Consider the following 1,153,433-nt stretch of genomic DNA (forward strand, 5'->3'; position numbering starts at 1 on the left):
CAATCTGAAACCAAAAATGTTTGGAACTATAGAAAAGTTTGAAAAAAACTGTTTCACGAAAAAAAAGAATTTTTGTACCACTTTTTTGACTGTTTCCAATTTTTTAATAAAAGTAAAAATTTAAAAATTGAAGTTGAAGCTATGGCTAGACATAAACAAGTCTGTAAAAAAAAACTCTCTAAAAATTTCAGGTAAATCGGTTTAGTAGGACCTGAGAAATCGTGGGTATCATTGTGAAAAAGACAGGTTCGTGAAAAACGCCTTTAAAGCCGGGTTAGCAAAACTCTTATGTATGGTATATCTCCGAAAAGTATTTGATTTTCGAAAAATCCTCTTGCAAACGTAGTCTTGAATAGTTAAACTTTGAAAATATAAATACAAGTCTTTTTATTTCTATACTAGAATACCCCCTTAACTTTGAGAATGGTGTCAAGATTTCTAGTATTAACCTTTTTCATGGGGCTATAGAGTATAATAGTTTTGTTCACCTAACGTTTGTTTGCATCACATAAAACTAAGCGAGATAGATATAAGATTTTGTATATATAAATGATCAGTATGATGAGACGAGTTGAAATCCGGATGTCTGTCTGTCCGTCCGTTCGTCTGTTTTTTTTATCATCTTTTAGATGAAATCACATATCTCGGGGCCTGTCGACCAAATTCAACAATGTTCCCATGTTACAGTGCGAAAATGGAGGAAATCAGATCAAAGCCACGCCTACTTCCCATATAACGTAATTTTAAATTCCATCTGATTCTTTCACAATCCAGTATACAAATAAGGCACCATTTAATAGAATATATCGAAGTAAACATTCGCACGAATACTCCCTCTAAAGTCTGCCACCTTATGACGAAAAATTGTCCAAATTGAACCCAAACTATTCAAGCTCATAGGAAGCGAATATGTGGACCCAGTGCCTATAGTTGACTTTTTACTAAAAATATCGGTCAATGTGTGAGATATATAATTGAAATTCGGAGAGAATGCTTTTCTGATGATAGTATGTGTGAGTGTCAAAAATGTGTTGAATCGGGTCAATATTTCCCTTCACATCTAGCCCATATACCCAGTATAAAGATTTTCGAACTTTTGGGTAACTTTATACCGCATATATCAGCCAATATGTGAGTTATCTCAATAAATATGAGGGAACGTATTTTCCTGATAACAGTGTCTCTTTGTGGTTAAAATAAATCAAATCAGGTGAAAACTTGCTCAACCCCTCATATAACTAATCACAGAGCTTTCAAACATCCGGTTGATTTTACACCACATACCGTAAATGAAGACTTTAGTAACAATGGATACAGATAAAATTAAGTAGTAATTTTTCCTGGACATGTGGTGGACAGATGCTAAAAATTAATAAAGTGGGCGCAGTATTTCCTTTCGATCCCATATACTTATTATAATGATTTCCTGTTGACTTTATACCATATTATCTTGTACGAAAATTAATAAAATCAATGAATATATAGTGATTCTCGATATTTTATTTCGTGATGGAGGCTTCATTTAATATATATGTTTTGCGTTTTAGACGATTGTTTGATGTGCAATTCACAGTAATAATGTTCCAGTTGTGATCAAAATTGACCCGGACTGTTCATTCAAACAGCGCGCGCAAACCGATTGAATAAAAATATTTTTCTAGAACCTAGAAATTTTTTCTAAAAACATAAAGTTCGTGTGAAGCTTGATCTCCATATCTTTTTAAGTTGTTGACGACAATGGAAATCATGGAAAACTTGCCTCTGAAAGATAGCAGAGGAGCTCAATATCTCTTATAGATCAACTCAGAACATGTTGTTTAATGTTTTGGATATGAACCGTGTCAGTGCTAGACTCATACCAAAAGACATGTATCTGTTGTACAAATGACGTCGATTAAAGGTCGCACAAGAGATGCTTGACAACATACAATTCATTTTTTTAAGTTGATAACTTTTAATTGGCCAGCTCCTACACTTATCAAAAAATTTTTTGTACAAAAAAAATTTTAACTCGAAATTTACTTTAAAAGTGAGTTCGCCGAGCCGCCTCTAGATGTTAAAAAAAATTTGTTTTTTTTTCCAAAAATTTTCTTTTTTTCACTCCACACTAATGTGTCGCACGGTGCCATATCAGGTGAATACGGAGAGTGGTTGATTGTTAAAATGTGATTTTTGGTCAAATAATCGGCCACAAGCGTCGATCGATGAGACGGCGCATTATCGTGCAACAAACGCCAACTTCCATCTTCGCGATATTTGGGCCGAACACGTCGAATACGGCGCACCAAACGCTTCAAAACTCCAAGGTAGAATACCGCATTAACGTTTTGGCCGGGTGGAACAAATTCTTTGTGAACAATACCCTTGAAATCATAAAAACAAATCAACATTGTCTTCACTTTTGACTTCTCCAGGCGCGATTTTTTAGGTTTCGGCTCATTTCTCATTTATGTCCTCACGACCACTTTGAAAACGTTGAAACCACTCGTGCACTCTGCTGCGGGGTAGGCAATCATCGCCATAAACTTGTTTCATCAATTGAAACGTTTCGGTAAAAGTTTTACAAATTTTAAAACAAAATTTAATGTTGGCTCTTTATTCGAAGCTCATTTTCGCACCGATGACAAAAACATACTGACACTTAAAACGCAATAACTTCACTTCCAATAGATGAAACGTCATGAAATTTTTACTGGAAGTCGATAAAGGATATCAGATTCTAACGCACTAGTCAACAAATAGATGACGCTACTAGCGTTTACTTTGTTACTTTTTACTGTTTACTTTGGAACGCACCTTGTATATATACATTCATACATATTCGGAAGGAATTGACTCCTCTAGCACTCCTCAAAAATGGCAAATGTTCAAGAGAGTACGCAATTAATACAAAAGTAGATCTAACGGTACTTTTCTAGTTAAAAAAGATAGTGATGACATTGAAATTTCTCGGGTAGCTAAATAATATTATTACAAATTAATATATTGAAAAAAATAAATTTTGAACATTTCCGAGTTGTGACTCTTTGTAGCTAGTGTGCGACATACAAATATGTATGCACATTGATTGTATAACATTTACTTCAAAATGTTTGTATATTTATATTAATTTTTATATTCAAACAATTAAATGTAAAGCAAACGCGCTAAACCATCAAAACAGATTTACGCTTAAGAACAGCCAATGGTTTATGATGCCACAAGGAGCAAGACTGATTACACTTTTGCAACATTAAAATGCAGACGATATGTAAATCGAATAAGTAGGCTTCCTTTGTTGCACCCAGCCACATATATATAACATATATATATATATTTACCTACATGTGAGCTCATATATCAATTGCTTTTGACGGCGACGGCGTAAACCCGTTTACGACTTTTTAAGTTGAATTTGTGTGAAGCTGGAGCCTGCAGGCGGCCCAGGGCACTGACGCTCCTTTCGCTCAACGGCAATCTGCATAGGCAGCGTAAGTGTAATTGAAAAGAAAGCCTGTATGTGTATGCATATGTGTACTTGCGTACAACAAAAGAGTATTAAAGAAAGAAAAGAAAGGCCATTAAATTGTAAGAAGTCACAATTTTTACGACATTGTTTTGGGAATTGACGGAAATCGACGTGCCTGTATTGTCTTCATGCTAAATTGTCGGCTGAAGCGGTTGCTCAATTGTGCTTACACATGCACGCACACACTTACTCACTAATGTGCATATGTGTGTGCTTGTACGTTTTAATGCGAAGGATGTGGAGATATGCATATGAGCCTGCGAAGATACTAAAGTCAAATTATTGTTTTATGTTAGGCTCATGTTTTATTTTACTTTACTTCGCTAACATATTTTTGTTTACATACATACAAATGTACAAAAAAAATATATATTTACATGCCACAAGTAGCGCTACTGATATGCACAGTTAACTTTTAAAAAATTATTGATTTTTGTTTTCTCTTTTTTCGGCTCGCTCATGAAATGTAGAAGTCGTAAAAATTCAATGCCTACATATTGCCGTCGCCAAAGTTGTAAACAGCACACAGAAGATTATTCTTTATCTTGGCCTCTTCAATTATCGTATTTTAAGTGGTGATTGTTGGCAGTTAAAGTCAATATTGTTGAAAAAGTAAGCAATTCTCATTAAAACAAAAATAAAAACAAAACAAAAATTATTTATATTGATAAACTGGAATTGATAAACAAGTAAGGAAGCACTAAATTCGTGCGGAACTAAAAATCGAATAATCTCGCAAATTGAAAGAATACAAAAAGCTATTAGGCCATATTTGTTATAAAGAAAGAGGCAGCAAAAAACAATGTAGGTGAACCGATTTGTAATGGAATCAGTCAGGTAATGAGTGGCTTAGAGAACCCTATTATTTAAGAGGTAATTTTGTAATGTCACTCTCTTGGAGACCCTCGTCTTTATGGGCGAATAACTGGGATAGTCAATTTTAAGGAACTTCTCTTGACGCGAATTTTTCACCAACAAAATTATTCGCCATAAACAGGTACTGTTAATAATCAATTAATCACAAACTATAAGGTGGATGCATAAGAACATTCCAACCAAGCTCCGGGAGCTTTTGGCGAATCACTATCGATATACATATATGTACATATATACCGCTCCTAGGCTATTGTCTTCTTCGGGCAGTCTAATCGTTGGCAATAGAGGTCCAAATTAAGTGTTTACCGTAGGGAAGCAACTCATGGCAAACAATTCTCTGCCAATTCACCCAAATATATAGCAGAACCTTTCTGACCGTCAATTCTGCCTCGGCCAGTGTTTGCGCCGACTCGCCGCGATTCGACTACAACGTTTTCACTTGACGTTATGGTAAATGACTCACTTTTCATCACCAGTAACCATTCGCTTCAGAAATGCGATTTTGCAGCGATTCGAACATCAAACTCCCGTCAAGGAACTTTTTTCCGTGAGGTCGTGTGGCGCCATGTATATTTTTTTTTTGTACCCAGCCTTATTTAAATGGCTCCAAACGGCCTTTTGGGCAATGTTTAGTTCCCAAGCAGTCAAAACAGTGCTTAGATGACGACGACATCAAAATCGAAACGGAATTGACTAAACCAGATTTGGGCACACAAGCCGCCTTGCCTGCGAAACTATCGAAAAAAACTGTAGAATAGGAGGTATTTTCTCTTTGCTGGTGTCCATCTTTGACCCGTGATCAGACCTTACTGAGTCCAGCAATTACAAAAGAGTGAGAGTATTTTTTAAGTTGACATCTGTTTCTAACTCTCTGAAACAAATTTTTTTCTACATTTGTGAAGCAATGTGACCAAATTTTATGTGCTCGGTTGTTTTTATCTTAAAGACTTGTACTTAGAACACGAAAGCCGCTTTATTAAACACCTAAAAGATATATTAATTTATTATACCTTTAAAGTTATTAAAAAAATCTTAAGGTTTGAGCTTTTTCAGAAAACCAATTGATGATTTATTTCAAAAATGATTTAAAATCCTAACGGTTGTTTGTATCACCTAAAAATAATTGAGTTAGATATGGGGTTATGTATATATAAATGACCAGGCTGACGAGACGAGTTAAAATCCGAGTGACCGTTTGTCTGTCCGTCCGTCTGTGTAAGCGATAACTTAAATAAAATTTAAAATATCTTTATGAAACTTTTTACACGTGTTCCTAGGCAAAAAAATTGAAACGAAATGATGATTGTAGATGGGCGTAATCGGGGTATGTCATCTCGAATCTAAAATTGTCAAAATCGGACAATAAATTTGTGAGATATATTATTGAAATTCGGGGAATATATTTCTTTGATTTCTTGTGTCAAAAATAGGTTGAATTGGGTTAATACTGACTCAGCCCCATATACCTAATATAACGATTTACGAAGTTCCAGTTGACTTTATATATGTGGTATAAATCTATATCGGCTAATGTGGGAGTTAATTTAATGAAATTGAGTGAAGGTCTTTTTATAATAACAGTGTATCTTTGTTCCTAAAATGGATAAAATCGGGCGAAAGCTTGCCTTAGCCCCATTTAACTGATATTCATTCATATAACTGATATTCACAATTTTGAGGCTTTGACTTTACTCCATACATATTTTTATATTTATATATAGTATCATATCTATAAAATTGCTTGAAAATAAGTTCTCAAGTATACCTGAACAATGTCAAAAATTAATGCAATCAACCCATCAATCCAATCTCTCGCCCCCATATTCTCTATATAATATTGTTTTTTAAATTTCCACCTGGCTAAAACCGCTTGGGTTAGTCAAAATGTGTAATATTTTAATGAAATTAAGTGGGCACGTTATTTTGAAAATTATAAAATTATATTAATGGTTTGGCACTCAAAATAAATGAAGTTGGTCTTAGTCTAAACCTCATATCCTTAGTATGTCGAATTTCGATCCTCTGGTTGACGTTTTTCACATCAACTCAACATATTAAATTTAGCCTCTTCTTTTGACAACACCATCCATAAATGAGATTGTAAAGCCACAAAAAAGAAAGCCACTAAAAAGATGATGTAACAAGCTCAGATTTAACCAAAAAATCAAAAAGACAGACTAAAATTGATTTTTGTAATTTATTTAAATAATAAAACTAAAATAAAAGAAATAGTAGTAAAAAAAATATTTTGAATTTATTTTAAAAACATACATAACATTACTTTATATACATGCATACATATAGATGCATATTTGTACTCATGTGGATCATAAATTTTATATTATTATTACACATATTCAATAAATACATGTATGTATGTGCATATATAAGTACGTGAATCTCCACCAAACAAGATGGTCAGCGTAGCCAACAAAACACGATCAGGCTCCACCTCCAATTGTTTTCCACAAGCAGAACAATTCGATGCAATACACACACACACACACACACATGTATGCAAGAGCAATTTTCGTACAAGCGTACACACCGAAATTTGTGAGTGTGCAAGCGCATAAATATTCATTCGATCACTTTCACTCAACCAGAAACTTCCCATACGAAACACATAAGAATGAATTTACGAATGGCTGCAAACGATCACTTGCCAACCGAACGCAGCATAAAATTCTTGTGTGGCGCAACATCGGTGTGGCCAGGCAGACGGTCGGTCAGCCAATCGCAGCGTAACAAATTCGAATGCCTTTTCAGAGAAGAGAACATACTCCGTGCAGTTTGTATGTATGTGTATGTGCGGGTGATATGTAATGTTCTTATGTATGTATGCGTACATATAATATGTATACGTGAATATTATTGTTTATGTACTACTTATTTCATATAAATATATATAGCATTTATGAATATATTATATTTATAAAATATACGTTTATGGATGCACCGCAAGAAAAAATGTATTATTGAAGCATCCGTTAGGCATACATACATATTGAGATAATGCACTTATTTTGAGAATATATTATACTCGTGTGGTAATTTTTAAAATAATATCTTTAAACGCTTAAGGAAGCAGCTGGCTGAATATATACGTTGTTCTTTTTTGGAAGTATACTTTTACTGGTTTCAGTAATGTTTTTCGACACAAGAAATTGCCATTTTATCCTTAAACCTTTAGGAATCATAAAGTTTTCCTTTTCATTTTCTAGTAACTGAAAAAAAGTTAGCAATTCAAAGCCAGTTCTATAGTTATTCAAAAACTATGAATTTTATTATGAGGTTGATTTAATTAATATGAAGACAATTTTATTTATTAAAACATTCCAGGTCTCTCTTGCCCAAAACTTTTCAAAATGAAAAAAGATTGTAATCTGTCAATCATCAGTTATGTAAGCTAAATTAATTTTGTATGAACTCAACAAAAATTAATTGGCTTACTTTTATTCTACCCAGGTAATTGAACTCTTGTTCATACTGATCTTATGCTATATAATATATATATATATAATACATAATACCCTTCAAAAATACAAACGTTACTTACAAGAACTTGATTCCGATTGTTCAATTTGTAAGACAGCTATATGATCTGATCTCAACAATTTCTTCGGAGAATACATTGTTGCCTTAAATAATAGTCCGTGACAAATTTTGTGAAGATACCCCCTCAAATGAAAGAGTTTTCCATACTAGCACTTGATTCCGATCGTTCAGTTTGTATGGCAGCTATATGCTATAGTGGTCCGATATCGGGCGTTCCGACAAGTGAGCAACTTCTTGAACGCTTAAAAACTGAGGGACTAGTTCGTATATACACAGACAGACGGACAGACAACTCAGCTCATAAGGCTAATCATTTATATATATAGTTTATAGGATCTCCGACGTTCCCTTCTGAGTGTTACAAACTTCGCGGCAGGCCTGTGCTGGGTATAAAAATGTCAAAAAAATTCAACATTTATCTCGTTGGAAAGCTGAGAAAACATCGTAAGACTTTTCTTCGTATACGCAAATGTTTAAAGGTACTTTTTTCAAAAGTTCAAATTTTGAAATTTCTTTACTTCAAAATTTTTCATATTGAGTCCAAATAAAAAAATAAGTGTACAATATTTTGCCTCAAAGAACACAAAAAAAAATATTTTTATGAAAAAAATTTTTGAATGCAAATTTACGATGGATTGACCCATATATGTTATTTCCTCTTTTGATATTATTTATTAATTTATTTTATTTGTTAGCATTTCAATGAAAAATTGATAGAACTCAACAAGGAAATTTTGTATTTTTCTATGTCAATTTTGAACGTTATTAAGTTGAATTTTTTTAATTAAATTCTTTATTTCAAGTATATAAAATAATATTCAACTTCAACGAGAGAGCATAAGAGGTTGCTTAGGCGCCGAAATGTATGCTACAGTATATATAAAGGAGTTATTATTAAATGCTGTTACTGTTTTTAAATGTTTATTTAGCCATATTTTATCTAATTTTTTCTTCGTTTTATCTTTTAAGGGAATAGGGTTAATTCGTGTCGAAAAAGACACATTTTCGTTAATTATTTTTTATTTTATGAAACAGTTAAAATCTATTTATTAAAACGAATATACATTATAGTATGGCATTTAAAGAATATTGTGTAAAATCTTATGGAGAAATATAAACAAATACGGCAATGGCAGCAATTTTTCGAAAGTATCTCGGAAGAGTTTCGGCGCTCCTCATAACTCGGTGCTGGATTATCCGAAATCGAAAAATCAACATTCATTCGTTAGATAATAGTTTTTCTCAGGTTCTCACCTCTCTCAGATGCTCACCTAGAGCATTTTTTTAAATTTCAATTTTCCATTTTTTTTTTGGAATACTTTGAAGGAAAAGCGCGATTTTTTGCGAAAAAATCGGTTAGTTATTGTATAATAAAAATTATTAACTAGTTTGAAAATAATTCTCATTACCTCGTAAATTATATACAGAAATAGTGTTCAAATTTTCAAAACAATTGGTGCAGTAGTTTTGAAGTTATGAGAAGCACAGACTATGAAACCGTGAGTTGTGGGGAAAGCGCTTTAAAGTTTTTAAATGAGATGTAAAACATTCATAAGACTTTATACCTATGTATCTGTCTTATCTATAATCATAATCAAATCAAATTTAAAATTTGCTTGGATTGACTTGCAAATTAAGCACAATATACTAGAGATGTTATATTTTTAAAATATGGTTAACTGAAAGTAATATTCTCAAATGGGTATACCGACTTGTTAATATTATATGAACTATAGTAATGGCATAATGTCCATTTAAATAACTATTATTCTAATAATATACCGGTTAGGTATTCCTTGCTTCTTAAATGTATTCAAAAATGTGTAGTGTCATAAAATATTGGTCCGATATCGACGGTTCTGACAAAGAAGCAACTTCTTGGAGAGAAAAGTACGTCAGCCAAACTTAAGAACAAATTAATATCAAGAAACTCCACTTTCCACTGGCCCCCAAGGTCACCTGACCTGACTGACATATACAAGTATATATTATATTTTTGAGCAAATTTTTAAAAAGTTTGTCGACGAATTATAAGTTTATTTAACAAAATAAATAAAATATTTACCATATTTTGTAACCTTAAAAAGTAAAAATAGTTACTTAATATTTAATTTTGCTATATAACTTGTTATAACCCCCTGAAGTGAGAAAAGTTGTCTACTTTTCGGGGCATCACCATTCAATATTTGGTCTAAGTCGCTATTGACAGTTATTATTTCGAAGTCGAGGCAACTTTAAACACTTGAAATTCAGCCCACCAGATTGACTATCAATATATTGCTTACTATTCTTTCATATACTACAAGATTATTGTTTATTATTTATATTGTATTTTTTTTTTCAAGGCAACTGTATATAACATATATTTTATTATAAACTTGGCTAAAGAAGACATATACAAGAATGGCCAACTGATTTCGATGCGGAAATATCTGCTCAGATCGAAACTGTAATGTCTCTGCAAAAACAAAGAAATTCGTTAAATTCTTAAATATATGTATATGTCCAAACGAAGAGAGCATAAAGAAATAATTTCAGTTTCTCGAGGCTTCGCACAAGGTTTAAACAATTTATGATTACAAGACTTACTACAACATTTCAATACTTATATTCATTTATGTATATACATTCTAAAAATATTCTTTAAGTATTTCCGACGAGATCACCGCGGTTTATTTCAATAATATGTACCGTTTTAACAGCGCAATCACCGCAGTATTTTTCAAAATATTTATACTCAAACGGATTTATTTATTTAAGAATATATTCAGCGCATTTAAATAAATTGGACGGTTGACCGCGTTGCTTTTGTTGTATTACGTATATAACGATGAGGGCAGCGGTGAGGTACAGCAACGGTGGTAAATGTAACTTTTAATCTCTATGTGTCGAAAAGGAATGCAAAAGCAGATGTTATTCATGAGCGTGGCAGAAATATATGCATATGTATATACAAGCGTGTGTATATACATTATGATATATATATTTAAATATTTCCAATACAAAAAATTTGTGTGGCTAAGTCAAGCTACTCATGTATTCGATTATCTATATATGTATGTGTTAGTAGTGAACGCTGTCGTAAAAACATGCAGTCATGTATATATTTATATATATATATATATATATGTGTGTATTAATATATGTATTTGTATATATTTGCATCTGCTGTATGACGGCCATTAGCTTTTAGCTATTTTGCAATTTGTTTAATATTTTATTTATTTAGAATTGGATTAAAAACGGCTTGTGCTACTCTTGGTATATAGGGGGGCTAAATACCACCACCGCCAAATGGTTCGCTTATACAAGTACGATTCTTGGCAGTTGTAGCCGGTTTTTCGGCATCTTAAATATAATAATTTGTTTAAAATATATTTTTGTACACATCATAAAATTTAGAATGTTTTTGTTTCGATAACACAATGGTAATGTTGCGTTAAATTTTACTTTCTGTTAGAAAATTTATTTATTTTTTAAATCATAAATTTAAATATATTTAAAATAAAATAAAAAATTGTGGTCAAACACTGCTATATTGACGTCTTCATGATGAAATCGGTAGTGCTGGCAGAGTGAATCGTTATTTTTGTGGTTATTCTTTAATTCGTATGTGCTCACAAAAAGCCAAGAACAGTTGGATGGAAGGGTAGCAAAAATATTTGAGTACTCTATTTGACAGTTTATTATACTAAATTAGAGTTTTTCACATTTTGTGGAACTATATAAAATTTGAAATCCACCTCGTGGTAGGTATGTGGTAGGGGGGATGCCTGGCGATTGCACTTATCTCTTTAGAAGGCCCATTGTAAAACTGCCGGAAATAAAATTCCCTCAAACAAACTTATGCTCTCTGCACCACCCTGTGCTCTTGACGAATTCATCAATTCGAAAAGTTTTGTTTTTGCAACTTCCGAGACATCGTGAAGAAAAGCTCAAACGGTAGTTGCGATTCTTCGCACAGAAGATATTATACTGTCTCTTCTTCTTCTATCTCTTATGGCTAGTTCATCTGCTTCATAGTTACCTGGAATATTATTCTGTACTGCAAGTTATTCCAGATTTATCGTGAAATAGAATGTTAGATCCACTAATACATAGATCAAGATATTATTTCACTCTCTTCGATGAAACCCTAAGAGACTTTAGTAAAGCAGAGTCGCTGGGCTATCTGTGAATATAAATATATTTCTTGTCGTGAGCATCCCCTTTGTCAGAGCAAAAAAGCTTTCTTGAATTGCTGTGATCTCAGCTTGGAAGACACTGCAGTGATCGAAAATGCGATTCTTTAATCTAATTTTGTATAAAAGACACCACTTCGCACTCAATTACCCAGTTTGGACCCGCCTATATCTCTGTGTCCTTGTCCCCCTCACCCTTATCCCACTCGACTCAAGAGAAAAGAACAATATCTTGTCGTAACAATACTTCCTAAGAGTCAAAGATTTTTATGGAAGTGAAGGACTTCTATTAGCTTCTGCACTCATAAGACAGTGTTTTTAGCCCCCAAAAGAATATATAAAATGCTGTAAAAGTGGCGATCTATTTCTCATCCATAGTCTTCTTTTTCACTCTGTGTCACAGCTATCTCGCATATCTTCCATCGCCGGTCTACTAATGTGAGAATATGAACTTTTGTCCCGTTATTCTCGGTGACAGCCATTTTCGGGGTAACTGAATGTGGCTCGTCATACGAACCCATTGGAACTCGCTGAGCGGTCATCGTCAAAAGAGAAAAGTCACCTCATCCAAGCGCTCTTTGATTTCACAGCATGTTTTCCCATCCATACTTTTTAAAGTTGCCGTTATTTTTACGAACATTTTCAGATTATTCAGTTCTAATCTAATTACGATGTTTTTTATAACTAAAACTTAATTAAAATTTTGTCAAGTCAAGTTAAGTATAAGAGAAGTTAAGTATCTTTATTGCCTCTTCATTGCTACAAACCAAAAAAGAGACACATAATCGGCAGACAAAACGCTCATTTATATTTAATGCGAAATAATTTTGAAATAAAATTGGTCTTGGGTAAGATTGAGAAGCCTTGTTAGTCAATCATACTAGTCCCGTGCTAAGACCCGCTATTTAACAAATCATAAATCCATGCATTAATTTCAAAATATTTGTATCTTAGTAAACATTATGGCTGTAGAAAGATGTCTGTGTTTTAAACACACGTGCGCTCTCAAGAGGCGATCATTGTTGTCGAGAGTAAAAGTTAAGTTGCCACATGCTCCTGTAAATTTAATGAGTTTTTTATGTAATTGAAAAACAGTGCACACAACAGTGGCGCACTTTGATGCGGTGTGCAGCGTTGCAACTGCAGAACTCCGAAGACTTTGCTGCTGCCTCAATGTCTGGCGCGATCAAAGCCCGTGGCGTTCACACCAAAGAAAGGGAATTCCAAATGTGCGTGTGCTTAAGCAGTAAAAAATTTGAAAAAAGCCTAATTATTATTAAATTTGTTTACGGATACAATTTTATACTTTCAAAATATTTACGATCATGAGCTACCACCAACGAGTGCGGCCATTGAGTATAAAAGCGCTGCGCGTGGCGGGCGGTACACTAAGTACTAGGGGTGTCAATACTTTCTAACATTGATATACCCTCTCTTTCAATATCTTTTTCAACTTTAAGAGAAACAATATAAATTTATTTGGAAAATCGAAAAATATTGCTCACCCTAATGAGTAGAGTGCGAAGCCTTCTGGCATAGAACCACCTGCATATACACATTTATTCCCAACACACACTTACGCACACACACACACACACACATATGTGTAGTCACTTCTTGAGAATATTTAATCACTGCTGCACTTGATTGCACAAGCCGCATGTGCCCGCGGTAATGATTAATTGGAAATTACAATTATAAACAAACAAATGATAAAATCGTCTAGCTGCTATATGGAAAACTTTGATGATAGTCTTTTGTTTACTATTTCGTTTCAACTCAAAGAAGTCTTAAAATATAGAATAAACTCTTATTAACTTGGCGCGTTCGTTTAATATTACAAGTACAACTATTGGATGCTTTATGGCCAAATTTGCAGAATTTCACGGAACTGATGGGCGTTTTCACAATATATATTTACAAATAATTCTACTATTTTTATGGGCATGAAACCTTGCCGACAGTAAATAGCGTAAGCGAAGAACATCGAATAGATCTCGATGCATTGTTCTAATATTCTTTTCGGTTAATTTGGCAAGTCATAAACATAAGAGCTGGTAGGTGCATTTCGACACATGGAAACTGAGTACATGAAGGGTTCCAAGTAGGAACATTCAGAAATTCACCGCTACTTCGATTGCATCCCTCGCAATCTGGATGCTCACGAAACCTTCTGCTGGTGTTTGCTTCTCTGCGCACATACCTGTGAGGGATAGGTGGACGAAGCGAAGTCGCTGGAAAAGAATATATGTAAGTGAGCTATTCTATGGATGTATCGAAGGTTAGCGGGAAATTGGAAGTGGGAGTTTTGTGTCGGGAGCTGTCCATCGAATTTAACTTCCGTCTACCAGAGCACTACATTGACTTTCAAGCGAAGGTGGCTGCCAACAAGGTAACAGTAAATAAACTGCTCCGAGGTACAGCTTCCTTTAAAAATGTATACACTTACGCCGACGACTGGGCGGCGATACTGGCTCTGGGCTCGCTGACAATGAGCTTAAGATTAATCAAGTAGTGTCACCTCTTTATCAAAAGTATCAGTCCACTTCTTTATCCGACAATGTAATCAAATTGTGAACAAGATGGTGCGCCGTTGTCTCCTTGAACTTTAACGATGCATCTATGAACCTATCGTGAGCATGTCAAGCGCTGGTCAACAATCAGAACTTATGCGACTGCGAGAGCCTTCGGGCGCAGAGTGGAAAATTTGAGATCTAACCTGAACTACTTACTCTTAGCAAAGTTCATCTCGTCGCAATTGTAAGTGTTCTGACAGAGCACTTCTCACACACTGTTGGGCTGAATCGAGGCATATCCTCCTCTTTTGACCAGCATTTACCAGACTGAGATTGAAATATTTCAGCAGACACACACCTTCGCCGAGGGTGGCCTTGTGAAGTGGCTGTGGCTATTAGCCGACTTAATAAATTTGTGGTAAGCTCAAACCGCTTCGTCGATTCATGATGATCTGGTGATTCATGTTCAGAAGCTTTCGGTATCACATAGGACTGGCGTTCACAGCTGTCCAAGTGGGATTTTGCGCTATCTTTGGTGTGGAGATTAACGTGATCTGACCTAACTAAACAAACAGAATTGTATGATTCGGAGTGTGAAAAGCTACGATTTGCTTTTGAACCCAATAACATCAAGACCTTTTAAGTACATTTGCCTGCAAATATAAGTAGCCAACTTTCATCGATATCGATTTCAATATATTGTTTCGTTAATAAATATATATTATAAGTTCAAGTATTTCTTTTGGTCTAGGATTTGTGTTTCATAGATTTTCCATGGATTTTCTAATCCCTCAATTCTATTTTGCTTCTAATCCCAATTTAACGAATACTCCGACAAATTTGGATATTTTAACCAAAATATTTCCAATCAACACTCTTAAAACCATCCACAAATTATAATTATATGTGTTCAATAATATTTCATTCAGTGCTTTTTCACCATTTATCTGAACAAGAGAAAAGCGAACTTGTGATACTAATGTTCTGAAGTGTTGTTAGAGATTGGCAAAGTTAACAAACGACTTGTATAAATCAAATGGTATCAATCGAATATAGATTGGTAAATCGAAGAAACTTACTGGTATAGTGAAAGTCCAACAAACAACTGGTATAAATCATAGAGTATCAAAAAAAACTATAAAATAAAAAAATGAACGTAGATTGACAAATCAAACAAAAAACTGGTATTACTCAAATACAAGTGGTATAATTCAACAATAATCACGCGGTTGTAGATTGGCAAGTCGAACAGCTGGTATAAATAAAATAAAATTAAATAAATAAACATGAACTTACAAATCGAACAAAAAACTGGCATAAAACCAAATATAATCAAACGACCATAGAAAGTACTGAGATAATTCAAATAGAATAAACGAACACGAATTTACGAATAGAAAAAAAACTGGTACAAATAAAATAAAACTGGTATAATTCAACACGTGTACGTTTATTTGGAAATCTTACAACTGGCATCAATCTATTAGAATCAAAAGACTATTGACCGGCACATCAATCAAACAGCTGGTATAAATCAAATAGAGTAAGCGAACTATAATTTACAAATCGAACAAAAAAAACAGGTGTAAATAAAAGGTAGTCAAACGAACATAAACTGCAATAAGTCAAATAGAATCAAACGAACATAGTTTGGAAAATCGGACAAACAACTGGTATAAATGAAATATAAGCAAACGACCAAAGAAAGTACAACTGGTATAACTCAAATAAAACAAGTGAACATTTATTGAAAAATCTAACAAAAACTGGTATAAATCAAATGTAATCCAACTAACATAGTAAGGAGAATCGAACAAACAACTGGTATAAATCAATATCAAATCAAACAAATTGATATAACCGAGTAGAGACGTAATAACAAGCGATATAATTATATCAGTTTAATATTATATGAATTTAGCTGCATAACAGTGTTGGTGTTTTCATTTTCTAAATGTTTACAAGGTCGCGGAGCTCAAACGTAATGAGAAGAATTCAAAAATTTGGTAATTTGTTAATATATTAACTAGATATATAATCTCACTGATAACAAACAGTTTTTAAATACAGTTAAAAGAGTCATAAAACAGTTGTTTATTTTTGTTATTTTATTGCGTTTATTTTTGAAAATAATCTAATACATTCAAAGGAACTTCAATCAAGTACCAAAAGGCATATGGTATTTCAACCTTCAAACCAAATAACCAGCTTTCCCTTTAAACACAAATATATTGTATAATACTTACATATACATAGTTATATATGTGTATGTGCATTGGTACTTCATTTTGCAGAGCACGCACACACACATACAAACATGTTGCCTGCAGAGCATAGCGGCAGAATGTGCGATTTTTACGATCCATACCACAGCAGGCGCTGCAATATAATTTCCTTTCATGTCTGATTTTGCTTTTTCTGCTGCCTACCAACTACAGTCGAGCGTTCCAAATATGCATACATGTATGCAGGTCTGTGTATGCGTGTATGTATGAGCGTTGCTGCGGCTGTGGATATGTGCCAGCATAACATAGTTTAGATAATTTCGAGTACTTTGCGGCCTATTGACGTAATTTTACGACAACATTAACTCGATCATCAAAATTCGAACTATAACCATATGCAAATGCAATGCTCAACACGCATGCACCTACATATGCATATGTAGGTATAAGTGTAAGTGCTTGCATTTGTAGGTTTGTGTGTGTGTGTGGGTGTGTGTGTGAAAGTGTTTCGGCATTTGGTGTTAATGGGCGTGTTGTTGATGTGATGTGGTCGAGTTAGACGTGTGCTGCGTTAATCCAGCGCACAGCTTGCACTTATTATATATATATAATCTTATATTTATGTATGTAAATGCATGTATATAAATGTGTGTGTGTGTGTGTGTGAGTTTTTTGTTGACGAGTGCCTGCAACAGTCGTTTGTAGGTCGCTTATTTATTTAGCAAACAAATCAATTGTAGCTTTAGCAGCCAACAACACAATACAAACTGCACAAAATGCACGAAGAATTTATGAACTGTTTCAAAAAAGATATATATATCTTTATATACATGCATACATGCATATACAATAACAACAGCTAAGATAGCAAACAGAGCGAGCAGTCAGCAACACAAAAAGTAAAGATATGATCACTCATACGTTACTGCTGCCACACAGCAGCCCCCATACACACACAAACGCATATACACACACACATATGTAAATATGCATATTTATATATATACATATATATGTGTATGTGTGTATGCAAATGCGCTCCCACACTCTCTAATTTGATAGGAGGCAAGCCTTCGCCTAAGAACCTTCGCCGCTATGCTTGTGAGGATCGCCCGCCAGCCAGTCACCCAGCCAGCCATTGTTTTTCCAAGAGATACGACCTCTACGTACACAACTACATGCGTAAACAAATTCATTCGTATATGCATATAAGCAAGTGCTGAGATAAATGAGGGAAGTACTTTTCATTTTCCAACTCCTCCACGATCGCGCCTGCAGAGTTAGGCCGCTTAGCCGCCAGTCTGTAGTAGATCATCGCCCATTCGTGGTGTACTAATTTTCCTGCGCCTCTCAATAGAATTTATAATTTTTCTTAACGTGCAAGCGTCGCACTTACGTTTCGTATGCTCAACGTGGCGCAACGCGTCGGTATTTTCGGATTTTAGGCGTTCTGTTTTTTTTTTTTTTTGACGAATGATCGTTAAGGCACTCGTTATTACTTGTCAAGTGAAACAGTTTTTAGAAAAGTTACTAAGTGAAAGTGCTTATACACACATACTTATATAAATATATTGCTCGATTATATACCTTTATGATGCTACCTTCACCGTATTACCCGGCCTCCAGCGCACTGAATGAGCTGCAATTGGCGCGCGGCGAGTTTGTTTGTGCGAATAATCCGTCGGTTGCCGCTTTGTTGTCGGAGAATAATGTTGCTGCCGCCGCTTACTATTATCAGCAATTGAATCCTTTTCTGCGCATTAATCCGAATTTCTGGTCAATGCCGTTATCTTTCCTGCAGAGCTCACATCGGCCGGAAAAGCCACCGTTCTCCTATATTGCCTTGATCGCGATGGCTATTAGCAGCGCTCCGAATCAACGACTCACACTGAGTGGCATCTACAAATTCATCATGGAAAAGTAATTTGAAGAAAGTGCACATTTTAATTTAAAAAGTGTGTGTGTGTGTGTGTGTGTGTGTGTACTAACTGAAACTGAAGAGTCCAAGTGAAATTCAACTTTGCAGACTAAAGCTCGATAGTAGGTTATATAACATACAAGATGTTTCACACTTCACAAAAAAAATATTTTATTTAGAGTTTGCTTATATTACCTTCGCAAATATATCTGAATATAAGTCTGTTATAGTACATAAAACTTGGATTCATAATAAGTCGAATACCTCTCCGATCTATTATCCCTTTCTTTAAGATTGCATATCTTAATTCATTCTACATTAGAGTCTATTATAATATTCGAGAAACGAATGAACTGCTACAATCAGCTCAAGAAGCTGCTTATCAAAAGCTTGTCAGCTCTATCTTGCCTGTGGAGAGAAAAACGTTCGAGATCGATTTCAATAACTAACACTCACTCGCTTAAGCATTTCGTTTATCTACTCGTATATGGTGGCTATATTTATGTTAGTCAAAGCTTATAGAGTGCAGTATCGAACCAACAACTGGTATAAACCAAATAAACTTATTGCGAATTCCAAGAAAAAATTAATAAATTTATCAGTTTTTTTTTTAGATTCGAATAACTCAGTAAGTCTGTCAAACCATCAGCATTATTAGGTTTATTTGTACATTTGTTTTATAATGTGAATATGTTACTGTAAACCCAAACCCTCCCTATATACAATAATCTCAATGATATGAGAGAGTATCTTTAGAGTGTACCAGATCAAGTAAGTGTCTGAAAATATTCGTCAAAAGACCGTCGGCACGAACTAATTTACAACTATGTATTTCTCTTTGTTTTGGATGAACAGAACTGATCTTGCTTAAGCGGCTATCGGCTCTAGATATTTGTCTCTTTTCCTCTCTGAATGTTTAAACTTTTTCGATAAGCTTCTTCCCATATTTTTGACTAACAACTGAGCTTAGATATAAAATTGTCGGGCTCGAGGTAAAACCAGAACTGAAAATAGCTTGTATATGTTTCTTGACAAGTTAAGAAATCTCTACAGAGTGCTCTTCCATCGGGTTGTGCCCTTATTTCAAGCTGATGCTATGTATTTCAAAGCAGTGGTATAAACTACAAACTTTCCTCTCTAAGGATTGTTTAACATATGCCTTATCCGGAATCGTTACTAGGAAATATTTATCAAATCGTACTGCGATCCATTTATGCCATCCAGGCATAACATAAATTGGAAAGCGATTCTTACTTACTTTAAGGTAGTTTTATTTTGTCCAGTAGAAATGGTTTCTTATCACTCTATTGCATTTGTTACTACCGATCTCAAAGAGTATAGCCCACTGCTATCTGCACATAACTGCAAACTTTCTATAACCATTTTCGGTCTGCTTTTACTGAAAGCTGGATAAGTGTCGTAATAGCTTTTGTATTATCGCTTAGTTTATCTGTTCATCATAACTTTTCTTAATATTGCTAAGGTTGAAAAGATTTTTTCAAGGTCCTAAAAAATACAGTTCGTCTCACCTTTATTCGATCAATATATAATATCTAACTAAGAGATTTTGAATGAACCCATCACCATTTATTGACCCCTTCAAGAAAACCTTATCTCTGTAATATCTCTCTTTAGAGCAATATAACCTGAGTCACTGGGTTTTTAAGTACTTAGAAAGCGACATTTTGAAGAAAAATGTATAAGAAATGTCCATATATTCCGTTGCTTAATGGATTTCTCTAACTTGTTGCCTATAATCTTCGAAAAGCAGTAAATCCTTTAACATCCCTAATGTAAATCCCTTTTATCCAGAATTGATTTTTCGCAAGATTTTTTAATATCACTATCAGCCTACTCTAATTTTAGTCTTTCCAAAAATGTTGAGATATTCAGATCTTTTTTTGTAATAATTTTTCTGAATTCTTCGGTGTATACTTCCATTGTAACTGAAGTTGTTTGTTCAATAGTTTTACAAGTTTCATACTAATTAAGTTTCTCCAGTCATTCCTAGAATATTGAAGTAGCTTTTTCATGTTAGATATGTGATCTCCTTTTCTTCTTCTTCGGATATATGCTTGATTGGTCGGCTTCACAATAGCGCTTCATTCTTTGTTTCGAAAATTATCATTACATAAGATGTCGCTGTCTAACTCTGACCTCTAGTTTGGTAGAATAATTTCATTCTAATGAGAGTCATATGCGGTGTGACCTATTTGTTTTGATTCGCTTGCTATATATTGTACATAGTCTATATTTCTAATTGAGAAGTTTTTACTTAAAACCGCAAGAACTATTATTACTTTTATGACGTAAGCGTATATGTAAGCTAAAAATGAGACGAGTTTTATAGAAGAGTAAGAAATTTTACTTTCTAATTGCTTACTGGGTCCATGTCCTTACCATGTCGGAAAAAGTGATTCAAAGTTGGATTTCTAAGTAGACATATTTTCTACCTTTATGCTCGTTGCAACAGAAACGAAACTGAAGGACGCCTTATATTAATGATTTGTGACCCAATCAATATATAAATTCACAATATTGAACTTGCCTGCTAATGAAATACTATACTGCTACTAACAAAGTTAATTCCAAATATAAATTTGATTAAGCGAAAGTTTCAAACCAAATACTCAAAATAAACAATTATTAATCTATCAATCGAAATACCTCACTCCTCTTATCAGATTCCCATATTATCGGGAAAACAAACAAGGATGGCAAAACTCCATACGACACAACCTCTCTCTGAACGATTGTTTCGTGAAGGTGCCACGTGATAAAAACACAATTGACGATAATGACAACTCCGGCAAAGGAAGTTATTGGATGCTGGACGCGTCGGCCAATGATATGTTCGAGCAAGGCAACTATCGGCGTCGACGCACGCGACGACAAAGGCATTGCATTAGAAATTCCAGCGGTTCAGAGGATAACTACCAAGTGAGTTGAGTTTGCATTTAATATAAATACTGAATATTAACTAACTGACCTCAACAGCTGGAAAAGCATCAAGTTTTCGAAAGCACTGTAGACGATCCTTCCGCTGCAACACAAAGTGACCTTAACACATTCTGCAACAAACACACGCCACCAATGGGCTTAAATTACTCCGATCGCATTACCGAGCTGCACCGACAGTATTTGGCTTCGATTGCGCCATTCAACATACTCTTTCGAAATGAACCGCCAACACAGCCGAACATCGCCACCAGCACCGCCGGCACAACAAAGCATCTCAGCACAAATCGCGAACTGGCCTTACCACATGTGGGCACAATAGTGCCGCTATTGAGCACAAATCCAGACGGTAGCCAGAATTCATTTCGTGACATGGACAGCTTCGATCTCTCCGGTGGTGCCTACTCCAACAGCAACAGCTCGGTGGATAGCACACGGCAAGCAAACACCTTTTCACCCAGCGCCTTTACACCCATCACACCAGCTCGTAGTACGCAGCCTCTACCACCGCTGACACAGCCTCAGCTGCAGTCGCAACCAAAGGCACTTACATCCGCTTTTACCATCGAGAATATTATTAAGAAAGACTGAAGGGAGGACAAGTTGACGGCACCAAATACGCGGTATACTCACTAATTTACTTAAATATGTATTTAGTATATATGTACCTAGAATAGTCAAGATCATAACTACCACGAGATTATGTGATATCATATCAATAAAATAGAATCAATAAAGTTAAATAAATATATAAAATTACATGCACATATACATATAGGTAACTTAGTGGACTCCCATAAATATGAGCACGGTCCGATAGCTGCTGAGCCAAAAAAGAAAAACGCTAATTTTGAAAAATTGCGATATATTTCCAACTTTTTTAACACATCTAAAAAATACGTATTCTAAAGCTTTACAAAGTATGTCTTGGTGGCGGCGATAACCTACTCATTTTACTCAAATTTATGTCCGGCGAAGTGTGATCCAATACCTTGCCATGGTGGAAGAAATTTTTGTTATTAGCCCTAGAGAGAAGCCGTTTGACCGGCGCAAAAAATTTATTATACATAGTAGTACTCTGTGACCGACTTGTCTATCTAAGGGTAGTTCATGTATTGGGTTGGCAAATAAGTAATTGCGGATTTAAAAATCAAAGACAATTTTTTCATAGATCACACCTTGTGAATCCCATAATACGACAGTCATTAACTCACGAGTCAACAGGACAGTCTTCGCATTCTTCGGAGCACTTTTGCTAGGTGAAGTGCACTGTTTCGACTATTTTTTTAATTTCTGGTATATACCAGTAGATCCATGTTTCCACAACAGTCACGAAACATAGGGAAAACTGCTTCGGATTGCACTTAAACTGCGTCAAACACTCATGTGAAGTGATTTCATAGTTTCGCTTGTTGTCCGCAGTCCAACATTTTATGCTGAATATAACCTATACGGTATTTTGTGATACGTACTGTCTCGGGTACGCCGCGCACATTCAATCGGTAGTAAAATCAATTTTTGAAGTACGCCACCGAAGGAGAAGTGTAACCATATTCAGCGGGTAAGCCCGCGCTTTAATTTCAATACGTAATTTAAATTCCAGAAGCAAGTGTCGATTCACCGATCGAGTTTGCTTATTTTTTTTCCATTTTTCTACAATCCGCGACACAAGCGGTCAAAGCCAAAGGATTCGTTTGAAATTTTTCCGCTTGCGATTGTTGAGTCCTCAGGTGGTGCAGCTTAGTACTAATCGGACCATCCTCGCGTTATTTACAGCACAGATTACTACTCTGAAGAGTGCGTTGCTGAGTTGACAGTCTTCGAGCGAATATAAATTCAGATTTTTTTTCAGCTTCGTTGACATGACTGCCGGAAGTGTCGTTATGTTTGCCTAAGTAGGCGATCTTACTTTGGGTTGGACGATTTCTTATTCTTCTTGCGCTACACTGTCCTTATCGAATTCCACCATCTTTGCCTCTACGGTAGTTGGCGCAGATAGTAAGATCATACTTCTTGCCGATTGGGCATGGATTTCTTTGGAATATATATTCCATGCATACATTTTTCGTGTGTGTTGGGTATATTGGAGTCAAGTCTGAATAAGTAGAAGTTAAATCTGCTGGTATATAAGTATCTTGTAGGTATCTGGAGGCAACTGGAGCTCTTCCATCTGCAATGAGGAGTCCTCTTGATATCTCTGGGGGACGATTTAGTTTCAAATGGTGGACTTCGAAAGCAGAGTTCAGAGTTCCTTTACAGGGAGTATAAAATAAAAATAATAAGAGGTTCTTCGTTCTACCGGTTATAGCTTTTTTGTATTTACCCCAGCTGCTGCCGGCCAGCAATTTGATGATTTCGTTGAGGCTCTATACTTCAATTACAATCGCAGTTGTGTGCGTCACGAAGCAGCGCAGTCTCTCAAATGTACAGCCCATTATACCATATTGTCAATGACTGTCGGAATTAGGGAATCATAGATAAAGTTATTAAGATGCAGCCTTATTAGTCCGTGACTCCTTGAGGAACATATACTTCGTTACTTACACCAATAATATAGTATATAGCAGATCGCGTATAGCGATCACGATCACGATCAGGCGATCTCATCTTATGAGATTAAATTCAAAGCGGCTGAACAGCCTGTCAGTTTGCAACCGAGTTCACCATATCTGGGTTCTGGAAAGAAAAAATGTAGCAAGTAATGAAATGACTGGCGAATTCGCTCACTCCGTAGCGTATTCTAGGACGGTGGAACCGAAACCTGTTTTCGTGTTGGTCCTCACACCATAAAGGAGCTGCTCCGAAAATGGAAGAAATTGGCAGAGATAGATACTGGGAGCTAACTACAGGCCTGCGCCAAGCAAAGCTGTTACTGCAAGGTTATAACCTCGCAAGCTTTAAACAAATTATAAAAGGACAAATTTCTGGAGCATCTTTTTCTAGATGGCTTAGCGATCTGTGTACATCCTGGACCCTTGTAGCCATATATTCGAGTAGGGAGCACAATACCTCAATGGCGCCTAGTAAGATCCAGAAACTTATCAGAGTGCTGGGGTTTTGTGGATTCTTGTAAAGGAGGGGAGGGTACAACAGACTGCAGGTTGCAGTGCAAAACTCCATTTAATTCTATTCGATTATATTGTACACCAAAAATGTAGCAGTAATGGAACTGTCTAAGTTAAGAAGAAGAAGAAATAGAAGAATCTATATTCCTATTGAAGTTGAAAAGAAAATTTATGATTTATTTAACAAATAATCAACTTCAGAAGATCAAGAGACTGAATTCAATTCACACAACTGCTAGCCAAAGCATCGGACCAAAGACTGTTGTTTCGGCGATGTAAACGGTGCCGTAGGGAAGCCTACTCGTCTAACATATTTATGGTCCGACTCCGTGGGAACAGCACGTTGCCTAGACCTCTCGTTAGATGTTTTTGATGACAATTAACATGCGCCAGCCAAGCAGAGTCTGGACAACTGTCACAACAACAATAAGAACCTGCGTTGCTCGGGAAACACGAATAATACATGGCCTATAGATTTGCGCTTAAGATTTACGTGCGGATGTGGTTAGCCTCCTACTTTCCAGTCGTCGCACAAGTATATATTCAATAAGAATTTTTCTGGGAAGCCTACGCACTAACTCGTAGGCGAAGCCCCGATTTGTCGTCTGAAACTCAAATTTCCACTGACTCATAGCAGACTTCGATCGATTAATGAAAATAACGGCTACAACCGAAAGGCTTTAGTGTGATCGATGTGAGGATAGGACTATAGCGCTGAATTTAAATCTTTGAAAAAACGCATGGTTTTCATTCAGTTCGCTTAACCAAGCACGTAGGTTATTGTCTGTGCGTTTAATAGAGGAATCTTTCTCTTAATACGATTACATAACTTCTCTAAATTATTACAATAAAAAGAAATTTTTCACTTTCATTCAGTATTTTATTTTTTGTAACAATTAAAATACTCCCTACAATTTGACTGTCATGAGAACGAGACTTTTCGTACCATATTGTGTAGTAAATTACAGAATTACAAATTATTAATGTTTTATTCAACTTTGTAAAATACAAACTCAATTCACAAAATCGAATTTTTGGATTTATTCAGGCTTCTTTACATTTTTAGCTGGGACAGCCTTTTGCGATGCAAGCACGGCAGACGCACGGCGGAGAGCAGCCTGAAAATAAAAATAGAACAATTTAGAAGATGGCCACATGTATACCTTGTAGCAATTTTAATTGATTTTTATTATCAGATTGGTTTCTCAACATAATAATTCTGCGATCTTGGTGAGTAGCAAAAAAACAAAGTCTCATCATGATAAAATATCTTACTTTACTACAATATGTGTACCTACCTGTGTCAAGTCCTTGCGGTATTTAGCACCGGTCAAAAGGTTCCTCAGTTTTTTCAATGACCTTCTGGGACCTGACTTGAATGAAACGCGTACTGTGTTCTTAGCGGGGCGTTGAGCATATTTGCCCTTCTTCAAAACGACCGAGAATCCTTTCTTGTCGGCAGCTGGTACAACACCAACGGTTTTTTTGTGTACCAAACCGCTGTAGCGGAAAGAGCTCACATTGGTCAAATTGTTGGCCTCCTAATAGGAAAATAAAATTTTAGTGAAATTTCAAACATATAGAAGCTTTGATATAACAAACGATATCAGTTTGGTTATATTCCTATCATTTGGTATTCAAATATCATTGTGAATTAAAATAACATCACTAATTATTTGATATAGCTAAACTAAATAAATGGTAGTACCAATTAGTTACTTACAGTGCTGAAAGGTTTCTTCACATCACGCTTCTTCAAGAGGAAGGAGTTGTTGTTGCGGATGATCAACCAGTTAAGATGAGGCGATGTGGTGGCCATCTCGAGTCTAAAAGCACAAATATTAACTAAATTAATTGTTGAACTACTAAATGACGATGTCAAATAGGAATAATTAGTTTGATGTCAGTCTTGGGTGATGAATAATAGTCTTCAAGAACTCTTCTGTTAATTCGATCATCATGGAAATCATTTATAACACCAGTTGACACGGGAACCCAACCCACATTGTGCGTCAAACACGTGTGAATATATATATTCTAAAAGCCAATTACCAATGATTAGGAAGTTGTTGTCCATATTGCACCACACAGGAATATCCACCATAGGTTTTTAAACTTTTTTTTTTGCAACATCTTCCACGTGCCAACTGATGTACTCGCCGAAACTTTATAAATGCTCACCTTTTTCTGTTGACAACGATGACGAAAAGAACCAGGAAACGCCATATCTGAAATGAAGTTAGTAGCCGTTGGTGGTTTGTCAAATAGGCATTTAGGAAATGTTAGGAAAGCGCTGAATAAATGTACACTGCTTAACAGGGTGATACATGCTAAAAATAAATTCATTACTAAAAATTATGAAAATGCATCCGTAAAACACTAATTTATAATATTAGATATTTTTGCCTATCGACTCAACAGAATAATTTTGCCTATTTTAAAGAGAAACATTAAAGAAATTGTTTATATTTTCTCATTGTTATTTACTTATCATCATATTAGCAGAGAGTGGTAACGAGTTCAATAACATTTTGTGATTTAGTTGTTCCACTCCAATCGGAAAAAAACCTGTATTAAAATTTTATCTCTATTCAAAGTTGGAAAGAAATTATATATTTGTTTAATAATTATTGTCATGGATAATTGCTACTGTCTTGATTTCTATTCTTATTATTATTTGTAATAAATTAAACTACATATACTGATGTTATCGATAACAATATCGACATTTCACCATCTCAATAACTTACGCGGGCATCCAGTAAATATTTACTTTTAATTAAAAAAAAAGTTAAAATAATGGGCATCCAGTAAATATTTACTTTTAATTAAAAAAAAAGTTAAAATAATTTGAATATTTTTAAACGTTGGAAGAACATGTCTACTTGTAAAATTAAAGAAATTAGTGGCGACTTATTCAGCGCGAATGAGAAATATTCCATGGCGCATTGTGTAGCTGCCGATATGAGACTTGGCAAAGGTATTGCCGTAAAATTTAGGTGAGTAGCAGTTATTTTAATAACATATAAGTGATTGAAAAGCTTTATAATTATATTGCAAATTTTTTAGAAACAAATTCGGTCAAATACCTAAGCTAAAACAACAAAATGTCAAGCCTGGCGGCGTAGCAATTTTGCAGGATAAGTCGCGCTTCATTTATTATTTGGTGACCAAAGAGAGTAGTTGGGGTAAACCTACTTATCAAACACTACACGATTCACTACAGGCAATGAAAACACATATGGTAAGTAATATAAAGAAATAGTTTTATATAAAAATTATAAATATAAATTATGCAGGACTAGCTATTTTTTAAGAGCATACTTAGTTTGATTTAAATTTCATGTAATTTACCATAAACACGAAACCTTCTTGTAGTTATAACTGCATATGTTTCTAAATAGCTTTTGTTGTTATTTACAGTATGGCTTGTTTCTATTATTAATTCATTTATATTCTCGGCAGCTCAAAAATGACGTTTGTAAATTGGCTATACCACGCATTGGCTGTGGTCTAGATGGTCTGGTTTGGCAAAAAGTTAAAGATTTATTGCAAGAAGTCTTCAAGAATACGCCAATTGAAATAATTGTTTATAATTATGTGCCGTAAAGTGTTAAGTGTTCTGTAGTATCTTGTAAATGTACAAAAATTAATATAACTTATTTATTAAATAAAATATTACGATTTTTTCTTATACACCGGAGTAATGTGTATCTTCGAGGAATTCGTTAATCTCGGCATTTGCAATTTTTAAGTTAGAAATGTATCCCTTTACAAGTTTTGTTTTTTGCTTTTTATTACTTACCGCATTCTATTTTACTGTGCCGATATCAAAATGCTTTTACTATTATGCTTTTTTTTATTTATTTTATAACAATTATCAAGTCTAATCTCGCATAAATACACCTTTCTTTAATGCTCAGCATTAAGTGATATTTTTTATTTATTTTAACAAAATAACATACTTTGCTTAAAAATATTACTTCGGCACAAAATTGTACACAACAATTTCTAGTTCTTCATCGCCGAACACCTTACACAATTCAGCGCTCACTTTGTCCCATTCAAGCCCATCGATGCCGCAGCCAATGCGCGGTATAGCCAACTTTTGCACCTTATTTTTGCGCTGTTGGGTTATAAAGAGAAATAAAAAAAATGTGTTTTATTCAGTGTAATACAATTAACTCTCTCAATTGCTTACCATATGCTCACGCATGGCCACAAGCGATGCACGCAAGCTATCATATGTGGGACTGCCCCAACTTTGTGGCTTGGTTACCAGATAGTAAATGTAACGTTCTTTATCTTGCAACACTGCAACGCCGCCGGATTGTACGCCCTGTGCCAGTAACTTATCCACTTGTCCATAGATTTGTTTGAACTTCACCGCAATGCCGGCGCCCATGGCAAAGTCAGCGCCCACGCAATGCGCCAGCGAGTGTGTTTCGGGTGCGCCGAAAAGGTCACCCTCGACCTCAATCAGTTTGAATTTCGAATCTGCAGACATGTTTTGGCGTAGTTGTTGTGCGTTCGTGGTGTGAAATGGTGCTTGGTTAGTTGTTGCGGTTTGCGCTGGAATTTGTGTAAACGAGATAATGAGTTGCATAAATGTTTGCAGATTTTGTGCTAAACGCAAATTAATTATAATAGAAAAAAAACTTTTTCTTGGAATGCTTTTAGTTATCAAAGAATTTTATTTATTTTTTTGAACAACAGTGTAGTTAGCAAAAATGTTATATTACACTTTTTGTTAAAAATTAGATTTCGTGTGTGTATGTGTGCGTGCGTTTGGCGTCGTTTGTTTACATTTGGAATTGTGTAAATTTTATTGTCATAATTTGAGATAATCATGTGTTCTCAATTTAAAGACATTTTGTATATTTAAAAACTAAAAATAATCGCTTTGCGTAAAAATTTCGATTGTTGAGAGGTTATGTTCAGTTTTTATACAGTGTAACTGTTGTAAAAATAATATAAATTTGGTTTAAAGTTCTTAAAAAGACAAAAAAAAAATTTAAATAATATGTTACAAATTTTAAAAATTATTTAAAAAAAAACTTTAAGTAAAATTTCAAAATTTTTAAATATTTTTTTTTTAATATAAGTCTTAATTTAGAAAATATGAAAATATAAAATAAATGTGTAATGAATGCACTTCTTGCTTAAAAATATACATTTTTTTTATGAATATTTATTGTTTAATCACACTCTGAATGATATTTTAATGCCAACATAAATAACAAAATTTCCTTTCTCATAATTTCTTTTCAACACAAATACACAGATTAAACTTTACTCTGCTGCAACGATATTTTTCTTTCATCAAAAACAAAAAAAAAAAAACAGTTACAAAATTTGTCTTTCTGGAACACCGCTTTCAGTGTAAATAATTAACTTAAAATTAAGGTTATAAATATGTGGTGTATGAGTACGAGTAATATATTAATAAATTAACTGTGTGTGTGTGTGGTTGTAAAAAAATTTCACATTTCACATTTTAACTCAAAATATTCGCCTGCTTTAACTCTCCAAATTCATTCAAGGGAAGTCTCGTGAAAGCGACATGCGATTAACCATGGACTCCAAAGTGCGCGAGCGTGAGCGTGAATCACGTGAGCGTCTACGCACTACCTCGGGTGGATCAAAGACATATGCTATGATTTCTACGGCATTGTTACAAAACACAAATTCCACAATGTTCTTAACGCGCAGCCAACTCAGGCGATCGATGTCGCCACCGAATCTGTGTATGGCCAGCTTGGTCACATTGTTTTGCTCCTATTTTGCAACAAAAAAAAAAAGAATTGCAAATTAGTAATATCAAAAAAAATCAAATATTTTCAAATTATTTTTGTTGCGCTTAAACTTTACCACATGCTCGCGCATTGCCATTAGCGCGTAGTAAAGCGCCGGGTAGGTACACTTCTCATGACTACGCTCCTTGGTTATTAAATTGTAGATATAGCGATTGTTATCCTTCAACACCGCCACATTGCCAACATGTTTATTTTGTTTTTGTAACTCATTGATCTGTCCAAATTTGCATTTGAAGTGTAAGCCTATGCCGCTGGACATAGCGAAATCGGCGCTTGTCGAGTGCACCAGCGAGAAGTCCTGCGGCGCGCTGAATATATTGCCTTTCACTTCGACAATTTGACATTTTGGCGGTATTGTCTTGTGTGTTTAGAAATAAATAATTATTTAATATGAAATTTCAGCAGTGTCAACAGCTTCCTAACTTACCACCGTTTGATTGTAGCTGCAGATCAGTATTTCCACATTGGTCTCTCTGGCGAATACAGTACGTATTAACTGCTTGACACGCTGCCACTCCAAACCGTCGGTGCCACAGCAAATGCGCGGCATGGCGATTTTTGTGATCTCGTGTATGCGCTTTAGGAAAAAATCGGTGGTTCAAGTTCAAAAGCTTAGAATTTTTTTTCTATGAAATTTGATATATATGATCTTATCTTGTCAAAAAAAAGTTTTCCATACGTGGACTTGATTGGGATCGGTCAGTTTGTATGGATTCAGCTCGTCACGCTGATCATTTATATATACCTATATCATACTCGAATCTGCGGGTCTGGAGTCAAATTTATATCTATACAAGAGCTCGGCAACCATCCCTACAACTATTTGGGGCATCTTTTATGTCCCTTATGTGTATAAGGTAGCGTAATAAAACTACCCCAGATTTCATTAAGTTTTAATTTAGTCATTGTAAGCTTTGTCAGCACTCACATTTTTTTAATAAGTTTCAGAGTCTTTAGTTAAAAAAAAAAAGTTTTGTCGAGAGATTTTTCAATACAAGTTCTATAGATTTCATGGCTTATCTTTGAAATTATGATGATTTAAATTTATATTGTATATATCGGGGCTTCAGTCATCGTAAGCGAATCTATAACAACAACCACCCTATCATATTTCCTTTCCCACTCTCTCTCTCTCTCTCTCTCTCTCTCTCGTTCAATGACTACAACAATAGTATAGTATCTATACATATACATCGTCAAATATTTAGATGTAGCTTCGAATCGAGCAATAGGACTTTAAGGCACTGGGAGATGATAACTCTTTGAATTATTATATTTTCAAAATACACCCTTTCAAAATCCTTGAGATGTTTTTCGCAGTTTTCTATGTTTAAAAATTCGATTGAAGATTGAAGTACCGTATTCTGCTAGTTTTAGTAAAACTGCTACAATGCGAAATATAGATTTTTATATTTACAACATTTTTTTAGCTCAAATTTGCTGATAATTCCTTCGAAATACATAACAAAAAATCTAGCTCTTTTAATTACAAATTATGTGTCTCGCAATCGCTAACCCCTTATCACTTAACCGCAAATATTTAATTTTTGCTTTTGTTTTTGTTATTAAGTCAAAATTAGAAATGTGTTTTCGAAATCACAAATTACCATATGTTCGCGCATACAAATCAACGCCGCATGCAATGTGTTGTACGTTGTGGTCTCGTAGACATTTTCCTTCGTCACCAGAAAGTATATGAAACGCGATTGGTGCTCCATAACGGCGACATTGCCCACGGTTATCGGCTGCTTGCTAAGCTCTTCGAAGTTACCGAAAATGACGGCAAATTGCCAGGCGAGCGTGCCCTTCATCGTATTTAGATCGGCGGAGACGGCATGCGCCAGCGCATATGACTCGGGCGCGTACAGCAGATTCGTTTTCATTTCGGTTAATTTGAATTGATGCATTTTTGCGCTTATTTCTTATTGACTCTTTATTCGATATCACAATTGCTATTTCGTCACAATAAATAATTATTGAATGACAATTATTATTTTTTTATGTTGTGAAAAAATATATAATTGTATGAATGAAGTAGCAATCAGTTGCCGCGGGCATAAATCATATCGTTAAATGTGGAAGAAAAAGCAAACAAAATTAACGTAATTAAATGAATCAATGAAAGAATACGCATAAATACTTTGGAAAGTTCGTGAGAATGAAAAAATATATAAATTTGTATTGCCTAGACAGTGACCTAAAAGACGGTAATTGATAGTGAAAAAATGTAAGCAATACGAATAACACAACTACTTTCTTTTGAGTATAAAATATTATTTGTCATAATTTTAAAACTTTAGACACTGAATTTCACGAAGAGTTGTATTAAATCTTATCGAAGTCTAATTATCATTTACCTAGCATCAAAGAATCATTAGAAATATCTATAAAAATCTTAGATCGGTAGACGTTTCCGCCGCGAAACCTTTACAGGCCGTCATACTTCTTTCGGTACCTTATCTTTTCTAAAAACATACCTTGTTCAGAGTATCACTTACGAAACCTGACTAAACACGATACTGTTCTAGAGGGATGCCAATCTTATTTATTTGGATTTTCTTTAATTTTTTGACGTTTGCTTTTGACGTTTATATAATATTTTATACAAGTAATAAATATAATAATTTTCTCGAAAGCACCCCTTGAGGTACTTTATTTTATAGGTTATACTGAATGAGAACTTCTACTATGCTAAATAGTTTTTATATACTTATCTATAAAAATATTAATTATCTGAGGTTATCTGCCCTGTGTTCCACCTCTTAGGCCCTCTGGAATAAAAATATCCCTAACGCTGATTTTTTTAATGTTAGGTCTTCGGAAAGCTTCGCTAGCCGAAATCTTCGATAGCCTAATCTGAATTGTTGAAGTTTTTATCTATCATTTATACAGAATACACTGTTCTAACGACCGTTGAGGCTCGAAAAATTGTCTTCATGTACGATTTTCCTAGAACTTTTTACCTGCCTGTTTAAATATCCCACGAACTAAGCTAAGAAATTTAAATTCCCTTAAGCTATTGGATATTGGATCTTCCCAAGAAGAACTAACTGTGACCATATTCTTTGCACAGTAGTACTAGCAAAACTATCCTTTTAAATCTATGAATTATTATTGAGTCTCTATGTCGAAACTGCTTTGGATTTCATGGTGCTCCGAAAGTATCAAATTTGATCTGAAAACTGTTCAAAAATATCTTGAGGACTGCTTTTTAACAGCTTATTTTTTATTTGCAGAGCCTGTCTAGGATAAAACTACTACGCTTTATAAATATTTGCTTGTCAGGGTAGTCAAATTAATATCAACTCAGTATTGGTCGATCAAAAAAGTAGGGCAGGAAGTGAAGAACCATCAAGAAGACCTTTAGTTATAATTTAAGTTCAGTTCAATTTTATAAACGAAAATTAGCACTGTTTCTTTGGTAGATGATGTAAATGAGGACCCGAATTGTTCTCAAAATGAAAATTTTAAAATGTTCGTAGCTGTGGCTAACTGTTAAAGGGGCTTAAATAGACATTTCTAAAAGTAGGGCTCTTAGTATTTACTGAAAAACTGGTATTCTATTTATTTTACAGTAATTTAAACTTCATATTTCAAGCTATTACTTAAAATAAAAAACAAAGACTAATACTCTTCAGTTGTAAGGTCATAAGATTTCGAATTGCTTGAAATTTCGACAGCAAAGGGTTAAAATATGTATAATGGTTCTTCATCCAAGTACTTCTTGGGTTCAGTGAGGATCTCAACATCTCTTATTATTCATTTTGGTTAATGTTTTGGGTATGAAGTGTGTCAATGCTAGACTCGTATTCGTAAGATTTGATCCTTTTGCAAAAACGACTACGAGTAGACGTTGAAAATAACTAGTAAAAGTCGGTCAAAAATCAAAGTAATGCTCATCGCTTTCTTTGATTACCGTGGTGTGGTCCGGCATATCACTTGTTCTACAGAGTCAAACGGCGAAGTATCGACCGGATTTTGGGCAGAAAGTTCATGTGCGAGTATTTTTAACCACGATAATGCGCCATCGCATTATATATTATTGTGACTGTCCTTTTAGCCAAACACAAACCGATAGTCATCTCTCAGCCACCGTATGCGTCAGATACGGTTTCCTGTGACTTTTTCTGTTTTCGAAACTGAAAAATTCGCTTTTTCAAAGACATTCGCTAAAGCCACTAAAGACCATCCAGTAAGAGGCTTATAACAAGTATATGGTAAGTTGAATTAAGATATGCTAGTATTAGTTTAGGAGCCGATATAAAAGTTTCGTTTTAAAATACTTGAAAATAAAATTTTTTGTTTTGTCAGTCCGGGTCAAATTTGATCACATATGTGTGAAAGATTATTAACCGAATTTGTTTTTCATAATAATATTTTTTCCAAATAAAAATAATCACATGTAATCTTTCTAGTCACTGCATAAGTATATAATTTATATATTTTTCCGCTAATAATAAATTATACGTTTGTAATTTTCTACTTACATACGTTTCCACTGAACGCCACAGAGCTTGTTTGGAACTCTTTAATTTATTATTTTTATTTTTATTTTTTTGAAATTTAATTATTTGTAGTATTGCAATGGCTCCGGACACTCTGAAAATGTTTCATAAAATAACACCAGTGACACTTTAATTGTTTTATTATTATTATTAAATATATGGTTGGTTGAACAGTTGATTATTTGGTTGGTTGGTTAATTGGTGCTTTTCCGGCTGCTACGCTTGCGTTATCTGTTGTTATTCTTGGTGATGTTGCTGTTGCTACTACCGTGCTAGTTGATTTAGTACTGACAACACCGAAATACCAATGGAAATGACAAACTACAAGTAAATACCAGCAACAAATACATACATACAAACATACATATACATAAATAGTACAGTATACTTTTACCAACGAGAAACGACCATCGCACCGAATGCATGACTAGAATACACACTTGAGACACTCATCAGTGTCACACACATATATAATATATATATATATATATGCATATATCTATAAGTACATATATACGAGTATGTTTGTATATATAATATATCAGTGGCCCAATGAGTTGGATGACGAAGCCGGCCGGCTGGTCGTCAGACTTGGGCGCCACCATTGGTGCCGCTGCAGGTGCGGAAGTAAGAGGAAATGCATGTATACTGTATGTACATACATACACATATTTACAGTTGGTTGCGTACTGTGTTTTTGTATTTTTTGGAGGCCTCTTCAATTCAACAATCTCCATAATTGAGCTTGAAGCTTTCCATTTGTGTTGATCTGCTTTGCTTTAAAAAGGCTTGAAAATATGCAGTCAATGTCATTAAAGAAAAACATTTGTAAGAAAGATTTGAAGAATCTACAAAGTAGAAGTATACATAAGACCACTTACATACATATACATATATATCCACTTTTGTGAATGGAGGTAATTACTTCTCAAGCATATTAATCACTTTAAATTGTTTAGCCGCTCAACATTTAACCGTTATATTGATGTGTGTTGCCTGAGTGCGTGTTTATTTGGTGTTTATGGGTTCTAAGAGATAATTGATTACATAAACCTACATTTTGGTATTGCAAACTTAACCAAGGTAGTTATCATGTGGTGAGTAAGGTAATTAATACATCGTATGAGTTTTGTTAAGTGTATTTTTTCGTCTGTTTCGTATACAAAAAGTTTGTAAATTACTTTCAAATCATCTAATTGTATTTATGCATCCATACAATAATTTGGCAGACTTTCTTTTTGTATAGATTGTTTAAATTCTTCGAGTACACAGCGGTTTTTCGAAGTTATTAATCATCTTCGAACGGCTATTAGTTTTTTGTGAGAAGCTTTGCAGACCTCGAGCAATTGGTATTTCTTATTGAAAAATTATATAATGTAGATCTAGTTTTTATTTATAGACATGAAAATACATATTTGTATAAGAAACAGAAATAATATAATATATAAACAAAAAAGATATTAATTTATAGAATGTACATATATTTGAGTATATTCTCAGTAATTGAATTGAATACAAGTTGAACCGGAAAATAGATTTGGAGATATGAGCGTATTTGTAAGAATCTACAATATTAACATAGGGCAATCGGCTCTCAAAACTTTAAGCGTGTTTTACTCGACTTGGAATTCTTCTTTTTAGATATTTTTTTTTTTTGTAAGGTAGTTATCGAAGTAATAAGATTTTTGATAATAATTTAATGTTTTGCAGCAACTCTGAAGTGTAAGTATTTCACGGAAAACAAATTGTTTTTGTGAAGCCGCCATTTTGTCAAAAATCAAAATTTTTACCAGTCCATTGATCATTACTTGCATTCATCCACTTTTATTATTATTATTTTTTTGTTTTTGGATTTTAGCTCATTTTAAGCAGAAAAATCTTTCTCAACGTCAGACAACTTTTTTTTGTAGATCGCCCAGTGGATCGGCTACGGGATCACGGGAATTCCAAATTTTTGAAAATAAATCACCGATTATTCGAGTACATTAAATTTTGAAAATGTACATTATTTTTTTTTTTTTTTATAAAATAAAAGGCCTCTTAAAAAAATTCTTAAAGAAAAACGTTTTTTTCTAACTTGTAAGTGTATATGACCCTTTAAACTTACTTCTTATGTAAATGTAAGTTAAAATAAAATTTCCATAATCGAAAATATTATAATATAAATATTTAACCTTTATTTTTTTTTATAATTTATGCATTCATACTATTTAAGTGGTGCTGGAGTGATAGTCAAAGGATATAGTTTGTCACTTAAGTCTTTTGTTTTGACTGTTTATCGGCCCCTGCCTTTTTCCTTAGCGCCGCAATGTAGGCACAATTTAATTATGCATTACTTTTGTGCTACCACAACCATATTTTGATAATTTTTTATTGTTTAAATATAGGCAGAATGCTTAAAGCTAAATCAGCTACAAGTTAGTGGATTTATAATGAAGAAAATGTTATTCAGTTATTTATAACTCGCTTTGTTACCTTTTTTTTTTTTTCAAAACCCTTCGCTTGTATTCTGTAAACATCAATATCTTGTAATAAAAACTATAATCGCCGGTGGAGGGATGAAGTTCGATTCGAACTCTAAATCCATATGATGTGTGAATTGATAAATTAAAAATATTGTGCATTTAAGTGAGCTTTCTGTATTATTATATGTTTTAGTAAAGTTCTATACTTAATAAAACGACTACCTACTTTTCTAATCTATATACGTATGTACTTACATTAATTGTCTCGGCCTAGACCACCTCTTTTCATACACACACACTACTTTTTACCAACAAAGACAGATAAGATTAAACAATAAGTATATAACTATCTACTCACCCTATTAATCATCATTGTAATGTATTTAACTGTCTTCTTTGACGAAACTAAATTTTTCCGTTGTTAGAAATTTTTATTTGATTCTAAAAATGCGTTCAGTAGGTACTTATACGGTAAATTCTAGCAATGATTATTATGGTCATTCATGTTTTGTTTTTATTTTTTTACTTTTACGGGTTTTGATTTCTGAAATAGTTTACCCAAAGGCATACAAGCATACATACATGTATGAGCATAACGAGTGTGTGCTCAATGAGAAGATGTCGCTTGAACAGTTTGATTTGTTTGTTGTTTACAAACACTCACACGAATCAATACGCATTGATTCGTTGCGTCGTATTTGAAATTTTATTCTTAGGCTGATGATCTAAGTTACCGTTAAAGACTAGCTAATTAATAGACGAATTGAGACGGCAAAGCAAGCAGCCAGCAACCAAACCAAAACAACCGGATTCCACTTCAATTTATAATCACCTAAAACTTCTTGTTTTCTTTTATATATTGCATTTATTCTTTTTATTTAGCTTTTTTGCTCAACACTGTATTTCTTTACTTGCAAATTAACTTGTTAATCACGCTTTTTAAGTTAGATAAAATAAAAAGTGCGGAAGACTTGAAACGTTCTAGCATCTGCCGCGATTCTAATATTCAATTGGATTCAACAAGTGTCGCTTAACTTGTCTTGCTCCACTCGCTAACTAACATAATAAGGTGCTGCACCAACAGCCGCGATGATTAGTCAATAGACAGTGGCTGCTCTCTTGAATTTTCCTACCTATGTGGATTGTATTCTAGTTGCAATTCACAATGGTGTTGCCATATTAATTAATCAGTCAATTGTTATAAAAAATTAGAACAAAAACCATAACAACAATAATAATATTAACAGCCTTAAGCAATTTTTAACTCACATTTTTTTATAAAAATTTAATCATTAATCCATCTAATAGTGTTTCTTGTTGACAAACTTAACGCCAGAGTTGCCATCATGGCGTTTTAGGTACTTGATTTAGTGCCGCAGAAATAAAAAAATCGTAAAGTTTCTTTTCTATTATCTATCTTTACTATTTAAAGGGTAATATCCACATGAAATTCGAAAATTCGACATTTTTTGATATACATATACATATCTAATGTCCGGCAAATCGTTTCGTAAATGTGAGCGTACTTAATTAGACTATAATTTTTAAACTTGTAATCGGCTCCCAAAACTTTAAACGCTTTTTTCACGCAATGGCTGGACCGATCAACTTGAAATTTTCACACGACCTTCTTAGATATTTTTATCAGGTAATGATCGAAGTAATAAGATTTCTGATAATAATTTTGATCTTAAAGCTACTCTGAAATGCAGTTCATTTTACAAAAAAACTGCTTTTTCGGGAAGCCGCCAATTTGTCAATAATCAAAATTTTGACCAGGCTTTCGATAGATACCTGTTATACTTTATTGTAATACTACATTTTTTGGTTTTTGGTTTGCGATAATTTGAAGTGGAAAAAATTTTCTCACCATGAGACACATTTTTTCGGAGATCAAAATGAATCCCCGATTATTAAAGTACATTCTGTACACTTTATTTATTTATTTAAAAAATGCCTCTTCAAAAAAAAAAATCATGTCTCAAAGCATTGAATATTTTTAAAAGCAAATTTTCAACTGCTTATACCTTCTGGGAGAAGTACAAAACGAAAGAAAATTGTCCTCTAATCAATTTTAATATTCCATACAATACAATTTAAATATTTATCTTCTGCTATTAATTGGTGTTAATGTAACGACTAAAGTGGTATTAATATATAAATTATATTAAGTACTACGGGTTTTAGAAAAAATATTTTAATTAATTATTAGTCAATTGCTAGAAGGGATAAATTTTGTTGGATTGAATTATATGGTGCATTATATCTTCAATTAAATACAAACAGTTATAAAAAATATATAAGGTGATTTTTGTGCAAAATTTAGGCATGTTTTATAATTTGCGGCTGACAGCCCCATCCCTGCTCATCACTCTATTGTGAATGTGTGAAGAGAATTTGATGCTCAAAACAATGATACATAATCACGAACAAGTTTACGCATAAGGCGATAACACGAAAATAGCGCCAAAACAAAAAATGAATATAGTAAATTTTATTATTGCCTCGCTTTTGCAGCACCAATAACATAGGTTTTTTGTGTGTGACTTTGTGGTTTGTAGGGCTTTATGCGCACAGCTGTTAGTTGGAAAATGTTGCAAAATGTCAATTACATTGCATAAGAACAAAAGTAACGGAAGAGAGGCAAAGGCGGAAGCGCCCCCATTAGACAACTTCTACAACTAAATACTTATGCTTGTATGGGCACAAAGAACCAGTTCAAGTGGGGTGGGCTAAAGCAGGCTTTATTATTTATTAGCGTGGGGTTAGATAATAGTTAATGCGTAGAAATGCATTTCAATGCTCTAAAAGGGTTCTGGATACTTACGCAAAATTTGTAGTTTTTGTGGATGTTGGCGCTTGATTGATGTTGCTGAATTTGCAGACAGATGTGTTACTGCGCTTAACTGTCGCTTATTAAAAGTTTTGCAAACAATTGAATATTTATTTAATAAAGCCAAATGACACCTTTCAAACATTTACTTTTAATGATTGCACAATTATCTATTATTAAACGCCAAAATTCCTTAATTGCACTTGTCAGTGAATTTGTCGGTAGCTGGAGTTCCTGTGTCGCCCACTTACACACGAAAGCACGAAGGTGAACCGCAAACGTAAAGAACAAAAACTCAGACCCGCTAATTCGTGTTTTTATTTATATTAAATATTTATTTTCACGATTCCGCGCCGAGCAGCTCTTTCGATACGTTTCGCAGTCAATTGCGGATTAACACGGTTGTAATTAAGAATTTACTACCGAGCTAATAGAGCGGAAAGTAAATTAGAGTAATGCCGCGCGTTATGTTTTTTATGGTATCAGAATTTTATATTATTTTACATTGAACATAAATATGTTTGTGTGTATGTTCGTGAGAAATTCGCCGTAAAATGAGAGCTGACTGCTGAGCAAATGACGTCTATGTTGTTTCTTATCGCAAAGTTACTTTGCGAACAAGCATGTGCGCCAAAGCTGTACAGTGGTGGCAATTAGTTATAGCTTTGATGTGTAGGCACTGTAGAGTGGGCATAAAATTTAATATTTTATTAAGAAGTTTTGACAAAATTTATATAAAAATATAATGAGAACTAATTTATTTAACGAATATCATATAAAACACTTTAAGGTTAGGGAAAAAATTACAATTTCTACTAAAACATTCAAAATACTCCATAAAACAATCACTGCTACACTATATACTTTATTTTTTAGTTTTGCACACCTGTAAATTTCGGCTTGAAAACCGTAGATTTTTTTTATTATCTTCTCGACAAAAACTTTTGTACTGCCAAAAACAGTTAGTTAGTGCCCATCGTAAGTGGCTGATCCTGTGCTTGTACATAAAGTTCACTCCAGAAAAATTCAAGATTATTGACGAATAATTTTTTTTTTTTTGTAGGAGTGGATGCTAAATGTCTCATATTACATCTGAATATATCTAATAAAATAAAGCTTACAAGAAAACCCGTCAGCTTTTGAAAATTAGTAGACATTTTTATTTGATGAGGTCTAGAAGTGCAGTCTGTTGTCTTGTTACCGTTACATATTTCAATTAGAGGTCCTTAAATGGTTCGGATAATAATATCAATCAATATGAATTCATCCCTATAGATAGTTTTTCGTTTCAAAATAGTTTGTCTAGTAAAATGTATTAAATGCATAAATTTTGTAAAATTGGTGAAGAGATTTCACATTTTCCCATTGAAGAGTGTTGTATTAGTGGGTTCTAAAACAGGGGTGGGTTCTAAAGCGAAAGCACGAAATATATATAAAACCTCGATTAAGGGTTTTAATTACTTCTTATAAAATTACGACCTCTTTTTAAAGGGATTACTTTATTAATCAGCGATTAATTTTGAAAACATTTGGATCCACTTGATGCCGTAACCGAATTCTTCCTGGAGCTCCGAAAAAAAGTGTCTGGCGATGAGGAAAATTTTTCGGTTTAAATCCAAAAACCAAAAAAAAAATATATCAATAGATGAATATAGATAATGAGCGAAGGTCTAGTTAAAATTTTGATTTTTGTTAAAATGGCGGATTTCCAGAAAAGGTCGTTTTTTGTGAAAAAAATTACATAAAGACACTCTGTGCTTTAAAAATCGAATATGTTATCAGAAATCTTAATCCTTTTATTATTGCCAGACAAATATATCTAAGAAGGTCGTGTGAAAATTTCAAGTCCAGCCGTTTTCGAGAGAATTTTCCTACGACTCTGAAAAAAGCGTTTCGTGAAAAATGAGTTTAAAGCTTTGCGAGCCGGTTACACTTACAAACATCATATCTCTCATATCTTCTAAACTATTTCAATCAAATTTTCTCAAATGTATGTACATTCGATATATTATGCAAAACAAATTATTTATTTTTTTAATGCATATATATAACTTTCTATTATTTTAATTTTCTAAGCCTACACAATAGCTATAACCTAAACAAGCCTTTTTAAGTATTGGAAGATTAACTGGTCCACATGAATTCCCAAACCGCAATATATACTTGAAAGCTAAAAATACTAAGTATTGATTAAATTCCATATACACATTTCCGTGCATACTACATATGTACTACCCACAGTAACTACATAAATAATTTAAAAATGCATTTTAAATTTGCTTTGCACTCCATCAACCAGCGCAGATATTCACAATAGCTAAAGAGACTGCGAATTCTCTCGAGTTCTTTCTAGTGACCAAACGTAATATTTTCAGTGACTTATACTAGAGAACGTTCTTCTAAGTTCTCTGCTTATACTACAAATGAAAATTGTAACAAATACGTAAGATAAATAAACAAATAGTACTTCGTAAGCGCTTAAGCGAGCAATTTTTCAAGAAAGAGACTATAGGGAATGAGAAAATGTATTTTAGTTTCGCATGTTCCCGAAACGTTTCGGCGGTGCCAATGTTCTCAGCGATGGTTACATGGTTGGCTGTGCGGTCATACAATATATACATACATGTTACTTGAATAATTTTTAGCATTAGACACGGCAATCATCAGTGGGCAACAAGAGCTGGACGCGGGCACTATACTGGGTAGAGTGTGGTTGGAGCATTTTGTTTTTTACTAGCTGCTAACTTTACGACTCTTTGCGTGTCAGAGAAAATTGAAGATATTTTTTTAACAAAGTGAGTTTTAAAGTGCAAAAAAAAATAATATTGCCTCTAAAGAACTATTGAACTAAATATACAGACGTTTTTGCGAAGAACGTACTTAAAGTGGAAAGTTAAATGTGTGAAAAATAATTTAAATTTCTATCTTTTATAAGAAATACATATGTGTTTAACAAAAATTGTAATTAATAATATATTACTACTTAATAATAAATATAAACTCATACAAGTGTGCTTGGAAATATTAAAGAAAAATGAATCATAATAAATTATTTTATTTAATTTATGTCTCTCTTTTTCTCACTTCTTGCTGAACGTCATCAATTAACAATTATTCTACGACTAACTAGAGAAAAAACAACAAATTCGCCACATAATCATCACAGCTGATTAGTCTCTCAGCAAAATAAAGTGCTAATTTTTGATAACAAATAGCTGCTGTATCTGATTTTGTTTTTGATTTGTCTGAGCAGATTTTGGTACCAAAAGCAAAATGACATCTTTGACTTTCCTCAGCCTACCGACCCGCACGATCAATAATGCACAGTGGCATTGTTCATCATCTGTACTTATCAAATATTTACGTGGAAATGTACAAGACAAGACATCTAATCACCCGTCCAAAGTTGTTTTTACCAGAAACTTCAATAGCTTAACTGCCGGCAGTAAAATGCCTCGTGAAAAGCAATATCAGATTACATCCGTGGCTGGGACCGCGAAAAATGCTTATAACGGTGAGTAGATTATTGAAATTTTGTCTATTCTCTGAGTGCCTTATTATGAATCTGTAAATTTGTAAGATAAATAAAAAGTTTTCAACTCCAATCTAATTAAAAAATCGCTTCAAAAATGTGGTTTAATGTTTCTAATTTTGTGACGGGTAAAAATAATTAAAACCGCGAACATTTATTTAGAACTGATTGCGGTCTTCAAAAAAATATTTTTTCTGAGAACAGCTTGTTTGCTTTGCTTTATTCTTACAGTATTTTAAGAAAATTACTCACAGAATTTAAAAGAAAAGTGATTAATTTAAACCGACCTCGGTTCTTGCTATTATGGTGATATAAAATATTCAATATAAATATGTTCGTAATCTCACATTTTGGAATTCGCAAGCACTGTACTTTTATTTATTTACTATTATGGTCAGAAGTATTTCTTCTTTTATCATATGTTAGATAAATTATTATAGTTTATCATTTCTTTTAGGTTTCTTAGTTCTTTCCATAACCTTACGCATCATTAAGCTAAACAAACATTGCCTACAATTAGGAGTAAATAATTAATGATAAAGTAAAACACCTTATTTTCTTAGTCACATACTTAAAACGAGTGATAGTTCATTATCGTTGTACGAGGTCTAGAGAATATTTTAAGTAAAAAGTTTCACTGTATGAAAAAAAGTATTTATGTAAATTTGTACGCATACAATTAAAATTTTCGCTAAATCTATTACATAACGAACACAAGATCACGAGTATATATTATTGTATAAACAACAACATTGAAATCAGAAGGAAGAAAAATAATATTAAAAATTCACGGTTCACACACTTTATTCGCGATATTATCGATGCTTAACCATGCATGAAATTTAAGTGTTGCAGATTATCGCGGCATTGGTCCGTCTGTTCCACTGACTGTATGCATATGCGCGAACTAGTCTTTCAGTTTTTCAGATATCGATTTGAAATTTTGCACACGTTCTCTTCTCCCCAAGAAGCTGCTCATTTGTCGAAAGCAATATCGGACCACTATAGTATATGCAGAGTTGTCATACAAACTAACCAAATCAAGTTCTTGTATCAAAAATGTTTGTATATCACAAATTATCTTTACCTAATTTGGTAGAGATTTTTGCCTAAGCTAATGCTACAATCTTCGAACGTATTGTTCAGATCGGACCACTGTAGCATATAGCTGTCATACAAACTGATCGATCAACATCAATTCTTCGCACGGAAAATTTATTTTATTTGACAAGATATCTTCATGAAATTTGGCATGAATTATTGTACAAGAAAACGCTAAAATCTGCGCGCAAATTATTCAGATCAAAGCACTATAGCATATAGCTGCCATACAAACTGACCAATTAATATTAAGATAAAAATATTTTTATAACCTTTTATACTGTGAGAAATTCGCTTGTGAAGGGTATTATAGCTTCGGTGCCGCCGAAGTTAACGTTTTTCTTCTTCATAATGCAATACATTCTCAATATTTACTTAAACACAACCATGTGCATTGAGTGTTGATTTACAAAGCCTTTAAAAAATCAATTTTAAGAAAGTTTTGACTTCCGTTAATTTTTTTTTCAATTTTGAACATTATATAAGTTTTCTCATACAAAATATTAAGCTAAAAAATATCGTGGCATTGGATTCAATTCGATCTTTACTAAATTCCTTGGTGTGCTTTATTCGATTATAACAACTAGTATAAGTTCAACCTCAAAAGAAGTAGTCGAGGGCCAGTCTCTCGTTGCGACGCCGCAAAATGTTTCACTACACGTTTCCGACAACTTGTTTCAAATGCAAAATACTATATCTATTATTTGGCACAAGCTATTGTTTTCCATATTCATTTTTTCCATTTTGTAAGTATATTTGTATGCTGATCGTCGCAACAGTTAATTCTGATTCTGAATTCCTTTCTGTGACACTTCGGAATACGTATACATCTTGTACATACATATGTGTATTCTTTAATGAAAAAAAATCGTGTGTCATGGAAGGGCTCGTGTGTCATGGAAGGGCTCGTGCGCTGCTAATTCTCAAGTTCAAGGCTTACATTTAATCAAATTGTAAATATCAATCACACTACGTTTACCTTTTACGTTTGTATGTGCGTTACCACGTTTGTAATTTGTCTTAATTGCTTCAGTGATAAAGTGTTATCAGTTGTTTACAATGAATGAGCACCTTATCCGTAGTTAAAAGTTTCTTAGTAACAATAAATGATTGCTATTTGCTATAAAAAGATATGAATGATAGGAAATTTTAACCTGGTTTCGCGGTTACTTGAACACGGCAATTTATTTTGTTGAAAAATCTTGCGATTTTTTCCTTTAGAAATTATGGTTGCTTTATTTTAAATTCCTTTATTAATTTTTATAAAAATATTTATAAATTAAATTGTTTATTAAGTTCCATTAAATTGCCATTAATACAAAATCAATAAAAACTATACAATTAGCCTATCAAAAATACAAATGCAGTATACATACATACATACATACATGTATGCCTGATGAAGCTGATAAAATTCAATTTATAAATAAAATTAGCATTATCTAAAAATTCGCAAGGCACACACATACATATTCGTACGTACATATACTGTGGTGTCTGGGAGAAAACAAACATTTAATTTTATAAAGGTATGTATATTTGTATTCAACTCATGTTTTAAAAACCTGATAACACACAACGGTTCAAAGTAATAGGTGCACTTGAATGGAATTTATATACAAACAAGTAAGGAAGCACTAAGTTCGGGTGTAACCGATAATTTTGTACTCTTGCAATTTTCAAAGATAAAAGTCGGCGGCATACCTTTAGGTATTGGCAAAATTTTGTGTACATACTTAAGTATATTAAAAAATACTTTGCGAATGAATTCAATATTCTAACTCTACGAAATTAATAATATATAATATAATTAACCCTAATGAGTTATACATATGTGAAATAAACTCAACCAAGCTTGCAAAATTTAATAAAGTGTTGGGTATATAAGAAAAACAACAACTAGAGGAAATCATTATCATTAGGGATATGAAGTTTAGAACAATTTCATGCATATTCAGCGCTTAACCACATTATTTTTAGGAAAACTTGTCTTAATTCTTCTTTCATTAAAATATTACACCTATTGACCGACATAAAGGATTTAAAGTCAGTTGGAAAATCGGAAATCACTATATCGGGTATATGGGAGCTAGGAGATACTTTCACCCGATTTGATTAAATTTATGCACAAGGACACACTGTTATTAAAGCGAGACGCTCTCTGAATTCCATTAAGATTACTCACATATTGATCTATATACATATGTGGTATAAACTCGACTGGAAATTCGAAAATTTTTATATTGGGTATATGGGGGCTTGGGAAAATATTGACCTGATTTTACCCAGTTTTTCACCACAGGCAAACTTTTATTACGAAGAGATGTTCTCCCAATTTGAATAATCTCACAGATTAGTCAATATTTTTGGCAAAAAGTCAATCATAGACGCTGTGGTCCACATATTCGCTATCTAGCAGCTTGGAAAGTTATGGTTCGATTTCAACAATTTTTAGACGTGTATTTGCATACCATAAAGCTACTAAGCTGTTCATTTGTTAGTACTGCCGGTATTGGATCGCTATAGCATATAGCTGTCATACAAACAGAACCATCAAAATCAAGTTCTTGTATGGAAAACTTTTATATGGGACAAGATATCTTCACGAAATTTGGCGTAGATTATTGTCCAAGGTAATGCTACAATCTCAGAACATATTATTCAGATCGAACCGCTATAGCATATAGCTGCCATATAAACTGACCGATTAAAATCAAGGCCGTCTATGGAATTTTTTTATTTGACGAGATATATCCATTAAATTTAGAACGAAATTTTTTTTCAAGTCAACGGTACAATTTCGAAACAAATTGTTAAGATCGGATGACAAACGGAGCTATTAAAATCAAGTATATATATATATAAATATAAGGAAACCTTTTATTTGTAAGGGTGCAACTGAAGTTAACGTTTTTTCTGTTCTCTTTTGTTTGTTTTAACCTGGCATGTCCTGTAGAAATATGGTAGTTTCAAAAAATTTATATAAAATACAAGATTATATTTGTAAAAAATAATTTCACATTTTTAGGTACATAATGTCTACAAGTGCAAATTTTTAAAGATATATAAAACTTAGTATTTCAAAATATATTTTTGTATGTACAATACAAAAGTTTACTTTTAGCGAGAGTGTGCCAGCAAGTTTTTTGGCGTCTTAAAAAATATATGTTTCAAATATAAATTTTCTATTAATATCTGTATTTACTTCCATAAGGTTTTTTAGAATTTTCATAGAACATAATAAGTGTATCCATCATCTTGAACCATTGTGTAGTAGAAAATTGTATGTGTGTATATACACAACAGATCTAAATAAGTATCGTACACATGCCGCCCATTTGTGGTGCTGTCAAGCAGATTTCTGCTCTTGTTGACTTTGTTGTTATTTTTTCGCATACCACGACCCTTAATTTTTTTAAGCAAAGCCTGATAACAAAATTTTATAAGCTTCCAACGTAAAATGACCAATATAAAAACAAAGCACAAACAAACACACATATACATGCAAACCAATACTTTTTTCATGTACAATAGATCAAAGACACTAAGCTGCGCAGTCCGCGCCGTCGTTAAGCTCGACAAACGCGCGTTCGTTTTGCGCTACACTCATTTATTTGCGAGGTTTTAACGAAAATATCTGCCACCCAATCCAACGGATTTCATTCGTACGTGGACAATCGAACGCGATCGTCGTATCCGTTTATTTGGCTCGATTTTTGTGCAACAAAATTAAAGAAATTTTGAACTTTTCGGCATAAAAGTATTCGTATTTTTGTTTTAGATAACCGTCGCATTTCCCACCGAAAAATGTCGAGTGTTCAGCAACCCAAATTGGTGGCGGTCGCCGAGTCCAAGCGCTTCATGACCGACTGCTTTCTGGCCGTCAACGTGCCAAAGGATCATGCTGAGGCCATGGCCGATCTGCTGGTTGGTGCTGATTACCGCGGTCACTTCAGCCACGGCATGAATCGGCTCGAAATGTATATTAACGATTTGGCGATAAACTCGACCGATGGTGGTGCCATACCCGAAATCCTTAAGGAAACTCCCTCCACTGCATGGGTGGATGGCCGCAATGGTTTGGGCGTAGTTGTGGGTAATTTCTGCATGGATTTGGCTATTAAAAAAGCGAAAGCGGTTGGTGTCGGTTGGGTATGTGCCAAGGGCTCAAATCACTACGGCATCGCCTCATGGTATGTGCTGCGTGCACTAAAAGAGGGTTTAATGGGCATAACCACGACGAACACATCACCACTAATGGCGCCGACACGTTCAAAAGAGGCTGCTTTAGGCACGAATCCAATATCATTTGGTGCACCCGCTAAGGATGATAAATTCCTATTGGACATGGCTACCACTGCCGTCGCCGTGGGTAAGATCGAAATCCAACGTCGCAAAGGTGACCCGTTGCCCGATGGCTGGGCGCAAGATCCAACAGGCAATCAAACAAATGATGCTGAACTGGCTTTTAGCACGGGCTGTTTAATGCCACTCGGTGGCCCGGAAATCTCCTCCGGTTACAAGGGTTATGGTCTAGGCGCTATGGTGGATATACTCTCTGGTGTCTCAGCGGGCGCCAACTACTCGACGAAAGTGCGTAAGTGGACGCATGCGGGCGCAAATACAGCCGCCGATTTGGGTCAAGTGTTCATTGCTGTGGATCCCAGTTGCTTCGCGCCTGGTTTTGAAGATCGTATGACGGACTTTAACGGCCGTCTGCGTGGCTGCGAACCGGTGAGTAGGAAATTATGTGTAAATGTAATTAATGTATATATAACAAAAACTGTTTAGTACTTTCTGAAAAAGTTTTATTAGAATAATAAAAAATATTTTTTTGAAGAAAATTATTAATTTTAAACATAATATTTTTTTTTGAGATTGAAGAATTTTTCTATAAACTTTATATGAAAGAATACAAATAAAATCGTTTTAAAAAAAAATAAGATATTAAACATTTTTTGAATTCATTGAATATAGTTTTTAATTATTAAAAATTTCTGTATAACTTTTTTAAAATATGTTTTGTACAACTTTTTTATATTAAAAAAGTTTAAAAATTTTGCGCTAATAATAAAATTGAAACTAAAACTTTGTTTAAAGTTAAATATTTTATCTAAAATAAATATAAAACTTTTTTTTATAAAATGTATATATTTTTATATATATATAATTTATGTTGTCTTGGAAAAAATAAAATCTTATATTTCCGAAGATAAAAATAAATACATAATTTTTTTTTACAATTAAAACAATTTTTTTACATAACCCTAAATTAATCACGAAATGTATGGTATATAATATAACTTTTAGTTTTTTTCATCAAAAAAAGGTTCTCCTGATATATTTGAAATAATTTAACATAAGAAATTTTAGGAAAAAAGTTCAAACAAAAATTTTATAAAAATAATTAATTTTTTTGACAAAAATTAAAATATTTACTTAAAATTTAAAAAACGAACATGCATTAATATTCTTAATAATCAAATGGAAACTAAAAAAGTTTATTTAAAATTGAAATATTGTTGATAGTAAAAATTTAAAAATATATTTTGTACATATATATACATATATACGTTTAAAAAATAAAGTATTATATTTTCCAAGAAAAAATTAACCACATAAAAAAATCGAATACAATTAAAATATTATTTTTTACATAAAGTTAAATTAAATTTTAAAAAATTTTATCATGAAATTTTTATTTTTTCAATAAATGTGTAAAACATTATTAAAAATATTTTTAACAAAATAATTTAAAAAAATACAAAAAAAAATAATTAGAAAAATAAAATAAAAAAATAATTAATTTTTATTAAAGAAGTTACAATTAATAATTTTACCTAAAATTAAAATGTCGGAAATATAAATTAATTTCCTTCCTTACAGACCGACCCCTCCAAGCCCGTCTTGGTCGCTGGTGACAAAGAGGACTTGAATATGAAAGCGGTGGACAAAGCTGGCGGCATCCAGTATTTAGAAAATCAACTAAAGACTTGTGCGGCTTTAGCCGAACGCTTAAATATTAAACCGTTAAGCTTTAATTAAGTAGCAAAAGACAAACATACATATATATTTTAAAGCTTAACAGTGGTTGCATTTAATATATGTATATGTAATTGCATTTGCTGTAGAATTTAAGCCGGTTTTACTGGCTACAAATATGTACCGTTGTGTACATATGTCAGTGCTAACATATCCATGATGTGCCTATTGATTATAAAATTTAAGCTGTAAATTAGTTTTTTTTTTTTTGTTATGGCATTTGAAGCGCATTTCACTTTTACTGTTTTAATACATATATAATAATTTATGAAAAACAAACAAGCTTTTTGATTGAACATTTAAGATATGGCGTGGCTGCGGCTAAAGCTTTTAATTAAAGTCAGCTTTTTATATGCATGATATGTACATATATATTAGGGTGGAACAAATAAAAATCATTTAATCAAAAAAAATTAAATTTAATTTAATATAATTAAAATTAAAAAAAAAAACTAATTATTTCAAAACACATTTCAGTTTTTTAAAAAAAAGCAAATTTTAGTTTCAGAAAAATTGTTTGCTGAGTAAAAAAAAATTGATTATTTTATTTTTGCTTTACAATCTGGTTTGTCCACTAAAACATTTTTCTTTTTTTCATGTACTAGGGTGGTTAAAAACCGATTCTTTTTCTTTTTTTGACTTTACAACCTGGTTTCTCCACTAAAAATGTTTCAGATTGTAATGTCAAAAAATAAAAATCGTTTCTTTTTACCCACCCTAGTACGTATAAATATACGGATGTGTATGTACTTATTTTTCATCAACAAACAACACAGTTTGGGACCATGCTATATTTAGTCTCGAATTTCAGTTTAATACACTCAAGTGCTCGCGATTTGTTTGATAACAAAAGTAATGCCAATATTTGTTTTTGGATCTGCAAATCTCTTTTCGCATGCCGTATTTGCTGATTGTTAGTTAATACTCGTAATAAGTGTTCTTAAAATTGTTGACAACTTTGAAAACTGTCGGTAAGGTAGAATAATGCTGAACTGATAAGTAGTTAAGTGTGTATGTATGTTTATTTTCCTTCGTTAAAGATGCGAACAAATAATGTAGACAGGTTTATGCTTTTATATGTTTATGGAGGTGGGGTCTAATACATAAGTAAATACAAGTACGGGTAGGTGTGTTCGATTGCAAGCAAGATTAGTTTAATTTTTAGTTGCTTTGTGACCCTATAATGCAGCTTCTACTGATTTGAAAAGCGCATCAGTAGGAGAGTAAACAAATATATATTTAATATATACATATATGTACACATATGTTTATATACATATATTAGGGTGGGTAAAATACACGAAAGTTTTTTTCCTTTGGTAATCTGAAAAATTGGTTGATAGGTACCTCTTACAAGCCGAAAGTCTCTCCAAATATGAGCTCATAATTGTCACGGGAAGGTGCTCCGTCTTAAAGTTTTCTGTTTTTTCTTATTAACAGATAAAACTACTTGAAAAATTATTTCGTTTCATAGATTTTGTAGGAAATTGAATGCTCTACAAAAAAGTCTCTTACGATTTTAATTGATATTAACCGTTATAGTTTAATTATTTGAAAGCAAAATAGTTTTAGATCAATTATTAATCCGAAAACTTGTAGTTTTGCAGCAAAATCTCTAAATAATATATACTTGTAATTTAAAAAATATGTTAAACCAATTCTAAATTTAAGTTACTAAACTCTAAGGCAATAATACCATCTGATCAAATTTGACAGCTTGAAGAAGTCGTAGTCAACATTAGAACTTATGATATTTGGATAACAACGAGGTAAGCAGCTCTAAGAACTATCACCAGTTGCTTTATTAAAGCATGTAATATTAATATATAATAATATATATACCTGAATTAAATCATAAGCAAGTCGTTAGTTTGGTTTAGTTTTTACTGCTCTATTGGGTTAATTGTAAGAGTCTTTAGTACTTATTATTTTTTTTTTTTACAGTAAACATGTTTAACGTTGAACCCTTTACCGTTTTATATTTTCTACGTCCAAAGAAATGTTCAGAACCCCGAGTTCATTGTTTTAAGATACCGAAATTTCGGAACTCACGTAGAGTTCTGTGATTAATACAAGTATAATCGTCGAAATTTGGACTAATGAAAAAGTAAAACGGTACTGCTCCCTAAGTTCTTGATATCTATTTTTTATCAAGAATGTGTTCATGTGTCGGAATTGCCGATATCGGTGCACTATAGTATATAGTTGGCATACAAACTGAGCGAACAAAATCAAGTTCTTGTATGGAAAACTTTTTCATTTGACCAGATATCTTCTCGATATTTGGTATAGACTATTGTTCAAGGCAAGGCTACAATCTCCAAACATATTATTTTAATATGTATATAATATTTGTAATAAACTAAAGGTTTTTTCTTTTTTTTTTTTTTAATTTTTTTTCTTTTTTTTGAGCTTGTGTATATTATTTGATGCATTTGGAAATATGATAATAACAGATCATAGATTTAGATCTGCAATGTAATATACATTCATTCAGTATATTACATGCAGGTATATATGCATGTGTTAAATATTTTAAGCTTTAAGCAATAAAACACAAATGCATATGTACATTGTCAGGGTATCTTAATCATCTAAGAAAGTGCGACTAATTTAACTTAGTGTTTTGCTAGTAAATTAAAATATTTACTTAATGAGTTATACAAGTAGCTAAGCGCATAAATGCAAACAGTGTTTCAGAAAAAAAAGCAAACGATAAATAAACACTGTAACGGTATGCATGCTTAGCCGAAAAATAAAACTTAGCGCTGACTTCGCCACGCATGACGTCATCTCAAGTGTCCAGATCATTGTGGGCGAACTCACATGACCATTAAGCGATTACTTACAAATAAAATAATTCTAAAATACTTAAATGAATAAATGCCATAAGCGATTGCGAGATGACTGTCTTGTTGTTTTATTGTATATGTAGCTATGCGCTTGTGTTCTTAAATAAATACAAAATGGCATACAGTGAAAACAATTAGGTTTAATAAGAATATCGTGCATACAAGTATAAAAATACAGATAAACATGTATCATAATGTGGGCAAAAAAAAAACTTTTAACTTTTTTCCTTAGATACTGTGAAAATATCGTCTCAAATATTAAAAAATAAAATAAGTAAAAAATTCGGCTAAAGTTTCAGCACTTAATATTGATAATATTTTTGATATTCCATATACATACATATGCACATACTTAACATTTATATCACAGCACTATTTTCTTAATTTGTTTGGAGGTTTAATACTTTGAACAAGTTACCATATATTCTTGTAGGGAATTTAACGACATACGAAAAAATTCCAAATGATTTTTTGCCAAGTCGACCCGTTCAAAAGTTATTTTTGGTCAAAATCCAACCCTATATCATAAAGCATAATTTTTACTATTTTTTCTATTATAACATAAAATAATGCCTCAAAATAATAAAACCGTAATTTCGAACGATATTTTTACGTTATCTAAGAAAAAAAAATCTAAAAAAAAAATTTTTTTTTGCGCACCCTAATATGTATATCATGTATGTGTATGTATTTATAACTATATATGAAGAAGTACACATATCTGCACATACTATATTAAATATGGCATACAATATTCAAATGTGTGTGTGTATGTTTGCTGATAAACATTGTCTAATGTAATTTAAGCTCATCACGTCTGGCAATCATTAGTTGAATATTGGACATATGTATGTATGTAGATGCATACATACGAATATATATTCATCACAACCTTTCTACTGCAACTAACAAACAAATAGCGCGAACATCCCACTTCAACAATGTACATATGTAACTACATTTATTTGAACCCTCCGAAGTCAGTTGTCCAGACTACATTAAATTATTTTTTATTATTTCCCGTGCCTTATCAAATACTTGCCACACTAGCAGCAGCGCATATAAATATTTTTTTTTTGTACTTATTAATTTTTTTACGCGCCAAATTCATTTTATACGCGCTGAACTTTCAAGCAACCGGTGCCAGTCAGCTCGCCGTAACTGAGGAGAGCGGATCAAAACAAAACAAAGGAAAATCACATTTTCATACATACACATGAAATTGTATTGAAAATTATTCGTCATTTGTTTTTATACGCGCATTCGCATTTACAATGACGCTGCACCACCACCAGCAACCCACCAACGGCGCATCTACCGTTTCAGCAACCCACATGCCCGGCCCTCAACCACTGGCATTTGCGGCATGGCGCACAACGCGCATCCCATCAGCTATTCGAAAATGTGCGAGTTCGAAAGTTCGAAGAACGCCAGCTCCAAGCAATCAAACGAAATGTGAGCTGTGCGTATACAACAGATGCCGGACACTGCGTTTACCCCAAAAGCATCAAAAGCGCACCGAATTCGTACAGAAGTCAGTACGTGACCGCAACTCAAAGTGTAAAGTAGTGGAAAAGTTTAGAACGCAGCGCGAATACAGCTTCACGTGAACTGAGTGTTTATCACACATATACACACATACATATGTTTATATACATGTACGTGGGTTTGTGTTGGTGTGTGACTTTACAACCCCCAGAATGCGCATCACACCACTTTCTCTAGCTCCATTTAGTATACACAGGCTACAAAAACGGGCGACTTGGGACTTGCGCTGCCGACAAGGACATCAATTCGCAAGAAAATAAACTGTAAATAAACTGTGAAGCCAGCAAGACAAGTGCAAAAGTGCTAGTAGTGTATGAAATAAAGCTTGAAAAGTTTAATTAATTTAAAATTCACTGAAAATGGCAGATGCTAAAGCACAATATCAGAAATTGCCGCCCGGCTGGGATTGTAAATACGACCAAGCAACAGGAAATTGGTATGTGCTATTGTTATTTTTGTTCCTTTTTGTTAACTATCGTAGTTGTAAGTGGAAACTATTTCAAAATGGGCGTGTGAAAGGCAAAGGAAACGTACTGTAGACAGCTTTTGCTGCTCGGCAGACAAGTCAGGAATTCCGCTGCAGATTTTAAGGAAGTGTGTAGAGTTATACAAAATGGCTGCCATAAACATTTTGAGGGGCAGGAAACATGTTTTCGAATTAAAATCTTGCCTAGCATACTTTTAGGGTGAATAGATAAGGTGAAGCTCACAAAAGTTAATGTGAATGAGAAAATAATAAAAAAATGTATAATAAAAAAAATGAAATAAGGTAAAATGTAAAAAAATATGCAATAAAAAACAAGTAATAAATAATAATAATTAAAGATAAACAAAATAATAATAATAAAAAAGAAATAAATAAATAAGAATTAAAATAAGCAAAATAATAATAATAACAAAAAAGAAATAAATAAATAAAAGTTAAGTAAAAAAAAAATTAAATAGAAAAAGTTAAATAAAAAATACAAAAAAATTATAATAATAAGTAGGTTATAATATCTACCTATTTATTATTCTAATTTTTCAACACCAAGCAAATAGACTAAGGTGTAATTAAAGCACTTTGTAGCCCTAAAAAATGGGTCGACAGCGACTTGAAGAGCTACTTGTTCGCCTACTTAGCATTTTATGCGAATATTGTAAATCACATACATATATACATAGACATTAAATATGTGCACAACAATACATTCTAACATAAAAACATGCTTACATACATACATACATATATATACACATATGTATATCTTCATATATAATATTTAACGCCGCCTGTGCAGCTATTTAGAATGCGAAATCCCCAGTTATGCAAATAAAATATGTTTGCATATCAAGGATATCAAGGATATGCAAATCCTTTGAATTTGCAAATAAAAGCAGCAATGTAGAAAAATGCAAAAAAGTCACGCGCACTAATTAAGCTTGTGGGTATATGGTTGAGGCATTCAAGTACGCATATTTGTCTGTAGAAATGTTGTTGGTGATGCTACAACTGTCATTTGCTTTAATGTCGTAGAATCTGAAATGTTTTGGATAAAAATGTATGTGTGTGCATAATTGTAACTTGTTCTAAATCATGCAGTATCTGCTGGGTTTGCTTTAATTTACATACATCCAGGTGGTAAAATATCAAATACATTAAAAAAATGAAAAATTAATAAATGAAAATTAAAATAAAATAAAAGTGATGTATAAAAATATTTAATTAATACTATCAATATTTTAAACCATTTTAATATGAAAAAATAAATACAAAAAATAATACAAAATTTAATACAAAATTTGTATAAAATTGTTTAAAAAAAAGTCTAACAATACATGGTCGCAATTATTTAAAATTATGCAACAAATTTTATAAAAATAATTTCTTATAGCAACTATATGCTTAACTAAATCTCTAGAGTCTACCTTCCCTTGGGCAATAATTTGTGCCAAATTTTGTAAAGATGTCTTGTTAGCTAAAAATGTTTTCTATACAACAACTTGATTTCGATCGTTCTGTTTGTATGGCAGCTATATGCTATAGTGGTCCGATATCAGCGGTTCAGTCGAATAATCAGCTCTTTAGGGGAAATGGACGTGTACAAAATTACAAATCGATATCTTCACAAATATAGAGATGGACAAACAGACGAGTATGGCTAAATCGACTCAGATCGTCATGCTGATCATTTATATATAATATATAATTTACAGAGTCTTCGTCGTATCGTTTGGGTGTTACAAACTTCGTGGCAAACTTAATATACCCTGTTTAGGGTATACAAATGCTTACTAAAGAATGCAGACGGAATACTGAGTTTTGAGGTCTGTCATTTGTGTCTAGATATATGCTTAGGTGACATACCAATGAGCCCAGCGCGCTATCTCTGAAAATGTCTAAAACTATTCCAAAGGAAAATGTGCTTCCAAGGAGAAAGTGCATATAGTTATATATATATATATATATATAGATCTGGTTCCGTTTTCATTAACTAGATTCAACTATGCCGCGAACGTTTCATACTGTCAACAAGCAAACAGAACAATCTAAATTTCAGTCGGGAGTTATTGGTAAAATTTACTCAAAGCTTCATTCAGTATACATTAGGGTGGAGCGAATTTTTTTTTTTGCTTAGCCTGAGGGTAAAATCTGTAGATTATAAAAACAGGACATCTAGAGATGCAATCAGTTTTAAAGTAAATTTAGATTTTAAATATTTTTTGGACAAGAAAAAATTATTTTTGGTTTAAACTCGTTATATTTATATAAAAATTACCGAATGTGACGGTTTTTGATTCAAATATTATTTTAACGCTTAAGGAGATATGTTGTCGTTTAAGACTTTTTTTAAAACTCCTATAATGATCACAAAATTTTTTTTATGTTGATAACTTCTAATTGGCCAGAAAGAGGATTCTCCACAGCTTCTTGAACACTTATCAATATTTTTTTACGAAATAAAAATTTTAACTTTAAAACTGAGTACGCCGTCTCTAGATGTTAAAAAAATTGTATAAGCTTGCATGATAATTCTTTAATTTACATATATTTTTTTGGTAAAAAATTCTTGCAACAAAATTATAAAAAAATTCTCAAAATTAAGAAATAAAAGTGAACATTATGCGACTCAACAAATTTTAAAGGTAAAATATTATATAAACTGAAGCTTGTAAACGTGCAGGAATTTCGCTATCTTAAAGTAAAGCAGTCATACAAGTTAATACATATGAGTATGCTACACATATATACATATGTATATCCAGTGATACTTATGCTTGCATGTGTGTGTGTGTTATCCCTAAACCAGTTTAGCTTCAAAAAGAAAACATGAAGATTTTCAAGTGACTTCTGCTGTCATTGCTCCGTTCGCAACCCTCAACATATTTTTTTTTTCGCTAAAAGTCCACACTTCATAGCTAAGTGCTGTGTTTATCACGTGTCATAATTTAAAATATAATACAAATAAATAAATGAATGCAATTAAATGTTTATGTATGCGCATATATCGTAAGAAAATTGTGCCAGAAAGGTCCTTAACTTTGGGCGAATACAAACAAAAATGACAACCGGTGAAATTGCTGTTTAACTCAAGGACTTTGACTTTTCGTTTGCTGAAGCACATACACAAATATCTGGATACATATATGTTTGAAAAAGCATATACATACATATATATATGTATGTAGAGTGTGAGTGAAGGCTGGCGCATGTAAACAGAGTCACGTAAATCTGTACCAAAAACACCATATAAATTATTGTTTTTGTTGTAAAGCTGCAATGATTGCCAAGTGCTTTGGTTAGCTGAATTTCTAAAGCAGTCATATTTCTACAGTATATTATTTTTATATGTCTATATAGGATTTAATTGTACTCTTAGTGGTTGCTTGTCATGTTAAAAGCATCTCAAAAGAAATGTATCTATATTTAAAATTAAAACAAATTAATGCTTTACTACTCATTATCCGAGCTTGCAACCTCTTACTTATAACTCAATTGCCCTTAACACGGCAACACTCTTACTAAAATTGTGTCTGCTGCACAATCCGGCAGCCCTTATATAATATAACAGCTGGTTAACAAAACTTCGCCACAACGCCGAGAGGGCTGGACCGATCAACTTGATATACAATATTAGTCAGTAATGAGAGAAGGAATAAAATTTTCTAAAAATTACGATTTATTAAGCAACTCTGAAGTGTAAATTTTTTTATAAAAATCTATTTTATTTGGGGGAAGCCGCCATTTGGTCAAAAATTACGTGTTCGAGCAATCTTTCGATTTTATTTACGCTTGGCAACCCTGCTTATTGCACATTTTAGAGTCTGCACATGCATACATTTGCAAACCGCAAAGTTGCACATAGACTCACACACACTTGCGCAAAATACTTTTCCAAGGCAATGCAATGTCCTTGTTCTTTACCGTGAATCGCTCCGCCATCATACACCCACACACACACACATACACATGCATACAAAACACCATGAATGCAGCTTATTGAAAGCCTTCAACTTTCGATGTGTGCAGAATCGAAAAAGGGCAGCAAGTAACAACTACACAGCAGTTCGAGGACATTTCCATGGCCGAATGTGGAAGGACGCATAATAGGCTTGCTGTAATTTACGTAATTGCGCGTAGTTTAAGTTATAGTTATTTGCCAGCGCATACATTTTTATATATATTTACTTAGTGGCACATTTATTTATGATTGCCTTTTCTCTTTTGCGCTTTACAGTTACTACATAAACTATTTCACAAAAGCAATGCAGTTGGAGGACCCGCGCGGCCGCTATAAACAGTTGCAGAACGAACGCTGCTCCACCGAATCCATAGCGATGCAGGTAAGTTGCCACAGTTTTTGAGATATTGAACTGAAATTTTGTACATTTCCTTTTCGCCCCAAGAAGTTGGGGTTGGTCATTTTTGAAATCGCCGATATAGGTTCATTATAGCATATAGCTGCCATACAAACTGACCTATCAAAAACAAGTTGTTATATGGAAAACTTTTTTAATTGTCAAGATATTTTCATGAAATTTGACACAGACTATTATCCAAGACAGGGCTACATTATCCGCGCATATTGTTCAGATCGGATCACTACAGCGTATAGCTGTCATACAAATTAACCGATCAAAATTTAGTACTTGTATGTAACATTTTCTTATTTGAGAATATATGCTCTAGTATATAGCTGTCATACAAACTGACCGATCAAAATCAAAATAAAAATATTTTTATACGCTTTTATGCCATAAAAAACGCCCCCGTGAAGGGTATTATAGCTTCATTGCAGCTGAAGTTGACGTTTTTTCTTGTTTTTTTTTTATATACTTGTATATAGATGTATAGTATGTATGTATATATAGATATATATTATTTAATACATTCATCTAATTTTCTTCACTCTTATACACCCTGTTTCGTGCATTTGTTTGTGCAGCCAATAAACGGCTCACCCTATCACGTGTATCCAAGCAACAATTTGCAGGCAGTACGTGCCTTTCACGCCGGTCCTTGCACCAACACAAGTTTGCATAACATGTCATCCAGTCCGTTGTTGTCCTCTCGCGGAAATTTGGTGAGTTTTGGACAAAGCTTTTCACTTTTTTTAAAATATTTTAATAAAATTTTATTTTATAAACTTTACACATTATAGGAATTATCACCGCTGCGTATGCAACGCTCCTCACTGACACAGACGCCACGCTTGGGTAATATGTCCCGACGTTCGACCATACAGGAGACTTCCTTCACAAATCCTATTGACACGGATTTGGTGGTAAATAAAATACAAAATATGTTTCCCACCGCCAGCGAGGATCACATTCGTTTGCTGCTTAAAAAGTGAGTGCGCTGTTACACACCCCGCACTTTTTTTGAAAGAAAGAACAATGTCGAAATTTTTTCACTTACTAATCACACGAATCTTTCGCTTTTACACGCTTACCTCGTCGCTTGAAAAACTCAAAATGTGCTGTTGTTGTCCACCGCATACAAAACTAATTTACATTACACACACACACACATGCACAATACATGAACATCCACTAACAACTGTTACTAACCTCCAATTGTGTTGTTGTTGTATCACATTCGTACTTACATACATTCACACATAATATTCACCTACAAACACACATACGCACACGCATGTACAACATTAACGCATATGCGCCCAGGTATTACAATCGCGAGGCCGTCGTCATTAGCGCCTTACAAGTGGAGAAACATCCGGTCACCATGCCTGGTCCCTATGTCACGCCGCCGGCCCAACGTCATCTCTATCATAGCAACACCGTCTTTAATTTGACACCACCGACGCGCCGCCTGGATAAGGGCATAACGGCACGCGGCCTCAATGGCAGTGTTGCAGTTGGCAGCAGCTCACGCACAGCCAGTCCTCTGCCGGGCGGCCGTTTTGGTAGTGTCACAAGCGTGCATGGTGGCGTTGGCGGCGGTGGCGGTGGCTATATGGCTGCAGCAGCTGCCGCGGCCATGCCGTTTCATCAGGGTTCGCCGCGTTTTGAACAATGGCGCAGTTCACCGAAGCCGCACTCGTCGCCGAAGATGAAATTGAGGTCCGCTAGAGTACTAAGAACTGCAATTTATGTATTTGCTTTTGTTGTAATATTCTGTTTGTAGTTTTTTTTTTGTTTATTTTGCGGGCTCCTACGAATAATTGATTTGTTGTTAGTGTAATTTTAATCTTAAGTCATTTATAATTCATTTTACATTTTCAGTGATTTTTTACGGTGTTGGTAATTTTTCCAAATATTATTATTAAGCAGCTTTTCTTTTTACTCCACTTTTCTATATACAACTTAAGTACTACTTTTATATTATTTTATGTTATACTTTTATTTATTTTTAATTCCTAATTTGATTTTAAGTTGTACAGTACGTATGCGTAACATTCATATTTTTTTAATTTATAGAAAAATAAATCGATTTTTATCGATAAAAATTTTAAAGGAAAAAAGTGCTTATCACTTTAAATCTACATTTTAAAAGAAAATTAGAATAGTTTCCTGAATAATTTATATACCATATGATCAAATATGACCCGGACTGACAAAAAAACTACATTTTCTCGTATTTTCAAAAAAGTCTTAATTATCGCCTTCAAAATAGCCTCCTGAACCATATTTCATAATTTTTTGGCATATCGTAGAAAATTAAAAGCAATATTTTCAAAATATTAACATTATTAATAACAACTTTAAATTGGTAGAAATCAATGCGCCTAAATGTAGGCAATATATTTGAAATGTGTTGATGCTATATAATATGAAAAAGTAAATGAAATTTAAGAAATCGTTTAGTAATGAATAATTTTAGAAAATAAAACGGAAAAATTTATTTTAAAATAATTTGTTTCAAAATTCATGCTAATTCGTACTAATCATATAGATAGATCACACAAAGATCATATTTCAACTTAAATTTTAGACGACATTTGAAAATAAACAGCTAAAATCATTATTAGGCATTATTTTTATTTCAATTTAATTTTATTAGCATAAAGAGATAAAGATCTGTATAGAAACATGTAGAAACTATTTTTTTTTCGAAAATGTTTTGTTATGTAAATTGTGTACACAAAAAAAAACTAGGAACTAATTTTTTAGTTTTTTAATAAAATGAGATACATTTTATACATAAAACAATTAAACATTATTTAAAATAAAAATAAAAAATTAAAGTTATTTTTAATACATTTTGTACAGAAAAAAACTAAATTTTTTTTTGTTTTTTTCCATAATTATTATTATTATATAATATTATGTAATTTTTGGATCTTTATTAAATATTAAATTGAATGAATTTCTTTTGCTTTACTATTGCTTTTGTTTTCTAAATGTTTTGAAAGCTAGTTTTAACTATTACTAAAAAAATGTTAGCAACTATATTTAATAATAATTTTTATACAATCCCGCAGATATTTGAAAACGATTTTCCCCAAAGCAGATGAAATGGTACTGCTAGACATACTTGCCAGCTCGGACAATAATGTACAAACAGCTTCCGAGAAACTTATTTCGATGGGCTATACAAAACGCGATTTTATACCACCAAAAATATCACATCGCTCTGATCACGAAGCCGCCCACGCAGCCGCAGCAGCCAAACGGGCTGCCGATGAGGCGATTAAACCGTTGCAACCAAAAGTTTATACAGCGGAGGAGAAAGCAACAAGTACGGATTTTAAAATATTTATATCTTTTTTAAATTAAATTTTCTATAATAATTTATTTGCTTCATTGCAGTACAAGCGCATATGAAGGAGAAGTTTCCGCAGTTAGCTGAACGCATTATACTCATGGCACTGGAATCGGTCAACTATGCTGAGGATCGTGCTATGCAAATTCTTTATATTGTGCAAGAAGAGGATGAGCTGCATGCCAAGAAGAATGCCGCTGCTGCCACCGATGCAGCAATGCAATCGGTGAGTGGACTTGATGCCGAAGTTATTTTGGGTGCAGCAGCAGACGGTATGCATGCCACAGTTGGTGGCACCGGCGCTGATGATAGGTGAGTTTAGTTGTAATTACAAATTGTTTGGTGATTTTTGTTTTTGACTTCATTTTTGTATTGGACAAATTTCGGAGTGCGAAAAAGTGTTAACCCTTGTGAACTCTCATGTTTCACCAATTACCTCCTGGTGTATGTTTTGTTGCTAAAAATGTTTTCTAAATATATAATTGGATTTTTTTGTAATTAATTGTAAATCCTTTAAAAATTATCTATCAACCATATAATAGATTCGAAAATGTTCAAATTTATTATAGACGCCAAAATCGTATTTATTTGCTGGTCTATTCTTTCATGATGATGCTATGAGGCTATCTATTTCTCAAAATTGCATTACTATTCGCTCATATCTACTTACAAATGTTATGTACAATTAATTATAATACATATGTACATATATGAATAACAATAATTTTGAGCATTCAATTGAAATCATCAAATGTTTGTAATTTTGGAAAGTGAAAAAATTTCGATTCAACCAAAAATTATATCAATTCGGTGTCGAAAAACGTATGTAATACCACAAAAAAGTTGAAGTTTGACAACACCTAAGCCAATGTTTTTAAGGTTTGAGTTGTTATCAATATTACCGAATTTCAAAATTTCAACCAAAATACAGTTGAAATATGTAATAGGGGCTTAAATGAAAACTTATACGCTTACAAGTGAGTAACCCTGCTTTTTCACATGATTTTTTCACTTTCCAAAATATCTTAACCGTAAAGAATGTGTCATTCTACTTGATCTACTACGCTTTTTCGCTTTCTTATTTCTTTTTTTTTCAATCAATATGCATTTAATTTGTGCTAATAACCCCCAAAAATCATTTTTCCCTCCTAACACTTTAAACGAACTAAGCAGTATCATCACTGTTGTTGTCAAAACACCGTTAAATAGCTACAACGATGACATCAAAAGCTGTCAAAATGCTTCAGCGATACATATCCCATTTTCGGCCACACCATTTACATCAACATCAACATCAACATCATTACCATCAGCATCATTACCATCACCATCATCATCATCGCTTCCACAATCTTCAGCAAAAAACAGCGCTTTCAAATATTACACAAAAATCAACGCCACCCGAAATACTGGTACCAAAAAGGTAGCATTTCCCTCCATAAACCTAACCACACCCTCTGCAACTACTACACAGACTATACTTTCTAATTCACCCACTTCCATTGAACGCAACGAAAAGGAATCAAAAGCGGCAATTGTAATAGCAGCTAGTGATGTCGTTGACTCCTTACCCAACTCATCAAAAATCATTAATCCATCAGTTACGACCACATCAATCTCTGTATCACCGTCCAAAGCTCTGAAAGAACTTCATATATCATCCGAATTGCCATCCACATCGTCAGCAGCATCAACTTCTAATCTAGTATCCAATGAGTATCAGAAAATTACTACAAAAAGCATACTGGCGCGTTGCAATACTTATGCCTCTGGCATCCAGGGATATCTGCATGGCACGAATTACAATAAAGCTTCAGTCACAGTCTCTGCTGCTGCCAAAACTTCGGTTTCTATTTTGGACAAATTGAAATTGACTCGTTTGCGCGAAAAGACCGAAACACTAAAGTACGCTGAACTTTAACTGTGAAATGCTTGTTGGAAATTTTACTTTTTCCTAATTTTTTTTAAAATATTTTTCTTGCTCTTAAGGATGCTATTTTTTTACTTTTAGTTATTTGTAAAAATAGTTTTTTATTTTTCTTTGCATCGTGGACTTGGTAAAGTGTTGTTTCTCAGTAGTTCCATTAAATTATTAGGATCTTGTATTAAATATATTAATTTCAATTTTATGAATGAACTAGAACTCGAAGCTCGAAATTTTTAGAAACTAAGAATAATTTAGTATATAGCGTGAAAAATCAAGTATTTGCAAATTTTCCTTATACATTTTTCAAATTTTTTTTAGTTCTATGAGTGGATTAACAAATTTGTGTAGAAAACTATATTTTTTTTTTTGGTTATTTCCGAGTCTTTAATATTTAGCTTTGCACCAATTCCTGAAAAGTTGTAGGAAACAAATGTTTTTCAATTTTTTTGTGTAAACATCTGCATATATAACTTGTTGGCATGCTTTTTTCAATCCTTCAGACTCCACTCATCTACTTGTTTAGCATTTAATCGTATTTCTATGTATGTGTATTTGTGTTTCATTATTTTTCCTTCAATATTTATATAAATTTTAGTCTCATATCACATTTCTAATTCCCACCACTATCAAAAATAGCGCCACACAGCAAGATTCCACAGATGGCGAGGGAACTTATAAGCAGCGCCAAGATTTTAAGTCTATCATAGGCCGTATAACCACAAGTGGACACAGCGCACATTTGGCTAAAGGCGCTGATGAGAGTTTGTTGCTGTACGTCAAATTTTAATGTTCTTTACTTTATTCAAATAATAATGCGTTCCTTCATCATTTAGCGCCGACTATGTGACCTGGAATGGCGCCAATCCAGATATGCCACAAGGGAATAATCAAAAACAATTGGCACAGGGTCCAGATGCCGGTAAATTAAGTGAGCGCAGCTATACACCCATCGGACGCAATCCGGAACTTTGCAAAGGTGCCCAAAAGGGTTTAGCTAAAGGTAGCATTTATGCTCTACTCGCTGCAGCTGGCAATACGAAAACGACAAACATTAAATGTAATTAAAAAAATGTGTGCAAAAATTATATACATATGTATATGTATACACCATTCTAATATTATATTTTAAATCTACTGTGTTTTGAGTGTGATTGCGTGCCAAATGTATATTTTTACTTCAATAGATATTTTGAACTTTTTTGTGTAGTAAAACGTGCATTTGCACATATTCGTCCACTTACTTAGTAATTTCAATGTCTTATGTGTTTTCCAATACATGTAATTCCAATTTCGAAAATCTCTACAATAATAATATTTTCGTAAGAATATACTTAAAATATATTAAATATTCTAATAAAAATGCAAATAATTGATATTAGCAACACATGTGCACACAGATATGTACGTAGCTTAAATATTGTGCGTTGAATATGTAATCAGTGTTGTATTGTAAGTATATCAAGACTTGTAGCTCTTGAAACAATTAGCGAGTACTTATACAGAACATAATTCAAAAAACATATATTTTTTCGAATAAAGCTGTATTTTTAATAAAGAGCTGAACTGTTTTAATGTTTTACTTCTTTTTAATCCGTGTAAATTCCGGTAACGTACAACCGGCTGTTCTTTTACTTGCTACCATATGAGTAGTGCTGAATATTTTGGCAAGAATTTCAACCTTTACTCTACCTACTTCATCACATTCACTTAAAGCTGCTTCCATGTCAATAACATCATTTATAAAACAGTAATATTTATGATTTTACGATTAAGTCTATTTGTGTCAATTAATTTTAGTTCATTGTCTCAATCAAAATTGTTAACAAACCATAGATGTTTTAATTTAGCAATAAGTATTAAAAATAACTAAATATGTACAGGGTAAAAATTAGTAGCATGTCTTAAACCTCGTCCTCGTTTAGCAACATATTCGGTATGCCGTCGGTTATTGGAAAAACACGACCCGTTTCAGGGCATTCCAGCTGTCCTTCAAGCACATCAATCTCCAACAACAAGTGATGCAGTTTCTTCAATAACTCTTCGTTTTCAGCGATATTTGTTGGTAGTTCAGCAGGAATGTCTTCAGCCAGCCCAGTCTACAATGAAATAAATATTCATAGGTTTAAAAAGTTTTTTTTTTTACAAAAACAAATGAATACCACTTCAGCGGCCAAACGAATACCTATCCAGTCAAGTCTAGGCAGTAAACGCTCTATAAATGTTGGATTGAATTCTGCTTCAACAACGTCCTGTTTAGCTATCTGTAAGTACATAAAATCTATATTGGTCGCAAATTGTTGCAAACTTCTTTCCAAAGTGGCAGCAAGTGTTACGAATCCGGTGGATTAAAAACACATGCGACACTTGTTTTACTTACAGTTAATTTTAGCGGAAATCCAACTTTTACACCTTTTATGGCTTTAGATGTCAAAAAGTTATAAGTGCTGAGCCTCATCTTTATATATTATTTCCAATTTACTAATAAAACTACTGAAAATATGAATTACACCTTTTTACCACGTTCTTAAACAAATGTACATACAATACTGCCGGATCTTTCAAAATTATCTTTTCAGTGCATAAAATAGAATGCTCAATAAACATAGCTCAGCAATTTGTCTTAAAGCCTTTTTTGCAACAACAATTTATACCTATACTGTCTACTACTTTTTTATATTTTAGTTAATTTATTTCATATATTTCATTGGTAAACACATTTCTTTGTTTAATTGTAGTATTTTTAATTCACATTTTTCTTTTTTTAAACGTTTTTTAAGAAACATTTCTACAACACTTTTTTTAGCGAGTATCTAAACCATTTCTGACATCACAGCTCCCATTGGAATTTGACAGTTCATTGCTAAATAAATTCTTCAAGTTCTTTTGCAAACCAATCTGTTGAATTAATTTAGAAATTATTTTTTAAAGTGTTATTTAGTGGGATTTTGTGCAGTTTTTTTGTTAATGTGCTACTGAATTTTGTGCACATATTAAAATTAGTTAATTTGTCTTGAATAAATCAAAAATATGGAGGATATATTTCATTGGTGCCGTGAGGGAAACTCAATACAAGTACGCCTTTGGCTTGAAGATACAGGCAATGATATGAATTTAGGGTAAGAAAACAATTAATTAAATTGTATAATTGCCTCCACGATGACTTTATGCTCCAACGCTTTTTGGCAAACAATCAACACAAGTGAGTGTATAAACTGCAGAGTGACGTCATGTTGAATACTTGATTGCTTTGAAAAATTGTGTAAACATTTGCATATACCAATTGGCCCCACTACATAAATAAGAGCAACAACAAATACTCCAAAGGCAAATCTCGTTCGAAATGAAAACATATGTGTATATGTATGCACGTTGTGCATATGATTCAAAATATATGTATGAATATATGTTTCTACAAAAAAATCAGACATATTTAGTCAATAGCTACTGTGGATATGGGTGTATGGTACACTGTGAAGCATGATTTGTGCAGATCGTTTTAGAACTTGACGGACCGAATGCATGCGCTTGTGATTGAAGTTATTAATATATTTTTTAATTTAATGTTGATAATCATAACTGACATTTAAATTTTTTTTTTCCATAGTGATGATCATGGCTTCAGCCCCCTGCATTGGTGTGCTAAAGAAGGCCATACAAAATTGGTGGAAACCTTGATACAACGTGGCGCACGCGTTAATGCCACCAACATGGGCGATGATATTCCCCTACATCTTGCCGCTGCACATGGACATCGCGACATTGTGCAATTAGTGAGTTGAAAAAAGATTTTATCTACCAAGATAATCATATCAATTACTTTCTCTTCGCTATAGTTGATTCGTGAGCGCTCCGATGTCAATGCTGTAAATGAACACGGCAATACGCCGCTGCATTATGCCTGCTTCTGGGGTTACGATATGATCTGTGAAGATCTAGTCAATGTTGGTGCGCTCGTTTCAATTGCCAACAAAGATAACGATACGCCATTAGATAAGGCCAAAGCAGGTTTATCAAAGCGTCTGCAGGATTTGGCTGAGCGAAATGGTCATGACATTAAGAAAATAAGCTTTAAAGAACAAAGTTGGTTGGGCACCAAAACACGTTCACGCGATGCTACACTCTCACGCTTTAAGGGTATTAATTTGGGTGAATTGGATTTGCATACAAAAATCGCCAGTACGCCGTCGGGTGAGACATGGCGTGGCCGTTGGCAGAAGAACGATGTTATAGCAAAAGTGGGTTGGAGCAAATAAAGTCTGAAACAATTGGATTGACAACTATTTTTTTTTTTTGATTTTGCAGATTTTAGCGGTGCGCCAATGCACAGCGCGCATATCGCGTGATTTCAACGAGGAGTTCCCAAAGCTGCGCATTTTCTCACATCCAAATATATTGCCTATCATTGGCGCATGTAATCAACCACCAAATCTAATTACAATTAGTCAGGTAAGTGCAGTAGTTTTGCGTTTTTTTTTTTTTTTTTTTTTTTTTTGTATAATTTTTGAAATGCCTGCTTCCTCATATATCATATCATTTATTATACATGCTGTGTTTTTTCTGATTAATACTTATCTGTTTTAATTTGGAATCATCTAACCAGTCTACTCCTAACCCACTTATATTTATCTCCTATCTGCCGCAATAAACAATAATTTTGCTTATTTATCGTCGATTTTATCATTTTACTTTATGGGGTTATATCCACTTGCAAGTCAGAAACAATTTTTTTTTTTTTTTGAGAATTAGTTTTCAAGAGGAATTTTATTTAATAAAGGAACAAGAAAAATGTCGGCGATTTGTTTTGAAAAATTCTGAATTGCCTTGATCGCGTAGCCAAGCTCTAGGGGGACCTCCGAAAAATACGTCTGGCGCGTAGCAAGATTTTTCTGTCTAAAATTATGTCAAATTAAATCAATACCGATTTTGTAGTACCCTTCAAAAATAAAAAAATTGCCTTAACCCTTATGTTGGTACCGGGTACCCACTGCGGTGTATTTGTGTGAATAACTTAAAACAAATTCAATATTTCATTTTAAGCTCTCAAATCGTCGTTTTTTAACTTAAAAGAAAGCTATTTGTGAGTTCATTTTTAAAATTTTTTTTTTATTCTACGTTGTTAATTTTTTTAAAATTTTCACTGACTATTAATATTTAAAAAAAAAAAATTTTAGAAATTTTAGAAATTTTTTTTTTTTAATAAAATAAACAAAATAATAATAATACTCAGATCGTGGGTGCCCCAGCGCCCGGTTGCTAAAAGACGTCGGTAAAGTTGGTTATTAACATAAGGGTTAAAAACTTTGTGCCAAACATAATATAATATACCTGGGTCCAGGGTTAAAAATCGACTTTTTGACATACACAAGTGGATATAACCTCAATTCAAAAACTCAAAATCCCTTGCAACCCTGCTGCCCGTTTAAAAATGCAACTTATGCCGTAAACCTTATATAGTACATTTATCTCATTCAAATTATCTTCAAAAATACTTAAATAGTTTATGACACGTGGTTCACTCTTTAATTTGCTGCACCGTGCTACTGGTATTGTCGTGGATACGGCGCAAGCAGTGCGTTGCGCCTTGGACATAGCACGCGGTATGGCGTATCTGCACTCGCTAGAACGCATCATACCAACCTATAACTTGAACAGTCATCACGTGATGGTGAGTATATATTATAATTACACCAACTCAATATATGCAATATACAATATCATGCCAGATCGATGACGATTTGACCGCACGCATCAATATGGGCGATGCGAAATTCTCCTTCCAAGAGAAGGGTCGCATTTACCAGCCGGCCTGGATGTCACCGGAGGCGCTGCAACGCAAACCGGGCGATCGGAATTGGGAGGCGTGCGACATGTGGAGCTTCGCCATAATCTTGTGGGAGCTGACAACGCGTGAAGTGCCGTTTACCGAATGGTCACCCATGGAGTGTGGCATGAAGATTGCCTTGGAGGGTTTGCGCGTGAAAATACCGCCGGGCACGTCGGCGCACATGTCGAAACTCATCACGATCTGCATGAATGAGGATGCCGGCAAGCGACCGAAATTCGATATGGTCATACCGATTTTAGATAAGATGAAACGCTAAAGTGCTTGAGAGAGAAAAATGAATATTATCACAGCTGCCTTTGTATGAATTTGCGCAAAGCGTTTCTAGCACATTTTCACTTCAAAATAAAACAAAAATATAAATCTGTGTTGTATTTAAGCCAAGCACAACGAAAATGCCAACTAATTGAATAAATACAAAATTACCATTTGCTGCATGCGGCTCAAGTGTTTGCCTATTACATAACACCGCTGCATGTGGTTGCCTTCGCCAAAACACAAAAGTGCCTAAAATCGTTGGAATTTTCAATTAACGCATAAAATTTAACTCAACCTAAACGCATATTATAAAAAATAATTGCACAAAGTATATTTAGTAATTTATAACAATTTTTTATTTCATAATTTATATATATACATATATACAAAGTATTTATAAATCAGCGTTGACCGCACGTAAATGTTGCATGTTGTGTAATTAAGTCAATTTCTCTTTGTGGCAACTGTGTCACGTCAAATTCTGCAACTACAACAACTATAACTACTATTCACCAAATGACGCATAATAATTAATTTATTTAATATATTTATATGTATTTGTTTACTAAACTCTGCTATTCTAAGAAGCGAATTTAACTTTTAGCTGTTTAACGGTGCTCTAACTGTATTTATAATGCCACCACAGTTGTATTTCGTTAATTTTAACTACTTTCAACGCCCACTGATTTATGTTTGTATTGTTTTTGTACTCATCTCGATAATAAAAATAAATTTTTTGTTATTGCTGTTATATTTTTTTTGATATTTTTATAAATTTTATACTCGTATAGTATATTTTAAATAATATGTAATAGCCAAAATAACAAATAAAATAATTTAATGTAGTATTTTTTTAAATAAAATTTAATCAGAAGTGTTTTTTCAATGACCATCAGTCAAGATAGTGTGTCATCCGCACATTTTCAAAAGTTGAAAAAAAATCTCATTGCATCTCCTTCAACATGGTTCCATAGTAATTTATAGACCAAAGAAAGAAAAGCAAAAAAGTTAACGTTTCTGCACTGAAGCTATAATACGCTGCACAAGTGCATTTCTTATAGCAAAAAAAGGTAGTGCCACGACAGTAGGATTTGCCTACACGGAACCGACCTTGATTTTAATCTGGTCAATGGTTTACATGTATAGTATTCAAGTATACTATATATATATATGTACTTTCTAGGTCCTCGGGCAAACCTAATATTCTCAATACAATGAATATTTCGTTATGGTCGTACTATTCTCGAGAAAAACACACAAAATATTACCAATAAAATACCCTAAACAGTTCCCAATATTTTTACAAGTGACAGTTTTTTTTATAGCGATTCCCTTTCATAGATATTAATTTACTTTACTGCGAGCTGCGTGATTTCAACCAAAAGGTCGTTCAAATTGCCAACGAGAAGTCATAATTCTCCGTATGCATTGCTTCTCAGGGGAATAATTTGTTGATACAGTTATAACTTGGCCCAGCGGGGGTAAATTATGGGTTGTCAATGTGCTGTTTTAGCGGCAGGACATTCTCAAAATAATTTTTGTTGAATACTAAATAGATGTAAAGTTTTGACCAAATAAAAATCAAGATCGGTTCCGGTTACATCGGATGTACTCGTATAGAAAATCGGAATTGGTTTCAATTAGGGAAACATACGTAATTTTTTAAAATAAAATATCTGTATTCTTACTCACAACTTTTGTCCACTAACTGAGCTTGACTAATCCCCGAAGAAGTTCCGTAGGCTGGTTGTACGCTTGACTTACCGAATGTATGTCGATGAATGCAGCATAATGATGTTATTTTTGTTGGTATTTATTGTGCCAAACCGGGTTAGAAATGACAGTCCTTGGCCGGATAAAATTCGGATCAACTCCGATAATCAAAGCTCAATTTGGCTGTGGATCTCATAACAAATTAAAATCTATTGCTCAAAACCTTTTTGTATACTCTCTGCTCTAACATCTTTCCCCTGTAGTCCAGGCCCATCGTTTTAGCTAGTTCCCTGATATCTAGTTTACTATATACCATACAAGTGGTCGCAGTGGTAGAATATCGGTCAAACCGGTTAGTTCAAGTTTTATATTAAGCTTGTTGCTTTAATGAAAGGGTCGGGTATGTTATGGACATCTCTAAAAAAACTACACCCCAGTTACATCTTTTTCATGCTCTATCGATTTTAGCTCGTACAGTGGCATCTGTTGTTTTTGTAGCGACAGAGCATATTCCTTAATTAATTTTTGGTATCGCTGCCAAGTTTGCAGACGTTGAAAGAATAAAGTTCCAAGTCCCTTCCGACCGTCAAGGAAGCAGTTCGGTGTAAACTCTTCTTCCGTGATTTAGATGGCACCGGTTTCTTTGGATTATACATCATGATACAGCAAACATATTCTTCATCATTGTCTTTGGATTCTCTGCGGGTTTGGTACTTAATCCTGACTACAAAGTTCTACAATACTCAATTTCTAGTTTCTTAACCATCGTCCTGCCTTTGGCTACCAGTTTTCAATGCCTGATCGGCAGCTCTCGCTCGTTGCTTCTCCGAAGGGCTTAGGTATATATATATAAGGGCTTAGGTATAGTATATATATATATATATATATTTATATATTGGCTTCTGGCCCACACTTCATCGGGCGGACTGGGCGGAACAGAATTAACACCAAGTTTGTCTACCACTTTTTGAAACGTGCATTGAGATTTTGACTGTGAGAATCTCTCAACAATTTTTGAAAAAGTTTTATTTCTAACTTCAATTTGAATTCCTACATCTTATCCAAAGCTTTTATAATATTTTTGTGGTATGCGTTGTCATATATTTTGACATTCCTAAATGCCATTGTACTAAAAACATTATTCACCGGATATAGGCAATGCCCGAGCATAACACTAACAAAAACCGCTGAAAATACTTTGCCGGTCACGTGCTTTCCTAACGGCATTGCCACCGAGCTACTCCACATTTTTGGTTTGTCTGCAAATCTCTGCAGAAATGCATTTCAGATGATTTACAGTCAAAACTTTACTTATGTACTTGTATATGAGAGAGCGCTGACTGTGCAGTAGCGGAAAATGAGCTTCCAAAAGCTCTCACACGCGAAACGCGAGCCCTAGCGCTCAGCTGTTGTTGCCGGAAGTGCAGACCATATTCGGTTAGAATGTGTATGCGATGAGTGTGAAAGACGCTGCAATGAGCACAACGGCCCTGACCTACTTAACATCAGCGCTGGCAGCAACAACAAACACAAGCCAATAATTTGAAAAGAAAGAGCTATTGGGAGCAGATTCACTTTTTATCGCAGCCACTACGGTTCCGTCTTGTACTCGTATCCTTAAAAGTGTGAGCGCCCAGCAAATTTGACTGTGGTAGTGTGTATTTGTGTGTATGTGTTGTTAGCTTTTCTAACTGCTTGCCTAAAGCTTATAAAAGGCTCATAATGAATGAATCAGTAAGGCAAAATCTGGGAATGCGACTGTTGACATTTGAGGAAAATGGCTTACGGTAAATGGAAGTCAACGCCATGAATCGCTTACTACACAGAACAAAAGAAATAAATATTTTAAATTGTGGTGATAATGAATGCCTCTAAAATTATTTAACAAGGACAATAAACCCCACGGTATTCATCAGCCATTCCAAGGTAGCATGCCATCAGATCAAATTTGACCCGGATTGACAAAATAAAATCTTCATTTTGACGTACTTTAATACAAATCTTTATTATCACCTTCAAAATAAGCTCCCCCCGTAGTATTAGACTAGCATGCCAAGGCTTGATCCAGTTTTCCATACACTTGTTTTAAGCCACGGCTGGGTTGGTCTTCAGCGCCTTCAGCGAATTTTGGTTTCGACTAATTTTTGAAGCGAATGGTGTTTGATTTTTGAATAGTATCCCTACAGGCCCTCAGCTAAGTTGTCAAGCATCTCTTTTGCGACCGTTACTCGTTATTGCAAAAGATTCGGATCTTTTGGTACGAGTCTAGCATTGACACACTTCATACCCAAAACATTAACCAAAATTGTCACATGGAGCTCAAAATTCGCACGAATATAAAAAAAGGAAAATTTACAAAAATGTTTACTATCGATTCGGTTTTCGCACGCTGTTTTTATGATAGACCAGTCCGGGCCAAATTTGATTATATGGTATTACTGCTAGAAATGTAAACAATTATTCTTTTATAAAAGTTCTAAAAATCTTTAGTCTATATCAAGAGTGAGTTTTAAATTGTATATCTCTGCCACTTTTATGACAACTCTAGAGTATTAAAATTTCCTTGGGTCTTGTAAAAATATTCGAATTATTTGCTAGCAATGAAAGAATATATTAGAGAGTAAAGAATCGAACACACATTGTTCAAAAAGATTGGCCGCTGCTTGTATACAACTTTAATGACATATCCTAATACTCTTTTGTGTCGAAGGGCTAACTGGCTAACTTTGTTTGCTTCACATGTAAATTTTCTTTAAGAGAACAGCAGCCAAAAATAGAGAGCAGAGAAACAGCGAATCGATGACGATTATTATCGATAGAAGTATGAATTGTGGTCTTTCCAGTTAGAAAATAATTATCCTTCTTTTCATCGCTTCGATTTGATGTAGAGACTGTGACCGTCAAACTATAATTTTTTTCCTCAACATAACCTATTCAATATGGCGAATCTCAAGCCTTTGGCTTTCGCTTCAGAGATTATACCTTCGGACAATCTAATTCTCTCTCGATTTTATATATTTTTTGGTTTACTAACAGGAAATAGATAATATTGATAAATGTGAGTTCCCAACTCACATTAGTTTACCATTTTCTCACTCAAATGAGGTTTTCAATTTGGGCTAAATCATGTCATTCAACCAGCTGACAACATTCTCTAGTTTACATATTTGTCTAAAATTTTTAAAAAGCCACTAAGTTCATGCACTTGAATCCTCATCTACCGCAAAAAAACTTCAATTTCGGTCATTCAATAACATTCCATTGAACTTATGGTTAATTTTGTCAAAATATTATGTTTTAGATATAATAAAGTTTTTTTTATAAAAATAACATCCTCTGTTCGCAGAAAAACAAGAAAATAACCTGACATTTTTCTGACAATTTTCTATTCTACTTAAGTTCACTTAAGTTCTACTTAAGTTTTCACATTACAATTTCTCCCTCGTGCCCAACTTGGCGTATGAGTGATCTCTAGAACATACAAAAACCTTTCACAAAAGTTACTCATACGCACCGCACAGAATTCTGAAAACCAATACAAAATGAAAATAAACATACTAGCTGAATGTTTTATTGATAATTGGATTAGTTATTACTTTTAATCAACTTTTAATCAATTTCCTGGTGAATCGATGTTATTTATTTTGCAAAAGCTAAAACATTACCAGGCAAATACTTAAATTCATAAAGTTAGTACCTAACAATTACTACTTTTTTATAAACAACACTCTCTCACGCCTATGTTTCTCTCTAATATAATGCACTTACTCGCAACAGCACTCGCTCTTTTGTTTTTATATTCGCCGCTCTGTTTATGTTTTTCAACGGTAGTTCGGCGTTCTTTGTCCTGCTAACGGTGCATTGCTCGCTGGCAGCATTTACTGTTCTTGTTGTTGTTATTATTATTGTGCAGCGCGCACATGTGACCGCTGTTATCCTTTTTGTTGCTATAACCAACAACTTCGGCTATATTTGAAAGCTAACGAGGCGTACATTTGCAACTGCTGATGGACTAACGGTGCATATTGCGGCCGAAACGTGCCTGTCGCCGTTACTCGCTGACTCTTCGATACGGTAGCTTGAAGTTTAATGGTTCACTTTTCGAGTGCGCTACACTGCAGTGACGGGGCGGTGAAGGGCAAGAGCGAGTATGTGCGAGAGAAAGGCACACACAGAGAGAGAGAGAGAGAGAGAGAGAGCGAGCGAGCGAGCGGGCGTGTGTGCTGAGGCGCACGAAGGTACGGGCAGTGGCTATTCCAGTTTTAGTTGGCGACACATCCGCATTGTGGTCAATAAAACACACACCGTTTTTGTTGTTATTTTTTTTTAGCTTTAACGCTGCTGTTGGTCACGCTGCCGAAGCTGAGGGCTTTCAAGATGAATTTCACTGCATTTTTTCGCATGTTTGGAATATAGCGGTTGTGAAGTTTCTAACGCGTGGTGGTGAGCAAGCCGCATCAACCAAAGCGGATTAAAGTCGTTTGTTAAGCGGTGAATGTCGAAAGTGTGCGAAATGAATTTGTAGTGAATATTAGTGCAACTACTATAACGGCAATAATAATTTACAATTGTGTTTGTGCGAAGAATATTTATTGATTTGTGCAACAAAAGCAATTATTTCGAATATTAAGTACCGCATATGCAAATAAATTGCATTAAAAATTGACAACAACAACAGCAACAAACCACTGCAAATATCTGCATAAATCCAAAAGCTGCAATTTATCCTTTAAAAACAACAACAAATACACTATTTGACATTATTAGCGCTGAGTAGTGAGACAGGCTGCCAGGCAGGCGGGCATAGGCTGCACAAGCCAAACAACACCAACACCATCACCACCAACCACCGCCGGTAGGCTCTTCGCGCATTCGGCACGACAGCCTCGTTGCCTGTGTGCCGGAATGCCTGCTCGAATGCAGAAAAAGCTCTGGCGGCATGCAGCCAAGTAACTAAAAACAAAACGGCGACTAAAAGCCGATCAGCTAAGCAACCGACCGACCGGGTTTTCACAAGCCCAACACACACACACTCACACACACACACATATATACATTCACGTGCTACTAGCGACACAAGTACGTACCGTTACACTCGCAAACAAATGCAGCGCTTTGCAGTGGCTGACTGTAGATGCATATTCGTTAGTGCCGCAAAGCGTTTGTGGGCGGGGAGCAAACGGTCGATTTGGTGGAAAATCCATTAGAAAGCAATCGAAATCAAAATATACAAGTGAAAATAGTGCCGAAAAGTGCTTTAAAAAACTTAAGAAAATCCTGCAAATGAAGTTAAGTTAATTGATTAAAGAGATTATTAAGTATATTGATTAAAATTATTTAAAAAAAAAAAAAAAAATTTTATCATATTTGAAAATATATGCAAGTGTAAATACTGAAGTTTGAACACAACTAAATTGCAGTGCTAGCAAAAGTGCATTTTAAAGCCGTTAATTAAAAGTGTAAATAAAAGCAAAAACTTCGTAAGAAATATTTGTACTTTGTGAAAACGTAAAGCAATAAAACATTTAATAAAATTTATTTCATTTTAATATAACAGTGTGTCGAGATATACTTAGCCACTGTAACACCAAAATAATATATGGTAAATGGACTCAATGCTTAAACAAACTACAAAGATAACAAAAATTGTGTGAAGGAAAAATATTTATAAGATACAAGTAATATAATTACATACAAACGCATATGAAAAAAATATACTTAACTCAAAACATTAAAAAACATAAATATCGACTTTCCAAAAATCACCAAAAATAATATTTAAATCCGCAAAGTTATTCTTTTTCAATAAAATCTCGCTCCGTGCACCCGGCAACAGCTTAAATGTATTTTAGTGTCTTTCAATATCTAGGCCAGCCCCATCGAGGGCCGGCGACACATGGAGTTTCCAACCAAATCTAGTTTAAGCGTCACTGACACTAACAGGTATGTTTAAACGCTTTTGTAGAATTTTATATTATCTTTTATATAAAACAAAACAGTGAAATACCTAGCTAACCTATTTGTATACCCTGAACAGTGTTAATGAAGTTTGCCACGGAATTGGTAACACACAGAAAGAAACGTCGAAGACCCTATCAAGCATATATACAAATAAATAATCAGCGTGACGAGCTGAGTCGATTTAGTCACGTTCGTTTGTCTATACCGTCTGTATATACTCGAGCTTGTCCCTAAGTTAATGAGTTATGAGTCTGAAAAATTTGCAAACGGTTTTCATTTTATTTCATTTGTCCGAACCGCCGCTATCGGACCACTATATTATATAGCTGCCATACAAATTGTTAGTTAGTCAGCTTATATGGCCGCTACCAACTCCTACTATTCAAAACTTCTTTTAGTTTACAAGATATCTTCCCAAAATTTGGCATAGATTATTGTTCAAAGCCGCGCTACAATCCCCGACCAAAATATTCAGTCCGGATCAATATAGCATATAGCTGCAATACAAACTGTTCGATCAAGATAAAGTTCTATTTATACATTTCTATGCTATGAGAAATGCAACTGTGAAGAGTATTATGGCTTCGGTGCAGCCGAAGTTAACGTTTTTTTATTTAGTAGGGTGTTAAAATATAAGTTAATTCAAATACTATAGTATGAGAAACTGAAGAGGTTCTTTGAAAAATACTAAATATTGCAAATTTGAACAATCGCAGCCAACATCACACGAAATGCTGGACTTGGTGTGCACTAAGTGGAGCGAAAAAATCAATTTTTTTTTTGCTTAGCCTGAGGGTAAAATCTGTAGATTATAAAAAAATAAAATCTTTGGACAAAAACAACATTTTTTTAACATCTACAAGCAGTTTTAAAGTAAATTTTGACAAAAAAAATATATTTTTGGTTTAAACTCTTTATATATTTATTTAAAAATTGTGACGGTTTTTGACTCAACCTTTATTTTAACGCTTAAGGAAAGCATGTTGCCATTTAAAACTTTTTTTAAAACTTCAATAGTGACTACAAAAAAAGTTTTTCAAGTTGATAACTTTAAATTGGCCTGAAAGAGGACTATCCACAGCTTCCAGAACAAATTTTAACTCGAAACTTTACTTTAAAAGAGAGCCTCTAGATGTTTTAAAAAAAAATGTTTTTTCGTCCAAAAATTTACTTTTTTTATACCCTACAGATTTTACCCTCAGACTAAGCAAAAAAAAATTTTTTTTCGCTCCACCCTGGTATGGACAGTCTAATACAAATACTGATAAGGAATTGCCGTTAGATCAGTTGATTTCTTATTATTCTTAAAATCTAGCACTAGAAATATTAAATTTTAATGAAGTATGTTTTCACTTCCGAATAACACTAGTGTTGGCAATACCCTTCGTTAAATCACATTCTATCTACTTGTATTAAGTTTAACCGTTTTCAAAGTATCTTACGTGCTTAGTGCACCGAAATAAAAACAAAAATTAATCTATTCTTCTATGAAATGTTCAAAACTGCACATTGTACTCATTGTCGTGCTTCATTTAATTGTCCTCGGAAATTATCTAATTTATATATGAATCAAAGTATTGTAGATTATTTCGTACTACAGAATCTACCTTAATACAATTTTGTTTAAAAGTCTCATATCTCATAGCCCATAATGGTGCTTCGATTATGCTTCCTAAACAAATCATACTGTTAATGAAAACATTTTCAAGTTTACTCCAGCATTAATTACCAGTTACTAACCAGAAAAGTTTCATATTATACTTCAACAAATACTGCATATCCTCTATACTGCCTCGGAATTTTTAGTGGCATGTAGAACTACGGACACAAAGGGGGTCTTCCTGATTTTGGCCTTGTTACTAAATGGGTGTAAGTCGAGTTTTTATTTAACCAATTAGATGGATGCCCATCTAAAATTCTACTTGATATATTGATCGTATAGAAAGTGTTAAAATTCTTAAAGGCAGAGAAAATTGCAAAACACAAGGAAAACTCAGAAAAGAACGGTGACTAAAATGATAAAAGGTTCCATAAGAAAAACTGTCGGCATTTATATGATTGAAAAAGTGAGAGGAATAAAAGGTTAAAGATATATAAAAATATGTAAGGATAGCCTAAGAAGGCTATAAATACAAATAGAGACAAAGAGGGAGATATACCAACCAAAATTTCGCAAAGTTTGCCAAATTTTCAATATCTGCTGGAATTGGTGTGTTTTCATTATATTATATTGGAGATGTAATGAATGTTTGAATAACGACATGTCTAAGTGTAAGTATGTTCTGAGCTAGACTTTATTTCAATTTCCTTATACAACGTTTTCGAATTATGTTCGAAATCGTTTTCGAAAGAGCAAGATATTGTAGAATGATATCAGTCGAAGATATGAGCTAGAGGCCTGTACAGGCAATTCTGGCATCGTATGAATATAAGTATTCTTTGTTTGAGATCAGCGATTATGAGTCTTTTGTCATCACGGTAAGCGCATAACGTTAAACATATTACTAAATAAAAAGCCTCAGCAAATAAATATATTATATTAATTTTTGCAAATTTTTTTAAACCATGAAGTCATATATGTTATAACAATTTTCAATATATTTAGTCGGTTACGAAATTCTCCATTACAAATATTCTCAGCATGGCATTTTTAACGGCATATTTATGCACTTGCATATCTGAATAAATATATACATAAATTTGTTTGCTCCTTTCTTCTCTTGCGACAACACTTCTGTGTCATTCTATTGCCTCGGGATGCTGCTGTGCGGTTTTAAGTCTACGAAACTAGGCCGGCTGCATACGTTTGTGCCAGCGCTAGAAAAAAACCCATAAAGCACACAATTTATGACTCTTCTTCATTTGTTTGTGTATACTAATGTGCTTATAGCATATATTTTGAATTGATTTTACTGAGATTTATGGGCAAAAGCTTTTGTTGTGTTGGACTGCATTTTTCGCAGTTTATCGCGAGAATCGCAAAAGTGAATTTCAGCGTCGAATTGTGCCGAGTAAATGGTGTGACACATAGCGGTATTCAATGCATACATATGTATATAATATTATATATTTCTATGCAAGCGCCAGTTTAATTTACGGGGTGTAAAATTGATTTTTAAAATAATTTTTATTTGCCTCTGGTACATTTTGGCAAGCTGTTTTTGATCACAACTGATTATTCTTATTCTCTTGGCTCGGCGATTAAGCCATTATTTCTTTGTTGTATTACAAAGCTCTTTGGGTCATTAAGTTTATATTATTGTATTGACTCTGTACATGTCCTCTAAAGCTTAACTATGTATCTATGTCAAACAATTTGAGTGGAACTTAATTGATTTTTGAAGTAGTTGAATATTAGATCCTCATTGTTTTTTCCTGGACCGTTACAGTAACGTACTTTCCAGCGGTTTTTTCTCTATGAAATATAGTCTTCTGCTTACAAAACAATCACTTAGAGCACTCATGCTTAATTACCATCTGATCAAATTTGACCCGGACTGGCCTATTGAAACTGCGCGCACAAATCGTATTTCTACGGAAAATTGTTGCAGAAATGTTTTGGTGAGTCAACATTATCATGAAGAGCATAAGTGGCTCAAAGCAATCAGTGAAGGTCGTAAAGTCATCGAAAACTTGCCTCATGCGAGTCGTCCATCTACCTCTGTTAATGACGATATATCGAAAAAGATGAAGAAACAGACAGAAAGATAACGGAGGATCTTAACAACCCTTATATATGGACTCAACACATTTTAGTTAATGTTTTGGGTATGACTCGTACTACATTACCTGAATCTTTTGCAAATATGACGTCGAGTAGAGGTCACAAAAGAGATGCTTGACTGAGGAATCCAAATTCATTAGAAGCATCGTTGATGGGTTTATGAGTATGACCTTGAAATTTTTTAAAAATTGCGTTCCAAAAATGAGCCAAAACCGAAAAATACCAAAATTTGATGAAGGCACTGAAGGATATCGCAGACGAGACTTATGACAAGTGTATGAAAAGTTGGATCAAGCTTTGGCACGTACTGGCTCAAGAGCCTATTTTGAAGGAATAAAGAGTTATACTAAAATACGTTAGATAAGGTTCGGTTAAGAGATCGATTGCAACAGAGATCTCAGGGAGCTTAGAACGTCGGTCCGTTGTGTTACCTAAAACTCCTATATAATAGATCATAACACAGTTACAAATCGACAAATCCCATTGAGTCTATTACAAATTTGCTGAGACGGCTAATGTCAGTTTCGGCTATGTCTCCTGGTTCGTCGAAGGTAAGACTGCCGAGATGCTTCATCCTCAGTCTTTCAAAGACTGGACAATGGATTGGTTGTTTCCACCTCACACTCCTCCATACAAGTTTAACAACTAGCGTCAGACAAGATTTTTAGCCTTACCGCATGAATGCATATTCGACATTGTCCAGTAAGAACACCTACTATTGCGACAAGATGAACTTTGCTAAGGGCAAGTAGTTCAGAAGATACCCTGCGTTCTACTCTAGGCCATAATGATCTTGCAGTCACACAGTAGCGGGTCGTCGACAAAAAAAAAACATGAAAATTAAGCTTTTTGTCAGTCCATATCATTTGTGATCAGATGGTAGACTGTGGTGTCGCCACCTCCAGCCCCGCTAACTTTGAGCTTTGCTCTCTGTCCAAAAATTTACCTGTGAAATCAACAATAAAATTAACCAGTTGAATTTAATACAAGAAAGCTATTAATGGACACCAATATTGTTGACTTATGCGAGTTGTTTATTCGATTCGTCACTCTGCATGTGCTTGCGAATGTTGATTTCAGAAGAATAATATGGCGTATGATATATATATGACATAATTAAAAGAAATTAAACCTTTGCTGTGTACCTGTTACTCTGTACACATCGAAGAAGCACCCATGCCATTTTTCGTTATGCTTTTTTATTATAATATTTGCACAATATTTTTACCACCATTTACAGTTACTTCCCTACCACATAGTTCAAATACAATAATGAAAATGAATAAGATTTTAAAATATTATAAAAACTCACGAGTCAGATGGCTGTATTGTATACACGGCAAAGTTTCGTTGCTGACCTAATTAAGTGGGCGGCAGGGTTGCATTGTGTTGCAGTTGCGACTTGTGCCAGATTTCAATTAAAGTGCCACATCCTGCTGTTAAATGCCAGTCACATCTACATACAAACAGCAATGTAAGACTGCCAACGAACGGTAGTAAGCACCGTTATTTGATTATACATTTAATATGTTAGTTGTTTTATTTGCACTTTTGCACATTTTTAAGCCTCTCCATTATTTTAAGTTTCGTTATTTCTGTAGCATGCACTTAGTGCCCACATGCACCGGCGGCATGCTGTAGCCAGTTTTATTTTTGGTTGAAGTGGCAACGTTCTTTATGGCATTATGCCACTTTTAGTTGATGCAATTTACCGTTGTTTTGTTCAGCAAACTTTTTCACTATGTGGGTGCATGCGAGGCGAGCGAATGCGAGAGCATCTGAAGCGCTTAGTTTTTAACTATATACATATAAAATTCATATATATATTATATATATTATTTAGATGAATGTATGTTGAATGACAGTAGCTTCACATATATATAAGCATTTATTTATGTACATTGGTGTGTTGTTCTGTCACATTAGCGACTGTCAAGTGCCAGTGGCGAAATTTTCGAGCAAAATATCAAGCCAAGCTTATAGCTTTTTACGATGTTAACACACTAATGTGCACAACAACACATGCCATACATACATATTATGTTATCAATATAGTATAAGCTCTGATGAAATATTTATTCTGCAATCTTGAGATCTAAGTTAGAAGCTGCTTAAATTGAAAACAGAAAGTAGCGAAACACATTTTCAGTTGCAGCAAGCTGTGATTAAAACTTTAGATTCAAAAGTGAGGTTCTAAGTTAGGTTCAGTGTCCTATTATTAAGTGCCTGAGTATCTGAGTACGTGCTTCGATTGTATATGTATGTCGATTATATTTCGTGATTTTAGGTCATAGGCAATATTAGTGAGCTACTTGGTGGCGACTTAGGCGTTCCTAATATTATAAATTCAATTAAGAATAATTACGCGATATAAAAATTCATACTCTTGCAACTTGCAAGAAACAAAGCCGGCTAAATTTTGCGCTAAAGCATCAATATAGTTTTATAATTTTTACGGAAAGTTGTTCACTTAATTTCTTAAAAATATCATATTTTGACCAACCTAAACGGTTTAAAGTCAGCTGGAAAATTGCAAATCTCTATATAGGGTATATTAGGGGCAGAGAAAGGTGAGAGCTTGTTGCATTAACCTATAAGAAGACTCGAGAACATATTTTCAAGCAATTTTATATATAAATAATATTCACTGACCGACATATTCGGCATAAAACTTGTTAGAAAAAGAAAATCATTATATTTTATGTAGTATATAGGAGTTGGGGGTAGTATCGACCCGATTTTATTCGATTTAGCCAAAACCACATACTACTTACATGCCACATACTAATAAAATGCTCACTGGATTTCAATAAGATACCTTACATGCCATCACCAATATATAAGGAGTAAAGTTAACCGGTTGTTTGAAATTTCTAATATTAATTTTAGGGGGGCTAGGGTAATTTTTCATCCGATTTTATCCACTTTAGACACACAGATCCACCGTTATGGGAAAAACACGTCCCCACAATTTTATTAAGATAACTCACATATTGGCCAATATATGCGGTATAAAGTCATACGGAAGCTCCAAAATCTTTCTATTAGCTGTATGGGGGCTAATAGAAGTATTGACCCGATTCAATCCATTTTAGACTTCCAGACATGGTATTATCAGAAGAAGATTCTCTCCGAATTCCAATTATATACATACATGTATCTCCTACAATGAACGATAATTTCGGTAAAAAAAGTCAACTATGGACTTCGGTATATGGGGGCTTGAACAGTTATGACCCAATTTTGTCAATTTTTAAACTTGAGATGGCTCTCTTTTCGCGAAGATTTTTTTGCAATATATTCATTAGTGCTGTATTTGTATACTGGAAAGTCAAATTAGCCCTTACTTGTTCATTTTTGCTTTTTACAAAATATGGTGCAAACTTTTTTCGTTTTATTTTTGTTATTTGGTCTTCCGTTTCTAATGGTTTCATACTACTTTTATTTTTTTCACTTTTTATCATTTTCCAAACTGCAGTACGATCTAATTTTTGTTTTAAGATACATATTACATAATTTTGGGAACTAAAACTTTAACACAACTGGGTTGCAACCCACATACTTAGCTTATTATTCATTATCCAATTACTCAACGAACAGACCTTTCAATTAGTTTAATTATTATCCAGACTACTCACCCAATAAATGCTTAATTTACACAGCGAACGCAAAAGCTGACTTATTACAGTTATTTATATTTGTCTGTTAAATCTGGTTTAAACTGAAAAAGCAAACGAAAATATCAAATTCACAAATTATAAAGATTTTGATTAAGGAACGAAGTATCTTATTTTGCTAGTAGAACAAGCGCTGTCATGGAAAAAATCCACGGCGTGGGAAGAAAAAGAAAATATGCCGCACAAAGCAGCAACAAAAATGTGGCACAGCTGCTGCAGCTTCACTTGCACACATATATGGCACATAAATATATATATATATATGTATGTATATATGAAAATGTTTTGCAAGTATGTGTGCGCTTGTAGTTTTAAGCCATTTTGAGACTTCCGGTTGAAATAGTTGACGCACGGTGTTGCTTTATTTTAGCCTGGCACGTGCCAAATGCACACAGCCATTTAAATATGAAAATCGATTTTCTGCGCCAACTTTCGACATAGCCTCCTTCTTTGCCTCTTGTCATTATCCGCTTGTCGTTGCCGTTGTTGCTGCTGCTGCTGCATTTGACAGCATTTTAACCGCCTGTTGGCACACATAAGACCTATGCGTTAACGGCACATGTATGTATGTGTATGGGCTTTTAAGATGGCGGACACACTCATCTCTACTCGCTCACACACGTACACACGCACACACACACACGCACACACTGTCATATGCAGATATGTACTTGCATAGGCCCTCTTGAACCCTTTGTTCTCACACCAATTCTCGTTTCATACTCGTACTTTGTGCTTTTGCTGTTGTTGTCGTCGGTATACTTTAGCTGTGTGGATACTCATTGCTGTCGTTAGCCACTTGACATGAGCATCCTTGTTGAAAATATTTTGTTGTCATAATATTTTCGCAATGCAAGCAAATATGTGTGCGTGTGTACGAATATGCGAAAATGCGACGACGGATGAGGAAAAGGAGGCGCATAAGTTTGTTCTTGGAAAAGTGAAACTGGGTGAAAGAGCTCATTTCGATGATGGTGAAAGGCTAGCTACCTATATGCTATAGTCGTATAATCCGCACAATATGCTCCGAGATTGTAGCCTTTGCTTGGGCAATAATCTTTGCCAAATTTCGTAAGATAATTTCTCAAATAAACAAAAAATTTCCTTCAGCCCTTCGGAGGAGATTGCAGGTCGTGCTACTTGTGATATGTATTTCAAGAATGTCCGCTCAGAAAAAAATATTGTAACTAAAAATGTATTATTTCTTCTAATTCCTTCAGAATTGCGCTCGCCAGTAGCACAACGTCGGTGTCGTACTTCAATTTCCAATTAAAGCAAGAAATTGATGAAAATTCAACAACAGCATCCTGCAGTAATTCAACTATAAGCAGTACAACAACAACAGTTGGCAACACCTTAATAAGCGCCACAGCTGAGCATAGCGGTCGTGGTGGCAGTGTATACAATACAAGTAATAGTAGCAACAACGGTAACGGTAACTTCGAAGGCATTGGCATTGTGCCAGTGGCAGCATCACCAACACTGACACCACCCACACCGATTAGTCCCCGAGAATCCCAAAGTCCTGACGGTCATACATCAGTTAGTTCGACCGGCTCCAGTGATACTATTTCAGGTAAGTCAAATTATTGCTTTTTATCGCTTCGTTTATTTATTACTTATACACCCGCAACATGTTTCACAGAGTATAAGAGTTTTGTGCATCTAACGGTTATTTGTAACACGTAAAACTAATCGAGATAGATATAGAGCCATACATATATATATAAATTGTATATATAAATGATCAGGATGGCGAGATGAGTTGAATTCCGAATAAGAAAAACTATTTTGTCAAAATTCAAAAACTCATATCTTCGAAACGATAAAAAACAGCCCTCTGAAAATTTCAGAATTTCTTGAGATATGTTGGAGGTATATTATAAAAAATTTTGAACACGAAATTTTACCACCATGGCTATTTTTTACGAGTTTGAAAAAATCAAAATTTTTTAATTTTGATAATTTTCAAAACTTTTTTAAAAAAAAAAATTTTTTTATACCTTTAAGAGTCCTCTGACAGCAGCGGTCTTTGTTTAATACAGTGGTTTCTGAAATATAAAATAAATAAACGCATAAAACCGGAAAAACAGGGAAATTTTTAATTTTGCATCGCTCTTAGGAAATTTTTTTTTAAATTTTTTTCTTTGGCAGAACTTTGTTTTATCATAAGACAAAACTTTCCACGAAAATTCAATCGAATCGGTGAGAGTCGCGTCCAACTATTTGTCGATTTGACAATGAATGCCTCTCATGTAAAATTGATCGAAATCGGAATATACCTCTTCAAGTCCCCGGATACTGAATATGAGGACGACAATGCCTATGGCTTACTTTATACCCAAAATATCGATCAATTTATAAGTTATTTTTATGAAATTAAGTGACCATCTTTTCCTATTAATGCTCAGGCCTGTTTTTTAGAATAGATAAAATCGGTTCAGTACTTTTTCTAGCCCCCATAGACCAAATATAAAAATTTCAAAGTCCCGGTTGGCTTTCTACCGTAAATATTAGTTAATATGTAAAATATTTGAGCAAAAAATGTTTCATAAATTATACCAGCCTCCCATTTACTATATATAACGATTTTCGTTACTCAAATTGACTTTTTGCTGAATATATGGTCTACATGTGAATTATCATAAGAAATTTGTGTGAAATTATTTTCGTGAGATATTTTTGATTTTTGCTAAAATTAGATGAAATAGACATTCCCCTAGCAGCAATTTCTCAATAGAGACCTTCCGGTTGAAGATGACAACGTTCAGAAAGTCCGTATTTTATTAGCATTAATTGTACGAAACATAATATAGTTCGCCCACATTTTAAGAAAGAGTCCATATGAGGTCCATGAAAGGGTTTATGAAAGAGTCATATGCTAACCCCAATATCCGTCTTTCTAGTTGGTTGTAAGTGATATATTCAACCTGACATATGGTGGTATTTTCATGTATTGTATTATAACAACATGCGCGAGCATGTAATATTCGGCTGCAACCGAACTTATCCCTACCTTGAATGAGTTTTTCATGCTGTCATGTGCAACATTCGCAATTCTTTTACTAACAAGTGCGATTAACATGACAGCGACAACAAACTTGCCCCGCTGGTGGTAAACATAAGTAATTTATTAAATTTTCATTACAACAACTGTCGTTACAAATAATGCCTGAAATAATGAACGAAAAAAAGATTGGGTTAAAATATACAACAGCAAGTTGACGTGCAAAATGCAAAGCTTATGTTGCAAGTCACTAGTGTTGTTCGCTGCCAACGAGTAAGCTGGCAGCAGTGGCAACCAATGCCAACAACAACTGCAACAGCATGTGTTTGTGCTAATATAATGCAAAAGAAATTAGTGTTGTTGTATTGTTTTTGTTTTTAACACTGTGCGCCATTTGACCGCCGCCACCGACAGTCTGTCGGTTATCTTAAGCGCATGTCCAAAATGTCACATAAACATGTTACATAATGTGATGGCAGCCTGCAACAAGAAGCTGTATATTTCCTTGTTGTTGTAAGTAGCACGTATCTAGTTGCATGCCTCCTCGGCGATGTTGTTACAATTCCCCTTTGGCAACGAAGTAGCACTTTTATTTATGGCTTTTGTGTCAACATTTTACTTCAGTTTGTTATTTTTGTTGTAGTTTCTAAATTTTCTCCAATAAAATGTAGTTCTTCTCTAAATGTAGTAGCTTTTGTCTGGCACAGTGGGTCAATAGTGGTGGAAATTGCCGAAATTTCATTATAAACAGCATGAATCTGTTTGCAAATTAATCTTTATTGTTGTTGTATACAGCATCATGTTTTATACACGCTCAGTGTCTCTGAACTTTATCGCTATAAATCAACTTTTACAAAACTATGCAAAAAATTATAACTGCGGGGGGGATCATAAAGAAAAGATCATGTGCAGGCAAAGCAATGGAACCGATTATAACATTCATAATGAAAATATGAAAGAACCGATGAGCATTTGTGGTCTGCGCTTTAGTATAATCTAGGAAACTTTGGCGTATGTTAGTTTGGTTAAAATAAAATATGGCCATTCTTAATGATGTGGATCGCACTTCGCTGGCGACAGACTTTTATGAAGCCAGAATTCTGTATTTAGATCTCATGTATTGACAAAGTGCCTTAGATCCAACACAAATCCGCCTAGACGTTTTATTTTTATAACCGTTAGCTTACCGATGTCTAAACGTATGCGAACCAAGGAACTTTAGCCTTGCTCTCGCAAAGCACTATAGTTCAAAATATAATGCTGATATATTTCTACCTTATCGTCTTCCAAGCGGTTTCTATAACTGGCATCCAATTAGTATCCCTACAACTTTAGGCCTATAGGGCCTTACGACTAAAACACAAGAAAATAGTGAAAATCCAACTCGTTTTACTGATACGTAGGTTTAAGTACCTTTTTTTTCCCAGGTCGACAGCAAGTTTCGCCATTGGATTTAACCGATTTCTGCTGGTTAAAATGCAGTTTGAGGCCAATAAGAGATGTCTTAACGAAATATATAGAATCTTCTTTTACGGAACTGTGGTGCAACTTAAATTTCCACCATTCAACCTTAATCACTTAACCAGTATACGATTTGAACAAATTCGACCCGCACTGATGCATATAAACTGCACACGCAAACCAAGTCAATAAAAATTTTTTCTTGATATGGGCCACTTAAAACCATTCAGTGAAATCGTGAAGTCGCCGCAAAACTGCCTCATGCGAGTATTCCAACTACCTCTGTAAACGACAGTATCGATCGATTGAAAATGTAAAACAAAACAATGTTTGAAAATTGCCGTGTTGGCATCGGAGAGATATCAGATGATCTCAACATCTCTTATGGTTCGTATCAACACATTTTGCTTAATGTTTTGGGTATGAATCGTGTCAATGCTAGACTCGTACCAAAAGACCTGAATCTTTTGCAAAAACGACATTGAGTAGAGGTCGCAAAAGAGATGCTTAACGACGGAGCTGAGCGTGCCATTCATCAAACCTTAGTTTATGAATATGACGTCGAAACTGTTGAGCAATCTAACGAATAGTATACCAAAAATTAGCCGAAACAACAAAAGTCTCTGAAGGCCATCCCAGCTGAGTCTTATAACAAGTGTATAGATAATTGGTGTATAAAAAATTGGTAAAATCGTTATCTTCTCTTTTTTTACGATAGCGAACGATGAGCAATCCAGGCACATAGGTTGCCTATGATCAGTCCATTATATTATTAATATGGTCTTTTGCTATATTTAGAGATATCATGTTTCCCAGAAATCTTTTATAAAACATTATTTTTGGGCTGGTAATCAAACCGCACCTAAATATAATATTCAGTCACGTCCTCGGAATCTGACCTTGGAGGAATCCTAAAAATTTAGGTTCTTTTGCAACGACTACTCCTATTATGACTAGGGTTCGGTGAGAGAAAATACCTTCTCGTTATTAGAAAACTCAGAATCAACCAAAATATCTTGTATTACCTATTTCCACCATAAATCTCAATCTAGACCTTCAAAGTACCCAACACCTAAATATTTTCGCAAGAAGCGAACTTTAATTGTGAAAATCGCTGTATCTATTGAAAGAGCCGCCAGTATAAACATATGTATAACGGAACTAATAGAAAAAACGCAAAGAATCACAGCACTCTAATGAAAATAGTTGGAGAGCAAAAATGCTTAAACCGAATACGAAGAGGATCATGACCCAGGAAAAGTCGTGAATTTTTATTGAGGTGGCTGACATTCAAAGCTTTTGCTGCTGCAACGTAAATAGGCGTGTGCTGCCAGCCGACGCATGTTGCAAGTAACAATGTTGAAGGTGGCCGCACAAAAAGCGCATGTTTGTAGGTATGTGCACGTATGCTGCCACACTGTTGGCGGTTGCAAATGTGACAGCAACATTTTGTGATTTTAATAGCCACGCAGTGATTTAAAGAATTCGCGCTGGTATTTCGCTAACTTGCCACTTTGTGCGAGACGAATGGCAACACAGAAGACAAAAACAAAAAGCGCTCACGTAGAATAGAAAATTGTGTGGTGCTTGCATATGTAGGTATGTGTGTAGAAGGGAAAATTATATAGTACGAGCTTTAGTCTGGCATATAAAATGTGCCATGAAGTACGCGGTGCAACAATGTGCATAGTGGCATGTTGCAGGAAGTGTGGCAAGATTCAATTAACAATGGCTAGTTGTAAAGTTCTGGCAAAATGATTGATTTGTAGCTATGTTGATGGACATCTATGTACATTTTTAGTTGTAATGAAAAATAACAACCAAGATTAATAAGAAATAGTAAATTATATATATATATATATATTAATATGTGTGTGATTATGTTTATATGATTCTATTTCTTCGCCGAGTCGTATGCGAATTCATAATATGCCATAACAGGATTGGCGCCCATCAACAGTCTCATAAATCATGAGTTGTCCAATGCTGTACGTGCAACATTTGTTGCATATGTTGCAACATTTCAAATGCAACGTTCATTCCCAGGCACACTGGGCTGTAAAATGCGAATAATTGATGCGAGTAAACTATGAAGAACTTGTTTGCATGATTTATATATAATTGTTATTTTAAGTCTTGTGCAAAAAATTAATTTTATTTTCCCTTTGTAATTGGTAAGAATTAAACTAAAGGGGGTTTATTAAATTTGCCACAAAGTTTGTAATACCCAGAAAGAAACGTCGGAGACCCTGTAAAGTATATACATATGTATGTATATAAATGATCAGCGTAACGAGGTGTCTTAGTAGGATCTTAGTAGCATGTTTGCATCGTTTAGTGAATTTTTTTTTTTTAATTCCTTAGAAAACTTATCATAGAAAGTATATAATACTACACCAACATAAAATATTGATTTTGATTGAAAATTAGGTTCTTTTTCCGATATTAAGTCCAAAAAGGTGAAAAATAAATGTTTTAAATCAAAAAAATTACATTGAGACATAAAAGGGTTAGTTTACTTTTGTAGTCTTAATTATACCCTGAACATTAAGTTTGCCACGATGTTTGTAACACCCAGAAGGAAACGTCGGAGACCATATAAAGTATATATATATATGATCACCGTGATGAGCTGAGTTGATTTAGCCATGTCCGTCTGTCTGTCCGTCCGTCCGTCTGTCCGTCTGTCCGTCAGTATATACGCGAACTAGTCCCTCAGTTTTTGAGATATCGATCTGAAATTTTTAACAACTCTTTTTCTTGCCAAGAAGCTGCTCATTTGTCGGAACGGCCGATATCGGACCACTATAGCATATAGCTGCCATACAAACTGAACAATCGGAATCAAGTGTTTGTATGGAAAACTCTTCATTTGATGAGGTATCTTCATGAAATTTGGCGTGTATTATTATTTAAAGCATTAATCTAATCTCCGAAGAAATTGTATAGATCGGATGACTATAGCATATAGCTGCCATACAAATTGAACATTCGGAATCAAGTTCTTGTAAGGGGCCTTTGTATTTGTGAAGGGTATTATAGCTTCGGCGCAACCGAAGTTAACGTTTTTTCTTGTTGTTTATTTTCTTTAGTACCCATTGCCTATGCAAACTAGATCTCTTATCCTGTGTAGAGTATTGTTAGAATCGCTAAAAATATCTTCACTTCACTTTTTAAAATTTTAGTTTTATTTTATATGTATGAGTTTCAGTAGCAACCCTAGCAACTTTTTATGTTTTAGCTGAGTAATCCTTAATATTAGATATAAATAGGTACCTTTCGCCAAGTTTCATCTTCAGTTTCCACCATTTTTGTTATTTTAAAATCATACGTCATCTTTTTTTTTAAATTATGTGGCAAAATTTTTCGACGATAAATTCTTAGAACCTCAGTTAATTTAGAACACTTATGTTTTTTCTGAATTTCCGTTTCATTTTTATCACACATTTTAATTAATACTTAAAAATATAGTGGCACCCCTGCATAAAATTATGTTAAAATAAAGTTGTTTATACGAAAATTTCTTATGAAAAAACAATACTGCTTTGTTTATATACTTTTTTTAAATGCCTTCATCAATATGTTATATAAAATTTAGCTGGCAACCCTATTATTTATCATTTAAATTGCTTTTATGCAAAAGAGCTTTTAATTTTATACTAAAAATAAATAGAAATTTAATTTCAATAAAAATAAGGTAGCAGGTCTGATCAAAACGTTGCTTTAAAAGATTTTTAAAAAATATATTTGAAATTTTTTTAAATCAAAACTTTAAAAAGACTTGTATTTTTAGAGTATAATTTTTTAATTCTTTAATTACCATTTTCTTGCTTCCTCATTTTACTTTTTTATTTTTTATTTTTTGTTGTGCTTACAGCTGGCTTGTTTTCATTTCAACGCTCATTTTTACAACTATCTTTTATTATCAGATTAGCACGTTGTAAATAAGCGCAAAGGAAAAACATTCGCCCACCAACAAACACACACACACATACATTGTGCTTACATACGCACGAGCATAAATATTCTCGCAAGCAAAAAGCAAGTTTTTACTATAAAATAGACACATACAAGTACATACATAGCAACGCACGAGAATGTTTATTATTTTTGCTATTGCTGTCGCTGTTGTTGTTGTTCTTGTCATTGCGCTCTTGCCCATGACGTTGCTAGCACAAGTCATTGAACTTTAGATTGCAAATTCTAGCGGTAGCTATCGCACTAATATCAATGCAAACAAACCAATCAAAAGTCAAAACGAAAAGTGAGGTGCGGGAGCGGCAGCAATTGGCTTGCTTACTCTACACACTCCACAGTACTGATATTTGTAATTGTAAATTCGTGTTTGTGTGTAGCAGTTGTGGCAGCAACAGCAAGAACAGCTGCTTGTGCCAACAACACAAACTACTTACATTTCAAAGTGAAGGCGACAATCCCACTTTCTTATCGCCAAATGCGTCCATTTCTTAGATTACTTAGCGCGGACATAAGAAAGTTTAAACGGGAATTTTTTTATAAATCGGTCCAATTTGGTGAAAAATATTTTAATAACTCAATTCATTCGGTGAAAAACATCGATCCTCTGAAAATGCAACAAAAATATGTGAGTGTGATCGTGAGAGTGAGAACCAAGGACGGTTAAACATAAAAAAAAGTTTCCGCAGCAACATAATGTTTCCGAAAAGATATAATGTGATCTGGTACCAAAAATGTGTAGAATCGCACCCTTTCTCTGTCTCGGCTTTATAAACGAAGTGTGAGGATCTCCGTCATTGCGATTTCTTTTACATACAAGTCGGATTTGCCTCATTAAAGTTAGTGTTACAGAAATGTGAAAATCCATACACTATCTTCTTCCAGCTTCGTTGAATATTCTAATTTTTATTAGACCGTTTCTGACTTTAAGGTCGATATTTCGGATATTAAGTAAGATAAGGCGTATAAACTATAATAAAAATAAGTACAAGGTTCTTTGGGTTTAGCCTTTTTAAAAGTTTTAAGCTGTTTTGAAAAACTCCATAAATTGAAAAAAAAATCTACCTAGTTTTCATCTATAAACTTAAATTAAAATATAAAAGCTTTATCAAAGCTCTAATGCTTCAAAAGTTCTTCATTGATATAAGAAGAAGACTGTTCATGATAACAGTGTGAATTGTAAAACATCATACCAGAAAGTAAATTAAAAACAATGTAAAAATTGGTTTGACAAATATACTGCTACTTAGAGACTCCTATGTATAAATTTCCAAACTTTTAATGAATTCTTTATTTCAGACTTTCTATCTGGATCATAGGATGTAATGATGTTAATTTATCATCCTAAATGTAGGCAACTGTTATCAGCCAATGTCGAATGTGCCCATTTTTTAATTCGCTATTACTACAAAAGTTTACGAGCAAGTTAAAATAAAAATTAGAATTTGAATATAAATAAAGAAAGGAGTAAGAAAAAAATTGAAAAACTCAATTTCCATAATTACATTACAAAAAAAAAATTGCATTTATAAGCTGGCTATATTTATAAGTACATAACTTAGAGGTGATGATGTTAATCTACAGAGAGCGTAAATTACACCCAGGCTTAAAGCTTTTTTTTTAAACTCAAATAAAGTTTTTTTTGTTCTTTTGTTGAAACTATTTAGATAAAATAAGGGTAACAATTATTAAAACATTGTATGTGGTGTCTTACAGTTATAGGTTTGAAACTTCTCATATCCGGCATCTGGCTTGAACAAGCTTCTGACGTTTTTCGTTAGAGATTTAACACACTTCTAGTAGTTTTAAACACAACCTTAGCATGGTTATTATCCGCTTTTCACCAAATGTTGCTAGAAAAAACTTTTGTCACTAAGTTTTTGTTATAAACCTTTAATAGTTTGTGGGGTATATTATATATATTAAATATACTAAAGAACGGAAATCATATATGCAAATATTACTTAGTTATTATTATTTATAATTTATATTATAATCTTACGTTTAGCGTCATTTTTGGGCTTTCACACCACCTGATCTTTCCAAAGTACCAATGATTTATCAATATGCTTACATTTTTATTCAAGCGATAAACATGGGCAGATAGACCTGATGGACCTACAGATAGACATCCGGCGTTCACTTCGGTTACGCCAAAGTTATAATACCATTCAAAAATAAAATAGTTTCCGTTGATTGTGATCATACATTTAGTATGGAGATTCTAACATTGCCTTAGAAAATAATACATGTCAAATATGGGAAAAATATCTCGACAAATAAAAAAGTTTTCGATACAAGGGCTGGTCAGTTGTATGGCAGCTATATTTTACTTATTTCAGCCACATAGATACACTGTTATTAGGAAAATATGTTTCTTCATTTTTATGGAGATAACTCACATATTGGCTGATATATGCGGTATAAAGTCGCCCGGAAGTTCGAAAATCTTTATATTAGGTATGTATGTGGGACCAGTTTGTTAAGTTGACGATTTATATAATATATAAGCTTCGTATGAAAATTATACTTATATTCCTCCTTCTTTATTTTTTAGATATTTTCTTTATAATAGTTACTTCACTATTGCGACGAAACCGTATAAATTATTTAATTATTATATAAATAACAACTGCACCCAGTGCGGAAAGTGCATGAGCATAAATATTACATAATCGCCGTGACTTGATCAATTGCCGCTGAGTAAGCGAGCCCCTTTGCATTGCGGTGCGCGTGTGTGAGTGTCAACATACGGCACATATATACGTACACACATGCAGAAGTGTGCCTTTGCAATATTTTATATTTATATGCATATATTTACTTTCGCCACGCATTGTAATCAATCTGGTGACAAGCAGTAAAATGGTTGGCAACGCCACCAGCACAGCTATACGCAATTCCACTTTCGTTGCAAGCTTTGCTAGCGCTTTGCATGTGTGTGCGAGCGTGTGGGTGTGCGCATGGCATGATCTATGCAACTTTTAACCTCTTCGTTACTGCAAAAATAGGTAGCAACATATTTACATGCAAACATTCACATACATACAAGTATATACATATATGTATGCAAGTATATATTTTTGTATATGAGCAGTGCGGCCGTGGCCCAAACAGGCCACAGAATTCCAGCAACACGTTGAATGCGCCGCAGCGTAAGCAACTTGTGTGTCGCCAACATGGAAATGTTGCTCGGGTGGATCGCAATGAAAACAACAAAACGAACTAGCTGACATATATACATACATAGCTACAAATATGTACATATATGTATGTATGCATAGGCTCCCAATAGTTTTCCTATGCGCCTATTGCACTCACCACTACACAAATACATATTAGCACACACACATACACGCGCTTGCCTGCAAGTACAAGAAGTAAACAGCAAAAGTCAGCGACCAGCCGACACTCGCTTACGATTACACAATCGCTCTGCCACAACCTTAGCTGTTGTTTTCTTTAATGGTTGTTGTTGGCATTATTATTGCTGTTGTTGCCGCTATGTATAGTTGTTTTGTACGTGCAATTTGCTTCCTGGTTCGTGTCGCAGTCAATACTGGATTGTTACGTTATGCGACGGCAGCAGCAGCGACAGCGACTGCGACAGCAACAACAATGCCAACAATAGTTACTCTCGCTAAAAGTGCTCACGGCACTCTATGCAACAACAATATGCGCAGCGCTGAGAATGTCACTGGTAGGCAGTCACTGTTGATCAGCTAGTCAATGTTGTTACTACTTTTGCGCTTCTAGTTGTTGCTGTAGCTTCTTTCGCTTTCGCGTTGGGCTAGTCGTAGTCTTTGCCTATTTTTTGTTTTTGCTATTTTCGCAGTGATTTTGCGATTACTTGCTTTTCCTTACTTTCCATCGCGGACTGTGCGCTGACTGCGCGCGCGCTTCTCACCAGTGTTGCATGCAGCATTTCATTTATCCACTGCATGCGCTTTCTTGTTGCATGCGCTTTTCCTTAGTTGCAGCTAGGTTTATGTGTGTGTGTTTGCTTTTGAACATTGACTTTCGAGTGATTTTCTTTGCCTTGCCATTTGTTTTTGTTATTTTTATTCTTGTTGCAAGCGATCACAAGAGAAAACTAATTTTCCATAGTGTGCGCACTCTCACCGTTGGGTTGTGGTTGTTGCCTCTAGCGATCGCATCTATTGGCGCTTGTGTAGGAAATTGCCTTTGAAAGTAGTGTAGTTTTTTCTAATGCTCATTGTTGTTGTTTTTGTCTTTTGCCTAACTCTTTTTACCTTTTTCACTGTCTCTCTTAGGCTTTATGCTCCTTAATTCCAATATACAAATAGTTTATATATGTATGTATGTTAGGTATGCGCACATACAGTGGTGCCTCATGTGGCATTTGTTTACACTGTCTTTTTTGCACTGCCAATTTCCTCATTCCATCAATTGCTTTCGCCATTGGCATAAGGAAATCTTTTTGGCACCCAAGCCATCTAGACTCCCTTCCCAAATAGCTCTACGAAAAGTTTAAGGTGAAAATTATAGTTAAAAAAAAGAATTTCTCTCTCATTTGTAGATCATCGAATATTTGGGGTATAAATAATATATAATAGTGCATGTACAGTCTACTGAAACGTGTGGCTACCATACCGCCACCTATGCGTTTAAAATACCTAGCGTGTAAACATCGATCTACTAAAATTTTAAATCGATATCTCAAATAGTTTTTGAGTAACAGCCTTCTAAAGTGTAGCCGCTCAGTTCAATCCGCTTCATGAATTTATCTTTAAACACGTTTCTCTTAAAACTACATTTTTCAAATATGCTTGAGTGATGACTCGGAAACAAATGATCCTATCACTGTTAACTTTTTCGTTTTTTTAAATTTGCCAAAAACCGCCATTTTTTAAAGCTGTCACCGTAGGTGTGCCCCTTAACAGCGTCTATCTATCGAAGTAAGGTTAGAATGAGAATAGGTTAATACATCAACAAAGGTGTGTCAAAATCTTCCCCGTGACCTCATTAGTCGGATCTGCGTAACCTACATACCCTTCATACGTATTTGGTTACCGCTTTTAAATTTATTGAATGTTTTTGGGTGTTGAGAGAAAAATTACCACAAGTCGAGAGAGTTTGGTATTATAGTTAAAGTATATACCATCCTTAGCAAGTAATTTAATAAACTCTATTTATGTCTAAACCAAAATCTTGCCAAATTATAGCTGAAGCTCATTGAAGAAACTTTATTGTCATTAAAAGTTTTTCAATCATATAAATGTAGAGCCATTAAGAACAGAACAGTTAAGATTAGTTTTAGGAATAATTTAGAGATTTATAACTATAGTGCAAAATTTAAATTAGCAATAGGGTTTGAAAGAAAATCCATAATGTTCTCTTACTAAGGAAAATTTTTATAAACAAGAACTCGAAACCCGAGAGTAAAACCTTGTCTTGTAAGAAATGTAGACAACTTTGCTGAGTCTTAAAACAAAAGATCACTGAACCTACGACCGAATCTTCAGAAATTAAAGATAGATGGGATAATATTAGGTCTATTAAAAATAAATTCATAATTTTCCCAATAAAACACTTTAGTATTTTCTATCTCGCGTTGTAGAGATAATACGCCTTTTATACAGTATTTATTCCATAAAGCTGAAAACGTAAGACAGGTGGCTGAAAATGTGAATAGTGCTTATGGTCCTGATACCCTAACAGCCAATTATATAGGCCAATTGTCGAAAATATCGGTAAAGTATGACTCATGAAACATATGTTTATCTGCATATCGCTCCTGAACCACAACCAAATCAACGTCAAGTGAAAACAGTCTTGGTCAAATGGAGGCCTCGACGGGATTGACGGCCAGGAAGCTTTTTCTGTCTGTGCGGTCAAAGCTACTCAAGTAGTGCATGACCACATAAGTAATAGCACCAAGCTCAACAGCCATGCGGCTGCGATATCTTTCTATCCCAGAGTGAGGTCCTCTGAACTACTTACCTTTAGCAAAGTCAAACTCGCGCAGTTGTAGGTATGTCCAGTCAGAACACTTTTTAAAAGGTTAACACGCAGTGCGGATACATATTTTGTCAGGCGTTTTGTAACAAAGCGTTATGGGGGAGGGAGAGATGGAATTATCATGTCACTTTCTACTCTATTAGCCAGCTTTTTCCCTGAAAGTGAAATATCTCGTTAGAGATACCTTCGGCGGACCTAGCGAAGTGGCTGGTATTGATATTAGCCACCTTAACAAATTTGTGATTGGCTCAAAAGGCTTCGTCGATCTATGAGAATTTGGTGATAAATTTTTTGGCAGTTTTTGGTTTTCACAAAGGACCAACGTTCACAGCTGTCCAATTGAGACTCATCGCTACCTTTAGACCCTACGACGTAACCTAACTTACCTTAACTTTCATAAATAAAACCATCAGTTTAATGCAAAAAATAATTGATTTCGTTTTAATATAAGAGTACATACCTTATATTATGATATTGCTCGCTAAAATTGGATTCGAAACAATGAAACACTAAGCGGTATTCACGAACTTAACGCACTTATCTAAGAAACATTTGAAATGTAAAATATAATTATGTAGTGTAAGAATTTTGATAAACGATATCTAACTTATTTCCATTTTTTAGTAAAACAAATATCTATCGGACCCGTTTTAAATAAAATCTTAAATCCTTTCAAAAAAACATTGAGCAGTCATTCTCAAAAGAGAGTACATTATTTTATATATGGTCGCATTGCATATCTTACTTTATGTGTTCTTAGCTTCTAATGGAGTTCGTATCTAATTTCCATCTAACGCGCCAGACAGCTGTTCCTTTTCTTCGCCGCCGCCCACTTCAATGGGGACCCTGTCGGGTATTGATCCCAGCAAAAATGCGCTCTCATCACAACAACTGTGCGCATGTTTTTGCAATTGCCGCCACTGCACATACATATATGTACATGTATGTATGTATGTATTTATATACGTATGTGCGCTTGTGTGTGTGCTGATAAGTGAACGTTGGCGCTCAATTGTTGTCCGACTGCATTCATTGCATCCAGAAAATGAAATTATCCGCTAATCGCAAAATACTTCCTGCTTCGTTGAATTTTCTTCTGCTGCTTTGTCGATCCCCACACTCTTCTTCGGCTGTGGCTTCTTCGTCTTGTTCTTCAATTTAGTTGCTGTGTAAGTTTTTCCTTTTAAAGAGCCATTTCAATTGGCAGCGGGTTTTAATGCACTTTCTTCCATGTAAGTATGTAGGTGTTTGTGTGTGTGCTGTGAGCAGAGAGCAACAAAAGCGATAGAGTATAAGAAAAAGCTAACAATAACAACAAAAACCAAATAGTTACAACATCAAATTGCAAGTAAAAGCAGTTGTAAGTGAAGTCGAAGATCCGCGAGTTGTTGTTGCAGCGAGTAGAAGAAGCAGCAGTAGACGCCGGAGGAACGGCAGCAAATGATCTGTCTGCCGCCTCGCCAGCCCACTCATGCCGTAACGGTTCTCTGCTTGCGATTGTGTGAGCGCGTGTAAGTAAGTGAAAATAGCTGACTGAACGCGTGCGTGTGTGTGTGCGTGGAATTGATCTTGAGTCTTGAAGTTGTTGCCTTGTCTATTTTGCTATTTGTTTTCCCCGTTCGTTTTTGTTGTTTTTTTTGTTGCTTTGCATTTGCAATGCGCGTTGTTTTTGCTATTTTTCTCTTGATTTTTGTTTGTGTTGTTTGTTTTTTTTGTGAAATAGAAATTGAAAATAGCAGTCGGCGCACAAGTCAAGAACAGCAATAGCGAGTAGCAATAACAACAAAAACAGCAACAGCAATCGCCGAAGAAAAACAGGAAAAGTCCCAATTGAGAGTTGCTTGACTCTTTGCTGATTTTTCTTTTAGCTGCAGAAGTTGCGGAAGAGCGGAGAGAGGGCAGGGAAGCTTCTCTAGAAGGGACTTGCTCTTACCGCGTGCACACCGCCACTTGCCGCCTCCGCAACATTGCATAAAATTTACTTTACAGCCGACTGAGTATCGTACTACTAATAGATTAGATAGATAGAGAAGAACAACAACTAAGACAGCACAAATTACAACAACAACCAGGAACTGCTGCACAGCAATGTGCTGTCTTAGACAGCCGGAGTGGAGTAGCGCTGTGTCCATAAGCAAAGTTGCTTGCAGAGATCCGATGGCGACAACAACAACAGCAATAACATGAACGACTACGAGACGATTGCGCGGCATTGCCAGGGCTGAGTGGTCGCTAGAACCATAGCGGCAGCAGCAGCAGCAGCAGCGACGCCGACAACAATAACAAAAGCAAACAACATAGTGACAGTAGTGCAGTGGCGGCAACAACAGCAGCGGCAAGCCAATAACAAAACCAACAACAACAACGTAGAAATCGCTGTTGCAACGGCGTTGCATGGCATTTCTGTGCGTGTGCATGTATGTATGTACGATCGGTTGTCAGTGTGTGTATGTATTGTGTGTTTGCATGAGTGATTTGTTGTTGCTGTTGTTGCTGCCGTTTCTGGTGTGGTTAGTTCTTCGCCAGTTCGCGCCCATTCGCTTGCACCAACTCGGGAGTTCGGGAGCAAGCAGGGAATCGAATTCTTGTTCTTATTCTTCTATACCCGAAGGTTCTACGGTTTGGTTTGGATTTCGTTTGCGCATTTGGAGCGCTTCGACGCTAACGCTTAGCTCGCTAGCACGCTAATTCTCGCAGGCTTGTCCACTAGTATATCTATCGACTTTTACGCGCTTACGGTTCGCTTCCGTATATTCGTTCGTCGGCCGTTTGTACGAACGTTGCGTGGCTGGACTTTTTCTTCCTCCAATACATTTAATGGCGGCGCGCGCGCATGGATGCGCTTAACTTCCAAATCTAAATCTAAACTTTAATTCAAGACTAGAGTTTTCGCTTCGCCAGCTAAGCAAAGTGCGCACAAACAAATAAACTGAACTGAACTGCGTGACACGACCTGTGTCTTTCGCTGCGATTTTTGAAAGTTGCAACCGTGTGTTTTTAGTTTCGCGTTCGCAACGCGTTGTGCGTGTGAATAATTAAACTCAATATTCTTAACAATTTCAAATTGATTTTGCGAAATATTTTCAAGCTCAAATTAGGAAGTGAAAGCTTATAGTGAAGGAAGTGCTAATTTTGTGAATTAAATTTGTAGTGGAAATATATCTAAAAACTCTGATCTTTTGTTTTGTTATTTTCAAAGCTTAGAGTCAAGTGGAAGGATACACAAGGATAAATAAAAAATGAATATTCAAACATTTTTACGAATTCATATCATTCAGGAAGTGTATACAAGTTTTTATGCTACCCATTTAAGACCCCGAAACCCTTATTACATTTGACAATTAAGACTACATTTAGGGGCTTTAGAGCGATATTTGGAATTATTTTCATAATGCAAAACTTGTATAGAAACCACTTTTTTATGAATGTGTTTTACACATGTACATATGTAAATAAAATTTCAAGTAATTATTTTTTATTTAAATGATAACACAAATTGATTTTTATTCCAATAAACGAGAAATGCTAACGTAAAGCTAATTTGATAACATATTTTTTTCCAGTTCGAAGGTTCAAACTCACTTCTTTGCATTTTTTCCGAGCGATGTAAAAAGGGTCTAACGCGATAGCGAATTATCTTTTAGTCAAATTTTTTAGGACAGTTTTAACCTTAAATTCGGCTCCATCAAAGCTAAAATACCGCAGGTGCATTTCTTATAACATAAAAGGGTTTAAAAAGACCTTTTTTTTATTTTGATCGGCCAGTTTGTATGACATCTATTTGTTACAGTGGTCCGATCTGAACAATATGTTCTATAAGAATTATCTTGGTCAATATGTGCTCAGAAAATAACGCGCTTTTTAACATGTAAAATTTCCCGGGATCGGAGAGTCCAACTATCAACGGATCCAACTATTATGTTGATATACATATCCCTGAAGTACGGTACAATTTTCAGCTTTATTTATTGCTTAATTTGTCTGTAGCAGCCGCTAAGGTTGGACTGGTGTTTTGAACTTGGCGATTCTCGTTTTTGAAAATCTCATAATTCGTTGGTTGTTCGGTAATTGGCGAAAAACAATATTGTAACGATGCCACATTCACCAGACATAGCTCCGTGTGACTTTTTCATAATTCCAGAAATAAATTAATCCTTAAAGTGCCGTCGTTTTACAGGATATATTAAAATCGCTGGAAGAAATCGAGTTTGAGAATTGCTTTGACGACTGGAAGAAGCGCTGGCATCAGTGCATAATATCGAATGTTCACTATTTAGAAGGCGACACCATCAATGTAGACCAATGAGTACAATTTTTTTCAAAACACGAAAATTTCCGTTGTTTTTTGTATATACCTTGTAGCAGCCATATGCTATAGTGGTCCGAAAAGAACATGTGCCAAATTTCAGATCGATATCTCTGAGGAACTGAGGAAAACTGAAGAACTAGTTCACTTATACTATACATCCGGACATGACTAAATCGACACAGCTTGTCAGGCAGTTCATTCAAACATATACATATACACTTAATAGGGTTATCAATTTTTTTTCTGAGTTTTACAAACTTCGTGGCGAACTACAAATATCAGGTTCAATGTTAAAAAAAAGTTTTGTTGTAATTAATGTACGATAATCGGTGTTGAAATTAAAGGAAACCTTAATTCGGATAGTACTGAAATTGAGGATTACTAATCAGAAATTTTAGCTAACCTTTTATGAGTAGCTCCGAAATAAGCATTCTACTATTCTGTTTTTTTTTTTTTGATTGACTCTATTGTAGCGTCAATTATAACGCTTCAGTTGCTTCTTCCTTTCGCTAGTTTCACAAACACTTCTCTAGTGTGGTCAGACGATATCGCAATTTAGTTGCTAGGCAATTAATATATTACGGAAAGAAGAGTTTTGTAATATCCTGAGAGATGAACAACTGTCACGATCTCTACGCTGGTGAGTGGTAAGCCAGAAACAGCACTACTTTCAGGAAAATTCGGTGTCTAGCCATAATATAAAGTTTGCTTGAGATCAGACTGAAGTAATAAGCCACCATATAAAATTAAACAAATGTTTGATAAAACTCTCTAAATTTGGAAAAGTTCAGAACACTTATTAAAGATTAGAAAAAGTAATCAAATGACTCTCAGGTCTTTCACGTTTTAATCTCCTTTGGCAGCCACTTATGTATCAAATTTAATCGAATTCCAATTAATGTCAATTTTTATTTAACTTAAATTGCAATGGCATATATCTTTCACAGATATCGCCAGATGGTTTTGCCTGTATTTCGTCAGAAGTATTCCATATAAAAGTAATAAAACTAGAGATAACACTGCGTTTGCATTATCCGCCTTAATGGAAAAAAAATTGCATACGTCGTGAAGTTGTTCGGCTTAATAATATTTAAAAAATGGTTTACTGGTAACTCATTTCGAGCTCAAAAGCGTTTATTCATAATTTTTAAATAGTTTTGACTAGACTCAACTGACTGATCGTGCTTTATTCTTTGAGTGTCGGATTCCGATATTTTTGAAACATGCTTTTGATTTAATTTTTTGCAAACTGATCTAAGCTAACAACAGCCAGATAGCCCATGGCCTTTCTATTGGAGGACAAACTTAATTCTTTGAACGTTAAAGTTAAATATTATATTATCACTTTGAGTTAATAAGTAGTCATATTTTTAAATATACTTCTGAATATGAAAATGGAGTGTTTAAGCAAACAGAATGACAAAAGAATCCTATCGAAGGTGCTGTATCTATTAGTTAAACAATAATTTCTTACAACCACTTAATATCCATAGTCAAAGATAAGTTGTAAATTAGACTGAAATCTTTTTATATATTTTTTTTTTATTAAAAACATCAGAAAATAACAATTTAATCCCTTCGTCCCCACCTGAATCACAGTTCCGAGCAATCCGTAAGTATATGTATACGCCATTTCGCGAATTCTCAAGTACTCGGCCAATCCTTGTTGTATCCACAGCCACAGATCAGCTCAATGAACAGAATATTAATATGATAAAGAATAAACTTCCTAATTAATATAATAATAAAAAAAACATAAGTGAGTTAAAAACTACTAACATAAAAAAAAATAACTGCAAATAAAAAAAAAATACTGCGAATAAATTTATGTTTCGTTAATACTTTCGTGAATAATTACATTTGTTTGTGCGCGCTTCGTGAACGAACTCGAACCGAACGTAATCTTAGTCCATGCGTCAGCATCCATTGACAATCGTTTCCTAAGTGCAAGCCTAGTGACTACTAAAAAAAAAAAAGAGAAAAACATTGTCCGCTCTAAGGAAAATTTAATTACATCGCTACGTTCGCTTATCCACACAATGTTGACGATGGAGGATGACAACAGCGAAACATGGATGTATTCAAAATAGATTTGGAGCAGTCGCATATCCATTCGAGTCTCGTTGAAAGCCACAACAGCACGAATAACAGTAGCCAAACACACAATCTATATACGCCCGGCGGCATAGCCGGTGGCGCCGACAATCGCGAACCGCAACACACCACCCACCAACATCACCTCAACCACAACCATAACCTACACCAAATCGAACACCGTCAACAGCTGCAGCACCAACAGCAACAACTTTTCAATAGCATAAATGCGAATGACGACTGCGACGACGAAGATGATCCCTTGCCCGAAGTGAGTTTTGACGCCAATTCCGATTTCAATTTGCACTTCTTCGACACGCCCGACGATTCGTCGACGCAAGGCGCCTTCAGTGACGCTGGCTCGCTTGAATCCGATGCTTATGCCACCAGTTCACCACCCACACCGCCAACACAAATACATGCGCTAAGAGGTGTAGAGACCCTAAGCGAGGAGTCCACAACGGTAACAGCCTCAGCGGCAGCAACAGCACAATTACACATTGCCGATACGATAAATTCTCACTGCAATACAAATGCGGAAGTTAGCGAATCGCTGAAATTGTTGACAGATGATTGCACGTCCTTTTATCATCAGCAACAATCAGCGGCCCCACTAAATGGCGGCACTCCATCTTTAGGTATACCGTCTAATTGCGTCGCTTATTTGGGCTCGACGAACAATAACACTACAACAACATCGCAATCCATCAACGGCGGCGGTATCGTTTGCAATACTGGCAATTTATCAGCCGCGTCGACACCCGCCTCGTCCATTTCATCGTCGTCCATAGCTTCGACATCGCCTATAACAGCGAGTAACGGCAGTGTAGCAGCCGTTACAGCCGCACATATCATTGCGCTCGGCAATGGTGGAGGTACATTGTACTCCAACAGCGGTCTCCATTCATTCTGTCAATCGCATTCATCGTCCTCATCCGGCTGCTCTTCAAATTCTTCGGCCGGCAGCAGTTGTAGCCACAACGGCAACACCAACGGTAGTGGACACCACATTGGACGTAATAACGGAGCCACCATATCATCGTTGGTTGCTGAGCATTGTCTTGGGGAGCGCCATCATTCAGCAGCAACAGCAACAGCAGCGTCAGCGTCAGCAACAATCAACCCAGCGAACGCGTGCGCCGCAATCACCAACTCTACATTGGCTAATGTAAAACACTCGCATGGTATGTCCTAGAAATGTTTTGTTGATACAGGGTGTCTCTTTAGTAGAAAATTAAGTAAAATTCTAAGTTGACAACTCATCAAAATCATTTTTTTATAAAAATTAACAACTCATCAGAAATGTTCTCAAAATTTGTTAAAAACTAGAGTGTCGATTTCGCAAGTAGCTTTTGTTTGGTGTTTATATCGTAATACCTATTATCAATAATTAATAGTTGGCAACTCTGCTCAAAACCTTTTAACTTTTAACCTTGCCATATTTTAGAATTTTATCAACTTTATTCCCTACTCAAAATATTTTTCACTATAAGCTTCCGTGGAGTTCTTCAGTTTGACATCCATATTGGAAAAAAACTTTTGTCTTATAAACTTTTTTGACCTTTTTAAAACTGGGAACTCTCCTCAAAATGTCTTGAATTGTAAAATTTGCAAACACTCTTTAATTTAATTGTCATCTTATAGCGTTTCCATATCTCATTTATTTTTTTATTTAAAAATTTTAAACTGGTGCCAACTCTTATGACACATTTTAGTAAGAGAAATATGTTTTATTGAACTATGTTTCTGAACATAAGTACATACAAAAATGTTGTTACTACCCTACTCAGCTTGTTGTTTTAACGTTTTTATCTTATGAAGTTTGTTTATTTTAAGCAGTTGGCAACTCTTTTAAAAATGACTTGAAAACTCTTTTTGATGATTTATAGTTTGATGATTAATTTGAAATTATTATTTTCTATTATTAATTTTATTCGAAAAAAGTCAGCCTCTTCCGTTGGATACTTACTCATTTTGTGCGGCTCTTTATTTCAAAGCCTTTTGACCTATCAATTTCAAACAGGTGGCAACTCTCATCCAAAATATTTTTAAATAAAGGTTTTGTAATTCTCTTATGTTTGATAGCCATTTTAAGCTCTACCTTTTCTACCTAAAAACAAGATGGCAACCCTCTGCAAAAATATTTTCAACTGTAAGTAGTTTTGTAAGCCTCTTCTGTTTAATACTTATTTTGTAGCTATTACTTATTTTACAGTTTTTTTACCTATAAATTTGAAACAGGTGGCAACAGGTGCTGTTTAATCCTAATTGTTTTAAATCAGACGAGTTTTACAACGAACAATAAAAAAATATTTAAATCGGTTCATTTCAGAAACTCATTTTTTGAAGAGTACTTTCCACTTTTAAAGCAGCATATTTGTAACTAGTCTATAGACTACACTTTGTTAACAGTAATCAAATGGTTTACTGACAACAATTATGCAAAATACAAAGCGTCGTTTGATTTCTCCATATGCCGTAACGTTCTGCTCGTGTGCTTCAGCCAATTTCCAATCAATTTAATCGTATTTAACAACCTTTTTACAAGTAATCGATTGTTGGCGCTTTCTTCTCTTATGTCAATCTTTAATTTGATTTTAAATAATATTGCACACATACGAACATTATGTATGTATGTATGTATATGCTTGTTGGATTTTGCTAAAGCTTTATTTGGCTTACCAATTGCATAACCAGGAAATCACACTTCAATTCCCATAAAAACAGTTCATTCATACAACTACAAACTACACACAGCACACAGTAGCGTATCAAAAAGAAGGTCGTCTAAAAAAATTTGAAAATATTTCTTGCTCCTTCGAAAGCAAAGAATTATTTAGTAAAAGTAGTTATGAAACTAGTGCTAGGTGTATGGTTGTTTAAATGCATTTTAGGGATCAAGAAATAATCAAATAAATTTTATTGAAGTTTTCACGAGAGGGAATCTCGAGAAATATGTATGTAAAGTTTATCTCCTCTTAAAAAGCGGCGTAGTTATGTTATAACCAATTTCGTTCCCCACCATAAATATATTTATTGTCTGACTGAAGTTATATTTTAAATATGTATTGTATATAAAGGAAAACAATATTTTGGCGATACTTGCCAGTGTTGAATTTTTACTAAAAGTCATATTTAGGTATATAAAACGGGTAGGTTACCAATTTAGTACATGAAACATTTCATAGTTTATTACTGTACTGAAAAAAACTATATATTGGTCAGTATAGGTGCAGAGCATGAGTTAAAAAAGTATAGTCAATATTTGCAAGTATAGAAGATCACCAAACATGATAAAGGATTGGAGGCTTTTGACTTCCAGCACTTATTTAGTGCAAGAAACTTTTCTTAACATTCTAAGCAACAAGATGCTATTTAAATTGCTATACATTTATATTTAAGAATATAAGCATTTAAGAATATAAATGATTAAAGCTATGAGATTATGCTTCCTCGAATAAAAAAAGCCTTAAAATTTTACTCTTAAACTCAAACTTTATGAAAGTGCCGTTTTACACAAATTATAACCTTTTCTATCTTCTTTGCACGCCATACGCTTTTCAAGAGGTTTAAATCAAGACTCATTCTAGGTCAGGTCGACAGACTGAAAATCATAGGAGACATTAAGTATTGAATTTTTTCGGACAACGAAAATTAAGTGTTATACCACCGATCTATTATTGCGATTTTTCAACTTTTCTAATTAATTGTAGTACGAGTTTGCTTCAAAATAGGACTTAGTCTCAACGATTACCTCTTATTTGAGATCTTGGGAAAAGTCATGGGGGCCAGACCAGGAGAATACAATAAACCGATTTTAAGCGAAAACCGCATACTATTTTGTCAACGTTTTTATTGGGTTTTCTTGATGAAACACAATTTAAGAGTGGCTATAGATGGTTTTTTCCCGCATAAACATAATCAAAAAAAATATATGTTCTGAATTTAATTAAGATTTCTACCATATTGACCCATATATGCGGTATAAAGTAAACAGGGGTTCGAAAATATTTGTGTTACGTATATAGAGACTAAGGGAAGTGTTGGCCTGCTTTTACCCTTCTTTGGCATAAGTTATAGTGCCATTTCGAAGCTGCGATTTTTTGGACCTATGACCTACCTTGAGGGTACTATTTGTGCAAAGCTTTATTCTGATAACTTTATTGATGTTTGAGTTGTATACTGTAAAGTGAGAGAATCAGACGGAATTCTAAAGTATGTTATATGGGAATTAGGCGTGGTTGTCATCCGATCATTGCAGTGTCTAATAGGAATGTTTGGGTAACCTTACACATCAAATTTGGTTGAAATTGGTCGAGTGATTCCTGAGATATAATAGTTCACCTAAAGGTGGGCGGTGCCACGCCTCCTGTCCAATTTTCACACCAAATCCCAAAAAGTCTTTCTCTACCATCCGGATTGTGAAATTTAATGTTTGTGGCACATTTATTTCGTGAGTTATAGTACTTTTAGTAGTTTTTAACATAACCGTTATATGTGGAGTGGGTGTGGTTATTATCCGATTTTACCTCATTTCACAGAGTTTGAAGAGGTGATAAAATTACTTCTTCGCAGCAAGTTAGGTTTATAAATCTTAAGCGGTTTGGAAGATATGAACATGAAACCATTTTAGACGAATTTTTAGCCCACAGGTGTCCCCAGCTATTGCGATTTCTTGAACCAGTCTCGATTGATTTTAGGTGATACAAACAGCCGTTAGGTGAACAAAACTATTATACTCTGACGCAACGTGTTGCAAGAGTATAAAAAATCACCATCCCTAATACATTAGACACCACTGTATGTTCACTACTTGCAATATTTACAATATCTGCACATTTCTTGCTCCACCCATCGCCCGTTCGCTACGAAATTTAGTCAGGGCAATGACGCCGCGCAATTTATTAGCATTTCAATTTGCGGAAGCTCCAACAGACATTGGAAAAGTGTGGAAAGTGAAATATGGAAAACCAAAGAAAATTACCACGAAATTACTGACAAAGTGCAATGGACAATAACGAATCTGCAATCCTCGGCAAATCGCTTAACGAAATCGACTGAAAGCAAATGGGCGTTTAATTTGAGCATTTTTTGCTAATCAATTGCACTGACAGTGCGACAGCCGCGTAAACACTTCCGCTTCCTTTTGCGGAAAACTTATGAATCGCACCAACACACAAACATACGCATACATATGCACATGTATACGAGTATATAGATGGGTTGGTGCACATGGGCACAGCGTGCAACTTGTTGGCCGTCATGTAGCGTGCTGTGGCAGCAGCAGTTGTTGCACATTTGCAACAATTATACGCATGCATGCTGCAACAGTCGGTGTTGCTTATTTGTTGTTGGTGTCGTATTTCTATTGCTGCTTTTCATTTAGCGTTTGACGTTTAGTTGCTGTTGCAAGCATCAAACAGCGATCCACTAATGAACCCATGTTGAACGACAAACATAATCAGCAGGCAGCATGTTGCATGCTAACTCCTTGAGTCACAAATTAATTTATTTTCATTATACACAGATATACCTATATGGATGTATGTGTGTGATTTTTCTTCTTCTGTTGCTGTTGTGCTGTCGTCACATTTTATGCTTCCTTAAATATTATGTTACTTTTGTTACCTTCCGTGACTTATGTGTGTGCTGCCCAATAGGAATTATAAGAAGCTCTTCGTAAAATGAAGATATTTATAACAAAAATTGTTAATTCGAACTAGATTAAAAATTTTGATAAATTGAATACTTTCACTGATTATTGATCTATAAAGAATTTATTTATACATAATTTCATTTATTTTAAAATCAAATTCTTTGAATTTACTATTTTCAGTAAGAGTCAACTCATTATTTTAATCACATACTGTCGTTAATTCAATAATTTGCTGACAGAAAATTAAATTTTCAACTTATTGCTAATGAAAATTAGTAGTCGAGCGAGGTTGTATTATTACTTCCTCAAATCAGCTTGCTTCTATTAGCAGGTAATCAAATTTGACTAGGACTGGTTCATTTAAACTGCGCCCTCAACAACCGAAATTTTTTTTTCCTAGATTAGACAACTCTTTCTTAGGTTTGTGTGAAGTTTAATTTTCATATGTCAAATAGTGTGTTTTTGGCAGCTGTTTGTTTACGACGCGAAAAGTTTGTCTGGCGATTTTTACCATGAAAAAAAATTTCAACAACGATTTTGCTTGAAATTTTGAATTTCTAAAGGAATCATGGCCACGGAATCGTTGAAAATGTTGCAGAACTGTTTTGAGGGTCTACTTTATCACAAACACATGTGGTTGAGTTTCAGAAGTTATTCAGTGAAGGTCGTGAAGTCATCGAAAACTTGCCTCCAGAGTGTCGTTCATTCACCCCTATTAATGACGTTAACATCAAAAAAGCTAAGGAAACAGTGCTTGAAAAGGATCGTATTGGCATCAAAGAGTTAACAGTGGATATCAACCTCTCTTATAGATCGGCTCAACACATTTTGGTTAGTATTTTGGGTATGAAGCGTATCAGACTTGTAACAAAGACCTAAATCTGTTGCAAAAACGACATTGAGTGGAGGTCGCAAAAGTGATGCTTGACCACGTAACTGAAGATCCTACATTGATCAAACGCATCATTACTAGTGACGAGACGTGAGTTGATAAATATAAAGTTGGAATTGTCCATCAGCTTAGCGATTGACGCTCCAAAAATGAGCCGATACAGACAACCAAAATTCACTGCGCCACTGAAGGCCCAGCCGATGGTTTTAAGAAGTGCATGGAAAATTGAATTAATCGTTGTCAAGCTTGTAACTGCTGGTAAACAATGTAGTCAGCAATGTAGAAGACTAATAAGATATTACTCCTTAGATCTTTCCTTTCGATTAAATTGAGCTCACCTTCATTTTTTTTAAATATTTTTTATCGTATAATTTTTTTTGTCAGATAATTTAGTTATTGTAATTTTTATAATAAGACATATTCTAAATAAAACTGAACATTATACAAAAAATAATAATTAATCGTATACTAACATTAACGTCATCTTAAAAACACTATCTTTCGATGAAAACCATGCTTCATGAAAACAATTTCCGTTTCATATTGAAATTATTGTATGGTAATTGGTCCGCCTATAAACTTAGGTATGTATAGAATGTTTTTCAAATAAAAAAGATCTACTGATTGATATAGGTATATCCACTAATTTCTTGGGAGTTTCGATTTTACAATAGTTCAAAGAAACATTGCTGAAATGGTGACCAGATCATATAAATTTCGTTGTTGGGTAATATTTTACAATTTTTAGATGCTAACTTCTATCTTTTTAATAATCTATCATCGCCTTTAATTTCTGTCCATCTATTTTAATATAGTTACCTCATAGTGTTAATTTTCTTCCACATTAGCTAAGCTAGTTCTATGAACATTTACACTTAAGTAGATAGATAGTATGGGCGTATGTTAGAATGACTATTTGTTAGTAATATCAGTCTCGGTACTGGTGGGTCCAGCAAATTCATCAGCCTTTTAGTTATTGAGCACTTTGCATTTATCAATTAACGGGCTTTCAAGCAATCTTTATAACGAAAAGTATGTTATTTTAATTAGATAAGGCCACCACTTACTAATGATATCCAAAAATCTAATAACTTATTGACTTTTTAACATACTATATAAAATCTAATATCGGTATTTATGCATTATTTTAACAATTTAGCCGATTTATCGTTGATTACTGATAAAATTTCGTCACACATTGGAAATTTTTTTTCAAGACAGCTCAGTTTTAAAATCCGTTTCATCTAATTTCTTCTGAAATAAATGCTTAGAATTCAATTTAACTGAGATATTTGATTACCAAAAATAAGTAGCTTCTCCAATTTTTCCATAAAAAAGTATGTTTGCAAATTTTATTATAAATTTCTGAAAAAAAAATTCCTACAGGGTTAGCAATTCATGCACTTACTTGCTACCCGCCAACGCTCAGTGGTCTCATTTATTGTGTTGCATGTTGAAAATCGTTTAACAACTGCTCGGCTGCAACAGTTAATTGTAATTTGTATATGTGGAAACTGTTAATTACTCTAAATACGCTGCACGTCAACAATTTGTTAGTGTTTTTGTGGCTACAGCGTAAAGTTCCGTTTTCCTTTGCTTGGTTCGAAATGTTGGTCGCAATAATTTCTTTTGGCGCCTAAAATTTAACACATTTGATGTTACTGCATAGAGGAGTTAAATTTGTAAAAAATTATAGACTTTTTATAAATGTTTAAGTTGAAAAAAAAACAAAAAAATTTTGTTATCATGACGTTATCGGATCACGCAGCCGTTTATAGAAGTTTTGTGGTTTGACAGTTTATTGCTTTGGATATTTAGCAATCTTAAATCACGTAAAACTGAAAATATCAAAAATATTTACAAGAAATTAAAACATTTTTGAATTTAAAATTCAATATTTTTTGATTCAATCGAATGTTATGATAAATAGTTGAAGAACAAGAAGTGTCCATAAAACCGACAGAAAAGCGAAATATGCAATCGTGGAAGAGATCAATTATGATCTTAGAACCGAAGAAAGAAACTTGATATATCATAAAAACTTATTCATCTTGACTCTCTAAAATTAAGAAATAATTCGTGGTTGTACGGTTCTTAGGAATAAGTCGATAGTTCAGAAGTAAAGTTCTTCAGAGTGCGATTCAATACATGCAACGTGACTCCTTAAAGAATGGTGCTTTGACTAGATTATACATTCAGACACTCAGCTCTGAAAGACCTAAGTCAATATTACAGATCAATTCTTTAGGTCCTTCATTTCATATATTCCCATATGTTGCTCTCCATCTATCCGATTGTTTGTATATACGCGAACTAGACCCTCAGTTTTTAAGATATATATATCTGATATTTTGCACAAGAAGCTGCACAGTATGAGGAATTATCGATATCGGACCGGTATAAGATATAGCTGAAATACAAACTGATCGACCAAAATCAAGATTTAGATCTTTTTATATATACCCTTTTATATTATAAGAAATACACTTGTGAGGGGTATTATAGCTTAGATGCAACCGAAGTTCACTTTTTATACTCTCGCAACCTGTTGCTACAGAGTATAATAGTTTTGTTCACCTAACGGTTGTTTGTATCACCTAAAGCTAATCGAGTTAGATATAGGGTTATATATATATAAATGATCAGGATGAAGAGACGAGTTGAAATCCGGGTGACTGTCTGTCCGTCCGTCCGTCCGTCCGTCCGTCCGTCCGTGCAAGCTCTAACTTGAGTAGAAATTGAGATATCTTTATGAAACTTGGTAGACATGTTTCTTGGTACCATGAGACGGTTGGTATTGCAGATGGGCGTAATCGGACCACTGCCACGCCCACAAAACGCCATTAATCAAAAACAAATAAATTGCCATAACTAAGCTCCGCAATACGGTACAAGACTGTTATTTGGTACACAGGATCACATTAGAGAGGGGCATCTGCATTTAAATTTTTTTTAAAAAGTGGGCGTGGTCCCGCCTCTAATAGGTTTAATGTACATATCTCCTAAACCGCTAATGCTATAATAACAAAATTCACTGGAAGCAAATGTTTTTAGCACTTCTATTGACGGTGTGAAAATAGTTGAAATCGGGTGGCAACTCCGCCCACTCCCCATATAACGGTACTGTTAAAAACTACTAAAAGCGCGATAAATCAAGCACTAAACACGCCAGAGATATTAAATTTTATCTCTGAGATCGTATAAGATGACTTTATAGGAACCGCGTTCAAAATTAGTCAGTGGGCGTGGCACAGCCCACTTTTAGGTGAAAACCCATATCTTGAGATCTGCTCAACCGATTTCAACCAAATTCGGTGCATAACGTTCTTTTCATGTTTCTATGTCATAGTGCGAAAATGGGCGAAATCGGACTACAACCACGCTTACTTCCCATGTAACACCATTTTCAATTCCATCTGATTCTTTCACTTTCCACTATGCATATCAAGCAACAATGATTATATCGAGGTAAAACTTTGCGTGAATAATACGTTTAAAGTGTGCCACCTTGTGACCAAAAATTGTCTAAATCGAACCAAAACTGTTCAAGCCCCTAAGTACTAAATATGTGGACCCCAGTGCCTATAGTTGACCTTCTACCGAAAATATCAGCCAATCCACAAATAAATCTCAAACGAGTATACCATTTGACTTTGCGAGAGTATAAAATGTTCGGTTACATCCGAACTTAGCCCTTACTTGTTTTCATTTGTTATTTTTTAAATTTTTTGATATTTTTGTAAATGGTATACAGGGCGAAGAAGTTCTATACCGGTATATGAGTATATCCAGATATCTCACAATTTTCTAACTTTCTGTATCTAGCTCTAGCTGTCTTTGCACATTTCCAATTACAAATGAAAGGCAATAATTATACATGCAACACAGTCATATGGCCTGTTGATACTTGACGGTTATTCGAGTACTCACTTCACTTCCTAGTGTGTGCAGCGGCGAAGGCGCAGCTGACGGCTGATGCGTTGCCAACCAACGTCACTGTGTGTTTGCCAGCAACCATTGATATTGTTGGTTTTGTTGTTTTTTGTACTTCGACAGCAACGACTACGACAACGGTTTCTAATGTTTCCATTATGTAGATTAAGCAGAGCAACGTGGCTGCCACAAAAAAGGGCTGCGCCTAACCGCCGCCACAAAGCCACGCTAACGGAGGTGATGGTGTGTGTGTGTATGTGTATATAGTGGCAAAGGCATTGCATTCAAGTGGTGCTGTGTGGCTGCAGCACGTACCACATATATGTATGTATGTATGCATAGTTTGTGGCATGAACTGCGTTCGGTTGAATTGGTGGACGTCGACGATGCATTCGTCGAGATAAGCAACAATGAAAAGGAAATGCAACTGCAACAATTGCTTGCAACATGAATGTAGCTACTTGCCACATACTTAGCATTGTGTGGCAGCACTTTGGTATGCTGTTATTGCTCGCTTTACTGCCTGTCAGCCGACGTTAGCACACATAATCATACATACATATGTACATGTGGCGGGTTGTAGGTGTGGCTTTTCTACTGTTCCTTCATTTGCTTGCAACCCACTCGACATTCACCACAGTTCATTTGCCTCTTGCCACACGAGTTGCAGTTATTTTGCTGCACATAAGTTTCGCTTTTCGCTATCCTTATGGTATTCGCTATGCTGCTGCTGCATGGTGTTGTTGTTGTTGTTGCTTGGCGGCGTACATATGTATTTACAGCTGTTGTTGTTTTTGTTGGGGCGCAGCCGAAGTGTGTCTTTCATTTGAAATTCAAATTTTTCGGCAGTTACTCGTGCCCACCACTGCCATTTTGATTGTTGTTAGTGTGGCATTAGACGGAAGTCGCCGTGGGCCGAACACGAGAGCAGCATTGATTTAGGCAGCGTACAGTGGTTCGTTTGCACTGAAAATTTGCACAAATATGGAAAATGAGAATAATGTGGTAGCAAAGAATAATGTTTGTATAAATTATTTTCGAATATATTTTAGATATTTTATCCCTACAATCCCAATTTTTTCAAGATGTATATTATGTATAACGCACTGGTCAGCATGACTTTAGATTCACAGTGTTGGTGAGCATAACAGAAACACTTATTTTATTTAAAATTTTCGTTTTTTTTTCTTGAAATCATGGCTATGAAATCGTTGAAAATAATGCAAAAGAGGTTTCGGGATTTTTTTTTTTATCATTAACACGAGTATCACCTCTGTTAATGATGGTAACAGCGAATAAGTTAAAGAAGCAATGCTTGAAAGTCGTCGTTTTGGGGATAGAAGAGATAGCAGAGTATCTCATTTTGGTTAATGTTTTGGGTATGAAGCGTGAATCTTTTGTAAAAACGACGAATAGAGCTCGCAAATTAAGACACTACAATCATCAAACATATCATTACTGGTCACGAGACATGGCTTGATGAATTTGATGTCGAAACTTTCCTACAAGCTGGAGAATGGCGCTCCAAAAATGAGCCGAAACCGAAAAACCAAAATTCGCTGAAGGCACCGAAGGACATCCTAGCCGAGGCTTATAACAAGTGTATGGAAATTTGATTTCAGAAGGAGGCTAAGTTGAAGACGATAATAAAACTAATTTTTATTCTACAAAAATTCTGTCACCCTCCAATGTGATCCTTAACCACCGTGCAATGTTAGTAATATTTGAAAGGGCAGCAGACCGTTAACTTTTTCATTATTTTATTTTTATTTTTTTTAAGCCGTTCCTCCGGGGCAGTTGTGAGTTTTTGGTTACTCGATCAGCACGATGTCCATTTCCATAGCCGAAAAGTGATTTTGGTTTATTGTTTTTTCTATTTTTACTTTTGCCTTTTTTTTGTGTGGGTGAGTGTTTTTTCTCTGGTGATTTTGAAAGCAACTTTTTTCCCTTTCACAAACCTGTCTACAGTTACCAGTGTTGCCTTTTACTTCTATTACATTTTTACCTTTTGTGTGGAAGTGCATAAATATGTACGTGTGCCTATGTGAATTTCGTTGCGAAATTTTGTGATTTGCGATTTTCCACTTTCCGAGTTCAATGGACGATTGTGTACAACTCACTTGGGGCATGCCACATGCATGCCGTTCGGCATATGCAATACTTGAACATGGCATGCGTGGGAGTAAAAGTTACGTGTTCCGCGTATGAGATTGCTAGGTACTAATGTGTGATGGACTGTATGACGAATTGAAAATATTATGCAAAGGGAAATCCAGAGACGTGTCTTTTGACAACAACTCGTACAAATTCAAATACAGGAAGTTATGATTATTATTATAATAGTAAGCATATGTAAGTACTAAGAAAATATAATAAACTATTCTATTATAAAATGAACAATTTATTCGGAGATTATAGCGTTGCTTTGGCAAATAATCTGTGCCAAATTTTCTGTGTACTTATATATTGTCAAATAAAAAGGTTTTCCGTTCAAGAACTTGATTTTGATATGCCACGTAGATTATTTACGTCTCGGACTTTTTCTTCTAGGTGTTCAGGGTATAATTACAAAATATAATTAGAATAAAATTTAAAAATTTCTCGCTATAGTTTTTTTTTCTCAAAATTTTTCATTCCATTTGGAAGTCTTGAATGAAACTATTTTGTATGAAATTTCAATATTTCTATGAAAATAGAAAGTAAGGAAACAATTTCTCAAACTTTTCGAAATCCAAAAATTAGTCAGTATGAAGTTGAAGTAACAAATGATTACTGAGTGGTTTGATTGATTTCCGCGAGCTTCGTTTAAGTGCATGTGTAGGCCGCCTAATCAGATTATATCACCTTTAAAAATATACCTTCTCTCGCTGCATACTTATGTGTCTTACAATCTCAGATCAGATATGTATAATCAAGCAAAGAATCATTGTATTTCATTAGAGATCACTTTTGCTGGGAATGCAATCGAGTACAACAACAATAAACAGCTATGCAAAAGCACTACTACGTAACCCAGCTCAACGGTCATTCAATCGATTTCGTGTTAACGAAGCTGTCTCACTTACATACTTACACACATTTGTGCTACTATAAAAATTTTCCCAGGCTCAATTACGAGCTGGAAAAATTGCACAGAATTACAGTTGTATGAGCATTAACAAACATATTATATATGCCTACTGGTCATGGATCCATATTTTCATACATATAACAGGAGAGTTCATCATACCCTGTAGGCAGGGTTGCAAATAATGCATTAAAAAAGTTATTTAAATAACAATTAAATAAAAATGTTTTTTTCTTTTTTGTAATCCCCAATATGGAAGTAAAACAAAAAAAAAATATAGTCCCGCATACCGGACTGAAAAATAAAAAATAAAAATTTTAATCTCTCAAGCATATAATTAAAAAAAAGGATTTGTTTTAGAATTAACATTTTTTTTGCGTTCATTGAAATCAAAAAATAATATCTTCAATTTTTAATCCCAATCATCTTGGACTAAAAAATTAAAATTTAATTTTTAATCACAACATTGGGATTAAAAATTAGAAACTTAATTAAAAATTATTAATAAAAACTTAATTTTTATTTAAGAAATTCGCAAATCCTGCCCGTAGAACATATCACCAATTATTGATACACTAAACCATGGATAATGGTGAATCGAACAAAGAACTGGTATAATTTAAATAGACTATATAATAGAAAAATTTTTTGACAAAAGAGCAATTTCGATCAGGCGAATAGACGGGAAACGGCTTTTAGGGCTAATTTTTAATCGATCAGCGATAAAGTATTTTTGTCCAAGTACGGACTCTTAAGATTTCCTCATGATGTTTCCCTCAAAGCTCTGAAGAGTGTTCGAGAGGCAGTTGGCTTAAATATTTTTTTTCTTCAACACAACAGAAAATGGTTGAAATGAAACAAAAAACACAAATCGAACTCGCTTGACCAAATTTCATGCAAAAATTCAGTTTTGCTCGAAATATTTTTGACAGCCCCGAGGATGTTTATAAGTTTTTACAATAATCAGTCAATCAGTAGAAATGCAATTAAAATTTATTTCGAAGTTTGCAATGTAATCGGCATGATTGGACTTTGCTTACGACTTTTCATTGTAATAAGAGCATTCACAAGGACAAACGGAGCAGCATAACCGGATTGAAATAATTTATGAATATTCGGTAACATTCTCCGTAAGCGGTTTCAAAACGTTAATCTCAAAAGAAGAATCCATATAATTAAATACTATATAGCCTTTTTCAGAGGTTTGCTATAAATACCATTCGTATACCTTCATAGTTTTCAGAATGCCTGTTGAAGAAGTGTAATTTATACTAGTTCCACACTAGGGGAAAGCAATACCGAACTGAATTATTGCTATTAGTTTAGATTTGAGCGCTCTAAATTTGCCAGTGAGCTTCATGAAAATTGAAGATAAATTAGTTATTGAGTAGTTCCTGAGTATTTACACAAAATATATCAAAATTAAATCAGTACAGAGCTAGTGCTTTTGGTTTTCCCTAAAGGGTATTGTATATACTTGCATTTGCGAAAGAATCTGCGCCTGATACGAATTTTCTTTTTTCCGTGGTCCGTGGTTTACCTTAAACAGTTAATTTGCCACTTAAGTGGGATTTACTACAGCTGCAACAGCAATAATGCTGAAAAGTACCCCAAGGAAAAGTTTGATGGGCAAAGCTGATATGCTACTTTGTGGCACGAATTAAGTAGCAGCCAAGGCGGAATGCACGCGTACACGTGGCTGTGGACGGCTTATGAAATAAAGAGTAAAGAAATATCGTTGCAAGAAAATCAGTAAATATACGCCAATATATATACCCGTGGGTTTTCTTTTAACTGTTATTTTCATATTGCTTATTGTATCCAGATATCTTTCGTTTATGTGAGTTGATTATAATTTGAATGATTTTAGAAGGTGCTTAAGGTTTATTAGATCGATTGGGTTACACAAAATATGAGATTATATCTCTATCTGCTTGGAATGGAAACAGGAAGGTCGCCAAAAGATAATAAAGAAATCAAAATATCTAAAAGAACACACGAGATATCAATTTTGTCTTCAGTGCTGGATATTGGTGTTGGTTTCATAAAGTCTACGGAGGCTAAGGAAGATTTATTTCAAAACTGCCTCTATAAAATGGCAAAATACCCACTTAAATACATAAACTTAGTACACATATGAGTAAAATAAAAGTCACGTTTCGTATCTTTGAGCTGTCATTAGTCAGCTGTCATGACGACAATTACCATCCATTGCGCAGTTCGCATACAACAATAAAAACAATGTAAAATTAACAGCAAGAAAAACAATTGAAAGAAAGCAACATCTACGTGAATTATTGCTCATCAATATCAATTACAAGCGAGAGCGCACGCGCTGCGGATGTAAAGCAAACGCATAAGACGAAAGATGAAACTATTGCGGAAGGAAAATAGAAAGTGAAAATTAATGGTAGAAAATAAATCACGTTCATGTGTTAGCACATTGCTAACGGATATGCAGTAATACATAGGCGAATAAGTGCTTCGCAACTTTCCCCTGCATCCGACAGTGCGTATGAGTAACATTTGCTACAGCTACTTCCGTGTGTCCACGGAAACATCTGTATCTATGTAAGTACATATATGTAGGTATATACATATTTACAAGAAGATTAATTAGGTTTTACACACAAATCTCATCAGTGTATTGAAAACGGAAAAAATACTTGGAATGTGCAGCGTTGAATTAGTTGATTGAAACTATGAAATTACGTTTCAGGTATACATATAACGGCATTAATACTCAACTATGGTATAGATGTAAAATTGTAATAAATCAACAATTTGAGCTTTTTTTTACGTATTTTTAATAGAACTGATTTCAATGATATATAATATTTATAATATTATCACGAGATAATAATTTTAGTTCATCTGACTTATCTTGGGTTTCGGTATTGTAATTAATGAAAGTTGAGGTTATTAGCAGACTAACGAGGCTAGGGTGAGACTACATAATTTTTAACTTTAACTGCACTAAATTAGTTATTGAATTGAAATAAATTAAGAGAACATGCTCGAATTACAGTTCCAAACCCCAGAAAAGTTAAAATTTCCAATTTATAGTAGCGAATAATGCCGATATGTTCACGTTTAGCTGATCTCTAATGAATTGTATTTAACTATGTTTTACTTACAAAATAGCTCGAAATCTCCCTCTTATTATTTCGAAAGCACAAAGGACTGGGGTTAGGGTTGTAAACAACCTTTCCTTCTCATTTTTTCTTTCATCCTTCCTTGTTTTCAGTTCTTTAAGGTGCGGTTAGGTTAATCTGGTAGGTTAATGAGACACGCATATACCAGTTTCGATCCTTAGCAAAGCCAGATGGAGTGCCGTTACGTGCATCCATGCTTGACACGAGTTTCAGTATGTTCTGAGGACTCTCTATCGATACCTCTTCCAGTGTCTCATACCGTAGGGTCACCTAATTCTTGAAACGTCCGTACAGTTCCTTCTGTCAAGAGTGAGCAGGAACTTTGTTTATTTCTGTTCTACCGCTTGGCATATGACTTTTACAGTTTTGCATCCCGCTCTACCATTTCACCGCGTTTTGACCTTCCTTGCCATGCTCCTTTCAATATCAATATCGTCCTAAAGTTTTTTAATTTTTTTAGTAATTCAAAACTGAAAAATTTCTGAAATATCTTTAAAGCATTCGAGTTAGACTTCGCAAGTTAGAAATATAAAACGGGATAATTTTTGGACCATTCGGGATTTTTTCTCGATTATTTTGGAATTATTTCAAAACTGTTTTAGAACCATTTCGCGATCTTTTCAAACTTGTTTTCAGGACTATGATGTCAGCTTATTGAGATGTTGTCAGGACTACTGTGGGCTTAAATGGTTCTATTTGGGTTTGTTTTGGAAATGCTTCAAGAAAATTTTTGAATCATTTGAAGCTATCGCCAAATGGAACGATTTCTGGATGTTTTAGGGATCATTATCGTATACAATTTGCGTATTATTGTAATATTATGTTAGTAGACCTTTGTGGTTCTGCCTAAAGTAAATTATATACTACATACATTAGGGACATTAATTCCGATATTTTAGAAGATTTTGAAAGTACAAAATGTAAACCATATTTTGTATATCCTTAATTCATATATGAATGAAGTAGAATAAATGAAACTTTTCAGGTTTTTCTCTATTAATATTACTATTTTCGAGAAATGGTATATCTTTTTCAAGATATGTTTAAATTTAACCTTTCTCAAATATATGTTGGATCTTCTTCTTATGCTTTTTACTGACTGAATATTACTGACTCTGGAAGCGAGATATGAATGTTTCTAGCTAAAAATAAGAAAAAAAAAATAGCAAACCGTTTGGCGAAGGACCTTCCCATTACAATGAAGAGCTCATACTTGGAGAGCCTTTCTTAGACGTGTCTATCAACCAATTTTTCACAGTACGAAGCGAAAAAAAACATTATTTTTTTTTGAGCCACCCTACTTATTATATATGCATGTATATATTACTATAAGCAAAAATGTTATAATTTTAAAGATCATAAGTAAAAACAGTGATTTTCGATTTGTTTTTTTAATCTACAATTGCAACATTAAACACTCGTGTGCACTCCAATTACAGATCAGCAATTTGCCATAGCGGACTCCAATTCCAACAGCGTTACGAAATCATTTGTGCCGTGCAAAGTTTGTGGCGACAAAGCGTCCGGCTACCATTATGGTGTAACCTCGTGCGAGGGTTGTAAGGTGAGATACACACACAAACACCCACACAAACAATTGAAAACGGAAAACACCAAAAACAAAACCTAATGGATTTTTCTATTTTTTATTTTAAATTAATTTCCATTTACTATTCATTTTGCAGGGTTTCTTTCGTCGCAGCATACAAAAACAAATTGAATATCGTTGCCTGCGTGATGGTAAATGTCTGGTGATACGTTTGAATCGAAATCGTTGCCAATATTGTCGCTTCAAGAAATGCCTCTCGGCGGGCATGAGTCGAGACTGTAAGTAAAACCAAATCGAAAAAAAAAACAATTTTAAAATAATACATTTTCAATTGTATATTTGTCCATTTTGTCTGCCATAATATTAAGTTTATATGTGTATTGCCCCGCTGCCCCTCACTACCTTGTGCAGTGGCTTGCGCAGGCGCCGCGAGCGATCACATTTTTCATTTATATATCTTCGATACTCAAATAACCGTGCCGCGCCACGCTCGCCCGCTGTCTGCCACCCGGTTCTGCCAACATGACCCGTTGTCACTTGGTCCATCTGTCCGTTCACTTTTCCGCCGTTCGTTCGCTTGGTCGCTTGCCTGTTTGTTTGACTGGCGCGCTCCAAAGAGTCAAATGGAGTCAAACAACTGTCACAAGGTGACAAAAGTGCATGACGGCGTCGTTGTTGGCGGAAAATTACCTATTGGAAAATCGTGCCAATGCACAGACATATCAACGAGTAACGAGTGTTAAAAAAAGATACAAAAAACAAAGAAATATCAAATAAGAAATCCATTAAAATGTCACAAGCTCTTATTTACAGTTGACTATTTCAATTGTAACAACAAAACCAAAAACATTTATTTATAAATCCTTTCATGTCGTAAATTAAAGTTTCAGTTTGTACCATTTTGTCTTAGCTTTGTAAATGATAACATTATTTGACGAAATTTCTGACATATCTCATATATCTTCGTGTCATTGTGGTGTATTATCGTACATAACCTCACTTTAATTGAAGGAAATTCAAACATTGTTAAGTGCTGAACACATTTTCTATATTTTGTACACCCACTATAGCGTGCTGCTACACGTCTGCAATTTGATAATAGATGTGCTGTGAAAAATGTTGGAGAAAAAAATTATGAGAATTTTGTCCTCAAAAATGCAAGCGGAAAACAGAACAAATTTGCCCAGTTTGAAGATTTAAGTCAGTGTAGAAGCCTTTAAAAGTGGACTAGAAGTTTGTCGGAAATCGAGATAGACCATTTTTAACCCTTAAAACTTCAGCTTAACTCCTCCTCTTCCCGACTTCATTTTATCTTCTAATGGGTTTCATCCTACTATGATTTTTTTGGTTTCAAAAACTATCAAACCTACTACCTAGTCTAATTTTAAATATGAAACGAGAAATTGTTTCATAAATTCATACAATTTTTGTTAAAATTTTTCGATTATTTTTTGACATTTTTTTTTTTGTACAAATTTACTTTTCTATGGCATTTCGCCGATCCTTTACATTAACTCGATTCTGTTAAGATTTTTTTTAATATTAAAATTAGATTTCTTTAATATCTTAATTAAATTAAAATGCAGTAATTATGCATAAATTATGGTGAGATTAATTAAATCGAAAGAAGCGGTCTAATGGGTGGTATCTTTTTAGTCTTCCACGTTGTTGACTATTGTCCAGCAGTTGGATCGCAGGGTTGTTATCATGGGTCTCCAATCGAAAGAGATAACGCCTACTTAATTCCTTTATAGTTTCCTTCACAGTGGGCACGCTTAGGTCTGAATGGAGGATGTCGCTTCCCACATAAAATGGTGCACCCGCTATATTTCAAAAAACTTTATTTTGAAAGGCTTGAATCACTTTAAAATGTGGTTCAGTTGAGTTGCCCCAGATTTGGTCCCCATACGATCAGATCGGTCTAAGTATTGCCTTATATATGTGTAGCTTGTTCTTTAGTATGAGACAGGAGCTTGACCTAAGGAGCCAATACAACTGTGCAAACCTTAATCAGAACTGGGTTCTCTTGATTTTCATGTGGTCTCTCCATATTTGCCTCTTTGCGCTTGGGCTTGTAGGTATATACCACTTGTTTAGACTTTTCGTTATTGATGCCAGTATTCTATGTGGTGAGTCACGTTTCCAGATGCCAATTGCGGTTGCAGCTTTCTGGAGACGAAAGGAGAGTCGCCACTCGACGCCAGCAGTGCTGTGTCACATCCAGGTACATTGCTGTAATTGTGGAGTCGAAGTTGATCACTCAAATTTGTGAACATTTTTCATCATCCTGACGCATGCTTCTGTGTCATTGAATTTTCAGTTTAACGTCATTGATTTTGACATAATGCAAACCACATATTGTTCTGAAAAATTACCGTCTTATGTTCGGGTATTAATGTGGTCCGTATATTCTATAGCAGTCGTTTAATAAATCTAAAATTATTGTTTTTTTTTTGTTGTGTGGAAATTTATAAAGACTAACCAGGCGTGTTCTCGATTTTAACCATAACTTAATTTTCACTCATTGGACAGAAATAAAAATTGTAGACTAGATTCTTTTACGAATTCATTTTACCCATTTTGCCCATTTTTTCAATACTAGTTTCTCAAAGGGGCCATTAATAAATAACCAAACCAAATAGTTGCTTTAATAATTGTTTGTAATAGATCTAGATTACTATTTAGAGCTAAAAATATTACTATATGTATACTTTTAGGCGATTTTGCACTATATGACTATATATCAATTTTCCCATTATGATCAGTGCAATCTTTTGTATTCAATAATATCTTACAAAATAAGTTTAAGTTAAAAATTTTATAAATTCGTAATAATTATAAAATTATGAGATCTTATTTTTTCTGAGATGCATTTTTATCTTATAAATACACTTTCAAATGTAAATAAATTAAGTGTATTTTTATGCTTTTCGTCCTTCTGGGTGTAATTACCTAATAAGTTCAAACGCGTTGATGTTGTCAGACCATTTAAATATTACTGCACTTAATAGTTGTAAAATTTATTTTTTACTTATTTAATTAACTTGGTGCATATACATATACATAAAAATAGACTTAATACGATATCAAGGTAGTTATCATAATATAGTAGGTGTGCAAGGATATAACAGCAAATTACTGTTAGTTTGTGGGTAAGAAATTCCTAAATATATATATACTTTAGGGTGTGTTGGTGTTTGTATGAGAATTCGCGGAAATAATGATCAAAAATTCAACACAAAAACATTATAATTATCGTCGAGGTCAAAGGATAGTTCAATTTTCACGGAGTCCTATAAAAGGACTAGACATAGTAGGTTTAGTATAACGAACTGCATTAATGTTGTATTAAATTTATATGTATGTATTAAATATGCGCTGCTTTGTTCTTGCTGCCATGTCGAAAGTAACTTCAAAATGCCACGCTCATAGAAACATTCGTCCCTAAGGGCAAAAAAAAAATGGGATAGTCGATTCTTAAAAGCTTCTCTTGAAGCGAATTTTTTACTAGTAGAATTTTATTCGCTAGGGACTATAGACCCTTATTGCCAGGTCCGGACTATAAGGTGGATGCACATGAGCCTCCCAAACCCATGACTTCAAACTGTTACTGTATCCATTACAAATTTACGCTAACCGGATGCCAGTACAATATCGATTTTATTAAAACCATAAAATTACAGTCGATAATTTACATTCATAGTTCCCAGCCACCCTTATGTTAAGATGTATGGTATGTTTTACAATTTGCATTTGCTTCCATATTCATGTGTCCTACAAATCCATTTACATATATACACATGTTGTAAGTTTACCAACATGTTTGAGCATTGCATAAGACCGACCAGGAAGGATGTCGCAAGCTGCATATATAAAGATAACAGCAAAATGACAAAGGAAAGTGTGGAATGCGAAGCAAAACGCGGCCAAAAGCTGCAGAGGCGGCATTAAGGCGAGTGAAGAAATCAAAAACTGAAACGTGCAACATGTGGGTGTGCTACTTATGTATGAACATAGGTACATACATTCACATAGTCACTTGCAACTTTTTGTTGATATTGTTGCATGAATTCGCAGACGCGCAATGAGAGCATCGAAGCAATCAAATGAGCACCGAACCAATAAAAAAAAAAAGAAATAAATTATTCAGCTGGAAGAAAAAACGAAGAGGCAGAAAATGGAAAACTATTTCCGTTGATGTTTACAGGGTGGTTGCCTTATGAGAAACCTTGTTTTCTTTTATTAGTAACTAAGGAATTTTAAAAGCATTTAGAAAAGTTTTGAATGTCTTTAAATATGCCAGGAGCCTTGAATAGTCTTATAGATCTTTCGAGATTTTAAAGCATTGGTTCCTTATACTCGATAGCGGGAAAATCTTTTGTAAGATTCGAATGATTCCGATTCTATTCCAATATATATCAAAAGTGCAATTAATGGTATATTTATTTTACTGTTCTAGTCGAAAAGCCTACCCATAATTGCGAAATTTGGTGCTGCCTCGTCTCGAAACATAAGGAAGGTAAGACGTACCTTACAGATAATATTACGATGGACCTGACACTCAACTATTATTTTGATTGCATCTTCGCTATGAAGCTTCACAGACTCCAATATTTATCACCAAAAAAGAGTATTGCAAAATTAAAAAAACAAAATCGGGATCCCGAAATCGTGACCTTAAAATCCCGAAATACAGAATGGATAAACATATGGCACAGAAAAATACTCGATTAAAATTTCAAAAGCTTATGCTGTACGATTTCGGGATCTCGAAATTGTAAGTTTAAAAACCCGAAATTTCGGCATTGACAAAGATATGCAGTTTAAAAAAACTACTCGAATAACATTTAAAAAATAAATTCAAATTAAACACTCACCCTGTACGTTTGCGAGATCTCGAAGTCGTAAATTTAAAATCCCGAAATTTCGGGATTGATAAAAAGATGGGATTTAAAAAACTTATTTGAATATTATTTGAAAAATCACTTTCATTTAAAACACGCTCCCTGTATGCCAAGCACGTGTAATTGTTGGTGCGTGCTGCAGTGGGATCATACATCTACGCCTGCGGATGATAGTGCCGTTTGTGCAACAAATATCTTTATATGCCTCGTGAGGTATGAAACAAATTGCCACATATATAATACTTTTTTGCCGTCTTATTCTGCATACATTTCAATCAATTTGCAACACAAGTACAACAAAAACACAAGCTTACAAAAAATTGTGCACATAAAACAACAACATAAGTGGTGGCATGCAACATAATGCTGCATGCGCTTAGCTAACCGACTTCGAATTGTTTCGTGCAAGGCACAAACACACATATGTACGTGTATATGTATGTATGTACATATGTATATATCAAGCTATATATGCTGTCATACATTTGTACAAAGAGTCAACATTAACCCATTGCTGCACCTTTTCGTAACCTCACGTTAAAGCCATTGGCCTGGCTATTTGGATAAACTTCCTAGACTTTATCGTATTGGCGTTGTTCGTGTTATTCGTGTTGCTCGTGCTGCGAATGTTGCTGTTGCTGTAGAAGCTTTTCCATTTTCGTCTTACCTTTCAGTTGGCGTCTTACTGTTTTTGTAGTTGTTTTTTCTTTTTTTCTTCGTTAAGGTGTAGGCTCTGTAGCAAGCAACTGCAGGGAAACGGTTCATGAACCCCAAAAAATAAAAAGCAACAAAACAAAAGACAACAAAAATTGTCCGTTGCACGTACCTCGCAAACTTGTGTGGGCGGATGGTGCCACTCAAGCGTATAGCTGTCGAAGATAAAGTGATTAACCGAAGTTAACGAACTAAAAGTTGCATTAACTGCAAAGGTAGTAAAGTACAAAGAAATAAATTACCTTCAGTTGATGGTTTTACTAAATTGGTCCGTTGCCGTGGCACTCGTCTTAACAAAGAAGACTTTCTTAATGTTGCATTATAATGAGCTCGAAGAAAATGTCGAAATTTTCTAAAGCGATTTCGAGTATTTTTCTAATTAGGTGGTAGAGGATTTGTTAGACTTGTTGTTCCTTCGATGGTTGGATTCTCGTTAGTTTTGTATATTTCTAATTAAAAAGTGGACCACAAATATTAATTTTTAAATTACCATTATCAATTTTTTCTACTCCACATTAAACCTTGATTTCATATTATATGTTAATTACTAATTAGTTCAAGTCCCTAATAGGATAACTGCAAACGGCTTACAACATTTTCAGAGAACATCAAAGCAGGAATAAAATGCTACAAACATATTAGTGAATATGACTGGAATGTTATTTGAGAATCTGTAGAAACCCTGAAAAGGCTAGATAAAAACTTTTCGTCTACGAACTTTAAAATTCTTCTTCTTTTATTAACCAAGGAAAGATCTCCCATCACTGAAGTTGCAATAACACGAAGGAACTGAATGATGAAAGATGTTTAGTCAAGCATCTCGTAAAGATGTACCATAAGAAACAATATCAAAGAACCTGAGCATTAAAACTTATAGAAAGAGTAACCTTAAAAAAGGATTTCTTTTAAGACGCCACCAAAGATACAGAAGTTGAGGAAACACCTTTTGAGCTAACGAGTCTGCTTTAAAAATCATTTATCTGACGCTTTACAGCATACATTTTATGTATATAATAGTGGACCGAGTTATTAAAACTAAAAAAGAGGTAAAACCTGAAAAAAAACAATGCCCTTCAAATCTGCGATGTAAGAAAATTCTATGAAAGTGCTAATTGCATTATTGTGTGAGCCTAGAAGAAATTACATGTAGGATTTAGTAGTACATAATTCAAGCAAAGAGGTATCTGAGAAAATAACATACAGTAGCTATTAAAAGTTAGTTTCCAGCAAACGTGCTATAACTATTTAGAAAGGCTGACAATATATGTAGTATAATATATGTACATAAATAAATTGAATAATTAGTGATGATATGTCAAGGTTACTGTATTACCATTATTAATGCCTCACCCACAAATACATATACACTTCGATCATTAAAAACTTTTTAAACAAAAATGCTAACAAACACAAAACATTACGATAAATACCAAACGCTGATCCACGTCAAGCTGAGAGAAAAGTGAGCAGTCGCCACAGTGTCTGGTGAGTCTTGTACGTGCAAAAAGTAACTGTATACAAAATAAAAGTAAAAAATTAAAATACAACTTTTGCAATAAATTACGTGTGTTTAATTTTTTTTTTTCATATTATTATTTGTAGACTACTATTTAAAATATGTCTTCTCATTTGCCTTTGCTGTGCACTCAACCGCAGCCGAGTCAGCGAGTCCGAGCAGCGTTGTCATGCGCAAACGCAGCGCATTCATGTTTTCAAAGCTTGAAAACATTTGCCGCTGTTCATTCAGAAGTCGCCTGTTAAAACGCACAAATACTGCGTCACACTCTACGTCGCCTCGAGGCGCACTTAGACCCTCAACAGCGGTTGTTGACCAACCGACGATTAAATAGTTGCGAGTCATCCATGGTTTATCGAATTTAAAAATTCCTATGATTTGAACCCCCCAAGTGTTGTTTAGTTTTTCTGTTCTGCTTTTGTTTTTTCTACTTTGTTCATTGTTTTGAGCGGTACGGTGGTTGCCATTGTGCTGCGATTGGTGTGTGTCTTGCACTTCCACTCGCGCGTAGACAATTTAATTTGACATGACCCAGTTAGGCGGCTCAGCGGTTTGTCCAACTTGCTCGCTCACTCGCAGGCTCACTTATTATTTTGTCATTGTTGTTTAATTTTGACGTGACTGTAATTGTTTTTCATGTCATTTTCGTTTTTGTTTTTCTTGTAATATATTATTGTTGTTTGTATGTTTGGTTTTTGAACCAAGTTTGTTCTTCGCTTTTAATTGTGTTTTAAATGGTGTAAAGTTTAGCCAAATTTGTTGCAGATTTTTGCGCAATTACATTTGCTGCATGTTTATTAGAGTTGGCCGCGATATCTTGCATAAAGTACCATATATGTGCTTGAAATATTATATTGAGGTTGGTTTCACGAAATAGATTATTTACATTGAATTCATAAGTTTATTCAGCATTACTTTTATATATTAAAGATTTATAGAATCGAATAGACTTTTTTTTTGGATTTAGTCATTTAGTGAAAATCCATGAATTTTCCGCACACAAATTCGGTCGTTTACGACGAATTCATTATTCACGTAGATGCTTAAAAACGGCCAAATAATACTCCTTATTGACCCTGTCGAACGAATTCATGCTGAACTCCACAACCTTAATCAAAGGAAACGATGAGCATCATCTTGATTTTTGACAGACTTTGAAGTTTCAGCTTCAGCTTATTTTTGGAACGACATTCGCTAGATTTTTGGACAATTTCAATGTTATAGTCATAAACCTACATCTTGTCAGTAGTAAGAATATGTTCGTTGAATGTAGCGTCCTCAGCTAGTCAAGAATCTCATTTGCCACCTGTACTCGATTTTGTAAAATATTCAGGTCTCTTGGTACGAGTCTAGCCTTGATACGCTTCATACCCAAAACACTAACCAAACTATGTTGAGTCGATTCATAAGAGATGTTTAGATCCTCTGTCATCTCTCTAATCCCATCACGACAATTTGCTTGTACTGTTCCTTTAACTTTTTTATAAACAGGATGAATCAATCTAGAAAAATATTTTTTATCAATCGGGCGCAGAATAAATAGACCAGTCCGAGTCAAATTTGATCAGATGATATATATGACATTAAATATGATTACGAGTATATTCATGTTATTTCTTTATTTTTATGACATTTTTACTATTCTCACCTAATAGAGTTCATTTCTGAAAAGTTTTCGCTTTATTCTTTAGAGCACCTCTATTGTTATTATCTCCTATAGTAAGTACTCATTCTATTGATGGTTTTTCGTTGTCATGTGTATTGTCGATATTGACAAAAGCAGTGGTTAGTGCATAGTTCTCTAGAGTATTCTGTCTTGGTTAGTTAATTTTGATTCATCATATAATTTGATTTATGTCAGTATTTCATATTTCACTAACTTCTTTCGCAAGACACTTTTTTTCATCCGGAATCATATATCATTAAAGAGAATTAATAAATTTGACTTAATATATTTTCATTCGGTAATTATCTTCTGGTCTTTACAATTAATACATAGAAGTAATACTGAAAGAAAATTTTTTTGAATTATTCAAAAAATACCCGCTACAATGCACATCGCTTTAACTGATCAATATTGTGATTAATTTTTTTTTTGGTTATCACAATATATCCAAATATCCGAAACTAAAGTATTTATTGAAAAAATATCTATAATTTTGGCTTTTAGTTCGATGTTTTTGATCCTCTCAAAATAAAATATAATATAAAGTAGTATACTTCGGTTTGTACTTTGAAAATAGACCAGGTATATCTTGACGTCAACTTTTTCGCTAGATTGGCAGTACTAAAACACATTTTATTTATTTCGCAAGTCCTCTCATCACTGAAATACTAATTTCAATATTTAAAATGTCTTTCCTTTTCAAAAAATAGTTATTCTAATAAAAATGCTTTCTTAATAAACTTTTCCTTCTTTCTTCTGAAATGTTGCAAAGTAAAAACACTCGATCACTACATCTCAGTTGAGTAGATAATGCAATTTATGTGATTAAGAAACAATGTATATTTGCTATATATATTTCTGACATTTTTCACAAATAATTTCTAGAATGTGGGATATTGGTATGTTTCACGCTTTTTCTTATTTCAGTCTAAATTTTTACGAAATCTTTCTTAACTCTACAATTGTTTTATGTATTTTCAGCTGTATTAGTTATTCTAGAAAGCCAATTTCAAGAATCTAAAACGTTTCCTCAAAACGATTCACCTTAATAAATGCAAAAATGTGTATAGAGTTCCTTCCGGATATCCATTTATTTATATGATAAGTGTGTCAGCAAAATGCTAATCAATTGCTACATGCATTGAGTCTTGTATTTTATTAAGGACGGTATATAAATTCCAAAACCCCACTGAATAACTATAAGTTTTAGGCGATGCTGAGAGACGAACTCGAAAAAATATGTTGAACACTAGAAAATGTCTCGAAACAATGAACTGCATCTAAGCAGAAATCAATTTAATATAGAAGTATATGTATATATACCATATAGGATCAAACTGAACTAGGTAGCTTTATTATTTAGTATTTAGTTTTCTTTTATTGTATCCTTAAACCTTTCAATAATTTATCTAGAAAAATTTATTTCACATTTAATATTTTTTCATGTAGCTACGACTTAGCTCATTAAGACTTTATTCAAGAGCGTTTATGAAATCTCATAGAGAGTCTACTTTTTTCTGTCAAAATATTAAATAACTAAGCAGTTTTCGAACGACCGCTTAATCTGCTATTTCTGTTTTATTTTAGTCTGGTGTCGAACCCAAGAGCTCCAACCCATCTATTATTATTCCACATATAATAGCCTACTTCCATAATCTTCGTCCTCGTCTCACAACAATAACTTTAAATGGACTAAGTGGGTCACATGTGGCATCCTTCGCAAAATGTATGCAGATATTGTATATGTGTTCCAATATTGGTCACACAATGTTCATAGCTGACAGATGTGTAGTGGTTGTGCCAGTGCTCTATTTTAGTGCTGAAAGAACGCTTGCATGTTGATGAAGTAAATGGATCGACAAACTTGTTTGCCATTCCGTTGAAATCTTTTTTTAACGGGTCACAACGAATTTCGCATTTGTTGCGCACACATACGCACATTCATACATGTGTTTAGATTGGTGTACGAATACTTATGTCATTGATGTGCTGCGGCATACACTTACACTTACACACTCGCGGCTTATTGGCTATATCATTAAGATATTCACTTCACACAGCCTGTGGCGTTGCTTTACTCCCATTCCGAGGTAGCATTGTGGGAACTATTTTCTTTGACGCTCTTTAAGGCTGTTGCTTTTATTTTATTGTTGCTTATTACACATTTTTTATCTTGTTTTGTTTTTGGAGTTACGATTTTTGCTACATTCTGTTTAATTCTTTTTATAATTGTTTCGATTTATTGTTCTCTAGATTGATTTTATAAATTAACAAAAGCTGGACAGGGACAGCAATCACGTAGAATAATACTAAAATTTATGTGAGATGGCATTGTTATAATAATTTTATGAACCAAATTTTGTTAAAATTGATCAAGTGATTCCGAAGATATATGTTTTCACCTAAATGTGATAACGCTTCCTTTAAAAGTTTCTTGTGTCATCCCGGATGTAAAATTTAAGGGGTTAGGGGTAGTCAGGGTTAGGGGGGCACGAAAAAATGAGAATTTTCAGTAATTTTTTTTTGTTATTAAGTCTTGTTACTTTAGTTTTGAGAAAAACGCATTTAAAGTTTCACACTAGAGCTCCCGGGCGCTCTTTGTTATTTGTCGAATAACTCAAAGAGTAATTATTGGATCAACTTGAAATTTTCATAGAATATTTTCAAGATATTACACTTAACGAAAATGCAAAAAACTTGATTTTTTGAAATTTGATTATTTGAAAATTCTGACTACCCCTAACCCCTTAATGTCTCTGACGCATTTAGTTATTGATCTAACCCACTTTTAGTATTTTTTAACAAAAACGTTATATAGAGAGTGAGCGGGGTTATCATTCGATTTCATCCATTTTCACTTAGTCGAAGGAAGTCTCAAAAATATTTATTCTGTGCAAATTTGTGTTATATAGCTTGAATGACTTAGTAGCAATATACATTTAACTTATTAGGAGGCGGGGCCACGCTCACTTTTGAAAAAAATTTTAACTTTAGATGCCATTTCAAGACACTTTTTGATATCGGCGGTGTTTTCTTAAATCAAGAATCGGTACTTCTACTTTTTTTAAGGTTATGTCTAACTAGAAAAACATCTGGATTTAATTTTAGTTGCGCCCCCACATAGCAGCAAAACAAATTTTAAGTCAAGCATCTATATTCACACACACATATATCTATACCTTTAACTATAACTGTAATTTTTAACATATATTACACAAATACGAAAAATCTCTGTTGCCACAAATTATGCACAAAATGTTAAAATTTCCTTTCACTTACCTCTACCGCCTTCGCTCCAATTTGTTTTGCGCTACGTGATTCAATTTGCCAAAGTGCCTTTGTGTGAGTGTGGTGCCGCCTTAAAATCCCATTTAAATAATTAAACCAAAACTTTGTTGGCGGTATTATTTTCGACGCCAGCTAAGTTGATTTTAATGCCTCAAATTGCCAGTTAGATTTTCAAATTGCTGTTGTTGTTGACACATTGACACACTTTTTCAGTTAATATTTGGTTGTAACATGTAAGCGAGAAAAGAAAGGAAAATTTAGTAAACAAGTGGAATTAACACAAAAAATAAACTTAAAAAAACAAGAAAAATTTACTGGCATACACATGACATTTGTACAAGCAAATCAAGAAGTGTTACGAAATCAACTTAGTAGAACTACGTTCTGAAATAATTGACTTCATTTGGGGCTATTAGCCGACATAACTTCCCACAGAACGTCAAAGTGACAAAGCTGAACACGGTGTAATAATTAAATTTGTAATAAGTTCAAGATTAGCAAAATTTTGCTCGCCTATGTCTAGAAATCTCCTGGTTTTTGAAGTTCTCTAAACAAGATAACATAATGTTAAGGAAATCAATTGTAAAATTTTACATCATAAATATTGAGTGATCCAACGGTCAAGGAAAAGAAAAATACTACAAATCATCATCAAGAAAAATACTATTAATCTAACGAAATCGCCAGTTTTTGTCGTCGCTTTACGAATGTGGAATATACCAATTAGCTAATACCAGAAGAAAACGTTAGGGAATGTCTTTCAAACCTGCACATGAAAAGATGCACCATCTTTGAGCAGGCAGATTAGGAAGCTAATACTTGAGATGAATATAAAATCCAAAATCATTTTTGCTTCGGAACGTAGACCACTTAAAGCATATTCAGATTATTATTTATAGTTTGTAAAATTTGGGGGAAACATTAAAATCGAACCACCCGAGCGTCCACGTATTCCGAACATATTCGATATATATGCGGAAAAGAGCTATTTTTTAAATAACAATTATCAAAACTCTCTGTCCAATTTAAATACCACTAATAGAAATCAACACCTACTACCATAAGTAGAAGCAAAGGTACGTCAAAATTCAATATTGACCGAAAGAAGGTCCGAACCAATCTACTAAAATTTAAATAAACATCGCAGGATTTTTTGTCTTAAAGTCAAGGGATGTAGCGCTCAAATCACCACCATTTATTGTACTAAAATGACAACAATACTCGTACGTGATGGAACATTTTTGAACTCAAATTCGTAATCAGGACACCTCAAATACTCCTACAGACCTCTTAGCATATCAGTCGAAAATTTTTTCTACAAATTTGTTCAGTAGTGTTATTATACAATATGTTTGAGTACTTTTCGTCGATGACTCTAACTTATTCAGTTGATATCCAAAATGACTTAAGAAGCTTTATAAATTAAGCAGATGAACATGACTCTTCACAAATCGTATGGATCGATTCAACCCATTTTGATCGATAGTTTGAGTTTATAATACCTGGTCCTTATATACCGAAAGACCTTGATATTTTTTTAAGCTAAAAAAACATCGTATGGAACTTGGAAAGTAATGGAGGCCAAAAGTTTATTTTCAAGTACTTTCCAAAACGCAATATCCGCTCCAAAGGTACGTCATGAGACTGTTCAAGATATAAAAATAAATTCGCTATAAAAATTGTGTATGATCTATCCTGGCTGACTTCACAATATTAATGGTTGAAGAGGATTAAGATTTCTGAAAATGTGTGTTTTTTTCACAGTTCGAGAGCACTTGGCTGAGCTGTAGGATTATCACTGTTATGTTGAAATTGAGTATTTCACAAACATATAACTGTAAATATAGCTCTCGACTCTATCAGTAACTAAGTTTTGCTTTAAATCGACATACATTTACAAAAGAATATTTGGGTACCAAAAAAATATACATAAATTATCGAAATCACAATAAAATCGAGATCAAAAATGAAACCAAAAACTCATTTTTTTCTGTAACAATAATTTGATTGCGTTACAACGCAAGCTCAAAGGAATTCTCTTGGCAATATTTGAAAATCGAGATCGTGTAAGAAAACACGAACGCCAGTCAACAAAGCCATACGCACACACACATGCGCACTTACGCCTGGCCAATACGAAATGCGTGTGAACAGATTGTGAAAATGATGCATTCGCAATGTTTTTGGTGCTGCTGCTGCAGCTGGTGGTGTTGGTGTTGCCGTTAAACACACAAACACACGCAACAGATCTGTTGGCATGAATGTAAAGCAAATGAACGGCAGAAATCAGAGCTATATTACTGCAAATATACATATGTACAGCAAGTAAAACGGCGGTGCAGGTGAAATATGAATGCAAACTCATACACCTATATATGTATAAGCATATGTATGTGCACATTACTTACATAAGTATGAAATTGTAAGATTGCACGCGTTGTTGCAGCTGTGTTGATGTGTTGCTGCCGCAGCTGCTGTGTGACCTAAATACCTCAAAACAAGCAGAAGCCGCAGAATGAGGCGAACGCAAACCGAAACTTCAGCATCGGCGTCAGCGTCGAGCGGCAACTGCAACTACAACTACAATAGCAACAACACGAACAACAAGCAAAACAAATGCGCTGCAAGCACGTTGATATCGCCGTATGCATGAGTGTGTGTGTGTGTAACATCGTACACATATGTGTTTGTGTGTATGCGCTTATTGGCCAAGTTGCGGCTATTGCCATTACTACTGCAGCTGTTGTTGTTGTTGCTGTTCTTGCAATGTTGGCAATGCGCTTTGCTGCGTCGCCGCTCGTCACAACGTGGTGCAACAACCGAATTCAATGTAAAAAAAGCTGCCGCCGCTGACGCTGCGCAACATTTGATTTCATTACTGTTGATGGCTATTTTTATGCCCAACGCACAAGTGCACAAGTGTAGTCAAGTTTTGCAGATTTTTTTAGTATTACACATGGATTTGGCGAACTTTCCAAAAGAACAAATAACACGATATAATTGGTTTCAAAGATTAACTGAAGTCCGACCTCTTTACGCTCGATCTTTCCTTCTTCTTCTCAACAAACTCTAACTACATTTATAACATTAAAAACCTTTTTAAAAAAAAATCATCAGGCGTTCATTCGGAGATAGTAACTCAAATTTAATTTTGCTATAAATTTATTATTATTATTTTAGTCGAATTAAATTTATTTGTTGCAGAGAAAGTATCTTTTATGAAGATCTATATTTTGATTTTAGTCGTGCAATTTGTATGACAGCTATATGCGATAATAGTCCGATATCGGCGGCTCCGACAAAGCAGCATCTTCTTGGGGCGAAATGTACATGTGCAAAATTTCAGATCAATATCTCAAAAACTAAGGGACGAGTTTGCGGCTAAATCTCAAAAGCTTGTCATGCTGATCATTTATGTATACGAGTATATAAACGTAATAGGCTTTCTAACACTTCATTCTGGGTGCTACAAACTTCATGACAAATTTAATATACTATGTTCCGAGTATACTTATAATAATGTAGGTCCACTAAAGAGTGATCGGTTAAGATATTTAATTGATCCAAAGCAGCTTGACCCACTCTCATCTAGCTAGCATATAAAGTCGAATATCTAATTACTATTCCAAAGAAACTGCATTCGTATATGCGCTTACTAGCAGAAAAGGTACATAATTAGGTTGCTTATTTAAAAATATACTAAATTTCCTTTTATACGAGCGAATCTTAGACGTAGTTTCTTGCAATATCTCTCTGCCTTCCATAAAAAATTCTACACAAAGTTCTATTTTTCTATGATTTTCTTTATCTGTATATAATTTCAGGGGTGAATAGGTTAAATATTTTCTTCTTTCTATGCAAACTTTGTTTTAATAACGTCTTTCCTAAAAAAAATATTCATACTTATTTCTGGCCCAAATTTAAGGTGATAGTGCAAAGCTTCGTGTAGACGTCTTTCTAAATAATGTTAACTGTTTCTTTCTGCATTACCAATAAACATAAAAATGATGCTGCTAATTTTATAAAAATAATTGACAATAATTTTTCGGACTTCTAACAGTTTTGGAAATATAAGTTAAAATTTGGTTCTCATGGAGCTTAAATTACCACTGACACCAAATCACAAAAAAAGAGTGAACAAATCTTTTCATTTGAAGCAAAGGTTATTCTACTATTTTGTAATAGAACTTTTAGATAATGCTACTGTGAACCTGCAGTTAAGAGGCATACCTACATAGTATGACAGCCTAAAACAAGGCGATTTTTGGAAATTAAAAAAACTACTGTACTTATTATTTTAAAATTATATTTATAAATGTTTTAAGAATACACAGTAGAATTTTTGAAGAAAAAAATGTTAAAAAATCGAGGTACACGCGATCTCCAAGTGCTGCAGTGATTCCGGGGTTCTCCGTGGCTGAAAGCTATGTTAATAAAAATTATCGTCTGCAAGATACTGTGGACCTGCAAAAATTCAATTTTGGTCAGATCCGTTGGATAATCTCCGAGTACCATCGTCGCCCGATTTGAAAAAGAGTTTTACGGGTCGAAGCTGGTTGAAACAAACCTTTTGCAGTACTGCAGGTTGGACAAGGAAATAGTTTTTCCACTATTCTATCGATTGTATAATTGTTTTGGAGCCATAAAATACAATTTGTTTTTGAAAATCCACGAATGGCCTTTAATTGTTATATTAAATTTAAGGCGTTTTATTAAGTCTAATTTTACTACAATAATTTAAATGGAATCGTTATTAGTGGTACAAATAATAGCTTTCAGTGCACTTCAGCTGGTTCTTCAACTAGTTCTTGAACCAGTTTCCAGTTGACCGCTTACATCAAACACTTGACTCAAAATTTCAACACTTTCCAACAGGGTGTCAAAATTGCATGCCCCCGCTCTTAGTTCTCGCTTAGACACAGTCACATTTGCCTACATATATACATACATACGTACAGACGTCGTCTACGATATTTATACACCTAAGCATTCATTGTGAAGTTTGCCTAGAATAATTGATGAAGTGTTGCTGCCATCATTGTGTTTACCAGCCAGCCACGCATGTGTGCGTTTGCATGTATTTAGTGCTTCTTCTGTGCTGTCATAAGTATTTTGCAATTTTTTGTTGTTGTTGCTGTGCTTGTGTTGCCATTGCATTGGTATTTGCACGCAATTGCAAGTCCATTGGCTTCCATGAACCGGACGACGGTCATTGCACCAACGCATTTCCAAATCGCTTATGGTCGTGCGTTAACTATTCTCCTCAATCGTGCTTGTCGCCGACGTCGCCGTTAACTATGTAAATTGTTGTTGTTTGACTAGCAGTGCTTAGACATGCATATGCAAATATTATAAATATACTATGGTATGTGTAGTGCGAATATATGCACTCGTATTTTTGATGCCGAGAAAAGGTGTTGGTGGTGAGGATGCTCGAGCAGGTGAATTTAGAATAAATTAATTTTCAAATTATTTACTTATGTAAAATTTTACATATTTGTTTCCATTGATTAATCCTTATTAATTTTAGGGTGTGGAAAATATATCTCTCTATCGGAAATCAGTGAATTGGATAGTATGGGAGGATATTTAAATTGCTCAAATTCCAAAAAATTAATTAAATGTTTATTTTATTTTTGACAGCAACAGTTTTTTTAGAGGCTTGATGAACAAGAATGCGTTAGTCTATTAGTTTGGTTAGATTTTTACCCTAGGTCAGAGGTGATCTATACCGTTTTTTAATTAATTTAAAATTGTAAAGGAAAAGGTAAAAAATGTTCTGTAAAAAATACTGATGGATTTAATGGAAACCGAAAAAAAAATTTTATGAATTTTTTTTTTCAAAATTATAATATTAGGTGATCTCATTACATTTGTCGTCATTAGGAACATAGTTGTGATTCTCTAGGTTGTAATTGGAACTCACGATCCACGAAGCGCAAAATAAACATTCATATAATGTGCTTCCGAATATACAAGTATGGTTGAGAAGTGTAATAGATGAGTAATGATAATAAAGTAATTCATCGAATAATCAAAAAGAAAGTTATTAAGGGGTTAGGGGTAGTCAGAATTTTCAAAAATTTATATTTTCGTTAAGTGTAATATCTTGCTCGCGCACAAATTACAAGTAAAATTTAGTAGGCTGTCATCATCTTTTGGCGCTAGAGCCCTTTATGAGCTTTGGCATGCATTTGTGTACCAAGCTTTTTCATGGTTTCCTTCAATTCTTGTATCCATCTTGATCTTAGCCTTCCCCTTGCCTTAGTGTTAATTGCTTTTACTCCAATAATTTTCTTCTGCGCACTCTTAGTGTCTATTTTTATTACATGGCCTCGTCATATTATAAATATCTTAAAAACCAGTGTGAGCTGTCTCTGTCCGTCCGTTTGTCTGTATATACGCGAACTAGTCTCTCAGTTTTTGAAAAATTGAAATTTTTTAAAATTAGTTTGGAAATTTTACACACATCCACTTCCCCCGAAGTAGCTAGTAGTTTGTCGGAACCACTAATATCGGAGCAAGTGTATAGCTGTCATACAGACTAATCATTCAAAATCAAGTCCTTGTATGCAAAACTTTTTTACGAGTATTGGATAAGATATTCTCACGAAATTTGGCATGGATTATTGTCCAAGGCAGCGGTACAATTTCTTAACAACTTATACAGATCGGTTCACTATATCATATAGCAGACATACAAATGAACCGATCAAAATCAAGATAAAGAGCTGTATATAGGGTTTAATGCTATAACAAATGCATTTCTGAAGGCTGTTGTAGCTTCGATGCAGCCGAAGTTAACAATTTTTCTTGTTTTTTCCAGACAATTTAATATTTGCATATACATACATACATACGTTGCAGCATAGTACAGTATGAGATCTATTACTAAATTCTATTTGTTGTTTATTTTCTTTTCCACTTGATTCACAAAGCTTTTTGCCACCGTGACTGGCATCATGCCACAATCACCACATTACGCATGCATTGAATTATTGCAACAGAGAAGAGCATTGCATACAACGGCGCTGATTTTCATTTGTCTTGTATTGTCATTGTTGCAGTTGCAGCTGTTGTTGCTGCGGCTTTTTGTTTTCTGCTGCTCATTTTACACACTTTGATTGACATCACTGACTTAGCATAGAATCTACGCATTAAAATACAATGCAAACAATTGGTTGCATATTCCTCACAATATTATTATTACTGTACATATGTAGTTGTTAATGTAGCGGCATTGCGCATCGCTATGCGATGTTGCAATATACTCGTTATCTTGCTTCGGTATATGTGTATGTGTGTGTGTGTGTTTGTGCGCGACGTCCTCACTGCCTAATTAGCACGCATCACATCGCATTACCGACGCAGCGTTGCTAAAATTCACACCAATCAAAGCGATAACTGCAGCGGCAACAACAGCAGCAACAACAACAACAACACTTGCAGCGACGGCAGTAAGCAATTGCCTATTGACGATGTGCAATTTGCTAGCGTTACGAATGAGTGTTCGCCTCATTGAGGTGTTGTTGTTTCGCGCCATATTGTTGTTGCTAATTTTGTTTTATTATTCTTGTTGTTGTTATTTTGTTTTTTGCTATTTGGTGGCAATAGTAACAACGACCGCTTCGCTGGGTTCATTGCTATGCAAAGAATAGCAGCAGCATGAAAAATCGCAGAATGTTGCAAGTGCGAAGCGGCAGCGGCAACGGCGACGTCGCTGGTGGCGACACCGGCTTATGCATATGGATGACGCGCCTCCTGCTTTGGCGTCAAGCTGTGAATAAGCGTTTTCACTGTTGTTGGTAATTTTGTATAATTCTCACAGCTTTATTTACGCGTATGTGTTTGTATGCATTTCTGAGTAGCTGTGTTTGTGCGTGTAATTTGCACTTTTATGCATCAATTGCAACATTTTCGTTCGAAATGCGTCATCGTCAGCCCAAAAATACAATGCGAGCACCGCGGCGCCCCTCTTGCCCTTACGCGCGCTTGAGCTGTAGTCACACATGCACATACATACATACAGTTACCTATATACATATGTATATGCATAATTTACTTAAATATATATATGATATATATATAAATATACTTAATTGTATTATTCAATATTAATTCACGCTCAGCTGTTTACCTTTTAGCTTCCCTTCAACAACAACTACAACAACAATATACAGCAACAACAACCATACACAACCAACTTGTAACTTTCAAAGTTCACAATAATTATTATTTTATTTTTATGACTGTGTGGCTTTTTATCTGTCTGATGGCAATGGCCGCCTTATTGTTTGCCGAAATTGTTTTCGGTCGAAAATAATTTTGCCTGCAAAAAAGTCCAAAAATTGCATTGCTGCGGACCTTGAAATTGCGTTGCGCCATCGACACCAAAAACCGCGTGTACCAAAATCAACAATCTCTGCGTGCCCTTGCACCGCCACCGCCGTCAACATCGCCTACATTGCAATCGTTGCCGCTCAGCTCGCTGCGCTCTTCGTGCGCGCTTTGATCGGCCACGCACTCAACGTGTCATTGCTCCCGTGTCGAGCGAGTGCGAATTGATTCCATAAATGTTGCAATTGCTTTGCCGAAGAATTGCCTTTGTTGACGACGCGCCGGTGATGACGACGATGGAGAAGGTGGCGGCGGCGACCGCGACGGCGCAACGGTTGCCAGTCTTAGCAATCAGTCACGGCTGATGATGGCAACGAAGACTGCGACGAATGACTCATTAAACTTAAGGCGGCAGTTATATATGACGAGTATTATGTTGTTGTTAGTATGGTTTTTTTTCGCTAACTCTTCAAATACAATAAAGTGCGGATGCCAAGTCATGAGAGGCGTTTGAAAACGTTTTCATTTGGATAGCACTTCCGCTCTCTTCGTAACGCTAATGCTGCAAGTTTATATTGGACTTAGTACATATCGAATTGCAATTATAATTAAATTTTCAATGTAAGGCAAGTTTGAGATCAGAAAATGTTTCGGGATTGATTCAATCGGAAAAAATGGCATAAATTCTTTTTTTAAAATTGAATATATGGACTTGAGTATATGTTTGCGAAATCTGAAAATGGTTGTGTCTAGAACACTTAGAGAAATTCAGATTTGAAATAAGAGTAATTAGGCCCCCGAATTTATTCGGTTTTTTGTGAAGTAAGGAAAATAAATTATGTAGAAGTTTTAGTAAATTTTGATATTTCGATATTCAAAAACACGATTTCGGGATCCCGAAAAGTTTCGGATCTTAGTTATACAACATAAATCAACAATATAAATTCGAATATATGTACATAAACACATACAAGTACATGTATACATAGCCACACGACTGAGTTCTTAAGTTTACCGTTTAATACGGATAGGTGAAGAATTGAGACAAAAGATTACTTGGGAAATATGGAAAACTTTCAGTCAACTCCGATTTTTGGGATTGAATATTAACATTTCGAGATCCCGAAATTTTTCGGGACTCACAGTTGTGCAATTGAAATTATTTATCATCTGGAACTTTCTTTGAATTCCGGTTTTTCGTGATTGAAGTGAGATCATTACGGAATCCCGAAAATCTTCAAGATTTACTCAGCTGTCCAAAAATGTTACCTCTTATAAAATTATAGTTAAACGACTGAAGTATTAAGTTCATTGTAGTATCTAAAAAAATTAAGTGATTTATATTCTCAAACTCTTAAGATCTACTTACGATACAGTATCTACAATTTTCGAAAACTATACAAATCCTATATAAAGTTATCATTGAACCCCGGAGTTTCAGAACTGAATTAAGTCAACTTCGGTATCCAGACAATTTTCGGAACTTTTAAAATAGAAATAGATAATAATAAATTTATAGTATGAATCGTTCGATTAAATTAATGCGATTATCGACAATAAATTGCATAATATAATTATTTCACCAAAAAATTTCTTGAAAATATCAAATACCATATGATGTTTTTTTATGCATGTATGTACCTAACCCAGGAGGACTGAACTAAGACTGAAATTTTGTGGATGTCGTTCCCTCTTCTTATTTTTCTGTGTAGTAATAGTTTCTTCTAATAAAATTTTGGAATGAATGTTTAAACTAAGTTCTGTAATTTCACGATCCTCTCGGTCGTGCCTTGCTGCTTACGGAGTATTGTAACGCTACTCATTGCTGTCGGTTTTTGATGTAATGCGCTTCGGAAATAAGTTTTCGCTTTTACCATTAGATGAAGCTATTGCGTCCCACTTTATTCGTCGGTAATGTTGGAGTTTATAGATCAGTAATGTAGATTTGCTCATTTATGTTATAGCATTTTCCACGATCCCACGATCTCACGTACTTGTGCTTTAGAACTCAACTCAAGAACTGACTTTATATATCTCTTTTTCCTCAGAACCTAAAATTCGACTTTGATAGAATGTAGAAGTTCTCTAAGCTCTGAATTTGGGCATGACATGTCTGGACCGCAATTCGAGTTCATACTATTTTCGGAACGGAATTATCAATATAAAAAAGGCTTTAAGCCATCGCCTAATTAAGTTCAGAAAAACCAAAAGATTATAACATTTTTCGGTTCTGCTTCTGTAGCACCATTTTGAAAATCTGTTTTTGTATTCTGTTCTAATTACTTCTTACTGGCTTTCACTGCGAAACAGTTTAGTTAAAAAGTGGAAGAATACTTTAAGTGCTGAATAACTTTACTATACGTTTTAGGCAACATTTTGATATCAGACAGACAATCGGTGAATTGGCATTGTTCGTTGAGAGCCCACATGTCATATGTGTAAGGGATAGAGGTTCACAGTGTTTCAACTTTCAGAAAGTGAACTAAAGGGATCACTAGAACTAATTCTACACTTGAGTAGTTTTCGAAACCAAGGATGCAAATCAACCATTCACCTACACAAAACTGTATTTCAACCCACGAACTGCCGAAATGTTGTTACGTAATCACTTGCATCATGTAAGCAAGAAAAACTTCATGCATAGTCACAAACAATCGCATCGAAGTAATTCCCCTAATGCAACTTAATATGGCAATCAAATAAAATCTTAATAGGGAATAGGGAAATCGTCAGCATTTGCTAGAAAGACGCATCGTATGAAAAAATAACTTCGCTCAAGACGCTGGTGGCAACTGTTCTTGTACAAGTAGTTGCTGGTTTATCAATTCTACAGCATTATTGTTGCAATTGCCGTTACCGCGGCTACCAGTGCTTTCATACTCGCACATATCATCATATGTCTGTCTGTATGGTTACTGAAGCAACTGGTGGATAAATAAAAAAGAAGACCGATACTTGTTAGTGTTGTTGTTGTTGTTGAGAAGTAACCGCAAAAGAAAAGCGAACTTCACCAAGAATGTTGTTATCACTTTACGTTGCCGTTGTTGTTGTTGTTGTTACTTGAATTGTGTTGGGTGATCTTGTTTTTATTGCCATCACTGCAATTGACTGAGGTTTGCTTCACTCGATGCTCCAACTGTTTTTCATACGCCATAATTGCAACGCTGCTGCAGCAACCCGAGTTCATTGCACTCTACTTCTCCATAGTGAGTGCGTCGCTGTTGATAGCAGCAGACCAAGCAGAATTTGCAGTCCATATCAAAGCAACAGTCAGTCAACAGTCAACTAGCGGCAACAGAATAAAGTAACTGTAACTGAGAAAAACAAAAACAACAAAACTCATTGACTTTTGCAGACATTTGCGCTCGAGAAGAAGAAAATAGAAAATAAAAGAGGAAAAAGAGTTTCGAAACGGACAAAGAAAAAACGGTAAATTGTAATGATTTGCCATGAGGGAGAGTGAGAGAGAGCGTACACGAAAGGGATAGAACGTTGGAGTGGAGAAAGGCACATTCTAGAGCTAATGAAAGGCGGAAGGCAATTAAGTATTACAGGAGGTAAAGTCAAATGCCAAGGGAGATGATTAGAAAGATATGTGTATGTATGTATGGCTGTATGTCTATGTGTGTGTGTGTGTTTGTGTAGATAGTAATGGAATGTGGAAAAAGCAAAGCGAAAAATGGCATGGCTTTACCTTAAAAAACGGCTCAGCGTTGGTTTAGCTACGCGGGTATGTAGGAAGTACATTCCTAGGTAAAGATATAAGTACATACATATCTATAAATAGCTAGGTATGAGTCTCCAATACATGAAAGTGCAGAAGAAGAGTGTTGCAGTTACAGTTAACGTTGTTTGCTTCGCTCTTATTCTCAAAGCGTCTTCTATCGAGTAGTGAAAGTTTTTGTTGCAACATGATTTATTCTAAGCATCATGAGAATGCAATCATCATAAGCTTTTGCTTAATCCGAGAATATGGGTTTTTAATGTTAATTGAAACAAATTGGAATAATGTCTCACTTTGGAAGTTTAATTTAAAAATATATTATGGTTTTTGTGAATAAATTATCGCTAAAAGAGCAATTCCTAATTAATTTCCACATTAGTAGAACCCTCTACGGTTACTTGAGCTGTCGCAAGATCTTTTTGATCTAAAATAAATCGCTAGAGGTCTAGTGAGCTTTTCGGTATCAGCATTTTACCAGTTGTAGGAGTTCTAAATAATTATTGTTCTGCTAAGAAAACTGTTTGGTAAGGGACGTGGTATAAACTTCTCAATACTTCCTTCTCGCCATTGAAAGATTAAGGTTAAAATACCTCGGATCTCACACCCTCAGAAATAGGTCGCGGTAATATAAATGAAACTTCTAAGCAGACTTTTGATGGTCCTAATTTTATGCCTTTTCTTGCGTCTTTCGAAAGATCTGTATACAACAATCCAAGGGTGATCCCCATCTTGAAAATCAACCATAAAACACAATCTAAGCAAACTTATGATGACATTCTTTAATCTTTATGATACATTCTTGCAAGAAAACGTCGTGTTCGTTAAATATAGGGAGCTAACTAGTAGTCAGAAATTGTATTAATCAATTAAAAGTCTGACTTTTGGGTTCACAGTATCCTAACTATGGTAATTGGTGCCATATTTCTCTTTGGTCGTCTTTGTTTTGTTGTGTCTTGTTGTTCTTTCTGTTGGGGTTTTTGTTGCTGTTTAGAACCAGGTTCGGACACGAATCAGAAAGTCACCTCAACTGAACTATTTATGGTGACATGCACTGAACGAATTAGAAGACCTGCCAGTGTTTTCACGATTTGGAGATGAGTATGAGCCATTTCGGTGAGATGTCACTCTTACCTACTAAGAAGACAAAATGCCAGCCCTTTGTCAAACTAACCCCTTGGTGGTTTTCAGTATACCATAATGAAAAACAATAATCTTACTAGCCTCGATTCTGATTTGCGTTTGCCAAGGGTTTTCGTCGACGTCTATGCACTTTAAGTGCTGTTCGTATTGATTCTTTCGCTTTGCTATCTCTTTCTTGTGATACGTTGTCCCTCAATGCAACCCTAATTTGGGTTGTCGATGCCTATTTAGAGGCGGCATCTCTTCGCTTCTTCGCCGGATGTTCATTGGCCGTATGAGGCCTTTTGAGCCAAGCCATCTTCTTCTGAAGCTCATGGCCGGGAGCTGCAAATTACTGACCTAATTTGCATAGGTAAGCTGTGACCCCTATGCCCCGGTAGGAGCCTGAGTTTAAATCTAAGACCTAATTACCTGTTAGTATCTATTTTGATGGAAGTAGGCTCATTTTGCATATGGTATGGCATACGTTATAGTCCCAAGTCTTCTACTACTTCTTCATACGTTCCTGTTTTATTTTTCGAAGAAATAACGTAGTTAAGACTTATTGTATCTAATTTTAGGGCTCTAAAGCATGTTCTAAGTCCATTTAATGAATTAATTAATTTGGAGCTCAAAATTATAAAAAGCTTTTTGTTCATTCGGAGCTTCAAATTAAACTTACTTGTGTAAGTGTGAAATATTTTTAATTGAAAAAAGGACTTCACGAGTATACTTTTACTCCTTATCGCAATATGCCGATGTAACTTTCGATATTGCTATTATTGTTATTTTAATTACGATCTCTTCATTGTAAAAGTGCCAAAAACTACTTAAAGAGCCAACTCCCAATTAAACCCAAACTTCTACATGTGTGGTCTGAAATGAAAATAATTGACTTCGATTATAACATCAGTTCCCTCCAACCGCTGCTTCTTGCCCAATTTCTTTAATTTACCGATAAATTCTTGCCACTTCGACAAGTGTTGGCAATTGCCCAAAGTTGGTTTAAGCAATGACTATTGCACAGTTAAAAGAAAAGGCAATTTCCGCTTGTTGTCTTGTTGTTGCTGTTAGTTTTTTCTTACCACAAACGCCATGCAACATTAAAAAGTGGCAGCGCTGTTGATTGTGGCAACGTTGCATGTAATCCCGGAAGATGCTTTTCAACGCTTGGCAGCGTTGCTTTTTCCTGCACAGCATGTAATAGTTAGTATACATTTGTTGTTGTTGTTGTTGTAACCATTTACTTTCATAACTACTGCGGCTGGCTGGTTGGTTGGTTTTCTGGCTTTCTATGACTTGCGGCGACGCAGCGCTGTATTTAATTTTCATTTCATTGTGGCAGCAAAGTTTTCCTACTTCTTCTTCCTCTGCTGCCGCTGCTGTTGTTGCTTCCTCCTCGTCTGTTTTTTTTTCGCTTCGCTTACTGGCCATTAGCCGCTGCTGTGGCATATAAAAAGCGAAATTTTCAGCTTGCTATATTAGCAGTAAGTTGCATGTTGGCAACAAGTTGTGGCAGCTGTTTCGCTGGCATGGTTGAGTGTCTTCGCTTTTGCATTTTTGTGGCAGCAACCGCAGGCACATATGTATGTGTGGTGATGTGTTATACTGCGACGACTGCACTGGTGCTTAGTGATTTCGGCAAATGCTTCCCGGTTACGTGTCGCGGTTGTGCCACGCACATTACCAAGTGAAAGGTATATATAATAAATGTATATTAAGTACCATATATGCAAACTTTCTCATATTTCCATGCAAAAAATTACGCCATTTTTTATTTTTTCCTGGTAATGGACGCAACAAAAAAAATTATAAAATACATATTTTTACCTTCCAAAAACTTTTAGAAATTATGGGATATGAGAAATCTAATTATACCCTTCAATAGGTTTACTAGATTGGCCACGATGTTTGTAAAATCCCAAAGGTAAGGTTGGAGTTCCTATAAAATATATATTCAAATGATCAGCATGACGAGCTTAGTCGATTAAGTCATGTCCAGCCCGTCTGTCTGTATATACGCGAACTAGCCCCTCAATCTTTAAAATATCGATGTGGGATTATGAGCACATCCTTTCTTCTCCTAGAAGTTGATCATTATGATATGAGTCGAGTTTTTAAGAAACAAAGTCACGAAGGACCAATGCAACGTGACATGGTGTATTACCGTAATTTGGCATCAATCGAGACCAGAAGCGTTTGAGACACAAAACACATTTTTGAAAATACCTTAGGCTGAGCCAAGTGATATTCTAATGCTCTCAACTAAGTCTCTAATTATCAATCGATGGTTTTTGAGCACCAAATCTTTGATTGACGTGGCCCTCGTCAGTAGAGTTTGATGGTCATATAGATCTCAGTTTGTCTTTAATGCGTTTTCATTGTGTACGCACAAGAATATTTGTTACGGAAATAAAATTTGATACAATTTCTTTGCTCAACCAAATTATAGTAGGATGAAACCCATTGAAAACGAATGATAAAGTAACGAAAATGAAATTAAAAATAATTTACGCGCTATTTGAGGTCGAGAAGAGGAAGAAGCGTGGTTAAATTTTTAAGGGTTAAAAATGATTTAGATCGATTTTCGCCAAACCTGCGAGTCCTATAGAAAAAAATTTTAGTTAATAAAATTATATACAATATATTTTGTATTTACACATTTTTCACATAATCGCAAAACTTATGTAAAAGTTTTTATTTTTGTCTAGTACAAAAAATAATTCAAATTTCATGAAATCTGCTGGAAGCTTACCTTCTTATATCCCAAACACACTATTTTTTCTGTTTAAGATATAAAGGAGGAAATTTTATTTCGACTGGTAATTTTTGCAGAAAATGCACAAAAGAATTCTACTAAACAGCTGCTAAGAAATCAACTTTGAATCATTTTAGTTCACTGCGTTTTTTAATACAGTTTCAAGCTCCTTTTCACATCATGCGCGATGCCTAGTCTATCGAAAATTTTCGTAATAAAACAATCTATATAAAAACGAGAAAAAGCGATCATACCGCTAACGGTTTCACCATATTTTTGAAATCAATTGGCTGCTCTTTTGCAGCTGAGAATCGGATATCGGTATTAAGGGGTTACATGGGGTTCGTCGGGTAAAAAATGCATATTTTCAATAATATTTTTTTCTATATAAAAATTATAAATTATTTATTTAATACAAACTTTTTTCTGTCTTAAAGATAACCCATTTTAAGAATAATTTCCGTGATTTCCGTGAAAAATGCGTTCAAAGTTTTAAGTGGCTATATACATATGTAGCTGACCTCGAGCGCGCAACTTTTCAAAACTGTATCTCAAAACTATTACTGGTATCAACTTGAGAATTTAGGACAATAATCTAGAGATGTTATATAATTTAAAATAAAAATATAAAAAAATTTAGTTTTTTGAAACCGTGAAACCCATGTAACCCCAAATAATCCTTCGCTGTTTGGGGAAAGACGTTCCGGTTAAGATTCATTATTAAATGGCTTTTTAATTTGGATCTATTGGGAAGGAACTGTACACATACAACAGCGAATACCGATTGATTGATATGTCCACTGGTTTATGGTGTCTATGGATTTACTTTCACCAATCGCCCCAAAGTAGTTTTTCAAAATATTAATTCACAGAAAATTAGACTACATCTTCTGTTTTTTGCTAAGCGCCTTTTAAGAACAGGAGTTTTGTAAGTGAAATTCAATGACTTTGAGGAGCACACCTAATGTGACAGCCCAGATAAGACAACTTTTCCGAATAAAAAAAATACTGTATCAATTCTTTTAAATTTTTTAAGGGTATATATAATATATAAATATTTGGAAAATACACAGCAAAAATTTCGAAGAAAAAAATTAAATATTTTTCTCTGTCGGCGCTAAAACAAAGCTAACCCTCTTGGAAATAATAGAGATAAAAAATAACCTTAAATTTGTAAGATGATGTACCTTTTTAGGTGTTCGAGTGGCAAGAGAGGCTCGTTTGTTAGAATAAAATATCTCTTAGAGGGCTTCTGAGAGTATCAGAATATAAAAGATAAGGAAATTTGATACTTCATTTAAAATATTTTCAGTTCCGAAAAATTTAGAATACACACGGAACCAACTCAAATCGAAACTTTATTTATTTCATTTATGTTGGTCTTATAATCTGACATATATTTAATATTCTGCCTTGGCAGCGCAATTTAACTGAGCAGCTCAGGCGCAATAAACTTTTAAAGAGGCTAATGCTAACATTCACTTCGATAACCAATGGCTTTTCGCTTTGTATTTAACACTTTCCCACTGATAGATGGTATTAATAAAACTAAGAGTCCAAACAAATCACCATCACTGAAGTGTAAAATGTCAAAGACACCATTGGGATGTCGCGAATGGTGTTTTGACGCACTGCAGGCGGCCGCTGCAGCAGCAGCAGCAGCAACAACAATAACAGTAGCAATAGCTACAGGGACAAATTGCCGACTTGACAGAGTTGATGCTTCCTTAAGTAGGCCGCACATCCAACGAGCGCACAGCCGTACAACATAGAAACCGAACGCAGACACACACCACTTTTACTTGAGCGCGTTGGCTCACTTCCTGTTACTTTTTACGCTTTGTTTATCCACCTTCTTGATATTTTTTTTTTCGCAGCCACTTGGTGGCTCAGCGCGTTGCTAATTTATGTGCCGCGTTAACGACGGCCTGCTGCCACCGCTACTTACAAACAAATTTCGCCGAGCGCGCAGCCGAAGTTCACTTCACTTCACTTCGCTTTTCTTCACTTCCTTTAAGCGTTCAACCGTTCACACTTAATTGCGCGATTTGCAACGCAACCGCAACGCTTGCCACAAACCGCGTCCGATTAATGAACGATGATGCTAATGATGATAGTAATGATGATTACGATGATGAGGCGTTGATGTTGGTGTTTTTGTTGCTGTTGTTTTTGTTGCTATTGCAGTTCTGGTTGTGTTTGCCGCAGTGCCACTTTTGCCAGAGACATTCGCTGCTACTCACCCAAACCTATATGCGTGTTTGTGTGTGTGTGTGTATGAGAGTGGCCAGCCATAATTGACTGCCTGACAGACAGGCGGCCAACACTGGCACCGCCGCGGGCAGCAAATCAGCCAAGTTGCAGCTAAGTTATTGCTAAGCGGGTGAATTTTCAACCATCCGGGTGTTGAAAACAGATTTGTTGCACCCAACGGCAGCAATGTGCCACAACGCAACGGGACGTGTTTGTAAATGTGTGTCTACCATATATGTAAATATGTATCTGTGTACATCTGTCTATATGTATGTATGCATGTGTTTATTCATATTTGTTGTAAATGCCAGCACTTCGTCACGCTTTTTGGGGGCAATACTCGTTGCATTTGATTGAAAGTGATACGCACAGATACCCTCACAAACACATACCCACACACACGCGCATTTGCCAATTCATTTATATCAAATATTTGCACATCAACGCTTAATGTATAATTTGATTTTGCGTTGAAAGCGAGCTGTGACAGCGCGGAAGCGGCACTTGAGACACGCCAATTATGTTTGCTTACTTGTCAGTTGTTGTTGTCATGTTGTTGTTGGGTTTTTCATAAATACCGATAATTGGTATGTTAAACTGATGATTTCAGAACCACTTGTGCATTTCATCCCTTTGCTAGTAATCTCATCAGTTAGGTTATCAGTCTTTGCAAGATCTTGCTGTTACTTCTGAAAGCGTTCTTAATTGATACTTTGACTGACAAAAAAAAACAGATTTTCACTTATTTTAATACAAATCTATGCTATTGTCATGTTGTTGTTGTGTTTTTACCGATAATTGGTCTGTTAAACTGATGATTTCAGAACCACTTGGGCATTTCATCCCTTTGCTAGTAATCTCATCAGTTAGGTTATCAGTCTTTGCAAGATCTTGCTGTTACTTCTGAAAGCGTTCTTAATTGGTACTTTGACTGACAAAAAAAAACAGATTTTCACTTATTTTAATACAAATCTATGCTAATCTAGGCTATTCGCTGGATTGTTGGACAGTTCCTCGGAGTCATATTTAAACAGCCACGTCTCGTCACCAATAATGATTCGTTTGATAAATGTAAAGCCGCCGCCTACGTTGTCAAGCCTCTCCTTTGCGACCTCTGCTCCACGTGAGTTTTGTAAAAGATTCAAATCTTTTGATACGAGTCTAGCATTGGCACGCTTTAAACCCAAAAACTTTAACCTAAATTGTTGAGTCGTTCCATAAGAAATGCTCACATCTTTTGCTAGCTATCTGTCCAAGTCAAAATAAAGATTTTCTTATGCCTTTTTATGTTATAAGAAATGCTCCCGTAAAGAGTAAAGGTAGCTGCGGTGTAACCCAACAGTTAGAGGTTTTTTCTTATTTTTAATATTATTGACAAAAAAATTATCGATAAATTTCATAATTTGATAAAAATATACCTTATCCCTATCAAATGCAAAAGTCATCGCCAGTTTAAGTGTCACTCCTTCAGTAATTATTGTAAATTATGTTTTTCATATCATAACAGTAAAAGGTATTTTAACCTCAGCTGATTTTCATATTCATTGTGCACAAGCGCCAGTGTCATTGCACTGCATTGCCAACCAGGAAGCGTAGTGTAAACGAGCATAAATGACATCCTTATAACAAATTCAAACACTTTCCACTAACACACACGTACAATATTTGTTTATTTTAACAACAACAACAAATCAAGCGCGAATAAGCAAAGCGAAACGAAAAGAGTCGAAGGTGAAAAATCACACAACTGGAATCAGCGATTTGCAAGGAAATGAAAATATGCCGCACCGCGCAGAAATACGATTAAATGAAATGATTTCCTCATTGTGCATTTAAAAGCTTTGCGATTTTATGCAGACATACTTATAAAAATATGTAAGAGAGGAATTGGAAAAATAAACAAAAGTTAAAGTAAAATGAGTATCAGTCGATATATAAATTTAATATGTATGTATATTTATATGCTTATGTTGCAACAATACCCCCCTGTTGCACAAGTGAAAATACACACAGTTTACTTTAGTTACAAAATTCTATATGGTATATATATATATATATGTATAGGTATATGTGTAGTCACAAAAAGCAAATTACATATATACATACATATATACACATGTTTATATATTTATATCTCCAAAATAATATTGCCGTAAACTAGGCGGATCATATTGCGCTTGCCCCGAGCAAACTTTCAAACTAATCTATTTATAGACATACATACATATGTATATACAACTCCTAAAGTGGATGCACAAAATTTTAAAGCCTGTATGTCTGTATATACATACATATATGTATATATGGTATATACTATAGCCAAATGCACCTTCGCGCAATTGTGCAATTGTGTGCGTGTTCGTATTGAATTGTGTCACTTTGGAGTTATTCCACACTAACTGGGTGGCCATTTGCCAATTTCTACTCCATTCGCCTTATGCACTCTCTTTCTCTCTGTCACTCCAACTACCCAGCTCACTTCAATTTACAACCAAAATATAAAATTTGCAAAGCTAACCAAACAACAACGCAAACAAAACCGACAACAACTACAACCGCAACAATGACATATAAATTAAACTAAATAAATAGAAACTCCAAAAATCTGTGATACATAAAAACAACAACAACTATTACTACAACATTAATAAAAACCAATGAAAATGCAACTACTGCTGATGGGCGCAAGCCACGGTGCACTGTAGGTCGATTTACAAAAACACTTGAGAATTTTAAATGGAATAAAAAGTGAAAGAGTTAATGAGAAAGAGGGGAGAGCCGCTCTAAGACGGCCCTAGCATGCTCTAAAAACCAAAGAATAAACGGATAATTCATTGAATACGTAAAATTAATAAAATAAAATATTTGATATCTATTAAAGAGTTTTTTTGTTGAAAAAGAATATTTCATATAACAGTTAACGAGTGTCTAGAAGCAAGTTGTGCTAAATTAACCTCTAAAGTTGAGTATATAATTTTTTAAATCCATTATTATTGTGGCATCCACAGTTTAGAATAGGTAATAATCCTGAGTCTATTTTTTTCATTTTCTGAGAAAACTGAGAAAACTTACCTCAGTAATATAGATATTTTTTATACCGTCAGAAACAACATATTTCAACGAAGAAAAAATCCTATGACTTTTCAAAAACAAAATGAGATATTCTGACATCAATTTTTTTATTCTTTATTAGAGTTCTTTCCGATATAAAGTCGAAATATGTGGAGAAATATATATAAATACAGCTTGTTTGAGACATAACGTTTAGTTAGCATCAAATTTCTTGAAAAAAAATTGTGTTACAGATAAAAATAAAAACCCAAAAATTTAGTTATTTGAATTTTTCACTTATCTTTGAGGATATGTTAAAAAGGTGTAAATACAAAAGTTGTAAATATTGTTACAAGTATAACCTACAAGTTTTCTATTTAACTTTTTTCAGTGGGACTCGTAGTTTCAACAGAAATCGAATAACTCGTTTTTAACCCTTAAGCATTCAACCGAGCGCCTGCCCATCCTCTTCCTGCCTTTGGATCGCCCGTAAATTATTTTTCCTTTCTTTTTGATATTTTATCTTCCCTTTCCAAAGAATTTCAATAGGATGATTTTTATTATTATTATGAAGTTTTTTCACTTTGCACTATTTTCAAAGACTTCAGCACTGGGCAATAAAGTTAACAAACTGGAATTTTCTTTGCTAGAAAAATGTTATTGCTTTTATATGTAACTATTATAGAAACTAATGGGAAGATCTGAGGAATAAAGATCATGTATCCAACCATGCCTTCGTTTAAAAGAGGGCTATATTTGTTATCCCAATTTGACGCAAATTTCTCAAAGCGTCATTAAAGCGTAGTCTTTAATTAAATAACTAAAATTGTGCATTGAATGTGTGGCAAAAACTATAGTGAACTGGTCTCTCATTTTATTTTTTCTTTGATATTAATTCAAGTTGCAACGTGGTGACCGATAGGTAAACAAATTGTTTTCTTTTATTGAATGAATGAGAAGTTAATGTTGTTTAAAATAGTTTATTTTCTTGCAATACATGTAGGTTATTCAGAAATTTTTATCATTGAAATGATATAATAGATTTATGGTAACTGAAATAAGAAACATTAGTTTGAGACTTCTCTAAATTACTGGAAAATACCGTGTCAGTGGTGGTCCCATATTTTGTTGTGGATTCTTGTGAATCATTATTCATTTTCAAATTAAATTTTCCGAAAGAAAAGAAACCGCTTTATTTTATCAACGAAGCTGATAATAAAATCGCCAGCCAAGTTAAGTGAAAATTTATTACCATTGATAATACGATTGAAATACCAAATTTCAGTTGTATTGTTCAATTCAAACGAGATACTCTTCCAAAAGGTGGGGTAGCTATTTACCAAAAAAATAATAATGTTACTAATATTATGACTCCGAATATTGAATAATTTATATTTTATTAATTAAATTTTTATTAAATTCCATATTTTTATTTGCCATTTAAAAAATTGTTTCTTAAATATTATTATTTTTGGATCACCCTGCTCTTTAATTGCTTGAGATATGCGGAAATTCGCCTAAAAGTATGCAAACATTTTGCGTGTTAGGTTTATTTCCGTTACAGAATTATTTGATTAAGTCCCGGCGCTCAAAGCCCGCGATAGAAGCTATGCAATAGCTTAAAAAAACTGAATATTTGGTATCGAAACCAATATCTAATCCATGAATGCCACAATTGCTTAGAAAGGTTTTAAAATTCTTGAGGAAAACTAAGAAGGAATAGAAACTTAGCGAAAAATAAAGTTAAAATTGTTTTAAAAAATCAGTTATCCTTCAGGGACTAATAAACGTGTCTCTTCATTTTGTCAGAATACAAAAGATCAAGATGAACCAAAGAAGATCGTCTTTACATCTATGAAAGCTATGAGCGGCAATCGGTTCAATTTTTAGTGGCTTAAATTGTGATTCAATACATAATACTCTTTCAAAAGTTGCGAATTTTGAAAAAATATGTTCTCAAACTTACCCCACGGTGCGTTATGTGCCTATGCATGGCTGGGCCCTGCTCTCCAAATACATACATACATATGTAAGAATGTGTGCCAATGTATGCGTGCGCATTGTACACAAAACTTGTAACTACGCTTCTCCGCGACTGCAACGAAATGTTGCAGCAACATACGACCGGTATTAACTCACGTTTGCTCATCATCGCTGCTGGTGTGGCCATTCCGTCGTCTAAATTGCCCGGTACGCACTCGTTTGTTGCATGCAACTCGGCGTTGCAACGCCAACTACACAGCTCGTCACAATCGGCTTTTAGCTCGCACGATGTGCCACATGCATTTCCAATATACACCCATACACACACAACGTATACCTTGTCGTGCATTCGAAGCTGCCTCCTGCTGTGTTCCTCCTCTTTCTAAACATTTCATTTGATTTTGTTTTTGTTCGCTCTCTGTCTTACCTGCTCATTCGCGTATAACAACAAATGTGCGGTCGTTGTATAGGTGAGTGCAGGCCGCTTATCACGCTCTCTTTACACGGCTACAACGACTTAGCCTCTCTGTTTTTGTTCGTTTTCCTGCTTTCCATTGCAATCGCCTCATACGATTGCTGGCAACAACACCGCTGTATGCGTGCCTAATTGGAGCAATGCGCTGATGTGAGTCTGTGTGTGTGTGTGTGTCGTTGCGTGTTGCGCTCTCCTCTAAAGTGTGTATCAGAAATGCATTCGTTGCAACAATTTTTGTATCTACAACTGTCGTTCTTTTTACCTTTTTTGTCCACATTTCGATTCCGTCGAGATTGTTCCGCTTTCGTTTCGTTTCTAGTTGTAAACATTGCGCTCTCGGCTGAGTAATCGTTAACGTCGCTGACGCTGCTCGTTTATTTTTGCTCTTTGCCGTGTTCTCTGTTGTTGCTGCGTTTTGGGGCCGCCACACCGGCCTTATGCGACCGCTTGATTTCGCTGCTTGCTGCTGCTCTATGCTTGCATACTTGCTGCCCTCTTGGCTCATGTTTGTTGTTATGCATTAATATCAGTGTATATATATATGTGTGTGTGTGTGTGTGTGTTTGGGTACATTCAACGGGTCCATCCACCTCGTTGACTCGTTTTAACTCGCTGCCTGATTTCTTATGGCTTTTTGGTGTATCTGTGTCGTGCGTCCGTCCGCTGCTAGGTTTGGCTGTCTGTCTGCTTGCCTGCCTCTCCAAGTGACCGAACAACCAATCGACTGTCCGACCGACCAACCGTCGGCTCGAGCGTCGACTCTGACTCTCGTGCTTTCGTTCTTTTTGGCTGGCCGTCTGTCGGTTTTTCAACTTTGTATCTGCATAACTCTGTCGGCATTCGCAGTTATCTTTCGATGCTCAAACTGAACGGAACATCGGAACGGTAGTCTTTGCTCGTACAATTCGTAAGCGCTGAAATCAAGTTGAGCAAAATATTTTGTTGTAAGGTGCAAATTCAAATAAGAAAAGTATCACAAATTGATGCGTGTAGTAAGTACTGTTTTCGGATCGCGAGTCAGTGTATCGTTTCGTAGTTTTTGGTTTTCTACAAATATCTTCTTCCAAAATGTGTATACAGGCAGGCATTTTTCTGAAATTTATGCTGTAAATTTACAACTTTTCTACAACAACACTAACGAAATTCGAAAAAATCTACGCTGAAAACTAAAAAAAAAAACAAAAACGGTGTACACCCACATACATACACAAATACCTACCAAGTTTGCAACCATTCGAATGGACGGTACAACAAATAGTGATTTTATACAAGTATATGAATTAAAGTGAATTAAACCGATATCCAATTACATTTTAACCTAAAGAAAAATATTTATTTTAATTGTGAGGAAAGGAATGATTTTATAAAATACAATAAATTAAAGAAAATATAGTAAATTTTCACTGCCAACTGTTTAATACAGTAACTGAAAAATTAAAGTGTTCAAATATGCAAATTTTAAAACTACTTTTACATTAGTTCGTACTCAAGTAGCTAATTGAAAAGAAATTCTATCGAAATTGTAACTAAATGTGTATAAAAAAAAATTTAACTAAAAGACATGCAACAGTAATAATTTAGAAAAAATTTAATATTTAAATATATTTAAAGTTTAAAAGTTATTTAAAACGGTGAAAGTTACAAAAATATTAATAATATATTTAACAAAATTAATAATATAAAATTAAAATTTTCCAGCGAAATATATGGAAAAATAAATAGTTATATATAAATACCATATACATAACTATTAAAATAAATACATACGTACATATACATATATGTGTGTTGAAAAATTTTATTGTGTCTACAACTTTCAAAACAGTGTTGAAATAACTACTTTACACCTTTTATCAGTGTTTTTGGCATATATAATACTACTACTATACTAATACGATATACTAATAAGTATATATAAATAAGTAGTTATTTGTGCAATTAAATTTAATAAAAAAACAGTTATTTAAAAAAACTGTCAAACAAATCGAACAACCCGCTGATTTTCTTTTATTATATGCATAGTAAGCTACAAAAACCACAAACCAAATACCAAGCGCAATATTTACAAATCAAAAGCAGTTTGAACTTCATTTAAGGTGAGCATATCATAAATAGTTTCAGTTTTTTATTGCAAATAATCTGTGTCAAAGAAATAAAGTAGCTGAAGATGACTTAAGAAAGCAAACAAATGCAAGAAGTTAGAGGTATATGTACATGCATATATACATAAATATGTATGTGTGTGTATCTACTATTAACCTACAAGTACTTGATGCACATTGTTTCTATATGTGTACAGATGTACAGATCCGCTGAACAGAAATCTTTTTGAAAATATAGTAATAATAATAATTTTAGTAATAAAAAAATTATTTAAAAAAATTGTTGATAATAACAATATAATAACAAGAAAATAAAATAAAGTATGAAAAAATTAACTTAATTAAATTAATTAAAAAAAAATAAAAATTATTACAAAAAAAAATTATATTTACTAAAAAATTTATAAATCGACATAATTTTTTGAAAAACCATTTAAAATTATTACTAAAAACAAAAATATTGATAATAATAGTAATAAAATAATATTGATAGTATTTATAAAATAATTCATTAAAAATAATATGAAGTAAGAAAATAATTAAATACAAAAATAAAAAATTAAATTTTTTACAGCTTATATTATATATATATATATATATATATGTATATTGTAAATAAATAAATTTAAAAGTCGAGGCAATTTTTTGAAAAATCAATATAAATTAAACGAAAAATATTAATTAAAACAAAAATATTGGTGACAGTAATAGTTAAATGTTATTGCAATAATAACAAAATAATTCATCAAAAATATAAAATAAATATGATAAAATATAATTAAAAAATTAAAAAATTAAATCAATAGTTATCAAAAAAATAACAGCCTTAAAATAAATAAACAAATTTGTTATTCGAGGCAATTTTTTAAAAAATTAAGATAAATTAAACGAAACAAATTAATTCAACAAAAAAATATGAATAATTATAATAATACCATGATATTGATAGCAGTAATAACATAATTCATAAAAAAAAATATTCGAAATAATTATCAAAAAATAAACTAAAAAAAAGTTAAATAAAAAAAAATAAAAATGTTAAAAATAATGTTTAGCATTTTTAAAATAAAAAAATAAGTTTCAAAACCAAGGTAACTTTATGATAGATAAATATAAACCGAACAAAGAAAAAATAATAATTAAAAACACAAAATTAAAAAAATATTTATAATAAAATTAATAAATTTGTATTAATATTAATAATAAAAAAATTCACCAAAAATTATATGAAATAAATATGAAAAAATAAACGAAAAAATAATTAAATAAAAACATTTATAATAATTATCAGTAAAAAGTATTCTAATAGCTTCAAAAGAAATAAAAAAAAAAAAATTTAGGCAACTTTTTTTAAATAAATATTGTAGTAATTAAATAAAGTATAATAGTAGTAATAGCAAAAACAACACAAGGTTAATGATAAGCTATAAATACATAGAATTAACAACTACTATCTGATCAAATATGACCCGGACTAGTTCATTTGGTATATACATATATATAACTCACACAATTCCTCAAATAACCAATTAGAATTAGAATAGAGAATATGTATATATAAAGCCTAAAATAACATTTAAATTTGAAAATATAATAACAATTTAATAGTAAAATATGTTAAATAAACAAAATATTAAAAAAACGTTTTAAAATATGAAAACATAAAATAATTCAGTTTTAAATTTATTAAAAAATGTTTAAACATTTAAATAAGATAAGATAAGAAAAACTATAAAAAAAATCTAAAAATAATATTTGGCGATTTAATATTTATTTATTTTAAATATTTGTATGCGATTAATAACTGAAAAAGGGCAATTACTTTGCTCGTGATTAGAACTGATCTAAAATAATCTATTTAATTATTTGGCTTATAGACTACTGTCTCATTAAATAATTTAGCTACTTTCCAATTTTGACACAGATTTTTCAATATAAAGCTGCTTACAGCTTAATAGAGCCAATTAAAAATTGTATATTTGATATTATTGGTAATCATTTTAAATTAATATAACTTTTTTTTATTAACATTTTTTATAATACTTTTTTATGACTAAATTACAAACTAATATTGAATTATTGATAACTATTGCTATGACTTTTACGAAAATTTGCACTTAGAATACAAATTTGTTGAAAGAGAAATAAGTACATATGATTGAAAATTATTTTTTAAGCTTTTAATTTAAGACGACCATAAAAAAGTATATAGTAATAAATTTAAAGCTTAATAAATATTTTTTTTTAAATATTTTTTTTTTAATTTTCATTTAAAATTTTTTCAAAATATATATAAAAAATTGTATATGAAATTTGGCCAATTAATGATCATTCCATAGATCTATGCTCGATTGAAATCGAGGTGCGGTTTCTAATTAAATTATCATGTAATTTAGCCCAGTTTTCCTGAATATTATTGGTTCTATTTCGTTGTACGTAGCTGTATAATTTATATATGTATATATATTGTTAAAGATACCTTATTGTGAAGAATATATGAAGTAAAATAAGTAATAAAATTTATAATAATTTAAATGCATTAAAATTTGTCCTACAAATGTGCTCTCAGTTTCGTTCTCAGTAATTTGCTGACTTAACTGAAGGTTATTTAACTGTCAAGGGTGTTAATTGTTTTAAATAACATAAATTCATACAAACACGTCATACACAGATGTATGTACATAGAAAGGTAGTTCAATTAACTAAATAACGGTCGTAAAATGCACTTAGAGCATGTCAAACAGTAGTAAAATTTTTCACTTTTTTATCTTGAGTTAAAAATATACATATTTGAAAATCTTAAAGTTCTGAATTACAATTAACATTTTTAATTTTTGGTTCCAAAATGTTGGTTTTAAGAATAAAATGTTTAATCTTTAAGAAATGTTGGGATTAAAAATAAAAAATTTTAATTTTTAAAAAAATTTGGAATTAAAAATTGAAAATTTTAATTTTTGAAAATTTTTTCCGCATTTGGGATTGAAATGTTGTTTTTATTTTTCAATTCGGTATTTGAGATTACAAAATTAAAAATTGAAATCAAGAATATTATTATATATGTTAAGCCAATTATTTTTTTATGCTTTATTTTAAATTGTTTCAATTATTCTATATAATAAATGACATTTTGAAACAAACCTTATTTATATAAATAGCCACACCTATATTTTTTTTTAATTTTTTCCCCATGATTTATATATTAAATTAAATCTTACAAGTTACTATTTTGAAAAAATCATATTTCGAATCAAACTTTAATATTTATTATTATTATTTTTTAATTTGTTTAGGTGCAAAACTTTTTTTAATGATATTTTTTTTTAATTTTTTCCGATGTTTCGCATAAGGAAATCTTACAAGTTATTTAATAAAGAAAAAAAAAAGAACTGAACCCTTTTTTTTTGGTTGTCTTATACAAATATTCTTCAACACTTATATTTGTAGCTGCATATTTTAGGATTTAACCTTTTTTTTAATATTTTGGAATTATTTTGTTACTCATATAATATTTAGAGATAAACTTTAATACTTAAAATATTTTTTTTTTATTACAATGGCAACAAACTTGTTGTTTTAAAACTTTTTTCCGATGATTCATGATCATATTAAATAAAATATTTCAAGTAACTATTTACAAAAAAAAAAAAAATGAACACTCTTTTTTAGGTTGTGTCACAAAAATGTTCTTCAAAAATTAATTTAAAGCTAAAGTAGCTGTTAACTGTTATATTATATCTTTAGCCGTTCAAATAACATTTGGAGTCCAAAATCTCACACAATCGCAGAATTCAGATAGCGTTTAGATAGTTAACATACATACATACATGCACATTTTCGTACTAAACATACCAACATATATGAATTTAGCAATAATACCTTTTCTTTCTGATCAGTAGTAAAAACTCATTGTTTGTATTTCCCTGTTATTTTGAAAGAAAGGCGGAAAGAGAGAAAGAAAGAAAGGTTTTATGCCTCATTTCTCTAGTTTATAGTATATGTGTTAACCTAAAAATGTCTGACTTGCGACGCTTGCTGCTTTAACTACCGCTTGTGGGCTTACATGCACACACAAATACATACATACATACACATACATGCTTAATACAAACGCCACAAAGTGTCGATAATTTCCTTACCGAATTCCGCATTCGAAATTCTTTCAAAAAATCCATTCACTTTCTTCCGCTTTCTGCACCGCTGCGCTGCTTCTACTGCTCTGCTACTGCCTCTGCTTCTTCCTCATGTTCTTCTTCTTCTTCTTGTTTGCTGCCAAGCATGCTTCTTGGCCTTTTGTTCACAAACTTTTTGATAGCCATAAATATAGCCAAAACAAAAACGGCGAACATTAACCTGCACAGCACCAACAACACAAGCAACAATAGCAACAACAACGCATTGAGAAAAAGCCACACACACACTCACACTGGCAGCGCAAACTTTTTGTTGACAGCTGACAATGATTTGCCATTGTTGGTTCGGGCGAAGTTTGAAGGCCAGCGCGCGGGGCGCATATGTAAGAGTTCAGCGCTTGTTGGCAAGTGTGCGTGTTAGTGTGGCAGTGTGTGCGTGGCAGTGAAGCCAGTTTGCTCAGTGCGCTTATTTGCATTTTCGCTTCCGACTCGCAAGTCAAGTTGACCGCTGAACCACATAGTGTTTTGACTTCTAAATGCTGCTGCTACTATTGCTGTTGTTGTTGTTGTTTCTAGTGCTGCCTGGTCGGTGTTTATTGTTTTTACTAGCGCGTTTTGCTTGTTTATGTGCGCTGCATGTGGAATCGTCAACGGCTTGGCAGCAACATTAACCAACCAACAGCAATAGCAACAACAACTATCACTACAAAAACAAAAGCAAGCAGCAAGCTCTTAACAGGTTCATTGCACTCGGCGTTGGCGCAGCAGCAACGCAGCGGTTGGGCGAACAGCTTCAATTCACTCCAATTCTTTGGCTTCCCCCCCACCGCTTGTTGCTCCATCACTTTGACGCGCTTTCTTGTGTGCTGTGTGCACTCCGCTCGGTTCTTTCTTTTTTCTTTCTCAGCAAAAGCTGTGCGCGCTGCACCTCTTTCTTTTCAGACGCTGCTGCATGGCCCTCACACTTCTTAGCTACCCCCTCCCTCCACACTCACACACACATTTTGGCATTCTTATTAATATGTTTCGTGTTAATGTTTGTTGTTGCTGCTGTTGTAGTCTTTTACCGATTGTGCGAACTTCTTTGACTTCTGGTGCAACTTCTTCTTCGCCTTCCACTGTTTGTTGTTGTTGTTCTTCGTTAACATTATTTTGTTGAACTGCTTTCGGTTGCCTGCCTTCCTGCCGAATTATTTGATGTGCTTTGGTGCCAAGCCGGTTGGCGGCTCGCCATTTGCTGCGCTGGGCAAAACAAGTAGAGCCGTCCAAAAATGTTCCAAAGGCATAAGGAACTTAAATGCAACAACATAAGCACACGCGAAGAAAGAGCTAAAAAGCAAACTGCAACAAGCCAACAAACGAACGCAGCACAGGTATGCATACATCTCGATATTTGTATATATGTGTCCATGTGTGTGTGTGTGTTTGTATGCAGTAAGAAGTCTTCGCACTTTCGCACTCCATCACTGCAAGTGTTGTTGCAGTTGTTGCAGGAAGATGTTGTTCGTTCGTTCGTGCAGTGGTCGTTAACCGGTTTGCAGGCCGAAAACGTCTTCATTATCGACATTTTACTCGCTCAGTTACCATCGCAAACCAGGCGACCAGACGGCCAGCACTTGTAGACGCGCTCCTGTGTAGTGTTTCCTCGCTGCAATTCTTGCGAAAACTGCAGTGCATATACATATGTGGTTGTATCATCATAGCGCCCTGTAGAGATTGATTGCTTGCAAAAAAATTTTATTAACAAATACTAGATTCGTCTGAATTTATGGCATATTAGTGGGTATACACTACCTAATTTAACACTCGTTCATAATTTAGACTAAATTATGTTTAATGCAGGTAATTTAACTAAATGTCTTCAAAACGTGTTATACCAATTTTTTGAACAATTTTTCACGTTCAAAAATCGTATTGAAAATCTAGTATACCTACACTTATTTATAGTAGTTGAAATCACGTTTTTTATTTAGAAAATATGAAAAAATGCTTTGAAATCAAAATTTTTTGGAGAAAGATGCTGTATGAACTAACTTTTTATACTGCTTAAAATAATTAAATTAAGTTATTATACACACAGTAATTAAATTATATAAGAAAAAATTAACCCACTCAGTTTTACTTGCCAGTCAGAAAAAATTGCATTTTAATATTTTTTTTTTTTTTTTTGAAGAACCATTTAATTTAATAAATAAACAAAAATAAAGCAACCAAACAGAATTTAATGTAATTTTATACAGTATAATCAGCAATTCATTTCAAAAATTTTGTATTCCCATAATATCAGAAGGACCTTTTAAAAAAGGTGTCTGGCGGTGAGGAAAATTAGAAGATCGTTACCTTAAAAATACGAAAAATAGCTTAGAAAGAAAAATTGTTAAGGGGAGAACGCTGAGTATGTTAATTTTTTCCACTCTTCACATAATTTTGTATAACCGTAGCAACTGGACCTTACAAAATTCACATATATGTTGTACAGTTTGTTAAGGTTGTCGTCAAGTCTATGAAGTTGTTCGTTTGATTTAGATGAGCAAGTAAGTTATGTTTCTGGAAAATGGTTCTCGAATTACATGTTTTTGAAACCACAATAAAATTACACATATTGGAAAGGTTTTATTGTGATATTTGTGTACTAAAAATAGTATTCATAAACTGTTGAAATTAAGTATAATATAAAAAAAAAAATTCCTTGTGATGAACTCTCATAATTTATGTAACGCCATTTATGTAAAATCAAGTAATTTACCTAGAGTGTGTACTATGCTTAAGGTGTGTGTTTAAAATTGCTATAAATGCAAATATTCATTTTTTTAGTAGCTAGTAGGCTGTACACTCTAGCTAGACACAATCTATTTTAAATAATTTATTTATATTATAATATATATTTTATATAATATTATATAACTATCTCAAGAGGACCGTGATGTAGATAGATCTTTACATATTCTTGTCAAAGGTTTATGACTTTTTCTAAAAATATTTAATTGTTTTATTGTAAATATTTTGTTGGTTGCCTTAGCTTTTAATAATCCAGGTCATCATTACAGATGAAGTTTACATTATATCTCCTTAGTATTTTGTGAGATACTAAGCTCATTTTTGGCAAACCAGAGCAGTTTGTCAGAGAATTTGTGATAGGCTTACAGAAATGCGATTTTAGTAACTAATTTTAATATTTTTCGAGTAACATCTGATCTCCCACAACGCCGAAAAAAAAGAACCTTTACTGCTGCAGTGATTCCACTTCTAAGTCTTTTTTATGCCTTTTGTTTGGCTGTCAGCTTAATTTTCGGAAATAAAGACTACACTTGAAAATTTAACTTCACTTTCTTTCGCTTCCAAAAGAATTTCGGCTGAAATGGAAAACTTTATATGTATATATATTGAAATTATATAACAACTGTATTGATACAAATATTGCTATTTTTTAAACAGTATTTTTAAACAAAGTGTAATAATCTCTTTAATCTTTTTTTGAACAAATATTCTTCTGCTAACCTTCTCAAGCACTTCTGGGGCTTAAATTAATGCAAAAGTTACTTAATAGTGGAAACATTTGCGTCACTTTTGGTAGTGGAAAGTTGTTCTGATAAAAGTTTACGCCGAAACTTTATTTTTAATGATTTACTAATTTTAACCAAAGAACAAGAACAACAAATAAAAAGTAGTTTTTAATAAATATTCGCCCTGCTGGGTAGATCTACCTTCCAATATAAATACTTTTCAATTTGCGTACACATAAACGAGTCAACAAACACACGAGCACATACGAGTGCATGGCTGGTGTGTTATGTCAGTACCCTTGCTTGCATCCAGTACCTGTTTATAGCTGTTATAGCACTTCCACATACAGACACACAAACATGCGAAGCTACTCATATACTGCATGCTTGTACGCTTGTGTTTTCGTCTGTATATGCATTTCCTGCATAATCTTTTGTAAAAGAAAGCACTGAAAAAATTACGACAAAAAACCACAGCAGCAGCAACAACAACACGGACAGTGATTGCAACGAGGAAAGCATTCGCCGCCGCAACCATCACCAGTTTTGCAAGTAATTGCACTCAAGCGGAAGGGTTATATTGGGGCAACAGAGTCGACACTAACACCAATAACAACAACAGCAACAACAATGCCAACAAAAGTGACTGCAAAAGCGACAAAAACACACCAACTAAATAGCAGACAGACAGACGGACGGACGGACAGACAGGAGCAATGCACTGCTACTGTTGACTTTGCGCCGAGCAAGCGAAGCAACGCAAGAGGCAGGAAACTTTGGGCAGGAAGGGAGCTCAGACCATACACCGTATGGTATATAAGAACGTGTCTGTAACCTGAAACTTACATAAATGCGGTCTGAAGCACTTGTAGTATGTGTGTGTGTGTGTGTGTGGACATAAAAATCGTGTAGTATTATTTAAAGGACGTGTTAAAATGTAAAAACAACAGCAAACATTTAAATACATTTAACATTTAACTTACAGCACACCTTTAACGATCATTGGCTTCCGCGGTGAGCAAACAAGATCAATTAGTCACCTTCATTTTTTTTTTTGTTTTTTTTTTTTTTTGCTTTTTGACGCACGGAAGTTCATATCACTTATAATTAGCATTTTTCGGTTAATGAAGTTGCATTTTAATTTCAGCGAGTTGCTTTAACTTGTAAAAGCTTATGCCATGAGCAGGCAATAAGTAATGAGTTATTTTAAAATTAAAACAAAATATATATTGGTGAAACCGGTTCGAGTAATCTGTTACGATTTTTGATCTTAATTTCATTTGTGCCTTGAAAAGGATTTTTATCTTAAATTAAATCGTTTATGAGAATTTTTCAAATTGACGACCTCTTTTCGGGCATCGAACCACCTTCGACTTTAGACATTGATAAAGTCAAACATTTACAATTAAGAAGCTGCCCATACCTCAAAACTTGAGTTATTTCAAATTGTAAAAAAAGAGAAAAACTTTAATTTAGGCCCCACTAAAGCTACATACCCGTCACATGTGCATTTCTTACAGCATAAAAGGTTGTAAAGAGATCTTTATTTTGATGTTGATAGTTCAGTTTATATGGCAGCTAGTCCGTTCTGAAAAATAAATTCAAGAACTTACTTTTGATCGTACATTTTGTATGGCAGCTATATTGCTTCGTGGTCCGATATCGGTGGTTCCGACAAATGTGTAGCTTACTGGAGAAAAAAGGACGTAAACTTTTAGATCTATAGCTTAAAACCAGTCTAGTTTGCTTATATACAGAAAAACGACTTGTGTCGAAAGGGAGTTCTAGAATTCATGGCGAAAATACACATATTTCAGTTGGTCTAATTTAAAAAATTTAAACCAAAAATCTTTAATCGCGTCTGACAAGAATAAATTTGCTAACGAAGAGTAAAAAGGCGATGATGTCGAAAAAACTCATTTTGAAACTGTTTTAATATTGTTTAACTCTACTTGATCTCTCTACTTAACTCTACTCTATATTCGAAATTCTTTACTGAATTTTTCTTTAATATTAAAAGTAATAATAATAGGGAATATATAAGCAAAACTTTTTTTTTCTTTTCTCAAATTCTTGAAAAACTAACTAACTTCAAAATTAACTTTTTAAAAAGAGAAAGTTTTGAATGAAAGTAAATTTCACTTTTCTAGATTTTGGCAATATCTTAGATGCAAATATAACTTATAACTTTCCCATCCAGTCAACATAATCTCAATATAATAAATTTACTGAATTGCTCTTAAAGAGCTGAGTTCGTTTTGCAGTTCTTGTTCAATCCTTGATAGAAATTTAATCACAAAATAATTTCTGCAGACAAACATAACCTAAAACCAGCATTTTTGGTCAATGCTGTCAACAAATCTAAACTCAATTATATTTTTTCGAATAAACTCTATAATCTGAAGTGTATTTAATTGTAAAATTCTCTATTTAGTCACAAAATTCCAATAATTAAGTTTTATTAAATTGGTTCTTCAATTACTCTAAACTATTTTTCAATACTGAGCCTGAGAATAGAGAGAATAAACATAACCCCAACATAGACGTATGACGGTACACGTAACCTCAATTAATTTGTATTCGAAAATTTAAAAAATATTAAAATATATTCGAAGAAATTTTATGGTTTTAATAATTTAAAGAGTGGCAATTTTAAACTTAACCTTAATTTAATTTTCTCGAAACGTACTCGTAATTCTTATATATTGGTTTCTATAAAAAAAAAAAAAAATTTCTTAGAGATTTTGCGGACTGGTTTATATACTTTTATACAATCTTGTGTGTTCCTTGACTTTGTTTGCTTAAGAATTCCTGAACCTAAGTTACGCAAGTTTATCACGAATCAAACATACCAACTGACCGATCAAAATCAATTCCTTGTATCTAAAACAATTTAATTGCCAATGCATCTTCAACAGATTTGGCATCGGTCGTTATCCGTTATCAGCATTACAAACTCCGAAAAAAAATTTCAGATCGAACTGCTATAGCATATAGCTGCCGTTTAAAATAACCGCTCAAAATGAAGATAACGATCTTTTTATACTATTTTATGCTATGAGAAATGCGCCTGTGTAGGGTATTATAGCTGCGATGCTGCCGAACAGATCATTTTTTGTTGTTTTATATATTCTTCAGGGTTTCCAAGTAAATTTTTTTATGTAAATACTTATGTACATATACCATATGTATGTCTGTATATTTTTTATCTATTAGTATAGTTCCAAATAAGCCTAATATAATATTATGTCAAAGCACTAAGATTGTGGAAAAATCTGTTTTTATAAATTTCACTTTTGTCCTTATTTCCAACTGACCTCCAACATGCTCATCGCTCCCCTCTGTTTTCGAATGAGTGATCGATGTGTGTTCATATCTAATTTCAAATACCCTTCGCACAAGAATGAATTTCGCCACCTACCATGTCAATTGGAAAACTCAACCTTGCCGCCCCAAATACCGCTGTCTGTCTACGTGCAAAAAGCTCCGTGTAGGCTTGGTCGCATACACGATCTCATTTTTTTATTAATTTTTGTTCTATTCCTTTTTCATTTGTTCATTGTATTTGTATGTATGTGCATACATACATAAGTACATTTTTGGTTTATTGTATATTTTTGTGTTGACTTAAGTAATTCAATGTTTGCTAATTTTCGGTAGTGCTTGACTTTTGCGCCGCCATGCCCGCTAACAACGCCCCTAACCACTCGCATTCGGCACGCAATCGCTGGCAAACATTATGCGCCGCACAACCATACAAACATACACATACATATGTGCTTATGTATGTGCGAGTACATATTTTCGGTATTTTGTTTATTTTCTGCGTTTGCTTGTGCCTTCTGTTTCGTTTTTTGTATTTTTTTTTGTTTTTTCGTTTTATTACATATTTGGTGCGGCGGCACAAGGACAAATGTTGCTTATGCTAATGAACTCTCATCCTGCCAAACTGTAGCCTATATGTTTCTTGTTTTTGTTGTTTCTCTTAAATATTGTTCTTGCCTGCTACTGTTGCTAACTGTGTGTGTTTGTTCTACTCGTGCAAACAATATTTGTAATCTTCTCTTTTCTTATGCGCTTCACATTTTCTTTTGTTTCTCGCCTTGGTTTGCAAAGGCAAAAGGAAAGAAGAATATATTAAGTTGGTATGGAAAGTGAAAACTTTTAGCAAAACTTGCAAAAGTTTTATTTATTTATTTACGCCTCACTTTGGTGTGTTTGCTCCTCTGCATACTGATGCGAGAACACCAACGTTGCAACTGCGGACATACAAGGGCAAGTGGGTTAGCAAATATTTGTACAGTGAAGCGCTGGTTTTTTTTGGAACTAAGTTGGAAATGTTTTGTTGTTTTTGTGTGTGTGTGTTTGTTTAATGAGAAGAAAGGAGATAATGATATAAAATTTGGAGAATTTAGCCAAAATTTAGCTTTCTGCTATGCTAATTAGAGTTGCCTAATATTTTGAAAATTAAGCCAAAGAATATTTCTCTCATACCTGTGCAATAAAAATTGTCTTAAAACTTTTTCGTAAAGACGTCAATATGGTTTGTAGCAAATTCTAAAAACTTCCAGAAACCAAGTTTTTAACTGTTAACTTTTCATAATCACCTTTGTCTCCTCGTCATTTGAGTTTATATATTTGTCTAACATGTTATCCGTGGTTTCTATCGCCAAGCGTTCTCCGCACTTTTTAAAGTTAGACTTACTGCCTATTCCTCTGTTGAATGCTCCGATCTACAAGATGTAGTGTTTAAGTGTATGAGCCGACAATTAAAAACGTAGTTAGAATGTATGTAGCGTTGCCTGAAGCTACATATGACTTTTGGTTTAGAATGGGCTTCAATCTACAGTCACATTTCCATTAATCGATAGTATTGTCTATGTAAACTCATAACCATACTGTTCTGTGTATACTTAGGAAACGCTATATTGGCGATCAATTGCAATATATCTGATTTTCAAAAGCCCCTGAGGCTTTTAGGTCGGAACGAGTTACAATCTAACATTTTTGGATTGTATTTTAAACAAAATTGGAGACTCTCGTAAGTACTTGATTTTTTCACAAGGTATCGAGCAAAGTGTCGCTAAGAGAAGTCGATATAAAAATAAAGAGCATTGTTGTGATTTTCGATATTACAAAACATTCACTGTAAAAAAATGTATTGGAGACTCTCAACGGTGATTTATTAAAATGAAATATCCTAAGCTCGCCATATCATACCACTTCTACCAAATTCCATGCCATTTCCCTTCATTTTTTCCATTGTTAAGAAATTCCTGCGATTTTTCTACAAATTTCCATTGCCTTTTTGCCACAATTCCTATTGAGCACGCACAAAAAAAATAAAATAAAATAAAAAGTATAAATAGCGCTTCGCTTATTTATATTTATTTTATTCATTTCCTTAATACACCTTAACCCCCCTCGCCGCCAGCATACACAGGGCTCTAAACCTCGCTGCCATTGTGTGACGGACGTTCAAATCGATTTGTGCTTTATTCGTATTTATCAAACTTGCGAAGCTGTTAACATTTTAACAATACAGAAAAGGGTAAAATGAAAAATGGAAATAAAAATGAGGTAAAAAAAGAGGTTAGAAATGGCCCACCGAAAGCCGTGCAGTTCAAGGTCGCCAATGGACGCACACGCACCGCGCGCTGCAGCCTACATATAAATGAGGTGGCTGGGAAAGAAAAATCGGAAAAATACAACAAAAACAACCGAAAAATCACATAAATAAATAAATAAGTAGACAACAAAAGCCAAAAGGCCACAAAAGTAGCAAACACAACACGGGCGCACAGGCTGTGTCTGTGTTTGTGCGCGCAGTGTGATTGCACAAGCCGCATGGTGCCGTTCACCATGCGCGGCCGCGTGCGCTTGCTTGCATGCAGATAGGCGCTTAAGCTTGCAATTTGTTATGGGAATACAGACATACATACATATATATTTATATGCGCGCCGCATACATACACACACACACATCTGTTTCGTAAATACAGTTACCTATGCGCAGTGGCGAAATTTTGTGCAGACTACAACAACAACAGCGAACAGCAAATATTTTGTAATCAAAAATAAATGGTTTCCAATTTGCATTCTCCAGCTGCTGTTGGGGACTTCGAGAAGGCGCTCATATATATATATATATATATATATTATATATATTTATGTATATACTCCATATTAAACCTCATCTTTACAATTCTCTTTTTCAAAAGAGTGTATTCTAAACATCGCTCCACCATACAAAAGCAACATAATCGCTACAAATATTTGGATATGCTAAATACCGGAGCGCGCTGTGACAGCACCAAATCAGCAAACGGTGTGCGCGTATCAGAAAGCAACGCGACAAAAGTGAAGCTTCAACGCAGAGACATGCACAATTAAAACGTAAAATAGCAATAACAAAAACCTATCATAGAACTGACTAAGCAAGCAACACACACACCCACAAACAAACTACTTACCACAAAGTAGTGTAGTCATTATGCCGCGACAGGGAGAAGAAAACGTGAAATAAAAAAAAAAATTTGAAAAAAGTAATGAAATCGAATAAAACGCAGCCAACCTCGGCGCGGCGTCAAACAAAATAGCGAAATAGTACCGCTAAAATTAATAAAAGTAACAGCAACAAAAACGGTATTTGTAGTAAAACGGCCAATAAACTGTGCGCGCTGAGTTCAAGGCCTAGCAAATGGCAAAAGCAACCGAAAACAGACGTAAAGGCAACAACAACAAACACACGCAATGAAACAACAATGGTGGAATTGGGTAAACGTATAATAAAAGCACGCGCTCAACGCGAAATACGACGCGCGGCAACGCACAAAACAGCGAGCAAAATAAATATAAAACAAAAAAATTATAATACTAGCACAGAAAAAAAGTGATTATGATTATAAAAAGGCAGAGAAAACCGAATAGCAGAAAAAACGCTAAACGCAATATGGCATAACGCACACGCTCGTGAAATTAAAAAGCATACAAAGACATAAAATGAAATCATTTGCGCGCTATGCGACGCAGCGCGGCTCAGCGCGCCTTAGGTTGCGTAGATAGAGCGCGGCCGATGCCACGAACCACCTTGAACGCGCTGCCAGCGCTATCAACGCGCTAGCAGCAGTGACAAAGAAGCGCTCAAATTGTTTAATGAACGCGCCGCTCTGGGGTGTGGATATGCGCGCACACACACATACACAAACATGCATTGAAATGAGCCAAGTCGTCGCTGTCGCTACGCAGCCGAGGCATTGATTACACGCGCCGCTACAATAGAATGTGTGCAGAGCTAGCGTGCACATATACACATACATATAGATTTCTAGTGTTTGTGTATATGTATGTGCGTGCGTACACAAATGTGTTTGTCGATAAAATAGATACCTGCTACTGCTGGAAGGTGTATCTACGCACGCATATTTTCCTCTTGGCGCTTAATATTGTGCGGAAATACCTATTTGGGTGTTTGTGTGCATATTTGATCAAATTGCGGAAAAGAGATAAGATATTGTTCACTTAGCAAAAGATTTAGTGTCGTACGCGAGTTGTGTGTGAAGTATGCATGTGTTTGTGTGCGTTTTTATACATAAGCGCATAAAAAGGTCATTGCTGTCGAGGTTGAAAGGTCAAAGCACCTTTAATGTGGAGAAATGGTTACGAGTGCAGTTAATTTTATTCGTTTCTGTGTGTGTGTGCGTCGATTTATCTTAACTGTGTATATAAAATATTTAGGAATTTTCGGCAGTGAAGGTTTGAGTGTAAATTTCGAAGGTGATAGATAATGGCTAAATCGAATTAGTTGCTAATGGCTATTGATTTGAATTATAGCATTGTATAGAATACGTACCATATAGGTATGTATGAAATTAATATTTTCGACTAAAAAAGTCTACATTTTATATTTTATATATTAAAAGTTTAAGTAATTCGTTTAATTTTGTTATATTTCAAAATTTCGAACCAAATAAGGGTTTTAAGCGTAAATAGAAAGATATTAATTTATCTACTCCCGTTCCATTTTGCATTATATTTGGTTTAATTTATTGAATGAAAAATATATTATATATTTCCTTTTAACATTGTAATTAAATGTCTCAACACCAGATTTTACTGCAAGTTCCATTCTCTCAATATTCGACAGTTGTTATTTTACTTTGAGATCCGTTCTCTTCGCTGGATAACAGTGTATGGAAAACTATTTCGCTTGGTCCATGGTAGTTTTATTAAGTGAATGTTAGATATATTATTTTATCCCGAAATTCATTGGTTGACACCTATCATATCTCGCCCGCATACTTAGAGATTAATTAAGCTCAGAGCAACATACATATATATATATAATATATACGTCGAAATATTTCTAAAATTATTTTTTCTACTGTTTAATTTTTTTTTAGAAAAAATTTGAAAATTTATTACAAATCTAATATCGTCCGAATGGGTAGGAAATCAAAAATTTCTGAAAACCTAAATTGTAAATTTCGATGTTGAGAACAACGTTTTTACTATGATTTTTCAAAATTTAAACACTTTCTCTCGAACATTTTTTTATGTAGAGGAACTGACTGAAGTCCTATTACAACCAAAGTAAATTGTTTATCATTTCGAGATAATGTTATATAAATACAGATACCAAATCTCAGCAAAACCGAACCAATTGTCTAATTGTGACTATGTTTGGGTTTTCATACAACACCAAATCGTATCAATCTAATTATACCATATTTGGTCGAACTTTATGTAAATGGAAAAGCGTCAATATACAACGGTAAAGGCAGTCTAAAAAAAAATTTAAAAGTCATCCCAATCTAGTTAGTATATGATACAGTCTTCAAAAATTACAAAAATATGATAATCATCGTATAAAAATTTTATATTTCGATTATATCATCATCTTGTGTATTCCTTTTATAAAGAACACAAACTCATGCTCTTATCTTTTTAAAGGCTGTAAAACATACATATTTACATACGCAAATTAAATTCCATATATTCTTTTCAAACAAATATAAGCACAAATAAGAGCGCTTCAGTAGCTGTTGCTTTGACTCATGGGTTGCTTTGACTCAATTCCAATTACATTTTATACAATCGACAGATCTTCAATATTTACAACAATTCTTTTGATTCCGACTTATGCCTTTCAACATAAAAAATTTACACATGCATCCCACAACAAAAAAAAATAAATAAAGAAAATTAACCATCTCGTAACTCCCAACTGCAACCGCGTAAATGTGCCACATTTTATGCCGTTACAGCAAGATACTAATATATGAGCATCCACTGGCAACATTTTCACACACGCGCACCGGACTCACCCATTCATGGCGGTGCCAATGGCTCCACAAAGTAAATCTCGAAAATAGGTCGCTGCTGCTTATTGCCAGTATTTGGAGTGGGGATATGGGAGGCTCTTCAAGAATGTGAAAATGTGTGTGGATTTTCATAAAAGTTTCATAGCTTTATGTAAATGGAGGAGGAAAATACTTTTGTGTCGTTTAGACATACATACAAGTATATGCATGTGTAAATAATTTAGTATGTGTGTATGTATAAGTGTATATACATATGTATATGTGTTTATGTAAGTGTTAACACACATTACTTTGTAATTTGTGGGTGTACATACATGTCTTCGTTTTGGGTCGACCTAAGACAAAAATACAACAATCCCCATTGTTGTTGCTACCCAAGCACTACTAAACGTCATTTTCGGTGTTAGTATCAGAACAGCCAACAACAAGAACATAGCCATAAAGTTACAGCTCGCACACACGTATACACAAACACACTGAAAGTGATCCGAAATTGACCCCGAAAACGAACAAACAGATAAATGAAATAAATAAGCGACCGGCAAACACCAAAAAACACATAAGCAACAAAAATAACAGCAACAAATGGTTGTAAAAGAAAAGCGTATGAAAAATACAAAAACAAAAAGCCAACAAGTTGACCTCATTGTTGAGCAGAAGATACAAATAAAATAAAAATAAATGTGCTGACATGCGTAACTGCTGTGTATATGTGATGTGTGTGTGTGTATGCTATACAACTTGCATGTGTGTGTGTGTGTATTATACAACTTAAATATGTGTTTACTTGTGCGACTTGGCATTTTATCCCATGAACATGGGTCTTTGCAGCATACACTTTAGCCTCAATGTCGATCCCAGCGCTAGCCACGGCCTCAGCTTCAGCTTCATCATCATCAATTCCACCATCTTCATCACGCTTGCACCATCATGCCTGCCTTGGCAGCTACGCTTTACGCGCTAAGTGCTTATTCAACCTTGATGCAACGACAACGGTGTTGGCTTCGAGCTGAGCTGGTTCATGAAGTGAAAAATTGGCCATCATGATTGCTGTTGTTTGTGGCGAAACACAGCTGCTTGCCCAAATTGCCTTGGACTCGAAAGATCCCTGCTTTTTGCACGTAACTAATATGTTTGTGCCTGCGTGTGTGTGCATTAAGCCCATTTTACGCGTTTGTGTCCCTACAACAATCGTGCGTCGTCCATTCGTCCGTCCGCCTGTCAGCCAACTGTCGTTCAATGCGACACATCTCTCATTTATGTAAGTCATCGCTTTTATGCGTGTGTCGCCAACTTCGCTGCTTCGTTCAGTCGGTTTATTTTGTCCATTTTGCCGTTTGTCTTTTCGTATATCGGTTGATTTTCTTTTTCATTATTACCAAATTGACCTACTTTTCTGCACCTTTATTGACACACACACTGACATACATTCGTATGAGCTCCATTCATTCACATGCCTGTCGTCTTATAAAGTTCAGCCACTTCCTTGCCCGCTATCTGCAAATAAATCGTCCAAACTCCCGCCCACCCTCGCACCGCTCATTCCCCGACACTTTGTCATTTCGTGTCTGCGTCGCAGCTGGTTTTTCTTTGCTTCTTGTCATGTCGTTTTTTTAAGGCGAAAATTCACTGTTGCATTGTTGTGTGGCAACACCAGTCTCTGCGCCACTTTCAGCTTGAATTTCAGCTGCTGCCATAGATTATTTTCGTTCTGACAGTTCTGTGCTCAGTGTGTCACTACGTTGTTGAAATCGTGCGTAAGGAGGCCAACGACATTAGCATCTCCATCGCACCATCGACATTATCTCAAAACTTGAAGTTGTAGGCAAGAAATAGCAACCATTTTTTTTTTAGAATTTAAAGGAGTTCTCATTCAATAACCCAATTGTTTGCTCTCAATAGAGCGTTGTGGTAGCCTGATTCCTGTATGTTTCATTGAGCACCCATTTGTTACGCATCGACTAAGCTGTATATATTATTTGAGTTAGTCACAGCAGCACTTCTTTCATCAAACTTAACCTATATTTTATCACTATTTAATCGAATGTAATATATAAATTTTGTATTTTAAATTAAGGGATATTTCGATATTCATACATTTGTCAATGTAAATAACTCAATTTTCCAATATATTATTAATATATGATAGAAATTTAACTCGTAAATTCAAGCTACATTGATTTTTTGAATATTTTTAAAATCAGAATTCGATACGAATATTAAGACTATTATTTTAAATTATTATTATTGACTGTCGGTATTTCAACTATTGCTGAGTAGAGTTTATTATATCAAGTTTGAAGCATTCTATCCGTTTTTCAGCTGGAATTCGCAGCCTGAGCTGTGAACTCAAAATATCAAAGTAAACAATTTTATAAAAAAATTTAAAAATTTTGATACTTAATATTGATTAACCATAAAGCAATTTTTTTTAAATCAGTTCTAAACGAAAATTTTTATAATTGCACATAGGGTTGCCATCTTACAAAACTATAATTCCGAATTTCTATGTTTAATTAATAATTTTAAATTTTTTTTATTTAAAAGTGCAATTAAAATAAATAATTATATATATTAAAAGTACCGAAACAAACAAAAATAGCGTTGCCACCTTTTGAAATTGTTGCCTTTAGAAATTTAAAATCTGTTATTTAAACTACTTTCGTACATTTTGGTGCAGAAAAATTGAGTTTGATATAACTTAGAACTAATAATTCAACTTATTTTTAGGGTTGCCACCTATACCATTTTATTTAAGCAACTATCGTATTTGCAGATTGTGTGAAGCAGTAAGCCAGTTGGGGAATATTATTTATTATAAGTGCTAACTTTTCCTTCTAAACCCCCCTTCTAAACACTGAAAAACTGAATTATTCTTTTGAAGAAAGTTGCCACTAACTTCTTGTTGTAATTAATTTCGCGAGTTGTATGCATTATGGGTGTTAAATGAAAGATTTAGAAAATTGCGTCAATCAAGAAAAAGTCAATTAAGTTTTTGCAACGCATGATTGAGTATAACACAAAACTATCACTCACCTTACATTTTCTAAATCATTACTGAAAGCTAAAGCGCATTATCTGCGAACAGACATACAAACATGGGCACACTTTTGAAAGCGTCAACAGCGACAACATCTCAACAATGTCAGCGCGGAGACGCACCTTTCAACAGTTTTTAATTTAATTTTAATGGTATACGAAAATAAAAACAGCAACACCAAAAAAGCACTACAACAAAAACTAATATCTAGAGCATTATTGTGCTCGGTATTTATTGTGCAACCAAATGATGTTGCGGCTTCCGTGCGCGTACATATGCATAAATATGTATTTGGTGTATTGGCCGGCTTAGTACGGTTAATTCAATTCGGTTCTGTTCTGTTTAACGCGTTGAATTGCCGATTGCCACACAATGAACGAGATGAAAACACCACACAGCGAACTAGCCAAACAATGTAACAAACTAAAAGCTCAAAGCAATTACAACCATAATTGCAACAACAACAAAGAAGAACACAACGTTAACATCGGCTGTACCGAAGTTATAATACCCTTCACAGGTGCATTTCTTAAAACAAAAAAGTGGTAAAAAGATTTGCATCTTGATTTGGATCGGTCAGTTTGTATGGCAGCCATATGCTATAATGGTCCGATATCGGCGGTCTCGAAAAAATTAGTAGCGTTTTGAGGGAAAAAAGACATGATCAAAATTTCAGATCAATATCTCAAAAACTGAGAGACTAGTTAGCGTATATACAGGCGGACAAACGCACATGGCTAAATCAACTCAGCTCGTGACGTTGATCTTCTATATATGTATATACACTTTATAGTGTCTCCGACTTTGCCTACTGTGTATTACAAACTTCATGGCAAACTTAAAATACGCCATTCATGGTATAAAAAACGACAATGTGTAGCAAAGAGTGCCAGAGACGCCAAGTAGTTGAGATAGCGCCGCCAGACGTCAACATTGAGTTCATCAGCAGCTGAAGCAATGCCATAATTCGCATTATTGTTGTTGATAACTTGCGGTTTACAGCGGTTACACCTTGTGCTCTATAAATGCAAACACACGCACACATACACACACACACCGATGCATTAACTTAGTTTCGAGGCATTTATATAGTTGCGAGTAATCTGCAGCAGCTTCATGGCACACAAAGTGGCGCAGACGATTTGGCCAAGCTTTGACGGCTGCGGCGGCTATGTTTGTATGTATATGTATGTGTGTGTGTGCGTATTTTCCAAACAGCAATCGCATTTGCCGTTGTTGCCGTTCACTTCATGTTCTAGAAAATCCAAAGCAGCAGCACAAAATACAAAATATACCTACATAGTACATACACACACATACAACTTGTATGTATGTGTGTTTGTGTGCGCGCTTCGCATTGAAGTTTCGTTAAGAAAAACCGCCAGAGCATTATGAATACCCACAAATAATGACTGAAAAACATAGAAATAAGAACGTTCGCTCACTTGCGCCCAACCAAGCGTGCAATCTTACGCGCTGCTTGCTGACAGCTAGCGGCTAGCTACTGCGAGTAACGCGACGTTGGGGCGCGAGACATTGCCGTTGCGCTGGGAGGTTGATTCTTGACACAGTTACAAAATGCCAAGCGAGTAGCCGCACAGTCACCATGGCAATCGGGCGCACCACACAAACACACATACTCACCTACTTATATATATATAAACACACCGCCGCGTACTTGCAGGCTGGCTGCGCCGCCAAGTACATATGCGCTTATGGAGCGTGGAACTTTGGAAAATTATACGCGTGCAGTCGTGTGGAAAATCTCTCTGGCATTGTGCCGTGATTGACTGCTCTCGCTCTGTTGTTATGATGTTACTTTTTTCTTTACTGATTTTTGTTGTTCTTGATTTTTGCGCAATTTTTCGCTTGTGTATTGAAATTGTTTTGTTTTTTTTTGGTTTTTTTTTTACTGTTTAATTTACTAAATTCCAAAAATTAAGAGGGCGTAAATTTGATTTTGCTTCAACGATCGAAGTTGTAAACAAACGGTTTTCTAAACACATAAAAAAACTTTCAAAAATTAAGAGTCAATTGTGATTTGTTTGTATGATATCTTGGTCGTACTTGTAAAGCATATGTATGTATGGGTTTTTTGCTTAAAAAAGCAACAACCTAAGCTATACCCTTGTGACGTGCATTTCTTTTGGCATAAAAGGGTAAAAAAGATATTCTTTGCCAGCTTTAAGCTTTGGTCTATATAGGTCGGATCTAAACAATATATTCGGAGATTGTAGAGTTACTTTAGATAATGATTCGTGCCAATTCTTGAAATAAAAACATTTTCCATATAAAACATTTATTTAGATCGGTCAGTTTGCATGGCATTTGAACAGCTATATCCCATATTGTTCCGATATTTGTTTTGTTCGATTCCAACAAAAGAGCAGCTTCTTGGGGGGAAAAGCACGTGTACAAAATCACAAAATGTTAACTCAAAAACTGAGGGACCTGTCTCGTCACGCTGATCATTTATATAAATACTTTATAGCGTCTCCGACGTTTCCTTATGGGTGTATAAGCACATTATCAGTAGTTAATAACGGTTTGACTTCGAAAAGGTTCTTATGCTATTTTTACGAACAGGAAGAAACTTTGAACAATCAACAATCTTAAAATGAAAACATTGAACAGCATTTTATCAAAATTAGTTGGAAATCTAGGAAAATGCTTTTCATGGAAAAAATACCGCTGGAACAAAGCTGTTATATTAAATATCTGTTCAAGGTATTTCCTATAGTGAATGGTAGAATTGTTAATCTCTTAAATAACTTATCGTAGAACAGAATATTTAACCTTTAGTTGAAACATACGCTAAGGCTGTTCGTAAGATTTTCGGATCAAATCCGGAATTTTTTACGGTTTGATAATCAACAAGAATATGTTAGAAACATTATCTGTTGTACAAATTAGTTATTTCGCATAAACTAATTCATTGGCATACGGCATACGATTTCAACCTTTCCTTCAAAAATTTGTGGCTGGAGTTTAAAATTATTCAAAGCATCTTCTCTTACTTATCAAAGAAAATCAAGTCTCGTTAGCTGGGTTTCTATTAGCGGTTGCATAAGCCTCCCACATCCTCATCACTGTTAGTAATTTGTCACCAAGTAATGCTATTCGCAAAAAATCAGTCAAACCTTAATATTTCTGTTACTGTACTAACTACTACAGTCTCTCTATTTATGTTTGTACGACCATTACGTTCAATGATCCATCCTTCAAATAAAAAAGCTAGAAAATTTGTCCCTATCAACTTCTACACAGACAACGCTATTGTTTCCAGTAGCAGTTTTGGAGACATGTGACCTTCAGAGCTCTATATTGAAATAAAGAAATTATTAACTCTTTGAAAGCGCAACGAAATATCCATCTCTCTCTTTTGTTCATATTAACATAGATGAATTCTTCTTCGATGGCTAAACCAAAAATTTAATTTTAATTGGATTTAATGAAAGCAAGCATTCACAATAAAGGAAATATTCTACAGCTTACGAGTATTTTATTATAAGCCTATATGTTGAAAATATTTGTAACTACAAGTTGCCTTCAGGCTGCTGTTGAATTTACATGAGAAGAGTTTTTATGACCAATATACAATAACCGCTTGGAACGGCATGCCGTTATTAGAGTAAATTCTTTCTATAATGCTCAATTTAATTGCTAGAGAAACTCGACCTCATGGCTCGACGATTAACAATCACGAACTCAACCCATTCCCTTCTTTAACATCGTGCTTACCATTAGAAGTTGCTAACATTTGCATACCCAAATTCCATCTATTACTTGAGTTTAGTTAGTTTAATATGTATATAATATGTGTAGTATGTACACAAAGGTGAGCCAAAGGAGCAACGCTAATATCGATTTTTTGGGTTGAAACGAAGAGAAAACCAGACAAACGCTTAACTTCGGTTGCACCGAATCTTTAATAACTTTCACAAATAATAAAGTTTCTACACAAAAACTTAAGACAGGTCAGTTTGTATAGCAACTATATTTGCTATAGTTGTTTGATGTAGACAATTTGTTCGGAGATTGTACCGTTGCTTTGAGCAATTATGCTAGCCAAATTTCGTGCAGATATCTTGTCGAATAATAATGTTTTCCATACAAGGACTTGATTTTGAGCGCTTAGTCTTTATAGAAGCTATATGATAGAGTAGTCCGATCTCAACAATTTCTTCTTAAACTAGAGCGTAGCCTTGGAAAATAATTCGTGCCAAATTATATCTTGTTCAATAATAAAGTTTTCTATACAAGGACTTTTTTGGTTCAGATCGTTCAGTTTGTATGACAGCTTTAACCTATACTAGTCCAATATCGGCAATTTCAACAAATGAGTAACTGCTTGGGATAAAAAGTCAATCTCAAAAACTGAGTGACTAGTTTTTTTTTTTTTTTTGGCTCACCCTAATATGCATATGAATATTTATTTGTACATTTGTATCCAATTAGCAATTCCTTTCCGTCCACAACTATAAAATTGCATGCTTCCGGCTTACAACTTTACAACACACAAAATATCCACCAACAAACACGTACACATTTACGCTTTTACTCTGACATGCGCACAGCCACTCACGCCAAAGTCATGCTGTGAACTTGAATTTCAAATTTGCACGCAGAGAGAAGGTGAATTGCCTTAATTAAAAGCGCTGCGATTGAGAAGCCAGAACCACAAGAATACAAGACTACAAGCATAAAAAGGGAGGGGGAGTGACGACAACAACTTCAAGGGAAAAACGCCACGACATTTTGATGATGCCATAAATTTGCCCTTTTATTAGCAGCATGCGCATGCGTACATTTGTATGCATGTGTGTTTGTGTGTGCAGGCCTATGCAGATATGTTATTTCCCTTTTTATTGGAATTTTATTGCGCAATTGCGTTTGCTATGTTTGTTAGCTTGCTTGTTGGTTGCAATTGTGCTTTCTGCGAAATAAATTTGCCTACGTTAAATGGCAAAGAAGTTCAATTGCAATGAACTAGCGAATTAACAACAACACAAGTAAGCAAGGCAATTTGCAAATGCAGGAATTTATGTGTGTATGTGCATGTTTGAGTATGTGTGTATGCACGAGGGCAGTTAAAGAAGGCTCAGACTATCTTATTCGTTCCCACAACAGTCGGATCAACATAAGTAAAGTGAACTTTGCACTTATAACCGACAATGGACTGTCGACTCGGCGGCTTTCTTGAAAACTATTTGATGTACATTTTTCACGATTATTACAGCAACTACTCAGACTTTTCAAAATACATTTTTTTGTTGACGAAAAAGTTTTGTCCTATAACATAGTCCAGGAGATAATTGAGTGCTTGCTACTAACATACTTAGCGGTTCGTGAGCTTGAGGCTTTGGTCCATCCCAGAACTTCAAATAAAAGAATTCTTGGTAACGGACTCCTTTACGTAACTATCCACCGACGCATAAAAAAACCTACTTGGGCCCAGATGAGGCCTAGCTGTCTGCTAAGTTGAGGCTTCAAAAGTCTTGGAGTTCTAGCATGCGTATTTGACTAGAAAGACTACTAGACTATATCGATCCAATTTTAATAGAACAATTTAAAAGCTTTGAAAAAGCACAACACAGTTTTTTTCGTGGACAATGCTTTTTAGAACTTTTATCTCTCATCTGAAGGCACTCTCCCTCTCAAAAGCAGGCACTGAAAGAGTAAAAGCCTGTAAGGCCATGTATGACGTTGCACTTCAATTCTCATGCGTTTCTTCCGTATAGATGCCATCTTAACCGAAATCTTGTTTATCAGATCTTCAATTTACCATAAAACCACATTATATAAATTAGAAAGCATGCGAACGCTTAATCCAATTTTCTGTACTCTTAATTTTTATTGCTTTTGGCTCATTTTTGGAGCGCCATTTGCTAAATTGTTGGACAACTTCGAGGTCTCATTAACGAATCAATGTCTCATCAGCAGTAATAAGGGGTTTGATGAATCTAGGGTCCTACTCGACTTCGAGTCTAGCATGGACACTCATCATACCCAAAACATTAACCAAAATTTGAGATGTTGAGAGCCTCTGCTATCTCTCTGATGCCAATAAATTTACAGGCACTTTTTCTTTATCGTCACTAACAGAGGTCGACGGAAGACTCGCATGAGAGAAGTTTTGTGTGACTGCTTTCTGTCACTCAAATACTTGTGTTCGTAATAAAGCAGACTCCCCAAAACATTTCTGCAACATGTTCAACGGTTTCATAGCCGTGATTCTATTGGAAACACAAAATGTCAAGCAAACTCTTTGTTCAATTTTTTTTCGCGTCGTAAACAAACAGCTCCCAAAAACATAGTAAGAAAGGGTTTTTATCGATTCGGATTGAGTGCACAGTTTGTATGGACCCGTCCGAGTCAAATTTGATCAGAAGCTATGTATGTTAAAATAGCTAATATTTTCGAGACAACTTTTACAACGCATAATTTTGCAACTCACTTACTTCTTCGATTGCCCTTGTATTTATGTTTGGTTACACTTTTCTACACATTAGGAGGTGGCAGTGCGGTGAAAGAGAAGAACTTCTTGTCTTTGTTGTGCATTTAGGTCTATACCCTTATAACTTTATATACAGTACATGAATATATGCTAAATAGATATATATGTATTTATGTGTACATATATATATTTGCAAAATGTTTGTAGCATGTAGTTCTTTGGCTGTGTTGGTAGGCTCTACTAGCACCAATCTCAAAGATACTCCAATGAAGTGCACTTTCGACTGATGCGCGCCCGCCTCTCGACGCTCAACAAGCCTGACTGGTTCTCGCTTTGTTGCTTGTGCAATTGCCATTTTTAACAACCAGTTGCAATTGCAATTGCATTTGCTGATATTGTTGTTGCAACACAGCTATTATTGCACTTAATTCAAACTCCTCAATCGCAATTCCAATGCGAGCAACAGCAACAACAAAAAAATTAAACAACAACATTGCAACATGCAGACAACAACAAGTACAGCATAAAAATAAAAACAACATGGCAACATAAAAACAACAACATTAAAGCAAAAACAACAACAACACAAAAACAACAACATTGCAACATGAAAACAAAAACAACAACATAGAAACAGTCATAAAGTTAAGAATTGCTTGGCACAAACCATTAAATGCAGACATCGCATTGAATGCCATTTGACTACAACAAAAGCAACAAATACTAGAACCGATGTTGAAGAAGTCTATTGCTGAAACTCGCTGGTAAGGTAGACGACAGAGCAAGAGTTGAGCGTACGGACGGATGCAACATCAATACACACACACACATATGTATATATAGATATTTACTTGCATGCCGACCATTTTGCTGAGCGTTTCAAATGAATGCCCACTAAAGACGCAAGCGAACGCGACGCGACGTCTCGTTATATATGCAACCAAGAAAAACAAACAAAGCAGACATCACAAAAAAAAAAACTACCGCACAAACGCACTTGCAACACAAGCACAATGCCTCCGTATATTTGCATGTGCATTCATGCAACATGTAGCAAAATGAAACGATAAAAAATAGGCATAAATAATGTAATGAAAGTGAACTGTGCAGATTGTCGTGCGAGCGTTGCGAAGCCTCCAGTGGTCTAATGGTCCCTTCGCTAAAGCTCACCGGCGATTTGGGTAGGCAGTAACAACAGCTACAGCAACACTAACAACAAGTGTGGCAGTTGGGTGCAGTCTAAGTGCAAGTGCCAATACATATGCGGACAACAACGACAACGGCAACAACAACAAGAACTACAATAATAATAATAAAACAGACAGCAATAACAACATTAGCTTAGAAGTCAGACAACGGCAATCAGTAGAACAAAAAGCAGCGACAACAGCAAAAATATGTTTGTGCGTATGTGCATATACATGTATTTATGTACCTATGTACATATTATGTATGGATATATTGTGAAAGCAGGCGCTTCTAAAGGGAGGGGCTTTTCTCAGCTAAGAATTTATATATTATAATTTTTTTTTAATTTGTTGTTGTAATTAATTTATATTTATCATATCAAAATTTGGTCCGCCAGTGGTTCGATCTAAAGCATATATTCGGAAATTAGAGCGTTGCCCTGGACAATAGTCTATGCCAAATTCCCTCAAGCTGTCTTGTCAAATAAAACTGTTTTCGATATCAAGTCTTGATTTTTTTCGGGCAATTTGTATGCCAAATGTATGCTATAGTGATCCGATATCACTGGACCTGTATCTGACTAAATAGGTTGAGCTTGTCACGCTGATCATTTATAGTTAGACTTCATATGGTCTCCAAGATTTCTTTCTGGGTGTTAAAACTTCATGCCAAAGCTAACACTTTAGCTTTGTTGCAACAATTAACTATTGCCAGAATAGGTGTGTGTCTTCGCTAAACTACAAACATATAACATAATATGTCAAACAAACATATAACACTGCGCCTGATTGTAGGCAACGTTTATTAAATATTTGGAGACACAACAAAAATGCTTCAATGTGTGATTAAGTTAAAGAACACTAAGTTTTTGTTTCTTGAAATCTTAAGCTGGTTTAGAAATTCCAAGGCGAAAACTTGCTTTAGAAATAATAAAGTATTATGCTCTGTGATATCTAAAATGGCTTACTGCCCTAGCCTTTCAGCCAAATTTTAGACTTCCCTACTGCAAGACACATCGTTTACAATGAAAAAAAGTCTATTAGAAAGCAGTTTTCTGCTTGACATTATAACTTTAATTATGAAAACTTCTCTCTTTAAAATCTAATAAAAACTTTTATGAGTTAAACGTTTGCTGGTAGTACGGTGTAATATAATTCTGACAATATCTGAATACTTATTACTTTTATTCTAGCAGGAAACTCTTGAAATAAGTTTAAATCAATAGAAAGACTTCACCATACCTTCCTTCCTGCAGTACTCGAAATAAGGTTTCGAAGAAATTGAGCGTTCAGTCAAGAGAATCAACTTAACTCTCACTTTATTAAGAGAAGAGAGAAGAGAGAGATCATGTTCGTTCTACTTCAACTAGCAATTTTCGTCAATTTTATTCTTATTCTATTGAAAATAACACAATATTTTGAAACAAAATTGAAAAATTTGAACAACCAACCCTCTATTTCTTTATTAAACCCTCTAACATTTTCCTTGCTATAGTAACTTCATTCACCTCGTGGTACTTCAGCCTCTAAAACACTGTGTCTCCCCTAAGTGTTGCCCGTGCACTACTACATACACCTGCACATCTTCCCTAACTACGAGCCCAAATGACTGCACGTGTGAGTCGGCTCAGTGCTCATTGACTCGCAACGAATTGCATACGAACGCATTGTAAATAGAAATGCATGGATACACACATGTACTCATGCATGTATGTATGAGTGTGTGTGTGTATTTGTATTTTAAGTAGCGTTGCGTCTCGTTGGATATCTTTAAAATTAAAAGGATTGAACGCTGAAGTGTGGAGCTGGCTGGCTGGTTACGCAGTGCATTGACACTTATGTGCGTCGCCGTTGGCCCGTCCGTCCGTCGACTGTCTGTGCCCTTCCACTAAACAACGCGACACGTTGTCGTTGACTACTGCAATCAACGCAGCACGTGTGCGTACTTCGACAACGATTATTTGCGTGTGCAAGTGTATGTGTGCGTGTCTGCCCTGCAAGTGCATTTGCGAGTGTATACGCATTTGTATGTGAGTGTGTATGTGTGCATATACATACATATATGTGTCTGCTTTTACTTTTGCTGTCACTTTTCGCCTTGTTGCTTTCAGCGCAAGTCAAAACAACAACAACGATATTGTACTTAGATCGACTGCAATTCGTGTTGGAAGTAGTTGGTTTCATTTGCTGGAATGAAGGGCGCCGTGACATGAAATTATGTTTTAGGGTGCTATTAAGTATGGAAGGCCTGACCCTAACTTTCTTAGTTTGACTCCACCAAACTCTTTCTTAAAGGAAGAGGAGAGCTAAATAAATGTAATGACGCTGCGGAAATCGTTAAAGCCGGGTGTTCGAATTAGCTGCGGAATGCTATTGGATGTCCTTGAGTCATAGGGATCAGAGTATTAATATACGACAGAGAAATAAATTCAGAAAGATTTTACTTAAATTAAAGGGTTACATAAAGCGAGTAGACCTTCACTTCGAGTCAGCTGGTAAATATATTTATCCCTTGTCTATATAACAGCGGTAGACCTAAAACTTGTTTGATTTCAGAACTCGCTGATTGAGATAAGGAGCACAATGTTTCCTTTTTTATACTTTTAGGTTAGTATACTGTATAGATAATCTTGAAAAGATTTGAAATTAGATTATTTAGAATAGATTTTGCACAGGGTTAATGTTATAAATCTAATATTAAATGTATTTGAATTTTATAGTTTGACGCAAAATCTTTGTAGCCGAGATCAACTTATGTTTTTTTTTTCTTAATGCCTAGATGGAATATAGAGCCTCAAGAAACGAATTTTAACCTGATTTATTTATCGCTAGAAATTTAATTTCTCTCCACAAATGACCGCTCCTCTTCACTTCTGTATCGACTTCCCGCCTCCATCAACTTGAGCTTGTGTGTTTTCTGAAGGAAAAGCCGAAGAAAAATATAACCAGTTTTTTAACATTATTCTCATTCCACATTGAATTTATTCTTGTAACTCTAACGGTAATTGAAATTTAGAAGCCAAATATGCTTGATGGTTTAATAACTTGTTCCAGTGATCTCTGCAGAAGCCCTAAGTAGCGCGAATTTTATCCAGTTATAGATGTAATGTAATGAAGCTTAAATCATAACTTGACGATAACCATTATTTGGACGGAACCGGCTTTCTTACTATTTATGTATTTCTTTAATTCCCGAGGTTGTGCGCAGGTTTTTTTACGTAAAACTAAAGTACTTTCCATCAATGCAATTCTTCAAAGTCATTGATCTTCAAAAATCGAAGAAATTTCAAGCTTGAAATTAGCATCTGAGAGACACTTCGTGAGTTCTGAAATGTCTACAGAATAGCAGGAAATTTCAGAGGAACTTGTAGATATCCTAGTCAAAATCAGCTGAAAGAAGGCACCAAAAGATAATACCAATCCCGAATCCTCTTTAATCCTCCACACAAATAAAGTATTCAAACTGTATGTATGTATATATGTACATACCCCTAGAATTGCTCGGCTCTTAAATATAAGTAAAGATAAAAACTTTCAATGACCGCTCAGCTCGCATAGGAAGCTATTCATTGGGCGTCAGAATTATTAAAATATATGTGATGATTGTCAGCATATGCACATAACGTAGCTCAAAGCATTTGCATACATACATACATATATGAATAAATTGAAGTGAAGAACTTAGGTTCACATACTCGTATTTGACCTTTAAATAAAAATAAGCTAAAGGGCTGACACTGGGATAGAGTGCCAGTCGACTACGTGCGTATAGCTCAGATGCATACATTACCAACTCTATGTATGGGGTTTGAACTCGAGCCATAACGCTCAACCCATAAGGCAGCTTGTTACTAAAAGTAATCAGTGAACTTATATATAATGTATGTATATATGTAACTGCACTTGAACTCACAGGAAGCTGATCCCTTCGGGAAGTACCTTATACACTAGTGCTGCAAATGGCAAAGCAATCATCGAACGAGGTCTCTTGGTATGCGCACGCTTCAAAGTCACAGCCGTTGGAGCAGAGCAAGATGGTCGCCGAAGTCTGAACATACCGATCGACAGCTCTTCACTCCTGCAGCAAGCCAACTCCTCACTTCATTCCATAACGTGAATGCCGCTCGCTCGGTCATTCACAGCGATCCCTAATGGCAGCGTCGCACAGCTTGTTGCGACTTCTTACATGCCGCTTGCCACATACCGCCAACGCTCTGCGGCTCCATGTGTGTTGCAGATTGCAGAAGCGAATGAACTTTTTATGCTGTTTAATGCGCTATAACTGAAAAATCACGGAATGCAGCCGCAGAACGGCGACAGCAACAACAAGAACAGTAATAATTGAAGTACAACCACATACATGAAGGAAGTACCGCAGATCAGAAAGCAACCACGCGGCAATGCAGCAAAGTGTAGTGCAAAAGAGCTGAAAGAAAGCAAGAACTGCAGGCAAAATTAACTACAACGAACAACAACCAACAAATGAGGCAAGCAAAGGTGCAGCAATGCGAAAACCGATTGCTGGCAATATTCTAATGCCATAAAAGTGAATTCGACGAGCAGCTGTAGAATTCTTCGCGTTGTACTTTCATTTGCTTCCATATTCTGCAAATTTGCTGTTCGCTGCCACTGTTGTTGCTGCTGCTGTTACTGCTGCGGTTACTTAGCGTTTGCACCGAGAGTGAATCGAGTTTATTGGACTTTGAGTGTGCAGGTTTCAATGATGCATTCAAGCACATCAAAGCGTTAAGTGTGCCTTTGCGTGTTCTTGATTATTTTATACATATAAATATATGTGTGTGTCTATAAGTATATATTTAGAAGCCGACTGCTTAATGGTTTTATTTAGCACCTGCAGAGAGTTGTTAACTAGTCTGCAACTACTCCGTAAGTAGTTCAAAAGTAGTCAACTTCAGTCGTGTTGATTCGCTTTCACTTGGCTTCCGGTTGAGTTGCATTTCAGTGAAAACACTTTCATGCAGAGAAAAATATAATGGCAAAGGCCATAACCGTAACTAGAGTCAGTCGTAACCAGAGTTCTGGCATTTCTGGCTATTCTGGCATTTTTCCTCGAAACTGTTTGTAGAATGACTTTACTGCTACTATAATAGAGTTATTTTGTCCAGGAAGGTTCAGAGAAATATCTGAGCGAACCGAATAGAATAGCATTCCTTCGTTCAAGAAATGCCAGAAAAGTATCTGAGCTCACTTTCCCAGTTAGGTGCATACAGTACGAAGCGTCATTATTGACATGACTGCAAGTGACGTGACTATTTAGTCATTTCCTCCTAAAAATAATTAACAAAACCGGAGCCTGAAGTTATTAGTGGTGAATTTTTGGAGCAAAAAATCTGTAATAAATTGTTGCAAAACACAGGACCGCACTGAAAACTACAGGTCCGAGAGAAATTGTCCCTGATCTGCCCCCTATCTCCAAACTGGCTTCTGCACTGCTAAGTTTCTTCAGTACTTCATCAAACTTCGTTATAGGTTTCGACCATCGGTTGTAACCAGTCGATGGTCTCTTTATTATTTGTCTCTTGTGAAGTGTTTTACTTCATCCTAAGTAAACTTTGCAGCTCTAATTAACTCACCATAGATATTTATTTGGGTTTATGCGTTTTAACATTTGACCCGGAATTGTCTAAATGCATCAACTCCGTGTGCATGTGACCACGAATTATTCCGATTACTAGACTTAAAGACGACTGGCGATGGCTGTATTAATTGTCTTGCGCTCATTTCAAAGCATGCAACGCTCAGTAACGCTATTAAATTGTACTTTCATTCCTCTAGTTGTTGTTGTAAGTAGCTAACTGTTTAATGGGGGCAACAACAGCAGCATGTTGTAAATATGTATCATAATGTTGATGATGGCAATGACAGCTTAGTATAGTTTGACAAACAACGGGGGCAGACAAGAGCAATAGCCACAACAGCAACAGCAAGTGCATTGTCGCAAGAAAAACCCAAGGGAGTGCATATTGCTTGAGACAACAACAACAACAACAATAACGTACGTCAACTGTCAACGTTCATTTGCAGTTCAACGCCATTTACGAAAGCCGCTGAGTGACGAGAAATCGCTCTATGTGGAGATAAGCGCATCACGCTGAGTGTTGTCATATTGTTGCTAACCCCCTTCCCACAGTCTACGTTCTTTGAAGAGCTTACCGTATATAATATAATATAGTATAGACTTAACAACGGTCACTTACCATACTTATGTAGCCGTTTCGAATCATAGCTTGTTTTGCCCACAACTCTGACGTGCGCACTCATCAATCGCAACTTGCTTTCATAAAGTTCTCAGCATCGTTCGGCATAGTGGGTCAATACGATCGGACGCACATACTCACATATAATGACTTACTACATTTCTCTTTATCTACTGTTCTGTGTAAGTCCTACCCCGCGCCGCCATCACTTTGCTGCTTTGAGTCACTTTATAACGCGAACGAGTTTATTTATTCACCCAGCGCCCAACGGCCAGCAGTTCAGTGGCACGATCGCTGCTGTGAGATCGTGCGTTCAAAGCAACGCGTTCGTCTATAATATCGCTACAGTCGCAGTCGCTGTCGTTGTGGTTGCGGCGTTGTCATCGTCATCGTCGGCGCGCTGTTGTTGTCTACTTTATTGCGGTCATTGATCGTCGTGTAGTTTAGTGCGTTGATGACGACAGACGTACAAAAACACAAAAAACAAGAACACAGAATCTACAAAAATCACAAAAGCCTCGCTGTGAAAACAAGTCGCAATCACAACTTGAGTTTTCAGCTCTCGCGCTCATTCAATTAAATTAGCATTCGCGCGAGCGTTTCACCGCTGTTTGCGAATTTTTTGGATTTACATATTTTTTAAACTTTTTTTTTCAATTTTTATACCCTGAACATAGTAAATTAAAATGGCTCGAAGATTGTTACACCCAGGACGAAGTGTCGGAGACCTTATGAAATATATATGTACAATATATACCATAAATTATCAGCGTGATGAGCTGAGTCCAGTCAACTATATCCATTTGTCCGTCTGTATAAACGTGAAGTAGTCTCCCAGTTTTTGATATAGCGATTTAAAATTTTACACACGTACTTTTCTCCCCAATAAGCTGCCCATTTGTTGGAACTGCCTTCTAGCTGCCACACAAACTGTACGATCAAGGGTAAAGTCTTGTATGGAAACCTTTCTTATTAGTTAAGATATCTTAACGAAATTTAACATAGATTATTATCCAAGACATCGCTAGATTCCTCGAACATATTATTCATATCAGACCACTATCTAGCATATAGCTGTCATATAAACTGACCGTTCAAACTCAAGTCTTTGTAAGGGAATCTCTTTTATTTATCAAGCTGCTTTCATGAAATTTGATATAGATTATTACTTAAAGTAGCGCTACAATCTCTGAAAAAATTGTTCAAATTGAACTGCTATAGCATATAGCTGCCATACAACTGAACGATCGAACTGAAGTCGTTGTATGGAAGACTTCTTCATTTGTCAAGGTATCTTCACGAAATGTGGCATAGATTATTATCCAAGGCTCCGATCTTCGAACATATTGTTCAGATCAGCTCACTATGTATATATATAAATATATATGTGTCTACCATTTAAACTGAAGGATCAAGATCTTTTTATACACTTTTATGCTATAAAAAGTGGACCTGTGAAGGGCAACGAAGTTTACGTTTTTTCTTGTTTCTATCTGTTTTTCCAACTTTTTTTATTTGTAATTTTTTTTAAATAACCCCAACTCCCACAATGAACGTTAGTGGATTAGCCAAAAATCACCAAAATGTTTTGTAAAACTTTTAATTTGCCTGCGTTTATTCATATATTGATATATATAAATATGTACATACAATTACCTACATATCTAGCTATTAGTATAAAATTTGGCAATACTCTGGCGATAATTGTCTACAGCAAACTGTATGTGGGTCGAGTGTGCCTGTGCCACTCTAAACATGCCTCATAGCAGCGCTATCATCGCTTGTCCAACTAATGCAAAAGCTAATCGCTGACCTCAACAGCCCATGATCGCCGCTAATGCTCTGTTAGCCCCAGTCAATTGAGTTTATTAATGGGTGTGTGCACCTAAATACCTTCAACTGCCGCTATTTTTTGAATATTCGGCACAAGATGCTTGTATGCATGTACTTAGTATGTGAGCGCCGCGGTTAAATACACACATATGCTCTTGTAGTATTGTATATACATATGTATGTATGTACTTTGAGATCTCACAGTGTGATCACGTTCTACTTTTCAAAATACACACATTCACATTTGTTTGTTTTTTTGAAGATTATCAGTTTCATATTTTTGTGTTTGCTATTAATTAGAGTTTCACATAATATATATTTGTGCATATGGCTCTAATGTTGCTTCTTCTATGCACACGCGTTCGCCAGTCTTTTGTGTGCTAGTTAGCTTAACTTAACTTAAAAATATTCTCAAACACACATACGTACAAGTATGTAAGTGCACACATTGTGTGAAAAACAGCTCGCAGCACAAGTGGGCGCCAGAAGGCGCTTGTGGCCTAGTAATACCTTTCGCTAATTAAATTTATTGCTAATTTAAATGGCGTATCTTAATATTGTTTTTTACTTATTATTTTTAATCTTTTTTGTTTTTTGGTTGTTCGATGCTATTTGTAGAAAAATGCAGAGATAGCTAACAGCAAATGAGTGATATACAATATATATGTTAATAGCCGCAAGAAACAATTAGTAAAGAAAGACACACATACAGAAATACAGTGTATAAAAAGATACGTCCAGTTTTATATATCACCTGATCATCAAATCCTTATTATCACCTACAAAATAGGCTTATTTTGGATCATTACAAGCATGCCAACGCTTAATCCAATTTTTCATACAGTTGTAATATGCCTCGGCTGAGCTGGCCTTCTGCGAATTTTCGTTGTTCCGGTTTCAGCACATTTTTAGGGCGCCATTCGCTAGATTCCTGGACAGTTTCGGCATCATATTCATAATCTCATAAGGTTCAGGTTTTTTGGTACGAGTCCAGCAAATCCTTCGATGTTGTCGTCATTAACTGAGATGGATGGACGACTCGCATGAGGTAAGCTTTCAATGTCTTTCACTTGCTGCCTTGTGCTAAAACAGGTCTCAAACATATTCAACGATTCCGTGGAAACACGAAATTTCTTTGTTTAATTTTAGTTTCCGCCAGTTTATTAATCGCCAAACAAACAGAGACCTAACAAACTGTTTAAGCTATTTGCTTCAAATCCACATCCAACCTCTTCTTCTCTAAGTAACTTGTCTTCATCGTCGAGGCCCGTTGAGCTCCATTTTCATTAAGTTCCAATTATACTACTAGGTCAAAAGATCATTAGAGAAAATATAACATTTTTCGAAGTATTGGAAACTAAATACAAAATATAAACTAAAACAAAAGTTCGAGAAAGTGAGTACCAAACTCCCAATCCTCTTACAAATTGATATATTTTTCTCGTTTCTTCATCAGAATTGATAAATAATGATTATTAGTTGTAATGATTACTAAAAATATACACTGTATTTTTAACTGTAACTATTCACATATATCAATCGGCAATTAACATAAAAAAACCATTTAAGTAAATAATGTAAGGTTTGATTACTTTCAAATATTTTGATTATTTTTATTGTGAGCATTAAAAATCTTCACGCGTCTTCTGTGTGACAATTCTCGACTCTTTTGCTAATTAGTACGAGTATATCTTTTTTCACTTCTTTATTAGAACTGATAAATAATGATTATTAGTTGTAATGATTACCGAAAGAATTACTTTTTTTAATGTCTGAACTCATTATTTTTAATTATCAATCACCAATTACCATAAAAGTTATTGTAATGAGATAAACAAAGATTTGATTACTTTAAAATATTTTAACTACTTTTTATTTTGAGCGTTAAAATTATCTTCTTTCAGCTTTTATGTGACATTCAGACCATGTAATTACTATGTTTCTTAACATTAAAAGGATGCTAAAATTAATATTATTAGAAAAAATTAAAAGTAGTTGAAAAAGCATTACATAGTAATTAAATTATTTTTAAATAATTTTCGCTAATAGTAACATTTGTCTTTAAATGATATATGGCCTAAAATATTTAGCATCATAAATAAGAAATATTTTTATTATGAAGCCATAAACAGAAATTAGGAAGCTGCTAGGAAGCTACCAGGCCCACATTCAAAAGTATTAAGTTTCACATCGACAATGGCATATAACGAACAGACGAGTAACAATGAACTTTGTTGATTTCATTTTATGTCAAAAGCAAAGCAGTTGTCATTGACCTTCTTTGTGTGAAATAAAGAGAAAAGAAAGCAGTTATAAAGCATAAAAGTAAACAAACCGTGTTTAAGGAAAAATAAAACAGAACCTTTTATTGATAAATATAACTTTTATGTTCTTTTTATGGTTAATATATAGTGTTGTGGACTTTAAATAATCATACTTGTTGCAGATACAGATGCAGTCTTGTTATAAATTACAGCACTCTGGTAATATTTATTAGAATTTTCAGTCACTCGTTCAAATCTTTTTGCTGACTGAGTTAATATCTAGCTTAATATAGACAAATACACTTATAATAGATTCCCACTAATTCAAGTGTGACTAAGAACTTGGTCATTGTTGTTGTAAATTCATAAAACATACTTGAAATATCGAAGAGTCGGCTTACGTCAAAGCAGAGCGATAAATCCTATATTGAAGTTCGCTTCAAGAGAAGCTTGTGAAATCGGCTTTCTTACTAGACCTTATATTTGTACACCATTCGTTGACGAAAAAATGTTTACTTCCTACATAAATCATATGTTAGAAAAAAGTTGTGTTGCCACTTTTCTCCACAACACTGTATGCGTACTTGTAGCTTTTATTGCAACATTTTGGCTCACTCTTTCATGGCTCTTACTTGTGCTTCGTTTTATTTGCTAACATTGTTGCTGTTGTTGTTGTTTTTGTTGCTGCTGCTGTCTCATTTCTTTGTGCTACCAGTGTCAATGCCTTGAGATATTTTATAGCATTTCGTTTTATTTTAATTTTTTTTTTTTGTTTTATCTTTTTCTTTTATCTTTTTGTTTGGCTTTCCATACTTTATAGGCTTAATTCAGCTTAAAATAAAAAACCGCACCAAAAACGACAATCGCGGCAATGCTAATTTTTAAGACAAACTGATAGCAATATGTTTTGTTATCTTTGTTGTTGTTTTCTTTTTGTTTTTGCAAATTTATTTTACTTCGTAATTCTTCCAAAGTAGGTATTTTTGCTTCCTTTTGCCATAACATTTTTTTTTTGTATATTCATTGTGTGTTTTTTGTTTTGTTTTTGTTGTTCTGTGTTGGCTTCTGCCAAATTTAGCCACTTGAAAATGCACATAACAAAGTGCGAATATACAAAATAAGCATCAACATCTCGACTGCAAGAAGGCAGAAGACAACAACAACGAAAGACGAGACCGATAAAGTAATAAAAATGCAATAAATGAGGCGAAGCAAAACGTAAAAAAAGTGAAATAAATAAACAATAATAAAAAGAGCACACGCAACGTAAATCAAACCTGTGTGCGCGAGTGTATGTGAGTGTTAAGGTGCGGACGGTGCCAAAATTACATTTCATTCACATTTCATTGGAACAATAAAAAATTATAAAAAACAACAAAAATTAAGTCAAAAAGGCATAAAGAACGTGCCAGCACGCCAAAAAGGAAGTAGAGGAAGCAGCAAAAAAAAAATAGCGAACATTGCGAGAAGACAACGTATGAGAAAAGTGCAAAAAATCGTAAAAAATATTCACTGTTAAGACACACATTTATACACACAAATAAATCAGCAGCGCGGGCTTCTGCTCTCGTCTGAATAACTTATAAAAGCGCTGCGCAGCACCCTCACCTGTGCATCAAGTTCACCAAGGGCAGCAGTAACAGCAACATCAACATCACAACAACAACGAGAAATAAACGTCAGTGAATTTATTCAACAATTTCCAACATATACACATACATACAAACATATGCAAATCAGCAATTTGTCTACTTGCAAAGGTATTCTCTTCATACACACACACATACATACCTATTGTAAAATACAAACTGTATCCGAAGTAACTCACTTTACTTCCAACTTTATAGTGAAATTTTTTGGATTCCGTTGCTTTGACAGCAGCTCGTGCGCGCGTGTGTATAGCTCTTTGTCTAACCTGCTCCATTCCATTTGTGTATTAGTGTACTGTTAGTAGTACTGAGTAGCCTACTTTTTGGGTGTTAGATTCGCTTTGTGTGTTTGCAATAATATACCGTTAAAGTGGATACCCAAAGCAGTTTGTATTATGTGGATTATCCATCGTCCATGTTGCTCTCGACGAAGCCAAGCAACGCCGCCTCAGCTGCTGCGTCCACAGTCGCCGCTGTTGCCGCCATGCAGTGTGACATACCGAATAGTTTGCTCTGCGATAGCATAACGCTCGGTGAAAAATGTAAGCGAACTTTTATCATTTTTTGTTTTTTATTCTAAAAATTTTTCAATTACATTTTTTCTCTTTTAAGCATAAATATTTAAAATGAATGTAATTTTTCGGTCAAAAATTTAACTTATGAAGATGTATATAAATTTAATTAACATACTTTTTTTTCTTAAATTTAAGATGCTTTTTTAATTTTGCCGAATTTTTTTTTTAGATATTTCTATAAATTTTGCTTCTGTAGAAATAACTAAAATTTCCATAAAATTATTTTTGATAATTAAATATATTTTATATAATCGCAGTAAATTTTAATAAAAACCATGAATTTTGTATCAAAATTTTATTCCATAAATCTTATACCTAAAGTTTTGGAAATTGTCGGCTGAAAGCCTAAAACTAGCTTTATCAATACATCACTTTTTTCGAATATCGAAATCACATAGTCTGATATCAGATTTAGTCGCAAGTGAAAAAGTAATTTCTCTGTTTTTTCTGAGTTAGCCTCCAAAAACGAAATATTTCCATTCGAACTTCGAAATTGAGCATCTTGAAAACATCACTATTTTAGTGAGACAGTTAATAAAATAGTAAAAAATGGCATCATCCACGTTTTTCTCATCTTTGAATAGTGAATCGAACAAGTTTTTCAAAGTCAAAGTCGGATCTTCAAAAAAATAACTCTTCTCTATAAACTGAAACTAATGCAGCATTTAACTTTCAAGGGAAAACTATCTACTTTCTTTCTCCATAAACATGTTCTTAAACCTCTAGATTCATATATAAACCTATATCGCGTTTTAAAAATGTTTCCTATCTAATCCATAGTCAGTATCCAGATAATTACATAATATTCAAATTTCTTATACTTCAGCAAACTGAATTCACATTCGTCAATTAATTCATATACTGCAAGTTTTCGAATAGCTAACGACGATTTTGCTTATAAAAGACATATACTGCAAAGATTTCTTCACCTACCGAAAATGGCCGCCATTGAGAAATTAAATATGAAAGTTGTTGTTTATATTGTATATTATATCACAAAGTTCCCACTGATTTTCCAAGGGAACATTTTTTGAGAGGCATTTAGAGCAGTAATGCCTGGTAGCTTGAGGTTACGTTGCTGACGTATGTGTTGCTAATTCATTAGATTATTTTTTGTTTTGAATGATGGTATATGATACAAAATTCTTCGAATAATCTTGTACTGAAAAAGATTCTCTTCAACATATTACCTAAAAACGATATCATATACCCTGATGGTATATTAAGTTTGCCGCGAAGTTTGTAACACACCGATGGAAACATCGGAGACCCTATAAAATATATATACAAATGTATATAAATGATCAGCATGTTGAACTGAGTCGATTTAGCCATACCCAATCCATTCATGCCAAAAATCTTTGAAACAAGAGTTAAGTATATTATCGGCCGTTGAGAAGAGATTTGGAAATTTCAAATTACACTAATGAGAATGATTTCACCTTATGTCCTTACAAGTATATACTTCTAACTAAAATGAGCTAACCTCAAATATTCGATTACTTTTGTCATTCCTCCTCACGAGCAATTTCTTCATTAAACACAGTTTATCGACATATATAATATATATATATTAAACACGAATGTGCACATACATATATATGCAAATGAAGCAGACTCACTGTTCAATTAAGCAAGATATTTCACAATTTTTTGTTATATTGGCCACAAGTCAATGGCCGCTCCAATGTGTAATTGTGTCATGTCATGGCGAAGTGTGTACCATATGATTAAAATAACATTTAAATTACATACAAGTTTGCACATTTAGCAAAACGTTGCGCTTTGATTACACTCAACTCAATTCAACTCAACTCAACTCGACTCAGTGCCATTTACACATGACACACTTGCCACACCTGATAGCCACAAAATTATGCAATTGCCCCGCATCAAGTGAAACACAACACAACTACAACTACACAAACATGCGAAATTGCCGATGCTGCAATTCAAAAAAAAATAAATAAAAATGCGAAAATATAAAAACATATGTACATATATACATACATACATGCATATAAAAGTATGTACTATTATGAATGTGTGTGCGTAGTTTTAGCACAAGCATATAGAAATACCTGCTTGGGGGCGCGCGAGCGCTTAAAGTTATTAAACGCCCCTCGGTGATTTCCAAACTTAACAGAAGTACCGATAACAAATACAAAAAAAAAATCGAAAAAATACACTAAGTATGCCATGGAGGGTGAGCGACGTTCTCTTGCGCTCATATGTCGCTGTTATTGCTGGCCTGTGCCATGGCGGCGCGCACAAGTGGCAGCAGCAACACTTAATTATGGTATGGCATTACAACGATTTACGCTGTGAAAACTGTGCCAAGCTGAAATTACACTAACAAAAAAAAACGCTCATAAAAAATGAAAATAAACTAAGCTAACCTCATTTCCAGTATGAGTCGTCAGGCATATACATATGTTTCTAAACAATATTTGTATGGATGTGCACTTCGGTACACATATGTATGTATGTATGTATTTATACAATATGTATTATTACAAGTATGTATATTCATATGTAAATAGTATGCATGCGGGTGCGCTTATTCTCAAGCACCCAAGTCTGTTCAGGAAATATTTTACCTAAAGTCAGTGTGCCAAAAGTTCATATTTTGTATGATAAAAGGTTAGAATGTGGAACGTAATTTTTATCTAATTCAATATAAATATATGTATTTGTTATTGCCTGGAGCCTTAAGTAGTATTTGGAACGAAATACATCTATATCTGTTACTAAAGTAAAGAAATATCTAGATCTAGATTACCGATTTTTTTGAACTTCCAAATAAAAATTTTGGAACTATTTTATCACATCAATATGATTTTCTTTTACTACGAAAACTTTCGCTGTACCTTTGTGATTTCATAAAAAATACTGTTATATTCAGTTGCTTCCTAACGTACAATAAATTTATGTATACGTATAATCTTAAATAAGTTTTTTTCTTCATTAAGGGGAAAGTTTTTCGTATAGATCGAAACATTGAGGCTATGAAATCGAGTTCATCATAGTCATTTGTGATAATTTCTTCATCGTAATGGAAAACTATTATTTCTTCTATTACCATCTGGCTTGCGAATTACCTAATTTAAAAATTTTTGAATTAAAACTTGAAAATCTAAAAATTAGATTGAAAAAGTTTAAAAAAGAAATTTGAATTTTTAATTCAAATTATTGGGTCGCATACCCCATAACTGAAATATGTCAAAACTGGAAAACAACTATTCAAGCTACCAGATATCGAATATGTAACCGCAGTGCCGCTGACTAACTTTTTACAAAAATTATCGGCCAATCGCTTAGATATGCTATTGAAATTCGGAGGGAATTTTCCTGATAAAAGTAGGCATGTATGTCAGAAATGGGTTGAATGAGGTCAATAATTCCCTTAGCCCCAATATAGCTAATATAAAGAATGTGAATATAATGATTACGGTGTACAATACACCTTATATATTGATCAATGCGTGTGGTATCTTAATGATATAAGTATTATACGAATTTCCAACAGTTGGTACTGTATATATCGTTTATCGGTTAATATGTAAAATATTGAAAAAATATGTGAAATCGGTCGTCAAATTACCCCAACCCCATATACCAAATATATTTATATACATATTTTTGTTATTCTAAGTAGCAGACTGTATACCCGATATATCGTTACACCCGAACTTAGGCCCTGCTTACTGTTATACCCTGAACAGGGTATATTAAGTTTACCATGACGCTTGTAACGCCCAGAAGGAAACGTCGGAGGCCCACTTTTTTGCTCTTCATTCAATGCTTTATAAAAAGTGTTACAGTGATCGGATTTAGTTAAAATATGCGCCGTTTTGTTCGATGATCTGTTTCCATCTAGACGGCAACTTCATAATACCTTCCTCGTAGAAGCCCCCCTCCTTATTTGCGAAGAATTCGGACAGCCACTTTTCACAAGCCTCTTTTGAGTTCAACTTCACACCACCAAGGGCATTCGCCATGGACAGGAACAGGTGGTAATCACTTGGCGCTATGTCCGGGCTCTATGGTGGATGCGATAAAACCTCCCATCCGGGCTCCCGTAGCTTCTGACGAGTCATCAACGAAGTGTGTGGTTTGGCGTTGTCCTGGTGGCACTACACCCTTCCTGTTGGGCAATTCTGGACTCTTCTGGTCGATCGCCTGCTTCAAGCGGTCCAGTTGTTCGCAGTAGATGGTAGAATTAAGCGTCTGGCCATATGGGAGCAGCTCATAGTGGATGATTCCCTTCCAATCCCACCAAACACACAGCAAAACCTTCTTGGCCGTCAATCCCGGCTTGGCCACTGTTTGGGACAATTCACCGGCCTTCGACCACGACCGTTTTCGCTTGATATTGTCGTATGTGATCCATTTTTCGTCGCCAGTCACCATCCGCTTCAAGAATGGGACGAGTTCGTTCCGTTTCAGCAGCATATCGCAGGCGTTGATTCGGTCCAGAAGGTTTTTTTGCGCCAAACTATGCGGCACCCAAACATCAAACTTTTTTTTGTATCCAGCCTTCTGCAGATGGTTCAAAATGGTTTGGTGACTAACTCCCATCTCCTAGGCGATGTCACGAGACGAGCTAGTCCCTCAGTTTTAAAGCTATCGATCTGAAATTTGCACCTGTCCTTTCCTCCCTAAAAAGCTACTCATTCGCCGAAACTTTTTTATTTGACTTAACGAAATTTAGCATGAGTTATTTACTAAGACAACAATGTAATTTCCGAAAAAATTGTTCAGATCGAATCACTATAGCATATAGATGCATTACAACTTGAACGATTAGAGTCAGGTTCTTATAATGAATATTGTATTTGTGAAGGGTATTACAGTTCTGGTGCTACCAAAGTTAACGTTTTTACTTGCTTTTATCTTAATTTTCGTCATAAATGCGAAATTAAAATTTTTTTTTATTTTTCAATGCGGTATTTGGAATCAAAAATTTACTTTTGCAATAACTCAGCTAATCTAGATCCAAGTTAACAGATCCTTTTTACTAGGATCGTAATTAAAATTTCTGTAACAAGGACTTACTTGACTTATGTGTATATGAAAAAACTCAAGACTGGCCTGCGAAGATACCTGAAGAACGGTGAAACCTCAAAATACTATTAGACCTTTAATCTATGTAAAGATATTAGTTTCCCCGTATCTTAAAGCATAAAATAGCATAGGTCTTATTACAAATATTAAAATATTGTAGAATGTTAAAAAATACCCAAAAGGTGAAAGTTATTCTTAGCAATAAATTTTAAAATATGTTCAAATTATTTTGCAAACAATGACGACTCACCCTACTGACCCTATATGCATGCTTGTGCCAATGCCTCTGTCAACACACACCGGCACTCATAACAGCAAAAAGTATGTAATGTAAAAAAATAAAAAATTAGCAGCCATAAAATATTTCAGAGCGACCGAAACAAGTGAGCAGCATAAAAATGGGACACCAAAACCAACAACAACTACAACACAAACAGAAACAAGTGCTCATAACTCAACGCTGTGCTTGTGAGCGTGCAACAAAAGCATCTAAGACCACAGAAAACAACAACTTCTTAAAACGGCAGTTTTGTGTTAGCTTTTAATCCATCAACAACAAATTTACAATAACACAATTTACTTACCAACCAGTGAACGAACAAAGCAAAATAAACTGTGGTGGGCAGTTCAAGTAATTCCAAAAAGGCAACTAAACACATAAAAAAGTAATTTAAGCAATTTAGTATCATGAAGAAGGAGAAAAAAACAAAAAATTAAAACACAAAAAAACAATGTTGTAAACTATCACAAAATAAAGGGAGCAGATCCCAAAGACGACCACATCAACAGCAATGACCGCATCGACGCTTACAGCAGCTCACAAACTCAGCGCTGCTTTCGCGCTCTTAACGCTGACGCGCGTCCAGCACATATTCAAATTGAGGTCATTCATCCCGCTTGGTTAACTGACATAAGTGAATTACGAGACACCCAGTCACCGCGCGCACAACGCACCTCCCTCTCGCCACCTAACGCGCTGTCAACTCAATAACGGCAAATGATAACCCTCCTGTGGTTGCTGCTTGCAGCGGCCGCGCCACCTGAAGTGGGTTATGATTTGATACGGCTTGGGATAGCACGCGCGCTCACCGCCTTAAGTACGCAAATGAGTGCTTTTGTATGTGTGAATATGTGCGCGCTTATATGTATGAATGGATGCTCATAAGCGCATGTGTATGTATGAATGTGTGCCCTGGTATGCGCGTCCCTTTCCACCTGCATAGTTGTCCGCTGGCCGCTCTACTTAGCTAACTGTGCTTTGCTTTAGCTTCTATGAATGGCGGTGCTAGCGCGGCGTTTGTACCGCGGTGCGCTCCACTTGCAACAGCAACAACAACTCAGCAGCATAAGCAGCTAACGATTTTGAGTTTCATATGTGTGTGTGTGTGTGCTTATTTAAATATGTTTTTTCTTGCTAGTTGCTGTCTATTTAGACAAGTCAGCGACTCCATTAGCAGTAACTTTGGCTACTGCTGTTTGTTAGTGTTGTTGCTGAAGCAAGTTTTAGTCAGTGTTCTCCATATGAACCATTCACCGTTGCCCCAAATCTGCAGCTCAAAAGTGGCATACCCACGCACACATACTGGCATACACATAAAGATATATCAAACAAACCGTTTTCGATAATATCCATTCTATTCTAATCTGACGGTATATACGTGTATTTACATACCCATATATATTTCTATCTGATATGTTTACTTTTATGTGTGTATGTGTGTATGTGTCGCGTATGGATTTCAGCGTTTCGTATCTAGGCTAGATGACAACAGCTCAAATGAATAAAATTACCATAACTATAAATAACTATGTATATACAAATATACGCATGCTATATTTATTAGTTCACAAAGTAAATGCGCCGCACTTTGGTGACGTTGATGTCACCGCTCGCACTAAGTAGGTGGTGTTGGTGACACACACCGCATTTAATAAATGTGCTGCTGTGCTTGATCCCATTGTCACTCAATTCTCTGTTGGAAAAAAGAAGTTAAGCATTTTTGAACAAAACTATATTATTTTTTTATTTTTGTATGTTTGAATTAGCTTTTAAATTGAGGTTAGTTTGCAATACATTTTTTTTTTGTTGATATTTCTATATGTTGCTCAAAAATGGTGTTATATTAGTGGGTGAGAACAGAACAATTAAAACGGTAAATTTGGTACGAAAATGGTGGCGAATTCCATTTTTTTCTTTTGTCAAAATATTATTTATTCGTACTTAGAGAGACCTGTGATTTGGTTTCTTTCTATTTGATTCATTATAATATTTTTTCGCCTTTCCTGTTCTTCCCTTTTGGGTCATTGTTTTCCAATAAAACTGTTAATGAAGGGATTTGAGCATATATTTATGTTAATAATTTCATTGAAAACTGTACTGACAGAAAGCTGTGTAGCATGAGTGTTTGGGTAATTTATTAATTTGACGCCATAATATACTAATAAGTTCTGTTACAAGTTCAGGTCGTTATAATAATGCAACAACAACGGCACAAGCCCTCAAACGGTTCGGCCATTGATCAATAGCAGTACGTACAGTTTCTATTGATATTGAACCTCCAGATTTTCGAGTGGTCAAGGCCATGTCATGTTGTCTAACTCTGACCACAACATGTAGTCCAAGCTCAGCCCACTTCAATCACTGCTGGGTGGTTTTTGCCTTGAGTGTCGCTGAGCCGCTAAAACATCCTACTGGTACACTTTTGCTCAAGTTTTTACCCTTTTTTCACAGGGTTCTCTTTCTCCACGTTGAACCCTTGGAATAACATTTCTTTCCTATATTTTGTCCTTTTACACATTAAAAACTTCTTCAAGAGTGAAAAAGCCACTTGCATCTGTTGAGTGTAATTTGCTTCAAGCACCTTGTCTGTTGTCGGAAGATAGTCAGTTGACCCACGGTAGGTTTTCATGTGGAGATCATCTCGAATAAATCTATAAGTCTGATAAATATATACATTCCGCTTGACATAATTTTTAAAAAATGAGTTTTAATAAACTTGATAACTGCCCTAATTACCCTTGAATTTAGCTAGAGTAGAGGCTGTCCGTGATGACATGGCGTATACGCAACATTCAATATTTGTCAAGCAATGAAATCTACCGTACTTTAATGGACATTATGTAAATAATAAGGCAATAATTGTATAAATTCTGGGCATGAAAAAAGTCCATTTGAAGGATTGTGTAAATACACATAAATAACTTTGAAACCTATATAGGTATATATGTTTGTGTGCTTAAGGATCATTAATCAAGAAAAAGCATGGCAAGAGCAATATAAATACATGAGTGTGTTCCACCTCCGCAATTTGACCTAATTTACCCATATTGTTTACTCTTTTGCTTATTATCTAACTAACGGTTGTTTTGATTTACCCAACACAATCACAAATCAGCCTTCCGCATTGATCAAAAGCCAAAAAGATAAAAAATTAAAATAAATAATAATAAAAAAGCAATCAGAACCCACTCAAAGGCAGACAAAGAAAAACAAGCAAATAAATTGCAATTTGTGTGCAAATTTGTCTATGTCCAATAATTTGCAAATGGAACAAAAGCCATTTGCTTGCGGTCAAAGAGAGAAAGAGAAAGATGTGGGGACATAGAGTGAGTCGGGGTGTGGAAGAACATTTGTGCGCCAATATGTGGGCTGAATGATGAACGAAGCGTTTTCGTTTAGGTCGATGGATGCATAAATATTATGAAAACTGAAGGAGAAAATGCAAAATATAAAAGGCGAATAAAAATCAGAACAAATCAATGCAAAAGGTAATCAAGCTATCTAGCTAGGCAAATGCACAAATACACACACACACACATACATTCATACAAATGTGTACACATTTAAAAAGGAGGTCACAAAGCTTTGGAGAGACAAAATCGCAAATAAATAAACAAATTGCGAGTTTGTTGTGACATCGATTGGGCGATTGTGAGCAAAATTTATATGAAAAAATATAATGCCAAAAAAGCAAATGACAACCACAAAAAATGGCAATTGAAACGCACGAAGAATATGCAAATTTTGAACCGACCTACTCCCAAAAAATGCGCACAAGCATGTCTGATTTGTGATGATGATGCTGATTTTTGTGGCTGCGTCGAAAGATAAAGTCATGTTTAGATATGTATGTAAATATGCGCACATTCACTTATATGTCATTTAGTATAGGTAAATGCATACCTTTCTGATTGCTATGGATTTGAAGAGCTAATGCTCACTTGTATAGTATTAGATCTGCAAAAAATTAATGTTCGATCTCAAAAACTTAATACTCTTACTCCAAAGATGAATATAGCTTTTTTGAAATTTTCAAAATTTATTGCTTTAGTAAAAAAAAAAAAAATTAAAATTAAAAAAAAAATTGTATTTATATTTTTCAAAATTCATTGCTTTAGTAAAATAAAAAAAATTAAAATTTAAAAAAAATATTCAGCAGATTTACCTTAAAATTGTATTCCTTATATAATAATTCTAGAAGCTAAGCTAGAAGAAAAAATGTTCCGTCTACATTTGGAACTTTTTGATTTTTGCCAAAAAATTTAGACACTTAAACTGAGTCTTTTTTCGAAATCAAGAAAGTCTATGACAAATCCAGTTTAAAAATACATTTCGCGATATTTTTTGATCTACAACAGCTTCTACTTCCGGATTAATCCATGAATAGAAAAGTTCACGACAAATTTAATTAAAATATAATTTTTTGATCTTCCACCTTCGCCCTCAAACACTCTCAAGCATCAATTTATGAGCCAGTTGATTTTTCGAAATTTATTGAAAAAGGTCCAAGAACCTCGAATAACTTATTTTTTCAAAGCATGTTTTTCTCGAAAGCATTATCTTCCAAAATCATTGGAACTTCATAGTGCGAAAACAATCAATACTTTTTTTAATTTGAATTTTATTTTGATTGTTTATTATTGGGCTAGAAAAGTGCTAGGACGCTTATTCTCTATTCCAAGTAAATAGTTTTTATGACCTGAACAGAGTTTATTAAAGCTGCCACGAAGTTTGCAAGATCCAGAAACAAACGTTGAAGACCCTATAAAGCATATGTATATTATATATAAATGATCAGCATGACGAGCTGAGTCGATTAAGCCATATTCCTCCGTCCGTCCGCCTACACATACGCGGAGTAGTCCTTCAATCTTTGAGATATCTATCTGAAATTTAGCACATATCCTTTTCTCTTCAAAGAGCCGATATCGGATCATTATAGCATAAAACTACTGATAATATAATATATGGATGTAGATCAAATTTTTGTATAGAAAACTTTTTTATTTGACAAGATATATCCACTAAATTTGACATAGCTTATTATCTATAATCGTTAAATAAATATTTCAGAGCGGACCACTATAGCATATATCTACCATACAAAAAACGCACCTGTGCAGAGTGATATAGCTATTATAGTAGTTAACGGTTTTTCTTGTTTTTTTTTATTATTTTTCATCTTTAACCTTAAGTCTTTCTCCACAAGATATATCTGTAACCCACATTTTTAACTTATTTACATAGTATGTATGACATGTGTAATAGACTCTCACAATTCGAATGAAAAATAAGTATTAAACGCCAAAAAGTATGCCTCTGGGACTGACATGTGGGAGTGCTAAGCAAACGAGATAACAAAATCCATTCACACAACGTTTCCTGTTATTAGCAAGTGGCACAATATACTCAGATATTTACTTACAAATTCTTCATATACATATATCTACATTTATTTACAAACATACACGCACTATCTATATACCAGTCTAAGTCCACATCTCTGCACCAACCTAGTATTGGTATGTGGCCTACTTAATTACAGCTCTTCACCCGACGCTTTATAATGGTCTACATGTCTACATATATCAAAGTATATCAATCTAAATTAGAATATAAAAGAATTTAGCGCAATTCACCAATCCAAAAGCACAAAAACACAAAAATAATTTAACGGAATTTCAAATGCTAAAGTTAATTGCTAAAAAATAAATAAACTTATAAAATACTCGTAATGTAAACACAAAATCACAATCAATGTGGAAAATTCAAAGAAAACAAGCGCCTAGTTTTTTGCTTTAACATAAAAGCAATAAATATTTATTTCATAAATAACGGTTTAAACGCACCAGTTTGCCACTGAAGTTTCCGCATTTCGAAGCTGTTTACATTTCACGCAATTGCTGCGAGCATTCCTATACGCAGAGCAGCGCCAGCAAAGCAACCAAAGCAATCAAAAGCAAAAACAAATCCCAATCAAAAGCCAAAGCAACAAAAAAATCCAAACCGAAAAGCGGTCAATAAACTTCAATTGGCGATTATTTAAATTCGAAGAACGAAAAACAACAAAATACCTGTTAATCTAAGTATGTTTTGATTTGTTGTTGTTGTTAACATCAATATGGGCAGGTGTGCGCCGCTGGCCGGCTTTGCTGCTGCAAATATACACACATACACCTGAGTGTGTGTGTGTGTATGTGTGTGTAGCCCCATAACTTTGGCGCCTGTGTTTAAATTGCAATGTTGCCAAAAACAAATCAAGCAAAACCGTAAGCAACAACAAAAACGCAACCCATTCACTGCACCTCTTGTATATAAGTAGTTGGTATACAAAAAGTGAAAAAAATCCTAAATAAAATTTAAAAATAGAAAGAATAAATTAAACTAAATATTTTCAATCAAAGTGGCACACAGTTTTCATTTTTAGCTGTTCCAGATACCACAGAGCAAGTGGCGAGCAGCAATTTAAAAAAATAGAACTAAAAAAAAAAACGAAATACATATTATTTATACACACACACATATATGAACATGAAAAAATTATAAAAATTTTTAAATGCAAGATTTTTTTAGTGTTTTTTTTTTATATATTTTATGACAAAAGAAATTATATTATTTTAGTTTAATAAAATTTTAATTTTGTTGAGAGAAAAGCTTTCAGTTATTTATTAAATTTTTTTTATGCAAATAGCGCACATAAAAATAATATAAACAAGTAAGGAAGGGCTAAGTTCGGATGTAACCGAACATTTTATACTCTCGCAAAGTCAAATAGTATACTCGTTTGAGATTTCTTTGTGGATTGGCTGATATTTTCGGTAGAAGGTCAACTATAGGCACTGGGGTCCACATATTTAGTACTTAGGGGCTTAAACAGTTTTGGTTCGATTTAGACAATTTTTGGCCACAAGGTGGCATACTTTAATCGCATTATTCACGCAAAGTTTTATCCCGATACAGTCATTGTTGCCTGATTTGCATAGTGGAAAGTGAAATAATCAGATGGAATTTAAAATGGTGTTATATGGAAAGTAGGCGTGGTTGTAGTCCGATTTCGCCCATTTTTGCACTGTGACATAGAAACATGAAAAGAACGTTATGCACCGAATTTGGTTGAAATCGGTTAAGCAGATCTCAAGATATGGGTTTTCACCTAAAAGTGGGCTGTGCCACGCCCACTGTCTAATTTTGAACGCGGTTCCTATAAAGTCATCTCATACCATCCCAGAGATAAAATTTAATGACTCTGGCGTGTTTAGTGCTTGATTTATCGCGCTTTTAGTAGTTTTTAACAGTACCGTTATATGGGGAGTGGGCGGAGTTGCCACTAGAAGTGCTAAAAATATTTGCTTCCAGTGAATTTTGTTATTATAGCATTAGCGGTTTAGGAGATATGCACATTAAACCTATTAGAGGCGGGACCACGCCCACTTTTTTAAAAAAAATTTTAACTGCAGATGCCCCTCCCTAATGTGATCCTGTGTACCAAATAACAGTCTTGTATCTTTTGCGGAGCTTAGTTATGGCAAGTTATTTGTTTTTGATTAATGGCGTTTTGTGGGCGTGGCAGTGGTCCGATTACGCCCATCTGCAATACCAACCGTCTCACGGTACCATGAAACATGTCTACCAAGTTTCATAAAGATATCTCAATTTTTACTCAAGTTAGAGCTTGCACGGACGGACGGACAGACGGACAGACGGACGGACGGACAGACAGTCACCCGGATTTCAACTCGTCTCTTCATCCTGATCATTTATATATACATAACCCTATATCTAACTCGATTAGTTTTAGGTGATACAAACAACCGTTAGGTGAACAAAACTATTATACTCTGTAGCAACAGGTTGCGAGAGTATAAAAAGGTATTAATAAAAATGATTCATTCAAAAAAAATAATTTTGAAATTACTATTAAAAAAATAATAATAAATGGAACTTTTAATTCTTTTTTAATTTTAAAATTATGATAATTTTTTTAAAACTACTCTTAATTAAAGCATTTTTTTGTTTACAAATTTTTTTCTTAATTGGATTTATAAATATTACAAAAAATAAATAGTTGATTTGAAAAAATTTATTTAAAATTTAAACAGTAAAATCAAAGAAAGAAAGAAATTAAATAGTTCTTATAAAAATATTAATTTTTCCAAAGAATTTGTAATTTTTAAAATGTTTATAGTAAATTGTGTCCAATCCTTAGAAATTATTTTAATTCACAAAATTTTTACTTCAATTTTATTTTTAGAAGTAATTAAGTAAAGTTATACTGATAGTGTAATTTTAGTACAAATTTTTCTTTTAGCACTTTTTAAATATTTTTGATAAGCGCATCACGAGAATTTCAGTTTCCTTATCAATAACCGTTCGAATTACGAGATTAATTTTACCGAAAAAAAACTTATAACTGTTGAAAAAAAATTTAAAAATATTAAAAAATTTATATTACAAAAAAAATAAATTATTAAAAAAATAAACAATTAAAAAACTTAAATTATTTAACAAAATTAAAAAAATATATATATTTAAATTATTACCAAAATTATTAAATTTTTAATAACAAATTTAAAATATTATCAAAAAATTTCTAGTTCAAAACACATGTTTATAAACAAATGCGTTGTAATTTTTTCAGAAAAAAAATTTATTATTCAATTAATTATTAATCCTAATTAAATTTATTTTTAATTTAATTAAAATTTAAATTGAATCAAGATTAATGCACACAATAAAATTGTTTTAAAAATTATATTATTTTCAAATGAAATAGAATTTATAAATGTTTTTATTAATCAATATTTAGCGCGAAAATTTAAACAAAATTTGCTTTTTGAGGGTTAATCTGATAAATTAATTTTTATGAAGATTTCGTTTATTTTTTACTTCTTTGTTGAAGTTATTTACATCTGTTATAAGACTAATCTACAAAAAAAATAATAATAATAATATTTAATATATAACATTATTTAAATCCATAGTAATAATATATAAATTTCTTAATTATTCAAACTAAAACTAAAAATAGTATTTAATTCCACCGAAAACCATAATATTTTCGTACACTTACTCAATTCAGTCAGTCATGTGATCAGAATAAATAAGTTATTTTTCCATTAAAGCCGCACAACAGTAATAAAATAAATATAGTGCCAAAAAACCTTAAAAACAAACCAATCAGCAATTAGTGGTAAACAAACATATTTCCCATGAAAGCAACAACAAGTACCACATTATAACAACACTTTATCTACTTTAGTGATAGAATTATTTAAATATTTTTTTCCAAATGGTGGCTAGTTCAAAACAAAACTACGTATAAGGTAACGCCGAGGAAAAGAGGAGGAAAGCAGGAAATCTATGCGTGAACAAACAACAGAAGCAATTTCTACGCAAAATAAAATTAGCGATAACAAAAAAGAAAGACAAAACTACCATAACATATAGTATATAAAGAAACAAACAAAATATTTAACGCAGTGCTATCACGCATTGCCAGCTTTTGAACACTTTCTCCGGCCGGCCAGTGACACACGCCTTCTCTGCCATTTAGCAGACAAACAAACAAAACATTGAAAGCATGCGAAACTACTAACCTGACACCAGTCTGTATAAGTGCATATGTGCTAAAGTATAATAAATTTATTTAAATCGAGGCCGTATGCAGGTACAAGAGTAAGCAAAGTGTGCCTACTATGAATAATAAATACAAAAAAAAACATTACAATTTCTAAAAAATGTTGCAAAAATTTTTATAGACATTAAATTCATTAAGTAATTAAAAAAATCAATATTGGAAATTTAAAAAATTTATATGGCAACCCTATTCAAAAAATATAAAGGAGTCTTTCGAATTACTCTCACTAAGTTAGGTAATTTAAAATAATTAGGAAATGAAAGTTTTCGCATTCCTAATATTGAAAAATTCCATAAAAGTGTCAACCCTGTTTGGAAAAAATTTTAAAGTCTTTCGAACTATTTTCACTAGATTAGATAATGAAATTGTTTGGCATTACTAATAACGTATATATGTTGTTCATATTTAATGTTTTTGGTTACGTAGTAGGCAAAAAAAAATAAATGTTAAGTTGTAGTTGAATATAGGTATACCTACATACTATGTGTATATGTTTAAATACTTTCAAATATATTCTATAAATTTAGTAAGTTTTGAAAATACCTATATACCTAGTATATCTAATCTGCCGCCTAAAAAATTTTCCATTTCTATAAACTTAAGTTTTGAGAGTAGCTGTGGTAACCCTAAAGTCTTTAAAATGTCCAAAATATTTTCAAAAATGCACAAAATATTTTTCATTTATTTTACTTTGAACGTGATTGGCAACAACTTCTTATATTTTTATGAAAAAAAAAATTTTTGTGTAGTTATTTTAAAAAAATAACACACTGTACTTACTAAAAACTAAAAAAATGAAATCTAGTAACTTGTAACAATCACCGTGAGCTAGCAACGAGCTACGAACGACCTCAAACGAGGTTAACGCTGTGTACCTCATGCCTTTTCGCCAAAAAGTAGGATACAACAATAAAGTTCATAAATTCATATGTATGTATTTATAATGTGATTTAATTATAAGCAGGTACAATTGCACGAAAGTTGTGTAGTGAAATAATGTACTTAGGTACGAACATACATATGTACAAGTATATACTTTTGTATTTTCATATTTAAATGAAGCATCCAAAATTGAAAATTTAAAATTGACATTTCATAGAGACTGAACAAACATGTGTGTTTTCCAAAGCAAAAATTTATATATATGTATTAAAGCATACATAAATATAAATTTTTACAACAGCCAAGACGCTACTTCAAAGTGCCTACACATTTATCATCATCACATAACACATATACATTTTTACATCTATATTTACATATGTACTTATATATATCTCATATTTCATGCATCACATCTGGTCGACCTATATTTTTCTGAGATTGCTGCCAATTATTCGAAAAAGTGTGGCTTGAGTGCAAAGGTACAAAACGTGTAAAGTTTACTTATGGAAAAGTCATACCTAACGGTATGCCTGCGTAATTGGCCAGCATATGAAGGCTTCTTTAGGTCACAAAGCTAGCTACGAAGTAAAAGCTAAGTGTTATGCGAACTAAATTTAAGATTGCTGATGTACTATTTTTCAAACCGAATCAACAGTAGAGTGAGTGAGGCGTATGAGTGATTTTTTTAGCGAAAAGCAACACAAGCTAATACATATATGTTAAGGGGTAATAAAAAACCGGCGTAAAAAAAATTTTAAACAACATGAACACAAATCGCCCTGGCGCAGGGAACGGTATAATAACGGTTGTTCAATAATTTAAATAAAATAAATATTCTCAAAGTTCGTTAAATGACACAATTTCTACTATTAACGATGTCACACTCAATTTTTAATAGGCTAGTGCAGAAGCCTTTGAAAATAGTAAAAAGTAAACGAATTCATAGCGGGTTGAAAAGCATTGGAAAAATAGTAAAATAGGAAAAAAAAAAGAAAAAATTGTTTAGGGACGAGCTGAGGTTAGAAATAGGAAGCGAAGGGGTGGTTGAAAATTTTAAAGGTTAAAAACGGTTTATTTCGGTTTACCGCAAAACTACGAGTCCTATAAAAAAAAGTTACATGGCAAAGACAATAAAAAAATGTATAACTTTTGTGTTAACACATTTTTCACATAACCTTATAAACAATTCAAATAAAATTGTTTCACTAAATTTGGTGCAAACTTACCTTCTTATGTCGCAACTGAGCTGTTTTTTTTTATTTTTTGTTTTTATAAAATATTTATTTTTTTTTACCGTATTTGGACCTATCGAAAAAAAATCTTAATTCCAAACAAAAATTCCCAGGTTAAAATATTAGATTTTTTTTAAAAAGGCAATGGGCTTTATGTTCGCTGAAATCTCTTCGTTCTGATGATAAAAAAAATATATTACACGTCAAATTTGCTCAAAAATGCAATAAAAATAATTTATTTTGCCAATTTTTACCAAGAATGGTGATATTAAAACCATCAAATTAGTATAAAAATATTTTTTTTTTCTGGTTGGGAGAAATACTTTTTATCGAAAAGTATAGAAAATACTTCTCCAAAACAGCTATCCAAACTGAATTTTAATTAGAAAACAGCATACCGTCATCCAAAATGCAAAACAGTGTATCATCAATATATAAGAAATAAATTTTTTATTGATTACGATTCACTGCATCCTATTCGATATACATATATACAAAATTTTAAGCATCTGCTATTAGACATAACCAAGTTATAACCATAATTCCAATTGCGTCTCAATATGAGTAGTTTCTATTTTGCCTTTCGTTTTTTCTCTCTCCTGTAAACGTATGAAAAGTGATGTTACCCTATTTTGTATTTTAGGTGAAAATAGAAAAAAAAAATATTCTACAAGTATATACATAACGTAACATCTTTTTACTCGAACAAAGTTCCTTAATTTTTACCACAAATTGAACAAAAAATTATGAAATGTAGGTGAAAGCCATTTATAACGCACCCTTCCCTTTTAGCATGTCAAAGAGCATTGAGTACAAACAATTACAACAACATTTAGCTGTTACATCGAGCATTTTACAATTAAATTTGATTTCTTTTGTGGTTTTGTGTGTTGCATGTCAAATGCTTTGTTGCTGTCGGCTGCCTGCCACTTGATATTTGTGGCACAACGCTTTGCACTAAACTGCTGCAATTTTAATTTCAATTTCAATTTGGTTTTCGATCATTTTTTTTTCTTCGTCTTCGCAGCTATTCACTTAGTTTATGAATGCATAATGACGCATTCATCATACGCTAACACTTGCCACTGCTCGCATACATACACACAAGCACACAGCGGTGCAAGCGCACGCCAACAAATGATACATACATACATCAGATGCATAAACTCAAAAGTGTAACCACCTACAAGAAATTACGAAATGGCATATACATATGTACACATATACACATATATACAAATACACATACATTTATTCAAATACAAATATATACTTATATCTGCTGTGATGGAAATTTAATTGAATTCATTTCATATCTCATACAAATGCACACTAATGCGCTAGGAGCAACCCCACGCCAAGCGCGCATATAAAAATACACACACACACACATACATCCATGCAAATAGGTGACTGCATTCCTAGCAGCTATTCACAAACACACAACGCGCACAGCAAAGCACTGTCATGCCATTTGTTTGTAAACAAAAACAAACCGCACACAGAGCGCATGCACTGGTGTATCGGTGTATGTGTGTGTGTGTGTGTGCAACTTTGATAAATTTAATGGACTCCAGCCAAGCGGGGCGATTTGGAAAATGTATGTCAGCTGCAATGCCAACGACTGAGTCAACAACATCAGCAGTCAGCTACAACAAAACCAGCAACAACAACAACAGCAACTGAGAAACAATAATCTGTTATAGCAACGACCGGTGTATCTGTCAACGGCGCTGCACATTTCACACCAACATACACTAATAGCTTCACACAAACACACACATGCACATAAAGGCAAACCTGAAGACTTGGTGGCGGCCGCTACGCGCCATCGTTGGTTGACCCATATTTTTGCGCGCTGCTCGCTTTGTTAGCATAATTTAATTGTAATCGCATTTGGTGGGAGTGAAATATAGTTTATGGGAGATGCCAACAAACTCGGCAAACAAACTATATAACAAGAGAAAATAACAACAACAACAAAAACTACAACAAGAGTAACTAGTTATAATGGCATATTAGCGCACATGCACACAAAAACACATCTACAAATGGCCATATATGTATGTATGTTTGTGTATATGCATGTATTTATGTTTGTATGTGTGGAAGCGTATAGTATATGAGTTTGCCTTTTGCCAGCAAATTTGCATTTAACATTTCCACATTGTGGCGAATTGCTAGTTGATGTTCCTTCGTATTTATTATTATTATTTTTTTGCATTTTCGTTATTTTTGTTGCTTTTGTCGTTGACGTGCAAATGTAGGTTATCAGATGTGAAAGACTTCGTAATTGAATTACCGTGAAATGGCATAAATAATTTGTGTAAATATACTTTATTTATGCATTTGTGCTAACAATCACTTTACGCTTGTCCATACCTACAAATGTATGCATATTAGGTGTTTAGGACAATTATTGCACTTTTGTAAATTCAAATTTATTTAGAACAGTTTTGCAAATTAAGTATTTTAACAAAAAGTACTCGAATTATTTTTTAAATTGTATAATAGAGAGACTAATGACTTCCAATTCCTACATATGAGTAGGTTAAACCTATCTTCATTCTCTCAAAAAAAACATAATAATGGAAATTAGCTTAGGTTCTGCAGTTGATAGGCGAGTTTAGGGTCATTCACTAAAAGTTTGTTTGAAATATGTAACCATTTTTAGTTATGAATATAATTTTGTTGCAAATCTGTAGTTCACTTAGATTTTATTTATCTCTATTTATTACTCTATTAATTTACTTTAATTTCTTCTTTCTTTGTTTTTTGTTAATCTCTGGCTATGCTTAAATTTTTTTTTTCTTAATCACTTTCTTATGTATATTTAATTAATATTATTCTTCCTTTCTGTTTTTGTACCAGTCTACCTTTCCTCGTTTTATATCGTTCCACTTTTTTCAAATCTATTCGCTTTCATCTATATGTTTCATAGCCTGTTTTTTTTCCTTCTCTCTTCTAGATTTTACTTCTTTTACCTTCATGTTTAACATTTTCCGTCTATTACATCTATTTTCCTTTTATATATATTATTTCGTTTTTTTTTTTCTTCCTGTCCACCTATTCCCATTATTTCTACTATTCAATAAATTTCGATCAAGCTTCATCTCTCCTGCATGGCTTGTTTTCCGTCCTCTCTCACGTTTTCTTTTCACTTCATATATAGTTCTCGTTTCTTCCCTTTTTTTTTGTATCTTATCTCATTTTCCTGTCTTTATCTTGCTTTTTATTTCCTTTCTTCCCTCCTCCTTTTCTTTCATTTAAAAAATTAAAATTTTTAAATTTAACCTTCCCCATTCCATTTATTTTAATCTAGCTTATCCTATCCTCTCCTCTCCTCAATTAAGTTTTGTTAAAATCTAAACTTCATAGTCCTGTATAATTCACTCGTTATTTTACCTTGGCATTTTTAGACTCTTAAAAGAATATGTTTCATAAATATTGTTATCCCTGAGCATGTTATTTACTAAAGTATATTTCTACATACTTGTACATCCATCCATACTTGCTGTTAAAACCAAGCTTTTTAACGACTTCACCTTCAACGGGTATTTTAACCGCGCTTGGACCGCTACTAGAACAAAAAACAAAGGGATGCATAAACTGTTGTAAGAATATTAGAAAACGAAAGATAAAAGTACAAATATAACAAAAATATAAAATTTGTTACAACCTGCACATTGTATACATATACCTATGTACGAGTATGTATGTGCTAAAATTTATTCCAAGTTTGTATTGGATTTTGTACTTTGCAATGCAAACCTTCAACTTTGCGGATTCGCTTTATCCTTCAAATGGTCGGATGTTATGTTATTATATTGTTGAAAAATATATACTTATATTGCAGTGGGTACAATAGGCTAGTAAAATATAGTGGCACAGCAACACCCAGTAGAAAATTTTAAATACGGATAATGAGGAAAGGAATATGATGGCTATACATATGACTAAGTAACCTCGTATGTATCTATAACTAATTTAATTAAGATGAAATAAAAAAATAAAGTTAAAAAGTGAAATTTCATTTTATTTCGAATTAAGAACCTTTACGATAAATTTACGATCAAAAGGTATAAAAAATACGTAAACGTAATTCGTTAAAATACGATCAGCTATGGAATTACTTAAAGAGTCTTTAACTAAATATTTTGAAATGTCATCATAAACCCAAAAATAAATTTTTATTCTATAGCTAAACAAAGTAGCAATTATTTAATTGTTTTTCGGACTATAAATGAAGTAATTAATCAACTAACTTCAGACCGAGTTTTTACTGAGCTGAAACGATTTGGTACTCTTGCCTTTTTTTTGCTTTTAGATATTATATTAGCCTCCTCGAACAGATTTCTAACAAGTCAATTAGGTGAGTCAAGTATGATGTTAATTGGCTCAATTATCTTAGTATTAAGACGTTAATTGACTATCCTATTTCGTATTCAAATTATCGTAAACAATGAATTACTCACAGTTGTTTAAATTTTAAATTAACTTTACTCTCGGAGTAAGTAATTATTACAAAATAGTTTTAAACAATAATTTTCTGGTTACTAAACTTTTCTGGCAGGGTTTATATAAATATAATATATATGAATGAATGGTATATATATTTGTATTCTATATGCCATAATAGTTGCACTTTAACTCGTGTTCAGGTGCAAACTTTGCTTTTTTTATAATATATACGTGAATGTATGGTTGAAAGTACAGAAATAACTCACGTTAGAAAGAGTCACAATAGAAATTTTTGTTTTTCACTGCATTTAACTTAAGCTTAAACACACAACTTAAATTACAAGCTGACAAACATATATGGTATAAGCCCGCTCGCTTTGTTTAGACGTTGACTATTTGACTAAGCAAAAAATCTATAAATGCTCAAAGGTCCACACATCGGACCTTTTAACACATATTTATACATCTATACACAAATATATGTACATATATGGGTGCGTATGCACCTAAATGGACTCGCAGCACCGGCCACATTCACCTTGCCTTGACAGCACCGTCAAGGAGGCGATTTCGCGAATGATTGACAAACTGCAAAGGGCATACAAATTATGTAAAACCTAAGAGAGAATGCAATAAGCAAAGTTGCAAAAATGCGCAAGCAATGTATATAGTATGTGAATACAAGCACTTGTATACGTACACATAAATACACACGTATATTTTCACTTGCACAATAGATGGGCGCGCTTTTATGCCTAGATTTGTAAATTTATGTGTAATGTTATGTAGGTAAATGTGTGCGTTAAAGCGTAAAAATGTGCGTGCCCTACTGGAAAATTCACTCAGTGAAAAATATGGCTGTTTCAAGATGGGTTCTTTGATATTATTATTGTATTTCTTGTTTTCACTAATCAAGAAAATAGTTCAAATTTATTTGAAAATATTTGTTGAATTTTCTGTCCCTCTGCTACATGTTCTCTTTAGGTGAACTGAGTGTAGGAAAAACTTAACACTCGTAGTACAGAATTAAGCTCAGTTGTACCACTCATTGCGTGACTCATAAACAGCCTTGAAACTATGTGCATGGCAACTCTCTTTAGTAGAAGATGCTTGATCCTGTTTTTTTCATGATCTTGGCGCAAATCAAGACTTTCAGCCATTTAGATCAAGATGAAATAAGCTATCTTAATTTTTACATTCAGAACATCATTCAACTAAATGCATCATCACTTTTTCACACACTTAATGTGAATATTGTTATTCGACTCTCGAACCGTCAATGTACCAATATACCAGATATATGTTAGCTTAATGGTAATTAGCCCTTACACCAGTGTCCTTTTAGATATTTTTATATTCCACCATCAAATCTATCATTTATATGTTTTATATTTTTATATATTTTATATCCCGAACAAGATTTATAAAGCTTTCATAGCAATCAGAAAAAGATGTCGGTAAGCATATAAAATATATATAATATAAACCCATGTCCGTCTGTCTGTATATATACGCAAAAAAATTCAACAGTGTTCGAGATATCTGAAATTTTGCGCACGTCGTTTTCTCCCCAAGAAGCTGCTCTGTTGTCGGAACCGCAAATATCGGACCACTATAGCATATAGCTGTCATACAAACTGATCGTTGAAAATCAAGCCCTTGCATGGAAAACTTTTTTATGCGACAAGATATCTTCACAAAACTTAGCATAGACATAATTACTGAAGTGAGGATCGACTACCAGCTGGGACTCTACACTTTTAAATATAGCGGTCAAGCCGCTTCACAAGTCTAAGAAGATAACTAGTATTGAATCACGGCCTAACTAATTGGATAAGTTTTTCCCTAAAGGGAACCAAACACGGGTTCAAACTACACATTTAACCAGCTCTGTACACAGTTCAATAGTGTTGCATTTGCGTAGGCAGAACCCGCTAATGGCGAGCAAATTTACAAGTGACTTGACGGCATGTGCAAAAAACATATATGTAAATACATTATAGTATATATGTACATATGTAGGTATATATATGTTAGAGTACAAATGCAAACTATGTTCATTTATAAGTGAATAAAGTGCACCTTTGTAGTTTATAAATATGTATGTGTGTCGTTGTGTGCGCATGTGTTTGTTTTGCTTTTCAACGCACGCCTTACAAAGCTGTTGTGTTGTAACCACAATGAAGGCCTCCCGCATCGGTCGTTCAACTACCCGCACATGAAATTCCATTTGTGAGCGCCAAAGGCTAAGCGGACGCTTGCACCATTCGTCTTCAATGCTTTAGCATATACTTACATACATATATGTGTAGGTATGAGCATAATATAAACATTAGCATAAATTCCATATCGTATTGCCACAAAAGTTGATTGATTTTTAAAGAAGATTTCATAGCTCATGCATCTACAGAACCGGAGCGTGCCATATAGGCGTAATATATGACAAACTATTTACTTCAGGAAATTGCTATTAATATACATTCTTATACTCTCTTAACGATTGCTAATGGGTTCACTAAAGAATCGGTTGGAAATGTTGCGAATTAATAAAAATCGAATCGTCCAATGAATTCATGATCATTGGAGATGTCGATTTTCGAAGATGAACCTGCTCGAAAACAGCAAAATTCTAGAGCTCAGATATTATATTGAGCCTCAATTGTAAATTCTTGAAAAAAAAGTTTTCAAACGGTAGTCTTTATTATTTCTTGCTGTACATTATTACCCTAAACAAGGCTACAATCTCCAAACATGTTGTTCGGATCGGACCATTATAGCATATAGCTGTCATACGCACTAAACGATCATCATTATCTTTTTATACCCTTTTGTGCTAAAAGAAATACACCTGTGAAGGGTAGTATTGCTTCGGTGCAGCTAAAACTAACGTTTTTTCTTGGATCTTAACATTCATTTCTTCTATGATACCATTAGGTATTATTTCTTTAATACCTTTTGTTTTGTTCTGCATTCAAATTACTTAGGTATATTGAGTTCCAATAGTGGCTCGTAAAATCATAAAACATAATACATAATACAAACAAAATGCAGATGTTTATGGATCTAGGGAAATTAATAGCACTTGCAAATTTTTAAAATCTTATTAAACTTCAAGTTTCATCGCTGTCAGCAACATAACCTAACTTTATCAGCCTGGCATGTTGTACTTGATGTCAGAGCTTAAGCAACACGAGCGACCGAGAAACATCACACCCAATTAAGATTTTTTTTTTTTAACGAAAACAACAAATTAAACAAAAACAAGAAAAGCCATTAACTTCGGCTGCACCGAAACTATAATACCCTTCACAAATTAAAAAGCTTCCATATAAGATCAGTCAGTTAGGCAGCTAAATGTTATAGTGATCTGATCTAAACAGTTTGTTCGAAGATTACAATGTTGTTCTGTTGTGTGTTGCATGCCAAATTTCGTGAAGAAAAACAGTTTATGCAGAAGTTCTTTGGAGACTGCACCATTGTATTAGACAATATTATACGCGCAATTTCTTGAAGATATCTCGTCAAATGAAAAAGCTTTCTCTCCGATTTCGGTCGTTCCGACAAATGAGTAGCTTTTTGGTAAAAAAAAAGGGGCGGATAAAAAATGTCTTTTAGTTTCGCATATCAGTCAGACGCACGGACAGATGGACAGACAGACGGACATGGCTAAATCGACTTATATGGTCACGTTGATCATTTATTTATATATATGTACTTTATAGGGTCTCCGACGTTTCCTTTTGTTGTTACAAACATCGTGGCAAACTTAATATACCCTGTTCAGGGTATAAACACATGCCAGACATACTATCGCTCTAGCACTAATTATTGCCTTGACTCGAATTATTCTTCCACAACATTAAAGCTTAGCGAAGGTCAGATCAACAGCTGGATGGTCGGTCGGTTGGTTAGTTGGATGACTAGTTGATTTGCTAATTGAACTAAATAAATTAATTATCACATAATCGCCAGAATGAATGAATAAGCTAAAAGCTCCATTACGCTTGCACGCCAATACACGCACACACACATACCTAATTCCTATGAACACACATACATACATAAGAGTGAGTGTACTTTAATTTGCGAAATTCGCAAACAATATTAAATAATATGTTATATTGCATGCTAAGGACAACAACAAAGCGCAAATTAACAACCAAAAATAATTGAACCGAAAAATTTGCGAAAATAAACACAGGCGAAACAACAACAAGAAGCACAAACATATATTATATTTTCGCAAATTTGTAGAACATAAATAATTAATAGCAAATTAAGGTGTAAGTGTATGTGGCATATATTTATGTGTAGCACAGTTTGACATACATATAAACTATTTAACATACACATTTTCATATATTTACATTTCATACAAGTACAATATATTATGATGTGTATGTGTAAATATATATTTGCTTGCCCTTTGCCTGCTAAGCCGCTGCATATTCGCTTAAATAAAAATCCGAGCACAAAAATGTTCAAATGTTTAAATGTGTGTGTTTGTGTACTTACTAGTCGCAGTCCACGCCGCCGTCGTCGTGGCAAAAGTATGTCAAAACCATTGCCATTAATTAATGATTTTCTGTGCTAATTTGTAAATGCGACATGGCTCAAATATGAAATAACATAGAAAAAGTAAACTTAGTACAAAAATACTGAAAAGTAAACATGTGAAAAAATAATAATAAATATAAATAAATGATCAGAAAATGAAAAAATTGGCACATGTCGAATATGGCCACCCGTAAGTACACACATACACAAACAAACCTTCTCATATGCACTTTGGCAAGTGACGTCCCAAGGAAAAAATAAAACAAATATATATAGAAGAAACAAATAAATAAAAGAAAAAATATTAATATGTGATAATTTTGAAAATTTCATTATTGCACGCATAGATATGCGACCGTAAATATTTTCAATATAAAATTAAAGAATTAAAAAAAAGTAATTAAAAACAAGAAACGAAATAAAGCGTTTACTTCGATTGCACCAAAGGTAAATACTCTTCTCAAATAAAATTTTTTAATTATTTTGATAGCTTGTTAGATCGTTGCCTTGAACAATAATCCATACCAAATTTCGTCAAGATATTTTGTCAAATAAAAATGTTATCCATACAAGAGCTTGATTTTGATGGGTTTGTTTATATGACAGCTATATGCTATAGTGGTCCGATCTGAAAAATTTATGCAGAAATTGTAGCATTGCTTTGAGCAATAATCAGTGCCAAATTTGGTCGAGATATCTTGTTAAATAAAAAAGTTATCCATACCAGAACTCAATGCCAAAGCGGACTGATTTGAACAATTTATTCAAAGCGTTGTCTTGAACAATAATTTTTGCCCAATTTGCTGAAGTTATCTGGTCATATAAAGAAGTTTACCGCACAAGAACTTGTGTTGGTATAGTGGTCCGAAATCGGCGATTCCAACAAATGAGCAGCTTCTTCGGAAAAAAAGAACGTCTGTATTATTTGAAATCGCCGAGATCGAGTATTCAATAACAATTTTCGAACTTGATGAGCACAATATCAATCATGACATTTTGCTGAAAGCATGACCATATTTATCATTTTCGCTCCAAAAATTCGAATTAACCATCTTTATTTTTTTCCATTGTTTGAAATGAGTTGCAGTAGCAAATAAAAAAGTAGCTAATAATGAGATAAATGCATATCAAACTATCACACTCCTTAGAAGCATGAGATTCTCAATATTTATGTGAGGTTTTATTTTTTATTTAAAATTTCAAAATAAGTTTTATCCCAATATATTTGATATTGCAACTCTAGTAGACAGTATTTCCCTGCTGCAGCTGAGATGTAGCCACAGAATTCTTAAATTTTATATAAAAATTATAAACAGTAGACTACTACTACCATTTTCCTAGTTGAACCTACTTTTTTTTACACAACTGTATATAATAAAGTCACATTAGTTAAAATTACTTAATTAACTTTAGTAAAATGCGGTTATCTGCCGCACTTAAATTATTGTATCCACAAATGAGTGACAGTTAGAAGCATAGAAATTATTCCACTGATTAACTCATCCGGAAATTAGTACTTGTCATCAATCAGCGTTTTCGGGGCGGGCAAAGTATACTCGTATTGTGGTGTTAAACTGTTGCTGCCTATTTTGATGCCATTTAGGTTGTTGTTTTCGTTGTCATGCTTTCACTGTCAGCTTCTATTTCTCTTCTTCTGTTTCTGACGGCCAACTCTCACTCTCTTATCAAATAGGTTAATGCCTCGAAATGTCGCTGACCATGTAATTGAGAATAAAATAGAGATGCTTTTGATATTTGCTAAAGCCTAAGCACTTTTATGGTTGGGTCAATGTATGTGTATATTATTTTCGTTTAGATTTCGTCCAATCAGCGCTGCGCTGTCTCGTAAATTTTCAATAGAATTGCTTTCCAATTTAAAACAGTAAGTTTAAGGGCCTCAATGTACCTACCATACCTCACTTTTATGCTTGACATATCAATCACAAAGATTTTTATTGCTCATTACTTTCGCTTGCTTAAGCAGCAGACATAAATTGCTTAAGAAATACAAAATGTAATTATGTTTGGGAAATAATGAGCACGCAGTAAAATCTGGAAATGTAAAGAATGTAAATTTTTAAAAATATATTTTCCTCTTTTTTTGAGTAATATAATTTCCCGCTGAACTGAAGATGACTAGGGAACACCATCAATCCGAAAATTTTATTTCGAGCCACATTTTAATGTTGATAAAAAAAGGTTTCGAGATCCCCAAAATTGTATACTAAGTTCCCGACATTTGGGCTTTGAGAATTTTTACATTTGAATCTCTTAATGAGCTAATTAGGTGTAATTTTTAATGCTGCCTATAAAACTTGATCAGGATAACGATATTTCGGCAATGGGAAAGTAGACTTTGACCATAGAGCGGGGGCAAACAGTAAAATTCTTTAAATTCTCACATTAACGCTTATTACATCTGCTGGTGCACACGCTCACAATGAAATTTCATATTTCGATTTCGGTTTTCACCTTTGATTGTCAGATGTTGTAATAATTTAGACAGAAAACTATTCCAGTCCCGAAATAAAGTTTTCGGGATCCCGAAATTTCGTGATAATAACTTATGTAACTTGTATATATGGTGCTTATTTTTAAATATTATAACATGTAGATAAAAAAATTTGAAATCCCGTGCATTTTTAAGATAACTTTTTTTAAAGTATAGCAGAACCAAATCTGAATGCATTACATACTTATACTATAAACTAGAAACTAGTTTAATGTAGTTTACACCTTGTTTTTTTTTTTGGTGATTGAAAAATGTTGTAAAAATTTTGAATAAACTAGTTTAAAGTAGTTTTTGCTTAGTGACTATTAAAACTATTTTCATTTGGAGCCAAACTTTACCAAAAATACAAGCCAGAACTCTTTACTGAGAAACTTAGTTTATTAGTTATTCGGAAGGGAATAGGTAATTTTTAGACTTTTATGCTGCCAACGCCGTTGACCTAATTCTTAAATACGAGTTGTGGATACATACATATCTATGCCATATATTGAATAACTTTACCAGCGCAGCATATCTTTTGACTAGAAAAAAATATGGACTTGCATATACATACGTTTATTACATTTGTGCAATCCTACCACAAGTCTCCCTTTATCCTAAGGCATTTTTGCTGTTCTAAGCTTAAGTTGTAAAATATATATCAAACTAAAAAAAAATTAAAATGCAAAAATCTCTGAACTATGGCACTCCACCCAAAAGTGTGCCACTTGCACTCGTAAATTTTCCAACAGTTATTTGGCATAGTGCTGTGCAACGGTAATTTGCAGTTATATTCAATATGTACGCCCAAAATGTTTAACAAGTAGATATCCCCAAGTGCCAAATCAATTTTCTATTCGACATGGCGGTGGAAGTGTGTAAAAGCAAAAAAGTTCAAAAACTAAAAACTTGAAAATAGGAAAAAAATTTTAAAAAAATATTAACTTTTGGCTTGGCACATTTCCATTTCGATTGCAATATAGGTCGATGATTGTAATGGTTTTTGTCGAGCGCAGCAAAGTTGAAGTAGCCGAAAACTTTTGCTACAATCAGGCTAAAATGGAACTGCAAAAGAAATCATATACATGGATATGTGTGTATGTATAGATGTCTGTGTATTGGTTAAGCCCTTTTTCGCTAGAAGTGTGTTATTTGCTAGCAGTTAAGTGGCACTGGGGGCGTGCGGCGCGCAGCTAAGATGGAAATCAAGGAAAACATTTCGTTTGGAAAATGAAAAGAAATCGCAGAAAAGAGGTCAGCTTTAACCTAACTTTCGGCAGAGTTATTTGTTTTTGCTAGGGGGAAACAATTTTGCGTTTCTAACCCCGCTGTGAAGTTTGTCAATCAGATTAATCTTACTTTTAGTGCAAATAATGACTTTCGATATTTGTAGACTGAAGGAAATTTGTTTCTTTAAGGCTTTAATGTCGGGTGTGTTTGAGATTAGAGAATTTGTTTAATAAATATTGCTACTGAAGAAATTGCGATTTGTATAAATTATTCCAGAAAAAAAATTATGCATGACTATCACGAAGAAGCTTCTCAAAATACAGACAATAAACCCGTTTACCTGTCAATCATCCAAGATATGTATACATAAATATTTATATACATATGTAAATATTCATAAATTTTCACGACTTTATAGAAAAGCTCTTATTTACAATAAGTGAGGTCTCTCTCACAACCACCAAATTGTATTGAATGGCATAGTAACGTAGATAAAGACTTTCAGTACTCTATGTTTTTCGGGATCCCGAAATTTCGGGACTGACCAAAACTATTTCCATTCTTAATACACTGCTAGAAACTATCTTAAAGTAGTTTCTGCTTCGTGTATTTCTCGGGATCCCGAAATGTCGGGATTGATAAAATGTCTCAACTTCATATACACTTTTGCAAACTAGTTTAAGATAGCTTTTACTCAGTGTTTTTTCGGGATCCCGAATGAAGTTTGACAACATTCATATCTATATCAAATTGAATGCACTTCTAGACACTACTTTCAAGTCTCTTTTGCTTAGTAACTATTCAATTTTTTCAATTGAAACCAAACTTTACCAAATATACAAATCAGAAGATTTCATTGAAAAACCTAAATGTTATATTTCAGTCTGTAGGAGGTTTAGATTTACATAATTCGATTTCAATTTAATGAAGCGGATATTCCATTCAGTCCTCTCTTTGCTCACATTAGACCTGATTTTTGTACTTGCAATCTACAATACTTCGTCATTTATGGTACATGTAGGTAACTCGGGGACCGCTTCAGTGAAGGCAAAAGAAGACGTCATAAATTTGTATAACGTTCCAACTCTAAACCTATATTGTTCTGATGATAAGTCAAAATCAATATAAAATTTCAATCTGATAAAAGTTGATATTTCTATGCTGTCTTCTTCTATATGCTAAAAAATCGCTTCAAATATAAAATACATATACCCTAGAGTGTATTATTCGTTTTATTTGTAATGCCTTCCCCACTTTTACAATTATCGTCTCTATTACTTTTCCGTTTCCTTCGTAAATATTTAGCAAAATTTTAACAAACTCCGTTTTTGCTTTCTTAGCTTCAAAACGAAAACCCTCAGCAGAGTGGTTAATAAAGTAGAAATAGTGGTGTACGAAATAAAACAAAACAAATAAAATGAAATGGTCATACAATCAATTGGGAACACTAGGTCAATGTCCATAGGCGGTTGATAACGACAAGCCGTCACGAAATATATGCTGCCGCCGCCATACGAATAGTCGCCTCGCTTGGAACTAAACTGGTCATTCGAGTATGCCGGCATACCCAGTCCGCTTGTCATTTAATTATTGTGAATGTTCCACTTTTACAACGTCAGCGTATTCACCATAAAATACCATTTAGGGCAATAAATGATTTTTGTACAATATCTTGCATGCGTTTGGTCTCCTCGAATAGTGTTGATTGAGCGCAATGGAGAAGTAGTGGCTGCTGTACTCGAAAGCAACAGGATTTATCAGTAATTGTTGTTGTTTTAAACTTTTACAAATATTGTAAATGTAGACCATCAGTAATTAGTGGAAAGTGAAGCAATGAGACAACTATATGAGTACGAAACTCCACCTTAGAATCCTGGACGCAATTAAATCGAAAATTCTTTCGAATTTTCAACGACTGTAGAAAGATATATAGTCACTTGAAGCATTAAAGAGCTCCGGATTTCGGAAACTTTAATTTTAATGATTAAAGGCCACTAAAATGATAAAAGGCCACTAAAATCGTTTGTTCGAAGGCCTTTCTTTTTTGCATGAAGTGCATAAAAAATTAAGTTATTTGATTTTGTTTGAATAAATCCAAGATTTTTTTTCATAAAAAATAATAATACGAGGGTGCTCTAATACGTCGTCATGCATCGTTTTTGCGACTTCTGATCGACATCGTTTTTGCCAAAGATTCAGGTCTTTTGGAACGAGTCTAACATTGACACGCTTCATACCCTAAACATTAACCAAAATGTGCTAAATCGTTTTATAACAGATATAGAGATCCTCTGATATCTCCCTCATCCCACACAACGATGTTCAAGCACTGTTTCTCTAACTTTTTCGATGTTATCGTCATTAAAAGAGGTGTATCGCATGAGGCAAGTTTTCGATAACTTCATGATCCCGCGTCATAAACAAACAGCTGTTAAACACGCACTAATTGACATAATAAGATATTCACACTTCACACAAACATAGTAAAGATTGTACCAATCTGGGAAAAGTTTTTTTTTATCGATTCGAATTTCCAATATTCTTAAGTGAAAAGTCCTACTCCATCTTTTGGCGACTACAAAGTAGACATTTTCATTTACGAACAAAAATACTTCCCACATGATCTCCAGCCGATTTGCAAAACACACGCACTCACAGCAACAATCGAAAGCGGAAAATCTTTGCAAAATAGCGGAAGTAAGTTTTGAGCACAGCTGTTTGTGAAACGCTCGGAACATTTTAATCATTTTTTTTTCGCACTCATTTATACATGCAAATAGACACGTACATACCATGAGCAGCATATGTAAGCAACTCACTTCCGAAAAATTGCAACTTTTCATGCCAACAGATATGGCTATAGTAGAGTTTTTGTTGTTGCCACTTATTTTATTTATGCATTCACAGCCACTATCGCTGCGCCGCTGTGCTCAATATTTATTCCACATAATTTATTTTTTGTTGTTGTTGATGTTTTTGCTTTTCTTTTATCATTTTTGTGCCGGCATTTGGTGAAAAGTGTAACGCCACTGCCGGCAACAACAGCTTAACTACTCACTTGGCTCGCTCTCGCCAACTTGCCACCAACACATTCCTCTGCACCGCTACAAACTTACGAATATGTTCCAGCAACAATTTTTCTTTCGCCTACTTTACGCTCTTGCATTGTTTGTTATTTGTTGTTGTTGTTGTTGGTCGTTCGTTGTGCTTGCCGGTCGGTGGCGATAGTTTCGCTGCATTGTAAAGTTGCTGGAAAACATGTTGCTACCACATAGCTGTATACAAATATATATATGAAGAAAATTAGTGTTCACTATGAGCACGTATTGTCGTGTGTTGACGTGTGTGTGTGCGATAGTGTCAGTGTCTGAATTTGGTGTTGGCCCACAAACGCGCCATGTAATGGGCACAAGTGAAAGAGATGCTGCGCGACGGCGTCAATGCGTTGCGTGCTAACTTTTTGCAAACAATTGCACTGATGTGCACTGGTGTATGTGGGCGTGAGTGTGTTGCAGTTGCAAGTTGTTTATCTTTGGCGGGTCGTAGCTGCTGCATATATAGTATGTGTATATGTGATAGTATTATGTGTAACTTTGTACCAGTTCTAGTTTTTACTTTAGCTCAGCTTTTGCTTACTTTTTCTTTTATTTTTCGCTTACCATAATATTTTTGTAGTCGGTCAGTGGTCACTTTCTGTCACGGATGTGGCATGAATTTTAAGTGATTCATGATGCGTTGTGTTTGTAGAGTTGTTATGTTTAAAGAAAATATTTGAGTGGAGAATATTGAATTCTAGTACATATATTTATATACATATGGTACATACATACATATATAGCTAATCTTTCACTTCTTTAGGTGAATAATGTCAATTTTTATTTTATTTGTTAACGTGGCTCTTTTTCTAATAATAGACCTATAAAAGGCTATGAAAATGATAAAAAAAAAATTCAAGAAATTCAAAGCAAGTTGAAACTCATTGGAAACGGATGAGAAAATAACAATAATTTAAAAAAATAACCAATATTAAATTCAAAGTAAAAAATACAGTGTATTTTTGAGATAAGAAGGAAAGTGTACACCAAATTTGGTAAAAAAAAAAAAATTTTTTGTTCAAGAAAAATGTAAAAACCCAAAAACTGGGTTATTTTAATTTTTCGCATACATTTTAAGGTTATGTGAAAAGTGTGTTAACACAAAAGTTGTAGCTCTTTTCATTACCGACAATTTTGCCACATAACTTTTTTCTATAGAACTCGTAGTTTTGCTGTAAATGGAGATAAACAGCTTTAGCTTATAAAAAACAGTTATTAACTCTTCACAATTCAACCACGGTACTCCCCTTCTACTTCCTGACCTCATATCAGCCGTAAATTATTTTATCTTTAATTTTTGTTATTTTATTTTATCTTTCGTTGCTAATGGGTTTCAACCACTATGAATTTTTTTGTTTTCAAAATTATATACAATATATAAGAAGACCTGGATTAAACTTTTTCGAGGAAAACTTGTGTGGATTATTTCAAACCTCCTTTAAACTTAAAATTTAATTTATACACAGATTTGCAAAAGCAAATTTTAAAATGGGAAACAGCTGGCAATTAAGGGTTTGAAATGCTTCAAATCCGGGCTCAAATAATACATTAAAAAATAATTGAATTAACATTTGATTTTTTTTTTTTTTTGTAGTCCCAAAAATATTAATTAAAACTAATTTTTGTATTTAAAATCCAAAATACCGAATTGAAAAATAAAAAATTCCGTATTTAAGAACTAAAAAAAAATGTTAAATTTGGGACATATAATTAAAAATTAAAAAAAAAATTATTTCGATTTTTCAATTAAAAATGACATTTTCAATATTTAATCTCAACAATTTTTAAAAAATTAAAATTTGAAAAACTACTATATAATTCTAAATTTTCTCTATTGAAAACTTCGCTACCTTGTTCCAATAAAATATTTATTCGAAATTTTTGAAATATTGAATTTTAGTCAGCTTGTGTTCCATTTATAAAAGTTTTAGCATTCTGTGTAAAAAAGATTATGGCGTCTGGTACCGATGAAATTTCTGAAGGTCTTGTCTTAAATTGTCTTGATTTGTCTTAATAATTGTAATACTGCATTTTTGCCTGCTTTATGTAGCCGAATTTCGTTGCTCAAGTTTGATATAAGTTTTGATATAAATAATGTAATATGATAAATTTTATTTGATTTATTAAAATAATTTTCGATCCATTACTCTCCCCAAGAAGCTGCTCATTTGTCAGAATCGTGGATATCTGACTGCTATAGCTATAGCTGTCAAACAAACAGATAGATCAAAATCAAGATAAAGAACTTCAAAACTCTTTTATTCTACAAGAAATGTACCTTATACTTGATTTTTTCCGTTCAGGCAATATCCAGAATTACAAAAAATTTTTAATCTACCTACGAATTTCAGCCAATTCAACATGCGTTTCTAAATTTTAGATAAATTTTAATAAATTTTGAGGCATTTACTTGCAAAACACACGCTAGTTTTTATTTATAGGCCGCTCTGAGGACCCTTCTCTGCATTTTACGTTGATAAATTCGGCCAATGCACAATTTACGTGCGCATACCGTGAAGTTGCAAATTTGTGGCATGCAACGCTACGCAATGCAACGACATGCCATGCCTGCAACAATGTTTGTATGCAGCACATAAATTTCAATGCATAACAACAAAAGCAATAACAAACAAAAAAGTGGCAACTCATGCATGTCATTGCAAGTGAGTAAGACGGCGAATAAAATGAGTATGATGCAAAATAGAAAAATAAGAATAAAGATGTGCAAATAAATAACAAACAAAAAACAAAATTAATTATAAAAACACAAGTGTGTCTACAAATTGCTGTAGACTAAATATTAGCGCGTTTCTAAAGCGCTGCAAAAGCGAAAAATTCGTGCGAAACAAAGTCCTTCGGCGCATTGCAATGCGATGCGATCGGGCTAATGAACCCATCATTCACTCTTCATTTTCGTGTTTGCAACTCAAAGTCGCCGCACAGAGTACATACACACACACATAGACATATACATACATATGTTATGGTATAGGTATCTCAGATGGCCGCACATATCCGACCACTTAATAGCCAATGACTGACAATCTGTTGCTGCCGCCGCCGCCACCGCCGGCGCTGCTGTTGCTGTTGCGTAGTGCGCTGTTGGCGGCTGCAAATGATCCACCGGCTGGCTGGCTGGCTGGCCGACTCGCTGCCTCGCTGGCTGTTCTTATCATCCCAGTGTGGTCTGCTATGTTTTTGTGCTAGAAAGCGGATAGCTGCTAGAGCCAAGCAAAAAGCTGTTGACGTGCATGAGTGCCTCTAACCGCATGCTGATAGCCGCACACGCACATGCTCGCATACATGCACTGGGAATTAGTGGCGCGCTAGTACGCAAAAAATATCGCCAGTTTTTATCTTTTTAATGTTTTACTAGCTGCAATTTTTTTTCAATCTTACTCTTACTATATTTTGTACAAGTTCTTCTTGTTGTTATTGTTATTGTTGTCGTTGGATTTGTCTTTATTAGTGCTGTCAGCATGCCAAATGGCACAGCAGCGAGGAATTGACAGCTTAGCAAATGTGACACTTAATCATTTTGTCAACACAAGGTGGGCGAAAGGGGAGACAGAAAACGGTTGGTGGGTGGGATATTCTTGCAGAAAACATGTGCGAAAAGTATATATTTTAAACTTTAAGGGGTCATCCCATGTGACAGCCTGTTTTTTAGGATTTTTTTTTCTACGAACCAACAAATATAGTCTTTGGTTAAGCTGTTTTCGAGACATAATGGAGAAAAGTTTGAAAAGCATAGTTTTGAAAAAAACACGTTTAATGTTCCAATTCTGCTTAAAACCGCTCCGAACAGCTCTTACTTTTAACTGCTGTATCTTTAAAACGAAACGACTTCGAATTTTTAAAAGCCACTTTATTACCGTACTCTCGACATGTTAAGATAGCAATTTATGAAATAAAAACAAAAATCGATTTTTTGAACCCATCACATGAGATGACCCCCTTAAATATTGCAAAAAAATTTACCATGTATTTAGTTATTTTTTATTTATGTATACCATATGCATGTATTGCGAGAGCACTTTGGTACTTAAAATAATTTAAATATTAATAATAGAAAACACTTTAAATAGTTCATTCTAGCTAATAAGTCATACAATTTTTGGAACGAAAACTCTTAAATGGCTTAACATAAACAATAATACAGTATGTATCTTAGAGTTATTGTTTTGGGATTCGTAAATGTGTTTATTACAATTTTGTTATATTAAAAAAAAAAACGCGAAAATTTAAAAAGTGCCCAGTTTCCGATGTCTAAGAATCTTTGTAAGACAACTGAAGAATACATACATCGCAAATAATCGTTAATGTTTCTTTTTCTTATTGAGTTTACGTTACCTAAAGGGAGCATGCCATTTTCAGGACCGTAAAACACTAAAAGTTAACTGGTGGTAACCCTGCAACAAAATACTAGTTTTGGGTTCAATACTTATACATTCGCGGTTTACATTTTAGTAGTTAAGCCTAAATCTCGACATAACCCAATGTAATGGTTTGTTGTCTTCAGCTTTTCATGAGGTATAGGTCTATCTCGAATTATCCAAATGACGTCACGTTAACTGTGAAGCTTTTTGGCGTTTGAAAGATCTCTCTCATCTCTTGTTGGTTTCTTTCCTGTTTTTTCTTCTGAGTAAGTTTAAAAAATTTACTAAATTAGGCGGCTGTCTGAAAAAGCTATAACTTATTTTATATCTAATAATATATAACGATTGCATTGTATAACGAAAGCTATAAGATCTATCGAACTTTTAGCGGCTTCATGTAAAATCGTATAGTAATTAGGACAATTGTGAGAGCAAATTCCACACCTCCTTTTGCTCCTCCTGTACAACCAAAATGGTACCAAAACAAAACTCCTCCAAAGTTACCAAATTTCTTAGATACCAACTACAAAAATTTAAAAAAATATATATTATTCGTCCTGTAACTGAGCCAAAACTGTATACTCATAAATAAATTGAGTATTTGCTAAGCAACCCAAAGAATCCGTATTTATAACACCAACTCTGTTCTCATGTATGGTAGAGTACAATATATGTATGTATGTATATACTAATACAGTAATTATTCAAAAGAAACTTTTACATACTAAGATGTAGGTATGTATATATGTTTAAAAATAGAATATAAATACGCATATACTTCTCAGAACCATTATTTGGAACTCTATGTGAAAAAAATGCATTATTACATAACAATCACTAAGCCATTAATATTTAAAATATTTTTGTAAAAGAAAAGGAAACCAATTATTTGCTGCTTGCCAAGCGTGTAAATGAGTTGACAGCAATAAAATAGCGTATTTCGCACAAATTGGCATGCGGCCTGGCGCACACTTTTACTTTCGAAAACGGAAGGCAGCCAAATAGTTTTGCATTTAAGTAGGAAATTTGGTTAAAATTACTTTAAAATAATTTGGGGAAAATAAAAATATATAACTTTTTTAATTTTTTTTATTATTTTTTAAACATTTTTTTTTAATTTTTTTACATATAAAAAAATTTTTTTTTGTTTAAGTTTTTAAATTAATTTTAAATTTTTAAAATGCCAGTTTTACTTTCGGAAACGGAAGGCAGCCAAAAAGCCATATGTGTACTTTGGCATTTTAGTAGGGAATTTAGCTAAAATTACTTTTGAAAAGAAAAATGTGGAATAAAACAAATATTTTACTTTTTTAATTCCTTTTATAAAATTTTTTTATAATTATTACATTTTTTTTCATTTTTCTTAGATATATTTTTGATAATTTGTTTTTAAATTTTGCAATTGTTTATAATATTATTATATATATTTTTGTTATATTGGTTTTTTAGAAATGTTTTTGTAATTTTTTTTTTGCAACATCTTTTTTACCTCTTTTTCAATATTTTATTAAAATTTTTAGCGAGCACACTTTTACTTTCGAAAACGGAAGACAGCCAAATAGCCTGGCTTTTAAGTAAAGAATTTGACTAAAATTACGTTTGAAAACAAACAAATATGAAAAAACAAATATTTTAGCTTTTTTTACTTTATTTTAAAATTTCAACATTTTTTTAATTTTTTATGACTTTAGTTTTAAATTAAATATAATATAAATATTTTTTTTATAAATTTTTTTTATTTATTATTTGCTTTATAATACTGTTTCTACTTGTTATTTATAATAACTTTTCTTATTTTTTTAAATAATTTTATTAGTTAAATTTTTTTTTTTAATTTTTCTCAATGTCTTTTCATAATTTTTTAGTTTATGTTTTTATTTATTTTTTATTGTGTTTTTTATGCATGGTACGTTTATGCCAAACAATAAAACCACAAATCCTTTGTAATTTCAGTAATTGAAAGCAATTTTTAATGTCAAGTGAAAAAATTAAAAACAAAAAATACTTCAAATATTATCATAAATTTAAATAAATTGCGTAAGCAATTAGTTTTTTTCCACTAAATGAATGAAATTTGAGCGCACTACAAATAATTCCATAATTGATTACTCATACGCCCCGACACCCATTTCAGGCGGCGCGCTTTGATAGCAAATCGATAAAAACACGCGCTCGCTAAGAGACAGTCATTAATGAGCATAAAATTTTATGTTATAAATAAATGCGGTTAATAGCGCAAAACACTCAACTAAGCACACCCACACACAGGCTATGTACATATGTAGATGTATGCTGACATAAATAAATGCACTAGCTTAGAATACAACAAAACAAACTATTCGTGTGTATGTTTATATACATATTTATATGTGTGTATGTATATGTATATGTGTGTATGTATGTGTAGACTTGCCACCCAATTGCTTGCTCAAGCTTTTGCTCGCTGGCATATTAACAAAGTGTATTGAACTACGAGAAATTTAATTGTTAACAAATAAAAGTGTCGTTGACAACCCACAAAAACATGAAAGCAACAGGCTGAAACACAGAAGAAACAACAAGCAGCAAACAACAAAAGAGCGCTACTACCAAGGCGCAACTAAGTGCCACTAGATATTTATACAAGTAGTTTAGATGTACAAATCTACATACATACAGACATATGAGCAATAGAAAAAAAATAAAAACAAAGCATAAAAAACAATATTTGACAGTAAAAATCCAATCCAAATCCAATTGACGCGCACAAAGAGCAATTTTTGTCCGATGTATCATCATCTTCCAAAAGTCTTCAAAAGTCTCAAACGCTTGTTTTGTTGCTGTAGCTACACATGCTTACACATATAGCATAAGAAAGCGCTGAATGAATGCTCTTGCCTCATGAAATCTTTAAGTGTTATAACAGCTACTATAAATCTTTACTTACATTTATATAAATATTATAGATATATATATGAGCATAAACATACATATATGTATATATGTAAATAAAAATTTATCGTACAATGTGGCATGTTGACGGCATAAATTTCCCGCGCGCGTAATTCGTTAAATTAGCATTTATGTTGAGCCTTTAAGCTTTTTTGATATATTTCTTTGAGTAGGTGTAGGTTAAACGCACACATATACATATGAACATAAAATGTTGCTAATATTAATAAAAATAATACGTGTAGAAATGGTGGATATTAAAAAATCGCCACAAAAATCGTTGGCAATAATTTATTGTTTTGTCAAAAATTAGTAATCTCATGCGTAAGCCAATACAGGAGCGTGTGTGTGTGTGTTCTGGTATTCAAATTAATTTTTTTTATTAGTTTAGACCTCTTTTGTTCCCATTTCGGACACCCTACAGTTAGTTTTACTCAATTTCGGCTGTTAAGAAAATTTTCAAAAAAAAACTATGCTTCGGTAATCGGCTTTTTCGGTGCGTGAAGGGTATAAAAAGATCTTAATCTTGATTTTGATCGGTATATTTATGTGGCAGCTATAGGCTATATTGCTCTAACCTAAACAATATTTTCGGACATTGTATCATATCTTTGTATAATAATCAATGACAAATTTAATGAAGATATCTTGGCCAATAAAAAAGTTTTCCATACTAGGACTGGAGTTTGTATGGCAACTATATGTAATAGTAGTTCGATATCGGTGGTTCCGACAAATGAGCAGCTTCTTGAAAAGAAAAGGACGTTTGGGAAATTACAGATCGATATCTCGAAATCTGAGGGACTAATTCGCGTATATAAAGACGGAAAGACGAATATGGCTAAATGTACTCAGCTTGTTACACTGATCATTTATATAATATATTTATAGGTTATCCGACGGTTCCTTCTGGGTGTTACAAATTTTGTGGCAAACTTAATATACCCTGATCAGGGTATAAAAAGAGTCTGAAAGGATTGTTATGCTTATTTCTTGCTTAAAGATAAAAATATTAACGTTCCCGATTGTGAATGGTTTTACAGTTTTCGAAACAATTGGGCTGTTTTTTGTAATTTGAATCGTCGAATCGGCACTAAATTCGGCATATGAAATTGGGCCGTGTAACTGTTTCGCTGTTCTCTTAGGCGATGTACCTAGATCACATCTTGTAAATCTCAGATAACGGTATCCATTACCTCTCTAATCGATAGGGCAGTATTCGGCTTCTTCGGGACAGGATCGGCGGGTGAAGTCCACTGTTGGGACTGTTCATTGGTCTCTGGTATGTACCAGTGTATTCGTGCTTCGTCAACTATCACGAAACGACACAGAAACCGACAGAACCGACTGCGCTTAAACAGCGTTAAACTATACAGGCGGTTGCGGCTGTTGTTCCGAGTCAGCAAACACGACAACCATCTTGCCGAAAACTTTCTCAAGACCAATATATCTCCATCCATCATGTTTTTGGAGATTTCTACTGCCTCAGCAATCTCGCGCATCTTTAGTCCGCGATCTGTCAATACATGCTCATGGATTTTTGTCACATTATCTGAAGTGGTACCACCGCTAATCCCGACAGTCGACAAGGGCTGTCAACGCGGCAGCATTCCTCTAAATTACTTCAGGGATGTTCTCCGTCGCTACAACAACAACAGCAATTTTCGAGTTGGGTATAACCGTATGGCATAGCTGTAATTGACGAATGCAATAAGTTCCAAATAATAACAGTCATTGCTAATTATTTCACATTTCTGTTTTAGTAATAATTCTACACTTCAAGGTTGGCTAATCTGGAGTAAACCGCTAATAAAGAAACGAATGTAATTATAATGCGAAAACCATGCACTTTAAAATCAAAAAAAAACTATTTATGAATTCATTCAAGCAAATCACCGGCATCTAGAAAAGAGAACAAGGTTAATTTTAATTTAAAAATCACAAAAAGTCGAGAATTCTCTGAGATTTCGTTGTGCGTCTTCGCATTGTAGTTACATACCGAAATTGAAATATAATTTATTTTAAGCGAATGCCAAAATACGAAAATCTTGATGGCAGAAAATATATTACATCTGATGATCAACTATTTTAGGCAGAAAGTATAAAACTGACACTATTTTTAACTTAAAGAGCTATGTACTTTAGGCAGTACTGCGATTCTGAACTTAAGTTCCATTTTTTTTATCTGATCGTGCAATTGGAATGCAATTTACTGTTACATGTAGAGAAAATATACTACCCTTCTAAGAAATTTTAGCTTTAAATGTTTACCATCAGTTTTCCAATATTTAACTGAGTTGTACTAAAAATCGTTATGTACCATATACATCATATACATCTACATAGTTCACGATTTGAATCCAAAAACTAATTTTCTATTTTCTGTATTTTTTTTCTTTCCTTCCAGCTGTTCGTTATGGTCGCGTACCGAAACGTTCACGTGAGCTGAATGGCACACCTTCGTCCACGGATGATCCGAACGTCATTGTGCGTGTGAATACACCGAATACACCGCAAACGCCACAAATGTGTTCAGTCGCCTCGTCACCCTCCGAATTGGGCTGTACGGGCCAAAGTAGTGTCGCCAACACAGCCAACACACCGGGACCGGGCGGTGTTGGTGGTATGGGTGTGGGCGTTAATATGAGCGTCAGCGTAGGTGCCGGCGGTGCTGGCGGCATGATGGGACAATGCGGCAATGTTAGCGTTGGCGTCGGCGTCGGCGGTATGAGTGTGGTCGGTAACGGTGGCAGTGGTGGTGGTGGTGGCGGTGGCGGTAATGTTGGCATTACCAGCGTCGATAATAACGGTTGCGGTGTTGTCGATATGCAAGGCCCTACCGCCGAACTGACCGTTTACGATGTGATTATGTGCGTCTCACAGGCGCATCGCATGCACTGCTCATACACGGAGGAGCAGACACGCGAATTGATGCGGCGACCGGTGTCGGTGCCGCAGAATGGAGTAAGTACATGCTATGTAGGTAAACGTTCTTGTTGTGCTATATACATATACCGTTATGCAAATTCCATGTCCGCTAAATTGATTTAATTTTACATAAACCACCACTAAATTCACACTTCCAGTGACGCATACAAATCACTCATCATCACACGCGGTTATCATGTAGTTCAAGCATTGACCCATAAAAGCTGCCTAACAGTCATTAAACCAGCATAATCATAAACCAATTTTAATGTGTGTACCTTCCCCCATTCCCTTTTGACCCATTTTCCCTCAATTATGCACAAACTGTTCTACACTCACGTCAGTCCACTAATTACTTATTGTATTTGCTTTTGTTTCTAGATTGCCACTTCAGTATCGGAAACAATGGAATTTCAGAAAATTTGGCTGTGGCAACAGTATGCGGGGCGCGTCACGCCCGGCGTGCAACGTATCGTCGAATTTGCGAAGCGTGTACCGGGCTTTTGTGATTTCACACAAGACGATCAGCTGATACTCATCAAATTGGGCTTCTTCGAGGTGTGGCTCAGCCATGTGGCACGTATGATCAATGATGCAACATTGACATTCGACGATGGCACTTATCTGACACGACAACAACTGGAAATTCTCTATGATGTAAGTCAACTCGCATATTGCGAATAGTTTGTCAGCTACTTTTTTCAGAGGGCGTGGCATAATAATTGTAAACAACAAAAATGAACTCAATAATTTTTGATAGGGCCTCAAATAATTATAGGTACATATGAATGTAGTAGGCTAGGCGTAAATTTCAAATTACTTACTTTCATGGGTCTCTAGTTAAGACAGTGACCGATATCTCCCTGGGACCGATATCTCCTTGAAATCTTGTATAAACGAATCTTAACTATGCTCCGCAGCAAAGCATTCAAACAGGTTCCGATGCCGTTGGATCCGATTCAATTTCTTTATCCAGTCAAGTGCTTTTTCGACGCAGAACCCAAATACGACCAAGTTAGACTGCCTCACTTACTGACGAATTTTATGTTTGGGATAGGAATTGTGCTTCGTGCTCCATGAGGTTTTAATCGCCTATACGAAATTCCTCGCGCTTAATAAATATAGGTAGCTCAACTAACGGTTGTGCCGGAAAAATATTCTTCTGACCATATCATATTAGTATCAAAGTGCCAACACCTTTAAATATTTTTAATGTTAAATTTTTATAACCATATCCGTAGTGTTCTCCTTTAGATCGGAACTTCGCAGTATCCTTCGAAACTGTGAACTCCAACAGTAAAAATGTCTTCTGCTAAAGATACCGAACATACAGAGGCTTTTAGTCTGCCATTCCTACGACTGTCGGGTCTACGTAACCGGAATGTACCCGGATTTTTATTCAGCCAAGGGCTGCCAACTCGGCAACATTCTTCAAATTTATTTCAAGAATATTTTCTGTCGCTACGCCAACAACAACAAGGCTTATAGTCTTCAAAATAACTAATACAAAAGGAGTTCGGAAATGCGGAGCATCAGCGTAATTAGGTTTTTTAAACAACAACTTTCTAAAGCTTCGGTCGGAGTGCTCGTTTAATTAAAATTCGAAGTTCTCGCATTATTTGGAATTTTGAAAATCTTTGAATCGTATTCTATTTAACCCTTATTTATTTTATATATAATTATAATAGTTTATGTTTTCATTACTTTATTTAAATTACAAAAACAAAATCGAATTTAATGCAAAAAATTTGTATTATCTTCCAGAACGACTTCGTCATCTCACTAGTGAATTTCGCCAACACCCTCAACAGTTACGGTTTAAGTGATACTGAAATCGGTCTCTTCTCCGCCATGGTATTGCTCGCCTCCGATCGTTCCGGCCTCGCTGAACCGAAAATGATTTCACGATCACGCGAACGCGTCGCCGAAGCACTGCGTGTACAACTTGTCCGCTCACGTGCCGGTTCCACACAAGCGCTACAACTGATGCCAGCACTCGAGGCTAAAATACCCGAATTACGTTCGTTGGGCGCCAAGCATTTCTCACATTTAGACTGGTTACGAATGAATTGGACCAAACTGCGATTGCCACCACTCTTTGCAGAGATATTCGATATACCCAAGACAGAGGATGATCTGTGAAGGACGGACGAATAGACTGTGACGCAAGTTAATCCAAAAGGAAAAGTTAAAACATAAATACGAAGCGTAATAAGGATAAACGTTATGAAAGTGAAATTGCCGCAAAAGACGAAAATACATACACAGGAAAGTGAAGGGGGGGAAAGAGAGAAGAAAGGAAGAGCAGAGTAGAGTAGAGAGGGCTGTGGAGCTATGGGGGAACGCTTGACCAAACACACAGTTTGCAAAAAGAGATTTATGTATGTGAAAATAAGAAGTGAAAACAACAACAACAACAACAAATAACAATATGATTACTATACGTTTTCTAAACCTAGCGTGAATAGTTTTTAAGCAACAGAAACATATTTACATATTTAATTTATATGATGGAAGTAAAAATTATTATTTAAAATAATAATAATAATAATACAAATTGTTTATATAATTTTAAAAAGTAATCGTAGCACGATTAGCTTATAGATTTTCCTGCTACTTATTAAAAAAAAAGCATAAAATAAAAAAATAAAAAATAAAATGTTTTGTTGTTTTATAAAAAATAGTTTAGCAGAAACTCTTTCATAATTTGTGTTTTATGAAAAATAGTTACCAGTTTTAGCTATACATGCATACATTTATATACATAAATAATTATAATAGTAAAGTGAAGAAAAATACATTATTTACAAGCTTACTTACATACATACATACAAACATCACGTGATCATGCCACAGACAAATGTAACATTGCAATATCAGCAAGAAAAATTAAAAACAACCTTAAATATTTAAAATTTAAATGAAAAACTGCAAGCATTTAAGGTCAAGAAGGCATTAAAAATAATAATGAATATTAGAAACATAACCACATGTGTAGTAAAACGCATCAATTCAAAAATGCAACACTGACATAAAAAACATAACTAAATAGTGGAAATTTAGCCGTGAACAAATAAAACAAGTATTCATACATACTCGTACATATGTATATTCGAAAAACACATTAAAATTACTAAATACGAAAAACCTAAAAATTAAAAAAAAATGCGCTAAATAAATTTGAAGCAACGTATTTATTTTATTTAAAAATACATTACAGTGAGAGAAATAAATTTATCGATCGATTATCGATTTTATACGTTATGCAGTATCTTTGTTTTAAAGTTGTTAGATAACAAAAAAAATTTTACTTTGTAATTTGCTATAGAATCTATGTAAAAAGTATTTAAATTTTTTTTTGCAACTAAAAAAAATATTATTTTTAATGATACACTTGCCTAGCAGTTCATTAAAATCGTCGCATACGGCCGTAAATTAAAGAACAAAACAACCACTATAAATCTCAATTGTTAAAACTGTTACACTTAAAACATACATACATATGTATATGATATAAGTAAATTACATACATACATCTACGGTACATAGCATTAGCGAATATATTAGCAAACTTAGCGCCCATCTCAACTCGTAACATAAAAAAAAAACTAAATATTGAAAAGTAAAAAAACAAAACACTTCTCGATCAAAAAATTTAATAAAATAAATAAATAAAAAACAAATGTAAATAAGTGCACGAATAATTAACGTAGTAGAAATAAATTACATTATGCCACAACACGAATTCCTACGCATACGCTCCGCTCATAAAACTAAACCTCAAATGCTAACAAGATTATATGGACCACTATTAAAACATTAGCAGTAGCAATAACAAATGCACATATTTTATATCCTTCCAGCCATTTGAGTTTTAAATTTCAAAATAGCATTTTAAATAACACTAAATAAAATTTTATTATGTACACTCAAAGTCATATATATAAATAAACGAGTATATATGTATAATCCAATAGAATCTCTTGACAAATCATACACTAAGTATCAGCGTTTGCCTTCATTATTCACAAACTCGTAAAAAATATTTATTTCATTGCGTCTCATTAAAAATGTTGTAAAATTTTGTAGACTTAAATGTATTTTCATTGAACACTTTGTAATGAACCTAAGGTTTCACCTCAACCACAACATAATTTTCACTGTTTTTTTTTTGTTGCATATATCACTTATATGCATATGTACATTTGTTTTTAAGTTCTCCCTTTCGACATCTTCCAAATCATGAATGCGTTGACTTTCATAACTGACCTAGCCTTAATAATAATGTATATAATGTTTAAATCTAAACAATGTGTGTTAATCAGCACATAAACATATTTCACTCATTAAATATACATACATACGTGCATACATGTATACTTACTATAAATATATATGATCATTTTATAAATCAGCAATATGCATAAATATAATATGTACATCTGCAGTAAATATATTCATATATCATATATCATTTTCGTCCTTCTCATTTAAATGATTTAAACTATAAGTGCCCTGTAGTTTTTGTTTGGTTATTTTTTGTTTTATATAAATATTTAAGCATAATTTTAATGAATTCTATATTAAGGCCTGAGTATATGTATATGTAAGTGGCAATCACAGCAACAACACTGCGCATTAATTATTATTTTGTTTGTATTAAATATTTTTTTATACATTATATGAAAAAAATGAGAAATACAACAAACTACATTAATTCTATGTTTTACTTTTGCAATTTTAAATAGTTAAAAGTAAATGCAAGCAAACGACTACAAAACATTATTAGTTATGTAGATATAAATTTTTTTCTAAATAAAACTTAAACTTTTATTACACAAAACCATCACTTTATTTTTTGTTTTATTTTTAATATTTAATGTTGTAATAAGTTTGTTGCAACATCATTTCATTTGAATTGGAACTTTTATATCACTTGACAGGTGCATATATTTAAAGTTTATATTAAAGATTGTCTGCTCGATAATAAGAATAACTTAAGCGCAAGAAAATGGGTTAGCTATTTTTATTGACTCTTTATTGAATAATATATTCTATGATGCTAACAAAGAATTAGTTCACTGCAAGCTACCCGTGGTCATTGTGGCATTTAAATATTCGCCAGTGCCCCTTCGAACCAAAGGCAGCAGAGCATGTTAAATAGCTTTTTGTTTTTTTACAATATACAATGAAATTGAAATTTAAAATTTTCCAATAAATAATAAAAATGAGAGATGTACAATTGCCTTTGCAATATTTAAATTTAACTTAACTGTCACAAAAGATATTGGAAAACGCTGTGTATGAACTATTGTCAGCTTCGCGTTGCCAAAATGTTGCAAAAATTATGCATCTGTTAACACAGACAATTTTTCTTGACAAACGGAACTTCATGTTTTTCAGTCATCATTTCACAACTAATACTATTTGTATTAATTCTACAATGCAATATTATAAGTAAATAAAAGCCAATTTAACTTAGTTTTCGTATCACCGCATTTCCCAGCAAGAACACAGTGGGATGTAAACAAGAAATTACCATAAGCAATTAGTTGGCAAAGCCAAGTGCAACCGTGTAGGAAGCCGTTAGTTTTCAGTAATGTACATAGCAGAGTGAAAGAATTTGCAATATATTCAGAAAAAATGTTATACAAATTTAACAAAATTCATTAGTGCAAATTGTTATAAGAAGTGTATAATCGCTGTTATTACAAAAACACATCGTTTAATGCAAAATATTGTTGTTCTAGTGTGCTCTATTTTGTATGTACGATGCACGCTTCCTAAATTTCCCACCATAGCGCGGAATAACCTAAAATGTGTAAAAATGTGTATCACATGAATCATAATATAGTAAAAAGTGCATAAAATACGTGCAAATTGATATGCAAAGTAATTTTAGTACAATGTACTATAACCGCAAGTTTTACGTGATAAATCCTTGGCGGAAAAGGTATTGAGCGAATCCGCTGCAAAATATAAATATTAGATTTCCGGTTGTGTGCCGTGGTGTTTATTAAAATCTTTTTCAGATACGTACACGCAACATGTACAATACAAAACTTGATCATCTACACAGAAAAATATAAACGGTTGAAGTTGAAGTAAGTAATTTTCTGCCTATAAATTATAATTTAATATTCATTTGAGCTAAATATTATTGAAATGCATGCATTTCATATCTGCGAGACGATGATCTAGAACTTTTTAAACATTTCCATTGATTTACACACGACAAACACATTCTAAACAACAAATTATGCAACTGAAATTAGTACACTTCCATTCCTTATCACACCCTTAATAATCTTGTTTTCCATAGTTACTTCAGTCACAAAGATTAAAAAGATTTTCCTCTTTAAGCATCTCTAAGACCTCGTATATTAAGCGAACCCACATAGGTCTATAGACTAGCTGCAAGTTTTGTAAGATAATCGAATTTAAACTGTATAAAAATCCATTATATATAACCTAATCACTTGGTAGTTAATAACTTTCTGCCTTTCATTTTGCCTTTATTCAGAGTAAATCATAAAGTACAATTTGCATATATGTGTATGTGTTTAAATCGTAAATTTTTAGATAAAACCTTTGTATTAGTAATATAAAAAATTAAGTAACAGACTAAGTAGTTTTGTATAAGAATTTATTTCTAAATTTTTAAAATTGTCGCGATTACAAATACTTTAATATAAAATTAACTTAAATTAAAATTTAGGTCAGACACATATAATATGACAACAGGGAGCGTACCTAGGTATATATGTATGAGCCATATAGCTTTTAAGTATATTTTAATGTAGTAAAGCATAAATTGACTTGCTTAGTCTAAGAAGGCTGGTGTAATAAATATTATTTTTCTATCCATTTTATTTTAGTTTTGTGCGCTAAACATATAATACAATATAAATCAGTGCATATAATATGGACTTTAAAACTATTTATGTGAATCGTTATGTATATGTACTTACTTTCACGTACACTTACATTTTTAGTGCAATCGCATGCTTCCTGTAAATATATTTTTTTTATGTGGGATCTCAAATGAATGAAAAGGATTTGTGTATGTAAGTGTTTTTTTTTTGTGATTTTAAATAAAAGAAAACCAACTCAATTCCCAGTGATTAAATCGGTAAAACGTAATAAAAGCATTTTGTTTATCATGTTTGAATGCCATAATAGTTCATCATCACTCAGATCATAATTTTCAAATATAATAAAACCAAAATTACTTAAAATAAATTTACATTTATACAGTGATGACAATGAATGATCACGAACAGTATACTATGTAGTGGCGCAACTATAATTATACTAAAAACAACAACATATAAGAGTGTCAAATTTTTCAATTTTTTATGAAAATTCCATTAAAATGTGTGAAAACGGTACATTAATATAGAATTTAAGATAAAATCTAGTTATAGAGGATGTGTTCTAGATCTACAATATATACAGAATGTGTATTAGATATGAAAATATCGACATATATACAGTTTGGCAGTAGATTTATACATATACACACGGTTATCATAACATAATCGGTTTTATGGTGTAACTTAAAAACTCATAAAATATGCATATATCTATATATAATATGTATATATAAAATAATATATATAAATGGATGTATTTATAGTCATACATTTAAAATTATATAGCACAAATCACTTAATGCGTTTCCTTAATTATTTAAGTGTGTATACATACAATATAAAGATGAATTTTAAATAACACAAATATACATATAATTTAAAATATTGCTCTTCTTCCTAAAAAACAAATAAACTCAACATTTTCAAATGTAATGTAATGAGGCAATGTAAGGTTTTGCAGTACTATTCTAATCTACTTATCTAATAGAATAATAAGGAAATAAAAAATTAAATGTTTATGTACAACATTTGCAAGTACATACATATATACTATTATATATGCGTGTAAATTTAAACTACTCTTCGCTTTTGCTGTGAAAACCAAAAAATAAATAAATAATTAAATGTTTACTCGATCTTGAAGTAGTTCAATTTACTCTTTTTAACTATTTATGGATAGATAACGAAAGAGATAATACACTTAAACGTTAAACTTACGCGTACATATTTATATGTATGGTATACGCGTACACACAAACATAATTTATTTACAAATATGAAAAAACAAGTGCAGGTGAAGCATTTCTAATAGAATATAATGTAGTAGTTTACTAACAGCAATAATTAAAATAAATGAAATTGTAATGGTAATAGTGGGAGCTATTTCAATAATATGATTAAAAAAAATAACAATTATATAAACGATTTGCTGATTTTAAAACCATAAAGCGTAAACTAAATAGTATTCGACACATTTCTTTAATTCTGAAAATTTAGACACATTTAGTTAAATATATTGAAACTGATATCGGCATACATGCATACATACATACATATGTAGAGATATTGATAAATATGGTGAACTTAAAACTGTGAAAGAATATATAATATAATATGAATATGAAAATAAAAAAGAAACTGTTTTATTGCAAGAAACTTTAAAGGTCTTACTTTTTCTAAGATTTATTGTAATGTTATTCGCGATTTAAACGAATATTTATCAAGCATTCGAATTTTTTACAATTTGACGACTACTTGATAACTACCAATTGAGGCGTAGGCGTTATGCACTTACCACGCTAATCACCTACTTATAAATGTATAAGTATGTACGTATGTTGACATACAACAATTAGCTAATCTTACATGTATACAAACATTCTATAATCCAGTATACTTTTTCTGCGCGTAACTACAGAGGGAACTTACAGTGCAGCGATAATTTATAATGGAAAATTTATTCATTTTTAAAAACATTTATTTAAACTTTCAAAACAATTGGATCCAGCAATAGTTTGTAAAATCTGTATTGTTTTTTTATTTTTTAAAAAATTTTACAATTTTTTTACATAAAAATAAATGTATGTTAATGTATAATTTTTAAACAACTACTCACTTCAACCTACATGTTTTTTTTTGCATCACCTTTAACCCTTTTTAATATCATATGGAATTAATCATCCCGTGGTTGTGGACAGAATTGTGTCAAGTGTTTAGCAAATTCTTGTGCCAATTCTTCACTGGATGCAGCCAAAACACGTCTTGACATAATATCGAATTTGTCACCTGAGGTATCAATAACAACGCCGCCTGCTTCAAGCACTAACAATTCGCCAGCACATACATCCCAAGCATGTACGCCAAATTCGAAATTAATATCGGCCGCGCCGAGCGCAACCATGCAGAGATTGAGTGCGGCAGCGCCCAACATGCGAAATCTTTTGAAAATAGATAATACAATATCGTTTATAAACAAAATACAACTCGAAAACTGAATTGCCAACCTACCCATGCACCTTTGGCACTATTTTCTGGAAGTTTTCGAAAACGACTTTTAACTTGTCCGTATCGCGTGATGTACCAAATTCAGATGTAACTAAAGATTTGCCCAATTCCTTTTGGCCGCTAACGTGTATACGACGTCCATTTAGATAAGCGCCCTGGCCACGACGCGCACTGAAACGTTGGCCCAGCATTGGATTAAAAACAATACCAATTTCGGTGACTTTATTCACCTTCAAACCAATTGAAATGCATGAGTGTGGAAAAGAGTGTACGAAATTCATGGTACCATCAACTGGATCAATAATCCAGGTGGGCGCATCTGTTAGCTTGTTTGGTGCGCCGCCAGCAGCGCTCTCTTCCTCACCAATAAATCTGAAATGAAGTTGATAATTTAATTATGAAATACAGAATTGACACTTTGTCGTTAAAAGTCTTACTTGTGGTCGGGAAAGGAATCTAGCAAACCATTTATCAACAGCTGTTCCACTTCTTTATCTGTGGCAGTAACCAAATCAATATCGTTCGCCTTTTCTTCGAACTCTTGTCGTGTTTCATTACGTTTTGCCACCAACTGTATTGAATCGTATAAAAATCGATATACATACATACAGAAATATGTATATGCGTAAACATTTCAGTATAAACAATCATGACATAATAATAAAACTTTGAAATCAGCACAGCCTTTGGAAACTTACCGCACCTGCTTTGTCCACCAATTGTGAGACAACTTCAAAGCACTTATTCAACTCCACACTGCAATCACCCATTCTTATATTTTTACTTCTGCAAATGTAATTTGTATGTATAAATTGACAGGATACGGAATTAAACGCCGAATAAATGCACTGATGATTTGCAAAGCGTTTGAGTAGCAAATAGGAACTGCGTAACGACGCCGTTGAAAAGGACACTGCAAATAACTTGCTTCACAATACTTGAAAGAAATTAGCAGCAAAAATTTATATGTTTAATTTAATTAAGTAATAACCACGACAGCAGCTAAATGAAGAATATATGCATATTCGCAGTGAACTGACGGAAATGACTAAGAAAACTAATTGCAAAAGCTGGAGAACGGAAATATTCCACTACTGCCGGCAAAAATATGACAAATAAAAAAAATTAAGTGTGTGAGTGTATAGCGCTGCGTATGAATGATACGGGGTTGCCATTTTCGATTTATTTTATGAATTTTTTCGATTTTTATGATTGTTTTTGGCAAATTTTCTTTTTTAATAATTTCTTAGTACTAGACTGAAACTTAGGAATTTTTAATTATATATTATTATAAAAAAAGTTTTTATTATATATACTGCATATACATATAAAAGCTTATTCCAACAATTCTGAAGTATAACAGTGGTCTCTCAAATGCGCTATTGGTACTTTCGTATTCAACCATGCTCTTACTTTGCGCACCGCAGGTATTGGAAAACCTCGATTGTATAAGTAGTTATAGATTTTGGGGCTTTTGTTATATATAAACTTAGCTTGTTCTACATCGCTTATAGACCAATGTGTTCTGTTCGCGTCAGACTTTAATATATCCAACTGTTTTTTTGAAAAAATCTTTACCAATTTCATCTCTATACTTGTCTTTTCACTTTGTGCCGTCGTTACTTGTTTTTCCAAAAATTTTAGCTCGCATGTATATTTGCGCTTTAAAAGTTCTATTTCCAGTTTGGACGCTACGATTTCCTTCTGTTGCTTTTTATTTTCTTTGCGTAGCTCTTCAATTTCTTGTTGCTGTTTTTCTCTACATAGAAATTATAATTTTACATTTTTCAAAAATATTTTATTTTATGCCGTACTTACAACTTCATTTCTAAGTCTTCAATCTCCTCAAATGGAGTTCTATATGTTTCGAAGAATGGCTCAAGCGATGTTGGAGTTTCGACAGCATTATTCATATCCAATAAAGCAGCATCACTGTTTGTTAAATCAACGGTCTCTACTGATGCCATCTTCGTTTCTTCGAGCACTACTACTTTAATATTTACCAAATTTTTAATTCATGATTTTACAAAATTAATTAAACTTGCATTACCTGCAGTATTATGTTCAGCATCATATTGCTTAATTAATTCGTTCACAATTCTTTTATTTTCTCTTCGCATTGCTTTTTCCTTACGCTCGGCATCGCTTAACTCCACTTTGAAAATAGTTGGTACAACACCGCGCTTAAGTATGCGTTTTTTTGCGAAACCTATGTTGTTTTTATCAAATTATATATAATTTACTTTGAAAAATTTGTAAATAAATGATTTATACCCATTTCATACTCGACTCCGTTTTCGATGTCCTCCTTTTTAAAATGTTTCATGCATATGTAATTTGTCCGCGGATTGAAAACTTTTTTGCGCCCACAGAATTTCACCCATTCCTTTGACAACTCTTCATTAGCAGGAAAATTAAAGAAACTGCAAGATTCCTTTTGACAACTTTGACTTGAACAATTTAAAACCGCACACTTCATTTTAGCTGTTTTTATTTTTAAATTAATGTTTAGTACACAACAGAAAATTATATGTAGCTTTTGGTTTAACAAAAATATGCTGTTGTGACGTGCCCTGAACAGCTGATCTTGTCAAACTCATTGCGTTTGACACGCAAATATGTAAACAAGCAATTATAAGCAGTCGATTGCACGCGATTATCGATAATCAATTGATAACACATTCTACTTTACATATTGTTAATTTTTATGTTATTTTCTAATATTTGTAGCTTATATTATTTAATTTTAATTTACTTATTGCATGTTTTGAGAAGATGCTTTTTATCATGTTCATATTATGTATCATATGAACTCTTACGTGTCATAGTTCATTGTCACATTTTAAACAAATTCAAAGGCACACACAAACAAAGTTCAACGTTTCATTTAAGTGGTTATATCCACTTGCAAGTCAGAAAAGTGCATTTCAAAATAAATAAATAAGTAAAAATAATGTGCATTTAAAAAAATGTATCTACTTAAATAATCGATGGTTTATTTTGAAAAATTTGCATTCGCTTGATCCCGTAGCCTATCTCCAAGAAGACCATCGAAAAAAGGTGTCTGACGTTGATGAAGATTTTTTTGCTTGAAATTATCTCAAATCCAAAAACAAAAAAATAATAATAAATAGATGTATACAGATAATGATCGTAGAACTAATCAAAATATTGATTTTTGACAAAATGGCGGCTTTTAAAAAATAATAATTTTTTTGTGAAAAATTTACTCTTCAGAAAAATGAAAATAAAATGGAATTAAAAAAAAATATGCAAATTTCCTTCCAGTGATCATTATATATATCATGAAGTTCGTGTGAAAATTTCAAGTCGATCGGTCCAGTCATTTCGAAGAAACTTTCTTCACCGGCTCGGAACGCAGCGTTTTGAAAAAACGCGTATAAAGTTTTGGGAGGCGATTACACTAACTTAACAAATTCTTACAAATACACTCATGTGCACAACTATTTGCCGTATCCACTTCAAATTTTCGGATAATATTCTCAAATTTGTATATGTATGTATTGTACATTCGATATACATATAACAAAAATCGATTTTTTCAAATTCACAAGTTGATACAACTCCTTTATAAAAACAAATTATAACCCTTTTCAAAATTTTTGTTTTTATTGCTCTTTTATTTTCGGCTAAATATTTATACATTAATTTACATACATACTATTTGTATATGCGTTAGTGTTGAATAACCATTGTCATTATCATCATATAATTTTGCAACAATTAGACACTTTTTTTTAAATAAATACTAAGTTTTTGAAGTAACGGAATTCACATTTATCATACGTACATGTGTATGTATGTATATAGATTGGCTTCTCGGCTTTTTTTCACCATTAAAACAACTTTTTAAATTTTTTCAATAGCTCTACAGCCAGTTGAAACGAACAACAACAACAGCATGCTTGTGTAATAAATTAAGTTTTCAATAATATTTTTTAAATATGTAAATTTAGATTAAAGTCATGAAGCATGCCTTAGAACTAGTGTAACTTTGTTATAAAGCATTCTTCCGGGAGGGCTACAATATGCAAAGTTTTTTTGATTTTAGTTTTCGACATTGCATACATTTAAAGTGTGTAAACAATATTTATTTGCTATATAGTCATAATAAACAAGTGTAATTTACGTGATATGTATTTGTTGCTTGCGAGTCTTTTGCAAATAGTTTGCATCATTGAAAATGTAAATTCAACACAGTCAAACAGGTGTCTGTGCAGTCCAACAAGCAGTCATTAATTGCCTCCCTCTTGAAAATCGCCTTTATTTCTTTATTTGCAGACTTATTCACAATTTGAGAACTACATAAGTCTCTCTTATCCCTACTGATATGTTAAATAATCACAACTTACAGCCTAACGATATGTATGCATGTACGTATGTTTGTGTGGTTGTGGTTACAGCCAAGTCAACTTTATATTTTTCATTGATATACCAGTTGGATTTAGGAAGCCACAAGTTTATATATTCTGCTCAAAATATATATATTTCTTTAAGTATGTATATTTATATATACTTATGGATGGCTTTATTTGCAGTTTTCATATTTTTCAATCAACTTTTTTTTAAGTAATATAAGTTTATACTCATTTATACTTTTAAATATGGTGCCTTAAAGGAAAAAGTATGTCTCTGTTAGATATCATTAAGAAAATCAATTTATAAATAATTTGTATGTAAAATCTACTGTCATAATAAGTTTAAAAAAAAGTTTTTGTAGATAGTGATGCCTTTTCCAAATAAATACTTATTAAATAAAACTTTGGGGAACGAAATATTTTTGAATGAGTTTTTTATCCAGAATTTTATATTTTAATATCCCTTTATTTTCCGAATCATAAGAAGTATTGTAAGTAATATAATCAAATGAAAATCTATTAATAAGTGTTGCTCCACTGTGTCTATACTGAATATAAAAAATAATATAATAACAAATTATAAAATACATAATAATAAAAATAATAAAAAATAAAAAAAAATAATTTAATATATTAAAAATAATAACAAAAATTAATAAAAAAAAACATAATAATAAATATATAAACATTATTAAAATAAAAAAACAATAACAATGGATATATAAAAATTAATTTTTTTATGTGTGTATATTTATAATCAATAGTATTTATCGATAACATACTTTTTCAACCCTTTAATTTGTATAGCACAATTTTTGTATAAACTTTAAGCATATAAATGTATAAATATACATTTTTTTTATTGCGACAATCATAATTGTTAGTTGACAAAATTAAACCAGGTCCAAATCAAATCAGTGTCAAATTGTCCAATGAAACTAATATCAAAAATATGATCGTCTTTATTTGTTGTTTTGAATTATTTGAACTTCAAAAACAGTAAAAAAAATATCCGAACAAACCTAAGGAACATTTTGAAATTATATACTCTATATGATATCTTTAATATTTAACTATTTTTAACAGATTTATAAAAGTTTTCTTAGTTATTAAAAATTTTAAAGGACTATAAATTTAAAATAAAAATTATTTAATATTATATTAATTTCAAAACGGTGAAACTTATTATTTTTCATAATTTAAATTAGATTAACTAATATTTTCACAATTACTTTAAAATCTTGAAATCTGCATGTGTTGCTTAAAGTTTATACAAAAATTGTGCTATACAAATTAAAGGGTTGCAAAAAACTATGTTATCGATTATAGCAATTAGCTAAAAATTTATCGAACCAATTATTTTAAACTGTCTAATAAATGTAAAAAAATATTACAATATGATAGTATTCTAAATTTTAGTTTGGGAAGTAACTATTTTTTATCGATATATAATTGGTTAAAATATTTTTAAATACATTTACTTATATTCACAAAATTTATATTATATAAATGTTATTGATTATAGCAATCGGGCCAATTATTTTAAATTTTAATAAACTTATAAATTTGAACTAATAATAAATAATTATTATTCTAAATTTTAGTATGGGAAACCAACTATTTTATTTTTAAAGTTTTTTTGTTTTTTCTAAAAAGTTCGTCAATAAATTGGTATTAATGTATATTTATATATAAACAATTTTCATAAAAGAGAATGCTAAATTCAAAATGAGAAACAAGAAAAAAAATTATTCACTAATAATCGAGAACATACTACTAATCGAGCACAACGACTATTAGCTAAATTCCAACGCGTATTTTAGAACACAATAACAAGATATGAAGGATTGTTGCAAATAATGCATTAAAACTAATTGAATTGACATTTCAATTAAATTTTGTTTAAATTTGTAATACCAAACATTTTATTTAAAACAGTTATCAAATTTCTAATCCCAAATATCGGAATAAAAAAAGTAAAAAAAACGTATCCTAAGAATTTTAAAATATTAATCAATTAAAATACCGGTTTGAAAAATAAACAAAAATTAATCCCGAAAATCAGATTTAAAATTAAGCCTAAGTAAGCAATTTACTTACCTTTTACGCAGACGTAATGTCTACCCACATGCATGCATATATATACATATATATATAAGTATGCTTATATATATATATAAATGCACATGTATACACTAAGCGAGCCTGTCTTCAGTGTGGTATGAAAACTAAAATTTTTTGTGTTTAAATGTTTACTATTTTTTTGTTTTGTTATGTATTTCTGACATTTCTTACAAGTCCATACATTTCTAAACATAATAAAAATCTACATAACAATATATTTTAATATATATTTCTATACTTTAAATTAATATAATATATACGCATTTATCACATAAAAAATCTACAATAATTCCAAAGTAAAAAGCAAAGTTCATTAAATAAAAATAATTATAAGCGAAAAAAACGAGTGCATTCATATCAAAATGGTGTTATATTAAAAACTAATTGCTAAACATGCTCTCTATAAACCAATGCGCTAAGAAGTTATACAGAAACTAATTTAAAAACTACTTACATATGTATGTATTTCAAATATATGCCGTACATATGTATATGAGATAATTCACTAAATTAATGATTTTTACTACAAACTTTCATAAATACATATGTATTTTTTATGTATGTTTATATGTATTTGTGGTATATTTGATTCCTTGTTTAACATTTGCCTTCGCTATAAAATTATATTTTCATTACTACATAATTACATATTTATTTTTCAATGCTACAAATATACATATGCCATATACTATGTATATATGTACATATGTATATATAGATTGCAAGTAAATTATGTGTTAAGAATATACTGGAATAGCAAGCTACAAATGTACATACAGTTGACAGGCGCATAATCAGAGAAGTCAAAAATTTTACAACCATTTGAGGCAGGCATTACTGGCTAAAACTTTTCTGCGCATAAAATAATTTTTCTTTAACTTAAAAACTTGCCACTTGTGTTATCAATTTGTTTAATGTTTTTTTTTTTTTTTGTTGCCAAAATTTTCTTTAAGTTATTCACTTAAAAATATTTAAGTGTTAGGATACATATTAATGAATTCGATTCAAAAGCGTTTATACAATAAGTCATATGTACAATAGTATCTGTAGTTCGCTGAGCATATTCTCAGCCTCAAATAGCTGGTAATACGCTTCTTTGCAAAAACAAAAAAAATGTTTCTCTCGAATATTTTTGATTTGAACTTCATTCTATGGAATGTGAGCTTAGCATCTTAAGCTAAATTAACTCATCTCATAATTCTGATTAATCTATTATTTTTTAATGTTTTTATATGAAATGTCTGTCTAAGTTGAATTTGTTAATGACATTTAATTAAAAAAAAAAATAATCACCTCTTATTATGCGCCTAAACTTTTCGAAAGAACCAAATCTTGGAAACCTGGAAACCAAAATTTGTGCTATGGTGTTTAAAACTTAAAGAAAACTTATTTACTTACACACTTAAAATATTTGGAGAGTTCATTATTATTATTCATTATTCATACATATGTACATATGCATAATACGAGTGAGCTTGCACGATACACATAAAATCTAAAAAAACAGCTAGAAAATGTTGGTTTGTATTGATCTATTGTGACTTGTGCGAATTTTCATCGCTCTTTGTGTTTGATTTTGTTTGTTGTCAAGCATATTTTTAAATGCCTAGCACCAATTCGCTGCCCACTAACTGTATCGTTGCACATCGACGTCGGCGTCTTTTCCATTTCCTACTTTTTACAAATTATTTCTAAAATTTTTTGTATCTTTTTCATACAAACATACACCACTCTACCTACTTTTGTTTGTATGCATGTCGCAGTTGTACATTCCTCATTTTACTGTTATTTACTTTTCCGCCGGTCGATTCTTAAATAATTGATCCACGATGCTCTCATCGGCCAGCGTTGAGATATCGCCAACATTACGATCATTCAACGCTACTTTGCGCAGCACACGACGCATTATTTTGCCGGAGCGTGTTTTGGGCAAACCGGGTGCATGTTGTACCACATCGGGCATAGCGAAAGGTCCGATACGTTCACGTACCAATTTCTTCAATTCCGATACGAGCTTGGCATCGAAAGTTTCATTCTCATTGGGTGTTATGAAGCAGTAGAGGCATTCACCCTTCACTGCATGTGGTCGTGAGACGACAGCAGCTTCGGCTACACGATGATGTTCGGTAAGCACAGATTCCACTTCGGCTGTGGACATAAGATGTCCAGAAACGTTAAGCATGTCATCGACACGTCCGGTGATCCAGAGGTAACCGTCAGCGTCGCGGCGTGCACCTTAAATGAGTTTAGGAATTATTGAAAATATGAATTCAAAAAGGATCTTAATATTTATGCAAAAAAAAATCAGCGAGACCTATGGACCCGTCTAGCAACGTTATTAGTTTCAGATTTTTTGGTTGTTGTGAAATTGTAGTTAAAGAGTCTATGTTGCTTTTCAAATCGTGACCGTTCTATAGCGTGATGTATGATACGAAAAGCTCAAAGACTGCTCAAAGATATCATTCACTTCTTTGAGAATTAGGAAGCCTTAATCATGGTAAGTCCATGAGGTGTTTTAACAAGAAAGTTGACTACAAGGTTAGGGATTTTCCAATAAAATGCCGATAATATCACGATCTTTAAAGTTCACGTGGAGTCGGCTTGTAAAAAATCTAACCAAAATAAATTTTGAGGTCTGAATCGAGATCTTAAAATACCTAAGAATACCAAAAGAGGAGTTCTACTTATATGGGAATGTAAAATGATACTGCAGGGAGAAATTATGGAAGTTATTATGGATCCCATTAATAGATAGCATAGTATGAAAGGAATATATGAGTATTAAATGAGTTTATAGATCAACATCTTATAGAAGAACACAACCATAAAAGAACGAAAGGGTTGGTTGTTGCTGTAGCGGCTGAAAACATTCCGAGGGTATTTTGGGGAAATGCTACAGTTCTTGGCCGGATAAAAATCTGTGTCCGTTCCGGTTACGTACATGTACCCAACTGTCTTGGAAACGGTGTCGAAAAAGGTTATTCCTAGTGCAAGATTTACTCAAAAATACTAAAATACAATAAATTTTTGTATGGGAAACCCAAAAGCCAACTCACCATCTCCAGTGCAATAGAAGCCAGGGAATTTCGAGAAGTATGTACTCTCAAAACGTTCATGATTTCCAAACAACGTGCGCATCATACCCGGCCATGGTTGTGAGAATACTAAATAGCCTTCACCTTCGCCCTTGATTTCAATACCACTCTCATCGAGTAGGGTCGGCTTAACGCCAAAGAATGGGAATGACTGCAGAACAAAAAAAAAATATACAATATATATACATATATCTAAACTGTTTTATTAATAAAACATCAAATATAACTTACCGCTGAGCCAGGTTTCATCGGCGTAGCGCCGGGAATGGGTGTGATCACGTGACCACCAGTCTCTGTCTGCCAGAATGTGTCAACAATCGAGCATTTCTCTTTGCCAATATAACGATAGAACCACAGCCAAGCTTCTGGATTGATGGGTTCACCTACGCTGCCAAGTACCCTTTAGTAAAAAAAAGAGGCCATTAATATATTTTTAAAAGCTAAAGCTCTCAAAATTTGTTCGAACTCACTTCAGACCGTTTAGGTTGTGCTTCAAAACCGGTGCTTCACCGAACTTCATAAGCGCACGTATAGCTGTTGGAGCGGTGTAGAATTGTGTCACCTTGTATTTGTCGATCACTGCCCAAAAGCGATCATTATCAGGATAGAAAGGTGTACCCTCGAACTATAAGAGTTGAATGAAAATCTTATAAAACTGTGCTAAAACATTCCAGAAAACCACAATACTCACCATCACCGATGTAGCGCCATTAGCCAACGGTCCATACACCACATACGTGTGTCCGGTGATCCAGCCAATATCAGCTGTGCACCAATAAATATCACCTGGCTTATAGTCGAAGACAATTTTGAATGTTGTTGCCGCATACAACAAATAACCCGCTGTAGTATGCAAAACACCCTTTGGCTTGCCAGTGGAACCACTTGTATACAACATAAAAAGTGGATCTTCGGCATCCATCCATTCAGGATAACAGGCTGGCTCTTTGTCTTCCATCTCCTCGTGCCACCAGAAATCACGATCATCCGTCCACGGTATATCCTGTTCGACATGATCCTCAACACAGGGTGTTACACGTTTTAAATGTGACACCACAATACACTTTTCCACCGTGTGACCCATCTCCTCGACCTTCTCCAATGCGATATCACAGAGTGCCTTCAGGTACAATGGTTTCTCGCCACGCCAAGCACCATCAGCGGTGATCAAAACCTTTGCCTGGCAATCGAACATACGTTCCGCCAACGAATCGGATGAGAAGCCGGCGAAAACAATGGAATGTACAGCACCGATGCGGGCACATGCCAACATGGCGATCGGCAGTTCAAGAATCATCGGCATATAAATTGAGACACGATCACCTTTCTTAATGCCATGATCTTTAAGTACGTTGGCGAAGCGACAGACTTCTTCCAGCAATTTGCGATAGGTGAGACCACGAGAATAATCATCGGGATGGTTGCCTTCCCTGCAAGCGTGAAATATAGAAGAAAAATGGAGTTTTACTGTGAATTGTTTGTAGATATCAGCAGTTTTCTAAATATATATAACACTTATGAAAAAAAAGTTCTCTTTGAATATTGCTAACAGCAAATAATTTCATCTAATAAGATGATAGTACAATCTCATCATATATTCTCACGTGTTAAGAAGTGTGTGTGTTCAATTGCCGTCAAACCGTAAAATAATTATCGTCGTTTTGACTATTTTTTTTTGCTAATTTACGGCTTGTCAATATGATCACGCTGTGTATCTCTGACTGGCGGTGATAAACTAAAATTCATCAGCTCAATTATCAGTACGCTTACTATCTAGCTTCTATCTAACTTACATCTAGCCTGTACGTGACTTAGTAATTATAATATGCTTGGCTTAAATTTCGCTGTCAATTAGACAGTCCGCACGGCATAATTGATAATTAACGATTTATGCTAAAGCCGACATATGTTATTGAATGATTGCCTATATTCATAAATATGATTCATTTCCGGTAAGGCCACCACTGAGCTATGATTTTCAATGCCCTTGAAAGCATTTTTATGTTTCAGATTTTGCTTACATAACGGTAAAAGAAGGGATCAGAAAGAAAGAAACCTGCATTTTCACGTATTTCAAAACAAATTTTTATTATCGTCAACGCCAAGGCTTAACTCAATTTGCCTTCAGTGAATTTTGATATTTCGGTTTCGGCGTCATTCGCTAAATTGTGCGACAGTTTCAACCTGTATTTGATTAATATTTGAAAAACGGTACTAACTTTCAATAAATTGATTCTAAGTTTAATGGTATCTTGTTGTTGTATACATCCAGATTCTTATTCTGATGTTGGCTTTTCTAACATTTTTCAACATGCGAAAGCGCTATCTTCGTTTAACGAAATTTACTAGCTATGCTTCAAGATTTTTTACCAATTCTGATGACATTACCCAGGACTCCTGATGATATCTCATCCGATTCTATTGAGTGAGAAAAATGCCAGGAGGAGTAATCTTCGATTTCTCTAGGTATTTCTGAGATAAAGACAATACCAATATAACATAACCTCGAGAAGTCACCTTATAAAATGCTAATTTTTAGCAGAAGGCAACACCAATTTTTCTGAATTGAGTTTTCAACTTTCGCATAACGAAATTTTAGCAGTTTTTCGAATACTATAGAAATCTGGCTTTTAATACGGGAATGGTGGGGTTTCAAGCTGGAAAATTTCTACCAAAGCAGACAAAATTGGACGGTGGAAAGGAGAAAAATGTTAATACTACAGCGTGAGAAAGAGAGTTTCAGGTAAATATCTCTCAGATTTTCCAAGAGTCAGGAAGTCTTTCTTTGCATTAAGTTAAGATTTTCTTTGCATATCACCTATAAAAGACCGTCGAGCAGCAATTTCTGAGATAAAAACAATTCCAAGTTTTCTGAATTGACTTGTTATTCGACTTCGACTTATCCATGTTCGAAACTACGAAAGTTAAGTAATTTTACGAATATTACAACAGTCTGGCGTTTAATAATAGGGGAATGGCGGGCTGGAAAAGTATTACCAACGAGTCAAAATTGTGCGGAAGAAAGAGAAATTCACTAAATTTTATTTTACGTTCTTCGTAAGAGTATAAAAAATAAATTTAGTCTTAAAATATGCAAACTCGCATCAATTATCACATATTCGGCATGCTTTAAAACCGTGCAAATCGCTATAACACAGGAATACAGAAATACTTGCAATTACATAAACTAGTTCAACAGTACTCATAACACAAAATAAATATTGTACTTGGTTATTTAATTTTTTCTCCTTTCACAAGCGTCTTATAGGTATGTTAGAATAAGCTATGTATTTTTCCCAGTGTAACACCACCTGATGCCTACAAAAGTATTGTAAATTTTGCCTTTAATGCGTGAAACTCAATTGCAAATTTTTTAAATACACTGCACACACTGTGCTTACAAATATATATATTTATTTTATGGATACATACGCATATACCATATACTTGTATGCATATATGTATGTCGAGTTATATGCTTGAATTTAAATGCGAATTAAAATTCCAGACTTTCGAGAAAAGCAAACACGAGCATTTTTATTACATATATACATATGTATGCATATACGGTACTTGCAAATCGAATTGAATAAAATGAATTGAAACGATTTACAATTTCACTAAATACAGTTATATTGCATTTCGAAAAATAAAACACGCCAAAGCTAAAAAGAACTGTGCTCCAGCGATGGCAGGCGATTAAGCAACAAACGCAAGTCAATACAATGAATTACTAGCAATTTTGTATTTGTCTCTCAACTTTTACATATGTACATATGTATGTATGTATAGACATAGTATGCAAAGCAAATGAAACAAAAGCGCTTAATAGAAAGTGTTTGTTGCCATTGTGCAATTTTCAATTAAAGGTCAACTGGTATGGCAGCATGGATTAGCAGAAACAATGAAACGTGATCTGTTGCAAGGCGAACGGAAGTAAAGTGCTAACGGTTAGTTCTTTCACGCATATTGATTGATAAAACACACCAAAGACATTGAATAATTATTTTCATATATATTTTATAGCACCTTAAATTGCTTGAAGAAAAAGCTGGTCTACTTAACGCTTTATAACCTTAGCGAATTACTCGAAATAGTAAGGCGGTTTCTTTGTGGCGATTTTGAGGTCAAATCGACCTTTCGCTTTAGTTACAGCAGCATTCCATATCATTCACAATCTACATTTCTATTCGTTGATAAATCATAAAATATTATATTTTTATACTAACTACAAAACAACGCTAACTTCGCCGAGCAGCTGTAATGCACCAAGCAGCTGTAATACTGCTGTGAATTTTGTATACCAAAATATAGGTATTAAAAGATCTTTGTCTTGATTTGGACACTAAAGTGGTCCCATCTATTTACCTACTATTTCTTCGAAGATTGTACGGTTGTCTTGGAAAATAATCCGCGTTAAATCTCATAAAGATATCTCGTCAAATACAAAAATTTCATACAGAGACTGGATTTTGATCGATCAGCTTGTTTGGTAGCTATACGCATTATCTCACATTTACTTTGTCTCAGCACGTTGTTGGCATGAGAGTTAAAGGGAATCGATTATTTCACATACTTGTATTAACTCATATAAGAGACCATTCTTAGAAATTTCTTTATCAATCATATCATAATTTAATGTACTGTATATATACTACATATCATTTCTTTAATAAAATGACAGTTGGGAATTAGCTGGTACAAAAGATCGCATGATAACATTCTGTAAACAAAATTAATCTAAACTGATGCCACCCGATTATTAATTGCACTTAAATATAGACATGTTGTGAATCAATATTTTCTTAATCACCTTTTAATTATAAACAACGTCGTACAAACTTTTTGCGATAAAAATGAATCGGCCACATGGAAAAAACGTAAACTGTGTCAACGTTACGTATGCCACCAAAGTTCGTTTTAAAATGTAAAAACAGTATCTAAAAAATCTAATAAAGGAATATTTCTGAGTAATTTATGGCTAATAGACTTTCATCGAGAAAACAAAAAGACGCTTAACAGCCCCACATATTCTTTGAATGACCAAGCAATAGAAGAAAAAGAGCAATAAAAACTTTATAGACTTATTGACGACGCTTAGTCTACAAGTTCTCAACAATAAGTAATAAAAACATTTGTATATAAAATATGTCATACATGTGCATTATTCATTTAAAAAAATCCCTTTCTGAACATCTGCAATAACTATATATGTAAATAGTTTTCATATATTTTTCTAAATTCAAAATGATCTCAATGAAATTGTAGAATGTAGTTAAGTACATAAATATCAACACATCATCTTTATGTATGAACTGTGTAAAAGAGAAGTTAAAGTAGTTGTTTTGATAAAATGTAGACAATTTCCAAGCTCCTCTCAGAGAGTTATTTCTGCTCTCAAAAAGCATGTATAGAGGCATATACCAAACGCCAAAATTTAGCTCTGTTTTTATGAGGTAAATACTGTCATTTAGTATGTCACTGTCATACTGTCATATTTAGTCACATTATCTTTCGCCTTTTTAACAACTTTTTTAAATAATTAAAATTCAACGCTTTGCGTATAAATTAGCACCAAACTGCTTTTTAAAAATGATAACTGAATTATAAGGTTAATACCATCTAAAGCAGTTATTAGTATTAGTCAATTAGTTTGGCCTTACACGCTGGCTGATAAGTTCGTATACTTATACTTAATGCTTGTTAATGAAACACTATTATTTTTTTAAATGCGTTGTTGATACCAAAAATAGTCTTGATGAGTGATATTCAGACTCTGTGCCAGGCGAACAACCAATCGCAATTGATTTGCTAATTTGTGTTCAGTTCATATGAGCAACAAAAACGATATACCCAATGAAAGTCAAAAGATACTGGACGAAAATATCAACAAAAAAATGCATAACATGTTTTTGGATGACCACGCAAAATGAAGTTGATCGATATAACCGACATTCTGAAGATATCAAAGGGACGTGTTGGACATATCGTTCAGCAATTTAAAACTCCCAGCAGTGTTTGGAGCTTTTCAATTTTATTAAAGCGAATTTTTGGCATCGATATGGGACAATGAATGAGGCATGGGCTCCGTTAATTCGCTCAGAACAGTCTTCCATGCAGACTGCACTCGATAAACCGAATACAAAACATGGATTGACGAAACAGTCTGCTGTTAAAATAATGGTTCCTGCCATCAAGTGACCCTTAGAAATTTTGCGATAATGAAGAGGTAATAGCGGAAACTAACTAAACTCTATTTTATGGAAAAATGCAAATCGTTGCACAAAAATGGCATGAAAAAGTTGAAAATCGCAATAATTCTTGTATCGCTGCCGAAGGCAACTACTTTTAAGCCTCCCATATACAAATTAATATTTATTAATAGTAAAAAATTTAATAAGCGTTTCGAATTCGTAAAAATTGTAAACAGTAAATTTATGGCGATTTACGTCAACACCTTTACAAAGGCTGAACAAATATTTGTTTATTTTTTTTAAATAAATTATAAATACATATATCGACATATGTACAAATCATATATGTAAAAATAATAGGTAATGCAGCTCACATGCACCTTCGAACAAATATAGATGTATGTAAGCAAATGCATTACAAATATTCCAAGTCATTGCACTAAGCAAAATTTGTTTATAAAATTAGCGTGTGTTTAGCCAACTAATAATTCTATATATACATACATAAAAATGCATACATATGTATATACAAACGAGTATATATCCTTTTACAAATATAATTTCTGGAGAAAATTTATTAGACCTTTTACATTTTTACATCCGTTATGTAGTGATATAGAAAACCACACCGGGTCGTGGAGTGTTTTTTCGTTGTAAGAGAAAGTGGTGATGGAATCTTAAGAGAAATTATTGATAAGCCAGAAATCCAATAGAAGTTATGTCATTGCGTTACGCGATATTGTTGTTGGATTATGTTGCTAGGTATTTCTATATATTTCATTAGCAAAACGCGAGTTCAGGAACCAAAAAAAAAAGGAATTTGTCTACAATTTCAGGCAATGAGCTGATAAGCGGGTTAAGTGTTTTGGAAGTTGGTTGAGTGATGATTAAATTTTGTTATTATCATATAATTTATAGATATATATTTCAGGTATTGATAAAAGGAATAAGATTTTAGATAATAATTGCGATATTTTAAGCCATTCTGAACTGTAAATTAAAACAAAAAAAAACAGAGAATTTGTTTGGAAAGCTGCCGTTTGGTCAAAAATCGAAATGTAGACTAGTTTGATCATTATTTTCATTGCATTAATTCGTGCGGTTTTCTAAGAGAGGGCTCTACTAGTATTATTTCGCGTCGTATTCATCTGTGGCTATATTCATTTTAAAGGTACTGCCATTTCGCGTCGTTTTCAGTAGATATAAATTGTTTGAGCGTGAACAACAATTTGTTTCATTCATTTGAAAATGTCGAAATTTGTACCAGATAAAGTGTTTTTGCGGGGAGTTCTTCTTCATTATTTTAACATGAAGAAAAGTGCTGCCGAAAGCCATCGTATTTTACTGGACGTTTATGGTGACCATGCTTTAGCCGAACGAACGTGCCAAAAGTGGTTTGCACGGTTTAAAAGTGGCAATTTCGACTTAGACGACGGAGAACGACCCGGACAGCCAAACAAACTTCAAGACGAAGAATTGGAGACATTGCTCGACGCAGATGCATGCCAGACGCAAGAAGAACTTGCAAAAGTATTAGGAGTTGATCAAGCAACCGTTTCCAGACGATTAAAATCATTAGGATTCATCCAGAAGCTTGGAAATTGGGTGCCTTATGAATTAAAGCCAAGAGACGTCGAACGTCGATTCTGCATGTCGGAAATGTTGCTTCAACGCCACCAAAAGAAGTCGTTTTTGCATCGGATTGTCACTGGCGATGAAAAATGGATTCATTATGATAACCCCCATCGCGGAAAAACGACCAGAATATGCGACCAGACACGAATCAATAATTTTTCATCATGACAACGCTCGGCCACATGTTGCAAGGCCAGTTAAAAACTATTTGGAAAACTGTGGGTGGGAAGTTCTACCTCACCCGTCTTATAGCCCAGACATAGCACCTTCCGATTACCACTTGTTCAGATCAATTCAAAATGCCCTCACCGGAGTACGCTTCTCTTCAGAACAGGGTATCAGAAATTGGATTGATTCTTTCTTGACCTCCAAGCCGGAGAAGTTCTTTTGGGATGTTATCCACAAACTGCCAGAAAGATGGGCAAATATCATAGCTTCCGATGGGCAATACTTTGAACATTAAATGTATAACAATTTTTTCACAATAAAGTCTTAATTTTCGTAAAAAAACCGCACGAATTAATGCATACACCCAATTAACTTTTCTGTTTTTTTCCAAAAATTTTCAAAATTAATCGCCGATTATTAAAGTATGTGCATTGAAATTTTGTAGATATTCAGTGTATTTATTTATGTATTAAATAAAACACCTGTTAAAAAGAAAAATCGTGTTTTTCTGTCATAAACTCTTTTAACCTCTCGAACTCCTTAACAATGGTGATGTTAGTTTGCAGTTTTAGTTCTTGACGACGATCTATTTTTTGTGCAAAAAGGTAATTTATGCAAGAAGCGGACCAAAAGTAATCCATGTTTCCTGAGTTCAAACCACAATCGAAATTCAATCCCAACCAGAAAATATGTATGAAAGAGAAGAAACTCAGCTAAAGAGATAATAAAATTTAAAGCTCCGAAAATTATCAAATATAAAGGAAGTGATTATTTCCTCAAAAGCAAAAGAAGCAAAAAAAAGTAGCTACTTTATTTTTATCAATACCAGTATATAGAATTTTTTGTGGTAATATTTCTAATGGCGGCGTAAAATATATTGTTTAACGTAAAGCAATTGAGCTTTTCACTTATAAAATTTCAATTATGAATTAGTCTTATCAACGCGATATAGCTGTCCAACAAGTGTCATATGTTCATACATACATACATATGCATGTATTTTCCCGCCACGCGCAGGCCAATGGAAAGCACAAGCAAAACAAACAATTTTTACAAGAGACCTTTGACAGACACACTTATAAGTAAGCAAGAGATAGTCTTCTTTTTTATTTAAAGCAAAACTGTTATTCATACGTACGCTTATATATAATATATATATATATACAATAAACATATGTTTACGTATAACTACTTAGCGTATTATGAAATGTTTGCGGATCAGCTGTTTGTTAAGAGAGTTCCCAGTTGTCTAAAGAGCTTTGTGCTTTTAATGAGAAATTTCACTTTGCCGCATTGATGAAATCTCTCTTGTGTTAATGAAATTTGTTGGCTTTGCAGAAATTTGGCTAATGTAACTAATGTGAGTAATCAAACAGTGAAGAAAAAAATCGGCTATGCTTGCAATATTTTCACATACATACATATTTAGTAGTCATGCTAATACTCCCAATATATATGTTTGTATAGTGGAGCTGGTGCGGCCACGTTCTCCAATTGGCTGCGAAAAATGGGGCGACGTTGATCGCGTGATTCGCATGGCGACACTACCGGCTAGTAATGTTTGAACGCAGGGTATAGCCAAACCAAAGAATTGATTTTAGGTTAAGTAAAGTATCATATAGGTGTTTGAATTGTTGGTGTATAAAAACAAGAAAAAAAGTTAACTTCGGCTGCAGCGAAGTTATAAATCCTTTCACGGTTGCATTTCTTACATCATAAAAGGCAATGGAAAGAGCTCGATTTTGATCAGCTATGTCCTATAGTGGTTCAATCTCAACAATATGCTTAAATATTATAGCATTGTCTTAGATAATAATCCATGTCAAACTTCGTGGAATATTTCGCCAATTGAAAAAGTTTTCCTAACAAGGAGTTAATTTGAATCGGTCAGTTTGTACGCCAGCTAGATGCTACAGTAGTCCGATATCGCCGATTCCGACAAGCAGCTTCTTGAGGAGGACTGGACGTGTGCAAAGTTTCAGATCGATATCTCAAAAGCCGAGGGACTAAGTAGTTCGTATGTATATATACAGACAAACATCGCTAAATTGAATCAGCTTGTCACACTGCTCATTTATGTAAATACTCTATAGGCTCTCAGATGAAACAAGAGTACCTAGAATCACCGTCACCCATAGAGACCCTTAAAAAAGAGGTGATTTCGAAGAATGTTTCAATAGTTGTTTTTTTTTTTTTAGTTTTTTGTTGAACTCAATTATATATAAGAGAAGTTTGATTCCTTTAAAATATCATTCTAGACATTATTTCGAAACTCTTTGAAGTTGTCCGTGACTTTTCCATATTTAATTATTAAACCAATTAAAATCAATCAAAAAAGAAGTCTCGAATATTTTTCTGGAAAAACCAGCATATTTGTACATGTGTTATATATAATATTTTAACGGTATAAATTAAAACTTTCACAAAAAAAAAATTTTTAAATCGCTCATTTTCTACTGCGATAACCTTTGAGGCATAATTGCATTGCCTTTTGCCACAATCTTGCATTTAAGACACTGAAATAAAATTTCACTGAAAGTCTAAATCACAAAACTGCATCTAATTTGGGGCTTTGCACTATATAGGAAATATTTAGGCTCTATATAAAAAAATATTCGTCTATAGGCAGGTGCCATAAGTAAGTGCTAATAAAAAAAGTTTAAAGTAAACAAACAATTATTTGTAAAATCAACACTGATACTCTCGGAGATTTGTTTTGCCGCTAGCCGAAGCACATTACTATGAACGAGAACGCAGTATTTTATATAGATGAACATGTGAAACATGTTAACAGTTGTTTGTATGTACATGGTGTTTGCTGTCTGAGCTTTTGAGCACATTGCGTGTTTTAGAAATTTTATAGATTAATGAAAGGTGGCCTGATGTGCAAATTTAATAACACAAATATATGCATATGTACACACATATGCCCATGCGTGCATGTTGAAAAGTATAAATGAATTAAAAGTGATTTTACAATTTTGAAAATTATTGAATTGCCGGTGCTTAGCCAGCCAAACTATTAGACTTTTTGTTTACTTAAGGCATTCTCAGTCAATTAGTAATTGATTCGCTAAGATTTTAGAAGTGTGTTTCTTTCTCTATGTTATAATATATCTACTAGGCATTAGGTTGGTGGAATATACTTTATTTTTGTATTCAATTCGCAAACTTTGCAGGATGGTGAATCGAACAAGCAACTAATGTATATTTGTTTGGTGAAAAAAGTTTTGGTTTGTTTTGTATAAAAAATTATAACTGACTTTAAGTGGCACGGCCAGTCATATTTCGATGGAGTATACCCTTAAAAGTAGCATTCTAAAATTTCGAATAATTATTTTCGAAATTTTTTTAGTTATAGCCTTCTGAAGGGAGCCGCTCAGTTCAGTTAGCTCCATCATTTTATCTTACGCGTTTTTCTCGTAGTTTTGAGAATTTCGAATTATTAATTGATTACTCGGAGACAAATGATTCAATCACTATCAAACTGTGTCTGCATGTTCGGGATATAGTTCTCCATACAATGACCTACCAGTTTTTTTATCTGTCTCACCGTAGGTCTCTTCTAAAGAGATTTTTTTTAGATTTCATTTACGGAGAAAGCCGGAATCACTGCAGCAGTGGCGGATTTTTCTATGGCGCCAATAGAGATCGCCATGTAACTCGAAAAGTATTAGATTTTTTTCTTCAAAAATTTACCTACATATTCTTCAAATATGTATAAATATATCCTTAAAAATCGTATAGTTAATAAAATGTTGAGTAAAATTCAATTTTTTTTTAAACGCCGCCATATTGCCAATTTTTGGTTTTTTTCGACCGTAGGTCATTGCGAAGACAATATCTTCCAGAAGAATATTTTTTTTTAGGTTTCATCCACGCAGAAGCCCAGAATCACTGCAGCAGTGGATAACCTTTTTTACCGCCGTTGGAGATCGCATGTAACTTAAAAAATATGTAACATGTAAATCTGTTTTCTACAAAAACATTAATGTGTATTCTAAAAAAAATATATGAGTATACCCTTAAAATTTTTAAACAATTAAACCGTTTTTAGGCAGTCACAGTAGAGAGCACACCTAAGTATTCAGTTTATAAAATCACAAAAAAAAATTTTGTTTCAGTTTTGACAAAAATTTTACATTTTAACCATTTGACAATGGTGAAGCTGGTCTAGAATATGCAAAACCAAACTTGATGGCATTGAAGATATCAGTTATATGTTTTATATACATATGGAACTATATAATTTACATCTTCTTCTATATATAAATACGCTAACAAAAAAATTATGTTCCGTTTTTGACTGTGTTGCCGTTGATATACAAGTATATGAATAAAATTTATACCGTTGGAAAGAAGTAAACTCACAGAAGTGAACAACGGGAACACAGTTAAAAATACGTTGGTGCAGATTTAGCGACTACAAAAACTACAAGCGTGGTGGCGCGTTTTCATTAGTCGATGTTATTTCTCCTTTGCGCGTCACACTTAACACAGTCGTATACAGAAGAACATTCGTCGGTGTTCTGTATAAGTTGCAAATACATATGTATATCGGAGAATTGTGTATCGTTTACGGCGGATTTGTGGTTGCGATTTTTCCACTTTTAATTGTGTTTAGACTTTGCGTCTTGCAACACTGAATTTTGCTACAGTTACATTTTTAACGCACATTAAATTTCAAGTATTGTTTGTGAAAAAAAAAATAGTTTGAAGTGGAAATAACCATTGATATCATTCGCTTTATTTTGGTGAGTTAGAAGCTTTTAGTAAACTTCAAGTGCATTGTTTGATAGTTAAATTTTTTACCATTATTTTCGAAGGTTAATTAGTTGGATGAATCGACATTCTTAATTCTTGTATTTTTTATTGGTCGAATTTCGACCACTGGCGAATTCAACTTAATGGCTTTGTTATTGCTTTCACATATTTATATAATTTTTTTACAGAAGAGCAGCGCGCAAAGATAGCGAGGAGAGAAATGACGAAACGATGACAGCTAGAGACAGCTTAGCAAACTATAATATTGCTTTAATGAGGTATTTTATACTCTCTAGTAATGAATTATTTTGAATTACTTTTCAGTTACTTTTTCATGTAAATTTTTAACAACCGAATAGGGAAGAGGTTATTTCTTGTTATTATGATATTCAGAATTAAAAATATTTTTTTTATATATATATTTCAAAAATAGTTCGGAAGCCACATAGTCAGATGAAATACACATTGTTTCTCGATTAATAATTAATATTTATGATAAGGAGAAAGTATACTAAAAATGCATTTAAAAATGATTTATTAACTGCGAATAATAATTTAGTTTTCAAGTTGCCATAAATCTACAGACCGCAACCAGGCAAAGATTCAAAGCAAATCAGCTGATAATCGTTTGCGCATGTAGGCGTGTGGCAGTGTTGACTTTGTATAACTGCAATTGCCATAACTCAGTGTCAAGGGTTTTACGATGAACACACATATTGTGTATGTACTTGTACATTTGTAAATGAAATTATTTCTCTAGTGTAAATAATAAAAAATTACTTACTTTTTTTACACATTTAATAAAATGAGTTGTAAAAAAGGGCAAAGTATGCAATTTTAACACATTTTAATAATAATATATAATATAAAATGTGAAATTTAATTTATAACCTGACGTCAACGTCTGTTACTTATTAGCTAATTATAAGCTTAGCTGTTAGCACTCTAACGTTTCAATTTTGCTTAAATTATCATTACCGTAATCTTAGATTATAGAATTTTTCACTTTTTTTAATGTGAAGTGTGTTTGTCTACGTTTTATCACTTTATTTTATGCCGGCATTGCATACACACATATGTATATATATATAATAAAAACCAGCAGTGCCACTAAATACAAAAGGTGTGTTCAACAAGGCGTGTGTTACTTTTTTATGCGTACTCGCCGATTTTTTGTTGTGGAAGTAAAGGTTTAAAAAAATCGGGACTGTGGAAAAGTATTCATCATCGATTGCACATCATTTACTAAAACAATGCACACTGTCAATCGTAAGACTATGTAACATATCTTGCTCCTATTTGTTGTTCGTTTATTTTTCAAGAACTAAAGAGCGCTTTGAAGGAAGGGAATTCGCTACCATTGATTGAAATAAGCATTATTGTAACTTAGTGGATTTAGTTTGACGGGGATGATATTAATATTGTTACATAACTAAAGAATTAAAAAGAATTAGTAATCAACTTACTTTTTGCACACACCTTTCAAGCATTTGTATATTAGTCTCCATATTTACACTTTTCTACATATGGATTTATAGTATCTATGACAAGGTATATTTACGATACATGTCTCTGACTTAATCAAATATATAAATACTTTTGAGCAACATTTTATAGAACAATCTGTTCATAATCATAGATATGTATAATTGTGAGCACACAACTACAAATATGCAAGTATTGTATTTACAGTCACATATTGACACTTATTATTGCTTGCAGAGTAATGTACGAAGGTAGCTCGATATGTCCAATAATTTTATTCTCTTTTGATTTTTAACTTAACTTTTCATATCCGGTTGATTTTGGTAGTTGGGGAAACAATGAAAAAACTCTGTTAAAATTTTGATTAATGGGCACACCAAGTATGAAATTTAAAATTGGTTCAATCCGGCTCCTTTTATCATACAATCCCTCATTTTTGGAGTTTTTTTGACCATAGGTCATTGTGATGACAATATTTACCAACGATTTTTTTTTAGCTTTCATCCACACAGAATCTCTGCAGCAGTTGAGACCTTTTGGTTTCAGCGCCATCGAAGACTAGAATTTTTCTTATTTTTTCTTCAAAAATGTTACTGTATATCCTTAAGCTATGTAGATATAAATTTAACGTGAACAATTGATATATAGTTTTGTTTTTTTAATTTCCCAAAAATCACCTTTTTTTAGGCTATCACACTAGGCTCACTTTACCTCAATCGGTTGCATATTTCCGTTCTCCAAATTTATTGGCCTTTTAGTAAAATATAATATTTGAAATAAATATAAAAATATACCTTATATCTTTTAGAAAATATACATCAGTTCCTAAAAAATAAAAATAATAATAATAATAATCTCCTATGAATAATTCTCCAAAGTATTTTATACGTTAACAAGTTTAAATATAGCTACGAAAAAACAATATATACTATAGAAACACGCATAAAAATATAAGTGTATAAATATATATTTACACGAATATAATTATCTGTTAAAAATATAGTATATATTCTTTCTCTTTCATTGTGAAGAATCAGAAAATTTCAATTTACAGTGATAAGAGGAAATAATTTTTTGCAAAAATTCATTTCATTTGCAAATATACAATTTTTAATGCGTGAGAGCACACACACACTGTCACACAAACAATTATATATATTTATGTATACATGTGTATGAATGTATGTATGTATTGTGTTATGTGGACGCATTATCATGTGTTTAATATTTGTGTAGACCAAGTCGCAGACATTATCTAATTAACACTCATTATAAAAAGGTCTTCGTACTTAAACTAAACTTAAATAAGTGCCTATTATATACTTAATAACACTCTAGAAGTGCCTATTACTAGGTTTCTATTACAAAATTATTTACATTCGCAAACATAAATGTAAAAGATTATTTTAATTGGATTGATTTAACAATTTTGATTATTAAATTACTGTATTTTGCCTGATGAAGCTCTTTGCTACATCGAAATTTTTTTTAAATCCAATATTCCAGATTTATATCCGCCCAAAGAATTTTTCCCAAGCCCCTTAACAGTTTTGTTCATCAGCTCAACATAATTGAAAAAATGTATAGCAAAAAGCCAAGACTTTTTCGTTTCTGCTTTGCGCGTCACACTTAACACAGTCGTATACAGAAGTACATTTCGTCGCTGTTCTGTATAAGTTGCAAATACATATGTATATCGGATAATTGTGTATTGTTAACGGCGGATTTGTGGTTGCGATTTTTTTCCTACTGTTACAATTATATTTTTAAGGAATCTATAAATTTCAAGTATTGTTTGTGATAAAAACACTTTGAAGTGGAAATAACCTTTGATATCACTCGTTTTTATTTGGTAAGTTTGAAAGTTTTAGATTAATTTCAAGTGCATCTGTGATAGTTAGTTTTTAAAATTTGTTTCAAGGTCAAATTTTTTTAGTTGGTTGAATCGACAATATCAACAACAACAACGAAATAGAAGAAGATAATTTCTCTGTTGATAAGATTTCAAAATGGAGCCTTAGTTTGAGACTTCATCGGTATTTCATTCAAACAGTTCATCAATATTTTTTACTAATTATTTTGGCATCCTTTTGCAGATATGACGACAAATTCAAATTTCCACGTCTCGTCACCACTATTTGATACTTTTGATGAATGTAGGGTATTCAGCTACATTATCAATTGTCTCTTTTGCGACCTCTACTTGACGTCATTTTTGCAAAAGATTCATGTATTTTGGTGCGAATCAAACATTGACACATTTCATACCCAAAACATTAACCACAATGTGTTGAGTCGATCCATAAGATATGTTGAGATCCTTTGCTATCTTTCTGATGCCAACACAACGATTTTCAAGCACAGTTTTTCTTACTTTTCTGTTGTTATCGTCAATAACTGTGGAGGATTGACGCCGCGCCAGACGCAAATTTTCGATGACTTCACGACCTTCATTAAATGCTTTGTCGTTTACTCAAATACCAGTTTTCGTGATAAAGTATACTCTCCAAAACACTTCTGCTACATTTTCAACGATTTTTTTTTAGCCGTGATTCCATTGGAAACACAAAACATCCAGCAAACTAATTGTTCAGTTTAAACGGTCCAGTCCGGGTCAAATTTGATCAGATGAAAACTGCTACATTCCGAAAATTCTTGCGTACAAGTTCTTGTTGCAAAAAGTTTGAATATATTTCTCTCACATATAATTATTGTTTATTTATTTATTCATACGTATTATATTTCTTAAAGCAAGACAATTATACATATAACTATGTACATAAATTTATAAATGTACTTATGAATTCTATGTGCATTGCATCTTAGCAAATATTCTAATAACAAGCCTTTACGAGTACAATAAATAATTTAAATAAAATAATTCAAACATACTTAGACAGTATAAAAATAGAAAAAGCTGCTTATGAGAATAGCGTCGCAAGAAAATGTACAAAAACGGCATTTAAATTTGCAAAAGGATGTAAATATCATTCGAATAACGAATAAGAATTACAAATTGTCAGATTTTACTAATCGCTTACTAAAATTTCCGTCAAAGTATGAGAAATTCAGAGGTAAAGTGACAATTGATTTTGCTGAGCGAAATTGTTCTGCCGCAAGAAGTTAGGAAACAAGAGAACAGCTGTCTGTCTAATTAGCCGTCAGGAAATCTAAACAGATGACATAAGGAATATGTACCTCTCTAGGTTAAGTTGCAGCAAATTTCTTTTGTGGTAAAGCACGAATTGAAAAAACTTTAAAATCCGTTCACCTGCAACTTTTAATGAACTACACTCAATACTACAAATATTATTATTGCAATGTAAAACCAGTTTTCGAAAACAAAGTCAAGGGAAATTATTAACAATGGCGAAGTGCACAAAGCATAAAATGAAAGAGAATTCAAATTTCCATAAAGTGAGCTTTTTCTTTTGAAAACAAAATAAAAAATTTATTCGACTTCGGGTCAATTATACCTACTATATCTCAAATGTATTCATGCATACTAACAATAAGTAGAACACGGCACAATACCTTATAGGAAAACTAGAACGAGCAATTTCGCCTAATTTAGACCAGCTGGCTTAAAATATTCCGAATATAAAAAATGTTAATGAAATATATAAAAAGTTGCAAAAAATATTGCAAGAACTCCGTGATGGTTTTCGTTTAAAATTGTCGAGTGCTGAATTTTCGACCACATCAGACTGGTTCGCACCAATAGCGAAATAGTCTAAGCTCTAGAGCTTATAAAAGGACAATATCGATTGCAGTATCAAATTCGCACATGACAAAAAGGTTCGACGTGAACTAAAAATGGTGCTCGGTGCAGTAGAACCGAACCAATTCTCTACTGGTAAGTTTTCCTGCAAGGGTTGCAACACACACGTTTGTAATTTTAGGTATATAAAATTATGTATGCAACAATATTTCTGAAGTTCAAAGCAATTACAACGAGATTGCAACTTTGAAAAACAATCCAAACTTTTGAGGCACATTTATCAACAGAAATCTTGAAATAATAGTTTTAAATAACTAGCTAATTTCAAAAAGAATTTTAAAAAAATGTCTAAAATTAGCACCTGTAGCTTCCATTAAAGGTAACGTTTTTTATACTATAGTAAAATTATATACAAGAAATTATATACAATAAATTTCAAGCATGACGATCTAGTAGATTTAGTAATTTCAGTCTGTCTGTATATACGGGAACTAGTCTCTCTTTGGCACTATAGCATATACTTGCCACACAAACTAACCGATCAAAATCAAGTTCTGTTAGGAAACTTCTTTATTTGTGAAGGGTATTCTAGCTTCGGTGCAACCAAAGTTAACGTTTTTTCTTACTTTTTTAACAACTCAAACAAGTTGTAAATGGCAAATTTGTACACAACTTTCAAGCAATTCGCTATACTAGTATATCGTTTCAAGAAACTTCTGCCTAAAAATTGGTTTAACATATTTCTTTTGTCTATAAATAATGAATAACGTCGAAAGTTGAAAAAAAATATTTTATTCGACTAAATACCTTTATCCAAACAAGTAGTAAATGGCATAATTCTTTAAGGATTTAACTTCCTATATATATATGTATGAATTTAAAATATTTTAGTTGTCTAGAAAAGCTTAAATTCATCGCTAAAGCCTAAAAGATCATTATGACAAAAGTACATAGAATTTATTATTAATACTGTTATTGGTAATATTATAGAAAGTCCATTTTTAGTCAAATGAAATAGGATGCAGTTTGATTTCGATGAAAACTGCGGTAATATATGCGGTAATATATCCATGAAGTACAGCTGAAGCCCTTGTCGCTAGTGCTGTTATATTTTATAGGTAGTATAATTATTTATAATTGTATTTCCTTTAATAAAATAAAATTTAAAAAAAATATCCATGAAGCGTCTTTGGATATTTTGAGTTATTTACTTTTACACTTTCTGCTTTTCCTTTCAAATCACTAATTTTCAAAAACTAATTAAAATCCTTGAGCTTTTGTAAAATGCTTAAAAGTGCATGTTTTATTTAACGTAACCATCTTCTAAGAACCGTTATGTAATTGCATTTCAATACAAAAATATTTTGTATGCCACTGTAAATTATGATTGTAAATCATATACAAGGCCAACACTACACATTGCACACAAAACGATTTCTTCGTGACACTTAACCTATACAACGGCACTACACTTCACCTACCTTCGTCGCTTAAGGACATTGTTGGGACCATAATACTCCTGACCCCGCCAAACGTGGCTTATATTGAGAAATACGAGTATGCGACAGTGTGAAAGCTCACACTAGCAGCCATACACTCTACACGCGCACATCTACTTATACACGTACACTCACATAAACATGCAAATGCAAGTATGTTCGCACATATACTCATACAAGCACACGTGTCGCAGGATACGACTACTTTGTTTATATCGCCTGCGCTTTACCTTCACAACTCTCATATACTCGTGCATGTGTTCATAACAACAACGAGAAAAATCGATAATTACGAAATGAAAGCACAAAAGCGAATTCGTTTAAATTACTAAAGTGTTTGTAGGCGCTCGTTATCCTTGCGCTGGCCGAATCGATGCTGCATTTGAAATGCGTCATCATCTGATTTCGTACATTTGCCTGTCACTATTTTTTTTCCATATTCTACTTTGTTTGCTGTTCACTTTGCATATTTACTATTATTATTATTACATTTTTTTCTTTATTTATTTATTTATTTTTCTGCTTGTCAATTGGCTTACCAGTAATAGGATATAGTGTCGCCCAGTCCGTTGCGTACATTGCGATCTAAAAGATTATAGCAAATATTTGTGGAAGCACCTTCCATCCATTTAATGGAAATTGGTCCTTTGGTTATATTAAAATTGTATTGCAGGAACTTTTTTGGATCGGCTGGTGTTTCCCAATGAAATTGTTTGGCTACGCGCATCCAGAATTCCTCTGGATTTTCCAATGATTCCTCATAGAATTTTCTATACTCAGCCATGCTAGATATGTAGGCATCACGGCTAATTGCCGGATTCGGATTGTAAATTGATTTTTCCGATGGCATTGTGATAACGTTGAGTTGCGCTGATAATATTTTTCAAAAAGAATATTTAATATTTTAGCTTACACTTCTATATTTTTTTTAATTATATCAACTTTTGTTTTAAAATAAGGCGTTTTCAATTAAAACAATCAATATCGCGCTTGAGCAGTCCTTATTAAAACAATAATTATATATTTCCTTTATTAATTTTTTTTTTTTTGTAATTATATTTTTAATTTTTTGTTTAAATTATTTTCTGCAGTATGATTCCTTTGTGTCAGCAATTAAATAATCGCGTTTGGGGTCGTTGTAACGTTTGTTATTATTAAATACAAATACTATGTATTATGTTTTGCCATCGACTTCCGAATTTATTTCTCACCACCGTCCAAACGGATTGAGCTCTTCGCGTGTACTGAACTTGAATTCCTCACAGATATTCACAGTTCGATTTTTCACTATTCGCTATGCATTTCGCTTTTTTATTATGCTTGTTAATATTGCCTTTTTGCTAGCGTTTCTCTGCGCAAAGAGCAAGCAAGCATGCGAGCATGTGCTCCCTACCACCGTATAGGATGCCTCCATTGCACCGCACTCACCGCAAAACTACCCAAAACCAGGTTATTGTGGATATTTAACAGCATTTCAGCAAGCATTCCATATCTCTTCATTGCCAAATTTACGCTCGGAAACTCTACGCATTTCATACTAACTTAAGCTTTGCAAAAAAGCTCATTATTTACAATTACCGAAATTTGCTACTCATTCAATCGACATTTGTTGCTTAAGAGTAAGCTGTGTAGGTGAGTTTTAAGAGTATAAATATAATGAAATAGAAAGTTTTGTTATGAAAAATTAAAAAAAAAATAAGTAGTTTTGTGTGGAATCATAAATGAACCGCTTATTTACTATCTCAATTTAAATTTTTTTCAGTAATGCTATCATCTGCTTTTAACTTTATTTATTTATTTATTGTTATAATGCTAAAAATCATCTCATCGTCACTATTAAATCTCTGTTCTGAGGTTAAGCGCGCCTGATAAGGAACGTCTTAACGATTAGAATCAATATTCCCTGTGTTCATCAGCCATATGAATGACTGCTGATAGCTTTTTCCGTTTAAAATTTATATAGGAATATTACCAAATTTCAACTTTGCAAATGAAAAGGTCCTGAACTTAACCTTCAATTCAAGAAAAAAAATCCTAAGGCCATTGTTGTTTTAGCAATATAAAACGAATATTGAACTTCAGGTGAAAAATCTTCCGTCATATAAATATGTGCTGCTACCGACGAAATGGACTCCAGTTGCAGGTACATATAGAAGTGTAGAGAAGAGAGAGAACTAAGCAAATTTCACGGTGTAACCCACTTTGAGCTTTAGTAAAAATTTCTGTTTAACAAAGGCTCTATAAATATTCAAAGAATACTCGTATATGGAAATGGGTAAAAAATATTAACAAATCTACGATTCAACCATAATTATTTTAATATTACAAAAATTATTCGTTAGCATGTGAATACATTTCAGATGGATTTCATTGAAATTATCATCTTTATCGTCGCGCTGAAATGTCGGCAGCACTTTAGTAAATTATAATAATAATATTATATTAATAAACATGATTTGTAAAAAATACCTGTGAGAATAAAAACAAAAATGTTTGTAGTCGACCAAAAAATAATTGAAGAGATTGTTGATGTGTTTTTAAAATATTTTATAAATCGTATTCCATTGCTTGAAAAGTTGTAAACATTTGCACCTCCATCTTATATTATGTGTCATTGAACTATGTAAGCTATTTTATGTTCTGGTACGGAAGGCCTTCTTAGGAGCCGGTGTCAAAAGGGCACAATAGGCTTTGCATCGCCCACCTTTAGAAGAAATTCTATATCACAAAAGCTACTCGACCTATTTCAAGCAAATTTCATTACATTTGTACAACATTGTAATATAAAATGCCCCTTAGTGACAAAAGTAAAAAGTTCTCGTTTGATTAGTTAAAAAAAACAGATGGGTCGTTATATGTAGAATTATAAAAAGAAGAGGCAGAAAAAAATTTTATTTCAATATTTTCTTCACTTAAGATATGCTTTTTCAGGTCTAAAAATTGTCAAGTCTAATTTTAACTTATCAAGCCTCCAGATACCAAATATGCTGAGTGCTTATGGCTCACTTTTTAGCGCAAATATTGGTAAATCTGTGAGATTAACAATAAGACTTGGGGAAAGTCTTTTCCTGGTACGTCAATACGTCCAATATGTCTCCTAACCCCCTATTTAATAATATACAAATTTTAAAACTTCCGGTTAAGTTTATACTGCTTATATTGGGCAAAACTTAGAAATCAGCTCGTTTTAATAACAGTGTATCCTTGTATAAAAAGTAGGTAAGATCGGGTCAATAATACCCCCATATACCTGGTATAAAAATTTTCGAACTTCCGGTTAAATTTAAATCATACTAGTAGATCCGCCGATGCATTGCTGTGGTAATGGAACACAATAAAAATTATTATAATCAATTATTAAATGAAGTGGAAATATTATTTATGAATAAAGGCGAAAAGGCCGGTATAAAAATCCTAGGAATTGTACTTGAAGTTTAATTTTGAAAATGAGTAATGCAAGTATTTGTCAATGGAAAAAATAATGAATTTTCCATTTGGCATTTTACTCAAAATTAAAATAATTTTTTTCTTTATATTATATATTGAACACTTATGAAATTATGTATGAAATATCTACATATACATTTTTTTATTCATGAATTGTTTTATATTTTAAGATAATTTCTAATAATTCTTACTTGTTTTCTGTATTTTCACTTTACTGGATGTTAGGTTGGACTTCAGTTGCAATTTCTAAACTGTTTCTCACCGGTTGCATAGAGAAGCCTTTTAATGCACTCATTTTGGAGTTTATCATTCTAATATTCGTTAAAACCCGTTGACAGCGCACAACTAGAATACCGTAGTTGAATGTCAATTTAATTTCCGCTTCAATACGGGGCGTTTCCATACATCCAATTCACACATTTAAATATATATATGTATGTATATTGTATATGCATTTCCAAATGCTTATTGATGCATGTGTATAAGTCTGTTAAGATCATTATGTAAGTATAAATTTATTTCGCCGGTTACTTTGAAGATGCTACAACAATCTGATGATCATACAACTTAGTACTTTGAACAGGCGCACGCGCTAAAATATAAGCAAATATTTTTACTTTCTTAATGCATATACATTTGACCCGCTACTGACTTGATAATTTTAGGAAGATTGGACATACGAACAATTTCTGAACATATTTTTTTTTTAATTTCTATTAAGTCAAAGTTCTGATAAGAAAAACATCTTGTCAGCTCTACCCATTGCCTGTCGTCCTCCGCGCTGAGCAACAATCATCACCTGATTCTTTAAATATTCACTCGTAGACATGCTAAATCATCCGGCTTATCGATGCCGCACACGCGACTCTCCAATGCTCAGCGCTAATATTTCGATTAATCATCGCACATTGAATTTAAATGAGCAAAAATGTCTGAGTTGAATACGTATACATATTTATATACATATATATGTACGTGTTTCTGATATGTATAAATTTCTGTATGTCTATATATATAAAATTGTATTTAAAAGAAAGCCTATAGTTATGCTAAGTATGCACTAGATATTCCAATATTTTCTTTATCCTCATAAGACCTCATAAGTTTAATTTTCGTAATAATAAATGTACCGTTATATGGTAAAGTATTTTCTGCCGATTTATGAATTTGGCAATTAGTAAACAGAAGTTGTGACATAACTTTTTGTCACCACTCAAACTTCGGAGACTTGTTATTCGTAGCAGAGGAGAGATGAGAAATTATTAATGCTGCTGTAAAGGCAAAATTTATTATTCAAACAATTTGTGAGAAGTTTCCAAGTTGACAGACCAGAGTCGAGTATTATTCCAGATCTGCTCCAATTACACTCGACTATCGGAATCGTCGATATCGGACCACTATAGCTTCGGTGTGACCGAAATTTAACATTTTTTCTTGTTATTAATTAAAACCTTTGTTCGAAAGAAGCCTTTCAAAGTAGGGTTCCCGTTCACATTTAATGATTTCAATCTCCATACTCTAACAGTTATACCTAGATTTATTGAATAATTAATTTTAAACACCATTAGAATCACCTAGCACTCTGTCGTTTACTGGTGTTGCTGTAAGTTTAAGAAAACGAGTTTTTAAGGGAGCTCCTACTGTCATTGAGTGTTATTTTACCCTCCCTTTGTTTTACTGTAAAAACATTGACTGTTAATTGATGACAGATTATGATACTGTTAAGAGTCCAAAACAATGTCAATGTTCATAATCAAATATATCATTTTCATATTACTTTCATTTTTCATCACTAAAACTGTTTTTATAAATGGAAAATAATTGTCTTATAGATTCGTTATTATTACATTTGTTTTTAAATAAAATTCTATCAAACAAAAATAGCAATAACCAATTAAATTGATTATTATATGTTTTTCCAAGCTGCAAAATATCTCACACTAAATTATAACAATAAAAACCCTTTTCCTTCAAAGTTTATAAATAAACTATAGCAAAAACTTTTTGGCATTAAGCTAGCTTAATTACTTTTGCGCATGTGTGTATGTGTCAGTGACTAAGCTGTAAACCAATACATTTTAAATCAACATTTTTACTTATTTTTATTAAATTATGCCCGCCCAAAACGCATAAATGCTTACAATAAAATAAATGTGATTTTATGCGTACAGCAACCAATACACAAACTAAAGCTAAAACTAAATATATTACAATATGAATTCGTATAAATTACAGTGAAGTTGATTATAACCCCTCTTAACCGATCAAAATTAAAAAATTATTATCGTTTATGTTAAGGTATTGTCTGGCTTGAAACACCACGTGATCCGTATAATTGAACAACTAATGTTCAGCAGCTTTAAGGAACTCTTTGTACTGTTCCTCACTCATCAATTTCTCAATTTCGACAGGATTACTCACAGTCAGCTTGAAGAGCCAGCCTAGTGAGAAAATAGGATTTATTTACTTTCATATAAACAAATTACTACAACTATATTAACCTTTGTCGTAGCAGCTGCTGTTAATTAAACCAGGTGTCTCTTCGACTTCGCCATTCTTTTCTGTTACTTTACCACTCACAGGTGAATACAACTCACTGGCTGCCTTCACACTCTCCAAAGCGCCACATTCATCGCTCTGCTCGAGAGCTGTGCCAGGGTCTGGCAGTTGTGCAAAGACGACATCACCCAGAGCGTCTTGTGCGTACTCTGAAATGCCCACAGTGGCTGTTGTACCCTCCACAGACACCCATTCGTGCTTTTCCGTGTAGCGACGTTCTAAAGTTTAAATTTATATATAACAAATGATTATTATAACATGAAATTTTAATTTGTGCTGGCAGCACCACAACCGTATCGTATCTAAACAAGAACAGTTTGAATTCCACTGTTATAACAGCTGTTTGCTCCATTATCAATAATACGGTTGCAATTAATGTTGCATAAATTGATTTTATAAAACAAATTTTATTATTTCTTACCTGCCAACAGCAAACTGCTTACATTAAATGCACGCCAATGTTGACATTGTGGAGTGGGTGCCACACGCAGTGTTTTTGCAGCCACATTGGTGAGCTGTAAGCCGAAACGTGCGAATCTTGTAATGGATGCCATTCTTCTAGTGCTGTATTGGATGCTTGTTCACCAAGTTGAATAGCCGGTATTACCGTTCTTGTGCGTCCGGTACGCTTCACGTCCACTGTTAGAATGATCGATTTTTGCCGCTGACAACAGGGGTTATCACCAAATTATTGAATCAAATTTTTTGCGGCAACCTCGTGAACGTCTCGCCGATGGCAAAGGTTATCAGGGTATCTCACAATTATACGATTATTGCGGCTACAAACAAAATTAAATAGCTACATTACCACTTGTACCACCAGTGAAGTAATTAGGTAAAGCCCAAAATCAAGTAAGAAAAGTCAGAAATCTAAAAATACGCAAAGCGTTGCCAGTGTGAATATTTTTTTAAATTTGGAAAATATATTATTATAATTTTTTTTTTTTGAGTTCCAAACCCGTTTTGAAATTATGTGACAGTTATTGGATATTTAATATAAGGCCACTGAATAATAAATGAAGAAAACCAATTTCATGTATTTGTTTTTATTCCGAAAACAGACCACTAACTTTCTTAAACGATTTCCGCTATTTTAGAGAAGCTGAATTTTCCCTGTTTTGATAAAGCTATAAGCTTTATAAGCTTCGTTTGTGACTACACTATTAACACTATATTTAGTGCCGTTTATATTTCGATGGCCAAACACTGTATAATATTTATTGCGAATTATGCATTTATATAAATTTGTGTTATGTACATTAGTTTATTTTAAGTAAACATTTTTGCTAAATATACGTATCAGTACAAATACTGATAATGTGCCTCAGCTCAGCAGGGGGCCCAGCCTCAGTAAACATGTGCACCTTATCAGTTCGGCTATTCATTATTTACTACGAAATAACGTCAGCTACAGTGGAAATTTATAATTGCACTTGTTTACAAATTTGTAAATACTGCATACATAACCAATTAACATGCAGATGTCTGAAAATGTGTTTAAAAATAATATTGGTAGTCTACGATAACACCAAATCTCTTTAATTACGAAAAAATTTCGCATTTACAAATTAAACTTGGTTCGTTATGCTCACCTCTAGAGTGTCTTCATGTTGCTGCGATTTCCATTGTATGTATATACATATGTAAGTATGATAGTCTGAAGGTTCAATGCAGTTTTCGAATAATAACACAGGCAAGACATAGGCCCTCTGTATACTTTCCGATTTATATTTTCGTCAGGAATACTCTGCATAGAAGTAGGTTTGACTTAGAGCCACTATATGTTAATAGTTCAATAAATAACTTAGAAGCACTGTCAATTCAGAGAGAGTAACCTTTTTTGAACTAGGTGTCAGGTTATTCCCTATTGAGCCACTTCTTTAAAACAATGAGACCAATCGCTATACTGTCAGAAACTATCTATCAATTCCAATTTTAGGCTATCTGACCATTGCAGCGTCTTCCAAATGGAAGTGGTTGAACCTCAGGCGAGTTGTATCGCAAAATCCTTCTGGCTCAGGGTAAATCTTAATAGTGAGCTCTTCTTTAGAGTTCTAACTGGACACCGTTCGGTCGGGAACCATGCGGTAAGATGGAAAGTTTTACCGGAGGCCAATTTCATCAGCTACTTGGAAGAACATGAGATAGAATCATATCTTTTTCGAATGGCCCGGTTTTGTTATATCAAGGCCAAAATACATCCAGGTGAAATAGCAGAAGTTGAAATATGGTAAAGCACCAAAACAAAGATTTGTCGAAAATAATATATATAATTACAAGAGTTTTCATCTGACAGTTCAAAAGACTGTATAGAACAGTCTAAGCGCGATCCCTCTTAACTTAACTTAATCAACCGCTAGAGTATTCTGATGGCAGAGATATCATAGGAATAATTAGAGGCATTAGTTCGATTTACTCCATATCGAATAGGGAGAAATTTAGAAAATTTCGATTATCTTGAAACTACCATCAAGACCCTTAACAATGTCAGCTTTATAATAACTTTCCTAGGCAATAATTAATTTGAACTGAGTGTGCAATCAAGAAGTAGCCAAATCTCTCAACTAACAATACAACACTCTTAGGTACTTATCTCTTAATGTTTCCAAATTTTGAGGGGTCGAAGGGAAAGTACGGTAGCATTGTAAGCTGAAGAGAAATTTATAAATTAAATATGTATTCACTACCTTCTGGTTTTTGATAAAATTAATTCGGTATAGGACTTGAGCATAATAAAAAAGTATCTCCAAAGCTATACAAACCTTGTGTTCGATTGTCGAAATAATTTTCTGTTTATAAAGTATTTACAATAGCGTATATTTTTTATTTACAATTGAATAAATAAAAATATACAATTAAATACATTCTAAAAATAGGTTCATTGTTGCGTTTGTATGTATGCATCTATATAGGTATACCATATGTTAAGCTATGATTTGCTGAAGAAAACAAGTGAATTTAAAACAGAGGTGTTGCAGGAGTGGTTGCCGGATTGATGATATATAAAGGCGTAGGCAGATTTAGAGAGCGAGATGCAATGGCGGCGTTCAACGATTATCGAACGCTGAGCAGACGCATACTACATATTTACATATATTTATTTTAAATTATTATAACGGAATGAAGCTAATGGATGGCACTTAATTTAAACTAATTTAATTGACGCAATGAAGAGATATGCAGTTTCTTCGAGCGAACTTCATTGGCACCCACTCATTCATTGGTAGCGTTGATTATGTACTCCACCGTTAGCTGCGCGCGACATTGGTGGTGTGTAGTCCGGTACTGGATAGGGTGATATCACGTCCGGTGAACTTGCCGTTCCTATGATAGTAACTTTATCATTTATTGACGCTTTTTTGACGAAGTGATTGTTGTTATTAGCAGAAATGTTGTTGTTATTTGGCGGTGACGGATACTGTTGGTAAGAGTCTACATTACGGAAACGTGATCCCTGCGTTAAGATATCGGACGACATGCGAGCAGCTCGCGCCAGAGCATCCTGATTTAATTCGACGGTGACCACAGAACGATTGTCCGGCACAAAGGCTTCGTTAGTGTATACTTTGGTGGTGCTGTTTAGAAGACGAAACAAAGAAGAAATTAAAGTGTTATTAAGAAAGCTATCAGATATAACTTATCGTTTGAGATTCTTATGACAATATAGATAATTTCATTTTTTACCACGGAGAGATTAGATGTTTTTTGCAAATACTTAAAAATTCCGTACTTATACAAGTAAATCACAAATGTTAAGCAGATTACTTAAGATAAATTATAGGGTATTACAGTTTGTCATCTTAGATACGTTTTTTCGATTAAAAAAAAAACCTACCATTGGGCAACCTTGGACTTCAATTAAATCTTATATACTGTTTATGTTTTCTAAATATAACAATATTTCAATACCTATCTAATTACCAATTCTGTTGCAATTTTTTTCTAATTGGGACGTCAAGTTTATTTACCTAACCCTGGTACCGTCTCGTGTTAGGTACAATCGACATGTGAAGATATCTTATGTAGTTCTCCATTAAAATGTCCTCATATCTTTGGTGGATCATAATATAGCTTTCTGTGGATTAGAAAGCTTGGTGAATCCCTAGTATTATGAGATTGGATAAGGTTAGGTTAAAGAGTCGATCTCTTTACAAGCCATCAAGGATTTGACATGGACAGTTTGGACAACTACTATATATGTATCGCCGATAGTTTTACTGCCTAGTTGTTTGAACCTCAGTTTTGCAAAAACTGGACAATGGAGGAGTCTGGTCTGGATGTTTCTACCTTCTCACCTTCCTCCATAAAATGTTGACAAATTTTCTCCGAAAAGATTTTTAGCCTTACCGCTTGAATGCCTTTTGGACAATGTACAGTAAGAACTCCAACGATTACGGCAAGATGAGCCTGGCTATGAGCAAGTGGCTCAGTAGATATCCTGCGTTGTACTCTATGACAGAAGTTATAAAAATGAAGGTCTCTATGAATGACTCTTAAAAAAAATTGAGAATCTGCATCTAAATATCTCAACGGATGGATTTACTCTCATAAATTAGTCTAAATTATTTCATTATAGATTATGTAATAACAACAAAATGCTATAAGCTATACTTACATCTCTTCCTCATAAGCTTTAATCGGCGGTCGGTTAGATATGATGTCATCAGAGTCCCTATCTGTCATGGGAGGCATGAATAAGGTATCCTGTGTATGTAAATATAGATAAAAAATAGAAGGTTCTCATTTTATTTCAGGCATATACTCTATATACATATTTAATAAGGTGATCCATAAACCAACTTATCCAAATTAGTTTGTAACACCTTAAAGGATACGGGAGACCCTAAAAAATATATACAAATATACTCGTATAAATGATAAGCACGATGAGCTGAATCGATTCAGGCATGTCCGTCTGTCTGTATGTACGCAAACTAGTTACTCAGTTTTTAAGATATCGATCTGAAATTTCGTACACGTCTTTTTCTCCCCAAAAAGCTGCTTATTTGTTGGATTTGAAGATATCGAACAACTATAGCATATAACTGCCATACAAACAGACCGATCAAAATCAAGTTCTTGTAAAGAATCCTTTCTATTTGTGAAGGGTATTATAGCTTCGATGCAACCAAAGTTAACGTCCTTCCTTGGTTTAACTTATTAAATGTTAACTTATTATTATGTTAAACAAAGAGTAAATAATAGCGAACTTGGAAATAATGAATAAGAATTTACTAGTAAATAATTTTGGTAAAGTTAAAAATCTTAGTAATTTTCACAAAAGAGCAATAAAATGATAAATTCTGGGCGAATATCGAACTCTTTTACATACATAGGTGAGTATATACAAATAGGTACATATACATACATTTAGGCATGTTTACTTGTATATATATACATATATGTATGTATAATCATATGTATATACGGAGATATACATGTAGATTTTTTTGTAATTGGTTGTGTTTCTATTAATAATGCAAATATTTATTGTCGAGCAAATTTTGTTATCGGAATATTGTTGTATTATTCACTTATAAGAATCATAGCCTTTTTATTATTAATTACCAAAACACATATTTACTTTTCCAAATACAATACATACCAATCAAGCATATGCATATTTTTTGCCATTCAGCCATTAAAGCAATCGCAATTTCCCTACGAAATAAACTTTTGATGCTTTATAGGGTAATATTGGGGTATTTATTATTTAAAGTAAAAGTACATAGGGTGTTGTAGTAGATGTTGGTAACAAGATTACAAAAGTTTTAGTCAAATTTATTTTTCTTATAAGTAATACCAATGGATTTAGCACTGCTCTGTTGAATAGTCTAAACGTGTTTATTTACGATCGATTGAGCCAAAGAACGAGAAAGGAGAGATATTGGCATATGGATCATATTTTTGACAAATTTGGTCTTCCACCTTGTTCTATATATCTTAATTCTGGGTTTACGGAAACGTGAGTCACATTTTCTTGAAATTAGATTACCAGAATCAGCTTAAAAAGACTTACTACTTAAATAAAATCCAATTGCTACAACCAAGTAATCTTTTTTTCTCTCTATTTTTTGGCAAGACTTACGGTTCAAAATAAAAAAGTTTGCGAGTAGTTTTAGATTTCTTATATATAGTATAATTTTTCGTGTCGGTCCCTATTGCTTCAAAGCCTATCAAATAAAAAATATTTATCTTAAATCGTTATCAACGTCTAAAGCTTGACGGAACTTTTTTTCCAGACTACTAGTACTAAATTTTGGGTAGACAACCGTTTTAAGTATTTTTAAAATCATGACTAAATTAAAAGAGAGTATCTTGAAAACCAATTTGTGGATATTATTCTAAATAGAGAAGGAATAACAAGTGGTTATACAATACTAATTTAGTGAGGTATCCGCTTTGTTGGTGCTGTCACATGTAAACTTGTGATATAAGATTACTGCTCAAATAGCGAGTTGAGAAGTAGCGAATCGATGACCACTTATGACACCAATAACGAATAAACAAACTTCAATGAAGTACTAATGACAATATTAACAATGGAACGTTTTTTGTGACAATTTCAACAAACATACAATACATATAAGAATTTCATACTCACATTGTTGTCCCTATCGTAGGCAATTTCAATAACAAGTTTTAGCAGATAACACATTAAACCGACATTGATCAGCCACAAAATTACGCCCTTAAATGAGATGATCATCAAGGATATAGCTGCTACGCCTCCAGCTACCAATTGAGCTGCCTGTGGATCGATCTCGCCCGCATTCATGCTGGACAAATTATAACTGTAAGCGGCGCGATTGAATTTGTCAAAATCAAGGCCAAATATAATGCCCAATCCCAAGTCCATTAAATTTATGCATGCTATCGCCACGATCCAACTGTAAATGGCGGCGCTGGTATACTTTATATTGTCCTTTCTCACCACTAAATGCAAAATACTTTATTATTATCAAAACGCTACTGAAAGTTGTGCAACTTACTTGTCAACAACAACAACGCTGTAATGCACCAGCAAAACGCCACCGCCAGGTATACGCAATTCCAAAGGAAGATGTCCTCTGGTGACAGCACTGTTGACACCGAATCCAACATTGTGCGATTGAACTGCTGATAGTCGGAGGGTATGCAATTGCCTTTAAAGTACAGCGTGTAGAAAGCGTATTCCATCAGTGAACCATAGGTAAATAGGGAATTAATGGGCATATTGCAGGTGTATGCGATTATTCCAGCTATGTTGAGACCCATCCAAATCAGGGACTGAATCTGTTTGAAAATTAAGAAAAAATTACTTAGTTACATAAAGCATAATTTTGTGTGAATATATAAATTGACGCGAGAATCTAAAAATTCTTTGGGTTTTAGATTTAGATACATACATAATTATTCTTCAAATTAACTGCAGAACATAAATATTTATTACTGAATCCAACAATTATTGGGTTGTTTTTTTTTCAATTTTAAACGCTTATTTAAGAAAAACGTGTACAATAGTGTTTTTCAAAGCATTTCCATCTGAAACCATCTGAGCAATCTTTATCGAGCAATGCTTCCAGTTCCTCAACTTCAAACTTTTTGGCCGCCCAGGACGTTTTTCCAAACCAAAATCACCACTTTTAAATCGTGCAAATCACTTATGTCGCGTTCGCTCAGCTAGAGCTATACGGTGAACATACACTTCCGTCCAAAATATGATGACTTTCTTCTGAGGTTCTCTACATATTAACGTAATTAAGAAAAATTCCTCACAAAAAACTTTTTATTGCACAAAGTTCGATATATTTGAGTGTAAAAAATTATTGTTGTTTACGTTTCAAATTAATGATATATAAGCTATATAGCTTTGCAACGTACAAGTATATTCGACATATGGAAATAACGGAATAATAATCAAGTTACGCCAGCTCTTGGCAAAGCACACGAATATAGAAGTAGTTACAGACTCAACAACTCAAACATATATTCAACATATTTAGTTAGCTAGAACTACTCCTGATTTAGTCAAGAATCTGCATCATCGAACGGAGTTGATTCAACAATCTTTTTCTGAACTTTTTCCATGTTTTCTTACGAAATAAAAACTTTCGAAAAAGTAATCGGTAACAAATATTACAAATTAACTTTTAGAAAGAAACTGCATTACAAAACAGAGAACATATTCTATTTTCTATAAATTAATATTTTATCTCTCTCTTTTTTTTTTGAACTGTCAAAGTGATGATTTAGAACCACCTGATTCTCAAAAGTTCATTGACTCTGATAACACCTTTGCATTTTATTTGAAGTCATTCAGCTCTAAAAATTCTGGTTATCTTCACCAGATCAGCTGATCCGATTATGCGAGAAAGTACTTCATCGGTTTGTTGTTAGAACAAATATCATTACTAATCGTGTCCATATCGTAAATCTATATCGAGTATATTAGCCCATGACAGAAATTTGTTTTTTTATTCAAACAACTCACGTAAAAAAACACCTTAGTTGTCATTGTTCCATAAATGCAAATAATCACCACTACACATTTTAATCGACAGATTACGTCAAATTCAACAAGTGTACAGTTGTTTGAGACTCAAACGGCAGATTATTGTTATAGTACATAATACATATGTTTATATAATACAATTATATACATATGTATTTCTGCACGCGCCTTTTTGTAGTTACCTAAAAATAATGTTGTTACTACTAGATAATACGAAAGGAAGGTATCCCTACAATCAGCATGTAAACATATAAACTATTAGTGGTGTCGTTGCCCGGGGCACTGCAAAACTTCTCTGTAATACCATAGCTATACTATGAGTTTAACTATATATTTTAAAATATCTAAGTATAACGGGTGATCCAAGTAGAGGTACTTTTCTCAATAGCCTTATTTTGACAGTTCACGCGTGAGTTGTGTCAAGCTGTCATGTTATATTTGTTCAGTATTATTTGACATTTCATACTACTATTCTCAACACCATCACCCATCTTGAGACCCAGCATTCATTATTGGATAATATTCGACCAAATAGACCACATCCAGCACGCAGTGAAGAACATATAGCGGCCGTAGCTGAGAGTGTACACGAAGACGATTCGGCACCGTTCGCAGCATTTCTTACTGACGTTTGGAACGCCTTGACGCATTTTACGTCGAAAACTTAAATTGAAAGCGTACAAAATACAGCTTGTGCAAGAACTGAAGTCCCTCGACTTTTCTCCGCTTAATGGGCTCTTAAAAAGTTCCAAGAAGTTTCTACGTTTTCGAGCCAAATTTTGTTCAGCGATGAGGCCCATTTCTGGCTCAATGGGTATGTAAGCAAGCAAATTCCAGCATTTGGGCCGAAGAGCAACCTGAAGAGATTCAAGAGCTGCTATTTCATCCAGAAAAAAACAACTGTTTGGTGTGGTTTGATGCTTGAAATTTAAGCTCGAGATCTCGGCGACATGTGGTTTCAACAAGACGGCGCCACATCCCAAACATCGCACTTCAGTATGCAGATAATTTCCCGTTTTGGGCCGTTCGATGGGCCACTAAGATCTTGTAATATCACACCCTTAGACATTTTCCTATGGGAATATGTAAAGTCTAAAGTCTATGCGGACAATCCCGCTTCGATTCAGACCTTGGAGAGAAACATCACGCGTGTCATTCGACAGTTAGCAGTCGAAATGCTCGAACGAGTCATCGAAAATTGGACTCAACGGATAAACCAAATGAGACGAAGCCGCGGCCAACGTTTGAAAGAGATAATCTTTAAAAAATATATGCTAAAGAATGTTCTTTCGAATGATAAACATTAGCCTTTAAATTTGATTTTCTGTGTTTTTTTTTTCTTTAAAAAAGTTCAATAGAAAACTTCAAAATGGATCACCCTTTTTAATTAACCTATTTATATTGTATAAACGTACCAAAGTTAAGTAGACGCATCCGATCTACGCCTATTAATTTATTATGAATCATTTTGGGCTTTTAATTAGTTTATCTTGACTAACACCTTATCACTTTTATAGAAGTTATCGTAAAATAGAGCACACACGTTTAGTATTATTTATTTACATTTTGCTTACAAATTTAATGTTTACTAGCAAATAGCAAAATAAGAAAATGAGTCGAGAGACATTAACAAAATCTAGATGAATATACATATATACATATGTATGTATATCAATATAATCACGATAACGAATTGATTTCCGGATGTCAGTAATTGCAAATAATACATTAATAAAGAAATTGGATATTTTTACAGATGAATGAAATCGGGCAAGTGAATCGACCATGACTATGAAATTGAGCGAAATCGGGAAATAATTACGTCCTGTTGTTGTTGTTATAACGATTATCTAATCCCCGTTTGGGTGATAAATTCTAGATTCGTTGTCGTCGAGGTCATCTAACGGAAGGCCCAGGAAACGAGCTGTTTCGACGGGGTCGGACCATAGGGAAAGGGGTGTTAGATGAGTGGGGTTTGTAGGGCATGCAAAGAGGTGGTTAGTGTCATGCGGAGACTCATTGCATGCAGGACATGTGTTTAGTATGTCGGGGTCTATTCTGGATAGGTAGGAGTTTAACCTGCTACAGTATCCAGAACGAAGTTGCGCGAGGGTCACTCTAGATTCGCGAGGCAACTCGAGCTCTGTGTCTGCAATGGGTGGTGGTTTGACTCGTATTACGCCATTCACTGAAAGGGAGTCGGTGAAGGTGTTAATGGCTCCACTGTGAATGGCGGTCAGTGCTTGTCTGAATATAATAATTACGTCCTCGTTCCATATGGCGATTATATTGTAAACACCTAAAAGGGCATTAATTGTCTAGCACCACTACGCTAACTTTTCACTTTACATATAAAGTGTGGTAACTCTATTCTAACCAAGATCGAAACAGTGTCCTTTTCTAGCCCCCACATAACCAAAATAAAAAGATTTTAAACCTTCCGGTTTTGCATCAGATTTCATATGGTGATAAGTAGGCAAGTAAATTAAGCGAGACTATTTCTCATAGCATTACGTGATTCGGGACTATAAAATAGTGATAACAGCTCATACCTTACCTAAGCACTAATAAAATGAATGCGAAGATTTATTTTAGTTGTATTGATTGAAAATATTTCTCTTACAAAGCAAAATATAGTAATAAAGATGACAGCACATGACCGAACCTTTATAACACCTAATGTGTCACGTGGTGCAGTGAAATTTAAAAAAATTTGTACTCAGTATAAGAAACGTCACGAGTTATAAAGCGGTGATCTGATCATTATGAAGAAACTGGAAGCATAGATGAGAAGCTAGGAAGAGGAAGGTATCACGAATTATCAACAAAACATTTGACGTCAACATTTTCCCGAAATTTAGCATCCGAATATATTGTTCTGAGCAGACCACTATAGCATATAACTGCCATATAAACTGACCGATCAAAGTCAAGTTAAAAATCTTTTTACACCCTTTTATTCTATAAGAAATTAACCAGGGTTTCTTGTTTCTACTTCATATAGTTAAAGTTCCCCATGGGAAATATTACATTTTTAAATTATATACCTTTAAACTTTCTTTTATATTAGCATTGAATCTTTCCATAAATATATACCTTTTCCAGCTATTATATGCCCTAAAAAACTTAAGATAATTTCACAAAAATGGAATTTCACATTTAAGACGAATTCTCATCGAGTAATTGAACTCACATGCGCGTTCATTGGATTTACTGGCAATAACAATACTATGACAGTCGTTTATTTAGGCGATAATTTTTCTTTTATTGGCCGTTGCAGCACTTGAAAGTTATCTACCACATTTACAAATTCATGTGTCCACCTTTTGTTTATGACTAAAAGCCGATGAAGTGCCATTACTAACGCAAGTATTTTTATTAGCAAGGAAAGTTATTTATATTATTATACAATATTTACGCATAATTTCATTCGGGCAACCAATTTTGGGCAAAATTAAATATTAACAATAACGTTGTGTATGTTAGTGGAATTAGTTATCTTTGTAGGAATGCCAAAGTACATTTTCAAGCGCTGAGTTGATTTTCTTGATAAGTGGCAAGCTCTTCACTGTTTTTAAAAACTAGTTGTAGCTTCTATAATAGATTTCTTAGTCACATTTTTGGCATGATAAAGTATTTGGAGATAGTATTGCAATTACATTTGTATTTGCAGTTATCAATGATTCATTACCTGTTATTGCATTAAAAAAGTTCAATTAAACTAAAAATAAAATATTAAAAAAACAGAGGTACTGCTATTAATCACCAAATAAACAACAGAAGTCCTAGTGCACTGATAAGTCTGAAGATAAAATAATCAATATTTTTTCTACTTTTAATTTTGCCTATAAATGCATATTTATCATTATAACTTTCTTCACTGAAGTTGCTTCATGAGTTACTAGAATCATTAAATATATTAGTTTCAGTTTAACTGCATAAGCGTTTACAACCTTTGAAATCTGCTTTAGTGCCTCTGAAAATACAAAACTTTTGGTAAAGGTACAATGGAAAGTACGGTGAAACATTACTTCACAACTTATATTTTCCGTGAGATTATCTCGCCAAAATTAAATTCTACACAAATCAAATTATTTTGTAATCACAGAGCGCCTATTATCTTGACAGCTTTGATACCACCTGAGTAAAGTATACTTTTTTGTTTCACTGAAGCCGATTATTTACGAGAATTCTTTGCATTCTTATTTTAATAATATTTCTACCTCTAGAACCTAGTGTTTTGATTTTCTGTGTGATTTCATGAGTTTTAAACACAAAATTAAAAGCAGCGGCAGTTGTTTATCCTCATTCAAAAGCATGTACTATTTCAAATCCTTATATGAAGGGCCCTAGAGAGCCAATAAATGCAAACCCTCAGGAACGTTATTAAGTTTCGAATTAACAAGATCAATAAAAATTTTCTTAATTACATTATGCACAACAAAAATAGATTCTTAGACGAAATATCGGGTCCGACGTTGATTTCGAACCAGCGTCTTTTACTTTGACAGTGAAAAGCTGTTAGTTGATACAATTGCTCATATAAATTTTAATTTTTTTGGTTACGGTGGGACAAGCTTATATTATACAATAAAAAAAGAAACTGTGAGCTTCTCAGATGAAAAAATCTCAAGTTCTCCCTTATGTACAACAACACCGAACAAGCGTGCGAGTAACCAAAAGCGAATATCCTATCGTCTATGGTAAAATAAAAACCGTAAAACTAATCCCTCAGAGGAGCATTGGGAACCGTAGAAGATATTCCGTCTAAACAGGCTGAAGCCAGCGGATTTTCTTCTTCAACTCAATTAGAAAAAACGTTAACTTCGGCTGCACCGAGGCTATAATAGCATTCAGTGGTTTAAGTTTTCTTACAAGAACTTGATTTTGATCAGTCAGTTGGTATAGCAGCTATATGCTATAGTGGTCCGATTTAAACAATTTCTTCGGAAATATGTTATAAGGTCTCCGACGTTTCTTTCTGTGTGTTACAAACTTCGATGCGAATTTAATATATTTCGTTCAGGGTATAAAAATTGATATGTCACGAATGTTGAAAGATCTCATTTGCTTCTTCTTTTATATAATTTACCCGCAAACAAATTTTTTTTTTGTAATGAATACCCAATTCAGGTATTATTTTGATTTTTTTTTTCAAGAAATATTAAATAAATTGTTTTTTTTTTTCGATCAAACCTAATATAAATTTTAACTTCGAAAAAAAAATTTCATGTTCGGTTAGGTTCTGTACTTCATCTTAGGGCGAACATATCTATATTGACCGCTTTAAATTTAACTTTATTGCCAGTTGAAATTCACTCTGAAGTTTTTTCACCTGACTCTTTTCTATTATTTTGATCTATTCGATTTCTTTAATTACGTTAAAAAAAACCTTGGGTAAATGAAGTTTCGTTACCCTAGGGGCGGCCCTTCTTTATCTCAAACAATTTTTTAACTGAGTCTTGAAACAATTAGATCTGAGCATCGGTATGCATCTACATATGTTTGTACTTACCAAACTGAGGTGGGCAGCCCATAGCACAATCGTCCACAGACAGCCAAAATTTTTAATATGATTTCTGTTGCCGTAACCGCCGTAGCCACCTGCCGCCATCTTGCACTTGTTCGTAATCACGAGTTACAATTGACCACTATCCCGGAAAGCACAGCCACAATCCTGTTTAAAATTGTATGTATATATGTATATGTATGAAGTTTCGAAAAAAACACGCGTTTGAAGGTAGATGCCGGAGCATAAAATTCAAATTATCGTGTGATTATTATCAAGGGAACATTTAAATTACGACACTTCACTCTTAATTTCGTATTCAATAGCGTTCGATAACACTCGCTACTTTTCGTTGGTAAGAGGGGCCACCGACTATGCCTAAATGTGTGCACTTAAAGTGTAATAAAAAAATTATTTTTTCTTTTAATTTTTATAATAGTTTTGCAATCAACAGAATTCGATTACGCGCGAATTGTGCGACTCTTTATGGTGTATAAAAGCCGCTCGTATGTTTCCCGATTTGACAATACTGTATTTATCATACCGCCTTTAACACCCGCCTGCTTCCTGTAATGTACTCGTACGCCTCTAAGCAACTAAGGTCGCGATATAAAATGTGGATGAAAAAAAAAAAAGTACCTAAACAATACCACAACAACAATGCGAGGGATGTGTTTTACTGGAAAAGCGCGTTTTGTTGTACTTTTTCGTTGCGCATTCGTTTTTGGACTGTTACGTGTGCTTCGCTTTTTACGGGCCACAGCCAGAGCTGCTACAGGTGAATTACGGTGTGTGCCAACTGCCAAAGTGCCTTACAAAAAAAAGGCAATAATAATAATTAGCCAGAACCTAGAGTATTGAGCGCCCAGAATGTGTGCGTGTGTGTGTGTGTGTGTGTGTGTGTGTAGGTGTAGCTTTATGCTTGGGAGAGGCGCTCAAAGAAAGCAGCAAATAAAATTTATAAAGGCATTGCAAAATATGGGTTGGTGGGTAGGGGTTACTAGGTACCCACATACAGGCATTTGCACGATTTTTTTTATATACGTAAATGTGTATGGTATATATTTATATTTATGCTCTGTCTATATCGTTGTAGTTGTGTTCGTGTTGAATATAGTTTGATTTTCGCTCAATATCGTTTGTTTTTTCTTTCTTTAACCAAACAATTTGGCGAACTGTATTGGTAGTGGTGAGCTGATGACGATTATAGAAAATAATTTCTCGAACAGTTATCAGTTGAACGTTGTTATCAGCAGTTATCAGCGTGTTGTTGTGTTTTTGCGCTTCATTTGTGTCCTTACCGCTAAGTTATGTATGTAAAATACATGCTTGTACACATATTAGAAAGGTGGTCCATAAAATGTAATTATTTTTACTTATATAATATTATTTCAATAGTGAACTCTCTTTCCGGTAGGGAATCTTGACAAAAATTCGGTGTGATATCTTTTCATCAACAGTTCAAAAAAAAAAAACCACTAAACAGCAAGAGGTTTTTCTTCAGTACGTTGAAGGCATAAAATATTTAATCGACCAAAACTAGAACGATACCAATTTCAGACAGAGACTAAACGCCATTAACAGTAGATGATGTCGAAACAAGAGCTTGAGTAACCCTTGCACAACTTCGTTCAGGACTCTAAATTCGAACTAGACTCTGACATGCTTAACATAAAAGGTCTAGTAAAAAGAAATGCTTAGAGAGATAAGATTTCGTACTCAAAAAAACTTTTCAGAAGCTTTGTGATTGCTTGACTCGTTATTGCTTGAGCTCGCTTCAAAAATGGATACTGTTCGGTAATTTTTATGTCAAAGATGCAGCTCGCTCTGAAAGGCCACTTATCGAAAATATCGATCAAATATTGGAAATCGTTGAGTTCGACAGCCACGTAAGCACTGTTTCGGTTGCCCATGAGGTAAACATTGCACAAAAAATCGTTTAGAACCTCTTATATAAAGCTGCATGCAAAAAGAAGTGCCGAGTTAACGCATAAAAATCCTAATGGGCCGAATTTCCGTCTGCGAATAGCTGCTGGCAACAAGATCCGTTCAATTCTAAGTAGGTAAAGCGAAAACGGTCGTTGACGAATCGCGGTGAGTTGGCGCAAACGGTGGCCAATTCAGTATTGATGGTCAGGAAGGTTTTGCTAAGTGTTTAATGGCATTGGCAGAGAATCATCTTCTATTAGCTAGTCTCCTAGGTCCAAACTCTTAATTCGAGTCTGTACTGTCAACAATTGGACCGTCTGAAGGTAGTAATACCGCAGAAGCGGCCAATTTTGGCCATTAATTAAGAGGAACTATGTTTATACCAGCGATAGCGACTCGCCAGAACCTCAGACAATTTTGTTGGAAGGTAATTAGACATCCACCTTATGGTTGGTACCAAGTGATTACATAATACCTGTTCCATCACCATCGAATGATTTTAAAGATTAAAATATTACATCAAGAGATGCTTGAGAAAGTCCACTGTCCCTATTTTGCAAATAGAAACCTATGAGTGTGATATTATGAAATGATACTTAAAATGGCAGGAAGCTATCGAACAAATTGATGCATTTGACCCAAATCATCATTCTAACTATGATCAATAAAGCCTTAAACATATTTCAAAATTAAACACTAACCACAACTTTGAACTACGCTGTTTAGGAACTACCCTATAAATACCTATGTACATATCAACAGATATCGGTTGAAATATGTGCTATCAATTGATATGGGTTTCTTTTTTCGGCTACCAGAAAAAAATTAACATTGAAATTTTATACATATGAATTAGTTAAGACACAAAAGCAGTACTCTTTATCTTATCAGTGTCTCCTTCGATCGGCGTCCATAATTTTATGGTTGACCAACCGCCACTAAATATACCGCGTGCATGTATGGTACATATGTACATATATATGCATGTGTATAAGAATTATTCGACTTATGGACGGACAATTTAGAGAACTTAACTCACCTTTTAACTGAATTCTTTTTTGTTGCCTTTGTTACGGTATATGGTTTTATCTGATTTGCAAATGCAGCATGTATAAATAAATATATTTTTGCTTTTTGAAAAATTTCTAATTGTCCGCACCATAAATAATTCCCTTATCATCTGAAAATGTATGCCAAATATTAAAGGAATAACATATTTAAGCGCATTAGCGAAGCTAGTAAGTGAGCAATGGGTTTATTTCTGAAATACTTGGCATATTTTAGAGCATTTATTTTAAGGCAATGACGACGAAGTAGGCAAATATTAGCAATTGATTTTTTTTTATTTTAGTGAAAATATTTATTAAGAACAAATTCTTAGACTACATTTTTTCTAGCTACAACTCTATTTCAGTTTATCGTTAGCGCACGACAGAAAAACGAAAATTTTGGAAAAAGCATTGCTCCAACTTCTTGAAACTAACTGATTAAAATTCCTGCCCGGTCAGTGACTTTTTCATGTTTGGAAACAAAAAGAAGTCGCAAATCTGTAAAATTAAGTAATGAAGTAGTAGTAGCCTAATTCGACCAAATTGAACATGGCGACGGACGAGGTATTAGCCAATGATTTGTCATTGCGGAAGAGCACTGCTTTCGCTGTCGAATGGGAAAGTTCTTTCTGCAATTTGATATCGAATCGACATAGTAACATTGTCACATGAATTCCTCTTGCGTTAGTGGCGCCATCGACGGCGAATCTAAGTCTTAGCGGACCACCCTCGTATATCGGTCCATGTAATAAATATAATAGAATGCGAGTGTTCGACTTAGCCAATGGAATTTAGTACAATAAATGGTTATAACCCAATAAATCCATTACATTTTACCGCTAATCTTTTAAAAATCGATATTGCAACATGTCGAGGTCAACTCTTTTACCTTATCTCTTAACCTTACCGTTTGATAAAGATCTATAACATTGTTCCACAATCTTAATCAATTGTTAAGACTGGGTGAAACGACTTTTGTAACGTGTGAGTGTTCTTAAATGCAATGGGATGTTACTGCTCAATTTCCTACCAAAATAATTCTTGTTGCACAGTTTAATTCTAATATAGATTTTCCTACGGCTGTTGCGGCCCAGTTCAGTCTCCTAGAGTAGTTTCATTCATATTGTGCTTTGTGCTGACCATCTGCAGAAGAAATAAATCTTACATCCAAACCATGACAAACTCATTTTCCTACATGCATTGCTTTTTATACCCTAAACGGGGTATTTTAAGTTTGCCACGAGGCATCTTCACGAAATTAGATCGGAATCAAGTTGTTGTAAGGATCCTTTGTATTTGTGAAGGGTATTAAAGCTTCGGTGCAACCGAAGTTAACGTTTTTTTTTTTGTTTATATGGATTTATGTAATTTTTGACCTCATCTCTTGCAATTTTAGTTAAGTCTCATTATATTCACAATTTGTTTTCTTTTGAGTATGGGTGATTAAATTTGTAACTAGATATATGGATAACAAAAACGCAATCACTATTCCTCTGTAGGCAGGAGAGTAGCTATGAGACAATAGTGTTTTCACACGCACGGTAAGTCGCACCTATCGTACTAGATTTTGCAAAGTGGGTGTGAGTTTGGTGACGTGCCATGCTCACAATATTTACTCATTACTGAAGTTCCTCTTTCCTTTCGTCTAGACCAGTATTATTTTTTTATTAATTGAAACAATGATTGTCGTAACCTTTTAACCATCATTTTTAGAATCGTCTCAGCAAACGTCTAGTCAGTTCCTAGTTGTAAATATACCTTTCAGTATTCCATAATGAAACCCCTTATACTTAGAAGTTTCGATTCTAAGATTTCATTACCAATATTTCCCTAGAGCGTTCGCATCAAATTCTTATGCGACACGTTCGCGTTGTTCCCTATTGTTGTTAGATTTTGTGATTTGCAAATCATTTGGTGATTTAAAAATACAATGAACTTAATATGTTTTTTTAGTACTATAACTGGTCTTTTTGAAGGCGAATAGCTCACTAGATCTCTTACGATCTTCTTTGGTCCAGTAGCAGAGCACTGCAGGTGTGCCTTTATTAGCAGGATTATCTCAATGGATGGATAGGAGCCGTTTTCAAAGTCCAAGCTTTTGATGTTTTACTCTATATAGTTGATTTCTTTCAAGTTTTCCTGCGCTATGAATTGCCTGGGATTTTCATCACATTTCCATTCGTTTGAGATGTTTATATTGTTTGAGTTTGCTGTTTCATTTCAAAGCTCAAGCATTTTTGGGATTCCTTTTCAAGCCGCTCAATATGTCGTATAGTTAGCAGAATATTTTACCATTTCATTTGGCGGAACAGCCGATATCGAACCACTATAGGATATGGCTGCCATAAAAAGTAATCGGACAAACTCAAGTCCCTGTAAAGAAAACTTTTTTATTTGACGAAATATCTACACGAAATTCGGCATAGATTATTGTCAAAGGCAACGCTACAATCTCCAAACGATTTGTTCAGATAGGACCACTATAGCATATAGCTGCCATACAAACTGACCGAGAGTTTGTAGTTTCAGCGTAGCCGAAGTTAAGGTTTTACCTTATTTTATGTTTTTTTATTAAACTAAATTTATTTAATTTTTTTTTTTTATCATTTATAAACTAAAACTATTTTTTTTTATAAAATATCAACATCACATCGAAGATGGAGATGCGGGGCATCGATCCCCGTACCTCTCACATGCTAAGCGAGCGCTCTACCATCTGAGCTACATCCCCTCGTGCCCTCTTTGGCGCTGTCAACTGGATTCTGCTATTGGCTTTACTTAAAGGAAAGCAACTCAAACTGAAATCACGTTAACTGCAACTACTACTAGCAAAACACATACATACATATGTAGATGCAACTGGACGTCAAAATGTATAAATAATTATAAGTTAGTGTGAACATATGTATGTTTTCAACTACAAGTACAATATTAGCGTATTTTTGATACACATTGGATAGGAAAAATTAAATTGGACAAATAGTTATTAATTATGTATTAATAACTTATAATTCATCGAATATTAATACAATGTAAAGTAAAACGCCTACATTTTCGCATTTTATTAAAGTTTTATAGAAATATTTGCAAAATAGGTTATGCTATATTGCAACAAAAATGTATTTTTTACAACAAATTTCCAATATTTTAATCAAAAGAACTGGTACAAACCCACTTATATGTTTATATTATTGTTATAAACTTTGAACGTCTCTCTACAAAATTATTTCTATATTAAAAGCATGCATTTATTAATTAACGTGGAAGACGAAGTGAACAACTCCCACTTTCAAGCATTTATTTTAAATACCAATATAAAAGTATTTACATACATGTTTGTTAAAGCAATTCAATTACAACATATTCAGCTATTCTCATTATTAAGTCTAACTTTTCTTTTGAAATTTCGCATACAAGCTCAGTTGATTTATCGAGAGTGACGATTTCGAATTTTTTAAAGCGAAATCAAATTCTTTCGCGTTAATTTTATAATCCTCTACACTACTTTCCGCACTCAATCTTTCAAAAGCTAACAATGCAGCCTCATTACAAAGATTACACATATCGGCGCCTGTGTAAAGCTTTGTGCCTTCGGCAATTTTAATTACATTAACATCTTCTGAAAAAGGCATACGTTTGGCAATTAACTGTAAAATGGATATACGCGACTGTAAATCGGGTGCTGGCACATATATATGTTTACTTAAACGGCCAGGCCGCAATAGGGCGTCATCAATCATATCTGGCCGATTACTAGCTGCGACGACGAGTATTTGCTGGCTATTCTCATCCGAATCGTCTATAACACCATCCATTTCAGTCAATAGAGTTGAGAGTATACGTACCTGTACATCACTTGAGCTATTTGAACTAATGGGACGTCGACCGGCCAGCGTATCTGATATGAAAAAAATTAATGAAAATTTATAAATATACATATATGTATATACAATATATGTACATATAACCAAAATTTTGTTTTCACCTACCGATTTCATCAAAAAATATTAAACAAGGTGCATTTTTTCGTGCGGTATCGAAAATTCGTACAATAAACTTTTCTGCTGCACCAACGTAAGGCGAGTAAACATCTGCGCTTGCTATGGAAATAAACGTCATGTCCGCTTCTTTGGCCAGACATTTCGCAAAAGTCGTTTTCGCACAACCCGGTGGGCCATATAGCAGTAAGCCTAAAAAGAAAATAAAATTTATTTACAATCTACAATGAAACAAAGTTTTCAATTTACCTTTTGGTAATTTTAGACCGAATTTTCTAAACTTTTCTTGCTTACGCAGACCTGCCAAAATACTAACTTCCAACGTACGTTTAAGCTTATCCATACCACCGATAGTTTCGAAACCGTCCAAAAATTTATATACTCTAACATCGGCCGTGTACATCGCAGCAGGTCTTACCTAATAAGCAAATATCGATTTTTTATTATGCCCCAAGATTACTTATTACATTTTATTACGCTTTTTAGTGCTGACTTTACGAAATGTGCAATGTCGTATTCTTTCCCTTGCTTTACTTGATTTTGTTCTACATTTTGTACCAATAGCGCCAGATCTCCTGCGACGAAGCCTTGTGTACTTTTGCCGACTAAGTCGAGTAGTTCCACGTCAAGTTTCTTTGGCTTCAGAAATGGTTTTGATTGACTGAACTCGAACATTGCATTAAATAAACTTTTGCGTGTCTGTTCATTTGGCCAATCAATGATGATTTCATGTTGGAAGCGTCCAGGTCGACGTACGCTGGCATTTATGGTACTTGGATTTGATGTAGTCGCTATACATAATATATTAGCATTCGAATTATGAAGCTCGTCAAGTAGCTTAACCAATTGTACGCATATAAGATTTGAGTTGCTTGTATCTTTGGTGGATGCATTATTCGAGACGGGACATAACAAGTTAATATTTTCGAAGATAATTACGGTAGGATCTGAAAATATAAATGGTTTGATTGATTTATTTTTAGGACAAAAGCTTAATATCTGCTCTTACTTACTTTTAGATTTCAGTTTTGTAGTTAAATATAAAGCAGTTTCGAATTCTTTACGCAATTGTGCTTCGGCATCACCAGGATACTCTTGTAAAATATTTTCCGTGGAAATATAGAAACAATTGCATTTATGCTTCTCGACAAATGCATTCAGTATGGCTGTTTTGCCACAACCTGGTGGACCGATAAGTAGGGCGTTTAGATGCGGGCGTATACCATTAGATTCGATTTGCGTACTACGTAGCCTGCTATTACACAATAAATCTTCAATTTCTTTCCAAACGCCTTCGTAGCCATGTTCGAAAAATGGCATTACCACCGATGCATTCGATTTGCCACCCTTATATATGTTGTTAAAACACAACTTTGTTTGACTATTCAATTGGAAAATTGTGTTTTCATTTGTATTTATACATGAGTCAATATAGATAGCAGATATTCCAAAATTTTCACAAATTTTAGTGCGCACAACGCTCCCTACAAACAAATTAAGTGGTGTTAATATCTGCTTCATGGCGATAGTCAGCATGCTTGTAGATAACTTGCGAAGTCGACTTTTGAAGAAGCTTTCTTTGATTTCCAACGTTATAGTAACCTGTTCAATATCTGTTTCTTGAAAGTCTATTGTTTCTAGGCTGCATAACATGCATCCCTTTTCTAAAAGAGATGCAGTGCCAACACCATAGTCTAAATAACAACAATTTACATTAATATCTCGAGGATAAACTTGACATAGAAAATAGCTGGTGTGGAAGCTAGTTCCTTTAACCGAGCATTTCATCCAAGCGCCTGTATGTAAGCCGTATTTCATAAACAATTTTTTGGGCAGCAAGCATTTCTGAAATGTGAATTCTTCAATTATGTGTAGAGGTAACACGGTTAGATTCTGATCCAAATTAAACTTCATTATTAATTACTGAGTCCTATTACAATATTTCATAAATGTAAACACATTTTAAAGAAATAAGCTATTTTGAAATGTCATATTCAGCTGTTTTGCAACAACCCGGCAAATTCGCTTAATTGTTATAACTACGGCGAATAAGCGAGAAAAATAGAGCGACTTAGAGGAATTATGAATAAATCCTGATGAATAAAAAAGAAATATAAATGATCATTCCTGTACAAAGAACTAGATAATTTAACAACTTAAATAAAATGTACTATCACTAAAAATTATTTTAATTATGCATTCGTGTGTGTATTATTAATTGAAAAATATACGCCGCCTAACATTTAAAACGCATACCAAATTTGATTTTTCAATGCAACAGCGCGCTGTTAGAATGAGATGGTTAGCTAGGCGTCGTATTACTTTTCACTCATCCACCATTGCTGAGTTTGTCAAAGAAAGAAGAAAATTATCCACAAATCTTTGAGGTATATGCAAATTTCATTCCACGTTGAATTGCAAAAATCAATAAGTAAAATAACTATTAGTGTTACAATATTACGAAAAAACGATTATTGAATATTTTCTTTAAAGGAACTAATAAGTTGAGGTAAGTTAATACGCCAAGAACAGTGAATTGTGAAAAAGTCGGCATCGCTTCAAATTTTCATATTTCTTTTCATCATATTCGTACTGTCTACAGAAGCAGAAATACATTCATTGAAGCAAAGCAAAAGCGCAGACTGTGCTACATATATAGTGGAAAACAGATGAAAATTATGGCTGACTTGGACGCAGTACACTTAGGATTAGACGAAAATGAAGCAGATATAGCCGAAGAGCTACAAGATTTTGACGATTCATTTGACACAAGGAGCGAGGCGTCAGAATCGGGTTCGGAGTCTTCGGTCTCCCAGCCTAGTATTAGTTCTGTGAGTACGACTATATCGTCCATCGGTGAAAAACGTAAAAATAAGACCAAAAAAAAAGCTAGTAAAGAGAATGAGAAGAAAGCAACTACGAAGCGCACATCTTCGCCGGCGGTCGGGACTGTGAACGGAAAGAATTCTGTCGGTGGTAAGAAAAAACGAAGTAACGAAGAATCATCAAATAAAGACGAATCGTCAACTAAAACTTCAGAGAGTAAAGGTACCAGCAGTAAAGAAAAGAAATCACAAAAAAAAGCTAGCAGTTCTAGCAAAAATTCGACTGCTTCAGTAGCCAATAGTAATGGGCCGGCAAATACAAGTAGTGGGTCTGTATCGGCACACGCCAATACCAGTGGTAATAAAAGTGAAGCCAGTGATGCAGAAGACAAGCCTACAACGAAAACACCATTTGACAGCGATTCTGAATCAGAGGACTCTGATTCTGCAGCAAATATTAAACGTAATGGACGAAAAGCGATATCTAAGAGTGCTTCTCCCGAAAAGAAAACACAAAGTGGTTCGAATACTGGTACTGGTGGCAAATCGTATGATTATATGACTAAACTGAACTACTTGTTTCGAGGTACTCATTTTTTCCTTATAAAATCAAACAATGCAGATAATGTTGCCATTGCAAAAAATAAAAATGTTTGGGCTACATTACCACAAAATGAAGCAAATCTCAATCAAGCATTCAAGGAATCCCGGAATGTTTTATTAATCTTCTCCGTCAACGAAAGTGGTGAGTCATCATGCTAACTCATAATAAAGTAATTTTTTTATTTTGCTTTTATGGTTACAAGTATTCAATGTTTCGCTTTATGTATCATATAAAGTACATAAATCACACCATGGTCATTGAACATTGCTAACATTATGTTAAAAAAAGTTCGTTATTGCTAAACAACCGAGTTTTGACTTTTTTTAACAGTCTTAATAATATTAAGTTTTTTTTTTGTCTTGTTTTAAATTTATAGGAAAATTTGCTGGGTTTGCTCGCATGAGTTCCCAGTCACGTAGAGATCTTTCTCATCCGGCATGGGTTTTACCACCTAGCATCTCTCCAAAGGCCCTCGGAGGTATCATTGAGTTGGATTGGATATGCCGAAAAGAGTTGTCATTTAACTGTACTTCTCACCTATACAATACGTGGAATGAGAGTAAGCCGGTTAAAATTGGACGTGATGGTCAAGAAATTGAACCCAAAGTAGGCTCAGAGCTATGTCGCTTATTCCCAGAAGATGAGAAAATCGAAATGACACCTATCTTACGAAAATCGAAAGAAACTGCTAAGATGATGCGTGAAAAAGGAATTCGTGTCTCCTATCGACCACCGCGAAGTTTATCTTCACGTGGTAGTCGCGGCGGTGGTGGTAGTGGTGGCAGTGGTTTTCCCAGCTACCGCCAAAGCGACCGTCGAGCTGGTGGTAGTGGTGGTCCAATGCGACATAGGCGTACATTTAGTTCCGGACCACATCGCCCTTATAAACTTCCACCCCTCGGAATGCCACCGGGTGGCGGTTTTAAACGCTCATCCTCACCATACCGCAGTAGTGGTAGCGTTGGTGCGGGTGGAAGTGGAGGATCACGCGCAGGTGGAGGCGATACCGGTTTGCCATCATGGGATCGGTATATGAATTCTGCCGAAGCATACATGGTTGATTACATGCGCTCTATGCATGGACAACTGCCTCCGTTACCGTTCGTACCGCCATTTGCGCAACTTCCACTTTCTGCTTCCGGCTCGGGTGCCTTACCGCCACCAGGTCCGCCATCAATGTACGACCAATTACCTCCACCAGTGCGTTACTATGATGGACCACCACTGCCAGATTATCCTCCACCTCAACCAATCAGGCCTCCACCACCTGGTTTTGACAAAGCACCATCCTATGAAGACTTCGCAGCTTGGAAAAATGCCGGTTTACCCACTCTACCAGATGGTATGCCACCAGGGTTCCCGAGTTTTGGCAGCAGTGCTGGGACGTCAGCTTCCAATGGCGGTAACAGTGGTATTGGGGGCTCCAGCTCTGTCGGAGGTGGTGGTGGTTTTTCAAGTTCTACTAATGCTATTAATGCAGGCAACACATCAGGTGGCCCTAACAGTTTTCGTAGCAGCAGCCAACGTTCCAACAACTCAAATATGATGCGTCCACGTGAACGAGCTGGTGGTCGTGACTATCGTGGACCCAGCGGCGGTGTAGGTGGTGGCGGATCACGTAGCGGTGGAAACGATAGACATTTCCGTGCTGGTGGTGGCAGCAGCGGTGGAGCGCGTAATTATCGTGATGGTAGACGTTAAAACAACAATGTGTCTATAAATGTAACATACGCAACAAAGGTGTAAAGTGAAGTATTTACGGGCAGACGATTATAAACGTCCTCCCATTGTGAATGCGAAACCCACAAAAGAAAGCAAAATTGATGAAGGTTTTGTGTGAAAAAGTGCGTCGAAATTCTTGAAAAAAAAAATAATATCCCGATAATGAACCTCTTTAAATGCACCCCGTAACCTCTTCGTGTTCGAACTATATAATCGGAATGAATGTGTGTCGGAAAACGAGTGAGGTTTTGAGCTGCATGCGAGTAACATATTCAAGTGCGACTACTAAGATCTTAAATATAACGCTCTTTTAATTAATTAATACCGGGTAAAGTGATTGCAAGTTTAGGCAAAAATTAAACATACAAAGGGATTTTAAAATCCCTCGAATATAAAGTGTATATGTATTAAATCATAAAAGGTCATATAGACATCGATAGAAACAAAAAAATGACGCATATGTTAATTACTTTTTAGTTGTTTTATCATTAACAACTAATTTAGTCGAAACATATATTTTCAGCAATAAGTCATTCGTTTTTCAATTGGGATTACAAGTGAAAATCAAAAAAAGCAACAAAAAAAAAATGTTAAAAAACATTTTATTTATATGAATTCAATGAACAGCCATTTTTGCCGTTCTAACTCGAATGCTAAAGTTATTAAACTTAAATTGCAATGCAAAAACCTCAGTTCTTAATACATCATTGCTGGCATTGTTAAATATTTACATATTTTATTACAAATATCGTACTTGCAGTCCCAAATTATGAAAATGATATCAATAAATGTATTACTTCAGTTTTGTTCGCATAAATTATAAAAGAAAAGATATATATTATTGACTAAAGTTAATTTTAAAAAGTACATGATTAAATTATAACACACTGTGTCGCTGTACAACAAATGCAATTCCATGGTAAAAGGAATGAAAAGTTGACAAACTTTTTCAATTATAAATACAATGCATTACATACTATATAATTTTAAATCATAGTTATAATTATAAACGTATCGTAAAAATATAAACAAAACCATACATATGTGAACTTTATTTGCTGAACGAAGGCGGAGAGGTTGCAATGTTTTCGAAAATAGAAGAAAACACACGAACTGTTGTGAAAATATGGACTGCTTTTGACCGGTTTAAAGTAAAGACGCTTACCCTTACCCATTCCCATTAAAACTATTTGAAATATATCTGCTTTCCAAATAATAAATAGTGCTAAAAGAAGAAAAATCAGTTACATCAAACTAAATGAAAAAAATTTAAAAATGAAATCAGAAGCAAAAGTGTGTGCAGTGTTTCAAATGCAAGTTATCCAAAAAATATAAAAATAATAAAATATTTCAACATTCAGCTAGACAAAATTGAAGTGGCAAAAGAAATATAGTGTTTGTGTTGAGAAGATTAGACAATATTATTGCCATACCTTATTTTGCTGAAGTCACTTCCGCATTCAAGAAAATAACAAAGCCTATTGGACACAACTAGTTATTATTCATCAATCTCCTTCTCCTATTCAAATTTGATTTGGAGTGAATGTGTCAACCCAATATAGCATACATATACATATATTTATAAGAACTTTTCCGCTTGGGTTTAGACAACATGAAAATGAAGTGCTTGAAACGAAAAACTACAAAATGCTTCGTACTCGAGTTTAACGAGTTAAGTGCATAAATATGTCTAACGGGATTCGAGCATAATGCTTTTGAGTCCTTTCTAGTTTCCGCATTGCTTACAGCACATAACGCACCATAAACCAAATTTGTCTGGAACCAACTGTATCTATGCTTTCTAATTAAATTAATTCTTGTCTTTCAGACCTTGCAGACCATGCTTATGGGAAAAGCTGTTTGAGTTTGACACTCCTGTGTCCTGTATAATGCAGCAATAATTTGATAGTAACATCAACTAAGTTCATGGGACCGAATTTCGCAGCAACAAAAACTAAAAAAGTAAACTTTGTGTTGTTAAAACAAATCAAATCTGCCCAACATAATAAAAACAAGAAAAAACATTAACCATGGTTGCATCGAAGCTATAATACCCTTCATAGATGCATTTCTTATAGCATAAAATGGTATAAAAAATAGATATCTTTATTTTGTATGATCGATCTAAACAATTTCTCTGGCTGTTGTACCGTTACCTTGCATAATAATGTGTGCCGACTTTCGTGCAGATATCTCGTCAAATTAAAAAGTTTTCTATACAAGGATTGGATTGTGATCGATCAGTTTATATAGTAGCTATACCCTATAGCCATCCGATATGAACAATATCTTCATATATATCACCCTTACCTTGGACAACAATATGTGCCAGATTTCGGGAAGATGTGTCGTCAAATTAAACATTTTTTCCATAAAAGGACATGATTTTGATCGTTCAGTTTGTATGACAGCTAACGCTTTAACGGTCCAATGTCGACGGTTCCGAAAAATTTGAATAAAGGTAAAAGGGAAAACGGACTATTTCGCGTATATATAGACAGACGGATGTGGCTAAATCGACTCAATGCTGATGCTGATATTTTATATATATAATTCATAAAGTGTCCGACGTTTCCTACTGGGTGTCAAAAACTTCCTAGCAAACTTAATATACCCTATTCAAATTTAATTGAATTATTCCCACTTATCTATTGTCAAAATAAAATCATATGCAGTCTATAAGATTTGTTATATCCAACACTAAGCGCGCTTTTACGGTTTTGGAGCTGCAATTATTTCCTATTACCTTACTCATTTGAAAGTAGCTTCATCTCAAATTACCATATAACGGGTACTTTTAATACTCAATGTCATTATGAAAGAAAAGAGTAGACATTGACGTAACACAAAGACTAGACCGCGGACCGCAACTTAGACCAGAAACACATTTTTTCTTTTCTTTTCAGCGCCTCTCTTCTGGTCCAAAAGGAAAGCGTCGAAAATTTTGCGTCGGCAAATGTGATAATTTATTATACCCATGTATGGAGTCTCAATATTTTGTAGGTGCAATTAATTTTTTAATAAATTTTTATTTTGATATATAAAATTTAAAAGTGTGTTTTAAATGCTCCGAACTCAACATTTTAAGGTCTCTTATAATAATAATAATATAACCATTTAAGTTTATTCCATTTTATTACGATTTTTTTGTGATCGTTGCCTCCGCGTATTCGTCATCATCGGAGGATGTATACTCTTCAATATCTATTATGTTCTTCTTTGAAGGTATACGTGGACAGGTTGCCGTTGATGATGTACTTGGTAGATCAGCGACGGAACTACTGGCCATGACACTTGTAGATGGGGCATTGTGTCTGGTGTCTATAAGAGAAAAAATTTTACCAGAACTTTTGAAATATATAAAATATGCGCATCATAAATTTGAAAGAATAATTAAATTTCCAATTTTTTGTGTAAGTGTGAAGATAAAATATCTTCTGCACTAAAACTAAATATTTGTGAATCAATTTATGATTACATACCTTCAGTTAAAATATCGTGGTATCTCTCCTGTCGTTTCGTTATAGTATATGTGGTGCTATAAAATATTAATGGGAGTAGGACTACAATACCGCAAGTAACAAGAAAGAGGTACATATTAAAATCACGATGACAACAATTTAAATCTTTAGACCAGTGTGCCCTCGTTCGATTCATCTATAGGCGATAAAAATATGAAGTTATAAAAAAATAGTTTGAAAAATTAATAATGCTGTTACCGAATCTTGCATGTCGTAACAAACTTGTCCATTATTATGTTTATCCAAACCAACATAAAATCCATTTAGATCCAGATATTTGCCCAAACAGAGAACACATTCTTCACCTTTGTTCTCACGCAGGCAAGTTTCCAGATCGTTTATTTTTGTGTTAAATAATTCCGAATTATCTTTAGCAAAGCAATCTGGATAATATTAAAAACACCAGAATGTTTTTGGATCATTTTAATTATAGCACATGTACCAACCATCACAATAAGCCTTTGTCCATAACCCGGTTAGTATCGATTGTGTTGTAGAAACAATGTTGATGCGATCTTTGTCAAAGAACGTCTCTGTGCAATTTTGTACATCGCGCATTTTCGAATATGCATATTGCATTTCTTTAAATGGGTCCTTACAACCTATGCAAAGGCTCACCGGCACTGAATGCAGTGTTGAACATTGCACGAATGCACTTTGTTTTTGAGCTAATTCACGAAGATATTTGGTACATATCTGAGTCATACAATGCAATTGTGAAAACATTTATATTAATAGAAAATATGAAATGCAACATTAAAAACTTACATTCTCTGCTAGGACATGTTGTACAACAAATAACAGAACGGTTATTTTCAATAAAATACTGAAGAAACACATTTTAGTTTCAAAACATAAAAGGGAATTTACAGCATTAAAATATGCACTTAATACTCCTTTTTTTTGTCAACTGACAGCAGGGATCAGTGTTGCATTTTGAGTAATTTATCGATATCAATTTGTTACATATAAAATTATTTGAAAAACCCTAATGATGTTCAATTAATTCGTATCGGAATTATTTACAACCAGTTAAGTAAAAATCGGATAACTCATTTACATTTAAATCTATCCGCAGTTTAATTCAAATGCCTTATCATGACACCATTGATTATCTAAAATAATCGACGTCCATATTTTTATTGATAATTTTTGTTGTATTTGTAGCAGCATAAAAAAACACAATCAGCTGTTAAATGTAAACAAAGTGAATTATTGAAAAGTGCAGTTTTCCCTTTGTTGTTAAAAAACAAATAATTCATTTAGTTACATACACACTTACAAAATACCATATAAAAATATACATATTTGCTAAAGTTTTATATACATACATTTATTACTATCCTAAATGTTAGAAATAACAATTATAAATTTAAGTTTGTCGTTTAAATATGATATTTCGAAATTGTAAAAATAGCCTGTTTATATCCTTCACAGCGGATGTCGTCCGTTTAGGAATGCTCGTGAGAGCGTGTAGCTTCTGTTGTGGTTGGCAAATTAGTAGCTGAACTGCTTGTATTGATAAAAGTTGAAATTCCATTTCGATAAGTGTCTATATAACAAAAAAAAATATATATTTTTGTGGTCAGGGTTATCTTAACCTATTTATTAAATGATTGTAAAAATAGCATTTAAATTAAGAACCACTTGATATAATTTACCTTCAACTAGAATACGACTACGCTCTTGTCGTTTTGTTAACGCATACAGCGTGCCATAAAATATTAACGGTAATGTCCCAATGATACAACTAACAACAGCGAATAAAAAAATATTAAATTCACGATGACAGCAACCCAAATCTTTAGACCACTGTTCTCTTGTCCGATTCATCTAGCAACAAATATAATTTTACATATGTAGTACAACTTGGTATATTTGTTACAAATAATTAAGTTGAGCTCTTACTGAATCTTGCATGTCATAACATACTTGTCCATTGTTATTTTTATCTAAACTAAGATAAAATCGGTTCAAATCGAGGTATTGAGATAAGCACGACGCACATTCACTACTTTTGTGGTTTGTTATACAATCATCAAATGCAATTCGCTTTAAATCGAATACGTATGAATTATTACTGGTAAAGCAATCTGAAATGTATTGAAGAAACAATAAAAAAAAACACAATAGTTAACTTTATGCTAACCATCACAGTATGCTTTCCTCCATATACCGCGAAGTATCGATTGTGTTGTTGAAACAATATTTATACGATCTTTATCGAAAAATGTATCTGTACAATTCTGTTCCTGCCGTAAGTTCATGTAAGCCACATGCATCTCAGTAAATGGCTCTTCACATCCAACACAAAGACGCACTGGTACCGAATGCATTGTGGAACACTGTACGAATTCGCTCTGTTTTTGAGCTAAGTCACGCAAATACTTATGGCAGATCTAGTTCAAATTAAAGAAAATGTTGTAAACAAAATATTTGCGTCGGAAAACATTCACTATCCAAAAGGACACTTACATTTTCCGCCAATGCGTGTAATATATGTGTTAAGAGAAAAAATATTAATGCAGAAATACATGAGCAATACATTTTGATATGATATTTTTTATATCTTAGTGATTTAAAATAGAAAAAAAATGTATTTACATTAAATTGAATACTCAAATAATAACAAAGAACTTGTGGTTTGTGATTACAGCTGACATAAACAAACATTTGCAACGATGCACCAAACAGTGTTGCATGCATTATAGTAGTAAATATGTGGATATATATTTCAACACATTGTTAATTAATAGATATTTTTGAAATATATTTAAAGAACAGTTTGCTTATGACATAAAAGTATACTTTGAATATGTTTGTAGACAAATCGTTGAATATCAAACAGATAATATTATTGTATTTTGTCTAATATTATGAATTCGTACACCCTGTACTATTTCTAGGTTTCCATTAAGCAGTGTTGCATATTTGCGGTCTGTCGTCCAAAAATCCAATTCGATGTGCATTTTTAACAATTGCCATTGCAAAATACGACGCCGAAAGAAACGTATGTTGGTGAAGTTGTTCGGTGGATAATTTCTTAGATAAAGATGTGCAAATAAGAAAGTCAGCTCAAGTAAAAAATGTATAAAGTGTGATTTGATGCTTGCAAAGTTTTAATAGCAAAGTGAATGTAAATTACCTTTTATAAGGTATAAAGAAGTTTCGAATATTTAAATATTTTGTACAATTGGCATATTTGCCCGCTAGTACCTCTAGTTGATTTGCTGCCTCCTGCGTTCGTATATGTGTGAATTTGTGTGTGTTACTTTACAATACATAGAAGCCGGAAAAGTATGTAAAATAAAGTTATCATAAAATAAACAAAAATATTCCAAAATTGCAGTGCTAATAAATTGAAAAGTGTTTAAATCTATTATAGAGGATCAATTCATAAGTTATTTATGAAATAAATTTATTTTCTACGTTAGCTCATACAACACAGTTCAGACGAGCCCGCCACTCCTTCACAGGAAAATTTTTCAATTGTCTGCAATCGCTACGCTGCAAAATTTTGACTCGGCAGTGAATGTAGGAATAACATACATATGTATACGTTCCTACTGGAGCATAACACTAGCTGCTGGAGCTGAGCTAGTGTTTTAGTGTATGTGTGTGAGTGTGTGGTTCATGAGCCTGTAAATAAGGAAGCCGAATAGCGAACAGCAGTAGCTACCACGGCCAGTTTAGGGAGTTATTTGTCTGCAAACAATCAAAAGGAATATTTTTGCAGCGGCTGCAAAGGAATAAAAGTAAATACAGAGAAAAGCTATGTTTAAAAAGTGTGCACAGAAAAATCTGTAGTGATCTAAGATTCTCAATGTACAAGATAAAATTATTTTATAATAATATACGGTGAATCGTGCGAAAAATTACCTATTTGTATAGCAACTTACTACAACTAAATTTCTAACGGTAAGTACATAATGTTAAAATTTGTTTAGAATAAAACGATATCGCTATTTTGTTAACTAATATCTATTTTGCCACGCCTGTGGTAAACCCCTACCTAGTATTATGAATGAAATATAATAAGTATGCTGCTCCTCCTTCATCCCTTACAATTTAGTTTTCGCAGTAGTATATACCTAAATATTTACATACATAAATATATTTATTTTAACAATTTCTTACACCAATTTGTTATGCTGGTGGCGGTATTTCAGATTTTCTGTTTTGTTGCATTTGTTTGTCCATATGCATATACATACGTACATATGTACAAATGTAGCTGCAAAGAATCTATGATTTTTTTTTGAACACAAAAAGAGAATATTCGCAGCAGCTTTTTCGAATGACAAACTTTTATGCGCAAACTCTGTTTATGGAGTCTTTTACGCTGCACATCTTTCCTGTATACAGTTGCAATGTTTTACTACTGATTAAGTAAATACAAATGTTTGTATGTTAATAATGCTTTGCAATTTAAAAACAAAATTGCTATTAGCTGTAATCGGTGATAACATTTTTGTTGTGTTCTTAAAATATAATTATGTTCGGATTTTATATAGAATTGTGTTGATGCATAAAAGTCTGAAGTATTTTACAAATATTTAATATTTTAAGCGATTTTGAGTGGAAAGCGACGCAAAATATTGCAGTGAAGGAACGAATCTATTATTAAATTCCGCGACTGTTCGTTTGTGTAAGAGGTCAGCAAATGCATTTGCAATCGGTTTAAAACTCCAAACACCATTTGGATAAATATTGCTCGTGTCTTACAATAGATATTATTGTGATTATTTTTGCACCGCTATTAATGAAAGTAGCAAACACCAGCTGCAGCAGTTTGACGAAATAGCATCAGAGATAGTATAACTGAAGGCCACACTAGCTGGGAAGTGGCTGCAACGATTGCTATAAAAATGCAATCTCAGATTACCAGTCGCCCGTAGCAGAGCGAATGCATTCGTACTTTGACTACTAAATAACTTTTTAACGCTTGTAAGCCCGCATATGTATGCAAAATGTTTGCATTTGTGCTAGTGTGAGTGTAAATATGAAATCAACGTCTTTGCCGCCTTGCGACAAGTCACAGCCATTGCGTCAGTTGGCCAGTTAGTCATGGGCTCGTCAGCCAGCTGTATTCAGACGGGTGAACAGCTTGTGCCAAGCACTATCGCTTTACATACATATATACATATATGTAAATTTATATACGAAGTATGTGCGCCGATTTATTCTCGTTTATTTGCTATTCGAATTTTGATTTCATTCGTTGACTCTTGTCTGCCTGCCTGCGAGCATGTCAATTCTCCAACTTGTATGCCCACAAATGAACATACTACAATATATATAGGTATAATATGCAGTGGCTGTCTGCGCTGCTGCAAACCAGTCGGTCACCGCGGCCCACTTGTATGGGCATGTGCAGAATTCAGGAGCAGTGCTACATGGGACACTGCTTGTGCTCGGACGCAATTGCAGCCCCCTCTTTTATTGGTTTCGCCTTATTACTCGTTCTCCTTTTTGCTATGTATAGTACATGTATGTATGTGCCGTATGTATGTATGTGTGTAAATATTTTTCAACGCATGCATGTGTTTTGAAAAGTGTGTGGCGTTGTCAGTTTGTTTTTATTTTTAGTTTTATTGTCGTTGTAGTACTGTTATTCTTATTGTAACTTCAAACGTACATACATACATATATATGAATGTATGTATTTCCTTAGGGTAGAGCAATGCTTTTAACTCCTATAAATCATGATTTGCTATTATTTATATTCATTGCAGCAGAAATTAATTTTTTTATACGCTGAACAGGTAACTATATTAAGTTTGTAACACCCAGAAGATCGTTCCGGTTATTTAGACCCGACTGTTGGGGGAACGGCAGCCATATTCGTACGTCCGTCTGTTTATATGCGTAGTTCGCATCCTTCGGTTTTGAGATATCGATCTGAAATATTGCACATATCCTTTTTTCCTCAAGAAGATCCCATTTGTCGTAACCGCCGATATCGGACCACTATAGCATATAGCTGCCAAACAAACTGAAGATTCAAAATGAAGTCCTTGTATGGAAAACTTTTTTATTTGACGAGATATCTTCACGAAATTTGGCTCGACTCATTATTTAAGGCAACGGCACATTCTTTGAAGAAATTGTTGAGATCGAATGACTATAGCGTATGGCAGCCATACAAACTGAACGATCAAAATGAAGTTATTGTTTGGAAAAGTTTTTATTTGTAAAGAGTATTATAGCTTCGGTGCAACCGTAGTTAACTCATTTTCTCGTTTTATGTTATATTGAAATTGTCTAGTTTAAAGCTCAACTGTCATTAAATGATTCATTAGCAGTAAAACTTTATATAATTTTTTTTTTTTACTCAAATTTTAAATGAACAATTCAATTGCAACTTAAAACACCATATTTTATGGCAAACCATAAAAATCGTCATTTCAACGAAACAGTTAGCCACTTGAGTGCCGCAAATAAACGACATCGATCGACATCGTTTCTGCGCGGCGGCAATGCTCGGTTTGTTGTTAAGTCGCCGCCAGCTGTCAGTGTTTGGGCAAAAGTAAAACCCACACACAGCTGTTGGGGGAAATCAGGTTTTCGCCTGTCAAGTCAGTTCAGTTAGTCAGTCTTTGCCATAATACCTATTAGTTTGTTGTTCTTGTTTCTTGTTTTTATTTGGCTTTGCTCGCTTTGTTTTTTCCACGCAATTATCTGAGCCATTGTAGTTGTTGCTTTTTAGTTTGTTTATCATATACTTGTGTATGTATGTGTGTATGCATGTTTGCTTTTCGGTTTCGGTTTCCAAAACACTTGTGTTTTTGCACAAACACAAAAATTTGCATCACGCGTTCAGTGGCGTTTGTGTGACAGCGGCAATACGGCCAAATAAAACCAATTTTAGATAGCTCTGATATACAAAATTACACTTAGTTTTTTTTTAAATTTAAAAAAAAAAAAAAATTTTTAATTTATTTTTTGAATTTTTATTCGTGTGCGCAGCAAAGACACCTACTCGGGGTTGAAATGATCGCTATGATTGATAAATAGCGATATTAATTCCAAATTTCGTGAAGATAAGTTGCGAAATTAAATAGTTTTCCATAACAGGACTTGATTTTGATCGATCAGCTTGTATGCCACAGTTATAACCTATGGCGTTCCGATATCGACGGTTCCGACAAATGAGCAGCTTCTTGGGGGGAGCAAATGACGTGTATAAGATTTCAGATTGATGTCTCAAAAACTGAGGGACTAGTTCGTATAAATACAGACGGACAGTTGGACTGACACCGACATGGTTAAATGAACTCAGTTTGTCACCTTGATGACTTATATATATACTTTATAGAGTCTCCGACTTTTCTCCTCGTGGCAAACTTACGTGTTCAGTGTATAAAATATAAACCTAGAATTATAAAATTAAAAATAATTTATATAACAAAGTATATAGAAAAATGAAACACTGTGTGTGTAAATAAACTATTACCAAAAAAAGTTCTTTTAAATATTATATTTTGAGACATTTGGGATTTAACAATCACTTATCATCAGTTTAAAGTTAACTATTGCTCTCATCTACATTATACCATACATACATAAGTTGCTATGTGGGTAGAGATTTATCATCTTTATTGCCGCTGCATCATCAAAGTCTAGCAGCGAGTCATTTAATTACTTTGGGATTACCTCACGAGTGCAATTCTGCAGTGTTTTCACAGCCTCAACAGCTACCGAAAATAAAACTGCGCCCATGGCGCTGGGTTTACACAATGCTTTCTAAAATTAAATTACTTAAGTTTATGTAGGTACAGACATATAGAAATATATATATATATACATATATATGTATGAATGTCCCTTGCATTGGCATTAGCGGCACACTTATGGGGAGGCGTGTACTCCGTAGGTACTATGTATGTACATAATATTTAGAAAGTCGCCTGTCATTCATGCTGATATTAAGTTTTATAAAATTATACAATTATCTTAACAGCTTACTCGCTTATTCAATTACTTAAAAATTGTTTTGACTTTTTTATTAAATGACGATCATCTTTTTGACGGAATTTTACAAATATTTTTTAGTAAATTCTTGATAATGTTTTCATCAACTAGCACTTGCCTCTAATTTAACAAGATTTTTTTGTTTGAAAATAGTTAGACAGGTTGTAATCTCTAGTATCTATCAGTTATTGACGTAATTTGGCAAGATTACCACACTCTAAATTGTTTCTTTATAATTTTTTGACTATGCACATATTAAGGGGGTATTCTAGTCTAGAGATATGAATTTTGGGTAATTTTTAAAGTGTTGTTCAATATTTATACTATCGATTTTTTATCAGTTATTTATTAATGTTACAAGAGTACAGAAAAAAAAATTAACAAAAAAAAATAAGTTAAAAATTTAAAAAACTGGTAGCTGATGAAGTGGGGTGTCTCATAAAATTGGCACATGAGCATACCCATGATTTTAACCCTGCTAGTCATCAATTCAAAAAATCAGTTGAAAAAAGAGATTATCTATCTGCAATGATGTCGCAATTGTATCAACTAGCGATAAGTAAAAAAACTATTTTTTTTGACAAAATGGCGACTGTTTGAAAAAAAAACGATTTTATTATACCATTTTATTGATGAAATTTGGGAATGAGGCTAGTACATACTCGAGAGGTGTCTATAAAGAAGATTCTCTGAAAATGTCAAGTAAATCGGTCCAGTAGAACTCGAGAAATCGTGGGTATCGTATTGAAAAAGTCTTTTGTTCGATTAGACCCAACCGAACCAGTTTGGAGACCAGGTCATTAAAATGTCTATACCTCCGAAAATATATTAAATTTTCAAAAATCCTCTCGTAAACATATTCTTGAATAGTTAACATTAAAAATATGAAAAAAAATCTATTTTTTGGAAATTCTACACTAGAATACCCCCTTAATATGTGATGTACCATCGGATCACATTTGACCCGGACTGACTAATAATTCAAGTATTTTAATAAAAATTGGTTCTTTTTTAGCCAATACAAGCATGTCAACACTTAATCCAATTTCTCATACATTCATACATTTGGTTTAAGCCGTGGCTTGAATGAAAGAAACCACCACCTTGACTTTGATGTGGTTTTTTCGGGTTTGACTCATTTTTGGAGCGCCATTGGCTAGATTGTTGGAGAGTTTCGACATCGACTATCTCTTTTGCAATCTCTACTCGACGACGTTTTTGCAAAATATACAGATTTTTTGGTACGAGTACGAGCATTGACACGCCTCAAACCAAGAACATTAACCAAAATGTGTGGAGTCGATCTATTAAAGATGTTGAGATCCTCTGCTATCTCTCTGCTGCCAATGCGTCGTTTTTCGAACACTGTTCAATCAACTTTTTCGATGTTATTATCGGCATTAAATGAAGTTAGGGTCTAGAAAAAAATTGTTTACTAGTCCGGGTCAAATTTGATCAGATATAATATTTCAAGTTTTAAATTTTTATCATTACTTCCTTCAGTTCCAAAAATGTTACATTAATAACGGCATTGCCAACGTCAATATTTTAAAACTTGGTTATTAATTTTTGTATCCTATAACTACTATTTGACGGTCGCTCTTTCAATCTGTCATTTCGATACAAACTCTACCACAGCTTCGTCATGTCAACCTTCATTCTGCGCACATCCTTCCTACATCCGTTTTATTGAACAATTGCATTTGCTCTCTGCTCACTGTTCTCTGGTGTTCGCAGGTGTACACATGTACATATTCCTGAACCGAATGGTGCATCGCAAATGTGCACGGAAGCGTTTTGACTAAACGCATCAAAAGTTACCCACGGCACGCAGCATGACATAACATGGCAATGCCAGGTGGTTAGCAAATTCAATATCCTCACAATGACGTTCATTTAATGCAGAGTACAGCACATTTTCAGGAAGTTAAGTTTGTAATTTTACTGAACGTTGGATGTGCATAGAGGCTTTATTTTATTTAAGATACTCTTTTAATACAATTTTAATAATAAATAAAAATATTTCTTTTGTTTCTCTTAAATTGTGAAGAATAATTTTTCGTGTTACATCATGCATTCAATGGATACTACACAGATTTGACAAGTCCAGGCTGCTCACGACATTTTTTAACGAAAATTATTGTTGACGTTTGTTCTTGCTCAACCTGTAATATTTTACGCAAAGTTCATAATATAATATTTTTTATATATTTTTTCTGACACCTTGAGAGCTGCTTGTATTTTAGTTCTGTTCACCAAATGCCTACGGATTATTTTAATCGATTTATAGAGAACTTTGTGGGAAAGCACAAAGCTCATTGGCGAAGGCAGTCGACATATTTAGAATAAACCGGAATTTATATCCGGCATAGTGCTTTCAACTCCACAGCACTCCGAAAAAAGTACGCGAGGAATGTATTTTTACCGCTACAATAAGAAAATCTAGCAGAAGGTTCGTAGTTTCGCCTCTTTCTACAAATTCCTAAACCCCGGGATTAGGCAAACCCATTATATAAGGGCTTCACGAGTATGATCATTAAGAGTCTTTTTTGATCAGATGTTCCATGACACTGAATGAGAATAAAAGTCACTGCCACTGTGAGTACATATATAGTAGAAATCGAATATGAAAAGAAGCAATAGAAAAAAAGAAACAGTTCTGACAGTGTCGGATGTTTTTTTTACCGCAATTCATCAAAATACTCGTATATATCATACTATATTTATACTCTTTGTCCGTTTTTTGGAATATCTATTCCTTAAAATACCTAAAATTCTTCCTTTGAGTCAGGTTATGTTAGGTTAGGTCGATGATTACTACACTTGGAGAGACATTCGTCCTTTGTGTTACTCAAAAAGTCATAAATGTGAATCACCAGACCCTCACAGATCTACGAAGCGTTTTGATTATACCACAAATTTATTAAAGTGGTTAATATCAGTCCCAGCCACTTCGGTAGGTTCGCCAAAGCTGTGTTCTTTTTGGTGTTCCCTAAGGTGTTTTTTATTCACTTATTTTTATGCCCTGAACAGGGTATATTAAGTTGGCCACGTCAAGTCAAAAGTTTGTAACACCCAGTAGAAAAATTCGGAGATCCTATAAAGTATATATGTATATATATGTTATAAATAAATTATCAGCGTGACGAGCTGCGAATATTTAGCCATATCCATTAGTCTGTTTGTACACCAGCGAACTAGTCTCTCAGTTTTTGAGATATTGATCTGAACTTTGCTCACGTCCTTTCCTCCGCAAGAAACTCTTTATTTGTTGCGATACAAAATGACCGATCTAAAGCAAGTTTGTTTATTTGTGTAGGGTATTATAGCTTCGGTGCAGTCGAAGTTAAAATATTTTCTTGTTTTTATTTTAGTATGCTTTATTTTTCCCGCCTCTACGCACACATACTTGTATATCCCGCGCCATACATATAAATTATCTGTTGGTATACTAAAATATTCCTTATCCCGGTGCCTTTACTCATACCATACATGTGTCCTTTGCGTTGTGCGCGACATGCGCGCGTGGTATTTGCCATATTAGATGCAGCCTACTCACACACAAACACACATACAAATCACGTATATGCATGCAACCGCTCCTGCAGGAACCTTCATCATGCTTTGAGTCCTTTGAGGAATTTTTGCTGCATTTTTTGCACTTTGTTTTATTATTATTTTCTTGCCCTTGACGTGGCGGTTGGATTCCTTAGAGCGCTGCCAAAAGCAGTGCACGCAACGGCTTTTGTTTTGTTTTTTCTTTTTTCTACTTACTTTTTGTTTTGTTTTACATTCGTGCCCTGTCAAACTGCAAGCAGGATGCTTAGAAAGCCGCCTGCTGCTTATATATGTCCTGCCAGAGGTTAAACAGCAACGACAAACGCTGTAGTTGACTGCGAGTTTCTAAGTTGGCCGTCGCTTTGCTTTATGTCAACTTATCTGCATTCCTGGTCGGGCCAAACTGTGTGCAAAGCATAAGAAGCAGCAGAGAAAAAAGTAAAAAAAAAAAACCATTAAGGAATAATGCGAAGCAGCCAAATGGAAGCAGCAAAAACTATGCGTCGGCCGGAGTTGAGGAGTCGTTGCTTTGGATCGATATTTAAACGACAGCGCTCAGACGTGGCTACGTGCCTTACGCGCAACCGATTTTTAACACCTTTCCGCCATTGTTACGGCACTTACTGGATGCGACCATTGTGTTTTAGTTGCATTATGCATAAGGCTTTTAAGGATATCCATGTACAAATGCACTTCTGTATGTGAAATGCGTATATACAGCGTATACATATGTATATATACGCATGTGGAAGTAAAATTGTATGGACTTTTTTCTTTACATGCGTCAGTGACTTCCTTGTTCGCAGGAGTATCTAAAAAGTGTTGAGAGCGGAACGCAGTTTTCAGCATTTACTAAGTCCTAACAAGATACAAAGTCGGTCCGATATGTACATAGCTTCACGGCACGATGTCGCGCCTACCGCAAGTGAAGTGTGCTACCGTGTAGTCGTGTTAACCATAATCGGTCTCATAGTGTTTGGTTTGATAGCTTGCGGAAGTGTGCATATACGCGGTATTTGGAAACGGTCGGCGATTAGATTCTTGAATTTGGAAGGGAAACCACGTAGGGAAATCCAAGATTGCTTGGATGCTGTATGCGGAGACTCTTTGCCTTCGATGGCGACCGTTTGAAATTAGTTTAGTTCGTTTCAATGTGGTCTCACCATGTCCTCTGCTCCCAAAAAAACATGATAACGGCATCTTCAGCTTTGACCTCGTTCAACTTGTTTTTAGAGTGCTTCTTTGAAGACCTCCGCAAAACTTTTTTTTCATAGAGCTTAAATAAGTTGGAGCTTCAGTGAGTCAAATGCATTAAAGCCAAAGGCTATTAGTTTTATTTTTGAAAAAAGATCGTAATTCCTTTGATTTGTTAAGCTTATATCAGATCGTCTTCGTAAATATTACTCCCAAGTGATTTTGAGATATGTGGTGTCCTTCCTGGATATTCATTTTAAGTTGGTGACTTCTTTAAACCTTTTATAGTAGTACGACCCATATCGAGTCTAAGATATATTTATGTTGAAGTTGAGTTCAGGTTGGAACCTACTATAGTTTTCTCAAGTTTACAATAGTATTAATGTACATATACTTTTTAGAAACAAGTATGGACATTTTCGAGTCCGAAAATATCTTGGATAAAACACTTTCTGATCCCCAAGATCTATTGTATCCATATAATCGGCATTTTTTTTAAACTTTTTTTTTATTACGAGGACCTCTAAAAGTCGCACTGTGTTCCTCAATTTTATTGATTACCGCTATAAATATCGAATATGTCATACTTCTACAACAATTGATACATTTTTGGTTTTAAAGTTGATGATAATATTTGAGTTCAGGTTGGGACCTCAAGTTTCTCCCCACGAACTTCGAACCCCAAATCCTTTGGATAAAGCATTTTCGGAGCTCGAAGTTCTGGTATACCCATATAATATATATTACCTATATTATATTTACCTAGCTTTGCCTCAATTCTTCTTCGTTAAAGAAGCAAAGTTTGCAGCAAACTTGGTAGTCTAACAACAAATTCTCAATTGTTGTTGTTAACGCTCGTTGCCAGTGTTTGCAGTGTCTCTGCTCCTTGTCTGTGCACACTTCAACCACCGGCCAAGCACCTTGACTACGCTATACAAAAACTTTCTCGCAACTACGACGGGATGTGTTTGTCTTCGAAACTTTTTTATGTAAATATGTTTGCAAAGGTGCAACTAGGAGATTCGTCTTTGATTCACGGTCTCCACGCACTCTTATGCTTCATGCTTTGTTTTTTTTTTTTTTTTTGCACACCTCACTTGTTTTTTGTGCGGCATTGCATCCTGCTGGCCTAAGCCGCCTCCAAAGTCTAATATTACTTCATAGTTTATTTACCTTTCGTAACTTCTAAGGCTTTTTTACTTCTCGTTTTTTTTTTGCTGCCTTTCTATCGCAGCAGTCTTCCATTTCTGCGCTTTCACACGCACACAACTGGCATTTAAACTTGAAAAGGAAATTTTTTCCGCTTGTTTTTTCTCATTTTACATTTGCATTTCATCACCTCACAGCCAAGGTTTGCACAACCACCCAACTGTATGTTCTTCTATTTTGCTTCTTCTTATCTTCATTCGCTTAACAATCTCATTTGGCTTTCCTGGTTGTTGGTGTTGAAATTTTGACGTAATGGGCCAAAGATTTGCTTAAATCCTCTAAGAATTTGCATAAAGAATTTTCTGCATTTTTAGCTAGTTATTTCCAATTCTTGCAACTTGCTCCCTCCTCTCTCCACTACGCTTTTGCGAAATTATAGGATTTGAATTTTTCCTTGTCGTTGCACAGTACTCTTTATTAGTTTGTGTGCATGTGTGTGTGTGTGTGTGTGCGGGTTGCCACAATATTTGAACATTTTTAAGCGTTTGCATATTTAATCCGCTTTATGCATTGCCGGGTGTGTTGAAAAGGGCCGACATGCCAGTGATTAAATTTCCTGTTGCTAGCGCAAAGTTTTTTCTGTGGTTTTGGTTGCCTAGGCGCTGACTGCACGCTGGGTTGGGCGTTCGGTGAGCGAGTGTTGCGTTTAAATTGCAAATTGATGCGGTCGCCTCGCCTATGAAGCAAGTTTACATTTTAATTACAACGTTGATATTCAATTTGGGACTCTTTTACTCTACTCAAAGGAATACACTATTGGGCTGGGTACAATTAATTTTACATTAGTACAATACAATATTTGATGAAATTTTCAAAAACAACTAGCAACAGGACATTTGAGCATTGTGTTAATGTGATTCCAAAATAAACGTAATGCAAAATAAACGAAAGAACACTGCCCAACGCTTAGAACAACCGCTATAACTTATAATTTTTTGGATTCTATTGCAACCATAGTCGGTACATAAAGATTCCAACATATTCTTAACCTCACAACAGAACAGCCTTAATCTAACCAGGAATATACCGAAGCAGAGCTTTGTAGATTGTGTATTCCTGGCATGTGTTAGTTTCCTACCAAAAAAAGTCGAAATTGCTATGCAACTCTTCCTACCTACAATATACCAAAAATAATATACACTTTTTAAAATTATTCGAGGTTTTCTCGCTTTGTACAAAACAATATGATTTGGTACAAAAAATTAATGTTATCGAACCTCTAGCACCTCTAGCATCGATAATACAGTTTCTCTTCAACTTGGAGATCTCTCAGAAATTTCGCCCTAAAAACATTATTCGTTTACTCCTAGAGTTCCTAGAACTAGTACTAGAGTACCTCAATATTACAGTTTTGGTGCAAACTGATGTGAAATGTGGGAGGGCATAGATTATATTATATATAAAATAGTAATGTTGTGTGACAATAACTCACCGAGTAAGCAGAAAGCCAGTGCATACAATCCTTTGCTAATTTATAACTTTAAACAATGAAAATAACATTTCGTAACAAATACTTTTATAGCATACTGTAAATAAGCATTTATGTTCTGCCTTGTACCGTTTAATTTTCTTCTTCAACATTCGAGTATTGGCTTTGTAGTTTACAGTAAAATCTTCAAATTCTCTCACAATTTCTCATCCGTGAAATGAACACTAATCAGGTCATCTATATTTTCGCCGTTAATGCAGCTTTTACATTTTCACACAGTTTTTGCTTTGCGCTGTGCTATTTGCGCAAAGTGCAGTGTTGCAGGGTCATTTGCTATTGAACTTTTGCATTGCAAATCAATGGGTTTTAAGCTGAGAAAAATTTTAATTCTAGGTTTTGTGAAAAATTTATTTAGTGCTATTTTCTTCAGCTTAAAACAATAGTGTTTTTGAAAAAAAAATATTATTACAACAAAAATATATTAAAAGAAAATTAATTATATGATTATTGTAATTATTTATAAAAAAAAATAGTTTAAAAAAATTATTATTGTCAAATATTTAATAATTTTTTGTTGTAAAAATGTTTTTTTGTTTTAAATTTATATATTTAAAAATGAATTATTTAATTATTAATAAATATATAAATTAATAAAAAAAAATAAATTAATAGAAAATACATTAAATAATTATTTAAAAATACCTATTTATTTATTTTATGTAGTAATGTATGTAGATTTTTCACTCGAATATTAAAGTTCTTTATTTTATAAAATTATATTTGTATATTAAATATTATATTATATTTATAACGTTTTATTACATTTTTTTTATTGCAACCCTTTTTATTTTTATAATTTCATTTAAATATATATCTTATATAAGAGCTGTAAGAATCAGATTTTAAGAAATAAATTCTTTAGTGCTGTTTTCTGTAACTAAAAACTAGTAATTTTTACTAACATAGAAAAGACGTGCTCCAAATCAGGCACATAAACGTCATTAATCATGGCCCTCTAGCGTTCCCCATTGACTGCAATATTATGGCCGGCTTTATTTTTTATTAAATATGAATCAATGTTTCCCTTTGCCCATAAAGCACACCAAACAGTGGCTATTTTAAGATGTAACAGCAACTCAACAATGGCTTGTGAATTATTACCACTCGAACTGCGTCAATTATATTTATTAATGTACCCATTCAACCAAAAGTGAGTTTCATCGCCAAACAAAAATAAAAAATTGCTTCGCGCGAACCGAGCCATTATTTTGGTAATAAATTTGCACTATTTGCAAACTTTGTTCGGGAGTAAGTCTGTTCATTATGAAATGTATAAATCAGTAACAGCTATTAAAAGGAGCAAATCCGAAAAAAGCATTGTGTCATTGAGAACCACAAAAAAAAAACACTTTTCGGGTTTTAAAAAAAAAAAACATTTTTTTTATGATAATTTAAAGTTGAAATATTTTTTATATATTAATTTTAATTTTTTTAATGTTTTAATTTTTTTTTGTTTATATTTAATTTAATTTATTTTTAGTTTATTTATTTTTAAAAATTAATGTTTTTCAAGTTATAATAATATTTAATTTTTTTTAATTTTTCTTTCTTCTAATATGAATTGTTTTAATTCTAATGTTATTCTTATACATTTTTTTATATTTAATTTTTTTTTGGTTGCTATATTTTTTTTATTTAAAATTTTTTTCATATTTTCTAATTTGTACTTAATCATTTTTAATGTAATATCGTGTTTTTTTATTTTTTTGTTTCTAGTTATATATGTATATGTTTTATTTTGTTTTTTAGAATTTTTTATTTATGTGCTTTTCTTTAAATGTATTTTTATATACAACATTTTGTTTAACTTTTTTAAGCACATCAGCCATTTTATATAAAAGCTAAGGGAACAAAAAATCCGCTGATGACAAATATTTCTGTTCTCTTCCCCTCATATGATTACAGCGGCATATTACAAAAATAACAAATAAAATAAAAATTGCGTTCATTCAATAAATAAATATGCATTGCAATGAACTTTGAAGCATTGAAAATGCACTGCGCGCTGCTGCAACGACGGAAGTTGCCATATGAACGCTAATGTTAATCCAACAGACAAAAGTTATTGGATAATCATCAGCAACAACAGCAACAGCCCTAGAATCAACTGAGACAACGCGGCACAACAATAGCAACGCACAAGCTTTAATCACCGCTTTAAGCTGTTGTTTGCACACTAAAATATATATGTAATAAATATATTTATTCATGCGCATTGAACTGCCGCTGGCGTAAAAGAACCGCGATAATTGCGACAAAATGTTGACATAATATATTTGCGCTCGATTTTTTTATTCCCTTTTCAAATTGCTTATTGTTGCGGCTCTTATTTGTTGCTGTTGTTGTTATGGGTATTATTGGCACTTTTGCATTTGTTGGCTGCTGCCGTTTCATTGTTGCCTGTTGGTGTTGACTCATAACACCTCATTTTTCGTAGATTAGAGTTGATTCAGTTTTCAATAGTGTTTTGGTGACCCATAGAGTTAGTTTAGGTTAGGTTCTATAGCTCATGCAAGATGGAGATCATAGATTAACTGCTTAAGATAACTAACTTACATAGTGGGGTAACTATTTTTTTTGTTCAGGTTTAGGAGGAAAGGAACGATTTTTTCTAAAAAAAATAAGTTACTTTGATTATTTTAAAAATTATGCTCAATGGAAAAATACATTGAAAAATATTTGATTTTTTTTTATAAAACGGTTTTTTTTGATGAATTGTTCAGAACGGACCACTATAGCTGCATTACAATCTGAACGATCAAAATCAAGTTCTTGTAGAGAAGCTTTTTATTTGTGAAGGGTATTAAAGCTTTTTATTCATAAGGTCTCCAACGTTTCCTTTTGAGTGCAACAAACTTCATAGCTAACTTAATACGAGTACATACGCGGGTATAATAATATTAAGATAGTCGTCTGCGTATTTTTTAATGCTTTTTTAGAAATATTTGATTTGGAAAAAATAAAATTCAATCGTTTCATTTTGTAATATATTATTAATGGTATCTCAGAGTGTATTAAAAAATTAGTTCAGTCTTTTTTTTTGAAATTTGTTGTTTCGTCGCATTGAGGTGAACGTCTCAAAAAAAAAATAGGAGGTGGCTCGCCCCAGTGATTTGGGCGCTTAAGGACAGTTGTATCAGAAAAATCAAAATGATTATTATTCTGTTAGCTTGTCATTCTGGTTGGAACTAGAATTATACAATTTCGTTCAAAAATAATAAAATGGTTGACTTCGAAAAGAAAGTGAAATTTTTTCAAATTGAAATCGGGCTGTAAAATGGAAAGTAAACGATAAAAAAAGTCCTATTCTTACGAGAGCTATTGATGAGTAGAATAACATATTTAAATTAGTGGGATAGAAAATTTTTGATCATCCGGGCCGACCGTAAGAACGTTATTTCGAGAAAAACGCGTTTAAAGTTTCAAGAACAGATTATATATGTTATGTAATAACAGCGTATAGGTGCCATAACTTCGTCAATATTTCGATTTTCGTTTTAAATTTTTTTATTGCATTCTTAATACATCATATGTGTATAATATTTTCGAAAAAAAGTCGATTTTTCCAAACCAAGTTACCAGACTACTACCTTAACACTACTGCCGCAACCACCTTATTCTCCAGAATTGGCTCCCAGCGACTATTGGTTGTTCGCAGACGTCAAAAAAATGCTAGCCGGTAAGAAATTTTGCTCGAATGTAGAGGCAAAAGGCAAATCGTTCTACCAAAGTGGTATTGAAATGTTAGAGCGGCGCTGGATTGGTTGTGTGGCTCTTGATGGAGATTAAATGGAAATTCAAAATTCAATGTCAAAAATCTTACCCTAATCATGAAAAGAAATCTAATTCAAGAATAAAAAACTTGGATTTTTTTTATAAAAACATATAATATTTTATGACAACTAAAAAAGTCGTAATAAAGTTGGATATAAAAAACAAACATACAAACATGTAAATATGGTATGTTGAGGCATGTAGTTAAAAAGTTCCAATTAAAGAAAAAACAAAATAAATGCGAAGGAAAAAGGCATGTGAAACTGTAAACTGACCGAGGTCTCGTTAAATTGTCCACATAAAAGTTTAACAAATTCAAAATAAATTTTACAGCGCACGTACTTGGGTCATAACACATGCACACACACACACACAATCACACTGAAACACAAACACCAGCTCATGGCAGAAGCAACGTCTCGAATGGCAAGTCGAAGTTTGCGGCTGTTTTCTACGCCCTGGCATCCGCAAACGTGGCCGGCGAATTTTTATCGCACGCAGTTCAAAAGCGGAAAAGTGGCATAAAATAAAAAATTAAAATAAAAGTGAATAAAGCAGCGCCCAACAATAAAACTGTTGACAAAATGTATAAACAAAATGCATAAACAATAACAAAAACAACAACAACCAGGTGCAACTAAACAATGCATTTGTTCTTGCATTTTTTTTTGAGTTCCTAGTAAGGCCGCACTTATTTATGACCGCAAGTACCACGCCACCAAACACATACACACGCATACGAGTGTTGCGGTGCTTTCTTCATGCTTGTTGTTGGCGGTCATTAAACTGCTAACTGCGCTGCTAATGACTCGGTTATTTTGGCTTCAAGTTACTATAAAATAACATAAGTATTAATATGTATTGCGGCGATAAAAAAGTAAATAAAAATGTCTCGTTTTTCGTTAATTGTTTAACTTCAAGCAGCTCGAACACCTTTTGTGCAGCCGAACAGACATTTAGCGTGTTAACAGCAAGTCATTAGCGTTTTTCCCGTTTTCATGCTTTTAATTATTACAAGTTGCTTATTTTATATTGTATTTTACTTTTCTTAATTTAAAATTTGTTTTAAACATTTTTAAATTTTATTTTCTGTTAAATATATTTAATTTTTATTTTTTTAAATTTTATTTTTTTAAATTTTTTTTATTTTTTTATATGTTTATTTTTTTATTTTTATATTTTATTTTTTGGTTTTGACGCCAAATTGCGGAAATTACAAGTTTTTACAACATATTGTAATATCGAGTCTAAGTGAAGCTTGATTTCATAGATCGTGAAGTTGGCCGCAATTAAATTGTTTTTATACTGGGATGTTCACTTAATAAAATATAGATTACAAGTATTAGAGAAAGTTAAAAAAAATAATAACTGATAATTTTTATATGAATAAGATTTTTACTATACGAGCTGTAAGGCCTTTCTATTTGAAAATAAGCCTTTAACATCTCATCAAACCATGTCAATCTTATTTCAATTTTCCATACACTTGTTCTAAGCCTCGGCTGGGATGTTCTTCAGTGCTTTCCGTGGATGACTTTTAATGGATTCAATGGACCAATGGCACTAGCCGTGAAGCGGGTTTTTCACTTTCGAAAACCGAAAAAAGTCGCAAGGTGCCAAATCTTGGTAATGCGGTGGTCTAGCGATGACTCTCTTCGTGTTTGGCAAAAAGTCAGGCACAATCATGTTAGAATGTAACGGCGCATTATCGTGCTGCAAAATCTATGAATTTTTTGCCCACAAATCCGAACGTTTACGACGAATTGTTTATGTAGACGCCTCAATACGACGAAGTAGTATTTCTTAGTGACCAATTGACTTCACCCCGGTAATCAAGGAAAACCTTAAGTATTCGCGTTTTTTTTCAGTTATGGCACACTTTTGGAATATAATATTAATTAATTTATAAATTCAGTGAAGTTTCAAGGCCTTACATTATGACCTCATTTGAGTGAAATATGCATCGAGCCTAGGAAAGAGTAGCCGAAACTGTTTCATAGTGGGGAATGTTCAAAAAACGCAGCAAAACACGAAATTCAGTTTTTTTCTTTGTAAACAAAATTATATAGGTAGCGCCACTTACGAACCAATAACTTGAGATGTATTGAATGAAATGTTTTGAACAGTATTCTAGTACTCTAAGTTAAGAATAGCGATTTTTTTTTCTGTTGCTGTCATAGACTTTTCAGCCCATGTAGAACAAAATCGGTACCAGTAATCGGCCTAATTATGAATAAGTGCTCTACTCACTTAGAAACATGTTCTATTATTTTACGTTAGTCCACATTAGTCAAGTAAATTTTTAGAGTTAAGCTTAAAAATATTTTATCTTTAAAAAACTGTCATTACCTTAAATATAATACATAGTGAAAACCAATTTTTAATTAATTTCTATTAAAATAATGTAGGTAAAAATTTCAGAAATAATTTAATCACGATTAAAACGATAATTTTTGAAGTAAAATTTAAAAGTAAAGCTTTTAGCCAAATCACTTAACACCCACCTACATACGTACATATTTGTATGAGCGCAAAAATTTCAAACTGATTTCCAAAAATGGTGTTGATTGTAAAACCTAATTTGATTAAGATCTCTCTCTCAGTCATACTTATATGTAAGTTTGCATGTATGTTTATACATTAATGATTGCCTAATGAGGCTGTTATTATCTAACTGCTAATTAGTTTCGGATATACATATGTGCAGATATGTGTTGAAATTAAATATCTATCTATATTTACATTTATATATATACACTTGCGCGGTTATGTGTACATTTGTACATATATTTGTAAATATGTGAATAAGGAATTTCTTATTACGAAACTAGTAATGTGAGTCGAAATGTTTCATCAAACGTGAAATGGTAGAAGGGGAAACCCCCTCTATATTCTCCTCCTATTACTGTTTAGGCATTTTCCAACATTTCAACGATTATGAGTTCTATAACAAGAGCAAGAATAAACAAAGTAACGAGAGTAGGCAAAAAGACAAGACAACACATCAGGAAAGAGGTTTATGTTGTTAGCACAAAAACTGCTAAACATAAAAACTACATGATAAAGTCAGTCAAGGCTGTAACGGCAATAAAATAGCAGAAATTTTATTGCGCGCTCATGCAAATTTCAGTAGAAGAGCCCACACGGAAACAACTGAAATGTAAATAAAATATGCGCAGCACGGAGAAGCAGACGTTGACTAACATGGGGGGTTCAAGTTTTTGTGTACACCGAAGTAAGCATATTTAAACTTCTCCCCGAAATTTATATGCTAAAATAAATAAACAGTTATTAGTAATTGAAAATTTGGCCTATTGTTGTTGTTGAGCATAAGAGAACTTAATAAATAATGATACGGTTTAGGTTGATGTTTTGCCTTTTCAGCTTATTTTCTGTCATAAGCGACCTAAAAGAAAAGACTCGTTAGCTTCTTAAGATATACTTGTAGCTTGGATATTTATTTGTGGCAGAGGAAAGTTCTAAAGGCTTCTTGAAACCTCTTCTTCTTCTTCTTGAAGTATCTTAAGGTTGTGATTCACATTGCCTTGAGCAGTGATTGGAGGAAAGCTATATGTATTTGCTTTATTCAACTGATTCACAAAATTCTCTTATGATAAATTCAAGAGCTTTCAGGAAACTAAGCATTTCTTGAATGTTTGAATTTTGGTATCTCGTTCGTATTAATAAAACTAAATAACTTCACGATAGTATTTAGTCAGGCCCATAAAGTGAAGGCAACGAATATTATTTGAAATAGTTCTCTTCCTGATTTATTAATGCACCAATTTACAATAAACACATTTTGGCTTTAGAAGCGAAAGATACCTGGAGAATTTATTGGAAAAATTCTACTCTAATAATGTTAAAGGAAGCTATTAAATATAATCGGATTGATTTTTTAATTACATCAAATTAGCCATCCACTTGAAAAAACTTGGAGATACATATATTAGGTCTTGTAAAAAGAAATCCATAACTTTCTCTCTATACATTGCGATTCGGTTAAGTAAGGCGTTAGAAAGTTAAGATTTCGCACTAAAAATATTCACAGATTTGAGCAGGCCTCTAAGATGGACACCGGCAAACAGAAAATACGGCGTAGGTTTTCTTGGATAAAGTCGAAAACGCAAGTCATACGGCTGAAAATGTGAATGGTGTTTATTAGGGTGGAGCGCTAAAAAAATTTTTTTTTGCTTAGCCTGAAGGTAAAATTTCTAGATCATACAAAAGAAAACTTTTGGAAATTTTTTTTTGTTGTTTTTTAACATCTAGAGGCGTCCCACTCTCTTCTAAAGTAAATCTCGATTTAAAGTTTGTTTTGGGCAAAAAAACATTTATTTTTTTTGGTTTAAATTCTTCACATTTAAATAAAAATGACCGGATTTGACGGTTTTTGACTCAAAATTTATTTTAACACTTAGGTAAATCATGTTGTCGTTTAAGACTTTTTTTTAAAACTTCAATACAGTCCAAAAAATTTTTTTAAGTTGATAACTTTTAATTGGCCAGAAAGAGGACTCTCCACAGCTTCTAGAACACTTATCAAAAATATTTTACGAAATAAAAATTTTAATCGAAACTTTACTTTTAAAGTGAGGGCCGTCTCTAGATGTTAACTTTACTTTTAAAGTGAGGGCCGTCTCTAGATGTTAAAAAATGTTTTTTTTCCCAAAATTTTTTTTTTTCCAAAAAATGTATGTTTCTATACTGTAATAATAACGAGCAATGACCGAGTAATTTTTATTTCAAAAATGCAACACCCTCTAGAAAATTTATCGAAAATATCGATAAAATAATGGAAATTGTGTAGTCCGATCGTCATGTAAGCACGGTTTCGATTGCCCAGGATGCTAAGCATGGCCCAAAAGGCTGTTTGGTAGGATTTAAATAAGTGTGGATATAAAAAGAAAGTCGATATATGGATGCCACACGAATTAACGCACATGGACCAAATTTAAATTTGCGATTTAAATCAAATCTATACATTTCTGAAGCGGACGTTTATTAGTAATAAAAAGTCGGTCACTTACGACAACCGCAATCGAAAACGGTCGTGGTTTAATCGCGGAGAGCCGGCGTAAACGATAGCCAAGCCAGGATTGACGGTCAAGAAAATTTTGCTATGTGATTGGTAGGGAATCATCCACTATGAGCTGCTCCGCTATGGCCAAAGTCCGTGAGCACAACGCAAGGCCGCACACTTCGATAAGGATTCGCCAGAAGCTTCGGGAGCTTGGGTGGTAGATTTGTATGCATCTACCTTATAGTCCGTACCTGGCATGTAGTGATTACTACTTGGTTCTGTCTGTGACGAACGATTTTGCTGGTAAAACATTCGCCTTAAGAGAAGCTTGCGAATATCGATTGCCTCAGTTTTTGCCAAGTGTTATTAAGGTTTCTATTTGAGTGGCATATAAAGTTACCTTTAAAATGGCAACAAGTTGTCAAACAAAACAGTGCTTATTTGACCTAAATCGAATAATTTTAACTTTGTTAAATAAAACCTGCAATTGATGATTGATTTAAGTCTCAACTAAAATGAATCCATTGTGTTGATTGACTTTTAAAATCTACTGACATAATTAATACCTACCCAACTTCAAGTTGAAAGGCAGTATTAAAATTTAACTCAATTTTTTTTGCATTCATTAGATCTTCATGAGAAATCTTGACAGTTCCTAGACGAATGACGTGCATTACTAAGTTACAAGTTGAGTAGAGTGTTGAAGATAGAGTTTCAATTTACATGCCAATGTATTCAGAAAGGGTTTCCAAATAATATGTTGCTGGTATTTTGGAGTTTTCAGGAACTGTTCCGATTCGATCGTAACTGTAATATCTCTCCATTTATTTAGTTTAACTTATTTTAGTGGCTCTTCCCCCGAAATTATCTACATTATTATTTTCACTTGTTTGACAACAAAAAAAATATGTTCATCACAAAGCAATCTTTTTGCTGATTAACTTATTCTGTCATTGTGTTGTCTATCTCATTTATTCCTGCTTTTTCTTGTTCCAAATTATTCATCATTAGCATTTGTTACATAAACTGCCATTATTCGGTCAATTATGTCAGTATGTTGACGTTGGGGTACTTAGGTATTACGTAATTTTTTATTCGCATTATTCGTCCTATATTTATGTACATATATAACTTTCTTGAAATGCTTATTGGCAGATTATAATGTAGTCTCAACTCACAGCAAGACGCTCAAAATTTAATAGAATTATGGATTTGGTCACATAACTTCTTGACATTGTTCTTGTGCGTGCTGTGTGCATTATTGGCCTTGTTTTTGTTGTCTTCTGACGACCTCAACCCCGAGATTCCGAGAATAATAGAATTAATACCGAGCCTGTAATTGTCTTGAATGCTGAATTCGAGCGCAGTTACATTTATACATACAAATATGTATATATTTAGCTAATATTTATAATTCATATACTCACCACATAAGCGCAGACAGCATTCCATTGATGCAACGACATAAATTTTGCTTATGGAATCAACCGTCTTTTTTGTACCACTTACACACTGGATAAACTCTCTATGAGCAAAACAAGCAAAAATTGAGGTTATGCGTTGACTTCTTTGTCATTTTCTGGCACTTAAAGAACATAACCATACGTCGATACATAATATGAATGGAATAAAATGGTGAAGCTTGGTTCTCTCTGGTTGTTTATAAAGCCGAAGAAGCGTAAACATATGCAGACACCTGTATGTACATACATACATATATATCTATATATGTAATCTATATATGTATGTACCTCTGCATATAACCATTTTATGACGCGTATTGCTACAACTAATCGTCACCGAGTTTGATTTCTTTGTTATTGTTGTTATATGTGCATTAAGCACACATCTTCTGATTGCAAACGGCAATCAAGTAAAATACTCTCGTTGCCATTTCTGTTGATACATCATATAACTACATATAAATATACAAAAAATATGTGTATATATATATATGTACATGTGTCACATATATATACATGCATACTGTTGTATAGGAAAGTTGCTACATAGTTGCATTTGGTATCGCATACTTAGCAAGTCATGCCACACATCCGCAATTAGGGATGCACGTTTTCCTATTAAATCGATACAAATGTATACTCGGCATATCCCCATACTTGAGTAGGTATGTGTGTAAATTGCGTGCTGAGAATTGCAGCACAAGTCGTCTGAGAGGAATTTCTGCAATCTCTGCTTGGCGTCAGTTGGATTTATGCTTAAGTTGTGGCAGCGTTTTTATTTGCTTTAATTGTTTCCTGGTAGCCTTGGTTATAGCGATATATTTGTATATAGCCGCTAGTGGATCTGCGAGCAGGACGTATGTATTAAGCGACTTCGATTTCTCACTTATTTGTTTGCTGTGCTCTCTTTGTTAAGGAAGTGGAAATATAAGAGAGTACGAATATACCTTCCTAAAGTGATATAACTTTTTATAACTCCATTTCACTTTTATTATGCCAGTTTTTGTCATTTATGCCAATTGTTTGTTCGATTCGCCATTCTCTCAGTTTTGGCGAAATAAAGAAAGCTTATATTTATATATAAGGATATCTGAGTAAGGTTTTGCATTCAGGTTCTTACTAAAATTCGCATAGTCCCAAATTGTTTTACAATCTTCGAAACACCGCATATTTTTGCTTTTCCTTGTGATTTTCTTCAAACTTCATACAATATACATATCTACTCTAAAATTGGCAAACAATGCCCTCTTTCTTTTCCAAGCAGTTTCTGGGCGTTAGATAGCGTTGCATGCGGTCTGTTAAGAGATATATTGAGATTATACGATCTCTTGCTAAGATTATAAACACACGTTCGTGATCTTTCTAACATTATCTTTCTGGCCGTTTGAGTTGAGAAGATTTCATTTTAGCTTAGACGCCGTAGCTACTTTAAAAATGTATTGTATCCATTGCTCTCATTACATACATATATATATATAATATTTTCCCAATGGGCTTAGGAGAATCTCAGGGTCTCTTATTACTCCCATAAAAAATTAGTTACGCAATATGAGTACTTATCAAAAAGGGTGATGAAAGGAAAAGTATGAAATTTTAGCTTTTATTTAGGCCATGCTTGGGACTTCTTACCCTTTCTTTAAGCTGTACAATTATGGAAATACATTGTTTAATCAAATTTGACCCGGACTAACTAAAAAGCTACATATTCATGTATTTTAATGTAAATCTTAAATATTCGCCTCCCAAAAAGGCTCTTGAGCTAATACAAGTATGCCAACGCTAAATCCAAATTTCCATACTCTTGTTATAAGCCTCTGCTGGGATGGCCAAGCGTCAGCGAATTTATATTTCGGCCAATTTTTGGAGCACCATATTCGAAAACCTACGTTTCGTCACCAGTAATTATTTGTTTGACAGAGGTGACGACGACTTCTCGACCTTCACTGAATGCTTTATGCCACTTAAATACTCTTCGTTCGTGATAAAGTAGACTTCTCAAAACATTTTAACGACTTCAAGCAAACTCGTTGTTTGGTTTTTTTCTATTATAAAACACTAATTGACCTTTAAGAAAACAAAATTTACACAAAATTTGATAGATGGCTGATTCAGGGATTACACTAGGACTACTATAAGCAGCCCTTCGTGAAGCCCCAAAAAATATAACTTCTGTATCTGATCTTAAATCGCCAAAGCGCTTTGTGGCAAATGCTTACGCGTTTAATTTCTATACCCACAGTTCGGTGGGATATCTGAAAGATTGTGCTCTCAAATAAGACTTAATCTCTCAAATGCCAGACAATCAAGATTCCATACAGCTTCTTCAGCTAGTATCAGATAAGATTCTCAACCTTACCGATGTCGCTAGGGCCTGTGAGAACTCCCAAATCTAGGGAGAGGCTAGCATTAATGAGGGCAAAGAGCTCACTGGATCTCTTACGACTGAGCTTGGGCTAAAAGAATCTTGTGAGAACGCATGAACTGATTATAGTCCAGTGCGGGCCAAACTCCCGCGAAGCCCAGCTATCGAATAGTAGAACATTTGAGGATAGTAGAGCACCGACCTGTTCCCAGTGTCTTTCCTTGCCAGCTCGTCAGCTTTACAGTTACATATCCAACAGTTTAAATGGACCAGTCCGATCCAAATTTGATCAGATTATATAGCTGCTAGAAATGCACCTGTGTAAGGTATTATAGCTTCGGTTCTTGTTTTGAGTTCTTTTCACCACGATTCCCAAATATTTATAGTTTTCTAGTACCAATCAGATAATTGCATAGTTTCGTATATGCTTTCTTTTTTCTTTACTGCCATCAAACCAAGCTCCTGAAATTCGGCCGCCTGTCTTTCCTGACATGGCCTAAAAGTTAGCTAGTATGACTGAATCTAGTTTAAATAAAAAAATATTATTGTCTTTAACTTTATAACGGTTGCGCAAATTATAAGCTAAGAGATGGTGATTGCACTCATTAAAATATAGCGGATAGTGGTCTCAACTTATTTCAATTCAAATGCAATGGAAATATTCTAAATACTATTATAACGTTGTTACAGTACACACACACGCATGTGTATACATCAATGTACATTCATATAGTATATTATATTAACAGTAATAACATGCAATGATATCATGACCAACAGTCATGACTCTTTTTCATTAGGCAAGCCAATAAAATATTGCATGCTTGCATATTTTTCTCACAAAATCATAGGCAATAAAAATATAAATCAGCGTTGGCTCCAATGGCAGCTAGATAGTAAGAGAAAGAAGTAGACGAAAAGAAGCAGAGAAATGCAACTGGCAAACTGTCAATGGAAAAGTCGCACATTCCGGCAGAGATAGAACGGGGGTGAGACGAGTGAGCGCTGCGTCGGTTGAAGGTGTGGTAGAAAATAAATTGCCTTACCGCTGCGCGTTTTCGGGCGGTAGTTGACAGGAGCTGCTTTTTGGAAGCCATATTAATGTCAAGTTCATTGGCATAATCTATCATCATCACTTCCATGGCATGTCTTTAAAAGTTACCGGTCGAATGGCCACTGCGATGGTATGTTTTATGCGTTCGGCTTTCAATGAATCTCATCACCGGCAATGTGGCTACGCGTTCCTCCGGCCTTTTACTTTATTTGTTTACTTTTTTTTTCGGTGCGCTTGACTGCACTCTGTGTGCGCGCCGTTAATGTGTACTTTTTGTTGTTATTGCTGGTGCTGTTGTTATTTGTGGCAGCACTGACTAAGTCAATATTTCCATGCTTGTGGCAGCCACTTTGTATGGTCTGCAATGGTCTGCAATAGTCAATATTTAGTATACGCGTGTATATCTACAGATAACCACATACCTACATACTATATATAGATGTATATATTACTCTTAGCATATTTTTATGCAGTCAAAGTGTAGCATATCTTGTTGCATGTATACATTAGGGTTGCTCGAATTCATATTGAATTTAAAGTTAGTAGTCTATGAGTACTTAGGGTCACTTGTCGGAGAGAAGCCTTCCAACATATCCCTAAAATAGTGCGGTGTGAGATTTATTTATTTTGTTGAAAAACCGTTGGCAATACCCACATGCTTCTCAGTGTTTGCGCTGAAATGTAGGCAATATTCTTTAATAATGCCAATCATAAATAAGGTGTTGGAAGAGTTATGATTGGTTATTCTTATTATAACTTACTGTAATCGGCACCCAAAAGTTTAAACTCGTTTTTTCGAAACGCTGTTTTTAGAGTTGGTGAGCAAAATTTCTCCAAAACGGCTGAATCGATCGACTTGCAGTTTTCATAGACCCTATCAGACAGGCAGTAATTTGGAATAATAATTCTGATAAAAATTTCGATTTTTAAGCCACTCTGAAGTATAAGGACTTTTTCTGGGAGACCGCCATTTTCTCAAAAATCAAAATTTAGACTAGTCCTTCCATCACTATTTGTAATTATTGTAATGAACATTTATTTTGGGATTTTGGATTTGAGATAAATTTAAGCAGAAAAATCTTCCTCACCGCCAGAAAAAATGTTCCTAAATGAATAAAGGATTATTGAAGTTCATTAAATTTGGTAAATGTACTATGTAATTTTTACTAATTTATTAAGTAAAATGCCTCTTCAAAAATAATTCAATAACAACGATTATTTTCTGATTTGCAAGTGAATTTTTATAAAAACAAGCATCTTAGGCCCTTTTCAATAAAAAATCCTGTCTCTGTAACTGAAAACTGTCACTTGTTTACGAAATTTTCTGGAATCAACATAAGTTTCAGCCATAGAAAATTAATAATCAGTCGGGAAAAATTGGTCTTTTTAAAAAATTGTAATCAATTTTACAGTTTTTTATTAAAATAATCAGGGATAATTTTTTCGTTGTATTATCGTGAAAATATCCAACTTGTGTTTGCAAATATATCATGTTTATTATCTTAAAAAGTTCTAATGAATTTTATTTTTTCTTTTTTACAGGTATGCTTTACAACCTATTTTAACTTCAATTTTGATTTATTTTATTAATGGTAAGTTTTAAAATAGTATAAAAAATAGCGGTAAATTATTCGATTTTTGAGGTCAAAATGCCGTCAAGGGCGATATTCCGTTCTTCAACTTTTCTAACATTTTTGGGGTACGCTTGCTGTTTTACTACAAAATACACCTCAGTGCCGGCAATTACCTCTTCATCATCGCTAAATGTATAATCAATGTGTATTCTCTTCTGGTTATCGGCTTTATTTTAAAGGCAATAATCCGAATTGTGTTAATTGTTGATATTTATGATAGGTTACCCTTAATCAGAGGATGTCTTAAATGCCCTTTATTATGTGCTCTTTTCTACTCTCTGAGATATTTAATCTCAACAATTCAAACATTTCATAAGCTTAAGCCGTCTGGTAATGTTTATCGCTCATTTCAAAAACATTGTTCTCTACATTACTGAAATGCAACTAGATTTATGTTTGGCCATACACTGTCATCTCAGAAATATTCTCCAATACTATTTAGAAAATATTGTATTTCATAGTGCAGTTTCTATATTACAGTCCTAAGCTACTGTATATGCAGTTACTAACTAACTGTATATGCGTGAACTAATCCCTCAGTTTTTAAGATATGGATTTGAAATTGTGCACACATCCTTTTCGCTTCAAGAAGCTACTCATTTATCAGAACCGTCAATATCGGACCACTATAGCATGTAGCTGCCATACAAACTCATCGATCAAAATCAAGATAAAGAACTTTTTATATACTGTTACGAGTATGTTATAATAAATGCAACTGTAAAGGGTATGATAACTTTGGTGTAAGCGAAGTTAACGGTTTTCCTTGTTTTTAGCTAAGAACGTCAATATCAAAATTTCAATAACAACAAACCACCTTAACACTCCTGTTTTGTATATGACAACATCATATTCGTCACGTTTGTACGTGTAGTTGTAGTAAAATCTGCGTTTTTCCAACGCCTTGTTGGACTGGACATGTTGCTTGCAACAAATTGCCTACAGACGAAATGATGATGACGCTGAGTGGTTATTATATTAACTACAGCGCTTACGGCGTTCACATGCAATTATATATGGATAAAAACAAGAAAAAAAAACAACATTTATGTCTGAAATTTTCGTATTTCTTCACAATGCGAAAAATAGCATAACAATTATGGCAAAACACTAATGCCAGCAATAAATAACTGCGTGAAGTATTTGCATGCAAAAGTATGCATCCAAATATATACTCAAGCATATGTGTGTGTGTATAAGTGTTCAACTCACATTGATGAGCCACAATTTTTTCGCGTAGACTCAATAATTTTTCGATGTCAATGCCAGTCGAAAAATGAAAGCAAAAAAAATCGACAAAAAGTGCGCTATTTCAACGCGCAACACTCACCCAACGCATCCGCCGTAGCCACAGCGCCAACACAACAACAAAAACAGTCACAATTCTGTGCTTTTCAATTAGTCAGTGCATGCCATTTCGGTCGGTCTGAGTGTCTGCATTTTGTTTAGCCAACTAATTCATAATCTCTTGAGTCATAAGTGGCCTAAGCGCAAGCACACACATGTACATATGCGTTGGTGTGTGTTTAGTATGTGTTTGGGGCAGGCAAATCGTGCATTACCTGCAGTCAGTCGTGCCGCCACTTACCACATTCCAACCGACGCCCGGTGCAACCTTTCAGCATGCGCCTGCTAGCCAATTCTATTGACTAGGTAGTGACGGTTCTTGAGGGTTCCGTTGCTTTCTTGATCTACGTCGTAATATTTGTGTGTATGTACGAATATGTAAGCTTGCAATTGCATTGAGTGCTCAAAAAACTCGAGTCTATACAAAATAGTGCGCAATTCATCTAGAAATGCACACACACATACATACATTCATACATACATTCACATATATATCTTCGAGTGCATGTACACTTGTTGAACTTGCACTCACCGGCAGCTCCTTTTGCCGTAAAAGGTGTCTGACACTCAAGTAGCTCCGCTTGTTTTGTAAACAAATCAACAAATGCTCTAAAGTGTGCATTTATTTTTATCATTCAATTTTAATTTTCTGCTTTTTTCTATTTTCTATTCATGTGTGTATTATGTACATAGAATATGGTGGCAAATAGTGGTCGGGGAAAAATTCATTATATAAAGTAAAGTTCGTTTTTCAAAAGTATAAATAATCTTTACTCAAAGCGAATATGCAGCTTGAGTATTTTGTTCTTTGCCGCCACTAAAAGGTGAGGTGCTTGAACTTTGTCGGAAATTTAATCAAATACACACCAATACCCAGTGAACCAATTGTACAGAATACTTGCTCACTTTGACGAAATGCTTTATGAATTTCAAAAAATATATATATTATTTCAGTTTACATATAAGTATATGGTATTTCGAATCTACATATAAATACTACTTGATAATATTGTTTGAAAATTTGTGATTGACTCGGCATATTGTTTCGGAGATACTCAAAACTTTAAACTTGCTTTTCTGAAAACACTTTGGTCGTTGAGAAAAATTTCTCCGTAACCTTCTTAGATATTTTTGTCAAGTAATCTTCGAAGGAATCAAATTTTTTATAATAATTTCGATTTTTTAAGCCACTCTTTTCACAAAAAAAAACGACTTTTATTTCGGAGGTCTTCCTGGAGATCGTCTACGGCATCAAGGGAATTTAAAATGTTTCAAAATGAAACGTCAATTATTAAAGTACATGCAATTCTGGAAATTCTCTTATTTATAAAATGAAATGCTTCTTCAAAAAAGAAAAAAATAATAATAATAATTAAAAAAATGCGTTTTTTCTGAATTGCAAGTGGATATGATCCCTTAAGTTAATCCAGGAGATTTCAATGCTTCAATTTCTTTATAAGTTCAACTCCAATATCTGCTATTTCATACACTGTTCCATTGATGTGTGTTTCAACATGATCTTGATTTCACCATCATTGGAATTTTCGGGATCCATTCAAGATGCTATGGAAGGGTATGGTTGGTAGTTCACAAAGTGGTCCCTCTAGATAGCTTCGGCATTCCTTGAAGTACTAAGTCGGCGTTAGCGTGACTAAAATATTGCTAAAGTCATCACTTCTGCCGTCATTTCCCAAAAAATTATATCGTTAGCCTAAAGAATCCTTGAGCTATAGTCAAAATATTGTTATTTTAATAACTTATTCATATGCAAAACACTTCTTGTTTAGACTAACTGATGCCACTTTGCCAAATTTTTTTTTGGTTGGTCCTGAGTTTTGTTAAATACCTCGGTGCTATTCAAGCATGTTAGGCGCCTAGAGCAAGCCTACACGATTACCATTAAGTCAAACAGTTCCTAATTCGAGAATCGCCATTTCGGAATTTATATGAAATCTGTCAAGGACGACTGTAACACCGTTTTCGATTTTTTGCTTCGAGTACTAATAGTTGCGCAAAATTCCTCTTAGATATATGGTAGTCGATTATAGTCTCTAGTTTATTTGTAAATATCATTGATAAAAACGCACCGATAAATATTTACGTAGCTTATCAAATCCAATCTATCCCATAAAGACGATTTTATCAATCATGGATCAATCGGATTAGCTCATGTTCACATGTTAGATATTCTTCGACGAGAAATATTTTTTTTTCAACAAACTTTACTTTCTTTTTATCATCTTAGGTCTTTTGACTATTTTTTTTTTTAAATTCATAAATATTTTCCAGCAGCTTTTGGTCTGCTGGGATTTTGAGAAAAGAAATATTAGTTTATTTATTGTAAACTGCTACACACCGAGCTCATTAATCGCTTTGACCGCCACTGCTATCTAATTTTTCATTTGCGTGTTTCATATCTATTCAGAACGTGTTTCGGGTTTATCTTAACTCTTTTATTAGCTTTTCAGCAGCTTTGCTTTTATTTGTAATTCATTGCGTGAACTAGTTTCATACGCTCGTCTATATTTGTCGACTTTGTGGGTGTTTGTGTTGAAGCCGAACAGAGGTACTTATTTAGTATTTTTAATTTTGTTGTTATTTATTTTAAAGTTATTCATCGGATATGTTGTGTTCCAATATTTCTTGCCAGCGTTTTTTATCTACGTTTTTTTAATAGTGTGTAGCTTTTCTGATCTCATCACCAATATCTGGTGTTATGGTAGAAGCTTACAACGCAAGACAATGATGAGAGATCTACTTGCAGCTTAGGTCAGTAGCATTTAAGTGCCTAAGCTTAGAACTATTTATGTGAAAGAGAAGCTAAAGGAAGTGTGTTTATATGTACATATATTTTGCCGATCATTTACTGTGCCATTTTGACGAGCTCCATGTATACTGTATGCTGCCTCTCCCCTACACTTATCTAAATCATCTTCACTGATGACGAGACGTAGGTTTATGAATATGATGACGAAACTGTCCTACAATATTAAATTTCGATAGTTGTTTTTTTTTCTTTCAGTTACAGTCAAATGTATACGATGTAAATCCAACCGGAAGTTTGCTTTTTATGTATTAGGTAGGCTAGCGTTAGTATTGCCCGATTTTATTTTAATTCAAAATACGTGAAAGTGTGTTTTGTTTTTGTCAGTCTGGGTCAAATTATAGAATTTATTAAGTAAAAGTAGCTTTAATTCCATTGCAAATACACACACAGTTTCAAGTAAATAGTTTTATCTTTCAATAATAAAATTGCTAGTCGTATACCAGTAACTATCAAACAAACTGTTGTTATAACTAAGGGTCTGAAATGTAATAAAATCTTACATGTGTCAAATTTTGTTTTTTCTAAGTTCATTCACTTTTATACTTGTAGAAATATATTTAAAAATATTTTTTATATATTTGGGTACATTTTAATGAGCTTAGTATTAGTATAGCCATGATATTTCTACGCTTTCGGTTTAATGAGTTTTTTCACCTTTTTTATTTTAACTTTTGAATTTTTTGCATGCGGTTAGTTTTAATGAACCCTGCCGTAGTAAATTTTAACATACGTTCATGTTTTGAATAATCATTAATTATTTGTATTTAATATTACTATATTCATATAGCTAAGCTAAGAAGCGTAGAGTGTTTTAATTTTGCAAAAACAGTGGGTGTCTTTATTTAGGGACAAGTTTTAAGCATTTCTGTTTTTCTTTTGATTTTCTTCTTACTACTTCGAACATAAAGAGCATTAATAGAGTTTTTGAAAAAAATATACGCTTTATATTTAATATATTCTTTGGTAAATCATTCTACGAACCACATAATGTACATAAGTAAATACGTATACCCGTTTTAATTAAACATAAATCACTGCGAAAATCCCCCATCATTCTGTTTCTACTTAATTTTCCCCCTTTTTACGCTTATTAAGCACATTATTTAATAGTTCACACCTATTAGAATTTATGTAGAAATTTAATTATCTCTAACGCCCTTGGCTGATAGTTAGTTGGCTGATAGCTGAAAAAATATTTACACAGCGGCACAGTGAAACCCAACCAACCCTAACCTTATCATTTCAAATATGAAATTATGTAGAAAGCAATAAATTGTTGGGTTACCAAGTTAAGTTTAAAGCATAATGAAAGGTATGAGTAAATTAAAAAACATATCAAACACATTCCAACACAAAAGCCAAACGATGGGCAGTGAAGAGCAGCTAATGGAATAAATAAATAAAGCAAAGCGCCGTTTGACTTGGTCAAGCCAGTCAACCAAGCGAGAATATCAGAAATAAAGAATGAATAACACAAACAAACATGCCATACATGTATGTTTACAAAATATACTGGTTGGATTAGTTATGCTTGGAGAGGTGTGGGAAAGTTCGTAGCCTGCAAGAAATTTATTATCGATTTATTTTGGTATTAAGATTAAAAAATAATAAATAAAATTAAAATTATAGAAAATATTACTAATGAAATTGAAAATGAAAAAAAAGTCTAGAATCAAAAAAGGAATTAAAAATGAAAGCAATAGTGCATAAAACACCATAAAACGCTTACGATTTGCCACTTCTCTGTTTACATGTTTGGGCTTTGCTCTCTCAACTCTCAACAAAATTTATATGTGAAGTGAAAGCAAAAACAAAATTATCTAGATGAATTCAACAGAAGAGAGTATGCGGAAACCTAATAAATAGCTACAAAGCCCAACGATTCGAAGACAACTATAATTTGCAAAATAAATTAGTGAACAAATATAAAAAGTGTGATAAAAACAAATATTCATAGTTAATTTGAGCAAAGTCAAAGCAAATAAATTTGAAAAGTAGAAAGGAAAATCTGTTAATTTTTGGTACTCCATTTGTTGAGCAAGAACTTTCGAACGAATGCATTTAGGAGCATTATGTGAGGTGATAACTAGAGATAATGTAGGGTGAGAAGAAAAAACATTGACTTCGGCTGCACTGAAGCTATCATATCCTTCAAAGGTGTATTTCTTTTAGCATTACAGCGTATGAAAAAAATTGATTTTGATCGATTAGTTTTTATAGCAGCTATATGATATAGTGGTCCGATCTGAACAATTTATTTGAAGATTGTGACTTAGTCTAGGATAATGATCCATGCCAAATTTCCTGAAGATATATTGTATAATAAAAAAAAATTTTCTATTTAAGGGCTTGATTTTGATCGATTAGTTTGTATGGCAGATATATCCTATAGTGGTCCCATATGGGTGGTTCCGACAAATGATCATAACTTAGCTTTCCATTTCAAAGCTAACCAAAAAACAAAAAAATATATATTTATATACATATATATATATATGTACAAAATAAAATAAATAACTCAATCAGAGCAGCAGTTCATAAAATGAAATTGTAAAAATTAATAAAAATCGTAAAATAAATCAACTTATAAAATAAAATCAATTTATAAAAGAAAATTAAAATTTTTTTCTTACAAGGATTTTAATTTAAGTGCGTATGTGGGCAATAGAGCATTTAATGTACTCATAGATTATAATAACATAATTATCTGCTAACTGTTTATTGTTGTTAGCCAAGTTAGTTGCCGCTTAGTTGGTCAGCTGTTCCCAAACACAAATATAAATACACACATGCAAGCGCACTCAATTAGTAACTGTTACTAGAGTCACAACAACAAAGGCGAAAGCCTGTCGATACGCCAACTGAGCATGCGCATTAATAAGCGAAATAATAAAATGATTAAATTATGCGTATAAACGTTAATACATTCGTTTTGCATTGCTAACAGTTAGTTAGAGCTGTGTAAGTACATATGTACATATGTAAGGCACGCGTTAATAGGCACTGAAGTGAGAAAAAGCTACTTGGACTATTCTCTAGACACCTACATACTAATGTATAAATACATATATTGCAGTTTGTGCAAATGCAATTCTGCTAAGTGAGTGTCAATGAGAATTTATAATGTTAATAAATACAGTTTTACATACAAAGGCTTATCTATGGCAAATAACCTACTTTCTATACTTAGCATATTTTAAGGCGCGATTACGAGTTCTGCGAACTTATGGCATATATTGCTTAGATAAAGACACGCTTTTAGCATAATAACAGAAGTTAGAATTTATAAAATATTTTTTCGACATTAGTTTTCATTTTTAGTATTACCACGCCAAATTTCTTAATCCCGTTTTGTAGTTAATTGCAGAAATAGCTTTGTGTTTGCATGTCAACATTTTCTGTATTAGTGGCTTTGTGAAGTTTTCAGTTTATATATTTTATTTTTTTTTTAAATTTTTTTTTGGCTTATTTTTGTTAATTTTTTTTTCATATTTTTTTTTTAAACTTTTTATATCAAAAAATTTTTTATTCTTTTCTAATTTTTGCTTTATATATTATTACCATAAGTGAGTATTTACATATGTGTACGTGCATGTTTTTGGGTTTCTTAGCGCTATTGCACATTAATTAATTGCTGTTTTAATTATAAATTTTGCGTTGTTTACATTTTCGTGCGCTGCATGCCCGGGACGCAAACGTTTGCCACTCGCTCACATGTCTTTGCCATTTCAGCTGCTTGTCTTGTCGGTAGCGAGTATAATTAATGACTTTGGCTGACGCCGTTGTTGTTGTTGTTGTCATTATTATTTAACTCATTGTTGCTATTTCTATAATCGCTTAAATCGAGCGTGAATGTAGGTTAAGATTAACAGTTAACACCTTGCTGCATGCTACATATGGTATGCGGGTACAAATATACATACTTACATACCATATATGTATACATACAAACTTAATTGCTAGAAAAAAAATGAGAGAGACAATTGCAGTCAGGCTGCATAATTTGTTGATTTTCAATTAAGAAATAAGTGTGTATAACAGTAGTTATTTGAAGTATCATTTAATGCACAGACAGTACAAAGTAGTATAAATAACAGTAAAAGCATTTTAAATAATGCGGATTTTATTTAGAGCTCTTTTTAATAAATTATATATATAATATATTCCGATGGATTATATTTTCAAAATTTAAATTTTTTATTTCCACTTTTTTATTGCTTTTATTTTTTCCAATTTGTTATTAATTTATTTTTTTGATTAAATAAATTTTTTTATTTTAAGTTTTTAATAGGTTATTTTTTTTTTTTATTTATTTATTAATTTTTTATATTTTTTTATTTATTAAATTTTTTTTTTTTCATATTATTTTTAATATTATATTGATACCCAATATCTAGTGTATTTTTTATTTTGACTTTTATTTAATATTTTAATTTTTATAAATTAAATATCAATTTCATTCCAAAAGTTATGGTTTGTAGAGCATAGTTTTCTCCTTTACGTACTTTTCAACCATTATTTTTTAATTTTTAATCTTTTTATACTCTCACAATATGTTGCTACAGAGAGTATAATAGTTTTGTTCACCTAACGGTTGTTTATATCACTTCTACACTTATAACCGAGTTAGATATAGGTTTATATATATGTACATACCCTATATAAATGATCTGGATGACATGACGTTTTAAATTCCCAGTGACTGCCTGTCTGTCCCTCCTTCCGTCTATCTGTCCGTCCGTGCAAGCGATAAATTTTAAGATTTTTTGATGAAACTTTCTACACGTGTTTCTTGGCACCCAAGAGAGGTCGGTGTCGTAGCGGCGCGTAATCGGATCACTGTCACGCCCACAAAATATAAGTGCCATAACTATGTACCTATTTAAGACACATAACTGTAATTTAGTACAGGGGATCGCAGCAACAAGCGACAACTCTTGGCTCCTGTGAAAATATGATAATAATCACACCCACTCCCCATATAACGGCTATGTTGAAAACTATTAAAAACTCATTGAATAAATGCTCCACAATCATCAAATTTCACAAGCAAGATGGTGGGAAAGAGTTTAATAGGAGCAGGTGTAAAAATTGTACAATGGATGTGGCACTGCCTTTCATTATCTCAAGAACTAGATCTAATTCTTTCACTTCCAGTATATGTACAAATGAGACACCATTGAATATATCGGAGTAAAACTTTGCAAAGGTAGCTTTATACCCAAACATTTTCGAAATCGGTCTATAACTTTTCAAGGATCCAGAAAATGCCTCTCTTAGCCCCCATATACCTAATATAAATATATTCGAACTTCCGGTTGACTTTACACCCTATCTATCGGTCAATATGTAAGAAATATTAATGAAATTCAGAAAGAAACTCTCTTTCTAATAACAGTGTATCTTCTTATTGCCTGTGATTCTAAATAATGAAATCCTACATTTAATTAAAATATATCCGAAAACGCCATATATCACTTTACTTTGCAAGAGTATAAAATCCTCGGTTACATCGAAATAGTATCTTAGTTTTCAAGATATCGACCTTAAATTTAGGAGATGACTGTTTATCAACAAGAAGCTGCTCATTTGTCGGAATATCCGAAGAAATTGTTTAGAACAAATCACTATAGCATATAGCTGTCATACAAACTGAACGATTGGAATCAAGTGCTGGCATGGAAAAATTTTTCATTTGACGAGATATCTTCACGAAATTTGAAACGTATTATTATTTAAGGCAATAATGGAATATCCGAAGAAATTGTTCAGATCGAATCAAGTCCTTCTAAGAAACCTCTTGTATTTGTAAACGGTATTGTAACTTCGCTGCAACTGAAGTTAACGTTTTTTCTTGTTTTATTTTACTTTATTTTTATTATTATAATTTTATTTATTTTACGTTTGTATATTTGATATTTGATCTAATTTTCATATATGGTGCATATATATTTTTTACAATTATTTTTATTTATATACGAATACTACATATTACATTTTTTTTTTGAAATTCATTACAGTATCTTTAATACGGTCTTTTAGTAATTTTTTAGTTTCTTGATAAATTTTCCACTTGAAATTTTTCCGTTTGTCATTTTCTTACTATCTTTAGGGACGTCCAACCGCATAACACTCCGCTTATCCACTTTCTTTGCTGCTATGAGTCCTCTTAATAACAATGACAAAATCAATAAGAAACCCACGCATTTATCCATAAACGAACGCAGTCAACTTACTGTGTATGCCATTAACGGTTTCTACGCCTTTCTATGTTATTTATGCTTGTACAAAGCTACAAGTGATAAAAAAAAAACAATACTTACATACAACAAATAACCAGTGGTCAATATGCCACTTTATGCATTGTGCTTGACTATTAAAATGCTACATGCCACACGCTTACGCCGTCAGCTGTCAGGCCAGTCGGGCGCATCCGGTACGCGTTCGCATTTATTACATGACAAGGCCGTTGCAGGCATAAATACTTGCTTATGCCCATTCGCAAAACCATTCATATGTACATATATACAGGTGTATGTGTGTTAGTTGTAGAAATGTAATAACAAATCCTAACGCGTCCAAGATTCTCTTTACATATTGTTGTTAGTATACCATAAATTTATGTATGTATATATATTCGTCCATTGTTTGTGTAAAGTTGGCGTATAATGTCCTCGTTCTCAGCTTACCGTTCAGCTCTTTATTTATTTATTATGAGCGTGTAATCTAATCAGCTTAGCGAGTTTGGTAAATAATAGTTTCTGCTTTTTTATTATCGTTTGCAATGTGTCTACATGCAATTTTTCGTTTACCACCTCACCTTTATGTGCTGTTTGCTTTTAATTATATTATATGTATGTATGCACGTACATATACACAATGTTGCATTATCGCGTTGGGTCAAGCACAAAAACAATAAAAAATATTGTGTTGCATATAACTACATATATATTCAGCCTTGACACATTTCGTTCGAAACTTTCATGCGATAAGCAGGGTCACATGACATGAAATAGGTCGTTGTAATAGCTCTAAAATAGCCTTGACTACTTTGAGGTGTATCTGTAGGTGTAAATATTCTTTTTTTATTAATTCTATCTATTAGGATTATTTATTTTATGTCACTTTGTATTTAAGCATTGTTTCGGTTATAGGGTCTTCTGAGGACATCCTGTCGGTCCAATTTCCCACCACTATGTTATCGTCGTTAATAGAGGCGCATGGACGACTCGCATGACTTACGACATTTCACTGAATGCTTTGTGCACTTGTGTTCGTCATAAAGTAGACTCCCCAAAACACTTCTGAAATATATTCAATAATTCGGTAGCAGTGATTCTATAAAATACATACATATATACTTGTATTGTATCCAATGGCTCCGCGGAGGAGCAAATGGCCACATTGAGACTTTTCCATTTATTTCGATCTTGTGCTAGTCTCTTGACTTGATTCCAACTTCTTTGGACCTTAGATATTTCCAAATTTTTTTCTCCTCCAGGTAAGACTGGGTGGGCCTTTCCGGCGGCTGCATTGTGGATTCTAGTCGATAGCGTTCCGAGTGATTGTGTCTAGATCTCTTCTCAAAGCATACCCGAGCTAGCTTCATTTTTTATAAGATTTCGGTCCACAGTGACGTTTGGTTTTTGCGTTACAATAAGTCCGTGTTAGAGACGATGAAGTGCCAGAATATGAGGCAAATATTGCGAAGGCATCGGTTTGTGAAATATTGCAGCTTTTGGAAGGCTACGAGATTTCATTTTCCGCAGTCGTATAGAAGTGTGTATTTAACATTGCAGTTGAATATATATTTTTTTTTGGTACGCCGCGTATTAATCGAAGAGCTCCAGAACTCTTTGAGGACGCCAAAAGCTTGCTTGGGCTTCTTTGTACTTTTGTTGATGATATCTGACTTTGATCCTCCGTTTGCAGATCCAAGTAACAAAAGTATTTCACATTTTCGTACTCTATGCTATTGACTTGGGGTTCCTCATATAACTGCATTTTTCTGGTTTAGCCGAAAAAATTGTATCGATTCGGTTTTCACGCAATGTTTAAAAGAACCAGTCCGGTTCAGAGCTTGTTCTGTTGGTATACACTACAGAAGCCTTGCATCTCAAATATGTTTCAGACAAAATCTGAACGAGGTTTTGTGTGTATGTATTTGTAGATATGTATATGTGCTTAAATTCATTAAAACCTGATATAAGGTAGCGAGTTCATATTCTGAGAATTTCCCCGTATTTGCTGATTGTGAGTATGTATAATGTATAATAATCATAACTTCGGTATAATTTTTTATTAACACTATCTTTATGCATATTTTTGTAAGCATATGTTTATGTATGAGTGTAAGCGTTAGCTGCAATTGGAGGCTTTTGATCGGCTTTACCGAATTCGGTGTCATCCGTTATGTATTGCATGGTGCAAACATAAACTTACATACGAGTATATATCTACGTTGGTATGAACATTGCATTGTAGTTGCTTTTGTTGCTATTGTTTGCTATTTAATTCAATTATAATTTTATATTTAATTTGCTGGCATTTTAGCATAATTTGGTGCTTATTTATTTTGCATTGTACATATGTATGTATGCACATATGCATGTATTTGCAACTGCAAAAAATTTGCGGAGCATAAGCGGCAGCATAAAAACTTCAAGTCAGCGCTGATGTTCACACTCGTCACACTTGTTACTCGCCAGCGTTACTATATATTATATATATATATATTTTACCTGATTCTATGCATTTGAACAACAATAAGAAAATTTCGAGTATAAAATATACTGTTTGCATGTGTATTTGTGTGTTGCTGCAGATTGCTTGTTATGTGCGTGCAACAACCTCGTTGCAGCCACTTACACCATACAACACAACAGCTACTATTGTGTAATAGAAACGAGCACAAATTGTAGATTAAAATTAAATAAATCTCATTGTTATTTATATGCTTGTGTGCAAATACACTCACATACATACATATATATGTATATGCACCTCGAACTATTGTGTTGCTTGTTGATAGTCTTGCAGTTGTTTTCTTTGGTTGCATTTCGTTTTCTTGAAGGTTATATTGCTGGTCTGATTGTCATCTCGTACATGCAACGCCATATACATATCTACATACATACATACGTACATTTGTATATTTATTTAACTATATAAGCGCCTCGCAGCGTTTGTTTGCTTATTTATACTTGTAATTAGCATTTTTATGCTGTCAGATTATTTAATTTTCATCGCTTTGTGCGCTCAAAAATAAAAATAAATGAAATAATTTTTCACTCAAAAAATCAAGTTGCTCACTTGAAAATTACCGGATGGCCGCATGCGATATTCGTGTGTCATTTTAATTGCTTACATATATTTTCTTAATTATTATTTTCCTCTCATCTTCATTGGCCGCATCAGTTACAAAAACAAAAAATTAAAAACTTTAACTTCGGCTACACCGAAGCTATAATTCCCTTCACAAGTGTATTTCTAATAGCATAAAATGCTATGGATCGATCAGTTTGTATGGCATGCTATAGTAGTCCGATCTAAGCAATTTGTTCGGAGTTAGTAGCGTTGCCTTGGACAATAATTCCAGCCAAATTTAAAGATATTTTATCAAATAAAAAAGTTTTCCTCATAAGAATTGATTTGGATCGTTCAGTTTGCAGAGTAGCTATCTGCTATAGGGATTCGATATCATCTCTCATTCGATATCAGCGGTTCCGACAAATGTGCTGCTTCTTGGCAAGAATACAATGTGTGCAAAACTTTAGATCAATATCTCAAAAACTGAGGGACTAATTCGTTTGTTTTCTTAAAAATTGTTTGATAGACACCTCCAAGAAAGGCTCTCCAAGTATGAACTCTTAATTGTAACGGAAAGGTCTAACGGTTTTCTATTTTGTTCCTATTATCAGGTAGAAAAATATTTCGTTTTGTAGAGTTTATAGGAAATTAAATGCTCAAACTATTATATTATACTATTTTATGACCAATTTTTTATTTTTATTTATTTTTTTTAATTTTATAACTCCATGAATAAAAATCATATTAAATTGTAAAGCATGTATACGTGTATGTACGTATGTATCATGTATACGTGTATGTACGTATGTATGTTATATATATTCAGGGTATAATAAATAACGTTAATTTCATTTCAATAATCACCATATTCACCTGTACAAGTTACAATAAAAAGAAAGTATAATTACTTCCGGCCGCCATTCGCATACTAAATTCAAATGTGGTAGTAAATTTTTAATTCAAATTTAGTTTTTTATGAACTTCACTTTCATCTACTGGTATTTCATTTAGCATTTTTCACTTTCCTTCCTGACCATTTCTCACAACCAAAACGAATTACCGAGTTTTTCGTTAATGAACTCGCTCTCTCTGCTTAAAGCGCTGGCTATTGAACTGTAAATGCTATTAAATGTAAAAATCTATTAAGCGCAATTTCAAATAATAGTTAGCAATATGTATGTGCATATATATGTTTGTACCTATATTCTGATTTAATTTGTGGGAAAGTTTCTGAAAGTGTTTGGAGGTAATTCATATATAATTGTGAATAACTAATCAAAGTAGTACAAAATACATTAATTATTGAAAGAAGTACTAATGAAGAATTTTAAAGACCTCGTAATTTTCACAATATTTAAAGATTAACCACAGTAATTCTAAAATTACACTGTCCAACAAACGGCTGCGTTTTGGGACCAAAAATTTTTTTTCGAGAGATTGATTCTTAAGTAAACAAGCAGTTTCTCCATTTTTCGAAGTTAGTCTCCAAAGTCAAAATATTTTCATTTGTAGTTCGAAATTGAGCTTATTGAAATATTGCATTAATAGTATTCAAGTTACTAAAAAGTAAAAATGTGGGACAAATCTGTAATAGACCACAGTCGAATCTTCGAAAAAAAAATATATGTTTCAAAAATATTGGTCCGACTTTGAAACTATAAAACATCTGTCACTTAAACTTGACCGAAAAATGTTTTACACACAGTGAGAGAAAAACATGGATGGTGCCTATATTATTACTTTGTTAGGAATTTACATACTTAATCAAAAATATGTTTACAATAAGCCTATTTAGCGGAGCAGTTGAATTTTAAGTGGTCAAACACGGTTTATATCGATTTCGAGCAAAACTACGAGGTTGTTATATGTTATAGGTAGTGAAAATATCTACAACTTTAATATCAATACCTTTTTCACATAACCTCAAAATTTATGTGAAAAATTTAAATAACCAAGTTTTGGTTTTCTATTTTTATCTTTTACAATTTTTTTCACGATATTTCGATAAAACTAACCTTTTTATGTCCCAAACATACTGTAATTTTTTTTACTTTAAAATATTTATTTTTTCACCTTATTTTGACCCAATATCGAAAAAGCGTCAAATTTTCCAATCGGAAATTCTCACGCGAAGTAGCTACAATCTTAAAGTAGATTACACCATTGAGCATTAGATTGTTGGATCTTTTAGCAAACTTTAGAAATATAAGATGTTTGCATGAAGGTTCAGCATTACCTGTACTACTGACTGCGAATAATATTTTCAAAGATTGTTTTCTTTGAGATTTTATGTTTTTTGAGCTTTTGCGGCTAGTCGTAGGCACTCGAGAACTTCTTTACAAAATAGGAAACGTGCTCAAATGGAAATCTGTTATAGTCCAATGTTTTGAGTTGCCGAAAAATCGCAGATATGTAAATCGACTGTTGAGGGGTACTTGGTACAAAACAAAAAGGTTTCCAATATTAGTTAATTTTCAAAAACCTAAAAAAAAAGTATATCCATTATATTGGATATCACTTGATGAATGGCATAAATAGCGCTAAAATAAACTTTTTCTCCTTTTCTTTGCAGAGACGAGTATTTTGTAAATCAAACGAACATAAGCGAAAGCAGAGATTGCAAAAAACAAATACATGCTTCTTTTTGCATACGAAAACTAAATTTATTTTGTAAACAAACAAAAGTCCAGCCGCCAGCAGCGCCGAAATCATTCATTTGTGAGTAGTCGGCGGAACGAAAAAATGTTGGCGGTGCAGTAGCGTTGTGTTGCTGCATGAATGCACAGCTGCAGCTGGACGGCGAACGCATAGAAGGCGGAAGAACAAAAGGAAATGCCAACAACAGCACTGAACGCTGAATAGTGGTGGCAACAAATATGTTGCAACAAATTAAGTGGCAACAACAGCAACAGCGACAATATTATAATAAACAACAAACGCAACAACAACAACGAATAACAAAATAACCAACAACAATAGATGAAGCAGTAAAAGGTGAGGAGACGAACGAGACGAGCAGCAACGAAAGCCACAGACCAAACATAAAGTGCAAATGCAAATGCAAAAAGTCATTCCAACCACCACCACATCGTTGTGGCCGTAAATGGAGGCGGTATAATAAATGAAAACAAAAATGACAAACAGCAAGCAACAACAACAAAAGACACAAAATAATTAAAGACTTCGCTATAGCGTCACAACTACGTAAGACAACAAAAACAAAAAGAACAACAAACAAAAACAACTATTATAACAAAAGACTAACCAATAAACGGAACAAACAACTGTTGCTGCTCGCAAAAAGCAACTAAATTTAGCTGCCGCAACAACAAACTCAACCAACTAGCCAAGCGTCATTCACACTTCTCCACTGTCATCACTGACGCACGAAAAAGCTGGAAGCAGCGTTGCAGGAGCGAAACGAAAAAAGACGAAACACAGCAGTATTTGTGCAATTTGCAAATTTTTATTTTAAGGTGAGTCCACCAATCGATACTTGAGTTTATATGTTGTTGTATTAGATATACATACATACACTTGTTCGTGTACCATAAATATGTTTGTATAGGTGTTTATCATATACCTGCAGGAATCGGTTAGTTACAAAAAAAGTGATATAACTAGTAAATTGTAAGGTACGAGTCATCTCCGGAAGCATAAAGCTAAGTTAAAGCTTTAGTGAAGCTCGTTTCAAAATAGAAACTCAGGTAGCATAAGATTCATGTCTGGGGATTAAACGTCGAGCGTCAAGCTTTATTTATATACTACTATAATTATTATTATTATTAGTGCCGTCATCGATGCCTCCTCCTTCCTCCCTCTTCTGATATTACCAACTGGTATCGCACTGAATTCTTCCAGAACTTGGTACTGCATTTCTCATATCTGGCGATCATGTCACAAATTCTCTACAACTCACTCTTTCATCGAAGTGAGAACAAGTTGGAGTTCCGTTGTCATCATGCGTCATCAGGTGGTTGTTGACGACCAGCTCCTGTGCTACTGTGAGATCCTTCTGGTACGCAGGAGATCTACTGAACTGCTTGCGCTTTGCAAAGCTTATCTTGCCGCAAACGCAAGAGTTCTAACTGGACGCTGTCCTATTGGTACTTTTGGTTAAAGGCTTCACTAAAGTTCAGTGTTACGTCTCTATTGCTCTCGGACTACAAAATTTTCTTGGTATATGATATATAGAAAAAGGAGTGGGGGAAAGTATTTGACCTTCAATTTCTTAGTATTAATAAGCTCTTTGAATATAGTTTTATACACCAAGTTTTTGCTCCATATTAATGCTTAATTTTCCTGCTGGGTTTGCACTATATAGTTGCATATGGTGGCTGCTTGCAAATTTTACGACTGCTCGTCGTATGTCATGTACGATCATATAATGTTCATATATGTATGCACACAAGTGAGGGCACTAACCAATTTAGTATCTCCGTTACACATCTGTCCTTCGTACATTTACCATTTCCCCAACAATAACTCGATTGCAGTTCAATATCTGGCGGCGCCATCAAGCTGTCACAAATCAATGTTGCATGACGCCACAGATTAATGTTGTTGCAATATCTCTGATGTGGCATTTATGTTAATGACGCTTCCATCAGTGTTTATTTTTTGACTATACCCAACTATCTTCATCCGGTTGACTGCCGAGTACTATACTTGCAACATCGGGAATCTGCATTTATGTGTAGTAAATATTTGTTTGCAACAGCAATAATTCCGGCACGTGTGTAATGATGGTCCATAACATGGCCAACACAAAAGACCAACTCAATCAATGGCGGATCACCGTTTGTCGGTTTGTTCAAATCATTTGTGGGATTTCCTTCAATGATTGCGATTTGTGTTGCATGCAACGATCGTTTTTTGCTTTAGAAATGCCATTGTAAAAAACAGTGAGAGTTTTGTCGAAAGTGAATGTGGCAAATAAAATTTGCTGCAACGCCAAAGTGGCAACAAATATTGGGTAATAAAATGCGAAGAAAAGTAAATGGGCATTGCAAGTTAGTGAAATTGGCATGCCAATGTTGCTGTTGTTGTTTTGAGGGATATCATGTTTGATTGCATGCTGCTTTTAATGCTTTATGCCTGAGTGAAAGTGAGAGCTGCATTGATTAGCAAATATGTTTTCAATTAACATTCTTTGATCGCTAGACCCTTTGAAGGTTGTGCATTATGTTACATGGGGTATATTACCCTGACTCTGTGCCGCAAAAGCGAGTTTGGCTCTTGTTGGAGTTTCTGCGTTAGTTAAGCATTCATGTAATTTACTGATCTTCTTTACGAACTCCTGTAAAAATATGAGATCAGATATCTCAAAAACTGAGCGACAAACAGACAGACAGATGGACGGACATAAATCGAATCAGCTCTTCACGCTGATCATTTATATATATACTTTATAGGGTCATCGACTTCTTTGGGGAATTTGGGGAATTTCTGCAGGGATTGTTGACTACCTTAACAGTAACATAAGATAATCCTAACGTCTCATCGATTGCAATGGTTTATTCCTAAAACTCTGTAGTTTTATAACATGAATTGTCTTATAGTTTAGTGTGGATCACGAACGATTTCTCACTTTTACTCACTCGAATTGATTGCTTTATAATATGAGTTTGGAATTTATCCTAGTCCGTGTTGACCAGGTCTATGAATTTATCTTCTACCTCAACTGTTTCTGTTGAGTATTTTTATTTTTGCAATACATTTTTGAATGCCAATGTTATGATTCAGTTTGGATTTTTTCTGGTTAACTCTGTAGTTGCTTAAGCAATTTTGACTCCATAGCGTTAAGGTAAACCCTTTTAGTATTGTACACTTATAACAATCCGAACTATTAAAATCTGGTATACTCTGAAATACTGGCAGAGTTTTTCTAGATAACTCCAGAAATAATTCAAATGTTTATATTCCGGGTTTGTATATATTAATATGATGAGAGATTTTGAACGGTTTTGAGTGAAAAACTAATTTAGAAATTTGAGGCTCGGCTCATATTTTCATCAGTCTTTATAAAATGAGGATCACATCGATCTACGGAATTTTTACACACTCCAAATATGAAAAGGACACCATACATATTAATATCCTCGCTGGGTCTAAAATATTAACCTTCCTTAAAAACCACGTTACAACAATAACAATATTGGTGTCATAACGTATGTATAACTTGATTTGCCAACTTTTCTGCTGTTCTAAAATCAATAATTACATCAAAAATATATCATTCGGCTGCTACTGAAGTTAAATGTAGCTCTTTCTCAACTTTATAGATCAATACATACCTACATATAATGTGTATTTAAAATATCTGCAACCTCTTTTCTCTCTCTCTCTCTCTTGCTTTTAATTTTACAGTCTATTAGTAAATAAGAAAAAAATGGTATATAAAAGTATTAAGAGTATGCAAGTAAGTCATTTATGCAAAAACAGCCAAGCTACTCCAATTCTAGGAAACTGGGTAAAGTGTTGCTGCTACCGCTGCAGCTGTGGGCTGTCGGCTGTTGGCGCACTCTGTAGTTGACGTACAATTCATTTGGCTTACATTTCACAGCATATAATTCAACAAAGGGGTGCATTTGGTGTACATGTGTAAATGCTTGTATTTTAGTGTCTGTGTGTGTGTGTGTGTGTAGTTATGACAGCTGAGGAGTGGCTTGCGCTAAAATAAGCCAGCGCTCGCGTCATTCTAAAATATGCAAAGAAGCAGTCAAGCTAAGCCGGCCAAGATGAATGACGATTGAGATATTTATAACGTGTACGTTCCTGTGGCTGTTTGTGTATGCGTGAGTGTCGGCAGGCAGTGAAAGGAATAGCGCAGAAATAGTAAAATGAAACTAAATTGCTCCAGTTTTTCTTTTTTGTAAAGCTTGTGTAGCACTATTTTGATGGAGACACTGCCATTTGTAATATTCTTCAGGATGTCCTAGAAATTGGCAACATCTTGCCATAAATAATTTTACTTGAATTGATTTGAGTTGGAGAAACTGACAGGAGATTATTAAAATGCTATGAAATATATGTAATTGAGATAATTAAAGTTGATGTTATAATTATAATTGATTTGTGGAAAGCGATTGTAACTCGAAAGGTTTTTTTTACATGATTAGTGCGCTATTTTTTGTTTTAATGCTGGTATTGTGGAATATATTTTTGTAATTTTTTTATCGGAAATAATCTTAACTCGAACTGAAAAGTTATTCCTAATTGTCTCACAAAAAATTATTATTTGATAAATTCCCTATAGCTGTGAATTTGAAGCGAATTCGAGGGAGTTGAATGTAGCATCATACAAACCGAACATGGGACAAATCCAGCTTTTCATTCAGACAATGCACTTCTGAAATATCCTACAAAGGTAATATTATTAAACTACATTCTGTATAAAATTTTCATAAGAGCCGCTCAGCCTAGATTATATAACATTGAAAGTTGAGAAATGCACTGTGACCTATGGTTTATTTTGCCTGTACCCCCAACCCCCCCTGTTATCACAACACAAAGAGGTTTAGTAAAGTTCCTGAGTTAGTGGTTGCGATATTTCCTCTCGCCGGTTTAATTTTTCCGATAGCCTGACTCCTTCTTGCGATTGCAATTAAGTAGTATGCGCTCTGTTGTCTCTGTCTCTTGGTGGATACAGATCTGTAAGGCAGCATCCTAATATGTGCAGATGAAACCTTAGCTTTCAGCTACCTGTATAAAATTCTACTAGCTACCTTAATTGGTTCCTGGGGAACTGTTGTATTGAACTCTCCCATAGACAGCTTTGCCTGACGAAGCCCAGCCATTGCTTTCTAATAGCGATTTCTACTAGGTCTTTTCTCTTCCCGTAGCTCGTTTCGTAATGTGTGGGGGCCCACAACGAAAAACGGTTCAGGTCCTATCGGCTTTGTTGAGCGACAAGCTCACTGACTTTGACGCCTCTATGCCAATGAAATAAAACGGTTACAGCTGTGACTGAGCTGAACAGACTTAATTGCGTTAAAATCAAAATTTGAATTTCATTAAAAATGCTGACTAACAAACCAAACGAAAACATTATTTATAAATGTACTGGTCTTATTGCAGAAATTAAACGACTTATCAAATTTCCTTAGAATCAAAGTAAATACAAATGCGTACCACCCATATGTGAACCAAACTCTAACCACTAAAGAATTCGCTTCAACATTGTAAAACAAACGACTTTATCGCCAACAGTTATTTGAAAAATATGCACAACATTTTGCTTTTGACATTCGTCTGAAGTTAACGTGAGTTGTTGTTTAGTTATTTTACTCCTACACACCTCTTGCTTCTTGACATCAGCTTCTCACATAGCAAACTAATATCTGCAAATGCATTTAATAATGTCTCATTTATTTCTGCGCTGTTGCTGTTGTTGGTCATATCAACCGAAACACTTGTTCTTCAATCTTGTACACTTGATCTCTGAAGTCTCTCTGGTGGCTTCGAGTTTTTTCGCTCGTTTTGTTTTTTCTTTCGAACCTCCAGTTAGAGTTACTAAGCAGTCACTTACTTTTTAACGGTTTGTTGCCCATGAAATTGTAATTGTTGTAACAATTGCTCTTGCGAAATTGTTGACAATTTGTTTTCAGTCGCCATTGTTCCAACCAACGCTTCTAATCTACTCAAAGTTTCCAGCTTTTCGCCATCAACTGCCATCAGTCCGCAAGTCAGTGGAGCTTAATTTACTTTTCATCATGTATGCTTTGTAGTTGGACTGTCAGTTTAAATTCTTGTTTCTTAATTTACGTTTTTCCTATTTTCTTGAAGTAGTTTGGGTGTGTTTGAAGTTGTAGAATTTTTTCTCATAATTGTTGTGTTTGACTGCTCCAAAGAAACTAGTAGAAACCTACTACGTAGTGTCAGCGGGTGAAAAAGTAGCAGTGATTTGCATATTTCTAAAAGTTTATATATTAGTTGCGTTGAGTTGGTAGTTCTTTTAATATAGTAAAAGTAAGTAATTTTTTTAATTGATCAAAGTTTAAATGAAATCAATATTTTCTATAATTAAAGTTGGCAATAATAATTATGGTTGGTAAGTTCGCCTTTAAATTTTGTTATTAATATTAGCTCTGATGTTGTTGACTTCATGGTAGGACTTTCGTCTGAACCAATTACTCATCCAGCTTCCTTATCTAAACTGGTGCATCTGGTGATACCAAGTCATTTTACTTAGTAGTTTTAGTATTACAATTCCCTCCTAAACAAGAGATCAGTTTTTAAATCTGATCTAATTTTTTCGTCATTCCACCTCTTTTAATAAAGATAACATCGAAAAGGCTAAAAAAACGGTGCTTGAAAGTCGTGTTGGTATCAGAGAGATAGCGAGATAATCTCAACATCTCTTATAAATAAATTCAACACATTTTAGTACTAAAAGACCTCAACCGCTTGTCAAAACGACGTCGAGTAGTAATCTCAAAAGAGGTGCGTGACTACATAGCTGAGGACGCTACATTCATTAAACGCATCATTACTGTTGATGAGACGAGGTTTATGAATATGACTTCGAATCCAACCATCTAGCGAATAGCGTTCTGAAAATGAGCCGAAAGCGAGCGAAAAAACCACGTCAAAGTAGGTCAAAACTCAAAGTGATGCGTATCGTTTTCGTTGATTACCGCGTTGTGGTTCACAATAAATTCGTACTACAGCGACAAAAAGTCGATAAGGAATACTACTTGGCCATTTTGCAGCGTCTATGTGAAGCAATTCGTCGTAAACGACCAGTTTTGTGGGCAGAAAATTGATGGATTATTCACCACGTTATAGCAAGATTGTGACTAACTTTTTTGGCCAAACACAAAACGCTCAATCACCGTGTTCGCCAGCTTTAGCTTCGTGTGAGTTTTTTCTGTTTTGGAAACTGAAAAATCTGCTTTAGTGAACGCATCATGAGCCTATTGAAGTCAATAAAAGTCACTCGACACTGAAGGCCAACCCAGCCGTGGCTTCTTAAGTGTAAGGAAAATGGGATTAAGCGTTGGTCTGCTTGTTTTAGCTCAAAAAGAGGCTGCTGTCAGTCCGGTCATGTTTGATCAAATACTTCAAATGTATATTGTCGATATGTATATTATATAAAAACATGGTTTTAGTAAAAGTACGACTACCATCTAGCGGCTTTAAACTTCGCAGAAACAACTCTGTGGGTTTTTATAAAGTTAACCACGAAATTAACGAAATTTTATCAGCGCTTTAAGAGTCTATAGAATGTATTCACTTATATTTATTTTTTCGTATATATAAACTTCTATCAGAACCCACATCGAATACTTCAAAAACTGAGAAGAAAAGTCGAAAGTATTTGGAATTCATGAAATTTCCTCTCTTGCGAGTATTTGTGTTAAGTTTGGCTTCCTTACACGTATATCATCTATTTATGTATTTTCATATAAATTCATGCAAAATTCATTCCGAGGACTCTTTTTCGGTACCAATTAAAGAGTTAAAGCAAAAATTTTGAACGAACTTCGCAAACAAATTTTGTTTGCTAATAAAACGCATACCATCTTTTATATTATATATACCATCTTATATACATACATATATGTATGTGCATCCATTAACAAACCCAGTGACCGCAGTTGGTGGGAGAATATGTGCGTAGTACATATTTGCATGGCTCGGTTTCTGCTGCGCTAAACTATTTGCATTTAATTAAGAAAAAAGGTGTTTTTGCTGGCAGTGATTTTAACTCCGCTGCCGATGACCACCACTTTCTTTACCTCTTTGCTTCGGTGCGAACTACAATTACCAACCGACGCGTAGCCCTCATTTAAATGCAACAGCGTTAACTCCAGCAGGCGCGCTCCAAATGAGTTCTTGACCATTTTTACTCACACTCTCGTGCAAAAACTGATTTTAATTAAGTTTTAGTAATGAGCTCTGAAAAATGAGACACCGATTTACTTTAAATAAAGTGGTGTTAATTTAATTACTGAAAACTTATTTATTTTACAGCATGTATCACTGAGTAGACCTGACATGATCTGTACATTAATGTATTTAACCATAAAATTATTCGTATAATTTTAGTAAAAGCATTGTTTAACCAGGAAGGGTTAAGCTTATGCGTGTATCCATAATTAAATCTGAGTTTAAAACAGTAGTCGAAATTGCTTAAGACATACATATTAAGTTATATCCTTCCACTTAACGATTGACTAACCAGTGCATATCGCAATGAGAAGTTACTCAGTTAGCGAAACTAAATCAACTTTGCGCGTAATGTGGTCTCTAAACAACATTCGTTAATAATTATCGTGGTCTTCATTATTTCAATTTTACTTAAATTTCCGGTGGATTATCTATTTAAGGGGGTCATCCCATGTGACGGCCTGTTTTTAGGGATTTTTTAGAATTTTTCTACGACCAGTAAATAGATAGAGCTTTAAGTTTATTAACATATATGGTATTTCGACAATATCAATATAAATTTTAACCTAAAAATATTGTGTAGAACATGAGTTACAGCGTTCTTAACACCCACGCCTCGAAAAAATAAGCTCACATTTTCTCCATGATTCCGGCTGACTGGCTTATCTGAAGCAAAAAAAAATATTTGCGGCGTTTTAATTTGTAAGCCTAGATGCACGGAATGGACTATTATCAAATGAATATACCCGAAATAGGTATTTATATAGACATTTGAAAAAATTGTAGATTTTTTTTTTGTTTTTTGTTATAAAAAATAGTTTATGGTTTTAGTTAAAACACGTATTTTGTTTGTTTTGTCTTCATACGATTCTGTAAGAAGTACTGCTCTCATTGGGGAGGCACTTTTTTTCCCGCGAACCTTCCGGGAATGACTTCGTAAGAGCCGAGTTTTGAATATTTTCATTTGAAGATTTGACAAAATCTTTGTAATATGCCTATGTATCTTTGGAATAATATAAAGTATTAGCTAAAGAGCCTGACATTTTAAATGAGCCATTTTTAAAGGTATGGGAGCATCAAACATTCCAAATTAAGGGGTAATATCCGCTTATGAACTTTAAACAATCGATTTTGTGTATATAAGTATATCGAATGTACACATATTTTATAATATTCTCCGAACATTTTAAATTGATCCGGTAAAATTTCGCATGACCTTCTTAGGTATTTATGTCAGGTATTGTTGGAAGGAATAAGACATCTTTCACCGAGTTGCTAATCACATAACGGTTAAAGGCGTAAAATTGAGTTGCCATTAGTTTACCTGACCTAAATGCTGAGTGTGTTATTGATGCAATGACTTCTCAGTAGTTTATCAGTACTTCAAATACATAAAAATAAAGTGCTTCCCCGCTCTGAACAGCAGCAAATAATTGAAAAGGAAAAGAGTAGTTCTTTTATATCAACTTAGATTAGAGTAAATCTTATAGCGTATTTTCCAAAACAAATCATAAGTCTCCAGTTCCATATTAACTAACACACCTTCAATTTCTTCAAGTTTACTTTCATATCGTCGCATTCAATCATAAGACGCCACCCACTAACATAAAACACGCCAAGATAAGATAAAATTATAATCGCAAACTATGAGTCGGTTTTATCTTAAAGACGATACCGTTTCTTTGTATTTAAATTGAGGAGAAAAGTAACAAAAGCATTTGTTATTTACATACTCAAAATTGTTGTCGTAGTAAAATATACTCGCTCACGTTACTATGCTACGACGACAAACGCGAGTAGAACAAATCAGTCTCGTTACGGGTATGTACGGTTACGGTCTCAGCTTACGGTCTTATTAAATTATTATTTCATTTTTATCGTGCAAAAACTTACATATGTATGTAAATAGGTGCGCTTGCCCTGGTGAGCTTCTTGTTTCTTTTTTCTGTCAAAATTACGTACGTCTCGCGTTTCATTTGATTCTTACCGACAGAGATGAAATTATTTCGGTTTTCAGTTACTTCAATTAGTACAATATTTCAGATATTTCTGTTATCAAAAAGTATTTTGTGTAAAATTGCAACAATTCTTTGAGCGTTTCCAAAAATAATAATTATTGTATTTCGTGTGGCTTGAAATAGTTAAATTGGTGAAAACAGTGATCTTAAAGTATGCGGTGTATACTCCTTGTTGTTGCATCATATTGGTGGGTTTGGAAAATTTATAATTCCTTAAGTATTATTAATTCTTACCTATTTGTGTCACCTTTCATTGTTTCATCTACATTTTTTGTCATATTTATTTCATCACATATGAAGCAAACGAACTTCGCGTTGTGTTTATTATATCGTTATTTTTTATCTGCTTTAATGTTTACCTATTTTAAATATGTAATTATACCGTGAACAGGGCATATTAAGTTTGGCATGAAGTTAGTAACACACACAGGAAAACGTCGGAGACCCACCCTATCAAGTCAAGAAGCTGCTCATTTGTCGAAACCGCCTATATCGGAACACTACAGTTATATGTCATACAAACTGATCGATTAAAATCAAGCTTTTGTATGGAAACTCCAAACATATTGTTCAGATCGGAATACTATAGCATATAGCTGTCATACAAACTGATCGATTAAAATCAAGTTCTTATATGAAAAACTTTTTTGTTTGTGAAGGGTATTATATGTTAGCTTCTGTTTCAACGTTTTTTTGTTTTTGTTCTTTCTGTATTGAAAGCTTTTCAGAAAGAGTTACATCTTCGTATTTATTAAATATAGCCATCACCTTGTTTTTCCACTATCTTTCAGTGCCTTCCTATTCTCCTTTATTCGCTGTGTTCCTAATGCCTCCCTTCTCTGCTTTAATTTCACTTCGGTTATTGTTTTAAATTTATGTTTGATATAATGTCTGCTGCGTCGTATTCTTGCTTTTGTTATGTGGGTGTTCGTGTGCTTTTGTGTTCTTGTACATTTCATGGTAATGTGTTATCAACAAGAAATTATTGTTTTTATTTACATACAAATCACGGGTGCGTTAAAGTTGCCCGCCGGCAGAGTCGACTACTGATTTCTTATTCTGCCGCCAATTCACACTCTCTTGTCTGCAATTTAACGTCGGCATAAGGCATACTAAATATAATCTACATACGAGTATGAAAATATGAGAGTGCATACAGGTGGTGTCTATTAAAATATGGAAAAAGTTACATTTATTATGATATCATATGGTACTTCCGAACTATGTATACACCAGGCAAGCTAGAAAGTCTTTATAGAAAACTTTGAAAACTTCTAAATACCATTTTTGTGGTCCATTAGTCTTTTGATTCGAAATAGTCATCAAAAGAAGCAATTGCCATTGTTTAATGTCTTTTTTCTCAGGGAGTATTTTCTTAAGTCCTGAGACCCGGTAAAAAATTGTAAAAGCAAATTGAGGCCCAATTTATGGAATTTTGCATTATATGTTTTAATTTGACGATGGAGTAATTTCTCATAAATTCTTACTTCTGATCAAATTTGACCCGGATTGACAAAATACTACATTCTCACGTATTTTAATTTACATCTTTTTTATCATCTCTAAAATAAGCTACTGAGCCAATGTAAGCATGCCACGTTTACTCCAATTTTCCATACACTTGTTATAAGCCTCGGCTGGGATGGCTTTTAGTGCCTTTAGCGAGTTTTGGTAGGACAGTTTCGACATCATATTCATAAACCTACGTCTCGTCACCAGTAATGATGTGTTTGATAAATATACGGCCGTCAACTACGTTGTCAAGCATCTCGTTTGCGATTTTGGACCTCGACGTCGTTTTTGTAAAAGATTCAGGTTACTTTGACATCCTTCATAAGAGATGTTGAGATCCTCTGTAATCTCTCTGACCCCACACCAAACGATTTTCATGCAATGTTTCTGTGTGTCGACTAGCATGGTCAATTTTTCGACGATTTCACGACCTTTACTGAATGCTTTGTGTCACTCAAATACTTGTGTTCGTGATAAAGTAGTTTCCAAAAACACTTATCCAACATTTTTAACGATTTCGTAGCTGTGATTCCACGGAAATACAAGATTTCAAGCAAAATCCTTCTTAAATTTTTTTTCGAAGCAAAAATCGCCAACCATGACGCTAGTTCGTTGATGATCGTTACTCGTTAAAAACAGTGGTTTGAAATTTTGCGAGAAACATACGATTACAATGCATAAATCGATCTGAATGGTCCATATGGTTCTAAGTTTACCGTTATCTAACAAGTATATTCGGTGTCGTACTTGACGACGCTTTTTGCTTACTTGAAGAATTATCTAATATAAGTATGTGCAATGATATTCTTACATGAATATTTCAAACTAACTATAGTGTTTCCATTTCATTGCACATAACCTGTATGCAGCATACATACATACATATATATTCTTAATTGATTTTGCTGAGCTTTCAGCACAACCATTGATATTTGATACACTCATTGTTATTCATTTCGTGTGTGCGCTCAACACAATCGCTTAAGTGACCATTTTCTCACATTCCTTTTCTTCAACGGTTGTTGTATCTTCTTGTATTTTCCTTTTCTTTTTTTGTTAATAATTTATTGCGATTCTATGGAAATGTTCGCTTGTGAGTCTCATTCGCCTACACTTCGCTTAACACTTTTATTCGTTTGCAATTTTCGTTGTTTTTCATACTTTCTTTTGCTTTGCTCAGCATGCCTTACACTTTCGTGCCCCCACCCGCGCTTGTCATGCCACCACACACACCTACACATACAAATGCAAGCATATGTACACATTTTTCATGGACACCTCATAACATTCATAATAAAAATCAATTTCATGTACATATGCATCGATAACAGTAATTGTATGTATGTATGTATATCGGTATGTATTTACAAGTGATAGCGTTGCAGACGAAGTAGTAGGTACACACGTCAGTAACAAAAAGAAAAAAAATAAATAAATAAATAAGGAAAAAAAGTAAGGGAAAATTGCAAAAAAATGTTCGTGAGCTATCTCATCATATCGACAACGCCGCCACCAGCATTGCTGCCTACGTCTTTGGCGTTCACCGCCATCGCCTTCAGTCATCGTTCAGTCACACGACACAGGTGTAGTGCATAAAACAGCTCAATTGAACACTTGCCGTGGTCGAGGCGGAACTTGTTAAGTGAAATATTTCGATTTCTGCTCTAAAACCTTCGAAAACATACAAAAAAACAATAACAACTTCAGCGACTTTCGCAAAAAAGCCAACGAAAGCGCAATCTCAAGTGGAAGTTACAATTTGGTCATACTTATTGGTCTTTTCCTCTCTATTACGATTTCGGTTTGTGTTCACAGAATGACGGTTCATTTCGGTCAATGCTTGAATTTATGCAACAACAACAACAATTAAAGAAACGTGATCGGTATAATTTTATTCGTATCGAAAACTAAGTTGTTGTTGTGCGGGTGTCAGCGGAAGTAAAAGTGTTTTCATTATTAATTGGCATTGAAAGAGTGAAACTCTGCTTCAACAAATATTTTTTTTTTTTTTTGTAATTTTGTATTATTTTAATTTATTTTAACTAATTTGTGTGTTGGTGTTTGAGAGAAATGAAAGTCTACTTCATCAAAATGGTAATTTGGCATGTAATCTCTTAAATGCATATCATAACACATGACCATATTAATAGCTTTGTACATAAAGGGTGTCATCGTTAGGTATAGGTTCATATAATATTATATATATAATCATATATGTACATATATTTTTTTCTTCCATAATTAACTGCTTTATTTTAAGTGTTGTAAATTTCAATTGATGCATATATGAAAGCAATCGATCTAAAGAAACAGAAATATATAAAAAAGAAATTTTACTTTGAAAAACTAAAAAAACAGGCTTTAAAGGAAAATTTTTTAACCCCCTTCTATAAAGCTCTTCCCTACCATCAGCTATAATATATAGCTGGCACTCCTAAAGATATCAAGCGATTGGGTATGTTGGCATGTCGTTCGCTATTATTTTGATATGCAAAAGTTCTGTGAAATCGGGACTCACAATAGACCGATTCATGGTATCACAAATCGAAGAGAATTATAGCAAAACTTTATTAAACAGCTTCGAATTGATTCAACACACATCGCTGCACTCCGAATTTGGTTTCAGATGTTTATTCCTATTTTCAAACCTCAATAAAATGCTGGCTAGAAGGAAATTTAACGAAGATAATACATACTTATATATAACGAAGCTGCCGTTGAGACTGGGCTCTCTCTTAAAGCAAACGACAAACATTTCTATAGTAATGCTACGAGAAGTTGCAGGGGCCTCTATCGATTACATATATAGAGTCTCGCCTAAAAGACGCTCTAATGAATTGGTAGCCAATATAATACCTGATATATCATTTTAATCTGTAGGTGGTCTCTTTTCTGAAAATATACAAAGTAAACATTTTTGTTTTTAATATTGCAATTATGAGAATCGTCGCTTCAACCATTTTCATGGTCGATTATATTTATTTTCAGTTGATTTCCTATCGATATCTGTAACATACCTTAATTGTTCAATCTATAATTTTTTGTAGAAAAAAAGAAAATATTTTAGAAAAGGATTTTTAGGATATTTGAAGCTTTCCAAATTTAATGTTATTTATATTGTGTTTTTATTTTAAAATAAATATATTTTCTACTGTTTTGTCTCTTTTCAGACGACTCTAATACCGCTATTGAATATAATTCTTCACAGCCAAAATGGAGAAACCCATACATCCGACGCCAGTTGGTAAAGTTTCGCAAATAGCGAATCTCTTCCAGCGCAAACCCATCGAAATACAACCAGTTGAACAGTTAAGCGCCGCAGCCGCTGCTGCTGCTGCCGCCGCCGCTGCCGCTGCAGCTAATCAGCAACAACAAGCAGGAGGTGGTGGAGTTGGCATACCGGCCACAGTTGTACGCACTGAATCACATTCGGCGCGTTTCAATAATGCACGAGCCCTATTCGAGAAGCTCGGCGTAGAGAATAATTCAAATTCGAATGTGAAAATGTCACGTTCTGGCTCGCGTGACGATAATCTTTGTGAAGGCAATAGTTCGGATCGTTCGTCGTCGCGTTCGTCAGATCGTTCGATATCGCCACCGAAACGACGGTCGCCATTTCCACCCGGTTGTAATGTGGCTGTATCGTTGGCGAATAATAATAACTGTGCACCACCACCGCAATTAAATGGTGGTTTAGCGCTGAGTAATAGTAAATTTATCGTAGAACCGGGTACGAAACTACATCACAATATAGCACGTCACAAATCGGAAGACGGTGTGTTGAGTGGTCCATCGGTTGGCGGTGTGAGTGCCATACTCTCGGCCGGTGGCGGTAGTGTCGATAAGCCGGAAAAACCGGAACGTAAATTCAATTCACGCGAGTTAATCGAGAAGCAAAAGAAGTGGACTTCACACTTTACAAAAACAAAATCAAATCGTACACATAGCGATCAAAATCGCTGTGACATCATACGCACCGTGCCGGGCACCACGCTCTTTTCCAGCTCGGCCATACAGATGAAGGAGAAGGAAAAGGAAAGAGAAAAAGAGAAAGACAGAGATAGAGATCGTGAACGTGATAAAGAGCGTGATCGGGAAAAGGATAATGCCAATATTGCCATAACGGTGGCCTCTCCAAACGCCAATCATAAGCCCAACGCTGCCAATACAGCTGTATCCGCCATGGAACAGTTACGCTCTCCTATCTTAGCTGCTGCCCAGCAGCATCAGCAAACACAGGATCATCCACCCAGTCCACCGGTACGTCATACGGTCGTACCACCGGAAATAAAACCGCGTAGTACCAATAAAATTGGTAGCCCCATCAAGTCGCCACCATTGCCACCCATACCAGCTGCCAAACCGAAAAACGTCAGTCCAGTTAAATTCAATCCGGAGCGTGTACGTTCGCCTACAAAGCTGCCCGATGTGTCGTCTCAGCCACCGCCGCCACCTGCCAAATCAGCAGCGGTCACCGCAGCACTACAGCGTTCACTAGATGAACAACAAGCTGCCGCCGCCGCCGCCGCCGCTGCTGCTGCTGCTGCTGCTATCTCTTCAAATGCGCCAGTACCACCCGAGAAGCCACGTAAAAAATCCATTGATCTCATTGAGGGTGAAGAACGGCTCACGCCATCCTCGCCCACCTCAGCTACATTCCAATATGTTGCGGTTGCCGCAAAGCGTGGTTCCGTAGACAGCCTAGGTGGTGGCGCTAATGGACTGAGCGGTAGTGTTAATTCGGCTACATCGTCTTCGCCAGCCGCGAGCGCTTCGTCCGGACCTTGTTCACCGGTCTACACCGAAGATGAAAAGCAGGAGAATGAATCGACTGAGAAATCGGAAATTCAGCAGTATTACAACAGTATGCCACGTACACGTCGCAGCGATAACGAAGGTGAGTGCACTGAATTCTTTATACGAACTTTTATTAGAAATACTTTTCTCGTTCTTTAGTAGAGAAAGCGAACGTTTTTGTTTATTGGAATTGTTCATTAAGAAACAAATGTGGCTTTGGTGGATTGTACAGTAAATTTAAACATTGATTTATCTTTACTACATGAAAAACGTCTATCCGACTTTTTTCACCTGTTACTTTAAAGGAATTATCTTATCCTTAAGTTCAACAAAAATCGCTGAAAACCTTGTTGAGCGAGTTACTTGGGCTCTGGCTTCAAATCGATCACTCATCAATTAGGTCAGTCTTCGCCTTCTTAGAATCAGGTTCGCAAGTGAAATCCACTGTTTCAACTCTTCTTTGATCTCTGGTATGTTAAAGCGGAACCATGTTTAGTCGACGGTCAAGAAACGACACAGAAATCTACTCATTGACTGATAATTCCACTTTTCTATAATACGTAGATATGCACACTTACACACATTATGTAAATATAATTTCGCGTCCGATTCGTCAGAATTTTTGACAGCAGCCGTCCAGGACACTGTAACAGATGATAGTAATGAATTTCGTGAATAGAATCGGGATAACGGTGCCTGATGAATCATAATTTCATTATTTTTATACTCTGAACAGGGTATATTAAGTTTGTCACGAAGTTTGTAACATCCAGAAACGTCGGACATCCTATAAAATATATATACATATATTAATGTTCAGCGAGACTAGCTTAATCAATTTAGCAATGTCCGTCTGTCCGTCTGTATATATGCAAACTAGTCCTTCAGTTTTTAAGCTATCGATCTGAAATTTTGCACCTGTCCTTTTTTCACTAAGAAGCTGCTCATTTGTCGGAACCCCCGATATCGGACCACTATAGCATATAGCTGCCATACAAACGGAACAATCAAAATTATGTCCTTGCATCGAAAAGTTTTTTTGAACAAGATATCTTCACGAAATTTGGAATGAATTATTGTCCAAAAGAACACTACAATCTCCGAACAAATTGTTCTGATCGGACCACTATACCATTATTTTATGGGAACAAGCCTTACGCTTCCGATTTAATCTCCGAAATCAATTTTTTGTCTTCAGGTCTTGCAAATTCCAACACCGGCTATTGTCCAAGCACCAGTCTCCATTAGTAGCCGTATTTATTTCAGTAGCCCTTTTCGCATTGCACACATTGTGTCCATGCCATTTATGGCTACCCACCATAAAAAGTCTAAAAATACACTCTCTACTTTATGACATAATTTTAAGTCTAAGCTCTTGCGAACATATTCTCACTAATATTCACATTCATTGGGTTCAAGCACCTTACAGCGCGGTAACTGACGATGGCTAAAACACTGTCAGTGCAGCCACAGCGGCTTTCAGCGTTCGCGCTCACCCCAACAAGTTCGTGTTTGTTTACAAAAAATTGTTAGGCACGGCACGCTGTTGTTGACATAGAAATAGGTAATTCATTGTAATTCACAAATGCTATCTGCCCGCTCGCATGCGCTGCCACCCGACCGTCGTCCCACCAACACGCCATTCAATATCCGCCTGTTTGGTGCAGCCCTTTTTGGCGCATGTGAGTCCAGACGCCGTTGTTGTTGTTGTAGCGAGCAGACAAATTCCAATATGGGTCAAACATCATTTCAACATCAGCGACACGAACACCAAAAACAACACAACCAACTAGAGAGAATTGCATGCGGTTGGAGAAAAAATGGCAATAAAACGATGAAAAGTAACAGTAGCCACAACAGTGACAACGACAATGCCCATTTCAAATGCAGCCATCGAGGGTGGAGGTGCATCTTTGTATGCCGCGCTTTCGAGGTTCTAGTTTGATTTGTTTGCTTTTTCTTTCCTGTTTTGCTTGCTTTTGTAGCATGTCTGCAATAACAAATCCAAAGCGAGTGTGTGCCTATTTTTTCGACAAACGGCTTCACTGCCTCTTTGTAAAGATATATACAAATGTATATATAATCGTACCGATTGTTGTCCCTAACTTCTGATTAAGCATTCACTGGCTCAGCGTCACTTTAGTCACTCTATGATGGCTCGGTCTCGTGGTTGGTCCCCATGTGTGTGCTCTTGTCGAGCCACCTTCAACACGTTCGGCCACAGGCTTTGTATATAGTCATACATACATTTATATGTTATGCACATATGTATGTTTGAGTCGCGCTTTGTATGTTGTTGAAAATTGTATTAATGCCAGATTAAGAATTCCGCCGTTTGCAATGATGCGTTTCTGATTAAGCATTCGCGTTTTTTTACACAGCCACATACATAACACACGCACACAACAGACAGTTAGCGTGCATTGCACTGTACACTGAGAAAAATAATTTGAGGTTAGGTTTGATTAAATTAAAAAAATATGCAAACTTTTTAATTGTAAGAGGAATTGCTAAAGAAGGAACTGCGGAAAATAGGAAACGCTCAAACAAAAATTGCTTTTGTTTTTTTTTTAATACCTTGGGCAGGGTATATTAAGTTTGCCACGATATATACATACATAAACTGATTATAGTGTATCCTCAAGTGGCTCTAGAATTTTAGAGTGTATCTAAAAATAAAATATAATCTAAAATTCAAATCTCAATATAACCCTACTTTTTTCGTATATTTTGGGTTTTAATAATGAACGAATATATCCACAAGAAAAACGAGTTAGTACAAAATTACGATTTTTAAATTGTTCTAAACCTCTCAATTTCCATTATAGACCCTCTAAAATTATTTGAATCACTGAGTTATGGTCCAAAAGAATATGTCACAAAAGACCGCAGGTCGCGTGTTACTCTTAGTCAAATCGATTAGATATACTTCCACTGACGTTCCATTAATCTCACTGTTCCGAATATTTCCTCGATTTATCGACAAATTTAGACCGATTTGATGTGAGGTCCTATCCACTATATCCCAAAGTTGTATCTATTTCCCATAGAAACGAGGTAGTGAAGTAATACCAGCTCATGCTGTATGTGCTTAGTGGACCTATAGTAATTATTACATATTCCTATAACAAAATGTCAGCACATATGAAAATTTTACAGTTTAGAATTTATGTGTATAATTTTCACAACTGCTTACCATGACACTGAATAGTTGAGAATGGTGTTTTGACCAAAAATCTGCAGTAAACAAATTTTTTTTTTAGATTCTTACCAAGTAATTTAAAAAATTTTACATCAATATTATCGAAATCGGTTAAGAACTTTGGAAAAGGAACGTGTCCAAAATTTCAGAACGATACCTCAAAAACTGAGTACTAGTTTACGTATATACAGACAGACGGATGGACATGGCTAAATCCACTAAGCTTGTCAGATTAATACTTTTTATATACATATGTATATAACTCTATAAGGTCTCTGAAATTTCTTTCTGGGTGCTACAATATTCGTGGCAAACCCTGTTCTGTGTATTAAATGTTCGCACTTCTCGATTGGCCCTCGTATATTTGTAGAGTATTCTATGTATGTATTTTGCTCATATAAATATTTACATTGTGGCAACAAAGTTTTCATATCTCTTAACATTATATATGCATGTACATATAAATATTTTTATACATATATATTTATTTGGAAGTTTACTGAGGCGTGTTTGTGTGTGATTGCCAGCATTTATCCGTAAGCTTATGTTATTAAAAGTTTTTGCTTGCGTTACTACAAATACATTGTAAGCTGAAATTTTATCCTCACTGTGGGCAGACTGAGAAACGAGACGCAAGTATGAATATATGAAAGAAATATATTTTATATAAATGAAAGTAACCAAAGTTATACTTGTGTATGGGTATGAAAGCAGCGATTACATAATGAGTTAGGCTATAAAGCGTGTCTACATTGTTATTGTTAGGTTAAAAGGAATTTCAATACAATTATTGGTAAGGAAATAAAGTTTTGTGTGTAATGTTGCAGAGCTTCGTTTTAGAATTTTGCATTTAAAAAATATTTGTTCGAAAGAGCATTGAAGTTTGGTGGCATTTTTGGTGGTATTCTATGTGGGATAATAGTTATTCCGCAATTGATTTTTTAATCTGCGCTTAAGGTTTCAATGAGGTTTTTGGAAACTTAATTTCTTAATTCTAGTGAAAGTTGATATGAAAACGAGCCCCGAAACGAACGAACTCTGAATTCGAATGAAGGAAATTAAATTAGAGAAACTATATTTGATGACTTGTATTGCTCTTAGGCTTGCATAAGCATGTGTCTTAAGAATTCTCTACGGAAATAATGAAGAAATATCGAATTTTCTGCAATTTAATTTCGAAATTTTGACTATTAGTGGTGGTAAATAAACAAAATTTCCGGATAGACACAAACTCATTTATGATCGCCAAGGCCTAGTGATTTATATACTCGTTATTGAATCCAAGAACTTAAAACTTCATCTAAAGCTAGAGAATATTGAATACCGATGGTCACCAGACTATCGATTCTTAGCCTATAGCTTCAATGAATAATACCATTCAAAACACATTTTTGGAACATTCTTCCACATTTGGATGGAAATATCTAATAAAATAACTACTTAGTAAACTATTTTTTGTAAATAATAAATATACTATACCATCGAATTTGACCCGGACAGACAAAAAATAAATATTTTCGATAAACTCGAGAGCCAACACATGCATGCCCAAGCTTAATTTAATTTTCCATATACTTGTTATAAGCTTCGGCTTGAATGGCCTAAAAAATTTAGATTCAAATTTTTATTGTTAATTTGAGGTTAAAGTTCAGAAATCGATTAGTTTTATTTGCAGTTAATTCAAAATCAAAAGTTTCTCTTCAACAACCTTCAACTTATTATTGTTTAACATTTTTGAAACTTTTACATTTTTGAAACAATATAAATTTACACAACAACAACCACAGGTATAGTCATAAAAAGCGGCGATAATATCCACTTTGATAAGATAAAAAGTTTGCTGATAAATTCCTTTAAAGAAAATAAAAAAATTGAATAAACATTAGTGATATGAGGGCGCAGTCTACAGAGAGCGCACGAGAAAAATAATAAATATTCCTTTAGAAATTTTTATGTATGGTTTTTTGTTATGGTATTGATTTCCATCACATTTTCGGAGAAGCAGCCTCCTTCTATTCACAACTAACTTCCACCCACTTGACGCGCCCACCCACGCTTCGCTTTGCCAATAACAATAATTTTCCATTTATTACAGTTATTCACCGCGTGACTTTTGTTGTTCTTACTTTGTTTGTTTGAGAGACAAAATTAAAAGCTTTGCCGGTCTTTTTTTTCCATTTAAATGTGTGTATTGGAGAGATTCTGTGTGTGTGAGACAACTCTACCGCTCTTTTTGTACTCAATTGGTCACACAAACTTTTCTATCGTTCAAATGTTGTTGTGTGAGTGCGGAGAGTTTTTCTTATGCGCGCGTATAACAGTTTGGAAGTTTTAATATTTCCTGTTAAGCTTTCAAAGCTCTTTGTTATCTTATTTTTAACAGTAGATGGCGCTTAGTGTGCTTCCGTTGTGGACTTTTTTTTTTTTTTTTTTGGTATTTATGTGACAGCGGTAAAGATTCATACAAATGTACGTACTTTTTTCGTTTTCTTATAAAAGAATATGTTGCGGATTTCCCAGGAAATATGTCATGTTTTAAGGTTATAAAATTTAAAATTCAGCAGCAAGTAACAATTTATAACTATTATAACATTGTCTAAGAAAGAAGCTTTTGAAAGCTAAGCTTTCTGCGATTGTCGAAGATTATTAAAAATTTTGTATTTTTTTTTGGTGTTTTCCAATTATTTTTCTTATGCAACCAATTATAGGGAAACCCAGTAACAATATATTATACTAAAGGTTTCACTCTGCTTGTGTTGTTATTGTTGCAATAAAACAAAACAAAAAAATCCATTCCCCTAGCCATTTTAAGAAATGCTGCCGAGTTGAACGTCCTTGGGTTAAGAAATATCAGCGTCCGTCCCGTAACGTACATAACTGCCGGCAGAACGTACCTGAAATTTTTTTTAAATTTCGCCCATCTTTAGATGAATGCTTATTTCTCAGAAACTACTCAACCAATTTCCACCAAATGCGGTATATAACAGTATCTGGTGCCTCAAGGTATGAGATCTCACGTCAAAAAATGTTCGGAATCGGATCAGAACTTATCAAGCCCCCAGGTACCGAATGCGTGGAGGTGAATACCAAAAGTCTGATCTATCATGTACCAGGCGTGGATTTCAATGAGACCTTCCTCACAAGTTGTGTTATTATTGTTCTTGTTGCAGCGGAAGTAAACCCTCCCCAAGTAACTTTGAGGAATATTGCCGATTTAACCGTTTTTAGCTGGATACAAATCCGCGTCCGTTCTAATTACGCAGCCCCTACTGTCATCGAAACTTTTCTGATAAATTTTTGAACATTCGCATTTTTTGGTAACTTAAATCTTCTACTAAGTAAAATTACTATATACAGGGTTACAAAGTCTGATTCTCACTATGTATATGACAACTTCTGTTTGATTTGTATTCTTTATTAATTATTTCTTTATCTGATTTTTGCATTGCCATATAAATTGTCTACTTCGATCGAATGGGTAATATTTGCTCTTTAATAAAATAATATATTTAGATATCCTTTTAATTTATATATGAATGCGTGCTAACATTATAATAGGAAAAATTAATTATCAGTTACTAAAGAATCTTAATTAATTTCTTAAAATTTTGAAACATTTTCATTTCGAGAGCACTGCCTTACAACGATGATCATGACAAATTTCAGGTTGCCGAAGTGTTGGTGCGAAAACAGGGCGTCGTCTATGACATAGTCGCTGCTATCAATATTTTCCGCTCTTTAATAGTTTGTGCTGTATTTGACGTGCACATGTTGTCCTCTTTCCAGTGTGACACAATCAATAATACGAGCATATGTATGTGTGTGTGTGTATGTAGTCGCGCCAGCTGCCAGCAGCCAGAACGAACACTTACAGCAGAGTGCCGATCATATTCGCATGTTGACTGATGATTACCTGCTGACGTCAAAAAACTCAAAATTTTCATAATTTTCTAAAAGTATTTCAACAACAAAAGTATTAGTATTTTTTCGAAAGGGTGTATGAGACTACGCCAGCAATTATATTTCGCTTAGAAACACCGAAACTGTTAGATTTCATGAAGTGTAGCATTTTCTTTATTTTAAAAAATTGTGATTCTGTGCAAAAAGTTGGACATTTTCTACAAAATCTTAAAACACGAACAAGCACAGACATTTTATGAAATGTTCGCCTCTTCTGCCGCCGGTCTATGAGCAGGAATGTGTTGCCAAATTGAATTTTCGTGGATGTTCATTTAAATTTTTAGCTCACGAGTAGGTATGTCTGTAGGTATATACGAGTGTTGATTTTGAAATATTTGCGAGTGTGTAGCTTAGGTGCTAACAGCGAGGGCTGGAGGAAATGACACGTCTTTTTGTCTGGCGTCCGTTCGGATTGCTTAGCCATTTGGCACGGTAATTAAAAAATATACAAAAATATATTTGGGTATTAAAATTAGAATATGTGCCCCCATTCTTTTTTTTTTTGTGTGTGAATCACGTAAAGTTCTTTCGTTTTTTGTTTTTGTTAGTATTAATTATAATATAATTCTTTTCGTTATTTTATATAATTGATCATTTGAAAAGCTTTTTTATTCTTAAACAAATTTTTTCATTAATTTTTGTTTTAAATAATTTAGTTTGGTTACTATTTTAAAATTTTATTTACATATTTTACTTTTTTGGTATTTATTATTAGTTTTATGAAGATACATATGTACATATATATTCAATTTTTATGTTAGTTAATTACTTTTGAATATTTTTCTGAAAATTTGTTTAATTTTTTATAAGATTTTTATTTATTTAATTTTATTCGCCTTACTTTATATTTATTTTTAATAGTTTTTGTTATTACAATTTAAACATATTTTTTTAAATACATTTTTTTCATTAAGTAGTTGTTTCTTTAATTAATTTAATTTGTAATTTTATTTTAATTATTTTTTAAATTTGTTATACATATTTTTTTCTTCAAGTTCTACTTTTATTAATTTAAAACATTTTGTTCATAAGTTTTTTATATTTTGTTTACTGACTTAGTAAATAACTTTTAATCTAAATATATTTGTTATCATAATTTATAAAATATATTTTTTTTTATTATAATATTTTTCATTTATTTTACTTTTTTTGCCTTAATTTTTAAATTATTTTTCATTTAAATATTTTTATAATAATTTAGATTTTTTTTATTATACCTTTTATTTAAGTTTTGTTTTCTTTAATTAATCTAATTTGTTAAACTTTTTAATCTAAATTATTATGTTTTAAATATTTTTGTTCTCTAATTTGAAACTTAGTAGTTTAAATTTATTAGTATATTATTTTGTGTATTTTTATTAAGTTTTTTTTTAATGTTTTTTGTACATTTTTTATTTCTTTATTTTTTTATATTGAATTTTGTTTAATTTATATGTAATATTTATTAGTAGTTATATATTATTTTTATTAAAAACTATAAAAAAAAAACAATTCATTTATATTCTATAAATCTATAATTTTAGAATTTCTATTTTTTTAGTGTTGTTTTTTTTTTTTTTAGTTTTCTTATATGTTTGTTAAGAACTCTCTTCAGATATATATACGTATAAAATATTTATTTAATTTTGTTCTCCCTAAGTAGCTATAATACCATCTGAGCTTCACTTTACACCGTCCACGCGCCAAATATTTGCAACTCGGTAGCGTTCAGGCAATTAAGACTGGAGTACGTGGTGTGCATTTGTCTCTCCTCATTGAGAGCAATAAATTAGCACTCTATATGTTTTTGCACTTGCCGCTTCGACAGTACTCTAACACCCCTTTTTGCAGTGTTAAATTTAAATTTTTTTCTTTTTTAATGTCTCTACTTTCCACGTCCCTTGCGGTCCATTTCATTTTATTTCCCCATCCGTTTCTCTACACTTTCGCTTATTTCAACATTGCGTACTAGGGTAGAATACTTTGTCTAAAACTGCTCTTGCCTTCGTAGCCGGCAAATGCAGCCGACATGCTGGGCAGAACGCCCGCGAGAGTCTAAATCGTCTACACATCGTGTACTTGTTTTTGGTCCACTAAGCTCTCAGCTCCACCTAGAATGTGCTTGCAAGATCACTTGGCGATCATCGCCCTGCATCTGCACAGGAAGTTGTTGTATGTTGTGACTGATGATGTTCGGCCACGAACGCCATAGCCAATTTGCTCTCGTTTGCCACCGGCATTCGGCACTTTGCCTTGCTGCGGCACTTTCAGTTGGACGCTAACTGTATTTGCGCGCACATATTTAAAATCGTCCGGATGTGTCTGAACGCACGCGATCCGTTCGCTTTAGACTTCGACGATAAATAGAAAAACGAAAAAAGAAAAGAAACAACAACTAAAGATATAAAAATAATCATTGTGCATTTTCGCAATATAAAATCCGTTTGTGCCTCCACGAATTTCGTATGTATGTGTTAAATAAAGTATGTTGCACACGCACAAAAGCAAAAGCGGGTAAAAAGTGCTAAAAGTAAAAGCAGAGTCAAGTGATCAAACAAAAACAAAAATAAAAAATTGTTGTTGCCGCCATTTGTCTGCAATGGCATTGCTTTATCTGGCGGCTTCTTCTTTGATTTGTGTGCGTTTTCATTGAGAAAAAGATTCGATTGCCAAATAGCCATCGATCGCCAGCATCATTGATTAGAAATTGATGTGAAAAACCCTGAAAATAAATTAAATCGTCTCAAAATTTAATAAAAAAAAAAAAATATTGCTAATTTTTGCAAATCTACTTAGTGATCTGCTGTTTCAGCGAAGCAAACAAAATATGAAATGTGTTGCAGAAATAAATGTGTGCGAAATGATGCAGCACACCGCTGTTTTGATATTGCAATTTCTCTCTAATTCAATCAAATCTCCAGATGTTGCAAATGCTGACTGCAAAAAATTTGCAGAATAATTCGTAATTGTTCCATAGAAATGGTGAAACTTGAATGCTTTTCGAACATGCTTGCCATTTATATATTTAAAACGACTTTTTGCCATGTGTTATGGCAGATTGTGGAATTAACAAATGCATTTTAAAAATTTAAATAAATTTAATTTGTGATCATGCGTAGGAACTCGTCACGAATACAAAGCATTCTGCAAATAAAATTGTGTGATTATCATTTAAAGACAGTCGTTTAAACATAGTATACAATACTTTCTTAAAGCAATTTCTGTGCGGATATTCCAATTTAAAAGTTTAATCAAGTAGCCCACACTGGAGTGATCCAGAACTGATCTGTAGACCTCTTATAGCTACATAGGATCTCATCGCCAGCGTAATTCTATTGACTTTGTAATGGTTGTGTTATTGTGTCACCAAGATGTTTTCCTGTTGCATATATTAACTATTCACATAATATGAACTTAGCAGCCGGAAGTCACGATCACTTTTAAAAATCTACTTAGAAATTTCTTGGATATCTATTTTGATTCCCAGCTTTAAAATTCTGGGATGAGAAAATGTCCAGAATGCTAAGACTCGAACAAAATTATCATTTCAATTGCACCATTTAGATTTTTTAGTTGTAGATTTTTCTTCAAATTCTTCAAATCTCTAATAAACTGGCATCTTTTAAAGTTTTTTTCTTATATAAAATATTTAATAATTTTTAAACTTTTTATTATTTCAAAGATACGTATTTTACAAAAATTTTGAAAAATTTTCGAAAAAAAAAATATTGAAAATTCATGCATAACGACGTTATTTCATCGGCAGTCCCTCGGGAATAAGATGCCTTAGCGTTGACAGAAGAACTTCTTACAGGTTCATCGAAAGTAAAGAGAAAAATACGTTATAATTTAGACCAAAAATTGGGTTTTTGTTTTTTTAAATTAAAAAAATCCTTCGGTCAAGACTTCGGTTGAGTAGTTCGCGAGAAATCTTGACAACCGATTTTGAAAACACAGTTTCGAGAAAAACGCGTTTAAAGTTTAAATAACTACTTGTATATAGCTGACCTCGAGCGCACAACTTTTCAAGACTGTGTCTCCCAACCTATTACTCAGACCAACTTGAGAATTTAGGACAATATCCTAGAGATGTTATAAAATTAAATAAGACAATAAAAAAAAGCTGTTTCTTGAAGTCGTGAAACTCATGCAACCCTTTAAGGGGGTTGTCTACCTTCGCGGTTTGAAAAGTTTTTAAAAAAAAATTTTTTTTTTGGTTCAATATTGACGAGTTAGGCGTGGTGTTCATCTATTCAACAATTTAAATCTTTTAACTTGGGACTCATACAAACATTTTACATATTAATTTTCTCATTAATGTGAAAATTTTTTCCCAGAATTGGTTTGCTTTCTTAAAAATACCACTAAGTTAAAAAGAATATTTCCTCGAAAAATTGGCATGTGAGCGCAAAGTTTTCTTTTTCTTAAAACATACTTGTACATAATTTTGCATAATCATCGCGTAGTGCTTAATTCTTTGGCTGTTCAAGGCTTTTTCACACTATCGAAATGCTATAGTGTTGCCTAAAGTTCAACAGCCTTTTTCGTTCAATATTATATGCAGATAAGCATTTACATAGGTACATACAATCATACTCTCATCATGCACTAAACGGTTTGAAGATCATTTGTCTGCAGTATTAAATTTTTAATTAATATAACCTCTTGACCCCCATAGTGGTGGCTGATGCGTGCACATAATTAAATATGTGAATGACCAATTACATACTTATGCGGTTACACATTTTAATTAATATGCATACATACTTACATTTATACTCTTTTAAAGAAGTTGGTACATACATACATACATAGTTATGCTAAAAATTGTCATTATCGTTGTAATGCGGACTTCAAGCAGAAAAGTTATGTGCGGCTTATATATTTGTACAAACAAATATACATATTAGGGTGGAGCGAACATTTTTGTTTTTTATTTAGCCTGAGGGTCAAATCTGTAGATTATAAAAAAAGAAAATTTTTGGAAAAATATAATTTTTGGAAAAATAAGTGTTGAAAAAATAAGCGTTTGAAAAAAATTTTGGGAAAAATATATTAAGAGTTAAAATATCAGATAATAACCACGCCCACTCCCCATATAACAGTTATGTTAAAATGTACTAAAAGTGCGATAACTGACGAAATAAATGCGCCATAAGCATTAATTTTCACAAACAAGATGGCAGGGTAGAGCTCTATAGAAGGAGGTTTAAAAATTCCTTGAAAGCGTGTTTTTTTAGTTTTTTAAACTACAAGTATAATTTATTATTTATACTATAAAGTGGAAAAATAATAATTTTTGTTTTACCCACCCTAGCATATATCCCATATATGTCAATTATATGACAGTTTAAAATTTGTAATCACATTTTTTTTCCACATGTTGCAACTTCTGTGTAGACTAATTAAAGTGCTAATTTGTGTCAGAGTGCTTTAATTATTTTAACTGCGCGTGTTCCAATTTAATTCGCACGTTTTTTTGCACTTCAAGTCTCACACACACATACATATGGATATGTAGATTGGTGTGTATGTGTGCGCTGTCGTCCCCTCCTCGTGAAGATTCTTTTGTTTTTGTTTTTCAAATAAAACTAATAAATCTCGCATTAATTTACGAAAAATAAAAATTCAATTTATAACTGTACAATTTTTTAGTGTAAAAATTAATGAATGACTTAGTCACACAATTTACTGCTGAAATCACAATTCGCCCGATTGCGGGTGTGTCAGTGTGCAGCGGGCGGAAATCAATTTGAATTTAATGCTTTCGGTGATGATCGCGCATCAGCCGCTTGCTGAAGGCTATACGAGTCGAAAACAAATAGCGAAGGTCGCCGAACTTTTGATAGTGTTAAATAATTGCGTGAAAAAAGCTTTATTTGATTATTTTTTTTTTATTGATGATTTGAGGTTTTTGTTTCGAAAGGCGATGAGCACATATTTTATTTTCTTTTTTGTTAACAGTCGAAGAAATTGTCAAATATCAATCTCTTGAAGGCATTTTTTAATGTGAGGTCAGCAGCGTATAAAGTTAAACTAACTTAAACATTTTTGTAGCGCCATTCGCTGGATTGCAGGAAAGTTGCAACGTCATACTTCTCGTCATCAGTAACGATACCTTTGTTGCATGTAGGATCAGCTGCGTTGTCAAGCATCTCTTTTGCGTCTTTTACTCGACGTCGCTTTTCAAAAAGATTCAAGTCCTTTGGTACCAGTTTAGCATTGACGCTTCAGTAGAACCAAACAATGGTTGTACCAATATAGGAAAAAAAATTTTATTTGATTCGGTATTTTTTGGGTTCTAATGATCCTAGGCACCACCACATTCCTGTAATGGTTTCAATCTCACATTTCCACCATTATTCACTCTATAAACTGACTTTTTAATTGTGTCTATAAAACTTCGACGATATGCTGTGTTTCACTATCTTATCCAAGCTTTGAAGAATCTTAAGTTTCCTTTAATGTTAAAGTTCTGAATATGTTACTTCAATGCTACGTTTCTTGCTGATACAGGTCTCAGCAGAGATTTGATTCTTTTTCTATGAGCTTGAAGTTTCTACTCAGGAACAAGTTCTCAACTAAAATCTAAACATTATATTCCTAACCTTAAATGCTGATGCTAAGCGATTATGGTGTGCACAAAAAAATTGGGCCTCTACAACATCAGGGGTAGTTTTGAAAAATTCAGTTTTCACTGATAGTTTATTCCTTTGAAGACTGATATTAGCAAATAGGGGTAATGAGCAAATGTATTCAGAAATTGTCTCGAAATACTTATTCGTCCGAAAAAAGGAATTCGGAAAAGTCATACTCTTGGTCAATTTGCGTAAATTCATGACTGTCTGTGACAAAGGAATGCCCACAACAACAAGAATTTAAATAAAAACACTAAAATAGTATTGCAAATGCTGCCAATTTTTTTTATACACTTCCACCACACTACTCTCCCCGTTACTATCCGTTGTCTTTGCTGCAACAAACTTCTACGATGACAGTAGTAAAGTACGAGCTCGCTGATATTTCAGATTCTCGCACTTTTGTTGCCAGCCTTTGGCGTTAACTGTAAGTTGTTGCTTGCATATGCAATGTAGCTCTCTCAATACTATTCGCATACACATACATACATACATTATAATACTCATGTGTATAAGTTTGCATACGGTGGCATTGGCGCGTTGTTAGCTGATACTTCAAATTCCTGAGAAATTTTGCATTGTCATGCCGGGCATTGCATCTCGCTGTAGATCTCGATGCTTTTGTACGATTTTGAAGACATATAGACTCGTCTGTGGGAATAACGTATTAGTACATATTTGCAACATTTGCAATATCGAAGACTTTGGGACCACAAATATTTTCCATATACATTCTAAGGCTTATTATATATATTGGGGTGTTGGAAGAAGTCTGCAAACAGCCCATCTTGAACTTCTAACGATCTCTTTCAACACTGTGATTTATGATAACGATGCTAGTATCTTCAGAGGTTTTTTCATAGCCATATCGGCTAATCTCTTCCATTTATCAAAGGGTTGACGCCTGCTATTTAAAGAAAGTCTAAAATACTCCTTGCTAGAATAGACAATCCTGTGTTTGCCTAAACCAAAATCAGCATTAGCCTTGCTGTGTCGGCAGAACTTCCAGCCAGCACTCAGCTTGATATTGTATCTAATATTTATAGAGTACACTCTTCAGCATTTCACATAATCTCAAATTTGAAAATCAAATATTTTTTAAATCACTACTGGGTTATTTTATTTTTTCAATTTTATTTTAAGTTTGCATTTTCATTCTTAGACATACTTACACATTGTATGTACTATTTCCGGTACATTTACATTGTAGAATGTTGAAAAATTTGGCAAGCAACGAGTGGCTCTGCAACTCTTCTGCCATCAATAGACACTTCTACTATTAAGTTAGTTGCTGTTGTTGTTGTTGTCGGTTCCACCATAGTTTGCTGTTTATATCCTTTTTATTTTATTTTATTAATTTTTTTTTTTCAGAAGTTTAAATATTTTAGCAAGTTCCATTAAATTTTATTGTCGTCCTTTACTTTTGTCGTTAGTGATTTATTTACTCCTTCATATTTTTTCCACTGTTTGAGGTTAGATTTAAAAATCTCAAAATTTTACATTTTGGTTTTTATTTTGAAACATTTTTCTTGTTTCCTTTCATATAAATGTGTCATAATAGTTTTTAGATGCTGGTGTATTTTCAGGGTTGTATTTTCATTGCTTTGATTTTTGGTACTAGTATGAAATTTAGGTTGTATATTTCAAATCAAAGTTATATTGGCAGTGAATTATTCAGTGGGATTATTCAAACTATGTAACGCGCTGTGTTTTTACTTCGACGCCTTAATTTTTAGGTTATAAATATAATACCTAAACTTTCTACAGCTTTTGCTTAAATGAAGTTAGGTTGAAATTATCTCTGAACTTTGTATAAATAAAAACGGATTTTACTCAGCTTAGAAGTGAGAATTTGGAGGCGTATTTAGCTCAGAAAATCTTTGAACAATCGTTGACTACCATCGAATAACTAAAAATTAGTACCCTGTATTGCGCACTTGTACTTTTTTCATATCAATACATCATCTACTAAGACGCGAGTCTATTGTTAGGTAGAATTACATTAATTTCCACATAGTATGATTTCAATGATATAGTACAACAACTCCTATTATGTCTAAATATGGTACATATATTTTAAACAAAAAATATCAGCGCTGCCGATTTCAAAAATTCAGCTTAATCGAAGAAATATGACCGAAACTGTAAGGCATATAATAGTTTGTAGCTCCAATTTATTAAACCAGTTGGCGGAGATTACCTTTTTTATTGAAAAGCTAGATGGCGCTTTGTTTTAAAATCATAAAAATTCCATGATTTAAAGACTTTTTCGTCTTTAAAGGCTCTATTTGCATTTCTTAACTTTTTGTGGAAATAACTCAACCAACAACCGGTTGTATACATATAAATGTAATAAATACTACAGTGTACTGTTCTTCAAATACATACAAAATATCCTTCAAATCTCAAAGGATACTTTTAGTTAGAGTCATAAATGAATTTAATTTCCCTTTTAGTTTTGTATAACCAAAAATTGAAATTTTGAACAAAAACTTTGAAAAGTATAACTTTCACATTTTTTTTCGCAACTCATACGAACGTGTGTATAGCATATTCATATGTATGTATGTATGCTGATTTATGTCTACACTGTCCTTGTTCTAATTGAATTTGACTGCATTGTATTAACTACAACTGAGTTTTTGATGGAAAAGTTCCTTCCGAGGTATAAATTAAATAAAATTTGCTGACAAAATCACAAAAGACTAACGTTTCTGTGTGGTTATCATATGCAGACTCATCTAAATTAATATTAATAAATATATATAAAAATATATATATGTATGTATATATACAATATATTGTATATTAGTTGATACAATTTTTTTTTTTAAAGTGAACGATTTTGCAGCTTTCATTGTAGAAGTGATTTCATATGAGAAGCTATGCTTACAAATTGACACATGTATACATAAATATTATATGTGATTATAAATCTGTCATTTGTGTTTAGAGCGGTAGAATAACTGATATGAATATAATTAAAAATGTATATAGTGCCAAGCTTTTCATACTAAAATAAAAGCTTAAAAAGTAAAGACTAGGTTTTCATAATTTTAATGAGTAGAAATAATATTTTTATAATGGAAGGTTGACAGATTTCTGAAATCAAATATATACAATAAATGTATACTAGGGTGGAGCGAAATAAAATTTATTTTGCTTAGCCTTTTCAAAAAATTTTCATTTTTTATAATCTACAAACCATGCCCTCAGGCTAAACAAAAAAAAATTTTTTTTTCGATCCACCCTAATGTATACATATTAACTTTATAATATCTATAACGAAACTTGATAAATTCTGAAAATATCCATTTAACTTTCTGAACCTAGGTTTTTTGGAAAGATCTTAAAAAGTTCATACTATTTTAAGTAAGAGAATCAAAACGATGTATGACTATATTATATGTAATAGATACGTAGTTTAACTTTATAATTATCTTGTTTAGATCAAAATTTCTTTTAAAAGGTCGATTTTAATCAGCAATTTTCATTTCAAATATCTCTCCATTTTATATTAATTTAATAGTTAATATCTTTAGAGAAGCTTTAGTTTTCTCTTTACACATTTTCCTCTCAATGAATCCAGGGATTGCTTAAGTACTCATAATCAATTTGTTATCAATTAAGTTAGGTTACATGACTGATCCAGAGATCGCATTCAGGCTACTATATTCAGTCCTTTGTGAAGCCATAAAAATAGAACTTCTGTATTCTGTCTTATAAGTCACCAAAACACCTTGGGCCAAAAGAATCTTGCGACAGCCCATGAACCGATGCCTAGCTATCCAGTAGTAGAACTCACGAAGAGAGAGGAGAATGGCCCGTTCCCATTCTACTTATTGCGGAGCTAGGGTGCCTTTTCTTGCCATCGCGTCAGCTATACAGTGACCCAATGGCATTGATAGCGAGGTTAGGCATTCCTCCAACGGCCTATACCGACCTACAATTCCCTCGTAGGTATGTGGGCATAACAATTAATTACTAATTGAGCAATTAGTTAATTGTTCTATTATGCAATTAGGGGCTAAATTTTGTTGAAATTTTCTTAGTTGCCCTAAAAAGTGACTGTCTGGACATTATGTGAAAGAGACATTTATGAAAACTTCTGGCAGCTTCTATTCTAATAATTATATAGGTTTGTATTTCCATTATAAATGACAAACATTTAATTACAGGCGTCATTTTAAATTAAATTCAAATCTATTATGAATTTTAAACCATTTATTTTTGTCCAACTTTAAAATTTCCTGAACTCACTGAATTTATATTTCGACTAAGAATTTCAATTATCGTTTTAAATAAATTTTTAAGAAATCTAAAAATTAAAAATAAATCGCGTCATGTATATTAAATTTTTGAGTTTATTTCTTTTGAGGAATATACAATTATAAAATTTGGTTTGCGTATGCGACACACACACATTCATTTCTTCTACACTTGAGTATTTATAAACTGTCAGCAATTTACACTGCTTTTTGATTGTTATCTTTCTCACATACATACAAATATATAAATGTACTATATACGTGTATACATGTATTTGTCTGTCCAATGTATACATTTCAGTGGCTGTTTATATTATTCTTTTGCTGACCTTGACTTAATTCACATCTACATGCATATGTAGCTGTATGTAAACATAATTTGTTTATCTACGGGCATTTGCGTGTGTTTACATGCATCTGCCATTGCTGCAGATGTTTTACCTTTAAATTAATAATACTCTTAATTCCTTTCAATAATAATTTGCTTTTACCTTATTTACTGGCGATGCTTTTAGATATTTCGCACCGACTGCCGGCCGTGAGTGGCTGGATAAGCTCGATAGATCTTTGACTGATGTTCTGTTTATTTTCTTGTTTATTGTGTGCTTGATCTTAATGGACGTGGCATCAGGTTGAGTGTTGAGTCAGAAATTAACCAAAAATATGCAAATGTTAGAGAGTTGTGTTTTAAGTGAACATTTTTGCGATTATCAATGTCGAAATAATTTTGAAGATTTTTTCTTAGTTTTTACATTTTTTTTTCGGTTTTAGGTAAGAAAAAAAAATTCTAATTCCGTTTTTTGTTTAAATATGACAAAACAGTTTCTAATTAATCTCGCCGTCCCATTCCAAATATGAATAAAACATGGCTCGAGTTTTACCACTTAAAATATGAGTTGAAGTTCCATCGTGAACTCTTCGCACTCTTTTCTATAATCGTTGTGTTTTTCATCATGGAATCAGAAATATAGTTTCGTCAGCTTACTTTCTAAAATGTTTATTATCACAAGTTTCTTGATGTTGTTTGTTTGCTTGACAAACCTAGTTTAGCGATAGGAAGATATTTTGAATTACATTCCGAAGTCTTGTGGGACAACTTGTTTCGTTTTAACTTTGCCACTAAGCATAAACTCTAAATTAAAGGCACTGTGAGGTTCTATTAGAAATTATCGACTTTAAGCTTAATAATACTTTATACTGGCTATCGGAATGGAATCAAAAGAAGAGGATTATCAGCTTATTTCCTTCAAATTGTATTATCACAATTATGTTTGTAGATAATCTCCATAGTTCTGGATATATCCGACGACTTCAAACGAAAGTATACTGAATTCTTATATTAGACATGTTCGATTCTCCACTCTGCTATTTATAAATTCTACTCTGGTCTAACAATTCAATAACGCTTATCTCAATACTAGGCACGGTCACCGCAGCTACTGCTATAATACCATACTTCAGAAGCGCTGAGGTTTTTCCCTCAAAATTTTTGTGCTTACATTTTATTCATAATATTCTTAAAATTTTGTGTTTATTTGGAAAAAAATTCACCAAAAAAGGTTTATTATCGCACCTTAAACCACAATAGCTCGAGGCCTCCAATAGCAACAGTAAGCATGCTCCAACACGAAACTAATGAAACTGAACAACATGCCGAAGCCCCACACATAGAAGGGACCCTGTAATATACGCATATTTAGTACAACTTTTTCCTCCACATCATCGGCGGAATCGATTTCTTTCAGCTCGAAATTCAGATCATTCGGCAATTCATTACGAAACTCCTCCAAATTAGGTGAATGCACATTATTACGCTGATGCAGAGCATTACGCGACCAATACTCAAAAATACCGCTTTCCAAAACACGACTCTCGAACTGCTCGAACTTGTAGCGAAACGGCGAACCCTTCGGCAATAAATACGTTTGCGGCATAGCATGCAAATGCTCCTTAACCACGTGAAATCGCGGACGCCTGTGTTCAGCATCGTAGGTCTTCACCAATAAATCCTTTGCAGCTTCACCGCGTAGCAGAAATGCGACACGCCAATGTTTCCGCTTGCTTAACGGCACAGCAAATTGAAAGGAGGAGAATTGCAATGGCAAGTGGACGCCATGCTGCTCGATGGTGCGCCAATGCGCTGGCTTCAACGCCGGTTCTATGGCTGTGAATATATTTTGTACACCAAATATGGGTACATTCAAAGTGTGCAAATCGTCGAGTCGATCAATTTCCGGATAGTATGAGGCATGCACGAAAATGCTCTCAACTTTGGCGAAATAGATGCTTGTCATTACATAATTGAAGAGTATCCAGGCCATTAGAAATTGCCGCAATGTATTTGTGTTGGAAAAGCGATCGACGGGTACACCCAGTTGAACCTTCCAGAAGAGCTCAATCAAATCGTACCAACAAGCGTCTTTCATTTTCTCCACATTTCGTAACCTTTCGATAGTCCACTTGAGCAAAGCGAATATCGCAATAATCACAAAGAAAAATATCAGTAAAGCGCGCCACAGCGAATCCTTGTAGGCGTAAATGAAGATCAGATAGTCGGGAAACATTTCTGCCGCTGGCACTACCACATACAAGATGCGCTTCAAGTAGGGGTACAAGGTCTCTATGTGCTCGGCCGCACAAGGCAACACGAACTGCGCGTTAAAGTTGACGTCTGTTGTGCCGGCGATTAGATCGCGCAGCACACCCGTAAATGTACCATTCTCTAGGCAGGCGCCGTAGTTCTCGTTGTCCGCTGGTGCAATATATTTTACAGTTGCATTTAGTTGCAGCACTAGGCTAGTCGCCATTAAACCATCCACGCCACTATAGCCCACTTGTGGGGCTGTTTTAGGCACGGCGCGTAAAAAGTCTCTAAACATTGAGATGCGCAGCTGATAGTGTTGCAGATTCTTTAATTTATCGTAGAAGTATGGTCCACCTATTCGCCGACGCTTTACGACAAATCCCGCGGCTGTGAACGGCTCAAAGGTGTAGATTGCTTCGGCGCTTGTTACAGCGATCGCATCTAAGATGTGTTTGGCCCAAACAGCTTCAAATAGTTTCTGCAGTTGCTTTTCATCAGCATTTCTCCAAACGAAAATATATTTATGATACTGCTTGCGCTGTTGTTTCGCGTTTAACATATCGGTAATCCACTTGATGTGGGTGGCGTTGTGCCCAGCTAAGAAGAAGACACTCAAGCTGTCATAACCGCGCGAGAGTTCTTTTTTGTAGTTCTCCAACTGCAGTGCAAAGCTTGGCAGTTTCGCCATACAAGCGATTAATTTTTGTTCCAAGTGATACAGGGTGTAATTTTGGGTACATTGGTTGAAATATACTAAATTGACGCTGGCATCCACTTGTGCGGCGATATCGCACACTCTCTGGCTCAAGGCTTCATTGCCGCGTGGTACTGTTAAATTGAAATGTGAAAGCGTACGCGCTCCAGTGACTATTAGGAGGATTTCGGTGATTAGTAGCACTCCGACTAAGCGCGCGTAAAACATTTTTGCTAGTGAAGCGTATTTGAAAAAGTTTTTGCTGAAGAGCTTGACGGCAAAGTGCAATTAGTTAAGTAAATAATAACTAAAGCGAAAATTGACAAATAAACACATTCAGCGTTAATTGTTTTTATTTTTTGTTTATTAAGCGTCATCCTAAATGTAGGCAACGCAGTAGAAACATGGACTACATGTTGAGATATTCCTTAAAAAGATAATCGTTCTCGTTGGGTTGAAAAATGATTCCAGAAAGATAAAAAACAGGACTAGGAGGGATAATCGATAAATTTTCTTTTTTCAAGGCTACCAGAAATATTTTGGGAATTTAAAACTCTATGAGAGACTCACTCTCTAGTTAAAAACTTTTTTTCATTCCATCCTAATATAAGCCGCTGCAACCTTTCTAATTTATTCTCTAAATAAAAAAAGTTATAAATACGTTTCTGTTGTTATTCCAGAACGAAAATATTGAAAATTCTAATTCTTAAATCTTAAACATCACAAATTCTATAATGGGATTTGGGGTCTCAGATATAAATGTGAAAAACTTAAATTTCTGATTTTCGATTGTTGTAAAAGAAAAAAAATACCGGGATCTCGAAAATTTTTTTAATTTTTAATTCTTAAAATATCACAAATTCTACAACGGGATTTGGAGCCTCAGATATCGATGTAAGGCCTTTAAATTTGCCATTTTCGATTTTTGTAAAAAAAAACTTTTTTTTTAGCAAATAAATTCATTCGATATAATGACAACGGAACTCATTAGAAAAATTCGGGATTTCGGGATTGTAAATGCTATAACAATCTTCCATCCCTGTTTTTTATTTTTAGTTTTTTTTTCTGAAATAAATTGTTTTTTTTTTTACAGTTTACATTAGTCTCAAGGACGATATTATTGCTGCAATCGCCATTCGCATCTATTGTGGTATCAAACTTGTGGTTTAAATGCCTTAGTACTAATTTTAAAACAACTGAATATATCTTCAAAGCCACAGAAAAAATATTGTGTTTCCTAAAGTGCTCTATGGTTACATGCAATTAGTGGTTGACATTTCCACTTTTTCATTTTTTTTACAAAGAGTATAAATTAATGAAGACAAATAGTCGCTTAGGGAATAGTAAGGATTATATATTATGGTTAGTACTTTAATTTATTATGCGTGTAAACAGACCCTTATGCCGCCATTCGTTTACATTGCTAATGAAGCGTCGTGTGAAAACGCTATAAAACCAATTAGTATGAGAGACATTACTATATTTTTCGTTATTCGTAAAAATGTTTTACCTCAAACTAGTCACATTGCTTCTGATCATCGAAATCGGCACGACGGTTATCGCATATCATTTGGATGCCTGAAATGTAACGCGCAAACTGATTTATTGCTAGCGCATAAAGCGTGTGAAATCGCTGCGAAATATGATTCTTACATCTACACAGTGTACACTGGCGCGCAGAAGGATAACAACACTTACGATTTGGAAATGAATTTATTGAAATGTATGGCTAAGTTGCCCACACATGTCACGCCGCTCAAGACAGCGGCCTCAACGCCGCTACAATAGTTTCAGAATCTCTGTGTTAACGACGAGCGCTGATGCGTACCGCGACTATCTGGAGCGCGTTGTATGAGAAAAAAATGCGTAAACATTTTCACAAATACGTTTTCATTTGGCGAAATGCACAAATCACACAATTACATCGACTGCTCTCGGCCATATGGCAGCGCAAGATACTAGACGCCGTTGTCATAACTGATGTGCAACAGATATACACTTTCGAGCCATACACAGCCGCTGGTTTCGCGCTAAAACGCATCACCGATGAGTAGTATTTCTATGATAAGCTGAAAAATCTGCACAAACACCAGCTACGCATTACAATGCGATTTCCTGCGCGCCATACCGCGTGAACGCGCCGCCGATGGTTACACCGGCGTAGACGGTTTGCTCGCAAGCAATATTGTGTCGTATCTCAATGCATCGGTGAATTACACGCAACCCGCTGATAATGAGAATTATGGCGTTTGCTTGGCAAATGGTTCGTTTACGGGCGTACTGCGCGAACTGATTGCCGGCGCGGCTGATGTGAATTTCAATGCGCGCTTTACGCTGCCATGCGGCGCAGCGGAAGTGGAAGCGCTGTATCCATACTTTAAGCGCAAATTGTATTTGGTTGTGCCAGCGGCGGAATTGCAGCCGGAATATTTGATTTTCATCAAGGCGTTCACGTGGACGCTTTGGCTGCTGTTGACATTGAATTTCTTTGCGGTTACCGCTATCTTTGCACTGCTCAAACACTATGCGTAACATTTGCCACATGCGGTGCGTATAAAACATGGTCGTTGGTATGAGCTCATCGCAATGTTTCTGCAGACCCAACTGGGCGAACCTGTGACTGGCTTCTCGCGCATCAGTTCGTTGCGTCAGTTACTCATCGCTTGGATCTACTTCAGTTATGTGGTAGCCACAATCTATTTCGGCAAATTAGAGAGCAGTTTTGTGCGTCCGAATTATGAAGCGGAATTGGACTCACTAGACGAACTGGTGAAATTAGATGTGCCAATCATTGGTGTACACACGCTCTTCACAACGGTACAGCCAGCGCTTGAAGCGTGTACTTCTCTTCCTTTTTATACGCTGTGCCGTTCGGTATGCGCAAGAGCTGGCGTGTTGCCTTCCTGTTGCGTGGTGAGGCGGCGAGAGATTTCTTGATAAAAACCTACGATGTGCAGCGCCGTCGCCCGCGGTTTCATGTGATCAAGGAATATTTGCGTTCCATGCCGCAGGAGTATATATTGGCGAAGGGTTCGCCGTTTCGTTACAAGTTTCAGTTATTTTAAGCTGCTGTATTTGAGAGCGGTCTTTTCGAGTATTGGAGTAGCAACGATTTGCACTACTCGAGTCAGCATAAATTTCACGAAGTTGAAGAGTTTTACTAGGAGTTACCGAACAATTTGGATTTCGATTTGAGCGAAATAGCAGACAGTGGTGGCAATGCGGACCGCAACCGTAGACAAGTTGTGCTGAGCATGCATATACTGCAGGGCGCATTCTACTTGTGGGGTTTTGGTATATTATTCAGTGCACTTGGTTTTGTTGTGGAGCGTGCCTACTGTTGGTATCGAAAGAGAATAGTGAACCAACCGAGGAATATTTCAACTTAATATTTAAAAAAAAATTTAAAAAATATTGAAAACAAGAAAGATCTTTAATTTCGGTTGTGTCGAAGCAGAATATCATTCACAAATAAAGAAGAAAAATAAAAACTTAACTTTGATCGTACAATTTGTATGGCAGCTATATACAATAGTGTTCCGTACGCGTATTTACGGGCAAACAGACATGGCTAAGTCAATTCAGCTCGTCACGCCGTCAGGCCAAACTTTGACAGTTTATTCTGGTAGTAAGGCAAAGGGAGTCGACTTTCTCTCTCATTGAAACTTTATGAAAGATTTAGTTGAGTGTATAAAAAAATATGTATATTGACATTTTGATACAAAATGAAGACTACTGGGCCCAGCTTCGGAATTTTCTTTGTTCAGAGGGTCGTTAGAGCTACCGTGACTGTAGGGACTCGTGGTTTCTGAAACAAAATAAGCGGTTTTTATTATAAGTAAAAGTGAAGTACATATATACTTTTAAGCTATATGTAAATTTTTTCACCAAATGGCGGTCTCATGCTTCGACCGAAAAAAGAGCACTAAATTGTTTATAAAAAAAAAGTTGCAATGATGACAATAAATGCGTAGATTATTAGATATTTTGAAGTTTCAAAAAAAAGTGTTAAAAGTTTTTGAGTTAAACTCAGACCGAGGTACTTCACCCATATGGGGATCTATAGCGGTTTAGATAGAGAACAAAACTTTTTTCACTATTCTACCAATTGAATAAGTTCTTTAGAAACCTTAAATATGTATTAGGCAAAGAAAAAACGATTTTTAGAATATCCTGGACTGGGCGAAACTTTAAAGTTCAAATTAAAATTGCTGAGTGTGTACCGATCCTGAAATACCCAAATATATACTACCTTTCTATTCTACACTACTTATTTGATATTGCTTTGAATTTTTATTGTTCTTTAAAATTTGTTTATAAATGTGACAAAAACGTTGTAAAATCTCGGGCCAAATTTTTATTTTGTGTATTTCTAAATTTTAAGTGACATTCAAAATCGTTTCCTAGAAAAGAAAAAACGATATAAATAAAATGTCTTACAACAACAGCGGCATAGATTTCGATTATCTACTTACAAAAGATTTTCTGCTATTCCTCGACCTATGTCGCGATCCAAATCTGGTCTTCACACCAAACTCGGACCAAAGTTGCTTGGCGCAACTGTGGCTGGACAAGCTGTGCCGTTACGATTGCGCCGATTTGGATGAGCGACGTTTGCGCAACATCTATATGAGCTATCTGTGCTGTTGCCTCATTGAGGGCGTATTAAAGGGACCATTTTCGGATCAACCACGCGATGGTCGTCTGCAAATGGTGAATTTTAATGCAGTCAAAAAGCAACCGCTCTCCTGCCCGGTAGTGTGTACAGGTGATTAGCAATTTTAGACATACCAAGTGCTGCGTGAATATATGAAATAATTTTGTCTGCAGCCAGAACCTATAAGGGGTGTGAGGATGCCAAATCGAAACGTTTATCGGACAATTGTGAACAACAATTAGGCAGCTGTTACAGCAGTGAGAATGTCGGCACCAGTGTCGCCGGTGGCAGCAGCGTGGAGAACAGTGTACATCGTGAAATTATGCGCTGCAGCACACCCGAGGTACGCTTTAGCACAGACATACAATGTGAGCCGAATGCGAATGGCATGAAACGTCGCTCATCTGGTAATGTCTTCAGCAATTATATGGTGCGTGAAATTATAACACCAAGCGCATATAATACACTCTCATCGGAGTGTAGTATGCCATGTGACTGTTATCAGGAGTACGATGCATTTGCAAATATGAAGGACACGTTTCGTCGTGATGTGATCGTACTGTTGAAGGCAATCGAGGCAGAGTTAAGCGGTTATGTGGGCAGCGGTTGCAATAAGTATTTGGAAAGTGAGCTATTGCGTTATAAGAGTTTCATAATGAATTTCTCGCATATCGCTCGCGTGCTAAATAAATTGAAATCGCAGTCGGCATTGCGCTCGTTTTTGCTCTTGAGTTTGCAAGATGATTTGATCAAGTTAATCAATGAACCTCTTTGAGTGTGTGGGGTAATTTCATGGTGAAAATTATTTTGTTTCTTTTAATGTTTGCTAAATAAAGTGGTGATTGTGTACGAAAATGTTTGATTTGTCGGAAAAAAGCTTACTTTTCGTCGAAAAAAATAATACATTGGTGCTCTAGGAGGAAGTTTTCAAAATCTTTATCTAGCACATAATGGTGACGTTGTGTGTGATGTAGGAGGAGACGCTCGTGCCCAGTTTCTCTAGTTCGCTGTCATCTTTTATTTTCTGGAGAATATCAGCGCACGATGTACCATCCTTTTTTTTGTAACTATGATCGCGTCTGGTCTCGTTCTGATTTTCTTTTTGATCTGCCTTCTCTTAACAACCTCCACCCATGTTTCGCATATGCCGGGTTGACCCGTAGTATCGCCTTGCACTATTTTTCTTACGCAGCCTTTTTTGGGGTATTCACGTTTTTGCTAATGGGTTACATCCTGGCATGCTTTTCTTATCATAATCCTTTTGGGTAGGTTTTCTCCTTTCTCAACATTGGCATGTAGCGTCACTATGTTGCTAACTTGGTCGCGCATTGCTTGATTTATATGCCTTTGGCCAGCCATCATACTCTCAAGTTCCCAAACCTTACTACCCAAATGGTTAAAGATCTGGGTAGTTTCACACTTTTGTGGTTCTTCAGCATATTTGGCACCTCTAATGCCTGGTTAGCATTTTCACATATTTTTTGTTGATCCAGCATGGTGGATAACTTATTATTCTCATTGGAAGGCGTTCACATAATTTTAGAGTTCCTTGTAAATGGATTCTCTGGTGTGCACCCACTACTGTTCTCAAAGGCCATACCTCAATGAGAAAATAGTTGGAAACACCTTACATTAAGTATGTTCAGTCACTTCTCCTAAAACGTTGCTATGAAATACGTTCAATATTATAAACCAAACACGTTAATAAACTCAAGTTTGTAGCGCACGAAAATACGATTAGGTTATTAAGATTGCTTCGGGAATATCTTGAGGCTTATACTCGCAAAGAAGCTGATATAAAGCATTGTCTTTGATATACCAAGATTATTATTTATTCATATAGTTGTCATTTTGAGCTTGTTCCTTGGGGTAAGACGATAGCACATTAAAAAGAGAGAGAGTTGGAGTTAAATCAGTGTTTGTTTTTGTGAATCTTATCGTTTTAAACATTACAGTGAAATGTGTTATTGTTGTATTTTAACGCAACTAAATTGAACTACGAAAAGAAAATACAATTTTTTTCTACACAAATTAATTGAAATAAGAATAGCAAAAATAAAGTGAACACGAAGCATGAAATGTGATGACAGAAAAATTTGCATAATTTACAAAGTGATCCAACTTAAAAAGAAAGAAACGCCAATTGAAAACACCACAAAAGCCGATCAAAAGAGAGGCTTCCGCTGCAGTGTGTTCAACATGTGCCTGAGTTTGAAGAACTTTTGTAACACCTGCCGAGGTTTGTATGACAAAATATTATTTGCCGTTATTAGTTATAGTTTAGAGGATAAGAAAAATATATTTTGGAAAGTTGAAATTTAGAAAAAGTGGAACAATTTGCATCGAATATCTTTGATTGCAATAGTAATAGTTAATTTTCTTTTGAAAATAGTGCTGATTTTAACCACTAACTAGCGCTTAAACACGTGGCTCACTCATTGTTTTGAGCGTGGCCACGAACCGTTTTCAATATTATGAACAGATGGCGCTGTCTTCTCCTAAAGTATTTTAAGTTTTTAAAGCGTTTTCTTTTAAAAAATTGGTAATAAAAGGTTTCGTGCGATAATAGAGCATAATTTTTTTAAACTTTTTAATATTTGTAGACTTTTTTAAACATTTGTAGAATTTTTTGAAAATTTTTTTTTTTATAGGTAAACCACTTTAAATCCACCGAGATTTGAGTTTGCTCCGTTTTTTGGAAGCATAGGAACGTTCTTCAATGAAGGCGTGCCTACACATATAATTCTGCGTATATCTCTTTTTAATTTTTTTTTTTATCAGACTCATAGTCGTCGACGGCAAATTCTCTGTTATAAATAAATGCTGTTAACCAGTGTTTCTTCACATTGCAACATTGTTGTTGTTAGATTTGTATGTATTCGCGCTGCTCTCCGCTTTTACTCTCACTCGTGATTTTTCCCGCTTGGCGACAATTCTAAAATCATTTGAAAACATTGTTCTTTCCAGTTTGCGTTCGCGTGTTGTGCGAAATTTCGCGTATAGAAAATATTCGAATACTTTCCTTGGAAACTTTCACTGCTTTCTTTTTGTTACTTTTCGCTACCAAACAATGATGTGAACTTTCTACCATGAACAGCGCATTCTTTGCGCTTTAAATTTAGCAACAGCCAAAATTCTAGCGAATTTTAGTTTCATGCGTTACATATTTATTTATAGTTTCGAAATATTTCAGAAATATGCACAACATACATATTTGATTTGAATTCCAAAGCTTTAAATACGCAATATTAATTTTTGTTCTTGCATGAAACTATAATAAATTTTGAAATTAATTCGGAATGTCGCAATTAGTTATAAAATGTGTGTCGTTTAGCTTCGATACAAACATGTCTATGTATGAAGTGACCAGTAGAAAATGTATTCAGCAATTTTCATAAATACAGCTCTTAAAGGGACCACCTAATGTGACAGCCTAAATCACACCGAAGCGATTTGTAGGAACTTAAAAAAGAACCTATATTTATACATATTTATATATTTCGATATTTACACGCAATTCTCCGATGAAAATTGTTGTGAAATATTTTAAAATTTTAAAAAATAACGGTGCTTAAAAAGTGTTGAAATTTAACCAAAATTTTGTTCTGCCAAAATTTGATTTTTGATTTTTTCACATTTAAAGATAAACTAATAGAGCTGATAGAACTGTTTAAAATTTTATTATTTATTTATTTAAGAATTTATAGTGTTATTATTTAATTGCCTGTCAACCAACCTCTGCTTTTTTCTGCAACTGTTCTTGTTATGTTTTCTGGTATAAATACCTGTTATGTTTTCTGGTACCAAGTTGAAAAACTTTAACTTTTTCCAGTTCTTTCAAAGTAAAGCCAGAAAATGATGCGTTCGATTCACACTCACTTGCAACTGTAATACAACAGTATGCTTATTTTTTTTTTAAATAGTATTTGATCCAAAAAAAATTAAAATAATAATAATTCTTGTCTCGGGTGTCATTTCCTGTTGGGTCTTTTGAGAATTTTTCTCGTGTGATTATGCTTTAAATGCATTCCAAATAAAATATTAATAATATATTTAAATCAACAAAATATGATTCATGAAAACATTTTGCAAATTTGTGAAAAAAACTATATGTTTCTATTATTCTTGTATATAATTCTAGAAAATAGATTAGTAGTATCGTGAAATAGTTTGTACTTGTAGTATTATTCACACTTGGCGAAATACAATATGATAAATAAATAAAACTGGTTCTTACCTTAACTATAATACAACTATCTCTTTGTATTCTTATTTTTAAAAAAGAGCTGTGACCATGCTAAAATTAGAGTTGTATGTTAATTTCGTCTAAACAGAAGTATCATTTGAGCCGGTTATATCCACTTGTGTATTCCAAAAAATGTATGTATATATTAGAGAATATTCGACGGAAAGTTGAATTCGGCTCCCAAAATCTAAATGAGTTTTTCTCAAAACACTATTTTCAGAAACGGCTCGACTGATCGATATGAAATTCTCACACGACCGTCTTTGATAACTTTATCAGATAATAATCGAAGGAATAAAGCTTTGGATAATAATTTTGATATTTTCAGACACTCTGAAATGTAAATTTTTTCACAAAAAATTACTTTTGTTATTGGGAAGCCGCAATTTTATTAAAAATCAAAATTTTAACTAGTCCTCTGATTATTCCATACATTCATCTATTTTAATACTACTTTTTTTTTGTTTTTGGAGATAATTTTAAGCAGAAAATCTTCGTCACCGCCAGAAATCTTTTTAGTAGGCCATTCTGAAGATTTGTAAGCATTTAAGAAAAAACGCCCTTGAAGAGGTTAGGCCAGTCCAAAGTCCACAAAAACGCCTGAGTTCACCAATTTATTCTTGGTGTAAGAAAATAATAATGTGTAGTTGTATTTAAGTATATAAAAATTTTATTGACATTTTGTTACAAAATACACTTAACAATTATTTTTTTTATATATATAATTTCCTTTTTTTCAAAACGAAATTTTTTTTAGTTATTTCTTGTTATATGTTATATATCTATCATATTCTTAAAAAAAAAAAACACAAAAAAAAAATTAATTAATTAAAATAAATCATATTGCAACTCTGTAATCTTTGAATATACCTTTCGCCATACTTTTTTTTGAATGTCATGCGCAAAAGCAAATAAATTCTTTTATTTCAATAATAGAAACAAATTATAAATCTTTTTTGTATTTGCCATTGGCAATTGAAATACCGAAACTTGTCAGACAACTACGTCACAATCTGTCATTTTGAAATTACGAACAAAATAATCAATTCTAATCAACGATTTTAAATCAAGTTACTATTCCAAAATTTTTACTATCAAAATTCTGCGTAGAACATGGACTCAGAAGATAATATCGGTTACCAGTTAACGGAAAATTTTATATTCTTTCAAGACATCGTAAAGAAGCCCGAAGAAGTATTCGACTGCCGCTCGCAAGAATATAAATTAGCGAATGCTTGGCTAAACAAGTTATCTATGTTTGGCTTTGAGACGATTGAAGACATGCGATTGCGTAATGTTTATATGAGTCATCTAGTCGCTTGTCTGAACTACGGTAAACTTACTGGACCGTTCACTTCAATGCCTAACCCGGGCGGCGTGCTAGACAAAAGCGATTTTCTTCTAACTCAGGATAAGCCACGGCAGGCGGTCTGCCCACGGCCAAAGCCCGGCATGTCAGCCTCACAAAAAGCTTGCCTCGACCACAAGGGGGGCGGCGGTAGGCCCTGTGAATGTGATTATGTGTGTTGCGACCAAAACGAGCAGAAGAAAGATTGTAGCGGCATGGGCGCACCCTCGTCGTTTGATCACATTTGTGGCTATATGATGCAATATGTGAATGTGCCCACATGCTTGGACAGCCAGCTGCGCGCAACAGTCGAACACAATCAATACCACACACATGATGTGTTCACGAATTGTGCGGATGTTGCAGCCGCAACAACATCGGCGGCTTTTTATGGCCACAAAGCGGATGAGAAATGTGTTGGTGGCGCTTTTGTTGCTGCGAGTAACTGTACAACGTGCGGTGAGAACTTGGAACTCGATCATCAATTTGTGCGCAGCCAAATAACGACATTACTGGACGCCATCGCATCGGAACTGCGTGGCGAGCAGTCGCCGGGCACAAATGATTATCTGGAGTATGAGCTGGCGCGCTATAAGAACTTCAAACTGCAATTTCCTCAGGTGGCCGAGAAGATAGCCAAGCTGAAGGCAGAGCAGTCGCTAAGATCGTATTTCTTGCTGAATTTGCAAAATGATCTCGTGAAGTTGCTGAACGATTGCTGCTTAAAGCCCGAAGTGAATTCGAGGCCAACGCTCAATATGCATTAGTGACGGGGTTTTAAAGCATTTTTTTTTCATATTTATTTTGCTAGTTATTGGCGTGGTTATGTGAGCGCTTGGTCCATTCTTCGTGCTATCTGTATTTTTTATTTCCGTTATATTCTTCCGATCTGTCTGGATGTCACAGTTAGAGTTTGTGAATAAAAAAACAAAATGTGCGTCTAATTAATATGAGATTTCAATATTTTTATATCGATAGCACCGGATCTTATACAATTTTATAAGCTAGTGAAATGTAAGTTTACATATATAATAGTTTGAAGAGTGAGTATTTTAGGACCTGAACAGGTTCTTCGGCAACTTTTTTTTTTGCCGGTCATAACTATTGTAGAAGACCATAGACCAAAAACAAGAGCTCAGACGAATCTATTACTCTTAGGTGGAAAGTGTGGAAAGTATGAGTTCTCATCATTGGAGTGAGTTGGGACTTGACCAGAACAACCCCTGGATATCTAAAAAAATCAATTTAGAATATAATTGAATTAACAGTTAGGGTATATATCGCCGAACTTCAAAAACTACGCACGAAGTCTGAGTGGTTTTTTTCTTTGTCCTTTCTTCGTCATGTGATAGTGCCGATAAGCTGTTCAGTTCAAAATATCTGTCGTTTTTTTGTTCGCAATGTAACCTATCTTAGTTAGTTTATAAGGTTCCAGCATACATGGAGATCTATCCTACCCAGAACTGTAATCTTACTAATCGACCCACTGTTAACACCAATATTTATTTATCTTTCTTGCAGGACGCTCCAACAAAAACGAACGTCAAGACGTCACCGATGTCATGCATCAAAATCAACCACAACAAATTCAATCTCAAGCTCAAGCGCAAAATCATTCCAACAATATGTCACCACAACGCACGTCATCAGCCGCTTCGTCGGCTTCATCGAAATGCATCTCATCAAGCATTTCTGTGCAATTACCAGCCGCTGGTTTGGGTTCAAGACCTAGCAGCATCATCTCAACAAGCGCCAGTCTCGATGAGGGCGGCTTCAATGAACCCTCACCGGAGATAAAAGCCAAACTGAAGCCTGCCTATGACTTCGAATCGGTCAATGGCCGTAGCGTCACTGGCGTGGGTGCCGATGTGGATGAATGTGACCGCAGCCGTAAGTCAACAGTGGACGAGGCAGAGAAGCCCAGTTTAAATTACGTAGATGTGGGTTATCGTCTCAATCCGGACGGTAGTGAAGCGCGTGAAGTTTTTGGCGAGTCGGAACTTTACGACACCGCCAAAGTGACTGAAATGCATAAGAAATTCCATGCTAATGGATTTGCACAAGAGACCACCACCGTGTATGCAACCATTAAAACGGAAGTAACAACAGCCGTTGAGCTCTATTATCCTGGCGGTAAGCTGGCTAAAGAGCAGCGCGAACGTGAACGTGTTAGCGGTATATTGCATTCGCCAACGAAATCCATTGGCAGCAGTGGTTCACCGGTGAAAACAGCAATCACCTCTTCACCACCCGTCGGCGTTGTGTCGCCCATACGTCGACGCAGCTCCGATGTGAGCGTCAAGTCCACACCGCCCATGTCACCCACATCGATCGGTAGCGGCAGCGGTGGCAGCTGTAGCGCCACAGCAAACACGAATTCGACAAGCAACACACGTTCGATTTCGTCCATTGCTGTGGCGGTGGTGGGCCAAAACAAGGGCATCGCACCAATCGCTTCGCTCGATACGCAGGAGGAATTTGATAGTTCGGAACTGCCGGCCTTGCCAGAGCGTCCACCACCTTTTAATGTACTAAATACAACTATGCTAGCGGCAGCTAGTGATGAACAGTGCAATGCTTTGGACATGCAAGACTTGGAATATGCGGACAGTAGCGCTGGCGAGGATGAGGATGACTTGATGCGCACAATCGAGGTGGACGATGACGACGATGTGCATGTGGATGTAAGCGAGGCGCCACTAGCCACCGTAGCCGAGGAGGAGGAAGATGAAAAACTAATTATAACAACGGTGACGGCGACGGAGGTGGTCATACCGCGCGAAGACAGTCTACCAGATGCTATGACCGCCGACGAGGCGGAACAATTGTTGAGCTCAAGGTGAGTGCGTTTATATAGGATGAGTAGCAGAATTTTAATATGTTGCGTGCGGCAATTTGAAAGTTATTTTGTATTTAAGTTATCCAAAGTATAATAAGTGAATTTATTTTATGAATTACTAAATACTGATGAAGTCTAATTTAAGTTTTGTAATTTATGCTCGATAGTTTTTATTTCAAATTTGATATTTTTATATAGTTTTATATTTCTTTAATCAGTCGAATATTCGAGGTTGGGCAATGTAAGTTTTAAAACTTACTTATTGAGAGAGAGTAGGATAATGCTAAGAGACTGAGTGCTTAAACAAATTAGTTTTTAAGACATACGTTCACCACTGATTGTTTAGCTAAACAAAAACTGTTTGATTAAGGCACTTTTTATAGTGCGCTTTAAATTTTTTCACTTTTACCAATAATATTTGTTTTAAAAAATGTTCAATAGAAATATATGCCTTAGTTTAGAATCGGTTTTACAACCTTCCTTTTATAGTAGGTATAACCACGAATATACAAGTATGTGAAATAATTTAATGATGATAATAATAAATCTTCACTTTTGCTCGGACACGAACTCTTTTCTCACTTGTTAAACAAAAATAATATTATGCCACAAATTGAAAAGAAATTTGTTCAACTAGTTATTGTTAACCCGTTTATCCGAAGAAACCTATTGCTTGAATTGTGGTTGAGCACTTTTGTTAATAGGAATGATTCCTGTAGACCGGATCCTGAACATTGAGATTGATTCAGAAGAACCGTTACCGTTCTTGTTATCCATTAAGTAACGATTATTAAGCCATTTGGAAATCAATATGTGCGATCAAATTTGACCCGAACTGACCAAAAAAAAAAAACATTTTCACGAATTTTAATACACATCTTTATAATCGTCTTCAAAACAGGCTCTTGAGCCAATATAACGATTAATCCAATTTTACATATACTTCTTATAAGCATCCACTGGGATGGCCTTCAGCGAATGCATTTTAATGGCTTCAATGCACTCAGTGTGCGTTCCCCGTAGCTGATTTTTCAGTATCAAAAACAGAAAAAAGTCAGAGGTAACTAAATCTTGCGAATATGGTGGCTAAGCTTTGACTCTCGTTTCGTGTTTGTGCCAAAAACTTAGTCACAATCATGCTACAATATGACGACGCTTTACCGAGGTGAATAATCGATGAATTTTCTGCCCAAAAATCCGGTTGTTTCCGATGAATTGCGGCCAAGTAGTATTCCTTATTGACCGTTTGACCATGTGTAAGGAATTCATGGTGAACCACATCGCGGCAATCAAAGAAAATTATGAGCATCACTTTGTTTTTGACTGATTTGGTCGTGGTTTTTTCAGTTCATAAATCCACATCTCGCCACCAGTAAGTGTGCGTTTGATGAATGTAGAGTCTTGAGATACGTTGTCAAACATCTCCTCCGATTAAAAATGTTGTACCACTCTAGAAAAAAAATTTGATCGATTCGGTTTGCGTGCGCAGTTTAAATGGACCAGTTCCTTAAGGCTAATATGATGATAACAAACTTTTCTTCTTCTTTTGTATCATCGCTCTCATGCGCTGAATCATGATCTCATGATCCTAATTGATCGGTTTATCTCTCAGAAATACTTGCGGTTCAATATTTAAAAACTTTCCATAGTAATAATTTAATTTCAAACAAATGAACGGTGCCAAAGAATGTCCCTCAACTTCTCCTAACATGTTTATACACAACATTCGTTAATTTACCATATATGTACTAGAAAATGTAATGTACAGCGCATACATACATACGTATATCAACAGGGAATCCACATTCCTGCTTTTTGAATGCAAAAGTTGTCCAATGTGTGTTTTCGCATATAAATAAATACATATATGCATACACATATGTATATTTACATAAAGCTTTTATAAACATAATTTGCCCATAATCCATATTTTTAGTGCAAATGCCGATATCTCAACCCGAAACATACACATACATTTCCCCATATACATCCTACTTATATAACAGCTCTAGTCACGTATCACAAATGCATTTAGCTTTTAAATAGCATTTAAAACTTTTACTAAAACTATCTAAAGCCCATTCAATGCGCTTAAAATTGCAAGTGTGAAAACTGCACGTAATTATAGCGCACGCTACACATATACTCGTACACAGGCGTCTCCGAATAAAAGCGAATCAGAGAAATTATGATTTTGCGGTGACAAAAAGACAAATAAACACACACACGCATAGTGAGTATAGTAGTTTCATTAGCCCATCTGTGTGTGAGGAGGCAAACAAATATTTGCGTGCTGCATATGTATGTGTGTGCTTTTTCAAAATTTACCATATAATCTTAACTTTGCATTTAGATAATACTATTTGAATAATTTATGCATGCCGCTTGTTGTTGGTGTTGTACTGCAGGTGTGCCACTAGATATGAGCAAACATACATACATGCGTACATATTTATGTTGTTGACTCGGTTAATGCTAAGAAGCACTTGAGTGTTTGCTCTTGAGTTATTGAGTGCATTGAAAGCAGCATACTTTGAGGCGCACTTCAGCGCTTGTGCGCTTTATTGCAGCGCTAGTGTGCTGCTGCCGAAAGTTTTGCGCATATGAATTGAATTATTCGCTGCGTTTTCATAAAGCACGTTGATAGCTAGCATTGCGGGTGCAAGGGAGGCTGTTGAGTAATTTCGATGAATTGGTGATTCATTGTTTGAAAATCTTGAAAGTGAATTTAAATAATAATTTAATTTTTGTTTGAGGATTTTTTTCACTAAATATAGAAATTAAGAAATGTCGGAGGCCTTATAAAGTATACATCTAAATGCTGAGCGTAACGAACTAAGTCCATTAATTCATGTCTGTCTGTTTATATATACCCGAAGTATTCCCTTAGTTTTAGAGATATCGATCTGAAATTTTGTACTCGTCCTTTTCTAACTAAAAAGCTGTTCATTTGTTAGAAGCGCCTATATCGGACTACTATAGAATATAGCTGCAGTACAAACATTAAATTCTTTAACAAATTGTCTTGAATCCCAAGTATCAATAATGTCTACTATTCTACGAGTATAATTTAGTAAATTAAGCCATAAAAATTCCTATGGTTTCAATCGAATTCAGCGTAGCTAAATATTCATTAAATTTAATGCAAACCATAAATTTATCGAAATCTTGTTGCATTCGTCGTATACTTTGGCGTCTTTTTAGCGGTTTTGCGGTCATTTACATCAACCAACTCCATAGAGTCAGCTCTTGGGCGGGTTGTATTGCAGTTAGATATGCATAAAGACACATAAGTGCCCAGCAGGACACTTTAAAAGTCTTGCTGCTATAGTTCTTGAAATATGATTTTTCTGTTGTCTATATATAAATGATCAGATTTAGCCATGTCCGTCTGTCTGTATATACGCAAACTTGTTCCCTCAGTTTTTGAGATATAGATCTGAAATTTTGCACATTTACTTTTCTTCACAAGAATCTGCTCATTTGTCGGATTCACCGATACGATCTGCCGTACAAACTGACGGATCAAAATCAAGTTCCTGTTCGAAAACATTTTTATATGACAAGATATCTGCACGAAATTTAGATCGGATTATTGTCCAAGGTAACGGATACAATTTTCGAGCAAATTGCTCAGATCGGGCCACTGCATATAGCTGCCAAACAGACTGACTGATCAAAAGCAAATTCTTGTGTGGAAATTTTTTTTATTTGTGAGCGGTATTAGAGCTTAGGTACAAACGTAGTTTTTTCTTGTGTTTCTTTTTTTATTTTATTTTAAATTTTAAATAATTGACTTTTATGTTACTAGTAACAAACTAGTCATTATTGTCACTAGTTACAGCTGTAACAATATTTTCTCATTCGATCTGGTTCCGCCAGCAAATCATTCATAATCTTTTTCAATAAAAATGAAACCCCAATACATTGACACCAGCACCGGCTTCATGCAACAGTTGAGGCTAAACTTAAACATACCGTTTCTGCAACGCCTATTCAAAGCCAGTTCGCGCTTTTATTTTGTCAATGGCAAAATAAGTCTCTTTAAATATGTCGCCATTATATTTGAGTATATACATAGACATATAAAGTAGACATACTCGGCGCTGTATGCGCACAGTTGACGCTCGTGTTTTTGTCTGCCATGAAAAGCTTGTTTTGTTAGTGTGTTGCGCCTTTTGAAGCGCATTATTTGCTCTGGGTTCCTTGACATTTTATAAAAGACTTGTCCACACAAACGCAATTATTTACACACACACACACACACACAAATAGCAAACACACACATGAGCAAACGTAAATGTACACTTTGTAATGCCATACATCGGCTGTCTGACCGAGTGACTGACTGCCGACTGACGGACGGACGGACTGAGTAACCAAAGTGCTTTCATCAATGTACACAGTAGTACATTTAAATCTTTTAAAGCGGCTTTTGTGAAATTTCTCTTTTTTTATGTGCTTATGATTGAAGAATATGTTAATAAAGTGATTGTAAGGGTATTAAATTTTATATATCTTCTAAATTCAACAAAACTAAAAAATAGTAGTCATTATTTGTAACTGCTTAATTGCTCGCCAAATTTAATTCTTAATTTCTTTTGAACTGACTGTATTATTGAGTAATTTGTAAGTTTTGATTAACCCTGCATTATTGCCGCTGGGTCTTATTATTTATAATATTAATTTTGTGTAAACAATACTTAAATATTTAGCCATTAATTTTGAAAATATACAAATATACCATATTTAAATTCGATATACAAGCAAACTTATGAGAGCACGAGGAGGGCATTCATATTAAGTTTAGCTTTAAGCTTCAGCTTTAAATTAAGCACTATTTCTAACGATTGATTTTCTATAAATCGCAGCTCAAGCTGATTGAGAGTAAGTAGTGTTTTGTGAACGCATATTCCAAAATGCCAATTGTGCCGAATTTTGTAATCTACCTTAGAAAATAACTGCAAATCTAGCTAATGACGGACTTCGTTCCAGTTTATCTAACAGTCGAGGTCACTATTCCACTGAAGAAAGGCGTGAAAAGCCATCGCTTTGGCGACGCACTAGCGGTCAATTCAACAAGCCATTTTTCTCAACAATTTACAAGGCGATAAAATTTCAGTAATCAATATGTGTTAGCATGCCAATTCTCAAACTACTTTTATTGTCTTAAGCATTTTTCGCAGAATTTTTTTTTAAACATTACACATGCGTGTGTGTGTGTGGTTGTTCCAAGATGATTAGTGCATCGGCAAAAGAAAACGCTGAAAGCTCAACAATTTAACAGCTCAACTTGTTTGCTGTTTTTGTAAGTAATAAATGTAGCACTTTTATTGTATGTGTTTATACGCTCACATACACATATATATGTATGGATGGATGTCATTTAAACTTTTGTAAAAGCTTCCTTTGTTTTTTTGGAAATTTTTCAGTGCGACAGTTAAAATTACACTTTATGGGTGTGTGCGTGTTTTGCGGTTTTTGTGGCAAATTGACTATTCAATGATTTACGATCGCCTGAAGTGACGCACACTTACATATGTATGAGTGTATTCGTGCATACATATACAAGTATATGTACATGTATATGTATGCATGCTTTCTCGTCTGTGTACGCGCACTTTTTCATTTCAAAGCGATACGAATTTGTCAGCATTGTGCATATATGTATTAAGTATACACATGTATATGTTTATTGTTGCTGTTCAGGCTTTTGTTGTTTTTGTTTCCTTTTTTTCTCTACGCCATTCCAGCAGCAAGTGCTATGTGTTGGCACTTATTTTATAGTTATATAGTGCCGTTAGTTAGACAGTTCATGGTATAGGAAATCACACTGGGTCATGTGGTTTTGGCCATACGCTTGTCCAAAGTCCAACTAATTTTTTACTTGTGGTTTGCAATATATCCGCTCAAAGGCGAGCGTGTATTTCCGAATTTATGCGCAGTACTTGGAGTTAACCAGGTACAGACTGGCCCGAAACTGGTCCATAACTATATGATCATGTTTTTTGCAAATTTTTTGTTAGTAAATATATAATTTAATATTAGATTTTCTAAGAGTATAACTCTATTTCACTCATTTTGCGGCTAGTTGGAAAGTAGTTCTATTTGTGAACATTTATTTCATATAGTTTTTTCATAGATGCATTTTATTATCTAAACTTATTCAGATGTTAATTCGATTATTTTATTTTCTTTTGTAAAATTTAAAATTTTTTAGTCTGTATTTGAACTAGTTGAAACAAACCCGTTTGTTACTAGTTTTATTATTTTTTATTTTACTTACACTTTAAATCATTTATATTTAAATATTTAAGTTGCTTTAAATCTAATTTCGTTGTACTCACCCCGAAACTAGTTTGGAACTAGTCCGTTTATTAGTAGTTTAATATTTCTTTCTTTCTGTATTATTTTCTGTATTTGAACTAGTTGGAAACAAACCCGTTTGTTACTAGTTTTATTATTTTTTATTTTACTTACACTTTAAATCATTTATATTTAAATATTTAAGTGGCTTTAAATCTAATTTCGTTGTACTCACCTCGAAACTAGTTTGGAACTAGTCCGTTTATTAGTAGTTTAATTTTTCTTTCATTTGCTTAAATCAAGCATTTAACTAGAGAAAATGTAATTTTGTTGTATTCACTTAGCAACTAGTCTGAAACTAGGTCGGTTAGGAATTTTATTTTTCTTACATTTGCTCAAAACATTTATGTTTAAATAAAACTAAATAAATAATTTCGTAATACTTAGTTCACAACTAGTTGGAAACTAGTTCATTTGTTCCTAGTTTAAGTTTTCTTCCATTTGTTGTAAACCATTTATATTTAAATATTTAACTAAAAAAAATTTAATTTCGTTGAAAACATTTTGCTACTAGCTTGGAACTAGTTCATTTTCTACTCAATACCAGTTAAAGCTCAGGATAATTTTATCCTCAAATTTTGATTAAAGTAAGCATGCCTTAGCTTGCTTATTCCACCATTCTTCCTTCAGTAGTTTTACTACAGGGTTATGGAGTCACCTGGCTTTATTTGAGAATATCTTCTGCAACACAGGTGACACTAGCTGCTGACACATGGCTTATATACATACATATGTAAAATATATGTGTGCCTTTATTTATGTTTGTGGAATTTTCAGTGGTTCGCTTCGTTTGGAAAGATTTATACGAAGTGCATATAAATGCATAAGTCTTAGTAGTGTGCATTCCAAAATTGCTGAAATTATTCAGCTTTATATTTATTTATTATTATTTGCTTTTATGTGTGTTTTGTAGTTTTTCTTGCACTTCCTTCCTTCCGTTCGGTTCCAATAGCATCATAGCTGCTGTCAGCTGACATTGTGACGTTAATGCCATACCGACATGCAAATTGCATATTTACTTTGAATCCTGTTGGCGTGGAAAATATGCTGTGTGGTTTAACGTTTGTTGATTTGTAGTGGCAGCTGTCATTCTTTGCACCTTGTTAATGTAACGCGCCTCTTATATGAATCTACACTCACTCAAGCGCACAAAATTTTATTATTACTCATACGATTCCACTCAATTTCACTCAGCTTTGAGTGTGAGTAATTGCATTTTGCTCTTTTGCTCGCCACAATTGTGCTCAATTGCGAAATGCATTTTTGTTGTAGGTATTCTCTTGTTGCAACTGCAAAATTCAATGCTAGTGGCAAACGCGCCTTTTTCACCGAACCAGTGACTCATTCTTCAGCAAGAAAGCAAAGTGTGCACTTGCTGTTGCACATCGCGGGCATCCGGATAATTACGCATCCATTAAAGGTATTCAATAAAAAGAGTAACACTGCTGCTATTAGTTTGAACTTGAACAGTTAATTACTGTAAGCCATATTTCACAATTGTTACGTATACGCCACGGTGCATCAAGTGAGAAAGTGTGAAAAAGTGCTGGCATCATGCCTGACATTACTCCTCGCCACCCTTAATTATTGTGACAAACATTTCTTTGCGTGCCTCTAGCAAATAAATTGTGTATGAAATTGTGTTAATGTGCCCCTTTGAAGTTACTCATACGTCCAGGCATAAGCTGTCAAGCAGCTTATGTAATTTTAATTGCGGTAAGCGTGAAGTAATTAAATATAATTGCTTTTGGTAATGTTTTACTTACAAGAATATTAAAAATTTTGTGTGAAACACTTAATTTAAATTTGATTCGCTACATATTAACACACATAACCTAGGCCAACAAGCTTGCCTCAGGCATAAACCTGCGCGCTAATAAATGTATATATATATGCCTGTGTGTTTATTAGTGAGTTTATGTCAAGGCAGTTGGCACTGTTGGTTGAACGTGTTTCATATGTGATTTGCTTTCATAAATCGTTGATAGGTGTTTTCAGATAATTGAAAATATTTTACAATTTTTAAATAAATATTTTTATAAACAATTTTCTATATTTATACCATGAACAGGGTATACTAAGTTTGCCACGATGTTTGTAACAGCCGGGAGGAAACGTCAAAGACCCTTTAACAAAAATATATCAGTGATCAGCCTGATGAGCTGAGTTGATTTCGCCATCTCCGTCTGCCTGTTTGTATATCTCTATCCCTAAATTTTTGAGATATCGATCTGAAATTTTGAGCACAGGTTTTTTGCTCCAATAAACTGCTTATTTGTCGGAACCGCAGATAAGGGACCACTATAGCATATAGCTGCTATACAAACTCACCGATCAAAATCAAGTTCCTGTACGGAAAACTTTTTTATTTGACAAGATATCTACACGAAATTCCGCATGAATTATTGATCTTAACAACGGTACAATATCCGAAAAAATTGTCCAAATCAGATCAGTATAGCATATAACTGTCATACAAACAGAACGATCCAAATCCGGGTTTTGTATGAATAACTTTGTATTTGACGAGATACCTGCATAAAATTTGGCAAAAATTATTGCCCAAGGCAACGTTACAATCTTCAAACAAATTGTTTTGGTCAGATCACTACAGCATATATCTGCCATACAAACTGACCTTTCAAAATCAAGTTCTTGTATGTCAACTTTTTATTTGTAAATAATATTATAGCTTTGGAGCTCGTTTTTATGTTAATAAATCGATAATTAACGCTGTAGATAACAATTTTATATAGTATGAATATAATAAATATTATCTTTTCTTAATTTACTAATGAACATACGCTGCAATATTCCTATGATGGAAGTGTAACATCACCATAATAACAGTTCACCAACTGTTTATGCGCTTTGCTAAGCGAGCGAGCGTCATAACAAATTATTGAAGTTTATTGAAGCATGATTGAAGATTGCTTAAGCTATCCGCAGCAATACTAATATTTACAACTAAAACAACTTTGCTCATTTATGCACTTCGGCAACAGTCGAGATGCATATGCTTGACAAACGATTAAACTTACACAATTTCAAATCATTGGTTTTCTGTAAAGCGTATTTACTTGCTCATCATTTTATCAACCGATATAAAATTGCAAATTCTGAGAAAATATTGCAAAAACTGTAAATTTTGCTGTACAAGCAAATTAAGTAACTCATACGCCATGGTGAATGCATGTTTCCGTGCTTTCGTTCATTAAGTGTGGCGGTTGAATGCATGTGCAATTTTCCTGCAACTGTAAGCTAAACTAAAGCAAAGCTATCAGCAGGGCGAAATCTAATATTAATAAAATTTGTAACGTCAAACGAAAATCAACTTTTTTATTAAGACAATTTTGTATATTATGAAAAATAAAGTGGAAGGTTTGAGAAAATCGTGTATGAAATTTTCGTCAGTTTTGATTGAAAGCAATCAACAGCGTGCTGTAATATACATTTCTTGAAAGTAAGTCGAAAATTTATATAACTGCTTGCGCTTTTGACTTTTTTCTTGATTCCGCGTAGTAAATTGCAGTTAAGGAAAGAAGTAGTGTACATATTTATATAATAGAGAAATACATACGTCATTTGCACTGTATATGAAAATATTATATTTCTCTCTTCTTTTTGAGTTCCATAAACTGCAATGTCTAAATCATGTTAGTTATTTATGTACAACAGTGCGTATAATGAACATTAATATGATCGAGCATGCCAAATATGCTTTCAGGCTGCTTACTCTTGGTAATACAAGTCACATATTACTCTTGTAGGGTATCATTTGTGCAACAAAACTAGTTGGGTAAAAGTTGAAATTTTGGTTTAAATTTTTCGGGGCCCCGAAAGTTTTCGGTTTTGATAATATAAATAAACTTACATATGCTAATAAAATATTGCTAATTTTCCACGTTGCATTTAACATTTTTAATTATTTTCAACTTTAGTTAACTTAAGACGATGGATGGGAACATATGTACATATGTATATATATATATATGTATTTATGTACCATATACTGCCACATATCAAATTTTTGTTTCTACATAGCCAAGCTATTGTTTTAACTAACAAAATGGTCGATACGGTCAAATAAAACTAACAATGTAACAGATTTATCAAAACACAAGCGAAAGTGAACCAAATCCCGAAATATTTCGGCATCCCAAAAGTTGTACTCAAATATAAGTCAAATTTGACGAGCGCCTTTTTAATATCACTTTGGCTATCCTTAATGCCTACATAAACTCTCTTTTTGTAGCCAAGTGCCAACCGAGGTATTCGCTTTGCCATTCCATCAAACACACTGTGGTATTTGCTTGTGACCACAGTGGTCATGACATTTAATCCAATTTGTCAGGCACGACTATACAGAGCTGTCCTTATATTGCAGCATTGAGCTAGACTCAGCACTAATAGTAGTTATACTTTGTGTTTGGTAGGCTTAAAAGTACTTTTTAATTATGAATAACACAGAGTATTAAATATACTCTAATATGGTTTCCGAGTTGTATGGTATTGCATACAAACACACTCAAAGGCACTCAATTTGAAACAAAAAAGGACAATTGGCATGTTAACGTCGATATATTGACAGTTCTGTCAGCTTACATTGGATTGATGCTAATAGACATGTTGAGCGATGTGTGCATATGTAAAACACGTGTGTGTGTAATATAAACGTATGTATGCATGTAAAAATGGGGTATGTACGAAATTAGTTGCTTAAGAAATAATTATTTGAAACTGTTTTCAACCGACTTTTTTATTCGATTTCTTCAACTCATTAACAACTTGTTCTTTTAAAACTATTCCATTAACAACTAGTTCAGTTCTAGTTACTTTTGAGTTAGTTGATATATCAATATTAAATGTTGTGCTTGGCTGACATTGTTCTCCCTCAACAATCCAACCTTTGTATAAATCAGTTTTTTCAATCGCTATCGATATTTGCTATTTTTGTAGTGAAATTAAAAATTCTCTTTATTGCTTTGCCAATGCATAATTTATCATGTAAATCGTACTGCTTACTTAACGTTGTGGCATTAATACACTAGTAAATGTTTAAAATATTCACGACAACTAAATTTTTAAACTTCTCTTCAACTTAAAGCTTTGCCTTCGACGACCTGCCGAAAATTGCTTTAACCTCACTTTTTTTTTCCTTAATTCGCTTGTGACTGCGGTGATATCCCAGTGCGGAATCGCCTTGTCAAAATTGCTTTAAAAATTGTGGCACCACCAACCACTGCAAGATATTTCATATATGTACCGTAAATACATATACACATACAAATGGAAATGCGCCTGGAGAGGCAGCAACGAGTATTATTCGCTTCAAATTCAGCCAATTGTGCCAAATTTCGTTTGCATGTCTGCTAGCATTTATTGTTCTTCGCACTCGAATGCCTTTGTTGTTATGTGACTGTGTGTGTGCATGCATGTGCTTATACATTAGGGTGTGCATTATTTCTTAAGTGGTTTTGCAAACGTCTCATGAATTTCAGCTTTGCCCTAAACAAATTATGCAAAGTAAAGAACCTCTTTACTTTCAATTTAAGCCGTGCCTAACATGGAATTTTTTGCTATTTCGCAATAAACAAGTAAATCTACTACTTTAAATAAATAATATTCCAATACAAAATTTTTCGGTATACAAAAATGGTCTTATTGATTTTTTCCATAAAACCGCTACTTGAAAAGTTATAAGTAAAAGATCCGTAATAATTTTTAAGGCAAAAACTGAAACTTCAGTGGGCAAAAATGGAAATCAACTTGCAAAATAACGGACACCCTAATATATATACTATATACTTGCGTATGTACATAAGTTCTCGCATAATCTTTTGAGTTTGTACCGTCCGCAACTTTTGACTTTCAACAAATGTCCTTGACATGTTGCATTTTAAAGCCCCATTTCGAATTGGCAACTCTCAGCCAATATAGAGGGGCACTGTTGAGCTTTTCGGTGTGCAAAGTAAAATATAACTAACTTTTATTTTCGTGTAAAATGTTTTACTCGAATATAAAGTTAAACAAAATATAAAAATATTAAAAGAATTTTATTAGAAAATGATAATCGTGAAAAATTAAAATTTAATAAAAACAAGAAAAAACGTTAGCTTTGGTAACGAAGCTATAATACCCTTCACAAATGTTCCTTACAAGATCTGAACAATTCTTCGGAGATTACATTGTTGTCTTAAACAATACAGACGGACATGGCTAAATCAACTCAGCTCATCATGCTGATCATTAATGTATATATTTTATAGGATCTCCGACCTTTCTTTGTTGGTGTTACAAACTTCGTGGCAAATTTAATATATATATATATTTATAATAATTTTGAACATAATTCGTGACATTTTTAATTTTAATTTTTTTTTTAATTTTTTACAAAATTTTATATATTTTCATGTCAGTTTCTTATATTTTTCATTTCCTTCAATTTCTCTTTTCTCCATTTTCATCGCTTGTACTATTATATCAATATCTTTACCTATTTTTTCTCACTTTGCATTTCTAGTGCGCGCTTTCACGTGCAATTTGACTTTGTTTCATTCCAATTCACTCGCATAATTTCCATAAACTGGCCTCTTTTGTCTACACGGTACACGGCGGCGCCATTTTTGTGCCTTCATTTTCCATTTAAGTGTTCGCCTTTGTCTACCATTTAACTGCCTCGTTGCTTTGGTGCAACCATTTATGATTTTTGTGTGTTTACTTTCTGTTATTGCTGTTAACTTTAGTTTTTCTGCATTTGCAGTGTTCATGTTTAACAAGTTGATCTTTTTTAGTTTTTAGTTGTTCTTGCCTTCAATCACCTTTTATTCTATTTCCATTTCTCGATATTGTGTTTTAATAGCTTCGATTTCGTTTCCATTTTATTTTTGGTTTACGATGATTTAACGTTTTTTCCAACGCCACAATTAATTTTTACACCTATTACAAACGTAAAAGAATATACGGTGGTTTGCATATAACTTGAGTTATGTGTTTGCTTTTGGTATTTTTAATCAGTTTTGTAAATCATACATTTAGGATCAATATCATTTATTGGAAAATAAGTAGGTCATCTGAATCCTTCAAGCTGTGAATTGTGTAATTTATAGAATTTTTTTCCAGAATCAGTTGATCATAAACCCTCTGCCGTTAAATATTTTTTCTGCTGAGAGCTCAAAAGCTTAAATTATTTTCTTTTAAAGCATACATTTAGGGTCATTATATTTCCGTAAGCAAGCAGCAAAAGAATACTCGCTAAAATAAGAAAATTCATGTAAAGAAGCAATCGGAACTATCTCAAATTGTTCAAATTCAGCGAGGTTTGGAGTTTCTGATTAAATTTTCAAAGAACTTTAATGAAAATTCCCAAAAAAGCAACAACAAACCAAATGAGGCATACATTTGAGAGCTGAGATTTTAAGTGTTGTCTCATATCTTCATAACTTCAAACAAACTTAAATTGATTTAAACATACTTATATTACTGTTAAGTTTTTAAAAAATAAATATATGTTATGAATACATATATTTATTAATCTTGTCATATATGATTTTCTTTTCTATATAGGCTCGTTCTTCATTTTGTACGATTGATGTACATAAATAAATGTATACATTTTTTTACTCTTCTTTTCAAATGTATTAGTTCCCACCGCATTCGCGAAAACTTTCTTTCCCACAATGAAATCGACACAATTTAAAGTTTTCACTCTCATGTTTTTATGAATTTTTTTTTTTGTATTTTAGTTTAACAGTTTTGCCAGCAATAGTTTTTAGCAGTTTATTTGTTTTTCCACCCCACTATCTATCCTTCCGGCGCACTTACTGCTAACTATTTTTTTCCGTTGCCAGTTCCGTTGATTCTTTAGCCTTATACTTTTATCAGATTTCAGTTTTATTGCAATACTCTTCACTTCGTAAAGTACAATAGCAAAACAAAAAAATTGTTTGGCAAGTTGCACATGTGAGTGATTTGGCGGTTTACCGATCTAAATATGGATTAAAAACGTCGAGAAAGTTGTAAATAAAATAAAAATAATTTGAAATAGAAAGTTTGAAAAGTGAAATGAATACAGATAACACTTATTGCAAAATATAATATTCAATAAAGATGAAAAAAATAAAAAAGTGAAGGTTAAGTGTGGAAAAAATAATAACAAAAAAAAAAAAAATAATAACTTAAAAAATAAAAATAAAATAATAACAAAAACAAAAACTTAAAAATTCAAAAGTTTCTAAATAAAAAAAATTACTATGAGTAAAATTAAAAGTATCATAATTTAAAAAAATTACAATAAAACCAAAAAAAATTTATTTGAAAAATTTAAGTATAAAAAAAATATATTTAAAAAAATTTGAAAAAATAAAAATTTATCAATCAATCAAAAAATCATAAATTAAAAAATTAAAAATAAAATTAAATTAATAACCAAAAAATTTAAAAAATTAAAAAAATCATAAATTAAAAAAAAATATACAGTACAAAACAAGTAACAATTTGAAAATTAAAAATTTCCTAAGTTGAAAAAAAATTAATATTAAGAAAAAAAATTATTTCTAAGGTTAAAATAGAAAAAAAATTTTAACTAATCATTCTTAAAATACCAATAAAATTAAAAGATATAAATAAAAAATTAAGTAATTATAGTATAGAGTAACAGCTTTGTGTTATATAATTTGAACAACAATAAAAATTATAATTAAAAACTAAATAAAACCGAGTAAAAATAAGACAATAATAATAATGTTCAAATATAAAAAAAAATTGATTTTTTCTTTTAAAAAAATGCATAACTAAAAATTAAATAAAAATAAAAAAATTGGAAAAACTGCAGAACGCTAAAATTAAAAAAAATTTAATATAATAAAAACTAAAACAAAATTAGAAAAATCGTGAATTAACAAAATTAAGAAAAAAAATCGACCTCAACCAATGTAAAAGATTACAAATTTCCTTAATAATAATTTCAAAAAATTATTTATAAGATAAAAATAGAAAAACTTAAAGTAACGGACTTAAAGTAGTAATAAAACTAAAACATATAAATAATAAAATCTATAGACTAACAGATAGAGTAACAGTTTTGTGTTATAGAATTCGAACAACAAAAAAATTCTTTAAAAATTAAATAATACTGAGTAAAAATATAATTTTAATTAAAAATATCAAATTATTATATTATGTTATTATTTTTTTTATTCATATTTTTGTTTTATTAATATTTTTTTTATTTAACTTTTTTTTTATATATATTTTTATATATATATATTTTTATATATATATATATATTTTTTTATATATTTTTTTTTATTTCAATTTTTTTTATATATATATTTTTTTTGTCTTTAATTCTTCTGAATCTTAGCTAAAAGAAACTATCATACCTTCACGGTAAAATTACAGTAAATTCACCTTATTACCTGCTATGAACTTTCAAACTACACATTCTACCAATTGCAACTAATTTGCTGGCTTTAAATACTTTCCCACTAGATTCTTCGCTTCTTCATTACACCACTATGATACTACTTCCAGTTTAGTTTTAATCTCCGCGCTTCGTTATAATTGTTTATTTGTTTGCATAGCTGCGCTTATAAGTGCGCTAAAAAGTTTATTGACGCTGCCAAATTCTGAACTGTAATGAAACTTGTTTAATACTTTCATCACTTTTTTTTTGTGTTTGGCCTTTGCGTCTATCTTCTACTCTAGCTGTCTATATTCATGTTTGCTGTGCCTTGCCAAACTGCTCATTTTACCTTAACCAATATTCATTCCCAACTATGCGCACGTTTTGTGCCAACTTTCGCAAGAGAATAGTTTGTTGCGGGTTCGTTCTCATTATAGTAATTGTGCACTAGTTGCTGCAAATTGTTGCCTTTTCACTTTCTCTCCTAAACTCGTATTACTTCCGAATTGTGGGTGCATATAAACCTAATTTACCGTGGTTTATTTTAATTTACCGTACTTCATTAGGATTTTTTCCAAATTTATTTTTATATTATTTCTATAAATTTATACTGTTTTTTCTTTCGCTAATTTTTATGTAAAAAAGTACAAATAGTACAAATTAAATTTTTTTTCAAAATCAAGATAAAGATCGTTTAATATCCTTTTATGCCACCCGTGAAGAGTATTAGAGCTTCGGTGCATCCGAAAAAAAAATCTTTTTTTAAAGACTTGCATAATTGGTGTATTTAAATTTATTTTTTTTTTCTTCTAATTTTCAGTTATTTTTTAATTAAACATTTTATTTCAAAACTACAAAAACAAAGAAAATTATTTTAACATTAAAAAAAAATAATAATTTTTAGACTGAAAAAAATGTGGCAACCTTAAGTAAGTTTTTTTATTTACATTTGTATTTAAATTTTGTATTGCATATACTGTATTATTTGCCGTTATAAACTAATTCCAACTCTCAATTGGCTCAAAGTCGCCGACTAAGCGCGTCTATGCCAGCATTTAGCACAAATTAAACCACTAAATGAATTATTAAAAGTAAAAACTTATTTTTTATCCACGTATACGTATGTATGTTTGTGTGTGTGGTTCTGTGCACACTTTTATTGTTGTTTGTTTGTGCGCTTTAGAGAGAGTATTTATTTATGGTTTTTTAATTACTTATTGTTCGCTTTTAGTTTACCCACTTTTGTGTATTTATGGCACAGTTTAACTGCTGAATAGCATTGTTGTTGTTTAAAATTATATTTTCAATGTGCACTTTGCACAAAGTATTATACACAAAATACAAATAAATATAAATATAAATATGTATGTCTGCATGTGTGTGTTTTTGTTTGTGCTGCGCTGTTATAGGCTTTCAATACTCGCACTCGCGTAAAAATGAGTCCTTGCATCTACTATGCCACACTTTTTGTTTTTGCTGGTTTTTGTGTTTGTTTTTGAGGACGTGAGTTAAGTGGACCAGCTAACACTTTTCATTAATATGTACCACTTCATGCGCAAGTTTAGCGTGCACCGCTTTTCCTGTTAACCCAGTTCACGCTTTTATAGCTGTTGTTGTTGTTGTTGTTGTTGTTCTTGTGGTGGTGTCGCCACTTTTTCATGTCGCAATATTTACAATTTCTATTGGGTTCTTTTCGCAAAAGTCCTATCGTGGGATGCGCTTAAAGTTTGTTGTCGCTTTTATGTGCAACAACAACAACAATTGTAGAAATTTTATATTTTTATTGTTTTATTGTTTGAAAGAGTTTCTTAATATAGCACCTACTGCTGCAGCTGCAGCGACCTGCAAAGTAGTTGCTATTTTTTTTCTGAATTAAGCGCTCAATTCTAACTGTGCTGTTGCTGCTGTTGTTGTGAACGGTGTTTTTGATATTGTTTGTCAACTCTTCTTTCTTTTGGCCTCCATAGTTTTCGCAGCCCATTTTTCTGATTTGGAGACCTTAACTTTTTTACGTTTTTGCTATTGTTGTTGTTTTCGTTTTTTTTCTTACTTTTTTTTACCATTTTTTTGTTTGTTCTCGTTGTTGTTTTTTGCTGCTTCTAGCAGCGCAAATTTCCATTGTTTCCACAAAAGTTCTCTACAAAGTTTTGTTTTCATTTCATTGTGGAGGCACATACATACACACATACACATGCATTTTTAAGATTTTCGCAGACTCTACAGTGCTCAGCTTTGTTGTAGTTGGCATGTGAGTGTTTGCACTTGATTTTACTCAAAGGAAATTTCAAACAGAATGCTCTTGAAAATTGTTTGTAGCTTTTTCGCTGGTAAAAAATTGCTATAATCCAATACTATGTACTATAGTTATCATATAACTTTAAGTTTGCTTTGTTGTTATTGTTTTTGCATATTCATATTTCATATTTTTTTCTCTTTTGTCTCGAAAATGACTTCGACCTTTGGAAGGCGAGAAAATTTTAAAACTACTTGTGTCAAGCACTCACAAGCTATACGAGGGATCTTAAATATAGGTATGGGCACTTAATTTAACTTAGCTCCTACTTTAGGACAATAATTAAATAATAACAACTGTCAAAAATCCGAAGCAACAATTTTATTCCTGCAAGACTTATATTATTTGTAGTGTTTGTTATTCGAAACTTTTATTTCTGAGCTAACATCTCTTTTTTATCGAATGGAGAACTGACAAATGATAAAAATTCACAGTTTTATAATGCGAATCTCTATCAATTCAATACTAATAAATAATAATGCTAGAGTGTTGGTGTGGGAAATCTACCGCTGTGACCTTAAAGTTATTTTGGCCATCTTTGATAACAAAAACTACGTGGAAGCCGGAACGGATTTAAAGAGAATGCCGTCGCAGCGCCATCTATCAATTGAAACTAACAACCAAATAGCCAAAAATCTACCCAATTATGCTCTCCCAAATACTTTTTAAAATGCTAATTCATTTGCTACAAATTTATAAAAAAGAAGATTTGTGTTCTAAAAATTTACAAATCGAAGAGTTGAAATTTTTTTTAGAAATATTGGTTCGTAGCGCCATCTAACTAGTGAAACTACTAACCAAACTAAATGGCCAAATTTTTCACACATTTAAAGCGTCAAAATGAACAGTACTCGATTAGAAATCAAACACAACCGGATTTAGGTTGGCTCGAAAAATATATTGTCTTTCTTGAAGTTCTTGTATTATGTCTCATTATTCAAGTATGGATCTCTTCATTGTTAAATTCCTCTTGTGCTTCTGTTTATATATTATATTCTGTTCTTCAAAACCATACCCACAGGATTGGTTTTTTGTTTTTTTTTAACAATAAAATAGTGTTCTTAAGAACCCAAAGTGTATTTCTCGCAATAATAATAAAGCGATTGCTTAAAAATCTTTGACTATCTTAACCTGTTAATACATCCTTGATCTAAAGATTCTACTTTCCTTACTTTAAATGTGAAAACCACCAAAAAATTAAAAGTTGTTATTCCATAGGTCTGTTTAAGAATAAAATGATGGTCTATGAATCTACAAGTTTTATTTGGTATCTTTTTCCTATCCGATAATAATTTTCATGAATATCTGCAATGCAATTAAATGACATTTTCAACATTTCGCTCCACTATGCACCTTGTAGCTTAAGGCTAATGTGCTTGCGCTATGAAAATACGAAGTTAAATAGCCTTTTGTATAAATAAAATCACTGCAAATTAATTGGACTAAAATATTCCACAATGCGTAGCCAGCTATTGAGTGCCGTAAAGTGCCGCGGGATTGATAGACATGTTAATCAGGTGACAGCAGGCGTTCAGCCATCATCTACAACTCCAACTTCGTAAACGCCTCACTTTGTTGACTGCATTGGTATAACGCACAGCTGACATATCGTTGCACTTGCAGCTCAAGCTGAGTATCAAAAGTATTGCCATCGGCATTACAGCTTATCTGGTTGCAGTGACTTGGGAAGTGCGCGTGACATCGCAATGTTGAATGTTGCGTATACGACATGGTGTACTTTTATATGGTATAACAAAATACGCGCTTGTTTGCGTGTTAACCTGTCGATATGCTTATTTTTCTTAATTTCCTTTACAAAAATACAGACAACAGCACATATGTTGCGCCAACAATAACAGCAACAGCAACTACAACTAAAATAATATAATTGGGAAAATATTTTTACAATGAAATATTATATTTTTTTTTGGTTTTTTTTTTTTTTTTGACTCGCAACTCATCGTGTGTTGTGTTAAATCAACTGCGAAACGGAAATTCAGCATGCTTACGCACATATTTGCACGCATTTGCTTGATTGCCGACGCTGGTTGCTCTGCTGCTGCGCTGTTGTTGCGGCCATCAACGCCACTGCGCACGTTTACGATGTTAATGTTGATGATGATGATGATGCTGCTGCTTGCAGACAATTTTACATAGTTGTGGCAAAATATTGCACAACGGCAGTGGCAATTGTGATGCATGCAACAACATTGTAGCAAAGTTCCACTACCATCAACTATCGCAATAGCAACAACAATTACATGCACGACAAAATGTCAACGCATAGTTCACACAATCACGCAAACACACACACATTGCAACATAATTGCTGTGATGCGTTAACAATTTGTTTGCCTGCAACTGCTGTTGGCCAAGCTGCGCTCGCCTTAAGCGCCAATGCCACGCGTCAACACTGACAATGCTGTGCCATATATGCACATTTGTAGACATGTATATATGTAAGTGGTGTGTGTGTAGGTGTGCGACAAGTGTATGATTGCGGTTTTTGCTGCCAGCTGTCGCCTGTCGTCTGTTATTGTTACCCTTCGCCGTTTATTTTTTTTCCCTGCTGATATTATTATTTGCCAGCCATATTGTGTTGCATGCTCCAATTTCGTCTGTTATAGGGAGGTTAAGCGCTCGATACGTTACATACGTATATCCATATAAGTATGTATATAGGCACATATACATATGTATGTATTCGTATATAATCACTTGTATGTATATATGTACTTTTGCCTATTTGCTGTTGTGGTGGGCGTGTTGCTTTCTAAATTGCACAGATTTCATTTCAAGCACAGTTTCACACAAATCATTTTTTTTCTTCATGTGTTCACACCCACGTTTACCCCTTCGATGTTTGCAGTTGCTGTCTATATATGTGTTTTGAATATTAATTTTAACTATCATGTTTTCCTAACCCCTTTCATTGCTATCAGCAATTCTCCTTCACTCCTTATTGTGTTAAAGGTTAACAATTCTGCTTTTACTTTGCTTAGTTCTCTCTTTATCCGTCATCTGGCTTGCTTCTTACGCTTTAGCTTTAGCTTATTCTTATTCTATTATCCTTGTTGTGTGTCGCTTGTTTTTTTTGGCGCCTTTCTCGCTTGGGCCAAAGTGTAATGATGTAGAAAAAATGAAGTTTTGACCTAAATTCCTTTACTTACGCATCCATTAGTGTTGATTAAAGTTGCTTCAAAGTGTAACGGATTTTTTAATATACCCACATACAAGCTTACATAATTATAAATGTGGCATATTTAGCGTAAATGACAGTCATTATTAATTATGGTTTCACATTTTACTGCTAAAACTACCACTTATAGCAGTAATTGTAGTGATTTTCAAGCTTTGAGGTTGGTTTTAAAGTAAATATATTATGTATATAAGGAAATATGTTTTAATACAAACAATTTTTAAATTATTTACACTAATATGTTTGAGAAAAACTGCTAACTCAATCAATTAATGGGTTATATTCACTTGCATGTCAGAAAAAACGCGTTTTATTTTATTATTTTTTAAAGAGGCATTTTAAGAAAAAAGTTAATAAAAATAATGTATTTACATTTAGAGAATTTAATGTACTATAATAATTGGTGATTCATTTTTGAAAATGTTTGACTTCCCTTAATACCGCAGCCCATCGCCAGGAGGACCACCGAAAAATGTTGTCTGGCGGTAAGGAAGATTTTTTTTTCTTAAAATTGGTACAAATTTAAAAACCAAAAAGATTAATTAATGCTATATATGAATACAAATAATAATGATCGAAGTAGTAGTCAAAATTTTAATTTTTGCCATTTTGAACTCGTTTTGCGTAAAAAAAAAATTTCCGAGGCTTCAAAAATCGTATAAACACCTAAAAAATATATTTGAGAAGGTCGGGTAAAAATTTCAAGTTGATTGGTTCAGCTGTTTCGGACAAATTTTGCTCACAGGCTCTAAAAACTTTTTTAAAGACACTGTTAAACATTTGTTACAAATACCTCCCCATCTCCGAAACTATTTTTCGACTCAACTGGAAATTTTCGAAGCATATTCTTAATACACATATTCAATATATGTGCAACTAAACTAATCGTTCCTTTGAAATTCGCAAGTGGATATAAACACCTAAGAAGTTCTCGAAAAAGTCTGTTAGACTTAAAAGCTCGGGTATGTTTTCTAGACACTTAAAAAGACTAAAGCCTAAACCGGTCATGTATTTTGTTATAATATACCATAATTATGAGGCAGTTGTAACTTAACAGAATTTACGTTCGTTATTTTTTTATAAAATAAGTGAATACACTCTTTTGATTTTGTTTTCAAAAAGCTGATTTATGTTTTAAAAATTTACAAAATCGAAGATTGACACATGATTTTTAGAAAAATCCGTCCCCGACGCCATCTATTCAATAAAATGACTAACCCAACTATAGAAAAAAATCTACCCAAACATACTCTTTCCAATACTTTTTTCAAATGCTAATTTAAAATTCACTCAAACTCGCTAAAATGTTGAACTGAAGATACAGCACGGCTATTAGAAATATTCGATCGCAGCGCCATCTATCCGTTATCCGAACTAAACAGGCAAATTGGTTAGTCAATCACTTGCTACTCCATTGTCTAGCTTTTAGAACCGGCGTTATCAGCTGTCTGAGAGAGATCCCTATAAGGATCGATCCTTTATACTAACGTAATCTAACCTCGTCGATCACGTGGTTTTTAAAACGTTCCTAATCTAGTTTTCAGTACCATTATTTGAAATATTTTGTCTGAGTTTAATATTATTGTTCCAACAATTTCCCTCCACTTCATCCTGAAATTATGTACTAATAATTGATTTTCTTGTAGCATAAGCACAGTTTTTGATTTTTTGCTTTAACTCAACATTTCAAAGATTAAACCAAAAACAGTAAGAACAACAATGTTACCCTGCTAATCACCGTATTTCTGCCCTTAGTTACTATTATAAAGTAATATTCTTTTTGCATTTATTTTTTCCAACTTTTTTTCAAATACGAAAATGTGCTTCCAATCCAAATTCAATAACTCAGCACTAAAATTGATTTAACACACACACACACACAAGAACGCACACACTTACATTTACGACTGCAACATCAATTTACAAAATCCTATACTTGGCTTTCGCACCTCCCACTCCACTGACAGCTGCCAGCAATTGCCTTAGTTAAGTTGTTTATTGGCAACAGTTTATAATTAAATAACTGGCAATCGAATGAGATCAACTGAAGCGTGCATTTTTCACATGTTCACACTTTGCCATTGCCAATCGACAGCTACATAACACCAAATATATAATATGTATGTACATATACATATACCATACATATCGCTATGTTGTGGATATGTTTTTGTATCGGATCTTTTTGTTGTCGCTACGTCATAGTTCACCTTGGCATAGCAGTTTTGATGTTATGACGTCGTCACTCAAACGCTCATGGCTGTTATAGCATATGATACATATATATGGTACATTTACAAGTACGTATGTATGTATTTGAATCCGTGCCGAGTTGCTGAAGCAAGGCTGTATTCTATAGAAGCCTTCATAAAGTTTTAGAATCCTCATTAAGCACAAATGGCTATCTGACCTCAAAAGGAACAACAATAGCTATACTCATGAGTTTAAAATCTCATAAAAGTATGTTTCGAACAGAAATTTGAACTTTTATATATTTAATATGCACTTTTCATGGTCCATAATCTACACAAACATTGTGGTTGTAAATCCAGACTTTTTTTTTAATTACGTTCTTTCTTTGTTTATAATTTTTGACTTTCGCAGTTTTTTCGAATTCCATCAGCATATCATTTATATATGAAAATTTTACGAAATTGATGCCTTTAAAGCGTTCCTATTTTCAAATAATGTACGAAATATGACGTCATGTTTTCACACACCCATATTCGAGCAACACAAAAAAAAACATAATTAACCTCATCACCATATTTCTCCACCAACACCATCCTCTCTTTCTCTCTCTACTTTCCACTCGAAGAATTGAAGTGTCGAAAAAATTTTTTGGGTAGCTTGTCAATGCATCGACGCATATGCAATTCCATTGTTTCAAGGGAGTATGCTGAAGGACAACCAGCTACATCGGGTGCATATTTACATTCCTATACTGCGTTTCTTCTAACCTTGTACTGCATTTTCAATTCCATTGTGTACAATCTTTTACTTGCCTGTTCAACTCGTTGTGACGTAGTGGCCACTGAGTGGTAAATGGCCTTGCATACTTTTTGGCGCCTACCACCCTTGAAGCGTGGCTGCAAAGAGCGCGACAAAGTCGTGCTCTTAGAGCATATAGAGAGCGTACTTTTTGAGTGTTTTTTAGTTACTCAAAATGCGGAGGATGAGCGAAATAGTGGAGTGAAAACAGTAGTGTAAATGAAAGAGTGAAAAATTATTTTAAGGGGCTATAGCCCAGTGATCAAAGTTAGAAGTTAATATTTTTTTTACCTAAAACTAGTAGTGACGTTTTTTATGTGTAAATATCAAAATTTTGAATTATAATAAGATGGGAGACTCAAACGATTGTTGTTAATAAATGCTTCAAGGTTTATTACAACGGTTATTTAAAGCGTTTGAAAATTTTTATTAGTACTTTTAAAGCCCTTAGCAATGAAATTTATATTTTTTGTCTTAATCTTTTTAACAAATAATCTTTATTAATTTGTTAAATGTTCGTATTATATTTCAAAAATTTTTTGTCACAAATTTTTGGCTATCCTTACAACTAGACCGATTCTGATTACTAGTCAACCAGTTATTGAATATACTACTACAATTCAATAAAAATTATTTTTATGAACATTATGCTTTAGAATTCTGTAAATAGTACTAAAATAAAGTAATTATAATTTTGAGTATATGCTGAAATATAAACAATATACTATATTTATTATTTTTTTCTCAGTCTTCGACTAATACTAAAATGGAAACTTCCATACAATATTGTTTACGCTGTTTAATACTATAAATACTTTTACAAACCAAAAATATCACCGAAATAAACACTTTTATCAATTTTAAAACTAGACCGAAACCAGTTACTTTCAAACCAGTCTGTTAACACTAAAAATACTTCCACAAAGTGAAAATGTTACCATAATAACTACCTTTTTTAATTTTTACAACTAGACCAAAACTAGTTATTTTCCGAGCAGTCTTTCTTTTTTATTGGTTATTATTATTGCTGACTAATTCTCAGTAATTGATATTAGCTTTGCTTTGATTTAAATAAGTGAAAGTGTGGGAAAATGATATGTGTGTCCGCCAATGATTTTATCTCGAGCTTAAAAGTCCTTTAGTGAGATTGGTTTGAGCTTAAAATATTATTCGAATAATATGTGCACATTAGTAACGAAACGGTCATGGCTATAGCTGCTCATTTGAATTTATGAGCCCGACAGCAAAACCTTTTCGTGTTTTATACATTCAGCTCTTGCGACTGCTCGCACTTCTGCGTGTTATATTCTTAACACAGTACCGTTATTGTTAGGTTACTTTACTATAATCCTTTGCAGGCTTCTTCGCACAATATGCGCAGACACGTGGTGCTGCCTTCGCTTTGCCTGCGTTGCCATTTAGCTTATTCTGTGCTTTCATCCGTTTTGGCCTCTTCATTTACATATTCCACATACATATGTATATGTGTGTATGTGTGTGTTTTCATATTTGCATTTGCTTTTGTAACTTCTGTTTTTTCTTGTATTTTTTGTATTTTCTCTGCTTGTTCACTGCTGTCTTGACTACACATATACCATACATACTTATGTCCATATGTGTGCATGTATGTGTGTAAACTTACACTTGTGTAAATCTATATTGTTGTAGTGTTTGCCTCTGCTGCTTCTTTGTTGTTATTTTTTCCAGCTTTTTTACTTTTCCATTGTTTGTTGGCATTCCTGCAAAGCAAGCACGCACACACTTGCAAATACGCACTAGCACATACTCAAGCATATTTGTTTCGCCTTCTTGTGTGTGTGTGTGCATAATGTGTAAATTAATTAAAAATGTATGACAAAATAATTACAGTTGACCTTGTTTTACGCGAACGCTGGCATGTATGTATGTGTGTGTGTGTGCGTGCGTGTATAATTTTGTATAAGTGTGCGTTTCTTCTCATTTGCTTGCGCTATTTACCCATTTCAGCGTTTTTCCTTATTTCCATTTGCGTAGAATTTCGTCATCGCCATTATGGCTCGCGCCAGTCGCCTACATATTCCCGTTTCTGCTTCGCAGTGTTGCCACATTCGCCATGCCATATGTTAATAACAAAACACGCTGATTTTAGTGTCGTTTGCGCCTTTTACTCGCACACGCTTTGTACTGTCCGACGCGCCTGAGCGTGATTTAAGCGAAAATTCGCTTCCATATTTAAAAAATTTAGTGTTGCTGCTGTTGTTGTTGTTTTTGGTGAAAATATGAATTTCAATTTGTTCGCAAATGGAATTTTGAATTAAATTTATGCTGCAACGCGGTTTTTGAGGTGTCGCTGCTGGGCGAGTAAATCGAAAATGTAGGCGAGTGTGTTTGTGCTGTTGTACACGTCGTATGAGTAATGCACTTTGATTACTCATACGACCTGCTTACCATGTGTTTTATATTATTTGTATTTTCATTGAAATCACTAGTGTTTGTGTTAATGCTATTCTTTGTGCAATTTGTGTACTTTTTGTGTAGCGGTATACATACATACATATTAAATTTTTGAAATATTTTCCTCCTGTAATCCATTATGAAATTTTGTTGTCCTCCTCCTCCATTGTGCGGCGAATAAGCAGATTCAGTCATGCAAATTAGTTGTTTTGTTTTTTAGGTGTTTCCCGTCGTGTTTGTCGTGAGTTGGTTCGCCAGTTAGTTGCACTGCGCCTATTTGTCATTATTAAAAATTTAGTAGCGGCTGTAATTGGGTACTTTAGTTGCCGGTTAGGCGTTTGTTAGACAAATTTAATGTCCATATTTTGTGAGGAGCGATCGAATTCGTATTTTTTAGTTGGACAGTGTGTTCGTTTGCAGTCGTTAAAAATAAAAAAGGTGTAATAATAATACAAGCAAGCTGCTTATTTCAAATAAAATATTTAAAGTTATATTAAAAGTTTTATAAAAATATTCTGAAAAATATTTGTTGACATTTTAATTGCTTATTTGTAAACTAGGTGGCAAGTAGTTATATTTGGACCACTATACTTTTTAATAGAATTAACATGTTGTTAACAAAAATAATTTTCTCTAAATTAGAATTTCAGCTAAATGCTCTAGTATGTCACCCTTTGTCCTTTGTTTATATAAAAACTGTTTGAAAATTATTTGTGTGTATTTTAGTTGTTTTTTTATTTTTACTATTTTACAAGTACAGTCATACCACGCTTATAGTTATATTTGAAATATTGAAATATTTTACAAGGGGTCAATGATTCGAGAAAAGTGCAAAAAGTATATCATTTTATAAAATGTTAAATTCTTACTTTTATAAAATTATTTGACAAATATATTTTGAACTTTCATTGCCAATTAACATCTAGTTTGAAAGTAGTTATATTTCGACCATTAGATTTTTTTTTTAAGAATTGCCAATATTTTTATTCATAATATATTTCTATAAATTCGATTTTTACAAATAGTGAAATAGCACAATATTTAGACTTTTAACAAAGCGTCAACTTTTTATGAGTCATTCTAAAAAAGATTCGTATAACTTTAAGAGATTACTTTCTAACTAGTTTGCAAGCGGTTATTTTTGCATATATGGTATTTGTATCAACGATAAAAGCTGAGCCAAGACGAAAATTTATCAATCACATTTTCCTACTATTAAATACATATATGTTATAATATTGTGAATTACAAAATATTACTAATAAATTGTTTAGAAAGGAAAATATTGCATACTTTTAGGCGCATATGCTTTTCAAATGAATTTTGTTCCTTAATATTGTCGACCATAATATTTATTTATTTGGTTTATTTTCCTGTAAATATAAATAAATCTAGAGAACACATGAATCTATTAGTTAGTAACAGCAAAAAAAAAAATTTAATTGAAAAATATTGTAGCATAGTTTTTAGCGCAAAATTTCTAAACAAATATACAAATGAAATTTAAACAGCTTAAATATCGTTCATGAGATTCTAATTTCAAATACAAAATATGCTTTGGTTGCCCTGAAAATTATTACAAATATTTTGTATGATTTCCAAAAATGTTTGTTTATAATTTTAAATTTTTTTTATAATTTCTTAAAAGCTTATATACACTAAATTTTTTTTCTTTAACTTAATTTTGTTATGCCCACTGTGCTACAGTTTACATCATTTCGGCGATATAGACACGCCATTAGTCGTATAATGTTTCAAAATAAATAGTGTTATTGTTATTGTTTTTTTTCACCATACTGCACCAGCAAATCGGTTCTAACACAACAATGTGCACTAGTAAAGTGTCAGCTGTGGTTTAACAGTTGTGCGCACACTGGCTTGCGGTTAGCGCTTGGCCATGGCTAACTCTCAGCTGGCAGCAAGCTTTATTAGCGCCACTAGCGCACAATGCGAAGCGTACACTTACCTGATGTATCACAAAAACAATGCTACAATGATACTACAAATAAATATGTATGAGTATATGTATATACATATATACAAAAGTTTGTACTTGTACTTTGTTGTTGTGTGCTTGTTTTTATGTAAAAACACGTTAAAGCCTGTTGTAAATTGAAATTAAATCCACGCTGAAAACTCAGCACACACACATGCATATGCATTGGGCTTTGTACCACACTTTTAGCGCATACTATACTTGCACTATATCATCAATATAAGCCTTTGCTGAACTTCAGCTGAAGTAGCTTTACGCCATATATACAAAAAAAAAACACACGGCTGTGTGTGTGTGTGTGTGTATGTGTGCTGTGTAAATATTGTCGAAACGGCTGACAATGTTGATGCCAATCAGTGCAGTGGCCCAAATGCATTGGCCGCTCATAACTTGTCCAATTACGTCAGTTGGCATGTCGACCGGCCGCCAGGCCACCAAGCCTTGGTTATTTATTATGCTCACGGCTCAGCCTGCTCAGTCCATAATAGTACTACAACAAGCAAAATGAAAAAAAAAAAATCAGGAAATCAAAGTGCCAGTGCAGGGTGACGCGCCCACTTCTTCACTTAATCGCATAACGGTAGTTTTGTCTGATATCGCGCCTTCTTTCACTTGACTGAAGTGTTGCAATTAATGCGCATTTATTTTTGAGCCGTCACGCCCGCCGCCCACTGCCACATGGGATAAGCAACAAAATTCATTTTTACACCTGCCAACACGCACACACACACAAACCTGCCTGCACACCTTTGCATAGTTAGCCACACCATAAGGACTTCATTTATATTTACCGCATTTACATTGGTCTTCATGGCGCGACTTCAACCCGGCCGCAGTTAACTAGCCGTGCTCGGCGCGCTTTTAAAGCTAAAAGCTATGAGCTGTGAGCTTCACGTTGAAACGCGTGTCTGACCGCCAATTCGCCTTTCGGTGTAATAAATATTAATACCGTTATAAAGTGTTTTCACTGCACTACTTATTATCCGTGTTAACTCACTCTGTAATGACTGTCAGTGTGCAAGCGTACGTGTGTGTATGTGTGTGTGTGATTGCCCGCGTGCGTCAATGTGGCATGTTGTTACGCCCGTGGTTCTCTTTATTTTTTATCAGCACTATTTATCAGCGTTTTTTTGCGCATTTTTATGCAATTACCAGTGTCCTCGCGCGCTGCCTTTTATATTCAATTGTCTACTGTGTAGTGGAAATAAATAAATTTCTTTGTTTACTCTACTGTTTTGCAATTGTAATGTTTTTATAATCAACATAATTAAATGTTATTTAATTTGATGTTTTCATCAACAGTTGATTTCATGTTTATTTACTTATTCACATTATCGCAACGCAGATAAATTGACGTCAGCTTTCTGCCGTTTCGTGAAAGTTTATTGAATTAATTTGATTTTAAATATTTTCATTGTCATTATGTGGTATTGTTTTATTATTTTTGAAACAGTTCATTTATTATTATTTTAAAATATCAAGCAATTTTGCGTAAATTTTTAAAATATCGAAATATCGAATTTTTAACTGCAAGCGTTAACTTCGACTGCACAGAAGCTATAATACTCTTTACAGGTGCATTTTTTTTATAGAATTGGTAAAAAATTATCTTTATCTTGATTTGGATGGATCAATTAGTATGACAGCTAAATGCTATAGTGTTCCGATCTGAACAATTTGTTTGGAGATTTTAGCGTTATCTCTGACAATTAACCATGGCAAATTGCGTGAAGTTACCTACTCAAATAAAAAAGTTTTCCATACATGAACTGGATTTTGGTAATTCAGTTTGTATTGCAGCTACATGTTATAGTGGTCCGATCTGAACAAAATATTCAGAGATTGTAGCGTTGGCTTCTACATTAGTCTATGCCAAATTTCGTGACTGATTTCTGGTTAAATAAAGTTAGTTTTTCATACAATGACTCAATTTTGATCGATTCAGGTCTTTTGGTAAGAATTTAACATTGGTACGTTCCATACCCAAAAGCATTAACCAAAATAGTTGGGTCGCTTCATAAGAGTGGTTGATAGGCTAGTTCGAACCTCTCTGATGCCAACACGACGCTTTTCAAGCACTATTTTCTTAACTTTTTCGATGTTACCGGCATTAACAATTTTTTCAATGACTTCACGACCTTCATTGGGTGTTTTGGGCCACTCAAATATTAGTGTTCGTGCTAACGTAGAGTCCACAAAACACTTCTGCAACATTTACAACTATTTCGTAGTCGTGATTTCATTGGAAGCTTTGGAATGATGCCAAGTGGGCAGTATTGAATTTGGAAGATACCGTAACGCTGTAACAGTACTCAAAGAACTCATTATATCATAAAAATTAGAAAAATTGTTTTGAATATCTACACACATATAATATATATTTTTTTTAATAGTAGTAAATTTCATTATTCAATAACTAGGTGTAGCTGTTTTTCATGTTATGTCTAGCATGTAGCACCATTGATAAGTATAATAAGATATTTTTAAATTTATTTATGTAGTTTAGCATTTTAGTGAATGTAGTGCCTGTTTTGCATGTTCTCTCAACAATTATTGTATTTTTTCTGCATTTTTCTTTTATTTCGTTATTTATATTGCTATTATTACTACATATATACAACTTGCTTGCAACGCTTAAAATTTCATTTGTGCCGTAAAATGTATTGCATTACTCTACCGCCATCACTTGTGAACGTTTTACACACACACACACATGTAAATGTCATCGAATGCCGTCGTATGCATTTATTTGCGATTATCTTCACGCGTTTTTATGATTGTCGTTTTGTGCATGACTATTGTTCTATCGCCGACTTCGCTGCATCCTTTTTGCTATGCTTTGCCTGCTGCTGCCATATATATATGTATGTATTTGATATGTGGATGCTGCCTTTGGCGCCTTATCGTCACAACAATTTGACTGTGTCGGCAACTTGTGGCCATAAATACAATGTAATCTTCCTTTGTCTGCTGTGCGCAGAATTTTGGAAAGCAAAATCAGGTTTGTTTTTGTTCTTTTTTATTTTATGTATAAATGCTATAATTTGGTTTATGTTTTATTTGTGTATTTGCATCTAATTGTTTTCCATGTTATTATCCATAATCTAATTTTAGTAAATTGATTTCGATTGTGTAGATACTTTAGTTTACTAATCCGTTGAATAAGATTTTGATTATGGTGCGTGTGTTTATAAATTATCGAGATTGTGTCTCTAATTATTATTGCATGCTGCTTTTAAACTAATTAATTTTGAAATATGTATATAAAGCACTTAAAGTCAATATTATACATATGCGCTAATTTTATTATTTGCGACTTGAAGAACTCAAAGATTTTAGTATGTTTTTTAACATTTTAAGTGAAAATCTAAACATAAGTGGTAATGGGGGGGAGCATCTAATATTTACTAAAAATAAATAAAATTATAAAAAGCTCGATGGTATCTAAAATCTAAATCTAAAATCTATCTAAAGTTTAGCCGAAATTACTTGGTGTATTTTTTAAACATTCGACCAAAAACCACCTATTTTCATTAACAAAAAATTAATTATATTGTATATATGATATTTTTATTATTATTCCAAAGATACATATTTTAAAAAGATTTTGTGAAATTTTCAAAAAAATTATTAAAAATAGTATATGCTCCTTTTAAAGTATTTTAATACAAATCTCTATTATTGCCTTCAAAACAAGTATGCTTAACGTTTAATCCAAATTCCAAACACTTGTTATAAGGCTCGGCAGGGATGACAATCAGTGCCTAGCGAGTTTTGGTTTTCTCGGTCATCTTAATAAATTCATGCCTCGTCACAAGTAATGATGCTTTTGATTGCGTAGGGTGTAGATGCGGCTGTAGGATCGTCAGCCACGTTATCAACCATCTCTTTTGCGACCTCTACTCGACGTCGTTTTTGCAAAAGATTGAGGTCTGTTGGTACGAGTCTAGCATTAGCACTCCTCATACCTGAAACATTAACCAAAATATGTTGAGTTACCTAAGAGATGTTGAGATCCTCTGATATCGCTCTGTTGCAAATGATGTTCAAGCACTGTTTCTTCAACTTTTTTGATGTTATTGTAATTAACAGAGAAAAGAACGGATGAACGACTCGTATGACGATCTGAAAAAAAATTTACTTGTAATAATATATCAGTCCAAATTCGCTCTATGAAGTTTCCTCGAGAATTTTTCAAATTTATTCTTTAATAATAAAAGTATCTTTATAGCCTGAACGGCGTATATTAGGTTTGGCATGAAGTTTGTAATAGCCAGAAGGAAACGTCGGAGACCCTATAAAACATATAATGTTCATCATGACAAGCTGGGTCGATTTATCCATGTTCGTCTGTCTGTATATAGTTTTTGAGATATGAAATTTCGCACAAGTTCTTTTCTCCCCAAAACGCTGCTCATTTGTCGTAATCGCCGTAATCAGACCACTTTAGCATATATGAGTATGTGCAGCTGAAGCTAACGTCTTTTCTTGTTCTAGTTTTTTGTTAATATTTGTAGTGAAAATATTAAAAAAAAACTAAATTTTTAAGAATTGTCTTTATTAATATAACTATTTGGTGAGGCTATCTTGTTTTTAATTACTTTTTTTAACTTTTTATTTTTTTTTTTAAATTTTTACTATTAGTTTTTTTGTATGTAATTTATTTCATCTCAAATATTTTTATATATTGTATTTTTTGTGTAATTTAATTTTAAATGTTTTAAATATTTTTTTTATCAACACTCATCTATTATTTTTTAATACTTTGGAATTTATTACAATTAAATCATGTAATATGACTATCATATATTTAATTATTGGCAAGCTTATACGACTATAATCATAAATTTGCACATCCTTTAATTTTAAGTATACTCTCACTCAAAGACAACAGTTATAAGTTATAATTAAAATTCTTTACGGGAACTAACTCCTTGGTGTATACACATACATACATAACAAAACTTATTTGAAATGAAAGCGACGGTATCTTATGATTACACTAAAATAATAAAAATACTTGTATGTAACCCCTTACCCAATCACCATTTGTTTACCAAGAATTAAAAATATAATTGTATTTTCCTCTTTCTTTTTTCTTCCATCCTGCTCTTCGACAATATTTCTCGATGCCACTAATCGGCGCATTTGGAATTTGATTGCATTTGCCTGATTGCCTTTCGCTTGCACGCACTAAAACGCATACCAATGCACATACACCAACCAACAACGACAACCATCGACAACAGACAACAGTCGTTGCTCTCGGACGAACAAGCCAAAGAAGTCGAACAGATACTCTCTGCTGCGCCCACTGTAAGTGTGGCCGTCGCAGCTGTTGTTGCCACAGCCACTTCACCGACGAGCATTAAAAGTCTAATCGAAGAAACACAACCAGAAACACCGCCAATAGCCGAGCAACAACACGACAGAAAGGTTATTACAGCAACAGCTGCCGTTGCTGACGTCGCCAAAGTTGACACTGGCACAGCTAGTGACCTACGTGCTCCGGCAAGTGGCGGAAGTAATCCAATAACTGTCACGTTAACAGCAGCTAACGGCGAAGGTGGTCTTGCATTTGCTGTCGAGCGGAAACCGGCTGAGGAGCAGCACGTCGCCGACGAGGGCGATGATTTTAATGATGATGAGGAGGACGACGACGACGAGGATGTCGACATAGTTGGCATTGGCGCCGCACCTGCACACATTTTGAATGCGACCTTCACAAAAGCGGACAGCTCCAATGTTGTAACTAGCAAGGCCAACAACAACAATAGTAAGAATAATACACATGACGACGATGAGCCCGAATGGCTACGTGACGTACTCGAAGCGCCTAATCGCAGTCTTGAGAATTTGCTAATTTCCCGCTGCACAGCTGCCAGCGGACGTCGACGTTCGGAGGACAGCCAAAGTGGCGTTGGTGGTGGTATTGGTGTTGAAAGTCGCGTTGAAAGTAAACATTCCGAGTTGGTGACTGCTTCGAAAGTCGAGACCAGCTACGATGTCGACAATGATTCGACACTTTTCATACAACAACAAGACACGCATACATCGCCCAGCAAACAAGAGCTCCAGTCACAGCAATCACTGTTGAATCAAACATTTATCCAACAAGATCAAAACAGTGTAACGCCACACGGTCAAACAGGCGAATCATTACAAGAATCAATTGTGTCTGTTGAGTCAACGCAATCGGATGGCACTCTTAATCAGACGACAACCATCGATGATAGTATAATCTCAAGCAAACATAATTCGACCTATTCATTAGCCGAGGGTGAATTACATTCAATTAATACAAATACAACAACAACCAGTCTTGGTGCAGAACTTGACGATTCACAATTCTACATACCCGAATATCCGCCAGTGAAGAGTAAGGAAGTGTATGTGGAGTCGGGTGTACATTATTTCGAAGATGGCAACTTTTGGATGGAAGTTCCTGGTGAGTATTGTTAAACATACTTTCGACTTTAATTTTACATTGATAGTGTTGTTTGTAAGACTATACAAGTCTTGTCCTTTAGTCGGTGAGTTTTAAGAGAGTTCTTTCAAACTCCTCGACTCTCATTTCACATAAATATTCCCATTTCGGTTTTGTTGATCGCACCGTAGAAGGCAAGGGCTCTCAATATAGCATTATTTTCTAAAACTATTTCTCAAGTGTTATCCTCACGCCAAAGGTAGCGATGAATCTCACTTGGACAGCTGTGAACGTTGTAGCTTTGTGATGCCCAAAAGCAGTAGAGGAGAAAGTACAATATCTAGATAATATCACCTCGCCTCCTTCCTCTATGCAGCTTCGGCAAAAAGCATCTGACAGAATATTTAGCCGCATTGCACAGTCAGATCACCTACAATTGCGACGGGATTGACTTTGTTAAGAGCAAGTAGTTCAGACCACCTCATACGGTTCACTCTAGATCAGAAGGATCTCGCAGTCGCATAAGTTCTAGCTGTGGACCAGCGCTTGGCGAGCTCACAGCAGGTTCATAGTGCCAACGCAAGAGAACAACGGAGTGCTGACTCGCTTTTAATCGGATGAAATCGAGGAAAGTGCCCTCTCTACCAAGCTCATCGGCTTTGCAGTTTCCGATGATTCAGCTGTGACCGAGTACCCAAACGAATCTAACACGGAAGAAGCTTCAAGCTATTGCTAATGAGGGTCATCACTCTTTGACTAACTTTAAGCGCAAAGTCAGCAAGGTCAAAACCTGTATAGCCGTTCTGCTATCGGAGTGAATACACACGTCTCTGAAGAAAGCTCCACTTCCAAGCAGTACATTTACTACCATCCACCTCCGATTGAAAGACGCTATAGTGGTCTGGCAGCCTAAAGCGAGAGTTTATGGAGAGCTCTCGACAGAGGATATCACCTCTTACTCTACCTCCTAGCTTCTATCCATTCAGGAAAACGCTGCTTCTCCAGCTGCTTCGCCCCGCCCATAATCCCTCGAAGGGAGGTGTGAACAGAGAGCGAACCAGCATTCCTGTTTTATGCAACTACAACAACAGTAACTGTTACAATATATATAGCGACCTTCATTCGACTACTGTGAAACTATTTAAAGGGGTTAGGGATTAATATTGCAATGCACTTTGTATTATCAATTTTAAAAATTTATTTCCCAGACCTCTAAAAAAATGATTTCCAACCTCGACTTTCTTTTCGTAGGTCTGCTGGACTTTGATGACGACGAACTCTCCTACCCGCCAATACCAGTGAAAAAGAATACCAAAGTTCGATTCAGCTCTGGACCCATACAAGTATTTTCAACATTCTCCGTAACTGACTATGATCGCCGCAATGAAGATGTTGATCCCGTTGCCGCTTCAGCCGAATATGAGCTGGAGAAACGTGTCGAGAAGATGCACGTCTTCCCGGTGGAATTGATGAAAGGGCCCGAAGGTTTAGGTTTGAGCATTATTGGTATGGGCGTTGGTGCCGATGCTGGTCTTGAAAAATTGGGTATATTTGTAAAGACGATAACCGATAACGGCGCAGCAGCACGCGACGGACGCATACAGGTGAGTTGAAATTTTCAAGTTTTGACACCGACGGTGTGTACATTATGGTCAGCTCTCGACATCGACCCAACACGCCATATACATCTATTTATATGTATGTATATAGTAAATTTGGGTGGGTGTTTGGGAGCGCATTTGTACTTGCTTTAGTTAAAACTTTTAAATTTGCTCAGGTCAATGATCAAATCATCGAAGTGGATGGCAAAAGTTTAGTGGGCGTTACACAAGCGTATGCCGCATCGGTGTTACGCAACACATCCGGTTTGGTGAAATTTCAAATTGGACGTGAACGTGATCCGGAAAATTCAGAGGTGGCGCAACTTATACGCTTGAGTCTGCAAGCAGATCGCGAGAAAGAGGAGAGACTGAAAAGGTGCGTTTATAGATTTTATAAAAATAATGCAAATCGACAGTTAATAATTTTTTATATGCATGTTTTGTTTTTTAGACAACAAGAGGAGTATTTGCGTCGCACACTCGACTACTCGGAAGACTCCACACAGCCCGTTTCGGCCAACTCTAGTGTTTGCGAGGGACCCTCGAGTCCCGTACAAGTCGAACATCCAATGGAGGTCGAGGCTACACACTCACAGGAGGTAGAGTCTCTGAAGAGGCTGCTACAGGAGGTATGTAAAATGTCACCGCGATTTAAAATTTTAAACTTTAATAAACAGTTTGGGGTGTTCGAAGAGTTTTAATCTGTTTAAACCTTTTATATGTTTCTTTATGTGATTTACTTATGACGTGGATTCACGAAAAATAATACGAAAACAAAACGAATATGTACGAAAAACTAAAATAAACGCTAAAAACGTTACGAAAATGCAGCATAAAGCGGTAATTGGTTCAAACGAATAACTATAAATAACTTTTAGCGAATTCATGTGCTCTTTCGTTTTTGCCCGTGTTACTCTTTTACATACATTTGAGTGCTTTTTTTATCTTTCTTTTTTTGCAAGTTTAAATTAATAATTTATTAAGTAATTTTATCCAAAAAAATTCTTAACTCTTCTTCGTTTCTTATCCCTAAACAATTTGTCACATAGTTTGTAACATCCAGAAGGAAAAGTCGGAGACCCATAAAATATATATATTAATGATCAGCATGACGCGCTGAGTACGTCCGTCTGTCTGTCTGTATATACGAGAACTAAACCCACAATTTTTGAGATAACGATCTGAGGGTTTGCACACGATGCTCGATCGATGAAAATCAAGTTTTTTTAGAGGAAACTTTTTTATTTGCCGTAATATCTTCATGAAATTTGGCATGAGTTATTATTTAAGGCAATAATGCAATCTCCGAAGAAATTGTCGAATGACTAGCATATAGCTGTCATAATAACTGAACGATCTGAGTAAAGTGCTTGTATGGAAAACTTTTTTATTTGACGTGGTATCTTCACAAAATTTGACATGAGTTATTTTTGAAGGCAGCAATGTATTCCTCGAAGAAATTGTTCTGATCAGATCACTATATCATATAGTTGCCATAGGTATTATAGCTTCGGTGCAACCGAAGTTTACATTTTTTCTTGCTTTCTTTTAATTTTTTTAAATTTTATTTTTGAATGTGTTTTTTTTTTGTTAATTTTTTTAGAGCGAATTGAGTTGCCTGTTGAAAGACGACATTATTGATACGCTTAAGCGTAAGGTAGGTGTCGCCTTTATCTTTTACAATTTTATTTTATTATACAAAATTTTTTGCTTACCATTACTAACCATACTCACGACGCTTTTCTTTGCTATAATTATTCTTGTGTACGCATGCGCTTTAATTTTTACATATTTTCTACATTTATTCAATCATTAATCGTTTAATTCTCCCCTCACATCAGCTCGTCAAACTGGAAACAACCGGCAATGAAAATGAGCTACTCAGCGAGCGCCTGCGTCAAAGCGAACGCGAGCTCACCAATATCAAAAAAGAGGCTTCTAATCTACAAAATATGTTACAACAATCGCAGGCGCAATATATGGCCTTGGATAAGAAATACAACAAAGCCAAACGTTTGGTACGTGAATACCAACAACGCGAAGTGGATATGTGTCATCGTGAAGAATTTTACCAGCAACTATTGCAGGAGAAGGACACCGAATACAATGCACTTGTGAAGAAACTGAAAGACCGTGTCATCAATTTGGAACACGAATTGCAAGAGACACAACGTAAGGCCGGCTTTCCCGTTGGTTTGCCTTACGATAGCGCTACGCTCAAATTGACGCCACAAATGATGCGTAAAACGCCACCAAAACCTTTGTTCCAGAAACTTGAGACGGAATTGTCCGATACGGAGATTTCCGATCTATCACCCGATGGCGAGGGTGTCAAAACGGCGACTGTGGAACGTAAAGTGCCAATTAAAGATGAATTAGATGCCGCCGTGCCGCAGCATGAACTTTTAGATAATACCGTTACAAAGACGAAAATCGATTTAGGTAAGTGGGTGTGCAAGTGTGTAAAGCGATACATTTATGTTGACAGTGTTTAGTATGTATAAATATACATAAATTTTATATACGAAATGGTTAAAATCTCTTACTTGTTAAAAATTGTTGTGTGAGTTGACAATGCTTTGGCTCGTTTTTTTGTATTTCGATTTACCTGTAGTTCAAACAGTTGTTGGTGGCGGTTATTGTTTTAACTTTTTATTAATACTTGCACTGAATATTAAAATTTGAAATTATTGATAACATTTAACAAATAAATTATAGTAATAAAATATTATATATATAACGAAATATATATAATCGCACACTTTTCAAAAGAGATCGAGGAGGAATTTTTTTTAGGTTATAATGCAATAAAATTTAAAACCGCTCATATTTAACTGAAATCTTGTTAAATACTGATAATAATGATATAACACTTTGAGGTTAGAATTATAAATTTTTTTTATTTTCATAACTATTAAAAGAATTTTATAGTCTAAATTGTTATAGCATTATAATGAAGTTCAAGTACTTGTTTTAAATTGTTTACAATTAAATTAAACTTTGAAGAAAATTACAAAAATTTAATGACATGTTTGGAATTTTACCCGAAGTACGAATTTCGCTCCTTAAATGCCTAAAGGTCACGTTATACTTTTTAAACCGATTTTTATGCAGAATAGGGCTGTTGAAAGAAAATTTGTTTGCAATTTCGAAAAATTTCTTTGACGCGTTGTCCAAAATATCACAAGAAAGGGGATTCATAAAAAAATTTAAAATTATTGCGCACATTTTAGTAATATTTATAATTATAAGCTTTGATAATCCACCCTCTTTATAATTGCTTATTGCTTCTTCTTATTACCATAGAATTCATCATTTAAAATACTCATATCGCAGACATTTCATTGTATATTTATCATAAATCATTTGTCATAAATCACAAATCGTACTAATTACAAAAAATTCACAACTCAAGATTAAATAAAAAATAAATAAAAAAAAATTCAAAATTTGAAATAAAAAGATTTTTCCTCAAATTGAAAAAAAGGCATAACTACGCAATAACATTTGTGAAAAATAAATTGGAAATGGTTAAAATTTCAAATACGATACAATTTTTTTGAAATTGGTAAAAATGCATAACTCACAAATAACTTTAATTTTAATTTAAATAAATTCAAATATTGAAATAAAAGCGTGTTTTTTATTGAAAAATAAAATGCATAACTTAAGACTAAATTTGTATAAAGTAAAACTCTTATTACTTTTTAGAATAAGAAATTTAAATAAATTAAAATTATCAAATATTCAAATAAATAAAAAAAAACTCGTAAATAATGCTTTAGAAAGGAAATTTTCCATAAATTCATATTTTCAAATAAAACTGCTAACTCCAGAGAAAATTTTTAGAAAAATAAATTTCAAATAATTAAATATTTTTAATTTTAACAAATTCAAATTTTCAAATAAAAGTATTTTTTTTAAATGGGAAAATATGTATAACTCAGAAATAACTTTTTTTTTTGAAAAACTAAAAAACTCCAAAAAAAGTTTTCTAAAAAAAGTTATTTTAATAAATTTAAAATTTAAAACAAAAGCATTTTAAAATTGCAAAAAATTCATAACTCAATACTAAAGTTTTAGAAAACAATTGAGTAAATACAAAATTTCAAATAAAAGGATTTTGCATAACTCAAAACTAACTTTTTAAAAGAAAAATTTTTATTTAAATTAATTTTCATATATGAGAGATTTTTTTAAAATTAAAAACTAGTATATTTTTCCAAGCAATAATACAGTAATGATGTTAACAATGTAACTACATTAAATACAAAATAGTCATAAGTCAATATTGTAAGAGGAAAACAATTTAAAATTAAAAAAACAAATTTGATTTAAGCACTTTTTGCGTTTAGTGTGGCATCTCATCAACATGCAAACATAAAAGCACATACGATTACATACTTACAATTAGCACTATTCACAATGATATTGAACAATTCCATTGTAATTCTTAGCTTTTCGTTCGACATAATTCTACATTCGTTATTTTTATACATTTCTTTCTATCTCTTTCAATAAATTGTGCCTGTGTCCTGTTTGCTGCCATTTGCATATATATTGTTGTTTGTGTTGTTGATGTGCTTTTGTCCAAAAAACAAACAAAAAAAATTACACTACTTGCCGGCTACATTTTGCTGCTGCGTGACTGCCGCTCAACAATTACCAAAAAAAAAAAAAATATATAAAAAATTTTGTAAAATCGCTTTCGCCGCCGCCGCTTGTTGCCTTTCAAACAAAATATAAACACACAAATAAATATACATATAAAAAATACAAAAACAAAAAAATCAAAAAAAAAGCATCACGTGGTGGTTTAGCTAATCGCCAGCTGCCTTCAACAGCAAACAACGGCAACAACAACTGCAATACAACAAACACTGCAACTACTAACAACGCCACCGTTAGCGCAACCACAAATGCCTCTGCCGTCGCCACCACCAACAACAGCAGCAGCAATAGCAGCAACAATAGCCAAATTTATAGCGCTCCCACAGCCGCTAACACCACTACTAACGCCACCAGCCACAGCCACAGCAGCAGTAGCAATAGCAACAGCAGCAATAACAACGGCATCAAGAGCATCACTTTCGGCAAGCGCACGCTCAGCAATAGCAGCTCTGACTGTGCGCTCGAAGACAGTGAGGACGATGGCACCGCCACCACGGTGGCGCATGTGCACGCCAGCGCTGCCTCCGATAGCAACGGGCTTTCGAACGGCAGCAATGGTGGTAGCGTTATCCACCGCAGTTACTTACAGCAACAGCAACAGCATCAGCAGCAGCTGCAGCAACATGCTACCAACGGTCATCACAGCAATGTCAGCGCGGGCACCACAACTGCCATACTGTTGAATTCGACCGCCACAGCGGGTAGTGGTGTTGCGACTGCGCGCGAACAGCAAATCAATCAGCTGTATGCCCAAGTGCATAAGGATCATAATAAGAGCGCTGTAGCGGCAGCGGCAGCAGCTGCTGGTCTTGGTCATTCGACAATACCGAATATATTTAAGAATACTATTGGTTCGCCGCCCGACGTAAGCGTTGGCGTCGGCGGTGTCGGCGGCATCGTTGGCGGTGTTGGCGATTTCCATCGCAGCAATATGACAACATTCGGTACTAGCAGTCGTGATCTCAATAGTTCATACGATTCCATTTTAGGCTCAAACGATAAACTCTCCGAGAATGAGCAATCATCGGAGAATTGGATGTATCCGAGTCGGCGACGTGTCGGACCGACTGGTGCCATTATAAGTGGCAAAATGCCACCGTCATCATTTACGGAGCAACTAAATCAGGCGCTCTCCGAGCGTGAGAGGTAAGTGTATAAATAGTTTTAGATAAATAATTCATTTCAGTTTCAGTTGTAACTTTTTTTTTTTTGTATGAACCCGGCTTATGTCCATACATATACCCTTGTATACTCTTTGTACAATTAAAAAATATAAAAGAGGGCATACTGTTTACTCTATTATGTAGCTTATAAAATTCCGCCTGCAAATGGTCAAACTCTGAAATTGATTCTAAATTATCTCCTCTTTCATCGGGCATAATCTACAAAAACATATTTTTATACCTTGAATGAGTTGGCCACGAAGTTTGTAATATTCAAAAGAAAATGTTCGCGACCCTACAAAGTATATACTATATAAATATTTGGCGTGATGAGCTGTGTCGATTTAACCATGTCCGCCTGTCCGTGCGTATAGCAAGTCTCTCAGTTTTTGAGATATCGATCTGAAATTTTTTTCAGATTCTTTTCTCCCCAAGATGCTGGTCATTTATCGGATACGCCATTATATGGTATACCTGCTATACCAACTAATCGATCAAACTCATGTCCTTGTATAGAAAACTTTTTATTTGACAATAAATCTTTATGAAATTTGACATGGATTATTCTCCAAGGCGGAGAACCATTATAGCATATAGCTGCCATACAAACTTACCGATAAAAATCAAGTTCTTGTATGAACTTGTATGACAAGATTTCTTCTCGAAATTTGGCATAGATTATTGTGCAAGGCAGCGTTGCAATCTTCGAACAAACCATTATAGCATATTGCTGCCATACAAACTTACCGATCGAGGTCGAAATAAAGCTCTTTTTATACCATTTTATGCTATGAAAAATTCATCTGTGAAAGTTATTATGGTTTCATTTCCGCCGAAGTTCACATTTTTTCTTTTTTTTAGTAAATTTTACTAATCATATAACAGCTACAATATTATTCTTAACCTCAAAAATCAAATATTCATACAAAAACAATATGACAACCATATTTCATTCTGTAATAATATGCATACATTTAAAATACTTTCTATAATACAATTTTTACGATTTACAGACGACTTGGTGATGGCTCCTCGCGTCATTCCAGCGATGATTACACCGAAATCAATAAAAGCCAAAGCACAGCGGCCATAAACTGTAAGACACTAATCAATGAAATACGACAAGCGGTGAATGAGGCGCAGCCCAAAGGTAAGCAACAAACAATACAATTCTAAATTACATTTATTACATACAATTGCACAATAATTATCTTGATATTTTCCTCTAAACAAAAAGAAAAAAAAAATTAATAAAATTACTTGCGCTCACTTCTACCAACCAAGCCAAACACTAAACCAATGCATATCCCTAAGCTCTATTTTATAACCGTATATTGATTGCTCTTTCACATACAAACTTTATTTAGTAAATTATATGCCTAAATAATCTTATATATATATATATATATACCTATATAATATATAATTATTTACTATATGCTATCTGTCGTTTGCATCCACATTTCTTGCACCCAAACTAAGTATTTCAATATTTCAATACATTTCGTTGTATAATTATACTCGTACTATCCCGTAACTGTTTTTTTTTTTCATATGTTGACTTTATGCAACTGTATAAACACATATATGTATATCTATGTATGTACCATTTGCGCGCCCATATAATACTAACCCGAGTAACTTTTTGTACTTTCTTTTTCTTCACGTTTGCTCTTGTATTTGATTTTCCTGAATATGGTAATAAATAATGACAATGACAAAATTATAAATAATTTCAATTAATTCATGCTATGCTGCCGCATTCTACGTTGTGGTAAACAAACAACAATTAATAATAATATAATAAAATTTTAACCCTCTTGCGCCTAACATTTAATATAAAACATATTTATATTACACAACCTTTAACATTTGTGGTGGTTACTTTTAAAAACAAAAACAAAAAAAAAATTAATCTAAATATAAATCTAAATAAATGTGTGCACAGTTAAACAAGTTATACCTCAATCCCTCTCTCCGCCTGGCACAGTACCATGGCAACAGCAGCAACAACAACAAGCGACCGGACCACCCTCACCCACTAGCATGTCATCGGGCTGCTCCTCACCCGGCTACTCGCCAAGTCGTGCCATTGATTTGTCCGGTTCGAGCAGTAGTTTTTCGGATCGCAAGGCAGCCGCTTGCTACAATTACAAAGGCGGACCCGTGCATGAATGGACCAAGGAGCAGGTGAGTGTTAAATGCAATTATTTATACTCGGAACAGTGTATATTAAGTTTGTGACGAAGTTTGTAACACCCAGAAGAAAACGTCGAAGACCCTATATAATATATACACATACATATGTGCATATATAAATGTTTAGCATGACGAGCTGAGTGATGCTTTAGCCATATATGTCTGTTTGTTTGTCCGTTTGTCTGTATATACGCGAACTAGTTCCTCAGTTTTGAAATTTCGATCTGAAATTTTGCACAAATCCTTTTCTTTTCTTTTCAAGAAGCTGCTCATTTGTCGGAGCCACCGATATCAGACCACTACGGTATATAGCTGACATACAAACTACACGATCAAAATCAAGCTCTTGTATAGACAACTTTTTTATTTGACGAGATATATTCTCGAAATTTGGCATGGATTATTATCCAAAGCAGTGCTAAAATCACCAAAGATATTGTTCAGATCGGACCACTACAGCAAAATATGGCTGCCATACAAACTAACCGATCAAGATAAAGCTCTTTTTATACCCTTTAATGCTATAAAAATGCATCTGTAAAGGGTATTCTAACTTCGGTGCAGTCGAAGTCAACGTTTTTTCCTGTTTTAAATATTTATTAAAAAATCTCATCTACAACAGGTTGGCCACTGGCTGATGGGCATCGAATTGGAGCGTTACATACCCGTTTTCAAGGAGCACAACGTTGAAGGCGGCGCACTTCTGTCACTCGATTCGAAGGATTTCAAAACGCTCGGTGTTAGCGGTGACGACAAACATCGTCTGAAGCGTCGCCTCAAGGATCTGAAGGCGAGCATCGAAAAGGAGCGCAAGGATCAGGAGCGCGAGCGACGTGAGCGTGAGAAAGCTATACGCAAAGCAGAGAAAAAAGCGGCCAAAAAGAAATAGGCTTAGTTAAATTAGTAACAACTAGTATGCTGAAACTCAAAGTAAAAGTAAAATAAGTGGAAAAACACAACAAAAAAATATATATATAAAATATATAAGAAAAGTAATTAGCAGTTATAGTAAGTAGTCATAATAGAAATTATAGTAAAGTTTAACAAGTAAAACAATCGATAATTAATGCACTTAAAAGTAAGCAACAACCAAAAATATGTACACTTATTCTAAGCAGCACATAAATGAGTGGTCACAGATGCGTTTCGAGTGGAGTGTTGGAAAGTGGTGTGGTGATTTGTTGTGGACGTGGAAGAAAATTATTTGATTTCTGAAATTATCTTTTTAATATAAGTTGGACATCGTTAATTTGTACTATAAACAAAACAAGAAAGAAAATCAAAATGAAATAATTTTTTACACGCTATAACTCAACTGAAATATGTGGGTTTTTTTTTTTAAATAATAAGTAAATTATTATAATATATAAACGTTTCAAATTGTAATTTTAAATTTTAAGCAAATCGTACGAAATTTGAATATTCACTGAATATTACTAAAAGCCTAGCGTATAAGTCACTAGATGTGTGTGTATTTACTGCACTTGAACGAACAGCAGCAGCGACACTGAAATGAAATATGAATTTAGAAAATGAAATATAATGAGAAAAAAACATTTGAAATTCACTGACGAAGTTATTGAAACGAGTATGACAGAAGAGGAGAGCGTTAGTAGTTTAAGCGTTAAGTCGTTTGCTGAGACATAGTTAATTGATGCGAAACTTGGCAACAAAAGAGAATAAGAAATACAGAAAAATATATAAGCAAAGGACTGATTTTATGAATAAATGAATTAATTTAAATGTAAACGCGTAAAAGAACACTTAACGAGGTTTACTGCATATTAATATGAAATAAATTAATCGATTAATATAATATATAAAATATAAATAATTATTTTTTAACTTTAACTACTATTTATTGCGTATACCGCAAATAACTTTAAATAATTTATATGAAAAACACACATAACAACAACAATGAACACACAAATCTTATTCCGGGCATATAAAACATTAAAATGCGATGATTTTTTCTATATAATATTTTTTTGTTTTCATATACTTAAAACTGAATTGAAATGTGTTGGTGAAGTTAGTGAGCAAGTGCAGCAGTGATATAGAAAATTTAAAAACACTTGTTTTTGCGAAAATTGTTTATAATTATTAAGTAAAGTATATTTAGAATATTATAGTTACACAGACTTTTTCCCTTGTATTAATTAAATTTTTAAGTTTTGAATTAAATTTTCGATAATATAGTTTTAAGGTTAGTTTCTCTGTTGAGTAGTTTGAAAATTGTAATTATACATATTTTTTGATTTGGTTTTTTTTAATTTTTGAGTGGATTTTTCAAAAATCTAGTTTTTAGGTAGCTCCCCGATGTTGAGTTGTTTCAAAACTGTAGTTTCAGATTTGTTTTTTTTTTTTATTTAATTTTTAATTATTTTGTTAATATTATATATGAGTGAAATTTTCGACATTCTACAGCTTCAGCCGATATTTCAAATCTGTTAAATATTTTTGAATACCTAAAAAAGCACAGTTTCATCACAAAACTATTTTTTAATGCAATATATGCTATTTTTTATTATTTATGTTATAAATTATATTAAAGTTTTATGTATTGCTAAAGAAAGTTCGAGTCTGCAAACTACAGACTACTTATAGCCAGTAAAGAAACTGAAGAGAAACAGGTATTTAAAATTCGCGAAGTTATATTAAAACATTCATAAAGTACAGTGCAAACTCTCACTAATTCAAAACCTATTTTAATATTTTTTTATATTTTTTTTTGAATATTTTATTTTATTATTTATTTATTTATTTTTTGAATATTTTATAATGTTTATACACATTATGTATATGAAATTGTTTTTATTTAATTTTATTAACATTTTTTGACTTCGATTTAATTTTTTTATTATTGATTTTTTTAATTTTTATTTTCTTTTGTTTTTTATTTTTTTCGTTTTGTTATTTTTTTTTTGATAGGTTTTTAGTTTTTTTATATAATATTAATATTTTTTTTTTTTTTTTTTTTTGCTAATTACTTTTATATTATTTTATTAACATTTTTTTTTTTTGATTTGTATGTTTTTGGTTTGTTTTTTAACTTTGGTTAATGAATATCCAATAACCCCTAAGCTGCTGCAGTTGTTTTCTATTATCACTTATTGCATACGTATTTTTTTTACGTACATATGTATTTACTACCCTTTGCCATTAGTCATTCAAAAATCATCGCTCTAGTACTTAAGTAGTGTTCTCATTCTACTGAATAAGCGAAAAATAAATAAATAAATTAGTTGTACTAAATATGCTCTCGCTATAAGGTTTTACTTTAAACTATTATAGCTATATATTTGTATACTTGGCTATCTATGTATGTATGTGTGTATTAATATGTTATTTTTGCAATACACTCGTACTAACTGTTGTCCATTGTTGTGTATGTATGTAGTTGCTCAATTGCATATAAATATGTGAGTTGTACTTTTTTTTTTGTAATTAATTACTGTAATTTGGTTTTAACAATATGTACCTACATATGTATAATTTATAATTAACAAATCGATCTTTTTTGTTTAAATGTTTATGTTAATTTTTTTTATAACATTTTGTTTTCATTAAAGTGCGAAATTGAATTATTAAATGTGCGAAAGTAATTTTTTATTTAAAATTAATACTTTGTTTAATTTAAAAGTTGTTCTGTTGTATGTCGCATGTCAGCGATGGTGAAAATTATGTTGGGAAATATTTAGAATTTCGAGGTTAATAATATTTTTTATGTGAATTTTTTTATTCAATATATTTTTTGTCTTCTGAAATCGTTTTGTAATATTTTCTCCTCTCAAAATTTTGTTTACCTCAATATTTTCTTTCCTGAATATCTTTTGGTAGTATTATCTACAATAATTTTGTCTTAGAAACCCCTGGGAGACCTTTTTCATCAGAGATCTTTGAACATTTAGAACATTCTATACTTGGGAAGCTGTCTTAATTATAATTTTTATTTTTTTAATTTAATTTCACATACATAAATATTTTCTTTTACATTAATTTTTAATTTATGTAATTTTTATAAGAAAGTTTTTTTTTCCAATGTGTATATTGGTGTAAATACTAAAAAAAATTTCTGATTACAAAAAACTTGAATTAAAAAATAAAAAAATTTCCCTTCAGAAATACAAAAGGTCCGTTACAATAACTTGATTCCGATCGTTCAGTTTGTATGACAGCTATATTTTATAGTGGCGATATCGACCGTTCCGATAAATGAGTAGCTTCTTATCTATAGTCTATAGCTCAAAAACTGAGGGACTAGTTCGTATATATATAGCCAGACGAACAGACGAACATTGCTAAATCAACTCAGCTCGTCATGCTGATTATTTTTTTAATATATTTTATAGGCTCTGCGATGTTTCCTTCTGGGTGTTACAAACTTCGTGTCAAACTTAATATACCCTGTTCAGGGTATAATTAAAAAAATTTCAAATTATATAAAAAAAAATATAAAAAAAATCCTTAATTAACTAAGTTAAAAAATTTTTATTTTATTATAAAATTCCAAAATTTTTTTTTATATAAGTCAAATTTTTTTTATTAAATTCAAAATATTTTTTTATAAAATATAAATTGAAACATAATTTTTTTGGTATTGTATTTTTATTTAATCAAAAATTTGTTTGGTATTATATAAAAATATTTTTAATTTTATAAAAAAAAATTTGAAATTTTTTAAATTATTTTATAAAACTCAATTTTTTTTTATTAAATTCAAAAAAGTTGTTTCACAAAAAACAAAAAAAAATTTTTTTATAAAATTAAACCCATTCACAATTACCTAAAACATAAAGGTAAAATTTTTTCTATTTTACCCCAAACAATCAACGCTACTATGTAAACCCCAAAACTGTAAGCCCTCGCACCAGCAGCCTCAACCAAAGCATAAATTTATAAAATTTGCAATTATCAAACGATTTGTAAAGCTAACGAACTTAACAATTTGTATGAATTTTATATAGACATTTACCATATTCAAATTATTCAATTGTCCTTTACTCTTTTTGCCCGCTCGTCGGAAAATCATCGCTAAACTTCATTTACTTACTAGTAGTAAATTTGAAATTAAACCAAAATCTTCAAATATAGTCTTAAATTAATTAAAATACAACTTAACCAAACCAAAAAAAAAAACAACAAAAATTCAAATCTGGCAGACACGTTTCCATATACATACATATGTATGTGTGTAAAATGTGCGCACGCGCATGCGTGTTTCGCCAGTCTAGTGCAACTTCACCACATGTGCATTAGTCGTTGTCTTGTCTAATTGCTCTTAAATAATGCTTTCGAAAAGCTCGCCTAAAAATAGTGCCATATTAAAAACAACAAAAAACAAAAAAATTAAAAACAAAATTTAATACAATAAATCTATTAAGGGTATTCACAAAACGGAAAAATTGATATGTGTGCATACATATCTACTTAGAATTGAGTATGTATGTATGTATAATTTTTTTTTATTTGCTGTGTAGAAAATATTATTTCATATATTTTTTTGGTTGTCAGGAAAAATTTTATTTTTAAATTAAAATTTTTTATTTTTTACTCCTTTTCTTTAACGCCGCGTTATATATTAAATATTTTTTTCAGAATAAAAAAAAAAATTTTTTTTCCGGAAAAATATGTTTTTGCGTCGCGTTGGAAATTATTTAAAAAAAATTGAAATGGATATACATAGGTGCATATAAAGTTTTTTTTATTTTTAAATTTTTCTTTTACTCCTTATTTACCACTTTACATTTGCAAGAGCTGACTTTTTTTTACTTATATAAATCAATTCATTCCGAGAATCAATTTCTTGTTTAGTTTTCAAGTAGTCTTTTTTTTATTTTCAGCTCCTCATATTGTCTTTAAAATAGTTGTATCATTAAAGAATATTTTGTGAATACCCTAAATGAATTTATATAAAATATTTTTTTCTGTCACGAAAATATTTTTTTTTTAATTTTTATATATATTTTTTTTAACAATGCTTTGACCGTAAAATGAAAAATTTTTAATTATATTTTTTGCTTTTTATTTTTGAAATTGTAATATAACTTCAATTTTTGGCAAACACACGTACGCCTTAATATCACAAATAAAAACATAACAACTTAATAATTAAAATAAAATTAATAAATTTAAAAAGTAATAAATTTTTTATCTAAACATATATATTTTTTTAAAAACCACACTCTTTTATACTACAATCAAAATGCCCATACAAACGAAGAGAGAAATTGTCACTTTTTTACTCAGTAACCGCAACAAGTAAAATACACACATACACATATACACATTCGTGCCTTTCATTGTGTAAAACCGTCCCCACACTTTAGAGGAATAATTGCTTGTATGGTTGTTTCACAGGAACCATGCATTTCGCAAATCGCCTTAAATCATTAAACCGTTATGTAATTCTAAACTGCTCTCAGCGCGTGTAAAATTCGTTGCTCTTGCCTTAACTGCAGCTGATTTGCGGTTTAGTAATGAAACTTACATTTCTGCAAATTACCTCTCATCGCTACATAGATACATACATACCGGTACTATGTATGAGTTTATGTATGTAGATAATGTGAATTATGAGATTGGCAATGCTGAGTTGACATTGAGTGCGCGTAAACAGTGGGCTTACATTAGCAAAAGTTGATCTTTTTTTATTTTTTTCTATCAAAGTAAGGTGTTATTCTTATGTTTTTCAATTTCAATCATCGAATTAAGCCAACAATTTAATTATTTGTAATTTTTAAAATATTTTATTTTATATTACTTAAGTTCTATGTTCAAATTAAATAATTTTCAGCTTTCCAAAAAATATATTTAGAATTTGACAATTTTCCTTGTAATAGAGTTTAGAGATAAACTAGAGTGCAACATATTAAATATACTATCTGTAGATCAGTCAGTTTATTCCTCATGAAATTTTTCTTTTATATATTCTAAGACTTTACCTATCTATATCAGGGCCGATTATTATTGAAATCAAAGAATAATCATAGTGAGATGAGACCCATTGGAAAAGAAAGATAAAATAACAGAAATGAAAGTAAAAATAATTTAAGAGAGATCTGTGATCGGGGTGAGGACGATGAAGGGAAGGAAGGTGGTTGAATTTATATGGATTTAAAATGGTTTATCTCGATTTTCGGCAAAACTACGAGTCCTATGGAAAAAACTTAAATGGCAAAGTTGTAGTTAGTAAAAATATCTACAACTTTTGTATAAAGACCAATTTCACATAACCTCACAATTTATGAGAAAAATTCAAATAAACAAGTTTTAGGGTTTTTTTATTTTTATTTTTTACAAAACCCTTACCCTTTTTTGTTCCAAATACACTAATTTTTTTTTTTTTTTTTTTAAATAAAATATTTTCTTTTTTTTACATTATTTCGACTTAATACTGGAAAAGGTCTCTAATTTTTAACCAAAATATCTGTTTGAATTTTTTTTTAAGTCGCCAGGTTTTTTTAGTTGAAACCTCTACTTTCTGATGGTGTCAAAAAATATACATTACTATAGTAAATTTGATTTATTAAAGACCAGACTAAACGATTGAACTGCTTTTTTTTACAACTGCCACTACGAATAAGCAGGTAGATAAATTGAAAAAAGAAGATGTTAGAATTATTTAATTAGACGTTGTGCCGAAAGATTTCAATTGGTTGAACTTGGAAAATTTGTAAAGTAGATTATCTCCAAGTCAACAATTAGAATATTTTTCTCTCAGTTTTTGTCTGGCATCGCTTGATTCTCACTAGTATATATATTCCATAAGCAACCGTATTTTTCCAGTCTTCAATGCAAACGGATATATCATGTGCATGCTTACTTTAATGAGCTTATGATTTATTGCTAGGTCTTTTTCACAATATTTATTTACATACCTATCACGTATCTATAACAACGGGTGTATCGTTGCCGTTCGACAACGACTACCATATGCAATTTAGTCGGCAGTCGCCATTTTGTGTATATTATGGATTACTAACAACCTTTGTTGTAGTATGACATAAAGAAGTGTCAAAATTAGAAAATTTATCTTAAGCAGTTACCAGCACTACTTTGCGAATTTTGAAGTTTGAATATATTGCTTCCCAAAAAGGTAAACTCAAGGTTGTTATCAGCGTTTTCCAGTTTTACTGGCTATAATAGCCTTCCGCAAAGTTATATCCTCTTATAGTATCCAGCAACTATAATTCGGTAGCTTTTCGCAATAGGGCCTTTTATTTAGGTGACTAAGTACTGCTATTGATTTATTGTAGTTGCAGCTTCGTAAAACATTCTCTAAATAGTTTTGAGAAACGCAGCAACTAATAACATAAAATTAAAAAAAAAAATTTTTCTTAGATAAATATTCTACTTCCAATATTATTATTTCCCGTTTTGTATTGGCTGTAAGTGTATATGTTGCTTGCATGTTTCTAGTAGTATAGAAAATTCTCCGATTTCTATATTCATTCGTGGATCTCAACTCAAAACTGTTCGTGGCAAATATATCACAAGCGTAAAAGATTCTCTTTGTTTTCTTCTCTCCTGTTTTAGTCACCTCAGTTGTCTGTTGGCAATATCGTTTTTGATTTTAATTGTTTGCTATAGTTTTACGAAAATTTTCGAAGATTTTCTTATCACATATGACGCTTTGACTTATGGCATGTTGAGTTAATGAGCTGATTTGCTGATGTTTCAAGAATATAGTACTGTTTGACTTGGGTTTTGATTCAAATTTTTTCTCTATGTCTCCTTAAATCCTTAATTCTTTACTTTAATCATAATTATTATGTTTTATACTCTTGCGACATGTTGCTACAGAGTCTAATAGTTTTGTTCACCTAACGGTTGTTTGTATCACCTTAAACTAATCGGAGGATGACGAGACGAGTTGAAGTCCGGGTGACTGTTTGTTCGTCCGTTCGTGCAAGCGATAACTTGAGTAATAATTGAGATATCTTGATGAAGCTTGATACAGACGAGTTCATAGATGGGCCTAATCGGACCACTGCCACGACAGCAAACCGCCATTAAACGAAAACTTAAAATATATAGAACTGAGCTTCAAATTAACAGTGGTGAGGCGCACCTGTGGCTTGAATATCTTTAAAAAGTGAGTGAGGCCCGTCTCCTAATAGGTTTAATGTACATATCTCCTGAACCACTTAAGCTAAATTGCAAAACTTGCTCAGAGCATATTGTATTACCATCCCCTTCGATGAATGGTTGAAATCGGATTATATCGGAGCTACTAAAAGTGCGATAACTCAATAAATAAAATTGGTACATAGCATAATTTTGGCATTCCTATGCCACAGTGCGAAAATGGGCGAAATCTCATAACAATCACGCCTAATTTTCATATAACAAAATTTTAAATTCCATCTGATTCATTCGCTTTATAATATGCAAACACCAATGAATACATCGAGATAAAATCTTGCACGAATAGTGCCACTTTAAGACCGAAAATCGCCAAAATCAGATTACAGCTATTCAAGCCCTCAGATACTGAATATGTGGATTCCAGTTCCTATTGCGAGCTTTTTATCGAAAATATCGGCCAATCTGTGAGATACAGAAACAGAAAAAATCCTTTCCTGATAATACTATGTCCGTATGTCAAATGGCTAGAATCGGATCAATACTTCCTTTAGCCCCTTAGTGCCAACATAAAGTTTTCGCTTAAAAGTAAGTCTCCGGCTTAGCTCTTCCTTACTTGTTTATTATTGTATTTTACTTATTTTTTGATTGCTGCGTGAATGAAAATAATTACTATTACAAAATATATAATATATTTTCTAACCTCAAATTGATGTTATTAATAAATCAGCTAGTTCATTATAATCTTAAATATTCTTAAATACTTTTTAATTAAGCTTTATATACATTTAAAATCGCTATATAAAGAGATATGGTTTATACTAGCTTAGAATTTACCATATACGGACGAAAATACGATGGTAGCTTGATATGTCAATTTTTAAATTTCACCATGATGTGACTTTTACAAATTGTGGTGAAAAAGGAAAAAGTAAACTGCGACGATCGCCCCGAGAATAAAAGGTTGCTTGTCTGTGTAGTTTGTATTGTTTTACGAAAAAGCAGTTCAAAAAATATCTATTAAGAAATGTCTTAAAATAAACTTAAAGTAAAATGTCTGGAAATGTCTTGATTATTTTGAGAATTAAAAATGCTATATCCGAAAAGCAGCGAATTTTGCAAAATTTATGGAGCAAACCACGAAACACAGAAGCAAAAAGTCCACTTATTAATCAAGCTACATTCGTAATTACACATATTTTTTGCAAATAAAAAGTCTGCTTCAGAAATTTCGTTTACTTAAAATTAGTTACAGAGATGTTAGTATAAGCTTTTGCTACATTATTATACATATTTGTATTTGTTATATAACTTTTGTGTCAGCTTCAACATTATGCCTGCCATATTATGTACACGTAAAGCAAATCTGTTCAACTATTTTACTTAGTCAACAATTAAGGTTCAACAAAACTTGCTTTTCCAACAATTATCTGAAGTAAAAAAAATATTAAAAAATAATAATAGTAGTTAATGTTATTAGCAGTAAAAACTATACTAATTGAAAATCTAGTCAATAACACTTTCATAAAAAATTAAATGATAAGAAAAAATGCACTGAAAAAAGTTTTAAATTTTGCAAAACCGTTAAAATGCGTGAAAATTATGAGCTAGGAGAAAAAAGATCGTGAACGAGAGAGAGAGAGAGAGATGACCAGTTAGATTTGAGTGAAAGCCAAGTATAAGCTTCTAAGTCCCGATTTTTTTACTCATTAATGCTCTACTCTACAGCTTTGTAACTGTTTACACTCTGCAACGCATACTAGTGAAGTGATTTCCAACTTTTGAATTTGAAAGTGATTGGAAATTTCATTAAAAAAAATTATAAATTTTAAAATCGGTTGTCTAAGACTTGGAAATGTTTGCACATTGCATTGCTTACATGAGCACATGAGAATGAGGTAATGCGTTAGAGAAAGATAGAGAAAATAAGAGAGCGCGTGTATGAATTATAATACGAAGTACATGATGATGATAAACATAGTCGAATTGGATTTATTATAAAAATAAAAAAAAAAAACTATTTATTTAAATTGACTTTGGCATGACTATGATGAAGTACCAATATTATTATAGAATACTCTAAATATTATATATAATATTATATATAAATATGGAAAAACGTATGTATGTATGTAAGATTACTAAAAAACTTATTTGAAAAATCTTAATCAATACATGTATTCCAAGTTAAGTAAATAAGTCCAAATATTAATAAAAGTACATAAGGAAAAATATTAGATAAGCTTCGCATCTTTTTATTAAAGATAGTAAAAAATGGTTAATTTAATTTTTTATTTTAATGGGTTATATCCACTTGTGAATTAAAAAAAATCGAATTTTGTTCATATACAAGTATATATCGAATTTAAATATAATTCAAAATATTCCCCGTAAATTTGAAGTCGATTCGGCAAATAGTTGCGGAGCTATGAACGTGTTTGTAAGAATTTTTCAACTAAGTGAAATCGGCTTTCAAAACTTAAAACGCGATTTACTCGAAGCCTTGTTTTCAGAGACAATAAGAAAAATTTCTGCGTAACGGTTGGATCCTAAAAGTGAACGTTTTTGTATATCTCGGAATCAACATAAATTCCACAAACAATCTTCGCTTGTAGATTAAGCGGGGAATAACTCTTGCCAACAGGTGAACCTCTTTTGACAAATAAAAAGTATGCTCTATAAGTCTCTCATCATTGCTGTCCTTTTATACGGCGCAAAGACATGGACGATGACGAACCGAGATGTAAATACACTTGTCTTTGAAGCCGTCCGCGTGAGTGTTGAATATTGAAGACGATAGTGCCACTAACCGTGCTCTATGACGACATGGATATCGCTAGGCGAATGCGCTGGTTAGACCATGTCGTTGGAAGATGATACTCCAGCGAAAAGTTCCTTCGATTCGAGACCCATGAGTGAACAACGGGTTTCTTTAGAAAAGAAATGAACAAAAAATGCGTTACACGTAACTACTTAATCAAACTCAAATGTATTGTTGAGATCTGCGATATAGAACACCAAAATGAAGATATTTCTGATGTCTTAACAGCAGCTCATAATATTCAACACAGTAGGAGCCTGGTCGGGTTACTTAGCCTACTAGTAGTATAATATACGAGTATATGTTCATATAAAGTTCCGCGAAAGATTTATGCATCCATGGTCGTTGGTAGACTGCGAATTCAAACGACAGTCAGCTATTTAGAGAATGTTTTCTACACTAACATGAGAATTTTCCATCCGATTCCAAACATCAAACTCATTTAATGGGACAGAACTAAATTCGGCAATTATTTTTGGTTAGTCAAGAAGTAACTCTAGTCACTAGAAGTGACTCGTGTAAGCGCGCTCCGATGTATACAAAACTATGATTGCAATCGATTTTTCAGCCAGTATTTACTTCAATCTTAGGAACTATAGCATATATTCTTAAAGCTTTGCCTAACTTAATATTTAACCTAAATCTAAGCAACTATTTCATTTATTATGTTGAAAAGCATAACAGATTTGCCAGGTCAGACTGTCTGATCTAATTGACAGACCCATTACGCTAGATTTTCGCTCTTCATTCGTATAGTACATCAATAATTGAGTTTTCCATATATTTACGTACAAGTGCGTATGAAAATATTGAAAGGAATGTTCCTCTTCTATATTTGTAGATATTTCTTTACAATTTACCAAATGGAAATTTACCAATCCCTGACGTAATTTAAACGCTGTATTACTATATAATCAAATAATGGTACTCATATATACATATGTGTGTGGGTATGTAAATCAATGTGGCTTGGGTGAGTGATCGATAGATTGAAGACGTGAAATTGTTATCAGCGAATGCACCAAAGCAGTTTACGACAATGCAATAACAATATATTTTTTCAAATCGATTTTGAGTGCCGAAATTGAGGAAATATTATAAATACTAGAAAAACGGAAACGGAAGAAAACGGTTTTCCCTTATTATTAATTAGAATTAAGAATGTCAATTCGAATATAGCAATAAATTTTTTTTAAATTATTTTATTTCCCAAAAGTACTCAGTAGTAAGAAACAATTTATATTTGACATTACATACTCAGTGTCTATACTGTGTAATCAGTAGTTCAACGAAACGGTCCCAATCCATAACATAAACATCATAACACCTATCGAGATTAATTTAGTTATCAGATATGTTATTCGAGGTTGAGAGACTTACACAGAAAATGTTTATTAGAAAACGTTTTTTTATAAAATACTTTGCAGTATATTTCTTGCGCTCTCGTTTTTGAGGTGTCTATGCTAAAGAAGATGTAGATAGTATAGTATCGGTTAGATAAAGTTCCATGGCTGATCCTTTAAATGGGGATTGCACTTGGCCTTCTATATAAAATCCAATCCAAATCGGCTTAGTAGTTTTACTTTTATTTCCGCCAGCTCACGGGATATCTGAAAGTGTGAGCTTCCATGAGTTTAAGCCTTGGTCTCGCAAAACCGAAACAATCAAGAAGAAAATGTTGAGATATTTCGACCTCATATTCTTCCAAACAGCTTCTACAACTGGCATCCGGTAAGTCTTACTGCGTGGACACCGAGAGGGCAATGACCAATTAGAACCCCTCAAACTGAGAAAATCTTAGCCTTATTGAGAAAAATGAGCTCATTAGACCTCTTGCGGTCTACCTTTAACCAAAATGATCTTGCGTCAGCGCAAAAACTAATGGTATTGGTGATAGTATTGTATATGTTTATATGTCTAATATTCCCTGATATCGCTACATTTATATTAAAAGTATATATTTTAAACAGAGTTGTGAGATCAGTGTAGATTTACAAAACAATATTTTTGTACCGCTCTCGATTTTATTTTGTCTTTCGGATTTGAACTGAAGGTACTTAAGTTATCTTAGAATTTTTGTTTTCAGCCGTTATCAGGTTTAGCATAAAACAAGAAAAAACATTAACTTCGGCTTCACCGAATCTATAATACCCTTCACAGGTACATTTGTTATAGGAAAAAAGAGTATAAAAAGGTCTTTATCACGAGTTGGATGCATCAGTTTTTCGGAGATTATAGCGTTGTTTTGAAAAATATTCCATGTCAATTTTCGTGACGATACCTGGTCAAATAAAAATTTTTGCATACAAGGACTTGGTTTGGATCGATCAGTTTGTATGACCGCTACATCCTATAGCGGTCCAATTTCAGCGACTATGACAGCGATCAGATGACTACAGCATATAGCACATATTAACTGAACGATCGGAATCAAGTTCTTGTAAAAAACCTTTGCATTTGTGAAGGGTATTATAGCTTCGGTGCAACCGAAGTTAACGTTTATTCTTGTTTTGATATTTCTTCGCATTCTGATAATAGTTGTGACAGCACTTCAAGCTGCGATTCGCTCAAAAAACCTTTCTAAGGTTTTTAGTAACTTATTCTAAAAGTAATATTTTCATTTAAGCAGAAGTATTTCAAATTCTTTTCCAACAATTATTTGCATCTGTTATTGAAATGTGTTGCTCAGCTTTATAGCAACAACCTTAAACAATTTTTGCCAGGTTAAAAAAATATTTGCATCAAGGCTACTGCTTGACCAAAACACACACACACACACACACACACCTATACAAATAAAGAGCATATTTACCATATTTTGCAATAATTTTTTTCTTATCACCTTCGTGTTTGTAAATATAGCGCAGATCATTCGACTTGCAGAACAAACCGTTATCGGCAACACGTGAGGTTGTTTGCCACCTTTACATGCGAGTATGTATGTATGAGTGCCTATAATTGAATATAATTTGTTAGTGTTTAAGATGATACCTGCTATTGTGTTGGTGTATACTGGCCATTGCCGTTCTGATTTATTTTTACTTTCCATTTCATCAGATTTTTAAATATGGAATTCCGGTTCGAAAATCTATCGTGTTTTGAACAGTTCTAAACGAAAAATAGGCGTGTCTTTTAATCACGTGATTAAAAAATCTAATTTCTAAAAGCAGGAGCAACATATACTGAGCGCAGCACTTCCATACGCAGTATATACATACTTGTACTGTTGTATATGAGGGTGGTTCAGAGAGTTCCCAAAAAAATATACTTATTAGCGAAAGTAGCTTTCTGGACACAGAAACGTTTTTAGTTCATCAAAAAATGTTGTCTAAAAAAATTATCTCTGCAGATTTTTTATATCAATATACTATTTCCTTGTACTGAAAAGCTCTTCGATGCCTGCCTGCAAAGCTAAAATAATCTATTTGTTTTTTTATTTTACACTAGGTGTACCCTTTAACGGTTCGGAATAAGCTCAGTCCTTGGCACAATGATTGCACCTACTTTGTATATAAATCAAGAACTATTACCAGTTCTTACCAGTTATATCAGTTCTGAATCACTTTCCGATTTTGAAAACATAAACTCTTAGCTTACGTTCTTTGGCAAAGCCAAAGCCAAAAGTATTCTAAACTTGTGGAAATCAGTCTCCACATTTTCCATATCATCTAGTAAGAGGAATATTTTTTATGAAATTTCTAATAATTTGGAACCAATTGATTAAAATATTTTATAAACTTATTATTTACTTATACCATATTTTAATAATAAAAACACAATTGCTTTTGCATTTAAGTTGTTTACTTCATGCGAACTGATAAGGTGCTGACGTATAAGTCATCTAAGTACCTATATCTATATCATGTAAAAACATCCGTATGCGATCAAAATGTGTCTTCTTCTCCATGAAAATGTGTGTCATAAACGCAACTGTTTCGTGAAATCAATGTAAACTGCATGAAGGAAGATTCCAATGGGGTTAATTGCACAGATCTTAAATATATAGAGATGTATATATATGTAATAAAAGGTATATACTTGTATGTATGTAAATGAAGTGAGAGTGAGAAAAGGCAGTTAGTGGTTTTGTAAGATTGTCTTCATTACATTATACCCTAGAGGCTCGTTTCAAAGCTTTCAACTGTATTTGACCGCTGGGTTCATTTAAATCATCATACACATGTATGTATAAATCTTTTCGACTACGTCAGCAATAAATAGATTTACGCACATATTTTTGTTTTGATATTACAATATTTAAGACATATACAGACATATATATATATATACGCATATAGCATTGAATTTGTGATTACCCCCCATGAAGTATGGGGCGTTGCCTTAAGCCTGCCTTGGACAATTAAGTTATGCCTAAAGCATTTATTATAATAATAAGTGAGTTGAGTGGAAATAACCAATTGATAAATAGCAGAAGTTATCACCAAATTTAAAACCTTGGGTTCATTAGACTAATACAAATCTCAAACTAAGCCACTTGTAATTTGTTTTGAGAATATCATTTTTCACATGAAAGTTCTTCGAAAAGATACGGAAAATATACGCTCTAAGTCTTTGTTCTGTTTTTTTGTTAACGCGATCCTACTCCAGCACATAATCTTGACTTTATTACGATGTTTTATATAAGTTTCCTGAACTACTCTGGTTGAATTCTTCGTAGCAACAGTATATGGCATTTTAGAAGGCCCACTTATATTAACAGGCAAGGAAATAGTAATACCCCGAACTTTCATAAATCAAATAAATCGAACCCGTATGATTAACATTTCAAAAAGTGATCTGCTCTAAGGATATATTCGAAACTCAAGAACCTATAAATATCACAAAAAAGTTTTCAAGAAAACAAAAACTTCATCTTCTAGCTACATATCTGACTATACGTAATTTTTTTGGCAGTTCGCATTAAAAATAATAAGTTGATAATGCTTTAGAAGTCGTTTCTATTTTCTATTCTATTTCAAATTATAAAGCTTATACATTAAAAACTAATGCACTTAAATTCTAAATAAATATCTTTAATAGTTTTCGAGTTACAACCATCTAAAGTGTAGCTGCTCAGTTCAGTAAACTCCATAAGTTTATCTTTAAACTCGTTTTTCTCAAAACTACATTTTTCACATTTACTAAGGAAGACAGTGTTCCGATTTAATTCCTAAATTTAGAAAATTCATAACTCCAAAACTTTTCAAACAAATAAACAATCGTATTGGACACGAATGTACCTCAAAAAACACTAAAACTTGGATAGAAAGACGCATATATTTTTTTAAATTAATTACAAGCTTCACGAATGAAACAAACATCCTAACAATATATTGTACAATTCTAAGTATATTTATTGTTCTTAAATCATAGTAGACAAGTTTTGTAATAGTAGGAAACGTTTAATCCGCCAGTGTACGAGCATTCTTCATTTCTATTCGCTCCCTAACCACGGTTAGTTTAGTCACGTTCTCTAGAGTTTTGTAACGCTTATCATAATAGTCAAAACTGTGTGATTTTTTTATTGCAAATCTCGTTTGATAAGCTTTATGACAAAACTTTTGTTTATCCATGCGCAAATTACATTTGCTATTTGAAAATATACTTATTTTTTATTTACTAGAGATAGCCTGATACGTTAGGTTTATAAAAAAAAATATTTGTACTACACACATATATCATAAGTAAATGCTGATTACTTTAATAATTTTAATAATAGTTGGAATAGATGATCGTTTTAAATGTGTTACACTTGTATTAGGAAGTTGCCTATCCTGAACCATTTTCTTTTTTTTTTTGGTTTTTTTCCTTCCTCTCACTGTCGTGTTATTTTTTACTAAGTCTATTGTGATCAGTTCACACACTTTCTGACGTCATCTATTGTTTGCTGCTCAGATATAATGGAAGCGCCTTAACAAGCATTATTTTTTATTTTAAATAAGTAACTCTATATTCTTCCAATAAGCCAAAAACTTAACAGCCTTAAATAATAAATTTACCAATAATTATAAGTGCGTACTTAAGGGAGGGAGTACTATATTATAAATACATACAATTTTTTCAGTTTACTACAGATATTAATTATTCCCATATCCAGCAGCGAAATTTCTAATTATCCAAAGGTTATAAGGGGAGTCCCCAAATTCTGATTCCCATTTCGATGTTGTGGATTTACTGTCGAAAAAACATTTCCCCGAATTCGATTGTTTTGAAGTAAACTGAGATTTGCGATGCGTAAATGATTTGGTTATGCATACTTTTGCTTACTCGTATATAAAATTTATAACGAGATGATGATCATAACTATTCCACAATCAAGTAATATGCTCTATCACTTACCTTTTTTGCCTTTTTTGTTGTGTCATCTTTCAGCATTTTTTAAGCAAGCAGCACAATGTTATGAATATGTTGATTTTTCTATCGCAATAATATTTATATTGTATATATATTGTATACATACGACTATAAAAATTTCGTTTCAATACATATAACCCGCGCTCTCGAAAACCCTCGTGAACTCTAAAAGAGTAGTTGGTGCGAGATATGGTTATACATCCGCTTTACTCAAATTTGCTTCTATTGTACGTTATGGTGTAAATGTCCATGTCTGAAGCTGACATCTCTTCCTAAGCGATATTTTATTTCTTTATTCATTTGGTAAGCGGCTCTTCTCCTCTCCATAACTGACATTTTGCTCGTCTGATTCGCCTACTTTGCAATATTTTCAAGGATTACAAATCAAATTACTAAATTTATGTTATTAGAGATGCTGTGAGATAAGAAATCGATAAAATATGAAGAAAGTATACGAGTATTTTCTTAAAAATTTGAAAGCTCCTCTATCTTCTGTTCCACAAGAAGTAATCGTATTTTAAATCTGCAATTCATATTATGGTTATCAAGCAAACTGGTAACTCTTTTGACTAGTTTACAGAAGCAAAGTAGTGGATATTATTGAACTTATGGAGATCAAACTTCACACGAACATAAAAAAGGTTATACCAAAAAATTAAATTAAATTCTATCCATACGACCAGTCCCAGTCAAATATGATCAGTTGCTAAGTATTGTAATATGTCAATAATAATAGAATCCAATATTTTCAATATATTTTACAAATATTAAAAAAAAAGTATGTAGCTCTTTTTAATTAAAAACTTTTGCATTAAAAATTTAATTTTAATTTTTAAACCCTGTTGCATCGATATAAAAAGTATGATGATGCTGATGAGAGATTCCACTGGAAACACTGATCAATTTCCATTTAGCTTCACAAAGAGAGGTAACAAAGTAACGAACAGTTTTGTATTTTAATATGTTACAACTAAGAGTGGATATTTATCCGAGTTTATAGTATTGTCCAGGAGAGATCGTTTTTGATACTAATGTCCATCCACATTTACTGACCGGTGTTTTTTTTTTTAATGTAAATCCTTATATTAATCAGATATTACAATTGTTATAAATATTTAACGATTTTGAGGTCACAAAGTTGTCGAAAAGTGCCTACGTAAGTATGTTTTTTGTTTACTTTATTAAAATCTTTAAATAATTTTTATATTCAATTTATAATTAGAATAGTTATAAAAAAATGTTTTTATTTTATCTTTTTTTGTTTTTTATCTTTTAATTACTAATTGAAAATAGTAAATATTATATATTTTTCGTTTTAATAAAAATATTTTTTTTTATCTATCTCTTTATTAAAATGATTTTACTTATGAAAAAAACAAAAACGAAGCAAATAATGCAGCCATATAAAAATGTAACTTAACTCTTCAATTCTAGATAATTCTTTAAACTAATCATGTTTATAATTATATAATAATGAACCGGTTACCTGTGAGAGATGCTGAGCTGCATAAAACATCAATAACAATTTTAAACGTAAACAGCTGTCATCAAACTCTTAAGCATGTTGACTCTCCTCTCAGCATATAAATGAGCTATACAAATACACTGGTTACTTATCTGTTCTCTTAAACTCAACAAACACTTACAGCCATATTGTAAGAGCGTATTAGTCAAATGTGGCTAAAAAGAAAATGTCGAAAAAGTAAAAGTCAACACCACGCGCCACAGATTAAAGAATTTCTACATGCGCGTACATATCTATGTTGTACTTTCTTTCCTATTCTCAACTGCCGATAAAGACGAGACGATTTAACGAGAAGAGTGACATTGCAGCTCGCTCCGAAGTGCTCGCATCTGTGTAATCTTCTATTCACGACTTCTATAATCAAAGCAGTGCTGCTTGTAGTGTGTGCTGGCAGAGCGTTTGGACAACGATCGGCGCAACGAGCATAAATTGCGCTGATGTCCAACGGTGACGAGCAGTTTCCAACAAGCAGTAAGCCGGTGAATGACGAACTAATAAGCGCGCATCGTTCAAATATAATCTGTGGAATCTACAATACTAGGAGGAAAGAAAAACAAAATATATACTTACGTGGTGATCGTAGAAAACCAAGAGAGTTGAAGAAATTACTGAAAAAGGAAACAGCAAATAGCTCAAAGAATTTACTGGAAATTTTTCAAACGTGGAGTCTAGTCGAACGTGGAGCTGTAGCGACGTGGAGCTGTAGAAAAAGACATTCATAAATATATTGGACTAATACAAAGATCATTGCTAAACAAAAAAGAAAAAACAAATAAACTGCTAAACAACAAATACAAAAAACTTGAGACACTTGTTTTTAATTTAACATTTTTTTGTATAAATAAAAGAAAAGCAAAGACAGTTAAATAACCAATTAAGTGAAATCTCAAAACAAACTCAAGCAGACAGAGATAACAAACATTTTGTATATACTTTTTGTGTCAACGCAAGACGTATTAGAAAAGAGTTACATACGCAGATCGGCGACTTTGCGCTATCAAACAACAAGTGTACAATAAAACTAAACTACACCAACAACACCAGCAAAAATGACAGGTTTCAATTTGAACGGCACGAGTCTGCTGAAAACCAAAGCCCTCAATGGCAACAACAACGGCGACACGAATGGCCGGAACAATTACATTGCCGAGGAATGTCCTAAGTAAGTAGTTTTAAAATTTTTTATTCACTTCATATGAAATACATACACATACAGAAATATATTTATAATTGAAATTTGCTCAACAATGTGGAGGTTAATTACTAATTTAATTTAATGACACTTATAAACACATACTTACTTATTTTACACAAAAAATATAATTTTAACTTGAAATATTATTTTATTAAAAAGTTATTTCCCAACTTTCGTTGATTTCTGCATAAACTGGTATTTAAAAAAATTTTTTTTGGTGTATTTTTTTATTAAAAAGTGTGTTGAAAGCTAAAACAAATCATATACCATATTATATTGTATATATATATTTTTTTTACAATAAATAATTTAAAAAGAAAAATTTGGATTAAAAATTATATCCAAAAATCGGTATTAAAAATTGAAAAATAAACCTTTATACCCAAAATCGGAATTAAAAATTGTGAAAAAAAGATTATGTTACAAATTAAGAGCTAAACTCACTTATTTCTAACTAAAACATTATAACTAAAAGGAATTACATTTAAATTAGACAAAAAATGCTAAACTATGCTGATATTTTATTTAAAATAAGCTTTCCTTTTCAAAATAAAAGGAAATTACAAAATAATATATTTGTTAATTTTTACTCATATTACTTGGGATAAAAATTTTTTTTTAATTCGCCATTTAAAATTTATTACAAATGACATTTTTAATACCAAAAATCTATTTTCTATCCGGTTTTTGGGCTTAAAAATTTATTTTAAATCTTTAAACCGTTACACGGGCATAGAAATTGTAAAACTATTTTTATTTTCGGGATTACAAACTAAAACAAAAATAATTAGAATTTTAATTCTATTAATTTTTTAATTCGTTATTTTAAATCCTGTTAAAAATTAAATTACTATTAATTAAATTAATAGTATTTCTTTCATAATCTTAAATGCTTCAACCGAATTTATTTAAATTTAACTATTTCTAAACTACTATTTAAAAAACAAAAAACAATTTATTATTGAAATTTTTTTATTTACTTTTTTTACATTAAAAATATTTACTTTATTGTCTTAAATATTTAAAACAAATTTTAAAATAAATATAATAATATAATAAAAAATATTCTTTATTTAAAGAAAAGATTTTTTTTATAAAAAATGTTTTTGGCATACCTTTTTTGTTACTTTTTAAACCAATTCTGAATTAAATGTAATAAATTCTGCCATTATTATAAAAGCATTTTTAAAATTAGTAAAATTAAATTTCTTATAAAAAATAAAGTTTAATCTGCTTTTGTAAACAAAAAAGTGTTTATAAAAATAATAATAATAATATTAATAACGTTAGTTTTTTGTATTTCTTTTCACAAAAATTTTATATGATCTATTAATAACATTTGTTGAAAAAAAATTATAAATAATTATTTAGGATTTGTCGGGATCTCTGAAATATTTTAATTTGTTTTCGAAGAACTTAATACTCTATTTTTTTAAATATATGCACGAAATGTAATCCAAAATCACTTCTCAAATACTTTCAATCACCTTACAACTGTTTAATTTCGATCATGTTCGACCTTACTTAAATTCGAATACTGTGTTACCTACATACACACCTACATATGTAGGTATATACATGTCTACTTTTGAGTAGATGTTTTTGAAAATGGACACCGCTTGCACGCCAAAACAACACCAAATTCAAAACAGACAGCATACAAAAATGGTTGCAATGATAAAGTGAAACTATGCAACGTTTGTTTAATAATAAAGTAGTGGCACAACATAGCATGCGTAACCGATAAAATGATATGAATTGTGCGACGAAAATAAAAAGGAAAACAATTTAAAACATTTTATTATTGACTCTAAATTATAATATTTCTTATGACTGATTTAAGAGCCAACGAAATAGATCATCTGCTCTCAAAGATTCGGTTGTACGCATTACTAAAAATTATTTTTAATAGTTTTAGAGACCATCTTTCCAATCGAACCATTCTAGTATGCGCCAATTTTTTTTGTTTTTGATCTTTGGTTAGGCGATTTATCAATTAGGCGAAACGGCTCAAATAACCAAATGTATGATGCAAGAAATATCAAATCAGCATGTGTACCTATTTACGTGTATGTATGTTTGCCAATGGTATATATACACCGACAAACCACCTCAGATTAAGTGTCATACCAGTTGAAGCCGGTTAAAACCAGATTTTGGGTTCATTTTATTTTTGGTTTCTTTATTTGTTGAAAATCATAGATAAATGAAACGAAAAAATGCAAACAGCAGGAATAAAATAAAAAAAATTTTAGAAATTCAAAAAGCACCAAAATTTAGCAGAATTGTATACAAAGCATTAAATTATGTTAACCGTGATAAGCTAGAAATTATTTTTACTTTTAAAATAATTATAAGTATTAATTTAAATTAAAAATTGTTTTTTGTTAAAATTTTTTTATGTAAATTTTCAATACATTGAAAATACCTAATTCTTCTTAACCTAAACTTTTTCCGTATAGTATGTATATACATATACATATATGTAAGTAAGTCACTTCACGTAATGAAACTGACCTTGCCCGTCGTGAGAATATCAACTCAAGAGCATTTTCAGACCTATTTGGTGAATATTTCTGCCACTACAACAACAATCTAATCTTATTTGAATTAAATAAGGTCACTGTAAACTACATATATCCTTTATACAATAAGTAAAATCTGGATCAGTCAAGTATAAAATTTTTTTAATATTTTTATGTCCTCAAATAATAAATTTTTATTGTACTTTGTTTTCATATTCAGAAAATTATTTTGAGCAACCATTATGTTACGGCATGGTTCAAGACTTTTCAACACCTATATTTATGGTATATATACGGTTAAAAGTTCATGGATTTGGCATGCTTCGAAGTCTCCCATTAAATAAAAAACTGTTTAAGTCAGATTTTATCACTTTTCGACAAACGCCCAACAGATCTAAGATCACATACTTCTCAGAAAACTTTATATTAATTGTTCAGTTGTCAAAATTCCTCCATAAAAAGGCAGTTCTAAAAATAAAAGCTATTGTTTATAACGCAAAACAGTTAAGAAATTTACAATGAAAACATGTTACCCTTCAAATACATTACGAATTAGCGACAATTTGTAGAAATACTTTTTTATTTAAGCTACTAATTAGTAAAAACAAAAAAACAGGCTTTCATATGCGGCTTTCTGAAGTTGCCCTTGTGGCCTTATCAAAACAATAACAATAAAAACTAATCATTTCCAAACGTTCATCAATTTTGTTGTCTACTAAATAAATTTGGCGAATTATTCATAACAAAAACAGAAAAATTCGAACAAACAACAAACAAAGAAAAAAACAAACATGCATAAACAACAAAAAAGTAAGCAAAATTAGCACACATATTATTTATTATTATATTATTATATTTAATGCGTAAGAGGCCAAAAGGGCATAAACAAACAAGTATGAATAAATGAGTAAGCAAATGTGTGTACTAATTTATAGTACGAGCAACTATGCAAATATTTATGTGCACACATACATACGAGTATACATAAATATATAATATTTTTACTGTTATGTCGTTATGTTGTTATGTCAGCAAAACAAAAACTTTTCTTATTCTAAAAGAAAAAAAAAACCAAAAATAAGAAGAAGAAAAACAAGGAGAAGAAGTGGTAATAGAAAAGTTATTAAATGATTTAAAAAATCTCAGAAAGACAGCACAGCTAATATAAAAATCTTGATTTATAAAAAAAAAAATATTTAAAAAGCGTTGCCAGCCTTTTTGTTTAAGCATTTTATGCGCACATCCGCTACGTAGTAAAAAGTCGACTTATTAGTCCGCGTTTCTCCTCGACTTGGCGTAAACCGGTTGCGTCGTTGGCCAACAATTGGCAAAGTACAATTAAAGACAACTGTCACAAGAACAAAAAATGCGTAAAGAAACGCACCTGCGGTCATGAAGTCCACAACAATTTATTCTGTACCACGGCAGACCCTGTGGCTTGTAAGTAGGTGTGTGCACTCACACTTGCATGAAACACGCAAAAATAGTGTGCAGTGAGTGTCATTGGCTATAAAAAGTGGGTGTGTGCGCCACATCTATACGTATGTACATATGGACAACTACGTGGCTGATAAAACAAGTTTATCAGACACATACATATATATATATATATATATATATATATAATATACAGTGAACATGCACACCTATATATATATATTATATATATATTATGTACATATAAATTTATTTGCTAGTTTTTCAATTCATTTAAACGCGAAATTCCCGATTGCTATATCGAAGAAGTGAATGTCAATGCTGGAACAGTTAATTAAATTATTATTATTATTATGTTTTTTTTTTAATATATTTTAATTTTTATTTTTTTTATTATAGTTCTCCAAATTAAATTTACGGTCGTTGTTTGAATTTTTGTGTACTTTACCTGCTTTTCATAATTCATACACCGTTTCGACGTTGTCTTTATCGCTAAAATTAGCAAATTCATATATTCTCTTTTTTTTAGATTTTTTATGACATTTTATTATCATTTGTTTTGGTAATTATGAATTATGACATTCTTACCAATACAGTTATCAAAATTAGCGAAATTCTTTGAATACATGATATTAAAATATACCGTTGTGTATTGCTATATGAATTTGGCTTTCAAATAAACATATCAAGAATATAGAACAAGCTTTGAACTAATCCAAATGCTACATGCATCAATTTGCAAAAATGTACTTGCTTCTTTTAATTAATTGAAAAAATGTAATTATTGTTAGCATGATCAAATAACAATCATCAATAATCGATGCTGTCGCTTATCGTTAATGGACCACCTCTTAAAGTATTTTGACAAAAATAGTCATTTTGGTTTAATTAGCACGAAAAACGACGATCCTCACCTTTGAACACTTTGATACTATAGTAGCTCTTTGTTATTAATGAGTAATGATCCTCTCGAATAATTTCAGGATAGCAATCATAACACACAATCATAATTAACATTTTTTTTAATAAACATTTCATTCTGTACGACGTTGCTGCTTGGCAACTTCTTAAAAGAATTTTGTTTCTATGGCAACAAGGGTTATATATACATATATTACTTTAAGTAATCTTTTTTTTTTAAACTTATCTCAGCATAAGAGAGAACATATGTACATATATGTATGTATACTCAATTTTAAGGCTACTTGACTCCATAAGCAATAGAAGTTTAAAGGTCTTTCAAATTTGATTTTTGGCCAAAGCAGACTCCAATGTCAATTAGTATTATATTATTTAATTGATTAAAATAAATGAATCGCAAAAAAATTTTTTAAACGTACCCTGTAGGAAATGTGGGTATCAAATTTTTACGCCAGCAGCACTACTGACCATGGTTGCAAATATGTAATGGATTAAGAAAATAATTGAATTAATATTTGAATTCCATTTTTTGTAATCCCAAACACCGGTTTAATAAAAAGAAAATGTAATCCCGCCTACCGGATTAAAAAATTTTTAATCCCAAAAATAATAAAATTAAAAATGTTTAATCCCAACTAGCGGATTGAAATCCAGCATCCAACATTGGGATTAAAAAAAGAAAAATCTAATTTTTAATCCAAAATTTTTTAATTAAAAAATTCGCAACTCTGCTACTGACCAATTTTCAAAAGACAATCTGCTCTCTATAGATATATAAGATGCGCTGAACAATTGGAGTTTACTAATGATCTTTGAAATACTTCAAAAGTGATTCTTATTAAAGTTGTTTGCAAACATAAAAAACATTTTTCAGTAGTACATTTTAATTATCGTCAAAAGCATTCTAATATTCAATTAGATTTTCAGACTATTAACATTAACTATATATAAAGTTGAAAAACAGCTATTTATTAAAAAAAAAATTTTATTTTTTTATTTTTTGTTTAATTGAATAGAGAATAAATTAAATTATTTTAAAAGTAAAAAGTTTTTTTGTTCCGCTGACAATGCCTCAAAGTGTCTCAAATCAGTCTAGTAAAGTGTTGATGACTGGACGAAACTCGATTCCAAACAAACAATTTCAATTCAGTTAACACAATTACATGCATAAATATATAAGTAAACATATATTAAATTATTTATATGATTAACTTTTTACAAATTGGACAATTTATTTCAATTTCTGCAAATGCATGTCAACACAGTCGCTTAGAACAATTGAAGCAAATACGTTTATATTGGAGAACTACACATTATCACGCATATTTGTCGCCTTTTTACTTTAATTGAATTTGATTGATGATGTTTGGTTTAATGCGTACATTATTTCAAAGTACCTTGACACGTCGACAGATAGCACAACCACATACATACATATATGTATATGAGCATAAAGTAATATATGTTTGCATAAATATGATATACGAGTAGTTACATACATATGTCAGTATGAAACGCGCACAATTTAAATTTACGAGCACCTAACTAACTAATTCAGCTTATTATTTTCACTTTATTATCTTTCACTTCCCGTGGGTCAAATGACCTTTCAAATTTAGAAGTATACAAATTATATAATGTTTATTTACAATGATTTGTATATCTAAAGAAAAAATGTGTGTTTGCAAAAAGGCTGGCATTATTAAATAATTGTAGAAGAAAGCGGTTACACAACTTTTATAAAACAACGTACTTTCTTGTATTGAAATCAACTGAATAATTTTGTTACTGATTTCACTTAAGTCGGGAAGGTTAATTTATGTAATTCCATGTTCCATTTTATGATTTTTTTATTTATATTATATAGTTAAAATCTATTTTTACAAGGCAATTACATGACATTTGAAGAATACTTTGTTAAACTTTCATGGAGAGTTATTAAAAAAATACGGCAATACGGCTGCAATGAAGCGTTCCGGAAAAAAGTTAAATTACGGTTGATTACAGTGTTGAATCATTTGAAATAAAAAAATAAAAAAATATGTCGTTAGATAATCGCTTTGCCGAGTTAACACTGGTGAGTTATTCGAAATTTTAATTTTTGCTTTTTGGCATCATTTTGAAGGAACAAACGTTATAGCATTTTGTTGACTAAATAAAAAAAAAATTTATATTTATATAATTTAGTATACTTTAATAATCGGTAATTAATTTCGAAAAATGTTTGGGGTATCTTGATCCCATAGCGGATTTCCAGGATAACCCTCGAAAAAAGATTTCTGCACAAAATTATCTCAAGATCAAAAATCAAAAAAATGTATAATTAATTTATATGAATACAGAAAATGATCGAAGGACTAGTAAAAATTTTAATTCAATACAAAATGGCGGTGTAATGGCTTTTTTGTAAAAAAAAAATTATACTTCAGACTGGCTTAAAAAAAAATTGAAATCATTATCAAAAATCTTATTACTTTAATCTTTAACTGACAAATACTATATCTAAGAAGGCCGTTTGTCAATTTCAATTCGATCAGTACAGCCCGTTTCGGAGAAATTTTTCTAAGTGACTCTGAAAACAGTATCTCCAAGAATACGCTTTCAAAGTTTTGGGAGAAAATTGCACAAAATTACAGAATTCTTACAAATACGCTTATATCTCCAAAACTATTTGCCGAATTAAATTCTCTGAAAATATTTTCAAATATATTTACACTCGATATATTTATAACAAAAAAATACCGATTTTGTAAATTCACGAGTGAATTTAACCCTTATATATTTTGAGGCTATTTGGTGCAAGACAAAGCTGGCTGCTATATCTGAGAAATTAAATTTTGGTATTTGCAAGCTTTATACTTAATTTAAACTAAAATATTTGTGAATCTCTAAACTTTTTTTAATTTATATTATTGCTCATGCTTTCGAATACCTAACTAGTTCAGAACTAGAGAATTTCTGCAAGATCAAAGAAATAAATATTACATAGACATAACTAAAAAGCCTTGAAATAATTATTTTAAATATCTATTATTTTGACACTTGCAACCAAGTATTTTATCCGATAAAAACTGAAAACTTTTTTTTTTTTTTTTAACTAAAATTGAAAACCCAAATTTGCGCGCAATTAATCAATACAAAAATTTAATTTATTTACTTCCTCAACAAATGTTTTACATGTAGCATTCAAATTTGTATTAAATATAATTTCACACTTGCCAATGTAGTTCCTTATTGTTGGTCCAATAGGAAATCAATAGAAAGTAGAAACCCATCTATGAATAATTCGCACACGCTGCTTACTTCCGTTTGAAAAATTTACAACTACAAATATGCAAAAACATATTAAATTTTCTATAACAGAGAATTCTTTGTATAATTATATTAGATGTTTTTTCCGTGAATATATTTTTCATCATTACACATACGTTGAAAGGCACATTTTGCCAAGGGGGAGTAAAGCTTATTTAATTGACAACAATCTTTGTAAAATTATTCATCATAATTGTAACTGTAATATATAATTATATTGTATTTGCACATGCATTTATGTGCACTTTAGAACTCTTATACACGTGTACATTTGTTTGCACTGTACAAATAATTTATTTTAAAAACAAATCTATACTGACCTTACTACAATATCAGAATAACGATCTGTAATTTGATAATAAAACTACGCGAATTACATAACCATGTGATGCATTCACGCAAATACTTAATAATTTTGCTGAATTTGCATTATTTGCGCTGACACATGAGGGGTGTTTCTTTATTTTTTGATAAAAGAACTACTTTTTTTGATTAGAATAGTAGAATTAATGCGCAATAGCTTCAGCCGCTGTTGAAGGCGAACAATTTATGTGAAGTTCGAGATTTGCTTGCAGGGTTGAAATTATTATGAAGGGTCAGACAATACTATATTAATATAAAAATACCATGTGTAATATTTTGCGGTGTTTTTTACGCCTAACTTTGATGAGTAACAAAAACTACTCGTTTATTGATGAAATGCCAAAGTTTCATCTTCTAAAATAATTTTCCGATAATAAACAAAAAATAATAGCTTATCGAAATAAATATTTATTTTTTTGCAAAGTGTGCATTTATTTGATAAAAGGCCAGTAAATCTAAAAATTTCGGTTTTTCAGCGAAGTACGCATTTTGTTAATTCTTCATTCAATTACTTTTTAAATTTTCACATAAAATACGAAAAAAAAACGTTCAATTCGGCTGTAACGAAATTATAGGGGTACTATACATATCACATAGAACTTGATTCCTTACAAGAACTTGATTTTGATCGTTCACTTCACGGAGATAGTACCAATGCCATACTTCAGAGAATCCCCTATGCCAAATTTCGTGAAGATATCTCTTAAAACAAAAAAGGTGTCCATACAACTACTAACAGACCGACGGACAGAAGGACATGGCTCAATCGACTCAGCTCGTTATGCTGATCACTTATATATACATTTGTATATTTGATTGGCCCTCCGACGTTTCCTTTTTGAGTGTTATAAGCGTCGTGGCATACAAATCGCACGGTACATTTGGCCACACCCCAATGTATGAGCCCAAAAAAATATATACACACATACTAACATAATATTTGTAGTTGTTTACACAACATTGATTGTGTTGTCAATCAATTAAATTGTAATAAAAAGTTCTAGTTCACTAGTTTCGCAAGAATTTTGCCAAGCAGGGCCAAAGGGGTGTTTTATTGATTTTTATCTATAATTACTGTTAATTATTGGAAAAAGCGTAATTATACTAGCTCATAGTAAACTAACAACAATAACAATTATTGTTTCAAACTTGAAAGTAAACAGAACAATATTCATTATCATTCCAATTACAACAACAACTTATATTATATTATATACAAAAACAGTAAAATAACAAATTGCTGCCAACAATACAACAGCAATAACAATAAAACTCTCGCCGCACTATCAAGTAAAAGTTGTAGTTTTCAAAGGTCACCCGGCACACAAACACACACATACACACACAAGCACCCAAACACATTTGCTGAACAAACTGCAATTTCTGCACCACAACTACAACAAATCGCCATGCCGATGCTAAATTGTGTCACTTTTTTTAAACTCTCTCTCTCTCTCTCTCTCTTTTGTTGTAATTCCAGTGATGCTGCCGGCTCGACGTCCGCCAACAATAACAATAACAACAATCAGCAGAATACCTTGGATGAAGTCGAAGTCGAAAATCGCATTAAGATGGTTATAAATGAAGAAAAGTTTGTAGTCCAAATTTCAATTCGATTTAATGTTTTTGTCCAAATTCATCAAAATTACCACAGTATATAAGAAAACACGAGACTTTTTCTCATTTATACAAAAATCCTCCTCCTCAAGCCTTTTTCCTTACCTACACTTCCTGAATTACCCACACTTCCTGAAAAATATTTGTTTGTCTGCTTTGCTGTAGAAATAAAAAGCAAATCTTTTTTTTTTATTTTTTATTCTTCTTTAAGTTGATCAATATTTTTAGTTTTATTTCAAATAACTTTATTCGAATAAATTTAGTCCATTTTTGGTGTATTGTTCTTTTTACCCTTTCCATTGTTTAGTTTTTTATTTATTTTAGTTTTTTGGGTGTGTTTACAATTTTGTTATATTTTTTGTTATTTATTTTTGTTGTCATATTTTTTATTATAAATTTTTATTTCTTCAATTTTTTTTACATTTTTACTAAATTTTCGGGATTTTTTACTTTGTAAATAATTGTGTTTTTCTTCTGCTACATTAATTTCGTTAGTTATTTTGGTGTGTTGAATAATGTTTTTATACCCTGAACAGGGTATATTTGATGTGCGCGACAGGCTGAGTCGATTCAGATGTTCAGACGTCTGTCTGTCTGCATATACGTGAACTGAGTTAGTTATCTGAAATCAATCTAAAACTTTGTATACGTCCTTTACTCACCAAGAGAATGCTCATAGTCTCCATACAAACTGAGCGATTAAAATCAAGTTCTTGTGTTTTATAAAAATGTTTTTATTTGACGAAATATACTCGCGAAATTCAACAGAGATTATTATCCAAGACAAAGCTTAATCTCCGAACAATTAGTTCAGATCGCAACACTAAGGCATATAGCTGTCATATAAACTGATCGATCAAAATCAAGTTTTTGTGTGAAAACTGTTTTTTTTTTTGTTGTTTTTAGAAGGGTATTAAGCATCAGTGTTTGCTTTTGGAAATCACATTTTCAATCTCATTCATAAATTTTTATGGCCCTCAAAGGTTTCCTTTATTAGTTCAAAACAATTTAGCAGCATAAAATATTCTTAGCACGTTCCTCAAGTTTTTGTTTAATTACTTTTTTGATAGTTTAAATCAGCATTTTAATATCAGAACCCCAACGATAAGAGAACACCAAGCTTTAATTGAGCGTTTTTTTTTAATTACGAGTACATAATCACAGGAAACATTAGTAGATGTTTCGATTAGATAACTTGTGGAAAAAATTCTGATGATAAAAACAACAATAGTTCAAAGAAAAGTACACATTTTTGTATTTTTTTTTTTAGCTCTCTAACAGGTTTAATGTACATATCTCCTAAGCCACTAAAGCTACAACAAAACCCATATCTCGGGACCTACTCGACTGATTTCAAAAAAATACGATAGGTAATATTATTCTGACATTCCTAAATTACAGTGCGAAAATAGTCGAAATCATTCAAATACTGTGCCTAATTCCCATTTAACACAATTTTACATTCCATCTGATTCTTTCTTTTTCCAGTATTCAAATCAAGAAGCAATCAATATATCCGGATGAAACTTTGTACGAATAGTGCCTTTTAGGTATGCCATCTTTTGGTCAAAAATGTCCAAGTCGGACCTTAACTATTCAAGCCCCCAGTTACTATATATGTGAACCCCAGTTCCTAATGTGCACTTTTTACCGAAAATATCGCTCAACCTGTCAGGTTTATTATTGAAATTCGAAAAGAATTTTACCGACATTGAACCTTGCGATTTGCGAGAGTATAAAATGATCGGTTATATCCGAACTTAGCTCTTCCTTTCTCGTTTAAATTAAAAACAGTCAACAAATACTTGATTTTTTTTTTTAATTTAAAAAAAGAAATCGCATATAGTTTTGATGTGAATTTCGCTAATTTAATTTGAAAAATTAGAGTATCAAGGTTAAAAAATTGTTCAGTTCGTCTTTATTTACTTTATCGTGACAGTTATCGGAAAATGATTGTATTTCAAAGAAGACATTTCAAAAACATTTTCATGAGAGTAAACAAAGCTTTATATACAATGCATAACATTCGAAAGATCCCAAAAAAATATCTTCTAAATTGATAAAAGCCGAAGATGTCATACATATATTGTACATATACTATGCATATATATCTAACATACATTTTTTTAAATATTTTTTTAAACAATTTATGTTAAAATCACTTTTTTATTCATTTCATTTCTTATGTTCCCACATTCAAAAAATTATGACAACAGCTGAAATGTTATTTATTAGCATGAGTGGCGTAAAAAAAAATTTAGATAACAGACCAACAACTTATTAAATGTACGACTGCATACATAAACATAAAAATATTTTGCGATAACTGTAATGAGTAAAGGAGGGCTCGTCAATGTAATGTGTTCGATAGTATGTACATCAGATGATTCATTTATTGTCTTCATTTATTGTGGTTCGGTAACTATACCTTTGCTATTTATACTGCAAGATTTCGAGCAATTTTTGATTTAACTGAAATGAATATAATATTTTTCGAATATTTATGGTTGTTTTGATGTATCGAAAAATTTCAAGCACTTTGGTTTCATATTAAAAATATTTAGTTTATCTAGAAGCTATTTTGAGTTAAAATTAAAATTTTGAGGTTAGTAATTTGTGGAAAAACTTGTGGAGTATGTTTGTGGAAGATTTCTTCCTATTATTTAAACTTTTATAGTCATGAGGTTGGATCCGTAGTATTATTTCGCACTTAGTATTGTTTGAAAATCCCTTTTCAGTGTTTTAATATAAGGAGCATACAAAATTAAGCAGAAGTGGTGACTTGAGAAGAAAACTATGTAAAAAAAAATATATATGTCTAAAATATTTAGAGGTTATGTTTTTTTTAAGATCAATATAATCGTACTGTATATTCTAAAACTTTCGGGATACGTGTTTTGACAATCCCAAAATCTAAATATTCGAAAAATGAGCTGTGGTTTGAACACCTTTGTATGTATGAATTCTTCGTAAGAACTGTTATTGTCTTAAAGTCATCAAACGTAAATTAATTGGAAAGATAAGAAAAGCATTGATGCTTGTTTTTGATTACAATTTTTGGAAATATGTTTCTAACTTTATTTTTAAAACGAAACATCATAACAGATAACTAAATATTAATATTTAAATGTCAAATATTTGTTGGTCTAAAGTTTTTTCAACTGACTGCGTCAGATTATTCTGCGCGGAGCGCCGAAACCGTGGGGTTGTAAACAAAATTGTTTTTGTGTTTTTTTTATTGTGATTAATGTTCGTTGTTTTTGTATTCACACATAATTCACGCACAAAATTTTATTTTCTACACAAAAATGTTGCGCCATCACCTAACAACAACAACACACACAGTATTGAGGTTTTTATTTAAAACTGACTTACAATCCCACACACACATAAATATAATAAATATTTTTAAACAAAAAAAAAAAACAATATTAATTTTTTACTACTTTTGCTCTTTACTTACAGCTATTCATACGAGCTGATCAAGGAGATCGCTGATTACTTTCTGGAGCGCATCAGCATTCGGCCCGTCATCGGCATTATTTGCGGTTCGGGTTTGAATTCACTAGCCGATCATATTACCGGCACAGAAGCCTTCGAATACAAGGACATACCGAACTTCCCCGTCTCGACGGTAGAGGGTCATGTCGGCCGCATGATCTTTGGCTATTTGGAGGGTATGCCCGTCGTTGCCATGCAGGGTCGCTTCCACTACTATGAAGGCTATCCGTTGGCGAAATGTTCCATGCCTGTGCGTGTATTGAAATTGGTCGGTATTAAGTATCTATTCGCCACAAATGCTGCGGGCGGTCTCAACCCGAAATACAAAGTCGGTGACATCGTGATCGTGCGTGATCACATTAATATTATGGGCTTTGCTGGCAATTCACCGTTGCAAGGACCCAACGATCCACGCTTTGGCACCCGCTTCCCACCCATGACGAACGCTTACGATCGTCATTTGGTGCGCAAGGCGCGTAAAGTGGTGCGTGAGATGGGCATTGAGAATGACGTGCATGAAGGTGTCTACACATGTTTGGGTGGTCCCAATTACGAGACTGTGGCCGAGTTGAAAATGTTGCGCATTATGGGCGTGGATGCAGTGGGCATGTCCACGGTGCACGAAGTAATCACAGCCAGGCATTGCGATCTCACTGTGTTCGCTTTCAGTTTGATCACGAATAAGTGCGCTTTCGACTATGACAGCAGTGAGGAGGATGCCAATCACGAGGAAGTTGTAATGGTCGGCAAATCGCGGCAAAGCATTTGTGGTGAATTAATGTGTCGAATGGTACGCGAGTTGGCCGAGGAGACACAGCAGAAGAATGGCAAGAAATAAGCGCTGCAATTGAGGGAATCGTACCAAAAATATCTTAGTTTGTAATAATAGTATAGCTTGCTACGTAGTTACATATAAAGAAAAACAAAAAAGACATAAATAGAGTGTAACGACAAACGTTGGTGTGTGAGTGAGATAGCGAGTGTTCGTATTTACTCTAGTTACGCACCTATCTCATACACAAACCACTGACAGTTGATAACTATAGACGCGTATTATGAGGTAACACTTAAACAATATAAGATTACTTTGTAGATTTGCATTAGATTTGTAGTTGTCTTATTATGTTTTGCGTTAGCTCTGTTTGATTCTTTTATGTATGTTTGTAGACATTTTTATACATAATATTATTAACATTATGATATTTTTACGCGTTCGACTTTGAGTCATCTACTACTTTTTGCATTTAATATTTTAGTTTTTATTGCATAACGACAGTCCAAGTCGCGCAGTAAGCCAGTGAATATGTATCCCTATAGAGTATATGCGAGTTCAATACTAATGCATTGTTTAGTGTATTATAACATATAATACTGATTTATTATTTTTAAGTGTAAAGTATACATGTGTTGTACTTTTAGCATTTACGTATTTACTATAATTGTATTCAACATTATTTATTAGAATGTACTTCACTTTTTTAGAAATATAAATATGCACAATAATAAGCATATTGATTGACGTATTGAAACATTAATGTATTTTCGATTAAATAATAAAACTAGTACATATATTGAGCACACAAAATGTTTGTTGTAAAATATTGTATATCACTTTCATTTAAAATTTCTTTTATTAAACAAATACTCGTACAATGCTGCCTGATGAAATTGCGAGTAAAAGTATGCTACTTTTATGTCGCATACGTGAGATTTTAGACATAAAAAAAAATATTATTCCAATTTCATGTTGTTGAAGAAGTCAAATTTCTTTTTGAATTTTTATTAAAAATATAAGTGCATTATAATTTTTATATCCGAGAGGAGTGTTTTCAGTTTGTCATGAAGTTTGTAACACCCAAAAGGAAATATCAGAGATTTTGTAATATATATATATATATATAATAAGCGTGCAGCCATGTCCGTCTGTCTATATATACCTGAACTAGTTCCTGAGTTTATGAGGTATCGATCTGAACTTCTTTTTTTCATTTGTCGGCACCACCGATATTGCACTTATATAGCATAGAACTGGCATACAAAAAAAGAGTTAAATTTTATACAGAAAAAATGAGAAATAAATAATTTATAAAAAAGTTCAATTAATAAGAAAAAATCGTACGCAATTTACTAAATCAGATTTTTGTGAATATGTGCAATAGTCTCGGTATATCAGCATCGCCTGATTTGAAAAATGAAGCTTCGAGAAAAACGCGTCTAATGTTGTTAAATAAAGTGCTAAAGTTGACTAACACGCATGCGTCGCCAGTACAAAGCATTAAACAGGAAAAAATACTATAACTATTCTACTAATGTTAAATAACGTTTTTAAGACACTAAAGAGCACTTTAAGTCAAAAAAATATTTTTTAAGGACTTGACTGGCCTAACCCTGCAATCTATACCTATTTGAGCTGAAATGTAAATTTCCAAACAAAATTTATACTTTCGTCTAAACTCTTTAACCAACGATCTAAGAAATATCCTCAGTACTAAGTCTTATGCCACTTTTATTCATACCATTACTATTACCTTAGCAATGTTATCAGCTTGTGTTATTGCCATCAATATTGCCGTGAAATCCAAAATTGCAAAACAATCCAGATCTGATAATGGTTCTCACTCAGCTCTCAAGTATTCGACTTCAATTTACATTGAGCATCAATTTACATAAAATTAATATTTATTGAGAAATGGTAGAGATGTTTAAAAAGTTAAAATTTTAGTAAAAAAAATTGTTTGAAAACACTTTTAACGATATATATTTACTTAGCAAACGTAAATAGTTTCCAAATGCCGACTTATACTGTTATTCTATATATTTCGCTGCCCAAAAGTATGCTGTGTTTAGACATCCATTTAGATATTTTCTCCAGCAAAGGCGGGCGTTTTTACATGTGTGCAAAAATACATTTATACAATTATACAGTAATTAAAGAAAATGAGTTGTACTTTATATAGACACACACATATTTATCTATATAGATATATATGCATGTATATTTTCACATTTTATATAGACATTCGTGTATATAGATATATGCATATAGATATAATAATTGTTTAATATTTCTAGAAAATAAGTCTAAATTGTACTAATGATGCGGAGGCCAGCATTTTTTCGGTGAAACTAAATAGCTGGATTATCATCCGTTATACTCCATTATTTAAAATATCCTTTTCATTCAATTTAATCGTTCGATATCATCATTCTTACTATTATATAATAATATCAATTTGAAATTTGTCAGTAATTATTTATTTAATTTTTTATTGAAATTGTTTCATTCCCATATTGACATTTCTGTAAATAAAATTGTTTAAAAAATGAAGAAAATTGAATAAGTGTGGCAACCTTGCATCATATCATACTTAAATTGAAGCCTTTGTAAATGTGTGTAGTCCCATATTGACATTTCTGTAAATAAAATTGTTTAAAAAATGAAGAAAATTGAATAAGTGTGGCAACCTTGCATCATATCATACTTAAATTGAAGCCTTTGTAAATGTGTGTTTCAGTCCCATATTGACATTTCTGTAAATCAAATTGTTTAAAAAATGAAGAAAATTGAATAAGTGTGGCAACCTTGCATCATATCATACTTAAATTGAAGCCTTTGTAAATGTGCTGGCATCGTGTTTTAAATTATTAACCGTTTATTATATTTGAAAAACTTTTTGAGACAGGTGGAAACTCTATAAAATATTTTTTTACATAAATGTATGCAAATACATTTCTTAGTATTAATATTTACATTAACATTTTTGTTCTAATTTTAAAATTCTAAATATGTGGCAGTATTGTGGAAAACCGTTTACAACTCAAAAGTTTTTAAATGGACTGCAAAATTTAATGTAAACTTTTGCGTAGACACAGAATATAATTCTATGAACTGAAAACTTGTGTCTGATCTTTAGCTCAGCGGATTCCCACTTTTTTTAATATTTTTTTTTGTAATTACAAATATAGTATGTTCAATTCCAGACCTCCAGCTGAAACTTACATTCTTTTGAAATCATTTGAATTATTTATTTACTAACCTTACGATTCCCGTGATTTTTTAATCCACAAACAATTATTAAGTCTGCAGCCTTTAAAAAGACGTCATAATTACCGTTAGTTTAGTAGTCATTTGTAATGATATTGCTTTCGCAGTTCTTACTTGTTTTTCAACATAAGCACCTGTGATTCTTCAGTCAAAATGAAATAAATTTTTAAAATCAAATTATTATTTTTAGTTTAAAGTTTCGGTCGCTAAATTTTCCTTTGCAGTTTAAAAAATAATAAAAATAAAATTAATTAAATAATTAAATAATCCGCTGCATCGTACCCTCGTTTCGCATACTACGTAATGGCGGATGCTAAGTGCGCGACAGGCAAATGTGAAGATAAAACGTAAGATTAAGAACATACAAACATATATATATATATATATATATATATTTTAATGAATTTCCCCTCTAGCATCACCTACGAAGCGGTCAAAGTCATCGCTGACAATATTCTGTCACGCATAAAAATCAAACCGGTTATCGGCATTATCTGTGGCTCGGGTCTGGGCTCACTAACCGAAGCCATTACGAATGCGCAAAATATCGACTACAAGGACATACCCGGTTTTCCGGTCTCAACGGTTCCCGGACATGCGGGACGCCTCGTCATCGGCACGCTTGAGGGTCTACCAGTGTTGGCAATGCAGGGACGCTTTCACTACTACGAAGGCTATCCATTGGTGAAGTGTTCGTTGCCCGTGCGTGTCATGAAAGTGATGGGTATTGAGTACTTGATGGTGACCAATGCTGCGGGCGGCATAAATCCCACCTATAAGGTGGGCGATATTATGCTCATACGTGATCATATAAACTTCGTTGGCTTCTCTGGCAATTCGCCATTACGTGGACCGAACGATGAACGGCTGGGACCGCGTTTTCCACCCATGACCGATGCCTACAATCCCGATTTGATTAAGCGCGCTCTCGGTATAGCCAAAGAGATGGGTATACCGGACGTGGTTAAGGTGGGCACATATTGCTTTCTAGGTGGTCCTAATTATGAAACCATTGCTGAGTGTAAGATGTTGCACACTTGTGGCGTAGATGCTGTCGGCATGTCGACCGCACACGAGGTGGTCGTGGCCCAGCACTGTGGTCTGAAAGTGTTCGCATTCAGTCTTATCACCAACAAGTCATCACTGGACTACGAAAAGAAAGAGTATGCCAATCACGCTGAGGTCGTGGCGGTGGGTAAAAGTCGGGAGAGCACTTGCCGTGAGCTAATGTGTCGCATGATCAAATCTATAGCAGCGGAGCGTGGTGGCAGCGGATCAGCAGACTGTGGCTGCACAACATGAGAAACGAGGGTTGCTGAGATGCAAGCAGGATTAGTGAAAACACAACCTATTTTTTTATACTTTATTTAATTTACAGAAAAAGTCGAAATTCATGCAAAATTTTACTGAAATTTTTTTACAATAAATTAAGTCGCTTTTTATAAAAAGTGTGTCTCTTTTTCTATAATCGCCGTAACTAGAAACGAAGAGAAAGTACTTCCTCAGGGCATAACATTTTTTTTTTTAAGTTCTGCAGCAACAATAAGAAAACTTTTACTTCCACGTTATAGCGAATAGTTTTTCCTATAATCCACATTTTACTAAAATTCGCTTTGGCTATAAATTGAATTTTAATATTTTATAAAAAATGCTGCAACAACAACAACAAAACTTTTACTGCCAAATTATAGCGCATGCATTTCCTTGTCATCCAGTTTTTATCAAAATCCGCTATGGCTAACAGTTCAGAACTGGCGAAGTGGCTGGAAATTGCATTTTTTAAAGTTGAAAAGGCAACACACACACACAAATATGTTCAAATACGCAAGTGTAGCATACCCGCAGGAGTTTTGCTTGAAATATTTGATGCAGGTTATTTCCGCTGACCATTTTGCCTGTCGCGCTGCCAGGCGCCCAGAAGTCAACAGTAGGCGGCTGCCGAATGGAAAAATGCTTATAACTTCTAAACGGAGAGTCGTAGGCGGTTTTGGTAAAAACTGGGTTTTAGAGAAACGCGTATACTAAAATTGTGTTGAAAAAAAAAAGTTTGTTATTGTTGAAGAACTGTTTCTAAAAATTAAAATTTCAAGGTAAAGCTATGTTGAAAAATGGAAAAAGTTTATAACTTCTGAACGATGAGCGGTAGGCGGTTTCGGTAAAAAGTGGACTGAAGGGCAAGATACACAAAAAATTTTTCGTGCTTCTATATGTATTGTACTACATGAAATAAAACGCAAGTATATTTGCTAGAAATTCAACTTTATTGAAATGTACTAAGTAATGTTAGCGCGCCCACCACAAGCGCTATGCTTTTGTATGCAATAACTAAGTAACAGTTAATTATAACAAGAAATAAATACAAAATAATATTTAACTTAAAAATGCGCATATATAAAATTATATTTATATTTTATAAAATAATATTAAAAAATAAAATACATTAAAATAATTTGAACTAAATTTCGGGGCGTTTTTTTGTAAATACATTTACAAAACATAAAAATAAAATACACACGTGTGTATAAAAATATAATAGCACATAATACATAAAATTATACATACATACATGTGTGTATGTGTGTATATGTAACATAAAGAGCATGATTAGTGTATAATTACATAATAAAGTACACAAACAAAAAGTGTGCTAAAACGATTGCTTTAAAATAAGCTATACAAACGAACCATTTAAGTTATATTTATGTACAATTGTATGTGTTTTAATTTAAAAAATATTGAATACATACATATGTAAGTACAAATGTGTTTATATATTTTTTAAATGTTATTTTTTTAATGTTTATTAATATTATAATTTTTGCATATATATTATTATTTTTTCACATTATAATTTTTTTATATAAATTTTTTTTTGTTGTTGATGTTGATGTTATATATATTTTTTTAAAAATTATACTTTTTTATTATGATAATTTCTTTCATTATTATTTTTCGCTAACATTAAAATATTTGTACATATTATAATTTTTTTATATTAAATTTCTTTTTTAAATATTTGTTGTATTTTTATAAATTGTTTTATTATTTTAATGTTGACTGCAATAATGTAAGTAAAAATAACAAACACAATATTTAGTAAAATGAAAACTTGCAAGTTTATGCACAATAGTGTACTTTTTGGCCAAAATTTTTATAACAAAACAAATTTAAACTTTTTCTTTAAAATTTTTTAAATAGTTTATTGCTTTTAATTGCATATGTAGGCTATAAAATTTAGTTTTAAATCAATATGTGTGTAGCTTGTGCGCTGGTGCTGCCTTCAAGCAAGCAATTGATATTTAAATTTATAAATTTCAACTTTTTTTGCACTCGAGTTGCTTCTGCGCAATTTTTTGCTTAATTTTTGTTGTTATCATAATTTTCTTTAAATAGTTTAACTTTGCATTTGAATATATTTTATTTGCAAATTGTAAAATTTTATCAAAAAAAGCACGCGCATGCGCGCAGTGCTGCTAGATATGTGTGTGTGAGTGTTTGCATGTGTTAAGAACTTTTATATAAATATATAGATTTTTTTATTTTTTTTTCTTTTTTTTCAATAATTTTAATTTTAATTTAAGAGTATATATGCGTGCATATGTATCGTATGTAGATGAGGCCTAAGTATATAATATTTATTAGAATCAATCGCTTGCATTTTTTGTGTATATATGTATGTATATATATTTTGTAAGCTTGTAAAATATGTAAAAAGTTATTAAATATTTTAGTGGTTGTTGTATTGCATATATGCATATATATATATATATATATATCAAAAATGATTGTGTTCATGTGCCGATGTGCGTCTGCGTGCACTCTCATATATGTATGTATGCTTTAAGTATTACAAAATATAATTCTCAATCTTTAGCGTTTTTTTTTCTTTTTTGTTTTGTTTTCAAAGGGCAACAGTTTGCCCATTGATTTTTGTTTTTACTTTAGCAGTTCTAGTCTTTAAGCAATTTTCACTTATTTAATTTAAATAGCAAAATATTATTTTTATGTTTTGTTGTTGTTTTTTTCTGTTTTTTTTTTTTCATTCAAAAAAAAAAACTAAAATAAGCCACGCTCCTTCTTCAGATTGGTTTGCTTCCACACTGGCATCTGTTCGAATTCAGCGCTAGTCATGCCGAGCGCCGTCTGGAAGTCCGCTTCGTTTAAATACAATTCCAAGCGTGTCGGATCCACACCTTCGGGCAGTGGACGTTCCTTTAATATGGCAAGCGGATATTCGGTTTGGGTTAGTTGTTTTAGAACATCAGTGATGGGGGTGGGTTCATCAGTGCGACCATCCTACAAAATGAGAAAAGATGTTAACAATAAAAATATTTATATAGAGGTTTTTCGTTAAAGCATTTTTAATAAAAATAAAGGATCATGAATACGAATCATACGTCGCTAATAAAGTATTACCCATAGATATAGTACTCACCTGCATGTTTATTTCTTTGATATCATCACGCTCAATCCAATCGGGGAAGAGAGCTTGGAAGGCCAATGGCTCTAGGCCCGCCCATATGACATAACCTTTAATGTCATGGAAGTCTTTTTCGTTATTTTCACCTAATTAACGAAATAAAAAAAATAAAAACATGCATAATTAGCAACACTCACACACATTGTGGCAATAACACTTTGACTCAAACATACCAAATTTGGCGCACCAGTAAGAGACAGCTGTCTCCAAAGCAGCTCGTCGCTCCGATATCCAACGATTCACGCCGGCGCGATTCTCATTTGTTGGACTGCTGCGCTCTTCGGTGGTAACTAGAAAAAAATATTAAAACCATTAGTTTGTTTTTTACATAACAACAGCAACCAACTCACTTTTGAGATCCTCCAGCGGCCACCAGCCCATCCAAAGCCACAGCATATCACCGTCGTCGAACATAAAGATCGTCGGTTGTCGTGCATTGTACAATTGCGCCTGCGTGTATGGATATGGACTGTGCAAGTCCTGGCAACGCAGCGCATATTGCAATTCCGTGGCGCTAAACACGCCCTGCGTGCTCGAGAAATGGAAGAGACGCGCTGTATAAGCGAAATCTTTGGTTGTCTCTTTGAGTAGGCTATAATAAGCGTTGCTATCGCAGCCGCTCAATGCCGCTTCAAAGTCGCTCGCATGTTTGCCTTCTTCCACCATCTCCACTTGCAACACGCTCACACCTTCCGTAAACAAATCTTCCGGTTTCTCGGTCTTCAAGTGATTTGCCGCCTGCTCAGCCAAATCGCGTGTATGTTTGGCGCTCTTACAGCCATGCCATACATATATCACACCCGTATCGCCGTGTATAAGCAACATAGAGGCGCGTGAACGCAACTGACGCGCATGACAGTCCACCTCGCTGAGTAGCGTCTCTTCCGGCATATTGCCAGTGATCTGATAGAGACGCCACGTATTGCGACGTTGCAGGCAATCATCTTTGCGGCCTTTGTGTTGGAACAGCAATTTGAAGAGCCTTATAAACGCGGGTGTTTCATCGCCCTGTGCTACGCGCTTTTGTGCGCCCTTCTCCTTATCCAACTCTACGGTGAGCAGCGCGGCAGCACCTTTCTCATTGGCGCTGGAATCGTTGCCCTGCCAGCAGAAATATACACAACGATCGCGTCCGACTGTGGCTCGATTGGATATTTTGCCACTCAACTCGCGCACCGTTACCGAAATCTGGTATACCCAACGCACAATATAACTTTCGGCAGAGTAAAAGTGTCCGTAACTGTTAGCTTTCGCATTGTCGAAGTTGAATTCGTGTATTTGCCATTTGTCGGTGGATTTTGTGATGACATCGAAGTGACGCATACTGTCGTTGTCGTAATAGAAATTGCCACGCCCCAAATTGGCATTTTCCAACACTAAATTAGGCTCGAGATAAGGTTCGCCTTTGTAAAGCGCCTGTCCATCGAGTGCTTTTACGGCATGCACACCATTTATGAGATAATCCTTTTCCAGATCTTCACGTTCCACTTCGGGCCAGTCGGAGAATTTCTCCTTGAAGAGCGAAGTTTCCATATTTTGTGTGATTTTGCCCAAAATACACCAATCACCACGCTTCTCGCAACGCCGCAAAAATTTATATGACTCGCGATTACCGACAATTGCCGCATAATTAACGGGATTTACATAGCAGCTGGAGTAGTCCACATCGCCGGTGTCGTAATGCTCTTGCGCCAACTTAATGGCGGCACGTTTGGCATTTGTCGACGCTGTCTTGCCATTCCACACATACATTTCGCTACCGAAATCGAAAATAATAACTTTATTGGGATCGAGCATCTCAACTTTCGGTATGCAGCCCCAGTACTTTTCCATCGGCACCAATGAATCATCTTGGAATTCATAGATTTTGTTGGTCTCTATGAGACTTGCTTCGAAGAGATCATCTTCGTCGGCATGCCCACAATCGGGTATTATATAATCTTCCGGTTTGCCCAGCAGCTCCCAGAAATTCTTCCAGTGGCGTTCATTTAAAAATTTGCCATCGGTAAGTATAACTTCGGCTGATGCTGTGCAACCGAGATCTTTATTCTCGACTATATAGGCGCATATTTTCTTGCTACGTGCAATTTCGATGACATTGGCGTACGAGCCGACATAACGGTACAACTGATCACCATGCACGAGTATGAAACAATCGCCACGATTCACCGACTTATATGTGGGTTCAACCAAACGCGTTTGCACGTGTGTACGGCCCTTAACATGTAGCAGCATGAGTTTCTTATACGGTACCCACATTTGATTAAACGGCAGCGCGGAGGACTTCAAAGCAACCGACTTGAAATCTTCGACGGATGCTAGCCCAGCGATGGCCTCGGCCGCCAAGTTGCTGCTGCGATGACCATCTGTAAGAGAGAAGTTAGCGTAATCTAAGCGTTCTTTCTTCAAAAAGTTTGGACTTCGTTTGTGTTTGTGTTCGCGTTACTTACATGACTCGAGTTTCAAGCGCCGCATTTCACGTTCAGCTACACCAGACTTAACTTCGGTATACTCGGAAGTGATATCGCTGCGTTCGGCTAAACTCTTGAGTGGGTTGCGTGCTGCTCGTCTGCCCTTCGGACCTTGTATGGTACGTTTTGTAACCAAACTGTAAAAAAAGGAGCAATAAATTTTGATAAGCTGCTGTTAATTTCGAATTTTGACTTTTCTATTTGTTTGACACTTTTCGCTCATCGAAACACAAGCAAAACAAAACAAAAAAATGTATTATAAGAATCAAAATAAAAAATATATATATATATATATACCGTTGTGTCGTCTTGATGCTATCAAAATCGAAATCGTTCACTGCGGCATCCTCGCTAATAACGGTTGTCTGTATGGGCGTTTGTTTCTTTGATGCAAAGAATTTCTCGAATGTCTCTTCGTCGTCCAGCTTTGGCACAGTAACACGTGTGCCGAGCGCCGCACGCTCTGCGGCAGCACTCCTTGTGTTCGCCTTATTCTTCGTCTCCTTTTCATTGCAGCGCTCATCGGAATCGGAGTCAGAGCTAGAGTTTGCCGATTCGCTATTCGGACGTTCGGCCGTTACGCTCAGGCTGCGCTGCAGGTAATTGTGCTGACCGTAGGTACCACCGTTGGTGCCACCATTTGTATTGGTTGTCACCATCATCGATGGACTTTTGGCGAGTCCAAGTTGTGGTTGATTGGCGCTGACCACCACATGCATGGAACACTTTTTCGGTTCGGCATTTTGTTCGCGCTCAAATTGTAGCTCAATCGGTGACTGTGCTTTTTTTTGCAGACGTCCAGCGACTGTGAACTTGGAGGCATCGGATTGTTCTGCGTAAAGAGTAGGTAAAGAATAATAAAGATGATAAAAAGACAAGCTTTAGGAGAAGGAAGTTCGCTGCAAGAGAATGTTTCGAGGTCGATCTTGAGGAACAGAACAGATCTGTGTGGGGTTTCGATATAAATAGGTTAAATAAAGTTATCAGTGAGTTTTAGTTCTGATTCTGGACTGAAAATAACTCAATCAATTATATGAAGAATTAAGTGATGGTCTCTAGGTAATATGAATGCCTGAAGATTTCGTACAAGGCTCTTTTATACGTTAGAAATGCGACATGCGCCGCTAACAAGATGTAAATCTAAGTCCCATCCAAATTATGTTGCGAGCTCAACACATTCAGCCGTTTGGGGTTTTCATCGAAAATCAGTAAGACGAGACTGTCTTCTCGTAATGAGATTGGTTTATTCTCTTCTTCTGTCAAGTCTGACCGCACTTTAAGAGTTATTTGACCGGACAAAGCATCGAAATCATGGACTATCTATCGTACATGGAAGATCTCAGACATTTTCGATTAAATATAATACTTCCAGAATCAGTTCAATACAGAATATGTTAACAAAAAAAAAATTTTTTTTGGTGTTTAGGTTTAAATTTCAACTTAAAAATTTTTAAAAACGTTTACATACCGATACGATCCTTCCACTTCTCCGAAGATGTTTTCAATTTGCCCAAACGATCTGAAACTTTGCCACCCTCCAAGCAATTTGGTATGAGAGGCGATTGCGGCAGTGGTTTGTCCGATAGTGAGTGTGCTAAAGAAAGTGATTCCTGGAATGAAGACAATGAAAATTATGGGTTAATTAAGGTGTACAAAAACTGTTAAACCAATCAAAAAAGTATTTATATGCAAACACCAGTCGGAAAAGAGTAAAAAGTTAGATGCAGGATAGTACCGGAGTCATATCAGTAGGAGAGCCTAACTGAATTAATGAGCACATCTAGTGTGACAGCCTAAGAAAGGTGATATTTGGGAATTAAAAAAATAAAAAAAGAGTTGAATTTTACTCAAAATTTTGGTCGCTTTTGGACTGCGAAAATCCTTTTAAAGATCAGATTATGATCTGGTACGTCATTATAGGGAGAACTATATACAGAACAAGCAGAAAAAATGGACTGGGGATGGATCGTTTGTCTCTGAGCAATCAGTCAAGTAAATTTGAAAAAAGCTGTTTCGAGAAAAACGCGTTTAAAGATAAACTGATGATGCTCATTGAATTGAGCGGCTACACTTTATAGGGTTGTACCTCAAAAACTATTTGAGATATCGATTTAAAATTTTAGTATGTTATTTTAGAAATTTATTTTTTCTAACGAATGATGATATGAAATAAAACGATTTTTTTTTTGATTTACCACTAAGTGTACACAAACTCTAAGTTACAATTTAATAGATGAATTCGTGGAGTTATGAGCAGGGCAGTCTAAAATAGCCACAGAAACTGAATTAATAAAAAATTGCAGATCGTTTTCGAGTATATATTTGGAACTTGTAGTAAATTATATAAAAGGCCTATGCTGCCTGACATCCATTCAGTATGTAATATTTCAAGTATGCACAATAAGAACTAAGTATACTTCTAAGTGTACACTATTATAAACATAAGTGCACGCAAATTATATCAATTTTAATTACCTATCATAAATCGAAAACAAAAGAAGAGGATGTATGACTAACGATTTATTTCAAAAATAACTAATTTATTACTCTCAAGAGTCTAATCAATGGGGAAAAAGTACGCAATTCTTATCAAATGGCAAATTGTGATAAAAATAATTGAGTGCTAAATATATCAACAATGTAATCAATATGTATACATAATGTATTATTGATAAATAAATATAAACGAACTTAAATAGATAAATGAAAAGTAAATCAATATTTTACAAACATATTTTAATCATAAAGTTTTTTGACAGAAAAAAATATAAAAAAATTAGAAAATAAAAATAAAAAAATAAAAATAAAAAAATAAGAAAAAATATATAAAAAAAAATTAAAACAAAAAATAAATAAATAAAAAAAGCAACACTAAACTTGTCAGCTTTTGTAAACATACGCGCACTTTCAAAATTTTGATTATATCTACTTGTATATTCATATAGATTGGTTTGTATGTACATATGTATGTCAATACACCTGATCGACTTGAATTTTCGTGTGGGCACTTCGATTGACCCAAAATTGCCACCACTGACCAATTTTCTGTTTCTGTTGTTTGTCTGTTTGTCCAAATTGGAAATTCCATGTCTTCGCATTAGAAATGTTGACAACAACAACAAGAACAAGCTTTGCAAAATTGTACAATGCGAAGGCGTAATTAAAAATAATCACTGAAAATTATTTAGGCATTACAAACACATAAACAACTGCATATATAGATATACAAAATATATGTAAATATATATATTCTCACATATTCAGATGAAAGCATGCCGGTACGAGGGCTGTTTGATAGGTTAGAGGTGCTGCTTTAGCCTTTATTCGATATATGATTGTGATGAAATTCTTTTATTTCCATATTCATTCAACTGAAATCTCATATCCTCTCAACACTGAAGCAAACGATTTCGAAAACGAAGAATAATAGCTGCTCGATCCATCCAACAACCCTCGTGCACATGAAAAATAAATCAATCATGCCCATTCTCGTCGCTAATGCGCACTTTTATCGTGAATTGGAGAGCGCCCCTTAATGGTTTTCCCCATTTGCGTTTATTTGCTATTTCTATTTTATTTTCAATATTTTTATAGGCCCAGTTAGCATCTATCGGTACATAAATCACTTTATACTGGTTTGCATGCATGCTTAGTCCTTATATGGTCCACTCCGACGATCGAAGCATTTCAGCACCGTGACTAGCTCAAACACCGCGCGCTCTCCACGGACAAGTTACGCAAACAGTTAGTGCATGTGGCAATCACAACAATAATGAAAACAACAAATCGCATTTGCGACATCGGTTTTATTGCAATAATTTCGCCGACATTTACAAAACAAATTGCAGTTGGCAGCACGCATTATATGCAAATACATTTCAATCGATTATTTTTGGAAAATTTTTTCAATATTTGCATCGCTTAATTGCTTGTGGCAATAGAGCATTTATGGAAAGGTAGTAACCTTGAAACCTTGTTTTTTTTGTGGTACGAAGTTTTTATTTTTAGTGTATGAGTGAATAAGTAGCTAATCGATCTGAATATAATACATATATTTACATATATGACGAATGATGACAAAAAAGATTTGACTTAAAAATAAATGAAAAAATAAATCAATATATAAATATAAATGGCACATATATATATATAAACCCTAGACAGGGTATACTAAGTTTTTTACGCAGTTTGTAAAACCCAGAACGAAATGTTGGAGACCCTATTAAGTATATAAATATAAATAAGACCCTATTAAGTATGTATATTAAAAAATCATTTACTTTGGCTGCACCGAAGCTATAATACCTTTCACAAATAAAAAAGTTTCCATACGAGAACTTTATTTTGACCGATCGTTGACTGACGTTTATATGGCAGCTATAGGATATAGTGGTCCAATCTGGAAAATTTCTTGGAATATTGTAGCCTGGATAATGATCCATGGCAATTTTTGTGAAGATACCTTATCAAATAAAAAAATTTTCATACAAAAACATGATTTTGATAGGTCACTTCGTTTGGCAGCTATATGCTGCAGTGGTCCGATCCGGATTTTTTTACAGACGTTGTAGTGTTGCTTTTGAGAATATTTTATGTCATATTTCGTGAAGATATCTCGTCAAATAAAAAAGTTTTCCATACAATGGCATGATTTTGATCGCTCTGTTTGTAGATCGTTCCTGTAGTAGTCCGATCTGAAGAGTTTCTACGGTAATTATAGCGTGGTCTTTGGCCAATGATCTATGCGAAATTTCGTGAATATCGGGGATTCCGACAAATTAGCAGCTTTTTAGGGAGAAAAGGACGTATTGCCCCAGATTCTTTTACCGTTCTTTAAACTCAAGAAAATCAGCGCTGGACAAAAATTTAGCGACAATGATGAGGTAATCGTCAATATTGAAGATTATTTTAATAAGCATATTACTATTAAAATGGCATCGATATTTTGGAAGATCGCTAAAATTCATAAATCGTTTTCGATAGACATGTTACGAATATTTCTGTTTATCTGCGAAATTCTGCTCCCAAAAACCGGACCTGAATTAAGTATAACTGCACAGTAATGAAGCAGACACCAGGTAAAAAACTATATACATATGTATTAGTAAAAAAATTCTTTTTCTTACAAAGAAAGCAAGTTTAACAAAACGTTTACACTAAAGAATTCTATTGGCTCAAAAATTAAAACTCTATAATTGTTCAGCATTTAGATTTGGAAAACAATTTTAAGCCTTTTTTTTTTTTGTTACCAAATATTGCAAATAATATATTTATTAAACAATAATTACCAATTTAACCTTCTCCATATTATTTTTAATTGTTGGAAAACCGGAAATGGAAGTGGAATTCTTTTCACGAAATATTTAATATAAAAACTTGTTGATTGCTATGATAAATAAACTTTATTATGAAACAAAAAGTATTGTTGCATTTCCTTAAAAAAGCTCGAATACAAAAGGCGCGTTGCCGCAAATTTCCAGAAATCAAAGCGCCGCACCTGTGATCGTCGCCGGGTAACACTTGTCGTTCCGTTGCACTAAATGCAATAAGTCTTGTCTGTTTTTCTTTGCTTCTTTTGTGTGTGTGCACTTAAAACCTTTGCGCAAAAGTTAAGTATTGTTTTTATTGCCAGCAAATAAAAAAGGGGGAAACCAGCAGTTATCCAAATCGAAAGAAACACGAATTACAAACGCGACAAAATAAAAACAAACATCGATCGGAAAACAAATGTTTGAACAGTTAAGTCACGGCTTTTCTTGTTTTGCTGCGATTGGCCGAGTCCAGTTTGTTAACGGTTTACGGTACGCGACACATTTTAGAAGCGTGTGTATGGAGCAAAGCTGCGAAACTGCTGTAGCGTCGTGTTTTTCGCAACTTTTCAGCTTGTTATATGGCCTGCTTTTGGACAAGTACTTCAAAACCAGCAAGTACCCACAAATATTTGAGCGTATAACTATAAGATAAACGGCAAAAGTTCTCTCTGTTTGCTTACGAAATATTGCCGAAGCGAATAGAAATAAAAACATTTTCCACAAATTTGCCATCAGTCGTTCCAAATGAAACTTAAACGAGGGGAGTTACCACAAAACGACCAAAAATTAAGCCCAGCAAATGCCTGATAAGATAGCGAAAAAGCTCTAACTGCAGCTGCTATCATGAATGTAAGGTCGTTGTGTTGAGATAACAGTACGAAAAAAATTAAATCAATAAAAAAATTAGTATAAATACTTTCGCACGTAAAAGTGCAAAAAGCTTCAATGCCTCTCGGCGACTTTTTGATTAAAATGTCGAAAGCAAAAAAAAAAAAAAAAATAACAGCAGAAATTAGTTGATTGCGTTTATATTAACACTGAAATGGTTGTGAAATGGATTAGTCATGCGGATATTCCAAAGCGCAAACTTTAATATTGTTTATAAGTATAGTAAACAAATAAAAGACGCATAATATAGTGGTTACACTTAAGGCTGAGAGCAAACATAATTTATTAAAATGATAATTTAATATTTTAAGAAATGATTGATGAATTTGAAATTGTTGTAACACCGAAGAATTGAAAGACATTCTATTCGAGAATTATGAAGTACGCTTTGGTGCCAAATTAGTTAGTTTGTATGGCAACTCTATGCGACAGTGGTTCGATCTAAACAATTTGTTTAGAGGTTGTGGCATTGTCTTGAGTACAAATATCTTGCAAAATAAAAAATTTGTCCATACTAGAACTTGATTTTGGCTGAAAAGTATATGTTAAAGCCTATAATCTTGTCATTTGTAATCGGCGGTTCCGACAAATGAGCAGCTTCTGGAGGAGAAAACGACGTATGCAAAATTTCAGATCGTTATTTAAAAAACTGAGATAATTCGTGTATACATAAACAGACAAAAGGACATGGCTAAATCGGATATATTTTATAGGGTCTTCAACGCTTCCTTCTGGGTGTTACAAACTTCGTGGCAAACTTAGTATACTCTCTTTAGGATTTAAAATTTGATTGTTAATTAAGGATGGATGTTTATTAAGAAACAAGCAAAAAGAAGCATTGCTCAGCTACTTTACTAGAGAGAATGCGCTCACGATTGCTTTTCTCTGTGCTCGAAACTGTAGTAATATACTGCGATGTAATGGCTCTGTAGAAGTCATCATTCAACTTGAAGTATTTTTGAACACCTCGGAGGAAATTTGATGAAATTTAATAGTAAACATAATAAATCGTTCTTTAATTTTATATTCTAATGTTAAGTTGTTGGAACTTCCACTTACTCCTTAATAGCTTTATCCCCATTAATAAAGATTTGTTATCAATTTATGAATGAATGAATACAAATATAAAACTACAATAGATATATTAAATATATCGCTTAATAAGCCTCTATTAACTACTTTATATCAATTTTCTCCTGTCTTGTAGTCGTTTAAGTTAGCATTGAGAATATACACAACAATACCCCTATAAGGCGGGGCAGTACTTGCGAAGACAAGCTTGCATCATCATTTTTTAGTAGGGTAATTCAAAACAGGTTAATCACATAATTAATAACATATTACTTTTATGGCACGAATAAAATGTTTTCAAAGAAATTTTCGATTACGGCAGCGGTATCAATAGTCTTGATCTGCTAATAAGAAATAATGAAGAGTAGTCTACCGAAAACTGAAAATGTTAATACAAAAAAGGCATTAACATCAGAGTAGCTTTTTAAATATGTAGATGTTTATACAAATCTTAGAAGTGATGATTCATCAATATTAAAATTATTCATTTGCTATTTTGCTAGCCGTTATTGATGTCAGTATGCTGTGTATAATTCGTAGTTTAAAAGTTGGTATAAATACGGTGTTGTTTGGAAACTTTTAGCGCGAATTTTTTTTCATTGATTTTAATAATGAATATTTTTGTTCTTAATTATAGGAATTTTAGTATTTAAATTTACTGTTTACATTTGATTAGGTAGTCTAACCTTATTTAAATTTGTATGCCATGTCCGTCTGTCTGTCTGTGTATTCGTGAAGTAGTCAGTCAGCTTTTGAGATAATGATCTCAAATTGTGTACACGTCCTTTTCTCCCGAAGCAGCTGCTCATTTGTCGGTGTTGTCGATATCGGACTACTATAGCATATAGCTGTTATATAAACTGGCCGATCAAAATGAAGTCTTTATATGGAAAAGGGTATTATATGTAACTTCTTTTCAGTCGTAGTTCACGTTTTTTGCTATTTTTACCGTATTTCAAGAAAGTGATGTTTTTTCAAAACGAGAATACAAAAATATCTCTAGAAATTTTGAAATATAATATTTTTAATATTAATTTATTATTTTTTTACTTTTCGTTCATATTCCATTGCCTAATTTAATATTAATATCTCACATAAATTTAATTAACTTATTTTTTTTTTTTGAACATTCTAATATATTTGTTGATAAAGTTTCGCTAAAATCAATCATATATCAATTTGGTAGTAATATTAAATATAAATTAATAAAAGTATTGACCCCATTTAACATATTTTTTGACACATTAATGACATTTTTAATTCCGTAAAACTCACAATTTTTTTCGTGCGTATAAAAAAAAAAGCTTTAAACCACACTATAATTATTTATTTGAACCACCCTGTATTGCATAAAATTAAAAGTGATCTTCCCAAATTCCAAATTTCGCCTTAACATCTTCAAAAAAGCATCAGCTTAAATCAAGCCAGCCAATCCCTCATTTGTTTATAGACCCTCCAATGATTAACACCTTTTAGCCAAACAAATATATACTGTTATGTGTAACCGTTTACTCGTAAAGCTGTCTCGAAAATGCAAATTTAACATTGTAGCTTTTGTAGTGTTTACATTTTTCAATGCATATGTATGTATGTATATTTTGTTTTGTTTTTTTACTCTCTCGTTCACACCATAAAATCGCCATGAAGGGAATGTGCCAAAGAGTATGAATTTCAATTCTTAGCCACTTAGGCATAACGAAGTAACGATGATTCATAAAAATTTACTGATAAAAACACGAAATTGATTGCGAATGTCCAGTATTTGTTTGGACAACACACAACCATGCGTTGTAGTGACACTTAAACAAGAGTCTTTATAGATATATACATATTTATAAGTGCTCAATAGTTAAAATTTGTATAAAAAATTACTTTTGACTTTGATTGTCATTAGCGTTTTTTTTTTGTGTGAAGATATATTTGACCGCAGACAATTTTTGATTTTTCTTTTTGTTTTTGGTTTTTGTTATACAACTTTGCATGTGTAATATTGACAACTGTTTAATCGCATGACACATTATTTGCTAAAATATTGTAACTGTTGCTTGAACAGTTGTTGTATATTTAGGCAGATATATAAGGACATATGTACATATGTACAAGTGTTAAGTATGTATCTCAAAACGCACCTATGATTTAATGTCGTTCGGATATCTCAAAAACTGACGAGAAATTTTTATTATCTCTTAAAATTAAACTTCAACTATAAACTCGTTGCCTCAAAACCGGTTTTAGACCCATATTCCCTTAGACAAAGTTGTGCAGAATGATAAGTAGAATATTTCCCGTTTATGCCGTTCAATCAATCATTTTAATAAATTCTACCGACTATTTTGTATAGGAAGTGAGAGATATCAAGCCAATTTTTATTCATAGTTATTGGATCTGGTCTTCAGAAATTCGAATTTAAAATTGATAAATATATTTATTAATAATTAAAAAATATTGTGTTTAGCGTTACACAGTATACTTTTTAAGTCATTCGTTACGAATAATTACATGACAAAGTAATGCTGTTTAGCTTTCTAAATAAGTCTCAATTAAGTAGTTAGGGTTTAGACCTTAAAAAAATACGATTTTTTTGCTTAAAGTACACTTTAAAGCTATATAAACATGTTTGAATTGATAAAATAGTGAAAAAAGTTGTTTCCTTGTTTAAACCGCTGTAGAGTCGAAGTGTATGGATCAGTCAGCTGAGGCTTTAAGCTTGAGGCTGACACTTTAAACCCCTGTTCTCGAAATTACTTTTTGAAAATCAAGCAAAATCGCATTTATCCACTTAATATTACGTTTTTTTTTAATAACCGATTAACTACAATTACTGCTAATTTTTATGGTCTAAAATTTAATATTTGTTTTACAAGTACCGTTTGGTGCAACATCTATATAAAGCTAAAAATATACAGACTTTACTAACAAGTCTTATGAGATTTAAGTTCCCGTTGTCTTTTTTTTCTTATCAGATAGCACAAGTTTTAGAATCACAAATGCTCTTAGAGGACTTCTTAATTTTAAAGATTGACCCAGTAGCCGCCATTTTGTAGTAAAATCTCAATGTAATATTTATTGTATACGCTGACTAGATCTTTAATAAAGCTTGAAAGAAAAAAATACGATTTATTTTTTTTTACTCCCAGGCAAAATTTTCAGAGTTAGAACTTCTTTGAAGCAGTTGACTTGACTATTGTTGCATAACTCATCTGATCAAATTTAACTGGTTCATTTAAACTATGCGACTGCAAAACGAATCGATAAACAATTTCTTCCTAGATTGGTACAATCTTTTTTTATGTTTATGTGAAGTTTGATTTCCATATGTAAATTAGTGTGTGTTTGACATCTGTTTGTTTACGACGCGAAAAGTTTGTCTGGCCATTTTTACCATAGAAAAAATATTGACAACCAGTTTGCTTGAAATTTTATGTTTCCAATGAAACCAAGGCTAGGGAAACGTTGAAAATGTTGCAGAAGTGTTTTGTGGAGTATACTTTAACATTAACACAAGTATGTGCGTGGCATAAAGGTCGCGAAGTCATCGAAAATTTGCCTCACGTCAGGCGTCCATCCCGCTCTTTTATGTTTTGGGTATGAATCGTGCCAATACTAGACGCGTACCAAAAGACCTAAAACTACGTTGAAACTGTCTAATAATCTAGCGATTGGCGCTCCAAAAATAAGCCGAAATAAAAAACCAAAATTCACTAAAGGCACTGACGGTACTGACGGTACTGACACCTATCCCAGCTGAGGCTTGCAATTAGCGTTAGTATTGGCTCAGGAGCATATATGGTATTTGTCAGTCCACGTCAAATTTGAACCGATGATATGAAACTATAATGTTTTGTAATATACTAGTATATTTTTGTGTTCAAAATGGTCTCAATTAAACTGAGAATTTGGAGCAAATTTAGAAAGTTTTGTATATAATATAAGTATGTATTATTATCAAAAAAATATTTTTTTTTTTAGCTGAAAATTCACAATAAATAAAAAACGTTCCTAAGATAACTTCTCATTGTTGAAGATACCTATGTTGAGGTTAAGATTTTTTTTTTAATACATTATAGTGTGTATGCTTATTTATAATATATTTGAATCATCTAATAAAGTTTAATTACGGAAATATCTAAGCAACACTAAAAACCTTTCGCTTAACTAATTTATCAAGAAGAAAGTTCAAAGTTTTGCATGCAGGCAGTGACATATATTTATACGAAGCTGTGTATGTATTAGTAAGTTCTTTGTAAGTATAGCTCTCCAAGAATTTTAAATGCACATAAAAGGGAAGTAACCAGCTTGCACTCAATCGCAGCGTAAAAAATAACTGTATGTGCAAGTAGCTAAGTATATATGTATGCATGTATGTACGAGTCTATATACATATGTATTTGTATGCACATATGCATATATGTGTGTATGTAAACAGCTAGCCCTTTTTATCACTGCTGCAACACTCAACTGAAGTGAATTGCCGTTGACGGTGGAGTACGTAAATTGGGTTGAATTAATTGACAACATGGCACAACCGCAGCCAATGTGGACCCGCTGTCAATGGCGACCCAAAAGCCTCACTATGTGTTATTTATGCAAGCATGTGTGTGTAAGGTAGGCCATACAACACACTTATACCCACACACACACACACACATTCATACCGCTGGTGGCGCGGCTGATTGGACGTTTAGTTGGCAAGCAAACTAACTGCCTAGTTGGCTGGCCTGGCTGATTGACGCTTTGACTGCTTGATTACTCGCTGCATTGCATTTCATATAATTTAATATTTTTCCTTTTTTATTCTTTATTCTATAACTTCAATTCAGTTTGCCTGCTTGTTTATGAATTGGTTGCGATCGCTGTGTGTTGCGTTTATTTGCTGTTGTTCTTGTTGCTGCTCTTATGCGCGCTTTATTTGCTTATGATTATTTGCTCAATGATATGTGAATATGTACACACATATATATTTATGTATGCATGTTAAGTATAGTACATAAATATATATACATATATGTATGTATGTGTGTATGGGCGTGTGCGTTTCGCCTACGAGCTGGCGGCATGCAACAAGTTGAAGTTAAAGTTCATTGGCTTTTGCACTGACAACCTACAACAACAATAGCAACAGACAGACAAGCGAGATATATCTCTTTATGAATTTGTTTATGGAACTTATCGTGCATTTATACACACACACATACATACATACATACATATGCATGTGGTTCTGTGCATTTTTTTGTAGATATTTACATTTTGCAATATCCGCGCACTCAAAGTGCTAAGCCGCGATTTGCTGGTGTGGCTTACGGCCAGAATTGCAAAAAAAAAGTCAAAAAGGGGAAAGAGTAACATATTCATATAAATATTTGCAAATCATGCGGCAACGCACATCAAAAATGTAAAGTGGAAAATGGATTTTTATAGGCGCCAGTCAACTTTGTAGCAAATATGGATATATGGGCGTATGGAAAAGCTTAAATGACTTGCTAAAAACTACAAACTCGCAGGAATAAAAATTGTTGGCGTCAATCTTCTATATAAAATAATTGGGTGCTTACACCTCTGTTAAATGATGACACTTTTATGGCGGGTTTTTTTATTTTATTATTTATGAGATTCGCTGGGACTTCGAAAATATGCTTAAGGTTTTAATCCTGTTTTTATTAGCTATTTTATATCTGGAACATGGATATTAAGGTGGTAATCCTTTGAAGGAAATGTCGGCGTGACGAGCTAACACTCACACATGCAATTCAAATTATTGTATTTGGGTGTGAAACTTCACATACTAAGAATATATAATAAAATGTTAAGTAAGTTTCGAAGAATAGTGCAGACAAAGAACACACTTAAGACAGCGTTTGATTTGAGGATGTACAATATGTACTCGAAACAAATCGAGTAGAAGTGCCTTCAACAGCGTAAATTTTCATCAAAATTTTGCTCTTCTTGCAATATACACGTATATGTATCGTATGTACTACATATGCACACATATGTATACCATATACAAGTATGTTATGTATTTATATAAAAATGTTTTCCGCTCAATTTGTTAATATTTATGATGCTATTAGCTAAAAGCGTACACACTTTAAATAAATTAATTTGCGTCAATTGAACAAATATGAAAGATAATTTTGAATTGAGTGCACTCGAAACACAAGACAACACTCATAGTCACACATGCATAGATGTGGAAAATTGTGAGTAACTATCTAGAATAGTGAATTCTTAGAATAGTAACATCTTAGGACAGTTATATTAATATCTATTATAGTGATATACATTCTGTGACATTTATTTGATGAGCTTTAAAATTTGATTTAATGAAAAAGTACAGTAATATAGAAGGATATGAAAAAAAGAACAATAGATAGAATTTTGCAAAGATTAGAAGGAATTAGAAGTTACTAATGCTTTAAATATACATTTGGTTGAGGTTATGAAAATCTAAAGTAAATATGAGTAATGAAACAAAACGGGCTTTACAATATCTTAAGAATATACACTCTGATCATGCGTGATTCCAGAGAAATGGCAACGAAATGGAATTAACTGTTGAACGGGTATTTAGATAGAAATTTTATTAGAAATTTATCAAGAACTTGCACAAGGAGAAAGAGAATTCCCATTGCTTTCACCATGTCGTTAGTCCGTAAAGCCACAACTTTCCTACCGGAAGCGCGTAACTTGTGGTTTCTCCATGTAATTGTTTCACGCCAGCAACATGTCGCTCGATAAATGATTTCCGGACAACCTCTTGACGAAATATTAAATTAAGCGAAAAGGGAGATAGAGAGAGAGAGTTGATTTCAGTACGCCAACCCAGTCATTATGAGATTAACCTGGCATACAATACTAAAATCACACATTTTCGAAGTATGTTTATAGGTACTTGCCTTAATCAACGAGGGAGGGGATTGGTTGAATCGACCACTCTCAGTTTAAATATTGCATTTTCAAAAAAGTTTACTTTATTTTTTGGTATTTACTGTATTTTTAGGTGACTAAAATGACTAAAATTTTAAATCGAGATCAAACTTTTCAGTTACAGTTTTATGATTTGCTTGAGTGACTACTTGGAGACAAATGATCCGAGCAATATTACATTTTTTTCTGTATGTTCTATATATACTGAATTCGCCATACAATTTCATACCAGTTTTTTGATTTGATTAAAAATCGAATTTTGACAAAAATCGACCACAATTTTGCGAAATTTAATTTTTTCAAACTTATGTAAATATTTTTCAACCATAGGTTATTGCCTAGCAGTTATTTTTTTTAGGTTTCCGGAGAACCGATTGCAGCAGATTGCGCCGAAGATATCGAAGATATAAATTTTTTTCTCCAAAAGCTTTAATGTGTGTTGTTAAAATATGTGTAAATATACCTTTGAAATATTTGATGTAATCGATTTTTTTAATTCCGAAAAATCGTATTTTTATACTGCCAGAATATATGTGCTTCTTAAAATTTTTTTTATTTTCTGCCCTAAAACTAGTAATCTCATATAAAATTAAAAAATTTTGTTTTTTATTCAATTAAAATATCCGTTTTCAGCAAGCTAATCGCGCCCTAACACTAACCTAACACTACCTATATTACAAAAGAAATGAAAATTTTGTTTTTTGCAATTAAAAAAAAAGTCAATAAAATCACTTTGTGATTTGCTAAAAATAGCATACGTTCGTTTATTTATTTACACTTCATAAAATTGTTAATACTTATTAATTAAAAAAATAATATATACAATCGTTAAAGTTATACATATTAGTCGTTCGTGAGATACTGGCATTAAACTTTCGTTTCAAATAAAATATATAAATACACACATACATATGTACAAAACTAGCAATAAAGAGGCGTCACAAGTGCGCTGTAATCTCCGCCAACAAATATATGTACTTATATACATATGTATATGTATGTATGCATGTGTATATGTAGATAGTTCAGCTATTTGCATAATTCATATAAATATTACATAATAAGTACAGATCATACTCAAACATTTACATAAAATACAATTTAAATAAGCATATTTATTTAAATTAACCGGCAATTGCACAAATGCAGCGCCACTTAGCTTGGCTTACACGAGGGTAAAGTAAAAGTAATGACAAGGCATTAATTAGACTATAGTTTAATGCTTTAAGTTGACAGATAATTATAGTTAGATAAGACTTCAGACAAGCAAAAGACTTGCTTCCTGCATTTATTGGCTTAGTAGCCAAATGGTTAGTAGTAAATAACGGTTCAAATGCTGTTGTTGACTTTTTACTTTTTTGTTTTGCTTTGCGATTTAAAATTATTTTTGCAATAATTGAAGTAAATATGTATATGTATGTGTCTTTATCTACACATACATATATACATACATACACTGGAACTTATAACTGTACTCATTTAAATAGACGTGTAACTGCAGTGTGAGTAATAAAAATTACAATTTATGCGCATACAAAGAGTTACACAATAATAAAGTCATAAAAATTAATTGGATATTCACAGTTTTGTTTTTCCTGGACGCATCACACATTATACTACAACAACAACTAGGCGCATTGCATAGAAAAATATTATTGCAAAAACTAAAATTTTTATATATTTTTTCCATTGAAACTTCGTTTTTTTTTGCATCCCGCAATTCAGCGCTGACTTGTGACTGACGTCCGCTTTGGCTGCGCTGACTCATCGCTGGAACAGCTGCAACTGCAGCTGCTTGCCGGAGCGCTTGTCAACCAGGCGTGCATTGGCGGCACACAAATCTCAATATATAATATGTTCACAGGCATGTGTGTCGCGGCAGCTTTTGCTGTTTTTGTTATTGTTGTTGTTGCTGAGACATTGCTTGCATGGCACTTTGACATTTCACTGCGACTACTAAACGCTGTCTGTCAACTTTTACAATGCTATATAACTTAAGGCTAATGCATATACAGTATATATTATAGTACGCTACGCATACATACACACACATATACAAGCGCGCCAGAAAGCAAACACATGCTAACTAAAAGTACACACCCATCCTTGATTTCATAAACTACTTCACAGCCCCAACCACTCAAAATATATTTCTATACGCCACATATACACACACGCCTTTACACATATAGGTATGCATATGGTGACTCCAACTGTTGCGCGCTTCCGCTGCCCCGCATGCACTTGCGCTAGCGTTAGCGCCCCGTTCAAGTCTTGTTAAGCACTGACAGAAAGTTCTCCACGCGCGCCTCATCCATGGCTGTGCTACTCTCCTCATTCAACAGATCGCTGATCGAGTAAGCGGAGAGCGGACGTGACAGGCGACGCTGCGACAGTATGTCATCGATGGAGGTGACGGGCGACAGTGACTTGCAGCCGGCATATATGAAATTCTCGCTTTTCTCCGCGTTGCGCGCGATAGCGGCGAAAATATCCTCTAAACTGGATTTTATATTCAGTTGCGGACGGAAAAGCACCGGCGATGAGGCGAGCGGCGAGGCGGATAATGGTGGTGAGTCGGAGGGTGGCGACGAAGCGACTGGCGAGGCGGTCGATGGCGTTGTAGATGTGCCGGCGCCGTTGTAATGCAACGTGGGGGGCGCGTTGGCGCGTCGTTTCGTGCGTCGTGGCGGTGAGTCGCGCCAGCAATTCTGTTCTTCATCCGTGTTTGTCTCTTGCAACAAACTCAGCGAATTCTCCAGTTGCTCCTGTGAGAGGAGCTGCGAGAGGCGTGATGCATTCAGCGTTGATTTCGGCGGTGGTGGTGACGCATGCGCGACGTCTTCAACGCTGTCGGCATCATCCTGCGATTGTATGGTTGGTGTGACTCGATTGATTTTCTTGCCCAAGAGCGCGGGTGACACCGTCACCGTTGGCACATTCTCGAACATTTTCGCAATTTGATTGACATGTGTGTTGGTTTGTATTGACGCTGGTTCAACCTGTCGTTTAATGTGATTGACTGTCGTCGTCGGCGTCGTGTCCTGTTTGCCGTAGTAAGCTTCGGTGGTGCCCGCAGTGCTGTGTCGTTTCGGGTAGACGCGTGTTACGGCTTTGCGCGGTTTCGGCTTGGGCACCGCTTCTCCCATTGTATGACAACAAATGTCCGGCGCATAGCAGCGATGATATTTGTGACGGTTGGCTTCGTAGTCAGCGTCGGCAAAAGTTTTGATGCGTCGCAGCGATTTCGGTATAAGCGTGAGGAAGACAAAGCTGTAGAAGAGGTAGGGGAAGTAAGCCCAAAAGGTCTCCAAGTATGCGAGGTAATCAATATCCATTGCTAATTGCTGTGTATGCGCTTTGGATACAAGTTGAGTTCGATTTTTGCTTTGTTTTCAAGTCTTTTGATTCGGTAGGAATCTTTATCTTAGTACGTATGTTTTGTTTCTGTTTTTTTTATCACAAGCGCTTTTTATGCAAATCGCAAAGTTTTAGTTCTTTTGCACTGTTCTTTATTCACATTTAATAATTTTTACACGTCTTCAATACTGAAATATAATTTTTGAGATTTTTTATTAGTTTTGCATTGTTTATATCTGATTAAATATTAATTAAATTGCTTCGATTGTCCACACTGGTAAAGAAGAAACGAATTTCTTGTCCACCAGTATTTTTAATTTTTTTTAACGGGATGTTAGGCGGTCGGAAAATATTTTAGATGCATTAAATTGTTATTTATTTTATTTTAAAACATTTTATTGAATTTATATATATATATATTTTTTTTTTATCCATTACGCTTATTTAGCTTTAATTTCATTCATTTTTATTATTATTTGACTGTTTTTGATCTTGGTTATTTGAGATTTCCACCCATGAGAATATTTTTTTAAGCTTTTCCCCAATTTTTTTAGATTACTTGCTCTACATCCGACAAACGGAGAGGTGTATAAATGTGAAGTCGTCTACGACCAATTGTTCGACTGAGCATTAGAAAAGGAAGAATTGAGAAGATTGCATCTCATCCTCTTCTAAGCAACTTATGCAACTGACATCCGATCAAACTTTTAATCTTGCCGTCTGAGTCCTGATCGGGCAGCATCCATTTAGAACTCCATGAAATTTGCTGAGGGCGAGGAGCTCACTAGACCTCTTACGATCGTTTCCTGGTCAGTGGGACTATTTATGAGTGTAGTTGGGAGAAATTTTTCCCAATCCCGAATATCAAAGTACTACACTTAACTTCGATGACACCTCAGCCGTACAAATATATCGTAATTTGTTCTTTGACTACACCATACAGAAATTGAAAAGCATTGATCTTATCTGTAGATAATATATATATTATATATGGAGTTATCCAAGTCTATCAGAGAAGAATAAACATACAAAACGAATGCAGTGAGATATCTTTTTTATCTGTCGGTTTCCATGACTGGCGGGTCTAAGTAAACGAAACGTACTGAATTTATATCCGTTCAAGAACTGTCAACTCGGCATTACTCTGAAAAATTATTTCGGCATATTTTTAGTCGTTTTCACATTTTTTATCTGGTTTTTCCACACATTTGTATTTTATAGTTATATATAAGTAATAATTTAGTATTATTTTGTTTATTTTTTTTTTAAATATTGGTAGCAGGCAAATTTATAAACTGAATTTTAAAATATTAAATTAAAATATTATTTAATGTAATTTAAAGATAGTTATTAAATATAAAGTATTTCTGTTAATCTATTTTTATTTATTAATTTTTATTTTATTTTTTTATTTTTACATTTAATTTATTTGTGTTCTTTTGTGATTTATTTTATTTTTTACCGTGATTGACTGTGGATATCAGTTTGCCGTCATTTACAGCCATATTTACAATATTAATCTTTTTCACTATAATTGTACATATCTACATATACAAGTATACATATATGTATTCTCTTGTTCAAATGTATCAGTTATCGATTTTATGCGTTTCTGGGCGATATTAATACTTTTATTGAACTTTTTTTTTATGCCATATTTATAAATTTATATCTGTTTATGAAGCAATTTGATTTTTATGCCCTAAGAGTATATTAAGTTTGCCAGGTAGTTTGTAACACCCAAAAGGAAACGTCGGAAACCTTATAAAATATATATATAAATTATCACTTGAACTGAGCCGATTGAACCATGCCCGTCTGTCTATCTGTATGTTGTATTGAGATATCGTACTGAAATATCACGCACGTTCTTATCTCCCCCAAGAAGCTGCTGAGAAGAAGGATACCACTATAGTATATAGCTGCCATAAAACTGACCGATCAAACTCAAGTACTTGCATGGAAAAAATTTTTTCTTGATATATTCATGAAATTTGGCATGGATTTTTTTCAAGGCAACAAAACCATCTTCGAAAAAATTTTCAGATCGGACTACTACAGCACATAGCATAGCTGCCGTACAAACTGTCCAATCGAAATCAAGTTCAGGTATGGAAAACCTATTTTAACATGTTTTCTTGTTTTAATTAATTAATTAATTTATTATTTATTTGTTAATTAATTGATATATGTATATACCATAAAGAGATTTCTTTATTTTAATTTATTTTTTAGATTTTTATAGACAATTTTCGTTATTTTTGATTTTTAACATTAATTTTTTATTATAAAAAGAACTAAATTTTATACTAGCTTAATATTTTATAAAGCTTTTATTTTTATATATAATATAGTTATTTAGACATATATAAAAATATTTCCATTATTTTAATTTTATTTTTAGAATTTTTGATAGTAAATATTCATTAACATTTGAATAATTTTTTACTGTTTTTTGAAAATTTTGTAATTAATTTTTTCATTATAAAAATAATTAAAGTTTATATTGGCATGATATTATATTTATTTTATAAGGATTTTATTTTTATATATGATATATTTATTTAGGTATGTACTTATATAGATACTTGTATTTATTTAATTTATTTTTTGAATTTATGATAGAAAATTTGCATTAAATTTTTAATAAAAATTATTAAATTTTATATAAGTATAATATTTTAAACAACCATTTTTTGATTTAATAATATACATATTATTTAATTTCTTAATATTATATATTATTTATGTTTAAATTTTTCATATAATATACTTTTTTTCAATTAATTAACTCATTTTAAAACGTTCTAACTGTATTTTTGATACCTATATATATTTTTATAGTAATTAAGCACTCTATGCACCTTCCTCGGCATCAAATGCACTACTGAACGGTACCAAATATTTTTCGCCGTTATACATGGATCTTGTCAATTTTAGTTCTACCGGCAAAATGATGCACAAATGCAACAAAGCTGTATGTATGTGTGACGTAAAAATAGTAAGAAAACAATCTAAACTCATAAATCAAATCAAAAATGCCTCCAAGTGTCGTACAACATCATATGTATGAATGTATGTAAATAGATTTGCCAGGAGCCGCTTCTTCAGCTGGCCACCCACGCGATATCCGATTGCAAGCAGCATATTCACACAATTCCAAAGCAAAAATATAATAATTTTGCAGCTGCACTACTTTGCGTAAATTTATTTATTATTAGAGTGGCAAGAATTTTGCAAACTGTTTTTTGGCACAATAAACAAAAAAAAAATGTTTTCAATTAAAAAAAATATATATAATAAATATCATTGTAAAAAAATTTGGTATTTTTGTTTTTTAATTTTTTTTCGTTTTCAATATTGCTCGATCGCTTTTTATATTTTTATTTACTTTTTGCTATTTTTTAACATGTTTTACACGCCAAAATTTTTCATTACATTTCTAGTATTTCTTGTCTTCACTTTGTTGAGATCAATTCTACAGTCAATGCTTGCTTTGCAGTATCTTTGAATTAATATCATTTACTAATTTAAAAAATAAAAATAAAATAGTTTTTGTGCTTCGTATGAAACGCGTTCTGCCGTCGCGTTCTACGGTCGTTATGTCTCGAAATATCTGCGTTAACTGAAAACTCTTTGCAGCCGCACAGTTTGCCGTTGCTCTGAACCTTGTGAGGAAGAAGCTACGGTACAATGCTCGCAATGCGGAACCGATAACTAAGCAAGTACAAGTACTATTTACAAACACAGACACATGCCTAGACGTGAGCAAAAGGTAACAACACCCGACCCCCTAAAAGCTACTGCCGGGGCTAGCGTGAGTTACTGTTTAATATTTGGCGCGCTCTCGCCAATTTGGCGCCCAACAACGAGAGGCGTGAGATCAATGCAGGCAAGTGGAGAGCAATGCGAGCACTGCTAGCCTAGCAGCGTTCTCAACTAGGCGAGATCGCTCCACTTGTGGAGCACCATTCTCATTTACTCTTCATGACTCTCGTGGAGTGCGTTTGTTTGTGCGCTTTATTTGTATTTTTTATTTTTGCAAATGTGTAATTTGTTTAAACATTTTTTTTAATGTTTATTTTTGTATTTCTTTTTTGTTCTTTTGTTAGCTTTTCAAATGCCGGAACAGAAGCTGGCAAGTGCACGGCGAAGCTTTACTCAGCGGCTGGCTACACTTGGCTGCCTAAAGGTTTTACACATATAAACAAATTTTGAAAGAAAATAAAGTTCTATAATGTCAGTGAATAGCGAAAAATCTGAGCAAATGATTTAGTTTTTATTTTAATTTGAATTTGTTTTTGCTTTTATTCATGCCGTTGGTCGTCTTTAGCGGCAGGGTTGTTGCGGCCTACAGCGTGTGGCGGACTTTTAATATTATTTATTGTAATTTGTATTTGTCGCTTGACGTACTTTTATATATTTACAGCCATACACATACATATCTACATATCTCTATAATCCGAATTGAAACGGCTGTTTGTTGGACAGATGTTTTTAGTGGGCAGCGCATCTAATTTCGTGTGCGAGAATCATGCGAATATGGCCGGTAAATATTTGTCCCCAACTTGTAACTATGTATAAGTATATGTATAAGCATGTAGGTACTCAGATAATTATGTGCATATTCTCAGGTAAAATTTGGACACACTTTCTTGTATATAAAAACATTTTTTTATTATGAATTTGTATAAGAGTTTGAAATTTTCAAAAATCGCCAGAGAAGAAAGTGCTTCCTAGACATGTGGACGCATATATTTATATACAATTAAAAAAATTGCAAAACATCAATTAATTTTCATATGGCATTAAGTTTTGATAAAAATATTTTTTGGTTTAGTGATTTACGATTTGAGTGCACTTGGCCCAAATTTTGGCAAACGGCATAAATAATGTTGACTAGCCCTCTCATATTATTTTTGTTTTGTTTTAAGGGGTATATTCACATAGAATTTCAAAAAAGCAATTTTTTTGTGCTTATAACGGGGGGTTTATTTAGACGTATAGTAGTGCCAAAACTTTTTTCGGAGTAGGTCTTTTAGAATCGGCAAATAGTTTCGTAGATATGAGGGTATTTGTAAGAATTTTTATAGCTCAGTGTAATCGGCTCCCAAAACATTCAACGCTTTTTGCTCAAATCACTGTTTTCACAGCCAGTGAGGAAAATTTCTCCGAAATGTCAGGTAATAATCGAAGGAATGAGATTTTTGAATAAAATTTCGAATTTTTAAGACACCCTGAGTTGCACATTTTTTCACAAAAACTCACTTTTTACCGTCAAAATTCTGAATTTTGATTAGTTCTTTAATCATTTTCATCTATTGTGATAAAAAAAATTTTTGTATGGGGATTAATTTTAGAGATAGATAACGACATTAAAGGAATTAAATTTTTTTCAAAATCAATCGTCGATTATTAAATTACATTAAATTCTCTACATGTACATTTTTATTTTATAATTAATTTTTATCTGACTTGCTAGTAGATAAAAATCCCCCTCTTTTATTAAAAAATTAAAAATATACAATATTAAAATTTTTCTCCTTACAAATTATTCAAATTATTTTAACTCTAGAAAGCACAATATTTCTTGTCTAAACACCCTATTAAGGTCTATTTGTGGCAACTGCATCATCAACATTATAATTTGTCTGCTTTAAAAGCACTTTCTAGCCTTGTGACAAATACGCTCTAAAAATACCAACAATACCAAGTACCACACGTAAGCAAGTATGTGTATGTGCGTATAATTTTGTGCCTCGAAACACTTTCCGAAATGAATATTTTTGCTCCTACATTGTTCAGCTATCACATTGCGGTATTTCCTACAGTATTCAACTGTGCGGCCGCTGCCAAGCCATGACACACAGTTGTTGCTGCTAATTCATTTAAATTATTGTCATGATTTTGGCGACTTTCGCACCGCCAGCCGTCACTAAAACAAAAACAAATCGATCTTGGCACCTTTGCTTTGGAAGTGACAACTGCGTGCATTTAAAGTGTTTTTATTTATTTTTATTATCTGCGTCATTTTTATTTAATTGCTTTAAGTAAAGCAATTATGTTGTTGTTGTTGCTAGCGATTTGCAAGCGCGTTTACTTAATGTGTATGTATATACTTGTATTTGCATACAAAGTTTATTTAGTTTAAGATTAAGGTCTATAAAATGGGTCGGTGTGGACTTGGACCGCATTTTTATGTACATATTTACACACATTTTATATAGACGAATGTAATGTATGATTATTTATATGCCAGGTTAAGCACAAAAGTCAAGTAAGTTGGCTTAGTCAGATAAATATCTAGTGCGCATAATACCTTTATGGCATTGAGAACCGGTGAGCGAGATTCAAATTTATCAGCAACATAAATTTTTTGTTTCATACTTGATATGTATACGAAATATGATTTCTCATAAAATATTGCATTATACAATTTTACGTAGACTTTTAGCATGAGACTAAAAGCTTAAAGGAGTAATTTAATGTTAATATAATATCATTGAAATTGGCTGTTCGATTCGATACTTTTCTGATTAAGTCCTACCCCTGGTTACAAAAGGTTATATTCAAAAGCAAAAACAAAATTATTCAGTTTTATTCAATACAAGTGACTATTTGGGAATTATATTACACCATATTTGATTATGCCAGTTTATTGTATTTATACCAGTTGCGGGTTCGATTCAAATTGCTCCAAGGATCTCTTACACACGTAAGCGAGAATATACGAATCTTTGACTGTAGTGAAAACGGTAGATAAAGCTGTGTGGGTTTACAAATTATTTATAATCATGAAGATGTCTATGGGCCGTGGATAGCTGAATACCTGATTTTTTTTATAGCTTAGTTTATGTTTTTAATATATGAATCTGAAACAACCGTCTAGTCTTGGTTGTTTAATTTTTTTTTTTTTAATTGGGTTTCAACACAGTAACTATAAAATTTCTAAAGTTTCTTTATAATATCGCATAAGTTCTTTGCATAAGATGGAATCTCAAGATGGTAGAGGAAATTAACTGGCCATTTGATAGTCCGCAGTTATCCGTTATCGACATTTTTCTTGTGTAGAACCTTAGGGTAGAGTTTTTGGCAAAAAGTGCATGCCACTTGTGGAATTCAATAAATATATATTTCGACAGGAAATGTGAAAAGTTTTATGAAAAACCTGATCAGCTAGCTTAGAAAGTTTTTATTTCAGATACAATGCGTTATGGAAATAAAACATGAGATAAAATATAGTATTTATATTTAGTTAAACCTCCAAACAAAAATTTATTTTATTTCTGAAGTTTCGAGTTTTTATGACCGTCTATATAGAATTTTAGTGTTTTTTTTTTTTTTTGAAAAACTATGAAAATACATATATAAAGTTTTCTTTTTGAAAAAATTGACAATTCAAAACTGGGTTCAAAAATCTCATTTATTTGATCATTACTTGACAAATATATTTAAGATCGTGTGAAAATTGCAAGACGTTTCGGAGAAATTTTGCTCACCGGCACTGAAAACAGAGCATCGAGAAAAAAGCGCTTAAATTTCTGGAAGCCGTCTACACTAAGTTAACCAATTCTTACAAATACTCTCATCTACGAAACTATTTGGCGGATTCATTTCAAGTTTTTGCAGAACATTTTTAAATATATGTACAAACATTGTATATACATATCGTAAAAAAATTGATTTTTTGAAATTGAAGTGGAAATAACCTTTTATTTAATTCGTGCATATTTTTCTAACTTCAAAACATTTTCATATATGTTATATGTACAATATATATTGCATTATAATTTATTATTTACTAGTTTAATATTTTTTTTTAATTTGGTTAACACTAAGTTATATAAATTATAAAGATGTATTTTATATTTTAATTTATTTGTTTCATTTTTGGTATTTAATTGAAAGTCATTTATATAATTTTTGATTTAAATGTACAATAAATTTATTGTATTTGTTTAATTTTTGTAATACAACCTCGCAATATTGCTTTTTTTTTGCTTGTTTGCCATTTTTTATAAAATTTTATTTTTGTGATTATATAATTTAAATTTTTATCTTTTCTGTTTTTGCTTATATTTCAATTAATTTTACATTGTTTTTTTTTAAATTATGTTCCAATTTTTTTATAGTTAAAACCACTTAATTGCTTTATTATTATAATTATTTATTCAACGAAGTCCAAATATTTCATCGCCAAATAATTTTATATTTTTTATTGTCTTCCAATTTCACGCCAATGTTTTTATACGCAGATGCATAAAAACATATAATAAACAATTAATCATCCATTTAATTAGCAATCATGCATTATCACCAGTCTGTTGAAAAGTAGTTCCTGTACTAGACAACAAAAAATAAAACAACAGCAACAACATGCCTCTTTTTCTTAAACGTTTTCACAATCACAACTTTTCTGTGAAATTCACTCGATTAATTTACTTTGCGTATTTTTATTTCAAGGCTACTGCCGCCACTTAGTCACTTGCCACTTTTACTCGACCGAATTGGCGTTCGATTTCTTGCACTTATCGCGGCTACCAGACACTTCGCATGCCAGCACGTTGTACTCGCTGCGATAAGAAGAACTCGAACAATGCAAAATGCGAACGAAGGTGTGCTCAGCAGCAGAGTAGGACGTGTGCAAGCTAAATTGAATCGAAGGCAAAGAATCGACAAGAGTCCAAGCGCACTTTACGGCTTCGTTACCGGCGTGCTGCAAGCAAACACTTTGAGCGATCGTGCTCAACTGAACGCAAGAAAACGCGCCAACCGACGCCAAGCAAGCGAATCAAACATAAATATATTATGGAGCACACAATACAACAACAACACACATACAACAAACAAACAAAAAACGGAGAAAGATGAAAGTTCGGCGGACTTGCACTCAAGCTCGCACTCATGAAATAAGCGAGCGCTGGCTGAGGATCACTTGCCCCCACACTCACACATGCACATACATAAAAGGGTATTAATAAGAAAATTTGATTAAAAAAAAATTAATGCATTCGTTTGACGCAATGGGACAGAAATGCATGCGCAACGCGCCTAAAGAAGAAAACTCAAGCCAGTTCTCGAGGAAGGCGAGCGCAATTTGTAAAAATAAAAGGCAAGCGCACGGGACAGGATTAGCTCTCCGTGCCGTGACTGGTGTGTGTGTGTGTGTGTGTGTGCGTGTATGCAAATGAATGCTATCGCAATGGTTGTGATCTTGCTTCCCTTCTTGGATGCTGTGGCATTAACTGTGCATGCGGCACGATCGGTAAGCAGGCCACGCAAGAATGATGAATCATCTGTTACTCATATGGGAATGTTACGACTTTTTTTTTTTGTTTTTATTTTTGTAATTTTGTGTGTTGGTTTTAAACATAACTATAGTTTTATGGCTCGGTTCTTCTGTTGAACAATTTGCAAGCCAATTTTTTTTTTTGTTTGTTTGTTCAAAAAATGTTCGAAGCAAAACGTGTGAGTTGAAATTGCATAGCTTTTACGTCTAGATTGGTACAAAATTACTTCTAAAAGAGTTTATATTTATAAAATCACATATTTTGAGAAGTATTCCGAATCCGAAAGCTTTATATACGATATTTCCATAAATTACAGTTGTTTCAAATATTTTCGATCTTAAATAACATCTGATCAAATTTGACACGGACTGATTCATTTAAACTACGCGTTGACATCAAATTTGATCAGATGTTTTTTCCTTATCAGAGTTGAAAATAAATTTGGGAAACACTGTACATTTTCAGCGGATTCATCACTATCAAGTGGCTTGAGTTTAATCATTATGGAATTTCTGGAATCGATCCACCCAACCAAAATCATACCAATTGGAGTAATGGTTAAAGAAGCGCACTACCTCCATGAAGTACAAAACATTTTCTCATACAATCACCATAACTTATTTCTACTCACTAAGCGATCTTTCAGGCCTTTCTTCCACCTGGAAATGGTCTGCGATTGCTCCTTTAAACTCCATTAACAAACTCAAACATATATATATATTTATGAACATAAGTAGATAAGTTTTTGTGATATATAACCATACTCGTGAGTGTCGTTCTTGAGCGCTCTTACATGCCTAATTGGTAATAATTTATGTCACAAGGAATGCTGCTTAAATGAAACCACGTAACGTGCAACTTTGTACGCCAACTTTTAGAAGAACCACAAAAGGACACGGTAAAATTAAGTTAAAGCAAAAGGAATTGACAGAAACGAGAAAAAAGACATAAAAAGGCGTGCGTTGATCAAATAGATTTCCAACCTACATTTCCTGAGAGTGGCGGGAGCAAAGGGTATTCAGCGGATACAAAATACACCAGTAGGAAGGAAGATAAGAAACCTTTAGATTCATAAATTCATTATGTAATTTCATCACTCTACAAGACTCTAGCTTTGACTAGATTTAAGAATTTTTAAAGAATTTTCTTCAGACGGCTCTAAAGTCATGCGAAACTACTACCACTTCAGAACTGTAGGCCTATACTCCATCAAGTATAATCTCTGTTGGGATGCTAGAGCATCATTTACGAGCTTACAAAACGGACTTTACAACAGCATAATGCATAACTGCATCCACAATGTATTTCTATACATAAATACAAGCGTATGTATGTATGTGGCACGCTCAATTTTAATCACGACTTCAATAGCGCCATAGTTTTTTCCTACCTTTCGGTATTGCCACAAAGTAAAAAAAAACGAGCCGCCAACTGACTACCACGACTTCGATATCAATTTAACTTGACTGACTGACCGGCCGAATGACAGCCAACCGGTCATGCTGACCATGCTGAGGCACCTCGCTCGCTCCGTTAGCTCGCTCGCTTGCTGGTTTGGTAGAATGTTCTGTTAGACATTGCGCCAGACGACAGATGATCTTGAAGTCACTTACATTATTCAATGCTATGCATAAGAGAGGAGTGCTCTTACCACATTGCATGAATGTATACTTAAGTCTGACCGTATGTCTGAGTGTTTGTATGTATGTCTGTGAGCCGCAACATAACTTTGTAATTGGTTCTTTTGTTCAATGTGATAAATGGACAGTTGAAGTTGGAAGTTGAAGAATTGTTTTTACAACCTTAGCCTTAGGCTGTGCTACTGCGCTTTGGAGGCTTTCGTTTTTTATGCTTTTTGCAGCATATTGGTGGGTATATTTGTGTGCGTTTGTTAGGTTTCATTTGAGCCATTACTTGGATTGACAGCCACCGCACCGCACCGCTGAATATTATGTTGGCACAGTCAATTTCTTTCTATTTATTGAATACTCGCAATTTTATTGCCATACAGGGGCTGCTGGATGAGTGGCAGCGCGTCTGATCAGTTGGGTGCGCATGCGCGGTAGCAAATGCCAATGGCTATTGTGCGAGCGCCATCATTATTGATCACCGCTTGTTGTCGGCCGCTGCGAGCAATTCACTGGTGTGTACAATACAGATTTATGCGTTCAACAAACAGTCGCGTTGTTGGCTATTAAAGTTTGTTGTTGTTTTTAAATTTAAAATTTATACCCAGAACAGGGTTTGCTGTCTGTATATACGCGAACTAGTCCGCCAGTTTTTGAAATATCGATCTAAAATTTCACACATCCCTTTCTCCTCAAGAAGCTGCTCATTTGTCGTTACCGCCCATATCGAACCACTATAGCATATAGCTGCCATACAAACTGAACGATTAAAATCAAGATATACTCGTAGATCTTTTTATACTCTTTTGTGCACAAAGCACTGCACCTGTGAAGGGTATTATGACTTGCCGTTGTTAACGTCTTTTGTTGTTTTGTTTTGCTTTCTGAATCATCAGAAATACCTTTCGTTTAAGTTCTCGCATTCTTTTATTTATTTGCTTGGATTGTGTGCTTTATTATTATGATGTTGTGTTTTTGTTGTTTTCTCTGTTTTTTCTGATTCATAATTTAATTTATTGAATTCCAACTCTGGCAGTAATGTTCTTGCGATCTGTTTTCTTCTGCTAGAGTTCATGATTGCGGTCTGTTTCTTCGTGTTTCGTTGGTTGAAATCGTGATTTTGCTTTCTTTGTCTTTTGTTCCGTCATATCTTGTTGTGTTTGTGTTGTTTTTGTTTGTTCTGATAAGCTCATGTTTTGCAAGTATTTCTTTAATTGCATTTTTTATGATTACTTCATTCTTTAATATTAAATCTTTTGTTGTTTTTATTATTTACTTTATGGTTTTCATCGCCGATATATTGTGTAATTCGTATAAGAGTTGAAGATGGAAAATTTTATAACTAAGTTACAGATTTTAACCTTTTTTTATCTTTCAAGATTTTTTAACTACTTAATATATATAAATATATCTGAAAGCATAGAGTTTACAAGTTATTTCGACAGTTTTATTTTAGGTTCAGTTGTTCTGAATATGTATATAATATACGACCAAGAAATAAAATAGTTTCGAAAGTTCCAACTATGCGCTCCATAGAAAAAGCAAATTTTAATCCAGCCCATTCGCTGGCATATGAAGTAAATCTTTTCGAATAAAAAGTCTCACCTTTTCAATATATATATATACACATAATTCATAAAAAAATATCAAAAGATATCAAATAATATTATATATACATATGTATAAAATCTTTTTTGTCAGATTTGATCACTCCACACCCTTATTATCAATGAAACCTGCATTGCATATCAAATACTTATACTCGTATATATTTTCGGTTTATTATTTTCAAGTAGCGATCAGTTTGCGCATTTCTCACCGATAATTTTTTATGTTACTGATCAAACGCAAGTGATATTTTTGTTGCTTGGCAGTTATAAAGGTATTGTTATGTTTGTGTTTTGTATATTTTATTGTTATTTTTTGTTTATCGCAACTGCACCGTAAAGTGCTTGGCAACAGTTTTATAAGTTGGTGGAATAATATGTATTCAAAAGATCAGTTTTTTGTGTGATTTTGATAACAGATGATAAAAATTATTCATAAACTATATAGTAAAAGTATCCATTTTTTAAACGGATTATGGCTTATGTTAAACTTTCTTCGATTATATGGGAATATATGAAAGTAAAATTTCGCTTTGAAGATTTTAAATGCTCGATTTTTTAAATCTATTGTTTCTTTTTTTTAAAATAGATTTTATTCTTTTTAATTATTATACATAGTTATTTAAGAATATATAAATTACGATAGGAAGTTTTTTGGAAATAAATTAAATTTTTGCAAGGACGGCGAATTTTGTATGGTAGGTATGAGGAATAAGTAGGTTTCAGTGAACCAAAATAATCTCGCTGTCAGAAAAGCAAAGACTGTAACGAGTTTGGGTTTCTTGTTCCAAAAAGATAACAATTCTGAGCACACTGCAAAAATAGCTAAACTCTACCTGCTTATAATTTACCCAACTAAATCTACATGATAAGTAGGTTGCCAGTCTATTGAATAGTTGCGATTTAAGAATCGTTAACAAAACATTACCTCAAAAGCCATCCTAGAGAAGATAAGTAATGAAAAATGGCGAGATAAAATCTTGAAGTTAGAAATTGGCAAATCTAGGCCAAAACGAGAGATAATTACAAAGCAAGAGATAACCTTCAAAATATGGTTTTTGTAATCAAAATGTAGATTTATATATATATAAAGAAAAAATATTAATATTTTCCAAAAAAAAATTCAACATAAACAATAATTTTTCCTTGAATACAACACACACACACCTTGTGTGAAATTAAAAAAAAAAAAAACATTTATTTAATATTTCGTTATGTATTACCTTTAAAATTAACATACTGAAATTTTAAATCGATATCTCAAATAAATTTTGAGTCACAGCCTTCTAAAGCAAGTATTATTTTTTTTCAAAAATCGCCTTTATTCAGGCTGTCAACTAGGCGTGCCCCTTAATATATGCAATCAGTACACATTTTGTGATAACTGTAAGACCATGCTTATTTAACACAAGTTATTTTATTATAATCAATTGTTGTTTTTATATCATTCCATTATTTTTTTACATAATTAGAAATAATTACATATGTGTTCTATTTTATTGCACGGAAAAGAAAATTAAATTTATTTTATTAAACTTTTTGATTTTTTTTTAAATTTTTTGCTTCACAATATTTGTTTATAATTTTAATTTGTTTTATTTTATATGATATTATTTTTATTTTTAAAAATGAAATTTTAAATATATTTTTTGTTTGATAGTTTTATTTTTTTGTCTAATTTTAAATTACTAATTAATATTAATTATTCAATAATAGTAGACATTTAATTATATCATTTAGCTCTTTCGTTTTATTGCATTTATTGCTTTATTATTTATTAACTTATTTCCATTTTATTTTATTGCTAATCTTTATTTTTGTATTTATTAATTTTTTTGGTTTTTCTTTTTTTTTGTGTTCAAATGTATATAATTTTATTTTACCCCAAAAATTTGTTATTCCGCAAAGGTTATGTAAACACCCACGCGTGTTTAATTAATTTGTAAAATCCCAATTGAATGCAAATAACGCTGCCCATAAAACGAAGTGTGTGCGAAAAGCAAACAATTGAGTGAAACGAGTGGCAAAATGAAGTGAAGAAAAAATCGAAATTACATCGAAAAATTAAAGTGATTGGCGACGCCTGCAAAGGCAACTGTCGAGAGATGAAGTGCAAATGTTCATATATGTCATATGTGTGTGTGCATATCAAATAAAGTATTTATGGTATAATAAAGAAATTAAAAGTAAATTATAGAAAACCGAAGGAGAAGAAGAAGAATCATGATTGAGAAGCTGCTGAGCAATTTGTGAACAAATGTACGCACAAACAGTTTGCACGGTACTCTACGGTGTACTACGTGCATACATATGTACACATATATATTTGTAAGCAACACACAAGATCTCCCCTCAAACGCTTGCTGTGATTCAATTAACCGTTTGCAGCGGCACTTGAAGCTTAGCAAATGCGAACTAAAGTGAAATAAATTGCCGACGCCGTCAAGACAAATGAATGAAGACCGCAAAGTGTGGCAAGAATAATTGCTAATATTATATATGTGTATGTGTATGCAACTTAACTAACACCGGCGCAGCATTTTTATGATTTTTGAAATCATACAATTATACATACATAGAAAGCCCGTATGTATGTATACTTGCGTCTCAAGTTGTTGCTTTTTTCTTTGTGAACCCATTTTTCTTAACCCATTTTCCCTCGGAATGCGTCTATTGCCTTACGGGCGTAATGACAAACAAATTGCCCGAAACTAAGCGCCCTGTCGCGCCACTTTAATTACGAGGTACATCCATTACAACGGCGTTAAACGTTATGTTGTCATGTCATAGTGACTTGCTTGCGACGAGTAGCAGTTGTTGCTTTTTTGCCTATTCAACTTTCAATTGGCTTTGTTGTCGTTTTCAAGCGTCTGACAAAAGAGCGGGAAAATCAAAGCGAAATATTATATTAATACAAAAAAATTTAAGTAAAAACTTACATACTCCCGTATAACGGCATTTGAGGTTAGTTTAAGTAAATGAGTAACTGTCTAAATGCCGACGAAGCCCTTCCGCAGAGGCCAAAAGAGTCAAATGAACTTTTCAACGGGCTTAAATGGCAGTTGGCGCAAGTGACATCGTTAGAATATTACAAAAGAACTATTTTTTAAGAATTTTTTTTTCGAAGAATTTTTAGGTAGTGTTTTTGTAGTGTCTTTTAATTTTACTTAAAATATTAATTTGCTTTATGCTTTGCGAAATTCGTCAAATTAGCATTATTAAATTAAAGCAAACTGCTAAAGCGCGTTTTAACCGCGCTAAAAGCCATTTACACATAGTCATATTATATGGACATGATATGATATGTTTGTATGTGTAAAGACTTCGCGCTTATTACAAAACTCTAACTTTAGACGTTTAGTTCTACGGGTTTTGTTTTGTTAACGCTGTTTTGCGAATAAGTAGTGCGCGACGGGCCTAAAATGACGCTTCAAGAACTCTACAAATAAAATCTGAAAGTTACAGTTATGCGTTAACAAAAGTAAACAATAACCAAAAGAGAGAGGTACGTTATGAATACAGATATAGTGGATGGAGAATATAAAAAAAGGTCAATAAAAATATGAAAACGGTATATTTCTGAGTTCAGTAAACTAATTATTATATTGGATGGTAGTATAAACGTTATTGCAAAAAAAGAAACAATATTACAATATGAAAATGAATAGATGTGAACAACGGGATAAAACTAAAACAAAATAAAAGTAAAAAATTAAAATTAATTTATAAGTTAAATTAAATTAAAAAAAAAAAATTAAAAAAATTAAATTAAAATAATAATAATAAAATAAATAAATAAATAAAAATAACTATAAAAAAAAAAAATAATAAAATAAAATAAAAATTATATAAAAAAAATAAATTAATTAAATTTAAAAAAATTAATAAAAATAAATTAAATTACCATATAAATAAATTTTATCAAAAACAGCAAAAAGCGTTAACTTCGGCTGCACCGAAGCTATAATACTCTTCCCAAATAAAAGTATTTTATGTTGATCGGTCAGTTTGTATGACAGCTAACATGTGTACATATATGCTATCTATCCGATCTGAACAATTTGTTCGAAGGTTGTAGCGCTACCTTGGACAATAATCCATGCAGTTTTTCATACAAACCTGATTGGTCAGGTTGTATGACAGCTATATGCTTTATTAGTCCGATCTCTGTAATAATTTCGGAGATTGTAGCATAATTTGGACAATAAAATACTTTATAAGGTCTCCGATGTTTCGTTTTGGGTGTCTCAAACTTCGTGGTAGACGTAATATACACTGTTCAGGATATAATGTTAACTCAAAAGTAGCAGTAAGAAATAATAGAATATAACAGTTCGAGTAATTGTATAGTCGTCTTTCAAAATATTAGTTTAATTCTCCATGTCAACAAAATGAAAAGATTTTGGCAGCATATAATCCCGAAAGCACTTCTCTTGCTGATAATACTAAAAAGGAGGGGGTAATTTAAAGCTTTCTCCCACTAAGAAGTTTAAGGTTATGTCTGCAACTGTACATTATAATACAATATGTATACAAATAATTTGGCAACACAAGCAGATTTTTTCAAAAATAGTCCCTACTTTTTAGTGTAATTCTCCCCATTCTGAGCGATTTTTATTTTTTGACAGCTCTACAGGTTAATACCTGAAAAGTTCAGCATTTCGTTTTAAATATTTTAAAGTAGTCGGTTTTAAAGCAAACTAAAACCAATACTAACCAGAACAAATACGGAACGAATAAAAATTTGGACAGATTTGAGAACAAATAGTTCGATCGACGTTTTTCAAAATATAAAAATTAAAAAAAAAGAACAAAAATCGAAAAACGTGAAATACCTCAAGATTGAATATCAAAGCTAAAACAATATGGCAAGCTCAACATCGGTTCATGGCTTTTAAGAAAAGTAGTGTTTGCATTTAAAATCAAAGTTTTACTCCTTTCACTTCGAAATACATCAAATGATACTAATTGATATTAAAAATTATTGAAAAATATTTTTTAGGAAGTCCACATATCTTTCGAAATATAGAAATAATATCAATTAATAACAAAATTTCATACAAAATTGATAACAATAAAGTAAATCTCCTATTGACTGACTCACAAAGTCAAAGACACCTGCTGTTACAACTATTACAACCATTTGAATACGTAAATTTTGTAATTAAATTATTTATAATTTTACGAGTTTTTTCTTTCACCGTCTATTTATTAAATTTATTATGATATTTCTAGCTGCATGCGAACATGTCCAGTCCATAACATAACCAACTCAAACGCTCATTATTATTTCACTCACACGCGTAACACGATAGTTGATCGGATCGTTGCGCATAGTTGTTGCTACCAAATGAGGCGCTGTTGTGATTGCTTTATTGACGAGTATTTGTGGCGACCAGCTAACTAACTGTCATTTGTTGGTCATTTCCTTATGGCACATGAAAATGAAAGCGTTTGACGGATAGGAGTGAATGGAGACCGACGATAAATTCAGCAAAGTGGCGATCGAAAGTGATTTTACGGAGAATCCGAATACCGAGAGTATTAGAAATTTAATAGCAAAATTACTTTTGTTATCAAAAACGCACTTCCTTATGTAGAGTTCAGTTGAAAAGCAGGTTTGCAGTTGTCGACTTTTAGACCAAATTGCATAAAATTTGCTTAAATAATTCAGTTTTTTCAATAAAACTTATTTCTTTAAAAATTACAAAATAAAAACAAAGCAAGTTTTAAGTAAAAAAAAAAAAAAATTGCCAATCATTTTGGATAAGACTTTTTAGTTAGTAGAGTCTTTAAAGTTCTGATATGGCTTCTAATATATATTTATTTCACCATTAAATTATACTTAAAGAAATAACATATTCGAAGTTCGAAATATTTCACTGTTGCAGTTAACACTGCTTAATATACACAACACTGTTCGCAAGTACGCCTGAAAGTATGCTGCAATTCTCAATGTTGTCTGTAGTGATATGAGAGTATACTTTAAAAATTGCCACTACTGTGTGGTGAAGTAAGTTGATTGTAATGGGAAGCGCTCTATAGATATTCGTACATATTCATATATTGCATATATTATATAATATAAATGGTTAAAAACAAAATTATTATATATTACTTAATTTTAATAAGTACGTTTTTAATAATATTCCGTCTGATATTTAAATATCGAACATACACAAAAATATATTACAAAAAAAGAACAAAAATATTTAGAATAATTAATTTACCTTTACCACAACATAGGCGGACACAGACAGAACTGATCTTTCTTCAGTTCACATTTTTAACTTTAAAAGACCAAGAGTTTTTACTATAAAAATTACAGACTTTATAAACATACTTTTAATATTGACTGTGGCGTACTGAGATTTTACTTGAAGTAAAAAAAAAATATTTATATTTATAAAAGCTCATTCAAGAACGTCGAGAAGATGCATGACTAATATTACAATATCAAAGAAAGTAGTGGGAAAGGAGTGAAGAAAATGTTTTTCTGGAATCAGCGAATAACAATTAGATGCGTTACTGAGGTGAGGAGTGTAGGTATCTTGTTTCACAAGAGACTTGTACATTTCAACAGGTTTTTTTTACATGAAAAGTATTCGAGCGAAGTTTCTTCCCAAAGAGCTTAATTTTGGCCAGAAAAATTGTCGTAGCAGGGTAGCTTTCAGCTGTTGAAAAATAATAGGATTTCTCGTCAAATTTGAAGTCGAAAAGCCTGATTGTTGCGAAAACTGGACAATCTCGCAGGCGTGAAATTTTCAACTATTTAAAAGGTTATGGCTGTTTTGAATTTTCGAGTTTTTCTCGAAACGGTTTTTTAGGCTCGTCGAGCATAATTTTTCCGAAATGGTTGAACGATTATTTTGACATTTATACACAATTTTTATTACATATAATCCTCAATTGAACTATGTAATACGATTTTTGACAAATATTTCTATTTTTTCAAGACACTTTCGAAAAAATATAAAAAGGCGCAACTGTCGAAACTCGAAATTTATACTATTCCTTTGCTTATTAACTGTATTTATCTATCCAGAAAATAAATTCTTAACTTTTTTTATTATATACCTATAATTTGAACCAGAGATATTTTGCTCACCGTAAGATATTTTTTGCGGAGGCTTTTAAAAGCAGGAGAATAATAATCAATATAAAAAAATGGTCGGGGTATTAAATTATGCAAAATTCTCAAATGTACATGCGTTTATTTGGAAAAATCACATTTTTTAGCATGGTAACTGATTTTTCGTCCTTCGAGTGTCTTAAAATTCGGTGAGAATTATTTTGCACTACTAAAGTCCAACTCTTGATATTTAAATTTTTTATCTTTATTCCAAGCCTCTCTACTAAGACAGCTTTCGCACGAATAACAATAGTAGATTTGGGGTAAAAGATGACCTTGACTCACTTGCTGAGATTATATACATAGATAATAATATAGCAGAATTTTACAGAACTTCTATTCTTTAACTACTAAATGAGTTTTTTCAGCAGCTTATTTTAAATCATTCTTACTTTTATGGCATCAATTCTCTTTCCTAACCGTAATTCACATAAAATGCATTTCTGCATACACATACATACATATGTATATATATATGGGGGAAAAAAATCAAACGTTTTTTTCGCTTGGTTTTCCGAAAAATTAGTTGGTAGACACCTCTAAGAAAGGCTCTCCAAGTATCAGCTCTTAATTGCAATGGGAAGGTCCGTCGCTTTACCGTTATTTATATTTTTCTTATGATCGGATAGAAAGATTCATATCTCGTTTTTTCTTTTGTAGGAAATTGAATGCTCTACAAAATCGTCTCTTACGGTTTTTTCGTAAACTTAACCGTTTAAAAGATATTAACGGTTGAAGTTTGACTATTTTAAGGCAAATTTGTTTTTTCTTTTGAATTTTATAACTCAGTGAAAAAACAACAATTTCAATAGCAAAGCTCATAGTTTTGTAGGAAATTTACTGTGCTACCAAAAATGCTACCACGAATCTATTTGTAATGCGACCCTTACTCTTAATAGCAACAACAAATATGTCTGGGACTTGCTCTCGGCTTTGTTACGAATTTATGTCCGCATTAAAGTCACACGCTGACGCACAAAGCCAACGGTTATTACTTAATTAAAAGTGAAGTTGCTTTTAAAGTTGCGTTAAGATATTTCTGCAACAAGAATGACAAAAGAACACAAAAACAATGTAGTAATCGAGAGAAGAATGCAATAGAGACATTATTTTTTAATTTGTGACACTTTTGCTTTCAGTAAAAGTGTGGAGTAAGAAAAATGAGGTAAAAAATGATGCAACAAAAGAATTGGAGCACGAGGAAGAGAACAATAAAAAACAGTTAGCAGCAACAAAACGAACAATGAAGCGCTTTGTGCGGCATAAATCTGCGCGTGCGCAACGGAATATCAAGCGCTCGCATACATACATACATACGTGTGAATAAGCGCCCACCACACTGCCACCCCATGCAACTCTGCAAAAAAGTCGTTTGCTACTGTAAAGTGGATTTGTTGCTGCATTTTTTCGTTTCGCGTTGTTGTTTTTGTTTGCAACAAGGAAACACTTTTACTGCTGCAGTTGACTGCTTGTCTGCCATTGTTGCCATTCAGCTTTTCATGGGCGACAACAATGCGTCGTTAGCGGGCACTATAGAGTTTCACATGACACGCGTCACTTGTGGGCGCGACGGTGGCGGAACGGGAGACTTAGTGGCTGGCGGACTGACTTCTGCGCTGCCACCGCCACCCGCATATGACCAAACGTACATAAATATTGCAGACAACAATTCGAATCGGTTATGTAGTTGCCGCCTTTTCTGTGTTACATATTTGTTATTGTTTAGCTTTTGGTTGCTTTGTTTTTTTTTTCTCAGTTTTGCTTATTTATTTATTTATGGCATTTTGTTGTGCCTTACTGCCGCATTTACCGCATTCACACCAGCTGTCATGCTGACAACAATGGGCTAACGAGGCGTGCAATAGAGTCAAAAATATAAAAAAAATAAACAAAAAATTAAAAAAAAAGCATAGGAAAAATAAGAACCGCGAAAAAAATTAAGACCCGAACTTTTCTTACATTATCACACATTACAACAAACATTTTTACACCGCTATTCTTGTTTGTTTACGATTACATCACAAGCACTTATGGGGCCGATATATATATATATTATATATACTCCTATGTTAAATAAAAGTGGTAATAAAAAATTCGACTCACATTTACTAGATTCTCCCGTCGTATTTCATCGACTTCGTCACGTCGTGAGATTCTCTTCTTCCAATCATCCTCTCCGCTCTTTTGCAGCGCCGCAAGCCGATCGGCGATCGAACCTGTCTTACAACCGACTGTAATTGTGCGTTGATCCGGACCCATGACCTAAGAAAAAGGAAAATAGTTTGCTTGAGATCTCTATTGGGTAATTCAAATCAAACTTTGGTTAATGAGTGAAAATAGGTAAAATGATATGCAAAAGACGAAAAATCTTTCGTTGTCACTTCCGACCACTTTTTCTTTAAAAGACTGTTTTCGAATACTATGCAAGCGTTATCACGGAGTACTGTACGATAAAAAGTCAGCGCTTTCTTTGCAGCAGGTACGCAGGGTAAAATCAAAAGAAAAAAATTATTTCAACTGTTAATTGGTTTCTGATGTTTCCATGTTTCGTCGACGGTCACTACACTACACAGAAACTCTTTCGGATTATGCTTAAACATCATAAAACACCGCTATGAAGTAGTTTCACGGTTACACTTGTTGTCCGGAAAGAGCAAAAGCTTCCATAGCGCCGACAGTTTTCTCGGGACCAATACTTCATGCCTGATGTATTTCATTCCTTAGTCTCAGTTATGCCCCGAGTCTTCAATTAAATTTAATGCATTCGTATATGTTGTGAGGGGATACCAAATTTAAATAAAACAATTTAAAGACATTTACTGTCTTAGTTGATTGATTGGTAAGGGGTGTATGCAAGTTTTTCTAAAAATTTCCGTAACGCTAAGCCGAATAGTGCATAATTTATAGGTTCCAGTCCACATTCATGTTAAGAAAACGCGTGTTAAGATCCGCCATCACAAGAGAAAATACTTGAAATTTGTGGGAGAATTTTTAGTAAAGTTGCCTGTGTCAATGTACTCTTCCAGTAATCGCATATTTTAGAAATATTTCAGCGATTTTTCTTGACTTCGAAAATTTTCTCCACCAGCGATTTTTTTTTTTATTTGACAAGTAAATTTCCACTTTCGAATTTAGATAATACTTTTCTACCACAAACATTTTTTTTTCGGGTCATAATCAGTCACAAGCTTCAGTGGTCGCTTAAAGCGGATATTTTTTAGGAGATCAGTTAAGCTCCTGCACAGGTTGGCTCCGCAAGATAAGCTAAAACACTTATTAATCATTGGAACTGACAAATTTTCCAATCTTCAGCAGGCTTACGGCAGCTCCAACGGCAGCATTATTGCTCATAAAGTGAAGCGTAGAAACATGTATATGGGATTTCCCACTTCATTTTTCCGTTGGTTTGATGATGACTCACCAAAATTTTATTTTTCATTGTCTGAGTTTCACAGTTCTTCGATATGGATCACTGAATTCACATTTCACAAGATTTTTATATGTACACACAATACATATGTACATATATATATATATAGGTATATATAATCAGTATTTTTTATTGAAGTTCGTCGCACCAAATTTAATTGCCAATGACTCACACTTCGATTCACTCACCTCTGTTAAGCTGCGTCGAAGACCGCCTTGTAAGAATGCCGGTAAAGCAGTGGGATTACGCGCCTGCGCGGCCTCACCTTCTTCTTCTTCTTGTAAGTTTTGTACGCTTTGTGCGTTGGGTAAGTTGCTGCGATTTGACTCAGCGGCGGATTGATGCTGTGCACCTGGTTGCTGTTCTTCTTGTTGCTGTTGTTGTTCTGGTGCTTTGTCTACATGCCGTAATTTGACAAAACCGCCGCTACCGAATGGTGGCAATTGAGGGCCAATGCCAATGGGTATGCCGCCGGTCGAAGGTTGTGCAGCGGCGACAATGGCAGAATGACTTTTACTTTTCGCAATGAAATTGGAGCTGCGAAGAGAAGAAAAAGAGGGAAGTGTAAGGTTTATTATAAATTTAATAGAAATTACGTAAAATCATAAAAAATTATGGCAAAGCTCGGAAAATCGCCGAGTTGTGTAACAATATAGTCTACCAGACGGAAGACACGCGAATGTGGCAGCTAAAATGCGTGTCGAAGTCGTTAACACGCAAGGCGGCTAACAATTTTCCGGCAATAAATTAAAAAATATATATTTTTATTTTCGTTTTCCTCTACGCTTGCGAAGCAACCACCAAAGACCGGCTACCGGCTAGGCGAGTTTAGGCAATAACGCAATGCATGAGCAGATACTTAAACGTCTCCGTATCCACATATGAAATAAACCCCGGCGGCAGCGTAGAATGCAGCGGCTAACTACTTCCTTGTACGCCCCAAAACTCCGGAGCGGCCGAGTGAGCAGCGCCGACTAATGAGCAGCGCTTACAACTGGGAGCGCTGGCTGTTATTACAGCAACAATCATACGAAAATATCTACTTTACTTCTTAGCTGTAAAAAGACGTCTGCTAACATTGACTACTAGCGTCTTTTAGAACAAATTGTTGTTGTAGAAGTTAAGTAAGTTAAGTGAAGAGTAAGCTCTGTGCTGCGCTTTGAGCCCTCGAGCGCTAAGCAATTCCGCGCAGTTACTTTCCCAGCTGCATAAACTGCATTTGATTCTATGAAATGAAAAATATTAACAAAAAAACTCTAATACGGAAATCGTGACCATGCAATATCTATTGTGTGACGGCGAAATGGGTCTTACGCGCCAAAGGGAAAATGGTTTTCCTTTAACAGACAAATGTGTGTATATACTTATATATTGGCTGTCTAGCTAACTTCCCTACAGGAAAAAAAGGGCATAGTCGAACAAAGCGTTCACAGTTGAAAATGCATTCAAAGTTAGTCATATCAGTTATCAGTAACGAGATCTTTTAGCCAATATGTAGGAAAAACTCTGCCACATTAAATCAGTTAAAACGCGTTTCTAAAGTTTTGCAGATAGTTGAAAACATATTTTTGGAATAAACTGAGAGCCAGTACAGTCTTCTTATGAGGTAGTTCTGAGCTAGTTTGAGAATGGGTCGATTTACTGCAAGGTTTAAATTCATCGAGGTATTCATGAGAATATCTATATAACAAATATGTGAACACACAGCATTCTCTACTGGAAAATATCTAACTAGTTCAAAAAGTAACTAGTTCATGAGTAATATATATTTAAACAACCATAAGGCGGACCAGACTTTATATTAGATGGTTGATTTGCTGACTTTAGATAAAGTTCATGCAACTAACTGAATTTTATGTTAAGCTCAGCAATACATTCGGATCTTCTTAATTTTTATGGATGACGAGCATTGCTTTAATTTACTTAGAATCAAAGCGAATATTAATTCTATTAGAGATGATTTGGTTCCATGATTTCAATATATTTTAGTAATGCTCTAAAAAGTCTTTAGGATAAAGAATAGGCCGAAAATCAGGATAGCTAGATATAAATTGAATGTATAAAATACAGAAGTTGCAGAAATTGTAACCCCCGTAACTAAGTATTTTTCCATGAGAAATGTTAGCCCACCACAGCAAATGAAACATTTTTTCTAACGGGCATATATTACTCTCACATTTTCTACTGGGTATTAAGCTCACACCGTATAGCATAGAACTTTCACATTGATGAACTGCCAGTTGAGGAGACTATAAAAATACGAGACTGCAAAAATTCTAGTCTCGACAGCGAATTGTAGGGAAAGTAATGGGATAAAGTCTCATAAATAATATCATAATTTGTATGACTGTTGCATGAAATTGAACTCAAACTAGAGTGCAATGATAATTTAAAGACGTGTAAGCATGTCATTACAGGAAATTTTGTGTAAAGAGCAAAATGTAATCTTTTTTATTTTTGCTTCACGACATCTTTGCTCAACTCTGGTGCTGTCAAGGAATTATGTGATTTTTAACGGTGATACGTGACACGATATAAATAATTTTGTCGGTCATGCCGAGATGGTTTGGAATTTGTAGAAGTTTTTTAACTGTTATGCTGCGAAGGTGATTTTTGAAATGATCTGCTTAGTATATAAAAACGGACGTAGAAATATTCAGTATTGTGTTTGTTTTAATTATTTAGGAGATTAGCTATTGATGCTTATTTACTTGAGAATTCTTGATAATATTTTGGACGATGCACTTTTGTTGTTGAATGTTCAGCAATTTTTTTTAATATCTTTGTAGCTACCTAGGGCGTAGTTCTCAGACGATAGGTATATTTATTTTAAAAAAAAGTTATACGTTTTAGTATTCACTTTACACTTTTACTAAGACACACAAGAAGGATTGTTTTGTTTCCACCAATAATATTCACAAAGTTTAAAAACAATTCACACGATTAAAAATTTATAAAAAAACACACACTTTTAGTTTCAAAAAAAAGAAGACACGACTACTTCGGACAGACCACGACATTTAACTAAACTCAGAAATGCGCTCAGTTCGCAGGTAGACTTCTAAACACATATCCTTTATGCAAAGAATGAATTCGAAGACCGTGAAAAGTCTATTAAATAACGAGTTAAAAGAGCAAAGTTCCGGATAATAGCGGATAAATAAGCAAGCGATTTAGCATGAATTCCATGAGCAGGTACATAAAAATTCGTGGAATAGTTCTCAAAATTTGATTGTCTAAAAAATTAGCGATAATTAATATTTGAAGAGCAGGATTTAACGACTATATAGGGCACACACATATATTTACAGCTACGAAAACGACAACACAAAGTGCCATAGTGCCGATAATGATAAGCAAACAAATGCTTTTATTTTCAAATTTTTTTCTCGAGTAAATAAATATTGTGTTTACTAAACGTAAGTGCCATAAATTGATTATCAGATATGTAAATAGGCTTCTTTTTGATAACAAGCTACATATCTACATACACACTACTCATATATACAAGCATTGGCACTCCTCAACTGATTCCCTTTTCTTTCTTTTCTCAATTATTTTGAGGTCAATCGATCCTTTTACGATTACATACAGAAATCTCTATTATTTATTATTTTCTATATTTTCTAAAACTTGTTTCAAAATAAATGATTCAGAAAAAATTATGTAAATATTTGAATAAATATTATATATGAAAATAGCACCAGGGTTGCATTCGACACTAACTATTAATAGTTATGAAGAGTTAGCAACTATTATTACTATTTTTAACTGTTTCATATAGTTCTTAGATGGTTCGAAATAAATATTAAAAAACATAAAAACCTTACAAAGTTGCCACCTGCTCAAAAATGGTTACCAAAAATAATAATATATAAAAAGAAACTACGATGTTGGAGTCAAATAGAAGAAAAGAAGGTCAAATTAAAAAGGTTACAGTTGAAAATGTTTTGGATTGTTGCCACCTTTACAAAAATTTGAATTGAAATCAATTGATCAGATAAGATATTAGATCTTAAATGATCAAAATTGGGATATAAGTAGAATTAAAATTGCTTAAAAGGAATTTCAGTACAAAATATTTTTGAGGAGAATTGTCACACGTTTACAATATTCTACATACCTAAATTAATTTTGAATAAAATACATATAACAAGATATCTGTCAGATATATAATATTTTTGAAAGAGTGTTAGTGCCACTACACTACAATATGTATATGAAACGAAATTTGTATACTATAGAAAGACACTTAAGAAGGGTTAAGGTGAAAATATTTTTGAAACATTCTATGACTGTTTAAACAAAAAATTTAGTCAACCTGCTTGACTGAAAATGTAATATTACAGATTTACGAATGATTTCTGTCGGAGATATTTTTGAAACGGTTTGTCCCTTTGAAAAAATGCAAGCCAAAGATAATATAGGAAATATTTAAAAAAAAATGTGAGTTTTAGTTTATATTTTAAAAACATTTTAGTTTTAGCTTATATTTAAAAAAATTTTACTATATAAGGAATCATTAAAAAAAAAAGATAAATCCACTCTCAAATCCAAAGATAAATCACTCATCAAACTCCAAAAAAATGCTTATGATATTAAATGCAATTTAATTATATCCCTACGCTACTCTTCATTTAATGAAGCAAATCGTATGACAGCAACTATGGTACGACAGTTATTATCGCGTGTTTTAATGCATTTATTCCAAAGTTGTTTCACTGAGTGACATTAAATTCGCCAAAAGCATAGAAATGAGTAGATAAACATGATGAAACGCCCACAAAATAAAATATAATAAAATTAAGAAAAATGCTCATCTACAAACACCAACATGTGAGCTTACATTTTCAAGGTCGCTCGCAATCATCCATTTTAATTTGCTTTTGTATAAATTTTGACGTTACCGAATTCCAAAAAATGTTATTTTTTTGTACTATTTTGTTACCGTTACCTGGTTGCGGTTGCTATAAATAATGTATTTTATTGGATTTCGTTGTCAAGTTCAATTTTTCGTAAGGAAAGAAAAGAAGAAGATGCAGAAAGCTAAATTCGCAAAAAAATGAATTAAATGAAATATATATATATTAGAAAACTCTTTCTATACATTATGAAGAGTGTAAAATTGAAGCTGGAACTGAAAAAATAAACAGTTAAGGCACCTTGAAGTTTCCTCGATAAAGCCTTTTTACATGTCTGGATTCTGCCGAATTCATATGAAAAACTTTTAGAGAACATGGTGTTCGAATTCGTAAGTGTACCAAAATAATCTTCGGCAACATTGTGATCTTTTTACTGCTACTAGAGCGATAATGCAAAGGATGTATCTTCTATATTTTAATAGCGATGCCATATCGTGCGGTCATGTCGAATATCCGAGTCAAAAAATATATTAAGAATTCTCCCCAAAAACTAAAAACTATACGAGAACAAATTATAATAGCCAGCCAAACAGAAATAATATTATAATAATATAAGACTATGGTCCAGTTGGACGTACTAGATAAAAATAAGTACGATAAAGTAAAAACATAAAATAAAATATCTCTTTAGACTTCTATATATTTAGGTATATACTCTTGTATTTTTTTTATTAAAAGCTTTTATACAAAAATCTAACTTTATACAATTCTATAACTCCTTACAAACACATAAACACATAGTGTTCTTAGTTCTTAGATAATCTGCAAAAAAAATTGGCACGTGACCCACTTCCACAAACCTTCATTCCCTTCAAATTAAGTCCTGCTAAAGAAAAAGTGAAAAATGTACAAGAAAAACTTCTTTGCTTCTATTTCAGTTGAAGGCAGTCAGTCAGTCGGTCGCTGGCACATTAATGGCAGGTCACTTTCGCATTTCGCGGACAGTTGACGCTTTTGCTCGGCGATTGCTGGCAAAGCTAACTGACTCCTTCGCCACAACAACATGCAGCGCGCAGTCACATTATTTACATCGGTGTTTCGTTTTCCCTTCCCTGGCAGTGGGCTGTCACAGCGCGGCTTGGGTGCGCATGCGCCAAACTATGCGCAGTAAATTGGTCGCGCACACCAGCCACGAATGAAAAACTTGTTGGGCGACAAACTTGTTCCGGAGCAAAGTGGAGTAGGAGGACGACGAAGGTGACAATGCTGACTGCGTGACACGATTTCGAAATGGTTGCATTAACAACGGCCGATCGACAGCGGTGAATTGTGTTGGTGACTTGCTGATTGAAAAAAATTAATTTTTTCTTTACTTTGCGCATGCGCACAAGTGGAAACGCTGAAAAGTTGTCGCCAAGCGATTTTTGCAACAAATGCAACATAGAGTTGTGGATACATATATACATACATACATAACAAATATATGTATGCAGACATTTATCTTCGTCGGAAATAAAATTTGGGTTAAAGTCAGCACTGCGTGGCATGCAACATTATGGCAATTTTTTTTAAGTGCAAATTTTATTGCGACAACAAAATTTAATAGCTTGTGGCAACTCATTCATTGTGGCTAACTGACAATTTGACGCGTTGCACTTGTCAAACAATTAAGCCATATTTTGCACATATTCAAATAAATTGCATAATTATATTTTATGTTTGCTTGCATACGAGTTTTCTGCTTGCCTGTGTGTGCAACATTGCGTTGCAGCTTGCCAAACTCGCTTTTCCGTTTGAAAAGTGAAATTAAATGTGGAATACAGGCACTTGTTACTGCATTTTTGCATGCCGCGCTCATTAAATGCTTAGATGACATACCCGATGACAGCGCAAAGAGGACGCGTTGAAAGCTGTGAAACCCGTCAGTTGTGGCCAGAGACAAAGATTATGTGTGTCAAATTGCAAAACAAAATTTAATTTTTTTAAATTTATTATATTATTATTTTTTTAACATTTTCAAAATGAAATTGTCGTTTCTCAAAACCAGCGCCAAGCAGGAAGACTCCAACGTGCAGCAAACAATTCGAGCCCAGTTAGTGGCACAGCATACTCGTTATGGCGATTAAGTGATAGTCAGCCGCATTGCTGGTAATCGATAGTTATGCTGTTGGCGGGTTTGAGGAAAATTACACGAAATTACAGTGGAAGACGCTCGCAAATACGGGAGTGGCTATTTACAACAATTTGCGTCAGCGGCAATCGCAAATTGCTAACCACAAAACCACAATCGCTGAGCAGCGAGCAGCAAAACCAGCGTTAAAAAAATAAAATCAAGTAAAATAGCATTGAAAAAAATCGATGTGTGCCAGTGTATAGCGGAAAATTACGCGCTAGCTACAGCACAGTATGTCAGGAGAGAAATATATGGTGTTAAATTCATATTAATAAACTGAGCCATCGGAAAAAAGAGTTTAAGTTTCGTCAGTTCACTATTTTTCCTAGATAAAAAATATGCTGGAAAGTACACATCGTGAGTAGGGTTGCGAAAGACTTTTGAATCTGAACTTTGGCTAAATTGGCAATGCAACCGTGAAAAGGAGATACACACGTTTTCATTCCCATGTAGAGAAGAATGAGCCAATGAATGATTTTGTGATCGACAGTTCCCATGACGAAACATTTATTCATATTTACCGAGGCATCAAAGTATGAAATAGGAACAGAACTTTTTCTGATGACTACAATTCAGTCTTTCAGGTCGAAATTGTTGGCATAACTGAAGGCGCCAAGCGGGCTTATGCTCTAACCAGCAAGGCCATACAGCTTTAAGTAGACAGCCAAGCTGCAACTAAGGCTATACGTAGCGCCTATACTAAGTCTCATTGCGTTTGGTAACGCAAGGAGACAATAACTAAACTCTCAGTCGATAACTCGATTAATATCATCTGGGTACCCAGTCATATAGAAATATAAGGAAACTAAAAGTAAATAGTAAAGTAATAAGTATAGTTACTTTGGGCTAGTGTTGATGGTGGACAGAACAAAAAGGAACTTAATAACATTGTAGGCGTCATAACAAGCCACCTACCCTAAAGATTCCGCCTTTAGAAAATTGGTAAAATGGATTTGGCGGAATGCAGAGAATGCGCGGAGAATGACGAAATACTGAAGCTAAATCCACTGGAGTTAAATAATTAATATATAATAACGGTGTCCTCTTGCCCAGGCGCAAAAGGTGACTCGTTGAAGAAAGATTTCACTCAAATGAAGAGAACGAAATAGAAGCAAACACATATTTTGTGACCATATTTCAGATGGAGCGTTCAGACGTGACGAAAGTAGAGAACTAAGATCATATTTGAAACACGCCCATATTTACACAGTTTAAATACTTTTTGCATTAAGTAAAATTTTGAAATAATTTTAAAAAAAATTTATTTATTGTATGTATGAAGTTTACAAAATAATAAATTTACCCTAATAACTTATAAAACTACTAATTTTTCAAGTTTTTTTTTTTATTTTAACAATTTTCGTCGTCTGTTTCTAAGCTTCATCTCACTGTGCTATTGCAATTTCACTGCGGCATGATTTTGCAAATTTTAACCAGCGAAAAACACTACTAAATGTTTTTCACCAGCACAACGATGCACGTGTTTATGTTAACTGATAGTAATCGCCTCGACTGATGGCAAATCAATGAGTATTTTAATGATTAAGTTAAAGTGAGCAAACATGGCCTTAATAAGCATTAAGTGACATGCCACACGAGGAACAGAGAAAACATTGAAGGAAAACGTGCAGCATGAGTGTGTCCCCATCTAAACATAATACATGATCGTATGTGCTCTTAACGCCCACGCGTCAATAGCGCACAGGAAGCACATCAGGTGAGGCGAAAAACGCTTTGAATTGCTGGGGCCTCATTCGACTTTAATTGATACGCTAACTGACAGTGTGACGTTAATGATAGGAGCATACGACCAGAGTGTTAAAAATAATTGCATTTATATGTGAATATGTATCGTGTGTTGGAAATTCGCGAAATAGCTTTGGTGGGTGTGGTAATTGTGTTTGATTTAAAACGTGAAAATTTGTTAGTCAATAAATGCAGAATGGCGATAATTTGAATAACGCCCTAATAGCTTGTATGGTAATTGGGTAATGATTGGTGCTGGAAGTGTCTAATGTGAAAATTGCGCACGAAGTTTTCGCACCAACATAACCTAAAAAACTGCTGGTTGACTAAGTAAGGATTTACTTGATTCATAGTAAAATTGTTTTAAGAATAATTACTATAACCAAAGCTACTAAGAGTACTCAGTAAACTTTCAAAACTGATCCTGATTTTGGCAATAGTAATCTGTTTGCTGCATTTTTCGTACTTTAAACTTTTTTAATATGACGTTAGCGCTATCAGTCAGAACATTACAACATCATAAAACAAGCAGAATATACTGTATTGCAGGATTAAACAAAAATTAAAAAAAAAATTAGAAAATTTTAGTGAAAATATCAGATAAGGTTCTGTAAAGATCAATATTAGATGAACGGCTTTTTAATAGAAATCTAGTCAAACTAAAATCACCGTGTCGATAAAAACCGGGGATATTTGACGATAACAAATGTTTCTATACAATAACTAGAATTTGATTGATCAGTCTATATGACAGCTATATGCTAAAGTGGTCTGATCTGAACAAAAGGCGAGTAAAAAGGATATGTGCAAAATTTCAGATCGATAACTCAAAAAATGAGGCACTCGTTTGCGTATATACTGACGGACATGGCTAAATCGACTCAGCTTGTTACGCTCATCACTTCTATATACGAGTATATTTTATAAGGTCTACGAAGTTTCGTTTTAGGTGTTGCAAACTTCGCAGCAAACATAATTTATCTTACAGAGGGTATACAAATTTTAACTTGGATGATTTTTATATTTTAGATCAAAAATATACTTTAAGTGTTCGGAGATTAAAGACATCCTATTTCAGAGCGGTCAAAATAGGCATATTGAGATTTAATTTGTATTGAGCAAAGACTGAGATATAAAAATATAAATGCAGTTCAATTTCTACAGTTAAACCCGAAAGCTAACAATCTTATCGACGAATATACAGAAGGACCCCGAGAGGTGCTATTTTTCAAATGAATACAAAAAATATCTACGCTAGGCATAACTAGCCAAATAGGAGCTATATTCAAAGAATTTGTAGATTAAAAATATAAATTTGTTTAAAAAGTTCTCTGAAACATACAAAAACACTTTGGAAAATGTTCGATATGAAAATCCAAAATTACGAATAAAAAATTGATTCAGTTCAGCCGGCGTTAAGTGAAAAGTGCGAAATAGTAATTTGTTTAGATTTAAAGCAACTATTTGGCACGCAACTTGCCACCCACTCAGGCATGCAACACGCGCTTTTAAACTAACTCATACAACTAGAAACCGCACCTGCTTGCAAAACAGCGAAATATGTAAATATATATACACCTATATACATATATATATACATACATATACATATATATACATACATATATATGTATTTATTTCCAAATGCTATGAACACACTTTTATTTTCACAATCCTTTCTTCTCTGCTTCGCCACACTTTGTTGAACAACAACAATAAAGCTAAACGAAGCGCGAAGTTTTCATTTTCCACCTTACATCACATCATCACAAGCCCATCGGTCCATCACTCAACGCAACTAATGTGCTAACTAACCCACCTGTTAAAGTTGTTATGCAATGGATTTGGTTTTCTTTTTTTGGCGCAGCAAGCTTTTGCTTGTTGCTGGTTTTCATTCACTTGCACTGCACCCACGTTTGTTGCCGATAATTGCATTTACACTAAATTAGCACACATTTAGTCAGCATGCGAATTGTTAATACCTCCCGCCGCCTCTTTCTCACGTAAGTATAAAAAAATTGGAGTCGGCTTGTTGCAACACATAGTGTTAAGTGTTAGTATGTTGCAAACCACGCTTATGTGACCATAACTGCACGGATGTGGTGCGGTGGGTGCGAAAGTGTTGATTTATCACCGGTAATTGTCGCCTGCAGCCGCCGTCGGCTGTGACGATGTTGAAGGTCTCTCAGCGTTACCAAGAATTTTTGTTACAATTTCTTTTTTGGGAAAATAAATAGTGCAGAAGGTAAACCATAATTAAGGAATTATTAGATGTGAATGAGACTCGAAATAAAATTGGTAGTATCACTCTTATATAAACACTTCTCCAGAAAGTAAGTGAAAATTCAACAAAATTCAATCCGATTTTCTATATTTTTTATAAATCGCAACCAAATCGATCCGTTTTTAAAGCGGGTGGTTACTGGTAATGAAAAGTGAGTCGATTACAACAACGTAAAGCAAACGGTAGCCAAGCCATGTGGTTGGTGGCATTCGCAGGGAATTGTCTACTAAGACCGCTGCTAGCTTGCGGTCAAACTCCTAATACGGACCTATACTGTCAACAATTGGATCGTTTGAAGGAAGCAATCGGCCATAAGCGGTCAGATTTGGCCAATAGGAGAAGAGTGATATTCAATGAGGACAACGTCAGGCCAAACACATGAATAGTGACTCGTCAGAAGCCCCGGGAGCTTGGTTGGGAGATTTATATGCATCCGCCTTATGGTCCGGATCCAGCACCTGTTCCTGGCTGTGGCGAATTATTTTACTGTTGAAAAACTATCTCAGTTTTTTGCCAAAAGGGGCGGCAGTTTCTATGAGAGTGGTCTTATGAAGTTACCTTCATAAAAATTAATAAAAATTGCGAAGTAAGGTTATGGCATGGATTTATAAGACGCTGCTGTCGAATAAAATGTTTTGGTACTTTAGCCGAAAGCTTTTACATGGACTATTTACTATATATTAGCCATACGGCTTAGAATATTTATTTAGTTTTTTTGAAGCTGTTTTACTCTTGATCATATGATTTTATTTAACTACCAAAGTTGTATTTTACTAAAAGATACTTAAAGATAGTTAGGAAAAAACTGTTCATTTTGCATGCTCGAAGTAATAAACTAAAGACCAACCAAAGAAAAAGAAGATTAAATAAAAATATAATAAATAAAAAATAAAAAGCACAACAAAAAAAACAAAAACGCAGCGGTAACTGATATGCAAAACAAGCTGCATCCTCGCACGCAACTGGGTGCAATGCATGTGAATATCTATGAATGTGTGTATGGACCCTTGTAGTCGTACAATGATATCATTACCAGACTTACTGCTAACAACAGTTGTGCAATCAGGCGGCAAACGTACAGGGATCCAGCTCTATGGAGACACATACAGTAAGCGAAGTTCATTGCTCACTATCTACCTTGCAGTTGCAACGACAATCTGCCTCCCGACACAACACATCACTCCCCGTTGACTCGACCCTTTAACTACCCATTACTGGTCGACCACTACCCGCTGGCTGGTCAATGGCGCGCATAGCACTCCAACTCCTCAGCCTAATCTACAGTTTTTGTTGTTGTTGCTGTAGGAACTACTCTGCTTATTTTTTTGTTCATTAAGCTTCGCTTTTTCCTACATCTTTTCCGAGAAGGTGTGCCAGATAACACAAGCAGTGACGCCGAACTCAGTACCCATCGCATCGACTCTTTAATTCCGCTCTGGATTTGAGCTTGATTTTTTATTTTTCCCTCGAGCTGTTTAATTCCACGCTACATACGCCGTGTAGTGAAATCTTCTGCGCTGATTGCAGAAGTACATGGAAAATGCATGAATGAATAATGAGTAATGGTAACGAGCGTTGATTGTCAGGCGGATAGGATAATACTTGCTTTGCTTTGTTTGCAACTCGTTATGACCGTGTGTGCGAACCTAAAGCGTTGTAATTGAAGGGTATTAATGACATTGGTTTGCCACATGGGGAGCCCAGTTGAGATTGGTACTTGGATTTAGCTACTAAAAGAGGAGAGCAATTTATGGGAACTCTTGCATGCAAAGTTATTTACCAAGCTTGCTGGAAGAGATTTAATTTCAAAAAACTTATTTTTGTTTTTGGTTCATTTTAATTTTTTGATTTAAAAACTGTCTCATGAGCATCTCGTGGCCGAAATACTTAAACTTAATTCAAATAAAACCATTCGATTATAAAAGCAGACAATAGGTATAACAATTTGAATTTATTAAACGATTAATGTAAAAAAATATAAAAAAATGAGTGCGGGTTCTTTATCGATTAATTGGCTTTAAGGCCGACTAATTTAACAATTTTTATAATAATATCGGTTTATAGATTTGTTGATTTAATACAATGAGGCTGCAAAAGGGCGATGACTATAGAATCTTAGAAATCTTGGAAATGCCTGTTCCAATATTAAAAGTCAAGGATGTTATGCTTATTAATCAATGCTATCAGAACCTTACCAAGCAATTGCGAAATTGTAACAAAATTTAATGTTCAGTTCCTAAGCTATACCACAGATCTTCGAATGATCCGAGCTTAACACATAAATAGAATTTGAAAACTAATGTCTCACAAATATCCACACAAAAATAAAATTGGCAAAATAAAATAGACTTTTTTAAACGGAGGCAATAAATCGATAAAATATTCGATAAAATTTAATATCGATTATGCTACAATTAAAATTAAGCGTTTTTTTATACTCTCGCAACCTGTTGCTACAGAGTATAATAGTTTTGTTCACCTAACGGTTGTTTGTATCACCTAAAACTAATCGAGTTAGATATAGGGTTATATATATATAAATGATCAGGATGAAGAGACGAGTTGAAATCCGGGTGACTGTCTGTCCGTCCGTCCGTCTGTCCGTCTGTCCGTCCGTGCAAGCTGTAACTTGAGTAAAAATTGAGATATGTTTATGAAACTTGGTAGATATGTTTCTTGGTACCGTGAGACGGTTGGTATTGCAGATGGGCGTAATCGGACCACTGCCACGCCCACAAAACGCCATTAATCAAAAACAAATAAATTGCCATAACTAAGCTCCGCGATAAGATATAAGACTGTTATTTGGTACACAGGATCACATTAGGGAGGGGCATCTGCAGTTAAACCTTTTTTTAAAAAGTAGGCGTGGTCCCACCTCTAATAGGTTTAATGTGCATATCTCCTAAACCGCTAATGTTATAATAACAAAATTCACTAGAAGCAAATTTTTTTAGAACCTCCACAGTGTGAAAATAGTTGAAATCGGGTGGCAACTCCGCCCACTCCCCATATAACGGTACTGTTAAAAACTACTAAAAGCGCGATAAATCAAGCACTAAACACGCCAGAGACATTAAATTTTGTCTTTGCAGATGGTATAAGATGACTTTATAGGAACCGCGTTCAAAATTAGTCAGTGAGCGTGGCACAGCCCACTTTTAGGTGAAAACCCATATCTTGAGATCTGCTCAACCGATTTCAACCAAATTCGGTGCATAACGTTCTTTTCATGTTTCTATGTCATAGTGCGAAAATGGGCGAAATCGGACTACAACCACGCTTACTTCCCATATAACACCATTTTCAATTTCATCTGATTCTTTCACTTTCCACTATGCAAATCAGGTAACAATGATTATATCGGGGTAAAACTTTGCGTGAATAATACGTTTAAAGTATGCCACCTTGTGACCAAAAATTGGCTAAATCGAACCAAAACTGTTCAAGCCCCTAAGTACTAAATATGTGGACCCCAGTGCCTATAATTGACATTCTACCGAAAATATCAGCCAATCCACAAAGTAATCTCAAACGAGTATACCATTTGATTTTGCGAGAGTATAAAATGTTCGGTTACATCCGAACTTAGCCCTTCCTTACCTTTTTATATTAATTTTATTCTGCCATCACTGTAAAGGGGAGAAAATTTTTTAAATTTTAGTGTAATTTTACTGTTCTATTTCTATTGATATTATTGATAATATTGATCAATGCAGAAATTGTTTCTAGTATAACATACTTGTATGCAAGAACCCTTAGTATTAAAAGAGACTTTTCACGATTATCTATCTTAATCCAAAATATTTGGTCCCTAATTCAGCAATAACTATACATTAATTTGCTACAACTCATGAGACGGTTCTAACTCTATCAAAGCTTTACCGAAGCAAGAATACACTTCACAAGTGCATTTTTTATGGAATATAAGGGTATAAAACGATATTTATCTTGATTTTGATCGATCAGTTTGTATGGTAGCTATAGTAATCCAACCTGAAGAATTTGTTCGAAGATTGAAGTGTAGCTTTCAACAATAATCCAACAACAGCTTCTTGGAGAGAAGAGCATGTGCAAAATTTCAGATTGATCTCAAAACTGCGTATTTAATACGCATATATACAAACAGACGGACATGACTAAATCGACTCAGCTTGCCACGCTGATCAGTATATACACATGTATATATGTACTTTATAGGGTCTCGAACGTGATGACAAACTTACTGCTCAGGGTATGAGCATAGTCTCAAAAAACAAATACAAAATAATATTTAGACATTCTTGAAATATTTGCATTCAAAAAAGCTTATTCAAAATTGGGTTAAGATCACTAAAAATTCACGTAATGTAATAAAATTTAAGAGCTAAGTTATAAATCACAACAGATTCCGTGAAATTTGCAAATAATTAAAAGCGCAACGAAGACATAAATCACGTTGCAGCATGGAATACCCCGACACATGTTTAAATGTGTAAATCAATTAAGCGAAACAAAAACGTAAAGTGTAAAAAATTAAAAAAAAAACATGATAAAACAAAACAAACAGCAAAAAATAAACAAACATTAAATATAATAAATAAACAATAAAAATTTGCAACACCAAACGTTAAATGCGAATAATGAATTTTTCTATGTAAAGCTCTTTAGCAAACCTCTAGTTCAAAGTGCCTCACTTCAAAAACAATAAATTTTAGAAATGGCATTTGACCAATAAACCGAAAAGCTAAAAGTGGCCCAGGAGTTGGTCGGCATGCGTGAGCGTGACGAGTTCACAGCACAGCGTAAAAAGCAGATACCAAACCGAAAAAGTCAAATGACTACAACAACAACGCTCCATAAACTATGCATGAGTAAACATAATAAACGAGAAAACGCGCTTAATATCAGTTGCGGTTTTGCAGTTCAAGTGCTTGACGTGATGCAGCACAATATATCAGCAATAAAATCTGTTCGAACTGGAAAAAATAACGCATAAAAGAAACTAAAAAGCGAAAAATAAAAAAATTATTGAAAACATGCCAGCAAAAAAAGGAAAAAGAGCGGGAAAATAAAATATAAATCTTGAGAGATGTTAAATGACGTGAGCCAAAATAAATTGGTGAAGAAGAAATGTTTAGCGAAAACAAAACAAGTAATGGTCATAAAAAACAGCACACAAAATTCAAAATAGTTTTTAAAACAATCGATAATGCAAAAATTAAACACGGCAGACATATCATAGATCATAGATGCTATGGATATAGTGAAAGTGTCGAGTAAAAAATATATGATCATCTTATATCAGAAAATTGGAAGTAACTAATCAACAAAATTTCACAATTTTGTGACTGGAATGTGACTACGGGATTTTTGTTCGGTCAAAAGGACTTATATTTTCATTAGGAGTTAAGTTGATGAACCAAAAGATTTTTACATCACATACAATATTAAGACTTTTCGTTATAAGACTGCTCTTTTTGGGCTCAAGACAATACCGGAACCAATCAAAATGAAACAGTTAGTCCCTATATATATTGCGATCTCTTTGAAGGAAATATGAACCAGATTAGTAGAATACTTATTCAAAGGGTGCAGGCTGCTAATAGATACCTTACTTGTCGTGATTGTAGTAGGAACTGACTGGAAACAATTCGCCCATGTTGCAGTTGGGAGGTATCTAGCTCAAGTTTAACTTCATAGTTGAGTGTTCGTGACTGCTCAATTGCACAGCATTCAAATATGAAACCTTACCATGTTAGGGATACAAAAAAGGAGTGGATCAACTATCATGCGACCCGTGCCGAGGAACGCCTGGTTGGGGACCCTTAGGTAGCACAGGTAAAACTACGACTAAGGTGAATCACACAGTAAGAAATCGAAAAATTGGCTTTGATAACCGTAGACTTAATTTTTGTAGAGTTGATAAGACCCCCTTTTATACAGTTAAAAGTCAGATTTCTCTTTAGCTGAATATTACAGTACCTCAACACCTTATTTTTAGAATGATACAGATATCATAACGTAAGGTTATGGTCTTAATTAATTCCGAGATTATCATCTCAAACCATTTAGAAACAATTTGAAAAACGTTGGAAAAACTAAATATAATAATTGTATAAAAGCAATAAATGAAAACGCTGTTACTAATCATCCAACTGAGCTAAAAATAAACAAAAATACAATTACTTGAGAGCAAAAACTCAAGTCAAAGCAGCCTCAGCTCTGCAGCAATTACTTTTGACGTAAGTTCATTGTTGTCAAGCTGTTGCTAACATAGCTGAAGATAAGCGAGCGAGTCAGCGAGCGTTTTGTGGCTTTGTGCATCATCATCATCACCATTGCTTTTGTAATTGGTACGCATATTGCTGCAATTGCTGTTGAAAACGTAAGTGAGCAAGATTTGTGCCGAAGACAGCGCATCAGTCACGCGTCTGCGCGTTTATCTTTTCAATGTCAGCCAGTGTCAACGCATTGTGGCTGCCACACACATTACGAAGCAATGCACACACCTCATTCGCTCACAGACACAAATACATACAAATATAATATATTGCTATTCATTCATTGTGGCAATTAAAGAGTCTCAGCTGTGCATTGAAAATTGAAGACGCCGCTTGGCGAATTCCCACGATCACGACTGATCCACTCGGCGTTGCGTTGCGTTGCCTGCGGCTTTTGCCATTCGCGAACTCACCTTTGCTTTGCAGTATGTTTTATGTTTCTATTATTTACTTTTCATTTGTTGAGCTTGCGCTTCTTTTACAAAGCCTGACTTGATTGCCATTTGATTTGTTATTGGCTGGTGAAGATGAACGCGCGCAACGAAATGAGCTTGGCCGTATATGTGGTACAAAGATCAACTGCCAAGGCCTATTTCAATGTTGACTTTTGTAGGCAGTTAGTTATGAGAGTGCACTAAATATCAAGAGTTCGCTATTGGGATTCATAATTGGCACTCAAAAGACTCGATTATTTTTTGGGGGTGGCATATCTAGATAGAAAAATGTTTATCTTAATTTAGAAAACTGGTAGCTGTTTCGAACGAAATATCATTATAACAATCAAAGAGTGGGAAGATGTAATAAACAAGAAAAAAAATTAACTTTTGATGCACCAAAGCATTATACCCTTCATAAATACAAAAGATTTCATACACGAACTTGATTTTGATCGGTCAGTTTATATAACAGCTATAGTGGTCCATTCTGAACAATTTCTACGGCGATTATACCGTTGCTTTGAACAATAAACCATGCCACACTTCGGGATGATATTCTGCTAAATACAAATTTTTACGAGCAAGGACTGGATTCCGACTAAGATGAGTAAATCACAGCATTGTGGATTGTTGTGGTGAAGACTTTATAACACGTTTCCTGCAGGTAGAAAACCTTTTTTGAAAACAAGTGGCACATTTTACAGAGATAGATGTTCAAGTAAGATCTTCCTTCAATCATTATAATGATCATCGAAAGGTTTTCAGGAACTTCTCTCTTATTACCACAAGTAATAAAGAAATTTTTTAATATAAATTTATAAATAATTCCACAGAAGCAATTCATTTTCTCTCTTGAGTAAGTATGCATTTTATTTAAGATTTGAGGTACAAATCTCTGTTATTTGCGGACCTTGAAATTTGCACGTATTTACTAAATACGCGCTAAGTAAATATATTTATGTACTTGAATATAAGAAGATAAATAAAAAGTCACTGTGTTAACCCAGCTCATAGTGTAAGACAGATTTGTGAAGCTAAGCTAGGCTTTGTTTTGTAGCATGTCGGCAAATTCAAGTTCAAGGTGTGGCTTATTTAACGGTTTTGCTCGCTTGTTTTTTAACGTGAAAAGCAAAAAAAAACCAAACATTATGAATACACCACAAGAGCGGGAACGGAAACTTGATTCGGCAGATGTGGTAGTTTCCGGTTGCTTATATTGCATAGTTTTTATGAAAAAACATGGCAAATGTAATCAAGTAAATCTTCATAACACCAACCTAACTGGTTGCTTGGTCAGCAAATATTATTTGAATTTTCACGCTTAGACATATGTACTAGGTCATCGCATGACTTTCGAAACAGCGGCAACAATAATTTGAAATATCGGCTGTTATAGTGACGTCACTTTAGCAAAGTTTCGCAATAAATAACAATATGATAATTTTTTCACCACTGTACTTATGACTAATTATTCTATCATGGAAGAGAAGGTAACTGCTTTTGGGTTTAAATACAGATATCAGACAAAAGGCGTTACTTTTTAAAATTAAGACAATAATATCGAAACTTTGTCCTCCTCTGTAGGATTTCTTAGTGGTAGTTAAATGAAATACAAATGATCTCGAGAACATGTATTCAATTTATTGAATATACGAAAGAGATTTTTTCTAAAAAAAAGTTTCCAAACGCTGATTAACAGATTTTTACAGTTTGATGCGTATTTAATGGGAAATCCTTGCGATTTTAGATTATATTGAAACACTTATGTTATTACAGGTTTTGGATCTAGAACTACCATAGGTTTATGAATGACACAAGATTTTCAAACTGTATGAGTCTACTTTCTAGATTAAATCAGAATAAATTGTGGTGACAAAATAAAATATTTCGTTGTTAGGGTCCGAGTGAAAGTGAAGAAGTTGAAAGGGCACACTTAGTGCGACAGCTTTGATAGGGCTATTTTTGAGAATTAAAACAAACCCTTACCGTATAAATTGTTTTAAAATTTAAATCCAAAAAAAATTTGATAGTGATCGGTTCATTTATATCCGAGCAATCACTGCAGCAAATTTGAAAAATGTATAGCATATCGAAATTTGAAATTAATCGATTTTTTTTAAATTTAAAATAGATGTGTCGCTTAATTCAAAATAAACTCTATAAACTAAATAAACTATATGCCATATATACCCTATTGGAAAATAACTCCTTCAATAAAAGTATTCAATCAAATCCGTTTCCACTGCAGTAGGTTTTACGTAACCGAAAAATACCGGAGCTTTTATTTGGCGAAGGTCTGTCAAGTCGCCAGTATTATATAAATATTATATATTCGAGAAATGTTTTGTCACGCTACAACAACAAGAACAGCAACAAGTAAAAAAATCAAAATATACTTATTAACAAAGATTAGATTTCGAATTATTTGTACAAATGATGTAATGATTTTTAAAAGTAATTTGAAAAATATATAAAAAAAAAAAATTAATATACAAAATTAACTAATTTGCCATAGAAATATCGAATAGTAATTAGAAAGGCATCATTAAGCAATTTACCACTTTTGCTTAATTACAGCATTTTTGTTTAATTATTTCTTTTTTATGGAAATAGAAAATTGATTATTGCTAACGGCGCAGCTCAAGGTTGAAAAAATCATTAGCAGAATTTCGATCTTGCATTTTTTTAACAACCTGTAGACATGCCTATATTAGTGTATATATGTACATAGAAAAATATATGAAAATGTTAATTTGTTAAACAAATTGTAGGTGTGTGTTTTATTAATTAAAAATTTTTTAAATATAAGTTTTCTATACACGGTAACATATTCATACATATTTACATATATATGAAATATATAGACACATATATAGGTATTTTTGCCCGCACTAATATGAAAACCTGTCTATTATAAAAAAAAATTAGAGCGAACAAGTTTGATTAACGCAAGAAAAGCATTGCATTATCTTACAATATAACAGTAATAGAGTAATTATAACCCGCTGACAATGAAATTAAATGTAACTTAGTTATTTTTTCAGTTTTTTTTTCGTAATTCTCCTCGAAGCGTGTGCAACTGTCTTCAGCGTCGCTCTCACAAATAAGAAATCAGCTGAGCAGGTCTGCGGCGGTGACAGTTGAATGTACTCCAGCGGAGATCTATTGTCACAATTACTAAGAGTAATTATATATAAAAATAGAGATATATTTATATATGTATTACATATATACATCCATGTGAGTACTAAACTACACAGGGCCAGCTGATGTCTTAAGTACTACTTCGTGAAGTCGAGCGCTGAGGCAACCCTACATACATACCCACATCATAAACGTTCAACATTTCATTAACACTATGTATTGTACTTACTCGCGATATATAATATATACAAACACTTTAAACCTGTGTGTCGCTACTAAGAAGACTTGCGGTCAATTAACCTAAGTCAAGGCAAGTTTGGCAGAAACCACTGTAGACAGGTTACCACAGTGGCAAATGAAAAATAAGATCATCAAGAACACTCGTAAGAATATAGAAATTGCGCTTAAGAAGTGAAAGAAACAAGTGCAGTAACAACAAGAAAAAAACCACAAAATAGTACTCATAAAACAGTCTTGGCTTTGTGGTCTGTCTGTCTGTCTCTCCCCTCAATCCAATTCTGATTTATGTTGTGTCACACACGTTCTTGTCTTGCCTAACAAACGCATGGTGTTCGAGCTTAACAGGCTAGAGGTGGCATGTCACATTTGTCACTAAAGTGGGTGCTCGCTGTGAATCGCTCGAAGGCCTATGACCGTAAGACGACGTAGAATTTGTTGAGTCACACTGTTGTCTGCTGACGTTTATGAAATTGTAAGAAATATTTGTAAATTACATACTCTTTGCTTTGTAGTAATTTTTTATGTGTGGAGAATAATTGCGTAATATTAAAGTAGCGAGGTCGTATTTAGAAAAATGGAAGGAGAAAAGTTAAGCTCTCGATTACTCCAAGTTTCCATCAATCGTTATAAGCCTGGGCAGGTTTCAGACCTTCATATCTTCGACGAATTTCTTTTTGGTGCCTTTTCGGAACTTATATTTGACAATTAAGTTTCTAAAACGGAAAAAAGTCACCGAACATGGAATAATGTGTCTAAGAGCTAATTTTTGTTGGTTTTCCGTCGGCAAACACCAAATCGTTTTAAACGATAATGAGAGCGAACTGATTGAAAAGCAAAATATCATCTGAAATTTGAGGGACCCTCTGCTCGATTAAATACTAATACAATATCAACATTTTTTCGAGTAAAATTCTCTTCACTTTTTCAATATCGTTCGTATCGCGGTTAGACGAATCAGAGGGGTCAGGTTTTTAACGACCGCAGGAACTCTATTCGGCATAAACTATACATAAATCAGTAAGTTATTGTAATATAGTTTTTGTGAAAAAAATCATATAGGTATTAAATGAGTTGAAAATTAAATTAATTTTTATACCCTGAAGAGGGTGTATTAAGTTTTCCATGAAGTTTGTAACACCTTGAAAAAAAATTTGGAGTCCCTGTTTAGTATATATAGTATACCATAAATAAATTTTGCACGTGTTCTTTTCTCTTCAAGATACTACTCATTTGTCGGAATCACCGATATGAGACCATTATAGCATATAGCTGTCATATAAACTGATCGATCAAAATCAAGTCCTTGTATGAAAAACTTTTTTATCTCAGAAGATATCTTCACAAAAATTGGCATATATTATTGTCCAACCTAACGCTACAATCTCCGAAAAAATTGTTTAGAGCGGACCACTATAGCATATAGCCCCCATACAAACTGAGCGATCAAAATTCAATATCAAGATGAAAATCTTTTAATACCCATTATGCTATAAGAATTGCACATGTGCAGGGTATTATAGCGTCGGTTCAGCCGGTGCTTTTTTCTGGTTTTAATTTTCAGTTTACAACACTGTGTTCTAGCATTAAAAGACGATTTCGTCAAATATGTCACAGCTTTAACCTTTTACGCACAGAAAAAAACGTTTTTTGTTCAGCTGTCATTCAAAGTGATGAAAATATATGCAAATCTGAAGGTATATTGTTATTTATATTGTCATACAAAGTCATTATTTTGCCACCTTACTTGTCATTCAATTGTCACAATTGTATTGATTGTTTGTTTATAGTTATAAAATCAAGCTTAATTAATTTGAATCGTATTAAATTCAGCAAATTGTAATTGATATGAAAAATGTGTGGCTTCACTCGTCAAATGTCAAATCGTACAACCAGCACTATAACAAATATTCGCCAATCATACAGCACGTCAAGCAGCCAATCAGGCAATCAGCAAGTTCGGCTCAGTAAGCCACACAGTTTAAAAACAGTAGCAATAATATCGGGTATCACCTACGTAACCCGTTATTTAAGTACAATATTTTAATTTTCATATATTGATTACGCCGTGATGTATGACAAAAAGGGCATTGATGGATAACGGCAACTAAACAAAAAAAATCAGAATATCGAAGTCATATATGTAATCAATTATATCCGTGAGTATTAAAGCTTGAAATATGAGGTTTCTCGCAAATAAAAAAAATAATAATAATAAAATTCAGTTGAATTCTAAATTTAATTTAAATTTTTTCCAGTATAAAACAATTTTGAATCAAATGAAGTGTTATCATATTCAGTAAATATTTTAAATAATTCAACTCCTATAGTCTAACTTCAATAACAGTTAAAACGTTTTCGAATACTGATTTCCAGATTACTTAGCCAATATTTTATCGGACTAGAAGGAAAGCGACTTCGATAAATGAATAATTGCAGAAGTACTGTCATTTAACAAATCGCCTAATTGTAGGCAACGTTTTTCAAAATTACTGTAAAAATTATCAGAGATCGATTTTCTTTTATAATTTTCACAAAAACATTATCACAATGTCTTTAAGCTCAATTATTATTCACTTAATTTTACCTACTCACTTTGAATATCTCACTCTTTCTGTTTTACGAAGCGTGCAAGTTTGTACTTCAGTTGTCAGCCACCCTCAAATTCGGTCTATACCAAAGTCTGCGTCTACTCATACATCAGTCATTCGGTCGTTGGAGTTCAGCGAGCCCTCTCAGTGCTCCCCCTTCACTAACCGACTGCATTGTTTGCCAGTGAGTTTCCTCATCACTTTCATTCATTTACGCTCATACTTCATTTATTTTCGTTTGTTTGTTTATATTATCGACCTTCGGAACAGGGAAAATGCCGGCTAGCCGCCGGTTGTAAAAGTTTTACGCTTCCACGGTTTTACCGTATAATGTTTGTGTACCGGAAAGTATACAAAGGAAATATACATTTGGTTTTCCGGCTGCATAGACGCCACTACCCGCCAAAGTGAGTAAGTGGTAAGACCATAGCAACCCCAACAGTTGCATTGGCCGTGTTTTTTTCCGAATCTAACCAAGGCAACGTTCGACCGCCAGTCACCCCCAACTTTATGCTGCTTTAATAGATGATACTTTTGACTTTTGATATTCGTAACATTGTCTGCTGTCTGCGTGTATCCTTTATTCATTTCCCTGTTGGCGCTTTAGAACTTTATGTAGCACATCCTTTCTGCAGAGGGCATTGGTTTCTTTATGCCTTCAATGGCTTTCACTGCTGCCTCTTTGTGTTGATATCAAAGCACTCACACTTCCTTGTACATTACATAAACAAATTTCTTGTTTGTGGAGTATGCGGCAACAAATGGATGCATGCCACAAACTGTGTTAACATTTCATTTAAGGATTTCAACAGGGAGTTATAGTATATATGCATTACATATACATACATATGTACTACATGAGTAATTTTCAGCATTTAAGGTGCCATTTGTGGCAACACAGAAGTTTATATGTAGAAATATGACAACAAAGGGGCTTGCCAGGCGTCAACTGGCACCGGCGACTATGTCGTTAATTTACTTAATTTTTTTATTGGAAATATGTTGTACAGATTTTAGTGGTGATTTCTGCTGAATGAAGTGGTTGTCATTGTTTACTCTTTCTTTGACAAATTCTTTGTTTGTAATGTAATCAGATATTTTCACGTTTCTAGAGGGTGTATAAAATTAGATTAAATAGTAATTAGCACTAATGTGCCACAAATTGATTTATACAGTCCAAACTAAGGTTCACAGTTAAAATTCAACCCTCCTATGATTATTATCACAATGTCATTCATAATAAAAAAAAATTTCAAAATTTACTAAGAATTCCAAATATATGTATAATAAATTACCACAGAAAAGCAAAGTTAATAATTTTACTAATAACCTGAACCTATTGGGAAATTGGTGTATGTTAAAATTAATAAATTTCAATTTATTTATTACGAAACCCAAGGAGAATTCGTGAGAATTTCGGAGAAAAATTTTGAGGTCATATTTTGAAGAAAAATATAACTCCGTGCAGTGGTCCAAAACACAAGGACTACTTATGTAGTGATTGAAGCATTCGCTTCATTAAATTTTGCAGTTTTTTCTTAGACAGATATTTTATGAAGATCTTAATATTGATTTTGATCGGTAAGTTTGTATGGCAGATACATGTTATAGTGATCCGATTTTAACAATATAGTCGGAGATTGTAGCGTGGCTTTGCGCAATAATTTATGCTAAATTTCGTGTAGATATATTGTCAAATAAAATAGTTTTCGATGCAAAAACTTGGTTTTGATCGAACAGTTTGTATGGCAGCTATATGCTATAGTGGTCCGATCTAAACAATACAAGTATGTTCGGAGATTGTGGTATTGATTTACATATGTTATATGTTATATTGTTATACAACGCAGCATTAAAGCCGATTTGGATGTATGGTATTCAACTATGGGGTACGACCTGTGCAACTAACATTGATATATTACAGAGGATTTCGGATTCACCATGGTAGATTCGTAATGAAAATATTCACGAAGATATTTGTATTCTTATGGTAAAATAAAGAAGTGGAGGACAGCAGAAAGAACGATAAAGTTAAACTCCGCAATCATCCAAATCCGTTAGCTAATGTTTTGCTACAGTCCTGTACTCAAACTCGCTTAAAAAGGATAGATATACCAGCCTTCTATAGAGTAACGTGTCACCAACAGGATTCACTAGGACCTTGAACTTGTCTAGTTTTAAATAGACTTAAGATTTCATGATTTATTGTTAAGCTTTGAACAAACAGATTCAATAAATAAAGATATATTTAAAAATATATATATATCGATTAGGTATATTGTCAAGTAAATTTTTGCCAGGACTAAACCACCCAGCTAAACAATGTAGTGGTTCGATATTGGTGATTTCGAAAATGCACGAGAAAAAAATGTTTGATATCTTAAAAGCAGAAGGACTAGTGCGCGTATATATAGACATGGTTAAATCGGCTCAGCTCCCTTCGCGGATCATTTGTATATATATATATATATACTTTATACTTTATTATAACCTGTTCAGGGTATTAATAGCAAAAAATTTAGCTTCTGTTTGCAATTATTTTTAAAATTTATTACTCTGTGATTCATCGATTAAAATAGCCACACTTTGTTTACCTAAGATATATGTTTCTCTATAAACCGTAGATTTATTTAAAATGTATACAAAAATTTTACACTATTGTTTGTTTAACAACAACACATACACTTTAACAAAGTTTAATAAAGAGTTACTGCTTGTATTGTTATTAAAACGCTTGCGTATTTTGTTGTATATTTTATGATAAAATTATTTGTTAATAATTGTTCCGCAGAAAAACTATTCTTATCGCTTCGGATTGCCTTTAATTTTTTAATAAAGTTTTATACAGATTGACTAGAAGTAAAGTTAGTTTTACTTTCTTTACTTCAGTCTTGTAAACATTGCTGAGCGCTGAATCTCGTGAACGAAATGTTATATGAATATATTTACAAAGACGCGGGTAAAAAAAAAAATCCGCCGACGACAATTAGGCATTTTGTAGCAGTAACTTAAATAAATATGCTAATATTTGCGCATTAAACTTACGTTTTCAGTATCGCTTACATCGTATGTTAAATTGTGTTCGTTACACTAAATACTCTCTTCTGAAAAGTTTACTTCTAGAAGCAACAACAACGTTATGCACGTGAATACAATAGAAGAGAGTATGTGAATATCCCACTAAAGTTGTATAATGGCTTGCTGTTATATCTCTATTTGATTATGCCAGTTGTTTGTTCGATTCGCTAGTCTTCAAGCTTTGTCTGATCGAAGGCAGCTCACGAGTATAGCTCTTAATGAATCATGTTTTATGTACTTAAATACATAATTGCTCTAATTTATTGCGCACTTATTTGATCAAAAAATGTTTCTCAAAAGCCAGTTAATTTTCTATTCAGTAATACAGCTTTAACTAATTGTGGATGATTTCATTACTCTTTATTTATCTCCGTGATGTACGTAAGCAATATAGAAAGAGTTATGCACGTTTATCATGACATCGTCTAGTGTTATTATTCTAATGTCGCGATTCTAAAAATCTGCAGAGTAACTGCAAACAAATAACTAACAACAAAACCAATGGGAAGTTGTAAAAAAATCACCAAAGGCGTAAGGAGATAAGTGTTTAGACAACAAGCTCTTATGTGCATACGAAATACGAGGGTGGCTTAGAAAATAAACAAAATAGAAAGTCGAATACCGGTGTTCTCGACCAGTTGAATTTTGTACAGCTGCCCAAGGTAGCTCCTAGAACCCTGAATGTACTTATATTGATGGAAGATAAGTATTCCGTGACAAACATTTTAAAGACTACAGGTTCTAGAAAAAAGGAAGATTACTCTATTCTAAGTTATAGAAGTAGTCAGTATATATCTAGCCCGATTTTGTCAAGTTAGTTCAACTATCATAGAACCTATTCCTACACGATTCTACTATATTTCATCGGATTTGATTCTCTAATTAAATCTGAAAAGACAGTAGAACAACGAATAATTCGACAGCATGGAAATATTAAGAACCTAGCCGTTCCCACGACGGTTGGGTATACGAAAAAGGAATGGACTCGATTTTCTATCCGGCTAAGCATTAACTCGACAGCATTGCTCAAAAATATTTGGAAAATGTTTTCTGCCCTACAACAACATAAAAAATATTTAGATTTCCATTGTCCTCAACCCAAGAGGGTATTCCTGTCTCCTGAAACATTTTGTTTGGGCGCTGTTCAATCACCAGAACTTCGACAAACCATACATTTCTTAGCACAAATCAAACGAGAACTTAATTGAAGAAAGTGTTTGCCTTCTATCAAATACTTTTCAAACCATCATCGTAGCCTTCTGTTGAATAACGAGAGTTGCGAGCTAAAACAATCAAACCTGAAAGAAAATTGTCTTCTCTTTGAAGGTATTAAAGTTCGTTGTATACTGTTTACTGACGAACTCTTTGTAACAGATAAGGCCTGATAAGGTGAGTAAGTGTTGGGCTTCGAAAATTCGCAGCCACCAAACAATATAAAAAACCAATTTCCTACTTAACGTCCAGCATAGTTTTGTGAAATTCCAACGACGAGAAACAACTCGCCGCACAGTGAGAAAAGAATAATAATTAAACGAAAAGTTTATTACAAGCCGCAGACTTGGAGTACTACGTGATCGCATTAAAGGCAACTAGCGCCGATCATATAGTGAAATTACGCAAAAGTCGTCTACGCAAAGAGAGGCAATATGCTGAAGTTGACAATAGCAATACTTTTGACAGCCGCTCTGCAACCGGCCATGTCACAACTACCGCACAGCGCAGGATTACCATCCCAACAGGGTTTGGCACGTCTGCTATTCACCTCGCGACTTACGGCGCTGAACCCGCAAGTGTCGGTAGCGTGTTTCACCGATTACATCGGGCATTCAAATTCGATCAGCGAAGCTTACGGACAGGACTACAAACAGTGCCTGCTCGAAGCGAGCGAGGAACGCAAACAAATTGATGGTGATTCGGTGAAGGAACGTCATGAAGTTGTGGATGCAGCAGAGGCGGTATGCAGTAGTCTACGCATTTGCAATGAGCAGAACAATACTTTGGAACTCTTCAACTGTCACACGAAAATTGTGAGTATATTTCGAGATGTGCTGTGCAATTAGAGAAGTTTAATCGGTAGTATTAATGTCGTATGAGGTAAATGAAACTATCTGAAAGTTTTAGATATCGATAGACTTTGTAATCTAGATAGGATTAGCGCTAGATTTTCTATGAATTTCAAAGCTCAAATGGGCAGCAGATTGGCATAAATATCTGATTATTTGGTTTTTTCCAAAGGCGACAAAAACGCATTTTAATTTTACAAGTGGTTGAGGACAGTAATGCTGTATTTCGGGTATTTTTTCCGTTAGCAGTAATGCTTTCGGGTGTTTCTTTCATTCATCTCGATACTGTGACTCATATGGTCATATACTAGATCTAGATTTTGAAAAAAGATACTGCCAGATACATACGAATTCCTTTATGACTACTAAAGATTTGAAAATTTCGGGTCTTTTTTAAGGGAACTTTTTTTTAGTACAATCGAAGTGCAGCAGATAAAGGTGGGGCAGAGGAGACTACCTATAGAGTCAATGTAACAAGAGACAAGGAATTTAGTACAACAATACCACTCTGCCCCACCTTTATCTGCTGCACTTCGATTGTACTAAAAAAAAAGTTATCTTTCGTATATTTGCGGAAGAGTTTTTACACATTATCCTTTTTAAGAATTACACTACTTGACTAAAGTATACTCAATGAAAACTTCATTCACAGGGTAGCGAGAACACCAAAGCCACATACAGCATATCGGGTAATGCCTCCGAACATGCCACCGTATTGCAAGAACGCTATCGTCGTATCGAGTTGCATCATCAGCAGTGTTGCCAACATGCTGAACGCCGCTATGTGACAGATACGGCGAGTAACTATAACTACTTGCAAGGCTGTCTAGATGGACAAGTGCAGCCTAGACTACAATTTCCGCCAACAACAGTACAACCAACGACAAGTTCCACCACACCATCAACAACAACGACAACCACTGAGGCACCATCACCACCACCGCCGTCGTCTACGACGTTGCCATCATCACCCTCCGTAGTCTACGATGAACTAACAACCACTGAGCAGAGTCAAAATATACAACAACAAGTAGCACAGATTTTAAACTTGTTAAATTGACCGCCGGTAAAATCAAGGGATTCTTCGGCGGTTAATTAATTTCAAAAAGCTAGCGAGGTTAAGCGAATAGGAATGTAAGGAAGTAATAAATGAAAAACAAAATGCGATGAAAAATTAATGGTTTGTTGTTTTTTTTTTGTTCGTGGCATAGTTCTAGTAGTTTTAAAATTTTTTCTTTCAAGCATTAGCAAATTTTTTTACCGAGTGTATTCGTAATTTTTGCAAATTTTGCAGTAATACAATATCGGCACGTTAGCAAACACAAAGACAGTTAAGTGCACTTAAAAGCTTCGCTAAGTGTCGGGCGTCAAATCAACCCTGTTTCACAACAAACTGTCAAATCAGCACAAAAAAGGATTATAAGCTCGCTTTATTTAAGAAGTGTAAATATTTTCCAAATTAACAATGCAAAAGCAGAAGTGAGTTGCTTTTGCAAATTCAATGTGTGATTCGGGTGCATCTTTCACAACCCCACCACAGTATAGTTGAAGCGAACCCTTGTAATGCTCACGGCAGTCAACTGCATTATCTACGATATACATATACATATATTCCGATCATTAGCTAAGCATATAGACAATATTTATTTTTGTACTTCGACTCACACTAAATATTTAGCTGCCACATTTTGCACCACTTTTAAGCGTAAAGTCTGGTTAAAGAAAATAATTTTCGTTTTTATGGTTTAGCGTCACTTACCTGCAAGGAAAAGAGAAAGAAATAAAAGTAAATATTTTGCTAGATAAAAATATTTTTAATAAATTGCTATTGAGTTATGTTAACAAGCGGGGAGGAAATGCATTTTGGAGCATGTGTAGGAAAATATTTGCGAACAAAATGACGTCAGCGCATATTTTGCATGGCATATTTGCGATAACTATAAAAATATATGATTTTTTTTTTTTGTTTGTTGGCAATGTCGAAACAACACGTGCAGAAGAAAGCGCTTAGCATATTTACAACCACTCAGAGTTTTATAGCTTAACAGAAGAGCTACGGAAGAAGAGGAAAATACCACCAAATAATATGCTGCAAAGATTCTATAAGCGAAAATTGTTGTTACTCGTTACTAATTAATCTCTTAAGAGCATAGAAATGATAGCGCTGTTCTCAATAGCTTTTTTTTGCATCAATTAAATATATTTATTGCAGATCCAAACTTTTTAATTGACTTTCAAATAATTTGTTATATTAAAAAATTTTCTGCATAGAAGTCTCGAAGGAAATAGCGAGCTTGAGTAAAATTTTTTAAATATATTAGAAGTAATGCCTTCAACCGTCTTTGAGATTTGACATGCCCCCTTACATTTCGAAAAGGATCAGCAGTCATATTTACCTTCAGCATTAAAGGAGTTAGGCCAGTCTGGAATTTTCATAGTACACTTAAAGAGCCCGCATTTTTCAAAACGGGTGAAAATGGTACTTACAAGCTAACGCACATTGTCTTTTTAAATTTAAGTAAAGAATGACTAAGTCAGGGTGCGAGTGCAATTAAATAGTTTTTGCAATTTCAAAAAAAAACCTTATACAACAATCGACTATAATTTCGGCCAAACCTAATTTTTTCGAGAGATTAAGTGTAGGGGAAAATATAATTTCTCCGTTTCTAGAAGTTAGCCTCCAAAATGGAAATATTTGGCTTAGGCTCAGTATTTTGAAATACAAAACTTTTATTTTTACGAAAATCCAATATTAAAAACCTGTCACATATATAAGCTTCACTGTAAGTAAGTGAAATAAGAGAAAAACTAAGAGAATGCCATATTTTTACTTTTTTAGTAACTTACATACTACCTACATATGATAATGAGGTTTCAAAAAAGCTCAATTTCGAAATTTGAACTCAAATATTTTGATTTTATTCGAACTTCGAAAAACAGAGAAATAACTTTTTTCTTTTTGACTCAATTTATTACGAAATTACAAAAAAAAAATTTCGTACAGGAAAAAATCGATTTTGCTGTATAGTATAATATATAATTATGAGCCACCAACATCAGATGGTATTAAGAAAAGAAAACAAAATGTTTAATGTTTACTCTCAATATAATAAATGTAGGTCAGTATCAACTGCACCTAAAATGGCACACTTTTTAAACTATATATTCGAATAATATCGAAATTAATCGAGTAATTTTAATATATTTACTTTTTTAAATTCCATAAATCGATCAATCAATCTACAAACAAGTTGCTCCTCGATCAGTTATAAATCGTTCTGAGTTAAAAAAAAATCACATCGGCATGGAATGATTACAATAAATAAAATATTATTAATAATTCCAACCAGCAGCTAATTTCGACATTGGCAAATAAGCATTAAAAAGACAAGCGCCTAAGCAACGCAACACTTATCCAATAAACTAATATCCACTTCGTTTTTTTTTCGGCATCTCAAAATGTACATAAATTATTATAATTATATACAAATTCTCATATACATGTATTAAAAAAGATATAGACATGTATGTATAAAATAAAAATTAAGAGGCTTAAAAGCTTAGAATATCAACAACAATTGCAAGCGCACATTTAAACAACGAGTCCATATATCGCAAGAAACATAATTAATCTTCATCGAAATGAATTAGAAATATAATCAGCTAATTTGATAAATGTAGAGCAAAGATAGACTCGACTTGGTGTTTGTTTTTGTAATTATTTAAGACATTTTCAGGGTTTCGCTTTAAGTAATGGATGAAACCAAGTTTTTTATTCTAAAAACAAAATAAGAGTAGCAACGAAATAATCTTCATCTTAGCTAGTGATTTTAAGTATCTTGAAGAATTCAAAAACTTTTAAATCATAAAAGATTCAGACTTCTGAGAAATTTTTGTTGCCAGATATCTGAAACTACAATTTATAATGACTAAATGTTTATTAGCTTGAGCCATGGTGCAAAAATATGAAAAATTCAACACCTTAAGGTCTATGACAGAGAAGTCTACCAAATCACCTCTGTATGACCATTTTGTCTAAAAATATATTTCAATGCATTTTTTTATTTGTCACCTAAAATACATATCATGCACAATTTCGGGTACAAAATCGTCCGTTACAGCTACAAACAATGGAGCAATCCAAATTCAACAAAGAATAATAATTAAAATACAATGAAGTCGAAAAGTTGCAAGTTCATCAGCCCAGCAATTGTTGACACGACCGTAGATGAAAGCAGAAACTGAAAAAATAATAATTTTCCAAATATTGCGATCAAACGATATATTGTATATTTTATATACATACATATGTACCGAGGGGCACACAAATACAACTACATACATATGGAAAAACATAATCACACCAACAATTGTAAGCATTTATGGTCAAAACTAGTATTAAACAATATTTTACAACAAAGACACACATACACATACATATACTTTTAAGCGCTTCGAAACGTGCAATCATGGTCATGATCACTTCGGAATTGCTCTATAAACACTAATACAAATGTATATATAATATACTCGTATATAGGCTCGTCGTACGTTGAATTTACGAAAAAGCATCGTCAGGAGGCGACTTTTATGGACATAAACACTCCAAAATACAAACTGCGGAACTGAGACAAAGCAGGAAAATGGTTGAATGTGTATGTATGTAAAAACAAAAAACGCCGACAGTTAACGTTACAAAGCGGAAGTGTCCTATTTTGGAAATAAATCGATAAAAAAATATTTCAATATTTATCATTTATGATATTTTTGAATAAAACAAGAAGAAACCTTAACTACGAAGCTACATGCTACAAGCTATGGCAGCTATATGCTATAATGGTCTGATACCGGCAGTTCTGACAAATTAGCAGCTTGTTGGGGAGAAAAGGACGTGTGCAAAATTTCATCGATAGTTTTTTATCGTTTTATTATATCGATATCTTAATCATTTCAGCAATTAAAAATTTGGTTAATCAATTCAGATTATTCAAATAATTTTACACTTTCAAAAATATATAGTAAGATTAATATTTCTTATTCAGCAATTACCGACTGCTTGAGTAATAAGATCATTTAAAATTTTAATGTAACAACTTAAAGGAACGAAATATAACAAAATCGTTTTCCTAGAATTTCTGGAAATTAAATCGTATAAAAAATTAAATATTTAGGGATTAAAAAAAAATAAGCTGCGCAAATATGTCAAACATATAAATATAACTACTTCCACATTAGTTTTAACTTATATTTTATCACCACTGAACCACTGTATCACTCAGGTACACAAGTAACGAAGTAAGCCAGTTGTGTGACGCTCAAAACATCGCCGCCTTTTTTTGTCGCAACAACGTGTATTCTCTTTCGTATATGGGCTACAAAAGTGGCACGCTGAAACTTGCCGCCAAAAATGGCTATATTCATTTGCATTGATAATGTAAACAACGAAAGTACGAGTTTTGGCGTTAAAAAAGATGATGATTATGTTTTTAATAAACTATACTTCAGTAAGAAGCGATACTGCGCGATACAGCTTGCTCAAATCTATACCAGGAATAATAACTAACCTTAAGTATAAAACCTAAGTGGCATTTGCATTTGCAACAGAGCTAGGAAATGTTCTAACCTCAAACTACCTTTACTAATTTTGAAAGCGCAAAATCAGGGCTTTCGTATTTTAGGTACGAATGATTTAGATTTTGTATCGACAATCATCAAGCTTTTAAGACATCAGTTTTGCATTGGTAGTATTTGCAGTTCATTCAAACATTTTAGGTAGGGATGAAACTTTCAGCCATTGTCTTCTGAAGATGGTATTCTAACGAAAGAACGACAATTTTATCATTTATAACAATGGATCAATTCGTAACCTGATTTTTATCTGATCAAAAAGGAAATGAGAACTATCGACGAGAGAAGCAGTGATGTATTCATAATAGAGAAAATAACTATGTGCTGTCCATTCAAGAGGATTGTAATACTAGCAAGGTCATTGCAAGATTGAAAGTGGTCACCGTGATCTATAGACGTCAAACAAACCCTACCTTTAAATATAATATTGATCTTAAACCATAAAAACTATATGCTATGACTTTCAATTCAAGGCGCGAGAGATCACAAATTTAAAATTTCCAAAACGATGTTAGAATTATGTTCAAGACTTTTCACTTCCAGATTATAAATCAATACAAAGGACGTCAAGTAAACAAAAATCAATTTGATACTCGACTGTTAAGCATTTCTAAGAATTATTTCGGCAAATACATATACTCAAATGGCCAACAATCATAACAGAAAAAACATTTAGTACATATCTAATACGCTCCAGGGGTACATGACAGCTTGAAATTTGGTAGCGGCCTAGCAGAAGACAGCAGGCAGCCAACTGAAGGCGAGCGGGCGAGTTAAAAGCTAAATCAAAACAAGCGACTGGCGGTTGTTAGAAACACCTGCGAACAACAAGTGTTATTATTGCGTCAATTACAGTTTGGAGGCCTCTTAACTGTGGCAAAACAGCGTCTAGCAATTGGCGTTCACTGGCATGGCGGTGTTACTGGGGCGCGTGCGCTTAACAAGTTCGGTTGTACACATACACACACACATTTCTATGTACATGTATATAACATAGAAAGACAACGCCTTTTCCAAACAACTCTGGCAATTGAGTATTTATTTGCGCCAACTGCGAATCTTACTTGCCGCGCATGCGCAAAAACTGCATTGCGGTTACACATGCCAGCACACATATGTACACATATGTACATATGAGTGCTTGGCTTAAAGTTGTAAGAATTTCAAATATTTTCGCTTGCCTTGCCATTCCTCGTATTTTTCTACAAATTCTATTGCTATAATGGAGCTTTTGTCGACTAATAATATTTACACGCTTGAAGCTTTGGATTTTGATGTCAGAGTGTGTCTGTGTGCAATATATGCGCTTTGCAATTAACTGTTGGCCAACGTTATTGCCGTCAACGTGGAAATTTATGCGATAATTACAGTTGCTGCAACGGCCAGCAGCGCGATTCATGGCAATTGCTTCGGTGTGATCTTGACAATCGGTTGTAAATCATAGGAAGTTGCTGTAGTTCAAGGAAAGATCGCGACAACTTGGCAGATGTCAGTGTCAGACAAAAAATATGTTATGTATGCAGGCAAATAAATATGTATATATGTAATTATTGATTTCACTTCACTTTCAGAGAATTATATTTGCCTTTATTTAAAGATTGCAATTTTATACATATGTCATACTACTTCTTGGGCAAAAACGGTTTTGCAACATGTCGAGTACGGAAAAACCGTGACACAACTTTGGCGGATAAAAGCAGGCTCATTTCGGTAAGTTAGACCGGATACTTTAGAGAACATACTGACTGTTTCTTCAGTTCAGGTGTTTCTACTATTCTATTCGCATAAAGTATGAGATCGTATAAGGTTTAATAGCTTAGGATCACGTCTAGCCATATTTCTCTGTAAGAACTAACATAAAATTGTTGCTGTGGCGGCTCGTTGTTACAATTATATTCAAATTCACTAGAGGTAGAATCAAATTTGGGGGATTGGAACGTATACAGAAAGCTAGTATTAAGCGCTATTTTTTTACGATCATAATTAATAGAGGTAGATGGACAAGGATGGATGACTTCAAAACCTTCACTGGATGCTTTGTGCCTTATGTTCGTGATAAAGCAGACTCCCCTAAACACTTCTGCAACATTTTCAACGATTCCGTAGCAGTGATTCCATTAGTTAACACAATTTCAAGCAAACATAAAAAGGCTGCACCAATCTAGGAAAAAAATAAGAATACAAAATTAGTTTGCTCAGGGCCGAAACTGTTTCCTATAAAAGCAGACTAACCAATGTGGAAACTAATCTAGGCTCAAAAATCTAGTCGAAATGCGAAATCTCCTCAAGATGGCCTCTGAAGTGCTAAAAGAGCTCTAAAAGCTGTGTGTTGAAACAATAGCGCTACTACGTATTCTAGATAGATTGATAGAAATATTATGTTAGTTCTATAATCGATTCCAAAACATAAACTGATCTAATGAGCTTTTCGTGACATTGAATAGTAGAGCTTTCTAACGAAACTACAAGATTATCTTGTCTTTTTCTAACAAAACACCTGCTACTTTTGCCGTTGCCTTAAATGTCCATTTAGCACACACAAACATACATAGGGAAAGTATACAGATATTATGCCCATGGCACACGCTCTAGCAAAGCTACAACATGCATTTATGAATAATTGCATATTTTAACCAAAAACGAACAAGAGATCACCAACAAAAAGAGCCAGCTTGAAGACATTAAGTGTCTAAGTAGAAAACCATTTCGATACCGTAGTAAATTACGACGAAAGACGAGGCGGCCCACACTATTGACCGCACACAGAGACCGCAACAACAAGCCGCCTGCCAGAGAGACAACAACAACAAACTTTGCAAGCAGTTACCATAAGTTTTGCATTAAAAAAGGCAGCACATGTGGTCAACCGTCATGCTGTTATGGCTGGTTAATGTTAAAACATATCTTGCAAGTGGAAAATACACACACACACACACACAAGTGCAACCGGCCGCTTAATCGGAAAATTACAACAAAACAATATACATACAAGTAGAAAATAAATCAAGAAATCAAATAATAGAAAACCAACAAACACACTATATAATAATAGCAACAACAATACACAACAAGTGTTAACTGAATGTGCAACATCTATATATGCGCTGTATGTCGGTGTGTGGTGCGCTTGCAGACTGGTTGTGCGAACTTTGAGGTCCAAAGGCGACACTAAACCCGTTTGACGCCACCACAAACCAATAAAAGCATTATGAAGCATCAAAGTTGTTGCAGCAACAGGACCAGTGTGACAAGTGCAGGTGCCTTTGGCGCAACAACACTGCGGTACGCTGTGTGGGCTACATTTGGCAAGGAAAGTTTTTATGCGCAAGCGCACCGCCGCCTGTTCCATTGAATGGCCACTTTGTGTGCGTGTATGTGCATACAAATGAGAGTTTCCATGCGACGAGTGGGTCGCATAAATAAATGCATAAAAGCCTTTGCATTCAAATTGAGGTTACTTGTATTTTTGTTGGTCAAAAAAATAATATAAAACAAAAGCTTTTTGGTTTTTATATTAAAATTAAAAAAAAAATTAAAATTTAAAAAAATTTAAAATTAAAAACAAATTGAAAAGTTATATACATTTTATATTACAAATAAAAAATTTTAGTGAATAAAAGTTAACATTTTTTAGTTCTGGTTTAATATTTAATATTTTCTAAATAAAAAATTCCTTTTTATAAGCAAAAAAGTCTTTTTAAAAATATGAAAGGAATCAGATCGAAATTTGGTACAATTCAAAACTATTTATTTGCAAATACTACAGAATAAATTGAATTGAAAAAAATCTGGAAATATTATGTAGGCAAATAGTATAAGAATATTGCCTACATTTAGGATTCAAGCCAATTATTGAGTTTTTTAATTTTCAAAGAAGGCACAAAGAAGATCGCCAATAAACACACTCAAAATGAACAATAATGCAAAATTAGAGAAAGCTCATGAAAAAACTCAAAAGAAGACCTGTCTTCAGATATTGAAATGTTTCCAAGAAAAGCTTGATGAGTGTTATCCGGTCTGCACAAGGCAAAGCAACCACGCGTAAGTTGCTAGATTTCGAGAAACGAAAACGATGAACCTTGTCAACGTCGTAATGTGGTTTTTACGAATAAAAGCATCAAAAAAATTATACGCGAATTATATTGGATGAGCATAATAAAATTAACTTTACCGAGATAGCTGACATTATAAAGATACCAACGAGATTTTCATGTCACTAATATTTGGATTACAGAAACAATCGATTCATTGGGTGACAAATCAATGAAAACGATGGCAAAATTGTATATTATGAGCTTCAAATTGCGTTCGCGCTTCCAAAGAACACGGTTGGATCTGGTCCCCAACAGATTTTTTTTTCGCCAGACAAGAGGAAAAGAGAATGACCACAGAAAAGAAATAGCCAAGACTGACTGGAAACTATTTTGAAACAAAGGACAAATCGTACTGCAAAAATAGTATCGACAAATTAAAATACCGCTATAATCGGGGTAGCGCCCTATATAACATCTATGTTTAAAAATTAAGTCGAATCTTGCTTAAAAAATTTATTGTCCTTTAAACAGCTGGTCTGTTGACCTGTACCGGTCCATTTAAACAACGAACAACGTTTGCTTGAAATTTGAAGGCTACGCACTTATCACGAACACAAGTATTTGAGTCGCATTAAGTATTCATTGAAGCCACATCTGTTAATCGTCGTGTTGGCATTAGAGTTTGTAGAGAATCTAAACATATTTTATGCAGCGAATAAGTCTATAGAAAATTGGATTAAGTATTGGCAAGTTTTAGAAGGCGATAAGAAAGATTTGTAATAAAACACCAAAAATATAGTTTGTTTTTGTCAGTCCGTCAATCAGTTAAATTTGATCAGATGATATAGAAATTCTCTAAGTCTTAGCACCACTTATTTCACCTGATATTTTTGTCTTTGTCTCTGAAGTCTGTGATTATCTCTATAATGACAACGTTTAGGGCAATATTAATAGCACCGATGACGTGAGCTCAAATGATTTTGTTGATCCAAATGGCGTAGCAAATACCAAAAATATTGCAATTGTGGTAATTTTTTTTTGCTTCTTCCTGAAGTAAGCTGAATTCTTCATGTAATTTATGAGAGTTAGTATATTTTCAATTGAAGTTGAACTCATAGTCAATAAGAAATGGTAAAAATATAAGAAAAAGCAAAAACAACAAAACAACAGTGGAGAGCTATAATCTCAGTAAACAATTTGTATTGCAGTCAATTGTCAGCTGGTGTCTCGGACTTGTGATGAAATTGCTTTTGCAGAAAAGTCATTAAGCTTCGCTTTGCATGTGGTCAATACAATATTAAAAAAACAACAAATAATAATAATAATAATATTAATAAACAAGTGGATGCAGGTGCGTTTGGCTTTGTGTGCGTGCACACATCACAGCAACGCTAGAAAGCACAGCAATTAACTTGTCAAGCAACAATTTATGTAGTCGAGTATCACCTTCCCTGCTGATGCAGCAATTACATAGCAAAACAAATGGATATCAGCATGTACAAACACAGGTAAGTATGGGTAGAGATCAAGCTGATCATAAACAGTTTTCGTGTATAATTTATAAGCTCATTGAGTTGAGCAATAGATCTTGGAAGAGCAATGCATATTTTTACTAGCAACAAATATTAAAATTCAGTGTATGAAGAACCGTAATAAGCTTTCGAAGAGTAAAGGAAATTACACAAGTAGATAGTATTTATATAGGAAAACATAGTTTGTTTTTGTAGGGAGGGTAGTCATATTGGATAAAAGTACTAAAAAGTCGGATCATAAACGATTTCTAAATATTATTACTGCAGCCCCATCTATCGAGAGAGCTTATATCGAGTTCAGTTCCTAAAACACAATCTAACAAAAAAGACAAAAATGTGGCATGACTGTTGCTATCGGAAATACTTCAAAGAGGCTGAGTGCTGAAAACTATTTTTCATATCCAGTTAATAAATATTATAGGGTCAATGTCGTTATTGACACCATATCATAATGGATTTTGTTATAGAACCCAGGATATATTGCCAATGACACCTTGAAAAATAGGCATTTATAGAAATAAAGTTATTTTTCCCTCCAGCAATGAAGTGGGTGTCAGCGGTACGGTCATCGCTAACGAATTTCAGACGCAGAGCTGCTTCAAAGACTGCTTAAAATAAAGGATGCTTGAGGAGAAACTATGATCTTCAAACACCACCAATATAGGGCGTAAAACATTACTTTAGGGTAATGTGGACGGAGGGCAGACCAAAATAATTATACACCTAGACAAGAAGGAGCAGAGATATATGAAACCGGTTATTGTAGTGCATTTAGGTCGCACTTCATGTGAAAAGGGGAAATGTATAATCGTCAGAAAGTATAGTACTTACGAAGAAGTATAATAACTCTAATGAAGATGGTATATCCACTTGCAAGTCAGAAAAACGGCGTTTTTTATGATTTTTATTTTTTTGAAGAGGCTTTTTATTTAATAAATAAAAAAAGGAAATGTAATAACCGGTGATTTATCTTAAAAAATTTAGTCTTCCCTTGATCCCGTCGGATCAAGATCATGAAGATTTTCTGCTTAAGATTATTTTAAGTCCATAATTCAAAAAAAAAAAGGATTATTAAAACAGATGATGGTAACGATAGAAGCTTTAATCCAAATTTTAGTTTTTGATAAAATGGCAGCTGCAAAAAGAAAAATCATTTTTTAAAAACAAAAAAATTTACACGTTAGAGTGACTAAAATATTATATCTGAGTATGTCGTATGAAAATTTCAAGTCAAGTCGCTCCAGCTGTTCGAAGAAATTTTCTTACCAAGTTAAGTTGAAATATTCTCATAAATACGCTTATATCTTTGAGACAATTTGCCGGATCACTTTCAAATTTGCGGACAATATTTTGAAATAAGCATACATATGTATGTTCGATATATCATACATAAAAAAAATTATTTTTTTTACATTCACAAGTGGATATAACCGCTTAAATGAGTATGCTTGGGGTCTGATATCCCTAGAGCTCACCGTACATCAGACCATTTCATGTATATATTTATTTAGTAAGTAATAACATACTCTCTACTAAAGTTTCAATGAATTGTATACTTCATTTTAAACAGACTATATCGGGAAAAAATGCTAAATACGAAAATGTCATCGCTTGGTCAACATTTAGCCGGCCAGCGTTGAAGTACACACCGAGTATTGAATTCCCTTGATTGCAGCGATAATTTTTGATGAAACCAAAATAACCGCAAAATAATTCAAACTTCGTTAGTGATGGCGGCAATTTTTAGAGGCGTAAAAAATTTTTGCAATTCAAATTTCGCAAAACACTTTCATACACACACACACAAGCATATACCGATAAGTGTATTCCCACTGACGATAGCAGTTATATACATATGTATGTATATGTAAGTAATCTGAGGAAGCAGAAAAAAGCGAAAATGTCACGTTTGAGCGAAGCCGAAACCACCGACCCAGCGACACAACACCAAGCTTTGCAAAGCAACCGAAATTAAATCACGGGCCAAAATGGTCAGTGGTGACGGCAGTCAACGTGATTGAGCATCAAAGTTCAGCACTTCAGTACTTCGGTGAACACAGCCACACAACCGTACACACACACACACATATATGCGAGAAATTCACTTGAATATTTAGTAGATTTTCATTGCACTCGAAGCGTTGAACTGAAGAGGCTGCGGCGGTGCTGCGGTGCAATTGCAATATATCTGTGATGTCTTCGCTTGTTTGCATGTGTGTGTGTGTGTGTCTTTTGCAATTCTTCTACGCCATTGTGCAAATGCCTGCCTTGTGTCTGTCCAGCTTTGCTGCCTTCCTTGTACTACTATGTTTGTGTGTATGTGTGTCGGCAAGACATTGCATTTAGTTTATTGTTTGTCACTCCAATTGTCTGTGACGTTGACGGGCGCGTCAAATACTTTTTTGTCTACATTGCATGCATAAATACTTGTATATATATTCTTATTGTTGTGTCTAGTACATCTTGAACGTTACAAGTGCTTGCCGCCTGTTGTTGCATGAATGGCATTCTTGTAATTTGACAGACTGACAGCAAAGCGCAACTGCAGAGAAGCGCATAGAATGCATATATTTTGATAAATATTTAATATACATATATACACGACAATATTCAAATGGAGTGTGTTGGAAGGAAAAGTGATTGCAATACTATTCTATAAGGCAATGTAAATGCCAAAGCAAGCAAGCATTTATGTTGATGAACCAAACTGTTGGCTCTCTCGATTTTTCAAGTAAATTTGCTCAAGTTAACCTTAACACAACGGCAGTTTAGTTTATAAAATTTTCTTTGGGAAATATATGGTATATGAAAAAACAAAAAAAAAACCTTAATTTCGACTGCACCGAAACTATAATAACCTTCACAGGTGCATTTCTAATAGGCAATAAAACGATTTTTATCTTAATTTTGACCGGAAATTTTATATGGTAGCATTTATGTTATAGTGGTATCGAATCGACTTGATTGGTAAAAACTGACCGTAAAAAGCTCAAATCTCCTAAATAATCATTTATTGATCTAGATTATAACATATGCAGCATATTTTTGTTTTTACTTGGAAAGTTAAATAGAGAAAATAGATAAGTGAGAGCACAAAACAAACTACTTGGAGTAGATTGGTTGCTTCTTTCGTACCCATTTCTGTAAACAATTATTTGACAACCAAAACTAACCAAATAGAAGTTTGGTGGATTTATATTTATAGACAGCAATGGAAGAAACCCATGGGGTTCCAGTTATGTTCCTCCAAGTTTCCAAATGCAAAGTTCTCGAGTATTTTATAGAGTTTCCATGGACGCTGAACTCTAATAAGAGTATACAAAATATGCGTCGAGAATCTTAAAACCAACTTGTCTTATAGACAATAATGAAAGCGGCACTATTTATGTTCAACCAAAAGTTTTTGTAAACACGAGAAGGTTCAAAAAATCCATCCAAGATTATTGAGACTAACAAGTAAGGAAGGGCTAAGTTCGGATGTAACCGAACATTTTATACTCTCGCAAAGTCAAATGGTATACTCGTTTGAGATTTCTTTGTGGATTGACTGATATTTTCGGTAGAAGGTCAACTATAGGCACTGGGGTCCACATATTTAGTACTTAGGGGTTTGAACAGTTTTGGTTCGATTTAAACAATTTTTGGCCGCAAGGTGGCATATTTTAATTGCATTATTCACGCAAAGTTTTACCCCGATATAATCATTCTTACCTGATTTGCATAGTGGAAAGTGAAAGAATCAGATGGAATTGAAAATGGTGTTACATGGGAAGTAAGCGTGGTTGTAGTCCGATTTCGCCCATTTTCGCACTGTAACATAGAAACATGTTACAAGAACGTTATGCACCGAATTTGGTTGAAATCGGTTGAGCAGATCTCAAGATATGGGTTTTCACCTAAAAGTGGGCTGTGCCACGCCCACTGTCTAATTTTGAACGCGGTTCCTATAAAGTCATCTTATACCATCTCAGAGATAAAATTTAATGTCTCTGGCGTGTTTAGTGCTTGATTTATCGCGCTTTTAGTAGTTTTTAACAGTACCGTTATATGGGGAGTGGGCGGAGTTGCCACCCGATTTCAATTTTTTTCACACCGTCAATAGAAGTGCTAAAAACATTTGCTTCTAGTGAATTTTGTTATTATAGCATAAGCGGTTTAGGAGATATGCACATTAAACCTATTAGAGGCGGGACCACGCCCACTTTTTAAAAAAAGTTTTAACTGCAGATGCCCCTCCTTAATGTGATCCTGTGTACCAAATAACAGTCTTGTATCTTATTGCGGAGCTTAGTTATGGCAAGTTATTTGTTTTTGATTAATGGCGTTTTGTGGGCGTGGCAGTGGTCCGATTACGCCCATCTGCAATACCAACCATCTTACGGTACCAAGTTTCATAAAGATATCTCAATTTTTACTCAAGTTAGAGCTTGCACGGACGGACGGACGGACGGACAGACAGTCACCCGGATTTCAACTCGTCTCTTCATCCTGATCATTTATATATATATAACCCTATGTCTAACTCGATTAATTTTAGGTGATACAAACAACCGTTAGGTGAACAAAACTATTATACTCTGTAGCAACAGGTTGCGAGAGTATAATAAAGTATTGCGATTTGTCTGTTACGGATTGTAATAAAATGTAAACCGAAGCAAAAATGTAGAAATTGTTAAAAATGTAGAAAATGTTCCTCAGAAACACAAAGCTTTTAAAATTTAGACTATGAAGTACTGGAATCACATAAAATATGATTTTAAAAACTAAAATATCTAAAAGAACAGAAGTACACTCTATAAAAAGCAGCATATTCACGAAAACTAGAAGTCGAAAGTGTCATCAAAGAAGATACCGTTTTGGGGAACATTTTTATATTATAGTGGTATTAATGCTGTCCACTTTTAGGTAGATGGAAAGCTTCACAATTTGTTTTTTTTTAATGTAGTTTTAGATGCAGAACCGCAGAATAGAAATATGTTTTAGCTTTCAGCCAATTCAGTCTAATTCGTACATATACAAACATACAGAGGATGCATATATGATTATATCAAATCGATCTCTAAACAGTTAACGCATGGTGTACTGAGACCAAACCACATTATGTGGATTATTAATGCTGTGAGTTGACAGACCTGATAAAAACCACGATCGATTCCGATTCGAAAAACCTGACTGTTGTAAGGAATCGATTTTTGCAAGTTCTCGTCTTTACTTCGTAATATGCTAAGAATGGTTTAAGGCATATTTGCAGCTAAGCGACCGCTTTTGCATATTTGAATGTCAATACGTTTATATAAATATATGTATATATATAAATATATTTATAATATATAAACATATATATACTATATAACTATATACTCGTAAACATATGTATACCTATATATTTTTTATCTGTACATAAATAGTTTTGTTTATTTCTAACATGAGATTAACTAACAATGGAATAATCGTTGTGAGCATGCACAGAACTTGACAAACACTATTGTATGCTCGTAACATACAATAAATACTCAGACAGCTTATCGGTGATCTTCAAATACAATCGAGCAGTGTACGAGATGTAACGAATTGCAGTTGCATTGATGCGAAAGATGCACAAAAGAAGCTTTTAGATTGCAAAACGCTCATGGCAAAAGATTGTACTATTACATACATATCTATATCTACAGATACAAAGATATAACATATAGAAATATTGTATAAGCAAATACCCCTTCTGTCACTTCATGCATATATATTCAGACTCACATATGCAGCCCATAGTTATAAACTTAATGGAAATAATAAAAATAAGGCGATCTGCGAATGGCTTTTATTATACAACTTCAGTGCTTTTATGTCGTAATCGGTGCTTACTAAGCTGTTTGGCAAACAGCAACTAAAGCATTTAAAAATAACTTATGCAATGCTCTCGACAAGCCAACTTTATTGATCTTTGCAGATAAAATTTTATTGCATGAATCTGATGACTTGTCTGATTGCCATTAGCCAACAGCTGAGGAAAGAAAAAATAGTGATTTACTAATTATACGATTATTTTGATCATAAAAGCTAAAATAGTTATGAATTTTTTTGTTTTTTTTTTTCATTCTAGCAAATTTAATATAAAAGTATTGTGTAACTTAGTTTTTCTTAATCAAAATTGGCAATATTTTTAGTATATTTTCTTATTACGACCTCTAATCGGCTATTTATGTGTCTCACTAAATACCTAGTCACACCTCTAAGAAAAGTGTTAAAATTTCTTGAATCGAATTAAGCTGATTTTTTCATTAGATTGTTCTTTTCCATAGTTACTTCCTTTCGTACATATCACTTACCCTGAAAATATGGTTTCGTTCCTATGAGAGAAAGCTACCAGTTTTATGGTTAGGCTTGACCTTCAAAACACAATATGTTTTTAGGATATACCATTTTGAGTGACGCATGTTCTGATATTTTTGGAAAAGTGGACAAAAATTTTTTTGGTGAAAAAAACAAACAGAAAAATTGCTGATGCCAACACCAAATTATTTCTTGATGAGAGCACTTTTCTGTGTTTTGGAATAGAATTGCGAATCCATTTTCTAATAACCTAAAAGTTTTTTTCAGTAGGCTACATACAATATAACAACTGACCATTAGGAATTAAAAGCTTAGTAGATAAGCTTCCGACCAACATCAAAGAGTGGTTTCCAGTAACGCTCAACCCGCTTGAAGCAACGACAAACCTCCCTACGAGTGCATTTCTGCCTTGAAAACGCCTCACAAAAAAAACCAATCAGTTGTTCGGTGGTTCCTTATAACTTCAAAGCATAAAAAAAGATAAAGGACGACTTGCAATAAGCGTAAATTTCAACTATCCATAAAATCAAGTAATCACCGGAATAAAAATAAAATAAAATGCATAAAAATAGTTACTTGTTATTATCCCCATAACAGTGTGATTGTAAACGGGTTGCCCTTAAAGTCCATTAAGTAATAAATGAAAAGCACACATGAGCAACAAAAGTTCAATGGCACGACCGTTGGTGCAACAAGTCCTCTGCCACACCAGAAGCAAATAATTGCAGGGACCATGGGACCGGGAGAAGGGCAAATACAAGTATTACAAGCAAATATTTTAGTATGGGAGTGTATTTCACCGACTGTTTGTTATATCCATCAGCCATGTCAGCACCACTGCTGCTCTACTACTTCGTTGCACACACACCTGCCTCGGTGCCTAGTCCCCTACTGTCGACATAAGCAAGTCCTCTGCTTTTATGTTATGAACTGTCTGTTTAAGTACCACATTTAGCTGCCTCTAACAATTTACCCTTGCCATGTTGCCATGTTTGCATATCCATTTGGCTGTGAAATGTGTCGGAGTTGCAAAAAGGAGCGCACCGCCTGCCAGTCGGTGCAATGAAAGGTTGACACTTCTGACAACAACTGCAGCGACAACGCAGCTTGTTAAACACATACTTATGTGTGTTGGCGTTGGTGTGTGTGTGTAAGAATAAGAATAATATACCGGGCGTTTTCTCGCTTATTTGCATTAACATACTAGCATAGACTTGTTAGTTGTTGCATAGCATAGACGGTGTTATTATTGCACTTGTTGTTGTGCTGTTAGCATGTCATTATTACAGTATATACATAAGTATATTGTGTAAGTAGTTGTTATTATTGTTGCAGTTGCTCTGTAGTATTTGCACAGTGTCAAAGTCAACATAGACTTGATGAATTATTTCAATTCCGTGATTTTAGCAAGTGTTTATACACTGAGAGAAATTTCAGCGCGAAGAATAAACGGTTTCTAAGAGAGTTGGTTTTACCTAAGCAGAGCGAACCTAAACTTATATCAAGCTAAGGGCTGCCAATGAATTAGACAATGCATTCTGTCGCTACAACAACAGCAACAATATGACCTTTTCAAAAATATATGCAAAGATCCCAATACATCGTTCGGAGATTTTTATCGGTCAGTTTGTATGGTAGCTACATGATATAGTAGTCCGATCTGAAAAATATGTTCGAAGATTGTATGTTGTTTTGGGCAATAATCCTAGTCAAATTCCAATTAAAAAAGTTCTCCAAGCAAGCACTTAATTTTGATCAAACAGTTTTTATGGCAGCTACATGCCATAGTAATCCGGCGGTTACAACAAATGAGCAGCGCCTTGGGGAGCAAAGTACGTGTTCAAAATTTCAGATCGATATCTCAAAAACTGAGGGAATAGTTCGCGTATATCCAGACAGACGGAAATGGCTAAATTGAAAGCTCTGAGTTTTAGGAAAAATGATGTTAAGTGGACGTCGCGAAGATTTTGCTGCGAAACATGGCCGCGTTGGCTTTTGATCTTCCACAATTAATGTTGACGAAATGCGACCTTAAGGATACGACTTCGAGGATTATCAATATGTAGCTCGATGACCAAGCATGAGCCTAAATGGAGTATGAACTCATTCTATGGAAACAGAATGTTAATTAGGAGTATTACTTAGTCGATGAGAGTTGAGGAAGTAAGAAAACTTTAAGGAGCATAAACTTCGATAGACGCTTTATATTTATTTGATTTTAGTTTGCTGCGTCTAGAATCTCCAAGACTATTTTAAGATTTAGATGAGCATTTTCTAGCAAAATCAAGTGGAGGGTAGAACTGTCTTTTTAATCAATATTCGAATTCTGACAATATTTGGTTATCTTAATATTAACTAGAACTACGAACCTGTCAAAATGGCCGGTTGCATCATTTATTTATACCCTTTTCTCTTTATTCCTATTTAATATTTTACGATAATGTCATGATTTTTATTAAATTTGTGTATAGAATAATATTATAGATTATTTTGTTCTTACGCTTCTAATTTGCAGAGAGAGAGAGACCTATATGAAATAGGTATATGGTAAATCTTCGTAGTTCTAGCCTTAACCAAAAAATTCTCTCCCGCATGTACATCTTTATTGTTCTATCCAGCCAAACACTGAGCATCATATAATTTTTCACATTTCGACAAATAAAAAATAATCAAAATGTGCTTTTCATGACAAACTGCTGTCTCATATTTTGTTTGCAGAAAACGGTGACGAAGAATGGTGGGTTTATGCATTTTGATGACCATGTAGATGCTGATAACGAACTACAATGATATGAGCAGACAAAGAAAGAAAACAAAACACACAAAAACATACAATCAAAGATAGATGTGACCGGCAGAATTAAAGGTAAAACCAACGAGAAAAATAAAGCAGACAGTTTTTATTGTGTGATTATGATTTTCGTTAGTCAGATCTCGGTGAATCATCACAACGTGCCATCTTATCTGATATTAATATGTAATTGTAAGTTATGGTTATGAAGCAACAACAACAACACTTCAGAGCGGACTATCTTTGCCTGACCGACAGTTGCATTTATATGAAATGTTAGTTGGTACTGTGAAACTTTCTTGACTGCTAGTTATAGGTATGTATTACAAAACTGTAAAGGAAATACAAAAACACTCGCAAAATAAGTAGAAAATGAGAAATAGGACAATAGTGATATGACAATGCATAACTGAACAAGAAAAAGCGAGCTGCAGGAAGGATATGAATGTAGACTTTCATAAAATATTTCTTTGAAAAGCTGGACTAAAGTTGGAAATGATATGTGTCACAGGAAATTGCAAGAAATGAATAGTAAACAAGTTGCTATATATAATATAAAATGTATCTACATATGTACATACGTATGTATACATACCATATACTTGTAGTATGTGGACAGTTACACGATTGTCACATATTTTAATGGAAAGGAAAACTAGTTTGGACCACACAGGAAGCTTTGGACTTTTCCGCAAAAAAATTGAATTGAAAACATGAAATTGACAGCACTGACAGTAGAGGAATGCTTGCAATGCCAAAATTAGTTAAAAAGGAAGTTTTCTTTATGAAAACGGCAACAAAATAAACACAGAAAGAGCAGTCGGCAAATCAAACAGAATATACAATATAATAAAAATTTAAAAAAATAGAGAACAAATAGAAAAAAAAGTGGTGTATGTCAATTACACAAATATAATGAGTTTATGAAAAAAAATAGTCCAGTAAGTATTCAGTGTCACTTACTTACTGTTTTTACCTAAAATTGTATTTACTGTTACACTTATAAAATCCAAGGACGTAATTAACATTGGTAAGCGAAAACAGCTGAGCGTAATTTACGTTATGGCTGGTTGTCACGTCATACATAGACCTACCGGTGCTTAGTAGTGCCAGATGAAAGATGGTCTTGCAAGACATAAACTTTTATCGCCCGACCCGACGATTAAGAGACTGTTTAGCCGGAAAGTACTCGGAATTTTATTCACCTAAGCACTGTCACTCTCAGCATCATCTCTCAAAATTATTATTTTGAGGAGTGTTTTCTGCCTCTTAATCACAGCAATAACCAAGAGATCAATCTAAACCTCACAGCGTTAGAGACGTTTCCAATAAATTTCAAAGACACAAAAGACCAAGGCTAAATTGTAGTAGACAACGCTATGCGACAGATGAAGACTGAAATCTCTGACGACAAAATAGCTTAGTTTACAGAGCATGATCGGAATTAAGCTCCCACTTCTAGAATCTGATATACGTTGCTGTGGTTAACTAAGCGGCTTTTCTGCTGCCATAAAAACTGTAAATAGGTATGCAACATAAGCCTAGTGGCAAGCGGCTTATTGAAAATTAGCTTGTCTACATTGTAAGCTCAAACATACATTTATAACAAAATACAACAAAAACTCAAAAATACACGCACACACAAACATAAATGTAAACGATCGTTTCATCTTTGCTCAAATATTTACATTTTCCACTCCATTTTATTTTATCAACATTAAGTGCTCTCCAGAAGCTTTCCGGAATGCACCATGAAATCTAAATTAATGTTTAGTGTACTTATGTACTTCAGAAAAACAGAAACAGACACAAAAGCAATACAACAACAAAAAATGAAACAAACATTACAATGTGTAATCGCTGATCAGGCACAACGATCGCCGCAGACAGATAAGAAGCTGAAACAAAAGCAAAGCACTCAGGCACCGCAGTGAAGAGCCAACAGTCGTGCGCCCAATGGGTGCCTCCACAAGCCATAAAACGGTTGCAGTAATGCATGCCGAATGATGATTGCCCAAAAACAAAAGCTGCATGCGCCATTAAGTTCGGCTGTTATGCACTCGCAGTTAAGTTGGTAAGTATCGACATGTGCAGGGGATATGGAGGCATGTCGATCGTGCAGCATGATCTCTTGGCGCGACGCGATAAACACTTTCGTGAAATCGATGCAATGGGACCCTTTGCGAAATCAATTGAATAAAGATTATCGATAATTTTCCATTAGCTGGCTTCACCAAAATACGTTTTGAAAACATTTTCTCCAAGTTTGGTTGTTTTTCAACTCAAACTCTACAAGGATGTATATCTTTCTGTACTGGCTACCCGCATTAAAAATCGAATTGTTATTATTATAGTTATAGCAGTATAAAACTAACTCAAAATAGTTTTGGAAAAAACTTCTACAAGAGAAAACTTGCTCCCTCATAAAATCAGCTCTGTTCCTGCTACGGAAAACAAGATATCTTTCGTATTAACTAAAGATAGTTGCATCTACTTTGGTTTGAAATACATTAAACCATCTGTTTAAGATTTTTAAAATGCTCTTTCGTTATACATAGGTAGGTTTTGGGACTCTGTTGTAGATCATCAATTTTTAAATAGTGAATTACTGCCACACTATCGTTTCTGATGTCAAGAAGACAAAGGGAAGAAAATACTATTTCTTATAAAATTCCATAAAGAATTAAAAGATCGTGAAATAATCACTATAAGACGTTATCTAAATACAAAAATTATGTCTTTGGCTTTGAATAATATTCTGCACTTAATTTTAAACCCTCTATGCCGGGTGGGCACCCTTTATGGCAACCTTACAATTTTTCAGCATAATTTAAAATGTACCCTATTTTGTAAATTTCCTAGAAGCACATTAGCTCAAAATTTTCCTACTGGTCACACTTAGCACATCGTAGAATATGCATTTCAGTGTCTGTTTTCTGTTTAGACATTTATTATCAAAGTTATGGCAATAGACCACCGAGCTAATTATTTCAAAAGCGTGAAACTTGTGTAGCATGCCGAGTTGTTTCGATGATATCAACCATTTAAGTGGCGATTAAGCCTATTTTCCATGCCAGGAAAGTGTTAGCTGCACGATGAAGGGCCAAATTAAAATAATAATATATAGAGATAGGATTTCAATTGGTAGAAGTTGATATTTAGCGTTGGCAAGTAGCTCTGCAAGATTAAGGGATCGTGTGCACGAATGAAGCAACACCTTTAGGAAGAGTTTAGGACAAGATCTCATATTAGGTGTTACAGAGTTTTATGGTTTTCTAAACAGAAAAAGTTTTATTTTAACAATATTTTTGCCTACAATAAATAAATCAAGTACACTTATAAGGGTTTTGTTAATATTTAGAAATAATAACGATTCATATTTTATTTTTTAAACAGAAAACATTATTCAATAAAATTTTTTTATTTGTTGTATACTTCTTTGTCATAGCTTTAGTACATTCCTTACATTTGTTAAAAATATTGTAATAAAACCACGAACAAAAAGTGGAAAAGCCACTTAATGCGGTAGCAAATAAGACAGAGTAAATATTTTAGAGACATATTTTTTACCCTCATCCACTAACTGCCGTATTATATTAAAAAAGTGGCATTACAAACTTTCACTTTGATTTTTGCGGTGTAAAACATATAAGCAGCTTACGTATTCCAAAACTCAAGATTTGCTATGCAATTTTATTTTATTTTTACTAAAATTACTTTTGCCAATAAGTTGATATTTGATTAGCTGTCATTTAAGTGAGCTGACTTTTGCTGCCACTGAGGCAAAAAATTATTACTTTTTATTTTTTTTAGATATACCACTCATTACATATTTTTGTTATTATTAAGTTTTATTTTTATTTTTATTATAATTTTTTGTTTTTTGAGAAGACGACTGTTTTTTTTTAACTCTTTTCCTCTGCTTCGCAAAAGGTCTAATTGCTGTCATTAAACTAGTCATAATGTCATTATTTGTTGTTACCAGTTGCATGAGTCTTTCTCTCAATTTCGTACGATTATCTTCCGGATGATTGGTGGATTTTGTAATTTTGCAATATATAATATTTAATAATAGCTATTATAATTTCCTTTTGCAGATAACATTTTTGACTTTTTTGTATTTCTTGAACGAAATATTTTTTATATCATACTATTATCTTATTCGTCAAAAAGTTATAAAAAAAATAAAATAAAAAAGTTTGAAAAAAAATTGACGCATTAAAAAAATCCAAAAAAAAAATTAAACTCCAAATACCAAAAATTAAAAATTATTACAATAGAGGAGTACAGGAAGATTGAGGGATTAATCAAATTTGAAAGAAAGTCGATTTTTTTTTTAAACATTTGCACCTCAGAGTGGCTTAAGGAACCCAAATTATTATCAGAAATATTATTCTTTCAATCTTTACCTGACAAATATATCCAAGGAGGTCTTGTGAGAATTTCCAGTGGATCGGTCTAAAGTCTCGAAAAAATTTTCCCCACCGAACCTAAAAACAGCGTTTCGATAAAAACGCGTTTGAAGTTTTAGGAACCGATTACACTAAGTTCAAAAATGCTTACCAACAAGTTCATATCTCCGAAACTATTTGCCGGATCAACTTCAAAATATCGTAGAATATTCTTAAATATATGTACATACGATATATAAGCAAGTGCAGTACGTACATATTCGTAGTCGATATTTTAAAATAAAAGTAAATAAGTATGTTTATGTCTATCGTAAATAGTTACTTACAAATATATTATTTGTTGAAATAAATATTAAAAATAATATATTAATATATTGAAAATCGTACGCAGTATTTTTAGTATTATTTTCAAAGTAACAGAAATTTAGTTATGTCATTGCTAGTAACTATTTTTATTTCACACATTTTCTTTTCAAAGCTGTTAACATAATGAAAATGTTTAAGGCAGCGCCACAAAGCTTAAGCGTAGACAACCTTCGATACGAAGTGATGGTAGAAGGTTAACACGCAAGGTATTATATTGCCTTGGCAACTACGGCCATACCCATGTGCATAGGCGGATATGTTACGGTTTCTATGTTCTCACTATAAATATACACACATAGGCATGCACATAAAGTTTAGTTTTAGCGCCTTAGCTATACCACTCTCTAGGTGTATTAAAATGCAGTTAAAATATCTATTTTTATTGCTGACCACATTTAAAAATGGGCGTGAAACTCAAAAAAGAATTTCATCTATAAAAAGTTTAAATGTCATTGAACACGATTAATCGAAAAAACTAAAGGGTTACTAGGAAATAGATTTAAAAAAATTAATACAAAATAATATTGTAACATAACTTTTTAAGCCACTTTCTTGAGAAAATTAAAACTGGTGATAAAAAAGGTAAAAAGATGCTACAATTCGTTGGCAGCTTACGCTATTGTGACGTCATTAAAATGACAGCTGATTGGCAAATTGATGGTACAACATTTTTTGGCGCTCTCTGGCAGCGTACATCAAACTTAACTTAACCGTAACCAGTAAAACCCTGACAGAGGTAAATTTTCGGGGTAGTGTTAAATGGTGATATACACTTGCAAATCAGAAAAAACTTTTTTGTGAACATTTTTTAAGAGGATTATTATTAGGAGAGATTTAATAAATAAATAAAAATAATGTACATTTATAAAATGTAATGTACTTTAAACATCGGTGATAAGTATTGAACAAATTTGTATTTACCTGATCCCGTAACCGATTCAATGGAGCACCTCCGAAAAAAGGTCTCTGGCGGTGACGAATAATTTTCTGCTTAAAATTACCTCAGATCCAAAAATTTAAAGATTTTATTATTACAATAAATGAATACAAGTGATTAACGAAGGACTAATCAAAATTATAGTTTTCTGTGAAAAAAATTACATTTACGAATGGCTTAAATATCGTAATTATTATCGAAAATATTATTCCTTCGATAAAGGACCGGCAAATATATCTGAGGAGGTCGTATTCGTAAATTTCAAGTCGATCGGTCCAGCCGCTTCGGAGATAATTTCCTCACCGACTTCGAAAAGAGCGTTGTTAGACAAACGTGTTTTAAATATAATATTTTGGAGGTTGATTATTTACACTAAATTAAAAAAATCTTACAAATATGCTCATATCTCTAAAATTATTTGCCGGATAATTCGAAATATTATTTTAAAAAATCGGTGTTTTGAAATTCAAAAGTGGATATAACCCCTTAAGTATTCATTCGAAATTCGATCAACAAACACATATTTATGCTGTTCACAACGAGATCAGTTATATGACAAAGAGAACAAAAAACTGACATTTTCGAAAATTGATTCCTAGTGGTATACCTGAATATTATTGATTAAAAATCCGCACGTGCGCAGCACAATAATCCATTGTAAGCCGTTAATCAGCTCGTGGGTGCATTCAAGTATGACATGTGATATAAAATTCTCGTAGATGGCAACAGACAGAAACAACAATGTACAACACATACCTATACTTAGAAAGCGAGATATGACGCGACACAGAGACCCATAAAGCCATATTATGCAACGAATGCCGTTTAACAGCTACTTTTACAACATTAAATTCGTAAAAAAAAACAATAATAGTTGACTGTCAATTAAGGTGCACCCGAAAACGTGAATAAATTTTTATTCGAATATTTATGTTTTTTTTTATTGTTTTCATTTACTTTCCTGCACTTTTACACCGTTACCATATTGGTGCTAAGGCATGACAAAAAAACTATGGCCAAAACAAACAAATAACAAACTACTAAAATAACAGCCAGCAGGAAAGTAATTAGAAACCACCAATGACGTGATCGATTGCGTGAAGCTTGCGTGCTGCCTTCAACAAAGTAATCATGTAACTACGTAATGATCATTAACAAAATGCGAAAACGTATTAATTGGCGCTTGCCGGGCAAGTTAGTTCGATAACTGAGATATTTTTGGTACATTTGATACTTTGTAAATTCACATTGTTATTGTTGTTAATTATTACGAAGTATTAAACCTGCTTGTATCGGAGAAAATTAGATTAATGAGCTGGTATGCTTGTCAAACAGCTTGGTGTTTGTATGACGAGCAAACGCCTACATGGTCAACAATATAGACAGATGTACTTTATAGTTGTATATATGTATATAAGAGAAAACTCGATCGAAAGGAAAATATTTGAATATAAGTATATAAATTATTATTATTATTTAATTTCGAGAAGATATCTTGTCAAATAAAAGAGATTTCCATACATGGACATGATTTTCATCGGTCAGTTTGTATGTCAGCTATATACTTGTATAAATGGCGAGCTTCTTAGGGAGCAATGGATGTGTGCAAAATTTCAGATTGGTATCTCAAAAACTGAGCGACTAGTTCGAGTACATATATACAGACAGACAAACAGACAAATCAAGATCATTAATATATATTAATATAATCTGTTCAAGGTATACTGATTGTGAATTACTACAATACATGTTTCAAATTTTTCATGGAATTAATTATAATAAGCCAAAAAATTGAGTAGAAAACAAATTTTAATGAATAACCCAAGAAAGTATGCATTTTATTTCTAAAAGAAAAATCGTATAATTTCTCTAAAATAACAACTACACACAAGATATTTACTTAAAATATTTGTGAATTGTATATTTGAACTAAAGCTGCCTTCAATTATACAAAATTTAGAAAGTGCAGAATCGAACAAACAACTGGTATAAATTAAAGAGACTGGCTTATTCCATTTTTTTTGAGAAAGCCACGAACTCTTTTATATAACATTGAATTGACTTAAACAAGATCCGATTCAAATTTTTAGCTGTCTTCAATCCGCCAGGAATTGAAGCGTATCGAATCGACTAAACTACAAGTATACTGGACGTTCAAACAAGCAGGCAGCATTTTTGATGTAACCATGCGTTAACATGCCTTCTGAAGCATGCGCAATTGTTTGCCAGTCTTCTTTTGCTAGAAAAATTCTTCTTCATGAAAATTTTTTGACAAGAGAACAGCGGGCAAAAATGGCGAGCTGAGAAATGGCGTATCGAAGACAACTTCCGTGTTCGCCTTAATCTGTAATAAATGGACGAATTTTCTATGACTTCTAGGTTGGCCATTGGTAAAAAAAAAAAAAGTTTTGAATTATTGGTGTTCAAGCGGTTGTTTCTGATGTTAATTTTCAAATCAAAATTTTTTGTTGTCGAACGATTTCTTACGAAATGTGATCGCTAAAGCTTTACACAACAACAAAAACTTTAGAGAAGATTACCGGTTCAACAGTATTTTGTTAAGGCTGTTACAGCGCCTTACGGTATGCTGCAAAAATAGTAACATTATCCACTTTTAGGTGCGTGTATAAAAAAATATCGACTTTCAATATTGCAGGAAAGCATTAAAATTAGTATTGTTCTAAGTAGAGTGTCAAAATGTAAAACTGAATGCATTTACTTGTTCGAAAAACAAAACTAAACCAAAATGTTTAAGTAAATTATAAATATATATGTAAATGTCTTGATTAATGACCAACCGCTTGAATGAATGAATGAATAGCTGAAGAACTGATGCTGCGGGTGATTAACCTTCTTCTAGCTGCTTGCTGCGTCTTATCGCCAAATGACTTGTTTGTGTGTGTGTGTATATGAGTGTGTTGCGTTTGCACTAAAGCATACAGTGTCTAGCAAAAAGGTATCGTAAATAAGTAGGTAGATACTTTTGATTTGGAAAGGGTCATTGCCTGGCGGTCGCGCTTAAGTGGCAAAGGCGTCGCTTCCGCTACATCTCACTACGCGTTGGCCGTTATAGCTATATACTTATGTACATACGTGCTTTTGATTTTGCAAGCAATCCTTTTAAAGCTTGAATACTTCAACAAAAATTGTATAATTGCTTTCGAGTCGTGGGTGTTAGGATGCCCACTTTGTAAATGGCTTCCAGGCAGCACAGACGATTTATCGCTTTGGCTTTTAGCAAACTGACAATACTAATTGCGCATATTCTTTTATACATACATATGTATTGTATATGCATGTATGTATGTACTTATGTCCGAGTGTAAAAAATAGGTGAATAAAGAATGCAATTGTTTAATGGCCTACCAATCTACACACAAATATTTATGTATGTATGTATTTAGAGAACCGTTGCATTAGCTTTGCGCATTTTATAGCTATGTATGTGTGTGGCGGTGTATTTCTGTAAATAAATCATCTCACGTTCTACATAACAGAACTGCATGTATGTACATACATCAATAGCAGCTTACTTGTGGATATATTTGTATGTAACACATTAAGCTATTAGTCAGTTCAGTTTACAACAAACACACTTACCTCTAACAGTGTTTATTTTTTATTCTATTGCTTTGTTTTTTAAACTCTGAACAGTCCCTCATCTCCGAATATATTGTTCAGATGGCATCACTATAGCATATAGCTGTCATACAAACTCACCGATCAGAATTAAGATAAAGATTTTTTTATACCCTTTTATGCAATAAAAACTGCACCTGTGAAGGGTTTTATAGCTGCTTAGACTAATGATAGATGCATTTTATTTTGGCATATGCTTTATTTCTATTTTATTTTGCTTTTGTTTATGCCTGATGTGCCAAGTATCCTGAAGATCTGTATTGCAATAAAAAAATTATGTAGGTATGTATATACATATACAATATGTAAGTAATAAATGAGATCCACATTCTTGTATGTTTTTAGAAATGCATATAAATTGATTATAAACACACATACTCGTAGTGGCTTTTATTTACTTAATGAAGTCACGTTTTCAATATCAAACAAGCATCAAAGCGTAGCTGCAGCTTTACTTACATAAGTAAAATACAGTCACATACATACAAGTATTTTCCTTTGTTTATAAATACAAAAATTCTGTTATTGGGTAATATCGATTTAGTTCTTTATTTGGTCTAATGCAAGCGCATATTTTTGATGCTAAATGTTTATGTGTTAATATTTTGTTGTTATTTTAAAGTTTTTTACAGCCAAGCCTTTTTAGGTCAATGCACATTTGACTTCAAATTAAAGCAGAGGAAAGTGAAAACAAACAAATTTTTTATAAAGTTAAGAATTTTCACTTTTCTTTTGAAGAATAATCGTTTTGATGAAATGCAACTGAAAGTAAACTATATTAAGAGCAAGAATCTGCCTATACAAAAAAAAAAAAAATTCATATATGTATATTTACATATGTATGTATGTATGTACACAAATACATCATTGAAATATCTGACAAAAGCTCAGTAGTATTGTAATCTGTATTACAACAACTTAATAGATATAACACAAAACCTTCAAATTCAATAATTTTATATTGACATCCAAATTGCTACATTTTGACTTGGTACATTCTTCTTTTGAAAATATTATGGACATTATAGCCCAATTACACTTTGGAGTAGCTCAGCTGTGCTTTAAATTAATTAACTTTGACGGCTGAGATCAAAAGAGTTTACTGCAAAAGTTCCTAATGCCTCAATGAAGAAGAAATGCGTGATACATTAATGCTTTAACTAAGCATTTTACAGTCATTCACAGATATTTACATATGCGCTTAAGCCACTTTTAGTTTCGCTCAAGTTTCTCTTCAACAAATTTTCAGCTTTTATTATGCATATATTAGTTCTATCAATTTCATGGTGACCGACCTATCTTAAGCCGCGGCAACGTCAAGAGAGCGCAAGTAAATAAGAAATAAGAAAAGAGAGATAAACAAATCATTTTTCATTATAAAAAATGCTAATTCATGCAAATTTTGTTTCTACTTTTATGCCTTCGACAAAAATGAAAGGCAATTAACCGAGCATAATGATCAATTAAAATATAATAATGCATTTTACTCTATTTGTTGTATTTTATACGCGCATAAATTATGCCTTACAAGCAAGCGAAATTTGGAGATGTGAGTGGGTGGGCTAGTAAAACGCGAGGGTTACATAATTTTATAACAATAACGGCAATTATGTAATTGAAGTACACTTTTTTTGATAAATTAAAACTTTTAACAATTTTTGTAAAGAAATTCCGAAATTGTTTAAACACTCTTTGAATAAAAATACAATAATTAGTATAATTTAAAACTAAACCTGTTGAGGAGTGCATGTGTTGCATAAATTGATTTAAAATATGAATGTTAGTGCTTGAAAATTAATTTAGCATCGAAAATGTAAACACATACATACATAAATATGCACATATTTTGCTCACATTTCCAGTTTAATTCTGGCATATTTCACCTTTATCAAAATATTAATATACATTTAAAAACCAAGTTTCAGGTTTAAGGTTTAAAAAAAAAAATTAATTCCCGACATGTACATTTGAAGAAATAGCTGTTAACCGTTGTTTAGTACATAAAAAAACGTATAAATTACTAACTGATCGTCAATACAGATCAAGTTTAAACAATGGTGCATGCGCGGTATTTAAACAATGCTCATTCAAATTGTTGAAATACGACAATATGAGCGGTTGACATTGCTGCTCTGTCTGTAAAGAATAACACAAAATGAACTAGAAGCTACTTGCTAACAAATTTTCACAGGGGTAAATGCATCTTTATAGATTCTTTCAAGAATTACCGATCATTTTTCATACAACCGCCTAAACTGCTCAAAAGTTAGAACTGCAACTGCAAAAACTGAACATTTTCGAAAAAGTTATCCGAGAACACTTTAATAATATACATTTTGCCGTACAGCTTGCGTACTAAAAAATAGCACCGATAAAAATATTTTCAAAAAAGTACAATTAAAAAAAATGTTTGTTACTAACCTTAAAACTTGTGATAACGCTGATGATTAATGTACATAAATACAAATTTATTTATTTGCAAGGGCGCTAGCTTTTAAATCGAGTTTGCAAGTATATAGACACAATATGCACAAGTATTCAGCGCTGAGTAATAAATGCACTATGAAGCGTTTTACATCTTTTTACGCTGCATTTTCGATTAATTTTAATTATTGCTATGCTATACACGCTTTATAACTGTTGATATGCACTTGTATAAACTGTAGACGCGATCTCTTATAAAACAATTGTACGTTATAATTATTTAAAAACCTTTTCATTGGTGCAAATAAAATTATAGTGCCAATTTATTTGAAATATGATTGTACTGAGCTACCATTTACGTTTTATAATATATATAAAAAATTTGCTCTACTTTTTAAAACACTTAATTTTTGTTATGCACTTTTATGGTCATACAAAAACGACGGAACTCCGTTCTACAATACAATATGTGCTGCCAGCTGTATTTTTGCCCGCACCGCACCAAGCAACGACGACCCTTGTTTTGGTCAGCGATGCGAATCGCGAAATTAATGTACACACATATGCATAAGTTAATCCAAAATTATAAGCTCCACAGCCGGCTGCATTCTACGCCCTTTACGAACTATTTTCAATACTAACGTGTATTAGATAAAATGCTTTGTAAGAAATTGTTTTGAAATAAAATTTTTTTTTTCACAAACACTTTTGGGCAAATTACTTTATATTGCAAGCTACGCGCCGATAATTAATAATTCGAAAAACAAATGCGCGTACTCGCGATACACCACCTTCTCCAGCAAACGCTTTAACTTGACTCGTCGTAGCACAAAAGGGAATTCAAAATGTTCGCCTCAACTGCTGGTAGTATGCCTCTTCAAGCACAGACGCAGCCAAACCAGACGTCGTTTGTTTTCATTTGGAATTTACAATCAAACGTACATAAATATGGATATATTTGTGCGTAGCGCTACACCTCAACGTACTCTTGCCGCCGACAACTCACTTCAATGCCTCATTCCACAGCTGTTTGTTTGGAGCTCCAATAGCTACCACCAATTAGCTGCTCTCTGTGCAGCGTTCTTCGTACCTACCGGCTTGCACCTTCGTTTGGTGCAACGAATCAACAAAAGTAAAGCACCGGCGTACGGAAGACGAAGGTTTAGATTTGTGTATAGTATAAACTTCACATATATGCATATACAAACGTATACTATAAACAGTAAATATACGTTGGCGCACTCAGCTCTTTGTTTTTAAATGTCAATCGTGATTTCGGCGCGTTTGTTTTGAATATTGAAACTTTGTTTTCGTTTTCGTTTTGTACAGTCAGTTCTTGTGTATTGCTGTGTGTTGACATTTAACATCAAACTGAATCTATTCACAGGGTTGCATTGGTAGCTATTGGAATGCAACGCGTTCCACAAGCGGTTAACGATACAGAGAACGTAGATTTATGGTACGTTGTGTAAATAGCTGCTAGAATTTGAACTTTGCATAAAGTGATCTTGCACACACGTATTTATACTGTGTATTCAAAACATTATTTTAGGATTTACTCTATTTATTTATCATTAACACCACTTCTGCCAAGTGCAAATTTTTTCCTAAGCGTTAAAAGTTTTGGGATTTCGAAAATATGGCAATGTCTGCGTTTAATATCTATTCAATCCGTTGACGTCAGTGCAGTCATTGGCTATCTCTTTTTAGCAACCAATTATTAACGGCAAACTGTAAAGCAATTTGTTTTGTTGATATTGCTTTGAGGTGCTATATTTGTTTAATTTTTTTTTTTTTGATAAATGCGCGCTTTATTGTGTTTTTGTACGTTAAAATGGATCCAAATAATATGCTCTTCCGATTGGAAGATCTTACAGCTGAAAAAGTATACGCCGAATATGGCATAACTAAAGAAGAACGAATGAAAAATCCAGAATTTTATAAATTGTTCGTCGAAGATTTCGTGAGTATTGGTCGCAAAACTATAAAAACTAAATTTTGAATGAAATTATAAGTAATATTTTACAAAATTTCCACAGATACCTACACGCGAAGACCTGCAACGTGAAATTGATAAAGAAAAGCTGAAGGAATTGTGTTTACGTTTACCATGTCGCGTTTTAATGCAGCGTTGGAATCCGGTGCAAGATTTCGTGAATCAATTCACGCGCCAAGGACGCATACAACGTTGGACAAAAGAAAAAACTCAAAAACTATTAGTAAAAGCAGTTGGTCGGCATAAAAATGTGTGCCTCTATAGTGATGATGAAATACGCAAGCAACGTGAGCGGGAATGGTGCGAACGAAAAAAAGAAAATTTGATGCGTCTAGTAGTTTGGGAATACGACCGGCAGAAGCAAGTATTGCAAGATGAGCAATCTGAAGAAGTACTACACAACAGCTATAATACGCACAACAGTGATAATAACAATGTGACCGATAGTGAAGAAACCGAAATTGATATACAAAAGAATGTAACTTCCGACGGTGCTATAGCATCAGCTATTCTCAACATAGATGCTGTAATGGCAGAATTGCATGGTAGCCCACTAGAAGGGACGCCTTCAGATATTGTGCCTATACCGCCACTTAGTCAAACTACACATTTGAATCCAGCAGATTCGACAACCAATATTTTGCCACAAAGCCAAGTGCTACAACCAACTTCCCTACCTAGCACGCAAAATACCGAAGAGCTTGCTGGTAGGGAATACGTGGAAATGGTGCAAGAAATTAGTGTTAATGATATGCCTAGATTAGATGATTTTATTAATGTTAATACGGAGTCAATGCAACTGGAGGATACAACAACAATTAATTCACAGGACGTTTTTAATGGTGAATGCACACCGCCATATTATGAGTTCAACACACATGTATCTATGACGTCAACGCAATCGCCGACTGCTAAGTAATTTGTTATAGTTGCTAATATATATATATTTTTATGATATAAAATGTTAAAATTTAACTGTTTGTTTTATAAGAATATTATATGTGGAAAATAAATTGCCATGGTAATAAAAAATATAAAATATATAATGCTTAAAAGTAACTGTAATTATTTATAGTAGTGCAAATTGCAAGCAGCGCTGCGACAGTAGACTATTCATATTCACATGTAAGCAGAAAAAAAAACACAATTTTGTAAACTTGTTCCGAAAAAGGTTAACTTTTATTAATACATGAGTATTATTACGTTTTTCTTCTCGTAATTTAAAAGTCGGGGGGAACAGCATTTCTGTATGTCCAAACAATAGCTGCGTAATGCATAACAGAATAAACAAATTCATATTTAACTTAAATTTTACATTTTGCATGTTTGTATGTAAAGTATGTAGGCATTCGCTATTACAATTAATTTATATAGTAAAACCATATTGATATATATGTATTTGTAAACTGTGTAAGCGTCTTTTTGAAAACTTATTTTCTAAATACGTTTCTCAAAGGACAGTTATACATTTCATTTCAGGCTTTGGTTGTAGGTTATAAGCGTTACTCAAGTTTGTTCGTGTTGAGGTGGTGGTTGTGGCTTAAATTGATACGGCCAAAATTTGCTTGATGGTTTCACTTGAGCTAGGTAGCTGTTTTGATTGCAAAAAACAAAAAACAAAAAAATTATATATACATTTATTTTAGTTGATTTGTTATGTCTTTAGAATTTTTCAAATGTGTGTGTGCTTTAAACTGTTATTTGTTGCTGTTAGTGGCGTTTTCAAAAATATTTAACTATCGCATCTAACTACTTTGCGGTTTATGGGTTTTAAAGGTTCGATATTTTTTATACAGTTTACGATAATGGTATTTAATCAATATGAGTAGTATGGATATATTAAGGATCTGCGGCCAGTTGCGAGGTGATATTTCTAAAGCTGATTTGCGTGTGCCCTATATGTATATATGTAAATTATTTTTAAAAAGCGCCACAAATACATATTTATTTAGTTATTATGGCCAACACTTTATAATAATCCTAAGTAATTTACAGAAATAGGCATGACTTTTAAGAAATTATTTAATTCTGTATAATAGATTAATTATTTCGATTTAATAAAAAAAAACTGTGAAATTGTTGATTTATTAAAAAAATTTGTATGGTTGATTATTAGGGCAGTCCTTTAATGTTGGAAAGGTATTTCAAAATAGTTATTTAATTCCGTACAATATCTTAATTACTTCGATTAAAAAAAATTTAAACTTTGTTTGTGAAAATATTTATGGGGCACACATAGTGTGATATTTTAAACAAAAATCGATTTTATTCATATTTTGATAAAATATACCTTTAAAACTAAGATACTAAAATTTATAATTCTTATCTCAATAAATATTGAAGTTACAGCCTTCTAAAGTATAGTCGCTCTGTTCAATCAGCGCAGTCAGTGATTGCAACCTACAATGAGCTACCAGTTCCAATCGAAAAAAAAAAATTAGTTTTGACAGGCAAAAAACGATCAAAATTTTGGGTAAAATTCTACTTTTTTTCAATTACCGCCATTTTTTATTTTTTTTTGACCATATGTCTTCTTCTTTTTCTAGTAGATTTTTTATTAGATTTCATTCACGGAGATGACCGGAATCACTGCACCACTGCAGGACCTTTTTTTAATGACATCTCCGACGGGATGTAACTCGGAAAATATCAAATTTTTTTCTTGATTAATTTTACTGTGTATTCTTAATATATGTAATTAAATAAAAATACGCTTGAAATTTTAAAACAATCGATACAGTAATTTTATTTTAATTCTCAAAAATCGCCTTTTATTAGGCTGTCACACTAAGTGTGCCCCAAAATGCATATTTTGGAACTTTAGGGTATTCCTTAAATTTAGGAAAGGAAATTTACCAAAAATTATCTGAATAATTACACAAATAAGAATTTTATTGGTATTTAGAACCACCCTTAAGGATATTTTACGGAAAAAAGCAACATAAATAAAAAAAATCCGAACTTTTCTCAATCTAAAATTTCTGTCAATTATATTGTACAAACATTTTAAATAATAATTTTAAACATTAGGGTGGTACTTATATATTTTATGCAAAAAAATCAAACTAACCGAAAAAGAACTTTCCAAAATATTTCTTAATTTGAATTTCTCTCGAAGTTTGTATAATTTTTAATAATAAATGTGATCATTAAGGTAGTATTTAAATGTTGAAAAAAAATTTTATCAAATATTTTCCAAACGAAATGTAACTGAAGAGATTATATTTTATTGGTGTTTAGAACCACCGCATTAAGTATATTTTATGCTAAAAAGCAACATAAATGAAAAAAATTCTTTATTTAAATTTGTGTCAACGTTTGTACATATAATTTTAAATAGTAAGTTTGATCATTAGGGTGGTGCTTAAATGTTTGAAAGGAAATTAACTAAATATTTTCTAAACCATAACACAAATGAGACTGAAGAGTTTTTTTTTGTTTTTTAAGAACCACCCTATTAAGTATATTTTATGAAAAAAAGTCAAAATAACCGAAAAAGAATTTTCGAAAATATTTCTCATTTCGAATTTATCTGACTGCAGGGATGCTTCATTTGTTTTCAGCACCACCGTATTAAGGATATTTAATGCAAAGAACATTAACTAAAAAAAATTAAAAAAATTACTGTATTTACATGTATGTATGTCAACGTTTGTATAATCTTTGTTAAATATGAAGTATTTGCGGCTAATATGTAATAAATATAGCATGCTTATGTACACATGCATACAAGTGCACATAATTATAAACACATATATATTAATGTTAGCAATTGTTGAATTAGTACAAAATTTATTATTGGCAAAATTCGAGTTTACATAATTTTTTTTGCGTTTTATTAGTTGTATTAGTAATATTAATTATTTTTTTATATAAGTTTATTAGCATTATTTGGCATGAGAAATATAAATTCATTTATTTAGCAGCAAATTTAATGCATACACATACATATATTTATTTTTTGTTAAATCTAGCGTTTAGTTGCACAATAACAATTCGTAAAGTGATTATAAAAAATATGGTTAATATAATTTTTGGAGTCGTACAAAAATGCCACATATTTATACATATAATATATAATATAATTAATATTTACATTAGTTATCGTACATATCATAATTACTAAAGTTTTAGAGCTTAACGCACGCACAGACATAAATAACCTAATATATACATACATACATGTACACATATCGAGAGTATTAGCAAAATAATTCCTACAACTAGAAAATTAATTTCACTTATACATATACAAACACACTTATTTGTAAGTAGACAAATTAATACTTATGCTTTAAAGTTTATAAACTAGTATAATTAGACGCTAACTCAACTATTTTAGTTACATGAAATGCTTTCAAGACGAACGAGCAACTATGTTCAGCGACTTGTCGTGCGGTTAGTGGGTGTTCAGGATTACACACACACATACATGTGCCTGTATGTGTATGTATGTGTCTATAGTAGTAGTTCCAGTCGAACAACAGCGCATTAGTAGCATTTATTTCGTTTCGCACTCACCCATCATTCAGTTTTCGCCGGCGTGCAACGGCGCTATTTTTAATTATTTCCGATATTTCACGACCGCCCGAACTTTCACCTTCCGAGGTGGAAGCGATTGTGTCACCGCTACGTAAAGCCGCCACACCGCCGCCACCACTTGTCGACGTCGGTGGACGGCCCAAATTCGAGAGATTACGCACGAGACTTACAGCGTCGTCGTGTTGTGGCGCGCCACCGGACGCGGCAATTGTTGCTGTGGCAGCGCTGGCGTGTTCATCTTGCACGCGATTGGCGTTGAGCGTTGTTGCCGATTTGCGCAGATTGGCGACGGAGGCGTGTGTGGAGCTTTTCAGACGATTTTTCAATTCGGAACTCAAGTCCATGGGCATAAAGCCAACACCAATAGACTTTGATTTGAGTATGCCTTTCGGCGGTTCAAAAGCGGATTTGGTCGGTGGCAAATGAGCGGCAGCTGTGTGGAAGAAAACAATAAAAAAAAAATTTGTTTAAATATATTTGATTTTGCTGCTAAATTTTATAATATTTTATTATTATTATTATTTTTTTTTTTTATGTGCTTCAGCAAATATGCATAATTTGGTGGCGAGTCGCAATTAATAGAACGCATGCGCTGTTATTTACATAAAAGAGAAAAAGAAAAGTGTTAAATGAAGTAAACATTCTCAATAAAAAATAAATAAATAAATAAAATTTAATACTCACGATTTATATTTTTTTCTTGAGAAGAAGAAAATAAAAGTGTTACAAATATTCATCAATTTTGTATTGACATAACTTGATTATTGCTATAATTTGTATGGCTTAAAATTTATTATAGTATTTCCATGCAATAATTACATTAAATGCTCACTTTTTGCACTTACATAGCGTGAAAACGCGAATAAAGAAAATAGAAATAAAAAGACAAATTTTGAAAAAGAAAACACTAAAATTAGAAAATTGTAAAATAATAAACAAATATATGTATATATATGTATGTATAAAAGAAAAAAAATATTAAAAAAAAATATTTAAAAAAAATATTTAAAAAAAAATATGCATATAAAAAATAAAAACAATTATTAATATGTATCTAAGAAAAATAGATAAAAATAAACAAAAATATGTATATAAGAAATAAAAAATATAAAATAAGAAAAAAAAAGAAAAATTAATTAAAACAATTAAATAAATAAAAAAATTAAATTATTTTTTACTACTAAAAAAGTTAACATGAATTTTAATTTATTATAAAAATTGCTACTCAAAAATTAATAAATAAAATAACAAAAATATAACTTAATAAACAAAAAAGTTTGTTATTAAATTAAAAAATTATGCAGAACTATCAAATTCATGACAGGTTCATACATTCATACATATCTTTCACTGTACTATCTGAATTGAAAAAAAACTCAAATTCATATACTTCATTGCCGAATTAAAATGTAAGCTAAAAATTTATCTAACGTCTTGCTGTAAAGCTCTTTTTTTTAATGACATTAATTTTTATTTTATATTTTATTTGAATTTATTTAGTAAAAAAAAATTTTTTTTTACCTTTATTTTTTTATTTCCATACTTTCTTTCGTTTCTTCAACCTTTTTTATTATATTATAACTTTTTGCCGTAAAAAATGTTTGTCTTATATATATTGTTATTTAATTAAGATACATATTATTTGCAATAAATAATTTTTTTTTGGCGTTTTTATTTTTTATTTAAATATTTTAATTATACTATTAATTTCTTGTTTTTTCATCTTCCTACTTTATTATAACTTTTTACTGTGTTTTATATATATTCAGATTTAATTTTTTTTACAATAAATTATTGTTGTTGAATTTTTACTATTGGCTTTTATTATTTATTATATTTTATTATTTTATTCGTAACAAAAAAATATTTTTATTTAGTTGTTATTAATTTTATTTGTTAATTTGTTAAAAAGTTTTGCTTGTATACAGGAAAAAAGGAAGATTTTCAATTTTTAATTCCGATTTTTTTTCAATCCGGCTTAGGGATTTGTGTTTTGGAAATTTTAAAATTATGATTTTCGGTATTAAAAAATATTTTGTTTTTATTTAATTTATTAATTTAAATTTATTTTAATGCAATTATTTCTGTTAGGGATTATTTGCAACTCTGGTTGTATACAATTAGTTATATACAATTTAATTATATATATTTTAACATAATTTGTTTTAATTCAAGTTTCGCTTTAATTATTATTTTTTAATTGTTAGCGAAATAATTGTTTTGTTTTTTACTATATTTATGTTTATAATTTTATTACTATTTTATATGGTTTTATATATTTTATTTTAATTTAGCTATATATGCTTTGGATTTCTATTTCAATTTTTAATTTTCCTATATTTTATTATAATTTATTAAATTTATTAAATTAAATTATAATAATATATGTAACAAAATTATTTTTATAAATTTTATTATATTTTCTTCTATTTGATTTTTAATTTTTTGTATTTTACAATACAAATTTTTGATATTTTTGTTTTATTTACTTTTTTTTTTTTTGTATTTTAATATATAAGTATAATTTTTTTGAATTGTTTACTAGAAACAACCACACATAAACTTCCCTTTGCAAAATCAACAAAAAAAAAACAATTGTTTAACATTTTCAATTGACATTTCTCATCATTTATTTTGCTCTAACATCACACACATCTGTGTTGTTAAGTATATAATCGTATATCGTTTAATATGCAAATCAAATATACAGCAGCTGCTAACTAATAATGCAGATTATTTATATAATAAAGTTAAAGAAAATATAAAACAAAATGCACATAACCTAAAAACAGCAGCTTTTCAAATGCATTAAGTAAATATTTTAATAATAATAATTGTAAGCTGTTATAACGGTATATTTTAAGTATAAATGTAACAGTATTTATTTCGCACTCATGACTGACACAAAGTGTTAATATATTTATTTCTAGGTAATTTTTTATTAAATTTAATTTTTAACGGTATATGTATCTATATAAGTATATTTAGGTATGTAGTGGTGTGTGTATATTTTTTTTATTTTTTTTTAATTAATTTAACATTTTACGTATTAATCAATAGCGATACAGAGAGCAACATAAAATTAAATATACAAAAAAATAATAATATTAATATTTAAACAAAAAAAGTGTTTTTAATAAGCGTGTAAATGCATTTACATATAAGCTTAGTTCATTTTTTGTTTAATTTTAAATACATAATAAGCAGTTAAAACTATTATTACACTGCAATACAATAATTAATAACGGTTGCTTAATAAACTGCTTACAACTTTTACTTTTTACAGCAATGAATTGGATTTTATTTTTGCTTGATTTTTCATTATGCTTGTATTATTAAAAGTTTACAATTTTTATTTAGTAAGTAAGTAAGTTTATAAAGTAAATACAAATCACTACATAGATAAATGAAGGGGAATAACAAGCGTCGGCAACAAAAAATTATATTATAATATTTAGAAATTTATAAAACTAAATATTAGAAAATTATAAAAAAAAAAGCGCTGCAAGAACTAAATAGCAGTGGCATAAAGAAAAACCAAAAAAAAAGAAACATATTTCAGATAAAAAAATTTTTGTTTTTATACTTAATAATATAAAAATATATTCTGCCATCGATTTGGAACTCTTATAGAGCAAAAATCGATCAATTAATGCAGCAAAGACGATTTTTAAAAATTACATAAAATAGACTTCAGCTGTTTTAGCTTTCTTTACGCGGGCTTTGAACGAAAAACAAAAAAAAACAAATTGTAACAGTAATTAATGTTCAAACGGTATTAACACTGAACTCTCAAATACTCAAATGGCGTAATACAAATTTTTGAAATATCATAAAAACAGTTATTGTATTATGTGGTTTTAGCATTTAACAGTATTTTACGCCACTATTAATTATTAATAATTATACAAAATTTTAATTACATTTTATTTCATATTTCAATGCTGCTAACTATGACGCATATGACGTTTACAATGCTTAGCAATTTTCAATATTTTTTTTTCAAATTTATTAGCGTCGTATAATTTTCTATAAAATATTTTAAATTCTACAATTTTTTTTTTTTTTCGTTTGGGTTCTTGATTAGATATTAAATTCGCTCACTTCTGGAAGATGGAATGTTATTCGCTTTTTTGTTTATTTTTTGGTTTACTAAATGAGTGCAATTTTAAAGCGTTCAACAAAATGTTCACTCAAGTTCGTTTTTCAATATTTTTTCGTTACAAGACATAAGGCTAATCGATAATCGATATCATTAATATTTTCCAAACTACAAATACAAATCAGTATAGATATATATAAAAAGAAAATAGTATAAGAAAAATATGCGTAGCCTACAACAACAGCAATTGCATTGAGCTGCTTGACCTTTTCTTCAATTTCGACGGCATACACTTGCTTCCACTCTAACTACAATTGTAGAGCGCTAAAACAAGTGCGTACCTTTTTCCATAATTTTTTTTTTTTTTTTTTTTTTTGAAAAAATATTTATAAATAATTGCTTTAGAATTTCTCAAGAGTAAATATGTTCTTTGAGTGAGCAAAGCGCTGCAAAACCCAGACATCAAAATATTGAATTTCGAATTTATATATATTTTTTTTACTTTCTGTTTTTGTTTGTGTTTTATAGATTTCGCATATGTTTCAATTTTGCAAAATGATTTAATTTAGAATTTATTAATAATTTAACAATATATATTATAAATTTTAAATTATATATATCCTTTTGGCAAGCAACACATTTCACATTTCGAGCAATACTTCGCATAGCCTGTAACATAGTTCGCGCTCGCTTTTTCAATGCGCGCGTGCGAACACACACACGCAAGTCCAGCGCCAGAGCCGCGCGCTTGTTTTAAGCACAATTTAACAAAGGCTTCCGCGCGCTAACTCAAATAACACCCAAAAATATACGCTCGAACTCTTTAGATGCCAATTGTAATTCTTCCTTTGTCACTACAATATCGTCGAAGCGCTTGACTTCTGGTAGTGGTACACCGTGCGTTAGCGTTAGCGCTCGCGAGCGCAAGGTACGCGTGCGTCCTGAATTAGGTGTATCTGCGTTCGCTGACGTGCTAAATAATTGCGTGTGGCTCGAAGTGGGCGTAAAAATGATATTAGTTGTATTGGCGCGTTGGCGCTTCGACATGTCTCGGCGCCTTTGCACCGCTGACGCAGTGCCGGTATGGGTCAATGCGGTAGCGGATGAAGTTTGTGTTAGCATTATATCGTAAGCGCAACCTGAAGGCGGCGTAAAGTATGGTGTATTCGAGTTACTACGTACATTATGATTGAACGCTTCGAGTGGCGTTGCGCCAGCAGTATTGGTTTCCTTTGCAAATGACAGGGCGTCCGTTGCTTTCTTGACGCTTGCATGTAAAACTCCATTCGGCGTGTGCACGAAGTCGGGCGGTGGTAGTGATGGATAGTTGGAGGCGCTGCGTGAGCTTAGACTTGTTTCGCTAGCGCCCATTGAGCGCGCAGTTGTTGCGTTGGTTGGTTCGTGTACGCGTGCGGTCCGCTGATTGCCATTGATAGCTTTGTTGTTGGTTGTAACTGAGACACATGGTTGATTGCCACCAAGTCCAAAGTATTTGGCGAATTTGTCGTCAATGATTGAGTTTCGTGGCGTTGTTGGCGCGCTGCTAGCGCTGTTGCCGTTTGCTTGCGCGTTGCCATTGCTATTGCCATTACTCAGGGCGTGCGCAGTGTGACGCTGTGCCACTGTCGATAACGTTGCGCTGCTCATGATGCGCGTAAACTTCTTGCGCATCTCTACGACAGGCAATTGCGACAATTGCTCGGAAACCGCGGTTGATGAGGCTGTTGGTGAAAGCGACATTAGCGGCGCGCCATTTGTATCACAATAATTATTCTCCTTGCCGGAGTCCGCTTTACTATCCTCACTAGTTTCAATGCGCGGCGGAGGCGGCAAGCCAGCATTGCCATTTTGCAATGGCTTGCGCGGTGGTAAGGAGTTGACATCGCGTTCACCGCCACCACTACCGCCGCCGCCAACCATGCCGTTGCTGACATTATTTTCGAGCGCGGCCAGCGCGTTGTGTGGCGTCGATTTATGATCGTACTTCATGCATTTGGAGTTTAATTGATGATGCTTTTGTTGCAATTGCAAACAGTTTTCAATAAACGGCGATTTGATTTTGCCAATTTTCTTCAGCGGTGCAGGTGGCGCTCTGTTGTCCGTCTCAATGTAACTGCCGTTTTCGCTGTCGCAAGTGTCGCTATGCGCATAATTAACGCTCACGCCATTCTCACTTGCGTTGCTGCTGAAATTTTGCAAGCTGTTGCGCTCATTGTTGAGGAAAGTGTTCGGTAGTAGCAGTTTGCCGATTGTCTTCATTTTAATGCGGCGCGTAACTGGCGTCAATGAAGATGGTGATGTAGCAAGCGTCGTTGCATCTGCGGTTGGTGCTAGTGCTGGTGCGGACATTGCTGAACGTTGCGCCAACACCGAAGGCAGCAATGTTTGCGAACTAGACTTGGTAAAGTGGATAAATGTCGATGACGCTGGCATGGCGTGGGGTATACCAATCGAAGGCGGTGGACTTGGTGAGTGCCGCGCGCTATCCAAATGTAATGGTGAGTCGATTTCGTTGATAGAGATGAGCTGATGGTGTTCGGTGAGTGGTGGCGAACAGCACTCCATCGGTGTTGGTGTAACACTGGCGCTGCTAGTGCTTGTGCTGTCACCGTTGTAACTGCTACGTGGCGTAAAGCTGAACGAGTTGTTGTGGTTGAATGAGTTAGCGCTGCCGCAACGTTCGGTCGCGGTTAGGAAGCGCTGTGATGGGCTGCGCGTATACGAGCTGGACGCGCTGCGACTAGCCGCTTCGGTGAGATTGGTGAAGAAGCGTAAACGCTCGGATACTGGCAGTGATGTGGGTTCTTTATTTATAGATTGTTTTGTTTTGTGGGAGGAAATATAAAACAGATATTTATTAGCTTGGTAATATTGTCGGCTGTTAAAAAAGTCTACAGCTACCTACGTGATTTAGTTTTGTACGCATTGCAGTGCTTTGTTCTTGTTGTTGTTGTTGTTGGCGTTACTGTTGACACTATTTTCATATGCATTGTTGTTGTTACACTTTTTAATTATTACTATTATTGTGTTGCTGTGCTACCTTTGTAAAAATTAACCCTTCGGTGATCAAAACTAATTTTAACAAAAACAGTTATATTTTAAGTAATATTTCGATCACTTCAGGCGGGTTTCGTATCCCCTCCAGCAGTAAATAGAACACTGAACCGGTAAATGGGAGGTGGGCGTGGGTTTTGTGCAATTTTACCCACTTTCGAATGATATTAGAAGGATAATAACCAAAAGGCCTCAAAATATAAAATTAGAGTCCAGTACATGGACTTATATTATAAGGAATATGGGCGTAGTCTTCATCAAATTTGGAAAGTATCCTGAATATGTGATCAAATCTACCAACCAACATTCGCTGAAGGCACTGAAGGATATCTCAGTCGAGGCTTATAACAACTGTAGGAAAAATCGGATTAAACGTTGGCACGCTTGTATTGGTTCAGCAGCCTATACTGAATATTGACTTCTTTGTCAGTCCGGGTCAATTTTGATCATATGGTATTGTTGTAGCCAAGATGATCTACGGATTGATATAACCAAATAATTTTACATATTTTTAAAACAGAAATCCGTTATGTAGCACGTAATCGTCGTGCTAATATATTCTTCATATTATCTGAGTAAAAAATATGTCTTATATACCTCTTTTTACCGTTACATTTTGTAATATGTATATTTTAAGCAACTGTAATCGTGCACTTGGCTGAATTCTAGGCGATTTTTAAACCTCAATACTCTCCTGTACTCTTCCTCGATTAGTCAAATTAGGAAAAAAACTTTATGTATTCTATATTCTATAAGAATAGGGTCTAAACACACTCTTTTTAGTACTCCAGCATTTTTTAATGACTTAATATTTCTTCAAGAACTTCTCTCCCAAAAATAATTTTGTAAAAAAATATCAACTCAATTCTCAAATCTCTATCACTTTAGTCACTGCAGTATAATCACAACTAAGTTCATGAAATTGAAGTCGATCTCCGAAAGAGCAGCTCAAACTGCCTGCATTTTATCGAAAAAAGGAAATGTATAAGTCTAGAACGCAATAATACAATATCAGCATGTGACCGCTTTCACAGAATGCGTTAGATAAACCCTCGAAAACTTATCGCATGCGAACACAAAGGAAAACCCGCCCATAACGCTCGTAAATGCGCTGTACGCTCACCTCTTACTCTGCAACTTATCGCTCTTCAATGTTTTCAATCCTTTATTTTTTCACAATTGCACTTGAAGACATATCACACATGTGCATACATACATATGTACATATATAGGTCCATGCAAAGATATGACGAGTGCATACAAAACGCTTTTTCAAATTTTATAAGACGTTTAAGAAATCTGCTTCTGTGTGAGACCCCTGTTAGCACTCAATAATTTTTTTCGAATATCTTTTGTATTCTCTCGAAAAATGCAGAATTTTACTGCGCCGCTAATTCGTGGAACTATGCAATTTTAGAATTATTTTTGGGAAAACTTTAGTATAACGTCCCACGCTTTCGGGGATAAAACGGGTATGGGCGGATAGAGGAGATCCTCCAGATCAAGAATATATATAGATATAGCCGCGGGAAACCTATGGTTTTCGAGATATTTCGGTTTAAAGTTCAAAATTTCGACTATTTAAAGTACGTATTTTTTCGTTATAGAATGAATTATACACTTATATTTTTAACTTTTACATCCACTAACACTTCACTAATTCGTTTTTACACATTTTTTTTGTTTTTATATCATAAAAAATAGCTTTATTTCAATATTTTAATTATTCTTAAATTTTTGTGATTTTCACAATAACAAGATGGTTGTAAATGTCAAATAACCAGTGTTACCTTATCGACATCTTTTGTAAGTGAACTGAAAGAAATGAAAACAGATTATACCCCAATTACAGGAATCCAAAACCTAGAAAAATAAAAAGTTAAGAAATTATTTCAATAAAATAAAAAGATTTTTTTTTATGGTATGTAAGTGTGTTTTATTGCTTCTATTAATTTCACAAAAGGATCTTCATGCTTATTTGCAATCTTTTTTCGCCACACATATTCTATGATAAGATCCGCAAAGTTTTCTGGATTGTTGTAATTATCCTTTGAGAAAAATCTTTTCATTACCCGCCACTGGGATTCAATTCGTTGAGTATGCGTCCCGTCTTCCGCAACGAACGGATTGTCAGGATCGCTATGGTTTACCCGACGGTGCTCATACCCGTGAGTTGATAAGCAATCATACGCCTTCCAACAATCGGTGCAAATGATTGTGCCGGGCGCAACGTGTTTTTCGATCAGGGGTATGAGCACCTCAGCAGACCTAACATTGTCAGGACATACCTCCAACCGCAAGTCCTCACTGCCATCTTCCACCATTCCCAACACCCAGTGACCTTCCACCCTTCTGCCTGAAATAAGAAAAATATATAAGTAATTATGTATTATTGTTTATTTTTAATATTACCTTTGTTGTATTTCCTCTTTCCAAATTTGCTTTCGTCAATTTGTACTATTTTCCCAGGGCCACCAATTTTACCCAACTTCTCCTGATGGTCCACTTGGTATAATACCACAGCTTCGCGGCAGTAGTTATACCAGTCGCATATGGTAGCGCTGGATAAAATAGGTTCCCTGACAAAACTATTTTTTCGCACCTCCTCATGCGACCAATGCGACGAAAAACAAAACATGAGGTAAAATATCTGGTTTAAGGGTATTTTGGCGTTTTCGAACCAAGTACCCTTAGACCTAGGTATTGCTGAACGCGTACGGCACGATACTTTTCGGCATCTAAATGTGCCGACGATACTTGTCCCCGCCATTGATAATACCATCGGGATTTTATGCATCCTGCAAAGCCTTTTCTTTAATATGAGCCCTTGCTCTTCAGCAAAGGCTATGCAGCTCTCCTTTGATTCAAATGTTTGGAAAACCTTCCTCACATTCCACATTTCTTTCAATTCTGCCACTCTCAGAACATTAGTTCTACGCATCACGCCACGGCTGGTCGATTGTTCATCAATATCTAAATATGATTATTAATAAATATTTAAAAAAATATTAAAAAGTATAATAACTTACCAGTTGAAATTCCACTCATTTTTAAAATAATAACTTTTAAAATTTATCTTTTCCAAAATGTAAGCACAACTCACTAAACGCGTTTGAATTTTATTTGCCAAATATGAAGTAAATAGCAAATGGAAAAAACGAAACGGTACTTTTCTTCAAAAGTAACAGTATTAATATCCGTTAGAGAGCATTGATGTTAAGGATTATGTTATACCCTCTATGACAATATTACTTTTTCGCGTAGAACTCCTTTTTGCGTTGGCGGCCTTCGGCCGCGCTTCAAAAAAAATAACCCTGGTCGATCCAACACCATGGTGTACCAAGGTCTTTTCGCGTGGAACTCCTTTTTGCGTTGGCGGCCTTCGGCCGCGCTTAAAAAAAAATAACCCTGGTCGATCCAACACCGGGGTGTACACAAGTTTTTTCGCGCAGAAATTTCTTTTGCGTTGGCGGCCTTCGGCCGCGCTTCAAAAAAAATAACCCTGGTCGATCCAACACCATGGTGTACCAAGGTCTTTTCGCGTGGAACTCCTTTTTGCGTTGGCGGCCTTCGGCCGCGCTTCAAAAAAAATAACCCTGGTCGATCCAACTCTGGGGTGTACAGAAGTTTTTTCGCGCAGAAATTTCTTTTGCGTTGGCGGCCTTCGGCCGCGCTTCAAAAAAAATAACCCTGGTCGGTCCAACTCCTGGGTTTATCAAAAGAAGGAAACTAAAAGATTTATTAGTGTCCATCAACAATTATGATTCCTGTATTTAGGGTATAATCTCTTTTTATTTTTCTTCGTTTGCAAAACAAATTAGTATGGCAACACTGGTTATTTGACATTTACAACCATCTTGTTATTGTGAAAATCACAAAAATTTAAGAATAATTAAAATGTTGAAATAAAGCTATTTTTTATGATATAAAAACAAAAAAAATGTGTAAAAACGAATTAGTGAAGTGTTAGTGGATGTAAAAGTTAAAAATATAAGTGTATAATTCATTCTATAACGAAAAAATACGTACTTTAAATAGTCGAAATTTTGAACTTTAAACCGAAATATCTCGAAAACCATAGGTTTCCCGCGGCTATATCTATATATATTCTTGATCTGGAGGATCTCCTCTATCCGCCCATACCCGTTTTATCCCCGAAAGCGTGGGACGTTATTCTAAAGCCGACCCTTATTTTTTGGGCCAAATGAAATTTGCAAAATTAAATATTTAAAACTTAAAATTTGGAATACAAAAATTAAACACACTTCACATCAAAAAACACGACGAGAAAGCGAGAAAAATTTCAAATTTTATTTGTTTCAAACTTTTTTGAGTGAAACAAAATGAAAAGCGAATTTGAGTAAAGGGTGTTTTTGAAAAAGGTGTTTTTTTGTTATATTTAGTTGAAGTAGTTTTGAAAGAAATTCTTTTACAGCTGATTATATTCGATAAAGGCGAGACGGCCTTTTCGACGAGATAAGTAGTATTCGTATATAATAAATAATCGTCGTGTTAGCATCAGAGGATCTCAAAAACTCTTATGGAGCAAGTCAACACATTTTGGATAATATTTTGAGTATCATTGGCACGCTATGTTAGACTTGTACCAAAAAGACTTGAATCTTTTGCGAAGACCAGCAATCCAGCGAATCTAGCCCCCAATACCGAAAATCTTATGAATCAAGATGCAAAATTAAAGTTGAGGTTTTGAATTTGCTACGGTGATGACAGTTAAATCATCTGTCAAATTAAATACATGTTTTTGACATTTATCTTCAAAACACTTTGGCGAAATCGATGAAATTTCTTTCAAAAACTCGTATTTTGAACGGCAAAATGTTACTTACATATTTAACTTCAAATCTTCATTGATGAGGTACACATTTAGGGCACGTAAATAAACAAAGTTACCATTCTTAGTATGCGAATGAACTGGAATAGAGCCGCCAAATGCTCTCGCATCCAGAATAAGCTACTCTCTCGTTTGCATATAGAAGTTGCTATTGGTCCACACTTCTTTAGAACTGTAGATGGAGCCAAAGTTAACGAAAGTGTTGAGCACTACAGGAAAATGATTCGCGATTTTTGGATTGCTCATGTCAATATCATTCTTCTAGGTACTAAATTATTTCATTTGGTCGTCAAATCATCACTTTATTGTTACGAGTTTTTGGCAACAAGAATTTAGAACCGCCAAGAAGCTAACTAGGTCATGTAATTTAAGCTCAATCGGGGTATATTTTGTGAATAAATGATCTATGTTAATAAATCAACGCTGACTGGCCACTTCGAACCAATATTCGACGAGTTATTGGCGCCGAAACAAACTGTAAATTATCATGTTTTGAGTCATATGAATGAAATATTCTGGCAATGGATTTTTATTTGAAATAAAAATGTGCGCAGGTGTATCTAATCGCGTTCGGGTTCAGAAAATTCTCAAAAGAGAGTTTGACACTCAGAAAATTCTCAAAAGAGAGTATGACACAGTGACTTATACTTTATTGACAGATAATTTTGGTAATTTTAATACTATTTCTTTGATAAATTCTTCATTAACAGTACAATTTTTTGCCAAGGATTCATTTTGTATTGAGTAACAAAATCGTTTACGCTTGGTCGCACTTCCGTTCAGTGATTTTTGTGCGCTTTTCAGAAAAATCTACCGGTCAATCGTATGAGCTTTAAATCTGTAGTTATCACGCACAAAATAGAGTATGAAAATTGGAGTTTAACTCCTTTAAACGCTACTTATATGTATGAAAAATAAAAATATTACTAAAAAGTAATTAAAATTGTGGGTGCCTCGCGTGCGTCGTAAAAATTCAAATTGTTACAATTTAAAAGCTTATGGCAGGTGTAATATCTTTTTAATGTACGAACATTGTAAAAATATTGACTCGTTTATTTTTTCAAAGAAAACTACACAAATCGCTTTGGTACTAACATATATAAATATGTCTATGTATAAGTGCTTGTATCAGCAATAAATATTAAGCAATAACTCAGCATATTTAACACCACAACCGCCGCTGTTATGAAACTTCGCTTGAGCGAATAATAAGAAATTGCGATTAACGTAAGACGGAAGCGCAAACAAAAAAAAATTGCAGCAAAAAATAATTATTGAAAAACAATAAAACGAAAAGTGTAAATGCAAAGATTTGCACAAAAATTGTTTATAGTAGTTTTCCAATTTTCCAGGTTTTGTTTTTGGTCTTGCATTTTATGGGCAAGCGGCAAAACAAACAAACAGCAATACAAGTATACATACGTACAGTTGCCGTCAAAATTTTAGCAGTGTTACATAGGAAAACTACACAAAAAAAATAAATACAAAAAGGTAACTTCTTTTGCACCGAGGCTGTAATATGCTTCATAAATAAAGAAAGTTTCCATAAAAGAACTTTATTTTTAACGTTCATTTTGAATGGCAGCTATATGTATAGATCTGATCAATTTTTTTGGAGATTGTAGCCTTTGACAATAATCTATGCCAAAATTCGTAAAGATAACTTGTTAAATAAAAAGTTTTCCATGCAAGGACTTGAGCTTGAGCGATTAGTTTGCACTGCAGCAATATCGTATAGTGGTCTGATATCGACGGTTCGAGCAACTGAGCAGCTTCTTCTAGAGTAAAGAACATGTTCACGTATTTACAGACAAACAGTCGCACATAGCTAAATAAAAAAACACAAAAATTTTACAACCTGTTCAGACTTAGTTTATTCGGTCCAAATTTCAAGTTATCAAAAAGTAATATTAATTTGTGGAAACCGCAACTTAGACCTTAGGGTTAGGTGAAACTAATTCAACCAACTTGTTTTATGACTGGACTTCGAAAGTGGGAAGTGAAAGAATAATGCTCTACGTAGTACATACGAAGATCTCTCTCACTCTCTCATTCTCAGAAATGATAATGCTATCATATTATTGATCGTAACTATCGGATATGTGCCAATGTACCAGTTTATTGCAAAGTTAACGAGACCAGAAGAGACGAGCTCGACACAAATTCCTCTAGTATGAATGCTTCTGCTTCCGGCACAAATAAATTTAAAGCTACGATCGAGAGTCAAAATCGTGGCAGGTTCTGGAGATGGCAAAACTGCACTTTTAGATGTGAGAGGTCATTGTTACGGCTACTTTTGGCAAAGCATTACTGCTTACTGTTAGCTGATTTTTGTTACCGTGATATCATAATGAACCCTAGGCTTCGTAAGGCCAATCTTACCGAACTTAATACATTCGTGCGATTTGCAAAGATATTGCGTATCTTGATTATTATGCCATTGCTGTAATATTCCAAAAATTAGTTTTTGCAAGCCAGAAATGCTACTGGAACGTTTGTGACTGATCATGAAAAAGTGGATCTATTACGACAATTCTAAACGCAAAAAATCATTAAAGCCAAATCAACGGCTAAACCGAACATCCATGACGTCAAGGTAATGCTTTGTATTTATTGGAATAGGAAGAGCGTGCCTATTATGGAGCTTCTAAAACCGGATGAAACCATTAATGGGGTACGCTACCGACAACAACTCATTAAATTAAAGCTAACGATTGCCGATAAACCTTACTAGAATTTCACAGCAGAATAGGAATAATACTGTTGTCCATAATTTTCATAAAAAATTTTAAGAAAAAAAGAGCCGCAAGTAATATAGTTAGAGAGCCAATATTTATGAGCGAACCTTTTAAAAAGTTAATTTTTCGTGTGTGCCCACACTGCTACAATTTTGCTCGCCATTTTATATGTATGCTTACATACCATTGTATACGGTATGTTGTATCTGCTTAACGTTTGTGTAATCATTGATATGCGCGAGCGTTTTTCATCTGCCGACGCTGCCGTGGCTATGTGGTTAATTTATGAGTTAATAATAACAAACCCAGAAATGAGAAGGAAAAATAAAATTAAAAAAGTAAACGATAATACTTTTTGCCGCCTGTGACTGTGCGCGAAAATCAAGCAATGTATTGCTCAAAGTATAAATAATAATCATAATTGTAATTGTAGTGGTGGTAGTAGTGGTAATAAGAGTACTGTTTTAGTTGTCGTAGTTAGAGTAACGGTAAATAAGTAGTAGAATAAACACAACAACAACAAACATATATTATGCACAACATGCGCAACAACAACAACGTGCCGGGTTATTGAAAAAAAAAGGATTTCACTAAAAACAGAAATAATTAAAAAAAAAGTAATTTAGCTTTGCATTCACAGTTAATGTTTTGCTGCATAATTTGCAATCAAGAAAATATAAATTTACGTGCGACGTAGATAATGAAAGTAAAATTATGTAAAACTCATTCAAAATGCAAATTATTGACATCGTTTAGTTTCAAATTTATGCGGCGAATCCAGTAATGAAATAAAACGAACAACAGAATCGGCAAACAAAGCGTCAAAACGTTGATGATAGTAAGGAACGATGCAATTGGTAATTGTAATGTAATGCTATGGTAATGCTATGGTAATGATATTGTAATGCAATGCTATGGTAATGATATTGTAATGGGTAATGGTAATGGTAAAAGGTAATGGTAATGGTAATGTATTGTAATATGTAATAGTAATGGGTAATGGTAATGAAATCGGTAATGGTAATGCTATGAGTAATGGTATTACTCGGGTAATGGTAATGCTATGAGAAATGGTAATGTAGCAGGTAATTGTAGTGCAATATGTAATGACATGGTAATGTTTGTAACATTAGAATTCTGATATTGAATCGTGCAAATTTTGATATATACGATATCTATATATCTTCCGAAATATTTCTAATAGTTATATTTTTGAAAAACACTCACCAATTTCCTCGTATGTTTTGCTTGGATTTTGCGGTGTTTTCGGTTCTTCGTGACTGTTCGTATGGATGCCGCTAATACTAGAAATGCTACTGCTCATTACAGATGCTGTCGTCGGGAGCATGGAGGACGTGGGCGAAAGCTGGGACGATCCTGCGAAGAGATGCAAAGAGAATAGCATTTAAATAATGAAATAGTAAAATATTTTAATAAAAATCTTTTTAAATTAATTTTACAACGTCGAACGGTAAGAAGTTCGAAGAAATTTTTACTGGCTATCATCATTATTACTTTCGCTTGATTATCTTTCTGGCTTCTGTTAACCTGTTTACCTCTTTATATCACTTTAAATATTCAATACAGTGACCTGCTGAAAATTGAAGTCAGTCAATTGAGACAGTTAGATCTAAAACACATTTCCACTAACTAAAGACACAACTAGACACTTGAGTAAACCTAACCACATTTTTAATGAAAGAAAACTTGTGAGTTTTCTTAGTGGCATCTCGGTTTGCGGTTGTCATAATTTTCACAATTATTTCGTTATTTCTCATTATATTCACTTGCATTTCTTTTCAAGCCTCATTTACGTCCCGCGCGCGGTAATTAGACAATATATATAGAACCTGTTACAGTGGCGTCAAGTTTCGCCGGTTTTTAGAACAATATTTGTATTTCTTTGGAAATGAAGAAATAGTCACAAACCTTTCTACAAACAAATATATGAATATATACTTGTAATATAGGGCACCACAGAGAGTTGAACTGAATTACGTCAGAAGTTATTTTCAGCACATAATTGCGGATCGTAAATAAGCAGTTAGGTGTACTTTATATTTTATTATTACCAAATTACAATTCGTTTGTAAAGAAACAAAGCGAAAATTGTTTAGTTTTAATGTTGGGAAGAAAAGTAGAAGCTGCACCTATGGAAAATATATAATATATACCTACGTATGTATATGTTTGTAAAATATATATATGTATTGTATATAAAGATGGCAACAGGTTCCAAAATTGCGGACGGATTTTTTAAGAATTTGTTTTGGGCTTGCTTTTCAACTTGTTCGCTGTTTTTAATTTAGCAAGTCTTGGAGAAAAGCGAATCGAACGAATAACTGGTATAAATCACAAAGCTTGGCATAATCAAATAGTGATTGAATAGCAAGTAGTTATATCAACTTAAAGATGTCTGTAAGCTCTCTTGAATTTAATTCAACTAGATTATGATGGCTCTGCTCTCTTTACGATAAAAGATGTATTGCGAATCTAAAACGGTTAATATACATATCACACTTTTGCGAAAAATAGGCAGCACATACGTTCGGTACTCTTCCTACAATATCCAATTGACCAAAGGCTACTTGGTTTCTCGAAGCAATCGCCAATTGAGGTTAATATTTACAACTTCGAGTTTATTCTTTATAAAAATTAATAGCAATTTTCACTATCCAAGACTTGTTTTTCGGAGGTCTTATACCATTTCGATCAAAAAGTACCTTGGTTAACATAGAAGACCAGAACTGGCCAAGGTTAACTTGTCTAACCGCGTTTAGACCGGTAAGTACCTTGATTAGAAGATCAGAATCTATAATTGTCGAGGAGTTTTCTGTAATCTTTAACAAAATAAATTATTACCTTTACCATTTTACTCAAGATCTGTGTAGATATATGGAAAGAGTGGAGACCGTAGTACTGCCGAAACGACTCTTATTTCATGTGAAATTAGAAGTCTAAGAAAATTATTTCCCGATTTATATTTAGGTACCCTTAATAATCTTACTAATTAGTACAAAAAAAGATATATGCCTCTTTTGGGTTCAAAATATTTTTGATAAGCTTAAAGGTATGTACTTATACTTCTAATCTATACGCTAGTAAAAATACTATTCTTCGTTTTCACTTACCTCGTCGCGGTGAAGTTCTCTCCTCACGACCGAGCTCCGTGCCAGCTAACGCCGACGTTGCCTCTGCGCTTCTAGTCTTTTCCTGCAACTGCTGGAACATATTAGCACGAGCACGTACACTATTCTTGCGTGTCAGACCAACACCACCGGCACCACCCTCAGCTTTATTAGCACTTTCGGTTGGCGCTAAATTCTCCTCAATGCCAGACATTTCAAAGATACGCTCACTATCACTACCCGTCGATAGGGTTAATTGTTCACTTATGCTGTTATTGTGATTGTTGTTATTAGTGTTGCTGTAACTATCACTTAACGAACTGTGACGTCCAATTGTGGCGCGTAACGGTGGTAGTGGTGGCGTATCGGAAGATAAAGACGTTTCCGCTGCCTTAAAGTAATGCTGACTATGCAGCGGTTGGGTGGTGCAACGCGTGAGTGTGTAACTGCTGCCCGGTGAGATGCTAGAGGCGGCCGTTGGTGCATTCAAATGGGCGAATGTGTTGTAATTGAGACCTGCGTCCAGCGATTTGGTCGGTTTAAAGGCGGATGTGGTGGAGGTGTCAAGCGGCGATGCAGTGGCTTTAAAGCTGTGAAATTGAGGAAATGATTTTCACGTAAATTTTTTTTCTACGTATTTTCAAGTAATTTTAATTTAATTTTCTGGTAGTTGTTTAATTGTATTGAATACACTATTTGAAAATGAATATTTTTCTGGCTTTCAAATGATTTTTCGGCTCATAAATAAGAGGCTATATTAAGACAATAATTGAGGTCATAAATTATTGTAGACCTTAGACTTTTATCACTTTGTTTTTTTTTTTACTTTTTATTTATCACGTTACAATATTTTAATTATCCCATCGGGTGACCAGATAACAATTGAAAAAATAAAATAAAAACTAAGTAATCAAAAGACAAAAAAGCAAACAAAAATAAACACACAGGCTATAGCTATTTTTCTATATTTCTCCTTAGATTACTGCGACTTTGCCGACTTAATAAATAATTATCAATATCAAAAGCTTATTAGCTGATACTGGGCATTATTGACAGGGGTATTACCACATATATCAATGATAAGGCACTCAAAAATATTGAAAATTATTTCAAGTAGATAAATACTTTTTGTATTTATTTGTAATAAGCAACACCTTCAATACATTCTGCGCGCTTGGCTGTTGGTCAAGCAAAACTAGTAGCGTTGCTCAAGAGACTTTGCTTTTCGGAATCGGAGGTAATTAGTGTTGCATTTGGATTGAGTCAATACAGTTGGCTATTTTGCTATTATTTCGCTGGCCAAAGATTTTTTACGCTTTCAACAATTTATTGCTATACGTTAGCAAACGGACATTCATATATATATTTTTTCTTTTTAAAGTATATGTGCAAATATAAGTGTATGTATAGCGATCGATAGGTGTTGCTTGTTGCGTGTGTTGGAACGTGCCATAAACAAAACGGAAAAACTTGCGGAAAAATTGTAAAAATAAATTGAAAAAAATACATATATAGCAAAAGTAAATTAAATTCAGCTTGTTGCAATCAAAAGTCTGATACTCCATACTCCTTGCTTCTGTTTACAGTTTGAAAAAACACACTTTGAAAATGGTCAAGAAAATAATGGTGTTGGTAGTGGATGGGAGAATGCTCTAGACGCTTTTTATATTTTTATCGTTGGATTATTCAAGATGCTATGATTATAAATATTAATTATCATAAATCAAAAGCTAATAATTTTTTAAAACCATTCGTTATCGAATATTTGTGAGAAACAATAAACTGAGTTGCAATACTGTACCGCTATCATTACTGACAAAAAATCGCTGATTAATAATGAGCTATTAATAAATTTGCGCTGATAAAAATTCGCTTAAAGGCTATTAGCTCCAGCATTAAAGGAAATATTAGAAAAAGATCACAAAATATTTAATAACATACCAATATTACAAGAAGATACTCAAATTCTCTACTGCTGGTAATACATAGATATTTCAATTGAAAATTGTATCGATAACATTTCAACATCAATCTATGATAAGATCATGTAACACTATTCTAGACCAATTGAGTGTTTTAAACACGTAAAAAATAAAAATAATATAGAAATTTTCTTTAATGAGAAAATAAATATAAAAAATCAACTAACACCTTTTAAATCAATTTAAAAAAAAAATCAAAAACAATTGACTATTTTGTCAACGATTGATATTAATATCGTCCTCACTATCTTAGATATTATCAGATATTAGGTGAAGGCCTTTTGGCCTCTCTTTCCTTCGTACTAGGTTGTATGACTTTGTCATTGTTAAAGTGTTTCTCCAAGCACATTGTAGCTTCACTATCAATTAATTTTATAAACGAATTCAAGGGTATACCTGAAGATATTTATATTCTGTATATCATACTGAAAAAGTATGCTATGACAATATTTGAAAAATGTTCTTTTAACTTATTTTTAACCACTAATAGATTACATTAATATAAAGTTATCGTAGATATAGAAAATTAAGGGGTTATATATCCACTTGCAAATCAGGAAACATTATTTTTTTTGTGAATTTTTTTTTATCAAAAATTATTTTATTTAACAAATAAATAAAAAACGTGCATTTGAAGAATTTGATATACTTTGATAATCGGCTATTCATTTTTAAAAAAATTTGGATTAATTTGATGCCGTAGCCGATCTCCAGGAGGACCTGCGAAAAAAGCTGTCTGGCGGTGAGGAAGATTTTTCCGCTTAAAATTATTTTAAAGCCAACCAAAAATATTTATTATGTAAATGTCTGAAGAACGTATGTATTTAAAGTTTTGCGAGCCGATTGCACCAAATTAAAAAATTCTTACGAATACGCTACGAAACGATTTGCCGGATCAAGTTCAAATTTTCGGAGAATATTTTTAAATGTATGCACTGTCGATATATAAGCAAAAAAATTAGATATTTTGTAAATCACAAGTGCTTATAACCCCTTAACACAAGTAGTTTTGGTATGAAAAAAATGTATTGAAAGTTAAAATTCAATTTATTATTATATTATAGAATTTTTCTTAGGACGATAGGGGAACAAACATAGTGTAGACAAGAGCAAGCGCAGTAAACTCAAGTTTCGAGTTCTAATCTCTTAGCTCAGTTTTTAATGGATTTAATGGATGGATCAGATGACAACAAAAGTTGCATGAAAACCACGTGCTTCATGTAAAGGTTACAATGTAAATTTTTAGAGATAAACTCCTCGAAAATCTGTGGAAATCCATTCTCCATATTTTGAAATTCATATTAATATAGTTTGGATTTTTACAGTAATTTCGATGACTTAGGATGACAAATTGGTAATTATTACTTTAATTTTTTTTTTTGTGAATTATGCTAATCGAAATTCCATAAAGACACACCCTGTACGTGAACTGTAATATATAATCAAAAAAGAGAACTGCAAATGCGTTAGCCATAAATAAAATAAATAAAAAACAATGAAAACAAAAAAGTCGAAATGGAAAATGACAAACTGCACCATTCACTTAATTCGTTTACAGATTTCGCAAAAATAATATGCGCTATTTCGTTAAATATATTTTGCCTCTGTTGTAATTCATATTTTTGCACACACTTTATGCCGAATTTTTACACACACACACGCACACTAATACATACACTGGATTTTTGGTTTATTTATAGACGTTCAATAGATTTCTTGCACTTAATTTTCTCAGAAAAAAATTAAAACAAATTTAGAATTATAGATTTACGACAGCAATTGGCGTTTTCTTTTCATCAAACGTCGAAAAATGAATTTTGCTGCATTTAAAAAAAAAAATTTAATTAACACATTTGTCGAAGTAATTATTTAATTATATATTTGTGTACGTATAATCTTTCCAAAAACAATTGAAAGCACACACTTGATAACCGTTATGCGTCCACTCGCGTCTCACGACTAAGTCGACTGGTAATAAACGTTAAACGAACATAATTCAACGCGCATTAACACTTTTGGCCGAATTCGCGCATTTTTCTACCCCGTCGACATTATGGCTATTGCGCGATAGCTGCGCGCCCAGCTAACCACTATTTACGTTGACCGGTGTTACTAAATAATCACAACAACACAAACGTTAGCAGCAACAACAAGACAGCTGATAAAGATACGACTCTGCTGTGAAGGCGATCGATAAGAAACCTTCAACACTTTTGGGCTTATCACAAATCAACTACGGTTGCATAAACACACGATCGTTTATATATTGGCATATACATAGATATATGCATATGAGTATAATTTATATACTTCTTTCAAGCGCGGCTTACATTTCAGATAATTATTGTAAATTGTTGTTGTGGTTTTTTTTTACCAGAGACGATCGCGTTCAATTCAAATGCTCGTGTGTTAGCGTAAGCGTTTTAACAACCAAATTGGCTTAGAAAAATTGACGGATAGTGGGGGGAAATAATAATGCGCGGACGGTCGATGCGCGATGGCGTTCCGCGTATGTGAAAAACTCAACTGAACACCCAAATACAAAGTGATCTTTTTAGCACAAAAAGCAAAACAAGATCAAACGAAACGAGCGTATTTTTGCTTTTCTCAAATAAATAAAAAGAAATAAATAAAAATAAAAAATAGAAATAAAACGATAATATCAAACTCTCGCGCACAATGGTAGAGACGCGCGCAGGGGCGACAGTGGGCGATTTGTGAAAGAGGTGCAAGTAGAGTAGACGTGGACGCGCAAAACCAGCGACGAAGAAATGTGCGCGCAACAAGAAGCAACAACAAAAAGACTTTGCTTTTCTTCAAAACACAAATACTAAGTGAGCAGCAAATGTATTTTCACAAAGCCAAACGCGCTGAGAGCGCACTTTTGCCAACGCTTAGCCCATATATAATATATATATACATACATATGTATGTATTACATGTATGGAGACATCGTCTATTTATTTCTTCCTGCAATTTTGAGGCCTTTTCGAGCGCGCTTTTTATAGAATTGCTTACTTTTGTTTATTTAGTTTTTATTTTAAATTTTGGATTTTTTTGAGAATTTTTTCTATATGCTATGTATATTCACTTTTAATTATTTTTATTTGTTGGGTTTTCTCCTATGTGTATATAAAAAAATCACCGCTAAAAGTTTTTTGTTTGAAAAAATGTTAAATATTTTCTAAATTTTCTAACAATTAATTGGAATTTCCCAATTTTTTTAAATTCATATTTTATAATTTTATTCAGGTTAAAAAAAAAAATTGTTTTAAAAACATACAAATATATCAGGTTTATAAATTTATATTTCATAATTTTATTCAAACTTTGAAAAAAAATTTGAATAAATGTTTTCAAATATTTAAAAAAAAAAATTTTATAATTAAAATATAAATAATTCTCAGATTTTTAAAACTTATATATAATAAATATTTCCTAATTTTCTAATTAATTGCTATTTCTCAGATTTTTAAATCCATATTTTACATTTTATTCAAATTTAGAAAAAAGTTTATAAATAATTATTAAAATATTTTCGGAGTTTTCTAATAAGTATTGTAATTGCTCAGAATTAATAAGTCCATAATTTCTCATTTTACTCAAACTTGAAAAAAAAATTAAAAATTGTTATAATTATTTTATAATTTTCTAAAATTTCATTGATACTTCTAACAGTTTTTAAATTCATATTTTATAATTAAAAAAAAAAAAAAAATACTTAGTTTTAGATTGTACCCTATTTTCTAATAATTAATTGCTGTCTTTGCTCAGTCTTTCTGTTAAATTCATATTATATAATTTTAATCAAACTAGCAAAAAAAATTGGAGACGTGGTTTTAAATATTTTATAAATTTTCTTATAATAAATTGGTATTCCTCAAAATTTTTAAATATTTTTTTTTAATTTCAGAATTGTAAAAAAAAAAATAAAAGTGGTTTTATTCAAACAAAAAAACAATTTTAAAAACAATTTTAAAAATTATTTAAATATTTTCTAATAATTAATTGCTATTTCTCAGATTTTTTAAATTTATATGCTATACCTGAATTTATTTTTGTAAAATTTATTTCGTTAATTGTCAAAGATTTTGTGTGATTTCTGTTGCACAAACTAATTTATTTTTAGCCGCGCAACATTTTTATAGTGCAACACAGAGATTTTTCAGATTTGAAAAAACTAAAATGAACTGATGAGTAGATAGCGGGAGAGCGTGAAACAGAGAGTGAAAATGTAAATTGTTTTGGTTTGGTTTGGCACAAAAATCTGATTTTCTGGTATAAATAAATTTTGCTGCTGGATAACATGAAAGCGCGTACAAATATGTGTGTGTGTGGAGGGGTTCAAGGAAATTGTGTGGGCAATTGTGCGCTGTAAGTTCTTTTGGCAATGGAAATATTATTTGTAAATTTTCTATAAAAAAAAAGTAAAAAGAAACGACAAATAACTAAACGAAATGTACTTGTCATTACAAAAAAAAGTTATAATAAATAAAAATATAAAAGCTAAAAAAATTTATAAATGTTACGGCATCATAAAATTATAAAAACTTAAAAATTATAAATACTTAAAAATTAAAAGTATAATAATAATAAAAATAAAATAATAATATTAGTAAAAAATTAAAAGATTAATAATTGGAAGCAATTGAAAAAAATAATGATTAATAATTAAAAACCAAGATCAAATTAAAAAAAAAAAATAATTAAAATTTGAAAGATACATTATAAAAATAAACAAGTAATAATAAAAAAAAAACCCTTTACATATACATATGTACATTAGTGGAGAGCGAAAATTTTTTTTAGAAAATTTACTTTAAAATTGTGTCCGCCAATATTAAATTTTTTTTTTTTTTTGTACAAAAAGTCGAAAGTTGTAGAACCCTCCATTTTGTCGAATAATGTCAAAAATCAAACCAACATAGAAGAAAAAGCTCAACCAACTATTTAGAACAAGTATAAAAGCTGTTAATATTCAGCAAGAGTAGCTTTTTGCTTTAATTTCAGGCTATGTATATGATAACCTTTTATAGCCAACTAGTCTGGCTTCCCAAATCTTATCAAACAGTAAATCATTTTGAATAGAAACTAGTTTTGCTTTGTTCTACTGATAAAACTTGAATTTATTGGACTCTGAAAGCATCGGATTGTTTATGTATATACATAATATGTGATACGTAATGCTTTTTAAAATGGTTATATTTTAAAAGCGGGTTAAAATATTTATCTTTGCGTTTATTTTGTGCAAATAAATGGAAGACACTTTTTATATTTAAATGTTTTATTGTTTTGATTGAGAATCAGAAGTTTTGTTCAGAATGCATTGACTGCAGTGGTTTAGTAGTTAAGGTTATAATGTCAATTGACTTTCCTTTTTTAAAAACAATTCTGCAGGTTCTGATCTTACAAAATATTGCAATGTTGACAATTGGAGCCAGTTGTTCCGCTGTCTATCGCAGACTCCGTGGCATTTGCCTATAAATTGTTTGTAATTTCCATATTACTTTATACATTAGGTCTAGCTTAGCGTGTCAAGCTCAATTTCATTAATAAATTCGAAGATATAATTAATATTGACTTCGAAACTCTTACTTCATTACAAATGAGACCACTCTAGTATGTAGCTGCCATATAAACTGATCGATCAAAATCAAGTTCTTGTTGGGAAAACTTTTTTATTTTACAAACTATCTTCGCGAAATTCGGCTTAAATTATTGGACAAAAAATCCGAAAATATTGTTCAGATTGTATCACTATATCATATAGCTGCCATACAGACTTATCGATCAAAATCAAACATTTTTATACACATTTTATTATAAGAAATGCATATGTGAAGGGTGTTATAGCTTCATTGCAACCGAATTCAACAATTTTTCTGGTTTCGATAAAGTTTGCTACTTGTTAAGCAATAAATATGACACTTGATTTACTATTGCCTCTCTGAAAAATATTTTTATTATATAAAAGCTATATGGATATCAATAAAAAATTTCGTAAAAACTAGTTAATATATATAAAATTACTACATCTCGACAGACCGTACTATACATATATTATATTAATGTAACATGCATATCACAGAGCATATTACAGCTCTAAGCCGTTTCTAAAAAAACCAAAGAGACACTGATCTTCCCCAAATCCGACAAGTGTAACCAATTTATATATTTTTCTCGCACAGGTTTCCAAAACACAAACAATAAAACGCTCTTCAATCACTCAAACTATTAAGAAACAAAGCAGTTTTTTAAGGAAACCCCTGCTCCAAACTGATTCCTCTAGAAAAATATTCGCCGCACACACACTACTAGCCACAACGCATCACTTATCCTTTATTATCCCAACATTATTTGCTTTAATTACCGTTTTATCAAATTCACTGTATACATTTTGGCGTCTAGAATCCTCCGCAATTTTCTCAAAACTTTTTCTATCTGAAATTGAGTTAAACGTTTTTTTCCCGTTAGTAATATCTTCCCGAAAAAAAAACATATAACACGAATATTTCATAAAAAAATAAAGCAACTTTTTTTTTAAATGCGAAGGGTAAGCGAGACGAGCGCTCCATAAAAACAACAACGACCCACAGGCGTAACCGAATTGTGACTAAAGAAAAACAACCGTCAACATGTTGAAGCCCGTTAAAGTGTCAACAGAAAAAAAAAACAAAATACAAGGCAACAAAAACAACAGATAGTAAAAAATGTTAACATTAAGGGCATTTTGTTACTGCTATTGCTGTTGTTGTTGTTAGTTTTTTTGGTTTTGTTTTAGTACAACACAACACACTCAAAGTCGGTTTTGCTCTGTTTGTTTTGTTTTTGTACTGTGTACTACATGATGTTTGAGCTTTACTAATTTAGTTGTTGTTTTTCTTGTTGCAACTACATTTGTTATTGTTTATGTTGTTACGCCTTTTACACCTTTTTTCTGCAATTAACAGTTAAATGACAATAAAATACAACGACTTTGCGCTAACTGGGAGGGTGGTGGCGCAACACACACACACACACACACACACGCGCATAAACTATGTAGAAGTGTGGCGCGGCGTGATGAAGAGCGACTTGAAAAGAACGCGAAAGCGATGCCAGCGCATTGATAAAGCCATTTAGGAGCATATGCATATGTATATGTATTTGTATGTATGTATGCAAATGTATGTGTGCTTGCCTGTAGTCGAACGTTCCCTGCTCTCATCTCGCCTCTCTCGTCGCACTTTAATTAGCCATTGTAAAAATTTATGAGCCCGTGCGATAAAAAAAACCGAGCGTAACCACAACAACAGCAACAATAACAAAAACAGCAACTAATATTAAAAATGAATGTTGTAAAAAGTTAATGAAAAATTGCGCAGGTGAATTGGGTGAATGGATGGATGGATGACAATTCTTTGGCTGATTATTCTATTGTTGCAGCAATTGGGTAAATACCTTTGGTCACACACATTATTGTTGTTGTACCGGCATGGTCGGTGCGTCAATAGAATTTCTGTGGTTTTATGGGAAATTGTTAAATTGAAAATTAAAAATTTTGTTTTTTTTTTGCATTTACACACAAATATCAATAAGTCGCGTAATAATCAAATTAAAAAGTAAACAACAATAAAATGTAGGAGCTTACAGCGAAGGCGAACAACAAGTGCGAAGCATTATATAGTTAGGCAGAATGCTTACAACTCGGTATAAAAAGATCACTATATTGATTTTGATCGATCAGTTTGTATGACAGCTATATGTTTTAGTTATCCGATCGCAACAATTTGTTCGGATATTGTAGCTTTGCTTCGAACAATAATCCGTGACAAATTTTGTGAAAATATCTTCTCATTTAAAAAAGTTTTGTAGACAAGAACTCAATTTCGATCGGTCAGTTTGTATGGCAGCTATATGCTATAGTGGTCCGATATTGTCGCTCCCGCCAAAAATAGTTCGCGTATATACAAAATGATCGACGCGTCTTTCTAGGTGTTACAAACTTCGTGGCAAACTTAATACGCTGGTCAACAATTTTGACATTAGAGTTCTACATTTTCTAAGAAAGGTTGGTTGAAAAATGATTAAACGCTGTTTTCAAATACTTTTGAACACTACAATTTGACAGACCATTCAAATAATATTCAAAAATTAGCACAAAAAAATGTGCCATAAATCAAATTATATTAAAATATTGCCTACATTTTGGCGCCGAACGAGGTTTTTGAAAAAACACAAAATATTTTAGGTGTATTAAAAAGAAATCCATTAGTTTTGCATGAAATTGAATGCTTTAATTATTACTTATCGTATCCAGCCTTATTCAAACGGTTCCAAACGGTTTTTTGTGCAATGTTTAGGTCCTGGACAATCGTAATGGATGGACTCGGCTATTTCCATTGTTTGAGCGATTTTTTCGATAATGGGTATTCCCGGGCGTGGTGCATCTTTGACATCGCCTGGCTTGCGTTTTCGCCCTTATCGAAGCAAAACTGTAAAATATAGCTATTTTCTTTTTGAAGCGCGCTCAAACAAAACGGAATCAACCAATCACAAAACTGTCAGAAAAGCTTTTTTAGTACGAAATGTCATCTTTCTAATGCCATCTAGCCGAACCGATCGGATTTATACAACGCGAGATACAGATGAATAATGCCACCTATTGGAAAAATAATGGATTTCTTTTTACTACACCATATACTTGTATTCACTCAACAACCACGTGCTACTACAGCAATAAGCGCTTGCGTTGGGCAATAAGTGCAAAAAGAGATTTTCAAAAAATCTATACGCCACTTATTTGCTGTGATTTTCCACAACCTTTATTTCTTGGCATTTACTTGCTTCCTTGTTTCAGCTATTTGACATAGAAGCCGCTGACACAGCGGCATGGTTTGAATGAAAGCATGACGGGCTATCCATGTTTCAAGTGCGGCAAATGAGAGACTAAAATGAGAAGAAAAGTACCGTGAACAGCGTGTAGTAATTAGACAGTCAGTCAGTCAGTTAGACTGTCACACACTCAGCTGACCATGCAGTTATACTATTAGGTAACAAATAAGCTGCTTAAGCGTTGTCGGAGGCTCGCTGCGGATGGTGACAGTACCATATCAGAAATGCGAATGGAAATGGTGATGGCAGATGAGTATACCTATACCTATATAGTAGCTTTATGTACTTATATATGTACATATGTTTCGACTGCACAGCTGCAAGAAAATTTTGGAAAATGTTGGCATGGAAAAAGGGAAAGGCAATCACTGTTACGAGGTATAGAAAATATTTATAAATACATATGTATTTATGTCAGTGTATTCATCAGTGCTGACCGTTGCGCCACACTTAGTCAGTTGGTTAATTTACGCTGATGACATTTTCCTTTCATTCACGAATGTCTCGACATACAAATGCACAAGTTTTGAACTTTCCTCCACAACAGCCTCATTGTTTCGCCACCAACTATTTCTCGACTGTAGATTTAAAAATAAACACAAAAAAAATAACAATGTGTATATGAGGGATTGAAATTCGACTTGGAGCGAAAAAAAACGACCATATGCCGTATTGTCTTGATTAGCATTTTGCTGTCAATAAAACAACAGCAATAACAACACGGCTTACTCGCGCAATCACTCAATCGCCTACTAATTCAATAGAGAAGCATTTCGTCAGTTACCGTTAGTAAAAAAAAATGGTATAAAATTAATTTTTTTCTTTAACCCGGCATCACTTGTTGTTTGGACAGCCAGTTGGGCCGGCATTGTCAACAGAAAATTTTGGGAAACCATTTATTGGCAACAGCGCTTTATTGCTATTTGTACGGGCGTGGTTCACGTTGGTGGTGGTGGCACATCCAAATAATTATTTAACATAAATAATATTTACAACTTTTTTCATTATTCTTCAATTTCTATTGTTATTGCTTATATTGTATTTTTTGCTATTGGTTTTTATTATTATTATTTTTTTACTTTTATTATATTTTTGCTATTATTATTTCTTTTTTCTGCTATTATTTTTTTTTTTTAACAAAATGGGTGTGTGCAAGAGATAATGAATTTTTGTATCCGCTTGGGGACACACCGACTCATAAATATTTTTTTACTTTTTATATCACTTGGCAAATAAAACAGTTTATTTTTTTTTATGAATAATTTTTTCGAAAAGTCTATTGATATTATCACTTTTTTCGTAATATGCACTTGGCTTACCGGTGTTAGCAACCAATATTTATAAATATGTATTTATGCAAAATAGTTTTGTTTGCGAAAATATGAAGGTTTCATAAAGCAAACAATGGTGTGTGGCCAAAAAAAAAAACATAAACAACAAAAATATCGTTGACTAATATGCCTGTTTGTAAGTGCAAAATTTCGCGAGTAATGTTTTTGAGGTCAATTTATGGGCGAATTTCATAGAAAGGCTGCATTTTGTGTACGAAAGGTGTTTGGTGACGCAATTTTGACAATATTTATATGTTGACAAAATTAAACGTAATAATGGAAAAACAAATGAGCGCAGTCAGAAGTTCTGACATTTATTTACGAGTCATAGCGGAACTTGCGGTCTTCTATTTTCTGAGTGAAAATAAGAGTTTATGGTTTTCGAAGATTTAATAGTCCTGCACACTCATTCAATTTCTTTTATGTATATAAAAAAAATATATATATATATACAGATAGACTTTTTCACTACATACATTTTTTTCAGTGTACATAAATGAAATTCATTGCTGTGACAGCTGTGTCTCATTCGTAACTGTGAAAATCTCACCATTTAAGTATATTTAAAAATAAATCCGGCAAATATTTTACTGGCAACAGAAATCAGAAATAAAGCTAGAGAGAGCATACTACAGCAAGAGCGCAAGATATGTAGACGATTTTTTGAAGAATAGAAGACACAAGCAATGCTGGAAACTTGCCAATTTTCAGCTAACTTCCTTGCACACAAGTTTGTAGTATTTTAAGAAATTGCGAAGAAGACGAAAGATTTTTTGGTTGATAAGTGATTTTTACAAATGTGGCAACTACCAAAAAAAACTGATTTATAATAAAATAGCATATTTATTATTCAACCGATTGGTTCAAGAAAACATGAAGTAGTTCTAAATTGTATATGAAACTATTTGTAACGAAAAAATATTCGTCTAACAATTAGTAAACTACTTCTGTTCTTTAAAAAAGTTGATGAATTCTTTCCAAAAATATTGGTTCTCCGAAATAGATGTCATAAATAAGTTTTTCGGGATCCGAAAGCGGGCTAGAGTGGAATTTTAAACGTACCTAAAACTATTTTATTAAAGTGTAGACTAAGTATTAAAGGTTTTATTCGAGAGATCTCGTCTTATGAACATTAGACTTACAACGCAACAATGTTCATTATCAACAAATAGCAACAATAGTGGAAATACTCAACTGCACTCTTCGTAGTGATTGATATAGCTGTACAAAGCTATGACCAACTTTTACACTATAAAAATCGAATGACGTTACTTCATTCCAAGAACATCTTACTTAAATTTGTATGTCGAGTCTAACCTAACTTTCCCATACGAACGAATATTTTTTTCAACAATACTTTTATTTCGAAACAATATGAATAAGGTTCATCAGAACTTTGTCTAACTTCTTACCTCATAAGAGCAAATTAATAAAGAGATCAAAAAAAAATTATAAGAATTCATTATGAGCCCCAAATAATTCAAAATCATTATTTTACACTTAGAATTACAAAAGAAAGTTGTGATTGTACTTACAGTAATTTTTCATCGTTCGTTATTGGTTGCGTCTTGTAGCGATCGCGGTACATGTCGCGACGTATGGCGCTCGGTTTGAACAGTTTCGGAGTAACGCCGGACTGCAAAGGCGATTCCCAACTACTGTTGGTATCTGCTGGTGTAGACGGTGAAGTACCGTTACTGCTAAGAAACATTTCCATATTTTTTATACGCTCTGCAACGGAAATGCTGCCACCAGTTGTGATCGGTGTGGACACAAACTCCAATGGTGCGGCTTGTGATGTGGCAATGGCATTCAATGCGGCTGCCAAATCCACCACGGGCGCTTCTTGACGTTCCAAAGAGCGTGTACGCCGTTTAAGTAAACTTGGTGATTGGCCACTGACTTGTTCAGCGCTGAAAACATCTGGTTCCAGCTCTTCACCACCTAGTGAACGTCGTTTCGATGGTGAATCAGTCTTTAGAATCGGACGTACAATCGGTGGTGGCGGTTCGCTATAATGACGGCCATCTTCGCTGATTGAGCCGCCCAAATCGAACTCCTCACGGCTGCTCTTACGCGATGTCTTTAATATGGGACGTATTTCGTATTCGTCCGAATCACCAGACGACTTCTTCTTCAATATCGGTTTAGGTGGACGCATAGCATCATCGCTGGATACACTCTCCAATTTGAGTATTGGGCGGATTTCATATTCATCATTGTTGGGCGTGTAGCCGCTCTCATCGTGTTCGCCAGCTACCGCTTGCGTATCGGCTGTTTCGCGACCCAATTCGGCCGCGGCCATTTTCACAGCTTGTGAGATCGAGACATGTTTTGGCGCATGTGTGCCACCATCGGAAGGTGTCGAGGTAGAATCTTTCTTCTTCAATATACCATGTGGATGTGGTTCAGTAGCGGAGGGGCAACCATCACTTTTGCTACTCTCATAGCTGCTCTGTTTGAGTATGCCATGTTGTTGCTGTTGCTGTAAGCCGGCCGTCTCCTCTAATGAATTACGACGCGCCGATTTAATAAGTATGCTGCGCTCATCGGGCGAATGTGAGCGCGAGTAATAGCGTGACTCGTCCAGACTTGAACGTTTCTTAAGTATGCCAGCACGTTTTTGTTTCGAAGTCGGTGTATCGACTACATTTGCCGAAAATGTCACCGGCGAAGCATTACTCGAAGCTGAACTGGACTCGCCCGCAATATGATCTTTCTTCTTGAGTATCGAAACAATGTGGTTGTGTGTCGATGTGGATGGCGACGTCGTGTGCACGCTTGCGCTTGTCGGCACCGGTATATATGTGGGATCATCTGTGCTTCTGCGCCGTAATATCGGTGATAGTTTCGGCTGTTCGTGACCAGCATCACGTTCCATGCTACGCGCTTTCAATATACGCTGCCGCAATATGCCGCCAGACATTGTCGTATTCGAGACGGTTTTAGCCAACTGCTCGTCAGCTTCCGGTTCATAATAGATGCGTTCTTCCTGCACAAATGTGGCATGTTTGGCTGGTGACGGATCACGCTCCTTCGCCTCGGCGGCCACCTCTAATTCCGTGTATGATGGTGCTGGCGGTGGTAGACGACTACCAATACCGTAACGTGCCGGCGTAGCCAATTCAACAATACACTCGTTGCTATCTCTGGCCACCGTATCATTACTGATATAATCCTCACCACCACGTACAGCCTGTGCGGCTAATTCAGCTGCGATACCCGAAGCCATCATAGCCATTTCGACATTTGCCTGTTCGGCAATCTTTTTAATCTCGGCCAAATCGGTTTTTGTACGCTCGTTCATCTTCCGATTAACATCGTTCGAACGCAACTTGCGTAATTCGCCCAGATGCAATGTATCGCTGCGACGTGCTAAACGATTGCTACTTGGTCTCTCTCTTATTAAGCTTTCACATGCGTGTAGATCATATTTTGGGCTTGTTGTTTCGGAACGCGCACGATTGCTTACGCTCGGATTGACTAGATCCCAACCGCGACGCGCGATCTCCATGTGATAGGCCAATTCGCTGTGAGGCGATTTGTTGCTCGTTAAATTTTTGGCTGACGTGTCGGTTTTGTTTTGACGTGGTGATAGCATTTCACGTAGTACTGGATCATCGGGTGGCACGAGTTGACGCACCATGCCGAGCTCGCGGCGACGACGACGACGCGCTGCTAAGGAGTCATCTGAAAGAGCAAGGTATTTGTTTAGAAAGTGCGGTGGTAGCAAGGAAAATTACAAATAGTTAACATTAAGATCAGCATTGCTAAGTTGTTGAAGTGGGCGCGTATTTTGAATGAGAGCGCACAAGTGAGATTTTCGCAGTTACTCCGAAATTTTTAGTAGAAAATGTCAAAAATTCCTTACGGGAATTCTCTCTCTCTCTCAACTCTGCTCAAGGATCAGCGACGTCGCCATGTCTTCATTTCAGTTACTTCTTCACTCTCTACCGGCCTTAGCGCAATGCTGACCAATTTATATAATAAATAAAAATAATTAAATAATGAATAAAAACACTGTTTGGTATTAGATTATGAGTGTCGAGTTGAGGTTAGAATTGAATTACATTTCAAAAACATAACGAATAATCACACATAACCGTTGAGCTTCAACAAAAATTATGCAATCAAAAAGCAATTTAGTATTCTCTATGCAAACTCACATGCCAAACCGTTACAAAGCACAACATATTCAACACAAGTGACACGTGTTAGTACCGAGAAGCGATCACAGGATTGACACAGGATAAATGTGCGCAAATGCAAATGTTTCACATATTTTTCAGCTCTATTTAATTGTAGCATATTTTTGTGCGCGACGCGTTAAGGCGGCGCTTTTACACAACACGCGCAGACAGAATAAATTTTTAATGGAGAATTTGCCGTAGACGTGAAAAATTGCCGTGCGTACCGAAGCGTATTGACACATAAATTCTGCGATTACCAACCACTAAGCTATTATATCTAAAATGTTGCACGCATAGCAGCAATATAATTATTAAGTATGTACGTAAGCGCCACATATGTACCCACGGGTGTAGATATATACATACATACATATGTGGGCATATCGAACGAAATTATTCATAGGAAAATTGTTGAGCTTTTTATGGTAATTTGGCGAGGCATATTTTCTCATACATATGTATGCTTGTGGGCGCAAGAGTTCATGGTGGGGTTGCTTGCTGGTGGCGCAAAGGGTGTGAAAATGGCATTGGCCTAATGTGGAATGTGCCAGTTGTGCGCTTGGAATTATTGAACCAAGACCAATGCGTTGTTAGTTGACTGCGTTTGAGCCACACAGCCAGTCAGACAGCGACAGCGGCATAATAATTATCAACATCATCGGCAGTTATTAGTTGACAGGCGGCAACGCAATTATTTTCTATATAGAATAATGAACTATGATGGATTTTTTGCGTGCCATGTCATGGAATTTCTATGTATTCGTTACATAAGAGAAGCCGCCTATTATAGTTTACACGGATAAAATTATGGTTCTTATATAATTTTCTAAAGTGAAGTCAATTTAGAAATTAAGGGTGGCTCATTCACACCTGTTAAGTGCATAAGCACTCGAAAAGAATAATAATAATAATAATAAAAAATAATAATATGGGTCATTGACATCATTAGACAGTTAAATAGCGATCATAGAGCTTATTTATATGTTAAAAAATATATGTAATAAGGCCTATATTCAAGCGAATAGCTATTTTTATATGTCAATGAACGCAAGACAATTATTTTTGTAGCGAATCATTCAACTTAATTTCTCAACTAAAAAAATACCTAACTTCTATTTATATTGTTATTTTTGTAGCGGTAGAAAACTTTCCACAACATTTTTTTGAAGAAATGCTGTCATGTTAACAGTTCATGGCCGTACAAAATTCGTTCCGGTTACTTAGACCTAACTGCCATGGGAACGACACTATATTTACTCAATTTTCAGATTTTGGAGAAATAAATGTGTTATCTGTTAGACTATAATAGATTCTATCAATAAGATATCGATTTGGAAAGCAACATTGGCTTCACTGCCCAGCTAGCATGTTCAATTATACGGTATGACCACCTATTTCGTATTTTTTTAGTATAATAGAGAGATCGGACCTAATCATCAACATCAAGTGGAAATTTTTTGTTCGAAGTGATAGACTTTTTGAATTTTTTTTCTTTGAGAGAAATCTAAAAATGGTCTTCAATAGTTGTAATTTTCACAATTGATTATTCTACGTTAAATTTTTTTGGTTAAAATACAACATAGCGATGTATGATATATTTTATGATGGGGGTGCCTAAGTCATATATTTGGTATATCTTCTGTTCCCACAATAAAGAACCTCATATACAGAAACTTACTAGGCGGCTTTGGGAGTATTTGAGAGTATGATAATCATAATTTGTGATCATGACTTAAGCATTACTAATTGATAAAAACTGGACGCGCAAACAATTTTTATCTTTCAATCCTTTCTGGAAAAATCTTCGAGTTAATATTAGACATATAATAAAGGCCTGATTTATTTAGGCATTATAGTGTCACGTTGAGATTTGTAGTAATTAAAAAGCACGAAAATATACTTATAGCATATATATATGCATTTCTACGAAGTAAATGAAAACGTGGATTTATAACGGATCTAACTTTCCAGCGGCATTTTCAAAGCGGCACCTGCATGAGGTAATCAAATCGAATAATGGACGAATGAGTTCCTCAGTTTTTTAACACTCAGTTCAGGAGTAACAAGAAAAGTTGAGAATTTCGAATAGATGTCAACTTTTATAGATTCGAAAAACATTTTCAAGTCTCTGACATGTCAATTAAGGACTAAAATATAATAAATACGCAGTGGTAACGTAATGCAACACTTTCGCAGCTATAAACTATTGATGAGTACATTGGATCTATAAAGAATTCCAGATTAGTAAGCTTCTGGATAGGTAAATTAGATCCTGCTGGTGTTTATAAGACACCACATCTTTTGAAAAAAAAACTACTTTTGCTGAAAAATCTTGTTTGCAAGTCGTGTGTTGGTTTACTTCGCATTTTGTACGTAAGAGATTTCTGCAATTGTTTGTTGTGTTGGCTGAGTGAAGAATACTTTGCAAACGCTATGTGTCAATACATACTTAAAAATAGCTTATTTTTCCTTATTTTTGCGGTTAGCAGCAGATATTTCAGATTGATTACTATAAGAAAAGATGAAAATGATATAATTTCATTTCATCCGATTTAATACATATATGAAATAAATAACTGCATCGTACACAGCAACTCACCACTATCGACGGTGGCCTCTTCGTTGAGCGAACGATTCAAATTCGATTTGCGTTTCGATGATTTATCGCGATCCTCCAAGGGACCAACAGGCTGCAAGAAAAATAATAACGGTAAAAATTTATTTAAAAAAAAATATAATATAGATTACAATAACTACTCACAGTTACACCATTAACCGGGCTCAGCTCTGTTTTGCCGGGCGAGCTATCGCTGCTCGCCGGTTTCAGATCATTTGTAGATTTCGATTTACTCGATTTTATGGTGCTGGATATACGTGGACGCGGCAACGGTTTTGTTGTCGCCTTCGCCAGCGCATGCGTATCTGATTCTTCAGCCGTTGACAAGCGACCTGCCGAGCGTGTAAATTTGGCAGTACACTCAGTTGATGGTGTGAGAGTTGCAGTGGTGCGTGGTTTCTTCAATTTCGAATTGCTCGTTTTTGTAGGACCACCATTAAATTGCAATTCGCTGAGATTCTGTTTAACCGATACAGAAACTGAGGGTATCAGCTTCTTGTTGGTGGTTGGTGACTCATTCGAGGAGGTTGATGTGAGACGTGGTTTTACTGTAAGAGATGAGTGCTGTGCCAATTTTGTATCACTTTCAGATTCGGCTGTGTTCGGACGTGGATTGTCGGATGATGAGCTTGTCGAAAGACGCGGCGATTGATGTTTTGGTGATGCTGCTGGACGCGGTGATGTTAGGGGAGAACCATAGCATGGAGAGCGTGGACGCTGAATTGTTTCGTCTTCGCACTTTTTCTTATCTGTTCGACATAAAGAGAAAGAGAGAGAGAAAGGAATGGAAGAGGGTGGTGTGTTGGTTGGTTAGTAGCGTCGAATTAAGCTCAAACATGCTTATATTTATGGGATAGAGTAGAAAATAAGTTATAATTCAAAAGCTGTGGGGTTAAGCTGTTATGTTACACGCGCTTTACGACAATTATGATTAATGGTTTATTGCCTGGTAGAGGTTGATTAGCACAATGGTCACGAATTTTTTGGTTGTTATAATTCCACGAAGACTAATGTTAGACGCTTACAATGGTTTCTTAAACGTATTGTTATTTTTGTTATTGCTGTACCAGGGCGTAATCAATAGGTCACTGATGGTTAAATATGTATGTATGTATGTATATATTAGGGGTGAATAACTTGCGAGATGAGTGTTAATTTCGCAATACGCATAGGCAAAGCATATTTACAGGCGTTGTGAGTCATTTATGAGTTATGAGCACTATGAAAGCATACTTTGTCCGCTACACCTAAATGTATGCTACCACTTATTTACATATATAAACTCAACTATACGAGCACGGGGCAACACTATTTGCATGGTTCGGGGGGGTCAACTCACCCAAGGCGGCTGCCCGCAAACGCGACGCTTTTGTCGGACGCACATAATGTGGTGACGCGCATGGCGACAACGGTGAGCGCGCTATAGCGTAGGGTGAGAGTGGTGCGCCTAAAAGTGGACTTGGACGCCGTTGTAGCGTTTGTGTAATATGTCCTGTATGTTGTAGTTGTTGTTGCCGGTGGATACCAACATCTGTTGGATGTTGTTGCGCGTTAAGTTGGTGACTCAGCTGATGCGCTGTTGTTGCTGTTATCGCTGTTGTCTCTGTAGCTGTTCCGTTTGGAGATGGTGTTGCCAGGGTTGCATTGTGTGGCAATGCAATGATTTGTAACGGCGATAACGGTTTCTTTCTCACAACAACTGTGGCGCTTGTGTTGCTGTTGGTGTTGGCGCTGCTTGCGGCGAGCATTGCCGCTTTTTGTTTAAGCAAAAACGTTTCAGTAGGCATGGCGTAACTGTTGTGGCAACAATTACTGTTATGTATAGCATTGTTGCTATTGTGGTTGCTTTTATTGTTGTATTGAAGGGGTTGTTGTTGGTCACGCTGTTTTACAATTGTTGTGGTCGACCTATTCGTAACGTTGACACTTGTAATTGTGGGCGTGGTGCTGTTAGTCGTAATGGTTCGTGTGCTAGTTTTGGAAGGATTTTTATGTGGAGATTTATGTGTATGGACATCGTATTTGCGTTGGCGCAAAGCTTCCGCCGCTGTGAGTACATATGTATGTGGGTGCGTGACGTAACATAGCATAGCATGACATGGCATAGCATTGCGTGGTATGACATTATGTGGCAAATCAATAGAGAAGTCCAAGTTAGAGAGCAGTGCAGAGAATATTAAATGTATAGAATAGAGAAATACAGTTAAATTGCGGTAAATGTGAAATATTGTGTGCAATTGGTGGAATCTCATAAAATTCGAAAATTTTCGAAGTTTTTAGAAAACAATTTATGGAAAAGTAATAAATTCTAAGTATAAATATATGTAACACAAGAATGGAATCATGAGAGATAAGTTTAAATTTCGCTTCATATAGCTGCCTTTAGCAAATATCAATCACAAAAATATTATATAACGGTATAAATGTAAAATATATTATGTAGCACACTTAGTGCGATTGATAGGCTATACCATTAAAAATAACCCTTTAAAATTTTAAATGCATATTTCAAACATTTTTTTAGTTATAGGCTTCTAAATTGTAGCCGCGCAGTTTAATCAGCTCTATCAGTTTATCTTTAAAGCCTTTTTTGTGGAGAAAGCTTTTTCAAATTGCTTTAGTGATTACTCGGAAGCCAATGATCCGATCACTATCAAAATTTTCTGCATTATCCATATATAGTTGTCTATACAATGTCTTAGCAGTTTTTTGATCTGATCAAAAATCGAATTTTGGCAAGCCAAGTTTTTGGCATTCAATATTTCAACATTTTTTAAGAACGCCAATTTTTTTTTCAGATTTCAGGCACGGAGAAGGCCGGAATCATTGCAACACTGAATAAGGGATATTTTTTAATGCCGTCGGAGAAATTTTAAAACAATCGATACACTAATTTAATTTTAATTCCCAAAAAATAGCATTCAATAGATTGAATAGAGGAATGCGCCGCGACCTATGGACTATTGTGCCCTCGACATGGCTGTTACACCATAAATTTAGTGCTTTGCTTGAACTGAAAATATCGCAAGCCCGAAGAAATTGTGGACATTTTTTGTGAAGACATACATACCAGGATTTCGATTGAATTACTTTTTCTATCTAAGGACATGTTATGGTTCTCTCATCACATAAGGCTGACTGGTGATTTTGGGAGTTCTGTTTATTAGCGAATTATATCAGTGAAGTCAAACTTTCAAAATTTTGATCTAGCTAAAGGTTTGGATTCAATGAATTTCAGTCAAAAGTCTTCCACAACAAAACTTATGTTGGGAGTTTATGACTGAATCTATAGTTTCAGAAACTTTATTTTTGAATTTAAAAAAGAGATGCTATTGAGGTTAGAGCTTCTTTGTTAAGAACAATTCCAAGTAACATATTTAATATTTAATTAAGCAAAAAAAGTCAATCAATGAACGCTATAGTAAATGGCATTATGTATAATTAGCTAAAATATTTGTCGAATAATTTACAAGCGTTTACAGATAAAGCTGAAGGGTATATAGTTAATTTGCAAATTTCCTAAAAAAAATGGCGAGCGGAATTCAGTGAAGAGATAATTAACGAAGATCATATTATAAATATTTTCCAAATTTCGGTTTTTCAACAAAACAAAAAGAAGCTGCAAGCAACTAACTGAGTAACACTTATTTGCAAAGAAATTAAGCGGAAAAGTAATGTTGTAAAGTATACCAAAGAAAACTATATTTAACGATCTACTAACCTACGAGCTCTTTTAAGCAGCGATAGTAAAAAAATTAACAAAAAAATATAATTGCTTGTGGAGAAGAACATTCTTAAAACCACTGTATTGAATTAAAAGTAATTGGTATTTTGAATACAGTGCCTCTTATATTCATTCTTTCTTATTTTGGGACCTAAAATATCAGCATGGATACAGAATTATTTCCAATATGATATTACTGAATCATAACTAAAATAAATTTTAGTTTAATATTGATATATAATATTTTAAACATAATCTAGCTATTTGCTCGATATTAATTTTTTTTAACCTAAAATACAAGTATCGATACCGATTTTTTCCAATATGATATTTTTGGCTCAATCATTAAAGTTATCGACATTTTATTGCTAATACAGCACTTTTAAATATTGAATTTTGAATTGATTTTAGTGATATATATCGATAATTAAAAATCGATAATTGAGTGTATCAAAAATCGGCAATATATATACTGTAATCGAAATTTGTGAAAATCTAAACAAAGCTACAGTGCAGAAAACACATCATTGTGTAGACTAAAATACCGATATTTTTTTTGAAAAATAATTTTTCAATAAAGAGAAATATACGAGAATTGTTGGATACATATAGGAAAGAAAGTTCATTTAAAATTGATTAAGTCGATTAATTATTATTTTTTTTTTGGGTTTTTTTACAAAATAAATATTTTAAACATTAAGTTCTAAAGTGTCTAGATAACATCTGCGCTAAAATAATCTTCCAAAGCATATAAAGCTGTAAGTGAAAAGAAATAAGTACTGACATCGCAAGTCTAAAATCTTGCTTGAGATTTTCTGTATACAAAACTAAAAATCCTTACTCTTTTATATTTTTTCGAGTAATTCATCAGCACTGATGCTGATTTGAATATCTTGGAAAGATTTGAAAGCTTTTAAGCAATTTGAAAGCTTTCGCACAATCTGAAAGCTTCCAAAGCGGTTGAATTCATATTATATTTTTTCATGTATGGTTTTTTTGACCAAGTACCAACTGTATTCGTATGTTTCTTCGGCAATATTTTGAAGCACCAATAATCTCAAAAGTACGGATAAATGCATTAATTTATTGGTATGAGCTTGAGTGCGGGTCAAGAAGATGCATAGTAGAAAGCAGAGCTTGAAAACTTGCACTCTGATCACTATACAAATACATATGCACATAGGCCAAACAATTGTCAGCTGGTGACAGTTGCAACCAATTGTTTTGTTTGTATGTAAATTTTATGCATCAATAAAATGAATTAGAAAACATGTGTGGAGCTTTCAGGGCGAACAACAAAAAAGTGAAATGTATTTAAATAAAAATAAAATTAATGACAATAGTAAATCAATTGGAAATACATACGAGTAAGCAATAGTAAAAAAAAACAAACAAAAAAAAAGTTGTGCCAGCTGCGGGCCACTTTTAAGTAAAGTAACAACAAGTGAATAACAACAAAAAAAAAAATGAAATTTCTCCAGTCGCAGTTGGCTCCAGTCTCGGCTAAACAAACGCACACACACAAACTCGCTAAATATAGACTATGAGAGTAGAGAGCCGTTATAATTTGTTAAAATCACCCAAAAGCGTTTGTTGACTTCACACTTTTCTGTGGCAAGCTACTTACAGCCAACAGCCAACTAAATAGTTACAAGCATATCAATTGATAAGAGTATGTATGTAGGTATTTATTTATGTTAGCGAAGTAGTAACACACACCTCAGGCAAGTGCGGCCAGCACCGCTCCTGCTGCTACTCTGTCTCTGGCATATTAAAAAAAAAAAACCTAATACAAAATAATAACAAAGTAACCGGTACAACAATGGCCTCTGGGCCTTAATCCGAGGAAGAGTAGACAACACAACTCAATTTGAAACGAAGTAATTTGTGTTTATTATGGTGTTTGGTTTTGTTTGAGCACAATGATTCCGCCACTTGGTCAACCAGCTGTTCACTTTTGGATTATCTCACATTGGTCCGATCTTTTGTGACGTTCCTATTTAGCATTTTAATTTTTGCCCGGTTGCACGGTTATTTATAGAGTTGTATTTTATTTCATATATTTTATTACTATTTAGTCTAAAAAAAATCTCTCAAAAAAAAACAGAAATTACGTTAAATTCGGTTGCAACAAAGCTACAACACCCTTCACAAATAAAAAAAACTTTCCGTACAAGAACTTAATTATGGTGGGCAATTCGATATTTTTTTGTAAATCGTAAACAGTAGATTGACTAAAGAAAAAGTAATCTGAAACCAGATGTAAATTTCTAGCAAGTCAAAACTTTACCAACTCTGGGATGTCTACTCCGTAAAAGGAGATTTAAATTATTTCTAAGATAAATAATACATATCGGGGATTAATCAGCTGAGATTTTTAAGATCAGCTGATTTCATGAGACTAAAGTATTGCTTAGGAAATCATAGGCTTTCTTTCGTAACAGCAAAATGTATTCAAAATCATAATCATTTATTCATTACCAATATTTCGCATATTTTACTGATCTATAACCTAAAGAAAATAATGTAACTCAGTATTGCATATGCATTAAAACTTAATGTTCATTGAACCATCAATAAACACATACTTAACCTCAAATATCAATTTAATATCAATTTACAAAGTATGCATACTTTGATTTCAGTGGAATTTGACAGCTGTCAGTTCGAATTGAATTGTAAAAATAAAAATCAAACAAAGCGTGTATAACATAATAGAGCATGAGTTTGCAAAAAATAAGTTATAAATCAATCAACTCGGTGACACTGGGTGGCAAAAATTAACTTCTCTGACAGTTAATATTTTGGCTTGAAGAATTTTTTTTTTATAAAGGGTCTAGTTAAGTCAATAAAGCTTTAATAAAGAAAACGATTAAATAAGCGACTACCGCTCTACACTTTGAGTGTGTTTGGAAAAGCGTTTATATATTTTTAAGAACTATTTCTATTAAAAAAATTGATTTTCGATATTGTAGATGAGCTCTACGGAAAAATATTTAATAATCTCGCGAAAACTATTAATGTGTCTAAATTGCTTTGCGGTTCTGTTTCTATTCTTGGTAGAGGTTTTTATCCACCATAATTTGATTTAAGAGTTATTTAGTTTAATCCTATATGTATTAAGCTAAAATGTCATAGGTCATAGTTCCAATCTTACAACAGTGTAATCCAGGGTCCAGATGGTTCAAAATAAAACAATAAAGTTCGTGATGATATCAAAAGTTAGCGGAAGTTGGCTGGATTATGCTGGGCAATCGACATATAAGGAATTTCATTGTTGAATAATCAAAGAGAGTAAATATAAGACTGATATCGAGAACACAATTTATTAATTGAAATTTTAATAATGCTCTTGTTCCGTTGTTGTGAGAGAACTAGTAGAACAAAACCAAAAAGCAAACCTATCTTTGTTTTTTTTTAAATAAAATATAAGGCAAGATTTCTTCACATTACAGATAATATATTATATAATCAGCCTTATCTTATTTGAATATTATATATGAAATCAAAATAAAAAGAGGAAAAACTAAAAGTATTGCAAACAAAGAAACTAAAGAAATTTCATCAGAAAATATATAAGAAATTCCCGAATCTCTTCAAGTTTATAAAAATCATGCAACAAGTTTATGAAAAGAAAAAACAACAATAACAATTAAGCTGAGCATTAAAGCAACAACGAAAAGTTCAGCGAATCTCACAAATTATTTCATAAAACTCCGTTAGGATGCAAAACAAGTAAATCCATGCAAAAAAATCACATGAAAATCATCAAAAAAAAGAAAGAAGAAACTCATTGCAACAAACGAGTGCACGAATAACATAACGATAGTTAAAGAATAGTGAAACACAAAACAACAACAGCAAAAGTATCCATCACTTTCAACTCACCTGAAATGGCCACCTGAACGCCAAAATTGGCCGTACCGGCTTCCGCATTCACCTCCGTATCGGCGGGATGTGCCTCGCCTACATCGAGTGCGGCACTGCCATTCGCCGGCGGACGCAGCTCGGTTGCTGGTGTCGCTGAATTGGTCATTATTTCTAATGGGGATAATTGTATATGGGCAATATGATCGCTAGAGGAGGCCGAGCCTACATCCTCAATGGTAACGGTGCTAGCGTTCGGGCTGACGGGTGGCAGCGCAAGGTTACTCAAACTGTAGTCGTCTCCAGCTGTAGCGGCCGTTAGGCGTTGACAATGCGACGATTCGGCTGGTGGTGAGGACGAAGATGTCGAGGTGTCGGCGTGTTGGTTGTTGCGGCGCCTTGAATGTGGTGAACTGTGCGCGCTGTTGGCGCTGCGACCACGTGACGGTGTACGACTGGAACGATTTATAAATCTGTGAAACGAGAATGATGGTGTGTTAATGTGATTGTGTTTTTTGTAATTAAATTGGTGTTAAATAAATTATTAGAGGATATAATTTTTAAACAAAATTTTTTTATCTCTTTTTTTTTTTTGATTTTTAATTACTTTTCTTAATTTACAACTACTTTTAGCACTAATTTATATTAAAAATTAAACATTTTATAAACACACTCACACAGCCTCTCTTGAGTCTATAAAACACTTTTCAAAAAAACGTAAAGAAAAAAAAAATAAAAATATTTTCAATTAATTATTGTTATGTTAGCAAACTAAATTCTGCACTAGTTTTGCGTCTGTCGCTCAACTAAACGTTACCAAACACGCTAAGCTACTGGCAAGCACGTTCAAATCGTCCAACGACATTCACCAGCGAGTCAACGGTGAGCCGCAGCGCGCTCTATTGGCACGCAGAGTGACTCAAAATAACAAAAACAAGCCAAAAACATGATTTGTATCTATGAGATACACTCATACAAACAAACAAAGCGACATACAAACAAACTCTCCTCTGGAGGTAACAACTATTTCAGCGGGCAGGCAAAGAGCCAGTAAGACAGACAGACAGCCAGCCATCCAGCGGAGCAGCAGGTTTAACAGCTTATTTAAAAAGTCTCTTTTGTTTGGTTTTGTTGTTGTAGCCGCTGTTGCGCGCAATATCCGTCTGCATGGATATATTTATGTATATATAATGGTTGCCTGCACGTGTATGCGTGTCTTTCTTTTTGTTTACCATTGTTTTTGTCATTTGGGAAGTTATTGCTATTCGTCAAAACGCGCATAAATAAACATACCAATACAAATTTCGGCAAAGCAGCATATCAAATTTGAAATTGCAAAGGAAAAATACTCGAAATTTTTTGGAGTTGGATTTTAAGGCGGCAAAGGGCACTGGTAATTGAAAGAAAGCCGGTATGTTGGCAAACTAAAGTAGTAAAAAAATACCCAGTAGTAAAATGGAGAGGCATAAAACCAGCTAGAAGTACTTGATTACAAGTATCTAATCTTATTAGCTTATATTAATGAACTTAACACCTATTAGTCTAAGAAAAAAAAAATTAACTTCGGAACTTCGAAACTATAATACCCTTCACAAATAAAAATGGTCTTTAGGTCAAACTGTATGACAGCTATGTGTGTTCTCGTTCTTAGTCGATAAGATAATTTGCAGTTTCCAGGTTAGTTCAGAGTATAAGCACTTTAGGCATAACTATTCCATTCTTAATTTTTTTAAATCATTATTGAATTAATTTAATTCAAGTTAAGTTAACTAATAGTTTGAGAACTTATTCAATTTACTGCTAGGTTACCTGGACTCCACAAAAAAATATGTAATCACTCAAGGAAGTATAAATGTGTTTTTAGTAACAGAAATGCAGATAAAAGCGAAACAAAATAAAAACAAACAGAAAACACACTCAAAACAAACCGACCGTCGAACAACAGATAGTTTTAGGTAGGCAAATATAAGCATAAGTACGCATGTCAGTACAGGGTGTTTTAATTTGATTAATTTAATTAATTAATTTGCTCAACAATCCAAAAATCATAATTCACTAATTGGCAGTCAAAAGCGATAGCGGCTTTTATATGTGACTTTTTATTAGTTTAATTAATCTTTATTGTATAATAATCAAAGAGTCATTATGTAAGAGTATCCACCAGGAATAAATTCTTATCATTTACTATGGATATTTTCTCATTATTGAGTCATTAATCGTATTAACCTCTGTCTATAATTTTTAAGAATATATGGTGCGCACCCGCAATTAACACCCTTTTGAAAAAAATTCTATACACATACATATGCGCCCTAATGAATGGCGACTCAATTTACGCCAGTTGGGTAAAATACTCATTGTACTCGTCACTGGTAGAAAAAACGCGGCAACGCGGCCCAGCTGCAAAACAGCCACAAACTGTGTTGATCTCAGCTGTGAATTGCAACATTGACTTTTGCACACCTATTTTTCGAATGAACATGCTTTTGTATTCAACAATTGTAAATCACAAATGTTCGTAGTGGAACCAGACCTGAATAAAACAGGTGTTCCGTAGAGTCATTATTGCGTTACTAAAGTTCAATTGCAATAAAATTTCTGACGTAAGATTCGAAATAACGTGTATTAAAAAATGACGCGACAAATGAAAATTCCCGTGGTATTCTTGAATTCTTGGTTAGAATCTATAGACTATGGTATGATACTTTCTTCACTCAGTAAGCATGACAGGCTGGAAAGTAGGGGAATTTCCGAGAGGGATAGCTGCCAAACCAGCTGTCAAGATAAAAATTTGTGTTTGACATTTATGTTGAGCATACTTTGGAAACATACCTTGCGAATACTCACCGAAGTTTCTTTAAAAAATTGCGGAAATTAATTTTGAGGCAAACTGTTTTTACCTTCAAATTATTTTCAGCGATGAAGCAAATTTCTCATTGCAATATAATTTCCGTATTTCAAATGTGATCAATATTGAAAACACTCTGCATACACAAAAAGTTACTGTCTGATGCAGTTTGTATGCCGAAGACATTCTTGATCCACACTTTGTTTTGAAACTGTGGATGAAACCAAAATTACTGCCAAAGACGAGCGCTACAGATCAGTTATTCACAACTTTTGGACAGAGATCATCTATTGCAACCGAAACATATCAAGGGAATTAAATAAGTTTGGGAGTTTTTAGAAAGCAAGGGAACAAGACTCAATTAAAGTAGATATGGAGTTTTGAAGTTGGATGTTATAATATGTTTCATAAGTGGATTTAAAATTAAAAATTATGATATTGAATTGGATAATCGTTCGATGCAAGATACAAATATACAAATTTAAAATATTTATCGGACAATGGTGCAGCTACTTGTGCTACGGCTTGACCTTCGTGTACTATATGCTAAATAAATACACAAACGAATGAAGACTTTATGTGGACTAACATGCTACCCTGTTGAAAAAAATCATATATAATTGTAGCAATGCTGTCATTAAGAAAAATTTGAAAGAACGACAAAACGAATGTGCACGGATTTATCTTTTTAGTAACCACCAAACTATTTTGAGTTAAAATTTTTAATTTTTCTACTTTATAAATATTATATTTGCTTTATTTAAAGATATTTTTAAGTATTTTTTTAGGGATGAAAAATAAAATCGCTTGAAATCGCAGACTCACGAAACGACTTTGGACGCAGTTTTCTTCAAACAAAATGGGCAAATTAATATCAGTGGATATATATATGTAACAGTAGGAAATGTAACTGGTTTCAACAAGACAGATTGAAAAGTGTCTAATCTCCATATTTGCCTTCATCTGACTTTTTTATATATTTGGACCAACGACATGTTTAATTTAAACTTTTGTCATCGAAATACAAACTTTCGAAACCAATAACTAAACTTGTTTTAAAGACAGCAATTCTTTCTGTGTTTCCTACAGGGTATATCAGCGGAGTAGCATTTAAAGCAGCTCTTTCAAATATACATATTATTTGCCTCGCAAAGAAGCCAGAAAAAATATAAGCAAATATAAAACGAGCAACAAAAAGATGCCGCGGCTCACTCGAAGCGAATGAGAAGAATTAGTGTTGAACTCGAGTAGAACATTTAATGGTTGGAAAATTCCATTTCTTAAATAAATTCTAAACTGTGGTTGCTTATACATACATATATATAAATAAAAGATAGTAAGAACGAAATGTATACAAACACACCTTTATATACAATACATACATACATATATACTAACATACTTTCAATTTATGACTTTCTTTGATTTGTTTCGCTTTTCAAGCTTCAGTTTTTGTTTCTATTCTTGTTTTTGGCTTCTTTATGCATAAATTTAATGTTGTCGGCAATTTGTCATTCGGCCGTTCGGATAATTGGTATTTTGTCATTTCGACTATTGTTGCGCGCAGCATTGTTGTTTTGTGTATTTGTTGCTTCTTGAGCTGTCGCCGGCGGCGGCATTTCTTTTTAGGTAAATTGACTTTATGAGGCGTGAAATTTTGACGCCGTGTTATGACTGACGACTGTAAAACCATAGCGGACAGTTGAAAGTAATTTGCATAAACAATTTCAATTTTAGCTAGAATTTTCAACAAACACACAGAGACAATAGATGGATACGTTTTAAGAGGTCATATACATTACCGGGTTAAAAATATGGATTGATGACATTCAAATGTCTGTGACAACTTAATTTTAGCAAAAGTAATAAAAAGCAAGTAATAAAAAAAAATTAAAAAACTTTGTCTTCGAAATCACTTTCAAAATTTGTTTTTCTAATAATGCATATTTTTGAATGTACGTATTTATTCAGAGTTTAAACACAACGAGGAGCCACTTAAGCGTAATGACATGTACAATCGACGACATTGGAAAAGAGACTTCAACCGTTAATTTCTTTTAAACGGTTAGGTTTACGAAAAAATCGTAAGAGACCTTCTTGTAGAGCATTCAATTTCCTACAAAGTCCATAAAAAAAGATAGTTCTTTGTTGTTTTTTTTTTTAGTTGAAAGCCAGATTTAAATTTTTTTATATCTGATAATAAGATAGATTTTGTTATGCCTGTCTAAGAACCTATTTTTCAGAGTACCAAGCGAAAAAAAAATATAATTTTTTTTTTGATCCACCCTAATATGTATGTATATATTTATATTTAGCGATTTTGTTACAAATTATTATAATTTATTTCCGTGTGTAAAGGAAAACTGCGATTAAGATATTTTTTCTTCTCCATGCAATGACCCACCAGTTTTTTCTTCTAAACAAAACTCGAATTTGACCAAAATTTTAGGTAAAACTCGACCGCTTTCTTTAGAAACCCGCCATTTTGTAAATTTTTTAGTTTTTTTTCGATCGTAGTTCATTTTATAGGCAATATCTTCTAGTAGAGATTTTTTACAGGTTTCATTCACGAAGATGGTCAGAATCACAGCAGCTGTGGGAGACCTTTGTTTCAGCGCCGCTGGCGATTGCGTTTAACTAAAATGTTGTTTTCTTTTTACTGTATATTCCCTTAGCGGTACTGACAACTTGAATGAGAAATGCTCATTAAAAATTTCATAATCTCGTTGTCAAATAGTAAAAATTTCGAAATTATGTCAAGATGTCATGATGACTTGAATTAAAATTATAAGGGTTTCTGAGTTTGAAAGACTGGATTGATGACTAAAATTCAAAAAACATTTTTTTCTTCCGATGATACTCATACAACATTCCGATGAACACATTACAAAACTGTTAGTCGTTTAATTTCTATACCAGCCAGCTCCATTGGACAACTAAAAGTGTGAGATTTGAAGTATTTTAGCCTTGGTCTCACAAATGCGGGGCAGTCAGCAAGAATTTGTTGAGATGTTTCTTCATCGTTTTCTTTCAAGCGACTTCTACAACTATCATCTGGTAAGATTTTTAACTTTGAACTTTGAATTTGAGGAAGGCGGAAATATCAAGTGAGAAAGACTTGGATTTACTTGGAGTTTCGTGATACGCGAGCTTGATAAGCAAGAAAAAGAGCAACGGAGTATAGGTCATATAAATCAACGTTTAAACTAACTATCAGAAAAACTTGCCTAAAATGTACATAAAATCTTTTTTACTTAAATCAAAGAACAAGTTAATGAAATCAAGTGTTTATACAGTTTTTCAAGAAATGCGAGGCGGCAGAGAATTAATAAGGATCGATTGATCGGCTTTGTGATGACTTTGAATATTGTTTCTACAAAAATTGCAGCAAGCGATGAGATTGTCAGCTGATTGAACATTCTTAATTCAAATAATTACAGCCCCAATAGTAAATTAAAAGATCTAATACAGTTTTAGTATCGTTTATTTGACTTTTAGCCTGTGCGGTTGACAGACAGTAAATGTGCCACTTCAAGTTCTGAAAGAATGGCAGCACTGGGGACATACACAACGAGTCCATTTAGCTGATGATTTTAAGACAGATATGGAAATAAAAATATCGAACTTATATTTTTACTTGTTTGCTTTAACAAAATCTAGAAGAAAGTCCGATAAAAATGGTTCGGCAATTTTGAAAAAGAAAAACTCCTAAATTAAATTATTTTAAACGGAAATACTAGAGTAAAATTAATAAAGAGTTTAGGATCACAAAATGTCGGTTCAAGCTTGAAAGATGTGCCAACAGTTGTTATTACTAGCAACCATATTGCAGAAGTCCACTGGATTATAGTTGCCGGTATGCTTGCGTTCGATACTATAACAGAATTTTACTTTGAGGAAGGCTACTGAAACCAGTGTACTTGAAAACGCAGAAAACCACCGGGAGTTTAATATTAGAGAAGCGGTGTACAAAGTATTGGGAGTATTAATCAAGTTACGTAATAAGGGTGTAAATATATTAAAGAATGACAATAATGATAGTTTCTTTGTTTTGTTGAGAAAAATATCGGGATCGCACTTATCGTATATGTATATCAAGGAAAATAAATGATTTGATCATACTAAAGTATTTTTATTTGTTATAGAGGATATCTATAATGAAAATTAAATGGTAATTTCAGGATTACACTTTATGATATCAAACCAATATCAACAACTTGTTATTTAATTTACGAATATGATCACGATATGATTAAACTGCGTAGACTAACAGCAAACGCCTTAAAAACACACGTTGTGCGACTTTAAATGTTGGCGGCGAAAACAGCTCTGCGAAGAAATCGCAGACTATCAAAAAAGTTTATAACAAATTATATGAAAATTTAGGCGCGTTGATAGCAGCGAACTCTACTTGAAAATCGGTCAAAAAAGTGTGTAGGCAACTAGTTGCATGGCTTCAATAAACACAAACAAATAAAAAGAGAAATACTTGTTTGCGCCCCACATTTGGACATTGGAGCGGCGCGCATGCGCAGACGACACACATGTATAGTAAATATTGACGCCACCACCCATCAATTGACAACGCAAATTAATAAATAGACAACGATGGCAGACGGTCAAACAGTGTGTCGAGCAGCAAGACACGCGCAGTGACGAGACACGACGATGACCGACACAATGCCATAACCGCCGACAATTATTCATAAGCAGTTAGTCGCAGCCAGAGTGGCGCCGCCGCACCCCTGAGTGCCAGTTGCAGTTGCGCAGATAACATAAACGCATACATACATACGCAGACATATAAGTACGGTTATGTTGTGCATGGAAGCAGGTATTATCCAGTCTACTAATTGGAGGTGCAGCAACTTTTGCATACAATAAAAACTATAAAAAAATAAAGCGAAACGTCAAATTCTCCGTCGCCAAAGTGAATAAAAAAAATATTAATAAAAGAAAAAATCGGGCCATGAAAACCAGTAAGAAATCATTGAGCCACTTTGAATATCGCCAGCGAAAGTGCAATAAAATCTTGGCGCACCAAAAACAAAAAACCAAATTGTAAGAAATATACAAAAACAAAAAAGAATTCAAAACAAAGAAGACAATTATGACGGCGGCTCAAAAATTTAATGACCAGCGCAAGAAAGCGTCTCAAAACCGGTGATGTCTTTTTGTTATTGAAATTTGGCGATCAATGAGTTGCTTTGTTTTTCTAGCGGTGAATTGAGGCATAGATCCGCTTTTTCGATGTTAGAAACATAAAAACAGACAGATACATTGTATGGTAAAGGAATATTATATGATCAAAATTGACCCGGACTGGTTCAGGTCAATTCTGGTTTTCTTCCTAGCTAAGTACAACCTTTCTACCTTTATAAAACGCATCATTACAACTGACAAGACGTGGATTTATGATTTTGAAGCTATCCAACAATCTAGCGAATGGCGCTCCAAAAATGAACCGAAACCGAAAAAACCAAATTTCTATGAATAGACTTAAGGCCATCCAAGTCAAGGTTTATAACAAGTGCATGAAAAAATATATTCCTTAAAAATGATTCCATAAGTGGTATAGTGAAAAAATTGTTAAAGCGTGCGGGTCTGTCAAGCTCAGCACATAAAAATTCGAGCCCATTTTTTTCGAAACAGCATTTAGGAGCTCCGCTTAATGAACGCCGAGAAGGAGAAAAAATATGGTGAGAGGCTTTTTGTTTCATAATCTCCTAATTTATGCAAACTTGCTGGTTGGGTGGTTTCAGCTTAATACCCATACATATGATCTTGATAGACTCGGTTTAAGTGTAAGAATCGCGAGAGTTAGGTTAGTTAGGCGCTGGCTTCTGTTAGTTTACGTTGAATATTCGGTGCTAGCCTAAAATATTTCAACTTTAAGAACATATCTTAGAACTATAATAAAATACCTTAGGATTTCATACACTAAAAAGCGCTAGATGTACGAGCAACTACATACAAATTTAACTTACCTTCTTGCTCTGCTCGTGCGAGTGTCTTGTTGCTTCACGCCCGCAACACCTTCATCTTCACTCAGTGCCTTCTCCGCCGAACCCACCACTTGACTAAGATTACTAAGCGAGGATGGCGAGAGTGAGTCCAATTGCGGCAGATCCGTATGACGACGCATTTCTTCGCGCAAACGTCGTTGCTGGGCGCGACTAACACGCTCTTTGGTATTGCGCGCCGAGTGTATGCTGGACGTTGGCTCAAGCACTACACCACTGCTACTACTATTGGCATTTTTAGCATTAACAGGGCTAGATGAGATACCACTTAAATTCATATTTACAGGTTCAATGTATAGCTTTTCGGGGGAGTAACCGAGACTATCGTCATCGGCGGTGCTGGGCGAGCGTACGCTACTACATGTGCCGGATGACAGGTTTGGTGGTAATGAGGATTGATGATATTCATATGGATAATGTGATGTGCGATGAGCGGAATTCGAGGAGCGGCATTCGCAACCCAAATGACAACGACAATGAATAGAGCACTTTTTGCGCTCATTCAAATGAGTATTTGATTCGACATTATTTGTATGAGTAGTTGCTTTTTGTTGCATGCCTGTGGAGGTGGTGGTGTTGGCGTGCGCCATAACATGCAGCTGTGGCGGCAAAGAGGCCGACTTCTCAGTACCATTCATGCGGCGACTACAATCAGCGCGATGCTTGGTGCGCGACGACAGTATGGTCTGCGCACGCGCCTCATTCGAATCTTCACTGGTCTCACCGTTGAGCTCTTCGTCGCGAGGACTACGCGGCGCGCTCGCTTTTGTTTTACCGCCAACATCCTTGCGCTTTTTGGTGCCCGGCTTGTGGCCGCTTGACGCGCGCACCTTGTGTGAACGCTTTGTGCGATCGTGTGTTGCGTTTGTATCACCGGATGCGGTGGCAGCGTGATCCATATTCGATTGATCGTATGCCTTGCCACCCAAATAGTTGGACAAAGAGTTGGCCACGAACGCGGTTAAACAATTTGAGATCTCTGCGTAATCTTTACTATTCTTTAGACTATTATTTCTACTGTTACTGCTATGTGGATGGTTGCGTTCTTTGCTCTTGCTCTTTGTATTATGATTGCTGTGTGCGCTATGATGCGCGTCGTCTTCGTTTGACGGCGCTGACGAGTCTTCTTCGTTGGTTGTGCTGGTACCAATATCCAGACCCTTCTCCTTGCATATTATATCATAGAGCGCGCTAATCGGTCGGGATTCGCTACGCACGCGCACTGCGCGTCTCTTACCAGCGAAACGATGTGAGTTACGACTGCGCCCGGCCGATGTTGTTGTTGTCGATGTATTCGTGCCTGTCGGTGATGTGGGGGACGTTATGGATATTATGTTACTGTTGTTGTAATTATGATTTATGCTATCGTGTTGTGTTTTGTCTGTCGCGATGTTGTTGTCTAATTGCTTAACATTATTATTATTATTATTAAATTTACTACAATCACTACTGCTATTGATATCAACAACAACAAAACTACTACCACTGTCAACGTATGGTGTGTATGTGGTATCGTTCAATTCACCTGTCTCGGTAGGGCGCCCAAATGCTGGCGACGATTTCGCTAAAGCTTCGTGACTTTGCCTTTCGCTGTTGTTGTAGCCGCTGCTGCCCGCAGAGCCGCCACGAAAAAAAGCCGCACGTGCAGCTGTTGTATTGCTAGTAGCGCTGTCGAAAGCGTTGATCGGCGCTTTGTTGCGTTCGCGTTCACGTTCGCGCTTATCCACCGACGAGGGCGATGTAGTGCTGGCGCGGCCAATAACTGCTGCACCCGTGCCAATTGGTGGTGGTACTACTGTAGCGGTACTAGTTTTGGGAAAATAATGCTCTTTGACCAATTGTGTTGGTGTATTGTAGACACTCTGGTAATTCTCATTTAGTGACGTAACATCGTTAGCCTTCGGGGTGTGGATATGTAGATTGACGTCGGTGTAGTAGGCTGGTGCGGTGTGGTGATGAAAATGTGGATGCACACCGTGATAGCGTGTTGAGGAGGATGTAGAAGATTTGGTTCCCTGTTGTTGTTGTTCTTTCGAGTGATGTTTTGACGATTGGTGACGCTGTTGCTGTTGTTGCAATTGCTGTTGTTGTTGTTGATGCTTTATTTTATCGTATACTGATGACGTTTGCTGGCAGCTCGATTTGGCAGTGACCGATGCGGAGGATAGACTACAATTTGACGATTTGTTTTCGTTATTGGTATAAGGGCTATGTGTAGTGTCGACGGATTCTGGAAAGAGAGAGAACGAGATCAGTGTGTGCCTCAAAAAATTGTATATGGTATTAATATTATATATAAATAGTTTGATAATTTAAAAGTTAATATCTTTCTTCATCTCAATCTAAATATTAGTTAAAATCACAACATCAACATCAATATCAATATCAATTGAAAGTCAATATCAATATCAATATTATTATAATTATCAATATCAATATCAATATCAATATTAATATAAATATCAATATAAATATCAATATCAATATAAACATCAATATCAATATCAATATCAATATCAATATCAATATCAATATCAATATCAATATCAATACCAATATCAATATCAATATCAATATCAATATTAATATCAACATCAATATCAATGCCAACAACAATATCAATATCAATATCAATATCAATATCAATATCAATATCAATATTAATATCAATATCAATACCAATATCAATATCAATATTAATATCAATAGCAATACCAATATCAATATCAATATCAATATCAATATCAATATCAATATCAATCTATATGTTTCTTGTAAATAGTTTTTTAAAAGTTCCAGACAATAACTTTTAGTCTCACCTAGAATGAAATGTACTCTTCTCACTAATTTACGCATTACAGCTAAGAAATTTTCAGAGAACATGCGTAAAATGATAGTCCAAAAGGATGAAATTTTGAGGCAGCTAACACGGAATATTAGTCAATTTGCTAAGGCGGTTATAGCGCCGTTCGCGATGAAGAAAAACTCAGATATAGACTTGACAAACAGAAAAATTTCTACAATGTAAAAATTGTTTAATATAAATATTTATACCTTCGTGTGGGAATAACGATTGGTAACGAGTTATAAAAACAGTGGCGAACATGAAAATTGGACAATAAAATTAAGATTGCCGTCAAACGATATGCCCGATTAGGTTTTTGCAAAAAAATTCAAGGAAATAAAATTTGAAAAATTAACACAAAAAGCTAAATATACCTTTGAAGGTAATAGGATTTTGAAAATAAAAGTTTATTCAAGATAAATGCTGTATTTTACTAGTAAAATATTTTTGTCAATATTTGGTTTTTGAAATATATTGTATAAAATAAGCCATCAGTTTAAAGACTTGATCTAAACATGTTACTTTTGCTATAATTATGATTTGAGCATTTATGGTAGTGTGCTAATATGAAAAATATATAAATATAAATCTTCAGTTTTCTGAATTTTTTTTGTTCGCCATTGTAATTATTCCTTCTGTGAAAGAAGTGTATACTGCAAAACACACAGCGACAGCCACAAAGCGAATATACAACAAATACTGTAGTATTATATAAATCTAGATATGAAAATATGATACAAAGGAATTCAGTTGGTAATTTCATAATGAAAACCGCAAAATTCGTAATCGGCCAAAACCACAAGCAAATGCTCCAATTGTGGTATTCGTTATTACATAATTATATTAAAATTAACTGCATGCTGCTCTGTCGCTGTCACTGTGTTTATTAATTAGTATTATTATTTCTTGTTTTAGTGGAAATAGTTTGCGGCTTTTGTGTTTGTAGTAATTTATATCACCGACAATTTCGTAATGCCTCGTTTACATTAAGTAGATAGCCAACGTCTACGAGTACGTGAAGAAACCACTTCAAATTTTAGCACACTTTTAATAAACCATAAATTTTAAAATATTTAAATTAAAGCACACCATTTGAAAAAATAAAAATTAAAATGTGAAAAAATCAAAATATGAAAGGAAAAAATAAACATTTCAAAGTTTACAAATCTGTCGGAATTTGTTTGACATTTTTCATTTCAAAATACTATGATTTCTTTACTATTATTGTTGTTGCTTTTTTAAAATTTTTTTTTTAAGAAAAATCAAAAATAAAATATTGAATATTGATAACTCATATTTTCGCGATTATGCAGGGTGGTTTGAGTACAAATTTTGAAAATTAATTAAGAAAAGCTGAAAAAAAATTTAAGGTAATTTATATTTTCGCGATTATACAGGGTGTTACGAGTAGTAATTTTAAAACTCAGAATATGATGCATAAAAAAATTAATAATATCTAAGAAAGGTAGAAATTAGATAATTTACAGTTACGCGACTAAATAGGGAGATTCAAGTAGAAATTAAAAAAACGTTTATAAATAATTATACTACAAAAAAATATTTAATTAAATTAAGGAAAATCGAAATTTAATTAAATATGTACAGTTAAGATTTTATTATTACAGATATACAGAATGTATCATGTGGGGATTTTGCAAAATACAAAATAGTTTATTAATAAAGAAAATTAAGGAAAATGGAAAATTATTTAAAGATAATTCAAATTTTTGCGATGATAAAGGGTGCTCTAATAGCAATTTTGTAACACGAAATATAATACATAAAAACGAATATTAATTACAATATGTAATAATAAAAAAATTAAAGTCAGTTTAGATTTACACGATTATACAGGGTGCCTTGTGTACAAATTTTTAAATTATCGGTTATACTACTTAAAAAAGTAGTATTTATTAAGGAAAATTAATAACAAATTGAATATAACGAAACAGTTTCGATTTACGCGAACTTACAGGGTGATTCAAGTAGAAATTTTCAAAATACAATATATGTATGATTCTTAGAAAGCAAAAAAAATAATTAAACAAAGACGAAAATAAATAGAAGGTAATGTAGATATGCGCTATTATACAGGGTAATTCAAGTCGAAATTTTGAAACTTGAAGATAATTCTAATTTTCATGATTGTACAGAGTGTATTGTGCGAAATTTTGAAAAACATATATTATGCCACAAAAAAATTTAAATAATTAAAGAAAAGTAAAAACATTTTGAAGATTCAATTTCAATTTATGCATTTATACAGGGTGGTCGTTTGAAAATAGTCAAAATACACATTATGGAACTTAGAAAATGATTGTAATTCAGTAAAATTATAAACAAAGCGAAAATAATTATAATCTAGATCATTATACAGGGTGTCTCGTGGGGAAATTTTTCAAATAGCATAGTGGAATTAAAAAAACACCAATAATTAATGCACGTTGAAAACATACTGAAAATAATTAACTAATTCCCACTATTATACAGGGTGTCTAATTTAGAAATTTAAAAAATATAGAAAATTTTACTTTAAAAAAGTAATAGTTCTTATAAGTAAACATATATAAATATATTCAGTACCGGGTGTAAATTCTAGCTTATAAAGGCATGCAGCACTTTGCCACAAAAGCACCTACAGCAATTAATTGCACACTTAGGCATTTATGCTTGTAGCTATGTGCATTATTCAAAGTGGAAGTGGCAGCGGCTTAGTGGCGTCGTAAATGGGGGTAAAAGCGTATTAAATGTTGAAACACTCAATTTGTTTTAAGCCAGTCAGTAAGTCATTAAGCCACTTACTTACACACTAACACACTTACACTTAAATAACCGACAAGTGGGTGGTAACTACAGTTATTTACTATTTTAACTGTATTTGTATGCATAGCTAAGTTGCAAAGTTGCTCGAACTCTCTGCTAGCGTTGCTGACATGTTTATTTGCAAAGTTTCAATTATTGTTGTTGTTTGAATGTTATTTTTGTTTCGCATTTTCTAGGTGAGAACGAGTCAGGGTCGTGGGGATTAAATGAAATCTACTTGGCAAAGCATTTAAATGCGCACCTGAGCTGCCAACCTGCTGTTGCTGCAACCTTTGACGGCGACGGATGGACGCCGACGGACAAATAGTGAAATCATGTCAAGGTGATAGAAGGAGAAAGAGTAAGCGAGCGAGAGAGGGGTGGGAGCACGGTGCAATTGCAATTTTTAGCTTTTCGCCTTGCAACATCGAATTAAGCGCTATAAAATTAGTGACAGTGGGAAAAACGTGATGCAAAATAAGCAAACACACTCACACATATGTGTGTACACCTACATAAAGGTCTGTGGGTTAGTGCTCGCAGGTGTGCGATTGAGCTGCTGTCGTGCTAATTGCCTACAAATTTGACCAAAATTGGATTGGCAGGCGATAATTGAAGACTTTGAAATTAAGGTAATTTATAGGCGATTATATACAATTATTTACATAGGTAACAATGATTTAGTATATATTATTTAGAAAAGCTTTATAAAGAAATTTCGTTATTATAGAAAACAAATTAAAAAACAAAAAAGGCTAAAATAAGTAGACAAAAATTTACCCATAACTATAAAGAAAACGTAAAATGAAGAGATTTATATTGCGTTATTTTTTGAGTACATTTTCGTATACAAATTTTAGCAGAACTTTTACATATTGCAAAACGATAAACTTTTTTATAAACTTTCAAAAATATTCAATGAACCCCTATATATCTATATATTGAGAGTGAAAGAACTGAAATGAAGCAATAGTAAAGTTCAGATTTTTTACGTATTTTCTTCAAAAAGTAGCATAACGTATAAGCAGTTATCTGAAAAATGAAAACAATACGTCTTCTCGATACGCTGCGCCTTAAGTTGAAGTGAAAAAGACTGGTATAATAGCGTATGCCGTTATGCGATTTCAATGAGGTATTCACCCACTCTCATATTGAATTCAACTACATAAATTTATATCAAGGCATTATGAAATGTATGATTATAATGAATTGAAATTCGAAAATATAGAAGAGCTTAACTCACTAAAATATAGTAGTCCGCCTCAATGAACTCTCAAAAGTGAGGTATGAGATTGTCCTTTACAAGAATTATGTTGCTAACAGTTCTTGGCCTCTTAGGAGTAACATTGAAAGAGAACTTTGCGCTTACTTCTGAGCATAAAAAATAGCATCCTTAATATATATATATTAGACTTAATTTTCCTACAAGTCATTTGGAGCATGAAAGTTGATTAAATGTAAACGCTTCGAACTTCCTATTACGAGGTTAGACTAAGGGGACTATTACAATGTTTTTTGAAGTAGAGAAAAACGAATAAAATTTCACTTTTTAAGGCTTTATTGAACAAGTATTGGACTGTATACATTTAATATATTCATTTCTCTTTTAGAGAATTTTTTTTTAAGAAACATTTTATTTTGGATTCCCTTGATCACGTAGCCGATCCAGGAGGACCTCCGAAAACTTGAAAGAGAGTTTCGAGAAAAAATGCGATTAAAGTTTTGGGACTCGATAACACTAAGTTTGAAAATTCTTACAAGTACGCACATATCTCCGAAACTACATGCCGGATAGGGAATGTATTAGAAAAAATATATATATGTATTAGAAAAGTGGATATAACCCTTAAAATAAAATGAAAAAAGTCTAAAGAATCCTATATATTTACTATTGAGCAACACGCTTATATACTTTTGAAAATAATAAAAAGTTAAAAATATTCATAGTAGGTTGAAAGTCATTGGAAAAGGCAAATAAAATAAGCAAATAAAAACAGTTTATCTCGATTTTCGGTTATATGACAAAGTTGTAGATAATAAAAAGATCTTGTATTAATACCTTTTCCACAAAACCTCAAAGTATTTGTAAAAGTTCAAAAAACCCAGTTCATGGTTCAAAAATGTCTTCCCTTGTCTATAATTAAAAACCACCTCCAACAAGCTAAAATAAAATCAAACAAGGCTAGTATGCATTAGAGTTTCACCGACCTTTGTTTATTGAAGCTTTTGGGTCACCCTATGATGCACTATGATTTATATTATGATAAAGCTGCCTCATGAAAAATGTAGAAAAAGCAGGAAAAAAATAGCCAAGTGAACGCCCACCGCTTGAAGCATGTGTACATGTATGTTTGTAAGGTAAGTAAGGTGCCAAATTGACAACTGAAGGTGACTGAATAACTAAATAGACCGTTAAGTGTCGAGACAATCAATGTTACCTTTTGATTTAACAGCCGCACCGAATAAACAAATAAAATAATAAAAATAAAAACTAAAAAAACAAAACTAAAAAAATCAAAATCAAAACTAAACACAAAAAAAAAAAAAACAAAGCAACAAATAATCAAATGCTCAACAACCTTACAATTACACTATTCACACTAATAAAAGCAGCAACAATAAATGACATTTCAATCAACTGAATGTTTTGTTTTTTCACTTTTAATTAGATTTCAATTTCGATTTCAATGGCAAAGTAGAACATACCAAATATGCAGAGATTTTCAGTTCACAAATTAGCAGTGATAATGGCGTCAAAGAAAAAAAAAAAACAATACCTAATATACATACATACATACAAGCATACCTTTGTATGTACACACATGTGTACAAATGTGTATATAAAAAATTGTTAAATATAATAGAAAAAAAAATGAAATACTCTTGTTGTTAATTTGCGACTTTACTTATAGAAAAATATAATATTAATATTTTTTCCATTTACTCGCTTTGCAATTGCGTTGCGTATACGCCGCGTGGGCTGCATGTACCTATAAAAGCATGTCGATAACAATGAATGTGGGTAAACATGACGCTATGACGTCACAATGCATCACACATTAACATTGGAAGGAAGTTAGTATTGTTGAGAAAACAACAACAACAACTACAATAATAGTGATAAATATGTATTTATTAATGCATGCGAGAGCAAAATCTTAGTAAACGTAAACACTTATACACATACATATGTACATATATTATATATAAAAATAACAATTTGCATTTCTGCAGCAAAGTCTCAGAAAGTGCAAAGTGAAATTAAATAAACTGTATTTTGCATCAAATTACACAGATTCAGCATAATAAGAACTGTTTTCGCTTAGCTGTTCGCTGATATCGTTGTGCTCTATTTTCCTCACAGTTATTCTTTCCTTTTCATTTCATTGTCGGTTGCATAGCTGATGGCTGGTGTTTTGCATAAATGTATGTGTGTGCGTGTATGTGTGTGAATGGAGAACTGTTGCCGGCGGTATTGCAACAATGCCTCTCGTGAAGACTGTTTCACACACATGTATATATAATAAATAAATTCATCAAACCAATGTGCTTGTATGTGTGTCATTGTTCTCTGGTGTTTATAGCACCCAACACCCACATGCAATAAACAATCGCGTGCATTGAAAATAAGTTGCCAATGTGGCAGTCGTCTGACAATTTATTGTTCACATATGGTAAATACGCAAAAATGCTTAACCCTTTGATGTTAATGGGGAGCTATTAGAGACCAATGGTGCTTAATAAATTCTTAAAGAATTTTAAGAAAAAAATTTTATTAAGAATTTATTTGTCAATATTGTACTGATTAAAAGAAAAAACAAGGAAAATTTTTAAATTCGCCTGCACCGAAGCTATAATACCTCTCATAGGTTAATTTTTTGTAGCATATATACTCTTTACCCTAAGATCTTGTTTTTAATCGGTTAGTTTGTATCGCAGCTATATGCTATAGTTGTTCGATATCGACAATTCCAGATAAGGGAGCAGCTTCTTGGAAAGAATAGGACGTGCTCAAAACTCAGATCGATATCTCGAAAAATGGGGGACCGATAGACAGACATGGGTTAATTAACTCAGTTTGCCACGCTGATCATTTAGATATTACTATAAAGGGTGTCCGAGGTTTTCTTCTGGATGTACCTCGGGGATGTTCAGGAAATACAATAACTATGATCGGATAACCTTTAGGTAAAATCCTTAAAATTCTTAGAAATATTTGAAAAAGTAGAAACACAGTTTGAGTTATATTAGTTTGGAACTTCAGACGTGGTAAGAATAGTTAGCATTATTTTAAAGTTCTATGTGGCTTTCTCAATTATATACGAATACTTTTGAGCTTGAACTACAATTTAATTTCCGTTCCGTACAAAGACCATATACTTAGCCCTTTTCACAGTCCAATAAGTATGGCAATAAATATATAGAAAATTCTATCGTATTAATCTTCCCATGCATGAACTAAATCAAATATTTTCTCACCACAAATTCATATCGACGTAGTTCGGAGCTACCTATGTAAGTAGTAGATTTACCAGATGTTAGTTGTTATGTTCGAATGAAAATAAATATCTATTCAGCCATCAACATTATTGGAGATGAGCACGTATCCTGTCCAACTGTTTATAAATGATGACAACTATCTTGCTATGGTATTTTTAAGCAGAAATTCTTTCTCTGAAAAGTTTTTAAATTCTAGCACCTTTTCTAACTTACTTTCGAACCCTAAGATACTTTGAAAAATCGTATTTAGAACTTAAGCAAACCTTGACGGGTGTTCGAAGATTTTGAATAAAAATCTTCTTGTATTTAGCTGTTGTATACAAGTACGAATAGTCTTTAGAGCCAAAGCTAGCTAAATACTCTTTCGGACTTTTAATACAAAAAAGAAAAGAAGAAACTGTCATTAAACATTTTTATTGTAATTTTTCTTTGTAGTAACCTAAAACACGTTTAAATTCCTGTTTAAATTCATAGAACAAAAATACTGATGTTTCTATGTAAAATCATGTGAGAGCAACAAATGGTAGCTGTGTTTATTTGAAGTAATAGTCACGCCTCTGCTAAAGACTGAAGGAGTTCAAAGTACTATATATTCGACAATGCTTCGTGGCCATTTTTCATAGTTCTTCGCTCGCCTCTCTTTTTTTGTTTTTTACGGTTTCAATTACCGCCCACAGCTGCCCTCTTAAAACGCGTGCCTTTCATTACCAAATAATAAATACTGCTTGTTCGCATTTTTATAGTTTTGTTCTACACTTTATTTTCGTATTATGAAAATCTCTCCACTTCGTTAAATCCCAAAGCACTTAGTGAGAAGTGCATGCTCCAAATTTGATTTGATTACTCAAGTGTTGTCGCTGTGTTTGGTTGATTTTCTCCGAGGAAAATAAAAGTAATCAATATTTAGAACTTAGCAACAACAAAACTTAATCTTCAATGATTTATTCATGATGGAAGAGATTATTTATATTAAATTGGGTATTAAAAGCGAGCACGCAAGTAATGCTATTTTAGCCGTTATAATTAATAGTATTGATTTTGATCTTCAGAAACGAGATTATTAACATAAAAACCAACTAAATTTCTCTGAAACGGCTGGACCGATGTATTTGAAATTTTTACGCACCCTTCTCAGATACATTTCTCAGGCAGTGATCAATGAAATAAGATTTTTGATAATAATTTCGATTATTTAAGCAACTCCGAAGTGTAAAATTTTTCACGAAAAAAAAAAATTTTTTTTAGAAAAATTTAAATGTAGGAATTTTGACTACTCCTTCGATCGTCACCTGCATTCATCTATGGTAATATGAATTTTTGCGGTTTTTAGATTTGAGATAATTTTAAACACAAAAATCTTCCTCAATGCCAGACACCCTTTTTTGAGGGTTTTCCTGGAAATCGGCTACTAGAAGGAAGGAAGTTCAATATTTTTCAAAATAAATCACCGTTTATTAAAGTACATTCCATTTGAAAAAGTATATTATTTTTATTAAATTATTAAATAAAATGCCTTTAAAAAACCCTTTAGTTGTTGGAAAAAGATTTGAAAAAAATATATAAGTAAGATATACATACAGTCTATACATCTTCAAATTTACATAGACTTTCTATAAATAAATTATTATCACTCTGAAAAAAAACACAAGAATTTAGAGAAAAAATAATAAATATGAACATCACGCCACTAGTATGTCGAACTATTTTGACATTTGAAAATAGCCGACACTGCGCTCCAGCAAAATGCAACCAGCGTTGATGTGACAAAGAGTGGGCGTTGGCACAAGCGTGACGGATCGTTTATGAATTGTAAAATGTTCGCATTCAACGCGAAATTCCAGCATGAAATGAATATAGCGGCATTGCCAAAAGAAACAAACACACACACACACACAAAGAGACACTATGCTTGGCGCTGGCGTATATATTGCTCGTTGAGGAACGCAGAAATATGGCAAAAATTGCATTTGAAATTATGAAAAAAAAGTAAACAACAACAAACAAAAAAAAACTCAATGAAAGTAATAAAAACAACTCATGATCTGTGCACTGACACCGAAAATTTATAGAAAAGTCTTTAGGAAAATGATGAAAACATTTTTAAATTTAGGCACAAAATTCAAAATTTTATTGTTGTTGCAGCAAATTGCGCAGCAGCGCCGTGTGTGGAGAAAATGCGGCTGTACGTATGTATGTATGTGCTTCTTCGATATAAAATTTTTGAGATACATGTGGTCGCGCCTAAGGTACTTATTTTTAGAGTGGCGTTAAAGTAGCTGCAGCGTGTGCTCCCATTCAGCGGCCAAGTAGCGCAATGTCAATGCTTTACAAAAAATAATCACAATTTTACACAGGCCAGCGTTGGTGGCGCGCAATATGGCATGGTGGATGCGGTTAAACGCATCGGAAAATATTTTCTAAATTTTCGTTAAGGAAAAAGTGATTTATCTCGTGGCAAGGGAAAGTGCAGAAAGCTGTGCGAACAGCGAGTGGGTGGTTAAATGACTGAAGATTCATGAGTGCCGAGCGTTGCACAATATAAAATATAAGCAAAAAAAAACAAATTCATAGAAATTACAAACACTGTGGTTGCCACCAAATGCATCAGTATGACAGAGAATAGAAATTACAAATGGAAATTTCACGCATTGCAATAAATAATAAAATAGATTAAAAAAAACAAATATTATAATGGGATACAAGAAACATAAATAAAGCAAATTAAGCTTCAGGAATAAAATAATGCCAGATAATATAAGAATATTACATGGATTTTTGTTTTATAAAATTCGAAATTACAAATATAAATTAAAACATATATTAATTAAAAACAAAAAAAAATGTTGCCTCGGCTGGACCGAAGCTATAAAGATCGTCACATATTGACAAAACGCCTAGAGCCTGCCACAAATTTATTGAGGCAGCTAATTTTAATACCAGCTAATTCGCCGGGTTCGTACAAAGTATGACAACCGAGATGCTTGCAGCTTAGTCTGGCGAAAGCTGGACAGCGGAGAAGAAAGTGTGCAGATGTTTCCACCTCATCTTCCGCATTGCAACTTTAGCAAGATACGTCCACAAAACCTATCTATACAGAAGCATAACAAAGGAGAGACCAAGTACTTTCTGCATGGACGTTTTGTTAGAAACCAACCCTGCAAATCCAGACTTTACATATGCTCTGTATGCAAAAAGTGCCCGCGTAATACTAACTACATATCAACTTCTCAAGCACCCATTTCTCTATAGTTCGACCCCGTCGAAACAGCTGGTTTTGTGCGCCTCTTGTTAGATGACGTCGATAGCACTACTTAGTTTAAATTACAAGAGGGTTGCAAATAACCAGTACCACAGCTATTGTTATTCTCAATACCCTGCTTAAACCCTAAAGGCATATATGTATCATGTTAATTTAGCAGTAAAACTAGGCCCAGTCAATGTTGAGGGCTATTGCTGAACTGAGAGTTATATGTAATTTAGATTTAAATATTATATGTATATGAATTAATGATGAATTTAAATGCATTAAAAAAATAGCAACGCTCCTCTATTATGTACGTGCATGTGTTTTAATTTTTATATTTTTATATCATACGTGGGGCATGCTCTTACCCAAATTTATTTCAAAACAATATGGAATGTATCTTAGCACATCAGCTAATCCGTGTGCCACATAACTCACATACAAGTATAGCGTACTCTAAGATATAATATGTACACGCATATGAACATATGTAATATTCATCACATGTGTTATGCACAAAGGAATCGGCATCAATGGACAGAGGAATTCTAGAAATTCACATAAAAAATAAAATTGAACCAACAAAGCACGCAGAGAACACAAAAACACTTATAAACACACGCACATTATTATCGCCAAGAAGTGTGCACTCAATAATAAATCATTAGGAATTTGAATATGTATATATATTTGATGTATGTCTGCTTCTTTATTCATAAATATAAGGCTACAAACATATAAAGTAGTTTCAATAAAATACACGTGCACTGTGCACATTAATATTAGGGGTATGACTGCTTATACCTATGAATACTTAAGTGGTTTGTTAGTTGATATTCTTTATGATCTGAAAGATTCAACTTAAATTTTTTTTCTTACTCCCAGCGTAAATGATCAGATCAGAATTAGATCTGCTTTCAGAATTCTAGAGCGACTACTTATACCTATGAATACATAAGGGGTTAGTCGCACTAGAATTCTAAAAATAGGTCTAACTCTGATCATTTATGCTAGGAGTAAGAAAAAAAAAATTTAAATTGAATCTTTCAAGCCATACAGAACAACCATTATGGAGTTAAAAAAATTATGTTGACTCTCTAATGCAAAATGGCGGCTACTGTGACAATTTTTGGCATTTTTTTAGAAAGCCTCAACGGGCGACGATGTTCCTAGTAACTCGTGTTATCTGAAACCAAATAAAAAACGGAATCTATTATATCAATTTTTAATGTTTTCAAGATCCAAAGTTTATTTCAGGCCAACAAAACAAATTTGGACTTTTTCAAAAGCCTAGACTGTTAACGTTTTCCAAAAAACCAAAACAAAAAAAACATTGAGGAAAATATTAAAATTTCGTTCGCCCAAATTGTATGTCCTCTACTACCGTTTTTTTTCAAGGCAATTCATATAAAAGGCTGTGTATGAAAATTATATTATAAGAAACTAGAGATCCAACCACGTGTTGCTGTGGCTATGGTTACATTAAATATTCAATACACTGAAAATATTATTTACAAATGAAGGAAAAAACGTTAACGTCGGTATAATAATTCAAGAGATTTTACTCGAGGTTCCATTAAAAATGATTCGAACAAATATTTGTCAATGGAAAAAATAATGAATTTTATATTTGGCATTTTACTCAAAATTATAATAATAATAATAATTATTTTTCTTTTTTTTTAATTTGAACACACGTTAATAATTTCATATACAATTTTTTTATTCATGAAATGTTTTGACTTTTAATATAATTGAGATATAAACTGTGCTACATTTTAAGTTTGATTAAACTGGACACAGTATATTTAATTTTATTAAAATCGGGTCAGTAGTTTCGGAGTTTACCACGGACAAAACGTAACACGTCATTTTTTAAAATTTATATAGATTATAAAAAAAAATATTTTTTTTTGTCAGAAAATTCTTGAAAATATAAATGTTTAATTTTATCCACATTTTTTTGGCGAATACACAGTAGAATCCAAAAATTTTGTAGTGTTAACTAACTTTGACAAGAATATGGATCATACCCCTAATTTACAAAATCACACATTAGTTTTTCAAATTAGGCTCCGCAGCTTCGCTGCTTTTGCTTTTAATGTATTATTAAATTTTTTTTGCTGCTTGCAATTTAATTCATCTTAAAATCAACGCGATGTCGCAAACCACAAATTAACCGACTTTCATGAAAATATAAGAGAAAATATATAATTGTTAACAAATTTGATCTATTTGTTTAATTTCTCATGCGAATAATTAGCGGCGCGCTTCTCAAGTGTGTCAAAATCGTGAACTTTGGCTATTCGCAACCGCAAATAATGGAATCCCAATGGCAATAGAGAAAAGCAAATATATTTTTGATGCATTTACGGAATATAATACATTTTTTTTTGCTTTTTTTCTAACGTTTTTTTTTAAATTTTTTTTGTTTAAATAAAATCTCTGCAATGTTTTGACATTTTTAGAATTTAACTTAAATGACTACTGGCTGACAGATAGTAAATATAATATGTAGATTGGCAAATACCTCAAGGTCCCGACGGCTTAAAATTCAGGTCAGCCCATAAGGTGCGTGCCTACCACTCGCTTGGCATTTTGCTCAAACCCCGACCAATAAAAAATAGTGAATAATTAACTCTTGCACAGCTTGAGACGGCTGCTGCTGAGAATATTGCGTAAGCAGCACTTAGGAAGCCCTCAAATGTGGCTTCGTAAGCAGTTAATCCGTTGTAAGTATATATTATACTTACGATATTCACTAATATTCAATTCGCAAAGTTCATGGTCAATTCTGCTGGTTCAATGCTACAAATGTATCTCTGTATGTATGTGTGCTGGTTAAAAGCCGCAAAAATTCCTTTGTGTGTGTAATTATGCGCACTCTTGTGGCTTCCACGCATTTATGCAACAAGGCATAAAAAAGCTAATTATGGCAATAATACTCGTACATATCGAGTGGTTATTGTTATTATTTTATTACGCACTTTGGTGCATGAAAAGAAAATACTTGAGCACAGCGCTAAAGCGGTAACCAAAGATTGTACAAAAATGGTTGTTGAAAGGAAAATATGAAAGAAAATATGTGTTTTGTATGTAACACCGCAGGGGTCTTGTAACTTATGTAAGTAACTATAGCAAATATAATTAGTTAAGTTCACATATAATGTGACCTTGAGCAAATCGATAGACCCTGCTCGTTGTTATGAAATAAAAGTTATATTATAGATGAGCTTATATAAAAATATTTAATCGCATATTTTACAATTAAAACATTAGAAGAAATTAAGTTATTATTAAGTACCGTTCTGAGGTAGCGGAGATTTTTTCAATTTTAACGAAAATTCGAATTTGTAGGTTGCCCTCAAAAATATGCAATACCATTTCATAGAACAATTTCTGCTGTTTATCTATAATTATATAACACAAGTAGCATACATTTCAGCGTCAATCATATTTTATAAAAAATTTGCAAAAACCGGCTTAAAAAGAGTAAAACCAAATAGAAAAATATACAATCTTCGAAATAAAATGTATCGAATCTTTATATAATAATGAATAAATAATATTCTATAAAGAGTTCAAATTTAAACACTTTTACAATGATACTCGTGTAATCTATTGACTGATGCGCTTCAGATTACGAAAAAAATGTGGAAGTAGGCCGATACATTAACATTTGTACATAAATAAATATTTACTTCAGCAACGAAAAAAAAAAAAACACTTAAAATTGAAAATACATACACTTATGCTAAGCACTTGCCGACAACCAGAAAAATTTTAAATAATTCTGTTTTATATATAGTATATATTTGTATAGATGTGATCACTTGGGTATATGCAGTTTTGTTGAGCTAATAATAAAACTATTTGAATGCTCACTTCATTCACTTGCACTCAAAGCATATAATCCGGCAAAGCCATTTGCATTGCTTGCCAAAGAGAAAGGGGGGGGAAGAATAAGGAAGTGGGAGACTATATTAGTGGAAACACTTTAGCTATTCTACACACTGATCTAAAATATTAGCCACTATTTGTTGGTAATTACTTTAGGTGTTTTTTTTTTTAACGGGTTGCCAGACTTTTGTATAATTAAGTGTTGCATCAAATTCTTTAGTAATTTGGGGACAAAGTCCAACAAGGCTAAAATTATTAGACAAACACGAACACATAACAAGAAAGTACCCAATAAGAGCCAAAAATATCATGTACAAAGTAAATCCCCGATACCATTGCGCACAAACGATTCAAAGTATAAGACTGTAGCAAAAAAGTAAGTTAAGTCAAATAATTATACAAACATATCAAATTATATATACACTCAAAATAACAGCAAGCATTTGAAATGCATTTTGTTATATTAAAAATATAAAATAAGCATACAAATTTTATAGGTTATAGTGTAGAAATAATAATCAGATAAATATTTTTTAAACTTGTATCAAAAATTTGGACTTTGTATCGCATTGTTTTTTTTCAAGAGCAATTATTATCAATTTTTTTTCTGAAACATGAACATATATTTAAAATTACATTTGTTTAGAAATTGTTACGATTTATTAAAATTAACATATTCAAGGAGATGCCCAGTACATCACATATGAAAAGTACCGATACCGACAAATTCGATTCTCATAAGTATTCGATATCTACCAACACTGGCATGTCGAAAAGTAAGTTTTTTAATTTTTTTTTCTCAAAACATTTACAGTAGAGTTCTACAAAGTACATAATCTCCACAGAAAAACAAACTTACCACCTGTGTTAAATACTAACTCGAGATAACAAGCACTCAATTATTAAGATGATCTCATTTAAATGAGTTGTGTATGTCACAACAATTATGATTAAAATACAAAAAAAAAAACACTTTGAAGCTCACAAACTATAACACGAAAATAATTATTATAAATGAGATGAAAACGACGCTAACTAAAAAATAGTTAAAATACATATATGATTTTACGCTATGATAGCATGACATAGAACTCAGTTGCAAAAATTAAATACCGCTGCGCCAAATAATAGTACATCACAAACCTATTTATTTATAGACGAATGTATATTTGTATGTATAAATATGTAGTCATGTCAGCGAATATCAAGAGTTAGAGATCTCTAAGCGAAGAGCAATAAACTTCAAAACTAGAATGACTGAGTTATTAAACAAAATTAATTGGTCGTATGAAGAGCGAGCGGAAAGGTAGACAAGTTCGGTATTTTTAATGAAATTAACAACCTGTGGAGATATGAGATCTATTGTGAAATATGAGCCTATTCACACAAGCATATGGGTAGGTACATATATACATAGGTCTACAGATTATCATATAAATTTGATAAAATGAGTAAAAGCTGAAAAAATTTAATAATAATATTATAAAATAAAATTAATTAAAAGCTATAAATAAAACAAGAAAAAAGTTTGTATATTAAAAATCTTCAATTTTTACGTATTTTAGAATTAAAATGCCACACATCGAAAAAGTAAAATCTAGCAAATTTTGACGAAATAACTGAACATTTTAAGCTAATTAAAAATGATTTCTGGAGGGTACTCGAGTTGTCTAGTTGCTAATATAACTAGCAAAAACAACTATTTAAAACCAATTTGCCTCCTATGGAATAAATAAAACTAATTAAAATATAACAAAATAAATGCCGAACTTAGTGAACAGAGTTGACATCTAACGAAAAAGCTAAACTGAGTAGAACATGATTCAGAAAGTATTTTGAAGGGTACTCGAGACATCTGATCGCTAATATAACTAACAGAAACAAAAATTTTAAACGGAGTTCCCACCTATGGAAAAAGTAAAACTGATTAAAATATAACAAAACTTACGGCAAACTTAAAGAATTTATGAAAATCTTCGTGAAAGCAGTCAGTAATTTTTAATTGACATACATTTTTTTGGAACAGAGTTGCCACTTAACGAGTGTAAATGGTTGCTCATTTTATAAAATACATACGTATGCTAAGCATAACCGTTGGAGGGAAGTTTAAAAGTTAACATATTTGACATATAGAGTTGCCACTTAACAAAAAAGAAAACAAAATTATAAAAAACAAGTAAGGAAGGGCTAAGTTCGGATGTAACCGAACATTTTATACTCTCGCAAAGTCAAATGGTATACTCGTTTGAGATTTCTTTGTGGATTGACTGATATTTTCGGTAGAAGGTCAACTATAGGCACTGGGGTCCACATATTTAGTACTTAGGGGTTTGAACAGTTTTGGTTCGATTTAGACAATTTTTGGCCGCAAGGTGGCATACTTTAAACGTATTATTCACGCAAAGTTTTACCCCGATATAATCATTGTTACCTGATTTGCATAGTGGAAAGTGAAAGAATCAGATGGAATTGAAAATGGTGTTACATGGGAAGTAAGCGTGGTTGTAGTCCGATTTTGCCCATTTTTGCACTATGACATAGAAACATGAACGAAAGAAGAAAGAACGTTACGCACCGAATTTGGTTGAAATCGGTTAAGCAGATCTCAAGATATGGGTTTTCACCTAAAAGTGGGCTGTGCCGCGCCCACTGTCTAATTTTGAACGCGGTTCCTATAAAGTCATCTTATACCATCTCAGAGATAAAATTTAATGTCTCTGGCGTGTTTAGTGCTTGATTTATCGCGCTTTTAGTAGTTTTTAACAGTACCGTTATATGGGGAGTGGGCGGAGTTGCCACCCAAATTTCAACTATTTTCACACCGTCAATAGAAGTGCTAAAAACATTTGCTTCCAGTGAATTTTGTTATTATAGCATTAGGGGTTTAGGAGATACGTACATTAAACCTATTAGAGGCGGGACCACGCCCACTTTTAAAAAAAAAATTTTAACTGCAGATGCCCCCCCCTAATGTGATCCTGTGTACCAAATAACAGTCTTGTATCTTATTGCGGAGCTTAGTTATGGCAAGTTATTTGTTTTTGAATAATGGCGTTTTGTGGGCGTGGCAGTGGTCCGATTACGCCCATCTGCAATACCAACCATCTTACGGTACCAAGAAACATGTCTACCAAGTTTCATAAAGATATCTCAATTTTTACTCAAGTTAGAGCTTGCACGGACGGACGGACAGACGGACAGACGGACGGACAGACGGACGGACGGACGGACAGACGGACGGACGGACAGACGGACGGACGGACAGACAGTCAGCCGGATTTCAACTCGTCTCTTCATCCTGATCATTTATATATATATAACCCTATATCTAACTCGATTAGTTTTAGTTGATACAAACAACCGTTAGGTGAACAAAACTATTATACTCTGTAGCAACAGGTTGCGAGAGTATAAAAATCAAATGTTATTTATAATATCATTACAATAGCAAAACACATTGCACAAACAGTTCGAAGGTAATAGTATCTAAGCAGATTAAGCCCGGTTTCGGTTACGTATACCCGAAAGTCTTGCAACATTTTGGATGTATAGTATTGGTTGAAGATTTAGAACTAATTTTTTACATTGGTTCCTTTATCATTATTTTGAAATGGAATATGTATATATTATATGTATATATTATACCTTGTAAAGAATATGACCTGCCACGAAGTTTGTAACACTCAGAAAGAAAGGGTTAAGACCCTATAATATTATATATACAATATATATATATATGTCGTTATCGGACATACATATAACATATAGCTGCCATATAAACTGATCGATCAAAATCAAGTCCTTTATAGAAAACTATTTATTTGACAAGATATCTTCACAAAATTTGGCACAGATTAATGTCAAGACAACGCTTGAATTTTCGAAGAAATTTTTCAGTTTGGGTCACTATAGCATATAACTGCCATGCCATGAAATTTTGTTTATTTGACTGTGTATTTTTATCTAAATTGTCATAGATTATTTTCCAAGACAATGCACGATTTTTCAAAGCCAGAAATTATTTCTCAAATACAATATTGTTGGCCACTCTATCAAGCTTTACAATAGTATGCGCGGTAAACCACTACCTGAGATCATCAAACGAATTCGAATGAATATAAAATAAAGTATTGACTCAAAACGCCGAAATTAGTTGAAAAACTAGCAACAAAGCACGTACAATAATAACAAAAGTGCAACTAAATACTTGTGCATACATACGTACATATTTAAATTTTTGTAATGAGTAATCTATGAATAATACCGTATAATTAGTGCTAATACACGTAGCTTGCTACACGCTATACACTCACACACATATACATACATACATACATATATACTTATATACACACACACATACAAACATAAATACTAAAACACATTCAGCAAATATAAAAATATGCAAATAAGTGTCTATTTAAATACTAACTTTGATCTTTCAACTTGACCAGCTGTGGGTCGAGTGCCAATGTTGTTTTATTTGTTGTTCTTGCTGCTGTCATTATATCATTATAGCGTTTATAACGATTATCATTGTTGTAAGTGTGATTCGCGCTAATGGCGCGCAAATTGTTGCTGACAGCAGCTGTTTCACTAAATTTGTTGCCGTGAGTATTGTTGGTGTTGGACGTTGCAGCAACACCTGCAACAGCTGCGCCACTGCTACCAACTACACCAACTCGATTTTCTTCAACGGCAAGTCCACCATTGCCAAGATTGGCCGTTGACGTCAAATTCAAGACACCCTCGCGTATCAGGCACTCCTTAATGGCGAGCATAATTGCGGATTGCGGATTGTCAATGTAGCGGTAATTATTTATTTCCACTCGAAACAAAACAGATTAACGGTGCAAAGTGTTGTGGGTGCTGGTTAAGCGATTGGTATGGTTTTGCGATTGTGCAACGTTGCGTTGCAAGATAAACGTCAAAGGTTTATTATTGTTGGAGTAGCACTGTTGTTTTTTTTTTGTAGTTTTTTTATGACTTTGAAGTGTGTTCGCATACACACACACACACACACAAGCTCATAAGCGCTTACAAGTTGGCATTGCAACGCTTTGGTGAGACAATGCCTGTGCATTTACCAGCAAATCACGTTTTATTTACTTTAACTCACGCGCGCACATACACACACGGACGCACCGACAGACGAGTGTGTCCATACAGTTCTTATCTTTTTACAGAACGTTAGGCGCTTACGGTGTGTATCTGTCGGATATGTTATCTCAAAGCGATGGCAAATAGACACGCAGCCGTCGCTCCGTCGCTGTGTTTATTTATATTTTTAAACGCGGCTAAGTATTCTTACGTGACTGCATGGATTACACTTGCGCGTGCATATATGTATATGCTTAGACATATATACAGACACATGTAAGCATTTGTTGTTGTTGCTTTTGTAAATTTATTATAATTCAATGCACTTTATTTTATGAGCCGAAGAATTGTTTGCGGTAGCTTTTATATGTATTTGTATAAATATTTATATATGTATGTGTGTGAATACACTGCGCACACGGCTTGAGATACACAGACACCGCTCTACTGTTACGGGTGGCAAAATTTTTATTTAATTATTGTTGTTTTTATTTCTGATATTTGTAGCTGTTGATTGCACTTTTCAACTTTATGATTTGCAATTATTTTAGTTTTATTAAACTTTGTTTGCGAAGTTATGCAGCTTCATGTTTTTGAAAATTTTCTACTTATTTATTTTTTTTGTCAAAAATGTACATTTATTTACATATTTGAAAATTTGAGTTAAACTTATTTGCAATTTATATATATAGAAAACTTCAATTTATATAAAAATTTAAAAAATATTGAATTTTATTTTATAAAAATTAATTTTATATTTTTTTAATTTTTTGCAGTTCAACTTCTTTTTAATTAATTTCAATTGAAAATTATGTTTATTGAAAATAAATTTTTTTTTTAATTTTTCGCAGTTTAACTTACTTTCAATTTATATACTTCGAAACTTTTTTGTTTTTTTTTGAAATTATGAAGCTCAAATTAATTTTAATTTATTTATTTTGAACATTTTTAATTTAATTCTTTTTTCGAAAATATGCGTTTATTTAGAAAAATTTCATTTTATTTATTTTTTTTGAAATTATTATTTTTTAATTATTTATTTTGTAAAGTTTTTATTTAATTTTGTTTTTGAAAATATGCAGCTTAATTTATTTTTAATTTATTTATTTTAAAAATTTGTTATTTAGTTTTTTATTTTTAATTCATTTATTGGAAAAAATGGTTGTTCAATTTTTTTATATTCGATTGTAATTAAATTAATTAATAAACATTAATTTTAATTTATTTATTTTGAACATTTTTAATTTAATTCTTTTTTCGAAAATATGCATTTATTTAGAAAAATTTCATTTTGTTAATTTTTTTCGAAATTATTATTTTTTAATTATTTATTTTGTAAATTTTTTATTTAATTTTGTTTTTGTAAATATGCAGCTTGGTTTATTTTTAATTTATTTATTTTAAAAATATTTTATTTCATTTTTTTGTTTCGAAAACGTGAAGTTCTCATTATTTTAAATTTATTTTTTGTAAAAAATGGCTGTTCAATTCTACTAAATTCGATTGTAATTAAATTAATTAATAAAAATTAATTTTATTTTAAGTTTATTCTTTTTGAAAATTTATATTTCGTTTTATTTCGAAAATATGCTGGTTATCGCATTCTCAATTATTATATTTCGAAAATGTTCATATAAATTTTTTTTATCTATTTATTAGAAAAGCCTATATAAATTATTTTGATTTATTCTAAATAATATGCTACAAAAATAAATAATAAACTTTTTTATTAATTTTTATTATTATTTTATATATCCCGTTAATATGAAATACCTTTATTTTGTATTTTGGTAAATTTTAAAAACTCTTATTTTAATTGATTAATGGTGTCTAAATTAAAATTTTTAATTTTTTATTTTCAAGTTATTATTTTTATTAATTTTTTATTATTTGTTTTTTTTTATTAACTATTAATCTTTATTTATTAAAAAAATTTCATTTAGTTTTTTTTTTTTATATTTTGAATTTTAAAAATTTTTGAACTTAATTATTTTTAAACTTAAATTTGTAAGTAATTATATTTTTTTATTTTATTAATTTTTTATTATTATACTTTGAGTTGCGAAAAATTGGCATATTTTTTAAGCAATAAATTTAAATTTTTTAAATATTTATAAATTAAATTAATGTTTTAATTATTATTTTATAAATTTTTTAGTATTATATTATATTTTAAATCAGAGAAAATTTAGATTTTTTTGTATTTTGTATATTTTAGGAACTTTTCAATTAGTTTATAATTTTATTTATTTCGTTTGCTTAAAAATTATTAAAATTATTATTTCGCTTTAATTTGGTTTAAGTTCTCGTAATTATTTTTACACCATAAATATAATATTTTTTTCACTTAAAAATATTTTTAATTTTTTTTCTTAAATTTCATACATTTTTTTTTTACTTTTTATTTTAAAATGATTTAATTAAAAATATTTTTAATTTAATTTCTACACAAAATTGTATGCCAATTTACCTAAGGCACATTTGTTAAAAGAGAAACCTAATTTCTGATCTTCACTTCCGCCAATAGAAATCACTTCTAATCGCAGAGCACACACTAGACATCCGTTTGACGAAAAAACGTCCACTAAACTGAATGAATTTCACTAACGTGCCACAAAAGTGAATTTTCTACTTAACCAAACCGAAACGCGGATGTGCTCGCAACGTAAACACGTTGAACGCGACACTATTAGCTACCTACTTGCCACTTGAAGATGCCCGCTTTTGCAACTGACGGTCGTCGAATAGACGAAAGTGTCTAGAACTCTCACCAGACCAAGAGCGAACGACCAACGTACAAATACACCCACATGTGGGGAGCTACACATGAACATGAACACACACCCAGAGTCACACGGCGGCACATAGGAGCAGAGGCAATCAAGTGTCTAATAAAAACACATGTAGAATGTGTCAGCGGGCACGAAGCGAAGGAATTAAAACAAAAACCGAAAAACATGAAAATAAAATCAATTAAGCGAGAGTCGAGAGTGCGATGAGCGGGTACAAACAGCACTGAGCAAAGAGCAAGCGTTGGGGAAAATATGTGTGCTGTGAATTGGAGTAAAGTGAAAATTCGTTAAAGCAAAAGTGCTGATAATAAATTTCAGTGCAAGTGCACATGCGAGAAACCTTTGTGTGTGTGGGGTAATTAAAAAAAAAAAGAAATTAAAAACCGACAAGTTATAAATAAAGCCAAACAAAGCGGAATCGAAAGAAAACAAAGCAGCGCCAGCAGAATTTGAAATAAACCGCACATGGCAAGCTGGCCACAGCGGAGTAAATGAAAACAAACATAGCAGAATGCGATGAGAATAATACAAATGAAATAAAAAGGGAAATCGTAGAAATTCAATACATAGAACAGTGCAATGAAGAAGCGGCAAAAATGTATAGAAAGATTTCACAAAACGTGCGCTGCAATGCTGAACACGCTCGTCGTTGCAAACACAACACAAAACAGCTGATTCAACAGTGGGACAAATCGTAAATCAAATAAATTCACTTATTGGAGAATAGTCATATAAAATTATTGTTTTAAATAATTGGTTAATATATGCAATATACAAATATTTAAATTAATTCTTTCAAGTTGTTCTTTCTGGTGGTATTTTAGCGAAAAAAAAAATATAGATAAATAAGCAAATAAAACAAGAAAAAACGCTAACTTCGATGCTGATATAAGCAATTTGTTCGAAAATTGTAGCGTTGCCTTGGAGAATATTCAGTACCGAATTTCGGCAGATATCGTGTCAAATAAAAAGTTTTTCATACAAGGATTTAATTTTGATCGTTTAATTTGTATGCCAACTATATGCTATAGTGGTTGCGATATCAGTAGTTCCCACATTTGAGTAGCTTCTTGGGGAGAATAGGAAGTGTGCAAAATTTCAGATCGATATTTCAAAAACTGAGAGAATAGCTCGTATATATACTAACGGAAAGCTAAATTGAGCTCGTCACGCTGATCATTTACATATACACATATTTTATAAGGTCTCCGACGTTTTTTTCTAGGTGTTACAAACTTTGTGACTGATATCTGATTTTTGGAAATTCGTGAAAAATTTCGTAGGCGCAAGTATAAATAACACTCGTTAGTATTAAGATAAGGAAAGCATAAAAATATATAGGGAAAAAGAGAAATATAATTTTCTGTTATTGTATAATGAAGTCAATATTGGATTAATATTAAGACAAAAATAGAATTAAACAAATGTTTGCGCTTTACCAAACATAAACAAAATCAATAAAAAAAAAATGCAATCACTAATCAAATCGTAAAGTCCAATGCAGATCTTGGAGTTTGATGTTGCCAACTTATCTTAATAACATGCTAATCTAATCAGCATTACCAACGAAGTTTTTGTTATTGCTTAAAAATTTAATCGCCTGCCAAATTAGTTTGAGTTTTTGCCTCTAAAGACAGGAGACTGTTTCTGTGATTCTTGGTCTGTTCAGTATAAAAAATATGTTTTTAGCGCTTGTTATAGGTATACTGACGTTGCTCATAGTTGGTGACTACCTGCGAAAAAGGCGACATAACGAGATTTTCAAGAAAAATGGCATTAACTCTATGCCAAGCCTGCCAATTGTAGGCGTGGCACATCATCTCATCAATCAGACACCAGCTGGTAAAAAGAAATAGAGCAAACAACTGGTATGATAAAAAAAGCTATAGATAATTTTCATGCAATAGATATGATCAACTTCACTGGCGAAGTGCTTGAGAATAACAACAAAACCTGCAATGTATGGCTTTTAAACCAAGCGACTATTTTGACAGCGGATCCCAAATTTATCGAACCACTATTGAGTAGTCAGAAAGTGTTGGCGAAAAGTAATCTTTACGGACTGCTGAGCTCGTGGTTGGGTGAGGGTTTGCTACTAAGCACCGGATCTAAATGACATAGTCGACGAAAAATCATTACGCCAACATTTCATTTTAAAATCTTGGAAGAATTCGTCGGAGTTTTCGCGAGGCAAAGTAATATTATGATGGATTTGTTGAGAGATGAAGCTGATGGCAAGACTGTGGTGAATTTATATCCGTTTGTTTGTTCCTTGGCTTTGGATGTGATAGCGGGTGGGTGTGAAAATCCACGCGCAGATTCAAAGAGATTTACCTTACGTGAAAGCCGTGCGAACACGAGTATTTGGAGATCATTGGAGGCTGATGTGGGTCAAATTTTTTAAATAGATTGAAAACCATTTGACAATTAACCAAAATAACAATAAATTATATATTTTTCGGTTTTTAAAATTTTGGGGTTCCGAACGCTTATTTCTACCGTCAGTGTTTCGGCCCTCACATCGGCGCGCTTTATATCAATGCTGCAGAGGTTCGATTTCTGGCTATGGCTCACGGCACGTAGTTAATATAAGCAACTCCACAGTAGCATTGCGCTAATGCACGATTTCACCGACAAAGTTATCGAAGAGCGGCGAAAACTACTGGAACAAACCAAATTACCCGAAGACCAATACGATGACGAAGATGTTGGCCGTAAAAAACACACAGCTTTTCTGGATATGTTGTTGCTGGCAGAGACTAACGGTCAACCACTCTCCAACAACGATATACGCGAGGAAGTGGACACATTCATGTTTGAGGGTCACGACACCACGACTAGCGGTATTTCATTTACTTTTTATCTGCTCTCGCGTCACCCGACCGTACAGCAGAAGGTTTTCGAAGAGATACGCGCTGTGATCGGTGATGATAAGCTGCGACCAATCACATTACGCGATCTACAAGAACTCAAATACTTGGAATGTGTTTTAAGGAATCGATGCGTCTGTATCCACCAGTACCCTCTATTGGACGTTATATTGAGCAAGATATTTATTTAGGTGAGTTAGCGAATTTTGTGTATAATCTCAAATCAGAATTTTACTAATTTTTGTATCATTGGATCTACAAAATTTTTAGACGGAAAGCTTTACCCCGCCAATACCAATGTGACAGTTATGATTTATCATGCCTTGCGTGATCCTTCGTATTTCAAGGACCCCAAACAGTTTATACCCGAACGTTTTTATAGCGATAATATCGAAAAAATAAATAGCTTTGCCTACGTTCTCTTCAGTGCTGGTCCACGTAATTGTGTTGGTCAAAAATTTGCTTTGCTTGAGATGAAGAGCACGATTTCTAAGATTTTACGTCACTAGTCTCTTCAAATGGTATAAATATGGGTTTACAAACAAGATTATACCATTAGTGACATACATATGAGAGGAACTGATGTGTTATTGATATTTTCGATAATAGATTTTATATTTTGTTATTATTAATATTTAGTTATTAAATGTTTCATTGAAATAGGTTTTGAATTTTGAAGCTGAATAATCTTGAAAACTTTTCATTAGCCACGCACATCATGAATAGCTGTGGATTATAATATTATTCTGAATAATTAAATCCCGTTTAAATAGCCCGGAATATAAATTAAAAGATTTTTAAAAATTTAAGTTATATTACATGATAATAGTTGCCAACTCTAATCCAAATAGTGTCACATCCTAAAAAAGGTGATATTTGGGAATTCCAAAAAAAAGCTATTGTATCAATTAATTTTAAATTTTAAAGACAGGTTCGATCATATGGTTAATCCAAAATCGATGCATCTTACTTGGACAGATATTTGGGCTTTGTGTTACTCATAAACTCCTAAAAGGTAGATCACCAGATCCTCATAGATCGACGAAGCGTTTTGAGCTTACAACAAATTATTAAGGCGGTTAATATCAATCCCAGCCACTTCGCTAGGTTCACCAAAAGTGTATCTACCGAGATATTTCAATCTCAGTCTGGCAAAAACTGAGCAATGGATGAGTGACAATATGTCCATCTCGCCTTACTCCATATACAATAGCTTTGTCAAAGAGCGTCAGACATAATATTTAGCCCCACCGCGTTTACTTAAACCTATTGGACAGTGTCTAGTCAAAACACCAACAATTGCGGTGAGATTGGCTTTGTTAAGAGCTAGTAGTTCGGAGGACCTCTTACGGTTTACACTGGGCCAGAAGGAGCTCCTAGTCGCACAAGTTATGGTTATTGATCAGCGCTTATGTTACTGAGCTCACTGAAGGTGCAGTGATCCAATGCCAGAAAGAAAGATGACATCGAAAAACCGACTCGCTTCCAATCGGATGAAATTAGAGAAATGGTTCCATCGCTAGCAAGCTATTCGGCCTTGCAGTTTCCGAGGGGGCCAAATCGTTTGAGGGCTTGTGTAATAGGTGACCCTTTCGAACATCATGCTGTCTGTCCACGTCGGACTCAAATTGTCAAAGTATTATTATGAAAAATGTGATTTGGAAACATCTAGCCCCCTGCTCCTCTGCTGCTTTTGCAAGACTGAGGTTGAAACATCCCGGGCGTCGACGAAACAGGAGACATACCCAAAACAATGTCAGTCATTTCTGACTACACTCAAAGCATTGTATACGAAGTTTAGGTACCACAACGGACCGGCGTTATAAGCTGTACAAGTGAGTTTGCTGTTAGGAATCACCATTTAAACTAACCTAATCGGCTGCCAAAATTTTAACCGCGTTTTTCTTGAAAAGCTGTGTTCTGAGTCGGTGAGGAAAATTTCTCCGAATCGGCTGGACCGATCGACTTGAAATTTTCACACGCCCTTCTGAGAAATTTTTGTAATCGATTTTTTAAGCCACTCTGAAGTGTAAATTTTTTCACAAAAAAAAAGCCCGTTTTTGGGAAGTCGCCATTTTGTCGAACATCAAAATTTTGACTAGTCCTTCAAATAGTATCTGTTTTCATCTCTTCAAAAAATATTCACGAAAAAGCGCCATTTCTATGACTTGCAAGTGGATATAACCCATAACTGCAATTAATAGTTTTTTACTTTTCTGACTGATGGCAACACTTTTTTCAAAAAATTAACAGACAACACATGTGCTTCACATCAAAAGTTTATTTACACCAATCATTTTGTTTCAATTAGTTTAATTTCTATTCAAGCAAAGGTGGCAACTCTATTTACTAAATATTTGGACAGTAAGTACTTATGAAGTAACAATTTATTTTTTTTGTAATTTTCTAAGTATTCAAATGGAGATAAAGAAATGTGAAAAATATCACACGCAGCTAATTCAATTGGCCGTCTCAACTAATACCCGTAAACCCAAGTGATGTGTTACGACCTCGTGAATTTCCATATGTATGTATTCCCTACATACACACACATTAATGAGCGGCATAGACAAATCGCAAGTTCAAGAGCATATTCTATTCAAATTAGAATTTACTAGTTTATATGTAACTTTATACTATATATTTATACATACATATTCACATACAAATACAGTGTGACAATGTAATTACAGTGACTTATGAAAAAAAAAATTAAAACGTCAGTCAGGAGGTCGGTGAATAGCATTTTATTTATGTGATTATTAATTGAAGCAAGTGTCTGTACATATGTATGTGTGTGTGTGTATAGGCATGGCGAAAGCGTAAGATTCGCCTGTGAACTTCCTGAATCATCGTTGTAAACAAATGCATGCACGAAGGTACATATGTACATATTAATATTAGCTTATGCAGTATGAAGTCAATAAACCACAGCATCTTTATGCAGCTTTGTATGCGCCAACACCTCCATATATATATATACACATTTAAACAAGTGATATAGTGTTGACTGCATTTACACATGTCAGATGCAATTTATGTCTGTCTTTTTTCTTTTTGCTATATATTTTATTGCTTTTGTCTGAAGAATTGCAGGCTATAAACAATTGCTACCTACTGCTAGGAAAAACACACACACATGTCGTATTGTAAACGCATACACACACACACACTCGTGTGATGACAGCGATAAGCAGGTAATGCCGAGATATTCGCCAAGATTATGCGAATTACTGCATTCATTTCATAAAAAATAATAATAAAAAAAATTGCTGTGAAACAGCCATTACGCGTGATTAGTTTGATATTGAGTCAAGTTTCATATAATTAAGCAAGAAATGCATAATGTCATATATATGTAGATATATAATGGCTGAGACTTCCTTGTTAATCAACAAATCGAGGTATTCAAAAGCCTGTCGCATTTCTGGAATCTTTATTTATGTAGAAAAATGCACTACTACTCTTTTTGAGGCAGAATTCGTAGATATATGGTGTGGGTTACTCATAAAAAGCAGTAACGGAAAAGAATGATAAGGGAAGAAGTCATCATTCGTTTGCCAAGCTACTTAGTTTTTTAAATTTTTCACAATATTCTTCGATTTATGCAGTGTTTAAGCGGTTATGTATACCCACTTGCAAGCCAGCAAATAAATCATTTTTGTATGAATTGCTTTTTTTTTTTTTTAAGTCATCGGCGTTTTATTTTGTAAAATTTTCGATTATTCCGGTCACGTAACCGATCTCCACGAGGAACTCCGAAAAATGTGTCTGGCGATGAAGAACACATTTCTGCTTAAAATTATCTTTAATTCAAAAACCAAAATTTTTTTTATAACAATAGATGAATACAGGTAACGATCGAAGGAAAAAATTTTATTTTAGACAAAATGGCATCTTTCCAAAATAGAGTCGTTTTTTGTAAAAAAAATTTTTACACTTCAGGGTGGTTTGAAAAATCGAAATTATTATCAAAAATAAAACCTTTTAAAACTTTGTAAAGCTGATCTTGTAAAAAATCTGTTATGAAGAACCAAATTGATTTGTCAAACTTTTTATGAAACTTGGTACTAGAGTGTTCAGCATTCTGACAGGCCTAGTTCAGTAAACGTTTTAAATTTTAGAAACCACAGAGTAATTTAAGCCGGATCGCATTTTAGGCTGTCAGAAACATTGCGATCGGTTGGTAATTGTTTGAAAATACTAAAATTTTGACAAGTCTCTAAAGAGAGAGTCTCTCTCGGATCCACTATGTATCGTTTCGATATAATTAATAATAATAAATTGCAAAAAGTTAATATTTTTTATATATTCTAAAAATGGTAAAATTGATCCATATTTCTCATATAACTTTTCCCCAAAATTATGTGGTTTAACTATTAATTAATTTTTAAAACAATTATACGTGAGACATTTGCGGTTAAAAATGCAGTCATGTGCAATGGAGTCCACACATTCGGTATCTGGTGGTTTGAAAAGTTATGTTTCGATTTCGACAATTTTAAGGCGTGAAATGAAACACCTTAAGGGCATTGTTTCTGTAAAGTGTTGAATCGATATATTCATTTGGTGATTGATTGATAATCATATCGAATTTAAAGTTGTGATATATGGAAAGTAGGCGTGGTTGTTATTTGACTGTGTCCATTTTCACACTGTAATATAAAGATCAATATAATGTTGTGAATCAAATGTGGTTAAAATTGATCGACTAATTCCTGTGATTCATCTAAAATTGCGAGCTAACACGCTCATTGTCTAATTTTACACCAATTCCTATGAAGCCCTTTTGTATCATCTCGCGAGTAAAATTTAATTTTTCTGGCATATAGTGCCGAAAGAAATTGTCCTCAGCAAGTTTGGTTGCTTTTAAACAAATTTTAAACCACAGACGGCCCTCCATATGTTTAGCCCTGTACCAAATTAAGATACAATATTTGTGGCTTACTAATACCACCTTATACTTATACCTATAGCTTAACGGAATTAAGAGGGTGCGGTAATGGTCCGATTCAGTCCATCCACAATACCAACATTCTTTGAGAGCCAATGAATACGTATATCAAGTTTCATGAAGATAGCTCTAGTTATCACTTGCATGGTCGGAGATACAGATATTCGGTATTCAATTCGTTTCTTTATTCTGATCTTTTACATTTATAAAACTTCATATCTAGACCTTAGTTAATTATAGGTGTTATAATCAACCGTTAGATGAACAAAACTATTACAACACTGTCAAAATGTTGCGAGAGTATTAAAATATATACCATACAGAATATATTAAAATTATTCCGCATATATAATATTAGTCAAATGTTTACTAAAAATATTCTTTCAGTCATAGGATCCGTATATGTTCCCAAGTAGAAAAAAAGTGTATACTGTTTTCAAGTTTAAAATTTTTTGTTCATTATGTTGAACGTCTTGCTTGTCGAAAAAAAATTATTCGGTAGGATTCAAATGACAAAATATGTGAATACACCATTGAAGTGTTTTAATATTTTTCCATTCTATCTCCACTGTATCATACCAGTATATTTGCATTACACCAGTTGTTTCTTCGATACGCTCTATTCCGAGGTTTAATGAAGCGAAGATAGCTTGTGTAAGAAATTAGATTTTAAGATTTGCATAGTAACTTGCTTAAAAAGGATATATATTCTGGAAAAACTTCAAAATGTAAAAAATGTTTATAGAAAGAATAGTATGCCAAAACGCCTAAAATTATGCTCATAAGTTCCTATTGTTTTTCTATTTGAAACAATATTAGACGGATCCCAATTTTCTAGCTTTAGGATTTGTGTATATATTTTAAATTATGAAAATAATATTCCATACATATATGAGTTTATACATATATTATAGTATAGTTTATATATGTATATGAAGATGAAGTTGAATATATAATCATTTGAACGCCTTTTGTAAGCATTTGTATTAATTAGTTTTTCAGCACACTTGCGACTCTAATTATTTATTCAAAGCATCAATTGCAGGCGACACATGTTACCCACATCTCATGCTATCTGATGGTTGCTACCGTTCATATGAGTTGCTATACTGGCTGTCATGTCAAATGAAAATTCAATGAGGCAGACACGCGATGGCTGACGGTGTCTGATCGGCAATGTGTTTGTGCCGCAATTGAAATCAGCTGATCATATTTTTCCAACCGTTTTCACAGCCATATATATATATATGGCATATGAAATGGCATGCGCGCAGCATCTCAATTATTTTCTGGTTTTTGTGAAAATTTTATGAAAATTTTTACAATGTAAACAATAATTTTTACAAGTCGACGGCATGCTGCATATTTCCACACATACATCCATATATATATAAAATAAATATGTGCCCGCTATAATTGACTTTACGCGGACGCAGCTGATCACAGCCAGCATTCGCTTGGTTCACGCGCGTTCCGTGGCTCGCGCGGCCCGCTGCTCGTGGGAGTCAATTAATTCGTTTTGCTTGAACTTTTGATGGGAATTTGTGGCGGCGGCCGCTCGCGATCGAATCGCTATGAGAATTGCTTAAATTTATTTATTGGCTTTAATGGACAACACGCTGATGGCAGGCGCTGATTTCTTCTTGCTGCTGTAATTAGTTTGGCGCGAGGTGTTTGCCGCTTTTACATACATACGTACTTGTTGCTGTTGTTGTTATGTCGTTTGGTGATTATTGCACAATATATTGCAATTTTAAAGCTTAATATTCCTTCCGTTGTTGAATTTTGTTTATTTTCACATAATTACTTCGCTCGTTTGCGATCAATTAAATTCATGATTTGTTTTGTAAGTAATTGCTGTAAATATTTACATAAATTTTATAATATATGAATCATTTCCGTTAAATATTTGCTTAGTTGGTCGGTGCAGATTAGTCTTCTTCTTCTTTTTCACATACTTATGTGGTGCTGTAATCGCCTAAGCGATTTTGAACAGGCCAATCATACCCTCTAAGTTACTCATATTCAATACTACTCAGGTCTTCCAAATGCAGTTTTCTACTCTGCTACTACCAACTGATAACGTTTTTCTGTGCTGGAGAGTCTGCATTAATTTGAATGACACGAGCTAGTCTTAGTCTTATCGTCTTTGCTTCTATACCATATATTAGAAAATCTTAGACGACATCTAAGTATTGTTTTTGGGAAAGCGGTGGGAGACCAATATGCTTCAAATAAGTACTTAATGGGAAGAGTAATATGATGATTATGTCTAAGATTACCACACTCATCGCCCATCCATCTTTATCCAAACCAGAGAATTTATATGAAAACGTACAACTTTCTTAAAAAGATGTTACCTAGATGGAGTACAACAGAAAGTTGCCCTTTTTTAGGAAGTTATAACCACTTATAAGTCAGAAAAATCGCGTTTTTTTCGGTGAATTTTTTTGAAGAGGCATTTTATTTTATAAATAAAAATATTGCATATTTTCAAAATTTAATATACTTTAACAATTGGTGATTAATTTTGAAAAATTTTGGATTTCCCCGATCCCGTAGCCGATTTTCAAGAGGGCCTCCGAGCGGTATCTGGCGGTAAGATTTTTTTGTTTAAAATTATCTCAAGTTTCTCTCAGATTTTAGAGCCGATTACACCAAGTTAAAAAAGTCTTATAAATATCCTCATATCTCTGAAATTATTTGCCGGATGAACTTCATATTTTGGAGAATATTCTCAAATACTCAAATACCCAACTTCGATGCACCGAAGCTGTACTTGTAGTACCTTTCAAAAATAAAGATATTCCTTATGAAATATGCTAGTGTTCCGAACAACGAAAGCAACAAGCTTCGCATATAATATAATACAAGTATATGAAATAGAGCTTTAGAACCTTGGTCAATATTTTCTTTGAATAAATAATGCATATTTTATTTGATTGGCTTGCTTCGCATAATTGTTCCGCAAATTCTCCGAACGAAGAGTAATTACCAACACAACCGGTGGGGCGTGTCAATACCAAACCCACGGACAGTGACAACGTTGCATACAAAATTAGTTATGTGAATACAAAATAAATGGCGATTATTGTGGCTAATATTTGCAAATCTTTATTGAAAATTTTTTTTTTCTGCAATTATTATTTTTACCACATTAAATTTTCCAGTCATAAATGATCAGAATCAAATTGAATGCACGTAGCAATACCAATTATGCGCTTTTGTGTTTGGTAGTGTGTGTGTATGTGAATGCTGGCTGCATGTGCCGCATATTAATGTCACTTTGACGTATGCACTTTGGCTATCGAACGACAAATTTACATATTTTCGCAATAATGCAGAAAAATGTCTTTGTTGCTGGTAGTCAGCCAAGCGATTGACTAGCAGTCTAGCTGACTAACTGATTGATTTTACATTCTCACATACATACAAACATATATATGTATATATATGGTCCATAGCACTGACGTATGAAGTCTCCGTAGGATCCGATACTCGCTGTGTGTCATTGCGACTTCGAACGGCATTGACAATTGCAGTGCAGCGTCGCTACGGTGGAAAGCCGCAATGCCAGTGCTGCTTTGTTGAGGCTGCGCTTAGATAGACGTAAGTGCCAGTGGACGTGCGCTGAATTCACATTGAGGTTTTGGTGACAGTTTTGCCTAAATATGTATATTATACGAGAGTTTTCAAAATATCAATTTTTGTTTTTGCATAAATGTATGTATATTGAATGTCGTGTCATTGAGTATATTATCCGAAAATTTGAAGATGATCCGGCATATAGTTACGGATATATGAGCGGATTTTATAAGAATGTTTTAATTTTATGTAATCGGCTTCCAAAAATGTTAAGCCGTTGTTTCTCAATAGGCTATTTTCAGAGTCCTCCGCAACGACTGCACCAATAGGCTGGAATAACACGACCATCTTAGATATATTTGTCAGCTAATGATCGAAGAAATAAGATTTTTGACAAAACCGATTTTTTATGCCACTCTGTGTAAAAACAACAAAAAATTATTTTTTTTTTTTGGGAATCCGTCATTTATCGAAAATTCAAAAAAATTCAAGAAAATTTACTAGTCCTTCGATTGTATTAGTCGTCTATTACAATAATTATAAATTTCTAATACCAAACTCTCTTTTTGGATTTCTAAAAATTTAAAGAAAAGTCATCTTCCTCACCACCAGACACCTTTTTTCGGAGGTCCTCCTGGAGATCGGCTACGGAATTAAGAGAATCCAACATTTTTAAAAATGCATCGCTGACTATTAAAGTACATTAATTTCTATTAATAACATCTTTTTTATTTACTTATTAAATAAAATAAATGTTTGTTGAAAAGAAATTTACAAAAATAAACGCATATTTTCTGTCTTCTAAGTGTATAGAAACCCTTTAAAGAATTCATCTCTTCTGAACCTAGCTGAAAGCACGATATGTAATAAATATAATAAAACCGTTAAAATTGAATTGGCGTTGGAGAAAAAGGTTCTGTAATATGGCAATATACCGCTTTTTAATCATGACAAAAATATTTCATAAAGAATATTCATTCATATTTAGACCAATAATGTCTTCATGCGCTTCTTTATTGCATCCTGTGCATCCACCTGTTTCTAATGCTTCAAAATTTAATCCGGCTCTTACATTTAGTACTACTCTACCTCGACCATGTCGTAGATGTTAAAACGCCGCTACAAGCACAAATGATAATGAATCTTTGATTCACTTTATACTTTCGTTATAGGATATGCTTGCTCATATTTTCTCAGGAGCTTATTTTGAAAGCGATTGTATTAAAATACGTAAAAAAATGTAGTTTTCTTTGTCAGTCTAAGTCGATTCTTGACTTTATTATGCATTCGCCTGAATATTCGGTACAGTTTATTGAAGAACTATTAGGTACCGATAATGTGTTTTTGCAACGGGAATCGTCTGTGAAGAAACAACTAAACTTTTTTGACAATTCGCCTGAATGTAGGCAACATTTTTTGGTTGTAACAACAGCTACCGCCCATCTATATTCAACACATAGATGTAGCCTACATTTGGCATTTGAAAACTTTGAAGATCTGACATGAAGACATAACCTTCTGATTGAAACAAAGCAAAAGTGCTGAAAGCTGGCATTGACTGTAAGGAAATAAAAATCTTCTGAAATATGAAATCAAAACTATGAACTCTAGTTGGTTAAGCATCCTATAATAACTTCTTCTTCTTCACGTCAGTTGTACATCCCAAATAAAGACAGGCCGCTATTACGCCATTAGATACTTGGACGCCCTTGCTTCCCACCCATGGGTCCCGAATTGCAGAAGCTTTTCGCTAGAGTATCAACTTCCATGCGAAGGATATGTTTAACTATAAAGATCATGTCGCCGTAGAGCTCATACAGTTCGAGGTTTCATCTACTTTAATACTAATCGCTCCGCGAACGGCTCCAAAGACCTTGCAGAGAGCAGTTCTCTCGAATGCACCAAGTGCTTTCTCATCTCGGCTAGTCATCGTCCATGTTAATGCGACGTAAAATAGGACGGGACTGATGAGAGACTTAAAGAGAGACATTTTTGTTCGCCGAGAGAGGGATCTGCTGCTCAATTGCTTATCGATCGCAAAGCAGGAATTATTCTGCGCTTGATCTTCAGGCTACGATTGTTGGAATTTATGTATGGTTGGTTCGGAAAATACAAAGACAGTCCTTCGTTATTTTAGATTTATAGCATTAAATTGAAGAAGGCGCACGAGAGAGTAACACTCCGTCTAAAATCTTGAATAATAACAATTTAATTATCTTTATAAATTCTATAACATAAAGTGGGCCACCCTAATACATAAATGCATAGTCAATCGCATTAAGAGGCGAAAACTCTTTGCAACAGTGCAATTTATACATTATTATGATTCTTTTTCACTTAAGCAAATCGCTTTGGTGGCATTAATGCCATTATCGTTTGGAAACATTGAAATGCACTAGAGAATTGTCGCATGGGAGAAAATATATGTATGCAGATACATACATATGTGTATGGGTGGATAAAAGATTTGCACACATGTGGAAGTGTGTGTGTGTGTATGTAAGCTGCTACTGACACTGCTGTCAAGGGCTTGGGGCTTACGATTTCGCGCGAGTCTATAGACACTTGCACTTACTGCGTACAACACACACACACATGCACACATACAAACATGAGTATGGAAACACACAATAGAAATTGCTGATTTGCGAGTATGACAGCTTTGCATTGCGATAACGGCACTTGTGCGGTGGAAATTCGCAAACATTTATGTGGGTTTACACCTACCCAAGCATATTTGCCACGTCACACACACCGACCCCGACAGTTGCGCGCGGCACTGCAGAGGTGGCAAGCAAAGACAGCGTGCTCTTTTGCAAAAGTAGATTAGGTGCGGTTGGTTGTTATTTTTGTTGCTGTTGCTGTTGTTTTGTTGATTTCGGTTTTTACACACAATCGAATAATATGATGATGGCGTTTTATTGCCAACAACAACAATAAAACCAAATTTGTGTAAATGCAGCAAAACACAATAACAGCAACAACAAAGGCCATAGCTTATGCGCATATAAAAAGTTAATGGCAATGTATGCACGCAAAGTGCAACAAACGGGCAACAACAAAAAGGTGTATTTAACCTGGCATTAGTTAAATGCAACCTACTTTTACCTGCAACAGCAACAAAAAAAAAAAAACGTAAACGCCTTGGCGAAACGCTACGCACGCGAAATGTAGCACAAATATGAATGCATTTTTGTTGTTGTTATTGCTTCTACGTACAAAAATGATGCGTGGCGCTTGCAGTCAAAATTTCCACGGTAGTTTTGTCTTTTACTTTTTATACCCTGAACAGCGTATATTAAGTTTAAGTCACGAAGTTTGTAACACCCAGAAGGAAACGTCGAAGACACTAGAAAATATATTCATAAATGATCAGCATGATAGGCTGAGTTGATTTGGCCATGTCCGTCTGTCTGTTAATCTGTCTATTTATACGAACAAGTTCCACAGTTTTCAAGCCATCGATCTGAAATTTTACACTTTTCCTTTCCTCACTAAGAAGCTGCTCATTTGTCGAAGCGACCGCTATCGGACCACTATAAAATATAGCTGTTATACAAACTGAACAATCGGAATCAAGTTCTTGTATGCCAAATTTTTTCAATTGATGAGATATCTCCACGAAATTTGCCATGAGTTATTTTCTAAGGCAACAATGTAATCTCCGAATAAATTGTTCAGATCAGATCACTATATTTTATAGTTGCCATATTAACTAAACGATCGGAATGAAGTGCTTGTAAGGCACCTTTTGTATTTGTGAAGGGTATTATAGCTTCGTTGCAACCGAAGTTAACGTTTTTTCTTGTTATTTATTAATTTGGTTTTTAAACCGCTATGCCACAATGTGTATTCACAAATTGCCAGTGCATGTATGTATGTACATACATATGTATATGTCCGGGATTTTCTACACTGCCGCTTACATCTGTCGCTTTCATGTTTTAAAAACCATGACTGCTTTCCAAGTTGGCGACTTAAGTCGGCGTAGCAGTGGAAAACTTAACCAATGCTCGGATACCGCTATAATACATTACAGTATTATATTATATAGAGACAATGTATCGTAAATGTAGCAAATCGCTAGTTAATCCAAAATATGAACGTTCGAGACCGATGACTATGAAGAAAAACTGTTTTCCCGACGGTCGAGTCTACGAAACCGGAACGAACACGAATTTTTATTCGGCGAAGGGCTGTCAATTCGACAGCATTCCTCCAAATTACTTATGTGATGTTTACTGCCGCTACAATAGCAACAACAACAACAATAAAAACCTGGAAGAAAGCTGCTCCCCTAGAAAAGAATCTAGAAGCAGGAAGAATACGGAAAGCAACAAGCTCTTTTAATTTATAACCTTATAGCTATATATAGTCAAAGCGGAAGTCTCCAAACAAGTATTTATTTTATCACGTTCGATTGGTCAAGAAAATAAATAGTGTTAGACACAGCATTTCCGGGGCAACTACTACCAAGTAGTGAGCTAAAATAATGAAAGAGAGCTATAACAGGAAAACCTAATTCCATTTATACCACGTTTGAATTTTTTGCGGACTACTAAGGGTTAATTAAAGTGATAAGACTTTTTCATAACAAATCAAAGCTGATCCGAATTATGATTTTTAGTTGAGATAAGATTGCTCGTTAACTTATTGATTTCATTAGATGGCATTTAAGAAGTACCCCATTCCCGTAGAGAGAAAGCGAGAAGAGATATGATAGGATCAGTACGAATTAAATTTAATCAGCTGTAGAAGAGATATGAGACATTCTTTCCGATATAGTTTCCAGCAGCAAAAAGCTATCATAATTCAAAGTTTTGTTAGACCTCCTTTCTATATATGCATAGCTTAAGGCATTGCATCATAAAAATTCCATGTTTAATATTTTCCTTCATATATAATAGTAATCAAAATATTTACACAGCAAATAAATATGTAAAAATATCTGCTCGTTAATCTCGGGGAATTTTTGATATTAAAATAATTATAATCTCTAAAATTGATTAAATAATTTAATAACACATAATATTTGCCAGCAACTGCTGCTTCCTGCTTACACAAACACAACCTAATATATCCATAAAACATATATGGATATCAGCAAGTCGCTGTGGCAGCAGCAGGAACCCAAACATGCCCAAATATGAGCAAATAAGAAGATAAAGCGAAACTATTTCAATTAATTGAACATTTTGGGTAACGCAAAATTTGCTTGCCTTTGCCACAAAGTGTAAATTCGCAAATTTGCCAAATATGCGCATATGTGTGTGTATGCATTGTAGGTATGCATGTGTATATATGCATACATATGTACATATTTGTAGATTGATTTTGCGAATTTTCGTTGCTGTCGGGCGTTTAGGCCGGAAGTTCCGTTGCCCACACAAACACACACCCACATAAAAATTTTACGGCAGTAAATTTTTGAAGGCAAATTATAAACATTGCAAAATTTACAAACAAGCGCATACATATTTACACATAATATTAAAATATTAATATTTACATATATTCAGTTATATACATACAGGTTTACAATATAGTAAGCTCTCGTAAACACTCACACACACTCAACGTAGTTAACTTAATTTGGCGGCTCGCATGACCGCCTCTTTCTCTGCGCTCCTGTTGCGGCGCTCGGCTCCCGACTCTCTTATTAGCCGTGTAATCGGTCCGTTGGCCCGTTAGCCGCTTGGCTGGCATCAAATTTTGCACTAATTTGAGTTTGCCGTATATGGCGTAAGTGTTGCTTGCAAAATAAAATTCGTAAAGGTCGACTCGTTGCCTCGCTGCTTTTGTTCGCTGGCCGCTTGTTGCACATGCGCGTGGGTGGCGGCGGATTAAAGTCAAGTAAAAAGATTTTTTTTATTTTTATTCTTGCTAAGTGGCACTTAAGTCGCTGGCGTAATAAGGTGCAAAAGACATGCTTGACAGTGATTCATGGTCACTGAGATTATTGTAAAAAAATTATTATGCAATGCCTCTATAAACATACATACTCACATATTTGGTTGTTAAATGTTTTGAGTTGTTGGATATATGTTGAAATGAAATATGTTCATTATGCATAAAGGAAGAATTCCGGGCCCAAATATGGTTGCGTGTGACATTGAAGAAAAATGTATTATATAATACAAAAAAAAAAAAAAAATAATACAAATAAATATATTTATATATTTTTTAGTGTTTTTTGTAACTGTTTTGCCTTCAAATTGATATATTGTCGCATATGTTTTTGAACAACAGGCCTTCAGTGTTTTCCCGAAAATTAGAAATATTTGGTCATTTGCAATTTTTATTGATTATAGAAGAAGTAACATATTTTTCATCGCGATTTTGCAAACGAACAAGCTTTTAAACTCCTATCAGTTTATATTATATTTAATCATGTGGCATATTGATTTCCGGGACCAAATTTTGGAAGAAATATGTTAATGAATAATGAACAATATAAATTTTAGGATTATCTTTTCTAATAATGGTGCGAAAGATGTTTCAAAGAACTTTGGCTTCAAAAAGTACTTTCCTCACTCTGAACAATCCAATTTTAGCTTTTTCGGTTTCAGCACAATTTTGGAGCCCCATTCCCTAGCGTGTTGGACAGTTTCAACATTTTAAACCCACGTCTCATCACCAGTAATGATGCGTTTGATTAATAGAGGGTTTCAGCTCTTTTAGTACTAGTCTAAGGGCACAATAGACCATAGGTCGCGGTGCATACCTCAATCACTATCTATCTAGTACTAGTCTAGCATTTACCCACTTCATACCCAAAACATTAACTAAAATGTATTGAGTCGTTTCATAAAATATGTTGAGGTTCTCCGATATCTTTTTGATGCCAACACAACGCTTCTCAAGCACTATTTGCTTAAGGTTTTCGTCTTTAACAGACGACTCACATGAATCAATTTTTCGATGACTGCACGACCGTCACTGAATGCTTTGTGCCACTCAAATACTTGTGTTCGCGATAAAGTAGACTCGACAAAATACTTCTGCAACATTTTCAATGATTCCGTAAACATTATTCCATTTGAAACAAACAAATTTAAACAGATTCGTTGTTAAATTCTTTACCATGACAAAAAATGCCAGAAAAATTTTCGCATTGTAAACAAATAGCTGTCAAACTCACACTATTTGACATTTGGATATCAAACTTCATAGGAACATAAAAAAAGGTTGTACCAATCTAGCACAAAAAAAAATAAACATTTAATTAAACCTAGAAATATTTTCCAGAGACTTTCGGTTCATTTGTGTAAAAATATTTTTTATTTATTTAAAAATTAACTTTCATTGATAAGTAAACTATATTATTACAACAAAAAATGAAGCACTTAAGTTTCCATGTAATCATTACTGTAAAATCAAATATGAAAAAACGAAGAAAAGTGGATTAAGGTCGAAGCTTACATTTATTATTACTTATACAAAGCAACGAGGGAGTAAGAATAATAAGAAAAAAAAAACAATTTAACACTAAAAACAGCATGGAAATTCGAGAACAAAGTGCAAGCGACACAATGGCCCTCATTTTACATGAAACCACAATAACTTGGCCTGCAGAATTTGGCATCACAACCAGCATACACGAGCACCAAAGTAAAGCAGAGAATTTACAGGGAAAAGAGGGTCTAGCAAGGGCGGGTTTACCATAGACGACGACAGCAAGCAGCGCGTGACAGGCGCACACAGTGAGAACTATTGGAAATAGCAGGGCAGTTTGACAGATCAGAAGTTCCAAAAATTTACGATACAAATTTGTGACATAATTCGTGAAGAAAGCAGGGAACATTCAGCAAAAGCTTTGGCTCCATATGTATAACGAAGAAAGTATCTTTCTGGTAGCATTTTTTCTGGAAAATGTTTGGTTTCATTAGAACAATGTCAAGGCTAAACTAGTACTATTCAGTATACGTCCACAGCACTCAGCGTAGATGCTTCAAAGCTTTACTTTTGAAGAAAAAAGCACCGAAAAGCTTTCGAATTGAAAATTCTCACTTATCCAGTCTCATCTAGACGCGATTATTATATGCTATTATCGGAGTGATTGAGGTTATGGAATCCACGGGTGTTTCGAAAATTCTTGGACTCGGTGCTAATAATGTGGCCTACTCACTGACCTGTCACTGTAATTTACACACTTGTGAATGAAGGGCTTATACATATATGTTTGTACTTTGGTTGCAAAATTTTATTCAATCAATATGAAGCAAACAAAAAGCGTTTCAAAGCCGTTATGAAGTCAAGTTCAAAACTTATGAAAACAAGCTTTTAATTATTCGAAGAAAATACTTAGTTTACTAGCAGGAAATAGAATTTATGCTTGACACATGCGCTCAGCGTTGAATTAAAATCATGGCAACAGTATGAGGCGTTTACACTTTTTATGAGAATGCACTACTAATATTTTAAGTTGAAACTGTATATCGATGCATAAAATAAAAATCATGCACCAACATAAAAGTGGATCTAACATCCGAGAGCTAGCATTTGAAGTGTGTGGGAGCTTTGTGTTGTATTCCCGGAAATTTCACTTCAATGCCTAAGCGCATGAAGTGCCCCGGCGCACTAATGCAAATGCAAATACTCGCCTTAGTACAAAAACTCAAAGCTTAGCTCAGCTGGGCTTAGTAAAAAATGAACATGGCAATAAAAGAAAAGTTAAAAATAAAAGGAAAGGTGAAAATAAAAAAAAGCTCAAGCAGAATGCATGAACTAGGAAGAATGGCAGTTAACGAGAAGCATAAAAGTCAAATCGTCCGGATGCCAATGATAAAAGCCAGAGAGAAAAATGCAATGCAGTGAAAATGATATTGAAAAAAAAAATGGAATTTATGCGAAAAACGCATGACAATGTCAATATAAGCGCTTAAGCGCCTGTACATATGCAACGGACGTAGTCGCTATGTTAGCATACACGCAGGGGCTTTTCGAGATGCTTCGTTTTTTGTTTAATATTTTCATAAATCGCGCAGCATGTTTCACTCTATTTAATTAACTTTGCTTTGCTTTAATTGCATAGCAACGGCGCTTAATAAACTCACGTACTTTTTCGCACCAGCATGCTGTGATTTTCCACGTGTTTCATGGAATTTCCGCCAATACTTTTTATACATTTTTTAGGTGTTTCTTCGATGTGCAGGTCATGTTGGCTTTTGCATTTTAATACTGTCCTTGGCTTACCTTGCAATTTTTTTTTTTTCGTGGTTGTTTCAAGCAAAGCCCTGGTTATTAGAGATCTGCGAGCAAAACTTAAGAATGAGGTGTTAATGCTTGTTACAATGGGCTAAGCAAACACTTAATTTAACTGAGTGGAGGAGTAGTCGTCTCTTTCAATCAAAGGTTTCGTGAAAATAGCGAAAGAGAGAGATATTATATATGGTTCCCGGAATATAAAAATAAACAGTTTAGAAGTATGGTGTCTTTAGCCAGTGAATTCAACGAGGCGAAAAGTTCAGGCTCCCTAGTCTAAGATAAAATGAACTACGTTTGTAGAGAATTTTCCCCCCGCACATAACATAGTTCACATATGAGAAAGTACTTTATTACGAACACAAGAATTTGAGTGGTCGTGTTTTTTAGTGAGGTTGTGAAGTTCCTCTTGCGAGTCGTCCTGTCGACCTCTGTTAATAACGATAACATAGAAAAAGTTAAAGAAGAAGTGCTAAAAAATCGTCGTGTTGACATCAGAGTGATAACAGAGAATCTCAACATAACTTATGGATCGACTTAACACATTACGGCTAATCTTTGGAAAGCGGAAAGCGGAAAGCGAAAACACCAACATTCGCTGATGGCACTCAAGGCCATACCGACCGAGGCTTATAACTAATGTATAGAAAATAAGATTAAGCGTTGGCATGCTTGTATTGGCTCAAAAGAAGCCTATTTTCAAGGCGATAATGAATGTTTGTAAATTAAAATACATAAAAAAAGTTTTTTTTTTGACAGTTCGGGTCAAATATGATCAGATAGTATAACTGATATAAAAGCTGGTTCGTTGAACAACGTTTTCAATTAAAACAGTACATATAAACACACGTCTCTATGTAGTCATGTCAGTATGTTAACATTTCAAAATAACTATCTGACATTATCATTGCAAAAATTATGCCTCTACTGCAGTTATGCGCAGCAAACGGGAAATTAAATCATGTCATCGGCAATCAACACCATCGAAGTCGTTCAACTAGACACCATGAAAGAAACCGCAATCATTCAACAATGACTTCATTGCATACAAACGAAGTCACTGCGCAGAAAAATTAACTAAAAACAGTTGAACGCAATTCGAGCAACATTACGCGCATACACACATATATATGTAGGTATGGAAGTGTGTGTTTACAAGCAATGAGTGAGGAAGTCTTTAACACGCATTCCACGCGAACAGGAAATGTTTGCAGCGCAATGCCTCACATGCAATCCTTACCCAATTGCTCAGATTTTACTTAAATGCACACTTTAATATATATACATATATATGAGTCCAAATGTTGTTATGTGTTGGTTTATAAATCTATCGAAGCAATATTGATGCCAGCGCAGTCACTACGTTTGAAACTATTTATAATGTCTGCAATTAGTTTTAAGTGAGCGACAAAACGAGTTCGACTTAAAAGCCACAAAAATGCAATTTCCCGCCGATTGCATAACTTTTCAAGCTGCAACATTGGAAATGGCATAATAATGGCTAAACAACAACAAAAACAATGCATATTGATACGAATATTTCTTTGTATAAGTAGATCATAGCAGTAAGCTTGTTTAAAGTTAAATGGTCTTATATAAATGTCTTCATGGAGTAAATAGTCTGTTCGCAGGGTACTGTAAGTAGTGACCCAGTAGGAAAATGTTGTGGCCTGTTTTGTAAAGATAAAACAAAAATGTTTCTAGTGTACAAGTGATATACTTCTAAAGAATTCAGCTGTTTTTTTTCTTGTAACAAAGAAAATAATACTCAACTCAGATAAATTAGTTGCAAAAAGAAAAGAAATCATTAAATTTTAGAAATACAATAAATTATATCTAGCTTTCTTTTATCTTCCTAATTTATAAAAAGAATATGACATAAAAAGTGGTGTGAAATTTTGAAAATAATCAAATCATTCATTTTCTCTTTTTTGCATATTTTGAACTATGGTTTATAGCCTTAAAAATACCATGCTAAAATTTTATATTAATATTTTCAATATTTTTTGAGTTGCAGGGTCCTAAAGTGTAGCCGCTCAGCTCAATCAGCTCCATCAGTTTCTTTTTTTAATTTACTTGTGCGATTACTCGGAATTTTAAATCTGATCAAAAAGACCAAAATTTTGGATAAAAATCAACTTTGTTTTTTTAATTTTTGTAAGTTTTTGATTTTTTTAGATCGTAGGTCAGCAATATTTTAGCGTCGTTGGAGATCCCTTGTAATTTGAAAATCATTTCATTTTCTTCCAAAAAAAATTTACTGTGCATTCTTAAAATATACCCCTAAAATGGTAAAACAATTGATATGGTAGTATATATTTGAACTCCCAAAAATCGCCTTTTTTTAAAACAGTAAAATATTCTTTTTTGGTATTTCTTTTAGGTGATGAAAATTAACTGTCTCAGGAAGTAGGAGGGCGCTGTGGACAAAATCAAGGTGTCTTTTCCCAAATTCTAGTTCTTGTGATGAATCAGGCCTTTCATAAGCTAAATAAGTATTACACTTTAATTAAATAATTAAAAAACCACAACAACACGTTTAGTTGCATTCACATGGCAGGCAGGCCTACCTAACCGAATTGAACCCGGTATTTTTTCAATCAAAAATTGTCACATCGATAGCATATTATCATTTAAGAACTGTTTGGAAAATATCCTATGTCATTACAATCTGTTTTGGTTCAGTGCCACGACTAAAAGTAATCGCTATCCGGCAGTCGATAAAAACTCACCGAGCATATTTATTCTATCAAAAATCTCCTTAAGATTAACTTATTAAGACTATCCATTTCAAGTCAGCTTCTTTGTAAGTTTCTCCATTCAAAACTCGGCCATCAAGCACAGTTATGTACGTATAAGCGTCAATTCTATATATAACTACATTCAGTTTTTAATATATTTTTCGTTTTTGTTTTAAAAATTATTTGTTTTTTTACTTCAAATTCAATTATTCTTAAAAGTATACATCTTAGATTGCTACTAATTTCATAAAATCGCTCCGCTTTACTACAGGGTATCTTCATATAACTGTGCGTGCCTTTTACTACAGTGATCAAACATTTATTTTCCCATCAATTTAACTAATCGAAAGTTTTGCGTGTTTGTAGTAAATTTTCTCAGGCAACTCTATCGATATACCGACATACATATATGGTAACCGATTGTATCACATAAGCGCTACGAAAAAACAATGCGTTTGCTATTGACTATAACACGGTAACGGTAATTTCATTTCGTATGTAAATCACATGCAAATTGAGAAGAGATAAGAAAGTGATAATATTATTTATGGGCTAGATAACTACCTATAATGATGTAAAAATGGATTTGGGAAATCTGAAAACGATTATAATAAAATAAAAAATAAAGTTGGGATTATAATGAGGTTGTATGCATGTATTGAATTATTTCAAAAAGATATATATTTTAATGTAATTATATTGAGAGGGTTTGTTATTTTTGTTGCTATAAATTTTCAGATTTTTGAATTTTTTATTTTTTAATTTGCAACAATTTTGGCTGACGCTTACATAAAACTAATGACAAGACGTCACTTAAATAAAACAAATGTCAAAGTAATTATAATATTATAAAGTATTCATTGCATAAATTACCTTAGCAAATGTAGCAAATTAAATGTAGAATTTATTACCTGAAAAGAAAAGAGAAAACAATTATTTTAATTATGACGTCAAAGGAATAACGGCTGGTTACAAACTTCAGCTCTGAATGTTAAATTACATAATGTTAAGTAAATGCAAATGTCATTGCCAGCTGTAATATCACTACAAATGCAAATTGCCATATGGAATGCAGCGCTGTGTAATTGAGCGACCTCGGTCTAGCACAGCCCAGCATTGCATTAGCCGATGTCAGCAGCAGAATGACTAATTAGACAGACAGGTTGATACTATGAAATCGGCGTTCATCAGCAGGGCAGGTAGCATGATAAAAAGCCGTAGTAATAACCGAACACAAAAAAAAAAAAGAATGAAAATCGGAGGGAAAATTTAAAAAAATTGGCAAAAGTTTCGCTGCACTCTAATAAATGAAGTGAGTTTGCTCTCACTATTTTTTGCTTTCTTGCTCTCTACTATTTGTCTTTATGTTGCAGCTGCAAAAGTAAATTGGGGTAATTGTATTTTCCCATCGCTATACGTGACTGACTGTAGAGCACGAGCAAAAACATTGAAAATAGGCAACTGGGCAAATGCTGGCACAAAAAGTGGCAAGAGGCGAAAAACCAATGAAACCAAAAAAGAAAGTACGAAATAGGGAAATAAAAAGTTCTATGACAAATGACAAAAAACCAATCGTAGAAAAGGCGAATAGTCGTAAGCGGAGTGTTGCAGTTTTTGGTGAATTTACCCCGTGGTAATTGTCCAAACATTGCTATTGCTAGCGGGCTTTCGCCGAGCACCTGTGCGAAATTTCGCACGGCAAATTCTAAAAAAAATTGGCTGTGACGCCAATTTGGAAATAAAAGTTGTGAATTTTGAATTTTATTTTGACAAAGTTTAATGAATAAACAAAACTATTATTCGAATAGCCAAATATTCCATTTTCTAGTACAGCTTTTAGTAGTAATGAAAGAAGAACAAAAAAAAACTTATTTGTTACTAACTAATTAATTAAGTTAATTATTTGTTCCTGCAAGATTGAAAATGGATTTTTTTACAGTTTTTATAATTATTGATAAATTTATTGAAAATTTGCAAACGATTCGATAAATATCCATTAACTGAACGAGCGATGTTATGAGAAATGCATACCTAAGATCTTTTCAGAAAACCTAATTTAAATCTTGAAAAGGATACACCTAGGGATACAATGCTTAAGCTATCAGCACAGTTAAAATGTTTTAGCTTAAGAATTTTCTGCGTCAGAAATTAGATAAAAACTGAAGACATTCTCACAAATAGGAAAAACTTAGGATGTGTTAAAAAATTAGTGGCAAAAATTTGCCACTGGACGAAATTGTGGATCTACTATACCATAATCTTAAAGTCGCACAGACCTACGAAAATCAGTGTATTCAACCTTGAAATGGGATTTGGGGGTGGATAAGAACCTATTTTTGGTACGAAACCTGAAAAAAAGCGGATTGCAATGGAACAGTATCAATCTATAATAGTATTTTCAAATGTCATTCTGAGTTTGGATTCGATAACTCTACTAAAGTTTGAGTGTTCTATTGTGAAGTCAAATTACAAAAACAGTCAATATAAAATAAGAAAAATTACTTTCTACTACGCTGATACCTCATGCATTTTATGGATCATACGTCGAAGTTTTTTAACGTTTGGAGACAACTGTTACAAGAAGGAGTTCACATTACTCCATAAACACGTTCATCATTCTGTTTACACTTAATTTCATTGTAATTTTAGTCCTGTATTCAACTTAATTAATAGCGCAATGCATCTTTCAGCAGCGCATCCACACATATTTATACAGACAGCTGTGTTTACTGTTAGTCGTGCGAACTGCGAGTCATTGCAGAAGAAATTTGCCGAATATATCAAATGCTGTCGCACATAATTAAGACATACAACGCCAATTCAGCGCAAACACAGACTAAATTAAATCCAATGGATAAATAACAGAGTAGACATAATAAATGAATTTGACCCCGAGGCCAATGAACAGGTCAGCAGTGGTTATCATATGGCGAGTATGTAAATATTTACTCTACGTAGGCATATGTATTTACATACGATATGTCTCTCGTATATGGTAGCTTTTATGTATTTATAAGTGCTCACGGATTTAAGTATTATCATGCTGTATACTTTTACTTTTACCGCGTTAACACCGATTGGAGAACCTTGTTGAGTGCGAAGATCTCGCTGGACATTTTGTGTTTATTTCTAACTGGAAGGATCTGCAACTGCAAAAGTACCAAGTTGAGCAGCAATCGCGAACAAAACGATAGGCCCAGTCTTGCAGTTAACCTCCAGAAGCAACAGTGCTCCGATTTATTCTCTTTCTAATGATGGTAAAACTAATCATATTTATAATCCGCTGCGAAGTCGCTCTGTCACTAGGAAATGAATGTTTGATCTGAATTTTAATCAGCGGCAGATGTCACGCCGAAACCGAAACCGATTCTAACGAAATGAGGAGAGCGGTGTAGCAATTCGGCTATAGCGTGTTGAATGTTGTCTTCGATTCACTTGTGAGTTGCTGATTGACTGGCGTAAACCTGTGATTTAACATACTCCCAGGGAAAATAATATAGAGGCGTTAAGTCGCCTGATTTTAGCGGCCATTTGCCTGGACCATTTCTCGAAATTAACGAGTCGCCAAACTTTGCACGCAATATGTCCATGTTTAGACGTGAAACATGAGGCGGCGCGCAGTCTTGTTGGAAATAGAGATCGGTCGCGTCGATTTCATCAAATTCCGGAAAGAAAAAAATTGGTCAACATCGCCTTATAATGCTCGCTATTGATGGTAATGGTATTTCTTGCCTTATTTCGATTAAATTTAACATATATCTCGTTTGAGCTAACAAGGTTGACTTAAATATAAATACCAAGTGTGAAAAGTAAATGTGTCTATGATTAGCACATTCAGAAACCAGATATGATTGTAGTCCTTTCATCCCTTCTTCGAATAATAAATGTTGAATTTTTACGCAACACCTGAAGGTATTTCCCTAGCTTTGAGCCTTGCAAATTGCGAGATATAAAATGTTCGATTGCACCCGAATTTAGCTCCTCCTTACTTGTTTATCATTATAATTTGCTATTCTGATATCGAAACCACCCTTTTACGCTATCTATCAATGGTATCTATAAAATTTTCCATGATGAGCAAAATTTTCAATTACGATATAGGTTTATACACATATACATACTTGTATGTATATACCTATGTAAAAATATATATATATGGGAGAAATTCTATGAAACAAAATAATTGACCTTGAATGGAAAGAATAAATGATGTAATCAATGGATAGCAATGTGTGCAAAAAAGATATCAAATAATGAAATATGAGCAGGCATTAGTAGTCTGGCAGTCAGTCAGTCAGCACGGCATTACAAAGATCAATCATGATAGGTGTTGAGGTGGTAAGCAAGGTATGTCGTAGTAATGAAAGAATTTCCAGCAAACAAAGAGACCATGGACAACACCTGTACATATATAACATATTATATATATATATAATATATATATAGTGGGTATAGTGGAATATATATATATATATATATAAATACAAGCAATTAGTGTATAGAAATTGAATAGATGGATGATGAAAAGCAAAAAATCAGATGTGAAAATTGCTGATGGTTCAGGTAATACTCGTATACATATACACTTATATGTGTACATACATATATACGCTTGTATCTGTATTAAAAATCACATAAGGCGTGGGGTAGAGAGCAGCAAATGGAAATTTTTGCGCTTAATTAATTTAATTGGCAAATATTGAATTAGCACAAGTCATAGTCATAGACACTTAGAATGACATAAAATCAATTAAAAGTAGTAGCACACCGTTTTTAATCGCTTTTAATGGAAACGTGGAACTATGCCGCTCACCTTGGTAATATATTTATATTGTATACAAATAGATTTTGATTTATCAGTTGATATTTGCATGTCAGCCAACCTGCAACCTATGCACTCTTAACCTACTTCGAGAAAAAGTGAAAAAATGGAATAATGGAAGAAAAAATAGATAAAAAATTAAAACAACACTTTTGTGACTTCCACTTTATCACATTTAGCAGCGCAAAGTTGACGCAGAAACAAAGAGCAAGAGTTAAGTAAAAAAAAATAAATAATATAAACAAACATAGTGACAGGTTGCAAGTTGTTGCCTGCTGTAACACTTCTTTGTTAAGAAAAAAGGGAAAAAAGAAATGAGGAAAACAAGAAAAAAATTAAAAAAAAAATAAAAAAAAAATATAAAAAAATAAAATAAAAATATAAAAAAATAAAGAAAAAATGGAAAAAAAGAAACAAGTAAGGAACGGCTAAGATCGGGTGTAACCGGAACTTTTATATCCATGCAACTTGCAAGAATCAAATCCGAGGAAAATCCTTCGATTAATTAATTTTATAAATACAATATATAACTCATATACTAACCTACATATTGAGTATTGGGTTTTTTAGAATAACGAAAATCATTCTATGTGTTACATGAGGTTTTAGGTAATTCATAGAGCAAGATCACATATTTTCGGCATTAAACTATAGTATGCGCAATATTATCTGTTTAGGGGTAGAGTTAAACCGCCTTTATCCATTTTGGCCATTGCCTGAGAAAAAGGTGATATCTGAGCTTCATTAAGATACTTCACATACTATCACAAAAATATGTGGAATAAAATCAAATCAAATGTTTAAAAATCCTGTTATTAGTTATAGGGCGACTAGGGCAAGTTTAAAATCGATTTCATTCAGTTTATATACAAAGATACATTGTTATAAGAAAAACACGTTTTTTTAATTTCATTAAGATAACTCGCATATTCACCCGATATTTGCGGTATAAATTTAGACGGAAGTCGAAAATTTTTCTTTAGGTATAGTGCAAGAGTATAACAAAAACAGTTTGCACTTTGAACTAATACTTTGACACTTCATTGCCAACAATGACAGTGCAAGCAGCAGAGACCGACCGTTGGATGGACAAACGATATGCAGTTGTTGTAGTAGCCGATATTGACGGCCAATGGAGGGCAATTGTTGATGCACAAGTAGAAATGTAAACAAAGAGAATTACCTATGTATATACATATATATATATGTATGTATTTGCTTACTCTATCAGACAAACACACACACACATACACACCTTTAAGTTGCCCCCTACTATAAAAAATACCTATAAACCGAGCATGTCAACAGCTTTTGTCAACAATGCGCGCTAACAATTGGTTTATTTTATTTTTCTTGTTATGTGCCAGAATGACAGTGTCAATTATTGTCAATGAGATAGCAAACTGTCACAATACAAAGCAATATTAACAACTGTACTTCAAAAGAAAATCATGAAGTTGAATAAAAACACAATATAGCCAATATTCTTCCTTCCCATTAATTTTGAAACGGAAATAGTCAAAGATAACGGAATGCTACTGGGGAGTTAATATAAAAAATTTATTACTATTATATATTATATTTTAATATTACAATATATAATATTCCTTCCGATTTTTTGTGAATATGAAATTTAGTAAAAAAAACAAGGCTCTAAAATAAAAAAAAGTTTTTCATACAATTTTCATTATTTTGTTCGTTCAGTTTGTAAGGCAGCTTACGCTATACCTGTAGTGACTCGATCTGAATAATTTCTTGGAAGATTATACCGTTGCCTTAGATAATATTTCATACCAAATTTCGTGAAAATATCTAGTGAAATACAAAAGTTTTCCATACAAGGACTTTATTTTGATCGTTTGTATGACCGCTATATAGTCTAGTGATCCGATCTGGACAATTTGTTCGGAGACGGTATCGCTGCCTTGGAAAATAATCCATGCCAAATTTGGTGAAGATACTCGCTGAATACAAAAGCTTTACATACAAGAACTTGACTTTGAAAAAGATGCATAATGCATAAAGATGAAAAGATGTGATGCATAATTTCAGATCTATATCTCAAAGCTTTAGGGACTAGTTCACGTGTATACAGACAGATGGACATAAATCGATTCAGCTTGTCACGCTGACTTCATATACATACTTTATACAAACCGTAGACTCTAAAATTTTTTAACCGTTATACTTGAATTTTTCAGCTTTTACAGTTATATAGCCGATAGATGGCGCTGCATTCTAATTATAAGCACAAATCCAAAGACTTTCTCGAGTTTTCATGTACCACTCACTTGCCTGTAATAAACAGATAGCGAAGTATTACTTCTATATTTCAAACCGAGGACTTTAGCGCTCAGTTATGACTTCGGTTACCACGCGGATGTCTTAACATCCCAGCTAGAAGAAGAAAATGTATTACAAAATAGATGACACTGACAACAGAGACACTAGAAACATTGCTTTTTGGTTAAGATTTTCAAACGAAGCTTGTGTTTCGACCACGAGTGCCTTCTAAATTGAGAAAATTTAGAGAAAAAAAACTGTGACGGTTCATACAAAAAATGGAATATTTAATGCTGAACCCTTTTTTATAGTATTTCAAGCTAAGTAACATTATAATATTGGTAAAGAAGAATATGTCGAAGTGTAATTTCTCATTTTTCTCGTGGTCCTACTATATGATTAGCTTTCTACCACTATTTTGTTTATACGAAGTCTGAATATCTTTTGGAAGTAATATTTATCAATATATCTTCACCAGTGTATTTTCTAAACATGTATTGGAACATATAGGTGATATTCAGATTTTATTTTAATAATTTTTTTAATAATTAATATACGGGGATGGCGGTTGAAATGTAACGCATGTTTTGGCGAACCTTGGGCATAATATAGCCTCATAACAATATCCTATCGAATGCTGTGTCGTTACGATCCTCTTTCTCTCTCTCCTCTTCGATCCCTAAGGAAAGTGGCCTTGTCTTAATTATGAAAATGCAATAGTAATGAGTAGAATTTAACGACAACTAAAATCTAAGAATATTTTACATTTTAATAAAAGCAAATTTTGTGCACGAAAAAATTTATTCCACAAGGACTTTTATCTTCTTGAACAAAATCAAATTTTCCACTTATGTAAGTGTTATACCGAATATTTAAATATTTCATATAAAATGCGCACACAAATATAATTCCACACAAAAAAATCACATATTTCCAAATGACAGCTGTCAATTCGTGAATTGACACTTTCGTCGCTCGGCGTTCTGACCAGCAAAGGTAACAGGAACGCAACAACAACAACTTGAGCATAAATTAAACACACAACATGATAAATAAAGAGCGAAGCGAACTTTTAAGTACACTCACACTTACATTATTTGCATCAAGGTGATAACCTAAGTACATACATATGTACATATGTAAATGTGGAGACACTTGTTGCCCCACAAGCCTTTAATAGCTGGTACACGATTGCACACTTTGGCGCTTTACGCAAATAACGGTATGGCTGAACAAATAAAGTGTGTATGTTGTAATAAAATAATTTGCTATTTTTAGTGTTTATCGATTGAAAATGACGCACTGTCTGTTAATAGCAGTCTCAGTGAGGTAAAAACAACCACAATTTGAATAAAAATTGCGACGGTGCGCATGGGTATGATTTATGCGCAGTTAGTGACAAGCAAAGGATGTGAAATATTGACTTTTATTGAACAAATCATTTACTATCGACAAATGTGTCATTCGTTGGGGAAAAGTTATGAACGCAAATGCAAAAATAAATAATCATGAATGTGAAGGTTATCGATGTACACTTATATGATTATGTGCTTGTAGTTGTTGTGGAATATGTTATTAAGTCACTAGTACCTAGAAAAAAACTAGTTTACAACTACAAATTGCTGATTGGAATCGAATTAATGAGAAGTATGCTAGTGTTCAACTAGACTATAAATGAACCAGGCCGAAAAAGAGTACACTGTGCTGCATAATAAGGTCCATATTTGATGAAAACACGAGGGAAAGTAAGCATACACCTTCCAAAATGATTTTATAAGATAGGGGTCAGTTCCGGTTATGTGGACTCGACTGTCGTGGAAACTTCGTTTCGAACCCAGCTGTTGTCACTTACCAGGCCATTAAAAACCACCTAATGTATTTTTTTCAGAAAAACTCTTCTCACAAAATCTATCAGCAGTTCGAAAGCAGCTAAATAGTTATATCATCTTAAGTAGGTAGACAGAATAGAAGCCTGACGACCGTTGTGAAAACACCGGGACTAAAATCCCCTCACACTCTTATGTTCTCTCGAGTTGCGATTATTTTCCTATACGAAGTTTTACATGCGCATAAAAGATGTTTCATTGCATCTTCTGCGTCTACCTCTTGACAGCTTCTACAATAGTCCATATGATCCTAAATTTCTTTGATGAAATCAAGAATTGATTCGACTACGAATTGGAAGAGAGAAGTTCGTCCAAGTATCTAGCAAAAATATCTGTACGAGTATAATTAAATCTGAAAACAGCATTGCATCCAACAGAGAACATTTTGCTAGTTTTTTCTACACACGTTGTTTGATATAAACAACCTTCAAGTCCAAATAAGGTTACTTAATAAAGAAAATAATGCTTTTATGAAAATCTTAATCTTGATTTTGATCGATTAGGTTGAATACAGATGTATGCTGTAGTGATTCGATCTGAAGATTGAAGCATTACCTTGGACAATAATCCATGCCAAATTTCGTGAAGGTATCTCGTCAAATACTTGTATAAAGCTTTTCCATACGAGTAATTGATTTTTATCGCTCAGTTTGTACGAGGCGGTTTGAGGAGCTCTTTTGGTAAAAAAAAAAGGAATTGTGGGAAATTTCAGATCGATATTTGAAAAACTGAGTACTAGTTTGCATATAATGCACAGACAGGCGGACATGGCTAAATCGACTCAGCTCGCCACGCTGATCATTTATATGTAAGTATATACAGTTTATAAGGTCTCCAACGTTTCCTTCCGGGTATTACAAACTCCATGGCAAAGTTATATACCCGGTCCAGGGTATAAAATAGCGGTGTTTTGGGGTCTAGTAAAAATTTACATATTTTAAATGTTAATTTGAAGTTTTCAAGTCTAAAGTACTGAATATACCAATTGTATATGTATGTAATATAAGATCAATTATAATTTTGAATCACGTATAAATTTGTGAGTAGAACTTTAATTGTGCAAATGAATTTAAGACGGTTTTTAGCATTTTTGCAAATTATTGTTCCGTTTTACTATATGAAAACACTGCAGTTGGGGTTTTTTTTTAATTTCACTTGCTGTCACTTTGACATTTACAACAAACACCTGTTTGTTCGCATCCAAGTGAAAAGATGACACCACAACTAGACGTTTGCAATTTACAAACAATTACCATTGCCATTAAAAAAACGGTATATAATCACCGAGATATTCGGAAGGAATTAGATAAATGGTCAAATAAATATACATACATATGTATGACATATGTATGATTTATGTGAAATGATTTTCTGAATATGTTACGCTGTGTCACATAGGCCACATGACATAACATCAAAAAGAACATTTTTAGACTTGGCATACGAAAGTTAAAAATTGTTTGTAAATTTACCTTAGGCAGATAAATAAACTTATTATATTAATTTTGTAATTTCCATTGCGATTTGGAAGACATATGAGCACATATAATATATATTTTATATGTGACTATAGTAAATATTTACATGTGTATAGACATCATTAACAGTAACGTCTCTATATGTTAACTATGATAATAAGTTGATCACATACAAACATACCATATTCAATTTGGCAATACTCTTGTGTGATTACTAATTAATTTAATTATTTGTTATCAGTTTTTGAACAGTCTATATACACACACACGCACATAGACAGGCATAGTTGTTTGTACAAATATAATAAAATGAAGTCAGGGCCAGTGAGAGTGCAGCCTTCAAAACAACAAGCTACAATAACGAATTATGGTGGTACTATACGAGTATAGACGCTATAAATAGACTATGATGGATGACGCAGCCCGATAAGGAACATAATGAAAAGTGGTGCGAAACTAAAAATAGTGTGCAAATATGCGTATAATTAAAGAATTTGTAGATACATAAATATCTATTTATGTACGTATAAGTGTGAGTGTATAGGAAAATAGAGGCCAATGTTAAAGAGACGACTATGAAAAGTAGCATAAAAAGTAACCATTGATTCGATAGGTAAACCTTATAAAGTTTTGGAGCACTAAGTATAAATTTGTCGTAAATCGAAACCAAACATGCTTTAATTAACAGAACTAGATAAAATTAGTGAGATAAAAAAACTAGTTGTTGTTGATATCTACCGACAAGTTTAAACGCTAAATCGTGCCACAATATATATCTGGTACGATCCTCGGCTTGACTTCATTTGGCCACGCTCATTAGGTAATAATAACATTAGAAGTATTTTCGGAGGTCATGAAATAGATGTGAGGCACCTCTGTTAATGACGAGTCCATCGAAAAAGTGGGCAAAAGTCCGAATTTGTGGGTAGAAAATTCACGGATTTTGCAACACCAAAATGCGCCGTCACATTCTAGCGTGATTGAGACTGACTTTCTGGCCAAACACGAAACGAGGGTCAGCTCACCAGATTTGACTTCCTGTGACTTTTTTCTGTTTTCGGACCTGAAGAATCTACTTCGGCGTCATGCAACCATTAAATCAAGTGTATGAAGTTGAAGTATGAGTAGGATTAAGCGTTGAAGACTAGCTACAAGCTGAGTTTAAAAGGAGCCTATTTTGAAAGTGATTATGCGATGAGATTTGTATTAAAAAACGATATTATATGATACGATAAAATAAATAATTTCGGGTTCGTAAGTATTTCACATCTAGGCAAAGAGGAAAGAGCAAAAACCCATTTGAAAAAAAAGTACTTCTTTAATCTCCATAGACAAAATTAAGTTTAGGTGAAAGTATAGGCTTTGCTTCATGCCAGTACAACTAGGGTAAATATTTAAAAACTTAAAAAAATCACCATAAAATTCTGATTGGATTAAAAATACGCATGGAGAATATATTTCATGGTTCTAACTACCGCCTAATAAAAGCACTTAAGTACACGAAAGTTTCAACCAAAAATGAACGTTGTTACTCTTCTTCCACACATATGTACAATGTAAACCGTTATAAATACAAATTAATTAAAGATTTTCGTTTTTATTTGTTTTATTACCATAATTTACAAACTGCTGCACAAATTAAAGTAAAGTCAGGTATGCAATGCAAGTCTGCATTATTAGCGTGAGCCAATACTGTAGTTTTTAGAAAAGGAAGCGAGAGTATTTTAGGTATAAATTAACTTACTTGTATGTCAGAAAATCGATTTTTTTTGCAAATATATCGAATGCACATATGTATATTAAGGAACATTCTCCGTCACACTGAGGAGTTGTTTAAAAAAATGGGTAGCAGCTATTTTGTCAAAAATCAAAATATTTACTAGTCCTATATATTTCGGTACCTATTTTCATCTGCAATAATATTTTTATGCCCTGAACAGCGTATATTAAGTTTGCCACGAAGTTTGTAACACCCTGAAGGAAACGTCGGAGACCCTATAAGATATATACATAATTGATCAGCATGATGAGCTGAGTTGATTTAGCCATGTCCGTCCGTCTGTATATACGCGAACTACTCCCTCAGTTTTTAAACTATCGATCTGAAATTTTGCACACGTCCTTTTCTCCCCAAGATGCTATACATTTGTCGGCCAATATCGGACCACTGTAGCATATAGCTGCCATACAAACTGAACAATCGGAATAAAGTTCTGTAAAGGGTATTATAGCTCCGGTGCAACCGAAGTTAACGTTTTTGCTTGTTTTTTTGGTTGTTTTTGGATTTGAGATAATTTTAAGGAGAAAAGTCTTCATCACTGCCAGACATCCCTTTTAGGAGGTGCTCCTGGATCAGCTAGGGGATCAAGGGAACCTAAAATTTTTCAAAATGAATAACCGATTATTAAAGTACATTAAATTCTGTAAATTATCATTATTTTTACTTATTCATTAAATAAAAAGCCTCTTTAAAAAAAAATTCACAAAGTAACGCGTTTCTTCTGATTTGCAAGTAGATAGATATAACCCCTTAATGTAATTTATTTTTTTTTTTTGCTAATAACCAGAAATAGTATAACGATTATATAATTTTTATATAAAATATAATATTTAATACATATGTTTACGACTATGCTGATAATCTACTGTGGTATCAATTTTCTTACGTAATTCTTACTGTACAATAAAAATAAATTCAACAATAAATTCTCGCACCCTAATAATAAGCACCTACAACAGCGTGCAGTTTTGGTCTGTTTGCTTGCCGCGTTTAATTTCCTGGAGTCGTTAAATTATTGCACTCGGTGGGTGTGCACGAATGCGAGTGTGAATTTTTAATTTTATTTACATTTCATTTCCACTTATTTACTGAACATTTGCTTTACAATGCTTTATGTTAAATTGCAACTGTAAATGCAACGCTGTAACGCATCCAAGAACACGCGCGCTCACAGTTAAACAGCGGAGTCAGGTGCTTAAACCAGTTCTGCTGCAGCTGTTTATCTTTTTCGAAATGTTGTTTTGCTTTTATTTTTTAATTAAATTAACTTTTGAGATTAGTGGTAAACAAAGTGAGAGCAACACTTTCTTAGCTGCTGGTCCATGGAGATGAGTAATTAATTATGAAGCACAAGAGGATGTGAATATATGCATTTGTATATAAACAAATTAAAATTTTTTATAATTTTTCTAAATCAACCTTAACTTCTTGGAACAGCTTCTACTATTTTGTCAAATTATCAAATATTTTCAATTTCAAAGAGGGACATTTTCAAAATACGTACTGCTCTCCAAACGGCTGAAAAGTTTTCTTGAGATTATAGCGACATTCAAAGAGTTTTGTCATCGAAAGTTTAAACAATTTCCAAAAGGTAGTGCACATACTATAATCGCTCCTAGCAGAATGTCAAACCTACAAAAGTAACATGAGAGTACAAATAATCCGGGCAGTAATGTGTGAGCATACGCTGATAGCGGTTTCTGTTGGCAGAGGCAAAGTTTAATAAACTTTCAAATTTGGCACAAGAGAAAATTGTCAGACGCTCACTAAATTTGGAAACGAATACAAAAACAAACCTAAACAAAGAGACACCGGTAACTAAAAGTGAGTATGCCAAATAAAAAAAAAATATCTGGAAACAAGCCAGTAGTCATGCGAACGTATCACATAACTACTCGTATAAGCACACACTTAGCATATAATAATTGGTTTCAAGAAAATATACCATATGATCAAATTTGACCCGGAGTTGTTCATTTAAACTGCGCGCGCGAAACGAATTGATAAAAATTTGTTTCTCGATTGGTACACTGTTTTTTAGGATCGTGTGAATTTCAATCTCTAAATATCCGTTAGTGTCTGTTTGGCAAGTATTTGCTTATGACGCGATTACGATTTTTAGCGATTTTTCGAATGAAATCTCGGCTACGAAATAGTTGAAAATGTTGCAGAAGTGTTTTGGTAAAGGTCGTGATTTCATCGAAAACTTGTCTCATGCGAATCGTCCATCCACCTCTCTTGTAGAAGATAGCATCGAAAAAGATAAAGAAACTGTGCTTGAAAATTTTGGGGACGGCATCAGAAAGGGATCCCAACATTTCTTATAGATTGACTCAACCATTTTGGTAAATGCTTTGTTTTTAAAGCCTGTCAATACTAGTCTCGGATCAAAAGACCCGAATCTTTTGCAAAAATGACGTCCAGTAGAGGTCGCAAAATAATTGACTGAATTATTTTCAGTTATTGGACAAATTCAGTAATTGTAGTTAACGAACTAGATCGCCTCAAAAAAGAAAATCAGAGAAAGCAGACGTACATGACCATATTTTAAGAACTTTAAGAGAACTTATTGGGAGAAGGAAGCAACAAATGAGCTAGGAAAACACTATTTATAGGCCAAAACAAGTATTTTCAAAAAATCAACCAAAGTCTTAGAAGTGGATCGGTGAGTTAGTTTTTCCTGTATTGTAATAAATTTCGATCTTTTTTGATCAATATAAAAGCGGCTCGATTTATACATAAATTAATAGTTTACAATTATCATTTCAAAACTTCGGCCACTTCCTAAGTACAACTTTCTTGAACGCAACTGTATTCGCACTCAAACAACACATATAACTGGAAATGTTTCGCAGCGATAAGACGACAGACTGAAAGACATTACAAACAACAACTCGGAAAATTTGTGTCCATTTTAAATTAAATATATGGTTAATTAAAGCACAAGTACATAAGTACTTTAGTAAAGCAAAGAAATCAGTGTCTAAAAATAGCACAATGCAAAGGTTGAAGAATCACAAAACACAGAAAAGAAGCACGAGAAAGGCACTCCGACCACTTTTAGGAGACTGAGAACTCATGTGAGTACAATGGTGTGCTGAGTGGCAGCAAGCAGATCCATGAAGCAAGTGAAGTGTCTAGCCCTAAGACGGCAAATGTCACAGAATGAGCGACAGAGCAATCATGTAAATATGACGAATGTTAAAGAAAAACGTAAGTCGGTCTACGAGAGTGAAGCCAACGCTGATTATGGCACTTACTAGCAGCAACGACGGGTATAAACGGGTGTGCGTGTATATATATGACCTGCTTTCGCAAGATCACCAAACAGCTGATCGCTAAGTGGGTAGGCGGTGAAATTTCACACAAATGATAAATTACAACGGGAATACTAATATGCGAATGTCATGAAACACATTAGGGATCAAGAGTTAAAGAGCAAAGCACTTTCTTCAGGCAGCCAGAAAGCAAAGAGCGAGAGGAAAGTCTAGTAAGAGTGAGAATGGCGTCATTGGGTATAAGAAACTATTGATAGATTTAGATGCGAGTATGAAACGAAGAGGCGGTTGAAGTGCAAAAGAGAGGATTAGGTTGCAAAAACGAATAAGAAATAAACACGTATATAAAAAATATTTGTAACATATATATGTATATGGAATTTGTGACTTGGCATCGCTCAGTGCTGACAAAACGGCATTGCAAAGACAAAACTGTTTATGTGTATGGAAAGTAGAGCATAAAATCACGTACCGAAGAGAAGACTAGAAGGTGCATTATTGCATAAATTGTAAATTTGAAGGCAAACAGTGGTTTAAAGAATCATAAAATGCAAGAAGCAATAGTAATTCAGAGAATTAAGGCAAACGAGAAACACAAAAAAAAACGTAAACTTCTACTGTGCCGCAGCTATAATACCCTTCACAAATAAGATAGTTTCCATACAAAAATTTGATTTTGAGAGTACGGTTTGTATGGCAGCAATATGTAATAACAAACCGATCGAATAAATTTTTTTTGGAGACTGCAATGTTGCCTTGAGCAACTATCCATGCCGGATTTCGTGGAGATATATCGTCAAATATAACAGTTTTCCTTACAAGGACTACTGGATTTTAATCTTAATATACCTTGCTTAGGGTATACAAATCAGGCTAGACTGATATTGTTGACCGCAGCTGTTCATACCGAATAGCAAGACGAAGAGTTAAATCAAAAAAAAAAACAAAGAGTCAGCATGACAACGGCAGTGGTGTCAAGGTGCTAATAGTAGAGGCGCTAACTTGGTAACACCAAAGTCGCCACAATTCATTACTTATTTTTATTAAGTTTTTTTATTATGAATCCGATTTAGCAATTTACTCGTATTTGCTGTTCAGATCTTTCAGCACTAAGAAGATGCGAAGTGGTCATGATTCACTGCTTGGAATTAGCATGCATAGTATACCGTAGATACTGTCGTTAATAGAGAGTAACGTCAGCGACAGTTAGCACCAATCAAAAACACGCAAACCAGCAAAATAATTTTTTACAAATAAATAAAAAATTATATATACCAACAACTATATAAATACACATATGAATTTACATATGTATATAGATAAGTATATATGAATATATGCATGTAAATAATAAATTATGAATGAACGTTTGTTTATATAAATTATTAACATCCACTTGAATCAGAAAACTTCAACATTAGGGCATTCACATTGAACTACAAGTATACTAAAAAAGAGAGTGTAAAGAGTAGCATTTCGTATAGACTTTTCTAAATTACTCGCTAATAGGGATTTAAAAGGTACAAATTGCTTGAGTAAATAATTGCCTTTGCTTTGAAACTTAATCATTAATTAGTTGTTAATTTAAGTAAATAAATTAACAATAATTAATATATTTTTTATTCAATGGTACGTAAAAATATCTAGAATGATCTAGAGTTAAAAAACGAATTTTGAATTTTAAAATAATAATATCTTTATGAATAAGAAATTTTGTGGAAAATTTTATGGTACAGAAAAATTAATTAATATCTCAGATGGTGTTCCAAGAGTGCGCTAAACTAATCTTTTTGCGATACTAAATGTAGAACCGGAGTTATATTCAAAAATATGACCATACTCTGTCAATCATACGAACTTCTCATATAAAAATATTCGGACCAAATTTCGATTCGGTAGGTGGCGCTAGTGTAGAAATATTCTTTAAAATTTTTAAATAATATTTTATTTATTTTGCCGATAGTTTATAAGTGGATCTCATACTTAAAACATTAACTAAAGCATTCAATCTAAAATTATGCCCAACAGATGACGCGGGAGTTGATATATTCATATCTCAAATTACTTTTACTATAAGTTTGTATGTATTAGAAATGCATATATACCATTATAACCTTTTTATGGCATCCCTATTATTAGATCACTTTAACTATTTGTAAATGAATTTATCTGATTCTTAAAAGAAAGTTATGTAGCTTCCTAAAGGCTTATGATTATTTCTGTAGCAACACATAGCTTATCAACCTAGTACGTGGCTTCCTCGTCTATTTCTGCACATTTCTTGCAATCTCATACTCAGAGATAATATTTTGTATTGCCATTTCATCATACAACGGTTGACAACCGAGTCCACCTCACTTATAAAAGTAATGTTTGAAACCGTTCAGTTAACCTACAAGGGTCATACAGTAGGCACTCATATGGCTTTGGAGATATAGCGTAACACTGTCCACCCGTAAAAAACATGTTTAACAAAATAATCGTGTAGCCCGATAACTACTAGTAGAACATCAGTTTGAATCTCTTTAAAACCGAAAACAGTCGTATGCGAACTTTACGAACCCTTACGGTCAAACTCTTAATTCGGATCTGTACTGTCAACAGTTGGATCGTCTGAAGGAAACAATCTCCCACAAGCGGTCAGCTTTGGTCAATAGGAGAGGAATTATCTTCGGTCAGGGCAACGATAGGCCACAACATCAATAGTAACTCGTCAGAAGCTCCGAGAGACTGGCTGGGAATCTCTTATGCAACCTTATAGTTTAACTCTGGCAACCAGTGATTACTACCTGTTCGTGTGTATGGCGAATGATTTAGCTGATATCGGTCAATGTATTACCCACGAGTGCAGTCGGTTCAAAATGTTGCCCTTTAAAGCAAAAATATTTCCATACTACTGCGTCCGTTCTTACGACTTCTTTCCTTGTTTGTAATATATTTTCATACCCTGAACAGGATATATTAAACTTGCTACGATGGTTGTAACACCCAGAAGAAAACGTCGGAAACTCTATGAGTCGACTTAGTCATATCTGTCTATCTGTCCGTCCGTCCGCCTGTCTGTATATACACCAAGTAGTCTTTCAGTTTTTGAGATATGGATTTAAAATTTTGCACACGTTCTTATTATCTCAAAAAGCTGCTCATTTGTCGGAAACGCCGATATCGCACAACTATAGCATATAGTCATACAAACTGACCGATAGAACTAAAGCCTTTGTATGGAAAACTTTTAATTTCACAAGGAATCTTTACGAAATTTAGCACAGATTATTATCTAAGACATCGCTATAAACTCCGAAGAAATTTTTTAGATCGGACCACTATAACATATAGCTGCCATACAAAATATCAATCGAACTCAAGTTCTTGTATGGAATCTTTTGTATTTGTGTAGGGTGTTATAGCTTCGGTGTAGCCGAAGTGAAGTTACAGCTTTTTCTTGCTTTTTTTATTTTTTAAGCGCTCAAAAACGTATGCCTCTCTTATCATGTATGTAAGTATATTTAGCACATTTACAGCTACTTAACTGTATGAATATAAATACTTTTTCTTATTATAAAATATTTACTTTGATTTTTCAAATGCCGACAGATAAATGGGAAACAGCTAATCCTCCGTTCGCTCTCTCGCTCTACAAATGTTTTGCTTTTTATTGAATTTGTTGTTATAGTTGTTGTGGCGATATTTACTTTTCAAAAACAACAAATGACGCAAATTAATTGCATTTATAAATCACAATTAAACACTTAGTTTGCAAATATGCACAATGCGACGATTAAATTATTTTATTGTTATTTATTATTATTATTTTTTTTGTTTTTTTATTAAAGTTTTGCACAGATAATTATTTACGTTTAACAACAGAAATGAAAAAAACAATTTTTATAAACTAATAATTTCACATATTTCTTCGGTTTGGGCAAAAATGCAGTGGGCTTCTGCTCGTGCGAGCCACAAATTTCTAGACCTCTTTCACCTCTCTTCACATCACTTTGTTTCATTTAATTTTTGTTTTCTGCTGTTTTCTTATTTTGCAGCAACACCGCAAATAACCTGCTATTCGCAAAACATAAATATGTACGACTGTAAGTATGTTTGTGTGTGCACATAAATGAACATAAAATATTCAACCGCCTCTCTGCGCTGCCAACAAAGCACTAAACACGTTTTTGGAGAATCGCAAGCATTCGAGCGGCAATGAAGGCGACAGCAGCGGCAGCTAAAGTAGTGGTCTTTGTAGCAGCAGCAGCGGCAGCAACGCCAACGAACCGGTGTCGGCCGGCAGCGTCCCCAATGCCGCTCCAACACCGATGCGGGTACAACAACAACCAAAACACAAGCAAACACTGACTTCACATTTTTGTTTTTTGTTGTTGCTGCTGCCGTTGGTTAGTCGCACTTTCGCACCGTTTCAGCCAAGCTCTACTCAACTCAACTTTATCAGCATTCAAGCGCGATTCCTTGTAGTGCAGCAGAAGCAGCTTGTGCTTGGACGTTGGCGCGTGAGCGTAAGCGACAACGCAGCCGCCGACAATGGCGACGCCTCTGCGTTTTGGCATGCGAGCGACTGCTCCACTAAATATCAAGCAGCAAAACTCGGTGGTGCTCAAATACCGGCCGGTTGTTTGTTTGTTTTCTTTCGCTTTGCTGTTTGTCAGTGCGTCTGTGTGTGCGTGTGTTGGTTTTTTTGCAAGCCCACTTCGTGCTCTGTAGTATTGGGTGCATAGTTCAGTAACAATGATTGAGAGGCGAGTGAAGTTGATTGGAGTGAAATGAAATGGGGAGAAATGAAGTGTTGAGCTCAATACATGTGATTCACCGGAAAAGTGGGCACACGTTTTTGGGTTTAGTCAAGTTAACCGTTAGCAGTCTTATAATTAACTAAAATTTAGGTAAACAAATCTGGTGCTAATAGCTACTGGCAGTTAAGCCCCCTGAAAACATAAAAAGTAAAGATTCAGCATCAACTAATACTGAGACTTTTTACCATGATCTTGCGAACAGTATTCGGAAATCATCACTCTAGATTAAAAAAACTTTCCACTTTCTTTCCATATTTTCAGTCAAAATCTTATAAAAAAGAAACAAAGAGAATGAATATGAAGGACCGAATTAACTCAAAACCTCATTTTTAATCACTACTATACAGAGTCGTATTGACAAACTTCCTGGCAGACACATGGAGAAGAAAAGACTTTTCCACTACTTCAGGAATTTACTTTAGCACTACTTTTGTTGAAGCATGTTGATACAGAGGTGCATTTTTAATTTTATAATACTACTGGACTCATATATACATACAACATATCTATTGATTATTCTTTAACTAGAAGTTTATACCCAATTTTGGCTATGCAACTGAACTGTTCGTAGTAACTGCTGATACAATATCTGCTATAATAAAGATGTCTCCGCTTATCCTTCTCAAATATACTCAAGGTATAGCGAATAGACCAGAAAAATCTTTAAATTCATTTCCTCGAACTTCTATGGTGGCCGAAGCCCTTGTTGGAAATTCGATGTGCATTGCTGGTACCCTTAACTTGAAGAAAATTTGCTGGCAAGTTCTGTTTTTTTTTCTATCAAACAAGAATCCATGGTCGCCATGGTGCACAGTGTCACTCTGATAGAATTGAGTGACTCAATTGCAGTTGGTAGAACCTGAATATAGTACAATAGAAAATATGAATGAAGATGAAATGAGAATGAAAATTGTTCCTTCTCCGAAATCCTTCTCAGCTTACCCCAATCTAATGAAAACACAAAAAAAATACGTTAACTTCGGCTGCACGGAACTATAATACACTTCACAAATAAAGAACTTTATCGTCATCTTTCAGTGTGTATGGCGTCTACATGATACAGTGGTATGCTCTGAGCCATTTCTTCAGAGATTGTATCATTGCCTTAGATAATAAATCCTTCCAAATATCGTGAACATATTATATGTATATCGTCAAATACAATAGTTTTCCATAATTCTTTTTGAGCGTTTAGTTTGTATGGCAACTATATGTTCTAGTGATCCGGTATCGGTTCCGGAAAATGAGCAGCGTCTTGGGGAGAAGAGTGCAAAATTTCCGACTATATCTCAAAAACTGAGCAAATGGTTCGCGTATATGCAGACAGACATGGCTAAATCGGATCACTTCGTCACGTTGATCATTTATATATGTATTTGATAGGGTCTCCAATGTTTCCTCCTGGGTGTTACAAACTTCGTGACAAACTTAGTATACCCTGTTCACGGTATAATTAAATGAAATATACGAGTAACGAGGAGTGGTGTGTTTATTTGAGTGATCGCTAAGACTCTGGGTTTTATCGCAGTACTAAAATAATCGAAGAAATATATATGTGGCACCAAATTTATACAATAAAATATTCATTTGTAAATACATATTATATCTTGAGGCAATGTTGTTCACTAAATATTCAAGCCGCCTACCGAATTTTGACAATAGCTACCAAATCAACTAACAACTTGAGTGCGCTGCAGCAACCGAACTGGGTAGTGGCACTTTAAAATTCGTTGCATGCAACTTATACACCTATATGTAAGTGGGTACATGTGTACTGCTGCATGTAGGTGACAATTTGTATTGGTTGTTGGTGCAATATTGCAACAATGCCAACACAACAGAAGGACACTTAAGTGGCAATTGCAGCGCGTATGTGTGAGTGCATGATGTGTGAGTGCGAGATTTGCAGTGCTTCTCAAAGTGCTGTATGTATGTGTTATAAGCAACTGGCATGCATATATTCATATGTATGTGTGTGTATGGTCGACCGCAAATGCAATTACACAGACAGCAGCTGGTGTAGTTTGTGCTTCAAACAAAGCGAGTGGGTGGCGCTTAAGGAGGGTTGTGCTAAGCTGATGGCACATTTTCTAGTGTCAATGCACTGTTGCACTATTGGGCAAACAACAGCTGCGTATTTACATATCGAAATATGAGTATATTTTTGCCACTTTTCTTTTAATGGAGGTCACTGCGATAGACCGGCGTTCGATTGCTGATTTTTATCTTGAATTTGCAATGTTTATTAGTATTTAGTAGGTATTTTAGTTAACATTTGATCTACTGAAGTTAACTAGCTCTGCTTACTTAGTTTATACTGGATAGACACAGTTATTGCATAACACAAATTTTTAAAAGTCACATTTGACCCGCCAAATATTTGCAGAATAACGAATCGAACAAACAACTGGCATAATTAAGAAAAGCTGGAAAATGAAGGAAAGAGATAAAAAAAAAGCTAGGAAAAAGCGCAACTAAAGTTTATGAGCTTTTCAAAAAACTGAATATTTCGAGAATATTAGTTTACCGCACTATTGACCGTTTTTTTTTTTTCAAACCGAGACCGACAGAAAGAGAAGTGGTCATGCTCGCGTGTTTCGAACCAATTCAGCCATAAAAATTGTTAGTGAACGCATTCGAAGTAATCGCCTTAGAAAACAGAAAATTATGTCAAAGGAAATAGATATATCTACCAGATCTATGTCAAGACCTAAGCGAGATGATCTCCACATGAAAGTCTATCGTTGGTCAACTGGTTAACCGCGCTTGAAGCAAATTAGGCGCAACAGATGCCAGTGGCTTGCCATGAAAGTATCTTTTTTGCAGATGAAAAAATTTTCACTGTTGAAGAAGTTTTTAATGAACAAAACTACGAAACCTAGTTTGTAGTCAGAGTTAGAAAAACATGGCCTGTCGAATATCCCACAGAAATTCGAAAAGTCTCAAGAAATCTATGACTCGAACAGAATCGGCAATATCAAATGAAACTGTTCGTGCTGCTATTGATCAATGGACGAATCAGAGGGCTTAAAACAGAACTTATGGCAAGATCAAGCAAAAATAATCAGCGTGACGAGCTGGATCGATTTAGTCATGTCCGTCTGTCTGTATCTAGTTACATATATGATTACTAGTTACTCAGTTTTGAGATATCGATTGCATACGTCCTTTTCTTCCTAAGAAGCTGCTTATTTGTCAAAACCGCCCATATCGAACCACTGTCATATAATCTAAGCGATCAAAATCAGATCTTTATATGAAAAACTTTTTTATTTGACAATATATTTTCGCGAAATTTATTTATCATAGATTATTATCTAAGAAGACGCTACAATATCTGAACCAATTGTTGAGATCGGACCACAATAAGATATAGTTGCCATACATACTGGTCGATCAAAATCAAAATAAAAGTCGTATACCCTTTTATACTATAAGAAATGCAAATGTGAAGGGTATTATAGTTTCGGTGCGGCCGAAGTTAATGTTTTTGGAGTTTTATGGAGGTACAAAACTGTTTTGATAGAAAATTTAACCTAACTGTTGATTATTATGATAGTTTATCATCCTTTGGTTTACACCAAAATTTCAAACCAAGCTAAGTTTCTCAGACAGTCCAAAGAGGACATTTATAATTTCGCCGTAAGCACAGACAAAACCTTGAACTCAAGATATACTATAACTTTCAAAGTAATTAAACCCTTTTTATTGGCCAAATAAGTACATAAATATCGCTTTCATATCATAATAATTAAATTAAGGGAGCTTTTACATGTACTCTTTGATGTCCAGCAGTACATTTGTGTGTAGATACATATTACATAATATTACAAACAACACAAGCAATTCTGCTAATAGCCATATTTCAGTAAAGAGCAAGAGCAGCACTCCAAACCAAGCAGAAACGGACAAGAGATATCCCCGCCCGCCAACGTCGCTCGAAACTAACTATCTATCCTAACCTATCTAATAAACAACATCAAATATGAGTACTACTATTGACAAAGAGCTGGGTTATTAACAGCGGATAACTTGGCAGGAAACAATGTTCGGGCGACCGAGTGCTTGCTTGGTTCATAGATAGCTGGTTGACAAATTGAGTTTTACTGCAATGACTTGCTGAGCATAAACACTACAGAAACACATACTGAATATATATATATATATAATATATATGTATGTAGTATATACATTTAACATAAGTTCATACATGCATATATGTATGTACGTATACGTGTGACTGCCAGCCGTCATTAGAAAAATGTAGAAAAAAAATGGGAACTCCGTTAGTTGTCCTATCCACAAACGGCAGGGAAATTGTAAACTGGACTGCACAACGCCAAACTGGTCTGTGTTGGTCTGGACACGAGCGAGCCGCTCATAGACATTCTCGTCACGGCTGCAGGAAAGGCGAAGCAATCATCAGAGTGCTCTGTAACGTGAGCAATGACTTTTCAACGGCCTCACTCGCTTTTGCAGTTATGCAATTTAATCATTTAAAGCTCATGGATGGATGGATGTACATATGTAAAGGCAACAAAAACAACACCAACGACTTCGACGTGCATAACAGCAGTAAGCAGCAGTTAAGAGGGAAAAAAACGCACAACAACAATAGCAAACATCAAATATTGTGGCTGCACACGCTGCATTTTGCCGTTATTTGTGGGAATTTAAATAATTTAGTAGAAAATAATATAAGTGCCGCAATTTCCTTCGGCCTTGTCAGCGAATTATGGCCAGGCAAGCAGATGAGCGCGAAAAAAACGAGCTTTAAGATTTTTTTTTAAATTATCAATAATTTTTATGTTAGTCACACATTATGTGTTGAAAATCTATAAATTCCAAAAATAATAATAATAATATAGAAAGAGAAGAGAAGAAATAAACTAAAATAATAATACACAAAAAACAAGAAAAATCGTTAAAATTCAGCTACGCCAAAGATATAATACCCGGCGGTTCCGACGAATGTGCAGCTTCATGGTGAGAAAAGAACGTGTGCAAAATTTTAGATCAATATCAAGAAAACTGAGGGATATATACAGAAGGACAGACAGACGGGCATGGCTAAATCGACTCAGCTCATATACATACCTATATGGACATACTTTATAGGTTCTCCGACGTATCTTTCTGGGTACAAACTTCGTGGAAAACTTTATACCTTAAACATAAAAATGAGAACTGAGTGAGCAGTGCTCAGGAGGGAATCAGTGTACCGGTTCATTTTATGTGCAACATGTTCCAAGAGTATATAAATATACATATTTTAGAAAGTTAAAATTTTCTGAAATTAACCCTCGGAAAGTTTTAAAGGACACCGAGACCAAAATCTGTACAAAATTGAGTTTTATACATGGTGTCAGATAAATGTCAGTTGACCGCTGTCAAATAGCTATCAGATGAAAGCTGTCAAACGGATGTCAGATGGACATCAGAGGTTATGTTAAAATGTTATTTTCACATTGAAGTAATCGAAGTTGACACGATTCTACATACAGATTACAAATAGTCTGTGGAATAGAATGCTTACTATTCGGCATCGTTCTATTACTTATGGCATAAACAGTCACCGACGCAAAGCCGTGGAACGAATCAGCTTATACGACCTATGTTATGAGAGCGCAATGTAAATGAACAGTCACCACCGCTTCTACCGTCCGCTTCAACAGACCGTACAGCAGCAATCTCTTGCAACGCAGGGTTGCCAATCTCGATATTTTGTAGTAATTAAAAAATGAACTTGAATATATTTGAAATATTCTTAAACAACTCAAAATCACAGTCGAATACGCTTATTTATAAATATATTTAGTAGTTGGATTTTAATTTTGAGCTTTTATGTTATGAAAATTTTTAACTAAAAAACTGTGTTTTTATTGTGTATACAAATAGAACAATGGCAACAATGGTGAAATGAAAACAAAAGAGAACAACTGATTTCTGCGTTGCAACTACGGGCATAACTTTTGATAAATTTGGTTTGATACGGGCGGTAAGTACGGAAGGAAGGAATGTCGGTGACTATTGGTGCACATAGTCTACGCAGCAAATCAGAAGGCTTTGAAGATTAACAATTTGCTCAAATTTTCGAACAGTAATTAAAATCAAGAAAGAAACATTATCCATTGGGTATGAAGCCCTTCAATTTAAGCTGACTGAATACAAATAATGCAGATAAAATGATGTTATAAAATAGAATTTAATAGAAGAAATACAACCCTTAAAATTTTTACGACAATAATACAAACCTAAAGCTTAAATAAATGCAGCAACTTACTGTGAATTACGACTAGGAATAAAAACGAGTCAAAATTCGACGACTTACCTGAAAATTAGAAATATAAAATAGGTTAATCAAAAGTTTATAAAAGCCATATTACTTTATGAGTTTGAGCAAATTTGGGTAAAAAGCAGTGTATTGCGATTGGTGGTTAAGATTAGGGTAAGCATAAGTGACATAAACCGAAAAGCCAAAGTGAAGTCGAAAGCAATATAGCGAAAGTATAAGGAAGGAAATATATAGAAGCTAAAAGCATGAAAAAGTTATATGCTTAAAAGCAGGGTGACTTAGAGTACAACTTATAATTTATTGAAATTTTGAAATAAATACGAAATTATGTGAAAAAACTTTGTTTGTTTTATAAACTCACCATTTTGGTTGTGTTGTATCCACTTAAATTTAATTATAAATAACTTTTTCGTAATACAACACTTACCTTGCCACACAAGCCAACCCATAACATCTTTAATTATTTTATCGGTAACCTTCAAATATACTTTTGCTAGCTTTTCATCTCCTATAACCACCAACTTCTTATCCCCGGTTCTACTGTTTTTAGTATTTAAATTTTAATTTACATTCTTCTATACTTCTTTAACCGTTTTTTAATACGGTAATTTTTTTATTATTTTTCAACGCGAACACATGCAAACCCCCTTCGCGCGAGTAGGTCCTTGAATTCATTTGAATTTAATGAGCATAAAATTTCACGCTCAACAAAAACTAAAAATAATAATTTAAAAAAGGTTTCTAGGTGCAATTACGAAGCAAAAAGAATAAACTAAACGTCACGACGCGACGAGACAGTTCGACGAAGGCGGTCGAGTTTTAAGCGCACATCTCGCCCACAGACGGCGCCACGGACCGACTAAATACCCATGCAACACTTTTTTTTTTACTAATTAGCATAATTAAGTATTAATGCTAATTGCAAATTTAGTAGAAAAAAGAATAAATTTGTAAGGTATCTATAGCATAACATAGCATAGCTTAAGGTGAGATTTTAGCAAACTGCAAAGGCAGGCATGTACGTCGGCACTTTGATCGGTTTTTGAAGTGCGATAAATATGTATGTATGTACATATGTAATAATTAGACAGTCTTGATAAAATATAATGTACATATGTAATAATTAGACAGTCTTGATAAAAATATACTACTGTATATGTGTAGTGTATAGTCCATAAATATGTAGGCAGGTATTTAAAGTGGTAATTTGACAAGTCAATGGCTTTCTGAAATTACTGAGTATATTATATGCAACACTGGTTCTGTTAACTCAGCAAGCAGCTCAGCAAGTAGCGGTTCTTAATTATTTATTGTACTTTTATTTAGGGTATTCTATACATTTAAACACATGATCTACATATCTAAAATCAAAGTAAAGTATCGATGCTAGAAGCATTGACCTAAGAGATATTGAAGATTTTAAGCAATGTGTTTTCTGGAAAGCGATAAAAAGTGGTAATGGTAGAAAATCTGAACCAAATACCCATACAGATCTAAATGGCAAAAGTTATATATACCGGAATGAGATTTAGACATTTCCTTAAAAAATAGCCAACAGACAAGCGGAATTATTAACGAAGTTTTTCGAAGAATCTTCATACCTGTCAAACAAGTTTGTACAAGGAAATCACAGAGCGCTGTCGCTTTTTCGGTATTATTTTTGTCCCTGCTAACATCGCCTGGTGCCGCAATAAAAAATTTCATAACTGGAAGATTTGTCTGAAGCGCCTGAAAAATTACTCAAGGTGTAGTGCAACTTCTTCTTGTACTAAGAAAATACATCCAGTTCCAGTAGTTGGAAACGCGGTGTTTTAGAGGAATACAAGATTCCATTTGATGGTTAATTTAATTTTTAAAGACATATTACTTATCGCAGAATTTGTAAGTAGATCTCAATAATAAATCGTTTCAAATTCCAACTGATCAAATTTGAGCCGGACAGGTGCATTTAAACTACGCGCGACCCGAATGCTTATTTAATACAAGTATGTATCTCAGAGCGAGTATGGTACATCTTTTCCCAAAATTTTTTTTTTTACTACGAGTAGATGAATGCACAACTCTACTAAGTACATATTGTACATACACAAGAAACATTTGCCATGAGCTACATATGTACTCGTTACCTTAATGTCTGTTTGAGGCTGCGTCTGATTACTGTTTGGTCGTTACGCTCGTCATCCGCCTTTAACATGTACAAGTGTGGACTCAAATGTACCCCACGCAACTCACCAACCAAACAAGTCTCCAGCCTCTAATCTTGCCTCAAGCTTATTTTCGGCGCTAAGCTTAATGAGCTGCTCGTTGATTGCTCTTTTTCACCAACCTGATTAATTTACGTTTTATTTTACTGCTATGATTAATTACCCAGCACTTGGTCTTGATTTCGTTGTGTCACATTAGGAGAAAAAGACGAGTGGACTTATACGTACAGTATGTATGTCTAGTGTAGATATTTTATAGATGTTTACGCCTAAATTCATAGCTTCAATGTTTTCTTGTCTGCCGTTTAACCTTTTACTGTCACATGGCTTTATTTTTTTTACCTTGTTATAACCTAAATTTTCTAAGATTTCTAAAGATCTGTTTATGACTACAGGAAATGCATATATTTATATAAAAATATAAAAAATATATTCCTATTGTTGATAACTAAGAAATTTGGTAAGGATAGTTTTAATTAAAATGGTTTTCGAATCATGAGAACATATATAAGATATGTTACAAAATTCATGTGGTTAGCCTTGCGAAAGAGATAGGCCTTTAGAGACAACGTACTCAAAGATTTATTTCCCTAATGCCTATTTATATTTGATGCTCTGTTAGGTTATAGTTTGTGGACTCTTTTCGGAGAGTAACCCACCGTAGCCTACTAAAAAGTAGGAAACTTGTCAATATTGGTTCCAAGGCCCATATTTCTTAGAGTAGACAATAGAAGATTGATATATTTTTCCCAAAACCTTCAACGAGCAGTAGCGTTTACAGCATAGTCCTCCAAACAGCTAAGTATCAACGCGATATTAAACTTTGAAAGCTCACAGTTTCGACGCCTCGCAATAAACTTATTAAAAATTAAACACAATAATGACAAATATTCATTTCTAAGAGCTTCTGTGAAGACCAAATAAGATATTACTAGAAATATCTACTTTTACGATTGCAACAAAAAAGTCGAAATGTCAACAGATTACCCTTTATAAAGGGTTCAGACATGAAAATAGTCCGGAATGGTTGACAAAAAACCCTAATAAACTAATCTAAAAATCTTTAATGAAAGCTTTTAGAGGACGCTCAGTCCAAAGTTTTTTGGAGAAACTGCCTAAGCGAAAAACACCAATAGAAAAGATTTTTCTTAACAACTACATAAGCACTCCATAGAACAAAAAAGGTTCAACTACGACATTATAAAATCATGTGCCAACTATGGTGAGAGCTTTCGGCGCATACCAAAATAACTAACTACTCAAGGACCTTTATGAAAGTGTTAATGCAGAGTCTTCAAGACATAGTAAATTGAAAGAAAACATGTTAACCTTGGTCTTAATTGTTTGCTGTAGACTGTAGACAAATGTATATATGCCTTTTTTTGTTAGTCAAAGAAATAAGTGCAACGACGCGACATTTCGGGTTTTTACCAAAAACAAATTAAGATTTGATCGTGAGGAAACTTTTTTTTACATTACCTTGGTTTTGTGGTTAGTGGTGGGCGTTAATCGGCTAATCTGTGAATTTCTTCCGCACTGCTGCAAAATTTGGCGATTGGCAATTAGGAGAAAAAAGTTCAACAGGTTCGCCTTCGAAGTCCAACAAAATGCAGTTGTCTTTTAACTGTGGGCGCTGCTTAAGGAGAACACTAAGCAAGCAACAACAACCGAAATGAATTTGGCACAACTAACTTTCGTAATGTACAGGTACTGTGCATATAAATATGTACAGGCACAGGCGCAGATATGTTTGAGTGGGAATTTAGATTCCTTGCACAAAATTATTTTGCTTGCAAATTCTTTTAGTCGTTAAATTTTATTTTACCGTTCGAATTCGAAAATGTTGCATTCGTTTAGCATTCGTTAATCAATTTATTCACACACAATATTTACGTTGTAATAAATCTTTTTTTTAGCACGCCACTCTTATTGAGCCGCTGAAAAAAAATGGCCACAAAAGTGTAGGAATTTTAAATAATTGTATATTCGTAATTGGCGAATGGATGCTTTGAATTAATATTGCACGACCTAGTTGGCGATTTATTGCGCGTTTTCGAATTTATTTTGTGAGAACATAATTATTTCAGAAAATAGCGAAATTTCGTTTTTGGTGACACACGAAAAAAGCGTTGGAATATAAAATAAATGAAATTTTTAAGTATGTGGTTTTTATAAAAGGAAATTATGTTTTGAATGGATGAGACGTGGAACACAGACTGGTTAATATGTTTTTGAAAATTTCAAAATTTTATATGAAGCTAATTGATACACAACAAAAGAGGTCAGGGGTATGAGAAATACAAATAAACAAAATAAAGAAAAAGAAAAAACATAATATTTAAAATAAAAAATTAAATACAAAAAATAAAATTTAAAAAAATTTACAAAATACAAAAAAGTTAAATAAAAACTAATTACAAAAATAAAACTAAATTAAAATAAAAACATTAAGAAATTATATTTAAAAAAAAATATCAACTTAAATAAAAAACCCATAAAAAATCAAAGTCAAAGTATATAAAAAATTTAATTAAAAAAGTTAAAAAAAAGTATATAAACAAACTTAAAACTAAAAAAATAAAACAAAAAAATTAATAAATTAAATGCAAATAAAAATAGAAAAATATTTAAAAAAATAAAAAAACAACAAATAAATTAAATTTAAATGAAATAAAATAATTATAATTTAATAATTAAAACAATTTTTTTTCTAATTTGTCTTTGCTTGGCTTATATAGGTTACTACTGTTCTTATTGTATAGACCATTTTGATTTTAATTTTCGTTTAAGTTGATATTTTCTCAAATTCAAACGAAATGTCTCATAAATGTGCCTTATTTAAGTCTAGAAATCGTATTATTGAATTTTAGAAAAATATTATTTTAATTTTTTTTATATATTAGGGTTGTCTTTAAGTTTTGGATATAATTTAGGTGATTAAATAATTTTAATATATCACAATTTTATTTTTAATTTTATTTCATAGGTTTTATAATTTAAAATGTTTTATTACATTTTGTGATGAAATTTTTTTTCTTAGGATCTGTCACTTACAATCGAGAATTCAAAGCTATATATGGTTCAAAATATGTATAAGAAGTAGAATTAGACCAAAAAGCTGCAATCTTATGTATTTTAATTTAAATATATTGTTTTGCTGAAATGCCGAAAACCAAATTAATTTTAATCTAAAAAAAAAATTTTTAAGATAGAAAAAAATTTTGAGTATACATCTCAATAAACTAGAAAAATTTTAAAAACAGTTGCTCGGCTGCTGCTATATAATCAATATATGTTACTTTGATATAAAAATATTCAATTTTAAAATATTTTATGGTTTGAAATTTGCAAAAACTTTTCTTGAAGAAATTTAAAATGAACGAAACCAATTTGCAATATTGCGTAAATATGTATATATCGGACGGCTTAGACCTTAGTTTAGGCATGTAAAAATATAGATGATGTGCCATGTTAAAAAAAAAATGTTTTATATGGGTATTATGCGCCTGAATGTGACATACCATGTGGAGAGTATTATTTTTAGAAAAATTGTTATGTAATACTTGTGTTTTATTTATCAATTATTAATTTTTTTTATAAATATAAAATACAATTTAGAGCCACCCTAATGCATGTAAAACAATCACAGCAATCCACTACACTCTACGTCATCAACTCAATTTTTATTGGTATACGCCAAATGTCAGATATTAATGTTAATGGGTGTAATGTTAAGCAGCACAGCCTCAGAGATACTTGTGACTATTGCTAAGTAACTGTTAAATACGAGTATGTGTCGTATATTTTTTGCCGTTACTCAACAGTTGTCGTGTAGGTGTTGGTGCAAGTTGTACAATAGTTGCATTTATGGCAAGCAAAATGTGCAAAAATTACTACAACAACAAAAAAGCATACAACAAACACATAATATAAGTGTTGTTGTAGCACACCGTTATAATGGAAAAACTAGTCAGCATAAGTCATTACACCATAATCGTTATATTATAGACACTCAAAAACAGAAACACACGCTTTAAGCGATAAAAAGAAGAAAGTAAAGTGATTGCGAAAGTAATTTACGAGAGTATAAATCAGATAAGAGATTTATGGAATTATATTACGAAAAGAGTGTTTTTGAAGCAAGTTACTTTTTGAATTTTCTTTCATGAGTAATCGGATTTGTTACCAAAACTCGATATAACGGGTTAAACGAAGTACGTACGAGTGTGAGAGTGTGTATAAAGGCTTACACAAATGTAAATATATGTATGTACTTGTATACATATACATAAATACTTATGAAATTCAACATAGAAGGGGCGGCGCAAACACTCCACAACCAAATCAAACAAAAGTGGCAAATAAACCGTGGAGGTCAAAGGGTAGGCCGCCGGTTATGCAGGCAGCGCCAGTTAACTCGCGAAGTTACTATGAATACAAAAGGGGAAAAACAAAACACAAAGCAACGTGGAAAAGCACTAAGCAAATTAGATGCGCAAGTGCAATAAAATAAAATGGAAAACCATTTTGTGTTTTTCAATGAAATTTATGTTAAAAATTAGTTTTTATTATATTTGTATCATATTTCAGACTTTTATATAATTTTATCTCGTTGTATTTTTTTAATATTATTGACATTTTTAACTATTTTATAACAATTCTAAAATTAAATTTATAAATATTAGTATTATTATTTTTTTTAATTAAAAAAGCTTTTTTGCATTTAAATATAATTATATATTCTTTCTTGATTTATAAATTTATTTCCAGTATTTTCTACAATTATATGAAAAAAACCTTACTAAAATATTTCGGAAGATTTTATAAAAGTAAACATTTCAAACTATTACAACAAAAAGCCAATAAATAGGAATGCATAATTATTATAGAAAGATAAAAATCAGGACGAATTAAAATCCGAATCGGCGCGAGTTATGTAAACCTCACTATCGTGGAGACGATGAAGGACTTTTGCAGAATCTATTTTCTACAAGTACCGTTATCCCGATTTATTTTCTACGATTGTTATACCCGGTTATACATAAGAAATGTTTTCTACCTGTACTTATAATAAATGAAAATCTAATTAATATTTGTTTTGTTTTTTTTTTTTTTGAGTTTAGTAAAAGTTTACCTTCAGTAGAGACTTTTGTTTTGCAAAAATTATTAGAGGCGAGTGAAACATAAAACTGGTCGTGACAATTATTAATTAGATAGTGAAAATATTCACTAGTAAAAGTTGGATATTTTTTTATGTGTTTCGAGCTTCATTTGTGGCAAATTTATAATTTTAGTAATTTAAAATTCATTTTCAAAATTTCAAATCTTTTTGTCAAGTTCCACAAAAATATTTTTAAAAAATTCGGAGATACATTATCAGAGTTAAATATCAAAAAAAAAATAAATAAATAAATAAAAATAAAAACAAGAAAAACCGCCTGTGTATACGCGAACTAGTCTAGTCTCTCAGTTCTCTATTCTCTATTTGTCGGAACCGTCGATATCGAACGTCTATAGCATATAACTGCCATACAAACTGAACGATCAAAATCAAGATAGAGATATTTTTGTACCATTTCATTCTTTAAAAAATGTTCAAATAAAGGGTACTATAGCTTCGGTGCAATCGAAGTTAACATTTGTTCTCGTTTTTTATTATTTTTAATTTTATTTAATAATTTTAGTTTATAATATTATAACTACTATAAATATTATTATCCAACTCACTGATTATTGTTGATCTTAGCTAGATTAATTACTTTAAATTTAGTAGTAATTCAATATATAAAAAAAAAATAAAATTTTTTTAAATTAAAATTTAATTTAGTAGTAATTCAATATAAAAAACAAAAAAATTTTTTTTTTATTTTTTTTTAAATTTTTTTTTTTTAATTTTAACTATTTCTTGCCCTCCGACTTATTCGATTTAAAATAATTTGACTTAAAATTTATTGTCCTTGTCTTTTTTATAATTTGCAGTGATTTTGTTTTGTTTATTTGATATTCATTCCAGCGCAACTTAACAAAAAAATCCAAAAATGTTTACAACCTTCCAACAAGTTATTAAAATTCTTAATTCCACAAATTTAATTACACGCACTCTTTATATGTAGACTTTGGGTCATAATTTAATTGAAAATTGAACTCTTTTCCAATTTTGCGCAATAAATCGCCACACATCGTAAAATTAATCACATCATTTGTAGATAAATCAAATACTGACGCTTTGATTGAACTGAATGACAGCTGGCTTGCAACGCGCAGCACATTTGTTCACGAATTTTTAGTCTGTCTGTCAATATTTATTTATTTGTTTAACTTTTTGGTTGTTACCACTTTTTGCTCTTGTCGTTTGTCTCGTTCGCTGTCGTAGGTGAGTTCGGTATACGGCAAAATCCACTAAGTTACTTTCAACTGCTCTGGGCCATAGCGACCGCGGCCGCATTTGCACGGTGACTGAAGTTGTTGGCTGCTGTTGCAGGTCAGCGAGGTCCAGAGGTTCTAACTAACCTGCTGCGTGGTTACAACGACAGCAAACGCAGCAACTACAACAACTTCTTAAAATGGTAATGCAAGATAAATTGCTGGCTTTTCTTTTTCCCCGAAGCACACAAACACACCTGTCACTTAAACTCACTCAATTGCTGGGAGCAAACAACACTCAGTCACTCACTATTTCAATTCAATTATTTGTGTTGCTTGTAATATTCTTTAGCGATTTTATTTACGCGAATGCAGCAGCGAATTCCATAAGCTACCAACGCGTCCTAACGCCTGTGCGACATTGGCTCGCTGTCGAAACATGTTTTCCACACGAAGGTGGACTGTCGTCTACGTTGCTACGGCGCAACGTGACCACGAACAGCTGTTTGTCCTTTAATGCAGGAGAGATAGCAGAGTGAAAAAGCGAGAGCGTGTGCAAATGAGAGTGCTGCAAGTTCGTAAATGTTCATTCTCGCAATTCTAGCGAGTGGGTTAAAATGTGGAAATATGCAATGCATAACAACAACGCATATGTGGGTATACGAAGGGAGGACCTGTTAACTGGCGATGAAACTGGTTCTCGCCCAACAGCCAAAGGCAAGATGGGCAAAAAACAGCTGTGCGGCAAAGTTCAATGTCTTAGATTTTTTTCTCCTTTTGTTTTTTGACTTGGTTTTGTGCTCCAATCCAATATTGAATAAAACTTGCTTGTTAGCGAGGTTAGTAAGTAGCAGCCACTATGTAAATCGTAACCTTCACGACAATGCTACTATTGTTTTGACGCTTCGAGAAGTTTTATGTTGTTTCTTCAGCTTGGAGGACGTACAAATTTTTACAAGCTTTAGATATATTCACATTCATATGAATACATATATGCATGCGCTTGCACAGAGCCACAGGAAATCACATCTCAGGGACAGAGGCGAGCAACTACTGTGCTCCATAATTCCCAATCATGTTAACACTGACACTGAACTAAAGTGAAGGATAAAATAATATTGCCTGCGTCATTTTAATAAATTTACAAGGCACTTTTCGCATTGTAATTTCATTCGAGGATGCAAAGTGCTTGGACACAGGAGCTGATGCTTTTGGATACTGCTAAGAAATAAATACAATATAAAAAAAAAATGTTTACCTCAAGTCAAAGACATTTATATATTTGTTCTTAAAAATGTGTAATATGTTATTATTTATCCGAAAAGGTTTTTAATAACTCAACTTTTTTTTTTAAATCTCCACAACAGCGCCACCTATCGAACGGTTTTTTTTTAATATTTTGTTTTCTGAGTATAAATACCCACGTTCCAATTCACGAGGTCTATTTTTTAATTAATTAGAGTTCAGATTCTCAATTCCCTTTATTTGAAGTCGAAATTGGGCCCTAGAACTAGTATTTCATGAATTAAGTTCGAAAACAATTTTTCTCTAAAGGGAACAGATACCTACGCCTCTATGCTTTACCTACAGAAGAAATATTACATGTTGAAAACTGTTGGCCTTTTTATGAAATGGTCTAAATCAAGATTATGTAATATAGCTTATCTTATTAAGATTACGTATCTAATTTTAGACCGTCTTAATTTGGAAAAAGCTGTTGTGAAACCTTAATCATCTGTAATACTTTTATATGTGTATATGGGTCTCAGCAATACTCTAAACCATCCTGTGAGAGGACGATCTCAGTAGCGTTGGATTTATCAAAAACTTTTGAGACCATCTATCATTCAACGATACATCGAACAATCTAAGTAGGAAATTTCGCAGGGTATTTTTCTCTCCCAGCTCCAAACGCCAACAGGAATTTCCGTCACCTCATAGGCTGATGCTTGTACAATCGTAGAAGTCATCCTTGCAGTAATCTGCTTGGAGCGGAGCCCCCTTCTAGAAGCATCAAGAGATCCTTTCAACACTACGAACGCAACGGACTTCAGCCATGCACTGAACGCCATTCACAGTGGAGCTGTTAACACCTCTACTAAATTGCTTTTAGCGAATGACGTGCTTTTAGTCAAACCACCGCTAATAGCAGAAGAAGAGCTCCAGTTACCACGTGAATTTTGAGTGACCCTTGTTCAACTTCGTTCTAGATATTGTAATAGATTAAACTCCTATATCTCCAGAATCGACCCCGACATACCATACATATGCCCTGCATGCAACGAGTCATGCGAGACTCAAATAATCTATTTGCATGCCCAATGAACCCCATTTATTTTACACCACTCTCTCTGTGTCCTTTTTGAAAGAGCACGTTTCCTGGGCTTCCCGTTGGATTACTTTAATGGCAATTAAATGATGTCTCGCCACCCAAGCAGGGTCTGGATAACTGTTACAACAATTTGGATTATAGTCTTTCGTTCCACCTTAAAAAATACTATTTGTGTATATATATTTATTTATGCGAAATGTCTCAATTCTATAAAAATTCTCTCGGATTTCTCTCACCTACTTCGAAGAGTATTATATATTCAAGCACAACTCTCCAAAGCGGAATTTCAAATAGGGCATTTTGCCGAAAAGCCTAATTCTATTAACAACAACAATATTATAACAAAGAGAGTAAATAACATAAAATATATTATATAAAACTCTCACAAGAAGCTGAACCCGAAATGAATTTGTTTGTACCTGCGCAGTAGCAGTAATAATGTTTGCAACAACAAATGCAGGAGCGCGCTCTCATACCCTTAGCTTAATCGTAGTCGACTTCTAGTCATTCGAAATACTACTGCGAATATACATAGGTACATAAAAAGCATACATGTGTTCACGGATAACAATGCCATAGAAGAAACATGTACATAAATGTATTGTATATAATAGTACGGTCCTGATGCGCTACAAAATCCTATTTAAGGTGAATGCTTAAGGTGTTTAAGAAACACAAAGTTAGATATGGCATAGTGGGATCAATGCATGCAAAGTGGGTTTATAATATTTCTGTAAACACAAAAACGGAGTTTAAGGAGTGCCGTTGTGTTTTTTTTTTGTTTGTGTGTATGTGAGCAATGTTTCATATTAAACACCAAAATCATCCATAAACTCGAAATAAATATATTCTGACTTTCTCTGTTTGTAAGCAATGTTTTATCCTAAACACCGAAATGATCAAGAAACTCGAGTTTGATATATTTTGAGTTTGATTTGAAAATGCTTATGCATACGATTTCTGAAATACAACAAAATTTTTCCGCAGCGAGGCCAAATATTTCAATTAAACACTAGAAATAGTGTGAAACAACACGGATGAATAAAGGAATCAAGTTTGAGCCTCAACAAGAAGTTACTATCATGTCATGATAACTATCCGTGGGGATGTATCGTTCGTCAGGTCTATAGCCTTTTTTCAGATTATTTGGTTCATAAGTAAAGAAAAGAAAATACTTTTTTTTATATTATTTTTCCTGTTGAAGAATTTCATCTTTCAGTTGTCAAATAGTGAAATTTTAGAAGAAGCTGGCAGTGACTTGTTTGAAAACTGTGAATTTTAGAAAGCGATTTTTTGGCATATATGTATATATATCGAAGCACAGATAATTTAAAATATTCTATTTATCCGGAAAAGAGTGCATATTTCTAAGAATTTTTTAACCTGATGTCATCGGCACCCTAACTTTAAACGCCTTTTCTCGAAACGCTGTCTTCAAAGTCGGAGACGCGACATTTTTAGATATATCTGTCAGGTAATGATCGTATGAAAAAGCTGTTTTTTAACAATTTTTAAGCTACTTTGAAGTGTAAATTTTGTCACAAAAAAACAAATATTTTTGGCAAGCCGCCATTTAGTTAAAAATTTAAATTTAGACTAGTTTTTGGATCATTGCGTGTATTCATCTATTGTAATACTAAGCTTTTTTTTTTTGGTTTTTGGATTGAAGCTAATTTAAAACAGAAAAATCGTCCATCTGCAGATCGGCTACGAGATCAAGGCAATACAAAATTTTTAAAAACGAGTTTTCGGACTTGCACGTGTATATAACTCCGTAATAAAGGGCAGCTCTTGTAAATCTCACAAAAGAATTAGGAAATTATCGAAAATATAACCTTATCTGAAATATAATCACAAAATTGCTTTTAATTTAAATATATTTTATATATGAATTAATAATAATTAATTCAAAATGCTAGCTTTCTACTTAGCTGCAAAATTTCCCGACTTGGTATGTGACCTCGACGTATCGTAAAAGAGATTTTACGGAGTATTCGGTAGATTCATTGTATGTGTAAGTGATATATGCTTATGTACATATATATGATATTGCATGCTCTCTTCTGGTTACACAGATTTGCGGCTTGCCGCTCACATTTCCCATGCACACCACTACTATTACCGTACGACACTCCACCGCGCATTCTCTCCGCACAAATGGCGTAAGAAATTACTCAAGCACCGGAAATGTCAAATTATGGTGCTGAGCGCCGGTTGTGGCAATTAAATCGCTATGACGAACGGAAAAATCCTTTTGGGCTAATGACATCTAATATCTTTTATATGCACTGTATGCCATATATGTAGTTCGCAAGGAGTAGGAACTTGCATACACATACACTCCATATAACATGTTTTGTGATACAAGTGTTTGTATGTAAGTATGTATGAATGTAGATGTGTTATTCCTTGCATAAGTCATTCACTTGTCGAAGATTTTTTGTATGCACATGTATGTATTTATTGTCTCGATGTGTTCGTAGCAAAATACTGTGCCGGTGACTCATAGATAACCAAATGTAAATATATTAAGATTTCTTAGCACTACCCGCTACCAGATATACTTGTATGTATGTATGTTAGAGCGTTGTGAGTAACTCATTCTGGTGTATTGTTGTTGTTGCTGCTGCAGGATTTCTTAAAAATCAGGTCAAGTAGGTATGGTTTATGTAATGTAAATGGTATCATAGGCATTGTTTTATTACCCCCCGACTTAACAGCGGGTATTCAGGAGTTGCATATGTATATATATAAATATGTGAATCGGCACTTGACTCATGAAAACATATTTACATATATGTGCATACATTCATACAAATTTTGCTTGGAGTGTAATTAAGAGAAGAATGCAATTGAAGATAGATAATATTATGCAAAAAACAAACCAAGCCGGAAATCGCAGTTAAATTTTGTTGTTGTAAAAGCAGAAGGCATACTCATTTGAGCAAAAATCTGGTCGTTTCGTGCATTTTATAAGCTTATAGAACTTTCATCGTGACTGTATTCTATTTTATGCTTCACAATAACATGATATTATATATAAAAACATTACTCGAGGATATTCAAGATTTAAGGAGCATACCTAGTGTGAGAGGGAAAAAGCTACCTTATTAACTGTTTCGAGGGTATATACATATTTTAAGAATAAACAGTAAAATTTTTGATGAAAAAAATAAATATTTTTTGTGCAAAATGATCTCCACCGGCGCTAAAAAATAAAAGTAAACAACTGATGCAGTGAATCCGACACTCTCCGTGGTTGAAACAATCCAAAAAAATTCGCTACTCGAAGATATTGCCCATACAATGCCCTACGGTCGAAAAATAAATAAAAAAAATTGACGAAATGGCGGCGTTTTTAAGAAAAAATTGTATAGCGTTCGGATCATTGTCTCCTAGTAAGGACTCAAGCAAATATGAAAACTGTAGTCTCGATGAAAAGGTGTTTAAACTGATAGAACTGAGCGTATACACTCTAGAAAGCTGTAATCCAAAAATACGTTGAAATATCGAATTTTAGTATATTATTCTTAGAGGCGTAAACAATCGAAATATATCAAGAAAAAATGTAAAACACACGCTAATTACTTAGGTGTGCTCCTTAAGTAGTTCTATAGAATTTTTGCATCAAGAAAAGTATAGCTCTTTTATTTCCGCACCAACTATTTCTATTTACTAAATATACAATATTTATTTCACTTTCTAACGGCCTCTGATATAATGCTCTAAAATATATTTTTCTTATGCCAAACAGTCTTGCTCCATTGTGTCATGCTTGCCGAGCAATCCAAGTTCGGAAGCAAATATTTAGAAGCCGTGAAATCATATCTCTGGAACTTAATAGGATTTTATTTATAACCAACAATTTGTCTAATATTAAGATTTAAGGGGATAGTGAAGCAAAAATTATGCATAATTTTCAAAAGAAACAAAACTCGCAATCAATTGGGGACTGCTTTTCGCACTCGTTAAAATGTTTACCTTTATCTGTTTTTACTGTTCTAAGCCAGGGAAAGCGGGACATTAAAGTGTCCTGAACTCAGAAGGTATACTATTTTTTACCCATTCTTTGTTTATGACCCAACTATTTATCAAGATTCCGGTAGAATGCACTTTCTTAACTCTCAAAATCGAAAATTGATCTGGATTGATACAAAAAAATTTCACCTATTTTAATTCAAATTTTTATTATTGTAGCAATGTAAGAGAGGGAGAAATTTATCGATTCGGTTTTCGAGTGCAGTTTATATGGACCACTCCGGGTCAAATCTGTTCAGATGGTGTAACAAATTATCTCCAATAGCTTCATTAGAGGAACTTCTAACTCAACTTCCCCTTCATTTGATACTTACCTCACCTTTTATCATTACATTTTTCCACATTTTATTCTCTGCTCAAGCAGCTACGCTTGTGGTACAACTTTATTTATAAACTTCTAAGGAAGTAAGCGACAGCATGCTGTGACATAAACACTTCAAAAAGTGAGAAATTAGAGCTATGACTTCTTAATAACCAAGACAATGCTGACACTGTAAGGAGAGTATGTCGGCTTACAAATATATAGGTATAAGTATATATGTAAGGCATCGTGGGGTATATGTATGTATATGTGAATCAACTTTTGTTGCATGGGACAACGAACCGAAGAAAAATACACGCAAATATACATCTACAAATACATATTCACACCCTGAACAAATTTGCACCAAGCTTGTATCACATCGGAAACGTCGGAGATCCTGTAAAATACATATATGATACATAAATGATCAGTGTGATGACCTGAGTCAATTTAGCCATGTCTGTCTGTCTCTCTGTCTATACATATACGATTTAGTCCCTCAGTTTTTGAGATATCGAACTGAAATTTTGCAACTGTCTCTTTCTCACCAAGAAGCTGCACATTTGTCGGAACAGCTGATATTAGACCACTGTAGCATATAGCTGCCATACAAACTTAACGACAGGAATCAAATTCTTCTAAGGAACCTTTTGTATTGTATTTGTTAAGGGTATATGGTAGCTTCGGTGCTACCGATTTTAACGTTTTTCCTCTTTTTTATAGTACAGTTGTGCATACATATGTAATCTCAACACCGTTGAAAATCAATATAAATTTTGTTAAATAAAAAAGTACTCAAACACCCCGTCTGAATTGGCGATAATCCAAGTTCATTAGAATTGCAAATAAGGATCAGATTGTGTACAAGTCGACAAGTGAGAAAGGCAAACAGAAGAAAATGTAGCTGTAAACAAAGTACATGCATATGTGTATTGATAGGTACATACAAATATACGATTTACTTTAGATTTGGGTGAATTTAAGGCAAGCAAAGTTTTAACTTATTGTACGTTAAAAAATCTTTAATGAGAATGTTAAGCATTTTTTCACTTCACTTCACGAAAAAATGTTTGAATTTTGGATATTAAATAAAGAATGTGAAGAACATTTGAAAAAATAACTATATATATATATATATCAAAATAAATATATTTTTTTAAGGTTATCAAATATCTCCCTTCCGCTTTTTTGCTCTTCATTCAATGCTTTATAAAAAGTGTTACAGTGATCGGATTTAGTTAAAATATGCGCCGTTTTGTTCGATGATCTGTTTCCATCTAGACGGCAACTTCATAATACCTTCCTCGTAGAAGCCCCCCTTCTTATTTGCGAAGAATTCGGACAGCCACTTTTCACAAGCCTCTTTTGAGTTCAACTTCACACCACCAAGGTCATTCGGCATGGACAGGAACAGGTGGTAATCACTTGGCGCTACGTCCGGGCTATATGGTGGATGCGATAAAACCTCCCATCCGAGCTCCCGTAGCTTCTGACGAGTCATCAACGAAGTGTGTGGTCTGGCGTTGTCCTGGTGGAACACTACATCCTTCCTGTTGGCCAATTCTGGACGCTTCTGGTCGATCGCCTGCTTCAAGCGGTCCAGTTGTTCGCAGTAGATGGTAGAATTAAGCGTTTTGCCATATGGGAGCAGCTCATAGTGGATGATTCCCTTCCAATCCCACCAAACACACAGCAAAACCTTCCTGGCCGTCAATCCCGGCTTGGCCACTGTTTGGGACGATTCACCGGCCTTCGACCACGACCGTTTTCGCTTGATATTGTCGTATGTGATCCATTTTTCGTCGCCAGTCACCATCCGCTTCAAGAATGGGACGAGTTCGTTCCGTTTCAGCAGCATATCGCAGGCGTTAATTCGGTCCAGAAGGTTTTTTGCGTCAAATTATGCGGCACCCAAACATCAAACTTTTTTTTGTATCCAGCCTTCTGCAGATGGTTCAAAATGGTTTGGTGACTAACTCCCATCTCCTGGGCGATGTCACGAGATGCCATATGCCGGTCTAACTCGATGTATTCCATGATTTGATCGGTATTTGTCGTCACAGGTCTTCCGCCGGCTGGCTAATCGTCGAAACCATTCCTCCGCGGTTCGAAGTGATAGAGTACCATCCCCCAAAACACCATTAATCTCACGGAACGTTTCTCTAGCGGATTTGCCTTTAACGAAGGAAAACTTTAAAATAGCGCAAATTTCGGCGTTAGTGAACTCCATGTTTACACGTCTATAACTGTTGAACGCAATATCCAAACTAATCATGCATAGCGTTGTTTTGTAGGTTATGTCAAGACCTTTCAAATTATGTATAGTATTGCCAGATACGAGCTCTGTAGCGCTTTGTACATAGCCGCGAAATTCAAAAGACAAAAAAGCGGAGATATTTGACAACCTTATATTTATAACCCCTCGCGATGAAAAAATGTGCAAGAAATTTAGATGTTATATTGATTGAGGTTATAAACTGATTTCAGTGAAAAAGATACTGGACAAAATTTGAACTGAAACGGACACTAAAGGTTCGGAGGATCGGATCTGTACTGGTCTCTATTGGATATGGTCCCAAATATGATTGAAAAATAAGCATTTCTGTAAACACCAAAACAGAGATGTTAAGGGTGTTGACGATTTTTTTTTGTGTGGTCCGTGTTTGTAAACAATGACAATAACCAATAAACTCGATTTTAAGAAATATCTATTTTTTTTTTGTTTTTCATAAAAATCGGTAGTACTATCAGCATGGCGGAAGCAATGAAATCAAACCAATCAACTGAAGTTTAAGAAATTCCGAATTTTATATTTAAACTAATAAACTCGCAATAAAGCAATAAACTCGAGTTTAAGAAGTTGTGAATTTAATTATTATTTTTTGCATAAAAATCTGTAGTTCCACCAGAATTTTCGTCACGTATCGGTGTCAGTCCGAATTTCTCGAAAAATGTGCTTCGACTTAAAGCAACCAAATCTAATCTGATAATCATTGTATCGTTTTACAATTTAACTAAACTTTTTTGCGAAACCTTGCAAAGCATCTAAAACAAAAACAATGCAAGACAAATGAATCTTCAAGCGGCTAGACGCAAACTCAAGAAATCAAGAGTACCAGCATTATATTATTTATTTGAATTATTTTTATTGTGGTTGTGTGTGTGTGTGTATCAGTTGAATGCCCTTTTTAGCGCCATCGAAACCTTTATTATATTTCATATTATGTTTTCGCAGTATTTTCCTACTCCTTATTTGTATGGTTTTTATACCCTAAGCAAAGTATATTAATATTACACGATGCTTGTAATAGCCAGACGGAAACGGTGGATACCCTAAAAAGTTGATATATATAAGATCAGCGTGACGAGTTGAGTCGATTCAGCCATATCCGTCGGTCTGTCCATCCGTTTTATATACGCGAACTAGTCCCAGTTTTTGAGATATTGTTGTGAAATTTTTAACATATCATTTTCTTCCCAAGAAGCTGTTCATTTGTCGGACCCGCGGATATCGGACCAATATGGCATATAGCTGTCATACAAACTAAACGATCAAAATTAAGTTCTTGTAAAACTTGTTCTTTGAAAACTTTTTTATTTGACAAGATAACTGCACGAAATTTGGCACCGATTGTTTTCCAAAGCAATGCTACAATGTCGGAATAAATTGTTCAGGTCGAACGACTATAGCATATAGCTGCCATACAAACTGACCGCTCCAAATCAAGTTCTTGTATGAAAAACTATTATATTATATTTTTGTGATGGGTATTATAGCTTTGGTGAGACCGAAGTTAACGTTCTTTCTTTTTTTTGTTTAATGCAATTGCGTTTTTCTTATTTTCTTTATTTCCACTCTATTGTCTATTTGTATTTGTGCAGCATACATTGCACCTCGCTCACTTAAATACTCTCATTTTTGCACAATCTCAGTTTCATTTTCTGGCTTTAACACGTGTTTACTCGTCTGCTTCATTGTCTTTCATTCTTCTTTTTGGTACTTTTTTCGTGCATCACTTGGCTGCTGCTGGCACTGTATGGGTGCACAAAAACAAAAAAAAATTAAATTAAATCAAATTCCAGACGAAATTGCGCAGACAGCCAGCGAAGCAAGCACAATGTTGCGTATACGCCATGACGTGCGCTCCTCATTTAATAACTGTATATGGTATTTATTTAAAGGTACAAGCAGTGTGTACATACATATGTATGTACATAGATGAGCGTGAACTTGTTCAAAATAACATCATGCAACATCTTAGCGTTGCAAGTGTTCGTTGAAATGTGCAAAGCATCGCAGTTCATTTCGGGCGTCGTGTCGCGTCTGCGGTGAAGAGCCAGCTAGTGAATAGTTTTTGATGAGTTTCATGAAGTTGCTACAAATTTGGTTTGGTTCTTAGTTTAGTTAGTTACTGCACTTTGTGTGCATGCCCTGAAGTGGTCTTGTGCTATAAATAGTCTTGAAAGTTACAGATTTGAAGCTCATATATTTTACAACATTTTTTTTTTGTTGAAGTCTGTTGCCTTTGTCTGGACTTTTTGGTTATTTGGTGGTAGTTGTAGTTACTTTTCACATATATTATAATAAGTCAATTTCATGCTTTTTTACGGCAGTCAATCTTGTTTGTGCCGCAGTAAACGTTCAAGTGCATGAAGAGAATACTCTTCAGAATAATTTATAATAATAAAGCATTTAAGTTTAAATTACTTTTTTTTTTTAACTTACTTTTTTAGTAACAAATGAATGATTACCTTAGGTTATAATTGAATTTTATTAGTAAACCTAATTTGTTAATACTTTTATGGACTAACTTGCGCCACTGGAAGAATTTTGAAAATCCTTTAAATTTGAAAACTGATAAAAAAAAAACAATTTGACACATTAACGGCAACTTATGCTGCACCGAAGCTATAATACCCTCTAACGGTGCATTTTTTTTATAGCTTAAAAGGGTATAAAAAGATCTTTCTTGTGTCTTGATTTTGATTGGTCAGTTTGTATGACAACTATATGAAAAAGTGGTCCGACCTGAACAATTTATTCCGAGATGGGAAATAATCTATGCCAAATTTTCTGAAGATATCTTGTGAAAAAAAAGTTTTCTATACAGGAACTTGAGATTGATCGGTCAGTTTGTATGGCGACTATATGCTATAGTAGTCGGATCGATTTTTTTTTACTGTTAACATGCTCAGCTATAAAAAAAATTATTTGTGAAATTAAAAGTAAATTTTTTTTATATAGAGAATAAATTTATACAATAAAAGCATTGTTTGTCAGAAAAGAATACATTTTCTAATGGTTCTATTTTTTGTATAATTTTTTTTTTTTGTTGCTAAGAAATGTTATTTACAACCATTGCCGGAAGCAACCACGTAACAGAGTTTACTTGTAGTTTGCAATAGAAATATTTCCAACATAAAAATAAAGGCTGTTATAAAATTCCAGAAATTTTTTCCAATTCTTTATATTTAATAGCACGTTATGCTAGATAATTGCCACAAATGGCAACCTGATTTTAACGCCATTATTAATATTTTATCAATTTCTTAGTTCCCCGAAACGTTCCCACGACAGTCGGGTCAACGTATTTGGAACGCACCCGGATTTTTATCTGGCTAAGAACTGTCAACCCAGCAACATTTTTTCAAATTACTTCAGCAATGTTTTCTGCCGCTACAACAACATTCCAACAATTCAATACTTAAATTTAAATATCAGATTGTAGCAACCCTAACAAAAGTAGTATAATATTATTGCATTGCTTGTTATTCAACTATGATGTCTGCCAAAATTTTATTTTCAAAAAGATATCACAAATTTCCGAAAAATAATATTTTGAAACAATTTAATTTTGCATTTGCTTTTAATAACTGGCACTACTAAAAGTTGCATTTTTGATGTTTTCTCTTGCCTCTTTTATTTGTAATATTAGTACTTTCTTATTTTTAATAAGGTATTGCTGAATAGCTTCCTTCGAAAAACTGGAATATTATAACTAGATAATAATTTAAAAATTCAAATATTTCGAATTCATATATTGAAGATTTTTTAGCGAAGTGGCAACTTCAATCAAAAATATTAAATGGTCCGTATTTATTTAAACCCCTTTTAATGTAGATTTATTGAAACCCCTTTTAATGTATTTCAACTCAATATATCTATATTACCCCTTTCAGTATATTTTTTGCTATATTTATTATGGTTTTTTGATCATTTTTCTTTTAATTGGAAGCTGGCAACCCCATAGAAAAATACTACTAAGTAAATGTATAGCTTCAAAAACTAAAGGTCGATTTGTACTATAAATTTTCTTGAAGAGCTTTATAATATAATTTCAAATCTTTAATTTTTTTACTCAAATTTTTTTATTTTTATTTACATCATTTTTTAAGTAAAATTATTTAAATTTTCGCAGTTTCAAAAACATTTACATTTGTTAACGGAAACAGAGAACGTAAATGACTCTGACCAGAGAATGTAAATGAATATATTGAAGATTTTTTAGCGAAGTGCCAACTTCAATCAAAAATATTAAATGGTTCGTATTTATTTAAACCGCTTTTAATGTATTTCAACTCAATCTATCTATATTACCCCTTTCAGTATATTTTTTGCTATATTTATTATGGTTTTTTAATTATTTTTCTTTTAATTGGAAGCTGGCAACCCCATAGAAAAATACTATTGAAGTAAACACTTTAATATTTTTCCTTTCGAGCTAAATATAAAATTTTAAGTAAATGTATAGCTTCCGAGACTAAAAGACGATTTGTACTATAAATTTTCTTGAAGAGCTTTCATAATTTCAAATCTTTCATTTTTTTACTGAAATTTTTTTTTATCATTTAAATCATTTTTTAAGTAAAATTATTTAAAATTTCGCAGTTTCAAAAACATTTACATTTGTTAACGGAAAGTAGATTTCTATATAACATATGCTGTTATTAACAGCAGATTATTTAAATTTCTGACAGCACCACCTGGCGACAAACACTTATAATTTGTAGCGGACGGAAGCTACCAATAGTTATCGCTATTCGGCGCTAGGTGCGCAACCGTTTTGAAAGCCTAGTGAACCAAACCAGAGAACTTTTAACATGTATGTTCTCTGACCAAATTTAAAAATCGAAAAAAAAATTAAACAATAAGTATTTTATACATACGTATAACCCTGCTGTAAAGAAATTTTTTTAATATATTATATATATTCAGCATTAAAACTACTATCTTATTAATTACTATTTGAAATTTGTAAAAAAATAAGTATGCAGAAAATTATTTAAGATTAAATTTCGTTAGGAGTGTTTCAATATTTAGCGTTCTAACATATATCTACAATATATTAATATATATAGGTACATAATACATACATACAGGCTGGGCAGCGGTAACAGCAGCGTTTTCAGATGATATTAAAACACGATTATTTTTAAATTGTAGCGCACTTTTTTTATTAGTTCGTATAAATATTATTTTCTTAAACAAAAAAATATGTTATAACAATAAAATTAAGAAATATAGCGTTATTAGAAAGGGAATACAAGATCTCAATGAAAACGGAATTTGCCGAACAAAAACGAAGGTTACAATTTACAATTTTCTTAGTTTGTATTTCGAAAACAAGTGTTATATTTAGAGTGTTGTCGCACTGATGCAGTGTTGCCGGATAAGTTTTTTTTTTGAGGATTTAAATTACATTAAATTAATAAATAATATAAAGACGTAACATAAATATTTAAAATTTTCGTAATCATTCAACTTTTATAAAAAAATATATAAAAATATCGATATTTGCGTTAGTAACATCGAAAAATATTCAATGCAAAAGTTACATTAAAAATTATATAAAAAAAATTTTTTGATATAATATGAAATGCACTAATTTTCCAAAATTCAAGCTTAGAGTTGGCAATACTGACAGATATCATAGAACTATGAACAGCTTGCAAATCAAAATTACCATTCGCTGGAAAAACAAAGCGCATCATTACAACAATTATACAATATTCTTGGATTAACTTGACTAATGTTATTCCAAAAAATTTAAATAACAAAAAAATATTTTACATTCTGTTCTTGCTGTCTTTGTTATTCAAAAAAAAACGTTCTACTAAAGTTAAATAATTATAATTAATTGGTACAGGAGTTCGAAGAGACAGGTTCAACAATGAATGAACAACGATCCGACCGATTTGTGATCTTAGTTGTTAAGAAAACATGTATCGAGAATAACTCGGAATCTGTACTCGAAAATGATCTCGCCTCTTTAATGGGGAAATAAGTATTGCCATCTAGTAAAGAACTGAGGTATTTGTAAGGAATGATTTTCTTTAAAAATATTTATTGAAATGTTTTTTTTTTTACGCTTTTTACCAATTATATTGAAGTCTGTGTCACTATGAGTTAAATCTTAGGCTTTATGAGCACTCAGTGAATAGTCTACTCCAACTGAGTGTAAAATTTTCAGCTTGCAAAAATAAAAGTTGCTAATTTCTATTGTACTCAATATGCCGTTATTTTTAAGACAAAGGAATAAACACGTTTAAGGAGCTTGTGATAAACAGTCTAATGTTGAAAACAGCTATTTTGAAAACGTCACAGTCAACGAATTAAATGTTTGAGAGTTTTTAAAATCTGAAGAAATTACGAAAATACTCTAATCGAGCTTGATTACTCGCTATAAATTAGAGGTGTATTTCATGATTGGTTATGAAATATGTTTCAAAAACAAATTCGCAAAAAATTAAAAAATAAAATTTGAATTTTTCTTTTTATATTCCTAAAATCAAAATGTACACACTATTTGATTAAAAAATCGATTTCCAAATTATTTTTATTATTTCTATTTTTATTATTTTCAATCAACAACGCTCTTAAAAAAATTGTTTGGCAAACAATTTTGAAGAACTCAATGTTGCACTGAATATTCAAATACTAGTTTTAATTAATAAAAAACTAGTGAGAATATTTTTATTATCAATAAAAAAAAATTCGTACTCATCCGGCAGCACCACCATATTAGTCGAAAGTTGCTATATAAATCGACAAAAACAACTTCAAGCACTTAACGAAAGCATTAACAAAACAAGACCAAAAATAAAAACATTTTTTAAAAATACATTTCTAAACATTTTATTCTTTCTCTTCACTTTGATACAAATAAAAACATAAATCATAATTTTAAAACATAAATACAAGTACTTATAAATCATGGAAATACAACGCTTACTAGCATATAATGAGTATAAATACAATCGATTTTAATGTTCGAATTTTTTACAAAATTTTTCAACTCAAAAATGCATGAAATGAGGTTGTTCAAAATTGAAATTAAAAAAAAAAGAATAATTACAAAAAATATAACTAAATATATAAAAATAATTTATGTATAATAAAATAAAATAAATTCATTGGCATTTGTTATTGATTACTTGATTACAACTTTATAATTAGCATATATAAGTATATATATTTAATTGCTTTTGTAAATGCTTAGACTACGGCTTGAGCTGAAAGTATAAGGGAAAGAGAAGACAAGAAACGCTTTTAATAAAAATCATGAAAACGTTTTGCACGGCGCTTAAATAATTACTGATGTGGAGGTAATTAAATGTAATCGATATTATTATCATTATTTTTAATTTGTTTAAATATTATTTGAAGTATGTATGATTGTATGCGTTTTGAGTTTGAAACTTAAATTGACTGTTGCATTTTTTATTTATTTTACAAAATGAAAATACATAAGTAGGAAAATCATTGGCACAAATTGCAGTCTAAAATTAATTAAGGATTCTACACATATTCATATACAGCTGAAGAAACAGGCATGAAATGCACAAATTATGTAAGTATATATGTATGTATGTCTCTATGTAAATATAGTAATTAGTATTATTGCTAAGGGCTATACTTCATTGCTATATACTTTTTTTTTTTGTAAAATTTTCACGTTTACAAAAATTAAAATAAGTTTCACTCTGTGCAAAAAATTGTACATATTTTAATAAAAAAAAAAAATGAAAACAATTTATTCGAAGAAAAATAATATCAATATATATGTATGTATAAATTTTCAAACTTTTTTATTAATTTTTAGGAATTTTTGAAATGATTAATTACTAAAAATTGTACAATTAATGTTTTTTTTAATTAAAACAAAAAAACTTCAAAAATACAAAATTTTTCATAACACAATTTTAGTAAAAATTAAAAAAAAATTGAAAATATTTATTTAAAAAATATATAATTTTTTTCAAAACACATTTTACTGAAAGTTAAAAAAAAAATAATAGAAAATTTAGATTTTGGAAAACAAACACAATTATGATTTTTGTCTCAGTGTAATATATTAAAAAATAACACTTTTTTTTTAATTTTTAAGATAATTTTAAAATTATTAACTCGTAAAAATACAATATTACAATGTATTTTCACTCGAAAAAATTTGTTTCATGTTTTTTTTTATATTACATTTAAATATGAATATTAAAAAAATTTTTAAAGAAATACTTCAAAAATACTAAATTTTGCAAAATATATTTCACTGAAAAGTTATAAAAAAAATTATGAAAATTTTGGTATTTGAAAAAAAAAAAATTATTTAAAAATTTGTTACATATACTTTTCCTGCAGTACACCTATACTTTAAAAAAATTTTATATCGAAAAAACGTACAAAAAAGGTTTAAATTAAAAAAAATTGTTTACATATGTTTTTCCTTACTCAATATTCTTTATTTTAAAAATACGAAATTTTTAAAACGAATTTTTTACAAAATATATATTTCTTTTTTGTGAAAAGTTTGAAATAAAAATTTAAAATTAAATTAATTTTTCTCAAGTACTTTTTTATTACTTTACATTTTTATTTTATATTAAAAAATATACAAATATTTTTTTTACACAATAAAAACTACATACTTACAAAAAGATAATTTTAGTTTACGGTACAATAAATTATAATTGTAAGCATTTTTGTTTCTGATAAATAATACGCCAAATTTTTTCATTATACTGCTTATATAAATCAGTTAGTATTAAAAATCAATACATACTAGTCTAAAAAATTTTTAATAATTAAAAATAACTTTTCGTTTTTGTCAGCAAATTTCGTTGTAATAAATCTCGTATGCGTCGCATGTTGAAACGATATTTTGTAATAAAAGCATTCGTTGTATGCGGTACTACAGTAAATTTCAAATTGAAATACAAAAACAAAAATCATTATATTCCATTTTATTAATGTATTGCTAAAAGTTTCCAAAAAGTAAATTTTTTTAATTAAAAATTAACTTTAGAAAAAATCATTAATTTCGTTAATCTTTCGGATTTTGCTCGTTAATTAATACAAAAATTATAATTAAAATTATATTAAGTATGCAGGTAGTCAACTTAACGCTACAACTCTATTAACAAATTTACAATACTTATGTGTGAGTGCGTTTTACACTATGCTAAGCTCCACTCATTTATAACGTCACTCAAATGCTTAATCGGTGTTTATTTATAATTTTCGTTTATTTAATACCAAACACTACCAAACTTAACAATGTGCAAAGTTTTCTTTTCATAGACTTTTCGTCTAAATTGTCGCTATTTTTCAACTACAACTACGGGTGAGCAAAAAAAAAACAGTCAACAATATTAATTTTGAGTCAAACACTCAAACTCGTTTGCAAGTGCGACTCAAAATAAAACAATGGCTATTATGGTTATTATGCCGATTATGATTAGGCACAATGTGTACAGATCTGTCGGTGTGATAACGCCCAACGAACAAGCCATGAGCACGTGCTCGAGTGTCGTTAAGCTACTCATCGCCGCCGTCGGACGTAATTCGCCAAATATTGAGAGCGCGCGACGCTCATTCGTCGTTTTTACCGCCGCCGCTGCAGCAGCGCTTGTTGATGGCTTCTCATCATCCTCCAGCTCATCGTGCCGGCGACGCCATGGCAGCATACTGCTACTATCTGGGGCCACTGCACTACTATACACTTTTAACCCCTTTTCCGGTATCGTTTTGAGCGCTTCATTGAGCTGGTCCACTTCGGCGGTGCATTGTGTTATTTGTGTCAATGCATCTTGCGTTGTACTTTCCCTTTCAAGCTGATCTGCTGGCGAATAACTGATCTTCACTTCCGATATATTGAGATTTAGCGATGGTGTCTCATAGACTACGCTAAGTTTTCGCCGCGGCGTTTCATAAATTTCGTCTCTTATCTCTGTGTGTGTGTTGGCTTTGTGATCTTCTTCTTGGTTAACAAGCGCAGCAGCTGCATCATCCTCTTCCTCGATGCATGGCAACTCATCGATATCTGTGAGATTTCTCTCCAAAAGGTCAGAGAATGCTAATCGGAGTTGTTCGAGCTCGGTACTAATGCGCACTGTTGCAGTGCACTTCAGTTCTTCGGCTGAATTGTATTCAAAATCTGCAGAGTATGCGTCAGCTGTTGAAGTTTCACTATTTCTCCGTGAACCACTACTACTTCTCACCAATTGTGCTAATTCTATCAGATCTGCGTCGTTGAGCTTTTTAGTAGATCTTGATTTTCGCTCAATGGACTTGGTTTTTTGGTGTTGTTCAATTCTAGTGTCACCTACGGCAGGCACAGCACTCTCTTTCTGAAAGGTTCCTCCTGTCTCCTGGATTTCCTCTGTACAAAATAAATCCTCATTTCGGCTTTCCCAACCATTTTCACTTATTATGCTTTCGTCTAAACTATGTGTTTCCCGGTTTTGTGACTCCAACAAATTTTCTTTCGAAGTACACTTTCCTATGCTCTCTGTTTTTATTTCGTTTTCACTCAAGCTACTCTCTTTGAAATTGTTTTCGTCAGTACTTTCGGCCTCGAAATTATCGGAAGTTCCTTGCAATTTTGCTTTATCTTCTAAAAACTCAAATTGATCTTCTAATATTTCTCTATTGTTTTTGTTTATAATCTCCTCATGTTCAAGCCCTACTTCCTCAATCCGTACTTTCTCAGCATCCCCCATACTAGTTACCCCTATCAAACTATCGAGCAGTTCTTCCTCGCTTGGTGGCGGTGGAAATTCTTCAGCATCTGGTTTGTTTTCGTGCGCACCTTCCGCGCTGGACTCAACAGCTATGCGTTCTATGGATATCTCGCTACGGAAATGCCTTTTCTTCTTCTTAATCTCAAAATGACTATTATACGCGCTTTCTAGCTGCAGACATGCATTATTCGTTTGTGTACTCGTGAGTGGATAATCCGCTAAGCTAACATTACCCGAGTCGGGATTGGACGAAGTTTCGTCCTCACATGACGAATCGCAATGCGTGGTGAGCTCAACATTGCGCGCAGGCTCAGCTCTCACACCATCGACTATAATACTTATTTTACTAGCATAGATCTTATTAAAATTGGGCGACAGTTTTGGAGACATACACTCCGACAACTCATCCGCTTGAGACTCCGGTATGGATGCAAGCTTATAACTACTTGGACTTAAACTAGTGGATGAGTTTTTGGTGTTGGTATTTATGGCTATGGTAGTGGGATTATTGGTTGTTATGGTACTAATACTAGTGGTAGTAGTGGTGTCTTTAACATCAATATCAACAACAACTTCAACATTATCATCAACAACAGCAATAACATTCAGAGGCGCTGTGTTATTAGTATTATCGGGCGCCACGGTTTCGCAGGCCTTGGCAACAGCAATAATATTGGGATTAGTGTACAGCTGGGTAGCATTTGCGGTAGTAAAAATAGTAGTAGTAGTAGTAGTAGTAGTAGTGCTGGTAGCAGTATCGAGCATGGATGCATGACTGGATGATGTCAATGGCGCGCTTGGCATATGAACTGATTTAGTAATTTCTGTTTTACCTGAAACTTCTGTAGCTGACTGCATTTCTTTGGCTTGTTGTTGTTGCGCGCGTTTGCGGCGAGGCTGCTCGTCAATACCGAAAATCATTGCCAACTCTTCGGAGGAGTTGTATTGCGATGGTGATGAAGAGGAGCGTGTGCGCGTGCGCTCCTGCGATTGACGTGTAGCTGAAGTAGCGCGGCCGATATTCACAACACCTTCGGTGGCAATGATGGCGGCAGTTTCACTGACGGGCGTCAGATTTAGTGGCGGCGATGGCGAGTAGCTAAATGTGCTGTTCGTTGTGGCGCTTATATTCGGTGTGGCGCTCGTTGTCGATTTGACATCGTACGAGGTGCTACTAAAAGTTTTTATTGGATCGGTGCTGGGTGCATGATATTCACTACTTGGTGACTTAATATAATCACTGGAGGAGTAAGGATTGAAGGAGGTTATGCTCGAAGATTGTCGTCGACCGGCGGAGGGACTCGATGATTTGGCTAGGCAATCGCTGGAGGAGGAAAATGAGGAAGCCGTCGTGCTGGCGCCCGGCTTGGCCACGCCCACAACGTTATTGCTGCTACTGCTGCTGCAGTAACTGCTTGTGGTCATGCTGGGCGCTGTTGTGTGATCATCGCCCCTGCTGTTTTTCGTGTTCGCTGTGTTTGTTGTTGTGCCCAGCAGACGTGTGGTAGCCAAAGTGCGTTCGGACAACACTATAGGGGGCGCTGTAGTCATTGGTGAATTTACAGTTTCGGCGCGCATTTGCTCCTCACACTCTTGCATAATTTGATCGATCTCCTCAATGTCTGCGTGCTGCTTCTGCACCGCAGCTGGTTGCGCTGGCGTCACTTCTGCAACGGTAGAAATGAGATTATCAACTTTTGCCGCTGACGCCTTTGATAAATGTTCGACGTTACAAGCAACGGCTGTGGCGGCTCCTCCTGCGCTCTGCTGTTGGAGTTCCTGATTGAGGTTGTCATAGTCGGGGTTGTCATCGGCCAGCGCGCTCAGTTGGCGCATGCAACGTTTGGCAATCGCCTCGATTTGCTCCGATTGTATGGGATCCAGTTTTTTGATAAGATTTGGCATAACGAGCATTTCAGTGGGTGTTTGCTTATTCTTCACCTGCACTGCCTCCTGTATCACTACCGGCGGCTCAGTGGTTACAATATCCTTTAGTATTTTCTCACATACCGCATTCGCCGCCTCGGACACCTGATCGATAGCTTCGATCAGTTTCCCCTCTTTGTGCAGTTTGCGCGGTTTCGCTTGCACTGTACTCTCATTGGCATCCGGTAGTGTATCTAAGAGCATTTTACCACAACGTTTTGCAGCCTCCGATACGGCTTCGATTTCCTGCAGGTCCTTCTCGAGTCGCTCTTCCTCAGCGTTCGCCGCTTTGGGCCGCGCGGCAGTTATAAGCGCTTCCTTGCGCAACTCTTGCAGCTCTTTTGTCAGTTTCTCCGACTTCTCTTGTGCATCCATTGCGATTTTATTCAAAGCATCTTCCATTTGCGCATTTGCTGCGGTCGGTTCGGGTGTAAGACTCTTGCGCGGCAGCGGCACTGGCGGTTTGTGCACTTCCTCCTTGTGCGCGCTGTTGCTAGGCAACTTTTCGGGCAGCGCGCAAATGGCGCCGCCTTGACTTGGATGTCGGAAGGGTAACGTGATTTTCTTTTGTGGTGTCGACGGCTGTTGCTGTTGTTGTTGTTCCTGTTCTTTGAGATTGCGCAGCAGCGCTAGTGTTGTGGGCACATCGGCGGTAGTTACATCAGCATCTTTGTGCAGATCGGACATGCTGCCAGCACGTTCTAAGCTGCGCGTCAATTCCAAATAAGAGTGTAGATCACCACCAGATGGTTTTGCGGCGTCGCGATGTATAAGATTATAAATATTCGCGGACTGTGTGCGCGTAGCGCGATTCTTTTTCTGAAATGAGCTGTAGGGATAGATGAATTTATCTTTGGCGCCTGGTGGATCTTTACGTAAAGCGCGCACCGCCAAATCATCTTTAACTACATCGGGCGTATTCACCGATTGGATGGGCTCTACAATTGGTATAACATGCAGATAGTCGTTTTGCGGCGCGGCAACAACCGGGCCAACTGGTATGCCGAACGGTGGCTGCTTTTCCACGGTCTTGTGCTGCAAATTCGCCAACTGCATGTTACGATAGGCCACATCGTCGCGTATCGGATCGGGTTCGCCTGTGGGCGAATCCTCGTCATCATATTCGTGCGCATGCGCTAAAGCATACTTTTCAAATTCGCTTGGTGTCGGTACGCGCTCCTTCTTCTCCGGCGCCTCGGTCAGACCAAGTGACTTATAGATCGCTTCGAGTTCATTTATTGCCTCCTCCAAATTGGCGGGCTTCTTACGCGGAAAATATATAGGCAGTTCAGCCGCATTACTGGGTGGTATGGATAGTTTGCGTTGCGGCGGTGTTGGTGGCGTGAAAATTGGCTTGTGATGTTGCTCGCGCTTCTCAGCGACATACTCGTCATATTTATTCGGCGTATTGGGTATCTCACCCGAGCGCCGCTGATAATGGTTTGGCATTGAACTACTCTTATTATAATCCTTATTACGTATCTCCACAAAATTTGTGTTTGAGTCCGGCTTGGACTTTATATGCAAGCTGCCGCACACAATGCTGTCCACTTCATCCGCGCCGGGTGGCGGCACTGCTTGTGTTGGCTTCTTATGTGGTTTTTGGACTTCCGAGTATACGGGTATGGGGTAAGCGCGCAATTCGCCCACACGTGAACTAGAAATCGAGCGTGGTTTCACATTGCTCTCCTGCGCATAAGTGCGCGCCAAGTCGCGTCCGCGTTGATGAGAGTTAGCATCCAGGCGCTTCCAGAAATCATTAACTTGCATTTGTTTGGACGTCGCGGTAGGCAGACCACTTTTGGAAGTACGTAAAATACCCATGGTAACCACGTCATTGCTCGCTGTATCGAGCTGCGGCTCGAGCATGTGTATGGGTTTGCGTGAGCGCGGTGTTGCATCGGCAACATAATGAAATTCGATGCCATTCGGCAGTGATTTCTTCGCGGGGTGCGCATCACGTTCGGCACGCGTTATAAAGCGCCGGTGATGTGGCGTACCCTGCATGGGTTGTGGTCCATTTAGAATTGGCGTATTCAATGAATGCACTGATTGATAGTGTGGTCCTGCATGTCCCGACCAAATTTTATCATCCGATACACAACGACCGCCCATACGCTGATTGGTGGCCGGCAACGTTGGCAAACCGCTCTGGTCGAAGGCATATGAAATGGGGCGTAAATCGCCAGCGCTGCCATTTTGCATTTGTCCGCTAACATTTACGCGCCGCAACGGATCACGTGGCGGCGGTGGTGGTGGCAGCGGTTTCGTCTGCAGACGTCCATTTATATTTTGCAAATGTATGTGACTGTCATAGCTGATGCTGCGCTTACTATCGTTAACGGTATTTTGCAAATTCTTTGGTTGTTGCTGCAGTTGGCCCCACTGCACATAGGGTGCAACATGCTGCAGACTGCTGGTATTGCGTAGACGCGGTGTGGCTGCTGCCGCTGCAGCGCTGGCGGTGTGCGCTTGCGCTGATGGGTTGTAAATGGAGAGCGGCACCGGCTGCGTTTTCCAGCGTTGTGTTGGTTGCGGCGCGTACATCACCGGCACTTGTCCGCTACTGGGCTCACCGTCACGCGACAACCGTTTGTAGTAGCGTTCATTGCGTGCGGCACGACTACGCCTGCTCTGCGCATTAGCGGCGCCCTGACCGCCGCTGTGTATGCTTTCATCACTGCGATACTTCGAGAATGTCGATGAATTCAGCGATATCAATTCCTCTTCACTGGAAGAATGTGCCCCAAGCGCCGACTCATGCGGCAGCCGCTGCGCTGAGCGCGTTTTAAGCGCAGCTCTTGCAGCGCGTCGATCTAGTGAATTGGCAGAGCGCGTATATGCCGCCGATTGTGCACCATGTTGCATGTATTGTTGTTGTTGATTCTGATAGTATGCCTCGGTTGGTGAAATTGTCTCCACGGGCAAAAAGAATTCATGATCGACGTGTGCTGGCGGTGGCGGATGCGGTGGTGTTGACGTTGCGCCCGTCGTTTGTGGATTGACAACGATATGATCGAAACTGGCACCATTCAATTTACCGCTACGACTAACTTTATGCGATTTACTTGATTTTATTTTTAAATTAGCACTACTGCCACTTACGCCACTAGCGACGCGTTGTGGCTGCCTTTGTTGGTGTGGCACAAAACCAGCTTTACGATCCTCTTCGGAGGACGACTCCGTAGCGATCTCTTTCTTGCGACGAAAGAGACGCCCGAAGGACCACTTCTTATTCGAAGCGCTTGCCGCTGGCGTTTGATTTGCCGAAGCTTGTATACCGCTTATCGAATTGTCTTTTCGGTTGCTGGCATGTGAGGTTGTGCGATGCTGTGCGGAGCGCTCCATATTGGCGGCGTCTGCGGCAGAGGCACTTTGATCATCGGTGGAGTCGTTGGCGTTGTCGTCAAGTTCTTTGGGCAACGGCAGCTGAGGTCGCCAAGATGTTTGGACAGTCTGTGTAGAAAGGAGGAAAGAAGAAGAAAACAGCATGAGCTTTTCAGTTTAAAGAAGTTTGTAAGAAATTCTAAAATTTAAAATTCTCTTAAATAATTTAAAAAAGCTGGCAACTTTCTGCACATCTGTTATGGAGCCACATTGGTTTTAGCGCGAAGTTATCATAATATTCATATAATACAATAATACATCTTCATTGCTGTAGTAATCATATCACAACAACCCATACAAACATATTTATTTATTAAGCTTTGAATAGACCTTCCTTTGTATTTATCGCGTTGTTCGCGAGTTATTTATTATTTGCACTTAGATTACTAGGCAAATACTAAAAATCTGCAAATAGCTAGTTTAAATATAGCGTTAACTATTATATTATACTGTTATATATTAGTAAGTAAAGAGTATGGTATTTATATACATATGTACGCTTGTTTGTATGTATGTGTAAGCACAACGTGCAGAAGTACAAGGCTATTCAACTTGTTGGCGTCGATCAGCAAATGTGATAAGAAGAAATAAAAAATGTTATATATTTATGTAATTATGTATGTACTAGGGTGGAGCGAAAAAAAAGTTTTTTTGTTGATTATAAAAAAAAAAAATTTTTGGAAAAAACAAAATTTTTGAACATCTAAAGGTGGCCGACTCACTTTAAAGTTTCGAGTTAAAATTTTTATTTCATAAAATTTTTTTGATAAGTGTTCTAGAAGCTGTGGAGAGTCCTCTTTCTGGCCAATTAAAAGTTATCAACTTAAAAAAATTTCTTGTGGTCATTATTGGAGTTTAAAAAAAAAGTCTTAAAATAAATTTTGAGTCAAAAACTGTCAAATTCGGTAATATTTATATAAACGTGAAGAGTTTAAACCAAAAAAAAAATTTTTTTGCCTCTAGATGTTAAACAAATTTTTTTTTCCCATTATCTACAAATTTGGCCCTCAGGCTAAGCAAAAAAAAAATAAATAAAAAAAATTTGTATGTATATATGTAAGCATAGTGAGTGTTCTTGCTGCGAAAGTAAAATCAGAAAAATTTACTCAAGGTAAAAAGGTTTTAAAATTTGTATTGAAAAATTGTAAAGAAATACACTAAAATAATAAGAAATAAAATATAAATAGAAGAAGAATAAATATCAAAGAATAGTTAAAACATTTAGACTGAAAATTTACCGAAATAAAAAGAAAGATATGGCCAAATGGAGCCAAAAAATACAAAATAAAAAATATTATATATATATATATATTATATATATTTCAAATTTCGTGAAGATATCTTGACAAATAAAGAAGTTTTCCATATAAGGACTTAAATTTGATCGATCAGTTTGTATGACAGCTATATATCCTGGTTTTCCTAATATTTTAGTTTGCGCTTTAACATAAACAAACTACCTCCCTTATTCCGAAATAAAACCCAAAAAAGTGTCTATAAATAACCGACCTTAAGAAATGTGCATGAAAAAGTAAAATAATTAATTTCAAAATTATTTTCCAGAAAAGGGCTTTGATTATTTAATTCGGCTATTAATGGTAATTCATTAACGAAAATACTCATAAACGTAAAACAGCGTTCAAAACTTGTTTTTAGTAGACGAAATTCGAAAAAAAAAACAATAAATGAATATTAAACAGTTCAGTGAATTATAATTGAAGTATAAATTTAGCAAATACTAAATGTCGATATGATGGTATAAACGAACGATAATCTCGATCACTAAAATCATTTAATTTCATTGATTGTTTGTTTTTTTATTTTATTTAATTTCATTGTTTTTTCATTTAAAATGTCTGCAGTTTCATAAAAAAAGCATTGATTTGATAATTGCAGATAATTTCCCATTGCTAAAGTCGGATCGGTAATGCAATACATTTGTTGATCAGAAAAGAGTTTAAAAGTGTGAAGAAGAAATAAAGAGCAGGAAAACAATAATAATATGCATATGTGACCGACTATTGCAAACTTTTGAATTATTAAAAACTGGTTGTGCATGCTTTTTTTGGAGCACGGCAATGCCGCCATGCATTATTTAATAACGAGAGGTACTTTGTACTTGTGTATGCCTTCTACACTACAAGTGCTCAGAATTAGAAATACCGCACACATGGAAACCCTGCAATAATATTGCAAACCTTTATCTGTGGTTTACAATATGTCAAATTCAATGACAGACAGAAATAGTGACAATAATATCACTTTGAAGGACTACTTAAAGTAAAAATGGAAACAAAATTTCCAAGTGAAAAGTTTTAAAATATATTGTTAAAAAACTTAATGGGCGAAGGTTTAAATTGAACACTTTAATTGAATTGACAACGACTGTCTTTGCCAAAAATGTGGAATAACGCAACATGTGTTAGAGAAGCTATTCTGGAACTCATTATTCAGTAGAGAATATTGGAGAAATATGGTCTCCAATATTAGTAAATATGAAAAGATTATGAAAATGATTTAAATTGAATATTTCAATGATGAAAAATTAATATAGTAAAAATAAAGTTCTCAAATAACAAATATGATTATTTAAATTCATTACAATAAAAAAACCAACAAAAAAATAGCAGAAAGAAACAATAATTAAAATAGTACGTAAAAATATAGTATAAACAAAACCGAATACACAACTGTTTTGCTCATTCACTCACTCTTTAAGATTTAAGATCAATTAATGACAAGGAAATTATTTTTTAATTGCGAATATGTTGCAAGTTTAATTTCATATTTATAAAAAAAAATGTTTAAAAACAAATTTAATTTATTACAACCAAAAAAGTAAATACCTCACGCCTCCTACACTCGAATACATATACAAACATACATAAATCTTTAAGAGGCAAACGCCATATTTCTCTCAACAGCAATTCGATTAAACGCCATCTAACGAGTGCCGCACAGCTCTGATAAATTTGTTTACAAAAGGAGAAATAAAACAATTGTTTATTTGAAAAACAAAAAAATTTAAAAATAACTTTAAAAATTTTAAAAAAAATATTTTTTTAAAAAAGTTTAAAATTTAAAAAAAAAAAGTTTAAAATATAAAAAAAAAGTTTTAAAATATATAAAAAAAAAGTGTTTTTAAGAAAAAAAAAAAAACATTCAAATATTAAAAAAAAATATCAAACAAAATTAAAAAAAAAAAAAAAATTTGAAAAAAAAACTTTAAAAACTTAAAAAAGAAAAATATAATATGAAAATATTGAAGGGAAAATAATAAAAAAAATATATTAAAAAAAAAAAACAATAAACGAACATTTGGTAATTTGTATGGATGGCGAATGGTTCAAAAGGAAATGTTTAAACAAAACGCGAAAAAATTTCCTGAAAAAAATCACCAGCGTGTCAATATATTTTACATACCTATCAACACACATATTTATGTTTGTTCATAAATTATGTATGCATGTCTGTACGTGTACATTAAGCGGGTATTGGGTGCGGGTAGGTACAAGGTGCTAAAATTATCACAACATACCATAGATGCTGACATAAAATGCAAGCTTCAATTAGACATAAGCATATGTTACACTAATAATACAACAATAAAAACATATATACATGCATGCGAATACAAATTTCAAGTACACAAATATATACATACATATAACATATTAGGGTGGATCAAAAACTTTTTTAATTCTCTTTCTCAGATATCGTGAAAATATCGTCCGCAATAACGAAAAAAATGCTGGTATATTTTGAGCGCTATTAATAATAAAATAGTAACGGGTGGCGTATTGTAATTTTTGATTTTCCATATAAATAACACAGGAATATTTTCTTATTTTGTTTGGATGTTTGATTGATTTCAACAAATTATTGTATACTAGAAAGGAGAACTTATTCTTTTAGCGAATTTAACGATCTACAAAAATGGTCCGATATGATTTTTTGCTAAGTCGACTCGTTCAAAAGTTATTCGAGTCAAAGTATAATCCTAACTCGAAAAAGATAATTATAATATACTCGTATATTATTTCTTATAACTTTTGATAACTTTAAGATAAAATAGAAAAGTTTAAAAATGATATTTTATAGTAAAATATTTATTTTAGGAAAAAAATTTAAAGTTTTTTGTTTGGCCCATCATAATACATATAAATAAGTATATTCATTTGTATGCTTATTTCTTTATTTTATTTTAATTTTATTTGTTTATTTTTTGTATAATTTTGATGCTGTCTAATTCTCATACATACATACATATGTACATAAGTGTATGTGCCATGTGGGTATCTACTTATAAATCTATTGCAATTATTTTTACTACACAAATACATATACATACATTTGTATTTTTACCACAACGTATGAAAATGAATTCCTCATTGCTGCGCGTTTGCGGATTGCGTGAGAATTGACGTAGCACAGGCATTCCGCCTACCAGCGTATGTATGTATGCTTTCGGTTAAAATTTAAAATGTGTAGCACGTTCTACACTGTATACTCCTATTTGTGTGCGCACTTAAACGCGAGTAAATTAAAAAAAAAACTTTAATATTTATAATTTTTTTTAACACTGCGAATGCGTCGCTGGCGTCGGGTGGTGATGGTGTGGCAGAGACGTAAACGCAGGCGTCAATTGTTTGACAAACAAAGCGACAAGGCTTCGAAAGCCTGAAACCACTTACATGCATACACACAAATGTACCATATATATGTAAGTGTGCGTATGCTCTTTATGCCGTCAAATGCTAAAGAAGAGAAATTTTATAAATTATGACAAACATAGTAATTTAATTAAATACAAGCATATAAATAATTATACATATAAATAATTATTTTAATTTCCTGAACACTAAATTTGACAATTACACTAATACACATTCACCCAAACACACTCGCACAACTACTTTATAGAAATTTGCCGCCTTACAAATGATCGCAAAAAAGCGCACAATGAAATAAACTCGTACAATTATACGCACAATTATAGATGTGATTGTAATGTGTGCCCGGAAAAATATTGTGAAAAAATGCGAAATATTACTCAACAGAACCCAACTCAACTGTAATGTTTTGTATACGCCCTGGCGGACTGCTAAGTGTGGCAGGCACTATGCCAAGAAAAACAAATGCCATGAAAAGCCAGTGGACTGCTGGGAATAATATGTGTATTTACATATGTATATGCTTTATAAATATACAGATATGCATGTGTGTAAAGAATGAGTTAAAATTAAAATTAAACAGAATTTAAAACCAAATATATTATGTTAATTATGTGCAAACAGCGGAATATTAAAAATAAATTATTAGGGAAGTTAATCAATTTCAACTTATAATATGAAATGAAGAAAAATTAAATGCACATAGTTACACAAATTAAAATAAAATATAAAAAATTATTAATTTAATATTTAGAATGTTTTATTTTATATAAATTTTTAATATATATAAAAAAATTAAATAACAAATAAATTGGATATAAAACTAAAAAAAAAAAAATAATAAAAAAAAATTAAAAATAAAAAAAATAAATAAACACCCACTTAAATTAAATAATTTAATTTATATTAAACCCATTATAAAAAATTTAAAAAACACAATTTAACAATTATTTTTAATCAAAATTAAACAAAACATAAATAAAAACTGAACAATAAAAATAATAAATAATAAAAAATATAAAGACTCCTTAGAAAACACAAAAACCAACAAAAACTAAAAGCAGAGAAAAAGTTAACTTCAGCTGCACCGAAACTATAGCATCTTTTACATCTGCATTTCTTATAGCATAAAAAGGTATACACAAAGGTTTTGGTCTTGCTTTGTATGGCAACTACAGTGTCTACCAATAGGGATGACGTGATTTTGACAGCTTGTGGTGGTCATGTTTGTTTACGGATTTGTGTAAAATTTTATCAGTGTGTTCAGTAAGGTTTTCCATTTCAATATTGTTCGTTTCATTTCGAAAATTGTCGGTATTGTTTTATTTCATTTTAACATCACGTCTTTGTTGTTGGTAGACCCTATATATTCTATAGAGATCCGATCTGAACAATAATTCACGCCAAATTTTGTCACTTGCTTTCATTTAAAACGTTACGATCCAACGTATTTTTCTGTCAAACGGTCTCCGAAAAGGACAAGGTGACGAAACTGTCTTAATCTATTTTGGTGACCTAAGTGGCTTTATATCCTTCAGATTTTCGTATATTTATTTATTTATTTCGTTCGATTTAAGTCTACAGCTTTTTGGTCTTCTTCTCCTAAAATTGAAAGATCTAATAAATCTATATATATATATGTATTTTCAAATCTACTTTAACGCCGCTAAACTTGAAACAATCAACACAGAGAAAAACTATTTTTTTAAATATCCACATATGTTACCTATAATAGTAAATATTTTAAAAAACCATTACCGGGAGACTAATAAAGCATGATAAGTTAGAGCAAGATATGCTAAAGCTGTATAGCAGATCAGTGGTTGGAATTGTCTTCCGATCTTCAGCCATCAAATAGTCAAAAATTAATAAAAATTTAATTTAAAAACTGTAACTAAAGGGTCATATAGACTTGAACCAAATAAGTCTGCCAAAAAAATATTAGCGATAATTATCAATTTTTTTTATCAAAAAAGCATCTCAGACACAAGAAGGAATAAAATCAATCTCGTATGAAGATCTTGATATCAATTTTGATCGGTAAATATATTTTGTTTAACTAAAAACATCTCAGACACAGAAAAAAATTATTTTATGAAGATCTTGATCTTATTTTTGATCGCCATATACATATATTCTTTTCTATCTAAAAAACATCTCAAGACGCCAAAAAAAAAACATTAATCAAAATAACACTGCAGTCACAACAAACAAAACACAAATAATAACAACAATAATCACACAATAAAATTAAAAATAATCACAATAATATTAAACAACTACCACAACATCGCCACTTTAGCACAATACAATAGCAACAACAATCAACAATTATTTTATAGCAAACCAAAAAGACCGTTGAAATATATGAGAAAACTCTTTTTGCCAAAAAATTTTTTCGTCTTTATCTTCTGTAGTTATTATTAACACTATTTACTATGAACTTTAATGTTAAAATAAACAGCAAAAAAAAAACAAATTTCGAAACGCCAACAACCAGCGCGTTGAAGAAACTAATAAATTTGCAGACTCGTAAATCGTTCGGGAAATATTGTGTATGCGGCGCGGCGCACTTTGCGCTTATGCGTACGGCTTGCTGCGGCGTAACCACCCCACGACCACACTCGCTCGGCGACTAAATGGCTAAAAGACAAGTGGCAGTAGTGTAGCCAGCCGTATGTGGAGCGATGCGACCATTGAGCAGCCAAAATAAGCGCGTGCGAGCATTCGTACAAGAGACCTCAAGCAGATGCTAGTTTGGTGGCGAATGTGTGTGCGCGCGCGTTAGTTTCTCAACTCTAGTTTGGGGCCCAAAATAGTAAAATTTATTTTATCTGCATATTGCTCGCGTTTAGCGCCTGAGAGCGCTGGCGAATCGAGCGCAACTGGGCGGCCAGGCAGCGCGTTGTGTTAGGTTGGCTGGCGGCAAGATGCGTAAAGTAAAGTAGCTAGCCAGCCAGCCGCGAAGCTATTGCGGTAATTTCGTTAATGGCTTTTTAAGAAGTGCAGAAAAATTTTCATAATTATTTACTACGTTTTCTTGTGCGCCACTTTTAAATTTTTCTTTAACACTTACTTAATTCTTTTTTCGGTATTTTTCTGTTTGGGTAGTGTGGGAAATATTTTTGTTAATAAGGTTTTTGTGAATGAACTGGAAAAAGTAGCAGTCGATTGCGTGCCAAACATAGTAACTATTAATTACGTTAATGACTGTAGTTATTTCAAGTTGGCAATGAATTATAACCGTTTTTGGACTTGTGTTGTTTAGAGTGTTTGAAGTAAGTGTTTAGAGTGTAATTGCAAAAAATTCAAAAAATTTAAAATCTGTAATAAGATTGTAAAGATGTATGTACTCGATAAGCGAATCGGCGAACTTGACCTTGCTTTTGGCCACAGGTTGGCATGATGCCCGCTCATTGCTTAATTCAAATTCTAAAGATAATGACATAATTAATAAATTTGATTTGAGTAATTAAATACTTCAGTTGTTTAAGCAGAGATTAATTAAAAAATAATAGTTGAAGAAACATTAACTCATTTGCTTTTTCTTAGTGAGAAATATTGTTCCCAAAATATTTTATTATATGATTAAATGTTTTCCAACGTTAATCTGAAGCATACCTTTTGGCGTTTCATGTATATTTCGTTCCCCTAAAAGCATTTAATTCTCAACCAATTAATGTATAAAAAAATACTTCAGCTTAAGCTTTCAAAAAATATTTACTCCGTCAGTTTTAGAGAAAATATTCAAATTAGTCTATAGAACCATAGATAGCCCTTATAAGAAAGTTTCTGAGGACAGAAATACATTCCAAGACGTGTCGTTATCTACAAACCGCACGAGGAAATTACGAATCGAGTTCTCGTCCTGCACTGTGTTTGTTGATACTTCTAATCACTAGGCTGATTGCCTCTTTAACAGTTCCGAGTTATATAAGATTATATGAGATTCAATTCTCCTTAAATACCTATATTTACATAAAAGACAAATGAAGGTTTGGGGGATAGGGATTATTTAGTCAAAAACTTGAGAAACCACCAAACTCATCAAAAACAGCAGACCTAGTCTACTTAACGATCTAAAAATGAATTATATATATATATATAAGTTGGATAAAGATAGTCATCAGTATTAGACGTTGGAGATTTCTATCGATGGCGATAGCTACAAACCGTGATACATCAAGTGATATATATACAAAATTTGTTGGCATCTCCAGAAGTTGTTTAGCCCTCAACTTCAAACTATGGCAACATATCAGCTCATCAGATATGTCCCGAACTGACAAAAAACAAAACTTGATTTTCACGTATTTTAATATAAGCCGCGGTTGGATGGCCTTTAGTGTTTTTTCGATTTCGACTAATTTTTCAGCCGCATTTGAGAGATTTTTTGGACAGTTTCGATGTCATATTCATAAAGCTATATATATCTTCATAAAGCCCAGCTACGTTGTCAAGCATCTCTTTTACGGCCTCCACTCGACGTTGTTTTGCAATAGATTCTAGTCTTTTGCTACGAGATGATTCATACCCAAAAAAAAAATTAACCAAAATATGTTGAGTGAATCCATAAGAGTTGTTGAGATCCTCTGCTATATCTCTCTTATGCCAAGACGACGATGTTCCAGCACTGTTTCTTTAGTGTTATCGTCATTAACAGGTGAAGGACGACTCACATGAATCAAGTTTTCGATGTTTGCGTGATGAAATAGACTCTCCAAACACGTTATTCAATGTTTTTCCATAGTAAAAATCGAAAGACAAACTTTTTGCGTCTTAAACAAATATTACATTCGGTTTGTGCGCGCAGTTTAAATGGACCAGTCCGGGTAAAATTCGATCAGTTGATAAATACATATATATTAATGGAAGTGAGATTGGACTGAGATCATGTTAAAACTAATTAGATTCCTTAATTTATTTATAGTTTATAATCTACATATAGTTATATGCGTAAGAATTTTTTTTTTTTTTATCTCCAAAAGTTTTTAAATATTAGTCCATAGAGCTGAGTGGAAAAATTTACACTGTTATCGTCTGAAAAATCTGAGCGTATGCTCCACTTGTTAACACATTATTTTCTTTATTGACATGTTTACAACCACAGTCTGTGTTCTGAGGCTTTTGTTTTAACAAATCCCTTTTGACGAAGAAAGATGCGACGCAACACTTAGCAAACAAAGGCAAATATAAATATACTTCGATTAACGACACGCATAAAAATGTCAGTGGGTATTATATTTTTTGCTTAATTAACAAAATCATAAAGGGCTTTTAGTTTTGAGTTTACAGCAACAGAATTTGACATAAGCGCACAAAGAGAAATTAAAAATAAATAAAAAAATAAAAAAAGTTTAAGAATATAAAAATATAAAAAAAAGAATAATAATTTATAAAACAAAAAACAACTTGAATAAAAAAATTTTAAATAATGTTTCAAAAGCGAAAACTGAAAAATATACACACATATTTACAAATAAAAACAACAACAATATAAGGAAATATACAAACACAATAATATATACACAAAGTCCCATAAAAAACATGCCCAACTGAAGCTAAGAGACAGAAATGTAAGAAATTAAATAAATTTGGTTAAAAATAACAAAATTAAATGAAAAATGGACAAAAGAATATAGGAAGAAAATGTACGAAAATATAAACGAAAAAAAAACGAAATCAAATGCAGCTAATTTTAAACACTTTACTCATTTGCGGAAAAGAAAAGCAAAAATTAAAGAGAAATGCTTCGTCGAAAGAGAAAAAATAGTGTAGAAGCTCAAAATGGCAAAGTAAATAAAAAAAAAAAATTTTTAATTTTTTTTCTATTTGCTCAAAGCGAGTCACATCGAGTGGGCACGGACAAGGCGACACTTAGAAGAAAATGCATCGCATCACTGCATTAGACGCGCACAGACGCGTCAAAATTTCGGAAATGCAGCAGGCGGACAGTCAGTGCTTAGAATATTATTATTATCATTTGTGGTTGCCCACTACATACTGAGGCTGAGACACTATTGCCGCCGCTGCCGCCGCTTAATACGCAAGCACTCCCAACTGCTACTATTTCTTTGCGCTCGAAATTACAGCGCCGAACTAATGACAGGGTGTTGTTGCTCGTAAAGCGTTTGTAACGGTAAGCGACAACGGCAAAGTAATGCACATGTGTTGCACATTAAAAAGCTTGCAACTGCTCGTGGCACTTCTTGGCACTTCATTGGAAAAATGCAAACGATTGCAAAAAATTATGTTTTATAGGTCAAAAATGTCCTCACAGCTCGTCAAACGATTGCTGCTATGAAAGTGTTTAGGAGTTGTTCACACAATGTTGTTTTTTGTTATTGTTGCGTTGAAAATTGCGGAAGCACAAAAATGTCATTATGTCATATAATGAAGCGCTTGCAATGATATTCATTGAATGGGACCGAACAGCAATTAACACTCAGCCGGCACTTTGAATGCGAAAACGATTGATGCAAATGGGTCACTAGGTATTTTGGACAAGCTATTGAGCAGCTGTCGGAATGCTAATTATATTTGGATGCTCAATTTATTGAGAACACTTATTAAAAAGGGTATTTTTATTTTTATCTTTAGTTTTTTTTTTTAATCTTGAATTTTTTATAGTTTGGGTTTTCATACAGTTAGTTTGAATTAGATAGGATTGAAGACTTGCTATTTTGTAACATACTTGTATAGTCTATTGTGCCCTTTCCTCTTCACAACATCTCATACAATTTCTGCACGATTAGAAACCCCAAAAATATTATTGGGGCAAATGTTGTTCCGCGTCGAACTCCCTTTCTTCCTTTCATAGTCGACTTCGAGGAGTCAGTGTACCATTATATCATCAGATCAAATTTGATCCGAACTGGTCGATATAAACTATGAAGTCATCGGAAACTTGCCTCATGCGATTGCACGACTCGTCTAATAGTGATAACATCGAAAAAGTTAAAGAAACAGTAAAAAAGTATAAAGATCGACTCAACACATTTTGGTTAATGTTTTGGGTATGAAACTTGTCAATGCTGAATTCGTGCCAAATACCTAAATCTTTTGCAAAATCGGCGTCGAGTAGGAGTCACAAAAGAGATGCTTGACGACGTAGTTAAGAACCCTACATTCATCAAACGCTTTACTGATGACGGGACGTTTATTTATGAATTAAATGTCGAAACTGTCCAACAATCTAGCGAAAGACGCTAGCAAAATGAGCCGAAATCGAAACAGAAAAAACCAACATTCGCTGAAAGCATTGAAGGCCATCCCAGCCGAGCCTCAGACCTATTTTCAAGAAAATAATAAGGATTTGTGAAAAACTACTTCCAAATGAATTTTTTTGTCAGTCCGGGTAAATTTTGATCAGATGTTATAGGGGTTTCCCTACGTTGTTTACAGTTATGGGAGTTCTTTTGAATCGATTTTGCTACTTAGAGATATGAAAAACAATTTGTTGTTATTTCTCATGGTAACGTCTTCAAAAAACTACAACTAAATGAAACAGGTGCTTTTTTGATTAGCATTTATTTTTCTTACAGAATTCGCTAGAATGACGTTACACAAGCATTTGAAAATTTATTTTAACCCAGTACAGTATCTCGCCTCTAAAGTCAATTAGAAATTGCTTTCAAGAGTAATATTTTGAATAGAAAACTGTGTTTGTGTTCGAAAATATGAAAACTATCAGTACAGTTTCATATTCAAAGAGCAGTTAACTTGAGAGCTGTCAGTTAAGCCTAAAGCAGCCACTTAGTTTTTTGTTCGGAGTATATTAGAACAAGTTTTATTTAACTTAAACAATTTCAAATATTTAAAATATAATTATCTCAAAGTTGTAAAATTCTTCCAAATAACTTTTCGGCTTTAAGAAAACAAAAATTTCTAAAACTGATTAAGCATTAAAACAACCAAAATTTTCTCCCATTTATTTAAACAAAAGCTTTCTGACTTTGGTAAATTATATTGTCAAAAAAGTGACTAATAAATATAAATACTTGCATATATACATTTCATAAACATATATTTATTTTAAGAAAACGCGGCTGACTTAGATCAAAGTAAAACACAAGTTCTTACTAATTAAAATTTCATGTAAAATTTGACCACAAATGATAAGATTCCCTTGTAGTCACATTCTTATTGATGACTCGCGTCAAATTTGTTTTTATTTAATATTTTCATAGATTTTTCTTCTCACAACTAACATCCGATGCGCTACTGAAAGCATTTAAACTGATATATATATATATATAATATATACAGAAAACATTTAAACTGATATACATATATATAATATATACAAATTTATATGTATATAACTTTAAACATGCAATTACAGTCAAAACACTCACAGTTGCACGAAAAATAAAAGAGCAAACAGAAAAATAAATAAAGTGCCTCCTGATTAAAGAGAAGAAATTAAAAAAAAAAATTGTATTATACATGTATGATATACAAAATATATATACTCCAAGAGTACCTATGTTCATACATACATATCTCAGTGTCTTTCAGCGTCTTCAAAGATAAATACACACATACATATACTTAAAGAAATGTGTATGTGTTCGCGATTGTGAGAATTTTCATGCCGAAAATATTCTATTTTTAAAAGCCAACTAATTATTTCCTTTCAACTGCTGCTAAATAGAAAAAATAAATGTCTCTGTCTGTATGTAAATATAAAAGCAAGAAAATTTTGTGCGCGTACTAATGGCATGCACTGTGCTGACATTATTTTAATGTGCGTACACAGGTGAGCAGCATAATTAGAAAACGAAAGAGAAAATTATGTTTGCAAGCAGAGTTGCCATTTCGATTAAATTCGATCTCAAAAAACAAGATTTTTGTGCATTGATTCGCTTGTTGTAAACCAAAGGAAATGCAAGTATATATATGTGATAGGCGAATAATTTTAATGGTTTCAATAAATTATAGTTAGAAAATCTCTCCAAGTCAAAATAAATCAGTTCTACCGTTTCTGTTTTCTACTGAAATCTACAGAAAAAAAGGCTAATGAAAAGAAGATTTTTTTTACAAAATTAATTATTGCCATTAAAATCAAACAAAAAAATAATTATCAGCCAGTTTGAAACAGAAAGCAGAAAAAATAACAGCAACCTAATCACAGCCGAAACATGAGGATACTAGAACAGAAACAGAAAATTTCAGTGTGAAAGCAGAGAGTTAAATGTTATTACACCATTTCAGAATCAGAAGCAAGCAGAAACAGCATTATTGATGAACAGAAACAGAACCAGAAAACATAGCAACAGAAACAAAATTACAGTCTGTGAACTCAAGCAAACTTCTGAATAATTAAAGCCTCTTAATGATAATAAGGTGTTTTAATATCTCTCACCTTTTCACATACTGTAACGACCTTCTCGGCCATTTCTTTTACTATACTTTAATTTCGTTTTCTTTATTATAAACATTTTTCTATTGTTTGCATTTGCTTTGACACAAAGTTTTAGTGACACACTTTTGGGTATTCTGTAATCGATATTCGCAACAATAGTAGTAGCAGCTGAAAGCCGTTAAAGACGAAGCAGAGCGCTGGTTGCCGCAGAATGCTACGCTTTCGATTTAAAGTGGTTGAGTGGCGTTCGTTTTGGTCTAAGTTCATTTGTTAACTAAGTCAAAAGGTCAGTGCTTCTCTCGCTTTGGAGCTAATTAATTTACGGTTACAGCTTTTTATTGTTTTGTTTTAAACATGAGCTTAGCGACGGGATGAGAGGGTAAAAAGCTATTTGATTGACAGAAAATTATGATAGCTTTTTTAATTAGTCGTAACCGTTGAAAATGCTTTATTTGACATTTAAAATGTTTTTTTTTTTACGCAAAATCCAACTTTAAAAATTTGCATTGCCTTTTCTTCAATTTTATGACCGCTCTGTGAAATTTATAGTTGTGCGTTATACACTTGACATACCTTCTGTCATTTACACTCTTTAACACAGCTTAAGTAGAGATCAGATAGGAAGCATGACATGACATCTTGTCAGGTTAAGTTTACGTGTACTCATACGTGCTTAAACGAGAGCAGCAGTATGTCGCTCTCATTGATAATTAAGATAAATTTATAAAGGAAGTGGTTTGCATCAAATTTTAAAGGAAATAAAAACAACGCAATAATATAAAGATTTAACTACTTATGGTATGATAAAAAAAAAATTTATATTTTTTGGTTGGTCCAATTTTTTTCAAAATTTATCGGCTTACTGTTCGCACTCTAGAGTTCGTTACTTCGCATTAGAAGTATCCGCTAGGTTACCCTAGAACCAATTTATTGCTAATAATAGTATTTGAGACTGGCGATATCAAAAATATTCAAATTAACAACAGAACACAACATGGCGTGTAAACATAGTCGAAGGAATCCGTTTCTAAAACATTGAACATATACGAGATCTGTATCTACATAAAATACGAAAAGAACAGTAAGCTTAAGACACTTTTATGACTTTCTTCAATACAACATAATAAAATGAGCACATTATCAAGTTTTTCAGACTTCAGATGAAAAAAGTTCCTCTTTGCTTAAAAAACGAAAAGCTATACACACTGTGTTCTGTAATTTCTTCTGTGGCTTAAGATCGAGAAAACTGCGTTCACGTTTAAACTTTGCCGCACATTTTGGTTGCCTACCTGTATTGCTCAGGTGTGGTTGGGTTTTTAAAGTTAGAAAACGCTTTATCTCGATTTCCGGAAAAACTACAAAAAGCCTATGGAAAAAAGTTAAATAGCACAGTTATGGGTAGTAAAAAGATCTAAAACTTTTGTGCTGACACTTTCTTCTCATAACCTCAAAATTTATGTGAAAAATTCAAAAATCAAGTTTTGGTTTTTTATTTTTATCTTTTACAAAAAAAAACATTTCTTTCACGAAATTTAGGGTAAATGATTTATAAGATTTTATTTTCCTCCTTATATTGACTTAATATGGGGAAAGGAATCTAATTTTCATTGAAAAGTTCTCACGTCAAAATATGTTTTTTTTTTCGTCGTAAACTCTACTTTCCCATGGTATAAAAAATGTATGCATTACTCTGGTAAGTTTTCTGAGATAATGTAAAAAAATACCCTTCTAAACGATTCCTACATTTTTTTACAGCTCCTGCAAAATAACAGTTAGATGATATAAAAAAGGAATAAATTAACAAAAAAAACATGTTTAATAATTTTAAGATTGGGTAATCGCAACTATTATACAAAGATTTCTTGATTCAATTCACACAATTAAATAGACAATAACTATCCAGCAATCTACTCGGTGTTTATATGTAACTAGAAGCATATGTACACAAAAATATAATGATATAGATAACAACAAAAATTAGAATGCTAAGCAAAAGCTTAAGTGAAAAAAAAAAATATTTTACATACAAATACACATGTATGTCAATGTATATGGGTAAGTATAAATAAAGAGATTATCAAATTGTTTACATGCTTACAAATACATATGTATGTACATATCTAGAAATACGCTTGTTGTCTGTATGTACCATATGTATGTATATGTGCGCTTGAATATGTAAAAATAGAAACAAGTGGTGTTAATTTTCAATTTGTGTCTAAACAGCAAATGTCATTCACCTCACCAACGGTGGCGGCGGCACAAGTGAGTGCCAAAGTCAGCAGGTACTTTTTTATGTTGCAAGCATGTCTATATGTATATATATGTGTATGTAGCTAGGCATTATGCGGTTTGTAATCGTAAGTGGCAACAAAAGCATACTATATGCAACATGCAACATGCTATACATGCATCACCAGCTACTATGCATGCGTAGCACGTGCAACAAACAACAAACACAAAACACCAAGCAAGTCCAAAGGGAATGCTGCAGCGGATTCGAAAGGCATGGACAGCATGGATATGCAGAATGGCAGCATTGAAATGCCCAGCAAGGTACAAAGAACTATTTTGTATAAAGAAAGACAAGAAGAGTGGCAGTCATTGCAGGCAAGTTAGCATATAGAAGGAAAAAATGAGTGGATTATTGGTTGTGGGCAATAGACAAGTTCTTTAGCAGACAGCTAATCAAACAAAGAATATTACAAAAATAAACAAAAAGTTAAGAAATGATGCATACACACACCTACAACAGTGCTTTGGAATACGATATGCCACATTTTGTTGCACTGATGTGTTAAACGATATCTAAATGACTTTGTTTTGACTGTGGACTTGGCGTTTACGTGACTTTCTGATGGAATTGTTGTGCACAGCAACTTTTTTTATTTCTTTTTTTTTTTTGAAAATCACCAATATGAACTCGCACTTGACTTGTAAATGCCGCCTGGATATACATACATTCATCACTATATATGCTAACAATATATAATCAACTGATTCGCGGCAACAAGTGAATTTGCAAAATGGTTGGCTAATTGAAAATTTGCTACAATTTTAAATATGTATATACTAGTAGATAAGAGGTTTTAGCATATTTGCGCTTACTTGAGAATACATATATGACACTTGAAAGGCGTTAGCTAAAATGATGAACTGATTGGTTGACTTACAAATAATTATTCCATTATATTTTTATCACTTTAAAAGCTTTTATAATCCTCTGACTTTGACTTGTGCTCTGAAAAAATATGCCGACATTATTTGTTCCTAAAAATAGCATAACGCAAAACAAAAAGCTTGCAAGTGGACTACAGATGAATTCATGAACATGTAGTGAGGAACAGTTGACTTCTTCTAGTCCCTCTGCTTTTGAGATATAGATCTGAAATTTTGCACGCATCTTTTCCTTTCCAAGAAGCTGCTAATTTGTCGGAATCGCCGATATTAGATCACTATAGCATATAGCTGCCATACAAACTGACAAAAATCAATAAAAATGAAGTTCTTGTATGGAAAGTTTTTTTATTTGAAGAGATATCTTCACGAAAGTCGGCGTGGATTATTCTCAGAGGTAATACTATAATCTCAGTTTCAAATTGTTCAGACCGGAACACTATACCATATAGCATATATAGCCTTATTTGTGAAGGGTATAATAGCTTATAGTTAACGTTTTTTTTTGTTTTATTTTCCATCTTGAAATGGTTGCCAGATGTAACTATTAAATATATAAGGTACAATATCAAGTTATATATTTGTCAAAATTTTACCAAAATATTATTATTAATTTTAATACAACTTATATATATTTCGCAAACGCAGTGTTTTATTTTGAAAACTTCTAAAGAGTTTAGATTACAGATATTTGACATTTGTGTCAAAATTACTATAATATATTAAAAGTGCGAATAGTTCTCAGGAGACCTACCGAGCGGAAAACTTTACTGTCTGCTGTGATTTTCATAACAATATGGGTTCCTAACTTTTAAAACTGAAGTTAAGAGTCAAAGTCACGGTCAGTGACTATTTTTACTTTTTTTGAGAAAACTTGCCATAAAAATGTATATATTTTGTATATAATCAGAAAGAAAAAATTTCAACGAAGAAAAAAGCCCACCGACTTTTTTTTTTTAAATCAGATATTTTGACGTGAGATATTTCGGCCATTTTCTGTTGTTAAGTCCAAATAAGATTAAAAAAAGAAATATTTTAAAACGCAAAAATTAGTGTGTTTGGCACATAAAACGATTAATTTACCACAAAGTTCGTGAAACAAAAAAAAAATTGTAAAAGATAAAAATAAAAAAACAAAAGGTTGGTTATTTGAATTTTTCACATACATTTTTAAGGTTATGTGAAAATAGTGTTCACATAAAAGCTGTACATCTTTTAATTATCTACAATTTCACCATGTAACCATAGGACTTGTAGTTATTCCGGATATCAAGATAAAACTTTTTTTTTTAATTCAACCACTTTCAGTGGATTTCGTCTTACTATTATTATAATTTTTTTGTGTTTCAAAAAAATTAAGAACTGGAGTTGCCAACTGTATTGTTTTTTAATAAAATAAGAGCCATTTTTGTAAGATATGTTCCTAAAATCATGATCAGAATATTGTATATAATGATTGTTTAAAAAAAATGCCTTAGTGTTTCCCCTAGTAAATGTACATCACTGGCTTTTATAAAACTAGAATTGCCAAATAATTTTTCACACGTTTTCCAAATTATTAAGCACAAAAAGGTTGGTTAATTATAGAAAAACTGACACACGCTCCGCTGCAAACCGACCCAGCAGTTGCTCCAGCGCTCAAATGCTTAAAGCGCTAACCACTTGTTTTCATGTGTGATATCTGACGCTCTTGCCAGCACTCAACCGCACCGCGATAAGTACGTTTGAATGAGTATCAGTTCATAACTACCGGTTTGTGGCGGCTCGCAAGTATTTGGCGTTTTACATTTCGCGGATGTGGCACTTTCACTTGGGACCAGCAACGAAACAAACAATAAGAGGCAAACAAGTTGACAACAATAAATAGTTTCAGACATGCTTACATACACACATATAGACGAGTATCTATCAGCTCTTTTTCAGTTAATTTGCACGTAATTTTCATTGCCGGCGTTAGTTAAAAGTCTGCCGCAAAATTTGTTTTTGTTAATTTTTAATTTTCGCATTTCTTTTCCTTTTAGTACCGTCACCGCCTAACGAAAGGCAGCAGCAGCCAATGTGTTGGCCATAGGAAAAAGGTTAATTGATTTTAAATTGCCAAAACGTTTTGCTTTCGGTTTTATAATTGTAACGATCGAGCGACGGTGATCAGATGGAGTCATCTGCACTTGTCGTGGTGTGGAGAGCAAAAAAAAAATAAAATAAAATATAATAAAGGAATAATAATAAAAAAAAACTTAATTAAATAGAATATACAAGTATATGAAAAAATTTTTTAATTAAAATTTAAAAAAAATTTTAATATATTAAAAATAAAAATAAATAATTTAATTTAATTAAATTAAAGAACAAAATAATAAGAGAATATATATATTTTTTATAAATATACTTATCTATATATAAAACATATAAAATATAATATAACAACAACAAATATAAAAATTATAATTACGAAAAAGATTCGTTTCAAAATAAAAAGCATTGAAAAAAATAAATAACGTAGGGATTTTAAATTATTGTATATTTTTTTAAATAAGTTATTTTTAAATCTCCTCAAGAAAAACTTAAAATGAAAAGGATAAAAAATACAAAAAAATAAAGCAAAAGAAAAAAAAATAAAAAATTAAAAATATAAAAAAAAATATATAAAAAAAAATATATAAAAAATTAAATAATAAAATATAGAAAAAAATAATTTAAAAAGAATGGAAAAATTAAAAAAAAAAAATAATTGTATTAAATTCAATCAAAAAAAAATAAATAAAAATTATTTTATTCAATTCAATTAAAAAAAAATTAATTGATTATTTAATTAAATTTAAAAAGAAAAAGAAAAAGGAAAAAATAATAAATAAAACAATTTTATATATAAAAAAACAATGTATGTATAATAAAATCTATGTATATAAAAAAAAAAAATAATAACAACAAATATAAAAGTATGATTTTAAAAAATGTTTGTTTTGAAATAAAAACACATTAAAAAGATTACATAATGTACGGATTCAAGAAAGTTATTTTTAAAAAGGTTAAATTTAAATCTCCTCAAATGTAAACTAAAATTAAACAGAATAAATTTAAAAAAAAATGGTTGTACAAAATTAAATTTGAAACGAACTGGATTTAAAAAGCTTGTTTTTCTTCAACAAAAAAATTACATAAAACTACGAAAAATAGTTAAAAAAAGACTTTTCCTCAACTCTTTTAGCATCAATTCCCCAATTTTAACATTTATTCATTAATAAAAGAAACGAACGTGTTAATTGCTAGCAACAAAGCAGCACAACAATTTGATTGCTTAGTTATATTTATCGACCACTCCACGATCACTAAGCGATCGTTGACGGCAACCGATTTGTCAGTTAAGCTACTTGTGCCCTCTTGACGATCGACCTGAATTGATTGCCCAAGCAATAAAATTGTGATTTCATTATAGTCTTCTCTTTGTATTCATTGTCGTTTTGCGTTAATTATCGTTTTCGTTTGCATTCAAATGCATTTCGTTTGCATTTACATATGTAATGGGATGTGTTTATTTTTCTTTATTTGTTTGTCATTAATATTAAGTTTATTGATCCGTCATCGGTGTTGTCTTTATTTCGACAGCATCTTTAGTTCACCTAATTTTTTATATGCTATTTAATTTTAATAGCATATTTTAAATTTGCTTTAATTATGCCGATAGCAATGTTTGTTCGTGTTTATTTTGAGTTTTTATATTCATCATATAATCAGGTTGAGGCAAGATTTGTTTATTCACATAATGTGTGGGGATTTTTTGATATTTTCTGGGAAGCTGCTCAGGTTTTGGAAATGTTTTGATTTTATGTGATATATTTATTGACTTTTACTTATTTTCATTTAAAATTATGCAATTAAGAACAATTTTTTCGTGTTGAAATTTAATAAGCCTAAAACAAATGAACCGAATATATTATTGAATAAATCCTCGATTTGTCAGCTAAAAGTTCAACGTACCAAATTTGAGCCGGACCGGTTCATTTAAGTGGTGGATTCTTGTTTTTTTTTTTAATAAATAAATATAAATAATATACATTTACAGAATTTGTTATAATTTAATAATCCGCGATTCATTCTGAAAAATTTTGGATTCCTTTAGCACCGTAGCCGATCTCCAGGAGGACTTCTAAGAAAAATTGTCTGGGGGTGAGGAAGATTTTTCTACTTAAAATTGTCTCAGAGCCAAAAACCGAATGAAAAAATTATTACAATAGATGATTACAGGTAAAGATGGAAGGACTGATCAAAATTTTGATTTCTGACAAAATGAATGGCGGCTTTGCAAACGAAAAAAAGTAGTTTTTGGTATAGTTCAGAGAGGCTTAATAATCGAAATTATTATCAAAAATTTTATTACTTTGAGCATTACCTGACAAATATTTAAGAAGGTCGTGTGAAAATTTCAAGTCGTTTGATCCAGTCGTTTCGGAAAAATTTATACACCGACTCTGAAAACAGTATTTGAGAAAAAACGGGTTTACAGTGTTGGGAGCTGTTTACCCCAAATTAAAAAATTCTTACAAATGCGCAAATATCGCTGAAACTTTTTGCCATATCAACGTCAAATTTTCGGAGAATATTTTCAAATATATGAATGTACATTCGATGTATAAGCAAAAAAAAAAACAAACAGAGGTAGATAGAACCTCTCAAACAGCGCCAGCAAACCGAATCGATAAAAAAGTTTTTTCCTAGATTGCTTGACAACGTACCATAACCGAGGATTCTGTATTTAGCAAAGTTTTGTCATAGTTCAAACCCACTCGATTGAATCAGCGTAATTCTTTGGAAAAATCAATGTTCGTAGTGTAGAATTTGAATATTTGTCATCGCTGTTGGTTAGACAATTATTCTTAAAAATATCTAGCTAAAAATGAAGTGAGATCATAATAGTGAGTAATTTTGTATATTGAATACTTTCATATGGATTATTTTTAAAAAATAGTGCTACGTTATTTAATTTTGAATACTATCGTATGAAAAAACAACTTCTGAGAGCTTTAAAAAATTAACGAATGGTAAAGCAATGTTATACCTTTTACCAGATTCTCGAATTCGCTAATTATTTTATCGAAAAAGTATTCGAACGACGAATAGACTTTATGAATAGGTTTACGAAATCACTATCCACTGCTAGTCCCTCTGTTTCTTGAGAAGTTACTCTGAAAAATTGCACACATACTTTTCTCCACAAAAAGCGGCTCTATAGCGACCGCTATAGCATATAACTGCCATACAAACTGGCCGACTAAAATCATGATAAACATCTTTTTATACCGTTTTATGTTATAGTAAATGCACCTGTGAAGGGTATAAAGTCTCGATGCAGCGAAAGTTTAAGTTTTTTCTTTAGCTTTTAAGTTAAAAATGTATACATTTAAGTTAATTTGAACTTTCTAAGTACTCCAAACCGACTTAAAATGCTTAAAAAACGTCAATTTTAGAAATTTGAGAGATAATTTCTTCCTAAAAAATATTACAACATTCAGAGCAACTTGTTATAATTTCAGAAAATAAAACTAAAAACTATTATAATTAAGTATAATAAAAGTGCATTCAACTAGCATAAATGACTTACTTTGGCAACACTAGTCCATATTTCTTGTTATACAACTAGTTTGCATATAAACTATGTTATAATTACGTGCTTTTCATGACAATAAAATGAAAAATAATACAAGAAAAACAATTACCGGTGTCATTGTCACACGTTTGCCAGCGCAACGTTGTTGACATAACAGAGGTTGCTTTGGATATATATATACTACACAGCTTGATACACATATACATATGTTTTTAGTTAGTGTATTTATAACTGCATATTTAATTATGTAAGTAGTCATATATGGTCCACAATTATTGTACTCTAAAGTCACTCAGTGCGGCACGAGTGCAAGCAACTTGCAATTAATGCATATGTTTTAGTTGAATATGGGCATGTAGATATGTATGTTTGTATGCTAGTTGCATATTTAATTTTCAAAAGCGGAAGTTCTACACTAATTATTTCCGTTGCTGTGTGTTGCAGTTTACGCATGCGCCGGAGCAGAGTGTGGCGGTCAATGCCAAATGTCATTAAGCTTTGCATATAGATATGGTATGTTACATACATATGTGTATGTAAATGTATATGTACATATACAGGTATGGTTCGTTTAAAAGCGGATGCATTTATATATTAATTGAAAATAATGTAAAACACTTTGTGCATTTTAGCTCTGGTAATAGGTGGCATTATACTCAATATTAGTGAAAACTCAAGATGCACGAAACTCTCAGCTTCTCACTTACAAAGTAATCGTAATTATTAACAAGCATGCGTTGGAAGGATGTTGCCAATTGTAGCAAATGTAATAAAGGCGCTTCTAATTAAACTATATTTATATGTATTATATATATTTACCACATATAAAAAAGCTTTGCTCGTTTTAATGAGTATAATATCAGCAATAACAACATGCTGTTATAAACAAGAAACATTTAGTTAATTAATACGTATATTAATAAATTATACAAAAAATTATCAATGAACACTTAATATATAATATATCCGCTGATAGAGCAATTTAATATAGATAGCAAAGTTAAGACGGTTCATTACATCTCAGTAACAGTCTTCGATTCGCTAATTCTCTGCTGGCGATTGCAAAACTCTGCTATCTTATCAAAAAATGTACAAGTTATGCAATAGAACTCATAACGAGAGGGTGTGTTGCTTACTCCACCTTTCTCGCTTTTATTATGCTAGTCTAGTTTGGTTTGTGCCAGTTGTTTGTTCGTTTCGCCACTTCCAAAAGTTTTGCCTAGAGTCGATAATTTTTGAAAGCAAAAAAAAATTATAATTGGATGAATCCCATTGGAAAATGAAAATACAGTAACAGAAGTTTAAGAAAATATAATAAGGAAGAGGAGGGGGTGTTTGAATTTTAAACTGTCAAAAACGCTTTATTTGGACTTCCGGCAACATTTTAGGTAATAAAAGATCTACAACTTTCGTGTCAACACCTTTTACATATAGTCCCAAAATTTTTGTGAAAAATTTAAATAACCAAGTTTTTTGAATTTTATTTTTATGTTTTACAAACATTTTTTTGCTTCCGCTCAAGGTAGCCTTTTTTCTCAAAAACACACTAGAATTTTATTTAATTTAAACTATTTATTTTCTCACTTCATTTTGACATAATTTCGAAAAACCATCCTAATTTTGAATCGAAATCTTTGCTTTATATTGGTATAAAAATGTTAGTTTTCTCAAAAAATTCAAAAACTGCCTCACTAAGCGATCGAGACGTTTTCCAGATTTGTTTTTCACTTTCTACCATGTTCATAGGCGCCAGCACTGGGCATATATCAGTTTTCTTCTGCATTCCATTTTGTAAAGAATTTATTTCAAGAACTCCCTAAATGTATGCAACGTTTATATTTGACATAAAAGAGATTATAGCTAAGTCCTACACCTAAGAAAAGAACAATAAACTTATGACACTAAACTGAACTTTTGAGTTGTTTAGAAATATCCGTCAGGTATATACATGTTTTGACCGAGCTCTAATTAAATTAATATTTTAATAACGTGATGACAAACATCTTAGAAATATTATGATATATATTTTTAATGATTTTTATTGGCTTTATATTTTTTGAAACATACGAGTTAGATTATAACGAAATATTCTAATACGAATAAAAACAGATATAAAGATATGCATACTTTTTTCCACCTATCCCTTCTGACCTCGATAAAAATACGAAATATTTATTTATAAATTCCCTGCTCAAAACTATCCGAAAATAATATAATATTTATAAATATACTAAATTAATGGAATCACCTGCAGATTCCACAACGTCAGTGACTCATAACGAGGACAACAAAATTTTTTTCTTTAATTTTTAAAAGCTCTCGCACAAAGCTTCGTAATTTTATTTAGCTTTCCGACATTTATTATTTTAAAAAATACATAATTAATAGCATGAATTTATTAAACAAAAACAAATTGAAAGCATGTGTATACGAAGAGGAACTAGAAAGCATACAGGCAACTGTGGAAAAAGCAGCAGAGGCCAATTTTTTCCGATTATTTATTTTTTAAACACTCTACTAGGCATGTGTCAAGCATAAATAAAAACCGTTTGCGCTAGAATGCTGAAACTTTGAAGTCACGAGCAATTTTGCAACATTTTATAGGTGTGTCAAAAAGCGGAACGTAACCCATATACTTATATATTAATAATAAAATTAAATAAATAAAATAAAAATTTGACTAAATTTGAGGACAAGTGCATAATCTCAAGATAACGACTAACGAGGACTGCTATTTTTCACAATAGATTATGCATATGTTTGCTCATATCAAATTGCTAAAATGCATTACAAAAGCTCCAATTCTGTCTTTGTTAGTTATATAATTCTTTGCACTTGCCGGCACTAAAAATGTAACTTAATGTACGTACGCTGATTCTTACACAAATACAGACAAAAACATATATATGTGTGCCACTGTAGACTTCACTTTGTGAGAGTACAGTGCCATTACCTTCACTATGACATTGAATTTGGTCAAGGTTTTGAGTATTATATTCAAATTGAGTTAGCTAAATGACTGAATAAAAGTAAATTATAGAAATTTATGTTTACATATGTATGTAACTATGTACAATCATCTAATGTGTATGACGTGACTATACACATAATATCTTTGTATGTATGAGAATTGTTTTAATGGGCGTACAATTACAATTTAATTGAAACAACTGCGAATACAAAGTGGAGCAAACAATGCAAGCTGAGGTGTTTTGAAGCATACATACAGTGTAGTTATTTTTAGATTCAAAATTATAAGAAAACGAAAAAGTGAATGAAGTGAGCATATTTTTCATTTTACTACAATTATATATCTGCGAAGTTTTAACAGATATGATTTATTTTTTTATTTATTAATTCCTAATATCTTTTACAAAAATAATTTTCAAATTTCTATGTGAGATTGAAAAACTTAAAAAAATTGTTTTATCTTTTATTATTTTGAATTTATAATTAAAAATTAAACAAAATAAAAATGATTTTGAATTTACGCTTTTTCGCGTATGCGTACTTCATGTTCTACCATTTTGAACTATAACTCGCCCAGAGCTGTCATCTTGAATACAGTGGTTGGCAAACTTACATATTCAAAAGATTTATATTTTACTAGCTTTTGGTTCTGATTCTGGGTTAAAAAATTACAAACATACAAGTACATGTATTGAAATAAAAAATATTTTTTCAAACATTTTCCTTAAAAATATACATTTTCAAATTATAATTCTAATTTTCATTCGATATTGCTTAATTAAAAAATTCTCTGGTTGTAATAGACAACATTTAAAATAGAGATTTAGGTAAGTAGAGGTTTCGTTTGTAACATTAAAAATAAAGAATCAAATAACTAAAACAAAATTATATTAGCAGATATATTTGTTTTTTTTTTTGGAAATAGTCTTTTTTTCCTCTAATGTTATAATAAAAGTAACAAATGCTAAATAAAAAAAAATACCTACAATTAGGCGCATTATAACTAATTAGCAAAGTTTCACACCTAAAACCTATAAATTGTTATGATTGGCATTAAAATATTTGGTGTTTTTTCATTTGAATTTCTCATAGATAAAAAAAATTAAAGAAAAGCAAAATATTTCTAAAGAAAAATTTGTAGCGATCATGTAGGAATTTTTTATCTACAATAAATTGAATAACTTATGAAAGAAATGAGCGTTTTCTAAGGATATTTCCTCAATTAAAAATTGTAGTTGAACTAAAAATAATTCAGTGTTTTACATATGATGATATATGAACAAATTTGACCCGGCCTGGTCCATCTAAGGTGCGCGCGCAAACCGCATCGATGAAAAAAAAGTTCTCTTAATTGCTACAAACTTTTTTTTATGATCGTGAGAAGTTTGATCTCCACAGGTCAATCGCGTAGTTTGTCTGACGATTTTTACTATGGAAAAAATTGAACAAAGAGTTTGCTTAAAATATTGTGTTTACAATGTAATTACGGCTACGTCATCATTGAAAATATAACAGAAGTGTTTTGCGGAGTCTACTTTACCATGAACACAAGTACTTGAGTGCCGCAAAGCCTTCAGTGAAGGTTGTGAAAATCTAGAAAACTCTCCATACACCTCTTTCAATTAAGATAACATCGATAAAGTTAAAAAAGCGGGTCTTAAAAATCGTCGTGTTGGCATAAGAGAGATTTAGCAGGGGATCTCAAAATCTCTTATGGATCAACTCAATACATTTTGGTTCGTTTTAATGCTAGACTTGAAAAAAAAGCCGAGAATCTTTTACAAAAACGACGTCGAGTAGAGGTCGCTAAAGACATGCTTGACAACGTAGCTGAGGACCCTACATTCATCAAACGCTTCATTACCGGTGACGTTTATGAATAGACGAGGCTTATAACAAGTGTATGGCAAAATTTGGATTAAGCGTTGAGATGATTGTATTTGCTCCAAAGGAACTATTTTTAAGGCGATAACACAGATTTGTATTCAAATACATGAAAATATATGAATATGCATACATATGTGATTTATTTATTTAACTTAAGTTTTAAAATATATTTTCTTTATAGCAATACCTAACATTTAATAAGTACAGTAAACAATATATATAAATATAAAAATTATAAAGATTGTTCAACTGAAAGTCTTTACAAGAAATACACAAATTTTCGCTTACACTGTTATTGTAATTACCATAAAAATGAAAGTTGCCAGCGCGAAAGAAAACATGGAAGTAAATGTATATGGCCGCCGCTTGGTACTTACCTAAAAAAGAAAAATTAAAAATATAGTATTATTACAAAAAGTTAGCAGTTGCTGTAAAAAAATAAATAAATAAAAATTTTCCATCTAAACTAAAGCACATTAAAATAGATAAAGCGCAGAAAGTAAAATTTTTATGCTGCCATTTCCAACACAAAGCTATAAGTGAAATGAAAAACAACCAAAGTGGCGTGCTAAAACACAGCAGAGTAATTGTGGCGGTCGAAAGAAATGACGCTAACCAAGTTTTTCTACACGTAATTTTTTTTTGAAAATTCATTTTACTACTTCTTGCCATAATAAATTTAGAATCATAAAAACAACATAAGATCGCTGCATGTTTTCATAAAAAAATTATAAAAATAGTAAAAACAAAGGTTGCACCAACGATCGTGCGCGTCGATAAGATCAGACTTTCAACACCTTACGCATTGCAATGCGCACAGACGTGTATGGCATGGCACGTAAGCGCACGCACGCATGCAACGCACACACACAGGCATAAAACAAGAAACTCGATTACAATGAAGATGCGCATGCGCATGCGTCGCTCGCAAGAGAAACTGACTCGCAGTAGGAAATGCCAGTATCTTACAATATGCAGTGCTGTAGAGCTAATGTGTTGCATAATAAAAAACGAAGTCAATCAGAAATGAGGAAATTGTGCTGTGGCGGCCGACCAGCAGTTAAGATGAAACAAATTGAATTTAATGAAATTTTACTACTTTTTTATTACAAATGCAATTGAAAGCGAATGGTAAAACAATTTCATTGGCAGTAACATCAAACTAAGAACACGGCTGTGGAAATGGAAAACAGAAAGTGCAAATTGTGAGCGCGAAAAGTCGGTGAAAAGTTAAATTTGTTGAGATTAGAATAAAAAAAAATTTAAAATAAAGATAATTTTCACTTATAATTGCAAATATGTGATGAAAAAAAATTTTGATCTTCCAAATAGATATATAGAACACATCGACAAGTTAGATTTTTTGATAACAGGGTTGCATTTAAATTTGGTTTTTAATGAATTTGGTTCAAAATTCAAAAATTATTATTAATTATTTGTTTCTTATGAACTGTTATAACTGTGATAACTAGTTACTGAAATCTTTAGAAAAATATATAGTATGTTCGAATTTTATTACGTTTGAAATAAAATTTAACTTCATAACTTCAAACCTATTCTTTTGAAACTTTGAACACTATTTCTATACATAATTTATGAGATAACGCCGGAGAGTCAAATTACAAATTTAGTTATAGTTTTAATTTTACAAGAACAAATTAACTTTTTTTTTTTTTCGAAAAAAATTGGAATTTTTCAAAAAGTGAAAAATTTTAATTTCGATAAACCACTTAGCGCTATCTGGCTAAGGTGTCTAAGGCGATTATCCAACGATATGGTTTTGAGTTTTTGATATCAGATGATCCAACACAAAATTTTAAATGGCTCGGCAAAGCCAAGCCAGAAGCTCTAAAGTAATTGCTGTCATTGCTGTATTTTTAAATACTTCTCCATGAAAATTTAACTTCGCATTCTTGAAATATCATACTATAATGTATTGTTGGTTTTTAAAAATAGATTTGAACTGTTTCATAAAAAAAATAAATAATAATTAACCTTGTTTTACACGAATTAATTTTTTTCACAAAAAACTACTTTTTTTTTTGGGAAGCCGTAATTTTGTTAAAAATCAAAACTTTGACTAGTCCTTTGATTATTACATACATACATCTCAAGTAATATTATTTTTGTTTTATCTTTGTTTTTGGATTTGCGATAATTTTAAGCACAAAAATCTGCTTCATCACCAAACACCTTTTTTCGAAGATCCTTCGAGAGATCGGCTACGTGATCAAGGGAATCAAAAATGTTTCTAAGTGAACAGGCGATTATCAAAGCATACTAAATTTTGTAAATGTATATTATTTTTATTAAATTGTTAACTCAGATAGCTCTTCAAAAAAAAAATCACGAAATAAGCTCGTTTTTTTTTACTGAACTGTAAATGGATACAACCCCTTTAATGAGATGAAAACGAAGATCTGAGACTCTGTGACATACATTAGAAGTGTAAAAAAAGTCCACACAACATGGAATTTAACTGCAGCAAATAAAATGTACTTTCAAATTTCATTAAATCAGTTACCACCAATCAATTTTAAATTGATTAACCTTAAAGCGCAATCAAACCAAGCTAATAAAAATCAATTGAAAATAGTTGATCTGTGGCTATGTAATTAACAGAAATGTGCATAAAACAATTATACACACATACAAGCATATATGCATATATAAATACTTTAAAGCATATATGTATAGATATGTACAGCAATTGCTCAAACTTTACTCAATTAACGCTTTGCAATCATACTACATATACATATACATATCAAACGCAGCTGTGCAACTTGAAAAACATGCATGTAGTAGTACATACACACATACATATTTACATACATCCATTAGCGATTCGCATGTAAAAACTATTTACATATTATGCTGACGTATGAATGTATGTATGCTCAATAAATATTTATTAACCCGTATGGTGGAGATCACAAATTAATTAAAGTCGAAAGCAACAAAAGACTTTGGCACACCGCCGCGCAAACGCGAAGGTCAATCATAATGAATGCTGCGCTGCAGCACGGTATAATTGCTAAAGAAGAGAACGCTACAACATCTTACAATTGAATGTGGATATTATAGTTTTTTTTTTTTGCTGCAAGGCGCTAATCACCACTTTGGTGTGATGAATGTGGGGGATTTAAAGAATTTTTATGACTTGCAGAAAAAAAATTTTGAAATCGGAGACTTGTATGCGGAATTAAAGCGAAAAATTAGTAAACAAATTGATTGTCGGATGCTTAATTTTTTGTTTTTCATAGAATTTAATCAAAATTCCCATAGTGTGAACTATTATAAAAAAAAAAACTTAAAGCTAAAAGTGTATATATATATATATATATATATACGTAATTATTATTATTATTATTTTGTAATTTATGAGCTTTTCTTAAAGCATATTGCCATAGTGGACGTAGCATCTTACTGAATCTCAGAACTCGTACCAAATCAGTCATTTGTCAGGAATGGATAGCTGATATGGTATTTGAATAGTAACTAGGCAAAAATATTGTAAATTAAAGCGTAAAACTCAAGTCGATAACGTGGGTATATTTCAATGGATCAGTCTACACAATTTAACCGAATAATTTAAGCCAGGTCGTAGTGTTGATCCTATCGATGGATCTCACTTGGACAGCTGTAAACGTTGTGTAGTACTCAAAAATTATAAAAATAGATTAAAAGGTCCTCAAAGACTGACGAAACGTTTTGAGTTAAAACAAAATTGTTAAGGCGGTTAATATTAATTCCAGCCACTTCGCTAGGTTCGTCGAAGAAATGTCTACCGAGATATTTTCATCTCAGTTAGGGAAAAAAGTATTAATATTGATTCCACCTCACCTTCTTAAATACAGCTTTGGCAAGAAGCATCTGACAAAAGATTTAGCCGCGGCGCGAACTTATTGAACAGTGCCCAGTGAGAACATCTAAGCATTTAGTTTATAGGTTCCCTTACGATTCACTTTAAGGCAGACTGAGCTCGCAGCCTGGAAGCCACATTCGCTTTAAATACCCTATAGTGGTCTGATAGTCTCAAGCTGGAGTTGATAAAGAGGTTCCAACAAAAGACTACACCTTCTACTCCCTTCTACATAACTCACTTTGAGATAAGATAGGTATTTTGATATCTGGTAGGAATGAAGACATTCTTTTAACATATATTTTATCATAGCATACCATTCTAAGGATTTGTGTAAAGTCACATATAACTTTTAATCTGTAATAAATTGGTCAGAAAATCAAATTAAATCCATTAACTTAAGTCGACTTAAGCCTTTTTTTAACATATTGACAAATGTATAATAAAATATAACTTTCAACCTTCCAACATTCCCAAAACAAAGTATTGTCATCACAAAATGTCCACATTTCTACACATCTCGATTAAAAGACATTCCTCGCAACTAAGTGAACATTTATGTATAATTTTAATTCATCGATCGATCATGTCGACTCTTTGGTGTTCTCCCGCATATACTGATTATTAAATTACCTGACAAGTTTTTCTCCACAACAGATAAATTAGCACATGCGCTGTATTAAGTAATCAGAAAAAGCGAAGACCGAAGAATTTCGTGTGATAACTCATGCATCATATCGTTTCCATACTACAAACATACATATCTGTATATATCAAAGTGATGGATGAGCGTTTGCGCTGTTGGTTTTTTATTCTCCATATGTTATATAATATATATTTAAAGAATACTTAACGAGTTTATCTTCCACAAAACAGCACACGTGTCTCGCCAACCGACCTTTAACCATTAGCACTCGTTGATCTTGGCGAACTTGTGATCTTTGCACTGTCAAAGCATATCGAACTCACAACGAAACAATGTCAGACGACAATTTTGCGGTTTTAACATTTCGGTTTATATTAGCAACGGAAATCTAAACCACAACTTTTTAATATGAGGTATATAGTAATTTTGCCGTTACATTAGGTCAACAGCGTTTGCAACATTTGATCTTAGTTGACTGATCGTGAACTGTCAGTAATGTAAACTGCTTGAAACAGTTAACTGTAAGCATATGTTGTGGTGGTTACCGACTTGTGGTTTGCGCCATATACCACTAAGCGTCTGGGAAATTAACTTCATTGGTGAATACTATGTTAGGTTTGTGCATCTTAACAGTTGATTGATCGCTGAACGTGTCAGTGATCTTCATCTTACTAAACTCGTAGAAGCCCACTAACTTACTAGTCATTATTATTTAGCTTGTCATTGCAACTGTGGCAAGATCACGCAATAACAGCGCTTTACAAAGGCGATTCATGTTAAAAACAAAGCATTGTAGGTACATATATATGTATATATGTTTGCATGATCACCTGGTGATCCTACAATGTAATACGAGCAGTAACAACTTAACTGTTTGTTTATAGGCGGCTTATATATTTTTCAATAGAATTTTATGCATAAATACATATCTGAAATTCAAATCTGCGTCATCTTCTTTACCCTTTTCCGCGTTTCTAAGGGTTTGAAGGGAGTGTACGTTGACATTTCATAAGCAAAAAATACGATCTTTACATACCTACACTTTTTTATTTGCGGCGTGGCATCACGCAACGGTCATGCAAGATAGTCTTAACTACAAATATATAGATATTTGTATGGATATGTTTTGGGCAAAGATATTTGAAAGTATGTAGCGATTTATAGGCATTACTTTTGCTTAAATTTAAGAAACATTTTTATGAAAAATTTCCATATTCCCTAAGGAATGTGTAAGCTGCTATCGCACGATCTGGGTGTGTGTAGCACAGCTGCGGTTGTGCTATTTTTATCTTAATTTTTTCTGCGAAGTAGCCAAACCCAGTAGCATCATGTGACTTTTTCTTCATTTTTTTACGGAAGATCATAAGAAAGAGGGCGTTTACACATAGGAATTATTGCCACGTAATTCCTGCTAAAGCTTCCGTATATGCTGAAATGCAGTCCGTAATCTAAGGCTGAATACATAGTGAGCCGAACAGCTAAGTAGCAATCCAAGACTTCATACGAATTATTTTATTTTGTTTTTTCCTAAATTTTTCAGATTTCAAACCAAAAGCAAACTAAGTATAATCGAAGGGGAGTTACGTAAGATTCGGAAGTTTCGTGTGGTTCAAGTTTAGAAGTAACTTTTATTCCAATTTCGTTCTTCAATTAGTTGATTTATCACTAAGTACTGAATCGAAAATGAGTTCACAGGTATTAAGCAAAAATATTTTATTAGGCAGTTAAGACGCCTTGTCTGTTTGCCAAGACCGTTTTGGAAAAAAAAAATGGTCGAAACCTAAGCACATTTGGCTTGTTCTTACGAAATGTGCGAATTCAGGTGTGTATTTCGCTGTTGCGTCTTCTAAATTTCTCATTTGTTATTTTCAGTAATGTACTAATAACAACTAATAATGATTTGTTCTATAATTGGTTGCTTTTTAGGGAAACATTTTTGAAATTTCGGAACAGTTCTGATTTATTTCATCCGATAAAGAAATCGCCGGTGAAAAGTGAGGAGAAATGCTTGGGCATTTCAAATTTCAAATGTTTCAAGTTTATTATTAGAAACTTTGCTGTATTTAATGAACTTAAAGTAAGTAAGGCTACTGATCTATTATTATACCTGATTCTGCTGTTAAATCCGTAGCTCGCATATTCATTGTAAATCTTATACACACTTTGAAATTGTACTCATACTCGTAAATGCCATATATTTATATAGAATATTGATATTTATAACTAAATAGAAATGTCATGCATCACTGCGAACAGCCAACGCCCAGAGAGTATTGCATTTCTTGGAAATATTATTGAAATACAATTCTTTGAACATTTTTCTTTGTTTAACTGGCACTATCAGATACGTATGTATTTATGCAGTTAAGCATAAACTTTATCGCGAAGAAAGCAAATGTCACTGGGTATTGAATGGCATTTGGTTTTTTTGGACAGCCGAGAGTTGAATTGCCGAAGTGTCATCGATCTGATTATGTTTCAGCGAATGGAACAAGCGGGTTTCAGTTAAAAAGTTGATAAAGAATGTTCTTTTCGAATATTCCGGAGCAGTAGTTTTTAAGTGAAACCTAAATATTGTATATTCCATATAGTGGATTGACAACAAACATTAATTTTTCGCATCCAAAGTTCATTTTGGGACACATGATAAAATGCTAAATGTCGTTAACGATCTAGAATCGATATGATCGTAACTGGCTGAAAAATATGAATTTTTGATGTTGAATTTAAAAATGTCATTACACCGGGTTTTTTTATGGTTTCAATAACATAGGAAAGATGGCTGATTACTCCAGGTTTCCTAAATCGTTGGTAGGGCTGCTTTGCTGGGTTACGAACCTGGCATAAAAATACACGTTTATAATGCGAACCGCTTGCTCCAAAAGAAACGCATGCTGTTGATGTCACTAATATTTGACCCCACGCTTCAATCCGAGTTACAGGAAATACTATATATAATACGCAGTTCATAAGTTGGATTCTTGGCTATTAAAAAAAAATGCCTCTTCAAAAAAATTCACAAAAAATCCGTTGTTACTGTTCTATCTCCTTCTTAATCTACAATTTGTTAACTTTTCGTTTACCAAAAATAGCTTTCGACTCTCCCTCTCAAGTCACTTAGAAAAAATTTATTAAGGTGTATCCCTTCATCTTCACTATTCTCCCAAAGGCAGTATTTATTTATATATTGTTTCAGTGTTCACTTATTAGCGTCACGCCTTCACAAACACCTACGAAATTAAGTTTCCAAAATAAATTTTCCACATTTCCTGTTAGCTATTTGTACATTAGACAAATCCTCGTATTCACAGTCTATAAATCACCTGATGAAGGTGATATATTTCTTTTCTACTGTCTTTTTATTTATGCCACCAACTTTTTCTATTCGAAATTCAGAGGGGAACAAACAAAGGTGCGTGTAAAGCGCATTTTTTAATATCCTCCCTACCCAATTTTATATGGAAACAAACCTCTTAAACTGTTTACAAAATATATTTCAACTACCGCCCTCACTTGTATCTATATTTCAATGAGATCTGTCTACCAAAACGCATCAAAATTCTTTCTTCCCCACACTCATTTGAGTGAATTTCGTATGATTTTTAATGTCAGCGATCAATTACAAATTTCTATAATACATTCGTTTTGCGCTTCACGCACAATCATAATAAAAAAAGAGGCATTAAATTGCTTAAAATTTTTTGATAAGCCTACATCGAATGGTTTATTATTCCTTTTTAAATTTTTTTCAGACTTTTTTGCCTTGCTTTTCACGCATGCTTGCACGCAACGCATGCAACTCATAAAGAATATATCCAGAAATGCGTGTCTGTGCTGCCGGTTTGTGCCTGTCACCAATAAATCATTGTTATTCTTGTGCCTCAACTTACCTTACGCGTCACAACTTGGCTCACTCGCTCACTCACCCTACCCTTTTTCCGTAGCATTCCTTTTTAATGCTTTGTTTTTGCTTCTCTCGATTTATTATTCATGCATCGGCATTTAATTGTTTTGCATATCGCCCTAGCTGACAAACAATGCATTTTTATGCGTTTTTGTTGTAGATGTGTGTGTGTTTTTTTTTAATTCTTATGAGAATTTTTTCTCAACTTTTTTTGGCTTAAAGTCGTGCTCTGTGCCGGAGTAGACTCTGAGTTTTGTTTTTTATTTTGTAACGAAGCGTGCTTAGTTTTTATGTACGAATAATGTTGAGTAGTTTTTTACGTAATTCATCCAACTGTCAGAAAGTGTTTCCAAAGACAATAACAGATATTAACACAAAAAAATTATTTTATTTTTTTTTGTAGCGATTGTGTCAAAATGTGCAGACGAAAGTGATGGAATTTGACCTTCAAAATCTGAAATATGACTTTTTGAGACGATTTTATTTCGTTTCGGATTTCAATTTTGGTTTCATTGAAGAGACAGCGAAGTTATTATTACTTTATGGAACTTCTCGTCACACAAAAGTCTTCTGCTGAGAAATATTGTTATACTATTTTAGTGTGAATTCAATCAGAGCATTGCTTGGAAGCCTTTTTATGCAACATACTTCATTATTTATTATTATTAAATTATTTTAATTCACACTAGAATAATAAATTACACCACATTGATCATATTATTTATCAATTTTATTCGTTATCTTCAATCGATTACCATTCATTTTTAAGGCTTGCCCGTGAATCTGTAATTTTCATAAATCCTTTCTAAAATATTATTGTTCTGCAATAATTTTTTTTTCATATTTTAAGCATCCCTAAATATAATTTACAAATTTCGATAACGATTAAAATTTTTTTTTTAGAAATTTTTTTCAGAACAATGATGACACTATTTTTTTCGTTAATATAAGTTTTTTATTCAGTTTTAAGTGTAAAATCAATTTGTTGGATATGCAGAGTCGGTGAGGGAATTTTCTCCGAGACGGCTGGACCGATCTTGAAACTTTCACACGACCTTTTGTTTGTCTGGAAATGATTTAAGTATTAAGATTCTTCGAATTTTTGAGGTACTTTTAAGTGTAATTTTTTTCGCAAACAACGACTCTTATCCGGAGATCGCCGTTTTGTCAAAAATTAAAATTTTTTCTTCGATTATTAATTGCTTTCATTTATTGATTTTTTTGTTTTTGAATCTGAGATAGTTTGAAGCAGAAAAATCTTTCTCACTGCCAGACAATTTTTTTTTGGAACTCCTCCCGGAGGTCGGCTACGGGACCAACATTTTTTAAATTTCTTCTTCAAAAACATTCACCTAATTTGAGGCTTCCGATTCTAAATTTTGTTTAAAGTAAAACAAAACGCCGAATCTCGATTTTGCGAATTTTCCTCTTTAACACTTTGCACGCAAATATGAATTTACAGTTAGCACGGTAATTAATAAGCCAGGTAAGAATAATTAGACTCAAAATAATAGCACATTCGAAATACTAGCTGAGTGATTTGAATAGCTTAGGTTTATGAGTAAATATTTTAAGTATTTTTCGTATTTTAATTTGTCTATCATTTAGTTTATTGATTAATTTGATTATTTTCTAAAAAGTAAAACTTTATTTCCAATTAAATCAAGAAAATCATGACTCATGACAGACAGATGACAATTTAAATATGACAACTCAATAGTTAATAGCTCAGCTAATTGAAATAACCCTCTAAAAGTACAATAAGGCAATAACAAAAACTTCATTGATGTATGTATGTATGGTAAGCATGTAGTGTTATCATTTTCTTTAGTGCTACAAAACACTCAACAAATTTGAAAACGTAGACAATCTTAAATACCTGACAACTTACCGATCTTACTACATTTCTTTTATACATCACCTAAAAAAGTTTTTTTCTCAGCGCATTCTCAAATAACCGCAAAAGTCAGAGATTAAATAACGGAAAACGAAGCAAACAACTGAAAATTACAACTGATCATTAAAGATGCATTGAGGCTCAATCAAATTCCAGGTAGTCTTAAATAAGGGTAAATTGATGCTTCTATTAGCAGGAAAAGTTAAGCGCCGCACTCAATGTATATGAGTATGTATGCACCCTATATGTGATACGGTATATAATCTATGCAGGTAACCCTCAAAGAGAAGGCAAGAATCAAATTTATTGCGTGCGAACGAGAGATTGTGGCATTCCAGTGATTCTTAACAAAAAGTAATTATAAAAAAAATTTAAAAAAGGAAAACGGTGGAAACCTGGAAACAGCATGAGCAGCATGTAACACATTTATTCATGTAAACAGAAAAATACATATGTACCTAAATGTACAACATATTATGATGCAGTTTTTATGATGTAAAAAACCGTTTGAAAATAAATTTGTTTTAGATTTCAGTTACAAAACTTACAAGGGGTTGAAAATAGTTAATTTTTTGCTAGATACAACTGAATATTTAATTTTCATGAATTTAACTTCGATTAAAAGAAATATATTTTAATTTAAAAAAAAAAAATGTATATGTAAAATAATTATTTAATGAAAATTTGAGGTTTTAATTATTATTTTTCGGCTTCTAAGATAAAACTATTTATTTTTTTAAATTTAATTTTAAATTTACATTATTTTATAAAAAAAAATTTTTATTGCTTTTTATTTAAATGTAAAAATTTGAAAACATTTGCCTACTTTTAAATTAAAGTTAAAAATATTTCAAAAAAAATTTTCATGAATCACTATGACACTTAGCGAAGCACTCAAAATTACATCCACAAACAAATGTAGATCACCCCAAAATTGAGTATGCCTGGAATATGCCTATTATTACTTGACTTTTTGAGTGGTGATTTCATGAGCTTGCCATTTTTCGTTGCTTTTCTGATTACACAACACCATATAGAGTCAGGTAAGCGAGCAAATAAATCGAAATGCCAAACAAGATGAGTGACAGTTAAGTGATTGACTGGAAAAAATTACAAACAGTGGGACATAAAAGTGAGTATGTGTAAAGAGTTTGCTGAAAAGTACATACAAGTATATTTTTATAATTACCGTTAACACATTTTTTCTATTAAATATCAAAGAATTGTAAATTATTTTCATTTATATTTTCGCACTTTATTAGGCATTTCAACGAGCAGCCAACACAAATCATCTTTTGAATGAGTTACTTTTTGGGTAATGATAGAAAAATACCTTTGCCGCATTCGGCATTCGTTCCATCAACTCAATTATATATATTTTTTATTTATTTATCTTATGTCAATTGTTACTTTGTTCAACTTATTTACTCAGCACTGAGAAGCCGTTGACACCTCAATATTTACGTCGCCGAATTGTTCAATTTATTTTGTGATGAGTTTTTGGATATTCATCATTGCTACTCTATGCAATTTCATGACAATATTTTTCTTTTCCTCTTCTTTTTTTTTTTTTTTGTAAAATTAGGTGAAATATCAATAAACTCTGAGGGAAGAGTTTTTGGCAGTTGGAGAAAATAATTGATTTATTATACAAGTAATATTTGGTTGAAAGCCGTGAGTAATTGTAACAATATACATATTTTTGATTTCATTACAAAACACAAAAAACCGTTAACTGTAGTTACAACAAAGTATAATACTCTTCATTGATACAAAAGTTTCCATACAATAATTTGATCTTGATTCATCAGGTTGTATGGCAGCTACTATATGCTAAGCTGATCAGATCTAAATAATCTGTTCGAAAATTGTACTGTTGTTTTGACCAGTAATCCCAGAAAAAAAATATAAAGATAGCTTGTCAAATAAAAAATTGTTCCACATAAAAACTTAATTTTGATTGCTTAGTTTTAATTAAAATTACATATAATGTAGCATTGAATTAATATTTTATAAATTAAATTTTACAACCAGGTGGCAAGACTTTTCAGTTATCTAACAACGATAAAAATCGCAAGTCTTTTAAATTTAATGCTCATATGTAATATTCTGCTAATTTTTAAAATTTTATTTAATCAAAAACTTCAAATAGTTGGCAACTCTTTAAAAAATACTTTCAACCTCAAGCTGTTATAAATCTTTAAGTCTGTATAATTTATTTTTAATATTTTCTTAAATTTAAAATAAATGTAGTATTAAAATTTTTTCATAATTTTATATAAATAAATTTTAAAATCAGGTGGCAACAACTCTGAGGTACAATTTCGTTAGAAATCTTTCGCAAGTCTGTTAAAGCTAACGCTAAAATGTCATATTCTGTTAATTTTGTCAACAGGTGGCAACCCTTGTGCAACTATTTTCTATTGTAAGCTGTCAAAACCCAAGCAGGTGGCAGCCTCTTACTTCAACAATAGAAAAATATCAAAAAAGACTTTGACAAAATATGAATGGATGAAGATTGAGTCTAATTTTTCTAATGAAGCTATATAGAAATTAAAATTTAGTTTATCGTTCGAGCGAAATTTTACTTTTTCTCAACAAGCAGAATAATTTTAAAGCATTTTTTAAGCTTCAATACACTTATGTATAGTTTAGGTTATGTTGACAACCATACATATACATATTGTTGTATAAAACAATGGAATAAACAACAACATATAATGCGCGAAAAAATGCTGTTCACCTTCAATTCAGCTGAACGTAACAACCTAAAACGTTTTTTTTTTTGATTTTTCATGCTAAGCAACTTTTTTCGCAATTGAGTTAGTTTTGCTATTGTGTTTACGCTGCTGAGGTAATGTTGCCACATGGTTGCCTTGTATGCTTTCATAGTTCTTGCAGCTGGTTTTGCTTTGGTCACTACTTTACTGGGCGACTTATTTGATTTGTTTTTTATTTTTTTGCACTTTTTTTACATATTCGCAAACAAACTAAGCAACAACAATAAAATATATGTACATGCACAAAAGTACCGTTAGAAACATTATTGTATTGCAACTAATATGTAGTTGTGTGTACTTTTACCTCTCTACTTTTTGTTCATGCCCTGGAAAAGTCATTGCAGTTCGTTGTGTTTGGAGGAGAAATTGTACGCACCTTCTTTTACGCCTCTCGTTGGTTCTGACTTTCGAAAGTTGCCACAATGCTACCAACTAGCAAAGTCACTTGATATTATTTTTAACTGTTTTTTACTATTTGCAATGTGAACGATTTCGTTATTTGTTTAAGTAGGTAAAGGCAACGGTTTTTCTAAATTCTAACGTGGTTTTGTTATTGTTGTTTTTTTTTTGTTTTTATACTCAGCGCTTTTACACACGTAATTGGTTTAATTTGGTTTTGTGCGTACCAACTGATTGACTTTTCAATATACGGCCATGCATGTGGCAAGTAGCGGCGGCATAGTGTCGCCAGTCCAATTGGCATGACGTTGCACATTCAAAGTTGCCGATTGAATTTCTATTTTTTCTCTTTTTTTTTAAATTTGGTTTGTTGTTGTAAAATAAATAGCTATGTGAAATGCCTTTCTAAGTCGTGTGATCCTGACCTAATTGTGTATTAGGTAATGACATTACCGCACAACAAAAGCATCAAATTGAGAGAATAAAATGTTGTAATAGTGTACGATAGATTTTCAGACATCTTCACTGTGAGCTGAGGAGTTGAAACTTCCATGTTTTTAGTTAAGAACGAACAGTTTTCTAACGGATTGAGATATTATTCTTCTTTAAGAAGGCAGCTATATCGAAAGAACATGAGTACCATAGATGGCAAATACTACTATAAACTTATGAGCTGTGGGTATTCGGTCATCGAAGTTTTTGTTGCCATTATTTGACAAATCTGGTCGTATCAATATATCCCCTAATTCAACTAAAATCGTCTGCGTATATTTTTTATCATTTTCTTAGTCAAAATTAATTTCGTACGACGATTTCAATACATTGTCAAATATTCATACTAAACTCGCGGTATTGAGTCTTATACTAAGCGGTGATCCTATGTATATGAAGATTAGAAAGATTGATTATAATAGTTATTTTATTTATATTCAATTAATTTCGAAAATATTTTATCATATTCGCTGTAACTCAGTTCGCTATGGGACGAGTCCTGCTTAACCCTTATGTTAGTAACCGGGTACCCGGGTACCCACCGCGGTGTATTTATGTGAATAGCTTAAAAAAAATTCAATATTTCATTTTAAGCTCTCAAATCGTCGTTTTTTAACATAAAAGAAAACTATTTGTGAATTCATTTTTTTTTATTTATTTTTTTATTCTACGTTGTTATTATTATTTTCTCGTTAAATTGTCACTGACTATTAATATTTGAAGAAAAAAATTTTTTTTTCTTTCTAAAAAACTTTTTTAATAAAATAAACAAAATAATAATAATACTCAGATCATGCTTTGCCAAAAGACGTCGGTAAAGTTGCTTACTAACATAAGGTAAAGTTGGTTACTAACAACTAAAACGAATTTTTTTTTAAGAAGCATTTTATTTAAGAAATAAATTTTAAAAAATGCATATTAACAGAATTTAATGTACTTCAATAATCGGTGATGCATTTTGAAAAATGTTAGATCTTCTTGATCCCTTAACCATTTCTGGCGGTAAGGATGATTTTGCTGCTTAAAAATTTATTATTACTATACATCAATTTATATAATGATCGTAGTCAAAATTTTAATTTTTCACAAAACGTCGGCTTTCCAAAAACAAAAAAAAATTTTTTTTTATTGTGAAAAAATGTGTACTTACTTACTTACTCTTACTACACTGACTACACTCATATCTTTGAGACTTTTTGCCGGATCAACTTCAAATTTTCGGAGAACGTTTTCAAATATATGTACATTCAATATATAAGCCAAAAATCGATTATTTGAAATTCATGGGGCTATATCCCCATAATATCTCTAACAATATTTAAGGAGCATTATATACATTCAAAAGCAATACTGTACGAAAATTTTTAGTAAAAATTAATTCTTCGCTTTCTTCAAAAAAAAAAAAAAACTTTAGTGATAGTGTTATCGAAAGTTTAGGTTATTGAACTTCATGTATAATATTTAAAAATCTTTTCAGATTATGCGATTTTATTTTATAATCTCAATACCTGGTTATCACACGCCTATTTATTTGAACAAATGTTCAAAAAATTATTTTCTATATATACTCGTACATATAGAGCTCACATCACATCCAAAACTCAAAAAGTAATTACTACTATTAAAAAAACATGAAATAAATATTTATAAATATTACTGCATTAGACACGTGCAACAAAAACACAAAATATTCACTCTTTAATAGCAAATATGCCAGAATTTGGTATTCTAAAACGAAGCTCAGCGCATACCGTCTAAGCTCAAATCAATGTTTTATCAATGTGTTGCACATAAATTTATTGCTGACAAGTTCATTGGATATACCAGAAAATTACATAAAATAGTTGAAATAGACAACGAACTGACAGATAACATAGTGTCTACAAGTGTAGAAATATTTACGAAAGCCATAAAAGCATGTAAAGAACGCTCTTTTTACGACCATGTAATACTTTGGTAGGTGTATAAATAATGTAACAACAAAAAGGCGGACAAAATGTGCTATCAATGGTTGTTTGTTACAACATTGTAGAATGTTTCTTCTTACTGAAAATTAAAAATTAGTTTAGATAATTTTATAAAGCTTTTTCTACTCGTAAGCTTGCCTGAACAAGTTTTTCTCAAAGCTTATCAACAAACTCACATTACGTTATAAATTACTGCATTAAGTCAAGCGACAATGCTTTGGTCTGGAAGAAGAGGCTTAGTGTCATATAAAATAGATACTTTTTCTCATTCTACTTTATTTTTTTGGTTCACATTCTTTACTTAAAGCTTTTATGTTTGATTGCCGCTGCAACTCTGCCCACTTTTTATCAATATCATTTCTTATGTTAATTTTGTAATTCTTATAATTCTTAAATTTATATTTTTGTGGCAGCTGATATCGCCGAACTAGAAAAATATATATATCTTTCATGTCATTGATGTAACCCTACTAATTTCATTGTTTACTAGCTTTACCGGCTTACACTTGCTGCAATAAAACAACAAATGCATGAAAACAAAAAACAAGTTTCAACGGTTTTTGTCCGCAAGATTCTTATTGAACACACCTAACTTTTTTCGAAATCTCCACGGACCCCTGCTGATATACACGTTTTTCTCCCATCTTCACTTTAACTCTCGCTTGCGGCTTTTGACCATATGCTAATGAGTTGGAATAAGAAGCAACACTTGCTTATGGCTGGTGGCTATTCTGTTACCGCAACACTCTAATTTAGACACAGTGGATTGCTGAGATGTCTGAGACATTTGAGACGTAACATCATTTAAGCTAATAAGCCGCTATGTAAACAACTTTTCTCTTTTAATCGAACTTAACAATTTGACCATGTGATTATTACTGATCAGTTTTTTCTTTTTGAATAATTCAAATTCTAGCGCTAGAAGCTAGAATGAGGTCAAGTAATATTCTTAATGCATTTTGTGTTGTAAGTATAGGTCGTTTACTCATATCTTTGGGCTAATATCGCCATATCCGCTCGTTTAATTGGTAATAACCATTTCGTGGACGATATTACAATACTTTTGAATTTGTTGATAATATTAAAAGTGTGTTTGGTTGAGAAAATCTTACAAATTACAACAGAAAAAAAATAATTTTTTTTATGAGTTTTTTTTTCCTATTGTATACATTTACCGTTATTAGTCTAGATAAAATTGAATACCGGCATTATTCTTAAGCCTTCATTGACTATAACTGGGGAGCTAACTTGCAGCTCTTTAAATATACTAAGTGATGAAGGTTGAATTATGTTGCGTGGTATAAGTGGTTTATTGATTATCGGAATTATTGGGTGAATAATAATCAAAGCCCCAAAACTTTAACTAATTGACCAAATTAAAGCGATGTCTGAAAGTCTAGAAGGAGTATTTCAAACAGTTGTCAGCAACAACAGAAACATTGTGATTAAATTTTTAGGTTTAAAATACACACGAAAAAAAGGAAGTTATAGGAAATATAGCAAAAAATATATAAAAAATAAAAACAAAAGGATTGTTTAATGCAGTTCTTAATTTACTATCCTTTATGCCGTAGAAAAATTATAATAATTTTCAACAAAGAAAAAGTCAACTCGTGTGTTGGTAATTTCGTCGAACCCAGTCAATGAACTGCGTCACCCACAAGTGCCAAGTACTACAAATCGGTGCTGATTTTCTTCATTTTTTTAGAAGTACGTTTGGGTGGATTTAACTACTGGCTCATTTGGCAAACGCGCAAATACATAAGCTTTACACGATACGCTTAAAATATATGTACGAGTATGTAGTATATATAATGTACATTTATACTATATATAAATTGAAATAGACAGCACATATTATACAGATCGATAGAAAACACATTTCGGGTTCGAAAATAGACAATATTGAATTGGACAGCAAGCAAAAATCGTAGAAGACATTGGGATAAAGACGAATTACACACGAGTCTCAGGTAATAAATGCAAAACAGCTGTTCACTTAATTTTTTATATATTTTTTGAGATTTTTTCTACTTTACGAGTGCCTAAACAAGTCAATCACGCTTCTCAATTAGAAATTTACGCATTAAAATGTAAAAAGTATCTGACATGTCACTCAAATACCGTTGCACACTTAGGCAAATGACAAAAAAACAAAGATTATACAAAATCTGGGTGCCCAGGTGAAGGAGTACTTACTTTTTAGTGCGTGCAAGTACTTTGTTATGCGGGTATATTTATATATGTAAATACTAATGTACTGCTACGCACAGTGACTCTGATAAGTCTAAGTTGGCTAATGATAAAATTAGCTACGAAGGCGCACGCAAAAACGCCTAAAAGCAATTAAGTGAAAGACAATGCAATGACACCTCAAAACAAAAGTAAAAAATTAACTACAAAAATTGATGTCAACAGCTTGAAAAACTTCAAATAAATAATTAAAACTAACAATTGTAAGATATATTTGTGTGTGTATGTATGTGTATACAAATCAAATTAACCTAAATAGCTGCACATGCGCCTATAATAGAAACACTATGTGCACATAAATATTTATGTATGAAAATATAAAAAAAGGCTTGTATCGTGCTAAGAAATGTCACCGAAGGTAATTTCTCCTTTGCGAAAAAAAAGTCATAACTTGGACTTGCATACATGCCTACAAAAGACACCATTATCACGACTCGTCTATATGTGCGATGAGCAACATTGTATTTTCTTTACTTCCGAGTTTGGAAATTTCTACTGAAGTAGTTGCTATTTACGTTATAGTATGTGTTTCTTACCTTTAATAATTGTTAAATCCCGAAATATTCTGAAAATATTCGGGATCCCGAAATCGATGTTTCAGGGTCAAAATAAGAATAAATTTCTATGGAAGTATTTTCTAATTTGCGTGGCAGTATGTGTTTTTTTACTTTTAATAATTATTACATCTCGAAATAGAAAACATTTGCTTCCGAGATTGAAAATTTCTATAGAAATATTTTACATTTGCTATTTTTTTCTGGATAACATATGTAGTTATGTAATCCCGAAAGATCCCGACGACGACGTTTCGTGATTAGAAAAATGATGGCTAGTAACAAATACAGAATTTTAAATTTTTAACAAGATTGATACGCAACGGTCATCATTTCGGCCTGATAGCTCATCATCAAAAAATTACTCTTTTGTATATGAGAGCCATTTTTTGTAGGCCTCGATTTGTGGAACAGAGCTAGCGCCAGATAACTTAGAATATCTGATTTGGGATGCATTATTGAGGAAGATTTCTCTTCGCACTCCATGCAAATTTTGTATGCGAAAATTTGAAAAGATCAAACTAATTCAGTCCTAAAAGGTCTTACCACTTCTATAAATCTTAAGACAACTTTTAACACTTCAAACCTCTATTATGAGAACAGTACTACGGTAATTGAAATTTAAAGAAACCATCAATAAACTCAAATATTTCGGTCTAAAAATTCTAACACTTTTTCGCGTTTAAAGAAAATGTTCAACACTTCAAACCTCTGCCAAGGGGTTACAGAATCGTAGAAACTTTTGATTTAAAATTTCACAAATTTCTAATTTGAAAAATTAAAAATTTATAATCAAATAATAGTAAAAAAATACTTGGCTTACAAACAATTCTGAATTGTGCAAAATTTACAAAATTTGTTTACAAAATATTCGTGTTATGAGTTTGCGCCAATAGGTGTGCTTGAGACTTGAGGAAAACAAACAGTGGATCTAAACACAAAACGAAGTGCCATTAATTATTAAATTAACTGTGACAATATTGAAAATAATTGTTTGCAAACAATATGAAGATACCATTCCTCAGCAGCTCTGCGCCCAAAGGTAGGCAAATCGTTATTTGTTTTTGAAATTTCAAAACTTAACTGTGGCAACATGAAGAACTGTCAAACTGCAGGGCGCTATAACTTGTGCTTGAAAGAAAATAAGAGATATATTTTTAAAATAACTGAACTCTTTAGTTTTATGTTGAAGCTAAAAGCTGGTTATTGGATCCACTTTTGGGTTTTTGTTTTTGTCCAAAGCTTAATATTTTCATATCATAAATGCAATGCTCATAAGTACATACATATCTTGCTTGTTGCCACAGAACTGCTTAACGAGGAAGATATCGGTACGTGTGGTTGTTGTTCACTTGCAGAACCCGAACCCATATCATACGCATCGGAGTTTCGCGACTTTCTGCAAAACAATGCGCCATTGGATTTCGAGACGAAAATGGCGCGTGCACGTCCATTTATATTCGCTAGTTTTATAGCATGGCCCGCCTATTGGATTTATAGAGGCATGGATTGGAGTAATCGCGCACATCTGGAGCGCTCACTGGTCACCTACATCAATCGGGTAAATGAGCGTGGAGTTTAACGATAAATTTTTATATAAAATATTTTCTTACTCCCTTTCAGACCTTTCACCACGCAAAACTCATGCAATTCACCATACTCGGTGTGGGTTTAATGTTCGCAGTGTACGAGGAGAGTCCACTACTGCTTAAGGTCAATAATATGCTGCAAGACTTCAACAAAGAAGACTATCGTGGTAAAAACACAGTTATTGATTGATTTAACGAATAGTGTAGCATATATATTAACGAATTCGACTTAAGACTTCTGGTACAAAGGCCGAAAGAGAGACTGAAACTATAGACTCTGCAGAAAAGGTCGCATTGAAGATGCAACCAATCAAAATTATTCTCTTACTTAAAAACTCGAGCGAGCAAAACCACTGTAGACTACGGCATTTAAGGTGGTTATGGCTTTAACGCTTTACATTTTTGATAGCTCACTTTTGACATTTGTTGAATAAAATCTTAAAAATATATATACATTTTTTGGTAGCAAAATTTAAAAACAGTTTTTTGTATTTTCTTTAAGCCTTTGTAAAACTGTAAAATTGCATTTTCAAATTATGATGGTAACAATTGCGCGTGCGAAACTACACATTTGAGTTTGAGAGAGCACTGAGTACGCCGAGTTGTGTGTGAAAAAAAAATCTAAAAAAAGTGAACTAAGAGCTCTAAGAACATCTTGTATAACAGAAGTGCTGGAACAGCAATTTTTTTTTACGAAGTATTAGTATTTTTTAGACACCGTGCTTCCAGCAAAATGTCACTATTAAAAAACCTTTTCCAAAGTAAGAGCTCCCAACCGGCTTACCGCGAGAATGGTGGGTTCATTTTAAAATTTAAACTTAGAAATTGAAGGTTAAACATTATCTTCCCAACAACATAGTGGCGCGTGAAGTCAACTTGGGCGAGGAGGTGCGCCGTTTGATGCACAGGCAAGATATTGAAGCGGCTATGGAGTCTGCGAAGCCTTTTCTACTGACTGCTACGCTGGCCTGGCCAACTGTTTGGTTGTATCGCGGTTTCGAATGGCATACAAGACGGGGAAAGGAGACATTGCCGCTCTATATAAGAAAGGTGGGTCTTAACATATCAGCTCATCAGAAATTTTTACCGTGAATTTTCTTTTCCTAAATTTTGCAGACTTTTTTTGCCGCCAAAGCCACACAGCTCTCAGTGCTTCTACTTGGTCTACTTTATGCTATCGGCAGTACACAGCCACGCCAATATTAATTAGACTCGCAATTTACTAAAAAAGTGAATCTTGCATGAAATTACTCAAAACAAAAGCGAGATTTAAAAAAATTACTGCCTGTGTCCGTCTTCGTGGTACAAAAGTGTCATCTACCCTTAAATATCGATAAAAAATAAAAAAATATATATAGTATTGAGTTAACATATCAGCGTAAAAAACTCAAAAATAAACATCCAAAGAATATGTAGAAGAGATAATTGTTGCAAACCTACCCAAAACTGATAAAAAAAGTACTGAAAGGTCTAAATTACAGTATAGTCTATTTTGAAATTTTATTTCTGAGTGTTAAGGCGAGGCTTTTGAGGCGGCTATAAGACCGAATTAACATATGTAAACTTCATTTTCAAAAAAAAAAATTGCAAAAACAATTTACTTCAAATGGTTCTGAATACAAGATATCCCCCGTATATATTGTTACAAAACTACATAAAATAATATTATTTTGGGGATTAAAGGCTTTATCTTTACATTTTCGCACAAACACAGCTGTCAAACGAGCTGTCACAATAAACAAAGCGTTTGACATTTTTGTTCCGTACAATTTGATTTGACTTATTATCATGAGGCACATTTCAGTCTTAAAGGGTACATAGATAAACTAAATTTCCGTATTTAAAATGGCTTAAGAGCCTATCCCGTCCATGTATCCATAAGAAGTTATTGTCTAGTGTGATAATGCTAAAATATTGGCATTTTAATTTCTTTTTTCGTTTTTTATTTCAAATAAAATATTCTATATTCCTTAATAATACAAAAATTCATACTAATTACCTTATCATTATTTTTCTGAAAACGAATGCTCTCACTATCTTTTGTATGGTATATGTATGTAAGTATATCTCAATTTATTTGACCCACATGTTTTCCTTGTCACCGTAATTTAAGTGCTAATTAACACCCTTTCTTTGCAAGCATTTCTTTCTTTACAATTTATTTCAAGGTCGCATTCTTTCAATGCCGTCAAAATTGTGCTCATTTCGCTGTTGAAATCAAAAATATGTAAGTAAATACCCAAGCTTCTTGTGGGGATTTTTTAAGGCATTACAGAATAAAAAGAAAACAAAAATTCTGCTAAAGACACTGATAAATTGAGGAAAATTTAAATTGTATAATTTAAAGTGTTGTAAATAATTCACATAAAATTCTACTTTTAGTTATTGAGGATTTTGTGGTATTTTTAAATGTCATTGACACGAAGAGCAACACTTGTCACTGTCAACACTGTTGAAGCGCTGTAAAGAAATGGACAAGCAATACACTTTTCCATAGACACACATACATAATGCGAACATACGAATATGTGTATGTGTGTGCATGCAGACACAAAAATATGTGTACGTGTGTGTATGCAGACACAAAAATTTGTATTCATTAATAATTTTTTGTCAAAATATGATTATTTATGTCACTAAAATGCATGATAAAAACAAATACATTAAAGGTTATATTACTAGAAACAAAAATTAAGAAATCTATAGAAACAAAATAAAATAAATAAAAAAATAAATGTAAAACAAAAATTAAAATAAATCAACAAAAGAAATGAAAAAAAAAATATAAAACAAAAAATTAATCAAAAAAATTTATTGAAAAAATATTAAAGAAAATAAAAAAATTAAAGTAAATAAAAAATCTAACTAAATATTTTTTTTTAAATTAAAATAATTTAAAAAACTTTATTTTTAAGTAAGGTAAAAAAAATTTAAAAGGCAAAAAAAAATGTTCAAAAATTAAAAAAAATTATTGAGAAAGTATTAAAAGAGAAAATATTGAAAAAAAAATGTTGAAAAAATATTAAAAGCGAAAATAGAGGGAAATTTATATATGTATGTATGTATACGAATACATACTAATGTAACAACATCCGTTCATAATATGGATATTATTTTGCATAAAACCCGTTAATAAGCAGTTGCACTTCAAACTCAGTCGCCCCAACCGTTATTGTCTCAATGCCAACAATTATATTGATATACTCATGAGCTGATTATTATATAAAATATGCAATACCAGCTTGTACACACATGCATATTCGAGTACATATTGATAATAAAATTTCCTTGCCTGCAATTGTTGTATGCGCATGCGCAAATGTATTTCAACTAATGTTTCAGTTGAATAAGCAATTGTTCGATGTAGCATAACAGTTTCATAGTTATTTGTATGAACATATGTAAATTTATACTAAGGTAGAAATTAATTGCTGTTAAGAGTATATTGTTTTTATAGTAAAATATATTTCCGTGCTACTCAAGTTTGCACCGGTTTGACATGCTTTATGTACCAACAGTTGTGACCATTAAAAAAATAATAATTTTTTTGTCAGAAACCAAGCATTTAACTTTTGAGAACGAAATTATTGAAGAACAAACAGCTGGTTTACACTCTTTATTTGATTCATTTTAGGCGCAAGGATACACTGTTTTAAGAAAGAGATTCTATTTGAATTTCATTATGATATCTAACATATCGAGCGATATATGTGATTTAAAGTCAACCGGAACTTTGAATTCAGTATATGGAGGCTAAGGGCACTTATGATACGATTTTTCTGATTTATCATTTAATTTTTATTTATTATATTATATGGTATACAGACAGAGGGGCGGAAGTCAGATATGTTAAAGTAATTGATTTTTTTTTTTTTATTCACAAAAAATTATTTTTGATAGAGATCCGATCAATTACTTGAACACCACTCGGACAGTGGTGGGTGCGAATCCCTACTACCGGGTTCTTTTAAACTAATGGAGAATAGTGCCTTAATCCAACTAAAATTATATTTTACAAACATTATATAACTAGGAATTGTATATATTTCAATTTCACGAATACGATAACCACTGCCCTCTGCGCCAAAAACCGTTGATCCATGCAGCCGAACACACTCGGCTATGCATAATTATTATCGGAACGGCCAAACAAACAAAAAATAAATCGAAAGGAAATTTGTTTAGCAAATAATTCACTTGCATAAATGAAAGATAAACACGAAATCGAAATGTTACGGCGAACAGTGAATTTGGCACGGCAAACGTGCGAAAGAAAGCCAGCGGGTTATTACAGATGCTTGTGTTGGTATAAAATGTGTAAACATTGCGTGGCTGATAATTTGCTTATATAAATGCAAAGTTAAACAAAATTTTATTTCTACAAATTTTTAGTGGGAATGTATGAGTTTATATGGGTGTATGTGTCTGTATGTGTCTAGCTCACCTGTATCAGATACATTTTGATTGCTAATGATGTTTCTCAGCAAAAAATTTTTAGTTGAAAATTTTGCTATTGTAGTAATACTATACTGCTGCGGTGATCAGCTTTGCGTGACTTTTTGTGAAATTAAATTTTTGGTTTAAAATAATTTATTTTTTTTTGAAAATTTTAAAATTTTCAATTTATTTTTGTTGCAATAAATATTTTGTTGTGGTAGTTTAGTATTGTTTTAGTTTTTTTGTTGTTGTTGTTAATGTAGCATTCGCTTTTGTTGCACGTTTGTAGCACGAATTGTGTGACACTTGTCGCCGGAAATATGCACATTCGCTCAGGCACATAGCATATTACACACATAAATATGTATTTTTCACTGCTAGCTGACTTTACTAACAAACTCCAGCGTTATTAGTTAGTACTGCAAGCTGATTTGTTTGTATTAATATTGCCCCTGTTATTGTTGTTGTTTTACTTATGGTCAATTATTGAGGGCAATGTTGCTGTGTTTTTATTCTCAATTGCTGCTGTTGTTGTTGTTGTTATTACATTTGCTTTATTCACTGACTGTTGCGCTCTGAAATACATGCGAGTCACACAGTTGTGGCACTTGTTACGCCTGCAATTTGTTGTTGTTGTTGTTTTTATTTATTTTTGGTTGTTTTACAACTGTTTTGCTTTTATTTTCACAGTTTATTTGTTTTGCAGCGCATTCAATTGCAATTATCGCGTTTATGTTGCATGCAACTTGGCGTTTTCATTGTTGTTGCATAAAAAATTATTAACTTCTGTTGCGCTTTGCGCGCGGCATGGCCTGTTTGCCTTTTAGGTTTAAGTGTGCACTGATTTTAAGCACTTTTTTCAACAGTTTCTTTTGCTGAAGTGTTGCTTATGCGAGTCGTGATTGCTGTTTTGAGAAATTATAACGGCAAATTAATAAAAATTAAGAAAAATAAAACGGTTTATTTTTGCTTCAATTATCACTTTGCCATGACGCAGCAAGCGATTTAAGCGATTGAAATTTTGTGTTTGCCAATAGAATTTATTTTCTTCGCATTAACTTTTATATATATATGTGTGTGTGTGTTTCGAATGTCAATTAGAATTTTGGTTTTTATTCGTATTTGGTTATTCAACTGCTGACATTAAACGAAATTATGCAGACGCGTATAATTTCGACAAGTCGCATCGAACTATTGAATGTAGTGGTAGGAAAAAATTAAAAAAACAATATTTTTAAGAAGTGTTTTTTTGGCGAATTTTAATATTTTTTTAATTGTTTTAATTTTTTTTTTAATTACTTTAATTTTTAAATTTTTTTAAAATTATTTTAACTTTTAATTTTCGCTTGATTTTGGAAACTTTTTCCAATTAGTCTTGAATTTATTTTTGTTTTTTAAATGTTTTTATTTGTTAAGTTTTAAAAATTTGTAATGGTATTTTATTTTTTATATTGTTAGTTTTATTTTAGTTTTTAATTATTTAAAATGTTTCTTAATTATCATTTTAATTAATTGTTTTGGGTTATAATTTAAATTATTTTTTTTTTATATTTAATTTTTCTAAATTGTCTCTTTTGTGTTTCGCATTTTGAATTTAAATTTTAATTTTTTTCTTCTTTTTACTTGTGCCCTAATGGCTAACAGACCGATTGGCTTTTATTTAGTAGCTTCCGACTGAGGGCTTTTAAGAAAATTTGGCTGCTCAGCCGTGTTTTGCTCTATATTAGCACATTATTTGTTTGTTGTTGTTGCTTTACTGACTCGTTTATACATAACATTTACACAAATACCGCTTTTCGAATCTTGCAATATACAACCGCTGTGATAATCAAGCTCCTAGGCTGCTTCAATGAGGCATGTATTGTTGTTGTTTTTGGGAACAAATGTGGCTTTGCACTTGAAGTCAACTTTTTTGTAATTTTTATATACAGAAATTATTTGAAATTAATTTTCAAATTTCTTTATTAAAATTTTTTTAATTAATTTAACATTTTAGGTAAATTTTTTAATTATTTATTTTTAAATAAAATTTTTTTTTAATTTCTTAACTGATTTTCAAATTTTTTTTTATTTCAAATTTCCAATTAATTTTTTTAATTATTTCTTTTTAACAATTTATTTGTCCTGCGTTTTGTTTTCCACACGTTTTCTTTTGAAATTAATTTTTTCAAATATATCTTTTTAATTTTATATAATTTTTAGAGATTTGTTGATTACAGTTTTACTTTATTCTACTGTTTATTTTTATTTATTTTAATTTGATATTTTTAAAATATTTAATTTTCAATTAAAAAAAAAAATAGTTATTTCAGCATATTTTAACTAGCGCTACTGGCAATTGTTTTGTGTCTGATTGTTTTACATAATTTAATTACAAATACAACACTAAACAGTTACTATGTACATATTATAAATTTTTTACTTTTTTCCCAGCAATTTTCCACGCTCATTACTATGCATGGTCGCAGGTGAAATTCCCTTAAACACATTTATTATCGATCAAACAGTGGTAAACAAGTATTGTTTTTGTTTTTTTTTTTCATATGTTCGCCCATAAGAGGTTTCTATGCAAACTGTCGTCGACTTGTAAAGGCATTTATGCAAGACTTTCTTTCACATATTTTTGTTTGTTTTCATTTCTCAAAATATTCAGAAATTCTCCACATTTCTAGCGCGTTTTCTTTGACTTTTTCGCGATGTCTCTTAGTTAGTTTCTTGATTTGTTGTCATCACTAACTTTATCACTACTTCTTACACTTTAATGCTAAAAATTTATTTTTTAGCTTCCTTGGTTCTTTTTCAATATTTTATTAGCTTTTTAGTAGTTATTTAAGCATTTCTTTATTTTTTTAAAATTTTTTTGCGTCTATTTTCGTTCGATCAACCTTTCTTTACCGCGGTTTACTGTGGAATAAATTTCCAACTCAAAAATATCGCGCCAACAAGCGGCAGCGCGGCAACGAGCACATAACAGCATTTGAGCAGTTTTCGTTAGACTCAGACGAGTTGCAACGGTTTCCACTCAAACATGTTCGCTTTTGTTGCGAGCACGGTTTAAAAAAAAATATTTTGAAGTTTTGTGATTATCATTTTAAATTTTGAATTATTGAGGGGTGTTTAAAAAAATGTGTCTCAGCGCTGCTTGGATAAAACAAACCCTGCTATTTAGATGATTATGTTTTACTATTTACTTTACTGTGTTGTTGTTCTGTTTGCAGATGATTTTGTCTGAGTTTTCATGTATCATTTGTTGACTTAGACAATTAGTTGTATATCCATTAGTGTTAATTGCTTGTGGATCCGCAATATGCTGAGTTGCTTCATTAGAATATTTTTGTGATTTTTTTTTTTTGCCGTTCGCTGTTATTGTTTGATTCCGAAGAAAATGATATAATCCAGATGATAAAATTTTATGTTTATTTTGTTTTTCTTTTCTATATTAAAAGTCAATACCCATCGCAACATGATTTATATTGTTTGTTTGAACTTGAATAGTTGTTAGGTGCAGATGTTTCTGGCATTTTTCAGATATATGTTTGTTTAATATAATTTTACTTACAAAGTTGCATGCATTTTTAAATTTTTTTGGGGTTTAAAAATTTTGTAACCTGTAGACATTATTTTCCCCGTATAACTTTTTCAAAATTGTACTGGTATTGTACTATTTAACTATAAGAAAATGAGCTTTTAAGCAGTTGTTATTAGATGGAAACCTTTCTAAATTGCATAACAAAACAATACCTGAAATTTGTATCAAGATTTTGTGAGGATACTTATAACAGGTACTAGTCATTTGGCATAGGAACTATTTTAATACTGTTTGTTACTGTATATTTCGAAACTGATTTTAGAACGCACAAAAGCACAGTCAAGATCACAGAATTTGTATGTTAAAAAACTATTTGGTAACTCCACAAATGTGTATAAAAATTAATGTGAAAATTTTTAAGTATAGTCTTTCTTTACTATCGTGTGTTTAAGGCAAATATTTTCATAACATGACTTCAGATAAAAAAAATCATAAAAGAATTCTGTACATGCTGATAACACGGTTGCCATGATCAAGCGAAATTTTAATAAAATTTGTTTAGGGTTGGTTGTATCGCATTAGTCTACATACATATTTATGTATATACTCTGGGAACTTAAAGTTTTAGATAGAGCTATGGCACTAAAGTCTCCTCTTGCATAAATTCTACTTTCCGGAAAACCTTAGCGTTCCACAAGTATTTTTCCTGAAGTCACGAGACTATTTCAACCTAAACCAGCTAATTCAAGCCTTCAAAAAGGATTTTAATCAAAAATACAAAGCACTAACTAATAAATTCTGTTAGTTTTGAATCGAAAAAAATTCTAGTATTAATGTACGTAAAATATATATAATTAATATTCGCGAATAAAAAATTACAATGCAGAGATATGTGATTTAGAATTGTCGAAATTTTGCAAAATAACTTATGATAAGATTTTCGTAAATTAAAGTCAGATTACGTATCAAATGATGATCAGATGGTATTGCAAATAATACTTACAGTGTCAGTTGTCGATCAGTAGTAGGTTATTAGAAGTACCGTAAATTTTGGTTTACGGAGACTACTGGTATATCATAATTAATTGGCGTCTCCATATTTAAAACGGAACTACGACTCACATCGCATAAAGCCAAGTCCATAATATGAGAGCTTTAAACAATTATTTTTTTTCATCTAAATTAATTTACAAATTTTTTTTGAGTGTACTTAATTATCTGCTTAGATTTCAAACAAAACACAACCTGCGACATGTTCGACGGTTACCATCGAACCGCAATGTAAACAAAAATGGAAAAACAACACAACCACTTGTTTGATGAGGGGTGCAACATGTTGCTAGGTATATATACATTGTTGCGCAACAATTATTCTGCAGAATTAATTTTTTGTAATGTGAAGGTATTGAATATTTATTAATTAGTATATATTTAGGGGAAAAATTAGGAATCTGATTTGCGTCCAAAATTTTTTTAGTACATTTTTTGTGTGATATTTGTCTATATACCCTACCCATTCAAGGGTCTTAAGTTCAAAAATGAGTTGAGAATAAAATAAACCCTGAATATACCTGATGATACCCTGATATATGTATTTATGTATCTAATAAATCGTGTAACTAAACAAATAATTCAAAAAACCCCCCTTACTATTAATTGCGATATATTGCATGAACAAAGGCATCAGAAAGCTTACCACAAAAAAAGCAGTGAGTTTCGCTTGCAGCAGAGAGTAGGTATTGATCATTACCAATGTGAATACTTTCACACAAAAAGATGCCGAAGCATAGGCACACACATCCTGTCTTGCCATTCACCGCATGCTGACGGCATTTCTGTACGCATGCGGCATGCCACAAACTAACCTACCACAAAATGTGTCATTTACGTGTGTATGTGTGTGCAAGTAAGCTTCCAGATTGAAAAAAGCAAAGGAAAGGGTAATAAAAAATAAATGAAGAATAAAAAGGAGTCAAAAAACTGGAAATTATAGTGTCTTTGCTTTCATAACTGGCACAAAGTGTTGTGGCTATTGTTGTTGTAAATTATTTTTTTGTTGCTGTTGTCAATTTGCCTTAGATAGCCGGGTGGCTTAGCACTTACGAGCGGCACAGTGAAATGAGAAATTTCCGCAACACGTACAAGTACAACAATTCGTTGCGGCAAGCCACTTCTTTTTCTTTCCTACTTTTACGAGTGTTTTTACGATTTTTGTTTTTTCTATTGCTGTGCCTACATGATGCTTATGGCAGTTAAGTGTGGCCTGCCGCATGATCACAACTGCGGTTAATCGCAATTGTCTTATCGCCAACATTTCACTTACAAATTGCCAATCATCGCTTTAAAATGAAATTCGCAAAATCATGAACATGAATGAGAGGCACAAAAAATGAATGTAAATACAAGTGTATGTAATAGTAAAGGTGTACACGTGTACTTCGCATACATTTTTGCTTGCAACAACACCAAGTAGCAACAAAAAAGCGCTTGATCATAGTTGGCTTTGCCGCCTTCTGCGAATTTCCTGCATTGCACACACGGCGTTTGATTGCTTAAGTAACTAGTTTGGCAACATGTTTACTTGTGGCAACAACAACAACAATAATAACAACAAAAACAACTACTATAATAACAACAAAAACGCAATATATACTTATGAATTTCAACAATAACCCACGACACATCCCATGCCTACCTTGCTTTCCTCAGGCAGTCAAGAAAAAAAAACAACAAAAAGAAACGTTAACTTCGACTGCACCGAAGCTATAATACCCTTCACAGGTGGGGTTTTTACTGCATAAAATGGTATAAAAAGATATTTATCTTGATTTTGATCGATCACTTTATATGACAGCTATATGCTATAGTAGTTCGATCTGAACAATTTCTTCGAAGGTTGTAGCGCTGCCTTGGCCAATAAATTGTGCCAAAGTTCGTGAAGATATTTGGTCATAAAAAAACAAGGAATTGTGTTTGATGGATCAGCTTGTATGGCAGCTATATCCTAAAGTGATTCGATATCGGCGGTTTCAACACATGAGCAGCTGCTTGGCAAGAGAAGGACGTGTGCAAAACTTCTGAACGATATCTCAAAAACTAAGGGACTATTTCGCGTTTAAGCAGACGGACATCGTCACTCTGAACATTTATATATATACTTTATAAGTTATCCGATATTTCCTTCTGGGTGTTACAAACTTTGTGGCCAACTTAATATACCTTAATTAGGGTATAAAAAACAACAACAACAACAATGAAATATTGAAGCCAAGCGAATATTCGCTCCCTCCCACCAATAAAATGCCACACAAGGCATTTCATTTCATTTACTTTTCTTTGCACGCATTCAAGGCGTTCCAATCGAGAGTGAAACTTGGCCAGCAGGCCACATGCTCACACACATACATATATACTATTACATATAGAGTAGATATAAAGGCCTTTATATGCCACATTGTTGCGACAAACTGACTGACTATCAAAGCCCGCTTTTCAGTCTTCATTCAGTTAAATTATTTTCATGAATTTTCTTTTATTTTGAATTTTTTTAATTCCAATCTCTTCTCATGAAAACTGGCTTCGCCGATCTGGGCTTCGCGCTTTTGCGTAATTTTATGCGTCTGGCTTGGCTAAAGAGGCGGAAACTGTGGCAAAAGTGGTTGTCAAACCTGGCGGCTGAGAGGCGGTTCGCGCTGTCTGTCTGCTTAAGGCAAACGCATTGGCTACGCATTGCAGTCCAGAGTGGTAGTGTTGCCAATTTGCTTCGGAATTGCTAAGCACATATCGGCGGGTTCGAGTGCGTCAAGTCGAGATGTCAAAATAGTTAACGTCATGTTGCCCAACATTTACACTGACAGCGAGGTGGTAATAATGATGTTGGCTAGTTAGAGTCGTCTACAAAAAGGGAATTCAATCAAAGGCCGTAGTTTCGACGCTCAATAATTGTATATGCAATAGATAGTCCTTTCGATGGTATATGGGTTCTATCTGTATAACTTGTAACATGGTAAGGTTCCAACCTGGATGTTGACAAAATCGCTCGATCCAGATATTATGATCTATATTAACTTTACAATCGATATATGTCTCAAGGTTCGACCATATCAGACCAACCGGACATCTTGCCATTTACTCCAAGAACAATAAGATACAACTATTTCGTAAAACTCGAAAACTCTGTGAATTTTGATCTATGAGTCATCTGTATGGTACGGACTATATGAGAGAGCTGCAAATTTTGAAGGGTCGGTCAGCCCACTTAGGTCTACAGGGAAGAAGTCATCAAATTTGGCCACGTGCACGAATATTACGAATTTGATGGGTCTACGCCTCATAATGGCCTGTTGAGCACGTAAAAAAATTGTTTGTCAAGCAAGAAAACGAGTCAGGGAGGAAACAAATTGGTTAGTGCAACAATATAGTTTTTGATATTAACCCTTGAACACACTGTTAAAGGAATCAGCTTAAGAATACTAAAGTTATTAATAGATGATATGGTTTTAGAGACGATCTTACTGTTTACTTACCATTGAGTGTCTGCTCAAAACGCGTACGTACACTCTATGATATGGTTTTGAAGTCTTCAAGCAATGTAGCTATTACTTCGTTAATCGCTCTTCTGAACTTTTTCACTTGAGAGATTGGGTTTGCTTTGCCAGCACTCAATAACCCTAACAATACCTTTTCGGGTTAATTCTTACGAGAACGGGTTCAACGATACCGAAATTGGCCCATATTTTGTCCTCCTAAAGACTGTTTTTCGGTTTTAACTTTGTCAGGATCGAAATTATAATAAATTTTTTATTCCCTAACAGAATTTAAGAGATCCTCCAGAAATCTAAAGGTTCACACATTGTTTATCTTTTCCTCATCATTTATTATGCTTTAGTTTTTTCAAAACCTTATCATATTACATAATCATTTTTATTTTCGATAGATAGATTCGGTAGTTTGGTCTAGCGAAAAAATTAAGTTGCTTGAACTGCGTGTTGAAAAATTTTTTCAATTATGGTAATATTCACAATATTTTTAGTGTCTCTTTTATGTTCATAAGCAATTACCGATTTTCAAAACATTTGATTATATATCCTCGCAACTATGCAGACATATGCATGACGAGATCTATACTTATATTCTGTAATGGCTATGACGCTACTACAGATTCAAAATTATTTATACAAAACCAAAACAAAAAAAAAATATTTTTGCCCCCCGGTCATTAAACGAAAACGAAACCATTGTTTTGGCGCTATAAAATTACTTGTTATTATAGTTGTTTATATACACAAAAATGTAGTTGTATAGATGAGTACATATATAATATATGAGTATATGTGCACAAGTAACCTGAAGGCGAGCAAGCGATCCACTGCCGCACCGAAGAGGAGCAATTAAATCGTCGGCTGGTGGAAGATCGTCAATGGGTTAAGGCAAGTAGTATAAAGGTGAGGTGCAAGTAATGGAAAGTGAATATAAAATACAATACATACAAACATACCATACATATGTATATAAGCACTTATTTTTACCTATAAATAATTATTTAGCCACGCTGTGCGTGCAACGTTTCTTATGAGTTAGAAGAGCGGGGGCTTAAGCGCAGCGAATGGCTGTGTGTCAATTACCATTTTTGCCATACGCGCCAACAACCGAACAGCAGTGCAAAAAGCGGCAGCAAACGTCATGCGGCATGCCACAAATGTCTCGAGTAGTTATTGTGACAAAAACTAGTGAAGCAACTGATCGGCATCAACCAAGATTGTCTCGAAGACTTTAAGCGTGCAACGAATAGTTGAAGACTGCGGAGAATACCAGTATATGAGTACAGACATATGTATACTATATGTGTGGAGGAATAAGTGTGTGGCGAATTCATTCATAGGCAATCCCAGATGTTAACAATACTTTTTACATATGTTTTTTCACTTTTGTATGCATTTATTTAGCACATATATGTATTTTTATTACTACGAATATATAGAAAGAAAAACTGCTCATGGCAGCCACGACAAAGCAATGATTTATATTTGAAGTCTGCAAGAGGCGTATTTCTGGATGTTAGAAGACAGCGGAATGGACAAATGTTGTATTTATGTGTTGTTGTGTGTAAAGTAAGTCATTTATTTTTAATTATTAACAATTATTTGGTACATCATACTATTGACATATGATTCTAGTCGACGAAATTTTATATAGAAACCGATTACTTACACACGCCTACAAGAAAATTTGCTGTGAGAATCCAAGAAAATTTGCTGTGAGAATCATAACAAAGACTTACCATATGATCAAATTTGACTCGGACTGGTCCATTTAAACTGCGCGCGCGATTCGAATCGATAACAAATATTTTTCCAAGATTTCTTAAATCTCTCAAGTCAACGAAAACTTGCCTCATTCGAGTCAGCCATCCCCCTCTGTTAAAGACGATAAAATCGAAAAATGTAAAGAAACAGTGCTTGCAAATCATCGTGTTGACAGCAGAGAGATCAAGATTTGTATTAAAATACATGCAAATAAACCGCATCAAATTTGATCAGATGGTATTAGGTAGATCACAGGGTTTTCATCACTAATCTTAGTTAAAATCCAACTGAAGTAAACTAATCTAATCAAGTAAACTAATCTATCGATTCGATTTTAGGTCGAAAGAATAATTTGAGACTTGAGGTTTCAAAGTTTGAATCACTAATTGAAAGAGATCTTCTATGATACCTAGTTTAAAACAAAAAAAAATGTAATAAACGTTCGGCTATTAGACCCGTGCAAAAGCCTTTACAAATGGTAAAAAGCAAAATTAATTCATGGTTGGTTGAAACGCATTGGAAACGAAAGATAAAGTAACAGAAATGAATAGAAAAATAATTTATGGGCGATGTGTGGCCGGCCAGAGGAATATATATGGCAAATTTTCTCTAAAAATGGAAACTAAGACCCCACCAAACGATTTTAAAACTATCTATCCTGGTCTATATAAATTTCCTTACAATTCAAAAGTGAAAAAAACGCAGTTTTTTGTTGACTTAGGCTGCTAAGTTGATTTACTGTCAGAATAAAAGCATCTATCAAAATGAAGTTCAGCATCTTAATTTGTATACAAAACCACAAAAAAAAAATTTAATTTTAATCGATCCACCAAATGAAAAGTTCATTGGCCATTGATTACAAGTCCTGTTCGCTATAAATCCTATTACTTAAATTTTAAATCGACTATACATTTTTGCCTGCATATATTGAATGATATACGAATATGTATATATTTTATTAAAATTTTAAATTTTTTATTTCAGAAAAGTTCACATTTCAAGCGGGTTAAACAAAGATATAAATGATCCCATCTTTCTTCCGCAAAACAATACAGACCAAAAGAAAAAAGAAGAAAAATGATTTCCATCTGCAGCTGACGTCATTATTGCCAACGAGAAAAAGCAGATGAACATTTATTATATTAACGTATTCGTATGTATTGTATATATATACGCATGTGTGTATATAAATATATTAGTATGTACATAAAGAAATGAGCATGTATATATATATATAGATAAACATTATTTCTTACTAGCAAGTCTGTACGTATGTATGTTATACATATATCTAACAATATTTTTGAACTCTTTTAAGAGCAAACCAAATATAAATTTCTAAATAAATATAAAATGGCATAACTCAATTTTACAATATAGCCAAATTATTCATGAAAATGTAGAGCAATAAATTTCTTACAAAACTATGAGCTTTGCGATTTAAAATGATGATGATAAAATTCAGAAGAAAAACAACGAAATTTGTCTTAAAAAAGTCAAACTTCAACCGTTAATATCATTTAAACGGTTAAGTTTACGAAAACCCGTTTTGTAGAGCCTTCAATTTCCTACAAAATCTATAAAACAAAATATGTTTTCAAGTAGTTGGAAGCGAGATATGAATTTCTTTATCTGATAATAAGAAAAAAAAGAAAAAACCGTTAGGACGAGGACCTTCACCTTACAATTAAGAGCTCATACACCGAGAGCCTTTCTTAGAGGATAGATAATCCTAAATAATTTTCCAAAGTACGAAGCGAAGAAAAACATTATTTTTTTTGACCCATCCTAATATATACATTTATTATTAACTCTCTGCCTGTATATACGTACATACTAGAAGAGCTAATCTCTAGAAAATTTATTTCGAAAAAAATTGGAGCATATTTATCATGTTATTAATTGAGTAAATAAACGGATTTTATTTATTTATCATACGGCTTTAATAATCCATGGAAATAAATTAATAATTGGCTGGCAGGCACACCAAATAATTTTTGTCGGCATTCAGAGCGAAATAAAAACACATTTTTTTGTATTTTTTTTTTTTTTGGCTTTTGATGAAGCAAAATATGAAAAAACAAAATAAATTAACAAATTAATAAAATCTCACGGCCTTCAAAAAATATTCGGAAATGTTCTGTGCAGTTGCTGTTAAAAAAACACGTGTTTAGCAAGTTGTTGAAATAATGCTAAAAGTATAGACAATTTAAGAATATGAACTATTTATCACAATTCGCAAGTGATGCGTTACTTAACTTATTATATAGTTGTATGTAATTATTAATTATTAAATCCGAAGGCAACCATCAGAAAGAGAGTTTTGATGACGTCACTTTAGCGAGTTATTTCAAAATTATCCTTATATTACAATTTCACAAAATTGTCAAGACAAACGGACAAACCATATAAGAACATAGACATATACGATTTAGCAATTTTGGAACAAACTTCGCTGCCACACGTTTCATGTCCAAAACATTCGAGAAAATTTAATGACATCAGCCGATTGATATACCAAAATTCTCTGCAACTTCCCTAATAGTGATTCGACGATTTTCAAGAACAATCTTTTTCACTGTTTTAATGTTTTTTTCGCTTGTTGATTTAATTTGAGACAAAGTGGACTCACTGAATCCCACAGTCATTATTTTAAGTGCCTTGGAGCACTTTATTCCATTTTTAACGCAAAATAAAACATATTCCTTGATCCATTTCTTTCGAAAACAAACTACCAAAAAAGTAAAAGGATTAGAACCTATTGAAAGCACAAAGGTCAATTCTGCCAATTCACATCTTTATTTGCATATATGTGTGCATGAAGGGACTGGAGACGACCTTAAAAGTCTGTACATTTTACAATAATTTATAGCTCCATAGACACCTCGCAAAAAAATACACTTAAACGAAAAAGCAAAAATATCATAGGAACACCACTCCAACCACATATACACTTGGTCAACTCTAACATCGCACTCAATTTCGTAATGGTTTTGTGCCGCCGTGTGCCTGTGAGTATAAAAACACCAAGCTTGTAATGCGTCTGCTGTCATTTACCATGTGCGCATATTCATAATATTTCAGCATTTCTTGGTGGACGACGCGCTAATGCGTTTTCACTGCTGAGCGTGAGGTGTCTGCGCATGCGTGCGACAGGCTTGTGGCAGACAGTTTAAAGATCGTTAGGCGCGTCATCAATGCTGCAGTTAATATGTAGGTTTGTATGTATATAATAACTAATAGTAGTGGCCGCCGCCGAGGGCATTTCTTAAGTAATGCTTACACTTTGTACGCGAAATATCAAAATACAGGTAATGCAAGCGCAAAATATTGCGGTAATTAAACGGACAAACTAATAGGCAAACTCAGCAGGGGTTCGGGCTTGTTTGTATGTAAACTTGTCGAGACTTTTTTACGCCTTATAGCGAATTCTCGTAAACAGAGTGATCACAAATGACAGTAAATGCAACTGGTCGCTTAAAAAAGTGATTGTTGTTGCTCTAGTGGTTGATGTAATGCATGCAACAATATGCTGCAACTATTAAACTCAACTGAGTCTTTATTTAAAGCTTTTTTGAAACTATAACTCATTTTACTGCGTGTTTACATATCAAAACTTGTGCAATGTAGCATTGATTACCATATAGCTGATTAGATTATTCACCATTTTATACATCAACACTGATTAGATTGTACAGAGGAGTATATTTGTCGATAAAAACGCTTCATAATTAAGATGTGCTGTCAGCAATGCTTCAATTTATAGCTAAAAAGATTTTTTAATCGAAATGAAATCGTCTTTAAGCCAGGAAAAGAATTTTTACACAATATTCAATAGAAACTCTGTCATCGTTTAGTTTGTATGGGAGCTATATTCTATAGTGCCCCGATATAGGCGGTACCGACAAAAGAGCAGCTCCTTAGGGGAAAGAAGGACGTGTTCACAATTTTAGATCGATATCTCCGAAACTGAAGGTCGTACGTATATTCAGTTCGCTAAGCATTATAAGACCTCCGACGTCTCCTGTTCAGGGAATAAAAATAACTCTCCATTAAGTCACTGTAATATTTTACTTAAAATACCAAAATGAAAGCAAAACAATTTCTTAGAAGATTTGAAGGAATTTTCGACAAAACAATTAAATTTTTAATCCCAGCCGAGTTCGTAAATAAGTGAAGTGGCGTCAACGTAAAGCAAAAAGACATAAAACGGAAGGAGCAAAAACAAAAATAAAAACCAAAAACAAAGTATAAGTAAATATCCTTTCAAATTGATTAGAAAACTAGGAAGTCATTGCAGGTAAGCAATTATTGGAAATTTTCGTAGAGTCCTCACTTTAACTGCTGCGTAAGGCGCACTTTTGTTTCTTCCGTTTTGTTTTTTTTTTTGCGTGTAAATGCAATCAACTTGTTTGCTTAGCGAATTTAGGCCAAACAACGGAAGTGATACTTAAAGTCACTAAGTGATTGACGATTACGTCACTTCCGCAAACAGGTGAGTACATAATTACGGGCGTCTACATAAATATCTACACGCATTCTAAGGAATTTACTCGCAATAATTTTTATGCGAAAATGAGTCAATGTTTAGCTGTCCTGGTTTTGGGTTTCTCCTTCCCTGTCCTAAATACATAAAAATACAGGAAACTGTACCGTAATATACGTAGAGATTTGACTTACACACGCTCATTAGTACACGTCGATCAATAATCAAACATGTTTGTTTGTAGAAGAATAAAGGCACTTACCTGTAAAGAGAGAAAAAGAAAAGTTGATTGAGAATATTATTCATAGGTATGTATGTATGTAAGTATATATGTATATAGAAATATCTGATTACACATAAGTATTACATAATACTTTGTTCTGATTCATTTTGTCCGGAAATAAGTAGTCAAGTAGCTCAATGCTTGAAAATTTACCGTGAAATATCAACTCAGATGTAAGGCTGTGGCAAATTAAGTTATTTCGTCAAAAGAAAGCAGCAAAGAGAACTTAAATTCAGTGTATAGCTCTATGTAACTGTATTTAACGGAATGCTAGACGAATTTTTATTCTGAATACTATAAAACTCAACCACTTCTCATTTCCAACGGCAATCAGCTGGTTAAGGAAAATATTTTCACGTTGCAAAAATGTTGTACATGGTATGCTGCATGCAACAATTCAGAACAGATTAGTACGTGATTGGCGGACGTGATGCTAGAAATCGAGACAGGTGTAGAAGGGCTTCCATATGCTCCTTTGTAAGCAGGTAAGAAGCGGAGTGGTTTTAGAGAAGAGTAAAATTACTTTTTAGTATGAGCTTAAGTTAGATCTGAGATGAAAGTTAGGGCTGTCAGTGCGGGCAATTCCAGTACCTGTATTTATTGTGTTTTGTGTTTAAAACAAAGAAAAAAAGCTGTAATATCCCTCAGAGATGAATTTCTTAATGACCCCTGTGTTTACTTTTATGAGGTCAATGACTCTTTTGTTTACATTTAGCACAGTCCACAACCATTGTTCACATTTAACCAAGTCAACAACCTTTGTTCACATTTGGGGTCATTGCCACTTTTGTTTACATTTTATGAGGTCAATGACCCCTTTGTTTACTTTTATAAGGTCAGTGAGCAGCTTTTTGAGGAGAAAAGGACGTGGCAAAATTTTATATTCAAACGGACAGACTTGACTCAGCTCGTAACACTAATCATTTATATTTTATAAGGCCCCCAACGTTTCTTTCTTGGTGTTACAAAATTATGTGGCAAACTTAATATACCTTGTTCATGGTAGAAAAAGATGGTTCTTCTATGTAGACCTAGACCCCTTTTCTTTTGACTATATTTTTGACGAAGACCAATAAATGCTTCGGATGTTGTTAAAATCAGAAGAAGTTTTTGTTGATTATGCAATGTAAACATAAGAATATTAAAAGGCATATAGATGTTTTGATTTTATGGGAGCTCTAAGGTTCGTATGAAATTTTGTAGGATGACAATCAGAATGAAGGCTATCCAAAACAAATCAGCCTACTTATTGTATTATACAAACTAAAATTGGGTTATGGTATAGTCCTGTAGAGCATTTTACCAGAAAATTTTACCAAAGGAAACATAACATAAGTGGAACTCGCTCTACATAAGTTAGTTCAGCTATTGAGTAAACTGGATAGAAAAACATTATAGGAAGGAAATGCTGGACCGCGAGGGTTACAGTGATCATCTAAAATGCTGCTAAAAAAATGTAATTTTAGTGAGTAAAAATCAATATGAGCATAAATTATATACTATAGCTTATAAGAAATATTGAAAATGTACACGTAAGCGTGGTGTTGAGCTTCAGTGAGACCACATAAAAATAACTCAAATACATTCTTTTATAATCCATTGTGCATACAAATGCTCAACACGCCTTAAAATTGTTACTAACCTATCCAAACTACGTGCCACAATCTGCTGGAACCACAGGTGCAACATGAGTATTTGGAAGTAGAAAAGCACAAATGGAGTTTGAGGTATATAATAGAACTTACATATTGTATATGTATTTAGATATGTTATGCATGCATATGGTTTGTGTCGATAACTAAGAAATGTCCATAAACATAATCACTCGTTGGCATTCTGGCCTTAATGCCGCCACAACTTTCTATGCCTTACAGTGTTTAGAAGCTATTAAGCTAATATGTCACGTTCTAGGCTTTGCAATGCAGGCGAATGAAGAGTTTTAGGTACGACGACGATTAAACTTGATTTTTTTTATATGTTTTTCGTTATGCTTAAATAAAATGTGTATGCTTTTGAAATTAATTGTGATTCGTGTGTATATTTTAACGAAAATATAAAATGCGCTGCGCTTTAAGCTTTTTCATTATTTTATGCGCGTGAGTTAATCGTTTTTTTTTACAATCAATAAAATATATTTAAATGCATGAAATGCCTTTAATGATTAACCATTACTGAACGTCACAAGGCTAGCGAATAGACAGCCGACGTCAAAGTGTGATGTGACGTGTAAATGAGGCGGATATTTGCAGATAGACAGTAAGGTATTCAATACCGAAGGCTTCAGACATTTCGGAATTTCGGGATTGTTTTAAACAAAAATTTCGACATTTCGAGATTTTGACTTTTCTCAAAATTTGAATTATTTCTGTAGTTTAGTTTTTTTCTACTTAATTTTGTATGTAAATATTAAAAAAATATATATAACACGGGTGAAACTGTTAATTATTTCTAAAAAAATTTAGGAAAACACTTACATATGCACATAATTTTAAATTTTTTCATACAGCTTATTAACATAAAATTTGTTCTTTAAGGCAGTGAAAAAATTAAGTTTGTTAAAATTTAATTATCCCGAATTTTTTCCATCGGGATCCCGTATCACAAAATTCTTAACAGCATAAGAATAACTTTAGTATTCTAAACATATTAAAAAATAACAAAATATTTAATAACAATCCCGAAAATTTCGGGATCCCGAAATCTAAATTGTTTGCTTATGCGCAACTGCAAAGGCGCAAAAGATAATAGATTTCAGGGATAAGCATTAATAAACAAATAAGTAAGGATACATGTATGTATACTATGTGACTGTGCTTGGCATGCGTGTGGCTATTTGTATGATTATTGCTGTTATTGTTGTTTAAAGTGCATTGTTTATTGTTATCATATCTTGCTTAAGCCTCATCAATTAATTGACAAGCAAATCACGTGCCGACATTGTTCAAGCGGACACAAACGCCCGGGCGCACATTGACCAACAACAACAAATAGACAAAAGAGATTTACTGCCGCAGCAACAGCAAAAAGGTAAATTCAATCAATACCAAATGCAATTGAAATAACGACTTTTTTGTCATTTTTTACTGAATTTTTATTTATTATTTTTAGCTTGTAAATTCCTTAGCGCACACAAGCGCATTTTTTTCGCTTGGCGCTTAAACTTTCTCGGTCAAATACAAAAATAATAAAATTAAAGTAAACAACTTTGCAAAATTTAGTAAATTTTTACCAGTAAATATTAGCTTGGTATGCATGTAAAATAGGTTTTTTATGTGTCGTGAGTTATACTCGTAGGCAAGCCATTACAATATTTAGGAGGAAATGTACAGTTATTTTGTGTACTAGCTTACACAAACTTTCACTGGTATGGTAAATTTTATTGACAAATAAAATCGTATGCAAAAATACTTCCTCATAATTCAAAGTGTCAAACAGCATCTTAAAACCACATAAGCAACCCTGTTGTGTAATAAAAATAAGACAAATATAAAAACCGATATAGGAAGGGCTTAGCCATAATTTTTAATATCTGGCATCTCTATGAATATTTTACGGTTTTTTTAGCCTGCTAAAATAGTTCGAAATTAATTTTGTTTTACAGCTATATTTATCCAACCCAACCGAAATCGTTGGATGTCTTTGAATTCTAATAGAAACTGAATATAAAATTCAAGATTTTTTTGTAACTGTGAACGCCCATATGGCTGGTAGGGGTTGACTTACATAATTATTTAGAAGGCGGCGAACTTGTAGGACTCTCCATTTGTCGACTGCTGACAAAATCGAGTCAAGATGAAATTAAATAAATATGTATAAATCAGACCAAATTTTTAAGCGACTGAAAAAATATTACTTTACTCAGTTACAATTACCGTGGAGCTATTTCATGTTTAGAGGTTATCGGCTGCACCGAAGTTATAATACCGTTCAAAATAAAAAAAAGTTTTCATACAAGAACTTGATTTTGATGGCTCAGTTGGTATGGCGGTCACATCCTATAGAAGTCCAATATCGGCGATTTCAAAAAATAAACAGCTTCTTGGGTAGAAAAAGACGTGTACAAAATTTCAGATCGATATAACGAAAGCTGAGGTACTAGTTCGCGTAACTCCACAAGCTGATCATTTATATCCAGCATATATGTATATGTATGTATATTTTATAGGGTCTGCGATGTTTTCCGTTTTCGTTTTGCCGGATTTTATGATATTTTTTTATAGGAACCCGGTTTTTTTGGCAAGCATTCCTTTAAGGGTAACAACAGCAATAAAATAATGGCTGTTCTGAGAGTAGAGAATATATCAAAATGAATCTTCGAACCGGTAATAAAACTTTACCCAAAAGTATTATAATAGCAATAATTTTCAACAAGCAAAATGTATCGTATTTATTATACAAGGATAGATCTTTAGCAGACTTAATAAATATTACATATATGAATATATTTGAAAGTATAAAAGTATATAAGTAAAAAGAACAGACAACTGCATTCATTAATTCACATCTCGTAGAACAGCACTTGGACGCAAATGGAAATTGAATTAGGAATTATCGCCGTTATATTTTACACATATGTATATGCGGTTTCAGAAATAAGCACAGAATGTGAAAAAATATTTGTTTTCGTTATTATATTCACGTAACTTCTTTGGTATAAAACAATTATCGAGCTGAAGAGAAGCTATGTTCGATTCGCCAAACCTTAGAGAGTTACTAAACGATCATGCAACTGGTATAAATAAAGTAGACTAGAATAAGCAACTACTTTTTCTGCTTCAGAATTTTTTCTTTGAAGAGGCGTGTTATTTAATAATAATATTAAAAATTTTGTGCATGGCAATTTATTTTGAAAAATTTTGTATTCCCTTGATCCCGTAGCCCAACTTCAGCAGGAACTTCGAAAAAAGGTATCTGGCGGTGAGGAAAATTTTCTGTTTGAAATTATTTTAAAACCAAAAAACAAAAAAAAAAAATTTTATTATGACGAATACTGGTAATGATCGTAGGACTAGTCATAATTTAGATATTTGACAAAATGGCGGCTCGCCACAAAATAGTCGTTTTTGTGAAAAAAATTTACATCTCAGAGTGGCTTCAAAATTCGAAATTATGATCAAAAACTCCTTCCTTCGTTGATAGACACTTCTAAGAAAGACTTTCCAAGTATGAGCTTGTAGTTGTAACGGAAAGATCCTCCGATTAACAGTATTATATTTTTTTTTTCTTATTATCAGATAGAAAGATTCATATCTCGCTTCCAACTACTTGAATACTACATATTTCGTTTTATCGATTTCGTAGGAAATTTTCTGCTCTACTGTACTATTTGCATTCAATTTAAAAATAATTTTTTTTTAAGTTCACAAGAGGATTAGGGTTATCAAGACCAACATTCAACTCAAAAGACAAAAATAATCGTCACACTATTTTAGCAATATTAAAAAAAAAATACAAAAAACGTGATTTCGTATATTTTACTGAAGTTCAACGAACACTAAATTCAAATTTTGTTAATACACGCCAAGATTAAGGTCAAATTAAGCTAAGCTGCAGTGTAACCTAGACACTTTCACTGTCAGTGCAAGCAACTTCATTCATAATGCAAAATATTTGGGAAAATAAAGTAAGCATACAAACAAAGTTTCGTATATGTATAACCTCACTATAAAATGAATATGTACTTGAAATCAATAAACATCGCAATCATAAACGCCATCGATTTTCCTCGCTGTTAGTATTTACTATTAATTGAATTCATAAGATTAATGAGGAATTTCAAAGAAAATGCAGCAAAAATAGAGAAAATTAAAATGATAATAAAAATTTGTTTTTTTTTTTTTTCAAAAAAAAATTGGTTTGCTGCTGAAACTGATCATGCTTCAAGTAGGTAAACAGAAGAAAGTGATGAGCGTAACTGAAAAATAATCGACATAAAAATTTCGAAAATTTAATGGCGTAACTATTATGTTTCAAACGTGATAATGAGACTTATTGGTAAAACATAATTGTAGTAAAAGTAATGTAAAGAATAAAAGTTGTAATTATGTTGGTGATGATTTTCGTGACGAACGTTTTGTACGTATTTGATGCCGTGTTGGGATGGGGTTCAATGCCTGCGAGCGGTAGTGCTATATCATTATTCATTAGCTACACATGTAATATGTTAGCAACAGGTCACCGTTAGCTGAACTCGATAAAAATTTGTAATTTTGATTTATGGTCTTTAGAGATTATGTAAGTGTTACAGGTGAAATTGACACATACATGAGGAAAATATTTCAATAAATATTATTAATTTATGTTAATTAATCACTATATTTTGTAGTTTTTATAACAAAACTTCGTTCTTTTCTGCTGAAGCCCGACAAATACTCTTCGATTGGTACAATGAGGTAGGTCCATTTAAGAACAAATTTACCGTCTTAAAATTTTTTTGACTTTTCTCGCACTCAACAGAAGAAGGGTTTAAATCTCGGAATTTCTCTTCTTACTAAAGAGAAAAAGGGTTCAAATTCGGGAGTTTTTATTGCATTGTCCCAAGTAGCGAACAAAACGGGGGAAACCTAATAAAATGCATTAGAAAATGTTGGTGGCTTGAAAAGACTAAATTATAATTTTTGAAAACAACGGGTATGACAATGAACAACTAGAACGAATCCTCGTATACAACATACTTGTATAAGGAATCGTCTTCCACATCAAACACCAAAGTAGGAGTCATATTTTCAATAAGTTTAACTTAGAAAAAATCTAAACAGTTCTTGAGAACTCCTGTTTTCTAAAAACATCGTTTTGTAATTTACTGGTCTTCAATAATAATTTACTGGCTACAATGAATTCTCTACGGTGAGTAGACATGCCAAATAAAAACAAAAACCAAAAAATAACTTTTTCATGCTATATCCAAGGAAAAAAATTCTTCAAATATATTTTGGCGTTTCTTATATACTGTAATATATACTTAAATAAGAGTGTAAAACGATTTAGCATAGAATATATTTCTAAAATGCACTGACTCAAGGCAAATTCTTCCTCAATGATCTCCAAAAAGTTATGCCAGAAAGTTTTATTTTTCCAGCAAATTACCACATATCTGCTATTCTGCTATGGGAAGTGATTACGACTTTTTCTTTTATTTGCGGTTTCCAACTATTATGCTTTACTTGACTATTTTCCGGTGCAGAGAAAATCACAGCACTCATATGAGCTAAAAAAAAAATACTCTCACGACGCTTACGTTTCTCACACTTTCGTTGCGTGAAAATTGATTACAAGCATATTTTAAAATTATTCAATTCAGTTTGATTGGTGCTTTATTGAGACGAAAGCATTTCACCGTTAATTACAACGATTAAATATAAGAAGTATTGAAAACTCAATTGTGAAATTGTGATAAAATTATAAATGAGTAACCGAAAATGGAAATCTTATAACATATATTAGATAATACAGCAGAGGCAAAAAAAAAAAATGAAATAATAGTATATCACATTAAATATAATAAAACGTTTATATATAAATTGGTTTAATACTCAGGTATTCAAAAAACAATTGACCTGTATAACCTTGTCGTGTTGGCATCAGAGAAATAGCAGAGGATCTCAACATCTCTTGTGGATCGACTCAACACATTTGGGTTTGTGTTTTAGGTGTCAAACGTGTCAAGGCTAGACCCGTAAGCAAAGCACTGAATCTTTTGCAAAACGATGTTTAATAAAGATCGCAAAAGAGATGCTTGACAACGTAGCTGAGAACCGTACATTCATTAAACTCAACATTACTGGTGACGAAACGCGTTTCATTCATCAAACTCAATATAACTGGTGAGGAGTCGTAGGTTTATGAATATGACGTCGAAACTGTCGAAGCAACTTTGCGGTCAAACAGGAAACGAGAATCATCGTTCAGCCGCCTTATTCGCCAGCTTAAGCTCTCTGTGATTTTTTCAGTTTTTGAAACTGAATCTTTTTTATCAGTCCGTGTCAGATTTGTTCAGATGGTATGTGTGTATACATCTATTAACATACATACAACTGAAAAAATTGCAATTTTTGAAGGCTGCCTACTGCGAGTAGTTTTTAAAGCAATTTTTATTGCTTGAACGTGCCTTTTAGTTCACAATTTTTAAGAGTGAAAAAGCAAAAAGTGTACTTTAGCACTTTTTTGCAAGCTGGAGAAATTCCAACAAACTCGTTAAACAGCTTATATGAGTATAGCAAATTCAGAATCTCATAAGAAAGTTGAGAAGCTAAATAGTGGTTAAGTCTATAGTAAACTATTACATTATAAAAAGGTACTGTTCGTACCTTCAGAGCTTCTAATATGACAGAAAATGCTTAAGAAAAATAATAAAAAAAAAAATGATCAGACGAAAATTGTTCCTAAATCCCTAAAAACTCAAAAGCAGTAAAAAGTTTACTTTTTTGATTTTGCTTGAATTTTATCGTCAACACCGAACTACGACCACTTGGTTGTGGATATTCACTTTCTAGGCTATTGCTGCTCAAGAAATGACTAACAAACGTTTAGTCTTTCTCTACGTACGCAAGATCGCGTCAAATTGTGATAAACTAGTAGCTAATAAAAAATAAATCAAAATATGCATAAATGTGTACTATGGAAATTTAATAATTTTGTGGTTTGCCTGCGGTTAGAAAAACTATTCCAGCTGCACCTATTGGAAATTTGCCATAAGTAGCTGCACACGAATGACTGCAGCTATGCACCTTCGTATTTACATTTATGGTAAATACGAACTTAGCAGTGCGTCAACCAGCCTGTTTATATGCAGCCATGTGTCTATATCTAAATTGCTTTGGAGACGATAGACACTGATCTCATTGTGGTTTTTGTTTGCGGAAAAAAGCAAACGGTAAATCAATATGCAGTAATGTGAAAAAAATTAGGTTAATGTGTTTGTATTTTAACTCGCTTAAGCTTTTGCACATTGGAGAATAACAAATGCTAATTTGGAGATAGTCCAAGAAATTTCAAACAATTCAATTTTGTGGCAATAAGACAACAGTAGAGAAGATTGGACTGGCAATTGAAAAAATTTAGTAAAGAAACTCATTACATTTGGAGATCTGTATGGTATGTAAGTATGTACATACATACTTGTATGTATGTAAGAATGAAAGTGGATTATTAAAAATACATTTCTGTTATTCTGAGTTTTTCAAATTTGCTGCAATGATGTGGTGTATGTGTATATAGTTATATATATATTTGTGTTTGCGTGGCAACTCTTAAATTAATTAGCACATTCCCAAAAAAGAAAGACAATGATGCTCGCTCATCGCATTCATTTTTAATCAAAATAAATTTTTAAATGAAAAACAACAACACAATTAGTAAACAATTTGAGTGAAGTAAGTTTGCTTACATTCTCCTTTCGACATTTCCATTTGGGTTTTAATTAACTCCGCTCGGTAAAAAGAGACGTAAACTTCGGCTGCACCGAAGTTGTAATACCCCTCACAGATGCATTTCTTATCACATAAAAGGCTATATAAAGATCTTTATCTTGATTTTAATCGGTCAGTTTTTATGTCAGTTATGTGCTATAGTGGTCCGATCTCAACAATTTAATCGGATATTGTACAGATTCCTTGAACAACAATATATGTCAAATGACGTGGAGATATCTTGTCAATTAAAAAAGTTGTTCATAAAAGGATTTTGTTTTGATCGTTCAATTTGTATGACAGCTATATGCTATAGTGTTTCGAAATCGGCGGCAACGACAAATGAGCAGCTTCTTGGGGACTAGTTCACGTATGGTACATATGTATATACAAACAGAGGGTCCAACAGACTGGCATGTCTAAATTGATTCAGCTCATCATGCTGATCTTTTTTATATATAAGTATATGTTATAGGTTCTCCGGCGTTTCCTTTCGAGTGTTATAAAGTTCGTGGCAAACTCAATATACCTTCTTCAGAGTATAAAAATGCCCCAATAAGGTGTACTTTCCCAGAAAGGGTTTTCCATTCGTAATTTAAGTAGATAATTTTCGGAATGAGCTACAAAAAATTTCCAACTGAAGGTTTATTAAGTACATTATGTTAACTTTATACAGGGTGAACCAAACGAATTTTTTAACTCTCAAGCAGTGGGGTACAGGGCTCTAACTATAAAAAACAAAATCACTGAAGGCTTGAAAGGTATTTTGTGTAAGGTACGACACTTTCTTATCGAATAAGTTAATTTTATTTCTCGTTAGTTCCAAGGACGATATGAAACACTTCAATTTAAATATATCTACCATTGAAAAAAAATCATTGATGATAAATATGGGTTAGAAGGCAGCTAGTTAAACTCACTTCTACTTTTCAATAGGTTACAGCCTCCATTCGACCACGCATTGACTCTCGACTCAGTTATTCTTTCATATGTAAACGAATTTTCGTCTCAACCTGTATACAATTTATATGAACTTAACCCTTTCCTTATCAGAAAATGATTTTCGGACTGCGTACAAATTGTGAATGAATTCGATCGAGACGAGCTTTGTATCAGAAATGTCCAGCTATACATTGCCGATTTTCGCTAAAGAAGGAGCTTAACACCCTCTATTAGACAGGGTTGCAAATGATGCATTTGCTTTCAGCGGAAAGCGTTTTAAATGTGAGAAAGGGTTAAGCGAACGACAACTCGGACCCTTATATTTGGATTTGTGTGTCTGTAGTCGGGGCAATATTCGATGGTATATCCGCAGCACTGATTGAGTGAATACAGTTGGGTCTATATAATCATAACGGATACGGATTTTTATATAACTCGGCAGCAATCATCAAAATTATGTGGGGACTTACTACAACAACAACAGCAGCGACAATGGCAAACAAAAAATTTTTGCTCTTTCGTTCATTCTAAATTAAGTAGACAGTGTTACAAAGTGGAAGTTGACAAGATTTGCCGAGTTAGAGCTTCTAAGGTATTGATCGGAAAATTTTTGAGAACGACTAGCGGTTCTATAAATATTTAAGGGTACAAATATGACAACCTTTGCTTGAGTAAACCAATTGCGGCATTCGAAATGATAATCATCCGACTGGTGAAGCAAACAATTAATAAAATTTAAAAAAAAATTCAATTATTTAATTAAAACCATAAATTTTCAATGCATATTTTTCATACATTGTTAGTACACCATTACCTGTCGCAAGGTTCAGATTTCATATTAATTACACTCACCGATCAAGCGCAAAGGTGGTTGCACCCAAAAACAAAAACAAAAAAATAACACTAGCCAAGCATCCGCACAACTTTTCCTTTCATTCAACCAATTGGTCACCTGCGGCGTTACACACACACACACAGATACATACATAGTTGTGATTACAAGATCAGCAGCCGAAACATGCCACTGACCATGGACAACAAGTGACTGAAATAGTGTTGTTAGTTGACGCAAATGCCAGCGTTGTTGTTGTTGTTGTCACCCGTGCACAGTTGTTGTTGCTTGCTCCCTTTTACTTGCCACAAACGGGCAGCTGTCGCAGCACCGACAAGCTTCCACAGCGACAATGGCTTCATCTCGCTGGAACAAAAAGCCTGTGCACACATACATACATACATGCATATTAATTGAATAAGCAATTGTGGCGACTGTGTCGTTGGACAAATTATTTACTGCTGCGGCGGCGACATGCCACATGCAACTGGCAGTTATGCCACAACGCGGGACGTTTGATCATGCTGCAGCACATACATGCAACATTGTTAGGCTTTTATGTTTTTATTTACATGTGCAGGTGCTTGTGTGTGTGTGTTCGTAAGAGAATGCCGCGCACAATTGGTCTGCTTATGCTGCGTTTAAACGGACAAGAAAATTGCTGCGCCGAGTGCTCGTGGACAGTGGTGGACAATATGATGCTTTGGTGCAATAAAAGTGTGTTGTTGTTTTTCTTTCACAAATATTTGTGCCGAATTGAATTTCAAGTGCAAACAACTAACTTTGTAGCTAACGGGTGTGCTGGAGTGTGCGCATGCGCGCAAGGTTTATATGAGAAAATTGAAAGGAAAAGAAAAAAATAAGTAAAAATGCGAAAACAAAGAGTGATATATACATAAACACATCTATATGTAGTTATGTACATAGGTGTGTATGGTATGTCACAAGTCTAATGCTTGTTCCCGTTGCGCTGCGTTGTGGTGAAAGTTTTCGGCGAGACGTGAAAACGCCTCTCCAATTTATGTTGAAAATTATATAAACATTTTTTTTATATTAGCTGCGAAGGTGTGTACTTTCTTATATACACACATATTTACATACATATATGTTTAGTTATAATCACATTCATACACTTATTCACTAATCTACGTCTCTAGAGACGTGTTTAATTTTACTTTGACGTGTCTCTGCTTCAAATACTCAAATTACTTAATTTATTTATGGCTAAAATTAGCGGAAGTTATGACATTTTAGTTCACTTTCATAGAATTGTGTCACAGAAACTGGCAGTTTGTTATTACAACTATAAATATTTACAAATCAAAAGTCTCCAAAAAATATTTTTTATATGCGTGAAGTCATATCTCGACAGTTGCTTAAAAATTGGCAAGTATCGACCTGTGCTCGGAACTCTTGAAATTTCGGATTATACGCACCATAGACGATTAGTATATACCATAGTATGATTTGTCTATAATAAAAATTCTAATTCTATGAAACATATTTAATCTGTTTTTGAAACTTTAAACGCCTTTTTCTAGAAACAACGCTCTTACGGTCGGCCTGGATGATAAAAAATGTTCTATCCAACCGATTGGGCTGAAATTTGAGTATGTTATTTTGCTTTTCAATAGCTCTCGCAGGAACTAGGATTTTATAGCCCTCAAGAAACAGTAACTTTTTTTTTCGAACTCAACAATGTTTTTTTATTTTTTAACGAAATTGTTTATTCAAACCAGAATGACAAGCTCACAGGACAATAATATTTTTAATTTTTTCTATTTCAGATGTCCTCAAGCAAAACAACAAATTTAAAAAAAATAAAATAAAATAAAAATATAAAAAAATGTATATATAAAAAATATTAAAAAAAAAATTATTTAAAAAAAATATTTAAAAAAAAAAATATTAAAAAAAAAATATTAAAAAAAAAATATTAAAAAAAAAAAATATTAAAAAAAAAATATTAAAAAAAAAATATTAAAAAAAAAAAATATTAAAAAAAAAAATATTAAAAAAAAATATTAAAATAAAAAAATTGTTGTGCACTCTGAGAAACCGCTAATAGCATATTACAAAACTGATTGAATTTTATTATAAATATTCAAATATTCCCAAAAAAGTATTGAGAAAAATGCTAGCTACCAGACTACTGCCTTAAGGCGAGTTAAAGAAAAAAAATGATTATGGTTAGCAGCAGTTAACTATTAAACTCGCCGCTTAGTAGTGATCATACTGCGGCTGGGATAGGTACAAGTGCTTCAGATTAATTAGTCTATAAGTACTTCATTAACTCACCTAAAAATGTCGGTTTCACTTACAGGAGACAGTTCAGTTTTCCAATTATAAAGAAATTTATCTTCATATAAAATGAAAATTTCAAGATTAGCCGCTGTTATGGTATTTGGTTATTAGTGAAATTGAATTCACTATAGTGCTCGTTAAGTTTTAAATTATAAATCAACATGACATTCACGTTTCTGCTGAACGAAAGTGGAACGGACTCAAATTGTGGCGAGAAAAATCATGCTTTCCGCACAAGTTTCCGCTCATTCCATGCCGTGTGTAAAATTAGCACAGAATCCGAATGGTCTTATAAAATAATAAATGATCCAATGCGTAAATATGCATGTGGATATGTAAATTGCGCATGAATATATGTGCATACGTACAAGTATATAGGTATATTATAAGCAGCTGTTCATAAATGCAAAATTTGTTTATGAATTTTAAGCCAAAAATCACTTGAAAACACAAAGTATTTATATACATTTTCAACGGAAAACAGAAGTCGCCGCCGTCCGCTGAGAAAAGCCACGCAGGCAACTGACAGATATACTCGTATACATATATTATGTATGAAGCCGTCCAAGCACATGACGTTGGTGACAAATGAAAATAAATGATCTCCAACCGGCAGCCGGGATACAAGTTCAAATATTAGATCAAAATAAATGCAAAATATTTGATGCGAAATTTGCGAACCAAACCAAGCAGGGAGGGGTGAAAGAGGGGGAGCATATGGATGAAACTATAGCGAAATGAGGAAGATTGCCTTGAGGCAACGAAAACAGCCAAGTCGTTAATAAAGCGTAAAATACGAAAATAAACACTGACGACATCAAATGGCAGCAGGGAAATAGATCGGTAAATGGAGGATATTATACTATATGAGATATTGAGAGAAAAACAAAAAAATTTAAAAATCAACTTTTGAAATCAAAGAGCAACAGAGAGATGTGATGACATACAGACATATGTGCGGAAAATGGAGGTTAACGAAAAAGTAGATGTATAAGCATTTATATGTACGCAATTTCGAAAACTCTATTCGATGCTATGCCGAGGGAAAATTATCGAAAACAACGTTAGACCCATGCAAACATTGGAAATTCGTAACTTAGTTTTTATAAACTACAAAAGTACGCATATTTCAACGTCAACGCAAAGCAAAAGCAAAGTAGGTCAGGTGGGCAACTGGCAAATTTCATGCTATGCCATACCATGTCATGCCATGCCATGCCGTGCTAAATACATAGCAAGTAATAGCATTGAAATTAAAACTGATATATTTGGGTTATATCGCTCCACAGCAAATCGGCTGGGCGAACAATGTGCAAATAAACAAATAATGGGCGATAACTAAAATGAAAATTGAAAATGAAAATGTTGTGCAGGTGATAAAAATGTTGGCTTTTTGCCTTTTTGGCAACCAACAAGAGAAGTTTGCAACTTTGTTTGCGTATTTTTTTTCCCAAATACTTATTTTCCTTAACGTTTAGGGCTGGCAAAAAAATTTGGTTTGATGCCGCGATAATTTGTATGTTAAAGAGCATATATGCAATATTACAGTGGTGTGGAAAAGTATAAGAACTGTTTGAGTTAGGACTTAATGACCGTTAGTCTGCTGAAGCAAAGCTTAATTTCGAAGTTAAAAAGCGAGAGTATTGCTTTTGAAGCATCATAAATCTCAATAAGAATGGGAGACGAAAATTATAGGTCGGATATTCGATTCTTGTCAATGAAAGGGAAATTGCACAGCGAAATCAAAAAGTATACTTGGATGCTGTCAAACCATCAAAAATTGGATAACGAGGCAAGACCGTAAGAAATATTGGGCATGAGAAAGTTGTCGGCGCGATGGATATCACGTTGACTCACTCGACCACCTTGAGACCGCTTCACAGCAGAGTTTGGAGCTATTAAAGCGCGGTTCGAATAAGTTTTTCGGTCGCTTCGGGACATGGAGGCACCAGTGGGCCACCAGAGATCAAGGAGCAGTGGAAACAGTGGTTTTCACCTGTCAAACCTGCTGCGAAGAAGACGAACACTGTATCAGCGGACGGAATTGTGGTGGTCACCGTTTGTTTTGGGATTCACAAGGTGTGAAAGACTAGCTGAAAGACTAGACCGAATTACAAAAAAAACGGCCCAATTTGAGGAAGAAAAAACGTTTATCATGACAACGCACAATCTAACAACTTCGCCTTTATCAGGGACTAGCTTCGGATCGCCAGAAAACATATTTTTGGTACAAGTTAAAGAAGTTGAAGCAACACTGGTTATCGAATTGTTGTATCGAGCTAAAATGAGACTATTTTGAGAGATAAATCACCATTTTTCGAAATTTTTTTTTGTACTCATCAGACCGCACTCGTATTATCAGGGAAATAATACATATTTCACTGTTGTTCTGGGGACCTAAAAATGTTAAATGTAATAGGTCTCAGGAAAAATATATTCTGCAGGAATGAGATTGAAGACCTTGCGAACTTGGGAACTTTTTAAAATTTCAGTGGAAGGCCTTGTTACAAGAGAAATCAAACCTCATAATCGAGGCACATAGAACATGCATTATTTCATTCTGTGAAAAATTAGAGCCTACTTCCAGGAGAATGACTTTATCATTAACCCTTTAGATGGGGTTAATTGACAGTACTTGCGCTATACTCTAAATCCCCTTGAAAGACCATTACCGAAGACAAATTACCGAACTTAAGGAAGAATATCTATAAAGGGCATTTCAAAAGAGTTACAATTTGGAAAATGCGAGCGGTTTGATTTTAAGAGGTATCAGCCAGGATGACTATAATTTTTTTGCTGGTTGAAGAATCATCCAATAAAGAGGCTCGAAGGATATTCCAGATAATGAACCAATGAACTCTAAGGTCCTCCGCGGATCAGTTATATCTTAAAATAACGCGAAAAAGAGAGTAGAACATGCTTGTTACCATAATATCCATAATACGATTATATTGAACTATTAACAATTAGAGAAAATATATATAAACATTAACATCTTTAAACAGTTTACAGTTTTATTGATTAGCTAACAGCTACCTGTACATTATCTAATTACATCTTTTATCTTTCGTTTCTTTATTATACATTTACTTCGTCTTTGCTGCGCCATTCACTTTATTAAATCAATGCTCTTAATTGCCTATAAAATGTGTTGGAAACCAAAGTAATTTCCAGCGCCGGCCGATTACATTAGCTGCGTGTTAATGTTGTCACAGTAATGCCACCAGCAACAACAGCAGCAACATTCTGAAGTTGCAACGATTACTAAATGCGTGCGTAACGGTGGTTTATTTTTCACTCCGATACTTACAACAATTTGCAATTGGGTTGTTGGTATTTACAGCTTATCAGCCACGAACAGCTGCTGGCTGAGACATTTAGGGCGGCTGTGCGATGAGGATAGACAGGTCGGGACAGTTGAATTAGACGGAGTTCACAATTAACTAACGCATTAGTTAGCGTTGATGGCGGAATTTATTGATTGACGTTAAATGGATGATGGATGGAAAACGTTTAATGAATATAGATAACAGCGCTCGTTTAGTTGTAATTGGGTAAAATGCTTGCATAGGTAGGAATACAGTTATTAAATGATGCAAAAATCGGACGAGAAGTGCGAAACGAGATTTTCTTAATATAATATTTGATTACTTTGTTTCTAGTTCATATATTTTAAATAAAAATCGAGAAAAAAACATAAACACGCCAAGTTGTTTGATATAAACAAAAGTCAAATTAAGATTAGTTAATAATATGCAAGCTATATGCTGTAGAGGTCCAATCTGAATACTTTGAGATTACAGTGCTGCCTTCAGCAATAATCCATGCCAAATTTTGTGAAGATATATTGTCAAATAAAAAAGTTTTCCATACAAGGACTTTATTTTAGTCTATAAGCTTGTATGGCAGCTAAATGCTATACTGGCTCCGATCTGAATCTGATATATTCGGAGATATCTTAAAAACTAAAGCACTAGTTCGTAGTCTATACAGACAGACGCACAGATAGACCGACGATCATTTATGTACTATATATACTTTTAGGGTCTCCGACGTTTCTTCGTGCTATACCATACATTGCTCAGGTTATAAAAATGTACGCCAGGTAAGTGGAACGCTCCTATTAAACAACGCAACCGACTCTTTAAAATAGTTGGCATATTTTCGTATCGAACATGACATGAAAAATATTTAAGGTTCACGTGACATTTTCTGAGGTTGCCTAACCTGTGTAAAGCACACTTCTGTGCTAGCGACCATTTACAATTGTTGGGCGCCAAGGCATATGTGTGTTCATAGATTTAAATGATTGACAGCAACATCATTTTGGCAAAGAAGAGGCCACGCTATATTTCGATACTCAAAATACCAAATGGGCATTAAATTGCATGCAGACGTAGAGTGTGCGGCATTTTGTTGCTTTAAATAGGGAAATACTGAAAATATTATTTTGCCAGTTGTCGTTGCTTAAGCGTGATGGATCAGCCGTTGGTTTAAAGATTTGGCATTCATCTAACGGAAGGATTAAAGAGTATTTGTAGGTCGGTAAATAATAAAAAGAATAAGTATTTGAGGTTTTTTTTAGTGAGATTCATTAAGAGAAGAGAAAAATAAAATGGTAAAAACAAATCGACAATTAGAGTATCATTTAAGGGTAAGAAAAATATGAACAGTGAGCAATCCTATTCCGGTTTTTCAAATTTGTGCATTAAAAAAATTCAAAGATGTTGATAAACTTTTGAAAATAAAAAATATACAACAAAAACCAGTACATGTAACAAAAAAATTTAGAAAGTTTAAAAAAATATTCTAAAAATTTAAAAATATTGAAAAATTTGAAAAAAAATTTAAGAAAAGTAAAAAGAATTTATATGAATTAAGAAAAATTTAAACAAATCAAAAGTATAAAAAAATTGAATAATTTAATTAAAATAAAATTGAAAAAAATAGAAAAACTAGCAAACAATACCGAAGAATTAACAAAAAAAAAGTTATAAGATTTGAAAAAAACTTTAAAAAAATCTATATTATACAAAAATCGAAATAATAAAATTGAAAATTAGAAGAATTAACAAAAAAAATTATAAATTTAAGAAAAAATTATAAATTTAAAAAAAAAATTTAAATAATGTACAATAGATTATACAAAAATAAAAATAATAAAATTGAAAAAAATTTTCAAAAATAGAAAAATTTAAAAGTTAAAAAAAAAAGAAAATAGAAATTAAAAACAAAACCTAAGAAATTTATAAACAAATTACAATAATCGGGGAATGGTATCAAACAGCTCCTTGATTCCAAATATAATAATAATGCGAGAAACGGTCGCCATTGCATACAAAAATAGTCTCAAGAAGCAACCTCAGCAACTATTCCAACTATTTACGAATTTCTTATATGGAGAACATAAAATTTCCTACAGGGTATGTGCAGGTTATTACACTAATTCTAATAGCAGTCGCACAGAGTCACACAACAATATAAAGGTGGAAAAACGACAATATTTAACATTGACAACACAAAATTGCCAGCTGACCCTTAAAAAAGCAATATTTGACATTTGCGCTAGAAAGCGAATTTCGAATGCGAACAACAATGAGGAGCACACATGCGAATGGAGAAAAACAACAGAGAATCTTAGGTGGATTTGAGAGCAAGAAGAATATATTTTGTACCGTTATGTGGCCTATGTACTTTTGTGTACTTATATGCAAATACAACAAAGAGTATATAATGTTCCGCAGAAATTTGATATGCCATTAAACAATGCAACAACAATGGTTAACCAAAAGCCCCGCATGCGGACCATTTAATACAAATTTAGCTTAACAAAACTGTTGCTGGAAAGCTTGCAAGTGCGTGCAACAACAATGCCGAACAAAATCTAAATTTCTAAGCGAACGAAAACAAAACAAATATTTATAGCAAAATGCACAGTAAATCATCCACAAAACAACACTTCGCATAACATTCAAATTTCAACAACATGTGGCAACAATTTTTACATTTCACAAATATTTTTTTTTTATTATTATTATTTTTTTCGCTTTATCACGTTTGCGCTAAAAAGTGCAACAACGACTTCTGCAGACTCCCATGTCATAAACACCACACGCATGCAAGCGCCTAGCAGCTGTGAGGGGGGAGCTAATTTATACAACAGCAGTGATGCATTCGGGCAACTAACGCGTCATTAAGAGCGCCAAAGCAATTGATGCAGTCAGTATGGATTGCATCAGCGGCTGCAATGGATTTGTGGAAACAGTGGCTGCGATTGAACGCATCCACATGTATGTATATGTATAATGTGTTTGGGTATGTGTGTTATAGCAATAGCTGAAGTGGAGCTGATGCATTTACGATAATACTGTGCGCAATCGGTGACCCACAACGGATGAGAGCAACAGCAACACACCGCATTTGATAGGGAAAATGACGAAATTCGACTGCACACACACCTTCCTGTTGAAGTGCTTGAATAATCATGCAACTTCTACAGATTAGGGTTTTCTATGTGTTGCTTGGTTGGTTGCCATGCTGACCGCGTCGCAACTCTGGAGGCTATTATCGCATATTTGCGCCACTATGATGCACTTCCTATAACCTATAACATATAGTGGTCACGTGGAATTTTTAGCTTTTTGAAATCGACTTTGCTCAGTATCTTTTTGCTTTAAGACCTGCAGAGTCACAAAGAAGGTGCTTTAATCATTTTTTACTGTCATCTTCCGAGCAGCTGCCACACTTTCAATATTATGACTGCGGTCTTTTGTTTTTGATAATACATATGTATGTATATTAGAGCGAGTGGATTTACAGGGAGCCAAAAAAATGAAAAAATCGCGTATGCGGAAAATGTTTTACGGATCATTCTGAACATCTTTGCCTAAGAGAATATGGATCTTAAACCGGTTTCGAGCCAGCGATTTTTAAGTGCAGTTTTTTTTCGGCATTATAAAAATTTCTTCCTCAATTTTAGAGATATCTGAATGAAATTCAATACATAGGTGCATTTTGAGATTTTATTGATCATTTGTCGGAATCGGACAACCATATTACATATCTCCCATACAAGCGATTATTTAGATATTTTACTTTCCAGCTGCCTGCCTTTAATAAAAAAAAGCTAAGAGCACGTAATTTTGCAAAACTGTTCTCTAATATAATATATACTTAACAATGAAAGACGAAAATGCCGGCTACTTAAAAACTTATTTGATATATCGTGACGACCGCACCCAAAAAAAAGTAGTTTCGGGAAAATGCGTTTAATGTTTTAAGCTAAGAGTAAATAATTAGAATTTTTAGGGCGATATATATATTGATATATGTAAAAAAATCGATTGTATTCAAATTTCTAGCTTAGAATGCCTCCAAAATATAATTCACAAAATATAATTGAGACTACAATAATTAATAGAAATTAATATATTTATAATATATTGAAAGCACTGGGCAAGGTAGAGACCGATATCTATCGTAAAATAACGAACAAATTTTATCTAATATAATTAAGTTATCTCTCTCACTATGCGAGATATACGGTGTAAAGTCAACTTGAGAATCATGATATCTTGTTTACCTTACTATTTTATTCATCCACAATGATTCTTGAATACAAAAGAGTTTAACATAAATCACCATATACGAAATATGTTTCACTCACAATTACATTTTAATAAGCTCACTGCTAGTCAAATTTAGTCATTTATTAATTGACATGTACATACATACATACTTGTATGTACAATATATACAAATTATCACAGCGCCTACCACTTCCCGCGTTTGAATACTACACAGCCTATTTATGAAATGTTTACAAATGAAAGGAAAACAACAACAAAATAAATTATTTATACGCGATCAAAAAAGATATTATAAAGGGTGTTGGCTGTTAATTGTAGAAAATTATTAGAACTCTTTTGAGAGAATGAATAATCCAAACTACTTCCCTACAAGAAATACCAGTGTTTAAGTCTGCGTGTGGTATATATTTAAAATATGGTATAAGATTTGTGGAAAAAAACAGTCTAAAATCAACTCATTATTGGTATTTAATATTTTAACAGAGTTATAAATTAAATTACATATTAAAGAAGCTGCGATTAAAATTTTTGTATGCATCTTAAATTTCGATGCTGATATTTTTCTCAAAATATTGCCCCTTTTTACAATATAAAATAATAAAAATAAAATTATGTAAAAATTTTTATTTTATACTGTATTTAAAAAAATTTAAAAAAAAATATTAAAAAATGTTTTTAAGAAACCTGTTCAAGTAACTAATATAAGTAAAACATTATTACAAATATTTGAATTTTATATGGAAAATATCATATGAAAAGTTGCTGAAATCGACAACTTGAGTGTTAAAAACCGTAATATTTAGATTTCGAAGAGTAGAAATTTAAATTAATTTATATTAAAAGTAATTCAAATGCTTAAGAAATATAATTTTCCGCAACTTTTTCCTCCATTATTCATCAAACTGCTGGGTCTATGTGAGGCTTGTGTGACAAGATGTTGCCACAATAGACCTTAGGTCGTCGTGCAAGCCTCAATTTATTTCTATTTTATTGTTCATTATTCAATTATTATAAAAATATATTATTTTAATTCGAAATTTATTACATCTATAAAGTTAAAAAAATTATTTAAAAAAAAATTAGTTTAAAAAATTTTTTATTAAAATATTTTTTTAAATTTAATTTTGTAATTTATTTTACCAACTTTCCAAATTAAAAAATATGATGTGCGTAATTACTCATTTTACGATAATATATAAGATACTGTTTTTCCATATATATAAATTTAATTTCTTATACACATTTATTGTAAAAACGACATACAGATACAAAACTAAAAACAAAAAAAAAATAAATAAAAAAAACTAAATAAAAAAACAAAAATTTAAATAAAAAAAACTTAATAAAAAAAACTTGATAAAAAAAAATAAAAATAATAAAAAAATATATTTATTAAAAAAAAAAATATTAACAATTTAAAAAAAATTCAAAATAAAAACATTACAAAAAAATTCAAAAAAAATTTAAAATAAATACATTACAAAAAAATATAATAATTTTAAAAAATTTAAAAATAAAATAATTAAAAAGAAATTAAATAAATAATTAATAATTATTTAAAAAGAAAGTAAAGAATTATTATTATTTAAAAAGAAATTAATTAAATAGCTATTAATTATTTAAAAATAAGTAAATTTTAAAAAATAGTTAAACTAAAAATAATATAATTACATAAAAATTAATTAAACAATAAATAATTAATTAAAAAGTAAATTACAAAAATAGTTTAAAAAAAAATTAGAAATTGTCAAACAACAATAACTTCAAAAAATATTTTATTTGTGAATCTTTTATAGAATATTGTTTCGTAAAATTAGTTTTATAACAAAAAAAATTGAGTTCTGAATATGGTGGAGCTATGAGTGTTAAAAAAAACTACGTGGAGAAATATTTTTCTAGCGGACTAGCAAGCACACATAAATTATAAAAAATAAAAATATATATTTCTAGCAGTGTGTTGTAAACAATATTGGTACACGTAAATTCTGTTTTTCGGAACAAAAAAAAACAGAAAAAATATTTATGTATATACATATGTGTGCATTATAAAAAAATATGTTTATTGTTTTAAATTCTAAATGTTATTTCATATATGTATACACATCTTAGGTAGCTAAATATTTACTGCTGTACTCACACAATATTAGCGTACTGATGTGCCAACGAAAATCATCTAAAACAGGCGCCACACAGCTGACGTAAATCCAACCCAAAGTCGTTTGAAAAAGAAACGCAAATTCTTAAGCTTCGCGACAAGAACAAAAGATTTGCAAAGAAATACACGTTTCGTTTTAGAATTACTGCAAAAGCTTTGTATGAAATTTGTTGCACTTAACTCTTTTAATTGCTTTTAATGCGGTTTTCGCTTAACACACTGCACGATATTTCCGGTGTATGACAACAGTCTGCTAAACACTTTTGATTTTCACTGTGGTATTTCCACACAATTTTCCGATTTTCTTGTTTTTTTTTATTTTTTATTTCGTAGGTAACACGCGACGACAGTAATGGTGACTTAGCGGCGCTTTGTGGCTTGTTGTCACAGTAACCGAAACGAGCGAATGGATCAACAAAAACGTTCGCGTTTATATTGTAATTTATTTTTTTCTAGTGAAGCTAGTGAAAAAGAGTTGTAGAATTGTGTGTTGAGGACTTTGTAGTTGCAGCAATGGCTTATTGATTATTTTTACGACCGTTTCAAGTAAACGTAACGAGTGTAAGGCTAGACTCGTGGCGTTTCAGAGGGTCGGCGGCACAAGGCAAACGCTGCATATAAGTCAATGATTTCTACGCAGTTGCGGCTGCATGCCAATACAATGTGTGTGTTGAGTAAATATTGCTAGTAATACAAATATTGGTGTTGTTGTTGTTGTTATTTTGGCTTTGGCTTGTCAACAATCCAATTAGTGGGTAGAAAAGATACTAGCAAGCAGTACGGAAAATCAGCGTGGTTTTGTATTACCCTCACACGAGTCTTTGTCACACTTACTGCATACAAACACACATACATACATACATATATGCGGAAAACAAAGCACAGGAAAATTCACGAGATATTTTTAGTAATTTTCATTGAATATCACTTAATTGCAATAATTTATTTGCGCAACGTTTGCCAGAAAACACACTTAAACTGCGACCAACGGAAAAGTGACGCACAGAGACCCACGCATTACTCATACGCCTGGTGGGCCAAGACGATTTTCTTGCTTTTCGTAAATACACTTTCACATTTAAATGCGCACAGGTGTTTTATACGACTTTTTCACTATTTTCCGGCAATTAGAGATTAGTTAGAACAATTTTGCTTTCGCAAAAATAAACCGCAAAGGTTGCTCATGTGCAAACGTGAGTAATAATTTGAATGAATATTAGATGCGTTAACAGTAAATATATGTATGCATTTAATATTAATTCGGTTATTAAATATCGAAAACCGCACGAGAGAATATTTTTTTTAATTCAGTTATAAAGTAGCAACGGAAAAAATTTGTTAGAACGAACGTTTCAAAAATTGTACACCTTCAGAACACGCACAACGCCAAACTGATTTGAGAAATGCATAAGAAATGTGAAGCAACCAACCACCACAGCGTCTGGCGATTGCGGCACTGTTAAATTTTATTTTGCTGTATTTTTTATTCTTAGCTGTGTGTGTGTGTGTGTTTGTATGTGTGCCATGAAATTTGTCCGTTCGCGCATCGCTCAGCGTTCAAAACAAAATAAGCGCCCATTGGAAAGCCTTTGTGGGGGCAGACAGACACACTGAATATATTTTACAGGCAAATAGCTACATTAATATATATAACTATACTATATAATTAGTTATATACTTAGCGTTGTAAATAAATGCCTATTTATATGGGCATTGTACATTCTGCTATTTTTTCTCAGATTTGTCGTTCACATACTCGTATACACATAAATACAAGTATGTAACTTATAGACGCTGGCCGATGCCGGCAAAAATAGAAATCGTGAAATTTTAAAATTTAAAGTGGCAGCACCTCAACCGGCGCGCTCATCATGCCAAATCGATTTGCTGTAGAACAGTAGCGCGATTTTATGTTCTTAATTACTTATAGTATACATAAACGTGAGTATTAATATACACACATACATACATACACACCCTTTTTGCAGGTTTTATTGCTTTTAAAACTTTCATAAATAAAAGTATTAAGAGCACACACATATGCACTTAGCTTCATAATCAATTAATATAGCAAAGCGCTATTTTCTGCTACATATATTTTAATTATGTTCGTAGAAAACTGATTTCAACCAAATTCGGTACCTCCATGACATAGTGCGAAATCGGATTACAACCACGCCTACTTCCCATATAACACCATTTCAAATTCCAACTGATTCTTTCATTTTCCACTATGCAAATCAAGCAAAATATATTAAGAAATCTCAAACGAGTATACCGATTGACTTTGCTATAGTATAAATTGTTCGGTTACATCCGAACTTAGCTCTTCCTTACTTGTTATTTTTAAGATTAGATAACTCATAATAACAACAAAACAGTAAAATTTACTAAATAATTTAGATAATCAGATTGAATTTAGTACGTTATTTTTTTTTTGTTGTTGTATCGGATGAAATTAGTACGTATTAATAGTTAATTTTTAATTACATAAATATTTCAATTGGCAATCGGTCGAACTCGAAAGGTAAACAAAATTATTTTAAATCATAAAAAAGTTAAATGCAAACTACTCACACAAAGTGCCTACCTAAAGGGTAAAATACCTAAGTACATAAAGAAAAATGGACAATGCTTAATATGTGATTTGGTTCTGTCAGCTTAGCAGCATACACAAAAGCTAATTCGGTACTGTATGACATGAATAAAAGAACATGAATTATTTATTCACATTTGTAAACCTCATATTAATCTGAAGAAATATAAAATGTGCGCTGTACATTAATAAATTTTATCTTAAATTTATTTTAAAGATAATTTTAAAAAATTAGCTCACCTAATATTAGTAATCCGTGAGCTGCACTGGAAAGGGTGTGTGATGTCCTTGAACTTCACTCTTTCAATAATCGTAACAAATATTTTATTCGCGCACCACTTTATAAAAAAAAACACTACTAACACAATTTACACACATAAAAAAAAAAACTTGCTTCGCGGGTTAATAATTCTCACGTAAAAAAAAAAACAAAAACGCCGCTGGTGCCGTCTTCAACTGCATACTTCTGACAAGCGCACAGCTTACAAATCTAGTATGTATGTACATACATATGTACGGGGGTTATTACAAATTTAACATCACTTACCTTTCATTAAAATTTAAATATTTGCTTTATTGAATGTGGACTAACTAATTGCGATGAAGAGCTACAGTTTAATATGATTTTTTATGCTTATGTAGAAATAGAACATTTGATTGAATTGATAATTGCTGGCGATACGCTTATTAAATATAACAGACACATACTTTAACTAACTACACTTTCATACGAAAAACACTTAATTTATTGCTTTTTTTCACATTTTAGAAACATCAAAAGAACACTTTGCATTAAAGGTTTGCGGCAATTTTCCAATAAACAAAAAGAGGCGCACGAATTGCAATTTTTCGCGGAAACCAACAACAATTGACAGCAAGTATCCAAGCTTTCCTTTATATTGGCATTCGTAACTTTTGCATGCGCATTGTTATGGTTTTGTTTATAAAAAAATGCTTTGCAAGGCAAGCTGGAAACCAATAAGGCGTTAAGAAAAACTTTTGTGAACGCCAACCTTTCAAGATAGTCATTGTGAATTAAAATTATGTCGAAGAAGAAGAATCACGTGCCAGAGTATTGAAGTTTGATTTGTGCAATGTTTTTAAGAAGAAATAAATGAGACTTGATAAAATTGTATAGAAATGGCAAAGAAAGAAAATAAGGTGGACAAAAATTTGTCAGCAACACAAAATAAAATCAAAGCTAAAAAACGAAAACATGTATCAAAAGATAATGACGAGGAAGTGGCCAGCAAAAGCTTAATTGTTGAAGCAGTTGAAGAGTCTGCAGGGGATAGTAAGTAATATTGTGGTATACGTATTGAAAAATGTTTTTAAATAAAAATGATTACCCAATTCATAGAAAAAGCCATAAAACGTAAACATAAAGAGAAGGGTAGTATTGCGGAGAAACGCAGCAAAACAGCAAACGAGCAGGATAGTGGTGATGACGCTGGCGACGACGATGCGGAAGAAGCACAGGAACCCACCTTAGATGAGTTGCGCGAAAGTGAAAGACCAGATAATCAAAATGCTATAGTAACTGTGCGCCAAAAGAAGAAACAAAAGCACAAACAACGGCTTGAATTACAGAAAGATCAAACAGAAAACAAAGAGCGGTATCGTAACGAAGAGTACTTGCGTAAGTGGAAGAATTTGCGATCAGAGTGGAAATTTGAAAAACTACGACAGATTTCTATACAGCAAACTGTATTTGATGAAGATAAAATCGGTGCAGAGATGTGGCCCATTGCACTTGAGTACTTGTCAGGTTCGAAGGGGGCAGCTAAGGCGCAAATTATCAAATTGGCTGAGCAGTGCATTGAAGCGCTCGATAAACAATGTAGTCAGGAAATTAGCGAAGAAGAGCAAAAAGCTATTTACGATTCGTCAAAATATCAACGAGCACGTGATTTGCTGCAAAGTTTCGATTAGGCAATGGTGCAGGCGAAATAAATTTAAAAAAAAATTATACATATGCTTTGTATTATGTAAAAAATTTTAATGAATTAAGTGTATACAATTTTGTTTCATTTACAAACGTTTATTTTGCTTAAGAATTTATATTTTTATTTTTAATTTACAAATCTTAAATATATATTTGTTAAAATTAACTATACAAAATTACAAGTCCACATATGCAAGTATGTTATCAACATAGTCTGCACGTTTCTTTAAATGACTCAGTTGTTCTTCACTCAACTTAAGTTTGCTCTCCTCTTGCAGTAGGAAATGTTGTATGAACAAGCGTATGCTATTCTTAAATTGTGTGAGTTTTGTATTTTTGGCAACACGTTCGAATGCCTGATAGATTTCACTATCACGCTCGCTCATTAGCAAACCGACCATTATTTCCTTCATGAAAACAAAGCTTATCTTGTCTAGCTGTAAAAAGTTAACAACTTTCAGCACGGACAACTGTAATCCGCCATTTAATATTAAATGTTGTAGGAATTTCGCTAAATTCTTCACTTGCAACTTATTTAGCGATTCCATGTCATTGATACGATCCCAAGTGGCGAACTGAAAAGCCAATTGAAATTTGCGGTTGTAGTGACAGAACTTAAGCGCAAGATGCGCATAATATGGATTAGCACGTTTCTCATTCAAACAGCAGTGAATAATCACATAAGCAATACTACGTTGATCTTTCAATGCCAAATGCAATATTTTCTCGAAAGCATCAACATAGTCCTCAGCACCCATTATAATACAGAATATGTTTCGACGTTCCTCGGTATTCATTTTCTGCTGTTTTGCCAGTTTAAGTAGTTTTTCTGAGAAACGTTGTCCAGCAACAATGCCTTCATCTATCTTTTGTTTTGACGCCGAATTGATATCATCGATGTTACCGCTCCATGCTGAACCCACCACCCACCATTTGCCCACTTGATCTGCGCGCAGTAAATCATCCATGGTAATATTGAGTGTCGTCACATATTTGTCATTGCGCAACATAGCTTTTAGCCGTTTGCGCAGATTCTCCGCCAGCTCCGGATCGAATTGTGGTATTTTATTGATATTATTATTTTTAACGGCATTCAAAATATCAACCATGAATTTTAGACGCAAATTCTCTTTCAGTTCCAATGGTGCTTCTGCGATTTTGCGCTGCACACTCAACATCATTTCCTTAAAGGCAAGTGGATCGTCTTTACGCAATTTGAAGCCCACGGACTGGAAGATAAGTAGTAGACACTCAATTGATTTTTCACACAAGTTATCGGACAGTCGACCGATTATTTCCAGTAGCAAACGATGTTCATATATTTTGAAAATATATATGTATGCGAGTACTAAAATTAAATTGTTCAATTTCTTATCTTCTACGGCGAGCGTGAAAATCTCTGTTAGAAGTGTGTTAAATTGTTCTATGAACATTTGCAGAAAATGAGCGCCAATTTCATTGCCTACTTGCGCATGTAGATAGGCCAAAAGCACCATATGTTCCTGCACCATACGCTCATTGGTCATAGTGCGACCAAGTAATGCCTCCCGTAAGAGGGCACCAAGCGTTTCATTCATATTATAGCGAGAATTTTTCATGTACAACTCCTCAATGCCATTGGCGATCTTATGCAGATTAGCCTCAGAGAGACGATTTAGCAAACCCTTACAATTTTTACGCAATCGTTCCAGCAGCTGTGACTGTTTGTTGTCATTCTGTGTGGCAACGAGCAAAGCACGTTGATGAGGCGGTATATATTTTTGTGGCTGTTGCGCATCAGGCTTTGGCTCAACATAAGTTTTTATAATGTTTCCATCTTTATCACGTTTTCTGCCGTAAATGTCTTCCTTTACTAAAATATATATAAAAAGTAATATTTTTAAAACTTTATTATTAAAAAAAAACGCAATTACTTACGTTGATCTTCTGTATTTTCTTCGTCAAATTCCACATCATCCTCAACATTACTATCAGCTTCGTTGTCGTCGTCATCTTTGTAAGCATCTTCACCACTTTCACTATTGTCATCACTTAATGCACCGCCTAATAAATCTTCATCACCTTCGTCATCAAATTCCTCCTCATCACTCCAGCCACTGACATTCTGCCTTTGTAGTTCTTCCTTTCGCTTTTCTTTCAGCTCGCGTTTGCGCTTCTCCTCTTCATCATCTAGACAGAACTCCAAGGCATAATCTAAGCCGTCGCTAAACATTTTGCACACCAAGCGATTTTTGTCCTTAGTCTTGTTAAGTTTCAACTTCTTTTCTAACTTGGAAATTAAACGGTCTTCTTCTTCATTTTCAACTTTCAGTTGTTTCAGTCGTTGTTTACGTGCCACATTCTCCAAATCTTTCTGTTGTTTCAACACGCGCCGCCGTTGTTCCTCAGCATCAGGCCGTGTAGGTTGCTGTTTTTTCTTCTTCTGATTTTGTATTGGCTTTTCTTGTTTTGCCATGTTCGCTGGAATGCGTGCACTGACTTCATCATCCGAGAAGTCTGAAGCGATGGATTCATCATTATCAGAATCTACTTTTCCAGAAAGCAATTCCTCTATGGGTAAATCTTCGGGCGATACAACTTTGGTAGTCTTTTTGGTTTTCCTTTTCTTTGCCTTCTTAGATTTTTGTGAATTTGCTGCTGCCTTAGCATCGGCCACTAATGCAGCACCATTCGTTTTATTGGAGAAAAACAAACGCTTGTTTTCCTTTTTGCTTTGCAGTTTTTGCTTCCGTAGTTCTTTACGAGATAACTTTTTATAGGATGCGGATTTTCGTTTATCCTTTTTCTTTACAACCTTTGTCATTTTTAATAAATGAATTGAAAAGAAATTGTGATTTTTAACGAACAGCTGTTTACAGCTAACACGTGCGACGATAACAAATGTGAAGAAAACAAGGCTGTGTACTCCAGAAAGCTAAAGCACTCTTGCCGGTAAGAGCTTTATAACGAAATTGTAAAACAGTTTCAACCAATTTAACTCTTTCAGCACTTTCGGCAAATATTTCCGCTCCAAAATAAATTTGCGATTCCAAACGAATTTGTTTAAATTATGAGTGCTTTGCTGTTTCTTTTCTGCAACTAAACGTAAACAAAACAATACAACAAAAAAACTACAAAGTTCTGTTCGTTTTGTATTTCCACATGTTTTTTATTTTGACAACCGCACAGCTGTTCATGCTGCTAAATAGCACCGCGTTGAAAAAGGAGTTAAATTTTTTTTTTTTAATTGTAAAACCGTAAAGTAAATTCCTGAAATGTCGACACGCTGGTATCCAATTTATCAACGGGGAAATCCCCAATTACGTATATTTCTGCCGAATTTCTGGATGAAGCTGATTCGGCCGGCGGAGGAACAGCCAAAAAATGTTGCGACATTTTCCGTTTCGATGCAGATGACCAAATATGACGTAAAGAATTACTTGGAAAAGATTTACAAACTGCCAGTGGTGGACGTTCGTACTCGCATTGAAATGGGTAAAACCAAACGAGATCAAGCTAAGGGCTATGTGACCAAAGATGATGATGTTAAGATTGCTTATGTAACATTGGTGAGCACTTGCATGATATTAATAAAAACCAGCTTAATATATATGTATTATAAATATCTCCTTTGTAGCCACGTACTGAGGAGTTCACTTTTCCCGATTTATTTGAGAAAAAAGAAGAACAAAAGAAAGCAGAAGAAAAATCAATGGACGATTCGAAACAAGGCTTCAAACGTTTCCTAGATCGCAATAAGAAACGGCCTGGAACACCCGGCTGGTACTCGATTTAATTATATAAGCGACATATATCAATAGTCAAAATAAAACATTACATTACTTTTCATCAAATATCAAGTTGTTTTTTTTATTCCATAAACAAATCTTAATTATTTTTGTTAACAAAGTTAAAGCATTAAATATAATCAAAAATATCGTTTTTGTTGATGTTCGATTATAGTTTAAATCTTAGATTTTCCGTATTTACTTTTTTGATTTATTTGGCACCCTCAACAGCTTTATCAATCCATGCACGAATCTTATCTGTATCCTGCAAGCCGACCATACGATTCACTACTTTGCCTTCCTTCATTACTAGCAAAACTGGTACCGCGCCAACGTCGTAATCGAGTGCCAATTCGCTGTGCTCATCAATGTCTACTTTGGCCAATTTGATGGCTCCGGCTTTCTCACCGACCACAGTTTCAATGCGGGGTGTAAGCATTTTACATGGATTGCACCATCTGTTTTACAAAATTAAGTAGCAAATAATTAAGCGAAAATATTATATAACACTAGAATCAAACTTACGTTGCGAAAAAATCCACAATTACTGGCTTATCACTTTTTTTGACCTTTTGGTCGAAATCCTCGGCACTCTGCACTTGAAAGATCTCCCGATTTGCTATTGTTGTGCATATAGCACGAGCCTGTGCACGGAGCGCTGGTTTGGCCAATTGGCGACCGGTAGTATTCAATTTGTTAAGGAACATTTTTAAAAACGTTTACGTTTTTATCACAATTAAAATTTTGAAACTAAATTCTTTAGCTATATGTTGCCAGAAAAAATACTACGACGAATTTTCAACGAATGTCTAAAATCACAAATAAATTCTGAACAGCTTCGACATATGTGAACAATTGTTTTTTTTGTACTCTAACTGAGTTGTCAACATTAAATTATGTAGTGTCAAACGAAAAACTACCGGTTACATTCGTATTGTATGTAACTTTGTTTTCGAAGGATTTAAAATTGTTGGAAAATCTTAAATCGGAAGAAACCATTCTTCAAATAATTTAAAGAGTTCCGAGTTGACAATGTTCTGTTACAACACAGATGGTTATATTGAACAAGACCGAACTTAAATGTTTATCGGTCCTGAGATTATCAACTCGCAAGAATCGCCAAAATTTTGAGTGGAATAGGTGTTGCCGCTAAAAAATAACCATTAGTTGTCATTCTTTGACCTGTAAAAAGTCCTATCCCACCTGATCACGAAAACTCAATCTCTGAGCTTCACATATACATAGAAAGTGTATATAAATATTTATTCATCGTTTCTTTTAATTTTAATTAAAATACCTATATATCGAAGTATATATTATTGGTTGCCAATATATATTAGAAAAATAGTAAGCTGTGTATTAGAGATATAAGAATAATTCCTCCGATCATAAGTTCATTTATTGTAAACACTACTTGGAATACAATCGTTCTTAAAAAAACAGATATTTTAGTTATCTGGCAACACTAAGCTGTCAGAAATTTGGTTTTTCTCATAGGTTGGTCATAGTGAAAATTGCAGCTGCTGGATTTTTTTCACACGCAAAAAAGTTAAACTATTTAGTAATTGAAAAAATCTTTCCGAAATAAAACATTTAGTTAGTAAAAAAGCAGACATTAATATAACAAAAACTGCTTTAGCTCGCAACAGTTTTTTGGTAATAATAAAATTGGTAATTTTGTACGCAGGAAAGGTCAAACGAAGTAGTATTGTCAAAGTCGCGCAAATACAAGCAAAACAAAGGGATTGACGTGTGCTGTAATGGAATAGACATTGACATTTTATTCGTTCCTCCGCAGAACTGCAGTAGCCATGGATGATAATTCACAGGATATTTGCCGGGTGTGCCGTTGTGAGGCACAATCGGACCGTCCACTATTCTATCCATGTATATGTACGGGCAGTATTAAGTACATACACCAGGACTGCTTAATGCAATGGATGCGTTATTCACATAAAGAGTATTGTGAATTGTGCGGTCACCGCTTTAGCTTTCAGCCGATCTACTCGCCTGATATGCCACGTGTGTTGCCCTTACGTGATGTAGCTGGTGGTTTATTATCAGCTGTTGCCAAGGCAGCCAAATCATGGTTCCATTATTCTTTAGTCGGTTTAGCTTGGTTCGGTATAGTACCATTGTCTGCATACCGTACATACCGTTATTTGTTTCGGGCTTCATCATTTGACATGATACTATCGCTGCCGTTCGACGTCTTTTCCACAAACAATTTGGCCTCTGATGCATTCCGCGGTTGCTTCGTTGTGACTTGTACGTTGCTGTCATTCATCGGTTTAGTTTGGTTGCGTGAGCAAATATTACATGGTGGCGGCCCGGACTGGTTAGAACGCGACGATGCACCTGCTGCGGTTAATGATGGTGAAGAACAAGCTCAGCCGGAAATGCCAAGAGCTCCGGTGGCTGTTGAAGATGTTAGAGATGGTGCAGTTGTTGAAGCCGCAGCTGCACGTATAGCTGACGATGTCGCTGATATTGAGGAACCGGCCAATGCCGACGATGACAGTGACAATGAGGAAGCTCCTGTAGACATGCCAATGAATAATGCCGCGCCAGCAGCTGTGAATCCCGCAGAAGAAGAAGGTGAAATACCGCTAGAATTCGGACCAAGACACCAACATTTACCGGGAGTTGGCAACAACAATGATAATGTTAATGCCGCAGCCGACGATGACGGTGTGGCGCAAGCTGGTGGCGCTGCTGCAGCTGGTGGTGCTGCCGCAGAAAATGATAACGACAACGATGAACCGAACTGGAATCCAATGGAATGGGATCGCGCCGCTGAAGAACTGACTTGGGAGCGTTTACTTGGTTTGGATGGTTCACTAATTTTTCTTGAACACGTGTTTTGGGTAATCTCACTAAATACTTTATTCATCGTTACATTCGCTTTTTGCCCTTACCTAATTGGTAATTTCATACTGAGCTCTTTGGATCTGCTGCAACCGGATAAACCGCTGCTGCATTTTCACGGCCTCATCACTACACTCTTCGGCTACTGCTGCATTGGCTTAACTTTGGTTGTGTTGCACTTCTTTGCACGTGTATTTCGTATGCGTCGCGTGCGTTGGCTGATCGGTCTGTGCTATATAGTTGTGAAAGTGTCACTGCTATCTGTTGTTGAAATCGGTGTACTGCCACTAGTGTGCGGTTGGTGGTTGGATATATGCTCATTACCGCTGTTCGATGCCAGCATTAAGGATCGCAAGGTGAGCTTTAAAGCTGCGCCCGGCACATCGCTTTTTGTGCATTGGATGTTTGGCATGGTTTATGTCTATTACTTCGCCGCTTTCATTTCGCTCTTGCGGGAAGTACTGCGTCCCGGTGTACTTTGGTTTTTGCGTAACCTGAACGATCCGGATTTCAGTCCAATACAGGTAAGCTCAACCTTGCTTGAGAGAAAGCCACATATTTAATACCTATTTTTTTTTTTTTAAAAGGAAATGATTCATTTGCCCATACTCCGTCATGTACGCCGTCTAATTGCTTCCGCTATGATTTTTGGCTCCGCCGTTCTCTTGATGCTTTGGCTACCAATACGCATGCTCAAAACAATTTGGCCTTCCTTTTTGCCTTACACCCTATCTGGCGATTCGGAAGTTAATGAGCTCAGCTTACAACTGCTGCTGCTACAGGTATGTACCGTTATACGTAAATTCATATAGGGTTAGGCCTAAATTCATATACACAATATTTTACAGATTATTCTGCCCGGCTTCTTCGAACAATCGCACACACGCATCTGGCTTAAGGGTTTACTACGCATTTGGTGTGTCTGTGTATCCTGGGTACTCGGCATACGCAGCTATTTGCTTGGCACTGAACAGCCGAACGCTGACGCCACTAATAATGCTGCAAATGGCGCCGCCGCTGCACCAGCTGCTGAAGCAGCGCCTGAAGCTGCTGCCAATAACGATGCAGCACCGCAGCCGAATGCGAACGCAGATCAAGCAGATGCTGCAGCGGCACGACCACCACCTGCTGTGCCGTTGCCGCGCGAACGTAATCTCGGTGCAGTGCATCAGGCGATAATGCAACGCGATGTGCCGGTCGGTTTTCAACCATACGATCGTCCCTCACTCTTCCCACTGCGTTTGTGCGGTCTACTGTTTTTCATGTGCGTTTCATTGGTAATCGCTTCGGTCATAACACTAACGGTACCGGTATGGATTGGTCGCCAGGTAATGGCGCTATGGTCCGTTGGTGGCCATTTCACAAATCAAGTAGTAGCCCAAGCACCTGAGGTATCACCACGTCCACACGAACTGTACACTGCCGCATTGGGCACATATCTCTGTTGGATAATATCACGTGGTGTTGCGATTGCAGTGAACCTGCTGCCGCAAGGGCGCGCCGCAGTCGTAGATAAAATCAAACATTGGCTACGTGTTGGCGCCTCGTACGCCTTGCCCGTACTAATATTCGTTCTAATGCTAGGCGTAATACCACTGCTGTTTGGACTACTACTCGAGTTGGTGGTGGTGATACCGTTGCGTGTGCCCATCTACCAAACACCCATACACTTTCTATGGCAAGATTGGGCACTCGGTGTACTCTATACGAAAATTGCTATTGCTTTGACGCTCATGGGTCCGGATTGGCATTTGAAACGTGCACTCGAACGTGCGTATCGTGATGGTTTGCGTGATATTGATTTGAAATTCTTGATACGCGAATTGGCCACACCCGTTATCACCTGTTTCGGTTTGGCTCTGGCCATACCCTATGTGATTGCACACTCCATATTGCCGATATTCTTCAAGAATTCGGTGTCACGCTTGGAAATATCACGCGTTGTCTATCCGGTCTTCTTCATAATTGTCGTGGTGATTGCATACATTTACTTCGAAATCAAACAATTCAAAAAGCTGTATGTCGCCATTAAAGTGGACAAATATTTGGTGGGTCAACGGCTGGTCAACTATGAGCATCGCAAGCGAAAACAAGAGGCCGAAGCGGCAGAGGCGGCTGCAGCAGCCTCATCCTCAACGGATGGCGCACAAACGGCCAAGGACGAGCCCGAGGAGGCGGCCATCAATGCTGCGAGCATATTGGAGCGTGAGGAGTTGGAAATGCGACGAAGAGAGGCAGCGCTGGTGGAGGATTTGGTGCGTGATGATTTATTATAATGCCAACTCTAAATTGCAGAATATGAAATGAAGTTCTGAAAAAATAATACATACCTACCGTTAATTATGCATTCGTGTATACCATTTCCGATATGAAATTAGAACGGCAGCAAAATTATGTAAGCACAGCAAACAAATTAATAATAAATCGCATTGTATTAAGAGACGGAGGCCGTTATTCATTTAGGCGTTAAAAGCAAGTGATTTGTTTGTGCAGTAAACAATGACGCTTAAACGCACTCTCTCTTAGCTTTTTTGTTTTGAGAATAGGGAAATTTTTCGAAATTAATCCGTACAAAGCAGGTTAATGCGCTTTGGTGTCTCAATTCGTAGTCTCTAATTTCTGTTTGGAAATGGTTGTCATGAGAGTTTGTAAATTAATTTGCGTACGAAGCAAGAAAGCATTGTGATTTGTAGGTATGTCAACGATTGGTCTGCATAAAGGGCGATTTTGGGTGTTTTAGATTTAATGGGGTCAACAGATTAGCATACGAGTCATTACCAAATAAATGAAGCAGCAGCCAAAAAAAAAATTAAATATTAAAAAAAAATACAAAAAAAAATTATACATACATACATATATGAAACAATGTCTTTCAGAATTCGAAATTTTTGATTTCAACACTTTCTAAATATTTTAAAAACTATTGCTATTTTCTTTTTAATTTTTTCAAATTTATTTAAATTTTTTCTTATTTAATCTTCGTATTTTCTTCTTATTTTTTCAATGTTATATATTTTTTTAATTTGTAAAATTCCTTTTTCTAAATTAAAATTTATTTTAATAACATTTAAAGTATTTTTTTTTTAATTTGTAAAATTCCTTTTTCAAAATTTTTTTTTTTTTTTTTTATTTTTAAAATAATTTTTTTTAATTTTTAAAATATTTTTTTTTAACTTGTAAAAAACCTTCTTTTAAATAAATTTTTTATTTTTAACTTGTAAAAAACCTTCTAAATAAATTTTTTATTTTTGATTGTCAAAATTTTTTTTTTTAATTTGTAAAATTCCTTTTTCTAAATAAATTTTTTTTTAATTTTAAAAAATTTTTTGTTGTACAAATTTTTATATAATTTTTTTTTTAATTTTTCTATATCTTTAAATTTTTTTTAAATTAAAATGTATACATTTTTGTAACTATTTAAGTTATATACATTTACATACATATTTAATTTTTTTTTTAAATTAAAAAAAACGTTTTTTTTTAAATTTTTTTATTTTAATATATATTTTTTTTTTACATTTTTTTTAATAATGTTTGAACTATTTTTTTAATTTTTAAAATTCTTTTTTGTTAAATGAAAATGTATTTAAAATATTTTTTAGTATTTAAAACATTTTTTTTTATTGAAATTTTTATATAAAAGTTTTTTAATTTTTCAGTATTTAAAAATTTTTTTTTGAATAATTGTTATAACTTTTAGTAATTATTAAAATTTTTAATTTAATTAAATGTTTTTTAATTTTCTTTTTACATATTTTCAATTTTGTATATAATTTTTTTTTAATGTTTTTTAGCATTTAATTTTTTTAAAAATTTTTTTTTAATTTTTTTAAAATTTTTTTAAAATTTTTTTTTAAATTTTTTTAAAATTTTTAAACATTTTTTTTTAAATTTTTTTTTAAAATATTTTTTTTTTTAAATATTTTTTTTAAAATTTTTTTTTAAAATATTTTTTTTTTTAAATATTTTTTTTAATATTTTATTAAAAAAAATTTTTTTTTAAATTTTTTTGTCAGTTTTCTTTTTTATTTTTCTTTATTTGCTTCGATAAACAAATATATTTTGAAGTAATTATTTAGTATGTAAATATTATAAATTGTTTTGTTCATCGTATTTGAAGCTGGTTTTCTGTATAAGCTTGCTTAAATCTCTATTATATAATCTCATAAGTAAAAATTTAACAAAATTCAATTATTTTCATTAATTTTCTTGTATTATTCATTTTGAAAAATTCACCCATACAATGATATTTTCTGTATGTTTTGCAAATGTTTCTCAACACAGAATTTTTAATAAATAAACAAATTAGAAATGAAATGTAGTTTTAGTAAGTCATAAATATACATACGTAATACATATGTACACTTATACATATACATATGTATATACACTTATGTACGTGAAAATTGAATTTAAATTCGCCGCAAATCCAATCCTCTTTTGGAAATAACTGACATTTTAAATATTCTAGATTCTGTGTTGATTTCTAATAAATAAAAATATGAGTATATGAATGTATATTGTATAAGCTAAGGTTACGAACAAAACTGCGAGTAAATAAAAGACATAAAAAAATGTAAAAAATATATTATTTTATTTACAATAGACGAAGAGCTTCAATTTAAAATGACTGTGATTTTTAAATACTAATAACCCATAATTAAGTATTTAAAAATCGACGAACGAGCCGAAATAAAATACTAGTTCGCAGAAAATACTGCAATTAATTCAATTTCAGAAAATAATCTGAAACTGAATATTTTTTAAAATAAATTTTTGAAAAAACTGCAATAAATTTTTCCTCACATACTAGCTTTTCACTAAACTTCGATCCACGCACCAGGCTTCGAATTATACTATCTACTATGAAGAACTATCGAGAATATTTTTGCTCTCTAACTGTTTTACCCAACGATTTTTTCTCATCTACTGTCATTATCTTCTAGTAAAAACAATGTAAAAGGGTGTTCTAGAGAGTGAGCTCTTTGTCAGATACGTTGGACCCATGTGGCTTTGAAAATTTATTATTATTTTGTATTTTTAAAATTAAAGATGTTTCTACTCACAGCATCAAACCATGCTGTATTTTAATCTAATCCGATTTAACGGTAGAAACTGTTTGGAAATTAGCAAAAACTAACTGATCTTGAAATTTTCCTGATTTCACTCTACTAACTCTATCCTTCTTGTCAACCCAGAAGTATGCCATCACGGCCTGGGTCGGTTTTGAACCGACGAGATATAACTGAATCGGCAAACATATCGTATTTCTTTTTCTGAGCTTTCAAAAAGATTTTGCCAAACAATATAGCCTACCAAGCTGTTTGTACAGCTGGTTCCAGTCGTGGGTCGTGCTGCTAAAATAGATGTGGGCTGAGTTATACATCCGTCGAAGCCCATCAGTCATACTGAGGTGGTCTAAACTGCAAGCATTATTTTAAGCATAAAAATTGTTGCCAAACACAAGAAGAGCGCGCAGAATCTTTGGGAGTCACAAAACGCTTAAAAGCAGTTGAAATGCATTTCAAGGCAAGGAATTTGGGTGCCATATAAATTGAAGCCGCCAAGAGACATTATATAAATGTCTACTCATAAATCAAATTTAACAGGATTTTCATTATGTTAGAGATATTGGTAGAATATGTGTTCTTCTCTTATTCTTCATTACTTTACGGTATGATTAAATAAGTTCTGGGCTACTTACAACACTACTACACTTCTACTTACTACATTAATATTTCAATGGTCTCTACAAGGTACACATGCTTCTCACAAATTCGTATGCCACACCTACCTGTAGTCGTACATACAATTATTGTACCGGTCGAATAAGTAACTCAACCAACCGTCGTAAGCGACCACCAATCTATCAATCAATCAACTTATCAATCAAATAATCCGTCCAACTGCCATTTAACTGTCATAGCACTTTCTTACAGATATATTGCAAGGCAGAGTTGCATGGAGAGCACTTTCGGATTGATGGATATCGAGATTGCCATAGAAATGTGAAAAAAATAGAGCGAGGAATAAATTTTAAGTGGAGTTTAATGAATTGGATTTGTGGTTAAATAAGAATTTTGTAGTTGTTGGAAATTCCAACATTATTTGACAGTTGATGGTGAGAAAAGCGATTTGAGAAATGTTCGTGAAGAGAAGTGAAGTATTCAACGGACCCAGCTTGAATGTACTCAGATTTTTAGTGAAGCACACAACGTCTTTATTGTACATGTAGGCTCAGCTCAGTGGATTACATGACCTTCTGAATTTTTAGGAATTGACAAAATGTTTGGAACCGTTTAGAAAATACGGAGTGTGAGAAAATGTTTTCGAACAGTCTTGGGCCACACAAATTCTCTTAACTTGGGCTTGAAACTAAAAAGCAAACCTATACTCGAGACGATCTAAAAACTTATAAGATCATTTCTCTTTCCCTTTTGATGTTCCAGAAGGGATCTAAGCTTAAGTGTGTCGAATCAGCCAGTAAACATAAATCAACATCTCCTTACAATCTGTAACTCGACGTAAATATACTTAACCTCAAAAATTAACAACTGTAACTCCAGTAATATAACCTAACGTTTTTGAGGTCACAGTTCAAGTGCCTACATTGAAAACACATTTTGTGGTTGTAACCATTAGAACTCAAGAAAAACAACAAAAGGAAACAAAAAAAAAACAAAAAAAAAACGACAAATTAATTGAAAAGTAAATTAGCGCACAACAACAAAAAAGTTTGTAACCAAATTGCCATCATACGGATTCCCACTTAAATCAACTTTGCTTTGCGCTTGTCGCACACTTTTAAGCACTCACGCGTAACGTTATTGAGCCACTAATTGAGCGTAACATAATTAACGTTATAGGCATTTTTCAACCCAATTTCCGTTATAAGAGTTCGGAAAAACTGTTACCAACATACATATGTACGTACACACATGGTTATGAAGGGAGCGTGAGTTGTATTTGGTTAACTTTTTTGGAGCATGACGGTGGGTAGTAAGTGTGTGGGATTTTATTTTTATTTTTAATTTTTTATTATATTAATTTATTTTACAGGCTTTATAGTGTTAATTACAGTTCCATCAACTGTGGGAAAAAAGCATTTGAATTGATTGCAATATTTTTTTGTTGCTTGCTATGATTGTGATTGTTGTTATGGCAAATATTGTGGTTATTTATAGCAAACGCAAATAAGAAGCAGAGCAAAGCGATTGGTGTAAATTTTTTGAAAATAATTGAGCCTAGCCTCCATTCCATTATATCCACTTGTGAATATCAATCATATTTTTTACTTATAACGGGTGTTTTTTTTAGACATGTCGTTTTAAAAAATAAGTAAAATGCATATAATTTAATGTTATGTTTTAATAATATCCTTCTAAAGTCAACTAGAAGTTTAAAAAAAAATATATATGGTATATTTAGGTATATGGGAGTTAGGCAAATATTTACTTATTTGGAACAAGGGCATGTTATCGTCACAAAAATATTCTCCGCGAATTTAAATATTAGAACTCATAGATTGACCGATATGTTCGGTGAAAAGTCAGTCAAATGCACCGGTGCTCACATATTTGGTATCTGGGTTTTTGAAAATTTATAGCCCGATTTCGAAAATTTCTGGGCATAAGATTAAATATTTCGAGGGCACTACTTGTGCAAACTCGTCAATCTGATCATTTATATATATATAATTCTATATCTATCTTGATTACTTTTAGATGATACAAACAACCGTTAGGTGAACAAAACTATTATACTCTGTAGCAACATGTTGCGAGAGTATAAAAAAGCGATTTTTTAAGCTTGTAAATAGATATTACCGCTTAACCTAATTTTTTGTACACCGAATTGTTGTTTATGCGATTTATTTATATTTTTTACAGCTCACCCTAATGCATAGAAAAAGGCTTTATAATAAAAAAATTAAAATTATTTTCCAAAAATTTTTTTGCAATTGATATATTTGTTTCAACAACATTTTACTTTATCTTTTACTTAAAATAACAGACGCTAAGCTGTAAGCAGACCTTTTATCAGCTATATTCAACTATTTCACATAAACCGAAACGCATTACTCACGCTCAGAAATATTTGTTTATTTCTCTAGAATTCTTAAACAAATTTTTTTTGCACTATCAATTATAAATATTGCAATCGTCTGCGCCTTTATTGTCATTCACAAATCGTTTACTTAGGCGATGACATTTCAAAATGAGCTTTAAGGCTCTCACACACACATACACCCTTACACCCTTACACATACATACATTTGACATAATGTCGCATTTAAGTAACAAAATCACTCGTCTCAAGAGTCAATTGTGTCATCACTTTCATAATACTATTATTGTACAGTGGCAAAGAAAAGTGTGTTTACAGTAAATAAACAATTTATTTTCGACCAACCTTTTACACCCCTGACCACCTACACATGCATATATGCACTTACTGTAGACGGGCACATTTCCATTTTTAAGCTAAGAAAAATTAGAAAATTCAACAAAAAAATAAAAGCTCAGAAGCGCGTACTTTACATTTCGTAATTGATGTTGTTCAAAGTAGAAGAAAAAAATAAAATAAATGCATTTAGTTACTTTGACAAACTTTTCTAATTTGTGGGCTTTGGCAATTTTTTAACGTTAATTAATTGCTTGCCACTAACTTATACTACTACATATAGTATAAAAATGGTCGCCAGCGCAGTTTGCTGCCTTTTGTTAGGCGCTTGCGTTGGTTATTGACATATGTCAGAAGTGTGTGCTGGTGTGGGTAACGGTTTTGTTAGCTAAGCGCGCAAATTTCTGCTTGGGTGCAGAGACCCTGTGAGAAATGTTTGTGGTGGAAATAATTACTGATTTATTTTTTTGAGGCTGATTTTATTAGTACTAGTTTCTAACTGGTACTTTTTTTTAACTATTCTTAAGTTTTTGTTAAAAAATAGCAGTCATTTCCGATATATCATTTCCATTTCGAAAATATTACTCTATGGAGGTGCCATAGATCGCTTCTTTTATAGTAAATTTAAGTCTTCGGGGTCTATTAAAAATTACCATGTTGAATGGGCTGAACCCTTTGCAACCTACTTGTACCGCTTTGAAAATCATATACACAACTTAGGTTAGCTTTATGCAGCTAAATCGACCTCTCTCGGAAGTCAGAAAAAATGCGTTTTTTGTGAATTTTTTGAAAATTTTCTCAAATTCTAAAATCCAAAAAAAAATTATATTACAATAGATGATTATAGGTTAGGGTAGAGCGAATAAAATCATTTTTTTTTTGCTTAGCCTGAGGGTAAAATGTGTAGATTATAAAAAAAGAAAATTTTTGGACCAACAATTTTTTTTAACATCTAGAGGCCCACTCACTTTTAAAATAAATTTTCGAGTTAAAATTTTTATTTCTGTGGAGAGTACTCTTTTGGCCAATTATAAGTTATCAACTTAAAAAAAATTTTTGTGGTCATTATTGGAGTTTTAAAAAATGTTTTAAACGACCACATGCTTTTCTTAAGTGAAAAAATTAATCCTTCAGAGTGATATAAAAAATTGAAATTATTATCAAAAATCTTACTCCTTAGATCATTACCTGACAAATATATCTATAAAAGTCGTGACATAATTTAAAGTCGCTTGGTTCTGTTCGGGGAATTTTTCCTCACTGATTCTGAAAAAAGCGTTTCGTGAAAAATGCGTTAAAAAACTCTTACGCTCATATTTTCGATTGTGTAGTTGCCTGATTGACTTCATATATACGAATAAAAAATCGATTTTTGAAGTTCACAAAACGATATATATTTATATATCACAGTCTTGGATGGCCCGAAGTCTTTGTAACCATTTTGAATCCTGTGAAGATCATTTATGCAAACTTTAGGTTAGTTTTATAAAGCCGTATAGATTTCCTAAGAGATCTCTGTGTAGGCTTACCACCTTCGGGCGATAGCTATATCAAATGTAAGCTTCTGTCGTATACTGAGTCTAGCCCATAAGCTGAGATCTTTTGATAGTGTGAGCATGCTTGCTTGATCATGAAATAAGTTTTCTGGCGAAGGAAAATTATCAATAGTATTGAAAAGAAAGTAATATCTTCCCCATTAATATATTTGGTAAAATTATCGATAATATAATTAGTAAAATTATCGATAAGTAAATTATACTGACTATCGATAGCTTTCCTGCACAAGTTATGTTGTAACAAACTTTCATAAAAATCGATCAGGAAGAAACTTAAACCTTAAGACAATATTTTTTTTGGAATTCGTTAAAAATTAGTTGAAAAGTTGAATCAACAGGAGCCTAAGGAAATATCTCGATGGATTCAGTTCTAAAATGTATACTGATTCCACATTTTAACATTTTAGAATCAGGAATTTCAATTCCAAGTTAAATATATTTTGTTGAATTTTATAATCTTTACTTAGCTTATCTATGTTTCCCTTCCAAAACTTGTTATTTTGTGCTACAGGGTACAAGGTATGTATACTACCTATTTTGGTTATACATATATATATATGGGTGTATGTACATATTATATTTCCATCCGCAGACAACGTTGACAGCTATCAAATTGACAATTCATTTGCCATTTAGTTGATACCCGACTGTTGCCTCATTGTATGTGCTCCATTGATTGTTGACACTCTCCACTTCAGCGTTTTTCAAGAGCAATGCAATTTGATGCCTATTCATTATTGCCATTTGCTGGCACTTTTTGATATTCATCTAGTAGGCACACATCTACTTATAGACATGTGTGTGTGTGTGTGTGTGTCTGTGAATATTTAGTAATGACATTTTTTTACTAATGGGTGCTTTGTGTTTTGTGTACTTTTGTCATTTTCGTTTTTCTCTCCTAAAAATTATTTTGGTCAGCACGCGCTTCGTTGTTGTGGTCTTGGAGATATACGTTTTGACGAGTCATTCAAACGCATAAAGATCTGTCAATCAACTACTATGCAATTACAAAAATGATGATTGAAATTGAGCCTGCGAAATTGGTGATTTTCTTTGTGTAAATTTGTGTGTGCGTAAGTAATCAACTAAATAAATTGGAACTGAAGAAGAGCTACAAGGGAAAATGCACCGCAGACTATGCTAATCTTGGAAAGACGCTTGATTATTAGACTACTTCAGGTTCTTACACTTTCTTTTTATGAGAATATCCTCCAATGCTCAGATCGGACTACTATAGCATATAGCTGCCATGCAAACTGAACGATCAAAATCAAGTTCTTGTGTGGAAAACCTTTTTTATTTCACAAGATATCTTCAAGAAATTCAGCATCGAATATTTTCAAAGATAACGCTATAATCTCTAAAGAATTTGTTCAGGTCGAAACACTATAGCATATAGCTCAAACCGACCAATTAATATTATTAAGTTCTTGTGTGAAAACTTTTTTTATTTGTGAAATTTATTATAGCTTCGGTATAAACAAAGATAACGTTTTTTATTGTTTTGATAAGAATTTATTTTAAATTAAAAAAAAATATTTAGTTTTGATTAAAAATAGTTTCTACTAAATCATCATGTTTGTGTGTGTGTGTGCATTATAATACTTCGGAATTTTTACAGTTTTCTGCAAATCATTTTACTAAAAACTATCATAATCATAAATATTTATGCGAAACGTCTAACACAAGCGCAAATATATAATTTTTTTCTGCAAAATTTAATCGTACAAGGTATGCCATGGCGTATGAGTTACCTCAAATTACATAGAAGGCCAAGTAACACATGCATTACAAATAATCTGCTGTAAACCGACCAAAAGAGCTTAGACAGTATTATATTATTTTCAAATTAAGCAAACGGTTGGCCGTCTAGCTCAACGATTGATGTCGGCAATGTACTTCAGCTTTTTTTTCTATGTTCGTACGTATGTGCGCACGTTAAACTCTTTGTTAATAAAATTTAGTCACAGATTATTTGTAAAGTTTTCTAGTGTGTGCATAAACGCTTAACAACTTTACCAACTTGAATGAACTTTGACAACATTGTCGACTAAACCTCTAAAACACCCGCTGAGGCGACATTATAATATTTTTATGCAAAAAAACGAAAAGCGCGTAAAAGGAAAGTATACATAGCTACCTTAACGTATGATAGAAGATTTTTTATTTACATTTTCTAGTTTATTGAAAATTAATTTAATTTTTCAGATTTAATTTTCACCTTCGCTTATTTTTTTTCTAATTATATATTTTGCTATGCAAATGGCGATTTTATTCAACAGCGTGTTGATGAGCTAATTTATATAGTATGTATGTGTGTAGTTATATGTGTGTATGTATGTACATATGCTTGTATGTATGTATGTATATGTATGCTTTTTCATGCTGCCAGCTTTCGCAAAATTGTCACGTAGCTCCTTAACGAAAAATTCAATTTCCTTCGTCGAAAACAAATACAGTTGCAAGTTCAACAGCTTCATCGCCAGTGAGTGAGGTGAGAGAAGAGAGCTACATGTATACATTTATACTCGTATATATTATATATATCTATATGAAATGTAAACAAGTGGAAGGGATGGAAGAGGAAACAGTGTTATTAAATTTATTGCTACTTAATCAAGTACAAAGAAGAAAAAAAGATAAAATAAAAAGGGTTCTTATGTAAGGAAAATTTATTATTTTTTAATAAAAAAATACCATTATTAATTTCAATATTATTAATTAAAATTGTATAAAGTATATTGTAACAATGTTTATTAAACTAAAAAAAAAAAGAAAAAAAGAAATAGGTGCATTTGTTATAGCAGAAATTTGTATGCAATGATATTTATCTTGATTTTGATAGGTCAGTTTGAATACCCGTCGACAAATTTAAACAAAATTTTCGGAGATTGTAGCGTTGTCTTAGACAATAATATAATTTTGTCAAATGAAAAATTTTTCCACACAAGAATTTGATTTTGGTGGTTCAGTTTGTATGGCAGTGATCCGGTTTGAACAATATGTACGAAGGCTGTTGTAAAAAATAAAATAGACACCTAGATACAGGGTGGCACACGAATCCTGCTACATATACATATATGTACATATACGTACATATTTATATTATAGTTATATGTATAATAAAAGTGAATGTCCAACAGCTTATTCCGAAATCCTTTTACTTACTTTTATCTGCATTAAAATTATTGTATATTTGGATAAACCTTTACATTATCGCGCTGCAATGAGATTTACGCATAGTTTCATCCACAAAGATATTTCAAAATCATCTTCAATATTCGTTTGACAACACGCTCATTGGCATACCTAAATGAAATACTCATGCACACACTTAAGCACGTAGCAAGCATATCTTTCACTTCTCGGTATCGTGCGCTTACTTACTTGATATCCTCTCAATTTCAAAATGAAATGAAAATAAGTACAAAAAACATAGCTACAAAACGAATTTCATCTCCAAGCAACCTTGAAGTATCATCTTAAGCCACCTTTTTTATATATTTCATTATTTATCTGCAATCAATCATATTTGGCAAATCCGTAATTCCCCATTCATTCATCTTCATCGATATTTTGTAGATTCACTTGTGTGTTATTCAGTTAGCTGCATGGGTATGTGTGTGTGTGTGTATGTGGGTGGACCAGTGCAGGTTTATGGCGCCTAGCAAATTTTATGACTTTAAAATTATGTGCTGGCGTAAATTCAATCACAGTCGACCACTGTTACATAGCATATTTTGATTTTTCTTTATTGGTCGTTGGTTGAAGTGAGTGTACGTGGCGTATAAGTGATGTTAGCTTCAGTTTATTTGCATTGCTTGGAGATGGAACATTTTGTATGTAGTATTTCGTTTGATTTTGGTGTTCATAGGTTGCAATTGTAAATATTTCTAGGCCTACTTTTTCTGAATCCTAGCTTTGATAGTTTAGGTCTTAGACACGTAGGTCTTCTAGATGTCGTAAATAATGTATTAATAATAAATAAACAATACATTTTCTCAGCATGTTCGGTATCCACTGAAATAATATTTCGGGATTAAAAAATTTTCGGGATTAGCATTTTTTCGGGATTGGATAATTTTCAAGTTTTTCAATATTCCTATTAAGCAAGTTTTTTTACGATATCGGGATTTTATTAATTAAAATATTATATTTTGGTCTTCCAAGATTTGTAAGACATCGCAAATTCTTAAAATCTAGTGAATCTAGTGATTTTTTGGTATATTCGGGAATCTCCATTTCGTCGGGATTAAGTTTTTTGAATATTAAATTATATTTATATTGGAATGGAGTCTCCAAGCTAACTTTATTTTATTTGGGTTATAACATAATTTGTTGAAAATTGGAATTCATTAAACCAAATTTTTGGACTTTGAAGTATATTTGGGTTTTAAGATAATTTACACATTTGTAGGATTTCGAGAATCTTTAAAATAAAAAATAAATATTCTTTAAAATAATTAACGGGATTTTGAAGTATTTGCAGTTTTCTACATTTTATTGGGATTCAAAACTCTTCTGGAATAGTAAATTAGTACCATATTCTAATTTGATATATTGTGGTACGTAATTTTAGATATGCTATATTTTGAACATTGCCAGCTAGAAGCAATGGAGTTTAGCAGCGATGATATTTATTTTAGGCTTAGGAGGGATTTGGAATGCGTCATATAATATTTTGAGATTCTGAATTATATTTTGATATCTATGATGATTAGCTTTAAAATAAAATTCGGGATTCTTAAATATTTTCGGGATTCTAAAATATTTTCGGGATTTTAAAATATTATCGGGTTTCAAAAATATTATGAAATACTATCCAGATTCTAAAATTTTATTAACTTGTATAATTAAATTTTTATTTGATATCCTTAAGGGTTATCCTTAAAATAAAATTTCGGTATTCGGGATTATAAAATATTTTCCGGATTATGAAATATTATCGGGATTCTAAACAATTTCGGCAGTCTGAAATATTATCGCGATTCTAAACTATTTTAAGGATTCTATAATATTATCGGGATTCTAAAATATTTTCATATAATTTGCTGATTTCGGGATCTCACATAAACTCATTGGCCTCATTTGAGACTAAATCGCGAACCGCAGTGTTCATCTCTAACACGACACTGCATAGTATGTAGTATATATTTATATGCACGTGTATATATGTATGTATGGTATGCGTGGTTGTTTGAGTGCCTGTTTGTCTGCGGCCAAATCACTTGAAAATTGACAACTTTGGTGGGCGCAGCTGCGCTGAATGGCTTGACGCGTAGTAAAAACAAAAAACAAAAACATCAAGTGAAATTCATACATAAGCTGTTAGTACAAGTAAATTAAATTTGGCTAAAAATTCACGGAGTTTGAGCATAGAAACCCTTTACTTTTACAGTTTGTGTGCTTGGGTTCGTATGGCTTATAAATTAACATAATGAAATGAAGCAACAGCTGCAACAAGCTATTTGTGCGCAACTTTCTTATACGCTACCACTGAGTTCAAATTTATTTGAGATTTTGATAAAGACTTTAGACGCTAAACAATTTATTCAAATTATTTTACAGTTATTTTGAGCAATTTTAATTGAAAGTAAATTGAAGTGAAATTGTTTAAATTTAATTTAAATTTTTAATGCACGTGACTGTAGATATGTCTGCTGGTTACTGTTACAATGTTTTTTCTTGTTTGCACGCTTCCTTTCAACGGTGGTTTCTTTATTACAAAGCAAGCTTTTAATCCCCAAAATGCACCCATATCACTTAGTAACGCTTAAAAAGCACTTTAGATAAAATTGAATTAGCGCAAATTATTTGTTTTCTTTCAGTTTTCAGCAAATGTCACCAAAAAGAATTTCCAAAAGAGAAATTACATAAGTAGAGCCGTTTTAAAAAAGGGTACCAGTATGAAAAATTAAGACAATGAACCGTTTATTATACTAAAACGGTGATTTTCGCCATTATTTGCTATTTTTTTTAGCGCTGAATATTGTTTTTGTTATTTTGTTTTACTCATCTTCGGTCCCTGATTTCATGCTCTTTTGTTTTATTACTTTTATTTGTTTGCGTGCCCGTTAAATCTTCTGCTATTGTTGTATTTTCTTCATTTTTATTTATTTTTGTGGTTTTTTTTTATTTTGCACTGAATCTTTATTTCATTCTTTCACTTCTCTTTATACAGTGTGCAGTGTTGTTTATGGAGTTTCGGTGCCAATAATTGTTTGTGCTCTCATTCTGCTCTTTTTTTATCGGTATGTGTTTGGTGTTTTTTAATTACGTAATTTGGGGAAACAGAAAACGGTAATTAGGTAAACAGATAAAAAAAAAAACAAGTTTTAGGTGAATTTATAAATTAGTGTAGTAGAAATTAAATTAATTTATAAATATTTATATAAAAAATTATATAAACACTTAAAAATTGGGTTACCATCTGTTTAAATAAACAGTAATCAAATAAAATAATGTTTAATCAATTGCAGGTAATTTTTTTTTAGGAAACTTACCATCTGTTTAATTAAAACAATAAAAATAAAAATTAATATTTATGTATATCCATTTTGTACATTTAGGTAACAAAGAAATGTAATCAAATGCAACAACATTTATTTTTCGTAGGGTTACCATCCGTTTAAATAAAATAAAATTTCATATTTTTTCTTCTAAGTATATTTAAATCACCAAATAAAATTATTTTTAATAAATTTCAAGTAAACTTTTTTCATTAAGGTTACCATCTGTTCAAAAAAGCTTTATATTTTTATCTCTTACGCACATATATTTAAGTAGCAAAATAAAATAATTTTTGATAAATTTAACAAACTTTATTTAAGTGAGGTTACCACCCGTTTAAATAAAAATAAAATTTAATATTTTTATCTCTTACGTTCATATATTTAAGTAACCAAATATAATAATTGTTAATAAATTGTAAGATGTTTTTTTTTTGCAAGGTTACCATCTGTTTAAATAAAAAGCGCAACAAAAAAATTTAATAATTCTTATTTTACCTATGCATATTTAAGTAAACAAAAATTTTTTTTAATAAATTGTAAGTAAAAATTTTTTCAGTAAGGTTACCATCTGTTCAAATAAAAAGCAAAAATAAAATTTATTATTCTCATCTCTGAAATACATTTAAATAACCAAAAAAAAAGCTTAAAATATTGAAAGTAAAAAAAAAAAAATTCGAAAGGTTACCATCTGTTTAAATAATAAAAAAAATTTTATATTTTTATCTCTTACGTACTATGTACATACAAATGTATATTTATTTAAGCAAAAAGTAATTTTTTTAATAAATTGCAAGTAAAATTTTTTTATCGTTAGGTAAGTAAAATTTAATATTTTTACGTAATACAAAAAATTTAAAAAAATTGCAAGTAAAATTTTTTTAGTCAGGTTGCAAAATTAAGGAAACAATTTAAAGGTCTACACCAAAGGGACGTTTTATAATTTTGGAAATTAGGTAAAGCCAACTAAATAAAAAATCAATTTATGAATATCATACGAAAAGAGTTGCCAATTATATTTTTTTTTACAGTGAAACATTTCAAAACAAATTGCATCAATTAAAAATTTGCCAAGAATAATTGCGAAGTCAACAAATGAAACAAATTCTTTCCATTTATAGCCTAAGAGTTGCCAACTAGCATAGTACTGTAAATAATACAATACTGGTATAAAATTGATGATTTTATTCAGTAGGGTTAAAGTACGTAGAGTTGCCGCTTTCTATTAAATAAAAATTAATAAATGAAAAAATAAAGATTATTTTAGTAATAATTATTATTTGATTTAAATTCAAGTCTTCTTTTTTATTACGAATATGGTTGTCATACTTAAAACTCTGTCCTTAGCTAAAAGAAAGTATTTCACAACTACGTCTTCCAATTTTAAGCCTTCTTTTTGCTCTTTCTTTTTAAGCAATTCACTGCCGGAAGTAGCAAGCTGAAATAAAAGAAAACTGTGTTGAAATGCCACCAGGAATTTTTCTTTTCTATAAAGCTGGCCACAGTGTCAACAGCAAAGCCGACAAAAGTACTTTCTTCTGCTCATCTCCGTTGCAGCGGCAAGCGTTGCACAAGTTTTGCAACCGTGACAGTTTGACTTGTCACAAAACTGCGTAGAGTTCGCATTCGTCGATGACAAACTGTAAAAGTTTGTGCGTCACAGTGAAATATTTTACAAAAATAAATATATAAAATAAAAATTGTAAGCGCAAAAGCGCAAATGTTGACGAAGATGAACACTTTCGACTAAAGTTCAAATGTAAAACGCGCTAAAATGGCTCTCAAAGCCTTTGTTTTGCGTTAGTTTTTTTTTATTTTCTAAAATTTCCAAGACAATTGCGCGCAAAAAAATTCATTTAGACAAATTGAAGCTTGAGTTGTTTTAACTGTAGCGCAGTTTTTAATGTTGCGACTTCTGCTTTTTACGCTTGTAAGCTTGCTCTTAGCTTTTTTCAGCTTGTCAGCATAGCTTAACTGTTACTGAATTTGTTTGGATATTTTATTGCGCTGGTTGCTTTAACTACAAATTTTTCAAGTTTTGCGAAGCTTGAACTTGACTGTTAAGACTCTTTGAGGTTCGGTCACAACATAGTTCTAAACATATACGATAATATTATCATAAAAGTGGTTCCTTAAGCCTTGAGTGATTTTTCAAGATGAAGTTATTGAGACTAGTAAGGATTTTTGAAGCAAAGATATGCCACAAAGAGCAAATATTTTTTCTAAGTTCCAAGAGACTCAGAGAAATTGTCTTAACAGCGAGTGCAATCGATATTTCGCACAAAAAATAGATAGAATAGTCAAAATATTGATTTATGACAAAGACGTCATTCACCACAAATAAGTCGTTTTCTGTTAAAAAACTTACACTTCAGAGTGCCTTCAAAAATTATTATCAAAAATCGTATTTCTTCGATCCCAACTGTTTCAAGGTAATCGGTCAAGCCGTTTTGCATAATTTTCTTTACCAACTCTGCAAACAGCGAATCGAAAAAACGCGTTTAAAGTTTTGGAGCCGATTACGCTAAGTTAAACAATTCTTACAAATACGCTCATATTTCCGAAAATATTTGACGGATCAACCTTACATTTTCGGAAAATATTCGCAAATACATATATAATACAATCAAGATATATAAAAAATAACAGATTTTTTGGAAATTCGCAAGTGGATATAACCCCTTAAAAAAGCTATGACTAAAGCTGAAAGTTCGATCTCTCTCTTGCTCTCTCTCTGCGATAAAACATAGCTTTCGAAATCAACTCCATTTTCCCTCTTAATTTTTTAATAACATTTTTTAATAATTTGAGTTTTTCCAATCCTAGATTTTAGTGCATATTTATTCAAATTTGATTCAGCAAAGTATGTAAACTCTACTAAAATAACATTTCTCTCAAAATATCCATCGCTTCTTTCAAACAATACAGACATATAATATATGTAAATATATAGCGCGTATATATATATGTGTGTGTCTCTCTATAAATACTTTCAGAAGTGTATATACAACATGTGCTTATATATTTACATGTATGTTAATAAGTACATTTGTTAAATGCACCGTTGTTTATATATTTTAACACCAACTTTGTTATGCCAAACACAACTGTGGTAGCCATGCGGTTTGGAGCATAATCGATTTTGCATATATATTATATATATAATATTGTGCATGTTAATACCGTTGAGTGCATATGTATGTGTGAGCTTTGAAAGTGCGGTTATAGTGCCAGCTTGCTGTCTGAATTCCAAATATTTACTTCCGACACTGAGTTCGAAATTTGTGAACTCTACCACAAAATCAGTTGGTAGGTCTACTGTCAAAGTTATGAATGTGTGGATGTGTGGGTAAATCTGTGAGGGTGTGTATAATTTTCGCTATAATATATAACATATGTTGGTATAACTGCTTAATTGTCTAAAGTTCTGCATTTGCATGTTACGTATACGCCATGGCACTTTTAACTGCATTTAAGCTTAACTTTCAATTTGGGGTTATATATAATATTTATATAGATATACACTTTGTTAATCGTTTTTAAACGAGTATTCTTGTAAGTGTAGATGCATAGACGAATATATGATTTTAAAATATAATTTTTTTTGTGATTAAAGTAAAGTTTTGTTAGAATATACTTAAGTCTGTTTGAATATAAATAATTAGCATAAAATGCACGAGATATTCAAAAACAGCTATTAAAAAATTAAATAGAACAATATGATTATTTTTTAAGGTGTTAGGTCAATCTAAAACCCTAAAAGGAGTTAATTTGTACATTTTTTTCTAGGAGTAAAGAAAAGGCATTTCCTTCATTCAGGCTTGATTAAACCTATTTGAATTTATATACAAAATTACAAGATTTAAAAAAATCATAAAATTTGAGATCGACTGCACTGAAACTATAATACCCTTCACAGCTGCTTTTCTTATAGCATAAAAGGGTATATTCAGATCGTTATCTCGATTTTGATCGATTAGTTTGTACGGAAGCTGTACGCTATAGTAGTCCGATCTACACAATTTCTTTGAAGATTGTAGTGTTGCTTTGGACAATAATTCGTGTCAAATTTCGTGAAGATATCTTGTAAAATAAAAAAGTTTTCCATACAGGGACCTGAGTTTGAACGGTCAGTTTGCTATAGGCTATGGTGATCCGATATCGGCGGTTCTGACAAATAAGCAGCTTCTTTTGGATAGAAGAACGTGTGTGAAATTCCAGATCCATATCTCGAAAACTGAGGGACTTATTGCATATATACTAATAGACAGACGGACATGGATAAATCGACTCAGCTCGTACCGCTGTTCATTTATATAGATATATATTTTATAGGTTTTAGGCCCTAAATTATATTGTAAGCCAAAAAAAATGTCCGATTTTCAGAAAAACCTAGACTGGTGTAGACTCTTACGTTCAAGGCCTTTTGCGTAGAGTCTTGAAGATTCAACTTTTTCAACAAATGAGATTGAGCTGATGCTCGTGGCGCTTCTCTTCTTCGAATTAATGTCCAATATTATTACATAATTTTATATATTTTTGGTTTGCCCTTATGAATAGCAGTCAGTGAATACTAAATATGGGTTATACAAGAAATATATCTCGCCTTTGTACTACAATTACATCACAAATTTAAATAATGCCCATTAAATATATTTTCAATAATAATTGTTGAGACTATTGCCCCCACTCAACGTTTTCATCTCTAAAGTATTGTATCAAATTTGACGCTGACAGCCAGAAACTCAGCTGAATACTTTTTAAATGTTTGGCTTTGAAAATGTCACTCGAAACCCGCTCAGACACACAGACACACACACACACAACAACATCCGTTCGCAGCAACACATTTGTGTGTTGTGTGTGTGCGCTCGAACAAAAACTTTGCGACACATAACATTGAAACTTTTTTGCCACTCAGCGTCAATTCTTTTTAACAAAATTCTGCAATGTCATCGCGTTCTGACATTCGCAAAGCTACACTTATCAACTTTACAAGCATTTACATAGTGTCAGTGGTAGTAGCAGAAAGCTGACAGTAACAACGCTTTGCGGAGGCTGGATGTGAAAGAGAGAAAGAGAGAGAGAGAGTAAGTTTTAAAGTAACATTCCGCTCGTGTTTGTTGACATTTTGGTAGAAATTCGCTGGCAGAAGTTTGTTATGCTTAATATAAATATTTGTTTGTTTATTATTTTGTAATGCGAGCATTGTTGTTGGGAAATTCTCAGGTTCTTCTTATCAGTGAAACATTAAAATAGTAGAAAAAATTCAAGTTTGCGGCTAAAAGTTCTTCATCGAAGTTAAAGATTCTGGAAAATACATTTTAATAACTATGGCTCGGATTTTGGACCCAAAGTAAGAAGACCAACACTCTACCAATCGTGAAATGATTTACTAGTGAGCTCGCAGAATCGTTGGTAGTCACTAAAACAACCTTTTCAAAGCGTTTCAAAGCTGCCGCATACACTCAAAAGTGGGGAAATTGCATGTCATATGAATTGAAGCCGTCAAGAGACGTTGAAAGAAGACTTTGCATGTCGGAAAGGCTACAAAAAGAATTCGTGTTTGCATCGAATTGTGACTGGCGATAATAATGGATCCAACATGATAACCCAACCAGCCAAATCAATAAGTGAGTTATGAAAATATTTTCTCTGGCATACATGTTTTTGTTTGATGCCAAAAGTATAGGAAACCAGTTCAAACTTTCCCCTAGCTCCAATTTACCCAATACATAAAATCTCCGGTTCTTCGGGTTTGGTCATAATTGAATCACCATGTCGTCTAATAATGTATGATAAATTTTAGTACAATAAACCAATTCTGTTATGAAATATTTTCAGACCTTTGATTCTTGCGAATTACTACACTATATAATTTACTGCTGAACCCGACCGTAGCCCTGCTTAAGTTGTTTTCTAAGAAAGAATTTTATTGTTCCGTTGCACATATTTTTTTATTCGGTCAAATTTTACACATTTTTATCATTCATTGAAATTGACTTTCTTATTGTTGAGAGCATTCAACACTTCCTTTTCTCGAATTTCCTTCAGTTTCTTTTTGAACTCCCATTGCGACCATTCATCGGCCGGTTGCACAAAACAGCCCACATCCTCTTCATGCTCTGCATTCAAGAAGTTATTCTTCAATTCTATATCTTCGTTGTTATCCATAATACCAGGCAGATCTCTTCGCCTTACCATTTCCAGCAGTTCTAAACGCTTCGCTTCGATTTGCTCGGCGAAATGCTCTTCTATCGTCTGCAGTAAGTTAGAAGAAGCATTTAGATTCTCTCCACCCTTGTCTAAATCATAAATATATTCCTTATTAGCTTTATGTTGCGTTTCGGCGACGTCGTTTGTGTCTTTGCTATAAATTACACCATCTAATTCGTGCTTTAAATCATATTTATTTAACAATTCCTTTGGATCTGTGCTGCCACCGGGTTCACGCGCCTGGTCACGAAATGGGAATGAACTCTTCAGTAGATTCTCTAAACTTTTGTACGTACTTGGCCACAAACTCGAGAGGTAAGATGGTGTCTCATTGGTTTTGATCAGATTGAAGCGTATCTTTTTTATTGGACTCGAGCCGTTAAGCTTCACTTGGGATTCCGTTGTGCCCACGCTGTTCGTGTGTGAAAATTTGGTGGCATTGCTTTTTAAGTTTTTTGAACTGTGTGCTGCAGTTACCCCAGCTTTGTGCTTGGAACGTTTACTCTTTAATTTTCCATCGATATTTATTTGGGAATTTTGTTGCGATGAATTTATGTTCGTACCCTAAATAAAAGTAAAAATCATGTGTAGCTAACGGGAATAAATATTTTTTGAAATTTATTGTAGACAAGTACTGAAAAATTTAAGGCAAGCAGAGAGGATACTCGGTCGACCAGCTCATAATTTCTCCAGAAATTTCCTTTGGTTCCAATACATTTGGAAATGACGCTCGCGTTAAAGGAAAAGTGAAAACAGTTTTCGCGTAGAAAAGCCCGGATTATGCTAACTCGTATATCAGACTCTTGAAGCGCTTTAAAATAAGAGAATTTCGCTGTAAGCTACCGTTTCTATACTTCTTCTTATAACTTCTAAAAATCGAAAAAAATGCATACTAAATGTAAGTAACAACATTAGCACACCAGGGTATAAGGATAAGACTGCCACTCCTGTAAACACGCGCCCAAAACAAAATCGGTACGAAAAGATAGCGTTAAGAGTATGAAGAAATACTTGTAGTCATTGCTAATTTCTAAATTGCATTTCTTTTAACAAAATGATTAGCAATACTAACCCCTTTTACTCGATTATTTGAAGCATTTCGTTTAGCAGTTTCCATCTCATATGCTTTATACGCTTTCTTAATTTCTTTCTCTGTTGAACTGCTACTCATTACCGTAAGCCGCACTTTCTTAAATGCTGGTTTCAAAATAGTACAAATTTTAGGCTCTCTATAACTATTTGTGGAGTTATGTGCATTTCTCTCAGCAGACACTGACACCTCTGCCGGTTTCTTCGCTCTCTGCGTTGGTGGACATGCCACAGTTTTATCATTTCTTATACCAGAATCGATTCTTGGACGAACGCTCTTGTAATAATTTCGATTTTTAACTCTAGATGTCTCTTCCGCTACAGGTTCTTTAATCGCGATTGGTGCTTTTTGATTATTTGTGTGATCTTCTTTAACTTTCGCCAGTTTTGTTTCGTGCGCCGTCTCAGTAAACGATTTTTTCAGTTCGGCGTTTAAATTCGAACTGCCTTTCAAGTCTAATTTACTTTTCTCGACAGTATCACGCAATAAGTTCTGCTTACTATCGTTCAACGTGACTTTTGTATTGTAAATGACGAAACCACTCTTCGGTTCGGCAACAGGTTTGGCGAAGTTCATATATTTTTCAATCATTTGACGTTGATCGGCCAAATCTTGTAAAGCTAATTTGCCGCTTTTCATTATCTCGTTGCCATAAATAGAAAACCAATTGTTAACCATAGCCTCCACATAGCTAACAATGGCCTCCTTCACTGGCTCCACAGTTTCATCGAGTCTGGTTTTCAGCGAATTTATTACTTCGATGCCTACGGAAATGGGAAATTAAGGTGGATAAATAATTGGAAAGAATTTACTTGCTGCTTGCGGTTTCCCGTCCGCCCAGCTGGCATGTCTCTGCCCTTGTCCGTTCAGAGTTTGTACTTGTTGACTTTCCTCAATTTCCGAAATATTATCCTCTTCCAATATGGGGTAGACATCTTTGCTACGACGTGCTGCGAGCTCATCCCAAGGATTTTTTTGTTGTTTCGTGCGTGATAATATCTTCGGCGGTCGATTACATGCTTGCATGTCAGTAAACTAGAAATAATTATGAAGTTATTAGTATAGTCTCAAACCACTGAATATGAATAAGTGATCGAGCTCAGTTTAGGAGGGCAATTGGAATCAGTGTTAATAAATACATCGTTTAAAAGAACGACTATAATTTACTGACTTTGTTCTCAACATATTCTACATATAGAAAATGAAATGCGAAATCATCCTAAATGTAGGCAACAAATATTAAGAAAAACATCTTCAAGAACCTTATTTAAATGGTCTATTATGAATAATTATGAATATAAATTGAAAATAATAATTTTTAAGTCTTCCTTTCAGAAAACAACTATCTCTAAAGTAATATTACTTACCGTTTGTATTAAATTACTGTAGAGAGTTTGTGCGAGTTTCTCCGGGAAAGGTATCAGCACATTGATGCTGCCGCCACAAGTGGCACGCACTGTTATCTCAGGAAACACGGTTATATTCGTCACCACATTGGTGCGTGTATTTAGGAAATTGATCAATAAACGATGATCCAAATGTACGCCTAAAAGTATGTACAGCATGCGATTGTATATATAACGTATGGAATATTTCGAAAATTGATTCCAGCCCTCAGGTATATAGATTGTGCCCACTTCATCTTCGGAATAGGTACGCTGTCGGAAAAAATGAAGCTATATTTGTATATTTACTATTACATATATTATAGCATACATACATCATCACCCAGTCCCAGACATCTGAAACCATTTTTCATGAGTATATAATGCGTGAAAGCAACAATCAGATCAGCTTTGCTTTTGATATTGCCAAAAATTTGCAAATAAAACTCTTTCCAATCGTCAAAACATTTTTTCGTATCTTTATCGTCGTGCTCTTCCTTGACGTTTACGGTATCTGCGCTCGTTTCTCGCTGTAATGGCCTTGATGCTGCGGTTTCGAGTTCAGTTTCTGCTTCAATAACATCTTTTTCTCTTTTCGAATTTTTTTCGGCTTTTAGCGGTTTTTCAATAGCTGCTTTCACTTTTGTCTTGCTATTAATAGTTGATTTGGAAGCGTTCGACGACTTCGAGCTCCTCCAACTTTGTCTCGACTCCCTCTGCGGTGTTGTTGGTGTAAGCTTTCTGGACATTTTTCTTTATTATTTGCTATTACAATTTTTTTTGCAAATTATTTATATTTTGAGTATATTATGCAAAATAGTTTATGTTTTTTTGGTAATTTTGAATTTTTATTAGCGAAAATGTTGAGAGAACTTAGGAATTTTGAAAGCAATAAAATATGCGTTTTTGGATTTTTTTTTAATTTGAAAGCAAACCTATGACGTGAAAATTTTGTGAGATTGTAAACGACTAAAAGAAAAAATTGTTCTCATTTTCTTTTACTGAACTATACTGGTATAAAAATGCAGGGTTTCAATAAATTTAATTTAAAACTTGAACAGAACAAACTGTTGTGAATATTACTTTTAGATTTATCAAGCGTGGGTTCAATGTCTTACTATTGTCTATATCTTATCATAACCACATGAATAATAACTTCGTAAATGATGTTTTTTCTTTTTAAAGGTCGAGAACGGATCCACGATATTTTGGAAAATCCGGCTTTAGACCCGCGTCTTGTCACAATCAAATATAAATCAGCTACTTAGTATTCAGAATTCAAAACTGATATACCTACAAGAAGATTAAATTTAAATTTACAATAAGCATTTTCAAGCTAATATTTAATGGATTCTGAAATCTGGATCTATGTGAGAACTTCAAACTGATATTATCAAATGAAAATTATGCAATAAGGGTATCAAAATGCAATTTTTCTAAAAATCTCCAATAAGATACACTTTGGAATGAAGTTGCCACCTGTCGGCTAATCGAGATTTATCAAAATATTGCAAAATATATGGCGAGAGCTGTTTAAGTAAAATTACTAGGAAGTATTTGATGTGGTTTTAATTTAAGGGGCGAAGTAGTTTGACGTGATATCGATGACAAGTTTTAGCATGTTCTCCATACGAATACAGTTTTTTAAAAAATGACCTTTCAGATCTGATTTAAAATCATTTTTTGACAGACCAAAAACCATCAAAATTTTGGGTTAAATAAATTTTTATTAACGCCGCCAGTTTGACAATTTTTCTAAAGCAATTGAAGCAGTATGTTTTTTTTTTTTTAAATCCTAAAAATCGCATTGTTTAGGCTGTCACTGTAGGTGTGCCCGTTAAACATATTTTGGAATAGGGTTGCCATTTATTATTACATAATATTAGTGTAAGCATAATTTATGCAAGCCTGAGAGAAGCATATTTATATACTGTGTTTCGAGAAGTTTAAGTAAATCTAGAACTTCGTTCAACGAACCCAAGTTCTCTTAGAAATGACATCGTTGAGATTACCATATTTCTAATAAAGCAAAACAATAAAAACCAATTTTTATACAACACATTTGTCTCGCTGAAATATTGTAACCAGCGACTCTGTACATAATAATGTTCAACGATGTGTGAGGTGTTTGCAACATGCCACATTTAATTTTAAAATCTGTTATTTATACTTGTCGCGTTCACAAAATGCAAAGTTTCATACAAAATGCTCATGAAAGGCAAAAACTATATTTACATACATACACGCATACGAATACATATGACAGTATGGCTGTAGTGAAATGTCATATTAAAGAGAATAAATATAGTTCATAACTAGAAATTGCAGACTAAACTTGAACTAGTTTGAAGAGGGTCAGATTTAAACTAATTTTGTGGAAAGTGGTTTTACAAAGAGTATATACTTTGGTTGGTGCAAAAAAAATCTATAAAAAATTGTATAAAATGTTTGATCACAAACTAAATTAAACTGGACTAATTCGTATATATACTTAACTATACTGAAACTGCTATTGTCCGGACCAAACTCAGTAACATTTCGTACAACGTCAGTACGTAAAGAATACCAGATTCTTAAGTGAAGAGAAAAAAGTCAGTCAGCTAACTAGTTGCTTTTGTGGCCCAAAAGTAAGTACGAAATAATTTAGTACTTGTAAACTTGATTGCTACGTTTAATGTGGAGCTTTGTTCGGTGGCACATTCAATTCTGTCAGCAGCTAAATGCAGGCGCAAAGGCGATTTAATTGCTAGCAAGGCGCGTGCTATTCAACTAGCGGCACTATCTCTCTCTCTCACCACCCACACTTTCAAAATAAAGTACATACTCACATATATGTGGAGCTTAAACAACATATGGCACTGTGAGAGTGAAACTATAGCAACATCTGAAATATATATGTATGTAAACATACATCAAGACACCAGCACTCAGGCGCTAATAAATAATATTGTTTGTAGTTTCGCCATAATAAATAGTGTTGTCGCCTTTGTTTGGAAGTTCTGGCTTATGATCGGTGCATAGTTGTGCCGTTGTGTGTGGATTGGTGTGCGAAAGTTTAGCAGTCTATCAAACACTAGCATGCCACATGACGCATGCTGCATGCCACTTGACAACTTAAGCAGATGAATGTCATTTTGCATGGCAGTAAATTACTTTAGCGCAAGTTTTCTAAAGTTTCATCTACATTTGTTGGACTGATATATGTATGTATATACCTTATATATTTGTAGCTATAAAGACACATGTTCTACTATGATATATAGATATGTCTTTATAAAATTTATAAGCACACATATGTGTATATTACGTAATGAGCGCAATTGTGATTTTAAGTGTTCGAGAGCGTATATAATATACATATATACATATGGCTGTTAAATAACTACTTGTGGGGGATATTTTCCTTGTTGGCAGAAGTTTGGTTAGGAAATGACATATTTACTTCAAAACTAATTCCATTTTATCTTTGAAAAATGTTTATAAGAAGTTTGAGAAAAATTTTTAATGCTCAAAGACACTCGTATACTGAAATTAATTTCATTCCAGACGCTTTAAATAAGGTTTGCTTAATGGTTCGACTCGTATGCAGTTTACGACACTCAAAAAATGATAAACCCGAAATCTGCAGACAAAATAGTTATGTTGATGTATTATATATATAAAGTGAAAAGAAAAACTCAAAAGCATTTAGGGTAAGAGTATAGTGGTGCAAAGTTTTAAGTGATCTAATTATATTTTGGTTATTTTTGAACATCTGGTATATAAGCAAAGTAAAACAAGAAAAAACGCTAACTTCGTTGGCACATAAGTCGTAACTTTATTCTTTACATATAAAACAGTTTTCCTTAAAAGAACTTGATTTAGATCGTTCAGTTTGTATTGCAGCTATATGATATAGTGATCTAATATCGGTGGGTCTGACAAACGAGCAGCTCTTTGAAGTGAAAAGAACGTATGAAAAATTACAGATTGATGTCTAAAAAACTGAGAAACTAATTGGCGTATATACAGACCGATGTTTCCTTCTGGGTGCTATAGACATAATAATAAACTTAATATAGCCTGTTGTGTGTTCAAAAAGCAAAATTTCTACTGGGTTATCTTTGAAACTTTTTCTGTAGTGACACATTAACCACCACATCAACTAAATCGCGTTGATTTTACATTCAGTAATCACTTGTATTCACTGAAATTATCTCTCCACAAATCCATCTATTTCTTTACATAGTCAAAGGAGAGATATTCTATATTTCTAATTAATGAGTACTTATATGTTTAGCTATTATTTGAATAATAATAATATTTGAATAATAAATAGATAAAAATATAAGAACTCATTAATTAAGCCTCTTCTGTCCTAGTATGCAATGTTTTGTTTTATTGTAAAACCGAAAACGTTATTGAAGTATGCATATTAAATTTGCCAAGTGCACGGGCTTTCTCAAATTACGAATACTCATACGTAACTAAGAAATTATTTTTGCAGTGTTAAATCTATTTAATCATCAAAATCTGTTTAAATCAAAGCTTTTTCGAGTATTTTTCTCCCGTTTTTTTTACGTCTTATGTTTGATATATGTTTTGTAATAGTTTTTGTTTTAATTCATGTAAAGTTGGCAACTCTGTTTCAAAATTTAACTATTTTAAAGCCTGAGCGAACAACTTTGGAAATCTTTACTTAACTATCTGGCGTTCAATACATATTTAATAAACATGCAGCATATTTTTTTAAACGCTTTTTATCTGTAGCAAATTAAAGTTTTTTGGGTTTCATCCACGGAGAAGGGAGGAATCAGTGCAGCAATGGAGTATCTTTCTGTTTAAAATATATCTTAATATACCTTAAATATATAATATACCTACATAATTATATAAAAAAGAAGACCTCAGACACCACTAAGAATATTACGAAATTGTTTTTTAATAATTTAAATTTATATTACATAATTAGTTAATACGATTATAATTGCGAGTCATACTCATTTAATAAGTAGAAATAAAATTTATTCTTAATACCGATGCAAACTTTGTTGGTGGTAAATAGTCAAGAGAGCAAAGCTGTAAAACAGGTAAGGAACTTGAAGTAAAAAAGTAAAGTATGATATTAACTACCCCGAAGTGATATGATTCACTGTGCGCTTAGCTTAAGGTCTATTGAAACTGGTATTAAAAAATGTTGCTATATATATTATATTTATATATTCATGCATTAAGGTAGGAGTGGACATTAATATTTATTTATAAAATTTTCATGCAAAAAACCAAAGAGGAGTTCAAGTGTGAGGTTGAAATATCTACACAGGGTGACTTAACAATTTTGGAAAAATTTGTCTAGTAACCTATTCATATTTGAAATATATATATATATATATATATATAAATATATATTCTTTAATCAATTATATCAGCCAAGGTATGCCAAGCACTAAGTGGCTCTCGTCGAAACTACATGTTTACATTTTAATTACTTTGTCTCACCCTATACTTAGCGGTTGAAAATGTGCATTCATTTTATGATGGTTATGCTGCGCTCTGATGGATTTTCAATCAAATTGAATATGCAAATGTCCCAGGCGCTTGAAATAAAACCACAGAAAATTTTCATAAAACAAAAGCAGACTGACAACTGAATGCGTTGGTGTTGGCGAATAACTTTGGGAATACTACAAAATAATGAAATAATAGCGCAGTAGCGCTGTTAAGTGTATCGTTATACTGATCGTTTTGCACTTGAACGGTTTTATTCGAGTTACATAAGGTGCGACTCCACATATGTGTAGTGTGTAGTAATAGCTTTAAAAATACAATATATTGGAAATATGGAAAGATAAGGAAATACGTCTGATAAAAATAAAATAAATTATTCCGCTCGGTACCGCCAGAGTCGCTTTAGTGATGAAAATCGTATTTATGGTCCAATAGTACTCATATCGAAGTTCAATGGTTTACTTTATTATTTTATAATTGTATAACCATCGAGTAGATGAGGCTGAGGACAGTCAATGCTTGAAAATGATTTGACATGAGAATGACATTTGAAATAAGAAAATAGATTTAAGAGAAATAGTGGACTTGATGCTGCCACACACACTGTCCAACTCTTAAAACCTTTTATTTGATAAATCAAATAACTATGAAATCGGAGCTCCCAGAGGAGGCTCAACCAGATTTGTGGACTATAAATCTTGTCAGTTTTTCTGTGATTTTAATTTTATAGTTTTGTAAAATATCAGCAGTATTTCAAAATTTGAGTAAAAAAAAAAAGATTTATAAAATACTGAAATGTTTTATTATTTACCCTATGATCAAATATGACCCGGACTGATACATTTTCACGTATTTTGGTACAAGTCTTCAATATCACCTTGAAAATAGACTTCGCCATTCGCTGGATTGTTGGACAGTTTCGACGTCATATTCATAAGCTCACACCTCGCCACCAGTCACAGTCAACCAGCTAAGTTGTCACTTATCTATTTTCTGACCTTAACTCAAAGTCGTTTTGGAAAAAATTCAGGTCTTTTGGTACGGTTCGAGCATTGGCACGATAAATTTGTTTATAAAATATATCTTAATCCAACATCGAAGTCGCAAAATTTTTTATCGATATGAACTCTCCAAAAAAATTACGCTGTTATCCCTAAAGTAACTTAATCTTATAATCATTATTAATGGATCATTCCATAAGAGGTTTTGAGATTATCTGCTGTCTTTTTGATGCCAGCACGAGGATTTTCAAGCACTGTTTCTTTAACTCTTTTGATGTTATTGCCATTAGCAGAGATGGGTGACTCGCTTGAGGTAAGGTTTGGATGACTCTACGACCTTCACTGTATAATTTGGGCCATCCAAATACTTGTGTTCTTAAGAAAGTAAACTCTCCAGAACACTTTTTCAACCCTTTCAACTATTCCGTAGTGGTTTTCTATTGGAAACACAAAATATGAATAATAATAAATTGAGTAATCGCTTTTTCTTGTTATGAAAAAGTATCTAATAAAACTTATTAGCCGTCCGGAGCCGGTTTAAAGCAAGTCATGTTACTTCTTTTTCACATATTTAAATAATTTTAATTTGAACTACCGTCGGTGATATCCTGACAGACTGTCGTTCGCATATATGAATATAACGTGTTAAATCAATTTGTTAAAACCGAAAAGCTCGGAAGAAATAAAGTCAAAGCGCGTCTGCGCTCATTAGCCAAACAGCTTAAATTCGAAAAAGTACACGAACAGTGGCTTTGAAAAGTCAACAGCTAAGAGTACATGCGCGCACAAACACAAATATTTACCAGGTGCACGAAGTCGTTGTCAGCACCAAACAAAAACAAAAACAACACACATGTGCATGTACTTAGCATAATCCACCTACACACACACACAAAGTTGCATACACGCTCGTTAAATTTATATGTAATCTCACATAACGGAAAAAAGTCGTTGCCGCATATTTGCCGGAGATGAGCGAAATTATAATGGATTAAAACGGTATCCAACGTTACATAAACGTCATGTGGGGAAAATATTGTCGACAGGTGCGACCGATGCTAACACGTGGAAAATAATAAAAAAATATATAATTTGAAAACGCAACAAACTTTTGTGTGTTGTCGCGCAACAAGCGGCTCCTCGGTAGTACACACCCACACACACAAAAACACATGAGCCCCCACACGGCCACCATTAACACATCATATTGAACAAATACGTATGGCTGTGTCTAATGCCAAGTTCGCGTACAGGTGTGTGTATGTATGTGTGTCTAATGCCAAGTTCTTGTGAGTGTGTGTTGCTCGTGTTGATATGTGAAAGCATTTATTTCGCGTCGTAAACGATTTTTTCTTATTGTAATGATTCACTTTTCTATACCTGCTTGCTGGGTCATGACATAACCGTCTACTAAGGCATATATATGTCGGTTATAATCATAAAAATAATAATAAGTATAACGATGGAACGCGTACAATTGCTGACAAGCCTGAAATGCGCTGAAATTCATGATTTCACTGTGTCACATGTGGTTTTTGTTATTTTTTTATAAATAAGGAATATTAATTTGCAGCGGAAATTTTTCGGCAATATCTTGTATATATTAGTTATATATAAAAATTTCTGCAAGCAAGCGAAAAGTATTTCAGGTAAAAATATTTTAAATTGGTGAAATATTTTTTAACCTATTAAATTTTTCAAAGCGTTTGGAGCGAGGGAAATATGTATAAGGAAAAATAGTGTACTTATAAGTGTGTTTTAGTATAAGAGTTGAGATAATTAATAATATTAGTTTGTTTTAATTTATATGGACTGAGCCGGCACAGAGCAGTTAAAACTTTTCTTCAAAAAATTTCATTGTTTGTGGTTATGTCCAGTTTTTTGTAAATATGTGAACAGCTGATTAACATAAGGGTGTGGCTGTAGTAAATACTTATTCATAGCATCTGAATAACGAGTTTGCTTGAAATTTTTTGTTACCAGTGGAATCACAGAGACGAAATCGCTGATTACAGGTTGGTTGAAAAGTTTCTGCGTTCGAAATGAACAAATGCTGTTTTTGGTATGAAATATATTTTTAGCTGAAGACCCCTTATTCATCAAGCGCATTATTAATGGTGACGAGACGTGCATTCATGTCTTCGATGTGGAAACTGTCCAACAGTCTAACGAACGACGCTCCAAATATGAGCCGAAACTGAAGAAACCAAAATTCGCTAAGGGCACTGAAGGCCATATCAGCCGAGGCTTATAACAAGTGTGTGGAAAATCAGAGGATATCAGGAGTCTAATATAAAGGCTATATTAAAGATTTGTGAGAGTTTGGTATTGTATTCGGAATGGGACCACTGCCACGCCCACAAAAGGACTTTGTACCGCATCTATCGGCCAATATGTTAGAAAACTTACAGAAATTCAGGAAAAGTGTTTTTTCCAGGCCTTGATCCTTGCAAGTTGCAAGAGTATGAAATGTTCGGTCATAGCCGGACTTAGTGCTTCCTTAGTTATTTTATTTAGGTCATATCATTGTCATATGAATTTTTGAAATCATGTTAGCATTAGCTGTGAAGTTTAGTCAATTTCATTTACTACATCTTTGCATTTAAAAGCACCCTAATACTCACCTATACTTACAAGAGCTAAGGTTTTAGTAAACTTCGTTCAAATGTGACCTTCAACGAGAAACCCTCGTTATTTACATGCTTGCCAACGGCGGCACATGCTTGATTGCTACGCAGCTTCTCTTCTTATGTTGAGCCGGTATTTTTTAAGCGGCATAATAACGGTAAGGGGCCCACCTTATATTTTGCTATAACATTTGGATTTCCAATTTGGGGGCTTTCAATGTAATGTGGGTATATTACATACCTAGTATTTGGGTTGGTTTGAGTTAAAAAGTCGCGCATAACTTCCATGGACATAATTTATAATGAGAAATTCACCTGTTTAGATTATAAATCCACCTAAATTAAAAGAATATGTATGTGGTTGTGAGTTATGCATACACTTAACTGAAAATATTTGCTTTAAACTTTTAACAACGAAAAAATCACAAAGTCTTACTTTGATGTTGTTCTTTTTAAAAGAAATTTTGTACAAAACACAAGAAAACAGCTAATGATATGCCTTAATTATTCTGCTCAAGTTCATATATATATTTATTATTAATGAGAAAAAAGTTTTAATTTCTGTAAGGTAATTTCATATTGTAACAGTTAAAGCCAACTAATTGTGGTTTGATATCATATTTGATGGTAACTAAGCGAGATTTTATTAAACACTCTTTCAAGGAGGTCAAAAATATTCGTTCACCACAAAATTAATCTCTGTTTTATTATGTTTATATTTTTTAACGGTGATCATTTGTAGTTCTATATAATTACATAAAAACAAGAAAAAACTTTAACTTCGGCAGCACCGAAGCTATAATATGCATTTTTTATAGCATAAAAGGGTATATATGTATATAAAGATCTTTATTTTGATATTGATCGATATGTTTGTATGGCAGCTATATGCTATAGTATTCCGATCTTAAAAATATGTACGATCACTGAAGCGCGCCTTGGATAGTAATCTGTGTCAAATTTCGTGAATATATCTTGTCAAATAGAATAATTTTCCATACAAGGACTTGGTTGTTATCAATCAGATTGTATGGCAACTATATTATATAGAAATCCGATATCATCGGTTCCGTCAAATGAGGGAAAAAAGACGTGTGCGAAACTTCAGATCGATGCCTTAAAAACCGAGGCACTAGTTTGCGTACATACAGACGGACGGACATGCTGATCATGTATATATATATACATTTAATAGGGTCTTCGTCATTTTCTTCTGGATGCTACAAACTTCGTGGCGAACTTAATATACCCTGTTCAAGGTATAAAAAGTGAGATCGTTTGATACTATGAAAAGGTTGGCATTGCGAATAGATAAAATCAGATGATTCTCATGCTGACAAATTACCGTTCATGGAAACAATTAAAAAAGTATTGTTACTGAGCCAAGTATCTCGATAAAAATAATACATGTTGGGATATACCCTGCCATGTGTGCCACAATTTTTTAAAAGTGGGCGTGACCCGCTCCCTAATAGATTAAATAGCATTTCTTTCCAACATTTCTTTTGATAGTGTGAAAATTGAGGGAAGTCGGTTAATAACCACGCCCACTATCATATTCCAGCAACTACTCGACCAAACTGCATTTGGTTTAAATATTTTCTAGGTATTACTATAATCGAGTTTAAAAATGTGCGAAATCGAACTACAATCTTTCGGATCTCCAGATATGAAATAAGAAGACCTAAGTGACTATAGCGGTCTATACGAGTATACCGTATATATTGGCGCCATTCTGTGATATATCTTAATGAAAGTATGTGCGAATTTTTCTCCGATAATAGTGTGACCTAGCGCTATATAAGGATTTTCGAATATTTGGTTAGCTTTATACTATACCTAATAGACAATGTGTGGAAAATGGATGGAATTGGTTCGGCGTCTTCGACTTTAGTATAACGATTTTAGAACTTCTCCCTATATTCTTCATATCCAATATATAATATTACTTATACATCGTCCAATATGTAAGATATCAGTATTGCTATACTGTAGTTTGGTGCATGAAATGAACTCAGTCCTGCCGTACTTGTTGACTTTCTGTTTTTAGCTTTACCACTTAATTTCCAACTAAGTTCAAAGCAGCTGCCCTGGGCAAGATTTTTTCTGTTAAAGCAACGTTTTTCCGCTTTCGTTTGTTTTTTGTTCACTTTTTATTTTTCATCTACATTTTAAATAACTGCAAGAATATTATCAGTTAACCACACTTCATAATTAAATATAAATGAATTAAGAATTATTATATTAAATAAATTATTGCTGCCCAACATGTCCGATATGAGAATTATTTCCCGGCAACTTCAACGTACAGTGGCTTGGCTTTAAAGAGCTTGCGTAGCTTCTGGCTGCGTAATCAGAGCAAACCCGAAGCCTTTTTGAAGCACCAAATTGCCGCCGGGTTGTTATTAATGATTTCCACTTTAGCTACTGAAACTTTGGTTTGTAAATAATTTAATAGAAGTAAATATGTGTGAGTATTGGCACACATGTAGGAGTTTGCTAGGATGCTTGCTTCTGGCGGAAAGTTTTTAGGTGTTTGCAATTTCCGCAAGGAAGTACGTGGGCTTCTAAACAATATAAAGTTTGCCGATTGTCCTGGATAAGTGGAATATAATGCGAAACAATTTTTTACACATATTTACTGTTTGCGGAAGTTCTTATTTGATAAAATCGGAGACTGAATAGGTCTGAAGTCAATCAGTTTGCTTGCGATTGATTTTATGAAATCTCTGTGAATTCTGTGTATTTAAGAAGAACTTTTGGTATTTTGCTGTTATCGCCCGTGTGAGGAACACAGTGATGATGACATCTCTAAAAATCTGTGCAAGGACTGAAATGCCTTTTTGCTAACATAGTGTTAAATAACTTTGCAGCATTCATAGCAGACACAAAATATTAATATCACCTCGTTATACATATACACTCAGTTTTTGCGTCAATTGCGGTGTTTTGATAAATATATGCCATGATAGCTGTGATAAATTTTTGAAGTATGTTTGGAAACAAGTAAAATATTAAGTTCGGTTGTAACCGAAAGTTTTATACTCTCTCAATTCGTAAGGGTGGAAAACAGGCACCAAAAACTTGGTTATTTTAATTTCTCACATAAATTTTGGGGTTACGTGAAAAAGATGTTTATACAAAAATTGTAGTTCTTTTTATTACTTATAACGTTGCCATATAACTTATTTCTATGGAACTGATCGTTTGACAGATCGCCCGTAAATTATATTTCATTTATATTTTCTTCCGTTTTCAACGGGTTTCAGCCTTTCATTTTTACCATTTTTAAAGACCAATAGGTAAAAAGTTACCCCTGCCATAAGTTCTGTTACAAGTTCAGATCGTTATAAAAATTAAACTATATTAGTGTTTTTTTTTTAAATTTATTTTATTTAATATTTCATATATAGCGAATGAGAAATTATCATCTTTTTCTTTCACACAATCAATCAAACATTTAACAATAGCAGCAGACATACTTTCTTTTGGTATGGACGACGCTACTTGAACTAAAGGTTTTTCGAGACTCTCCCAATTTCTGTGGGGTATTAGACAGGCCATGTTGACCTACTCTCACTACAAAATGTAGTCCAATGGATTCAAAACTGGACTTCCAGACGCCTAAACATCTACGAAACCAGGAATATTGCTTTCAAGCCACAGCTGGTTTGTATTGGCCTCATCAAGAAGATTTTTTATTTTTTATTTATGCTGAACTTTTGCCCTAAGTATATAATTGTAAGTATATAATTGTAAGACTTTTATACTTTCTCTCCTAAATTCTAAATTAATACCGTTCGGCCATATTTCAGTGGACGTGTACTGTCCATACCATTATTTTCTTATTAAAAACGTTCAGCTTCTTGTAAATTTTTAATTGAATTAGCAGCAGTAAAGTGCTGATTCCGCTGAAATTATACTTACACTTATATTTTTAGTACATTATAGCTGGAGCACCAATTAGCTGCAGAGGATTTCTTCATCAGTTGAAAAATTCGAGAGGATTGCACACAGTGTGTGTAGTTTATGTGTGTGTACATATCTTACATATTTCTATTCCAAAGTGATATTACTCTGCAACTAATTGTTCACTTTTCAATCTCTCTTCTTTTCTCTCTATCTCTTCAACTAAAGCATTCCTCTAACAATGCAAGTAACCTTACAATACTTCCTGGGATACCTTTGTAGTTCTGCTAGCTTTTGTGCTGTGTACTAATTAGTAGCTTTTCCAAAAAACTTGAAATTCATTGCGAAAGCGAGACTTATATTATTATATGAAATAAATTAAATTTTAATTTAATGGGATTAATTTGATTATTTCAGCGAGATAAATGTATTATTAGTTTATGATTTGATGACGAAGACTGTGCTGTTAATATATCAATAGGTGAAAAAAGTGAGTAGAAAATATATTGAATTATTTTTTTATTATTATGTATAAATACATAATTGAGCGATATTAAAGAGAAAGGGAGACAAAGACTGTTGCCAGTTAATTATCGTATTCAAATTTCGACTTTTGAGAGCAAATAAATCTCAACAACCAATCTCGAATCACATGGCCAAAAGAAATTCATAAAATATTTTAATTCTGCCCATTTTTTCTTTTAAATAATTTTTAATGCATTTATATGCAAATTAATTATTTTTGTGCTACGCAGTTGCCAACCAATGCATCAGACATATCATCACACATTACATCAGTTAATATTTAACATACCGACGTGTGCGCGTATGTGTGTTATACTCTTTTTCATTGCATTTTTTTCCAGTTTCCATGGCATTTGCAGGGGATTTCAATGATAGATTACGTAGGCGTTGTCCGTCACAATAAACCGTTATTTGCATTTACGCAGCATGCCAAACTGGTCTTTAGACCGGTAAAATGTGTTAGGTGAGGTTTATAGGCATGTCGAATATATTAAATACTTAACGGTAAATGTGGGTGTATATATTGGTTGCCATCAATCAGTTGTTTGATAGATCAGATTATTGGCTTTATATGGGTCATTTGGCGTAATTGGAAATTGGATTCGTGTTTGTGTTTGTATATGTGAGTTTGTGTTTGCATTTGTCGGTAAACAGCTAAAATAATCAGCTAAGTTTGTTTTTTCCATCTAAGTTGGCTAATTTATAGTCGTCCAACAAAACACTTTTTTGAAATCCCAAAATGAAAATGTTCTTAATATGGTTTATGTAATTAAACGCAAGCATAGGATTTTGTTATTATTGAGTGACAGATAAATGGTTTGCTTCGTAAATAAATGTGTATAGAGGAAGTGATTTATTTTTTAATTTCGATAAGGAAAATTAAACTAATCAGAAACACTTTAAGGACCAGTTTTTATAATAATAATATTTTTATAAGGTAGCTACACTGTTTTTCATTATTTTCATAAACATATTAAATTGAAAAAAGTTGTATATAAATTAAGGTGGCAACACTATAAATAAAATAATAATAAAATATTTTCTAATCCGAAATATTTTTAAATATTTATTTTTTTAGTACATATTTACTTAAAATGTAGTTCGAAACGTTTAGATACATTAAGTGATTTTGTATTTTTGGTAATTTCCATTAGATCACTTATATCCATACATTTGTAAATAATAATATTTTTAAAATTTTCTTATGAAACAAGTGGCAACTCTACACAAAATATTAAACGAAATACTCGTACGTCATTTTGAACAAGTCTACATATTACACCAAACATCGTAACCAATAAACTATCGTAAAGCAAAATCGTAAATTACATTTTAATTTTATTTTGGTACAGTGGCAACGTTATCATTAATTCTAAGTATCTGTAAAAGACGCGATATTGTTTAAAAATATATTATTATACAACCTAGTTTATAATGGCGTCCTTGAAAGATATATTTATCAACTTTAAAATAACTAATTTTCATATGCAAGTTAAACGCACACCAGTGAGTGTTACTTTTATTATTACTCACTTTCATCAAAAGTGCCTAATTCATGATTAATACAAACGCTGCTGGTGTTAAAAGATAACAGACATGCAAAAGGCGCCTAAGCGTGTTTATTTATGCGTAACAAAGTTTAGGCCAAATATGAAATTAAGGTGACCGTAAACGTAAAAGCAATTACTAACACGCGCGAACCTGTTGTTGACGTATCGCGCATATGTGGGTGTGCGCGTGCGTGGGTAACGCTTCCCATATATTTACATTGCCGAAACAGTCGCCTTTCTCTGTTAACTCAATGGCGCCATTCTCGTCGCTGAACACTGCTAAGTATTTGTCCATGTGTGGGCGAGTGGCTTGAGCATTGAACGCACGAATTTCAAGCCCATTTTGTGTACAATAGGTATGTGCAGAAGAATATAAATTAATGAATTTAGGGAATGGAAACGGACAGGCGGACATTTAAATTTCTGCATGAACTTCAAAGAGTGGATATTCGAATATACGGTTATATGATTATACACATGTTAGATGAGCTTAATGTGCATGTGTTAAAGTGACTGTTAAGCAGGTTTGGCGGCAGTAAAATGAAATTGCAGGTGATTCTACCGTTATTTAAATTAAAAGAGCATTCTCGTACGTGCAATTTCATTTCTAAATTGTTAGGAAATTTTGTGAAGTAGTCGGAGTTGCGTAAATTAGTTGAAAGGGATGTTTCCGAAATGGAAATCTTTTAGAAATAATTTTAGAAGAATTTGGCTGCAAATACTTTTACAAATTTTTTTTGAATATTATATATAAAATAAAGTGCCAAATATATAGTAAATATAAAATAAATTAAAATAAAATAAAGTAAAGTAAAACACTAATAAACCGCAATTACAAATATTACAAAACGCATAAAAGGCGTACATTGCGTATGAGTAACCTAAGTCGTTGAGTGAATAGTAAGTTTTAAGTATTCTATCGGATTTCGATTAGGGAATTGAGCAGAATATTCCATCACATTAATTTTTTGTTCCGGGAACCTTTTCTGTACAAGTTTTGAGGCAAGCTTGGGGTCAATAATCTGCATTAACCCCCATTTTAAGGCCATTTATTTCTCGGCATAGGGTAGCATCACCTTACCTACCCAGTATATTAATATAGTCTGGAGCACAGATTTTTCTTTTATTCTGAATATAGGTCAGTATTTCTTGGGCGTTCAATATATATTGTTCCATCAGATCCAAACAATTAATTTGAATTACATTAGACCACATTATGTTATTATAATTTTGATGCGCTATCTGACGCATTGCGAAAGTCTTTTTACGATATTCTCTTTTTTACTTAAGAACAAAACTTACCTAGCTGAGCGTGCTTTTAAATTCTTTTATTTACTCCTTATTTTCCGACTGGACACAGAAGCGTGCAAGGTACTCTTAAAGTCCTTCGACGGAGAAATTTAATTTTTTATTGGAAGTGCCTTGTCTCCTGATTCATTACTTGGTTCTGTCCTCAAAGTGAACTGTGAGAAACTCTTTTTGACAAAGCAAGAATTCGGTAATTTTCTTTATTATTTTTTGCTTATTTTTTAAGTTTTGTATAATATTACGTTCTATAACTGTGCAGTGCACTCCGCTAACCATTCTGTATATAAAAGCCAAATTAAAAAACAAAGTACCGTTATCAGTGTTCTAACATACCTACTATATAGTTTTGGTTATATAATTTTCGTACATAATCAACAATTTGGTTTTAAGTACATTAGTGGCTCTTGTTTCTATTATTATTTCTAACACTGTATGTGGTTACAGAATTATGTTAACTGCGATAACAACCAAGTAACATAAAAAGCCAATTTCATAGACATGTACTTGCCTGGTAAGTTAACAAACTTAGCTGCCGGCAAACTGAGTGGGCGTAAAGATTTATGACACAAACTGTTGCTGCTGCAGGGTGATTTATATGCAACTTTTACATTACATTTTTATAGTCATTGGTATCAAAAAAAAAAGTAAATTAAGAGTACTTGTTTAATTCTACAATGGAAAATTTATATTGGTCAGTTAGAACATGTTATTAGTAGTATATATATAGTTATATGTTTTTGAAAAAAATGAAAAGGAAAAGTTTGAAGGAGCACTAAATATTTTGTAATTTTTTTAAATCAAACTGTCTACTAATGGAGTACGAAGATTTTACTAAATCATATAATAAATTCTACTTTTGTTAATTATTTGCTAGTGAAGTACATAATTATAAGATCACATATAATGAGTACGGAATCAAAGCCGAATTTTTTCTTCCATCTTCTAATAGCGGTCGATCCAACTGAGTACATTCTCTTATTTGCCAATAAAATTTCTTACATTAACAATTAATACATGCATCACTTCTACCTCATTAAATTCACTAACCACATAGTTTGCAAGGCTTTGTACATTTGCCCTTATGAAAGCCACTTGCTGTGCATAAACCATATATTATGCTGCTGCTTGTGGCTGACCACAGTGCTTTTGTCATGTTAAAATGTACCGCTTGATTGGCTTGAACTTTGACCAGTCAAGCGTATTTGTGTGTTTAATGAGTTGATAGATCAATGATGCGGTGGCCCAAAGGTATAAATACATTGCACATATTCAATGTATGAGTACGTTTGTATTGTTTGTTATGTTTGTCATTAATGGAGTGATATTGCTGGAATTGTACTCGTATTAACTGACATACAACTTCAAATGTCTGGAATGTCAGATTGTTTTTAAGAATGTGGGTGCTGCACATTTGCCATAGTAATTGATTGAACAGCAACAAAAATAGTAAGCTATAATACCACGCACAAATAATAAAAGTTTTCTGTGCAAGACATTTATTTTGAACGATAAGTATGGCAGCTATATGCTATATTAGTCCGATATGAACAATATCTTCAGAGATTGTAACGTTGTTTTTAGGCAATAATCCATGCCATAAAAAACAAAGACCGTTCCCATTACAGTCGGGTCTACGTAACCGGAACGGACCCGGATTTTTTCCGGCCAAGGACTGTGAACTCGGTAAAACTCTGCCGGTACAACAACAACAACAACGAAGACCGAGAAACGTAAATCTAAAATTAATTGTTTTTGCTCCAGAACTTTTTTTTTAGAGAGACCTGCTATAACTTTTTATAGTATAGGAGCTGAAAAGAAATTTCAGCGCTATCTTAAATATACTAGACATAATTTTTTTGGTCAAACTGCATTGCTACACATATATATATATATATATATATATATAGCTATAACATATACATATATAAAACACTCCCAGTTTTTTTGCGAACTCAAAAAAAGTTCGCTGTTGTTAACTTAAAAGAAATGTGACATACTTACTCGGTTTACAATATCTGCATAAATATTTAAGTCACACAAATCTTTTCGTAGCTCATATGTAATGCAGCTATAAAATTTATTTAGTACAACTAATATCTTCTTTTAATGAAATTTATTACATTTTCTTGCTTTATTGTCTTGCAAATCGCTAGAAAAGCGCAACAAGTCCAGCTGTTACGCAAGATATGCACGTTGAAACACAAGCCGCTCAATATATGCATACATATTAACCTATATATATATATTATATATAATATACGCTGTGTCAGATGTTACGTATACGCCCAGTGGCACAACCAGTGACATCAGCAATGTCTTGCTGCTCTTTGGTTTGAATGAATGTTTGCTCAACCAAATGACACTACCGTTAACCCAGCTGTTGACCACTGATCATCTACAGAAACAATGTACAGCGACAACAACAAAAACGGTAACAACAGCATTTGTGATGTAGAATTCGCTACACTTCTGAACGAGCAGGTTAAACGCTGCGAAGTCTATGGATATGTGTGGCAATAAATCAAGTGCTTACGGCTCAAAACCATCCACAGCCACTCGTTCTGCAATTACGTGTAAGTTAAAGAGTTTGTCTAGCAGCCGAGTGTTGCGGCATCAAGCGGTTGCGTGCCGCCATGTCGAGAGTAATTAACTGTTTCAGTTTTATTTATATTTTCTTTCGCCGATTCACACCGTCTGCAATAAAAACAATAACAACAACAGCAATAATTGAAGATTCATCTCAACGCGTTTATTTGCGTTTTATGGTTAAACTTTTTTACTGCAACTTTATCTCTTCATTTTCACATTCCTTTCTACATTCTTTTTATGGCTCAAGTTTAATGTGGTGGCGCTTATTTGCTTTGTACTTTTTTAATTTGTTTGCCCTTAGCCATAAAATTAACACAAAAAGAATACATAGAAACATATCTACAAACACTTACACATATATACATATATACTTATATATACTCTCAGTTAGTTGTTCCCTTTTACTTGCTGCTAAGCCTTCTAAGCTCATAGCTGAACGATTTTAAATATATGAATTCTAGTAGTAGTAGTGGTTGGATGTTTAATAGTACTGCTGTCACGCTGTTGCTTTCAAAATTGGCAGTCTAGCAGTAATAATAGGCTTTTAATTTATTTTCTCCATTTTATTGACAATCGTTATGCTTTTATTGCGTATTTACTTAATTCCCTAATCAGCTGCCTGGGAATATGTCATAAAAGCTATTCGCTTCTTTAAATTTGATGGTTCTGTATAACCGAAAGCAATGAAATTGCGTTAGCTTAGCGCAACGAAAGGGATAATTATAATTAGCTTGTTTATGACAATTTTATTAGAATAAGCTTGCTGGCCTATAAATGGATATTTGATAGTCTGTTGCATAAGCTCAATATGGGAGATTCACTGAGAGTAAGGCAAAGTGTTTGTCTTTCAATAAGCTGATGAAGGTTCTTAGTGCGATCTGGCACTCAGTGGTGGCATAAAAAGCTTTATTTATTTTGTACTTATCAAAGTGAAATCTCAACGCTGTTATTAGGCATCATCAATATGATCCACATAATAAAATATACCTAAATTCTTACCTTGGCTCTTTTAAAATCTTTTAGAGAAAACTAAGATCTAAGGAAATTGGCTAAAGCTGATGCCTTAGGTCTACATATTATTTACAGTTGTTATTAAGAGTTTTCATTTCTATTCTTGTACTTGAAGGGGTATTGTAGTCTACAGGAATTCTCGAGTTTTGAGCGTTTTCTGAAAATTTATAAAGAAAATTGAATAATATTTTTATTAATAAGTCCCAAATACATAAATTAAGTAAAACAAAAAAAATTTAAATTTTTTTGGTTATTTGAAAACTAAGAAAATTACTGAATTTTGATTACTGCGAATGTCATTATTGTATTAACCAAAAGATTTGAAATTTTTTTTTTTTACAGAGAGGGCGCTACTCAAAAATTGCTATGAGTCATCTGCAGTTAAAATCAGTAACTCACGTCATTGCCTATTTTTTAATTATAAACGAATTGGATACTGAGAAGAATTTTACATTACATTTGACAGTAGTAGTAGCTCATAAAGCTGTAAATTATATTGTCAAAAATTATATATAACGCCAACTCTTAAAATATATTATATTATATAAAAGAGGTCAAAATAATTTTAAGTATATGTTTTTTTATATTAATTGTTTTCTATTTAATAGAAGTAAGCGCTTAGTGAAATTGATTTTTAACCTTACCTTCTCCTCGGCCATACCTTTCATCTTCATACACGTTGTACAAGAAACCCTTGCGAGCTATTTTTCTTCCACTTGAATTATATTGTTACGCGACTATTGTTGATATTGAAGTAAGCTTAAGAAAATCATACAAAGTTTGCTGATTTAGAAGTATTGATTGAATCTGCGACTGAGGAACTCACAGCCATACGTAACATATTATACATTCACCAACGGGCTGCTAATTAAATTAATTATATTTTGGAATTTAAAATCTATACAAATTTCAATGACCCGCCTGAAAGCCCAAACCCATAAAAATTTGCAGTTTCGCAGCACTGCAATATTAACGCTTAAATAATCCAGTAAAATCACGCACAATGCCAAACATGCGCGTACGAAGTATTCAATGCAGAGCCCAAACAATATTTCCGCTTGAAAGCATCCCCCAAATTAATTCACGCTAAACACTTCCGTCAGCCAACTACTGTTCAACGCGCCTAAACAAATGCGTACAAATGCATGGTCCAGCATTTGCGAAAATCGGCTTATTTAGCCTTGGCTGTCATTATTGTTCCCGCTGCATTTGAGGGCACTTATGATTGATGCGGATTAGGGTAAGCGATAAACCAGTTGTCTCTGTGTGTGTATGTGCGCGTACATAATGAGCGTCACTAATGGCTCGATGTTTCTAATGAAGCGAATGAACTCTTGGGTAAATCATTGAACCCAGAAACGAATCTTTTCGACTTTTTTCATTTATTTACAAATCGAAGTATTAAAATAAACGAAAATTTCACGCGTAAATTTGTTATTGGAATAATGGAAAATATTTTTTTATATATTCGTAAGTATTGAATTAAAATCGAATAAAATGTTAACGCTCGCAATAGCCCTTCATTTTAAATATTTGCCCTGTTTGTATTTGTATTGAATTCGCGAAACCCACCAATTAACTTGCATATTGAGTTTTGCTTTTTTTCCTCTGATACGTGTTATGAATTCACTGAATACGGCAACCACAACATTTTCAATGCGCAGTGATTAACATGCGGCCGCAAATGCTTTGATTTCCGTTACCAAGGCTACACGGTTACGCTTCCATACAATTTGCGGTTAAAGTTCAAAAGCGCACGTGAAACGCCAATAATTATTGTTATGTTTTGTTGTGAATACAGTTAAAAATACATATTTACATACACAATTGTATAGAATAAAATTTTATATACATATATACCATATATATTCATTCATGTTGCAAAACGATTAGTGTACATAATTCATTTTGACCAGCATACCACAATAGCACTCAAACTACCCACAGCATTGCGAAAATAATATTTTATAGAATGCGGTTGGGCATGTTCTCTACAATATTAAATTAAAAACCATTCAGTTTACCTATGTTGAATACGGATCGTCAGAACATATTTTCTGTACGTAAAACATTCAGCGCAGGTTAGGTCACTTTAGGTATTAGTACTAATTCACGCACCAAGCTAACGAAGAATATCACTTGGACAGCTATGAACATTGGCCCTTTGTGACTCCCAAAACTCCAAGCTATGGACCACTAGACCCTCGAAAATCCAACTTTTCCATATACCGATAGTTTAGTAAATAAAGGTACCTCGCTGATAATAATAAAGGCTACATAAGAATATTTTAAGATCGAAAATAAGAATATTTATATATATCATATGTACCTATAATGAAGACATTGAACAGCTCTAAATAAACTGAATATTAACCGGAAACATGGTGATGGTGCCGATTTTTGTGTTGTGTGTCGGTGATATTCCGTTTAGTGCTTTCATTGTGCGGTTGGTTAAATGGGAGACTTTAAGGATTAAGCCAGTGTGGAGTTCAAAAAAAAGTAACCTTGGGGCCTTAACAACCTTATTCTATTCATAGAATAGTATCTATGTGTAGTATAGAATTCTTCTGTGGTATCGTCGGGTTCTTCAGGACAGTAGGCTGAAGCACGTAAAACTTGAATTACGTGTTTTATGAAACTGCTTGTCTCAAATAGACCACGATGGCACTTTGGGTCAATAACATGTACCCTTTTAAAACTGTAGATTAACAGTAATAAACAAAGGATTATTCTTTTTTGTAGGTGAAAATTGGAAGGTAGGATTCCCCCTATTGCGATCTCTTCCGTTTGATGGAAGTTTGGGGCGTGTCTGACCTCACTTTTCCATCGTTCGCGCCGCTTAGCACCCTTTTCACCCACTGTAGTGTGCTAGCATGCAGCTCAGACACCTGCCCAGCCTGTTTTCCACCATAGCGCTTTAAAATCTTAGCTGCCAGCCGATGGTCTGACTATAGTTTACAAGCTGCCGTTTTTCTTTATTGTCGTTTTGGTTAATTTTTTCAGTACTACACTACCCAGAGGTTCAAGGTTATCTCTTATAAGGCCAAGGCGCGTGAGTTGATGCACGCTCTTATGAGGTAGTGTGTTCAGAATTGACCCGTGCCAAGAAGGCACTCAGCATAAATTGTCGGAGTTAGATCTTTTTTTAAAGCTTAAGTTAAGTTCGATTAAAATTTCTTTAATATATTTTTGTTACAAAACTATTTAATTTATAAAGTTAAAAGGTTCTTGTTAGCATATTGTATATACTAATCATAACTAAATAGAAAAAGTCATCATTGCAAACTAAAAATGCCTTCATACAAGAAAAATATAATTACAATATTTTTTCTTCCACTGTAGAAATTTGTTATAAAGGTTCCTTAGAGGAAATTTGTCATAATTGTGCAATTTATTGCTGATTTTAAATTCTAGTCAATACCTAAAAGCTTTAAAATTGATTTGAACGCCGGCAAGTATGAGTGTGTGTGTGCGTAGGTATTGGTGGATGTGCGCCATTGTGTTATATAATTCACTTAGTTTCGACTTTTTCCACTAAATTAGAGACAGAAGGTTAAACGTGCGGCGCCTTGGGTACACAAACACGTGAATTCATACATACACTTGTATATATAATATAAATATACATACACACACTCATATATATAACTATATATAATATCGGCTACCAAATTTGGGCGCACACACACTACTAGCATGAATACGCTTTCACTCACAACTTCTACAATATTTTATAAAAAAACAACAACAACAACTAAAACCAAAAAGCGAGCGTCTGCCAGCAAGTTATTTCTTTTATTTATGTCTTAATATATTTGTAAGCAAATACTTGTATGCTCCTTTATGTTGTTCCAATGTTGTTGTTGTTTGTTCTGTCAAAAGTTATTGTATTATGTTGGATGTTGACGCCGCTGTTGACCTAAAAAATTAAAACAGATTTGTGCTTTTAATTTCCTGGCATTTCTTCGTTCGCTCAGCATTCAACTTCATGCGCAGAGACTTCTATGTCTGTATCTATCTGAGTGTGTGTGTGTGTGCGTCTAAGGACGTCTAAGTAGCAGAAATAGCAGTGAGCATCATAAATATTTTTAGACTGAAAAGGGATCGCCATTTATGTTACAGAATGTGACTTTGTAATTTATCGTGTTAATTGTCTATGGGTAAAGGCTTTGGCAATAAAGTCGGCCCGAAAAGTAGAAGAGTGCAGGAAAGTGCTTACTAAGCGTGCAGCAGGAAATCTCTTCTATTTATTATTGTTGCATACTTTTCGCCGCACATTGCTGCGGATGAGCGATGTTCTGAATTATGCCAGCTGAAGTTTTGGAAAATATTCGCCATTTTAACTTATGGCATTTGCTACTTAGCGCACCTGAAAAGTAGGCGTCTAACGGCTAATTTGTAGTGCTGACTTGGGTTATGCTTTATGGCTTTGAAAAATCTGTTTCTTTTGGCGTAAATTCTTTTATATCCTTTGTTTTAGGCTACACTGAAAGTTGTGAATTTTTTTTGAAAGGTTTCGGATTACAAAGCGATGGAAAAATTGCTAGAAATTACTTCGGTAAACATGAGCTGAATTTTTGAAGTACGAGTATCTCGGATTATTAGAGCTAAAAAATTTTCTGCAAAAATTGGTGTGTATTTTTTTTTTGTAATTTAATATGCGCCCAACAGTATATGTCAGGATTTTACTTAATTTCTTTGAACCCAGCTGAGATTGAATCGGACTCATTATTTTGGCTATTAAGAAAGTGCAGTAGAGTTGGATGTTAATTGGTTTAAGAAATGAACCATGAACCTAAAAGTTTAGGTGAAATCTCATAACTCAGCAACGTTCCGACATATTTCAAGCTAATTTGTTATATAACATTCGGCTTCCCAAAAAAACAATCGCTTTTTATTAAAAAAAATATATTTCAGAGTAATAATTATCAAAAATCATATTTCTTTATTTTCGGAGAAAATTTTCAAATATATGCACAATCGATGTAAAAAAACATAGATTTATTGAAATTCACAATCCTTAATATAAGGTCCAGTAAAAATAATTCCATTTTTGTTGGATAAAATTCAAGTATTTATTTAGCATAATTAGAGTTAACCGATTTAGCTCAGATGTGTATTGTTTTTTTTCAATATCTTGTTGTCATTTGAAAGGTAATTTCTTTATGCCACTCACAAAGACACTCCCGAATGCATTGGCAAACGAGTGGAATAGTCGATTATCAGAAGTTTCTCTTGGGGTGAATTTTTACTATTCAAATAATTTATCTTAGACAGCAACAAAATGTAAGCCTTGATGCCAGATTACTACCACAAGGTGGATGCATAAAAATCTCCCAACCAAGCTTTTGGGCGATAGTTTCCTTCAGACGGTTCAATTGTTGGTCATACAAAACCAAACTAAATGTTTTGCCGCAGTGGAGCAGCTCATAATAGATGATTTCCTGCCAATACCATCAAACACACATCAAGCGTCTCCTAACAGTAGTTTCTGGCTTGGCCACTATATGCTTCGGCTCACTGCGATTCGACCACAACCTTTTTCACTTTTCATCACCCTTAGCCATCCGCTTCAGAAATGAATCGATTTTGTGTGTGATTCGAGTTTCAGTTTTTAATCCACACTTATTCAAAAGGTTCCTAATTATTTTTTGTGCTCCTGGACAGTCGAAACAGTGCTTATATGACGGTTTGACTCTACGTTTATATAATTTAATGGATATTTTCGACAATTGGCCTTCCAGAATGTGGCGCATCTTTGACATAGAATTGCTGGAACGGAATTAGGAAAACCAAAACTTCTTGTGATTGGCTGTTACAATATTGGAACCATAAACACTATTCACACTTTCCGCTGCCTGACTTGCATTTTCGCTTTTTTCGAACAAAAACTGTAAAATATAGTGTATTTTCTCTTTGCTGGTGTTTAAATTTGACGCGCTGAATCTAGCCAGCCTATAATTTTATGTTTCTTGACTATTGCAACAAAAACTCCGAGGTACTATAGTCACTTCCGATTTTAAGATAAAAACGAATTCGAAACCTCTCTTAAAATCTACTGTGATTAAAACTCTGAGCTGATTTGTAGAAAAAGATAAAAAAAAGGTCTTACTTATTTCCAGAATACGTAAAACGATATGGTTTTATATCTTTTATAATCAAATTGCTACTATCATCATCACAACTGCTTGAAACAATATCAAAACGAAAGTTGCCTACGAAAAAAAAATCTTTCCATAAAAAAATTCTCAAATAGTTTCATTGTATCCTCAGTTTTTAGTAATCTTTACATATAATTAATAATTAATTACATAAAAATAATAATTACCTCACTTTATAAACGAAAAAATTTTTTTTCTGCGCCACAAAGTCAACATGTGTGATATTTTAGTGAAATAAATGGACATATTTTCGTGATCACAATGTGTTTGATATTCTAGCAATATTGAAGAGTTCTTCGTGTATCTATTGTGATACTATTTAACAGTACTTTGTTGACATAGTTATTTACCGTTATTATCCATTTGTTAAACATTCAAAACCAGACTATTACAACCAAGTTTCAGCTACTTTCCTTAAATTGATATTAAAAAACAATAAAAGCTTTCAGCTTAAATTAAAATACTAAAGCTTGTGAACAATGCAAAAAATTTATTAAAGTTTGGTTGGTTGGTAGGAGACAAAACCTATCATAAAGCATTATGTGCATAAATATGCATACATACTACATGTACAGTATATGGTAAATATCGCTCGCCATATTATGAATATTAAAATAAATATTTGACACAAGCTTTTACCCTAAAAAATGAAATAAAAAATAATACTTTAAGCTGCAGTGCAAAGTGTTTGTCTTTGGTATTATTTTTATACAAAGTCTGCTTTGCATTCAACTGCTCTGAAACTCATTTCATTTCATATAAGTTGGACCCTTATCAAAAATGTAATTTTTTCCTGCAGCCTCACATGTCGACAAAACCATTTGGACATTTAACAAGACAGTTTTACAATGTTTTTGTTTTGTACATGTTGAGAGAAGTGTATAATGGGGTCCAAAAAATAGTGGGGAACATATTACATGAACTTTAAAAATTAGCATTATTGAAATTATACTGAGAACACTTTTTTAGCTTATATTTTTTTACAAGTTATTGAATTATTAATTAATTATCAGTTTGTTATTTAATTTATTTAAATAATTATAAAGTTTCGGTACATTTAAACAGTCCCTTCAGTGAGAGTTATAAATTATGAATCAAGTTATTTTGCAATCTGTCGACATAGTAGAAAGGTGTAAGGCTGCGAAAGTAGTTATTAGACTCAGAGAAGCTGCGTTTCTAAATAAACTCTTAAACCCTCTTCACTCCTCGCACGCTTGGATTTATACTGGACTATTTGGATCATATAGTCGCTGAACCCAGCTCCGGCTTTTTTTCACTTCAGGAGGAAGTGAACTTCTCCACTGAGAGATCAAGGCGGAGAGGAAAGGTTGGTGAGAGAGTGTATTGTAGCGTTTATCAAGCCGAGGTTGCTGCCATTAGAGTAGCAGTTGATCTATGCAGTGATCCACGAGGTGATTATCCACTTTGTTAGTATAGTATAGCGGAAATACTAGTCTTGAACTCAATGACCATGTGGTCGAGGTTTGTTAAGCAAAACCTAACCTTACTATCAATAGTATCAGGTTACTTCTGGATAAGACTAGTTTAGGTACCAGGTCATAGCGGAATCGCAAGAAGCTGCAAAGGAGATGAGTTGGCAAGGAGTGTGAGTGGGAACGGGTCGGAGCTCCGCTTTTGCGGGTTTTACAGCTGAGCCTGGCCGGAGTTTGACAACTAGCGGTACCTGTGCTGTCGCCAGATCCTTCTGGCCAAAATCAAATCGCAAGAGAACTCGAGATCTTCGTTCTCAGAATGTTAAACCTTCCAATTGTACACGTTATAACTGGATAGTGTCCTACTGATCACCACTTCATAAGGTTCAAAATTTTATCGGTTGCCAATTACAGAAGTTGTTTGCAGGATATCAAGACTTTCTTCTTGATTGGCCCGAATTCGCGAGATCAAGGCTAAAACGCCAGGGATACCACATCTTTAGATATCCAACTGAGGTACGGAAATAGAAACTAAACGCAAAGCAGATTTGTAATGGGTTTGTTACCAAGTATAATATGATTATCTCACATATTTTTCGCTCGTCAACAGAAGCTAGTCGGTTCATATTGGTAGTTTCAATTCTAGCTTAATATGAGAAACCAGCCTGAAATTTATATTTAATACCAGATGAGAATTTCAACTGAAATTCGACAACTTCTTAGTTGAAATTGTTTTTCCCATATAAGATTCGCGTTAAAACAAAACGTCGCTCAATCTGACTAAAAAATTGCCAGTGTGCGATAAACATGACTGAAATCTGGAATTTTTCCTGATTTCCTTCACATCTTCTGCTACCGATTTAATATCGATTTAGGTCGTTTAGTTGTGATTGAAAGCGTGAAGCTGACACGTGCGTAGCTGATGCTTGGCAGCTTGTAAGCGGCGTTCGATTTTTTGTTAAGGTTTTAGAGTGGGCGTATGAGCTCATAGAAATATGGGTGTGAGTGTATATGCTTATTTTTCCGAGTAACAGGAAATAAGCGTAGAATCCGAGAACGATGTGCACTGAATAGTTAGAAAAACTTGTTCAATTTCAATTGAAACATAATAAATTGGAAATCGTTTTTATTTTGTTTTTGATTGCTACATATTTGAGGTGAAGGGGTATGACTTCCGGTAACATTCTAATAATGCCCTTTAGTGAGTTTGAAACAAATGATTTTGCTAGCGTATGATACAAATAGATATTTCAAATTCTGAGCTGAAAAATGGAGAAAAAATACGTATAAAATAGATGTAAAAAACCGGTGGAAAATAGCTGAGGCACGTGTGTGTACATATGTATATTTACATTTATTTATATAATATATACTATATATACAGAGGAGTTATGGAGTTGTATGCTGTGCCCTTTTTAAATATTCGTGTAAAACTTTGCTTCTGTTAACTCGGGTTCATGTGCACAGTTCACATACAAATATATTCATAACGGCGAACGTGCGTGCATATTTGATTGGAGGTAGGGTATTTTGTTCACTTTCGCATGCGAGTCCTTTCACCGCTATTATAATATGCATATCTATATATAATGTTGTTTTCTCCATACCTTTCGTTATGCATCAGCTACATGCGAATTTTAATGAATGCTAAATTTGCTTGAATATGTAGCTTCATTGAGGTTATGCATACATATATACTCATACTGTTGATTCACTACACAATTTTCAGTTCCTATTTCACTAGAGTAGGTATACATATTTGAATATTTTTTATGAATTTTGGTGCTACTTGTTTGCCATTAGGCAGTACCACACAGTTTCCGGAACTGGATTAATGGATGATGGGCATGTAGGAGATTGCCATCAGTAAAATAAAATGAAATAAATACAATGAAAATTGGTTTTATTTTTATAATATTTAAGGGTAGTAATCGCAATTAGAGCTTCTTTGGTACGCCAACGTTTTTATACTGAAAATCTATGTAAGATAAAAGGTTTTACCATAAAAAGATCTTTGTCTATATTTTGATCGGTCAGTTTGTATGGCAGTTATATGCTATCGTGGTCCGATAGCGGTCTTTCCAATATATGAGCAGCTTCTTAAAAAGGAAAGGTCGTGTGAAAAATTTCAGATGGATGACTCAAAAATTTATGGACCATTTCGACTATACAGATAGACAGACAGATATATGAAATTGTATTAATTAGTTAATGGAATAAAAGCTTAATATTGTATATTTTTATAAAAAAAATATATTTTACTACCATTTGCACTAGCAAAATTTTTTTGCAAGTGCTATCTCAACCCGAATTTAATCTTCCCAAATAATTTTGAACAAGCTTTAGTGATATAATATTTTCGCGAACTTTCGCTCACCTTTTTCTTAAGTTGCATTTCGCTTTAATATGTAGGTACTCCTATTTCTGCAAAAAAAAATCATAAGCTTATATGCCACGCTCTGCATTGAAGGTTGAAGGGCGCGCAACAATTGCTGGCAGAGTGGGGTAATTGTTTTGTGATTTACATGGCAATGGTGAAATTTCGAATTGAAAGCAAAATGTAAAAAAATAAAATAGACCAAATGGCATTCAACAGAAAGAGCACGGAGAAAGCTGCCAAAATTTGTTTTTGGTATCTTTGTAGGGTTCAATGCTTGGCAGCACGCAACGGTCGTAAAGAGGGAACAAAAGAATACAAATTACAGCTGTAACGCCTGGAAGTTATGAAAATAGCGAGCCACTGATTGAGTGTGCTACGATTTGCGAGGTACTTCTGCGTATCTGAAAAGTTTTTACGCAAATATAAATTTTTGTATAAATTATGTGATTTTTCATTTTTTAAATTTTCTCTCATTTTCCTGTTTTGGTTTTTAGCATTATTTTGAGTGCCATATTTGCCAATTGGCATTGATTATCTAGTGATTTATTGCCTAGATTATCGATGTCGCGTACAATCCGCTTTAATTTGCAGTGGAATTGAAACGAAAATGCTTTAAGAAACTGTTTGAGTGTGTGAAATTATTTGTTCGCAAGTTCAATTTGAGTTATGAACCGGTAAAAACAAATACGAACATATTATTTTATGCGAACAAATCGCTTTTGAGTTATTTAAATGCAGTGCTGCTTAAATATTTTATGCTTTTGATATTTTAACTTTCAGCAGTATAACTTCATAAGGTAACTATAGCTCTAGGTATGCCATGTCGTATAAGTAACTTTTATGTGAAAATTATTAAAAATGCAAAATACTTTTAAGAAACCACTAATACTTTTGTAAAATTTCTCAGCTGCTACCAGATTTATTATTTATGTTAGTATGACTCTAGTTGTTGTTAACTTTTTGCAAATATTAAAACCCTCGAAAGCTTGCGTTTGAATAAAGTTCCTTTAACTCACTACTAGCAATTTTCTGCAGGCTCCAGTGGGAACTGCATTATTTCAATGTAGTAGTGAGTTCCAGGAACTATTGGCGAATTTTTTGTATTTCTACACATAAATCTATGAAAATTTTTAACACACACATACACACTCATACAGCTTTTACCATACCAGCATCCCCGCACGAGCAATTTCCCGACCAACTATTCCAGCAATATTTTTATTTAAAATCCCTAACTTTCTGTGTAACTTTCATTGTTTTCCAACTTTGCTTGTTGCTATTATTGTTGGTATTTGCATATAATATCCAACAATGGCTTTGTTTGCTGCAAAAGCTTTGCGTGTTTGTGCTTGTGCGCACTTGACTAATTAACAATGTGTCTGCATATGTGTGCGTGCATGTAAGTTCTAAAGTTTGTAGCCATTAATAAGTAGCTTTTATGGATATCCAATAAATTGGTTTTTGCTTGAATTGCAATTATGTGAGAAACTTTTTTTTGCATTATGGAAATCTGCTACTCTGCAACTGACATATTTCTATTGTGGGTGCATTTGGGCGTGTGCCATGCAGCCTTGAAGCTAGTTGGATGTTTGTATTCACAGGAAAGCAAGCAATTACCTTCATTTAATGTCCATGAAGGTGGTACAGTGGAGAAAAATTATGAATTGGTGGCATTAAATAAATATTTGATTGTCTCGTTTCTATGGTCGCTATATGCTATGGTGAGCAGATCTGAACAATTGCTGCGGAGATTGTAACGTTGGCGTGGATAATAATCTGTGGCAAAATTTCGTGAAAATATTTTATCCCATAAAAAAAGTTTTCGGTACAAACGCTTGATATAGATCGTTTAATTCGTATGACAGGTTTTTTGTTGTAGTGGTCTGATATCGGTGGTTCGGACAAGTGAGTAACTTATTGAAGATAAAAGAACGTGTGCAAAATTTCAGATGGATATCTCAAAAACTGAGGGACTACCCTGCTCAGGGTATAAAAAGGAAATGGAAAGAACAGAAGGTTTACTCGGATTCGAATTTTTCTGGTAACGGTTTTTAACATTTTATTTTAGATAACCTATAACATAACTAATATGAGGCTCCAAGAACAATTTGCTTGCCCAAATGTGATTCAGGAGCCCTAAAGCGAAACTCGGCAATTAATTTTCTCCATAGTCAAACGGAGATCTTGTTCGAAGATTCCTTATCCTTTTTAATTGTCTTTCCTAACTTCCTCTTGACGTGCTAAATACCACAGCAATTTAATTGTCGCTCACACTTATTTACCTCACTGAGCGCACATGGTCGTCTCAGCATTTCTCTCAACCATAAATTGCATGTGCATTCTTAGTCATAATGGTTTTCTTTATTATTGACACGCTTGATTTATTTCATACGGCTTATTTACTAACCTTTTGTCTACTAATTAAATTGGTTTTGCTAATTAGGAGTCGATTTCACCTTGTACGATAAACAATAGCAACGTTACCTTCAACTCAAATGTACGAGCTGGTTGGTTTTCAAGAAATGTTGGCAATTTAAAACGGTTATGTGCGGAAAGAAATGTCATTGAGTAGCAATAACAGGGTGCTGTTGCAATATGCTAACCTAACTTAGATTTGTCCTCTTTGCTTATCTCCTCTCAACCTTTATGCGAAAGAACGAAAAGCTAATACTTTTCTACACATCTTTAAAAACTTTTAACCTTTTCAATTATGTTAATGAATTCTTACAAATTAATTCAAAATTTGACTTTTATTAGCGCTAAGCGAGTATTAAATTACTCAAACAGGTACTTGCATTAAATTAAAAGACATAAGTACATGTTTAGGATTTACTAAATTTCACACACACGAAGACAACTCACACATACTAATGCGCATATGACGAGTTTTAGTAAACCTAATGCACAACATGACTGAGTAAGACCCACATAGGTTTTTGCTTTCAATAAAAACACATACACACATGCATAAGTAAGGTAGCATATCAGTATAAGGTGTCAAAATGAGCTAAAAATGTTCTATTATCGCACGTTCTGTTGTTATGCAAATATAGACACAGCCTTAGACAGGTACATAGACAAACAGGCGTGCCGCTAGCCAGACGGACAGGCAGACAGACAAACGGACAATAAGAAGGTGTATGGCGAACGATGTGAACAACTTGAGCATGTTGCCGTCATGAGATGGTTATGTAATAACATACGTGTATGAATACATGTATGCATGTAGATTGCGCATAGCATAACATAGCTTAACATTAGGGTGTCCATTATTTCCCAAGTTTATTGCTCTATAATTTCAATTTAGATGGTGCCGAAATTAATTGATATTATGCATCAAGAAATTAAATTTACAGTTTAAAAAAAGCGATATTCTAATACCAAGTCGATTGCTATATAAAAAAGGTCTGAATAAGTTTTTTCATAACATCTTTCGTTTTAAAGTTATACGCAGTTAAATTTATACACCAAAATGACTTGCGCATTCATGCAAGTGCCTTATAAATTCTATCTTACTCATACGACATGTTGTACTATGTAAATACAGTACACTTTTTAGTTCAAATTTAACCTTGAAAAACTTTGACGCATGTGATTTTTTTTTAAAAATGTCACAGAAAGTTTTTGTAGAGCGTTCAATTTTCTATAAAAATAGTTCGATGCCGCAGCAATGTATTATGTGGTTTCGCAAAGAAAAAATTATTGCAAAAAGTATGAAAACCCTATATATTTAAATAATAAATGCGAAATAAATCGACTTTGAGGCACCGGTTATTATCAATTGTAAGAGCTCAAATGGGTTTCATACAATTTTTTCAGAGTCAAAAATGAATTTGGGAAATAACGGACACCCTACTTAGCATAGCAGCGGCACAATGGGACTTAGAAAAGCGAAACGAAGCATACGCTATAAGACAAGGAGATTAAACAAGTTAAAACTGGTGAGTATGTGTTTGTCTGTGTGTATGCGTTGTTGAGATACTGAGCCGAGGTGATTCTAAATTTGTTTGCATGGCATGCAACACAGCAACAACACTTGTGCGGGTAGCTATGGCAAGCTGGCAAACTTTCATATTTATAAAAGTGCTTTGCATATACGAGTTCGTGTGTATGTGTATTATATATGTGAATATGTATATGTGAAAGCGTTGGTCTCTACTTGCCTATGGAAAAGTTAAAAACTTAGATCTCTCATGCCAGTGTGTATGTGTGTGTGAGTTTCGAATTTTGCATACATTGCACATGCATAAAGTTGTAACTGTAGTTATGGCGACTAGGGAAGTGCAGCCCGGCAAAGTTTCCTTTCAATTCATCGTTAAACTGCATTGAAGATTCAGTTTCTTGATAGCACTTTGTGTTGTCTCATAATGTTTATGGTAATTTGAGGATAATGTTAATGCCAAAGCACTGATATTGTTGACTGGTTGTTGGGTTAGCAAAATTTTGTGGTCATCTTACGAGCTTTTATGCTAGATGATGCATATGAATTGATAGAGACAACTAGGGAAACAGATATAGTCTTAATAAGCGCAGGCAAGCCGATACTTTAATTGATACATGATACATGCAAGCCGATACTAATGAGGATGGTACTCGTTATGATAGGTGAAGTATGTGATGTTGGTCTGATACTATCGTGTAGTACATTATCATAATTGGCTACTGTAAATATTTCAACCGAATCGGCTTCTTAGTTTTGCCTTGACCACATGCAGAAACGAGGGTGTCTGCCGATTTTAGAAATATTATGAAAAGTGATTCGATTGTAGGTTTTAATATGTATTTACCATCAATGAGAGCTTGAATGCTATATAAGATGACTCTTTTCTTTCGGTGATGGAAGAGAAATTCAAAAGAGTGGGTTTCATCCGGTGAAGCTGATAAAAAGAAGCCTTTCAGAGATAGGTTTCTGATTTTCTCAAAACAAACTAAATCGTTGACCAAGGGAAAGGTACAACGGGCACAGAGGCATAGTAGAATTATTAAGTTCATTCAGAGTCACATCGCAGAAAAAACTAACACGTTTCGCGAAGAAAAAAGTTGCTTTTTCACTATGACAATGTACTGCATCACATTTCCGTCGTTACTGCACACAATTTAGTCGAGTTATACTACGAAATGATGCTCCATTCAAAGTATTTTGCAGATTAAAGTTCTTTGGACTTTTTTTTTGCTCCCAAATTTGAAAAAATCACTGGTCGGACACAAATTGGACTCGAAGGAAGAGGTTATAGTCAGGTATTAAAAGCAGAATACTTTTTTTTCGGATAGGTTAAAGAAGTTGCAGCATCGCAGGTGTGTCGATATAAAGAGTTGTTGAGAAATAAACCGATTTTTTTTGTAGACCAAGTACTTATAGAACTGTTCTCGTAAATATGGTACGAAACTCAATACAGCAGAATCATACTATACCTAATCGTACAACGCCAGATTATCGTAGCCACATGCTCAGTGCAACGGTCGTACACATGAAGAAATCTTTTTATGACGCTATCACTCTGTTTACTATGGGAAGTAATAGAGCGGTAGGCAACACAGAGTGTACAGTAGCTAAGGTTGCCATCATAAATTGGAATAAAAACAGTCAGCGACTTAAAATCAATGTGCCTAACAGCCGCGTTACACACATTAATAACTGAAGTATCAAAATAAAATCAGAGAATCGGTGCAACAGTGTACTTGCTAGATACAGTTATAACAGCAATAACTCAGCTGTAATGAGAGCGTTTGTGTTGTAGAAGTAGTCATTATGAGCGCTCACGATCAGATACATATTCACACAGACATTGACTGAACAAATCTCCACCGCCGATGGTACAAAGATTGGAATATAAGAATTTAATAATATGAACGAAAAATGCTATTAAATATGCAAAAATGTATTTGTGAGCCTAATACTTATTAATTTGTTTCGCTTTGAGACAAATATGTGAACTCACTCACTCTCACGTGTTTTTTTAACCAGCTCTTACAGTGCCTTACGCCCCTTCCAATTGTGGTGTCTGTGCGGTGAATCTTTAATCAGTGGCATTAGAATTGGAAAAAGTTCCACAAAGAAAATATGCTAGTACTTTTTTTTGTATGAAAATCGCAAAATTTTCCCCTAACTTGATTAGGCTGTGCTTTGAGTAATGTTTTAAAAATGAAAATGTGGAATACTTTGGAAATTTTGTTATGCTACTTTGTAAATATATATTTCGTTATATATATGCAAGTTGGCCTTTGCCCTTCCTCCGACTATTTAAAGTAGTCGAGAAAAGTACATAATTTCTTTTCAACAGCCATTTTAGCGCAACTTGACTAGCCATTATGGAAAAAGTTTTTTTCTAAATGAAAATAAAAAATTCAAAACATATTTAAGTCGAAACAAAAACATGTTTAATACCCTCAAAGGACATTTTTGTCGCACACACTCACACACACGGACGTAGGCGCATACACCCACATTAATCAGCGCATAAAGGGTGTGCTGCTCGAAACTTTGAAGTTTTCACGAGAAGTTATGCCGTAAAAAATCAATGCTTATGCAAAATCCAAATAGAAAAAAAAAATAGTAAATTTGACTCTTCATCAAATCCATTTAATTCATTTACTTTGACAGTCTTGATTGATGGCATTTAACTTTCGCAAAAAAAGGGGCAGCGAGACGAGATTAACTTGTAACTTTTTTTTTTATAAGAAAAAATGTAATAATTTTAAGTACATCCTACACAAAAGAAAGTGTTTGGAAAATTTTGAGGCGTTTGAGTGGAGGTTCAAGGGCAAATAGCAATAGAAAATTGACAAGGACGTCGGCTTGACCCAACTGGCTGGTGAGTTGAGTAGCTATTTATAGCGCGTCAACTTTTACATATCAGTAGGAGCGGATTTTTAAAATAACAAAATTGATAGAATATTTGGTTATATATAATATATATATATATATTTATAAGTATAGCTTAAAGTGACACAAAGGAGTTTAAACGATATTTGAGGGGGAAAAAGTAGCTCATATATTTTTTACAATATATATAAAGTTTTTTTTTTATTGGACATTGGTTAATACATTTATACCATAAATCTATCCTAAAATTGCTTGAAATATTTTTTTAGTACATAAATTATAAGCATAATTTTCAATGTCCCAAAAACTTTAATAAATTCAAAGTTAAGTTATTTTCCATATACATATGTATATTTTTTGCACACTTTATACATTTTTTATTGTATTTATAATTGTTATATAATGTTTATACTTTCGAAACAGATTAACCAATTCGCTAACAACCTTTAAGGTGTGCGACTTTGCTATGAGAAATTGCATGTGATGTGTGTCTTTGCTAAAACTTAAGGTAAGCATTATTGCCCTTTTTTTTAAAAGAGGTGGTGGAGGAGCTCCAGAGGTGCTGAAATATTTCCAATCTTATTACAAGAGAAAGCTGCTACATTATGCTAGCATTAAATTAAATATGCACCGTTTTGTTTGAACTTTTTTTTCCATTTTGAAAGTAATTTCATAATATTACTCTTATAAAAACCCTCGTCGCTATTGGCAAAAGACTGGACAGTCAGTTTTTTCACTAGCAAAATCATTCGCATAGACAGGAATAGCTAGAAATCACTTAGCATCATATCTGTACTATAAATAGGATGCATTAAAACTCTCTAACTAAGATCCCGGAGCTTTTGGCGAGTGAATTACGATCTTGTCTTGTTATATCTGTTTCTGTGCGATTACTTTCGTCAGACTTTTCAATTGCTGACAAGTTCGAACTAATAGTTTGGCCGTAGGGAAGCATCTCATGGTGGATGATTCCTTACCAATCCTACCGAACACTTTGCACAACCTACCTGGCTGAACCACCGTTTTCGTCCGATCACCGCGATTCGACCCCAAATTGCGAATATTTTTTCGCAATTCGCACAGAACCATAAGCACCTGACTTGCGTATTAATCGTTATCGAACATTTTGTTTTTAAATATGGTCTATTTTCCTTCTGCTGGTGACAATTTTTGATTCGTGATTTTCTAATTAAAAATCGGTAAAAATAATAAGGATTTATTTTTACTAGACCTTATATAATATAAGACCTCGTATCGGGCTATTTAAGCACTATACAGTGGAGAACTATGTTTCGTGCATTTTCATAGGAGCTAGTTTACCAGATCATAGAAGATCAAAAATGCAATATTTCCAATCTTATTTTTTCTCTCCAAAAAATTTCCAAATTTCACAATTTTTAATATGGAAAGATCATTTAGTTATAACTTGCCATGATCATAATAGACCCGAATACCGTGTATACTAAGTTGTTTTGGCTATGGTACAATGCAATTTTGAATAATTGATCTCAAAATACTCTTCCATATTATTAATAAGCATCCATCTATTTGAGTAATTGCAGGTGCATATTCAAACTTTGCCTCTACAACAGAAATACCATGCAAACATTCTCCAACAACTGCATGGATTCGTTATAATACCGCCTGTAGAAACTTACACCAACTAAATAATACACTGACAAGTTTTTTTATTACTCTAAAATATGCAAATGGAATTATGCCCGGCTACGACCTGCCAACCGTTGAAAACTTTTGCAGCACAAACTCGATTCTTTTTTTTTGCTGCTGTCGCTACTGACTCGCAGCTATTGCCACGCGCTCAGGCATGCCAAACTCGAGCACAATTACTGCCTTACACACACACACGCAAACACACCACACTTTTAATTCATGCGCCCTTGTTTAAGTGTGGAAACTCTCGCTGCTGGAAGGCGCACTTGTTTGGGGCCAAAGCGAAAAGTGAGAGCCCTTGAAGCCAGGTCAGCAATGCGCTGCACAACACGCTAAGAAGCCCACATAATGACATGGTGGTAAGCGAGTGCAGCTCACCATGGCTTAGTGGGAACTTTTCCTATGCGAGATTTCTCATTTGCTCGCGGTTGGCTGACTCGCTGGTCGGTTGCCTGGCATTGGCATTGACCGTGGCATTTGTATGTGCCGTTTGTGGCGCGCAACAACACTAATCGAAGAAGCAGCAAGTGAGAGTGTGTCTATGCGATTTTGTTGTTAAAACGGCTCCGACTACTGGCTATAGTTCATTATGCGTTAGCGTAATGTAGTCTCAGCAAGCGCAGATGAATGGTTGCAGCCGCGAGCACGGAGTTGTATTAATGGATACAAGGCTACTGGCTTGAATGAGACATACATTTTTCATTCATTCGCACAACCATACGAACATGTTTACGCACATATATCACATTTCTGCTTTGTATTTAACACAATTTCAACAGTTTAATTTATACAAGTAGATTTTTATTTAAGCAAACTCCTTGCAAAGGATTGCCTCAAATTAATATGTGGCTTGGTTCATAACCATTACTCTAATCACGCGCATATTTTAAAGATTCGTTTATAAATTAAATAATCTTGAGCATTATTACGTTAATATATCAATTTAGAGTAGTTGGGGATGTGACGACCTTGGAATTGTAAGCTGCGTTTTAATGATATTTAATGATTCTAAATAACTAGAAGGAACTGAAAATGTGAAGTGAATTTACTTTCTGATAAAGCAATTGAAAGAAGAGAAGCTATTGTATCCTTTACAGATAAAATAGTTTTCGATAAAAGTACTTGACCGGCCAGTTTGTATAGCAGCTATATGCTGTAGTAGTACGACAGCGGCGGTTCCGACAAATAAGCAGCTTTTTGAGGAAAAAAGGACGTGTGCGAAATTTCAGATCGATATTTTAAAAATTTAGGGAATAGTTCGTATATATAATGATTTAAAGTTGGTCTTGGATTACTTCCGAAGGTAGATTGATAATCTTCAATAATCATCTGAAGGCTAGTCTAAATACGAAAAAATTGTATGAGGTCTAGCAAAAATAAATCCATATTTTGCAATTGTAAACTGAAATCTGGTTATGGCAATTAATCGTTTATTATATACTTTTGAAGAATAATTTACTGAGTACTTTTTGCAACTACCACATAATAAGTTTTTCTCACCAAAAGATCAGTCAATATTGTACCGACAATACAAATATCAGCTGTTATTCTTAGAGAAATTAATATCGGCATTGATAGACTTTCATATCCGCTTGATATTTTATGTAAACTTTTCTTTAATACTTCAGATTTTCTCTTTCTCTCTCAAATCCTATTTCGTTTGGCAATTATAATTTCTGGTTTTTTCATTGGAAATCGAAAAAGCAGCACAATGTTGCTTTGGCTATAAAAAAAGAATACCTAATTTTGAAATCTTTACTTGTCTCATTTTTTTTTTTGGAAAATTTGTATTACTAGTTCAGTCTCTCTCTCGCACACATCTCGTTCGACAAATGTATTTTCTTTGCTCCTTTGTCAAGTCTCGATAATGCTCTCTCCCTCCCTATAAAAGGCAGCGCAAGACAAGACCCAGTCTGTATTCTATATAAGGTTTCATACTCTTACTTTAGCAGGGTATATAAGTAAAGCGCTATTTAAAATCCCTTTACCAGGTGCCAGATTGCAAAGTGTTAAGGTAAATAGTCAAAGTGGTCGTGCATTTGCAGAGTTGGCAACTCATAAATCGGTTTTGGCCCATGTATTCATCACGTCTGGCCAAATGGTGCGCTGCAATTGATCGATTCATATACCTACAGATATAAGTAACATATATGTATGTATATATGTGTTTGAGATAAACAGTCACTTTATGCTTGGCTGCACTGACCCCTCAAATGTTGTGTGGTTGTAAATCTATATATATATGTAAATATATATATATATATTTATATGAGTGTAAAGCACAAATCAACAAATTAAGCCGCACACGCAGTCAAATAAACTGTTGAGGCGAAGGTGCCATGATGGATGAGTGGACAATTCGAAATAAATGCCCAGCAACACACATATACATATATAAATTCATGCACATGAGGCACTCACTCTTCGCGCGTTTGCTCGAGGATATGAAGGAACTGACATTTGCGCTCACATTCACCAATAAAATGGGTTTGCAGGCACATATATGTTGCACATAAAGTTAATGGAGCGCACGGAAAGTTGAACAGCTGATGGATTGCCCAGCAAAAAGAAATGTTTTACTCTGTCCTTAAGATTTTCTTTAATAGTCCATACATATATGCGACAAGTGCATGTTTGAATGGTAGATTTAAGCTATTTAAAGTTGATTAAGTGTGCTGAAATGTTGCTATTAAGGTGAGGAAATGCTAAAATCAGGTTAAGTGAAAGTAAAGAATTGCTTAAAGATATTAAAAGGCAAGTTTTTGTGTTTATTGCTCAAGTTAGATATTGGATTATATGCAGATATTAGTGACTAAATTCACATTTATAGCCAATATAAGAAATAACTGCTATACAAAGTGACTTTGGTAACATCAGAGACCCTATCTAGTATATATGGTATATACTTGTAAATTATCAGCGTGTAGAGCTGAGTTGATTTAGAAATGTCCGTCAATCTACATATACTTTTCCCATTAAGAAGCTGCTCATATGATGATTCAGCCGATATCGGACAACTGAGGCATATAGCTGCCATACAACTGAGCGATCGGAAGCGAATGGAAAACTTTTTCATTAGACGAGGTATTTTCAAGAAATTTGACAAATATTATTACCGAAGACATCGCTAAAATCTACAAAGAAATTGTTCAGATCGGACTACTATAACATTACACAATAGACCATAGGTCGCGGTGAATACCTCTATTCAATCTATCTATATTTAACTGCCATACAATTGACTGATCAAACTCTATTAAAGACAACAACAAAATCGATAACGCCATAATGCTTACTTCTGCTAACTTCTGTGCAAATTATAAGCGGAAGTTTTTCAAATTTCTCAAGCCTGCATATACAAATTATGAAATGTTTTGCCCATATATGCATAACGGTACACATATACGCGGAGGGCTAAAAAAAAAGAATAATGCCCGGCTTGTTTTTCACCGAAGTCGCGCAGCGCGGCGCAGATGCAAAATTGAGAGATTTGCAGTTTTTTGTTGCTCATACGCAGTGTAGCACCTGCAGTTTATTTCATATGTAGTCACATGCTATGCTTGTTTATTTTGTATGAATGGGTGCATGGCTTACGATTAACTAGAGGAAAATAGAGTTTTTGTCTGTTTACTTTAATTTACACATACATACATACATATAATACAATACAAAATAGATAAATGCATGCATGTACTTGTATAATATATAAACAAATATTTGCAATTGTATTGGTAGAGTGATGTTGGTAATTCGTTTAGCTTGCGACATGGCGCTCTTCCTTATATACATAAATGCTAATTTTATTTGGCTTATTCGGCGCGTTTTTAAATGGAGTTGTTTACCAATTTGGTCAATAAATAATGCGTTGCTGCTTAGCTTACTTGCAGCAGGTGAATTGTAATTGCAATCTACAAGTATTGTGTTTTTTGCTATTTTTCTATGAAGAGATTGATTTTGATTTGTTTTTTAATGCAATTTTCTGCGTTTGCTCCAAGAGTTTTTACTAATGTTCTTAAAAAATAATTAGCTGAAAGCTGTTATAATGTCCTTAATTATTAAACATGTGAAAAGATGGGAAGGTTAATGACTGATATAGCTCAATTTTGTTTCTGAATAATGAGACCAAAATACAGGATATTATGGTGGTTAAATGAAATCAAAGATAAGATATAACCGCTATAATTATCATGTGAGTTGTTAGCTGCTATTCGGATAAAGTGGTCCTAAAATCAGATTTACCTTCGGAATAACCTTTGTACCAGACTGACAAACAAAAACACATTTTCAGGTATATTAATACAAATCTTAATTACTGTATTGAAAATAGGCTCCTACTCAGCCAATAAGAATAAGGCTGCCAACGGTTTATCTAATTTTCCTGTCACTTGTCATAAGCGTCGGCTGGGATGATTTTCATTGTCACGAATGACATTTATGACCTCAATGGACTCATGGTGCTTTCACTGTGTATATTCAAAATATTTGACAAGCTTTGAATGTAATTTTTGAATTTTCCAGAAAAAAATCGAAAATCCTTAATCTTATAAATAATTTGAAAAAATATGATTTCAGTTTCCAACTAAGGTTCATACCTCACACTGATTTAAGCACGCAAAATTAATGAGATTTTTCTATTATCTGCAATAATATGAATACGATAATTATTAATGCAGTCTCCGATATCGAAAATTATGCACAGTCACTTTGAAGAAAGGTAGTCTTTGTGAGAAAAAAAATTGCACAAAATTTATTAAAAATTCTGTCGTCAGAAAAAGCTTTTAAGCTTTTAGCTTTTCATGCATGAATAAAGGTCGGCCGGCCATGATTGATGGAAACCTTCTTCCAAATGAATAATTTCCGTTCAACGTGTTTTTAGTTCAATAAAATTGCATGAATAGATTTACATTTGTAATCAGCAGACAAAATTGCTTAAATCGACTTAAGCACAAACATGCCGAGCGATAAGGATAAATTGGAATTATAATTTTTTACTGATTATGCGCACTTTTGTTTTAGCGAATTCATGAATGAAAATTTACGAAAACTTTGTTATTGTTCGGTGTATTTTTTTGCATTTTATCATGAAAATTGTCTAGACTGTGAGTACAAACGCTGCCCACGATGAGTTGAGCTTGTCATTATGCTATCAAAATTATACGCATGAGCTGGCGTATAACGCCGCTATGGTCAACTGTTTAGTCAAGCACACACATATGTACATACAAAAACATAAATATATGTGCCACTCCTTTCACACTTTTTATACCGAAAAGCCAAGTTCCCCCTAGTGCTTTATTTAATACTTACATGTGTAGTAATTTGTGCTCCATTTATTTGTTGTCTAAGGCTTCTACATAATTTGTTGTTGTTGCTGTTTGTGGTTTCGTCATCATCACAAGCGCTTTATTTCCCTTTGTTGCCTGTCATAATAGATCTTCTTGGAAGTGCGACGAATTAAGGGGTTTACCGGCCATCGTTATTGTTTGTGTTGTCGCAGCATTTCAATGCGACAATCTATGTTGGCGCTCGCACATTGAAAACTGTCAACGCACTGTCAAAACTGTCACAGGCACGTGTGTGTTGTTCTAAGGTCTTTGCGAGTACTGTAGTTATGTGCATTCACGCCTGATTGCATTTGTGTATTAAACATGTATTAAGTCCTGTCATAATAATTACAGTAAATCTCATCTTTATTTATGATTTCGTCGTTGTCTGCTGTGTGGCTTCTTTTAATTATGCGCATAATTACTTTGATGAATGTCCTCATTTTGCCGAAATCGTAAGTTTCATGTATGTTTGGAACTGCAAAAGACCATAAGGAATAAGAATCAAGCGAGCGTTGGCTTTTAGTAAAATTTGAGAATGGGTGTAAAAAGCTCAAAGAAAATCTTATGATCTCAAAACTGGTCCTCGTTGGCTTTAGAATCAGATTTAAATAACACATTGAAAACCAGGGTTTGTGCTAATTTATTTATCTAAGTGAAAAAAGATGTGCCCAAACTCAAATCACAAATAGACTCGCTTTGACCTTGGGACCTATTTATTGTAATTGCTAACACTGATTTTCAATCAAAAATTCGCACGTCGAAATATCAGAGCTCATCAAAAGTTGGTCTTATTAACTTAGGTTTGTTTGAATATATAATTTCTGATGGTATAAAAAATATATATAATACCATGGTAAAAAAATTGGTGTAAAAAAAGAAACTGTGAATCGTAAGTCTAAAACATTTACGTTAGAATTTTTGATTTTAAATCAGAATTTTTCTTCATAGCCAAGTCAACAACCTTTTCATACATTTGGGGTCAATGACCTCTTTGTAAATGGAATAGCATAAAATTGTCATACAAACTGACCGATCGAGTTCGATAATTAGCAAAGGCTTCTGGGGCACTCTTTAATTTTCATGTAAAACTTCAAATGCGTTTTTTTCAATACTGGGAACCAGTGCAGCTCAAAAGCCGCTGGTAAATTTTAATGAAATTAATACAGTTTTTCGAATAATTTAATTTCGATTTTCGTTAAATAATTAACTGTTGGGTTTTTCCCGAAGATCTGGAAAAAATCCCCAACGCTGTCATTTTGTTAACTTAAAGAAAAATCAGTTCTTAGATTATTTATCAATGAAATTAATTTCTTTTATCCGATTGAGTTTAGATGAATCTCTAACGATTAGTGATCGTCCCCGCAAGGAGCTTCGGTTGGAACTAGACCAACACAAACAGCCATTACTTTTAAAATTATTGTTTTTTTTTGCAAATCTCAATCAGTTAATCGCGACAACATCGAACAAGTTGAGGAATCGGCACATAATATAGAATCTCAACAGCTTTAATGAATCGACTTAACACATTTGGATTAAGGTTTTGGGTATAAAGCGTATCAAGGCTAGACTCGCAACAAAATACCTGAATTTTGAAAAAACACGTCGTCGAGAAGAAGTCGCAAAGCAGATGCTTCAAAACAAAACTAAAGAGAATTAAGTATTGCCATGCTTGCACTGATAATGTCAGTCCTTGTCCAGTTTAATCAGATTCTATTCTATGTTTATATCGGGAAATATTCACTCAATATCTTGGGAGTAATGAATTATATAGAAATCGGTCAAGTTGACTCATATTAACTTTGTTCTGCCACACTGAGCATAATATGGTCGTAAATGGCTATCGTAATCATTGGTTAGTAGAGAGACAATGCAAGTAATAATCGCAGCCGTTTGCGTATTTTACTGTTGTTCACTATTCTCTTCAGCTTCCATTAAAGCAGTTGCACTTCGGATTGGCGAACAGCAACCGTTGTAACTGCATGGTAAATCGGCAAGGCTGCGGCAAAGATTCTTGATAGCAATCAGTGTTTTATTGCGCATAGCGTTGCTTAATATTGTCATTAAATCTTTGTGCTTATCCTAAAATGTGTCTTCTCGGACTGGGAACATGCAGTCAACACTATACTGAATAGTAGACGAATTGGTGTTGCTGTACAGTTCAATGCTGATTCAGTAAGCATATTGTCCTACTGGTTGTCGTATTCTAGCAAACCACGTGCACGGCATGTGTCTCCATAGAATGAAGCTGCTTTAGATTGTTCGTCACGAATTTTTAGATTTGAATAAACCCAAGCACGCATCAATTGATGTGCATTGTTGTGAGATAACGTGATACTCCGGAATAGAGCAGTGTTTGTGAAAGAGCATCGAAAGCATTCGCGCGATTGATTAATAATTGCTAATAAACCGCTGATATTAGAAGAGTTTAACTTTTAGACGAGTGAAATTTTGGGGTTATAAAGAAATTTTGATGCTAAATCTTACAAAAATTATAAAAGTTAAATTTTTGTCAAATAAGCATAATTAGATAGGAAGATTCTTGCCATCTAGAGGTATATAACATGAAAATAAAGCCTAAAACCTCAAAACTACAAAATACACAAAAACAAAAAATGTATAAACATCGTTCTAGCTCTTTAGAAGGCGTTCGATAACAAACACTGTGACATGAGGCTTTGACATATTAGTTTTTTTTTCGTTTGATGATTATTATATTATTTGGTTAATAAATTGTTGTTATTTTTAATATTGTTTGAGGTATAATGTTTGGACTTAATTAGAGAATAATAAGGATACAGGAAAGCAGAAATAATAATTCGTTATTTCCCAAATTGATGGTTTTTTGCCATGCGCCCTTTGCAGTTGCAGTTTGTGCCCTTAAAACAGGATTTTAAAAAATATCTTAATTTTAAAATTACACCGTGCCTAATTGATCTTTATTTTCCCATGTATATAAAGTGGGAGCTTTTTATATTTTGCATTAAGCAAGTATATTTAAATGTTTAAAAAAATTTTCCGTTCCATGGATTTTTTCCATAAAAACATTCTTTTAAAGCTTTACGAATTCAGAGTTATGAATCAGATGTACTAGGACTTTATAAAATCTGAGTTGCATATACGACATCGTGTGCTATATAAATAATGGACACATATTCACAAAAAGACTTCAGACATTAATTAGTAAGACATAAATTTTATATCTGATATATTTATATTGATTTTTTCAATTACATTTAATTTGGCTTCTGTATGTTATTCATACGCAGTGGAGCTCTAGAGGCATTTATTGCCATAATGTGACTAATAACAACATATCTGATTAGTAAATGGAAAAACTAATTTCATGGCGGCATATTTAATGTAATGGTAAGTAAGGTTAGAAGAGGGCCTTCTGGGAAGACTCGGCTAGCTAAGCTGCTAATTAACTACCAAACATTAACTTAAAGAGTTTTTTTTACAATTTTGAATATATTTTTTTTTGTTTTCTTAAAAAAAAAAACAGAACAAACGATAAATTGAATAACAATACTTAGTTATGAATCGGAACACGCTGTATATAATATTGAAGTAATAAATTAAATTTCTTACGCGTCTGCTTCAATATTTACAATTAATTAAAATAACAAATATTAATTAAACTTTCAATATGAATTTTTTTGCTACAGAAGCAGTTCATGGAATGAATGCTTTTTTGTATTACTCAAACTGATTCAGCCGCCGATAGTGTGTACTTATACGTGTTGTTTTTGCGCTCAGAAGCCACTAAAATACACTCTATATATGTACATATGTACACATATACTCCAATCCTTTGTTATTAAGCGCTGTCACATATATAAGATTGAAATGTTCTCTGAAAGTGATATGTGGTTTTTTCGTTTTATATAAACTAATGTTCACCCGTGGTCAGACTGGATTATTAATACAATCAGTAACTACTGACAGCTAATAAAATGAAATCTAATAGCCATTTACTGCACGTGATTCGGATATGTATTTTTCATATCAAAAAATCGCATGAGAGAAGTTCAAAATCAAAGCTTTATCGTTGCTATTAAATAACATACATTAACCTTTTGTGAAATAATTTAATGTACATATGTGTGTGCATAAGAATGGCTGCATATGTGTTAGCGATATGGCGGTATTTATAAAAAAAAAACTCTTTATATTCCAAAAACGCATGCGGAGCTAAGTGTAGAGCTCATAAACGGCTTCATAAAAGTGGAAAGAGGATAGAGAAAGAGGAGTGAATAGAAAGAGCATGTAAAGAGTCTTAACGGCGTAGTTTAAAAATCCCCCATAAAATTATCTATACTAAAGAAGAGTATTTATGAGATGTTTTATATGCTGGAAACAGTATTTTGGCTTTGCGTGCGGTTCATTCGTGCGAATATTACCGAATCTGCTTAAAGTGAAAATTTTCGTAAACCTGAATATATTTTTTTAATAAATTTAAGTTTCACCAAACCTTTATATTTTACATAGAGTTTAATCATCAGCATTTGTCAAACTCAAATTTATAAAGTTAACCACTGACGCTTTGAATTTTCGTATTTCTACAAGGTATCCCTTATGATAATATCAAAAGAAATGCTAATTACGCATTGCGCAAAGGCTTTTGTTAATTACTAAATAAATAAATTTATAAATAATTCTATTAGGACACCAAATACTGTAGCAAGTTTTAACAATTTAAAAATACCAAGGGAATTAAACAAGCAGCCGCATCTGTACTCCGTTACTTTAGCCGTGTATCACACATACAAATATGCACATACATTCTTATTTACATTCTCCCTCTTTTGTTTACTTAATCAAAGCAGTGTTCACTCAGCATTTTTTCCATGCAACCAATTTGATTGATCTGCCAAAGCGGAAGAGTGTAATCTGTGTAATAATGACACTGTCAGTAGAATAATGTTGGCAATAACGGAAGTTGAAATATTACTTCCGCTGTTTCAACGTACAACTATGCGGCTGCAATTGCTAGATATAAAGTTGCTATAAACGAAAAGCGGTGGTTGAACTTTTCAATAAAAAATTCCATATCATCATTACCGCTATCTTTTTGTAGCTACGTATAGTTGCGAGAATATACGGCCACAAGGAAGAAACTACCCTTTAATTTTTTCGCCTTAAACCAAGAATTTTAAATTTTTCAAATTTCATATTTCCACCTAAGCGCCTTGACACCTTGACCACTTTTATAGTTGTTTGAAGTGCGACAGCTTGTCTATAGAAATTGCTTCAGTTGCTTAGTCATACTCAAAGTATTTTAGGTGCAACATACTGCTATTTGCTCGTCTATCATCATCGGTACTTATGTTTTATGGGCGCGCATTCACTAAATTGTTGTTAATTTAAGGCACTTGACACCTGCGAGCGTTTCATGTAATTTCATTTCGTTTGCACTGCCTCTGGCGTCTGAAGGTGCACCCCGCTGAGGTATTTTCGTCTACTCTCTTTCATCACTTCCAGCAACTCGTTTTGCGCACTTGAAATTTTTAATAAAAAATTTAATTGAATGCTGTCGTAGACGCAAGACTCAACACCTTTATTCACCTGATATTGTTTTTGTGTTGCAATATTGGTGTTCTGGGAATTGGTAATCGAGTACTAGGTGCTGTTAAGACCTCAGTTATTTTATGGCTGCTTCTGGCAAATAGGACTTAAATTACTATAATATAAAATTAAATAGTGATTCAGTGAACTGTAATTGTGCGGTAATTAATTATTTAACGCTTGGACATTACTGATAATTTATCGGTATTTAATTGAAGTTGTTGGGCATTTTTAAGTATTTTAAAAATTCTTGTAGATGGTATATTTCAATAAGTATTTATTAGTAAAGGAATGGCTGGTGTAAGGAATTAAGACTTTGTCAAATATTATTAGTTTTGAGTATGAGTCTTAAGGGGCCGTGTCTCCAGATTCTTAACTGCGGCTCGAAGTGCTTAAAGTATTCTCAAAAATTCAAACTAACGTTTAACTACCGTCTGAAAACTTCTCCAAATACTTTATTCTTATAGTTGTCGGTCGCTCCAGCACCACCGCAACTTCTGAAGTCGTGTTTATTTATACGTAATTTACGATATAAATATTAATTATTGCCAGCATTTCCAATATAAAATCTAATTTCATAATACACATTTTAATTTCCCAGCGGTCACAGTTTTATCATAATAAAAAATATAAAGTTACTGTTAAGAATACAATACTCGGCAGTTCAATAAAGACCACATTATACTTGTAAGGGCTGAAGTCATTAACTGTCCACAGAGGTAACCACTTTACTGGATTTACTGGTTCGGAAATAATTTTGCACGCAAAGTATTTGTGTAAACTCTCAACAGCTTCACCTTTGATGCGAGCCAATATAAAATTATAACAGCTATATTTCAACTTACTCGATTTAACTTTGTACTCTGAAGATTAGGGTAGTTAATAAATTTTTGATGACAGTAAAAAACTGTTTTCCAAAAAAAAAAAAATTAGGAGATACTTTTTAATCGCGGTTACACTGCAACGAGAATTTGTGACACAACGAAACTGCGTCACGCTCATCGAATACTGGATACATACACTGAAAAAATTTGATTGAACAATTTGATTTAAAATTTTTTATACAATAATAAAGCACTGAACAGTTACGGTTACAGAACTGTAACCACAAACATAGGTGAAGACTAAATTAAGTAAAAAATGTTTTTAAAATTATTGTTATATAGTAATCGGATAGTTTATAATAAAAAAATAAAAAATATAAGGTTGCCACCTGTTTGTACCTGAACTGTAACTAAATATCCGTAAAAATTAAAAGCTCATTATGTATTGTATATCAAGCTGAAAATATTTAAGTTAATTAAGAGAACATATTTTTTGCCAGCATTGCCAACTGTTAAATATTTTAATTTAGTTTTATGAGCTAGATTTATATTTGTAATAAATTTTGAAACATTTGATAACTGTTTAATATTTTCTATTTCAATTGAATATAAAAGCCCGATCCAAAAGTTTAAAAAATATTTAAAATAAAGTCGATAACTATTGGGTAAATTTAGTTTAAACAAATTCATCAATCCTATTTAATATTTCAATTTTCGTTTTTAAAGAAAACTTCTCATTTCTAAAACTCAATCATCGAAACATGAATAAAACACTTGTAATGTTTCGAATACCTTATTATTCTTTAATCAAACGTAGTATAAACATCTGACTTATGACTTGAGTTTTCACTTGAGAAGGGGTTTTTGTTTTTTCAAAACAATTTAGAACACCCTAATATGAAAATGAGTGTTGAAAATACCGTTACTCTCTTGGTACAAGTACATTAGGTAAATACAAAAATATTCGGCTTTGAGCTCTAATAATTTATGAGCGCAACCAAAAGCGGTAAAATACCGGCTACAGCGACAACTTTAACGCCAGAAAAGCGACATGAAAAAGGTAATTAAAATTTAATGTAAGTTCGCAGGCCCCCGAGGAATAAAATATGAATACTAAACTTTTCGGCAGTCGCTTTGCTATTCGTTTGATTAAACAGTAAATAGTGGAATTTCATTTGCATTGCCAAAGACAAAAATGCGCAGTATAAGTAAGAGCACACGAGTATTTGCATTTTAAGCGTAAGAGTGCAAGTAGTTGTGGCTGTTCTTTTGGCAGAAAGTTGTTAAATTTCCTTAAGCGAAGAAATTGCGTTTTGAAGTTTTCACATTAAAAGGCGAAACTTTTCGAAGAGCGTTTTTTTGCGGTTAAGTTGAATATTATTGGCATCAGGTCTCTGAGGTTCAAGTGGGGATAACTACCACTGGTCTATTATGCGGTCATAAATTTGTTTTCGGCCTTTGTCAGAGAGCTTAAGAAAAAAATATTCAGCAAATTCAAGGAAAAACCCTTTGAGGCGGTTCGGCTTTTTTGCTGTATATGCAAAGCATTTTTTTCTTTATTCGACTCATTTTTACTTTTTTTCATTACTACTGAATATTAGCAAATAATAGTGTCAAATATTTGACGAAGGATGTTGTATAGCCCTAAAATAATTTAGTGGTATTATATGTCAAGTGTTTAGATAAACTAATGGTCGTAGTTTTTTTTGTTGGAACAGTTTATTAAGGCAACATATGCCGTTTAACAACCACCTTCTGTAAAGCGCTTAGCGAACTATTGACTTTCTCGACACAGGCTTTGTATAGTATAGGGTTAATGCCAAGACAGATCATTCCCAGCACCTCCACAAGGCCCCAATATCTCCGTACGGCAACCTTCTCTTTAATGTCACAACCGAGTTAACTTTGTAGCAATTAAAGGCGGCTATCTTACTAAATATGGATAACGGCTCTGAGTGAAGACCTGCAAAACACGAATTACGACAACAAAAATAAAAAATAGGGTGGGAGTTAAAGAAGGTCGGAACCTCTCAAAATTGGACATTACTTGTATACCGTTGATTACCTGAAGTGCGGCTACTTCTAGCTAGTGTGTTTAGTCAGTGGTAGTCGGCAGAACGCTCTCGATAGGAAGCGTAGACCCGGTTGTAATTGGAAGCGGAACCACCAGCATCGACAGAGGAATTTCTTAGGTTTGTGGGAGGTTCTGTAACACCAAAAAATACTAAGAACAGTCTGGTTGAGCAAAAATCAGGCACAGAGAACGACAGAGCAAGGAGGTAGAGGTCGCATTCGAGTGAGATAGTCGTCGTAAAGCATCTACAGCGATGACGAAACTAAACAGCAATATACCATATGGATTTTCCAAGCATTGCCATAAAAAATTTTCGCCCACGTGGCTCGTCGAAGCATATGGTCGTTTTATCGGTATTAACGATAATCAGTGGTATACCATTATTTGTTGTCCCAAGTATTTGATAGGAGAACAAAAGTAAACCATTTACCATCGAACTAACTTACCGGAATCTCGAAATAATGGATAAATCACCCTAATTAAAACCTATGTTTTATATGTACAATATATATGATATATATATGCATGTATATATAAATATATACTCTGCTGTGATACGAGAAAATATTACACAAACAAATTCTTCCGCATAGATCAAAAGGGCTTAAGCTTGATGAAAATAAATGTTCGCAAAAATAATTAAAGTTTAAGCCTTAGCCCTCAGTATGTCTCCAGCCTTTCAATGCCTAGTAGTCTATTATGCGACGAAGGAAGTATACTATATTAAAACTTACCAAATTTAATACACGATATTCACATGGATGACTGCATGGCATCTGATGCTCTTAGGCAAAAATATTTTTGGCGTCACTGTGCAGTAATAAACTCGAGAGTACCACGTGACCTCACGTACACACACACACACAAGCAGGCGCTTGAGTGAAATGGCTTAATTTTACTTTTGGAAATTTGCCGCAGTACTTGAAAGTAATAAGCCTATTTACACAGATGCCGCTGACATACCGCAGCACAGCATCGCATGACATGACGTGGCGTAGTGAATATTGTGTGGGTGTTGCAAATACGAATTTTGTGGCATGAACGATATTGAAAATTTCAAACACGTCCGCTTAGTTTGAAATGTAAATATTTGTAGTAACAACTTGAACGATCAGAAATGCGCAAAATGTGAAGAATGACAACTTGCCGATAGCACTGCGCTTTTGCCAGTTTAGCATTTGGTCAGTTGAGCTGAGTTGAGTTGACTAAGCCGAGATTCGTCGTAGTGTGATGTAAAAGCTGTTCACTAAAATTTTGTTGATTGGGTGGTTAAGCACAGAGTTAACTGAGTTGTTGGGTAAGTCAATATATTTGCATTCATACATACATATAAACCAAATTACAAAATATGTAGTATGCTATAGTACTTTCTAAAGTGGTTTGGTATAGTTTGAAAAGATAGAAACTTAAGTATAAAAGTATATATAAGGTCAATTAAAATATAATTATGTATAAAATCTCACTACTATTTCAAAGTGAGACAAAATTTTTTTAAATTTTTACGTTCGCAGCCAGATCAACTAGTCGACAGTGTTAGAATGCTGGGTGTTTAGAGAATATGATACTTTAAGTATTATATTTAGTGCCAAATAGTTGTCTTAATTATTTTATGAAATTTGACCCGGACTGATAAAATAAAGGTACATTTTCATGTATTTTGATAACAATGTTTATGATACCCAAAACATTAACCAAAATATATTTAGTGGATCCATTTCAATAATATCGTTATTACTAGAGGTTGATGGACGAATCATGTGAGGCAAATTTTTCAATAACTTATACATAATTACGAGTAATTAACTAATACTAGGTATGTGATTGCGTCTGCAAGGCCGCTTTCACCTCCGATGTTTTTTTTTTTGCAAAATTGTTATAACATTTTGGGATTTATTTCTGTGAAGGTTTTTATTCTATTTCAGCCAGTTTTTGTGTGTGAAACTACTTGTATATCGATCTTTTAGCTAAGACGCAAACTTGCATCAAAGATACATACCCTCGTCTTTTAATGTATGTAACCTCTTAATACAACGTTGCACCACAAACCCGTGTTTATGGTTATTTTTGGTGTTAACTTGAACACATTACTTTTTTATAACTCAACTGATATACCGAGATTTATTGATTTATGAAACTAATATTCTGTTTTGATCTCGCTGTTGAAAATTGTGACATCTTAGTTGTTTGCGCATTCTTCAATATAAATAGAACAATATGTCTTATTAAGCGGAAAGTTTCTGAAATATCTCTATGAAATCACTAGAGATTTCTTCATAAACACAAATTAAAATCGATATGCACTTACTTTGATCCTACTTTTCTGTGAAACTCTAAATTGTACTTTCATTCTCGAGCTTTAAACTCGAGTTTTTGGCGAAATATATTAAGTTTTAAGAAGTGCAAATGTTTCATTTAGTCTGAGTGTAGTTTATTTTATTCACGCGGCTACTTTTAAATGCTTTTTCCTAATTATTCAATTACATTTGCTGAGTTTAAAGTCATCAAACTCAAAATGTATAGCTTGTGCTCAAAAAAGCCGTGGTATTAAAGAAATAAATGCGTTATTCAATTACTAAATATAATTAGCCTATAAATTAAATAAAATATATTTACTTCATCATCATCTTTTATGCAATAAGACTAACGCAAACAAATAAACCTGTCAAACATAATTTGTAATTTTATGAACTACATTCAATTTATTTACTCCAAATCGTTTGCCAAGTTTAAGGTCAGTATTTAATTTATTTGACAGCAGTCGAGTAATTTAAAAATTATTTAATTTCCTGAAATGGTTGGCCTTCAGCTTTGCTAATTTTAGCGCGATTAATTATGAGCTTAGTAAAAAAAAAAAAACAATAAATAAAAACCAATAAATAAAGCAAAAAGTAATTTAGTAATCAATGACAGACGGCGGAATTGAAATCATAAATTCCACTGCAATATTTCAACTGTCATTGCAGCAACAACACGAATGCTGTAGTGTATATATGTATATGTATACATATATAGTAAAGGCATTTATATTTATATAATATATATTTGCACTTATATATAATGTGTATGTTGATAAGCACGACATATTCCAGTAATTTAGTCATCAGCAATAATATTATTATATTAGTGATTTGTTTGATGCGATGAGGCGGATATGAATAATTGATTTCACAATAAAAATGCCAATTGCTACAACAGAATCTAACTGTACATATTTTTTGAATTTATATTTAAATGTTGTTGCTGTTATTATTTTTTCTCGTTAAGCTGGCTATGACGCTAAATAATGACTGTTTTTAATCAGTGTAATAAATTATTGCAACTATTGTATAATTAGGTAAGGTTTATACAATATCTATATATATTTAGAGGTTGTCCGTAATTTCTCAAGTTGATTTTTTGCAAGATTTTAATTTTTGCTCAAAAAAAAATTATTCAACGTTAACAAGCTCTTTATTTTCAATTTTAACCGTGCCTAAAAAATGTTTCATTTCCCATTTTTATAGCATGGATTTTTTATTGATATTTTGCATTAAACAAGTAAACCTAAATATTCTATTGTTTTCTAATACAAACTTTAGCGCTTTACAAAAATGGTTTGATGATTTTTCAGATAAGATATCTCTTTTAAAAGTTAATGCAGTTAAAGTCATATATCAAGTCTACTGAGCTGGCATACTGTACACCATGTTGTATGAGCAACACAGAATTTATAAGGCAAATGGAATTTATTTTATTATAGCAAAAACTTAAACTAAAGATGTCCTTTGGAAAAAACTAGTAACTTGGGAAATATTGGACACCCTAATATACGTATACCATTATATATTTTATTTAAATATATAACGTATGTATAGTATATTGGTTATTTTTATTGTCCGAAAATATACTGAAATCACACTTTTCTTTATTTTATTTAGTACAATTAAATTAAGAAAAAAAAATTGCATTGCACTGTTTAGATTTTGCAACTTTTTGTTACATTTAAAATCATTTATTTACTTTTCATATTTTTCAAAGCTTTTTTACTATTTAATATGCGTCACTGCGTTTAATTATAACTAGACTCTGTGCATTTGTTCACTGTTCGCAAGAAAATTTATTTTCAATGCGTCATTAACGACAGACACATTAAATCTGTAAGCGGCGTGTTTAATTTATGAAATCATTCTTAAATATTTAAAATATTAGGGTAATTTAATTGTCTGTTTAATTATTGGGAATGCGAATGTAATCTTATTATATGCGTCTGTTTCTAGTGATAAATTGGTTGTTATTAAAAATAACATCAATAACAGTACTTGATTTTATAATAATATAATTGAGAGATGTGTTCAGTCAGCTAATTTATTTGCTTACGCTCTTACCCTCACGCTTAGTTTTTCTAATTTTGATTCACGATACATTAAAAACTTCTTATTGAAATAAAAGAGCTGACCGAATGTTACACATGAAGATCTTACAATTACTAGGTGGACTAAGAAGTTCATATTTTGTCGTTTAAAAAAAGATTTTTTGGAAAAATTCGATTTTATTATCTCAAATTGGTGCCTTCGGAGGTAATACACTGATTTTAGTAATCTTTCAACTTTTCAATCTCATTTTTATAGTACATCTATAGTTTGGTCAGTTCTGGAGTTGCTATATTTTCGGTCCAGTAAACACTTTCAATAGATTTGGAAACAAGAAAGATTGCGGGGGCCGGATAGTGTTTCTTTAATATACAAAATAATTTTTTCCTCATATAAAAAAAACTTATATCTCTCTCAAAATGTCTTACCTCATAAATCAAACGACCGACAGCGGAACTTACACAAATCAACATTATCGAAATTAAAAATTTTTATACTGAACTTCTTTTTTCCTTTTATACTTTTTTCGAGTATATAGCGAAGTAAAGCCTTTTATCATAAGAAGTTCTTTTCAAATTATGTATGATACACATGTAGGAGAGGATTTTTTTGCAGTATTCTTATTCAATTGTTTTAATAAACTGTTAAGCTGGCTTCAATGGATTGTAAGGCGTGAACATCTCATTTTAGTATAAGTAAAATATATATTAGTTCTTATTCTTTGCATGCTCTATAGTGAAACTACTTAATGAACTCTCTTCGGGTTTTAATTTTGGTTTCGTCGATTACCATAATTTTGATGTCAAAATAAATGTTAAAATAATGAAAATCGTTGAGTTCGACCGTCATGCAAGCACTGCTGCAAGTCGCCAGGTGCTAAGTTGCAATATAATATGCGATGTCGGCATCATTGACGTACTGGAGAGGAGTCAATGTCAAGAAATAGAAAATGTACCGCAGCTTTTTTATCGTGTGCGAAATTGAATATAAAAAATATAAAAATTCCATGTTCAGATATCAACGTCTATAACAGGCCCCTTTATCCTAAGCATAAAGGCAAATCGTATGGTCAGCTAGTACTAAATAGAAACACATAAACGATGTTAGTTTTCACAAATATTATTATTAGAGTTTATTTCCAACAACTTCATTTTGTGTGTGTATGTATACAGTTCTACTTGTATTTAGAAACATACAAATAAAATCACTGTTTATCGCTTATAAAAAATATGCATGTATGTGTGTGATTCGGTAAATGTATTACATATATTAATAGCAATACATATGTGGCTACGTACATATTTACTTTGGTTGATTTTACTCGCTCAATATATTTTTCCGTTTTTTCGCTCTTTTCGCTTACGATGACAAACTAAGTAAATTAGTCACTAATTACATGAGAAACACGTGTTGTGTAAATTATAGTAATTAATTTTATACTGTAACGTTTTCATTTGGTTCGTCTTATGTTGAAAAAATATTCTCGTTTAAATTTTATATAAGTTTTTTTTGTTTACTTTTGATTTTATTTTTAATGTTAAATATCATATTTAGTTGGTATTAATATAAACATTTTGCTTCTTTTAAAATAATAAATATTTGTTTTTTATTTATATTTTGTTTTTCAATAATAAACATTGTTTGTTTTTATAAAATAATATATTTTTTTAAAAATTTTTTTTTAACATTCATTTTTATTTTCGTAATCTTGACTGAATCACTTTACTTTTTTTTATCAATGTATACATTTAAAGGCTATTGAAACTTTTTTTTTAAATCGTTTATGAAATTGTCTAGCACTAGCTTATATACATATGTTCATACATAAACCATACTTTACAAGCACTTATTACATACTTATTTGTATACATACAAATATATGGTTATATACACTTCATCGTTTTATATCGTTGCCTTAATTTACATAATTTGTATTAACGCTTCCAAATGTAAATATATATTTTTCATATAAATATTATAAATGAAAAATTTTTAAATTAGATTTTTACTATATATTTTCTGCAATTATAAATTTAATATTTATTTATAAATTTAATATTTATTTATAAAAATTATAATTTATTATAATATTAAAAACAATTCTTTTGAGAAATTTTATGTTGCTTTTTAAATCTTTAATTACTAATAGCCAAATTTATAATTTATAAACGTTATAGCACACATTCGATTATATTTCACTGTATTTTTGTTTTCTTAATATAACTGTATATACGAGTACACAGTTTACCTTGTATGTGTTGGTACATTTCTGAAACACTTTTTTACTGGCAAGAAATGTTCTAAAATATTTGTGGGGCTCAAGCACAAATATTTTACGCATTTCCGCTGCAACTTGAAAAAATATAAAATAACAGAAATATAAGTTTTTTATATTACAATACATTCTTAAATACATAAATTGTAGGAATTTATAAACGTTTGCCTTTGTAATCTCAATTAGTACATTGACTTTAATTTAATTAACATTATTTATTATTCACCTTAAAAACATACGATTTTTAATTGTATTTATCAATTATGTACATATGAATATATTAAAATTTGGTTTTATATACATTTTAAAAATTTCGTTGCTCTGAAATTCATGCATTTAAAACTTTACATAATTACTTAATTACAATTTTTTTTTACCTAAACTTGTGAAAACCTATTTACATTTTGATTACGAATAAGTTTTTCGGCATCAGTTGCTCAAATTTCGACATTCCCATCCGCTTTTTTACCTAAATTTGTGAAAAACTATTTACACACTATACACGAAAACTTTCCTTAACAGCGAATTTTACGGGATCCCGAAAATTTTAAAAAAATGTAATTATTTTGTATTTAAATAAGTGCAAAAATCGATTTTCTAATTGATAAACTTTCGTGTGTATCGTAAATAAAATTTCGGGCTCCCGAAAAAATGTCAGAAGTGCCGAAATTTTTCAGTACGTCATTATCAAAAATGGAATACTACTCTTGTTTGAAAATGAATGCAAAAATTCAGTTTTTGGTTTTGAAATTGTTATTAAGCCGGGGTCATTAGTTCAAATTTCGGGATCCCGAAAAAATTTCGGTATTTTTATTATTAATATATATTTTTTATATAAAAAAGAAATATTAACAGACAGAATTTAAATTATAGTTTGTGGTAAAAATGTAAGTTTAGTATGAAGGAAATATATAGAAGCTGACAATTATAATAAAATGCTGTCCAATTAAAGTTGAAATGTTTAAATAAATATTTTTTTTTCTTTACTTTAAAAATTAAGTAGAAAAACCTTTACTTATTAAAGTTTAAACAAAAAAAAAAAAAATTGAAAAGCTTGCTTCTAATAAATTCTCTGTGTTCGGGAACGGTAGTGTAATCGTGAATGCACTGTAAATCAGCATTAGCCACTGGAGTGATAAAATAAACGTTATAAATATTCCAATTGGATAAAAGTAAAGTGACAAATAAATATTAATTAAAATAATTGAAAAGTAATAATTTGTGTGGGAAAAGAATATATGTTTTAATTTATTTTCAAAATAGCCTAAATTAAACTTTCATGGGTCTTACTTGTATGTACTTAACCTGGTACAGGAAAATACACTTTCCTTATCGTTCTGTTTTGTTATAAGGAACTAAAGAAACGGTATGTTCCTTTTAGAACTGGTTCTGAAATAGTTACCAAAAACAGTGTCAACACTTAACGAAAGAGTCAAAAATTGACCAAAAGGAATTGATTTTGAACAAAAACACATTTTATTAGTCTTCATAATTCAATTTGTCTCCATATTGAAGTAAATAGAAATAACGTCAATATATTGTACAATGTTGAAGATTAATTACCATTTTTTTTAAAGGATTGAAATATTTATGAAAAAACAATAACATCATTCAATAATTCAAAAAAAAAGATCATGCGTTGTTAGAGTAAAACTACTACACCTCCAAAAGTAATATGTTAACTAGCAATGCTGAAACATATACATTTAATGCTGGTTATTCAGTAATATGCAGCCAGCTATCCCTATTATTGTCACTTACTCGGCTGTTCGAGACATCAGTGATAATTGTAAAATAAAAACAATAACAAAGACATATTGACCATCACACAGTAGCAATGACTGCCCAGATTGCATACAATTGCAAGTGATAGATACAGCTGCAACATGCCACATTTCAAGCATAAGGCCAATTCGTCGATTTTTTATATGAATGAATTTTGTTTTTGCATTTCTTTTTACAATGTATTCGCAGCTAATTATTGGAAACTGGGTCATTTTTGTTAAAATGACAGAAAGGCCATGCTATTTTTCGTTTACTAGCAATAAAGGATATTGGAATTCACATATAATATATATGTAAGTATATAATAGTGCAGTTATGCTGGATTGTGTATAAAACCGGTGTTTCCCATTTATTAATGTCAACTGTGGTTCGAAAAAATGAGGTCGTTGATGTCGAACTTTTGTGTTGAAACTTTTGAGACTTCGAAAAATAATTAAAAATGCAAGTAGATGGGTTGTGTGAACAGCAAGGAGGGGGGAAACTTGTATTGCCAATAGTAAATTAGGTGCTGCGAAGGTCATTTCACTGTACAGAATATGTTATATACATAAAAGTGATACAAAATAAATCGAAAAAGAGAGGGAGAGTGGGAATGTGAAAAACTTCGAGTATAGTTGAAAATAAAATAAAGAGAAATCGTTTACAGCTGAAATCTCTTAAATGAGATATTTTTATTGTTGAGTTAAAAGTTGTTCAATGCCTTTGAAGGAAGGTATAGATTCTGAGAAAGTTTGAGAAAATATTAAAACTATGAAAAATTAATCTCGAGTAATTTTGTAAACACAGCATATTTCAGGATCAGTAGTTTACATTTCGGGATTTCGAAAAATTTCAGTATGACTTATTATCAAAAATGCAAAATTTTTGTTTGAAAATGTTATCAATAATCCAGTTTTTAATTTTTAAATTGTTGTCAAATGGGGATTATTAACTAAAATTTTAGAATTCCGAAATAATGTCGGGAGAACTGAAAGTATTCGGTGTGTCTTATTATGAAGACTACAATACTTTTATAAGAAAATATATTCAAGAATACTATATCAAAAGATGTCGGAGTCCCGAAAATTTTTGTAGAAAAATAAATTCAAAAACCCAATTTTTAATTTTAAAATTACTGTGAAATCGTCAACAGTAATTAAAATCTCGGGATACCGAAAAAATGTCGCGCTTTTTTTTAAATGTAATTTTCATATAAAAAAAATAAAAATTGAGAATGTTTTTTTTTTGGCTGGATATTCCGAAAAGTTGGTTGGTAGACACCTCTTAAACAGACACTCCAAGTTTAGCTCCCAATTGTAACTGGAAGGTCCTCCACTTTACTGTTGTATATGTTTTTCTTATGATCGGGTAGAAAGCTTCATATCTTGCTTCATAGCTAGCTTGAAAAAATTAGTGCTCTACAAAATGGTCTCTTACGGTTTTTTCGTAAACTTAATTGTTTAAAAGATATTAGCGGTTGAAGTTTGCCTATTTTAAGGCAAATTTGTTTTTTTCTTTTGAATTTTATAACTCAATGAAAATACATCATTTTATATTGTAAAGCTTGCTTATGTACTGCTATGTTTTCAAGTAGTCCGAAGCGAGATACGAATCTTTCTACCCGATCATAAGAAAATAATAAATAACGGTAAAACGAATGACCTTTCCGTTAAAATTAAGAGCTCATACTTGGAGAGCGTTTCTTATCTACCAGCCATTTTTTCCAAGCGAAAACAACATTTATTATTTTGTTTTTTTGCCATCCTAATATACATATATACAATACCTACAAATATTTATCGTTATAAATATGAGTTATTAAATAAGTTTTTCAACTATATATGGCTTCTCAAACTTTCACAGTGCATACAAGTTTTTGGTTTGTTTACATGCTTTTAATAGTCTATACCTAAAAGTAGACCTAATGTTGGAAAACTAAAGTTAGAAAATCTTTTAAGAAACCCTAAAAGAGTTATCTACAATAGTATAATAAAATATTTTTATACTCGCATTGAATTTAAGCTTTGACTTATTAAAGCTAAATAAGTTTAGTAAGAATTTATTTAAAAATATTATTTTTATTTATCATACAGAAATTTAACATATTTAGCGTTTATTTTTGCCTTAACAATTAAGAATTCTATTTAATTAGTCTTACATACGAAATTCTACAGCCAAATTTTTGCATTCTCTGAAACCTATCTGGCTTAAATGCTATATATATACGAAAAATAGAAACTATTAAAGCTAACTGCTATAATTTATACGTAAGTTTATATTACAAATTCTTTAGTATGAAATTGGGAGCATATGAGATATTTGTCTTAGGGCTAATCAAATTATATTTTTTCCTTTTTTGATTAAAAACAATATATGATATATATAGATTTGGATATTTAAACAGTTATTAAGAGAAAACTTCTACGAAAGAGAATTCATTTGAAACTTGCTATCAAATGAAATGAAATTGAAAACAGACAATTTTAAGAAAATATGAGAAAGAAATGGCTAAACTTCCTTTGAATTTATACAATTTAAGATGTTGCACTTACGAATATTGAGTGTTCAATATACAAGAATTTCATTACAATATCTAGATATTATGGAAAAAAAGGTTCAGTATATAACTAGCTCCATCAGAACGGGGTTTTCTTGAAAATATATGTTCCGAATTTGCTACAGTTATTAGTAGGAGCCTGAAGCCATCACATTTTTTTAGCGTTTTTCCGTATATTCTGTATATAGTAGTAGTTTTCTATGCAATGGCCTACCAGTTTTTTAATCCGAACAAAAATAATTCTTGGCAGACCAAAAATGACAAAAATGTTAGGTAAAACTAAATTTTTTGTAAAAGGCAGCCAATTTTTTAATTTCCGAATTTTTCTCGATCGTAAGTCATTGATGGACAGTGTCTTCAGCAAGATTATTTAAGGCTTTGTCCAAGGGGCAGGCCAGAAACACTGCAGCTGTGGAGGACCTTCGTTTTTAAGCCATGTTCGTCCTTTTCTACCCATGAAGCTGCTCATTTGTCGGAATTACTGATATCGGACCACTCCAGCATATAGCTGCCATACAAACTTAACGATTGGAATCAAGTTCTTGTATGGAAAACTTTTGTAATTGACAAGATATCTTCAACAAATTTGGCTATTGTACTATTGTTTAAGACAACGGTAGAATCTTTGAAAAAAGTATATTGATCGGATCACTTTAGCATAGAGCTGCCATACAAACTGAACGATCAAAATCAAGTTCTTGTATGGAAATTTCTTTATTTGTGAAGGGTATTCTAGCTTCAGTGCAACCGAAATTAACGTGTTTTTTTGTTTAATTTTTTTAATGTCCAAAATTTTTTTATTTTTTTTCTTAAGTGTGCCCGTTTAAAACTAGAACACTGTGGCTCTCTCTTAGGTAATCTATCTAGGATATACAAATTTATATTATACAAGAAAACATTTGAAAATCCATTTTTGTTCAAAAATAAATTTTTTTTCAAAGTAATATCCAATTTAAGCCAAGTTTTGTGCAACAGATGAATAATATGATCGCCGGCTAACATAGTATACTTGATTTCCATCTCATATGCGTTCCATAAAAAAGAAACTATTATAATTTTTCGAACCAATTTTCTTGTTGATTTCAGCAAGAATCAAACAGATTTAATGTTAAGCCTGCAACATAGCACCACTTTATTCCTGTGCTTTGTTTTTGTACGCAAAAATACATATTTTTTTGTACAAGATTTCTATGCTAAATATTTAAAAAAAAAAGCGCATAACTATTTCACAAATTCAATACCAATTTAGCTAAAAAAATTACTTACGAACGCTTTTGTTGTAAATATGCATAACTTGACACTTAATTATTGAGCTAATAATGAAGTATAAGAACTCTTAATAAAAAATAAGTTTGTATTAGCACTTTTGTATATGTACATATACATATATGAAGCTATATAGGTGTATGTAAACTACTTAAATTACGGAACTAACTTAAATTTGCGCACTTAAAATGTGCACACACTTGCACTTACATGCCTGTGGAGCACTACACAACAGCCTTGAGGTATACAACGAACAACGAATCGATCACCAACTGCTAATAACTGCCCAGCACCACGCCTATTTACAAAAGCGCCTCACTGCCGCCGATGTGGACGCCTTCGCTGTCACAATTATACGAAGAAGCTCTGCTGCTGCGCCCGCATGAGCTGTCACTGCTGCTTCTGCAATCACCAACATCAGCGGCTGTATTGCTCTGGTGCTGTTCAACATTGAGGTTGTCGCTCAGCTGTGGCTCTTGTTGTTGTATTTGATGGTCAATCGAGGCACCAACCACCACTGCAACAACAATAGCCTGCGGCTGTTGTGACTGTGGCTGCGCCTGCTGATCTACACGTGCTTTCATGCGTTGTTCTGCAAATTGTTGCTGCTGCTGTTGTTGTTGTTGTGTTGGCGTGTGGCTTTGTTTTAGATTGCAGAGCATACAGCGCAGCATACTGTATCTGCGATTGCTGCTACGCCAACCGCTGGTGCTCTGCCGCTGCCGCTGCCGCTCCACCTCATAATGCTGCTGTTGCTGTTGCAATACGCAGTGCGCGCCTCTTGTGCCATCCGCACTGCTACTACTACTACTACTGCAATTATTGTTGTTGTGTCGATAGGCCGTCTCTTGCGCCGCAACATCATCACCGTCTGTTTTGTGTTCACGCGCAGCTGCGCTGCCATTGCCATTCGCCCAGCGCTCGGCATGCTTGCCGATAACGTTGCCCATTAGCGTGCCACCCCAGCCGCAGAGGCCGCTGCGCGCTGCCACTACGCTTGTTTCCTCATCGCCGTATGATGGCGTGGCGCGACAGCAAGGCATGTGACTTCGATGCTACACGTTCGTCACCTGCGTGGTCAGACACTGCTGTTCGACGGCGTGCGATTTGCTGGCCAATTCGCCGCGCAGTCGGCCGTTGATGCCAGTGCCGCCGTCGTCGTTTTGTGCCACTGGCAGCCATTTGTCAAGGAACTTCGGCCGGAAGAGCTTGGTGAATGTGGTGCGGAATTGACGGCTCATCGAGCAGTAGAGTATGAAATTGATGCTGGAATTGAGTAGCGCCAATATGTCCATGATGTCACCTGTTTGAAGGCGGTGCACAAAGAAATGGAAATGGAAGAGAAGAGAAAAGTACATTGAGAGAACTGAGTAAAGTGATTATGTGTGATTAAGTCTTTATTGCTGCTGGATATGCTACCGAGAAGCAGTTTATATGCTTAAATGGTTATGTAAACTTAGTATTGCCATTGCCTGGCTTTAATGGGTTATGTGGCTGGAAGTAAGTGCTGAGTGATGGTAGCAAAGCAAACCTGGGCGCAACACTTCAACAGCGTTGTTATCTTAAAGCTTAAAGAGGGAGATTAGGCAGTTTCAGTTTATGCTAACTTTAAATCTTTTTTAAATATTGTATGATTGAAAAAAATTTGGGTATAAATTCGATGTTTTTAAAAACATTTTTTACACACCTATTTCGAAAGTATATTAAAAACTGGAAGCAGTGACTTAATAAATTTGATGAAACTTTTAGGAAATTTCAGTAAAGTGTTGGAGAGAAGTTTAAAGTATTTCTTATATAAAAAGAAATGTTAACATGGGGTATACCGAAGCTATAAAATCCATCGCAGATTCATCTTTTTATTTATATCATAAAAGTGTATAAAAAGATTTTTATCATTCAGTTTTCCATTGAATTATATAATCGATATATTTATACATAATTTCGAGAAGACAATTAATCGAAAAAGTTTTTCATACAAACACTTGATTATGACCGGTCAGTTTGTATGACAGTAGTATGCTATAGGGAACCGATATCGGTCAATTCAATAAATGAGTAGATTCTTGGGCAGAAAAGCTTCAAATCGATAGATAGACGGACATACATGGCTAAATAGACTCAGCTAGCCACGTTGATCATTTATATATATAGTTTATAGTGTCTCTGACGTTTCTTTTTGGGTGTTAAAAACTTCGTGGAAAATTATATGTATATCCTATACAAATATGTATGTTAGAAATAGCTTACACGTGGACGTAGCGGTCTAAAGTTAGCACCCCATGTCCGAATTATTTGGTCACTTAAGATTCATACTAAGCTTAAGATAATGATTATTTGAATAAAGCTAAATCATTTAAAAGGCTGGTGAGGCTTACGAATACAAATATTTCACATGTTGTCATAAAATGCTCATAAATACATAAATTTATGTGCAAAAGTCGCTCTTTACAAAAATTTAATAATCTTATTGCAATAGTGACTATTTTTCCATAAAAACATGCCTTTATAATTAATACGCAGGTAAAGTTATTTATACATCAAATGACCTGAGTATTCATACAAGTTTTTTATAAATTTTGTGTTGCTCATACGACATGGTGTACTGCATGAATGTTCAGCCAGTTGATATATATTTTTAATTACGTATACTCGTAGACAGATGGAGGAGGATATGCACCGCGAAAATAGGTCTATTGTGTCCTCTTCATTCCAATAATATGTGAACTGGTGTTTCGGGTTTAAGCTCACAGAAGCGACAACTTTCGTCAGAGCTAATTCTTATTCTGTGCATATGCTTGCGTAGTATGCAGTGTCAAGTAAGAAATCCTATTAGTATGTTATTCTTAAGTTATTTTTATTAAATAAAATAATTTCGAGTTTTTAATTACATCACTACTAAATTAAACCCTATTTTCTCTTCCTCATGTCCCAGTTCTTCTTTTATAGTATGAGGGTTTATTGGGCAACAGCGTTTAGTCCCGTCGGCGGAACCGAAACTGCTACTTTCAAAAATTTGTCTGCTAGTTCGTTTTTGTTTTCAATATTTGTATATCCCGGAATACGAAATAATCGAACTTTATTTCGTTTGGCTACTGCTTTAAGTTTGCTGTCATATTCCCACACCATATGAGTTTTAATTTGGCATTATGATATTGCCAACAATGCGGCTTGGCTTTCATCCGAGTCTGCTGCTTAATTGTCATTCACCTGATTAAGACTTCTGCACGTGAGGTGATAGCGATTACATCTGCTAGAAAAATGCTAGTGTTTTCGTCCATGGGTATTGACAGCTTTGTTTTTTAGGCCTATGATTCCCACGTCAATGCCTACTGCAGTCTTGGATTCCTCTGTGTTTCACACTTGTTTGTGTGGTTTTATTTCTTTCTTTATCTGAGTTTGAGTCCATGATGTTTTTCTTCTTAAACTATGCTAAATTTGAAATTTATTATCTACGATACGTCTTTTGTTTCTGTTGCTTTTTTTATTGACACAATATTATCTTTCCTTTATATTTCTTCATTATTTTTAGGGTTGTCTTCTGTGAAAGTTCTATAACTGTTCTGTAAGGTCAAGTAGAGCTGCTAGTGCAACTTTGGGACTTGTTTTCATCTTATCTATAATTCCTTTAATATACTTATTTATGTATGCAACTGATTAAATTAATCTATCTGGTTAAAAACGCATCAGATGAATATTGAATTTTTGTATAAATGTTACGATTTTTATCATTTATACTTTTTGAAATGTTGCCAAACTATTAATTCGAACATTTAATTTGAGTCAATAAAACAGCAATAAAATATATATATGCATACCAATAAATATTTAAGACTTTGCAAAAGTATATGAAATCGAAATAACAAGTTGCAATTTGAAGTTATTTAAATTTTAATTCTATTTCTGCAAAAGAAATTTGAAAACTAAGCTCTTCACAAATACTTTAATATTATCAATATCAAACAGCTTTTCAGATAATCCTATAACTTACAAACGAAATGCTTTAAGACTCATTGCCAAACTAATTGGATTTATAAAGCTCAAATTGAAATATTTTCAAAATTCTTCAACGCATAAGTGAAATTTCATTAATATTTTAAGCGAAAAGAGCATTTTATTATAAATGTATGAGTGTTTATCTATGTGTTTCTATTCAAATATAGCTTTAGAAAGGCGCAAATGCTTGTGAATAAGGCATACGCCTAAATGTATGCAACGCATCAGCATGCATATGTATGTAGATTACGCTTGCGCAATTGTCTAGCTGTCGTCTGGCTCTGACGTTCTCCAGCTGTGTTGGCCCACAGCGTGCAACAACAGTAGCTCACCGTCAGTGGTCAACTTAATTAAACAACACTTGCTGCTCCGCTGGTTGCTCATACGCCATGTGTGGTCATTATAGAGTCATTGATTGCATATTCAAGCGCTGCTGCATAAATTCCAACCTATGCATGTTTAATAGCATGTGAACACATGCGTTAATCATATTTGCATGAAATTATATATATAAATAGCTGATGCTTTACTAATACATATAGTATACAAGTATATGTAGCATATATATTTTATAAAACATTTCTAGTTGTCAATATCGCCAATATGTGTTGTATATTAATAATATGTACATATATGCATAATATCACTCACGATGACCCATATGCTACAAGCACGCGTTCATAAACATACTTAAGTATAATAAACCAGCAAATATTAATTTATGCTTGGCAATTCTGCGTACTTTGGCAAACATAAAATATGTGCACTCGTGTCTGTTGGCCGCATACCAAGTTGATTACTTTGGTATTTATTGGATTAAAATTGTTGTCTAGCGTCAACGAGGTTTGTTGCTAACCCACCTAATCAACACGCGATTTGTGCCTAAGTACGGACGTATGTATCTATATGCATGCACATATGTGTATATGTATAGGAGACTTAACTGCGTAAATTGAGGGAATTAATTTATGTAAGAACGGGGAAATTTATACATAAATTGAAAGTAATTTAATAAACTCGTAGACTCGTCTGTGTAAATATATATATAAACAGATTACAATGCATTTTTTAATACCGAATATGTGTTAATGCATAAGTGCGCAGAGTTTGACCTTAGATTCGATTTGAAATTTTTTTTCAGACCTCTGTTTGAGACAATAACCTAAGTCAAATTTTATTAATATATCCATCGTCAAATTAATACAAAAGCTTTTCATATAAAGACTAGAGTTTGTTCGATCAATTTGTATGAGAGCTACAAGTATATGCTATGCAGGTCCGATCTAAAAAATATGTTCAGAAATTATACCGTTGACTTGGGCTAAACTCCATGCCAAATTTCGGCATCTTGTCAAATAAAAAATTTCCTTTACTTGAATCTTGAGTTTGATTGATCAGTTTGTATGGCAGCATATATCATATTGCGGTTCGATAAATTTATAGCATTTTGGGTATAAAAAAGCGTGTGTAACATTTCAGATCGACATATCAAAAACTAATGGACTAGTTCGTGTACATATAGACATACAGACGCACAGACTTATGTATCTAAATCGATATACCACATATATACAGTAGCGGACAGTGAAATCCGTACAATAAACAAATTAAAGTTTATTTTTAGTATTTGATTAGAATATCTAAATGTTTCATTTTAAGACAATAATATATGTTAAATGCATGAGTACATGTTTATAGGGTCTCTGATGTTTCGTTCTGAGGGTGGCAAACTGATTATTAGTAATAGCTTAGTTGATTGTTATACTGTGAACCGACAGTTGAAACTCCAAGTGAATGCCTACATTTTCTTTATTTAAGTTTCATGCGAGATTTTTTTTTGTAACCCAAGCCTAGCTTACCTTTTCTAGTTAGTTACTTCGGTAAAATATTTTTATTTTAAAGAATACGTCTAAATATAGGCCACTTGCTGGTGTTCCACTAAATAAATTGCTGCCTACATTTAGTAAGTTCTACATTAAACAGATTTTTCAATTTCAGCAATTTCATAGCTTTTTTAATAAAAAAAATATTTTGATTATCTTTCACAGAACGGTTCTAGATTTGTTTGGGTAGCCGCTTAAATAGTTTAGAACATTATACTTTTAACACCATTTAAATGTTTTTTGGTGTAGACAATAAATGGTCTGAATTACTGAATTTAAACTATGTATACCAAGCCACAATACTTTAAGTTAAAATAAGTTTAAGGTACTTAAGGGATTATATCCATTTGCTTGCACATCGTATGTTCATATATTTGAGAATAATCTCCGAAAATTAGAAATTAATCCGGCAAATACATAGTTTCGGAGATATGAGTTTATTTTTTAATTTAGTGCGTCCGAAACTTTAAAAGCGTTTTTCCCGAAAAATTCTCCGAAGAAATTTTCACACGACCCTCTTAGATAAATTTTTCAGGTAATGATCGAAGAAAAAAGATTTTTTGATGATAATTTGGAATGTCACTATGAAGTCTACATTTTTTTACCAAAAACATACTTATTTTCGGTGCACTACTATTTCAATGTACAAAGCCTAGCAGCCATTAGCCATTCTCGCACACGTAAGCAATTTTACAAAGCCAGTCTCATTTTAGAGCTTTAATTTCAAAGTACATGGCACATATCTCTCGCTTAACGGTATTTTGTGAGTGAAAGTGAGTGCACCCTGTAGTTAATTAGCGAAAGGTTGATTGTAAATCGAGCCTACTTTGTGTTTACTGTCAAAATGGCGACACATTTAGCAGCGCAATTAAACACGAAGCACAAACACATACACATAAACAATGAAAACGAGTCTCAAAGGCACACGGATATGCCGCAAAATCACAACTCAATATGCTAATTTATGGGAAATGTAATTAAGGTAAATGTTGGGTTTTACATTTCGTGAGATTTCGTCGCATTGTGGTTTAATCACGTTTGCACATTTGAGACACTAATTGAATGCTGAAATGACATGCCAATTTCTTGTTGTTGTTTGTGATGGAAATGTGTATTTGTTTGTGCTTCTGGGTAAAAACGTAATACAGCGAATGAGAAGTATTGATTTTGTTAATAAGAAAAGCGATTTAGCGATAGTGATTTAAAAATTAAGAAGAAAACTTTTGAAGAATTTTTTTACATATAATTTAATTATACTCTGAAAAGATTTCTACGAAGTTTTTATAACCCATAAGAATACGTCGGAGACCCTATAAAGTACAATACATATACTTAAATCATCAGCGTCTATATATACGTAAGCTAGTCTCTCAGTTTTTGAGATTTTGCACTACGTCCATTTATCTCCAAGAAGCTACTCGGACTGCTATAGCATTTACACAGCTGTCATATAAACTCAAGCGCTTGTATGGAAAACTTTTTTTTACCAGATATCTTCATGAATTTTCGTATGGATTATTATCTAAGGCAAGGATACAATCTCAAAAGAAATTGTTTGAATCGGACTACTATAGCATATAGCTGCCATTAAAAATTATCAATAAAAATTCAGTCTTTGTATTGATTATTGTTCGAAGCTATGGTATAATCTTCGAAGAAATTTTTTAGATCATACAAATTGATTGATCGAAATCAAGATAAAGATCTTATGTGATCTAATTATATAAGAAAGGTGTGAAGGGTATTATAGCTTTGATGCTGTTGAATTTAACATTTTTTGTTCTAATACTTTATTTTGCTAGTAAATAGTATTATTTTTGCAATTACTAAAACATGCCACAAATTCAAATGTTAAATGGCAGTTTTAAATTAATCAGTTTTAAGTAATTTAATAAGCACAAAATCATAATTCAATTTAGCTACAATTAAAATTTGCACTGAGCATTACTCACACACACATATATGCTTCCAAAAATATTGCACAATTACAATACAATTATGGAAATTTAAACATTTATATTTAAGTATAATATATTGTATGTGCACTCAGTGGCGATTTTGCAAAAATTCCGTATACACTTTTATTCAGTGAGAAAATAATTTAATACTTAGTAGCCACAGCTGCTAAAGTTCATAATTTGATTCACATTTAGTAATTATTAAATAGTGTAATTTGGCTTAAAGTTATATAATATACCATATTACCATAAATATTTTAATTCAGAACTAAGTTTGCACATGTGGATGATTAAATTGTAATTACGCTGGCATATTTAATTCATGGTACATTATGAAAATTGCGGTTAAATCAATTATATTACTAGTTAGCTCACAAACTGAGTTCCAATAATGGGACAAGTCGACATACATACATATAGTACAGCGAAGGTTTTTGTTATGTAGTTATCGATGTATACCAGTTACTGAAATGTAACACATATAATACAAAAAGTACAAATGAATTACCAACAAATTAAAGTTAGCATAGGGTGAAACAACTCACTAGAAATTAAGAGTCAATGATGGCTTTAGAAAGGGTGAAATTCTCAAAGATTACCAAAAAAATGATTATAGAAATTTTGCATTTGAATTCAACCTTAATTAACAGGAGGCTTTGTGTGTGTGGGCACGTTTTTATTTTAGAATAATAAAATTTTTATAGTTTATATATTTTTAGATTGAAGCCAAAATAGTGTTCAAAAAGGTGCCTGATTCTGAGCTTGTCATTATTGTAGACTATGCGACAACACTCTCCGCCAATTCTGACTCTGGAACAAAATCGATTTCTTTTCCAATTTTGTAAGCGTCGAGAAAGCCATTATGCCGTATTTATTTATGTCTTAAAAAAAAATTGGAAACATATTAAGAAACTTTTCTTTTGTAGACTAAAATTTAGTCGGCTTAAAATGTAAAGCTATATGATATGAAGGCCATTACAGCCAAAATTTTTAACAGGCGTATGGAAATTTGGATTAAACGTTGGCATGCTTCCAATTGCTAAGACGGATCCTATTTTGAAGGCAATAATAAAGATTTGTATCAAAATACGTGAACATTTATTTCTTTTGTGACAGTTCGGATACTAATTTGGTCAGATAGTATATAAAATTCTTTCTGGCAAAGAAATAATACTAAGCAAAATTATTTCCCTGCCAAAGTCATAATAGTAGAAAAATTTTCTAGCAAAAATTTCAAGCGTTTGTCCACTTATTCAACTGCAAATTGCTTTTATATCAAATTTGCAAGAAAATTACATTTTCATAGTGAAAGTTTTCAAGTGAGATAAGTACTTTGCTCAAACAATTACCGCTATCATGCATAGCAAACTCTCAAACCAACACCAACAAGACGCTGTCATTAGACTTAACCTAACGCTGCCTACAAGCAGCCGAAAGCATCAAGGCCGAAAATAATCGCTTGTCATTTACATATGCCACACGTCTGTGTTGCAGGCGAAATAAATAAGTACTCGGTGACTAAATACGCTCTCATACTCACATACACACCAGAAAATTTCGCACGAATGCATTTAGATGTTCATAATTACACACACACAGCAATAAATATATGGATGACATGAATTTTAAACAAACGAAAATTTCATTTCGATTTTGTTGTTTATTTAAACAGGCAGTTTTGACAATTCGCCTCATTACTGTCAGCTCATGTGACTTGCAAACGGATGTGCGAAGCTGTAGCAATCTACTTTGCGCACGAGTCGTACAACACGAATGCAAATGTGTGTGTGTGTGGGCCCAAAATAGCTGCAAATAATTTCGAAATATGCCGCACGCATAAGTAATGGCGCATAATTACATATTCATTACTTTAATATGCGTGCATTTGCTGCAACTGAAGGCCCCTTGCCTGAGCTGATTAAATGGAAAACGAATTGTGAATTTTAATTATTGAAATTTTGCATTTGCTTTCGTACTCAAATATTATTTGTGAATCCAATTCACCGAAAGTATATGCAAATGTTTGCAAATCGAGAATTATAATTAGCAAGTCCATTATGTGTTGAAAGTATGGTTCAATATGGAATGTTTAATGAATTACTCACAAGTATGTGAGCAAAATATTATTGAATAAGGTAATTGGATTTTATGTAATTACAGCTACACATTTCTTTGTTATTGACCATCAAATATTTTAACTAAATATTGTGCATAAGAATACGTATATACTTTTCTTTTGCTCAGCTTAATTTAATATGCAATTTTTATACTCTGAGTAGCGTACATTAAGTTTGCAACGAAGTCTTTAACACTCAGATGGAAACGTCGGAGACCCTATAAAGTATATTATAAATGATCAGCGTGACTGACTCAATTAAGTCATGCCCCTCTGTCTGTTTATATGCGAAGACTAGCTCTCAGTTTTTGAGATACTATATAAACTGATCGATCAAGATCCAGTTTTTTTATGGAAAAATTTTTAATTTGACAAGATATCTGCACGGAATTTGGCATATATAATATTATTGTCCAAGGCAGCGCTAGAATTTCCTAACAAAGTGCTTGGATTTGACAACTGTAGCGTATAGCTGCCATACAAATTCTTCAATCAATATCAAGATAAAGACCTTTTAACCCTTATATGCTATAAAAAATGGGCCTGGAAAGGGTATTATAGCTCATCTCCAGGTAATAATAATTGCCAGTTATTATATAAAAATATGTGATTATGTCTCCTAAACTCTGCCTAATGGCAGCCTTTTGGAATAAATTGGAATTCTCATCTTCTTGTAGTTGGTAAATTTGAATTATTGGACTACAGTTTGTAGTCAGAATTGGAAGACAATTGGTCTGTTGAATACCCCAGAGAAATCAGGGGAGTGTCAAATTATCTTTGATTCGAGCAATGTCGTCCATACCAATAAAAACTATGCGTGCTGCTATTGATTCATGGCCGAATCGTTTAATGGCTTGTGTGAAAGCAAAAGGTGAGCACTTTGAATAAAATATTGTACGTTGCTTATTTAGTATATTTGTTATTAGACACAATTAATTTTATTAAAAAATTTATTAAAGTTTAATTTTTACAACGGCCTGAACGTGTAACAGAACTTATGGCTGAACTAAGTAATTTATAATATGCAAACTATAGACTCCAAAACAACAATTTTATTTGTCCTTAGCATAAACAGATATAGTAGTAGATAAACAGATTTAGAGTAGCGTTACATTATTATCTAAAATTCAGCATTTACACCCCCTAGTAAAGTATTTGGGAGGTTTTAAGTGAAACATATTTGGGAGTAGACGTAAAACTACAAAAAATGTATATTGTATTTATTCCCCAATTTGAAAATCGAAATTATTAACTGGAAATTAAAAATTAATGTATTTTATTATAAAATTATAATAAAACACCCTGCAGTAATATTTTGACTGCCGATAAGCGATTGCCTTTTGACATATGCTGTTTTTGTGCTAAAATTATTATTTCCTTGGGCAGTTATTATGCAATTTTCCTCTAGCTGTGAAAAATTTAACGCAAATATATTTTTTCAAAAAGAAAAAAATATATATATATATACATATACATAAATATAGCATTTATAAACTTATAGCCGTATAGCTTTTAGTTTAAAACACACAAAATTCTGATTCGAACTTAATTAATTCAGTGTTTGTAGAAAATTTCATATTAATTTATTTGCGTAAATAAAAATTTTATATATTTTTATAATTTATGCAGTGATTATATATCTGCATACACCCATATTTCTCTATGCAATACTTTGCTAAATTCACCGTATTTACCGAATAAAAATTGCTTCAATTAGCAAAAGTAAATACCCAAATAACATTCGAAAAGTGAGGAGTGTGTGTGCCTAATGTGGCGACGCATATAAATACTTTCATTATTTTTGCATTTGTCAAACAACAAAATGCTAGATATGTGACTGAATATGTTTGTTTTGCTCAAATAAATAGCATATATGTCATTATTCATATGTGTGCGTGAAAGCGTTTTATTTGCCACCATTTATTTAAATCATGCCAACACGCTGTTGCTTATTTATATTCAAGTGTTTATAGTAGCATCTAAATGGTATATATGCATATATGTAAACTGCTTGTAAATATGTAAAATTGTAGCTGAAATATATGCGCATTTGCTTATGTGGACCATTTCTATGCCTAAATAGCGGTGTTATATTTCAAGTTGAAGTGGCGCATTTACATACACATAAAAAAATACTTACACATACGAATTTTTGTGGACAAAAAATTATTTTTTAAGTAAATACAGTATATGCGCGTGGAAAATTAGTTCAAATAGAGAAAAAGTCGATTTTAGTCAAAATTGAGGGAAGAAGCATTCACGAAAAGAGATGCAGTTTTTTCTGCTTATAATATTTATTAAATTTTGTCTGCGTTAAATATGTTCACTCTGATAATTTTGCAGTTGTTCTTCTTCTTATTGAAAATTTGGAGGAATAAGAAAATTAGAATATGTTCTCACGAATATAATATATTTAAGCTCGTTTACTAGCAAAAAAAAAAATATATATATATATGAAACTATATACTGCGTAAAAAATTTTCTTCTGAGTATTTTAAACATAACATATATAAAATAACGTCTTTATGCTGAATTAATAGCTTAGGTGACATGCATATATTTAAAAGAAGGTAATGTTAAAATTATCAAACAATTATTAAAGCAAAATAATGAGATTTTTTAATAAATATCTCAGTAAGTTTGACTTTAGGAATTATATCCATTTAAAAGTCAGAAAAAACGCGTTTTTCTTGAATTTAAGGTGTTATATTTAACAATTAAATAAAAATAATATAAATTTACAGAATTAGATATACATGTATGTACTTTAAAAATCGGTGATATAATAATTTTGAAAAATTTTCAATTTGTGTGATCCCGTAGCTGATCTCCAGGAAGGCCTCCTAAAAAAGTTGTCTGTTGGTGAGGAAGATTCGTATGGTTAAAATTATCTCAAATCGATGAACAAAAAGAAATAGTTAAAACAATATATCAATAAAGGTAATAATGAAAAAATACGTTTTTTTTGAGTGGCCTAAATAATGAAAAATCTTTTTCCTTCCTTCATTTGCTGAAAAATGTATATAAGTATACATACATGGATTTTTCTCATCGACTCTGAAAACAGCGTTTCGAGAAAAAGGGTTTTAAAAGTTTGGGAGCCGATTACACTAGGTTGAATAATTGCTTGAATTAGGGTACTACTTATTTGCCGGATCAACGTGAAATTTTCGTAGAATATTTTAAAATATATTTTCATTCCATATATGTACATATAAGCAAATAAATTCGATTTTCTGAACTTCACAACTGGTTATAATCCCTTTATATTACAAGATTTGCGTTTCAAGAGAATAACGTGTCGTATACATAACATGCGCCAACTGATCTGTTTACTGAAATCAGAAAATTTAATAAGTCATTTCATTATAGATCTCAACATTACAATTACTAAGAGGACTAAAAATATGTGTCAATGAATATGAATAGCAGCGATTAAATATCGTAAATATGTAGAAACAACTGATTGAACATCACGCATTAATAGAGCATTATGTGCAAGATTATGGCTTTCGGGTTGATATCTGAAACAATTTAAATAGTAAAATTTTGTATACGAGTCATAAATGTCCTAAAAATATCACAGATATACCTACTTTGATACACGACTTGCAAACTCTTTAAAATGTATATCAACTTATGTTACGTATACGCTACGTCGATCTTTATTAGGTATATATATTTCAAAGCGTGTTATTTGTGAAGAAAATATGTTTTCACACCAATATCGATCTAATAAAACCGCTATATTTGATGTTGAAGGTCTTTTTTGTATTACTTAATGAGCGTAGTCATTAGAGCTTCTACTACCACATGTTATGGCAATCGGATGGATTTACTTCCACAAATCCAGTATGAGGCTTCATTGATAGCACCCAACACTATGTAAAAGTTAAAACAACGACCTTAACTTTTCTTTCTCATCGAACAAGGATAGCACTTAATAGATGAAATAACTCCACTCAAGGTCTCTTCTTTTTAAAAAAGATTAAAAAAACTGAAGAGTTATCGAAGAGTTGTTAAAAAACGAATTAACAGAATTAATTAAATATTTTAAACTTTATTTCATTAGAATAAAAAATTTCCAACAATTTTAAATTTTTGCTACACAAAATTAATATAAATAATCAACAGTTCAAAAGTTTTGGGAAAAGCTGATTGAATATAAAGAAATAATTAATTTATTGAATTTTTTTAGCTCATTACAAATTTTCCAAAAAAAAAGGGTCGCGTAGCTGAGTCCCGGCAAACAAATATTAATAATCATTGTGGTTGTTGCTTTGGTTTCTGCTGTTGATTTCATTAGAACATATTTCGCTTGTTAACAACCATTAAAATGTTGCAATTAATTATGTTGTTTTACTCCCTGTAGCGCGTAAAATGTCGCTAAAAGTCAAATATTGTAAAAGTTGTTCAAGTGGTTAAAGTGGGAAAAATTATTAATTGTTTAATTTAGCTTTTATTGCATTTTGTCATTTTCTTTAGCTTTGTACTTGGTTATTTGTGTTGGGCTCCCCGGGCTGCAGCAATGTCATAGCAGCGCTTTTGTAATTAATTTGATTTACTTTTTAATTGCTGTTGAGTGGCTGAAAGGGTGCAAAAGCCGATGTCGGCTGCATACGAGTATAGACATATAGAAAAATGGTAGAAAAAAGTGATAGAATTGACTGCAGATCGAGAGAAGGCGGCAACAAGTTTTGCAAAATGAATATAATATTTGGGATAATACAATTAGAAAAGGAAAACAAAACTGTAGAGTATAAAGACAAAAAGTTATGAAAAACCAGAAAAAATGGTAACTTCGGTTGCAACGAAGCTATAATACCCTTCACAGATACAAAGGTTCCTTATAATAACTTGATTCTGATCCAATTTCGTGAAGATACATGGTCAAATTAAAGAGTTTTCCATACAAGCACTTGATTCCGATCGGTCAATTTGTGTGGCAGCTATATGCTATAGTCATCTGATCAGAACAATTTCTTTAGAAATTACATTGTTGCCTTAGGAAGTAACTCATGCCAAATTTCGTGAAGATATTACGTCAAATAAAAAAGTTACCCATACCAGCACTTGATTTCGTTTGTTCAGTTTGTATGGCAGTTATATACTATAGTGGTCCGATATCGGCCGTTTCAGCAAATGAGCAGCTTCTTAGTGAGGAAAGGACAGGGGCACAATTTTAGCTTTCGATAGCTTAAAAACTGAGGGACTAGTTCGCGTATATACAGGCAGACAGACGGACATGGCTTAATCAACTCTGCTCATCATGCTGATCCTTTATATATATATATATTATAGGATCTCCGACGTTTCCTTCTTGGTGTTACAAACTTCGTGGCAAACTTAATATACGCTGTTCAGGGTATAAAAAGTAAAAGAGTTTTAAGAAATAAAGAGGTAAGGGAGAGCTAAATTTGTGCGTGAGCGAATGTGGAAAACTCTTGCATTTGTGAGAAATATCTATGAGATTTTTCGAGATTATCTCAAAAGGTAATTGTAAAAATGCTGCCAATTAATTCGAAATTCGTTACTGGTTGAAATTTGAGCAGAATGGGTTTACTTTTGGCACCAAATCAATATTCTTTTTTAGTAGTCTCATGCCCATTTATGATTCTACAGTATATTGCCCAGTATCAGAAATATCTGCTCCAAAAATGCCCATAGTCAAAAGTTTCTTTTGATCGCAATTTCGTACAGATACAATTTCGGTTTTTACTCAATTTGCAACTGTGTTTTCAATATCGAAGGTTTTCAGTAAATTCTAATGAGATAAATCTAATACCTTATGATATATATACATTAAGAGAGCGAAACCTTATCCACTTTTGAGGGGTTTGCAATTGTATCAAACTCAAGTTTTATAGCAGTTTAAATGTATTTGAATTGAACAGTTCTATGGGCGTGGCAATTTAACATTTCCGCCCATTTACAAAATCAACTGTGCGTCAAATTTAATTTTTCATCAAAAGGCATCGCGACTCTTTAACTATCTCATGCAGTTTGCGATGTCACAAACAACCGTTAGATGCACAAAGCAATAATACCCTTGTGCATCATGTTACCAGAGTGAAAAAGAGTTAAAAACAGCGCATTTCGCGAACGGCTGGAAAGTTTTAATTAGCGCTGGGGCGTATTATATACTTTGAGCGACGTTAATGTGCTGTCCCAGCGCACAGCCAATGCAATTTGTTGGCCGCGAAATGCAAGTAAAAATTCAACGCCACAACGCCAAAGTGCTGACAGTGTCTAAATGGCTCTAGAGACCGCACTGCCAAAGCGAATATCCAGCAGTCTATGTGAACATTGCACTACCAGGCAGCTATCGCGCTTATATAAAGTGACTACAAAACACGTTAATACACACGCACTCATACATGCACATACTCTCAAAGTTATTTAGGCATTTACATATAGTTAGCACTACTCACTCAGCTTTAGGTAGCATTGCATGAGGAAGGCATCGCCCAGCATGGTGTTTAGCAAACCCATAATGCCCTGCGGGAATTCAGTAATGAGAAAGAGCAACAAAACCGCCAACAGCATGCGCGTCGTGCGATCCGTTTGCTTTTCCTTCTCCAGTGTTTTGCTATTTTTGCGCGGTCGCTGTTCCAACACCTTGCCGTTGACGATGGGCTTCATGCCGTTCGCTGCGTTGCTGGTAAGCATTTTGCGCCGTCGCTTGGCCTCCAACAGCGCCACTATCAGGCGCACGGATAGTATCGTCAGCGCAATGCACGGTATCAGCTTGATGAGTACGCTGTAGATGAGGAAGGTTGAGTTGCGCAGCGATTTATTGTGTAGCGCCAAATCGCTGTGATACAATTTATAGACGGTGATGTTGTGATGCGGCTGTTGCCATGGCGACACGGTTGTGGTAGCCACAGTAGTAAGCGTCGAGGCTGTAGTAACCATTACATCACTCGCATTCCATGACGCGTCATATGTTGTTGCCAAAACGCTACCGTTTGCGGCAGACGCATTTCCAGTTGCCCATGCAGCTGCTGTAACCTGTGCCTGCAACTGCAATTGCTGCGTCTGATTTGCCATCTCATTGTGATAATCGATAATGAATTGCGTCAGCGGTTCCGAGTATATGATTTTTCCATGCTCATCGATGGTTTCGAGAAACTCCACAATGGCGGAGACTAAGTAGAAGGATGGCGACACCACCAATATACAAACAATGTACGCCGTGATGATGGTGAATATGGTGGTGCGCATGCCACACCAAATGCTATTCTTTTGCGGATAGCCGACGGCTATGTAACGCCACACCGCCAGCGTGATTGTCAGCCATATGCTAATTGTGTGCAGCACTTGTGCGAATATTGAGTGGAATTTGATGAAGCAAGCCCAGCCGTAGCTGAGACGCTGCTCGCGTGTCAGTCGCTCGGCGAGTATGTAGTCGTGTGTAGTGTAGGGTATATACTCGATCATGACGGCGAGGTCGGCCACTGCGAGCCCGGTGAGTATGGCATTGGTGGGGGAGCGCATTTCCTTGCGTGTCAGCACTATGATGTTGAGTGTGTTTGCTACGGTGCCAAGTATACAGACGATGAGCGATATGTAGCCATGCCAAATTTTGTAGCTGTATTGAAAGAGAATTTAGAGATATAATTATGAAGTGAAACTATCGGAGTGTGCTGTGTAATTGCTTTTAAAATAAAATAAAATACAATAAAGTCAAGTGATTTCAAATGATTATATTCGAAAAAAGTAAGGAAGGACTAAGTTCGGGTGTAACCAAACATTTTATTAGAGAAAAGATCAAATCCGGCAAAATACGTTCAGGTGTTGGTAAAGTTTTATAGTAAAATAGATTTTAGTCTAGGGCAAGTTTTCACTCATTTTTACCCATTTTATGCACATATGCACCATTATTAGAAAATCAAGCTCTCTTAATTTTACTAAGATAACCCACATATTTGTCGATATATGCGGTATAAAGTCAGCCGGAAGTTCGAAAATCTTTCTATTGGGTAAATGAGGGCTAAAAGAATTATTGCTTCGATTCAACCGATTTTATTCTATCCGAATTTTATATAAAATATCTCACAGATTGACCTGTATTTGCCATAAAAAGTTACCAATATAAACTGGGGTCCACACGCTGCAGTACATGGGTGCTTGAAGGGTTGTTTTTTTTTTTTTGGCCAATTTTTGGTCGTTAGGTTGTCCACCTCAAAGGCACTTTTTGCGGACTTTAGCTATCTGAAAACGCAAGCGACATGTGAATAATGTTTATGCACCTATGAAAATGACAAGCAAAAACGTTCGTGATTGGCGCAAACGGTGACCAAACCAGGATTGACTATCAGAATGGGGTTTCCTTTTTATTTAGAGGGATTGTCAGGGCATCATTTGCTAAGAGTTGCTTCCGTACAGCCAAAGTCTTAATTCAGACGTGTATTGGTAACAATTTGATTGTTTGGTGTAATCAACCGCTCAAAACAGGATTGTAATCCACCAAAACACGGCCAGGCCATACACAACGTTACCGATTCACCGGAAGCCCCCGGGAGCTTGGTTTTGAGGTTCTTATGCACGCATCATATAGGTTGGATATCACCTATAACTTATATACCTGTTCCTATATGTCGCGAATGATTTTGCTATTGAAAAATTCGACTTAAGCGAAGCTTTAATAAATGGACTTTCCCAGTTATATTGCCGAGAGAAAAGAGGGTTTTTATGAGAGTAGCATTATGATATTACCTTGACTTAAAAAGAATCATTCTAACTATGCTGTAGGCGCTGTATAATTGTTTCGACTGATATCAGCCTTGTTTGATGATGATGTGTTTATTCTGTTAATTGAAACATCCTTAGGAGAAGTGGATAGCATTTTTAAATATTTTTAAACGAATTTAAGTATTTTTTAGTTCGCCTTATCCTTCCAAAAACAAGTATATTGATTTCATGAGATATAGCACTTTTGGTAACGCATTTTTTGGAATATGCAACCCCCATATTCTTCAGATCTGCGCTATTCACATTTTTTTATATCACAAAAAAGTTTTTGATGAGTGAAAAAAGTTAGCAACAATGAAGAAGTACTTAACTATGTCCTATTTTGAAGTGAAAAGCTACATGTTTACCATAATAGGTGTATTGCGTTAAATGGAAACTATATTGAGGAATGCAATCTTCGATATGCAATGCAAATGCAATTTTCGCAAAAAATATTATTTACTTTGAGGAGGTGTGAACCTTTCAGCTATATTTCATAACTGAGTTGTTTGTTGTAGAGGTATGCAACGTTGAGTAGTTTACCCCTTTTTGAGTTATGATAAAGGAGAAAGCTGAGTCAAAAGATCAAATAGTAGTCTAATTTAATGCGTCTGTGACTATTTGTAGGTCTAATTTGATGAGTTTATCCGCATTCTCAAACGAAAAAGAGCTTTACTTGTTTATGATTTCGTATCATGTTTAGCACATAATTAAATTATTAATATTTTAATGCCAACTTCGAGCAATTGTTACCGTATGCTACAAACATATATATAGCAAAAATATATATATAGGCACAAAACGCTTTTCAAACCAGTCTACATCAAAAAGTATGTGAAAGTATAATTGGTTTGACAAAGCGGAAAATAATCAATTTTTTTTATTACTTAATATCTCAAATCATTAATGAAGCAATTATACATCCTCTTGTATCACTGAGTAACATTCCACGTTCACACACCCACATGCATACTGACGTGTTTAGTGCATATGTGAGTGTAATTAATTTAAATGATGCTTCTTACCACGCGTGTGGCGAGTGAACAAACTCCAAATAGCACACCAAGAAAATTTACTCTGACAATGCGCACGCAGCACACACGCACACATGCGCAAAATGAACAAAGCAACCGCTCAGAGATTGCATTAACGCAAACAAGGTATGAAAATACGAACACACATACATGTCATAAGCAACAGCAACAACACGGCAACAAAGTTTTTATAATGTCAACACATTAATGTAGACATTAAATGCCAACGCACTCACACACCAACAACAACAATAACACAACCGGGCGCGCACAACGTAAGCACATTGCGTGCGTTAACGTAAACGTATAACTACAACAAATACACAGTGAAAGCTCAATGACAATCACTGTGTTTTTCTGTGTGTGCGCCAACACCTACACCAACACACGCTCAATTACATGCATGCAAACACGTTAATGGTTTTTGCCACATCGCGTAGAGAGCGTGTTATGTTAGACGTTGTATTGCGGTGTGTTGAGGTGGGGCCGGAAAGCAATAGAATTGGATTGCTCGGAAGCAATTAACGAACCGCAAATGCGCTTGGCACGGTGTACATGGCGTATACGCAACTCAATATATTTGCAGCACAAAATTAATAAATAAAACAAAATTTGCAGCAGCAACAACAACAGTTAATGGATACATTCGGTTAGTGGTAATAACGCATAACTGCTTGTGCATGTATGTATGTATGGGTGAGTACGGATTCATTCTCATGCATGCAGCTATGACTTAGTCATATGTGTGGAGTGGATTTAGCGCTTATGCCTAAAATAGACACACAATCGCATTTTTGATTAGCTTGTCTTTCCTTGCAACTGCTTTATTGCAGTATTTTTTTCTGAATCCATTTATTTGTACAAAAGCCGTTCAGTTAAGTTATTCGGTTTCTTTGAAAGTAAGTAGAGTTTTATTAGAATTTTCAATATTAGTTTTGAAATAAAATTTTTAAAATTAATAACTATTATTTCTGTTTATAAAATTAAAAACTTTTACTTTAGTACTATTTACCAAGAATTTTCATATTTCCAAAATTTTTCAATATATTTAATCGTATTTGGGGTTTTCCAATACTTTTGGAATCAGTTAAATTTAGAGAGAAATTATTAAGTGAAATAAATGGAAAGCCGATTTTCAAGAAAAAGATATAGAATCTTGTATCTGTATAATTTTATGAAGAAACAAGTTAAGATCTATTGAACTTAACTCAAAATTTGGCTTACGAATAAGATTTGCCCTTTATAATAATTAGTAAGCATTAATTTGTGAGCTGGTATTTGCTATATCTATGATTCATGTCCTCTAAAATTCCAAATCCTATGTATACTAAGACCCCGATTTTTATTTTTCTTTATATTGTACAAGGTCCTAGATTTTCTGTCGCCTGTCAAAGCCATATTTAAGAGGCTGATGCCATAGAAGAGCCTAGTAGTCGCCATTTTGTATCAAAAAGTCAAAATAATATTTTATGTTCCCAAATAAATGTCTAAAAAATACTAAAGAAAAGGTAGTCGCAAAATTTTTCTTTACTTTTAGAATAGATTTTTAAAATTGAGTTCCTTTTGAGCGCTTTACACTGACTTAAGTCCTTATCTAATCTGATCATTCATATATTTTGCCAGGCTACTATATCTTAAACAATGGTTTACAAAACGTTGGTATGGTCAGAGCTAAAAATATACATATCTTTTCATTTAATTGTTAGGAATTAGGCATTTGTAAATTTAAAGTTTTATAACATAGTATATTTTTTTCAAGCATCTATTCAATACCTTTTAAGTGTTTCCTTCAACCAATTATTATTCTAAGCATTACACAACCTTTAGCCTTTTAAATGGGCAATAAAAAAATTGCGTAAATTTAACAAGAGTAGCATTGATTATAAAACCTACCATAATATCTAACAATAAGCTTCCAAATATTTACCTGGTGTGAAAATTATCGAGGCCACTGCCACAGTAAATCGTCTGTGATTCATTGGATGCCATTATGTTGATGTCATTTAATTGTCGATGTTTGTGGAAGCTTCAGTTAACAGCTGTGCTTTGAGGTTGCCACTGTTATTAAATGAGGTTTCGTTGCTGCCTGCAGGTGTGTCTGTTGCATTTAATTTCTATTATAAACTGCAACTACGGTTTTAATTATATCTCAGCATGCAAATTGTGTTGAGAGTCTGTTACGTGCCGTTTTCACAGCGGACACCTGAAAGTATAAGAGAAATATTTGCATGAAATTTAATATCTAACAATAAAAAAGAATAAATATATATATATGAAAGTCTTAAATATATGTGTAATTGTAAACTGTTGTAATTGCGTCTTAAATATATATTATATGATTGTTAGAGTTTTAAGGCAATAAAACTTTAACTTAATTTTATCGGTTACCCGAGTCCTGATGTTTTTAATTCATAAAAATATTTGAGAACGTGGTAACTCTACTCTGAAAGTCATTCAAAGTGTTAATTTTGAACACCTTTATATTAAAAAACACTATATGTTTTTGAACATTTTGCTTTTTCGATATTTGGTTTTGATTTTCTGAGAGTGGTAATTCAGTTCAATAAAATTTTCAATGAAACTGTTTGTATAGACCTTTTTCACTGACAATCAGCTTGATTTTATTGTAAACACAAATTCAGAAAACGTAGCAGCCCTATCCATTTATATATATATATATATATATATATCAGTCTAGTTTAAAGCAAAGTTTTTCAATATTCAAAACCTTTCATTATTATTTCATTTTGAATTGGCTTAGCTTACACATTTGTGAAAGCTGGCAATCCTACTTATTTTTATTTTTTACGAGACAGCTCCTAAATAAACTTCACCTCTTTTTTAACAAATATCACTGTAAATTACGGTGAATTGAATTGTAAAAGATTACAAACTTGTGAAATTTGGCAATACTGCATACACATTTTTTCTACGAAACTACTTTGCTAGATTTTTAACAGTTTTTAACCGAAATTTTTTACATTCACATTTTAAAATTGTTACAAATTTGTGAAGATTGGCAACATTGCTCAAAAGTTTCTTAATATGGTACTGACATGAAGTTAACTTTTCTACTTTTTAAATCTGTTGAACTGGACATGTGATTTTTGTCAGTTTGCAAAATTTTAAACCGGTTTTTCTGGAAATTTTGATTTTGAATTTGATAAAGTTACAAATTTGTGACGTTGGCAACGCTGCAAAAAATTTTATATTATACTTTAAAATAGTTTAAGGTAATTTTGGCGTTTTTTTAAACCTATTTTCCTAGAAATGTTTGTTTTAGGTTTATAACCTTTCAAATTCGTGAAAGTTGGCAACACTGCACAAACATTTTATTACATGAGACTGTTCCAAAGTAAATTGTGTTCTATTTTAAACAGTTTCTGCTTCCTATTTTGAGTTTAAATTTATTATAGCATATAATTCTACAAGCAACTCCATTGAAAGCATATTTAGCAATTTTCCTTATTTTCCTTACACTTTCAAATAGCTACTTCAAAGGCGCAGGTAATCTCTAAGTATTAAAAATAATTATTTAACACTCTTATATAAATCTACATTTTTTTGCAAGCTACTAAGCTTATTTTTTTATTATCATATTTTACCGTGCTTCCAACTCAGAGGCATAAAAGCGTAATCGCTGAGAGGTAAAATCTTACATAAGTAGCTTTAAAGCAGATAATAGCAGAGATTTCCATAAAAAGCGCATAGTGATTGAACGACTAATAAAAGAACGTGATTACGGTAATCTGGGAAGTATTTCTATGAACTACTACAATCTACAATTGTCTGTTCTTGAATAGGTTTATGTGATCGAACTCGCAATGACCCAATAAACGTTGAAATGTTGAAATTATCGCTGGCAGGTGGTAAATAGTTGTTGTAGTATGAATAAAGGAACACAATTGTTGAATAAACTACATTGTTGGCGTTGAAATGTTTATTTTTATTTGTGAGAAAATGTCGTGTATTGTGTGAGCTGAGGCGCTTTTTAAAATGGTGGGACATGGCGTATGAGTAACATTGGTGCGAAGAACATGAAAGCATTGCAAAAGGAATTTAAATATTATAAATTTAGCAAAAGTTGGGAAGATATCGTTGTGTACTAGTTTAGATAAGAAAAAAAATTTAATTAATTGTTTATTAAATAAATTTATTTTAAATATGCCTTATTTTATTTATATGGAATATTGATTTTTAATATTTTCTAATTAAATACCACATTAAATGAAACTAAATTTTTCCACTGGCGTGTATTATCATTTATATGCATAAACCAGTATTTATAACGCCTAGATACAATTCAAAATATTATTTGCACAATCTAAATTAGCTGATCTCCATCGAGCGACGCATTGGCACTAAGACGCCTCCTCTTAATATCATCGACAGTTATTATATAAATTTTACTAAAAACTGTTGCTGTTGTTGTTTTATCTACAAAAACATTTTTTCAGCTGTTATCTTACTTTATACGGTGTTTGAATTGCCAATGAAAGATGAAAGTAATGTATTATCACTGAGCAAGCAGCGCCGCCTAAACGAGCCAAGTATGAGAGCTGTTGCTATTGACTTTTTGCGCGCTCCTTCGAATTTTTGCAGATATTTTTCTGTTTTTTTTTTTCATTTTATTTCTTCAACAATGCAGCGTTGGCAGGATCTTAAGCTGCTTTTTATTTTCTTTGTAACAAGTTTTATTTTATTTTTGTAACTGTGTTTTCTCTTTCGTCGTTGTTTCCTCGCCTGCCTGCTAAGCTCCGGCAGTTTTTGCGCTTCACACGAAAATTTGTTGCGAATCATTGAGTTTCAATGGCAGCAATGATTATCAGCGAAAATATATCAAATTTTATATGCGAATTTAGTCTGCTTTAATGCGATTTCATTAGCATATTTTGTGGCATTAAAAAGTCTAATGCTAAGCGTTGTCGAGAGGTATCGTATTGATTTGATCAGGCTTATGAATTTCGTAAGATTTTGTTTTTTTTTGATTTTGTTCCATTAGGTCAATTTGTTTTTCTTCGTTGTGTTTTGTACGAAACACAAAGAAAATTAGAAGAATAATATTTTAAGTAAAAGGTCGCAATTTTTTATGGAGTACTTACAGATGTGTTCCGTTAACAAGTTTTGTATATTTCTTATTAAATAAAATAACTCAGTTTTCTTTATAAATTTAAATTTTAAATAAAATAAAAAAAAGTAAATTTAATTTTCTGATATTCGTTCGCATTCGAAGATTTCAAAAAAATTTTTAACAAATCACTACAAATTAATTTAATTGGGATACTTTTTCAAAGCAAGAATATTTTTGTTTAGTAAATGCAATATTCTTTGGTAAATCTGTATGATAGCTTTGCTGCAGCCGAAGTTGGTTTCTTATATCTTTTTAAACCAAAAACCCTTAAATGAAATTTGGCAAAATTGTGGATTACAATACAAATCGGTCTTTTAAATTTATTCTCCCTAGTCGTGTAGCTGTCATTTACTGATTTAAGCTTTAATAAATAACAGGGTATTATAGCAATAACAAAGAATTTCTTACCACAAATTGTAATGCAAATAGCAATTGAACTGACACTTCTGCATTTGTGAAATGTGCTAAACACACAATGAAGTAATAAATTCTTATGTCTGTTAAATTAGGTGAAAACTAACTAAGCCGGACAAATACACACACACATACATACACCCAATTACAATTACAAGTGTAAATATCAATAACAATTTATGTATGTGTGTGTAGATAAGTAACTCACATAAATTTTGCTTTGAAATGAAAACACTTTTACACTTCATTAACTGGTGAATATATACAAATACCATACCTCGTATAAATGTATTAGGGTGTATATTATTTCCAAGTTCATTTCTATTTGCCCCCTAAATTTTCAGTTTCTGGCTAAAAAAAATGATCCAATGTAAAAAATTCGTTTTCTCATGTATATAACAATCATAGTAGAATACACCATGTCGTATGAGCAACATATAATTTATAAGCCACTTGTCTGAAGGCTCAGTACATTTGATGCACAACTTTAAAGTAATGCTATTGTGCAAAAAACTTGAAAAAACTTTTTTTAGAACGGAATTTTTTTTAAATTAGCCAATTTTAGCTAATTTTGTAAAGATATCTTGCTCAATAAAAAAATTTTCAATACAAGGACATGATTTGATAGGTCAGTTTGTATTGCAGTTATATGCTATAGGGATCCGATATCGGCGGTTCCGACAAATAAACAGCTTATTAGGGAAGCGGAGAACTGTGAAAAATCTCAAACCGATATCTCAAAAACTGAGGGGCTGGATCGCGTATATACAGACAGACAGACGGACATGCCTAAATCGACTCAGCTCGTCTAACGATCGTGTATATATATTTTATAGCGTCTCCGACGTTTCCTTTTGGGTGTTACAAACTTCGTGGCAAACTTAATATACCCTGTAACGGACACCCTAATATTTATACAGTATATGTAGAATATACATATGTATATGTATGCAAGCACAGCACGGAATGTTAACTACACATTTTTAGCAGCGACTCTTGCAAAAGCCACTTAATAATCTGGGCACAACAACAAGCAGCCTTTGTTAGTATATATACATATATTATATACAATATATAAATTTATGTTATATTATATCTAAGTACAAATAACTGTTCGGAAGTAAGAGCCAAAGTAATTAAACTTGAACTTGAACCTAATTTTCTGTCTGAATGCTCAACGGAGTGCAAGGACTTGTCTGTTTGCCGGACACTATTCAGTATTCTACTTAGTTACAACATATATACCTATATATAGTATATATAAATATTAGTATATAACGGCACACACATACATAAACGCTTTTGTTTACCAACCACCACTATTTATCGAGTAATCGCTAGCATTCAGTCAGCCATGGCAAACATCCAAATTAACAGCATTTTTGCTTTTATTAAAGACAGCCACTCACACATCCAAACACATTCACTTTGAAACATAAATATATATATAGACACATAGGCGGGTAGGTGTCGTTGTTTGCTCAGTACATACAGATGCGCATAATATAATGCAGTTGGCAATAGTAAAAGTGACCGGTAAGTAAATAAGCGCGGTAGTTTTCGAAAATGTGGGCAGCATTTGTGGGCAGACAAATGCCAATTGCCTGTCTAAGTAAATATATGCATAGAGTTAGCTGTTTATTGTTAGTCAATTAGAAAGTCAACTGAAAGTGCCGAGTTGGCAGTGAAGTGCACTTCGGAATATATGAATTGTTATCTATGCCTAATTCAGTTGGATTTATATTATCATATACAACAAAAGCGTATGAGTATATATGTTTGAATATATATTTATAACATAGGGCTAAGCGAATGATTTGGAAACTGAGTAGGAAAATTAGTATTTAAAATTATTACTAATAAAAATAGTTCATTTTAGGCGATTATATGCATTTACAAGTCAAAACAAACGCATTTCTCAGTAATATTTTTTTTTTTTAAGGAATTTTATTTAAAAAATGAATGAAAATAACGAATATTTACAGAATTTAATGAACTTTAATAATCAATGATTAATTTTGGAAAATTTTGGATACCATTGGTTTCGCAGCTGAGCAGGACCTCCGAAAAAAAGTGTTTGGCGGTGAGGAAAAATTTTCCGCTTAAAATAATCTCAAATCCAAAAACTGTATAATACTTAATATTATATTAGATGAATGATTATTGCGATCATTACGAAGGACTAGTCAAGGATATTTGTAAAAAATTTGCCTTCCCAGCAAATCGTTTTTTGTGAAAAAGAGTAAAAATTACTACAGAGTAAAAATTACTATCTTCAATAATCTTATGCCTTCGACCTTTTATCTGACAAATACAACTAAGAAGGTCATGAAAAACTCTCAAGTTGATCGATCGAGCCGTTTCGGAGAAACTTTCCTCACCGACTCTGAAGGTTTTTAAAAGTTTTTGGAGCGGATTACTAAACTAAAGAATTCTTACAAGTACGCTCTTATCTCCTCAGTATAGAAATACTCGATATATATGCAAAACCCAAAAATTTCGATACTTTCAAATTCATAAGGTGATATAACTACCTTCTGAAATTTGAACAAAAAAAAAAGAAAAACACAACATCCACCCAAATAAATTTGAAATTCACACTGTGATTTCAGTAGTCAAAATTTCGAAAATGTTTCTTTTAGTTTGCATTAATATATCCATTTGATCAATTACATGTCATCAATTCGTGAGTTCGTAGTGTCAGTGACTTATTGCAAGCATCACACATTCATTTCTTTTAATACATTTTTTTGCTGAGAGTGACAGGAGAATATCCAATTGACAGTTATTAATTGCTGGGCGAACGACTGCCGGTCATACTGCTCAATTGAAATCAATGAAAGAAGTCTTCAGATTAAGGGGAATGAGTGATGAACGTGCAGTCAATTGCATTCATGGCAAATGAAAGGAGTTAATGAAAGAAAAATTACAGTTCTATTAAAAATGAATCCGTTGAAATTGTTCGGTCGGCGCCTGAGTACAAAAGAATAATTATTTGTTCCATTATAGAGACAATAATTAATTTAGTTTGCCATTTCATAACTTACTACGGAACAACGTTTGAAAACTGTACAAATTTATTACCAAACTAATAGTTTAGAAGAAAAAATAAAAATTTGTTCAGCGGTAAAGCTAACTTTTGGTTGAATTGATATGTTAATAAACCAAATTGTCGACTTTGGAGTAATAATAATTCATAAGTCACAACAATGAGGGCGTTACATCCACAAAAAGGTCGCGAAACTGAACGTAAGTTTTAAACAAAATGTCAAAGCCTTATCTTTATAATGAAGCCAAATTCTTGGCCATAAAATTAAATTATATGCGTTTTATTTCTTCTTGAAAACCACTTGTCTATAAAAATTACACTTGATGACAAAAATTTAGATATTTTATTTATTTGAATTCAGCACTTTTATAAAACTGCATTTTTGAAAATAGTATATTGGGTTTTTCGACATCAAATATGTTATCTGTTGTTGTTAATATGCGTCTGATTGAAAGTTCTAATGATTCTAAATACCGACAGTTTTCAAACGTTTGGTTTTGGGACACAAAAATTTTCCCAAAAGCAGTAACACTGGTCATAGAGTTAATCTAGAGTATTTCTAATAGGATTGTTAGATTGAATATGCTTCAAAAACATCTAAGTTTTTTTTTAGAAATGTACTTTAGTGGAAATATATTGTAGAACATTCTTATCATGCTATGTTCGTTTGTATATACCAGTTTTCAATATATTGGTCTAAAATTTAGTATACGTCCTTTTCTACTCAAGAAGCTTCTCATTTCTTAGAATCGCTGATAGCGGACCGCTAAAGCATATAGCTGCCATACAATTTGAGCATTCAAACTCAAGTTCTTATTTGGAAAACTTTTATAATTGACAAGATACCTTTATGAAATTTGGCACAGATCATTGATCGACGCGAGAAATTGCTAGAATCTCCGAATATATTATTGAGATCGGATCCCTATAGCATACAGCTGCATACAAACTGTCCAATCTATACTAAGATAAACATCATTCTATACCCTTTTATGTTATAAAAATGCACTTGTGAAATGCATTATAGCTTGTAACAGTGTAGTCGAACTTAACGTTCTTGTGTTTAGAGAAGATATAATTTTTCTTAACCCCTTACTTAACGTCGTATACTGAATGTTAGGATACCCTTCCACTTAGTTGACTAAAGCGTACTTGATTTTTTCCTCTAGCAAAAAACGGCAAATTTTCATATAACAAAATTTAAATATTTTATTCAGACTTTTTATTATTCCAAAAACACATATTTTACAAAGATTTCGTGAAGTTTTTAAAGGAAAATATTCAGAACTTCCTACAGAACAATATGAAGTAAAAACAAAAAAAAAAACACGTGTTTGGTAGACGTTTTTACAAAAAAAAAAAAAAAAAATTTATGAAAATTTCTGGATGTTTTTTAAAATAGTTATAATGAAAAAAAAATAATTCTTCGTTCAGGGCCTTGTAAGTTATATCTCGAAGAACTGTGTAAAATTTCATTAAGCTCGGTTGAGTAGTCAGCGAGAAATTTGACAACGGACTTTGAAAGAAAAGACAGTTTCAAAAAAAAAACGCGTCGAATCAACTTGAGCATTTAGGGCAATATTCTAGAGGTGTTATAGAATTAAATAAGACATTAAAAAAAATCGATTTTTTGAAGCCGTGAAACCCTTGTAACCCCTTAATTTGGTTTGGTGCCGAAAACGGTTGGAATCGGTACACAAGTTCGGCTAGATTCCATATAACTATGACTTTTAATTCGCTGGATAAGTTTATTCTTACGATGGATGACTGGATACCAAAAAAAAAAAAACAGTGATATCGGTTAATTTCTGGGAGTCAAGAGAAACTCATGGCGAATTAATAAGAAAACTTAAACAACTTATAAGTACCATATATATTTAGCAATATACCTATATACCTTTTGCAAGCGGTTATACTATTTTATATTCATTTTTATTACATTATAATTTTTTGGTTTTATATACGTAAAACCTTTCTCAAAAACAGCACACCCCCAATTTTCCCACACCTACCCTTGCACTTATGAAATTATGCAGACCAAAGAAACAAACATAAATTAAACAAAGCATTTGCCAAATAGTTACTAAATCATACCCAGAACACTCAGATATACTGCGCAAGAGTGCAGTCGCCTATTTTCTTATTTCTTGTGTTGGTCTATGTTCATAACTGCCTTCCAGCTGTCAACTGCCAGACATTTGTTGCTTTCGGTCAAATCTAAGTGCTTATAAATGCTCAACATGTCAGTCGTGGCCTTGAGAAAAGCAAAAGCAAAACAAAATACGAAGAAAAAACGCATATAATGAACCAACCAGCCACGGCAGCTGCAAAAGTAAGTGAGTAATTGAGCACAAAAAACACATAATTGTTTTGTATTTTCTTTAATTAGTATTAAGACTACGCTTTTTTGCCATACTACTTGTTGTTACCATTGCTAATTTCTATTAAACATACAGCCGAGGTATTGTAGCGACGGTGGTCGTAGCGTTGTCGCTGTACAGTGCCCGTCCAGTAACCATTAACTCACATCGAAGCGAAAGTTTATTTATGCGCAACACGTTTCCAATGTTAACATTTTGTACGCGCGTACCTTTTGTGTTGCAAGAAGTAAAAGCAACAACAAACAGCACAAAAAGCACAGTCAGTTAAGTACATAAGTATAGCGCTTAAAGGAATTCGATTAAATTAAAGAGCAGCGCAACGACAACTTACAGACGCCATAAGCATGTAACGCATACGCCGTGTGTCACAGTAAATGGATTTTTGTTGAGTACTGAGGTGTGGCATTAATTTCAATTAAATGTTGGCAAAGTTGGTCAGTGTGGACAAATATTTTTGTTATTTTATTTGGTTTCCTAGCAAATTGAAAATATGCAATTTAATTGGAATTTCTGTGTGTTTGGTTTTAGAGGTTACGTATGCGCCGCGGCATGTGCGCGATACGTGCATCTAAATACGTTTTATCTTAAACAATTTGAAAATTGTGGTATTGCGGAATTGCGGAAGAGTTTTCGAATGTTTCGCACAGCAATGGTCGAAGTTAGTTGGTCTAGTACGTGCGCTCACACTCGTATGCGTTGGAATGCAAGTTACCCAGCAAGCAGCAAATACGAAGACTTGAATTATTGATTGAATTTTATATGACTTAAATTGATGATAATCAATAGTGTATTAATTCCAGTTGTAAATAAGCGATTTTGTAGTGTTGGTGTTGCCAGATGCATTAATTATTCTTTTTAAGCAAAGGAATGCGAGTCCGTAGTAAAGCGTCACTCTCCTCTTTAAAATAAAAATTTGCTCCATTTTGCACTACGCAGAAATATTTTCGTATTTAATCCATTATCACTTACTATCTACAGAGAAGTAGAAATATCTAATCTGCCAAACTCGCCACTGGGTAACCGGATTACAGCCACTATAAAGCGCAGTGTGTACTCAAAGCCTTATTCAATTGCTGCTGCACTTTGTCGCTCAACAAGCCTTAGTTTGCGTCTAATGCGAGAGATTAACATGATATTTGCAGCATCAGCAAATATAAGTTAATGCTAAGTAGCTGCAGTTGAACGTGGAATTAGCAGCGCAACGGAGCTAAGTGCAAGCACACACAGAGTGTAATGACACAAGCGGAAATGGGGAATAGGCGACGCACAGACTAAAAAATATAATTAATTGCAGCCTAACTGTATGTGTCAAATGCAGCTGCTTATCAAAGGATAGTGCAAGCGCATGAGTTGAAGCTAAAATTAACGCACTAGTGCTAATGAGCCGAGAAAGGATTAGAATGCATGCTGATAAGGACTACAGAGTGTGAAAGAGTTGTGTTAACAGTTCAGCTACGTAATTATTAAACTTAAATTTGCGTTTAGTGCACACAAATATTTTAAAAGTGAATAGTTTGGGGAATGGTCGATAAAATTAATGAATGGATTAAGATATATGCGCTGTTTTATCATGAGTGCTATACGTGCGGTATTTACAATTAAATATCAAACATTAACGTGAAAATATACATTAATTCAGCTTCATAGACTTTAACAAGCTTAAAATAATTAACCAACTATATATGACAGCTATATCCTGTAGTGAACTGATATCAAAAATTCTGACAAATTAGTAACTCCTTGAACTTGGATGAAGGGACGTGTGAAAATTTTCAGATCGATATCTCATAAACTGAGAAACTTGACTAAAACAACTCAGTTTGTCACGCTGATCATTTATATATTAATATAATTTAGAGGGTCCTCGACATTTTCTTCTGGGTGTTACAAACTTTGTTGCAAACTTAATATAGTCTCCTCGGTGTATAAAAAGCAAGAAATCGAGGGAAGTCAAGGCTGGAGTTGTTCTTTAAGCTGGAGTTCCGAGTTAGCAGTCAATGCGCCCTCTTTACGACATCAGCACATTTTCGATGCAGAAATGAAATAGTTTGATTCGTGAAAGAAGCAGTGTGATATTCTTGAATCAAAATCTATGACCTTAGAATTAAAAAAAAAATTGGAAAATGTATCCCTAAAATTTTTGGAACGGCATTGACGAAACTAAAATCTCGTGAGACTGCTTGTCACAGTATGAGGACTATAAACACTATTCACATTTTCAGTCGCCTGAATTGCTTTGTTGACCTTTTCGAAGAAGAACCTTAAAATATGGGCTATTTTTTCTTTGCTGGTGTCAATCTTTGGCGCATGCTCTCACTTAGTGAAGCAATCAAAAAACTGTATAAGAAGCTTGTTTAGTACGAAATCGTATCTTTCTATTGCCATATTGGATAACCCAATAACATTTATATGACTGGAGATGCAGATTACCAAACCTTTGATTGGAAAAGTAATTCATTTAATTTTACTAGACCTAGCACATAGTAAACTCTGAAGAAAGTAGAGTATTTATCATGCTTTTTTGTCAAAAATATCCCTATCTTTTCCATTTAAGTAAAAATTGACAAAACCATTCATACATAATTTTTCTCTTTATCTTTTTGTTTTCTGTAAGTATGAGATTCAAAACTCTTCTTCAAGTAGTATAAATGTTCTTATACCTATAATCGCTCCTATCCGGCAAACTCAGTATTATATAATCTAAGAAAAATAGTTTAGCTTTCATCTATTGTCATAACTTATAAAACTTGCATAGTTGTTGCCACACGCGCATGCCATAAATTAGTTCTTAATGAAGTTACACCAACACCGAGACCGAACTGCAAGTCTGACCTTGTTCTAATAGATTTTTTTACAATCTGTATCTCCAGTTACACCTTTTTGATACATAATGATCCACATAATTTGCAAAATTGTAATTTTTCCTCCTTTACCTTCAAAATTTGTTAATACATATAGTAATAATTTGGTAATGTTGGTGTTAGCCTACCATTCTTTGAGAAAGCATATGGCAAATCCCAATTGATCATTAGAAAACATTATTGAGCTTCGATAGGCGACTTTTTGTGCTTAACGGACTGGAAATTGAATAAACAAATTTGGAAAACCTTTAGTGCCAGTTAAAATCAATCTAGTCATAGGGTAATCTGAAAGATAAACGTCATGGACCCACCCACTATATCTAAAAAATTGAGGAAAATAGCGGTAGAAAAGTTCAAGATAAGAATTAAAAAATCATCTGTAATTCTAGCTTCACAGAACCAATGAATAATATAACATGAAAATACAACTTTTTATAACCGATATTAGTTACAATTGATATTAATAAAGCCAAAAATCTCTTCAAGAAAACTGCTTCAATTTAATTTAGAAAATTTTGAAGTCACATTGCTCACTTATCGCAATGGTATGAATAATTAAATTTTGAAGGTTATTCATAAGGTGTTAGCCCATAAACCATAGCAGCGAACTGACGTGGCAGCAGTCGCATTGAATACTAAGCTTGCTTTGGCATAAAAAGTAGACCCAAATAAATTTCCTACCAACAATATTATATTCTAGCTAACAAACTAGCACAAAATTTGTGTGCTATTTCTGCTATAATTTTGACAGCTGAATTGACTAACGATATTTGCCACACACACATGGCAGTCATAGATGTGGCAATGCAAATGCTTGCTTGCAGCACTGCTTAAGTTGAGTTGAGTTGAGGTGTGCAACTAAAAGGTTTTCTTTGCCATGTAACAGCTGCAAATGCTTAACTAAATAACAGCGACGCCTACATGCTACGTACTAGAACGTGAATACCAGTTAATCCAAGCAGCAACGACGGCAACGACGACGGCGATGACAGTGGCAATGTGTTGCACGCACGTCGAGGTCAAGGAAAAGTAAAGAAGATATGCTGGCGACATGCTGAAGACACGCGCATATGCATTTGCTGCGAAAAGTGTGTATGTGTGTATTATATATATATGTATATATAGGATAATTATGGTGTGTATGTGTGTGTGCGTTTGTATGCAAGATATGTTCGTAAGTCGCACTCTAAATTAATATAGTTATTAAAGCCGAGTGGCTCAAGAACGCCACATACATTTACGCTTACCGACATTTCTTTAAGTATGCATATATGTGTATATATGTATGTGTAGGTGTTGGCTATGCGCTCGTATTGCTTACAGTGGCAAGTGGCAGCATAGACGTCCGAGCAGTGCCATTAATTAGAGATATATAAAATGGAATTGTGTGTATAGACCATATGCTCGCACACCAGCACCCCGAAACCCATACATATACGTTTCTATGGGTTTGTGTGTGGGTTAATAGGCGCTACATGACGAACTCGCAATCCACCTACGGTATTGGAATATGGCTTTCTAAGTGCATATTGTCACTTTGCTAAGAGAAAATTCGCCAACAAATTAAATACAATTATTTATGTTAATAATGCAGCTATTTCGTGTTGCCATAAACAAATTTATTAGTAGGTGTTTATGCGTGGTACAAGCAGGCGCGTTTGAATCGAAAGAAATACACGCAACAACAACAAGCAAAAAGCAAACATGCTGCAGCTTACATAAAAAGCTTTCATGGGAAAAGATGAATCGGAACGCCAGCGCGCGCCGTTGACCTCCAAGCATAAGTCGCGCTGCAGAGCGCATACTTTACATACTTACATACACAGATATATATGTATTGTATTGTAGATACATATGTATGTATATGCATGCGATAAGCGGGCGCTTGCGGTTATAGTAAAGACTATTTGCTTTACGCTTCGGCTTTTATGGTCTGCTGCGCAAGTACACCCACTCACTAACGCAGCAGCCACCAGCGAATAGACGACTGAATAATTTGCGCGTCAAATGCATAAGCAGCAGGCGGGCAACCGAGCGTTTGTCGCAATTTTTGATATTAATTAAGTGGCTCTTATGGCTGTGAGTTCAAAGCCTCTGCGCGCCGCAAAATTTGCTGCTTTTATGTCAGCAGCACTCCTCCCACTCTTTCGTGCTTCACTTATGATTTTTTCACATGTGTACACCCATTCATGTGCGCTCTGGCGTGTTTCATCTGCTGGTCGCTGTATGGTTTTATGTGGGTGTGTGCATTTGTGTGTTAAGAGACAAGCTTGGTAATTTTTCTTTCATTAAGTTAAATACTTGATATGCTTGTGAGGTTAATTTCAGCATATCGCAGACTTGCAGTTCGGTCTCGGTGTTGGTGTAACTTCATTAAGAACTAATTTGTGGCATGCGCGTGTGGCAACAACTATGCAAGTTTTATAAGTTATGACAATAGATGAAAGCTAAGCTATTTTTCTTAGATTATATAACATTGAGATTGCCGGGTAGGAGCGATTGGAGGTATAAGAACATTTATACTACTTGAAGAAGAGTTTTGAATCTCCATACTTACAGATGACTAACAGATTAAGAGAAAAGTGATATATTAACGGTTTTGTTAATTTTCATTTAAATAGATGGGATAGACTTCAATAATTATATTTGTGGCAAGTGAATAAATATATATTATATATGCTATAGTATGTCGATATGGACGAAAGCAAAGCAAAACCAATTAACGAAAATAAAATTTTTTAAATAAAAAAAAATAAAAATTCAAAGAAATATTCAATTTGCAAGCAAAATTATTTGTTGACTATAAATCCTCAATATTTTTCAACAATATATCTCTAAATTCGTTTTCGCGTTTTTTTTTGCAAAATATTGAAAGAGGAAAGTTTATAAAGAAAATAAAATATTTTGCATACCTAAATTAACGACATTAGTCATCACAATAATTTATGCTGAGCTATTTTCAAAAAATTTGTAAGATATTTCATAAAAATTGTTATTTGATGTCATTGCTAAAATGATATGCAGAACATTTTTTGGTAGTTTGTAGAATTCACTGGCTAATTGCGAAATTAGTAATCAAACTCTTTTCACAAGTTTTCTATGATGCGCTTTTTAAAGAAAAATTCAAGTCACAATCCTTGACTATGGAATAAAAGTCGACTTGCAAGCATCGTTTACCATATTTTTGAAATATTATTGTAGATGATTGTATAAATGATTTTTATTTCCGCATTTAGTAAAACCGTTATTTGAAGTTATCTCCCGAAGAAATATTTCTTTGTTGATTAATTTTGTTTTTGGAAGATTTGTTGCTGCAAACCACTAACTTTATTATGAAATCAAAATATAATTTATATACTTATTTAGTGACGTGAAAATACACTGAGAAAATGGTTGAACTCATCAGCATTTATCTAGTTTATTTGTGGTTGATCAGACGTATTTTTATATTTTATGATTTTGTATTCTATGACAGAAATTCAAGTATAGTTTTATATAAAAGCAAACAATTTATCATATGTAATAAAATTTTTGTATTTTACAGAGCCATTTTTTAAAGAAATTATTTATTTATTTTTAGTGCAAAATTATCAAAATTTCAATTTTTGCGTGGCTTTTTTCAAATACACGAAAAACTGTGAAACTAAAGTGGCAACTAAATTTTTGGATAGCTGTCATGGTTATACTAACTGAAAATTTGTTACTTGAAACTATTTTGTTAGTTCCAAAGTTTCAGTTGAGTAAGTTTATATAAATTTAGTTTATTTATATATACATATATATATTCCATGCACATGATATAGCATATACATATCTATTAGGGTGGGCAAAAAAAAAAAAGAATTTATTTCGATTGTTACTCTGAAAATTGGTTGCTGGCCATTTCCAAGAAAATCTCTCCAAGTATGAGCTCTGAATTGAACGATTTCAAGCCAGCCATTTTTAAGGCAAATTATATCATTTAAGCATAATAAAAATTTGTTCCTAAATTTTTGAGCTATCCGAAAGAAATTTAATATACAGGTGCATTTTGGTATTTTATTGATAATTTTCCGGAATCATCTAGTGTAGACTGGTATAACATATACAAATCTTCCTAAAATCTATGAAGTTTAGATTTATAAGTCGCTTGCTCGAAATCGCTTTTAGATCTATAATTTTTTAAGCAGAATTGTTCAGCATAATACGTAAACCATTTTCCGTATATGTGATTTTTCCGTTTTTTCAGTCACCGACAAATCGATCCGCTAAATGTGCATATATGTGTTTTACACATGTATTTACGGCTGATGTGGGTATATTCGTACATATATATGTATGTTAGCATATACATATATTTTTTATCCCTAAAAGCTCTAGAACTCTGTTATTAGTTGCATAAATTCAAAATTAAGTAATTTTTTTGAAGGAACCTATATTCATAAAATTTTTTTTTAAACTATTTTAAGCACGCTTAAATTTTTAACTCGCACACGTGTGTTTGAAAAATTGGATAGTTGTTTCTGAAAGTTTTGCAAATTGGTAAGAATTTCTTCGAAATTATATAAAAATACTGTAAAATATATTTGTGTGTCCTTCTATACATTTTATAAATGAGAAATTTTGTCTCAACGTTTGTTTGAAATAATTTTAATTTATTCTTGCGGATTCCTTGTTTTTGTCTGTGATATGCTTGAGCTGTTAATATGAATTTCATTGAATGAAAAATGACCTCGATGACTTTATCTGGAAGTCTACGAATATCTTGTTCATTTTGATTGACACATGAGATTTTTTCATGGGTTTGAGGTGAAACCAAAAAGTTATTTTATTTATGTAAATTTTGCACACTGAGTCTGACGAAATTTAGATATGTTTAAATACATTTTGCTTGATTTAGCTTAGTGAGGATAAAATAATATGAATAGATACAGTTTGCTTGATATAGTTTAGTGAGCTCTAAATTCAGTAAATATTCATAAAATTTTCCAATTTATTAAAATTTGTATGCTTCAAATTCACATTGAACTTTCAATCCTTTGTTTAGTATTTAGTTAAAATTAAGTTAGGTAACATAGAGGCTATGTGATTTTGTTTATCCAATCAGCAGTTTATTTTTCGGGAACTTTATAAATAATTTAAAAAACGAAGAAGAAATGTGAATTTATTACCAGAATAATGAAAATCATTATATTAAGCATATATATCTAGGTATTAAGGGAATATATGAACCAATTTTATAAATTTTTAGCAGAAAACCATTTAATGACTAAAATCACGTGTAAATCTATTTTCGGTAAAATATCTTAAATATTAGCCGATTTATTTGGAATAGAACATAAAAAAGGAATGACAGTCTTAAAAATATTTATATGGTTGTTGGGATCAAAATCTGGATCGACTAGTTCGAATAGTTTCAGACGCAAACCCCATAATCCGGTCAACCGAAAACGCAAACAGCTTACAGATTGATCGTTATATAATACACAAAGTCTATAGGAAAGTCAAAAATTACTGTATTGAGGTAAGGGAAGGTCTGAAACGATTGCATTGAATTTTGGCTTTAAATTAAATGCGCTCGAGATAATGTTTTTACAATATTTTACTATAATAAGTAAAACTCATTCATTAACCAATATATTCGTCATAAAGTCAACTAGAATACCGAAAATCAATAATTAATTAAATGCGCCCTTAAAATAAGCGCACAAATTGATTCGTTAAATCTTTTTTTAGATTTTTTTGTACAACCTAATTTTATGTGTGTGTAAAGTTTAATCTCACTAAGGCATTTAGTGTGTTTGACAGCTGTTTGTTTATTACGCGAAAGCTTTGCCTGGCGATTTTTAAAAATATTAAAAAATGAATTTGCGTTTCCAATGGAATCGTGGCTATGAAATTGTTGGTAATTTTGGAGAGTCTCCTTTATCACGAACGCAAGTATTTGAATGGCATAAAGCGCTCAGTGAAGGTCGTATAGTCATATATATAGTGCTTGAAAATCGTGGTTTTGGCAACAAAGAGATACCAGAAGATCTCTTATGGATCGACTCAACACAATTAGGTTTGGGTATGAAACGTGTTAGGGCTAGATTCGTATCAAAATACCGGAATCTTTTGCAAAAGTGACGTTGAGTATCCTACATTCATCAAACGCATTATTACTTTACTTACAACAAAACTTTAAAAATATTTGGCTACGATATGATGCAAAAATATCTTCATTCGTTTATACATATGTGTATAATATACCACATCATATCGTATTTCCACTTATAGAGACAAAACAGTTACAATAACTATAAAAAACATTAAAAGAAAAAACAATAAAAATGTTATTTATTGGATTTCTAATAAAATGAAGTGCATAAGCTTATGCGTTCACTGTCACTGACATTTGATAAATAAATGTTTGTATGGAGGTATGTATGTATGTGAGCATTTTTATATTACATCTGTGGGTATATAACTCTTAAAAGTAACATCTCCCTCTCAGCTCATTGAGTCATCTGCATGTTGGTGCCATTTTCCATTGCTATCTGTTATTCAACTCTCAACCACACACACTCACATACTCTCACACTCATATGCATACAACAACAGCCGTATATGGTGCGTTTCAACACTTTCAACATTCAATTCCATTAGTTTTCAGTCAATATTCCTTCTAACACTTCGCCACAAATGTTATTTTTAGATTTTATATCAACATGTGTCAATAATTTTCGTATTTGTTGTTGTTGCGTTTTATGGTTGTATATCTACCCATCGGTTGTCATTGCAGCATACAAAAGTCAAGAGAATCATTTAGGTCGAATGACCAAGCAGCTGCCACGTATTGCATATTAAAATGAGTTTCGAAGGCAGAAATGTGTGTGGAGGGAGCAGCCATTGTGAACTTTAGAACTCTTAAGCGCCGAATTTTTGTTGTAATTTCAACAAGTTGTGTGAAATGAAAAATGGAAGAGAGAGCCACATTTAAATACAAATATTATTTTGAAAAGTTTATAATGCACTTGTGTTGGTAATTCGTTGAACTAGACTTTTGCGAATAGACTTATTGAGTGGGTTGAGCTCTGACAATTATTATCTCCAGCAATAAAATGTGCCAGCTTTAAACTTGTATCAACTCCATTTCCTGTAGATAACTGTTTTTGTGGAAAAATAAAGTACGCTAAAAAAGTTTATAGAATTTAAGCGGAAATACTCACAACTTTGCCAGTCACTTGTGGTTACATAACAGTGGTTCAACCATGACAATGGCTGAGTATAGAAATGTTTTGGTGTATGAAAAAACATAAAATCCTCGTCGACACCAAAAACATGAATATATGTTAAGCTTATGTATAACGGCAGTTTTAGTAAAACAAATTGTGCACATATTGGGCAACAACAGAGCATTTGTTATGGAGACATGATTGTGGTCAGAGTTGAAGCAATAGTTGAAATGATGTTGTCTGGCTGCTAGAATGAAATAATTTCCGCAGTTTTAGTGAAGAACCCTGTAGAGAAAAATGTATTTATATTTTGCTGTAGAAATAATTTTAGCCTTCATGAGTGCTGATTTTTTGTTGAATTTTACTACAACATTGTTTGTAATGAATTACCTGTACGAATATCAATCAGTTATATGATAACTGTATCTATATATTAATAATAGATTAATGAGTCTAAAATACCATGGAGGTCGGGTTTATTGGGAAAATTTTGATTTTTAAAAAAAAATATGGCAGCACAAAATAATGCGAAAAAATTTCAGACATTTCAGAGTATATTAAAATAATCGAAATTTATATCAACACTCTTCCTCTTTCAATCATTATATAAAAAATACATATAAATATATACCATAGCTGTTTCATAAAAATTTTCCTCCTTCTCTCTGAAAGCAGCTTTTCAAAAAAAAAACGTGGTGAAGTTTGGGGGCCGATTAAACCAGGTTAAAAGGTTCTCACAAATACACTGTTATCTCCGCATATACTTGCCAAAACAACTACAAATTTTCGGAGAATATTTTCACGTAGAAAAATTTACACTCGATAAATATGCAAACAAACAATTGATTTTTTGAAATTCACAAGTGGATGTAACCTCTTAAAAATTTTACCTTTTTGAGTATTTACACCATTTTTTTTCTACTCACCAATAAGTCTTACTTTAGTAAAGTGGTTATATAAGTACTACCTTTTAGCTTTGCATTTCCTTGCAGGACGTCTGCCATCAGACCATAGTTAGATATGTTTTTATTTGGCCTAATGACCAAACTATAAGAACATAGATATAAAACCTCTCACCCTAAAAATGTCTGAGTTGTCAACAGGACACAAAATAGTGTTTGGGTAAATTTTTGGTTTAATTAAAGCACATTGACCAAAGTGACACCAGCCTAAAATCTTCAGCATCCCCTAAACCCACTTTATTAACATAGTTGGTATTCAAGCATAGTGCTCCTATTTTCCAGTGTTTTTACGCTTTTTGAATGATCTTCCTCCCCGTTTACCTTAATTTACTTATAAATCTTCTTATACTTGTACTTGTATGTTACCAGTTTATATGTTGACGTTTGATAATATGAACTTGGTGCTTTGTATTCCAGTCATTTCAGGCCATATTAAGTTAATTCGCGGTTTGCTTGCCACATGCCAAACAAACAAAAACAGGAATAGAGATTTCTTGTTGCCAATAGTATGGCTAAATTAATCATGAATATTTTAATTATAAGCTCGAACGTGCTTTCTAGTTGCACTGCCCAGCTTTTGTCAGGCATGACGCAGCAATGGTAATCAGTAATAAGGAAGTCTTTCTGGTCATTCTGCGTCATTTAATTACAGTTATCATAGCAGAGAACCGCATTAGAATTACTTGAGTAGCATTAATTAGCTGTGATATTACACTGCCAAAGTACTTAGCGGCAAGCCAAATGGTATCGCATTCCTTTTTCTGTTTCTATTTTGGTGGTGGTTACCTCAAGGTGCTCGAAAGAGAACTGCAGGTTGGTAATTAAGCATTTGCTGTTTTTTTTACGAAATATTAAATTAAATTTAACTCTAAGGGGTGTACATGGTATTATACGCCATGCCTTCCCATAGAACAGCACACGATTTTCTGCATATATTGTTTCCATTAACTTTATATCATAGAAATAGAAAAGTGTAACAAATAAAGAGAGATTTATTTCAATAATCAGAAAATATTTTTAATCCTAGAAATATTAAAAACTACATTTAATTACAATTTTAAATTAATTACGTTTCACAAAATTTTAAGTCTAATGCCACTTGACAATACAGCATAAATTTTGAAGAAATATTCAATACTTGAATTATTTGGGCATATAATACATATCTTCTTTTCTGAATATAATTGGAATATAGATATGCCTGAACAATTTTATGACAGTGATATTAAATAAGAAAATTCGTTGACATCGACTGCACCGAAACTAAATTACTTCAGAAATAAAAAAGTTATTATAAAAGTTTTCCCTACAAGAACTTGATTTTAATCGGTCAGTTTGTGTGGCGGATCTATGCTATAGTGGTCCGATCTAATAAATGTGTCCGGAGATTAAAGCATTGTTTCGGACAATAAGCCATGCCAAATTTTATAAAAATATCTTTTCAAAATAAAAAAGTTTTCCATACAAGAATTTGTTTTTGATCGTTCAGTTTGTATGGCAGCAGCGGTTGACTGAACAAAATCAATACCCCTCCGTTCTATGGTCGCACTTTCTTATTAAAAACTCTACATTTTGAAATAAAAATAAATATAAAGAAAATATTTTTCATTGATTCATTCTATTCCACCTCTATTCATCACTCTCCAGTTTTTGGTGAACAAGCAGCTACTATTACAAAATGAAATCACTCATACGCAGTGGCTTACTTGAATGTACCGGAAATTTGTTGATTTTGTGAGTTTTTTTTAAATCTTACATATGTTTTTATATTTTAAACAAAAAGCGTACATTATTTTATATCAACTTGACTGACTTGATTCACTTTTCGTATTTTGAATGAAATTCTTAACCAGAGTTTATAAATTAAATTACAGTAATAAGAATACTTTTCAAATATTTTATGCAACAAAACTCATATGCATATTTTAATATATTCACATACATGTATTTCTTTATTTAATTTGCTTAGTTACCAATTTTCCACAAACAAAAAACTTTTTCTTGCATTTATTTAATCAGTGATTATTAAAAGCTAAGCAAACTTGTTGGTATGATAAGAAATTCTAAAAATTTTATTATATTGCCAGATGCACTTGCTCAAGAAAGAATAAATTCGAAATACAAACACACACACGCACAAAAATGTGTACATCTACAGTTATAGGTTAGTGAATAAAGAAGGCAAGAAATTATGACAGCACAAACAAAGAAATTGAATCATTTCAATTCAATTATTTGATTTGACTTGTTGTTGTTATGTAGGATCCTGTTGCTTTTACGTGTCGGTTGTTGTCGGTTTTATTATTGCCGCTGTGCTCTTGTGAATCCAAATGTTTCACTTCATTAAGCCGATGCATTCAACTGAAAGCTTCTGCAAGTGAACTTGAGCAAAGCTTACAAATGTACTGCATACACGTCTAGTGAATGAAATTATATAAATCTGTGCATAGCATATGTGAAGACATATGTGGCAAGTATGGGTATGTGTACGGACATGTGTGACTGCCTTGTAGTGAGCAACTTCTGAGTTTACAGCAGCTATGACCAACGTCGGCGTTACAATTTTGCTTCCGTATTGAGCAGGCTGCGTTGATACTTCGATATACAGTATGTTATAAAAATGCTTTATAATTAAAATATATAAAAATAGTTTTCTATACAAGGATTTTGATCGGTCAGCTTGCCTGGCAGCTATATACTATAGTGGTCCAATATGGGCGGTTTCGATAAATCAGTATATTCTTGGGCACAAAAGAATGTGTGAAAAATTTCAGATTGATGTCTCAAAAAGAGAGGGACTAGTTTGCGTATATACAGACAGGCAGACGGATAGACAGATATGGCTAAATAAACTTAGCTTGTTCCTGTATATCGGTTTTCCAATAGGGATGATATGATATATAATGTCATTTCGGCCATTTTTAATATGTCATGATCTGTAATTTTTTTTTCCGTTAACGATGTTTTCAAGAAAATCATCTTCTCCGATGAGGCTCACTTTCATCTGAGTGGTGTGGTAATTAAACAAAACTGTCAAATCTGGTGCAATGAAAATCCACAAATTGTTCATGAACAACAATTACATTCAATTTATTGGTAATTTAAATACTGGCAGTCTCTTGCTAACTAATTTTCTCTAGCTACGGTCTCTAGAAAATATGAACCTAAAAATAATGCCCTTACAATTTTTTTAGCACAATGCAGTTCTGTAGTCACTAGTTGTTAACAAAGTTTCATATGGAATATGAGTTCGATTTGGTGAAAACGCTTGCTTCACTAAAATCAAACATATTTTCTTACAAATGTATATATGCTATTAGCCTCTCGGCAATATACAGATAAATATGTTGTAGAGGCATTTTATTTGTCATGAAATAATAATTCCGCAAATTTTTGTTGTTCCTTCATAAAAATGTGTTTACCATAAATTTGTATGAAGATTGTGTTGTTATATGTACATAAGTGCGAAACCATAGATATATGTATATATATGTGAAAGTAGAGGGCATCCAGCATCCAGCAGCATGCATCATCAGCATTTGTTTATTTATACACTAATATCCTATGCTCAATAATGAGACCCATATATGTACTTAGGCACTTCTTTCGCGCCATTAACTACTACTTACTTATGCTCATAAATTGTGTATTTTCTTTAACATTGCTTTCTCGCACTTATGTCACGTTATGATGTCACCGAACACATGGCGACCAATATATATGAAATATTCAATGGATTGGGAAGCAAGGTTGTCAGAATTTCTAAACTAAACTCCAACTAGTCTGAAACGCATCACACTTTCACTAACTTTTTGGAACGTTAGTTCAGCGTTAGAATATTATTTTTCAATAATGAAAAAATTTGTCCTAATTAAAGTTTCTGCTGAAAACTGAAAACTTAAACTTGATAGTTATGTGTCCGTTTTGAACTAATAAATAATTTGACAGGAAGAGCTTTTTCTAAGTAGATTTTTTTCTACGTGGATTATTTCCATGTGGAGGTTTTTGTAAATTTTCTCAAAACCTATAGAAAACTCGGTAGCATTGTTCTTGTGACTTCCACATGATGTCATGAAACATCTACGTAAAAAAAAATGTTTTTATAGAAAACAGGCAGACGATCAACTAGTTTGCTGGTCTGAAAGTATTTTATATAGGTACAAATATACAAATTTATTAACGTACGTGAATATACAGAAATAGTCATCTTTGACTATATTCATGTGTAGTTATATACAAATATTCTTCAGCAACTGTCTTCCCATAAATATATATGTTATTTGCACATTTCCCGACAAAAAGGCGCTCATATTTATGTTTATTCGTATGCGAATCGTATTTGTTTATCGCTGCTGGCATTTCCGCTGTCGCTCCGGGAATTAATGCTTCATTTGTCTTTTTCTAGAGAAAATCACTTTCGACAACAAGGCATACATGTAGTATGGATGACAATGGTTTGTCTTTAATGTTTTATATATTTTGCTGTATTATATGTTATGTGGTGTTATATTGTGTTTTCTTATAGACAATTAAGTTTCGGCGTTCAAAACGCCGTCAATAACCACTTTTAGTAAGATGTTATGTACTACAGTATTTCTTTTATGTTATTTCGTGTACAAGTTTTTAACCAGTAGAGCTTAAGGAACAACTAGGTATATTTTTAATGTTATGTATCATGCTTAATTGCCACATATTTTACTTTTTTCATATTTCGATAGTTTATAACTATAAAAATACCATACTAAAATTTCAAATCGATATTTCTAATAATTTTTGAGGTACAGACTTTTAAACCGCTCAGCTCAATCAGCGCCATCAGTTTATTTTTCAAAAAATTTTCTTAAGTAGTTGCCCGAAAAAAAGTGATTCGATCACTATCAAATTATTCCTAAATTGAGTTTTAGCTGACCAAAAATAATATCTTCGAATGAACTTTTTTTATGGTTTCATCACTGCAGCAGTTGAAACCTTTGTTTTAACATAGAGCCGTCGGAGAATGCGTTACTTGATGTCTTATCTAAGCTTAATTTTCATTTAACAGTTCCCTTTTCTTTCACAGTTCTCTTCCCACTAGTTCTTCGAATGATACTTTCAGTAAACCAATGTATTGGGTTGGCAACTAAGTAATTGCGGATTTCACTCATAGATGGCTTCAGTTGAATTTTTAGGTTTGCTGGCGTAGTTCAAATGTAAAACACATTTTGTTATTTGATAGTTGGCAATTCAGCTGTCAATCAGTAAAAAAAAGGTTGGTTGGAAGATCAAAAGGAACATTTTCGTCATATAATATTTTGCTTTTTTATTTTCGCAAAGAAAAAAACGCATCGCAAGCTCACAAAAAGTTATATGCTGTTTGCTTTGTACAACATATGCATATGTCCCAGCCGCCATATTCACCAGACATGGCTGGCGTGTGACTTTTTCCTATTTCCAAAAGTAAGGAAAACTTTTAAAGGCCGTCGTTTTACAAGAAATATGAAAATCGCTGAAAGAGCTAAAGGCTTTTCCAAGATTTCCCACTATTGGAAGAAGCGCTGGCATAAGTGCATAATATCGAGTGGGAATTATTTTGAAGGCGACCACATTAACATAGACGAAAGAATAATTAATTTTTTTAAAAACTAAATTTCCCGTTATGTTTTACACACATCGTGTGTTTACAAGAAAAGTTGTAAATATCTTAATTTTGTGTTTGAGAGTTGTACGGTTTATCTTTGCATCTCTTTTAAATAGAAGACACCTTTTAGGTTAGAAACATTATTCCAGGTAACCAAAACGTGAAGTCTATTGGTAAGATATACTCATAATCCACTAGCTCTTAGTCTTAAGTGTTGGACCCTATGGAAAAGTTTACGATGTTTGCAATCTTGGATTAAAGATCTATGTTTTTGGTCTTGAAACAGCACAAACAATTTTCCTTAGCAACATAATTTTAGTAAATTATAAATATTAGTAGTAACTTAGAAAAAATGCAAGCCAAAAATAACGAAGTGCAATATTTCAAGTGAATGAAACAAACAATTCGTATAAATCAAATAAAATGGGTTAATCGAAAAAGCGAAAGTTGGAAGAAGGGTCAACTTAGTCACATTAGTTGAACTCAATTGCAACATTTTTTTGCTGCTTTCTGATAACATTTTTTTTAAAGTGAGCAGAGTTTAAAAATCGCTAGTAGATCATTTAAGATTGGTAAAGCGCTAAAAGTTAAAAATAATGCCTTGAATAATTCAAATAACCCCAAAATATTTACGATACTGCCTTCAAATTAGCCTACAGACGTGTAGCCTTCAAATTTAAATACTTTAAAGCATTTTGAGTTAACATTAAACTTAAGTGAGTTCAGTAATTTACTTATTTTACGATAACAGCTATGTAGAATCGGCGACAGATTACTCGCATTTCTGCAAATGTATCAAAAGAAAAGCAGCACTGTTCGTATATATGTACATATATATATATAAACTTATGTTCATACATATATATGTATATAATATATAACTATGCAGTTTATCAACGGCGCAAACAAATTTATCAAAAGCCATAATGAGGCACGCACACTATTACACCCAGCACGAAGGTCATCACCCACAACGCCACTTGACCCTCCACAAAACGGCTGCCAAAACGAAAAATCTACTTTTTTCTGGCGAATAAAATACCAAACTTAGCCACTTTGATTGCCGCAGAGGCAGCAGCAGCACACAGAGGAATTGTGTCAAGTAACCAGATACCGAAAAGGACTGCTGAATGAAAGCAAAAACCAAAAAACCAAAAGTAAAATGCTAATAGCATTGAATGCGAGTAAAATGCAAAAACAAAAGCAGAAACAAGTAAAAAAAAAAAACAATAAATAATAAAAAAACCGAAAACTAAAGCAAAAGGGATGATAAGAAAATTCGAAGAGTGCGCCTATTATGCAAATAAGCCAACAAAAGCACTTTGTAAACATTCGCAAGGGAAGTGCCGCTGACAGGATGAGTTCTTAAAATATGCGAGAGTGTGCACTTTGTTTGAGGCAACGCCGCGACATCGAACATTTCTAGCGAATTTATTTTTTTGTTTTTATTTAATCCACCGCTCTCTTTTATGCGCTCAACTTTAAAGATGGGCGACAGTTACAAATCAGAAATTGATATATGTCTAACTGTGTAAGCATATCCTTTGGCAAGTTGGTGCATTAAGCTAGGTGTGTGGGCATTCACCAAGTAACCAAGACAAATGATAATGACTAATGGGTGAAACCGATAGAACATCAATAAAAGCCGTTATACTTACACGTATATGTATGTATATGTGTTTGAAGGTATGTCTGTTTACATATATACATACCTATATAAAATTGGGTTGGTTGTTTTAGTTGGAATTTGGCTAAAAGCAAAATTGTGTTAACATGCGAAAATAAGTGAACGAAATAACTCACTTGAATTTCATAGAAAAACATGGAAAGCGAAGAATTGAAATGTTTAAACGAAAGCAAAAAACGAACGAAAGAATTAAGAACATAATATAAATTAAATTTTCTGCGCAGCGATCGAGTTAGGTTAAAACATATTGTGCAGGTTCAAGAGTATATGGGGTGCTTTATAAGTGGAAAATATAAAGCATATAAATGTTCTTTAAGTCTCATAAGATGTCGTATGCTGGCCTGCAAAGCTTTTTTAACCAAAAAAAGGTCTTTACAGTCTTTCGTAGCCTCAGGAGAGTAAGTCTTTCACTGCTATCAAAAAATCTCGTTTTAGTATTGATTATTCATAGTTTCTTCTTCACTAAGCGTAAACGGATATAAGAAATATTAGGAAATAAAAAAATATCTATTTACGAGCAGAAAATCTCTTACTTGCACTTGTAATCTTCTATAAGGTAATAATATTTTATTGGGAAAATTAATTCCCAAACAGATGCAGCATTGTACTTTCTTGAATAATGTCCAAGCTTTCTTCGTGCTGCACTGATATAACTTCTCATTCAATTAATAAATACACTATAATTAATATCTTGTTGCTATGTCGCTCTGAGAACGATAGAGCGGCTTGTTGTTTCTTTGAGGAATATCGTATACTAATGAGCAGTTAAACTGGGTACAAAGATCTGAATGAATAAGATTGCTTAATAACCTTGGCTCTAACTAGGAAGGCAATTTGAAGGTACGAATTTTTGAAACACCCTGGAGTTCGAGGTTGAAATTTTAATATTTGCAACACCTTCTTCTTTCGATCTAATCTCGATCAATAACAGATGTTGAGATTAACTGCTATCCATCTGATGCCAACACGACGATTTTCAAGCACTGTTTCTTTAACTTCTTCGATGTAATCGTCATTAACAGAGGTGAACGGACGACTCGCAAGAAGCACGTTTTTGATAACTTCACGATATTCACGGATTACTTTGTAGAAATCAAACACTTGTATTCTTGATAAATCATACTTCCCAAAACACTGCTGTTAAATGATCAGTCAAGATATATATATACTATTCAAATTACTTTTCAAAAACTTTATATTTTCTACTTGTGAGTTATATATCTTTTATTTGAGATTTCTTAAACTATCTTAAAATTTTCGACTTTAAATTTTTAAATTTATTTAATTTATAATTTTTCTTGTTATTTTCCAAACTTTTGATTTCCTGTTTTCTTGCTTGTTGGTTAAACTTTTAAGTCATCATAATAACTTGTATTAAGTAATTTAAAGCAAAAATAGCCAACTGGCAGCAACACAGTAAAATCATTTGGCAAGCAACCAAACTGAGTTTAAGGCGCAAAGAAAACATAAAACCACAAGGCTGAGAAAAGCCGCAGGCATTTTCTGGGTAAGAGATTATAAACATTTATAATTTAATAGTGTGGTAATATTAGGGGTGAATGAAAATGCATTGGACTGAAATATAATAATTATATTTTATAAAATATTTGAAAACTTTATTTAAAAGTATTTTCTACGCGTAGACGATTAGAATATGCTTTTTAAGCTGCGATTCAAACCTTTTAGAAATTATATTTGGTCAGGATGTTGGTCAGGACATGGTTTACTTAAGTATTTTGGGAAAGTTTATTAGACTGCCAATATTCAACACTACTATAATTCGAATTTAAAAATTGTCGACACTTCACTTTGCACTTAGTGATATGCTACTTCTGCTAATTTGATTAAACAGTTATAAATTAAAAATGAATATAATTTAATTTAATTCAAAAATTTTTGAATTGACATTTGAGTACTTTCACCTAACTACTGTAATTTTTTTCAATTTTTAAAACTCGTCCAACGTGAAATCAGACCCCACATTCAATATATAAAAGCCAATCTACGCTATGCTGCAGTTCCATTGTGTATTTGCTTTGCGCCATATTCTTCTCGTTTGTTTACTTATTGTATGTACGAGCGTGTAAATATTTTAGATTTGCTTTGTCAAGTACAATAAATAAAGCGCAGCAAGGCTGCCAATAATTTTCGAGAAAAAGTATCTGCTGGTGGCAACCTTAATACACTCAAACATTGCTACGACTGCTGCTATAAATATTCATTCGTACAAACTTACAAGTGAACGAATTTGAATCACAAAAAATACGAAGTCCTTGAGCGGTTTCAATGCCAGCTTACTGCATTGAAAATTGAAAAACCAAATTTATGAACCAAATTTCTTTAATAGGAAAGTGTGCAGAACATATTGGAGTACAGTTCTCACAAGAAAATAAGAGAAAAAAAGAGATATTATAAACATTAGTTATTAAAAATCCTTTAGCGCCTTCAATACGGATTTCATTACAAATTACTAGTTTAAAACCAAAACCTTTTCCAATTCGCATTTTTATAACCAATAAAACCTTTATGCTTAATAATGCAGGCCTGAAATGGTTGGGTACTTTGGGTTGCAAGAGCAACTAAGCTTCAAGAACGCCAATTTAGAAACCTTTTATTAAAAAACTTTCAAAGTCTTTGAAAGGATTTGTCTGTTATTTGTTATATTTACGCCAGATTTTTATTATTAGGAAACGAATCTTTGAGCCATTATCAATATCTTATTACCAAAATTGAATAGTTTCTTCTTCATTATTTAAAATTTCGTCTGCAGCTGCTGCAAATCACTGTAAGTTTCCATTACACAATATTTTTTTTTTAACTTTCGTACCACAATAAATATTCTCTCCGTGCTTCATTCCATAATTAAATTTGCCAACACAAGCAGAAGACAATCTCTAGAATTTATATTGATATTTACTGTTATCTACAAATATCGAAAAATGCAAAGCCACAAAAGATTGCATCCTAAACGTATGGTCTGATAGTGTGTAAGCTATTGCGATTGGGTAAATTTGGATGTGCTAACATTTCAAGCAGTTCTATGCATTTGTTGCATTTGTATTAAGGGCGTTCAGAATCACAGAATACAGATAAATTTTATTAAAAATTTATTTTGGGCTAAAACCAAAGAAATTACAACAACATAAAATGCAAGTTAATACAAAAAATTAAACAGGTGGCAACCTTTTTATTTTGATTATGAGAAGATTTTATATACCTTCAATAATATCACCGTTTTTAAAACTAAAAGCAAATATTTAAAAGAACATCGTGGAGAAAATACAGGCAATCACAATATTCACACAAATATTCCTAACACAAATATTCCTAACCAATAATGGAAACTATGTATCAAACAAGTGGCAACTCCACTAAAAAAAATTTTTTCAAAGATTTTGTTAAGCTGATTACGGGAATATTGAATTCATTTTTAACAGCATTCAAAGACACCTAATTTTATCAAATGGGTGGCAACATTTCTCTCACTTTCAGCCACAAGTTTTATTGATTTTTTATATTTTGGCACTCGTTAATGAAAGTTTTTATTTACTTTCGCAATTAATAAAATTATAAAAAGGTGGCAACTATTCTAAATTTAAAACTAAAATTTAAGAATAAGAAAAGAACAAAGAATATGTGAAACTCGCATTCTCAAAGTAGTGGCAACTTTATAAACAAATTTGCAACAATCCAGCAATAATTTAAAGCTTTTTCCCCAACATTTTTTTTTTACTATAAGTTCCTAACTATATTTGTTATGCTTTATACAACTTTTGCATCAAAAGGACCACCATAAATCTATTTGTATATATGTATGCACAGAATTATAAAAAATGCAAATGTGGCTTTGATTTCCGAAAATGTTTGCATTTGCAAATTTCCTTTGGCTTTTGTGCTCTACTATTTGCTAACATGCATGTTAACTCAAAATACTCTTACATATTGAAATGTGTGTGGAAAAATCAGATAAACTTGCACGCACACACATGCATGAAGGGAAATCTTTGCTTACCGGCTCATCTGCCTTGCATACTTTTTTGGGCCCTAAACCACAACGGAAACAGGAAAAGGCACGTGCTGTGCACTAAATATGTTGCTGACATTGTGGTGAAGCTCAATTTATGAGTGGCAATGTTGTTAGTATTCCCAAAGCCTCAGAGCGGTTTAGAAGACACTGACTTTCAATTTAGCCGCCTGCAGTGACTCTAATTGCTTATAGTAATATCAAAAATATTACAAAAATTTTTAATTCCAATACAATAAAGAGATTGCACACGGGATTTGTTGCTACATACTCGAATGCTGTTATTGTTGTTATTGCATCTGTGAGAAATAACAACAATAATGCAGCGATAAAATAGCGCCTGCTGGTTTTGCTATGAAACGAAATAATTATAAGAATTGTGATAGCAAGAGCATACATTGGACGGGTTTTTGACGAAGATATCATGCACAAATTTAAGCTCGTAATGTTGATACCAAATCTGAAATATTATTAAAATTCACATTTAGATAATGATTGGCAATACTATTCCGCTAGCTGATAGTTTGGATATTTTTGATTTTATGATTCTCAATCAGGAAATCATTTTTTTACAATTCTAAGCCGAATGAAATCATTATATACCAATTAAGCTGCCTGAGCCGATCAAAAATCTGCTCTGATTTTCCAATACAATGATCGCATGATACGAATTAGATAATGATAAGTCAAGAATTCTTTAGTCTGTGTGTCTTACTAAAAGTAGGAAGTTCATCAGAGATCTTTATATTCAGTCGCGGATAGAAAGACTTTGCGACCGACTGATCCGTTGGTGCCTTTGTTTATCAACCCTAAAGTTTTCAACGATTATACCAGACCTTATTAGGCTCATATATCAGTATTGTAAAGAATTAGCTCGAACTAATCGAGAGCTAGGTTAAGCAGCCCCTAAAAATGACAAATGTATTGGTAGCGACCGCAAGACTAATAACCCTGCTTTGGTCTCGAAGTGACTACTCCGCACACTGAAAAAAATCTGCATTTTCAATTAAGAGTTCACGATGTAACATCACCCACCAAGCTTCACTAAATATCGCATTTATACCCTGAACAGGGTATACTAAGTTTGCCACGTAGTTTGTAACACTCAAGAGGGAACGTCGAAGACTCTATTATATATATATATATATATATAATTGATCAACGAAAGCCTTTTCATTTGAAGAGATATTTTCAAGTTATATGGTATCTGTTATGAGACATGAGATATCGAAATTCACACGCCCTTTTTCTCTTCAAGTAGCTCCACATTAGTTGGAACCGCTGATATCGATCTCTCAAAGTACTTGTAAGGATTCTTTTGTAATTGTGAAGGGTACTGTAGCTTCGGTGAGGTCAAAATTAAGGTTTTTTTTTTGATTTTATATTATATAGCCTGTGTAAATATTTCTGTAATCTACAAAAACTAAAAAAAAAAAAACAAAACCATCAAGTGAAATGCTCTAAAAAGTGACTAAATTGTTCTTTGTTTATTTCTCCCAAATACAATATTTTTTTTCTTCTTTTACTTTCTGTGAACAAACTCAAGCTTAAATTTCCACAAAATGCATAAAATTAAAGTCTAGCTAAATTGAGGTTTTTTCCAAACGTTTTCCTCACAGCCTTTATTGCCAGTATAATCGCATTCGAAAGGACGACAAATGAAAATAAAATATCTTTAGACAAATGTAAAGTGACGAGCGCTGGCGAATAGTATTTCTACCTTTTGTGTAAGTAACTATGACACTTTTTACTCAGTTATGCATATTTGCTTCACTATATTTGAATTCCTTTATGTACGTGTATGAGTGTGGGTGTGTTCGTTGTCTTTGGCTTCACAAATTCGTTGCCAGCTTAACTTCTCCTCAATGCTCCCAAGCGTTGCAGAGCATTTGCACAGCATAGAAGATGGCGAAAGCCTACATTTATTATTCTCATTGTTGTTTTTCTTGTAAACTTTTTATTTTTTGGTTTTGCAGCAGAAAAGGCAAGCAATCCCCTGAGGCTGGCAAAACAAAACTGAAAAGGAAAACACCTTAACAAAGAAATACTGCGGTTTTTGGCGGCCAGGCTGTGTCCGTAACGCACAAACGCCTCAATTTTGTGGTTTGCTGGCGCTGTTGTTGTTTCTGGCTCACTGAGTGAATTCACAGCTGTAATGGGACTTGTAAAGCACTTGAAATTGCGACCATGTTGTTTGGCTTCACGGCACAGCAGCGCATGGTAGCTGAAGTATCATTGAGAGCGAGCTTGAATATTATTACGGCCATTATTATTACCATTCTAGTTTATCCAGTTGCCAGTTGGTAGCATAACGAGTGGTAATCGTATTAATGCAGATTTATTGTGAAAGAGTCGTTGATTAGTTGGAATATGATTCATTAGGTTTTAGTCCATAATTTTGTGAAAACAAATTTTATTTCCTCTCTTGTTTTGTATTTCAATATTTTGTAAATAATTTTTAAATTAATTCATCACAATATCTTATTTTAGATGTTATGAAGTTCTTTAGCAAATATTTTTAAGTATTTTATGCTTAGAATATTATTAGTAGTGGTTGCTGGATGTCATTTCCATGACAGTCGTGTATTCAAAACGTTTAAAAGCAGCTACATTCATTCAAAAGCTAGCAAATTGGTTGCTGTATGAATTGAGCCAAGAGACGTTGAAAGGCGATTTTGTATGTCAGAAAAGCAACTTGAATACTACAAAAATTAGTAGGAATGAAAAATTAACCCACCATAAATACAAATCCATTACTCAAACTCTTCAGCCAAGTCAACGGCGAAGCTGAATTTTCCCTTTCTTTGTTGGGGTCAGAAGAGCGTGCTGTATTATGGGCTTCTGAAAACATTAATTTTTACAACAACTCATCAAATTGAAGCTAAGAATTGGCGATTATACACAAGACAATAATATTCTATCATGCGGAACGTTCTCACTGTAATACGGTTCACACCAAAATGGGGTATGTTTTTGGCTTGTTTCATTCTTTGCCACCAAACCGGTGGAGTTCTCTTGCGCTGGAAAACACAAATAGCCAGAAAGACGAGAGAAATGTTATAGCTTCATATGGGCAATAATTTGAGTAAACATTTTTTTTTTGTAAATAAACGTCCAAATTTGAAACACATTTAAAAAATACAGCGATTCATTTTAAAAAAGTTAGGATTCCTTTGTTCACGTAGCCGTACTCTTAGAGGATCTCCGACCAAATCTTCGGCAGTGAAGAAAATTTTACCATTTCAAAATCCGAAAACTGAAAATGTACGATTACTGTAGATAAATATAGATAATGATCGACGGATTGTTAAAAGTATTAATGTTTGACAAAATGGCGGCTTCTCAAAAAAACAAGTCATTTTTTGTGAAAAAATTTACACTTCACGATGTTATAAAATATCGACATTGTTATCAAAAATCTTATTCCTTTAATCATTACCTGGTTATTGTATCATGTAGTGAAAATTTCTAGTCGACGGATCCAGCCGTTTCAGAGAAATTTTTTTCACCGGCTCGGAAAACAGCGTTACGAAAAGTAGGCGTTTGAAATTTTGGCAACCGATTACACTACATAAATTAAAAAATTCTTATAAATATCCGAAACTATTGTCTTTATCCACCTTAAGCTTTAGGATAATATTTTTAAATATTTGTACATTTGATATATGTATATGCCAAATATAAGCGATTTTTTGTAATTGACAAGTGGATGTCTTAACAAACTTTTTCGAAAATGAGCTCATTTCTGCTATAGCTATCAATAGATTTTTTCTGCACTTTATAAGTTCAACTAATAAAAATTCAATAGCTCGCTAGATTTGTTAAAATTTTTGTGGTTTTCGCAACCAAGCTATCCAATTTGTTTTAAAAAGGAACATTTAAAATCATTGAGTTGATTAATGTTTTGACATTCAACTTTCACGCACGTTCTAACCTTTTGCCGAATACACCATATCAAGTTTCTAGAAGTAAAGAACCCTACTGTAAGTACCCTCACCACGTTACATGGAAATGACTTTACTTTCCATTCACTTTTCGACGTTTCAACAAAAATGAAAAGAATGTTGGTCTATCTTGCAATTAGTAACGTTACAGCCTAATATTAACTAGTAATAATTATCATATTCCATAATTTACTCAGCGGCTCATAGTCGCCTATATCATTAATGACACTGCTTAGAACGATAAAATAATTATTTTACATGTGATTGGCAGCTTTTCATCTCTAATGCATCTCTCAAATCTCTAAAGAGTGAAAAATAAAAGTTATACATACAAGTATTTAGATTGTACTCTTCTCATTTGAAACTTTCGCCACGCTGCGCTAAAATCTAATTATCAAACCTTCCAGCTGGTGCACAAAACGGGCTTGAATCAAAGGTTGCTCGCCACCTCCGGCGACGTAAATCCTACAACTATTAAGTTTCCGCATTAACTGTTTCAATAAATAGAACTTTTCTTAAGAGTAATACAAACATAAGAGCAGTGGCTTAATTACGCTAAGAGAGTGCAATACTTTTATGTTTTAGTACGTGTGGGTGTGCGTAAGTTTCTTTGAGCATCACATCAATCATGGCGATTGAAAATATTCAACGAGTGTGCAAAGGAGAAGATAAGGATAGTGGAAATGAGGAAGAATTAAATATTATCTCATACAATTAATATATATGTAGACATATGTGTAGTTGATTACATATCCTTTGTTAAATATAGGTAGTTATATAATGAAATAGATATAATCTTAATGAATAGATTTTAAACAATAATAATACAGCAAATTGTTGTGGTAAAGTAACGTGCGGTAATTTGAAGAGATAATTTCATATTACGAATAGTAAGCAAAAGTAAAGATAATTTAAACAACATCGAAAGTTATTTAATTACGTGCTTTAAGCTTGAATTATGCATACGAACAAAACTTTTTTTATTATATACAGATACTTAATTATAGGTATATTTAAAGTGCATATATTTAATAATGGAAAATATTATATTTGTATCTTGAACAGGTTATATTAAGTTTGTCACGAAATTTGTAACACGCAGAAGGAAACGCCGGAGACTTCATAAAGTACATATATAAATGGTCGTCACCAGTTAAGTCGATTTAGCTTTGTACGAATTCACTCAGTTTTTGAAATATTGATCAAAAAATTAGCACATGTCTTTTTCGCTCTAAGTAGCTGTTCACTTGTCGGATTACTGTAGCATATAGTTGCCATACAAGCTGTACGATCAAAACCAAGTTTTTGTGTAGAAAACTTGTTTATTTGACAAAACATCTTCATGAAACTTGACATGGATTATTGTTTAAGACAACGTAATAAACTCCGAAGAAATTGTTTAGATCGGAACACTATAGCATATAGCTGTCATACAAGCTGACCGATCAATATTATGTCCTTGTATGTACTACAAAAATAATCACAATATTAGCAATATTATAGAAAAAAATAAAATAAATAAGTCTACATGCATTGTTAAGAGAATATTTTACATTACGTATACGTACTGATAAACCCTTGCAAATAATTTTGTATAGCTTTTCTTAACAGAATATTGTATATAATTGGTGGTATTTACGCAAATAAAGTACGAATCTACTGCATATATAATTTCATTATTGCCAGTAATTTCTTAATGAATTTAAATACTTCCACATAAAGTATAAATTTGCATTAGTTGCACATACCAATAGCGGTTTTAATGAGATTACAGAAAGTCAATTGAATACTTTTTTTTTTTGATTTTTTCGTCGGCAATTTTCTCGCGCACCATATTATGAAAGTTAATAAAATTGAAACATACCGAAATGGCCAACAAATCAAATGAGTGTCAGCAAGTAAATGGCGAGCAACCAAGCAAAGCTAACAGTAAATAAAAATGTTGACATTTAATTTAAAATTATTTGCGCTCACAAAAAACAGAAGCAACACATACATACCTAAAAGCAATTTGCGTGTTTTCCTTTACTTCAAAATAAATTATATTTTTTACACAAACACCAAATACTGTTTCCCATTAAAAACGCAGGTGCGGCTGTGCGTTTGCAGCCAGAGAGCAAAAACAAAATAGCCAGTGGTTTAGCGGTAATAATCGCTTTGACAGAAAACAGAACGGAGAACAAAATACAAATAACAAACGCTACAAATAGCAGGCGACAAACAGTGAAAATACGAAAACAAAAGAAAAAACAGCAAATAAAACGTATAAAAGCATATTTTCAGGCGCGTAAAATATGCCAAAATTGCCCATTTATTTTTGTTGCAATGAAAAAGTGGACAACAATTTAATGAAATGAAAAATTGGCAGGAGACGCTTTGTGCGGCAATAATCTTCATTCATAAGCGCTTGTTGTTGTTGGTAGCCACAAGATCACTTGCACACACATACTTTTCCTTGAATTTGTATATTGTGTAGAAAAGTACGTGCGAATTATTGGCTGCCTCTTTATGACCAAGTTGCTCTGTTGTTTAGCACTTTGCCACGATATGGCCGTATTTTTTGGGAAAAATGTATTATAGTGTAACGGTTTTTGCTTACATTTATTAGTTATGACCCCAAAAGTAATCGAGTTTGGCATTGAACTTTCAAATGCGAACTCGTATATAATTAAGTATATATTAAGGAGTAAGAAATTATGCGAAACTTAATATTATTTTTTTATGAAAACTGCGTGAGTGATTTTCAAAGAAAAAAACTTGTGAAATTTGAGTTTTTCGTCTTCACAAAAATTAGAAAACACTTAAAGTATCTTTTTATAGATATTTTAGTAAAGAATGTATTATTTAAATATCCTAAACATAAATATAATAACATTTACTTCAACAGCAAAAACATGTGACCAACTGAGAATAAAACACTCCAAATATTATTTAATTATTGCAAGCAAAATGTCAATTTAACAATTAATAGATTATATCCACTTTGAATTTCAGAAAGTCGATTTTTTTGTTTATATATCAAATGTACATGAATTTGGGAAAATTCTAAGAAATTACAATCCGGTAAATGGCTTCGGAGAATTTTTTAGATTTAAATAATCTGTCCGAAAATCAAACCTAATGTCCTGTGTCCAGGTTCAGTTAAGAAAATTTGCCTGAAACGGCTGAACAATCGACTTTTTTCACAACTCTCGGATAATTTAATCGAAGGAATATAATATTGGTAAACAATTACGATTTTTTGTTCCACTCTGAAGTGTAAACGACGTTTTTTTTTGAAAGCCGCCATTATAATCTGTATTCATCTATTTTTATAATAATTTAGTTTTTAGTTTTTGGTTTTTGGATTTGATAAAAATCGATCCTACGGGATCAGGAATCGAAAATATTTGAAAATAAATTGCCAGTTATTAAAATATATTAAAATACATTAATATATGTAAATTTTTTGCGTTATATATTTTTCCAAAAAAATTTACAAAAAGCGCTTTATTTTACTTGCAAATAGATATAAGCTCTTTAAACTAGTGATCAACTATATTGGACCTATGCTATCCAGAATGGAATTAAAATGTTATATAATTTGCCATAACATCTTAATATTCTTATTATTATCATATGATAATATGCTTTTAAAATATATTTGATATATTAATCAATACTTGCCAATATGACCGTTTTCTATTAAAAAACAAAATAGCTTACTTACATTTTTATAAAAATAGCATTAGCGTTAATGGATCTGTAAAGAAAATAATATTGATAATAATAAGTTTTCAAATGAATAACTAAAAATATAATTAAAATTATCTTAGCTAACGATCAAAAGGTTTGAATCACTCAAATAGAGTTGCCGTCTTTTCATACATATTTAGGGGAACCTAAACTGACCAAACATTTTCTATTAATTTTTTGTGTATTTGTTGTTTATTTTACCTTTTGACAGCTACAGTCAGTACAAACAGACATACAATTAACTTCTGCTCTTTCACTCTCTTATTGACCATTTGGGACGAATTTCTGCCTGAAGGTTGGAGAACGAACAATTATTTCTGGTCTATGCATTTAGAGTGGGAAATATCGCTAAAGTTAGAATGACTACAAGATTACATTGATCTAAAAGTACTCGGAATGTTGCCGCTTGAAGCTAGCAAATCAGTGCAGATAACTCCTTCGGAATAAAGAAGAGAAGTGGTACTCAACTTGATTTGATGTTTACAATTATACTTGCGAGATCCTTCAACGGGTTCAAAGCCAATAAAGAATAACGAACGAACACGAAACGATAGGATCTTTAGCCAATATTGAGCGTTTTTTAGTCTCATTCATTATGATCATAATACATATAAGCACAAGACTAGCTATATGAGTGTTTCAAAGGACTCAGCTGCTTATTTTCATAATTACAGCCATTAAATTAATAATTTAGCAGTCAATAATAGTAATATTCAAGTATTTAGTAACAGAAACTGAAAGCTTAAATATAATGTTATACATTGATTTTTTGTGTTTTTTTTTTGCACAGAAATGTTTACAAATATTTTGGGTAATTTTATAATATCTCATAAGAAATCTTTACTTTTGAGCAAAAAAACAAGTATAATAATGATTATTTACTACTTTTATTAAATTATTCACAATTTTAAAATTTAATTATGGAAATGCACAGATTGTCGAAAAATATTAACATAAATTTATTCTTAGTTTGAGCTGACATTGAGAAAACAACAAACACGCTTTCGTCCAGGAAGCTCATGCATTGACCAGGTAAATAGCCAATGTAACGTTTTTATAGAGGGGTACTCTCAAAACTAATTGAATTTATAAGGGCGATGTATTCTGATGCTGGTTGTCGCATTAGCGCCCTGAATATGGTCTGGAGCTCCTCGATTATTACGCGGCGTACAAAAATAAAAATATTTAACTTCAATATTAATTCCACCCTTCTATACGATTGAGCAACATGGAATTTCGAAGACTCTAAACACAATCACACGGAACGTTATCGACTAGAATCGATAGAGCAGGTGACGGAAAGTCTCGATTATTACGCGGCGTACAAAAATAAAAATATTTAACTTCAATATTAAGTGCACCCTTCTATACGATTGTGCAACATGGAATTTCGTAGACTCTAAACACAATCACACGGAACGTTATCGACTGAAATCGATAGAGCAGGTGACGGAAAGTCCGAACCACTCTATAGCAGTCAAATCAAGAGGCTAACACAAGATCGTTAAGTGGTAGTGGTCGAAGAGTCTGATTGTGTCAATTCTAAGTAATTAATTTGTTCATTTAAAAATCACAATTGAAATCGCTATTTACGGTTACTGCTTAGTAATAATTCAACACATTAGATATTAATATTGCTAATTCAATAACTGAGGCATAAAAATATCATAATTTTCAATTGTATTTGCACCCATTAATTTCTATATAAATTACACAGCAAAATTGGCGTTGGTAAGCGCGAATTCAAATTCGATAATCGAGTGTTATCTCAACAAAGAAGTATAAAGTTAATTTTTGCGAATTCATATTTATTGCATTGTATTTACCAATTTAAATGACTTATGCTGAAGGCTTCCTTCATATGGGCATCTACATACTTCCCGCTTACATTTGAGTAATTAATATGCAATTACCTATTTACTGTTAAACTCAATTATAGTAAATAATTCAACGCCAATAATTACAACTACAGCGATTACCCATTAATCTATAAATACAGCAACGTTATTCGCAAATGAGCTGAAATGTTTTAAAAGCAGTGGCAATGCCACACATGTAATCAAATTTGATTTATACTTGAGCGTGGTATATACCTACATATATGAGTGTGCATGTATGTGTGCGAGCGTATCCCATTACAATTAAAATGTGGAAATAATTGCATTTTTCGCAAAACAATGACGCCAATTGTTAATGATTTCATTTGCACGACGCGTTAATGCTGCGAATATGGTGAAGGGTAGAATGAGCAATAATATCATTAATATAATTGATTGCAAATTGGTGGAATGAGTATGAATATGCAATTACCATAAATTAAAATATGTTTTGCGGCGAAGTGTCAACTACATTTCTGCTTTAATTTCACACATTCTTCTTTAGAAGAGCTTCTTAGTAGTGTGTGTTCTAGTTGTTTTCGAATTTATATGTGTGTGTTTTCTGGGATATCGTATGAGGAGGATTATAAATGTATTTTCCAAGGCAATATCTGAAAGGCAGACCAGCCACACTTCTTGCCAAGATTAAGGTGATGAATTTACCTGACTGATAATCTGAAAAGACCTGTGTAGCTTCACCGAAACCACCTCTCTTTCAGAATTACTCTGTATATTCGAGATTGAGCATAGCCCTGCAGCAGTAATTTAATGACTAAAGCAAATTTTTATCAATGTAGCTACTTAAAATCCACTCAAACACTCTTTTTTCATCAAACAAAATCTAAAAATCACAAAAGTAATTTGCATCTTGCTCTTCTTACTAGTATGTAAGCACTTCAAAAACTTGTTGCTCATATGCTTAACCTAGAATATAAAACATTGCTTTGTTTTCTCTCAAAAACTGACCAGAAGGACATCATTATCCGTAAGGCCATTAGTCCTGCCACATCTTATTACATAGTAAAATTTAATGATGCGTAAGGCCAACTACGTTTGCATAAGGCTTCTATTACGCTTCAACTTCTGACCATGGCGACTTCCTCCAGACGCTCTTACCTTCATGCCAGCCTTTCTGCTATCCTACCAATTTATATGCTTATCCTACAATTTATATCTCTAATGCTTTCACCTATTCTCAACAATCACCTTTTCAATCACACACTTATTCACGTGAAGACTCCATACGAAGAGCCCTTCCTTTATATAACCTTCGTGCTTCAGATTTCCCGTTTGTTAACTCACGTATCCTGTACGACACTTTATAGCTTTGTGTGTGTGCGTGTGCTTGAAGGAGTTCGAGATTTATACGGTTTTCCATAGTTGCTTCCACCAAGCTGAATTTATGCTTATTATATTAGACATAAAAGAATGGTTGCTGTTGTTGTTATCATAAGATTTTTCATGGTTTATTGTCTGCTGCTACTAAACTCAGTCACTTGAGTATATTAAAGTCGCATTAGAATAAATTTAATGCGTGGATGAGTTACTATATGTAGATGCGTTTGTGCTCTCTTCAGCATAAATGTTCTCCTATTAAATTAATTTGCACTTCGAAATGAGTTAAAAGTGTTGTTTTGTAAGAAATTATGGAACATTTTTTATGAAAAATAGTGATTAGAAGCTTTTAATATAATATTTTCCTATAATTTTTTTTTTAATATTTTCCTATAAAAAATATTTAAATTTTGATTGATCTGATGATCTGGTGCATTACTGAATATTAATAGGTTATTAAATATTTTTTCTATCGAACGAACGATGCATGGTATGTGTCCATACCTTAATGCATACCTGAACGGTTCGATAAGTATGTATTTAGTTTACAAAATACGAAAAAAATTGGAAAAAAAGCCGATTATTTTCTCAATATAGTTTACTCCTAACTCGATATACTTGACTGAACGATACATCAATTTCATTAACCCGACTGAGAAATTCGTTTTCGGGAGGGCATCAACGTAACCAGTGGCTGCGATAGTTTCCTCATTTGACCAGCGAGAGCTTGAGTTTGGCGGCAGAAAGAAGTCGCGGATAGCTTTCACATGATTTATATTTCCAGCAGTATATGACTCATGAGGTCTTTTGAGATACTAACTGTATGAGCCATTTCATTTACCTTCGGTCTGAAAATAGAAATTGTGAATTTTTTGTCATTCTTCCCTCCAAGGTAGCCATTTTCGGCGCATTATCAAAAACCGAAGCGCGACCACGTTGAAACTCGTTAAACCAATTTTTTATGGTCGTCATCGAAAGAGAGGAGTCAAAATATAAAATATGCTAACGCTTTTTGATTCCATTGTGTTTTCTCTTTCAAAAACCAAAATCGAATATCTTAACTCTTAATAGCTACATTAAAGTATATATATTTACACTTCCGACATCTATAAAAACAAAGTTTACCATGATGACACGACACACATAATCAACATAGACAAGATCTGAGAGCAATGGAAGAACAATGCGCACGGCACTTTCAAGGATGGCCATCGGACGACCATTCTTGCTCGCATTACGAACAAATTGAATTTGTCTTCATGCTTACGACACGTCGTGTCACATGTCGTTGTTTGTCCAACAGTGAGCCAAATTCAATTTCAGCAATATGTGCTAGGCGTCTGGCCGAATACCAACAGCTGATATGTTATTGCCAGCATACGACGCGTTAGGCGCCTGAAACTAACTCGGTATATGCATGTATGTATGTATGTATGCAATAGTTGTTGTTGCAACGTGTGTTATTTCTATGAATGTCAATATTATTGCAATTTCAATCTTCTTCTTTGTTTTCTTTGTAGTAACACGTTTTTACTCTCATCGCAAGGGAGTTGGCAATTCGGAGATAATATTGAAGGTGAATAGCTCCGTTAAATCGTGTTTTCAATTTCAGCATTGCACGTGATATTTCTGGGGAATTGCGAACGTGACTTGTCTGGCGAGAGAACGCGCTCTACGCTTACGACTTACGTGTGTGCACACACACTCTACATACATACATGTAAAGTGACGGAATGGCAATTGTTCTTGGCAACCTTGAGTTTAAGACTGAGACGCTCTTACTTACCACAATTGTTTTCTCCAACAGAACTCATTTGCTTACACCATAGCAACATGCATGTCGTGTATGTAACGGTGTTACGTCTTATGTGTTTGCGCAACATAATGCAGTTATTATTTTTTTTGTTAGTTTTGGTGTGTCAAAATGATTGTCAGATTATTGTCACTAGTGTAACGGTTTTGTTTGTATACGAAAATGCTGTTTGCTGGTTGTGGATGTGATGTATCGTCGGTTTGGTGGTTACCATCTGTTAGCTGGTGGCAATAATTGACGATATGTGGTTATCAGTAGATCGGTGGATATCAGTATATCAGTATATTTTGTGCGGTGAATGTCACCAAATAGCTGGAAACGTGGCTGTGCGGCTTGGAATCAAGTGAAGTATAGAATTCTTCGTCAGTTCGTTCAGTAAATCAAATACAAGGGCATAAGAAAACCGAAGGCTCTCTGTTCCATATTTCTTAGCAAAACCTTCGTGACCGTTAATTGCAACTTGGTCATCATTTGCGCTGGCTCATTGTCTGCGGTTTGAAACCGTGACAATAGTTGTCCCTTGATATCTCCATTTTTATTAAAATTATCGTTTGGTTAAAACAACGCACGGACTTGCGAACGCATAGACATACATACTTCTTGAAATTTAATCAATCAATTTCATGTTTTACAAACAACTGTTAGGTGAATAAAACTATTATACCCGGTGAAGCATTTTGCCGGAATATACAAATATTTTTATTGCAAGAAAATGAATGTCCTCTATAAATACATCACAAATAAACACAAGTAAAGGCAATAGCCATATTTACAGGAACGTTGCGAATTCAAAGCGAATGTCGAACTAAAAATAGCAAGAGTGTATTATAATATTAGTGCAGGTAAACAGTAATCAAACAATCAATTTTTAAATGTTATGTGGATACAGGAAGTATAGCATAAGTCGACTTAGAAAAAAATTTAAAAAATCTAAAAACTTTTGTAATAAAAAGGAACATTTTTCAAAGCTTTATGAAATTTATAATGATTATGTGGAGCACAATTTTAAATAAGTAAATTCCTTATTTTTTCTACAAGTTTAGCTGCAATAAATTTTGTTAAAAAATGCATTCTTAGATATGCAGTTAAGCGCTTTTACAGTATAACATCACTTTATAAACGTCAATCAAGCAAATTGCAGTTTGGAATTTGAAAATTGAAAATAGAAATACTTTTGCACTATCGATTAGCAGTTTTAAGACTTATTATAACTTTTTTTTTCAAATTACCCCCAGGCAATCAACTGATGGTGGCAATCAACAAACAGCGACTAATTTTGCATGAAAACATATACGCAATTAAATATTAGGGTGTTCGTTATTTATCAAGTTTATTTTTTTCAGGTTTCACTTTGGGCCTTTTGGATTTTTTGCAATAAATTTTTATCTCCAAAGCAAATAAGCCAACAACGTTGCAAATCCAATTACAAAATTATGTGCTCTATAAAAAAGATTTTTTGTTTTTTTTTTTTCCATAAAAAAATGTCTTTAAAAATTATGTACTTAGCATTCATACAGTACACCATGTCGTATGAGCAACACAAAATTATTAAGGCACTTTTATGAAAATAAGAACTTTTTTAGAGCGCTAAATTTTGCACTGGCATGACTATTTTCAAAGTTGGCAAATAACGAACACTTTATTATATATATATATAAGCAGAAATATTATTATGCCCCCTTATAGAAAACCGCACATATTCAGCGACAAAAAAATCGACTACAAGCACTCCCCACCCGCCTCTCACTAGCGACTAATTAAATTTAATCAACCAATAAAGCCAAAAGCAAACAGAATTTTACGCTGCTCTCCAATAAAGACCGCCACAATTTACATACTTATATATATGTACAGCTATTTCAATGCAAATATATGAGTGTGTATTTCTATAAGCCGCAAACACCCCAACTGCAATAAGTCGGCTATAACTAGCTGTTTGCACTTGTGCCGATAAAGTATTTCTGTATAATATAAAAGCTTATTAATCATTAAATTTGTGTGCGGGAAAAATGTTGCTGAAACATGCAAGCGTGCGACTCGCTGGTCACTCAGACGCCTCTCACCGGTCGGTGGGCTGAGAAGGAAGGAAGCATTTTGCGTTAAGTGTATTTGGCATGCTCTGCGCCTATGGACTGGCTGCACACGCCGGAAAGGTGAGTGTTAGAGCAATCAGCTAATGTTTGGGCAACATGCGAGGCCCATGCAGTTAACGCTAATATCATTGAGTTTCTACAAACATGTATTAATTTGTACACGCATATACCTACTGGCATAGGTCAATGGTTCGGGGTGCAATTTGCGTGTCTAAACATTCGTTGATTTGCGACAAGATCAGATTTAGATAAATATTCGTGTGTTTGCACGCAAAAAAAAATGGAACAATTTATTTAATTTAATTTAACACTGAACGTAATAATAAATATTAAATATGCGGAGAGTTGCTAAGTGTGGTTAGGTTACTTTGTGTTTTCAAATGAAAATGGATTGAGTGCAAAGCAATCGTCAATTCAATTATAATATTCTGTAAATCATTCTAGCATTGTATTGTAAGAAATCGGCAAAGCAATGCCTGCTTAATAACATCACCCTTCATTTCAATAAATTGTTTGAGCTTTTGGTTTTGATTTAAGGAATTGAAGGCCATATATTCTCGAATGTTCCACTCACTATTCCAATTTTTAATTATGTGCCAAGTATTATCAAAATCATTGATATTTCTGAGAATATACTTTAGACTTTTTGCCTTTCTGCAAGTACTCTGCATATTCTCCTATCATTACTAATTAAAGCAATACATACCAAAAATCTGGAATGCTAGGTCTGCAGCTATAGGCTTACCATTAAACTTTAACAACTTATTGGAGAAAATGGTGCATATTTGACCTAAATCGGATCATTATACTGCTAAAAGAATCCTGCCCTTTAATGCAAAATTAATGCATTTCTTTTTACTAGGTTAAATTTTAATTAAGTCTTTAATAGCTGTACTCGAATCGAATAAATGCTTAAACAAAGAGGCAACCCTGCACAAACATTTCTTCAAAAAAAAAGAAAATTTTATTTTCCTTTGTCATTTGAGCCTTTCACAATTGTAAGACTAATCTGAAATATGCAAAACAAAATTTGATGCATTGACGATAGTGGCTAAACCACTTTAATGAGGTATCGGCATACTCTCTTGTAAGAATTCAACTCGATAACTTTGTTGCTGCTTTTCCGCGGAATTTTCTTGACAATAGAACACAAGTGAGCAGAGGATTTGTTTAGATTTATTTACATATGTTACAATTATTTTACTTCATTATTTAGTAATCAATTCATTCTCTGAAAGCAAGTAGATGGATTCCTTGGGGAAAAAAGAAGTTTACATAAATTTTCATAATGTTTTTCACAACTTTTCGGGTTTCATACTTTAATGAAAGGCAAACAAAGAACAATGTAAACAATACCCACATAAATATAAAGATATAATTGCATGAGTATATAGAACCATTTATGTTTACTCTTTTATTGAAACCAGCATTATTTTGTATGAATATTCGTAAGTATATATGTGTTTAAAGTAAACAATTTGTCAAATTTATGCAAACAGTTTCTTGAATACACAAATGATTTGTGACGAACTTAAATACAAAGTACAAAAATTACTCTGAATTAATACGTGTCATTGAGCACCCAAACACAGCAAGTCCTTAAAGAGCTGCTGGAAATAAAATCACAGGCAAGAGAGTAAAGAAGAAAAATCAATTCCAAAAGCAGGTCTATTAAACTTTTACCAAACTTTCGATGGCCTTGTCATTGACTTCAATTAAATGACTCAAACAGAGCAGGGCAGTATCAACAACAAGAAGAACAAATAAAAACAAAAACAAGAAAAAAAACGCCGAAAAAACGAACTACATATATATACCCAAAAAAGCGGACGCCGACAGGAGCGACCATGAGATTTTCGGCAGATAAAAGTTGAAGAGCGCCAAACAAATTGGCGAAAAGCGAAAGTAAGCAAATACTAAAATGTATATGTATATATCTATATAAATATGCTTTGGTAAGGATAGGAGCAAATAGGAATTAGTGCATAAAGCAACAAAAAATAAAATAAAACACAACAAATCTGCAAGAACAATAAAACGCAAGCTCGCAGACAACCGATAAACCACTCAAAGAAACCAAACAAAAGGCTCAAATAAAGAAAAGCAAAACTTGAGAAGGCAAAAATCGAAGGAAAAGTGAAACAATAATAAAACTGAAAGTTTATTGTTTGACAATGAGAAGCAATCAGCGGAGAAAGTGACGAAAGTTGTGGCGATGGTGTTGACAGCATTTGTAAATGTCCTGCCTTCATTCATATATACTTGTATGCAATATTATACGTCTTATGTGGTTAAACTTAAGCCTACAAATAGAATATCAAATGAGTAGACAAAGAAATTCCTAGATTTCCCTTGAAAATCGAACTTTCAAATAGTTTTCCCACAGACAAATTCGCAAACTAACTAACAAATTACAGTAAGCATTTATACATATATATGTAGTATATATATTTTTTCTCATAGTAGATCAAATATAAGACCTCCTTGTAGTTTAAATAAATTACGGAAGAATTTCCAAGTACAAAATTACATATATATAAATCCACATAAAGATTTCACTTTTTATTTGTCGAAAACAAGTACGGTTCGGTAGTTAATTTGAGATATTTCGGCAACTCCCTCTAAGATATAATCGTACAATTGTTCAAATAAATCCTAAATTCAAATTGTTTATATAAACTCTAAATTTTTTGCCATACTTCATAACAAAAAGTATCGAATAATCTAAAGTAATTGCCTTTCCATCGGCAAATAATTGCACATGAGCGTACCAGGCATAGATTTTGATCTCACTAAGGCAACGAGGCCAAATCATTAGTTGCTAAGGAAGTGAAATGAAAATGGATTAAGGTTGGTTTGAAATCATACATGGTAAGAGATGAATTATCAATGAATTTCGCAAGTATTTTATTCATTTAAAAATAATCAGTTTATTTCACTTATTTGAATTCCAAATTTAGTAAAAAAAAATTTTTTGCATTCCACTTTAAGTACAAAATATCACCAGTTAAATAATAGTAAACATATTTCATACACTTCCTATAAGCTTTGGCATTCAGAGCCCCATACTCATAACATTAATCTCAATAGTTGAGTCGATCCATACGAGATGTTGAGCTCCTCTGATTCCAAGATTTTTAAACGCTGTTTTTTTCAAATTTTTAATTTGATGCTATTTAAATTCATGTAACAGAGGTGGATGGGTGACTCGCATGAGGCAGGCTTTCGTTGATTTCAGGACCTTCATTGAATGAAAAAGCTGACTACCCAAAACATTTCGACAACACCTTCAACAATTTCATAGCCGTGATTCCATTGGAAACACAAAATTCCAAGCACACACGTTATTAAATTTTTTCTATAGTAGAAATTATCGCTCAAACTATTCGCATCTTAAACAAACTTCCGCATCCACAACACACACCAAATGACATAAGTATTGAGAGGAGGAGAAAGTTTGATTTCCTACGAGCATAAGAAAAGGTTGATTCAATATAGGAAAAAAAAAGTTATTTATTATATAAATCTACTTCTCTAATTATATATTCATATATTATATATTAAGATGTATATTAAAAGATTCAAAGATTTATGGTATCTCAATTAACATATGTCTATTGTCTTATACAGGTGTCCTGTCCATATAAGCTTTTTTAATTCAAATATCATGATTCAAAATCCAAATTCCACTATGTTTCAATAACCTGTGTAATTGGAATGAAAAAATCATTTAACTGCAGCAGACAGTTGAAAATCCCTATGCGGAATTTTTTGTCATGAAAAAGCTACACATAACAAACCGATTGGCATTCTCTGGCGGCATTGCAAGCATACTACCAAAAATTAGTTTTTGCTCTTACTTGTATATGTATACATCTAAATAAGTTATACATATGTATGGTATGTATGTGTGTATACACGTAGTTGCGTTACTTTACCATAAAAGCATGCGATGCGCATACCCAGGAGCACCCAGCTGTTATGTACTCTGCTGTTAGATCACGCGCCGGTGGCAATGTTAACGGCATTGTTGTGGTAAGAACTACGGTTAAATGAGAGGTTTGGATAGTTAATTGAAAACCAAAGGCATAACGGTAATTTGTGAAGTTATGCATGTGTAAAAGCTTGGAAAAGGAGGAACAAGTGCAGGCAAAAGATGAAAAGTTTCAAATTAAAACAAAACATTAGCGCTGCAATGGTAGATTTGCAATGAATTTCGGGGACAAATAACTAAATGGTATGAAAAATTTTGTGCGAAAATAGTGGAATAAGGATTAATTGCAATTACTGAGTTGATAAACCCAATAACTACTAAATGTTCCCCAGTCTGACAGCCCTAAAAAGACAATTATTTTAAAATTTAATAATACACTTACTCACACATATATTAAGAATACACAGTAAAAAGTATTGAAGACAAAAATCTAATATTTTTCGAGTTAAACAAGCTCTTTGATGGCTTCCTCCAATGCTGCAGTGATTCCGACCTACTCCTAGGAAGGCACCTAAAAAAATTCTCTAAAAAAAGATATTGTCCCTACAATGACCTACGGTTGAAACAAAAATCAAAAATAGTCAAAATGGCGGCTTAAAAAAAGTTGAATTCAACTCAAAATTTTGTCCGTTTTTGGCTTTTCAAATTCGATTTTTCATCAGACCAAAAAACCAGTAGTTCATAATATTAAGAACTCCAAGTAAATTAAAAAAATGTAGTTTTGGCAAAAACGCGTTTAAAGGCAAATTGATGGAACTCATTAAACTTAGCGACCACACTTTAGATGGTTGTAACTCAAAAAATATTTGAAATAACGATTTAAAACTTTAGTATGTTGTTTATAAAGGTATATACTATCGAAATTTTAAATTTGTTTTTTTTTCTTTTAATTTCACACTAAGTGTGTCCTTTAATTCTTTAAAGATTTTTGAACAAAAATGGAGGTAATCAATGTAATTAAAAGTGTAATCGTTGTCCCTTCTGAGATGTTCCTCTCACTAAATATAGCACACATAAGTATTTATGTGGAATTTCTGAAAGTAGTTACCGGATTTTTTTTCTAAAAACATTTTAGGTTCCTAAAAAGCTCTCCTATATATTTGGGTCGTCAAAAACACCAGGCACGCTAGAATTCCAATAGTCAGCTGAAGATTTGTTTCTTAAGCAATAAAAGCATAATTGGAGTTGATAGCAACATAATGAGTTACAAGTTCATATAATTAATATATAATTTCAAGTTGTGATTGCTTTTACCGTGAGAGTGTCATTACTTCATGGAAAGTAAAAGTAAATATGTAATTTTTGATAATTTTTTCCACACGAAAGCAAATAGATCACTCAAGTTACTTTTACACTCAAACATATAAATTATATATACAATATATATAAAGCGAACTCTTTAGTATTAGCATTTAGCATATTTACATTTATATAGAAGAGGGTTTTCCTTTCATGGTAAACAGTATTAATGATTATTACCAATAGTCAGACGAATGAACAATTTGTACGTTGGGTTTTGTGATTAATAGTTATTTGCACTTAGTTATTGTATACAGTATTTTTCATTAACATTTTCGTTGCACTCTCTACGTATTCTTCTTTTATTAATTTTTTTTATTTGTTATGAATTATTTTCTGTCACATCAATGCAAAAGGGGGCCATTATGCAATAGTCGCATTAATCAATAGACTTTGTGGAAAATTTTATATATCTATGTATGTGCATAAGTTGAATAAGTAATATATAAATGAAGAATATATGTGTATGTTAGAAAAGCACGGCTATACCAATTTTTCGAATAGGTTAAGTTCATTAATTTGTCAAGTGGTGCAAAAATATATCGACTGTATGGTTCACATACGATGGCTTAATACCCACTAACACTATATGTCATAAAAATTCTGAACTAATAAAGCCAACATATTGACAAATTCAATTCATTAGCTTGCTTGAAATAAAAGTCTTGTAACATATTATTTAAATTTTTGTTTATTTCTATATGTTTATGGTGAATATTAAATATGAATACTGCCGCACATACTCTGGTAACTCTGTTGTCACCCAGCAAAGTATACAACAAATTCGGGAGGAGACGCGATTAACATCGCAAAGTAACAAGTGAGTAATGACACTTTTGTTATAATATGATATTACTTTGCCCCGAACAAGTTAATAATATATGTATCTTATAGCTGCCATACAATTTGAACGATCAAAATCGAGATAAAGATCTTTTAATTTATTTTTATGCTATAAGAAATGCACTTGCGCAGACCGCGCTGCATCGAAGTTAACGTTTTTCTTGTTTTTATAGCGAACGAGCTGTTCTCTTTTGTTCGAGTGTGTCCCATGAAGATACTAGTTATATGTGAGAGAACTCATTGTTTTTAAACATTAACCGGTTAGTTCCCTTTTCTACCTCAACTATTTTTTAATCCGTTCTAATATTTTACAAATAACGAGTCCCTAATTATACCCTTAATATATTCATATGGAACTTATTGATACTTAATTGTATCCTTAAGGCTTGCGTTGGAACCTAATTCCCAATTGTGCCCTGTCGACCGTAATCTAGAAACAAATGTTATATATAAATATGTATGTGCATAGTACAATATGTTACGTATCCATGAATAAAACATCCTTAACTACCTAGCCATATGTTACAATTCCGCCAATTTACGACCCGCTTTAAAGTTTACGAACGCAGCAGGAGCCAAAGTGTTAATGAGTCATTATAAGTGGATGAGCGCTAAAGCTGCTAGTAATGGCGTATTGTTGTTAGTAGTAAATTTTATTCAGCTGAAATGTATAAGTTTGCAATCAAACGATGCCTTGGAGGGAAATAACAAAACATAAAAACTAACAAAAAATAGCATTATTAAGCTCTATTGTGAAATTGGAAAAAAATATTATATTTTTTTCATATTTCGATAGGCTAACATATGTTATTCCTTTAAAAATAACATTTTCACATTTTAAACTAATATCTCATATAGTTTTTGAGTTACAGCCTTCTCAAGTGTAGCTCAGCTCAATAAGATCCATCAGTTAAACTTTAAAACCGTTTTTCTTGAAAAATAATTTTTCAAATTCGCAGCAGTGATTACTCAGAGACAAATGAATCAATAACTACACAATTTTTCTGCATTTTTTTGTATAGACCTAGTTCTCCATACAATGAGCTACCGGGTTTCTAATCTAAACGAAAGTCGAATCATGGCAGACCAAAAACGACTTAAATTTTGGGTAAAACTCAACTTTTTTCTTTTTTTTTTTTTAATACACCGCCTTTTTGCCAATTTTTGAAAATTTTTTGCCATAGGTCATAATACGAAGAATATCTTATTTTGTAGAATTTTCTTTAGGTTTCATTTATAGAGAAGGTGGGAATCACTGCAGTAATGTGGGCTCATTGTATGTTAGCTCCGTCGAAGTTCGCATGTAACTCGCCAAATATTTGTTTTTTTCTTAAAAAATGTTACACAATTCCTAACATATCTATAAGTGTAACTATATCAGTAGAGTCTTTGTTTAATTCCTAAAAATAGCCCTTCTTAGGCCATCACTTCGTCAGTCACTTGCAAACCTCAGCTTAAAGTGATTTATGCGCTAGGATTCATCCACAAATGCTTTTTATGTAAATCTAAAGTTATACATGTGCCACCTAACCTTAAAGTATTCAAGGAAACTATCAGTGGAATGCTTTATAAAATTTGCGGAGTATAAATAAACTCTGCCCTCTATTATTCTTGTTCACTACTAAGCGATTAGATTTGGAAAGAGATTTCACCGAGTTCCTTCCATCGAATTCATAAGGAAGTGCTGCAATACTTACAATGTGCTTCCTTTTCTATAAAAATTTAAGTATTCCCCATTTCTTTTAATAAACGAAGCGAGCATTTTTTGCTTAAGGTTATGTTGTAGAATAGTAGTTTATGGCTATGTATATGTATGTGCCCAATTGATTGTTTCGGCATTGAATTTTATTCAACCCAAAGCTCATAAACTTCATGGTAGTTTTCAGCGTAATTACGGCATGTGAAGCTCACTGAAGGGTTACTGAATGCTTAACCCGTGCCTTTAACCCAAATAAGTGTGGTTGTGGGTTAAAGTAAGAGCAGGAAAAGAAAATTTCCATTTGGAAATATATGGAAATGTATGCTCGCTTAAAAACCCGAAATCAACGTAACGGTGAATTTGGCATTTGTGTTGATGGTTATGGTATATGGGACCTGCTGTTCTTCGCATATCTTATTGTTATCAGCAAGCCTATGTGTGCACGGATTTCCTTTTGAGCAACAAAACAGAGGTAAAAAGACTTAAAGAAATAAAGTCCATGTGTAAAAATATTTTGAATTTTTAAACCATCAAGCTGTCAGCGCTGCTATTTGGCACATTGTTTCTTTGGTGGTTTATAATGTTTTCGAACCCTTTATGGCGTTTGCTTACTTTCGCGCATGTTTGTGTGTGTGACACACGCACGTGCCCTTTGTGGGATTTATGACCGAAATTTGTAATTTTAATTTTTTTTTCGTTTCGTCGCCTTTTTGTGTTTGTTTCGTTGATGAATTCTTGAAACATTTAGGTAAGATTTTAAGTTGTTAGATTATGGTTGAAAGGGATTAAAATACATATGCATATATTTGCTTTTATGTTTTACGCATTATTTAGAAATATTTATATCTGAAACTTGTACGTAAGCTTGATATGAAAATAGAGTGGTGTTTTCTTAGCCTCTTATAGCCAGAAACTGCTTTAACTATTTTGTATACCCGCCGGTCATAACGACCTGTATACATTTTAACGTAAGATTAGATAAAGCGGCACAATAAATTGCAGCTTGGAGCTAATTCATGCTCAATTATACCCTAAAGGTATTCATTTGGTACCAATAAACAACAAATTTTGCCCGAAAAGTATGAGTTGCAGGCTAATGGAAATTTAATTGCACCATACGAGTATAAAAAGAAGTCAGGTTGTACTCTCTTTAAAACTATTCTTACAATTTTACTGGGAGTGTACATAGCGGCCAAGATATCAAAGGCAAAACAAGTAAGTATAGGCTAAGTTCGGGTGTAACCAAACATTTTATTGTCTCGAAATTTACCAAAAGTCGACGATGCCGTTATATTAGGAATTAGGAATTGGACCTTAAACCGATTTCATTCATATTCAGCTATGGTTAAGAAAACAGTTGATTTCATTAAAATATCGTACACATTGACTTAAATAAATTCAACTGAAATGTCTGAATTGAATGGTCTACCAACAAGAACGATGTGATGGTAATTAAAGTAAAACACTCAAATTTGGTTGAAATGGTTTTTTTTTTTTATTATGCTGATAAATTTATGCCATTTATGATTTGAAAAAAATTAAGCTACGTTTGCATTTGCTTGCCCGGTTACGTCAATTTTTAATGACCCGGTGCAGCATTTCGGTTGTAATTTCGGCTATAGTTCGATGAATGTTATCTTCGAGCACCTCGAGCGTTGCTGGTTGATTGGCTTAAACGTTTATATTTTATATATTTTTTATATCTAACATATGCCTTTAGGAAATAATCTAGTGGCCTTAAATCACATGATGCTATTGTGCCATTTCTCGAAATTAACGAGTCGCCAAACTTTGCTTCCAATATGTCCATATTTAAACGTGAAACATGAGGCGCCCTACCGTCTTGTTGGAAACCGAGATCGTCTGCGTCGATTTCATTAAATTTGTAGAAAAAAGTTGTTGAACATCGTGTTACAAGTATAACGCTCACTATTGATGGTAATGGCATTTCCTGCCTCATTTCGAAAGAAATAAGGCCCGATGATATAGCCATACTACAACCCGCACCAATCAGTCAAGTTTTTTATATGCAATAGCGTTTCCTGAACCACACGGGAATTAGACTCACCTCAATAGAGAAAATTTTGGTTTTAACGATGCCATCAACTATTTCGGAAAACGTAAATTTGCGCAATAATCTTGAACCATTTCCAAGCGTTGCACCGTCGAAACGAAATGTGACATGATGAAATGTGAAACCTTACTGAACACACTAACAAAATTTGACACAAATTGGTAAACAAACATGACAGCCACGAGCTAACAAAATCACATCATCCCTATTGGTAGACGCTATGTATTAAAGAAATCAGTTAAAAGTTTCAACGGCCGGAAAGGTGCTGAGAGCAAATTTTTTGGAATAAGAATTTAAATAAGCAAATATTACAGGCAATCGGAGTCTGTTGAGTGTTTTAGGGATGATGAGAACTAATGAGCTTGCTAGACTTTGAAACAAATAAGCAAACTAATTAAATATATATATTTCAATATATTTGTAGCTATTTTCAATTTAATTTAAATAAATTTTAGGCTCAAAAATTAATAACACTCGCTTTTACAATTGTATACCACAAAATTAAATTTCAAAATTGAATATGCTCGTCAGTGCTGTCAATAAATTTTTTGTTTGTTTAAAATGCCAAACAGTTTTTTATATACATATATTTTTATACACACGGATATATAATATATATTTAGCTGTGTGTATGTATATGCTTTTGTTTAAGCGCAGCAGTAAAAAATTAATTAATATATATTTTGTGCATGTAATGGGCAAGTGGCACTCCAACTTGTTTACATAACCTAAAATTTTAAAATGCGTTATTATTATTTTGCATGTTTTTGCAGTGCAAATATGTTTTTATATTTTAGTGTAAAATATGTACAAAATTTAATTGCTGAGTGAAAGCAATAAAGTTATGCATTTTATCGCATGTGAGGACGGAAAAATCATTTCAGTTGCGCAGCTGTTTCTACGGTGGCAACTACATACATACTAGCGAGAATGATGTGTTACAATGTATGACGGAATATAATAAAAATAGTGCTAATTAATATATAATATATCTTTGAGTCTCTAAAATGTTTCAGTTTTTGATTACAATGATTTATGGAAACTCAGAATAGAGTGAGAGAGACGCATTAAAATCATTTATGAGAAATATTTTTAAGGCCTATCCCTTAGCTTCTTGTGTAATTAGCAATATTTACCGCTAGAGTCATTTTTTATATGACTGTATAAGTATATCTCCATTTAGATGGTTCAGAAGGGGAAAATAAGCACATTAGACTCCTTAAGAGTATCCTCTTAAAAGGAAACAGGAGTATCCTCTTATAAAAATTTTCTCAAAACTCATAAAATTCCGCCAAGTGGGTATTTTATTTTATAGTCTGCACTGACACATGGACAGACGCTTTCGCAATTCCATGATTTCTTTTCAGGTACTAAGAGTAAAGGATACGATTGTTCTGTTTGCTATTTGATAGGACCCTTTTCCCTCTTCCCTAATTCCATCGTCAATTGCCAATATTCCTAACATGTGTTGCAATGTTACTGTCCTTGTGTGTCATTATCAGTATATGTCATTCATTTGAAGCGTAAACAATAATAACTACATTTATTCAAATACGGCGAGGTTAGTGCCTGAAAAGGTATTTTTGCAGGAAGTTCTGCTTTATTACTTTAATATGAAGAAAAGCTTATCATATTTTTGTAGAAGTTTATGTAGAACATGCTCAGCTGAGCGAATATGAACAATTTAAAAGTGGTAGCTCTTAGCATTACTCTGTGAAAGTTGTTGTCAAACAGAAGAAGAGCTAGCAGGAAATTTGGGAATCACTCAAGCAGCTATTTTAAAACATTTAAAAGCAGCCGGATATATTAGAAAGTAAGTGAAGTGGAACCAAGGCAATATTTTTTATCATAGCAACGCTTGGCCTCATGTTGCAAGACCGGTTAAAGACTATTGGGAAGACAGCGGCTGGAAAGTTTTGCCTCACACAACTTAAAGACCAGACCTTCCTTTTCTGACTATCATTTGTTTCGGTTGCTGCAGAACGCATTCACTGGAATACGGTACATCAGAACAGGGTGTCGAAAATTGGCTTGATTCATTCTTGGTCGCCAAGCCGACGCAGTTCTTTTGGGATGGAGTCAAAATTAACCAGAAAGAAGAGAAAATATTATACTTGTAGCTTCAGATTTCTAGATTAAGGCAAATATATTTAACTTAATAGCTAAAGCTAATACTGACTATATCTTAATAAAGAACTTTCCAGAAAAGTATTTTCATTAGCCAATATATTTAAAGAAATGAAACATAAACACAAAACACATACACACACACATGTGGGATAAAATTATAGTGCTTGCACCAATTACCAATTAAATGCAGGCGACGAGGGTCGCGAAGTCATTTAAGTAAATTGGCGAAGATTTGAGCGTACAATCAAATCAACAACTAGGACAAGACCATTTATACACATATATGTATATCAGTATGTATGTACATATATATAAGTGTGGTATATTATATAATGCAATGTGCGAAAGTGGCAAGCACTCGAATAGCAATTGGAGCACTTGACTACACCTGCAGTTTGCAAGGACGCAATTACCGCTACCACACCACAGTTATATCAAGTCTGCCACGCACCGCTGAGGGGCGCAATGCAGTGAACGTGACTAAAAAAAAACAAAAACAACAACAACTTTAATAATGTGAGAAGTGCGCTGTAATATTACGCAAGTCGAGCAACTCATATGTTGCTGTGTTGCACATGCAGTTGTATTTTGAATTTACTGTTAATTGACGTAAACGTACACATATATCAAAACTCTCCTACTTAATGAGCAGCGAAAGTGGCACAAGGAAACTGATACGAATATCCAATCAACTTTTGCCACAAACTTACTTGTTTACGCAGCTCAGCAAATTAAATGAACACGAGGACAATGTGGACGCAGTTTGTTATTCATAATGCTGAGTTAAATGCTGAACAGGCGACTCTGAAGTGGTTATATCAATCTAAAGGTTATGTGGCAAAAAATAGAATATTTCGAAAAAAGTTTCGTGGCATATTTGATCAAAATTAGTTGTAACTTTTCACTCATCCCTGTGGAATACTTGTGTTAGATATGCTGAGCTATGCAATGGATGCCAAATACCCGATAAAATTGAGTTAATGAAAAGAGATACTACTTACGCAAAGAAAATATATTTTTTCATTCTGTATGTAGGTACATCACTGAAGTAAGTGCAAGAAAACTAGAGTTTTGACTGAAGTAACATATAATAAATTCAACTAAAAAATTCAAAAATTTAATTTAAATTTTTTAATAAATTAGTTTTTTTTCATGTTTCGATTGGTTATTCCTTTGAAAACCACACACATCAATTTTGAATCGATTTCTCAAATATCTGTTTAGTTACAGCCTTCTAAAGCCTAGCCGCTCAGTGCAATTAGCGACAGTAGTTTAAAAGGCGTTTTCCTCAAAACAGTATTTTTCGAATTTGAATGATTGATTGACTACTCGGAGATAGGATTTCGATCAAATTTTTATTTTGTATATATGTGGTTCTCCATATAATGACATAACAGTTTTTTTGCTCTGATCAAAAATCAAATTGTGCAAGGCGAAAATGACCAAAATTTGTGGAGAGCCATTTTTTGAAACGAGTGTTCGTGTGAAGTTTAATGACACTAGATGGCGTCAGATTCAATAATCACCAAATAATTAATAGGTGTAACACTTACGTTTCACTCTAAACTATATTCAGTTGTGTTGCATAAACCAGGACTGAAGCCTTTGAAAATGATAAATAACAAAAAAACAAATCATAGTAGGTTGAAACCCATTGTAAATGGAAGAGAAAGTAACAAAAATGAAAGCAAAAATAATTGAAGGGCGATTTGTGGCAGAGATGTAAAAGGGAAAGGGGAGGTTGAGTTTTTAAGGGTAAAAAGCGGTTTACCTTTGCGAAAAAACTACAAGTTTTATGGAAAAAAATTAAAAGACAAAGTTATTGGTAATATAAAGATCTACAACTTTTGTGTTAGCACTATTTTACATAACCTCAAAAGTTATGTGATAAATTCAAATAACCGAGTTTTTGGTTTCTTTTACAAACAAAAATTCTTTCTTTCACGAAATTTGCGGTAAACTAACCATTATAAGTCCCAAATACACCGTAATTTTTTTGATTTAAAGTATTTATTTGCTTACCTAATTTAGATCTAAAATAGAAAAAGTCTCCGAATTTTCCATCGGAAATTCTTTCATCATTGTATTCGCTTTTTTTAAATCGCTGGTCTTTTTTTCTTTCAAATCTTCGCTTTCTGATGGTATAAAAAATATATACACAGTTATAGCTTAATACAATATACGCCCAAAATCAATTTAATTGTTCAAAAATCAATGAGTTTGGCAAACTAAATTTTAGTACCATTCAAGGCCCTTTTGGTTATGCATATTACATTTCGTTTGTCCATATATTTATATATCGCCATACAAATTGCTTCACAGCTAAACACTTATGTATATATAATATGACAACAAACTCCTTCAGCAAGGATATAATATAAATATAATAAAGTTCCAAAAAAAAAATATTAGTAAGATAAGTGTGTAACCGCTTCTCTAACAGTAATGAAACTTACAGCAATTTTAGTGCAGCGCAATCTTCCTCGATATTTTTTGTGCAATTTCATATGTTGCGTATACGCTTTGTCGTACCAGACAGTGGACATTTTTATGAGGGCGATAAATATAAGATATAAAGTATCTTCTTAATATTTGGTTATATAGCTCTCATATAACATTAAAACGCTAATAAATGTTGGCTTATATCGACTGCTTGATCGGCACTTTAAGCGCATGAAGGATTTTATATACATTTGGATTGAATATATAATATATATAAATATATCTGTTGTTGGCTGAGGCTCCCTGAATTTTAAGTTTTTGACTTACAAAATTGCTTAAGAAGTTCTTTATTTTCAATTTAAACCGTGCCTAAATCATGTTACTTTTTCCAATAATATAACATGTGATTAAGCCAAATCCAAAACTTCGAAACTATTATATTAAACAAAATTTTGCGTCCTTAAAAAAAGATTAAGTTGATTTTTTTCACAAATTTATTCCTTCAAACGTTATACGCAGTTAAATTTATACGAGAATTGTACTGAGCATTCATACAGTACACCGTGTCGTATGAGTAACACAAAATTTACATGTAATACATTCATTGTGTGAATACTCAATACACTTGGTTTATATTTTTAATATGATTTATGATATAACTTTTAAAGTAATGTTTTCTATGAAAAAATTTTGTATCAGAATGTTCTGTTTACAGAGTTGTAGATTGATTTGCCATGGATATCAAAAATGTGTTGCCTCAGTAAATATTGTGGCGTAGTGTACAGAATGCAACTCATAAAATATGTTTGAAAAAATATTATTTTGGAAAATAAAATAAAATAGATATCATATATGTAAATAAATATTATATAATTATGTTGAAAAGTTGGCTATTGTTTTATTAATTTTATTTATCTGTAGACATTTTCAAAGAACGACTATTATTTAATCAAATTACTTGGCAAACCAGCATCGCTATTTATCACTAGTAAGACATTCAGTCTGATTTAACCACTAAAACACCCACAAAATGCAATTAAAATGGATATCCTTCAATTATGCTGCTAATTAAGTGCCTCTCATCGAAACGATTAAGCCCCAGACACTCTCATAAACCAAAATGAGAAATTACCTTTCTCAATTACAATACTCAATTGCAATGCAATAAGTTATCAAGTGGTTTACTATGGATACATGATGGATAAGTGGATATCGCTGAAATGCAAACGCGTACGGAAATCTACTAAAAACTTTTCAAATTAAACAAAGTGCAGCGCATGCAATTGCTAAATAATAGTTGCATGTATATGTGTGTGTGCATAAATTAATTCCTAATTTGCTATTCTATTACTTACTAACACTTCTTAAATGGAAGAGATTACAAAACCACAAACGCATCACGCAACAAGTCTAGATACCACGAAATAACGTTTCAAGCAGGAAAAGCTGCCAAAATTGCACACACACATACATACATATATGGTATTCATACATAAGTGCACAGGTGAACCGCTGCACGTACGTTCAGACACTTTGCTCTTTTCACCCGCTAAGACTTTAAGCCATAAATTTCGCGAGACTGGAGAAAGGGAAAGAAAGGTGAACTCCCCCAGTACAAATGCCTAACTGTATACATATATCTCTATATCTTTTAGCATATACGCGCATATAGCGGTCGCTTTTGCGGTATAATTAAAATCAAATACTTAGCTTTGGTTGTGGCGCGCGAGCGTGTGTTGCATGGCGCATACCACAAAAGCCACTCATCAAAAAGGCAGCCAAACTTTGTAATTGCAGATCACAAAGTTTAGAACTACGCACTCGCAGGCGTACAAGTGCACACAGCGCCGGGAATTAAACGCTGCCACATGACTGCCATATTTACGCATATGGTGGAGCGCAGCTTGAAGTTTTGGCAAGTTACGGCGCGAGAGTGAGTAAATATGCCATTAAATTGGGCAACAAAATTGCGCTTAAATAGACATGAATTAATTTTTAGAGCGCAAGTTGTAAAAATTGTTGTTTACTAATTACTGAACAACACAACAACAGCAGCAGCAATAGCGGTATGTGTGTGGTGGCAAGTATGAGGGCGTGCGTCGTTAGGGTTTTGTACATTTCATGCTATAGCATAAAATCCGGCAACTGCTTTGTATCGTCTGCAGCCACAATATGCAACTGGAAAATATTCCAGGATTAAGAGTGGAAATCTCTGTACAGCTTTCATGTAGTAGTTTTGCATTTAAAACATTTTTTAGCAATAATCACAAATTTTCCACAAAATTTTAACCCTTTAATTTTTAAATAGTGCAACTTTTTTTAGTTACAATGCTGTATTTATTATGCGCAACTCACAACTTTATCATAAAGTTTGACATTTGTGATGTTATACATACAAACTTAGAATATTTTGACATACGAGCGCTATTTGTGTTGTTTACAGTAACTTAAAATATTCATCTCGACCAAAAAATGAAATTAAATCGCGAATATTTTAGCGCGATTATTTTTCACAACTTTTGAAGAGGATTAACTCAGCAACAACGCATCGTTGAACTTAATACAATTTTAAGCGATGAAGCCTTCATTCCTAACTTCAAAGACTAGTGTATATCGTTGGTATGTAGAATTCAATCGAGGTCGTAGATATTACAAGATAATTTTCGTGAAGATAGTTCCAAATCAGTTGTTGTTACGGACACTTTTGATGCTGTACGCACACTGATATTGTAAGATCGTCATATGAACTATCGTAAGATTGCTACAACTATAAGGCCGCTTACCATAACGAAATTGCGCATATGCTTTCAAAATAATAAATGTTTGTAATATGTATATTTTAAACAGATTTAGAATTTATTATAGTCTAGATGTCAAACTTACTGGAAAAGTAGACAATTGTGCATGACATTTAAGCTCAGAAAGCTTTTAAAAACCTCCATGAAACGACTGAAATCTCATCATGTTGGCATGAGAGAGATAGCAGTAGGATCGATTCAACCATTTTGGATAATGTTTTGGGTATGGAGGGTGTCAATGCTAGAATAAAATTTGATCTCCACTTATTGGAATATTTATAATAACCCTACTCTTAAGGGTGACGAGAATCGTTAATAGAAATTTTTGGTTTTAAATTAAAATTTTTATTTTTTAATTATGGGTTTCTTTTCTTGAGCCCTAACCTTAGCAAAAATAGACGAAGTACTACTCTCGGTTTCCATATTTCCAAAACTTTCCACCATAGTCTCATTGCAAATTAAAAAAAAGTATATATCTTTCGTCACAGCTTATGTTATTCTATTTACAAAAGATCGATCTGAGCTCATCCAATAGTCCTTATATGGTATTACTACCAATCCACTGATAGCGAATGCGCTTCCCTTGCAGCGTTCAATAAACTAATTGCGTCCCAAAGCAGTACCGAATGAAATTCACGAAATTTACACAATTGCATTACCCAAACTGAAATGGTGAGAAGTGAGTTGAGGAACAAAAGCGCCATGCCAATCGAATGTGAATTCAGTGATGTGAAAATTCAACGAAATCCCATTAGAGTGTAGCGGGTTGTTATTGAATGGGAGAGAGAGGCGCAAGAACTGCAATGCTACAGCAGCCAATTTTTGCAGTAACAGCTGTGACAGACGTGGAAATGTTGCTTAGTGTATTACTTTTGCTCCGAAAATGTCAGACACTAAATATTGCGCTGCAGTAACTCTATTGCACGTGTATGTATCAGTGTATGTGTGTGATCGGATTCTCAGGCGTATCAGTGCATGCACAAATACCTCACTAATACACGTAAACATGAGGAATCGAATTTGTACTGCAATTCCTGACAGACTGACATTTAGATGCGGTCTTCCACTAAATGCTGCTGGTATTTTGAATTTACAATGCTTTGAGCTACAACTTAGAAACTGCACAAAATAAGAGAAATGTACATATGTAGTAGTAGAAATATGTAGAGTAGTGCTGATAGGAATTACATTATTTGGTAGAGAAATTTGGATCGAAATATCTAAAGCAAATATGTAATATGGTATTTATGTATGGATTTTAAACAATTTCTGTATCGTAAAATAACTCTTCGATAATATATAATGATTTACTAAAACTTGAGAAGTGGCGAATCGAACAAAAATCTGGCAAACATACCTTCAAGTCTATCATAAATCAAATTGACTGTATTGACTTAAGTGATAAATATATCAACACTGAATGGAGAAAGTTTATACCAAAATCAAATAAAGCGAGCTTTTGGTATAAACGGTGTAAACGGTGTTGTTAGCAGATAGCTCTTTGTATCAAGTTACAGCTTTCCGTAATTTGAAAATTTCAGTCGTAGAGAAAACGCTTTAAAATTCTGAAGACAAAAAAATATGAAGTACAGCGTTCCTAAAACAGGTTATAACACAGTTATAAAAATATTCATAACTTCGCACCGATCGACTTGAAATTTAGACACAGCATTCAAAGAATAATTTTTTTAGACGTAAACCAAGTTATGGGGAATAAAAGAACCTTCCCGGTTTCAAAATGTTTATTGGTTTTCGGTGTGAAAGCGTTAGGCTATAAACACAGTAAAATGAGACACAAATGTGGGATGAAAACAAGAATACTTCTTACAAAATTAATTAATTAATTAATAATTACAATTTCTTCAGTTGTACAATACATACCAACATAATTCCGGACTTGAATGGTTTTACAATGCTCATTGAATGTTGAAAAACTGAAATGAAAATAGTAAAAGATATTTGATATTAGTAGGATAAAATATATTATGAATGTATTTATAAAGAGCCAATAATAAACCAAATATGTTTAACAAGTTAGACAGTTTGAAGGGTTGTTGTCAGTACATTACGTATACTTATACAATGTAACTATAAATTCTTTGGTATTATGAATGGCAATGAATGGCGTCTTCTTTTCTCACAAAAATATTGTATTTATATTGCCCTATTACATACAAAATATGACATAACCTAACGTGACGTAGCATAACATAATAATAGAAAACATAACATGGCATAATAAAACATAAGATAATATACCATAACATAACACATCAGAAAATAACATAATATAACATAACATAACATAACGTAACAGAATGTAACATGAGATATGTATATCAACATTATGTACCATATTATATCATAAATTAACATAATTTAACATAACACGACGTAACATAAAATAATATACCTGAGTACATAATGAAAATTTAATGTATGTACAAAGCATATAAGTAATTCAAAAGTTCGGTGAAAACAAAGTGAGCAAGAAAAAAAGTTGTACACGGTGTATATAATGTTGCCATATAATGGGGTAACTTTTTCTTGGAGAAAAGAAAACCGAAATTTCGACAAAAGTTCTATTGTTTCCAGATCTCTACTTAGAAACAGTGTTGCCGGAATAATGCATATAACAACTGATTCTTCTTTAATTATAATATTCGGCGTATCACACTCTAACTACCGCTGGTTAAACAAAAATCCAGCAATAAAAAAATTAAAAAACTTTCAAAAGTTATTTCATGGAAATTGGTGATTTTTAATTGACACAGCTTTGAAAATTCATATTATTCCATAATTTTTATTTTACTTTTCAACATTTACATGCAGTTTTTTATATAATAAATCATGCACTAACGAATGTAAGAAAAAGTAGAACTTGTTGAAAATTTGTGTTGCAATTAGCACGCATCAGTCAGTAAAGCAAATTGTTTTTAATTGATTGCCAGTTGATAAATTTTAAATCGGGCTTTTCAGCATTTTAATTGTATTAAAATAGATAACAAGGAGAAAATATTTATTTTGAGGAAATTGAAATTATGCTTTATCGACAATTCAGTGTTTTTGCACAGTTTAATATTTCATTTGATTTGGTTTCAGTAATATAAATATATAGCATATATATTTTGAGTGGTTTAAGCTAACAAATTTTTCTTTGAAATATGTGTCAACAACTCGCATATGTATTTATCTTGTATAATACTATATGCATTAAAAAATTTCGATATACCATAAGCTGCAAAGTATTGTAACAACTTCCAAGCATACTTCAAGGCGTTGACACCTTATGCGCTGCATACTGCTCCAACGCCGTGAAATGAAGCAAGCAATTGCCCTATTTTCGCTGCGATTCATGTCAACAAGCGCTACTCAAACTTATCAGCTAACAAACACACGCACACACACTTACAACTTTTATTGCCTTGTTTATGGCAAAGTGGAGCGCTTGTCCCAGGCGATCATAAAAGCAAAATAAATTATGTGCAAATGTTAGTTGCTATAATGATTACCCATTACAACAGTAAATGACAGCCAATACTTAAAAAATATATGTACTCGTATGAATATATATCTGTGAGTCCATATATTTGCATAAATATATTCGAGGGCTTTAAAGCGCTTATCATCTTAGATATATATATATATAAGATATTGCGAAAAAGTACTGCTACACAAACGAATGTGTGACAACGTGCTACACCTTCTACGTTTACGACCGTCTAAAGCCGGTGAGAACAAAAGTGCATGAATCTTAGTCCACCCATTTTGTTTTCACTTTTCATTTGCCTTGATACTTTTACGCCAACGCTATTGACCGACTTTTGTCTGAGCTGTCGCTGAACTAAATTTCCAAAAACCAATTTCAAATCAGCGCCCGCCACTGACACGCTACTAAGTAATAAAGGCAAAGCAGCTCGCACAAATATACTACTTACCGAACAAAAAAAAATAACAACAACAATGACTGGAAAACACTTAAATTCTGTTGGCAGCGAAAGCAATTCGAAGCATTTCATGCAGAAAAACAGTGAAGTACGAAAAACAAATAAATAAAAAGTAATAAAAAACAAGTAAGGAAGTGCTAAGTTCGGGTGTAACCGAACATTTCATACTCTTGCAACTTGCAAGGAAAAAAGGCGGAGGAGCACCTTGAGGTTTTGGCAAAACTTTATACATTAAACTTAGGAAAGTATAGCGGCGATTAGAAAATGATTCTTTCTCGATATCATGAAGACTTCTTACATATTAACCGTTAGATGCGGTATAAAGTGAACCGGAGGTTCGAAAATATTTATGTTAGGTATATAGCAGCTAAGGGAAATGTTGACCTGCTTTTACACATTTTTGGCGCAAGTTATGGTACGATTCCGACAACTTTGAACGTAAGATAAAATACCTTGAGGGCACTATTTCTGCAGAGTTTAATTCTGATAACTTTTTTGATGTTTGACTTTTGTACTGTAAAGTGAAAGAATCAGACGATTTTGAAAGTTTGTTATATTAGAATTAGGCGTGGTTGTCATCCGATTTTGCCCTTTTTTGCAGTGTATAATAGAAATATTTGAGTAATATCACATACCAAGTTTTGTTGAAATCAGATCCCATAAAGCCCTTCTCTACCATTCTGCTTGTGAAATTTAATGCTTTTGGGCTCATTTATTTTGTGAGTAATCGTACTTTAAGTAGTTTTCAACATAACCGTTATATGGGGAGCGGATGTGGTTAATATACGAGTTTGAAGAGGTTATAAAATGACTTTTGGTTGATATATCTTTAGCGGTTTGGAAGATATGTACATTAAACCATTTAGGGGGCCAAGCCCACTTTTAAAAAAATTTCAGCCCAAATTACACTTTTGCGTCTTAATTTTCGGCTTAGTTATGGCACTTTAAGAATTTTCGTTTAATGGTGTTTTGTGGGTGTGGCAATGATCCGGTTACGCTCATCTACGAACTCGTCCTCACTTTTTGGCAAGGAACGTGTATACTAATTTCATCAAGAAATCTCAATTTTTACTCAATTTATCACTTGCACGGACATACGGACGGACGAAGAGTCAGTTACACTGATTTCAACTCGTCTCATCATCCTGATCATTCATATAAACGAGTACATATATAACCCTACATCTATCTCGATTAGTTTTAGGTGATATAAACAACCGTGAGGTGAACAAAACTATTATACTCTATAGCAACATGTTGCAAGAGTATAAAAATATTAATATTTTCACCAGTGTCTGCACTGCACATTAGACACAAATATTGTGGCGACTAATTTCACGCTATGAATTTTTGGATGAAATATTGTTCCACATATTGTTTTAATTATACAAATATATATAGCAAAAGGAAGAAGCAGAGTGAATAAGCTGGATCGCTGTACAAAAATATGTCGAGTGTTTTTAAATTAAACGCTTAACAGCCAACAAGTAACACAACTAAATTTCGCGTAACATAACATAACTTAACTTAGCATGACATAACGTAATATAGCATAATATGACGTAATGTGTAATGTTACATAACAGCTTTGTAGTATAAAATCACATAAGAGAACAAATCATACCATAACATATGTTACCTTAACATATGTTAAACATTGCATAAATAAAATACAGCATAACTTAACATACCATTACGTAAAGTAGGAAAATAAAACCTAGTTTAAGGAAACATAGCATTCCACATAACACGATGTAGCATATTATAGCATACATAAGGAAAATTCATGTACTTAGCGCGCTAATAATTCAAAATTTCGTTGAAAACAAAAAAAAAAAAACAAAGTCTACCAAAAATAGTAGGATAGACTAGATATAACGCGTAAGCCTTTGTTAAGTAACAAAAAATACGAGTATAGTAAAAGCTAGGAAAAAAAGTATGACACATCATGGTACTAACAAATATTATAAAACATAACTTAACATAACTTAACAAAACATGGCATAATATAATTTAACTTAACTTAACTGAACTTAACTAAACTTAACATAACAAAACTTAAAATAACTTAACCAAACTTAACTAAGCATGGCAAAACATAACTTAACTAAACATAGCAAAACTTAACATAACTTTACATAACACAACTTAACTTAACATAACATAACATTACCCAACCAAAAAAAAAACTTAATTTAACATAACATAACCTACATAACATATTACAAAAAAACTTAACAAAACTTCACATAACATAACATAACTCACTATAAATATATATAATTTAAACTATATAATTTAACCTAACTTTACATAAAAGAACTTCGTAAAATCCTCCTCTTAAAACACTTTCGCCGAAATCGTGGCTCAATGACATAGAAAAACTTGCCATGATGATGCTTTAATTAGTATAACTCAAACTAATTATATAAAATAAAATTCTAAAAATTCTATCTTAAAAAATTTTCGTTGAAATCTCGGCTCGCGGTCTTGTTAAGACCAGTTTTGTTGCAACTAAAGCAATTGCGGGTGTCACTATAGCTCTCATCTATTTTCACTTTTAGTTCAGGTAGAAAGCTTACTTAATTTATGATTCGAAAAGGAAAGAAAGGGAAAAGTTGCTTTCGACTGCATAAAGGTCTTCTACAAGTGGTAAGATTTCCAAATTGGAATGACATACTTTCTAAGCAAAGTTATCTCGTTCAACTGATCTCTGGATGCACCAGTGGCATGTACGATCTTCTTATATAAACTTACTTATACATATTAGTTATTAAGACTTGTACGCATATTGTACATATATTAAACATAAGCCTGTATGCAAGCTTCACGGCATATTGGTGTTGTAATAATGTAAGAAGCAGCTTCGAAGCGAAATAAAATGCTCTAACGGCACGTGAGTGCTTGAAATATTCAAATGATGCGCCAACAGCGTTGGCGGCAGACGACGCACATACACACACTCAGACATTCTCATTACTTTTGCTTATATTATATATGAGACGATAACAAAATTCTTTTATTTATTTTATTTTAAACAAGAAGAGATAACAACGACAACAACAACAACAGCGCGACAATAATGCCGCAGTCAACATTGCAGAAAATGTGGCATAAAAAATCATAAAGGCAATTTATTTATATCCGATAACCACACAAATTTTCAATTGTTTTTCCACACGAAATGACAATGCCACCTCTCTGCTTCGTCGCTTCTATGCTTCTTCGCTGCTGGCGCGAGACAAAGCGAATAACGTAAAGCTAAGTTATTATGAAATGAGCAGGCGAAAAAGTAGAAATCGAAGGAAGCGTCTTTCACTAACACATGCACACTAAAAATACACATATATATACCTCACAAAAACACACATTTTTTGTTAAAAAACTGCTTTGTTTCCAAAGGATATCAGCGCTTTTGCTTTTTTACTTTATTCCTTTTAGACTTCTCTTGATAAAATCTTTAATAATTTGAAAATTTAAGAGCAAGCTGCTGATGAGATGGTCTTTGAGTGATGTTATGAAAATTTATACGAGCTTATCATCGACAAAAGCGACGAGCCAATGAATAAGGAATATAGAATTCAAGATATTAATTGAACATTCTCTCTTCACCTCGCCATCTTCACAAACGGTAGAGCTTGCCATTAAATTCTTTGTCTAGTTTCAGCTATATTAATAAATTATGTATATCTCTTTCACTTGCTCATTGCTACTACTCTCGCCAAAGCAACTCGTATGAATAATTAAGTTTTATGTAAATTTTATGGATATGGTACAAAAAACAAATAGGTACAAACCAGATTATGACTGGCGATAAAATTAATATTAAACCAAAGGTAAAGTGGAATATCCAGGACGTTTTCTTAGTATGAGCTTCTAAATCTGGATGAAACCAGTAATGTAGAACGCTACCGACAACAACTCATCACATTTACAAGGTGCGTTCCAAAGTAAACAGGACTTTTAAAAAAAAGACAGAACAAATGGTTTTGTCGGCAAAATCAATTTATTTTATATATTTTGAATAATCAAAATTTATTCAAACTAGCCTCCCTCGGCTTCTAGAGTTTACTTTGTTACTTTTTTACTGTTTACTTTGGAACGCACCTTGTAGAACGAGCGCAACTGAATATGACTTCTTATGCCTTCTACGAAGCATTATGGAAACCGTCTTCAAAATTCAAATCCGTTATGACTGCAGCCGATTAGGACCTTTTTTTTAGTTACTTCGGAAAAAGCGAATAACTAACTAAAACTGTATATTATTTTTATTGCCACTCTTTGCGTACATTTACTGAATGTGAATAAATATAACTTGAAAATTTGAGTTTTTTTTTTTTTTAAAGTCCAAAAATCACCTTTTCTTAGGCGGTTCAATCAGTTCGATCAGTCATAGTTGAATCGAATACTATTGAGTTTCTTCTGCGTCTTTTGTATATAGTTCTTAATATTATGAACTAGTAGTTTAGAATCTGATCAATAATCGAATTTTGGCGGATTAAAACCGAAACAAAATTTGTGGTAAAATTTAACTTTTTTTTTATCGATTTTGATTTGTACGGAGAATATCTTCTAGTTTAACCATATTTTTTTTTATTTTTAGGTTCAACAACGGAGATGACCGGATTCACTGACTGAAAAAATATTAAATTTTTATTTTTCAAAAACTGCACTTCTTTATAGATCTATAAATACCCTGAAATCTACGGTTTCATTTATAAACAATACTTCTTTGCCTCATATTTGAAATATTGTATGTCTCTTCAATAGTTAGGTAACCATTTATATCTTTTATAGTTGTGTGAAAGCGACGAGGGGGGCAATCTACGGTTGGAAGTGTAGAGGATTATTCGGCGTTATCTAAATTTGAGTATTATTATCACAGAAGGGACCTCCTGTTAATGTTATCATTTATTTTTATAAGAAAAGCCTGGCCACGTGCGCAGGAGGCGTGAGTATTTCAAGTGGTTTAAAAACTTCGTTATAAAAACAAACCGCTCCGCCAAATTGCGGTTTGTAGCACATTTGTGTGAGGATGAGTCAGAACCAATTTACAAATGGGCGAACTAGAAGATAAATAAATTCTGCCAACAATGTTGCAGCCAAACAACATTTATGCACACTCAACAGCACATAAAAAATATAAAAACAATGCTCCAACATTGTACTAAGAGTGTGTATGTGTGTGTCTTTCAGCTTATATGATATGCGGAATGGCAATGTCATTTGCAAATGCATAGCAAAAACTACTTAAAATTTACATGCAAGATTATAAAAACGGCAAAATTGTAAAATTTATATGCAAATGTTGAAACAAGCAGGCCATTAAATGCGCAACAAAATGGCATTCAAAGTGTTTAACAAAAGACGCCAACAATTGTTGTTAAGAAAGACATAGATATACATATATTAGGGTGGGTCAGAAAAAACGAATACTTTTTTTCGCTTGATACTCTGAAAAGTAGGTTCTTAGACACCTCTACGAAAGTCTCTGCAAGTATGAGCTTTTAATTGTAATGGGTGCTCCGCCTTACGTTACTCGTGTTACGCATACGACATGGTGTACTGTATGAATGTTATAGGGGTATGTATGTACAATATATGGGAAAAGCTTGGATAATTTTTTTAATGTCAAAAACTAAATATTTCTGAGGATGTCAGCAAAAAAAAATTTACTTCAGAAATAACGAACACCCTAATATACATACATATACACCTACACACATATGTGGATATCCTATTAGAAAAAGTTGTGCTGGTGAGAAAATTTTAAATTCTGAAATTTTCAGAAAGTAAAAAAGATATAAATTTTAAAGTCCTCACTTGCAAGTGAGGTACTAAAGCCGCTCCTGAACCATTTAGAAATTTTTACCAACAATCAAGTGGCTTTATCTACTGGTTAGCCATAAAAAAATAGTTTCATAGCATAAAATACGAGTAGCGCACAAACACGTCTGAGCGAGCGTAATGTATTTACACATACTTATTTATCTACTATTGCATGTACAAACATACCGTTATAAAGTTATGTAGACAAGCGAAAATATCCATTACGAGCATAAAAGCCGGCGAGAAGTGTAGGCGAATAGACGCTCAAAAATGTTTACCATTTTTATGTTTTTTGCCATTGTTGTTATTGTTGTTTGGCATACTGAGACAAACGCTGTGATTTATTAACGCGAATAGGCGGTTTAAATTTTACGAGCGACAGACGCTGTCGTTGAATATATTCTATTAGATACCAAGTACAGCTAGGCGGCGACAGTTTGTAAACAAAAAGGCATACATATGTACATGTATAATGTTTTGTGTGAATGTGTGTATTTGTTTGCTAAAGATGTGGTAGACACATTTTCACTTTCAACAATATAATTGGCTTTAATTTCGTTTTCGGCAACGAAATTCGTGGTACAATCACCTACAAATTGCTGGTATCATCTTATAAATTCGATTAATTGAATATTGGGTGCAATCCCAAGTTTTGCTATGGAAGATCCCGAGGAAGACTCGTCGTATTGATCATACGTGTCCTTATTGGTTTTGGAAGCTAAATCACAGTACGCAAATCTGAGTTCGAACAGAACGCTAGAGATTCCTTCTGGTGGACTATGAGACAATCGAAAATTTGGGTTTTAATCATAAAAAATCCAGTATCACATAGACCTGAGCACTCTTTAAGAAATCACAATTTATAAGCTTATGATAAGGAAAGTCAAAAGGCCTTCATGGAAAGTTGTCTTTGAAATCGTGGAAGGCTGTCATGAATCCTTAAAGTTCATGTCCATTTTTGCAAGAAATCTAATAACATGAGTTATCCGAGTGATGAGACAAATAACTAGATTTTGCTTGATGAGGGTTGGCTCGTTCAAACTCAAGTTTTCTTAATATAATATATATTAAGGTTTAACCTGAATCATAGTTCCGGAACTCTTGATGATATTGAGGATGATTCAGTTGTAATAGAGGAAGCTTTGGCTACTTTTTCCAACCGCGTGGGGAAAGAACTTTTTGTTTTCTGCCAGCGCATGTACCGAAGTCTTCAGTTCTGCCCGCCTTTAAAACTACAGTTAACTGCAAGTTTAGAAAGACAGAGACGAATCACTTCAAGTCGATCATGATACCATGCAACATCAAAGTTCTTAATAAGAGAAAGAAGTACCACAGATTCTGGCCTCCTCTAAAATAAATTACAAGTCTATGATACGGAAAACCAAGACGGCGTCATGGAAAGTTTTCTTCGAAACTGTGGAAGGTAATCATCAAAGCTTAAATGTAGAGATCCTACTTTTCTCCGGCTATCTGATTTCTGGATAACATTCAGCTGTCTGACTTTCATATATACAAATACATAGATAATATTTTTGGATCTACTGATTACTAAATTTTTTGATTGAATGAAATCTCAAATCTCACGGACATTTCATTTCTCCACAAACTCGTTGTTAATGACTTATTAGAAAAAAAACGTCTTCGTGCTAACACTCAAGGTGATAACTAGCAGGGCAAATACAAATGGCTTCGTTCAAGTAAGACCTATGCACTATATGATTTTCACTTTTATATATTCGCTGCCTCAAGAGAGATTCCGTACAGTAATTGTTTTTCCGGAAGAAAGTGCCTTAGAAGTTTAGTCATCTCCAGCTCTAATGTTAAAATTATTTTAGGTTGTAAATTGGCGAGAATACTTGCTTTAAAAAACTATCTACTTACTAATAAAACAAAAAATCGGCGAAATAGTATAAAAACACACACACTTCTACATTTTTTAAAGTAGCAAAAGCTCTACTCAAATTTCTACTACTTTCAAGTAGCAACTAAAGCCATTAACTTGCGCTCGAAAGCCAGTTCTCTTTAGTATTTTTTGCCCAGGTTTCAACATACTTCCACGACACTTGCTATGTGAGCTTAAACTTTCAAACAAGGGGAAAGAGAGCACAACAGGCGGTGTTGAGGCGAAGAAATTCCAATTTGTTCAACAAGCCAACTAAGAATCATAGCATAAGAGAGAGTTGAAAAAAAATCCTGAAATTCCAAACATACGTATAAATTAAAATGAGTTAATTGAATTGAGTTGAGCTGAAGAGGAAGATGAAAACAAAGAAAATAAAGTGAAATTCAATTAAACTAGTAAACTATTACGTTGACGTAAAACTCAAACAAATTAGATAGTTGCGCACACAAACACAGACACAAACATATATATATATATATAGTATATATACTTGTAAATGCTTTCTGAACAAAACGCAGCCAACGAGGAAAGTAAAATCGACCAAACTGCCGCGCACAAACGCATTTGCGCGTGATCCATGTCTAAAAGCGCGTAACGGAGCAAGTCACCGGCAGGCGCCTACGAAAGCAACTAAGTTCGCGAACGCTTTGATGTGAGTTGGCCACAAAAAAAAAAGAAATATGTAAAAAAACATAAAAAATTGCGAAGTACGGCATAAAGGTATCACAAAAAAAACGAACTGAAAAAGCCGGTTCATGCGTCCTTTAATGCGATTTAAGACGTCTGTGCGATGTTAAAGGCCGTTTTCGCCCGAACAGCCAGCGCAGCCAACTGCCTAGAAAATGTTGGCAACTTAATTTCAATTTAATTGAATTAACCTACAATTTGTGCGGTAATGTGCGGTCGTTACGTATCAGCGTGGACGCTGCTGCGACAGTGAGTACGCCGAAAAGGTGCTTTTACATCGTGTGGAGGTGCGCTTGTTTTTCTTGTGGTTAAACTTTGAATTAGCTAATATGGAGTTACAATATTAAATTGAATTTAAATAAAAGAACCTGAAAAAAAACGGAACTGAAAGTGTATGTTGTAGGGTAAGCCTTAGAGGTTGCTTAGAATGCCCCAGGTTGGCAAAGAAAATTAAAATAGTTTAGTGTTGAGATTAGTGATGAGTATAATCAATAACAAATAGGCAGCAGAGAATTTTAAGCGCTTGTAGTGGAATTTAATTTCTTTTGGAATTCTTTAAAGGAACTTACATTTACTTTAATTTACAAAAAAAAAAAGTTATCCGGCTCTATCTTAATCAGCGGCGAGTTAACCAAAAATTTGCAAGATAACACTGATGACAATGTCATGATATATAATATTATATAATAGTATTGCTCAGTGAGAAGCTCATTTGGCGCCTTTTGACGAAAAATGCCATTACTGAGGCTCACCAAGCCTTTGCTACAATAAATAGAACATTTTTGAAATGTGAATTTTAAAATTCTGACTATACCATGAACAAGATACAAGATAAAAATATATTAGTTGGCTTCGATTCGCCACTTTCCTGCTCGCTACTGGTCTCTTCTCAAAAAAATTACATGTAAAAATAGCAACAAAGTTAACGAGTTGAATTCATGCAATAGAGCAGGCGGATACCTCATTAAAGTGGTATAGCCGCTACTATTGCAAATGACAAATAAAATTAAAAATTTTTTTCTTGTATTTTTAAAACTTAAACCTTAAAATCAATTATTTGACCCTTTAGAAAACAAAAATAAAGGGTTACATCAACGTTTTTTAATGCGAAAAAAAACTTTATTCATCAAGAAAGAATCACGACACTATTGTGCATGCATCTGTAGACATATTAGCGCAGGTTGCACCGCAGCATATTTCGAATTGTTCTATGTTTCTAAGCATGACAGGTAGACAATCATATTTCATACCTGATAATTCAGTTTGTTCATTGACTTTATTCTTCATGCATTCAAATGTGGCTTTGTCACCGTGGCCAGGAGCACGGGCAATACACTCGCTACTCGCTTTCACTAATATGCCTAAAGTCGTTTGTTGTTGTTGGTGTACATTCGCCTCTCATATTTCTCATGTAAAGTGCGTTCAACTGCGAATTTTCCACTTGACTTATTGCAGCTGGTGCCTTTGAATTTCCATTAACTAAACAAAAATTCCACTTTTGCTTCTCAATGTACGCTCAATCGATTTTCAGCTGCGCCCCTCCGCTCGCTGTACCTGGCGCGTAAGTTTTCAAGTGTTGAAAGTTATTGGCATTTAATTTGAGAATTTGAGTATGAATGCTTTGTGGTGAGGAGTTAACAATGCTATTGACTTACTGGTCGGAGAGAAATATATTTTATATTCGGTGACATTGGTGAGATCATTTTATAGTTCAGTTTTACCTAACTATTAGGGGTTTAAATTAATGTTTTGGTTTGTTATAATCGTTTTTCAGAGCCTTTTATAAATTTGTGCTCATGTTCATGTAACTTATCTTTGGACTAATATATAAAATTGGTTGGATCCTAAATAATGTTCGCCAAATGGTTGCTCTCTTATTAAAAAATGTTAGAGCGACAACAAAACTAGCGAAAATGATTGTGAATGGTTAAAATGTCAAACATCTGTCAAAAAATACATATAATTTTTATACACTGGCAATATGTTGCTAGGAAGTAAAATTTTTTTTTCACCTAATGGTTGTTTGTAGCTGTAGGTTGGTACAGAACATCGAGTCAAGGAGCGGTATCTGCGGTTTGCGGTTGGGTCCTCGCCTACTCATAGATGTTAAGTATATATCTCATAAATCACTAAGGCTCAATAAATCAAACTTGTTAAGAACAAATCCTGTTAGTTCTTCCTCAAACAATGAGAAATTTGATGATATCAGATGATATTGGCTTACGAAGGCATCATATTATCTGCTGTCAAGATTGGATAGCGGGCGTATCGCGGCCCTCTATTAGAAGAAATCCTTTATCCCAGAAACTATTCGACCAATTTCAAACAAATTCCCTTGTGACCCAACTAAAAATTCCCTCTGATACTTTCCAGTATTCAAGTCAAGCACCAATTAATATATCGTGATAAAAATGCACGAATATTTCCTTTAATGTACTTGTATGATATCTTAGGTCTAAAGATTATCAAAATCGGACCATAAATATTAAAGCCCCAGATACCTGAAATGTGGACCCTGTGGAGAGCCTATGGCTGACTTTTTACCACAAATATCCGTCAATGTGTGAGTTATATTATTGAAATTCGGAGTGAAGCTATTCCTGGTAATGGTTTGAGCCAATATTTTAACAGCCTCTATTACTATTTTGAAAACAGGAAAAAAGGTAAACTTCAACTGTACCTAAGTTATAATACCGTACAAAGGTAAAGATATCTTCTCAAATAAAAAATTTTTCCATAAATTTTTCCAACATGAGTTTGATGGTTACGTTTGTATGGCAATTATATGCTATAGTGATCCGATATAGACCGCTCTGACAAATCGGTAAAATTTTCGCAAAGTTATCTCAAAAGTTGAGGGACAGTTTAAATAGACTCAGCTCGTCTCACTTATCATTTATGTATTTATTTGAAAGGGCCTCCGACGTTTCATTAGTTTCAGGGCATACAAAAAGTGAAAGTTGTTTTTGAAGTTAAGAAGTTTATACCTGTAAAGTAGCTCTTGGAGATGCAAAGAAAAATATTTGTAAGAATATTTACTAGACCTATAAGGTAATTTCAAGTAAAATAGATATTTCAATAGGCAACTGAAGCGCCAAAAAAATATAAGAAGTTTAAGTTTTAATTTGAGCTTCGTTTGCTTAAGTGCAAAGTAAACTCTCGGAATACAGAAGGTCCTTAAATTCAAATTTGTTGACCTATAACCACTCATTGTAATTTCCAAATTAATTGCAAAAAGTCATGGTTTAGCAAGTAAAATATGAAATCTAATTTAATATGCGCGAAATATAAAATTTTAATCAAAATTTTTGGCAGGAGCCTAGTGCACTTCCGCTTCCGGCCGTTTAATGCAACTTCTTGCAGCCTTTAATTAAAATTAAAAAAGTTTCTCTAAAGAAATGAATTTTATAGTTTCACTTCCGCCATGCAGGAATTATATGAATATCAGATATGACTTATTTAACACTTTGTAAATATATATGTGTACGTATATGTATAATACGTGTATTTTTTTCATGGCGCTTACGCAAACAATGCCCAACTAATCGTACAACAACTATAATCCAGAAAAGTTGTTTTCGCAGTTGGAAGTGCAAACTACCATGAAAATACACACACGCATACATACATATGTATATGAGGTATATACGATAACATATGCATATGTATGTACGAGTATTATGATGTTAATAAGATATTGCACATCCGCAGGGTTTTAGCGCGGCGAAACTAAAGTGAGCTCCTCAGAAAAGTAAGATGAATTCGCTGAAATTGTAATCATAATCCATTTTTCCACTTCTCTTAGTTTCCGCTTACAAAGCTACGCGAAATTTCTTGTTATTACATTACACTTATGTGCAAAAACACGCATTTGCAAATTAAGTTAGGCGCGTAGAATTATTTGCGCTTAAGTAGAGTTTTCCTCTAAAATATGCTGTATGCATGCTGCAAAATTTTCGTGAGTAAATTTATAAATGCATTACTCATTTAGCGAATTGTAATCATATTAGTACTTAATCCAACATAAAGGATGATAATCCATATAGCTTAAGCGAATTGCAACGAAAGGTTATTATTTGATCTCATTTGAAGAATATCAAAAATTTTGAAGGCATAAAGTAACGAATATTGTAATTATAAAACCCTATTATAGTGTATGATCAAGTCAAAAAAGGTATGTACCTAAATCACTCTTTATTCTGAGATAAACTTTTATCAGCATCTTTTTTTTATGACAGACTTTTAAAATCTAAAGTTTCTTAATGATGCTCTTTAATCTACAGTTGGTTTGATTACAACAAAGGATACTATACTACAAAGAGTTTTGGGTATATCGCAAATTATTTAGGTTAGCAAGCCGTAACCTAAACTAACCTGTGTTAGGTTAGATAGCTGTACCTGCAAGATGGCATCACACTTAGATAGTTCTTGTGTGAAGCCATATAACAATCCAGTTTTGCGTAATTTTGCTATGGTCAGGCACCCAAATCAGTCTAAACATGCAGTAACTCGATGCCAGAGATAAATAGTTGAGACATTCCTTCTCTTGTCTCGAGCGTACGTTCAGCGAGCTCAAGGCTATAATCACACCCTTTCAGAGTGGATAGTCACTATTATAAACGAGGAGCCGAAAATCTGCTGCTCCCTTAAAGGCAACCATTTCCGCTTGGAAGACGTACACACGATCAAGAAGCATGTAATTTTCTACCAACATTTCCTGCAAGCTCTTATCCATACGTAAATAATCTCACCGCCTCTCTCCTAGAGCGACTCCTTTCTTCCCTTTACCTTCCTAGAAGGCATGTGCGTAGAGAAAAGACTGCCAGAACTCAGTTCGACTAAACTAAACCAATTCATCGGCAAATACAAGCATCACAGACTTTAGAAAACTTCTATATATAATATATAAACGACTTGAGTATGTAACAGTGATGGAAGGACTTGAGTAGTACGAGTAATGATTTTTCGTGGATTTTAAAATCAAAAATTGGGATAACGATACTAAAATTGTCTCACCTATGAATAAAGTCAACAAAACATAAAGATGTTAGAAGATTTTTCTAAGATTCTTATATTCATGTATTGTTAGAAATCTTATATGGTTTGGCTTTGGAGTATTCCTTAATAAAACTAAAATTGTATCTTGTCGAAGAATAGCCATACAATTTATGATCTCCTCAGGGCAAGAAATTTAAGCAAGCGACAAAAAAAGGCAGTGAAAGCTGCTTTAAATCGTAGTTTCTCGCACATATTGCAATGATAAAACATTTCAAAGGCGTAGTTTCGCAGAAAATTTCGAAAAATATTTTTGCTTGAAAATAAAATATTCCATTGAACAATTTTATTACCCAGAACCCTACTTGACTTTTAGAGCTACTGGCGAAAACCAATAACGAATATTATGCGCCATACCACATAAGTAAAAGCTTTCGCTATTCACGCGAAATCAGCGTGGTCTGTTAAATGCGTAACACACACACACATACATGCAGGCAATAAGTTGTATGCTTTTTAATTTCTCGCTCACGACATTGCTTTCCACTTTTGCGCCACAAATGTTAACAAGCAATGGCGGAGCGCTTAATCTACATATGCAATTATGTTTCTACTATACCTATAAATATATGTAAAGGAATGCACACACACATCTATATCTTTGTGAAAGTGTGCGCACAGTTTAAGAAAATTACAGCACTCCTTGGGGTATTAAAAATTATGCTCAACATGAAAATGTAGCAAAAGTGCAAAACACACCACCAATCACACACACATACACACACAAATGCTTATAGAAACATGCATACACGTGTAGTAGTTGTAATTGTTTGTGTATGCGTGCGTCAAATTATGGTAAACAAGTACGAAAAAGTAGGGTCAAAAAGAAATAGGCCAACAGGGCAAACAATGCCACAACTTTCGCAATCATTCAAATACAGAAGCATGCATGCAAATGTGTCTATATATATGCATGTAAGTATGTAATTTTGCATGCTCGCGCGTGCGTTTGTTTAAATATTTGTGCATGGTGTAGAAGACAGTGGATGAAGCAAGCGAAAAAGGCGAACAATGCAAAATGTCAAGCGTGATGTGCATCCTTGAGGCAGACACACGTACAGACGAACATATGTATGTGGTGTATGGCAAATTGCATGCTTATCAGGGGCGTCCGATTTATCTTGCGGCAAAATAGAATTTATATGTTGTTTTTTTGGTTATTTTGTACGGAGGTTGTATAAATTAGGCAAAGCAGCATATACTTATAAAACCAAGTCTCATTTTAAATATAGTATGCGCTATTCATATCACAAAACAAAAACCAGAAAAAACCGACTGCATTGAAGCATAAATACTCATCAGGTGCATTTGTAATAACATAAAAGGGTTTGTATGGCAGCTATATGCTAAAGTAGTCCGATCTGAATAATATCTGCTGACATTATAGCATTGCTTTTGACAATAATTCGTGCCAAATTTCGTGTATATATTTTTTTGCAAACAAAAAGGTTTTTCATATAAAAGCTTGGTTTTGATCGTTATGTATGTATGGCAGCTGTATGCTTTAGTGATTTGATCTAAACAATATATTTGGGATCGTAGCATTATCTTGAGTAATTAGTTGTGCCAAATATCGTGAAGATAATTTTTCAGATAAAAAAGCTTTCCATATAAAATATGTAATAATCACAACTTTTTTAGTTAGAAAACGTCGTGTACTAAGACTTTTACAATGAATATTATTATTTTGCATTATGAGTCTTCAAATAACATAATAATCCAAAAAACTTTCACAGCAGTGAACTTTAAGATTTACAGCTAATTAAAAATACGAAAGGAAAATTCACTTTTCAAAGCTTTCGCCTATTTTACTTACTTAGTTAAAAGCTTCTCTACGTTTATCAACAATTTTTATAGTTCGACCAGTGCGTTGTGATTTTAATGGTTCGCCTACTTTTAAGCCGGCTTATGTATTTTGTGTGAATATTTTTCATATTAACTGCAAACTCTAGGTTAGGGATGTTCGTTGGTAGAAATTCAACTTTTTCTACAATAACTTTTGAAATTAACCCTAATCCTACTTAAGTGGCAAACATTTTAAATCCTTAAACTTTATCTAAAAAGAAAAATTTTAATTTGATCTTGAAGGACAAAATATATGTGTTGAAAAGAAAAAACACACATCGCTGAAGTATACATTTAGGCGCAACACACTTCCTATTCAATACCTTATTTGCTCAACAGCATGTGACTGCAGTTCTCAACGCGTTAATGATATCATTAATTTAACCAAAAAAAAAAAGTTTACAAGATATTTGTAAGTGTGCTCGTAAATGGATAGATTTCGTGAAGCACCTACAAATTGCAAGCAAGTGCAGTTATACGCTATGTACATATGTACAGAGACTCAGTTGTGAAACAACTCCCACAGTCGCAAAGGACACAAAGCGGCAGACGAGTTACAACACTGCAAATATAAAGCAGAATGGCTTGTGTGTAAGTCTGTTTACAACACTACAATGCCCTACGACTGAACGTACTTAAGCAGATTTTGGCCCACCGACTGCCATTTGAGCCAGAGAGAGCCTTGTTGTGACTTTGTCCTTCCTTTATCAGCCACCTTTGTCACGCCGGCTTGAACCACAAATGTACTCCCAGGTGTATATATACATTTCTCTTACATATACATTAGGGTGGAGCGAAAAAAAAATTTTTGACTTAGCCTGGGGGGTAAAATCTGTAGATTTTAAAAAATTAAAATTTTTGGACAAAAAAAAATTTTTTTTTAAGAGGCGCATTCAATTTTAAAGTAAATTTTCGAGTTAAAATTTTTATTTCGTAAAATTTTTTTATTAATTGTTCTAGAAGTTGTGAAGAGTCCTCTTTCTGGCCAATTAATTTTTATCAACTTAAAAAACTTTTCTGTGGTCATTATTGGAGTTTTAAAAAAAGTCTTAAACGACAATATGCTTTCCTTAAGCGTTAAAATAAAATGTGAGTCAAAAACCGTCAAATCCGTATATTTTATATAAACGTGAAATGTTTAAACCAAAAATTATTATTTTTTGTTCAAAAAAAATTTTAACTCGAAATTTACTTTAGAACTGAGCCTTTAGGTGTTAAAAAAAGGTTTTTTTTTGTCCAAAAATTTTATTTTTTTATAATCTACAGATTTTACCCCCAGGCTAAGCAAAACAAAAAAATTTTTTTTTCGCTCCACCCTAATATACATACATATGTAGAATTATATATGTGTTCATATGTGCACTTGTTCTTGCAGATAAAGCTTTTGTCAGCAGCCTCGGCAGCTTCACATACTCGTAACTTACGACACTACAAATTTTATGTCAACAAAGTAGACGATTTCATAGTTGCAGAACATACAGAACACACCGATATATATACACACAAAGCGGTAAGTCACACATGTGTCCGATGGCAAATAAGACTTCTACTTCCGGCAGCCACTTTGCTTCGGCAACACTGTATACTGACGTACAAAATACTCATACGCCACGTTGCAACTGACAGTTGATAGTATTTGCTGTATATCTACCAACAACAACAACAACAATAAAGCATTGGTTTTGAGCAACTTTTTTCTCTATCGCATTCGTGCCAAAAAAAGTTTTTCAATTTAATTTGTGGTTGTTATTGGTGTTGTTGCTGTTGCAACCAACGCCAAAGTCTGTCAAATGTTGTCAAGAGAAAAAGTTTGCGCAAAAACAGCCATGAGCGAACACACATGCCCACTCAAATGTGTATATGCGTGTGGGGCTTGACTCCGATAACGGTTACTCACACACAAACAAATGCATAAAAATACTATAAAGAGGTATTTCCAGTGTGCTGTAAACAATCAAATGGTGACAGCAGTAAAAAATGGATTTTGTGCTCAGCAAAAAGTACATACGTGTGCGAAAAAAAGCATTACAAGTGGCAGTGTTGAAAAACAAAAGATGACACACAATTTTACGAAGTCATAAGTCGGATGTTTTCATATTTTGCGCTGTCCAAAAATGGGAGAAAATACTATTCAGTTATCCTTTGCTTCTTCAGTTTGGTTTTTCGGAATTTATTTTAACGTGTCTCACGAGCTAATAATCTGGCATGTGGCGCTCGCATAGGAGAAAAAAGTATTAGCACATATAAAGACATGGATTTTTTGGTTGGCTGCTTGTAGTCTTTGATGTGGAAAATAAATAAACAAAAATGTGTATTCGAATATTTATGCATGTAAATCTGTTTGTACTAAATGTTGGGTAAATATTGAGAATTTTAAATATTACATTTCATTTTTGCATTGTTCGATATTCACAAATAGCTAGTCACGAAAGCTAGTGAGAGGAGATGTGAAGTTACAGATAAATTTTTTGAGTATAAGTAGTCTTTAGGAGTATAAGTAGTTCCCATAGATATAGCCGGATGGTGTATGGCCTCGTAATTTGATATCAGACTCAGAGAATCTGCGTTTCTAAATGAACATGAGTCTACACATTCGGAAATCCGCGTAGACTTTCACTACATGACGCATATTTTGGGTCATAGAGTCGCCGAAACACACTCTCTTGGACCAGGAAGAAAGGACTATATTTAGTAGTCTAAGTTCGATTGTCATCTTGCGTATCAGCCATTGAGCCTAACCTAATCTCGTCTTCAGGAGTTTCCGGATTGACGTCATAGGTGGCAGGGCAGCAAAATCAGACAAAACTTTTTCGAGAATTAGTAGTTTTTCAGCATATTTTAGTGTAAATCAGCAAAATACTTAAAGCACGCACTGAGGTTCTACTAATTTGAGTTTTATAAGAAAGAAAATCCAACAACAAAGCATCTGTGGCACGCAAATACACATGCTTCAATAATTTCAATTATTAGTACAAGTATTCTTGTCGCTTTTAAGATATTTTTGAAGAATTTTATATCTTATATTAAATTTGCTAGGATGTTTGTAGCAGCCAGAAAGAAACATCGGTGAAGTGATAAAAATTTTAAACAATTGCTCACAAAAAAAAAAAAATATTTTTTTAGAACAAGCACTCAGCGAAGCTATTTTGTGCAATTTCAATAGAAGAAAATATAATCGTTATTAAAGCTGTCTAATACTTACTAATATCTCAGCCCCACGGACTTTCGAAAGTACTGCTTGCTGTTCAAATTTCATTAGAATATATATCGAATTCACACAATCAGCAAATAGTGCGATGAGTGAGAGGACTAGAGCAGTTTTCTTACACCTCGTTTGTAGCGTATTCGTATATGTGTACTCGTAAATAATACCGCGGCTGAGTCAACACTCAAGCAACTAAGCCGCATCGACTTACCACATCTACTTACAACGCATTGTGCAGCTACTTCAAGTTGACAAACAATTTCACATAACTAAAATTGCACGTAAATATCAAACACATACAAACAGATGGACCGTTAGCGTATATATTTACATATAACCGCAACAATTTATGCCACAGATCGCAATTGTTGTGCAAGCACTGTAATTTATTCGTACAAATGCACCAATAAACACACGTATACAAATGCATATAAACATATATTAGGGTGGTTAAAACAAAGGTCCATTATTCGAAAAACCTTCCCGTTACAATTAAGAGCTCATACTTGGAGAGGCTTTCCAAGAAGTGTCTATAAAATTTTTCAGAGTAGCAAGTAAAAAAAAACAATATTTTTTTTGAACCTCCTTAATATATATATACATTTAAATAGTATATATGTATATTATATATATATGTATATATATATATATATATGTATATGATATACTCAAATATTTATGTGTACTATTGTGCACATCATCATCTCCATTTCACTTGGCACACACATACACCTGCATTCTTGCACCGCTGAAGAGCACGGCGGCTATTTGAAGTGCATTTCAAGGCTGAGTGCATTTTTCCGCTACACTGCCGTACGCAAATATCAGTATGTACGTGTACAGATTTAATATAAATTCATACAATAGTCAAGCGACTGACATAGTTTTGTGCAGGTATTATGAGTACAATTTAATATTTAACTGCAGCAGTGGGCAGACATTGCAATATTATATATACATATATAAAATCTATATATTTTAAAAAATATATTATGTGCATATGTATACATGCCTCTACGTGAGCAAAGCAGCAGTTCTTTATAACTGAGACTACTTTTTGGTTGTAAACTGTCGGTTTTCAAGTGTTCGCCATACATCTGACTTGAAGTGAGTCAATGCATTGTGCAGCTATCAAAATATATATATACATTTAAGCTGTGTCATAAGAGTGCAAGGCGAAGATAAGTTGATATATATATCTCAACTGTTAAAGTAAATCTATCACTACATTATTTTTGATAAAAATGTTTACTTGAAAATTTAACTTTTACATTTATTTTCTCTTTGTTTTAGTGATTTTTTCTATATTTTAATAACAATTGCCAATAAAATTTTCGAAAAATATATATCCCATATGACATAATTATTATATTCGATTTATTTGAGATTTTTTGAATTAAATATCGCATTCGTAAAAAGGGTAGGTGTATTTGCTAAGTTTTCGCTTGTATGTAGGTAACATTATTATTACAACTCTATACTACAAACACGAAACCTTGTCTACATTTAGGCTTACTCTATTTTAATTATAAAACATTTTCTGTAACATTTGCTGATAACAATTATCTTAATTTAATAGTAAATTGAACAGTCTTTAAATTTTCGGTGAAATGGAGACATCACAGTTATAAAATACGAGGTGTGTTCTGAAAATAAAAATAAAATTTGGTTTAACAGCAACAGTGAAGTGTAGGCGCTCAGTTCAATCAGCTTCATTAGTTTTTCTTTACATACGCTTTTCTCAAAACTATTTTTTCAAATTTGATTCAGTTACTTCTGCATGCTCTATATATAGTTTGGGATACAATCACTTATTTTTTGGTCTGATAAGAATTTTAGCAGACCAGAAACGATCAAAATTATGCGTAAAATTCAATTTTTTCTTTAAATGTCGCCATTTTGCCAATTTTTGATATTTTTTTCGACAGCAGATCATTAAGCTGACAATTGTTTCTGCTAGAGATTTTTTCCTCCACGGAGAAGGCCGGAGTCACTGTAAGAGTGAAGTAACTTTTTTTGCGCCTTCGAAGATATTGTGTAATTCAAATAATATTTAATTTTTTTCTTCAAAAATTTTACTGTGTATTCTTAAAATATGTATAAATATATTCTTAAACGAATTTTAAAACAAATGATAAAGGATTTGAATGCATATCTTAAAGGCGATTCGTCTATAAAACTCGTTCACATTATTAACTAAGATTCACTTCGATACGTCGTAATATTCATTCTAATTTTACCAATTCTACTTAAGGAATCAAAGATTAATATTTTTTAAAAATCTAATTTTAAGATTTATTTATTTTACGAAAACTACAAGTATATCTCTCTTGGCCTCTCCCTTATTGTCGCTCATTTAGAGATCGTTCCCAATAGTTTTTAAAATCATATGGCAACATGCGAAAACTGATGATGGAGTTTTCTAAAAACATAGTTTAAAATTGTTTCAGTTAATTTTAAGTAAGTCAAAGCTAGTTCTATAGGTAATGAGTAGTGTATGCAAGGAGTATCAAAAATACAAAAATTGGTATTAAAATTGTTCAATTACTTATGTATAAACCAAAAATGCTTTTATTAATGCATATTTCTTTAAATTTTCACAAAAAACGTCAGTTTGTATTTGTAATCTAATATTTTTTGTTGAAGTTGATTACATATTTATAAATAAATACCTCAGAGTTATCTTATATCCTATATTATATTCTGTATACTAGTATTTTATCTAAAATAAATTATCAAGTATTTCGAGCATAATATCACCCACCCTTATAATTCTCTTTTCAACTTAACGCTTATTCCCTTTATCTAACTTTACCAAAGTAGCAAATAATAAGCGCAAGCTATTACGTCCTCGTGAAACCAAAATCAGATATGATTTCTGCTTGTTGAAATTCGTTTTTATCTCCAAAAGACCGCAATTGTGGCCACTGACAGCAAGTGAAAGATGTGAAGCATTTTCACGAATACAGGCACAAGTAAACGGATACAGCTAAGGCGCATGCATGCAAGCAATATATACATACATATATATATATAATTATGTCGTTGAGGTTTTGCATGCACACAAGCAGCTAGTACGATAGGGCTCAACCAAACAATGGAATACTTCAAGTATGATGAACAACCTTGAATGGGAAGGCGTTCCTCAAAGATGCACAAAACTGAATCATACATATATGTATATATATTTGGTCGTGTGTTTGCAAATAAGTGCTTACATGTTTATTACACACATATATACATTACAATAGAGTAATAACGGTGCATTTGATACACATATGCAGTACACACACACACATATATATGTATATATGCTACCTCGTATACGCTTTGTGATTCCTCTTTGCCAGCATTTTGTTACAAATTCGTTTTAAAGCAATCAAAAATAGTGCAGACAATACACACACACATAGACAGCAGTAATATTTGGTAGATATTTGAGTTCACATCACCAGCAGCCACACACAGTTAATCATACGCCCCGTTGGACCACACATTGCAGTCAAATTTACAATTCAAAGCATACTTTTAGGGTTATGTAGCGTTACGGCTTTTGCTGACTTACGCATTCTACGCCGGCGCATATGGGCATGTGGTTGAGATTTTTGTAAATGCATGAAGTTTTCAAATATTTTTGAAGCATTTTTAATGCGGCTTCCAAAATTTATGGAAATAAGTTCTGTTGCTGCAGCAAAAGTGCTTAAGAGTTTCGTAAAGTATTTGGCAAGTTAACTTTCAGTGCATATACATTGGTTATGTGGGAAGTATGTCAGCGAAATGTAGCTGTAATGCTTGAAGCTATATAAGTGCAATTGCAAATTGCAGGCGACAGAGCATTTGAGTGCAGTTAAGAAGTCACAAAAAAAGCAACGACAATTTGAGTTCATTCATTCAAAATATATAAAAAAAATTTTTTAATATTTCAAAGAAACAAGTTTTATTTTTATTTAGCTTTTGGTCCCAAAATCCAAATATTTTCCCACGAAAAAAGTTTTAAGTTTGCTATCTGTTTGAAAATTTTACATAAAAAAGTTGCTAGTGTAAAGAAAATCAGAAACTGAAATAAATAAGAGAACAAATTTCAAACAAAACAAAATTTTAAAATGTCGAAAGGTTGCCACCTGATAAAAAATGTTAATAAAAAAAAATACACCAGAAACTGAAGGAATTTTGAATATGTTGTAAATAAATAACAATGCCACAAATTTAATAATACAATAGGAAAATAAAAAATAGCAAAACGGTTTTTACAAAAAATAAAGAATTATTATTAGAATTTTTATAAAGAATTTTTAGTTAAAATTTATATAAAAGATCTTCATTCCATTAGAATTAATATTACTATAAAAGCACAGGAATTTTAAATTGAGTTAAGATTAAACAATACTTTTTTATAAGCGTTGCCACCAGTTTAAAGTATTTAAATCAATTAAAATAATAATGGCAATATGTATATATAATGCTGTAAATGCGGCAAAAAAACGTGTAAATATGGTTATTGAATATATTTATTTCAAGCAGGGTGATCAACATAAATTTTCCAATGTTGAAAAGTTGCCACCTGTTCGAAAATTTTAAATAAAACAATCATTGATAGCAAGAGAAATCACAACCTGAAAAAATTTTGAATCTTTTAAAAATAAGCAATACTTTTGGTTAGCGTTGCCACCAGTTTAAAATTTTTAAATAAATTAAAATTAAAAAAAAAGGAATAATATTGTCACAATATGGCTTTTATAAAAACGTATTTGAAATTTAATTCTAAATTCTAAATTCTCTATAAAGTTGGCAGTTTTTTTAACATTTTAATTAAATTAAATAAATATTACACTATCGTAATGAGCGTCATGCTTAGAGAACTAAAAATAAAGATTTTTTGAGATATTTTTGAACGGGCCTGCAACTCCTATTTTATGGAAACAATTATAAAATTGCATTAGTGATATTAAAAGCAAGCTCTTATATAATTTTTGTTAGGCACTTCATTTGATAAACTTCTTACGGCGAAATTAAATTTATACCCGCATATAATGTGACCAACTCACAAACTATTAAAATGATGAAAAGTTTTGTAGCTAACTATTTTTAAAACTTTACTTAGTTCTGAGTTACATCTTTAGCTACAAATTTAATAAATTTTTCCATAATAAAGAAGCTTAAATCGAAACAAACTTCAAAAATTTCTAAAAAAAATTCATTGCTCATTATTAAGGGTTGTAAAAAAAGTAGTATAAGAAAAGAAATTATTTTAAAATAATTAAAGACATCAAGGTCTTCTACACCTTTATTAATATTTACTTTAATCAGTCTTCTACTTCCGTTTGTCCTTTCTCAAACCAATTATCTACATTTTAGCTGTTTCCTTCGGTTCCGCATTCATTACTTTATCAATACTAAAGTATAACACCATTCCTTTGCTCGCAACCGCAGCATCTTTTCTTATCTCTTTAGCTTTGTATTCGATTCAAAGGAATGTAAATGAGTTTCAGTAAATATGAAAATTGTTACTGTATTTATGCGAATCCTCAACAATTTACATTCTGATGCGATGATGCGGTGAACTACAGATTGCTAGCCTTTGTTGGAAATGATTAAAGAGAAGTTTTGTGCTTAACACTTTGTTGAAGATTGTTAGTAGTTTCATTTGCATTTTAGTAATTTATTAAAGTGAGAATGGCATCATAAAGGTAAAGAAATAGCATTGGCGCTATAATTAAAGTTTGGTTTGTGAACTTTTGAAAAAGAGTTGCCATATAATAATTAATCGCTTATAAGTAGTATGTAAATTGTCTGCGTAATAATAATTTCTTCCATCGATTTTTTTTTATTTTTATTTCTTATATAAGCATTTATATAAGCTTCTACAGAGTTGCCACATTTTTGTACAATGTATTTTAATTTGAAAAATTTATTTTTGCTTGCAAATTGTGCTGTTTATATTAAAAATAAATACAATTACAAATTTTTTAAAAATTATTTTCGAAAATTCTGGATGCACCAGTGTTGCCAGCTGTTTCAAATATTTTTTTGAAACATTTATTTTTGTTTGACATTATTCTGATTATATAAAAAATTACTCATATACAATTTGTAAATTTTTGGATGCCATAGAGTTGAATATTGTTAAAATTTCACTTTTGAAATTATGCTCTCAAAACTTACCTTTTATAAGTTTGGTGAATTTGTATAAGTTGAGAGAAACCTGTAAGAAAGAAAATAGACATGAAAGTTTCTTTTAAGTCATTAAAACATAAGCAAACGCTCTTTTATGAATTACATAAATCAATATATTATATATATACATAAAGCGCAAAATACTGGATTATATATTGCGTTAGCAATTCCTCAGCAACAATTAAAACAAATGTAAACTTCTAGTAAATTTCATTAGCAATTACTCGCAACTAAACGCAAAAATAGCTTCCTCAAATTCAAATTATTATTGCAGCGTCAAAATTGCAATAAACTCAACTTCATTAATATGCAAATGAACAATCTAAACAATACATCACCAGAATCTATCAAAAAAGTTATTCAAACTGTGTGGCGCCTACCGATCATACTCAGGCGGGCAGTCTGGCTGGCTCCAGCATGAACATGCAAGTGTATGTTTGCATATGTTTATACGTGAGAGACTGTGTGCTGAGAGAGTGTGTGCGTGTATGCGATGTGTTCCGTAGCAATAAATTGTGTCAAAATATTCAGCTTTTCATCAGCTCAATTATTGTTTATTTTTGCTGTTGCTATGACGTCACGTATTCACAAAAATATGGCAATCATATTGTGTACATACATACATATTCATATGTCATACAGTATAGTACAAACAAACTAATTGTATGCATATGGGAGCTTCAAACTTACATGTAAGTTTATTTAACTGCAGCCAATTTGTTTTCGACAATATTTAATTCCCTATGTATCCTGCTCCTGTCCTTATATAAGTTTACATATGTGTTTAATTCCGTATCAACTCACATGAATACAAATTATTCGTTCATTAGTTCAAAGTCACGATGTTGGAAAAGGCAATTTAACTACATGTGAAACTTCAAGGATGTAGTTGACAATTTGCGTACTCTTTTTATGCTATTTCTGATCTATATAAGTAAGCAGCTATGTAAGTATTAAAATTTTGTGAAAATTTCATGGAATTTCATTATTTTATCCCATACGACCTTGTCAACAAAAATACAAAAAAAAAAGCTTAAGAATAACCTCAAAATATAAATATTAACTAAAACCTTAGAGTAAATTTCAAAACGAAAAATGCCGACTAAATTTTGGAATTTCCGAACCAAATAATATTGTATTGTGTCAAAATTTCATTAGTTTTTTTTTATTCTGCTATGTGGCAACCATACTCATTACGTTTATTTAAAAACATTGGCAATGTACCATTACTTGATGTTACAGATTTCGGTATTAGCTGGCAACCCTACCAACAATAAATATTACTATATTACAGAAGTTTTATGTTAATAAGATTTTTTATCTCATTAAATTTTATATCATTACAGCAAATGTTGTACATCGATAGCTACTTTCATATCGTTAATTTAAGTGGCAACTCTAGAATTACAATATGTATTTTTACTATTATAATGCATTTCCTTACCGTAATCTTCATTATAATATTTTTCGACAATAATTCACTCAAATTAAAAATCTTTTAAATTTCACTTTTTGACATGTGGCAACCTTTTCTCGAAAGTCTTGTATGTACACTTTCAACTAAAGAACAGCATTAGTACTCAGTCAAAAAGTGCATTTGAAAAAATAAAATATATTATTATTGAATTTGTGAGAGGGTTGCCATTACTTTAACTAACGTAATTTTTTATTATCACATTAATATATGTATTTATAATATAATTATATAAAATAATATATAATATTTCTTATGCAAAAAAAACACCAAAAAAAAAAACGTTAACATAGGCTACACCGAAGCTTTATTACCTTTACAGGTGTATTTTTACAGCTTAGAAGGATATGAAAAGAATTCTTAATTTATTTTGATCGGTAAGTTTGTTTGACAGCTATATGCTATACTGCTCCAACCTGAACAATTTTTTCGAAGATTGTAGCATTGCCGTGGATAATATACTTTGTCAGTTTCGAGAAAATATTTCGTAACATATGGTAAACAAGTTTTCCATACAAGGGCTCAACTTTGACCGGTCAATTTGTATGGCAGCTAAATATATCCTATAGTCGATAGTTTCGTATTGCCGTTAGTATGACGTGTGGCAAATAACAGATCGATAACTCAAAACTGGGGGCATAGCTCACGTATATACAAACAGACATTGTTAAATCGGCTCCGGTCGGTCTCTGACGTTTCCTTCCGGGTATAACAAGTATCGTGGCAAATGGGTATAACAAGTATCGTGACACCCTGTTGAAGGTAAAAAAAAAACTGAAAATTATATATCTGACATTATTCATCTACCGAACTAAATATTTTCAATAAAATCTGCTAAATATTTAAAAGTATCTAGGCACCAGTAAAATACCCAAAAGAACTCCAAAACCTCAGCCAACCAACTACAAAAGCATTAACTGCAATTTCACAACAATTAATTTCACTTTAAACCACAATAACCTTACTAAATGAATACAAAGCAAGTGCAGAATATAAACAAGAGTGAAATGTCAAAGGCCAAAAATGCATGACAGCAAAACGCAAATCTGAAAATTATAAATAAAGCATTGAAATTTATAAGAAATAAATAAACAGCGTAACCATTTCAGCTGAGACTCTGGCTGAGTTGAAGTAATATTTCTTGGTACATAAAGATAAACATAACTAATTGTAGTTGCTGTTATAATTCTTGCATATTTTAAGTTTCTCTTTGACACTTCACAAGATGCAATGTCGTAAATGTAATTAAAAAATACCCACTGATGGAAGCAAGTTTAATAACTATACAGATAAATGAAGTACACAGAATAAGAAAAGTAAATTCTTGAAAGGTTAAAATTGCTCGATTATTGACAAGAAATTTACGAATTTTAACATTTAAATAGAATAAGCGCTGAAATTTAAGGTTAAACATACGAGTATCTATGAATAGTGTTGACAAAGCAATTTTTTTAGTTAAGCAAGTTTTCCTTCGGGTACCTTTAATTTTTTTGTAAAACAAAATATATTTTTTGGCGGATATTTGCTCGGATGGTTACTTGAACGAATTAATTTTTTTAGAAATGATTTGAGGAAAATTTCACTTTAAGGAAATTTAAAATTTTGAGCTATGTTCAGAAGGCTTTATTTTCTCATATTAAGTACTGTTGTTGTACTAGTTATCATTATTTTAAAAACTTTTTCCTAAAGTTTGAAACTTCGACCAATGCAACTTTATAAATATTTTCATTAATTTCTTAGTGCTCTCACTGTAAAATTTTCATATACTGTATACATAGCTGTGCTACATTTAATTATTTTTTATGTTGAATAAACAACAATTTAAACCCAAGTTTGCTTACGCAAAATCTGTGTCTGCCTTAGTAGGCAAAAATTATGAAAAGCATGTAAATAAGTTGGTATTTATCAGATATACAAGTATACCATATATGCAAATACAAATATATGTCCGAAAATTGGTTATATTGCTATTTTGATATCAGTATGGTTGCGCAGAAGTCTGAATTATTATTTCAGAAATTTTATTCTTTATATTTTATTTGTAGGTCTTTCGCTTGTCTGCTGCTTTCATTGTTCCAATTCGTAGTGGAAAAATAAAAATACACATCATTTTGAATCACAAACAATTCATATGGTAAAATTAATATTATTTTGATAAGTGTGTGAAAGCTCAAAAGCTACTGACAAATATTTGGGTCCATTTGATTGAAGCATTTTGATAAATAAATTCACTTAAAAAAATAATAAATTATTTTGAGCTTTTACCAAAGTTAAAAAGATAATAACTGAACTATGAAAAATAAATATAAATATAACAAAAACAGATTTATATTTACATTTGTTTTCAAAATGACTAATAAAACTTTTAAATTGAGTGGACAAGAATTCACGGAAGCCAATGTGTAAAAGTAGAGGTAGAAAATTTAAACAAGTAAAAGAACAAATTGGTTGAAAGCTGTGTGACGCTATATATGTTTCGAAATAATGCAGTAGTAGAAGTTTATATACATTCTCTTATTTACGAAATAAAACCAAAGTGAACGAATTTGCAGCAAATTATAAAAGATACATTTTTTTTTAGGAGCTATACATTTTTAAATACTTTCTCTGCAAAATCGATAAGAAATGATTGGCTGCTTGAAAGTGTTGACTACATTTATTCACGTTGACTTATATCTAATTCTGTGAAATTGAAGGAAAATTTAAGTAATTTTAATGAAAGAGAAGCTGTAGAAGACGGCTAATGTTTGTAACTGACATAACACCCCTGAGGCAATGAAAATGACCACAACATTGGCTTATGCTTATGATTACTTGTATATCTGATAGTGCATCGAGTGCTAAAGATGAGCATCACCCTGTAAATATATATGTATATTTCAAATATTTACAAATATATATTATATAAAGTTATGTTTATATATACCATGCGATGCTAAGATCAGCCACTTTTCTTAGCGGCATACATATACAATACAAATAACGGCAATAAAAGTGCCATGAGTAATAAAGGAACAATAGCCTAACAAATCACACTCAAAATATACATATGTATGTACATATTGTATATATACATTAATATATAAATGCTTATATGCCATGAAGTGAAAGAACAAGTCTACATACATATATGTTTATAAATGATGCAGTAGACTAATTCAAGATAGTCAAAGAAAAAATATCAGTTTACAACTAGGAAACACTGGCTGAAATTTAACTAGTCAGAATAGTACGAGTGTCAGAGCATATTAATTTTTGTGGTAAATTGGTGCAGGAAGAGAGCAAACTTATGTCGAAGAGTTGTTTTTTAAATATAAGTTTGACAGGCCTGAAAAAATCAAATTTAAATCGCTTCTTAGAATATATGAAGAATATAGAGTTGTGCGCCGTTTTGAACTAGTATGGGACTAGTATATTTCTGTACAAAATCTGACAGTTTACAGCTTGAATGACATCAACTCTTAAAGAGTTATATCCACATGTGAATTTCCAAAAATCGATTTTTTTGTTTCACATATGCATACATATATTTGGGAACATTCTCCCAAAAAGTTGATCCGGCAAATATTATCAGAAATATAAGCGTATTTGTCAGATTTGTTTTGTAATCGTTCCCAAATCGTTAAGCGCGTTTTTCTCGAAAAATTTTGTTCAGAGTCGGGGAGTAGAATTTTTTCTAAACGGCTGGACCGATCGATTTAAAATTTTTACACAATTTTTTAGATATGTTGGTAAGGTAATGATTCAAGAAATAAGTCTTTTGATATTAATTTCGATTTTTGAAGCTTTAGAGAGCGATACATTTTTTCCACAAAAAACGACTTGTTTTGAGAAGCCGAAATCTTGTCAGAAAGTCAGACTGGTGCTCCGATCACTATCTGTATTCAGTAATATTAAAGTTTTTTAGTTTTTGGATTTGAGATTAAACAGAAAAATTTCCTCATCGCCAAACATTTTTTTCAAATGAATCACCGATTATTAAAGTACAAGTTAAAGTAAACGTCCATTTTTTTTATTTGTTTATAAATTTAAATGCCTCTTAAAAAAAATTAAGAAAAACCCGCTGTTTTCTTACTTTCAAGTATATATAACCCCTACAACAATGCCAATTTATTTCATGTTTAAAAATAATTAGTAACTATTTGCTTTTCCTGCTGGGTACATACCTATATTAGTGCATATGTATTGGTACTGCAGCGCAATCTTCTAAAAATTGTTATACTGCATGTTACGGCGAATTTCGGCTAAATTCACATTTTAATCATAAAATGTTGGCGGTTCATGGTTTTTGCTGTACCCTCGTTGATATACACATACACAATCCTTGGTTATGTGGGCTGCTTGTATTAAAATACTAGTGAGTTTATTTTTCTGTTTTTATCACCGCCAAAAATGTTAGGCAATGCAAAAAAAACGATGTGTATGCATGTGTGGGCACATAACAATAATAGCATATGCCAGAAAATTAGTGGCGAACCAAAACAGCCATCTGGGAATATGTCCATGTTGCACACCGATTTTATAGGTGCGCTCAAAGCGGTGAAGCAGCGCCAACTGTGTGGGCAGCATTAATGGATTCTCGCCTTGATAATATTCACGTAAATAATGTTGCAGTTTTTTCGCTTTTTTTATTTTCACTATTTTATTTTTTTGTTGTTGTCTCCACACGTGTAAGTTGTAAGTGGTTTTCGGTAACATTGGCGCACGTGTTTAACTTTTTTGGCATTTTAGCGGTATTGTGGTAATAAAAGCAAACAATCAGACAGACACATGAGCTGGTATGAATCAAACAGACTGACATAATCAAATGGGAGTAGAATAGCAAACGTTCTTGCTACTCTAGTGAGGTAACCGCATATTGTTTTGTGATGAATTCAATTGTATATCTTCGTTCTTGTTTGCACGTGTAAGCTTTTTTGATAAGAGAACAGAGCAGAATAGAAAACTTTGAATTTTTTTCCCTAGATACCGTCTGCAATGACGTGAAGAAAAGTTGTCATAAAATTTGTGTTTCTAATATTAATATAAACAGGTATCAGATTGTGATTTTTTCTAAATAAATAATACAGAAATATTTTCTTATTTTCTTTGGCTATTTATGGCATTTGAACAAATTATTGTGTAGTTAAAATAAAAAGTTGTTCTTGTTGGGAACTTAACGATCGATAAAAAGGGTCAAATATAATTATTTGCTAGGTCGACTTGTTCAAAAATTATTTGAGTTCAAATGCTACATTTTTTCACAAAAAATTGTCTCAAAAACATAAAATATATGTATATATATATACACATAAATATTATATTATACACCGATATTCTACAAACTCTTATGAAATTTGTTTTTAAAACTTAATTCTCACCCTAAATGTAGACAAAGATTTAAAGTTCAAAATATAATAAAATGTTGTCTACATTTAGGCATATATTTTTACCATACAGGTAGGTGGGTACAGTGGCTGTATAACGACGCACCTGGGCCGTTAAGAGGCCCATAGTGATAGCACAGGGTCTTAATACCCCATACTCCATTCATGCCACGTTTGCCTGCTTGTTGAGCAAGTCAGAGACCGATTTTAAATTCAACTCTATAGGATTTCGAAAAGTCGTGATAATGGTAGGAAATGAGAACTTTTTAAGTATCATAAAATGTCCCTTGTTTCTGGCGACTTATTGGGAGGATTCCCACAGTCTAGAACTGAGTCCGCTGCCGTTTGATGACAGTAAGTGTAGAAGTAGTTCAATTCCTCTTCTGAAATCATGTACTTTATGTTCTTCACTTCCCAAAAAGCTGATGATATGTCAGAACCGCTGAATGACGACAAAACGATCCTGATTTGATTTACTATGTAAAAAATCATCAGTCTAAGACTCAAGAGTACGACCGGGTCATTTTTGTTAATGCTGATCTAAGAAAAACGATTTTATTGTTTGTTTGGTTCTATGTCACGACTAATCAACTCGAAAAACTTGGAATATGGCTGTCAGTTAAAGAGTCAAATGTATATTGCTACATAAATTGAAAAGTCACCATATTAAATTTCCAACGTTTCTATTTTGAACTCAAGCATTATTCAAGTATATTCTTCATTAACAACATTAACTAATAACAACAATAAACAATCAACAGCGATGAAGTCATCTAGAAACGGCGTCTGTAGACAACACGACGAACGGTCTTGTAACGGTAACCGTCTTGACCACGAGAGGATGATGGAGGAAGATAGGTGTTTTGTGGTGGAGCAATTGGCTGAGAGAGCACCGCCTCCTGAACAGGAGCTGGTGGAATGTAGGTGTTCTGTGGTGCTGCTGGTGGTGGAATGTATGTGTTTTGTGGTGGAGCAATAGGTTCGGAGAGAACGGCTTCCTGTACGGGTGCGGCAGGTGGGATGTAAGTGTTTTGTGGTGCTGGAGGAGGGATGTAAGTATTTTGTGGTGCTGGAGGAGGGAGGTACGTGTTTTGTGGTGCAATTGGTTCCGATTTCACTTCCTCATGAACGGGAGCCGGGTAATTGTAGCCACCACCACCGAGATGAGAGACATCGGCGGCTGCGACAGCCAACAAGGCGAAGGAGACAGCAACGAAGAATTTCTGTACAAATGGAATAGATTTAATTAGTGAGTACACATATTGAGGCACTATTTGACTCATAAGGCACGAATCACAAATTTTTGTTGATTTCTTTAATAATATATATAATATTTAACTGTTAAATTTTTTTTTCTATCGTGGGTATCTTTTTCTTTTATGATTATTATTTTTTCTCTTTGCTTTGCTTTATTTGATTTAAATGATAGTTAATTTTTCTATTTGTTTACGTACCATTTTTTGGTTGTTGATTGTTTGAGCTGTTTACACCACAACGGTTAAAGTTTGATAATATCTAGGTTGGATATTGCACGCGTATTTATACTCGTTAGATATTTGCAGCCAAAGGTCGCAGCATGCGGCTGGTCCGAGCTTAAGTGCTGCAGCGCTTCATTGACCGAGGGCTCGCCTCTAAATCACACGAAAGTTGACATGCAAGAATTCGAGCCGTTAAAGGTATTTGGTATTTTTTCCATGATTATCTTGATGCTGTATCAGAATAATTAACATATAATATAATATAACCTTTACTAATTCATTTTTCAAGTGCAGTCATTTGGTTTACAACAAAATACCAAAATTCTGAGCTTTACCGTTTTTTTAATTCAGCTTCTGTTTTACATAATTTAAGAAGAGTAAAAAGACCTTCGACCTCTTTTTAAGATATTTAAATTTTTTCAAAAATGTTCAAAATGCAGTTGAAAGATTTACTGCTGAGTTAAGTGATAAATCAACTCAGATATGTGTAGTTAATTTCAGATAAGAGATTTCTGATTAAGTTTTTGGATGATTGGCTTTTGGAAAATATTCCATTTAAGATGTGTTAAAGAATACAATCAAATTCCTCTTTTATTTATATTATACGAGATATATAGTTTTAAGGATAGATTTTGGAGTAGGAGATAGAGTAGGAGTAGTAGTTGTCCTTAAGAATTACCCCATTAGCTCCTAATATAAATTAACTAACTTTAATTAAACAATGTGGATAAAAGCGATTTATTCCATAGTCCAATTCGAGTCAACACGTAAAGAAACACACCAGAAACATATGATATCGGTCTAAAACGTCAAGCGAGAGAACCGGTGCTCAAGCATCCGATACTGCCCTATTTTCCATTTGCGCAGCAGCTTTTGATGTTGTAGATATTTTTCTTGGAGTTTAAAATAAATAAAAATGATGGGGTTTGCCTTAATTTGTCGATAGAAATTTCATCGACTACACTCTTATATAACTATTTGAACAACATATATGCCATCTGAAAATTTGATTAAGTGTGGGCATACATGCTTTAATTTAGGTTCCTATTGTGAAATCGATTATAATAATTTGTATTAAAATACATGAAAATGTAGTTTGTTTAAGGTTCAGGTGCTAAACGCAAGTTTAGCTTCCTGGATGCCCTTTCGCCAGAGCAGCGAGCACTGTTTGAGGAACATGCCAGAGACGACGACAACGACATGCACTCATGCAGAGCCGCTCAGCAGGCGAGATCCAGTGTGGCCGGCGCTGTCAAAGCGAACCCCACCAAGACTCCCCCGAGGAAGATCAGCTGCTCGAATTCGGGTGAGTCGCAACGGGCCTCTACCACTATTATCACGCAGCTTCTTTCTCCTCCTATGGAGAAGTTCCCTATCGAGAAGTTAGGCGTACAAGGGGGGTGCTACCCTCCAAGTAGGAATTTCTGGAGGGGCTTACGAACTTAGCGGATAGAAATACCGAAGACGGTGAGGGTGAGGACCAGTTCCTTAAGGAACTGATTCTATAGTGGTTACAATAACGAAAATTGCTCAGGTGAAACTGCACCACGCGGCGTCAGCTTCGGCTGTCATCGCGAGTAGGTTCATATTGAATGGCCTGGGCATACTGCTGATCCAGGAACTATGAGTCTTCAAAGGAAAGGTCAAAGGCCTCAAAACAGAGACACACAAGGTAATCTGGGATCTCTCTAGTGAGAGACCTAGAACCTGTATAGTAGTTAGGGACTATATTGATTTCTTTTGAATTTTAGAGTTCCTAACACAGAGCCTGGTCGCTGTGCAGGCCAAGGATTATGAAGGAGCGGACTTCGTCTTAGCAGCGCCTTACTTTTCGGGGGACGCACCGACGGTACCCAAAGAAGCCGTGGGTAACCTGGTGGATTACTGCAGAAGAAACAAGTTGCCCCTCGTCCGAGAATGCGACGCAAGCGCCCACCACATAGAATGGGGCAGCACGAATTACAATATACAGGGTGAGTCTCTCCTTGAATTTTTTAGTAGTAATAACTTTAGTATTGAGAATGTGTGGTGCGAAACCACCTTCGTAACTAGTATTAGAAGGTATGTCATCATCCCTCTGAGTAACGAATTCTGACAGGATTTATCTCACAATGGAAAAAGTCATCAGAACCCTCCACGTCAGATGTATCATAAGATTCGCACGGGGGGTACAGGTCGAGCAACTCACTCTCAGGCGTATCCCTAGAAATACGGACCTTTAGGATATGCTTCTGGACTGGAGAGCAAATTGTCTGCGCTAGGTCAGCCCATTATAGAGACATATCACAGCATCTGTCCCCTAAAGACAATCACAAAGAGGCGTAGCTGTATTAAACAAGGCCAAGCATACCGGGAACTGAGAGGACTACAAGTGCAGCCTAACTGCTTACAACAAAGAGATTAGGACTGCAAAAAAGCAGAGTTCCAGGAAGTTCTGTGAAAACGTCTCTTCAACAAGGCTACATAAGGCTCTGGCAGAAGGGTTTGGCAGAGGTAAGATAATCTCGTCCCAACAGATGAAGGCTCTAAGTGCTGAAATACCACTGGCTCTTCTCCCATACCAAAATGGTAAGCTTCACCAAGAAGTTTTAATTTACCCTTGGCAGTAAGGTGGACCTACTGCTAAGGAAAGGCACTGGAAAGTAGTATACCGACGGCTCGGAAACGTCGGAAGGGATTGGTGCAGGAGAATCTGGATAACGCGCCAAGCTCTCCATTCCCAAGGGAAGTTTTCCAAGCATCTTCCAAGCGGAAGTCTAAGGTATAAGTCGGTGTGCAGAAACAAACCTCCAACGCAACTATTGTAACGAAAGTATTTCATTAAATTTCAGCTACTTGTCGCGTTCTATACCGGCCATTGCAAGCTCAAAAAGCATCTATACAACATGGGCCTAGCCTCTTAAGCAAGCTGCCGGTTTTGCGATAAGGGGCGGGAAATCCCAGAACACCTGCTAATAGACTACACAGCAGTCAGCAGACATAGAATTAAGACCCTAGGTTCCATGTTTCCGAATAGAGATCACATCGCCTCATTAGCACCTAGCAGTATATTTGAATTCATCAATGTGCTGGAGGTAATTGTGTCGCTATGACTTAGGGGAGGGCACAATAGACCGTAGGTCGCGATGCATACCTCGTTTTCAAATCTAATCTAATCTAATGACCATGATGTTTAATTGACAAATCTTCTATTATTAAGTGTTTTACTAAAGTACTGGTGTTTTTTGAACATCTTAACAATAATGTTTTCAACTAGTTTCTACATAAATTTTGGTTCCCCTCTGGAGGCAAATCGTATGAAGGAACAAAATAAACTGTGAATATAACATATAGACTAGATTAAATATCTTTAATCTAAGAAGAAATACCCATAAATAATAATTATATTAAAAATATCGATTATTATTTGAAATTATTTCTATATTTTTAAGCTCAGCTTTAATAGATGAGAGCTCATACGACGTCATCAACTAACATTATGCTAACACTAAACATATCTACTTCTATATTTTTATAGTTGAACCTAGGCATATAAATATAAATACAAATAAATACATATATATATATAAATATTTTCAGGTATAATTAAAAACGTTTTATGCTAATAAATGTCACCAGCTAATTGTTTATACAAATTTATTTAATTCAAGTAAGGTGAGCTAAGTTAATTAGCGAAGAAACGAACGCAGCATTGGACTTATAAAATATCATGCAAGAAAATCGCGCACATATTCTTCACACAAATTAATATTTCAACTACAACACTTAGTTAAACATTGTACATAACGATATTTTTTAAGCCAAAATATATATCTAAAATATTGCATGCTATAAAAATATTACAACTAATGGGAAACTATTAAAATATCATGCGAGAATTTTTCATTTATTTTTTTTATTTTTCATTTTTGAAGGCAAACAAGTAGCGAGAAACGCCCTGACGAATAATTAAAAGATGGTAGATATTAGATTCGCCAAATATGTGTAAAATAAATAAAAATTTATAATATATTAATATTTTTAATAAAAATGGAAATTTTGTAATATTTATGCAATTATCGTAATATTATTTTGAAATTCCTAATATCTACTTCAACACTATAATAATATAAACAGTTAAGTATATGAGTATAAAGACGAAAACAGCTTTGTAATATTCAGAAGGAAACGTTGGGACCTTAAAAATATATGTACATATAGATACACAAGAAAAAACTTTAACTTCGGTTGCACCGAAGCTAAAATACCTTTCACAAACACAAAAGATCGCTTACAAGAACATTAATCGGCAGTTCGCGTATATATACATAGACAGAATTTTTAAATGCTTTTTTTAATAAAAATATATTAGTTAAAGAAGATATATATATTTAAAAAAATATATAATAATTTTGTTTTATAAAAGTTATAACACAAAAAAAAAAATGTTTCTCGCGTTACGAAAGAAAACCAAATTTCATGCCCATTAATAAAAAATATCCCTAATATCTGCACAAGTTCAATGAAACTGATACAAAAAGTTAAAAGCAAAGAAAATTGTAAAGAACAAACAAACAAGCCATCAAGATAAAAGAGCACACCAAAAATAAGCAAGCACAGCCCTCTAAGCATGTTCAAAAGCAGTTTCCTACCACAACATGTAAAGTGAAACAGTCAAAGGCCGAAAAAGTCCAGTCCAAGACAGCAGCCTACGATCCAGTACTTTTTGTTAATACAGATGTAAGAGAAACTTTCATATGATTATGGTTTTTATTATCCTAAATATGAGAAAGCAAGAGAAAAATATGAGGCAAAGCATGCTAAGGAGCAAAACTATTTACCAAGCTAAGATCAATTCTCTACTGCAATTAAAAACTCTATATTCGAATTAGTATTAGTAGAAGTTTACCTTTACCTAAACATGTTTTGGAACAAAAGTGTGGAGGATGGAAAAGTTCTATTCAACGACTAATGAACTCGGATTAATTGTATGCGGCAAGTCTAAAATATGGATGTCAATTCAAGGCTCTAATGTGTATTATTGCATAAATTGAAAAGTCGCCATATTAAATTTCCAATATTTCTATTTTGAACTCAAGCATTATTCAGGTACATTTTTTTTTAACAACATTAACTAATAACAACAATTAACAATCAACAGCAGTGGAGCCATCTAGAAACGGCGTCTGTAGACAACACGACGAACGGTCTTGTAACGGTAACCGTCTTGACCACGAGAGGATGATGGAGGAAGATAGGTGTTTTGTGGTGGAGAAATTGGCTGAGAGAGCACCGCCTCCTGAACAGGTGCTGGTGGAATGTAGGTGTTCTGTGGTGCTGCTGGTGGTGGAATGTATGTGTTTTGTGGTGGAGCAATAGGTTCGGAGAGAACGGCTTCCTGTACGGGTGCGGCAGGTGGGATGTAAGTGTTTTGTGGTGCTGGAGGAGGGATGTAAGTATTTTGTGGTGCTGGAGGAGGGAGGTACGTGTTTTGTGGTGCAATTGGTTCCGATTTCACTTCCTCATGAACGGGAGCCGGGTAATTGTAGCCACCACCACCGAGATGAGAGACATCGGCGGCTGCGACAGCCAGCAAGGCGAAGGAGACAGCAACGAAGAATTTCTGCACAAATGGAATAGATTTAATTAGTGAGTACACATATCGAGGCACTATTTGACTCATAAGGCACGAATCACTAATTTGTGTTAATTTTTTTATGAATAATATTTATAATATTTAACTGTTAAATTTTTTTTTCTATCGTGGATATCTTTTTCTTTTATGATTATTATTTTTTCTCTTTGCTTTGCTTTGTTTGATTTAAATGATAATTAATTTTTTTATTTGTTTACGTACCATTTTTTGGTTGTTGATTGTTTGAGCTGTTTACACCACAACGGTTAAAGTTTGATAATATCTAGGTTGGATATTGCACGCGTATTTATACTCGTTAGATATTTGCAGCCAAAGGTCGCAGCATGCGGCTGGTCCGAGCTTAAGTGCTGCAGCGCTTCATTGACCGAGGGCTCGCCTCTACATCACACGGAAGTTGACATGCAAGAATTCGAGCCGTTAAAGGTATTTGGTATTTTTTCCATGATTATCTTGATGCTGTATCAGAATAATTAACATATATTATAACCTTTACTAATTCACTATTCAACTGCAGTCATTTGGTTTACAACAAAATACCAAAATTCTGAGCTTTACCGTTTTTTTAATTCAGCTTCTGTTTTACATAATTTAAGAAGAGTAAAAACACCTTCGACTTCTTTTAAAGATATTTACATATGAAATAAAAAGAGATTTTCTAATTATTACTACAAAATGAGAAAAGTGTTACATAATTTTTGGTGCACCCTAATAACCGCACAAGTTCAATGAAACTGATACAAAATGTTAAAAGCAAAGAAAATTAAAGAAAATTGTAAACGCAAACAAATAAACAAACAAGTAAGCCAAAAGAGCAACAGCTGTCATAAACGAAGAAACCGATAGGTAAACACTGACAACAACAACAGCTACGGCAAAACCAACAAAAACAAACAAGCACAGCCCACTAAGCATGTTCGAAAGCAGTTACCTACCACAACATGTAAAATCAAACAATCAAATGTCCAAAAAAATAAAAAAGACAAGCCAAACTAACAACAACAATAAGTTATGGCACTCATGGGAGAACAACAAAAAGTTATAAGTGCAATAACACTAAAAACAAAAACAAAAACATTAATTTAATTTTTTTTTTTGCCTTAAACGGCTGATGACCGTTCAAATATTATGTTAACCAAAGCGAGAAAACACAAGACCAACAACAAAAGCAATAACCAAACTAATAAAAGCAATAGAAACAACAATAGCAGCAACAATAAATGCGGACGGGCAATAACAAACGAAAATACAGCACTAATGATCTAATCTGCATAAAAAAGTAGCTGGACAGAGCATCATGAATTACCAGCTGACTACTAGACACCAACAACAACAACTACGACGAAAAGAACACCAAAACCGCACGCACCAGCACAACTCACCATCATCTGACGAAGATGCCGTTCAACCAGTGCACGTCAGTCCGCATTTGTTGCACTTGCGTGTCGACGACGCTGTAAACGATAGCTAGTGTGGTTATTGTTTGGCGTCTTCAATGTTTATTATTATTTCGAATATTTCGTATTTATATACTAATATTTGATATTTGTATTGGTTGCAGTGCTAATGTACGTCGATTTGTTGGTGGCAACGAAGCGACGCGCTGCTCTAATATGCATACTAGTACGAGTAAATACTAGCGGAGTTGTGGGTTGCCGGCGTCATCGATTAGCCATTAGGTAAGGTGTATTGTAGCGCTCGTTAATTGGTCTTGCCCGGGGGCGAATACCGCGGATGAACTCGCGAATGGTCGTAAAAAAGGCAATGAATAGGCAAATATTAAAATTAGTAATATTTTCAGAGTCACACAGAGAAAATCAAAACAAAAAAAAAGACTTGAAGTTATAAGGACAACACCTAATGACCATTGGCAGGCGTCAACTTGTTGAACAACACCACCGATATAGGTATATAATATACACATAAAAGAATTTCTAACTCAGCTGACTTGAATCAAGTTGAACCAGTCGAACTGGTTCGATAGGCACTAGTTGCTTTGACTTTCGGCTGCGATTTTCTTCATATTAAAATAGAGAAGAAGAAATCCCCACAAAATTACTTTTTGAGGCAAATAACTTGACATATTTGAGTTGAAAACAAAAAAGAAAGTTAACTCACCGAATACCCTTCACAATTACAGAAAATTTCTTACAACAAATTGATTCTTATCGTTCAGTTTGTATGGCAGCTATATGATATAGTGGTCCAATATCGATCATTCCCACAAATAAGTAGCTTCTTGGTGAGAAAAGGTCGTGTGCAAAATTTCAGATCTCAGTTCGCGTGTTTACAGGCAGTTGAATAGACGGACAGACAGACGAATAGACATGGTATAAAAATGAAAAAAACCGCTCAAGGACAGTAGTTTTCTAACGCATGTTCGGAATATAGAAACAATGAAATAATAATCAAGTTACACAACTCCTGGCGCAACGCGCGTATAAAATTATAGATCTAATATATGTATTTAGATTAGATTATCGGATATTTTAGTAATAATATCGGTTAATATCTTCACATAGTCGTCTCCATCTAACGAATATAATGACGTATCGAGCAATAAGTGATGTGCCCTATCAAGAATAGATTTTATCGAACCATTTCTGTTCGTTCGAATACCTTTTGTATGGATATTATAGACAATGAATATATTGCTAAGCATTTCGACATATAATTTTAAATTTCTTTATATTCTTTAATTCTTCGGTAGGAAGTAATGATGGGGTTCATCTTTTGCCCATTTTATAATAAATTTCAGATACAGATTCCAGCAAAAAGTTTTTTCATGATCAATAGTATAGTTGGTATTTTATATGCTTCATCATGGCCAAAATGAAATGTATAGACTTTGTTATGGTAACGAATTCACTAAAATTGAACCAGTACGAGTCTGTGTCGAGTGACTCTGCTGGGTTCGTAGGTCTCTATGGCTTTGCGCATTCACATTAAACTCTTTATTAGCGACATCACAAGCATATTATAGTAGGTAGAAGCCAGTGATGAGTTTAACAACTTTATTTTTTTAACTTTACTGAAATATGCGTATATCGTAACGGCATTGTAAGACGAGTTCTGACTCCAGTCCAGTGGACGAAGTAACGCCGTTTACGCTAATAAAATGTTGAAGGTTCTGAACATATTTACAAAAAAACTGGTTAAGTTTATGTTCTTAGTAGCAAAACACATTATAGTCAAGAATCACTAAAGTTATAATTTAACGGTAAGATATTGAAATCATAATTATTAAACAAGTTTGTCGTAACAAACATAAAAGAATTCCATAGCCTCACATATTTAAGCATATGTATTTACCTAGAATCAGTCATAATGCGAACAGATAATTAAAACATAAAATACAAACAACATTTTTCTTCCATTTAGCTATATATAATCATCAAAAATTTAGACTCGCCTTTATGGCGTAACTTAGCTTAGTCGTTTTTGAACATCTGTTTTCCGTATTTTTTTTCGGTTCTTAGGTATTTTCCGAAGTAAGAACAAAATAAAAAAGTGAAATACAACAATGATTTTACCAAATAAGAAATGCTACTTCCGCATTTTATGCAAATTACTATGAACGGCATACTGTAACTAATATTTGAAATTGGCGCCTAAGTGAATTTGCGTAACGGATATTTCGTTGGTATAAATAAGCGCGGGCGAAATTAATTGGACATAATCCAAGTCCTACGTTAGTGGTGCGAACAATTCAAGAAACTAGCAAAATGGTGAGATGTAAAGCAATTTTTGTTTGCAAAAGGAGCAAATTTAAAAAAAAAAAATTTATATATGTTTTGAGGGAAAAGAAATGTGATTGAATTGAAAAAGAATTAATAAAATATTATAAGGAGAAATTTAACAAATAAAAATATTTTAAATATGTTTTGAGGGCATAAAAATGTGATTGAATTTCAAAAAAAAAAATTATCAAATATTAAAAAGTGTCAGAAAAATATTTAAAATATATAATAAACATGGTTTGTGGAATTCGCATTAAAAAAATGCTTTAAAATTTTTTTCTATAAAAAAAATAAAAAATAAATAAATTATATTTTTTATCCGAAAAATTCTTACAGAATTTGAAAACCAAAATAAAAATCGAAATATTGAAATAAAAAATATATTATTAAAAAAAAAGAAAAATTTTACTTCATTCACAATCTTATATGCTTTGAAAACGTTTGTATTTTAATACCATAAATAATTATAATTTTTCTTTCACGCAGAAACTTTTCATTGCCGCATCCTTTGCCTTGTTGGCCTTTGCCGCTGCTGATGTCTCTCACCTTGGCGGTGGTTACAATTATCCTGCTCCTGTGCATGAAGCTGTACGCTCGCAGCCGATTGCACCTGCTCAGGGCTACAGCTACCCAGCGCCAGCTCCAATTCATGTGGCTGTTAAATCACAACCGATTGTTCCACAGAACACCTATATCCCACCCGCAGCGCCAGCTCCAGCACCTGCTCAGGGCTACAGTTACCCAGCGCCAGCTCCAGTCCACGAAGCCGTCCAATCCCAACCGATTGCCCCAGCACCCGCCCAGGGCTACAGCTACCCAGCTCCAGCTCCAGTCCACGAAGCCGTCCAATCCCAACCGATTGCTCCAGCGCCTGCCCAGGGCTACAGCTACCCAGCTCCAGCACCACCAGCGCCAGCACCTGCACCTGCTCAAGGCTACAGTTATCCAGCTCCAGCTCCGGTCCATGAAGCTGTGCAATCGCAACCGATTGCTCCACAAAATACGTATATTCCACCAACTGCATCGCTCGGTCAAGATGGTTATCGCTACAAGACCGTCCGCCGTGTTGTCTACAGACGTCGGTTCTAAATTTGGAAATGTCCCGAATGCTCCAAAATTTTGACTTGTTACGAAAAAACCTGATAGAATTTAATAAACGTTGTTGAAAGTTTTAATATAATTTAATGAGAGTTTCTCTAAAAAGAATTTTATTTTAGATTTCCTGGAAAAACAGACGTTTCAAAAAAGTGAATCTGGAATTAATAAAAAGATTTTGAAATATCACAAGAAAGATTCTATTAATGAAACTACACACATAATTACACATATCGACCTGATATCGATATCCACATTTTAGTTAGATAGTCTTCAAACAGATGCCGAAAAACCGTTGAAGTTTGGTCTTGAAACAGCAAAAAAAGGCCTAGTAAAAATTTTACTTTTTAAAGTACAAACAAGAACTCCGAATATCTCATGACTCTAAGGAAAAACTGGATCCATCTTAGTTCTTTTGTTTGCTGAAATATTTTCGAACTCAGTTGGAAATCGTCGGCCAAGGCGAAGATATTATACAAATTATGTATCTTTAAATTCTTATCCGCCCGGTAGCTAAGTCCACGATCCACAAGCTGGTTGTGAGGAACTCAACGCATTTGGTCCCGGGAAGAGAGAATATTTTTTAAGATAGAACCTCTGTGCGAAAGAATGTAACTTCTATTTCAAATATTTTGCGACTTATACTTAGAGAATAGGACTTTTGAAATAGATGTGTACAAAGCAAAAGGAACTAGCTGGTTGACTACTTGAACCAACTTCAGAAAGAAAACCGGCATATAATATTAGTAAGCTTACAGCACCATCAAAAAATTATGTATCAGCGTTCGCTGCAATCTTTGCACACATAATGATCTACACTATTTGATATAATATCGGACTAAAGGTCTACATTTCCTTCGGTCTTCTAATGTTTTTTAAGAAAGAGTTATCCAGATAAAACAATCCAAACTTTACAAAAAAAAAACCACGAACCAAATTTTGTTTTATATATGACAGATCAACAAATTTTATTTAGATTTAGATTCAGAACAAACACAGGTACACTTCCCACAGGGAAAAGTTATTGGAGACGGAAAACAGCTTAGAAACGGTGTCTGTAGACTACGCGACGGGCAGTCTTGTAGTGGTAACCGTCAGCCTCAAGTGTGGCGGATGGCTCTGGAGCTGGAGCGGCTGCTGGAGGAATGTAGGTGTTTTGTGGAGCTGGTGGTGGTCGTGGTGGAGGAGGAGCAATTGGTTGCGAGCGCACTTCCTCATGAACTGGAGCTACTGGTGCTGGTGGTGCTGGTGGAATGTAGGTATTTTTAGGTGCTGGTGGTGGTGGTGGTGGAGGAGCAATTGGTTGCGAGCGCACTTCCTCATGAACTGGAGCTACTGGCGCTGGTGGTGCTGGTGGAATATAGGTATTTTTTGGTGCTGGTGGTGGTGGTGGTGGAGGCGCAATTGGTTGCGAGCGCACGGCCTCATGAACTGGAGCTACTGGTGCTGGTGGTGCTGGTGGAATGTAGGTATTTTTAGGTGCTGGTGGTGGTGGAGGAGCAATTGGTTGCGAGCGAACTTCCTCATGTACTGGAGCTACTGGCGCTGGTGGTGCTGGTGGAATATAGGTATTTTTTGGTGCTGGGGGTGGTGGTGGTGGAACTGGAGCTGGTGGCGCTGGTGGAATATAGGTATTCTGCGGCGCTATCGGCTCCGATTTCACCTCTTCATGATGGGGCACAGGATAATCATAGCCGCTATGCAGATGCGAGACATCGGCGGCGGCGAGCGCCAGCAAGGCGAACGAAAGGGCAACGAAGAGTTTCTGCAATGCACACAAAGTTTTATAAATTTTTTTATATATATATATTTTTTTTTTTGGATCTTTTATCAATTTTTCACTGAACGTGTACGCACCATTTTCTCTTTTGCTTCTCGAACTGTTAACTCCACAACAGCTAAAGTTTGATAATACTCAAACAGCCGTTGGGCACTCTATTTATATGAGCGCAATATGCTGGCCTACACGCTAAACGTTTAGCGGAAGCTGCACTTGACTACCGAGCACACACACACACAAACGAATTGTTATGCTTATTGAGTCTCCATATAAAATTCGCATTTACTGTTTGTTTGGTCGCGAATAACAGCTAGCTTCATTAAGCATGAATAAATTATAAAATTTGCTGCGCGTTTAAAATTTGTCAAAAACAACAAACACGCGACAAAAACCACATTTAAGCGCACGTTTCGCGAATACTTAAAATTGTGTATATGTATGTATGTGAGGTGCTTCACATATTCGCAGCCATTGACCTACACATGCAAACCTATAAAGTTGAGTTTAAAGCATCAGTTTTAAATATTTTGTATTTTTGTTTCATAGACTATAAAATGTTGTTCTTAAATTCTGGTATATCCTAGAATAATGAATCACAAAAGATATTGTTAAGCTATACTAGTTTGTTTGGTTTTATTTAAATATGAAAATATTGTTCTCAAATATTTAAGAAAAACTCACTTTTTGCTGATCAGCATACACACATACATACATAAAATTTGTGAACTAAGTTATTATACCCTGAACATTATACCCTGACGAAAACGTTAGAGACCTTATAAAATATATATATATACTAGCGGACTCGACAGACGTGACTGCAGCGCAGTCTGCCGGAATTCTATTTAAAAAGTTCTAACAACAATTTATAAATAAATAAATGCATTGTTAAAACATTTTCTAGTTGATCGAATTGTAAATCTTAACCATTCTCAAACCCCCTTGAATACACACAAAAGATTTCATCAGAATCGGTCCAGCTGTTTAGAAAAAGTTCAATTACAAACACACGTACAAAAAATGTATATATATAAAGGAATATATAAATAATCAGCATAACTAGCTGCGTCGATTTAGCCATGTCCGTCTGTTTGTATATACACAAACTAGTCGCTCAGATTTTGAAATATCGATTTGAAATTTACCACACGTTCTTTTCGCTCCAAGTAGCTTTGTCGAAATCGCCGATATGGTATTACTATAGCATATATCTGCAATAAAAACTAAACAATCAGCATAGAGCCATTCTATGGAAAACTTTTGTATTGAACGAGATATCTACACGAAAATTAACATGGATTATTTTCTGAAGCAACAGTGAACCGAAGAAAACGCTAAGATCGGATCGCTATAGCATTATCTATTTTTGTATGAAATGTTTTGTATTTGTCAAGGGTATATTATTATAGCTTCAGTGCAACCAAAGATGACATTTTTTCTTGTTATTCAAAAGAAATCGACACAATAGGCGATTTTATATAAAAATTGAAGGTGTTAATAATTCACTAGCTAGTAGCTCGCAACTTCTATATCATCGCCGTCAAAATTATTTAATATTAAATTATCTAAACAAATTCGTGAATGAAAAATTTAATAAACAAATTTATTTATGCATAACCAGTGCACAGCAAAAATCACACACATACACGCATACATGTGCAATAATGCATGTGTAAACAACTCAATCATAAACGTCAAATTCTGTGAATGTAAATGCCAAATGGATTGACATGCCACAGCTGTGGGCAGATGAACAGAAAGCACATTAAATTCGAAAATACACAAAATTATGCACAATTATGTTATACGCACACCCTATAGTAGTGTGCGTTACAAAGATTCCGTAAAAATCATTCCGTAAAAAGACAGCGTATTTATTTATTTATAGCACGTTTTTACTGGTTGCCAACTAAATATGAAATTATTGTTTATCAGCGAACTCAATTACGCTGACATATATACACATGCGTGACAGAGTTTTCAAAATATCACAGGAATTATGAAAGTAAATGAATTTGGACATTATTTGTAATATAATATTAACTCAATAATGGAACTATTTTCGGCAACTTTGACGAATTGCTAATATTATATTAACTTCAACACAGACCGTATTTCAGAAATGATACTCCATGGCTAATGAATAAAAGTTATACAATTCTAAACATTATGAATAAACACGGGTTTAATTGGTAATGCGACCGAGCAAAGAAGATTCATGAGGAATTAAAGGAAATGCATAGAGCAACGGTTGTGTGATCGACAGTTTCAATAGGCCAATAGCAGCCGACCGACGAATCAAAAGGTGAAATAGAAACAGGTGCCGGCTTATTCTGTAGTTATGCAAGCAGGCAATAACTTGATTCTCAGTAGATGACTCGATTAATATTATCTCGAAACCCAGTCATATAAGAATAGAAGGAAATGAAAAAGTAGACAAGTTGGCCTGCTTAGGGCAGCTGGGAATACAAAGCTGTCCCAGACCATTCAGCTCCTTCAAGGATTGTTTGAAGCAATGGACTCTAGAGGAACACATCAGGCCTTAGAACACTAGCAATACAGGGCTTACCACAAAGTTACTTTGGGGTAATGTTGATGGTGAACAGATCAGGTAAAAGGAAACTTAGTAATGTTGTAAAGGTCATCACAGGGCACCTAACTTTAAGATCCCAGCTTCACAAAATAGTAAAAGTGGTTTTCGCGGAATGCAGGGCATACACGGAGGATGATGAGACCTGAAACATTATCTTTGCGAGCGTCCAGCCATCAGTCGGATAAGACGGGATATGTTCCAAATATGACAAACAATATCTAGCATATGGATCTCAGTCTTGTGGATTATACTTTCTTTCCGACATTATGCTCTTTTCAGAAAAATTGTTTTGAAATTGGAGTTGAAATCTGACAAACATTCGCCAGCCGGTAGATCTCTACAAATCGTTTTTTCCAACATCTTAATATATTCCGGATTAGTAAATTTGTTAGGAATATTGCCAGACTTACAAAATACTGTTTCTTCGTTGAGCAAGAATATATATTAGGGTGGAGCGAAAAAAAAATTTTTTTGCTTAGCCTGAAGGTCAAATTTGTAGATTATAAAAAAGAAGATTTTTGAACAGAAAAAAATGTTTAACATCTAAAAGCGGTCCCCTAAGTTTTAAAGTAAATTTCGAGTTAAAATTTTTTTTGGACAAGAAAAAATTATTTTTGGTTTAAACTCTTTACATTTATATAAAAATTACCGAATGTGACGGTTTTTGACTCAAAATTTATTTTAACGCTTAAGGAAAGCATGTTAGGACTTTTTTTAAAACTCCAATAATAACCACAAAATTTTTTTGTAAGTTGTTAACTTTTAATTGGCCAGATTGAGGACTCTCCACAGCTTCTAGAACACTTATCAAACATTTTTTACGAAATAAATTTTCTAGATGTTAAAAAAAATATTTTTTTTTTCGCTCCACCCTTATATGTATGTGCCATATATTGACTACCCAATCTAAATAAGCAAAATGTTTTTAAATGCGTTTTATATTAAATACCAAAAGTGTGTGTGAAAGATTTTGATAAATATTATATGATGAACCTGATATGAATGAAATGATGTGAGATTAATTGCCCGACATAAAATATTCAAAGCTTATAAGTTGTTCGATTCATCACTTGTTTAATCTCATTATGTGCTGTGATCTATTTTGTTGAAAAATTTACATTCAATTTGTATAAAAACAAGAAAACAGTTATATGATTAAATTGTATATAGGAAGAGGTGTGGATTTAATAAGAATTAAAGTGGTAAAATCGTTTGTTAATTTGTCTCTGCTTGATTTGGTTTGTGATAGTTGTTTGTTTGATTGTCACTTTCTAAGTTTCGGTCAATCGAAAACAGGTATTAACTGAGTAGATTGATTATAATATACATATATACTTGTAATATGTGTAGTGTGTTTTATTTCAATTTTGATTAATATTATTATTTTGTTATCATTTTTCCTTGATTGATCATCATCAATCATTGATTTTTTCAAATACTGCTTATGTCTTCTAACCCTATAGTTAGTGCTATTCTTCCTTAATTATTTTTCACGAACAATTTTGTCAAATGGTCGGATTCTCAGTATATAATTTGGTCTAAGAGAGAAATCTCGATTATCATTGAGAATATTCAACCCATACCAAAATATGTGTACAAATCTGACTCAATGTTATGATAGTGAAAAATTGTGAATTTGCGAAACTAATCTCAAATTTCAATATAAGTTGGCTTTAGTAGTTGAAAACATGTATATTGTAATAAGCAGCCAATGAAAAGAACACCAACCCACCCGCAACTGATTACTAGTTTGCACCGACAAAGTACTCCTTCCTCTGTGTGCATTCTCATCAAACCACAAGGAAATTAGGTCAACATCGCATAAATAATTCAAATTGAGTAAAACGGATATTCAACAAATTATTGCATAAGGATTTACATATGGAAATTCAACTGATAAAGGTTTGTTGGCATATTCAGAGTCTAACGGCATAGTCTCATATGTTATATTGCACATTCATACGAGTACATACATTTATTTGTAAATAGAAAATTATGCATAGATAAGTCGCAAAATCGAATTGTATTAACTAGCACATACATACGTACATATATATACATATAGACATGTGGAAATCTGTGTTCTTTCATTTACATATTAAATATGTATATATACATATGTACTATATGCATTGGAAATAGTTAGCTTATTGCAGTTATAATTACATATATTATAGCTAACAATATGGCAATATGCTGTAAACTTATTTAGTTAAGTGGGTTGTGTTCTGATTTCAAATGCGGAAGAAAGATATAAATTTTAATTCTCTAATATTTTGATAATATGAATATACATATATGTTTGCATATAAAATGCTTTATCTACTCGTTTATAAATTATTAAGCTGCTCGTATGTAAATAAACAGGCAAATAAAAATACGAATAGTGAGGTAGCTCTACATTTAAATAACTGAATTATTTTGGTGACATAATCAGCAGTTTCTTCCGAGCACTTAACTGTTGAAAACATATTCATATATGTGTATATTTTTAAAAATTTTAGTGAGTTAGTATTTAAATACAGGTTCATGAGTTAGGATAGCTATAAGCTAATATACTTCTGTATTTCAAAAATCAAACTAACGCGAGTTTTAAGCTCTCCATACATTATTAAATTATGTCATAGTTTTTGCTTTAACTTTGTATCTTAACACACACACAGCAAATATAAAATTATTAGCACTTACAAGTAAATTCAATGTCATAGCAAACTAGTATGAATAATATTTATTTATAGCGAAAAAAATTCATTATTTATTGTTGTAGGCTTATATTTATAAAGCAATTACTTGGACTGTGACAACAGTGGGTGTTATGTGATTAGCTTTCCACGAACGAATCGAACACAAATATCACTGTTCAGAGAAACTGAAAGCACTTAAAAAAAATCTAGTGCTAACATACCCACTAAAGCAAAAAAAAAAATTATATTTTAGTTCAAATCTTAGGTTTCTAAAGTTAGTAAAAATAATGTGTTCATTCATTGTCGTTGCAGTTAGTAATTTAAATGAGCCATTCACAATGCTAAAACTTGTTTAAAAACTGCAAAACAAAACTTAATAGTCTTGGAAAAGGTCTCTAACTTTGTTGTTGCTTTAAATGTAAATTTTTTGAGAAGAGAGCAGCGCTCAAAGATAACCAACATAGAAACGGTGTACCGATCATGTCAATAATAAATTCTAAGTAATCAACAAACTAAGTAACTAAATCAACAGAAAAAGTGACGGCTTATTCATGATTTTTCACTAGAGTACCCTAAATTATATTTGTTTTTTGATATTTTGAGCATACCTAAAAGTCTACTTCGACCAATCAATCGTAAATATGTATATCTCAAATGGTGCTTATATCCATATAAGGTGGTTTAGAAACCGCCCATATCAGGGGATTTTTTTGTTAAGCTATTTTTTTAGCATTTACTTTAGCCAAAATAAGCTATGGAATTCAAGATGGTATTATTTACATTTAAATTAATTCCGACTGCGATAAAATTTTAATCATTTTCATTTTATAGCATGAGAGCTTGATGAGAATGTGAAGTATGTATTTATATTTTAAATCGGTGAGATATGAAAATTCATCTAGACACCATTATATAGTCCTAAACTAATATTGATTATATTAAGGTATCATCAACAACAGTTAGATGAAGTATATTATTTTATTATATTCTGCGACTATTTAAAGAATTGTTTGCCATAGACTTGAATAGGTAACCACTTGGAGCGAGGTTCGGATCAAAAAGTGAATACATAAGAACCTCCTAACCAAACTCGCGGAGCTTCTGAATAGGCACTATAGATGTCTGTAGCCTGCCGTTTTCTTGATGGGACACAATTTCATTACAATTGGCAAAAGCTAACTGCTTTCAAACGGTCCTATTAACAGTACAAGTTTTAATTAAGAGTTTGGCCTTATAGTATCAGACGTCATGTTGTTGTTGTTGTTGTAGCGGCAGAATTCTGCCGAGTTGACAGTCCTTGGCCGGAATAAACCCGGGTCCGTTCCGGTTATGTAGACCCGACTGTCGTGGGAACGGTATCAGACGTCATAGATGCCATCGCTGAGCTTAATGGCTCCCGATTTCATGTAAGCTGGGTATAGGAGAATCTTAAAGCAAAATATCAACTTTGGTAAAATATATACCGTCTGCCGTCCACTGGCTCCTTGATTATTAGTGAAGTAGCTCAATGTATATGATTCCCTGCCAGTAAAACCAAACACAAAATCTTCCTGACCGTTAATCCTGGTTCGCTACCGTTTGGGCCGGCTTCCCGTAATTCGACCATGACCACTTTCGCTTGACGTAGACGCACTTTTCATCACCAGTAACCTTCCGCATCAGAAATTTTGTTACGATTCAGCAGCAGGATTACCAGTTATAAATTTAATCCATTAGGTTTTTTTTTGCATTACCTAGTATGGCACCTATACATCGAGCTTCGTTTTATAACTAGCTTTATTTAATCGATTTCAAATGCTGTTTTGTGCAACGTTGAATTCCTGGCTAATTGAAATAGTGATTACATGACGGTCGGACTGTACGCTTTTCATTATTTTATCGCTAATTTCGACAACTGGCTTTCTTTCGGTGACATCCAAATCGCCGTAACGGAAACGATGAAACAAAAATTGTGCTTGATTGGATATTACATAATCAGAATAAAAAAACAAAAAATTACATTTTCATTATACAAATATACTCTTATATTAATATGATGTATCAACGCTGTGTTCTTATATGATAAATCCTCAAACACACATTCCTCAATGCACATATTTTGTACGTTTGTATGTATGTACATATATAAGTATAGTATATGTAGACACTTCAGCTTAAGCTGTCGGCAAAATGGATTAACTAAAGAGTGTTCCGAGTAAATTACCAAACGCTAGAGTGACTGTACTATATATGTATTTAAATTTGTATATATTGATATATATGCATATTATGTAACTATATGTGCATAAAAATTTGCCTAAAAAAATAACAACTAAAGTAAAGTTTTGTGCGCCAGTAAAAAATGCTGTCAGTTTATGACAACAGCAGCACAATGCAATTTGGTGGGAATTAATTTAAGCAAATTTATATTATAAACAACGCCACTTTAATAATAGCTGAGTGCTTTAGCTTTCCTCGTGTTTTGTTTTTTTTTTTTTTACACATTATGTTTACATTTTTTATTTTGACACACAAAACTGTGTATTCTAAGTTTGCCATGAAATTTTTACCACTCAGAAGGAAACATCGAAAATCCTGTAAGATATATATGTAAATGAACATTCTGAGACGATTTGGCCATGTCCGTCTGTCTCTCTATATGTCGCCTGTGCATCCGGAGGTATATGCGCGAATTAGTTTTGCTCATCCTTTCCGTCCTTTTCTCCTCAACAAACTGCTTTTTTGATGGAACTTTATACTATATAATTGCCATATAAACTGACAGATCAAAATCAAGATAAAAATCTTACCCTATGCCTGCTATAGGAAATACATCTGCGAAGGGTATTACAAATTCGGTGCAGTCGTAGTTAACATTGTTTCTTGTTTTTGTTTTCAAATCAATTAGTGTAGAGAAAAGTGTGAGCATTAAAGCTTATGCATATATATAGATTTGTGGATATGTGTGCAACAGCCACTGAATATTCAAGTGGCTTTTAATTTATGAAGAAAATTTCTACAAAATGCAAAAACTTTCAGCCGTGAGAACAAAAATGCAAAGTGCCGCCCAAAACAATCTTCTTTCCAACAGAAGCGAAACACATTAAGAAGAAACACCTACACAAACAATACTTGTATGTGTATACAAGCTGCTTTAAAAGCGAATTTTCAAAACTGCTGGTACGATTCCTTGTGTCTGGTGCAGCATTTGCAACTGGTGAACGCTTCATGCGGGCTTTGTTGCTGTTCTTTTACCTTTTTGCCAGCGATACCTCTGGGATCACTTGCATAGTAATCAATTTGGGCTTTTCGGACAGAACGCAACTTCATGCGTGGCTCCATTGTACTCATCTACTCACCTAATACCTATATACTACTTATTTCTGAGCACCCTAAATGTGCTTGTGTGGGTGTGTGTGCAAATGCAAGTTTCTTTCTTTTGAAAGTATAATGCTGCTTACACACATTTGTAACAGGGTTTTTATACCCAGCGTTTTGGGTAACAAGGTTTTGTTGCCGTGCAAAATTATTAAAGCGGAAACAGCTAGCAGAATAGAGTTAGTAAACGCTTCTGAGATTGTTACAAATTTAATAATTCGATTAAAAAAAGTTTGCTTTGCGCAGTAAAATAAAATACATACATATGAACATATCTAACTATCATAGAACGAAAAATCATAGTCAAATTTCAATGAGTCGAAAATTAAAAACAAACTCGTCCGGTTTTTACGTTCCAACTACTTGTATATACTATCTTGATAAAATATGTCTACTTGCCTTCTATTTTAAATTTCACACTTCGGAACAACTTATAGCAAAAATAAATAATATTTTGTCGCGAACTAAACCAACAAAACTTATAAAGATTATTTCAAATGCAGAGCTCACAGGTCTCTGTCATTTCAGTCTAAGTGTGTTCCACAATATGTAAATAATGTATGATGATATAACAATTTCCCGTTCCCATTTCCAGTTCGCTAAGTTTAAACTGTGAACTTTTTTTTAATAACGGCGTACTGCAAAGTCCTCTTTATCATATCCTGAGAACGATCTAGCCAATTCTAACAATATTTATAGAATAAACACATTGAATCCAGATTACAAAAGAGTTGTGAGGTTTTTCAAATAATCCTAAATGCAAGTTTGAAATATTTATATTAGATAATTATATTAAAGACAATTTTTCCTACAACTCTTTGGCCCTGAAGAAATGTGATTTAACAATATTTTACATATATCATATCAATCTTAAATTGTAGGTATAGTTTACAAAATCATTACCTCACCTAACAAAATAACCCGACTTTTGAATTTAATCTTGAGCATTCTTAAAAGTACTTCAAACAATTTTTTCTATCTTTAAGTTGTTGCTCCTTGAAAAAAGTTAGATAAAAACTTGTTCTTGCCTTCTGAAAAAAATATATATTGGTAAAAGCGATCCTAGTCTAAATTAATACGCAGTTAATACTAATTAGCTTGGTTTTTTTATTTTAATTTTAATATCTCGTGTTATTAGGTACCTATATCGTTAAGGCAAAGGTAGTACAAAATACTGAATAATTTAATGTCACAAGTCAAGACCGTAAGCTATAAAAACCGGTTTTAACAACCGATAACTGCATTCTTAAGTATTAAACGTGTTGACTTTTTGCTGGGTCTAACAAAATTTCTTACCTGCGTGCGAAAGCGCACGGGGTACAAAACATTCAATTGGACCCAAAGATAAAGTTTTTTTTTTTTGTGTTCTTTTTCCGCCCGCTGAATTTTCGTTTCATTTTATGGAGAAAACTTTTCTCTTTTCGGTCTACACAATTTGCATTTTAAATTAATTCTTTACTCGATTTTATTATGTGGGCTTAAAATAATTTAATTGACTGCCGTTTGCTGCTAGTCGCACTTATGTGCGGTTCGCAAGTCACGCTTAGAATGTGTCAGTCTATGTGTTTGTGTATGTGTGTGTCTGGAATTACTACTGACTGCTAAAAAGTTACTTATTATAAGTGCTTTGTGTTGCTTTTGTTGGTTGTTGCGAGCATAAAAATACGACGCAGGAGGTGCGCGAATTATTTGAGGTTATGGTGCAGTTTTTTATAAGAGCATAGAAAATGGCAGCAAAATGACAAGATACTCTTATAATAGAAGCTTGAGGTGATAAAAAAATATTGTATTTAAGTTTATATAATTACTATATTACTAAGCAATATTTTTATCAATTATAAATTAGCTAAAATACTTCCTCCTGTTTTTCTTTCTATTTTGAAATTAAAGCAAGAAAAACCGTTAATCTCAACTGCACCGAAGCTTTAACACCCCTCACAGGTGCGTTTCTTATGACATAAAACGGTATAAACAGACGGTTCAAAAACATTTTTACTTTTCGCCTTAGCGCATTTCCGATGGGATGCTAGGGTAAGTCTACCTCCATACACTAGTCGTTTAAAACTTATTAATCTACCTACACTTTCTAGTCGTAGGGAAATGCTTGGCATAACATTCTTAGTGAAACTTTTGAATGGAACTGTTTGCAGTTCTTTTCTCCTGTCTGAAATTAAATTTAATATCCCGGTTCGCCTTTCGAGGCAGTTTAGACCTTTACTGCTAAAATCCTGTAGATCAAATTTTGAACTAAACGAGCCATTCCGCCGTATATGTCATGATTTTAATTCTCATTCCAGCACATTTGACTTATCTGACTCACTTTTCAAAATTAAAAAGACTTTATTGTTTTCTCTTAATAAATGAAAATGTAACAATTTATTATATTGTAACTTTAGATCTTAGCTGTTGAAATTTTTGTTTCAGTAGCTGAGCAGTTTTAGATCTCAACACTTAAAAAACTCTCTTGCCTTTTCTGACTCGGCTAATTCCGCACGTATGCGGATTGCGCCCCTCGCGTCGGTTGGGCGGGAGGAGGGTAATCGTTGGGTTATTATTATTATCTTAAGTTTGATCGCTCAGTTGGTATGGCAGGTACTTGCAGTAGTCGTCCGATATCAGTGATTCAACAGATAAGCAGCTTCTTGGAGAGAAAAGGACATGTGCACAACTTCAGATCGATATCTCTAAAATTGAGTGACTAGAATGTATATTTTATAGGGTTTCCGACATTTCCTTCTGGATGTTAAAATAATTTATACTATTTATAAATTATATCAACTGTTTTGTCCTTTTTGCACAGCTGACAACGCCGAAAATACATTGCTGCATTTCAAAACATCGCCAGCAAGGTCGTTGATCTCGTAAAACTTCAACAAAAAATGCCGTTAAAAGCTTTGAAGCATCTATTAATTGCTTAATAGCTCTGTCGTATTTTAAGCGGAAGAAATATATGAAATTATAATTCGATTAAGACTGATTAAGCGAATGCAGGTAGTCTCTTTAAGAGCTCGACACTAAATATTCAAATTTTTTTGTGGGTGCCAATCAAAAACCACAAAAAAACGAACAAAAAAAAACGATTCCCCGCAAATATACTATATACAATATATTTATGTACATTAGAGCGTGTTGATTTACAGGGAGTAAAAAAAACGGAAAAATTGCGTATGTGGGAAATGTTCTACCTAAGAGAATATGGGTCTGAAACCGGTTTCGCGCCAGCGATTTATGAAGTTAAGGTTTTTTCGGGATCATAAAAATTTCTTCGTTAGTTTTTGAGATATCCGAATGAAATTTAATGCATAGGTGCATTTGAGATTCTATTTATCATTTGTCGGTATCGGCCAAATGGGACAACTATATCACATATCTTCCGAACTATTCAGTTATTTTACTTACCGGCTACCTGCCTTTAATTAAAAAGCTAAGAGCTTGTAATTTTGCAGAACTGTTCTCTAATAATCCATGTATTCAATACAGTGCATCAAAGTTCATTTATGTAATTATTATTCCAGTTTTGCTCCTCAATGTATACTAAATATTGACTGTGGAAAAAAAACAGAAAACGGACAGCTATGTATAACATAGATATGTGATATAGTTGTCCGATCTGGCCGATTTCGACAAATGATCCATAGAAATTTTGTTAATCTTGAAAAAAAAACTTCGCTAATAAATCGCTTGCTCGAAACCGTTTTTAAACCCAAATACTCTTAGGCAAAAATATTCAAAATGATCCATAGAACAATTCCCGCATACGCGATTTTTTAGAGAAAAAAAACGACCCGCTCTAATGTACATATGTTAGTAGGTATGCGTGTGCATTTGACAAATGTATATTTTTTTGCGTATCTGCTAAAGCTGTAGCTTCACTGCTGCTGCTTAGCTATATACTCGTAGATATGTACATATAAAATTAATGAGCAAAAGGCATTATGAAAATTTGCTGTCCGAATAATTTTAGCTGATAGTGTTTTATAAATGCATTCGTATTTATCTTGATTATTAATAATGATATTGCAAACTATGCTTTTAAGTGATAAAACAACATTTTTAAATTGATAGATGACAGTCAAATGCTGCATAATAGTAAGTTTGCAATTATAATTAATCTATCTAACATACAGAATTTTTTAATATTTTATTTATATTTAAATAGGGTCCGATTTCAGTGCTAGTAGCAGATATTAGCTGCAATATTGCACTCGAAAAGCCAAATCGCCATACATATATCAACCTTTATGTGAGTTATATTATTTATTCTGAGTGAGCGTGTTCTTCACCTAACGATGCATCTCTGGTGGCTGGATAAAATTGAGTGAAAACCTGCCTCAGCTCTCATATACCTGTTATTACTATTTTCAAACATCGGGTTGGCCTTATTCCTTATGGTTGTTGGTATGTGAGGATCTTAATGAAACCCAGAAAGCATGTGTTTCTGTTAATAACATGTGTTAATGCCAAAAATACATAAAATCGAGTTAATACTACACCTATTTTCCATATACCTTATAAAAGATTTTCAAACTTCCAGTTGGTCTTATACCGTATATATCGGTCAATATGTAAAATATCTTAACAAAATTAACTGAACTAATATTGGATATACTTTAATTTAAAGCCAAAAATATCTGAAATTATACAATATTATATTACACATAATAATTTCCGTTGTTCTAACAAACCTTATTATATTAATGGTTTAGCGGTTGGTCTAGACCTTGTTCTTAATGCCATATCCCTAATATCATCAACTCAATTTAATAAATTTAGCCTCTTCGGTTAATAAGATACATATATGATTGTATCAGTCGAACAATGAATGCTGAATTCTTTCGAAATTTTTTTACTAAGAGATTTTACCAACACCTGAGAGTATTTCCCCGACTTTGATCTTTGCAAGTTGCAAGAGTATGAAATGTTCGGATACACCCGAACTTAGATCTTCCTTACTTGTTATATGTTATATATATATATATATACTTTATACTTTTTTCTACTTACTTCGAAAGATTGTACGCAAAAATTTTTGTGATTCGCAAGTAATAGGTTAAAAATATTTATTAAAATTTAATACTATACTAGTACTTGTATGTGTCATTTTAATTATATAGATCGTGTGTCCTTTATTGACCAATCCTTGATTATATATATATATATCGAAGTAAGTAAAGTATTAAATTTTAATAAATTTAAAATTTTAACCTATTACTTGCGAATCAAAAAAATTTAAGATCTTACAAGTAAGGGTATCGGAGATTAACAACGTCAAAATGTATATAATGAACATTAAAATGTAGTTGTGGTCTACATTTGGGCGCATTTTATATATAATATAAGAATAATTTCTCTATTTAGCATATTAACCGACCAAACTATACCAGAACGACATATTCATGTAAATATATTTTGATTATCACCGCAAATTTTTTATATGCTCATACGTCACAAAAGCTTGTTCTACCTCTTTTCAATCATAACAAAAACTATTAAAATTTTATTGAATTGTATTAAAACTGTTTATTTTCTTTAATTTACTTTTCTAATTTTTTTTCTTCTCCTTTATTTAATTTTATTTTACTTTATATAATTTAATTTTTTTATTTTATTGTAATTTATTTTACTTAATTTAATTTAATTTATTTTTAATTTTTTTATTTTACTCATGCTTTTAAGTTAACTAACTTTCGCTTTATTAAAATATTCATCTAAATAGCAAGGTCAGACGAGTAAAATCAAGCATATTTTACCAAACATTAAAAGGCAATAAAAGATTTTATCAAAGCAATCAATAAAACCGCTTACATTTTTAATAATGGAAATATATAAATATAAACCGGCATAAATATTCTAGCATGTAAATAATAATCAGCACTCCCTTACCTCTATCAATTCAATGACTAGTTTAGTCTACACTTCGAAACCGGTTTTTTCGAGCCTACTACTTTAAATTGACAATAGCTGATGCGAAATGCGTGATAGCAAAAGAGCACTTCAAACAACAACAAAACTAAATTAAACGACAACAATCACTAAGCATTAGCTATGCAAATATATACCATATATATATATATATTTTTTTTTAAAATCTTTTGATTACGGCTTATATGGTGCTTTGCTTGTTTTTCGTTTTATGTTTGTTGTTTCTTTTTCTATTTTTGTAATCAAAAATCTGACCAAGTGTTCCACAAGCAGTTAATTTATCGCAGCATAAAACTGACGCCTAAATTTATTGCATTTCAATTGTTGCCCATCTTTTGCTTAGGTCCACTTTATATTTATGTGCTTACATTTATTTTATTGAAAACAGAAAACAATCTAGAACTGCGAGCTGAACCAGTTGACGAACTTATAAATAAGTGGTCGGCCAACGTCAATATGAAGTGTGGCACAAATGATGGCTTGACGAATGAAAAAGCATTTATTTTGTTTCCACTTATGCTGCCTCAGTGGACTTCTCATTTGCGGAGATATAAATCTTTCACTGGAAATATTCGCTTCAAAGGAAGTAGTTTGCTTATTAAGAAAATTTCAATAACAATCTTAATATGTATTTTGATTATGAGGGTCGCTAAAGTGCCTCAACAGCTGGCAACTTTAATTTGTGATCTGATAACGTTTTATTACATTTTTTTTTACATGAGCTCGTAAAAAAAATTTAATAACTGACAAAAAAATTAGATCGAATGTTATTTGTAGTATTTAAATTTGGTTTTATACACAATAGTGCAACAATCAATTTGCTTCGAGTTTTAGTGATTCAAACTCAAATTTTAATATTTCACTTGATATAATAAATAAGGAGTGGTTTCACTTGGTGATCTCCAACAAGATGCATATTCTATAAAAATCGTTTAAAGTTAGAAACAAAAGCTATTGATATCTGTTTGTTATTTATAGAATTAAAGTGTGTTCTCAAACTTTTCGTTGAACAGATCATTTTTCCAAGTCTATAAATTATTTCATGATTCTGCGCTTTCTACTCGTAATGCTCCAATAACAAAGACAAACTAATAATTGGACAAGGTTTTGCGTAAAAAGCTGTTATGTTATAGCCCAATTTTATATAGTCCTACTTTATTGGGAACTTTTACCTAATCAATGGCATATGTTGCTAAACTATTCTAAAGATTTATGTACTTATCTTAGATTTAAAACTTAAAAAGTCCACGTTATAACAAACACGAACTATTAAAGTAATTTTTTGCAGAGAAATATATATAAAAATTGTAATCCAAATCGGTCGAATAATCTATCTATCAACGATTCAAAAAACGGAACGGAACGGAACCCCCGTGAGGAAAACTCCGAAAACCAACAAAATATGTTATTACTATAGATAATGATTAAAGGGCCTGTAAAATTTTAATTTTTGACACAATGGCGAGTGTCCAAAAAATTTTTTCAGAGTGGCTTAAAAAATTCAAAGTATTATTAAATATCGATTATTACCTGACAAATATATTTAGGGAGGTCGAATATCTAGTCGATCGCTTCAATCGTTTCGGAGAAATTTTCCTCACCGATTCGAGAAAAATTAGGCGGATCAACTTCAAATTTTGGGAGAATATACCCAAATGTATGTAAATTCGTTATATGAACAACACAAAATTCGATTTATTGAAATTTACAAGTAGATATAACGCTTTAAACAAAAGGGAGATTTGTAGTTGCATTTATTTGTAATTGTTAAGAAAGACCATAAAACAATTCACTCTGTTATTAGTGGTTTTAAGTTGAGCAATTATTGACTCAGACCTAATAGAAAAAAAAAATCAGAAACCGTTTGTTTTCAAACTGTCGTTATTGTTTGTTCCCCACACTACACATCAAATGCGCGACAAGAAACAAAAAAGGAATCAATTTTCATGAAAAACTTTATTTTATAAGAATATAATGTGTTTAAAAAATGAATTTTGTTTTTGAAAGAATGTTTAGAGTATTATTTTAAAAATTAGAATTTTAAATTATAAAAAATTTATAAAATTAATTTAATTAAATGAATACAAAATAAAATGAAATTAACTATATTTTAACACAAATTTTTTTATAAGACTCTACTTATCAGGGTTGAAATTTTTTAATTGAAAAATTGTATATTAAAAATTATACTTTCAATGTTTAGTTCGGATTTTTGTATAAAAACAAATTTTTTTATTTTTCAATCCGGTATTTGGGATTAGAAAATTGAAAATTATTTTTAATTAACATATGCGGGATTCGAATATAAAAGAAAAGTTAGTTTCAAGGTTAATACAATTATGTTTTTAGCGCATAATTTCGAAACCAGATCTCCTGAAAAGTCTATCATTGGCTTCTGCGTGTTAAAATTTATTACAATTAAACGTATATGTGTATGTATATAGTATATCTTTACAAAGCATTTGTAGCATATAAATTTACTCACCCATATATTCTTATAAGTATGGATTGGCGCGTCGAAAAAAGTTGCCAAATATGTCAATGAGGAAATACAATTTCCTTTGTTATTATAATTAAAGCACTATAGAACAATGGTTTAGTTTTTAAGTAGCAAACACGTATTAAACGGTATATAAATATTTAATGAAATATTTTAGTATTCGTTCCAAGAAAATCTAAATAAAGTTGGGTCGATTTACATAACGGGAAGTTAAAAAAGCTTATTTTTAAATTTTTTTTTAACTTTGATTTTTTTAATTTTTGTAATTTATACTGTTTTATTCTTTGAATGTTTTCAAACTCATTGGTTTTTTTTCTTAATATTTAAAACTTGTTTTATATTTATTTTTTAATTTTTTTGGGAACATAATATTGTATATTTATTTAATACATTTTTAATTTTATTTTATTTAAACAAATATTGAACTTTTCAAATACTCTAGGTGCTTATGTATATAACTACACTTATTTATTTAAATAAGTACACTTAAATTTTAGGGACAGTATTTATTTTCTGCTTATTTTGGACTAACTATAAAGTTATATATTACTACTTTTAGCGCTACTTCAATTAAGCATTTACTTATGCATCTACAAAAAATGTATGAATGTTTTTTCTACAAACTTAGCAGAGTTTAAGAAACTATACACCGTGGCCTATTTAAATTATGCTTTGTCACTAAGCAAAATTCTACGAGATTCAAGTGAAATTCTGTACAAAATTTCAAAATTTCTCTTTATTAATTATTCGAGGCACGTCTTCAAATATGCACGACAATTAAATCCTTTCTCGCTTCTAAACAAACAACGCAACTAATCCGCTATGATTTTCCGCACACTTTCACTCATTCGTGCATCACAACGCATTTTCACACGCCGCCGTCTGTTGGCATTCCATTAAATTTTCAATCCATTGCACCAATTCACCATCGATATCCACTTTCACATTATTATGCGCCCTACTTAAAAGCATAAGCTCACACGCACACATGCACGCGACGCGTTTGTTTATTCGTTAATTCGTCCAGCCCGTTGTCGTCGTCGTGTTGTTATCAAAACGGTCGTGGTCGTTGCGCGTATTGAAGTCGCGAGGGAAATTAGCAATTTTTCGACTTTTCCGCAATGGACGTTCGCACTGCAGCAAGTCACAAATTCAACTGAAGCACTTTCTTTGCGGCACTTTCGCTTGTAGGTGCCTGCTTCAGCTGTACACCGCACGCACAAACATGCCCACACATGCACACAGCGCTACAAACACGCGCCGCGAAGGCCGGAAAATTGCGAGTCAGTTTATCGGTAGCAGGCTCGTGTTATCGCCAATTGCAATTTACTTATTTTGTATTTTGTTTTGTTTGCTTTTGCATTTTCATTTTGAATTTGCGAATTGTTTTCATTTGCTGTGTGCTTTTGCATTGCACTTTGCTTTTCACTCGCCTTTGTCTTTGCCACTCATGGTGTCCAATTTGACGTTCCACAGCAACAACTTATCTGAAAAATGTTAATCTGTCACTGATAAGAGTTATGTAGAGAAACAAATTTTAGCTTTAAGGTATTACATATAAAATTCAGCATACAACTAACACCTAATAATAAAGACCTACTTTCCATCTCATCTAATCGAAATCAAATTTAAAACCTTGTAGGTGTGTGAATAAATTCAAGATACCTGCAAAGATTTACTATAAGATGCGGTACCGAAAATCTGCGGTAGAATTAATCGTAAAGCTGGAGATATTCAAATTCAATATACGGAGCTAGAAATAATTGTCAATAAGTTACAATTTCTTAATAATAGTTACCCTTTAAAATAGATAATATAATATATATCGTAAGTTCGGCTTCAAAAACTATTCATTGACTTTTGAGCTATATCTCTTAATCTTAATGGAGGAAGGTGTATTTGAAATGGCTTTATATGTGAAGGTGCTTTAATTGGAAACCTCCTGAGGTTAAGCGCAGAATGTAAACTCTCTTAGTAGAGAAGTTATCTCTACTCAGCTGCCTACCAACATTATGATCCAAGAAATACGACAGATAGAGCAAGGGATTGAGTAGTTTTACTAAAAGAGATGTGTTAAGAAGATCAAGTTTGAATCCTAATGTATGAAGTGAGAGAAATTCAGATAGAGTAAGGGACTGAGTAGTTTTACTAAAAGAGATGTGTTAAGAAGATAAAGTTTGAAACCTAATGTATGAATTGAGAGAGATTCATTCCCGCTGATATCAGTAAAAATAAACAATAGAAAATAAAGTGAGAGTTAGAGGAGGCTATCATGTCCCGATCCTAGTTTCGCGAGTTATTGAAAATCATCTCTTCTGCTTTTCTACTACGATATCAAAACTTTCAGCGTCAAAGCGAGTGCAGAGAAGGTAGCTTTGTTCATAGCGCTATCTGACTGTCTCAGAGTCGCGAAATAGGGAACAATCAATCCCCTTGACTCAAAACTTAAAACAGAACATTGATTGAAAATACTATTTATAGTGAATGCTTTAGAAGCGCAAAAAGCAGCCTTCACAGTCGAAACTCGTATTTCTCGGAAAGCAATCTTCACTAACCCAATGTTAACAAACTGTCGAAAACATCCCGGTAGAACAATTGGTAAGACGAGAAATGCCGCACCATAAACAAAACAAAATGAGTGATAGTGTATGTGAGTGAAAACCTGGGCTTTCTGACTGAAAAGGTCTACAACTCCAACCAGGTTTTAAGTGATAACAGAGATTTTAAGAAGAAGAAAATTAATGTCAGTAAATCGAAGCTTAATCTGAACACTTGTTGGACTTTGAGGTTTTGCCATTTTATAACGTTTTCCACGCGGCTATATTCTTTTCGGTTGCAACCAAATAACTGATGGATCTGCAATATATCAGCCACTATCAAACATGCTGGCCCTTTAAATAATTCATGGTAATCACTTTCATTCACTTTCTAATAACTTCCACAAAATGTTAAACACAACTCTCTTACAAAGGCAATGTCGCTCTTAATTATATCTGTTAACTGCGCATGTCCTCTCTTTGAACATGAATGTTGTTGTGCCTTTTGGGTGAAAAAGCAAAGCGTTATTATTTTTTTTTTACTTTAATTTTCTTTACGCTCAGCTGATGCTTGCATTATTCTCTTTGCTCTTCGTCCTTTGTCAGCATGCTGAAGCTTGCCGGCAATTTGTAGGGCTCGGGTCCATATCCCTTTTGTTATGCTTGGTCAGTACTAATACTAAGGCATATATCTTCATACATTTGTATTTGCAAACACACACTCAGGTTTATCTATATAAAATTTCTTCTTTCTTGTTTTCGTTTTATTCTCACAGTGTTGCATTGTTTGCGTAGAATTTCGTTTGTGGCGTTCGCTCGTGCAGCACAGCAAAGATCTCAGTTTTTGTTACTGTTTTTGTTAATGTATATGTGTATGTATGTATAATTTTTATGTATGTCTATATATCTTCACAAAAGCAAAGTCTGCTCAACTGGTGGCAAGATGTTGCTGCTCGCTTTGTTTGCTTTTGTTTGAGGATACTTTTGCGATGTTGTTGCTTTAAATGTATATATTTATATGTCTGCTCGAATATGTTTATATGTATGTATTTCTTTGCATTCGCTCTCTAATATAGCTTCCACCGCAGTTTTATGAATGAAATCGTTCGACACCCTGACCCACGATACAATTAAGCTAAATTTTGCTCTTGTTAAGTACAATAAGAGTTGAGTTATTTTTCGTTGTTGTTTTTTTTTTTGCTTCTTCCTTTGCCTCCTTATTTTATTGAATTTTTTTAGATTGCATCAATTTTTTTACTGATTAAGTTTGGAAGTATGTAACTACTTATTTGTTGCTATGTTTGTTCAATAAAAAATCGTAGCTAACGCGGCTGGTTGAACACCTACTTAACTAACTTATCAAAAATTTTGGGTAAATATTTTATATTCGTACAATAACGAATACAAAGTCCACTGTAGATTATGGATTTGTTGTTGTCAGTCTGGGTGGAATTTGATCAAATGGTAGTATTTAAATATATTTAGATTTTATAAACCCAATCGATCTCTGGCTAGACAAATTAGTTCCAGAAACCTTCTAAATATGAAGATTAAGGGCTATGGGCCACAAATTTGGTTACTTTATTTAGTGAACAACTTTTTCGCGACATCCTCTGGGCGTTAATTTCTTAAAACCTAAACAAATTTGTAACAAGTCTGGTGGCATTCGTTTAGTCAGTTTGTCCGGCAGTAACATTGGGAAGATAGCAGAGACTTTTCCTACATTTTCTAACTCAATTCAATACAGTTCCCTGACGTTTTGAGTATGACAATACCTTGTTACTGCCGGACAAACTGACTAAACGAATGCATATCTCAATAGGCACGGACTGCTAACGAAACTTCAGGACAACTTAAAAGTGAACAAGAGCCAAAGACAAGAACACTCTCTTTCTATTACATCTATTAAAAATTTTACTTGCAGCGTAAAAATTAATCCGCTTTTTATACTACGAAAAAAATTGACCACCATCCATTACAACAACAATACAAAAAAAGTATGATAGAATGTAACTGAAAAATTAACGACTTTTCAATAAATAAGAATTAAAATTATTTGTTTAAAAACTATTTTATTCGAGATTTCAGGTACATGTATTCCAAAATGGATTACTTGACTTAAACGCGGTGTCTATAGACGACACGGCGAACTGTCTTGTAGTGGTAACCATCAGCTTCGAGGGAAGCAGATGGTTCTGGGACTGGTTCTGCTGCTGGTGGAATGTAAGTTTCTTCTGGGGCTGCTGGTTCAGGAGCAATTGGCTCCGATCTTACATCCAATTGGATCGGTGCTGCCGGAGCTACAGGTGCCGGCGGTGCTGGGGGAATGTAAGTGTCTTGCGGTGCTACCGCAGCAGGAGCTACGGGTGCCGGAGCTACAGGGGCCGGAGCTACAGGTGCCGGAGCTACAGGTGCGGGAGCTATGGGTGCCGAAACTTCTGATGGTGGTACGTAAGTATTTTGTGGTGCTAGCGGTTCCGACTTGACCTCCTCATGCAAGGGAGCTGGATAATCATAGCCACTTTGTAAGTGGGAGACATCAGCCGCGGCGCAGGCCAACAAGGCGAAGAAAATGGCGACGAAGAATTTCTGAAGGATGAAAAAAAAGTGATTTTAGTGTTCTATTTTTCTCTCAATTTATTTTTTATTCTTATGTTCTAGCATCTATTACCATTTTGGTGAGTGTTGAACTGCTTGCGTAATGTTGTTTGCGTCACTGTAGCCCGATTTTATTTATGCCACTTCAACCACTTAATCGCATATTTATATGAATTGTAAGAATGACCCGAAATGGTGAAGAGTCACCAAAAAGTTGTAATGGTGCTGGCCTCGATCGTTGTTTGAGTTCGTAGATTAGCAGCAATTAACTTGCTACGTTTACGCGTACATCTGTGACTACCGGTAAGCGGCCAACAATAAACAAAAACAAAATTGAAAATTTTAAGCAGTAAACTGACAAGTGATAAATCTTGTATAGGCATTCAAGTTGGAAGTATTATGGCAGAAAACATTTTCAGCACATAAAGCTTAATTTGTGTGCATAATTTCTTATTCATTGCCATTGATACCTTCAAAATTTATAATTTAAATAAATAATAAATATTTATGAATCATTCTATTTTTATACTTTTTCCACATGTTCTTTGTTACACCTTTTGTTAAAAACTACGCGATAAATCAATAAATAAATACCCCAGAGACAATAAATTTTACACCTAGGGTGTTAAACGCTAGAGTTTTCATAAAAAAGTATCGATATGATACCTCAATTAATTTTAAGGGAAATACTTTGAAAGTCTATGGTGCACCACTATTTATTCATCCTAGCCGAGTCTCTCCCCGTATTTGTAGTGAAAGCCTTGATATTACACAATTTCATACACTGGAACGTTTTCTGCTACCAGTTCCAGTATGACCATTTTTAAGGAACATTTATTTTATATAGCTCCAAATCTGCTACATAGTATAACTCGGCACTTCGCTCTTAGCCGCTGTCAACATTTGCTTTCAACTTTATCGTACTTAATTACGACCATACAAATACACTAAGCAAGTAACATAGTGTAGAAAATAATTTAGCAAAATTCTTGTCCCTTTTTATACTCTCTGGCAATGACTAACATCACAGACATATATAATATATATACATTATGGTAGCTCATAAATGGTACCAAACCATGAAGCTCTGTAAATATGTATGGCGATAGCAGTGATGTTGGTATTAGCAATAGTGGATTTAGTTTATTTTGTTGAGAAATATAATAGTGTCTGACGCTTTTTATTACTTCACCAAAAATAGTTGCGATTTCAAATTTAAGACTTAAACCTATAAGCTCTTTTTTGAGACCACTAAGGGCGGGAGATAATGAAAGATAAGAATATGGTACAACTGTTGGTGAAAAGTGTGAAGAAAAAGCCCATGCTTTGCTTATATATTATACATATTGGTATTTAATACATGTTTGAGATATAAGGTCTAGTATATAGAAATATATTTTTCCACGCGGAAATCCAGTGCAAACGATGGCTAAGCCCGGATTGACGGTTAGAAAGGTTTACTATGCGTTTGGTGGAATTTGCAGGGAATCGTCCAGAATGAGTTGCCCTCCTAAGGCCAAACTCTTATTTTGAAACTGTACTGTCAACAATTAGACGGCCTGAAGAAACCAATCGTCCAGCAATGGCCAATATGGGATGAATTTGTTTCGTTCCGGGCGCTTGGTTGGGAATTTCTTATACTTACATCTGCCTTAAAGTCTGAACAACCAAGTACAACTATTCCTGTCTATGACGAACGACTTTGCTGCTGTTTATTTAGGCTCTAAAGAAGCTTGCGAAAATCGACTCTCCCAGTTTTTTGCCAATAAAGAAGAGTATTTCTTAAGAGTGACATTATGAAATTACCACTAAAAGGCAGCAACTTATCGAACCGACGGTGCATAATTGACCGTAATCGAGACATTCTAACTATGCAAAATAAAATCTTAAATTTATTGGATTTCTTTTTACATGACCTTTTTAAACCTCTCAAGACTTTAAGGTAGTGTCGACGGCATGCAAAACTGAGAGCCTTTAACTTAACCAAGGGCAGCGGGGGTAGCTGGACAGTAGGTTAAGAGTACATGTTGTCATATTCTTATTCAAAACGACTTCAAACGATTTTACATCAGCAGCATATCTACAACAATAGAGTTGTGAAAGGACTACCTACGATTTGCATATTTTCATGCCAACATTAATATACAAATTTTACAAAAGTAACATGAAAATATATTAAAACAATCGCAAATAATTACAAGTAATTAAATTGTTATTTAGTTATTTATTTGAAAATTGCCAAATAAAATTTTAATTTCGTCGAGAATAAAGCTGATATGTACCATTTACCCTCTCTCGGGACATTTAAGTAATATTAATAAAACAGAAAAGAGATTAAAAAGCAAAAACAGAAAGCATATCAAATCACAAAGCACTCAAAGAAAAATATGCTTCATGCGCCACGCTTAACTGCATAGACATGCACACACACATACAAATGAACACATATGTCTATAGTGGATCAGCATGCCTATTTCATGTTCGTCAAAGGCTATGTGTGGGCGGGATGTGTATACAATATATGTGCTATCTGTCGCTTTTCAATATGAGCATGTGTGTGTATATGTTTGTATGTGTTTAGCGACGTCTTTGTGCACGCATTTGTCATAATCTCATCACCGCACTATCACTCAAATCCTATTAAGACACATGAAGAGAGCTCTTGGAAAAAAACACAGTACCATAGAGAATTGTACACCGAACAGACGAAGGCGTTTACAATCCGAAGGGAATGCATCTTAAGATATACCTAAACATAAATAAATGAATAAAAACAGGCATATCAAAAATTCATATAAATAAAATGGAATATATGTGTCCATTTATTTATGCTTTAATATTCTACGTTTTTGCTTCTAAATTTTTTGGTGAGGTTTTTGCTGCTGTATTTTTCTCTTGTTTTCGCTTTTCACAGAAATCTTACTTTAAGATGCAATAGCTTAGCAAAAATCCGTGACAGATACAATTACCCACACATACACACATACACTCATATCCATATTTATATATGTATGAGTAAGTGTCTGTGTTTAGTGGTGTAGCAAATACGCTGTCCGCTTTCATTTGCCAGCTGAGACGCGCTACAGCTGAAATTATGTATATATTAGGGTGGGCCATAAAAAACAAAAACAACTTTAATTATTTTTATGCCCTAAAAAGGGTATATTAAGTTTGCCAGGAAGTGTGTAACACTCAAAAGGAAACGTCGGAGACCCTATAAAGCATGGTAAATGATCAGAATGTCTAGCTGAGTGGATTTACCCATGTCCCCCATCTGTTTGTCTATCTGTATATATGCGACATGTGCCTCAGTTTTTGAGATATCGTCCTTTTCTTTCCAAGAAGCTGCTCCTTTAGTGGAATATTGGATCACTATAACATATAACTGCCATACAAACTAAATGGTCGGCAGCAAGTGCTTCTATGGATAACATTTTCATTTGACGAGATATCTTCTGTAAATTTGTCATGGATTATTTTCCAAAACTACGGTGTAAACTCCGAAGAAATTGCTCAGATTGGATCGGCATAGCATAAAGCTGCCATACATACTGACCGGTCAAAATCGAGTGCCTTATGGCAGCTTTTGCATTTGTAAAGGGTATTATAGCCGCGGTGCAACCGAAGTTAAGTTTTTTCTTGTTATCTTAGTTTTCTTAAAAAAATTGTCCAAAATTAAAAAAAATTATAGATACTGCTAATATTTGAGCTCTTCATACTATTTATATTAACATTGCGATTTTTGATTTTCATTTAGCACGATTGTAAAAAAGCATTAATAAGACATTTTACAAAAACATAGTTGAAAGTGTTAAAAATATTAAAAATTTTATTATTTTATATTACTAATTTTATATTACCAGCATTATTTTCGTCATTTCGGACGAATTTTTTTTTTTGCCCACCCTAATATATACATATATAAACAGTGCAACTAATACTTAGACTTAAGCCAGCCAAATCGTCAAGGCTCGCTGTGTTTTCTTGGAGTTTTCCGTTTATTTCATTTTTCATTTTTACGCCCAAAAGGCACGCCACTTCAGTACACATCTGTCCAGGGATATTTGGAGGCAAACGCATGTTGTTGCAGATGTAGTGTTGCTGTTGAGATTTCATGTTAAATAGACAAACAATTTGCCACAACAAATGGTGGGTGAATAGGGAGAAAGAGCGTAAAGAAATACCAAACTAGTAATATTACAAAGAATTTGTAAAATAATAGATGGTGTAAAAAAAACAGTTCTAGTTACCACAAAATGTTGACAAGTGACAGCCATAACAAAAAAAAAAAAAAAACCAAACGAAAAATGCTACAAAACACATGAGGATTTGTGCAAATGCATATGCTGCCTACTTGTCAGCGAATGTCCTTGGCGTGTTGCTTAGTAAGAGAGGGGAGAGTGGGAGAGAGAATTGCGCTTCTTACTCAAATTTATTACATTTGCACATACATATATTATATACCATATAAACATAAACATTTTCCAACATTTCATTTGAGCTCACGACCGATTGCACAGCAACCGGCAAAAAGCACTTACAAACACACACACACACACTCATACATTACCACACAAGCGCTCAGCATCGCTCATGCACACTGCCATCAACACCTAAGCTTTCGGTAATTTATGCTGTGCAATTTCATTTTATTGATGCTACACTTGATGCAGCTTAAATCAACAATTTTTCATATTGTCCAAATATTTTGCTGTGACCTTTTGCTTTTGCACTGCTTGCGCAATACGTTTACCTTCGCTGGCCTTTGGAGAAGAGCGCGGCATTTGTCACGTCGTTCAGTTGAGCGCCTACTGCTTGTCGGTGTAGAAAGCCAACTGAGTTGTAGAAGGTCACAAAGGCGGCGAAAAAGGCTATTGCATTAAAGTGAAATGTGTAGCGTTACAAAAGTATATACATACATATAAGTAGAACTATACAAAAACACACACTGACATATGTGTGTAGATGTGATTGCTATGTATTGTGCATATGTTGATTTGTGCTAATTTATCAAATGTTTAGGAAATGTAACTGAAAAATAAATTTCCCTCACTTATTTTTTGCTGAATTCGCAATTTTCGGGAATATATATGTATACATATGTACATATGTATCTAATATATATGTGCATGTTAAATATGCATGTATGTGCACATGTGCTGTGAGTTAATGAGCCTTCATTTTAAGGTTCCTCATACGCCATAGCTGCCTACCTCTATTTGATATGTTGAATGTTATCTGGCGTGACATGGCGTATGAGCAACTTTTGTGTGAAAGCATAGTGCCTTTGATTAATATGTAAGGCCAACAGGTCGTTTGAATTACACTTTTAACAGATGAAATTGTTTACTTCAGCTGAATTTAAATATAAATACGATAATTTTAAGTTGTACTTGTAGTTAATAAAAATTATATTATTATTATAAAAGCTAGTTTACTAACAGCTCAAATATAACACTAACATTTATCTACGACTGCAAATAAATGCATATTTAAATAAATATAAGTAAATGACGTTAAATTCGTCTGCAGCGCACCTTTCATGACTGAATTTTTTATAACATAGCATAAAAGGGTATACAAATATTTTTATCTTGATTTCCATCGGTCAGTTTATATGGCAGCTATGTACATGCTATAGTGGTCCGATCTGAACAATTTGTTCGGAAACTGTAACGTTGCCTTGAAAAATAATCTACGTTAAACTTCGTGAAGATACCTGGTCAAATAAAAACTTTTCTATACAAGGACTTATTTTTGATCGGCCTGTTTGTATAGCAGCTATATGTTTAGTTCGATCTGAACAATATATAATATTAGTAGATTATAACATTGCTTTGAACAATATATAATAGTAAAATTTCGAAAAAATACTTTGTGAAATTAAAATGGTTGCCGTACAAGGGTTCACATTAATCGGTCAGTTTGTATGACAGCTATATACATTAGTGGTCCTATATCGGCGATTGCGACAAGTGATCAGCTTCTTGGGTACGAAAGGACATACACAAAATTTCAAATCAATATCTCAAAAACTGGGAAACTGGGTCGCATACATACAGACGAACATGTCTAAATCAACTCTGGCCATCATGATTCTTTATATGTATACCTACTTTATAGGGTCTCCAACGTTTCCTTCTGGGTGTTACAAACTACGTGGCAAACTTGATATACCCTGCGCAGATAATTTGTTGTAACTGCGAAAAATATGCTCACAGAAATCGTAGTTGACACTAACAAGCGATTTAAACTTAACCTGAGCCTGAATATAAGCAAATATTTATCACAGTTAAGATATGCTAAGCTATAAAATTGTAAGGTAAAGTAAATCGTTGCATATTTTTAGGAACAGAAATAGTATTTTTTTAAGACTTTTATTTATTTTATTTTTAAACACAGCAGAGCCAGCTCAATTTGTGATCATATTGTATAAAAATTACTTTGCCCGTTATAAAAGGTTTTGCTTGTATTTAGTGATAAGCGGTAGATGGATCTTTCGGTTTGATTTTAAAATTTTCTTAAAGTCAGGAAGTTATCTTAAAATGGAATTAGATCATGACTTTCTCAGCCTCTCGACATTATTTTGAAGCACTAAGGCGATAGAATGTGTCTCATGAAAAAACTCTATATATCCACTAATAATAAGTAATGCATTGAAATAACTTTTTTATAAATGGTACTTGCCACAAGCAATATAAGGCTGTACTATGAATTTATATTCCTTTTAAACATTCATTCGAGATATAAAACAGAATACATACAAACATAACACATACAAGGCAATGGTAGACTTGAATATGCACATTTGGATGCAATAAATGTGAATGGACTTCATAACGCCTGAAAGTATGCAATAATTTATGAAAATTTCTTCACCGGCTTTATAAAAATTAAGCTTTTAAACGTTTGAGCAGATAAAGTCGCTTGACTGTAAGAGCTTGAATGAGGTCATCACTATGCTTATAATAGTAATGATAATGATGTAAAAATTAATTTATTGCCCTACAACAACGCACATGGAGTGGATGATTGACACTGATGAGTATCATAAACATTTCACCCGAAATTATTGCTTTGCTATTTATTGCTATACAAGTAATATACATTTCATATAACATCAATGACCTAGTTGAATCATTACAAAAAAAGTGTTTTTTTATGGATTCCTACAACGTATTATTTTTGCTACAAATTGTTAGTGGTGATTAATATAACATATGCGCAGTAGTAATAATTATCGTACTTACCCAAGCTGCTTTTTTCTGGCACCTCCTAACGTTTCAATTTTACCTTAAAAAATTATGAAATGTGAACAAGTGATTTATCTATAATTTGAATCATGCCTAAATTATTTTAATTTGCTCTTATATATAGTATGGTAGTTTCTGAAATTTTGCATCAAGCAAGTCAACCTAAACTTTGAGATAAATTTATTTTATTTCCCATGTTAATGTTGTTATAAAAACACCACTTTAAAAGTTATACGCAGTTAAAGTTAAGCACCAAATGTATTGAGCATTCATTTAAGTGCCTTATAAATTCTGAGTTACTTATACGACATGGTGTACTGTATGAATGCTGAAAATACTTCTATAAATGCATACTTAATTCCATATATCTTTTAAAGGAATATTTTTATGAAAAATATTAATCCAATTTTTTTGTAGAGCAGAAAATTTTGTATTAGTATTTTTCCCGTATTAGTATTTCAAAAATCAGGCGGTTATAAATATGTATAAGAAAAGTAATATGATTCACGCACGGTTTAAATTTTTTTAGTGCAAAAACATAAACTTTAAGGGGCGCATACAAAAAAAAAACTTCAGAATTAACGAACACCCTAGTTTGCATATATATACCCAAAAATGTATCAACCGGATATGCGTTGAACGTTATCGTGGTGTTTGCTTCTCATTATTTTATTTTGTTGCTGTGTTTTTTGTTTTGTTCTTACCACCCCTTTTATGTTTATGAACGCTTTTTTGAATTTATGTAAACAACATCTGCCGTACTCATATTTAACACCCGCAGTGATCTACCATAAATTATAAATGCAAATAGAGAGATTAGCCAACTTTCATCGAAGCATAAGCAGCAAAGAAGCATGAGTAAACACACCCAACGAACTACCCAAAAATAATTGGAGGATGAAAAGCATAACATTGGCTTAAGTCACCGGATAATACGTTATCCGTAAATGTTTGCTACTTATTTGTAGAATTTATTTTTTATTTGTTAATAAATTGCGTAAGTCTTTAAATTTTGCATATGAAACGATGGAGTTTAAGTTAGTTTTTATTTTATATCGTTTCTATGAGAGAAAGAGATAGTAATAATAGTTTTGTAGTTAGACCTAACCTTCTGAAGAACCGAGTAGACGGCCAAAAAAAACTATTATGTGTGTTCAAAAAATGAGCCAAAAAAACAAAAATTCGTTGAAGGCCTTCCCAGCGTAGGCTGCACAATTTGAGGAGCAAATTTTGAGGACGATAATAAAATCTGATAGAAATTTCTTCTTTTTTTTATCAGTCCAAGTAAAATTTTATGATATGGCAAGGTTCACATATCATTTTTACCTAAAATCTTCATTCAAAAAACTACGTAAGGTAGAATTAGCTGAGCATACGCCTTGGAATCCACAGTTTTTAGCCAATTGAACGCCTTTCCTTTTTTAACCAGCCAAAGCAAAATTCTACCACTATTTTTAAGTTTCAAGAGCTGAAAAGACGATCAAAAATTAACAATTTTTCTCTACCATGTTCACCATGAATCTTCTTTATTATGTACATATTCTTAACAATAGGTATACCTCTACAGTAAAATATATCTTTTTCAATATTGAATTGTGTTTTGTTAATTCCTCTCGAATTTTTTTTCGATGTCATAAATAGCTTCTAAGTAAATGTTGGTGTGAAATATGATTGAGATCATACCTAATTCTCTAACACTTATTTATGACTGGAGTGAAAATAAGAAAACATATAAAGTTGCTTATCTAAGAACGTGTGTGGCAAAAATCAAGGTAAATATATATTTTTCATTAATTTATTTCATGCTTTCTTTTATTCTTTAAAAAAAAACCCTACCGACAACGATTAAAAGTGACTCGGAAACTGTAAAAAGTTGCAAGTCATGGAAAATATAATTCGCACATATTTCCGCCTGTCAGCAGATATTATTAAAAAGAAATATGGTTTAGTACAAAACTATTGCAAGAGTAGGCATCATCCTCCCAGAAGTTGAAAAAAGTTCAGAAAGAATGCATTTGAGTGAACGTTTCCTGTCAGCTTCTGCACATAAATGGCAATGAACCTCTCTATGTGTGTTTGTGTGTATGTGTGTGTGTGTATATAGCTAGAGCCTGACTATTAGCTGAGGAATTTAAGGTCGCAGCCACCACGTTGCACTCTCCTATGTGCCTGCCAGTTCCGCCAAAGGCCAACAGGAAAAGTAGTGAAACCACCAAAGAAAGCCGCAATGAAAGCTGAACGCCGCAAAGTATGCCACATTGTTTGTACAGCCGTTACGCGCTATCATTTTTCTTCGTAAGTTCTGCCACGCTTTTTCCTGCAACTCATGAAAGTTTAGCTTAGTGCGTTTCGGTGTGTTTAATGCCCATTAGTTGGTGTTAGTTGGCGGTTTACGTTGTTCATGCGTTCGTGTGCTTGTGTGCGGGGTTAAGTAGACTATCGTACGTTGCTTATTGTTGGTTAATGGCTTTGTGAGTTGAGGTTTTTTGCTGACGCTTCACGAAATCCATTTTACTCGATGGCAAAGCATATGTGTTTGCTACCATCTATGATCTTCATCATTTACTATGTCTAATTTTCTTCATCTTCTTTGACTTTTATGTGCTTGTGTAGAGCTAGATGGTCATTAAGTGTTTGAACTTATGTATACATATGTTATGGATAATCAAATATTCTACAGAGTGAATATATTTCTACTAATTTTTTCAAAACTTAGATCAGCTCATAAAGTTAAAGTGAACATAACAAAGAATTTGTGATATAAGGTGCAGTTGTAGCTGATGGCAGCGAAAGCTTTTTCTCAGTGCACATTTGAATAGAAAATTGTCCCCATATCTTCGAATGATTGATTCCGTAAACTATCACCTTTGAGGACTTCCAACGAAGTACATGCTAAATCAAGTCGCTAGCAATGAAAGTAAATTTAATATCAGCCAAAATGTAGGCAACGATTTATCACAAGATATACAAAAAAATAAAATTTTATGGTATGGTTTGCATACCTTTAGGAGTAGAGAAAGGTCATTTACTACTCAGTTAATAATCATATCAGGTTACTTTACTTTGGACCTTTGACTTTTTGAGCCCGATTATATATGCCGCCGTTTTATCAATGGTGCGAATCACACCGTTCAAAACCATTTGTGCGATTCGCTTAAATGAAACTGTACACCTTCAATAATATAAGCTTTCCTTCTTTTGCATAAATGATGAATACCGCTAGACGCCGATTTTTCTAAGCTATTGCATATATTGAATTTAAACAAACCATTGATCTCAGAATTAGTTCTAAATGTAGCTTTCAATAAATGAAAAATTGGAAACCTACGCATAGTTCATTCCCTGAATAAGTACAACAACTGCTTTAAAAATTGAAATAATTTTTCTATCAAAATTTAACTCAAAAAGTGGACTTCCATAAAAAAAATTGTCTAACAAATTCGATATAGCTCATATTTCTGAATGCTACTTTCTCACTCTCCCTATTGTTTCCACTCCATAAAACTAAGTACTTCTCCTTCCAATTCCACTGTTATACATTCATTTTACCCCTTCAGTTCCAGTTTCAGATTTTGCGCTTCAGCTACAATTGAATTACTTAAGGTTTATTAAACCGTTTATATTTTCAATAGACGAAATTGTGTCTCATACACACCAACATACACATATGTGCGAAATTGTGGAGCAAATCCCGCAGTAATACTACGAGTATATAAGACTAGGCATAAATATTATATGTTGGCGGTAGATGTGACTCCATCGTATAAGCATAAAATTTTAACTAAATAGGTTCGTCGCGTACTCTTATCTCACTTTCCGGCTGAACGCTCGAAATGCTAAACAAAACTGCTGTGTGGAAAAGTGAGTTTAAATTCATACTTTTAGTATATTTTTATATTTTTTTATATTTTCACTGCTTTGTTTTAAAATGGCTGTGGCTGTTATGCAAATTCCGCCCTACGTGCTTAAAATTTACTCGTATACGCCTTGAGAAGTGTCTTTGCAGGTTTCCTCACTGACACACAGAGGTCGTTGTAACCACAATAGCCGCACATACTTGTATAAAAAATATGCTTGCATGTGTGACACTTAAATTTGGTTAAAAATATATCAAAAAGTGTTACTGCCCTTGAAATGACTTTGATGGTTGCAATGGCATTAGTAGTAAAATATTTGTGATTCATTTTAAATGGCACATATTTACCAGAAAGACTCAGATTTCTTTGAAAAATATTGTATTGAAGTGAATAGTAGTAAAGTAAAGTTGAACACTAATAACTAGGAAAGAAATATTTTCCATGAAAGATGTTTTTGAATTGAAATTATTTCATATTAAAAATTTTATAAATCTTACGAACAGCTCTCTTCTTACAATTTTTGGAAGTTGAGCCTAAGAATAGCTAGTATTTTAGTATTCGAACGAAACGAATCATCATATACACTGTTCAACTATATTTTGTTCATATGTCTAAGGCTATGATTCTATTAGAGTCCAACATCTTACAAAAGCTCAAAAGAACATAGCAAAGTCTGTCTTATGTGTAGCCTTTTAATATATTTTAGGACATCTATGTAAATGTCGTTTCAAAATATTCGAAAATAAAATCATCATATCATAAATATTCAGATATATTATTATATATGATACGTGATTTTTAATAAGAGATTAGAAATTGGAGATTAGAGAACCACTGTCGATATGTCGAGTTATCTGAGAGTAGATACCTATTGATTTTTAATAGAGTGTCTGATATCCGGTTATACTTTCAAAACTCAAAATATTAAAAAATAAATTTGGGTATACCTTCATAGCCATATTTCTGTATGCAAATACCATAGAGTCATAAACGAACCTTCAGTTCGAAGCTTGTAAAGAATTACTTTGAGCATATTTAGGTCTGTGAAAGACAGGCTTGGTTCTATGGTTACCAATTCGTTATAACAAAATATTCATAAGTCCGATAGAATAGTCATAGGATTGTTTAGTAAGTATCTAATTATTTTAAACTCATAATGGAGTAAGCTGCGCAGATATCATTTGTAGCTTACAGCCTTAGTATTATAAGTCATAAAAGCAACAATATAAATTAAATGATTTTTTCTTGATCACTATTGACAAAATCAAAAAAAAATTACAAATCTGAACAAATTTGATTCCAACAGACTAAAATAAAATATAATCATTTCTTTCACTTAATTTATTACAAATCTTTATTATAGTTTTATCGTTTAATCCAATTCTTCATACGTTTGTTATAAGGCTCGACAGGGATGACACCCAGTGCCTTTAGCAAATTTTAGTTTTTTTTTTTTTGGATTTACTTCATTTTTGGAGCGCTATTCGTTGGATTGTAGGGCAGTTTTGTGGTCATATTCATAAACCCACGTCCCTTCGAGTCTCTCTCGTACGAGTCTAGTATTGACACGCTTCACTGCACTGTTTCATTAACTTTTTTGATGTTATGGTTAATAACAGTGGTGAACGACTCGTATTAGGCAACTTTTCGATAACTTCATCTTTTTTCATCATCATTCATCATTTTTTCTATCACAGATGCTTTGCTCTGCATTTCAGCAAGTTTTCTATCTCCATCAATCTTGATAAGTAGTTCCTATTAAAGCAAATTAAAGATAATTGCGGCAAAATCGCACAATTACACCAAATAACTGCACACTCCAGCAACTGCATATAACTCTGCTTACTACAATTTTCCTACCATTTCCGGACAAAACTCGGCAAAAACAACAACAAATGCAGATCGATGTTATTTCGCTTCACCAATTTTGCGATAGCTAGCAGTGGCATTTGAGGCGCGGGCGTACACTATATTACGGTGCTGTCAACTCCCTTTGCCTATGCCATCTATCTTTATGTTCATTATTTGGTGAAAATGTCGACAAGCAACAACAACCATAAGTCAACAGTAAATTGTCATGCACAATCCATGTTTTGTGGGTGCAAATATTTCACACAAATTCTTCCTTTGCTTTTGCCTTTCCATTTCAATTCTGCACCTTCTCCCTTTTTATTTTTATTTTTTGATCTTGTTTCGTTTTATAATCCCACACACGTCCACCACTTCCAATAGAAAGTCACTCTGGCGTTGTTAACACACACATATCGAGTTTGATTTTTCACTGTTTTGTCGTGCGAACACGCTACTGCAATCGGTTTTAGCTAACGCTTGAATAGTTTGGAAAATTACACCATATTTGAATTCTCTTTTACGCCGAAGAGGATGATTGGTTGATTTAATGGGGATTTTTTTAATTTTAATAAATAGTTGCATGATATTTCTTCGATACGGAATTCTCGTAAATACATATATCAATATTTTCTACACTATTTTGAGCTAAGTTGCCGTGATCTATTTAATGAATAAATCTATGTTAAGCGGACCCAACCTTACTCAATCCAACAATTTTAAGTTTAGATGCTTTGAACTGTCCAATGTATTTCAGTTTTCTTTTTGTTTCTATCTTTTGCTCTGTCTCTGTCCCCCCTTTACCTCGATCTCTTTAGCTCTCTTTCACTTTTATATGTGTCTCTTTTCTACTCTTCCTCTATCTCTCTCTTCTTCATATCTATTTCTCTATATTTTTCTCCTTTTTTATCTCTCTCTTTTGTTTTAGTTCTGATGCTATGAACAGTCCAATGCATTTCAGATTACTTTCCCTCGCCTCTCTTTCTTTCTGTTCCTCTCCCTTTCTCTCTGTACTTTTATCTCTCTCTCACTATTTATATATCTTCCACTTGCTTTCTATATTTATATCATCTTTTAATTCTCTCTTTACTTTTAAAGGTTGCTTCTCCTTCCTTTCTCTTTCCCTTCCTCTATGTTCCTCTCTGCCTATTTTTATAAAGTATTTTTCTAATTACTCCTCTCTTTCTTTCCCTTTGTGTAACTTTCACTTAAGTTTTAATTTAGATGTTTTGGTCAGTCGGATGTATTTCAGATTCCTTTCTCTGCTCTCTTTTTCCGGTATTTATATCTCTTTCGTTCTTTCTATCAATATCGTACTTTATATATATATATATATCTCTTATTCTCTTTTTATTCCTCTTTAGCTCTTTAGCACCTCTCTCTTCCGTTTTTCTCTATCTCTCGCCATCTTTGTCAGTTATCCCCTGTATAATAGGGTGGAGCGAAAAAAAAATATTTTTTTTTGCTTAGCCTGGGGGTAAAATCTGTAGATTATAAAAAAAAGAAAACTTTTGGACAAAAAAAAATTTTTTTAACCCACTCAGTTTTAAAGTAAATTTCGAGTTAAAATTTTTTTTGGACAATAATAAATTATTTTTGGTTTAAACTCTTTACATTTATATAAAAATTACAGAATGTGACGGTTTTTGACTCAAAATTTATTTTAATGCTTAAGGAAAGCATGTTGTCGTTTAAGACTTTTTTTTAAACTCCAATAATGACCACAAAATTTTTTTTAAGTTGATAACTTTTAATGAGCCATAAAGAGGACTCTCCACAGCTTCTAAAACACATATAAAATATTTTTACGAAATAAAAATTTTAACTCGAAAATTTACTTTAAAACTGAGTGTGCCTCTAGATGTTATTAAAACTTTCTTCTGTGTCCAAAAGTTTTCATTTTCTATAATCTACAGATTTTACCCTCAGGCTAAGCAAAAAAAATGTTTTTTTCGCTTCACCCTACTGTATATCTATTCAGAGAACTTAGAAGTTTAGGGGTTTAAAATATCAGTTACAGAAATATGGCCTTGTTAAAGAGGAAAGCCATTCAATCAACTGCTAATTTCATTGAGATTGGAGAATGTGGTGCTATTGAATTTTTACCTTAATGAGTTAAATATAGAATTCAGTAAGGAAACATTATCGCTTATAATTATCATGAAAATATACCAAGCTATCTGACGGTTCTGTGCTGCTTAGACTTTCACGGTGAAATCTGAAAGGAAGTACCTATTTCTAAAACCTCATATATTGCTCTATAAACCGCTATACTTTAAAATTGTTTCAAAGCACAGAAAAATCAGCGTATATATGTATGCTATAAATTATACAGATCGAATCACTAAAAAGTTCTTGTATGAAAAATTTTTTTATTTGACACCATATCTTCACGAAATTTGGTAGGGAGGCAAGGCTACAATCTGCGAACATATTGTTCAGATTGGACCACCATTAGATATAAGTAGCTGCCATACACACTATCCGATCAAGATCAACATAAAAATATTTGTATACGCTTTTATGCTACATAAAATGCACCTGTGAAGGGTATTATAGCGTCGATACAACCGAAGTTAACGCTATAATTTCAATGAGTTCATAATCGTTTTTATGTAAGGCTGGGGTCTATAAGTAACTAACATCAGTCCCTTGTTATGTGGAAGGAAATGAGAGCTTTTCACGTTCACAAATTCTAATGAATTGAATTATTAGAAAGATATCATTTAGATACAAAATAAACAACATATATATATATATATATATATATTTGTATATAGTTTATCTTAGGTAAGGCAATTAGATATAATTGGTGTCTTTGTGTGTGGTTAATTTAGTAAAGGTAAGATGAAAGTAAATTGCGGTTGCAGTTGTGGCTTTATTGGGTTAATAAGTCAAATTAAAATGCACTCAGCAATGTATATGTACAATCTCCGATACATATATATGTATAATACATGTATGTATGTCTGCTGTTCGTGGAAATTTGAATGATTTCGAAAGCAGTTTCGCATGTGTGCATAATTTCTCAAAAGCGGCTATTTTTGCACAAATGAGAGAGGAGATTTTTTTCCTCTCACTGAAATTTTATATCAGTTTTCATACGCCTCCGTTAGTCTCTGCTGTGAGCTGATTTATTTAAGCAATCAAATCATTAATAAATAAATTTAATATAAATCAACTGCGAATATTTAAGCGTGATTTAAAATAAATGTGTATTTGAAAAAAATATTGCATAAATTTTTTTTTGTTTTTTAATTTAAAATCGCAAAAAAATTGCTTTATTTGTATAAAAATTCGAAAGAATTTTCTACATGCAACAAGTTTTCTGCGCTCCGAATTGAATTTTCAGCTTCAATTACCACAAGTTACAGTGTATCATATATGGATGTATATAGATATGTGTGCATTAAAGTTTTCCATTTAAATTACAGTTTACAGTTGGGAAAAAGTGTTAAATAACCGTTTATGCAAATTAACGGTACACTCTCGGGCCATTGAGCGAGCGAACACGTACGCTCATTTCCCACACTCGCCAAGCATTTGATGGCCACGGCACGTGCGCTTCGCTTCGCGCCGTGTACTGCTCTCCTACAAAGCCCTTGCCCTTCTAGAAATGGCGTGAAATTTGTATAAAATTTAATTTTCACTTCTTTTAAAGTTTTTTTTTTTGTCATTTCCCGTCTCGCATTCCATTTGGTATAGCGCTGCGCCATGCAAGGACTTATTGGCGGGACACAGGGGCTAAAAATAAAATAATCATCGGTACGTGCTGCCGCAAACGATGTGCAGCCATAACGGGGTAAAATGTCACTGTGTTGCATGACTCTCGGTAAGCTAGTAGGCAAGTAAGCGAGTAAGCAAGTAAGCATATAAGCGAGTAAGTAAGTGAGTAAGTAGGTATGCGGGAGAACAAGTGATCAAGTGAGTATGTGAGGAATGCGCGTGGGACAGTAATGCCTGCACAAACAATAAAGAGGCGAGGCAACAATTTTGCGGGCGTTTGAGATTGCAGAAAATTTACAAAACTCATATTTGTGATGCCTGTCGGATTAAAGAGGGAATTTCGGCGCTCGTCTTTTGATTTTTTTTTATTCCGGTAAACCCTTCTACGCTCGACTAGGAGCTGACAAACTGACCTGAGGGTAAATAACTTGTGCTGCTTTTTGTTACTACTATATAAATGTATATATATTATAGTTATATGGATCTTTGTGTGAATATTTCTCTGCACGCTGAGGGCGTTAAATATTTAACGCAGAACTTTTAACGCTTTAAAATCAAAATCATTATTTTAACTATGTACCTTGAGCTCGTGTGTGTGCTGCAAGCTTAAGGATTATTGTCCAACAACTTTAAATTTAGCGTCCTTTGGTGGCTTTCATTTTCGGTTGTAAAACTTTTGCCCAACTTGTGGTGTAACTATTAGTTTAGCCTTGTTGGTTTTATGCAATTTAATCTCTGCTTTTACATCTCAAACTCGTGCCGCAAGCTGTGCATTGAGTACGTGACTACAACTCAATTAGTAGTGAGTTCTGATGCTGCCTGTATAAAAAATAAAATGACATAATAAGTTTTTTCTCCAAAAAATTAAAGACACCCATTAGAAATACGAGAATAAGCTCAAACTTACCCTGTTGAAAATACATACGGACAGATAGACGAACATGGCTAAATCGACTCAGCTCGTCACTCAGATCATATATGTATATATGGATCATTCCATCGAAAATTTACAATCAGGATTTTTTTTCATACAAATTATTCATAGTAATCTTATTGAAAATTTGTTTATGTACATTTTCGATGGAATGATCTATATATACTTTGTAGGATCTTTGACGTTTCCCTGTTCAGGTTATAAAAATGTATCTATTCGGTTTACGCGCACAGTTTAAAAGCATCAGTATGGGTCAAATTAGAGCAGACCCATCTTAAATGCATTCCTTCGTTGGTGCAATGTTTTGTGTTGGTGTAAAGTATGAAAAGTTAAGGATATTTGATCAAATTGTACAAATATTTTTCAAATACATTTACATATCAATATTGCCATACAAATTAATATTATTTAAATTAAATGTTTCCAACAGGTGGCAACTCTTCTCAGTTTTTTAAATAATTGACGGAAATAAAACAGGTGGCAACTTTATTTTCTCTGGAAGCCTTTTAAATCTCTCTAGTTTCATAGTCGTATGTTACTAATTCGTTTATTTTATTGTATTAAACTAAAATATTTAAGCAGTTGGCAACCCTAATAAACACTTTTTTCCAAGTAAAGATTTCTAAGAGCTCCCCTTTACTTACTTAAAATTTTCAAAACGTTGTTAATCCTTCTCAATATCTCTTAAATCTGCTTACTTTATCTGAATAAAGAAATATCAACAGAGGGCAGCACTAAATAAAAACATTTTTGAACTACTTAAGTTCCCTTCAATAGTTTATTCCAATATTCCGTAATTTCCACAATTTGTTTTCTAACCAACTTTCTCTCTCAAACAATATTGGTAAGTTTGAAAATCGGAGACTACACTCAACTCTCTATGGCAACTTGACTCAAAAACGGAATTAAGGTGACAACATTTGTTTATACGATTTAAAAAATAATACCTTTAATATTCCATGCACGCGATTGTGCTACGATTAGTATACTCGTATGTCGACACTCATTTTAGTCAACAATAACTGTACATTAACGGCGTTGACACTGACAGCCGTCATCATCCTTTATACTCTTAAACCGATTGCCAGCTACAATGCGTATTTGTCGGCGTTGAGAGCCATTTAAAGTAAATTTAATCAACAAATTCTGAAACTGTGCATTTTATGACAAGAGGATTGCAAGCACTGCTACCATTCAGCTATTCAGCCACTACTGACAGACCGGAAGTGCTGAAAATGTTTGTGTTAAACAGATCTGCACTTTTTTGTAATCGAATGAATATATATTTGCACAAGCAGCGACACAGCAAGTAAAAATGTTTGGTTTACTAAAATTTGCAATGAAATTTCTAAATTGAGGGATCATGAGACTTACTTACTGGTCCTAATTTATACATACATACATATATATATGTGAATTTCTATTAACACTTTTTGTCTAAGTCTTCTTGACTTGGTTCGTTTTAAAATCATTTTAAGATCAATTAAAAAACGGTTTTTTTGGAACGTATGTAATAAAAGTACCGTTTTCAAGTAGTGCCATTATGAGGTTTTGGCAAAAAATAGATTGCCCAAACTTATCTTCGAAATAGTTTTATCCAGAATGAATACTTCATTTCAATTCACCAAATAACAAATTTATATATCTTAAGGAGAGGGATCGTATGTCTTCCCGTATTTTGCTAGAGATCTACTGATATATTCTTTAAACCAATGAGGATGGTTTCCTCCATTTCTATTGAAGGCAAATAACTAATCTTCTGCACTGCAGGCTTGTTTGCGAAAGCAAAGGAATGTTGAAATCAAATGGCTCAATATTATTATAAGAATCCGTAAACATAAAAGCTTCCAAATATTTCGTAGTTATTTTTCATTCATAGAAACGGAGGTACCTGAAGGCCACACAAAAAGATTCCTTACGCCTTGAGAACTATTTTACTATAAATTTGAAAGAGTGAAGGACTTTGTCTATCTCGAAACTAATATAAATACCACCAATAAGCTAAGCCTGGAGATCAAGCGCAGAGTAATTTATGGCAACAGGTGCAATTTTCATAACAATAGGCCATTAAGAAGCAATAACAACAGTCTCACGATGAACAAAAATTACGCTATAATAATCGCTTATCATTACCGTCCTGTTAAACATGCACATTGACGAACCGAGGTGAGTATACTTTGAGCATTCGAGAGAACTGTTCTCAGCAAGTTCTCTGGAGCCGGCCACGTGTACAGAAGAAGAAGATACCACGAACTGTATGAGCTCTCCGGCGACATGGATTTAGTTAAGCGAATAAAAGCCGAACGAATGTGCTAGTTAGGCTATGTCGTATCCATGGAAGACGATGTTGAACTAAGCTCTTTCGGCGGCAAATGCAAGGGAAGCAAGGGCGTCTAAGTATTCAATAGAAAGACCAAGGGCATTTGGAGCTGGCTGCACTTGAGTTGTACAACTGGCATGACCTCGCAAAGCAACTGCCGAAATAATCTAACATATTCACAATGCGAAAAACAAATGACGAGATCTAGAAATCAGAGCAACCAATATAACTAAAACCAAGTTTGAAGAATCAGGGTAAGGATTGAAAATAAAATAAAATTAATATATTGAATTAGGAGGCAGCTTAAGTAGGCTTTGCGCTCTCTCTCATATTTCACCTTTTTACTATACAATTGTGCTTATTGGGTTAACCCACTGTCAAGTTAGTATTTCTTTTTTTTGTTATTTGGTAGGCGTTTAAATCCTTGTGTGTTAGTGCGGATAGGAAATGACACTTCATTGACAATTTTCGTAATGTCGAAATGGCGAATGATGCCCGTTTGTCACAGCAAGCATTCACTTTGTTAATTCACTTTAACGGTTTGCGCAAATACTGCTATGTGCTCACAGACATAAGCGTGTATGAAACAGTAATACTTTTTAGTTTCGTATTTCCTTTTGAAACTTTTGTTGTCACGCATTCAATGTCGCTGGAGCTTACTGAGAGTGTCATTTACTTACGTTTGACATAAAGTAGGACTCGTGGTGGCTTAACTATGAAGAGTAGGAAGGGCGGTGTATTTTTGCTGAACAATACGAACTATTTTGGTATACTCGTAAGTACATGAAGAGAGCAGACAGCAGGCAAGTATTCTGTTGCATATTGAAATAATGAATTGAATTTCTGATTGGTGCTGAGTGGTGATGTGACAAAGTCTAACTACTTGGGAAAGTAATTCAATCTCAAATGAATATGTTGGTTTCGTAATTTGTATGAAGTGAACGTGTCCGCAGATTTTCGGAATGGAAAACAGTAACATCGGTCGGTGATTCGACTATTCAGTGAACCTTCCACTTCGATGGCTGATTCTGAAATTGATTTAACGAATTTAGTCGTGGTTGCACGACTTTTTTTTATAAGCCACCCCCAGGTGCCTTAAAAACGGTTGCCATGAGAGAAAGAAAGCGTGACAAAATTCCACTACTTCGTATTAGCTGACCGCCGGCTGAAGATACGTGAGATAGCTGAGGACATAGGCATCTTGAAAGACCTCATATATAACTCATAACAATTGTGTATGAATTATGGGCAATACTAAGCTGTCACCGTAATGGGTGCCGCATTTGCTCAAACCGGAATATGAGCGCTACCATGAGACCACTTCACATCAGTGTTTAACTATATTTAAGTGCAATTCTTCGTTATCGTCGATGAAACATGGATACACTGGTATATACCAGAGGTCAAGAAATAGCAGACATCAGCCAATAAGACAGCTTCGAAAAAGACGAAGACTGTCCTATCTGTCAAAAAGGTCAAGGCCAACATTAACTGGATTGACCCATATTGACTACCTGAAGAGCAAAAAGTTAATTTAGTTTTTCCGAAATATTACTTGAGTGAGGAGCCACCGCGGAGGCCTGTTTTGCATAACTGTAGCTAAGCATCATTGACCCAAGCATATTCAGCTCAGCTTCAATCGTAATTTCTCCAAAATTTTTGCTAAGTATTTATCGGACCGCTCTTCTTTTCCCATTATCTGATTATCTTAACTGATATGTTTACAAGTGAATATACCATACATAGCTTGCTTTGTGAGGACGATCCACAAAGTCTAGTTTGCCTCAATCCCAAGAGATCTTTGCAACCCTTTAAACCATGAAGATATAATTTCCCAAGAAATATACTCTGCAGTAAAAAACATACAATTCTACGAACACATACGTACATCTAGAATTTTAAATTCATAGAAAATGCAATGCGCCAAGTGAAAAGCAGTTGCAATTATTTAATACGAAAGGTATTATTAACAGCACGAGCTACCATTATAACAGCAACGCAGCTAACGGCAATATAATTTCGGGTGAAGCGAAGCTCTGTTCAAACCTTTTGGCGCTCATTTGTAAAATATTGAATTTTAAATTTTCCCAGTGAAAAGCAAAATATTAGAAATGCGCAGCGAATCCAGGAACAGCCAGCAATCAACAATGAGTTGGACCGAAGCTACACTTTCCACGAACCAACGCTGCAACGCAAAGGAGCAAGTAAAGCAAAGCATGACCGCGAATGCAATTGTACAGTTATACGCATATATAACAATTGCGACTGAATGCTTCGTCGCGTTCGCATTCGTTTTTCTTGCCATTAACTTTAATTGCCCTTTCGCTGATGCAATTCCATTTATTCTGGCTAGAGGACAAGCCATGCTTAATTTATGGTATGACTTGCCTCAAAGCTGAACCAAATTTGTATGGTAATTGTTTAAGAGTTTCAATTAAACATTTAGCACCAAGAATTGATTTGTCGAATTCATTGGCTGATCTGGAAAGCAGTTGGTGTTGTACTGCGGAAAATTTAATGAGTTTCAAAGGAGAGAATAACGGTAGTACCATAACTAAACCCGAATTTAAAATACTAAATTGCAATTTGGTACAAGTCATCAAAGCATAGATGGGCCTCTGTGTTTTAAAATTATTTAAAAAATGGGCGTGGGTCCGCCCTTAATTGGTTTAAAGCAAGTACAGATCTCTCACATCATTAAAGCTACGTCAAAGGAACTTGCTGAAGACGATCAACACTAGCGCCTACTTAGACAGTGTGAAAATGGATAAACTTCGATGATAACCACACCTACTTCCTATATAACGGTTGTCTTGAAAATGCCTTAGAGGCTCTAATTTGCAGGCGAAATTGTGTTTAAGGACTTCATAAGGACTAAATTCCAAATTTTACAACGGACGTGGTGCCACTTTTAGGTGAAATCGCATACCTCAGGAACTCGCCCAATATCAACAAAATTCTCTGCTTAATATTATCTTAATACTTCTATATTAAATATTGTATGTTAAATTGTGAAAATAGGCGAAATCGTAGTATAAACACGTCTAATAAATATAACTCTGCAGAAATAAGGACCTGAAAGTCTCATGTCTGAAAATTTTTCGGAATCCGACGTCAATTGCTCCAGCCCCCAGATACCAAATACGTGGAACAAAAAGTTAGCCTTCCGTACTGAAGGTAAATTTTCATGTCATTTATTGGAGTTTAAAGCTTTGCTTATATGCTTTTTATCAAGCTCACTCTTCCAAGGGAGTAAAATATATTTAAAATATTGATGTCATCCACTTTTAAATAAATGTCATAGAATTTTAAACAGTTTTCACTCAACTGCAAGGAATTCTCCATAGTACTTTTGTGGTGTAATCAGCAATAACGATGGATACATCACCCTTTCAATCGATTGCGCCACTGACAATTGGCAATTAAAAATGAACTCGTAGGTTAGCACAATATGGTGACAAGTTGCTGTTTTCATTTTTAATTTGAAATGTAATTAAATGGTTAATTGGCAGGGTAGATTGGAAAATTGCTCTCAATTGAAATGGTGTCAGTAATTTTATACAAATATGCACGTATGAATCATAGCGTGTGACGAATTTGATGAATATGACTGATACTTTGCATTAATGTATACCACTTACATTAACTCGGCGAAGGTCTGATTTTGATATGTCATGCAAAATATATATTTTCAAAATACTAATAGTGGCAGTAGAGGAACTATTGAACGAAAGATTGTCAGTATATATTGTCATTCGTTTAGTGAACTTTTCACGATTATAGAAAGCTCCTTTTCCTGTTAAGTTAAGGGTTTAAAATAGTTTTAAAAATTTCTATTAAACCATAAACTCGAGTTTGAAAAATAACTTAGAGTTATTAATTTTTTCTTTTTACAGTCATATGCTGAGTTGGCGTATAATAAACTCGTTGTATATGAGAACCATAAACTCGAGTTTAAAATATAGAGTTTATGAACATATAGTGCGTTAAGTTAACTTTCGCACATTATATTTGCGTTCACATGCTAAGTTGGTGTATGGTAAACTCCGTGTTTAAGAGTAGTGTTTAATATTTAATACCAAATTTATTATTTATTACGAGTACATCAAGAACTTTTATTAAGTTTTCGTTCACGTAGTTACTCATACTGACGTATATATTACCCAATCGTCGCTGAATGTAGCTTAAGAATAAATCACACGTTTCTCCAAGCTTGTAAAGAGAAAATGTAAATAAGATTTGGCTATTTTATATGTACCCCTTACACTAACTCGGAAGGGTTCAGCATTGATATTTCATGAAAAGCTCAATTTTAATGAAGCATTCGCAGTATTATTATCGGTGTTCGTCTAATGAACTTTTTACGATTAGAGAAACCTCTCTTTCATTTAAAGTTAAGGCTTAACAATGGTTATAATTAATTCATAATAAAACATAAACTCGAGTTTAAAACAAAGGGTTTATGAACAAGTGTTAAGTGTGGCAAACAAACTCTGAGTCCTTACATATTTTTGTGCATAATAAACTCTGTGCTTATGAGTGGTGTTTATTGTTAAAATTACAAATTATCATTAACTCCAGTTTTAAATTCAATGCGAACCAGTAGCCAATTATGGTTAGCGAATATCTCTTTGCCAAATCTTCGCTGAGTTTAAGCTTATGATTAAATTACAAGTTTCGCTAAGCTTATAAAAAGTTTCAACGGAGCTTTCTGGGCAGATTGAAGATAAACCCAACTTAGCGCTTCTTTAAAAATTGTTATGCCCTAAACAGGGTATATAAAGTTTGGAACACCCAGAAGGAAATCTATTTTTATACTCTTTTATGATATTTGACAAAATTTCGCTTACAAAAAACATATGCAGTGAAATTCAAATTCTCTGACAGAGAAATATTTTTATAAAAATAGAATGCAACCATATATTATCTAAAAATAATAACACAGAAATACACCAGCAGGGGTACTATATAAATATATATGCATATGTACACACGTTCACCATATGCAGTGGAAGTATCTCATATTAACCAATGATACACCAAAAAATTGCTCTATAAATTATCTTTATTTATCGGCATTCTTTATCTGATTCGATATTTTATTGGAATGCCAAAAAATTCAACATTATGTTAACACGTTTTCTATAAAAAAAAAATGCAAAAAAAAATACAACAACAACGAAAACTGCAAAGTGATAAAAATATTTCGACAAACACTTAGCACATTTTCGCGATGTAGTACTTGTAAATTGCTCACCGAGAGGAAAGCATCAACAGTCACACGAGCATGCCGAAAGTCATTACACATCCACAGACACCACATACATACGTTTACGAAACACATGTACGCAGGCGATAAATAATTTTATCTGTGCGACAAGTGTAACTTAACATACCGAATTTTTATCGCCCGAAATAAAAGTGATATTTTCATTTTTGCTGCTTTTTCTAACTCTTTTGTTGTTGCTGCTTGTCGCTTGAAGTGCTTCGCCGCTTGCGTAGGCTATGCAATCGAATTGTTTGTCAAAAAAAGTGGCAGATGCTCCAGTAAACCAATTTATTCGCATAGCCGACGAGCGAGACTTCGCAAAGGAAGCATTAAAATCAATGTGAAAGAAGAAATATAAAATACCTAAAGTTAACTAGCCAGGAATTTTACATAAAGCTGTTGAGAAATATTTCATTTTGAAAATTTCGAAATAACGGTCATGTCCGACTTTCCAATGGAAATTTGGAAGAATTATTTTTTATCCGCTCCTTTCTTGCAGCAGTTTTAGTCTTCATATTTAGGTAAAGAAAAGTCGACCAATGATTATTTCTTGTTTCTATTCCAATTATCGTTTTCAAATTTAAGCTTAACCATTATTCAAGTAATCTTCTACACAACCGATATTCTATAACTTGTACAGTCAATTATTCATACTTCTATATTTAGTTTTACACAACTTAATTCTTCCCAAGCATTGTTTTCTAAAACTATTATTTTCAGCTAGTACTAGCAGATTTCATTTTTTTTTTCAGCCAGAATTTCGAGAAATTATATTATTAACAAAACTCACTGCTCTCATAACTATTGTCTACAGTGCTAGAATTCGCTATAAAATGGGTTCATTCTCATAAATTCCACTAAAAACACTTTTTTCTTCGATAACGATTTTACTACTTAGA

The 1,153,433-nt window shown here is 33.2% G+C and overlaps 44 protein-coding genes, 1 long non-coding RNA gene and 2 other non-coding genes across 97 annotated transcripts; 21 read left to right on the forward strand and 26 right to left on the reverse strand.

The window, feature by feature from the left end:
* Positions 1-18,158: 18,158 nt before the first annotated feature.
* FoxL1 (Forkhead box L1) lies at positions 18,159-22,499 on the forward strand. The gene is made up of 3 exons (XM_014247510.3): positions 18,159-18,784; positions 21,467-21,722; positions 21,780-22,499. Exons 1-3 carry the CDS (start codon positions 18,456-18,458, stop codon positions 22,329-22,331), a joined length of 1,137 nt encoding a protein of 378 aa, XP_014102985.2. The 5' UTR covers positions 18,159-18,455; the 3' UTR covers positions 22,332-22,499.
* A 3,276-nt stretch (positions 22,500-25,775) lies between these two features.
* Positions 25,776-27,077, reverse strand: RpL28 (ribosomal protein L28). The gene is made up of 4 exons (XM_014247573.3): positions 26,987-27,077; positions 26,529-26,631; positions 26,104-26,346; positions 25,776-25,923 (listed from the first exon to the last, which is right to left on the reverse strand). The coding sequence occupies exons 2-4, from the start codon at positions 26,622-26,624 to the stop codon at positions 25,846-25,848; spliced, it is 417 nt and encodes a 138-aa protein (XP_014103048.1). The 5' UTR covers positions 26,625-26,631; positions 26,987-27,077; the 3' UTR covers positions 25,776-25,845.
* Positions 26,700-26,774, reverse strand: LOC118681185 (small nucleolar RNA CD11). Its single transcript, XR_004976872.2, has one exon. It is a non-coding gene; the product is annotated as a small nucleolar RNA CD11 (small nucleolar RNA).
* Positions 27,078-27,578: 501 nt separating the features above from the next.
* Targ3 (Terminal ADP-ribose protein glycohydrolase 3) lies at positions 27,579-28,481 on the forward strand. 2 transcript variants are annotated; one of them, XM_070111876.1, is made up of 4 exons: positions 27,579-27,595; positions 27,646-27,804; positions 27,875-28,049; positions 28,229-28,481. In XM_070111876.1, the coding sequence occupies exons 2-4, from the start codon at positions 27,683-27,685 to the stop codon at positions 28,412-28,414; spliced, it is 483 nt and encodes a 160-aa protein (XP_069967977.1). In that variant the 5' UTR covers positions 27,579-27,595; positions 27,646-27,682; the 3' UTR covers positions 28,415-28,481. The 2 variants fall into 2 exon arrangements, with proteins under 2 accessions (XP_069967977.1, XP_014103046.2); XM_014247571.3 differs by lacking the exon at positions 27,579-27,595 and having other exon boundaries at positions 27,602-27,804; positions 28,271-28,481.
* A 163-nt stretch (positions 28,482-28,644) lies between these two features.
* On the reverse strand, positions 28,645-40,912 carry Targ1 (Terminal ADP-ribose protein glycohydrolase 1). The gene is made up of 3 exons (XM_014247570.3): positions 40,419-40,912; positions 29,007-29,377; positions 28,645-28,931 (listed from the first exon to the last, which is right to left on the reverse strand). The coding sequence occupies exons 1-3, from the start codon at positions 40,567-40,569 to the stop codon at positions 28,785-28,787; spliced, it is 669 nt and encodes a 222-aa protein (XP_014103045.3). The 5' UTR covers positions 40,570-40,912; the 3' UTR covers positions 28,645-28,784.
* Targ2 (Terminal ADP-ribose protein glycohydrolase 2) lies at positions 29,465-38,662 on the reverse strand. The gene is made up of 6 exons (XM_070111875.1): positions 38,424-38,662; positions 35,109-35,220; positions 32,229-32,573; positions 31,049-31,198; positions 30,677-30,979; positions 29,465-30,583 (listed from the first exon to the last, which is right to left on the reverse strand). The coding sequence occupies exons 3-6, from the start codon at positions 32,526-32,528 to the stop codon at positions 30,344-30,346; spliced, it is 993 nt and encodes a 330-aa protein (XP_069967976.1). The 5' UTR covers positions 32,529-32,573; positions 35,109-35,220; positions 38,424-38,662; the 3' UTR covers positions 29,465-30,343.
* A 2,156-nt stretch (positions 40,913-43,068) lies between the features above and the next one.
* LOC106627442 (uncharacterized oxidoreductase YjmC) lies at positions 43,069-51,292 on the forward strand. The gene is made up of 4 exons (XM_036364683.2): positions 43,069-43,219; positions 43,555-43,938; positions 48,839-49,791; positions 50,944-51,292. Exons 2-4 carry the CDS (start codon positions 43,698-43,700, stop codon positions 51,100-51,102), a joined length of 1,353 nt encoding a protein of 450 aa, XP_036220576.2. The 5' UTR covers positions 43,069-43,219; positions 43,555-43,697; the 3' UTR covers positions 51,103-51,292.
* A 463-nt stretch (positions 51,293-51,755) lies between these two features.
* On the forward strand, positions 51,756-67,195 carry LOC106627441 (uncharacterized). 8 transcript variants are annotated; one of them, XM_014247562.3, is made up of 11 exons: positions 55,133-55,935; positions 60,218-60,323; positions 60,926-61,063; positions 61,142-61,329; positions 61,665-62,063; positions 63,425-63,681; positions 63,753-64,017; positions 64,879-65,128; positions 65,225-65,610; positions 66,269-66,403; positions 66,466-67,195. In XM_014247562.3, exons 1-11 carry the CDS (start codon positions 55,859-55,861, stop codon positions 66,695-66,697), a joined length of 2,433 nt encoding a protein of 810 aa, XP_014103037.2. In that variant the 5' UTR covers positions 55,133-55,858; the 3' UTR covers positions 66,698-67,195. The 8 variants fall into 8 exon arrangements, with proteins under 8 accessions (XP_036220571.2, XP_014103037.2, XP_036220567.2 ...); XM_036364674.2 differs by having other exon boundaries at positions 55,133-55,609; positions 55,677-55,935; positions 64,879-65,610; XM_070111874.1 differs by having other exon boundaries at positions 55,133-55,609; positions 55,696-55,935; positions 64,879-65,610.
* A 190-nt stretch (positions 67,196-67,385) lies between these two features.
* Trmt112 (tRNA methyltransferase subunit 11-2) lies at positions 67,386-68,184 on the reverse strand. The gene is made up of 3 exons (XM_014247574.3): positions 68,010-68,184; positions 67,792-67,893; positions 67,386-67,728 (listed from the first exon to the last, which is right to left on the reverse strand). The coding sequence occupies exons 1-3, from the start codon at positions 68,085-68,087 to the stop codon at positions 67,534-67,536; spliced, it is 375 nt and encodes a 124-aa protein (XP_014103049.1). The 5' UTR covers positions 68,088-68,184; the 3' UTR covers positions 67,386-67,533.
* A 272-nt stretch (positions 68,185-68,456) lies between these two features.
* Ilk (integrin linked kinase) lies at positions 68,457-72,483 on the forward strand. Its single transcript, XM_014247471.3, has 7 exons — positions 68,457-68,574; positions 68,609-68,748; positions 69,237-69,402; positions 69,466-69,867; positions 69,935-70,078; positions 71,130-71,297; positions 71,356-72,483. The coding sequence occupies exons 2-7, from the start codon at positions 68,660-68,662 to the stop codon at positions 71,731-71,733; spliced, it is 1,347 nt and encodes a 448-aa protein (XP_014102946.2). The 5' UTR covers positions 68,457-68,574; positions 68,609-68,659; the 3' UTR covers positions 71,734-72,483.
* A 6,660-nt stretch (positions 72,484-79,143) lies between these two features.
* Eip78C (Ecdysone-induced protein 78C) lies at positions 79,144-249,788 on the forward strand. 3 transcript variants are annotated; one of them, XM_036364666.2, is made up of 7 exons: positions 79,144-79,388; positions 88,028-88,383; positions 125,778-125,902; positions 126,024-126,165; positions 246,609-247,180; positions 247,511-247,786; positions 248,894-249,788. In XM_036364666.2, the coding sequence occupies exons 1-7, from the start codon at positions 79,342-79,344 to the stop codon at positions 249,269-249,271; spliced, it is 1,896 nt and encodes a 631-aa protein (XP_036220559.2). In that variant the 5' UTR covers positions 79,144-79,341; the 3' UTR covers positions 249,272-249,788. The 3 variants fall into 3 exon arrangements, with proteins under 3 accessions (XP_036220559.2, XP_036220554.2, XP_036220558.2); XM_036364661.2 differs by lacking the exons at positions 79,144-79,388; positions 88,028-88,383 and adding an exon at positions 107,065-108,819; XM_036364665.2 differs by lacking the exons at positions 79,144-79,388; positions 88,028-88,383 and adding an exon at positions 107,068-108,819 and having other exon boundaries at positions 246,609-247,165.
* A 6,345-nt stretch (positions 249,789-256,133) lies between these two features.
* On the reverse strand, positions 256,134-257,591 carry LOC106627401 (inositol monophosphatase 1). Its single transcript, XM_070112176.1, has 4 exons — positions 257,208-257,591; positions 256,947-257,080; positions 256,513-256,881; positions 256,134-256,442 (listed from the first exon to the last, which is right to left on the reverse strand). The coding sequence occupies exons 1-4, from the start codon at positions 257,277-257,279 to the stop codon at positions 256,178-256,180; spliced, it is 840 nt and encodes a 279-aa protein (XP_069968277.1). The 5' UTR covers positions 257,280-257,591; the 3' UTR covers positions 256,134-256,177.
* Positions 257,592-257,650: 59 nt separating this feature from the next.
* On the reverse strand, positions 257,651-259,134 carry LOC138855603 (uncharacterized). 2 transcript variants are annotated; one of them, XM_014247506.3, is made up of 4 exons: positions 258,784-259,134; positions 258,560-258,718; positions 258,328-258,499; positions 257,651-258,268 (listed from the first exon to the last, which is right to left on the reverse strand). In XM_014247506.3, exons 1-4 carry the CDS (start codon positions 258,986-258,988, stop codon positions 257,845-257,847), a joined length of 960 nt encoding a protein of 319 aa, XP_014102981.1. In that variant the 5' UTR covers positions 258,989-259,134; the 3' UTR covers positions 257,651-257,844. The 2 variants fall into 2 exon arrangements, with proteins under 2 accessions (XP_014102981.1, XP_014102982.1); XM_014247507.3 differs by having other exon boundaries at positions 258,328-258,496; positions 258,784-259,130.
* Positions 259,135-263,791: 4,657 nt separating this feature from the next.
* AcCoAS (acetyl coenzyme A synthase) lies at positions 263,792-286,828 on the reverse strand. Its single transcript, XM_014247611.3, has 6 exons — positions 286,113-286,828; positions 266,799-267,537; positions 266,578-266,732; positions 266,339-266,507; positions 266,069-266,258; positions 263,792-265,247 (listed from the first exon to the last, which is right to left on the reverse strand). Exons 1-6 carry the CDS (start codon positions 286,421-286,423, stop codon positions 264,802-264,804), a joined length of 2,010 nt encoding a protein of 669 aa, XP_014103086.2. The 5' UTR covers positions 286,424-286,828; the 3' UTR covers positions 263,792-264,801.
* A 4,268-nt stretch (positions 286,829-291,096) lies between these two features.
* Positions 291,097-292,438, reverse strand: ppl (glycine cleavage system H protein, mitochondrial). The gene is made up of 3 exons (XM_014247490.3): positions 292,001-292,438; positions 291,522-291,797; positions 291,097-291,461 (listed from the first exon to the last, which is right to left on the reverse strand). Exons 1-3 carry the CDS (start codon positions 292,131-292,133, stop codon positions 291,364-291,366), a joined length of 507 nt encoding a protein of 168 aa, XP_014102965.2. The 5' UTR covers positions 292,134-292,438; the 3' UTR covers positions 291,097-291,363.
* Positions 292,439-294,380: 1,942 nt separating this feature from the next.
* On the reverse strand, positions 294,381-306,381 carry LOC106627393 (uncharacterized). 4 transcript variants are annotated; one of them, XM_014247484.3, is made up of 6 exons: positions 306,222-306,381; positions 305,589-305,750; positions 298,572-298,854; positions 298,184-298,515; positions 296,195-296,283; positions 294,381-295,154 (listed from the first exon to the last, which is right to left on the reverse strand). In XM_014247484.3, exons 2-6 carry the CDS (start codon positions 305,685-305,687, stop codon positions 294,797-294,799), a joined length of 1,161 nt encoding a protein of 386 aa, XP_014102959.2. In that variant the 5' UTR covers positions 305,688-305,750; positions 306,222-306,381; the 3' UTR covers positions 294,381-294,796. The 4 variants fall into 4 exon arrangements, with proteins under 4 accessions (XP_014102959.2, XP_036220563.2, XP_069967056.1 ...); XM_036364670.2 differs by having other exon boundaries at positions 306,127-306,379; XM_070110955.1 differs by having other exon boundaries at positions 305,589-305,973; positions 306,127-306,379.
* Positions 306,382-311,218: 4,837 nt separating this feature from the next.
* TRNAA-AGC (transfer RNA alanine (anticodon AGC)) lies at positions 311,219-311,291 on the reverse strand. Its single transcript has one exon. It is a non-coding gene; the product is annotated as a tRNA-Ala (tRNA).
* A 516-nt stretch (positions 311,292-311,807) lies between these two features.
* Positions 311,808-314,555, reverse strand: LOC106627381 (uncharacterized). Its single transcript, XM_014247472.3, has 5 exons — positions 313,572-314,555; positions 313,036-313,505; positions 312,808-312,976; positions 312,550-312,750; positions 311,808-312,458 (listed from the first exon to the last, which is right to left on the reverse strand). Exons 1-5 carry the CDS (start codon positions 314,470-314,472, stop codon positions 311,947-311,949), a joined length of 2,253 nt encoding a protein of 750 aa, XP_014102947.2. The 5' UTR covers positions 314,473-314,555; the 3' UTR covers positions 311,808-311,946.
* A 349-nt stretch (positions 314,556-314,904) lies between these two features.
* Positions 314,905-318,748, forward strand: Ythdc1 (YTH domain containing 1). Its single transcript, XM_014247586.3, has 3 exons — positions 314,905-315,067; positions 315,161-316,128; positions 316,364-318,748. Exons 2-3 carry the CDS (start codon positions 315,228-315,230, stop codon positions 317,686-317,688), a joined length of 2,226 nt encoding a protein of 741 aa, XP_014103061.3. The 5' UTR covers positions 314,905-315,067; positions 315,161-315,227; the 3' UTR covers positions 317,689-318,748.
* A 1,970-nt stretch (positions 318,749-320,718) lies between these two features.
* On the reverse strand, positions 320,719-322,152 carry LOC106627392 (osteopetrosis-associated transmembrane protein 1). The gene is made up of 5 exons (XM_014247482.3): positions 321,999-322,152; positions 321,677-321,926; positions 321,429-321,613; positions 321,192-321,366; positions 320,719-321,030 (listed from the first exon to the last, which is right to left on the reverse strand). Exons 1-5 carry the CDS (start codon positions 322,068-322,070, stop codon positions 320,846-320,848), a joined length of 867 nt encoding a protein of 288 aa, XP_014102957.1. The 5' UTR covers positions 322,071-322,152; the 3' UTR covers positions 320,719-320,845.
* Positions 322,153-322,516: 364 nt separating this feature from the next.
* Positions 322,517-323,875, reverse strand: LOC106627417 (osteopetrosis-associated transmembrane protein 1). Its single transcript, XM_014247513.3, has 5 exons — positions 323,706-323,875; positions 323,380-323,629; positions 323,139-323,323; positions 322,892-323,063; positions 322,517-322,782 (listed from the first exon to the last, which is right to left on the reverse strand). Exons 1-5 carry the CDS (start codon positions 323,775-323,777, stop codon positions 322,682-322,684), a joined length of 780 nt encoding a protein of 259 aa, XP_014102988.3. The 5' UTR covers positions 323,778-323,875; the 3' UTR covers positions 322,517-322,681.
* A 332-nt stretch (positions 323,876-324,207) lies between these two features.
* Spn (protein phosphatase 1 regulatory subunit spinophilin) lies at positions 324,208-484,420 on the forward strand. 9 transcript variants are annotated; one of them, XM_036364651.2, is made up of 16 exons: positions 324,210-325,148; positions 351,873-351,922; positions 368,020-368,923; positions 383,041-384,767; positions 417,765-419,082; positions 450,747-450,767; positions 453,016-454,214; positions 455,445-455,797; positions 455,971-456,170; positions 456,246-456,423; positions 457,398-457,451; positions 457,636-458,236; positions 460,597-461,611; positions 462,642-462,778; positions 463,577-463,818; positions 464,450-465,390. In XM_036364651.2, the coding sequence occupies exons 4-16, from the start codon at positions 383,084-383,086 to the stop codon at positions 464,714-464,716; spliced, it is 7,269 nt and encodes a 2,422-aa protein (XP_036220544.2). In that variant the 5' UTR covers positions 324,210-325,148; positions 351,873-351,922; positions 368,020-368,923; positions 383,041-383,083; the 3' UTR covers positions 464,717-465,390. The 9 variants fall into 9 exon arrangements, with proteins under 9 accessions (XP_069967219.1, XP_036220544.2, XP_069967215.1 ...); XM_070111114.1 differs by lacking the exon at positions 351,873-351,922; XM_070111116.1 differs by lacking the exon at positions 351,873-351,922 and having other exon boundaries at positions 460,639-461,611.
* On the reverse strand, positions 404,289-406,220 carry LOC138857711 (uncharacterized). Its single transcript, XM_070111321.1, has one exon. It carries the CDS (start codon positions 406,218-406,220, stop codon positions 404,289-404,291), a length of 1,932 nt encoding a protein of 643 aa, XP_069967422.1.
* Positions 407,394-409,381, forward strand: LOC118681081 (Ionotropic receptor 68b). The gene is given in 5 exon segments (XM_070111322.1): positions 407,394-407,761; positions 407,763-407,843; positions 407,845-408,099; positions 408,101-408,825; positions 408,828-409,381. Coding segments are annotated over 5 exon segments (1,983 nt in total).
* LOC106627439 (uncharacterized) lies at positions 410,286-411,511 on the forward strand. Its single transcript, XM_014247554.3, has 2 exons — positions 410,286-410,760; positions 410,823-411,511. Exons 1-2 carry the CDS (start codon positions 410,424-410,426, stop codon positions 411,422-411,424), a joined length of 939 nt encoding a protein of 312 aa, XP_014103029.1. The 5' UTR covers positions 410,286-410,423; the 3' UTR covers positions 411,425-411,511.
* Positions 415,816-417,191, forward strand: LOC106627438 (uncharacterized). Its single transcript, XM_014247553.3, has one exon. It carries the CDS (start codon positions 416,009-416,011, stop codon positions 417,008-417,010), a length of 1,002 nt encoding a protein of 333 aa, XP_014103028.2. The 5' UTR covers positions 415,816-416,008; the 3' UTR covers positions 417,011-417,191.
* Positions 484,077-500,073, forward strand: LOC106627468 (purine nucleoside phosphorylase). Of its 3 annotated transcripts, XM_014247601.3 has the most exons (3): positions 484,078-484,779; positions 494,851-494,961; positions 498,453-500,073. In XM_014247601.3, the coding sequence occupies exons 1-3, from the start codon at positions 484,667-484,669 to the stop codon at positions 499,324-499,326; spliced, it is 1,098 nt and encodes a 365-aa protein (XP_014103076.1). In that variant the 5' UTR covers positions 484,078-484,666; the 3' UTR covers positions 499,327-500,073. The 3 variants fall into 3 exon arrangements, with proteins under 3 accessions (XP_014103077.1, XP_014103076.1, XP_069967220.1); XM_014247602.3 differs by lacking the exon at positions 494,851-494,961 and having other exon boundaries at positions 484,077-484,779; XM_070111119.1 differs by lacking the exons at positions 484,078-484,779; positions 494,851-494,961 and adding an exon at positions 498,141-498,339.
* A 2,628-nt stretch (positions 500,074-502,701) lies between these two features.
* On the forward strand, positions 502,702-503,981 carry LOC106627402 (purine nucleoside phosphorylase). The gene is made up of 2 exons (XM_014247495.3): positions 502,702-502,880; positions 502,950-503,981. Exons 1-2 carry the CDS (start codon positions 502,837-502,839, stop codon positions 503,833-503,835), a joined length of 930 nt encoding a protein of 309 aa, XP_014102970.3. The 5' UTR covers positions 502,702-502,836; the 3' UTR covers positions 503,836-503,981.
* A 794-nt stretch (positions 503,982-504,775) lies between these two features.
* On the reverse strand, positions 504,776-873,412 carry Svil (Supervillin). 20 transcript variants are annotated; one of them, XM_070111689.1, is made up of 23 exons: positions 786,727-787,022; positions 784,058-784,463; positions 775,227-779,775; positions 672,494-673,198; positions 670,933-672,268; positions 662,119-662,570; positions 655,846-656,553; positions 654,651-655,255; positions 654,489-654,579; positions 654,339-654,398; positions 649,235-651,389; positions 635,516-636,102; positions 633,612-633,761; positions 617,618-618,071; positions 550,321-550,669; positions 548,806-548,964; positions 510,953-511,094; positions 509,782-510,316; positions 509,464-509,621; positions 507,364-509,379; positions 507,187-507,303; positions 506,969-507,099; positions 504,776-506,829 (listed from the first exon to the last, which is right to left on the reverse strand). In XM_070111689.1, exons 2-23 carry the CDS (start codon positions 784,142-784,144, stop codon positions 506,590-506,592), a joined length of 15,786 nt encoding a protein of 5,261 aa, XP_069967790.1. In that variant the 5' UTR covers positions 784,145-784,463; positions 786,727-787,022; the 3' UTR covers positions 504,776-506,589. The 20 variants fall into 20 exon arrangements, with proteins under 20 accessions (XP_069967790.1, XP_069967785.1, XP_069967782.1 ...); XM_070111684.1 differs by having other exon boundaries at positions 670,933-673,198; positions 784,072-784,463; XM_070111681.1 differs by having other exon boundaries at positions 670,933-673,198.
* On the reverse strand, positions 524,414-535,799 carry LOC106627367 (uncharacterized). Of its 7 annotated transcripts, XR_011397028.1 has the most exons (4): positions 530,437-534,333; positions 529,872-530,020; positions 528,075-528,189; positions 527,289-528,011 (listed from the first exon to the last, which is right to left on the reverse strand). XR_011397028.1 is itself a non-coding variant. In XM_036364554.2 (2 exons), the coding sequence occupies exon 2, from the start codon at positions 527,021-527,023 to the stop codon at positions 525,953-525,955; it is 1,071 nt and encodes a 356-aa protein (XP_036220447.2). In that variant the 5' UTR covers positions 527,024-527,233; positions 535,488-535,799; the 3' UTR covers positions 524,414-525,952. The 7 variants fall into 7 exon arrangements, 6 of the variants coding, with proteins under 6 accessions (XP_036220447.2, XP_036220445.2, XP_014102933.3 ...); XM_036364554.2 differs by lacking the exons at positions 527,289-528,011; positions 528,075-528,189; positions 529,872-530,020; positions 530,437-534,333 and adding exons at positions 524,414-527,233; positions 535,488-535,799; XM_036364552.2 differs by lacking the exons at positions 527,289-528,011; positions 528,075-528,189; positions 529,872-530,020; positions 530,437-534,333 and adding exons at positions 524,414-527,233; positions 535,426-535,799.
* Positions 578,405-580,188, forward strand: LOC106627370 (uncharacterized). The gene is made up of 2 exons (XM_014247460.3): positions 578,405-578,974; positions 579,663-580,188. The coding sequence occupies exons 1-2, from the start codon at positions 578,594-578,596 to the stop codon at positions 580,068-580,070; spliced, it is 789 nt and encodes a 262-aa protein (XP_014102935.2). The 5' UTR covers positions 578,405-578,593; the 3' UTR covers positions 580,071-580,188.
* cav (caravaggio) lies at positions 612,815-614,151 on the forward strand. The gene is made up of 2 exons (XM_014247459.3): positions 612,815-613,063; positions 613,140-614,151. The coding sequence occupies exons 1-2, from the start codon at positions 612,935-612,937 to the stop codon at positions 614,013-614,015; spliced, it is 1,005 nt and encodes a 334-aa protein (XP_014102934.2). The 5' UTR covers positions 612,815-612,934; the 3' UTR covers positions 614,016-614,151.
* LOC138857828 (uncharacterized) lies at positions 614,244-617,611 on the reverse strand. The gene is made up of 2 exons (XR_011397029.1): positions 617,431-617,611; positions 614,244-614,687 (listed from the first exon to the last, which is right to left on the reverse strand). It is a non-coding gene; the product is annotated as an uncharacterized lncRNA (long non-coding RNA).
* LOC138857827 (uncharacterized) lies at positions 626,672-627,693 on the reverse strand. The gene is made up of 2 exons (XM_070111700.1): positions 627,207-627,693; positions 626,672-627,150 (listed from the first exon to the last, which is right to left on the reverse strand). Exons 1-2 carry the CDS (start codon positions 627,691-627,693, stop codon positions 626,711-626,713), a joined length of 927 nt encoding a protein of 308 aa, XP_069967801.1. The 3' UTR covers positions 626,672-626,710.
* On the forward strand, positions 697,784-699,599 carry Cyp4d20 (Cytochrome P450 4d20). Its single transcript, XM_070111701.1, is given in 6 exon segments — positions 697,784-697,993; positions 698,059-698,443; positions 698,445-698,507; positions 698,657-699,138; positions 699,141-699,212; positions 699,292-699,599. Coding segments are annotated over 6 exon segments (1,404 nt in total). The 5' UTR covers positions 697,784-697,830; the 3' UTR covers positions 699,531-699,599.
* LOC106627371 (uncharacterized) lies at positions 826,891-829,216 on the forward strand. Of its 2 annotated transcripts, none has more exons than XM_014247461.3 (5): positions 826,891-827,184; positions 827,450-827,703; positions 827,766-828,525; positions 828,591-828,781; positions 828,848-829,216. In XM_014247461.3, the coding sequence occupies exons 1-3, from the start codon at positions 827,148-827,150 to the stop codon at positions 827,919-827,921; spliced, it is 447 nt and encodes a 148-aa protein (XP_014102936.2). In that variant the 5' UTR covers positions 826,891-827,147; the 3' UTR covers positions 827,922-828,525; positions 828,591-828,781; positions 828,848-829,216. The 2 variants fall into 2 exon arrangements, with proteins under 2 accessions (XP_014102936.2, XP_014102937.2); XM_014247462.3 differs by having other exon boundaries at positions 826,896-827,184; positions 827,501-827,703.
* A 204-nt stretch (positions 873,413-873,616) lies between the features above and the next one.
* LOC106627452 (cholesin) lies at positions 873,617-874,717 on the forward strand. Its single transcript, XM_014247579.3, has 2 exons — positions 873,617-873,890; positions 873,957-874,717. The coding sequence occupies exons 1-2, from the start codon at positions 873,737-873,739 to the stop codon at positions 874,526-874,528; spliced, it is 726 nt and encodes a 241-aa protein (XP_014103054.1). The 5' UTR covers positions 873,617-873,736; the 3' UTR covers positions 874,529-874,717.
* Positions 874,572-877,607, reverse strand: LOC106627451 (nucleolar MIF4G domain-containing protein 1 homolog). The gene is made up of 2 exons (XM_014247578.3): positions 876,459-877,607; positions 874,572-876,393 (listed from the first exon to the last, which is right to left on the reverse strand). The coding sequence occupies exons 1-2, from the start codon at positions 877,342-877,344 to the stop codon at positions 874,718-874,720; spliced, it is 2,562 nt and encodes an 853-aa protein (XP_014103053.3). The 5' UTR covers positions 877,345-877,607; the 3' UTR covers positions 874,572-874,717.
* Positions 877,608-877,646: 39 nt separating this feature from the next.
* mRpL23 (mitochondrial ribosomal protein L23) lies at positions 877,647-878,374 on the forward strand. Its single transcript, XM_014247581.3, has 2 exons — positions 877,647-878,089; positions 878,158-878,374. Exons 1-2 carry the CDS (start codon positions 877,796-877,798, stop codon positions 878,314-878,316), a joined length of 453 nt encoding a protein of 150 aa, XP_014103056.2. The 5' UTR covers positions 877,647-877,795; the 3' UTR covers positions 878,317-878,374.
* On the reverse strand, positions 878,360-879,179 carry LOC106627454 (thioredoxin, mitochondrial). The gene is made up of 2 exons (XM_014247582.3): positions 878,834-879,179; positions 878,360-878,766 (listed from the first exon to the last, which is right to left on the reverse strand). The coding sequence occupies exons 1-2, from the start codon at positions 879,013-879,015 to the stop codon at positions 878,520-878,522; spliced, it is 429 nt and encodes a 142-aa protein (XP_014103057.1). The 5' UTR covers positions 879,016-879,179; the 3' UTR covers positions 878,360-878,519.
* Positions 879,180-879,800: 621 nt separating this feature from the next.
* Positions 879,801-883,618, forward strand: LOC106627460 (E3 ubiquitin-protein ligase MARCHF6). The gene is made up of 3 exons (XM_014247588.3): positions 879,801-881,700; positions 881,764-881,958; positions 882,025-883,618. The coding sequence occupies exons 1-3, from the start codon at positions 880,120-880,122 to the stop codon at positions 883,450-883,452; spliced, it is 3,204 nt and encodes a 1,067-aa protein (XP_014103063.1). The 5' UTR covers positions 879,801-880,119; the 3' UTR covers positions 883,453-883,618.
* Positions 883,619-903,574: 19,956 nt separating this feature from the next.
* On the reverse strand, positions 903,575-907,254 carry LOC106627389 (uncharacterized). The gene is made up of 5 exons (XM_014247481.3): positions 906,671-907,254; positions 906,318-906,608; positions 905,763-905,985; positions 904,933-905,714; positions 903,575-904,424 (listed from the first exon to the last, which is right to left on the reverse strand). Exons 1-5 carry the CDS (start codon positions 907,082-907,084, stop codon positions 903,630-903,632), a joined length of 2,505 nt encoding a protein of 834 aa, XP_014102956.1. The 5' UTR covers positions 907,085-907,254; the 3' UTR covers positions 903,575-903,629.
* A 64,612-nt stretch (positions 907,255-971,866) lies between these two features.
* On the reverse strand, positions 971,867-1,122,574 carry LOC106627414 (G-protein coupled receptor dmsr-1). Its single transcript, XM_014247511.3, has 7 exons — positions 1,122,178-1,122,574; positions 1,084,560-1,084,599; positions 1,057,808-1,057,860; positions 1,031,504-1,031,536; positions 992,456-992,731; positions 987,193-988,352; positions 971,867-972,114 (listed from the first exon to the last, which is right to left on the reverse strand). Exons 5-7 carry the CDS (start codon positions 992,515-992,517, stop codon positions 971,867-971,869), a joined length of 1,470 nt encoding a protein of 489 aa, XP_014102986.1. The 5' UTR covers positions 992,518-992,731; positions 1,031,504-1,031,536; positions 1,057,808-1,057,860; positions 1,084,560-1,084,599; positions 1,122,178-1,122,574.
* Positions 1,092,078-1,098,937, reverse strand: LOC106627356 (snake venom metalloprotease inhibitor 02A10). The gene is made up of 3 exons (XM_036364626.2): positions 1,098,726-1,098,937; positions 1,098,045-1,098,491; positions 1,092,078-1,092,634 (listed from the first exon to the last, which is right to left on the reverse strand). The coding sequence occupies exons 1-3, from the start codon at positions 1,098,726-1,098,728 to the stop codon at positions 1,092,185-1,092,187; spliced, it is 900 nt and encodes a 299-aa protein (XP_036220519.2). The 5' UTR covers positions 1,098,729-1,098,937; the 3' UTR covers positions 1,092,078-1,092,184.
* On the forward strand, positions 1,102,012-1,103,666 carry LOC106627355 (uncharacterized). Its single transcript, XM_036364620.2, has 2 exons — positions 1,102,012-1,102,249; positions 1,102,748-1,103,666. The coding sequence occupies exons 1-2, from the start codon at positions 1,102,247-1,102,249 to the stop codon at positions 1,103,348-1,103,350; spliced, it is 606 nt and encodes a 201-aa protein (XP_036220513.2). The 5' UTR covers positions 1,102,012-1,102,246; the 3' UTR covers positions 1,103,351-1,103,666.
* LOC106627416 (uncharacterized) lies at positions 1,104,294-1,105,314 on the reverse strand. Its single transcript, XM_070111187.1, has 2 exons — positions 1,105,214-1,105,314; positions 1,104,294-1,105,121 (listed from the first exon to the last, which is right to left on the reverse strand). Exons 1-2 carry the CDS (start codon positions 1,105,214-1,105,216, stop codon positions 1,104,399-1,104,401), a joined length of 726 nt encoding a protein of 241 aa, XP_069967288.1. The 5' UTR covers positions 1,105,217-1,105,314; the 3' UTR covers positions 1,104,294-1,104,398.
* Positions 1,122,575-1,126,781: 4,207 nt separating the features above from the next.
* Positions 1,126,782-1,127,546, reverse strand: LOC106627354 (uncharacterized). The gene is made up of 2 exons (XM_036364623.2): positions 1,127,401-1,127,546; positions 1,126,782-1,127,318 (listed from the first exon to the last, which is right to left on the reverse strand). The coding sequence occupies exons 1-2, from the start codon at positions 1,127,401-1,127,403 to the stop codon at positions 1,126,848-1,126,850; spliced, it is 474 nt and encodes a 157-aa protein (XP_036220516.2). The 5' UTR covers positions 1,127,404-1,127,546; the 3' UTR covers positions 1,126,782-1,126,847.
* Between the last annotated feature and the right edge of the window lie 25,887 nt (positions 1,127,547-1,153,433).

This window comes from Bactrocera oleae, chromosome 6 (genome assembly GCF_042242935.1).
Source record: "Bactrocera oleae isolate idBacOlea1 chromosome 6, idBacOlea1, whole genome shotgun sequence".
NCBI lineage: Eukaryota > Metazoa > Arthropoda > Insecta > Diptera > Tephritidae > Bactrocera > Bactrocera oleae.

What these genes read in the sequence shown, in the direction of transcription:
- LOC106627356 (XM_036364626.2), bottom strand. An exon ending in TTGTCTACAGACGCCGTTTC is followed by an intron (nt 1,092,635 to 1,098,044) that starts TAGATGGCTCCA and finishes CCATTTGTACAG; the next exon opens with AAATTCTTCGTTGCTGTCTC.
- RpL28 (XM_014247573.3), bottom strand. Translation starts at nt 26,624, where the DNA reads ATGGCCACCACATCGCCTCATCTTAACTGGTTGATCATCCGCAACAAC. An exon ending in TGAAGAAACCTTTCAGCACT is followed by an intron (nt 26,347 to 26,528) that starts GTAAGTAACTAA and finishes TTTTCCTATTAG; the next exon opens with GAGGCCAACAATTTGACCAA. An exon ending in ACCGCAAGGACTTGACACAG is followed by an intron (nt 25,924 to 26,103) that starts GTAGGTACACAT and finishes TTTTATTTTCAG; the next exon opens with GCTGCTCTCCGCCGTGCGTC.
- LOC106627381 (XM_014247472.3), bottom strand. Translation starts at nt 314,472, where the DNA reads ATGAAGTTTAATTTGGATCAGAATCTAACCGTGTTACCTCTACACATA. An exon ending in TAAAGTCAGCACTAAAAAGC is followed by an intron (nt 312,977 to 313,035) that starts GTAATAAAATGT and finishes TTTGCTTATTAG; the next exon opens with GTAAGACCTGCTGCGATGTA. An exon ending in CGGTCTAAAATTACCAAAAG is followed by an intron (nt 312,751 to 312,807) that starts GTAAATTGAAAA and finishes TTTTCTTTTTAG; the next exon opens with GCTTACTGCTATATGGCCCA.
- LOC106627438 (XM_014247553.3), top strand. Translation starts at nt 416,009, where the DNA reads ATGGACTCAGAAGATAATATCGGTTACCAGTTAACGGAAAATTTTATA.
- Trmt112 (XM_014247574.3), bottom strand. Translation starts at nt 68,087, where the DNA reads ATGAGGCTCAGCACTTATAACTTTTTGACATCTAAAGCCATAAAAGGT. An exon ending in GATTTCCGCTAAAATTAACT is followed by an intron (nt 67,894 to 68,009) that starts GTAAGTAAAACA and finishes ATGTACTTACAG; the next exon opens with ATAGCTAAACAGGACGTTGT. An exon ending in TTCGTTTGGCCGCTGAAGTG is followed by an intron (nt 67,729 to 67,791) that starts GTATTCATTTGT and finishes ATTTCATTGTAG; the next exon opens with ACTGGGCTGGCTGAAGACAT.
- Targ3 (XM_070111876.1), top strand. Translation starts at nt 27,683, where the DNA reads ATGTCTACTTGTAAAATTAAAGAAATTAGTGGCGACTTATTCAGCGCG. An exon ending in GGTATTGCCGTAAAATTTAG is followed by an intron (nt 27,805 to 27,874) that starts GTGAGTAGCAGT and finishes CAAATTTTTTAG; the next exon opens with AAACAAATTCGGTCAAATAC. An exon ending in AGGCAATGAAAACACATATG is followed by an intron (nt 28,050 to 28,228) that starts GTAAGTAATATA and finishes TGTTATTTACAG; the next exon opens with TATGGCTTGTTTCTATTATT.
- Ilk (XM_014247471.3), top strand. Translation starts at nt 68,660, where the DNA reads ATGGAGGATATATTTCATTGGTGCCGTGAGGGAAACTCAATACAAGTA. An exon ending in AGAACGATGTTATAGCAAAA is followed by an intron (nt 69,868 to 69,934) that starts GTGGGTTGGAGC and finishes TTGATTTTGCAG; the next exon opens with ATTTTAGCGGTGCGCCAATG. An exon ending in TGAACAGTCATCACGTGATG is followed by an intron (nt 71,298 to 71,355) that starts GTGAGTATATAT and finishes ATATCATGCCAG; the next exon opens with ATCGATGACGATTTGACCGC.
- FoxL1 (XM_014247510.3), top strand. Translation starts at nt 18,456, where the DNA reads ATGATGCTACCTTCACCGTATTACCCGGCCTCCAGCGCACTGAATGAG. An exon ending in TACAAATTCATCATGGAAAA is followed by an intron (nt 18,785 to 21,466) that starts GTAATTTGAAGA and finishes TCCTCTTATCAG; the next exon opens with ATTCCCATATTATCGGGAAA. An exon ending in GTTCAGAGGATAACTACCAA is followed by an intron (nt 21,723 to 21,779) that starts GTGAGTTGAGTT and finishes TGACCTCAACAG; the next exon opens with CTGGAAAAGCATCAAGTTTT.
- Svil (XM_070111681.1), bottom strand. Translation starts at nt 784,144, where the DNA reads ATGCCTGTGCTACGTCAATTCTCACGCAATCCGCAAACGCGCAGCAAT. An exon ending in CGTTCAGGTGGCCATTTCAG is followed by an intron (nt 656,554 to 662,118) that starts GTGAGTTGAAAG and finishes ATGTACTCACAG; the next exon opens with CGGCGGAAGCTTTGCGCCAA. An exon ending in GCCCGGTTAATGGTGTAACT is followed by an intron (nt 654,580 to 654,650) that starts GTGAGTAGTTAT and finishes TTTTTCTTGCAG; the next exon opens with CCTGTTGGTCCCTTGGAGGA.
- LOC106627439 (XM_014247554.3), top strand. Translation starts at nt 410,424, where the DNA reads ATGTCTTACAACAACAGCGGCATAGATTTCGATTATCTACTTACAAAA. An exon ending in CTGCCCGGTAGTGTGTACAG is followed by an intron (nt 410,761 to 410,822) that starts GTGATTAGCAAT and finishes TTTTGTCTGCAG; the next exon opens with CCAGAACCTATAAGGGGTGT.
- LOC106627402 (XM_014247495.3), top strand. Translation starts at nt 502,837, where the DNA reads ATGGCGGATGCTAAGTGCGCGACAGGCAAATGTGAAGATAAAAC. An exon ending in GGCAAATGTGAAGATAAAAC is followed by an intron (nt 502,881 to 502,949) that starts GTAAGATTAAGA and finishes TTTCCCCTCTAG; the next exon opens with CATCACCTACGAAGCGGTCA.
- LOC138855603 (XM_014247506.3), bottom strand. Translation starts at nt 258,988, where the DNA reads ATGAAGTGTGCGGTTTTAAATTGTTCAAGTCAAAGTTGTCAAAAGGAA. An exon ending in CGGAGTCGAGTATGAAATGG is followed by an intron (nt 258,719 to 258,783) that starts GTATAAATCATT and finishes AAAACAACATAG; the next exon opens with GTTTCGCAAAAAAACGCATA. An exon ending in TGCTGAACATAATACTGCAG is followed by an intron (nt 258,500 to 258,559) that starts GTAATGCAAGTT and finishes TAAATATTAAAG; the next exon opens with TAGTAGTGCTCGAAGAAACG.
- LOC106627441 (XM_036364674.2), top strand. Translation starts at nt 55,859, where the DNA reads ATGGCAGATGCTAAAGCACAATATCAGAAATTGCCGCCCGGCTGGGAT. An exon ending in ATTCGTTTGCTGCTTAAAAA is followed by an intron (nt 61,330 to 61,664) that starts GTGAGTGCGCTG and finishes ATATGCGCCCAG; the next exon opens with GTATTACAATCGCGAGGCCG. An exon ending in AGCGGAGGAGAAAGCAACAA is followed by an intron (nt 63,682 to 63,752) that starts GTACGGATTTTA and finishes GCTTCATTGCAG; the next exon opens with TACAAGCGCATATGAAGGAG.
- LOC106627451 (XM_014247578.3), bottom strand. Translation starts at nt 877,344, where the DNA reads ATGACAAAGGTTGTAAAGAAAAAGGATAAACGAAAATCCGCATCCTAT. An exon ending in AGAAAATACAGAAGATCAAC is followed by an intron (nt 876,394 to 876,458) that starts GTAAGTAATTGC and finishes TATATATTTTAG; the next exon opens with TAAAGGAAGACATTTACGGC.
- LOC106627442 (XM_036364683.2), top strand. Translation starts at nt 43,698, where the DNA reads ATGACATCTTTGACTTTCCTCAGCCTACCGACCCGCACGATCAATAAT. An exon ending in CGCGAAAAATGCTTATAACG is followed by an intron (nt 43,939 to 48,838) that starts GTGAGTAGATTA and finishes TTTTTGTTTTAG; the next exon opens with ATAACCGTCGCATTTCCCAC. An exon ending in GTCTGCGTGGCTGCGAACCG is followed by an intron (nt 49,792 to 50,943) that starts GTGAGTAGGAAA and finishes CCTTCCTTACAG; the next exon opens with ACCGACCCCTCCAAGCCCGT.
- LOC106627452 (XM_014247579.3), top strand. Translation starts at nt 873,737, where the DNA reads ATGGCAAAGAAAGAAAATAAGGTGGACAAAAATTTGTCAGCAACACAA. An exon ending in TGAAGAGTCTGCAGGGGATA is followed by an intron (nt 873,891 to 873,956) that starts GTAAGTAATATT and finishes CCCAATTCATAG; the next exon opens with AAAAAGCCATAAAACGTAAA.
- LOC106627370 (XM_014247460.3), top strand. Translation starts at nt 578,594, where the DNA reads ATGCTGAAGTTGACAATAGCAATACTTTTGACAGCCGCTCTGCAACCG. An exon ending in TCAACTGTCACACGAAAATT is followed by an intron (nt 578,975 to 579,662) that starts GTGAGTATATTT and finishes CTTCATTCACAG; the next exon opens with GGTAGCGAGAACACCAAAGC.
- mRpL23 (XM_014247581.3), top strand. Translation starts at nt 877,796, where the DNA reads ATGTCGACACGCTGGTATCCAATTTATCAACGGGGAAATCCCCAATTA. An exon ending in AGATTGCTTATGTAACATTG is followed by an intron (nt 878,090 to 878,157) that starts GTGAGCACTTGC and finishes TCTCCTTTGTAG; the next exon opens with CCACGTACTGAGGAGTTCAC.
- ppl (XM_014247490.3), bottom strand. Translation starts at nt 292,133, where the DNA reads ATGGCATCCATTACAAGATTCGCACGTTTCGGCTTACAGCTCACCAAT. An exon ending in AAGCAGTTTGCTGTTGGCAG is followed by an intron (nt 291,798 to 292,000) that starts GTAAGAAATAAT and finishes TTTAAACTTTAG; the next exon opens with AACGTCGCTACACGGAAAAG. An exon ending in CAGCAGCTGCTACGACAAAG is followed by an intron (nt 291,462 to 291,521) that starts GTTAATATAGTT and finishes TTTTCTCACTAG; the next exon opens with GCTGGCTCTTCAAGCTGACT.
- LOC106627401 (XM_070112176.1), bottom strand. Translation starts at nt 257,279, where the DNA reads ATGGGTGATTGCAGTGTGGAGTTGAATAAGTGCTTTGAAGTTGTCTCA. An exon ending in TGGTGGACAAAGCAGGTGCG is followed by an intron (nt 257,081 to 257,207) that starts GTAAGTTTCCAA and finishes GATTCAATACAG; the next exon opens with TTGGTGGCAAAACGTAATGA. An exon ending in ATAGTGCCAAAGGTGCATGG is followed by an intron (nt 256,443 to 256,512) that starts GTAGGTTGGCAA and finishes TATTTTCAAAAG; the next exon opens with ATTTCGCATGTTGGGCGCTG.
- LOC106627367 (XM_036364554.2), bottom strand. Translation starts at nt 527,023, where the DNA reads ATGGATATTGATTACCTCGCATACTTGGAGACCTTTTGGGCTTACTTC.
- Targ1 (XM_014247570.3), bottom strand. Translation starts at nt 40,569, where the DNA reads ATGTTTGAAAGGTGTCATTTGGCTTTATTAAATAAATATTCAATTGTT. An exon ending in ACAAAAACTACAAATTTTGC is followed by an intron (nt 29,378 to 40,418) that starts GTAAGTATCCAG and finishes CACAAATTCCAG; the next exon opens with CGCAAACCGCAACAACTAAC. An exon ending in TGGCCATGCGTGAGCATATG is followed by an intron (nt 28,932 to 29,006) that starts GTAAGCAATTGA and finishes ATAACCCAACAG; the next exon opens with CGCAAAAATAAGGTGCAAAA.
- Targ2 (XM_070111875.1), bottom strand. Translation starts at nt 32,528, where the DNA reads ATGCATCAATTCAAATTAACCGAAATGAAAACGAATCTGCTGTACGCG. An exon ending in TTTGTATGCGCGAACATATG is followed by an intron (nt 31,199 to 32,228) that starts GTAATTTGTGAT and finishes TTTTTCCTAAAG; the next exon opens with CGCATACACGAGATCACAAA. An exon ending in TGGCAATGCGCGAGCATGTG is followed by an intron (nt 30,584 to 30,676) that starts GTAAAGTTTAAG and finishes GTTGCAAAATAG; the next exon opens with GAGCAAAACAATGTGACCAA.
- LOC106627392 (XM_014247482.3), bottom strand. Translation starts at nt 322,070, where the DNA reads ATGTGTTTCTTCAGTATTTTATTGAAAATAACCGTTCTGTTATTTGTT. An exon ending in AACATGTCCTAGCAGAGAAT is followed by an intron (nt 321,927 to 321,998) that starts GTAAGTTTTTAA and finishes TGTATGACTCAG; the next exon opens with ATATGTACCAAATATCTTCG. An exon ending in CCACGATATTTTAACTGAAG is followed by an intron (nt 321,031 to 321,191) that starts GTATGTAATCAT and finishes TTTCTCTTATAG; the next exon opens with ACACCAGACACAATGCCCCA.
- Spn (XM_036364651.2), top strand. Translation starts at nt 383,084, where the DNA reads ATGGAGAAACCCATACATCCGACGCCAGTTGGTAAAGTTTCGCAAATA. An exon ending in AAAGAGGAGAGACTGAAAAG is followed by an intron (nt 456,171 to 456,245) that starts GTGCGTTTATAG and finishes TTTGTTTTTTAG; the next exon opens with ACAACAAGAGGAGTATTTGC. An exon ending in TTGATACGCTTAAGCGTAAG is followed by an intron (nt 457,452 to 457,635) that starts GTAGGTGTCGCC and finishes CCCTCACATCAG; the next exon opens with CTCGTCAAACTGGAAACAAC.
- LOC138857827 (XM_070111700.1), bottom strand. Translation starts at nt 627,693, where the DNA reads ATGTGGAATGTGAGGAAGGTTTTCCAAACATTTGAATCAAAGGAGAGC. An exon ending in AAAGAGGAAATACAACAAAG is followed by an intron (nt 627,151 to 627,206) that starts GTAATATTAAAA and finishes TTCTTATTTCAG; the next exon opens with GCAGAAGGGTGGAAGGTCAC.
- Ythdc1 (XM_014247586.3), top strand. Translation starts at nt 315,228, where the DNA reads ATGAAAATTATGGCTGACTTGGACGCAGTACACTTAGGATTAGACGAA. An exon ending in CTTCTCCGTCAACGAAAGTG is followed by an intron (nt 316,129 to 316,363) that starts GTGAGTCATCAT and finishes TTAAATTTATAG; the next exon opens with GAAAATTTGCTGGGTTTGCT.
- cav (XM_014247459.3), top strand. Translation starts at nt 612,935, where the DNA reads ATGGATCCAAATAATATGCTCTTCCGATTGGAAGATCTTACAGCTGAA. An exon ending in AATTGTTCGTCGAAGATTTC is followed by an intron (nt 613,064 to 613,139) that starts GTGAGTATTGGT and finishes AAATTTCCACAG; the next exon opens with ATACCTACACGCGAAGACCT.
- LOC106627468 (XM_014247601.3), top strand. Translation starts at nt 484,667, where the DNA reads ATGACAGGTTTCAATTTGAACGGCACGAGTCTGCTGAAAACCAAAGCC. An exon ending in ATTGCCGAGGAATGTCCTAA is followed by an intron (nt 484,780 to 494,850) that starts GTAAGTAGTTTT and finishes TTGTAATTCCAG; the next exon opens with TGATGCTGCCGGCTCGACGT. An exon ending in ATGGTTATAAATGAAGAAAA is followed by an intron (nt 494,962 to 498,452) that starts GTTTGTAGTCCA and finishes CTTTACTTACAG; the next exon opens with CTATTCATACGAGCTGATCA.
- LOC106627393 (XM_014247484.3), bottom strand. Translation starts at nt 305,687, where the DNA reads ATGGCGGCAGGTGGCTACGGCGGTTACGGCAACAGAAATCATATTAAA. An exon ending in GGGCTGCCCACCTCAGTTTG is followed by an intron (nt 298,855 to 305,588) that starts GTAAGTACAAAC and finishes ATTTTCAAACAG; the next exon opens with ATTCAGTCCCTGATTTGGAT. An exon ending in AAAGCTTATGAGGAAGAGAT is followed by an intron (nt 295,155 to 296,194) that starts GTAAGTATAGCT and finishes TCTTCTAAACAG; the next exon opens with CACCACCAAAGTATACACTA.
- LOC138857711 (XM_070111321.1), bottom strand. Translation starts at nt 406,220, where the DNA reads ATGTTTTACGCGCGCTTAGTCGGAGTGCTACTAATCACCGAAATCCTC.
- LOC106627389 (XM_014247481.3), bottom strand. Translation starts at nt 907,084, where the DNA reads ATGTCCAGAAAGCTTACACCAACAACACCGCAGAGGGAGTCGAGACAA. An exon ending in CGGGAAACCGCAAGCAGCAA is followed by an intron (nt 905,715 to 905,762) that starts GTAAATTCTTTC and finishes CCATTTCCGTAG; the next exon opens with GCATCGAAGTAATAAATTCG. An exon ending in CAAATAATCGAGTAAAAGGG is followed by an intron (nt 904,425 to 904,932) that starts GTTAGTATTGCT and finishes ACTTTTATTTAG; the next exon opens with GGTACGAACATAAATTCATC.
- LOC106627460 (XM_014247588.3), top strand. Translation starts at nt 880,120, where the DNA reads ATGGATGATAATTCACAGGATATTTGCCGGGTGTGCCGTTGTGAGGCA. An exon ending in CGGATTTCAGTCCAATACAG is followed by an intron (nt 881,701 to 881,763) that starts GTAAGCTCAACC and finishes TTTTTTTAAAAG; the next exon opens with GAAATGATTCATTTGCCCAT. An exon ending in TACAACTGCTGCTGCTACAG is followed by an intron (nt 881,959 to 882,024) that starts GTATGTACCGTT and finishes AATATTTTACAG; the next exon opens with ATTATTCTGCCCGGCTTCTT.
- LOC106627371 (XM_014247461.3), top strand. Translation starts at nt 827,148, where the DNA reads ATGAAGATACCATTCCTCAGCAGCTCTGCGCCCAAAG. An exon ending in CAGCAGCTCTGCGCCCAAAG is followed by an intron (nt 827,185 to 827,449) that starts GTAGGCAAATCG and finishes TTGTTGCCACAG; the next exon opens with AACTGCTTAACGAGGAAGAT. An exon ending in TGGTCACCTACATCAATCGG is followed by an intron (nt 827,704 to 827,765) that starts GTAAATGAGCGT and finishes ACTCCCTTTCAG; the next exon opens with ACCTTTCACCACGCAAAACT.
- LOC106627454 (XM_014247582.3), bottom strand. Translation starts at nt 879,015, where the DNA reads ATGTTCCTTAACAAATTGAATACTACCGGTCGCCAATTGGCCAAACCA. An exon ending in ATTGTGGATTTTTTCGCAAC is followed by an intron (nt 878,767 to 878,833) that starts GTAAGTTTGATT and finishes TTTGTAAAACAG; the next exon opens with ATGGTGCAATCCATGTAAAA.
- Eip78C (XM_036364661.2), top strand. Translation starts at nt 107,613, where the DNA reads ATGGATGTATTCAAAATAGATTTGGAGCAGTCGCATATCCATTCGAGT. An exon ending in TAATGTAAAACACTCGCATG is followed by an intron (nt 108,820 to 125,777) that starts GTATGTCCTAGA and finishes CTCCAATTACAG; the next exon opens with ATCAGCAATTTGCCATAGCG. An exon ending in AACTGGAAATTCTCTATGAT is followed by an intron (nt 247,787 to 248,893) that starts GTAAGTCAACTC and finishes ATTATCTTCCAG; the next exon opens with AACGACTTCGTCATCTCACT.
- AcCoAS (XM_014247611.3), bottom strand. Translation starts at nt 286,423, where the DNA reads ATGCCATCGGAAAAATCAATTTACAATCCGAATCCGGCAATTAGCCGT. An exon ending in CGATGAAACCTGGCTCAGCG is followed by an intron (nt 266,259 to 266,338) that starts GTAAGTTATATT and finishes TTTGTTCTGCAG; the next exon opens with TCATTCCCATTCTTTGGCGT. An exon ending in CTTCTATTGCACTGGAGATG is followed by an intron (nt 265,248 to 266,068) that starts GTGAGTTGGCTT and finishes AACTCATTTAAG; the next exon opens with GTGCACGCCGCGACGCTGAC.
- LOC106627417 (XM_014247513.3), bottom strand. Translation starts at nt 323,777, where the DNA reads ATGTATTGCTCATGTATTTCTGCATTAATATTTTTTCTCTTAACACAT. An exon ending in GAGGAAAGCATACTGTGATG is followed by an intron (nt 323,324 to 323,379) that starts GTTAGCATAAAG and finishes AATACATTTCAG; the next exon opens with ATTGCTTTACCAGTAATAAT. An exon ending in TAGTCGTATTCTAGTTGAAG is followed by an intron (nt 322,783 to 322,891) that starts GTAAATTATATC and finishes TTTGTTATATAG; the next exon opens with ACACTTATCGAAATGGAATT.
- LOC106627414 (XM_014247511.3), bottom strand. Translation starts at nt 992,517, where the DNA reads ATGGCATCCAATGAATCACAGACGATTTACTGTGGCAGTGGCCTCGAT. An exon ending in CTCGATAATTTTCACACCAG is followed by an intron (nt 988,353 to 992,455) that starts GTAAATATTTGG and finishes CTTTCAATACAG; the next exon opens with CTACAAAATTTGGCATGGCT. An exon ending in GCAATGCTACCTAAAGCTGA is followed by an intron (nt 972,115 to 987,192) that starts GTGAGTAGTGCT and finishes GCCTTCAAACAG; the next exon opens with GTGACATCATGGACATATTG.